The sequence below is a fragment of the Schistocerca cancellata genome, chromosome 4, assembly GCF_023864275.1.
Source record: "Schistocerca cancellata isolate TAMUIC-IGC-003103 chromosome 4, iqSchCanc2.1, whole genome shotgun sequence".
Taxonomy (NCBI): domain Eukaryota; kingdom Metazoa; phylum Arthropoda; class Insecta; order Orthoptera; family Acrididae; genus Schistocerca; species Schistocerca cancellata.
In genome coordinates this window covers 229,644,603-230,798,035 of record NC_064629.1, presented here as the reverse complement: position 1 = coordinate 230,798,035, position 1,153,433 = coordinate 229,644,603, and the positions used below count along the sequence as shown (strand labels likewise).

General features: G+C 43.6%; 1 protein-coding gene, 1 non-coding gene and 4 pseudogenes across 7 annotated transcripts; 4 read left to right on the top strand and 2 right to left on the bottom strand.

The window, feature by feature from the left end:
- Positions 1–151,828: 151,828 nt before the first annotated feature.
- LOC126185768 (5S ribosomal RNA) lies at positions 151,829–151,946 on the top strand (annotated as a pseudogene).
- A 224,046-nt stretch (positions 151,947–375,992) lies between these two features.
- On the top strand, positions 375,993–376,110 carry LOC126185543 (5S ribosomal RNA; annotated as a pseudogene).
- Positions 376,111–452,912: 76,802 nt separating this feature from the next.
- On the top strand, positions 452,913–453,029 carry LOC126185994 (5S ribosomal RNA; annotated as a pseudogene).
- A 7,636-nt stretch (positions 453,030–460,665) lies between these two features.
- On the bottom strand, positions 460,666–460,783 carry LOC126186023 (5S ribosomal RNA; annotated as a pseudogene).
- A 121,613-nt stretch (positions 460,784–582,396) lies between these two features.
- On the bottom strand, positions 582,397–1,152,206 carry LOC126183198 (ribosomal protein S6 kinase 2 beta). Of its 6 annotated transcripts, XM_049924959.1 has the most exons (18): positions 1,151,999–1,152,206; positions 1,149,852–1,149,895; positions 745,151–745,192; positions 636,383–636,547; positions 635,707–635,788; positions 635,452–635,612; positions 635,241–635,347; positions 634,984–635,161; positions 626,607–626,772; positions 626,368–626,529; positions 626,105–626,238; positions 625,836–625,961; positions 609,671–609,760; positions 609,200–609,358; positions 597,408–597,646; positions 595,071–595,188; positions 587,655–587,792; positions 582,397–585,686 (listed from the first exon to the last, which is right to left on the bottom strand). In XM_049924959.1, exons 1-18 carry the CDS (start codon positions 1,152,027–1,152,029, stop codon positions 585,558–585,560), a joined length of 2,271 nt encoding a protein of 756 aa, XP_049780916.1. In that variant the 5' UTR covers positions 1,152,030–1,152,206; the 3' UTR covers positions 582,397–585,557. The 6 variants fall into 6 exon arrangements, with proteins under 6 accessions (XP_049780916.1, XP_049780917.1, XP_049780918.1 ...); XM_049924960.1 differs by lacking the exon at positions 1,149,852–1,149,895; XM_049924961.1 differs by lacking the exons at positions 1,149,852–1,149,895; positions 1,151,999–1,152,206 and adding an exon at positions 1,025,672–1,025,753.
- Trnas-gga (transfer RNA serine (anticodon GGA)) lies at positions 1,106,555–1,106,629 on the top strand. Its single transcript has one exon. It is a non-coding gene; the product is annotated as a tRNA-Ser (tRNA).
- Positions 1,152,207–1,153,433: the final 1,227 nt, after the last annotated feature.

Here is a 1,153,433-nt window from a genome sequence, read left to right as displayed (position 1 = left end):
TGACTTTGAGCACTATGGGGCTTAACAAATGGTTCAAATGCCTCTGAGCACTATGGGGCTTAACATCTGAGGTCATCAGTCCCCTAGAACTTAGAACTACTTAAACCTAACTAACCTAAGGACATCACACATATCCATGCCCGAATCAGGATTCGAACCTGTAGCCGTAGCAGTAGCGCGGTTCCGGACTGAAGCGCCTAGAACCGCTCGGTGACCGCGGCCGGCCTGCAATTGTAGCAGCAGTAACAGATCTAACAACTCCGCCAGACACTTACTGTCTTATATAGGCGCTGCCGACCGCAGAGCCGTAATCTGCCGGTTTACATATCTCTATATTTGAATACGCATGCCTATACCAGTTTCTTTTGAGCTTCTGTGTGGGTCTTCACTGTCTAGCATTACAACATATGCTATCCGTAACAGCCAGCCAAAGGTATCCTAAGCACTGTGGATTCACTGACTCTGCATTTGCTTTGTTTTACTATAATGGTGTAGAGATTTATGTATGACTGATTCCGTTCTTACCGTTATATTATCTTTCATGCAAGCGGGATTACTTCACAGTCTGAAGTGCATTAAAGATCTTGGAAGCGACTCGCATTGAGAGCAGCTGGGAAATTGTCACCCGAAACATCGGTACACGAGTTAATAACACGTAGCATGCACTTCCGAAAGATGATAGAATATTCGATATGCAGGGAAAACCTCAAGAAATGCACATGTAATTTTCGAATCTCTAATTGCGAATCTTTATTCGAATGTTAATTTTTATCCCTTGTTTGACAGATAGCGCTTAATTTTTAAATTTTCGTACCTACGTTAAGAAACTATAGTTGCAGTACCTGATATTTCCTTCGTACATTTATGCAATCATAATAGTTCGTCTCTTCATTGCATTTAAATAAACAAAACGTCGCTGCGTGACGTCGTAAACACGTTTCATAATGTTACTGCAACCACTTGTCCCTTGGCAACCTACAATGAAACCAGTATCCCGTAACTGTTCCATTAGCTACTGTGTAGCCAAAGACGAGAGCTGTTTGTAATTTTTCTTTTCAAAGTATCGCGGTATTCTCATTTTTTTTTACTTCCCTTAGTGAAAATTGAAGCAAGAAATCGCTATTTCCTCGTCTTGTGTCTAATTAAAGATATAATCATACGAAATGTCAACAGATGTCTGTACAGTCGTGTTCTGCAAGGGAGACGGCATTCCGGTTAATGGCCAACCACATAAACGATGACGTCAGGGCACCTATCAGACGGGGTAGTGTTTGCCGGGTATTCCTACATCCACAGTCGCTGTGTATACAGTCACAGACGATGCGGCATGGCACAGAGAAGACGCCTGACTCTCTGCAATGGAGGTCCATGTGAAGAATGGAAGCTGGACGGTCGCAAACTGATTTGGCCCGAAGGCTTAATGTGAATCGATCTGTAGCTTCTCGGATGTGGCGACAATTCATAGAAACAGAAACAGCATTCCGAAGACCAGTGCAGGGCCCACCACGTGTGATCACCAAAAGGGAGGACGTTATTTGACCGTATGGGAAAGTCGGTAGTGCCTTAGTACTGCACGGCAAATGGCATCGGACCTCGCAGCATCCCCTGGACGTGTGATATCGAGAGAAACGGTGCACAAAAGGCTTCGGCAGAGTAGCCTTTAATGTGGAAGGCCTTCTGTATGTGTATCTCTGATGCGTCATCACATAAGGGAACGTCTAAAGTGGTGACGTGAAAATGTCACCTGGACGGACGAACAGTGGGTCAATGTTCTTTTCGCGGATGAGTCCCGATTTGGTCTGGAGAGTAATTCTCGATGCATTTGCATCTTGAGGGAACGTGCAACATGATTTCGCAATCCAAGGGTGGGGATATGTTGATCACTCGAACACCTCTTCATGAAATTGTATGGGTGAATCGGCAAAGTTTAACTGCTATCATGTATCTCGACGAGATCTTCGGATCACATATACGATTATAGCGAGGAGGTGTGGGCCCAGACTTCGTATTGAGGGAGGATAACGCTCGATCTCATAGAGAACGAATAGGTGATGTTTTCTTGGAAACGGAAATCACTGCATTCATGGCGTGATCTGCTCGCTCTCCAGATTTTAATCCCATAGAGCACGTGTGGAATGCACTTGCATTCTCCAAGAGTTGCGAGCAGCTCTGCAGGAAGAACTGGCGTTATTGTCTCAACATGACACTGATGACATCAAAAACAGCATGTCCCGTCGTTGTAATGTCTATATTGCTGCCAGAGGTAGTCACGTCCCATGCTGAGCGCATTAACCAGTTGTCAGAATGTATGTGCAAATTCGTTAAGGGGTTAGGGGAGGGCGGAGGGGGAGGGGGAGGGGGGGTAGGACGTCAAACGGGCCGATTTGGAGCAGGAGAGGCACCACAGTACATTTGAATTTCCACTGTCTATACTTTTACAAATAAATTCATAAAACTTTGTTATCATGACCAGAAAGGATTCATATTTCATATTTCAGTGGAAGTTCAAAAACATAACAAAATGTTTTTTTTACATATGAAATTTCATCATTTTTTTCACTTACTATGGCTGCATTTGTTGCCATAGGTACACTTATCTTCATAAGTAAGAGAGATTCTTCGATGAATTTTGCACAGCATATAAACCATACTTACAGGTAATGCAACCGTAGAATTTTCCAAATCTATTAAAAACTGTGGTAAAAATTGGGATAATTAACTATAAAATTGGAGGTTTTTCTAAACATGAAGTTTAAAAAAATTAATTTGTTATGTTTTTGAACTTCCCCTGCTATGACTGTGTATCCTGAATCCTTCCTGGTCATGCTGACAAAGTTTTATGAAGTTATTCGTAAAAGTGTAGACAGTGGAAATTAAAATGTCCTGTGGTGCCTCTTCTGCTCCAAGTCGGCTCGTTTGTCGTCCTACCCCCCTTAAGTCGGAAAACAACGAAGAACATTTTTGTCTACCGTTATGCAAGTTGCAGTTGTGTACGTTCTGTGTTCTTTACATTGTTTCTACTTTACTATCACCTGTTTACACTTTATTGTGGCAAAATAATTGCAAGCTTGGAATATTTTCGCTTGTTGCATTAATTTTGGACGCCAGTGTATATACCTCATATTGGACTATTTCCAGTATATAGCGTGCCTCTCCTAAGAATCGTCAGGCGCATTTTTCTTGTGTTTCGGCAGAGATTTTCAATGTCGTTTTTGTAATGTGTAGCTGCAGGCAGCCAAGAAAATATTGAATGGCAAGTAAAATTCTGATTTAAAAGGCACATTGTAAAGGGAAACAGACCGATGCTTCGCGTTGACAGCGGATGTCGTATGAAACATGAGATGAGTAGTAATTGTCTGTGCTGAATCCAGCTGCACATCGCAAAACCGAACTTCAAATATCGGCTGAAACGCGAATTTTAGGAGAGACACCCTGTATATGTTTCTCGCGGGAATGATTCGCCTCAAATTAAACTTCAGAGCTAAAAAAGTAATTTTAGGAATACATTCTTCACTAACTGAAAGTACTGAATTTCGAATTATGTTCTCTTCGCATCCTTGTATAGAAACATTCGAAAGCCTAAGAAAATTAAAGGACAAGCTACAGACAGATCTTTGTTTTTAAAGTTTGAAGCTCTTGGTTCATAACCAAAAGAATTAGAAGCGACGAATACTGCGTAATACAGTTTCTCTTTTTTTTGTTTTCTACGTATTTGTCTCTTACAAACTTGTCAAGAGTATTATTTAGGTAAGTATTACTTAATTACAAAAACAATAATTATCTTGATGTTCTGAAACTTATCTCACTTTTGTTGATCGTTTTCTGCCTTAAACTTCTTTTTGTGGTGACTATAGAGTTAAGAAAAGAACGTCACTGGAGATTTTTAGAAATTAATAAGAATATAGCACTATAGCCTCAGCTTAGATTTAAATGAACAATCTAAGTTTCATGTTTCCCTTTCACTGAATTAAAAACATACCAGTATGGTAAACAATAAATTTCAGTATCTCTTGTAATCAGTATAAGGTATATCAGCTTCTTTCACACGTACACGCATTTATCTAAACGCTACAACGCATTTCTTCTGCTTCTGGCGGTAATGTACGAACAGCAACGTTGATATTCTGTTAACAGTGACTTCATTTCTTTGATTTACAAGAGAAATTATGAGGAAAAAGCGAAAGCCAAGATCATATTCGTAAAATGAAGTAATCTCTTTTTGCAAAATTTTCCTCTATATAATAGCAATTTTGATTTTGGTACTGTTATAACTTCTTAATTTTGTAGTACCTCTTTCTGCTATATGTTTGTTTCATCTGCGGTTGCGATCATAGAGTGAGAATATCTGTAGAGCGAACAGGGCGTACTACACATGTCGCCAACATCAAACGGGAAATGTTACGACATTATAACACTGTATAATTATTGTGCGCAACAGACTGAAACTTTAATACTATTTATCTTGTTTTTGCTCATTTATTTAGTAGTAACATCAATTATGTATATCAGATGCTGCTACAGACGCAAATAGAAGTACTTGAAAGGGAGAGCAATTATTTTTCATAGGTATCACAGAAGTCACGACTGTTGGTGACAAAAATCCTGTCATGCCCGTCTGAACGCCATACTGTAGATATTCCAGATATACAGTTGTAGCAGTCCTATGTTACATGATGGCCTAAGAGGACTAAAACCTGTGTGTCATCTAGTAAAATTTCATGTAACTGAAAAGTGTTTCTTTTTTGAATACTTCATTTACATCAGGTTCTGTAGCCGTTGCCTGTTGTGAACATACCAAAACCATACTTCCACCTTACAAGGAACCCCTAGAGGGCGAGGTCGCCAAAGGCCAATGGCGTTTATGCCACCTGATGCCTCACGTATTATCTACCATGCAATCGCAATATTGGCTGCTAACGGAAACAGGGGGAGGGACTGGAGGTGTAACAACAGTGCTACGGCGGTAGTGGCGTTGATACAAAGCAGAGCAATGGCAACGATAAACAAAACAAATATTGCATCGTATCTATAACAACAGTTGCCGTAGTTGACATTTCGTCAGAAATGAACCCAAGAAATTTCGCAGAGTAAGAAAGAAGTGGCAGATGAAATACAGCGTTCCTGCAAGATTAATCAGTGGAATGTATGGTGTCGTATACGCTCGACTGTGTGGGTAATTTACATGAGAAGTTCAATGATGACGATACGTGCTTAATAAATGAAAGTGATACTGAAAAAAGTGTAGTTCATCATCATTGTCGGGCAGGGAGCCACAAATCCCGTCTCCAGTGAAATGCAGTAAAGGGCAATCGTTGTCCAAATAGCGGGTACTAAACATAATTACGTTCACTGAAGATCATCAGTAGCATAGTTAAAAAGAAACAGTTATGCACAGATTTCGAATACGTCGGGAGCAATATGACCGTATAGTGCATAACAAAGACTACGTCTATTCAAGTGAGGACAAGGCTCATTTGTTACAAAAACTTTCGCGTTTCAAGAATGCTTGGTAAAATTTAAAGGATGTGCATGATAGGATTTAAAAAGAAAATGCACGCGGAAGAAAGTGTGGAAATTAGGGATACCAAGAGCGTTGTATCAAGATCAACTAACATCAGTGCCTTCACACATTCGTCTGAAATTGTGCCGATTGTCAGTCTGGACTGTAAATTGATTGCAAAGTTATTTATTGTGCTACAAGAAGTTGGAGGTGCTATGTTCCCTGCGATTCTTTCTCGTGTGCGTGATCTTGCACGGACAGTAGGGAATCTCTACGTCACAGCAAGCAAGAGTGGAAACATGAAGGTAAAAGAACTACAACTGTGGTATGAGCACTGCTACTGGAAAGTAAGTGGTCAAAATAACTTCCTTTTGCTTTGTTTCTGGTCTGCGAGTTAACATCACACTCCTTTATTACAAACTATCCCGCCTGAATAGTGTGTGACATTGCAGTTCATATCACCTGCAACCACTCCACAAATTCAATCTCTGGATGTTTGTTTCTTCCGTGCCTACAAAACATTGCACGATCTGCAGCTACGCCTTAAAGGATAGCCAATTTTACGATAAGCTCTATGACAGACAGTTCTGCATTCGGTTGCATGCCATCACATTCCATTAGCTCTGACAAACAGCGTTACACCAATATGATTCTATATGTATTCTTTAAGAGTGAATACCTAAGTGAACGTTCTGCACCGTTTGTAACTCCCGAAGAGCTCGTCTTTGATCTTGATGGTGCGAACCTTTGTGATCAGTGTGGCGCACCATTTTTCATTCGATGTTCATGGTGCAAGCTAATGGTTTGTTTTCAACATCTCCTGAATGTTGACAGTGCCCATATTATGAAGTGTAATACAGGGTTATTACAAATGATTGAAGTGATTTCACAACTCTACAATAACTTTATTATTTGAGATATTATCACAATGCTTTGCACACACATACAAAAACTCAAAAAGTTTTTTTAGGCATTCACAAATGTTCGATATGTGCCCCTATAGTGATTCGGCAGACATCAAGCCGATAATCAAGTTCCTCCCACACTCGGCGCAGCATGTCCCCATCAATGAGTTCGAAAGCATCGTTGATGCGAGCTCGCAGTTCTGGCACGTTTCTTGGTAGAGGAGGTTTAAACACTGTCTCTTTCACATAACCCCACAGAAAAAAATCGCATGGGGTTAAGTCGGGAGAGCGTGGAGGCGATGACATGAATTGCTGATCATGAACTCCACCACGACCGATCCATTGGTTTTCCAATCTCCTGTTTAAGAAATGCCGAACATCATGATAGAAGTGCGGTGGAGCACCATCCTGTTGAAAGATGAAGTCGGCGCTGTCGGTCTCCAGTTATGGCATGAGCCAATTTTCCAGCATGTCCAGATACACGTGTCCTGTAACGTTTTTTTCGCAGAAGAAAAAGTGGCCGTAAACTTTAAACCGTGAGATTGCACAAAACACGTTAACTTTTGGTGCATTGCGAATTTCCTGTACGAATGCGTGACGATTCTCTACCGGCCAGATTCGCACATTGTGTCTGTTCACTTCACCATTAAGAATAAATGTTGCTTCATCACTGAAAACAAGTTTCGCACTGAACGCATCCTCTTCCACGAGCTGTTGCAACCGCTCCGAAAATTCAAAGCGTTTGACTTTGTCATCGGGTTTCAGGGCTTGTAGCAATTGTAAACGGTAAGGCTTCTGCTTTAGCCTTTTCCGTAAGATTTTCCAAACCGTCGGCTGTGGTACGTGTAGCTCCCTGCTTGCGTGAAACTTGCCCGCACGCGTTCAACCGTTTCTTCCCTCACTGCAGGCCGACCCGTTGATTTCCCCTTACAGAGGCATCCAGAAACTTTAAACTGCGCATACCATCGCCGAATGGAGTTAGCAGTTGGTGGATCTTTGTTGAACTTCGTCCTGAAGTGACCTTGCACTGTTATGACTGACTGGTGTGAGTGCATTTCAAGCACGACATACACTTTCTCGGCTCCTGTCGCCATTTTGTCTCACTGCGCTCTCGAGCGCTCTGGTGGCAGAAACCTGAAGTGCGGCTTCAGCCGAATAAAACTTTATGAGTTTTTCTACGTATCTGTAGTGTGTCGTGACCATATGTCCATGAATGGAGCTACAGTGAATTTATGAAATCGCTTCAATCATTTGTAATAGCCCTGTACATACATCCCATAGAGCAGGGGCGGGCAAACGTTGCACGCGGCTCATGAGAACACAGCACTGCACGTGTGCTGCTAGCGTGCAATCGTCGACAGGGGCAGTGGCGACAGCCAGCAGGTTGCGGCAGTGTAGTACCAGGCTAAGATGCGGACGTTGCAACGAAGCGACCACTACGTAGTGAACGTTGTATTTCAATATCCGGAAAATGCAGAGTGAATCAAGGAAACGGAGAATTGGAGATTTGCTATCTTTTAAAAAGGAATGGGAGCATCATTTTTTTCTGTGTGCAAAAACGTGAAAATTGGAAATGTACACTCCTGGAAATGGAAAAAAGAACACATTGACACCGGTGTGTCAGACCCACCATACTTGCTCCGGACACTGCGAGAGGGCTGTACAAGCAATGATCACACGCACGGCACAGCGGACACACCAGGAACCGCGGTGTTGGCCGTCGAATGGCGCTAGCTGCGCAGCATTTGTGCACCGCCGCCGTCAGTGTCAGCCAGTTTGCCGTGGCATACGGAGCTCCATCGCAGTCTTTAACACTGGTAGCATGCCGCGACAGCGTGGACGTGAACCGTATGTGCAGTTGACGGACTTTGAGCGAGGGCGTATAGTGGGCATCCGGGAGGCCGGGTGGACGTACCGCCGAATTGCTCAACACGTGGGGCGTGAGCTCTCCACAGTACATCGATGTGGTCGCCAGTGGTCGGCGGAAGGTGCACGTGCCCGTCGACCTGGGACCGGACCGCAGCGACGCACGGATGCACGCCAAGACCGTAGGATCCTACGCAGTGCCGTAGGGGACCGCACCGCCACTTCCCAGCAAATTAGGGACACTGTTGCTCCTGGGGTATCGGCGAGGACCATTCGCAACCGTCTCCATGAAGCTGGGCTACGGTCCCGCACACCGTTAGGCCGTCTTCCGCTCACGCCCCAACATCGTGCAGCCCGCCTCCAGTGGTGTCGCGACAGGCGTGAATGGAGGGACGAATGGAGACGTGTCGTCTTCAGCGATGAGAGTCGCTTCTGCCTTGGTGCCAATGATGGTCGTATGCGTGTTTGGCGCCGTGCAGGTGAGCGCCACAATCAGGACTGCATACGACCGAGGCACACAGGGCCAACACCCGGCATCATGGTGTGGGGAGCGATCTCCTACACTGGCCGTACACCACTGGTGATCGTCGAGGGGACACAGAATAGTGCACGGTACATCCAAACCGTCATCCAACCCATCGTTCTACCATTCCTAGACCGGCAAGGGAACTTGCTGTTCCAACAGGACAATGCACGTCCGCTTGTATCCAGTGCCACCCAACGTGCTCTAGAAGGTGTAAGTCAACTACCCTGGCCAGCAAGATCTCCGGATCTGTCCCCCATTGAGCATGTTTGAGACTGGATGAAGCGTCGTCTCACGCGGTCTGCACGTCCAGCACGAACGCTGGTCCAACTGAGGCGCCAGATGGAAATGGCATGGCAAGCCGTTCCACAGGACTACATCCAGCATCTCTACGATCGTCTCCATGGGAGAATAGCAGCCTGCATTGCTGCGAAAGGTGGATATACACTGTACTAGTGCCGACATTGTGCATGCTCTGTTGCCTGTGTCTATGTGCCTGTGGTTCTGTCAGTGTGATCATGTGATGTATTTGACCCCAGGAATGTGTCAATAAAGTTTCCCCTTCCTGGGACAATGAATTCACGGTGTTCTTATTTCAATTTCCAGGAGTGTATAATATGTGACAGTATTCTGGCTGCTCAGCGGAAGTTTAATATTGAACGCCATTATAATAAATTTCAGTATGTTGCCGTTCTTGGTGCAATAAAAGAGGAATTTCTCAAGCGATTTGGGGATATATCTTACTAATCCCAAGGTTTTGAATAGTTCTCGAGACAAACTGCTGTTTCTGTATATGATATTCATCCCAGTCTACAAATGGAATTAATAGATCTACAGCGTAATTCTCGTCTGAGAGACAAGTTCCTTTTGGCAAGACGTGTAATAGGTTTTTATCACGACTTTCCACAGCAAGAGTTTCGTCGTCTCCATAGTGAAGCCATGAAGATAATGTCAATGTTTGGCTCGACATACGTTTGTGAGAGATTTTTTTCTGTTATGTAAGTCTCGGTTAAGAGCAAACATCAGTAATGAAAATTTACGTAACTGTTTGCGTTTGTCTGTATGTATAAATTTTGTTGCAGACATTTAACGTATTGTAAAGTCCACCTGTGATAATTAAATAAAGCGTATCGTACATAATAGGTACTCTTTAAAACTGCGATTACTTTCAAGCACTCCTACTAACCTTATTCCTTCATTCAATAAACCAGGCCAGGAAACAAGACGCATTACAAAGGAAGAAGGGCTGAGACGGTATGGCGGGGAGGGGAGAGAAGCGGGTGGCCAGCTTGCCCATGTGTGCACGCAGAACACCTGTTAACTGCACACCTACATGTGCACCGCACACGTGCAGAATTCCTGCCCGCCCCTGCCATAGAGGGTTGATCTCTGCACCTCTCGGACACTCATTTTCTATCGCCACCTGATCTACATGGTAAGTCACTTGCAGCTAATATTTTTTGTGTCATAGCTGATAACACAACACTTTCAAATGAGACTTACTAATGACTGAACTTGCAACCTCCCACTCAAGGTGATGTATGTAAGTATTAAACCGGGGATCTAGAAACGACAGAGAGGCTTCTAAAGTGTTTCACAGTGGTTCACAACCCCACAACAGGCTACATCAGTCCACCCACCCCACCGCCGCCCCACACCGAACCCAGGGTTATTGTGCGGTTCGGCCGCCAGTGGACCCCCCGGGAACGTCTCATACCAGACGAGTGTATCCCTAAATGTCTGCGTGGTAGTATAATTGTGGTGTGTACGTGGAAACGGTATTTGCGCTGCAATCGCCGACACAGTGTAACTGAGGCGAAATAAGGGTAATCAGCCAGCATTCGCCGAGGTAGATGGAAAACCGCCTGAAAAAACATCCACACAGCGGACCTCAGTGACCGGCACGCCTTCCCGCTCGGGAAGCAGCGCTTTAGATCGCGCGGCTAACTGGGCGGGCTACTCAAGGTGATCCTTGTTAGCTGCATCATTTCATAATTCGCTACTCATCCTGACGACTAATTTCGGCCACTCAGATATTTTGAAGTAGTATAGGAAAGCATTTATCATCCAAATATTTTAGATAAGCTCTCGATCTCATATGGCAGACCTCGTTAGGTTGGCGCACGCACGCTCGCACGCACGCTCGCACACACACACACACACACACACACACACACGTACACACATTCATACACACACACACACACACACACACACACACACACACACACACACACACACACTTACACAGTCACACGCACATACATACACACAGGAGGCGCAGGTGCGGACGCGTGCTCGTGCGTGCAACTAAAGTGGATATCAGCTGTCATATCCCATCAGAACTTATAAACTGCAGCCTCGGCTCTCATAGACGATTTCTACTTCTTAGAAAATCGTCATCAGATGATGTGAATTCGTTACGTAGTAAGTCGTAAGAGTACAGCTGAACTACGGGAGGTGTTGAAAATACAAACGTTGAGGCTGAAATATACAATAAAAAATCGTTTACTGGAATAGTGCACTGTTTCGCAGTATGCTTAATCATCGTAAATATTCCACTCGCTTTTATTCCCAGCCAACAGTAAGGTCACATGCTTTGTAAACAATTTCATTCTTTCTTATTAAGCGAAAATGGCACTAACAGCAGAAAAAGTTCCCACATATCACAGTAACAAATGATGCGCTAATAATACAAAACACTATGACCAATGCCCACGGCGACGCTAGATGCTGACTGGTGGCGTTACGGGCACGTGACACAATAACAGAAGTATGTAAGCGGAGAAGACACGGTCGTGAGATCTACAGAAGATATGGGCTGCAAATGAGGAAATCCATTCAGATAAATGACTTTCACAACGGGCAGATTATTATTACGCAAAGCCTGTGAACTAGTATCTAGAAAACGGTGAAACTGGTCGAATTTTCACGTGCTACTGTCGTGAGGATCTACGGAAAGAGATAGGACAGTGAAACTACCACTAGACGCTAAATGGTTGGACGTCCACGACTCTTCACAGAACATGGCGTTCGGAGGCTTGCCTGCTGCCTAAAGTAGTACGAATGGTGATATGTGGCATCTCTGCCGAAAGGGCACAATTGTGGTGCACGTACAAGTGTTCCGGAGTACACTGTCATCCTACTTTGTTGAACATGGAGCTCCACAGCAGACCATCCCCTACGCGTTCGCATGTTGACCCAACGACATAGACAATTACGATTGCAGTGGGCACCGGACCATCGGGATTAGGCCGTTGATCAATGGAAACGTGTCGCCTCTTCTGGTGAATCACATTTTTGCTACACTAGGTCGATGACCGTCTCCACAAACGCCGTAACCACGTTGAACGGCAGCTCGAAACGTGCAGAGCACCACGGACGCAGGCTGATGGGAGAAATACCATGCTGTGGAAGATATTCTGCGCATGCATGAGACCTGTGATAGTAATGGAAGATACGGTGACAGCTGCGAACAACCTACATTCCTTCATGAGTGATGTCTTCTCCGACGGCAATGTCATCTTCCAGCAGTATAACTGTCCGTGCCTCGGAGTGATAACTGCGCTACAGTGGTTTGACGAGCATTATAGAGAACACACCTTAATGTCTCGGCGACCAAATTTGCCTTATGTAAATCCTATGGAACCCATCTGGGTCGCTAACGGGCACAATCACCAAGTAGGCAAATCACAGATAAGCGGCCCGTTATTTAAGAGAATTACATGACCTGTGCATAGACATCTAATGCCATATACCTCCGCAACCTCACTAACAAACTGTCGGACACCCGATACGCAAAATCAGTGATTTATTTCATTTCAGAAAAACTGTTATGCATGTGATCATAATGTTTAGGCTCATCAGTGTTATTACACATATCAGTAATAACAATAATTATTATTGTTGTATTTTGTGGACTATAAGGCGCACCTTTTACTTCGAAAAATTCCCTCCAAAATTCAGGTTCGTCTTCTACATCTACATCTACATCTACATCTACATGATTACTCTGCAATTCACATTTAAGTGCTTGGCAGAGAGTTCGTCGAACCACAATCATACTATCTCTCTACCATTCCACTCCCGAACAGCGCGCGGGAAAAACGAACACCTAAACATTTGTGTTCGAGCTCTGATTTCTCTCATTTTATTTTGATGATCATTCCTACCTATGTAGGTTGGGCTCAACAAAATATTTTCGCATTCGGAAGAGGAAGTTGGTAAATAGATCTCGCCGCGACGAAAAACGTCTTTGCTGTAATGACTTCCATCCCAATTCGCGTATCATATCTGCCACACTCTCTCCCCTACTACGTGATAATACAAAACGAGCTGCCCTTTTTTGCACCCTTTCGATGTCCTCCGTCAATCCCACCTGGTAAGGATCCCACACCGCGCAGCAATATTCTAACAGAGGACGAATGAGTGTAGTGTAAGCTGTGTCTTTAATGGACTTGTTGCATCTTCTAAGTGTCCTGCCAATGAAACGCAACCTTTGGCTCGCCTTCCTCACAATATTATCTATGTGGTCTTTCCAACTGAAGTTGTTCGTCATTTTAACACCCAGGTACTTAGTTGAATTGACAGCCTTGAGAATTGTACTATTTATCGAGTAATCGAATTCCAACGGATTTCTTTTGGAACTCATGTGGATCACCTCACACTTTTCGTTATTTAGCGTCAATTGCCACCTGCCACACCATACAGAAATCGTTTCTAAATCGTTTTTCAACTGATAGTGGTCTTCGGATGACCTTACTAGACGGTAAATTACAGCATCATCTGCGAACAACCTAAGAGAACTGCTCAGATTATCACCCAGGTCTTATACTCGAAATTAATATAGAAACGTCCAGTATTTGGTTTAAAATTCCCACCAGTCTTAAAAATGTCCATATATTCGATGCTGCGCAATACCTATCTTTATCTGGCAGCACTGGATTCAACTGCCATCAGCAATGCACCGATGCGACGAATATGACTTGCGGAGATTCACAGGCTTGCTAACACTGTCTCCCTCCCGCCCTGCCATGACAAACCCAGCCTATGATGCGTCATCGCAGTGTACGGTGCCAGTGAACTTGAATTGAAAGTCATTTGTGTTACGGCGTAAAGTCAGCGCCGGCAAGCCAGTAGGGGACGACAGAGAAGTGAAGGCTGAGAGAAGAGGTCAGCCAATCGCACGCTGACGGACGTCCCTCCAGGAACACAACGCGACAACAGCGGCCCATAGGTGAAGACAACATAAGCACCACGCCCGACTTGTTGCAGCCCACTTCGATAGCAGCTTCAACGTTAGCCACTTCATTAGTAATCTCGAAGTAGCTCAGTTAGAGATCAGCAGCCACTGCAGTTCAGTTGATTTTGTATGTCGCCCTTTGCTTGCGACACATCTGTGTAATCAGAGTTAAGTATTTGTATTTGTCTAATTCAAATAAAACTCATTAGTACGAGTTGTTTGATTGTTTGTCTAGCAAACCGAGTATGCAGGATTCGTAGACACTACAATTTGTGTTATCGGTAACAGTGCTATATTTTTGTTAGTAGCTAGTTTTGTAATGGGCTATAAACTGAAAGTAATAGCATATGTAGAAGAACATAGAAACAGTGTAGCTGAGCGGTATTTCGGCGCTCCACCAACAGAAAAAAACCTATCGCGATGGGCGAGCTAGTAAAGAAGAAATGAAAAAAGAGGAAAATTAAACGTGCAAATAGAGGACCTACAAAATGGCCAACAGTAGAAGATGATGTATGGAAATGGATCCAAGGGCACCGTTAAATGACATTTGAATTAATACAAAAATGATGCAAATCACGCCCGTAAGCTAGCGCTACAGTGGAACTTAACAGACATTCAGGGTGGAGTTAGTTGGTGCTACACGTTTTCGAAGCATTATGGACTTAGCATCCGAGCCAAAACCAAAATATCTCAGAATATGTCACAAGAGTATGAAAAGAAAATATTATCTTTTCATCGCTTTATTATTCAACATCGAAAGAAAAACTGTGTGAACTAAGCCAAACAGCGAATATGGACGAAACTCTGACATTTGACGTGCCGAGTAACAGAACTGTTGCCATGAAAGGTGCTAAAACTGTACTTATAAAAACAAGTGGACATCAAATTGTTACAGGATGTCCCAGCAGGGCCTATTGTGGAACTGTCGATGATTTCCAGATGTCTACGAACGACACAACTGATTATACTAAATATTTAGATGTCTGTTTGTAAACGACAAAAAATGTTCGAATGTGTGTGAAATCTTATGGGACGTAACTGCTAAGGTAATCAGTCCCTAAGCTTACACACTACTTAACTTAAATTATCCTAAGGACAAATACACACATCCATGCCCGAGGGAGGACTCGAACCTCCGCCGGGATCAGCCGCATAGTCCATGACTGCAGCGCCTAAGACCGCTCGGCTGTACCTGCGCGCCTGAAAACGACTTATGTTATTGTCTGTATTACATTTAATGCTGTTTTTAAAAACCATACGATGAATAAATGGTCCGAAGAAGAACTGTAAAAATGGGAAAAAGTTATGAGAAGTGATCGTGAAAGAAAATATAATGAAAAGAGAAGTAGAAAAAAACGGAACTAGATGGGACTGACGAAAGCTGCTAGACTGACGTACTGAGGATATCGGATTGGCGTTACGTAAGAGGATGACAGTTGTTATGTTCTAATAGAGAAGTTGCATCGATTATGAAACACAGAAACTTTAAGTGTCCTCTGGTATGTTGCGTTGTTTTGTATAAGATTCAAATTACTTGGTAGTTTATTCCACAGACGTATGGGTGAAACGGAGGAAACAAACATCATGCAAACGGCCTTAAAAGCCCAACGGTACCTATCGGCCGCCGTTTCGTCCTCAACCCTTAGGCATCACAGGATGCGGATACAGAGCGGTATGTGGTCAGCAAATCGCTCTCCCAGCCGTTATCAGTTTCCGTGACCGGCGCCGCTACACCTCAGTCAAGTAGCTCCTCAATTGGCCTCACAAGGGCTAAGTGCACCCCACTTGCCGAGAGCACTTGGCAGACCCGGACGGTAACCCGTCCAAGTGCTAGCCAAGTCCAGCAGCGCTTAACTTCGGCGATCTGATGGAACTAGTATTACCACTGCAACAAGGCCGTTGACCTCAAATGAACAGCAAGATGGAAAATAATTTAAAGTTTCCATATGTATAGCTAAGCCGCCGGAAGTATCAGATTTTCCACTAAAGTTAGGTATTCAGGAGTATATCGGGTAATAAACACATGAATGTTTTGGCCGAGTTGTCTGCATTTTCACAATTTGTGCCATATTGGACCTTATAGCTGTAGAAGAGACTCGACAGGGCTAATGAGTGTACTAGTTTTTGTTATTATTATTATTATTATAACGATTGTTCCCCTTTAGGAGAGCGATTGAACTTGAATTCATAATTTCATCTTCGGATGTTTTTCTTCTTTGCTTCCCAAAACCTCCTCATCCTCTCAGAATGCTCCTTCTTCCGTTCCTCTGTCCATTTTTTACCAGGCTGACGCGATGTTCTTTCCCCAAACTTCACACTTGCGATTTTATGCCGGCACTCGGTGCGATCTTCGAAATTTTTTATGTTGATCTGCTGTAGATCCCTCTGGACTTCTTTCAGCCATTCTGTGCCACATTTACTCCTTGTTATAATATTGAATAATTTCTTTGCTGTTCTGGAGTCTTCCATCCTGTAGATGTGTGTATAAAATTTGGCTCGGCGCTTTCTGATTTCATCTGTTACTATGTTGGTCTTTCTATAGAGCTCGTTTTGTGGTCTCTTGTTTTTGTTATATTATAAGCGAAAATATTTTTCTAACGTTTCCTACCCAGATGCTTATTCTGGCATATACTAAGACCGTTTCTCGTTTCTGTTACGACAGTGGGGGTGACAGAAGTAATGGCTTCACAGATATACTCACTGATCAACTTCCGGTTCAATACAAGGATCACGTTATACATTTAAGTTTTATTGTGAAGCCCAGATTTTGTGCCCATACTGATAATGATCTGAGATCATAATTTAATAAGCAGTATTCTGAGAATGGGCACTTACGAAGAAAGTGTATGATTTTGCAAGCACAGAACAGCACGAAAAACTGCTTAGAATATAAGTCGCTCACCACAAAACTATGACATGAGTCATTCACATGCAAAACTTCGCATCTTACCAGGAAATACATTTGAATGATCACCTATTCAAGATCTAACAGGATAGCTTCGGTAACGCGCAGAAACGAAATATCGATATGTTAGGATCAAAATATTAGAAAGCCGTTACTTATTGCTATGTTTCCCTCCGATTAAAATAATTACGCTATCGTACTGACCTGATGCCTACGATATTGAATTGCCTGTATTATTCCAAAACACCATGGAAGTTCCTTCCGACATGCACGTGCAAAGGAACAGGCACTGCTGCGACTATAGCCGTTATGAAATACATGAAATGTATTCTCAGTTGAGGATATAGACTACCATCAGCTTCGTAAAGGAACAACGGCAAAGCAAATTTGTGATGGACCGGGACTCGAACCCCGATTTCCCGTTTATAGCGAGCGGTTGAGTTATCCTTTTCACTGTCTCATTTGGTTCGTTATTGTTCGTTGCATTTGTTCGGAGTGGACGTCCCATAACACCCGTTGAAGTTCATCTTGATCCATTCAGTCAGCTTTTTATTATTGTTATTATTACAGAGGATGGCTAATCCTCTGTTCGAACACGGTGAGCTTTTAAAATTGTGAAGCCACGACGCTAACCACTGTGCCACCGCTTCGGCTTCATTTGCCTATCCGAGCACAACTGAAAGCCACATCCAAATCTACAAATGTTGTCAACCTTGTGTGCACAGTCTGTACTCTGACATCGATTACGTATATTTCCAGACAGGGGAGACGTTTCACTTGAAAGTCGCTTGCCCGGTTTCGGCGGATAAATACGATTTTGCAGTGCCTGTGTTCTTTCGTACTACGATACATGTCCGAAGGAACTTTGCGTCGTAACTCGGAATAAGTACAGACACTGTAATATCGTATTTAGCCGCCAACAGCCGACAGACGACTTTCTAGTAAAACGTCTCCTCTGTACTGGAATATACATAATGGACGCTCGAGTACAGGTTGTAGTTGACGACATATGGAAGTTTTGGTCTGGCCGCAAGTCCTACTCCCACAGCATCTGGTATAACAACTGCTCCCGGTAAGTGTGAAATTCGGTTTCGAATCCTAATCCGGCACAAATTTTCATAGTCATTCCGTTATACAGGTGATGGAAACCCATATTCGCAACTGCGTGTACACTTCATGTATGATCTGACATTGTTACACAGCTTGTAACACATCGATTAGAAGCAGGTTTATATTATGTAACTATGTATCTACAATTATGAAGTGTTTATTCTTTGTTAGTTAAGGTCATTGATTTGTGACAGGAAATTTAATGTATTGTAATGTACATTTAGAAAAAGCTAAACGATATTTAAAATAATGATATTTTATAATATGTGTATATTTAAAAGAAAAACAATGTTACTGGAAACTGGTTCATGCTTAGGGCACTTGTATTGTAAAATGTAAAAGATATAGGAAAGTCCCTCCAAAACGCAAGTGGCTAGGCGCGATGTAAAAGGTGGTTTTGGCGGTCGTACTGGGAGGCTCCTTTGTGTGAACGGTAAACAGTCAGCGGCTAGCCGGTGCACGGTACACATCGACTGTGCCAATGGAGGCAGTTCGGAGCCGCTTAGCAAGGAATTTTGCCTGGGATGTGGATTTGGCTGTTGCATGGTAGTCGGGGCAGTAAGGAATGGCTCTAACCATTAAAAATCCGTCGCCGAGAAGAAAATGTATAGAGCATTCGAACACCAAGAGCCGTGAGTACAGCTAGCCGCCACGTCGCTTGCCTCCAATGCTTCGCCAAGTTCATGCATACAGATATGTATCAGAGCATGGACCAGTTAATTTGTGTGAGTGGTTTTAATAATAATCCAAGTGCTTTAAGCCTGTGTTTAGAACCATAACTTTTATCCTGATAATGAACCTATGCAGGATCCGCTCCTAGGTGTTCATAAAACCGAGTATCCTGTTTCAAATGCACTGTTATTGTTTATTTATGTTTGTCAGATGTGCAAGAATTATTAAAAGTAAAGTGAGTTACAATTTTACTAAATACTCTCAGCTTATTGCAAAGTATCGTTTTGCAAAAATCCAGTGCCAGACTGTGTAAATGTTACTGAAAAGGCAAATAAGTTATACTCATTTGAAACTTAATTTAGCTTTGATTACTATCATGAACGAATTTTTGAAGTTAATTCAGCTCAGTGTAGAATAATTTACATTGAAAAGTAAAAACATTAACTATTCCAAGTGAAGCTAAGAATTAAAATGGATCAAATGGCTCTGAGCACTATGGGACTTAACATCTGAGGTCATCAGTCCCCTAGAACTTAGAACTAGTTAAACCTAACCAACCTAAGGACATTACACACATCCATGCCCGAGGCAGGATTCGAACCTGCTACCGTAGCGGTGCGCGGTTCCAGACTGAAGCGCCTAGAACCGCTCGGCCACACCGGCCGGCTAAGAATTAAATTTAGTAGAATTTTGCTACTGAAATAATCATAGATGGACTAGTGATACAATATTAGTTTATGGGTCCCCGCCATATTCTTCTCGTATTAGAAAGATAATTGGAATGTTGTTGCTACGAAGGAAATCTGATACATTTCTGTGAATGGGAGCATAAACAGTGTAATTGTGGTACTATTTATTTTTATTTATGGTGTTTATATGCCAGTTAAGTCAGAACCCCCTCCTGCCCAAATTTAGTTATGCAGTTCTTACAGTAACATTTCAGTACTGATCCAAGTAACAATCTTGAGTGCAGCTCTTATTAGCTTGAGTTTAGTACAAATTTTGCTTTCTATGATTACTAGTACGTGCAGTATTAGTGACTGCTGCTACACACAGCTCAGAGTGCCCTGTGTTCGTTTGTATCCTGTGTACTATTCAAAGTGAAATATTAATGAAAGTAACTTCAATAACTAATATTTAATTTTCTTAAACACATATTTCCAAATTCATCTGCCTAATTGGGCCGGCGGCCGTTCATTTTTCATTTGCGAAATTTACTACTTTTATTAAACTCCAAAGTTTAAAGACTCTTTAGTTTTTCTGTTAAATTCACTATATTTAAAATTACTGTCCGATACCTTTATCCGTTAGACATACACGCACGTTCAAAATTATAAATCCTCCCAGAGGGTAACATTAGTTTACATCACGACAGGCTAGTGTTATATGTGGCTTTCCCGGTGACAGGACTTAATTTTCGGTAGTTAGGGAAGAGTGACGTATTACAAGCTAGTGTTATAAGCTATCCAGTCTTCGCTGTGCTGGTGTAGGATTTCAATGAAGTGTTCAAAGCAAAGTGTAACAGAACAATATGCATATATAACTGAAGTTACTTTTTCACATTCAACATTACTTCTACATTCAACAAGTCCAGTCTGAAACACCACATTAATTACATTTTCAAACTATAATACTTGGGCCGGCCGGTGTGGCCGTGCGGTTAAAGGCGCTTCAGTCTGGAACCGCGTGACCGCTACGATCGCAGGTTCGAATCCTGCCTCGGGCATGGATGTGTGTGATGCCCTTAGGTTAGTTAGGTTTAATTAGTTCTAAGTTCTAGGCGACTGATGACCTCAGAAGTTAAGTCGCATAGTGCTCAGAGCCATTTTTATAATACTTGCTATGCCAATGTCATAGCCTACCTTTTCCCAAACAGGTTCAAATGGCTCTGAGCACTATGGGACTCAACTTCTGAGGTCATTAGTCCCCTAGAACGTAGAACTAGTTAAACCTAACTAACCTAAGGACATCACACTCATCCATGCCCGAGGCAGGATTCGAACATGTGACCGTAGCGGTCTCGCGGTTGCAGACTGCAGCGCCTAGAACCGCACGGCTCCCAAACAGGTTATAACACAGACTTCTACTTCGGTGCATGAAGTTGAGTGTATAGCACAGAGTGAAATCTGATAACGACGACCGTCATTTTGCTTGTGGTTTTTCGCATTGTAGTCTTACAAAATCAACGAGTATCCTCAAGAAGAGTTTACATTACCTAAACAAGAATACGTCAAGAAGCTGGCAATATGTTGTGGTCGTCAGCGTGTTTTTGTCCTATATTTTCTTTCTTCGTATTACCAAAGTTTATGGCGCGAGGTGGCGCAGTGGATAGCACACTGGACTCGCATTCGGGAGGACGACGGTTCAAACCCGCGTCCGGCCATCCTGATTTAGGTGATTTCCCTAAATCGCTTGAGGCAAATGCCGGGATGGTTCCTTCGAAAGGGCACGGCCGACTTCCTTCCCCATCCTTCCCTAATCCGATGAGACCGATGACCTCGCTGTCTGGTCTCTTCCCCCAAATCGACTCCTCCCCCTTCTAACAACCGTACCACAACAAAGATCAAAATTTAATAATGATTGTGGTGTTGCTCACGCTGCTAAATAGTGCATTTTCGGGCAACAACAAAGTTATTATGTGGCAGGTGTCATTAGAGCACAGTTATTAAAGTCATTTCATGAAATAATGGGTAAACTAGGCACTCATCTTTTCGTGTTTCCCACTCTGGTCTCGTTGTAAAATCATGGCTCAATCGTCGAAAATCTAGGTGGTGATGATTCCAAGCTCGGATGCAAAGAGGTCTAGATTTCATTCTGCGATATTCAAAAGTTTTGTAGATGCGCTTCATAAACCATTCTTGAAGATTACACTTTTGCAGGACAATGGTGATGTAAAAAAAGTAATCAGCACTCCGAATTTAAGTTACACTTCCTTTTTATTGCTTTTGTTGCAATATCACGTAGCACACAAAACATCACTTCACAATACAAAACATACTTGAAAACATCTTCCTCACTGTTAAAGTTCACATTTTATAAGTTGTCTACAATATGCGTCTTTCCAACATGACGTCCAAGACTTGACCTTCTCAACGTCCGACTCTCTAACTAACTGCTTACGCGCCCAAAAATCAGAGTTACAAGTACGACAAAGATCATAGTGGCAAAAGAAAGAATACACATAAGAATAATATCATTGCAATATAAATATATCGATGTATCAAAATACCTCTACATTAATGAAATCAAATCTGAATGTTGTCTCAGAAATATGTCAACTACTTTACAGAAACACAGTAAAATATTGTTGGTATCGAGAGGTTCAGGTGAGCTGCCGTAATGGCTACGTAATTCGAGTACCATTACACCCTCCCCAAATCAACTAACCAACCTCCTACTCCATTACCAAAGTTTCTACCTTAGACGTTGAGTAGGTGATCATTTAGATGTAACTCGCGCTAAGACGCATAGTTTTGCATATGAATGGCACATACCGCTGTTTTTGGTATGAGCGAGTTATATTCTGAGCATATACTGTTCTGAGCGTTAGCGGTCGGAGGTTAGAAGTAGGCCGGCCGGGGTGGCCGTGCGATTCTAGGCGCTACAGTCTGGAACCGCAGGATCGCTACGGTCGCAGGTTCGAATCCTGCCTCGGGCATGGATGTGTGTGATGCACTTAGGTTAGTTAGGTTTAAGTAGTTCTAAGTTCTAGGGGACTGATGACCTCAGAAGTTAAGTCCCATAGTGCTCAGAGCCATTTGAACCATTTTTGTTAGAAGTAGGTGCAAAAAAGGATTCAAATTGCCCTGAGCTCTATGGGACTTAACTTCTGAGGTCATCAGTCCCTTAGAACTTAGAACTACTTAAACCAAACTAACATAAGGACATCACACACATCCACGCCCAAGGCAAGATTCGAACCTGCGACCGTAGCGGTCGCGCGGTTCCAGACTGTAGCGCCTAGAACCGCTCGGCAACACCGTCCGGCTGAAGTAGGTGCATTTAGTGAGCATTTTACTGGGAGTTTCAAGAGTGTAACATAACTAGTATATCAGTGGCATATTGGAAGAAAAGTAACAGACCAAAGGCTGACCTCTGGGGAATCACGAGAGCAAGTTTTTCGATGACGACTCGCAGTCAATTCCTTGACGAAGACAATTTGCAAAAGTAGCCGTGACGTTGTAGAATTTTATTGTGTGCCTTAGTTATTAACCCGGAATGAATTTTCCGAAAATAGCAAACGGCTGATGAAAATTACGCTCTCTGTGTTTTGTAACTTTATAAAACTTGAGACTCTGTTGTACTATTTAATGGTTGTCGTGTTTCAGACATTTCTAAAAATAGCGGAGCAACACAACTTGGCCATAAAAAGCACGTGCTCTCAAGGGTCTGCTGTGCTTCTCAAGCCACGAAGTTGGATTCACGCATCTGTCTCACAGTCCTACCCGCGAGTGCCGGAGAAATCCCCGTGGGACGGCCGAGGCGCTGCTGAAATCCCTGTGGGCCGAGGCGACGTTTCCGCTGTTTGCGCCGCTGGACCTCTGGGACCGCACTCCGTATATTGTTGGGATCATCTTGCGGTAGGCGCTCTGCGGCCTGACCCACTAACATAAGTTCTCAGGATTGCGGCGGGCGGCCTACGTGACCTCTTCCACGAGAGATGGTGTTGTCAGCCCAAACGTCCTTGGCCTGCTTCGAGCGGCGCGTGCTCGTCAAATTTATGTCCGCCTCCACTCTACGCCACCCCACACTCCCCGCTTCTCGCGGCCTCAGTTGACCTACACTCGGCTCCAGCAGCTGGGCTGGGACCGTAAAATCCTGACACTCCCAAGGGTCACCACAAAAAGAATCAATCTGTGTTTCCATTTCGTAGGATCACTGTAGCACCCCAACACAATAACAGAACATGACCTTACGCCAACTGAATAATAATTAAATGAATTTAACGATACCTATAATAACAAAAAAATTAACCATCATACAAGTTTGAAAATTCTTTTTTCCAGAAATATGTTTAGTAGTGTACAGTTTTAACCAAAAGCACAGTCGCAGAGTGACATCTTCAATTGTAACCGTAATAATATCCTCTTCTGTTGTTTCTTTTGTTCTTGCTGCAAATCATGCAGTTCTTAATGTCTCACTTTTTGGAGGAACTGTCCCAGGAGTTAAGTTGATAATCGCCATAATGATATGAAACGGCGATTAAAAAATACTAATTGTGAAAGTAACATACCTGCGTAAGATGTTTACTTCAAATTAATAATAATATGTTGTAGTTGTGGTCTTCAGTCCGAAGGCTGGATTGGTGCAGTTCTCTATTCTACTCTATGCTGTGCAAGCCTCTACATATCCGAATAACTACTGCTACGTACATCTATCTGAATCTGCTTACTGTATGCATCACCAAGAGGTGCATACAGTAAGCAGATTCAGAAAGATGTACGTAGCAGTAGTTATATATATACGCACTTCCATCCAATACTAATTGGTGATTCATTGATCTCCCCAGAATGTGTCCTATGATATAGTCACTTCTTCTAGAGTCAGGTATGAATGTTGTTCATAATTCCAGTTAGTGGACCGCAAACAAATTATACTACACCATACAAGCCGGGCTGGGTCGCTAGCTAAGTATATATCAGTCAATGCTCACACAATATTCTTTATTGGCTATATCAGTTTCAACTAGGGTAATGTCGTCATGTATTTTTATTGTAAAAAATAGCGTGTCCATTGTGTTCATTTAATGTTAATGCTGTTAGCAGTTTAGATCACTAGAACATCAGACAGTATTTCAGGCAGTGGCGACGGTGGCTCGGGCTTACTCTTTAACTGACACTGGTAAGTGTATGTACCAGTGGTAAACAACTGGAAGAATGACGTATGATTGTTTTTCTCCTTATTCACTAGTATGAACTTTACTATCCTGTACCTAGTGGTAGACCGAAAAATATGTACTAAATTAAGCAGGTTTATCTATTGATGTTCCCAAAGAGTACATGTTGTTGTTGTGGTCTTCAGTCCTGAGACTGGTTTGATGCAGCTCTCCAAGCTACTCTATCCTGTGCAAGCTTCTTCATCTCCCAGTACCTACTGCAACCTACATCCTACTGAATCTGTTTACTGTGTTCATCTCTTGGTCTCTCTCTACAACTTTTACCCTCCACGCTGCCCTCCAATACTAAATTGGTGATCCTTTGATGCCTTAGAATATTCCCTACCAACCGATCCCTTCTTCTAGTAATGTTGTGCCACAAATTTCTTTTCACCCCAATACTATTCAGTACCTCCTCATTAGTTACGTGATCTACCCATCTATTCTTCAGCATTGTTCTGTAGCGTCACATATCGAAATCCTATATTCTCTTCTTGGGTAAACTGTTTATCGTCCATTTTTCACTTTCATACATCGGTACACTTCATACAAATACTTTCAGAAAAGACTTCCTGGCACTTATCTCCGATGTTAACAAATTTCTGTTTTTCAGAAACGCTTTCCTTGACATTGTCAGTCTACCTTTTATATCCTCTCTACTTCGACTGTCATCAGTTATTTTGCCTTCCTAATAGCAAACTCTTTCACTACTTTAAGTGTCTCGTTTCCCTATCTGATTCCCTCGGCATCACCTGCTTTAATTCGACTACATTCCATTATACTTGTTTTGCTTTTGTTGATGTTCATAGCATATCCTCCTTTCAGGACGCTGTTCATTCCGTTCTGGTGCTCTTCCAAGTCTCTGACACAATTACAATTTCATCGGCAAACCTCAAAGTTTTTATTTCTTCTTTCCGAACTTAATTCCTACTCCAGATTTTTCCTTTGTTTCCTTTACTGCTTGCTCAATAATAGTATCCTGTGTAACGAGGAAATTGACTGCCATGATAGGAATAACATAAACATTCATGTTGCATGAGGTGCGAAAATCACGGAAAACATAAATCAGGATGACTGGATGGTGTACCAATCCTGATATCTCATTAACAGAAAAATTTATTTATTTTCGTCAGTTAAATTTGACGACGGACAACATTCTGACCTCTTCAGAATTATATTGATGAAATGAATAAAAATTTCGTTGTGTAATATATAGTATTTTCCAAGTGCAGGTTGTTGTTGTACATGAGAGTAACATGTATTATTACGAAAAAGTTCTACCAGTCTCGAATTATTAGTTCTTTTGACAACTTTGTTAGTGTTCACAGTGCTTTTTTCTTTTTTCCTGATCACTAGTCGTCAAAAGAGTCACAAAGGATGATGAATAAAAATAATGAAGTCCATATGTACACACAGCATTGCAAACTATTATACGCACTTATACAGAAAAAAATTTCGTCGAATCTGTACAACGACCACAGGTGTCTTCTTTGCTTCTGTAATGTAAGAGGGCTCCGTGTGATGTGGTTTCCATTAGGAATCAGGTGCATTTGTATTTTACTCGTTTTTGTTCTTTATATTTTTGTTACATTTTTGATAATAGCTTTTAATAAATATTTCAGTTTATAACTAAAAAAGTGTTGGAATGATAAAATAAAAAATCAAGACGATAACTTCAATTATTCATATTCATTCAAAGGAAAAAAGAGAAATGAACAATGAACAAACGAGGCACTGGTTCTGTTACGGTGCAACGTCTTGAATATAAACATAAATCTAAATGTATGTTGATGCATGAGGGTGAGGGTGCACATGTCATTTACCTTAATATATCAAACGAAATCAATGAGTAAATAACTGTCCGTGGAGTTGCTATTGTTACTGTTGTGATGGTGATATACAGCCCTGCCGGCGTGTGACCTATCCGCGAGACCAGCACGCGACTGCGGTGTGCGAGAGAGTGCGCGAGAACACTTCGCGAACGCTGGAGAAAGTTCTCGAAGGTTACCGATGCTAATGACAGCCACGTGAGCGCCTGTGTCGCAGCCACGCGGATTTTACGTGCCTGCATTCACTTGCATATAGGCTGCAAATTTGCATGGCGCACATGCACAATGCGCTTCGCTTACCACCAGAATTGGTCGAAATACGTGCCATTGATGAATAATGAATATATGTATAAATTATTATTCACTATTCGTGAATAGAAAACATTATTCGAAACACTATTATGCACTAACACAAATAAAAACTCTTATTCGTCATCTGCGAACAAAAATTGTTACAGATAATAAGTAAATTTGAAATCCAGTGCTCCAACTCTTTGTCGTTTGTTAATCAAACGTACTCTTTGTTCCTTTAAATTAGGATTTGGAACAGCTCTTTTTTCAAACATCTCATCAAAAACATTATTTGGTTTTAGAAGATTTGGCACTGTAATGCTTAAGAAAGTACACTCTACACACGCAACGAGCATACTGGTGCGTTCTATTTCCTGAATTGGCCTTTATTTCATGAAGACGTATATGACTTTCAACTCACATCCTCCCACAGCAGAAACCGAGAAATCATCAGTTCCGCTGTAGTTTTTGGCAAATAATTGGTTGTGATTTCACGTTAGCTTCACTTCTCAGATCATATTCCAAGCTTTTTTTTCTTTCTTTCCTTTTTTTATTATTTTTTTAGTATTACATCATAATGTAATTAGATACTCGTGACCTGATTTCTTCGACATTTCTTCGGCTATTATGTATGCAGTTTGACACAAGCCTTCCTTGGTCATGGAGAGCAATACAAAGGAATTACTTGTTTTCAAATTGTGAGTAAGGCATTGCTATAATAATCGAAATTGGCGTGAAAAGACGAAAAGCGTCTTCCAGGTTTCAATTTCAAAGCTCTATGGAACTCCATTTGAAAAACTATTCTCTATTCTAACGGTAAGCGGTAGATGAACCTAAAACACTTTCGGTGTCTCTGGGCGTCCAGTAGCATTCCATAAACGGTTCAGGAGTTCTTTACATTTAAAGTCTATTGATGTTAGTCGTTATCAAAAGAGTTCTAACTTCGTTCACTCATTTTTAGTGCTACAAACACGAGGGACTGCGTAGTTATATCAACAAAACACCGTTACACGACAGTGTTAGTAGTACTGGTACAATGTGTACTACGACATTTCTTACGTTATAAAGCAAGTAAAGCTGAGCTGAACTCGAAGGTTCATTTGAACACTGCAGTGCATTACTAGGCTCTTGATTTTCTTCCACCTCAGAACTGTCTTGTACAGTCATTTAGAAGAGGGGCTACATTTACGCCTTAATATGGTGCTACTTAACTTGGTCATTTTTCTCATTGTTAGACATGCAAGGAGAGATAAATAAGAGAAAATCGTCGGACAACGGGGTATAGAACGCAAAACCTTTAGCTTTGGAACTTAAACAATGTTTTTTTTTTTTTTTTCGTCGTTCTACCTATCTGTTTCTTTGTCATTTTTTGTCGCCATTACTGTGCAGATTAACCCACTGAACCACCGAGGTACATTTGCAGACAATCCATTGACTTATTCATCAAATAGAAACTGCACTGAGCCGAGGGAACAAACTCTTCTTCTAGAATTCCGTTCACAGAGTGAACAAAGAAAATACAGTGGCGTTCCACGTTATTCCTTATTTAATTTACAATTAATTTACTCGTCAATAAACAAGTTTCAGTTATCTACAGAACTTTCTTTGAATAATGCCCATTTCTGCTTACCGCTTGTATCATAGATTGCCTATTCTCTTATTTGCTTAGCTCTTATTCGTTTATGGCTCATGTTATTGTGCTCTCTTTCAGCCATTCTGATTGTTTTGATTTACTCCCGATTGAGAAGTGCTCATTTTGGCATTTCACTTTTGCATATTTCTCATTTTGCTAATAATGTGCTCCTTAGCTTTTTACAGTTGAATTGATTAACATAGTCTCATGAACTGTTTGTTCATTTCAGCCTGTTCATATTTTGATGTTCTTTAAATACTGTAATAATTATCGGAAGCATTTCTTCCCTTAAACTTGTGTAAAGTATTCTCGATGTAGGGTTTGTTCTGTGACCCAGGTGTAAGGTTTTGAATATAAACTATATACGAAACAGTGCTTTAAAAGGAATTTCGTTTTTCAGTTTGTACTACATCAGACGACAATATTGTGATATGAGAGAGAAATTTGAGGGGCGAACCAATGGAAATAGTCTTAAGTGATCCCCTTTAAAAATAAAAATTTGTGTGGCACTGAAAGACGTGACACTGTAGGTACCGAAAATTTTATATATATATATATATATATATATAAAATTTTCGGTACCTACAGTGTCACGTCTTTCAGTGCCACACAAATTTTTATTTTTAAAGGGGATCACTTAAGACTATTTCCATGGGTTCGCCCCTCAAATTTCTCTCTCATATCACAATATTGTCGTCTGATGTAGTACAAACTGAAAAACGAAATATATATATATATAAAGTTATACGTCACACTGCAGGGATTTCGCTTAAGCCTATTTCTAAAGTAAGTTCACAATTCATCAAAATAGGAGTTATATGTATATCTCTATTTTTCTGATAAAAAATGGCATTCTGCTAATTTATGTATGTTTTCTTTTTCACGTAAACGAGTGTATGAGCAATTGTAATTATAAATGGATTCTTCAAAATCGACGGCTCAGCTGGTTAAACGAGGTATTTGGTGAGCAACACACTTTATCCTGTCTAGTGGTTTATCTACCTGTAGAACACCCAAGTGTAGTGAATAGTTTCCAACCCATACTTAGTGAACAATTTTCCTTTCCTACGGTACGTAGCGTGGTGCTGTAGATAAGTGGAACCACGGCCAAGTGTAATCAAAACAGGCCGCCACGTAAGCGTGAGGGACATGCGTCCCTGAATATTTGTCCGTATTTCGTGTGACGACTAGCCTAAGATTTGAAACTGACGTGTGTAATCATGGATTTAAAGGAAGTAGGTGAAATACAATTGGAGACTAGTGAGACTGAGGAATTAGAAGTTGCTGAAAATCTTTCCAGTATACAAAAGCAATTACGAATCATGACGAGTACCATATCCGCTATATTTTTTTCAGGTAGGTGAGATGTATAAAAAACAGGAAGCCGTGTCGATACGAGTAGATGACATACATACACGAGTAGGTGACATACATAAGTCAGGAATCAGTGTCGGCACAAGTAGGTGAAATGTCTCGTAAGATAGGGCAAATTTCACAAAATCGAACACAAATGGCTCAAGAAATAATTAATCTCAGACGCGAACAAGAGGACGCGATCAGAGACTTAAATTCGGATGTAAAACAGTTAAAAGAATATCAAGGCGCTCTCGAGGTCATAGAAAATCAATTGTCTACGACACTCGACGAATTGTCATTAAAGCATACGGAAATATCTGTAGAAATAGATTCTCGGGTAAAGGAAGCCGTAAATTCCATTTCAGAAGAACAAGAAAGACAATCGATAGATCCAACTGCTCAGATTTCTGAAGTAAAAATGCAAATTACTCAGGAATTCTCAATGGCGAAGGGGAGTAAATAAGCAATTAAACAAATTTAGTAATGAGCTTACCGATATTAAAGAGGTAGTCAAGAGTGATATTTCCACGCCGACACGTGGAGAGAACGTAGTACATGCTAGTACACAAAAGCGGGGGCAAGCCACCAAAGTAAATTCTAAGGTAACTCTGGATCGGGAATCATATTCATTACCGGGGGCTACGACACCTTATGTAAATGTCATTATGGAGGAAAACATTATCAAACACAGGAGGGGTCATTCTAACCTGACATGAGTGGGCTACATCCAGTAGTATTTATTCGTTCTTTTCGTGGCGTGTTACCCACCAAATGGACGGAATTACAAAAGATGCGTTACGTAAGTGGATTCATGTTAAATGATGTGGCCTTGTGGGCCACTGAAGTCACTGAAAAATGTTCCACATATGACGAGTTTGGAAAAAGGTTCCTTGCGAAAATATTGGTCTTTAGGGGTACAGCAACGACTTCGTGAGGCTGTATTCAACCCCGAACAGTTTAGTTCTAGCAAAGAAACGCTCCGAAAGTATTTCGAGAAGTATCTGAATAAAACGAAATACTGGGACGAGCCAATTTCGCATAAAGATTTGTTGTGCATTCTTAAGAGTAAGATGCCTATTGATATACGCGAAAAATTGATTGTGTAAATCATGGAATTCTTTTAGATAAGCTAAATCATTATGGTTTGAGTGGGGGCAGTGCACAAATGGTTTATTTCATACTTAACTGGAAGAATGCAGAAAGTTGAAATAAGTGGTTCATGTAATGTTAAAACATCAGCTGATTCCTGGGGGGCTATCAAGTATGGGGTCCCACAGGGTTCGGTCTTAGGTCCTTTACTGTTCTTGATATACATTAATGACTTACCATTCCACATTGATGAAGATGCAAAGTTAGTTCTTTTTGCTGATGATACAAGTATAGTAATAAAATCCAAAAACCAAGAACTAAGTGTTGTAATTCTAAATGATGTTTTTCACAAAATTATTAAGTTCCGTACAGTAAATGGCACAACTCCAGTAATAAATATAGACTTTGAACAGAAGTCTGTAGCTAAGGTAGAATTTTCAAAATTTTTAGGTGTGTCTATTGATGAGAGATTAAACTGAAAGCAACACATTGATAGTCTGCTGAAACGTCTGAGTTCAGCTACGTATGCTATTAGGGTTATTGCAAATTTTGGTGATAAGAATCTCAGTAAATTAGCTTACTGTGCCTACTTTCATTCACTGCTTTCGTATGGCATCATATTCTGGGGTAATTCATCGTTGAGTAGAAAAGTATTCATTGCTCAAAAACGTGTAATCAGAATAATTGCTGGAGCCCACCCACGGTCACCCTGCAGACATCTATTTAAGGATCTAGGGATCCTTACAGTAACCCCACAGTATATATATTCACTTATGAAATTTGTTGTTAATAATCCAACCCAGTTCAAAAGCAATAGCACTGTGCATAGCTATAACACCAGGAAAAAGGATGATCTTCACTATGCAGGGTTAAATCTGACTTTGGCACAGAAAGGGGTAAATTATGCTGCCACAAAAGTCTTTGGTCACCTACCAAACAGTATCAAAAGCCTAACAGATAGCCAACTAACATTTAAAAATAAATTAAAAGAATTTCTAGATGACAACTCCTTCTACTCATTGGCTGAATATTTAGATATAAATTAAGGGGAAAAAAACTTAAACATTAGTGTCATGCAATATTTTGTGTAATGTAATATCTTGTACAGACATCTTTTATTAACCTGACACGTTCCACATCATTACGAAGTGTCGTATTCATGATCTATGGAACAAGCATTAATCTAATCTAATATATTCACGCCCCAGACGCAAACATTGATGACTTTATGCCCATCCTAGATGCAATTGATTTGATGCAGGAGGATGTGCGGGCAAGATCTCTAAATCATAGTCAGTCGTGGAGGAATGGAACTATTCATCGTTGCTAGCCGGCTAGCAGAGAACCCAGCTCGGCGTACCAAAGCCAAGACAATAACAACTCGTACAGCTACGGTAGAACAGGCCGGTGGGAACGAGGTAGAAGGCAGGAGCGTAGATTCACTCCAGGATACTACAATAATAACGAAACGACACAAAACAGAAATCAAGGGAGACAGAATACCCAGACACAAAACCCGATAAATCAAAACTGGCGACAGCATCCGCCACCAATAGTAATCGATGAAATAAATGATGCCAAAATGCGGCCGATTTCTCAGCCATCGGAAGACAAATTACCGCCGCATTAAGTCCCGAAGTGCAGGCGGGTGGGCGAGATAGGGACGATTCTGATTTAAGATTAAAAATGTTAAGGTACAATGATGGCACTGACATGAGAAATGAATTGTATAACGAGGACACTAAATACAGCACCAATATTAATCGAAGGTATTTCAGTGAACGCAATATTTGATGCTGGGTCTGATATTAATGTGATTTTTATGGACTTATTTAGACAGATCACTAAAGCAAAACGGGTGCCAATATTGCCGGCTAGCAATTGTAAGGTTTCGGGAGCGACTGAAAGGAGAAGTAGAAGCGTGAAAATAAAAGCCCAATTAGAGATATAATTTGAAAATGTAGCGATTGAATGCACGTTCCTCATAATTGATGCGCTGATAGTGGACTGTATTTTAGTTTTATTTTTTGCAAGAAAAGGACGCAAAGATCGACTTTTCTAACGGGATACGTGAGTTGAAGGTCAAACAGAAAATCGTCTTTCTAAAATTACTGAGGATAACCGACACACATGGAAGGTTTTGCCCTGGTATACAAATGAAGTTCATTTCAAAAAATAAAACTACAGGCTCAGGGAATCAGGTTCAAGAAATAAAATCTGACAGACATGAAGAAATGTTAAAAATAGTCTCTGAATCTGTTCAGCTGTCCTCAGAGCAACGTTCTGAATTGTTTAATGTTCTCGTGAAATGAGTATTCGAAGAGAAACCTGGTGCGATTAGGGGATATGAATATAGGATGAATGTCATGCCACATAAAACCTTCTGTCATAGTTCGTACCAAGCACCATGGACAAAAAGAAATGCAGTTAGTAATGAAATTCAAAAGATGCTTGCATGGAACATCATAGAACCATCTGACAGTCCCTATTCGAGCCCCTTACGTGCTGTAGACAAACCAAATGGACAAGTACGACTAGTTCTCGACGCAAGAGAAATCAATAAAATTATAATACCGGTGATAACAAGGCCCGAGAGTATAGACGAGTTGATACAGAGATAACATGGCGCAAAACGTTTTTCTAGCCTCGATCTTCGACTTCCTACTGGCAAATTCCTATTGCGGCACAATCTAGGAAATATGCAGCCTTCATTCGCGCAGGAAGAAGTTATCAATTCAAAGTTTTACCATTCGGTTTAAATATAAGCTCAGGTGTCTTTATTGCGGCACTTGCTGTACCGTTGGATTCCGAACTTGTAAAATATCACTGTTTGTAGACGACATTTTAATCGCCACAATTAGTTGGAAGGAACATATGGAAATACTGGAGAATGTATTAAATAAGTTTTTGCATGCTGGTATTACAGCTGATCTGTGTAAATCGAAGTTTGCACTAGAGAAAATTAAATTTTTGAGCCATATGATTGATTCGTATGGTATCCTCCCACATAGTGAAAAAATGAATGTCATAGCGAAATTTCCAGTGCCCAGAACAAAACGGCAATTAAAAGCTTTTCTGGGACTAGCGTCATTCTATCGCTGATATGTTCCAAATAAAATACTAAATGCGGAGCCGTTGTTACGTCTAGTCAAAAAGAATACGTACTGGAATTGGTCTCCGGGATGCCAGCCGGATTTTGAAAAAATCAAAGAGGCTTTATTAAATGCAAAATTACTCTATCAGCCTCATATGAGTATTGAATTTTGTTTGTATGCAGACGTATCCAATGTGGAATTAAGATCATGTATGTTCCAAGTTCAAAATATTGATGGACAACCCACCTTTGCACAATTGCATTCGCGAGTGGGACGATCTTACTACACTACAGAATTGGAACAACTTGCCATTCCGTGGTCGTTCCGAAAATCCCATTATTATTTAGCTGGTGCACGTACGAAAGTCTATTGCAATTATAAGGCGCTAAGCTTTTTGCATAGTGGCAAACTCATACATGCATGACTTGCCAGGTGGTCTCTTGCTTTGCAACAATACAGTTACGAGATAGTGTATATCAGTGGTAAGGACAACAATGTTGCTGACGCCCTATCTCGGATGCCCAAAGGACTAAACGAATATTCCCCATCCTCAGATTTATCATTGGAATTTAACGTGTTTCTAATGAAAGATGAGGCAAATAGACAGTATTTTGTTGACTTAGGTAAAAATATAGCAGCGTTGCAAGATGCCGACCCTCAGTGGAATTCGGTTAAACAGGAGCTATTGAGAGGTCATAATCCAAAAATCAGCAACCATTATAGACTTGAAAAACAGGTGCTATATTGTAGGAAGAATCGTGCACCTGATAAGTGGTGCGTATGTATTCCGGTTGATTGTCTAGACCGATTAATATGGTATACCCATAACACCTGGGGGCACTTTGGGTTATTAAGTGCGTTAATAAAATTGGCACATGTTATTTCTCCAATCTTATAAAGAACGTCCAGAACTTGATTCGCACTTGTGTAATTTGTCAAAAGGCGAAAGCCATAAAAATATGTAGAAAAGGTGAACTACACCCAATTTTACCAGACTCTCCATTGCAGATTTTAGCGGTCGATGTTTGCGGGCCATTCCCAGTAGCCAGGGGTGGTGCAAAGTTCTTAGTGACATTTTTTGATGTTTTTACGAAGTACCTCAGAATTTATGTTCTTAAGTCGGCCAAAAGCTCTTCCATACTTCGAAAAGTAATTGCTGATTTTATACCGCATGTGGGAAAACCGTAAGCGATATTGTTAGATAATGCGACCACATTTACCTCATCCACGTGGAAAAGATGTTTGGCCGCTCTGTAAATTAGGTGTCCAACTATCACCCGGAAGTGAACCCCGTAGAAAGGGTATTTCGTGAGTTTCATAGATTTGTAAGGACGCATTGCCATAACAACCATACTGCTTGGGTCAGTTACGTAAAGCCCTTTCAGCAAATTGTAAGTAATCGTACGCATTCGGCGACAAACCACACTCCAGAAGAGCCCATGTTTAAGAAGCCCGAACAAAATGAGTGGACAGAAATTTGGCCGAAATTTGCAAATCAAAGCATCTCTTTCGACGAAAAGATCAGGCAGGCGACCATTTTTCTACATCACCAAGCACAACTGAGGAAGAAATATTTTGATAATAGACTAACTGGGAAAAGAACATTCTTAGTCGGTGATAAAGTCCTGATTAGAAGTCATGTGAAATCGTCATTATTGTCAAAAAAAGAATAAAAAGTGGCAGCTCTTATATACTGAACCTTTTTTAATAGAGAACATACCCCATCCCAGCGTTTATCTATTAGTGAACCCGGTACCCTTAAACAAAAGGGACTATATCATCAAGACATTAAAAAGTATATAGATTAAAAAAAAACAGAATGACTGTACAGATAACCATCTTGGACTGAACATCGTATGTTGCTACTAATAAATTTGCTTTTTCACTGTTTTATTCAAAATTTTCAGCTAAACACGTTAACTGTCTAAAGATGTTTCCTACACTCCTAAAAAAACAAAACAAAAAACAAAAAAACGGAGTCGTGTGAATATAAACTTGACTACAAGAACGATGTTGACTATAGCTAATAGTTTTGTGAAGATAAGCAAAACAACACGATAAAAGTCGCACGAAATTCGTAGCGCCTATAATTGGTAGTACTTACATTCTGAGTAGTGATAAATCCAAAAAGGGCAAAGAAACGAAGAAATATGTATAATGTAAATAAAATGCAAAAATTGTTTTTATGTTTTTATGGCCAAACAAAAGAAAATACCTTAGTCATACGACAGGTAAACGATGTACCCTATCAACAATGAATGATACACATTGCTTGACCTGAGGACCTTAACAAAAAGGGCAATATTCAAAATTTCTAGGTGCTATTGGACTACTTCTTTAACCACACTCAAACTATGGCAATAACCAGTAAATTGGAAAGGATAAGGATATACAAATGTTACCTTACATATTTGAAATGTATGTCTGTTGAACATCATTACTCGAAGGACTCGGATAATTTGTGGTCTTTCGAGCCAACCTGACATATCGTCGCTAGGCAATGAAAACCTCGTAACTCAAATTGGTCAAATTTTACAGGAGACACAAAAAACTAATTATAGAAATCACATGAGGACCTGATTAGTTAAATGTAGTGGTTTCTGCTACACCATATGGATCCGGTCATCGGTACGTAAGACTTTATTATGCACTTCAAATTGTCTGCTGGTTTTGGGAGTTACGAGGATTTCACAGTTATTTTTTTGGTAGTGATGGAGATAAGAGGCATGTAACGAGTGCACGGTTAAGAACTGAAATGAATTTGTTTTAAAAAAACTTACTTAAATTTTACATTATTTGTGTATTATGAAACGTCTGAAATGAATAATTTCACTTTGATCAAAATATTGGAATCTGGATGTTAATAAATTGCAGTGTTTAAAAAACATAGGAACAATGTTGTTAGCTTTAATTAACCTTTTCTTACTGTAAACATTTGTGCAGTTTATTAACATTTATTATTGTTACTATTGCTGCTACACTGACAGTCATAGGTGGCTTTGTCCGCAGCTCGTGGTCGTGCGGTAGCGTTCTCGCTTCCCGCGCCCGAGTTCCCGGGTTCGATTCCCGGCGGGGTCAGGGATTTTCTCTGCCTCGTGATGACTGGGTGTTGTGTGACGTCCTTAGGTTAGTTAGGGTTAAGTAGTTCTAAGTTCTAGGGGACTGATGACCATAGATGTTAAGTCCCATAGTGCTCAGAGCCATTTGAACCATAGGTGGCTGTAAACAAGTTTAATTTCGGCTGCATTTTTTTATGCACGGACATGTTCTCTCATTACAAATGTGAGGCAGTGTGTCATAAAATGAATGCACATCCTTAGGAACGACCAGCTTTAGTTGTTGCAAATGTGTAAACTTTTCTGCGCTGATCTTTAGTGGTGAATTGTAGAGATGGGGCACTGTAAGTGAGCTGGGTATGTTTGACATCCTTCTTGGAAGTGGTTCCCATGTGTCGCTGAATTTCAATTTATATTCCATTTTTCCGGAGTGATCATACTTGAGACACCGGATATCAGTCACTGTTGGATCCACAATTTTGGATCCTGGCCGAATAGACGAATACAAGGAGAGTTTATCATAGGACTTGAAAAACGTATGGTCCAAATAATTGACAACATAAGGTCTAGGACTTAGTCTTGCGGTAGCACAAACTTCTACATAGCCAGCAGGAGTATAAATGTGTGTGTTTTTTACTTCCTTTCTATGGTGGAGTGCATAGAATCACACTCCATTTGAGTGTGACCTTTCTCCAGAAATGTTTGCACTATTGTAATGCCTTTCTGATTGGCGAGATAAGCCAGTGCATTACTCATGACTGAGTTTCGATTCTGGTACGTGCATCCGTCGCTATAGAAAATAGCTTCTGAATCATTTTGGACGTACGTTTCTATAAAATGCACGAGTATACTGGCACATTCCGAAGCTGTTGGTCCACCTTCACTCTCGTGCCAAAGGTAACAATAACCATCGTTACTTTTTAAATCATACAGTAGATGGTAAAGTTGTGGACCTTCAGTTTGCTTTTATAGTACAGTGCAGATGCTTTTAGTCTGGGAGAAAGCAGAAGTGCTTGAAGGTCCATTGTAAACACTCTAGCTTATCCTAATTTATCACTATTTTTCGCTTCCCTTGCCTCAGTTTTTCGGGCCATATGCAAAGAGTATTCATTGTCTGAGAGATTACCTCTCTGGTGAGAACAACAAAGATCGCACTGGTCATTTTTAGGCGAAAATAAGTTAAGATTATTTTCATCGAATACCTCGCAGAACTGTTTGTAAGAAGCTGGGATTTGTCCTCTTTTCTTGAAAAATTGTGTATATTCCCTATGTAGTTCTGATTTACTCTGCCAGTTAGGTTCCAAGTAGAGTTTTGTGGAAGAACGACGGCAGTAATGCGATTCCAGTTTCGGCAAATCTGCAAAAAAATCTGATGCTGATTGTCGTCCACCTGAAACTTTCGTTGGTCTCTCCTGCATTTGAGGCCCTTCTGCAAGCGTTCTTCCTGATGCACTAGATGCCCATGTTCTGACACTCCATTCGCCTAAGCACAAACTATTCAGAAACATAGTCTTGCAGATAGTTTTTCTCTGTCCTTCTACTACAAAATTGTAATATAGTGTGTTAGAACGGTGAGATTTATTAGATTCTGAATTATTTCTGCGTCTTTTAACTGGAACGTAGTAGACATGGCTTCTAACAAAAATTTTTCTTTCACCCCAAGACATATCCTGCCAGAAATGATTAAATATTCGCTGTCTCTGCTCTTCTGTAATATCCTTGCAATTCCTGTTCCGATTTAAGGAATAATGTTTACAAGTACATCGTGGTTTCATTTCCCTCCTGCTCCTGCTCATTGTTGCTCTCTTTTTGCCAAACTCATCTTTTTGCATTCCTAAATAACCCTGTCCCCTCATACGTTTTTCTTTCTGCAAACTTTGAAGTGATTGATTGCTTTTCCTTTTACGGCGCTGCTTAGTACTCTTCACTCCCACATCAACTTCGTCATCGTCGTCTTCCTTGCTCTTGTTACTGCTATGGTCATTTTTGTTTTTATCTGGATCGTACGCATCACTACTGCCACTGGAGATATCATCCTCGCAGCTGTGTTCGAAAAGACTTTCAAACTCAGAAGTGGAATCCGCCTCTGTATTGGCTTCTTTTTCCGCATTATCTGTAGTGTAAACCGTATCGTCATAAATAACATTTAAATAATTTAATCACCTCAACTTCCAAACAAGGATCTTACTTCCAGTTACAACAATATAAACTACGGTTTACCTTCATTTTGTAGGTCTACCCTTTCTTTTGGTGCAGGACAAGGAGGAACCTGACTAGAATCTTCCTCCGGTGATTTTATACGATATGATCCGTTGTCGGCTTGTTTCACAAAGTGAAGAGGGAATTTACTCTTTTTACCCATAGCTGAAAACAAAGTAGGTACTGTAGAATGTATAGGATTCTGTTCAGTTCTAAAATTAGAACCTCCTACGTACCGAGCGCAGTCTGCTTTACGCGCGATGAAAAACTCGTAAGTCAACATTGTATTTAACGAGGTCATTATTAATTCTGTATATTAAAATACAATACATAAATACCTAGAAATACTAACACGTACCTGTAGCAATAAAGCAGTGTTGGGTCTGTCAGTCAAAAAAGTTACTATCACGTCAAAAAACGTTTAAATCTCGGAGTATGTGTTCGCCCTGCACACTAACAATGGCGATTATCGGAGATGCGAGGTTTACAGCACAAACTACATATCGCTGGAGATGTGAGGTTTTCATTATTGCCACTAGATGGCAACACCGTTCAACTCGAAGATGGAAGGTTTCAACACCCTATGTGGCATAATTTTCTACATTTGGTAATGCAGTTACGTGGATTTCATTGTCAGATGGAGTTACGAGGTTTTCATTGCCTAGCGACGATATATTCTTTTTGAAAAATAACTTCTCGATGCAAAAAGTTGGATAGATATATGTGTGTGTGCGCGCTATATATTTCTATAGACATTTTTAAAGTAGTACTTTCGAAATTAACGAAGTACGCTACAGAGAAATTTCATCTACATAAACGATTTCCAGACGTTTCCATGTACAGTAGATGTCACAATGTATATACAATGAATTTTCAAACAGTGTAAATGCCTGTGAATCATTACAGCTTTTGTAGTTAAATAAAACCTGTAAAATAATTAAATATTTACACCAAAGCATCAACTGAAATATTGTACAATACCTTCTATTCAATAGAGGTAGAAGAGTATATAATAAAATGTTTTGTATTACTGTCGTCATACTTTTGAAATATGACTAAAATGTTTTGTATTTATATCATTATATGTGATAAGCAACGATTATTTTGTGAACCACTGAATGTAAAGGTGGTAGAAAAAAGGATAGTAATTCGAAAATTTGAAGTGAAATTTTGCGTTCCAAGTAAACTGACAAATTGTCAGGCATTCAATAAATTAACCGCCATCCACATCATGTAACATCATAGATTAAGGGTCAATCTGCGACAGCAATCGCACAACTTACGTACGGGCCGCTAGACGCCGCCGCGAGCGCTAAGAGTGCATTGCGGTCGCAGGCGCGTGTGTTGCGTAGGGGCCGCGAGGTGCCGCCTCGAGCGCAACCGTATATCCCTTTCCACACTGAGAGAGAATTTTTAAATTTTTATGTGATGTGTACCAATTTCCATACATTATGACGTATAGCATCAGATAAAAACACTGAAACAAATTCGCATAGTGATAGTTTGTTCAAGAAGTCACTACTATTATCGTGCTACCCGACGAGTATAAAATGCAAGTAGCATTTGATGAAAGCATTTAGACACCTTACATACGATAAATGAAACATTCTCAGTCTAAAACGATCCATGAATTTCCTTAAACTAACGAAATGTCGGTAGCTCATGACTTCATCTTCTGGTTGAAGCTTTAAATGATCTGTTGCGCTCTGGTGGTCACAATATGAAACAAAACAGCGGCCAAACAGAGTCTGGGAGCTCGCACCAACGCTTCAGTCTGGAGTGATGCAGAAACGTGATGTAGTTGAACCAAGAAGAATTTAAAACCAAACCCGCACGATCGTGCAGACCAGGGTGGAAAGGGTTAAAAGTGCCGACGGAGTTCGGTCAGCTCTCATTTTGTTGGCATCTCATTTTTGCCGATTCTCTTATTTGATTCGTTGCTTAGCTCTTATTCGTTTATGGCTCATGTTATTGTGCTCTCTTTCAGCCATTCTGATTCTTTTGATTTACTCCCAATTGAGAAGTGCTCATTTTGGCATTTCACTTTTGCATATTTCTCATTTTGCTAATAACATGCTCCTTAGCTTTTTACAGTTGAATTAACATAGTCTCATGTACTGTTTGTTCATTTCAGCCTGTTCATATTTTGATGTTCTTTAAATACTGTAATAATTATCGGAAGTATTTTTTCCCTTAAACTTGTGTAAAGTATTCTCGATGTAGGATTTGGTCTGTGACCCAGGTGTAAGGTTTTGAATATAAACTATATACGAAACTGTGCTTTAAAAGGAATTTAGTTTTTTAGTTTTTACTACATCAGACGACAATTTCGTGATATGAGGGAGAAATTTGAGAGGCGAATCCATGGAAATAGTCTTAAGTGATGCCCTTTAAAAATTAAAATTTGTGGGACACTGAAAGACGTGACACTGTAGGCACCTAAAATATATATATATATATATATATATATATATATATATATATATATATATATATATTTGCCATTTGTTCCTTGCGTGTTGCTGGCTGTGTGACTGACGCAGCGTACTGTAAGCACAAGAATGGTCCGGTATTCATGTCGGGCATAATCCCATACAGTGTTTTTGTAGAGCCAAGCAGATGGAAACCGTTCAGAGGCAGCACAGCCATATATATATATATATATATATATATATATATATATATATATATATGTATGTATAATTATACGTCACACGCTGCACTTTACGCTTCCCTTCTCTTTCCATTCATTGCAATTCATGTTAACAAATGTAACGAGTCCTATCAATTCATTAGATCGGTTTACAATGTAGCTAGATTGAAGTTTTCTTGTTAAACATAGAGTTGACAGCTATTATAGAATGAACTCATGCTCCTCAACATATATCTTTTCAATTTGTTCTGCCCGAAATATGTCTCAATGTCAGTGCGATTTTAGCAGCAGACTGAATGCGAACATTATTTCAGCAGCTATTTTTTCTTCCATTTCTAGTGAGGAATCCGTCCCTGCAGTTTGTCGGTTTCGTTAACGTTCAACCTATATTTATGTATCCGACAAACTGTAGGGACGGGTTCCTGACTGTAAATGGAGCAAAAAAGGTCCGAGGAACATGTGTCCAGAAATGTATCGTTGCCACGGTAGATGACGCTGATGAATGGCCGTTCCTCTGACCACGTGCCATTTGTTCCTTGCGTGTTGCTGGCTGTGTGACTGACGCAGCGTACTGTAAGCACAAGAATGGTCCGGTATTCATGTCGGGCATAATCCCATACAGTGTTTTTGTAGAGCCAAGCAGATGGAAACCGTTCAGAGGCAGCACAGCCATACCAGAACTAGTACCCTCACAGGCACCAACCACATCACAGAACACTTCAAGCCCTTTTTCGGCTTTTGTGTGATCATGGGTCCTTTCAGACAGACGAACGTGCGGGGAGGCGGCGAACTGCGCGTACATTAGATCACCAGATTTGGAGGACCGGATTCTACAGGATATTCAGATGAACCCTAGTACAACGCCCGCCAACGTGGTGTAAGCCAAAGTACGATTATTTTTATTCTACATGACAATCGCTGCTATCCTTGTCACAGCAACCCCATGGAGACCACTCGGAATATCTGTTCAACATGGATGCAATGAAACTTTGTTCTGTGCTCCGGACGATTTGTCGTTGTACGCACACCGTCCACTTCGGGACACACGTTGATAGAGCCGTTTTTCCTCCTTTTCCAGTGAGGAATGCGTCCCTCCAGTTTGTCGTTTTTATTGACGTTCACCATTTATAGTGCTGGGTGGTTATAATGGAAGTGCAGCTACTCTGAGGTCTAGAGTTTTCACTGTTAGTTTTGGTCGTTATCTTTTCGCGTTATCGATGGGTATGTAATGACTATGGACTCAGCGCTTAAGACATATAGATTATGTAGGTATTGAAGTTGTGATGCGCACAATTTGCGCCTTATAACAGATATTTTCGGAGCCTCAAGGTACAATTATTCAACTATAACTGCGGCACCTCCAGCTGGCGATAATTAGGCATATATAGAATAGGTTTGTACAGTGACTCTTGTCGGCTGTGGCTTTCCTATTTACAATTAATTTCTATGCTTTTAGGCCATTTTACAACTCACCTATGCATTCCAACTCATTTTTTATTTTAGTTTTTCGATAAACCCCTTAGCGGCTGTTATAATTTAAGTGAAACTTACGTTGTCACAGTTTGTACATATGTAGATTACAGTATGTTTTGCCTTTAGTCTTTGCACTGTGTACTCAATTGTACAGTGTACAGACCATCTCAATTTACAATTATTCATTTGCTTCTGTGGCTCTTAAGGTTAGAAGAAACGTAGAACATTAGTGTTGACAATAACAAGTGACATGTATTTTTCCATTGCATCGTATGTTACTGTAGGCCAGTTTTAGTGTCCTCCCGATTTGACTGGGAAAGCTGTACAGGAGCAGCCTGTTGTTGAAGTATTCGGGCTTATCCATTAGCAAACTACAGACCTGATGTTTCCATTACCAGTTGTACTGTACAACTGCACTCTTCATTATGGCCGCGCGGGATAAGCCGAGAGGTCTTCAGCGCTGCAGTCATGGACTGTGCGGCTGGTCCCGGCGGAGGTTCGAGTCCTCCCTCGGGCATGGGTGTGTGTGTGTGTGTGTGTGTGTGTGTGTGTGTGTGTGTGTGTGTTTGTCCTTAGGATAATTTAGGTTAAGTAGTTTATAAGCTTAGGGACCGATGACCCTAGCAGTTAAGTCCCATAAGATTCCACACACATTTGAACATTTTTCTTCATTACGTAACATAGTTAGCATTGTATGTTAAAACGTCTCCTTCCTCATTACAGTTTATTGGTTCATATGTAGCTGATATGTAATAAATGGTAGGTAACAGATACGCTGATTATGTTCAAAATCACAGTTGTTTCTACATTGCGTTGCATATAACTGACCGGCTTATGTGCTTCCCAGTGATGGTGGACTATGCGGACGCAGTCTGTCCATTTCAAAAATCTTAGTTCTGTTTAACTGGTGGACTGTACACCTGTTGTTTTAATGATTCGTATGCACTGTACAGTGGTATTACATATTTTTCATAACGCAGTATTGCATTTTAATAAAACCTGCCTTTTTTACAGTTTGATTTAACTGTGGCTCACAAGTAAATTCTATGGGACACTACCGTTGAGTGACATTATGTTGGTTTCTATAGATATGGTTGCGATCCGGCTTGTAGGATGGATTGCTTGGATGCGATGTGTACGCTCGGAGGAAGGATTTTTATGACCTGTTTCATTAACAAGCTGCACATTTTGTTTCAACAATCTACTGCATTGTATAATTATGCTACGTAATTTTATAACGTAGCTAGTATTTTTAATAAAGCCTATTTCCTTATTATCACAGTAATATGCAAGTTGAGACTTATTTGCGCTAAAGTCTGTGGGAAACGTTTAATTAAAGAGTATTTCATGGAAATTATGTGAACTGACGTGTAGCAGAGACATCTAGCGTTCCAGAATGCAGGCTCGTCACTCGTCGCTGCACAACAGTATGCTTCATGTCAACATGTCTGGAATAATAGTATCCATACTAATCAGAAAATTTTTTAGATTTTATGACGCAGATTCTATGAGTGACCAATGTGACTGTTAAATCTGCTGCTAAAATCGCACTGACATTGAGACGTATTCTGGACAGAACAAATTGAAAAGATATATGTTGAGCAGCATGACAGCACTCTACCGGGTGATCAAAAAGTCAGTATAAATTTGAAAACTGAATAAATCACGGAATAACGTAGACAGAGAGGTACAAATTGACACACGTGCTTGGAATCACATGGGGTTTTAGTAGAACCAAACAAATACGAAAGTTCAAAAAATATCCGACAGATGGCGCTTCATCTAATCAGAATAGCAATGATTAGCATAACAAAGTAAGACAAAGCAAAGACGATGTTCTTTACAGGAAATTCTCAATATGTCCACCATCATTCCTCAACAATAGCTGTAGTCGAGGAATAATGTTGTGAACAGCACTGTAAAGCATGTCCAGAGTTATGGTGAGGCATTGGCGTCGGATGTTGTCTTTCAGCATCCCTAGAGATGTCGGTCGATCATGATACACTTGCGACTTCAGGTAACCCGAAAGCCAGTAATCGCACGGACTGAGGTCTGGGGACCTGGGAGGCCTAGCATGACGAAAGTGGTGGCTGGGCACACGATCATCATCAAACGCCGAGTGCAAGAGATCTTTCACGTGTCTGGCAATACTTTGGGTTTTTTCTGTTCTAATAAAACCCCATTGGTTTATTAAGTTTTCAAATTTATACTGACTTTTTGATCACCCGGTATAATAACTGTACACTCAATGACACGAATTTTGTAATGTACTGAATTCACTCAGGCACGGAAATGCTGTCATGTTTACTAATAATGATTTCTGATTGTGTGTTTTATGTAATTTGGGAACGTTGTATATTAAGCTACTTTTGTATCTTATTTTTTACGTCTAAATATCGTCTTAGCTGACCGAAATTAATTACCTACTTAATAAAAATTTTGTGATCCATGACACGATTTATAACAATAAAAATATTTTCTGCATCGCTGTGAAACCACCGTCTGAGACAAGTAGTCGTGATACTCGGTAGGGAATAAAATGTAACCTTTTGACAGCTGAAGCGATACTAGCGTTCCAACCGGATAGCCTGTAAGGACAAGAATAGCATGATACAAACGGAGAACTTACTATTTTTAGTGCTGTTACTTTCATATTTCCTGGTCACTAAATGTTTGGTGAATTTTCCAATACGAATAGGAAAATGTGGTTAAAGTAATATCCCATCTCCTGTTCATATCAATCTAAAATAATAAAATGTCAGTTCAGTGTAATACATACGGTTCACAGTAGCAGAGCTGGAAACATATTGTCCAGACTGGATAAGAGGAGACATGAATTATGACTGGATGTGTTTCAAGATTAAAAATAACTGATTGTGATCATATCCGCGTGCTTTGTACGTACGTTCTGATGCGTTACGTTTATTGTAGTTCGTTTTACGAGTTCTTTTTAGCGGATGTCGGACTCACTCTAATACATTCAAAACTGGACACGATGTTTTCATTCTTTCGGATTGGGTTCTGCTTCACATAAACGCACTTCCCGCCTTGTCCTTGCTTCTGTGCCTTGCGTGTACGTATCATGTTTATCTTTCCTGCTTACCAGGTATCAAAATGATCTATCTCTTTAAGAATCCCTTTCCCAGATGTAGCACTTAGTCCTCTAGCGTGTCCACTTCTGGGGTTTTCTTCTTATTTATGAGTGTATCTTAAATTACAGCTAGCACACGTTCCATTACCTTTATCACAAAACCCAGTTCTCGTTCACTTTGTCTACTACGGCTGCATCACCAATTAACTGTACAGTACTAACTTTTTGTTCTTTATAAAGAATAGAAGGCCTTTCCTCATTCCCTTTTCAAAGTACAAAATAAACATCAGTAGTGGCAATGAACATGCTTGTATTACACCTTTCCTGGATTTGGTTTGACTTCTTATACAAATCTGTGATTAGATGCTATTAAAATCGCTGTGCTATCGACCCCAACAATGCCTAAGAAAGCAAAACATCTTACTTCATCCTACATCGTAAAACACCTTTCCCGATTTACGAAAATAATATATGTTTCCTTGATTTCCTGTGTAATTTGACAGTTCGACAAAACTGTTTTTGATGTGCCGCTGTCGCCACCTACTAAAATTGAAACGTGTTGCATATTCGATATTGTTGTTTTCACGCTCCTGATTGAGATTCCATCAAGAGCCCTCATTGACAGATGCAATACTTATGCTGAAATCACCATAATGCATAACTAGTACTGCTAATTCAAGTAATTCATCTGATATACAGTTGTTCTGTTACGTATAAATGAAAATGGCCAACATTTTATGTTCTTTTACAGAGAGTGACAAAAAACTGAATAAATTTACCGTTCACTTAATCTGGGCTGTTTTCATTCTCTAGTATTTCAGAAAAATTTAGATACCGACTCCATGTAATTTGATACTGCATTGAAACTTGACCATCCATTGACATTCCCTTTAAAAAATTAGTTTACCTGGGTGGTATTATTTTAAAAAATATCATCACCATTAAAAGGATAGGCAAAGGATATCTGGGAGCAAATAAACAACTACAGTAACTATCAGAGCAAACAGAGTTAATTTCTCATCCAGACAATAACCTATGTCAGTTAACATCCTAAATGCCTCAACTGCAAATATTTTATGTTATTTCTCTTGTTTTGTAATAGTTCATCATTACTGAATTCCAGAATGAAATGGAGCCTTAATCTTACAAAGCAATTTACAGTCAACAACTTTGTACCCTCACAACAGTCCTGAGGAAAACCTGAAACTTCCATTAACTTTTTCATAATCATAATGCCATACTGATGTTCATGAGCATACTTCTCAAAGTTGTTAGCCAAAGCAGTTCCACATTTTACCAGAAACTGAACAGCTCTTCACTGTACGTGGTCAAATTACCAAAACTACTGTCGTCTTTGTAGTTTGTGAAACAGCTGTACAGTTTGTTACAGTTATCTAACACACTACTACAATCAGTTAGAAAGTCAGAACATGCTTCGCATTTACGAAATGATTATTTTTCTCACAACATAGCCACAAACATATCTGAGACTATTTTTTTCTCCAATGTCTACTGGTACTGTTATTCTGGGTTTCACATAACTGCAGAACAAAGGATATGTATCAGTTTGTAGAGCCTTAACATCTAAAATTGCTTTCCCCCAATGTACTCCTTCCCAAATGCTACTGACTGATAGACAATCTCATCAACTTATCCAGTGTAGATATTAAACACAACAGTGTATTAGTTTGGGGAGAAATTGCTGTAGATCCCTGCTTTACCTCTGCTGCCGGCAAAAAACTTTTCCAACCCATCTCGGTTTACCTTCCTCATCAACAGGTGTATGTCAGATCTTACTATGGGCTCATTTGCCATCAATTGCAGTGCAGAGACATTGATTTGCAATTCATTTTTGCATTTGATTCTTAGAGTATAATCTTTTCCCTGTGAACCAATTTCCACTATTCAGTCCAAGACCAGTCTCAGTAATACTGTCAAATTCTCAGTATTTTTTGCGATACCATTTTTCAGAGTTGTAAGTCTTCTGAAGTTACAGTAGTTAAAAATGTCAAATAAGTTCATTTTTTGCAAAAATCTGTAGTACTATAGTCAGTTGCAAACATAAGACTGCAAGATACAAGCCCCTCAATAGCAGCTGCTATTTTGTGATTGGAGTGCTGACTCTCATTTTTGAAAATGGCGACAACTCAATAGATTTTTTAGTCAACTTACGTGCTAATCTGAAAATGCGTTTACTTAGACTCTCATAGAGCAACACTATGTCTTTCCAGGAAAGTAAAGCAAAGACTTCCTTTCGATTTTATGTAAAATATTTTACTTGAACAAATTATTTCTGACGCTCTTCAAGAGATGAGGAGTGTTAGCAAGGAAATAAATTTTTTCTTCCTCATAAAATACAAAAAGTCTCTCTTCGCACACGCACACGCACACGCATTTCTTCCACTCAATGAACTCAAATTTCACCATTGGTCTGTCATACAGTTTTTAGCGATAATACCAACCTATCTTAACATATATAATATTGAAAAATATACTTAACTCAGTACATCAGCAGATACACATTCATTACAAAAAATATGATAATGGATACCTAAATTTTGAAAACAAATCATCTGTTATTACTACTACAGGCGTGTTGGCAATTTTTGGGGTTCGTTCAGTCCCAGTGACAATATTTGATGAAACATCATATAATAAATTTGACATTAACGTCATTTCGTCAATATACAGAGTTAAAGTTTTTCACTTTGAGAAGGGTACATCACCTTCTCTTTCAACAACTAAAAATATTATCATTAATACCCGTTTAAAATTATACCTTCCACATGTTTCTGTAACGTTCTAACTGATGGAATTTGAAAATATACTGACAAATATTTATATGCAACTGTACTAGAATATGAAATATTCAGAGCAAACACTGTTATTTTATCATCTAACCGAAGCTCACGTAGCTTTCTTTGTAAGATACTGACACCCCATGGTCGTAAGTGTCTCCCTGTCCTTAGCGATATTTTTTTCGTTCAGTTTTCGTGTTTTAGATCTTGGGTGGTTCGTATACGTTTTAAACTTTCTTTACCTTTAACGCAAACGAACAATTTCGGAAAATTTATATTTCAATTGCTTCTAGAGGTGATGAAATGTTCCATTTAATTTAATTTTTTCTAACTCACTTGAACTGAGTGGCACAACTGAATCAATTAATGCAGCCTCTGTACTGGAGATAGCATTCAATGCACTCCCTAATGCACTCATTTCACCTCCGTCAGTCGCATCCGCAGCGCACGCTGCTTTTTTCTTTTCCTGTACAGGCACGGTGCAACTGTTCGCCAATTTACGTTTGAGCAAAATAGGTGGGAATGGGTTACGAATGTCAGATAATGTTGGCACTGCATTCCATACTAATTTCTTCTTGCCTGCAATTATAAACTGGGATGCTCAAAATGGAGAGCACAAATCCTAATATTCTTATACAGATACTACGTATCCTTCTTCACAAAGTCGGCCCTTCTCGTATTTATAAGCCACTTCTTGCTCCTGGGGAGTGAAAATAAACAAGTACTTCATGAAAAAAAATCTCACCTGAAGCATATCACAGTACAAAACATTTTACACTATCCGTAAAATACTATAATATCTCTTCGTTTATACCTATGTATTGTAGCCTAATGTAATCCAGAACGTTTCCTTGATTTCATGAACTGCTTAAGACATGCTAATTTTAACAGTTTCTTGGCTGTTTGTACACGACCATAGCAATTACTTGGAACTACACGTTTCCTGACTCAACACAATAGGCAACCGCAAAAATTTACCGGTATATATATGCTTTCGTGAAACTGAAGTGCGAAACTAAGTAAGCCCTAATGAAAAAGTTGTCGATTTCTTATCTGCAAGTGGCAAACGTCCAGGCATTTTTATATAATAGTAAAATCATGAAATGTGGTTAAGATCTTAGGATTCTCATTGTCATCCGAGATTCTGAAGTCGCTATGAGCGAATGTAAATGTTAAACATTTTGTCTCATCCCAGAATTGAGTATTTTTTATTGTTGACATTGTTGATTTACCTCTCAGCATCCTGTGGAAATCGAGAAAGAGAGATTTCCAGATTATATTTTTGATTGGTGCTACAATTTATAGCGCCACAAAAAGGGCCGAAATAGGACCGCATTTTCATGTACCTCTGCCCTCCATATACGTATACTCAGTCGTTTTGCAGTATGTTTATACAAGATAGCCGCTTGGCAGCGCTGCAGCAGCGAAGTTGCAGAAAATCTCTGGGAGCTTCGTGACTCATATGTTTGACTCTGCTGAAACTTTATTTCGAATATGTCGCTTCATTTATTTTGTGTCTTTCTTTTATTCACTGACTGAATGTCATTTGCCGCTTTTTTTAAAAATATGACATGCACACAAGGGTATGAAAGCAATGGTGGACAATCACACCCCACATGTAGAAGAGCCACCTACTAAGGTAGGTCATTCATTCGTCCCTTCAGTGGGAATATAGCGTTAGATAATTACTTCCTTTGTCTCTTTGCAGCTTGGTAGACGCGACGGGGATTTGTTTGAAAGTGCACGGTACTCCCCCGATAAGTTGCAAGGGGGTAGGCTCGTCTTATGTTAAAAAAACATAATGAGGAGATATAACAATAAAAACAGGTGATAAAACGGTGACTGCTTAAAACGAACATAGTGAAAAGTTCCGAAGAAAACGTAAAAACAAAGAGTGGGCAATGCTGATTAAAACACATAATAATTAGACAGGCACAATTAAAAAACACAGTGACAGTCTGGTTTCTGTTCGCAACACTTAAAAAGGCGGGTGACGCATTACACTGAACACTCACAAAAAACACTGCACTATAGAGTACAAATGCATATGGTGGGAGAGGACACAGAAAATGGGAGGGGGGCAGGGTGGACACGGGGAGGGGTGGGGAAAGCAGTGGAGGGGAAAGCAAAAGGACTCAGGGGAGAGCAAGTATCAAAGAGGGTGTAGGTGGGGAAAGGAAACAGGATGGAAGGGGGGGGAGAGGGAGCCTGGGAAACAGACAGTGAGAGGGAGGGGGAGGTGAGGATCAGAGTTGATAGGAGGGATAAATAGAGGGAGAGAGGGCATCATCTGAAAGGGGGAGTTGACAGAAGTCATGGTGGGAGAGGAGATGAAAGGTGTAGAGGTGGTGGGTAGGGGGAACACAATGGTGCATGCGCAGCAGTGGGCAGGAGTCTGAAAGGAGAGCAGCAAGTAGGCGATGGGGAGGATCAAGTCGGCACGATGTGTAGAGGACTTGGATATTTTCGAGGAAAAGGAGCAAATGGGGTAAAGGAATCAGGTCACAGAGGATCTGCATGGGTGATGGGAAGCACATATGGAAGATGAGACGCAGTGCATGGTGCACAAGGATCTGGAGGGACGTATAGAGTTTGGGGGGGGGGGGGGGCAGGGCAGATATCCAGGTGTGATTGTCATCAGATAGGATGGGAAGGATTAAGGATTTGTAGGTGTGGAGGATGGTAGAGGGCTTCAACACCCATGTCCAGCCAGAGAGGAGTTTAAGGAGACGGAGGGAGTTGTGGGCTTTGGATTGGATAGAGTGGAAATGAGGGATCCAGGTGAGATGACAGTCAGTTGTGAGTCCAAGGTAGGTGAGGGTGGGGAAGAGGTCGACAGGATGGGCGCAGATGGTAAGGGAAATATCAAGGAACCAAAAGGAGCGAGTGGTACAACGAATGATGATTGCCTGAATCTTGGAAGGATTGATTTTGAGGAGCCACTGGTTACACCATGTGGCAAAAAGGTCAGAGTGATTCTGGAGAAGGCGTTGGAACCATTGAACGGTAGGAACGAGGGTAAGGAAGGCAGTGTCATCGGCATACTGCAGGAGGTGGACTGGAAGGGGATTGGGGCATATCAGCTGTTATAGGAGGTAGAGGAGAGGGGAGAGGACAGAGCCCTGGGGTGCACCCACAGAGGGGTAGAAGGTGTGGGCATCGGCGTTATGGATGGTAACATAGGAGGTGTGGTGGGAGAGGAAGGAGGTAATCAGTCGGACATAGTTGATAGTAAGTGCATAGGTCTGGAGTTTAAACGTGAGACTTGGATGCTATATGTGGTCATACGGCCGGCCGGAGTAGTCGAGCGGTTATGGGCGCTAGTCTGGAACCGCGCGACAGCTACGGTCGCAGGTTCGAATCCTGCCTCGGGCATGGATGTGTGTGACGTCCTTAGGTTAGTTAGGTTTAATTAGTTCTAAGTTCTAGGGGACTCATGACAAAAGAAGTTAAGTCCCATAGTGATCAGAGCCATTTGAACCATTTGTGATCATGCGCCTTTTCAATATCTAGGGAGACAAAAATGGTGGAGCAACGAAAGTTAAGCTGGAGGGAGAGGAGATGAGTGAGGCGTAGGAGTTGGTCGTCATCAGAGATTGAAGGTCGAAAGCCACAATGGATGTTAGGGAGGAGGTGGTGTCGGTGGAGGAGGTGATGGATGCGCCAGATAAGAATGGATTCCAAGAGTTTGCTGAACACTGAGGTGCGACATATAAGGCGACAGGAATAGGCATCAGAAGAAGGCTTGTTGGGTTTGGAGAACATCAGGGTACAGGAGGTTTTCCACAAGTCGGGGAAGAAGCCAGTGGCAAGGATTACATTGTATAGGGTGGCAAGGACTGTGAGGAAGGAGAGGGGGTAGTGTTTGAGATGGCAGTAGGTAACACAGTCGTGGCCAGGGGCGGTGTTGCATTTAGTGCGGAGTGTAAGGCTGATGTCCTGTGTAGTGATTGGAGTGTTAAGTTCAGATGGTAGTGTGTGGCCCAAGTACTGGAAGATGGGAGCAAGAAGAGGATCGAGGGTATCCATACATTTGATGACAATGGGAAGAGGGAATAATCAAATTGAGGATCATCTGGAATGGAAAAGACATCGGACACATGGGAGGCAAAGTGGTTGGCCTTACTGAGGTTATCAGGAAAGGGACGGTCATCAAGAGGGAGAAGGTACTGCAGGGTAGGGAAGTTCCCACTAAGGCGGTGGATAGGAGACCAATACTTAGAAGAGTTTTTGGGAGCTTGGAATTGAGATGTGTGCATGTATGTCACCAGTCATGGCGTTTCTTTGCAGTAAGCATATGGTAGGTGTGTTGTTGTAATTGCTGGTGGCAGGTGAGTGTGTCCCGGTCAAAAGTGTGGAGGAAGGAGCGATAGAGGTGACAGGATTCATGAAGGAGAAGGACAGCCTGTGGGGGTAGGGCTGGGTGGTAAGGGTGGATCGCTTTTGTATGGATATGGGTGGCTATGGTGTGAGACAAAGTCTGGTGAGGAAAGCAGCAGTTTGGGAGATATCATCAGGAGATTAAAGGGTAAAGTCGTGGCATTCGACCTGGGCGTGTATGTAGTTCCAGTAGGATCCCATTTGGTGGAGGAGTAATCGTGGACAATTTTAGGAGGAATGTCAGGGTGAGGAACGGGGCAGCCATGCAGTGCAAATCAAGGGTGTGGAGGAGGAGGAGCTTGTGGGTGGGTGGGGAGAGTATATTGTGGTAAACGATACTGTAATGTTATCACGGCATGGTAGGGGAGATTTAGATGAGGGTTGTGTGGGGGGGGGGTGAAGGTGAAGTGGGCCTGGTTGTGGGAGTAGGTGGCAGAGGTGGTGAGATGAAAGATGTTATGGGCAGTGAGGGCGATTTGGGAAAGGGTGTGGGGGCGCTGAAAGGGTTGGATCTTTGGAGGCCAATGTTGACAAAGTGGATGATGTCCTCTGCAGTAGGAGGGTGGAGGGTGGAGGGTGGAGGTTGCAGCGAGTTGTTAGGGTGGCTGGGGTCATCGACAAGGCGTATGGGGTTGGTGAGCTCTGAGATGATGGGAGCAGGTTCTGCTTTATACACTCCTGGAAATTGAAATAAGAACACCGTGAATTCATTGTCCCAGGACGGGGAAACTTTATTGACACATTCCTGGGGTCAGATACATCACATGATCACACTGACAGAACCACAGGCACATAGACACAGGCAACAGAGCATGCACAATGTCGGCACTAGTACAGTGTATATCCACCTTTCGCAGCAATGCAGGCTGCTATTCTCCCATGGAGACGATCGTAGAGATGCTGGATGTAGTCCTGTGGAACGGCTTGCCATGCCATTTCCACCTGGCGCCTCAGTTGGACCAGCGTTCGTGCTGGACGTGCAGATCGCGTGAGACGACGCTTCATCCAGTCCCAAACATGCTCAATGGGGGACAGATCCGGAGATCTTGCTGGCCAGGGTACCTTCTAGAGCACGTTGGGTGGCACGGGATACATGCGGACGTGCATTGTCCTGTTGGAACAGCAAGTTCCCTTGCCGGTCTAGGAATGGTAGAACGATGGGTTCGATGACGGTTTGGATGTACCGTGCACTATTCAGTGTCCCCTCGACGATCACCAGTGGTGTACGGCCAGTGTAGGAGATCGCTCCCCACACCATGATGCCGGGTGTTGGCCCTGTGTGCCTCGGTCGTATGCAGTCCTGATTGTGGCGCTCACCTGCACGGCGCCAAACACGCATACGACCATCATTGGCACCAAGGCAGAAGCGACTCTCATCGCTGAAGACGACACGTCTCCATTCGTCCCTCCATTCACGCCTGTCGCGACACCACTGGAGGCGGGCTGCACGATGTTGGGGCGTGAGCGGAAGACGGCCTAACGGTGTGCGGGACCGTAGCCCAGCTTCATGGAGACGGTTGCGAATGGTCCTCGCCGATACCCCAGGAGCAACAGTGTCCCTAATTTGCTGGGAATTGGCGGTGCGGTCCCCTACGGCACTGCGTAGGATCCTACGGTCTTGGCGTGCATCCGTGCGTCGCTGCGGTCCGGTCCCAGGTCGACGGGCACGTGCACCTTCCGCCGACCACTGGCGACAACATCGATGTACTATGGAGACCTCACGCCCCACGTGTTGAGCAATTCGGTGGTACGTCCACCCGGCCTCCCGCATGCCCACTATACGCCCTCGCTCAAAGTCCGTCAACTGCACATACGGTTCACGTCCACGCTGTCGCGGCATGCTACCAGTGTTAAAGACTGCGATGGAGCTCCGTATGCCACGGCAAACTGGCTGACACTGACGGCGGCGGTGCACAAATGCTGCGCAGCTAGCGCCATTCGACGGCCAACACCGCGGTTCCCGGTGTGTCCGCTGTGCCGTGCGTGTGATCATTGCTTATACAGCCCTCTCGCAGTGTCCGGAGCAAGTATGGTGGGTCTGACACACTGGTGTCAATGTGTTCTTTTTTCCATTTCCAGGAGTGTATTTAGAGGAGTATATAGGATGGGGTTCATTACAAGTATTACAGAAGGGGGGGGGGGGGCAGAGGTGAGGTTGTGGCAATTCTTCAGGAAGTGGGAATCTTTGCAGTGGGGACAGGTAGGGGGGCTCTTGCAAGTAGCAATGACATGGTCGTTACACTTTAGGCATTGTTGGCGGCAGTAGGATTGGAGGAGGGAATGGGAACTGTCAACCTTGTGATCTCTATTGTAAATTAAGGCTCCCTCTGTAAGGAGCTGGTCAGTGGAGGAGGAGGATTCTGTGAATAGGCGCATAAAGTAAGTTGGCCCAGCATTACTGAAGATGTGATGGGCCAATATGATTTCAATGTCGGGATGGGGATTTAATTCTGCCAACACCTCACCTGCGTGATCATGGGGCTAAGCTTTGGTGGTGAAGGTCGGCGGACATTGGGGAGGTTGAGGCTGTCAGGGAGAGGACAGGGTGTTGCAGGGGGTATTTATGGCCTGTGGGCCAAATTGGATACATGGGATTTTGGAGAGGAGATCGGTATGGAAGGGATCATTGGGGATATAATGAGGACCGAGTCCTTTTGAGGAATGAGAAGGGAGATAGGGACATTGGGGAAGTATTTATGGATGGCCAGGATGAGGGTGCAGGTGTCGAGGAATTGATGGTCAGGGTTGGAGAGGACGAAGTGTGACAGGAAGGGGTTGAAGGGGTGGGGGCTGGGATCACGTCCGTTGGGGGTGGATGGGTCACGGGGTTCAGGGATTTTATTTGTGTAGAGGGTGGGGGTAGGGTCAATATTAGGGCGTTTGGTAGGTTTCTTGGACAGGACAGGGTGGGAAGGGGCTTGGTGATGGGTTGAAGGGGGAGGTTTCAGGGGGCAGCTCCTCCCCGAGGGGCAGGCGACATAGGAGATGGAGGCGTGGATGTAGCAGAAACTGTGGTGCGGCAGGCGGATATCTCTGCCGGATGGGAGCCTGTCGTAGATGGTGCAGTGAGAGGTGGGTAGTGTGAAGATGGCGATGGGATGACAGCTAAGGGTGAAGGAGAAGCGGAGAAAGTTACTGCTGAAAACGGCGCAGGAGTGGTGCGAACAGGGAGGGAAGGTAGGATGGGGATGGGGTCTGCAGAAGAGCTCCATGTGACCATGGTTGAAGCAGCTGAGGGGAGGTGAAAATGATGGAGGTGTAGGGTGGGACATAGTGGAGGTGTGCTAGTGGGAGATGGAGATAGTGACGGTGGTGACTGTGACTACGACGGCGATCACGACGAGAAACGGCGGCGGCAGCGAGGACAGTGGTGGAGGTGAAGGACCGCGGCGACGGCGGCAGCGGCGGCGGCGGCAGCGGCGGTTGACGGACAGGCCGACGGACGGACGAACGGACAGATGTATGGACGGCTGGCGGTGGAGGACAAACGAAACGGCAGTGACGGCCGGCACACAGACGGCGGCAGAAGCAGCAGGGGCAGAGGGCTCTTCCAAATACGTTGATTCCACCTGAGTGTAGCCCAGGCAGTGCAATCGTCTCACTTGGAATCGAGGGGATCCAACCCTCGAGAATGTAGGCTCTTCCACGTTGGGACAATTATCTTCTTTCTTCTCAGTATGTTATTTCGGTATCGTGTGTCCCAGGAAATGTATAGGCCTGTGAATAGTCACTGTGGGGCCTCCAAGTTACACACTCATGCTCATAAATAAAGGATAATTGCAGAATGTGGTGCTACACAACGTGGCACTAGACGAAACTGGCCCTAATAGGATAGGCACATAGAGAACACACATGACACAGATCTGTAAGTCCACGATATTGGTGATAAGTTGAGAAAACCGTCCCGAAACACATCTGCTAGGAAACGCCACTGTTTCCTGCATGTACCCTGGCATCAATATGGGATATGAGCACCATTCACACGTACACAGGCCTCACAACGAGTTGGCACACTCTGGATTAGGTGGTCGAGCAGCTGCTCGAGTATAGCCTCCCATTTTTGCACCAGTGCCTGTCGGAGCTCCTAAAGTGTCATAGTGGTTTCAAGACGTGCAGCGATATGTCGACCGAGAGCATTCCAGACGTGCTCGATGGGGTTTAGGTCGGGAGAACAGGCAGGCCACTCCATTCGCCTGATATCTTCTGCGTCAAGGTACTCCGCCACGATGGCATCTCGGTGGGGCCGTGCATTATCATCCATCAGGAGGAAGGTGGGACCCACTGTACCCCTGAAAAGACGGACATACTGGTGCAAAATGACGTCCCAATACACCTGACCTGTTACAGTTCCTCTGTCAAAGACATGCAGGGGTGTACGTGCACCAATCATAATCCAACCCCACACCATCAAACCATGACCTCCATACAGGTCCCTTTCAAGGACATTGAGGGGTTGGTATCTGGTTCCTGGTTCACACCAGATGAAAACCCGGCGAGAATCACTGTTCAGACTATACCTGGACTCGTCCATGAACATATCATGAGACCACTGTTCCAATAGCCATGTACTGTGTTCTTGACACCAGACTTGACGGGCTCTCTTGTGACTAGCGGTTAGTGGAATGCACCTTGTAGGTCTCTGGGCGAATAAAACACGTCTGTTCGGTCGTCTGTAGACTATGTGTCTGTAGACAACTGTTCCAGTGGTTACGGTAAGGTCCCGAGCAAGGTTACCTGCAGTACACCGTGGCCGTCTGCGGGTACTGATGGTGACATATCGGTCTTCTTGTGGTGCTGTACACTGTGGACGTCCCGTACTGTAGCGCCTGGACACGTTTCCTGTCTGCTGGAATCGCTGCCATAATCTTGAGATCACACTTTGTGGCACACGGAGGGCCCGTGATAGGACCTGCTGTGTCTGACCAGCCTCCAGTCGCTCTAGTATTCTACCCCTCATAACGTCATCAATTTGTGATCCTTGAGTCATTTTCAACACACAGTCATCATTAGCACGTCTGAAAACGTCTGCACGCTTACTCGCTGCACTGTACTCTGACATGCACCAGCACACGTCTGCGTATGTGGACTGCTGCCAGCGCCACCGTACGACGACCGCAGGTCAAATGCACCCCATGGTCATACCCTGAGGTGATTTAAACCCGCAAATCGCCCAGTAGAGCGCTGTTTCACCATGTATCAAAAATGGTGCAAATGGCTCTGAGCACTATGGGACTTAACTTCTGTGGTCACGAGTCCCCTAGAACTTAGAACTACTTAAACCTAACTAACCTAAGGACATCACACACATCCATGCCCGAGGCAGGATTCGAACCCGCGACCGTAGCAGACACGCGGTTCCGGACTGCGCGCCTAGAACCGCTAGACCACCGCGGCCGGCACCATGTATCAGCATTATCCTTAATTTATGAGCATGAGTGTAGGCAGTGTACAGCAGTAGCAGCACTAGCATTTCAATCGTTGTGCAGATATGAACATTTGATATAACGGTAGGTTACAAAACAAGAGGCAACGCAGTGTTCGTGCTTCCTCGTTTCGTACTACAATCTGTTTACGAATTCGGGACGTCGGGGGGCAGCATCAGTTCGGCTGTTTCATACTTCCCGCAGTTCACGCTGTAGTTGTAGCGAACCGCCGACTGCCACCTCGGTGCATACCAGTGTCGTCGTTTTCGTTTGCTGTGATGCCGCACACACACACACACACACACACACACACGTGCAGCGGTCAGGCCATGCAGCCGGGGCGTCTCCACGCCTTCGCCTGAGCATCTCCTCGCCGTCGGCTTAACATCCTCATGTAATCGCCTGAGCGTCTCCACTCAGTATGCGATCGACGCCGCCATTGTTTCGCCGTTCGTACCACGCAGTTTCCGTGCTGCCATCGCCGTCGTCGCTGCGTTCCCGCCGATGCAGCGTCCGTGTCATTGCCCGCTCCACGTGACGCAGTAAGATTCGACATCGCAGTATCAGCATCACAGCAGGTACAAGTTAGTACAGGCATCAGTTGCATTAGATATTGTGTCGCTGTTTGTCATCTATTGTCCAAGTAACTGAGTGAGAAACTAATTGGCAGAAGGGAATCAAAATTTCAAAATATAAAATCAGAATTACTTGAAAGCATCAAATCAAAATTTAAAAATTGGACGTCTGAAAGAGTTGAAATTATCGACTGAGAATCTGAAAGGTAATGTCTGATGAAATATTAAAGGGGAGTAATTCTTGTAGGAAAACTGTGGCGAAAGATCTTAAGTGCAACGCAGCTAGCTCTTTATTCGCACGAAGTAATGGCCGCTATCGACAGGGGATCTCAATTTGATTCCGTATTTCTAGATTTCTGGAGAGCTTTTGACACCGTTCCTCACAAGCGACTTCTAATCAAGCTGCGGGCCTATGCGGTATCGTCTCAGTTGTGCGACTGGATTTGTGATTTCCTGTCAGGAAGGTCGCAGTTCGTAGTAATAGACGGCAAATCATCGAGTAAAACCGAAGTAATATCAGGTGTTCCCCAGGAAAGCGTCCTGGGCCTTCTGCTGTTCCTGATCTATATAAATGACCTGGGTGACAATCTGAGCAGTTCTCTTAGGTTGTTCGTAGATGATGCTGTAATTTACCGTCTAGTAAAGTCATCCGAAGACCAGTATTAGTTGCAAAGCGATTTAGAAAAGATTGCTGTATGGTGTGGCAGGTGGCAGTTGACGCTAAATAACGAAAAGTGTGAGGTGATCCACATGAGTTCCAAAAGAAATCCGTTGGAATTCGATTACTCGATAAATAGTACAATTCTCAAGGCTGTCAATTCAACTAAGTACCTGGGTGTTAAAATTACGAACAACTTCAGTTGGAAAGACCACATAGATAATATTGTGGGGAAGACGAGCCAAAGGTTGTGTTTGATTGGCAGGACACTTAGAAGATGCAACAAGTCCACTAAAGAGACAGCTTACACTACACTCGTTCGTCCTCTGTTAGAATATTGCTGCGCGGTGTGGGATCCTTACCAGGTGGGATTGACGGAGGACATCGAAAGGGTGCAAAAAAGGGCAGCTCGTTTTGTATTATCACGTAATAGGGAAGAGAGTGTGGCAGGTATGATACGCGAGTTGGGATGAAAGTCATTAAAGCAAAGACGTTTCTCGTCGCGGCGAGATCTATTTACGAAATTTCAGTCACCAACTTTCTCTTCCGAATGCGAAAATATTTTGTTGAGCCCAACCTACATAGGTAGGAATGATCATCAAAATAAAATAAGAGAAATCAGAGCTCGAACAGAAAGGTTTAGGTGTTCGTTTTTCCCGCGCGCTGTTCGGGAGTGGAATGGTAGAGAGATAGTATGATTGTGGTTCGATGAACCCAATGCCAAGCACTTAAATGTGATTTGCAGAGTACTCATGTAGATGTAGATGTAGATGTAGATGAGGATGTAGGATAAATCTGATTGTGGAAGTCCTTCATGGGGAAACAGAATCGCAAATTAATGAAATAAACAGTTGCAATATCTGAAGAATTCAAATGGTTCAAATGGCTCTAAGCACTATGGGACTTAACTTCTCAGGTCATCAGTTCCCTAGAACTTAGAACTACTTAAACCTAACTAACCTAAGGACATCACACACATCCAAGCCCGAGGCAGGATTCGAACCTGCGACCGTAGCGGTCGCGCGGTTCCAGACTGTAGCGCCTAGAAGCGCGCGGCCACCACGGCCGGCGCATCTGAAGAATTAGATCACGTTGAGGACAAAAGACTGAATTTAATTATAGTATTGAGGGTGGTATTAAAGTTACGAGATGAAGCTGTTCAGAAACGGAAGATTTAGGGGAATAAATGGCGAATCACGTGAAAACACTCATTAGAGGTCTTGGGACTTTTGAAGCACAAGTACAGGAAAATGTTGAATGTGAACTGCAAACAAATGCGAAATTAAGATTCTGTAGCATAAATGTTTACGAGAAAGGCCTTAAAATCGATGTGTACTGGTCGTCTGGGTAGAACGGCTCACACACGTCGTATTAGCTTTAGGTCTCTGAGGTGGACGGAGGAGCTGTTACAGCGTAAACAAATTAGTGATACACTTCATTGCGCTGCGATACTTGAGCTGTACAGCAACTCACTGGATGTGCTTGCACACAGGCACAACTAAGCAGTGGGCTATGAAGACGTGCGTTACTGAATACAATGTCAACAAGACAATGTCCACCCTGGACGCCTCACTGTCAGTTACTGTAGCAAACACTTGTTCCTGATGAAATGACCGTGTGGCATTGTTGGACCGCACACCTCATCTACATCTACATCTACGTGATTACTCTGCTATTCACAATAAAGTGCCTGGCAGGGGGTTCAATGAACCACCTTCATGCTGTCTCTCTACCGTTACACTCTCAAACGGCACGCGGGAAAAACGAGCACTTAAATTTTTCCATGCGAGCCCAGATTTCTGATATTTTATCGTGATGATCATTTCTCCCTATACAGGTGGGTGCCGACAGAATGTTTTCGCAATCGGAAGATAAAACTGGTGATTGAAATTTCATGAGAAGATCACGTCGCAACGCCCATTTGAACCATTTTTTGTGACACTATCTCCCCTATTTCGCTATAATACAAAACTAGCTGCTCTTCTTTGTATTTTTTCGATGTCATCCGTCAGTCGCACCTGACGCGGATCCCACACCGCACAGCAGTACTCGAGAATAGGGCGGACAAGCGTAGTGTAAGCAGTCTGGTAGACCTATTGCACCTTCTAGGTGTTCTGCCAATGAATCGCTGTCTTTGGTTTGCTCTACCCACAATATTATCTATGTGATCGTTCCAATTTATATTATCTGTAATTGTAATCCCCAAGTATTTAGTTGAATTTACAGCCCTCAGATTTGTGTGACTTATCGCGTAATTGAAATTTAGCTAATTTCTTTTAGTACTCACGTGAATAACTTCGCACTTTTCGTTATTCAGGGTCAATTGCCACTTTTCGCACCATACAATATCTTATCTAAGTCATTTTGCAAGTCGTTTTGATCATCTGATGACTTTACAAGACGGTAAATGACAGCATCATCTGCAAACAATCTAAGACGGCTACTCAGACTGTCTCCTATGTCGTTAATATAGATCAGGAACAATACAGGGCCTATAACACTTCCTTGGGGAACGCCAGATATTACTTATGTTTTACTCGATGACTTTCCGTCTATTACTACGAACTGTGACCTTTCTGACAGGAAATCACGAATCCAGTCGCACAATTGAGGCGATACTCCGTAGGCACGCAGTTTGATTAGAAGACGTTTTTGAGGTACGGTGTCGAAAGCCTTCTGGAAATATGAAAATATGGAATCAATTTGACATGCCCTGGCAAAAAATGGTTCAGATGGCTCTGAGCACTATGGGACTTAACTTCTGAGGTCATCAGTCCCCTAGAACTTAGAACTACTTAAACCTAACTAACACACATTCATTCCCGAGGCAGGATTCGAACTTGCAACCGTAGCGGTCGCGCGGTTCCAGACTGTAGCGCCTAGAACCGCTCGGCCACCCCGGCCGACCATCCCCTGTCGATAGCACTTATTACTTCATGAGTATAAAGAGCTATTTGTGTTTCACCAGAACGATACTTTCTGAATCCGTGCTGACTAGATGTCAATAAATAGTTTTCTTCGAGGTACTTCACAATGTTCGAATACAGTATATGTTCTAAAACCCTACTGCAAATCGACGTTAGTGATATAGGCCTGTAATTCAGCGGATTACTCCTACTTCCCTTTTTGGGTATTGGTGTGACTTGAGCAATTTTCCAGTCTTTAGGTACGTATCTTTCTGTGAGCGAGTGGTTGTATATAATTACTAAATATGGAGCTATTTCATCAGCATACTCTGAGAGGAACCTGACTGGTGTCGCCGGCCGCGGTGGTCTAGCGGTTCTGGCGCTGCAGTCAGGAACCGCGGGACTGCTACGGTCGCGGGTTCGAATCCTGCCTCGGGCATGGGTGTGTGTGATGTCCTTAGGTTAGTTAGGTTTAAGTAGTTCTAAGTTCTAGGGGACTTATGACCTAAGATGTTGAGTCCCATAGTGCTCAGAGCCATTTGAACCATTTTTTTCTGACTGGTGTCGCGGAAATTCCGTCGCCAGGATGCTAGTCTTATTTCTGGTGACACCACATTGGGAGATTTGCGCGAGGGTGATGGTGGGAGGATGATCACCACAAAACAACATCCAGCCCACGGGCGGAGAAAATCACCAACGCGGCCGGGAACCGAACCCGGGCCCACTGCACGGTAGGCAAACACGTTACCACTCAGCTAAGCACACGGACACACTTGTGCACTAAGTCTCACAGGCTGATCTCCACTACGAACTGCGACGCTGTAACTCAGTACTGTCCATAGCTGCCTGCGGCCAGCGCTTATCCAACGCGGAAGTCCATCTCACTGGCGGCAGCGCAGGGGTTGCCGCTTGGGCCGCGCTTGTGGTTGGCGGCGAACTTCAAAGCGCCGCCCTTGGCACCAGTCGGAAACAATCTCGAGGCGTCAGCTCCAGTTGCGTACAGTGGCGAGGACGCAACACTGCAGGAATGTATTGTTCGTCTTATTATGTGTACATACAAGTATACTCTCTTCTCTGTTTAAAGCTACAATGAATTAATTTTACATATCTAATGTATTTTCTGTATAAAGTATGTATAAAACGAAAAATTTAATCTACACTACTGGCCATTAAAATTGCTACACCAAGAAGATGACGTGCTACAGACGCGAAATTTATCCGACAGATAGAAGATGCTGTGATATGCAAATGATTAGCTTTTCAGAGCATTCACACAAGGTTGGCGCCGGTGGCGACACCTACAACGTGCTTACATGAGGAACGTTCCCAACCGATTTCTCATACACGAACAGCAGTTGACCGGCGTTGCCTGGTGAAACGTTGTTGTGATGCCTCGTGTAAGGAGGATAAATGCGTACCATCACGTTTCCGACTTTGATAAAGGTCGGATTGTAGCCTATCGCGATTGCGGTTTATCGTATCGTGACATTGGTGCTCACGTTGGTCGAGATCCAGTGACTGTTGACAGAATATGGAATCGATGGGTTCAGAAGGGTAATACGGAACGTCGTGCTGGATCCCAACGGCCTCGTATCACTAGCAGTCAAGATGACAGGCATCTTATCCGCATGGCTGTAACGGATCGTGCAGCCACGTCTCGATCCCTGAGTCAAAAGATGGGGAAGTTTGCAAGACAACAACCATCTGCACCAACAGTTCGACGACGTTTGCAGCAGCATGGACTATCAGCTTGGAGACCATGGCTGCGGTTACCCTTGACGCTGCATCACAGACAGGAGCGACTGCGATGGTGTACGCAACGACAAACCTGGGTGCACGAATGGCAAAACGTCATTTTTTCGGATGAATCCAGATTCTGTTTACAGCATCATGATGTCGCATCTATGTTTGGCGAAATCGCGGTGAACACACATTGGAAGCGTGTATTCGTCATCGCCATACTGGCATATCACCAGGCGTGATGGTATGGCGTGCCATTGGTTACACGTCTCGATCACCTCTTGTCCGCATTGACGGCACTTTGAACAGTGGATGTTACATTTGAGATGTCTTACGAGCCGTGGCTCTACCCTTCATTCGATCCCTGCGAAACCCGGAATTTCAGCAGGATAAGGCAGGACCGCATGTTGCAGGTCCTGTACGGGCCTTTCTGGATACAGAAAATGTTCGACTGCTGCCCTGACCAGCACATTCTCCAGCTCTCTCACCAACTGAAAACGTCTGGTCAATGGTAGCCGAGCAACTGGCTCGTCGCAATACGCCAGTCACTACTGTTGACGAACTGTGGTATTGTGTTGAAGCTGCATGGGCAGCTGGACCTGTACACGCCATCCATTCTCTGTTTGACTCAATGCCCAGGCGTATCAAGGCCGTTATTACGGCCAGAGGTGGTTGTTCTGGGTACAGATTTCGCAGGATCTATACACCCAAATTGCGTGAAAATGTAATCACATGTCAGTTCAGGTATAATATACTTGTCCAATGAATACCCGTTTATCACCTGCATTTCTTCTTGGTGTAGTAATTTTAATGGCCAGTAGTGTATTAAGTTATTTAAGGAATATTGCATTCGAGCAGCAATGAACTAAATTCTTTTTCTACTAACAAATTTACAAACTTAAGTGTATTTGTCATGTAAAGCTAAAATTCATGCATTCCATCTATCAAATGCTCATTTAGTATTCAATCTGTTTGATACCAGGTGTATGTATCTAAGGTATCACATAGAATATGCCGCAACTTCCATCAATAGGTCAAACGAACAGCTGCTGAATATCATGTAGTGTCCTGACTTGCAACACTCCCAGTAAATACCAATACACACAAACGCAGTAAACATACATGAGCACTACCAGATGAGAAAAGCTCGAGATTCTACCGAGACCTTCTAACCTGAAATAGGTAGAAATAGGCCATTACCAGCCAACGTACTAAATAGGCTATATTACACATCCAGATACAGTATATCACTTCCCTGTATATATTGCAAATTATTTTCACCACGCACATTGTACTATATTTTTATTTTTGTTTTTCTTTGACATTTGTATTATATAAATTATATTCTTATCAACTAGGCAGAAACAAATGATATGGAACGATTTTAACAATTGTTAAACACTAAATTCGCTGTAAACCAAGAGAAATTTTTTATATGTTATGTCCTTTATATTATTTAAAAAAGCATTAACAACTGCATACCAAGAAGATTGTAATAATGAGAAGTGTTTGCTGTTGGATTTAGAAGCATCCAACCCACCTTACATTTCAAGGCAGTCGGTTGCTCTGTACTGTTAATGAAATAAATAAGATAAATACCCCTGCTCCCTCCAAACGTCCTCACTGTCGTCCTGTAGCATCGATTGCTGCAATGACAGCGGGGGAGTAGGGGGGGGGGGTAGGTGCCACTGCAGCAAGCGATGAGGAAATGGGAGCTGAGTCTCTAGCTAGTGCCGAGTCCCACTCGTGCCTCAGCATTCGCCTTGTGACCGTCCCATAACGCCAATCGAAAAACAAGGCGCAGGGCACACTCCTGCATCCGATAATGGAACACATTCTGTATGGTGTGGTGTTGTGAGATGAGATGGCGGCCCCATAGTAGGCCGCGGCGTGGAGTGGACCATCCCCGGAAAACTTATGTTTTCCACTCGGTGCTGGCTGAGGCATCAGGTCCAAGTCCATGGGCTTGGGCCTGATAGTAGCAATGCATGAACCCTGGTCGTCGGATGGAGTGCAGGCTGCACCATCCGGGCAAGCAACGAATCTATAAACAAACACTCGGTGGCAGGAACAAGCAAATTTCAAGGACTGATTTCTTTCTGGTACCGATGCTGAAAACCTCCTGGACCCTGTACGAGTAACATGAATCTTCCTAATGACTTTAAAGTACTGCCACGCACCCAGTTCTTCCGTCTGCTGTATAATCTGAAAAAAGTGTTGATTAGTTTTAAACATTGCCTGAATGTGCGGAAGAGGCGCCGGCCGCCATGGTGGGTTTAGCAGCTGAAGCAGTGTACAATGGTGCCTTCCATGCAGCAAGTTAGCTGGTCAAGGGCTGGTGCAGGGCTGAGAGTGGAAGACGAGAGGAAGAGCAGCAAAGCTTGTTCGCCTGTGTGCTGGGTACATAGGTTTCTGTTTGAGTGTTTGAGAGTGCGCACGAGGCACTCTATTTCTCTGTTTGATTGAGGGTGAAATGGCGCACTGGTGGTGTGGCGAATTCCGTTGGTTGGACAAAAGTCCTCATATTCTGCCGACACAAATTGAGGTCCATTGTTAGCCACTAGAAACTCTGGAAGACCTTCAATGTGAAATATTCTCGACGCCAGATGATGTGTACTGGTCGTTCGAGCGTAATGGCTCACACAGGTTGTATTAGGTTTAGGTGCTCCAAGGTGGACGGAGAAATTGTGACAAAGCAAACAAATTACTGACACACTTTACTGCACTGCGATACTCAAGTTGAACAGCAACTCACTGGATGTGCTTGAGGAAAGATACCACTAAGCAGTGGCCTGTCAAGGTATGTGTTACTGAATACAATGTCAACAAGACTATGGCCGTCGTGAACGCCACACCGTCAGTTACGTTAGCAAACACTTGTCCCTGTGCGAAAGCTAAAGGCAACTCCACTTGTAGACTAAGTCTCGCAGACTGATCCCCACTATGAACTGTAGTTATGAACTGCTTTCCTGGAACTCTGTACTAGAACTGTTGTACGCCAACACCGATTATAAACTGTCAGTTGCTGGTCTTTATGTTGGATCCTAAGGAGATGGGGAGTCCAGGTGAGGTGATGGTCGAGGGTGAGGCCAAGGTATTTCAGGGTAGGAGTGAGGTGGATTGGACACCCATAAATGGTGAGGTAAAAATCGTGGAGCAGGAAGGAAAAGGTTGTACAACCTATGACGATTGCCTGCGTCTTGGAAGGGTTGATGCGAAGGAGTCACTGGTTGCACCAGGCGGTGATCTCGTCGAGGTGGGTTTGAAGGGTACGTTGGGACTGTTGAAGGGTAGGATAAAGGGCGAGGAAGGTGGTGCCATCAGCAAATTGGAAGACATGAACAGATAGGGGATGTTTGGGCATATCGCCAGTATACAGGAGATAGAGGAGCAGGGAATGGACGGAGCCTTGGGGCACGCCAGTGGTGGAATATAAAGTATGGGAGTTGGAATTTTGGATAGTAACATAGGAGGGACGACGGGAGGGGAAGGAGGCTACGAGACAGGCGAAATTCATGGGGAGAGCATAGGTTGGGTGTTTGAAGAGGAGCCCAGGCTGCCAGACATTGTCATAGGCGTTCTGGAGGTCAAAGGAAACAAAGATAGCGAAGCGACTGGAGTTAAGTTGGAGGGAAAGAAGATTGGTAAGTTAAAGGAGACGGTCATCAGCTGAGAAGGAAGGCCAGAAGCCACACTGGGTAAGGAGAGGGAGGTGGTGCTGGTTAAGGTGGTTATGAATATGGCAGGAGAGGCTGGACTTGAAGACCTTAATGAACATGGAGGTAAAGCAGATGGGACGATAGGAAGAGGTTTCAGAGGGGCGTTTGTTAGGTTTAGGGAACAGCAGGACACAAGTCAGGGTATAAGCAAGTGGAGAGAAGGACGTTGTACGGGGCAGCAACGACAGCCAGGTAGGAAGGGGGGATTCCTAGAGGTGGCTGTAGGTGACACATTTGTGACCAGGAGCAATGTTGCATTTGGAGTGGAGGACGAGTGTGATGTCATGTGCAGTGATGGGAGTGTTTAAGTCTGAAGGGGTTAACTGATTCAAGTACTGTCAACTATGGGCGAGCGGCGGGACAGAGGTGGAGAGGAGGGAGTAATCTAAATGGGGATCATCAGGAATGGAGAAGACCTCAGATAGGTGGGAAGCAAAATGGTTAGGCTTACAGAGGTTGTCAGGGAAGGAATGGTTGTTGTGGAGAAGAGGGTAATGAGGGGCGGGATGGCTATCAGTAAGACAGTGGAAGGCTGGCCAGTACTTGGAGGAGTTGACAGGGATGGTGGAATTCCAGCGTTTCTTTGCTGTAAGAAGGTTCCAGACATGTCATTGTAATTGCCAGTGGCAGAGGAGTGTATCCCGGTGACTGGTGTAAAGGAAGGAACGGTAGAGCCTGTAGGATTCACAGAGACGAAGGATGGCCATTGGAGGAAGTGTAGGCAGTGAGGATGGATAGGTTTGGTAGGAACGTGGGCCTCCACAGCGTCAGTGGTGGTCTTATGGAGGAACGAAGAGGCGTGGGTGATGTCAGTGGGATGGTGAAAGATAAATGGGTGGCTTTCGACCTGTGAGGCAATGGATTCCCGGTAGGCATCCCAGTCAGTGCGGTGAAAGTCGTGGATGGGCTTCGGAGGGGCAGCAGGGTAGGGGCAAGAGGGTGGCCATAGGTGGAGGAGGTGGTAAGAAGAATGGGGAGGTGGTCACTGCAGTGGGATCAAGGATGTCTGTGGCGATGCGACAAAGAAGATTGGGGGAAGCGAGGATGACATCTGGGGTGGAGATACTTTCAGGATGGGTGTGCTGTTTGAGAGGAACATGGTCACTATGGAGGATGGAAAGGAACTCATGCCACCAGCGAAGGGTGGCAGGGTCATGGCTGTGGATGTTTAGTTCAGTGGCTATCACATAGGTGGAGAAGGTACGTCAACATGGGAAATGATGTCATAGGGGAGAGGACCTGTGCAACAGATATGGATATTGGCATAGGTGATGGTGAGGGAGAGAAAAAAAGGTGCTGAGGAGAAGGTTTTCAGTCACGTCACTGAGTAGTGGTTGTAGGCGGACAGGGTGATGTTTGAGGTGACCAATAGCAACCCAGCCTTGGATGAGGGGAAGGGGGTTGGCAGTGTGTTGAAGGAGAAAGGGAGATGTGTGGACAACATGGTGAGGTTGGAGGAAGGTTTCATTGTGGATGAAGAAGTCGACCTGGTGCTGGGACAGAGTATGCATGAAAAGGTATTTGTTGGCAGGGAGGGTGCGAATGTTTAGGTATAGCAGATGATACTGTTGCTGTGCCAGGAGGTGGGAGCAGGAAAGGGAGTTGATGGAGGAGGAGAGAGTGGCTTAAACGAGTGTCTAGGCAGGAGAAGGTAAAGTGGGCCTGGTTGTAGGAGTAGGTGGCATAGTTATTCAAATGGAAGATGGAGTGGGTGGCAAGAGAGATCTGCTGGAGGGTGCGGGAGCATTGGAAGGGGGTGGATATTCTGCAGGACGATGGTCAGGAACTTGATGATATCTTCAGTCATAGGAGGAGGACAGAGGGAATTGTTGGAGTGGATGGGCTCGTCGATAGGGTGAATGGGGACAGTGTGCTCAGGGTTGGTGGGAGGTGGTTTGGCTTTGCATTTGGAGGAGTAGGTGAGGTGGGGTCGTTGCAAGTGTTTTGGGAAGGAGGAGATGCGAGATTAGGACACTGTTTAAGGAAGCGAGAGACCTTACAAAGGGGGTAGATGGGGAAGTTCTCGCAGTTTTGGGTGAGGTGTCATTGTAGAGGAGACAATGTTGGGAGTGGTAGGATTGAGGAGGGGAACAGGATGGGTCAACAGGTTGGCAGTAGTTAAAAATCAGGGCTCCCTGAGTGATAAGGTGGTCTATGGAGGAGGAGGGCTCGGTAAAGACACACATGAGTTAAGTAGGGCCAGAATTGTAAATGTGGCGAGCCGAGTGGATTTCCGATCACGGCAGTGAGGGTTGACAGACAGCGTAGGGGTTGAGGCTGATGAGGAGAGTGGGAGGTAAGGAAAGGGGTGAGGGATGCATGGGGGCCAAAGGTGATGTGGGGAAGTCGCTGGAGGAGATCAGTGTGGAAAGAGGGAGAGGAGGATATGATGAGAACAGAGTCTCTGGAGGGTGTAAGTTGGGAAAGGGGGGGGGGGCACTGGGGATCTACTTACAGAGTTCGAGGGTAAGGGTGTGGGCATCTACGAATTTAGGATGGGGGTTGGCCAGGATATAGGTATACGGGGCAGGGGCTGTGGAGGTGGGAAGAGGGGTGGTGTGGGGAATCAGAAAGAAGAGGGGCAGGCGGTGGATTTTTGGAGTGAAGGTGAGGTCGCCACTTGGGCGCTTGTGAGGATTTAGGCGGGTGTGCGGGTGTGGCCTGGGAGGAGAGGTGAGGGAGTGGTTGGATTATGAGGTGGTGAAAAGCAGGCCCCTCTTGTGAGGCGGCAGCACTGTGAATGGAGGCTGGGCGCTCTGTGGTGGCGACTTTGGCACAGCAGGCGATGACTCGAGCAGGGGAAGCAGCTATGGTTATGGCAGGGGAGCATGGGCAGGGGCAACATACAGGTGGGGATACAGGGATGGGAGGAGATAGAGGGAGAGGAGACTGTGAGGAGGGGAGGTGGTTTAGACGAAGGAAGCCCAGAGGAGGCACTTCGCGAGATAACGGTGAGTGCAGGGGAAGGGAGGGTGTGAATGATGGTGGTAGTGGTTGTTTCCATGGTGGAATGCAGTATCCACTGGCGACAGGACTCGTCGAAGTGCGGAAAGAACCAAAACGAGGGTTGGCGGCGGCGATAGCGAGCACAGGTCGGCGGCGGTGGCTGGCGGACTGACAGCAGCTTTGCCGAGCACCGGGCGGCGGACGGACGCCAGAGGCGAGCACCGAGCGGTGCACGGATGGACGGACGGACGGACGGCAGCGCCCGTGGTGCCAATCGGAAACTGTCTCAGCGCGTAAGCTCCAGTTGCACCCAGTGGCTAAGACGCCACGGAAATTAACGTTAAAATGTTGAAAATGGAAATGGGCAATACTGGAAGAGAGAGAATCAGTTTCAGGAAATTCATGATTGCTGAAATACTTGGTGAAGGAATTTTATCAGTGGAATGGAGAGGTTAAAATTCGAAGTGACAATAGACATTGAGAAACTCAGTCACGTTCATGATGTGAGTGAGATACCTGCTAGTTTATTTTAAATGGATGTAGAAACTGCAGGAGAAGAGTAGGTGTTCGAATGTATGTATGATAGATAAAGAGAGTAGGGAAAAAAAATTAAGGTTGATTTAATGGAGAAAAACTGAGTTGAAAAGGCTGAAAAGAGATGTTTCCACTTGGCTGTGTAACATGAACGAAAAGAGAAATGTCTGAAGAATTAAGTAATTAGAAAAGCAGCACATTTTGTACATATTATCGAAATTGTATGGTAAATGTAAGGAGGATGGAGACATAGTAAACAATATCAGTCGGTTGGTATCTACTGCCATTACTTGGGTATTTGTAATAGCGCCAGTAATATTGCAGTAACTGGGAAAAACTGTAGAAATGGAGCTGAGGGGCAATCTTGTTAGTGACAAAGAAGTTATTATTGATGGATTGTTATCTAGGAGTTTTCAAAGGAAACATGCTCTGATGAATTTGTGATGATGGGATTCTTCGTTCATTGTTATGTGGGCCTGCACGGAGGAATCGTGTGCTCGATACTGAGGTTATTGATAATAATGTGGTAGATAATATTCATGTTCTCGGTGTTTAATGGTTTTGCCGGTATCAGTGGGTGTACTAGGTGGTGATTATGGTGTTAATGTCGAATGAGTGATTGAAATTGTAAATAATTTCTGTAATGGAATTGTTATTAATGAAGTTCGCCATCAGGTAGACGTGGAGCTACAGCTTTTATGGAATGTGATTATTGCATGCTTTCAAGAGAAAGATGTAATCACTATCTAGATAGATAAGGAAGAAGCAAAATAGGATGAAAAAATAAAAATAAAGGTAAATAAATTTTGAAATTTATATTTATTCATTGTTTATGTGTATAACTGTAAGAAATTTTGGTGGGGTTATTATGTTTGTTGAGTAAATTTGTTATTTTTGGGATTTGTTAAGTTGGAAAATGATTATGTTCATTGAATATTATCATATTATTTGCTACACAAGAGGATTATGCAGATTTTATTTGTATGAGGAATTATATGTTATGTATGAAGAAAGCATGTTTGGGGGGGAATAAGATGTTCGTTACTATGGCAAGGAAAGTTACACCTGCAGCTTGAGGTAGGTGCGTCTGGGGGAGGCACCATTTGTAAACTGGCCAAAATTCAAGTGTAGTCTTCAGAAGGGGACATAAATGTGTAATTTTATAAACAGAAGAATAGCAAGCTAGTTTTAATTAGAAAATACATACAATGAGTTCGGGAAAATAACGCGTAATTTAACTTTTTAAATAAAATGTGGATGAATTATGCAGTCTATGGCAGTGATTCAATCGTGACATCAATTATTGATAAGGAATTTACATTTGTTTGGAATTTGTCTATGCATTTTGTTCAGTGCCTTAAGAAGTCTCACTTGGGAGCTGATAATGTGGACATATGGTAAACCAGGGAGATTTCGGTTGCCTGGTCATTGGGAAGCATAGGGTCATGGCTATAGGCAACCATTGATTTGAATCATCTGTCTGACATCTGCCAGGACATGGCTTGGCTGACGAGGAGTGCAATGTGGGTGTACTACAAACTGAGAGAGGTAGTCTGCTGATGCACAGATGGAGCTGGGATTCAAGAAGGGGATCCATACCGCAGAATCAACGGGTAGAGTGCAGTGAGGCTATCTCTTTAAATTGTTTTAATTGGTAGCCACACAGAGACAATTTTTACTGAAATTTAAGAACTTGTTTAAAATGAAGACATAACAGGTGACAGTATCGCTTAATAACACAAATATCACAGCTACGGCACTGTATCGTCTGCTGAAAATGAGTACTGTGTGGAATCTTCCCAAGAGTTTTCTGGCAAGAGGAGAGGAAACTGATTTGGAAATATAATCATAAGTGCCAATACACTATGTTACCTGTGCTATTAACATCACAGCTCTAAATGCATGAGACTCTGAAACTAATAAGTTATCGAGAACAGAATAAATTAAGTCACTTTTTTATAAACAAAAGTCATAGATACTAATGCTGTATGTCAAGGCAAATCATCCACGGAGAAAAAGTTCTGTACTGATGATTGAGATAAGATTTGACTGTATGTTTATTATATGAAATGTTGGATATTAATATTATAAAATTAAGACATTTCAATAACTTAGTGTGGAAATGGGAGGAGAAAGTGAAGTAGGACACTTGACTAGTGTGTGTCAATTACAGTGACGGAAGAATCTAAAACATGTTAAGAAAGTGACATAAAATTTTATGAAAGAAATGAATGAACATTTAAACATTCGTGCTACATAATTTTCAATGGCTGTGTTCAAAATGTATAGCGTCCCCAGCGAAATAATAAGAAAAGACTTAAAAAACAGTATTTATAAAGAAGAGACATTTAAAAATTGAATAATATACCTTTTTCTCATGTATCCGTATTATAATAATTTCTCTGTGTAAGTTTCGAGGGCAAAGAAATATAACAAAATGATCTAAAGAGACGAGAAGATACGCTCTTTTGTTAATTTCTTAGTCGTCTTCACTTCTTCTCTTGTCTTAGTTGCGTGTAGACCGACATCTTGCGAGTGCTGGCCAATGTAAGCATATTTGTACTAATTAAGCAGATAATATATTGATTTATTATTATTGTTCACTTTTAATTTGTAAGAGGTGATCCCGATTTCATGTGCGCCTTCCTTGAATTAACCTTCATTCGAGTAATTTACAGTGCAACAATCGCAGCGGCCGATGCACTCAACGACGCCATTACGTGGCGATATTAACTTATAAAAATTAGCGGAAGCGAAAAACTCGCCCGGTATTAACATAATATACATTTTTCTCCACAGCCGCCCGACGTTGTAGAAAATACGTAGCTTTAAGATTCTTATTTTCAGTACCACAGCCGAGAGCCAGAGCCGGGACTCCGACTACAATGCAATGCTTCGGAGGTAAGAAGAAATACTCTCGCGCGTGTGTGGGCCGCAATTGTAATTAATAACTAAAGATTTTTTGCTTTAAAGTGGGCTGACTAGCCGAGGAAATTAATATGAAAGTTTATTACATTGTTCAACTTAGATGTTCATGCTTTAAGATTCATCAAGTCTAATTCCACTGAAGATTATTATTGTTAAAAAAGAGAACTTTACAAAAGCATTTAACTGTAAATCAAAATAAAATGAAATATCATTCTTATTAAGGTCCACCTCGTAAGTCGGTAACAATCACCATCACCAATAAATTTTTGTGGTAAATAATAAATTCAATTACGAGGGTCGACGGACGCGAGAAATATTAAGTATAAATGACTTCGTGATCAAATGTGGTTGACCACAGATGGACTTCTGACTGTAGTAGTTGGTCAAAAAATGGTTCAAATGGCTCTGAGCACTATGGGACTTAACTGCTGTGGTCATCAGTCCCCTAGAACTTAGAACTACTTAAACCTAACTAACCTAAGGACATCACACACATCCATGCCCGAGGCAGGATTCGAACCTGCGACCGTAGCAGTCCCGCGGTTCCAGACTGAGCGCCTTAACCGCGAGACCACCGCGGCCGGCAGTAGTTGGTCACATGACTATATGGAGAGATTTTTTTCGAGGTCTTTTGCCCGTGGACGCCGGTCTGGTAACATCGTTTAGGCGGCAAAATACTACAGGTATACGTGTGCCAAACAGGACATTCTTGAGAGTTAATGTTTTTACTTTTAAGCTTAGAGCTAGAGATGTGAGTGTTTTTATTCAGTGGCTGAGATATTTATAGACTTTTTCATGCACAAAATAACGTTTCAGATTTGCGAACATTTGCCTGCGGATATTCGGGAGTTAATGTTTTGCGTTTTAAACTGAGAGTTAGAGGATTGAGCGCTTTTACTCAGAGTTTTCGATATCACTAGCCGTTTTTATTTTGTGCATAACATAATGTTTTAGATGCGCAAACAATATTTGCCTAAAAATCGCTCTACAAGCAGAGATAGACAAACTACCATTTTAATTTGTTCCTATTGTGATAACGTTGTACCGATTTCAGCTGTTTCTTGATAACGTCAGATGTCAACTATTTCATTTTATATCTTTGTACCGACATATCATGTGTTGAATCAGTACTCGAAATAATCTGATTTATTGTGAAGAAATCAAGTGTTTGGAACGTGTGGTTTTACATTCATCAGTATCGTCTTGATTCCAACTATATATAGGATAGTCCTTTATAAAGTATTTTTTAGCTCTGAACATGATCAGAGATGATGGAAATTAATTACCTGTTTAATAAAATTTTTGTGATCCATGACTAGATTTATGAGAACACAAATATTTCCTCGGTCGCTGTGAAACACTATTGCGAATATGTCGCAACTCATGTCGTGTATTTTGAGTATTTCCTTCATTCACTGACTGAATTCCTTTGGCCTCTTTTATAAAATTAAAGCTTGCACATAAGGTTATAAATGCAATGGTGGACAACAGCTCCTCTCTGTAGAGAAGCCATCTACTAACGTTTATGTTGTTCACTCGTCCCTTCGCTGGGAAAGTAGCGTTAGCTAGTTGTTTCCTCTTCATTGCAGTTTGGTAGGCACGAAAGGGATTTGTCTGAAAGTGTACGCAATTCCCCCGGTACGTTTCATTGTCTACGATCCTTTCAGAAAATACTCTCTAACGGTTAAAGTTATATTTTATACTAAAATATTTCTCTTCTTTTAAATATTTTTTCTCGCTGTTACTAATCCGGATTTTGTGTCCCCTTTACTCACCCTCGAAACAGCAAAACTCATCTACTAATTTTAGTACCTAATTTACTGACACAATTCCCTCACAATCGCGTGATTTAATGTGCCTACATTCTACTACTACTGTTTTATCTTTGTTCAAAACACTGTCTGTTCAATATTAACTGAATTTTTCGCCAGTGTTTGGCAGAACATGATAATAATATTAAAAAGGAAAACACTTCCAAGAGTACTGTAAAATTTCCTTTTCAGTACCGATCTTCCAAGTCTGAGAGAATTATAACGTCGTAAGTGAACTTCAGAGTTTTTATTTCTTCTCCTTTAACTTGAACACCTTTTCCAAAAATGTCCTTCATTTCCTTTACTGAACACTGAATAACACTGAGCATGGATTGCAAACGTATCTCACTCAGCTCACCTCTATCGTTTCCCTCTCATGTCGTTCGACTCTTATCATTGCAGTAGGGTTTCTCAACGAGTTGAGGGTAGTCTACCGCTCCCTGTATTTTGTCGCTGTAAACTTCAGAATTTCTGGCAAAATATTACATGTAACAATGTCAAAATCTTTTCTAAATTCACGAATTCTATGAACTCACTTTTACCTTTCTTCAGTCTATCATGAAAGATATTTCGTAGGATTTTTATTACCTCGCGTTTCCTTATATTTCTTTGTAACCCAAATTCATCTTACTCTGTGTCCGCTTTTATTAACTGTTCTGTGTTTCTGTAGACAATTCGTGCAACTATTTTGCAAGAATGACTTATGAAACGTCTCACGTGGCTTCATTGGTACTGTTATTATTACATTATGCTTAAAATCTTAGGATATTTCCAGATTTTCCATTGTGCACTTACTGTCAGTCTCAATTTTTTTAGAGTCTGTATTCCCTTTTGTCTACTTCATTTGCTGCAGTTTTATATTTCTCGTTGCGTCAGTTAATTTTAGTATCTCGTGTGTTATCCAAAAATTCCTACTGAACGTTTCCTTATTTCCATTTGTTCCTCTGCTGTCTTTACGATTTCGTTTCTCAAGGATACATATTCATCTTCTACTGTTTTTCTTTCGCCTAATTCAGTGAGTCATTGTCTAACGCTCCCTTTGAATTACTAGACAACTTCTGATTGTTTCAAATTATCCAGGTCCTATCCCGTTAATTTCTTGCCTCTCTACAAATACTTCAGCTGTAATCTGCATCTCATAACAAGCAAATTATGGTTTGAGTCCATTTCCGTTCGTGTAACTCTTTTGCAGTATACGAGTAAAATGTCGTTTCTGTACCTCAGTCTTACCATTATTTAACGTATTTGAAACATTCCGGTGTCTACAGCTGTCCTCCACTTACACACTCTTCTTTAAAGTTTCTTCTTTGGTGGCAGTTTGCTCTATGTAAAATTCCATCACTCTGGTTCCCCTTCCACTCCATTCGCCCAGTCTACGTTCTCCAACAAAATTTTCCTCTCTTCCTTTTCCCACTAAAGAATTTCATTCCCGTACCACAATTAAACATTCGCTTCTTTTAATGCACCGAATAAACTATTTTACCTTATCATACATTTTTTCCAATCTCGTCGTCATCTGCAAAGCTCATAGGCAGCTACACATCTGCGACTTTGGTCGGTCGTGGCAAATGTACTCCGTTTATTATGCTGTTCATAGGAGCTGTATCTCTTCTATAGATTTAGGCATTTATTGATCTCAGTACTGACAACTTCGCGTCGCAGTTCAAAATTTTTTAGTTGAGCTCATTACTTAACGTCGACAAATTTTTCCTTAACTCACTACTCTGCAGTAGCAATTCCTTGTTATCCTCGTATTTAATCTGCTGCAAAACTGACTCGTCCTCTATATTTACACTTTCCTTTAACACATATGTGCACCCTAGCAGTTAGTTTATAATCACATTTTTGTTCTTGCAAAATCTAATTGAAACCAGCAGACTTCGCGGTTTCTTTCGTGTGAAACTGCTTTCTACATCGATTTTCAGCTTCCTGTGCGATAAAAGTTGTACACGTTGCTTTAAAGTTAGTTTACGTATCGATTCTAGCGGTTCATATTTATTCACTGATTTCACAAACATTTTTTGATAATAATTTCATTTCCTGTAAAAAAAATTTATCTCGGTTGTTCTTTAGACACCGCTCTTTGTTGAAGGTGCTTTCGATCCGTTCAATCGTTTTATCACTTTAATTTAGGTTGACCCATGCCAATTAAAGAATATTGTTTACACTTTTCTCTTATTAGACAGCTCTTATTAGTCCTCTTTTCTCTTAATCACGGTGCCAATTATATCCACATCCTTACCCAGGGAACATCTTCCGCCTTCCTGGAATGCTCACCCGTAAATTTTGATTAGTCTGTTTATTTGATTAATTGAATATCAGTTATATCACTTAAGCTCCCATCTCATCCAAATGCACCAGACACGACGGCGTGGGTTCAAATATTCTTGTATGGGATGTTCATGCGAGGTGCTTTCTTCACTCCGTGTACAAATAACCGAGCAGAACAAATATCTAATGAAATAAATTGAGTTCCCAGTATTAGAGCTTTCCTCTTATATTTATGTGACAGAGAACACGATACACAACAAATCCACTAGCCAGTTCAGCGGTTTATCTCTGAACACATCGGTTGTAGCATTGAGTCCGAACACTTGTTTCATGTAGCTCTCAGCACTAGACAGTAATGTGCAACGCTCTCTATCACTGCATAACTCCTGCAAATTGTATCTATTTGAAGCTGCTTACTGCACGTCTTGATGACCCTCTACAATTTTTAACCCCCCCCCTCTCCCTCACCCCATTGCCTTCCAATACCAAACTGACGATTCCTTAATGCATCAGGGTATTTCCTGTGAACCGATCCCTTCTTTCAGCCAGTTTGGCCTCAAATTTCTTTTTCCCCCACTTCTGTTCAGCACCACCCCATTAGTTATTCAACCCACCAAATTAGTTTTCAACATTTTTCTATTGCTCCACGTGTCAAAACTTCCGTTCTTTTCTTGTCTGAACTGTTTATCTTCCACGTTTCACCTCTGTGTGAAGATACGCTTCACAAAAATACTTTCAGTAAAGACTTCCGAACTCATAAATTCATTCCATGTTATCAAATTTTTCTTTCTGAGAGACGCTTTTCTTGCTATTTCCAGTCTGCATTTTATATTCTGTCTACTTTGGCCATCATCAGTTGTTTTGTCGCCTCAGTAACAAAATTCACTGTCAGCTTTTTGTGTCTCATTTCCTAACGTAATTCTATTAACATCACTTAATTTAATTCGACATATTTCCGTTGCCCTTGTTTTTGCTTTGCTTTTATTCTTTTTTTAACATTTCTTCAACACATTACCCATTCCTCTCAGTTTCTCTTCCAAGTCCTTACTGCCTTATCGCCAAATAAAAAATACTTCTTGCTGACTTTCTACGACGTGACTCCCATGGGTAATTATTTTCATTGTTGGAGGCAACGTGCTTTAAATAAACAAATACTGGGGCTTAATAACAGTACTTTTTCTAAACATAAACCACTGTCAACCACAATTTCGTCAGTACTGAGGCGATAATATAAATATATGGAGACATCCAGCATGCAACAGCAAAGTGCGGGCGAGGCTAAGTTGTAGAAATTAAGAGTCGTCGTTTCTGCCACCTTAGAAGTGAGTTGTTATTCACAGTCTTCGGTTTCCCAGCTTTCGTCACATATTAGACTCTTCTCGTCGATGACAATGAAGGCGACTGAATTAACTTTTGAACCAGAGCAGGTAATTTCACTTCTGAAACAAAAGATATACTTATCAAATATTTGCTCAAATCTGAGACATAGTTTTCAGTCAGAACCGTAGATAGAGTCTGAGATATTGCACACAATACTGATATCCGTCAATAGCTTTATGATATATGGAACAATTCGTAGACGACAAACACTGAGCGCATCAGTACAAAGTAATGTGTAAAAACCTTTTTCGAGATGCTCGTTCTGAAAAACAAAAGCAATGCTTTTAAGTATCACTTACAATAGACATCTCACCTCGATTTAACGAGATAGTTGATTGAGGATATGCTATTTAGTCAAAAACTGACATTTTGAAACCTAAGCTGAGTATAGAATGCAAAATGATCCTTGCAAAGAAGAAAACAGTAACCAACCTCTTTTAAAATGTAGTCATTTACACAAATAGCGCTGCTATGGGCTTCGAACCGGTAAGATCACTTTCAGTCTGCTGTTCACATTGAGATTACATTTGTTGTTTACGTTAATTGTTGGCAGTTTTCCCCCTTATGGTGAATTTTCCTTAGAGTGGTGCATATTTACATATAAAAAATGTACTTTATATATTTTCTACCATTTCATGAACACAAGCAGTCAACAGTGCAAAATAATGACGAGGGAATTCCAACGAAAGTAACTTAAAACAGAAAGAGTTTTATCTTAGAGGCTTATTCACATTTTCATTCGTTATTAGTACAATTACAGTAAAATAGATAATAGATTGTTTGCTGAAGGGCACCACCGCCCCAAGGAACATTCGCCGCAAGAGGAAAAAGTTAGTTTCAAGTGCCATAACTTTTAAAAACACTCTCATTGATTTTTTCATTTTCAGCCAAACTTTTTTTCTAAGGAATTAGTATAATGGTCTGAGATTATTAGGTACAAATACTGTAATCGCTAGTAGTTTGGCGCAGGCTAGTTATACTGGGTGACAATTATTGAACTATATGAAATAAAATCGTCATAACTTCTGAACAGTTTTAGTTAGGAAGTTCAAACTGCATGGTTGGCCGCGGGGCATGATGGGAATTAATAAGGGTTTAGCGACGAAGCCCGCTTTCATTTGGATGAGTTCGTCAATAAGCAAATCTGGCGCATTTGGGGGACTGAGAATCCGCATTTCGCGATCGAGAAGTATCTTCATCCTCAACGGGTGACTGTGTGGTCGCGAAATAATTGGTGCTACGTTCCTTGATGGCATGGTACGTAAAGGTTTTGGAAGATGATTTCATCCACATTATCCAAAATGACTCTAATTTCGACAAGATGTGGTTCATGCAACACGGAGCTCGAGCCAATCGAAGCAGGAGAGTGTTTGATGTCCTGGAGGAGCACTCTGGAGACCGCATTGTGGCTCTGGGGTACGCAGAGGCCACTGGCATGGACCTCGCTTGGTCGCCATAACCTCCGGGTCTGAACACATGCTACTCCTTTTAGTGTAGCTGTATTAAAGACAAGGTGAGCAACAATAAACCCAAAACCATTGCTGAGCTAAAAAATCCCATTCAGGGGATCGTCTACAGCATCGATGTTCAAACACTTCAGCGGGTCATGCAGAATTTCGCTATTCGTCTGCGCTACATCATAGACAATGATGGCACGCATATCAAACATGTCATAACCCAAATCTGAATATCTGTAGTGACGTTTTGATGTTGAATTGAGTGAGTGCACGCCGTAGTTTGTAATTAATTTACTTTTTTTTATGTATACGTAGTTCAATAACTGACACCCTGTAAGATTCACTCTCGCCCCCTACCCACAGCAATAAATATAAAGAATCACAGCCCTCGCAGGCATCGCTCGCATAATGATCTTTTAATTATATTAACTGCTGAATTATGACAGAAAGACCAGACAATGAATTTCCCTTGGGGCAACAATTAAAATTGAGTGTCTTTCATAAGTTTTCAGCCTTGATGACTAATTTTCTGAAAACTGGGCAGTCTCTAACGACTTAAAAGTCGACGGTACGTTAACCTCTAGCTACAGAAACTCATGATAACGAAGTTCAATTCAAAATTATTTTCTTGAAATAATCACAAACCCTTAACAAAAAGGTTTAAAAGGACTAATTTGAGGTGGTGCCTTGGATAGTTCGTTTCTATGTGTCTCATACGAAACTCAGTGAAAGACTGAGTAAAAGAAATAAATTTACTTATCTTCTCTCTTATACGGAAATGATCCCTTCCGACTTTCTTTCCAATTTCGTGTGCTACGCATGAACACCTGTGTGCGTAGCACACTTGTGGCCAAACGGGTCAGCTGTTCGCAATATAATATGTGGACTGCAGCTTCCGCATTATTGATTGCGTAGCACATGCAGCTATTTTTAATTATATCAACACACCACGTGATTCAATTACACCGCTTATCATTAATTACTTACAGCAACGATACACACACATTGTATTGATCGGCACGATGTGCAAAGACGATAGGAAGACGGAGTTACTTGAAGTGTCGGAAAGAAGTAATGGCTTTAGTTACATCTTGTACGTAGGCCACAATTTTCTACAGTAGGACAGAAAGAAGGTGGACGTAGACGAAACAACTTTAGTAACCAGCTTGCCCAGGGGACAGCTATGAAGTTGAGCAGAATTGTAGGAAGTTACGAGCTAAGACGACGAAAATAATGACACCACACTGCGCTACATCACTACACAGAAAACATCTCCAGTCCCGTGTGAGTGTGTTACTTACACACCTTCCGCTCGTCGTAGCACACTGATCTCTTTGCTGCACTGTAAGCAGTACACTATGAGATTAAAAGTATCCGGACACCCCCAAAAACATACGGTTTTCATACTGGGTGCATTGTGCTGCCAGCTACTGCCTGGTACTCCATATGAACGACCTCAGTAGTCATTAGACTTCGTGAGAAAGCAGACTGGGTCGCTCCGCGGAACGCACGGACTTCGAACGTGGTCAAGTGATTGAGTGTCACTTGTGTTATACGTCTGTACGCGACATTTCCACAAGCCTAAACATCCCTAGGTCCACGATTTCCGAAGCGATAGTGACCTCGTCTGTTGACTGTCAGAGACCATAGACAGTTGAAGAGGGCCGTTATGTGTAATAGGCAGGCATCTATCCAGACCGTCACACAGGAATTCCAAACTGCATCAGGATCCACTGCAAGTACTATGACATTTAGGCGGGAGATGAGAGAACTTGGATTTCACGGCGAAGCGGCTGCTCATAAGCCACACATCAAATGCCAAACGACGCCTCGCTTGGTGTAAGGAGCGTAAACATTGGACGACTGAACAGTGGAAAAACTTTGTATGGAATAACGAATCACGGTACACAATGTGGCGATCGGATGGCAGGGTGCGCGTATGGCGAATGCAAGGTGAACGTCATCTGCCAGCGTGTGTAGTGCCAACAGTAAAATTCGGAGGCGGTGGTGTTATGGTGTGGTCGTGTTTTTCACGGAGGGGCATGCACCCCTTGTTGTTTTGCGTGGTACTATCACAGAACAGGTATGCATTGATGTTTTAAGCACCTTCTTGCTTCCCACTGTTGAAGAGCAATCTGGGGACGGCGATTGCATCTTTCAACACGATCGAGCATCTGTTCACAATGCACGGCTTGTGGAGTAGTGGTTACACAACAATAACATCCCTGTAATGCACTGGCCTGCACACAATCCTGACCTGAATCCTATGGAAAACGTTTGGGATGTTTTGGAACGCCGACTTCATCCGCAGCTCGTGTTCGTGCGGTAGCGTTCTCGCTTCCCACGCCCGGGTTCCCGGGTTCGATTCCCGACGGGGTCAGAGATTTTCTCTGCCTCGTGATGACTGGGTGTTTGTGATGTCCTTAGGTTAGTTAGGTTTAAGTAGTTCTAAGTTCTAGGGGACTGATGACCATAGATGTTAAGTCCCATAGTGCTCAGAGCCATTTGAACCATTTTTCGAACGCCGACTTCGTGCCAGGCCTCACAGATCGACATCGATAGCACTCCTCAGTGCAGCACTCCGTGAAGAATAGGCTGCCATTCCCCAAGAAACCTTCCAGCACTTGATTGAACGTATGCCTGCGAGAGTGGAAGCTGTCATCAAGGCTAAGAGTGGGGACCACCACCATGTTGAATTCCAGCATTACCGACAGAGGCTGCCACGAACTTGTAAGTCATTTTCAGCCAGGTGTCCGGATACTTTTCATCACGTAGTGCATATAACTGGTACCAGGAGCTCATGTAACCCTCTACCGCAGACGCACAGTGTTAAGACATAAATATGAACGCACCAAAGAAAAATGACATTACCATGTGTAATGAGTGTAGGAAGCTAGATGGGATTGAAAATAAAACTGGTGACTGCGGTGGCCAGGGGACTTGTGGCAGTTCATCCTCGTGCTGACAAAACCAGTTATGGATGATGCATGCTGTGTGAACAGGGGCCCTATCGTCTTGGAACACAGCATTATCACTGGGTAACAAACATTGTCCAATGGGATGGACCTCATCAGCCAAAATGGTCGCATAATCTGTGGCAGTAATGCGACCTTGCAGAGTAGCAATGAGGCCCATGGAATAATATAATATGACTGCCCAAATGGACACCGAACCACGGTCATGTTTCACTCTTTGGATATAAACTCGGCTATATGTTGGAAACAGGTGTGTAACAAGTTTAATCCGAGCAACTAACATTTTTCCATTGTTCCATAGTTCAGGTTTTATGGCTTCTGGGCCACATTTTCCTGTTACGGGCATTTGCATCACGGATGAGTGGGTTTAGAATTGCATTTCGCGCTGATATCTCCTGATGATGAAAGTCCCGTTGTTTTCTTTAGGTGCTGACAGGGTTCGCGAGTGCGACGTTCAGTTCTGCAGTGACTTTCCAGCTGTCGTCTTCTTATTTTTCCTCACAATTCTCTTCAGTGACCTCCTGTCACGATCACAAAACACGAACTTCACTCCGCATCGTGACTGAGGGGATGACGTTTTTCCGCATTCCCTATATGTGGTATAAACCTTCGATAAGGTGCAGCTTGAAACTTCGGCTCCCTTGGTTAAGGAACCACGCACTGTTGTGACAGTAGAAAATTTTAATTTTAATTCTTGCTTTTGTGACCATAATAAGATTCCAGGCTCCATAGGCTAACAGCCAGCCGACATTAAGAAATAGTCCACCAGGACGTAGGGACAAGATAAGCGTCGGAGGCTGCCCAGTATGACTTGTTGATCAAATAACTTAGTGTTTGGCTTGTTGCCAGAGGAAGCAGCATGAATCAAACTTGCACAATGGAAGACGCAAGCACCGAGGTGATAATACAGCAACCGAGAGTGTCAGTCACGTGCAGCAAAGACTCGTGTGGAATCAAATTTAGTTGTGTGCAGCTATAAACAAAAGTGTCGTGTGGAACGAAAGGCATTCTTGCGCAAGCCGACCAATTAGAAACGAGAGTGTCGCGTGGAACCATAGGCATTCTTGTGCAATCCGATCACTTAGAAATGAAAAGGTCATATGAAACAAATTAACTCGTGTGCACCCAAGTACATGAAAAACGAAATACGAGGGCAGTTCAATAAGTAATGCAACACTTTTTTTTCTCGGCCAATTTTGGTTGAAAAAACCGGAAATTTCTTGTGGAATATTTTCAAACACTCCCGCTTCGTCTCGTATAGTTTCATTGACTTCCGACAGGTGACAGCGCTGTACGGCGCTGTTAAAATGGCGTCTGTAACGGATGTGCGTTGCAAACAACGGGCAGTGATCGAGTTTCTTTTGGCGGAAAACCAGGGCATCTCAGATATTCATAGGCGCTTGCAGAATGTCTACGGTGATCTGGCAGTGGACAAAAGCACGGTGAGTCGTTGGGCAAAGCGTGTGTCATCATCGCCGCAAGGTCAAGCAAGACTGTCTGATCTCCCGCGTGCGGGCCGGCCGTGCACAGCTGTGGCTCCTGCAATGGCGGAGCGTGCGAACACACTCGTTCGAGATGATCGACGGATCACCATCAAACAACTCAGTGCTCAACTGCCCGCATCTCGTGGTCGTGCGGTAGCGTTCTTGCTTCCCACGCCCGGGTTCCCGGGTTCGATTCCCGGCGGGGTCAGGGATTTTCTCTGCCTCGTGATGGCTGGGTGTTGTGTGCTGTTCTTAGGTTAGTTAGGTTTAAGTAGTTCTAAGTTCTAGGGGACTGATGACCGTAGCAGTTAAGTCCCATAGTGCTCAGAGCCATTTGAACCATTTTTTTTAGTGCTCAACTTGACATCTCTGTTGGTAGTGCTGTCACAATTGTTCACCAGTTGGGATATTCAAAGGTTTGTTCCCGCTGGATCCCTCGTTGTCTAACCGAACACCATAAAGAGCAAAGGAGATCCATCTGTGCGGAATTGCTTGCTCGTCATGTGGCTGAGGGTGACAATTTCTTGTCAAAGATTGTTACAGGCGATGAAACATGGGTTCATCACTTCGAACCTGAAACAAAACGGCAATCAATGGAGTGGCGCCACACCCACTCCCCTACCAAGAAAAAGTTTAAAGCCATACCCTCAGCCGGTAAAGTCACGGTTACAGTCTTCTGGGACGCTGAAGGGGTTATTCTGTTCGATGTCCTTCCCCATGGTCAAACGATCAACTCTGAAGTGTATTGTGCTATTCTTCAGAAATTGAAGAAACGACTTCAGCGTGTTCGTAGGCACAAAAATCTGAACGAACTTCTTCTTCATAACAACGCAAGACCTCACACAAGTCTTCGCACCCGAGAGGAGCTCACAAAACTTCAGTGGACTGTTCTTCCTCATGCACCCTACAGCCCCGATCTCGCACCGTCGGATTTCCATATGTTTGGCCCAATGAAGGACGCAATCCGTGGGAGGCACTACGCGGATGATGAAGAAGTTATTGATGCAGTACGACGTTGGCTCCGACATCGACCAGTGGAATGGTACCGTGCAGGCATACAGGCCCTCATTTCAAGGTGGCGTAAGGCCGTAGCATTGAATGGAGATTACGTTGAAAAATAGTGTTGTGTAGCTAAACGATTGGGGAATAACCTGGTGTATTTCAATGCTGAATAAAACAACCCCTGTTTCAGAAAAAAATGTGTTGCATTACTTATTGAACTGCCCTCGTAAAAGGCCAGTCAGCGCAATAGCTAGAGACAGAGATTCAGATGCAGGTTCAGGGCCAGTGCCGGCAGTTTGGAGATTCTGCAGCGAGACGCGAGCAGCCGATACAGCTGATAAAGACTTCAACTACGAGAAGACGGTGATAGACTCTGGTGGACACTCAGGAACGGCAGGTCAAGTAGGATTTTTAGATTTTCATTGGAATAGTGTTGAACAGAGGCTGCCAGTCTTTGTCTCAATTACTTAGTGAGATTTCAGTGCTAACCAAGAACTAGTGAATGCTTTGTACTTCTTTCTTATATGTACCGGCAATTAGCTTTGAAGTAGCAAGTCCCAATAAATAGACTGAATGTTACTAAGGGGTTTATGGTCCAACACCTCACATAAGTATATGTGAGAATAAACTTGATAGAAACTAACTAATTTTTTCTGCCTATTGCTGTTCTGTAACCTATTTTCAGGAAACTTATTTGCTTCAAACCAAGGGGATTCTCTCCCTCTCATCTCCGATATAAAGGTTGACAGCAATTTGTAACTAACCCATTATCGTTAACGTCCCGATTGCACTACGCAGTTCGAACTTCCTTCATTCTGGTATAGTGAGGCTGTGACCGGCCGGGGTGGTCGAGCGTGTTAAAGCATGTACTTCTCGCGATGTTTCCGTATTTTTGTCCAGCCACTGCAAGTCATGGCAGTAAAGTGGTGTGTATGTACCAGTCGGTTGTAGTAAGGTGTGTCGACGCAGATATGTGACAAAATGGCAGAAAAAAGCTCTGGTGGTTGGACTTAGCCATGACACGACCGCGAATGAAGTTGCTCTATGTGCTGGTGCATCAACACGGACTATCCAACGAGTCTACAGGGAATATTTAGCATTGGCTGCCAAGAAACACAGCGTAAGAGCAGCGGTAGTAAAACGGTCCTACATGACAGGAATTTGAGACGTGTATCTCGCTTCGTCCATGGCAGTCGGTTTCAAATATCACAGGGACCGCTGCTGTTAGTGAATGCTGGTCCACATCAGTCAGTTTCCGAGACAACACTGGGAAGCGAACTTCATTCATTGGACATTCGGGCACGGTTACCTCGTCAAAGGCCGTTGCGCACAGCGTCACATACAGCTAAACGTCTTCTGTGAGCCAAAGGATATAGAAACTGGGCACCAGCAGACTGAGGCGTGTCGTGTGATCTATGCACGGGATCGGTGGCAATGAGACGTTTAATCGACATTCCGTGGAGGGTGTAGTTCAGGCCGCGGCTGATTCCGTGATATTTAGGGAGTCGAGTACCTCGCAAAGGAATATTGGCCAAACAACACATAAACTGGGCAGTAGCTTGCTGGAAGTGTCTAGCATGGTTCGATGATTGGTAATTGGCCATTTTTAATATGACGCAAAGCGCCGAGTGCACCAACCCACCAATGAGACGTTTAAGCCGCTCTGCGTGCAGAGTGTAGTTCAGGCCGAAGGTGTTATTGTGACGACTATATCATTTACCGAAAATTCGTTATCAATAAAAAAAGTCACAAAAATCAATACTTATTCTTCCTAAAACTAGTGTGTTTCTTGTACAGTGAGTTGGACCCGGTAATTGAGGTAACCGTTAACGAGAACCACGACGTTTATCTCATCATTACCGGTGACCAAGTGTTGACTTTTCATCTTCAATTTCATCATGAGTATACTGGAGAAAATCCCGTCTTCGGGGATGACAACAGCAGTGTTCACACGTCTGAATGCATGGTTTCCGGTCTGACGAACACTTAGGAATCCTACGGCACATCTGTTCTGCTTAATAACCTGATCTTAATCCCATATATCAAATGTACAGGACTACATTGTGTGACAAAAAAATTAAGCGCTCAGGAGGGCAGCCAACGGCCTTGCCGCAGTGGTAACGCCGTTTCCCGTCAGATCACCGAAGTTAAGCGCTGCTGGGCTTGGCTAGCACTTGGACGGGTTACCGTCCGGGTCTGACGAGTGCTGTCGACAAGTGGGGTGCATCAGCCTTTGTGAGGCTAATTGAAGAGCTACTTGATTGAGAAGCAGCGACAACAGTCATGAAAATTGACAACGGCCAGGAGAGTGGTGTGATGCGTAAGGGCTGAGGATGACACGGCGGCCGGTCGGTACCGTTGGGCCTTCAAAGCCAGTTCGGACGGTGTTTGTTTTGTTTGTTACTCAAAAAGGGAGGAGGAAATGAAATGAAACTTCATGAGTTGACATGGTATGTGATGTTGTTTCAGTAATTACAAACTCAGATCAGATTTACAAAAAACTTCACAGAATACATTCACATGTTAGTATGGCGTTGCAACCGCTCTGGGCAGGATGCATACACTTCCTAAGAGAAGCTGCTTCACAACTTTTGTAACTGTTCCTTGTTATCCACTAGCTCTGTAGTACACTCCTGAAAATGGAAAAAAGAACACATTGACACCGGTGTGTCAGACCCACCATACTTGCTCCGGACACTGCGAGAGGGCTGTACAAGCAATGATCACACGCACGGCACAGCGGACACACCAGGAACCGCGGTGTTGGCCGTCGAATGGCGCTAGCTGCGCAGCATTTGTGCACCGCCGCCGTCAGTGTCAGCCAGTTTGCCGTGGCATACGGAGCTCCATCGCAGTCTTTAACACTGGTAGCATGCCGCGACAGCGTGGACGTCAACCGTATGTGCAGTTGACGGACTTTGAGCGAGGGCGTATAGTGGGCATGCGGGAGGCCGGGTGGACGTACCGCCGGATTGCTCAACACGTGGGGCGTGAGGTCTCCACAGTACATCGATGTTGTCGCCAGTGGTCGGCGGAAGGTGCACGTGCCCGTCGCCCTGGGACCGGACCGCAGCGACGCACGGATGCACGCCAAGACCGTAGGATCCTACGCAGTGCCGTAGGGGACCGCACCGCCACTTCCCAGCAAATTAGGGACACTGTTGCTCTTGGGGTATCGGCGAGGACCATTCGCAACCGTCTCCATGAAGCTGGCCTACGGTCCCGCACACCGTTAGGCCGTCTTCCGCTCACGCCCCAACATCGTGCAGCCCGCCTCCAGTGGTGTCGCGACAGGCGTGAATGGAGGGACGAATGGAGACGTGTCGTCTTCAGCGATGAGAGTCGCTTCTGCCTTGGTGCCAATGATGGTCGTATGCGTGTTTGGCGCCGTGCAGGTGAGCGCCACAATCAGGACTGCATACGACCGAGGCACACAGGGCCAACACCCGGCATCATGGTGTGGGGAGCGATCTCCTACACTGGCCGTACACCACTGGTGATCGTCGAGGGGACACTGAATAGTGCACGGTACATCCAAACCGTCATCGAACCCATCGTTCTACCATTCCTAGACCGGCAAGGGAACTTGCTGTTCCAACAGGACAATGCACGTCCGCATGTATCCCGTGCCACCCAACGTGCTCTAGAAGGTGTAAGTCAACTACCCTGGCCAGCAAGATCTCCGGATCTGTCCCCCATTGAGCATGTTTGGGACTGGATGAAGCGTCGTCTCACGCAGTCTGCACGTCCAGCACGAACGCTGGTCCAACTGAGGCGCCAGGTGGAAATGGCATGGCAAGTCGTTCCACAGGACTACATCCAGCATCTCTACGATCGTCTCCATGGGAGAATAGCAGCCTGCATTGCTGCGAAAGGTGGATATACACTGTACTAGTGCCGACATTGTGCATGCTCTGTTGCCTGTGTCTATGTGCCTGTGGTTCTGTCAGTGTGATCATGTGGTGTATCTGACCCCAGGAATGTGTCAATAAAGTTTCCCCTTCCTGGGACAATGAATTCACGGTGTTCTTATTTCAATTTCCAGGAGTGTACATTTGATGTCCGAGATGGTCCTGCACATCGTGATGGGACTAATCTGAGGATATTGTTGCCCATGGGAGTACTTCAACATCACACAGAGAGCTCATAGAGATATTAGCCACGTGCGGACGAGCATAGTCCTGCTGAAAAACGGCACCATGGTACTGTCGCACGAGAAGTAACACACGAGGATACAGGATGTCGGTGACGTGCCGTAGTGCCGCCAGAGTTTCCTCAAACACTACCAACGGTGACCTGAAGCCATACTCGATGGCTCCAGGCACCATGACTCCAGGCCTAACACCATTGCTCCCCTCCAAAACGTTGGAAGAATGGGACCTCTCTCCAGGTCGTTGAAATACTTGTCGACGATGGTCATCCGGGGCAATGCACAATCGTGATTCATCGCTGAATACAATGCGACGCCATTCATCACTAGTCCTAGCACTGCGATGATTGGTCACTTCATGAGTCTAGGCGTCCATGATCTGCCAAGTACAACAACGTCGGGTGAGCTGATTTGTTCAAACTACACCCCAATACTTTGATGCAACAAAGAGTAACTTCCTGCTGGAGTGGATGAAGACTCATAACCAGTGCAACGTAATTCTCTGTATTCAACAGCAGAACTCGTGACCATGCATATGCGTAACGATGCGAAAAGCAGCTACACTCCAATGGGTGGGGAATTTATTTCAAACTACATGGCCGCTAATGGATCACATACTGCTACACTACACAAAGAGCTGATTTAAAAGCAATTGCACCAACAATACACCGAAAGTCGGGTGGAAAATTTTGAAGAATTTCAAAACCATGAGTATCGACCCGATAACACGATTCCTCAGATGAATCAAGCACTGTGTCGGTAACCAAGAAAATAGGACTGCATTCTAATGTTGTACAATGTGCCGGTGCAGCAGCTCATTTAGATATCTAGATAATAACAGGGCGGAATGTTACAATTTTTGTGCATTCTGCGGTGGGACAGATTGGTAATCGAATAGAACTGCCGACTACAAATATTAGTGTAACTTGGTAACACCATAGGTAATGGTGATCGCCTCTTGTTTAAGTTGATAATAATTGCATTGATCTTTGTTGAGAATTTCCGAGGAAACCTCAGTGGGCCTATCAGATGAATTATTTCTGCGGTGGAGTACAGCTCTAGTCTTGTAGGAAGATTCATCCACAGCTGAGAGAACAAGATTAGCTGGGTCAAAATGAATCATACAACGATGACTGAGCAACGCGTCCTTCAAACGCTGAAATGCGTCCTGACATTCTGGGGACCACACAAGGGGAACACCTTTCTGGCGCAGCAGGGACAGTGGAGCAGCCGTTTGTGCAGTTTTTACATTAAACTTCATGTAATATGTCAACCTAGTCATGACGGCCTGTAGCTCCTTGATCTTACGAGACTCTGGCACATCTTTAATTGCAGACAAGTGCGAATAAGCAAGATGAGTATCCTGTGCATTTAAGACATGTCCCGCTAACATACTTCACATACGACCAGAATCTCTTTGGATTTTCTGCCAGGCTTCGAGACAAAGTTTCGTTGTGGAAACTGTTATAAGCATCTCCCGTTGAAGTCCGCGCTAAATTTCGAGCTTCTGTAAAAGATCGCCAATCTTGGGGATTTTGCGTCTGTTTAAATTTGGCATGTTTGTTTCGTTGTTTCTGCAACGGTGTTCTAACCCATTTTGTGTACCAAGAAGGATCAGCGCCGTCGTTTGTTAATTTATTTGGTATAAATCTCTCAATTGCTGCCGATACTATTTCTTTGAATTCAAGCCACATCTGGTCTACATTTATATTATTAATTTGGAACAAGTGGAGATGGTCTCTCAATAAGGCGTCAAGTGAATTTTTATCTGCTTTTTTGAATAGGTATATTTTTCGATTATTTTTGGGGGATTTGGGGATTACAATATTCAATCTCGCTACGACAACCCTGTGTTCACTAATCCCAGTATCGGTTTTGATGCTCATTATTAACTCAGGATTATTTGTTGCTAAGAGATCAAGTGTGTTTCCACAACCGTTTACTATTCGCGTGGGCTCATGAGCTAACTGCTCGAAATAATTTTCAGAGCACAATTTCGCATGATATTTTATGCGTACCTCCGCAATTAAACATGTATTTTCGCCAACATATCGAGGGTAAATTAAAGTCACCACCAACTGTTATTGTATGAGTCGGGTCCGTGTTTGAAATCAAACCTAAGTTATCTTTGAACCTTTCAGTAACTGTATCATCTGAATTGGGAGGTCGGTAAAAGGATCCCATTATTATTTTATTCCGGTTGCCAACAATGACCTCTGCCCATACTAACTCACAGGAAGTATCTACTTCAATTTCGCGATAAGTTAAACTACTTCTAACAGCAACAAACACGCCACAGCCAACCGTGTTTAGCCTATCCTTTCGGAACACCGCTAGGATCTTCGCAAAAATTTCGGCTGAGCTTGTATCCGGCTTTAGCGAGCTTTCAGTGCCTGTAACGATTTGAGTATCAGTGCTTTCTACTAGCGCTTGGAGCTCTGATACATGAAGGGACTTCGGCTTACAATTGTTTCAGGAACGAGCTGGAGTACTTTAAAACGATAGGTTTTGGAACTGGAACAATTCTTTGTGCGTTTTTACCACAAAATATTACTTCGACTTATCATACAGCGGTAACTGTAAGTATGCCTCACGTAAATCAATCTAGGAAAAGAATATGGCCTGTCCCAAATCTGTCTATTAATTCCTCTGGCCGTGGGAGAGGAAATGAATCCAAGACAGTTTGCGTATTTGCCGTGGCTTTTTGAGTAAGACCAAGGGGAATGGCCACTAACTTGCAAAAATTGGTTGTATCACACCAATGTTTTCCCACTGTTAGAGTTCCTGAGCAATCTGCTCATGTATAGCTTGCGGGACAGGTCTAGCATGGCAAAATCATGGTTTTGCATTGTCGTTAACATTGTGTGCCTCAAAATCTTTAGCCCTTCCTAAACCTGATTCAGATACTCACTGTACTTATTACACGAGTCAGAAGCTTTAGTAGGAGGCATTGAAACACTTATTTCAAACACATTGTCTTGTATACACAGGTTGAACAAATCAAAGAAGTCTAAACCAAAAATTTTTGTATTGTTTCTAGAACATAGTACATGAAAGGAAACACTCTTTGTAACAACACGAAAAGTTGCTTGCATACTGTCCACCCCCAATGCTGCTATTCCGTGTCCATTATATGCAGAGAAAACAGAGATAGGCTTCTGTAGGCGTGGGCTACCAATAACTTCATAGACGCCGTTATTGGTTAGGGAAACATACACATCTATGTCTAACTGAAATTTAATTATCTTCTGATACATTCTTAATTGGACAAAAATTTTGTTCCTCTGCCTGTGGACTACTGCGAGCCTTCATTGCTGCCGACCGTAATTGAACTGCTGACACGACATTCACTTCCTGAAAAGTAGACCGCAGCCATGCCATAGACCTGCGCCTTCTGTGGCTGCCTTGCAAACAGACTGTCTGGATATGGGAATGCTTACCACACTTGAACCACACTTGCATCACGACAAGGACGTGCTTTTTTATGATGATTTGAAAAACACTGAAGACAAGACTTCCTCACTTTATTCTGCAGCACACTTCGTGTACAACATGACTAAAAAGTTTTACCTTTACGTTTACTGTTAATCTGAGCTATTTTTTATTCACACTAACAGTATCATGAAGTGGATACTGAGTACCATATGCTCTATGAACAAAAGAAATAGACCAAGTCCGAAAATCAACTTCATTGTGTCCACAGTACTTTGAGACTCTACAACTGATAAATCTGTTTTGAGATCCAAGTCTGGCAATTTTAGGATAGTAGTGTGTATGCATGCATCTGACACATTTTGCATAGTTGCGTCATGTAGTTTTACACCACTATAACTCAGTCTGCAACTACACTGGAAGCTGCAGGTACTATAGTCTGGAACCGCGCGACCGCTACGGTCGCAGGTTCGAATCCTGCCTCGGGTATGGATGTGTGTGATGTCCTTAGGTTAGTTAGGTTTAAGTAGTTCTAAGTTCTAGGGGACTGATGACCTCAGAAGTTAAGTCCCATAGTGCTCAGAGCCATTTGAACCATTTTGCAGCGTCTGTGTAGCCCTTTCAGTTCAGCAACCCACTGTTTTAAAGACTGTTAATGTGCTTCTTTAGACGAAAAAATGTAAATGTCACCGCTGCGACATGCACCTGTGTCTTGAAATACTCGTCGTGTTTTCGAACATGTTCTTCATAATCATCATCTTCCGTACGAGAGTCGGGAAACAACGTTATGCGTATTGGGCACTCGTCGGCTCCGGTCATTGACAGAAAGAAAGCAATGCGCACCATACTTTTAATATTGTGCGTTGAAAAGTGTGCTTCGTGTTGGGCAAAATATTCCAGCCACTCCTCCTCTTCACGATTAAACTGGCGGAACGTGGTTACAGCAACCTGTTATGTAGCTGCTTGTAAGGTTTTAATCTGTTGTACAGTGAGCAGTAGTCGTTCTGTCTGCTGCGTCTGAAACTAAAAACTCCGGTCAGAGACAATGCTCCTGAGAGCTCAGACACGGTTAAACACTCTATAGGACACACAAATAGATACAATTATTACTGCCGTCGTGTCTACCGGTATACTAAGCCCTCGGACAAGAGTGGGAACCATGTGAGGCATACGGAGGACGGAGCAACACACTGGAGTACACCTGCATGAATCCTCGTCGCCATTGTAAAGTGTCGTAGCAAGCTTAGATTTATTTTGTAGAGGAGGTCGAGTTGATATTACAACACACACGGAATATCAGATGACTTACTTAAAATTTGAGCAGTGCGAAATGCTAACTAGGAAATAATCCATGCCCGCAGGAATGTCCCTCTGTATGTGTTACTGTTGCTGAACACTATAACTAACAATTCAGAATGATAGTCATCTCCCAATGTACAACTGACTATAAAGTTTGGCATACTGTTCTGATTAATAGTTCTGTTAGGTGTCAGCTGGGTCTGATGCTGTCGTCGTAGGTGATGTTTACAGAGTGTCACGAAATACAAAGAAATGGCTCTGAGCACTATGGGACTTAACATCTTCGGTCATCAGTCCCCTAGAACTTAGAACTACTTAAACCTAACTAACCTAAGTACATCACACACATCCATGCCCGAGGCAGGATTCGAACCTGCGACCGTAGCAGTCCCGCAGTCCCGGACTGCAGCGCCTAGAACCTCACGGCCACCGCGGCCGGCTCATGAAATACATTCGCAGTGGCGAACATGAACAACCATTAGCTGTATAAGGGAATGAAGACACGTATACAAGTCTGAAGGAACATTGCAACGTTCTACTTAACAACAGAGGCACTGATCTTACGAATGCATCCCCCGATACCAGGCAGTGACCTTTAGTTACAACCTCCTCTCTTGTACGGGAATTACACAACGTGTGTATGAGTACAGGTTGTGACGAAGGAACGACAACATATGAAGGTTTGGTTCTGCTGCTGAGAAGTGCACAGACAGCCAAAGCCGTTAAGGCGACTGCTTGTACAAAGCGCTGAATCGGGGTTCGGGTCTGCCGTCCGGTACAAATTTTCATTGTTGTCATTCCGAAATACAATTGATGGTTATCCGTATTTGCAGCTGCGCGAATACGTTTCATATATTTCATAATGTCTGTAGTCGCCGCAGTGCCTATTCCTTCGGACGTGCATCGCATTATTCTTTTTAACATCACATGCACTCCAATATCGTATCGTGAATACAGACGTAAGCAAGCTTCCGACAGCAGCTGCGTACGGAAACCCTTCAGGGCGTGTGAACCCCCGACGTCTCTCATTCGTTGCAGTGTCTGGAAACGGCTGCCTTTAGTTTGTGGCGTCATCGTGACGTACCAGCCTGTAAATGGGACCTCGTTCTTCGGACGACGCCACACTTACAACATTCACAGAGCTACATACACAGTATTGCTTAAGATGCGCGGCAACCTCTGGCTCCATTAACGTGGGACCCACGAGCGTTCCTGTCTTTATGTGCAAGCACAGCTAACTGTCCGCTTGGATAGCGCGAGTACAACCAGTCATATGTCCAATGCGTTCGTCTGATTTAACAACACTTGCTTTTCTTTCTTTGGCGGTGTACCAAGCGTGAGGTGTGCTTTACAGCAGAGTGGAGCTGATTGCCCGAATTAGTTATGCGTTTTATGACTTGAAGTGGAATGCTGCCGTGCTTACATGAAACTCAACAGTCGCTGCCGCGAACTTTAAGTATATAGTGAAGCTCATGGCAATACCCAATTTCATTTGTTGAAAGATGGCCTTACTCAGAAGTAGTTTGTGTACAATCGTAGGTATCAGTTCGCAGAACGTTACCTATGTCTCAAGCATGTAACTCATAAGCAACGGTTAAAAGGTAAAATGTTTCTGTGTGGCCTATAAGTCATATAAACTTTTCCGCTGTGGTCCTCAAACATACTGTATAGCTCACACTATGGCAACATAAGTTTTATTATAATTTCATTCATTGTCATTGATATTTTTGAAAGCCTGGAACAGAGTCATTCATGATTGCAATACAGGAATACTGAACCAGTTACGTACTTTTTCATGCATAGCACAACTCATTTCGAAAATTTATTTTCATTATCAAATGCAGATACACTGACGGAAAAAAAACAATCACAACACCAAAAGGAAGTTGTGCGGCACAAACGAAAGTTGGCAGGCGGGTTTCTAACCTGAAAGATGATTTCCACTCAAATACTCGGACAGAGCCGTCAACATACGTTGAAATGTAAGGAGCGCGAAAACGTTGTTTTCGTACTGAAAAAGAAAATTGTTGCCTTTGTGTGAAACAAATGGGAAACATTTGTAAAATAGACTGGGTTAGAAAAAATCTTTCTCTTGTGCAGATATTAGACGTTAAATGTGGTAACTTGTTTTTATTTTATATTCTGTAACATGTACGTGTGTAACTTGTAGGGGCTACGAAGCGACATATGATCTTGCGCGATATTGGTTAACTCTGAGAGCGGAGTGCCAGTCAAACTCGCTTTTCCGGACTTTCCCGTTACATGGGGGAGCCACCACTCTTCCGAGTCATCGGTAACACAGACTCCATCTTCATGTGTGTTTTGTCCTTACATCATGCCTATTACTGTGTCTTTGCTGAGGAAGAGCTACTGGATGCATATTGACAGTGTTCTGGACACGCCTTACAGCGTTGCACCATTTGTTTGTTTTCGCGGTATTTGTCACTGGTATTGTTCAAATGTGTGAAATCATATGGGACTTAACAGCTAAGGTCATCAGTCCCTAAGCTTACACACTACTTAACCTAAATTATCGCCGGCCAGTGTGGCCGAGCGGTTCTAGGCGCTTCAGTCTGGAACCGCGCGACCGCTACGGTCGCAGGTTCGAATCCTGCCTCGGGCATGGATGTGTGTGATGTCCTTAGGTTAGTTAGGTTTAATTAGTTCTAAGTTCTAGGGGACTGATGACCTCAGATGTTAAGTCCCATAGTGCTCAGAGCCATTTGAACCATTTGAACCTAAATTATCCTAAGGACAAACACACACAGCCATGCCCGAGGGAGTACTCGAACCTCCGCCGGGACCAGCCGCATGGTCCATGACTGCAGTTCCCCAGACTGCTCGGCTAATCCCGCGCGGCTGTCACTGGCCTCATGGGCACATAATTGCAGTGTTGTACTTTTTTTTCGTTGGCATGTTGGGCACGCCACAGCGCGTTGCACTTTACACTTAGGGTTTGGAGGCGGATATACAAAGGTAGCCATTGTACCCGCCCATGCCGCTGCTGCTGGGCGCAACCTTTCTGGAGTGTGGCGACTTTCTCGTACGATGGTACGCCACGTCTATGGAGATGTGCGGCCGTCGGGATTTATCGTATGAGCGGTGTAATCCAGAACGTATGGAATTCCTCAACAAGTCCGGTAATTGGTGTTCAAATGGTTCAAATGGCTCGGAGCACTATGGGACTTAACATCTGAGGTCATGAGTCCCCTAGAACTTAGAACTACCTAAACCTAACTAACCTAAGGACATCACATACAGCCATGCCCGATGCAGGATTCGAACCTGCGACCGTAGCGGTCGCGCGGTAATTGGTGTCTCGGTGTGAGATCTAGCACACAAGAGAAGTCTCAAAGTATGATATTTATAAGAACTTGTTTACAGAGGTAGAGTCTTTGCATGGTAACTTTAAAGTCTGTCGTGTTTTTTTTGTGTGTGTAAATTGTATCACCTCACCCGTCACTTAGCTGGTTTTGGCGTGTGTTCACCCCAACTAATTGACTAACAGACCAACAGAGAGTGCAAAAGTGCAACAATATCGGATAACGCAAAAAAGGAATATGGCCTTGTGACTCCTGATTGAACTGCAGTGGCAGTGTTGACATTAATTTATTCAGAATTGATCACTTTTAATTAAAAAGGGGTGCACATTGATGTTATATTCCGCTATTGAACACCAGATGCAAATGTTGAACATAAAATTAATTAAGAAAGTGACTTGGGGTGTCAACTACTTGATTGAAACAGATGCAGTCGATTAGCATATATTTATTTTAACTCCCGACCTTCAATCATCATATTACAAGGCCCTCCTATCAGGCAGTGGTAACAAATTGCGTTTGCGTGGAGTAAAGCGCGATAACTCAAAAGTAATTCCTATCGACTGACCCAGGCGTAATGCGAAGTGCGAGAAGAATTCTACAATACACGGCCCATGAAACCCTCGTGGAAACTTTGCCGACGTGATCCAATAAATTAATCAGTGGCCGGAGCGGGCGCAATATCACCGAATACAGCGTGGCGGAGCGGCGTCGTTGTGTGGACGTCGGCCGACCTCATGGTGCTGCAAGGCTGCGCTCATCTATTCACTCCTAGCTATCTTGCTCAGTACATAGCTGAACCAAAACCTATCTCCAAGCTCAATCGTTCCATTTGCTAAATCCTAAACTGCAGAGATGCTCACTCTTTCTCAGGCAAGCTGAGTAAAGAACGCCACGTCCGCACTCTAGGCAAGCTGGGAACGGAAGACCTCTACGGAGATTTCTCACAGTTCGCTCTTCGCCTCGGTTTCCCCTCCAGCAAAATCACTTACGCCAATTGCAGCGCAAGTCGCGTTAATTATGCGTCGCTTCCCAGCGCCGACCAATGCCTGCTCTGGGAAGTGAACAAATTCCTACAAAATTTCCCTTCTCAACTTCTGCTATATAGCTCCTCCCAGGCCACCCATCAAGGTTAGCGTCTGCACAAACACCAAGTTTTCCGGAATTCTGACTCCCAGGAGTGATTTCCCTAAATCACTCCAGGCAAAGGCCGGGATGGTTCCTCTGAAAGGGCACGGCCGACTTCCTTCCCAATCCTTCCCTAATCCGATGAGACCGATGACCACGCTGTCTGGTCTCCTTCCCCAAACCAACCAACCAACCAACCAACCAACTCCCAGGAGAGTATTTCAAATTCCTTGGTCCTACGTTCCCATCGGAGGCTGGCGTATTTCATGCTGTCGCTCTTCACCTGATTTACTTCAGGTTCTGCAGACCGTGAATTCACATAGTCACGAACACGCATATTTTGACCTTTGTTGACCGCTCCACCGTAGCTTTGCGCGGCTTTCTCGCATGTTTCACAGAAAACGGGATGACGGACATTTATCAACAGGCGTAAAGTTCTCCGTCTCTTTCCCAGTACACCAGCATGGGGTCGGGGTCAACCACCCATGCTGTCACTCATCTTAAGGCGTCTGGAGGCCGCGCCGTGTTACCGCTTTCTCAGAGCTTGAGCCGCCCTAAGCTGCCTATTGTCGCTTCCCTTCGCCGTTCCCCATCCAGCCACGGTCAGTTCTAAATACTTCCCTGGGGTAAACTAGCGTCCAGTAAATCGACTCGTTTCAACAAAGTTTTCATGTCGTGTGAATTACTTTAAAACCATCACCCGACATTAATTAGTCCACTAGGTCCATACTATACCCTCTACAAGATGCATTGTGCCTTGTCAGTCATTTTGTTCAGCCCTATTGTTCGCTCAACGTGAGTTAGGTGATCTTTAATGACTTCATGTAAGGGGCATAGTTCTTGCCATCTTACAAAACTTTCCACCGTAAGTTTCAGTACATCCAGTTCCATCTCAGATGAGTAGCGACCAACTCAGCGTATCGGCCACACCAGAGACAGCAACGTCCATCGAGTTGTCTCAGCGGGGCAGACGGGGGAGTATGTATGGTAAACGAGTGTAGCTGGTAAGTTACATATAGTATTTTTATTAATTTCCATTACTAAGACAATTGCAGCTAATTTTATCTCGTCTAATATGTGTTCATTGTGTATTTGTGTGCAGCCGCCATGTCTTGAGTAGTTTCAGGGATCCATCGAGGCCTCTGGGATCAGAGATGGCGAGGGACGTACAGTGGCGCCTGTAGATGGCGTAGTTAGTGAAGTTAGCCACCAGTAGTTGTGAGTATGCTCCAGCGACGGATAGGCCATAGTTGGGATTACATATAGGATTTTAGAGTTATGGCTAGCGTACTTCAGCCTCTCTTTATCTTGATGACACATATCCTGGTATTAACAATGGGCCCATAGGTTAAGTCACTATTCTTTACAATAAGCCTTCATTATAAAGCCTCTCAGCAGAGTATAAGAATTTTGTATTGTACTAGGGTAACAGTTCTATTCATGTAAATATTTATTTCTTTTAATTCTTTATTGATTGTACAAAATACGATCTTTACGAATTCTGAATGCTGTTTTTGTGAAAAGTTTTGGGGAGGCACACTTTATAAAAGGACTTAAGTGTTGTCAGGTACTGGGAACAGCGAGTGACTGCTGGGCGAGAACTGACGCTACAGGGTGGTCGGTGTGGAGTAAATGGGGGCCGAGCCGCGGGGAAACGCCTGAGGGAGGTCGCTGTCAGTCACGACACATCCCCCCTTCTCCCCGACGGCTCAGAGGTGCGTGCCGCCTACATGCTCAGCGCAAGAAAGAAAGGCGGCGGCTGGCGTGGCGGACAGCTCTGGGTCAGCTGAGGGTGGACACAACCCCGGATTCCCACCGGGACAGGCGACCCCGTTGGTGGCTGGCCGAGGAGACAGCACGGCGCTGCTCAGCGGTGACGCAGAAATGGGGTTTCCACTGCAGGTTCCGAACGACGAGGGCGCGCTCTAGCAGTGGCGGCTCGAAGCTTCGGAGAGACCTCTTGAAGCGTACTTATGACGGACGCCGTTTACAGTTCCTGCACGAGTTCGCATAACTCACTATAACAGGCCGGACTGCACGCCCAAAGCAGTTCCGTGCTAGGTATTGCTGGACTGCAGTTTGTGGTGATTACCTCCTCTCCTACAGAGAGCAGTTCCGAGCGATCGGCCACGTTGATCGATCTGCTTTCCTTGTTTCAACATCCATCAGATGCAGTGTGCGATTTGTGCTTTTACCAGTGGGGGGGGGGGGATGTCGAAGGGGGTTAATATAAGTATATATGTTACTAGCTTGGACCCGTGGCGTTACCCATGGTTAAACAGTTATTTATAAATAGATGTTAATGCCGAAACTCACCATTCACGCGTATACACTATCAGAAATGCACTATCAGAAAAGCCATCCCTTGTTATATCTTTAAAAGTACATTATAGGTAAAGCTTATTTACAAAATCGTCTACATACAGGTATACGAGGGGAATTCAAAAAGTAAAGGCACATTTGTGAAAAGCTGTACATATTCTGATGATAGAAAACTGAAACATGCGTTATTTTTCTACGCAACCTCCCTGGACTTCAATGCAGTTTTCCCGACGTTTTACGAGTTTTTTTTATTTCATCAGAAAATACGTTTATCGGTTGCATCTGTAACCAATTTTGCACCGCAGCAATGACGTCTTCATCACTTTCAAATCTTCTTCCCTGTAGTGCTTCCGTTAAGGGTTCAAACATGTGAAAATCGCTTGGTGCCAGGTCTGGACTGTATGATGGATGTTCCAGCACCTCGAATCTCAACTCCTTTATTGCGTCGGCTGTCCGTTTGGCAGAATGTGGGCGAGCGTTATCTTGCTGCAGGATGACACGACGATTGGATCTGATTGCAGGTTTTAGTTTCGTACGCAACCCATCACATCCACCATACAATACTGACCTGGCTCTAAGGCCTCGTTTACACTGGGGCGACGTCTTGCAACATGGTAGCATGCTACGGAAATGTGGCGTGCGTCGTCTTGTCATTTAGTTCTAAATGTTTTGAAATGCTTAACTATTACATAACACTTTTTTCAAAATTAATAAGCAAACATATTAACAGTATTAATAGTAAACTTTCATTGTTCGGTTCCACAAATTTAAATAATATGTAAAGTTTTACTCGAGTGCGTGGGAAATAAACATCCCAGGTTGGGATGCATAAACTAAAACCAGAGGAGTGGATGGTCTGATGCAGAGGGAGGGAAATCCCCCCCCCCATGCCCCCCTGAAAATCGCACACTGATCAGATGACTCCACGAGTGTTGGACTCACTCTAAGAGTAGTACCCTGTATTGCAATTTTTCGGTCTAGATAAGACCAAGTGTTACTGTCTTTGGACAGCCAACTAGCTGTCCTATGGATCTGTCCCAAATCTTGCGGTCCACAATAGAATCAGAGCCTGTACATTTGCTTGCCGTCGTACCACACTATACTGCACATCAACAATAGGCTGTCTTACCGCCCCACGAGCTTCTTGTCGACAAACAACGCCACTTCAGAGACTGAAGGATGACTCGAGCTTCTTCCGGGTGCCGCGCCTGGTTCCCGAGAAACATTAGATTGGTGGCCCACACCACTAGTCGCACTCCTCCCAGCTGGCGCCTCTTTCTCAACACCTGGAACCACCATCCCACTCCGCAGACAAGTGCGGTAATGTTCGTCTGTTGAGTGATTCGTTTTTTTTTTTTTTTTTCTCAACTGCGTGTACCACAAGAATTTAATCCATCCACACATTATACTCTCCTAATTAACACTCATACTTTCCGTCCGTCCATTCAAGACTATGGTACACTCTCAAACAAAAGACACCTATCTATAAATAAAAACAAAACCAATCATAAGATGCATCTAATGAAACCTAAAAATTTATATTACATTATTCCTTCCTATCTATGTGAGCTGAACCCTACCTTGTCCCCACTTTTTTTGGACTGACACAAGTAATGGCAGTAGAGAACCCAATAATTGACAGATATGCCCAACCTGGACAACTGTTGTATGCACAGGACACGTTCACTGGGCAGGTGATTTCAATCATGTAGGATGCAGCTTTACAGCGAGTGAATATTTTTTCGTGTTTACCTTTGGGATGTGTGAGCTCGTTAACATCAAAATGGTTCAAATGGCTCTGAGCACTATGGGACTCAACTGCTGAGGTCATTAGTCCCCTAGCACTTAGAACTAGTTAAACCTAACTAACCTAAGGACATCACAAACATCCATGTCCGAGGCAGGATTCGAACCTGCGACCGTAGCGGTCTTGCGGTTCCAGACTGCAGCGCCTTTAACCGCACGGCCACTTCGGCCGGCCGTTAACATCAAAATAGTTCAAATGGCTCTGAGCACTATGGGACTCAACATCTGTGGTCATAAGTCCCCTAGAACTTAGAACTACTTAAACCTAACTAACCTAAGGACATCACACACATCCATGCCCGAGGCAGGATTCGAACCTGCGACCGTAGCGGTCACGCGGTTCCAGACTGAAGCGCCTTTAACCGCACGGCCACACCGGCCGGCGTTAACATCACACACTGTCCTACATGGTAATCAGGTAACTTAGCATTCCGTCTCCTCCATTCGTTTTGACATTCCAGAGCCTTTGTATGTACTTGATTCCATATCTTCCCTAAAGTTTTAAGAAATTCTGTATTTTAGGCTTCACTACCTTGAATGATGATGGCTTTTTCCAGTCAGATAGACAAACATATTTGATCAGTAATTACATCATCAATGTTTTTCTTGGACCTGGTCAAGTTCCATTTTATTATGGAAATCTAAATCATCATTCTGGATTACAATGTCCAAAACGGTATTGTTTCCCTTAGAAAGCGGTTTATTTGCATATTCCTCGTCTACACAACAATTAACTCCGCTGTACATTGCTTAAGCATTAATATTAGTCTGTTTTCGTTTTTCAACACATTTTCCCACGTATTTCACCTCTGTTCCCATGTTTTCATTTACGACACCTACATCTGACATTAATTAACAATTCTGAGCCTCACTCTTTCCCAAATTATCATCATATCTATAGTTGCGCTCTACCAAAGCTAGGTTAGGTAGTCTTTTGATTAATCACGTAACTTCTGCGCTTTTGTGTAACCAAAGCAATTACTATTGATGCAATTACAGTTTACATGCACAATCATATAAAAATTCATATAATTATTGTTGTTATTTTGTTCTCAATAGAACTTTCATCATGATCAAAGGAAAGACTTTCCTATCATTACTGATAAGTGCGAAAGTTGTTTATGAATAACAGAAAGATGTTTTATATAAGCACGACGAAGTATTGAAGCGATTTTTGACATGTATTTTTTTCACTTTTGGCTTCTTTTAGGAAATTGCGTTTTCTATCGCTACATGATAAATCTGTATTTCTTTTTTTTAATTTTTACTAGAACCTACCTGTGTTCCGCGTTACAATCGACAATTTTTGAATAACACCTGAGTCAAACATTGACAGCTTCTGTTTTGCTATAAAGACTATTTATTTGTAAGTAACAGACTATCGGGTAACGATGTAGAACAAAACTGTTCCGTAGATAACGCGCCGCTTTATAAAACGTCACTCAGTTTCTAGACGGTTCACCGCTTCCGGTTCTAGGGAAATCTAGTACGACACTGATCGTATTCGCAAACGAAACAATCGAAATGAGGTAACGCCCGATACACATGCAATACCATTAATGTAGAGGTAACCCGGTTCCGATCTTAACTGACAAAGGCTACTGGGAAAACTACCATATAGTATGCTTGCTTATGATATTACTGTAACCTACGGTGGTTTTAATACTCTGTTCATATCCCTATTCTTTATTTTCCTTATCGTACTACACTGAGGTGACAAAAATCATGGGACGCCTCCTAATATCGTGTCAGACCTCCTTTTGCACGGTATCGTGCAGTAACTCGACGTTGTACTCAACAAATCATTAGAAGTCCCCTGCAGAAATATTGAGCCATGCTGCCTCTATAATTGTGCATAATTGCGGAAGTGTTTCTGATGCAGGATTTTGTGCACGGACTGACCTCTCGACTATATCCCATAAATTTTCGACGGGATGTAAGTCTGGCGATCTAAATAGCCAAATCATTCGTTTGAACTGTCCAAAATGATCTCCAGACCAGTCGTGGCCAAGTGGAATGCAGTATTGTCATCCATAAAAATTCCGTCATTGTTTGGGAACATGTAGTCCATGAATGACTGCAAACGGTCTCCAAGTAGCTGAGCTTTAAAATTTCCAGTCACTGAACCTGTCCGTTACATGTAAACGCAGCCAACACCACTATGGAGCCACCACCAGCTACCACAGTGCCTTGTTGACAACTTGGGTCGATGACCTCGTGGGGTCTGCGCCACGCTCTAACCCTACCATCAGCTCTCACTACCTGAAATCGGGACTCATTTGACCAATCAACGATTTTCCAGTCGTTTAGGGTCCAAACGATATGGTCACCAGCCTAGGAGAGGGGCTGCAGGCGTCGTCGTGCTGTTAGCAAAGGCACTCGCGTCGATCGTGTACTGCCGTAGCCCATTAACGCCAAATTTTACTGCATTATCCTAAAGAATACGTTCGTCGTACGTTTCAAATTGATTTCCGCTGTTATTTCACGCAGTGCTGCTTGTATGTTAGCGGTGACAACTCTACGCAAACGCCACTGATCCCAGCCGTTAAGTGAAAGCCGTCGACCACTGTGTTGTCTGTAGTGACAGGTAATAATTGAAATTTGATATTCTCGGCACTCTCTTCATACTGTATATGTGCGTATCACTATCTCATGCTTTCTGTCGCCTCAGTGTGTATTTGCTGCAGGCCGACTACGATATGCTTCCAGGACGACGTCGTTGCAATGCGGGTTGCTTACTCACAGCTCGCAGGCGTCTTTCCCCGTAGACTAGTTAATAACACCACAAGGTCATCACACGTTACGGACACGACACTGTATACAAACAGCCTGTTGATATATCGTCTGCTACAGTCTCCATCAACTTTCACCAGCTACGCTTTCGAGCAGCCCGCGCATCAGGACACTGGCGGCGCTGGTACGGGGTAAACAAAGACCGTCCGAACTTCACGCGGTCGGACACGTACTTCCTCGCGCTGAATACTTCAAGTCAAGCATAGCCTCCAGCAGCAGCATGCAACTGTTCAATCATTTCTCGGCAGGAGCCGACTACACTCGTAGCTGATCAACTGGAACACTCCGAGGCCAGCCCGGATGCTGCGCTCGGCACCGCACCGTATCGTCTTGGTACTCCACGCGGCACAGTCCGTATAAAGGCTATTCATACAGCCACTCAGGATACGGCTTCCCTCAGAATTGGTACTACGCCAGCCAACTTATTTTTTGTTACTCTCGAGTGATCACAAATGATGTTTCAGTTATTAGAACTAAACTTATCTGTGAACATGTTCCTTAAATACTGTAGAGTGTTTTTATTGAAAACAGGGAATCATCATTCGCTACAGCGTGAAATATTCACTACGCGTTTACAGTAACGACTTGGGCAACCTTCGTTATAAGAATTATTACTAACCTTTCCCATTGTTTACTTTTCAGTATTTTTAACAATGTGGTTTTACAGCATTTGCTTTCCTAGCCATTAACACATTTTTTTTTCAATTCATTACTTCAGAGTTCATTTCAGTTAAGTCAGTTTTAATTTCCGTACATCCGCCTTCAAAACGTTGCTCATATAATCAAGTCATTCAATAGCTATTCAGTCAGATTGCTCCGCGCGACCTCGGGCATGGATGCGTGTGATGTCCTTAGGTTAGTTAGGTTTAAGTAGTTCTAAGTTCTAGGGGACTGATGACCTTAGAAGTTAAGTCCCATAGCGCTCAGAGCCATTTGAACCATTTTTTTTTCAGTTTTCTCCGTCTGCCTACGCAAAGCATTCTGCCTATTGTGTTCTTCTGATATCTGTCTCAATGCTTGTAATATATCTCAAAGATCAGGTTTTTCATGAGTCCCAACATTAATCTTATCGTCACTATTGGATAATCTTGTTGATTCAACATGATTTACATTGTTCTTAACCTCTTGTTCCCCATTTAACTCAACGAAGTCTAGTGCTTATGGTAAACTGTGGTAAACACTGATATGTTTCGCTGAGTAGCGCCTGGCGAGTGTAAAAAGGTGCTACAATTTTGCATTATATATGCTACATGAACCGTTGTGCAAAAAATGCTATGTCTGTTCCTCATTTCATGCTCTACGTTCATGTACAATCAAGGTGTTCCAGTGCTGTTCTGACGACGCGGCACCAGGTGTACCGGGTGCTATTGGCGTCCAGCCGACTGCTAGCAAACGGCAGACTACCTGAAATAATTGTCGAGATTATTCAAATAAAAAAAAATGGCTCTGAGCACTATGGGACTTAACATCTATGGTCATCAGTCCCCTAGAACTTAGAACTACTTAAACCTAACTAACCTAAGGACGTCACACAACACCCAGTCATCACGAGGCAGAGAAAATCCCTGACCCCGCGGGGAATCGATCCCGGGAATCCGGGCGTGGGAAGCGAGAACGCTACCGCACGACCACGAGCTGCGGACTATTATTGAAATATCTTGCTAATAAGTAAACTATGAAACTGTAACTACTGTTGTGTCTGATGTCTAATACTGAACATTAAAAAGTTATGTAGTACCATATAGGTGTCTGTTGGGAGATTTCCTTCACGTGAGAATTCCTTGGAAGAAGTATTGTGATATCTCGGATAGGAGAGATACGAAACACAAGGATATTTAATTTTAAGGGTTTATAATTGCAGGAAGATTCGATAAACAACTTTAATGGAAATTCCCATAGCTCATATAAAGTCTTCAAGAATCTAAAGGGAAGTATAATGACAATAAATATTATTTCGCATTGTCTTTGATCGGAAGTGAAAATAATATCTCTGACGGGTAATAGTGAATAGACTTGGATAATTATTTAACACGTCAGTATGCGATCAAGTACTGAAATTTAAAGGAAGTTTTTAGAATTTCAGAGTCTCATCTAGCAATCATTAGTAGTGAATTAATAGTAAAAGGGAATCAATTTGATTGAATTTTCTTGTGTTGAGAAACGGGAAGGATGAAACTCTTTTAGTTGGTAGAAAACTTTCTATAGCCAAGATTGCAGAAATACTTCTTTATTTTTCACAATCCGTTTCGACAGACTCTGTTGCCATTTTCTAACCTTCAGAATTTTTGTCACAAAAGCTGTTCACTGTAAGCTGCAACCTCCCGCAAAGTTGTCATATTAGCTCAAAAAATGTAGCACATTATGTATTATACGGACACGGCCATGTGTACAAGGAACTTTCGGACTGTAAACGTCCAATTGCCAGAAATAAAACGTTCGTAATCAAAAAGTACCATGTATACACGGCCATGTCCGTACAAATAGCACTCGCAGATGATTGTCACGCTTGATATGTTCCATTCATCGATGATACACCTTAGAAAGCGTATATGGTACAACTGGATGGTAGTGCCATCCATTTGTACCATGTACGCCATCTAAGGTGGATCATCAATGAATGGTACATGTCAAGAAAACGTATAGAAATGTGCTACTGTGTGAGAGTCGTTCCGAAAGTAATGCGTCCTATTTTTTGTGATGACTCCGAATGTCTGCGCCAGAGGTCGCTGGTGTAGTGCTAATGCTTGAACGGTCCTCTCTCATTTGCAGGTGGTTCCATTTTTCTTTGGTATTTGGTGCCAGCAGAGGAGTATTGCAAAATGGAATCTGATATGGGCTCGCGTATAAAACAGCGATGTGTGATTGAGTTCCTAACTGCTGAAGAAACTGAGCCGATTGAAATCCGTCGACGCTTGCTAACGCTATATGGAGACGATACAATAGGCATGAGCAGTGTGAGGCGATGGGTACGACATTATTAGGGTGGTTAAAAGGGTGTACATGAAACACACGGCCCGATCGACATCCCTTGTAATGGAGAGCGTCTTGATCAACTCATCCGTGCTGACTGGTGGAACCGAGCGCGGTGGCGCAGTGGTTAGCACACTGGACTCGCATTCGGGAGGACGACGGTTCAATCCCGTCTCCAGCCATCCTGATTTAGGTTTTCCGTGATTTCCCTAAATCGTTTCAGGTAAATGCCGGGATGGTTCCTTCGAAAGGGCACGGCCGATTTCCTTCCCAGTCCTTCCCTAACCCGAGCTTGCGCTCCGTCTCTAATGACCTCGTTGTCGACGGGACGTTAAACACTAACCACCACCACCACCTGACTGGTGGATAACGACCAGAGAATTGTGTGCAAAGCTGAATGTCAGCTGTAATGCCTTGGAAACAATGTTGGAACATTTTGCTTATCACAAAGTCTGCGCGAGATGAGTCCCTCGGATGCTTACAGAAAAAAAGAAAATTCATCGAATGGAAATTTGTCCGGACCTGCTGGACCACTATGAAGCTGAAGGGACAATTTTCTCCGTCACCGGAGATAAGACGTGTCACCACCACGAGCCGGGACCCAAAAGATTCTCGGTCAAAGAAGAAATTCAAGTCAGAGCCGTCTGCAGGCAAAGTGATGTTCACAGTCCTCTGGAATAGCGAGGGTGTGATTCTTTTAGATGTCCTGGAGCCCGGGGAAATTGTCAGTTCAGCAAGCTACGAGAAGATTAAGCTGAAAGCCCGAATTTCCAGGGTAAGGCCACAGAATAACACCAACTTTCACCTGCAATATGATAACACCAGGTTTCACACCAGTTTTGCGACCACGCAACTCATTGTAAAAATTTGGCTGGATTGTCTTATCACATCGACCGTACAGTCCTGATTTAGCGCCTTCGGACTTCCCCGTCTTTGGGTCTCTGAAAGATGGACTACATGGCGAAAATTTTCGAGACTCGGCTGCTGTTGGCAAACCTGTAAGGAAGTTATTAGCATCAGCTGATTCTGATTTTTATCAGCGCGGTGTGCAGGCTCTGGTTCATCGTTGGCAAAAGTACATAACGAATGGTGGTGACTATGTGGAAAAATGTCAGCTGTAGCTGAAATATTGCTCTGTTTAGCTGTGCTGTTGTGATTTATGTACCTCCTGTAGTTTCGATGAATAAAAATAGGAGGCATTACTTTAGGAACAACTATCGTACATTTAACCACATACTGTGATTTTTCAACTCATATTGAACACGTTTTGTAACAAAAAATTCTGAAGATCAGAAGATGATAGTACAGACTGTCGAAACCATTTGCCGAAATTAAATAAACATTTATGCGATCTTGACTATAAAAAGTTTCTTAAAAGGGAACCAAAGAACTGTCTTATGGAAGTTCCGAATTCAGTGCATGTGAGCTGTACCGAGTGATCTAAATTGATTTATTAGTGGTAATTAAGCTTTGGTGAAAAACTTATGCAAACCGAACCTGATTGTTGTATGTTTCACGCTATTTTTCAAGCCTGCTGTAACATATACAGACGTTGTATTTTAACACGCATTGTCTCGATTATTAGTGAAAGTATTACCTCTGACTGCGATTCTTATCTGAAGGGTACATAGGTATTTAAGCTATATTAAGGAAATTCAGATAAAGATATCAAACTATCGACAGTTGTTTAGACGCTTATGGATTCTGAACAGGCTTATCGGAAGAAGCTTTCATCCTAAATGTACACTGACGAACCTAAATATTATGGTCACCTGATTAATAGCTTGTTTCTCCGTCTCTGGAACGACATACATCCCTGATTCTGCGTATCAGGGATCCGACAGTTTGTTGTTAGGTTTGTGGAGGTATGTGCCATTAAATGTCTACATACAGATCACGTAATTCGCGTAAATAACGAGCCGCTGCTTTGCGCACTCGGTGATGGAGCCCAACAGCTACCCAGATGCTCCTCAAACCACTATAGCACAGTTGTGGCTCAGAGATACGGACAATTGTACCGCTGGAAGATGGCATCGCCATCGGAGAAGACATCAAGCATGAAGCGATGCAGGGGGTTCGCAGCTGTCAGCGTGTCTTCGATTACTTACACAGGTACCACGCAAGCGCAGGAGGATGTCTCCCATAGCATAATACTGCTCCCAACAGCCTGTATCCGTGGTGTGCTTCACGTGTCTAACCGCCGTTCACCTCGATGACGGTGTTAGTGGAGATGACCATCAACCTAGTGTAGGAAAAATGTGATTCACCCGTTCTCGCTTCCCGCGCCCGGGTTCCCGGTTTCGATTCCCAGCGGGGTCAGGGATTTTCTCTGCCTCGTGATGACTGGGTGTTGTGTGCTGTCCTTAGGTTAGTTAGGTTTAAGTAGTTCTAAGTCTAGGGGACTGATGACCATGGATGTTAAGTCCCATAGTGCTCAGAGCCATTTGAACCATTTTTTTGTGATTCACCCGAAGAGCCGACATGTTTACATTGCTCGACGGTGGAATCCCGATGGTCCCAAGCCCACTGCAGTCGTAATTGACGATATCGTTTGCTCAACACGTGAACCCGTAGGGATTGTCTGCTGCGGAGCTCCATGTTCAACAATGTACGATGACTTGTGTGCTCCGAAAGACTTATGCGTGCACCAGCATTTTTCTCTTCCGGCAGACATGCCACAATTCACCATCTATACTACTTTAGACAGCAGAAAAGCTTCCGAACCCCACGTTCTGTGAAAATTCTTGAATAGCGACTAGTGGTAGTTTCACTGTCCTACCTCTTTCCGTAGATTCTCACGACACTAGCACGTGTACATTCGACCAGCTTCTCCGTTCTCGAAATACTCGTTCACAGGCTCTGCGTAATAATAATATGCTCTTTGCCAAAGTCGCTTATCTCAATGGATTTCCCGATTTGAGCTCATATCTTCGCTATGGTAATACCCAGTCCTTTTCGGTTCCACTTACATCTTTTGTTACCGCGTCAAGAGCCCGCAACTCCACTAGGCAGCATTCAACGTCGCGATGTCATATTTTTTAGCTCATTAGTGTACATGAAAAGAGAGAGTACCACCAGAGTCTGACGAACTGTGTGAACATCGATTAACTGGTACTTTGTTTGTTTCACAAAATTGCAAACTTTTTCCCACGAACGGAATTCAAAATTCTACATCCAAAATTATCCTTGGGTCTGCTTCTTGTTAGCGAAAAGGAACTGCCATTGAGGAACAATATCTCATAGAAGACGATTTTAATTGAATGAAGACTAATACGTGTTCGTCTAGTACCTGGTTAGACTACCATTTTCATTTGCGGCGTGGCGTCACACGACGGACGGTCACAACAGCAATTACAAAAGAAATAAAAGTCCTTATCCTTTAAATAATTCGCCAGAGGTAGCCTGTAGTTGACATCAGGAGCTGTGGAACAGCGCAAGGGTCGTCGAAAGCTGCGTCATGACATTCAATTAAGTACAGTAAAATACACTACTGGCCATTAAAATTGCTACACCACGAAGATGACGGACTACAAACGCAAAATTTAACCGGCAGGATGAAGATGCTGTGATATGCAAATGATTAGCTTTTCAGAGCATTCACACAAGGTTGGCGCCGGTGGCGACACCTACAACGTGCTGACATGAGGAAAGTTTCCAACCGATTTCTCATACACAAACAGCAGTTGACCGGAGTTGCCTGGAGAAACTTTGTTATGATGCCTCGTGTAAGGATGAGAAATACGTACCATCACGTTTCCGACTTTGATAAAAGTCAGATTGTAGCCTATCGCGATTGCGGTTTATCGTATCCAGACATTGCTGCTCCCGTTGATCGATATCCAATTACTGTTAGCAGAATAAGTTCAGGAGAGTAATACGGAACGCCGTGCTGGATCCCAACGGCCTCGTATCACTAGCAATCGAGATGACAGGCATCTTGTCCGCATGGCTGTAATGGATCGTGTAGCCATGTCTCGATCCATGAGACTACAGATAGGGACGTTTCCAAGACAACAACCATCTGCACGAACAATTCGACGACGTTTGCAGCAGCATGGACTATCAGCTCGGAGACCATCGCTGTGGTTACCCTTGACGCTGCATCACAGACAGGAGCACCTGCGATGGTTCAAATGGTTCAAATGGCTCTCAGCACTATGGGACTTAACATCTATGGTCATCAGTCCCCTAGGACTTAGAACTACTTAAACCTAACTAACCTAAGGACATCACACAACACCCAGTCATCACGTCCTGCGATGGTTCAAAAATGGCTCCGAGCACTATGGGACTTATCTTCTGAAGTCATCAGTCCCCTAGAACTTAGAACTACTTAAACCTAACTAATCTAAGGACATCACACACATCCATGCCCGAGGCAGGATTCGAAACTGCGACCGCAGCGGTCGTGCGGTTCCAGACTGTATCGCCTAGAACCGCTCGGCCACCGCGGCCGGCCCTGCGATGGTGTACTCAACGGCGAACCTGGAAGGACGAATGGTAAAACGTCATTTTTTCGGATGAATCCAGCTTCTGTTTACAGCATTATGATGGTCGCATTCGTGTTTGGCGACATCGCGGTGAACGCACACTGGAAGCGTGTATTCGTCATCGCCATATTGGCGTATCACCCGGCGTGATGGTATGGGGTGCCTTTGGTTTACACGTCTCGGTCACCTCTTCGTCGCATTGACGGCCCTTTGAACAGTGGACGTTACATTTCAGATGTGTTACGACCCGTGGCTCTACCCGTCAGTCGATAACTGTGAAACCCTACATTTCAGCAGGATAATACACGACCGCATATTGCAGGTCCTGTACGGGCGTTTCTGGATACAGAAATTTTCGACTTCTGCCCTGTCCAGCACATTCTCCAGATCTCTCACCAAATGAAAACGTCTGGTCAATGGTTCGTCACAATACGCCAGTCACTACTCTTGATGAACTGTGGTATCGTGTTGAAGCTGTATGGGCAGCTGTACCTGTGCACGCCATCCAAGCTCTGTTTGACTCAGTGCCCAGGCGTATTAAGGCCGTTATTACGGCCAGAGGTGGTTGTTATGGCTACTGATTTCTCAGGATCTATGCACCCAAATTGTGTGAAAATGTAATCGCATGTCAGTTCTAGTATAATATATTTGCCCAATGAATTCCCGTTCATCATTTGCATTTCTTCTTGGTGTAGCAATTTTAAACGCCAGTAGTGTATAACTTTCATTGCTGACTAATTCATTAATATTATTCTCATTATCAGTAACTCTTTCCTGTAGGATAATATCACCTGAATAATCATTAACATATCTTATCCTGCCTGAATTATAATAGCTATTGTTAGCGAAACACAAAAGTTATACATCCTAAAATTGCAAGATGAACTTCTCTTACAATTACTTCGAAGTTAAGTTCTTTAATAATAAAGTCGTAAGTACAACTTGCATTAATCACTGCAAACTCAGGCGTTGCCTCCATGCTGTCTCGAATTTGAAGGCACGTGCACAGATCCAAACCCTCGCCAGTTACCGATACTGTGCCTCCGCTCGCTGTGCCCAAAGTCATTCGCGCGCGCCGCTACTGCCACCGATTTTGAAGCGAAGTGCTCAATAAAGCGTTGCCTGCCACAGCCCTCTCGTTTCCAGGTAATGTGCGGCCTCAAACCGCCGCACTCGAAGCCGCTCGCATGTCGATGTCCGCCTACACGCACTCAGTTCCGCATAATACTCTATCATCACATCCGCAGCGTGGCAATTAATTGCCACACTCTGTTCATCACAATTTCCAACAGTTCCAATGCTCCACAAACGCTACTTGGAAACATGAGCTGTTTATAGTGCTGACAGGTCAGGCGCGGCTCGCCCCAAAATGTGTATTAAAATAAATTTCTCAGTAATTTATTACAGAATTTAAATTATTAGAACACACTTCGCGTATTTCCCATATGGATTTAAACAATGCCGGTCAACGTTTTTGGAATTGTTGATACGCAACATCACTCGATGTTTTCCAACAGGTAGTAGCTAGTCTTAAGGGCGCGCCTTGAAATCTCGCTTAGCTCTATGTAGTAGTGGTCTGGGAGCGTTGCCCCTTCGGAGTACAGCTCTTACGGGCGTCCCTCAGGCTTTGGCGTTTCAGCCTAAGCGTGTCCTACCAATCTGTATACAATTTTCACATTCCACTGCTTAAATAAAAAGGGAATTAACTGAGTTGCTAAAATTTCGTTATCAGATCCCTGTCTGTGTATATATTTACTATGCTTTGATGCATCTTTAATCGACTTTTAGTGTTATTGTTTTGATACCGTTTTAGACAGTTTCTTTCTTTCCGGAACTGGCTGCTCTAGTCACCATTAGAATAAGTTTCCAAATGACTCGCCAGAGTGATCTAGAGTACGGTAATGTAAGTGTGCCACCTAGCGAGAGTTTCACGAATGATTAGCGGAAAAAGCGAACGAAATCTAACTGTTGCGTCAAATATTTACCGTTACTTCAGTTTCTTTCCTTACTGACTGCGAGTAACGTGCGTTATTAGCAAGTTTATTTTTTGTAACTGTATTATGCATGAGTTTAGTGAGTTTCGCTTTCTTGCGAATAACAGTAGCATACCACGAGTTCGAAAACAAAGCAATATTAATTTAATGTGCAATTTATCAGGTAAAATTTTAGATCATAGGGTTAGAATTAAAGAGAAGGAACTTGGAGCGGCCAAACCCGATGTGAACAAGAATTAAGAACAAAAACAGTGTAAATGCTGGCAAGGGTGGACACGCAATTTTAACAGAGCAATGTACAATAAAGCTGAGGGGTTGCCCGCGCTACATCAAAAACGGTTCAAATGGCTCTGAGCACTATCGGACTTAACTGCTGAGGTGATCAGTCCCCTAGAACTTAGAACTACTTAAACCTAACTAATCTAAGGACATCACACACATCAATGCCCGAGGCAGGATTCCAACCTGCGACCGTAGCGGTCGCGCGGTTCCAGACTGTAGCACCTAGAACCGCTCAGCCACTCCGGCCGGCGCGCTACATCACTTAAAAGGCATGTTACTGTAATACACAAGAACAAATACGAGAAATACGGTATGGAAATGACCGTGGCGGACGGTCGAGTTGCTCATGTCAGCCAATCATAGTACAAGATCCATGACTTCATGGAAACATCTTTGTTTCGTCACGCGAACTCTCACCGCGCGCACAAGACATTAAACGTCTAAAGTTTGGAAATGAAAATACCAAAAACATTAAGCATGCAGGGAAGCTAACGCACACCACATTAAAGATCTCTCCAAAAACCGTCTTTTAGTGCGATTTGTTATGGTTAACTATCGGGAAATGTTACGTTGGGGGATAAATAAGCTAAATATAGATATTATTTTGGGAGTTATCTTCTGATTTTATTTAGTCGTTGGCTATGAAACGGAAAGAAGGTACAGTACGTTAACGTCTGTCTAGAGCGTGATATTGCCCGCCCCCTCCCGTCCTGAAATCTTGGTTTTGGTGACAGACTGATCTGTAGCCTAGCCCGAGGTCTAGGATAGTTCTAATCGATAAACATCGCAGCCGTCCCCAGTATGGCAACTACGAGTCGCTCCTGCTTCATCTCATGAAATGTTCAGGTGATACAGCATTTCAGTTTGTGGTGTCACCGCCAGACACCACACTTGCTAGGTGGTAGCCTTTAAATCGGCCGCGGTCCGTTAGTATACGTCGGACCCGCGTGTCGCCACTATCAGTGATTGCAGACCGAGCGCCGCCACACGGCAGGTCTAGAGAGACTTCCTAGCACTCGCCCCAGTTGTACAGCCGACTTTGCTAGCGATGGTTCACTGACAAAATACGCTCTCATTTGCCGAGACGATAGTTAACATAGCCTTCAGCTACGTCATTTGCTATGACCTAGCAAGGCGCCATTACCAGTTACTATTGATGCTGTAAAACATGTACCGTCAAGAGCGATGTACACCATTTATGGATTAAAGTCAAGTATTCCACAGCTACGTCCTTTTTTTGCTAGTCTCATTTCCTTGACCTGTTCCAGACCTCACGCCAGCCTGCGTGAGCTAAAACGCGTGCCTTTCGGCTTCCTCTCATAGTGGGTTGGCTGTCTTGCCAATCCACAACACAGTTCTTCACCTATCCCACTCACGAGTAGCACTCTACTTTCAAAATTGCTATTAATTCTATTGTTCAAGGAAACCCAGACAGTCCTTATTCACTAAATGATCCATTATAACAGACCAAAATCAAAGTTCTTCACTGATGTTCACTGTCCATAACAAAAACTGCCATCCCTAACATTTATTATCATGCAAAAGTCTCCACAGTCGGCGTCCATAATAACATAACCCACTACAATATTTCAAAATGAAATTTCTCACCCAGTGTTCAATGTTTAACTTAATCTTTGTCGTACTCAGCATTATTATTGTTATTATTATTATTATTATTATTATTACATATAATAAAAAGTGACAGTGATTAACTTGAATGTTACATGATGATTCAACTTTTTCGTGTTTGAAATGATAATTAAATCGAGACCCTACGCTGCCGACAGGCGTTGACATACATCAACGGGGACAGTTGAAAATGTGTGCCCCGACCAGGACTTGAACCCAGGATCTCCTCCTTACGTGGCAGACGCTCTATCCATCTTAGCCACCGAGGGCACACAGGATAGTGCGATTGCAGGGATTTATCCCTTGCACGCTCCCCGTGAGACCCACATTCCCAGCTAAATGTCCACACACCACATTTGTAGTGGTTGGTTGGTTGGTTGTTTGAGGAAGGAGACCAGACAGCGTGGTCATCGGTCTCATCGGATTAGGGAAGGATGGGGAAGGAAGTCGGCCGTGCCCTTTCAGAGGAACCATCCCGGCATTTGCCTGTAGTGATTTAGGGAAATCACGGAAAACCTAAATCAGGATGGCCGGACGCGGGATTGAACCGTCGTCCTCCCGAATGCAAGTCCAGTGTCCAACCACTGCGCCACCTCGCTCGGTACATTTGTAGTGCCCCTGACCATTACACTCATTACCCGCGGCAGACAATCTTACCGAGTCCCGTAAGAAGGCCAATGCATGTGCATCCAGCACTGAAGAAGAAGGTCAATGGCCGGTTAGCCTTAACTATATGAAGATGGTATCTGTTCTTTCGGACATGTCTGAAAGAACAAAATGGTTCAATTTGCTCTAAACACTATGAGACTTAACATCTGAGGTCATCAGTCGCCTAGACTTAGAACTACTTAAACCTAACTAACCTACGACAATCACACACATCCATGCCCGAGGCAGGATTCGAACCTGCGGGTTAGCAGCAGTGCGGTTCCGAACTGAAGCTCCTAGAACCGCTCGGCCACAGCGGCTGGCCCGAAAGAACAGATACCATCTCCATATAGTTAAGGTTACCCGACAATTGACCTTCTTCTTCTGTGTTGGATGCACACGCATTGCCCGAACTCTCACGGGACTCGGTAAGATTGTCTGCCACGAGTAATGAATGTAATGCCCAGGGGCACTACGGGTATAGTATGTGGACATTACGTTGGGAATATGGGTCTCACGGGGAGCATGCAAGGGATAAATTCCTGCAGTCGCGCTCTCCTCTGTGCACTCGGTGGCTCAGATGGATAGAACGTCTGCCATGTAAGCAGGAGATCCCGGGTTCGAGTTCCGGCCGTGGCACACAATTTCAACTGTCCCCGTTGATGTATATCAACGCCTGTCGACAGCTTAAGGTCTTAATTTATCATTTCAGCCTTAAAAACCATCCACAGGCTGGCCGGCACACCGGACCTCGACACTAATGTGCGGGGCGGATTCGTACCGGGGACTGGCACGCCTTCCCGCCCGGAAAGCAGTGCGTTAGACCACTCGACTAACCGAACGGGCTAAACTAATACTACGAACTTTCTCTAGGAAACAACGCAGCTCACTCACAGAATGAAGGGAGAGTTTTAACTCATGACCGAAATTGCCAGTGTATTTTTATACCATTTATCCTTCAGTTGAACAGAGATGACCTTTTACTTTACGTAATGAATCATATCTGTGTTAATTTTGATTAAGCTAAGAGATATACATAAAAGCTGTATGCATGCCAGTGTTTTAATTCTTATCTCCCTCCATTCATACCTTTGCTTTCCTCTTCATTCCTATCACAACTCTCTCTCTCTCTCTCTCTCTCTCTCTCTCTCCGTCTGTGTGTGTGTGTGTGTGTGTGTGTGTGTGTGTGTTTGTTGCGGCGGGGCGGGTTTTGCGGATCTCGTTTTGCGATTTATTTTATGTCCACCTACCTCAGTACAGTGTCCATTCAGCACCCGTTGCTCTACATTCGTAGGTACTATGTAGACGATGAGAAAAGCAGCGTTGAAGGAAACCACCGTCCATACTTACGATTACACAGTCCGCGTAACTCCAGTAACAAGATAAAACCTGTAAATCTCTATTAATAACGGGCAAAAAAAATGGTTCAAATGGCTCTGAGCACTATGGGACTTAACAGCTATGGTCATCAGTCCCCTAGAACTTAGAACTACTTAAACCTAACTAACCTAAGGACAGCACACAACACCCAGCCATCACGAGGCAGAAAAAATCCCTGACCCCGCCGGGAATCGAACCCGGGAACCCGGGCGTGGGAAGCGAGAACGCTACCGCACGACCACGAGATGCGGGCAATAAGGGGCAAAGTGGGTGCGTCCTCCCTTCATAGAAAATGTTTGTTTGTAGATAGTGATGTTTTATTACGGTCCCTTTCATTTATTGTGTCACCAAGCCCACATTTAGGTTGGTAGTACATCTACTACTAGTTCGTGCAGCTTATATCACACGTAAGATAGCCAGAAATGTGCTAAGTCCAACACGAAATATTACGAGATTCACACAGGCAACACAATGTTACAAAACGAGTTCATACTCGGTCCTTTTCAGTGGATTCTTCGAAAGAAGATGCTCGCCAAAATGTTCTGTACATGTATATGGAACACACCACGCAGAATATTCACAAAGGCCGATTGTTTCACACGCGGTTTATTCTGCAACCAACATTCCAAAACCCCTCAAAACTTCACCGAAATGTCCGTAATTGCATCTGCTAGCACGGCGATATAAACTGAGCGCGATTTAACCGTCATTTCTTCATCTTACAGATAATTTTTTCGGACACATTTAACATGACCTTCTCGTCCAACAGGGAGTCCACGACTGACTGAATGCCGTCGTTCACAGGGTATATAACTCACTCAATTACGCGGGACAAACTTCTCTCTCATTGGTTGATCAAAATGATTATCCAATCAGATTAACCTTTCATGAGCAATTTCGCACGCAAAACCGCTTTGCTCCAATCAGCATTCGCAGATGCAGCTACGTCATTTCATACTGCAAAGTTTCACAAAATGTTCCATAAAACCAAACGAAACGAAAATCAAACGGAAACTATGCTTGAAATTAACTTTAGAACTACGTAAACTCTTACTGTCTTTCTGATGCCGTATTACAAAAGCAAACGCTCCTAGACATACGTCATCCACCAGTTAGGGGGATTTACCGTTTGCAGGACATCCTGGTTACGTAACACTTGCTAGTTACGGATGGTGTAATACATTATAAAATTGAAATTTGACATATGTCCCCACATATACGCTCACATTCACTCTCATCTACTCCCATCCTAAAGCGAAATATAAATATCAACTTTTACACTATTATTTTCCTTACGAAAAAAAAATATTAAAAATTTAAAATTCTTTAAAATAGCTTGTGCGCAGTGAGAGTGCTGTTATTATTTTAAAATGACAAAGAAACTTAAACTGTTATGATTCCTATTTGAATTTACTTCACTAAGTGTCGGTTAAATACTTTTTTAATAGGATTTTTATATTTTCAAAACTGTTCAAGTTATCTTCATGAAAATTTTACACACTGTTCTTCTAAATTATAAAAGTTCCTATAGCAAATTTGAAAACAAACAGATCATATTTATCATAGTTATTTAGTTTCTTAGGTGAGATGAATAATGCTCCACACAGAGCAGTTCTCACGGTCCGCACACCGCGACAGATGGAATCATGTCGCCAGCAGCCGACTACACAACGGCTGGGACTGGAGGCTTCATTACCAGCCTCCAATGCAACTTGACCTGACAGATTAAAACTTATTGCAAAACTCTGCAGCTGTGTAAATAGCTGCGACGTTACAGTGTGTGTGTGTGTGTGTGTGTGTGTGTGTGTGTGTGTGTGTGTGAGAGAGAGAGAGAGAGAGAGAGAGAGAGAGAGAGAGGTGGGAGGGTGGGGGGAAGGGCGAGGGTAGGACGCGCGTAGTATATAACATGCAAGCACTGTAATGTTTCTTACGTGCTGTTTATACACTGAAGCGGCAAAGAAAGTGGCATAGGCATCCATATTCAAATACAGAGATATGTAAACAGCCAGAATACGGCGCTGCTGTCGGCAACAACTATATAAGACAACAAGTGTCTGCACAGTCGTTAGATCGCCTTGCTTTGGCCCGTCAACACTGACATTGGACTGTTGATGACAGGAAACATGTTGCCTGGTCGGACGAATCTCGTTTCAAATTGTATCGAGCGGATGTACGTGTACTGGTATGGAGACAACCTCTAGAATCCATAGTCCCTGCGTGACAGCAGTAGACTGTTCAAGCTGGTGGAGGCTCGGTAATGGTGTGGGGCATGAGCAGTTGGAGTGATGTGGGACCCCTGATACGTCTAGATACGACTCTGACATGTGAGGCGTACCTAAGCATCCTGTCTGATCACCTGCATCTATTCATGTCCATTGTGCATTCCGACGGACTTGGGCAATTCCAGCAGGATAATGCGACACCCAACACGTCTAGAATTGCTACAAGCTGGCTCCAGGGACACTCTTCAGAGTTTAAACGCTTCCGCTGGCCACCAAACTCCAGAGACACGAACATTATTGAGCGTATCTGGGGTGTCTTGCAACGTGGTGCTCAGAAGAGATGTCCACCCCCTCGCACTCTTACGGATTTATGTGCAGCCCTGCAGTAGTCATGGTGCCAATTCCCTCCAGCACTAGTTCAGACATTAGTCGAGTCCATGCCATGTCGTGTTGCGACACTTCTGCGTGTTCGCGTGGGCCCTGCACGATAACAGGCAAGTGTACCAGTTTCTTTGGCTCTTCAGTGTACCTGCTGTATCTCACGAAATACAGTTTAACAATGCTTTCTCGTTGCTTCAGTACCCGAGAAAATACGAAAAGAGCATTTGGCATTACAAACTGAGCACACTTTCGGGTGGAACTAAAATGAGGAAAGAAACAGACACTCCTCTTCCCAGACGAACCATATTGGCATTTGCCTTAACTGATCAGTGAAAACATTGAATACCTGAGTCAGAATGGCCGGACAGATGTGCGCTAATCACTGTGCAATTTCGCTCAGTAGTGATTGTGTGATGATGTTATAAACATTCGGAGTTTGGTAAATGTATCAGTGAGGGACCTTGGTTCGAAAACAAACGAGTCGAAAGTTACAAGCGATATTCTGTCGCATACGTCTGGCATGAAATACACGTACATATACATGGATGCTCTGCGAACCACCTTTAAGTGCTCTGCGAACCACCTTTAAGTGCCTCGCATAGAGCTGTACTACACTCCTGGAAATGGAAAAAAGAACACATTGACACCAGTGTGTCAGACCCACCATACTTGCTCCGGACACTGCGAGAGGGCTGTACAAGCAATGATCACACGCACGGCACAGCGGACACACCAGGAACCGCGGTGTTGGCCGTCGAATGGCGCTAGCTGCGCAGCATTTGTGCACCGCCGCCGTCAGTGTCAGCCAGTTTGCCGTGGCATACGGAGCTCCATCGCAGTCTTTAACACTGGCAGCATGCCGCGACAGCGTGAACGTGAAACGTATGTGCAGTTGACGGACTTTGAGCGAGGGCGTATAGTGGGCATGCGGGAGGCCGGGTGGACGTACCGCCGAATTGCTCAACACGTGGGGCGTGAGGTCTCCACAGTACATCGATGTTGTCGCCAGTGGTCGGCGGAAGGTGCACGTGCCCGTCGACCTGGGACCGGACCGCAGCGACGCACGGATGAACGCCAAGACCGTAGGATCCTACGCAGTGCCGTAGGGGACCGCACCGCCACTTCCCAGCAAATTAGGGACACTGTTGCTCCTGGGGTATCGGCGAGGACCATTCGCAACCGTCTCCATGAAGCTGGCCTACGGTCCCGCACACCGTTAGGCCGTCTTCCGCTCACGCCCCAACATCGTGCAGCCCGCCTCCAGTGGTGTCGCGACAGGCGTGAATGGAGGGACGAATGGAGACGTGTCGTCTTCAGCGATGAGAGTCGCTTCTGCCTTGGTGCCAATGATGGTCGTATGCGTGTTTGGCGCCGTGCAGGTGAGCGCCACAATCAGGACTGCATACGACCGAGGCACACAGGGCCAACACCCGGCATCATGGTGTGGGGAGCGATCTCCTACAATGGCCGTACACCACTGGTGATCGTCGAGGGGACACTGAATAGTGCACGGTACATCCAAACCGTCATCGAACCCATCGTTCTACCATTCCTAGGCCGGCAAGGGAACTTGCTGTTCCAACAGGACAATGCAAGTCCGCATGTATCCCGTGCCACCCAACGTGCTCTAGAAGGTGTAAGTCAACTACCCTGGCCAGCAAGATCTCCGGATCTGTCCCCCATTGAGCATGTTTGGGACTGGATGAAGCGTCGTCTCACGCGGTCTGCACGTCCAGCACGAACGCTGGTCCCACTGAGGCGCCAGGTGGAAATGGCATGGCAAGCCGTTCCACAGGACTACATCCAGCATCTCTACGATCGTCTCCATGGGAGAATAGCAGCCTGCATTGCTGCGAAAGGTGGATATACACTGTACTATTGCCGACATTGTGCATGCTTTGTTGCCTGTGTCTATGTGCCTGTGGTTCTGTCAGTGTGATCATGTGATGTATCTGACCCCAGGAATGTGTCAATAAAGTTTCCCCTTCCTGGGACAATGAATTCACGGTGTTCTTATTTCAATTTCCAGGAGTGTAGTACGACGGCTCCTAAGATCGTCGGGTGGGCTACTTTCAGAGATGATAGTATGGACCTAACCAAGAAAAAAGTGTCTAGTAAATACGGGCACTAAAATGTATACTTTAAGAGCTATGAGCTCTTGTTCATCTTCGCTACCGTGAAACGCAGCTATTTTATTCAACAGCGCTCAGACTCGAAAATAAAGTACTGACCGTGAATGCTCTTTGAAACAAGAAGGACCACATGGGCTGTAACCCGCGAATGATTCCCACTGGTCGAAAGCAATCTGACTCATCAGAGACGTCAAATTGCATCAGTGACCCAGCAAAGAGTTTGCTACAAACCTTGTATCTATTAATCGAAACTGATTGTAGCAGATTCACGTAAAGTATAGCAAATATAAATATCACTGTCTACTGCAAACATAATACGGTTGGAAGAAATGAAAACGCCGAATAAACAGGCTCCTTTCCTACTGCACAAATATGCTGGTAGATTTTTAAAATTTTAACGGTTCAACGATCGCCAACTTACTTCAAATGTACTGAAATGTAAAATTTGGCATTTATCAACCGCTGAAAAGTAGTATATCGCATGACTATAATATCAATGAGCTACAATTGGAGGCCGTTAACTCATATAAATATCTGAATTCAGTGTTTCGTGTAGAAATGAAATGAAATGAACACTAGGCACAGAGAGGACATTATCATCGTTGATAAAGAACGTCCGTCCTCAGAGACCAAAAACAGGAAAAGTTAACGTAATATTGGTAAACTGCAGGAGTATCCAGGGCAAGGTTCCTGAATTAGTATCTCTTATTGAAGGAAATAGTGCGCATATAGTATTAGGAACGGAAAGTTGGTTAAAACCGGAAGTGAACAGTAACGAAATCCTAGACACAGAATGGAATATATACCGCAAGGATAGGATAAACGCCAATGGTGGAGGAGTATTTATAGCAGTAAAGAATTCAATAATATCCAGTGAAGTTATTAGCGAATGCGAATGTGAAATAATCTGGGTTAAGCTAAGTATCAAAGGTGGGTCAGATATGATAGTCGGATGCTTCTATAGACCACCTGCATCAGCAACCGTAGTAGTTGAGCGCCTCAGAGAGAATCTGCAGAACGTCGTGAAGAAGTTTCGTGATCATATTATTGTAATAGGGGGAGACTTCAATCTACCAGGTATAGAATGGGATAGTCACACAATCAGAACTGGAGCCAGGGACAGAGACTCTTGTGTCATTATCCTGACTGCCTTGTCCGAGAATTACTTCGAGCAGATAGTTACAGAACCAACTCGTGAAGCTAACGTTTTAGACCTCATAGCAACAAATAGACCGGAACTTTTCGACTCCGTGAATGTAGAAGAGGGTATCAGTGATCATAAGTCAGTGGTTGCATCAATGACTACAAGTGTAATAAGAAATGCCAAGAAAGGAAGGAAAATATATTTGCTTAACAAGAGTGATAGGGCACAAATCGCAGAATATCTGAGTGACCACCATCAAACGTTCATTTCTGAGGAAGAGGATGTGGAACAAAAATGGAAAAAATTCAGAAACATCGTCCAGTACGCCTTAGATAAGTTCGTACCGACTAAGGTCCAAAGCGAGGGGAAAGATCCACCGTGGTATAACAATCATGTACGAAAGGTACTACGGAAACAAAGAAAGCTTCATCATAGGTTTAAGAGTAGTCGAATCATAGCTGATAAGGAAAAGCTGAACGAAGCGAAAAAGAGCGTAAAGAGAGCAATGAAAGAAGCATTCAACGAATTCGAACATAAAACATTGGCAAACAATCTAAACAAGAACCCTAAAAAGTTTTGGTCATATGTAAAATCGGTAAGCGGATCTAAATCCCCTATTCAGTCACTCGTTGACCACGATGGCACCGAAACAGAGGACGACCGAAGAAAGGCAGAAATACTGAATTCAGTGTTCCGAAACTGTTTCACTGCGGAAAATCGTAACACGGTCCCTGACTTCAGCCGTCGCACGGACGCCAAAATGGAAAATATTGAAATAAACGATATCGGAATTGAAAAACAACTGCTATCACTTAGTAGCGGAAAAGCATCCGGACCAGACGAGATACCCTTAAGATTCTACAGTGATTATGCTAAAGAACTTGCCCCCTTTCTATCAGCAATTTATCGTAGATCGCTGCAAGAACGTAAAGTACCTAGCGACTGGAAGAAAGCGCAGGTCGTTCCCATTTTCAAGAAGGGTCATAAATCAGATGCGAATAATTATAGGTCTATTTCGCTTACGTCAATCTGTTGTAGAATAATGGAACATGTTTTGTGTTCTCGTATTATGACGTTCTTAGATAATACAAATCTCCTTCATCATAACCAACATGGATTCCGCAAACAGAGATCATGTGAAACTCAGCTCGCCCTATTTGCCCAAGAAATTCACAGTGCCGTAGACACTGGCGAGCAGATTGATGCCGTATTCCTGGACTTCAGAAAGGCATTTGATACGGTTCCGCACTTACGTTTAGTGAAAAAAATACGAGCTTACGGAATATCGGACCAGGTTTGTGATTGGATTCAGGATTTCCTAGAAGAAAGAACACAACATCTCATTCTTAACGGTTCAAAATCTGCAGATGTAGAGGTAATTTCGGGAGTACCGCAAGGAAGCGTGATAGGACCTTTATTGTTTACAATATACATAAATGACTTAGTTGACAACATCGGTAGCTCCGTGAGGCTATTTGCAGATGACACGGTTGTCTACAAGAAAGTAGCAACATCAGAAGACTCGTACGTACTCCAGGAAGACCTGCAGAGGATTAATGCATGGTGCGACAGCTGGCAGCTTTCCCTAAACGTAGATAAATGTAATATAATGCGCATACATAGGGGCAGAAATCCATTCCAGTACGATTATTCCATAGGTGGTAAATCATTGGAAGCGGTAACGACCGTAAAATACTTAGGAGTTACTATCCGGAGCGATCTGAAGTGGAATGATCACATAAAACAAATAGTGGGAAAAGCAGGCGCCAGGTTGAGATTCATAGGAAGAATTCTAAGAAAATGTGACTCATCGACGAAAGAAGTAGCTTACAAAACGCTTGTTCGTCCGATTCTTGAGTATTGCTCATCAGTATGGGACCCTTACCAGGTTGGATTAATAGAAGAGATAGACATGATCCAGCGAAAAGCAGCGCGATTCGTCATGGGGACATTTAGTCAGCGCGAGAGCGTTACGGAGATGCTGAACAAGCTCCAGTGGCGGACACTTCAAGAAAGGCGTTACGCAATACGGAGAGGTTTATTATCGAAATTACGAGAGAGCACATTCCGGGAAGAGATGGGCAACATATTACTACCGCCCACATATATCTCGCGTAATGATCACAACGAAAAGATCCGAGAAATTAGAGCAAATGCGGAGACTTACAAGCAGTCGTTCTTCCCACGCACAATTCGTGAATGGAACAGGGAAGGGGGGATCAGATAGTGGTACAATAAGTACCCTCCGCCACACACCGTAAGGTGGCTCGCGGAGTATAGATGTAGATGTAGATTCGAATGTAAAGCAGGTAGCAGACACATGTTTATTGGTGGGATACTGGAAAAATGAAGTCAGTCAGTCTGTGAAGGAGACTGCTTACAGAATACTCGTGCGAACCATCACAATATATTTCTCAAGTGTGTGAGATTCATAACAAATAGGAATAACAACAAGAGGCACGCAACAAATACCACGACAGATCGCCATCACATCTGCACGAACACTCCTGGCGCCTCTCAGTTCTAAACAGTAGACTTGGCCACTGTTTCTATGTTTCGATACAGTGTACCGATACGTGGAACTGTTTCAGTGTTTCGGAACGGCTGTGGTTCACTGTTTCGAAACAGTGGTGTTTCATTCCGCCCCTGTCTCGGGCAACCAGACCAAATTCGATCTCGAGCCAGACAGAGAAACTGTATCGCTGTTTTAAAATAAGGCTGTTTCAGTCCACCTCTGCTTGGAACGGACTAATTGTATCGAAACAGTGATGTTTCATTCCGCGCTGTGTCGGACGAGATTCGGGCTCGGCATAGGTACTGAAAGACAACATACCACTTCGTGAGACACTTTCAAGAGTGTCGAAATCTTTTTGACAAGCAATAGCATGAAGCTTAAGATATCCGAAAATAAAGCTTCGTTTCTATCTGACTGTCCTATTCTGAAATGGCGTAACATCTGCTTTATAAACACTAACCAAACAATAAAACAACGCATGCTATTCACATTCAAAATAATAAATATGTGAAAATCATTCACCTTTTTTTTTACAACATACTTTTCTCTGGTCATGTACAGTAATCATATTAAGAAACGCAAGTAGGCCTACAACATTTTGAATAAAAAAAAGCGTAAAGTGACAGTTATTAGACTTATACTTAAATTTGATGTAAGTATAATTGCAAGCAATCTGTTTGGCATATCACTGATAGTGTAATGGTGAACGGGAAGGGCTGGGAAGCATAGTGAATTTATAGTAACGATTCGAAACACCTTAAAAGACAATTTTTTTCTGTTATATTTTGTTAGTTATTCGAATTATTTGGCATTATTTGTGAGTCTATAGTCACGGTGCCTATTATCCACAATGATTCCCTTTGTGTGCATGGAAATTAGCAAGATGGGTATATTACCCATACTAACGGAATGTGGGAATCCCAGTAGCATATCCGTTGTTTCTGCAGTTTGCTCCCACCTCCAGTTCCGTTCGTGGTGATTCTTCTGTCTTCAGCTATGGCTGTCCTCAGCCAATTGAAAAGTATGAAAGTCACACAACACGAAAGCAGCGCATTTACATCAGGAAATACGAAACTGCCAAGACGTCTAAGTGATAGTTTCATACTTTCTGCGATATGATTAGCGCTCTCGCACCTCATTTATGTTTATATGGACATACCTATACAGTAGACATTCAAGATGATAAAATGTGTAGGTTTATTACATTACAAAACACAAACTGTTTCACTGTTTCGAAACATCGTATCGAAACATTACATTGTACTGTTTCATTTGTTTCGAAACAGTTACGTGTTTCAGTTTGCCCATCTCTACTAAACAGTATCCTCCAAATGGAAATGACTAAGTTGGACCTCTTCCTGCTTCTTCATCACGTTCTTCAGCACGTCATACTCGTCTGCTGATAGCGCGGACAAACGTCGAGGAGAGCGTAATCAAGAATGGACTACATTGCTTCCACCCTGTATTGGCGGATATGGGAATTCTTCTGCCAACAGGCACAAAACACGACGTGCTCCAGGCACCCTGACAGTTCTGAACTAGTAGTTAGACAATTCAGTCGAGCAGTGGCTTTAACCAGCTCAGTAAAGTTGCTGCAAGACTACATTCCGGCATAGTACTCGCTATTTACAGAGTAATAGAACAACCGAGAGTGTTTGCATCATAATTATCGGTTACTGTGACAATATCTTAGACTGCCGAGAAACAGCAAACTTAGATGATGAACAGGTGTGTGTGAAATCTTATGGGACTTAACTGCTAAGGTCATCAGTCCCTAAGCTTAAACACTACTTAACCTAAATTATTCTAAGGACAAACACACACACCCATGCCCGAGGGCGGACTCGAACCCCCGCCGGGACCAGCCGCACAGTCCATAACTGCAGCGCCTTAGACCGCTCGGCTAATTCCGCGCCGGCAAACTTATTTAGATATTATTGTATTAGATTTACGACATCAAGTGGCACATATAATACTGTACCAGAAGTTAAGTACCATTTTGTAACATACTCTTAATAAATGTAGCCGGCCGGAGTGGCCGTGCGGTTCTAGGCGCTACAGTTTGGAACCGCGTGACCGCTACGGTCGCAGGTTCGCATCCTGCCTCGGGCATGGATGTGTGTGATGTCCTTAGGTTAGTTAGGTTTAAGTAGTTCTAAGTTTTAGGGGACTGATGACCTCCCATGTTGAGTCCCATAGTGCTCAGAGCCATTTGAATAAATGTTACTGGTTATTTCTTATTGTGTTACCATATTTTAGTTGATGTATCGTCCTGTCAAGCCAGGTTTAATTAGGAAGCGTGCAGCCAACCACCTTTAAAGAACTGTAGCATTAAAACCATTTTTATGCTACTGGGGATGTTTGGTCTGAATTAGTAATACCAATCAGTTATAACATTTACGATACTGAACATAGACAAAGAACAGCAGTACAGACGGTGGGGGATTTGTTTCACTGACAGCAGAACGCCAGGAAAATACTGAACGATATGAATTGGCCGAAGCCTGAAGATCGACGCCAACCATCCCGCAAAAGGCTACCTATAAAATTTCAAGATAGTGTATTTAGTGAAAAATCGTGGAATATACTTGATCCCCTAAGCATCATTATTCCCACGACAGGTGCGGGAAGAATTCTTAACATGAGGTATGAAGCTTAATACCGTCTTCCATCCATTTCACAGTAATTTACAGAGTACGAATATAGATGTGGACAATGGAGTAAATTTTGCATAATTTTCTGCCCTTTTTGTTATGTTTACGTAAAAATATATCACGTTACAGAATTTGTTCGTCAGTCTGAGACCGTTAACAGATTCGTTTGATACATGTGGTATGTAATTTTCACGCAACCCTAAAAATCACACAGAGAAGTGCGAAATATGTGGAACTCATTGCAATCATTGATTACCATCATCTTCCAAATGAATCGCCGAATTTACCACTTTACAAGAGAACGAGAAACAGAAAATATTTAAACACAGATACATTGGTAATATTCTATCTAAAGACCACTTCTCTCGCCAGCATCCGCACTGAACTTGACTCTGGTATTAGCTGAGTTGCGCTCCGTCTTCAGTAACCCTCTCATACACGGGACGTTGTCGGAGCTCTTACTGTTCTAACGAAACGTGGGGACCAGGAGAGGAGGATTCGTGGTAAATCTTAACGTCCAACACTTTAAACTCGATAATTTTATTATAGTGGAGGGATATTACATTACTTTACTAATACTTGTTCCATAGATCATGAATACGACATTTCGTCAAGATGTGGAACGTGTCAGTTTAACATAAGTTTCCTTTACGCTATATAATTCCTTTTTTTTAATTACTGCTTCATATCTAAACACTCATCTATTGAGCAGAATGCGTTGTCATTTATAAATTCTATTGATTGATTTTAAATGCTGGTTGGCTATCTGTCAGACTTTTAATGCTTTTTGGAAAATTATCAAAGACTTTTGTGGCAGCATAATTCACCCCTTTCTGCGCCAAAGTCAGATTTAACCCAGAGTAGTGAAGATCATCCTTTCGTCTAGTGTTGTAGCTATGCAGTTTGCTATTATTTGTGAATTGGGGAGCGAAATAACTGATGATGGTCGAAATAGAGAGGATATAAAATGTAGACTGGCAATGGCAAGGAAAGCGTTCCTGAAAAAGAGAAATTTGTTAACATCGAGTATAAATTTAAGTGTCAGGAAGTCGTTTCTGAAAGTATTTGTATGGAGTGTAGCCATGTATGGAAGTGAAACATGGACGATAAATAGTTTGGACAAGAAGAGAATAGAAGCTTTCGAAATGTGGTGCTACAGAAGAATGCTGAAGATTAGATGGGTAGATCACATAACTAATGAGGAGGTATAGAAAAGAATTGGGGAGAAGAGGAGTTTGTGGCACAACTTGACTAGAAGTTGGGACCGGTTGGTATGACATGTTCTGAGGTAGTGTGGAGGGTAAAAATCGTAGAGAGAGACCAAGAGATGAATACACTAAGCAGATTCAGAAGGATGTAGGCTGCAGTAAGTACTGGGAGATGAAGAAGCTTGCACAGGATAGAGTAGCATCAAACCAGTCTCAGGACTGAAGACCACAACAACAACAACAACAACAACAACATCAATAACAAGTTTCGTAAGCGAATATATGTACTGTGAATATCCTGAGTTTCTTAAATAAATGTCTGCAAGGCGATTTTGGGTGGGCTCCAGCTATTATTCAGATTACACGCTTTTGTGTAATGAATACTCTTTTCTCTTAATGACGAATTACCCTAAACTATGATGCCCTATGAAAGCAGGGAATGAAAATAAGCATATTAGGCTAATTTACTGATGTTTATCAACAAAATCTGCAGTAACTCTAATAACATAAGTAGCTGAACCTCAACGTTTCAGCAGATCATCAATGAGTTTCTCCCAATTCAGTTCTCATCAATGCACACAAAGGGAAATTTTGAATATTCTGCCATAGGAACAGACATCTGTTCAAAGTCTGTATTTATCTATGGTGTTATGCCATTTACTGTACATAATTGTATGTACTGTGTTTTCTCAAAATTTAGTCTGGGCACTTTTGCAGAGAGCCACTTAATAATTTTCTGAAAGGCACTGTTTATAATATCCTCAGATACTTCTTGTTTGTTGGATGAGATTACTTTAGTTGTATATTCATCAAAAAGAACTAGCTTAGTATCTTTAGTAATATAGAGTCGCAAGTCATTAATATATATATTAACAACAATAAGGGACCTTAGAGCAAACTCCGTGCGATATCAAGAGTACATGTAGGAATCTACTTTACGCACTCAATGGCCTACATGAGGGGTGCAATAAAACAATTTTATAACGTTTTCAAGGTTGCCTGCATCCGACTCTTTGGTGGCTGGTCTCTTTCTAAGAGGCGCTGTATGTGTTAGATGCAGAAGGCGGTTGCGAGTTTCATGTTGTCGAGAGGAATTCTGGACCGTTAAACAGAGTGGCACAGATGGCTGATTTCCCATTTATCAGTTTTGCGTAGGACCTTTCCCGGCAATTATTGGTAACCATTGGGTGTGTGTTGAGGTCCTGACTGTTCTTCCCCCAGCTAGATCATTAACATACACGAAAGGTGCAGAGGAGTAGTGCTTCTCACAAGGAGAGTACCCGACGATCGGAGTTTTGTAGTTTTTTATATCTATTGGTGCGTGAAGTTCCGAACTCAAATACCAATCAGACAACGCAGTCAATGCTACTCTAAAAATTCTCGAGAAAATCGACTTTGAAGACTTGCGAGGAACAAGAACTACTAAAGTTGAGATGCTTCTTCCTGATGGACAGTGTGGTTCACTTGGTAGCGTCAGAGACTACTAAATGTGTAAGCAATGGATCACTGGTTAGAATTTCAGTATTTTTTTTTTCCTTTTTTTCATTCAGTTCGAATATCAATATCACTAAAACATAAAAATCATCAAATATATACTACTCATTATTTTTATGAAAAATACACATTTTCCTTTTTCTAATTAAATACTGAATGCACTGCAAATACAAATTCTTAATCATCAGTATTTTATAAACGACTTTTAAAAAAGTGGCTTCAATTTTTTTTAAATTACAAATTTATTAACAATCTTTTATTAAATATCGATGAATAAGAATTGACATGAGCAATGAAAATTGGAATTTTGTGTGTGATATGTAATTAGAAACAAAAAGACGTGCAATTTTCATTAAAAAAAATGAGTAGATACGGTTTGATCAGCATATGTTTCATGAATTTTATATTTAAATGATGTAGGTACTCAAATTAAACTAAAAAATGAAAAAAAGCATCGCGAGATTCGTATCAGAGAGCTCGTGATTATCCGAATACGCTTCTCCAACGCTGCAGAGCGAATAACGTGGTTCGGGGCAAACTCACCTTAATTTTAAGTGAATTAAAATTTCTTGAAGAACTTCAAATTCTGTTTTCTCGAGAATTTTTAAAGTTGCTTCCAGCAGCTTTGGGATTTTGGTATTTGAGTTCTGAACTTCACATGCTATAAACACAAAAAATATTAAAATTCGATTGGCGTGTGGTCTCGTTGTTAGACAGATGTCGCTGTGTCCAAGAGCGCCATATTTATTGGCGGTGGCGCTCGATACGTCGCGCGTTAGCACGCGCACTTGGTAAGCAGCCTTAGATTTATTTACTGAAGTATGTGCTACTTGTGCAGTCAAGGATTTAGGCGCGTTTTCTTGTAAAAGTTGGAGTTACTCACTCAAAATAATGTAAACAGCGATAGGTGTTTGTACACTGGATTGTTTATGTCATTGTTTTCATTTCTTTTAACACAGTTACTTCGCACATTAATAGTGCAAGGATAATAATAATTCCATGTTATTCATATTTCTGGAACGTAGCCACTGAGAAAGTAATAACTGAAAGTTGGACAAACCGTTTTATCGTTTCCTCTGTCACAAGCTTCAACTTATCATTAGTTACGCTGTCGCAGACTGTAGTAGCTCCAATTTTCAAGCAGTCTACAGCAAACCGCACCTCATCAGGAAGAAAATGTGGTACATAGGAAAGAGATCAGGTAGTATCAGCCTCTGTTCCTTTTACGACTCAAGCAGTTGAAGTAGGTTCTGACAAAAGACAAAATTTCGTCCTTACTAGTAATAATATCATTATGTCTATCTATTGCGATTAACTGATTTTATCCAATTGAAGGTTCATTTCTAAGGCAGCCAGAAAGCAGTTCTTGTTCCCTAAGTAATACGTGTAGCAAACAAGAAATATATTACTTGACGTACAGACGTAACTGCATACGTATCCGAAGTAGCTAACATGCGCTACTAGTACGGTGACCTCTGACCCCGAGGGAGCTAGTTCGAATTCTCGGAGGTGCAAGAAGTTTCCGCTGGCAGTAATTGGTCAACGAAATGAGAAGAGTTTCTGGGGTACAGTTAGTCACCAGACAAAGCTCTTATACCATGAATTAAATTTCGGACCCCTCTGCAGAATCTCCTGGAGTAAAACCATAGCACACTGTTGGTATGCTAAACTGTGCTCCCACTCGATGGACGTTAAGATAGGTATATAACCTGCAGGCAACGGGTTTCATCTGCAACGATTATTTCAGTTACTTACTCTACTGGCCATTAAAATTGCTACACCACGAAGATGACGTGCTACAGACGCAACATTTAACCGACAGGAAGAAGATGCTGTGATATGTAAATCATTAGCCTTTCAGAGCATTCACACAAGGTTGGCGCCGGTGTCGACACCTACAACGTGCCGGCATGAGGAAAGTTTCCAACCGATTTCTCATACAGTAACAGTAGTTGACCGGCGTTGCCTGGTGAAACGTTGTTGTGATGCCTCGTGTAAGGAGGAGAAATGCGTACCATCACGTTTCCGACTTTGATAAAGGTCGGATTGTACCCTGTCGCGATTGCGGTTTATCCTATCGCGACCTTGCCGCTCGCGTTGGTCGAGATCCAATTACTGTTAGCAGAATATGGAATCGGTGGGTTCAGGAGGGTAATACGAAACGCCGTGCTGGATCCCAACGGCCTCGTATCACTAGCAGCTGAGATGACAGGCATCTTATTCGCATGGCTGTAACGGATCGTGCAGCCACGTCTCAATCCCTGAGTCAACAGATGGGGACGTTTGCAAGGCAACAAACAGCTGCACGAACAGTTCGACGACGTTTGCAGCAGCAGGGACTATCAGCTAGGAGGCCATGGCTGCGGTTACCCTAGACGCTGCATCACAGACAGGAGCGCCTGCGATAGTGTACTCAACGACGAACGTCTACATCTACATCTACATCTACATCTACATTTATACTCCGCAAGCCACCCAACGGTGTGTGGCGGAGGGCACTTTACGTGCCACTGTCATTATCTCCCTTTCCTGTTCCAGTCGCGTATGGTTCGCGGGAAGAACGACTGTCTGAAAGCCTCTGTGCGCGCTCTAATCTCTCTAATTTTACATTCGTGATCTCCTCGGGAGGTATAAGTAGGGGGAAGCAATATATTCGATACCTCATCCAGAAACGCACCCTCTCGAAACCTGGCGAGCAAGCTACACCGCGATGCAGAGCGCCTCTCTTGCAGAGTCTGCCACTTGAGTTTGTTAAACATCTCCGTAACGCTATCACGGTTACCAAATAACCCTGTGACGAAACGCGCCGCTCTTCTTTGGATCTTCTCTATCTCCTCCGTCAACCCGATCTGGTACGGATCCCACACTGATGAGCAATACTCAAGTATAGGTCGAACGAGTGTTTTGTAAGCCACCTCCTTTGTTGATGGACTACATTTTCTAAGGACTCTCCCAATGAATCTCAACCTGGTACCCGCCTTACCAACAATTAATTTTATATGATCATTCCACTTCAAATCGTTCCGCACGCATACTCCCAGATATTTTACAGAAGTAACTGCTACCAGTGTTTGTTCCGCTATCATATAATCATACAATAAAGGATCCTTCTTTCTATGTATTCGCAATACATTACATTTGTCTATGTTAAGGGTCAGTTGCCACTCCCTGCACCAAGTGCCTATCCGCTGCAGATCTTCCTGCATTTCGCTACAATTTTCTAATGCTGCAACTTCTCTGTATACTACAGCATCATCCGCGAAAACCCGCATGGAACTTCCGACACTATCTACTAGGTCATTTATATATATTGTGAAAAGCAATGGTCCCATAACACTCCCCTGTGGCACGCCAGAGGTTACTTTAACGTCTGTAGATGTCTCTCCATTGAGAACAACATGCTGTGTTCTGTTTGCTAAAAACTCTTCAATCCAGCCACGTGGGTGTACTTTTTCGGATGAATCCAGGTTCTGTTTACAGCATTATGATGGTCGCATCCGTGTATGGCGACATCGCGGTGAACGCACATTGAAAGCGTGTATCACCCGGCGTGATGGTACGGGGTGCCATTGGTTACACGTCTCGGTCACCTCTTGTTCACATTGACGGCACTTTGAACAGTGGACGTTACATTTCAAATGTGTTACGACCCGTGGCTCTACCCTTCATTCGATCCTTGCGAAACCCTACATTTTAGCAGGATAATGCACGACCGCATGTTGCAGGGCCTGTACGGGCCTTTCTGGATATAGAAAGTGTTCGAATGCTGCCCTGGCCAGCAGATTCTCCAGATCTCTCACCAACTGAAAACGCCTGGTCAATGGTGGCCGAGCAACTGGCTCATCACAATACGCCAGTCACTACTCTTCAGGAACTGTGTTATCGTGTTGAAGCTGCATGGGCATCTGTACCTGTACACGCAATCCAAGCTCTGTTTGACTCAATTCCCAGGCGAATGAAGGCTGTTATTACGGCCAGAGGTGGTTGTTCTGGCTACTGATTTCTCAGGATCTATGCACCCAAATTGCGTGAAAATGTAATCACATGTCAGTTCTACTATATTATATCTGTCCAATGAATACCCGTTTATCATCTGCATTTCTTCTTGGTGTACCAATTTTAATGGCCAGTAGTGTAATTAATGAGCAAAACACAAATATCACATCGTACGTGTGCTTGTCTGAGTTCTCCACTCGACTCAAGCGCACACATGACACACTATGCTGCAGAAAAATAGACGACCCCTATTTTAGTACTCTAGATGCATAGAGGAAACACATAAACGAAGGTCACAATATTCGTGTTGAAACTAATGATTGCATAATGCACATAGAGGCGATAAAGACGCGAGAAAATATAGTGTTTACAATAAGGCAACCTACACTGCGTAGCCAAAAGTACCGGAAGGATTATCCCATAGGAAGGTAAATTTCGCACGACATTGTCGGATGAGATATCCTACAGGGTGAATTGAGCCGCCCGTTGGAAAGAGGGCTCTTCCTCCGTGCACATTGGCCCCTATACTTGAGGCTATGTGTGAGTTGTCTCGTATGTTGATTTGTGCAATGTAGGTGAGTGTGATGAATGTATGTATACTGTATTGTTATGTTTAGTAATGTATGATGACGATGGGGGAAACCCTGTGCCGGTACATAGCCTATTCCTCTCGAATAGCACCAAGAGGGCAGTTGAGATCAATGTCGCCATCCGATGGACGGGTCACCGTCAACAGTCTCACTTCGTAAGACACTGCGGAGTAGGGTTTGAAATTTAATCCAGGACACTGGCGCTAGATTGATGATAAGAACTTTAGTTCATCACCTCCTCTCCCCTTGCTGGCCAATACGGGCGGTGAAAATCTGATTAGCCACCAGGATTCGAACATGATTACCTCCGAGTTAAGCGTCACCACAGCGGCATTCTTGAGCGACCTCGGCTACGGAGGCGGGTCGTGGCATGTCGTGTATGACATCCGAATGTTGCGGACAGATACAGCTTATGGCGCTAGTGTAGCCACGATATGTGAGCAGACTGTTACAGACAAGTGTGAAGTGAACATGGCGACACATCGAGAGTGAATCGATTGTGATCGTCATATCATATACGAGATTATTCAAGATCTGCGTTTCCGAGGTTAACTTTGTCTACCGTGGGTCTTCAACACGATAATTCGCCCTCACGTATATCGGGGCACAGTACGACCAGAAGTGTTCCAAAAATAGACATCACTTCGCCCCACAGAGGTATAGGGGGCGCGGGAATCTACAGCCTATTGTTACTCTGAGCGTCGCCGATATGAATGTGGATGGTCAAGAATACATCTTGTCGCGGATGTGAGTAGAAATGCATAAGATTGCATAAGATCAACATGTAGAAAAGCAACCTAACGTCAGCCAGGGTACTGGGTAGCAGGAGAGGTTGCGTTTTTGTGGCAAGGGACGCTGGAGCTACGTGACCAGCTACGAGAGAATGTTCTGGAACGACTACAAGGCATGGGAAACGCGCGTGATCGCGGGGGATTGCATTAGACGAGCCTGTATAAGCAGCGCCGCTGGTGTTGCTAAGGGATTCCTTCGCCAGTAGCCTCAGACGCCGTACCTGAGTTACTCTGCCCTCGAGACGGGACTTAGTTTCTCGTGGCACTTAGCTGCACAGGGTATATGAAGGATTGCACAACTTACATTCAATATGTTGGTGCCTCTTAGGGCTCGACAGCGGCCTTATCCTAACTCATGTTTCGTCCTAGTTATTTCATCAGAAGTATATGTCCCTTATTCCACTGAGTTTCCTTACCTGCAAAGAATTTCCAGTTGGTTTCAAGCACCAGGACCTCGAGTTGCACAATCCACCGCATTACTGCAATTAGCGTCTAGCTGCCATCCTGATCCGCTCGCAGGAAACTGCAGACGCGACAGACGATCCAACTTCTTGGTTCCAGGTGTGGGGTTGGCACAAATCGGGCATCCCTTCTAACAGTTGCTGGCTTTTTGTGGAAGCCTTAGACTTACTGTTCTTCCACACAGTACCAGGATTAGCCAGGCCACGGATTTGAGGAATAGGTGTAGGACGACTTTAACTTCTGACAGTACTCAGCCCAAAGTCAGGAAAAGACTGACGGTTTTGAGCAATCAAACTGAGATGAGGTACGTACTGAGGCGAAGAAAGAAGAAGACAACTTTGACGGGCTGGGAAGGTCCTTCACGGCGCGGGTTCGACACGCGGGAGCCGCCGGAGTGGCCGTGCTGTTCTAGGCCCTACAGTCTGGAACCGCGAGACCGCTACGGTCGCAGGTTCGAATCCTGCCTCAGGCATGGATGTGTGTGATGTCCTTAGGTTAGTTAGGTTTAAGTAGTTCTATGTTCTAGGGAACTGATGACCTCAGAAGTTGAGTCCCATAGTGCTCAGAGCCATTTGAACCGACACGCGTGAAGCAGTCGACGGCGAGAAGAAAGAAGAGGACGACTGACGGGCTGGGAAGGTCCGTCACGGCGCGGTCTCAAACGCTGGAAGCGGTCGACGGCGAGGCGTAAACAGTATGCAGCTCCAGACAGGGAGGCGGCGTTATCAGTCTTCTGGAGGGCCGCAGCTGCTGGAAACAGATAACGAGGAGCGTGGCTGCCGACCGAGGCAGGCAGCAAAGGAGGCGTGGCTGCGAGCCGACGCGGGCAACAAGAAGCGGCGCGCGAATCAGCGCAGACTACAAAGACACTTAATAAGGTAAGACAGATCTTGTTGGTACAAAATTCCGCAGTCAGGGCAGGCAGAATCAACCAATAATAATACTGTGCAATCATTACCAATCAGGCAACACATTAGTTTGAGTGATGCATTAAAGTTGCTGCCTCAGCCTTTTGACGGTAATAAATTTCAGCTGAACGAGTTTCTAGACAACTGTGATAGTGCGTTTGAGTTAGTGGTCCCTGAACATCACGGTGTGTTACTCAAGTTTGTCAAGGCGCGCATAGGGGGTGCGGCTAGAAGTAAGTTATTAGTTAGAGAATTGACAACCACTTGGTCCGATGTACATGCTATGCTTGTTGAAAATTCTTTGCGTGTAAATGACTCTGAGCACTATGGGACTTAACTTCTGAGGTCATCAGTACCCTAGAACGTAGAGCTACTTAAACCTAACTAACGTAAGGACATCACACACATCCATGCCCGAGGCAGGATTCGAACCTGCGACCGTAGCGTCTTTGCGTGTAAACTGTATGCAACTCGTCAGGGAAGATGTGAAAGCATTGCACAGTGGGGTTCATGCATTGGTGTGTTACAACATCATTTTAGAGAAGCCATCTGAGATATGATGACAGAAGCTGAACTGGCTGGGAATATTGCGCTAGTGTTGAAATTAGGAAGAGCAGTGTTCATACAGGGACTCTATGACGACAGAATCAGAACATTAGTGAAACTCTCTGAAGCCGTTGACATTGCTGCTACGGAGGAAAGCACGATAGCGTTGGCTAAAGAGAAGCCGACCGTGAGACATATGACTAAAAGTCCATCTTGTTACAAATGTGGAAAACCAGGGCACGTCGCGAAAGGCTGTCGTGCAAACAGACGTGTACGAGTTTTAGAAAAAGACTCGGATAGAAAGAGACTGGAAGAGAAAGAAAATACAGACAGGCTAGCGAACTTGGAACAGGAAAGGGCGGACAGGCTAGCGGAGATATATAGAGAATTTAAGTGGCACTGTAGAGAAATAGCGTGTTTGACACCGGTTAAGTGTACTCAGTGTAATTTGTCAGGGCACAAAGCACCGTGTACAGATTCAAGTGATGTAATATGTTTTAAATGCACCCAGCCGCGAGAGATTAGCCGAACGGTCTAAGGCGCTGCAGTCATGGTCTGTGCGGCTGGTCCCGGTGGAGGTTCGAGTTCACCCTCGGGCATGGGTGTGTGTGTGTTTGTCCTTAGGATAATTTAGGTTACGTAGTGTGTAAGCTTAGGGACTGAAGACCTTAGCAGTTAAGTCCTATAATACACTCCTGGAAATTGAAATAAGAACACCGTGAATTCATTGTCCCAGGAAGGGGAAACTTTATTGACACATTCCTGGGGTCAGATACATCACATGATCACACTGACAGAACCACAGGCACATAGACACAGGCAACAGAGCATGCACAATGTCGGCACTAGTACAGTGTATATCCACCTTTCGCAGCAATGCAGGCTGCTATTCTCCCATGGAGACGATCGTAGAGATGCTGGATGTAGTCCTGTGGAACGGCTTGCCATGCCATTTCTACCTGGCGCCTCAGTTGGACCAGCGTTCGTGCTGGACGTGCAGACCGCGTGAGACGACGCTTCATCCAGTCCCAAACATGCTCAATGGGGGACAGATCCGGAGATCTTGCTGGCCAGGGTAGTTGACTTACACCTTCTAGAGCACGTTGGGTGGCACGGGATACATGCGGACGTGCATTGTCCTGTTGGAACAGCAAGTTCCCTTGCCGGTCTAGGAATGGTAGAACGATGGGTTCGATGACGGTTTGGATGTACCGTGCATTATTCAGTGTCCCCTCGACGATCACCAGTGGTGTACGGCCAGTGTAGGAGATCGCTCCCCACACCATGATGCCGGGTGTTGGCCCTGTGTGCCTCGGTCGTATGCGGTCCTGATTGTGGCGCTCACCTGCACGGCGCCAAACACGCTTACGACCATCATTGGCACCAAGGCAGAAGCGACTCTCATCGCTGAAGACGACACGTCTCCATTCGTCCCTCCATTCACGCCTGTCGCGACACCTCTGGAGGCGGGCTGCACGATGTTGGGGCGTGAGCGGAAGACGGCCTAACGGTGTGCGGGACCGTAGCCCAGCTTCATGGAGACGGTTGCGAATGGTCCTCGCCGATACCCCAGGAGCAACAGTGAACCTAATTTGCTGGGAAGTGGCGGTGCGATCCCCTACGGCACTGCGTAGGATCCTACGGTCTTGGCGTGCATCCGTGCGTCGCTGCGGTCCGGTCCCAGGTCGACGGGCACGTGCACCTTCCGCCGACCACTGGCGACAACATCGATGTACTGTGGAGACCTCACGCCCCACGTGTTGAGCAATTCGGCGGTACGTCCACCCGGCCTCCCGCATGCCCACTATACGCCCTCGCTCAAAGTCCGTCAACTGCACATACGGTTCACGTCCACGCTGTCGCGGCATGCTACCAGTGTTAAAGACTGCGATGGAGCTCCGTATGCCACGGCAAACTGGCTGACACTGACGGCGGCGGTGCACAAATGCTGCGCAGCTAGCGCCATTCGACGGCCAACACCGCGGTTCCTGGTGTGTCCGCTGTGCCGTGCGTGTGATCATTGCTTGTACAGCCCTCTCGCAGTGTCCGGAGCAAGTATGGTGGGTCTGACACACCGGTGTCAATGTGTTCTTTTTTCCATTTCCAGGAGTGTATTTCACATACACACACACACACACACACACACACAGACACACACACACACACACACACACACACACACACACAGACAAACACAAATGCACCCAGAGAGGCCATTACGCAAGACAGTGGAACGAATGCCCATAGTAGGCGAAATGAAAGAATAAGGGGCTGGTAAACTAGGAGCAGGGGCAATGAGGCAGTCGCATTGCGCCACATCCAGTAAGGTGTTTACAGTAGGCTGCACAAATAGAAACGATTTTATAGGGTTTGGGTGCACCAAAGGAAAAATAAATCCAATGAAGTTTTTAATAGATAGTGGGACACAAATAAGTTTAGTAAAAAAGGGAAATTTATGGAAGACTGGGAAATGTAACCCAAGAGACGGTATTAGGATAAGGGGGACCACTAATACCGTAGCTAAGACTGAAGGTTCAATAGAGTTGGAATTGCAGATTGCAAGGGATCTGCTTGTAAAACATACAGTTCATGTTACAGGGACAGATGTAGATCTCCCGTTTGGAGGTCTGTTAGGGAGAGATGTCCTAACAAGACAGAATTCCGTGATTGATTATGGAGTAAAATGTGTATGGATTCGCGGAAGGCGAATTGAGTTAAGAATGGCACGGGAACGTCAGTCTACAGGGAGGGAATCCTGTAGAAACAGTTATAATGGTAGAGCGGTAGGAGCCGCGGAAAAGAGATGTACTTGTCCAGTTGCGGTCGGAGCCACAAAACCGAGAAAAGTCAGATCGAACACGGTTGGAGCCAATTCCATGGCGGCGGTAGCCGTGAGAGATAGCTGTCGTAGTGAGAAGGCAGTTGGAGTCGCCAAACAAAAGTGTAAATGTTCGTTTGCGGTCGGAACTGTGAAACGAAGTAAACATGTAACGAACGCGGTTGGGGCCGGTTCGATGGCGGTAGAATCTGCGATTTGGAGAGTCAACAGTTCAGATACGGTTGGAGCCGCGAGAGAAGAAAAAGATGGGTCGAACACGGGGGGTGCCGGTTCGATGGCAGCAGGAACTGCGAAACAGTGCGAAAATACGGTTACGGTTGGTGCTGTGGCACAGAGGTTAAGCGTCCGCCGCTCGTGGTCTCGCGGTAGCGTTCTCGCTTCCCGAGCACGGGGTCCCGGGTTCGATTCCCGGCGGGGTCAGGGATTTTCACCTGCCTCGAGATGACTGGGTGTCTGTGTTGTCCTCATCATTTCATCATCATCCAGGAAAGTGGCGAAATTGGACTGAGCAAAGATTGGGTAATTGTACGGGCGCTGATAACCATGCAGTTGAGCGCCCCACAAACCAAACATCATCATCACAGAGGTTAAGTCAGTGCGGATGGGAAACCGCAAGAGTGAAACAAAAGGGGCAAAGAATAGTAATGAGCCCTAGAGAAGAAAGAATTCTTACAATCGAAGTCAATGCAAGGAATGAATCAGAGGTGATTATTCCTAACGAGGAAATAAATCCAGGAGTTTATATACCAGAAGCGTTGATACAAGTGTACTATACACAACGGATGAGAGAATATCTATGAAGTGTCCGATATTAATGACAGAGAAAGTGCCAGCTTAGGAGGTGTATAATGTACAGCAAGTGAAGAAATAAAAGACTGAAATGAAATCACGGCCTAGTAAGTTAAAGGAAAACCTGAGCGTTGAACATTTAAATGGTGAAGAAAGGAATGCCATTTTAGAAATATGCATGGCATATAGTGATATCTTCCACTTGCCAGGAGTTAAATTAACGTATACAGGCATTACAAAACATGAAATTAATTTAATACCGGAAGCAGAAGGCCGAATAATATGTTCAAGGCCATACAGAATAACGCAGGGGAAAAAAGAGGTCTCGCAAGAGGGAATTGATAAAATGTTGCAAGATGTAACTGGGTTTTCTCTTTTGATGCGAGTCAATTGTCAGAATGAGCATTACCCCAAAGAGCATTTGATTCAAAAGCATTATGTCAGGATGAAAAACACTAAATAAATTACTTTTTCTCTCTTAACCACATGTGGGCAGGGTGGGTTCTTCCTTGGCTTGAAACAGCATTTTTACATAAGATCACTTTTATTGAAAGATTTGTACAGTGGTTTCCTTACTGGATTGTTCTGGCTGGGAGAGCGGCAGCTGTGTCGTTTGCGAAGCCTTCTGCTGCGTGAACGGCGGCGTCTGATTACGACTGGCGGTGTACATCTCGTGTCGCTGTGTCGCCCAGTTGACTGGAGACGCGCATCGCGAGATGGCCCGTTTAATTATTGAGAACGAAGTCGTGAATCGGATGGTGATACCTTGGATGTGGCGTCCCAGTGTTTCTCTTCTCTATGCGACCGCGTGCGTCGGCCAGCGGAGCATCGGGGGAAGGCCAGTGTCCTGGACTCGAACAACGGACTCCAGCTTGCCAGTCTTCGGCTGTCAGATCTTCATCACCAGCTCACAGGTGACTGCTGATGTGAGGCCATCTCCTTCCCGTCCTCACGAGTCACCCGGGTACGTAAAATTCAGTCTTCAAATACCTTCTAACTTCTGTCTTCTCGCGGCGAGGCTGCTGCTTGCTATTCCATTACAGCGGCGGACTTGGTGCTTCTGTGTGTCTCGCGTATTTATTTACTTCAGTTCACTGGAGGTGAACGACTTCACGGTCATTGCCTCTTCTGTCACATTGAAAAGCTTCTCGAAGGATCTTCTTAACGTCGGTCATTGGCTCTTGGAATGTAGGCGAGGGCCTTTGATCACATGTGACAACTGAGAAACACGTGAGCCGGTCGGGCGATGCCCTGATGGCTGAATCGACAGCTTCCGCTTATGTGGGGATGGCGATGGCTTCTCCTGAACGTGCTGACTTGCAAGCGGTCATTGCCTCTGCTGCTCTGCCCGCTGTTTGTCAGTGTGTAACTCTTCTAAACTAAACTAAGTTTTTCTACTTCACTTCACATTGATTTCACTATTTATTTACCTATCTTAAGTACCACTCAACAAAGACGATATTATAGTTCCAAGCAAGAGTGCATGGAATTTCCCATTATTGATGATTCCTAAGAAAATGGATGCTAGTGGGAAACAGAAATGGCGAATTGTAGCCGATTATAGGCACCTGAATGAGATCTCAATTGATAACGTGTATCCTATTCCAAGAATAGACGAGATATTAGATGGACTAGGAAAGGCAAAATACTTCTCGACACTTGATTTAGGTAAAGGGTACTATCAAGTGCTATTAAATGAGCGAGATCAAGAGAAAACGGCGTTTAGTACGCCCTGTGGGCATTATGAGTATAAGAGGATGCCAATGGGTCTAAAGACAGCCCCAAGTTACGTTTCAAAAACTAATGAATTCAGTGTCAATGGGCCTGCAGGAAGAAAAGGTATTTATATACCTAGACGATGATGATGATGATGTTTGGTTTGTGGGGCGCTCAACTGCGTGGTTATCAGCGCCCGTACAATTATCCAATCTTTGCTCAGTCCAATTTCGCCACTTTCCTGGATGATGATGAAATGATGAGGACAACACAAACACCCAGTCATCTCGAGGCAGGTGAAAATCCCTGACCCCGCCGGGAATCGAACCCGGGACCCCGTGCTCGGGAAGCGAGAACGCTACCGCGAGACCACGAGCGGCGGACATACCTAGACGATGTAGTAATATTTGGATTCTCATTGGAAGAACACAATAGTTGACTTGAAGACACATTTGAAAGGCTAAGGAAATATAATATAAAATTACAAGTTGACAAGTGTGAGTTCTTACGTAGAGAAGTGACATTTTTGGGGCATATTCTTACAGCAGAAGGATTAAGGCCAGGTCCAAAAACCATCAAAGCAGTGAGACAATATCCACAGCCAAAGACTACTACACATTTAAAAGGTTTTCTCGGACTCAGCGGATATTATAGGCGTTTTATAAGCAATTATAGTAAAATTGCGAAACCCCTTTACGAACTGTTGAAGAACGGAGTAGTTTATAATTGGGGAATGGAACAGTTGAAGGAGAAACATAAATCCCCCAATATTGCAGTATCCAGATTTTGGGCAGGAATTTACAGTAACCACAGATGCTAGCCAAAGCTCAATTGGAGCCGTTTTGATTCAAGGCAAAATAGGTAATGATTTACCTGTAGCATATATTTCAAGAACAGTGAATAAGGCTGAGCGATCACATAGCACCATAGAGAGAGAAATGTTAGCAGTATGTTGGGCAGTATGTTGGCAGACAATAAGCCATTAACGTGGGTAAGCAGCGTTACCGATCCATCGTCAAGGTTAACGAAATTCAGACTGTAAGTTGAAGAATACGACTACCAAATTCTGTATAAAGGTGGTAAACGAAACCAGGTAACAGGTGACCTATCCAGGATACGAAATTTGAGTGCAACGTCCGAGACAGATGACGACAGATACGCGAAAGAAAGAAGTCAGGAACAGATAATCTGAACAGCTGGAACACCTGGGATGAGAAGTAATTTAGAAGCGGTGTCTGAGGTCGCAAGTGGTGGCGTAAAAGAGCCAGCTGCAGAAAGGGAGATAAGCGGGGCTAACCACTCAGGCCATGTGGAAAGCAAAGATACACAGGCCGTCACAAAAAAGGCAGCCGTGCAGGAATCGGCCGCTAATTTGAGTTTAGAGGAGAAGAATACAATCCTTAAACAGTTTCATGATTCACCAATTGGTGGTCATCAGGGGACAGGAAGAACTTATGAGCTGGCCAGTGTGACCGAGCGGTTCTAGGCGCGGGTTCGAATCCTGCTTCGGGCATGAATGTGTGTGATGACCTTAGCTTAGTTAGGTTTAAGTAGTTCTAAGTTCTAGGGGACTGATGACCTCAGATGTTAAGTCCCATAGGGATCAGAGCAATTTGAACCATTTGAAGAACTTATGAAAGAATAAAAAAATAGTGCACGTGGGAAGGCAGCAAAGCCGATATAGAGCAGTATATTCGCAAATGCGAAAGCTTCCAAAGGAATAAAATTACACAGAACATAACTAAAATGCCCATGGAAATTACGACTACCCCTAAGCATGTATTTGAAAAGTGTGACATTGATATTGTTGGTCCAATAACCCCCACAGACAAAGGCAAAAAGTACATCCTTAGTTTTCAAGATATACTAACAAAATTTCTAGTCGTGGAACCTATTGAGAAACAAGACTCCGAAACGGTAGCAAGAGTGCTAGTAGAAAAGATCATTTTGAAGTTCGGCATACCATCCATATTACTAAGTGATATGGGCAGCAACTTCGTTAGTGAAACAATGCGAAGAGTATGCAAATTGTTGGGCATCGATAAAATTCAAACCACTTGCTACCATCCGCAGACTAATGGAGCGCTAGAAAGAACACATAGAACTTTAACTGAAACGCTCTGACATTACATAGATCGAGCACAAACTGACGGATACATGCATCCCGTATGCGGTCTTTGTATTCTACACAACACCGCATAGTGCAGCTGGGTACACACCTCACGAGTTGTTTTTCTGGCGGTTGTGTAATGTGCCGGGAGTACTACAAAAGAACCCAGCAGAAGTAACACATAATTATGATGACTACGTGCTCGAACTAAAAGAGCGAATGCAAGCTATGCACCAGTGTGCGCAAAGCTATAATGCCCAAATTAAATTAAAGAACAAGGAATATTATGACAAAATCCACCATCCGAAAGAGTTCCAATTCGGAGATAAGTGTCCTCCTGTATGATGAAAGTGTTAGAAGAGGAAGGTCATGGAAATTAGATAGTCACTGGCGAGGTCCATACATAGTAAAAGAAACTAAAGGACCAAATGTGGTCATACAGATAAGAAAGAATAAGTACCTGACGGTACACGCTAATCGCCTAACAGAATTTTTCTAATTACAGAATGGCGATGACACAGCTGATAATTGTAATAGGCATATTAGCCTTTTGGATTACTTCAGTCCAAACAGTGGCACTTCACCTTACAAAATTCCAATCATCCCCAGGACTGTATTATGACAAGGGGAAGGTCAGTCTATATAGTGTGACATGTAGAATTGTAAGTTATTTTAACTTGCTAGAGTTACAAAAGAAATTTGAAAACACCGAAGTATTAGCTACCAGAGCTGTGACATTCTGTCAGAATAGACTCGCTTTACTTAATATGAGTGCTTCAGAATGTTCCAGCGTGAAACATTCATTAGAATGGCACATCGGAAAAATAGAAAAATCTCAAAGTCTAAACGGACAGTAAGCTCGCCATGAAGTGAGAATACGAAAACGGGGCATACCAAATTTTGTTGGAAAAATAAGTAAAGTTTTATTTTGAACTGTAGATGAAGATGACGCATCATATTTCAAGTAAAAAATTGATGTGTTAGAGGGATAACAGAAACAGCTGTTAATATTAAGCCGAGAACAAGTCACAATAGTAAAGGCCACGTTAACGAGTTTTAATCAAACTGTCGGCTCAATAGCCAGAAATGAACAGGTAATTACTCAAGGAATGAAAAGGCTCAGTCAGATCATTATACAGTTCCAAAATAGCACTGATAAGCGGCTACAGAGAACAGTTATTTTGATAACCATTAACGAGCAGCTGATTCAGCCGTTGTCTATTTTCAATGAGCTAGAACGGGAATATGATTTGTTTATCACAGCAATTGTAAACGCTCAGAAAGGAATTTTAGAACCGCATTTGATTAATCCTGTGCAAGTAGTTAGGTATTTGGAATTAATAAAAGATTATATAAAAGACAAAAGATTCCCAATAGCACTTACAGGGCACAATGGTTATCAGTTACTTAAGGTAACTGACCTTGATGTTTTTATAGCTGGTAACATATTAAATTATGTATTAAACATTCTCCTGGTAGACAGCAGTATGTTTGACATGTATAAAATATGGCCCCTACCATTTGAAGTAGACGCCAAGAAACAGTTGTTTACATATATATCTCCAGACAAAGAGTTACTATTAATAGATGATGCGAAAAGACAATACGTGAAGTTAAACTATGAGCAATTGTTATGTAAAAAAGTAGACCAAACTCACAGAATATGTAAGCAAACACTTGTTCTTTTGTCTACTTATGATCATGAGATGTGTGAGGCTAGAATGCTACAACTAGTCACCAAGAAACCGAAAGATTGTAACCTAAGGTATATAGTATTAAATGAAAGCGTATGGACGAAAATCAGAGGTAACGAATGGTTATTTGTAGCACCTAAAGATGAAGGTCTTACATTGTTATGTGGTGATAATGCGCCCAGGGATGTAGTTATTCATGGAACAGGCAAGTTGAAATTTCATGGAAAATGTAAAGGTTATGGTGCTCAAATGTTAATACAATCTGAGCACATAATTAGAACAAATTATGATATTGTTCCAAATCTGAATATGGAGATAGATTGTTGCATTGTTAAAGAAGAAAAGCAAAATATAACAGAGCGTACCTTAAATTTGCCAGTCGAACATGTTAGACAGATCACTTAAATGCAGCTGGACATAAGTTAGATGAATTGGAGAATGAAATTTTATATCAGCAAAGGACCGCCTTTAGCGGATTTTCACTAAGCAGTTTGTCCATCTAGAGTCATATGGACTCAAGTGTTGTAATTGTAATAATCCTTTTATGTATATGCAGACACTGTAAATGTTGTAGAGACTGCTACAAATTTATGTTCAAGAGTATGAGAGATGATTATTGTGAAAAGCTCTGTATAAGAAATAAAGGCAACGGCCTTGCCGCAGTGGATACACCGGTTCCCGTGAGATCACCGAAGTTAAGCGCTGTCGGGCGTGGTCGGCACCTGGATGGGTGACCATCCAGGCCGCCATGCACTGTTGCCATTTTTCGGGGTGCACTCAGCCTCGTGATGCCAACTGAGTAGCTACTCGACTGAATAGTAGCGGCTACGGTCAAGAATACCATCACAACGACCGGGAGAGCGGTGTGCTGACCCCACGCCCCTCCTGTCCGCATCCTCCTCAGAGGATGACACGGCGGTCGGATGGTCCCGATGGGCCAGTTGTGGCCTGTAGACAGAGTGGTTCTGTGTAAGAAATAAAATTATAAATCAGTATGCAAGTAGAGCAATGGTTAGGTACCAACCTGCTCGTAGGGAAGTTGGAGAAAATGAGGAAATTATTTTAGAAGGCATAACTATCAGATATGAGGCAAGAGATAGCGGCCATGTGAGTTATGAAAGAAGGATAGTACCAACAAGATATTAGGAAGAGATCTAAAGACGATCACCAGCAATGTTAATGTCAAGATCAGACAAGAGATAAAAGAATAAGATTGTATTAAAGTAATAATGTACACTCCTGGAAATGGAAAAAAGAACACATTGACACCGGTGTGTCAGACCCACCATACTTGCTCCGGACACTGCGAGAGGGCTGTACAAGCAATGATCACACGCACGGCACAGCGGACACACCAGGAACCGCGGTGTTGGCCGTCGAATGCCGCTAGCTGCGCAGCATTTTGTGCACCGCCGCCCTCAGTGTCAGCCAGTTTGCCGTGGCATACGGAGCTCCATCGCAGTCTTTAACACTGGTAGCATGCCGCGACAGCGTGGACGTGAACCGTATGTGCAGTTGACGGACTTTGAGCGAGGGCGTATAGTGGGCATGCGGGAGGCCGGGTGGACGTACCGCCGAATTGCTCAACACGTGGGGCGTGAGGTCTCCACAGTACATCGATGTTGTCGCCAGTGGTCGGCGGAAGGTGCACGTGCCCGTCGACCTGGGACCGGACCGCAGCGACGCACGGATGCACGCCAAGACCGTAGGATCCTACGCAGTGCCGTAGGGGACCGCACCGCCACTTCCCAGCAAATTAGGGACACTGTTGCTCCTGGGGTATCGGCGAGGACCATTCGCAACCGTCTCCATGAAGCTGGGCTACGGTCCCGCACACCGTTAGGCCGACTTCCGCTCACGCCCCAACATGGTGCAGCCCGCCTCCGGTGGTGTCGCGACAGGCGTGAATGGAGGGACGAATGGAGACGTGTCGTCTTCAGCGATGAGAGTCGCTTCTGCCTTGGTGCCAACGATGGTCGTATGCGTGTTTGGCGCCGTGCAGGTGAGCGCCACAATCAGGACTGCATACGACCGAGGCACACAGGGCCAACACCCGGCATCATGGTGTGGGGAGCGATCTCCTACACTGGCCGTACACCACTGGTGATCGTCGAGGGGACACTGAATAGTGCACGGTACATCCAAACCGTCATCGAACCCATCGTTCTACCATTCCTAGACCGGCAAGGGAACTTGCTGTTCCAACAGGACAATGCACGTCCGCATGTATCCCGTGCCACCCAACGTGCTCTAGAAGGTGTAAGTCAACTACCCTGGCCAGCAAGATCTCCGGATCTGTCCCCCATTGAGCATGTTTCATCTACATCTATACTCCGCGAGCCACCTTACGGTGTGTGGCGGAGGGTACTTATTGTACCACTATCTGATCCCCCCTTCCCTGTTCCATTCACGAATTGTGCGTGGGAAGAACGAGTGCTTGTAAGTCTCCGTATTTGCTCTAATTTCTCGGATCTTTTCGTTGTGATCATTACGCGAGATATATGTGGGCGGTAGTAATATGTTGCCCATCTCTTCCCGGAATGTGCTCTCTCGTAATTTCGATAATAAACCTCTCCGTATTGCGTAACGCCTTTCTTGAAGTGTCCGCCACTGGAGCTTGTTCAGCATCTCCGTAACGCTCTCGCGCTGACTAAATGTCCCCATGACGAATCGCGCTGCTTTTCGCTGGATCATGTCTATCTCTTCTATTAATCCAACCTGGTAAGGGTCCCATACTGATGAGCAATACTCAAGAATCGGACGAACAAGCGTTTTGTAAGCTACTTCTTTCGTCGATGAGTCACATTTTCTTAGAATTCTTCCTATGAATCTCAACCTGGCGCCTGCTTTTCCCACTATTTGTTTTATGTGATCATTCCACTTCAGATCGCTCCGGATAGTAACTCCTAAGTATTTTACGGTCGTTACCGCTTCCAATGATTTACCACCTATGGCATAATCGTACTGGAATGGATTTCTGCCCCTATGTATGCGCATTATATTACATTTATCTACGTTTAGGGAAAGCTGCCAGCTGTCGCACCATGCATTAATCCTCTGCAGGTCTTCCTGGAGTACGTACGAGTCTTCTGATGTTGCTACTTTCTTGTAGACAACCGTGTCATCTGCAAATAGCCTCACGGAGCTACCGATGTTGTCAACTAAGTCATTTATGTATATTGTAAACAATAAAGGTCCTATCACGCTTCCTTGCGGTACTCCCGAAATTACCTCTACATCTGCAGATTTTGAACCGTTAAGAATGACATGTTGTGTTCTTTCTTCTAGGAAATCCTGAATCCAATCACAAACCTGGTCCGATATTCCGTAAGCTCGTATTTTTTTCACTAAACGTAAGTGCGGAACCGTATCAAATGCCTTCCTGAAGTCCAGGAATACGGCATCAATCTGCTCGCCAGTGTCTACGGCACTGTGAATTTCTTGGGCAAATAGGGCGAGCTGAGTTTCACATGATCTCTGTTTGCGGAATCCATGTTGGTTATGATGAAGGAGATTTGTATTATCTAAGAACGTCATAATACGAGAACACAAAACATGTTCCATTATTCTACAACAGATTGACGTAAGCGAAATAGGCCTATAATTATTCGCATCTGATTTATGACCCTTCTTGAAAATGGGAACGACCTGCGCTTTCTTCCAGTCGCTAGGTACTTTACGTTCTTCCAGCGATCTACGATAAATTGCTGATAGAAAGGGGGCAAGTTCTTTAGCATAATCACTGTAGAATCTTAAGGGTATCTCGTCTGGTCCGGATGCTTTTCCGCTACTAAGTGATAGCAGTTGTTTTTCAATTCCGATATCGTTTATTTCAATATTTTCCATTTTGGCGTCCGTGCGACGGCTGAAGTCAGGGACCGTGTTACGATTTTCCGCAGTGAAACAGTTTCGGAACACTGAATTCAGTATTTCTGCCTTTCTTCGGTCGTCCTCTGTTTCGGTGCCATCGTGGTCAACGAGTGACTGAATAGGGGATTTAGATCCGCTTACCGATTTTACATATGACCAAAACTTTTTAGGGTTCTTGTTTAGATTGTTTGCCAATGTTTTATGTTCGAATTCGTTGAATGCTTCTCTCATTGCTCTCTTTACGCTCTTTTTCGCTTCGTTCAGCTTTTCCTTATCAGCTATGATTCGACTACTCTTAAACCTATGATGAAGCTTTCTTTGTTTCCGTAGTACCTTTCGTACATGATTGTTATACCACGGTGGATCTTTCCCCTCGCTTTGGACCTTAGTCGGTACGAACTTATCTAAGGCGTACTGGACGATGTTTCTGAATTTTTTCCATTTTTGTTCCACATCCTCTTCCTCAGAAATGAACGTTTGATGGTGGTCACTCAGATATTCTGCGATTTGTGCCCTATCACTCTTGTTAAGCAAATATATTTTCCTTCCTTTCTTGGCATTTCTTATTACACTTGTAGTCATTGATGCAACCACTGACTTATGATCACTGATACCCTCTTCTACATTCACGGAGTCGAAAAGTTCCGGTCTATTTGTTGCTATGAGGTCTAAAACGTTAGCTTCACGAGTTGGTTCTCTAACTATCTGCTCGAAGTAATTCTCGGACAAGGCAGTCAGGATAATGTCACAAGAGTCTCTGTCCCTGGCTCCAGTTCTGATTGTGTAACTATCCCATTCTATACCTGGTAGATTGAAGTCTCCCCTATTACAATAGTATGATCACGAAACTTCTTCACGACGTTCTGCAGGTTCTCTCTGAGGCGCTCAACTACTACGGTTGCTGATGCAGGTGGTCTATAGAAGCATCCGACTATCATATCTGACCCACCTTTGATACTTAGCTTAACCCAGATTATTTCACATTCGCATTCGCTAATAACTTCACTGGATATTATTGAATTCTTTACTGCTATAAATACTCCTCCACCATTGGCGTTTATCCTATCCTTGCGGTATATATTCCATTCTGTGTCTAGGATTTCGTTACTGTTCACTTCCGGTTTTAACCAACTTTCCGTTCCTAATACTATATGCGCACTATTTCCTTCAATAAGAGATACTAATTCAGGAACCTTGCCCTGGATACTCCTGCAGTTTACCAATATTACGTTAACTTTTCCTGTTTTTGGTCTCTGAGGACGGACGTTCTTTATCAACGATGATAATGTCCTCTCTGGTAAGCCGTCAGGTATTTTATCGTTTCGCCCAAGGGGGGGTCCCTCTAACCTAAAAAACCCCCGTGTGCACGCCACACGTACTCTGCTACCCTAGTAGCTGCTTCCGGTGTGTAGTGCACGCCTGACCTGTCTAGGGGGGCCCTACAGTTCTCCACCCAATAACGGAGGTCGATGAATTTGCAACCATTATAGTCGCAGAGTCGTCTGAGCCTCTGGTTTAGACCCTCCACACGGCTCCAAACCAGAGGACCGCGATCGACTCTGGGCACTATGCTGCAGATATTAAGCTCAGCTTGCACTCCGCGTGCGATGCTGGTTGTCTTCACCAAATCAGCCAGCCGCCGGAAGGAACCAAGGATGGCCTCAGAACCCAAGCGGCAGGCGTCATTCGTTCCGACATGTGCTACTATCTGCAGCCGGTCACACCCAGTGCGTTCAATAGCTGCCGGAAGGGCCTCCTCCACATTACGGACGAGACCCCCCGGCAAGCACACCGAGTGCACACTGGCATTCTTCCCCGACCTACCCGCTATTTTCCTGAGGGGCTCCATAACCCGCCTAACGTTGGAGCTCCCTATAACTAATAGGCCCGCCCTCTGTGACTGTCGGGACCTTGCCGGAGAATCGGCCACTGGCCCAACAGGCGAGGCATCCTGTGGTGGCTCGGAAACGATGTCATCACCACTAGGAAGCACCCCGTACCTGTTGGAAAGGGGTAAGGCAGCTGCCACGCGGCCAGATCCCACCTTCGCCTTTCGGCCAGGCACGCGCGAGCCCACCACTGTCCGCCATTCACCCTGGAGTGATGGCTGACCGGTAAGATGCTCACTGCCGGAAGACGCAGCGACATCAGGGGTTCCATGTGATTCCAAGGCCACCGAAGTAGGCATAGGTCTCACCACAGTTGCCCCAACGCCACTACGAGCCGACGCCTGCGCCTCGAGCTCGATGAGCCTAGCAGACAAAGCCTCCACCTGCCCCCGAAGAGTGGCCAATTCTCCTTGCGTCCGCTCACAACGACCACAGTCCCTACACATGACTATGTTTACCCTACCCTATACGGTGACAAATTCCCAAGATAATCTTCTGATGAGCTACTCTGATAATCAAGAAACACTCACTGAAATACGAGACGCGAAAACTACGCTAGGTTTTCCCAGAAAAACTATTTAAAAGCTAAGCGCAGCAAATAAGTACAAAAACGCTTTATACAAACAGTACTCGCTGCTGCTGGTGCTCTCGCTCTGGCTGTCACAAGACAACTGCTGATTCAAGTGACTAGTGGCTAACGGCCGCGAAACAAACAAAAGACGGTTTTAGGGCGCTTTCTGTTCTAAACGATCAAGAAAACACTAAGAAATCTAACACGAAAACTACGTAAAGTTTTATCAAGAACTGTTAGTTACTATGCAGAGCAGATAAACACAAATTGAATCCCTTCCTTAGTAGAAGGTCGTAAACAAAATGCAAAATAAACGCTTTATACAAACAGTACTCGCTGCTGCTGGTGCTCTCGCTCTGGCTGTCACAAGACAGACTGGATGAAGCGTCGTCTCACGCGGTCTGCACGTCCAGCACGAACGCTGGTCCAACTGAGGCGCCAGGTGGAAATGGCATGGCCAGCCGTTCCACAGGACTACATCCAGCATCTCTACGATCGTCTCCATGGGAGAATAGCAGCCTGCATTGCTGCGAAAGGTGGATATACACTGTACTAGTGCCGACATTGTGCATGCTCTGATGCCTGTGTCTATGTGCCTGTGGTTCTGTCAGTGTGATCATGTGATGTATCTGACCCCAGGAATGTGTCAATAAAGTTTCCCCTTCCTGGGTCAATGAATTCACGGTGTTCTTATTTCAATTTCCAGGAGTGTAGATGGTATTATGTGTGTGCATCAAGATGTAATTATTCGTGTGCCCTTGAATAGAGAGAAATTATGATGTACCCATGATTGTACAGAAAATAGAAATTTCTAGTCTATTAAGACTAGATAAAGTGTATGCCCTTGTCATAGTAATGTTCAAGTGTTCCTTGAAAAGCAAAAAAAAATTGTGCCTATGAATTATATACAAAGAGAGTAAGTAATTGTGATGTGGAGGATGAATAACTATGTGTAAACTTGAAGATGATTTTTAAACGCTACTGAAAAGAAAGGAATTATTGTATTAATGAATTTGTATATTCATAATAGGAATCTTGTAAAATACCATTGAAAGGTAAAAGTATCAGGTGCATTTTGCTAAACAAATGGTTTTAAAAGACATGAATGCACTTTAAAGAAAAAGAAGTAAATGTATAAAGAAAATGTAAATTGACAATTTAATAAAAAAGTCGAATGCTAGAGGGATAAGCTAACAGATTGACAGCGAAAGTTTACACTCTCTGAGGACAGACACTACAAAATTTTCCCTCGGGGAGGGAGGTGTCGCGAATGGGTCGCGGATGTGAGTAGAAATGCAGAAGATTGAATAAGATGAACATGTAGGAAAACAACCTAACGTCAGCCAGGGCGCTGGGAAGCAGGAGAGGTTGCGTTTTTGTGGCAAGGGTCGCTGGAGATACGTGACCAGCTACGAGAGAATGTTCTGGAAGGACGACAGGACACGGGAGACGCGCGTGATCGCGGAGGATTGCATCAGACGAGCCTATATAAGCAGGGCCGCTGGTATTGCTAAGGGATTCCTTCGACAGTTGCCTCAGACGCCGTACCTGAGTTACTCTGCCCTCGGGACGGGACTTAGTTTCTCGTGGCACTTAGCTGCACAGGGTATATGAAGGATTGCACAACTTACATTCAATGTGTTGGGGCCTCTTAGGGCTCGACAGTGGTCTTATCCTACCTCATGTTTCGTCCTAGTTATTTCATATGAAGTGTATGTCCCTTATCCTACCGAGTTTCCTTATCTGCAAAGAATTTCCAGTTGGTTTCAAGCACCAGGACCTCGAGTTGGACGATCCACCTCATTACTGCAATTAACGTCTAGCTCCCATCCTGATCCACTCGCAGGAAACTACAGACGCGGCAATCTGTGTCAACATAAATACACAGCACAGGCTTCAGCAGCAACTGACACTCGTGCCCCTATGCTGACACATTGATACAAAGTTCAACGACTGACGTGGGCCTGCGAACATCGTCTGCATCTACATCTATGTACATGCTCTGCAAGTCACCTTATGGTGAATGGTGGAGAGTACCTTTTATAACTACGAGTCATTTACTTTCCTGTTCCATTCGCAAACAAGCGCGAGGGAAATGTGGTTGCCTATATGCTTCCGTACGAGCCCTAATTTTTCTTATCTTACATTCGTGATCCTTATAAAAAATATGTGTGTGAAATCTTATGGGACACAAGTGCTAAGGTCATCAGTCCCTAGTCTTACACCCTACTTAACCTAAATTATACTAAGGACAAACACACACACCCATCCCGGAGGGAGGACTCGAAACTCCGCCGGGATAAGCCGGTGATCCTTATCCAAAATGTACTTTGGCGGCAGTAGAATCTTTCTGCAGTCACCTTCAAATGCCAATTCTCTAAACTTTCTCAATAATACTCCTCGAAAGAACGTCACCTTCCCTCCAGGTATTCTCATTTGAGTTATCGAAGCACCTCCGTATTACTTGCGTGTTGTTCGAACGTACCCGGAACAAATCTAGCAGCCCCCTCTGAATTACTTCGATGTCTTCTTCTAACCCGACTTGGTGTGAATCCCAAATACTTGAACATTACTCAAAGATGCGTCGCATTAGTGTCCTATATAAGAGCTCCTTTGCAAATAAACCACATTTCCCTAACATTCTCCCAATAAACCGAAGTCCACCACTCACCTAAAAACTACGATCCTTACATACTCGTTCCATTTCCTATCGCTTTTACCGTTACGCCTAGATATTTAACCGTCGTGATTGTGCGAAGCAGCACATCACTAAAGCAGTTCAATTAGGTGTATAGGGAAGAATAACGGTCCTATCACACTTCGCCGCGCGGGATTAGCCGAACGGTCTAGGCGCTGCAGTCAGACTGTGCGGCTGGTCCCGGCGGAGGTTCGAGTCCTCCCTCGGGCATGGATGTGTGTGTGTGTTTGTCCTTAGGATAATTTAGATTAAGTAGTGTGTAAGCTTAGAGACTGATGACCTTAGCAGTTAAGTCCCATAAGATTTCACACACATTTCAACATTTTTTTCCTGTCACACATCCGTGGGGCACCACTGTTGACGATACTCTTGTGTTTGATGAACACTCGACTTCGAGGACAACATATTATGCCCTATTACTTAGGAAATCATCAAGCCAGTCACATATCTGGGAACCTCTTCCACACGCTCGTACCTTAGTTAACAGTCAGCAGAGGAGCGCCATGTCAAACGCTTCTCAGAAATCTAGGAATATGGAAACTGCATGATTCCCTACATCAGTAGTGCGAAGTCCGCCCCCGGTAGCTGAGTGGTCAACGCGACATTATGTCAATCCTAAGGTCCCTGGTTCGATTCCCGGCTGCGTCGGAGATTTTCTCCGCTCAGGGACTGGGTGTTGTGTTCTCCTAATCATCATCATTTCATCTCCATCGACGCGCAAGTCGCCGAAGTGACGTCAAATCGAAAGACTTGCTCCCGGCGAACGGTCTACACGACGGGAGACCCTAGTCACACGACAGTTATTTAGTAGTGCGAAGGATATCATATGAGAAAAGTGCAAACTGAGCTTCGCAAGAGCTATGCTTTTTAAAACCGCGCTCATTCGTGGACACAAGCTTTTCCGCCTCAAGGAAATTTATCATATTAGAACTGAAAATACGTCCAATAATTCTGTATAAAACCGATGTTAAGGGTATTGGTCTGAAATTGTGCGGGCCGCTTCTTCTACTCTTCTCATATACAGTAGTCACTTGCCCTTTCTTTCCATTCGCTTGGAACTTTGCACCGGGGAGAGATTCGCGATAAATGCAAGTTAAGTAACGGGCCAATGCTGTAGTGTACTGTTTGTAAAACCGAATTTGGGTTACATCCGGACCTGGTCAGTTATTTGCTTTCAATTCTTTCAATTGTTTCTCTAGGCCAGAGATGACTATTATTACACCGTCCAGTCACATTAATGGAACCATTTGTCAAACGCTTGAACAGCCAGTGCAGACCGCTAAGAGAGGAGGAAGAGTGTCACTGAGGATGTGGAGCCATGCCGACAGCAGTTCCGTGTACAGCAGCACTAAGTTTCTCGGTTCAGGATCCATGGAATGTACAGTCCGATCGAGTTGGTCCCAAAGATTCTTGATTGGGTTTAAATCCGGGGAGTTTAATGGCCACAGGAGTACTTTAAACTAATCCTGGTGCTTTTCGAACCACGCACGTACACTATAAGCTGTGCGACATGTTTCATTCTCCTAGTGGTTGACGCCATCGAACCGAGGGAAACCAAACTGAATATAGGGTTGGACATGGTCTCCAAGGATAGATGCATTCTTGTTTTAATTGGTTCTGCCTTTCAGAATAACGAGATCGCCCAGGGAATGCCACGGAAACATTCCCCAGATCATAACCCTCCGTCCTTTGGCCTGGATCCTTCCAAGAATTGTTGTAGAGTGTTTGCTTTCAGTCGTTTCACGCTGTACATGTAAATGCCATCTGTCTGATGGAACATAAAACGTGATTCATCTGAAAAGGTCGTCTACCGCTGTTACGCTGGCGTGCGAATTCCAGCCTTCGTCGCCGACGAACAGCAGTGTAGATGGGTGCATAAACCAGGCGCCCGCTGCGGAGGTCTATACGTAGCAACGTTCGCTGAACCGTCGTTGAGGAGACGCTGTTGGCAGCCCCTTGGCTTACCTGAGCGATCACATGCTCAACAGTTGCACGTCTATTCGTCCGTAGACATGTCGGGCATTTCCGCGCTGCCAACCGTAGAATTTATTTGAATGACTTTGAAACTGTTACTGCGGAATCAGGCGGCCGGTAAAAACATACAACTTGATTTCACTTAGGCCTGTTATATGCGTCCACCTAGTTTCACTGTTGTTGTTGTGGTCTTCAGTCCTGAGACTGGTTTGATGCAGCTCTCCATGCTACTCAATCCTGTGCAAGTTTCTTCATCTCCCAGTACCTACTGCAACCTACATCTTTCTGAATCTGCTTAGTGTATTCACCTCTTGGTCTCCCTCTATGATTTTTACTCTCCACGCTGCCCTCCAATACTAAATTGGTGATCCCTTGATGCCTCAGAACATGTCCTACCAACCGATCCCTCCTTCTGGTCAAGCTGTGCCACAAACTTCTCTTCTCCCCAATCCTATTCAATACTTCCTCATTAGTTATGTGATCTACCCATCTAATCTTCAGCATTCTTCTGTATCACCGCATTTCGAAAGCGTCTATTCTGTTCTTGTCCAAACTACTGTAGATGTATATACGAAATATTATTCGTATAAAAATTGATATGTAATTAATGATGTTGAAAACTATATAATCAACTCTTGTAATAATTAGAACATAAAATTAATTGAAAATGGTAAGTTACTCATTATTATGACAAAGTAATTACAATTATGATGATATGTAAGGAAATGCTTAAATATAGCGTTTTTTACACGATGCACACAAAATGAATGAAATTTTTTCACGTAATATATACAGAGGAGAAGACAACATAAAACAAAATTCAGCTGGATTAAAAATTATCACAGGTGATCCTCCAAATATCCTGAATTGTATCTGACATATTTCAGTTCATCGGAAAGCTTGTTGAAGAGAACTGATTATGTGCAAATGAATGCAGCTCGATTTTTTTTTCAAGTGGAGATTGACATCATAATCATTCAACATAACTAGATCTGAAAATCTTCTCACAAAGTTCTTGCAGCTTCGAAAGTCGTATACTTTCTTCGGCTGTACCTGAGCCGTCGAGGCCTTCGGGACCACCAGATGTTTCTTGTCCTCACGGGCAACGCTCAAAACGATTTTTCTCACACTGACCACTCACCTTTTTATAGTTTTAAAAGAAACTAGTGATGATTTTGGTCCGAAAATTCGAGACTCTCTTTTTGAAACACCGAATGTCCTCGTGATAGCATCTAAATCTGGCGAACAAAAATCTGACCACGTCAAAAGGTATTTAAAAGATGTTTTATTTCCCATTGAAGGAGAAATATCTGTATTAATCCTAGATTCCTTGGATGATTAGTGTGAAAGAACCGTTTGGAGCACCGTACTTGTGAACAAGGAACTTTTTCACAGGTGATCCTCGTATATGGTATGACAAAATTTCATTCATTTTATGTGCATGGTGCAAAAAACGTTATATTTTAAGCATTTCCTTGCACATTATCATTATAGTAAGTGTTTTCTATCAAAATATGTACTATTTTCAGTTAAAAACTTGAATGTAAAACGTAAATTAACGATTTTAAACATAAAAGAAATATAAGTAAAATAAATAAGTAGAATAGTAATGAATGTTTAGAGATTTTAATTGTATATTAAAATACTCTGACAGCACATTGTGCACAGCTTATTTTCCAAAAATGGTATTTCAGAAACGATCTTTATTACACGGGGTTGTATATGGCTTGAAAGTTCCTTTAATTTATGTTGTAACAAAAGTTCTCATTTTTCAAACTTAGTTAATGGTTGGTGAAGTATTTTTCATAATTTAAATTATTACAAAAGTTGATTATACAGTTTTCAAGAACATTAATTACATATCCACTTTTATATGGAAAACATTTTGTATGTATCAACTTTTCGAAGAGATTACCTCTAAACCTAAAAAGCCAAATTACATATCGGGGTGTGTTTTTCCCCTTAAAATCGAAGCTGGGCACAAACAAAAAATATGTGTTGCCCTATTTTGTCCCCTCTAAATATCCACCAAGTTTCATCAAGACCGTTCATTGACACTTTGGAACGTTCCATTGTGCGTTGTGATTGTCGGGGAAGTGAGAGACCTGTATAGCGAGTAGAGGTCAATAGTAAGACTAACATCGTGTGAGATACACATACTTGCAACAATGACTATTTAAGGAGGATATTAATTACAATAGTAACATTCTTGTAAACAAAAGTGGAAGACTGAAGTCTCAAATTAGATGAAATCTTACTTCTAATGGATCGTAAAAAACCAAATTATCTAATAAGATACAAGCTAACGAAACTGACTTGGCTAATAAGATCGACAGTAATAATGAGTATTTAAAAGTAGAAATAAAACAGTTGTGACACGATCTCACTGAGGCACTATTAAAGAATACAGTGAGGGTACAAAGTAAGATAAAAACGTTAGACCAGAAGTTAGATATACACGTTGAAGGATCTAGACAAGAGAAGGCACAAATCAAAATGCAAATAGGCATGTTAACTAGTGACTTTTGTAAAATGTAATTTGAGACACGCAAAGAAGTAGAAGAGGATGTAGTGGTAGTGTAAGAACGCGTGACTACTGAAATCAGTGCACTGAGTGAAGAAGCCTCTTGGCAGTGGTGGCCGTGCGGTTCTAGCGCTGCAGTCCGGAACCGCGGGGCTGCTACGGTCGCAGGTTCGAATCCTGCCTCGGGCGTGGCTGTGTGTGATGTCCTTAGGTTAGTTAGGTTTAAGTAGTTCTAAGTTCTAGGGGACTGATGACCTGAGATGTTAAGTCCCATAGTGCTCAGAGCCATTTGAAGAAGCCTCGGAAGCTCGAAGTGCAATATAACAAAGGTTCCAGATTGCTGCGAGAAGGGTTTAGAAGAGTAAAAAGACAGGTAAAGTATTTACTGGATAAATCAGAGATTATAAAAGGACAAAGAGACCTAGATACAAGAAATTTAACAAATGTAAAGTGAAAATTTAGTAATCTTAGTGTGCTATGTAATCTAAAGAATCAGCATGGTAATGTGAAGCATGAGGAACAATTCCTAAAATGGGACAGAGAAACGTATCGTTATATAATAATCTGGGTAAATTTTCAATGATAGTTATACTAGCATTACTGGAGGTGAGATTAAAGTAAATAATAATAACAAAGAAAATTTGTGTGATTTAATAGGCGGAAGAAAAAGTACAGAGTCTCTAAATTTAGCTAAGGAAAGCACTGAGGGATACTCTAATAAATTTCTATACTTAAACCAGGGAACTTATTACATACCATAATATTCTTCAGGACTTCTGAGGAGGAATTCCCAAGTTCATCAAACCATCGCAATAAAATTCAGTTTTTCATAGTACATTTAAGCGTGTGGCGACAGTGTGGGATGTACTTCATATGAGTGAAATTACGGACTGGGAAAGATTTTTGAAAATTATTTAATGAAAAATAGTGGACAGCAGAAGACCAACGAAAGCTCACTTTAGAATTTTTCGACCCTAGCCCGCATGATAGAAGATGGGAAGGTTTCCGTAAATACTTTTAGTGGCACACGAATAAAGTAAAGTTATTGGACGAAACAATAAGCGAATGCCATGTAACTAAAATACTTTTTAGTCAATTACATACTGATGTACGAGAAAAGAATGGACTAAAGTAAGTGCCGTATTGAGTTATCTACAACAGTTAGATTTACTCTGGAAAGATCGCGAAGATGAATAGGCGCGTACACAGAAATGTGGATTTATTAATAATGGAAGCGGAGTGAAAATGTACTTTGCGATGGAAATCGGGACCAGTACTGTAAAAAATGTATGTCCTTTCTTTTGTTTCATGGTACGAGCGTGGAGAGAGGCAGTGGCGGAAGGAGCAGTCTTCCTGTCATGACGCAGCCATCATTGCTGGGCTGCAGTTGCGTCGAATCGGCGGCCGTTTTCCAAAGAACACAACCTACAGCGACTCCCCTATCTTCACGGTCATAATGATGACAAATGAAATTTCTAACTTTGAATAGTAATACACTGACATATGTATTCAGTTCTTGTTCAGATTTGACCACGTCCAGTTGGAATCTGTTAATATACGTTGTCAATGTCTGACACGTGGCTCGATGGTCTATGTGTGTAACATTGGTGTAATAAAAGTTTAAAAAGCGAACGATAATAATTTTGTATTTTGAATTTCTATTTAAAGAACCGTTGGATTAATTATTGATTTGTACAAAGAAGTTGTTTTAGGTCAACTGACTTTTCCTTGGAGGTGAACTGTTGTTTACAACATTGCGCAGCAACTGATGCGAGAGGGTAAGATCTATGGTTTACTACAATTACATTACTAATAATGAGTGGACTTCATTTCACGAACGTTGAGTGGCAGTGACATTTACGAAAATTTTTCAAATCGAAACAGACTTGGTGTTCATTCTGGAAAGGATAAATATGAAGTTAGGGGTCAATTAATCATCTAAGTGACAGTTTGTAAATAATCAGGCCAATATAACTTTTGCGACTGACGGAAACTTAAGCATGTAACTGTGCTAGCATCGCTGGACGTTATAAATTACGACAAATACAATATTAACATAGGATGCCAACGTACTCATGAAACAACTATGATAAATCATTTGTTATAGACAAGGCATTCTTAAAACCGGTTGTACAGATGGAGTTCTTAATTAGTTACACACTGTTCCAAAATTCAATATTGAAGGACAAAAAACAGTAATGTTAGCTGGGCTTGTGTGAAGTTAATAGCTGTGAGTTGCTATATCACCGAAATAAACAAGATTGTGATGACACGGTTTTCACATATCAAGTATTACCAACGCTATCAATGATTAAAAACTGAAGTCCGACGATCGACCTTCAAGACAGAGCTTGCTGTATAATTAAATATTATCTGTTTGACTAAACAGTAGTGTTCACCTGTGGTACGAATTAATAATTGCCGCAGTAACATAACAGACACCACATTCCGTTACGACGTAAGAAATACGGCGGAAACACTGTAAAATGTTGCGTGGATATCAGAACGGTCTATGTTCTATTAGTCCCTCCTGATCACTGAAAGCAACCATTTACCTTTCCCTACAAGAATTTTTTACAAACTCATACATCACCCCCTCTCTTCACTCACACTGAACTCCCCTGTACAATGTACACCATCCACAAACTTGGCTCCAATACTAATATAGTTCCCCCTGTACTTTCTAATCCTTGTACACTGCCGTTCCCCTACAGACACATCCCACCAACCGTACACCTGTATACACCCTGCATACTGCCCCAAAGAAGTTTCAGCCGTTTCCTCTGCCAGATCACGAACTCCGTCCCACCGTTTATCTATCCTGTCAACTTTAAATCCACCTGACCCATGCCGTCTCATCAGGGTTCCTTCTCTCTCCCCTCCCCACATCGCCGCACCAGTTTTCCCCTTCCTCCCTTCTTACCCTTCCATCCCCATTCCCCTTTCAATTTTAGCTACACCGATATCCCCATCTACTCCCCCTTTCTTGTCACCCAACAGCCAATCCTCCGCCACCGATATCACACACTAGTCCTCCATCCATATACCACAACCCTCATACCCTCCTCAATGATCAACATTTTGCCCTTGAATAACTTATCCCATCTCATGTTCTTCCAGTTTAAGTGACAGTGAAGTGCTTCTTTTTAACATCAGTGTTTTGTATGTTTCAATTGTACTGTTCTGGTTTCTCGTTTTTCTAGTTTTTATTAATACCACTACTAATAAAAATGAATAAAGGCATAACTCATATATAAAAACTTATGTAAATTACTAGCTCAAAATTTTAATTTCATTTTAAAAAAACTCCATGACGATTGCGTTTTCTGTGGCTCCTTTAGTTTACTTGTTTCTTGGTTTAAGAGCTGGTTGAATGTACCACTGACAGCCCACCCCCATCCATATGGTGCATGTGGTCTGAAATAACAGTAAAGAGAAAGAAAAATATTTTTGTATCAGACATCCGAGGACTGGAATCCCTCAATTCCATCATCTGTAGAATCTAGAATACTCCTTAGAGCTTTGTAGGGAGTTTGTGCTTACCCACACTTTTTACCCGCATAGGTCGAAAGGCGTAGAACCCTACACATCACATCAGTGCCTGTCGTGTCTGTCAATTTTGAGGGTGTGCTCATCATCCTTCTTATCTCACACTGTCGATTCATCGTCATTGTCAGCACAGCTAACACGCGTCTCCGTTTCGCCATCGCCCTCCATCTCAACAACACTTCTTCACCGGTAATTATCACCTATTATTTGTCCCCCCACCCCTTACCTTGTCCCACTATGTACACTCCTGCTACAGTAGTCACCTATAGCACCCTTTCCCTTCTCCAACTGCCACTACATGGAGCACTTCCTTCAACCCACCAATCTATGACCAACCCCCCCCCCCAGCCCCCTGTCTCGTCTCCATTTGTAGTCACATCCTTCGCCTACTCTATCTCCTCTATCTCTCCAGTGACTTGTTCAATGCTCTCTATCACTTCCTTTACCTATCCCCCACTTCCAAGCTGTCCCATAGTGATTGATCACTTCGCCTGCTCCAACACCAGCAAAGATAACATTTTGCTGCGCTGCTGTGGCAACGCCAGAAACAACAATACTTGCCCTCAAACCAACAAGCAGCCAGACCACCTTAAGCCCAATGGAATGACCTGTACCAAGACATATGCCACTGTCTCCAATGCCCCAACACCCACTCCATCCCCTTCAAAACATACAGAAGCGTCCTAATACAAAACCCACTACAAGCATTGCAATCAAAACATCCCAAACACATCCTAATCTCGCTGAATACATGGACACCGCTCCTTCCCCCAAACCCCAGCTGTTCACACTGTCATTCTATCCCATCCCCACTCTGCATTCCTAGATGCCAAATCCCACACTCTCGAAAACATAACTTATGACACCGATATTCCCATCACCCATCAACCCAGAGGTTGAGTCCTCATAACATTCAAAAATCATAACTTCTTCTCAGTACTCCAACTGAAAATCCCACACATCAGCTTTGGTCCTTATACCTCCTTCACTCCATTGAGCACGACCTCCCAATCCTAACAACCTCAGCACCCTCGATGTACCCTAATCTGTGATAATGATGGTTGGCTACGAGATCACAACAGAGGAGGTGGGCTCTCAGCTCATCTCCCGGCTCACTTACCATCCTGCCTTTTTCGCCATCGAAATCCGCACCTGCCAGTACATCTACAAAAACTGGGGCCCCATGTTCGTAATGTGCCGTGATGATGAAGGTTGGCCTGAGACTGCAGCAGAGGAGGCCGTCTCCCAGCTCATTTCCCATCCTACCATAGAAATTCGCAGAGGCCTTTACATCTACAACAACTCAGATCCCATCTTCCTCATGTGCATTTTTACTGAGTGTGCTTCTGACATTGATAACCTACTTACAGAGTGCGCTCTGCTGAAGCAAAGTCGAATCTTCCAAGTACCTCGCACAGTCATACCATCACCAAAACTGCCTCCTTTACAATGATCCCTCAATCCTACTGCAAAAATCCACGCATGTGTCCTCACTGTAAATACTCCCACTTCCACAGACCATGTACCAATCTTGTCTCCCTTCCCACCTGCATAACGTACAATGACACCTATTTGACCTATTCCACCAAATGCATAGCTTAGCCTCCTCCCATCAAGCCAGAACTAACCATGCTCACCTGACCTACTGATCATCCTATCCTAATAACTCCCTCTGACCACGTCCCACTACTGACGATATCATCAGACTCTTCACCACCATGGTACAAAATATCTATGCCTCCTGATGACTGCATACCCCCTCTAACAAATTTTCGTTGTTGCCTGCTCCACATTCCACCTCAATACCGAAGCCACCTAGCCCAGAAACGAAGTCCACTTTGCATTCATCCACAGCACCCATGCAACGAACTCCTTAATCTATCGTATTGGTATGTTGGTAATATAGCACTCTGCTACACAACATCCGCTCCCTACCCACAAACAAGCCCTTTTTAATGCATATCCTGGTCCAAAACGACGTCAGTACCTTCATCCTTGGATAAACGTGCCTCAATCTGTATCACACCATTGGAATCTCCCCCTATATCCGTCACTGCACAGATATTTCCCACCCCCTGCCCACCAAAGGCGGATTTGGAATCGGCCACCAAAAGAATAACCCAATTATTGCCACTGATTTTAACATCCATAGTAGATTCCCTGCATAAATACAGCGGTTTAATCAGTTTACAGACTCCTTCCAAGGCGACACTGTCCCCATCCCACAGAACACCCATCCTGAAAGTAACACCACTCCAGATGTCGTCCAAAGATCGGCCAACCAACTCTTTAGCAAAGTGGATGTGTGTGTGTGTGTGTGTGTGTGTGTGTGTGTGTGTGTATGTGTGTGTAGGATCGGATCATTTTATGCAAAATGGCGCTCCTCTGCACAATGCATAGCCAGTGAAGCAGATGATCCATAGGAAATTTGGAAATGCTAGATTTATCAGCCATCATTTCCCTACAGCCCGGACATCCAGATCACCTGATATTAATCCTTTTGATTTCTGGTTGTGGAATTATCTGAAAGGTGCTGTGTTAAGTGCTCCGATTACAAATGTAGCTGTATTGAATGCACACATTGCCCAATGCATTCTGAATGTGCCCCTGAGAGACTTAGACCTGTTGTGGAGTTTTTCAACTCGTGACAGAAAACGATGGATAGCGTACCCAACATGTATTGCGCCATTCTCACGACAGTTAAAAACCGATGTCACTTTTGCTCTCTATACGGTTTTTCGCCTCAGGACAATTAAAAACCGATTTCATTGTTGATTTTTATGTGTTATTGATCTCAGGACGAATATAAACCTGTTTTTCACATCCGATGTGGTACGACCTTGCCGTGGTGGATGGGCTTACCTAACAGCGCCACAACTGTTGAATACCAAAGTTGTGTAGTCATGGATACTGCACAGCACATTTGGTTTACTGTGCAACTCATACCATAGCCATCGTATTGTGATTCGTCATTTGTAGCCGAACCAATTTACATTATGGCTCTTACAGCGCCACTTAGCTGGAAAATTTTCATTAAATTCGTTTCCACAACGTTCCTCCCTTCTTCGATACTATTCCTTTCAAATTTGATGTCATTGCAAGCATCGGTTCCTCTTTTTATTCCAGTGTTTTGAAACTGGAACTTAAATTTTAATCGGCCTGTATTTTCTTATTACATTTTTAAATAATGACATTCACTTTTTACGTGCATCAGTCTTTTTCAGAAGCTACAAAAACTACTCCGGAAAATTAAGGTTTCTCCAAACGTCAAAACATGTTCCACAATAGAATATGGTCATGTACCTAGCAACAAATAATCAAATGAAATTTAAATCCAATAATCAGTAAGCGACATCAAATGAAGCAGAAGTATTTTCAAAGACCAGTTACAAATAAAAAAAATTTCAAACTGAATTTGTTGGGAACTAACACAAATTTCAGTATCCAATACAAGTAAAATTGTTAAGACATTAATGAAATTCAGTTAATTTGAAAAATCACGTGTTCCACAGTAAAAGCCCTTCTTTTATTCCCAGGTAAGAGATGGTGCACGAGCTACGAAGTATGGCTTAACCGTCCACACGTTATGTAGCTAGTTTTAAAAATACATGGAATATTACTCACATAGAATTTTATAACTTAACAATTAATAATATATTCCAAATACTGCAGCTTTGATGTATTACACAACAAATATCAACACCTCGAATTATTTACAAATTCGGCACAAAGAACAATCTTGCGTCTAGCAATAAAAGAGACTGTGGAAAATGTCAGAAACCGCTAATGGTGGTCTCTAGTGAGCATTCGTTCATATTATTCTCAAACCTGGTTGGTTGGTTGGTTGGTTTGCGGATTAAAAGGACCAAACTGCAGAGGTCATCGGTCCCTTGTTTCTTAAACACACACAGCACAGTGAAACCATCCACCAGTCAGGCGAAGCACTAAAATTATAATTCCGGGGGAAGAAAAGCCCCATGTTCAATGGTAAGACAACACGGAAAACGGAGCACAGCAACAAAAACAACATAGAGAACAAAGGCAGAAGGAATTAAAACTGCACAGCAGAGGACTGTGGCTGGCCGATCACGAAAATAATAGGATGAGCCAGCCACTGTGCAACACGTTAAAACCTCCAGCCTAAAAGATTAGGGTGGAGTCGAATTACAACACAAAACAAAGTAAAAGATACAGCACAAAAGAGGGTGACGCAATAAAATTAGAGGGACCTATAAAAGCCTAACCTAAAACACGATCTGCCATAGAGACATCGTCAGCTAAAAGACACGATAAATCACCCAGGAGGTTAAAAGTTCGCCTGAGGGCGGTTAAAAGAGGACATTCCAACAATATATGGGCCACCGTCATGGTTTCACCACAGCAACAATGAGGGGGGGTCCTCTCGATGCAGCAGATGACCATGCGTCAGCCAAGAGTGACCAATGCGGAGCCTACAGAGAATAACAGAATCCCTGCGAGAGGCCCGCATGGAGGAACCCCACACGGTCGTGGTCTCCTTTACACGCCGCAACTTGTTGGGTACAGACAGAGTGCGCCATTCGTCTGCCCACATCCCAAAGACCCGACGGCGTAACACCGATCGGAGATCAGTTGCCAGGAGGCCGACCTCCAACGGCAGTTTGCGGGCGGCTTCTTTAGCTAACTTGTCGGCGTGTTCGTTTCCCGCTATCCCAACGTGTCCCGGGGTCCATATGAACACCACTGAACGACCACGCTGTGCAAGAGCATGAACGGATTCCTGGATGGCAACAACAATGGGATGGCGTGGGTAGCACTGGTCAAGAGCCTGTAGACTACTGAGAGAGTCGCTGCAAATGACAAAAGACTCGCCAGTGCTGGTACGAATCCGCTCAAGGGCACGAAAAATGGCTGTTAGCTCTGCGGTGTAAACACTACAGCCGTCCGGCAAGGGGCGCTGGTCTACATAGTCCGCATGAGCGTAAGCATACCCCACACGGCCATCAACCATCGAGCCATCTGTATAGATAACCTCCGAGTCGCGGGATGCATCGAGGAGAGCAAGAAATTGGCGGCGCAAGACTGCAGGAGGAACTGAATCCTTTTGCCATTGTGAGACGTCCAGCCGAAGCTGCGGCCGACGAATACACCAAGGTGGTGTATGTGGGTGGACCTGAAAAGCAGATGGAAGAGGCAAAGACTCGAGGTCACTAAGGAGTGACCGAACACGGATCCCAATGGCATGGCCTGATCGAGGCCGCCGGTGTGGGGTATGGACTGCCGCATTAGCGAAAAGGAGACGGTAGTTAGGGTGACGGGGAGAACAACGGACGTGGGCAGCATAGTTGGCTAACAATTATTGACGCCGACTACGAAGCGGAGGAACCCCAGCCTCAGCAAGGAGGCTATTAACAGGGCTGGTTCGGAATGCTCCTGTCGCCTGTCGAACCCCACAGTGGTGAACGGGGTCCAGCAGTTGCAACGCCGAGGGCGACGCTGAGCCATACGCTACACTCCCATAATCAAGCCGGGACAGCACAAGGGCTTTGTAGAGCTGCAGCAGCGTATGACGATCTGCACCCCAAGTTGTGTTGCTGAGGCAGCGAAGGGCATTCAGATGCTGCCAGCACTGACGCTTGAGTTGACGAATATGTGGAAGCCAAGTAAGCCGGGCATCGAACAGCAATCCCAGAAAACGGTAAGTGTCAACAACCCTGAGCATGGCATCCTGAAGATAGAGCTCAGGGTGGGGATGGACAGTTCGACGCCGACAAAAGTGCATAACACAAGTCTTCGCAGGAGAAAATTGAAACCCATGGGCTAGGGCCCACGCCTGCGCCTTGCGTATGGCTCCCTGCAACCTACGTTCTGCAACACTAATGGTGGAAGAGCTGAAAAAGATGCAGAAATCGTCAGCATATAACGTGGGTGAGACAGACGACCCTACTGCTGCTGCAAGGCCATTAATGGCCACAAGGAAAAGGGGTACGCTCAATACAGAGCCCTGTGGAACGCCGTTCTCCTGGATATGAAGTGAACTATGGGATGTGCCAATTAAAACGCGGAATGTCCGAAGAGATAAGAAATTCTGAATAAAAATGGGGAGAGAGCCCCGGAGACCCCACCCGTGCAACGTGGCGAGAATATGGTGCCGCCACGTCGTGTCATATGCTCTGGAGAGGTCGAAAAAGACGGAGACGAGGTGTTGGCGCCTGGAAAAAGCAGTGCGGATTGCAGACTCAAGAAAGACCAAAGCATCGGCGGTCGAACGGCCCTGACGGAAGCCACTCTGGCACGGAGCCAGAAGACCCCGAGACTCGAGCAGCCAACACAGCCGTCGACTCACCATACGTTCCAATAGCTTGCACAGAGTATTTGTCAAGCTGATGGGCCGATAGCTATCCACATTAAGCGGGTCCTTACCAGGCTTCAGCACCGGAATGACGGTACTCTCCCGCCACTGCGACGGAAATACACCATCGCTCCATATGCGGTTGAAGATGGCAAGAACACACCGCTGACAGTCCGGGGACAGGTGTTTGATCATCTGATTGTGGATGCCATCTGGCCCAGAGGCTGTATCGGGGCACTGTGCCAGGGCGCTTTGAAGTTCCCACAAACTAAATGGGGTGTTATACACCTCAGGGCGGCGAGAAGTAAAAGAAAGCCGTTTGCATTCCTCCTGGCGTTTTAGCGCGCGAAACGCGGGCGGGTAATTCCCCGACGCAGAGGCCCGGACATAGTGCTGGGCGAAATGCTCTGCGATTGCATCGGCATCGGTGGATACCGACCGGTGGATACCGCCCCGTTGATGGTAAGCCCTGCGACACCCGTAGAGTGCTGCAATCCAAAGATGCGCCGAATCTTCATCCACACCTGGGAGGGTGAAGTACGGGAACCAATGGTGGAAACGTACCTCTCCCAGCACTCCTGTTTCCGCCTTTTGATGAGCCGCCGTGCCTGAGCACGGAGACGTTTGAAAAAAATTAGGTTATCCAAAGACGGGTGCCGCTGATGTCGCTGAAGAGCCCGCCGACGTTCTTTAATGGCTTCAGCGACCTCTGGAGACCACCAAGGCACTGACTTTCGCCGGGGCACCCTAATGAACGAGGAATGGTACGTTTCGCAGCGGAAGCAATCGCTGCAGTCAGTGTCTCAACCGCCACATCGATGGTACCGTGGGGGAGAGAGTCAACAGTGGCAGCAGAGGAGAACGTTTCCCAGTTTGCCTTGCTAAATGCCCATCGAGGCAAGCGTTCATGGGAGCGACGCTGGGGTAGTGAAAGGAAGATGGGAAAATGGTCACTACCACACAAGTCGTCATGGACGCTCCAGTGGACCGATGGTACAAGCCCTGGGCTGCACAACGACAGATCTATGGCCGAGAACGTGCCATGCGCCACACTGAAATGTGTGGCGGCGCCAGTGTTTAAGAGGCATAGGTCGAGTTGGGAGATGAGATTCTCGACATCTCTGCCTCGGCCAGCAACCTTCGTTCCACCCCACAGGGGATTGTGGGCGTTAAAATCCCCCAGGAGAAGAAAAGGCGTGGGAAGTTGGGTGAGAAGTGCAGCCAATTCGGTCAGGGAGACTGCACCACCTGGAGGGAGATAGACACTGCAGACGGTTATGTCCTGGGTAGTCCTTACGCGGACAGCCACAGCTTCCAATGATGTTTGAAGGGGCATAGGAGCACTATATACAGAGGTAAGGACATACACGCAGGCTCCACCTGACACACAATTGTAAGTGCTACGGTTGCAGTAATAACCCCTGTATCCATGAAGGACAGGGGTCCGCATTGCCGGGAACCAGGTTTCCTGGAGGGCAATGCATAAAGCAGGTGTCATGCTTAGAAGCTGACGTAGCTCAGGTAGGCGGCTAAAATAACCGCCACAGTTCCACTGGAGGATGGTATTTTCCATGTCTGTGAAAGGCGTGACGGGACTGGGAAGGCAGATTACACCGCTGGGTCACCTGCTGCCTCCAATGGAGCACCCATGCAAATGCTATCCATCGCGTCCAAGGGACCGGCGAGAGCGAAGTCCTCAGCGGACGCCAGAAGCTCCACCTCGTCCTCAGACGCAGAGCTTGTAGGAGGCGGTGGGACGGGTGCCACCGCAATAGCGTCGGTCTTGGGGACTTTCTTCTTTTTCTGCTTGTCGCGCTGTGCCTTCGGTGGGTCAGGCTTCATGGGCTTCACTGGGTCAGTCTCAGGGACAGACGATGACCGAGAGGCCCTACGACCAGGGACGGGTGGTTGTTTCAGCCACTTTCGTGTGTCCGCTTTTCCACTGGTCGGAACTTGCGAAGGGAGGTCCCCAAGGGATCCTTTCCTGGCGAGAGTAGCCGAAGAAGTCTTACGCTTCTCCGGCTGATGTCCCCGATGGTTGGGAGGGTGCTGCTCCTGAAGAAGATGGAGCAGGAGCAACAGGGAGTGAAGTGCCCCCCACAACCAAGGGGGCCGGTGAATTCTGACAGAGCTGAGAGCGAACTGCAGGTGACGACACTGTAGAGGTTCGAACCGGTGTTGCAGCAGCGGCATAGGTAGACGTCATAGGCACAGGATGTAGCCGCTCATATTTCCGCCTTGCCTCGGTGTAGGTCAGGCGGTCCAGGGTCTTATATTCCATTATCTTCCTTTCCTTCTGGAAGATCCGACAGTCCGGTGAGCAGGTTGAATGGTGTTCTCCGCAGTTAACACAGATGGGAGGCGGAGCACATGGAGTATTGGGATGCGAAGGACGTCCACAATCTCGACATGTGATGCTGGAAGTACAGCGAGATGACATGTGCCCGAACTTTCAGCATTTAAAACACCGCATCGGAGGAGGGATATATGGCTTCACATCACAACGGTAAACCATCACCTTGAACTTTTCGGGTAAAACATCACCTTCGAAAGCCAAGATGAAGGCACCGGTGGCTACCTGATTATCCCTCGGACCCCGATGGACGCGCCGGACGAAGTGAACACCTCGTCGTTCGAGGTTGGCGCGTAATTCATCGTCGGACTGCAGAAGAAGATCCCTGTGGAATATAATACCCTGGACCATGTTGAGACTCTTATGCGGCGTAATGGTAACTGAAACATCCCCCAACTTGTCACAATTGAGCAACATCCGTGACTGGGCAGAGGATGCCGTTTTGATGAGCACAGAACCAGAGCGCATTTTGGACAAGCCCTCCACCTCCCCGAACTTGTTACGTCATGTGTTACGTCAGACGGCCACCTCATGTCACTTAACGTCTGTCTTGCCGCGAGACCTATTTGGTGCCTCTGCGTCTCCGATACAGTAAGCATGGTTCAATACACGTTTTCAGAATATACAGACATGCTCCTTATGGATGACGAAGCTCGAGGTAACGGAACGGCTGCTAGTCGGCTGTATCACGAACGTTTCCCACAGCGTAGCAAGCCTTCACACAAACCTTTTGCCTAAGTCACGCAGCGGCTCCGAGAAACATGTACCTTCACTGTGAGGAGGCAGGACGGTGGTGCTCCAAGCCAACGTTACACGCCCAGATTTGAAGATGTGCTGCATCGCGTTGAAGAGAACCCCGCAACGAGTATTCGAACAATTGTGCGTGCTATGGTTGTTAGTCATACTATCGTCTGGGACGTTCTGCGTGAGCAACAGTTGCATCTGTACCCTTTACAAAAGGTGCACGGTATGGGTCAGGCCAATTTTCCACAACGCGTTGCCTGCTGCACGTGGTTCCTGCACCACTCCATCGACACACCCATGTTTCCACGTCGCAATCTGTTCAAAAATGAATGTACGTTCACTAGGATTTTTGTTCTGAATTCGTGAAACAGCCATATCAGCACAGACGAAAACCTTCGTGCCACACATGTTCACGGATTGCAGCACCAGTTTGGTATTATCGTTTGTGCAGGTATTCTGGACGGTCATGTGATTGGGCCATACCCCCTTCCACTGAAGCTAACTAGTTCTGCATACTTGATCTTCCTACAAAACGTACTGGACCCGTTCTTGGGAGAAGTGCCATTGAATTTCCGAGAGGAAACGTGGTTTAAGCATGATGGTGCACCACCTCACTTCTCACGTGCGGTTCGGAGACGTCTCAACAGACGATATCGTGAAAGCTGGACAGGCCGATGTGATCCAAGCGTGTGGCCGTTGCGGACGCCGGATTTAACTCCTATGGACTGCTTCTTGTGGGATCGTATACAAAGTTTAATTGACGAGACTTCCGTGGAGACAGAGGAATATGTGCCGTCACGAGTTCCGGCCGCTGAAATGGAAACTGAAGAGACACAAGATGGAATGGAGAGTGTGTACCAGAACATGCTTCGGAGGTACAGTGTCTGTAACAACGTTGGTGTTCGCCACATCGAGCCGTTAACATTGTATCAGTGCTGTTCTGGACGTACAGTATGCTTGGTTCTTTTCTGTTTCGAAATAACGTAAACACGTAAGTCTTAAGTGTTAATACAAACAAATGTGCTTAAATGATAAATGGATGTTTCGTTATGTTTCCTTCCTAATTGTTACCTAATAATTATACTGCGTCACACCTAATTCAGTTCCTCAAGCAGAAGTGGATGAGTTAAACATCTGAACTGAAACCGTCGTAGAACGGAAATGGCACGTTTCCGGACATGAGTTCCTATTCAAAATATTACGTACTCACTTCTCTCTACAAGTCCTGGAGGTGTGTAACGGTAATTTCCGAACACTCCGTGTATAGGATAAACCGGAAACAGATGACATTCAGGCTATCGACACGCTGTATCTTTTCAGTTCTTATGCACACGTGTACCATAGGCTACTAATTTTTAGTAAGGCAGTCTACAGCGATCTGTGGCCGTTAGGCGGCGTTAAATGCAAACAGATTCGTCACGTTAAAATTCAAATAAACGTCTGCTGTAGACGTTAATTTGTATTTAGTATTACACCAGCTGAATGCTTTATTGTCGCTGTGTAACGTACTCCCCTCAGTGACGGTACTGAAACAATTTTGAACTGAAACGTTGGCCGTTGCCGTGACTGACAAGCAGTGACACGTACGACATTGTCACAGTTTCTGTCACACTGTGCGCAGCACACAAACACACGCTCTCAGAACCGCTGCTGCCTTCTACACACACAGCCCTGTTATTCTTTTATTTTACCATTGTGCTGCCGCACCGCATATCCATCCCATTGTACAACAAAAATCAAAGAGTACGAGATATTGCCAGCAATCTTGTGTGAGCCTGGCAATGTGACGTTCACATTTAATTTATAAAGATTATAAAATATTTACGGCACAGGATTCAATACCCATAAGACAATCTTAACAATTTACAAGTATTTAAGAAAAAATCGATTAACACTGAAAAGCAATAAGAAATACTGTTTCAAAAAAAGACTCATCCTATTTCACAGGTCCACATCTTCCACATGAAAGAAGACAGAACCTCGAGGCAAATTTTAACTTACACATCTAAACCAAAAGTTTACCTTGGCGTTAGTTGTAATTTACTGATTCATGTGGTTCCAGCAGGAGTGTCCCTACTGCAGCTAGACTGCTCGGCTAAAGGAATCACATACCTGGACGTGTTAGAGATATGGATTTTCCTGAATTGTGAGGGCGTGCTGTAAATTACTTTTTTTTTTTTCAGTAGCACGGAGCACCACCGCAGTGGTAACTGCATGTAAGACAATTTTTAAATAGTGAGATGCATCAACGATATGTTGGCTGCACGGGGCGCACTTATCTCGCATTGTTCTTTTCGTGTCCAACATCGCCTGGTCTCACCGTTGTATCTGGCCGTTCGTCGGCCACTCTTGTTTCCGGCGCAACGGCCGTGTCGAGCAGGTAGTCTCCTCCAAGACCGCAGGCGCTTCTTCTGCGAAGACCGCTCACGTGGCTTGCTAGTACACCACATTTTGTGGACACATCACTTTTAGAAACCATCTTTTGTCAGCGGAGAGGCGCTCTACCACGACTACGATTCGGTGGTTTTGGTGCATTGCATAAATGACGTAGTAAATGGTAGGTTTACCGGCATATTGGTATAATTAGTTGGGAAACAAACATAAATGAATATGCAAGAGAGAAAATTTGAGCCGACGATTATTTTCTTTGTTTGGTTGTTTGACACATAATTAGAAATGCACATTATTCAGTATTAGTCCACTGTGTATTTTATGTTCTTACAAAATATAAATTGCATTTTATAAATAACAAAAATTAGTTGATTGTGTTACTTGTTTTGCCTGCCGCGGTGGTCTCGCGGTTAAGGCGCTCAGTCCGGAACCGCGCGACTGCTATGGTCGCAGGTTCGAATCCTGCCTCGGGCATGGATGTGTGTGATGTCCTTAGGTTAGTTAGGTTTAAGTAGTTCTAAGTTCTAGGGGACTGATGACCACAGATGTTAAGTCCCATAGTGCTAAGAGCCATTTGAACCATTTTGAACCTTGGCAGCTGAGTGGTCAGCGCGACTGAATGTCATACCTAACGGTCGGGGTTCGATTCCCGGCTGGGTCGGAGATTTTCTCCGCTCAGGGACTGGGTGTTGTGCTGTCCTTATCATCGTCATTTCATCCCCATCGACATGCAAGTCGTCGAAGTGGCGTCAACTCGAACGACTTGCACCAGGCGAAAGGTCTACCCGACGAGAGGCAATAGCCACACGGCACTTCCGTTTTGTTGCTCATAAAAACCACACATTGCAAGTTGTACCACCATAGAGCGAGACCTTCAGAGGTGGTGGTCCAGATTGCTGTACTCACTGCTACCTCTAATACTCAGTAGCATTGATGCATGCCTGTATTCGTCGTGGCATACTATCCACAGGTTCATCAAGGCACTGTTGGTCCAGATTGTCCCTCTCCTCAACGGCGGGTCGGCGTAGATCCCTCAGAGTGGTTGGTGGGTCAAGTAGTCCACAAACACCCCTTTTCGATCTATCCCAGGCATGTTCGATAGGGTTCATGTCTGGAGAACATACTGGCCACTCCAGTCGAGCGATGTCGTTTTCTTGAAGGAAGTCGTTCACAAGATGTGCACTATGGGGACGCGAATTTTCGTCCATGAAGACGAGTTCCTCGCTAATATGCTGCCGATATGGTTGCATTATCGGTCGAAGGATGGCATTCACTTATCATACAGCCATTACGGAGCCTTCCATGGCCACCAGCGACGTACGTCGGCCCCACATAATGCCACCCCGAAACAGCATGGAACCTCCACCTTGCTGCACGCGCTGGACAGTTTGTCTAAGGCGTTCAGCCTGACAGTGTTGCCTCCAAACACGTCTCCGACAGTTGCTTGGTTGAACGCATATGCGACACTCATCGGTGAAGAGAACGTGGTGCCAATCCTGAGCGGGTCCATTCGGTATGTTGTTGGGCCCATCTGTACCACGCTGCATGGTGTCGTGGTTGCAAAGATGGACCTCGCCATGGACGTCAGGAGTGAAGTTGCGCAACGTGCAGCCTATTGCGCACAGTTTGAGTCGTAACACGACGTCCTGTCGCTGCACGAAATGCGTTATTCACCATGGCGTTGCTGTCAGGGTTCCTCCGAGTCATAATCCGTAGGTAGCATGTTGAGCTAGGCATGTCATCGACAGTTCCTGTCTCTCTGTATCTCCTCCACGTCCGAACAACATCGCTTTGGTTCACTCCGAGACGCCTGGACACTTCCCTTGTTGAGAGCGCTTCCTGGCACACAGTAACAATGCAGAAGGGATATAAACGCGGTATTGACCGTGTACGCATGGTTGAACTACAGACAACACGAGCCGTGTACCTCCTTCCTAGTGGAATGACTGGAACTGATCGGCTGTCGGACCCCCTCCGTCTAATAGGCGCTGCTCATTCATGGTTGTTTACATCTTTGGGAGGGTTTAGTGACATCTCTGAACAGTCAAAGGGACTATGTATGTGATACAATATCCACAGTCAATGCCGGCCGTTGGTGGCCGAGCTGTTCTAGGCGCTTCAGTCTGTAACCGCGCGACCGCTACGGTCGCAGGTTCGAATCCTGCCTCGGGCATGGATGTGTGTGATGTCCTTAGGTTAGTTAGGTTTAAGTAGTTGTAAGTTCTAGGGGACCTGAGATGTTAAGTCCTATAGTGCTCAGAGGAATTTGAACCATTTTGAACCACAGTCAATGTCTGTCTTCAGGAGTTCTGGGAACTGGGGTGATGCAAAACTTTTTTTTGATGTGTGTATGTAAGAGGCAGCTCAACCTTCAGCAGACAGCTCTTGGCTCAGCTCCGGTTCAAGAGGCGGCTGCACCCCGCGGTCCATCTGTCGGGCGTACGTACGGACTCTACACCACACCATGACCACCACAGATAACACTCCACATCAAACGGACAGCAATCTTCGTCGGAGCCTACCGCTTCCGCCGACTCTGGTCTTCCCAGGACTCCATGTCACTGTAATGCCACTGTAACGGTAGTGTTACTCTGAAACCACCAGGAATTCCACTCCACATCGAGCGGCCAGCAATTTTCGTCGAAGCCTACCACTTCCTCCGACCCTGGTCTTCCCATGACTCCATGCCACTGTATCGGTAGCGTTACTGTGAAACGTTTACTGTGTAATTATGCTCGTTTAATGGTTGGACCAAAGTCACCAAAGACTTTGATTCTGTTACTCATATCTGATCAAGGAATACCATTTCAATTATTCTGTTTCATGCTGAATTCATCTTTCCTGTGCTGCTGTTATAAGTGTACTTACACGCAAACTGGGACTATCGCTCACCAACAACGTGCGTGCAGTGTACAATAAATGGTACAAAACACACAATACGTGATTTTTATGATGTTTTACGGAAGACACCGTCTGTGCCCGCCATTACAACGACGACGGGTGAACTACCACACCGCTTAGTAACAGTTTTGCATAAGCGTAATAAGATTATACCAGCAAAGAAAGAAAGGAATTTTGCACTTCCGGTATAATATATTCTACATAAAAATCATTCATTGAGTACCAAGGATGAAACAGGTGCCATCGGAGTTCTTCGGTACATATTCTCGTAACTTCCTTCCTTGTTCACGAGAAATTTACTTCGTTTAAGGTGGTAGACCAGGATGACGCTCGATTTTGCAACCGATATTCATGATTTTTTTCAACAAAATAAATTTAAAACTGACTTTCGACCTTTATTGTACACCCTTAATACTGTATTATGCATTCTTTTTAAGTAAAACCCTTGCACCCAAAGGACACTACAAGACATGGACGATATTCCTTCGTGGATTGCGAGGGCGGTTGGTTGGAGCTCTGTACGGCACAGTTTCCAGTCTAGAACAAAATTTCAGAAACGGCTTTCAAACTGATGATACTGTCGAACTTAGTACGTAGGGATGGTTACAAAAAAGTTTTTTAACAAAATGGCGATACTCTGAAATAAAAGCCAATTTTGTCGACAAAATGTCGTAATACAAACGTGCACCAGAATCGAAATAAAAGTTTATCACAAAAATCCTACGAACTACACTACAAAAGTCGTCGACTCACAAATTACAAAAAGATACAATGCAATAACATTCATGTTTCACGAGTTACAGCTCCCGCCAACTTGAAAAATATTGTTTTGAAAAAATAATGCTTTTAAAATTTCAACTTGTGTTTTTTAATAACGAAATTGAACATACCTTTAATCCGCAAAGCCAGCACCGAACAATTGGCCTTTTTCTCACTGACGTCGAAGAACTCTCATTTTGATGAAATTATCTTGATTAAATGGCTTCCGCTTACTAATCGAAACGTTTTTTCCGCGAGTGGAATTACCTTTTGTATCAGTATATATACGTTTGTTTGTAATTTTCAGCGCCTGCGTTTTACTCCGTACATAAAAAATAAAACAAGCGAAATGATAAGTTAATCAGAAGCGAGACAAGCACTTGCTTTCAGGCTGTTTACCATAATCTAATCACGTACGAAGAGAACTCTTCTACAGAATAGTATTTTAGTTGATACTAATGCACTCTGTGATACTATCCGAAACTAACAGGTCCCCTGTCCTGTCGGTAACTACCGTTGCATTGGAGCGAGACGAATGGGTACAACATTCCGGAAATCGTTTGGGAATTAAATATTCCAAGATCCACAGCGTCAATAGTGTGTCGAGAATATAAAATTTCAGACATTATCTCTCACCACAGACACCACAGTGGCTGACGACCTTCACTTCACGAGCAAGAGCAGCGACGTTTGCTTCGAGTTGTTGGTGTTAAGATGCAAGCAACAACACTGTGTGAAATAAAAGCAGAAATCAGTGTGAGACGTACGCCTAACGTACCTGTCAAGACCATGGGACGAAATTTGGTGGTAATAGGCTATGACAGCAGATGAGTGACGCCATTGCCTTTGCCAACACCGAGACATCGCCTGCAGCGCCTCTCCGAGGGTCGTGGCCATATCGGTTGGACCCTAGACGACTGGAAAATCGTGGCCTCGTCAAATGAGTCCCAATTTCACTCGGTAAGAGCTGATGGTCTGGTTCGAGTGTGGCGCAGACCCCACCGAGCCATGGACCCAAGTTGTCAACAAGACACTGTGGAAGCTGGTGATGGCTCCATAATTGTGTGGGCTGTGTTTACTTAGAATGGGCTGAGTTCTCTGGTTAACTGAAGCGATCATTTACTGGAAATGGTTGCTTTCAGCTACTTAGAGACCAATTGCAGCCATTCATGGATTTCATGTTCCCAAACAACGATGACATTTTTATGGACGTCTATGCGTCATGTCATCGAGCCACAGTTGTTAGCGATGAGTTTGAAGAACATTATGGATAGTCCGATCCCGACATGAATTCCATCCAACATTTATGGACATAAAAGAGAGGTCAGTTCGTGCACAAACTTCGGCACCATCAACAATTTCGCTAGTATGGGCAGCTGTAGGGGCAGCATGGCTCTGTATCTCTACAGAGGACTTTCAACGACTTGTTGAGCCCTTGCCACGTCGAGTTTTTACACCATGCCGGGAAAAAGGAGGTCCTACACGATATTAGGAGGTGACCCATGAGTTTTGTCGTTGTAATTCAGCGCTTGTGGAACACTTTATATGAACAAATCTTAAAAAAATTTACTCCTTAACGAAAATTTGAAGCCTATAAAAAAAAGAGGCTTAAAGAATTCTACCCTTGTCCACCCGCTTAATAGAGTAATACATACCTTTCGAGGCAGCTTTATTTCTATGAACACAAAGAAAGAATACCGCAGAATGTGCTTTTGACCCTTGTATCTCCTGTCCACCACAAACATAGCAACGGGTTTACTCCTTACAGACATCTGCAACCGATCACACTAGCCAGTTCTTCAATTTATCTTAAACTGTTAGACTGCAGGAGTGAAAATTAAAAATAAAATCCCCGTTTTTGCTAATGTTCCAGGGTTTCCACTAAGTTTCGGAACGGACCCAGTATCGTGATATTTGATACATATATTTTCGTAAACGGAACTGAAGTAGTCTAAATCATTTCACTGAAAATTCTGGCTAGTGGCCCCAAGCATTATGCCGAGTGTTATTTTACTTATAATCTGTCTTCATTGCAGAATTTTTTTTATTCATATGACCGGTTTCGGTTCATTCAGAACCATCTTCGGATCTGATATTTCAGTTACAGGAGTAACCCGTCGAAATCCAGCAACTTTCACATGCTGCTGATGTGATGCAGCATGTGAAAGTTGCTGGATTTGGACGGGTTACTCCTGTAACTGAAATATCAGATCGGAAGATGGTTCTGAATGAACCGAAACCGGTCATACGAATAAAAATAAATAAAATTTTGCAATCAAGACGGATTATAAGTAACATTATACAATCACTGATTGCTGCTATCCCATCAGACATTATGTCTGTTTTTGCATTATGCCGAGCTTCGTTGAAATCTATAATTGCAGGGTGTGGCCTTTCTTGCTAGACTTGGGTGACAATAGCAGTCTAAACAAGAAGGTTTCTTGATGAGTCTTTCTAGAGCGTCCCCAACACGTACGGAACAAGGCTGTTTTCCTGTGAGACATAGTACTTCTAGAATATCTGCGAGGTTTTAAAACGAGAAGCCGGCCGCGGTGGTCTAGCGGTACTAGGCGCTCAGTCCGGAACCGCGGGACTGCTACGGTCGCAGGTTCGAATCCTGCCTCGGGCATGGATGTGTGTGATGTCCTTAGTTTAGTTAGGTTTAAGTAGTTCTAAGTTCTAGGGGACTGATGACCACAGATGTTAAGTCCCATAGTGCTCAGAGCCATTTGAACCATTTTTTTAAAACGAGAATGATAATTTGAGGATTCTAATCCACCATCAGCTCCATCTTGGTCAACACATCGTTGAAGATCCCTGTAAGCTTGTAAAATTCTGAGCACTGCTTAATGACCTAGTATCAGCGCCTGGCAAATGTGTCCCGAGAGGTTTTAATGGCTTATCTGATTTTTAAGGTATGAAAGGAGTGGAGAAAGGGTTATTACCTGCACGAATCTGACAAAAGGATGGAGCCATTTTATCTGCAGAATCTTTCTGACACAGAGGTTAGAGATCTAGCGATGTTTCTCTACACAATGTTTGTAGCTCTCGGCCTCTTCTCTATAGACCAATGATGCAATACTACTGAAACAGTCGAGCCAAGAGCCCTTCTTACGATGCCTAACGTTTCCGTTGTGGCGTCCACTTTTTTTTATTGATGGTATCGTTTTAACTGTTGTTCCTCACGATAATTCCTGAAGACGATCTTACGTTGTCAAATAGTCCCTGAGCAATCAAATTTACACAAAAAAAATCGACCGTTCCCAGTCGTATGTTTCTGGTTATCGTTGTGGTATGCAAAGTTGACGTCTCGATTTATGCGATGAACCAGTGCAACGCTAGTGGTGATAATTAAGTCGACTTTTATTTTTTTGTTTCTTTCTCGACTGAGCTTACGCATTAAGACCGAGCGGCATCCCGATCTCTCCAAGGGTTTTTTCCTTGCAATATATTCATCTTATAATGAAACTTTCATCCTGACAACAAAATATTCGTTTTATTTCTTCCTTATGCGTTGCGGCATTTCGTCCCCGTCGAAGGAACTGAATTTAGGCTAAAAGGAGAAGCAAATTTACATCATATACTGAATACAATAGTACAGATACTGCTGCTACATATATGAAACTTCCCCTTAGAAAAACTGTACAGGACTGAGCTTAAACTGACACACAATATTTTTAGCGCAACGCAATCTGACTTTCAAAAATCCCTACAAAAGAATGGCCCTGACTAACATTAACCTATACCTTTCACAAATCACTTACCTCACCAAAAATCTTCGTTCCTCGAACTACTGCAATACAGCGAGCGCCACTACTGACAGCTAAATAAAAGATTCAAACTACTGAAGGCACTTACTACTGATAGGCATAGTTAGCAAATGAAAGATTTTGATAGAGAACAAACAATGTATTTACCTCAATAGTGTTCAAAAGTCATAATGTATATAGCAGTTCATGACAACCAGTCTCAAAAATTTCAAAACTCCGCCATCTCTCTCCCCACATCCACCACTGCTGGTGGCTCACCTCCAACTGCGCAACGCTACGCGCTGTTCACATCCAGCTGCCCAACACTACAATGGCAGACAACAATGCAAACTAGGCACAGACTGCACACAGCACAGCCAGTGATTTTCATACAGAGCGCTACGTAACGTTGCCAATAAGAAAACATAAACAGCCTACTTACATATATAGTATAGAGAGCGGACTTTGCACCTATCGGAACGCTGTTAATAAAAAGTGTTACGTCCAACTTACTCTTACTAATCGTTAAGGGAAACAGTGACGCCAGATGGCCCTAACGTACCGTAAATGGAATACATGTTTTTCCGCATTTCCAAAAACTGACAAGTGTCTGTTTTACAAAGATATATAATAATTCTTGCGTGCACTAATCAGCCAGAACGTTATGACTACCTTCCTAATAGCCGATTTGTCCGCCTTTGGCAGGGTAACAGTGACAACGCGTCGTGCCATGGAAGCAATGAGACCTGAGTAGGTCGCTGGAGGAAGCTGGTACCACATCTGCACACCCAAGTCACATAATTCACGTAAATTCTGGGAAGGGGGGACTATCATCTCTGGCGTCACGTTCAATCACATCCCAGTTGTATTCGATCGGGTTCAGATCTGGCAAGTTAGGGGTGGTAGTGTTGCGGGCAGGGGGGGGGGGGGTATTAGCACATCAATTGGAACTCGACACTGTGTTCCTCGAATCGTTATATCACACTCCCGGCCTTGTGACATTGCGCATTATCTCGTTGCAAAAATGTTACTGCCGTAGAGAGATATGATCGTCATGGAGGGGTGTACGTGGTCTGGAACTGGTCTACGATAGTCCTTGGGCGTCATGCTGCCATGCACGAGCTCCACTGGGACCATGGCTACCAATGTGAATGTTCCCTGGAGCATAGTGGAGCATCGCCAGTTTGACTCCGTCTCTCAGTACAGGTGTCAATGAGCTGTTCCCCAGGAAGATGACCGATTCGCAGTCTCCCATCGGCATGATCAAGAAATTATCAGGCTTCATCAGAACATGCAACGCTCTGCCACTGTGCCAACATCGGGTACCGATGGTCACGTGCCCATTTCAGCCGTAGTTACCAATGTCACGGTGTTAACATTCGCACATGCATAGGTCGACCGTCAGCTGCGGAGGCCCATCGTTAGGAATTTTCGGTGCCCCGTGTGTTCAGACACACTTACACTCTGCCCAGCCTTAAAGTCTGATGTTAGATCCGCCACAATTGGCCGCCTGTCCTGTTATACCAGTCTGCCCAGCCTACGACGTCCGACATCTGTAATGGGGGATGGCCGCCCAACCCCACGATGTCTGCACGCGGTTTCGCCTTGATTTCGCCACTTGCTGAAATCACTCACCACAGCACTCCTCGAACACCCGAAATGCTAATTTCGATCCTCTTGGCCCACACAATCTACCCTCCGTCAAACTCAGATCGGTCGCGCGTCTTTCCCATTCTACACACGTACAACACGCCGACTGATACTACATGCACCTTGCGTGTGTCTGACTAGCAGTCATTCCTCGCCAGGTGACGCTGCTATCGCCTGGACGGGTTTATATCGATAGTAGGTGGGTGGTCATAATTTCCTGGCTGACCAGTGTATGTCATTCACTTAATTCACAGTGATGAGTCAAAACATTATCATCACCTTCTTAACAGCTTGTTTGTTCGTCTTTGGAACGAAATGCATCACTGATTCGGCATATCAGAGATCCGACAGTTTGTTGGTAGGTTTGTGGAGGTATATGGCATTAGATGTCTACGCACAGGTCATGTAATTCACGTAAAAAACGGGTCGCCGATTTGCGTACGCCGTGTTGGCGCCCGACAGTGACCCAGATGCGTCCCATAGGATTTACATCAGGCGAATTTGGTCACCGTGGGATCAACGTAAGTTCACAATAATGCTCCTAAACCACCAAAGCACAGTTCTGGCTCCGAAACAAGACAATTATACTGGGAAGACATTAGGCATGAAGGGATGCAGGTGGTTCGCAGTTGTCAGCGTGCCTTCTACACTCCTGGAAATGGAAAAAAGAACACATTGACACCGGTGTGTCAGACCCACCATACTTGCTCCGGACACTGCGAGAGGGCTGTACAAGCAATGATCACACGCACGGCACAGCGGACACACCAGGAACCGCGGTGTTGGCCGTCGAATGGCGCTAGCTGCGCAGCATTTGTGCACCGCCGCCGTCAGTGTCAGCCAGTTTGCCGTGGCATACGGAGCTCCATCGCAGTCTTTAACACTGGTAGCATGCCGCGACAGCGTGGACGTGAACCGTATGTGCAGTTGACGGACTTTGAGCGAGGGCGTATAGTGGGCATGCGGGAGGCCGGGTGGACGTACCGCCGAATTGCTCAACACGTGGGGCGTGAGGTCTCCACAGTACATCGATGTTGTCGCCAGTGGTCGGCGGAAGGTGCACGTGCCCGTCGACCTGGGACCGGACCGCAGCGACGCACGGATGCACGCCAAGACCGTAGGATCCTACGCAGTGCCGTAGGGGACCGCACCGCCACTTCCCAGCAAATTAGGGACACTGTTGCTCCTGGGGTATCGGCGAGGACCATTCGCAACCGTCTCCATGAAGCTGGGCTACGGTCCCGCACACCGTTAGGCCGTCTTCCGCTCACGCCCCAACATCGTGCAGCCCGCCTCCAGTGGTGTCGCGACAGGCGTGAATGGAGGGACGAATGGAGACGTGTCGTCTTCAGCAATGAGAGTCGCTTCTGCCTTGGTGCCAATGATGGTCGTATGCGTGTTTGGCGCCGTGCAGGTGAGCGCCACAATCAGGACTGCATACGACCGAGGCACACAGGGCCAACACCCGGCATCATGGTGTGGGGAGCGATCTCCTACACTGGCCGTACACCACTGGTGATCGTCGAGGGGACACTGAATAGTGCACGGTACATCCAAACCGTCATCGAACCCATCGTTCTACCATTCCTAGACCGGCAACGGAACTTGCTGTTCCAACAGGACAATGCACGTCCGCATGTATTCCGTGCCACCCAACGTGCTCTAGAAGGTGTAAGTCAACTACCCTGGCCAGCAAGATCTCCGGATCTGTCCCCCATTGAGCATGTTTGGGACTGGATGAAGCGTCGTCTCACGCGGTCTGCACGTCCAGCACGAACGCTGGTCCAACTGAGGCGCCAGGTGGAAATGGCATGGCAAGCCGTTCCAGCATCTCTACGATCGTCTCCATGGGAGAATAGCAGCCTGCATTGCTGCGAAAGGTGGATATACACTGTACTAGTGCCGACATTGTGCATGCTCTGTTGCCTGTGTCTATGTGCCTGTGGTTCTGTCAGTGTGATCATGTGATGTATCTGACCCCAACAACGTGTCAATAAAGTTTCCCCTTCCTGGGACAATGAATTCACGGTGTTCTTATTTCAATTTCCAGGAGTGTATTACTAACACAGGTCCCCTGCAAACACAGGAGAATGTCTCTCAGAGGGTAACACTGACCCCACCAGCCTGCATCCGTGGCGCTTTGCTCGTTTCGAGTCGCCGTTCGCTTCGATGACGGCGTTTGAAGAGACGACCTAGTGGAGCAAAAATGTGATTCCCTATCAGAGCCGACACGTTTACATTGATCGACGTTCGAACCCCGACAGCCCCGTGATCACTGAAGTCGTAACTGACGATATAGTTGGGCCAAGAAGTGAACATGTAGTGATCGTCTGCTGTGGAGCTCCATGTTCGCCCACGCAGTTCACCGCGCCATGAAAAGGGTTGACAGAGAATCAGTGCCAACCCGCACTCTATTCCTCACATTTGACTCTGTGGTACTTCGATCAAAAATTAAGGCTGGCAACGAAGTCATTACTGTCAGAACATATATCCCGAATTCCACGCGTTGCTATAAATGTCAGTGCTACAACCACATCTGTGAAACTTGTGAAAATGCAGCCAAATGCGTAACCTGCAGCACGGACGCAACTGAGGGTGAGTGTTCATCTCCTTCCTCTCACTGTATCAACTGCAAGGATGCTCACGTTGCTTCCTCCCGTAATTGTCCAATCTACCTCGAAGAGAGATCTTGTCAGGTGATCCGGGTAAAGGAAGAAGATCCTACTCACATTGCTCGAAAAATGTTGACTAGCCACAAACCATGTACATCGTCTTCTGGCAATTATAGTACAGTTCTCGCTACACCCCGACTTACGAAGGACATGGCTGTGCAGACTTGCGAATTCCAGTTTAGTGTCACGGTTCTGAAATCGTCAGCTCCCAGATCACACCCTCATCTTTACCTGCTACGTGTGCACATCATACCAACTAATCTTCGCCTGCGCCTGCTCCTCGCAAACAGAAGCACGAAAATCCAAAAAGGAGTATTCCCACAATGACTTTCTGCGCATATCTAGGTCTGCACTTGTTAAACGCCAGGGTTCTCAGCAGTCAAACAAAGGCAAACGATCTTCCCCTTCTCCACCTCAGTGGTGTCACCACGCGATACCCTCACCCAGCCGACCAATGTTTCACCGGGACACACTGCCAACAACCAGTCCGCTGGCCAATTGAAAGCGAATATCGACATCTGTGACGGACTAACGCACCAGGATCCTCCAGCCTCTGAACCTGGCCGTTGTACCCGTTCTAGTTCTGGCACTCAGCAGCCCCCACGGTCACTTCCCCTTTATTTGACCCAATTCTGTCTGCCATCGAATATGGTTACTCTCCAATGGAACATTCGCGGCATCAGATCGAAAAGGGTTGAATTACAGCTCCTCTTGCGATCATACTGTTTAGTTGCTTTCTCCCTCCAGGAAACAAAATTACGCCCTCGCCATCGCTTTCACCTCTCACACTTCACTTCAGTCCGTTTTGACCTTCCCCCTGAGTCAGCGACTCCGGGTCATGGGGAAGTAATGTTGCTCACTCCAGTGGACGTCTATAGTTACATCATTTCCTTGCACACTCATCTTGAAGCTGTTACTGTCCGTCTTTCCCTTCCCAGTTTCACCTTCTCTCTTTGCAATTTCTATTCACCCTCGTCTTCTGCTGTCACCAGGACTGACATTTTGCAACTTAGTGCTAAACTTCCTCCTCCCTCTTTGCTGCTAGGCGCCTTCTATGGCCACCATTCCCTTTGGGGCTCTCCATGCCCCTGTCCGACAGTTAAATGGCTCTGAGCACTATGGGAATTAACATCTGTGGTCATCAGTCCCCTAGAACTTAGAACTACTTAAACCTAACTAACCTAAGGACATCACACAACACCCAGTCATTACGAGGCAGAGAAAATCCCTGACCCCGCCGGGATTCGAACCCGGGAACCCAGGCGCGGGAAGCGAGAACGCTACCGCACGACCACGAGCTGCGGACCCCGTCCGGCAGGCTCTCTCCTAGCAGATATCTTCAATCAGCTCAATCTAATCTGAACACGGGTACACCCACATTTCTTTCCGAATCCACGCACTCCTTTTCCTACCTGGACCTTTCGATCTGTCTTGCTCAGCTTTCTCGTCGTCTCGAGTCGTCCGTCATCTCCGACACATACTGGGGTGACCATTTCCCGTGTGTCATTCGTTTGCTAACGCCCATCCCAGCTGTGCATCCAAACAACCGGCTGTGTACGTGGACAGGAAGAGAGGAGAAGGTTGTTGGAGTATTCTGCTTAGAACGATAACATACAGGAGGTCGAGCGTTCAGGACGTGTGAGTGGGCATCCAGGACTGACGTTAAATGACAGAACGGGAAATTAGGTAAAATAAAGAGAATATATTTCAGTGTACGGTATACAAGGGTCGTGCCTAGGGTCGGAAGTTACGAGGTTCACGCCAATTTAGGACGTCGAACAACTAATTGAAATGGGCAACGGAAGGGGAGGCGGTTCATGTTAACTGATGTCGGTGGCCGGTAATGGAAAGGAGAGCCAGAGGCTCTGCCTCACGAAAAGACGTCTGCTCTGCTCTAGGTCTGGATCACAAGAGAGCGAAGCAACTGCGTTCTGCACTGTGAAATCCTCCAGCATCCACGCACGTGACCCGTATCCACGCTTGCTATTGGCTAAAACAGATGGCTTTAATTCGCTGGCAGTTTCAGCAGAGGGCTCAAGGCGTCCCTTGTCAGCAGCTTTAACTTGACAGAACTGCCTTGAATGTGAAAGAGAGGCAACATGTGTCACATAGGCACAGCCGAAGTTGCTCTGGGAGAAAACTTGCTAAGGTCTAACTGGGCCTTTAAAATAAATGTTGTAAAACAATTCTCTAAAATATTCCTTGACTGGTTGCCACCCTGTACATTGCTTCCACCTTTCCAGAGCGTTCGTAACTCACATTGTTTACAAAAAGGTGTCAGTTACTCCCAGGCAAGACGGTTTGCCCTAATAGTGGCCCATAGTGTGACTATGGGAGGAATCTGTTACAATATTTCATTTAGTGTAAGTGGGAGGGGGCTTATATATAGTCAGGTTCATCAAATTCATGAGTTAAGAAAACAGAGTTAAGAAAACAGTAAAATACTAACTGCTCAAATTTTGTGCAGAAATACAATAGCTCCTGTAATAACTGAAATCATCATCAACCAGATAATCAACTCTTAAATTAAACGAAGGTAAAATTGTGCCAGAGACTTTCACAAAACAGGAATGGTTTCTGCTAGTTTGAGGGAAAAATCTGTTATTAACTTACTGTAGCAGTACTAAACTCAGTCTCATAGGAAGTATATGCTCGCAGAACTGAATCAGCACTGATCTTTTAATGGTTTCCAGGCGTTATTAGTATTGTCTGGCAAATATTAATCTCGCTCCTACATATTGGAAATTAATACCGAAATATAAAATGCATCAACAACATGACAGAATACTTAGTTCTATGATAAAGTATTTGGGTAATAAACGTAATAAATCAGCTTGCTGCAGAACATTAACACCTGGCCAGGGTTAGAACTGGATTAAGTACATTTGAAAAAGGGTAATAACCTAGGTAAAATCTTGCTACGTCATCTGACTATTGTTGCTGGTAATAGATGCACAAAGTTCCACTGGCTAAAAATATTAACATAATTTGAGTAAAATGTAGAATCCAGTTGGCAAGTTGAAGAGATGATGTACCATAAAGCACATAACCCAAACCTTATTTATACTAATCCATGTTAAAATACAGAAGTTCAAAATCATTTCTTATTTTATACAGCACTTCCCATTTAGAAGAACGGAAAAATTTCTAATTACTGGATACAAGCAGGTGGTTGATTTCCTTAGAGCGCCAAGAAGTTATACTCTGTCAGAATAGTGGTAAAGAGCAGTAACGATAAAATAACAGCTCATGAATATCTGTAGATTTGTCCACTTAAAGGGATAGTTATGGTTTTAAGATTAAATAGAGGGTGCAAAAGCTAATTCACAAGATTAACATTATTCGAAATGGTAAGTTCAGCTGCTTAAATCAGTTGAAAGAAAAAGTAAAATTAAATTCATAAAAGCATTCACTGAAATATGTAGCCTCTAGGTTGATCCCATTACTCTGGATCACTTTAAAAGACAGTATACTGGCAAATTATTGGATTTATGGATAATATTAGGGGACAGCGATGGCTGCACCACACAAAATTCTAACTACAAAATTTAAAAAACCTTCAGTTGCTTCATAAAATAGCAGCCCTTCAAAACATGGCATATCCAAATACTGATGAATAAACAGCAAGAGACAGTGAACTATTGCACATAGATCAAACTATACAGGAGTTCCAACTGGAAAAATAGTAGCATAAAGTAGCCGATGCATCTGATAAACCATCACCGTCTCAATTTCGGTACATTGTTGGAAATGTCCAATGCAGTCAAATAATAGTGAAAATCTCAGAAAATCAAAAGAAAATATATTAAAAACCATATGAAATTGCGTCATGGGGTAACAGTCCTGATGCACATCACTTAATTTTTCATGTAAATTAATTTTTCATAACTCAGACAAATGGGAACTAACAGGGTTGAAATGTGACTAAGTTGTGGCCTGAATGGTTACTGGTTTGTCCGAGAAATAATATAGTCTTTTAAATGAGTACCTATATTCAATATTTCTCATAAGTTACTGCTCAAGGTGCAGCACAACATTGTCCAATTGCGAAATGAGGATGTGGTATGACTTTAAATATTTGTAGGGTGAATGCACCTAGTGTAAGGGCTTCCTAGTCATAATACAGTTTCGACTTATATTCATTAACTGTAGAAAACACTTACTCATTTTAATGTTTATCTAATTCCCAGGACCACAAAATTAGATAATCAACATGTATCACTTCATTACATTACAGCTATAAAAAGAACATAAGGCATAAGTACTTGAGGGAACAGATCTATGGTAAATCGTTATTCCATAGGAATATTGCTCATTATCTAATCATAACTATTGTACTACTCTAAGTCCCTTCATAAGAAAAACACACGAAAAGTTATTAATTCACATTAATATAAGGAGACAAAATATGAAAATACACCAAGAAGTACAAGATCTAGTGCTCAGAGTAACACACGGACTTAATATTTTTCCCAATACTGGCACTGCAACGTAATGTTCTACAAAAATGTTACAATAATTATTAACAAACTGTCCGCTATACCTAAAATTACCACTAGAAATTAAGGACAAGACTTGTTGGAGTGTCAACTGAAAATTACGGTCCGTTACAGCCTCATTTTTTCCTCTAAAATGACAAAGTTCTAGAAAAGCTATCTGTCTTGTCCACTACTATTAGAGTTCACTGTTTTCAGATTATCAGGAGGTCTTCATATGGCATAAAATAAGCGAGTAAAACGAAGTTATAGGCATGGAGGAATACACAGGCAAAACTCTAAAAAGGGTAAATAAAATGTGTGTCCACAGTAAAAAAACAACTAACAATATCATCGTCCTATTCAAACTTCACATAAAGGAAGCAAAAGAATGCAGCTCATAAAATACGAAAATATTCGCAGATAGAATACGGTTCTGCGCGACAGAAGCGCACGAACTGTTTGTAAACTTCTGACTGGCGGGAGCAGAGCACGTGGACTGCACGGCGGGGAAGAACAGAGATTCGCGTGTGACGTCGACAAACTAGGATATGCGCAAATTGAGACGCGTATGTCACGAGACCCACGAGAAAGACAGGCCGCGGCGCGTACGCCATAAAGATAGGCCTGAACTCGTTCGCTCCCTCAGCTCAGCAGACAAATTGCGTTTCTAAACCAGTTAAATCGCAGCTGGGCGTATACTTATTAACGAGAATTGCATCTTCTGCTGGAAACTGTTATTACCAAGTCCTACTCATTAACAGTACCAGAACAAAATTTAATTTAAGATCAGTACTGGATATAAATGGTATAGCGGCTTGTTTATAGCATTTAGTCTCTTCTGCTTAACAGTCCTAAAATCCTACAAGAACTGGAGCGTAATGCAACTGATAACCATTTTGGCATTAATTCAGTCTTATTGTACCACAATACAGCCGTAACAAATTATAAGACATGCCGGCCGGAGTTGCCAAGCGGTTAAAGGCGCTACAGTCTGGAACCGCCAGACCGCCACGGTCGCAGGTTCGAATCCTGCCTCGGGCATGGATGTGTGTGGTGTCCTTAGGTTAGTTAGGTTTAAGTAGTTCTAAGTTCTAGGGGACTGATGACCTTAGAAGTTAAGTCCCATAGTGCTCAGAGCCATTTGAGCCAAATTATAAGAAAGCCTACGGACTTCCGGTCATTGCAGGACTAATAACAATAAGACTCCACAATAGCGGATTCCAGTAGAAGATGCAATTCTCTTTTGTGCTTAAACACCTAGATACGAGTTAAAAGGGGTAGAAACATACACTCCTGGAAATGGAAAAAAGAACACATTGACACCGGTGTGTCAGACCCACCATACTTGCTCCGGACACTGCGAGAGGGCTGTACAAGCAATTATCACACGCACGGCACAGCGGACACACCAGGAACCGCGGTGTCGGCCGTCGAATGGCGCTAGCTGCGCAGCATTTGTGCACCGCCGCCGTCAGTGTCAGCCAGTTTGCCGTGGCATACGGAGCTCCATCGCAGTCTTTAACACTGGTAGCATGCCGCGACAGCGTGGACGTGAACCGTATGTGCAGTTGACGGACTTTGAGCGAGGGCGTATAGTGGGCATGCGGGAGGCCGGGTGGACGTACCGCCGAATTGCTCAACACGTGGGGCGTGAGGTCTCCACAGTACATCGATGTTGTCGCCAGTGGTCGGCGGAAGGTGCACGTGCCCGTCGACCTGGGACCGGACCGCAGCGACGCACGGATGCACGCCAAGACTGTAGGATCCTACGCAGTGCCGTAGGGGACCGCACCGCCACTTCCCAGCAAATTAGGGACACTGTTGCTCCTGGGGTATCGGCGAGGACCATTCGCAACCGTCTCCATGAAGCTGGGCTACGGTCCCGCACGCCGTTAGGCCGTCTTCCGCTCACGCCCCAACATCGTGCAGCCCGAATCCAGTGGTGTCGCGACAGGCGTGAATGGAGGGACAAATGGAGACGTGTCGTCTTCAGCGATGAGAGTCGCTTCTGCCTTGGTGCCAATGATGGTCGTATGCGTGTTTGGCGCCGTGCAGGTGAGCGCCACAATCAGGACTGCATACGACCGAGGCACACAGGGCCAACACCCGGCATCATGGTGTGGGGAGCGATCTCCTACACTGGCCGTACACCACTGGTGATCGTCGAGGGGACACTGAATAGTGCACGGTACATCCAAACCGTCATCGAACCCATCGTTCTACCATTCCTAAACCGGCAAGGGAACTTGCTGTTCCAACAGGACAATGCACGTCCGCATGTATCCCGTGCCACCCAACGTGCTCTAGAAGGTGTAAGTCAACTACCCTGGCCAGCAAGATCTCCGGATCTGTCCCCCATTGAGCATGTTTGGGACTGGATGAAGCGTCGTCTCACGCGGTCGCACGTCCAGCACGAACGCTGGTCCAACTGAGGCGCCAGGTGGAAATGGCATGGCAAGCCGTTCCACAGGACTACATCCAGCATCTGTACGATCGTCTCCATGGGAGAATAGCAGCCTGCATTGCTGCGAAAGGTGGATATACACTGTACTAGTGCCGACATTGTGCATGCTCTGTTGCCTGTGTCTATGTGCCTGTGGTTCTGTCAGTGTGATCATGTGATGTATCTGACCCCAGGAATGTGTCAATAAAGTTTCCCCTTCCTGGGACAATGAATTCACGGTGTTCTTATTTCAATTTCCAGGAGTGTAGTTTGTCTGGTGAATTGAGCGTGTGCGTGAGCTCAAGCCTACCTTCGTGACGTACACGCCGCCGCGTGTTTTTCTCGTAGGCCTCGGTATAGCACGTGTGATGTCACAAGACTACAGTGCGACGCGCACGTTCCGCATATGCCGCGCTAGTCCAGCGCATATTGAAACTCGGACACATGCTTCGCACGCGCCGGTTAACGACACTGCGCTGACGGGATCGAAGCGTGCGCACCCTGTAATCTTTCTCAAACGATTTTACAGAAACTATTCAGTAAAAATATTTGATTTTTGCCTTTGTTGTAGCGTTATATGTCAGTTTCGTGGAGAAGTGCCCATCATCTCGCTAGTGGACATACTTAATGTGATATACACATTTTATTAAGAGACTACGCAAAATTCGAGAAGTTTGCAATGAAAAACAGGGGTCTCTATGATTTTGCGTTTGGTGCGTGTTACACCTTATATTGCTGGGTATGAAATTTAGCTAACATATTGAGTTTTTCTTTAGAGTTGGGAGGAGGTCTTTATCAGTATCCGATCTCGAGAAAATGTAACCTGCGTAGGGCGTTCACTCCCGCTCTCACGTACGCAAGAATGAAATATTCACATCTCTCATGTCTCCTAAACCGCTCCAGACAACGAAACGAGATTTTGCTGAATGATAGCGCATAAGGAGGAGAGTATTTTTCAATTCGTAAGCACACGGAACTTTCTTATCTATGGCGATAAATCAGAAATTATATTTCCAGTTTTATTTTTTTCACTTCAGTGACTGTAATCTTTTAAGTTATTGAGAGCTAGTGAAAAAGAAGAGTTTCTGTTGTGTCGGCAGAAGAGCCAACACCGTGTTACGAATGGAGGCGGAAATGCACGCGTTTTAGCTCACGCAGGCTGTCGTGAGGAGGGAAGAACTATACTGGCGTGAGGTCTGAAACATGACAAGGAATTAGAATTCAGAAAGCGGACGTAATTAGTTTGATACTTAACTTTAATCCATTAATGATGAACGTCGCTCTTGACGGTACATGATTCACAACATTATCTGTTCAGATTATAGTAGCTGAATATGGCGCCTTGCTAGGTCGTAGCAAATGATGTAGCTGAAGGCTATGCTAAACTGTCGTCTCTGCAAATGAGAGCTTATGTAGACAGAGAACCATCGCTAGCAAAGTCGGCTGTACAACTGAGGCGAGTGCTATGGAGTCTCTCTAGACTAGACCTGCCGTGTGGCGGCGCTCGGTCTGCAATCACTGATAGTGGCGACACGCGGGTCCGACGTATACTAACGGACCGCTGCCGATTTAAAGGCTACCACCTAGCAAGTGTGGTGTCTGGCGGTGACACCACAGTTTCCTAGTACGTAAATAAAGATGATATTTCTTATCTTATGTTACTGCAAACCGACACAACGAGGGTTTTCGTAAGCTATTTAGCCCTTTGGTCACCAATTACTTGTTTAATGAGACACTCTGTTTTAGAATTCTGTCGCAATAGCTGCTGTAAGATGAGTTTGTGCAAATTGTGCTGTGTTTTGGCGAAGGGAGTACAATTAAACATGCCAACAAGAGAAATGTGGCCGTTACTCATAAATGATAATGCATCTTTGAATGAGATAAGGTTAACAATTCACACAAAAATAAATTGCCAATTCTGTTGGAATTTTGGTTGAATCCCCGTAACTTCTCATATTTTTAACACTCAACGACTGGAATGGAAAGTTACCAAAGGATTTTATTTTTTTCTTCATCTGAGCAGCATTGAAATAATGCTGGTTACTCATCTACAGCTTGCCCAACTGACAGTTCAAAATGGTTCAAATGGCTCTGAGCACTATGGGACTTAACTTCTGACGTCATCATTCCTCTATAACTTATAATTACTTAAACCTAGCTAACCTGAGGACATCACACACATCCATGCCCGAGGCAGGATTCGAACCTGCGACCGTAGCGGTCGCGCAGTTCCAGACTGTAGTGCCTACAACCGCTCTGCCACTCCGGCCGGCAAACTGACAGTGTGTGATTCTTGAATAAAACAGTTGCTATTGAGAAAAATAAACAAGTGATCCGTCGCACAACACAATGGTCAATGTATTATCAGCAGCTGAGAATAATGCGCGCGACAGGGATGTGGAAGCTAGCCAGGCGTGCCTTGTGAGCATGAATCCACGTCTTTCGAAAAACATTGTCATGAAAGTAGATCTCCCTTTGTCAGCAATACATTTCAACAAATTAAATATATCAAATCACCACACTCTTTAAGGACACTCATACTTTCGGAATAATACTGACCATTTTTTTCATTTGTGTAGCCTGTTGTATAATTAGTTTATTAACGCTGATAGTGTGTATGCAACCACTGAAATGCTTTTTCTCGTCGCAACGAGGCAATTTAAAATTGTTATTCGCGAGGGTTTCTTATTTCTAGGTTGCAGTGGGAATGTGATGTGAGTCCGCACAGGATACTGTGGCCGATGCACAGACACGATTTTCCGTCCGCAACGCTGAGCGAGCCCATTCCGTCCTTCAGGAGGGGAGGGAGGCCGTCTCATTGTACTCCCGCTTGTCGACTACTGCACGTCGAGTGAGCACAGCGGTATACACGGCATGGCATCACAGTCTGCATAGCCAGGCAAGAGAGATTATTTTCAATGTAATTACATTTATGTCAGACGAGGCAAAAGAGGGGAGACAAATCCCAGTAAAAAGTATTCTAGAAAGAGTGCAGGCTGCTACTGGTGTGTCACTTCGAACAAAACGGAGAATAAAGAAAGAGGAAGAAAAAGTAGTTGCCGGCAGTTCCTAGGGTTTCTCTACTCCCGGAAAAAAAGAGGAATAAAGAGAAAAAGATTTTACATTTAGATGATTTTGATGAACAAGTTGTGCGGAGACTGATATACAGGGTGAAAAGTATTTAAACCGACAAACTCTGGGAGGTTAAAAAATGGTTCAAATGGCTCTGAGCACTATGGGACTCAACATCTTAGGTCATAAGTCCCCTAGAACTTAGAACTACTTAAACCTAACTAACCTAAGGACATCACACACACCCATGCCCGAGGCAGGATTCGAACCTGCGACCGTAGCAGTCCCGCGGTTCCGGACTGCAGCGCCAGAACCGCTAGACCACCGCGGCCGGCCTGGGAGGTTATAGAGGACATCAAAAAAAATATTTTTCCGTAATGTCATTTTTTCTTATGTGGATTATTTAAACCGGTGGAGGCTGTATTACGCTCTTCAGTTGTTAGAGGCCGTATTACCCTCTTCAGTTGTAGGCAACTGCTGTCCACCAGTATACTAGTGCATTGTCTCTGTTTACTAATGGAGCGATACACATGGGGTGAGTACACTGATATGGTTGGTGCGTACTACGTAGCGCACCACAACGGACGAATTACACAGCGGGTTTATCAACAACAATATCCTAATCGCCGTAGCCCGCATCATACGACCTTTGCTGCTGTGTACCGACGTCTGCGTGAGACAGGGTCATTTAGCAGATTACCTGGACGGGGACGCCGTCGCACGGTAAGAACGTTGCAATTTGAGGAAGATGTCTTGCAGCATGTGGAGTGGGATCCTTCAATCAGGATCCGTCCAATTGCACGTAACAATGGGACGAATCAGACGAATGTAAGAACAGTCCTTCGAGAGCAATTGTTACGTCCATTTCATTTACAGCGTGCCCACAACCTGGAACCAGTTGATTATCCACCCAGAGCACAGTTTTCGCAATGGTACCTGAAACAGTGTGAAATGCATCCCACATTTCCATCCTCTGTGTTGTTTACCGATGAAGCAACTTTCGGGCGTGATGGAGTCTTCAACATGCACAATTCGCATGTTTGGAGTGAGGATAACCCACATGCCACAGTTACTAGCGCTCATCACGTGCGGTTATTCGTTAATGCGTGGGTCGGTGTTGTTGGTGCCTGTGTAATTGGGCCGTACCTGCTACCTAGGCCATTAAATGGCGGGCACTATTACAATTTTCTCGCCAGAGCATTGCCAGAATTGCTGGAAGACGTCACGCTCTAGCCGGCCGCGGTGGTCTAGCGGTTCTCGGCGCTCAGTCCGGAACCGCGCGACTGCTGCGGTCGCAGGTTCGAATCCTGCCTCGGGCATGGATGTGTGTGATGTCCTTAGGTTAGTTAGGTTTAAGTAGTTCTACGTTCTAGGGGACTGATGACCACAGATGTTAAGTCCCATAGTGCTCAGAGCCATTTGAACCATTTTTTGAACGTCACGCTCCCTACAAGACAACGCATGTGGTTCCAACATGACGGGGCGCCGGCACATTTCAGTCGTCGTGTGCGTCGATTCCTGGACCGACGGTTCCCAGAAAAGTGGATTGGCAGAGGTGGTCCTGTACCATGGCCTGCTTGATCCCCAGATATGTCCCCTCTGGACTTTTTTGTGTGGGGATAGATGCGCAACATTGTTTACGTAACTCCTGTTGCATCAGAGGAGGATCTGGTTGGCCGGATAGTAGCAGCAGCAGGAACAATTCAGGGTTTTTCCCGTTTCAGACAGAACATGATCCGACGGTGTAACCTTTGTTTACGTGTCAGTGAAGGCATTTTTGAAAATCTACTGTAATTGAAATTGGGTTGTGTTAATGTGTTTTGTCTTGGTCATAAAAAAATGGAAAAGTGTTTGTTGGTTTAATTAATTTACCGCCAGAGAAATCTTCCTCTAACGGTTTAAATACTCCACATAGGAAAAAATGACATTAGGGAAAAATATTTGTCTTGATGTCCCCAACAACCTCCCAGAGGTTGTCGCTTTAAATACTTTTCACCCTGTATAATTTCCACGTGACAAACAACGTCCCACAATAAAGGCGCTTTATCCCGTAGTAAGAGAAAATACGTCTTTTAAGGGAAGTATTTCTTCATAACGGCACCTACTTCAAACTTCAGGCTTCAGGTACGTTGGTTTTTTTAAGGTCAATGTATTATTTATACGCATCAATTTTTGTGTAATTAACGTGCTTAATATCTATCAGGTGGCGCAAAACAACAGATAACAGGAAGGAGCTTGTGGAACGTTTAGAAATACGCAGTAAACGTGTTGAATATTTAAAGAAAATAAGAAAGTACCGTGAAGAAGGTAGACCTATCATATATGTCGATGAAACCTATATTCACAGTTCGCACACTACGCCCAAAGAATGGACAGATGGCTCAAGTAAGGGAGTAAAGGCGCCACTTTCAAAAGGACAACGTCTGTTATAGTACACGCAGGTAACAAAAATATCTAATAAGGACACGTAAATCTGTAGACTGTAACGTATTAATGTGTCTAAACGACAAGGGAAACATTCGCATTCTTCTGGTCTCCAATACTGTAGGTCAGGAGATAGTGAGCATTCCTTTGAAATTTCGACATGTTCTTCAAAACAGCGACAGAAATAACGTCCGTGTTATTAACGCACTTATGTCATTTTTCTGACCACAGGAGGCAAATCAGGTTTTGTGCCAAATGCACTTTTAATTTCCAAATCCGGCACTAAAACAGGAGATTACCATGCAGAAATGAATGCTGAAAAATTTTCAAGGTATTTGTTTTATCTTTTACTATCTGATTGTGGTACACATGTAAAATAGTGTCATAATTAGACTGAACGACTATATTTGTTATCAGGTGGATGGAAAACAAAATAATACCGAATGTGCCGCGAAACTCCGTTGTTGTGCTTGACAATGCTAGTTATCACAATGTTCTGCATGAAAAACCACCGACAATGTATACCAGGAAAGCTGACATGGCATATTGGCTAAATTCCCGAAACATTCAGTTTGACCAGGGAAACACAAAGCTCGAACTGCTTGACTTAATAGAAAGCAACAAACCCACAAAGATTTACACTGTGGATAAACTTCTGGCACATTATGGTCATTCTGTTCTCTGTTTACCTCCTTACCATTCTGAACTAAATCCTATGGAAATGGTATAGGCCACGGTAAAGAACTGGGTGGCTACAAAGAATGTTACGTTCAAGCTGGAGGATGTGCGGAAGCTAGCTGAAGAAAAATTTTCCTACATTACTGTACACGAATGTGAGGCAGTTTGCAGGAAAATGTGGAAGAAACATATGCAAATCACGAAAAAATGACAGACGAACTGGAAGAAATGGTTATTGACGAACGTGCCAGCGATACTGATGACACTAGCGACGATTATGATGATGATGATGATTTCCAACCTTTCCAGTCTGAGGACGGTGAATAAATAAAAGGTCAGTAGACAAAAAACAGATGTTGTGCATTCTCTTTGTTTTACAGTCTGAACATAGTAGTCAGGGACGTCGTCCGCTGCATGTATTATCATATTAACTGTGAAGCATGTGAATTGTGACATGTCTTTCGTGATTTAGTATTGTTCTCACTGACTGTTTAAGCACTATCCAGACGAATGCAGTAGAGTGACCACTAATGAAAACTCTTCCTATTTGCAGGTTCAACAGAACTTCCTGCATGCACCACAAATCAGTCCATAACCTATATCGCAAACATTACATAACTAATGTTTAACTGACATGTATTTCGTAGCAAGATTCATAATGTTAATAACATAATAATAACAATAATTAAATAATGTCCATAAAATTGGGTGTAGTACTTAAAAAAAGCTTATCATTTTTATTATCCGGTGTGCCATTCCTCCGCATTACGCCAGATGGTCGAGCGCAGGCTTTGCTGTAGGGCGGCACTTCCCGTCTAGCCGTCTAGCACTAACAAGGGAACCTCCCCATCCCACGCCCCTCAGATTTAGTTATAAGTTGGCACAGTGGATAGGCCTTGAAAAACTGAACACAGATCAATCGAGAAAACTGGAAGAAGTTGTGTGGAACTATGAAAAAAATAAGCAAAATATACAAATTGAGTAGTCCATGCGCAAGATATGCAACATCAAGGATGGTCTAAATACAGGAGCGCGTGGTACCGTGGTTAGCGTGAGCAGCTGCGGAACGAGAGGTCCTTAGTTCAAGTCTTTCCTCGACTGAGAAGTTAAATTTTTTATTTTCGGACAATTATTATCTATCCGTCCGTCCGTCCTGTGCGAGGTAACTGCGCCGTAGTATGGGGACGCTACACCTAAACAAACATCGAAACACACGATTTGCTTGGACATACGCAGGTTTTGAAGGTCTACACACGGAAAACATTTGAAAACGTTAAAAACACATGTTTTGAAAGAGCACAGGGAAACCTGTGGCTCTGAGCACTATGGGACATAACATCTATGGTCATCAGTCCCTTAGAACTTCTTAAACTTAACTAACCTAAGGACATCACACAACACCCAGTCATCACGAGGCAGAGAAAATCCCTGACCCCGCTGGGGAAAACTGTGCTCCTGTGAAACTGTTGCATTCATTTGTTGCAGTTTATGTGACAAACTCTTATGTTTTCATCAATTTTTTGGGAGTGATTATCACATCCACAAGAAAACCTAAATCGGGCATGGTAGAAGAATCTTTTTACCCATTCGCCAAGTGTACAAGTTAGGTGGGTCGACAACATATTCCTGTCATGTGACGCACATGCCGTCACCAGTGTCGTATAGAATATATCAGACGTGTTTTCCTGTGGAGGAATCGGTTGACCTATGACCTTGCGATCAAATGTTTTCGGTTCCCATTGGAGAGGCACGTCCTTTCGTTTGCGAGTCGCACAGTTTTGCGGTGCGGTCGCAAAACACTGGCACTAAACTTATTACAGTGAACAGAGACGTCAATGAACGAACGATCATAACTTTGCGAAAATAAAAAAAGTAAACTTTTCACTCAAGGGAAGACTTGAACCAAGGACCTCTTATTCCGCCGCTGCTCAAGCTAACCACGGGACCACGGCGCTCCTGAGCTCAGACTCTCCTTGATGTTGCCTATCTTGCGCATGGACTACTCAGTTTGTATATTTTGCTTATTTTTTTCATAATTCCACACAACTTCTTCCCATTTTCTCGATTGATCTGTGTTCAGTTTTTCAAGGCCTGTCCACTGTGCCAACCCAACTTATAACTAAATCTGAGGGTGGGGGGGGGGGGGGGGTGCGATGGGGAGGTTCCCTTGTGAGTGCTTCCTCTCCAGTGTTCGCTCACTGGCCAGCCGCTACCCCCACCACTACCGCTCTCGCCACGCTTCCCCGTCCGTCTGCGCATCTACCGCCCAATTTATCCTGCCTGCACTCTACTTAGTATAATGTCTCTTATTATATCCATATCCAAGTAATTATAGTGAATCTTATGTACTTCATATCTTGGACGCTTTTTACCTGGAGCACAATGAGGTCATATCTGTGGAAATTACGCCTTCCCGACTTTTTGCAACAGATCGTAGAGATACGTCGGCATAACAGGCAGCAAGTAGTTAACCTTGTTTTACGTCCCTGCCCTGCTTCTACATAACATGATTTTATAACATTTCTTACTTCTTTATTCACTACCCTCACCATGAATCGTTTCTCCCTTCTTACGATCTGAAAATATTGTGGAGGCAGAAAATATAATCCCAATGGATAATGGCTCACCAGTTATTGAAATGTTCATTGTTCCAGACAAAAGAACAAACAAACCAAAAAAACTATACAAATACATGTAACTGAAAGCTATTATGTACTAGCGAAAAGAGATTGAGCTCTTAAAAGGCGAAAAACAAAACACTACTTGTTGCTGTTGTTGTGGTCTTCAGTCCTGAGACTAGTTTGATGCAGCTGTCATAAAATTCAGTATACTGTAAGGCTGTATTTTTCGGACGGGCAATACTTCCACTGCCCATATGCGCCATGCCGAAGGGAGCACCGAGCGAGGTGGCGCAGTGGTTAGACACTGGACTCGCATTCGGAAGGACGACGGTTCAATCCCGCGTCCGGCCATCCTGATTTAGGTTTTCCGTGATTTCCCTGAATCACTCCAGGCAAATGCCGGGATGGTTCCTCTGAAAGGGCACGGCCGACTTCTTTCCCCATCCTTCCCTAATCCGATGAGACCGATGATCACGCTGTCTGGTCTCCTTCCCCAAACCAACCAAGCAACCGAAGGGAGCATATGGCAGGACTGCCTTAACGCTCCCCGCCTCACCCCTCCCGCAGTGCTAACACGGCGCGCAGCGCGAGAAACTGCCAAAACCACAACACCGCGCAACCTGGCGCAGGAGAGCGTCGCGTCGCGTCCCTGCGCGATCCCATTTGAAACCGTGAAGTTACAGAAATGCGCGCTGCACTGCATCACACCACACGCGCTATGCGCGTCTCCAATTGCGCCTTGCGTTGGCGCTTCTTTCTAGTAGGGTGATGAAGGGCGGTTATTATCTGCAGTGTAACACACGTCTTGCGGGAGGGGAAAGAGCGGAGTGTAGGCGCAAGGGAGGGGGAAGGGCGAGAGAGGTGATGGAGAAGTGGCACGTGTGCTTGCCAAAGAGATCTTCAAGAACACTTTTTTGAAGCACAGCTGGTGGGGTGTACCCGCGGTATAACACTAAGTATACGCAAAAACAGAATAAGACAGTGCTGTCTGAATGCAGGTTAAACACCAAGTACAGAGCGACACCAAATTTGTGCTTGAAAGAAGCTTAACTTTTGCATGACAAAAAAACAAGGGTTACTTCGGGCAGTTAGTTCAGCACTTGTTTTAAATTTAAACTAGAAATAGGGTGACAGAGTGAATCTCTGTGTTGTATTTCAGCAAACACAAAATTCAGAGCCGGCCGGAGTGGCCGAGCGGTTCTATGCGCTACAGTCTGGAACCGCGTGACCGCTACAGTCGCAGGTTCGAATCCTGCCTCGGGCGTGGATGTGTGTGATGTCCTTAGGTTAGTTAGGTTTAAGTAGTTCTAAGTTCTAGTGGACTGATGACCTCAGCAGTTAAGTCCCATAGTGCTCAGAGCCATTTCAACCATTTTGAACAAAATTCAGAAAACACCTCTTAGTCGTTTTAAGAATTAGTTGTCTCCATTAAAACTACAACAGGGTCGCCTCAAAACGATGAAAATTATGATAAATAACGGTTGGAGTATGTGATAGGGTAGTGCAGGGCAAAACACAGTGTGAAACGCGTAGGTAAGAAAAAAGTAAATGTTCATTTCACTGGGCACAGATGAGGAAAGTTCTGTAAAGAGGGACTGAAGATAAACAGTCAGTTCAGCGGATATGAGGATTAAAAACGTGCAATCATTTTTAACTCTTAGTTACAGGTTCAACAGGGAAATACATGCTTCTAAACCTATAGTGGACTTAGCTCACCTGCAAAGCAGTGTAACAGTGGAACATTAGTTGCAAAAGTTAGATGAAAATTCTAAGTATAACTATCTATTGAACAATGAAAGACCAATAGAATAGACACCACAAATAGGGTCTCCACAATCTAGATTTGACAACAAAGCGAAAGATTCAACGAAGCCGACTTGTGATAAGTAGCACTGTAGAAAAACTTTAGTAAGGTTAACTTGATGCATTCGTTCGAAAGACAAAACAAAAATCTTGTCAATGGTTCAAATGGCTCTGAGCACTATGGGACTTAACATCTGAGGTCATCCGTCCCCTAGAACTTAGAACTACTTAAACCTAACTAACCTGAGGACATCACACATATCCATGCCCGAGGCAGGATTCGAACCTGTGACCCTAGCAGTAGCGTGGTTCCGGACTGAAGCGCCTAGAACCGCTCGGCCACCACGGCCGGCCCTTGTCAATAAAAGAAATCTACAATTGACATACGGTACAACACCAAAATTCTACAACAAAGCTCTCTAATGTAAATAGCTTAATTCATCACATGACAAAGACTTATACAGTAGTTGGGAAAGGGTATCTTCAAACATTTCAAAATCTTCAGAATACCTAAACTTCCCACATAGTACAAATAAGCATGCTCCTAAGCCATCCTTCTCACAAAAAACATTAACGGTTACTTACAACCACTTAATATTTATATTCCATATAATACTCTCAGGACATTGTCAGTCAAAACATATGCAATAAATGACTTTTAAATCATGTAAAAATATTAAAATTAGACTTACTTACAGGAGAGAAGACAAGGAAGAGTGAGAGAAGTGGTAGCAAAAATGGCTCTGAGCACTATGGGACTCAACTGCTGTGGTCATAAGTCCCCTAGAACTTAGAACTACTTAAACCTAACTAACGGCGAAGTGGTAGCGCGTGCGGCATGACTGGCTTATCGCAAGGCGACAGCTGTGCCAGTCCATTGCATCATGCCTTCTCTGCTTACAGTAAGCATTGACTGGTAATTTTGCCTGTAAGGTAAACGACTAAAAAAATCTATAGTATCAACTGGAAATTCCCTGCATGGTAGAATGAATCAAGGTTAACAGTTCTGCCCTGACCTTTGGGGTGACAGCATAAAACAGACCATTTAACATCACTCGCCGGCCGCAGTGGCTGAGCGGTTCTAGGCGCTTCAGTCTGGAACCGCTCGACCGCTATAGTCGCATGTTCGAATCCTGCCTCGGGCATGGATGTGTGTGATGTCCTTAGGTTAGTTAGGTTTAAGTAGTTCTAAGTTGTAGGGGACTGATGACCTCAGAAGTTAAATGCCATAGTTCTCAGAGCCATGTGAACCATTTGAACATCACTCAGTCATCTCTCATACAATTAGCAATACAATCAGCTTCCACTACAAAACATTATCTGTACAACAGAAACAACATCACTTAAAACAAATGACACAAGAACTCACAACATGAATGACAGTACATCTTGTCTGCTCACAAATAACCTCAATACAACAACCTCATATACATATATCTTCATATCAACAAAACTTCGCTGCCCTCGGGAGGATAACTTCCGGAAGTCATCATATCCTCTCATATCAAATTACAGGGGTACAACAGATCAATCCTCTTCCATCAGCATAACTCTTATTACGGTACATTACTTAATACACCGCTGATCCTTGCATTGGGTTAACCAGTTAAGCAACTACTAATTACGAAAAACAGAAGCCATGGACGCAAAAAGAATAAAAGGTCGGGAAAGAGAATCTGGATAAAGAACGGAAATAGAAAGCAGAAAAAGTTAATTACTTTCATTCCGCAAACCGGCATGCCACCCAGCGTCCTATAGGTTTAGGCAACACAAGTGCTAATCGTGCAATTACGACTGTGTATGCGCTTGGGACATCAAGTCGCCTATTAGCAGTGGTCAACTGATAGACAATACCAGGATCGTCAGAATCTATGGTTTGCCGAATTTCTTACAAAACATAGACGCTGATTTCGCGTCTGTGCCAGGTCTTGCAATAAAAACGAACTCCCATCAACGTAAAAATATTTAGTGCGCCAACGATTTTCGAAACCTTGCAGACGCTGTTCGGAAGTGTAGGGGGTTACAGAGCCCTTAAAGCGCTCACGTCTGTGGAGCAAGGAGTAGGAACCTACTTTCACCAGAGGACACAGAAATAATGCTTATAGGAAAGATGATAGAAAATAGAATGGATCATGACACGAAAATGAAAGGAAAGAAAATGTCATGAACCACTGGGAGACTCTGTGGTTGGCAAACACATTGTGCAAGCTGCATACCCCTGGATATTAATCGAAAACTCTCAAAAATATACCCCATGAAACTTATCGTCACAACAACTACGCATGAAATTCTTCAACGACAATGGAATTTAAAACAATGATAGTAAATCCCCTGCAGCACACAGGTACAACGGGAGTATGTTTTCAAATTACACACGCATTAACCACCCAACCAACATACATCTGAAATGTTTATCTAGGGACAATTATGCATTCAACATACCTCCCAATAAGTATACTCACAAAAATTCAAAGTTCGAACCATTCTTGTAAGTAACTGTATAATATGCAAAATTTATACTATAATCTACTGATCTCTACGTTCTTCTCTGAGCAAATGACTACAAGTGCCTCAATATATCGAGTGATCAGAAAGTCAGTATAAATTTGAAAACTTAATAAACCACGGAATAATGTAGATAGAGAGGTAAAAGTTGACACACGTGCTTGGAATGACATGGGGTTTTATTAGAACAAAACAAAAAGAAAGTTCACAAAATGTCCGACAGATGGCGCTGGAAGCAAACCGTCAGTGACTGCGCATGACAATCGTGTATAAAAGGAGCTGTAATGAGAGAGAGAATGAGCAGTCGCAGCATGTTGACGTTACCTGAAAAGGCGTTTTTAGTGAAGCTGTATTATCAGAATGGGGAATGTGCTAGTTCAGCGTTACGATCCTGTCGCCATAGGAAGGGGATTCGAACGGGTAAAGGTCCGTTGACAAATGCAGCTGTGGCGAGAATGATTTCGAAGTTCGAAGCCACGGGTTGTTTATACGATAGACCCAGTAGTGGCTGACCGAGCACAAGGCGTATTGCTGCTGAGACAGATCAGGAGGAAATGGAGACTGTAGCGCGTTCGTCTATGCACGGGGAAGTCAGCGCTCGTGCAGTCGCACGTCGCACCGGCATTCCATACTCTACTGTTTGGTTGGCACTTTGGCGTACCCTCCGATACTATCCGTACAAAATCCATCGGCATCATGAACTGTTATCTGGCGATTTAGTGAAGCGGAGGGCATTTGCGGTGTGGGCGTTTCAAAAGATGGCGGGAGATGACGATTGGTTGAGTAACGTGTTGTGGACCGACGAAGTTCATTTCACTCTCCGAGGGTCTGTCAACGCCCACAGCTGCAGAATTTGGGCTACCGAAAATCCTAGAACTGTCGTGGAAACTCCACTGCACGACGAGAAAGTCACGGTATGGGTTGGATTTACCACATATACCGTTATCGGGCCTTTTTTCTTCGAGGAAATGCGTGATTCTGGTTTTGTAACTGCTACCATGACGGGTGAGAGGTACGCCGATATGTTACAGAATCGCATCATCCCCAGCCTGGCTGATAAACACCTGCTGGAACGTACGATGTTTATGCAGGATGGCGCTCCATCCCATATTGCTAGACGCGTGAAAGATCTCTTGCGCGCGTCGTTTAGTGGTGATCGTGTGCGCAACCGCCACTTTCGTCATGCTTGGCCTCCCAGGTCCCCAGACATCAGTCCGTGCGATTATTGGCTTTGTGGTCACCTGAAGTCGCAAGTGTATCGTGATCGACTGACATCTGAAGGGATGCTGAAAGACATCATCCGACGCCAATGCCTCACCATAACTCCGGACATGCTTTACAGTGCTCTTCACAATGTTATTCCTCGACTACAGCTATTGCTGAGGAATGATGGTGGATATATTGAGCATTTCCTGTAAAGAACATCATCTTTGCTTTGTCTTACTTTGTTATGCGAATTATTGCTATTCTGATCAGACGAAGCGCCATCTCTCGGATATTTTTTGAAAGTTTGTATTGTTTTTGGTTCTAATAAAACCCCATGTGATGCCAAGCATGTGCGTTAATTTGTACCTCTCTATCTACATTAATCGGTGATTTGTTCAGTTTTCAAATTTATGCTGACTTTTTGATCACCCTGTATATCAACACAGTCGTCACGTCGCGACGCATTGAAGCGGCGGCGACGGTGGGGCGGCGACTGGGGTCCGTACTCACGCGGTACCCTCGTAGCAGTGGCGCAGGGACGGGACGGCAGGCTGTACGGCAGCGAAAGTACGTGCCCCGGGCGTTGAGGCCAGGACCCTAACGCAGATGGCAGCGGGAGGCTGACCAGTAACGAACGTGGGGCGGCACGGCCGGAAGTTGGCCGCGTAGCTAGTCGCCAGCAACAGCAGAGCCCGCGATGCGGTCATCTCGGCCGGTGCGTGGCGGCAAGGCTTCGTTGCCTGCCACACTGCACCCAGCGGAAGGGCTGGCTAAAATGGTTCAAACGGCTCTGAGCACTATGGGACTTAACATCTATGGTCATCAGTCCCCTAGAACTTAGAACTACTTAAACCTAACTAACCTAAGGACAGCACACAACACCATCACGAGGCAGAGAAAATCCCTGACCCCGCCGGGAATCGAACCCGGGAACCCGGGCGTGGGAAGCGAGAACGCTACCGCACGACCACGAGATGCGGGCGCGGAAGGGCTGCATCAGGGGCGACGGAGTTGGGCGAAGGCAGCTGCAAAGAAGTCGCGCCGACCGTGAATGACGCGTCCGTGCGCTCCGTCAGCCACAGCAGCGGCACGGACGCCACGCTCGTTTCTTCATGTCTCGGGGCCGGCTCAGAGTTTAAGGGCAGCGACTGAGAAGCTGGGCCGGCTACGACCCTGAAATGGTGCCGCCGAACACGGTGTGCTCAGTGCGTACGTGTAGGTGCGGCTTGCTGCGACAGGCAGGCGGTAGACGTTGCCCGCTCCTGGAATGCACGAAGACAGCGTCTGGGCGGCATCGTAGCTGTCGCTCTGCAGCGCCCAGGCTCGGCTCGCAGCGGCATGTTGTTGTTGTGGTGGCCGGTCGCGGTGGCCGAGCGGCTCTAGGCGCTCTAGTCCGGAACCGCGCTGCTGCTACGGTCGCAGGTTCGAATCCTGCCTCGGGCATGGATGTGTGTGATGTCCTTAGGTTTAAGTAGTTCTAAGTCTAGGGGACTGATGACCTCAGATGTTGAGTCCCATAGTGCTCAGAGCCATTTGTTGTTGTGGTCTTCAGTCAAGAGACTGGTTTGATGCTGCTCTCCATGCTCCTCTATCCTATGCAAGACTCTTCATCTCCCAGTACCTACTGCAACCTACATCCTTCTGAATCTGGTTAGTGTATTCATCTCTTGGTCTCCCTCTACGATTTTTACCCTCCACGCTGCCCTCCAGTACTAAATTGGTGATCCCTTGATGCCTCAGAACATGTCCTACCAACCCGTCCCTTCTTCTAGTCAAGTTGTGCCACAAACTCCTCTTCTCCCCAATTCTATTCAATACCTCCTCATTAGTTATGTGATCTACCCATCTAACGTTCAGCATTCTTCTGTAGCACCACATTTCGGAAGCTTCTATTCTCTTTTTGTCTAAACTATATATCGTCCACGTTTCACTTCCATACATGGCTACGCTCCATACAAATACTTTCAGAAACGACTTCCTGACACTTAAATCTATACTCGATGTTAACAAATGTTTCTTCTTCAGAAACCCTTTTCTTGCCATTGCCAGTCTACATTTCATATCCTCTCTACTTCGACCATCATCAGTTATTTTGCTCCCCAAATAGCAAAACTCCTTTACTACTTTAAGTGTCTCATTTCCTAATCTAATTCCCTCAGAATCACCCGACTTAATTCGACTACATTCCATTATCGTCGTTTTGCTTTTGTTGATGTTCGTCTTATATCCTCCTTTCGAGACACTCTCCATTCGGTTCAGCTGCTCTTCCAGGTCCTTTGCTGTCTCTGACAGAATTACAATGTCATCGGCGAACCTCAAAGTTTTAATTTCTTCTCCATGGATTTTAATTCCTACTCCAAATTTTTCTTTTCTTTCCTTTACTGCTTCCTCAATATACAGATTGAATAACATCGGGGATAGGCTACAACCCTGTCTCACTCCCTTCCCAACAACTGCTTCCCTTTCATGTCTCTCGACTCTTATAACTGCCATCTGGTTTCTGTACAAATTGTAAATAGCCTTTCGCTCCCTGTATGTTACCCCTGCCACCTTCAGATTTGAAAGAGAGTATTCCAGTCAACATTGTCAAAAGATTTCTCTAAGTCTACAAATGCTAGAAACGTAGGTTTGCCCTCCCTTAATCTATTTTCTAAGATAACTCGTAGGGTCAGTATTGCCTCAAGTGTTCCAACATTACTACGGAATCCAAACTGATCTTCTCCGATGTCGGCTTCTACCAGTTTTTCCATTCCTCTGTAAAGAATTCGTGTTAGTATTTTGCAGCCGTGGCTTATTAAACTGATAGTTAGGTAATTTTCACATCTGTCAACACCTGCTTTCTTCTGGATTGGAATTATTATATTTTTTTTTTGAAGTCTGAGGGCATTTCGCCTGTCTCATACATCTTGCTCACCAGATGGTAGAGTTTTGTCAGGGGCTGGCTCTCCCAAGGCTATCAGTAGTTCTAATGGAATGTTGTCTACTTCCGGGCCTTGCTTTGACTGACGTCTTTCAGTCAAACTCTTCACGCAGCAGCATAACAGCGGCGAATGCTGACCGACCACACATCAGACATGAACCAAAAGTAGACGGCCACCCTATGGATCGAACGGTGGGAACGAGTCGGGTTTCTGACACCAATATACATGGACAGGGAGAGGGGAAAAGGTTGTTGGATTCTCCTTACAACGACAATGTACAGGAGGTCCAGCGGTCAGGACTCTTGAGTGGGCATCCAGGACTGCCGTTAAATGACAGAGCAAGAAATTAGGTAAAACAAAGAGAATATATTTTAGTGTACGGTATACAAGGGGCGTGCCTAGGGTCGGAGGTTACTAATTGAAATGGCCAACGGAAGAGGAGGCAGTTCATGTTAACTGATATCGTTGGCCGGTAATGGAACGCAGGGCCAGAGGCTCTGCCTCACGAAAAGACGTCTGTTCTGCTCGAGGTCTGGAGCGCAAGACAGCGAAGCAACTGCATTCTGCACTGTAGAATCCTCCAGAGTCCACATACGTGACCTGTATCCCACTCTCGCTGTTGGCTAAAACCGATGGCGTGAATTCGCTGGCAGTTTCAGTAGAGAGATCTAGGCGTCTCCTGTCAACAGCTTCAACTGGACAGAATTGCCTCGGTTCTGAAAAGTAGGCAACTTGTGTTACATTGGCACAGCCAAAGTTGGTATGGGAGAAAACTTGTTAAGATCTGACTGGACCTTTGAAGTAAATTTTTTAAACCAATTCTCTAAAATATTCCTTGACTGGCTGCCACCCTGTACAGCAGCTTTCCAAAGCTGACTGGCAGCTCTGCTCCTCACTGGCCATTTTCGATAAATATCAATTCCCCTTCATTGATGACCAGATAGAATACCTTACAAATGCTATCCTTACTGCTGCGCAATATTCCATACGTCGCACCTGTTCCTCGCCGTGACGTGGCTCCGTCCCATGGTGGACTGAGGCAATCCGAGCGCGGCGACGAGCTCTCCAATTTTTTAAACGCCATCCTACGATGGCGAACTGTATCCATTACAAACAGTTACGTGCGCATTGTCGCCGCATTTTCAGGGATAGTAAACAATCTAGTTAGCTTTCTTTTCAAAGCTCTTTTAACAGTTTTAGGGGTAATCTCCGTCGGCTTTAAGGAACCGCGGTTCATTGCCCGGCTCCTGGTCTGACCACTGCGAACAATGTCATTGTACACCCTCTTGATGTATCCAACACCTTGGGCCGGTGTTTTGCAGACATTTCGTGTTCCACCCACTGCCATTCTCCCTTCCTTCCCCTGAAATGGACGGCGGAGGCAAGGATGATATCTTTCTACATCTACAACTACATACATACTCCGCAATCCACCATACAGTGCGTGGCGGAGGGTACCTCGTACCACAACTAACATCTTCTCTCCCTGTTCCACTCCCAAACAAAACGAGGGGAAAATGACTGCCTATATGCCTCTGTACGAGACCTAATCTCTCTTATCTTATCTTTGTGGTCTTTCCGCGAAATGTAAGTTGGCGGCAGTAAAATTGTTCTGCAGTCAGCCTCAAATGCTGGTTCTCTAAATTTCCTCAGTAGCGATTCACGAAAAGAACGCCTCCTTTCCTCCAGAGACTCCCACCAGAGTTCCTGAAGCATTTCCGTGACACTCGCGTGATGATCAAACCTACCAGTAACAAATCTAGCAGCCCGCCTCTGAATTGCTTCTATGTCCTCCCTCAATCCGACCTGATAGGGATCCCAAACGCTCGAGCAGTACTCAAGAGTAGGTCGTATTAGTGTTTTATTAGCGGTCTCCTTTACAGATGAACCACATCTTCCCAAAATTCTACCAATGAACCGAAGACGACTATCCACCTACCCCACAACTGCCATTACATGCTTGTCCCACTTTCTCCTCGCAGAATCGTGAATGTTACAATACTGCTTTTACTATAAGGGAACCTAAATGTGCAGTCTCTTCGTCCCGGTCATCTGCTCCAGGAACGGACGGCGTTCACATTCTGATGTTGCAACATCTATCCCCTGAGGGCATACGCTTTCTCCACCATTGCCGTTCCGTTGCCCATTTCCATTAGTTGATTGGACCTACAAAACTGGCGTAAACCTGATAACTTCCGACCCTAGGCATTCCCCTTGTATACTGTACACTGAAATGTATTCTCTTTGTTATACCTAATTTCCTGCTCTGTCATTTATCGGCAGTCCTGGATGCCCACTCACAAGTCCTGACCGCTCGACCTCCTGTACATTGTCGTTGTAAGCAGAATCCAACAACCTTCTTCCCTCTCCCATCGCACGTACATTGGTGTCAGAAACGCGATTCGTTGCCATCGTTCGGCCCATAGGACGACCGTTTGCTTTTGGTTCCTCTTTGATAATGTGTGGCCGGTCAGTATTCGCTGCTGTAATTCCGTTACGAGCCGAACCTGGGTGCTGCAGCGCGTCGGCTACGATGTCGCGCCAGACATTTGTTCAGAGAACAACGTAGAGATCAGTAAATTATACAGTAGACAGCTAAATTTTATTGTGTGTTTTTTGGAACTGTCTTTATCTTTTGAACTTCAAATTTTTATGAGTCTAATTACTATGAGGTATGATGAATTTAAAAACACACTTCTGTTGAACCTGTGTGCTGCAGTAAATTTCTTATACTTGTTTTAAGCTCTTTTGTTTTGGAGTTGTGATGAGAAGTTTCTTAAGGTATATTTTTGAGAGCTTTCAGTTTATCTCCAGGGATGTGCAGCTTACATAATGCGTTTGAAACCACAGAGTCTTCCAGCCGCTCATGGTATTTTCTTCCATTTCGTTTTCGTGTCATGATCAATTCTTTTTTTCTTTCATCTTTCCTATAAACATCATTTCCGCGCCCTCTGATGAAAGTAGGTTCCTACATTTTGCTCCACAGACGTGAGCGCTGCAAGGGCTGTATAACCCCCTATGCCTCCGAACCGCATCTGCAAGGTTTCCGAAATAGTTGGAGCACTAAATCTTTTTATCTTGATGGGAGTTTGTTTTTGTTACAAGACCAAGCACAGACGCGAAATCATCATCTAGATCTTGTAAGAAAAGCTACAAACCTTAGATTCTGACGATCCTGGTATTGTCTATCACTTTACTATTGGTACTAGGCGACTTGAGGCCCCAAGCGCGTACACAGCCGTAATTACACAATTAGCACGTGTTGCTGAAATCGATAGGACGTTGGGTGGCGTGCCGGATTGCAGAACGAAAGGAATGAATTTTTTTCTGCCTTCTGTTTCTCTTCTTTCTGCGTCTCTCTAAATTCTCTTTCCCGACCTTTTTTTCCATTACTGTCCATGCCTTCCGTTTTTCGTAAGTGGTAGCTGCTTGACTGGTTCACTCAATGCAAGAAGCTACAATGTATTTAGCGATGTACAATAATAAGAGTTACAATAATGAGGAAAGAGAATTACCCTGCTGTACCCCTTTAAGTTGACTGTAAGTCGATAACAGACGATATGATGCCTTCCGTCTGTTATCCCCAAGAGAGCAGCGGAGTTTTGTTGATATGAATATATGTAAGACGTTGTTTTAATTGAGATTATTTCAAAAAATAGTTCAAATGGCTCTGAGCACTATGGGATTTAACTTCTGAGGTCATCAGTCCCCTAGAACTTAGAACTACTTAAACCTAACGAACCTAAGGACATCACACACATCTATGCCCGAGACAGGATTCGAACCTGTGACCGTAGCGGTCGCTCGGTTCCAGACTGTAGCGCCTAGAAGATGTAATTTGTGAACAGGCAGGAGGTCCTGTCGTTCGTGTAGTTGAAGGTAATTATGTGCAGGCAAGAGTTTCTGTGTCAGTTGTTTTAAGTGTTGATTGTATGAGAGTAGATGATGGAATTCGGAAGGAAATTACATGGCGGCAGCCAGTCAAAGAATATTTCAGGGAATTGGTTTAAAAAATTTATTTCAAAGGTCCAGTCAGATCTTTACAAGTTTTCTCCCAGACCAACTTCGGCTGTACCTACGTGACCCAAGTTGCCTGTCTTTCAGAATCAAACCAGTTCTGTCAAGTTAAAGCTGCTGATAAGAGACGCCTTGAACCCCCAGCTGCATCTGCTAGCGAATTCACGCCATTGGTTTTAGTCAACAGCAAGCGTGTGATACAGGTCACGTGTGTAAACACTGGAGGATTCTACACTGAAGAACAGTTGCTTCTCTCTCTTTTGATCCAGACCTCGAGTAGAATAGATGTCTTTCTCGGGAGGCAGAGCCTCTGGCTCTGCGTTCAATGACTGGCCACCAACGTCAGTTAACATGAATCGCCTCCCCATCCGTTGCCCACTTATTTAATTGTTTGATCTCGTAGACTGGCCAAAACCTAGTAACTTCCGATCCTAGTCGCGCCCCTTCCATACCGTACACTTAAATACATTCTCTTTATTTTACCTAGTTTACTCTTCTATCATATAACGGCAGCACAGGATGCCCACTTAAAAGTCTTGAGCGCTCGACCTCCTGTACATTGTCGTCATAAGCAAGATGAAACATTTTCCCCTCTTCCCTCCCCATGTACACTAACGCCCAACGTGTTTCCACGTTCATCGCTCTACAGTCGATCATCTCGTCACCTTGTCAACTCATATTATGAACAATTTTTTGCGGAAATTACAAATTAGGGATTTCTTTTAATTTTTTTATTTTGGTGGGCGACGCCTGCTGAATGACGGGTTTCGTCCGTATTATGTGCGAGTGTGGCTTCCGAGGTCGCCTGCCCCTTTTTATCCGGGAATTTTTAAGAAACGGTGTTTTTAAGGTACGTGTGGGCTCGGCTCTGTCGGACAGTTTTATCCAAGACAACGGGTTGAGTCAGGATTCTGTGCTCAGCGTCATCTTATTTGCCATAGCCGCTGTCCCTATTATGAATTGTCTCCCCCCCCCCCCAGGTATCTCAGGCTCTCTTTTCGTTAATGGCTTTGTGATCCGTTGCAGTTCTCAACGAACCTGTCTACCTGAGCGGCGTCTTCAGCGATGTCTTGATCATCTTTACTCGTGGAGCATCAACAATGGCTTCCACTTTCCCGCTGACAAAACTGTCTCTGTGAAATACTGGAGGCGCGGGGAGTTTCTTCACCCGTCCCTACATCTCGGCCCATTTCTTCTTCTGTTCATTGACACAACGAAATTCTTGGGACTCAAGTTTGACAGGAAACTCTGTTGGTCTTCCCACGTCTCTTACCTGACAGCTCGTTCCACTCGCTCCCTCAGTTTTCTACGTATTTTATGTGGTACGTAGTGGGGAGTGGATCATGAGAGAGGCCAGAGACACATCGACAAGAAACACGCCGCCAATGCCCTCTCGACAGCATGTATTTAGGCCACCTGCCGTTGACCGGAGGCCTCACTGACTCGACTCATTACTCCAGTTTGGCGTCTGTCATTCATTCGCGGAGCAGCATAGTTCAGCTCAGGCTACGCCAGTACATAGCGACCAGATTAGTGTAATAGCAAGATAATCCTGCCTCGGGCATGGATGTGTGTGATGTCCTTGTGTTAGTTAGGTTTAAGTAGTTCTAAGTTCCAGGGCACTGATGACCTCAGATATTAAATCCGAGCCATTTGAACCATTTTTTTTTTAATCCACGTGTGCATTTTTGTTGTAGAAAGAGGATACCGGCCACCCATAACAACATCTTTCATATCAGCGCACTCTCCGTTTCAGAGTGAAAATCTCATTATGGAAACATTCTCTCCTTTGCTTCCTACGGCTCAAGACTCTACAATAACTTCTGAACGATTTGCGCTAGGACGTCCAAACTGCGCGGTTGGCCGTGGAATTAGTACGCGCATGCGCACGCTGCTTGTTGTTGTAGGCCATTTGCCCGTGAAAATGTGATGATAGTGTGTGCCAGAGCGTATAGCGTTTGTGAAGGCCTACTATGAGAGCAATAACAGCCAAACTGCTGCTCAAAGGAAGTTTGCGACCGAGTTCTAGCTGAAGACAAACAGTCAAAGGGTACTAAAAGTCAAGAATTTGATTCGCAAGTTTGCTAGAACGGGTTGTGTTCGTGATGACAGCGTTGGCAATTTCGCTCGTCCAAAAAGGTGAAAACGCCTGAAAACATCGAGAAGACAAGCGCTGTATTTCAAACCAGTCAACCGGGTGGGAGTCAACCGGGAGACACTGCGACAAATGGTTGTAGAAGACCTACATCTCTTCGCATACAAAATTCAAACCCATCAGCCACTAAGCCCCAGAGCAATGGAACAGCGGGTGTGTTTCGCTAACACTACTGTCCACAGAATTGACGAATACGAATATGGTTTGGTTTAGCGACGAAACGCACTTTCATTTGAATGGGTTCGTCAGTAAGCACAATTGGCGTATTTGGGGGACTGATAATCCGCATTTCGACATCGAGAAGTCTCTTCACCCTCAAAAAAATGGTTCAAATGGTTCTAAGCACTATGGGACTTAACGTCTGAGGTCATCAGGCCCCTAGACTTAGAACTACCTAAACCTAACTAACCTAAGGACATCACACACATCCATGCCCGAGGCAGGATTCGAACCTGTTACAGCAGCAGCAGCGCGGTTCCGGACTGAAGTGCCTAGAGCCGCTCGGCCACAACGGCCGGCCTTTCACCCTCAACGGGTGACTGTGTAGTATTCAATGTCCAGTCAGGGAATAATCAGTGCGATACTCCTAGATGGCACGGTGACTACCAAACGGTAGGTGAAGGTTTTGGATGATAATTTCATCTCCATTACCCAAAGTGACCCAGATTTCAAAAAAATGTGGTTCATGCGAGACGGAGCTCGACACCATTGAAGGAGGAGAGTATTTGATGTCCTGGAGGAGCACTTCGCGGATCCCATTCTAGCTCTGGGGCACCCAGAGGCAACTGGCGTAGTCCTCCATTGGCTGCCATATTCTCGGGATCTGAACACATGGAACTTCATTGTGTGGGGCTATATTAAAGACAAGGTGTACAGCAATAATCCCAAAACCATTGCTGAATTGACAACAGCCATTCAGGAGGTCAGCGACAGCATCGATGTTCCGACACTTCAGCGTGTCATGCACAATTTCGCTATTCGTCTGCTCCACATCATCGCCAATGATGGCAAGCATGTCGAACATGTCATAACCTAAATCCAAATATCTGTAGTGACGTTTACATGTCGAATAAAGTGTGTGCATGACCTAATTTGTAACTAATTTACGTTTTCTTCATATAGTTCAATGCTTTTCAGCCTATACTTTGGTATGTGATAAGCATCTTAACTCTTATATCGATATATTGAAGGAAGTATGTTTTTTTAATCAGAACGATATACTTTTAGACGGCATTCAAAAGCGCTTGAAAAGACAAGTACTGTCACATAATGCTTATTAATGTTGAGGTTAAAATTCTTCGCAAAAGAATCCGATAATTATTCTGAAACTGAAAGGCAAATCGGCCGGAATCGGCTATTACGTTGTAAACACGCTCATCCCAGGCTACGTCGTTGTATCAAGTCTTTCGATTGTTTAGTTGTCTGCACTGGAGAACTATTAGATCTACAACTTTGTTTCTGCCGTTTAGCAATAGATGGCAGTAGCAGCAAGTGGTGGTGCAGGTGATAGATCGCAAGTATCATACAATAACTTAGGGACTTGTATATATAACACCATCAAAATATTAGTTGATTTGTGATTGCATCATAAACTTTTTCTCGGTTGAATGTGTGAACTTACGAGTCCAATTTCTGTCATCAGCGGGAAGTTTTAATTTTCTGCTTTAAAGTGAAGAAGTCTGCAACTGAGGCTCATAAAATTATGGGTAATACCTATGGCGAGGTTCCTATGAATGAAAGAACGTGCAGAGAATAGTTTCAACGCTTCGAGAACGGTGATTTTGACATCGAAGTCCGCCATGGTGGTGGAAGAGAGAAGTTTTCGAAGCTACTGAAACCGGCGTAAACAACCACAGAAATTCGTTATCGAAAGCAATTGATACGTTTTAACTGAGCACTGAAAGACAAGCGGCCACAACATAGTGATAGGCCTGAAAAGGTGATTTTGCGGCATGACTATGCTCGACCCCATGTCGGAAAACCCATCAAACATATTTGGAAACATTTAAATGGGAAGTCCTACCCCGCGTAATGGGGCCCCTTAGGGATATGGCAGCAAGGGAAGGGAAGAAAACCAAAGTGCACTCCGTGTGCATACCGGGGGGAGTCATTCCAGATGTGGAAAGGGTCCTTCCGGATGCCATGAAGGGTACAGGGTGCACCCATCTGCAGGTGGTCGCTCATGTCGGCACCAATGATGTGTGTCGCTATGGATCGGAGGAAATCCTCTCTGGCTTCCGGCGGCTATCTGATTTGGTGAAGACTGCCAGTCTCGCTAGCGGGATGAAAGCAGAGCTCACCATCTGCAGCATCGTCGACAGGACTGACTGCGGACCTTTGGTACAGAGCCGAGTGGAGGGTCTGAATCAGAGGTTGAGACGGTTCTGCGACCGTGTGGGCTGCAGATTCCTCGACTTGCGCCATAGGGTGGTGGGGTTTCGGGTTCCGCTGGATAGGTCAGGAGTCCACTACACGCAACAAGCGGCTACACGGGTAGCAGGGGTTGTGTGGCGTGGGCTGGGCGGTTTTTTAGGTTAGATGGCCTCGGGCAAGTGCAGAAAGGGCAACAGCCTCAACGGGTGCGGGGCAAAGTCAGGACATGCGGGGACCAAGCAGCAATCGGTATTGTAATTGTAAACTGTCGAAGCTGCGTTGGTAAAGTACCGGAACTTCAAGCGCTGATAGAAAGCACCGAAGCTGAAATCGTTATAGGTACAGAAAGCTGGCTGAAGCCAGAGATAAATTCTGCCGAAATTTTTACAAAGGCACAGGCGGTGTTTAGAAAGGATAGATTGCATGCAACCGGTGGCGGAGTGTTCGTCGCTGTTAGTAGTAGTTTATCCTGTAGTGAAGTAGAAGTGGATAGTTCCTGTGAATTATTATGGGTGGAGGTTACACTCAACAACCGAGCAAGGTTAATAATTGGCTCCTTTTACCGACCCCCCGACTCAGCAGCATTAGTGGCAGAACAACTGAGAGAAAATTTGGAATACATTTCACATAAATTTTCTCAGCATGTTATGGTCTTAGGTGGAGATTTCAATTTACCAGATATAGACTGGGACACTCAGATGTTTAGGACGGGTGGTAGGGACAGAGCATCGAGTGACATTATACTGAGTGCACTATCCGAAAATTACCTCGAGCAATTAAACAGAGAACCGACTCGTGGAGATAACATCTTGGACCTACTGATAACAAACAGACCCGAACTTTTCGACTCTGTAAGTGCAGAACAGGGAATCAGTGATCATAAGGCCGTTGCAGCATCCCTGAATATGGAAGTTAATAGGAATATAAAAAAAGGGAGGAAGGTTTATCTGTTTAGCAAGAGTAATAGAAGGCAGATTTCAGACTACCTAACAGATCAAAACGAAAATTTCTGTTCCGACACTGACAATGTTGAGTGTTTATGGAAAAAGTTCAAGGCAATCGTAAAATGCGTTTTAGACAGGTACGTGCCGAGCAAAACTGTGAGGGACGGGAAAAACCCACCGTGGTACAACAACAAAGTTAGGAAACTACTGCGAAAGCAAAGAGAGCGTCACTCCAAGTTTAAACGCAGCCAAAACCTCTCAGACAAACAGAAGCTAAACGATGTCAAAGTTAGCGTAAGGAGGGCTATGCGTGAAGCGTTCAGTGAATTCGAAAGTAAAATACTAGGTACTGACTTGACAGAAAATCCTAGGAAGTTCTGGTCTTACGTTAAATCAGTAAGTGGCTCGAAACATCATGTCCAGACACTCCGGGATGATGATGGCATTGAAACAGAGGATGACAAGCGTAAAGCTGAAATACTAAACACCTTTTTCCAAAGCTGTTTCACAGAGGAAGACCGCACTGCAGTTCCTTCTCTAAATCCTCGCACCAACGAAAAAATGGCTGACATTGAAATAAGTGTCCAAGGAATAGAAAAGCAACTGGAATCACTCAACAGAGGAAAGTCCACTGGACCTGACGGCATACCAATTCGATTCTACACAGAGTACGCGAAAGAACTTGCCCCCCTTCTAACAGCCGTGTACCGCAAGTCTCTAGAGGAACAGAAGGTTCCAAATGATTGGAAAAGAGCACAGGTAGTCCCAGTCTTCAAGAAGGGTCGTCGAGCAGATGCGCAAAACTATAGACCTATCTCTCTGACGTCGATCTGTTGTAGAATTTTAGAACATGTCTTTTGCTCGAGTATCATGTCGTTTTTGGAAACTCAGAATCTACTATGTAGGAATCAACATGGATTCCGGAAACAGCGATCGTGTGAAACCCAACTCGCATTATTTGTTCATGAAACCCAGAAAATATTAGATACAGGCTCCCAGGTAGATGCCATTTTCCTTGACTTCCGGAAGGCGTTCGATACAGTTCCGCACTGTCGCCTGATAAACAAAGTAAGAGCCTACGGAATATCAGACCAGCTGTGTGGCTGGATTGAAGAGTTTTTAGCAAACAGAACACAGCATGTTGTTCTCAATGGAGAGACATCTACAGACGTTAAAGTAACCTCTGGCGTGCCACAGGGGAGTGTTATGGGACCATTGCTTTTCACAATATATATAAATGACCTAGTAGATAGTGTCGGAAGTTCCATGCGGCTTTTCGCGGATGATGCTGTAGTATACAGAGAAGTTGCAGCATTAGAAAATTGTAGCGAAATGCAGGAAGATCTGCAGCGGATAGGCACTTGGTGCAGGGAGTGGCAACTGACCCTTAACATAGACAAATGTAATGTATTGCGAATACATAGAAAGAAGGATCCTTTATTGTATGATTATATGATAGCGGAACAAACACTGGTAGCAGTTACTTCTGTAAAATATCTGGGAGTATGCGTGCGGAACGATTTGAAGTGGAATGATCATATAAAATTAATTGTTGGTAAGGCGGGTACCAGGTTGAGATTCATTGGGAGAGTCCTTAGAAAATGTAGTCCATCAACAAAGGAGGTGGCTTACAAAACACTCGTTCGACCTATACTTGAGTATTGCTCATCAGTGTGGGATCCGTACCAGATCGGGTTGACGGAGGAGATAGAGAAGATCCAAAGAAGAGCGGCGCGTTTCGTCACAGGGTTATTTGGTAACCGTGATAGCGTTACGGAGATGTTTAACAAACTCAAGTGGCAGACTCTGCAAGAGAGGCGCTCTGCATCGCGGTGTAGCTTGCTCGCCAGGTTTCGAGAGGGTGCGTTTCTGGATGAGGTATCGAATATATTGCTTCCCCCTACTTATACCTCCCGAGGAGATCACGAATGTAAAATTAGAGAGATTAGAGCGCGCACAGAGGCTTTCAGACAGTCGTTCTTCCCGCGAACCATACGCGACTGGAACAGGAAAGGGAGATAATGACAGTGGCACGTAAAGTGCCCTCCGCCACACACCGTTGGGTGGCTTGCGGAGTATAAATGTAGATGTAGAATGTAGATGTAGACCTGCCGTATTCTCCAGTGCTCCCTCTGATTACCACCTTTTTCGATAGTAGCACACGGCCTGGTTGACCAGCACTTCCGGTCATATGAACAAGTGCAGAATTGAATCTACTCATGGATCTTCTCAAAAGACGCTCACTTCTTCCGCCGCGGGATTTTGTTTGCTGCCCGAAAGATGGAAGAAAGTGGTGGCCAGTGATGGCCAGTACTTTCAATCGTAAATATTTTGTAAGTTTTTCACAATAAAACTTCGAGAAAAAACAGCGGAAGTAATGGTGTAGACCTAATAGCAGCAACTGTGTCGTCCAACGGTAGGTCGTTTCTGCTTCAACATCCCTTGCATGCAGACATGTATGGTAATGAGTAGAAGTTAGACATGATAGTTTTTATGCGATGACTGGTGGCACGAGACGTATTGCCAAGGAATTGGGGTCAGCCAAATGAGTGTCATTTGCATATTGAATCGGCATAAATTCCACCCGTATCGTCTGTCACTACATGAGCCACTCAGAGGACATGATTTCGAAAGTCGTATAGAATCTCGTTGGTTTTCTCTGCATCGCATACGAGACGACACTACGTTTTTCCAATGTTTGCTCTTTACCTACGAACTACGATAACATAGATTTACGTAACATGCCCTACTGGTCAGCCAAAAATGCTCGCTGACTTCGTCAGGTACAACAATAGCAACAACAGCAACAGTTACAACCGCGAAGAGTAAACCTATGATGCAGCATCATAGGAAATTCAATTGTGGGACCTTACTTCACCCCAGGGATGTTAAATGGAAATACATATGCACACTTTGTTACGAACATTCTGTCTGTTTTTCTAGAAGAGATACCCCTGGATAAGCGACAGTATATGTGGTTCCATCACGACAGCTGCTCGGCTCACTATCCGCATCTTGCAAGCCAAGTATAAATGAAAAGCTTCCTGAGCATTGGATGGGACGGAATGCTGTAGTACAATGACTGATAAGGTGTCTTGATTTGACTCCTCCCGATTTCTTTCTGTGGGGAGCACTAAAAGATGCAGTTTATCATGAGGCCCCATTGGCGTCAGACGATGTGCACCGTTCAACCACCACAGAACGCAACGGCGTATCATCCAAAGCACTTTCATACGTTCATCTATCTCTCAAACGGCGATTGCAGTTCTCCCTTGCAGTTGATGGTAAGCAATTTGAGGACATACTTAAGTAAAATGTAAAATTACTTTTTTTTATTATTATTACTGAGTGGAGCCCCTCCACGCTCACACCGACGTGGTGCCATTGCAATAGTTCTACCGTCGCAACTGTATTTGTTAGTTACCAACCAAGGACTTCACGGGATGTGGGGCCGTGATATCATCCATACGTCTGGTTAGGATTACCAACTAATATACGAGGGTTGGACTTTTAATAGTAGCAACAATTTATTTACAGCTCGTACAAAATACACTCCTGGAAATGGAAAAAAGAACACATTGACACCGGTGTGTCAGACCCACCATACTTGCTCCGGACACTGCGAGAGGGCTGTACAAGCAATGATCACACGCACGGCACAGCGGACACACCAGGAAACGCGGTGTTGGCCGTCGAATGGCGCTAGCTGCGCAGCATTTGTGCACCGCCGCCGTCAGTGACAGCCAGTTTGCCGTGGCATACGGACCTCCATCGCAGTCTTTAACACTGGTAGCATGCCGCGACAGCGTGGACGTGAACCGTATGTGCAGTTGACGGACTTTGAGCGAGGGCGTATAGTGGGCATGCGGGAGGCCGGGTGGACGTACCGCCGAATTGCTCAACACGTGGGGCGTGAGGTCTCCACAGTACACCGATGTTGTCGCCAGTGGTCGGCGGAAGGTGCACGTGCCCGTCGACCTGGGACCGGACCGCAGCGACGCACGGATGCACGCCAAGACCGTAGGATCCTACGCAGTGCCGTAGGGGACCGCACCGCCACTTCCCAGCAAATTAGGGACACTGTTGCTCCTGGGGTATCGGCGAGGACCATTCGCAACCGTCTCCATGAAGCTGGGCTACGGTCCCGCACACCGTTAGGCCGTCTTCCGCTCACGCCCCAACATCGTGCAGCCCGCCTCCAGTGGTGTCGCGACAGGCGTGAATGGAGGGACGAATGGAGACGTGTCGTCTTCAGCGATGAGAGTCGCTTCTGCCTTGGTGCCAATGATGGTCGTATGCGTGTTTGGCGCCGTGCAGGTGAGCGCCACAATCAGGACTGCATACGACCGAGGCACACAGGGCCAACACCCGGCATCATGGTGTGGGAAGCGATCTCCTACACTGGCCGTACACCACTGGTGATCGTCGAGGGGACACTGAATAGTGCACGGTACATCCAAACCGTCATCGAACCCATCGTTCTACCATTCCTAGACCGGCAAGGGAACTTTCTGTTCCAACAGGACAATGCACGTCCGCATGTATCACGTGCCACCCAACGTGCTCTAGAAGGTGTAAGTCAACTACCCTGGCCAGCAAGATCTCCGGATCTGTCCCCCATTGAGCATGTTTGGGACTGGATGAAGCGTCGTCTCACGCGGTCTGCACGTCCAGCACGAACGCTGGTCCAACTGAGGCGCCAGGTGGAAATGGCATGGCAAGCCGTTCCACAGGACTACATCCAGCATCTCTACGATCGTCTCCATGGGAGAATAGCAGCCTGCATTGCTGCGAAAGGTGGATATACACTGTACTAGTGCCGACATTGTGCATGCTCTGTTGCCTGTGTCTGTGTGCCTGTGGTTCTGTCATTGTGATCATGTGATGTATCTGACCCCAGGAATGTGTCAATAAAGTTTCCCCTTCCTGGGACAATGAATTCACGGTGTTCTTATTTCAATTTCCAGGAGTGTAGATAAGAGTTTCAAAGTTTTACTGACCTTCAAAGCAGTCACTAGCATTGTGTATAAAGGGCTGCCAGCGATGTGGAAGTCGAAGGATACTCTTAGTAGTGCCAGTTGTGTTGACAGTTCGAGAGGCGTGGTCTATTTCCCGAAGAATTTGTAACAGTTCTGAAACGAATGCCGTGAAGTGTTTCCTTCAGTTTAGAAATCGAGTTGAACTTACGAGGGCTTAAGTCAGGGGAGTGCAGTCGATGGTATGGCACTTACCAGCCCCATCAGTCAAACAAATCAGTAACAGCTTGCACTGTACATGCTTAAGCATTGTCCTGCAAAGTGATGGTCAGGTCCTGCAGAAAGTGTCATCACTTTTGTCTGTACGCTGTTCATTTTTGGAACACAACCTACGATTTCCACATCGCTGGCAACCCGTTATACACAATGCTGGTGACTACTTTGAAGGTCAGTAAAACTTTGAAACACGTATCTATTTTGTACGAGCTGTAAATAGATAGTTGCCACTATTAAAGTTCCAACCCTCGTAGTCGCATCGAGTAGATAGATAGTGGACGAAAAGCGAACGAAGGATAGCGGTTTCAAGGGCAGAGGGAAAAAAAGTGCCAAGACAACCGCCAAGGAAAAAAAAACCTCTGCGATTGTCTGCTCGAGTAGTAAGCGCAGTAGCAGTTTTCTTGCTATCTACGACAGATCATGCAAGGATTGTTAGTTTCGGGTATCGTGCAATGCTCGGTGCCGTTGTCACAGATTAGGTCGACACAATGAGTGTCAGTCCTATCGAGGAGGGGTACTGCTGGGTTGCAACCTAAAAGTCTCCCCGGGCCAGCTGCAGCGTCTGTACCTGTAACAAACCAAGGTCGTTATATGAGTGATTGACTGGTCAGAAATGGATCGCAGTGTATAAAGATTTTGGTTGGGTTTGTTTGTGTTTCAGTGTGCAATACGCCTTCCCTGCGTTGCCCTTGGTCGGTGGGTTACAGCTGGCAATGCCAGTTAGCTTTGCTCTGCTGCAAGGGTTCACCAGTACTTGCTATGTCTGTGTGTTGCTGCTACCCATAGGTGGTTAACTGTCGCTAGCTAGTAGCGTTTTTGGACGATTATGTTTCCTCCTATGTTTCGTCCGAAAAAGTATTTTTTTGTGTGGTTGTAGTAACCAAATAATACTTGTAACCGATCCAAGTAACACAAATATGGCTTTATTCATGGACGTCTGAACAAAGGAAAACATGCCTCTCGTGAACCCACACATTATAAGACAGAGAACAACTATCGTGAGCGGTACAACTGGAAGAACATGATCGAGTCAGTCAGAGCTGCTCCGAGCATATACAGGGTTTTCATTTTAATTTAAGACACTGAAATATCTTGAAAACTACACATTGGCTCGAAACAAGTTATAATTCAAATTTGTTTGCCTAGGAGGGGGACATCCAATTATACCATTCCCCCCCCCCCCCCACCTCCGACAACTCGTGCTTGAGTGGATGGAGGCAACTATGAAATCTTCACTAGGAACCTCCGTTTTTTATTGCAGATTAAGATTCTACGGAAAAATCTAAATACGTTTTGTCTGAAGAATGTTCTTCGTTTCGCCACAGATGGCTCTGTTATCAGAGGACTAGAGATGGGTACACAGCTCAGTGGCACGTGAGACCCCATCTCCATGCTGCGAGGGTAACTTTTAATTGGGAACCCAATTCGCAACGTTGTATGCCTCCAATAAATCAAACAGGGGACAACTCGAGGCGCTACTATGGCCGTGGCTCGAGGCGAACGCTACTATACTTTTCCAATTAGAGTTAAGTATTCAAACGCAGTACTGACGACTTAGTGATTCGCTTTTCTAATGATCGTATACAGGACAGAAGCATACCTGCGGGAATGTCAGAGTAGGCGTTCCTGATGCGGTCGACCATGTCTTCACAGCGTATTGGCACTTGCTGTTACATCTTAACTTCTAAATATCCCCACAGACACAAATCCGGCAGCGTTAAATCCGGCAACATAGCAGGCCAATTAAAAGGGTCACCTCTGCCGACCCACCGGGCACTGTAAACACGGTCTAATACCTTCTGTGTTTCAATTGCGTAATGCGCTGGGAAACCGTCATGCTGAAACCACATAAATTTTCGAACATTCAGGGTAACATCTTGCAGTAGTACCGGTAATTCCTGCTCTAAAAACGTTTGATATTTGCGTCCATTCAGTGTGCCGTTGATAAAATACGGATCAATGAGTTTGTTCTCCATGATGCCACACCATACATTAACCGACCGAGGACGTTTATGGTTAAATTGCCGTATCTGGTGAGGATTGCCTACACTCTAGTTACGCATGCAATGCCGGTTAATGCTACCATGGTTTGTGAATGTAGACTCATCGGAAAATTGTACCTCGGTAAAGAATGTGGGGGTCTTTTGCATTTGGTTCAAATGGTTCAAATGGCTCTGAGCACTATGGGACTTACCATCTGTGGTCATCAGTCCCCTAGAACTTAGAACTACTTAAACCTAACTAACCTAAGGACATCACACACATCCATGCCCGAGGCAGGATTCGAACCTGCAACCGTAGCGGTCACGCGGTACCAGACTGAAGCGCCTAGAACCGCCAGGTCACACCGGCCGGCATTTGCATTTGCCGAGCGGTCTAAGGCGCTGCAGTCATGGACTGTGCGGCTGATCCCGGCGGAGGTTCGAGTCCTTCCTCGGGCATTGGTGTGTGTGTTTGTCCTTAGGATAATTTAGGTTCAGTAGTGTGTAAGTTAAGGGACTGATGACCTTAGCAGTTAAGTCCCATAAGATTTCACACACATTTGAACATTTTTTCTTTTGCATTAGTTGACACTAGCCGCTTATGGAAATTGCCGCCATGGAGTTCTTGTTGCAGTGACGCGTCTTACGGATGATACCTATGACGATGCAGTATTGTGACAATACTACCTACACACACCATAATCGCTATGGAATTACATGGCGCTTCTCCGTGGGTTGTGGTTCACTGCCGCTGGTACAGCTATTTCATTAACTTTTCCTGTAACACGTTTGCTTCGTTTCCTTTTGCTGGTCTGTACGCTGCCATCAGACGTAAAGGCGTTCACAACCTTATAAAAGAACGAATGAGAGCGAGCTTTCTCTGGACAACGCTCAGCATACAAGGCAACAGCAACCTCAACATTTCTCCTACATTCCCTATAAATCAGGATTATTTCAGTTTCTTCTTCTATGGTTGCAAAGGCTGTTCTCCAAATGATAGGTAGATGTGCAGGCAATAAACACTGCACAAGTATTGTAATGATTAGAGCCGGTATGTGTTCTACGTCTGCACGATACGTGAGCTCCAGTTGCAGTGTACTGCCTGTTATGACACGTCGTAGTTCGCTGCACGGCCACAGTGGCGCGTCAAGTAGTCCCCTGTTTGATATGTCGTAGGAATACAACGTTGCAAATACGTTTTCCAATTACAAGTTATGAAATACAGGCTTGTCCTACCCTCGCAGCATGGAGGCGAAGTCCCACATGCCACTTGATATTCAAGGGCTATTGAAACACATGGTTCAAAATATAACGCCTATGTAGGCAGGAACTGTTAATGACGCCCACTGGCCTTCGTTAATGTTCGACTTAGTAATTGTGACGGCCAGTACTAAATAAATATAATACCACTCAAAAAATTGTAAAATACAAGATCGTTATCGCACTTGGGTCACAATAAAATTTCAACCACAGATAATATTTTAGGTTCAGTTATTAAGGGACAGAGAGTTAACACTTTTTTCTAGTGATAGTTACACTTGACAACATAAGAGCAGATCATTGAATCGGGATTTTGGGCACGCCTGAGCCTACTAAAATTGCGAAACACCATGCCACACGACCTTAGAGCAAAACGCACCCGACGACACGGGCAGAAGTTGAGTGAGACACATCAAGTCAAGAAATTCTCACCGTTAGCCCAGAAGGCAGACAAGCATTCGGCGACAGGATGAAACCAGCACCAACTCGAGTTATGTCAATCGCCCCAGTTCCGCCATAGCAACGCGGACACGCCGCGTCAACAGTTGCCACGCCGAGCTTCCTTATCACACAGCCCGTCCAGAACGACTGCCGCCATCCCGAGTACACACGCTCGTAGCAATCACGTGCGTTCACAGGAAGTCATACCACCTTTCCCGCAACATTGCGCTGCCACACAACCGGAAACTAAACTCCCTGTCTCACTCCGGCAGCAGCACTCGATACTCTCGTCGTCAGAAGGTCTCCCCCCAGAACGCAGCGCCGTCCGAAATTTAAAAGCAAACGGACCAATCGCGGCAGAGCAAAGCCAGGGCTCCGGAAGACGACACACCACACCTAGGGAAAGATGAAGATGATACGGTTCAGCTATTTAGTAGCATGTCGTAAATTACGATTGGGTACCCACTTCAGTTCCTGTGATTACAGCGCCATCTGTGGCGAAACGAAGAAAGTGCTTCAGATAAAACGTATGTAGATATCACCGTGGAATCGTAATCTACAATTTAAAAAATGGGGTTTCCCGTGGAAGATGTCAAATCCCCCCAACTGCCCACGCACTGGGTGGGGTAACGGGTCGAGTGTGCGATGTCCCCTCCGAGACAAACAAATTTTAATTATAACTTTTTTTGATCCGATGTGTATTTTCCGAGATATTTCAGTGTCTTCAGTGCATGGGTGTGAGTCGCCTGCAAATGGCACGGTGGAGACGGCGTCATACGCACGCATCCCACAAACGGCCTCCAGCGACTGGCCTGCTCTGATTCGGTTGGCGGCCGATTCAAGCACACACGAGCGGCGCCACCACAGTCGGCGTACTCGCACTTACACCCATAAGCACTAGTAGCAGGATATAGCACACCTCTCCCTTGTGCGACGTGGGCCCCCAGGCGACGGAGATGACGGCGGTTGCCCGACGAGAGGCACATCCATATGATCTCTAGCGGCGGCATCCGGTGCCGATGGAGGGGGCGGGGCGATGTGTGGTGCGGGTACCGAAGCTTAGTGCTGGAACACACGGGCATACGGGCACGCCCGAGGGCGGTGGACCCTCGCGGCGCCCGACGATAGCACCGGAGAGGAGGGTGTCATCACCATCTCTGCGTCGTCATCAGCAGGCGGGTCCCGTTGCGGAGGAGACGGGATTGGATTCACTGGCGAAGATGGCTGAGGCGATAATGGTGAGGGGCCCGGTGGGACGGGGGCGCCTCCACACCAGGTGTCGACGGGCTCGAGGCAGAGGGCGGTGGGGCGGGCTGCGGTGAACGGCGCTGCACCTGCAAACTGGTAACTTTCGGCGGCGAGCGGGCGCGCAACTGATCAACGTTGTGTGCCACAAAAAAAAAATGGCTCTGAGCACTATGGGACTTAACATCTGTGGTCATCAGTCCCCTAGAACTTAGAACTACTTAAACCTAACTAACCTAAGGACATCACACACATCCATGCCCGAGGCAGGATTCGAACCTGCGACCGCAGCAGTCGCGCGGTTCCGGACTGCGCGCCTAGAACCGCTAGACCACCGCGGCCGGCTTGTGTGCCACCAGCCAAAGCCTTCTGGATACAAGGCCTACGCACAGCGGCCATATTGGTACGTGACGTCACAAACTGTTGACCATCTTATCTGTAGTCGGCAGTCCTGTTGGCGTGTATGTTGTGTTGAAAGTGTGTGCCACGTGAAACTGATATAGATTTCATACAGTATTCGCGTACAGTTCATCGAAGCATAGGATACAAGTGTTGCGTTCTCTTTTGCCAGGGAAATTATAAATCCCGAAAAGGCATGAAAGTGCACATGTTTCGATTTCCCGAATGTGTGAAGTTGAGAAATCGCTAGATTGCAGCTATTCCCAGACAGGAATTTGTGTCTACGCATCATTCAAGGGTAAGTAAATGATAAAAAATTTATAGCGTGTTATTTGGTTCCATTGCACCACATTTGCCAATTGTTTTTAAAAGCAGTTATGTATCATGTACCAATATAATTTGTTTCTTAATTCTGGAAAATTTCTGCGAGGTTAATACGAAGCTGGCTGTGAAATGTCTCTCATAGTTGCAACTATTGTCACATAGAATATTTATATTAATTAGTGTGGCTCGAAAATGTTTAGTATTCCCTATCATTCCGACCAGATTATTGAGTTTCCTGTACTTTTATTTGGAAGAGCTACAGAATGATTTTGTTCAATTTTACATATACAGCTATTCGGAAATAATTTCAATTTGAGTAAACCACCTTAGAAAATTGTTTTAATGAATTCAGTGTTCGGCAGATTAAGCAGTATATAAAGCAGAATTTCGAGGTAAGTGCATTGTGATTTAATTAACAGCACTCTGTGACACGATTTTCAATCAAGGACATAGGAGAAACAATCTTTTCATGTTTAAGGTTGTAAAGGTCTGGAGAAACAGGGAAATAAAATATTTTTTCGGGTTTTTTGGTTTATTAAACATTATGTCAGGAAGTGCTCCATTTCGTCGAATGATCTGTTTCGTGTGAGGTCAGCAAATTTTGAAGTGGAGAGGAGAATTTACGAAAATAACCGGGGAAACAAATTCTTAAATTCTGTAGGAGCTCCAGCTGCTTTATTTAAAACCGAAAACGTCTGCTTGTTGTTGCATATTGCCGATTTTTTACTGTATGAAAACATAGCTCCTGAGGTAAAAGGCAGAATTTAAAATTACAGTTTGTATTCGAGCCTAGAAACGCGTATTTAAGGCAAATCGTCAAAATAATTTCACATCTTGAAATAACATAGGGCAGTTTTGTTCAGTTACTTTACGCAATGGTATAAATTTCCATACTTTCATTACAAGGGCATGTAGAAGAGGAAAGCACGAGAATCCCTATGCAGTCTCAGCTCTGAAACTAGTAAAGTTCGTATAGTTGCAGAGTGCTTAACAGGAGCGTTCCGATACAGACCCGGCCATCAGTATGTGACGTCACAAGTGTGCGCGCAGGCCTGCAGTGTAGGTGGTGTTGCACCAGCCCGTTGGCCTCATAGACGTCACAGAGACGGTGTCTCCAGCCGCAGACAACAGTGGCCGGTATCCACTCGGGCCAGCGACGTAACGCTCGCACCCGCAGTGGCGATCCTGGCGTGAAGTGGCCGGACGAACCCGACAGTGGCAGGTGCGACGCAGGCCGCTGAAGCTGGAGCGTGCGTGGCAGCCATTCGTGAAGCAACTCAGCCACGCTCCACTCTCCCATAGGCGTGAAGCGGTAGGTGCTCAGAAAATGGAGAATAATCCACAACAAACTTTGTCATTTGCGACTTGAACATACACACTAGTCGCTCTGCCTCGCCATTTTATTGAGTGGGGAATGGCGGAGCCGTAACATGATGAAAGCTGTGACACGAACAAAACAACTGAAAGGTGTGAAAAACAAACTGTGGCCCACTATCGGAAATTAACGTACAAGGCAACCCCTCAATAGAAAAAAACACTCAAAACCATATGAATGCTGACATCAGCCAACGTCGACGCATACTGGAGAATATAAGGAACCTGGGAAAATGCATCCACAACCAAGATCCAATAGGAATTCAAGAAGGGCTCCGAAAAGTCGACATGAATGTGTATCCATGGCCGGTGGAGAGAGGGCCACGGAATAAGGACGCCCTGGGAGCTAGCTATTGTCAGGCAACTGCTCACAAGCCGAGTAAAAACGAACAATTTCGGCATTAATCTTTGGCCAAAAACAATGTCTCCCAGCTAACAGTTTAGTGCGCGACACTCCCCGATAGCCCTGGCGGAGAAGGCCGTGCGCCATAGTGTGGTGGGAATGACTACTCTGGGAGAGAGGTCTTCTGTGGTCAACAGCAAGATATCGTCAAAAACAGGGAGGCTATACTGTAACGAAAATTATTTGCCCAGGATGTCGAAGTCTGACCCGGTGGATTATCTGCCGAGCCTGTTGAACAAATCGAACCACCTGCCAGAGAAACGGATTGATGGCAACGGCAGTTCCTATGCGCGAACTCGTAATGGGAAGCCCTCCACCGTGGCCTGTGGTTCAGCATCAAAATGGAAGCAATGCAATTCTTCATGATCAAAGGCGGCATCAGGATCCACACGAAGGTGGGACAAGACGTCCACACTGGCATGTTTAGATATAGGTCGAAAATGGATTTCGTTACTGTAGCGAGACAAGAACAGCAACCAGCTTTGCAGGCGATGTGCTGCCTTGTCAGGCAAGGAGGTTTGAAGGTTAAACATGGAAACCAAAGGATTATGGTCAGCAATAAGGTGAAACTTGGAAAAAAATGGTTAAAATGGCTCTAAGCACTCTAGGACTTAACATCTGAAGTCATCAGTCCCCTAGACGTAGAACTACTTAACCCTAACTAACCTGAGGACATCACACACATCCATGCCGGAGGCAGAATTCGAACCTGCGACTGTAGCAGCAGCGCGGTTCCGGACTGAAGCGCCTAGAACCGCTCAGCCACAGGCCGGCTGAAACTTGTAGCTGTATAAAAAAAAAGGGGCCATGAAATTTCTGGAGAGCATAGTATATGGGAAGAGCCTCTTTTTCCACTTAAGAGTAACGCTGCTGGACGAGAGTGAGAGATTTAGTGGTGAAAGCAAAAGGTCGTTGAGAGTCGTCAGAATATCGGCGCACTAGAACCGAACCAAGGCCATACTGTGAAGGGTCAGAGAGAACGTAGTTAAACAAGAGACCAAGAGTAGTTTGGAGCCGGCCGCTGTGGCCAAGCGGTTCTAGGCTCTTCAGTCCGGAACCGCGAGGCTGCTACGGTCGCAGATTCGAATCCTGCCTCGGGCATGGATGTGTGTGGTGTCCTTAGGTTAGTTAGGTTTAAGTAGTTCTAAGTTCTAGGGGACTGATGACCTCAGATGTTAAGTCCCATAGTGCTCAGAGCCATTTGAACCATTTGTTGTATAGGAAATGAGATCCTTGTAGTGTAGCACAGTCTTGCTGCATGTAACGACAGAGCCTCGCATGAGAGCTTTGCTTGGCGGTGTTTACACCGAAACAGCTGAATCTGACCAATAGAGATCAGAAATGGATCGGCTACGAACCTAGCATTGCGGGTTGCATGCACAACACTCGTTCGACTTATACTTGAGTATTGCGCATCAGTGTGGGATCCGTACCAGATCGGGTTGACGGAGGAGATAGAGAAGATCCAAAGAAGAGCGGCGCGTTTCGTCACAGGGTTCTTTGGTAACCGTGATAGCGTTACGGAGATGTTTAACAAACTCAAGAGATTAGAGCGCGCACGGAGGCTTTCAGACAGTCGTTCTTCCCGCGAACCATACGCGACTGAACAGGAAAGGGAGGTAATGACAGTGGCACGTAAAGTGCCCTCCGCCACACACCCTTGGGTGGCTTGCGGAGTATAAATGTAGATGTAGATGTAGATGTAGAAATCATAGGCGCCGCCGTTACTTTAGCGTTATACCCGCTACTACGGCCGTTGATAAGATATCTATATATCGATATTACCCCAGAATATATCATGATATATACCGGCGATATTTTCTTCCCTGATATATAACTATGTCGATATCAAAATGACAATATCGAGTGCAAATATTTCTATCAGATATTCCAGTTTTTCGCAATTTTCTGTCAATATTTGAAATTGTTCTTTTGAAATTGCAGTACAACATAATTTTGCTTTCACTGTGTGAAGGAATCTTACTACTGTTTGAGCTTTCATCACGTCCAGTCTTCCTATTTGAGTGAAGCAAATATAGGTGGTACAAAAGAAGTAGTCCGACGGTACTGGGGATGGCGGTGAGAATGGAATAACAAGATTTCCGATGTGAAGAAGAACTACACCAGTTGTGTTAAAAAAAAATAGCCTAACTTGTGTGCTATTTCTTAACATCGACAGTCTTCAAAAAGAACTGCTGAAAATCATCAACAAACATCTAAATGACAAGCTTGGTCTTTGCGAAGGATGGAGACCTGTGAGGGGAAATGATGACGTAATCGGCGCTCGGCGCTATGAACAGAAAACAGAAACTGCAACATTCCTTTTCACGACGCAGTTTTTCTACATAGACGTGAAAAAAAAGGTTTATTTCGACATATAGCCAATGATAAATTAAGAAAATAAGATATGAGAGTTTAACTGGAATGAAATATTGCATGACAATGCACCACATACACAGTTGTTAATTAACAACACAACAGTGGACCACAAATTTATTGTAATACAAGATTTTCATCTGCACAAAGTCGCATTAGTAACTTAAAAGTTTTCAAAATGAGTGTTTTCCTTTCAATTCTTGCCCTAATGAGATACGCGGGCTGCTAACTTTTTGATGTACAGAATATCTAATACTGAATCAATACTTAAATATACAACGCTAAAACCGACAATATATTTACAATGTTCAGGCGATATTTTTATAAGCCTAAATGTCACCAGTTTTTTTCGAGAAATCCATATTTTTAACGATTTCTCTATGGCCAAGGATGATATATCTCTAAATATCGATATATCAGATTGCCGATATTTTTAAAAACATCAACAGTTCAATCCGCTGCCTCCGTTCCTATTGCAAGTCCGCGCGTATGACGACTCTGAGAAGGTGGCGCTGCGGTCGCTTCATACTCGTCGACTCGTTCCCTTTGTGAAACGTGCAGGAGTGGAAGTCTAGCTGGGACGTAATACGGAATTTAAGTGCACAAAAAAATGGCTCTGAGCACTATGGGACTCAACATCTGAGGTCATCAGTCCCCTAGAACTTAGAACTACTTAAACCTAACTAACCTAAGGACATCACACACATCCATGCCCGAGGCAGGATTCGAACCTGCGACCGTAGCAGTCACGCGGTTCCGGACTGAAGTGCCTAGAACCGCACGGCCACCACGGCCGGCCGTTAAGTGCACGATCTTGCTGTGTTGTGTAGCACTGACAGGGTGAAAATGACCAACTCTAACGAAGCTATGATTTATGAGACTGTAGAGGGTGTAGAACGAAAATTACATAATGGAGTGTACATAATTACGAATGTGCTCTAGAAGGGAAACAGTGAGGTCTGGAAAAATTCGACGCTGTTTTGTACGCTGCAGAAGGCAAACATACGACGTTAGTGCAGTGCAAACAAAATGATTGCTTTCTTGGTTATTTTACTTCCTGATGAGGAATGGTACGTGTTTCATCAGAAAAAAACGGGACACAAATCAATGCCACTGTTATGTCCCTGAAACCAAAAAGCCCGCTATCTGTGATTCAGTGGCTCTCTTTTGCCGCGAAGATATTAAACCATTCAGTATGGTTCATGGCTCCGGTCTCAAAAAGGTAGCCCAAGCACTCATATCTGTAGGAGCTGAAGGGGTTGTAACGTTGATGTGGAGGCTATACTACTTCATCCATTTACGGTTAGGAAAAGAGTAACTGCTACTGCAGATGCTATTAAAAAAATGGTTCAAATGGCTCTGAGCACTATGGGACTCAACATCTTAGGTCATAAGTCCCCTAGAACTTAGAACTACTTAAACCTAACTAACCTAAGGACATCACACACACCCATGCCCGAGGCAGGATTCGAACCTGCGACAGTAGCAGTCCCGCGGTTCCGGACTGAGCGCCTAGAACCGCTAGACCACCGCGGCCGGCTCCTAGTAACCAGGTTCGTCCCCGTTGTTTCCTTGCAGGCAGTTAAGAATGTACAAATAAATAAACAGCACAGTTACGTGTAAATTTGTACTCATGCTAGTTGTAAATAAGCTGGAAAACAGTACTGCTAGACAAAGTGGTAGACAAGTTTACTTCCATATCTCTTTAAGCTGACTTTTCCGATCCCAAGTTCCCTACCTAAAATTGTTCAGTGGAGAATTCTCTATTTCCTGTTACATTTTTGTACGCTCTTACTCTGTATACAAAGTGTAACTTAAAAGTCCCCTCCACGGTTTTCTGTCACTATGTGAAGAATAATCTGAGAAACTACTAAAGGATTTCGATACAGTGTCACTAAGGGATGGACTGATTCATAAGGACGATTTGTGTATATAATTACCGCCACGCCAGACAAGTCGTCCGGTTATACATTATTAGTGCCACGCGTACGAATCCAGGGTTGATCGCTGGTTATTTGCTGATACTGACCTGTTGGCAGTGAATATTGTTCTGTTTATACGTATATATGTATATATGTTACGTGTAGTGTATGAGCACAGACACTCTCTCTCTCTCTCTCTCTCTCTCTCTATATATATATATATATATATATATATATATATATATATAGAGAGAGAGAGAGAGAGAGAGAGAGAGAGAGAGAGAGAGAGAGAGAGAGAGAGAGAGTGTCTGTGCTCATACACTACACGTAACATATATACATATATACGTATAAACAGAACAATATTCACTGCCAACAGGTCAGTATCAGCAAATAACCAGCGATCAACCCTGGATTCGTACGCGTGGCACTAATAATGTATAACCGGACGACTTGTCTGGCGTGGCGGTAATTATATACACAAATCGTCCTTATGAATCAGTCCATCCCTTAGTGACACTGTATCGAAATCCTTTAGTAGTTTCTCAGATTATTCTTCACATAGTGACAGAAAACCGTGGAGGGGACTTTTAAGTTACACTTTGTATACAGAGTAAGAGCGTACAAAAATGTAACAGGAAATAGAGAATTCTCCACTGAACAATTTTAGGTAGGGAACTTGGGATCGGAAAAGTCAGCTTAAAGAGATATGGAAGTAAACTTGTCTACCACTTTGTCTAGCAGTACTGTTTTCCAGCTTATTTACAACTAGCATGAGTACAAATTTACACGTAACTGTGCTGTTTATTTATTTGTACATTCTTAACTGCCTGCAAGGAAACAACGGGGACGAACCTGGTTACTAGGAGCCGGCCGCGGTGGTCTAGCGGTTCTAGGCGCTCAGTCCGGAACCGCGGGACTGCTACTGTCGCAGGTTCGAATCCTGCCTCGGGCATGGCTGTGTGTGATGTCCTTAGGTTAGTTAGGTTTAAGTAGTTCTAAGTTCTAGGGGACTGATGACCTCAGATGTTAAGTCCCATAGTGCTCAGAGGCATTTTTTGGCTACTAGGAAGTCATGATGCAGGTTTTGTTTACTTTACTTATCCATAAGGTGGCTCTGCTCTATCGTATTTACATTGGCCCAAGGCATAAGGTGCAATGAATCAACGACATACATGTTCATTACTCAGCGCTATTCAGAGACGAACAGTACGATACCGTGGAGCAGTACCGGTACAATTCCGCAGAACTCACTGAAATGCACTTTGTATGTGTGGAAGTACGCTGCAATGCTCTCGCTGCTGAAAGGCTGTACAAGGAACGATTTGCCGCGCGGGGTAGCCGCGCGGTCTAGGGCGTCTTGTCACGGTCCGCGCGACTCCTCCCGTCGGAGGTTCGAGTCCTCCCTCGGGCATGGGTGTGTGTGTGTGTGTGTTGTCCATAGCGTAAGTTAGTTTAAGTTAGATTAAGTAGTGTGTAAGCTTACGGATCGATGACCTAAGCAGTTTGGTCCCATAAAATCTTACGACAAATTTACCAAGGAAACGATTTCCCAACAGGCATCGTCTTTAGCTATGAGTGATTATTTCTCTCGATCGACGAATGCAGGAGATTGGTTCATTGGAAAGAAGAAAAGCGAGACCTGGCAACATGAGGACCATTCTCACACCCGATTTTGAAGAGAAGGTGCTGGAACGTGTTGCAGCGGACCCAACTGTAAGTATCCCTACGGGGATAACTAAAATCGCTTGTGTATGAGACCACAGTGGATAAGGAGATGCAAATATTTGCCAGAATTGCAGCTGCTTGTGATGTGATCCGAAACACACCAGAGATATTTGTCAGGGTGAATCAGAATCTCGTCCGCAGCTCGTGGTCGTGCGGTAGCGTTCTCGCTTCCCGCTCCCGGGTTCCCGGGTTCGATTCCCGGCGGGGTCAGGGATTTTCCCTGCCTGGTGATGACTGGGTGTTGCGTGACGTCCTTAGGTTAGTTAGGTTTAAGTAGTTCTAAGTTCTAGAGGACTGATGACCATAGATGTTAAGTCCCATAGTGCTTAGAGCCATTTTGAATCAGAATATTGTTCGTCGATGTCATGCTTGCATTGAGGTTGATGGCCGTCTGTTTCAGCACATTTTGTAAGACACAAAACAGATGCTACGCTCATTGTGTCAATGATGATATTTGCAAAAATGGCTCTGAGCACTATGGGACTTAACATCTTAGGTCATCAGTCCCCTAGAACTTAGAACTACTTAAACCTAACTAACCTAAGGACATCACACACATACATGCCCGAGGCAGGATTCGAACCTGCGACCGTAGCAGTCCCGCGGTTCCGGACTGAAGCGCCTAGAAACGCACGGCCACCGCGGCCGGCTAATATTTGCAGTTGACTGTAATTAATGTAAATAAAAAGTACACAATAATGTGATTTTGTTCCTATTTTCTCCTATTATCTCTGGCTTCTTCGATCCCAGGTTCCCTACCTCAAATTGCTCAGTGGAGCTTCCTCTACGTTCTGTTACATTTTCGCACACTGTTACGGAAACATCCGGTAGATAATCGTCATCCCTGACCATGTACGTGAAGCGGCAATGCCGCGAGTCCTCGGTTACACTCGCGAACTCATGTAGTCGTTCTCCTTTCCGCGCTGGCACAGTATGGTTGTACCCGACTACAGATTCTAAAGCCGTGTTGTCGGTTACAGAGGCAGCGGCGCAGTCTCGCGAGTCGAGCCTCCGAGCACACAGAGACGGCGAGTTCGGAGATGACGTCAGAGGACTCGCTAGCGAGTTTAAACAACACCGACTGAAAGGAAGGCCACGGCGCTTGTTCGTGACGTCACGTCAGCTAGGCACAGCGAACGCCATCTATGTTGCAGGCATACTCATAATGGTGGTGTCTCCCTCTCTGACACAGGAAAACGTGAAACTATTGGCGGTAGTTGACCAACACACATTGTTCTGAGAGATTTCTGCAATCAATTAACTGTGCAATTCATTACACTTCTTAACATATAGTGTACTCCTGAACTTAAATTTCCACCTGTTGTAAGGATTGACATACAAAAACAACTTCATGGTCTAGCAGCAACAGAATTAGTGCTTCTTTTCCTTATTTGATAATCTGAGGAAGTTACTTTTCTACTGGGTTGCTTTTACAAGAAACTGTGAACATATTGGTGCTCTTCTTTAGGTAACATTGGTTTACTATGGGGTGAAGTGCACTGAATGTAAATGAAATATCTTGCGATTGTAGATGTTGGGGGAAGGGGTGGGGGACAGAAGAAGAGGCATAAGAGAGATACTTGTTTTATCAAACAATTTTTTTTTTATCTTATAAAGTTTCTCCTTTCAGTTGCAAGAGGGAAATATTTATCTTTTCTAATGTGCATGTTTAGAAAAGTTTAAGCTCAGCAGTACTTTCGATGTATGAAACTATTTTGTTCAAAAATGGTTCAAATGGCTCTGAGCACTATGGGACTTAACTTCTGAGGTCATCAGTCCCCTAGAACTTAGAACTACTTAAACCTAACTAAGGACATCACACACATCCATGCCCGAGGCAGGATTCGAACCTGCGACTGTAGCGCCTAGAACCACTCGGCCACCCGGCCGACAGCTATTTTGTTTCCTGTTTAGGATTCCTTTCGTTGAAAACGACTGTAATATAATAACTGGCAACAGTTGGACATATACACATGTAAATTAGTTCACATTTCCAGTGACGATGTCAAACGAAAATAAATAAATAAGTAAAAGAAACGAGTTCATTGTAAGAGGGTTGGGGTAAGTTTCGATAACAAAATGGATCAAGTAAATATAGCATCTTGAATGTAAAATTTCTGAAGCTTGCAATGGGGCAAAGCATCTTCTCATATTGATCTACGTTTGTTTGTGCAGGATTCAGTAATAGAGAACTATGATCTTCATTTGTAACTTTACGATAGTAAGAAAATCTTTCATCTAAATAAAACTGCAGAATCGAAAATAATACCGAACAGTTTGTCCAAAAATAAGAGATTTATAGTGATAAGCACGCCCAGGCGTTCCTGCCTGCAACAGACCTGGCGTTCGCCGTGCCTAGCTGACGTGACGTCACGAACAAGCGCCGAGGCCTTCCTTTGAGTCGGTGTCGGTTTAAAGCGAATTCCCGGAGCGCATCTCTGATCTCTACAGGCCTGTTCTAGTACATTTCTCGAATTCTTTTGTGAAGAGTTTCAACTCAACATTAACAAGCGTGAAGTCACAGTACTTGCGGTTTCGAGCGCTTTCAGATGCCGTTAAAAGAAGTATATCATTCTGTTTCAGAAATTATACTTGCTTCAATATTTCGATCGCTACAAGAGGCAAGACACTTTATCACACCTAAGATACACGCCCCTTATCGTACTATCACCTGCCGAAAACGCCATTTCGACGACTGGAACAGTACACCAAATAAAAGGGGTGTTACTACTTACATGACCGGTTGTCTCTCCTTTGGATCCAAAGGCGCGTTTTCTCTGGTGTTTTGGCACATATCTGCGCTTTCGTTTTTGCAGCGTGTAGCTGGATTCAGCCGAAAGAAATCGTTCTCATCACTTCTTTCATAAGATGCCCGTGTCGACAGGAGGGTCGGCTGGTCCCCCATTAAAAACAAAGTGATGGAATTTTACGTGTCCACTCGAAACGGCGGTTATAAATTAGTCTAGGCATTATTCGTTCTGTGGATACGTATTAACAGGAACAGACAAACAGGAACAATAATTAGTGTGTGTATGTATGTGTGTGTATTAAACTAGGGACCTAGAAACGACCTCAGTGGTTCAGAACCCCACTACAGCCTACAGCAGTCCACTCACTCCACCGCCGCCACATATCGAACCCAGGGTTATTTATTGTGCAGTTCGCCTCCTCAGTGGAAACCCTCCTCCCCCCCCCCCCAGTCCCCCACGGGAACGTCTCATACCAGATGAGTGTAACCCCAATGTTTGTGTGGTAGAGTAATTATGGTGTACACGTACGTGGAGAAAGTGTTTGCGGAGCAATCTCCGACATAGTGTAACTGAAGCGGAATAAAGGGAACAGGCCCGCATTCGTCGAGGAAGATGGAAAACCGCCTTAAAAACCATCCACAGGCTGTCCGGAACACCGGACCTCGACACTAAACCTCCGGGCGGATTCGTGCCAGGGACCGGCACGCCTTCCCGCGTGGGAAGCAGTTCATTAAACCACTCGTCTAGACGGGCGGGCTAGAATAATCAGTACTGCAGCAGCGAGTGAGCAGACGTTCACCCTGCCGATAGCAGTCGGCACGGCCAGTGCGGAACTGCTGCATCTGGCGTACTAATTGTTCTTCGGATTTTGCTGCCTGTCTTATTACATATCAATAAAATGAATATCACACTAGACTAATTTCGGACTGCTCTGTCGAATGTGCACGTAAGATTCTACTTTAAAAATCACTTCTTCATAATGGGAAACAAGCCGACAATTTCCATTTACGCTGGACGTCGCATGAAAGACGTGATGAGCAGTATTTGTTTGTGCTGACTCCAGCTACTCGTTGCCAAAAAGGAATTGCTAATATCAGCTGAAATAGCAGATAAAATGCGTCTGACGATTCTTAGGAGAAAAAATACCGTGTGTTTGTTTTAACCTGAGGCAACTAAATATCTCTAAAACGACTAATCGTAAGGAAAACGTGTTCTTGGTGCAACGTTAATATTAGTAAAGGCGACATTTGATTGTGCTGCAACTGACCGCCTCTTAACCACCCATCCTCCGTGGGCAGGGTCAACTTTGGACTTTCAAATGGGAGCCCCTTATTTTTATTGCATATTCGGATTTTACGCCAAAAACACGTACGGTATACACAAACCATTGTTTCCCATTCGCAGTAGGTAGCACTGTAATCGACCAATAGCAAGTATGCTTGTTTTTGCAATTAAGAACCTACGCATTTGATTTTCCATTTCATTTACGATGTAAATGTAAACATTTTTGATTTAATGGTTAATACTGATGTTCAAAAGTTACTTGAGTGTTGTACATGTCTTTGTATAGTATAAATAATATGGCTAGACACTGGAATTTGTGAAAGTAAGCGATTTGAATGGTAACTAGTTTTCTGTTCATTACGGGGTTGATTTCGGTGAGTCCCCGAACCACCGGAATGCTGTATTTCGGTTGCCGCCCTCGAAACACAGTGAAATTTTTATTGAATATATATTACATATATGCCTCCATTTATAAGTAAAATGAACAAACTACCTCTTATGGATTTGCAGAAAATTTGGTTTTAGTCTTTCACTAATAAAACTTCACTTTTCTCATACATTAAGTATTATTAAACAATTTCTGTTGGGTTGGTGTTTGTCAATTTACGTTTAATAACTTATTACCATCCTGAGCACAAACTGACCAAATTTCATATTTCTAACCCAATTACTATAGAAAATAATGATACCTGAAAGCCAAAAAACTTAGGTTTGAGAAAAATCAGTATAAAAGTTAGTATTGAAATTTTAGTTTAGTTATTGACGAGAATTACTTGCCACTGATATTTTCCTGCACCATACTGAGCATTATCTGAATCATACGGATCTCCTTTTCCTGTCTCGGTCCCTCTTCATTCCTGTCTAGCTTCTTTTGCGCATTTTAAATTAGCAATTTCAGCTCCAAGTCGATAAAGAAACTGTTTTCTCTAACGATTTTATACTACTTCCACTACATTTCATGCCCAATGCTTCCAAAACATCCAGTTTTCTTGTTACACCATCACTGAAGCATCAAATAGCATCATAAACACCAAGTTTGAGGGTTGTAATCTGTACAAATACAGTTTTCGGTAACCGGGTCGAAATGACAGAATTCACTCATTCATTTAAATGATAGCCCATACAGCTTTCTTATATTTTCTAAATTGCCAGTATTTCTTCTTATGACCATAAAAATTCTGTGATGTCAGGCGACCTTTACCACATATATTCTTACCATCTTCCACTATTATTTTTGACTTTCTTTTAATAATCTTCTCAACTTGGACCCCATTTTCTTTTGGGCATACCCAATGCATTATCCTTTAAAAATTATGACATTAGGACCATGGGGGTTTTTCTGCACGTATTCGGTCATAAGCCTGGCTGTCACAGTCCCCTAAATACTATATGTATCTGACACCACCGTTTGCAACTGAACTATTAAAAATCCTGAGAACTCCGACTCCACCCATCTCACCACGTGGACCACTATAATTTATCTGACAGTTATGCTCTTCCTCTTTCCCAGTTTCACTGTCACAAGTTTTACACCACTTGATTTGAATCTCGACATCAATTACCTTGCCTGTACCAAATGATGTAGCTGTCACGACACCATTTAGTGAAGTGTGGTCACGGTTCGGCCAGCTCCCTTCAAAAAATGCATTAAGTCCACCACTTTCACTGTCATCACTTTCTTCAGCTGCTTCCCTCATTAAGATGTTACAAACTTTAGCAACAGCGGTTTCAATAGTTTTATTGTAAGTGACAAACTTCGCAGATGGGTTTGGAACGTCAAGTAATGCACTCATGAATTTGCCTGCCTCCATCCCTTTACCAACAGATCTGAGATCATAAAATAGCCTTATGTTATTCTCATACAAATTATTATTTGCCGTTTCTGGTGTCACTGTAGTAGCACCTGCACCACATTTTGTATAATTCAACGTCAAGTTTGACACTATCCCTTTACGAAGATACTGATTCTCTCCGAAGGATACATCACTACCACATATTTTGCATACAGTGTTTTTGGAAATGAAATCACATAGCACGTTCAGATTCACCACAATATAACCAAACTGCAGTTTTTTTCCTGAGGTGCTGATTATCTTGACATCTAAGCAAAGGACTTGGAAGGGCAGTTGAATGGAATGGACAGTGTCTTGAAAGGAGGATATAAGATGAACATCAACAAAAGCAAAACGAGGATAATGGAATGTAGTCGAATTAAGTCGGGTGATGTTGAGGAAATTAGATTAGGAAATGAGGCACTTAAAGTAGTAAAGGAGTTTTGCTATTTGGGGAGCAAAATAACTGATGATGGTCGAAGCAGAGAGGATATAAAATGTGGACTGGCAATGGCAAGGAAAGCGTTTCTGAAGAAGAGAAATTTGTTAACATCGAGTATAGATTTAAGTGTCAGGAAGTCATTTCTGAAAGTATTTGTATGGAGTGTAGCCATGTATGAAAGTGAAACATGGACGATAAATAGTTTGGACAAGAAGAGAATAGAAGCTTTCTAAATGTGGTGCTACAGAAGAATGCTGAAGATTAGATGGGTAGATCACATAACTAATGAGGAAGTATTGAATAGGATTGGGGAGAAGAGACGTTTGTGGCACAACTTGACCAGAAGAAGGGATCGGTTGGTAGGACATGTACTGAGGCATCAAGGGATCACCAATTTAGTATTGGAGGGCAGCGTGGAGGGTAAAAATCGTAGAGGGAGACCAAGAGATGAATACACTAAGCAGATTCAGAAGGATGTAGGTTGCAGTAGGTACTGGGAGATGAAGAAGCTTGCACAGGATAGAGTAGCATGGAGAGCTGCATCAAACCAGTCTCAGGACTGAAGACCACAACAACAACAACTAACATTCTTGGTTCCTTTGACCTACTAACCTCATTTACCTTTACGTATATATTTCCCCTTAATTTTAATTTAGGTGAGAATTCTCTTATTCGTGGCCTTTTTATGAAAAGTGCGAAACCACAGAACATACAAATCAACACTTACTTCACTCGCAGTAAACTCCACTAAGTACTACCAATAGCGCTCGGAAACAATAACAAACACGATTAGAACCGATCAGAACGATGAGTATCGATAGTAGATACGGGGTAGGAAACCTTGAAACGATACATTAATAGATGCAGGAAATAACGTACAAGGAATAAAAGAAACCTGTGCATTATCTCTGCATGGTGCAAAAAGAAAGCGTGGCATTTAAATGCCAGATCGCACAGACTGTCAAGAGCGCCATCATAATTCACGAAAAAATTGTATTTATATGAAACGAAAACTGTTTTACACAGGAAATAGCGGACATTTCAAATATACAGAAATGTAAAAATCGATAGTTTTGGGCCCGTTTGCCTTCCGTCTTCCCTTAATATATACGTGTCCGCAGCTCGTGGTCTAGTAGCTAGCGTTGCTACCTCTGGATCACAGGACCGCTGATTCGATTCCCGGCCGGGTTATGGATTTCTCTGCCTGGCGACAGGGTGTTTGTGTTGTCATCATCATAATTCGTGAAAGGCGCTTGATTGGAATGTGTAAACATTGGACTATGTGAAAAATTGGGACTTAGTACGAGCGCTGATGACCGCGCAGTTGAGCGCCCCACAAAATAAACATCATCATCATCCTCATCTATATACAAGATGTATTATAATTAATGGCGTAAACGCATAAAGTTGAATGCACACGATACTAGAAGCAATTTTTCATCTTCGATACTGTGAAATAAGTCTCTTCTACTGCAAGCTCTTTGCTTTCCATATTTTGGGAAGTGGCACTATGGAGCAAAACAAGAAAAAAAATGTCCAGTAAGCGTGTGCTCTAAAATGTATACGTTAAGGGCTATGAGCACTTTTTTATCTTCGCTACTTTGAAACATAACTCCTCTAATGAACAGAATATATATATATATATATAACTTTTAAAGTATGTATTTTAGAACACATGTTTACTGGACATTTTTTCTTGTTTCGGTCCATACTGCCACTTCCCAAAATATGGAAAGCAAAGAGCTGGCAGTAGAAGAGATCTGTTTTACAGTGTCTAAAAAATTGATAGTAGCTCTTAAGGTGTGCATTTTCGACCCTATGTTTAATGAGACTTTTTTGCTTCTAGTATCGTGTACTTTCAACTGTATGCGTTTACGCCATTAATTATGATACACCCTTTATACACTCCTGGAAATTGAAATAAGAACACCGTGAATTCATTGTCCCAGGAAGGGGAAACTTTATTGACACATTCCTGGGGTCAGATACATCACATGATCACACTGACAGAACCACAGGCACATAGACACAGGCAACAGAGCATGCACAATGTCGGCACTAGTACAGTGTATATCCACCTTTCGCAGCAATGCAGGCTGCTATTCTCCCATGGAGACGATCGTAGAGATGCTGGATGTAGTCCTGTGGAACGGCTTGCCATGCCATTTCCACCTGGCGCCTCAGTTGGACCAGCGTTCGTGCTGGACGTGCAGACCGCGTGAGACGACGCTTCATCCAGTCCCAAACATGCTCAATGGGGGACAGATTCGGAGATCTTGCTGGCCAGGGTAGTTGACTTACACCTTCTAGAGCACGTTGGGTGGCACGGGATACATGCGGACGTGCATTGTCCTGTTGGAACAGCAAGTTCCCTTGCCGGTCTAGGAATGGTAGAACGGTGGGTTCGATGACGGTTTGGATGTACCGTGCACTATTCAGTGTCCCCTCGACGATCACCAGTGGTGTACGGTCAGTGTAGGAGATCGCTCCCCACACCATGATGCCGGGTGTTGGCCCTGTGTGCCTCGGTCGTATGCAGTCCTGATTGTGGCGCTCACCTGCACGGCGCCAAACACGCATACGACCATCATTGGCACCAAGGTAGAAGCGATTCTCATCGCTGAAGACGACACGTCTCCATTCGTCCCTCCATTCACGCCTGTCGCGACACCACTGGAGGCGGGCTGCACTATGTTGGGGCGTGAGCGGAAGACGGCCTAACGGTGTGCGGGACCGTAGCCCAGCTTCATGGAGACGGTTGCGTATGGTCCTCGCCGATACCCCAGGAGCAACAGTGTCCCTAATTTGCTGGGAAGTGGCGGTGCGGTCCCCTACGGCACTGCGTAGGATCCTACGGTCTTGGCGTGCATCCGTGCGTCGCTGCGGTCCGGTCCCAGGTCGACGGGCACGTGCACCTTCCGTCGACCACTGGCGACAACATCGATGTACTGTGGAGACCTCACGCCCCACGTGTTGAGCAATTCGGCGGTACGTCCACCCGGCCTCCCGCATGCCCACTATACGCCCTCGCTCAAAGTCCGTCAACTGCACATACGGTTCACGTCCACGCTGTCGCGGCATGCTACCAGTGTTAAAGACTGCGATGGAGCTCCGTATGCCACGGCAAACTGGCTGACACTGACGGCGGCGGTGCACAAATGCTGCGCAGCTAGCGCCATTCGACGGCCAACACCGCGGTTCCTGGTGTGTCCGCTGTGCCGTGCGTGTGATCATTGCTTGTACAGCCCTCTCGCAGTGTCCGGAGCAAGTATGGTGGGTCTGACACACCGGTGTCAATGTGTTCTTTTTTCCATTTCCAGGAGTGTATATATATATATATATATATATATATATATATATATATATATATATAGTGGTCCGTAGAACGTGACCGGGCCAAATATATCACGAGATAAGCGTCAAACGAAAAAACTACAAAGAACGAAACGTGCCTAGCTTGAAGGGGGAAACAGATGGCGCCATGGTTGGCCCGCTAGATGGCGCTGCCATAGGTCAAACGGATATCAACTGCGTTTTTTTTTTTAAATGAACGCCCATTTTTTTACATATTCGCGTAGTACGTAAAGAAATATGAATGTTTTAGTTGGACCATTTTCTTCGCCTTGTGGTAGATGGCGCTGTAATAGTCACAAACATATGGCTCACAATTTTAGACGAACAGTTGGTAACCGGTAGGTTTTCTAAATTAAAATACAGATCATAGGTACGTTTGAACATTTTATTTCGGTTGTTCCAATGTGATACATGTACCTTTGTGAACTTATCATTTCTGAGAACGCATGCTGTTACAGCATGATTGCCTGTAAATAGCTCATTAATGCAATAAATGCTCATAATGATGTCCATCAACCTCAATGTATTTGGCAATACGTATAACGACATTCGTCTCAACAGCGAGTAGTTCGCCTTCCGTAATGTTCGCACACGCATTGACAATGCGCTGACGCATGTTGTCAGGCGTTGTCGGTGGATCACGATAGAAAATCCTTCAACTTTCCCCACAGAAAGAAATCCGGGGACGTCAGATCCGGTGAACGTTGAAGCATCCCCAACTCTCTTGTGGTTCCCTTTTGAGATACTCCACGTCGACGTCTGCTGGTAGATACGTATCGTCGGTAGGTTTTCCGGCTTTACTTCCCGACGAGACAGCGACGACTCTCCGATGAGGTTCGGGACTTGTGTTTTGCTATTACTGCGAGTCTTGTAAATATCGCTTTTATTTAGTAACTTGCCCTGCTAAAACTCTCCCCTTATATGATTAAGACAGCCTGTGCTACCTTTCGGAGGGAGTGGGGACGTCAAAGAGTCAAAAAAGTTCATATTAAGCAGTCCGTAAAACACGTAAACGTTCACTTCAGTTAGCGTGTTAGTTAATGCCTACGCTTTCCACTGCCTACGCTTTCCACTAGATGGTGCTGACTTACTGCTGAATATCTTTGGTTCCGTGAAACCTTCACTGATTAGTACTAAGTAAATGAAATAAGTACAACACCCTTGTATTTCACTTTCACTCTATATTCAAGGATTAAGATGGTGATGGATGATGGTCTATTTAAAAGGTTCCTAGCCTGTAGAAATCTAAATAGTCCGCAAACGCCGATATGCACGCGCTCTACGTCCAGATTCGCATTTAACGGCACACTACACTTTCAAAAGTCCACATGTTAATATCTGAATACCGGTACCTCTGAATTAACTCGTATCAGCAGATAATTTGAGTTTCTGTCGTCTATATGTCCGTAAAGTTCCAATCTAGCACTAAAGTCCTAAAATCCCCTTAATACTCCGTTGCTACCAACAGTCAGAGATCGTACACTACATCACTTTTAATCTCCGTAATATTCTAACAGTTTATCGTCAATCTTAACACGATAAAGTCCAATCTAATTATTGTCTCGCTGACTGACACGGGTTCCCCGCCCTTTAACGAAACAGTCAAGGAAAAAAGGCCACAATAATGACGATCGGGCCTTTTTATAGGTTTTTCATCACAAGTGTTTAACGTCACTGCCTTCTCCATGACGGAGCTTCCGTGGCTTTGCTGTACTTAGACGTTAAACTACTTGCTGATATACTATAATTTTGATCTGCAATTACTGAACTCTGATTCTACACTATTTTCCCCTCTAAAAATTCTGTACTTAATTTTAAATTATTCTTTCTATAGCTTTTATCACTGTAAACTGAACCGAGGTGTTACAACGTGCGGGTCATGGTATGGTGCTTCGACGACCAATCCACCTATCATGAAATATGCTATTCAATACCGCTTCAACTGCACGCGAGCTATGTGCCGGACATCCATCATGTTGTAAGTACATCGCCATTCTGTCATGCAGTGAAACATCTTGTAGTAACATCGGTAGAACATTACGTAGGAAATCAGCATACATTGCACCATTTAGATTGTCATCGACAAAATGGGGGCCAATTATCCTTCCTCCCATAATGCCGCACCATACATTAACCCGCCAAGGTCGCTGATGTTCCACTTGTCGCAGCCATCGTGGATTTTCCGTTGCCAATAGTGCATATTATGCCGGTTTACGTTACCGCTGTTGGCGAATGACGCTTCGTCGCTAAATAGAAGGCGTGCAGAAAATCTGTCATCGTCCCGTAACTTCTCTTGTGCCCAGTGGCAGAACTGTACACGACGTTCAAAGTCGTCGCCATGCAATTCCTGGTGCATAGGAATATGGTACGGGTGCAATCGATGTTGATGTAGCATATTCAACACCGACGCTTTTGAGATTCCAGATTCTCGCGCAATTTGTCTGCTACTGATGTGCAGATTAGCCGCGACAGCAGCTGAAACACCTCTCTGGGCATCATCATATGTTGCAGGTCGTGGTTGACGTTTCGCATGTGGCTGAACACTTCCTGTTTCCTTAAATAACGTAACTATCCGGCGAACGGTCCGGACACTTGGATGATGTCGTCCAGGATACCGAGCAGCATACATAGCACACGCCCGTTGGGCATTTTGATCATAATAACCATACGTCAACACGATATCGACCTTTTCCGCAATTGGTAAACGGTCCGTTTTAACACGGCTAATGTAGCACAAAGTAAATACCGCCTGCACTGGCGGAATTTTACGTGATACCATGTACTTATACGTTTGTGACTATTACAGCGCCATCTATCACAAAGCGAAAAAAGTGGTCCAACTAAAACATCCATATTTCTTTACGTACTACACGAATATGTAATTAAAAAAAATGGGGGTTCCTATTTTAAAAAACGCAGTTGATACCCGTTTGACGTATGGCAGCGCCATCTAGCGGGCCAACCATAGCGCCATCTGGTTTCCCCCTTCAAGCTAGACGAGTTTTGTTCTTAGTAGGTTTTTCGTTTGATGCTTATTTCGTGAGGTATTTGGCCCAGTCACTATCAATGGACCACCATATATATATATATATATATATATATATATATATATATATATATATATATATATCGCGGACAGGGTGAGCAGCAGTGTGCTTTTGTTTACTGATTATGCTGTGGTATATGGAAAGGTGTTGTCGATAAGTGACTGTAGGAGGATACAAGATGACTTGGACATATTTATAGTTGGTGCGATGAATGTCAGCTAGCTCTAAATGTAGAAAAATGCACTGGTAATGTGCTGCTTTACACAGTCACCTCGTTTAAATGTCTGGGCGTAACGTGGCTATGCTATATGAAATGCAAGGAGCACGTGAGGACTGTGGTAGGGAAGGCGAATTGTCGACTTCGGTTTATTAGGAGAATTTTGGGTAAGTGTGGTTGATCTGTAAGGTAAAGGAGACCCATAAAGGACGCTAGTGCGACATATTCTTATATTATCCGAGTGTTTGGGATCCCTGGCAAGTCAGACTAGAGGAAGACATGGAAGCAATTCAGCAGTTTGTTACTAGTAGGTTCGAACAACACGCAAGTGTTGCGTAGACGCTTCAGGAATTCAAATGGGAATCTCTGAAGGGAATGAGACGTTCCTTTCGAAGAACACTACTGGGAAAATTTAGAGAACCAGGATTTGAAGTTGACTGCAGAACGATTCTTCTGCCGCCAACATACACTGCGCGTGAGGAGCACGAGCGTAAGATACGACAAATTAGGGCTCATACGGAGTCATATAGACAGTCATTTTTCCCTAACTCTATTTGCAAGTGTAACGGAAAAGGAAACGACGAGCAGTTGCACATTTTACGTGCTGTAAGGTGGCTTGCGGGATATTTATGTAGAAGTAGTTGTAGATTGTTGTTCAGTACACTATCCTCAGTCATCACTAGGAATATCTGCACTTGTATATCTAACACCCTGTATATACATATACATCCATCATATATACAGGGTGATTATAATTAAACTTTCAAAACGCTGTAGAAATAACACCACTGATCACAATGACTTCAAATTGTAACGGAATATTATCGGAGAAGGGGGAAAACGCATGGCAGAAGAAACAAAATAGTATGAAAGTTGATCAATAGATGGCGCTGTATGTGACAGACTACGTAAATGAAAACACCTGTCATGCGCACGACCCACTGAAGATGGTATAAACACGCCGAGTACACGGTTTTTCCTCAGGTCTTCAAGACCATCCTCTCCCGCCGTATTCACCGCCATCTTAACCAGTACCACCTCCTTCCTCTTACCCAGTGTGGCTTCCGGCCTTCCTTCTCAGCAAAAAACCAACTCGTTCCCCTTACCCAGTGTGGCTTCCGGCCTTCCTTCTCAGCCAAAAACCAGCTCCTTAACCTTACCAATCTTCTTTCCCTCCAATTTAACTCCCGTCGCTCCGCTATCTTTGTTTCCCTTTGACCTACAGAACGCCTACGACCGTGTCTTGCATCCGGGGCTCCTCTTCAAACTCCAGACCTATGCTCTCCCTATCAGTTTCGTCGATCTCGTTGCTTCCTTCCTCTCCCGTCGTCCCTCCTATGCCAATATCCACAATTCTTAATCCCGTACCTTCTATCCCTCCACCGGCGTGCCCCAAGGCTCCGTCCTTTCCCTTCTCCTCTATCTCCTGTACACTGTTGATATGTGCAAACCTCCCCCGCCTGTTCATCTCCTCCAATTTGCTGATGACACCACCTTCCTAGCCCTTTATCATACCCTTCAACGGCCCCAATGTACACTCCAAACCCACCTTGACCAGTTCACCACTTGGTCCAACAGGCGGTTCCCTTGTATCAACCCCTCCAAGACCCAGGCGATTATCATAGGCTGCACCACCAACTGCTTCCATCTCCATGATTTCTACCTAACCACTTATGGTCGTCCTATCCACCTCACTCATACCCTCAAATACCTTGGCCTCACCCTCGACTACCACCTCACCTGAACTCCCCATCCTACCATCCAACACAAAACCCACAACAGACTCTACCTCCTGAAACTCCTGTTCAGCCGGAAATGGGCATTGCATCCTTCCACCATCCTTGAAACCTATATATACTTGATCCGCCGCAATCTTTGTTATACCCACATTGCTTGGATTTCCGCCCTCCCAGGTTCAATAACACCCTCCAAATCCTCGAGCGCCATGCACTCCACCTCGCCTTCCGCATCCACCTTCCATCCCCCATGTGCATCCTCTATGACCTCATCCCCTTCCCCGCCTTCTCCTTTTCCTTGAACACATCCATACAATGCATATTGTGCGCCGACTCGATCCCCCCCACCCCACCCCCTGGTGTCCCCCTTCCTCTCCACTGCCAGCCTGTTGCTGCGCCTTTACCATTGTGTCCCACCCTCTCTCCATCTCCACACCCTTCGCCTCCTTTCCCAACGCAACTTCCAGCACCTACCCCTCCCAGATGATGAACTTCGCCCTGACATCTATCCCTCCTACCAACTCTAACGCCACCTTCCCGTTGCCTCCTCCACAGGGCTCCCTCTCCTCCCCCTCTCTTCTCCCGAATGGGTTTCCCCCTCCTACACCCCATCCCTCTCCCATGATACCCTTCAGTGTCTCTGCACTCTTTCCTGCCTTGTCTTCATCTTCCACCCTGCCCATCTCCAGCCTCTTGGGGCGCCCCCTGCCCCCCCCCCCCTCCCCTTTTTCCTCTTTGCTGTCCATTCAAAATTACCCATGTGCACGAGTTGCTTCCTCTTGACCTGCCAGCAAGAGAGACCTTTGCCATAGAATTTCTTGCTCGCATGAAAGTGGACAACGATTGGCCGTGGAAGATTTTGTGGACAGATGAAGTCCACTTCCACCTGACAGGATATGTCAGTACACAGAATTGTCGAATATGGGCAATGGAAAATCCACACACACATCAACCAGTACCACTTCATCCTGAAAAGGTCACTGTTTATGGCATCATCTATCGTAGGGCCATATTTTTTCGAAGATACAGGTGGTTCTGGTCCTGTTACCTATACCATCACTGGTAATCGCTGTGAGTGTCTTTTGTGCAACCACGTCATTCCAGTTTTCCAACAGTGTGGATGTGAGGATGGTATCCCTTTTATGCAAGATGGCGCACCTCCACGTATTGCAAATCCGGTTAAGCAGCTGCTGAAGCGCCATTTCGGAAATGCTAGAATTATCAGCCTCCATTTCCCCACAGCCTGGCCGTCCCGATCACCTGATCTTAATCCACTTGACTTCTGGCTGTGTGGCTATCTGAAAGATATTGTGTTCAGTGTTCTGATTGCAAGCTATGTTGCATTCAATGCACGCATTGCGCAACAGATTCTGAACGCTTCGATCAGTTGTGCAACATGCTGTTCCTCGATTTCAACTTGTTGCAGAAAACGATGGACAGCTTATTGAACATATTTTGCGCCAGTCACACGGAAATTAATAATCCGATTTGATTTGGATTGATGCTTTTTATGCGGTTTTTGGCCTCAGGACAATTAATAACCTGTTTTTCCCATCCGATGTGTTTATGACCTTGCTGTTGTGGATGGGCTTACGTAACAAACAGTATCACACCTGTACACCCATGCACACTGAGTACTACTGTTTGTTTAACATCAAACGTACACCTTAGGCATTGTTGTATGATTCATTTGACATCTGTAGTCGTCCACTGTTAAATTATGATGCTTACAGGGCCACCTATTGCTACATTTTGTAACTATTTGTTTTTCTTCTGCCATACGTTTTCCCCCTTCTCCGATAATATTCCGTTGCAATTTGACGTCATTCTAACCAGTGGTGTTATTTCTACAGCGGTTTGAAAGTTTAACTTTAATTATATTCACTCTAATCATTTTCAGGCGCATTTTCTTTGGTTTTGGGCAGATATTTGTAATTTAGTTTTCGCATTGTGTAGCTGGGACAGCACAAACAATTACTGCTCGTCCCGTTTTCGTACGACGCTCACTGACAGCACGAAGAGTCAGTTTGTTTCCCGTTACAAAGAAAATCATTTTTAAACCGGAATTTTACGTGCACATTAGATATCCGTTATATCGATATGTATTAACAGACACAGTAAAACACGAAGAATAAACAGCAGTCCAGTAGCATTGCATGCTTGGCAGTAGCAGTCAGCGCGGCCGCGGCGGTGCTGTAGCTGCGGGAGTACTGTTATACCTCGCGATTTGCTGCGTCTGAAAATTCATATCGACAAAACAAATATCACACTACACTAATCTCGGATCTTTTCACGTGAACTTCTGCATTAATTTCTTTTTTTTTTTAGTTTTTTTCCCCGACTCCAGCCACGCAATGCAAAAACGAAATGGAAATGTCTGCTGAGAAACCAGAGAAAATGCGCCTGACGGCTGTTGTGAGAGATACCCTGTTGTGTGTGTGTGTGTGTGTGTGTGTGTGTGTGTGTGTGTGTGTGTTTAATATCTAAGTACACATCTATATAAATGTATAAACAGAAAAATATTCACTACTAACCGATCAGGCCTTATACAGGGCTATTACGAATGATTGAAGCGATTTCATAAATTTACTGTAGCTCCATTCATTGACATATGGTCACGACACACTACAGATACGTAGAAAAACTCATAAAGCTTTGTTCGGCTGAAGCCGCACTTCAGATTTCTGCCGCCAGAGCGCTCGAGAGCGCAGTGAGAAAAAATGGCGACAGGAGCCGAGAAAGCGTATGTCGTGCTTGAAATGCACTCACATCAGTCAGTCATAACAGTGCAACGACACTTCAGGACGAAGTTCAACAAAGATCCACCAACTGCTAACTCCATTCGGCGATGGTATGCGCAGTTTAAAGCTTCTGGATGCCTCTGTAAGGGGAAATCAACGGGTCGGCCTGCAGTGAGCGAAGAAACGGTTGAACGCGTGCGGGCAAGTTTCACGTGTATCTGGACATGCTGGAAAATTGGCTCATGCCACAACTGGAGACCGACAGCGCTGACTTCATCTTTCAACAGGATGGTGCTCCACCGCACTTCCATCATGATGTTCGGCATTTCTTAAACAGGAGATTGGAAAACCGATGGATCGGTCGTGGTGGAGATCATGATCAGCAATTCATGTCATGGCCTCCACGCTCTCCCGACTTAACCCCATGCGATTTCTTTATGTGGTGTTATGTGAAAGATTCAGTGTTTAAACCTCCTCTACCAAGAAACGTGCCAGAACTGCGAGATCGCATCAACGATGCTTTCGAACTCATTGATGGGGACTTGCTGCGCCGAGTGTGGGAAGAACTTGATTATCGGCTTGATGTCTGCCGAATCACTAAAGGGGCACATATCGAACATTTGTGAATGCCTAAAAAAACTTTTTGAGTTTTTGTATGTGTGTGCAAAGCATTGTGAAAATATCTCAAATAATAAAGTTATTGTAGAGCTGTGAAATCGCTTCAATCATTTGTAATAACCCTGTATTGCTATGTATTAATCATCATGCCTAATAATTGCTTATATAATTTAGGCAGGTCGCACATTTTGTGACGTTTCAACTTGCACCTGTAAATTGCTATAAAAGCAAAATCATAATTCTGTGAAATAAATGAATAGTAATATACAGTGCAATGGAGGAAATTTCTTTTTAAAAGTCGCATATGTAGTGGGAAGGCTGCGGGTCCGCGGTTACACTTGAGAACTCGTGTACTCGCTCTTCTTTCTGAGCGAGCCGAGTGCACTTCTACCCGACAACAGGCGTAAGTGACAAGTGAGCAACACAGGAGTCTCAGAAGTCGAGTCTACGAGTACACGGAGACGACGAGTTCGGAGACGACCACACAGTACTCGCTGGTGCATTTAATGTGAGCACATGAGCTCATTTCTGATCTCTAATGTATACTTCGCAATTGCAAATACATTTCATGTATTTTATAACGGCTGTAGTGTGAGATATCTTTGGCAGTTGTTGTTTGAATTTTGAGCGATTGAGAGTGTAGCACAGATCAAATATCTCATATCACTGATTATACCTAGCACACTTTTTGCAATACATAGTCACTGAATGAAATATTGCGTAAAGGGTAATGACATTCACTTCAGTGCCTGTTCCTTTGAACATGGATGCACGTCCAAAGGAACATTGCATTGTAAAGTGGAACAACACTGGCGCTGGTAGATTAAAGTCGCCTCCAATAAATACTGCACGGTCTGTGTATTTCCGCGCTACGTAGCGTAAACTTTCCTTGAATAATTTTATAACAATTTTAGCGGATTCAGGTGGCCGGTAAAAACATTCGATAAGTAACATGAATTCATCTAAGCCTGCTACGCATGTCCAGATAACTTTACAGCCGGACTCAGTTTCGACCTTGGTAGACAGAATATTTTTTGTCGACAGCGATGAACACTCTCCCTCCTATGGCCGTCTAATGTGTCTTTCCAATATACGCTCCATGCCTCGCTACATATTCCGAAGCTTTTTACGCTACTGGCCATTAAAATTGCTACACCAAAAAGAAATGCAGATGATAAACGGGTATTCATTGGACAAATATATTATACTAGAACTGGCATGTGATTACATTTTCGCGCAATTTGCGTGCATAAATCCTGAGAAATCACTACCCAGAACAACCACCTCCGGCCGTAATAACGGCCTTGATACGCCTGGGCATTGAGTCAAACAGAGCTTGGATGGCGTGTACAGGTACAGCTGCCCAAACAGCTTCAACACGATACCACAGTTCATCAAAAGTAGTGACTGGCGTATTGTGACGAGCCAGTTGCTCCGCCACCATTGACCAGACGTTTTAAATTGGTGAGAGATCTGAAGAATGTGCTGGCCAGGGCAGCAGTCGAACATTTTCTGTATCCAGAAAGGCCCATGCAGGACCAGCAACATGCAGTCGTGCATTATCGTCCTGAAATGTAGGGTTTCGCAGGGACCGAATGAAGGACAGAGCCACGGGTCGTAACACATCTGAAATGTAACGTCCACTGTTCAAAGTGCCGTCAATGAGAACAAGATGTGACCGAAACGTGTTGTAACACTACCGCCCTGCCGGACGTGCGTTAGCTCAATAAAGCCTGTACTGTAATAAGTTCACGGGCTTCACCTTGTAAACAAGGATTTAGTACATAAGTTGACCGCGTGTACCTAATGGAAGCAAGTCGGACTTATTCAGTCAGTAACTACAGTGATGCGTCAAGCAAATGTAAAGTATAATTACGCGTTCGCATGGACAAGAAGTACATACAGTAGATACTACCAATGATTAATAATACGGTCGCCAGCCTAATTAGGCATTGAGTGAGTTTTTCCCTGTACAAGTGGTAGCATATTCAAGCATAATGACACGTAGTAATGTTGCGTTTTATGGCAAAATTTAGAATCAGAAAGAATCTAATGAACTAAGGTTTCCTTCTTTTGTACCAATTTATATGAGCTAAAATTACACAACACCACACAGCAATGATTACTACGAGCTGCACTTTGTATATTGATCAGAATGAAATCGGGCATAGATTACCCTAGCATCAGCAATTTTGAAAACACACATACAAAGTCACTATTAAAACTGAAAAAAAAACACTGATACACTTAGGTTTAATATAGCAATTAATTTTACTGTTCAATTCTGATCAGTACACTTCAAAATGTGCAAGAATAGGCAAGAGAAAGGGGGGGGGCCCTGAAACTGTTACGGTCGTTATGCTGAAACTAGTAAGTCCTGAAGGTACATTAACACTCAAAATTATCAACCTATGGATTACTATTCTTTTGTCACGCTTCTGGAGTAATTGACTAACATTCTTTCAATCTCAAATGAATTAAATATCATTGCTAGCTCAATTCATAATTTATCTTTCAATTTAATCACACTGTAGTTCTTTACTAACATTTACATTGGCATTCCTAACTCTCAAACTGCTTTATAGCTTAAATTGGTCTGCAGATAATTTAGTACTAACAGTAAACTTTCAATTCAGGATACTCGGGTTGCACAATATGTGGTAAGGACCCTGTCTAGGTCAATGATAAGGATAAGTGACGGCTAAGGCAATTCTGGTAAAAGTCACGTTATTATTTAACAGTCAGAACAGTTTCAACACTGGTCCACACAGATACACTTCTAAAGATGAAATAAATGTTTGACCTGTGCACGTAGTTGCGGCGGATGGCGGGCAGCGAGATAGCGGGCAGCACAGCACACATACAAGCACGGCTAAGGCTCTCACAGTATCGGCACTTTCATTCTTCTTAGCGTCGTAATCTTTCCAATTTTGTGCCTGAGGAATATAGCCATGCCAAGTAGTCGTCGGTATCGGACCATCCGAGGCTCAATGGAATCCACTTTTCCTAGATAGCCTCCTCGGTACAGTACTTGTTCCTCTGACCGATGCCCAACTCCGACTGTTTCACTGAGCCCGTTGTGCCGAACCGCGCCAGTGTGCGTTTTCCCGCGCTCGCCTGCATCCACCTTTTCCCGCGTCCCTACAGGTAGGGTATTCACCACAGGTTTTCTACTACACATATTCTAATGCATTACCTACGTATGGACCAAGTGTTTAAATTACAATTTACACATTATACAATAGTTTTAACATTAAATACACTTTCCTTTGGTTATCAAAGTGCTTAAAATCTAACATAAGTAATGACATTCATTTCAAAAGTTGTGTACAGTTTCTTCAACATGACACGAAAAGAAAAAATCTAAAATAATATTTACATTATTTCACATAAATTCAGAAAGAAACATTTATCTAAATGCATAAAGAAAAAAATTATTTTAGGTACATTATTGTTACACATGCCCCTGTTTCCAGAAAATTTTCTTAAGTCCAAATTTTATGGGAACACTAAATTTAACAATGATACACTGGTTCTGAATCTTTACGTAAAAGTTCAAGAAGATTTACACTACATATTTCCTTCCACTCACTGTATATAGGTTCACCCTATTTTAATATATTAAAACCAATATCTTGTTATTTACTTAAGTGCCTTTTGCACAGTCCAACTTCCCATTTAAACATTACTAAAATAGCAATTTAATCATTTTTTCCCAAATTTCTTAACGAAATAATTTAAAATTCTGGAATGCAAATATTTAACTACAAAAACAAATGCATATTTCGTATACACTATAGGATAATTTGTCGCTGCTTGCTTTGAATAGCAGTCCAGTTCTTAATTTACTAAACAAAACACACACACAAAATTTTCATAAAATTAACTACACATATTTGCTGCCTATTATGTGAATTTGGGCAGTCCATTTCACTTCATATTGTCACATCCTCTGGATTACATTTACTATTTTCCATCGACTATTTATCTGCCCTCATTGGTATTTGGCAGTCCTTCCTATTCTGGTTCATACTCTGCCCATTTTCATTTTAGACAGTTCCATCTTTTATCTGGCAGATAGCATTTATCTTTTCTTTTCAGTCCTTTCCTCCATACATTTTTACAGTTACAGTACAATTGGTAATCTGAAACTCACATAACTACATTAGTAAACTTTCAATGGTATACAGGCATTTACAAAGAATAGTTACATTTGAAACAATTTGTGTTCAGCATAAGATACAGCACAATTGCTCGTTTCTGGGAACATATAATTTCAGATCCACTATATTTCTTACACCTAAAGGTCTTTTGGATTTTGGGTAGATTAGGTAGTAAGCATTTTCGTGTGGAATGTTCTGTATTATATATGGTCCATTATAGATATATTTAAATTTTGAAATTTCATGGTTTAGTTCACTAGATTTTTCGTGGGTTTTTAGAAGAACATAATCTCCAATTTTGAATTTTGAAACCTTTAGATTTTTATCGTGTCTTCTAGATCTAGATTCGGCTTTTTGCTTTGCCCTTTTTATAACCAATTCTTTCTTTTGATTCAATCCCAAACTTGTACAAGGTGGAAACTCTAATTTTTCTTCAATTAAACTTTTACTACTTCTACCTAACAAAATTTCTTCCGGTGGGAACCCTGTAGTTTCATGATGTAATGTGTTCATGACATTCTCAAAATCCGATATGAATCTGCCCCAGGTTCTAATTCAACAAAACAACAATTCACTTTCAGATAACACTGAGTTACAGTAACAATAAAGTCATACATAATATTAATATTATATACAAATACAGCATCCTGCCCCTGCTCGTCTCTTTATTAACAAGGCAGTCTTTTATAGTTCATAAAACAGTCACTTAAGTCTGGTGGCTTCTTAGGCCTCTGGAGTTCAAAGTCTTTACTTACTTGAACTCTTCGCAAAATAAACACTGAGTCGTCAGGCGGCTCTTTCTTTCTTTGTTCAGTCACAACATCTGGATTCTGTTTCGACACTTCGTCATTGTTAGGTACAATATCGTACTTAACTGCATCCCCTTTGATTTCACTGATTCTCTCATACCCTCTTTCAGTAAAAGTATATTCACTTTCTTTTACCCCGAAAAATACATCTTCACTAGAGTCATCACTACTCTCTTCCTCCACATCAGATTCATTTAAATACGCTACTTTTGCACAACAGGGAAAGTTAGTATATTCAATTTTGTTTGTATTTACGTATATTTCATCATCTGAACTATCGTCGGAATCCGACCATTCCGGATCGCTATCAGGTTCTAACATAAAAGCTTTTCTGAGACAGGCACTAAGTTCTTCCTCGGTATTGTCATCAGGCTTAGATTTTAATTCAATCTCCTCTTTTGGTGAAACGGCCTCATCATCAGCTTTATTTACCTCTACTGAGACTTCATATTCGGTGTAATCCTCGTGGACTTTAATTACTTTCATGTAATCATCTGCCCCTTCTCCACGGTGCCTCTCGGTAGCAGCTTGCACTATTGGCGGATTGTTAGCAGAAGTTATTTCTTCGTCAATGCTGAGGATTTCATCCTCCAAATCCTTCCTATCATTAACCTTCCCCTTATCGGCAGCACGCGTACTTTTCGCGGCGCTATTTATTCTCCCTTCTTCAAATTTGGGCCACGTCACTATATTGACGCCCCTATCATTTCCCTTTCTATTAACTAATTTCTTCGCCTCATATTCCTTCTTAACATCCTCCCACTCACATTGCTTTAGGCCCTTGTACAGATCGTCGATCTGCACACGCCAATCAGTCACTTCTGCTAATTCATTATCGCCCTTTTCCTCATTGCAAACACTGCTAACCGCACCTCTCTGTGTACTCACAGTCTCATCAATTGTTTCCTTTGCCACGGAATTATCACTCGTAAAATTTTCATTATCTCTTACGGCTACGTTCGCACCTACTGCTGCCGTATTGCTAGCGGCTTCTCTCTGAACAGATGTTCCACTAGGCTGGGCCGTTGCCCTCTGATGCTCCACTCGCCCGTTAACCTGGAGCTTTCTGTGCGGCATAGATGACTCATGCTCGCTCGCACCTGACGCTTGTCTTGCCACAACACGTTGCTTCGTTTCACGCCTGTCTCTAACCTGTCTCATTACATTACGGTCGGTCCGGTATCTGTTCTTAATTCGGGGCCGGTATGTATTGTCCGCTTCCGTTTGGCCCGCAACGTTCGCGGAAATTAGTTTCCCGCGTCGTTATTATTTTGCGCGGCATACCCTCTACCGCGACCTTGATAATTTCCCCTGCCTCTTCCTCTGCCTCTTCCTCTCTGTATCATATTGACGCGAAATCCATCGCCGTCATTTCTTTCGTCATTGTGTCGGTTATTATGGTTACCAAAATTTTGATAATTGGCACGACTTGCGCGCCAATGGTCTTCGTCTTCGACCCTTTCCAGAAATGCTTGGAAGCTACGATGGTTGCTTCCTACATACCTCTTGGAATCTTCTGGGAGCTTTCTATACAGTTCCCAGATAATTTCTGAATCTGATCTTCGGTCTTTTAAATGTGTCAATTTCCGGTACCAATACTCGCAGAAATCTTTCAAAGAATTCCTGCCCCTGCTATCATGCTGTTTTGCCATGATAAACTCGCGCCATAAATGGTCCTGTTTTTGTTCTGACCAATATTCTTCGGTAAATTTTTGCCTAAATTCTTCGAACGTCATTCGTTCGGTATTTAAATTTATTCCCCAGCGCTTAGCGTCACCTGCTAAGGCGCTAATTACAACGTTTATCTTTTCCTGATCAGACAAGTGCTCAGGAAATACTCTCTCGCAATTTTTGATGAAGTCTAACGGATGCCACCCGTTATGTTTCTTGGCTGGATCGAAGCGTTCCTCGCCTTCTAACAGCTTCGTAATTGGTGCGCCATTACAGACCACACCAGGCCTATCTTTAATTTTGCTCTCTAGATCGAAAATTTTGCCTTGAATTTTCGTACAATTTTGAACACATCCGGTTACTTTTTCACCTAATTCTTTTTCAGTGTCTACAACTACCTTTTTCAACTGAGATATTCCGTATTGACATTCGTTTACGATCTCAGTTTTAAGACCGAAAACTTTTTCGTCTACCTTAGTTTCAACCAGCGGTTCTACTTTCTCTTGGATGTTGAGAATTTCGACATCGAATCTACTGTTAATGTTACCAATTTCCTCCTGCATAGTATCCATATTTTTGTTAATGGTGTCAATTTCAAATTTCATATTATTTACCACAGAACTTAAATTTCCCACTTTTTGTTCTACCTGCTCTATTTGTTTACTAATTCTAATTCCTTGATCTTTGACCTGTGCTTTAATTTGATCAACGTGTGTTTTAAGCTGCTCGTTCTGTGTTTTGATCTGATGGCCCTGTGTTTTGAGTTGCTCGTCAACGTGCGTTTTAAGCTGATCAACCTGATTACCGACTTGTTTTTGAAGCTGATTACTCTGTGTTTTAAGCTGCGCATCAACGTGCGTTTTAAGCTGCTCGTTCTGTGTTTTGAGCTGCTCATCAACGTGTGTTTTAAGCTGCTCGTTCTGTGTTTTGAGCTGCTCATCAACGTGTGTTTTAAGCTGCTCATTCTGTCCTACAATTTGTTTGGTTAATTGTTCAAATAAGTCGTTCATATTTAAAATTTTTACACTGTTTTGTTCTACGGAATCCGTGTGTTCCGATTCTACTTCATAAGTTTCTTTCGGTTCTTTCTTTATCTGTGGTGAATCAAATATGTCAGTGGATTCGTTCACGTACCCACTATCATCTACAAAGTCACCCTCTACTTCCTGTTTTGTCCCTTGCTGTGTTCGAGGTGATCGCGACATTTCAATCTGTTCGTTGACGTGTTCATGGTATTGTATGTACGCCAATTGTCTTCCGCTAACGCCATCTGTTATCTGGCCGCGTAGACTCCTGCTACTGCTAGCCGCATTCTCCATTTCGCTCGGCACATCTACCCTGTCCCCGTTCCTGTCCATATTGAATGCCAATCACACCGCACTATTATACTTGACTCACGCTATAGTTTACTTTGCTAAACTTTATTGCTGTTCGTGCCACTGAACATCCACTGTTCGGTCTTTACGTTAGTGTATAACCGACAACAACTGGATGTCCTGTCACGGTCGCCACGTGTAACACTACCGCCCTGCCGGACGTGCGTTAGCTCAATAAAGCCTGTACTGTAATAAGTTCACGGGCTTCACCTTGTAAACAAGGATTTAGTACATAAGTTGACCGCGTGTACCTAATGGAAGCAAGTCGGACTTATTCAGTCAGTAACTACAGTGATGCGTCAAGCAAATGTAAAGTATAATTACGCGTTCGCATGGACAAGAAGTACATACAGTAGATACTACCAATGATTAATAATACGGTCGCCAGCCTAATTAGGCATTGAGTGAGTTTTTCCCTGTACAAGTGGTAGCATATTCAAGCATAATGACACGTAGTAATGTTGCGTTTTATGGCAAAATTTAGAATCAGAAAGAATCTAATGAACTAAGGTTTCCTTCTTTTGTACCAATTTATATGAGCTAAAATTACACAACACCACACAGCAATGATTACTACGAGCTGCACTTTGTATATTGATCAGAATGAAATCGGGCATAGATTACCCTAGCATCAGCAATTTTGAAAACACACATACAAAGTCACTATTAAAACTGAAAAAAAACACTGATACACTTAGGTTTAATATAGCAATTAATTTTACTGTTCAATTCTGATCAGTACACTTCAAAATGTGCAAGAATAGGCAAGAGAAAGGGGGGGGGGCCCTGAAACTGTTACGGTCGTTATGCTGAAACTAGTAAGTCCTGAAGGTACATTAACACTCAAAATTATCAACCTATGGATTACTATTCTTTTGTCACGCTTCTGGAGTAATTGACTAACATTCTTTCAATCTCAAATGAATTAAATATCATTGCTAGCTCAATTCATAATTTATCTTTCAATTTAATCACACTGTAGTTCTTTACTAACATTTACATTGGCATTCCTAACTCTCAAACTGCTTTATAGCTTAAATTGGTCTGCAGATAATTTAGTACTAACAGTAAACTTTCAATTCAGGATACTCGGGTTGCACAATATGTGGTAAGGACCCTGTCTAGGTCAATGATAAGGATAAGTGACGGCTAAGGCAATTCTGGTAAAAGTCACGTTATTATTTAACAGTCAGAACAGTTTCAACACTGGTCCACACAGATACACTTCTAAAGATGAAATAAATGTTTGACCTGTGCACGTAGTTGCGGCGGATGGCGGGCAGCGAGATAGCGGGCAGCACAGCACACATACAAGCACGGCTAAGGCTCTCACAGTATCGGCACTTTCATTCTTCTTAGCGTCGTAATCTTTCCAATTTTGTGCCTGAGGAATATAGCCATGCCAAGTAGTCGTCGGTATCGGACCATCCGAGGCTCAATGGAATCCACTTTTCCTAGATAGCCTCCTCGGTACAGTACTTGTTCCTCTGACTGATGCCCAACTCCGACTGTTTCACTGAGCCCGTTGTGCCGAACCGCGCTAGTGTGCGTTTTCCCGCGCTCGCCTGCATCCACCTTTTCCCGCGTCCCTACAGGTAGGGTATTCACCACAGGTTTTCTACTACACATATTCTAATGCATTACCTACGTATGGACCAAGTGTTTAAATTACAATTTACACATTATACAATAGTTTTAACATTAAATACACTTTCCTTTGGTTATCAAAGTGCTTAAAATCTAACATAAGTAATGACATTCATTTCAAAAGTTGTGTACAGTTTCTTCAACATGACACGAAAAGAAAAAATCTAAAATAATATTTACATTATATCACATAAATTCAGAAAGAAACATGTATCTAAATGCATAAAGAAAAAAATTATTATAGGTACATTATTGTTACAGTGTAACCAATGGCACCCCGTAGCATCACGCCGGATGATACGCCAGTATGGCGATGACGGATACACGCTTCCAATGTGCGTTCACCGTGATGTCGCCAAACACGGATGCGACCATCATGATGCTGCAAACGGAACCTGTATACATCCGACAAAAGGACGTTTTGCCATTCGTGCACCCAGGTTCGTCGCTGAGTGCACCATCGCAGGCGCTCCTGTCTGTAATGCAGCGTCAAGGGTAACCGCTGCCATGGTCTGCGAGCTGATAGTCCATGCTGCTGCAAACGTCGTCGAACTGTTCGTGCAGATGGTTGTTGTCTTGCAAACGTCGCCATCTGTTGACTCAGGGATCGAGACGTGGGTGCACGAGCCGTTACAGCCATGTGGATAAGATGCCTGTCATCTCGACTACTGGTGATACGAGGCTGTTGGATTCCAGCACGGCGTTCCGTATTACCCTCCTGAACCCACCGATTCCATATCCTGCTAACAGTCATTGAATCACGACCAACGCGAGCAGCAATGTCGCGATACCATAAACCGCAATCACGATAGGCTACAATCCGACCTTTATCGAAGTCGGAAACGTGATGGTACGCGTTTCTCCTCTTTACACGAGGCATCACAACAACGTTTCACCATTCAACGCAGGTCAACTGCTGTTTGTGTATGAGAAATCGGTTGGAAACTTTCCTCTTGTCAGCACGTTGTAGGTGTCGCCACCGGCGCTAACCTTGGGTGAATGCTCTGCAAAGCTAATCATTTGCATATCACAGCATCTTCTTCCTGTTGGTTGAATTTCGCGTCTGTAGCACGTCCTCTTCGTGGTGTAGCAATTTTAATGGCCTGTAGTATACTTCGGGGTTCAGCCAGCTCTTGGTTTCGAGAACAATTTGAGTGTAACATTATTTCTGATAGACAGTAAGTTCAGGAACTTTGTTCCGAATACTTCAACATTTTATGTTTTAACAGTCGAAGTTTCTTTACATTGTATGCGATCTGATTTCGCTCTTTGTGTATCAACTGGTGAGAATTCATCACAAGACCTCCAATTACAGCCTAGTCTAAAACATTACCATGCTCACTCCACAACTACTCTGCTACCTGAGTAGCTGCTTGCTTTTCATAGAGCACCCCTGACCTATTGAGGGGAGTTCCACAAGTCTCTGCACCATAATGCAGGAATAGAAATCTGCAGCCATGATGATCACAGAATCGAAGGATCCTCTGGTTGAGGCCCTCGACTTGACTCCAAACCAAATGAACCCTATCGACTCTGGGTGCAATGCTGCAAATTGTGAACTCTGCTTGCACCCCGCGAGTGAGGCCTGCAGTCTTGATGACATTCGCCAGTGGCCTGCAGGAACTGAGGATGGCCACAAAACCCAAGCAACAGGTGCCGGCCGGAGTGGCCATGCGGTTCTAGGCGCTACAGTCTGGAACCGCGTGACCGCCACGGTCGCAGGTTCGAATCCTGCCTCGGGCATAGATGTGTGTGATGTCCTTAGGTTATAGGGGACTGATGACCTCAGATGTTAAGTCCCATAGTGCTCAGAGCCAAGCAACAGGTATCATTGGTACTGGCAGGAGCAACATCTTGCAGACTATTGCACCATCGATAGCTGCAGGCAGGGCTTCCTCCACATCCCGGATGAGTCTCCCCCACAAGCACACCAGATGCACATTGGAATTATTTCTGTCCCTGGACGCTGTTTCCCTAAGTGGTTCCGTAACGTACCTAACGGCGAAGCTCCAGATAACTAGTAAAGCCCTCCCACCGCGTGCCTGCTCCGATACTGCTGAAGGAGCGCCCACGTGTCGACTCACAGAGTTCGAGCGTGTGAGACCAGACAGACAGCTTCCACATCGACTCTCCGCCTCGAGAGACGCGACCGCGTCACCACATGCCACTCACTCTGCAGCGAATGCAGATCCCTGAGTCGGGTACCTTGGAAGGTGCATCGACAGCAGAGCCCGTAGGCGAAAGAAGTGACATATGAGGTGTCCGCCGGCCGCGGTGGTCTAGCGGTTCTAGGCGCTCAGTCCGGAACCGCGGGACAGCTACGGTCGCAGGTTCGAATCCTGCCTCGGGCATGGATGTGTGTGATGTCCTTAGGTTAGTTAGGTTTAATTAGTTCTAAGTTCTAGGCGACTGATGACCTCAGAAGTTAGGTCGCATAGTGCTCAGAGCCATTTGAACCATTTTTTGAGGTGTCCCATGAAACGCGCCAGTTTATCCGCTGCCGCCACATTCCTAGGCAGCAGGCTGCAGACGGCTGATGTTGTCAGAAGTGTCTTCAGCTGTTCACGAACTGCAGCCAACTCCTCCTGCATCCGCACACAGCACGCACACATCTTGTCTTCTAACGTAAGAATTAAACCGTAAAAACAAATAGTAAAAACTAAGTTCAGATGGCTCTAAGCACTATGGAACTTAACATCTGAGGTCTTCAGTCCCCTAGACTTAGAACTACTTAAACCTAACTTAACCTAAGGACATCACACACATCCATGCCCGACGCAGGATTCGAACCCGCGACCGTAGCAGCAGCGCGGTTCCGAACTGAAGCGCCTAGAATCGCTCGGCCACGGTAAAAATTAAGCATGGGACTTCCTAGTCTCCTGGGGCTTCACCAACGGTGGCTGACTGGTTGTGATAAACGGTTGCTGGCCGCCCATATCAAACAAACAAATGACAACTGCGCTAGAGACTGCGCCGCTGTGCACGTTATAATTATCAAAACGCGATACTACACTTCTCAAATACGTAAATAAGCAATATATTTAAGAATTAAACTTGGAAAGCACAGACAAACATGCAAAGAATTTGAGAATTTAATTATGAATACAATCAGAAAAGGTCATTATGTCACTTGCTAGTCCCCTTGTGTTTCAATAACCAAGGCTGACAAATGACTGCCTGTGATCAATGGTTACTGGCCGTCCAAAACATACAAACAAATAACTACTGCGTTACATACTGCGCGAATGTACACGTTACCGTAAATAAAACGCGATACGTCACGTCGCAAATCCAAAAATGCGCAATGAATTCAAAATTTAAACTTTGCAACCACACAGAAACATGCAAATAATTTAACAATGAACACAGACATACCAGCTAAATACGTGACCTGATGGTCTCCTGGTGCTTCACCCCCGGGTTCCCGGGTTCGATTCCCGGCGGTGTCAGGGATTTTCTCTGCCTCGTGATGACTGGGTGTTGTGTGATGTCCTTAGGTTACTTAGGTTTAAGTAGTTCTAAGTTCTAGGGGACTTATGCCCATAGATGTTAAGTCCCATAGTGCTCAGAGCCATTTGAACCATTTTTTTGGTGCTTCACCAACGAAGGCTGACGTCTGATAAAGGATAAAATAAATTTATTCATAGCAGAAAATATCTGTGACGACAGAAAACGCAGAGAGATGGTTGAGAGAGAACTGAATGGTGATAAATGACAAGAAAATAGTGTGGATGATATTTAGAGACAGGTTTAAAAAAGCAAGAAGCAATATAATATAATATTTAGGATTCTGTCCCTTTGAGCAAACATATTAGACAAGGTATCTAGGGCCACGGTGAGATGATCATTTAAGATGACGAAAATGTAAATGAAAAACACTATATTGCCTATGTTCTACACAACTGTGTTTACTGCCTTTACTTTTAGTTCCAATAGTCTACTGTAAAAGACAGGGAATTTTGTTGTGCTGGCACATTTAATCGTCTTAACTGATTCTTTGGTTGCTTCTTGGTGGAACAACGTACTTGTAAATGATAAAGTGCAATACTGTGCATGTCCTACACATTTCTGTGGAACGTACACAATACTGTGTGTTTGTTTACAATTATATTGCTCTGCCAAGAAGTGATGCGAGAATACGTTAACGGAAATAAAAGGTTGAACTGCTGAACTAAAATTTTCGTACGTCCTGTTATGCCTTAATAAGGGACTACGGTTACATTGAAACGACAGCATGCACATGTCCATAAACATAGCACGTTGTTCTGCAAATTACAAATTTTAGAAAACAGTCATTTAAAGTTAATTAATGAAGATCATCTTAATAATTGAAAATTATGTCTCTTCCAGGATTATACACACACAGGTATATTACTTGAAATCACACAGAGGATGTTTAGCGTTAAACATCTACACTCACACTTATGAAACTAGACGTAAGAGTGATTCTCGTAGAGAAGAATGTAACACGGTCCTGCATCAGAGAAGTACACTGTATCAACCTAAAATAATTTTTAATGCTTTGCCATCAGAAATAAATAATATCAAAATGTTAGATTTGTTTAAGAAAAATATTCCGGTAGTTAATAGTTTATGCAGCATTCAGGAATGCATTCATTATTCGCATTGACTCTGGTATGTCTGTTTGATAAACGATATGTGTAATGTGTTATGCCTTTCATAAAAGAATATTTTTGCTGTTGCTTCCCTGGTTTGATACTTACAGTGCAGTTATGTATCCGAGTGCCGAAGGACTGTAATGATGATGTAGGTGAAGTTGAATGTGTTAAGTGGTGAGGAGTGTACATAAGGTGAGTCACGTAAGAAGTTAAGGCATCTTTTATTTCGTGAACGATTACGCATATCGAAACGCGGTTTTCGACAAATGTTAGAGCGTCGAGGAACACTTATGTTTTTGTCTGGTTAATGCTCTTAGCGCTGATATAAAAGGTGGTATTGAAGCAAGTAAGTTTTTTTAAAGGTAACCATGTACTTTTTATAACTGCATTAGATAGCTCTTGAGAAGACAGTTCCAGTGATATAGCGTTTGTTAATGTTGACATTGCAACCTGTCATAAAAATATTCCAGAAATGTCCTACAATTTGCGATCACGATGGGTAGAATCGGCATTAGCGGTGCAAACACCGCCAAGCAGTCTCTCGTACTACGCTGTTTCAGAATGTCAGCACATTTGCCTGTTTACTTGTCTGCACTGTAGGCAGCTCATTTCTGCGTCAAGCTTCGTTGCGTGCAGACATGTACGCCAATGAAGAGAAGTTGGATGTACTGCTTTCTTATGGCGAACGTAAAAGAAATGCCTTAAAAGCAGTACAGCGGTATAGGGCTATCTATCCGGATCGCCGCAACTGCACAAATTATTAAAACTCTAGTGCCGACAGGCTGCTTGAACGTCAGAAAGAGAACAAGAAAGAAGACTACAACTGACGGAGAACACAAAGAAGCAGTTCTGGCTATGACGCTAATGAATCCGCACAGTGGCACGAGACATATCGACAAGGAATGTGGAATCAGTTAGACGAGTGTTATTCGCATCCTTCAACGACAAAATTTCCATCCCTGTTATCTGTTCCTACTTCAGGCACATGACGACTGTAATTTTGTAAAGTTCTACACAATTTTGTCGGTTTGCCCTCCAGCAACTGACTGACGACCCTACGTTTTTCCAACGTGTTCTCTTTGCGGATGAAGCAACGTTTATTAACCACCCTAATGTAAATTTGCCGAACATGCACTACTGGGCATTGTAAATCCACAGTGGCTTCGTCGGATGCAACATAATTGGCCGTGGAGCGTAAATGCATGGTGCGGCCTCACAGAAAATTGACATTCGTACGGTACCTTTCTGACAGATATTCTGCCGGTTCTTCTAGAAGAGGTGCCACTGAATACTCGACGGCGTATTTGGCTGCAACACGTCGGTTCTCCGGCTCACTTGTCCCGTGTTGCAACGCAATTACTGAATGAGATCTTACCTGGACGTTGGATAGGACGAAATTCTGTTGCCAAATGGCCTGCGAGGTCACCTGATTTGACTATTCTTTATTTCTTTCTTTGGGGAGTATTCAAAGATGCAGTCTATGACGAAGCCACAACTACGCCAGACGATATGTGTCGTCGAATCGCCAGTACATGCTCTACCACATCACCCACTGTAATTACATCTGTTCATCGTTCTTTCGAACGCCGACTTCAAATGTGCCTTTCAGTCCATGTCAACAGTTTGAACACATGCTCAAATAAAGGATAAAGTTTTTTTTAACCACAAAGTTCATGTGATATGATTTGGTTAGTCACCAAATCATTGTTAGTAAATCGTTTATTTCATTTATGTGTGTACGGAATTACATTGCAATGTCAAATAACTCGACAGCATGTGTTGCACGTAGCTGGTAACACTAACATCATGCGCTTACGTTCAGTTTGAAATGATGCTTCGTTAAGAAGAATATTTATTTTTCGATGTACAGGTGGTCTACATCTGCATCTACATCTACATCTACATCTACATACATACTCCGCAATCCAGCATACCGTGTGTGGCGGAGGGTACCTCGTACCACAACTAGCATTTTCTCTCCCTGTTCCACTCCCAAACAGAAAGAGGGAATAATGACTGCCTATATGCCTCTGTACGAGCCCTAATCTCTCTTATCTTATCTTTGTGGTCTTTCCGTGAAATTTAAGTTGGCGGCAGTAAAATTGTACTGCAGTCAGCCTCAAATGCTGGTTCTCTAAATTTCCTCAGTAGCGATTCACGAAAAGAACGCCTCCTTTCCTCTAGAGACTCCCACCCGAGTTCCTGAAGCATTTCCGTAACACTCGTGTGATGATCAAACCTACCATTAACAAATCTAGCACCCTGCCTCAGAATTGCTTCTATGTCCTCCCTCAATCCGACCTGACAGGGATCCCAAACGCTCGAGCAGTACTCAAGAATAGATCGTATTAGTGTTTTATAAACGGTCTCCTTTACAGATGAACCACATCTTCCCAAAATTGTACCAATGAACCGAAGACGACTATCCGCCTTCCCCACAACTGCCATTACATGCTTGTCCCACTTCATATCGCTCTGCAATGTTACGCCCAAATATTTAATCGACGTGACTGTATCAAGCGCTACACTACTAATGGAGTATTCAAACATTACAGGATTCTTTTCCCTATTCATCTGAATTAATTTACATTTATCTACATTTAGAGTTAGCTGCCATTCTTCACACCAATCACAAATCCTGTCCAAGTCATCTTGTATCCTCCTACAGTCACTCAACGACGACACTTTCCCGTACACCAGAGCATCATCAGCAAACAGCCGCACATTGCTATCCACCCTACCTAAATGATCATTTATAGATAGAAAACAACAGAGGACCTACCACACCTCCCTGGGGCATTCCAGATGATACCCTCACCTCCGATGAACACTCACCATCGAGGACAAGTATTTTTGATAAAATGTTTAGTTCAACGAATGTATCCCATATGATAGAATTTAGAGCAATGTGGGTGGAGACAGTTGTCCGACAGCATGTATTTCACGTCTAAGAAGCACAGAGTCACGTACAGGAAAAGATAAGTCAAATCTTCCTGCTAACATTTAGATATTTAATACAGTAGTTGCTTTTTGCAGCGTATAAGACAGCTCTATTTTTGAAGAATGAATAGCTGCTTTCTCTGTTTCAGCTTCGTAAATCTGGGAGGATACACAATTGTGAAATAGTTTTCTTAAACCCTTTGTGATACGTTAGAATCTAGCCTATGTCGTATTTCCATGTATAACGTTCGTAGGTGAACCTGCATCCAAGTCGTAAGTTGGTTCAAGGGGAAGCAAAGCTTTATTCTCGTAGCACAGATTTACCTTACGGTATACAACTAAGCAGCCTGGTCCGAGATGCCTGCTTGGCAGTGTTTGCACCGCAAATGCCGTTTCCGCCCACCTTTCTAAAATGGCTTTGAGTACTATGGGAATTATCATCTGAGGTCATCAGTCCCCTATAACTTAGAACTACTTAAACCAACTAACCTAAAGACATCACACACATTCATGCCCGAGGCAGGATTCGAACTTGCGACCGTAGCGGTCGCGAGGTTCCAGACCGAGCGCCTAGAACCGCTCGGCCACAGTGGTCGGCCGCCCATCGTCCTCTCACACTCTATATTTCTCAAATTTTTTTTTTACGAAAGGTTTCAACGTCAACATTAACAAGCGCTATATTACTGTTATTGTCTTCTCAAGAGCTATCGAATGCAGTTGTAACAAGAACACGTTTCCACTTAAAAAAAAACCTAGCTTGCTTCAATATCTCCGTTGATACCAGCGCTAAAAACATTAACCAAACAAAACCATGCGTGCCCCTCGACGTTCTAACATTTGCTGAAAACCGCTTTTCGATATGTGTTACCGTTCACGAAATAGAAGGTGTGTTACGTCTTACGCGACTCAGCCTGCATATACAGGGTGTTACAAAAAGGTACGGCCAAACTTTCAGGAAACGTTCCTCACACACAAAGAAAGAAAATATGTTATGTGGACATGTGTCCGGAAACGCTTACTTTCCATGTTAGAGCTCATTTTACTACTTCTCTTCAAATCACATTAAGCATGGAACGGAAACACACAGCAACAGAACGTACCAGCGTGACTTCAAACACTTTGTTACACGAAATGTTCAAAATGTCCTCCGTTAGCGAGGATACATGCATCCACCCTCCGTCGCATGGAATCCCTTCTGCGCTGATGCAGCCCTGGAGAATGGTGTATTGTATCACAGCCGTCCACAATACGAGCACGAAGAGTCTCTACATTTGGTACCGGGGCTGCGTAGACAAGAGCTTTCAAATGCCCCCATAAATGAAAGTCAAGAGGGTTGAGGTCAGGAGAGCGTGGAGGCCATGGAATTGGTCCGCCTCTACCAATCCATCGCTCACCGAATCTGTTGTTGAGAAGCGTACGAACACTTCGACTGAAATGTGCAGGAGCTCCATCGTGCATGAACCTAATGTTATGTCTTACTTGTAAAGGCACATATTCTAGCAGCACAGGTAGAGTATCCCGTATGAAATCATGATAACGTGCTCCATTTAGCGTAGGTGGAAGAACATGGGGCCCAATCAAGACATCACCAACAATGCCTGCCCAAACGTTCACAGAAAATCTGTGTTGATGACGTGATTGCACAATTGCGTGCGGATTCTCGTCAGCCCACACATGTTGATTGTGAAAATTTACAATTTCATCACGTTGGAATGAAGCCTCATCCGTAAAGAGAGCATTTGCACTGAAATGAGGATTGATACATTGTTGGATGAACCATTCGCAGAAGTGTACCCGTGGAGGACAATCAGCTGCTGATAGTGCCTGCACACGCTGTACATGGTACGGAAACAACCGGTTCTCCCGTAGCACTCTCCATACAGTGACGTGGTCAACGTTACCTTGTACAGCAGCAACTTCTCTGACACTGACATTAGGGTTATCGTCAACTGCACGAAGAATTGCCTCGTCCATTGCATTTTTCCTCGTCGTTCTAGGTCTTCCACAGTCGCGAGTCATAGGTTGGAATGTTCCGTGCTCCCTAAGACGCCGATCAATTGCTTCGAACGTCTTCCTGTCGGGACACCTTCGTTCTGGAAATCTGTCTCGATACAAACGTACCGCGCTACGGCTATTGCCCCGTGCTAATCCATACATCAAATGGACATCTGCCAACTCCGCATTTGTAAACATTGCACTGATTGCAAAACCACGTTCGTGATGAACACTAACCTGTTGATGCTACGTACTGATGTGCTTTATGTTAGTACTGTAGAGCAACGAGTCGCATGTCAACACAAGCACCGAAGTCAACATTACCTTCCTTCAATTGGGCCAACTGGCGGTGAATCGAGGAAGTACAGTACATACTGACGAAACTAAAATGAGCTCTAACATGGAAATTAAGCGTTTCCGGACACATGTCCACATAACATCTTTTCTTTATTTGTGTGTGAGGAATGTTTCCTGAACATTTGGCCGTACCTTTTTGTAACACCCTGTATATCTGAGATGTGTGTATTAATTAAGACGAGTTATAATGATAGATTTTCATTATTTTCCACATAATTTGCTAATGATAGTGTCTCCATTCTGTGTGCTAGATTGTATACCTGATTAGAAAGTGACCTGTCTATACCGCTGTACGGAAGATTCAAGGATAAATAAATATTTTTATTATTACTGTTGTTATTGCTTTTAACTTGCTTTTTGTTTACAGTCATGCATTTACTACTACCGCTGTACGGAAGATTAAAGGATGAATAAATACACTCCTGGAAATTGAAATAAGAACACCGTGAATTCATTGTCCCAGGAAGGGGAAACTTTATTGACACATTCCTGGGGTCAGATACATCACATGATCACACTGACAGAACCACAGGCACATAGACACAGGCAACAGAGCATGCACAATGTCGGCACTAGTACAGTGTATATCCACCTTTCGCAGCAATGCAGGCTGCTATTCTCCCATGGAGACGATCGTAGAGATGCTGGATGTAGTCCTGTGGAACGGCTTGCCATGCCATTTCCACCTGGCGCCTCAGTTGGACCAGCGTTCGTGCTGGACGTGCAGACCGCGTGAGACGACGCTTCATCCAGTCCCAAACATGCTCAATGGGGGACAGATCCGGAGATCTTGCTGGCCAGGGTAGTTGACTTACACCTTCTAGAGCACGTTGGGTGGCACGGGATACATGCGGACGTGCATTGTCCTGTTGGAACAGCAAGTTCCCTTGCCGGTCTAGGAATGGTAGAACGATGGGTTCGATGACGGTTTGGATGTACCGTGCACTATTCAGTGTCCCCTCGACGATCACCAGTGGTGTACGGACAGTGTAGGAGATCGCTCCCCACACCATGATGCCGGGTGTTGGCCCTGTGTGCCTCGGTCGTATGCAGTCCTGATTGTGGCGCTCACCTGCACGGCGCCAAACACGCATACGACCATCATTGGCACCAAGGCAGAAGCGACTCTCATCGCTGAAGACGACACGTCTCCATTCGTCCCTCCATTCACGCCTGTCGCGACACCACTGGAGGCGGGCTGCACGATGTTGGGGCGTGAGCGGAAGACGGCCTAACGGTGTGCGGGACCGTAGCCCAGCTTCATGGAGACGGTTGCGAATGGTCCTCGCCGATACCCCAGGAGCAACAGTGTCCCTAATTTGCTGGGAAGTGGCGGTGCGGTCCCCTACGGCACTGCGTAGGATCCTACGGTCTTGGCGTGCATCCGTGCGTCGCTGCGGTCCGGTCCCAGGTCGACGGGCACGTGCACCATCCGCCGACCACTGGCGACAACATCGATGTACTGTGGAGACCTCACGCCCCACGTGTTGAGCAATTCGGCGGTACGTCCACCCGGCCTCCCGCATGCCCACTATACGCCCTCGCTCAAAGTCCGTCAACTGCACATACGGTTCACGTCCACGCTGTCGCGGCATGCTACCAGTGTTAAAGACTGCGATGGAGCTCCGTATGCCACGGCAAACTGGCTGACACTGACGGCGGCGGTGCACAAATGCTGCGCAGCTAGCGCCATTCGACGGCCAACACCGCGGTTCCTGGTGTGTCCGCTGTGCCGTGCGTGTGATCATTGCTTGTACAGCCCTCTCGCAGTGTCCGGAGCAAGTATGGTGGGTCTGACACACCGGTGTCAATGTGTTCTTTTTTCCGTTTCCAGGAGTGTATTTTTATTATTACTGTTGTTATTGCTTTTAAATTGCTTTTTGTTTACAGTCATTCATTTACTACTTCATATATTATATTTTCACTTAATATTTATATACTTATCAATAGCTTAAAAATGAAATACTCATGTCTATGGTGATTCCTAAAAGGATGATAATTTTTAGTAGCTTACATGAAAGTTTTATGTGCCTCGTAGCATATTTCATTTTCGTTTCCAACAAAATAAACATCAGCACATGTTGCTGTTCCGACTTAGATATAATGTTTCATCAGAGTAACAATGCTAATTGTGTGACAAACTAAACAGCTTTGTATCCATTACTAAATTTAAGAACAAAAAAACTGTAGTGAAATACGAAGATTTCGATGGACAATGAGCGTTGCCGCTGAGGGAAATCTGTTACTCAGAGAACTGTGGTTTATCGCGTAATGAGGCGACTGTACAGATGCTCCTTCATGTTGAAACAGCGTGTGTCGTCCTGCAGCCTAATGAATGTATGTAATAATAGTATAGTGGTTAATACGACATCCGCTATCTCTAGACTCTTTGTTGCTGCTGTTTCGCACATATCTGTGGCTTCTTTTCAAGACTAGTGTCACCCCACCGAGTCAGATTTTTAACGTAGCTGTATAGCTCTTTTATTTACGTTAGCAGGTTGACGATATGTCGATATTGCTGGTTGTCTTTCGTGGAATTCTCGACATTCGTGAGGTAAAGAAAGCGTGTTTCACTCGGGGCAACGCGCTTTTTGTACCACCTCTTTTCGCGGAAGCACTCAGCCGAATGTTTACTCTCGAACAATTATATTTACCCGTCACTTCCCGATACACTCGCAGCATCTACTGAAATACGTGAGTATTATGCGAAATCCCTTACGTCGTGTGCAATAGCCAAACCGTCGAATATACTTCACTGCAGAGACAAAGACTAAAAAATTCCACTCCAGACACAGTTCGGAAATAACTTTTAAGCCTTTCTGAAGTTCTGCTCGACAATTCTTAGCCCTTTGTTTCTGGTTTTCTGACTATGATGTTGAAACGGAACTTGTTGTCCCGTTCCATATTCTTTCCAATAAATTCCGGTACAAGAGAACTACAGCCAGAGTGTTTTGACTGTGCGGAAGCGAATTCTGTTTATGACAAAGAAAAGAGTGGACCAAGTGGTGTTTATTTATTTATTTATTCATTTTATTTCATGTGTGCCACGTTTCCTTGTATCCTTTCCCTTATGCGACGTTAGACTGTATGAACGATATAGTATGTCATGTAGCAGAAAGCTCTGGTCAGAGGTCGTAGCATTGAATGTGTAGAGTCGTTCTGTGGTAGGATAGTACCAACCCCGTAAACGTGAACAGGTTTGGCAAAGATGGAGGGCAAGTCAGGTCAGAGAGATCGCGAAGGCCAGAGGATTGGCTCTGTTAGGTTGGCGAAACATCCCCTCTACCACCTTTGAACGAAGAACGGTTAGGCGAGGTGTCCGGTGGAGCACTTGTTCCTGGGACGCGGCGCTGGACAGACATGGAGACGCAGCTCTCGTTTTGTTAATGTTAAGGAAGGTATTAGATTGCCTAAAATCTGGTCGGTAGTGAGGTTCAGATGTTGAAATCAGGTGCGAGATTACCACTTAACCGCATGAGGAAATTTATTTTCGTAATTTATTCGAATTTCGGCCCCTACCACCACGGCACAGCGCGAGCCCAGGTTGCAGATAGGGGATACGGCCTTCAGATATGAAGGGTAGCTGCGAATACAAAAAATAAGCAGTCGCGGACAGACGGTGGGGAGCAGGCGATGGCGTGATGAATCATCCCTGTTTCTTCTTCTCTTACTATCAAATCTATTCATCAAGAATCTGCAACATTAATGGGCATGGGTCCCTTTGAAGTAAAGTAGTCCGGAGGTAAACTAGGTTCCCATTCGGATCTCCGGGCGGAACCTACTTCGAAGAGATTCAGGCCCAAAGGAACTTTCAGGTTGGGAACATGGGACGATAAAAGTTTGAGCCGGCTTTCGGAGGAGCAGATCAACTATAGACCAAATATTCACCCTGCGTCAAATTTTGGAAAAGAAATGGGAATACAATAAACCAGTTCATAATCTTTTCATAGATTTTACAAAAGCATATGATTCAGTATTGCAGTCAAAATTGTACAGAATTCTTTTGGAACTTGGAATACCAAAGAAGTATGTTAGACTTATAGAAGCGAGTTTGAAAAACACAAAAGGTAAAGTACGTGTGGGGAAATTGGAGTCAGGAGAATTTGTAATAAAGAACGGACTTAAGCAGGGAGATGCCCTGTCGCCGCTACTTTTTTAATTTAGCCCTAGAATATATTGTACCAATGGCAGCAGATAATTCAGAGGGTGTGGAGTTAAATGAAAATATTAAGCTATTAGGGTATGCAGATGATCTAAACATCATTAGCGATAGGAAAGAATCTGTAACAGCAAATGCAAATGCGTTAATCAAGGCTAGTTAAGATGTAGGTCTAAGGATAAGTGAAGAATAAACTAAGTACCTGGTTACTATTAGAATGCCAACAGCAGTAGATCAGGAAATGTTAAGAGTTGGAGACATGCAGTTTGAAAAAGTGAACACATTTAAGTATCTAGGCGTGGACATCACTTCGAGAAATGAGATTGAATCCGAACTGAAGAAGAGATTACGGGCGGGAAATGCGTGCTACTTCTCACTGAATAGATTACTTTTATCACGGATATTGTCTAGGAATTTAAAGATTAGAATATACAAAACTATTATTCTACCAGTTATGCTGTATGGGTGTGAGACTTGGTCTCTCACTGTGCAAAATGAAAAGCCGTTTCGAGTATTTGAAAACAAAATGTTGAGGAAAATTTTCGAATCAAAAAGGGATGACATTAGCGGAGAGTGGCGAAAACTGCATAACGAAGAGGTTCACGAACTCTATGCAAGCTCTGATATAATCAGTATTATTAAATCACGTAGGCTGCGATGGGCGGGTCACGTAGCGCGAATGGATGAAGGCAGGGCAGCGCGCAGAGTACTGGTAGGGCACCTAGAGGGAAAACGTCCTGTGGGGAGACCGAGGCGTAGATGGGAGGACAATGTGAAGGATGATTTGAGGAGCCTAGGTATTGAAGGTGAATGGAAGGAAATAGCCCAAGACAGGGACAGATGGCGAAAATACGTTGCTGCGGTAATGGACTCTCGAGTCCGGTATGACCAGTGAGTAAGTAAGTAAGTAAGTAATTTATTCGAGTTTCAGTAGAACTTTGCGTTTGTAATTTGATCAGGCCATGCACGATGGACCTTAACCTCACGGTCATATTTTTGCTCTGTGCTTAATGGAAATTCACTCATTCAATGTATTTTAATCTGCTCTTTCATTTACAATATTTTGGGGGATTTTTATTCACTTTTCACATGTTTTCTTTGTGAACTCGCTTTCGCGCCACGTGGACGGTTAGAGCAACCGCCACATTGATAAACTGTAGTTTCGGTCTGAAAACGTATCGTACACGGTGAATGATCATACGATAGTGGGCAAGTGTAGATTAGGGAAGGAATAATCTTGTGTGTCCGTATTTTTATGGATTTCTGTTGGCCACCGAAACTTGGACACGTGTGTTGAACAGCATTGAAGTGATGATGTTTCTTGTGCTCCCCCTTAACTTTTTGATTTGTTGGCGATGTTGTGCGATAAGTAAAATACATGGTTTAAACTCGTGCCACTAGGAAAAGTATCGGATTTTAATGCCCACTGATTTGATAAAGACTTGCGAAATACTCTTCCACCCTGACCTTGTTTTGCTCGTAGTCTCTTTGCTGAACTTGTCACCTATAGCAGTTGAATGTAATAAGCATGTGCTTTTGTATAAAATTACATTGAAGCCAGGTATGCGTTCCCTTAGTGCTCAGAGCCATTAACTTATATCACTACGAGTAAATAAGTAGTGTAGCAAAAAACTTGTACTTAAAATAAAATATGTCGTTCTTCGACCTCACGCAAGTTGCGAGCCCACTGGAAAGGAAATTGTTGAATACATTAATAAGGAAAAAGTTAAGGGTTAATTTTTTAGTTCTCCTATTTTCTGGGCACTAAACGCTTGTGTGAGAGCCTCTTACAACTCTCCCAGGAGACAAATTTGGAGCCACAGCCCGAACGTTGCCACGACTGTATCGGTTACAGATGACGCTTTCGAATTCACACCCAGCATGCTTTCACTGTGTAAGAGACTCCACAACAATACCTGTTGGTCAACTCGTCTGTGCAGTTACATCTTTGAGTTGATTATAATACTTACAGATAGTGGCAACGTGTTTGGGAAGCGGAAGATGACTTCCAGGAAACTTAATCATTATAGCAGGAGCCAGCCAGATGTGGCCTCCTACGTGAGTGTGGGAAAGTCGATCGAAGGTGCGGTAGCGGAGCCCTGTTTAGTGCGGGGGTTGGGGGGAGGGGGGGGGTGGTAATGAGACATTCAGTTAAGTCATTTATTCCGAGAGTTTTACTATCACGCTGTCTTCTCAGTGCGGACTGACGGCAGCCGTTCTGAGCCTATATTCCGCTTTTCTTAGCAATCATATACAACCGCTCATTTGACGAAAGGTCAGTTCCTAAAGACTGGACAGTAGCACAGGTCACACCAGTATTCAAGAAAGGAAATAGGAGTAACCCATTGAATTACAGACCCATATCAAATGGTTCAAATGGCTCTGAGCACTATGCGACTTAACTTCTGAGGTCATCAGTCGCCTAGAACTTGGAACTAATTAAACCTACCTAATCTAAGGACATCACACACATCCATGCCCGAGGCAGGATTCGAACCTGCGACCGTAGCGGTCACGCGGTTCCAGACTGAAGCGCCTTTAACCACGCGGCCACACCGGCCAGACCCATATCACTGACCTCAATTTGCCGTAGGATTTTGGAGCATATACTGTATTCGAACATTATGAATCACCTTGAAGAAAATGACTTATTGATACATAACCAACACGGATTCATAAAATATCGCTCTTGTGCAACACAGCTAGCTCTTTATTCCCATGAAGTAATGAGTGCTGTCGACAAGGGATATCAGATCGATTCCATATTTCTAGATTTCCTCACAAGCGACTATGAATCAAATTGCCCCGGCCGGTGTGGCCGAGCGGTTCTAGGCGCTTCAGTCTGGAACCGTGCGACCGCTACGGTCGCAGGTTCGAATCCTACCTCGGGCATGGATGTGTGTGATGTCCTTAGCTTAGTTAGGTTTAAGTAGTTCTAAGTTCTAGGGGACTGATGACCTCAGATGTTGTCCCCATAGTGCTCTGAGCCATTTGAACGATTTATTAATCAAATTGCGTGCATATGGAGTATCGTCTCAGTTGTGTGACTGGATTCGTGATTTCCTCTCAGAGAGGTCACAGTTCGTAGTGATAGACGGTAAATTATCGAGTAGAACGGAAGCGATATCTGGCATTCCGCAAGGTAGTGTCATAGGCCCTCTGTTGTTCCTGATTTATATAAATGATCTAGGTGATAATCTGAGCAGCCCCCTTAGATTGTTTGCAGATGACGCTGCAGTTTACCCTCTAGTAAAATCATCAATCAATTCCAATTACAAAATTATCTAGAGATAATTTCTATATGGTGCGAAAAGTGGCAATTAGCACTAAACAAAGAAAAGTGCGAGGTCATCCACATGAGTACTAAAAGAAATCCGATAAATGTTGGGTATACGATAAATCGCACAAATCTAAGGTCTGTCGATTCGACTAAATACCAAGGAATTACAATTACGTGCTACTTAAATTGGAAAGACCACATAGATAATATTGTGGGGAAGGCGAAACAAAGACTGCACTTTGTTGGCAGAACACTTAGAAGATGCGACTGACCCACTAAAGAGACAGCCTACTTTACATTTGTCTGTCCTCTGCTGGAATATTGCTGCCCGGTATGGGATTTTTACTAGGTAGGATTGACGGAGGACACCGAAAAAGTGCAAAGAAAGGCAGCTCGTTTCGTGTTATCGCGCAATATAGGTGAGAGTGTCACTGATATCATACGCGAGTTGGTGTGGCAGTCATTGAAACAAAGGCGGTTTCCTTTGCGGCGAGATCTATTTACGAAATTTCAATCACCAGCTTCTAACACTCTGCGTGGTGTCTGTTTGTTCTAAGTCGTGTCTCCCAACGACGCTCTGAGAGTGTTTTTTAGGGAATTGACTAGTTTGAACCTGGGACCTGTTGCTGGTAAGGAGACGCCAGACCACACATGACATGTAGAGTTCAGAAGAGTTCAGTGAGACTAGCGATGATATAATCGAATACTTAATGATTTCAGCGTCAGCTCCACTGCACTCCCTGTAAAAGAATCTCAATACTAACTAAATTTAGTGGAAGGGGTTCAAGGATTTCCTATTTTTAGTTAGCTGGTAAAGTAACGTCGAAAAAGCACTTAAGTTTAGCATTGGAATTTTTATTCTACTCACAAAACATAGTTTATAAATTGCGCTATTGATGAAGAAAATATTTTAATACAGTGGAAACCAACTGCGTTCAACAAAAATGTGAACGAATATTCCCTGAATGGGTTTCCAAGTTCTACAATGGATCGAAGGCTGACCTATGCCATATCACATCTATAATCTAGGTTTAAATTAAGTTTCATAAAAGAGAAAACTATCAGAATGGTCTACAGTGACCCTCAATTATCTTTAATTACTTATTTAACTTGTCGTAAATTACAGTGGCTGATGTGGCTTCTCAATAGTTATATAACAGAAAAATAATCGCGTTTCAGACTTTAACTTCAAGTAGCAAATGTGAATACCTCGATAATTGACGATCGACACTAGTATTACGTAAAAAGGGGATGTAACAGATGAGACTTCTGCAGTTCTGAGTGAAGCCTTATGCGCTCGCATTGCGTGGGTTCATTACCTTGTCTTTGGTTAGGCAGCGTCAGGGGGCGGCGGGCGGCGCAGCTCCACACACCTCGCCATCTTGGAAGCAACTCTTTCTAACTTCCCTTTACTACAAGTTACCGAAGCTGGTTTTAGAAAAGCTATCTGGCTGTGTTTTCAACTGACCAGTCAGGGTCTCAATGTTAACCTTAAGCTGCGTCTACAAAAATTCTGTCTATCCAATGGGAAACGTTATACTTTTCGTGGTGGGGCATTATTTTTAACGTTTGCAATGTAACAGAGACGCGTATAGTCTCACGCTAAAACTTGCAGCTGGTGTGGCCCTTTTATCGTAAGATCTATACTGTTCTTCTGGAGGGCTCTATCTTTTAACATGGACTGGGGGGTGATCTTGACAGTCGGCCGGAAATGTAGGTGTCCGTCCGTTATCGCAGGGCCTTCCAGCTTAACACGGTTCTGCTCTCGGCTTCTGTACTCGTTTCTCCCCTCGGAACTGCGTCTGTTTCACGGTGGGGAGGTATGACATGCATTTACGCGTTCTTGATAGTCTGTGGTATTCCATTTACTCACTCGTTGATCGTATTAATGTCAGGATTTATTCGGAGCTTTGTGACATACTGCCGGATTTGCTATCATGTCAGGGTTTTCATGGAAGGTGTTGGATTTGCCTGACACCTTACATCAGCTTTCTCTTCAGAGTGCGTAAATATTTTATTGGCACCCATATACGTAGGGAGAATTGACCTTAATAAAATAAGAGAAATCAGAGCTTGAACGGAAAGATTTAGGTGTTTCTTTTTCCCACGCGCCATTCGAGAGTGAAATGGTAGAGTAGTATGAAAATGGGTCGATGAACCCTCTGCGAGGCACTTGGGTGTGTATTGCAGAGGAACCATGTCGATGTAGATGCACGGAGGCGCAGCGTACCACGTCAGCCTCCCGGTGAGGAACCTGCTGGCATAGTCCCCTAGCGGTGTCTGTGGCTAGTGTCACAGCCCTGTCGTAGGCGTAAACGGCGGCTGGTGCGCCACTAGAGCTCGGTGTGGCTGTGGACGGCTGTCGGAGACTCAGCGCACTCACGCAGCGAAGATGCGCTCGGGCACGGCCTCAGAAATCTCCAGGCCACTGTTGCCGGTTGTCGAGATCAGTGGCGTAGCGTGGTTGTAAAGGTTGGGGAGACCCTGAAATTATTATAGGGAGACAAAAATGTTATACTCATTTGACTCTTGCATGACAGGTCTAATGTTTCATCAGCCTGAATCCAAATGAAATTGCAGTTCTGAATTTCAGATTTTATTTTCTCATTAACTGCCAGAGTTATCATTTCTATTACATTATTCTGTGTATCTGGAGAAATTCCTTTAAAGGTTGAAGATGATGACAGATAGTCTCGGATTAACTGCTCTCCTTGAGCTAATAAATCCAACAATTCCAGATAGTTACCTTTGTTGCTGGAGGATTCGTCTTCTCGATGGCCGCGAAAGGCTAGTTCTTCTTTACAAAGAAATACAATTGCCTGAATAAGACGAGTCAATACACTCCTGCTGGATGCAACTTGTCTGTTGTATTTTATTGCTGTCAGACGAACGGCTTCAGAAAGGGCGTGCTCAATTCTACTTTTGTCCAATAACTGAAATTTCTGCAGGTGACGTTTAGATATCTGATGCTTTTGTGCTTTCCTGTCAAAGTTCTTTACTGTACAAATGCCCTCATTGCATCATTCCTTTTCACCACCAAACAGAAGACATATATAACAATATAATCTGTTATTAACTGCATTCGCAGTCAGCCAAGCATACTTTTCGTACCAGGCTGTCTGAAAAGTGCGTTTTTGTTTCGCTTCACTTAAAACTACACTGAGTATAGGAGTAGGTCGTTTGTCCTTCAATTCGCACTTTTTTTCGTACGTTAATGTAGAAAAAGGCATTTTTAATAAAAATTCTATAAGGTTTTCAGATGCTGGCACACACATGTTGGCGACACAACGAAAATATGCACTAAAATCAGACAAGAATGACTATGAACAATGCAGTCCGGAACCGCGAGGCTGCTACGGTCGCAGGTTCGAATCCTGCCTCGGGCATGGGTGTGTGTGATGTCCTTAGGTTAGTTAGGTTTAAGTAGTTCTAAGTTCTAGGGGACTTATGACCTAAGATGTTGAGTCCCATAGTGCTCAGAGCCATTTGAACCATTTGACTATGAACACAAACCGCGCGACTGGTCACTTCCGTGTTAAAAGCCAGCATAGAAGCGGCAGAGACTAGTCTAGATAACTGCTAGCAAGTGCAGCGCACCGGCTTTCGTGGAAGTGGAGGGGACTCCAGAATGCCACTAACATAGCCAGGTAAGGGAAGGGAGCCAGAGACTGAGAGCAGTCGAGTCTCAAGCAGGCAGATACACGAAGACACAGGATGCGGTCGCTTGGGCTACAAAACTGTCTTCGCACATTTAGTGCTCTTAGTAGAAAGTTGTTTATATTTCTGTTATGAATTACTATTGCAGCTTTTTTAAGCACAAATACAGGGGAGACTAAGTCTCAAAGTCTCCCCTCACGCTACGCCACTGGTCAAGATGCCGTATAGGCGGTGGACCCAACAGTGACACGAAGGATAATACGAGAGGCTGTCGGAGCCTACAGTCGGTACGGCAGTACACGTACTGCCCAGGAGTGGCGGAACAGGAGCTCTGTAGTCAAGTTGAACAACTCGTATACGGGCGGATCGGTTCTTCGTTCACGAAAGATCGGCCAGGCCCTTATCTTCGGATAGTCACAGGTGTGACTGGCAAGAATACAGCGTGCAGAGTTACAGTTATCTCCATAACCAGATAGCTGCGGACTCGTAGCATTGGACTTCAAGCTGGTGACGGCTGGTGTCATTTCGTCGAATCCATCAGGTCGTCTTGTAACTTGCATTTTGCAGGCCCTCCATCGGTATTAGTGATGCAGATAGTGTCCAGACTCTGAGAGTGAGTGGAAGGGAGGCAAGGGTGATTACCTCCGTACTGGTGATCGTATGTGCTCCCGTTTTCTGAGTCTGTCAGCGCTCTTGGGTGGCTTAATTTTTAAATTCAGGGCTTCAGATCGCTCCTTTATGCAAAGTTTGCAGCCTGAAAGGCGATCTTGTGTCTCCCATATGTTACGTTACTACATGTAGCCTCGTTATAGAAGAGCATCGTTTCAGCTCTGTGTTGTGGGTTGGCAGGAGAGCCAACACCGGGTACTAGAGGAAGCCGAAAGGCACGCGTTTTAGCTCACGCAGGCTGGCGTAAGGTCTGGAACAGGACAAGGAAATTAGACTTTAGAAAAACGGACGTAGCTGGTGGAATACTTAACTTCAATCCATTAATGATGAGCGTCGCTCTTGACTGTACATGACTCAGTATCAATAGTAACTGGTAATGGCGCCTTGCTAGGTCGTAGCAAATGACGTAGCTGAAGGCTATGCTAACTATCGTCTCGGCAAATGAGAGCGTATTTTGTCAGTGAACCATCGCTAGCAAAGTTGGTTGTACAACTGGGTCGAGTGCTAGGAAGTCTCTCTAGACCTGCCGTGTGGCGGCGCTCGGTCTGCAATCACTGATAGTGGCGACACGCGGGTCCGACGTATACTAACGGACCGCGGCCGATTTAAAGGCTACCACCTAGCAAGTGTGGTGTCTGGCGGTGACGCCACACTCTGCACTGTTGTATAAATGAGATTATCCTGACGTTCTCTCTCGAACACTCTGAGGCAATGAGCTTGCGGCTTTTTTTTAATTCACTTCTTCTCATTGTTGACAATGGTTACGCTATCGTTGCACACTGGACGGACGTGCTCCACTAACACTGTCGGTTCCAATAAAATTTTATTTCGGCACTTAATTACTACTCTGCTGTGCAACACTATTACACATTAAGATTTACCACTTTACCTGAAATCATACACTCATCAAGAAAGGATGGAGATGCAGTTCTTTTTAATAGATGTGATTTTATAATGTTCGTAAGTAAGACGTCGTGGTCTCCTGACCTTCATTGCTTACATGTTCCGCCCTCACAATCATGTTCCGCACATCAAGACACTTCATTCGAACCCAAACTCGAAAAGATAAAGTCAATGTTGTATGAATTCATGTAAACGATATGCAATTCACAAGTGAGCGCACCGTGGTTGAAATACTCGAGGCTGGCGTGCACACATACATTCCAGACACGACAGTCACAGAGGCTTTTAGTTCAGGAGAGAGGCCACACAACGGGACTCCAGGCCCTTCAGAGGACGACCCAGCCCATGTCGGCCGGTGACCGCCTGTAGCGGACAGTGTGGGCCCGAGTGAAAGGGGGGAACAACCCTGTGTTCGGTTTAAAAGTAAATTCCGCTACATTGTGTGGGAGCGGCCAGCCTACGCATTCTTTACACATAGCACGCAGTTTCAGAGATTTTCACAGGGAGACAGCAAACGCCAAACGCCAAAGCTACAAGTTTCCGGATTGGTCGCCTTAAACGAAACGTCATTCTCCCGTTTTAGAAGAGCAATGCTGATTGGCAGACGATATTTCTGACGCCTTGAGCTGAAGGAATAATGGAAGAGACCGAAAGATATACCCCTTCACGTCTGGCGTGGAGAGGCGCGGTTCCGTTGTCGCTCTTGGAGCGAGAACACGTAACGAGAGCGTGCGCGCTCGGACGTGTACTCGAAAGAGCAAGGAACAAGTCTCTCATCAGTACTTTACTGGGAGAGCACCTCTGTCGAGAGTGAATCAAAGGGCTACTCTATACTGAGTTCTTGCGATTAAGTGTTGTTCACTGTGTTGGCCGACACACTTATTGTGCGGTGTGAATGGGCAGAGTTATAGTTAAACGCCTGCGAGCGAATTTTGAGTGGCATCGTCGCGGACTGGTTATCTGACCTGTGTACCATGCCAATAGTTAGACTAGGGGCGAATAGGAATCCTTGACTTCATCAAGGCATAGGGAGAGTTTGATCGGCGAAGGTCAATCTAGATAGAACGAGAGTTATCTTATTTGTCAGAATCGAGTGGCGCAGACAGCAGTCATCACAGTTTACGGTATTATGCACTACAGCTATTGCGAGCCCCATATTTCCCCCACAACAGTACACTTCACTCCATTTCACACGCAACAGCCTCGACCGTACCCATCAACATTCTAAAGGATAATTATTCATAGGCGCGCCTCTAAGCCATTCTGCCAAGGCAACAAGCATCTTAAACTTTGTATAGAAATTTCATTAGCGAATTCTATCCTTGAAAGGCAACTTCACATTCCGAAAAGAACCAGGATATAACTTGTTCAATTCATAACGAAAAGTGTCATTGTGGTTTCTCAGAATTTTTGCAAAATAAATAATAACTCTCGTTAGTTTCATGTTTTTCTTACACTAATTAGCACTACTCCAGTACACAAGTATCCCACTAGCTACGTAAGAAATTTTGTGAATTTTTGTGTCATTTCCTTACAGCGGACGACTCCAGAAGATATTTATTGCTGAAAGTTTTTCAGGCATTTCTGTTTAGAACGTTAGGAGCGTCTGTCTGACTTCTGTAGTAGTGTGGGGGTAGAAATTGCATCTTGCAGGAGCCACAGGGTAAAGGGTACATCTCAGATTAATCCGTTGTGCAGAATAACAGAATAAGAGATCAACCCCACACCTCAGACGTAACATACAGTTAAGCAATTTCAGGTGTGTATTGTATCGTGCATTGTGTACTGAACTGGGGACCTAGCAACGACAGAGAGGCTTAGTGCCGCCGTAGCCCTCAGTGGCTCACGGCCCCACAACAGGCCACAGCAGTCCACCCACCCCACCGCCGCCCCACACCGAACCCAGGGTTATTGTGCGAATTTCAGGTGTACTGTATCTTTGCACGATTCTTCAGCTATCCAACATAATGATCCACATAAGACTTGATAAAAAAATTGAAAAATCTCAAATCCAGTGATGCGAAGAAATAATTAAACAAACGAAAAAGTGATCCAGTAGTGGCTGTGATAAGTTCTTTAATTGCCTTTCATAATGCCTGGCCAGGCAGAATGCGGCCAGCTAGTGAGGCTAATGGTGCACCGGATGGCACGGCTTTTAGCGGCAAGGGACACCACACAGGAAAGTAGCGAACGGTTCCCACAAAGCGGCCCACAGCAGTACAGTCAGTGACAGAATTCCAAAGACCACTCGCCTCATCGTTATGCTGAACTGCACAGTTTAATTGTGTATTAATGCAGCATAACATGCAGGGCAGGGAGATGAAGTGCTACCAACATATAACCTATAGGCTTGAAGTCGGAAGACAGTCCAAACACTGTTTCAGATAATATAGGAGAATATATTGCAGCTGATTTATTTATCTCTTATGTTTATCTGCTGTGTTCAATAAACTATTGAAAAAACTTTATCCAACATGCACTTTTCTGCTGCAAATGAATTACAACTTCTCATGATGACACTGCGAAAAAATAAAATAAATAAAATAAAAAAAATTAAAAAAAATAAGTATCCCAAATTGTCACCAGTTAGCTGAATACTACGCTCTTTCGGCTTAGAAACGGTGTGTCTATGATCAGTCCACAGTGATACTGAAGTAGCGTCACAGGACTACCACGAGAGCCGGCCGAAGTGGCCGTGCGGTTCTAGGCGCTGCAGTCTGGAACCGTGAGACCGCTACGGTCGCAGGTTCGAATCCTGCCACGGGCATGGATGTGTTTAACTAGTTCTAAGTTCTAGGGGACTAATGACCTCAGAAGTTGAGTCCCATAGTGCTCAGAGTCATTTGAACCATTTGACTACTACGACAGCATGCAAATGTAGCAGCAGCGATAGATACATAACGAAATCTAGTTAAAATACACTCAGTGCGACACTTAAGTCAATACAATTGACAGAAACACAAAAAACACACTAATATCATAGTTCAGCAAGCTTTCAACCTGTAGATCTAATGGGTACAGAATCAAGGCAGCGACAAAACTTATGGGGAAGAAGTTATCTTAGGATATGCTTACTGATTGTCGATCTGCTTGCTAGTGGCTTTTTCAAAGAAGAGGTAAAAATCTCACCTCCAGCAAGATTAGAACCAAAAAGTAACAATCTCTACCGCTGTTTTCCATGAACTTGTTTATGCCATGCCAGGACGCAAACTTTTTTTGTAGTTTGCAATGTCTGCACAGTAATGAAAATGATCATACATGATAAAGAATTTTTAACTCTCACAATCATGAAAAAAGAATATAAATATTTTAATATTAATAAAAGAAAGGAAGTTTAATTTGTTGTTTTTATATATACTTTTTATACTGATTTTTATACACCGAAAAGGAAAGACAAGTGACAATTCTCATTAATGGAGGGAATCAAAAGAAAGCAATCATCATCACATTCCCAGCAGCACGGCATGTTGCATCATAGATCTTGCGTCCAGCAGTACAAAATTATTCGTCCCCATCATGGGGGTGGCATCCCCATTTTCGATGCCGACCCTTTGTCGGAATGTCATGTGGGTCTTTGTAGCCGTTTACCATCGTTCCTAGGACTCGTAAACATTATCCAGTCACATTGAGCACCAACATCAGAGGGCCAGTCGTCTTCCCCACGTGCAGTACGCCAACATGCATAAACCTTGTACATTATCGTCCTCAAACGTTCTTTTGGACAACTCCTTCTACTCCATGGACGAATTTCTGTTTCAGAAATGGTAAAAAAATATTGTACTTCTAAATGTAGTTGCATGTGTAGAACTAAAAATTTCAGTAATATTAATATTAGCACTATTCAATCTGCCATGTTCCACATCATATCGATAAAATAATCGGGAAAATGATGTACGGAACATGACACAACTAAAACTAAAACTAAACTAAATCTCACGAGTCGCCACATTCCTGTGTCACACCAGTTGGCGGGCGGATTGAGAAATACACTTTCTAAATAGTTGGCAAAATACGTTCTGTATTCCGTATAACAACGAATGAGCTAATGTTGTTCTTGCAGGTATATCCAATAATCCATCACAGACAGTACATCCCACGAAAACAAGTACTGCGTCGGCTTATCCAGCGATCCAGTTGACCGCATACTTCTTACGTCTTGGAAAGAACGTCGTGTCCGATTACCCAAGTGCATCTGATATGATTTCCGTACCGGTGCTGTGCCAAAGGAAGGCCAGTATATGACGTGCCAGCATCCAAACGTCCTTCGTCATCCCGCACACTGTCACGTTTTTTCGTGTCCAACAAACCACAGGTGCAAAGGGGAGAATCAACCATTTGAATGACGTTCAACTGGATCCGTGTGACAATTTTATGGTTGGTGTGCATATACCACGTCTATCGCGCTGCCGTTGGCAGCAGTGGCATATGCACTCCACGCCACATATGCTCCCAAGCTCTCGTTGGAAGTTTGATTTCCACGACGTTGCGGCCGTGGTGACTCATCCAGTAGCGATGTGGCAGTTCTCATGGAAGATACTTCCCGACGAACATAACTATAATACACAGAAAATGCGGTTATGTTTGCAAGTAAAGGCGATATGTTGTCCACCACTATCGGAGGTTCATCTATCAGAGCTGATGTTATGGTGTGCTTTTCTGTAGCCAATTCCAAATCATCGCTCGCGGGTAAAGTGCCAAAGCTTTGTTGCCCACGTTCGTGAGGCTGAGGTCGCCGTTCCGGAACGGTAGGGTTACTGTGTCATACATGATCTAAAATAACGCCACGCTACTGACATAGTACATGCGAATACATAGAAAGAAGGATCCTTTATTGTATGATTATATGATACCGGAGCAAACACTGGTATCAGTTACTTCTGTCAAATATCTGGGAATATCCGCGCGGAACGATTTGAAGTGGAATGATCATATAAAATTAATTGTTGGTAAGGCGGGTACCAGGTTGAGATTCATTGGGAAAGTCCTTAGAAAATGTAGTCCATCAACAAAGGAGGTGGCTTACACAACACTCGTTCGACCTATACTTGAGTATTGCTAATCAGTGTGGGATCCGTACCAGGTCGGGTTGACGGAGGAGATAGAGAAGATCCAAAGAAGAGCGGCTCGTTTCGTCACAGGGTTATTTGGTAAGCGTGACAGCGTTACAGAGATGTTTAGCAAATGTTTAGCAAACTCAAGAGGCAGACTCTGCAAGAGAGGCGCTCTGCATCGCGGTGTAGCTTGCTGTCCAGGTTTCGAGAGGCTGCGATTCTGGATGAGGTATCGAATATATTGCTTCCCCCTACTTATATCTCCCGAGGAGATCACGAATGTAAAATTAGAGAGATTCGAGCGCGCACGGAGGCTTTCCGGCAGTCGTTCTTCCCGCAGACTATACGCGACTGGAACAGGAAAGGGGGGTAATGACAGTGGCAGTAAAGTGCCTTCCGCCACACACCGTTGGGTGGCTTGCGGAGTATGAATGTGGACGTAGATGTAGTACCCAAAGGCAACCATGAAGCCGTCTGCGATACCCTCCGATATCGCTATGGTCTGCGCTAAATGTGGCGGTCGTGAAGCGAGGTGAACATTGGACTACGTCCAAGGTTCTCAATGAATTGCTGCGTATGAACTATCGAACAATCTGAAGCGGCCGCCGATAACTCGCCTTAGCTGACCCCCGCAAAGAACGAGTGAATGTGATCCCTAGGCACCGCAGCTTTTCCACCGTCTGAGACAGTTCTGGGACGGCTTCCAGACTTCGTACAATGTGTAGTATCCTGGATTTCGTCATGTGACGACACTACCTACCGCCGTCCCGAAAGTACTGAGTTGTCCAATAGCCTGACAAACTTCATGTCCTGAGCGGACGAGGTCTACCATCTCGTCCGCATAGGCACGACAAATAAATGAGGTCTCGTGTAGCGTTATTCCAGTGAGAGAGCATTGCATAACATGCATCAACGGTTGGAGTGCTATCGCAGAAAACACCACTGAAAGCGGGCACTCGTTTCGGCGCTAGCTGTTAATGTGAAGTGAGCCCACTTCCTGACCGTTTACTATCACCTTTGATGTAGTCCTTCGGATCAGTTTCGTAACTATAGAAATGAAGACCGGTTCCACCACCAATCGGCTCATAACTGACAATAAAAATATCGTGGTTTACCCTGTCGAATGCATGATCAATATTCAACGATATGAGAGCTGCTCGCATTTGACGTGTTTCCGCAAGGGCTATGACGTCACGGTATTCACCTAAAACTGAGAGGACGTTGCTTTGCAGCTATAGGCATGCCTGATCAGGGGAGATAGTCCTCAATATCGCCAGTTTAAAATGAGACACTAGCAGTCGTGAAAAGATTTTGTAGTCGTTTACCATGGTGGGTGGCCGATATCGATTCGCGCTGTGACTCCCCTCTGGCTTTGGAATGGGAAGAATAAAATCTGTCACAAAATCCGGCAGTACGCACATGTCACGGCGCATCAGTTCTTTCTACATCGACACCCATTGTGGCATCATCATTTCCGCGAATTCCCTATAAAATTTCAGTGTTATCCCATCCGGCTCTGGGGATTTCTGTGCCGCTTATTTTTTGAGTGCCCTCATTATTTTTTTCTGTGTGGGGCTCCATTAGTGTAGGCTTATCCATCTGTCAGTCTCGTTGGCAACTGTTGCAATATGTCCTCCTTCACCCGTTGGTCCGTCGGTGTACCAGCAAAGAGGTAGTGGAAATTCTCCAAAAATCCAGCCGCAAGTCCGCAGCTCGTGGTCGTGCGGTAGCGTTCTCGCTTCCCACGCCCGGGTTCCCGGGTTCAATTCCTGGCGGGGTCAGGGATTTTCTCTGCCTCGTGATGACTGGGTGTTGTGTGATGTCCTTAGGTTATTTAGGTTTAGGTAGTTCTAAGTTCTAGGGGATTGATGACCATAGATGTTAAGTCCCATAGTGCTCAGAGCCATTTGAACCATCCAGCCGCAATATCCTTTGTGACATCCCTCTGAGTTACGGAGCACTGCTCCTAACAATCGGCGGTAACTTTTGCGTTCTCGTGAGACATGATCCATCGAGGTGTGTGTTCCATAGCGATGCTGTTAGACATCTTGCCCGAATCGGGATGCCTCCCAGTCGACGTCGCGTGATCAGTAGGATGCGTGTTTTCAGATGATGAACTTCTCCATCATGTTCTGGAGACGAATTCCGAAATGACAGTTTAAGAAGCGTCGTGAAATTATAAGCAAGTGTGTCCCTTATTCATCTCGTCTTATCCCGACCATATTGTATAAGAGCTCCTCGTATCATAGGTTTAGTACGTACTAACTACTAGCGAAGCACCGAGGAGTAAGCTGGAATGTGGCGTTGACACGTCGCCCACACATCCTCGACTATCTGAGGACATTCGGAGTCCACCAACAGTGACGAAATGAGCTTCCATGACCCTAGGTTGTTCCACACATTTTGTAATGGGAGGGATATGAAACACAAATAACTAGATATTCGCTAAAGGCAGTGGGCCATAGTTCAGCATGGACCGCCTTATTTCGTAACGTATATCTGATAACGTCGGTTCGCCGAGTGACTAGTAAAAAAGCATTTCTCGCGATTCCCATGGATTCTGCCCCATGTGTTGGTTAAGTCCATTTCCTGGCATATCACTTGCAGTTCACAAAAGGTATTGTAATGTGGAGTTTGATCCCTTGGGGCTAATAAAGAGGTGAAGTCTCCACCCACCAGTAAACGATCGAATCCTCCTGTGAATAAGGGCACGATCTCTTCCGAATAATATTTCGCACGTGCTGGTCTGTTTTCTGTTCCGGATTGGGCGTAAGCATTGACAATACGGGTACCATCAACCGCTTACGCCAGTCCCCGTGTCGGAGATATATAAGCCCGATCGCAAATGAGATCCTCTCTCGGATCAGTATCGCCGTTCCACTGTTGTCCGAGATCGATGAGGCGTGGGATACACAGCCGTGTACTTCTTGGAACACAGTAGTACAGATTTCCTGCACCATTAGTGTATCCACATCTGAGGCGTACAGCATGTCCCGGAAAAGTTGTTGTTTCACAGGAGAACTAATAGTACTAACGTTAACGATCCCTATTTTGTATGCCTGTTTCAGAGTTGCGGCTATCTTCGCACAATGGTGAACTGACGAAAATCTAAAAAGTCGTTAGTCTCATTCCACGTCCTCAGAAGGTTGCCCATCCGACATCTTCCTGCGGTGTTGTTGTTTTTTGGGGAAGGAGACCAGACAGCGAGGTCATCGGTCTCATCGGATTAGGGAAGGAAGGGGAAGGAAGTCGGCCGTGCCCTTTCAAAGGAACCATCCCGGCATTTGCTTGGAGCGATTTAGGGAAATCACGGAAAACCTAAATCAGGATGGCCGGACGCGGGATTGAACCGTCGTCCTCCCGAATGCGAGTCCAGTGTCGCCACCTCGCTCGGTCCTGCGGTGTTACTTGCCCTGAGTTGTGGAAGAGGGATGCGAGTCTCTACCAAGGGGAGGAGTCACATCGGTGACATCTTCGTCCTGCCAGGATCTCTACTACGCCGGGGACTGTACTGGTATGTAATTTTCGTGAACTTTCAGCAGTACCATCGTCATCCGCTGCCGAAGGGTCAATGGACGCCTGAGGGAATGGATCATCGGAACGACACTACATCTTTTCACTGTTTGAATCGACTTGTTCAGCAACGTCGAGTGGCTGTTGGCCGATATCAAGCAGGTCCATATTACTAGAGTCATCAGGTGTCTCAGGATGAGGTGGGAATGATTCTCGAGGCGGTCGCAGGTTCGAATCCTGCCTCGGGCATGGATGTGTGTGATGTCCTTAGGTTAGTTAGGTTTAAGTAGTTCTAAGTTCTAGGGGACTGATGACCACAGATGTTAAGTCCCATTGTGCTCAGAGCCATTTGATTCTCCAGAGCCTAGGCGGTGCTCCTTGCGACGCTTCGTGGAGCGTTGTTTACGCACCCTGATCTTGACCCCCGGTGCTGTTGAATCATGTAGTTCCCTTTGCCACAGCGTCCCTGGTTGTGTGGTGTGTGGTCGTCATTGTGAGCTATCATCTACATCGTCTGGGGCTGGAGTGGAGTAGGAGTCGTCTCATCATCATTGTGACCCGATCGCCCTTCCGTCATATGCGTGTTGGTTATAAATACCCTCCGACCTCGCCGTCATCTTCTCGTGGAGTGTCAGATGTAGTGTCAGATGTAGTGTCATGCGGGTGGCCTACGTCATTGTTTCCGTTTGCGTCGGAACTGTCTCTGAGTTTCACTGTCACTGAAGCAAGTTGCAAATTGATATTCACCTACCTCAGATTGGCGTCTGCTCAGTGTCCCTTCCCTCTGCAACGTAGATACTTATTAGGTGATGAAAAAGCAGCGTTGATTAAAACAGCACCTAATATCCACAATTACTGAGGACGCGTAGATCTCGTTATGATTATTCCTGTAAATAATGCCAGGATCTCTACTACGCCGGGGACTGTACTGGTATGTAATTTTCGTGAACTTTCAGCAGTACCACTGTCATCCGCTGCCGAAGGGTCAATGGACGCCTGAGGGAATGGATCATCGGAACGTCACTACATCATTTTAGGGCGGAAAACGGAGTCCTGATCTTCATTGAAAGTTCGGAAATCTGGTAAAAGTAGGTTTTATTTTCTTCGCTTAAACACGTCATCAGCCCACATTTAGTATGCAAAACTGCTAATATTAGTTCCCAGTTTATGTCACACGTAAAGCAGCTAGCATTCTCGTAAGTCCATTCCGAAAATAATCACGCGAATATGCAGTAACTTTCTACACATAACGCTGATTTCTTACATAAGTCATTCAGTGAATTTCTTACACAAAGATTGCTCGCCAAATTTGTTCTGTAGTAGAACACCGAACATCGCCACACGGAATTTTATAAGTCCAAATATCCCACGACTCTCAAACTTTCACAAAATGTTCGTAGCAACAAAAGCTACTATTTTAAATCCATCTGAACGCGAAGGACCGAACATTTCTTCATCTTACACATTTTACGGACGGGCACATTTAACATGACCTTCGTGTCTGAAAAGCTAGTCCACGACTGATTCCCTCCAGCTACTGAGGCAACTTAAGTATTTCGCAGTGCGCGGGCCCCATACTGACTTCCGATTGGCTGTTCAAAAGACCAGCCAATCCGATCACACCTTCTAGATCTTACTCGTGCCAAAACTTTTCTGAGGCAATCACTATATCAGATTCATTGGCGTCACTTCGACAAGCAAATTATCACTATAACGATTATTAATTGAAACTAAACGAAAATTAATCTTGAGATAACTAAAGAAAACTGATTATATCGTTTCCGACTTTCTGGCTGCTTTATTACATAAGCAAACACTCATAGACATACGTCATCCGTCAGTTAGGGGGATTTACAATTTTCGTGACACCCTGGTGGCGCGACACTTGCTAGTTACTTAAGGTGTATTACCATATAAATTGGAAATTTTACGTATGTCTCCCATACGCACTCACATTCACTCTCATTTACTCTCACCCTAACACAAAATATAAATATTAACTTTTAAACTGCGATTTTCATTACGAAAGAAAAATTATCGAAAGTTTTGAATTGAAAATATTTATGAAATAAATCGGCACACTAAGTGCCATTACTGTTTTCAAATAACAAAGGCAATATAAACTGTTATGCTTCCTATCTGAATTTATTTACTTCCTTTTTAATGGGTATTTCATATCTCCGAAACTATTATAGGTAGCAGTATCAAATTTTGACACACTGTTCGTCTGAATAACAAAAGGTCCTGTACCACTTTTGGGATAAAACAAATAATATTTAAGATAAATATTTAGTTTCTTATGTGAGGTGAATAAGTGAACACTATATGTGGCACTCAAAAGCATTCCCACGCTCGGCCAAAAGGGCAGGTGGCTGATGACGCAATCAGCAGACCACAAGTCGACCGCCGCTGGATGCTACTATACTGCAGGCTTCCAATACAGTTCGTCATAACGTAACAAAACTTACTGCAAAAACGGCGAGCGTGGATTAAACCGCGACGCTACAGGTAAATGCACCAGTCTCTGATTCACATACTCAGATCGAAAATGTCCTTCACCACCACATCCAGAACACGCCCGGGGATGGCCACCATGGCTGACAATAGCTCTACAACCGCATATATTTAAACAGGAGGGCACATTCGGTTAAAACAACAGTCGAGATGGCGATAACATTTGTTTAGTATGACCGGCATCGGCTTTTTTTTTTTTTTTTTTTGTGGTATCACGCGAAAAACCGACGAGGCGTCAGCACCACTCATTGGGAGCCCAAAAAAACTTTGAAGATGGCTTTAACATAAACCGAAACCGATCGTAATAAACAAATGTTATTACGATCTCGGTTGTTCTTTTAACCAAAGCATAGTACCAGATCGCTGCTCTCCACGGACAATGTTGTCTAAATCCGTGAGGAGGGCACATGTTTTGTAAGGGTGATTCGCACCTGGCGAACACAACCGACCACTAATAACGTCCTATAACTTGCCCAACATTCGGCTGGAGTAGTCCAGTTATTAGTGATTCAGGTACTTCAAAGGGCAGTTCGAAGATTCGAACACAGCGAGGCCCGCATGAGACAATAACACGTCGCTAATACGACTATCAGAGTGTCTAAACCGGAATCCACGTTTGGCGGCTTCTAAAATTATTGCATCACATACTGCGTCATCGACCATCTGAAGGTAAACGGTACTGCTCACGATTGTTAAATGAATTCCAATGAGGTCGGACGCAGTGGCCGAGCGGTTCTACGCGCTTCAGTCTGGAACCGCGCGACCGCTACGGTCGCAGGTTCGAATCCTGCCTCGGGTATGGATGTACGTGACGTCCTTAGGTTAGTTGGGTTTAAGTAGTTCTAAGTTCTAGCCGACTGATGACCTCAGATGTTAAGTCCCATAGTGATCAGGGCCATTTTTTTGAATTCCAATGAACTCCGTGTAATTAATACTCACCTCATCCCACAAGAAACATTCGATTTCGAATGCCTTCGGTCCTGCTTACTCATTAGAGAATGTAAACTGTACCGAGGTTTCTCGAAATGCATGTGCTATTGCTATCGGTTCAACAAGTAACACAGGCGAGTACCAGTGGAGTAAATACTGACTGTGCCTCGGACGCTTCGCAACCGAGACCTAAACGGGACCGAGCTGCTCTGCTGCCAAAGGCAGACGGTGCTAGAACAAGCAGATTCCACTAAGCTAGCATGCGGTTTTGTCGAACAGCGCTCCCTAGTCTTCCCATTGATTGAGATAGAGAATTAGCAAATTGCTGGAAACAGCTTCCTGGAATCTAAAACAGAAATTTGCTCCCTTAAGTGGCAATAACTAAAAACAATAATTTTTTATTTTTTATTTATTTATTTATTGTTCCGTGGGACCACATTAAGGAGAAGTCTCCATGGTCATGGAACGAGTCAATACATGAAATTATAACACGATTGTAGAAACAGATAAAATGAAATATAAGAAACATATTCAGGCGACACGTCATTAGTTTAAATAAAGAAAATCAAGAATGTAACACTGGAATTTGCTTAATTTTTTAGCTCTTCCAGGAGTTCCTCGACAGAATAGAAGGAGTGAGCCATGAGGAAACTCTTCAGTTTAGACTTAAAAGAGTTTGGGCTACTGCTAAGATTTTTGAGTTCTTGTCGTAGCGTATTGAAAATGGATGCAGCAGAATACTGAACTCCTTCTGCACAGGAGTCAAGGAAGTGCATTCCACATGCAGATTTGATTTCTGCCTAGTATTAACTGAGTGAAAGCTGCTAACTCTTGGGAATAAGCTAATATTGCTAACAGCAAACGACATTAAAGAAAATATATACTGTGAGGGCAATATCAGAATTCCCAGACTATTGAATAGGGGTCGACAAGAGGTTCTCGAACTCACACCACACATAGCTCGAACAGCCCGTTTTTGAGCCAAAAATACCCTTTCTGAATCAGAAGAATTACCCCAAAAAATAATACCAAATGACATAAGCGTATGAAAATATGCGAAGTAGACTACTTTTCGTGCTGAAATGTCAGTTATTTCAGATACTGTTCTAATGGTAAATAAAGCGGCATTTAGTTTCTGAACAAGATCCTGAACATGGGCTTTCCACAACAGCTTACTATCTATCCGTACGCCTAGGAACTTGAACTTTTCCGTCTCGCTTATAACATGCCCATTCTGTCTGATTAAAATATCAGTTCTTGTTGAATTGTGAGTTAGAAACTGTAAAAACTGAGTCTTACTGTGATTTAGCATCAAATTATTTTCCACAAGCCACGAACTTATTTCATGAACTACATTATTTGATAATGTTTCAATATTACACACAAGATCCTTCACTACCAAGCTGGTGTCGTCAGCAAACAGAAATATTTTTGAATCACCTGTAATACTAGAAGGCATATCATTTATGTAAATAAGAAACAGCAGTGGCCCCAGCACCGATCCTTGAGGAACGCCCCATTTAACGGTGCCCCATTGGGACTGAACATCATTACCACTCTCAATATTGCTTTCTGTTCTTAAAGTAAGAGGCGAACCAATTGTAACCTACTCCCCTTACTCCATAATGTTCCAACTTCTGCAGTAATATTTTGTGGTACACACAGTCAAAAGCCTTCGTTAAATCAAAGAAAACACCTAACGTTCGCAACCTTTTATTTAATCCGTCCAAAACCTCACAGAGAAAAGAGACTATAGCATTTTCAGTTGTTAAGCCATTTCTAAAACCAAACTGTACATTTGACAGCAAATTATGTGAATTTAAATGCTGCAGTAACCTTGTATATACAACCCTTTCGATAACTTTAGCAAACACCGATGGCATAGAAATAGGTCTATAATTATCAACATTATCCGTGTCTCCCTTTTTATAAAGTGGCTTCACTACCGAGTACTGTAATCGGTCAGGAAACCGACCACTCCTAAAGGAAAAGTTACAAATATGGCTAAGTACTGGGCTAACATACATGGAACAATACTTCAGTATTCTGCTAGATACCCCGTCATATCCATGAGAGTTCTTGGTCTTTAGTGATTTAATTATTAACTCAATCTCCCTCTTGTCAGTACCATGGAGTAGCATTTCAGGTAACAGTCTCGGAACACTTTTTTCTACGAGCGCTATATGATTCCCTGTTGGGACTAGGTTTCTATTTAGTTCACCTGCTATATTCAGAAAGTGATTATTAAATACTGTACATATATGCGACTTATCAGTAACACGGACATTCCCACTATGCACATTACTGCACTAATGTAAATGATAAGAAAATATCTAGTGAATGTACCAGGATAATTCTGAACCAAAACTGGAATTGAATCGATGGTCACATAGCTGACAAACACATTCTACAACGTTGCCAATTCTCCATCAGACTAGCGACAGACAGAACACGTTTGCTCAGGAGATGTGAATGATGAACTGGCTGACACAGGGCAGCACGTCCGTGTTGACAGTTGCCACTGCATTGACTGGGAGCAGAAATACCCAGTATAGGCCAATGAGCTATACAGGGTTATTACAAATGATTGAAGCGATTTCACAGCTCTACAATAACTTTATTATTTGAGATATTTTGACAATGCTTTGCACACACATACAAAAACTCAAAAAAAAAATTTTTAGGCATTCACAAATGTTCGATATGTGCCCCTTTAGTAATTCGGCATACATCAAGCCGATAATCAAGTTCCTCCCACACTCGGCGCAGCATGTCCCCATCAATGAGTTCGAAAGCATCGTTGATGCGAGCTCGCAGTTCTGGCACGTTTCTTGGTAGAGGAGGTTTAAACACTGAATCTTTCACATAACCCCACAGAAAGAAATCGCACACGGTGTTAAGTCGGGAGAGCATGGAGGCCATGACATGAATTGCTGATCATGATCTCCACCACGACCGATCCATCGGTTTTCCAATCTCCTGTTTAAGAAATGCCGAACATCATGATGGAAGTGCGGTGGAGCACCATCCTGTTGAAAGATGAAGTCGGCGCTGTCGGTCTCTGCGGGCTACGCGTGAAACTTGACCGCACGCGTTCAACCGTTTCTCCGCTCACTGCAGGCCGACCCGTTGATTTCCCCTTACAGAGGCATCCAGAAGCTTTAAACTGCGCATACCATCGCCGAATGGAGTTAGCAGTTGGTGGATCTTTGTTGAACTTCGTCCTGAAGTGTCGTTGCAGTGTTATGACTGACTGATGTGAGTGCATTTCAAGCACGACATACGCTTTCTCGGCTCCTGTCGCCATTTTGTGTCACTGCGCTCTCGAGCGCTGTGGCGGCAGAAACCTGAAGTGCGGCTTCAGCCGAACAAAACTTTATGAGTTTTTCTACGTATCTGTAGTGTGTCGTGACCATATGTCAATGAATGGAGCTACAGTGAATTTATGAAATCGCTTCAATCATTTGTAATAGCCCTGTATTTGCATTTCTGTAACTACTATTTGGGTCTACAGTCTAGATACGAATAATATCCACATGCACCAACTACAACTCAAACATTTGTTTTTCTGTACATTATTGACTAGGGGTGTGTGAAAATCTATCCCTCCGTATACGACTGTTTAGTAGTCGATGGAACCGGAATACCGACGTGTTCATAAAAGGTGATTCCGCCCAAGTGTACTTCGACGCGAGGAGTGGCCGCGCGTTCGAGGCGCCATGTCGCGGGTTGCGTGGCCCCACCCACGCGGAGCTTCGAGTCTCCCTCGGACATGGATGTGTGTGTGTTGTTCTTAGCATAAATTAGTTTGTGTAGTGGGTAGGTCTAGGGGCCGATGACCTCAGCAGTTTGGTCCCTTAGGAATTCACACACATTTGATCATTTACGTTTACGTCATTCTGTCAACCCTAGGATGTGTATTTTTACTGACAGGTAAAGAATTACATTCGTCAGTTACAAAAGTGCCCTGTTCTCATCGCATACCAAATGGAAATCACAAGTAGAAGTGATGAAATTGATGAAATACACACTGGTTCCACAATCAATTGCAGGCACAGCATTCTAGAAAATTCTTTGACATGCTTGGTTTGCCGCGAAATTATCGCCAGATCGGGAGGTATTTATAATACTAACGAAGTTGCTTTTCATAGTGATAATCACGCTAAAGAACGTGAATGTGGCATACGTGCCTTCACACACTGCTGGAGGTACTCATATTTTTTTAATGATATAACCCTGCGAATACACTGGTTCTCCTGAACTATAACTGTAAAAATCAAACAAAAATTAATGTGTTAGAATTCGTATGTTTCTCGTTCTCAATTACTGTTTATTACAAAACGTTATCAGTGATTATAAAATCTAATTTCAATAAAATTTGAAATGCTTTTTCATTTTGTGAATAATGTCATTGAATGAAACTTCCTGGCAGACTAAAACTGTGTGCCGGACCGAGTTCGAGTCTCAGCCCGGCACACAGTTTTAATCTGCCAGGAAGTTTCATATCAGCGCACACTCCGCTGCAGAGTGAAAATCTCATTCTGGAAACATCCCCCAGGCTGTGGCTAAGCCATGTCTCCGCAGTATCCTTTCTTCCAGGAGTGCTAGTTCTGCAAGGTTCGCAGAAGAGCTTCTGTGAAGTTTGGAAGGTAGAAGACGAGGTACTGGCAGAACTGAAGCTGTGGGGACGGGTCGTGAGTCGTGCATGGGTAGCTCAGATGGTAGAGCACCTGCCCGCCATAGGCTAAGGTCCCGAGTTCGAGTTTCGGTCCGGCACACAGTTTTAATCTGTCAGGAAGTTTCATATTAGGGTACGCTCCGCTGCACAGTGAAAATCTCATTCTGATAATTCCATTGTATTTCTCGATGTCACAGAAATGTTGTCATTGATGTCACATACTTCTGTAACAACAAAAGTAAACCCAGCAGAAGGGTGGATTTCAACATGGAATGCAAAAATTCGAACCTGTGGTGTTAGCCACTGTGTTACAAACTCGCCTTGTATAACACGATGTGTGCGGACTGTAGCAGCCGCATCAAAATTTTGACTGTCATTTTCTCGGAAACTATTGAGTATCGGCACCTAATATAATGTAAGTGTTCATATATGAAACTTCCTGGCAGATAAAAACTGTCTGCCGGAACGAGACTCGAACTCGGGACCTTTGCCTTTCGCGGGCAAGTGCTCTACTGACTGAGCCACCCAAGCACGACTCACGCCCCCTCCTCACAGCTTTACTTCTGCCAGTACCTCGTCTCCTACCTTCCAAACTTAACAGAAGCTCTCCTGCGAACCTTGCAGAACTAGCACTCCTGAAAGAAAGGACATTGCGGAGACATGGCTTAGCCACAGCCTGGGGATGTTTCCAGAATTAGATTTTCACTCTGCAGCGGAGCGTGCGCTGATGTGAAACTTCCTGGCAGATCAAAACTGTGCGCCGGACCGAGACTCGAACTCGGGACCTTTGCCTTTCGCGGGCAAGTGCTCTACTCACTGAGCTACCCAAGCAAGTAGAGCACTTGCCAGCGAAACGCAAAGGTCCCGAGTTCGAGTCTCGGTCCGGCACACAGTTTTGATCTGCCATGAAGTTTCATATCAGCGCACACTCCGCTGCAGAGTGAAAATCTCATTCTGGAGTGTTCATTTATTTTCATCCTTCTTTCGCCAAGGGAAGTTTCAACTATGTAAGAGAGCGACCTATTGTGGCTCCTTCTTGTAACATACAGTTTCAGCAAACTGCTGATGTAAGTTCACTTCCGCACATGGACAATGAAGTTTTTGCAGTATTTCCGCACGAGAAAAATATCTTGTGCAGTCCCTAAAGACACAAAATGTTGATCTTCAGAAACTAATACGTTATCAAAATTAATCCGCACATACTGCATCCCTCAGTACTACGATGATATAATTAGTCTTGTTAAAGCTAGATTAAATAGTATTGATTCTGTGAAAATGGATATGTTCCGATTATTGTGATTTTTGGACTTTTTTATTCTCTTTGTGATACTCGTCCTGAAACTGTCATTGCTGAGCTTCTCGATGAAATTGTAGGATGCTAGTTGGGGATTGGATCACACTGGGACTGGGATGAAGACAGTATCGTGTGGCGGATACTTACTACTGCAACCTCGAGCTACCAAACTGTTTAAAACGATTTGAAAACCTCATCAGTTGAGTGTATTTGACGTTCGCTAGCTTCTAAGGGCGGTTTCAAAACCGAAATACTTATGGAAGAAATAATTTAGGTTTAATTTCGCCGATGTAAAGAGTTAGGTGTCAGTCTTCATGCCTGACCCTCAACTTTGTAGATAAGTAAGAACCAACGAACAATTGTCTCTGGAGACAAGTTGATGTGTACAGTGTCTATCTATAAAGCGTTATGAAGCCTTTTCAGTCATCTCCAAGATGAAATGAAATTACAGTTAGCGTTGGCCACTGAGTCCGATCTGGCCACAAGTGGAAAAATTGGACCAAACTGCAGAGGTCATAGGTCCCTAAGCCTACACACTACTTAATCTAACTTAAACTAACTTACGTTATGTACAACACACACCGAGGGAGGACTCGAGCCTCCGACGTGGGGAGCCGCACGGACCGTGGTAAGGTGCCTTAGATCGCGCTGCTATCACGCGCGGCTGGTCACAAGGGCCTTCATATTTATAACAGCAGTTTGTTTTAAGTTACACCTCAGTACTGCACGCATGAAAATTGTGATAGCTTATAGGGGTCGTTAGAGAGAAACAACCGAGAAATAACTATGACAAAAATGCGCCAACAGCGAGATGCTTGGCAGAAAATCCTAAGAAATTTTGGTCTTATGTCAAAGCGGTAGGTGGATCAAAACAAAATGTCCAGACACTCTGTGACCAAAATGGTACTGAAATAGAGGATGACAGACTAAAGGCCGAAATACTAAATGTCTTTTTCCAAAGTTGTTTCACAGAGGAAGATTGCACTGTAGTTCCTTCTCTAGATTGTCGCACAGATGACAAAATGGTAGATATCGAAATAGACGACAGAGGGATAGAGAAACAATTAAAATCGCTCAAAAGAGGAAAGGCCTCTGGACCTGACGGGAGACCAGTTCAATTTTACACAGAGTACGCGAAGGAACTTGCCCCCCTTCTTGCAGCGGTGTACCGTAGGTCTCTAGAAGAGCGTAGCGTTCCAAAGGATTGGAAAAGGGCACAGGTCATCCCCGTTTTCAAGAAGGGACGTCGAACAGATGTGCAGAACTATAGACCTATATCTCTAACGTCGATCAGTTGTAGAATTTTGGAACACGTATTGTGTTCGAGTATAATGACTTTTCTGGAGACTAGAAATCTACTCTGTAGGAATCAGCATGGGTTTCGAAAAAGACGGTCATGTGAAACCCAGCTCGCGCTATTCGTCCACGAGACTCAGAGGGCCATAGACACGGGTTCACAGGTAGATGCCGTGTTTCTTGACTTCCGCAAGGCGTTCGATACAGTTCCCCACAGTCGTTTATTGAACAAAGTAAGAGCATATGGACTATCAGACCAATTGTGTGATTGGATTGAGGAGTTCCTAGATAACAGGACGCAGCATGTTATTCTCAATGGAGAGAAGTCTTCCGAAGTAAGAGTAATTTCAGGTGTGCCGCAGGGGAGTGTCATAGGACCGTTGCTATTCACAATATACATAAATGACCTGGTGGATGAAATCGGAAGTTCACTGAAGCTTTTTGCAGATGATGCTGTGGTGTATCGAGAGGTTGTAACAATGGAAAATTGTACTGAAATGCAGGAGGATCTGCAGCGAATTGACGCATGGTGCAGGGAATGGCAACTGAATCTCAATGTAGACAAGTGTAATGTGCTGCGAATACACAGAAAGATAGATCCTTTATCATTTAGCTACAAAATAGCAGGTCAGCAACTGGAAGCAGTTAATTCCATAAATTATCTGGGAGTACGCATTAGGAGTGATTTAAAATGGAATGATCATATAATGTTGATTATCGGTAAAGCAGATGCCAGACTGAGATTCATTGGAAGAATCCTAAGGAAATGCAACCCGAAAACAAAGGAAGTAGGTTACAGTACACTTGTTCGCCCACTGCTTGAATACTGCTCAGCAGTGTGGGATCCGTACCAGATAGGGTTGATACAAGACATAGAGAAGATCCAACGGAGAGCAGCGCGCTTCGTTACAGGATCATTTAGTAATCGCGAAAGCGTTACGGAGATGATAGATAAACTCCAGTGGAAGACTCTGCAGGAGAGACGCTCAGTAGCTCGGTACGGGCTTTTGTTAAAGTTTCGAGAACATACCTTCACCGAAGAGTCAAGCAGTATATTGCTCCCTCCTACGTATATCTCGCGAAGAGACCATGAGGATAAAATCAGAGAGATTAGAGCCCACACAGAGGCATACCGACAATCCTTCTTTCCACGAACAATACGAGACTGGAATAGAAGGGAGAACCGATAGAGGTACTGAAGGTACCCTCCGCCACACACCGTCAGGTGGCTTGCGGAGTGTGGATGTGGATGTAGATGTAGATGCTGCGTAAAGATTCCGTCCCGCGTCCTTGTAAGGTAACCTCTTCTTCCTGTTTAGCTCCTCTCTGTCTCAAGCTATCTAAAAGTTGAAAAGCTCATCCATCAGATGTTTTTCGCTGTTGTTACAAAGTATTACCAGCAATTATACTGTAATCGTTACGATTCAAAGGCTCTGAGCACTATGCGACTTAATTTCTGAGGTCGTCAGTCGCCTAGAAAAAATGGTTCAAATGGCTCTGAGCACTATGGGACTTAACATCTATGGTCATCAGTCCCCTAGAACTTAGAACTACTTAAACCTAACTAACCTAAGGACATCACACAACACCCAGCCATCACGAGGCAGAGAAAATACCTGACCCCGCCGGGAATCGAACCCGGGAACCCGGGCGCGGGAAGCGAGAACGCTACCGCACGACCACGAGAGTCGCCTAGAACTTAGAAATAATTAAACCTAACTAACCTAAGGACATCACACACATCCATGCCCGAGGCAGGATTCGAACCTACGACCGTAGCAGTCACGCAGTTCCGGACTGAAGTGCCTAGAACCGCACGGCCACCGCGGCCGGCCTCAGAATCTGGAATCGAGCTTGCACTGCAGTGATGCACTTCTTTAATTATTTTCGCGTCTTTTGAGTTCTATTCTTGGTCACTGGAACAAATTACCGTACATAGTTTGCTTTCGTGGTTTGGAACTATCTCTTATTCTTAACATATGAAATTTTGTTACCAAACACAAACATTCACAATCAGTGATAGTTGTCTTTCCATTTGTGTTATGTGTTAATGCAAACAGTCATAAGGAAAGCTGTTTTCAAGTATATAATATTAGATGAACGCTATTTACGCATAATGTTAACAGCGTATGGTGATGCTAAAACAAGCGAGCCACTTCCAGCCGAAGATAGAAAAAATAACGACAGCTACAGAAGAGGAGAATCACAGAAATAACTTTTCTTGCTCCTTATTTATGATGTTCGAGCTACAGTCGGTGCAACTGGGTTGTATTCGTAACTTCGCTTTAGACCCAAATCATAGCTACAGAAATGTGAATATAACTCATTGATCAAAATAGGCATTTGTAAATCTACATCTACATCTACATTTATACTCCGCAAGCCACCCAACGGTGTGTGGCGGAGGGCACTTTACGTGCCACTGTCATTACCTCCCTTTCCTGTTCCAGTCGCGTATGGTTCGCGGGAAGAACGACTGTCTGAAAGCCTCTGTGCGCACTCTAATCTCTCTAATTTTACGTTCGTGATCTCTTCGGGAGGTATAAGTAGGGGGAAGCAATATATTCGATACCTCATCCAGAAACGCACCCTCTCGAAACCTGGCGAGCAAGCTACACCGCGATGCAGAGCGCCTCTCTTGCAGAGTCTGCCACTTGAGTTTGTTAAACATCTCCGCAACGCTATCACGGTTACCAAATAACCCTGTGACGAAACGCGCCGCTCTTCTTTGGATCTTCTCTATCTCCTCCGTCAACCCGATCTGGTGCGGATCCCACACTGATGAGCAATACTCAAGTATAGGTCGAACGAGTGTTTTGTAAGCCACCTCCTTTGTTGATGGACTACATTTTCTAAGGACTCTCCCAATGAATCTCAACCTGGTACCCGCCTTACCAACAATTAATTTTATATGATCATTCCACTTCAAATCGTTCCGCACGCATACTCCCAGATATTTTACAGAAGTAACTGCTACCAGTGTTTGTTCCGCTATCATATAATCATACAATAAAGGATCTGCTCCTAGTGAATACAGTGGCACCTGATGACACAGTGTCTTCGAAGGGCGAGCTTCACCAGTGCCAGCCAGCTCAAGATTCACATCGTCTGAGCAAACGTATTGTCTGTCGCTGGTCTAATGGGCAACTGACAACGCTTTAGAATACGTTTGCCAACTATGTAATTGTCGATGTACTTCCTGGTTTAATTTAAAATTATCATGGTAAATTCACTCGATATTTTCTTGTCATTTATCTTAAATATTATGAATTATCACTTAAGTTTGACGCAGGGTAGCAGTTTTATGATTTGTGAATACTGGAAGCTCATTCCAACAGGAACTGCATCTTACGTCAACATTTACGTTTCGAATTCTCTGTAGCAGCAGTCACTGGGACAACAAGGCAGTACTGTTTGGCGAAGTTCTATGCTAGCTTGCTGGTAAAGTGTTTGCCCTTCAAGTGGAAGAGTGTTGGTTTTCGGTTATAATCTGGCTGGAGGAAAGATCTTTAACTCTTCTGTGAAAAAGTCACTAGCAAGCAGATCGACAAGTAGTAACAAAAATCCTAAGGCAACTTCTTTCCCATAAGTCTTGTCGCTACCTTGATTCTGTAACCTGTACATTGTAACGGAACATATTAAAGGCTTTATTGTACCGAAGTATGCGATACCCTCCAAATTCAACCAGTTTAACGAGTATTTATGATTATAAAAAAGTTATTGTGTATGTTAACAATGATTGCGTAACATGTCTCCATAAACAGTCAACCCATTAAATTATACTGAATAACTAACCCACACAAAAGTTAATATCACTTGATCACTGATACAGCAAATGTCATCATGTAAAAACACTGAGTTCATCTTAAATAATTAATATGAAGTACGAAAAATAGTGGCCAACTTAGGTATTTTGGATCTCCTTAAATAAAAATCACCCAGTGAAACCTATTTGTTCACTAGGAGCGGTTTCACTTAGTATTCACGAAATCAATCCTGTTTTAGACGAAAATCAATGTATTTCTTAATAATTCATGTTAATTACTTATTTATGCAAATTAGAGAAGTCAATTGACAAACTTCTAGAAAACGGACTTTTTGTAACAAAGAATTATTCTGTCAAGTCAACAAATCTGTCTGTCATTTTAATAACATGTTAAATTATGTCACTCGATGCAAATTAATAACTTTTCAGCACAAATTAGGATAACAGATGTACATGTGACTTGTAAACTATATCTCTTTTTAGTAGTTCTTTGACAATGTTATAAATACGAGCAGCAAGAAGGGTCGAGAGGCAGTCGGAATGTCACTTTGGTACAGTGTGTTTGTGTGTTATTGTTTGAGGTGGATAAACAATGCAAAGAACATGTAAAGGAAGTTGTGTTGTGTCATAGTCTTTGGTGGACAATGGAATTAAGATGGCCACCAGAGTAATAAATATTTGAAGTTTACATATTTGTTGGTTTCGTTCATTCTTTATCATCAAAAGCACATAAAAAACACGGGACCTCATGTTTTTAACCCTAGACAACCAGATTTAGAGCCAGCATCAACATCGAGCCACAGCAGCGATCCAGCAAGCAGCAGTGATTACTACAATGCATTTTAATGGCGCCAACCTAACATCAAGTGCTAACAAGCTCCGTAAATGGGAGTGAAATAGTGCGATTATAGCAATTAGCAATATCTACGACCAGGCGACCATTACAACATCTAAAGGCCAAAAATTTGTTGAATTGCGCGCTTGTTAGTGCCTACTTTTTGTGCTTCTGTCCGTTGTATTGATTTCATTGTCTCTCTGAATGATCTGTTACGTGGTTTCTGTTATTATCTAATCCTACTGTTACATTTGCATACTTTTGTGGTAGTCCTGTAACGCTGCTTCTGTATGATTGTGGATTGAACTTAGACACACAACGTTTTGAAGCCAAAAGAATGTTGTCCTGCTAATTGGTGACTATTTGGGATGCTCTATTTTATTAAAGATTTTTTTTCGTTACTTTATCATGATAAGCTGTAATTCAGTTGTATTAGCAAAGTGCGTACTAAATCGCGTTTCTTCGTTAGTTTATTGAACTCAGGAGATAAATAAATCAGCAGCAATCTAATCACCCACATTCTCTAAAACACGATGTGTTAACAGACAGTGAAGTTGTTCAGTTCAGCAAAACGATGAGGAGATGGGTCTCACGAATTCTGTCGCCGACTGTACGTTAGAAAAAAAGTTTTCCGATTTTCTTGCTGTAAAGTGTAATGTATGTAAATGAAGCAAAGCTACGTTAGCTCTCGGAGTTAGTTTCTTCGGTAGAGGTTCATCTTTCCTTCAAAAATTTAAAAACGACTTGTTTCGGATTTGCACGTTTTATACTTTTCATTTGATTCTGATGACTCTATTTCACACACAAAATTGATTTTTCATGTTTTATAGGTTCATATCACCGCATGAGAATGAAGGGTCAGTTTTTTTGATGTTGATCATAGTTACTGTGTACTTAATTTCCAAGTACTCTGTAGCATAAAATTTGAAGAGTGAAAATGTCACTGGTTACTTTACATTTGATTCATTTTAGGTGATACACAGCTGTGTACTAAATATAGCTGACATATCAAAAAAATTTAAAGTTGGAACGAAAACCATATCCCACTTCAGTACGGAAAAAATTGAGGTTAAAGTGTTTTATTTGAATGTGCTGGCACTGAGTACACCTCACATGGGGAAGGCCTCAGACGCAGTTAACTGATTCGGATCATATTTTTCAGGTCGCTTGTGTAAAACCTAAGATGTAAGACTAAGATATTTTGACTCAAGATTCCCCCACTTTTGAGAAGAGCACTCCTGAAGCTCATGGCGCGCAATCGACTCAGAGTTGACGGGATTGAGAGATAAATCACTATTCAGCATATTCTATTATTCACAAACGCGTATTTTCTAGAAACTGAGGAAGGATACAGTTACGACTGCCGCTTATATACCCATAAGTTAAACCCTGTACAATGAAAGCGTTGCTGGTGTCGCGACCAAGGCAATGGGATGGTTAGGAGAGCCTGTGTGCTCCATTCCCAAATGCATTCTTTAGTTTTTCAGTTGTATTTTCTTAATTAATTTGATAGGAATAGGAAGTTTAATAACGTAATAAGTAAGGAATAATAACAAGAAAGGAAAATAAATTTCTCAGATGATCCGCATTAGTAAATAATTGAAATGTTCATCTTGGTCGCCTTACAATGGCTCTTTCACTCACTGTGTTACATGTCCTCGTTTAGTTTCAAACAGCTACATGAATGGTACTAGTCACATAAACACTCAAAGCAAAAAAACTCGAGGCTCCAAGAATATCTAACGAATGCAGTATTCGCTCCACTACATCATTCTTTCCAAATATTTGGCGGAAAACAGAACTGGTTTATATTTAAAAATATTTCGTTTGCGAGAATTAATTTTAATGCATACCACGCATACAATAACATAACCTGAAAATAGGAACTGAAAGCTCATCATGAAATATGCTATCAATCGTTGTTCCATCCGTGCGGTTGTGCAATTCCCGCTGGGTTTCCAAAAGCACGCTGCACTTTTGAAACACGACTAAATAAAATTCTATACCGCACCTCGCTGTAAGCAAGCGTCGTGTGGTCGGCTACCTGCGCTCTCTTGCAGCAGTATTACTAGGAATTATTTTCATACAACAGTTTTAATTTTTTACTAACCCAAGTCTGAGAAATTTATTTGGCAATCTTGTAATAGTTCCTTAGTGTTAACCTTATTAACGGTCCTGCTCCCACCAATTTAGAAACGGAAAAAATATAAAAATGTAAAAAGTCTGCAGAATGCATTTGGGAATCGAATACAGATTCTCTCCTCCCCAGCCCAGTACCTCGCCGGCCGAAGTGGCCGAGCGGTTCTAGGCGCTGCAGTCTGGAACCGCGCGACCGCTACGGTCGCAGGTTGGAATCCTGCCTCGGGCATGGATGTGTGTGATGTCCTTAGGTTAGTTAGGTTTAAGTAGTTCTAAGTTCTAGGGGACTGATGACGAAAGAAGTTGAGTCACATCGTGCTCAGAGCCATTGGACCCAGCCCAGTGCCTCGATCGCTACACCAGTGACGCTTTCGTTGTACAGGGTACATTTTCTAAAAAATAAGCGTTTTCCGACCCACACATATAATGAAACATCCTTAGTTTTCAATTATCTTTCGATCTTGTCAGTTTTGTGTCGATTACGCGTCGCGGACTTTAGAGGTGGTTTTCTCATAAACAGGGGGATGCTGAGCCGAAATATTTTAGAGCCTTTCATTTTAGGTGGCACTCAAGCGGCCTGCAAAAATGCGTCGAATCGGTTTATCGTGTCTGCGGTTTTCCCCTTGTCCGTTATGTATAGTTCGTAGAAGTAAGCGCACGATTTTCAAATTAATGATCGCAATTTATTGATGTACTTACTGCTGGAAGAAAATTACGAAGAAAAAGGCATTCTACACCAACATTTACATAATGGAAAACCTGAAACTCATCCCATACTTACAACAAAGCTTGACAATAGTTTCTTTATGACACTAATCAATCGTCATTTATTAAACAAAGACAAAGGTCTGTCAGTCCCTCAGGTTCAATACTGTCCAGTTTAACTTCGTCCTAGATCTGGTCAAAGATGATACCGGGAAAGATTCAGCAACTAGGTATTTGCATCCAGCAACATAACATAAAATTACCCATAACACTAAACTAAGAAAAGTCAAAATGCTTTGAAGGCTACAGTGGTTTCTCTAACATTCATTTTGCTGTCAATGACGTTTTTCCATATACCTGACAACCACAAACAAAAGCAGAACAATCTCATATTCACGTAAGGTATAACGCTCTACCGTTTTCAAGACACTGAAGAAAGTGAGTATTCAAATTTGGAATGTTTTGCACAACTACGTAAGAAGTTATCTGGTCTGTGTCAATACTCAAACACTGAGTTTCTCTTAGCCATAGAGAGACACACTCTAGTATCTCATAACGTAGTTGACTGCAGAGCAAACTGTGTGGCAATTTCAGTGAGTTGCATTTTCGCAGACTACTACAGAATCCTTGAAGGTATTTTTGGTCTGTCGTTGCAACTACAAAAACTAGTAATTTTTTCACCAGACGCGTTTCGCTTTATTGAGGTAAAGCATCATCAGTGGTCTGTAATTAAGTTATTTACATTTTAATTGCTTTTTAGATCGAAAAACAGTTCGTTAACAATAGGTTGATTTGTACTTAGTGATTTTTCGGCTGATTTCTCGCTTACATCGGGAAATACGGTCTGCTAGCACATCATTGTTTCCTGTTTAGGCACTGATAATTTTCGCAAAATTTTTAGATGTTCTGTAGCACTATGCATTTCTCACAACACACTTCTATGCACACCACTGCATTCTATTTATTTTTGTACTTAAAGTATGTGTTGTTGTTTGTGTTTTGTAGTGTTGCCAACATAATTTTCCCACTATTTTGTCTTTGACCTGCAACATTTTTTATTTAAATTAGATTGTTGTATGTGTGTAATTCTATTTATGTTTCTGTGTATTTATGTACTGTGTAAGAGTAGAGAGGGAATAGCGATGTAGAGATTTTTTCTTTTGGTTTTTGGGAGGGAGAAACTATGATGAGTAGACATAAGTATATAGCAGTGGGATGGAGTGTGAGTTAGAGGAGAAGGTGAGGAGCGAGATGTGAAATGAAACTGTGAGGGGGGACGGGGGGTTGTGGGAAAGTGGGGGGAGGGAAGTGAAGTATGAAAAAAGCTCTTTTCTTTTTCATATAGTTTCATCAGCTATTCTATATAGAGTCTGGTTTCCAATATTTATCTGGTCATTGAGCAACTGTTCATTTTGTGTTAATACTTTTTGTATGTGGAAATTTTCTTCGAAACGGAGAAGGTGTCTGTCTTTACTGATTTTTATCATATTTATTTCGTTTTTAATATTGCTTGGTCTATGGTGGTCTTCTTTCAGATTGTCCACAAATGTTGAATAATTTGTACCGTATTTGAATGCCCTGATGTGTTCTTTATATCTTCTGTCAAATGTCCTGCCAGTCATTCCAATGTATATCTTCTCACTATCTCTGCACTGAACTGATAGATACCACATTGTTGGTATCTATCTGGTTTTTCACTTTAAAAATATATGGCTTGCGATGTATTTGTATGAGGTAAATGAAATTTTAATACATTATAGCCAAATATATTGTTAAAGTAAATCTCAAGTTACAACATTTTCCGATCACCCAAAAAACCACGATAGTGCAAAATAAATCAATAATCAAAAACTTTGTCATATCGTGGAAATTTCAATAAACAATACAAAATTCTTACTCATTATCTGTGTTACTTCAAAATAGGATCAAATAAGATCAAAATACAGGTATAGTACTGGAATAAACCAAGATTAAAGGGCAATGTGCCTTCCATTTATTTTCTATTGTAAATGAGTGGTGAGTCATGAAAAAGAGCTAATTCATTTCAGGGAGTGAACAGTTCTGATCCGATCTCTGAAAAAAACAGTTTTGCCCATCTCTAGTCGTAACACATCTGAAACGTAACGTCCACTGTTCAAAGTGCCGTCAAAGCGAATAAGAGGTGACCGAGATGTGTAACCAATGGCACCCCATACCATCACGAAGCGTGATACGCCAGTATGGCGATGACGAATACACACTTCCAATGTGCGTTCACCGCGATGTCGCCAAACACGGATGCGACCATCATGATGCTGTAAAAAGAACCTGGATTCATCCGAAAACATGAGGTTTTGCCATTCGTGCACCCAGGTTCGTCGTTGAGTACACTATCGCAGGCGCTCCTGTCCGTGATGCAGCGTCAAGGGTAACCAGAGCAAACACTGCAAACGTCGTTGAACTGTTCGTGCAGATGGTTGTTGTCTTGCAAACGTCCCCCCATCTGTTGACTCAGCGATCGAGACGTCGCTGCACGATCCGTTACAGCCATGCGGATAAGATGCGTGTCATCTCGACTGCTAGTGATAAGAGGCCGTTGGGATTCAGCACGGCGTTCCGTATTACCCTCCTGAACCCGCAGATTCCATATCCTGCTAACACTCATTGGATCTCTAACAACTCGAGCAGCAATGTCACGATACGATAAACCGCAATCGCGATAGGCTACACTCCGACCTTTATCAAAGTCGGAAACGTGATGGTACGCATTTCTCCTCCTTACACGAGGCATCACAACAACGTTTCACCATTCAACGCCGGTCAACTGCTGTTTGTGTATGAGAAATCGGTTGGAAACTTTCCTCATGTCAGTACGTTGTAGGTGTCGCCACCGGCGCCAACCTTACGTGAATGCTCTGAAAAGCTAATCATTTGCATATTACAGTATCTTCTTCCTTTCGGTTAAATTTCGCGTATGTAGCACGCCATCTTCGTGGAGTAGAAATTTTAATGGCCAGTAGTGTATTAAACGTGCTCCACGGTTATTTTTTCTTTAAGGAATAGCCACCACATTATTTTCGTAGAATACTGGCTCTGATTTCTAGGGGAATCCTCTTCATATTTTTTTCCGAGTTACCATTACTCTTCTCTCGCTAACTCAAATATTAAGGATCTAAAAACTGGCCTTTCAACCAATCTTCCAGTTTCCATAATTTAACGAAGAATACCTACTCTGCTTCTGGACAGAAAGAGAGACAAAGAGAGATAGAGAAAGAGAGAGAGAAAGAGAGAGAGAAAAAGAGAGAGAGAGAGAAAGAGAGAGAGAAAGAGAGAGAAAGAGAGGCTGGAAGTTTTTGCAGCCCGGAGATAAGTTCTAATAAAAACCTGTGGGAACAGGTATCAGCTCATCTGTTTCTTGTCTCAGCTTGCTTAGGTCTGTTTCCTCATCTCATTCAAGGCAATTTCACTGCGCAATCTCTGATTCAGCACATGAGATAAGATATATCTGTTGACAGAGCAGTGACGTGTGGGTATGAAAAGGAGGCAAACACGCTTAGAGGCTTTCAGTTGATGCTGAACTGTTAGACAGTCAATACCGTGGGATCAGTTGCGAGTTGATAGGGCATAGCTAGAAATTCGACGAAAAAGTGTATTCTTCTACTTATTCAAACATTTTCTTTCTCATATCTATGAATATACACTGATGAGCCGAAAAATTATGACCCCTGCCTACCGTAACGTTGGATGCCACCAGGTGGCGTTGTGGATACGTAACGTGGTAACAAAATATGTAAGCGAAGCAGATACGGACGGGGGATCATCCTAGCGAAGATATGAGCTGCACATTGCGAAATCCATAGAGATAAGAGATTCTGGCAAAGGGCAGATTATTATTATTCAGATTCTGTGAACTAGTATCTCGAAAACGAGAAGCTGATCAAATGTTCACGGGCTAAAATCGTGAGCATGTATGGTAAGACGTAGAAGTTGAACTATCCCTAGCGCTAAATGGTTGGACATTCATGACTCTTCACAGAACGTGGGGTTCGGAGGTTTGTCTAAGCTGGAAAGTAGGATAGATTGTGGTCTGTGCAATCCCTGCCAAAAGAGCACAAAGTTGGTGCACGCACAAGTATTTCGGAGCACACCGTTCACCGTACACTATTGATCATGGAGCTCCGCAGCAGACCACCCTTAAGTGTTCATATATTGACCCAACTACACTCCTGGAAATGGAAAAAAGAACACATTGACACCGGTGTGTCAGACCCACCATACTTGCTCCGGACACTGCGAGAGGGCTGTACAAGCAATGATCACACGCACGGCACAGCGGGCACACCAGGAACCGCGGTGTTGGCCGTCGAATGGCGCTAGCTGCGCAGCATTTGTGCACCGCCGCCGTCAGTGTCAGCCAGTTTGCCGTGGCATACGGAGCTCCATCGCAGTCTTTAACACTGGTAGCATGCCGCGACAGCGTGGACGTGAACCGTATGTGCAGTTGACGGACTTTGAGCGAGGGCGTATAGTGGGCATGCGGGAGGCCGGGTGGACGTACCGCCGAATTGCTCAACACGTGGGGCGTGAGGTCTCCACAGTACATCGATGTTGTCGCCAGTGGTCGGCGGAAGGTGCACGTGCCCGTCGACCTGGGACCGGACCGCAGCGACGCACGGATGCACGCCAAGACCGTAGGATCCTACGCAGTGCCGTAGGGGACCGCACCGCCACTTCCCAGCAAATTAGGGACACTGTTGCTCCTGGGGTATCGGCGAGGACCATTCGCAACCGTCTCCATGAAGCTGGGCTACGGTCCCGCACACCGTTAGGCCGTCTTCCGCTCACGCCCCAACATCGTGCAGCCCGCCTCCAGTGGTGTCGCGACAGGCGTGAATGGAGGGACGAATGGAGACGTGTCGTCTTCAGCGATGAGAGTCGCTTCTGCCTTGGTGCCAATGATGGTCGTATGCGTGTTTGGCGCCGTGCAGGTGAGCGCCACAATCAGGACTGCATACGACCGAGGCACACAGGGCCAACACCCGGCATCATGGTGTGGGGAGCGATCTCCTACACTGGCCGTACACCACTGGTATCGTCGAGGGGACACTGAATAGTGCACGGTACATCCAAACCGTCATCGAACCCATCGTTCTACCATTCCTAGACCGGCAAGGGAACTTGTTGTTCCAACAGGACAATGCACGTCCGCATGTATCCCGTGCCACCCAACGTGCTCTAGAAGGTGTAAGTCAACTACCCTGGCCAACAAGATCTCCGGATCTGTCCCCCATTGAGCATGTTTGGGACTGGATGAAGCGTCGTCTCACGCGGTCTGCACGTCCAGCACGAACGCTGGTCCAACTGAGGCGCCAGGTGGAAATGGCATGGCAAGCCGTTCCACAGGACTACATCCAGCATCTCTACGATCGTCTCCACGGAAGAATAGCAGCCTGGATTGCTGCGAATGGTGGATATACACTGTACTAGTGCCGACATTGTGCATGCTCTGTTGCCTGTGTCTCTGTGCCTGTGGTTCTGTCAGTGTGATCATGTGATGTATCTGACCCCAGGAATGTGTCAATAAAGTTTCCCCTTCCTGGGACAATGAATTCACGGTGTTCTTATTTCAATTTCCAGGAGTGTACTTGTCAATTTTGAACCGACGACATTGCCAATTACGACTGCAGTGGGCACGGGACCATAGGGATTCGACTGTCGGTCAATTTAAACGGTCAGCTCTACGGGTGAATCACATGTTTACTACAATTGGTCAATTGTCGTCTCCACAAATGCCGTCATCGAGGTGATCAGCGGCTCGAATCTTGCACGCAAGCTAGTGGGAGCAGTGTTACGCTGTGGGAGATATTCTCTTGCGCTTGCCAGGTACATGTTGTAGTAATCGAAAACACGTAGGCAGCAGCGAACCACCTGCATCCCTTCATGCTTGACGTCTTGTCCGACGGCGATGTCGTCTTTCAACACTGTAGTTGTCCATGTCTTGGAGCCAGAACCGTGCTACAGTGATTTGTGGAGCATTATAGTGAACTCACGGTGATGTCTCGGAGGTCAAATTCGACTGATGTAATTCCTATGGAACGGATGTGCGTCGCTATTGGATGCCATCAGAGAGTACGCAATTCAGCGGCCCGTTATTTACGTGAATTATATGATTTGTGCGCAGACATCCAGTGCCACATACCTCCACAAACCTGCCAACAAACTGTCGGATCACTGATACGCAGTGTCAGTGATGTATTCCGTTCCAAAGATGGACAGACAAGCTGTTAAGCAGGTGAAGGTAATGTTTTCGCTCATCACTGTATGTTTTTTCACTTACTGTTACAGAACCTGCAGTCCTCCTGAATGAGCACAAGAGATAAGAACATTGACTCAGCAGCAACAGCAAGAAGTTTTCGAAGGTATTCAGAAGTATTCATAGAATATAAAACTCTCAGCTTCATCTCACGGAAGTCATTTCTGCTTTATCTTCGGAGCCGTGAACATATTTTCTGAGCTCCTGGGGCAGCTAGGGGAGAAAGGAAGCGATTCGAAGTTTCAGGACAAAAAGCAGTTTGAACTCAGAAAATCAAGGGAAAAATGTAAGTTTTTGCTCTTCTCATTCAACTATAATTCATATCTATAAATACATTTCTTTTCTCACTTAATGTTACAGAAAATGCAGCCCTCCGGATCAAACAGCAGAGTGATCGAGCAGCAGCAACAGAAGATGAAGAAGACCACTTGAGCATTTAGTATAACCTCTTGGCTCTGTAACCATAGCAGCTACAAGGACAGTATTTTGCATAGTTTTACTCTGAAAACTGGTAGGATTACAAAGTTTCCGACAAATTCATGTTCCTTAGTAGGGTCCTAATCATAAGCTGATGAGCCATAAATACAGCTTAAGTGACACCTTTTAAAAACGACTATGATGAAGAAAACAAAACAGTACAATGTTGTGTACGCAGTTTTTGTTTCAAATATATATACGCAAGGAGAGAATACAAATGTGAGAAATAATTTCCCTAATGCTTTAAATGACCTGCTATCGTAGTTAAAACCGTTTGCAAGAAAGGAAGCGAAACCGCACATTTTCACATGACAGCGTTTTCGTTACTGTAATCTGTTTTAACAGAAACCCGTCCATTGGTTTTGCGTTAACATCAGTGTAAACAAAACATTTTATACCGGGACACAGAAGATTACCAAAAGTGATTGTTGACAAAAATCTGTCATAAATGTAGAGTCAATGAACGATGATTTTTGCTTCAAATAGTCAATTATAGCTCGCTTGTACTCAGCAAATGGTCATGTGAGCCACATCTTCCTTATTTAAATGGATTAAACTTAGCAAATATTTAGTTTCCTATTGAACTGGCCCACTAGGGAATATTCGTGGCCGGCCGGAGTGGCCGAGAGGTTCTAGGCGCTACAGTCTGGAACCGCGCGACCGCTACGGTCGCAGGTTCGAATCCTGCCTCGGGCATGGGTGCGTGTGATGTCCTTAGGTTAGTTAGTTTTAAGTAGTTCTAAGTTCTAGGGGACTGATGACCTCAGAAGTTAAGTCCCATAGTGCTCAGAGCCGTTTGAACCATTTTTGAATATTCGTGAGAAACAATTCAATGTCTCTGTTACTGTGCACAATATACAGTGCAGAAAAATATAAATCATTCTCTAAATCTACACTGATGGTCGAAAACATTATGATGACCTGCTTAATAGCTTATTTGGCCGGCCGCAGTGGCCGTGCGGTTCCAGGCACTTCAGTCCGGAACCGTGTGCTGCTACGGTCGCAGGTTCGAATCCTGCCTCGGGCATGGATGTGTGTGATGTCATTAGGTTAGTTAGGTTTAAGTAGTTCTAAGTTATAGGGGACTGATGACCTCAGATGTTGAGTCTCATAATGCCCAGAGCCATTTGAACCATTTTTAGCTTATTTGTTCGTCTTTGGAAGGAAATACATAATTAATTCTGCGTATCAGGGATCCAACAGTTCATTGGTATGTTTGTGGAGATATGTGGCACTAGATGTCTAGGCACAGCTCATGTAATTCGCGTAAATAACAGATCGCTGATTTGCGTGCGCTCTGATGGCGCCCGATAACGACCCACATGGGTTCCGTAGGATTTACATCGGGCGAATTTGACCGCCAACACATCAACCTGAGCTCACTACAACGCTCCTCAAACCACTGTAGCACGGTTCTGGCTCCGAGACAGGGACAACTATATTGATGAAAGACCACATCGCCGTCGGGGAAGACATCAAGCACGAAGGGATGCAGATGGTTCGCAGCAAGCACATGTCCCAAGCAAGCGCAAGAGAATATCTCCTACAGCATAACACTGCTCCCAATAGCCTGCGTGCAAGATTCAAGTCGCCGTTCACCTCGATGACGGCGTTTGTGGAGACGACCATAGACCTCGTGTAGCAAAAATGTGATTCACCCAAAGAGCTGACCGTTTAAATTGATCGATGGTCGAATTCCTGTGGTTCCGTGCCCACTGCAGTCGCAATTGACGATGTCGTTGGATCAACACGTGAACACGTAGGGTGGTTTAGTGCGGAGCTTCAAGCTCAACAATGTACGACGTACGGGGTGCTCCAAAACACCTGTGCGTGCACCAGCACTGTTCTCTTTCGCCAAAGAGGTCACAGATCACCATCTATCCTTCTTTACAGAGCAGTCAAGCACCGAAACCCACATTCTGTGAAGAGTCGTGGATATCGAACCACTTAGCGCCTAGGGGATTGTTTCACTGTCCTTCTACCTCTTCCCATAGATCCTCGAGACAGTAGCACATGAATGTTCGACCAGCTTCGCATTATTCGAGATACTCGTTCTCAGGCTCTGCGTAATAATAATCTACCCTTTGTCAAAGTGGCTTTTCTCAATGGATTTCCCCATGTACAGCCCATATCTTCGCTAGGGTGACCTCTCGTCAGTGTCTGCTTCGCTTACGTACTTTGGTTACCGCCTCACGTGCCCGCAGTGCCACCGGGTGGAACGAATCGTTACGGTGGGCAGTGGCCATAATGATTTTGCTTATCAGTGTGAAGCCGTCGGATATTGTAACGATATAAAATTTTGATTTATAGATTCTTTCAAGTCTCTGGCATGCTCTCTGGAGAAATGTATTTCATATTCAAAGCCTGTGGAGTTGAAGGCAATAAGAGAGCAAATCCCTGTCAGGCAGCCGTTTAATCAACAAGAAAGATATCTTCCCCTACGAGCGCGTAACTGACGAATACATTCTGCTATAGGAATATTTGCAGCCGACTGATGCCCTCAAAAGCCTGCTCAGCGGTGAGTCATCGATCAAAGAACAGGAATAGCAGAGAGCATGCGAAGTGTGGAGCTTATCTGAATGGAATACCATGGGAGATTACGCAGATATATATCTAAAATGCGACGTCCTGCATGTGGCCGAGGTGTTTGAAAACTTTCGCACATTCCTTTTTAAACATTCTAACTGGATCTCCTCTGTTATGTGGCCTCAACTGGCTTAGCATTGATTACGTTGCTGAAAATCGTTAAAGAAACATTGCAGCTTATTACTGATACTCAGAAATTGCAATTAGTTGAGTGTGGCATCAGACGTAGCATTGTTCACTGTTCCCATACAAATGCAATAGCAAACGACAGATTCGTGGTTGAGTATGACGAAAATAAGGATGAGTCCTATACTATAAACCGAGCGGGGTGGCGCAGTGGTTAGACACTGGACTCGCATTCGGGAGGACGACGGTTCAATCCCGCGTCCGGCCATCCTGATTTAGGTTTTCCGAGATTTCCCTAAATCACTCCAGGCAAATGCCGGCATGGTTCCTCCGAAAGGGCACGGCTGACTTCCTTCCCAATCCTTCCCTAATCCGATGAGACCGATGACCACGCTGTCTGGTCTCCTTCCCCAAACTAACCAACCTATACTATATATCTCGATGTTAATAATCTATACAGCTGGCCCACAGCATAACACCTACCACACTCCGTGTTTACGTGGATTCCTGTTTAGGATTTTGATGCCATGAGCGAAGCAAATGATTCAAACATAAGCTATATTGTGGAAGTAGATCTAGAGTACCCAGAAAATTTACATGAACTCCACCCAGATCTATCTTTACGTCCAGTGAAAACTATTCCACCATCTAGCAACAATAAGCCAGTGATTCCAAAGAAACTTATTTCAACATTGTGCGATAGGCAACATTATGTAATTCATTATAGATATTAAAAGCAATGTCTTAAGATAACCTCCTCCGCAAAATTACCTTATATTGTCATTCCGTTAGTCAGCTTGGATGAAACCAAACACACATATTAATGCTGACAAACGCATGAATACAAAGAACTACTTCGAAAAAAAAATCTCCAAAGTATTAGGAAAACAGGCGACATGAAACGGGTAACAAATTGTGAAGGGAGAGGCAGAGCTGCTGCTCTGATTGCAAGACCTAATTTAAAGCATATCGTGATATTTAATGAACATTTAGTTGTGACTGAAACGAGAAGACTCAACATCGCTTTCCACAGCCTATAGCCGTATGAATGGATATTCTAGACATTTCCAAGGCACTGATCGCAGATTTTCATTATGACTACATGCTGGATAAATCTGACGCAATAACTGTTTAAATGCGTTACACCAATATATCACGTAAGCACATAAAATATTTACAATAGTATCGAAAACTATGTGCACAGGTGGTTCAATATGTCGGCTTACGCTGACCACAACATTTATAACATCCCGTGTATAAACAAAAAGAAAGTTGGTCTAATGAAAGATAAACTGTTAGGAGAGATAATTACTGAATTCATCGGACTGAGAGCAAACTGTACGCTCTGGAAAAAAATATTCAAATGTGTGTGAAATCTTATGGGACTTAACTGCTAAAGTCATCAGTCCCTAAGCTTACATACAACTTAACCTAAATTACCCTAAGGACAAACACACACACCCATGCACGAGGGAGGACTCGAACCTCCGCCGGAACCAACCGCACAGTCCATGACTACAGCGTTTAGACCGCTCGGCTAATCCCGCGCGGCTGTACGCTCTGGAAACTGAGATGCAACGTGTAGCGTGTAGACCAAAAGGCAAACTTACCGTTGATAATTATGGGAAACACTCATTAAATGACACGGAAAAATCGACTGTGAAGTACGTAATTATGTCTAAGCAACATGTTTCTACTATTAGACAACATAATCGTGCTTTCTCTATACAAGACGATAACGTTTGATACTTCCTGGTAAGGTCAATACAGTGGCTTGTGGTCACTATCATATGAAAAATGATGATTGTAAGTAATGTAAAAAGGCGTAAAAATGCAAACAGTTGTAAACTAACTGTAGATTGTAACTTGAGGTGAATACCATAAATTTCTGATGGAAAAATTTTGCGATCCATTGTAATTTGATTTTATTGGGAATAATGTGTATCGTAGGTTGTGACCTGAGGTGGGTGCCACATTTATGGTGGAAATGTATTACGAAAATAATGTAAGCACCTGTAAAAATGTAATCTGAAATTTTTAATTAAAGTATTAAAAAATTATATACAAATTCAATATGCAGCGTTTTTTGTGTTAAAAGTTTGCCTTTCTATTCACTCTATAGTTTTTTCCACACAGTCTTAGTGAGTGTCTATTTGTCTCTCAGGTGGACTGCATCTGAGACGTGCAGAGATATCTCCCTTCCTACTACCTGCGCTTCTCTCCCTGCCACGCAGCAGTTAGTGAAAGCGTACGCTGTGCACTGTGCACTGTGCACATGTGTGTGAGTCACTGACGAAACACGCTTGAGAGATCAGAGTATTTATACATTTTCGTAAAAAGTTATGAGAAATTACATTTAATAACGAGATATAGGCGCAAAGATACGCACACACACACACACACACACACACACACACACACACACGTGAGATCTCAAGCAGAGAGTACATAATTTCTTTTTGCTACATATCTAGTACCATTTTAATTCGACGCTCTAATCAATTGGAATGAGTAGAGGAGAGGGTATACTCTACTGGCCATTAAAATTACTACACCACGAAGATGACGTGCTACAGACGCGAAATTTAACCGAAAGGAAGAAGATGTTGTAATATGCAAATGATTAGCTTTTCAGAGCATTCACACAATGTTGGCGCCGGTGGCGACACCAACAACGTGTTGACATGAGGAAAGTTTGCAACCGAGGAGGAGAAATGCGTACCATCATGTTTCCGACTTTGATAAAGGTCGGATTGTAGACTATCGCGATTGCGGTTTATCGTATCGCGACATTGCTGCTCGCGTTGGTCGAGATCCAATGACTGTTAGCAGAATATGCAACCGGTGGGTTCATGAGGGTAATGCGGAACGCTGTACTGGATCCCAACGGCCTCGTATCACTAACAGTCGAGATGACAGGCATCTTATCCGCATGGCTGTAACGGATCGTGCAGCCACGTCTCGATCCCTGAGCCAACAGATGGGGACGTTTGCAAGGCAACAAACAGCTGCACGAACAGTTCGACGACGTTTGCAGCAGCAGGGACTATCAGCTCGGAGACCATGGCTGTGGTTACCCTTGACGCTGCATCACAGACAGGAGCGCCTGCGATGGTGTACTCAACGACGAACCTGAGTGCACGAATGGCAAAACGTCATTTTTTCGGATGAATCCAGGTTCTGTTAACAGCATCACGACGGTCGCATCCGTGTTTGGCGACATCGCGGTCAACGTACATTGGAAGCCTGTATTCATCGCCATACTGGCGCATCACCCGGCGTGATGGTATGCGGTGCCATTGGCTACACGTCTCGGTCACCTCTTGTTCGCATTGACGGCACTTTGAGCAGTGGACGTTACATTTGAGATGTGTTACGACCCGTGGCTCTACCCTTCATTCGATCCCTGCGAAATCCTTTATTTCCGCAGGATAATGCACGACCGCATGTAGCAGGTCCTGTACGGTCCTTTCTGGATACAGAAAATGTTCGACTGCTGCCCTGGCCAGCACATTCTCCAGATCTCTCACCAATTGAAAACTTCTGGTCAATGGTGGCCGAGCAACTGGCTCGTGACAATACGCCAGTCACTAACCTTGATGAACTGTGGTATCGTGTTGAAGCTGCATGGGCAGCTGTACCTGTACACGCCATCCAAGCTCTGTTTGACTCAATTCCCAGGCGTATCAAGGCCGTTATTATGGCCAGAGGTGGTTCTTCTGGGTACTTATTTCTCAGGATCTATGCACCCAAACTGCGTGAAAATGTAATCACATGTCAGTTCTAGTATAATATATTTGTCCATTGAATACCCGTTTATCATCTGCATTTCTTCTTGGTGTAGCAATTTTAATGGCCAGTAGTGTAAGATACACAGGTGGTGTGTACGTAAATAAACTAACTTGACACCATTTTACACTTCATTTCAATATTATGTCTCATGTATGTGACTTAAGAAATATAGGATTTTTTTGTAGTTTCAAGTGAAGTTTACGTAATTGTTATTGCATATGCGGCGTCATTTTTGAATGCTACACTCTGACTGGTTAAGGACAGGAGAAGGGGAAGAACGGGAAGAGGTTTCTGTTAGTAATAATGTAATTTGTTACGATTTCTATGCACAGTTTGAGCACATTTTTTTTTTTGATTAGCTGGAGGCAGGAAGTAGGGTCGTTGAACAACGAGCAGCATTGGTCTACTTCCATCATCTTGGATTTTTATACTGCATTATGATTGGCTGGCGATAAGGAGAGAGAGAGGAGGAAGGGCGTCACATGATACGTAATCGGAAATAAAGTAATTTGACACATTTTCACAAATAATTGAAGTACACTCTAAGACAAAAGCTCGGCGAATCACGAACGAAATATCCGAATGGGTCGGAAATGGCACCCAACACCATCACTCCTGGTTGCTGGGCCATATGGAGGGCGACAGGCAATTCAGTATCCAATCGCAGTCCAGGCCGTCTACAGACACGTCTTCGGCCTGAAGTAGAATTGTCGTCAGTGATAACTCCCGCTTCTAACTGAGTCCCGATGAACAGCAAACACGTGTCCGGAGATGCCCCAGACAGTGGTGGGATACCACCCTGTCACCCGACAATCGGGAGTGATTATCTGAGGTTCTATTTCATTTCATAACAGGACCGCTTTGGTTGTCATCAGCAGGACCTTTACAGCACAACCGTACGTCTACAATATTCTACGCCAAGTTTTGTTGCCCGTCTTTAGAAGCCATCCTTGGTTCACATTTCGACGATATAATGCCCGCCCGCACACTGCGAGTTTCTACTGCTTCTCTCCATGCTTGCCAAACCCTAAATTTCCCAGTATGGTCGCCGATCTGTACCCAACTGAGAACGTTTGGAGCATGATGGGGAGGGCTCTCCAACCATCTCGGTGTTTTGATGATCTATCGCGGCAATTGGACACAGTTTGGTACGATATCCCTCAGGAGGACATCCAACAAATGTCATTCAATGCCAAGCCGAATTATTGCTTCCGTAAAGGCCTGACGTGTACCTACGCGTTGTCGATACCTCAATTTGTGAATCTCTTCTTTTGAATAGATCATCCAGTTTGTCTGAAACTGCATCATTTGTTTGCCTGTATTTGAACATCTACCGATTTCAGTCCCATTCGAATAATTCCTTCTTGGTGCACCATTTTTATTGTTATTTAAATCCTGGAGTATACTACATTCTGACTGGTTGGGTAAGAGAGGAGAGGAGAGACGTGGGCTATAAAGCACAGTGGTTTGTTTCCATCAACTTGGGGTGTTTGAATACTGCACTATGATTAGCTGGAGATAGGGAAGGGGAAAGGGTTCTTTTTTACTCCCACTAGCACAAAAAATGGTTCAAATGGCTCTGAGCACTTGGGGACTTAACTTCTGAGGTCATCAGTCCCCTAGAACTTAGAACTACTTAAACGCAACTAAGCTAAGGACATCCCACACATCCATGCCCGAGGCAGGATTCGAACCTGCGACACAGGTAGCACAAGTAGGCTATTTTCTAATACTATCCTCTAACTAATTTGAAGGAGGGGAGGGTATAAAGCACACATGGTCTATTTACATCGTCTTTTGACGTTTATTACTGCGCTCTGACTAACTGGAGACAAGGAGGAGGGGAGGGTATTACATTATCCATTAACGTATTTGGGCTATATCAACCACGTTGAATTTTTCATTGGATTCTTTCACTTTTCATACTGGTGGTGGCGGTGGTGGTGGTTAGTGTTTAACGTCCCGTCGACAACGAGGTCATTAGAGACGGAGCGAAAGCTCGGGTTAGGGAAGGATTGGGAAGGAAATCGGCCGTGCCCTTTCAAAGGAACCATCCCGGCATTTGCCTGAATCGATTTAGGGAAATCACGGAAAACCTAAATCAGGATGGCCGGAGACGGGATTGAACCGTCGTCCTCCCGAATGCGAGTCCAGTGTGCTAACCACTGCGCCACCTCGCTCGGTTTTTCATACTGCAATATGACCGGCTGGAGATAAATAATACTACAGTGTAACGTGTTAGATTTAGGGAGTGAGGAAGATATGGTTTTCAGTTTTACACTACCACAGTTGGGCTATTTCTAATATCGCATGTCCGCAGCTCGTAGTCGGGCGGTAGCGATCTCGCTTCCCACGCCCGGGTTCCCGGGTTCGATTCCCGGCGTGGTCAGGGACATTGTCTGCCTCATGATGACTGGGTGTTGTGTGATGTCCTTAGGATAGTTAGGTTTAAGTAGTTCTGAGTTCTAGGGGACTGATGGCCATAGATGTTAAGTCCCATAGTGCTCAGAGCTATTTTTTCTAATATCGCATTATGTTTGGCTGGAGGTAAGGATGGGGTCGTACTGCCCACAGGTAAGCATGGTTGTATCACGGATAAGGGTGATGACATAATAAGTTCAAGGTAAGCGCCGGCCGGAGTGGCCGAGCGGTTCTAGGCGCTACAGTCTGGACCCGCGCGACCGCTACGGTCGCAGGTTCGAATCCTGCCTCGGGCATGAGTGTGTGTGATGTCCTTAGGTTAGTTAGGTCTAAGTAGTTCTAAGTTCTAAGGGACTGATGACCTCAGATGGCCATTTTTCAAGGTAAGCAATGCCATGCGTGGCGTCACTGATAATCATGACGTCACTTCATCTTCACAGGCGCTAGTCGCGTGGATTTATCGCAGTATCATCATAGTAATCCTACCAGGCTATTTTGTTCATCTCTTTTAGTTCAACATAACTTTCAAAACAGCACTCCTCATTTAAGTAACCAACGTCTGCTTTTATTTCATACGTTAATCATGGATCCAGTAGTATGTACGACCCCCGTGGAATATCTCTATTCCATAAAATCTGCTTGCTACACTGAAATGCTCCAGTATGTTTGAGTTTTATAGAGTCACTAATTAGTCAATGTTTATTTAAACGGACAACTTTTTTTCCTTCATTGAATTCAATTTTGGTTCTACCTGCCTTATAGCCATTTATATTCCGTTGCATTAAGTAATTTTGGCAGATTGGTTTCCTGCTTCCATTACACCCACAGTGTGCAACACGCGCTCACCGATACGACAGACCTGCCTCCCTCCGCTGCGTGTAGGAGAACACAGCAAAAAGTGCGCAGGCGCACACAGCCGCCTGCCGCGTCCGCCAATCTCCATTATGAGGCAGCCCTGCACTGGCCGCTGGCCGCCTCGTCAAAGCCGCTCTTTGTTTGACCGACACGATGCAATAACACTTCAACGACGCAGCCTGGTCGCCGTGGTTCAAGGTAGCAGGCCACGCCGCTAGGACGCGTTCTGTCAGCCAGGCCTTTAACAATTTCTGCTTTTCAAAACATTTGTTTTTTGATGACTTCGACACTTCATCGTTCTTCCAGTCCAATATACAGAGTCATTTAGCTAAACTGTCCATCCGGCCAGACAGCAGCGCTTGTGAACACGCCGCTTCCGTCCTACCGCCAGGCGCTCCATCCCCGGATCGATCCGCCGAGCGGATTAAAGACGAGGGTTGTGTGCTACCCAGTCTGGACGTGGTTTTCAGGCGCTTTCCCACATTCGGATAGGTGAATACCAGGCTTGTACCCCCGACCCACCTCTGTTACACGATTTGCATACACTTAGAAAACGTTCACACACTATCACATGGATAATGCTATATGCAGACTGTTGGGGTGCACAAATTCCGTCCCAGTGGATAAAGGGGCGGCGATAAGAAGCACATCTGGCCATCCTCCAACACTAAAAATGTCAAATCCTATGATAACCTTGCCGATCTCACGCAGGAATGTGATACAGGTAAAACAAAAAGATTTCCCTAACCTATCCTCGCTAATATTTCTAGAACAGTTTATAATACCCTAAGTCCTCATTACACAAGATCTGGTCGCTTGTCGTAGTTATATTAATTACCATATGTAGAACTTAGGATTTATCTCTTTTGGACATCAGTCTGGTTACTGCCTACAGCAATAGTTCGTGATTCCGTACCCAAATAAGAAAATATCTACGTTGGATAAGAAGGAAACAGAGTTGCACGCCACGATATCGGTATACCAGAAGTAGATGAAATACAGATTTCTATCCCGTATTGTATGATTTACACTATTGGCCATTAAAATTGCTACACCAAGAAGAAATGCAAATGATAAACGGGTATTCATTGGACAAATATATTATACTAGAACTGACATGTGATTACATTTTCACGCGATTTGGGTGCAGAGATCCTGAGAAGCCAGTACCCAGAACAACCACATCTGGCCGTAATAACGCCCTTGATACGCCTGGGAAATGAGTCAGAGCTTGGATGGCGTGTACAGGTACAGCTGCCCATGCGGGTTTAACACGACACCACAGTTCATCAGGAGTAGTGACTGGCGTATTGTGACGAAACAGTTGATCGGCCACCATTGACCAGACGATTTCAAGTGGTGAGAGATGTGGAGAATGTGCTGGCCCGGGCAGCAGTCGAACATTTTCTGTATCCAGAAAGGCCCGTGCAGGACCTACAACATGCGGTCGTGCATTATCCTGCTGAAATGTAGGGTTTCGTAGGGATCGAATGAAGGGTAGAGCAACGGGTCGTAACACATCTCAAATGTAACGTCCACTGTTCAAAGTGCGGTCAGTGCGAACAAGAGCTGACCGAGACGTGTAACCAATGGCACCCCATACCATCACGCCATGTGATACGCCAGAATGGTGATGACGAATACACGCTTCCAATGTGCGTTCACGGCGATGTCGCCAAACACGGATGCGACCATCATGATGCTGTAAACAGAACCTGGATTCATCCGAAAAAACGAGGTTTTGCCATTCGTGCACCCAGGTTCGTCGTTGAGTAAACCATTTCAGGCGCTCCTGTCTGTGATGCAACGTCAAGGGTAAGCGCAGCCATGGTCTCCGATCTGATAGTCCATGCTGCTGCAAACGTCGTCGAACTGTTCGTTGTCTTGCAGACGTCCCCATCTGTTGACTCAGGGATCGAGACGTGGCTGCACGATCCGTTACAGCCATGCGGATAAGATGCCTGTCATCTCGACTGCTAGTGATACGAGACCGTTGGGATCCAGCACGGCGTTTCGTATTACCCTCCTGAACCCACCGATTCAATATTCTGCTAACAGTAATCGGATCTCGACCAACGCGAGCAGCAATGTCGCGATACGATAAACCGCAATCGCGATAGGCTACAACCCGACTTTTATCAAACACGGAAACGTGATGGTACACATTTCTCTTCCTTACACGAGGCATCACAACAACGTTTCTCCAGGCAACGCCGGTCAACTGCTGTTTGTGTATGAGAAATCGGTTGGAAACTTTCCTCATGTCAGCAAATTGTAGGTGTCGCCACCGGCGCCAACCCTGTGTGAATACTCTGAAAAGGTAATCATTTGCATATCACAGCATCCACTTCCTGTAGGTTAAATTTCGCGTCTGTAGCACGTCATCTTCGTGGTGTAGTAATTTTAATGGCCAGTAGTGTATGTCTATCGACCGCTGTTTACTTTGGAGAAAAAGAAGCCAACACACTTTATTTATACTAAATTAACGTAACCTATACCAACACATTTTACTTCCTTAATGCTCATTATCAGGAGGAGGAGGGGGTTGTTCACTAAAAATATTAGGAAAAGAAAACAAAATTTGTTAAATGTTGGCGATTTATATTAAAAACAAACTTTTTAAGAAGATACTATATACTGATGTGTAAATAGGGTCCAGAACGTGAAAATGTCTTAGTCCTCTCTTACAAATATCAGCGCACTTTCAGTAACCTTTAACCTGTACTACCGACGAGCAGGGGCAGGGGGGGGGGGGAGGGTTGGTTTTACTTTATACCCACCATAAAAAATTTAAGAATGCAAAAATCGTTAATTGTTGTTCAGCTTCACTCACAACATACTATATAAAGAGATACTGATGTGTAAGTAACATCTCGAACCTGAGGGGAGTAGGAGGAGATTAGTGTTTAACGTCCCATCAACATCGATGTCATTAGAGACGGAGCACAAGCTTGGATTAGAGAAGGATGAAGAAGGACAGTGGCCGTGACCTTTCGAAGGAACCATCCCGGCATTTACCTTAAGCGATTTAGGGAAATCACGGAAAACCTGAATCAGGATAGCCGGACGCAGGTTTGAACCGTCGTCCTCCCGCATGCGAGTCCAGCTTGCTAACCACTGCCCTACCACGCTCGGTATCGAACCTGAAAATATTTGATATCACGTTCATTGGGAAAAGTGGCATCTGTTACCAAGATTTAAATTTTTAGTTCATTTTAACCAAAAAATTTATAATATTTATGCAACCTGCGAGAAGAATTTATTGAAAACAAATATTTTTTCAAAATTTTGAAATGTAAAGTAATTGGCAAGATTACCGTATTATCAAAAGGTGGGTGCGAAGTACCCTCCCCCCTCCCCCCCCCCTCCCCCCCCCTCCCCACCCCCACAAGATATTGCGTTGGTTAAAGTCCCTCGCTGCGTTTTCCCATCTGTATGTGAATGCCAATATAAAGAACTACTGTAGAGATTTTGAGACGGTTTTTCTCATAGATAGATTGGTTCACGAGGAAGGTTTCGGTATGTAATTCATTACCGCTACGCTAGACCATTCGTCCGGCTGTACACATTTACTGCTACCCATGTTGTCGCTAGCATTTTCTTAATCGTTACACAAAGGTATGCCGAGAGTCGACGTCCAACAAGAATGACAGATATGAAAAAACTCATTATTTGAAGAGGACTGACTGGAACGCTACACACAGGATAAAGGACAAACCGAAACGAGCGAAACGGACGAAGTACATGTCGTTGCACTTTAGACCATATATTATTTATGCAATAATACCCAATGGGGCTGTATATGATCTCTGACTGTGAGAAGTGAGAATAGTGTGAACTCTCCACTGTCGTCAATCAAGGCAGTTAAACGTATTGAACTGAAATGGAGGCCTGGCTAGATTCCTGGGGAATCTCCCACAATGTGATTTGTATGAGTATCCACAAAGATTTAGCAGTGGTTGCTGAACGAGTTGCCGACTTATCAGACATGTATGGAGAGCGACATGTCAGGTGGATGTGCAGGCTAAGAGTGCTCGTCGTCCTTTCAAGAAATCTTAAGTATTCTTCACCAGGCTTTATCCTGATGAAACATGACAGTATCTCCATCTCTAAGATCTCCCTTACGAAATGGCTGCACTTGAAAGTGCTCTTATACATATGTGTTGAGATCACATGTTGTATCGAGTGGCGCTATAAATCATTACGGAATTTACGTGCTATGCTGCTCACCAATGCGACTACCATATTGTGACCACCTCAACATTCTATAACACATATGCCACCACTACTGTAGGACATTTTAAAGTAGCACTCGTCTTAAACATTACGTATGGTGAACTCTAGCACATCAACAGCGGCGTTCACATGCCGTAGCGCTCAGAGGAGTTTGCGGTTCCGGATAATGGATACGGCCGCAGTTGTTTGTAAGGCTGTACATACCTTTGGACCATTGTGCTCATAAGTGTCGAGTAACGGACACAATTGTGAGCAATGTGCTTGCAATGTGTGAGCCGCTCGATTTGCGAATCTAGACACACCTGAAGCTTACCGCTCAGCCTGCAGCATTTTGTTTCGAACTGTCGACGCAGGCAGATCCATACACGATATAGCATGGCAGGCCAAAAATTTTACACAGTTGCAGTGCTCTCAAATGTGTGCACTGCTGTCTCGCCTGGATGCACACTTCCCCCAATGTCACGCCTCGCTCTCTGCGTGGTAGAAGGAGAAAGAGGGGAAACTACAAAGAGTTTTTTTATATATTTCGTATTTCTCAATAATGTGGATTACAAACAAAACATCTTCAGTATTATTTAATTATTTTTTGTATGCTGAAAACATAACAAAATTTTTATTTGGTACAAACTGTTGGCATACAGACGGACGCAGAAAATTTCGCATATTTTCGGAATCTGGATGGCACATAGTTGTGACCGATTTACTGTAGTTTCACCATCGAAGAGAGCCTTTCGTACACGCATGTTGACTGAAATATTGTTTTAGATTTGCACCCTCATCATGGTGAAGTGGAAACTTCTTGAGGAAAACGACGTAGAACTCTTGGACAGTTTTGATGTGAAAGAATTTGTCTTTTAAACTGGAATTACACTGCAGATCAAATGGTTCAAATGGCTCTAAGCACTATAGGACTTAACATCTATGGTCATGAGTCCCCTAGAACTTAGAACTACTTAAACCTAACTAACCTAAGGACATCACACAACATCCAGTCATCACGAGGCAGAGAAAATCCCTGACCCCGCCAGGAATCGAACCCGACACTGCAGATCAATCAGTTCCATCTGCCCATGCACATGGGTTCTTCCAACTGAAACTGCAAACGGTCTCGAAAACAGTTCAAAAACAGATTTAAGATTGGCATTGCCCTAAAAACCTTTAGAAACATATTCATCTAACTGTATCAAGGCCACAATGAATTCCTCAAACCTCGCCTTTTCGCTATGCCCAGTGAGCTTACGGAAATGCATAGAGTTTTGTTTTTTTTTTGTCACAATTTGCCCCTCCCATAATGCGATTTTCTTTTTAAATGCTTCTCCGTCAAATCAGAAATTAGTTGTTTCTTGTGGGCAGTGTGCAGTCAAATCCACTCAAAATTCAAAGTCTGTAGCTCATTCCGGATGTTCTAATTTTTGTTCCTGCTTTCCTTTTTCCTTCATAAATTGAACAATACCGGGTTTTTAATTAAAAATTGTTCAAGGCATGCTCCTTGACTGAACCGAAGTACTTTCCAGTTGTATATAAAGTATCTTTTTTCAGTTCCAGCGAAAACTGTTGCCACTGATAGCGTGATAATATGTGCGGCATGAGAAAATTTATTAATCGTACAACAAGTTTCATTACGGGCTCCATGCCAGCGAATTTGGCATAAAGTGCTTCTTGATGCGCGGAAGAATGGATCCCATTCAAATGTCTGTCGATCGTTGTAATTTTTTGCCCTGTCATCTTGAACTAAATCTTTAAATTCTCTCTGCATGATGTTGTATTGTTGTTCCATAGCAAACCGTATCCGTCGATTATGCGACTGCGTAATGAATCCTGAAAATTCTCATCCTTTTCTTCTGTCTTTCCTACTTATTTTTAAAAGCTTGTGACGATAGTTCGCTAGATTGCCCCTTTTTGTGCAAACAGTCATTGAACTAGTGAACTTCCTTTGTACCAGAAACAACTAGACAAAGGATACACAGCAATGACCCCACGATTCAGCCGAATTCACGAATGTCGTACCGACCGAAATATGCCTCACCACACAGCTAAATGAAATGTCGCGTTGTACCGAGTACGACCGAAAAGGACCAAGAAAAGCCGAAACAGGCCGAGCCTTATACCCAATACGTGCACCACATCATGCACACGTGCAGTTTTGTACACCGTGGGCGATTCTGTGATACAGGTTCGAGCGTTGTACCATCAATGTGAACGAAATTGTACAGCCCACGATAGTCACTCACACTAGACTATGGTCATTCCATACAGTGGTCACAATGTGGTCCACTTACCCATTCGCCACTGTATACAATCATGTTAAGTCTATTGTTCTCCGTTCATGACGCTTTTCGGTATGATGATACCATTTCCCAAAATTGAACACAGACATTTCCAGCTACATAACAGAGAGGCCTTCGTAGCAACCTTCTGCAATCTTTATCAGTTTCTTTTATGAAGGACAAAATTTTCACCTTTAACTGTCGGCATATTGTGATTGCAGATTCGACTGTAGGGTCGTTTGTACGAGGAAGAGCTTGTGCTTAAGCACACGTCAAACAATTTTTAGTATCCTCTCCTAAATACGAACATTTCATGTTATAGTCGTTACAGGTTGTCTCCAACAACATTTTCGCAACATTTGCCTAAATCGTAGTAACTGGCGTGCTGCTGTTTGCAGATCCATCCTCTAACAAGAGCTGCAATCGTTTTCATTCTAAAGATACCGATGTGAGATTGCTGAGAACGTTCGTAACGATCTCGAGATGACTATTCCCGACAGTTACAGATTTGACCATATCTCTCTGAATTCCGTCTACCTTTGTGTTCTGCCTTACGGCAGGTCTGGTCATGGGGGAAGCCTCGTCAGAGGGGTCCACCGCATGAGCGTCTAGGGAAGTGATTCCAGTGGCGGTTTCCCGTTGCCTTCCACTGATGATGATGAAATTATAATGAGGACAACACAACATCCAGTCCCTGAGCGGAGAAAATCTCCGACCCAGCCGGGAATCGAACCCGGGCCCCTTGGCATAACAGACCGCCGTGCTGACCACTCAGCTATCAGGGCGGACAATTCCGTCTATGGTCTCCTTTAATACGACCTGATGATGATACCGTAAGTTCGAGCAGTGCACGAGAATAGATCACAAAAGAGTAATGAACACGATCTGTTTTATAGTTACACTGCAAATTTTCGAGGATTTTAATAATATGTAGATGACGATCAGTTTTTTTTCTTAAAATCATTAGATTTTGTTCACCCCAGTTTACATCGATTTTTACCCTAGGTATTTGAAAAACATTAGTGAACTCAAGGAAGCATCATCAATAATATACTCAAAAGCTACAAGATTTTTTGCCCCAATCCATCATGTTATTTTGCATTTATTCATATTTAATGCAGTCTGCCATCCAACGCACCGATGTCAATATCTTGTTTAAAATGATCTGAATTACTCTTCAACTGAACGAGGAAACTCCTGCATGCAGCTACATGGTCAGCAAACAATGAGTGCGTTGATCGGTTTCTGACAAGTGGTTTCTGTAGAATGTTCCTAATTCCTCTCACAGACAATTAGAATATGTAGAAGACGCCAGAGAGATAATGATTCAAGTAAAAAGCCACGTCTAGGTACGAAATAATTCTCAGATACACGAACAACGTACAAAATGATATTTCCCACTTCCTCTTTTCTGCTGGATGAAAAAGTATTGGCACGTATTTAAATCTGACTCTGGTAATTACCACACTGATAATCGTTATTTTCGCGAGAGCAGTATACAGTATATTGCATAGTATTTCCTGTAGCACTGAAGCTGTATGTCTCCGGGCATGAGTTTCTGATCAAAACATTATCTATCCAGCACCCTCTACACATGTAATCACTTTCTAAGGGGACTTCACACCCTGGTGTTTTCAAGATGGTCACAACTGCAACAGTAAGCAGACTACGCCTCTGAGTATAGACTAACCGTTCCGCGTTCACGTGCCCGCATTTCAATCCTCGACCAGCTGCCCAGAGGAAAATAAACAATAAGGCTTGAGCTTAAGTACTTGGAGGTACTAACCAGCTTAAAAACATAAGATCTGTAATTGTTATTAGTCCGCAAATGACATAAATACTGTTGTTCAGTACATCGTGGCAGTAGAAACATTAGCACTTGTACCTGTTACACCCTGTAATTTATGCAGGGTGGTCAGAAAAAGTTTGAAAATCTTGTAAGGATGATAACGGGAAGTTGTGCTGAGAAATATTTGTTAAGAAAAAATTTCTATACGTTGCGCCGTTTACGAGTTAATAAACATTGAAGTTAGCCAGATTCAAACAGCGTGTCAGATACAAATAGTGTCAGTATTCTCGTAGCGTAGATGATAGCGCCCCCATGAACCATGGACCTTGCCGTTGGTGGGGAGGCTTGCGTGCCTCAGCGATACAGATGGCCGTACCGTAGGTGCAACCACAACGGAGGGGTATCTGTTGAGAGGCCAGACAAACATGTGGTTCCTGAAGAGGGGCAGCAGCCTTTTCAGTAGTTGCAGGGGCAACAGTCAGGATGATTGACTGATCTGGCCTTGTAACATTAACCAAAACGGCCTTGCTGTGCTGGTACTGCGAACGGCTGAAAGCAAGGGGAAACTACAGCCGTAATTTTTCCCGAGGACATGCAGCTCTACTGTATTTTTAAATGATGATGGCGTCCTCTTGGGTAAAACATTCCGGAGATAAAATAGTCCCCCATTCGGATCTCCGGGCGGGGACTACTCAGGAGGACGTCGTTATCAGGAGAAAGAAAACTGGCGTTCTACGGATCGGAGCGTGGAATGTCAGATCCCTTAATCGGGCAGGTAGGTTAGAAAATTTAAAAAGGGAAATGGATAGGTTAAAGTTAGATATAGTGGGAATTAGTGAAGTTCGGTGGCAGGAGGAACAAGACTTTTGGTCAGGTGATTACAGGGTTATAAATACAAAATCAAATAGGGGTAATGCAGGAGTAGGTTTAATAATGAATAAAAAAATAGGAGTGCGGGTTAGCTACTACAAACAGCATAGTGAACGCATTATTGTGGCCAAGATAGACACAAAGCCCATGCCTACTACAGTAGTACAAGTTTATATGCCAACTACCTCTGCAGATGATGAAGAAATAGATGAAATGTATGACGACATAAAAGAAATTATTCAGGTAGTGAAGGGAGACGAAAATTTAATAGTCATGGGTGACTGGAATTCGTCAGTAGGAAAAGGGAGAGAAGGAAACATAGTAGGTGAATATGGATTCGGGGGAAGGAATGAAAGAGGAAGCCGCCTTGTAGAATTTTGCACAGAGCATAACTTAATCATAGCCAACACTTGGTTCAAGAATCATAAAAGAAGGTTATATACCTGGAAGAATCCTGGAGATACTAAAAGGTATCAGATAGATTATATAATGGTAAGACAGAGATTTAGGAACCAGGTTTTAAATTGTAAGACATTTCCTGGGGCAGATGTGGATTCTGACCACAATCTATTGGTTATGAACTGCAGATTGAAACTGAAGAAACTGCAAAAAGGTGGGTATTTAAGGAGATGGGACCTGGATAAACTGAAAGAACCAGAGGTTGTAGAGAGTTTCAGGGAGAGCATAAGGGAACAATTGACAGGAATGGGGGAAAGAAATACAGTAGAAGAAGAATGGGTAGCTCTGAGGGATGAAGTAGTGAAGGCAGCAGAGGATCAAGTAGGTAAAAAGACGAGGGCTAATAGAAATCCATGGGTAACAGAAGAAATATTAAATTTAATTGATGAAAGGAGAAAATATAAAAATGCAGTAAATGAAGCAGGCAAAAAGGAATACAAACGTCTCAAAAATAATATCGACAGGAAGTGCAAAATGGCTAAGCAGGGATGGCTAGAGGACAAATGTAAGGATGTAGAGGCTTGTCTCACTAGGGGTAAGATAGATACTGCCTACAGGAAAATTAAAGAGACCTTTGGAGAGAAGAGAACCACTTGTATGAATATCAAGAGCTCAGATGGAAACCCAGTTCTAAGCAAAGAAGGGAAGGCAGAAAGGTGGAAGGAGTATATAGAGGGTTTATACAAGGGCGATGTACTTGAGGACAATATTATGGAAATGGAAGAGGATGTAGATGAAGATGAAATGGGAGATAAGATACTGCGTGAAGAGTTTGACAGAGCACTGAAAGACCTGAGTCGAAACAAGGCCCCGGGAGTAGACAACATTCCGTTTGAACTACTGATGGCCTCGGGAGAGCCAGTCATGACAAAACTCTACCATCTGGTGAGAACGATCTATGAGACAGGCGAAATACCCTCAGACTTCAATAAGAATATAATAATTCCAATCCCAAAGAAAGCAGGTGTTGACAGATGTGAAAATTACCGAACTATCAGTTTAATAAGTCACAGCTGCAAAATACTAACGCGAATTCTTTACAGACGAATGGAAAAACTGGTAGAAGCCGACCTCGGGGAAGATCAGTTTGGATTCCGTAGAAATGTTGGAACACGTGAGGCAATACTGACCTTACGACTTATCTTAGAAGAAAGATTAAGAAAAGGCAAACCTACGTTTCTAGCATTTGTAGACTTAGAGAAAGCTTTTGACAATGTTGACTGGAATACTCTCTTTCAAATTCTGAAGGTGGCAGGGGTAAAATACAGGGAGCGAAAGGCTATTTACTGTTTGTACAGAAACCAGATGGCAGTTATAAGAGTCGAGGGGCATGAAAGGGAAGCAGTGGTTGGGAAAGGAGTAAGACAGGGTTGTAGCCTCTCCCCGATGTTATTCAATCTGTATATTGAGCAAGCAGTAAAGGAAACAAAAGAAAAATTCGGAGTAGGTATTAAAATTCATGGAGAAGAAGTAAAAACTTTGAGGTTCGCCGATGACATTGTAATTCTGTCAGAGACAGCAAAGGACTTGGAAGAGCAGATGAACGGAATGGACAGGAGGATATAAGATGAACATCAACAAAAGCAAAACGAGGATAATGGAATGTAGTCAAATTAAGTCGGGTGATGCTGAGGGAATTAGATTAGGAAATGAGACACTTAAAGTAGTAAAGGAGTTTTGCTATTTAGGGAGTAAAATAACCGATGATGGTCGAAGTAGAGAGGATATAAAATGTAGACTGGCAATGGCAAGGAAAGCGTTTCTCAAGAAGAGGAATTTGTTAACATCGAGTATAGATTTAAGTGTCAGGAAGTCGTTTCTGAAAGTATTTGTATGGAGTGTAGCCATGTATGGAAGTGAAACATGGACGATAACTAGTTTGGACAAGAAGAGAATAGAAGCTTTCGAAATGTGGTGCTACAGAAGAATGCTGAAGATAAGGTGGGTAGATCACGTAACTAATGAGGAGGTATTGAATAGGATTGGGGAAAAGAGAAGTTTGTGGCACAACTTGACTAGAAGAAGGGATCGGTTGGTAGGACATGTTTTGAGGCATCAAGGGATCACAAATTTAGCATTGGAGGGCAGTGTGGAGGGTAAAAATCGTAGAGGGAGACCAAGAGATGAATACACTAAGCAGATTCAGAAGGATGTAGGTTGCAGTAGGTACTGGGAGATGAAGAAGCTTGCACAGGATAGAGTAGCATGGAGAGCTGCATCAAACCAGTCTCACTACTGAAGACCACAACAACAACAGATGATAGCGCAACAGACTGCTCAGCCTTTGTCTCGGGTTCGATGCTTACTACCGTCCCATGTCCCATTTCTGTATTGCTCTCTTGTTCAGTTTTATGGAACCAAATGAAGAACACGTGTCGGCCGCTGTGGCTGAGCGGTTATAGGCGCTTCAGTCCGGAACCACGGTGCTGGTACGGTCGCAGGTTCGAATCCTGCCTCGGGCATGGATGTGTGTGATGTCCTAAGGTTACAAAATTGTTGAGGCTCTCGTGGCCACTTGTTGACAAACTGCCTATTGGCTTCTGTCTCGGGTTCTTCGGCCGACGTTCATCTAATGATTTTTCTGACATTTCGCCAGCACGAGTGGCTGGCATTGTCAAAGCTTCACCCTCCAGTGCCGGTGAAATCATTAGATGAACGTCGGCCGAAGAACCCGAGACAGAAGCCAATAGGCAGTTTGTCCTAAGGTTAGTTAGGTTTAACTAGTTCTAAGTTCTAGGGAACTGATGACGTCAGATGTTAAGTCCCATAGTGCTTAGAGCCACTTGAACCATTTGAAGAACACGTCTCTGGCGGGCCTCTTGAATTTCCGCGCGCAACGGTCTCATTTTCTAGCTTCAACGCTAATTAACTCAGGAATGGTGCAACATGTCTAATTTTTTCTTAACAATTATTTCTCAGCACAACCTACCCTGCGACACCCTTTCAAGCTTTTCAGACTGATTCTGGCCACCCTGTACGTATGTCTATATATTATTTATATATCAGTTAATTTTACAACGTTACTTTCGTATCGACACACTATCGCTTGAGTATAGATCCCTATTTGTTCTTTTGATGTTCAGCAGTTCCGATAGGGCTGTATTAATATCAATTCCATATTGATAAGACACGAACTGGTTTGTGAATAATACATAAATGTTTATACTGTGATCTAAAGGCTAAGCAAGCATCAAGTAAATTGCAAGTAGCTTTGGAGAGTGTTCAATTAGACCATTGCCCAACACTTAAGGATTTAGTTGCAAGTATGGATTGCACCCTTAAATACGAAAAGCACTGCATAAACACCAAACAGAAAGTTCAGGCAGAAACAGTATCCTTCGCAAATTGACTGCAACTAATTGGAGTACACAACCAGAGACGCTGAGAACTACTGCCCTGGCAGTGTGTCACTTTGCGACAGAATCTGCTTGTCCAGTCTGGTACAGATCTAGCAACGCTAAACGAGTTCAGACTTAACTGAATGAAACATGTCTCCTCATGACTGATTGTTTGAGATCAACATCGTGATAAAGTTTACTTTTTGGCAGTAATCGAGCCAACACATATTAGGAAAACAAGTCTCGTCCATGCACGGGAGATCTAAAGCGCTTGCCACACAGGCGCACCATTGTATGGATATCAACCTTTCCACCACCTCGTGATGTCTAGGAGGAGTTTCCCCTCAGAACAGAAAATCTAGGTGAACCTCCTGAGACTGCAGGATTATAATTGTGGAGGACGAGAAATACCTTGCTGGTTGAGTGCTACCAATCGAACACATGAGGAACACTGGTCTAGCTGAAAATCGTTAAACAGACTTTGTGTTGGTGTTGGCAGATCAACAATTAGTGTTTTAAAGTGGGGCTTCACTAGACCATCTAGTCTGTGTGAATACGGTGAACATAAACCCACAGGTCACGTCATGAACTGCAGTAGCCACTAAGTGAAGTTTGAGATGTACAACGGTGGACATTACCGCAGCGACACTAATGCCCGTGATTTGGCAAAATTCTGGGCCAACATTTGGTATGTTCTGTGTATTTTGTTATTAAGTATCATTACGTAATGCAGTTTGTATTTCTATCACTGTTTGATACTGATACGAATACACAAATAAAACCGAAACTGGAGTGATCGTAAAGGACATATTGACAGCCATCTGTCAAGCATTTCATAAGGTAAATACTTGTAATCGAGAGCAGTTTTTTCTAGTGTAACACAGTCAGCAGCGTAAGGTAGCGCTGACCCCATAGGTGGGTGTGAGAAGCAGTATAGGCATGTCAGAGTCGTCGTTCCGGCCTCCACACAAATTCAACAATGTTCATGTTGCATTTACTCAATCGAACACGCATAAAATATTATATTACTTCTACTAAGGTGGCTAACGCAATTACTGAGTGACGGTTCTGATTAAACGTTCACAGCATTATAAATAAATCAAGCATATAAATAAGGTATTTAACTCTCGTTTGAAGAGTACCAGCAGTAGGCACAATATTTGATCAGTAATCACTTCGTACCAAACTCCTAATCGGGTTCGTTCACCCTTCCACGACGTGTTATGAGCTGGTGGATGAACAGTAGCCGCCGAAGACGGGTGGTAGTCTCTGGTCGACTGGCCCTGTCGTTCTAGGTGACACGACGTCGGTCCCGGAAATAAAGCGGCTAACTCTCCAGTTGAAATACAGCTGGCTCTCCACCTCGCTCCGCTGTCGGTGAGCGGCGCAGCTCCTACATACCCAGCGAACGGAACGATACTGAGCAACGATCTAATTCTGGCCACAGGTGCTGCAAAACAGTGCGGTGGCGCCTCAGTACGCCCAACCGGAACTACAGTGTCGTCTCGCTGATTAACGCCTGCCGTTCCGGCAACCCCTCTGACTCTTCTGTACCGCGTGAAGCCTCGATCCCCTTAGATACACAGCTGAATACACCAGGGATTCTCACTTTTTCGCCACGGCCATCCTTTCTGAAAAATGAATTATTTTGCTCCCTCCTCCTCCCCTGTTTTTCCTTTCCTTCCTAATAACTTCTCACACTTGACACAAAAATGGCCCACTATTGTATTTACTTCTGTGTAATTATTGCAACTGTCAGTTACAACTATAATAATAATTGGAAAGTTGTCTTCAAGAGAACCAAAGTTAAACTTTTTTTTTCTAATTTATCATACATTTGTATTACTCAGAGGCGGTGAAAGTCAAAAATTAACCACATGGCTGGCAACCCGAAATGATTTTATTAATTCATATCGCCGCGAAACTACGCTTTCATAAATTACAGTAAGTTCATAAGTAACCACGGCTGCATGTGCTGTTATTGGAACTGAGTAAATGTGTGTATTTCACTATATATTTTTTTACAAATTAGTTCACATATTTGTTGGTTAAGGTTTAACTGTTTCCCTCTATATTGCTTATACTCTTAATTCATTTTGAATGTTCCAATATCTGAAAGATTATGACGTACAAATGAAGAAAGAACAATAGTTCACAGTTAAATGCCTATTTTAAAAAGTGTTGCATTCAAATTGATCATCAGAAAGGGAAATAAACATGAATGGTATAGTACAGAGTTCAAATTTCTGAAATTTTCTAACATTTGCACATGTAGTGTGATGTGTGCGCTTGAATTTGTGAAGAAAGCAGATCCAATCTTCATTGGTTCTTTGAAACAGAAACTCACAGATCCCTTCCAGCTACAGTCGGGACCGGTATTCTTCGTCTTCATTAATGTCATTGCGGAAAATGTTGACTCACACGAGTAAGTTGAAGCGAAGGGTAGTAACAAGTCTACTGTTCTTCTTGCTGATCTTGGATATTCATACCGAGTGAACACCCTAAACTTTCAAGAAACTGCAATTTCACATCATTTTTAAGTGTTATATCACCAGAGTCGGCAGCTCGTTGTCTCGCGGTAGCGTTCTCGCTTCCCGAGCACGGGGTCCCGGGTTCGATTCCCGGCGGGGTCAGGGATTTTCACCTGCCTCGAGATGACTGGATGTTGTTGTGTCGTCTTCATCGTCATCATTCATCCCCATTACGGTCGGAGGAAGGCAATGGCAAACCACCTCCACTAGGACCTTGCCTAGCACAGCGGTGCGGGTCTCCCGCATCGTCCCCTATGCTCTGTTATGGAGTATCGGACATAATCATATCACCAGAGAGTACTATTAGCTCCTCCTGTTCCACTGTTGACAAGTGGTCTGTTGTGATCGAATCGAACGGATTGTGAATCTAGTCATAGTCACACGAAGGTTCAGGAAATTTAACCTCGAATTGTCGAAGAAGGTTACCGAGAGATACTACGCCAGTTATCTCACTAATTCGGCCTTGAAGTGATACGATAATATCAGTCAGTTTCTCAATAACTTCGGCTCAAAATGGCTCTGAGCACTATGGGAGTTAACATCTTAGGTCATCAGTCCCCTAGAACTTAGAACTACTTAAACCTAACTAAGCTAAGGACAAAACACACATCCATGCCCGAGGCAGGATTCGAACCTGCGACCGTAGAGGTTGCGCGGTTCCAGACTGAAGCGCCTAGAACCGCTCGGTCACTCGGGCCGGCAATAAGTTCGGCCAAGTAGCACAACAGTAGAAGCCATTTTTCATCCAAAAACAGAACTAAGAGAGTCGGAGTGTTGTTCAATAGAACTTCATCCTTCATCTCTACAACGCGACGAAAACTTTACCACGAGACAACCAACGTACGTCGGTGGGCAATAGAAGCGAATCATGAGCACCCATCTCCTCGCAGAGAATGGAAAATAGCCTACTGTTTAAAGCTCGAGCTTTCACAAAATTTACAACACTGAGTGCAACGTTCAGTACTCTATTGGCTTCCGATTGTACTACTCTAGAAACAAGTGCCTCCGTGTGTATCGGGCAATGTGTGAATTTTACAGGAGGAGAAACTGCACACCCTCTTGCGATGAGCCACTTTTTGGTTCCAATAAATACTGACCAGTCGGTACATATACCAAAACAATTTGCGCATGATACAGTGTTGTCAAATAAAAAGATATTCACAAGAAAGAAAATACGGGAAGGCAACATTTCGACAAGTTTCTTACTCGCTATCTTCAGGCGACAGAAAATATCTTCGCCTGTATTCCTCCAATCCAGAGCTTTATAAAATAGAAATTCCTAGTGCATTTCATTTACATAACGATAGCGTACAAAAACAATAAGCTGGGAAATATTTCCGATGTCAGTAGTCTCATCAAGCTGCAGGCCGAATTTTGGGCTATCGTGAAGACGTGATAACAATTGATTTCTCGTGTCAGCGGCTACTGCATGAATACCACGAACCACGGCATCATATGAGAGTAGTATAGACAGAGTCCCATCAAACCTTTGTCCATTCATGATTTTGCACATTTTGACGGAAAGAGCCGGCCGGAGTGGCCGAGCGGTTAAAGGCGCCACAGTCTGGAACCGCACGACCGCTACGGTCGCAGGTTCGAATCCTGCCTCGGGCATGGATGTGTGTGATGTCCTTAGGTTAGTTAGGTTTAAGTAGTTCTAAGTTCTAGGTGACTTACGACCACAGCAGTTGAGTCCCGTAGTGCTCAGAGCCATTTGAACCATTTTTTGACGGAAAGAAATAATTTTTCAGCAATCGTGTGTAGTAGCTTGGATTTTGCAATTTATGTAAGATGCCTCTAGGAATATTTTTAGGGCCTTATTAGGAAGTGATCTCTGTTTTTTGAGGAATCTGATATTTCCTTGTAGTTGTTGCTCATTCAAAAATTCGCTGGCTTACTCTTACACGGTCTGTATGTTTTGTTTGCAGGTTTTATAGGCTTCCAGCTATCTTTGGCTAAACTTTACAAACAAATAACACATTGTAGTCGTTCCACATTATTCAAAACAGTACTGGTAAAGCATTATGTCAGATGACCAACTTGATATTTACGCACTTGCATTTATAATTAACATTGGTGATGGGAGCAGGGAAAGATGAGAAAGAAATACGTACTTTGATTAAATTCAGATCTTTTTCCTTGTTACAACCGCATACTTTCGAAGGAGAAGAGACACTCGGAAAATCACATCCATGGGATCTCTCGTTATCACTGCTAATCAGCTAGGTATTGACGGGAATGGCGGAACTTGAATAACTTTATTTTAAATCCACTTAACTGCTTCCATTGAGCGCACAGAAGAATTCGACTTCTAGCTAACTCACAACCGTTGAACTTACTCGGGGGGCCTGGCTGCAATCGAGTGGACGGTCACAGTGGCTGTGATTAACAATCTATTCTAGTAGTCAGTGTTGCAAGGAAGTGACGGTTACGTTGTCAAGTGGCTTATTGTCATTTATAGTTATTAAATGTCTGGTAAGTAGGTAATGCTGCTGGAGATCGATGACAGGGGCTATGTGATGAAATATTACTCGTGATTTTTCTCTGCATTCCTACTGACGGGATCTACTGGTTAGGTCTTGTGAAATAATTTAGCACATTATTGATGGGGCTGCTTCCTAACTTTGTTCATGGAAATGATAATCTGACGTTAGAAATATTTGTTCATCGAAAATCTTTTTCTTACGTAATAAGAAATATAAATATTTCAATGAAAGCCGTGCCGTCTCTTTCTTGCTCTCTGCCCCACCTGCCCCCTCCCCCCTCCCCCTGCCCCCGGAGGCTGCGCCCGTACTTTGAGAATGGCTCATATAAACTGCCGGAAAAAACGTAACACTGTGTTCTGTGGCACTAGGGTGCAATGTGGGCATATTGAGGGGATGTAAGGTTAGGGATTTATTCGTCATGGTCACTGGCGATCAGATGGTGCTCAGCTAGCCTGTCTGTGCGTTCTATGTTTTGAATCTGGAGGCAGTAATCGTGTGAGTTTAGAGGTGAACAGTTTTCGAAACATTCATTCTAGGGTACAGCCATGCCACACGGGTAAGTACGTACTCCTGCTGAACAACTTCGAGCACTGGAATGGGGTTCGCATTGTGGGCCTGCGGGAAGCTGGATGGACGTACTTAAGGATTGCAGCACGTGTTGTGCACAACGTATCGCTGGTGCGTTGCGGCTTTCAACAGTGGTCTGTGGAACATCCCCACATCTGTAGACCAGGTTCTGGACATCCGCGTAGTACAGATATGTCAAGATCGACGGAATATCCGAGTAGCGGTGGCCGACCGAATATCATCCAGGGACAAAATCCAGCCATATGTTGCACCTGCTGTGTCGTAGTTGACCACTGGGAACCCTCTGCTTCCAGCAGATTCTTAAGATCACGTATATACACTCCTGGAAATTGAAATAAGAACACCGTGAATTCATTGTCCCAGGAAGGGGAAACTTTATTGACACATTCCTGGGGTCAGATACATCACATGATCACACTGACAGAACCACAGGCACATAGACACAGGCAACAGAGCATGCACAATGTCGGCGCTAGTACAGTGTATATCCACCTTTCGCAGAATTGCAGGCTGCTATTCTCCCATGGAGACGATCGTAGAGATGCTGGATGTAGTCCTGTGGAACGGCTTGCCATGCCATTTCCACCTGGCGCCTCAGTTGGACCAGCGTTCGTGCTGGACGTGCAGACCGCGTGAGACGACGCTTCATCCAGTCCCAAACATGCTCAATGGGGGACAGATCCGGAGATCTTGCTGGCCAGGGTAGTTGACTTACACCTTCTAGAGCACGTTGGGTGGCACGGGATACATGCGGACGTGCATTGTCCTGTTGGAACAGCAAGTTCCCTTGCCGGTCTAGGAATGGTAGAACGATGGGTTCGATGACGGTTTGGATGTACCGTGCACTATTCAGTGTCCCCTCGACGATCACCAGTGGTGTACGGCCAGTGTAGGAGATCGCTCCCCACACCATGATGCCGGGTGTTGGCCCTGTGTGCCTCGGTCGTATGCAGTCCTGATTGTGGCGCTCACCTGCACGGCGCCAAACACGCATACGACCATCATTGGCACCAAGGCAGAAGCGACTCTCATCGCTGAAGACGACACGTCTCCATTCGTCCCTTCATTCACGCCTGTCGCGACACCACTGGACGCGGGCTGCACGATGTTGGGGCGTGAGCGGAAGACGGCCTAACGGTGTGCGGGACCGTAGCCCAGCTTCATGGAGACGGTTGCGAATGGTCCTCGCCGATACCCCAGGAGCAACAGTGTCCCTAATTTGCTGGGAAGTGGCGGTGCGGTCCCCTACGGCACTGCGTAGGATCCTACGGTCTTGGCGTGCATCCGTGCGTCGCTGCGGTCCGGTCCCAGGTCGACGGGCACGTGCACCTTCCGCCGACCACTGGCGACAACATCGATGTACTGTGGAGACCTCACGCCCCACGTGTTGAGCAATTCGGCGGTACGTCCACCCGGCCTCCCGCATGCCCACTATACGCCCTCGCTCAAAGTCCGTCAACTGCACATACGGTTCACGTCCACGCTGTCGCGGCATGCTACCAGTGTTAAAGACTGCGATGGAGCTCCGTATGCCACGGCAAACTGGCTGACACTGACGGGGGCGGTGCACAAATGCTGCGCAGCTAGCGTCATTCGACGGCCAACACCGCGGTTCCTGGTGTGTCCGCTGTGCCGTGCGTGTGATCATTGCTTGTACAGCCCTCTCGCAGTGTCCGGAGCAAGTATGGTGGGTCTGACACACCGGTGTCAATGTGTTCTTTTTTCCATTTCCAGGAGTGTATTTGGACAGGCTACTACTCACACCATGACACCGCCAGATGTGGTTCCTCTGGTGTTGTGAAAAGGATGGCTGGGGAGTGGAAATAAAATTAAATGATCGTGTGGCATCGATGGCCTGGAGGCCCCATCCGGGGAAGTTCGGCAGCCGTGTGCAGGTCTTATTTCAAAAATGTGTGTGAAATCTTATGGGACTTAACCGCTAAGGTCATCAGTCCCTAAACTTACACACTACTTAAACCAAATTATCCTAAGGACAAACACACACACCCATGCCCGTGGGAGGACCCGAACCTCCGCCGGGATCAGCCACACAGTCCATGACTGCAGCGCCAGAGACCGCTCGGCTAATCCAGCGCTGCACCTTGCATGTCGGTGATGATTAGATGACGAGGAGGACAACACAACACCCAGTCCACGGGGGGGGGGAGAAAATCTCCAAGACGGCCAGAAGTCGAATCCGGGCCTGCTGTATGGTGGGCAAACACGTTACCACTCAGCTAAGCAGCTGGGATGGGGAGGGGAATAGTACCCTGTTGTGTTCAGTGATGAGAGTAAGTTACCTCTGTATGCGGGTGATGAACGTATACGTACATGGCGTAGACCTGGTGAGCTGCCTATTCCAGTGTGCATTCACTCATGACACACAGGTCCCGTTCCAGGCTCCCAGGCTACGTGGTGTGGCGAGCCCATCAGTTACAACTCGCGGTCACATTTAGTGTTTCTGCAGGGTAAACTAATCGGTGCGCACTACATTGCACAGGCTGTTATCCATGCGCTACATCCAGTTCTTCGACAGGAAAGACAGTGTCGGAAGTTCCATGCGGCTTTTCGCGGATGATGTTGTAGTACACAGAGAAGTTGCAGCATTAGAAAATTGCAGAGAAATGCAGGAAGATCTGCATCGGATAGGCACTTGGTGCAGGGAGTGGCAACTGACACTTAACCTAGACAAATGTAATGTATTGCGAATACATAGAAAGAAGGATCCTTTATTGTATGATTATATGATAGCGGAACAAACACTGGTAGCAGTTACTTCTGTAAAATATCTGGGAGTATGCGTGCGGAACGATTTGAAGTGGAATGATCATATAAAATTAATTGTTGGTAAGGTGGGTGGCAGGTTGAGATTCATTGGGAGAGTGCTTAGAAAATGTAGTCCATCAACAAAGGAGATGGCTTACAAAACACTCGTTCGACCTATACTTGAGTATTGCTCATCAGTGTGGGATCCGTACCAGGTCGGGTTGACGGAGGAGATGGAGAGGATCCAAAGATGAGCGGCGCGTTTCGTCACAGGGTTATTTGGTAAGCGTGATAGCGTTACGGAGATGTTTAGCAAACTCAAGTGGCAGACTCTGCAAGACAGGCGCTCTGCATCGCGGTGTAGCTTGCTGTCCAGGTTTCGAGAGGGTGCGTTTCTGGATGAGGTATCGAATATATTGCCTCCCCCTACTTGTACCTCCCGAGGAGATCACGAATGTAGAATTAGAGAGATTCGATCGCGCACGGAGGCTTTCCGGCAGTCGTTCTTCCCGCGAACCATAAGGGACTGGAACAGGAAAGGGAGATAATGACAGTGGCACGTAAAGTGCCCTCCGCCACACACCGTTGGGTGCCTTGCGGAGTATAAATGTAGATGTAGATGTAGAAAGTGGTGTACAACAACTCTCCTGCCCAGCACGGTCACCAGCTGAACACGTATGGAACATGATGAGGCGGGATCAGACTCGTTCTCCAGCGCCTGCAAGGATCGTTGCTGAATTCCAAAAAACGGCGCAAGCTGCTTGGCATAGTCTTATCGCAGAATGCCATTTTCCACCTTTCGGATCTTTTGCTTACAAGAATACGCGCCTGCGTCGGCAGCATTGGGAAGTACACAGTGTACTGACGCGATTGTTTGGGCACCCTCTACTATGACACGTGTGTTTCATTTGGTCTGAATTTGTAATCGTACACTCCTACAATGATGAACTACCTGTCACCTGCCTTTTCAAAAAAATAAACTTGTCTTTGAGTGTGTTGCATTTTTTCCAACAGTTTACATTTATCAGAACTGAACAGGATACAGCGATTCTCCAGAACGACGTCCAGCGGGTACGAGCGCTGTCAAGGTCCCGGCCTCGGCTGTAAAAAGTGCAACCTGGCTTGGAGCGGAGCGTCTTTGCTAGGCAGAGGGTCCACCAGAACTGGCCTCACAGCCACACGACGGGTGGCAGACGTCTCTAGTTGGCCCCGCAGCGGCCTGAGGCGTCGACGATCTCATCTAAGGAGCTACCTCCGGCCCCCAATGTTTGCCTGCCTGCGTGCCGCGACAGCTCTCATTAAAGCTGCGGCCGCAGTGGCCTCGACATTGGGAGATTCCGCTGAGACCTATATAGGCTGAAGATTGTCAGTCTTTTCCAAGCAGGAGGGCAGAACGCGCACAGATAAGTGCTACCGATCTCAACATCCGATCATACAGACTTGGGACGACAGAATTCAAGTGAGTAGGTTTTCTCCGTTAGAATCGAGCGACTTTTCATATAAAAAACATCGACTGTTGAGAAACATAAACACTACTGGCCATTAAAATTGCTACACCAAGAAGAACTGCAGATGATAAACGGATATTCATTGGACAAATATGTTATACTAGAACTGACATGTGATTACATTTTCACGCAATTTCGGTGCATAGATCCTGAGAAATCAGTACCCTGAGCAACCACCTCTGCCCGTAATAACGGCCTTGATAGGCCTGGGCACTGAGTCAAACAGATCTTGGATAGCATGTACAAGTACAGCTGCCCATGCAGCTTCAACACGATACCACAGTTCATCAAGAGTAGTGACTGGCGTATTGTGACGAGCCAGTTCCTCGGCCACCGTTGACCAGGCGTTTTCAATTGGTGAGAAATCTGGTGAATGTGCTGGTCAGTGCAGCAGTCGAACATTTTCTGTATCCAGAAAGGCCTGTACAGGACCTGCAACATGCGTTCGTGCATTATTCTGATGAAATGTAGAGTTTGACAGGGATCGAATGAAGGGTAGAGCCGCGGGTCGTAACACATATGAAGTGTAACGTCCACTGTTCAAAGTGCCGTCACTGCGAACAACAGGTGACCGAGACGTGTAACCAATGGCACCCTATACCATCATGCCACGTGATACGCCAGTGTGGCGATTACGAATACACGCATCCTACGTGCGTTCACCGCGATGTCACCAAACATGGATGCGACCATCATGATGCTGTAAACAGAACCTGGATTCGTCCAAAAAAATGACGTTTTGCTATTCGTGCACCCTGGTTCATCGATGAGTACACCATCGCAGGCGCTCCTGTCTGTGATGCAACGTCAAGGGTAACCGTAGCCGTGGTCTCCGAGCTGATGGTCCCTGCTGCTGCAAGCGTCGTCGAACTGTTCGTGCAGATGGTTGTCTTGCAAACGTCCCCATCTGTTGACTCAGGGATCGAGACGTGGCTGCACGATCCGTTACAGCCATGCCGATAAGATGCCTGACATCTCAACTGCTAGTGATACGAGACCGTTGTGATCCAGCACGGCGTTCCGTATTACCCTCCTGAAGCCACCGATTCCATATTTTGCTAACAGTCATTGGATCTCGACCAACGCGAGCAGCAATGTCGCGATACGATAAACCGCAATCGCGATAGGCTACAATCGGACCTTTATCAAAGTCGGAAACGTGATGGTACGCATTTCTCCTCCTTACACGAGGCATCACAACAACGTTTCACCAGGCAACGCCGGTCAACTGCAGTTTGTGTATGAGAAACCGGTTGGAAACTTTCCTCATGTCAGCACGTTTTAGGTGTCGCCACCGGCGCCAAGTTGTGTGAATGCTCTGAAAAGCTAATCATTTGCATAACACAGCATCTTATTCCTGTCGGTTAAATTTCGCGTCTGTAGCACGTCATCTTCGTGGTGTAGCAATTTTAATGGGCAGTAGCGTAAATTTAGTTCAAGATAGGATTTTGCCGCATACTGAGGATGAGACTTATAGTAAGGATATACACTCCTGGAAATGGAAAAAAGAACACATTGACACCGGTGTGTCAGACCCACCATACTTGCTCCGGACACTGCGAGAGGGCTGTACAAGCAATGATCACACGCACGGCACAGCGGACACACCAGGAACCGCGGTGTTGGCCGTCGAATGGCGCTAGCTGCGCAGCATTTGTGCACCGCCGCCGTCAGTGTCAGCCAGTTTGCCGTGGCATACGGAGCTCCATCGCAGTCTTTAGCACCACGAGTGATGAAGAAGAAACAGATACAGACCAGGACACCAACACAGATATTGAAGCGTCCAGCGCGGATGATCCATAGTGTCAACCAAGTTAAATTCAAAGAATAGAGTGGAACAACCGACAAGAGGTGCACAAGTCACACACAATCCTAAAAACAGATTGCACCTTATATATAAACAGTTAACAGCATCTCCATGTTCAATAAGAGCTTAAAGCTAGGTACCTCTTCAAGGGACCTACGCCTTCCGTTAAGAGGCAGCGCACAGTCTGTATGGAAGGATCTTAATTGTGGTCCCTCTCTTTTGAGCCCAACCCGACGGATACCTATGGTAGATCGGGGAAAACCACCGCGCAGGCTGTGTTGCTGGCGGGGCCGGAAGGTGCTAACTGCCGCACCACGTATCACTGTAAGTCTCATTGGCTCAATGTGAACTGTTTGTACAACTAACCAACACAGCCTATACCTCAACCTCCACTATACTAAGAACTTCTCATGTGAAGCTTAAAGTTGGGCACCTCTTCAAGGGACCCACGCCCCCCTGGTAAGAGGCGGCGCACGTCCTGGATGGAAGGATCTTAATTGTGGTTCCTCTCTTTTGAGCCCAACCCGACGGATACCTATGGTAGATCGGGGAAAACCACCGTTCAGGTCGTGTTGTCGGCGGGGCCGGGAGGTGCTTGCGCCTGATGTACTCTACTAGGAGCCTTGTAGGCTCAACACAAACCGTTAGCGTCATTACCCTATTACTTTTACTACGAGTACCCTTTCATTAGCAACTTTGAGCCAAGCACAAAATCAGTTACCTCTCTATTGTATATCGTAAATAGTTTAGTAGGCTGGACATGGAGGTCTTAGTCTTAGTTTCTAGCTTTAACGTACCCTAATCTCTTCTAGTTAAGGTAGTTTTTAGGATAGTAGATGTTAAAGGCATGGTGAGCAACGGCCAGCGTCTTGAGGTTCATTCCAAGACCCGGGCTGCCGCCCACAACCAGGTGACGGGCAATATTATACCTATAACTTCCCTATTCAGTTCTCTTCCTTCCTTCTTTCTAAATATTTAATTTCGTTTTGTTTATTAATATCTTACTTGATTTTGTATTAGTTATACGTTTTTCTAATGCTGCACAAAAAAAAAAAAGATATCAAATGGATCTAAACAGAGCCCGCCTCCACGTGGCGGGACACGGGCAACGGTGTGAGTGGGGACGGGAGCCGGTGTGGTGTTACTTTCAGTCACTGCGGACCCCGGACCCAGTCACAGCGGCTAAGTGGCAATATACGACCCATCATAAGAAATTAGACGGTGGGTCATAAAATATAAGCAGCTAGTGAAAAAAAAAAAAGTCTTTAACACTGGTAGCATGCCGCGACAGCGTGGACGTGAACCGTATGTGCAGTTGACGGACTTTGAGCGAGGGCGTATAGTGGGCATGCGGGAGGCCGGGTGGACGTACCGCCGAATTGCTCAACACGTGGGGCGTGAGGTCTCCACAGTACATCGATGTTGTCACCAGTGGTCGGCGGAAGGTGCACGTGCCCGTCGACCTGGGACCGCACCGCAGCGACGCACGGATGCACGCCAAGACCGTAGGATCCTACGCAGTGCCGTAGGGGACCGCACCGCCACTTCCCAGCAAATTAGGGACACTGTTGCTCCTGGGGTATCGGCGAGGACCATTCGCAACCGTCTCCATGAAGCTGGGCTACGGTCCCGCACACCGTTAGGCCGTCTTCCGCTCACGCCCCAACATCGTGCAGCCCGCCTCCAGTGGTGTCGCGACAGGCGTGAATGGAGGGACGAATGGAGACGTGTCGTCTTCAGCGATGAGAGTCGCTTCTGTCTTGGTGCCAATGATGGTCGTATGCGTGTTTGGCGCCGTGCAGGTGAGCGCCACAATCAGGACTGCATACGACCGAGGCACACAGGGCCAACAGCCGGCATCATGGTGTGGGGAGCGATCTCCTACACTGGCCGTACACCACTGGTGATCGTCGAGGGGACACTGAATAGTGCACGGTACATCCAAACCGTCATCGAACCCATCGTTCTACCATTCCTAGACCGGCAAGGGAACTTGCTGTTCCAACAGGACAATGCACGTCCGCATGTATCCCGTGCCACCCAACGTGCTCTAGAAGGTGTAAGTCAACTACCCTGGCCAGCAAGATCTCCGGATCTGTCCCCCATTGAGCATGTTTGGGACTGGATGAAGCGTCGTCTCACGCGGTCTGCACGTCCAGCACGAACGCTGGTCCAACTGAGGCACCAGGTGGAAATGGCATGGCAAGCCGTTCCACAGGACTACATCCAGCATCTCTACGATCGTCTCCATGGGAGAATAGCAGCCTGCATTGCTGCGAAAGGTGGATATACACTGTACTAGTGCCGACATTGTGCATGCTCTGTTGCCTGTGTCTATGTGCCTGTGGTTCTGTCAGTGTGATCATGTGATGTATCTGACCCCACGAATGTGTCAATAAAGTTTCCCCTTCCTGGGACAATGAATTCACGGTGTTCTTATTTCTATTTCCAGGAGTGTATCTCCGAACCTGTGGTCAGAAATCGCTAAAAAAATCAGAAATCGTATCTGCACTATAAAAAATACATGAAAAATCAATTCTAAGTATGTTCGGAACACTACAGTGCTTTACTAGGAGTGGCTCTGTTGGAGACGATATGTCGATGTTTTACTTCGACCTGTGAACTAACTTACCAGTCTGTTATAGGACGACATGCAGATTTTGCAAATCGGCATTTTTCATGTCAACGGAGGTCAGAAGTGAAAGAGGTGAAAACATATAGAAAAATCCTAGAACTGAACAGGGGTCGAAACCGAGAGATTTGATGTCGCAGTTTGGCACTTTACCAATCAGCCACCGAGCCAGTACCACTCCATTCGGCTGCAAATCCAGGTTCACACGGTGTAAGACATTCCTTGAATTGGGCCGAATGATGAATACCTTTTTTTGTTTTTGTTTTACGTAGTGAAATGAACTCCAAAATGCAAATCGATTCCCTTATAACGAAACTGTTTTCACTCCATTTTCATTTCCAATCTGTTACATTGTTTCTTTATTAACTATGAAATACGTGTTAATGATCGGTAAATCAAAATTATTCTCTTACAATTATCTGATTCCAGAAATTTAAAAATACAGATGACTTGCGAATTATGTTGGAACTTTCTTATCTGCATATTATCTCACATCACCATGTTTACCAGGGGACCACGTCTACTCGTCATCGCCGATTTTTTCCAAATTTGTTGTATGTCATGGGCTTGGCTAGGAATGACAGTGACAGAATTGGGAACTCCAGATGCCTACTGGTTTTTGGAAAAAACTGTCGCGGGTCAGATGAGTCATTACCATTTACGTTGCATAAGTATCCACGCAACTTTTGGCGCAGCGGAAAGACTACAGAATGGCACCGAAGGCCTTGCGTTCGACTCCCGGTACGAGAAATTCTTTTTATTTTAAATTTTACGCTACTTGCACAGCAAAAAAAAAACTAGAAAATGGTCAATATATTGTATTTGATTTCATGGAACGCTATATGCAGGAGAACAAATTTCTTCTCTTAACTGACTTGTGGTGAAGACAAACAAATCCACACTTCTACGACGAGATTTTTCAAGATGAAGAAGGATTGCCATCGTGCAGTGTTACGGTGATTCCGCCCAAATACACATCACTAGTGCAACCTTGCAATGTCTGTTGTCGTCAGCTAAAGAATTTGACCAACAAGCTTCACAACTGCTTGTGTCTCCTCATGAGAGAGAAAGAAATTACATCCCGAAAAGACTGCATCAAAATATATTCCAGTGCACATCACAAGCTATCGTCGCCGAAATTTGGCGAAATGCTGTGTTACGCGCGGATTACTGTCAAACTGTGGGACGAGGGAGAACCTACACTATGTGATCAAAAGTATACGGAGACCTGCCTGAAAATGACTTACAAGTTCGTGGCGATCTCCATCGGTAATGCTGGAATTCAATATGGTGTTGGCTCACCCTTAGGCTTGATGACGGCTTCCACTCTCGCAGGCATAAGTTCAATCGTGTGCTGGAAGGTTTCCTGGGGAATGGCAGCCCATTATTCAAGGAATGCTCCATTGAGGAGAGGTATCGATGTCGGTCGGTGAGGCCTGGCACGAAGTCGACTTTCCAAACCATCCCAAAGGTGTTTTATAGGATTCAGGTCAGGACTCCGTGCAGGCCAGTCCATTACAGCGATGTTATTGTCGTGTAACCACTCCGCCACACCCCGTGCATTATGAAGAGGTGCTCGATCATGTTGAAAGATGCAATCGCCATCGCCGAATTGCTATTTAACAGTGGCAAGCAAGAAGGTGCTTAAAACATCAACGTAGGCCTGTGCTGTGATAGTGTCACGCAACACAACATGGGGCGCAAGCCCTCTCCATGAAAAAACACGACCACACCATAACACCACCGCCTCCGAATTTTTGCTGTTGGCACTACACACGCTGGCAGATGTTCACCGGGCATTCGCCATACCCACATCCTACCATCGGATCGCCACATTGTGTACCGCGATTCGTCACTCCACACAACGTTTTTCCACTGTTCAATCGTCCAATATTTACGCTCTTTACACCAAGCGAGACGTCGTTTGGCAGTTACCGGCGTGATGTGTGGCTAATGAGCAGCCGCTCGACCATGAAATAAAAATTTTCTCACCTCCCGCCTAAATGTCGTAGTACTTGCAGTGGATCCTGATACAGTTTGGAATTCCTGTGTGATAGTCTGGATAGATGTCTGAACATTACACATTACAACCCTCTTCAACTGTCGGCGGTCTCTGTCAGTCATCAGACGAGGTCGGCCTGTAGGCTTCTGTGCTGTTCGTGTCCCTTCACGTTTTCACTTCATTATGACATCGTAAAAAGTGGACCTAGGTATGTTTAGGAGTGTGAAAATCCCGCATACAGACGAAAATTGAAATTTGTGGCAAGATCTTGTAGGACCAATCTGCTGAGGTCATCGGTCCCTAAGCTTACACACTAGTTTACCTGTCTTAAACTAATTTACACTAAGGACGACACGCACACACCTATGCCCGAGGGAGGATTCGAACCTCCGTCGGGGGAAGCCGCGCGGACCGTGACAAGACACCTAAGACCGCTCGGCTGCCCCTCGCGGTGCGCGTACAGACGTATGACACAAGTGACACCCAGTCACCTGACCACGTTCGAAGTCCGTGAGTTCCGCGGAGCGCCCTATTCTGCTCTCTCACGATGTCTAATGACTACTGAGGTCGCTGATATTGAGTACTGGCAGTAGGTGGCAGCACAGTGCACCCAATATGAAAAACCTATGTTTTTGGGGTGTTTCCGGATACTTTTGATCACATAGTGCATTATGAATGTAAAACAAATTTGCTTTTGCACAGAAACTTTAAAACGACCACGTAATTGTAAAAATTCGGCTTTTTTATCGTATGCATCATGTCTAGAAAATTATTGCTTCCCTTGTGTTTTCGATGAATATCACCCTAGAACGTATAAATCATCAACTGCAAAATAATAAATGTATCTAATTACGTATTCGAAGTTCTTCTGTACGCCTTACAATCCTGTCATCGTCTCTTATTTGTAATCAAAAGTGGGGGTTCAAAGGGCTCTGAGCACTATGGGACTTAACACCTGAGGTCATCAATCCCCTAGAACTTAGAACTACTTAAACCTAACTAACCCAAGGACATCACACACATCCATGCCCGAGGCAGGATTCGAACCTGCGACCGTAGCAGTCTCACGGTTCCGGACTGAAGCGCCTAGAACCGCACGGCCGCCGCGGCCGGCTCTTATTTGTAATCCCCAATTTTTCTTTGCCTTTCTTCTTCACGCCTTTTATGAAAATATTAATAAATACAATATATTATTTCGTATTATTTACTGTGTAAGTACTGTAAAAGCTGCAAATAAAAAAGGTTTCTGCATAGGGACTCAAACCGATGCTCTTCAAATTACTATTATGTCTTATTTCCGCTGTGCCGGATACCGCCTGGAAACAAATCTAAAATGAATGGCTCATACCACACACATCTCGAGCCCAAACTGCTATATTTTTCCAAACTTTTGGCCATCTGGAGGTCCCACTTCCGTACTTTCATTTCTGACCAAGCACTGGATACGCCATAAATTTGGGATATATTGGTGATGACGAGGAGGCGCGGTCCCCACGTTACTGTGACTTCTCTTCGGCATGGTTCTCTGGTGGAACTGGAGTTAATGACAGACATAGAGCAACCTCAATTTTTTGAACAATGTATTAAACGGTGCGGATAGGATAAAAGCCAGCATATTTTTACGACTAGCCTCTCTTCCCTGCAATGCATTTTCTGAAGTTGGACTTCTTTCCAATGTCGCCCATGCCGAGGGTGTAATGGAACGTTTATCTACTCATTCTCACACATTCGTAAAACTTGTCTGCTAGTTCCAGTGACTGGGAACAGATGATATTCACCACGTTCTTCTCTTAACAGGTGTATCTCATTCACATGCATTCAGTGTAGTTCTAAAAACAACAGCTGCTACGTAGGACTCGTCTAAACACAGAAATATCGTGGCACCCATCCTCCTATTTCCTGACGAAGGAGATGGGACGCATGGTGAGCAAACTATCGGCCGATGTTATCGTATGACTCCTGGCGACCGTTGTCGATGTCACTGTGACCCCAGCCTAAGCGGGTTCCAGTTCAGACCTCGCGCCCGTCGGTGCTACGTGCAGCACTGTATGGCAAGGGGTCCCATTGAATGATGCTGACTGACTTTGTTGACTGTCCCAGAAAGCGATGCTTCTCTGCACCACATGACGGTAGCCCGCTCAAAAGAGGTGGGCGGGCGCTATTTATACGATCCCAAACCTTGCGTGTTGTTGTATAGACTACCCACGTGTCACATAGCACTTTTTTGGAACACTGAAGTGGCGTCCTGTGTTTCGGTAATACCCCTGGGTGCCGAACAGTGGCCGTACATACGTGCTGGGGCCTGATGCGTGGCGTAATGCTGAAGCAGCTGCCTGCAACAAACTTAGCAGCAATTATGCGGATATGACGAGTTGGAAAGAGGTGGCTTAGAGCAGCACCTCCCTGGCGTTTTTTCTATTCACAGCTCAGAAAACCACCATGCACGAAATAATCAAAAAACAAGAACTTTCTCGTTTCATCACAGCTATGCCTAGCCTTATGAAAATAGGGTAAGACGTTTTAGATCAGGGTCAGAGATAGAGTCGATAAATATGAAGTTCGACTGCTGCCCTGGCCAGCACATTCTCCAGATCTCTCACCAATTGAAAACGTCTGGTCAATGGTGGCAGAGCAACTGGCTCGTCACAATACGCCAGTCACTACTCTTGATGAACTGTGGTATCGTGTTGATGCTGCATGGGCAGCTGTACCTGTACACGCCATCCAAACTCTGTTTGACTCAATGCCCAGGCGTATCAATGCCGTTATTACGGCCAGATGTGGTTGTACTGGGTACTGATTTCTCAGGATCTATGCACCCAAACTGCGTGAAAATGCAATCACATGTCAGTTCTAGTATAATATATTTGTCCAATGGATACGCGTTTATCATCTGCATTTCTTCTTGGTGTAGCAATTTTAATGGTCAGTAGTGTAGTTTCGATTGCCGACCTCTTCTACCTTTTACGAGCGGACAGCTATTCTGGCGTAAAGGCTCGGATTATATACACAAACCTTGCTCGTGAATGAATCTATCTATTTGTGAAAACTGTAACCCTGTAGTACTTCCTGACAGTAGGCCTCTCGTGCAGATATAAAATAACTTGACGTGGAACTTTAATTTGATAATATGTACACATATGTAGATGCGTAATCTAAATTTTATGCCAGTCTATATTTATTCATATAGAAGATACAGTCATGTGAAATTGGTTCAATCTTTTTGACACCGAGCACAACGGTCAGCTGAATATTACGAGGTGCATTCAAGTTCTAAGGCTTCCGATTTTTTTCTAATTAACTACTCACCCGAAATCGATGAAACTGGCGTTACTTCTCGACGTAATCGCCCTGCAGACGTACACATTTTTCACAACGCTGACGCCATGGTTCCATGGCAGCGGCGAAGGCTTCTTTAGGAGTCTGTTTTGACCACTGGAAAATCACTGAGGCAATAGCAGCACGGCTGGTGAATGTGCGGCCACGGAGAGTGTCTTTCATTGTTGGAAAAAGCCAAAAGTCACTAGGAGCCAGGTCAGGTGAGTAGGGAGCATGAGGAATCACTTCAAAGTTGTTATCACGAAGAAACTGTTGCGTAACGTTAGCTCGATGTGCGGGTGCGTTGTCTTGGTGAAACAGCACACGCGCAGCCCTTCCCGGACGTTTTTGTTGCAGTGCAGGAAGGAATTTGTTCTTCAAAACATTTTCGTAGGATGCACCTGTTACCGTAGTGCCCTTTGGAACGCAATGGGTAAGGATTACGCCCTCGTTGTCGCAGAACATGGACACCACTATTTTTTCAGCACTGACGGTTACCCGAAATTTTTTTGGTGACGGTGAATCTGTGTGCTTCCATTGAGCTGACTGGCGCTTTGTTTCTGGATTGAAAAATGGGATCCACGTCTCATCCATTGTCACAACCGACGAAAAGAAAGTCCCATTCATGCTGTCGTTGCGCGTCAACATTGCTTGGCAACATGCCACACAGGCAGCCACGTGGTCGTCCGTCAGCATTCGTGGCACCCACCTGGATGACACTTTTCGCATTTTCAGGTCGTCATGCAGGATTGTGTGCACAGAACCCACAGAAATGCCAACTCTGGAGGCGATCTGTTCAACAGTCATTCGGCGATCCCCCAAAACAATTCTCTCCACTTTCTCGATCACGTCGTCAGACCGGCTTGTGAGAGCCCGAGGTTGTTTCGGTTTGTTGTCACACGATGTTCTGCCTTCATTAAACTGTCGCACCCACGAATGCACTTTCGACACATCCATAACTCCATCACCACATGTCTCCTTCAACTGTCGATGAATTTCAGTTGGTTTCACACCACGCAAATTCAGAAAACGAATGATTACATGCTGGTCAAGTAAGGAAAACGTCGCCATTTTAAGTATTTAAAACAGTTCTCATTCTCGCCGCTGGCGGTAAAGTTCCATCTGCCGTACGGTGCTGCCATCTCTGGGACGTATTGACAATGAACGTGGCCTCATTTTAAAACAATGTGCATGTTTCTATCTCTTTCCAGTCCGGAGAAAAAAAATCGGAGGCCTTAGAACTTGAATGCACCTCGTAATGCCTGCGAATTTTTTATGTGACAGCTCTTGAAGATTTTTAAATAAAACAAATGTTATTGAAATTCTATGTCTATATTCTTCATGACTACGTATTTATTTATTAACTTAGTTACCCTGGTGACGAACACATTTCTCTCAAAGAGAGAGATGTTTGTTCATACTGTCACTGAAGACTGTGTGACTCTGTTGACGGAGTCACAGCCTTACCTCTGCTTGCAGCCCTTAACATTATCAAAGTGAAGTCCTCAAAGAGGGTCTTTAGATTTTGGGAACAGATGATAATTGTATGGAGCCAGGTCTAGACTGTGTGGGAGAAGATCGATGACAGTGCATCCAAGGCGTCGGATTGTTGCAGCTGTCGCAGCGCTGGTGTGTGGTCCGGCATTGTCATAGAGAAGGAGAGGGTGCTCGATGTGTGGACGAACTCTTCGAACACGAAACTCGATTACAGCACACTGTTACACTGTTTGTCACTCACCAACATAGTTCGTAACACGCAGTCGTGTTATACGCTGCAGTTCGGACCCCTCTAACGGCAGAGGGCTGCAATTATCAAAAATAAAAGCGTAGAATGTCAATAACGTCTGTTTTATTCAAAAAGCATTTTAAATTTTCATATAAAATTTTGGAGGCACTACTTTTCAGCACTTTCTCGTATACTAATACGTAAAACCTGGCAGTTGGAGACGGAGGCGAACTGAACTTGACAGTGAGACTGCTGCTATTTGGAGACGAACTGAAGTCGAAAAGAGACTACTGCTACAACAGATTTAATTATCTAAAAGATACTGCGGTCGATTTTATTTTCATGTTCTTATTTTCTGTAGTTCTTTACTTTTGGCGTGTATCATTGTGCTCCATGCAGCATAACAATCGTGTACATTTGTGGATGAGACATTAAAGTGAAAGAAATGTGATCAAGAATACCCTCACCAGTCTTAGCAACACACTGTGATCGCTAATGTTAGAGAGAAATATGGTATGGAATCTCTTTTCGTTCACTGATGTCTTATGGAATAACATACTGGAGGGAACTATATTTCAGAAATAAAGAGTTTATTGTCCACAATTTTGTCAGAATAACAGAAATTCGGTACTCACCCATTATCAGCTTTTAGACATATCTTTTCGGAGTTGGTTATTTTAAGATAGGTTCACAGTGCAAATATTCTCTAATCTTATTGTACGTGATCGGTTGAATTTGAAAAAGGATTGCTGTCTATAATTAGAGTACTGAATATTAAGGAGGTTGACATATACGCAACTTTTAGTAAACTTGAGCAATTTTCGTTGCTACATGGATTCATACATTAATGAGCAGCATATATCAATATATGGAAATTACGGTATGTAAACTATAAGCATATCATGCGTCAAGTTTATTATATGTTCAGAATTTTATTTATAGTACGAGAGGATAAATGAGTAAGTAACTCAATGTGTAATCATTCTCATTTTTGTATATGTACACTCCTGGAAATGGAAAAAAGAACACATTGACACCGGTGTGTCAGACCCACCATACTTGCTCCGGACACTCCGTGAGGGCTGTACAAGCAATGATCACACGCACGGCACAGCGGACACACCAGGAACCGCGGTGTTGGCCGTAGAATGGCGCTAGCTGCGCAGCATTTGTGCACCGCCGCCGTCAGTGTCAGCCAGTTTGCCGTGGCATACGGAGCTCCATCGCAGTCTTTAACACTGGTAGCATGCCGCGACAGCGTGGACGTGAACCGTATGTGCAGTTGACGGACTTTGAGCGAGGGCGTATAGTGGGCATGCGGGAGGCCGGGTGGACGTACCGCCGAATTGCTCAACACGTGGGGCGTGAGGTCTCCACAGTACATCGATGTTGTCGCCAGTGGTCGGCGGAAGGTGCACGTGCCCGTCGACCTGGGACCGGACCGCAGCGACGCACGGATGCACGCCAAGACCGTAGGATCCTACGCAGTGCCGTAGGGGACCGCACCGCCACTTCCCAGCAAATTAGGGACACTGTTGCTCCTGGGGTATCGGCGAGGACCATTCGCTACCGTCTCCATGAACCTGGGTTACGGTCCCGCACACCGTTAGGCCGTCTTCCGCTCACGCCCCAACATCGTGCAGCCGCCTCCAGTGGTGTCGCGACAGGCATGAATGGAGGGACGAATGGAGACGTGTCGTCTTCAGCGATGAGAGTCGCTTCTGCCTTGGTGCCAATGATGGTCGTATGCGTGTTTGGCGCCGTGCAGGTGAGCGCCACAATCAGGACTGCATACGACCGAGGCACACAGGGCCAACACCCGGCATCATGGTGTGGGGAGCGATCTCCTACACTGGCCGTACACCACTGGTGATCGTCGAGGGGACACTGAATAGTGCACGGTACATCCAAACCGTCATCGAACCCATCGTTCTACCATTCCTAGACCGGCAAGGGAACTTGCTGTTCCAACAGGACAATGCACGTCCGCATGTATCCCGTGCCACCCAACGTGCTCTAGAAGGTGTAAGTCAACTACCCTGGCCAGCAAGATCTCCGGATCTGTCCCCCATTGAGCATGTTTGGGACTGGATGAAGCGTCGTCTCACGCGGTCTGCACGTCCAGCACGAACGCTGGTCCAACTGAGGCGCCAGGTGGAAATGGCATGGCAAGCCGTTCCACAGGACTACATCCAGCATCTCTACGATCGTCTCCATGGGAGAATAGCAGCCTGCAATTCTGCGAAAGGTGGATATACACTGTACTAGCGCCGACATTGTGCATGCTCTGTTGCCTGTGTCTATGTGCCTGTGGTTCTGTCAGTGTGATCATGTGATGTATCTGACCCCAGGAATGTGTCAATAAAGTTTCCCCTTCCTGGGACAATGAATTCACGGTGTTCTTATTTCAATTTCCAGGAGTGTATGTGATACATTCACTGAATTTTAGTAAGTGCCAAATGATTTGTAGAGTCTGCGAAAACTCTTAAGGTAACGGATGTGAGCGGTGTTATCGCGAAGGTAGTGTGCAATACACGCGACTCCACATCGAGTGCTGTTTTAGGAGACAAGGTTTGTGCGGGGGGAAGTGAGGAGAGATGTATTTATAGCGGATCCGCCTCGCGGAGCCTTTGCGAGCTAGACGTTTGAGTGGCTGCTGCTCAACACAGCCTAAAAGCACTTCGCATCTCATATTGAACCAAATAATAAAAAACATGGAAAATGATTAAAAGCCGATTCCCTCCTGTAGGTTTTGTGTTTTAGAAAATTCCGGGAAAGGTTATTTAAGTTGTCGCGTTGTCAAGCGCAAATTATTCACAGTATCCATTAAAGATAAAAGCATTACAGAAATAACCGGAGGTTTCGAGGAAAAGCCTGCTTACTGCGTATTAAGAAGCCACGCAATATCGCTGCTGTTTTTCAGTTTTCCCTCGCGGAAATTTCATTACACGTATTGTAGAGTGTTTTACACAGTGGCTTACGTGGCAAATTTCCCTGTAAAAAGTCAATGTAAACTTGTATCCAAGAATTAGTGGTTCTTGAGTTATCTTTGTGAAGCTGGTGCAAAAACACGGGCGTAAGTCTGAGATAAATAAATAAACAGGACATTTTTTCTTTAAAATACTGTCTTTCGGGACGTGCCCATACAGCCATCTCGAGAGTGGAAAGACGATACGATAGAGTGTTACGAAAATTCAGAGCATTCCGTATGGTCAAACAGTACCCTGGAACGCAGTTACATAGGCTTAGACGTGTCATGTGACGCAGACAACTTTCATGTCACTTATAACGATACGAAGATAAGGACAACACAACACCCAACCCCGAGCGGAGAAACTGCACACACATTTGTCTGCAGACATATTACCATAATTTCTTTATAAATGTGGGCCCATTGTCCAACTAAATCAACAGCACAAAAGTTAGGAGATTTCTTGAAAAACCCTTATTGGAAGAAAGTACCTTTGGCAACAAAAAGGCATGCTCTTACAGAATGACATAACACCAGCACATTCAACGTGTTCACTGAACAACGACTCGCCGGACGACTTAATTTCAGTAGCCACCAAAGTCGTTGGGTCTTGCTCCATTATGTAGGGTGTTATGTGTGGAAGCAGGCAAAAAGGAAAATATGCAGAGAAAAAGTTAAATATGAGATGAGTGAATCACTCTTACTATGAACCGCCTGCCTGAAAAAATGGGTGAAATTTATAATGAAGTTAGTAGCGTTATTTTTCAAATTTTAATTTGTAGTTTTATAAATAAGTCGTATATTTTATGAACTACTAGGTCTTGCTCCGGTAACATATGTAGTATTGCTGGATTTTGAGAGATTTCTTTCATAATTAAACCTCTGACAGCTGTAACTCAAGACTTACAAAAGACAACAGGACAAATGCGAGCAGGACCCGCATTCTGAGGGTTCCGTTAAAACTTAGTTATGTGTACAAAGACTTTATCTATAGGCTTTTACAAGTGGGCAACGGCCCTGCCGCAGTGGCTACACCGGTTCTCGTCAGATCACCGAAGTTAAGCGCTGTTGGGCATGGCCGGCACTTGGATGGGTGACCATTCGGGCCGCCATGCGCTGTTGCCATTTTTCGGGTGCACTCAGCCTCGTGATGCCAACTGAAGAGCTACTCGACCGAACAGCAGCGGCTTCGATCAAAGAAAACCATCAACGACCGAGAGAGCGGTATGCTGACCACACGCCCCTCCTATCCGCATCCTCCCCTGAGGATGACACGGCGGTCGGATGATCCCAATGGGCCACTTGTAGCCTGGAGACGGAGTGCTGCTGCTGTGCTTTTACAAGTGAGTTTTGAAGTATCAAAATATGTGACATAAATGACCATATATTTTTCGATTTGCACTGAATTACAAGTTTAAACGTTTTAAACCGCAAAGGGACCGCAGACAAGGGCGCCCATCCGATAGTTTGTCGAGTGGGGGGAGGGTGGGGGTCTGCGGGGGGGAGGTAGATAAACCTCGGGGTACGGAGTATTTTTAATATTTTGAAAGGGGAATGGATACTTGTAAGTAGCCTGCGTAATACTGACTTTCCTGAGAGCTGTGGGGGGCGGGGGGGGGGGAGGGGGGGTAGGCGGGAGGGGGGGAGGCGGCTGCGGCCCCACCCCGCCCCCGGAGGTTATGGGTGCCCTTGATTGTGGACATTGTACACTGTAAGGCAGGAAAAACGACGCACCACGAAGCAATATCCGAGTGATGCTTAAAGCAGTAAATGTGATGTACATGTTCAGAGAAACAAATAATTACAATTTCAGAAAGGGTTGATGAGTTATTCAAGTGAGAAAGCTTCGCGGATTGAGCAAGTCAAAAACGCACTGGTCCACCTCGGCCATTATGCAAGCATTTAATAGGCTTGACATTGATCGAGAGAGTTGTTGTATGTCATCCTGAGGGATTCGTACAACATTCAGTCCAATTGAAGCGTTAGATCGTCAAAATTCCGAGACCGCTGGAGGGCCCTACCCACAGGTGCTCCAACCTTTCTCGATTGAGGAGAGATCCTATTACATTGCTTGCCTTCGTAGGGTTTGGCAAGCGCGAAGACAACTAGTAGCAATTCTCGGGCATTATCTTGCTGAAATGTAAGATCAGAGTGACTTACCACGAAGTTGTGAGATACTGTTCATGTTGATCAACTCCAAGGCAAGGAGGGCCACGTTCGAATTCATCCGTCGACAGGTATTTAGATTTACCTCGGTTTCCGTAAGTAGCTTAAGGCAGAAGCTGGGATGATTCCTTCTTAGAGGACGCGACAGATGTTTTTCTCTTTCTTCGTCCAATACGAGACGCCCCAGGTGTCAGGTGTGATCCATCGCTGCCCACTTTGTCGTTGACAGCAGGTGAAGTTGTTTTTTGAATTACCTAAGTGCGTAAAATACAAAAAAAAATCATAAACATGTTGCTGTAAACACAAACTGGATTCATCCGTAAAAATGAAGTTTTGCCATTCGTGCACCCAGGTTCGTCGTTGAGTACACCATCGCAGGAGCTCCTGTCTGTGATGCAGCGTCAAGGGTGACCGCAGCCATGGGCTCCGAGCTGATAGTCCCTGCTGCTGCAAACGTCGTCGAACTGTTCGCGCAGACGGTTGTTGTCTTGCTAACGTCCCCATCTGTTGACTCAGGGATCGAGACGTAGCTGCACGATCCGTTACAGTCATCTACATCTACACCTACATTTATACTCCGCAAGCCACCCAACGGTGTGTGGCGGAGGGTACTTTACGTGCCACTGTCCTTACCTCCCTTTCCGGTTCCAGTCGCGTATGGTTTGCGGGAAGAACGACTGCCGGAAAGCCTCCGTGCGCGCTCGAATCTCTCTAATTTTACATTCGTGATCTCCTCGGCAGGTATAAGTAGGGGAAGCAATATATTCGATACCTCATCCAGAAACGCACCCTGTCGAAACCTGGACAGCACGCTACACCGCGATGCAGAGCGCCTCTCTTGCAGAGTCTGCCACTTGAGTTTGCTAAACATCTCCGTAACGCTATCACGCTTACCAAATAACCCTGTGACGAAACGCGCCGCTCTTCTTTGGATCTTCTCTATCTCCTCCGTCAACCCGATCTGGTACGGATCCCACACTGATGAGCAATACTCAAGTATAGGTCGAACGAGTGTTTTGAAAGCCACCTCCTTTGTTGATGGACTACATTTCCAACGGACTCTCCCAATGAATCTCAACCTGGTACCCGCCTTACCAACAATTAATTATATATGATCATTCCACTTCAAATCGTTCCGCACGCATACTCCCAGATATTTTACAGAAGTAACTGCTACCAGTGTTTGTTCCGCTATCATATAATCATACAATAAAGGATCCTTCTTTCTATGTATTCGCAATACGTTACATTTGTCTATGTTAAGAGTCAGCCCGCATCTCGTGGTCGTGCGGTAGCGTTCTCGCTTCCCACGCCCGGGTTCCCGGGTTGGATTCCCGGTGGGGTCAGGGATTTTCTTTGCCTCGTGATGGCTGGGTGTTGTGTGCTGTCCTTAGGTTAGTTATGTTTAAGTAGTTCTAAGTTCTAGGGGACTGATGACCATAGATGTTAAGTCCTATAGCGCTCAGAGCCATTTGAACCATTTTTTGTTAAGGGTCAGTTGCCACTCCCTGCACCAAGTGCCTATCCGCTGCTGATCTTCCTGCATTTCGCTGCAATTTTCTAATGCTGCAACTTCTCTGTATACTACAGCATCATCCGCGAAAAGCCGCATGGAACTTCCGACACTATCTACTAGGTCATTTATATATATTGTGAAAAGCAATGGTCCCATAACACTCCCCTGTGGCACGCCAGAGGTTACTTCAACGTCTGTAGACGTCTCTCCATTGAGAACAACATGCTGTGTTCTGTTTGCTAAAAACTCTTCAATCCAGCCACACAGCTGGTCTGATATTCCGTAGGCTCTTACTTTCATGCAGATAAGATGCCTGCCATCTCGACTGCTAGTGATACGAGGTCGCTGGGATCCAGCACTGCGTTCCGTATTACCCTCCTGAACCCACCCATTCCATATTCTGCTAACAGTCATTGGATCTTGACCAACGCGAGCAGCAATGTCGCAATACGATAAACCGCAATCGCGATATGCTACAATCCGACCTTTATGAAAGTCAGAAACGTGATGGTACGTATTTCTCCTTCTTACACGAATCATCACAACAACGTTTCACCAGTCAACGCCGGTCAACTGCTGTTTGTGTATGAGAAATCGGCTGGAATCTTTCCTCATGTCAGCACGTTGTAGGTGTCGCCACCGGCGCCACCCTTGTGTGAATGCTCTGAAAAGCTAATCATTTGCATATCACAGCATCTTCTTCCTGTCGGTTATATTTCGCGTCTGTAGCACGTCATCTTCGCGGTGTAGCAATTTCAATGGCCAGTAGTGTAAAAGTTTAGCCAGGGGCCAGCTGTAAGTTGCCGGTTCATGTCGTTGCCAGTAGCCTTCTGCCTGATTTCAACTCGTTCACTCTCTATCTCTTACATCTGGCTTTTTCCACAATAGCACGAGCATGCCGAACAACCCATTTTTCAACAGGACGGAGCACCACCGCACTGGGAGCTGTATGTAAGAGCATTTCATAACAATTAATTTCTTCAACGACGAATCAGGTGTATGGGGCGTATGGATCTGTCGTTACACTATTCGCCTACAATGTCATCTGATCCCACCATACGGCTTTTTGTAGGAGTTTATACCTCCCACTGCTTCTTTCATCACTAGGCCTAAAAACATGAAGTCGACACCAGAACTTCGACATTTTCATGACACTTGACTACTGTCTGTACACTGGCGATAGAAGCAACTGAAATTGGTTTGGCGATGAATTTGATTAACAGAGATAGCAGTTTAAATTTGGACAAATCGTGAAATCCGGCGCTTTCTTTAATAAACTCGTAAAGACGTCGCTATAGTGGAGATAATAATGATAGATTGATAAACCAGTATGACAACAAGCGTAGCCACAGATTCAAGTTATGCATACTCTATCCCGTCGACGACGTCTCTGGCACTAGTGTAGGGAGGAGGGTGGAGGGGGAGGAGGTGGCGGCCCTACCCGGACCTCTGGTTCTGAGGGGCCTCAACGAACCCCACATCCCAAACAAAACCAAAATACGTTCAGTAAATAAGAGTCAGTTTGAAGTTCGAGGCCCCACACGTATGAAACATATAAACCTATGTATGTGCTTACCTATTATCTGTCGCGTAAATGATTATTAGATGTGTTCAGAACTTTAAAAATTTTTGTAAAATGTTCCATGAACTTAAAACATGGAGATTAATACACTACTGGCCATTGAAATTACTACACCACGAAAATGACGTGCTACAGACGCGAAATTTAACCGACAGGAAGAAGATGCTGTGATACGCTAACGACTAGCTTTTCAGAGCATTCACACAAGGATGGCGCCGGTGGCGACACCTACAACGTGCTGACATGAGGAAAGTTTCCAACCGATTTCTCATACACAAACAGCAGTTGACCGGCGTTGCGTAGTGAAACGTTACTGTGATGCCTCGTGTAAGGAGGAGAAATGCGTACCATCACTTTTCCGACTTTGATAAAGGTCGAATTGTAGCCTATCGCAATTGCGGTTTATCGTATCGCGACATTGTTGCTCGTGTTGGTCGAGATCCGATGACTGTTATCAGAATATGGAATCAGTGGGTTCAGGAGGGTGATACGGAAAGCCGTGCTGGATCCCAACGGCCTCGTATCACTAGCAATCGAGATGACACGCATCTTATCGGCATGGCTGTAACGGATCGTGCAGCCACGTCTCGATCCCTGAGTCAACAGATGCGGACGTTTGCAAGACAACAACAATCTGCACGAACAGTTCGACGACGTTTGCAGCAGCATGGACTATCAGCTCGGAGACCATGGCTGCGGTTACCCTCGACGCTGCATTACAGACAGGAGCGCCTGCGATGGTGTACTCAACGACGAACCTGGGTGCACGAATGGCAAAACGTCATTTTTTCGGATGAATCCAGGTTCTGTTTACAGCATCATGATGGTCGCGTCCGTGTTTGGCGACATCGTGGTGAACGCACATTGGAAGTGTGTATTCTTCATCGCCATACTGGCATATCATCCGGCGTGATGGTATGGGGTACCATTGGTTACGCGTCTCGGTCACCTCTTGTTCGCATTGACAGGACTTTGAACATTGGACGTTACATTTCAGATGTGTTACGACCCGTGGCTCTACCCTGCATTCGATCCCTGCGAAATTCTACATTTCAGCAGGATAATGCACGACCGCATGTTGCAGATCCTGTACGGGTCTTTCTGGATACAGAAAATGTTCGACTGCTGCCCTGGCCAGCACATTTTCCAGATCTCTCACCAACTGAAAACGTCTGGTCAATGGTGGCAGAGCAACTGGCTCGTCACAATACGCCGGTCACTACTCTTGATGAACTGTGGTATCGTGTTGATGCTGCATGTGTACACGCCATCCAAACTCTGTTTGATTCAATGCCCAGGCGTATCATGGCCGTTATTACGGCCAGAGGTGGTTTTTCTGGGTACTGATTTCTCAGGATCTATGCGCCCACATTGCGTGAAAATGTAATCAAATGTCAGTTCTAGTATAATATACTTATCCAATGAATACCCGTTTATCATCTGCATTTCTTATTGGTGTAGCAATTTTAATGGCCAGTAGTGTAACTAGTTTTCTGGTAGGCGCAGATATTCTACATTAAAAGTTTTTCGACACCGGTGCCATCTATTCAGACGTATTGTAATTACATTCTAAAAATACGCGGGAAAGTTAAGGATGAGACCAAGAAATTGAGAAACATTTTCATCACCTTTTGGGTGTTACACTATTTCTAGCCCAGCAAAACCTTACTTCCTTGCTTTCCGCAGTCATCGACATGACGTTTCACCGGAAAATACTTAGAACTAGTGCAGTTGAGGGTGAAATACGATTTAGCAATGAAAAAGCACCGTTTAGAACTTCAAGAGTGTTCTGGTTGGTAAAAGAGGGTACCTTCTTATTTGTGAAAATGGATTCAAAAATAATTTATTTTTATTTTGGGAGGAAAGTGGACGGAATTTTTTTTCAGTTATAAAAAAGGCTGAATATTACGGAATAATTTTTGACGGCACTCCCTATGTAAGCAAATGTGACCAAATGAGCCAAATAATTAGATACGGCCAAACAGAAGACAACATTGTGTATGTCCGAGAATTCATCTTAGGTTTTGTATGTCGAATAAGATTGCGGAAGACACGTAAAAAGAAATTCACTAGTCACTGGAAAAAGACTTCATTGCCCACTGTGCAGTGACTGTTACTTTTAATCACTCGCGACAGTCGGCGAAATTATTTCGATCACTCTGGATGCTGAATGTGGCGCACTTGGAGGCTCGCTCTCTCGATGAGGTGATCCGGGAAGTGTAGGACATATCCGTACAACTGTGCGACGCGCCTCTATTTTGGAATGGTGGGTTCGACTGCCAATGCCGAGGTTCAAACAAACGCTGAAACGATTCTGCACTGATAAAGCAGGGAAATTTCGGAGGACGCAAGAATTTTACCATCGCTCTTGTGTGATCTTTATCAAAGTGCGCAACAGGCTTCGCTACGGATTGCAGACGTCACCTGTGTAAAGGCGCAACTGTTACGGCTGAAGCAGCACAAACTGGAAGATTAAGGATGCGATCCAAACCACGCTCCATGGTAGTGGATTAATTGACATCTTTATATCATCTAATTCGTCATCAGACTCGTCGTCTTCGGGCGTTTATCACATCTCTCAAGACATAGGGTACCAGTCTTGTGACATCACAAAGGGACATATTGCATGCTCTATATCGATTCTGTGTAGGGCTATATGAGGTAACCGACCCCGTCGATACGTCATCCGATTTATTTGTTCAGGCTATGGGTCGTAGACTTACACCTGCCGTTAATTCTCCATTTTTAGAAACTGTTCGGCGTGACGATATCTATGACCTTATTGTCAGATAGCCTTCTCGCAAGTCGCCGGGGCTGGAACGTCCGCCTGAGAAGTTTTATGTGCGTTTTTGGCCTTTGTTTGGTACTACTTTTACATTGCTTTTGAACGACTTGTTGAGAGAACGATTTGTGCCCGACTACTTCCTAGAATCCGTTGGCTTCTCAATTGATGGGCGCAGTCTCTTACATAACGTGTTTATGGATATCCAAGCTTCGGTGGCTGGCAGTAGCCAACTGAGACCACCTATTATCATCGGTAGCGATTTTCCTCAGGTAAGTACGCCTTAAATGTCCACCGAGCGAGGTGGCGCAGTGGTTAGCACACTGGACTCGCATTCGGGAGGACGACGGTTCAATCCCGTCTCCGGCCATCCTGATTTAGGTTTTCCGTGATTTCCCTAAATCACTTCAGGCAAATGCCGGGATGGTTCCTTTGAAAGGGCACGGCCGATTTCCTTCCCCAAACTTCCCTCACCCGAGCTTGCGCTCCGTCTCTAATGACCTCGTTGTCGACGGGACGTTAAACACTAATCTCCTCCTCCTCCCTTAAATGTCATTGTTTGTTATATCACTTGAGCCCTTTCTTCGAAGGATCGTCACTCAGTTATAAGGATGGACATTCTAGGGCGACGGTGTCCGCCGCTCGTGGTCTCGCGGTAGCGTTCTCGCTTCCCGAGCACGGGGTCCCGGGTTCGATTCCCGGCGGGCTCAGGGATTTTCACCTGCCTCGAGATGACTGGGTGTTTGTGTTGTCCTCATCATTTCATCATCATCCAGTAAAGTGGCGAAATTGGACTGAGCAAAGATTGGGTAATTGTACGGGCGCTGATAACCACGCAGTTGAGCGCCCCACAAACCAAACATCATCATTCTAGGGCGAGACGATTTTGGTGCGAGCATACGCGGATGATGTGATGTTGTTACTCCGTTCTCCCGCTGAGATTCCATGGCTCGAAGCTACGTAGGGTGTCTTTTGCCTTGTATCTGGTGCCTGCATCAGTGCAGGCAAATGTCTATTGCAGAAATTACGGGGTTTTGATAATGCTGTCATTTCGTGGGCGGCGGTGGTCTAGACATAAATCTTAGGGAGTCATAATTGACCTTTCTCCACTCCCATTGGCTACACTTAATTGGAAGCCGGTTACGGAGAAGGTGCAAGGAGCAATGCTGGAACATTAACGACGTTCCCTTAACATACTTCAGAAAGAATTCTGGGAACCTACTTGTTGCGCAAAGCATATTACATCGTTCAGATCTTTCACCTTTTCGCGATGATGGCTAGGAAACTAAAACAGCTGTCTAGTCATTTTTTATGGAATTATCACGTTTTTCAATTACGATACAAGGTGTTTGCGCGTGCGCCTTCTCTCGGGGGTGAGAGACTTCCCGGTATTCAAAGGAAAGCGTCTTTGTTGTTTCTTCGGCGCACCGTGCTGGCTATCTCTCACGCAATCCACACATTCATGTCTCTGTTGCTGTACTGTCTGCGGCCGGGCAGTCTCGAGCCACCTGTTGATGCTCGTTGAGTGAATTTTCAGTTAAAACATTTCTGTGAATTTTATATTGCTGTGAGTTATTTGGGGGTTGATATTCTAGAGAGGCATATCTCACTACCACTTAACATAGACAAATGTAATGTATTGCGAATACATAGAAAGAAGGATCCTTTATTGTATGATTATATGATAGCAGAACAAACACTGGTAGCAGTTACTTCTGTAAAATATCTGGGAGTATGCGTGCGGAACGATTTGAAGTGGAATGATCATATAAAATTAATTGTTGGTAAGGCGGGTACCAGGTTGAGATTCATTGGGAGAGTCCTTAGAAAATGTAGTCCATCAACAAAGGAGGTGGCTTACAAAACACTCGTTCGACCTATACTTGAGTATTGCGCATCAGTGTGGGATCCGTACCAGATCGGGTTGACGGAGGAGATAGAGAAGATCCAAAGAAGAACGGCGCGTTTCGTCACAGGGTTATTTGGTAACCGTGATAGCGTTACGGAGATGTTTAACAAACTTAAGTGGCAGACGCTGCAATCGAGGCGCTCTGCATCGCTGTGTAGCTTGCTCGCCAGGTTTCGAGAGGGTGCGTTTCTAGATGAGGTATCGAATATATTGCTTCCCCCTACTTATACCTCCCGAGGAGATCACGAATGTAAAATTAGAGAGATTAGAGGGCGCACGGAGGCTTTCAGACAGTCGTTCTTCCCGCGAACCATACGCGACTGGAACAGGAAAGGGAGGTAATGACAGTGGCACGTAGAGTGCCCTCCGCCACACACCGTTGGGTGGCTTGCGGAGTATAAATGTAGATGTAGATGTACCACTTTTTTTTTTACTGCGCGGAAGAGGGATTGGCTGTACGGTGCCGATTGAAAGGACATCACCGCAAACTTCATGGATGACAGCGTGGTTTTGTCTTAGACTTCCTGTTTTACTATTTTACTAATGGCGGTGACGTCCTCGTGGCATCACGTAGTACACAATCAGTTATCCACCAATGAGCGTCTTTTCGTATTGGACTTACTGTCACGGATCAGTGTACTCACTGTCCCGCCATAGATACGCTATTACATAGATTTACCTGTCTGGTCACGATGCGAACTGGCACTGGATTAAAAAACAACTCGATCCTTTGAGGCTGCCTTTTCGTGTGATATCCCATTGCGTCCAGGCTCCTTTCCGAGAGCAAAGTCAAACATCATAGAATGGTTGTTAGGCCACTACGTTCATTACATTGTACGAGGGTAATTCCAAAAGTAAAGTCTCCTATTTTTTTATTAGTACATAGACCTGTTTATTTCTACAATGGTTTACATCAGTTTACAGCTTGAACATTTAGCTATTTTTTGATATAATCACCATTTCTGTCGATGCATTTTTGTAGACGCTGTGGCAGTTTTTGTATGCCCATGTCATACCAGCTCGCCGCCATGCTATTCAGAAAGTTATGAACCTCTTCTTTCACCTCGTCGTCGGAGCTGAATCGCTGGGACCACAATTAACGCTGACAGGTACTGTGAGACTCTGAAAAATCTCAAACGGGCAATTCAGAACCGGAGAAGAGGAATGTTGAGCAAGGGCGTACACATTCTCCATGACAACGCTCGCCCACACAACGCTCGGCAAACCGTTGCTCTCCTGCGACAATTTCGGTGGAACGTAACCACCCACCCAACCTATAGTCCTGACTTGGCGCCCAGTGACTATCACCTGTTCCCTAGGTTAAAAGAACATTTGGCCGGAAAGTGATTCAGCTCCGACGACGAGGTGAAAGAAGAGGGTCATAACTTTGTGCATAGCATGGCGGCGAGCTGGTATGACATGGGGATACAAAAACTCCCACACCGTCTACAAAAACGCATCGACAGGAATGGTGATTATGTCGAAAAATAGCTAAATGTTCAAGCTGTAAACTGATGTAAACCATTGTAGAAATAAACAGCTCTATGTACTTATAAAAAAATAGGAGACCCTACTTTTGGGCTTACCCTCGTAGATGGAGAATGCCAATATATGGCCACGGCATGTTGGAAGTGTTTGTGCCTACCAAGATACCGCGACTTATTCGCCAATATGTTTAACCTTGTATTTCGTCGCCAAGGTATCAGTTGAGTTAACCCGTCATTGTGGTATTCTCGTCATGATCCCTTTTCAGGAGTAATGTTATGCACGTTATTTCATTTTTGTGGCCCTGTTTGTATTGTTTTCCTTTTTTAATCAATAAAAAGAAACTAAGAAAGTTGTTCCGCGCATCGACTGGAAATGAGTTTTTTTTCCTTGTTTAAGTGGCGGAAGTCATGTGGGATGAACTCCGACTCCATTTCTTTTTTTTTGTATGTGTGTGTGTGTGTGTGTGTGTGTGTGTGTGAGTGAGTGTGTGTGTGTGTTTAAAATTAAAATTGTAAGGTGGCCATAATTTCGCACCTTACAAGCACTCATCTACATACTTTGCCGAGATTTACACCCGGAATTAGGTATCATTTGATAGGTTGTACATCGTGTATATGAATTTTTAAAGAAGACTGACATTGTCACTTACACCTTACAAATAGTTGTTAACGTTTGTTGCATCAAAGGTGACGGAGTGTCTTTATTATCAAAATGGCGTAACGAATGATCGCATATACTAGTAGAGGTTGGAACACCATTGGAAAAGAACAGCAGGCGTAACTCAAGCCCTGGGTGGAAAAGCCCGCACAGGTGTGTTGGTCCTGCTTGGCACAGGAAGTAGCCAAGACGGACGGTCGCGGCACCTGAGTGCTGAAGCACAATACAACGTCGGTTAGTCGTTATTGTAGCGGGGCCGGAAGGATAGCCGGATAACACTTCGGAAACTCAGAAAATCTTGGATGCAGCAGAGAGGAACGAGGAAGCATTACCTCGGAAACCACGCAGGCTGGGTTATTTCTGAGGATTTTGACTCTGAGAAGCGTACCATTGTATGTATTCCTAATTAACGGGGATACGTATTTCCTTGCAAACTTTCCGCGTTGGACGACATAAGACTAAAATATGGTTGATCGGCGTTCAGAAGAATCTGTAGAGAGGGAAAATATTCGTGGTTTCAAGAATATGATTCGCCTTCAGCACTTATGAGGAAGAGGAACCAAGCTTTGCTGGGAAGTCAGCGAGTGCCCACCGAACCGTTTCTTTATAAGAGGCCCAATTGGCTTCCTTGATTTTCCACGTACTATTAGAGTAACAGATGTGCGTAGTATCGACGTTGATGTTAATGTGAAACTCTATTGGGAGATGATCGGATCCCATTGAATCCTTTTTAACGCACCAATTAGATATTTCAGTAAAGCAGGGAGTGCAAAGAGTTACATCAACTGCGGAGGGTCTACGGAGAGGTGAAGTTATCATAGTAGGAGAGCCATCGTTGAGTATCACTAGGTTATTATGTTCGATAACGCTTAGCAAGGTCCTGCCGTTCCTGTCTGTCACATCTCCTCCCCACGCTACATGGTGGGCATTCACGTCTCCAGCTACGATAAAGGGAGGACGAAGCTGACTTATTAATTGTCTCCAGTCATCTTCCACGATACTGTGGTGGGGAGCGTTATACAACGAGACAACTGTAAAGGTTGTGTGGGCAGTTCGTATCTCCACAGCAACTAATTCAAGGTTGGTGACAGGTACGTGTAACGGGTGTGGTCGATGCGGCAACGAAGTTTTTACCAGTATAGCTACGCCGCCCCACCCATCGAGACGGTCTTCCTGTAACGCCGGAAATGCATATCCTCCTATTTCCATCTATTGTACTACAAATTTTTTCCTTATTTTGTTACCTGAAGATATGACATTTCTGTGTCTTTATATGTTCTAATTGTTTTACTATTTGTATATGTATATTTATGCATTTATGTCGATGTATAATTGGTTTGTTTTGTAAATACTATTTGTATTTTTATGCTGGGTCTTGCTTAGGGAAAACTATGGTATCGAACGATTACATCGATAGGTCGTGTGGAGAACCTAAGTGTTTAGGATCTTTGGTAGTGTGAACTCGGCCGCGTGGAGCGCAGGCAGAGGAAAGTCTGGCTGGAGTAGTGCAGTGGAGCAGGTGTGTTTTGTGACGCTCCAGCGAGTTGCCGCGCTTTCGGGATTTGGCAGCATGTAATTGCGCTCGACTTGCTATGATAGCTTCTGACACGGTGTCGCGGACGGGAAGCATTAGCTGGCGCACATCAAGAGCCCGTTTCGCCTGATGACCGTGTAGAGAAGGAGGCGCGCCAACATCCAGCTTCTGCAACAGCGACGGCCGACAATGAGTGACTGTCGCCACCTCCTCGATCGACGGCTTCAAACCTTCAATCAACCAACAAGGAAGACTGGATGCACGTAAAGTTTTAGAACTGTATGGCAGACCTCAGCTTTTAAAACTGTTGCATCACAAAAATACAGCAATTTAGCATGAACCTTTGTTGCTCATTGTCCCAATTGCATTACCAAGTAGGGTCCCTTCCTTTCCTAGAATGAACCCGAGTGTCGTTGAAATTCATACGCCAGCATTAAAGTACTATCATTCCATTTCACTGCTTTAATTTGAAAGTTCAGTTAAAGTATTCATAGCTGGCTACAATATTTAGATTACACAAGCAGAAATTAAGAGTGCGAGTTTTGTTACCATATTTTAGCTTACCTGTGACTGCTGCTCAGCTTGGTACGTACTAAATTTTTCTATTGTTAATTGTTCAGAATCATTTAATTCAAGTTCAACGTTAAATCTCTTATTTCTAAATTGTGTAGATTCAAGTAGCTTTTGAAATGATTGTTGAGGTAGCCCAAGACTAACCTTATTATTGAATTTAGTGCTAATTATATGTGCATTAATCTTTCAAAATGGTTCAAATGGCTCTGAGCACTATAGGACTTAACATCTGTGGTCATCAGTCCCCTAGAACTTAGAACTACTTAACCCTAACTAACCTAAGGACATCACACACATCCATGCCCGAGGCAGGATTCGAACCTGCGACCGTAGTAGTCGCGCGGTTCCCGACTGAGCGCCTGAACCGCTAGACCACCGCGGCCGGCATTAATCTTTCATTTTCAGTTATTATAGTAGTTGTCCATAGGACTGGCGACCGTAATTTTCCCCAAATCTTAAATATCTAATTAACGCCAATTAATTGTTAACGTAACGACCGCACAATTACTTTCTTTATTAATTTTACCCTTTTCTCAAAATTAATTTCCACCAATTTCATTTGCATTTTTCCTTTCATTTAGATGTAACCCTTTCCTCCCTCTTTACCGACAGATTAACTTCGGTGACGATTGCTTTTCCCAAATTTCCATTAGGTACACGCGGTTTAATTTTTCACTGTCATTAAGGTCGATAAGTGAGGGGGAGGTTACATTCCCTTACTATAGAATAATTTTGAAAGGGAACAGTTCGTTCGAATTTGAACCAAGTTTCACATAACAGAACGATATCAGGCTGACTTACGAACACTTCTCGTTGCAAGTTTTCTCTATTAGAATTTGCCGATCTCGCATTCCACTGCAATACTTTTAAAGCCGCCATAATTTAGGAAGTGTCAGTGTCGTCGTAACTGCCGCCTGCTTCACGTCTGCTGTGCAGCGAGCTACCTTAATTTAAGTATTAATTGTATTTTTCTTACTTGTCACTTCTTCTTCCGTGTGTATTTGCTTTTAGGAAGCTTTAATTTTCGAGTGCTCTTAATAGTGTTCCATAGATTTCGTGTTTGTTTTGAATACAGTCAGAGAGAGTCCCTTTAGTCAGCCATAGTGCCAGTAGTGTCAGTGTCGTCGTAACTGCCGCCTGCTTCACGTCTGCTGTGCAGCGAGCTACCTTAATTTAAGTATTAATTGTATTTTTCTTACTTGTCACTTCTTCTTCCGTGTGAATTTGCTTTTAGGAAGCTTTAATTTTCGAGTGCTCTTAATAGTGTTCCATAGATTTCGTGTTTGTTTTGAATACAGTCAGAGAGAGTCCCTTTAGTCAGCCATAGTGCCAGTAGTGTCAGTGTCGTCGTAACTGCCGCCTGCTTCACGTCTGCTGTGCAGCGAGCTACCTTAATTTAAGTATTAATTGTATTTTTCTTACTTGTCACTTCTTCTTCCGTGTGTATTTGCTTTTAGGAAGCTTTAATTTTCGAGTGCTCTTAATAGTGTTCCATAGATTTCGTGTTTGTTTTGAATACAGTAAGAGAGAGTCCCTGTAGTCAACCATAGTGCCAGTAGTGCTAGAGTTTGTTTTCAATACAGTCCAGAGACAGGTAGTGCTATTTTCATTGTTTTCTACAAGAAGGGGCTAGCAACCACAGTTTAGTGAATAAGCAGCCGCCTTTAGTGAATTAGCAGTCTAGTTAAAGGTTGATTAACTCCCTTCAGTAAATTGTTTCCTTAGGCTGGATAGGATGTGTGACTGCTGTGTACGGACGCAGGAGGAGCTGGCCACTGTTCGCGAACAGCTGAGCGTGTTGATGGCCGCGGTCGGCCGTCTTCAGGCTGCTGCCTCGGAGTGTAGCGGCAGTGGGGAGTCTGGTGCGACGCAAGGTACACCCCAGGTGTTACATGCTTCACCCACTGTCCCTGCTGTCGAGACATCTTCGCGGGTACCGGGCGCGGTTGGGCCACCCTCTCCCCAAGGGGAGTGGCGGGTTCGGCGGCGTTCGCGGCGCACGAGGCTGAAGGTCAATGTGGAGGCTGGCCGTGTGGCATCGCCCGCTCTGCCTGTGAGGGGACATGTGGCTGCTCCTTCAGCAAGGTCCGAGCAGGCACACGGGGGGAGGGGTTTATTAGTTATTGGGAGCTCCAACGTTAGGCGGGTGATGGAGCCCCTTAGGGAAATAGCGAGAAGGTCGGGGAAGAAGGCCAGTGTTCACTCTGTCTGCTTGCCGGGGGGTCTCATCCGAGATGTGGAGGAGGCCCTACCGGCGGCGATAGAGAGCACTGGGTGAACCCGACTGCAAATTGTTGCTCATGTCGGCACCAATGACTCCTGCCGTCTGGGTTCAGAGGTCATCCTCAGTTCGTACAGGCGGTTGGCGGAATTGGTGAAGGCGGAAAGCCTCGCTCGCGGGGTGGAATCAGAGCTAACTATTTGTAGTATCGTTCCCAGAACCGATCGCGGTCCTCTGGTTTGGAGCCGAGTGGAAGGCTTAAACCAGAGGCTCAGACGATTCTGCGGAGGTCTGGGGTGCAAATTTCTCGACCTCCGCTATCGGGTGGAGAAATGTAGGGTCCCCCTGAATAGGTCAGGCGTGCACTACACGCTGGAAGCGGATACAAAGGTAGCGGAGTACGTGTGGAGTGCACATGGGGGTTTTTTAGGTTAGAGAATCCCCTCCCTAGGCCCGACAAGACGCCTCCTGAGACGCGGCAAGATAGGAGTAGGCAAAATGCAACAGGGAATAACAATATTAATGTGCTAATAGTAAACTGCAGGAGCGTCTATAGAAAGGTCCCAGAACTGCTCTCATTAATAAACGGTCACAATGCCCATATAGTACTAGGGACAGAAAGTTGGCTGAAACCAGACGTAAACAGTAACGAAATCCTAAACTCAGATTGGAATGTATACCGCAGAGACAGGCTGAACAGTGAAGGGGGAGGCGTGTTTATAGCGGTAAGAAGTGCAATAGTATCGAAGGAAATTGACGGAGATCCGAAATGTGAAATGATTTGGGTGAAGGTCGCGGTTAAAGCAGGCTCAGACATCGTAATTGGATGTCTCTATAGGCCCCCTGGCTCAGCAGCTGTTGTGGCTGAGCACCTGAAGGATAATTTGGAAAATATTTCGAGTAGATTTCCCCACCATGTTATAGTTCTGGGTGGAGATTTTAATTTGCCGGATATAGACTGGGAGACTCAGACGTTCATAACGGGTGGCAGGGACAAAGAATCCAGTGAAATTTTTTTAAGTGCTTTATCTGAAAACTACCTTGAGCAGTTAAACAGAGAACCGACTCGTGGCGATAACATATTAGACCTTCTGGTGACAAACAGACCCGAACTATTTGAAAAAGTTAACGCAGAACAGGGAATCAGTGATCATAAAGCGGTTACGGCATCGATGATTTCAGCCGTAAATAGGAATATTAAAAAGGGTAGGAAGATATTTCTGTATAGAAAAAGTGACAAAAAGCAGATTTCAGAGTACCTGTTGGCTCAACACAAAAGTTTTGTCTCAAGTACTGATAGTGTTGAGGATCAGTGGACAAAGTTCAAAACCATCGTACAATATGCGTTAGATGAGTATGTGCCAAGCAAGATCGTAAGAGATGGAAAAGAGCCACCGTGGTTCAACAACCGAGTTAGAAAACTGCTGCGGAAGCAAAGGGAACTTCACAGCAAACATAAACATAGCCAAAGCCTTGCAGACAAACAAAAATTACGCGAAGCGAAATGTAGTGTGAAGAGAGCTATGCGAGAGGCGTTCAATGAATTCGAAAGTAAAGTTCTATGTACTGACTTGGCAGAAAATCCTAAGAAATTTTGGTCTTATGTCAAAGCGGTAGGTGGATCAAAACAAAATGTCCAGACACTCTGTGACCAAAATGGTACTGAAACAGAGGATAACAGACTAAAGGCCGAGATACTAAATGTCTTTTTCCAAAGTTGTTTCACAGAGGAAGATTGCACTGTAGTTCCTTCTCTATATTGTCGCACAGATGACAAAATGGTAGATATCGAAATAGACGACAGAGGGATAGAGAAACAATTAACATCGCTCAAAAGAGGAAAGGCCTCTGGACCTGATGGGATACCAGTTCAATTTTACACAGAGTACGCGAAGGAACTTGCCCCCCTTCTTGCAGCGGTGTACCGTAGGTCTCTAGAAGAGCGTAGCGTTCCAAAGGATTGGAAAAGGGCACAGGTCATCCCCGTTTTCAAGAAGGGACGTCGAACAGATGTGCAGAACTATAGACCTATATCTCTAACGTCGATCAGTTGTAGAATTTTGGAACACGTATTGTGTTCGAGTATAATGACTTTTCTGGAGACTAGAAATCTACTCTGTAGGAATCAGCATGGGTTTCGAAAAAGACGGTCATGTGAAACCCAGCTCGCGCTATTCGTCCACGAGACTCAGAGGGCCATAGACACGGGTTCACAGGTAGATGCCGTGTTTCTTGACTTCCGCAAGGCGTTCGATACAGTTCCCCACAGTCGTTTATTGAACAAAGTAAGAGCATATGGACTATCAGACCAATTGTGTGATTGGATTGAGGAGTTCCTAGATAACAGGACGCAGCATGTTATTCTCAATGGAGAGAAGTCTTCCGAAGTAAGAGTAATTTCAGGTGTGCCGCAGGGGAGTGTCATAGGACCGTTGTTGTTCACAATATACATAAATGACCTGGTGGATGACATCGGAAGTTCACTGAGGCTTTTTGCAGATGATGCTGTGGTGTATCGAGAGGTTGTAACAATGGAAAATTGTACTGAAATGCAGGAGGATCTGCAGCGAATTGACGCATGGTGCAGGGAATGGCAACTGAATCTCAATGTAGACAAGTGTAATGTGCTGCGGATACACAGAAAGATAGATCCTTTATCATTTAGCTACAAAATAGCAGGTCAGCAACTGGAAGCAGTTAATACCATAAATTATCTGGGAGTACGCATTAGGAGTGATTTGAAATGGAATGATCATATAATGTTGATTGTCGGTAAAGCAGATGCCAGACTGAGATTCATTGGAAGAATCCTAAGGAAATGCAATCCGAAAACAAATGAAGTAGGTTACAGTACGCTTGTTCGCCCACTGCTTGAATACTGCTCAGCAGTGTGGGATCCGTGCCAGATAGGGTTGATACAAGACATAGAGAAGATCCAACGGAGAGCAGCGCGCTTCGTTACAGGATCATTTAGTAATCGCGAAAGCGTTACGGAGATGATAGATAAACTCCAGTGGAAGACTCTGCAGGAGAGACGCTCAGTAGCTCGGTACGGGCTTTTGTCAAAGTTTCGAGAACATACCTTCACCGAAGAGTCAAGTGAGAGATTGAAATATGCCAGTAACGAGGTGCCGGATATCAGAATTGTTCATAGCACTATTTTGTCTCATATTTTGCATGACAATATCAATCACATTTATTATCTTATCTATAAGTTCAGCATGACCTTGAGGCTGTCGTTGATTCGGCGCTTGTGGGGTTGCTAATCTGTGAGCAGCAGGCTGGTATGGATAGGAGTGAATGAATGTTGCATGGGATATAACAGGCTGCGGTACTGAGACCACTCACGAACGTTACTTTGGTTGTTTACTTGCGCCTGCCGCCGGGGAGGCCGGTAAGCGGCGTGTGTCTGCTGGGGCACAGTTGCACACTGAGTTGCGTCCCCACTTCCGCGTTGTTGACTCTGCATGCTTGCGGCGGGCAGCGGCGGGAAGAGTTGTGGGTTTTGAAAGTCCGGAGAGCTCTAATTTGTTGGAGCAGGAATAATCGGAGCCGGCAAGTGATGTTGTTGAACCCCGGTGACGGATGCATAGGTTGGCATACGAGCAATAGACAGCGCATCCTTGAAGACAATGTTGTTGAACGTAGCTAATTCTTGAGCTCGTCGCCATATATGGTATTCCGGGCAGGAACGGTCCGTGGATGCGTGTTGTCCTCCGCAATGAGCGCAAATAGTGATAGGTGAGACACGGGATTCAACATTATGTGGACCACTACATTTAATGCATCTCATCTGAGATCGACATTGTTTGCTGATGTGCCCGTAACGAAGACAATTAAAGCACTGCCTGACAGTTGGTACATAAAGGTCTACGGGACATCTTGTTCCGTGAATAGACACGGCTTCCGGTAAGGTTTGAGAGTCGAAGGTTAACAAACAGGTCTGCAATTTTAACGATTTGGTCTTTACCGTATCTCTTCGTAGACCTCCGAACACCTACAACAGGAAAGGGAGATTGTACGACTTCCAAAATCTCCGCTTCTTCAAGGTTGGTGTCTACTTTCCTGATTACTCCCAGCTTATGGACAACAAAGGAAGGAATGTAAGCTTCTATATTTTTTGGCTTTAATACCTCACTGGTAACTAGGAAATTAGCCTTGTCTGGGGTTTTCAGTTCCACCTTAACTTTTGTTTTTCCCGCTGAAGAGATGTTAAGTATAAAATTCTTCACTTCTGGCAAGGAAATATGCAATAATTTCCCTAGTGCCATAGGGTGCAAGCGGCCTAAGTTTTTGTCCAAACATTCCATGTAAACTACGAATGGTCTCCTATCTGTACGTTTGTAAAAATTGAGAGACCTCGGAGTAGGTGCAGGTCCCACAGGAGGGGTGTTAGTTGCAGCGTGTTGGTTAGGAGTGAGCCCAGAAGCAGTTGCTACAGGGGGGTCAGTTACATTTGAAACGTCAGTTACAGGTAAGAGTTGATTAGCGTCTGCTATGAAGGTTTTGGAATTTCTTAAATCCAGACTGACCTCACTTTGTCACTTGTTTCTCGTAGCGGAGAAGCTGGAAGAATCCTGTTCCGATAAATCTATATGCTCTTCTGCCGGCTGTATTCCAGATTCTCCCGAACAACTGCTAACGAGTGGCTGACCACAGCCGTCGTGTTGTCCAATGTAGTTCCTGGAGGAGCTGGTAAGGGTGCCGCATCTGGATGTAGCCGTTGGGCAGGTGGTTGTTGTTGATGTTGTCCCATAGGGGCGTCGAAGTCACCATCCCCTTCTCCATACACCCCACCATACACGGCGGGGCTTGCCGTCACCGATAGTAATGTCAGGTGTTAATGTGTCTAACAGAAAACCGTACCAAACGAAAGCTGTTACGTGCGTGCACTAGTAGGTAAACACAAGCGTCACACGGAACAGCGACCGCGTAGCACGTCTTAACACTTCCGCGTCTGCAAGCGAACTGCTTATTGGGTCTATAAAGCTAAACACCTGTGATCACGTAAATTTTATTTCCACTGAGGTTGCACACCACTATATATCGTGTTTGAACGTAGTGTCTTCTAGTGTTTGGTACGTAGATGATGTCAGTCATTTAGCGTTAATTATATTAGATCGCGTAGCCATAAAAAGGGGCAGATTTGGGCAATTGATCAATCGTATTAGTTAGGAAATTCATTTGCATCTCTTTATGTCTATTGGACACTGATATATAAACACTTTTAATACATGAAGAGGCTTTAATCTACAATAAATGTACAGGCAGAAACAGCATTTATCATTTTGTAGTCACTAGTTCCCTTAATCATTCATTTATGTTTATGTTGTAATTTATTTGTTAATGAGCAAGAAGGAGGAGCTAATATCACCACTCATAGTCTCTAATCTCTGCTTCAGGGGTTAGTCAAACAGGGCCAAATCTTCATTTTCGCGCCGGCCGGAGTGGCCGTGCGGTTCTAGGCGCTACAGTCTGGAACCGAGCGACCGCTAAGGTCGCAGGTTCGAATCCTGCCTCGGGCATGGATGTGTGTGATGTGCTTAGGTTGGTTAGGTTTAATTAGTTCTAAGTTCTAGGCGACTGATGACCTCAGACGTTAAGTCGCATAGTGCTCAGAGCCATTTGAACCATTTGAACCTTCATTTTCGCGTTCAGTATTTTCTTTTGCGCACATTCATTTTACACCCGCCTGGATTAGCATCTTGGAAAATAAGGCGAGACCCAAGTGAGACCCCAGGCAGTGATAGGCGAGGGGTGGGAGGGGGGGGGGGACTTTGTTGCCAGGCCTCGGGATGCGACCCCTGACCACCTCGTCTCCACCCAGCCTGAGGATGACTGTGTCAGTTCTTTCCTGCCGGTACAAGCATTTTCTGTATCATAAAAATAAAAAAAAGTGCTGTCGAGTGTGTGGCAAAGAAAAAAGCTAGTAAACAGTTTCACAAACGCAAGGTCAAAACAAAAAAATTTTAAGAAATACAAGTGACGTCTTAGACCAGTGATCACGAATATCATGGGTTCTGAGTTCGATCCCAACCACTGGTTAAATTTTAAATAAATATCATCAACAGAGGTAGCAGAAAACAAAAAAGTGGGAGAAGCTTCGTGCTCTGTAAACATAAATTCGACGGTAAAATAAATTTAAAAAGTGGTTAAGACGAGCGCTCACATAAAGCGAGAAATTCGGATTCGACTCCCATTCCGACACAAATTTTCACTGTTAATAGCCGGCCGTTGTGGCCGTGTGGTTCTAGGCGCTACAGTCTGGAGCTCAGGCATGGGTGTGTGTGTTTGTGCTTAGGATAATTTAGGTTAAGTAGTGTGTAAGCTTAGGGACTGATGACCTTAGCAGTTAAGTCCCATAAGATTTCACACACATTTGAACATTTGAAATCTGGAGCCGAGCGACCGCTACGGTCGCAGGTTCGAATCCTGCCTCGGGCATGGATGTGTGTGATGTCCTTAGGTTAGTTAGGTTTAAGTAGTTCTAAGTTCTAGGGGACTGATGACCTTAGAAGTTAAGTCCCATAGTGCTCAGAGCCATTTGAACCATTTCACTGTTAATAATACATTGCGCAGCTGGAGTTTTTGACATTCGCAAGTGCGAATATAATTTTTGTATTTCGTACAATTGACGTTCGCAGAGCTGCCTGTTCCTCCAGACATGTATACATGTCTGACAGACTTCAAGGGTATCTCGGAATAACATAGACACTGCGATACGGTAATAAAAAATTATCTTCACCCTATGATAAATCAAGAACGACTACCCATCCGGCCATTTTATCAACTGAAAGAAAAGTTTCAAATGAAATGGATTTCAACGACATTATTGAGAATTCCAGTAAAATAAATGCACAAAAACATCTACTCTCCTGCACTAATGTTACTTACTGATACTGTAGTTGCAAAAGCTTCGTTTCCAGACATATGCAATTAAAGGTAATTCTTTTATTCTATTCTGTATTATTTCTTTACACTCTACCTGATGGTTGCTGTGCTAAATGCTGTTTACACTAAATACACAATCAGGCTGGGTGCCTCATTTAGTTCCGCCGTCTCAGGTCTCCAACGGGATTAGTTCAAAATGGTTCAAATGACTCTGACCACTATGGGACTTAACATCTGAGGTCATCAGTCCCCTAGAACTTAGAACTACTTAAACCTAACTAACCCAAGGACATCACACACATCCATGCCCGAGGCAGGATTCGAACTTGTGACCGTAGCGGTCGCGCTGATCCAGACTGAAGCGCCTAGAACCGCTCGGCCACACCGGCCGGCAGAGATTAGTCCGCCACTGACTCGTTTATCTGTTTTTTAAATAGCGGAATTAGTCCGGTGGCATCAGTCTGTCGGCTCCCTCTGAACATGGCCGATAGGTATATGGCCGAAATATTATAAACGAAGAAACAGAATTTGTGTGACTGCACTCTCAAAATTATATTGATCTATCATCTGGGTGTTGTCCGCCTCTGGTAACTGAGTGGTCAGCGCGATAGAATGTCAATTCGAAGGACCCGGGTTCGATTACCGACTGAGTCGGAGATTTTGTCCGCTCAGAAACTGGGTGTTGTGTTGCCCTCATCATCATCATTTCGACCCCCATCGACGCACAAGTCGCCGAAGTGGCGTCAAATCGAAAGACTTGCACCAGGCGAAAGATCTACCCGACTGGTTGCCCTAGTCACACGACGTTTATTATCTGGGTGTTTATTATGTGTCCAATGGATAACATATTGAACATCTGTGAAAGGTGAATGAAAATTTTGATCCTAAACGTAATTGTAAAATGTACCCCAAGGTTTTATGTGCATGCACGTAAAAGATATGCCTTATCCTGTAAATAGTCCGCAACTCGTGGTTTTGCGGTATCCGGGTTCGATTCCCGGAGGGGTCAAGGATTTTTCCTGCCTCGAGATGACTGGGTGTTGTTGTCTTCATCGTCATCATTCCTCCCCACTACGGTCGGAGAAAGGCAATGGCAAACCACCTCCACTCGGACCTTGCCTAGTATCGCGGTGCGAGTCTCCCGCATCGTCCCCTATGCTCCTCGGAGCATGGGACCTCATGATCATATCCTGTAAATTGAAGGTGCAAGGGGGGGGGGAGGTGGAGGAAAGGAAAGGGAAGGAACTGATGATGTCAGCTGTATCAGAACTTTATGCAAGATCTGCAGTGACGAGTGAAAATGAGCGGTGAACTTGGATTAGAACCCGGGACCTTCTGCGTAGTAGGCATCTGTGTTAACCACTGCGCCATCGAGAGACAGTAGTAGGGCAAATGCACGAACTATGTCGGCACGCTCCCTGGCCAACCCACATTCCCATCCAGCGCCACCTATCCACAGTCCTCGTCCATGTCCTCCGCGCTCGCTTAATTTAAATTCCCAGTGGAGGTCGAACGAGACTGTCCATCCGTAGTGAAGGTTGTAGATTCATTGTCCATCGAGGCGAATCAGTTATATGAATGTGTGGACATTTCCGAAAGAACAGACGCCACACATTAATATAAAAGATATATCTGTTATCCCGACCCGGCGAGTATTAAAGCCCGTCGGCAACCGGGGAACTGAAACTTCCTGGCAGATTAAAACTGTGCGCCGGGTCGAGACTCGAACTCGGGACCATTGCTTTTCGCGGACAAGTGCTCTACCAACTGAGCTACCCAAGCACGACTCACGCCCCGTCCTCACAGCTTTACTTCTGCCGATACCTTGTCTCCAACCTCCACATCGCATTCCCCGACGGGAGGAGGGGGGTGCCGATTGTGACTCCGAGATTCATCGATTTCGGACGCGTCGATGGCCTCCGAACAGCTAGTCACACCATGTCGGTGGGCGCAACACACCCGTGTGTAGTGTGTCCTGATCACTGGATGCAATGCACCTGTTTTGGTAAAGATAGGCATCTCAGAACTGTCTGTCGTAACCCATAAGACATCGGACCTCACTCCCCATCGACATCAAGTAACCGTACGCGAACTGCAAGCAATTGTTCTCCAGAGTGATCCTTCCGCTACTAAGTTGTTTTTAAAATTCACAATTGCGATCCAGGACGTCCGTTTCCAAGTGGACACAGGTATCACCGTTTCCTTGATAAACCTCAAAATGTATGCTCGTCTGGGCTCCCCAAGAGTGGCCCCGCCCTTTCGTATTTTGGTCGTGTGTGGTGACATTTGGATTCCCCTCCGTGTCAGTTCACAGTCACAGCTGCCGACAAAAAGGTCACATAGCTCATAACGCTGTTTATGGTCGACAGTCACTCCGCTGGCAACATTTTAAGTTTGAATGCCTTCTCGTTATTTGGATTCTCAATCACCGACGAGGTTCAGGTCGTCTCTAACATGGTTCCTTTCCAGGAACTAGACGACCTTTGTGCATATTCGAACACGGCCTTAGGTGATCCACAGATTTCCAGGCTCATATGTCCATGAGTCTAGACACAGTGCCCCGTTTCTTGCGGGCACGACCCATTCTCGTCTCCCTACCAGCAGCTGTTAAGCAGGAACTCGACCGACGTGATTGAACCTGTTAAAAACAGTGCTTGGGACACATCGATTGTAACGGTAAAGAAATCCAACGGCTTCCTCCCGCTCTGCGGAGACTTTAAATCGGCAATCAATGCCCAGAAATAAGTGGAAACTTATCACATACCACGTCCATAGGATCTCCTCACAAAGATTATCGCAGATGAATATTTTTACAAGATAAACCTTGCGTTGCATATTTGGGGATTATGCTGAATGAGGAGTCGCAACGCCTCATGTTTATTAACACTCCCTTTGACTTATACGAATACAAGTGCTTGCCTTTTGGGATCTCTTCCACTCTGTAAATCGTCCAGATTTACATGGAAGAGTCCATCCATGCTTGTACTAATTATCTCAGCGATTTAATTGCCGTTGGCACTGCGTCTCAGGACATCTTGGCAATCTTTGCACCATCTTTACTATACTGTGTGACGCAGGACTCATGTTTCACTTACACAAATGTCAGTTTTTCAGAAGCAAGTAGAACGGATCCAACCCACTGACCGCTACGTCACATCGCAGCTATTGACTCTCTACACGGCCCCCAAAACATACAGAAGCTACAGGCTATATTTTATTTATTTATTTATTTATTTTTGGAAAAGAGAATTAGTTTTCTAAGCAGCCCATTATTATGCGTCCGCAAAAGCAGTCGCGGAAGAAAGGCGTTCAGTAAAGATGGACGACTGTCTGTGATCATGCGTTCGTACGGCTGAAGCATTTCCTGCGCCCTTCACCCTGCCTTACGCTCTTTTCCGCATCACGTCCACTAGTTTTGGCTACAGATGCTTCTTCATAATACACAGATGAACGTTGGCACATAGGAATGATGACGGCACTGAGCAACCGACTTCCTATCTGTCAAACACGCTGACACCGGCTCAAAAGAAGTACTTGGAGATCGAGAAGTAAGCTCTTTGTGATTTATAAACTCCATCTTTACCGGATGGGGGCCACGTTTACTCTCATTACAGAACACAAACCAGTAGTGACACTCTTTGGGCTACGCTCCCTACTTACAAAATGGACAGCACAATGACTCCAGCGTTTGGTGCCTTTCCTCAGCTCCGCCATTAAATACAAGCCCATAGTGCAACACGTACAGGGTTATTACAAATGATTGAAGCGATTTCACAGCTCTACAATAACTTTATTATTTGAGATATGCTTTGCACACACATACAAAAACTCAAAAAGTTTTTTTAGGCATTTACAAATGTTCGATATGTGCCCCTTTAGTGATTCGGCAGACATCAAGCCGATAATCAAGTTCCTCCCACACTCGGCGCAGCAATGAGTTCGAAAGCATCGTTGATGCGAGCTCGCAGTTCTGGCACGTTTCTTGGTAGAGGAGGTTTAAACACTGAATCTTTCACATAACCCCACAGAAAGAAATCGCATGGGGTTAAGTCGGGAGAGCGTGGAGGCCATGACATGAATTCCTGATCATGATCTCCACCACGACCGATCCATCGGTTTTCCAATCTCCTGTTTAAGAATTGCCGAACATCATGATGGAAGTGCTGTGGAGCACCATCCTGTTGAAAGATGAAGTCGGCGCTGTCGGTCTCCAGTTGTGGCATGAGCCAATTTTCCAGCATGTCCAGATACACGTGTCCTGTAACGTTTTTTTCGCAGAAGAAAAACGGGCCGTAAACTTTAAACCGTGAGATTGCACAAAACACGTTAACTTGTAGTGAAATGCGAATTTTCTGCACGAATGGGTGAGGATTCTCTACCGCCCAGATTCGCACATTGTGACTGTTCACTTCACCATTAAGAAAAAATGTTGCTTCATCACTGAAAACAAGTTTCGCACTGAATGCATCCTCTTCCATGAGCTGTTGCAACCGCGCCGAAAATTCAAAGCGTTTGACTTTGTCATCGTGTGTCAGGGCTTGTAGCAATTGTAAACGGCAAGGCTTCTGCTTTAGCCTTTTCCGTAAGATTTTCCAAACCGTCGGCTGTGGTACGTTTAGCTCCCTGCTTGCTTTATTCGTCGACTTCCGCGGGCTACGCGTGAAACTTGCCCGCACGCGTTCAACCGTTTCTTCGCTCACTGCAGGCCGACCCGTTGATTTCCCCTTACAGAGGCATCCAGAAGCTTTAAACTGCGCATACCATCGCCGAATGGAGTTAGCAGTTGGTGGATCTTTGTTGAACTTCGTCCTGAAGTGTCGTTGCACTGTTATGACTGACTGATGTGAGTGCGTTTCAAGCACGACATACGCTTTCTCGGCTCCTGTCGTCATTTTGTGTCACTGCGCTCTCGAGCGCTCTGGCGGCAGAAACCTAAAGTGCGGCTTCAGCCGAACATAACTTTATGAGTTTTTCTACGTATCTGTAGTGTGTCGTCACCATGTGTCAATGAATGGAGCTACAGTGAATTTATGAAATCGCCTCAATCATTTGTAATAGCCCTGTAAATCGAGATGCCCTATCTCGCCTGCCTCCAAGATCAGACCCCGCATTTGACGAATTCTCCTGTTTCTACGTCAACATGCAACGACGGCAGACAACGGACGATTTTCCCATTTTGGCTCTTGATCCGATGCTTACCGTTTTTTACTCATCACCGATATTCTCCTACTTGACACAGAGGCGAATAGTCACCGTATCGTCATCCCAGCCATTCTGCATTCTCAAGCTTTGCAGCTCCTTCATCACAGGCATTAGGATATATAACGTACGAAAGCCCTTGTGAGGTGACATGCCTACTAGCCTGCACTGAACAAGGATATGGAGCCCACGGTGTGCAGCTATTCCTCCAGCACCAGGCTGCTCTGTCCCATCTTTCACCTCCAGCCCCCTCCCTCTCCCCACCCCCACCCCAATTACCCCTGTGACCACATTCATCTGGAATTAGCTGGCCTGTTTCTGGGCTCTATGGGGCTCACAGTCTTGAACTCTTCTCTAACTACTCATATGTGGCCAGCATGGTAGCCACCACCACTGACACCATTCTTAACATACTCATCCAGATCCCAGCCATCAAAGGGCTTCTCTGAACTATCCTGTCGGAGAACGTGCCCCAGTTCACAACAATTGCTCTTGAACAACTATGCGCCTCAAACGGTACAAAATACCTATTTAGTCTGTCATTTCACCTGTCCTCCAACGGCGAAGCACAACGTATGGTGAGGATATTTAAAGAGCATGAGTCAAAAGAAGTGGTATCCACTACCACCATAGCTGTGCTCACGATCTTTCTGAGCACGTACAGACCGAGCGGTTCTAGACGCCTCAGTCCGGAACCGCGCTACTGCTACGGTCGCAGGTTCGAATCCTGCCTGGGGCATGGATGTGTGTGACGTCCTTAGGTTAGTTAGGTTTAAGTAGTTCTAAGTTCTAGGGGACTGACAACCTCAGATGTTAAGTCCCATAGTGCTCAGACCCATTTGAACGCCTTACTGTAGCCCAGCAGAACTCCTCCATGGACGGTCGCCCTGTACACTCCTCCGTCTCCAGATTCCACAGCCCCAGGAACACCATACCTGGTACTCCAGGCGTTATGTGTCAGGCACAGCAGCATGAGCACGTTCGTATGAGGCAAAGGATTCGTGGACACCGGCTACGATGGTTGCCACCCACGGGCGGCGACTTGCGACATTGACGCATTAAGAGATTTGGAGCACCATCGTGATAACCAACTGTGTACACGCCTACTGGCTCAATCGATCCGAGAACGCTCGCCGTTGCCAATCCCACACTTACAGGGAAAAACCTGCGCTCCAAAGCGCCAGTGATTGTTCCTGTGGCCAAGAGCAATTAAGTGGAGATCTCGGCGCAGCTCCCACACCCTCAGCCATCGTCGTCCACGCCGCCGCACCCCATCACGTTGCCAGAAAGGACAGGTTCCTACTACCATATAGCGGGCTTCAGTGCGCTTGCAGTTCATCTTCCGTAGAATCGTCCAGGGCTTCCCCCCCTACACATCCGTTTCAAGGGGGAGGGACCTGGTAGCAGAGGGCTTTGGATAGCTCATCAAGAGCATAAGCTCAACAACATTTTTCTTTTTCAGAATAAAGCGTATGTAACAGACCTAGTCACACAAGGTATGCAAGATTACATCTGTGAAGTTTGGAAGGGGGAAAAGAGATACTGGAGAACGTGAAGGTGTGAGGGGGATCGTGAATCGCGTTTGGATAGAGCCGCGTAAGACAAAGCGTCACGGGTTCGAGTCCCAGTCTGCCATATAGTTTTAATCATTAAGAGAGTTTCAACGTATTACATTGAATAACACAAAGAAAATACTTCACAAAATTCTTTACTGTCACTTAAATTAGTCTATATTTTACATGAATGAAGGAAAGCAGTTAGTAGCAGGAACGCCGAAGCCCGTCAAGCGCTTGAGGACTGGCGCTCTTTTGGTACAAATAGCTACATCCCAACAGTCAAACGACCCTTAGAGCTGAAAATTCCTTGAGGATGCTCAGGTGTGTGTTGAAACACAAAACAGCCTTAATTCTAGCGAAGATGCTGTGTCATACAGTCACTTGGTGCATATACGGAGTATATCATAATTAACAGCGACGACTTACACGAGAGAAAGTATAAAATGAAATTCCTCCTTGGTGGACGTAGCAACTGTTCACTAGTTACGTGCTGTTCGTCCCATCACATATGGTGACTACGACACAGCTTCGTTAAGCGAAGAGTGATAGCCGTTATACTTCCCTAGAAGTGTGAAAAATTGTGAACAACAATGAAAACCTACCCCTGCAAGAATACTGTGAAACTGAAATTCGTGGCCGGTCGAAGTGGCCGTGCGGTTAAAGGCGCTGCAGCCTGGAACCGCAAGACCGCTACGGTTGCAGGTTCGAATCCTGCCTCGGGCATGGATGTGTGTGATGTCCTTAGGTTAGTTAGGTTTAAGTAGTTATAATTTCTAGGGGACTGATGACCTCAGAAGTTAAGTCCCATAGTGCTCAGAGCCATTTTAACCACTTGAAATCTGCTATGGAACGACATTGAAACACCAATTTAAAGGCTTAGTTGAGAGCTTTGATCGACACAAGGAAGTCATTGTTGTGTACTTCAAGAAGCACTTTGCGTCAAACTTGCAGGCATGGAGCACGTGAAGAAATTGGTGGTACGAATAGTAAAATTTATTAAGATGCACGCATTTATCCACTGCCAGTTTCAACAGTTTCCGATCAAAATAGACGCAGGATAGGACACTTTATATATTACGACGAAGTCAATTCGTTAAGTCAAGGGGCAATCGAGGACCGATTTTTCTGTTTGAAACCCGCTATCGTTTAATTTATGAAGGAAAAAGGAGCGCAGAAACGTAAATTACAACATCCGAAATAGATGCAGACCTCATATTTTAAGTGGACGTGACTACACATTGTCCACAGTAAGACACTTAAAGATGCGAAAAAACTTATTTCTGATTTGATGGGAGTGCATTTAAATAATCGCAGTGCAGAATGGACAAATTCTGACAAACTCAGTAAAGAATACACGAGGTTTTAAGAATTCGTTGTGGCCTTGATACAATCACAATGGTGTTATCCTAAACGTTTTGAGGACACTGAAATCTTACCAATACACTCACGGATTACTCCTTCGCACACAAAGTTAGAATAAGGTTTCAAATAGTTGATCGACTCGTCAGTGTTAAGTTGCACACTGTCTACTTGGTCTCTTGTTAGTTTAATGTAGGCAGGCGCCCATTTCTAAATTTAGAGAGTTGTTGGCGGCTCCAGACTGTAGCGCCTAGAACCGCTCGGCCACCCCGGCCGGCCCATAGCAGATTCGTGGTACACATCAGTGTAATAGACACGGAGCATTCTTAGCCTACTCTTCTGTCATTTGCATTCCTTTTTAAAGGCTTGTAGCGATACTTCAGCAGACTGCATATTTTAATGCAAACAGCCACTGGACCTGTGAACGTACTTCACACCACGAACAAACAGCAAACGGTAAACAGCGCTGACATACCGATTCTGCCGAACTGAAGCGCTTTGTGCTGACCAAGAATTTCCGCACCACAATAATGAATGAAATGTTGCGGTGCACCAAGTGCTTCCAAGAAGGACCGAGCAGAGGCGAGACAGGCCCAACCAAAACCCACACGCGGCCTACACATCCACTTCATGTGCGATTTGCACCAATGATCGACGCGGTACTAGATGAACTATGACCAGTGTCACAGGTTTTAGACTGAAGGTACATGGTAACACAATATAGTCAGTACTGTATCTCGGGATAATACGAAGGTTATTCCATCACAATTTTCAACTCAAAGCTCAGTGGTTTTGTTAATTTGGCGAATTGCTAGGATAACAAATAAAATTGGAGGACGGGGAAATGTCTTACGTGAAAACACATACACTAATGGCCATTAAAATTGCTACACCACGAAGATGACGTGCTACAGACGCGAAATTTAACCGATAGGTAGAAGATGCTGTGATATGCAAATGATTAGCTTTTCCGAACATTCACAAAAGGTTGGTGCCGGTGGCGACACCTACAACGTGCTGACATGAGGAAAGTTTCCAATCGATTTCTCATACACAAACAGCAGTTGACCGGCGTTGCCTCGTGAAACGTTACTGTGATGCCTCGTGTAAGGAGGAGAAATGCGTACCATCACGTTTCCGACTTTGATAAAGGTCCCATTGTAGCCTATCGCGATTGCGGTTTATCGCATCTCGACATTGCAGCTCACGATGGGCGAGATCCAATGACGGTTAGCAGAATATGGAATCGGTGGGTTCAGGAGGGTAATACGGAACGACGCCGCCATGTGAGACGGCACGAACAGCACGTAAATGGATGAAAAATTTATTTCAAATTGTTTTCAGTGAAATTCCTGTGGTGTATATTGATACATAATCAACTGCAAGAGCCATTTTTCGAAAAAGTCATCCGTTATTCGTGGTTTCCATGACATTTTTGCGAAAGTGTGAAATCTTCAGCAACATTAATGACGTTTCTTGGCCAAGTGAGACTCATACGAAGAAATGTCACTTACCTTCATGCGTTGCTCGCATTGACTGGAATTTCTGTTTCAAATGTTTCTACGATCTGTATCATCCAAGGGGATGCACCAAATATTCCTGAAAAATAAACATAAGAATAAAATATAAGAATTAATAACTGATATAAGAATGAAGTACAAAAGTAGGAGAGTAATTTTTCAGAACATTTCTGTTGGAGAACAGCGGGTTTTTTTTTTACTACCTAAAAATGAACATGAACCGTCACAACCACAAGGAAGGTTTCTTTCTTGTATGAGGTTACCGATTTCGGTCTGTTTTTGAGCATCTGCAGATCTCACCCTGAAACACGTTTAAACAATAGAATTAGAGGGGTATAGTAAGACATAAAACAAATTTTACAGAACAAATAACAAAAGAAGAAATTATACCCCTGATGGCAGACGGTGGCTGTCAATGAAGAAGGTGCTACGACACCACGAACGCTAACTGCTAAGGAAACCAATGTAGCTGTTGCTTAAATACGAGATGTTTCGCCCACTGCACACCAAATTATATCAGCGATATCCAGTCAGGCATACAGGACGTAAAACGGTTGCTACTATAAATTATATACAAAATGGTCATACTAAAGCTAATAACAGATGAAGAAATAGGTGTATTATATAATATAAAGTAAGTGGTATAAATAGCATTACGTCAAACTGTGTTAAAAATATATATAAACGGAATAACCAATCATAATCCGTTGTGAGAAAATCGATAGCAATATGTGGTTTTTTATCGCAAACTCGTAGATTTTATGGCAGCAAAGATGGCGGGTACGCGACGCTAATCGTTCCCGTGGTCATATCGATATGCGCGATCCAGCAGAAGAGGATCTGAGAGCTGCAGCAGCGGCTGGATGCCAAATACGTGCTGGCATGCAGTTCGACAAGTAGAAATAAATGCAAGTGATGGTATAGTGCTCTTAGATATTAGTTCCAGGGCAAATACTGCTTTACCGACGCCGTTATTAATCATCGAAGTGGCTTGGAGGTGAGGATGTGCATATTTCACACGAGCCGATTTCAAAGTTGGGAAAGCGACAAGTTGTTACCAACTATTCGCATGCAAGTACGACAACTGTCGTAATATGTGTCAGATCACACAGATGATATTAACGAGGTAACTAGCAAGATAACAAATAAAGTATAACACCTAAAGCATAAAAAAGGGAAAATATATATGCACGTTACATCAAAAGAAATGCGGCTCGAAATCTCATTGATCCATCAAGATAGTCAAAGACATAAAACAATGACCATAAGAAAACTGAAGTTTAAAAAACTGATCATAGTTGTTTACAGTCAATCGATAAAATAGGCGTACAAAATGTCAGATGTACAGAAATACAGGTTACAACACCACGGTATGATACATAATGGACCCATCTAAACAGTTATAAACATAAAACATATGCATAAGCAGTCTTAGGCCTCGCGGAGTAGCCGTGCTGTCCGAGGCATCTTGTCGCGGTCCGCGAAGCTCCCCCGTCGGAGGTTCGAGTCATCCCTCACTCATGAATGTGTGTGTCGTCCTTAGCGTAAGTTAGTTTAAGTTAGATTAAGTATTACGTAAGCTTAGGGACCAATGACTTCAGCAGTCTGGTCCCATAAGACCTTACCACAAATTAAAATTACCACATATGCTGTCAAGAGTTAAAAGATACTGTAACTGTAGTTGTTTACAGTGACGAAAAGTCACTAAAATAGCAGTAAGGATTACGTTACAATTATTATTTGGAGAAATAAAAGAAGAATAAATACGAACTGAAGTAAGATAGCTTTTCTTAGTTAGCCTAGGGCACATTCATCACATTGTATGAAGTGAGGCACTACCCACAAACTGGGCCTATTAAGACAGTCATGAGTAACCAGCGTAAAAACAAAAGCATAACGTGCACACAGTTTATTACAGTTATAAAGACATTCCATAAAACGTAAAAGAATGAACAAAAAAAGGAACGGAAGAGTAAGAACATTCTATAATAAGTCTTGGAAAAAGACCATAGAAATATTTTTCTCTGAAGTCTAGCTGCTCGTTGAGTATGGTTCAAATGGCTCTGACAAGGGAACCTCCCCATCGCACCCCCCTCAGATACTGATGATCTAGCAGATCAATCGAGAAAACTGGAAGAAGTTGTGTGGAACTATGAAAAAAATAAGCAAAATATACAAACTGAGTAGTCCATGCGCAATATAGGCAACATCAAGGAGAGTCTGAGCTAAGGAGCGCCGTGGTCCCGTGGTTAGCGTGAGCGGCTGCGGAACGAGAGGTCCTTGGTTGAAGTCTTCCCTCGAGTGAAAAATTTTCAGACAATTATTATCTGTTCGTCCGCTTTGTTTTCAACTCTTTTTTGGGAGTGATTATCACATCCACAATAAAATCTAAATCGGGCAAGGTAGAAGAATCTTTTTACCCATTCGCCAATTGTACAAGTTAGGTGGGTCAACAACATATTTCTGTCATGTGACGCACATGCCGTCACCAGTATCGTATAGAATATATCAGACGTGTTTTCCTGTGGAGGAATCGGTTGACCTATGACCTTGCGATCAAATGTTTTGAGTTCCCATTGGAGAGGCACGTCCTTTCGTCTACTAATCGCACGGTTTTGCGGTGCGGTCGCAAAACACAGACACTAAACTTATTACAGTGAATAGAGACGTCAATGAACGAACGGACAGATCATAAATTTGCGAAGATAAAAAATGTAAACTTTTCACTCGAGAGAGGACTTGAATCAAGGACCTCTCGTTCCGCAGCCGCTCACGCTAACCACGGGACCACGGCGCTCCTTAGCACACGCTCTCCTTGATGTTGCTTATGTTGCGCATGGACTATATTGTATATTTTGCTTATTTTTTTCATAGTTCCACACAACTTCTTCCAGTTTTCTCGATTGATCTGTGTTCCGTTTTTCAAGGCCTATCCACTATGCTAACTTATAACTAAATCTGAAGGGGATGCGATGGGGAGGTTCCCTTGTGAGCATTATGGGACTCAACTGCTAAGGTCATATGTCCCCTGGAACTTAGAACTACTTAAACCTAATTACCCTAAAGACATCACACACATCCATGCCCGAGGCAGGATTCGAACCTGCGACCGTAGTGGTCGCGCGGTTCCAGACTGTAGCGCCTAGAACCGCACGGCCACTCCGGCCGGCCGTTGAGTATGGATGAGGGTTTATTTTTGTAGTGAGCATAAATTTCTATCCCCTCTAATTTGTTAAGTAATAATGTTGTAAGCGCATTGTTAAGAATTTTTGAGTTATTCGTTATATACAGGGTGTTACAAAAAGGTACGGCCAAACTTTCAGGAAACATTCCTCACACACAAATAAAGAAAATATGTTATGTGGACATTTGTTCGGAAACGCTTAATTTCCATGTTAGAGCTCATTTTAGTTTCGTCAGTATGTACTGTACTTCCTCGATTCACCGCCATGATTTCATACGGGATACTCTACCTGTGCTGCTAGATCATGTGCCTTTACAAGTACGACACAACATGTGGTTCCTGCACGATGGAGCTCCTGCACATTTCAGTCGACGTGTTCGTACGCTTCTCAACAACAGATGCGGTGACCGATGGATTGGTAGAGGCGGACCAATTCCATAGCCTCCGCGCTCTCCTGACCTCAACCCTCTTGACTTTCATTTATGGGGGAATTTGAAAGTTCTTGTCTACGCAACCCCGGTACCAAATGTAGAGACTTTTCGTGCTCATATTGTGGACGACTGTGATACAATACGCCATTCTCCAGGGCTGCATCAGCGCATCAGGGATTCCATGCGACGGAGGGTGGATGCATGTATCCTCGCTAACGGAGGACATTTTGAACATTTCCTGTAACAAAGTGTTTGAAGTCACGCTGGTACGTTCTGTTGCTATGTGTTTCCATTCCATGATTAATGTGATTTGAAGAGAAGTAATAAAATGAGCTCTAACATGGAAAGTAAGCGGTTCCGGACACATGTCCACATAACATATTTTCTTTCTTTGTGTGTGAGGAATGTTTCCTGAAAGTTTGGCCGTACCTTTTTGTAACACTCTGTATACTTATGAGTGATTATGACGTGTTAGGTGTTGGCCAAATACTGATTTATTGATGTATCTGAAGTGTGTTCCTTATAACGAGTACTGAAGATCGTACCTGTGTGGACAATGTACTGTTTGTCGGTATCTTTACATAATATTTTTAAACACCGGAATTAAGATAGGCGTTATTGCAGTTTCTAATTGTATGTTTCATCCTATCCTGCAAAAGATTTTTGGTAGAAAAGGCTATTGTCAAATTGGTGTTCTTGAACAGTTTATTAATTGAGTCAGATGTTAAGCCTATGTATGTCATTTTTGTGAATTTGCTGTTGGGAGTAGTAAGAATGTTGTCAGATTGTTGCAATTTACGAAACAAATAATCAGCTTCGTTGAGCCTAAAACAGTTGGCTTTGGCAATTTGCTTTAAAATGTTTAGTTCCTTATGGATTCCCATCTGGTTCCAGAGGTAATTTAGATATTCTGTGAACCATAGTTTTGGAAAACACTTTTTTGTATTTAGAAGGATGATATGAAGTAGTATTAATATTTACGTCAGTAGCAGTCGACTTCCTGCAAATGGCAGAACAGTGTTCACCGTTGCAATTTGAAATTGTTACTATATGTAGAAGTATTAAACCGGAATTTCCCTATAGATGGTGCTAGCCGTCAGTGTAGGCCTGTGAGAGTGCGTCTGCAGCGTCATTTGCTTCTTTGACGAATCTCAACACACAGTAACCCAAGTTTCTACATCGGTAGCTGTTTCAGTTCCGTAAACATGTCGAGTTTTCTGCCTACGAACTACGATTTGCGGACAGCATTGGGCTTCTGTTATCATTTGAAGAAACCTGCTGCAGAATCGCACCGAATGCTTGTCCAAGCTTTCAACGAACATGCTCTTGGGAAAACTCAGTGTTTCGAGTGGTTCAAAAAATTCAAAGGTGGAGAGTTTGACATGAGAAACGACGAGCGCGGGAAACGACCGGAAAGTTCGAAGACAACGAATTGCAGGCCTTAATGGATGAAGATGATACTCAAACTCAACATGAACTCGCTGAACAATTGGATGTCTTCGGTTGAAAGCTGTGGGAAAGGTGCAGAAAGTAGGAAAATGTGTTTTGCATGAACTGAACGAAAGACAGCAAGCAAATCGAACGATCACTTGTGAAATGCTGCTCGCCAGATACAAATGAAAGTAGTTTCTACATCGAACAGTGACAGGTGATGAAAAATGGTTGTTTCTTGAGAATCATAAGCGCCGTAAATCATGGGTGATTCCAGGCAAACCATCGACATCCACTGCAAGACAAAATCGGAAAGATGACAATGTTCTGTGTTCGGTGGGATAGAAAGTTGTCGTCTATTATGAGCTGCTAAAACCTGGTGAAACCGTTGACACTGATTGCTACTAACAGAAAATGATCGATTTAAATCGAACATTACGTGGAAAAAGAACGGAATATGGAAAAAGTCATATTGCTCCATGATAACGGCCCATCACACACAGGAAGACGGGTCATGGAAACTATCGAGGCGTTTAGTTGGAAAAGACTAGGGCACTCGGCTTATTCTCCAAACCTGGCTCCGTCCGATTATCATGTATTTGCATCACGGGACAAAAAATGGCTCTGAGCACTATGCGACTTAACTTCTGAGGTCATCAGTCGCCTAGAACTTAGAACTAATTAAACCTAACTAACCTAAGGACATCACACACATCCATGCCCGAGGAGGCAGGATTCGAACCTGCGACCGTAGCGGTCACGCGGTTCCAGACTGAAGCGCCTAGAACCGCACGGCCACAGCGGCCGGCCATCTGGAATTATGTTCTGGGGTGTTACTTCGTATGACAGAGGGAGCACTCTCGTGGTTAGTTTACGCACCCAGATTCCAAATTTGTACGTCAATCTGGTGATTTGATCTGTTGTGCTGCCATTCACGAGCAGCATTCCAGGAGGTGTTTTCCAACTGGATAACGGTCGCCCACATACCGCTGTTGTAACTCAACATGTCGCACAGAGAGTCGACATGTTACCTTGGGCCTCTCGATCACCAGATCCGACTCCAATCGGGCACGTACGGGACATCATCGGACAACGTCCTCCCCGGTAGTTGCCGGCACGGTAGCTCAGCGTGTTCGATCAGAGAGCTGGTTGGCCTCTGTAATAAAACAAACTGAGTGGAAGGGTCAACAAATGAACTTGAACGGATGTCATGTGACGTCCGCAACGACCAAGCACAACGATCAAAAAAAAAAAAAAAAAAAAAAAAAAGCTGAATGGTCAGCGTGACGGATTTCCGTCCTACGAGGCCGGGTTCGATTCCCGGCTGGGTTGGAGATTTTCTACGCTCAGGGACTGGCTGTTGTGTTGTCTTCATCATCATTTCATCCCCATCCGGAGCGCCGGTCGAATGTAATAAGACCTGCACCAAGGCGGTCGGGCCTGCCCCGCAAGGGGCCTCCCGGCCAATGACGCCAAACGCTTGTTTCCATTTTTTTCATCGGACAACAACTCTCGCGTAATCCACAACCATTATTAACCGTACTTGTATTGAACAACCAAGCTCAACAAGCTTGGAACTCCAGTGCCACAAACTGATATTCGGCATCTGTACAAGAGAATGCATGCTTGCATTCAACGTTCTGGAGGGTACACCGGTTATTAACCTATCAGAATTTTATGTTTGCAATAGCTTATCTCGCACTTACATTAATCTGTGATCTTGCAATGTTAATCACTTAAATATGTTACCTAGACAAATGTATTCCCGAAATTTCATTACTCTACATTAATCATTTTCTGGTGCTGCGATTTTTTCCTTCAGTGTATGTTACTCTTTTGTTTGTAGTTACAATGAATAAACACCCTTAGCTGCTTACAGGCGTTGACATACGTCAACGGGGACAGATGAAAATGTGTGCCCAGACCGGGACTCGAACCCGGGATCTCATGCTTACATGGCATGGCATCCTCTGTGTCCTCGGTGGCTCAGATTGAGCCGGCACGGTAGCTCAGCGTGTTGAGCCGGTTGGCCTCTGTAATAAAAAACTGAGTGGAAGGATCAACCACCGAACTTGAACAGGATATCTTGCGACGTCCGCAACGACCAAACACAACGATCAATAACGAACAAAAGGTATCTGTTCTTTCGGAGATGTCCGAAAGGACAGATACCATCTTAGTGAATATATATACTTTTGTTTGCTCCTTGTCTGTAACTGAGAATACTATTCGCGATCAGATGCATCTACTGGTTTATTGTAACAATGGCTGTGTTCATCCTTAGTTGTAACGTGGGTTACACTGCTGAGCATTATTCATTTTCATGCGTATACAATTCACCAACTCCCGTGTCGGTAATGCAGGATGTGAACGTTTTTTGTTAAATATTGAGCTGCGGTAATTAGAATGGAAATAGACCCCGAAATCATTAATCGGAAGAAAACTCCGTGCCAGTGCAAACGCAAATAGTCACAGTAGAAGGCCGTGTCAACTGACCGGTGGCCTGGGACGCGCGGCGACCGCAGATCAGGTAACCCGCCGTCTCGCGGCCTGCGCCGGCCTCCGGGGAGCGTCACATTTCAAAGCGACGCGATGCGGCACGTGTGCATGCCCAAGGGGTAGACGAGTTTCCTATCACACGTACGAAACCGATCACCTGCAAAAATCAGTGCGCCTGCGACACGTGTATGTCAAATACAGCGCAGTGTTCAATTCCACCTCCATAGCGCTCGCTCTACAGCACGTGGCGTCTGTGTACTCGCGTCAAGGCTAACGACTTCTCGGCGGTCTCTCTCTATGCTGAACCGCTTTATTGAATAGATTCTATATATATTTAGCTAATGATGCTAATACTATCATGTGAGCATATACAGGGCGGTCCATTGATCGTGACTGGGCCAAATATCTCACGAAATAAACGTCAAACGAAAAAACTACAAAGAACGAAACTTGTCTAGCTTGAAGGGAGAAACCAAATGGCGCTACGGTTGGCCCGCCTGATGGCGCTGCCATAGGTCAAACGGATATCAACTGCGTTTTTTAAAATGGAAACCCCATTTTTTAATTACATATTCGTGTAGTACGTAAATAAATACGAATATTTTTGTTGGACCACGTTTTTCGCTTTGTGATGGATGCCGCCGTAATAGTCACAAACATATGGCTCACAATTTTAGACGAACAGTTGGTAGCAGGTAGGTTTTTAAATTAAAATACATAACGTAGGTACGTTTGAACATTTTATTTCGGTTGTTCCAATGTGGTACATGTACATTTGTGAACTTATCATTTCTGAGAACGCATTCAGTTACAGCGTGATTACTTGTAAATAACACATTAATACAATAAATGCTCAAAATGATGTCCGTCAACCTCAATGCATTTGGCAATACGTGTAACGACATTCCTCTCAACAGCGAGTAGTTCGCCTTCCGTAATGTTCGCACATGCATTCACAACGCGCTGACGCATGTTGTCAGGCGTTGTCGGTGGATCACGATACCAAATATCCTTCCACTTTCCCCACAGAAAGAAATCCGGCGACGTCAGATCCCGTGAACGTGCGGGCCTTGGTATGGTGCTTCGACGAACAATCCACCTGTCGTGAAATATGCTATTCAGTACCGATTCAACCGCACGCGAGCTATGTGCCGGACATCCATCATGTTGGAAGTACATCGCCATTCTGTCATGCAGTGAAACATCTTGTACTAACATCGGTAGAACATTACGTAGGAAATCAGCATACATTGCAACATTTAGATTGCCATTGATACGATAGGGGCCAATTATCCTTCCTCCGATAATGCCGCACCATAAATTAACCCGCCAAGGTAGCTGATGTTCCACTTGTGGCAGCCAACGTGGATTTTCCGTTGCCCGATAGTGCATATTATACGCGGTTTACGTTACTGACGTTCGTGAATGACGCTTCGTCCCTAAATAGAACGTAATGTCTCTTATGCCCACTAGCAGAACTCTACGCGACGTTCAAAGTCGTTGCCATGCAGTTCCTGGTGGATAGAAATATGGCACAAGTGCAACCGATGTTGATGTAGCATTCTCAACACCGACGTTTTTGAGATTCCCGATTCTCGCGCAGTTTCTATGCTACTGATCTGCGGAGACAGCAGCTAAAACACCTACTTGGGCATCATCATTTGTTGCAGGTCGTGGTTGACGTTTCACATGTGGCATAAAACTTCTTGTCCCCTATTTTTTTTTTTTTTTTTTTTTGTCATCAGTCTACTGACTGGTTTGATGCGACCCGCCACGAATTCCTTTCCTATGCTAACCTCTTCATCTCAGAGTAGCACTTGCAAACTACGTCCTCAATTATTTGCTTGACGTGTTCCAATCTCTATCTTTCTCTACAGTTTTTGCCCTCTACAGCTCCCTCTAGTACCATGGAAGCCATTCCCTCATGTCTTAGCAGATGTCCTATCATCCTGTCCCTTCTCCTTATCAGTGTTTTCCATATATTCCTTTCCTCTCCGATTCTGCGTAGAACCTCCTCATTCCTTACCTTATCAGTCCACCTAATTTTCAACATTCGTCTATAGCACCACATCTCAAATGCTTCGATTCTCTTCTGTTCCGGTTCTCCCACAGTCCATGTTTCACTACCATACAATGCTGTACTCCAGACGTACATCCTCGAAAATTTCTTCCTCAAATTAAGGCCGGTATTTGATATTAGTAGACTTCTCTTGGCCAGAAATGCCTTTTTTGCCATAGCTAGTCTGCTTTTGATGTCCTCTTTGCTCCGTCCGTCATTGGTTATTTTACTGCCTAGGTAGCAGAATTCCTTAACTTCATTGACTTCGTGACCATCAATCCTGATGTTAAGTTTCTCGCTGTTCTCATTTCTACTACTTCTCATTAGCTTCGTCTTTCTCCGATTTACTCACAAACCATACTGTGTACTCATTAGACTGTTCATTCCGTTCAGCAGATCATTTAATTCTTCTTCACTTTCACTCAGGATAGCAATGTCATCAGCGAATCGTATCATTGATATCCTTTCACCTTGTATTTTAATTCCACTCCTGAACCTTTCTTTTATTTCCATCATTGCTTCCTCGATGTACAGATTGAAGAGTAGGGGCGAAAGGCTACAGCCTTGTCTTACACCCTTCTTAATACGAGCACTTCGTTCTTGATCGTCCACTCTTATTATTCCCTCTTGGTTGTTGTACATATTGTATATGACCCGTCTCTCCCTATAGCTTACCCCTACTTTTTTCAGAATCTCAAACAGCTTACACAATTTTATATTGTCGAACGCTTTTTCCAGGTCGACAAATCCTATGAAAGTGTCTTGACTTTTCGTTAGCCTTGCTTCCATTATTAGCCGTAACGTCAGAATTGCCTCTCTCGTCCCTTTACTTTTCCTAAAGCCAAACTGATCGTCACCTAGCGCATTCTCAATTTTCTTTTCCATTCTTCTGTATATTATTCTTGTAAGCAGCTTCGATGCATGAGCTGTTAAGCTGATTGTGCGATAATTCTCGCACTTGTCAGCTCTTGCCGTCTTCGGAATTGTGTGGATGATGCTTTTCCGAAAGTCAGATGGTATATCGCCAGACTCATATATTCTACACACCAACGTGAATAGTCGTTTTGTTGCCACTTCCCCCAATTATTTTAGAAATTCTGATGGGATGTTATCTATCCCTTCTGCCTTATTTGACCGTAAGTCCTCCAAAGCTCTTTTAAATTCCGATTCTAATACTGGATCCCCTATCTCTTCTAAATCCGATACCTGTTTCTTCTTCTATCACATCAGACAAATCTTCACCCTCATAGAGGCTTGTATTTTTTCCACCTATCTGCTCTCTCCTCTGCATTTAACAGTGGAATTCCCGTTGCACTCTTAATGTTACCACCGTTGCTTTTAATGTCACCAAAGCTTGTTTTGACTTTCCTGTATGCTGAGTCTGTCCTTCCGACAATCATATCTTTTTCGATGTCTTCACATTTTTCCTGCAGCCATTTCGTCTTAGCTTCGCTGCACTTCCTGTTTATTTTATTCCTCAGCGTCTTGTATTTCTGTATTCCTGATTTTCCCGGAACATGTTTTTACTTCCTCCTTTCATCAATCAACTGAAGTATTTCTTCTGTTACCCATGGTTTCTCCACAGCTACCTTCTTTGTACCTATGTTTTCCTTCCCAACTTCTGTGATGGCCAATTTCAGAGATGTCCATTCCTCTTCAACTGTACTGCCTACTGCGCTATTCCTTATTGCTGTATCTATAGCGTTAGAGAACTTCAAACGTATCTCGTCATTCCTTAGTACTTCCGTATCCCACTTCTTTGCGTATTGATTCTTCCTGACTAATGTCTTGAACTTCAGCCTACTCTTCATCACTACTATATTGTGATCTGAGTCTATATCTGCTCCTGGGTACGCCTTACAATCCAGTAACTGATTTCGGAATCTCTGTCTGACCATGATGTAATCTAATTGAAACCTTCCCGTATCTCCCGGCCTTTTCCAAGTATACCTCCTCCTCTTGTGATTCTTGAACAGGGTATTCGCTATTACTAGCTGAAACTTGTTTCCTTAAAGAACGCAACTATCCGGCAAACGCTCCGGACACTTGAATGATGTCGTCCAGGATACCGAGCAGCATACATAGCACACGCCCGTTGGGCATTTTGATCACAATAGCCATACATCAACACGATATCGACTTTTCCGCAATTGGTGAACGGTCCATTTTAACACGGGTAATGTATCACGAAGCAAATACCGTCCGCACTGGCGGAAAGTTGCGTGATACTACGTACTTATATGTTTGTGACTATTACAGCGGCATCTATCACAAAACGAAAAAAGTGGTCCAACTAAAACATTCATATTTCTTTACGTACTAGACAAATATGTAATAAAAAATGGGAGTTCGTATTTTTAAAAACGCAGTTGATATCCGTTTAACGTATGACAGTGCCATCTAGCAGGCTAACCATAGTGCCCTCTGGTTTCCCCCTTCAAGCTAGACTAGTTTCGTTCTTTGTAGTTTTTTCGTTTGATGCTTATTTCGTGACATATTTGGCCCGGTCACTATCAGTGGATTACCCTGTATACTTGTTAGACATGTCGACTTTAATTTCAAACTAGTGGTTGAGATATACAGCGTTATTGTTACACGCTTTACTTCAGAGAAATCAGTGTCGCACTTATCAAAAATCACGAAATGGCTCTCAAATAGTTTCTTTATAAATTACACCATACACTGATTAGCCAAAACATTATAACCACCTGCTTAATAGCTTGTTTGTCCGTCTTTGGAGCAAAATACATCACTGATTCTATGTACCAATATCCGACAGTGTGTTGGTGGGTTTGTGGAGTTATGTGACATTAGATGTCTACGCACAGATCACATAATTCGCGTAAATAACGGGTCGCTAATGCGATGATGGCACCCGGTAGCTTCCCAAGTGGGATCCATAGGATTTACATCTGGCGAATTTGGTCGCCGAGACATCAGCGTGAGTTCACTGTAATGTTCCTCAAACCACTGTAGCACGTTCTGGTTCCAAGACATAGTCAGCTCTACTGCTGAAAGACGATATCGCCGTAGGGGGAAGTCCTCAAGCATGAAGGGATGCAGGTGGTTCGCTGCTGTCAGCGTGTCATCGATTACTGCCACAGGTCCCATGCAAGCGCAGGAGAATATCTCCCACAACACAATACTGCTCCCACCAGCCTCGGTTCTTGGCGCGCTGCACGTTTCGAGCTGCCGTTCACCTCGATGGCGGCGTCTGTGGAGACTACCATAGACCTGGTGCCGCAAAAATGTGATTCACCCGCAGAGCCGACACATTTCCATTGACTGACGGTCTAATCCCGATTGTCCCGTCCCCACTGCAACCGTACTTGACTATGTCCTTGGGTCAACATGCGAACACGTAGGGTGGTCTTCTGCGGAGCTCCATGTTCAATGGTATACGATGAACGGTGTGGTCTGAAACACTTGTGCGGTCGCAGGTTCGAATCCTGCCTCGGGCATGGATGTGTGTGATGTCCCTAGGTTAGTTAGGTTTAAGTAGTTCTAAGTTCTACGGGACTGATGACCACAGCAGTTAAGTCCCATAGTGGTTCAAAATGGTTCAAATGGCTCTGCGCACTATGGGACTTAACATCTATGGTCATCAGTCCCCTAGAACTTAGAACTACTTAAACCTAACTAACCTAAGGACAGCACACAACACCCAGCCATCACGAGGCAGAGAAAATCCCTGACCCCGCCGGGAATCGAACCCGGGAACCCGTGCATGGGAAGCGAGAACGCTACCGCACGACCACGAGATGCGGGCGTCCCATAGTGCTCAGAGCCATTTGAACCATTTTGAACACTTTTGCGTGCACCAGCATTGTGCTCTTTAGGCAGAGAGGCCACAGATCACCTTCTACCCTACTTTTCAGAGCAGACAAGCCTCCCAACCCTACGTTCTGCGAAGAGTCGTGGATGTCCAAACTTCTAGAGCCTAGTCGGAATTTCACTCTCTTTCTACCTCTTTCCATAGATGCTCACGACAGTAGCATATGAAAATTCGACCAGCTTCGCCGTTTTCGAGATGCTCATTCACGGGATCTGCATAATAATACTCGCCCTTTGGCAAAGTTGTTTTCTCAATGGATTTCCCGATTTGTAGCCCTATCAAAAAATGGTTCAAATGGCTCTCAGCACTACGGGACTTAACATCTCAGGTCATCAGTCCCCTGGACTTAGAACTACTTAAACCCAACTAACCTAAGGACATCACACACATCCATGCCCGAGGCAGAATTCGAACCTGCGACCATAGCAGAGGCGAGGATCCGGACTGAAGCGCCTACAACTGCGCGGCCACAGCGGCCGGCTAGCTCATGTCTTTGATATAGTGATCCCCCGTCCGTGTCTGCTATGTTTACATACTTTTGGTACAGCTTCACGCCCCCGCAGCGCCTCCAGGTGGCATCCAACGTCGTGGTGGGCAGTGGTCATAATAGTTTGACTGATCAGTGTATATCGGCACGGTGACACAACTGAGCAGGTATGGTAAAAACTTCCTCCTGTGAATACCCCAGAAAAGAGAGAAATATCACACTTTTCCAGCATGAGCACACCATCTAGTGACCAAATTTGAACTACAATCTCCACTGAGGGAAGATCAGACAAGTGAAAATGGGAAGAACATTGAAAGGACTGAAGGAGGAATAACGAGAAAGCACAGCCACAAAATCAGAGGCATCGCCCTAATGACGTCTTATGGTCATTGACTCAAGTATTAATTATTATCTGAACTCTTTATTCTAGCTTTATATTAGTGTGGTATCAAGGTGCTACATAGATCTATTTGTCCCATGTTCCAAGGTTTACATTTTTATAGCAAGTTAACCAGTACAGTTCTAACAATACTTCCCTGTAAATGTGTGAGTGATGTTTTGTTCAATGAAAAGCGCACAGCGTTTCTCGAAGTGACTGGAAAGCGAGAGGAAAAGTGTCAGGGTGAAAGAAAAAACTACTGCCACCCTATTAAGAATCCTAGAACGGTGCGGAAAAGTGGCGATAATTATCTTACAGTCAGTACCGGTAACACTCGTAACTGCTCAAATGGTTCAAATGGCACTAAGCACTATGGGACTTAACATCTGAGGTCATCAGTCCCCTAGACTTAGAACAACTTAAACCTAACTAACCTAAGGACATCACACACATCCATGCCCGAGGCAGGATTCGAACCCGCGACCGTAGCGGTCGAGCTGTTCCAGACTGAAGCGACTAGAACAGCTCGGCCAGTATGGCAGGCCTCGTAACTGCATCCGCGCATTACGCAATGGAGGAAGTCCGTATTATTTTTGTTGTTTGGGTAACAAGCTCTTTGGCTGGCAGGATGCTTGCCACTGTTCTTTTCATTTCAGAATAACTAATGCAACTCAATGTAATGAAGCTAAACGTTGTGAGCATCTGCTTAGTAGCGTTTTGTTACACTTCTGGAACACAAAACAACAGCGATTCTGCGTAGCAAGCATTCGGCAAGTCCTTTGCAGGTGTCTGCAGGCATCTGGCACCGGCCGTCTACGCACAGGTTACGGGATTCCTGTTAATTTAGTCGACGGTGGTTTGTAGGTTCAGATTTGGAGGCTAATGGTGCCCCAGTTTAGTTGTATCGGCTTCAGATCGTGTGAATTCTGTGGCCAAGGCATGAACTTAAGTTCATCACCATTTTGTTCAAACCACTGTAGCAACTAATTATACAGATAGTTATACTGCTGGAAGATACCATCATTATCGCTGAAGACAGCAGAGGTGCAGCTGATCCGCAGCAATGCTCACGCAATCCTCAGTCATAATGTTGCCTTCGATTGTATGTATTGTATTGTATGTTAACCGGGGACCTAGAAACGACGGAGAGGCTCCGTCCCCGCCGCAGCCGCAGTGGTCTACAACCCCACGACGACTACCGCAGTCCACTTCACCCCTACGCCGCCCCACGCCGAACCCAGGGTTATTGTGCGGTTCGGCCCCCGGTGGACCCCCCCAGGGAACGTCTCACACCAGACGAGTGTAACCCCTATGTTTGCGTGGTAGAGTAATGGTGGTGTACGCGTACGTGGAAAACTTGTTTGCGCAGCAATCACCGACATAGTATAACTGAGGCGGAATAAGGGGAACCAGCCCGCATTCGCCGAGGCAGATGGAAAACCGCCTAAAAACCACCCACAGACTGGCCGACCCACCGGACCTCGACACAAATCCGCCGGGCGGATTACTATCACAGATTCCACGGAATGCGAAATGATTGTCTTCCCATAGCATAATACTTCCCTCACTGACCTGTATCTTTGACTCAGTTGTTGTTGTTGTTGTTGGTGGTGGTGGTGGTGCTAAGTTCCTATGGGAACAAACTGCTGAGATCATCGGTCCCTAGGCTTACACACTACGCTAAGGACAACACACACACCCATGCCCGAGGGAGGACTCGAACCTCCGTCGGGGGGTGCCGCGCGAACCGAAGCAACGTGCCGTAGACTGCGCGAATCCCCTGGTGCGGCTTCTCAGCTCATGTTTCGAGCAGTCGTTCACCTCGATAACGGCGTATCCGCAGAAAACCAGCGTCATGACAAGTCTGATGTGGGGGGTGCTTGATGTCGCACTAGGCTATGCGCAAGCCAAAGGCCTTGCCGCAGTGGTGATAGCGGTTCCCGTCATATCACTGAAGTTAAGCCCTGTCGGGCTTGACTGACATTTGGATGGGTCACCGTCCTTTCTGCGGAGTGCTGTTGGTAACATGGGTGAGGCCAATTGAGAAGCTATTTGACTGAGAAGTAGCGGTTCCGGTCACGAAAACTAGGAGCGGTGTGCTGACCACATGTCCCTCCACATCCGCGTCCAGTGCCTCCTATCGGATGAGGATGACACGGCGGTTGGTCGGTACCGTTGGGCCTCCCGAGACCTGTTCGGGCGGAATTATTAGGCTGCATACAGGGTGCCGCAGTTAGAAGTAGCCCACCTCCTCTTTGAATGTGAATGCAATCTTTCGACTTCTGAAATACAGTAAACAGCTACAACAATGGACAGTTCTATGCAATAATCGATTGTTAGCATTTCAGTTTATTTCATCAGTGAAGCTAGACGTTTCTCTTTGCGGTATGGAAAATGACTTTTTCGATAGATGAAAGAACTGAAAATGTGGAAGCATATGTGAAAACAAGTTCGATTAAGGAAACTCGCGAAATTTTCGGGGTCAAGTCTCCGGATAGAAGACTACAGCAAAGAGAGCAACACAAAGTCGTATAAAATTAGCACACCTACGTATCTGTGTAAAATATAAAACGACAAAGAAATCGTTCAGTTCGCACAACAGAAGTTATTGTAGACGTTCGCCGAAGAATTATTCCGAGTCCAGAGATGTCTACACGTAAACTGACCCAACAGGCGCACGTAAGCAGGAGTGGCCGGCCGAAGTGGCCGCGCGGTTCTGGCGCTGCAGTCTGGAACCGCGAGACCGCTACGGTCGCAGGTTCGCATCCTGCCTCGGGCATGGATGTGTGTGATGTCCTTAGGTTAGTCAGGTTTAACTAGTTCTAAGTTCTAGGGGACTAATGACCTCAGCTGTTGAGTCCCATAGTGCTCAGAGCCATTTTTTGTAAGCAGGAGTGGTTTCATCCGACACTGAAAAGTCTTATTTTGAAGCCATATCGTGTAACGGTTGTGCAGCAATTACGGAAGGATGACTGTCAGAAACATACAGATTACTGCACTTGGCTTTTGAATAACATCAACAATGTTTTGTTAGACCCTTTCCATTATGTCATGTGTAACGAAGCATGGTTTCATTTGAATTCACTTATGCAGGTAAGTGGAATTCATTATTACTGTGTCGTAGACTTAAGATTTTCACTCTCTCCGTCGCCAAAAGGCGAAAGTATCGCAGGGTATTCAGCGGGAGTTCTGTACATCTTGAATAGGGTCTCTTGCCACAAATTGTCATCCCAGAATCAGCCTGTATACATTTTTTAACTATTATGTGAGCATGTGTAATTTTTTCATTCCAAGGATTCTTTTTCATGCATATTGCAGCTAAAATCCAGAACCGCATAGCCAGACCCTCCATTTATGAAGAAGATTAATAATTAATAACATGTATATATTTTGAAGAAAATAAAAAACTTTTTAACGCTAAAAGGTTTGTTTTCACCGGCTATTCTGACAAGAGTACCGTCTCAGCTACATTATGCCACACGCTCCGAGGCAGATGCTGAGGTGGCAGAAACGACAGCCATTGTGTAGATGTCTCTTTCTTTCATTTGAAAGTTTGTCGTTTGTGTATGTGTGTGTATGTGGGTGGGGAGGAGGGGGGGTGGGTGAGTGGGTTTGTGTGTGTGTGTGTGTGTGTGTGTGAGTGTGTGTGTGTGGGTGGGTGTGTGTGTGTGTGTGTGTGTGTGTGTGTGTGTGTGTGTGTGACACCGGTGGTTGGTGATAGCGGCAGTGTCTTCCCAGCTTGAAAAGTTGTTAGTCGTTTATTTATGAGTATACTAGGGGAGGTACTACTCAACAACGATATTGTACTATTCAATCACGATATTACTACACTGTCAATGTTATAGGTTAGTTGTGCATACACAGTCAACCCCAGCTACATGCTGACTCGTGATAAGATAACCAAATCGCCGTCACTCCCAGCTGCAATAGCCGCGCGGGATTAGCCGGTCGGTCTAAGGCGCAGGAGTCGTGGACTGTGCGGCTGATACCGACGGAGGTTCGAGTCCTCCCTCGGGCATGGGTATGTGTGTTTGTCCTTAGGATAATTTAGATTAACTAGTGTGTAAGCGTAGGGACTGATGACCTTAACAGTTAAGTCCCGTAAGATTTCACACACATTTGAATACCAGCTGTAATAACTAATAGCCTCACAGCAACCTTGCACAATTACAACGTATACTTCGTGCGTATATGTTTTACGTGTGTCTGTGGCACACAGTAACAGTTTTTAAATAATAATACAATGCAGACAGCAGACATTGATTTATAATCTCAGCTAGTACTATAGGGCGTACATATACACATAATTCATTACCTCCATCAGGTATTGACTCTGTACCACAGATATTGCGTACACACGACTAACATTCATCACAATTCTTTGCAATAAAAAACTTATGAGCTTATCAGTATTATTATAATGGATAGCTGAAAAGCAATACCTCCGAATTTTTTATGTGACAACTCTTAAGGCTTGTAAAATGAAAGAAACCCAGTTAACCTTCTACATCTTTATTCTTCATTTCTACATATTTATTCCTCAAGACAGTTATCCTGGTGATGAATACAGAGAGAGACCTGTTTGTTGATACAGCCACTGAACAATGTGTGACATTGTTGATGGACGCATATCCTCACCTCTGCTCGCAGCGCTTCATCATTATCAAAGCGAAGTTCTCGGAGGGGTTCTTTATGTTTTGGAAACAGATGAAAATCGATTGTGTCCAAGGATGGACTTTATGGACAATGATCGATAACAGTCATCCCTAGGCATCAGGTAGTTGCAGATGTCGTAGCACTGATGTCTGGAGTGGCGTTGTCATGCTGAAGGAGAGGATGCCCCATGTGTGACGGGACTCATCAATTCGATTACAGCAAGCTGTTTCTCATGCACTGACATAGTTACCTTACACACAGCGTCCAATTTGGAGACCTCTAGAGGCAGGTGGCTGCAAATATGTAGACATGAAGAATAAATGGTTCATATGGCTCTGAGCACTATGGGACTTAACATCTGAGGTCATCGTCCCCTATACTTAGAACTAGTTAAACGTAACTAACCTAAGGACATCACACACATCCATGTCCGAGGCAGGATTCGAACCTGCGACCGTAGCAGCATCGCGGTTCCGGACTGAAGCGCCTAGAACCGCTCGGCCACAACGACCGGCGATGAATTAATATTTAGAATGTTAATAGCGTTTGTTTCATTCAAAAATTATTAAGAGATTTCACATAAAAAGTTCTGAGGCATTACCTTTCAGCATGCCCCAGTAATTAATACATTCTTGATTGTCATTCTTTTTCAGAAATTCAAGATGACGTGCTGTTTGCAATGTTTATTCACCTTGGACACGTTGAATTTGTAAAGGAGGATGTGGGCGGTGATTTGAATTTACAGGACACGTTAGGGAGATGGATGGAGGGTTTACATCCACTTAAGTGTAGCCAATGTAGTCTGTTGAGACACAGTGCTCTATGCATCCAGTCACCTCCAGTCTTCTGTTCGATGTGTTGGGCATTTTGCCAGTGAATTTAGTGAGTGTGCATGGCTAGCACTATGATGTAACAAACAAAAGCAATGTAAGTGCCTACATTTTACGTCAATTCATGGTCTAAGAATGCAACCCTTGTTCTGATCTTTGATGTTCTATATGGTTTATCGCTATCAGAATGTGGATAACTTTATAAATAGCAGTTTTCTCTGCGTATATTACACAGCACAGGACTGTCATGGTTATGAAATATAACGATAAGATTATTACACACCTTTCTGCAGATGAACTCCGTCACAAGTCTCAAAAGTACCTGCAATATATTTATCTTAATGTTTTTTTTTCTTTTCTCCAGTAGTACTACATGTAGTCCCTTCATCCACATTCACCTGCTAAATGTGTTTGAAATGGCTCAAATGGCTCTGAGCACTATGTGACTTAACTTCTGAGGTCATCAGTCGCCTAGAACTTAGAACTAATTAAACGCCGGCCGGAGTGGCCGAGCGGTTAAAGGCGCTACAGTCTGGAACCGCATGACCGCTACGGTCGCAGGTTCGAATCCTGCCTCGGGCATGGCTGTGTGTGATGTCCTTAGGTTAGTTAGGTTTAAGTAGTTCTAAGTTCTAGGGGACTTATGACCACAGCAGTTGAGTCCCATAGTGCTCAGAGCCATTTGAGCCCACTAATTAAACCTAATTAACCCAAGGACATCACACACATCCATGCCCGAGGCAGGGTTCGAACCTGTGACAGTAGCGGTCGCTCGGTTCCAGACTGTAACACCTAGAACCGCACGGCCACCCCGGCCGGCAAATGTGTTTGAAATTTGAGGTAAGATCCTATGGGACCAAACTGCTGAGGTCAACGTGCCCTCAGCTTACACAGTACTTAATCTAACTTCGACTAACTTACGATAAAAACAACACATACACCAATGTCCGAGGGAGAACTCGAACCTCCGACGGGGGGAGCCGCACCAACCGTGACAAGGCGCCTAAGACCAGGGGCCGCTAAATGTGTGTGTACGCAAGATTCATCAACACAGGTGTAATATCCAGCCTACTTCCACTTCATTAAGTATCTGTGGCGTACTGATTTAAAAAAAATTAATTAGTTGTAAAATGTACTGTAATCAGAAAATTATTAATTAACCATTAGTTATTATTGTTGTACCACGGTTATCATTATTGTCCGGCCCCGGTAGCTGAGTGGTGCCGGCACGGTAGCTCAGCGTGTCCGGTCAGAGGGTTACCTACCCTCTGTAATAAAAAAAGAAACTGAGTGAACGGATCAACGAACAACCTGAACGGGTGTAATCGGACGACCGCCCCGAACAAATTCAACGAACAATATCGAACAAAATGAGATTATTAAAAAAAAAAAAGAAATAAAGTGGTCAGCGAGACGGAATGTTAATCCTGAGGGCCCGGGTTCGATTCCCGGCTGCGTCGGAGATTTTCTCCGCTCAGGGACTGGGTGTTGTGTTGTCCTGATCGTCATCATTTCATCCACATCGACGCGCGAGTCACCGAAGTGGGGTCAAAGCGAAAGACTTTCACCCTGCGAACTGTCTACCCGACGGGAGCCTCTAATCACACGACATTTATGATTTAGGCTTGCGTGCGTTTCGACATTCCGTCATTTCCGTCATTTCAGAACTCGTATAGAAAGATATAAAAACATGTTACATTTCTCGACTAGTTAGAGACAGAGTATAATGAGTAGAATATGGCTTTCTAGCTTACCAGTGTTATGTCAGTCATATCAAATTGTTCATTAGAAACATTGTATCTCGTCGACATTCTCAATCACGAGACAAGTGCAAACTGCTAGAACGGGACTAAACCGCCAAGCCCCGCTGCATGCGTGGTACCCGTTCCATTTGTTTTTTTACTACTACATTTTCATTCCCCCCCCCCCCCCCCCCCCCCACCCATGAACCATGGACCTTGCCGTTGGTGGGGAGGCTTGCGTGCCTCAGCGATACAGATAGCCGTACCGTATGTGCAACCACAACGGAGGGGTATCTGTTGAGAGTCCAGACAAACGTGTGGTTCCTGAAGGGGGGCAGCACCCTTTTCAGTAGTTGCAGGGGCAACAGTCTAGACGATTGACTGATCTGGCCTTGTAACACTAACCAAAACGGCCTTGCTGTGCTGGTACTACGAACGGCTGAAAGCAAGGGGAAACTACTGCCGTAATTTTACCCGAGGGCATTCAGCTTTACTGTATGGTTAAATGATGATGACATTCTTTTGGGTAAAACTATTCCGGAGGTAAAATAGTCCCCCATTTGCATCTCCGGGCGGGGACTACTCAAGAGGACGTCGTTATCAGGAGAACGAAAACTGAGATTCGGAGCGTGGAATGTCAGACCCCTTAATCGGGCAGGTAGGTCAGAAAATTTAAAAAGGGAAATGAATAGGTTAAAGTTAGATATAGTGGGAATTAGTGAAGTTCGGTGGCAGGAGGAACAAGACTTCTGGTCAGGTGAATACGGGGCTATAAATACAAAATCAAATAGTGGTAATGCAGGAGTGGGTTCAATAATGAATAAAAAAAATAGGAGTGCGGGTAAGCTACTACAAACAGCATAGTGAACGCATTATTGTGGCCAAGATAGACACGAAGCCCACGCCTACTAAAGTAGTAAAAGTTTATATGCCAATTAGCTCTGCAGATAACGAAGAAATTGATGAAATGTATGATGAGATAAAATAAATTATTCTTATAGTGAAGGGAGACGAAAACTTAATAGTCATGTGTGACTGGAATTCGATAGTAGGAAAAGGAAGAGAAGGAAACGTAGTAGGTGAATATGGATTGGGGGTATGAAATGAAAGAGGAAGCCGCCTGGTAGAAATTTGCACAGAGCGTAACTTAATCATAGCCAACACTTGGTTCAAGAATCATGAAAGAAGGTTGTATACATGGAAGAAGCCTGGAGATACTAGAAAGTATCATATAGATTATATAATTGTAAGACAGAGGGCTAGTAGAAATCCTTGGGTAACAGAAGGAATATTGGATTTAATTCATGAAAGGAGAAAATATAAAAATGCAGTACAAGAAGCAGGCAAAAAGGAATACAAACGTCTCAAAAATGAGATCGACAGGAAGTGCAAAATGGCTAAGCAGGGATGGCTAGAGGACAAATGTAAGGATGTAGAGGCTTATCTCACTAGGGGTAAGATAAATAATGCCTACAGGAAAATTAAAGAGACCTTGGAGAAAAGAGAACCGCTTGTATGAGTATCAAGAGCTCAGATGGAAACCCAGTTCTAAGCACAGAAAGGAAAGCATTAAGGTGGAAGGAGTATATAGAGGGTCTATAAATGGTTCAAATGGCTCTGAGCACTATGCGACTCAACTGCTGAGGTCACCAGTCGCCTAGAACTTAGAACTAATTAAACCTAACTAACCTAAGGACATCACAAACATCCACGCCCGAAGCAGGATTCGAGCCTGCGACCGTAGCGGTTGCTCGATTCCAGAGGGTCTATACAAGGGCGATGTGCTTGAGGACAATATTATGGAAATGGAAGAGGATGTAGATGAAGATGAAATGGGAGATATGATACTGCGTGAAGAGTTTGACAGAGCACTGAAAGACCTCAATCGAAACAAGGCCCCGCGAGTAGACAACATTCCATTAGAACTACTGACAGCCTTGGGAGAGCCAGCGCTGACGAAACTCTACCATCTGGTGAGCAAGATGTGTGAGACAGGCGAAATACCCTCAGACTTCAAGAACAATATAATAATTCCAATCCAAAGTAAGCAGATGTTGACAGATGTGAAAATTACCGAACTATCAGTTCACGGCTACAAAATACTAACGAGAATTCTTTACAGACGAATGGAAAAACTGGTAGAAGCCGACCTCGGGGAAGATAAGTTTGGATTCCGTAGATATATTGGAACACTTGAAGCAATACTGACCCTACGACTTATCTTAGAAGATAGATTAAGGAAAGGAAAACCTACGTTTCTAGCGATTGTAGACTTGGAGATAGCTTTTGACAATGTTGACTGGAATAATCTCTTTCGAATTCTGAAGGTGTCAGGGATCAAATACAGGGAGCGAAAGGCTATTTAAAATTTATACAGAAACCACACGGCAGTTATAAGAGTCGAGGGACATAAAAGGGAAGCAGTGGGTGGGAAAGGAGTGAAACAGGGTTGTAGCCTCTTCCCGATGTTATTTGATCTATATATTGAGCAAGCAGTAAAAGAAAAAAAGAGAAATTCGGAGTGGGTATTAAAATCCATGGAGAATAAATAAAGACTTTGAGGTTCGCCGATGACATTGTAATTCTGTCAAAGTCAGCAAAGGACTTGGAAGAACAGTTGAACGGAATGTAAAGTGTCTTGAAAGGAGGATACAAAATGAACATCAACAAAAGCAAAACGAGGATAATGGAATGTAGTCGAATTAAGTCGGGTGATGCTGAGGTAATTAGTTTAGGAAATGAGACACTTAAAGTGGTAAAGGAGATTTTTTATTTGGGTAGCAAAATAACTGTTGATGGTCTAAGTGGAGAGGACATAAAATGTAGACTGGCAATGGCAAGGAAAGCGTTTCTGAAGAAGAGAAATTTGTTAACATCGAGTATACATTTACGTGTCAGGAAGTCGTTTCTGAAAGTATTTGTATGGAGTGTCGCCATGTATGGAAGTGAAACATGGACGATAAATAGTTTGGACAAGAAGAGAATAGAAGCTTTCGAAATGTGGTGCTGCATATGAATGCTGAAGATTAGATGGGTAGATCACATAACTAATGAAGAGGTATTGAATAGAATTGGGGAGATGAGGAGTTTGTGACACAACTTGACTATAAGAAGGGATCGGTTCGTAGGACATGTTCTGAGGCATCAAGGGATCACCAGTTTAGTATTGGAGGGCAGCGTGGAGGGTAAAACTCGTAGAGGGAGTCCAGATTCAGAAGGATGTAGGTTGTAGTAGGTACTGGGAGATGAAGAAGCTTGCACAGGATAGAGTAGCATGGAGAGCTTCATCAAACCAGTCTCAGGACTGAAGACCACAACAACAACAACATTTTATGAACAGATCCTGACCGCTACAAATGGCTAGACTCATTGCTACAGCAGCCACAGAGATCTGTGTTAAGTGTTATTTACTAGTGTTGCGATTTTTTGCCGTTAGTGTAGATACCTTGGCCACAGCATCTGCAGAAAACGTAGACAGACCGACCAGTACTTGCAGGCTATCAGCCATCATCAACCGGCACAGAAGCGCACTGTGTTTACAAACGTTGGTACATGGTTCAACAACATCAGACGCCGATAACCCACCCTATCAGCTGAGCCACCTACGCAATATCTTTAGGAACAACACCTACAACTATCATCAAACAAAGGAAATTATGTCAAGTGAGAATCACTATAAGATCGCCGACGCGGAGCAGGAAAATGAACTTGCTTTCTGTCATTCTGTGACTCCGCGGCGGGTAAGGTAAGTCGCGTGCTAAAGGGACCCAAAATCAAACCGATTTTCATGCCGCTGTAAAAAAATCCGGTAGTTACTGAGATCATTCGAAGTTGCGGCAGGTTTCAGGACGCCTGTGGTCTGCAAAATAGCATGTGTGTTGTCAGTCTTACGTCGGACCAAAAGTACAGGAAGAAGCACGGGAGATTTTATCGCCTATGCTACACCGCAAAATCCACGTCAGCTGAGCATGGCCTAGGAAACGGTTACCGAATTAAATTTCGCGAAACCTCTGCGTGGCTCGTACTGACGGCTTTTGGGACAGTGTATTTAAAGACGCCATCAAAATAAACGTTACTGATGACACCCTTAACAGAGATGATTGCCTACAGCTTAGTGCGGCGTGGGATCCAGCGATCGCGCGGTTAAAGCGGGAGCATCGAACGTGGAGTCAGCATGTTCCCTTACAGGGCAACATTGTGAGCACCAGTGATATCACAGCCAGCAGGTAGCGTATACAAGTGCGTACCAGCAGCCCATCAGCAATCATTCCTCTTGACAATGACCAAGGAGTACATGGTGGGAAGTTTGTGGCATTTTAATCACTTTATGTGGCTGGAAGCCCTGGAATATTTGTTCAATGGTATCGCTGCAAGACTGCTTTGTTACAAGTATGATTGTGTTAGGTACTGGACACATTCTAACCCGGGGAAACGAAAAAAAATGGTTCTAATGGCTTTGAGGACTATGGGACTTAACATCTTAGGTCATCAGTCCCCTAGAACTTAGACCTACTTAAACCCAACTAACCTAAGGACATCACACACATCCATGCCCGAGGCAGGATTCGAACCTGCGACCGTAGCAGTCCCGCGGTTACGGACTGCAGCGACTAGAACCGCACGGCCACCGCGGCCGGCCGGAGAAACGAGTAAGCTGACATAGTTGCTAACTAAGCCCGCGATAGACACAGAGCGATCTAATATGACATTCCCTTGTGGACTGTTGCCTCGCTGTTGAGCCAAGGGGTCATGCATGTGTGAGTCGACGAGAGGCTAGTGAGTGAAAACAAGCTGTCGCCATTAAAAGCAACTATATGAGCGTGAGGTACAGAATCATGTATGTCAGCAAAAACTGCTCAGTATTCTTTTCCATTTTCACTTTTGCTCAAAGGGTAGCAAATTTTTAATAGAAAACCACAGTAGAAATAAAGAAAAACAAGCAGTCCACATCTAGAACCGTGCCCGTGTCATCAAAGAAAGTAGGTAGCTTTGTTCGTAACGACCCCATCGTTCCTACTGACGACACGATAACCCCCTCTCCATGTATATGTGCAGTGGCTGGTTTCTCGGAAACTGTTAGCTTCCACAGATACAAACAAAATTTATTTACGTTTTGGTGTTCTGATGATTTCACCTGGTTCGCATTAGTTCATTTATCATAAATACGGACCTCTATCTATTTGGAAGGCGCAATCATAGCTACATTTGAGTGTAACCCACTTAGTACACTGGACGTCGACGAAATCTGTATTCTGTAGATTTTGTCTTCCTGCTGTAAGGCCCACTACGAGTATCTGAGCGCTCGAAAAATGAGGACGAAAGACGGAGATGTCTGGCAGCTGCCACGCATTCTGCAGTGATTGTGGAGTTCAATAGTCGCTGACGATTGAGGCTATTGGGAATTTTCAGTTTGTCAAGTGACTTTCAGTTGAACTGCGAAACACAAAATTGAATTACGTGTCCGCACTTCGTAAAGCGGCGACAACGTCTGCTACCAAGCCTATACAGCACCCGTCAAATACTTTTGTTAATTATTTTCTCAGTCGCATTTTTTAAATTTTTCAGTCAATGGCAACTGAGAGGCCAGTAACAGCGCTGCCCTAACGAGAAAAGAGAATGGCACATTAGGTTTTGTGTACCTTGCTCTTTGTCCTTTCTGTTAACCGGAGCGCAGTACGGCTAAATTAGCGCAGCGTTAATTCTTTTCCAAAACTCGCTGCGCTGCCGGAATGTAGGCCACAGGCCAGCGCAGCAAGTTCGTTCCGATCTCACGGTTGGCGCGCCGCCGCCGGCGATAAGGCACGTTTATGTGTCTTTTATGAGTACAGTGTCCATTCAGACACTGCAGTTGCTCATTTATTCAAAGGCGGTACACCGTCCGCCACTCCACAATATTAACTATGCAATCGATAAACCGATACAACACTTGCTTTAAAGCTGCTTTGCACGTGGCCTTTCTAACAGCGACAGTTAAAGGATATAATGGATCGCACATTGCAACCCCAGGTTTTGATTGACACAACACATTTTCCGTGCAGCACCAGTAATTTTAACAGACAGAAAAGGTAAGACTCAGGTTTCGGTATTTTACACACATTGGTTATACGTTAATACGAATATTAACGAAGTGTGTACATTCTAAAGTTGGTATATACTAAAGCTACAGATTCTGTATTACACTCCTGTCGTAATTTACTGTGCAGAACTTATACAAGTAGGTGTAATAATTTTCACTGCCCCAACTACGCAACCGACGTAATTAATGTTGTATGTGCCGGCCGGGGTGCCCGAGCGGTTCTAGGCGCTACAGTCTGGAACCGCGCGATCGCTACGGTCGCAGGTTAGAATCCTGCCTCGGGCATGGATGTGTGTGATGTCCTTACGTTAGTTCGGTTTAAGTAGTTCTAAGTTCTAGGGGACTGATTACCTTAGAAGTCCCATAGTGCTCAGAGCCATTTGAGCCAATGTTGTATGTTTTCTGTACATTTTTGCCTAATTATTCTACTAGGACATGTTGAAAAGCAACACTTCCGAATTTTTATGCGAAAACTCTAACAGCTTTTTAAATAAAACAATTGTTATCAAGATTCTACTTCTTTATTCTTTATCTCTATATATTTGCAGCCCTTTGCTCCGATCTAAAGCGTGTAACATCTACATCTACGTGATTACTCTGCTATTCACAATAAAGTGCCTGGCAGAGGGTTCAATGAACCACCTTCAAACTGTCTCTCTACCGTTCCACTCTCGAACGGCACGCGGGAAAAACGAGTACTTAAATTTTTCTGTGCGAGCCCTGATTTCTCTTATTTTGTCGTGATGATTACTTCTCCCTATGTAGGCAGGTGCCAACGGAATGTTTTCGCAATCGAAGGGTAAAACTAGTGAGTGAAATTTCATGAGAAGATCCCGTCGCAACGAAAAACGCCTATGCTCTAATGATTGCCATTCCAAATCACGTATAATGTCTGTGACACTATCTCCCCTATTTCGTGATAATACAAAACGACCTGCCCTTCTTTGTACTTTTTCGATGTCATCCGTCAGTCCCACCTGATTCGGATCCCACTCCGCACAGCAGTACTCCAGAATAGGGCGGACAAGCGTGGTGTAAGCAGTCTCTTTAGTAGACCTGTTGCACCTTCTAAGTGTTATGCCAATGAATAGCAGTCTTTGGTTTGTTCTACCCACAGTATTATCTAAGTATTTAGGCGAATTTACAGCCTTCAGAGTTGTGTGACTTATCGCGTAATCGAAATTTAGCTGATTTCTTTTAGTACTCATGTGAATAACTTCACACTTTTCTTTATTCAGGGTTAATTGTCACTTTTCGCACCATACAGATATCTTATCTAAATCATTTTGCAAGTAGTTTTCATCATCTGATGACTTAACAAGATGGTAAATGACGGCATCATCTGCAAACAATCTAAGACGGCTACTCAGATTGTCTCGTAAGTCGTTAATATAGACCAGGAACAATAGAGGGCCTATAACACTTCCTTGGGGAACGTGGGATATTACTTCTGTTTTACTCGATGCCGGTATGTAACGTCACTATGTAGGTGCGTGAGAAACAGCGTGCTCTAATCGAGTTTGGAATTCGAAGAGTTCGTCCACACATGGATCGCCCACTCCTTCAGCGTGACAATGGCAGATCACACACCAATGCTGCGACATCTGCAACAATCCAGCGCCTCTGCTTCACTGTTGCCGCGCGGGATTAGCCGAGCGGTCTCAGGCGCTGCAGTCATGGACTGTGCGGCTTTTCCCGGCGGAGGTTCGACTCCTCCCTCGGACATGGTTGTGTGTGTGTCTGTCCTTAGGATAATTTAGGTTAAGTAGTGTGTAAGCTTAGGGAGTGATGACCTTAGCAGTTAAGTTCCATAAGATTTCACACACATTTGAACATTTTTGAGCTTCACTGTCATCAATCATCCTACATACGCCGCGATTTGGTCCCAGCCGATTTTCATCTGTTTCCAAATATTAAAAAACACTTTCGAGGAGTTCTCTTTGATACTGATGAAGCGATGCAAGCGCAAATGTGGTTGCTACTCCATCAACAAAATCAAAACATTCGTAGACACGAAGAATGAAGATACAGAATGTTAATAACGTTTGTTTTATTTAAAAAGCCTTCAGATTTGTCATGTGAATTACTTTTCAGCACGCTGTCGTAACCAAACATCAAGTAAAGTGACAGGACACTTACTGCATCTACACTCCTGGAAATTGAAATAAGAACACCGTGAATTCATTGTCCCAGGAAGGGGAAACTTTATTGACACATTCCTGGGGTCAGATACATCACATGATCACACTGACAGAACCACAGGCACATAGACACAGGCAACAGAGCACGCACAATGTCGGCACTAGTACAGTGTATATCCACCTTTCGCAGCAATGCAGGCTGCTATTCTCCCATGGAGACGATCGTAGAGATGCTGGATGTAGTCCTGTGGAACGGCTTGCCATGCCATTTCCACCTGGCGCCTCAGTTGGACCAGCGTTCGTGCTGGACGTGCAGACCGCGTGAGACGACGCTTCATCCAGTCCCAAACATGCTCAATGGGGGACAGATCCGGAGATCTTGCTGGCCAGGGTAGTTGACTTACACCTTCTAAAGCACGTTGGGTGGCACGGGATACATGCGGACGTGCATTGTCCTGTTGGAACAGCAAGTTCCCTTGCCGGTCTAGGAATGGTAGAACGATGGGTTCGATGACGGTTTGGATGTACCGTGCACTATTCAGTGTCCCCTCGACGATCACCAGTGGTGAACGGCCAGTGTAGGAGATCGCTCCCCACACCATGATGCCGGGTGTTGGCCCTGTGTGCCTCGGTCGTATGCAGTCCTGATTGTGGCGCTCACCTGCACGGCGCCAAACACGCATACGACCATCATTGGCACCAAGGCAGAAGCGACTCTCATCGCTGAAGACGACACGTCTCCATTCGTCCCTCCATTCACGCCTGTCGCGACACCACTGGAGGCGGGCTGCACGATGTTGGGGCGTGAGCGGAAGACGGCCTAATGGCGTGCGGGACCGTAGCCCAGCTTCATGGAGACGGTTGCGAATGGTCCTCGCCGATACCCCAGGAGCAACAGTGTCCCTAATTTGCTGGGAAGTGGCGGTGCGGTCCCCTACGGCACTGCGTAGGATCCTACGGTCTTGGCGTGCATCCGTGCGTCGCTGCGGTCCGGTCCCAGGTCGACGGGCACGTGCACCTTCCGCCGACCACTGGCGACAACATCGATGTACTGTGGAGACCTCACGCCCCACGTGTTGAGCAATTCGGCGGTACGTCCACCCGGCCTCCCGCATGCCCACTATACGCCCTCGCTCAAAGTCCGTCAACTGCACATACGGTTCACGTCCACGCTGTCGCGGCATGCTACCAGTGTTAAAGACTGCGATGGAGCTCCGTATGCCACGGCAAACTGGCTGACACTGACGGCGGCGGTGCACAAATGCTGCGCAGCTAGCGCCATTCGACGGCCAACACCGCGGTTCCTGGTGTGTCCGCTGTGCCGTGCGTGTGATCATTGCTTGTACAGCCCTCTCGCAGTGTCCGGAGCAAGTATGGTGGGTCTGACACACCGGTGTCAATGTGTTCTTTTTTCCATTTCCAGGAGTGTATTATTTGTGTTTGAGATGTTGAATATATTGGATCTGGACTGGGTTTGAACTCGGATCTTCCCTTTCAAAGGATTTGATCCATAAGTGACAGTAAAAACCCATTAATTCGTTATTTACTCAAGATTCCTAACTCCTCAAAGTCGCCACGTAATTCGCGCGTTTGGGCTCGAATCCAGGTCCGACACAAAAATGTTCATTATTTCATTTCAAGCTGTAGCATCTTTATATCTAACTCCTGGTGGAAAATAATTTTGATGTTTAACGTCTCTTCATTCATTGTCAACAATAACAATATGTGACGGTTTTGAATCCCAGTGAGACACAGACCTTTAAGTCACGTCATTTTACGTGCCACTCTCAGCTAGTTGTGGAAAAGAATTCGATAGTTAACGTCTCATCACGAGTAGTCAATGACGATATTTTTGGCGTTCGATTCGCTGTCAGCACTGAATTCTTCGGCACGTTATTTCTATTTTAAACATGCGCAAATCCCGCCCACTACGTTACACGCTACAAATCGAAGCCGTCTAGTGGCAGAGGACAACAAATACATGAAGAATGAAACGTAAACTGTTAATAAAGTTTGCTTCATTTAAAAAGCTTCAAAGGGTTTTCACATAAAACATTAGGAGGCATTACTTTTCAGTATGCCCTTGTATAAAGATGCATATTGGTTATCACAACATAATGACTTATTCCGTTTTTATAATTCTTTTGAGTGTCCTGGTCTACATTGCATTTGGTCCATATGGTAAAACGAGGGGTAGTCATACAATTTGTTGTGCCAGATAAAATAACACTCGTCGGCACAGTGGTGCATTCTTAGATTTAATTCTGGTGGAGGAAGACTGAATACTAAACACACACAAAATATTAGATTACTTTATTGTAACTTGAAAAAGATGAAATACATAACTTTTAAACAATCCATGTCCACAAGAATATCATGTAGTTATTACTGTAACTGAGCACTAACTTATCATTTGATACAGTACAGTACAGTACATTTCTCTCAAAATGCAACTGACTATAAATTTTGCTGCATGCTTCAGTCTAACAGAAGTCCCGCACTGCTGGCTCGGTAGCGAGACAATGCAGTCGTCTTCGGCAATGACTGCAGACTGGTCTGAGCAGCACACCGTACTGACGTTAGCAAGCATGCTGCAGGGGTTACGTATGGAACTCTTCAGGGTGTGTCTACGCCGACGTCTCTCATTTGTCGTTGCTTCTGGCAGCGACAATGCTTACTTGTGATTCCGTTGCGAGGTACCAACTTTGCCACAGGACCCCATTCTTCGGATGACATCACAAAATTATAATTATCCCCTCGAAACATTCAAGCTGTGACCATCAAATATGGTGATGATGTTAGTCCTTCTCTACATACCCATCCTTCAACGTGACATCTTTCTCACGGATGGGTGCATTGGCGGAGACCTTGAGTGTAGAAACATGCAATTTGGCTGTTCAAGGAACAACTCACCTTGAAATTCACCTCGTTATCATTCTGTAAATTGCTGTCTCGTAATGGTTTCTTCATCTGAAGACAGAGGAAGAGGTCGCTGGGTACCATGTCAGGAGAACAAGGGCGTGGGGCAAGCTCTGATAGTTCAAAGAAGCCGTTTGTGGAGTGTTGTGAACCAAAAAGACACTCTTCAGCACCTTCTCAACGACTCATATTCACAGCCTGCCACACGATATTTTGTTAGTATGCTACTCTGATGGCTTATTATCTCCAAAGACCAAAAAAAGTTTTGCATCACCTCGCTTCTGAGAGTTCCGAAACCCATACAGCAAATTGGAATAGAGATCAACATAAACATCATTTCCATCCTTTTTATTGCTCATGAAAACCACACATCGCATGTTGTACCACCATACAGCGAGACCTTCAGAGGTGGTCGTCCAGATTGCTGTACACACATGTACCTATAATACCCAGCAGCACGTCCTCTTGCATTGATGCATGCCTGTATTCGTCGTGGCATACTATCCACAAGTTCATCAAGGCACTGTTGGACCAGATTGTCCCACTCCTCAACGGCTATTCGGCGTAGATCCCTCAAAGTGGTTGGTGGGTCACGTCGTCCATAAACAGCCCTTTTCAATCTATCACAGGTATGTCCGATAGGGTTCATGTCTGGAGAACATGCTGGCCACTCTAGTCGAGAGATGTCGTTATCCTGAAGGAAGTCATTCACGAGATGCGCACGATAGGGGCGCGAATTGTCGTCCATGAAGACGAATGCCTCGCCAATATGCTGCCGATACGGTTGCACTATCAGTCGAAGGATCGCATTCATGTATCGTACAGCCTTTACGGCACCTTCCATGATCACCGGCGGCATAAGGTCGGCCCCACATAATGCCACCCCAAAACAACAGGGAACCTCCACCTTCCTGCAATCGCTGGACAGTGTGTCTAAGGCGTTCAGCCTGACCGGGTTGCCTCGAAACACGTCTCCGACGATTGTCTGGTTGAAGGCATATGCGACACTCATCGGTGAAGAGAACGTGATGCCAATCCTGAGCGGTCCATTCGGCATATTGTTCGGCCCATCTGTACCGCGCTGCATGATGCCTTGATTGCGAAGATGGACCACAACATGGACGTCAGGAGTGAAGTTGTGCATCATGCAGCCTATGGCGCACAGTTTGAGCCGTAAAACGACGTCCTGCGGCTGCACGGAAAGCATTATCCTACATGGTGGCGTTGCTGTCATGATTCCTCCGGGCCATAATCCGCAGGTAGCCGTTGGGCGGCCTGAGCGAGGCATGTCATCGACAGTTTCTGTCTCTCTGTATCTCCTCCATGTCCGAAAAATATCGCTTTGGTTCACACCGAGACGCCAGGACACTTCCCTTGTTGAGAGCCCTTCCTGGCACAAAGTGACAATGCGAAGCTATCGAACCGCGGTATTGACCGTCTAGGCATGGTTGAACTACAGACAACACGAGCCGTGTACCTCCTTCCTGATGGAATGACTGGAACTGATCAACCGTCTGACCCCCTCCGTCTAATAGGCGCTGCTCATGCATGGTTGTTTACATCGTTGGGTGGGTTTAGTGACATCAGTGAACAGTCAAAGGTACTGAGTCTGTGATACAATATCCACAGTCAACGTCTATCTCCAGGAGTTCTGGGAACCGGGGTGATGCCAAACATTTTTTGATGTGTGTATTAGCACCACACCATGGCAGTCCCAAAAAGGACTCAGAATCGCCTTGCCCGATTATGGCTGTGTCTTCGCCGTTTTTGGCGGTGATGTATCCATAGGTTTCCAGTGTTTGGTTTGCTCCTTTGTCTCGTGGTCATAATGACTCACCCAGCATTCGCACATGGTGATTAGGCGAGTAAAGAAATCAAATGTGTTGCCCTGTGACAGCTGCAACATTTCTGCTGCTGCCACGGTTCGGCATGCCTCCGAATAGGTGCGAGAGTCGCAGTACCCAGAAGCCGGTGACTTTCGTCATTTTCAAAATGCCGCGTAAGGTTTTTGAAATACATCCGTGACAGATTTTCACTTTTGCCTTATCACCTCGAACATAATCTATATTCGAGTACTAGGGGCTCCAGTTCTCTGTAACTCCCTGTTCTTCACAGAGGGATGGCCTGCCTTTTCATTCTTCATCATTCAGGGTTGCTTGACTACACTCGAAGCGTGCGCACCAGATGACAACTGTGTCATGTCATGGTAAATTTTACCGTAAAATTTTACCAACTTGGCATTGATTCACTTTAATAACTTTCAGATGTCTTGACCACATTTTTATTATTTCCAAAATCGCCTTACGCGTTTCGACATTCCGTCATTCCCGTCATTTCAGAACTCGTATAGAAAGATATAAAAACATGTTACATTTCACTACTAGTTAGAGACAGAGTATAATGAGTAGAATATGGCTTTCTAGCTTACCAGTGTTATGTCAGTCATATCAAATTGTTCATTAGAAACATTGTATCTCGTCGACATTCTCAATCACGAGACAAGTGCAAACTACTAGAACGGGACTAAACCGCCAAGCCCCGCTGCATGCGTGGTACCCGTTCCATTTGTTTTTTTACTACTACATTTTCATTCCCCCCCCCCCCCCCCCATGAACCATGGACCTTGCCGTTGGTGGGGAGGCTTGCGTGCCTCAGCGATACAGATAGCCGTACCGTATGTGCAACCACAACGGAGGGGTATCTGTTGAGAGTCCAGACAAACGTGTGGTTCCTGAAGAGGGGCAGCATCCTTTTCAGTAGTTGCAAGGGCAACAGTCTGGATGATTGACTGATCTGGCCTTGTAACAATAACCAAAACGGCCTTGCTGTGCTGGTACTGCGAACGGCTGAAAGCAAGGGGAAACTACGGCCGTAATTTTTCCCGAGGGCATGCAGCTTTACTGTATGATTAAATGATGATGGCGTCCTCTTGGGTAAAATATTCCGGAGGTAAAATAGTCTCCCATTCGGATCTCCGGGCGGGGACTACTCAAGAGGATGTCGTTATCAGGAGAAAGAAAACTGGCGTTCTACGGAACGGAGCGTGGAATGTCAGATCCCTTAATCGGGCAGGTAGGTTAGAAAATTTAAAAACGGAAATGGATAGGTTACAGTTAGATATAGTGGGAATTAGTGAAGTTCGGTGGCAGGAGGAACAAGACTTCTGGTCAGGTGACTACAGGGTTATAAACACAAAGTCAAATAGGGGTAATGCAGGAGTAGGTTTAATAATGAATAGGAAAATAGGAATGCGGGTAAGCTACTACAAACAGCATAGTGAACGCATTATTGTGGCCAAGATAGATACGAAGCCCACACCTACCACAGTAGTACAAGTTTATATGCCAACTAGCTCTGCAGATGACGAAGAAATTGAAGAAATGTATGATGAAATAAAAGAAATTATACAGATAGTGAAGGGTGACAAAAATTTAATAGTCATGGGTGATCGGAATTCGAGTGTAGGAAAAGGGAGAGAAGGAAACGTAGTAGGTGAATATGGATTGGGGCTAAGAAATCAAAGAGGAATCCGCCTGGTATAATTTTGCACAGAGCACAAATTAATCTTAGGTAACACTTGGTTTAAGAATCATGATAGAAGGTTGTATACATGGAAGAACCCTGGAGATACTAAAAGGTATCAGATAGATTATATAATGGTAAGACAGAGATTTAGGAACCAGGTTTTAAATTGTAAGACATTTCCAGGGGCAGATGTGGACTCTGACAACAATCTATTGGTTATGACCTATAGATTAAAACTGAAGAAACTGCAAAAAGGTGGGAATTTAAGGAGATGGGACCTGGATAAGCTGAAAGAACCAGAGGTTGTACAGAGTTTCAGGGAGAGCATAAGGAAACAATTGACAGGAATGGGGGAAAGAAATACAGTAGAAGAAGAATGGGTAGCTTTGAGGGATGAAGTAGTGAAGGCAGCAGAGGATCAAGTAGGTAAAAAGACGAGGGCTAGTAGAAATTCTTGGGTAACAGAAGAAATATTGAATTTAATTGATGAAAGGAGAAAATATAAAAATGCAGTAAATGAAGCAGGCAAAAAGGAATACAAACGTCTCAAAAATGAGATCGACAGAAAGTGCAAAATGGCTAAGCAGGGATGGCTAGAGGACAAATGTAAGGATGTAGAGGCTTATCTCACTAGGGGTAAGATAGATACTGCCTACAGGAAAATTAAAGACACCTTTGTAGATAAGAGAACCACTTGTATGAACATCAAGAGCTCAGATGGAAACCCAGTTCTAAGCAAAGACGGGAAAGCAGAAAGGTGGAAGGAGTATATAGAGGGTCTATACAAGGGCGATGTACTTGAGGACAATATTATGGAAATGGAAGAGGATGTAGATGAAGATGAAATGGGAGATACGATACTGCGTGAAGAGTTTGACAGTGCACTGAAAGACCTGAGTCGAAACAAGGCCCCCGGAGTAGACAACATTCCATTGGAACTACTGACGGCCTTGGGAGAGCCAGTCCTGACAAAATTCTACCATCTGGTGAGCAAGATGTATGAAACAGGCGAAATACCCTCAGACTTCAAGAAGAATATAATAATTCCAATCCCAAAGAAAGCAGGTGTTGACAGATGTGAAAATTACCGAACAATCAGTTTAATAAGCCACAGCTGCAAAATACTAACACGAATTCTTTACAAACGAATGGAAAAACTAGTAGCAGCCGACCTCGGGGAAGATCAGTTTGGATTCCGTAGAAATACTGGAACACGTGAGGCAATACTGATCTTACGACTTATCTTAGAAGAAAGATTAAGGAAAGGCAAACCTACGTTTCTAGCATTTGTAGACTTAGAGAAAGCTTTTGACAATGTTGACTGGAATACTCTCTTTCAAATTCTAAAGGTGGCAGGGGTAAAATACAGGGAGAGAAAGGCTATTTACAATTTGTACAGAAACCAGATGGCAGTTATAAGAGTCGAGGTACATGAAAGGGAAGCAGTGGTTGGGAAGGGAGTGAGTCAGGGTTGTAGCCTCTCCCCGATGTTATTCAATCTGTATATTGAGCAAGCAGTAATGGAAACAAAAGAAAAATTCGGAGTACGTATTAAAATCCATGGAGAAGAAATAAAAACTTTGAGGTTCGCCGATGACATTGTAATTCTGTCAGAGACAGAAAAGGACTTGGAAGAGCAGTTGAACGGAATGGATGGTGTCTTGAAGGGAGGATATAAGATGAACATCAACAAAAGCAAAACGAGGATAATGGAATGTAGTCGAATTAAGTCGGGTGATGTTGAGGGTATTAGATTAGGAAATGAGACACTTAAAGTAGTAAAGGAGTTTTGCTATTTGGGGAGCAAAATAACTGATGATGGTCGAAGTAGAGAGGATATAAAATGTAGACTGGCAATGGCAAGGAAAGCGTTTCTGAAGAAGAGAAATTTGTTAACATCGAGTATAGATTTAAGTGTCAGGAAGTCATTTCTGAAAGTATTTGTATGGAGTGTAGCCATGTATGGAAGTGAAACATGGACGGTAAATAGTTTGGACAAGGAGAATAGTAGCTTTCGAATTGTGGTGCTACAGAAGAATGCTGAAGATTAGATGGGCAGATCACATAACTAATGAGGAGGTATTGAATAGAATTGGGGAGAAGAGGAGTTTGTGACACAACTTGACTATAAGAAGGGATCGGTTCGTAGGACATGTTCTGAGGCATCAAGGGATCACCAGTTTGGTATTGGAGGGCAGCGTGGACGGTAAAACTCGTAGAGGGAGTCCAAGAGATGAATACGCTAAGCAGATTCAGAAGGATGTAGGTTGTAGTAGGTACTGGGAGAAGAAGAAGCTTGCACAGGATAGAGTAGCATGGAGAGCTGCATCAAACCAGTCTCAGGACTGAAGACCACAACAACACCAACATTTTCATTGATGTATCGTATAAAACAATGCATCAGTAAACAATTGATGGAAATCACTTTTCAATGTTTAAAAAAAAAAAGGAATTTCTCTACTATGTGTGACATATCTTTCGAGTGGTCAAAGCTAATACAATGGAAGACCCCACTGAGTGGCGCTATGGTACATGAGGTCAACTGTCTGTTAACAAACAATTTTACAACTTGCAGCGTATAAATTACACTACTGGCCATTAAAATTGCTACACCACGAAGATCAGACGCGAAATTTAACCGACAGGAAGAAGATGCTGTGGTATGCAAATGATTAGCTTATCAGAGCATTCACACTAGGTTGGCGCCGGTGGCGACACCTACAACGTGCTGACATGAGGAAAGTTTCCAACCGACACAAACAGCAGTTGACAGGCGTTGCCTGGTGAAACGTTATTGTGATGCTTCATGTAAGGAGGAGAAATGCATACCATCACGTTTCCGACTTTGATAAAGGTTGGATTGTAGCCTATCGCGATTGCGGTTTATCGCATCGCGACATTGCAGCTTGCGATGGGCGAGATCCAATGACGGTTAGCAGAATATGGAATCGGTGGGTTCAGGAGGGTAATACGGAACGACGTGCTGGATCCCAACGGCCTCGTATCACTAGCAGTCGAGATGACAGGCATCTTATCCGCATGGCTGTAACGGATCGTGCAGCCATGTCTCGATCCCTCAGTCAACAGATGGGGACGTTTGCAAAACAACAACCATCTGCACGAACAGTTCGACGACGTTTGCAGGAGCGCCTGCGTTGGTGTACTCAACGACGAACCTGGGTGCATGAATGGCAAAACGTCATTTTTTCGGATGAATCCAGGTTCTGTTTACAGCATCATGATGGACGCATCCGTGTTTGGCGATATCGCGGTGAACGTACTTTGAAGCGTGTATTCGTCATCGCCATACTGGCGTATCACCCGGCGTGATGGTATGGGGTGCCATTGGTTACACGTCTCGGTCACCTCCTGTTCGCATTGACGGCACTTTGAACAGTGGACGTTACATTTCAGATGTGTTACGACCCGTGGCTCTACCCTTCATTCGATCCCTGCGAAACCCTACATTTCAGCAGGATAATGCACGACCGCATGTTGCAGGTTCTGTACGGGCTTTTCTGGATACAGAAAATGTTCGACTGCTGCCCTGGTCAGCACGTTCTCCAGATCTCTCACCAACTGAAAATGTCTGGTCAATGGTGGCCGAGCAACTGGCTCGTCACAATACGCCAGTCACTACTCTTGATGAACTGAGGTATCGTGTTGAAGCTGCATGGGCACCTGTACCTGTACACGCCATCCAAGCTCTGTTTGACTCAATGCCCAGGCGTATCAAGGCCGTTATCACGGCCAGAGGTAGTTGTTCTGGGTACTGTTTTCTCAGGATCTATGCACTCAAATTGCGTGAGAATGTAATCACATGTCAGTTCTAATATAATATATTTGCCCAATGAATACCCGTTGACCATCTGCATTTCTTCTTGGTGCAGCAATTTTAATGTCCAGTATTGTACTACCATCGGTAAAAGTTCATAAACACCATTCTTATAAAATGGTATTTATGAAATTGTTCCCTTTCAAATGTAGAGAACAACCCACTTTATCAATGCGTACTTTAGGATCCGAGTGTTATTCAGATTCTCTGCCTGTAGGATACGATACGGAGAACACTTCAGAGATACTCGAGAGTGAGGCGACTGTCGGCTCGCGGCCACACGAAACGGAGCCGCATCCGGTGCAAGCACTCGAGACGGGCCGCCCTCTGATCTTCATTTACCGCTAAATACCGCAGCCTGCCTACTGCAAGCAGTTTCTCGCTAGTCATTGAAGCCATTAGTCACACATCATTGAGTAGCGGAGTTTGGTATTGCCTGATTTACGTTTGCGGTCTGGATTGTTCTCTGGACTGCTTTGCCGGATGAAAGCCCCTTAATAGATCTGTTACATTTTCTTAGTGTCCGACCAATAAAACGCAGTCTTTGGTTAGCCTTCCTCACAACATTTTCTGTGTGTTCCTTCCAATTTAAATTGTTCGTAATTTTAATTCCTAGGTATTTAATTGAATTTACGACCTTTAGATTTGACTGATTTATCGTGTAACTGACGTATAACGGATTCCTTTTAGCACTCATGTGGATGACCTCACACTTTTCGTTATTTAGGGTCAATTGACAATTTTCACACCATACATACAGGGTGGTCCATCTGAAGTTTCGGATGAGATTATCTCAAAAACTATACATCAGGTAAAAATAGTAGGTAAGACAAGATCGTAAACCCAAAGGGGGACATCAAATGACACTACACGTGAGCCCCAGCCTTCGCCCCCTTGGGTGGGGCGGGGGGCAAATTTTACATCTTAAATGGAAATACCCATTTTTTATTGCGCATTTTGATTCTCCATAAAAAGTAATCAAGTTTTGTCTGAAACATTTTTAAACCATTGACAGATGGCGCTGAAATCGAGAAAAAAGTAAAATTGGGGAAGAACTCTGATTTATTTAGAGTTATCCGAGAAAGACGCATCAAATCGCTAAAAAATGTGCACCAATTCTTTCGTTACGCCAAATTAAGCTATTTTTGTACAAAATGTACTGTATCTTACTTTTAAATACCAGGAAACAACGACATGGGCGTAGCAGAATGATGTTCCCATTGGGTGCTTCGTTAGTGTGAGTCCCCTTACCTCTCACATGTTGGGCTGCTTCATTAGTGTGCATCCCCTTGCCTCTCACAATTTCGGGTGCTTAATTAATTAAATTAGCCACGAAGAAATTGTTCAAAATTATCCCCATTTGCTTCAGTGCATAAAGTCAATCGTCTGTGAAAGTTGTCCACAGTTTTGAGCAGCACATCCCGTGGTATGGTTTGACACGCTCTTCGAATGCATTACTCCATATCGTTTCTGGTTGTGGGCTGTATCTCATAAACAATCTTTTTTAAATAACACTACAAGAAAAAATCAGGAGATGTTATGTCTGGTGAACGATAACGATAATCGATAACGACAATCATAACGATTTAATTCGCCATTCTTTTTGAATGTCGTTTCATTGGTGAACATTACGTATCTAAAAAAAATCATTGTTACCTCTCATCATTTCCAAGGCCCATTGGCAGCAATTAACCCGTATTTGCATATCTTTCGACGTCAATGCCTGTGTCAGTGTGGTATGATACGCATTAGATTTATGTGCCTTCAAATTCCTCAGAATTGATTTCGGTATTCCAGTTTGTCTCTGAATCGCACGACAACTAATTTTGGTTCAAATGTCTCTGAGCACTATGGGACTTAACATCTGTGGTCATTAGTCCCGTAGAACTTAGAACTACTTAAACCTAACTAACCTAAGGACATCACACACATCCATGCCCGAGGCAGGATTCGAACCTGCGAGCGGAGCGGTCACGCGGTTCAAGGTTGAAGCCCCTAGACCGCACGGCCACACCGGCCAGCAACTAATTTTGGGATCCAGTCGAACATAGACGAGAACGTTAAGGGTATGAGCGTCATTTTTATTGTATTCGCGATGACGAGGTGGACGGTGAATGCATCCATTTCAAGCTCGTTGAGTGCAATTCCGAATAATGTTTTCGCTTGGATGTCGTCTGTTTGGGAAACGATACGCATACAATTGCGCAGCTGCAGCGTAATAAATTGTTATGGCATTCACCTAAAATTAACATCATATCAACAATCTCTGTAGGCGGACAGTGAGCCATGTTTCGCTAAGAAATAATTTACTTTCGTCTGTTGATGTTTACGGTAAACTATCTGAAAGTGAAGTGACGTCACCGCGCGACCGCTACGGTCGCAGTTTCGAATCCTGCCTCAGGCATGGATGTGTGTAATACCCTTAGGTTAGTTACGTTTGAGTAGTTCTATGTCTAGGGGACTGATGACCTCAGATGTTAAGTCCCATAGTGCTCAGAGCTATTTGAACCATTTGAAGTGACGTCTAATCGCATTGCACTGACCTTTATACTGAGCCGTAGTTCGCAATTTGGCCACGGTAGCGCCACAGTCGGGTGAGTAACATGAAGAGTTCCCTAACGAGGTTTTAATACCATTCCGCCTTCCTCTATCAAAAACTGTGGCGGGCAGGATACATTTTGTAAAAAAAAAAAATGACTTAATTTGACGTAATGAAAGAATTGGTGCACATTTTGTATGGATTTGATGCGTCCTTCTCGGATCATTCTAAATAAATCGGAGTTCTCCCCCAATTTTAATTTTTCTCGATTTCAGCGCCATCTGTCAATGGTTTAAAAAAATGTTTCAGACAAAACTTGATTATTTTTTTATGAAGACTCCGAATCTGCAATAAAACATGGGGGTTTCCATTTAAGATTTAAAAGTTGCCCCCGCCCCACCCAAGGGGGCCCCGATGTATAGTTTTCGAGATAATCTCATCCGAAACTTCAGATGGACCACCCTGTATATCTTTTCTAAATCGTTTTGCAACATGTTTTGATCTTCTGATGACTTTACTAGTCGATAAACGACAGAGTCATCTGCAAACAACCTAAGACGGCTGCTCAGATTGTCTCCCAAATCGTTTATATAAAGAAAGAACAGCAAAGGGCCTATAACACTACCTTGGGGAACACCATAAATCACTTCTGTTTTACTCGATGACTAGTTGATGGTTGTTGGGCCACTAACAATTTGAGTCTCTCTTGTCAACATTGATTGAATATAGTAGTCCAAGCAAGTAAGTTTATTTTTCAAGGGTAGGTTCCTTAACTGGGCTGCAAAATGCAGTAGCTCCTCAATGTGACTCTCAGCTTTTGCCAACTCGTTTACATGCTGCTTTTTTGCCAGTGGTTGTTGGAACAGTAATGGAGGTTGTGATGAGCTCTTGACATTCTATTCGATGGCAATAGTTTGAGGATCAGGTGCGTCAGTTTCGTCGTGCGTCCCATCATCTTTAGCACTGGCAGATGGTGCAACCTGAAATTAAAAAACTACCAATAATTAATTGCACTCACAACACTCAATGTTTGTATTAATGAGTTTGTACACACTTTCAAATTTTAGTTCCTTTTTAATTAAATTTTAATTTCATTTTTAGTTTACACAGACATCGGAGGAATGGGTGGAAATGCAAAAAAAAAAAAATTGAAAAAAGTGGAAGTTTCCCTTATGTTGTGGTGCTATTGACGGAAAGCATGGGTCACAAAGCGTCCGTCTGGGAGTTGTTCTGAGTTTTATAACTACAGAGGAGATTACAGCGTCATCCGTTTGCACCGTTAGATGCTGATTGTAACTTTCTATACACAGATGTGGGAACCAATGGAAGAGCAGAAGACAGAAGTGTATTCCGGTTGTCAGCCTTAGACAATAGTACATTAGATTTCCCTAATGACCACTGTGTTTTGGACGATGACGTATTCCCTTTGCAAACGGACTGAATAAAGCCCTGTTCCAAATGAAATTTGACATTAGGAGAAAGTACATTGATCAGCCAGAACATTATGACCACCTGCCTAATAGCCGGTATGTCCATCTTCGGCACGGATAACCGCGGCGACGCGTGGTGGCATGGAAGCAATGAGGTCTTGATAGGTCGCTGAAGGGAATTGGCACCTCATCTGCACACACAAGTCACCTAATTTCCGTAAATTACGGTTGGGGAGGGGGGGGGCGATGAGACCCAACGTCCAATCACATCCCAGATGTGTTCGATCGGGTTCAGATCTGGCGAGATGGGGGGCCAGCACATCAATTGTATTGTATTGCATGGAACCGAGGACCTAGAAACGACGGTGAGACCTTCTCCCCGCCGTAGCCATCAGTGGTACACAACCCCACAAACGTGTCACACCAGACGAGTATAACCCCATTGTTGCGTGGTAGAGTAATTATGGTGTCCGCGTACGTGGAGAAAGTGTTTGCGCAGCAACCGACGACAGTGTAACTAAGGGGGAATATGGGGAACCAGCCGTATTCGACGGGTCAGAAAACCGCCTTAAAAACCATCCACTGGCCGGCACACCGGACCTCGACACTAATCCTCCGGGCGAATACGTGCCGGGGCCGGCACGCCTTCCCGCCCCGCGAGCAGTGCGTTAGACCGAACGGCTAACCGGGCGGGCACATTTTAAATCGCCACTATGTTCCACGAGCCACTCCACACACTCCTGTCTTGTGACATGCCACATTATTTTGTTGAAAAATTCCACTGCCGTTGGGAAACACGATTGTCATGAAGGGGTGTACATGATCTGTGGCCGCCGCGCGGGATTAGCCGAGCGGTCTTGGGCGCTGCAGTCATGGACTGTGCGGCTGGTCCCGGCGGAGGTTCGAGTCGTCCCTCGGGCATGGGTGTGTGTGTTTGTCCTTAGGATAATTTAGGTTAAGTAGTGTGTAAGCTTAAGGCAACGGCCTTGCCGCAGTGGATACACCGGTTCCCGTGAGATCACCGAAGTTAAGCACTGTCGGGCGTGGCCGGCGCTTGGATGGGTGACCATCCGGCCGCCATGCGCTGTTGCCATTTTTCGGGGTACACTCAGCCTCGTGATGCCAATTGAGGAGCTACTCGACCGAATAGTAGCGGCTCCGGTCACAGAAAACCATCATAACGATCGGGAGAGCGGTGTGCTGACCACACGCCCCTCCTATCCGCATCCTCACCTGAGGATGACACGGCGGTCGGATGGTCCCGGTGGGCCACTTGTGGCCTGAAGACGGAGTGCAGTGTGTAAACTTAGGGACTGATGACCTTAGCAGTTAAGTCCCATAATATTTCACACACATTTGAACATTTGATATGTGGCCAATGTACGATACTCCTTTACCATCACGGTGCCTTTCAGGAGCTGCACTGGACCCATGAATGCCCACATGAATGTTGCTCAGAGCATAATGGAGCCGCCGACAGCTTGTCTCCGTCTCGCAGTATATGCGTCAAGGAGCTGTTCCCCTGGAAGACGACAGATTCGCGCCCTCCCATAGGCATGATGAAGAAGGTACCGGGGTTCGTGAGACCACGCAACGCTCTGTCATTGCGCCAACATCCAGTTCCGGTGGTCACTTGCCCATTTCAATCGTAGCTGCCGATGTCGTGGTGTTAACATTGGCATCTGCATGGGTCGTCCGCTGCGGAGACCCATCGTTAGGAGTGTTCGGTGCACTGTGTGTTCAGACACACTTGTACTCTGCCCAGAATAAAAGTGTGATGTTAGTTCCGTCACATTTGGCCCCTGTCCTGTTTTACCAGTCTGTCCAGCCTAAGACGTCCTACATCTGTAATGAGGGGTGGCCACCCAACCCAACGACCTCTTGACCTAATTTCATACACTCCTGGAAATGGAAAAAAGAACACATTGACACCGGTGTGTCAGACCCACCATACTTGCTCCGGACACTGCGAGAGGGCTGTACAAGCAATGATCACACGCACGGCACAGCGGACACACCAGGAACCGCGGTGTTGGCCGTCGAATGGCGCTAGCTGCGCAGCATTTGTGCACCGCCGCCGTCAGTGTCAGCCAGTTTGCCGTGGCATACGGAGCTCCATCGCAGTCTTTAACACTGGTAGCATGCCGCGACAGCGTGGACGTGAACCGTATGTGCAGTTGACGGACTTTGAGCGAGGGCGTATAGTGGGCATGCGGGAGGCCGGGTGGACGTACCGCCGAATTGCTCAACACGTGGGGCGTGAGGTCTCCACAGTACATCGATGTTGTCGCCAGTGGTCGGCGGAAGGTGCACGCGCCCGTCGACCTGGGACCGGACCGCAGCGACGCACGGATGCACGCCAAGACCGTAGGATCCTACGCAGTGCCGTAGGGGACCGCACCGCCACTTCCCAGCAAATTAGGGACACTGTTGCTCCTGGGGTATCGGCGAGGACCATTCGCAACCGTCTCCATGAAGCTGGGCTACGGTCCCGCACACCGTTAGGCCGTCTTCCGCTCACGCCCCAACATCGTGCAGCCCGCCTCCAGTGGTGTCGCGACAGGCGTGAATGGAGGGACGAATGGAGACGTGTCGTCTTCAGCGATGAGAGTCGCTTCTGCCTTGGTGCCAATGATGGTCGTATGCGTGTTTGGCGCCGTGCAGGTGAGCGCCACAATCAGGACTGCATACGACCGAGGCACACAGGGCCAACACCCGGCATCATGGTGTGGGGAGCGATCTCCTACACTGGCCGTACACAACTGGTGATCGTCGAGGGGACACTGAATAGTGCACGGTACATCCAAACCGTCATCGAACCCATCGTTCTACCATTCCTAGACCGGCAAGGGAACTTGCTGTTCCAACAGGACAATGCACGTCCGCATGTATCCCGTGCCACCCAACGTGCTCTAGAAGGTGTAAGTTAACTACCCTGGCCAGCAAGATCTCCGGATCTGTCCCCCATTGAGCATGTTTGGGACTGGATGAAGCGTCGTCTCACGCGGTCTGCACGTCCAACACGAACGCTGGTCCAACTGAGGCGCCAGGTGGAAATGGCATGGCAAGCCGTTCCACAGGACTACATCCAGCATCTCTGCGATCGTCTCCATGGGAGAATAGCAGCCTGCATTGCTGCGAAAGGTGGATATACACTGTACTAGTGCCGACATTGTGCATGCTCTGTTGCCTGTGTCTATGTGCCTGTGGTTCTGTCAGTGTGATCATGTGATGTATCTAACCCTAGGAATGTGTCAATAAAGTTTCCCCTTCCTGGGACAATGAATTCACGGTGTTCTTATTTCAATTTCCAGGAGTGTATTTGTTTGCCACGTGTTGAAGACACTCACCACAGCACTCCTCGAATACCCGACTAGTCGAAAAGTTTCCGAAGGGCTCGTGCGGCCATCACAATCTGCCCTCAGTCAAACTCAGGTAGATCGCGCGCCTTCCCCGTTCCACACACAGAACACCACTCACTGACACGACATGCGCCGTGAGTGTGTCCGGCTAGCAGTTATTCCTCGCCAGGTGACGCTGCTGTCACCTCGACTGTTTTATATCGATAGTAGGTCAGTGGTCATAATGTTCTGGCTGATCAGTGTATATTCAACTATCTTTTCTCGCGTGCACGCAGAGTGGTGGAAAACGCGTTGGGTATAATGGCAGCAAGATTTAGAATCTTCAAAAAAGAAATCGAAATTGATTTAGAAACTGTAGGTTTGACAGTACAGTGTACATGTGTTGCGAATAACGTTGCCAGCAACGTACTTTGAAAGAGGGTAGGTTGACCATGAAGACACTGACACGAGTTTTCACCCTGGTCAGTGGCGTTCCACTGGGACACAACTACCGTCATTGGCAGTGGTTCGCTCGACAAACACATATTCGAAAACTGCATCAGAAACAAGGCAGAAACTATAATGAAATGAATACCCCTAGCTGCATACAGGCGTTGATATAAGTCAACGGGGTCAGTTGAAAATGTGTGACACAACCGGAACTCGAACGCTTTACCCATCTGAGCCACCGAATAGACAGAGCATAGTGCGACTAAAGGGACTTATCTCCGGCACGTCTCCCGTGAGACCCACATTCGTATTTACTGTCCCGTACTATATTCACAGTGCCCCTGCCCATTATACTCACTCGCTGCTTCACTGCCGATTCCCGTAAGAGTTCGGGCACTATTGGTGCATCCACACAGAAGAAGATGGTCAAATGACCGGTGAGCCTTAACTATATATATATATATATATATATATATATATATATATATATATATATATATATGAAGATGGTATCTGTTCTTTCGGACATTAACCACGTCCGAAAGAACATATACCATCTTCATATATAAGAAAGAAACTGGCTGAGTACTCCAGTGGCGAAGGACGACTGTCTTGCCAGATGAAGGCTACTGGCATATAATAAGTGGCACAGCAAATTGCCTTAGGCGACACATAGTTATTGATGCACCCTCTAGATAAGTTGTTCTGTACATCTACTATTATTATTCAGTGACTCATAAAGTTTGTTTAGATGTTAATACTTGATAACATTAACAACACTGGAAAATGTTTTAGAACACAATGGGTTCGTTAGTTGTGGTCGTTTGACATGGCCTAGTGTCTTAATAAATCACATATTCTGGAAAGTGTTTTCTTTTGAAGTAATTGTTATTATAATTTTCTCCTTATCTTTACGAAAATGTTTCTTGCTTTTGATTCTGTTTTCTTAAGTATTAGAAATTACATGACCTAACGTCTACGTAAGTGACAGTTAATTGAATACGTACATGGTCCAGTCACATTAATGTGACCACCGCTTACGTCCAACGTCAACGTGCAATAAAAAAAATGTGTGACTGGGGCCTACCGTCGGGTAGACCGTTCGCCTGGTGCAGGTCTTTCGATTTGACGCCACTTTGGCGACTTGCGCGTCGATGGAGATGAAATGATGATGTTTAGGACAACACAACACCCAGTCACTGAGCGGAGAAAATCTCCGACCCAGCCGGGAATCGAACCCGGGCCCTTAAGACTGACATTCTGTCGCGCTGTCCACCTTTTTTTTAAAATCTCCTTTTTCTTCTATATTGTTCGTAGACTTTGTTCGTGGCGGACTTCCGATGACACTCGTTGAGGTTGTTCGTTGATCCGTTCACACAGTCTTTTTTTTTTGTATTTGTAGCTAAACCCTCTGACCGAACACGCAGAGCTACCATGCCGGCTATAATTAATTGAACCCTCAGCTCCCTAGAGGCGTTGTTGATATACCTCGATGGAGACTGCTACAAATGTGTGCCCCGTCCGGGACTCGAACTCGGGATCTCCTGCTTACACGGCAGACGCTCTATCCTTGTGAGACACCGAGGACAATAAATGATGGTGATGAGAACGACACAACATCTAGTCCCTGAGCGAAGAAAATCTCCCACCCAGGCGGGAATCGAACTCGGGTCCTTAGGATTGACATTCTGTCGCGCAGACCACTTTTTTTTTTTTTTTTTTTTGTCTTACGATTTCCTTATTGAGTTTCTACCTGCTTGCTTGTAACTGTGCTACAAAAGAATTAAAAACCTGGCGTTCAGAGAGTCTCGACAAGTGAACCAAAGCTGCTTGTAGTTGGTAGACTGGCTCATTACCTCTTTTTTTTGGGGAGGGGGGGGGGATAGTGGAACGGTGGGAGCTCGGGAGGCAAAGTGGGCAGGGGTCGAAACCCGAGGCCTGGCCACAGTGTCACCCTCACCACCACAGAGCCTGTGGTGCTTAGGGAAGTGGGAGACACAGGAATCAACACCACTCAGCTACCGGGGTTGGACAAGACCACTCAGAGTCCAGTAGTTGTTCTGCGGAAATAGAGCGATTTATCTTTCGGGCCAACTGGGGAAGCAATTCCGAAACGGTTGAGTCTGTAAAGTGTTTGCGTCCCGCCATGGTTTAACTATACCGTACATGGCAAAATGGTGCTATCCACGGCGCCGGCTAGAGTGGCCGAGCGGTTCTAGGCGCTTCAGTCTGGAACCGCGCGACCGCGCCGTTCGCAGGTTCGAATCCTGTCTCGGGCATGGATGTGTGTGATGTCCTTAGGTTAGTTAGGTTTAAGTAGTTCTAAGTTCTAGAGGACTGATGACTTCAGATGTCAAGTCCGATAGTGCTCAGAGCCATTTGCTATCCACGGCGCTGAGGCAAGTGTCGTACACCGTGGGCCGTACACGACATCGATGAACGACGGCTGCGGAGTCGTGTTCGAGTGAATACATGCGCAGCTGTTGAGCAACTGACCGCTCAGATGAACCAAGGCACCACCAACAGTGTCTCCTCAACGACCGTTCTGTAAAAGTTGCTGCGCATGGGCCTTCGCAGTAGGCGCCTGGTTCATGCACCCATCCTGACAGCTGTTCATCGGCGACAAAGGCTGGAATCTGCATGTCAATAATGCAACTAGACGTCCAATGAGTGCCGACAGGCGGGCTTTTCAGAAGAATCGCGTTTTATGCACCATCGGATTGAAAGTTAGCACACTGCCACAATCGTTGGACGGGACCAGTTCGGAGGAGGGAGCATTATAGTCTAGGAAATGTTTGACATTTCCTGTGTGATCACATCATTCTGGAAGGATCAACAGATCAACACAAGTATGCATCCATCCTTGGGGATCATATCCACACCTATACACACTTTGTTTTCCTCAGCACGATGGTATCGACCAGCAGGACAATGCAGTGTGTCACACAGGTCATAGCATATGTGCATGGTTCGAATAGCACCGGGATGAGGTTGCCGTAGTTCTATGGTCACCAAACCCCGCGGATTTCAGTTCAATCGAGAATCTGTGGGACCATCTCTAGCGGGCTGTTCGCAGCATGTATCGTCAACCAAGATATCTGGCGCTGCTGGCCGTGGAACCGTACTCGGCATGGCTCCACATCTACACTCCTGGAAATGGAAAAAAGAACACATTGACACCGGTGTGTCAGACCCACCATACTTGCTCCGGACACTGCGAGAGGGCTGTACAAGCAATGATCACACGCACGGCACAGCGGACACACCAGGAACCGCGGTGTTGGCCGTCGAATGGCACTAGCTGCGCAGCATTTGTGCACCGCCGCCGTCAGTGTCAGCCAGTTTGCCGTGGCATACGGAGCTCCATCGCAGTCTTTAACACTGGTAGCATGCCGCGACAGCGTGGACGTGAACCGTATGTGCAGTTGACGGACTTTGAGCGAGGGCGTATAGTGGGCATGCGGGAGGCCGGGTGGACGTACCGCCGAATTGCTCAACACGTGGGGCGTGAGGTCTCCACAGTACATCGATGTTGTCGCCAGTGGTCGGCGGAAGGTGCACGCGCCCGTCGACCTGGGACCGGACCGCAGCGACGCACGGATGCACGCCAAGACCGTAGGATCCTACGCAGTGCTGTAGGGGACCGCACCGCCACTTCCCAGCAAATTAGGGACACTGTTGCTCCTGGGGTATCGGCGAGGACCATTCGCAACCGTCTCCATGAAGCTGGGCTACGGTCCCGCACACCGTTAGGCCGTCTTCCGCTCACGCCCCAACATCGTGCAGCCCGCCTCCAGTGGTGTCGCGACAGGCGTGAATGGAGGGACGAATGGAGACGTGTCGTCTTCAGCGATGAGAGTCGCTTCTGCCTTGGTGCCAATGATGGTCGTATGCGTGTTTGGCGCCGTGCAGGTGAGCGCCACAATCAGGACTGCATACGACCGAGGCACACAGGGCCAACACCCGGCATCATGGTGTGGGGAGCGATCTCCTACACTGGCCGTACACCACTGGTGATCGTCGAGGGGACACTGAATAGTGCACGGTACATCCAAACCGTCATCGAACCCATCGTTCTACCATTCCTAGACCGGCAAGGGAACTTGCTGTTCCAACAGGACAATGCACGTCCGCATGTATCCCGTGCCACCCAACGTGCTTTAGAAGGTGTAAGTCAACTACCCTGGCCAGCAAGATCTCCGGATCTGTCCCCCATTGAGCATGTTTGGGACTGGATGAAGCGTCGTCTCACGCCGTCTGCACGTCCAGCACGAACGCTGGTCCAACTGAGGCGCCAGGTGGAAATGGCATGGCAAGCCGTTCCACAGGACTACATACAGCATCTCTACGATCGTCTCCATGGGAGAATAGCAGCCTGCATTGCTGCGAAAGGTGGATATACACTGTACTAGTGCCGACATTGTGCATGCTCTGTTGCCTGTGTCTATGTGCCTGTGGTTCTGTCAGTGTGATCATGTGATGTATCTGACCCCAGGAATGTGTCAATAAAGTTACCCCTTCCTGGGACAATGAATTCACGGTGTTCTTATTTCAATTTCCAGGAGTGTATATCGGTGGCTTCCAGAACCTCAGTGACTCGCTTCCTGCTAGTCTCGCAGCGGTCTGCGATGCAAAAGGTAGTTATTCAGGCTTTCGACAAGTAGGTGTATTTACTGATTTAACTGGGTTTATAGTGTTTATTTGACACACTAAAACTAAACTAAGCTAAACTCCTCCCGGACAGGCCGTGAAGACAAAAAGGTACCGACCGGCTGTCGTGTCATCCTCGGCCCACAGGCGTCACTGGATGCGGATGTGCTGGGGCATGTGGTCAGCACACAGCTCTCCCGGCCGTATGTCAGTTTCCGACACCGGAGCCGCTATTTCTCAATCAAGTAGCTCCTCAGTTTACCTCACAAGGGCTGAGTGCACCCCGCTTGCCAACAGCGCTCGGCAGACCGGATGGTCACCCATCCAAGTGCTAGCCCAGCCCGACAGCGCTTAACGTCGATGATCCGACGGGAACCCGTGTTACCACTGCGGCAAGGCCGTTGGCTATTTGACACACACGAGGATAAAAAACCAAACGTACCAAATTCGATGTCGACCTCCTCATGATGAGTACATCTCTCAAGAAACTTTCGGATGTTGTGAACCATGGTAGTTTTGGTACGTTCCATAGTACTTCATAGTTTACGTAAGTTTCTAAACTACACCTATATTGACCACATTCCATTTTGCACTAGCAGATGGTTTTTTGACTGCGCTTCTTCGGATATTCAAGAATTTCTCCTCTTGTGGCATGCTATGTTTCTGTATAGTGGGTTTTCAATGTGTACCAGAACTGTAGATGTGTACCTACAAACAAACGAAAATTATCTGCTTAATGTTATTCTACCGAAGTGATAGTCTAAACTTAAACTCCTCCTTCAAACGTCTTGTAAAGTATACACGCATGGTACTGTTTGAGGCTTAAGCTGTCTTGGTTTAAGCATTTGTTATTCCTTCTTTTTTTCGTATGTACACAATTTTACTGTTTTTCACACATTTTGGTTGGCTGGCTTTACAGTCTGTGGTCATGACTCTGTCGGCTTCTACTGTCGACTTTTATTTTTAGTGATGTCTTTGTTGGGTTTCTCCATATTTATAGATGAATGTGTGTATTTTGGGCCGGCCGCAGTGGCCGAGCGGTTCTAGGCGTTTCAGTCTGGAACCGCGCGACCGCTATGGTCGCAGGCTCGAATCATGGATGTGTGTGATGTCCTTAGGTTAGTTAGGTTTAAGTAGTGCTAAGTTATAGGGGACTGATGACCTCAGATGTTAAGTCCCATAGTGCTCAGAGACATTTGAAACATTTTTTGTGTATTTTGAGACTTGGAAACATTATTCGATATGCCTGACAACACTGTGATAATCGAGTTACTTCCTGGAGTGACACAGTATTATCCTGCTAAATTCATTTGATATTTTCTTGGTATATCAATTAAATATGCGGAATCATTATCGCTTATGGTGAATGATTTCTGTTCATAACCATCATTTCACACAGAAACTACAACTAATTTCGTATTTTTCGTTGCTAATTATCTGTCTTAGCAATCATTACGACAATGAGGCAGCACTGAATGTGACAGGTGTTGGTTAGGTCTGAGGGAAACATCGTTGCGTTTTAATTCCAAGGCTGTGTTGGTTCCAGGATCAAGTCTCAAGGGAGAAAACCATTTTATTGCTTACATGGCAGAGTTAAAGCTGTTAAGCTTCCCGAATGTGGCTAATAATTCATGTTAAAACAATCCTACATCAAGCGAGAAATCTGTTTTCTGATGTGATTTGTTCGATACTCCTCACCACATACGTGGCACTAATGTTCGATCTTCCTCCACTGCCTTCAATCCTCTATTAAATTCCAAGAAAATAAAACATCACCACGTTAAACGTTCGCCCGTCTAACGCTCCATTTTCTAACCCACAAACAACGCTACTCACAACCTTCAAATGTGCACATTCGAGATAACATTGCAAAAACAATACTATAATCTGAAATATAAAAGTAAGGTTGATAAATTCACTGATATTAACATGCGTACCAACACACCAGACACAAACACCACGACCTTATGCACCATCCTAATTTTTCTGAGAAAATTTTGCCCACAATTGTAGATTACATACTTAGTAGTCATCATGTCATATGCTGCGTAAGCACTGGTTACAACGTTTTTGTTACCGCGTAGTGTACACTCGCAAGGGGACCGTCAGACCTGTTAATCATGGATTTTGAAGGGTCTTAGGTATGTTGTAGAGCACCTGTCCTCAGTACTTGGCTACCGGGTTTTCATGAGACGGCCCCTGGTTTCCCACAAAATTACTGTTCAAGTTTTATGCGAACGCGCTCATCGGTCACGATAATGGTGTTTTTTAATCCGGGCGAGTATAGCGCAGGAGCTAAGGTTTACGGCTTGCATGTCGCCGGGGTGACGGTCCGAGTACAACTCCCCCCCCCCCCCCCCCCCCACAACGCCCGTGGGTTTATTCCATTCCCTTTTTTTTCAGGAAATTTCTTCAAATATGTATTTCGTTTGTTACATAATAGATTAAAAAATCGTTTACTCGCTACGGTTTGCATCACTTGCTGTGACAGAACAGAACTTCGGGTGGTATTTGTCGTAGAAGCAACTGAAACACTTAGAGCACCACGCACACTTAATGAATGTAACTGCATTGCTGGCACTCAAACTTTTCAGAAACTATACCGGAAAACAATTTGCTTAAATTCAAGAAGATTTCCTTCCTTCTATGAACGTTGATGCGAACCACGCATATTTGATCATACCTGTGAAAACAGATGCACTGAATTGATGCAAAATTAAATAATGTATTTTTTATGGAATCTTCCCTAGAAGAGATTTCTCTAACAGTCTTTAGAAAGTCGGAAGCATTTTAAATTTTTTTCGTGAAAGTTTTAGCCTGTCTGTAAAAATAAACGTCACAGGTCTGGCAGAGGGCATTACGTTTGGGTGGGATAAGTTTCACGTTGCAGGTGCATGCTTTACTTTCATCTACAGGGATTTTATCATCAATTGTCTGAACAGACTGCGCCTCCCCCCGAATCAAACTGTGAAGTTATTTTTCTTGTCTCGCTTAGAGAAGAACGAAAGATTTTAAAAATCCTTCTTACAGCACTTTCGTGAAATTACCTCATATCATGTAAGTCACAAACCATTTTTTTTTAATTTATGAATCAACTCTTCAATTCTTTTTTGAACAAATCAACCAAACTTCCACGATGGTTCTTGCATACGTAAGAAAACTTAAGTATATGTGCTGTGAATGTAGGACTAATCTTGTTCAAAAAGTTTTCCTCTCCTTGTTCCACAAGGGATGTATTGTGCATCGACGGGTACTGGCAACCGGTTTGATCTGTGTTAATCACATAATCGAGTTCAAAGTTACGGATGAGTACCTTTGTCTGTATCTGAAACACTTTCGCCGCTGTAAATACCTCGTCCATCGTAGCGAACTCTTTGGAGCTGTCCAAATCTTTGGGATTTTAACTTCTAACCACAGGCGGAATACAAAGTTATTGATTGAATTATTAATGTAATTAGTACGGCGAAAATTATTTTTGAGTTATTTTGTTTGACATACTATTTAATGATAGTATGTAGGCCTACAATGAAATTGAAAAAAAAAGAAAAAACCACGGGCGGGGATTGAATCCGTACCGCCAGCGTTGCAGCGGTAACCCTGCGCGACGCTTATTCGCCCCATAGACATTTAACGTACCAGAAAATGCGTAAAATTTCGACATGGATTTTCTCGGAATCACGCCGGCGAGCGTCAGGCAGACGTAGGCCGGTGGAGCAAAAATCGCTCTGACCAGCACAGGTTTTGCTGTTACTGACGGATTAGAAAATAAAGTCAATTATCTCTGAGCTTCGAACAGATTAATACTATTAGCGGACAGATGAGGTGTGGTTTACTAAATTATGGACAAATAGGGTTCAATAACTCAGCTTTTCTTTTGCAGTGCGCGACGCTTATCACGAACGGATAGTGTAGCAGAGTACCTCAAGAGAAAGGCATCACTTCATGTGAAAACTTAAGCGCATTCTGCAGTGCTGGCAGCTTGTGCAGAAGGCCGTTACGTAGAGTTGTAAAACAACAACATACTATCATAAGCAAGCGCAGGCTATGGTAGCTTTCCTAGTAGCTTTGGTCAGTTAAGGTCATAACCACATTACCTCTATACTGGCTGTATCGCGTAACTATCGGGCGTTACCTCATAACGATCGCTGTCTTTACAAATGCGATCAGTATCTTACTAGATTTTCCTAAGCCGGCCGCTGTGACCGAGCGGTTCTACGAGCTTCAGTCTGGAAAGGCGCGACTGCTACGGTCGCACGTTCGAATCCTGCCTCGGGTATGGATGTTTGTGATGTCCTTAGGTTAGTTAAGTTTAAGTAGTTCTAAGTCTAGGGGACTGATGAGCTCAGATGTTATGTCCCATAGTGCTCAGAGCCATTTAAACCATTTTTGATTTGATTCTCCTAAAAACGGTGAACCGTCTTGGAACTGAATGCAGATTTGTAAAGGACTGCGTGACGTACGAAACATTTTGTTCTAAATATATATCCTCTTCTGTTGCTTAAGAACAAACAGTATTTGTAGCAAAACTGAAACCCTCAAATTTCAATTCAAGTTTTATTCGAAAATTTTATTTGTTACTTGAAACGGAGGGTGTTGTAGTAAAAATAAAGAAAAAAATACATATTTATCATACAGCGCTAGAAAACGTAATTTCCTCAACGAAAAGGTTTAATAAATAAACGCGAAACAAAAATACATCAAACATCGCTTCAATAATTCGTCCAATTTATATGAAACATGTTTCTGTTATTCATAACCAACTTCCGCATTTATCAATAACAACAGGAAATGGTTGTCTTTGACCATGACGAAGAACGTTCTATTGAGTAAAAAATAACAACAATAATTATATATGTAGGTATATAAACTGTACTTGCATCAGAACTAACTGCTTTGCCTACATAAAAGCGCAGAAGTTTCCCGACCAATTAATTTTTATTACTTGTAAAATGCAATTTATATTCTGTATGGATATAAAATAGACAATGGACAAACACTGACTGATGTACGCTTGTAATTATGTGAAAAACAAACAAATAAAAGAAAAACAGAGGAGTCGACGGCTCCCATTTTCTCTTACACATTCATTTATGTTTCTTTCCCTACCAATTCAACCAAAACTACCGATAGTCCAACCATTTACTATGTCATTGATGCAGTGTACCAAAACTAATGAATCTTAGTTTTAGTAGGGCGCAGCTCTACCGTTATGTGATTCAATTTCAGTGATTACAAAATCAAATTAAAAGTACGTATTGGGTAGCTGAGGCAGCTTTCAATGGCCGTCCTGTCTAACAAGGAAATGAATGTATTGAACAGACTGTCATTAACTCCAGGGAGTCAGAATCCTCATCCAGTGTGGGGCATCTGTGATAGGACAAAATCATGACGAAGCCACATTTGGAGTTGGGTGATCTGGTGGTGAAGGATCGATTCCCACTTTATGTGACAGTTTTTAACAGGCACAAACAGATTCTATTCACCTCTGGTTAAGCCATGTGAATAACGTAGGATTCCATAGCGTTCCCAAACTCAATTTAACACGATGGCCGCGCAAAGTGGCCGCGCGGTTTGAGGCGTCATGTGACGGGTTGCGCGGCCCCTCCCGCCGGAGGTTCGAGTCCTCCCTTGGGCATAGGTGTGTGTGTTGTTCTTAGCATCAGTTAGTTTAAGTAGTGTGTAAGTCTAGGGTCCGATAAGGTTAGCAGTTTGGTCCCTTAGGAACTCACACACATTTTCACATGATGTCCCTTCGCTACTGACTAGCTACATCTGATGTGCAGGTGGCAGCTTATAGAAGCTCTGTCACGAGCAGTTTTTCTTACACTAGTAATTTTATTTAGTTAATGAACCAAACTTCATGTAAAGTCACAGGTCACAGTTCACTATTCCATATTTTATTTGAGATTGAGATACTGAAGATATTGGATTGGGATTCGAACTCGGATTTTTCCGTGTGCGGTTTTTGATTCCATCGTAACGATACAGTTCCATCAGTTCGTTGTCTTTTCCGAAATTCCAAACCCCTCAATGTCTCCAAGCAACATGCGTGGTTGGGTTCAAATCCTAGTCCAGCATAAAAACTTTCATCACGTCTTTTTGAGGTCTAGCATTAGCACACCTAGTTGGGGATGGAAAATAACTTTGATTTTTAACGTCTCTTCATTCGTTGTCATCAATAACAATATTGGACGGTTTCGATTTCCAGTAAGACACAGAACTTTTTGTCACTTATTTCAAGTTCATACATGCAACTCCTAGCTACTGGTAAAAAAGAATTCAATAGTTAACATGCATTCGTGTGTAGTCAACGACGACATGTGCGGTGTTTGATTCCCAGTCACGTTGTTTCTAGTTCAACCGTGCGCTCGTCTTCCCACTAGTGAAAGAAACCAATTTTCGCTGGCAAACAACAGTGATAGATGCCGGGTTCGAATCCCAGAAAGGAAAAAATTATTCACTCACCTCGTAATTTCAGGTTCAAACATCTCGTCAATACTAAAAAATTCGATATCAAACCTTTAACTGTGCTTAGTTAACAGTCCGAGTAGGTGATGTGTTCGCATGTGAATGAAACCATGTTTAAATTCTTTTGTGGTTTGTTAACATGAGCAATAGTTGCTGGATAGGAGACCCGGTCTAGCACAAAGATTTTCGTCATGTAATCAAAAGCTCAGGTTTTACTGATACTAGTTAAAAATGAGATATATCAAGCCTTTTTACGCCTAATTAGCAACTAAGATAAGTCCTGTGTTCGAGTCTCGGGAAGGTACGAAAATTTTGCTTATTTTTGCATTGCTTATAGGCACTAGGTTTGAATCCACAATCAGAACAAAACGGATGGTCATGTTTTTTGAAGTTCAGACGTATCCACAGCTAGCTGCTCTTGAATAACTTAGCGTTTTAATGACACTTTGTGTTAGATAACAAGAGCGATAGCTGACTTTCGAATTCCACATACATCCACGTGCCATCGTGAATACAATAAAATTGTTAGTCATAAGTTGTCGATGGTGAGGTTTCCATAATGCATCTGACGCTGGTACTTGCAGTTTTCTGACTGATTAGTAGACGAGGATGGAAAACCTTTAAGAGAGCAGGAATACTTCGAAATATCGTCGAACTTTGGAAGTCCAGATACTCTTGAAAATGCTCTTATTCGCAAACAAAACAGGCAAAGGGAAAGGATTACGGAATGATTTATGTGATTCAGTCAGGAGCATTAGTTATCTCAGATATTAATACGAATGGTAACATTTTAGAAGTGTCATTGAACGCAATTAACCTGAGCTTACAAACGTTAAGAACTGGGTCATCTCTAATAACGTGTTCCCCGATATTCTAAGTCACATTAATTTACATCTAGTGTTGTTGCCAGACAAAGCAATGTTTTCTAGAGGACAATTGTGGTAACCATTTTGCATAGTAACGACTGTAACGAAGAGAGATTAAAGGATCTGCAAGACAGTTACGTTATATGGGCTGCATACATATCAGGTAAAACGCAATTCCGGTCGTTCGGATACTTTTGAGCATGTTAGTACTTTAGAACATTTCTGCTAGGACCTATCGGAAAAACGAACAGCATCAGCAATAATAATGTGCGCAGATGTGCTCGTAAGTGCGATTACTGATCAACCATTTACTTTGGCTCTCACATTGCGAAAAATATACTTAGATGTATTACATAGGTTTGAAATATCCTGAACGAGTTGTTGCTCAGATGATATCCAATGACAGTCCACGTCCGATGTCACTGGGCTCTTCCGATCGACCCACACTGCTGTCATTGCTTTCCTACTGACAATATACTACTACCTGCCTGCTTATACACTGGCGGGTCTGCCAATAGTGACATCTAGTGGTCAGTTCCGCATTACGCAGGGATGTCCGGATTCTTCTAATCAGATTAACGTATCTGCAGTACTCCGAAGTGAAGAACTTGCGTGTGCCGCAGCACAAAATACAAATGCGAAACTAAGTAGATGGAAGTTCCGGCTGAATACTGCACTGAACTGTGTTGTGAAACACCTGACCGAATACTAGGTTATGGAGAGGATGATAACAAACCTCTCGCATTGCATCCTTACTGAATAGAAGTAGAAACTTAAAATACACCAATACAAGTCTTGTTCCAGAGTGTTTTTACTACTGTGGCCGACTCTTAACCTGTGCATATCCATTCAGTGTCTTCTTTGAGTTTTGAAGAATCGCCAACTGTGGTTTTTTTTAACTTTCTGGCGACTTTTTTTTTAACTACCCTCCATGAACGTCTCCATGTTAGTCTATTTTTTACCTCCATTTTCTCCCATTATTTTGTTTTTCGTTCCCCTTTATCGTCTTATGTATGTAACATTTTATTCTTATTTTAAGTTGTCATGTCACTCGGCTGAAGAGCGGCGTATTGTGCCGCTGACAGCTCTCCCCCGCCCATATGGAAAAAAAGAATATACAAGTCCATTCGTATAACTAACTAGCTTCCAAAAAAAAGACGCGGAACACATAGCACAGATGTGGTCGATTTCTGTTGCATTACCTTGTAGCGACCCCCAAGTCTATAAAGATTTTTGATGTACCATCTAGTACATTTATCGGCTTGGATAAAACACCCGAAGTGAAAGTTAAGGCAACTAATTTTAACTGTCTAATACGTGTGGTGAACAGTTTCAAAATATTTTGCATCTGAACAAAGTAGTCTGTTAGTGGGACCTGTAACCGTTACAGTATTCACAGATGGCTTCAAAACACGGATGGGTGGTTGCTTAAGAACACGCAAACAGGATGGAATAGCACAAACAGATAAACAAGGTTGAGGTTTGATGAGATGCATAGGTATTTTGAACACAAATACTTGGGAGAGCCCCAGAATATACCAAGGAAAGTTGGGAAATTGTAGGGGGTGACAATTCATCATCATCATTTTCTTTGGGCCTTTGCCCCACTTCAACTCGGGGTCTGCCTTGTTTCCTATGGATGTGACAATGTTAATATCAGAGGGTGGCCAAACGCCCTTCCTGTCACCACCCCATACCCCCCAGGACGGAATTAGTGTATCCCAGCTATATGCGGCTAGTGGAAGCCATGAAATAAGACGAACGGTTTCAGATGGCTGCGAGTCGTGTAACTGAGGTGGGACGTGGGGACCAGCCCGGTATTCACCTAGTGGGCTGTGGAAAGCCGCCCTCGTCGTTAATCCGCCGGTCGGATTCGATCTGGGGCCGGCGCGCCTACCCGACTCCAGGGAGCAGCCCGTACATTGTGGCAATTATCGAAGTATATGAAAAAAGCTGAATTACTTACAAACTAAAGCGTGTACACAGTTTATTCAACATGCAAACGTCACTATCGATATTCGGATTTAGGTTATGACATGTTCGATATGTCTGCCATCATTATTTGTTACGAAGCCATCGTACAACTCTCTCATGAATGACTACTGGGAATGGTACGCCACTAGTTGTCAAATATGTGATATTTTTACCACAACATTATTCGGGACTACGTTATTCCTTTATCAAGTGCTTAAAGATTTTGTGCCATTAGGCACCGTCGAAAGTAAAATCCAGCATCAAACATGCACTGCCAATCATAAAACCCTTCGTAGAGAACTTAGTGTTGGCGTGTTATTCTCTCAACTCACATTTGTAAACTTAACAGACCACGTACCGGAAACGCGAAAAGTACATTATGAAGGTACATTGTACGTTACTTAATGTTTTATTTTTGAAGTCTATATTGGGCTAATAAAAAAATTATTTTCGGTTACATCTCTTCACTAAAATAACCTGAATTTATTGAGCTACTTCCCTTCAGTTTGAAGAGCAACGAACAACCAGGTACTTCTCGAAATTCTCTGATATCATAGAATGTCGCTGATTAGAAAGAATGTTTTTGTAGAAGGAAAATGAAAACGGTTCAAATGGTTCTAAGCACTAAGAGACTTAACATCTGAGGTCATCAGTCCCCTAGACTTAGAATTACTTAAACCTAACTAACTTAAGGACATCACACACATCTATGCCGGAGGCAGGATGCGAACCTGCGACCGTAGCAGCAGCGCGGGTCCGGACTGAAGAGCCTAGAACCGCTCGGCCACAGTGGCCGGCAGGAGGAAAATGATCTCACCACATAAAAGGACATTGATGGTGTAAATCTTAGGAGATGAAATATTCCTGAAGAGTTGTCCACTGAAGAAACTTCTTCCTCATTGAGGATATCACAGATAATAGCAAAAGTCAAGTAGCATCAATTTCTTGCAAAACAGCGTCATACTTGTTCACTTCCCTTATAACGTACCTACCCACACTCTACGGCGTATGTAAGATTTTATTGTGACACGTGTCCCTAAGCAGTAATTGTGAATGCCACAATATGATCTGAATGAATTTAGATCGCAGAATAAGACGGTCGTCAGCTCCAGAAACGAGCAAAAGTTAATTTTGGTAAATGATTGTAGTGACTTTAAAATCACGTGTATGTCCTGTGAGAAATACAAAGCAGCAAACTGATATAACGCACACGCGCTAGCTTACTTGTAAAAGACATGAACACGAAAGAATTAATATGGAATGCACTGATATAAGTTACCTTAATGATCACCAATAAAAAGTAGCCTGCCGCTGTGGCCGAGCGGTTCTAGACGCTTCAGTCCGGAACCGCGCGACTGCTACGGTCGCATGTTGGACTCCAGTCTCTGGCATGGGTGTGTGTGATGTCCGTAGGTTAGTTCTAAGTTCTAGGGGACTGATGACCACAGATGTTGAGTCCCATAGTGCTCAGAGCCATTTGAACCAGTTCTAAGTTCTCGGGGACTGATGGCCTCAGATGTTAAGTCCCATAGTGCTCAGAGCCATTTGAATAAAAAGCAATAACTAGAAAGACTTTATGGAGATTCTACAGTGTTACATAACTCACGATGATGCTATCTATTTGAAAAGCTGCCTAAACATGATAAAAACTGACTGTCATTATTTCCTTATTACTTTGCAAATGGTTGCTGTAATAGTTTGCTATCATGCCAAAAACTATTTTTTAGTACTAATGTCATTTACAAAACATATCATTTACAAAACACAAATTTCTAAAACTGCTTTGACGACGAGAAAGCTAGAATACTTGTATCATGGAAAACGAATTTCAGTTAAATCACCTTTAATTTAAGTTGATTTTCTGCAGTAGTAGTGCAGTGCTATCTGCACCACTATAGTTACTACTGCTTTTTTACGCAATAAGTATTTGACTGAAAATCAGCTGCAAATTTAATTAGATTTGGCTTCTTTTGACTATTTCTTTCACTTTGTGACCTTCTCGGGATTGTTACACGAAAGATGTTCTCTGTGCTTTATATAATAAAAACTTTACTGTCACGACCACTGTTGTTCTACAGTGGTCTGACATAAATAATTCGTACTTATCGTGTCAACATGCATTACAGTATCATAAACACTAATTACTGACAAAATTCATTAATAACATATATTTACAAGAAGTGGTTATAAGCTCGAGTAATCAAGTACCTGAATAATACTTGAGGCACTGGCTTATAGATTTGCAACCTCTGCCCGATATCACCTCCAACGCCAGTCAACATTTATTTGACGTTCCGAATTGCAGAGGCATTCCGATGAATTCTAATTCTTTGCCGGCCGGAGTGACCGAGCGGTTCTAGGCGCTACATCTGGAACCGCGCGACCGTACGGTCGAAGGTTCGAATCCTGCTTCGGGCATGGATGTGTGTGATGTCCTTAGGTTAGCTAGGTGTAAGCAGTTCTAAGTTTTAGGGGACTGATGACCTCAGAAGTTAAGTCCCATAGTGCTCAGACCCATTTGAACCATTTTCTAATTCTTTAATCATATTGGCAAGGAGACCGCGGTTGCTATGCATGTACGCTGGGGCATTTTTAGTTACAGGTTCAGTGAAAGCATTTGTTCCTCTCGTATTGTTCTGAACACTGTTACGGAAATACGAGGAAGTACTGAAAGGTAATGCCACCGAATTTTTCTGTGAAAACTCTTAAAGCCTTTTAAATAAAATTAACAATCTATATTTTTATTCATCATGTCTGCATATTTATTCCTCAGCGTAGTCACCCTGCCGACGAACACATTTCACCCAAGACCATTTCGTTAGTACTACGGCGTCGTCGATGATCGATAACGTCACACCAGCAGTCGACCTCCGCAAAGTTGCCGTATTTCCACGCAGTGTCATCGGCGGCCCCAATCCGGTCAAGACTTGAGCAGAAATGCGAGGCGCCAGGGCCGTGCAGCGGTTATGAAATACGGCCGCAAGGGACAAGCACGGCAGTTCCGTCTGGAGTTCAGCTCGAGTTCTACTTGCAGTGGGCGGAGTTTTCGCGTCATCGCTCAGCCGAGCTTATGTCAGATTTCTGTGTACAGCGTGTTGTGAGGAACGGAAAAGTGTTTGTAGCAGCTGCTTTGAGGCATTCAGAGCTCGACATCTACAAACTTTCATTTCATGCAGCTCATTGTGTTTAGCTGCTTCTTTGTATACTTAGCAGTCATATCCGTATAAATACATTGCCAGAAAAAAAATAATACGTCCGTTTAGAGGTTCAAATTTCACTCAAGATTTATTGTTTCAACAGTGAATAAGGAGCACATGAAACGATTAGATTTACATATCAATACCATAAGCTGTTCTGAAGTACCAGTTATTGAGCCACGTTGAAAGACCCGTAATACACTACTGGCCATTAAAATTGCTACACCACAAAGATGACGTGCTACAGACGCGAAATGTAACCGACAGGAAGAAGATGCTGTGATATGCACATGATTAGCTTTTCACAGCATTCACACAAGGTGGGCGCCGGTGGTGACACCTACAACGTGCTGACATGAGGAAAGTTTCCAACAGATTTCTCATACACAAACAGCAGTTGACCGGTGTTGCCGTTGGGATCCAGCACGGCTTTCCGTATTGCCCTGCTGAACCCACCGATTCCATATTCTGCTAACGGTCATTGGTTCTCGACCAACGCGAGCAGCAATGTCGCGATATGACAAACCGCAATCGCGATAGGCTACAATTCGACGTTTACCAAAGTCGGAAAGTTGATGGTACGCATTTCTCCTCCTTACATGAGGCATCACGACAACGTTTCACCAGGCAACCAGAGTCAACTGCTGTTTGTGTATGAGAAATCGTTTGGATACTTTCCTCATGTCAGCACGTTGTAGGTGTCGCCACCGGCGCCAACCAACAGCATCTTCTTCCTGTCGGTTAAATTTCGCGTCTGATGCACATCATCTTCGTGGTGTAGCAACTTTAATGGCCAGTAGTGTATTTTATTCACTTCTACGGCGATACGTCGTAGGGCGTGGGCCAGACAGGTGAAGTGGATTAAATGCTGATAGGATACGACTTGGGCAATTGCAGACTTCAGTATGTAGGCCCAGCATCCAAATACATAACAAGAATGTTTTGTTTGTTTATTTCCACGGGCCACAGCACTTCAATACTGTCATTCACAAGACGAACTGTTGTTGACTGATTTTTGCGTTCCAGCACTTTGCAGGAAATTAATAAGGGCTTTGAAGGTGGTTGTCCATTGAATTTTTCCAATGAAACGCACATATACGTTCGTTGTTTCGCGACAGATATCGATATATGGTGTTAACTCATATAACGCCACACACTAATTACAGCACACCCTCCTGGTAACAAAAATGTAAGCAGTTTTCCTTAATGTAGATTCACCGGGAATCTGTTGCCCAAAGTACTTCTGTAGAAACACACGACATACAGGCACTTGAATTTTGTGCCATGGAATGTTCGAAACATCCATAACGGAGTGCTTATCATGGAAAAATTCATTTGTGGAGTTTTAAATCTTGCCTCTCAGACGATTGCACTACCTTGTTTTTTGTGTGCACTTTACCAAGTATATCACTTGAAGTTGAGCCTTCATAGAGCACCCGATGTACTTAGCGCACTCTCGACATAGAACAATCTCACCATGAACGGTGATAGTGTCGTCCATCGTAACCCAAGATCTTAATTTAGTTGATAATTTTGATGCAACATGATTCATCACGAATATAAAGAGTAGTGAACTCTTAAGAAGTATTATTTGGCGAACTTTTCTTAGCGCACGCAGTTTCTAGTTCTGAATCGGCAGGAGTCGCTAGGAGTCCCAAAACTTCGGGCCGCTAACCTTTTATTGGCCACACTGCCTATCTCGATAGCACACGAATTCCTTTACTACACACAATTACGGTTGCTACAATACTACACATAGAATTGTTATTGCATCTGCTTCTGTTTTGAGAACTGAAATTCTGAATCTTAGAAAATTAAGCAAAGCGCATCCTTAATGTGCAGTTAACCACATTTTATTGTACTTGAACGTGTTTCTTAGAGATAATTTACTTCCCACTTCTACTTTTATGGTATTGTATGTCGGATATGGATATTTTTCCAAGACAGCGGCCTATTGTTTGTGTGGGGAACTGTGAAGCAGCGTAAAAAATCAATAAAATGTAATTTTATGTAACATGAAGTTAAAACATGGAAAACAATAATTATACTGAAATTTATACAGGGTGTCCAAAAAAATGTATACTTTGAGAGGTGATAGTACTCATCGAAACAAGAGAAATAAGTGCAATAAACATGGGTCCGGAAATACATACTTTCTAATTCCAGTAAACGTGGGTCCAGAAATGTATACTTTCTGCGATAAACACGTGTTTACAGGAGGTGTTCAACGCGGCGTACATTCATGACAGTGCAGCCCTCCGCCCTCCGGCGTAAGGAATGAAGCACACTTTGAAACATGCCCGGTTGTAGTTGTACCTGCTGCCACGCACTGAAGACGCGACCCTACAGTGGCCGCACATTGTTGATTGGCGTGGCGCAGACCAATTCCATCAAGTGTCCCCATAACTAAAAATCTAGGGGCTGAGGTCTGGGGAACGAGCAGGCCAAGGTGTGAGAAAGTCCAGATAATGTGCCCCATTTAACCTTTGTGGCAGCACGAATGGACCTTTTAATCTATCGTCAAGTACGCCTGCCCATACGTCGATTGGGAATCGGTGTTGATGCCCTCTTTCCTGAATTGCTTGGGGATTTACACCTGCCCATACATGCTGGCTATGTCAATTCACGACACCCTCTCTTGTGAACCCTGCCTCATCCGTAAACAAAATCTTGGATGTAAACAGTGGATCTGCGGCACACTTCTGCAACAACCATTGACAGAACCGCCGCCTGCCCTGATGATCCTGTGGCCTTAGGGCCTGAACGCGCTGTAGATGATGCAGGTACAGCAACTGTTCCTGAAGTGCTCCCCAGACAAGAGAGTGAGACACGCCCTCTGCTGCTGCTAATTGTCGCAAACTGGTCCCAGGGGTTTCTTCCACCGAACGTAGCACAGTCTCCTCCATGTCAGGGGTGCGGACTGTGCGGGGACTTCCACTGTCAGACTTCCGAGGTGCAAGGCTACCTGTGTCCCTAAGACGCTGCAAAAGTCTGCCGAATAGCTTATCAGAGGACAATGTGTGCTGTGGATATTTTTCAGCATAGACGGCACGGGCTCGCAGGCTATGTCCATTTGCTAAACCATAGCAGACTATTACAGGGTTATTACAAATGATGGAAGCAATTTCACAGCTCTACAATAACTTTATTATTTGAGATATTTTCACAAAGCTTTGCACACACATACAAAAACTCAAAAAGTTTTTTTAGGCATTCACTAATGTTCGATATGTACCCCTTTAGTGATTCGGCAGACATCAAGCCGATAATTAAGTTCCTCCCACACTCAGCGCAGCATGTCCCCATCAATGAGTTCGAAAGCATCGTTGATGCGAGCTCGCAGTTCTGGCACGTTTCTTGGTAGAGGAGGTTTAAACACTGAATCTTTCACATAACCCCACAGAACGAAATCGCATGGGGTTAAGTCGGGAGAGCGTGGAGGCCATGACATGAATTGCTGATCGTGATCACCACGACCGATTCATCGGTTTTCCAATCTCCTGTTTAAGAAATGCCGAACATCATGATGGAAGTGCGGTGGAGCACCATCCTTTTGAAAGATGAAGTCGGCGCTGTCGGTCTCCGGTTGTAGCATGAGCCAATTTTTCCATCATGGTCAGATACACGTGTCCTGTAACGTTTTTTTCGCAGAAGAAAAAGGGGCCGTAAACTTTAAACCGTGAGATTTCACAAAACAAGTTAACTTTTGGTGAATTGCGAATTTTCTGCACGAATGCGTGAGGATTCTCTATCGCCCAGATTTGCACATTGTGTCTGTTCACTTCACCATTAAGAAAAAATGTTGCTTCATCACCAAAAACAAGTTTCGCACTGAACGCATCCTCTTCCATGAGCTGTTGCAACCGCGCCGCAAATTCAAAGCGTTTGACTTTGTCATCGTGTGTCAGGGCTTGTAGCAATTGTAAACGGTAAGGCTTCTGCTTTAGCCTTTTCCGTAAGATTTTCCAAACCGTCGGCTGTGGTACGTTTAGCTCCCTGCTTGCTTTATTCGTCGACTTCCGCGGGCTACGCGTGAAACTTGCCCGCACGCGTTCAACCGTTTCTTCGCTCACTGCAGGCCGACCCGTTGATTTCCCCTTACAGAGGCATCCAGAAGCTTTAAACTGCGCATACCATCGCCGAATGGAGTTAGCAGTTGGTGGATCTTTGTTGAACTTCGTCCTGAAGTGTCGTTGCACTGTTATGACTGACTGATGTGAGTGCATTTCAAGCACGACATACGCTTTCTCGGCTCCTGTCGCCATTTTGTCTCACTGCGCTCTCGAGCGCTCTGGCGGCAGAAATCTGAAGTGCGGCTTCAGCCGAACAAAACTTTATGAGTTTTTCTACGTATCTGTAGTGTGTCGTGACCATATGTCAATGAATGGAGCTACAGTGAATTTATGAAATCGCTTCAATCATTTGTAATAGCCCTGTATATCCGTCATTTCATTTGTTAATTAGTAGGTTTCCAATGCTAACAATTGGTGGAAGAGAGAAAATGTAAATGTTTTACACCATTTGTACGTACAAACAGCGAAATAACAGTAAACAAATAAGTGAATCCGCTTTGGAAGCAGGGAAAACACCATTATCCATACCCAGGGTTGACAGTACTGTATAATAAAGCACACAAACATGAAGAAAACTAACGTAGCCTATAACACGACTCGAACCACACCAATGACTGCAGACAACATAATGGTTGGTAGAGTACTGTGAGTAAGACATCATGATATCCTGCCAATACATTTGTCAGAGTGCCAATGCAGCGACTGTGCTAACATGCGCATCCAAGCGTCGCGCTGCCCTTACTACAAACACGTGTTTGACTCGGAACGTATGTGTCTCCGGACCCATGTTTAGTGGACTTGTTTTCCTGTTTCGATGAGTACTACCACCTCTCAAAGTATCTGACCCTTTTTTTAACACCTTGTATGCAGACGGTACGATAAAAAGATATATGGGTGTCTCGTGAGACACGGTATGTATTCACAGATACACTATGTGATCAAAAGTATCCGGACACCCCCAGAAACATACGTTTTTCATATTAGGTGCATTGTGCTCACCTGCTGCCAGATACTCCATATCAGCGACCTTAGTAGTCAGTAGACATCGTGACAGAGCAGAACTGGGCCCTCTGCGGAACTCATGGACTTCCAACGTGTCACTTGTGTCACACGTCTGTACACGAGATTTCCACACTCCTAAACATCCCTAGGTCTACTGTTTCCGATGTGACAGTGAATTGGAAACGTGAAGGAACACGGACAGCACAAAAGCGTACAGGCCGACCTCGTCTGTTGACTGACAGAGACCGCTGACAGTTGAAGAGGGTCGTAATGTGTAACAGGTAGACATCTATCCAGACCATGACACAGGAATTCCAAACTGATTCAGGATAAACTGTAAGTACTATGACATTTACGCGGGAGGTGAGAAAACTTTGATTTCTTGGTCGAGCGGCTGCTCATAAGCCACACATCACGCCAGTAAATGCCAAACAACGCCTCGCTTGGTGTAAGGAATGTAAGCATTCAACGATAGAACAGTGGAAAACCGTTGTGTGAAGTGACGAATCACAGTACATAATATGGCGATCCTATAGCTGGGTGTGGGTATGGCGAATGCCCGCTGAACGTCATCTGCCAGCGCGTGTAGTGCCAACAGTAAAATTCGGAGGCGGTGGTGTTATGGTGTGGTCGTGTTTTTAATTATTATTTTGAGTGGCACTATCACAGTACACGCCGCCATTGATGTTTTAAGCACCTTCTTGCTTCCCACTGTTGAAGAGCAGTTCGGGGATGGCGATTGCATCTTTCAACATGATCGAGCACCTGTTCATAATGCACGGCGTGTGTCGGAGTGGTTACACGGCAATAACATCCATCTAATGGACTGGCCTGCACAGAGTCCTGACATGAATCCTATAGAACACCTTTGGGATGCTTTGGAACGCCGACTTCGTGTCAGGCCTCACCGACCGACATCGATACCTCTCCTCAGTGAAGCACTCCATGAAGAATGGGCTGCCATTCCCCAAGAAATCTTCCAGCACGTAACTGAAAGTATGCCTGAGAGAGTGGAAGCCGTCATCAAGGCTAAGGATGGGCCAGCACCATACTGAATTCCAACATTACCGATGGAGGGCGCCACGAACTTGTAAGTCATTTTCAGCCAGGTGTCCGGGTACTTTTGATCACATAGTGTATGACAGGAACGATCATTCGAAGCGAAAAAGTCTTGTAGCATACCTTAATAGCTATGAGCATTTCACCTTCGCTACTGCGAAACATAGCTCTTCCACTGCTGTTGGCACCCACATACATAGGGAGAAATGATCATCACGATAAAATAAGAGAAATCAGGGCTCCCACGGAAAAATTGAAGTGCTCGTTTTTCCCGCGTGCCGTTCGAGAGTGGCACGGTAGAGAGACAGCATGAAAGTGGTTCATTGAACCCTCTGCCAGGCACTTTATTGTGAATAGCAGAGTAATTATGTAGATGTAGATGTAGTGGGGGAGGGGGGGGGGAAGTGGCTTAGCTCTTAAAGTATGCATTTTAGAGTCCGTGTTTGCTAGACTTCCTTGCTTCGAATGATCGTTCCTTTCATATCCCTGAATACTGACCTTTACACCTGGAACAACCTGCATATCAACGCTGACAACATAATTCGTGAGTGTGTACACTTTTCACGTGCATAGGAGCGAAAGGAAGACAACACGTAATTAAATAAAAATCCGAGCTCTACGCTTAATGTACATTCTGATATGAATAACGACAAATGCCATAGAGAAGCTAACTCATAGTGTGCATTTTATTTCATTTACAACACTCCATGACTAATAAAAGCTCACTGAAAGAACTAATTAATTTGCCGATCGTACGTGTAACCTTTAAACAGTTTCTCAACCCTATCTTGGAACAGTGGATATGAACCCTACCAAAAATCATTCGTAGGTTCATCATAGACGGTTGCGGTATAGTCTGACATCAGGAAGTGACGGTATCCGATCTGCATCTACACCGGGGTCTTACCGAGTAATTTTATGTTAGTACGTTAGACAAGTAATGTCTGTGGGACCATTGCTGAAGTATTGCGATATCATAAATACGAGGGCGTGCTGAAAGAGAATGCCTCCGAATTTTTCACGTGAAAACTGTAAAGCTTTTTAAATCAAACAGACTTAATCAACATTCTGTGTCTTTATTCTTCATGTCTACGTATTTAGTTCATGGTCACCCTGGTGACGAACACATTTCTCCCAACGAGAGACTAGTGTGTTGATAGAGTCACTGCAGATTGTTTGACTTTGTTGACGAAGCCACAACCTCACCTCTGCTTGCACCGCTACATCACTATCAAAGTGCAATCCTCGAAGGTGTTCTTTAAGGTTTGGAAACACATGAAAATCTGATGGGACCAAGTCGGGACTGTATGGAGGATGACTGACGACAGTGAACGTAAGGCGTTATACTGTTGCAGAAGTCGCAGCGCTCGTGTGTGGTCTGGCAGTTTCATGCTGAAGGAGAGGGTGCTCCATGTGTGGATGTTTTTTTCGGTTAGAAACTCGAAAACTGCACGCTGTTTCCCACTCACTGGCATAGTTACGAGGGACACTCCAAAAGAAATGCACACTATTTTTGTAAAAATACAGTTTTCATTCTGCATGTGTGAAAGTTTTACGGTGTGTAGATACATCCTTCCCGCTTGTTTTCAAACTTAGTTCAACGTGTTCCCGTGAGTGGCGCCGTCACAGCATGTCTTCAAGATGGCTGCTACACTTGACGTTCGTCAGAAGCAACGTGCTGTTATAGAATTCCTGCGCTGTGAAAACGAGACAGTGGCAAACAGCCACAAGAGGTTGAAAAAGCTGTATGGAGATGCTGCTGTCGATCGCAGTCGGTGGGCAAGCAGGTTACGGGATGAAAGCGGGCACGGCAATATTGAGGATTGTCCTCGCAGCGGCAAGCCTCGTACGTCACATATTCCAGACAATGTGCAGAGAGTTAACAAATTGGTGACTGCTGACAGACGCATCACAGTGAACGAATTGTCACTCTACGTTGGGATAGGGGAAGGAAGTGTTTGCAGAATACTGAAAGTGTTGGCGTTAAAAAAGGTTTGTGCCAGGTGGGTTCCCAGGATGTTGACAGTGGCTCACAAAGAAACAAGTAAAAGGGTATGCAGCGAACAGTACGAGAATGGTGGAAATGAATTTCTTGGAAAAATTGTGACAGGTGATGAAACATGGCTCCATCATTTTTCTCCAGAGACGAAGAGGCAATCAATGGAGTGGCATCATGCAAATTCACCCAAGAAAAAAAATTCAAAACCACATCTTCTGCTGGAAAAGTTATGGCTACGGTGTTTTTCGATTCCAAAAGACTCTTGCTTGTGGACATCATGCCAAGTGGAACCACCATAAATTCTGATGCAAATTTGACGACACTGAAGAAACTTCAAGCTTGACTGAGTCGTGTTCGACCACATCGGCAAAAGCAGGATGTTTTGCTGTTGCATGACAATGCACAGCCACATGTCAGTCAAAAAAACAAGGAAGCGATCACAAAACTCGGATGGACAACACTGAAACACCCGCCTTACAGTCCTAACCTTGCTCCATGTGACTATCATCTCTTTGAGAAACTGAAAGACTCCGTGGAACAAGGTTTGAAGATGATGACTCCCTTGTGCACGCTGCCAAACAGTGGCTCCAACAAGTTGGTCCAGAATTTTACCGTGCGGGTATACAGGCGCTGGTTCCAAGATGGCATAAGGCAATTGAGAGGGATGGAAATTATGTGGAGAAATGAAAATATTGTTCCTAAAGGATGTATCTACACACTGTAAAACTTTGACACATGTAGAATAAAAGATGTATTTAAAAAAAATATGGTGTGCATTTCTTTTGGAGTGATCCTCGTATGTTACACACCAAAGCTACAGTTAGGAGCCCTCTAGCTGCAGAAGTTTGCAACTTGCGTCAGGGAAGCGGGAAAGTCGACCGAGTACTATGCAAGACATGTAAGGCTAAACGCAAATTGAGGCGCGTATAGCACGTGAGACGCGAAACGACACTGCAGTGCGACGCACACGTTCCGCATATGTCGTGCGGGTCCCACGCACATTGAGACGCGTACACGTACTTGCACGTGCCGGTTGACGGCGCTCTGCGCTGACAGAAACGAAGCGCGCACACACTGTAATCTTTCTCAAACAATTTTACAGACTCTATACAGTAAAAATACTTCATTTTTACCTTGCTTGTAGCGTTATATGTCAGCTTCGTGGCGAAGTACCCATCATCTCGCTAATAGTCATACTTTCTGTGGTATACACATTTTAGTAAGACGCTACACAAAATTCGAATAGTTCGCAATCAAAAATAGGGGTCGCTATGATTTTGCGTTTGGTGCGTATTACACCATATGTTGCTGCGTATGAAATTTAGCTAACATGTTGAATTTTTGTGTAGACTTTGGAGGAGGTCTCTGTCTGCCTCCAATCTCGAGAAAATGGATCCTATGAAGCGCGCTCACTTCCGATCTCACGCCCGCGAGAATGAAATACTAGCAACATCTCTCACATCTCCTAAACCGCTCGAGACATCGAAACGACAGTTTGGCGACTGATAGCACACAAGAAGGAGAGTATTTTGCCAATTCGTAAACACGTGGAACTTTCTTATTTATGGTAATGTATCAGTACTTATACTTCCCGTTTTATTTTTTTCACTCCAGTGACTGTAATTTTTTAAGAGTTATCCACAGCTAGCGAAACAAGAGTTTCCTAGTATGAAAATAAACACGGAATTTCTTCTCTTATGTTACTGCAAACCGACACTATATGGTTCTTCGTAAGTTCCTGAGTTCTGTGATTGCCAGTTACCTGTTTAATGAGGCGCTCTGTTTCAGAATTGTGGCGCAATGGCTGAGTACGTGCAAATTATACTGTGTTATGGCAAAGGAAGAATAATTCAACCAGCCAACAAGAGGGATGTGGCCGTTACTCATAAATGGTGATGCTTCTTCGAATGAGAAAAGGTTAAAACTCAAACCAAAATAAATTGCCAATTCTGTTGGCGTTTTTCTGTTGGAATTTTTTACACTGAGCGACTGGAATGGAAACTTACCAAAGTATTTTATTACTTCTCTTGATCTGAGCAGTATTAAAATAATGATGAGCGTTCCTTCAGGCGGAATGATAGGCACATTCCAGATGTTGGTTACTCATTTACGGCTTGGCAAACTCACAATGTGTGGTCGCGGATAAAATAGTTGTTACTGAGAAAAATAAACCATTGATCTGTCGCACAACATAATGGTCAGTGTATTGTCAGCAGCGGAGGATAATGCGCGCGACAGGAATGCACAAGCTAGCCATGTGTGCCTTGTGAGCTGGAGTTCGAAAAACATTGTCATGAAAGTAGATCTGCCTTTGTCAGCAGTACATTTCAGCAAATTAAATATATCTAATCACCACACTCTTTTAGGATTTCCTACTTTCGTAATAATACCGACATTTTTTTCCGTTTGTGTAGCCTGTTGTATAATTAGTTTATTAATGCTGATAATGTGCATGCAACAATTGAAATGCTTTTTCTCATCACGGCGAGGCAGATAAAAGATTGTTATTTGTGACTGCTTTTCGACTGTTTCTAGTTTGCAGTGGATATGACATGTCCACATGTACAGTCGTGCTCAAAAGTATCCGAACGACCTGAATTGCATTTCACCTGATTCACATGCAACTCGCAAAACGCAGCTGTCTAGCAGGTCCTCTAATCGGACTTCGGTACAGTCGTCTGACCATTGAAAATGGTTCCAACAAGTCACCACTAGAAAACACTGTTTTGTATCGCAATAACTCAAGATGTAATATCATTAGTATTTTAGTTTATGATTTAATACATACTACTACACATTGATCTTGCCAAAAGCCGAGAAGCGATTCTTCTTGGTGTTTTAGCTCTCTGGGGCACTCTGGGATAAAGTAATACCACGATACTACAAATATCGGGGAACACCTTATCACAGGTAAGACTGTCCTTAAGGCTTGTAAGCTCACATTTATTACTATAAATGACATACCCGAAATGTTACCACTCTCATTATTACGTCAGATAAGTAATGCACGTAGTAAGTTCGTCGAATCCATGATTTCCTCTTCAAAGTAACATTCCATACTTATAATTTAACACAACATGACATTAAAAATTTAAGTTATTTACTAGCAGTTAGTTGATAATATGTATGAACTTCAAATGAAACGACTAACCGTCACGTTCTGCATATGGATTCAAACCCAGGTCATGCAGACTAAGCAAAGAGTTCGTGACTCACGGAAACTAACAGTCATTCCTGACTAGGCATACAGACAGTGAGATACCTCGATTTTGGACAGTATCAGTTAGTAAATATCAACTTTAAATTACATAACGTAAACATTTTGTGGCAGTGATATTTTTCATGTCTGGTGCAAAGTGAGATCAAAAGTGCGCGAGAGTTTTTTTTTTTTGGCCATGTGTTGTTTTTTATCTTTGCCGTAAGACTATAGGATCTCCTAGTTTTGGTTACTTCTCTGTCGTTTTTTAATTCTCTTCTCATTGTGAGTTTTTCACGAATAAATATTACTTCGTTAACTCATTATACCGGACGGCTATGCAATTATTTGTTGTAGGCAAGTCGCCTACATAATTGGTGACCCCGCACTTTAAGGGGGGGGGGGGGGGGCTGTGTGGCAGTGATATTTTTCATGTCTGGTGCAAAGTGAGATCAAAAGTGCGCGAGAGTTCTTTCTTCTTTCGCTTTTGGTCATGTGTTGTTTTTTATCTTTGCCGTAAGACTATAGGATCTCCTAGTTTTTGTTACTTCTGTGTTGTTTTTTAGTTCTCTTCTCATTGTGAGTTTTTCACGAATAAATATTACTTCGTTAACTCATTATACCGGACGGCTATGCAATTATTTGTTGTAGGTAAGTCGCCTATAATTTTTAACGGACGCGAATTCCTACCCAGCACCTATTGTCTCTGTTAACGAACTACGAGAGATGTTAAATATTGCTTCTTCACAAGTAACTTACTTGAAATGCCGTGACGTGAAGCTTTGTGTTGGACAAGGATTCGAACCCAGAACCGTAATCGGATTGTTATCGAAGCACAATCAACTGTGACATATCGGATTTTCTCGCCAGTAGCTAGATGTTTTAACTGAAATGACGAGACGAAACATTAATTTTTTCCTTCCCAGGACTCCAACCCGGCACCTATCGCCGTTATATTATATATGGGTTTGCTAAACCAGCAGCGACATGTGAGCATGTTTGAACTAGAAATAATATGACGAAGATTAAGTACTGACTGGGAATCGAACCCCACACATATCGTTGTTGACTACACACAAAGAGATGTCAGCTGTCAAATTTTTCTCCACCAGCAACTCGGAATAACATCCTTGAACTTACAGTGATCTCGCAAATAGTTCTGTGTCTCACTGGGAGTCAAAAACGTCAGATATCGATAGTGTTGACAACGAATAAAAGTACATTAAAACTCAAAATTATTACCCAACAGGAGATAGGTGTTCTCATGCTAGAGCTTGATAATTCATAATGAAAAATTTAGTGCCGGGCCAGGATTCCAACCCAATCCCGCGCAGTTTGTGGAAATGAGGAATCTGCAGTTTTGAACAAACAACAAACTGTAGTCGAGCTGTATTGTCACGAAGGGATCAAACTCCGCGTTAAGGGCGGTCTGATCTGCATTCCCACTTCAGAATCAATTTTATCGACATACAGAACCTCAAATAAAAGATGGAATAAGTGTCCTGTGACCATACATAGCGCTTGTTTCGTCACTAGAAATAAATAACTAGTATAAGAAAGGTTGCTGGTGATAGAGTTTCTACATGTCGCCACTCCTGACTTTATTGTGGTTCAACCTAACGTCTACTTGGTAGAGAAGGAATAACATGATTCATGTGAATTTCAGACCACAATGCCATTATACCTTCTTCACTTTGCGTAGCCAGAAGAGAATGGAATCTCTCTCTCCCTACCAAAAACCAAAGGCAGAAGTTGGAATCGAACCCAGGCCGTAAGTATATGAACCTACCATCAATCCAACAGACAACCAAATCCTCCTCTCTGTGACTGATTTTTCTATCATAACGCCATTGCACCACACTGGATGAGAATTCTGACACACAGGCTCCTTGTAGTGGTTTGCAGCATGTTCAGTACATTCATTTACTTGGTTGACCGAATCACCATGAACTAGCTGCCTCGGCTACCTAGTGCAGACATTCGACTCTATTTTGTAGTCACCGAAATAAAAGCACGTAACTACCACCTACACAGAACTGCCAACCGTGTAGGATGCAGATATTTAAATAGGAAGTGTTCCTTTCCACTTGCGCTACTCTATTGCGCTATCTGTTTGTTGAAAACGTCGTGCAGTGCAAAAGAAAAGCTGTAGCTGTATGCCTCTCAGAAAGCTAGATCCGGCCATATGCATTATCTCACAGCACTGTGGAATGCAGAAGTTCTGGAGTAACTATTGCTGAGTTCTGGAGGTGTTGTAGCTACCCGTCAGATCGTAGCGTAATGTTAAGCGACGCGCACCATAGATAAGTTGTCGTGAGTTCGAGTATATTCAGTGCTACATTTTTTAAAACGCAATTCTGCTGTCTGCTGAAGTTATCCATGTAATGTAACTTTGAACATCCAGCCCAAAATAGTCGCATGTGGAAAAAGAGCTAACTTATGCGACATTTTGTTCTTTTCAGGTTTAATAGACGGCCAGGCAGGAGATGCATCTCGAAACTTTTGTATTATGTATGGGGAGAGTGCAGAAAAGTATTTTCTACATTAGCTTTCGTGTGGTAGTGGCATTTTATTCTTCTTTAAACCTTGTTTGACAGATTTAACTCAGAACAAGTTGTCGACATGCATGTAATCAATAAACTGCATGTGCATTGTCAGACTGTTATAGATAACATCAGAAAAATCGCATATAACGTTGACGATTAATTTCTCTCTCATGTTTACTATTGTTTTAACAACACTAAAAAAAACCTTATGAAAACTGTGCAGTATTATAAGAAATGAAATAAAACTAATCACGATAATCTTATGATGAAAGTCTGTTTTAATAAAACTGAGTATCTGTACACAACGGTGCCTCTATCGGCAAGAATTAGTAAAATACTACTCACCTAGGTTTCGATTGGGTCTGTGTTTAATTGGTATGCTGTCTCATACTCAAGAGGTATGCAAATGTGGCATTTCATAAATAAAGAAATCCAAAATTTGCTTATCAGCAGCGGAAAGAGGCGTTACCTGCCGTGTAGCATTGTAAGTTTTTCACCATTGCACAATGAGCCCAAAGTATTTTCTTGCGATTTCCTTATTGATGTTTGATCTGACTGCTTGTAGAACTTTCACAGAAGGGATAAAGACATTTGAGTAGGCGAGATTGGGACCGCATGCCATAACAGACACTTTTTCACAGGTCAGCACGTTACCACAGAGGTAGAGAATACTTACATGTCTTGGTTTCCTCTTACGATTACAATAGTTACTAGAACTGGTAAACCGCTATTTAAAGGACGAGTTTTCTTGCGATTTCCACGTGCAACGACTTTCCTGGGCTGAAAACAGTAAATTTACTATCTTTTGTTACATCTCAAGCGATAATAACTCAGATTATTCAATGGAAATGACAGGAAAACTAAAGTGAACTTGAGGCTTAATTCCGTGCACACCAGGAAGTAACTCGTCCATTACTGAGTTGCCAAACATACCTTGCCCTGTTGCCAAATCTCAGTTACAGTACCAGCAGGAAGAATATGAACCGATGTGATCCTAAAGCTGGGAAGTGAGCATAGATGGCGTCTCAAAGACGCGACTGCTACGGCCTGGAATACGTAATGCGTCTGATTCGCATTTCTGTAACTAGGTTTAGGGACTGGAGCGTAGTTACTAATAATACTCAGAACTGACTGTAAACTAAGCACCATAAATCAGTAACTCTCATATAGTTGTTTTTATATTTCCTTCGTAAGTGTACTCAAAACTAAAAATCTCTTTCACGGACGTTTTCGCGCCTCGCCGATAGTCGAGCACAACAAATAAAATTAAAAAAGAATGTATGTGTGCGTGTGTGTGTGTGTGTGTGTGTGCGTGTGTGTGTGTGTGTGTGTGTGTGTGTGTGTGTGTGTGTGTGAGAGAGAGAGAGAGAGAGAGAGAGAGAAATAAAAAAAGAATGAGAGAGAGAGTAAAAAAATTGTTGTAAAGAAATTGAATCATGATATGTAAAGAAATCTTTTATTAAAATTACACTTTCCATATCATTACGAAATATCGTATTCATGATCTATGGAACAAGTATTAATCTAATCTAATCTAATCATATCATATTGCTGGAAGAGTCACTAATTACCGAAATTTTCGCAAATATCAGTAACCAAATCTAAACTTGAAAATAAAAGACGACAGTTTTTGTAATAAACCGTGAGTCCTATCAAGAACCTTTCGTCCCTGTTAACTAGCCATGAAAGATGTCTGATGTACCTCCATTCAGAAGTAACAGAGTGTGCATGCATTTAAAGATAAAGCGCATGATGTGAAGTTCTGTGACGGAGATACGAACCCAACACGTAATCGGATTGTTAACTAAGTAAAATCAAGTGTTACGTATCGGTTTTTTTCCAGCTGCTAGGTGTCTGAATCTAAAATAAGGATACAAATTTTTGTACCTGAGCGACAATCGAACCGCACACCTACCGTCCTTCTTTATCATCCACGAACATAGTTTAAGTATCAATTGCTTACTCACCAACAGTAAGATGTGTACGTGTTTGACCAGAAATAACGACACTTGTTGCGATTGTTGGCAACACACGAACAGACGTTAAAAATGCACGTTAATTTTCACTAGCAGGCTGGTGTGCACGTGATAGGGCTTGAACGAAATTATGAATATTTTTGTACTGGATCAGGATTCTGACCCACATACTTACCTTTGGAGGAGAGCGAGAGAAGACTGCAGTCTGGGGAAAAGGAACGAAATGATTTAACTATACTGTTCAGAGAGATTCAGATCCTCGAAAGAGGAGACACGAATTCGAATCACAGTCCAGCACCAAATTTTTCAACGTCTCTAGCTCAATCAAGTACACGTAAAATAAGAGTCCTGTTCCTTTAAATGGCTATCGGTTCATCAAATAAAATAAAATTTTCTAATGTAAGTAAGTTTACTGGAGACAGTATTTCTGTTTAGCCTGACTACCGCCTATGTCATTTCCCAACATAAACCGGCTCTGCCCAGTTGGTAATGAAGGTTCAAATGGCTCTGAGCACTATGGGACTTAACTTCTGAGGTCATCAGTCCCCTACAACGTCAAACTACTTAAACCTAACTAACCTAAGGACATCACAGGAGATCACCAGTAACCTTTCATATACTAGTTATTTATTTATAGTGACGAAACAAGCGCTATGTATTGTGACTGGACACTTATTCCATCTTTTATTTGAGGTTCTGTATGTCGATAAAATTGATTCTGAACTGGGAATGCAAATCAGAGCGCCCTTAACGCGGAGTTTGATCCCTTCGTGACAATACAGCTGGACTACAGTTTGTTGTTTGTTCAAAACTGCAGATTCCTCAACATCTCCACATATTGCACGTGAATGGGTTCGAATCCTGGCGTGGCACTAACTTTTCATTATGAATTATCAAGCTCTAGCATGAGATCACCTATCTCCTGGAGGATAATAATTTTGATTTTTAATGTATTTTCATTCCATGTCAACACTAACGATATCTAACGTTTTTGACTCCCAGTGAGACACAGAACTATTTGCGAGATCACTGTAAGTTCAAGGATGTTATTCCGAGCTGCTGGTGGAGAAAAATTTGATAGCTGACGTGTCTTTGAGTGTAGTCAACAACGATATGTGTGGGGTTCGATTCCCAGACAGCACATAATCTTCGTCATATTATTTCTAGTTCAAACATGCTCACATGTCGCTGCTGGTTTAGCAAACCCATATTTAATATAATAGCGATAGGTGCCGGGTTGGAGTCCTGGGAAGGAAAAAATTAATGTTTCGACTCGTCATTTCAGTTAAAACATCTAGCTACTGGCGAGAAAATCCAATATGTCACAGTTGATTGTGCTTCGATAACAATCCGATTACGGTTCTGGGTTCGAATCCTTGTCCAACACAAAGCTTCACGTCACGGCATTTCAAGTGAGTTATTTGTGAAGAAGCAATATTTAACATCTCTCGTACCTGGGTTTGAATCCATATGCAGAACGAGATGGCTCGTTGTGTCATTTGAAGTTCATACATATTCTCAACTAGCTGCTAGTGAATATCTTAAATTTTTAATGTCATTTTGTGTTAAATTATAAGTACGATATGTTGCTTTGAAGAGGAAATCATGAATTCGACGAACTTACTACGTGCGTTACCTATCTGACGTAATAATGAGAGTGGTAACATTTCAGGTATGTCATTTATTGTAATAAATGTGAGCTTACAAGCCTTAAGGACAATCTTATCTGTGATAAGGTGTTCCCTGATATTTGCAGTATAGTGATATTACTTTACATCTTGAGTTATTGCGATACAGAGCAGTGTTTTCTAGTGGTGACTTGTTGGAACCATTATCAATAGTCAAACGACTGTACCGAGGAGCGATTAGAGGACCTGCTAGACAGCTGCGATTTTCGGGTTGCATGCGAATAAGGCGAAATGCAATTTAGGTCGTTCGGATACTTTTGAGCATGACTGTACATAGTATAACGTCTCCTATTACATCCATATTCAAGTAAAGATAGTGAAACTTATTTACTTCGTATCTTCGACGCTTTTTACCAGAAGTAAAAAGGGCTCATATCAGTGGAAATTACACGTTTTCGACTTTTTGCAACAGATCGTAGGCCGGCCGCTGTGGTCGAGCGGTTCTAGGCGCTTCAGTCCGGAACCGCGCTGCGGCGACGGTCGCAGGTTCGAATCGTGCGTCTGGCATGGATGTGTTTGATGTCCTTAGGTTCGTTAGGTTTAAGTAGTTCTAAATTTAGGGGACTGATGACCTTCGATGTTAAGTCCCATAGTGGTTCAAATGGTTCAATTGGCTCTGAGCACTATGGGACGTAACATCTGAGGTAATCAGTCCCCTAGAACTTAGAACTACTTAAACCTAACTAACCTAAGAACGTCACACACATCCATGCCCGAGGCAGGATTCGAACCTGCGACCGCAGCCGTCGCGTCGCGTCGCTATTTGCGCGGCCCCATACTTCCACTGTCCATATGCGCCATGCCGAAGGGAGCATATGGCAGGACTGCCTTAACGCTCCCCGCCTCACCCCTCCCGCTGTGCACGCGTGGCGCGCGGCGCGAGAAACTGTGCAGCAACCACAACGCCGCGCGAAGTGGGGCAGGCGCGTGTCGCGTCCCAGTCGCGTCGCGTCGCTATTTGCGCGGCCCCATTTGAACCTGTGAAGTTACAAAAACGCGCGCTGCGCTGCGTCGCGCCACACGCGCTATATGCGTCTCAATTTGCGCCTTGCCTAATACCTCAACCGCTAATGAAACAGAATAAAAAATTTGGAGGCATTAGCTTTCAGCAGGCTCTCGTGTATCATTGAACACGATCCCTATTCCTTAGTTCCTCAAAACGACTCTACCATCATCATTTTCTAGGGCCTTTGTCCCACTTCAAGAAGGGTTCGGCCTTGTTACTGTGGATGTGGCAACGTTAGTGTCAGAGCGCGGCCGGATGCCATCACATACCCCCTGGGACGGAATTAGTGTACCCCAGTTGTCTGCGTCTAGTGTAAAGCCGTCGGCACACGGACCGTGCCGTCGAACGTCAACGTTGAGCGTGCCGAGTTCAACGTGCAGCTGAACGCTCAGGAGCGATGTGATTTGTGCATACGTTACGTGGGCCCCAAAGTGGTATACGCGATCGCGACGCACTCCAGCGGCAGTTGTGGGATGTTACTGTTCGTAAATCTCACTGTTTACTCAACGGGCTGGCGTAAAATTCGCATGTTAGCCCTATTAAAACACACGTTTCCTCCATTTTCCATATCCCAGTCGCGTTGTTCTATATGTAATATACACAAAAACTTCAATACCGATGTACATGTTTTAAGACAAAAAGAAAAGTACCACGTACAATCAACAAAGACACAGGCTTATAAAAGTTCCATTAGACCAGGGGCGGGCAAACGTTGCACGCGGCTCGTGAGCGCACAGTGCTGCACGTGTGCTCCTCGCGTGCAATCGTCGAATGGGGCAGTGGCGACAGCTGGCAGGTTGCGGCAGTGTAGTACCAGGCTAAGCCGCGGACGTTGATGCGAAGCGACCACTACGTAGTGAATGTTGTATTTCAAGAACCGGAAAATGCAGAGTGAATCAAGGAAACGGAGACGTGGAGATTTGCTATCTTTTAAAAAGTAATGGGAGAATCATTTTTTCTTTGTGCAAAAACGTGAAAATTCGAAATGTTTTATATGTGGCAGTATTCTCGCTGGTCAGCGGAAGTTTAGTATTGAAGGCCATTATAGTAAATTTCACAAGGACGAGTACAATTTATTGTCGGATTCTGAGCGGATGGGGGAATTGACTGAGCTTAAGAAGAGCGACCTGACGATATTAGATGCATCTGTCCTAGTTGCCGTTGTCACGAGAGATCTGCGACTTTCTCTCATCATGTCTCTCATCTAACTGATTTAACATTTTATGGAGCACTGTTTTCAATTTTTCAGGACGATAACAATAATAGCCCAGCGGTACGTGCAAGCTATGAAATTGCGCTTAATATAGTGAGAGCTGGGAAAACCATTTGCTGAATTAATAAGCCTCGGTTAAGAGCAAACATAAGTGATGAAAATTTACGTAACTGTTTGCGTTTGTCTGTATGCAGAAATTTTGTTCCAGATATTAAACGTATTGTAAACTCCACCGGTGATAAATAAAACGTATCGTAGTTAATAGGTACTCTTTCAAACCATGATTTATTTCAAGCACTCCTGCTAACCTTATCCCATCATTCAAGAAAGCAAGCTAGAAAAACAAAACGCATTACAGAGGAAGGAGTGGACAGAAGGTATGGTGGGGAGGGGAGGTAAGCGGGTGGCCAGCTTGCCCCTGTGTGCACGCTGAACACCTGTTAAGTGCACGCGTGCAAGTGCACCGCACACGTGCAGGATTCCTGCCCGCCCCTGCATTAGACCATTACAAACAGTGCGACACAAATTTGCAATAGTTCTCCACATAAGATAAACGTTATTCCATCTTTCCCATATTTTGGTAAAACCCTAAGGTCATTCTTACTTGATCACTGTTCCTACCCAGTAGCAGAATCTTTAAAAGACGTGAATTACGAAACTCAAAGGAAAAAGGAACAAAATATCTTTATACAAGTAGCGCAAGCTGAGCTGTAGATTAAGCCAGTCGAACAAACTCACTCTTCATAAAAAGGTGAACTTATATTTACCTAACGTCAAATATGTAGTATATACTTACATTAAAATAACAATAAAGCAACAGAACCTAGTAAATACGCGAATGTTGGGAAAAAAATATTTTGAGATTTCGCAAGACACGAAGCATTGTTATACTACGTAGCTGGTCGCGGATCATTGACGCTATTCACTACGTTACAGTGGCAGCAGTTCATAACTGGTCCAATCTATACCGTTACCACATGCTAAATGCTTTAATCGTAGCTATGTTACTATCTGGAATTTAATTATAACAAACTGTACCGAGAACAATGGATTTTTGGTGGATCCTCAGTGTGTCGCTACCTTCAAATGACGTACTCTCATAATACACAAGTTACAATAATTCTTTTGCCACGAATATGACTTCTCATTATTTTATTGCAACGAATCATACAGTTAACAACGGGTTTTCTAGTGATTCTCAATTTGCTGGTGCTCAGAAACGGCATATACACATATAGGCTTGAACTGAATGCCAATATGGCGCCTCACACCTCTGTGTTGTAGGAAGATGGCGTGCGAATGACGTAGGTGGCGTTGTGCCATCTGATTGGTCAACGCTCTGACATGCCAGATATTGCTCTGCACGTCCGGAAAGACTCCCGGTCGTGCTGTTCCACGCTATGACGTCAGAAACTCGGCACGCTCAACGCTCGGATGCATTGTCCGTGTGCCGACGGCTTAAGCCATGAAACAGTGCAAACTTTTTTTTTTCAAATATCTGTAAGTCGTGTAACTGAGGCGGGACATGGGGACCAGCCCGGTATTCACCTAGTGGGATGTTGAAAAACGCCTGAAAACCACATCCAGGCTGGCTGGCACACCGGCCTTCGTCGTTAGTCCGCCGGACAGATTCGATCCGGGACCGGCGTGCCTATCCCGAGTCCAGGAAGTAGCGCATTAGCGCTCTCGGCTAACCTGGAGGGTCTCAAAACCACGCTCTAATCTCACGAAATAAAGTACGTTACGCACTGCAACAACTCTATCGAAGTGAGTACCTTCTTGGTACGGTACATAAAATATGATCTTGTACTATGCAAGATTATATAACGACGCACCAAGGACTGCCGCTTGCATCCTCGCGTATTTGTTTACAACTTCAAGGGCTAGGATGATCCTCATATGGCAATCTCGAAGAGATTCTCTTAAACTAGACTCTCTGTATGACCTAAGAAGAAGAAGTTCCTCAGCGTCTTATTCTGTGGCCCTTGCACAACTTCAACGTCTAGCGAATGTCGAGGAAATTCTCGGAAACAAGGCTCTTCACATGGCTGAAGAAAAAGTTCCTTCTCGTATGTCAGCAGAACATCTCTCAGGAGGTGTGTGAGATGTCCAAGAAACGTTTGGTAGACTGCTTCTCCGTGAATGTAGCTACTCGACAAAAAGCCACCAGAAAAATTCTATTACAATGGAACCACCCATCAAACGTGCACTGGTGATAATAACTGCGATCTCCCACACCGTCAGTACGGAAAATGTCAGAAAACTCCCTGAACAATCTATGAAAGTGGGTTGGTACCGTTACAATCAACACTACACGTCCACGACCTGTTGACCACAAATTAAATACTACATGTTGACGCCAGATAATCTGTGAGCTTATTCTCTTAAATGTATCATATAATTTCTATTCTCCAGTGATTTAACCATTTATTCCATACTTTTTTTAGAACGCCAAATAATTTTTTATTTGTAATACTTAAGGATGTCATGAAAAATATGGAAAAGAATACATTCTTAATTCCAGAAATATATATAAAGGGTGGTGTTTGATAGTGACCGGGCTAAATATCTCACGAAATAAGCATAAAACGAAAAAACTACAAAGAATGAAACTCGTCTAGCTTGAAGGGGGAAACCAGACGGCGCTATGGTTGGCCCGCTAGATGGCGCTGCCATAGGCCAACGGATACAAACGCGTTTTTTTTTTAAATAGGATCCCCCATTTTTATTGCATAGTCGTGTAGTACGTAAATAAATATGAATGTTTTAGTTGGACCACTTTTTTCGCTTTGTGATAGATGGCGCTGTAATAGTCACAAACGTATAAGTACGTGGTATCACATAACATTTCGCCAGTGCGGAGGGTATTTGCTTCGTGATACATTATCCGTGTTAAAACGGACCGTTTACCAATTGCGGAAAAGGTCGATATCCTGTTGATGTATAGCTGTTGTGATCAAAATGCCCAACGGGCGTGTGCTATGTATGTTGCTCGGTATCCTGGACGACATCATCCAAGTGTCCCGACCGTTCGCCGGATAGTTGTGTTATTTAAGGAAACAGGAAGTGTTCAGCCACATGTGAAATGTCAACCACGACCTGCAACAAATGATGATGCCCAAGTAGGTGTTTTAGCCGCTGTCGCGGCTAATCCTCACATCAGTAGCATACAAATTGCGCGAGAATTTGGAATTTCAAAAACGTCGGTGATGAGAATGCTACATCAACATCGATTGCACCTGTACCATATTTCTATGCACCAGGAATTGCATGGCGACGACTTTGAACGTCGTGTACAGTTCTGCCACTGTGCACAAGAGAAATTACGGGACGATGACAGATTTTTTGACTGGCCGGTGTGGCCGTGCGGCTAAAGGCGCTTCAGTCTGGAACCGCGTGACCGCTACGGTCGCAGGTTCGAATCCTGCCTCGGGCATGGATGTGTGTGATGTCCTTAGGTTAGTTAGGTTTAATTAGTTCTAAGTTCTAGGCGACTGATGACCTCAGAAGTTAAGTCGCATAGTGCTCAGAGCCATTTGAACCATTTTTGAACAGATTTTTTGCACGTGTTCTATTTAGCGACGAAGCGTCATTCACCAACGGCGGTAACGTAAACCGGCATAATATGCACTATTGGGCAACGGAAATCCACGATGGCTGCGACAAGTAGAACATCAGCGACCTTGGCGGGTTAATGTATGGTGCGGCATTATGGGAGGAAGGATAATTGGCCCCAATTTTATCGATAGCAATCTATATGGTGCAGTGTATGCTGATTTCCTCCCGATGTTACCACAAGATGTTTCACTGCGTGACAGAATGGCGATGTACTTCCAGCATGATGAATGTCCGGTACATAGCTCGTGTGCAGTTGAAGCGTACATAGCTCGTGTGCAGTTGAAGCGGTATTGAATAGCATATTTCATGATAGGAGGATTGGTCGTCGAAGCACCATACCATGGCCCGCACGTTCACCGTATCTGACGTCCATGGATTTTTTTCTGTGGAGAAAGTTGAAGGATATTTGCTATCGTGATCCACCGACAACGCCTGACGACATGCGTCAGCGCATTGTCAATGCATGTGCGAACATTACGGAAGGCGAACTACTCGCTGTTGAGAGGAACGTCCTTACACGTATTGCCAAATGCATTGAGGTTGATGGACATCATTTTGAGCATTTATTGCATTAATGTGGCATTTACAGGTAATCACGCTGTAACTGCATGCGTTCTCAGAAATGATAAGTTCACAAAGGTACATGTATCACACTGGAACAACCGAAATAAAATGTTCAAACGTACCTACGTTATGTATTTTAATTTAAAAAACCTACCTGTTACCAACTGTTCGTCTAAAATTGTGAGCCATATGTTTGTGACTATTACAGCGCCATCTATCACAAAGCGAAAAAAGTGGTCCAACTAAAACATTCATAGTTCTTTACGTACTACACGAATATGTAATAAAAAATGGGGTTCCTATTTAAAAAACGCAGTTGATAACCGTTTGACCTGTGGCAGCGCGGCCAGCCGCGGTGGTCTAGTGGTTCTAGGCGCGCAGTCCGGAACCGCGGGACTGCTACGGTCGCAGGTTCGAATCCTGCCTCGGGCATGGATGTGTGTGATGCCCTTAGGTTAGTTAGGTTTAAGTAGTTCTAAGTTCTAGGGGACTGATGACCACAGAAGTTAAGTTCAAAAATGGTTCAAATGGCTCTGAGCACTATGGGCCTTAACATCTGTGGTCATCAGTCCCCTAGAACTTAGAACTACTTAAACCTAACTAACCTAAGGACATCACACACATCCATGCCCGAGGCAGGATTCGAACCTGCGACCGGAGCGGTCACGCGGTTTCAGACTGAAGCGCCTTTAACCGCACGGCCACACCGGCCGGCAGAAGTTAAGTCCCATAGTGCTCAGAGCCATCTGGTTTCCCCCTTCAAGCTAGACAACTTTCGTTCTTTGTAGTTTTTTTCGTTTGACGCTTATTTCGTGAGATATTTGGCCCGGTCACAATCAATAGACCACCCTATATATATATGACACTTTTTAATTATACAAAACCATGTGAAATATACGTCATTAACAAACATTTGTTAAGTATAGAAATATAGTTTTAAACACCGAATGAACATCAGTTATGACAGAATTAATAGTACAATCGGAAAGTAGATTTATAAAGGTATAGTATCTATCAAAATAGATCTTGTAGTTCTGATCCCTTGGAAATTGTCTTACAAGGAAAGGCGAATAACAATGTTTCTAAATGCTACAATATCTGATCCGAATTCTTTATTTTCTTGTCCGCTGTAGATTTCAGTTTTGCGTGCAACCCCATTTCTCCACACAATCTAGATGTTTATACCACCGTTTATGTTGTTCGTCTTATATTGGTGGCACACACCTCTTCATCAAGTGACAAACGCTCACTCATTGCAACTGAAAGTCATTTTTATTCCATGATCAGTTATAGGTTTAATTTTGTAGAATTTGTAATGATCTCGCCTCTCAGGGTGCGACCGCCTCATATTGTCACTGAAAGGCAAAGCTGTCATCAGATTCTCAAAGTATCTCTGAGACGGTGTTTAAACTCTGTCTGCTTTTCTAGCTCAAAACCAATAACACCATACCAGAGAACATGAAAAACGGTAGAAGGAGCCAAAGAGCTAATAATGCATATGCCTATTAATACATAAATGTCATGAACACTGCAATTAAATGCTTCGTTTGGGTTTTTCTGTGTGCTGTAAAGAATAATTTCATCTACAATTTTTGCCATGAATTCGTCAGTAAATAAATTTTTTAAAATCTGTATGGCGTAGACAACTGATTTGTGCAGTGCAGTATTTTCTTTGAATCCAAAAAGGTCATTTACAAATTAAGTACTTTGTTTTATTCCAAATGATTCGATTTTCCTATATCTTTGGTTTTTTTCTTTTTTTTCAAAAACTTGTTGTACTGGTAAATCAGCAACAAGTTCATAATTATCATCCCTATAGTGGTCCCAGGCTCGCTATCACAATGTACATGTTCCAGATTATTTAAAGTTACGGTAGGATCTTCTTACGAGTCTTCAAAATCCAACCCACCTTCTGTTTAACACGGACATTCTACTCAATTAATTATTTGAAGTCATCACTTAACGTAGTCCATTTTCAAAATACGAGAATCACTCCATTACAACACTCTAACCAGCATGGGAAACTAGAAGAAAACAGCATAAAGGAAACACTAATTTGTTATCGTTCAAGCATCGTTAGGAGCATTATTACTCACTATTACACATAAGAAAACAAAGTTTATTCATGTAGTAGCTAAGTATTTATTAGCAGAAATAGAACCTGAACTGAACAGTATACTCTCCAAAGATTACTTTTTACGTTCACGTGTTCTTGGTTTCAACTTCCAACAATCACCATCAAAAGAGAGTGGTAAAATATGTCAGAGTGACAATGCTACCTGGAGCAACAAACATTGTCGCTTCACGAGCTCAGTTGCGCAGCCTAGCTGCAGATTCTTTCCAGTTACCTTCATAAAGCAACATTGCCATCTGCAAGGCAGTTTCCAGCGTTAAATTTCAAGGAGAACTATGAAATAGAGTTGAAACTTTGCTTTGCACATATGCAGAGAAGCGGAGTGAAGTGTTAAATATTAAAACCGATACTGGTAACCTGTATATGTCTAATCCATACGTGCTATAAATTTAGGAAGACACAGTAGCTACCGTGAGTAGGATTGTTAAGAAAGTGATAGTTGCGACCGTGAGTAGGAATGCCGTTTGCAATCGAAGAAGAGAAGATAGGGCGCCATCAGCCGACTGTGACGGAACAGTCAAGGTCTGCCATCTGCTGGCAAAAAACACAACTGCAACGGACGGAACTGGAATCTTTCGCGCCACTGTGTGATACGATGAGCGGCGGATTTAACGCCCTAATCAGGCGGAGTTCGTCATCAAGAAAAGCAAATATGTTGTCTACGAGTCAGAGCGTGGAATGATCAATCCTTTAATTGGGCAGGTAGTTTAGAGAATTTAAAAAGAGTAACGTTGAAGTTGGTTATAGTGGGAACGAAGACAGCGCCCGAACAGCCGGCTGTGACACAGTAGACATCATCTGCCATCTGTGGGCACAAAACGCAACTACAACGGACGGAGTTGGAATCTTTCGCGCCACTGTACGGTGCGAAGAGCGGCAGATTTAACGCCCTAATCAGGTGGAATTCGTCATCAGGAAAAGCAACTTTGTTGTTCTACGAGTCAGAGCGTGGAATGATCAATCCTTTAATTGGGCAGGTAGTTTAGAGAATTTAAAAAGAGTAACGTTGAAGTTGGTTATAGTGGGAACGAAGACAGCGCCCGAACAGCCGGCTGTGACGCAGTAGGCATCATTTGCCATCTGTGGGAACAAAACGCAACTACAACGGACGGAGTTAGAATCTTTCGCGCCACTGTATGATGCGAAGAGCGGCAGATTTAACGGCCTACTCAGGCGGCCAGGCCTGTTTGACGCGTATGCGGTACCATCCGGTTCGGTTCGTTTTCGGTTCCTTTTCGGTCGCTACCGACAAGTGTGAACGGTGCTTCGGTTTCTATTCGGTAACTAATACAAACAGTATAACACCGAATACTCCCTGCACCCGAATAGGTTTCATCAGGTTTCTATAAGGTTAGAACTCGCGTCCAAGGAACAGAAAGCAATCAAGGCGTTCACACACGCACGGTTCAGTTTCTGTTTTAACCTGATAGCGAGTGGATGTCTTTAAAAATTATCTCTTATTATCATTTTTTTACAGTTGTCGCAGTTTTCCTGATAAAATGAGCGATTTGCCAGGTGCTGATGTGGATCGGTTGATCTCTGCAGTGCAATCTAAACCAGTGCTGTGGGACAAAACTTGTGAAAACTATAAGGATAAATTTAAGACGCAGGAAACATGTTTGTGATGAATTTTTAACGACATTGATTAATCTGACGTCTCTAAAAATATAGAACTGGGTAAGTAATGAATTCATTTTTGTTGAATAGGGCACGTAGTACATTACGGCAGTTGGTAAACTCATGGAGAATCTGCGAACAATTAAAAGGAAATGATTTGAAAATTAAGAAAATAACCAGTGACATTTATTTAAAATACGTATCAAACTATAATGCAGTACACCATCTTTGTCACAAGTATTAAGGTAAATCAGACTTTCGAAAATTGCCAACTCACTGAACCCATTTCAATAACGAAGTAATCTTTCAACACATATCTTACATTTTTTGCCAACATAGTTGCCTGATTTCTCCTCATTTCACCCGAGGGGACATCTTCAAAACACGAGATGGACAACGTGTTTTCCATTTGAAAACCATCTCGGTCTCGTACGAAATTGTGCAGAACTACACAAGCCTTCACTATGTCCGTAGCATAGTCCGGATCCAAGTTAACTGCGCGATGCAAGATTCTCCATTTGTTGCTAAGTATTTCAAAAGTGCATTCCACGTACCTGAGAGCTCTGCACACACGATAGTTGTAGATCCTTTGCTCTACCGTCAAACTATTTCCACTGTACTGTTTGAGGAAGCGCTTTTGTAAGCCAAAAGCATCATCTTCAACGAGGTAGTGAGGAATGTTTTGGTTATTTGTGCCTGGAAGACACTTGTCCTCAGGTAAATTTATGGTGCCGTTAATGACAGATCTCCACAGTTCACAGTTTTGAAAAATGTTAGAGTCGCAGTCCTTCCCATATACTCCAACATTAGTGTAAACAAATCGGTATTCTGCATAAGCTACTGCCATCAGATCTATAGACGAATATCCTTTATAGTTGATATGCATCGAGTTGAGAGGGTGGACGATCCTTATATGTTTCCCATCAACGGCGGCCAAGCAGTTCTGGAAATTAGCGATTGTTTCAAATTTCTGGGCAATTGATTCCCATTTCTTCTTATTTGGATCAGGAATGCATTCCAATCGTAATACCGTCCAGATTGCACAGTAAACATCTCAGACGATCTTGCCTACAGTCGAAATCCCCAGAAGATACGTGTACTGCAAATCTGGGAAAGTGCAACCTCTTGCCAAATACCTAATACAGAAAAGGAAAACTTCTAGAGTAAAATTATTTAAAATATTGTAACGCAAGTTGATATATAAAACCACGAACGGGAGATTGACAGGTCTTGTGATTAATGAAATAATTTTTTTTTAGGTAAACACGTTCTGAAGAAGTGGACGCAAGTGAGAGTCTCGCACCGAAAATCAATTAGCAACACTAAGGAGAAATCGGGAGCAGGGGCGTCAAAAGCAAAAGCCTAAATTTATGCATCTCAGTTGCAGTTCCTGAACAAAATATTTAATAAAAAGAGAAACAGGGGACACTCTCTCACAAAATATTGATGATAATGATGGTGGTATTGCGGATGTAACTGTTGAAAATGATGAGAATCCCATACAGTCAGTTCCATGCGTACCACGTTATGCTGCAGCTGAAAAACTTGAATCGTCTTTCAACAAACCTGCATGAAAAAAACGGAAAACGGGTTGTGTTGAATTGGAAATGATTGCATCCCTGAAGGAAACACCAAATCGGCACCTTTCGGTTTTTAGAGGATTACTCCCTTCTCTTGATGATTTCGATGAATTTGAAACTCTCGATTTTCAGATGGAGGTGCTGCAAGTAGTAAAGAAAATCAGGCAGCGGAAGCATCCTCTTCCGTCTACACCCGGTACACCATATACCTCTCCATCTAGTACTCCACCAATGGCCTCTTCATCTGCTACCCTGCCGATGGTCCCTAATCAGTATATACACAGCCAGCCAAATCCGCAGCACATTATGTCAGCCTACCTAACGGTCGTAGGACCGTTGCTATTTACAATATACATAAATGACCTTGTGGATGACATCGAGTGTTCACTGAGGCTTTTTGTGGATGATGCTGTGGTACATCGAGAGGTTGTAACAATGGAAAATTGTCCTGAAATGCAGGAGGATCTGCAGCGAATTGATGCATGGTGCAGGGAATGGCAATTGAATCTCAATTTAGACTAGTGTAATGTGCTGCGAATACATAGAAAGAAAGATCCCTTATCATTTAGCTACAATATAGCAGGCCAGCAACTGGAAGCAGTTAATTCCATAAATTATCTGGGAGTACGCATTAGGAGTGATTTAAAATGGAATGATCATATAAAGTTGATCGTCGGTAAAGCAGATGCCAGACTGAGATTCACTGGAAGAATCCTAAGGAAATGCAAACCGAAAACAAAGGAAGTATGTTACAGTACCCTTGTTCGCCCACTGCTTGAATGCTGCTCAGCAGTGTGGGATCCGTACCAGATAGGGTTGATAGAAAAGATAGAGAAGATCCACCGGAGAGCAGCGCGCTTCGTTACAGGATTATTTAGTAATCGCAAAAGCGTTACGGAGATGATAGATAAACACCAGTGGAAGACTCTGCAGGAGAGACGCTCAGTAGATCGGTACGGGCTTTTATTGAAGTTCCGAGAACATATCTGCACCGAGGAGTCGAGCAGTATATTGCTCTGATAATTTAGATGCGGTATGTATATGTACACACATCAAAAAAAGTTTTGCATCACCTCGATTCCGAGAGTTCCAGAACCTGTACAGAATACAACATAGACATAATTTCCGACATTTTTATTGCTCATGAAAACCATACATTGCATGTTGTACCACCATACAGCGAGACCCTCAAAGGTTGTGGTCAAGATTGCTGTACACACTGGTACCTCTAATACCCAGTAGCACGTCCTCTTGTACTGATGCATACCTGTATTCGTCGTGGCATACTATCCACAAGTTCATCAAGGCACTGTTGGTCCAGATTGTCCCACTCCTCAACGGCGATTGGGCGTAGGTCCCTCAGAGTGGTTGCTGGATCACGTCGTCCATAACCAGCGCTTTTCACTCTATCCCAGGCATGTTCGATAGGGTTCATGCCTGGAGAACATGCTGGCCACTCTAGTCGAGAAATGTCGTTATCCTGAAGGAAGTAATTCTCACGGTGTGCATGATGGGGGCGCGAATTGTTGTCTATGAAGACGAACGCCTCGCCAATATGTTGGCGATCTGGTTGCACTATCGGTCGAAGGATGGCATTCACGTTTCGTACAGCCGTTACGGCGCCCTCCATGACCACCAGCGGCGTACGTCGGCCCCACATGATGCCACCCCAAAACAGCAGGGAACCCCCACCTTGCTGCACTCGCTGGAGAGTGTGTCTAAGGCGTTCAACCTGACCGGGTTGCCTCCAAACACTTCTCCGACGATTGACTGGTTGAAGGCATATGTGGCACTCATCGGTGAAGAGAACGTGATGCCAATCCTGAGCTGTCCATTCGTTATGTTGTTGGGCCCATCTGTACCACGCTGCATGGTGTCTTGGTTGCAAAGATGGAACGTCGCCATGGACGTCGGGAGTGAAGTTGCGCATCATGCAGCCTATTGCGCACAGTTTGAGACGTAACACGACGTCCTGCGGCTGCACGAAAAGCATTATTCCACATGGTGGCGTTGCTGTCAGGGTTCCTGCAAGCCATAATCCGTAGGTAGAGGTCATCCACTGCAGTAGTAGCCCTTGGGCGGCCTGAGCGAGACATGTCATCGACAGTTCCTGTCTCTCTGCATCTCCTCCATGTCCGAACAACATCGCTATGGTTCACTCCGAGACACCAGGACACTTCCCTTGCTGAGAGCCCTTCCTGGCAGAAAGTAATGCGGGCGCGATCGAACCGCGGTATTGACCGTCTAGGCATGGTTGAACTACAGACAACACGAGCCGTGTACCTCCTGCCTGGTGGAATGACTGGAACTGATCGGCTGTCGAACCCACTCCGTCTAATAGTCGCTGCTCATGCATGGTTGTTTATATCGTTGGGTGGGTTTAGTGACAGCTCTGAACAGTCAGAGTGATACAATATCCACAGTCAACGTCTATCTTCAGGAGTTCTGTGAACCGATGTGATGCAAAACTTTTTTTGATCTGTGTGTTATGCATCGTAATAATCAACAAAGTTATTTGTATCTGTAAAACAACATTCCTCCATTTATCTTGCCCTTTTATAAATTTATAACGAAAAATGTCTTAATTACGGAGCGAAGTTGGCAACGACACATTGTTCCGAAACTTGGAAATCGTTCAGCCAATAAGAAAGCCCGGTTCCTGTAGTGTCATTATGACGTCACACGCAGCGGGAAAATAAAAATGAAAGAAACCAATCAATTTAGATTCCACTACCACCTTACTCACTAGAAATCATCTTCTCACATTGGCAGTAAACCACTATGTTAATCACGAAAGGGAGAAGCCATGACAAGTGCCATTATACAATGATCCTGGTACCTACAAAGAATATAGTTATGGCAAAATGGTAGTGGTGGGAGAATCGGCTCGAGGAATAATGTTGAAATCGAAATGGTAGACGGATTGCACAAAGCAAACTAACAATAAATCATAATTTTCGAGAGACAGATCAGAGCGGCATAGGAACCACCTTACTTCGTGTGGACACAAATCTGTTGTCTGTTGGAATGAACTGAGAAAACAGTGTACTGAATTTCTTTTTAGACATAATGAAACGGTTGGCAGGAAGAACATAGTTGCAAAAAGACGAATCTGTATTTCGCAAAGTAAAAATGGTAGGGAGGGGATGGGTATTCTGCTAAGTGGAAATGATACACAGTGTACTTTCTGTGCTGCAGCATATTTAATCAAAGCAATAGTGGCAGAGCCGGCCGCGGTGGTCTAGCGGTTCTAGGCGCTCAGTCCGGAACCGCGCGACTGCTACGGTCGCAGGTTCGAATCCTGCCTCGGGCATGGATGTGTGTGGTGTCCTTAGGTTAGTTAGGTTTAAGTAGTTCTAAGTTCTAGGGGACTGATGACCACAGATGATAAGTCCCATAGTGCTCAGAGCCAATAGTGGCAGAACCAACAAAAACAACAGATCCAGTGGATAATTTCACAGTATGATTGTTTCAGTTTGTATAGATACAAAGAATCCAAGAACCTAGCTATAAATCACAAATAACTTTCAAGGAAACGAATACTGAAGCAAATACAACTAGAATGCAAAAAAAACGAGGCCTGCTATAAGAAGGTGTGTCTGAGATAGAAATGCAAGTGAAAAATCGTCGACAAGAATTTTTTTAATGTGTATGGAGCAAATTATAGAATACCAATTTCCTACTGATGCTTTTCATTAACGCTACAGTCGTAAATGCAATCGTTTACGAGTATCCACCGTACAGACTAGTTGCACAACTCACGAAAAGTAAAAATACACTCCTGGAAATGGAAAAAAGAACACATTGACACCGGTGTGTCAGACCCACCATACTTGCTCCGGACACTGCGAGAGGGCTGTACAAGCAATGATCACACGCACGGCACAGCGGACACACCAGGAACCGCGGTGTTGGCCGTCGAATGGCGCTAGCTGCGCAGCATTTGTGCACCGCCGCCGTCAGTGTCAGCCAGTTTGCCGTGGCATACGGAGCTCCATCGCAGTCTTTAACACTGGTAGCATGCCGCGACAGCGTGGAAGTGAACCGTATGTGCAGTTGACCGACTTTGAGCGAGGGCGTATAGTGGGCATGCGGGAGGCCGGGTGGACGTACCGCCGAATTGCTCAACACGTGGGGCGTGAGGTCTCCACAGTACATCGATGTTGTCGCCAGTGGTCGGCGGAAGGTGCACGTGCCCGTCGACCTGGGACCGGACCGCAGCGACGCACGGATGCACGCCGAGACCGTAGGATCCTACGCAGTGCCGTAGGGGACCGCACCGCCACTTCCCAGCAAATTAGGGACACTGTTGCTCCTGCGGTATCGGCGAGGGCCATTCGCAACCGTCTCCATGAAGCTGGGCTACGGTCCCGCACACCGTTAGGCCGTCTTCCGCTCCCGCCCCAACATCGTGCAGCCCGCCTGCAGTGGTGTCGCGACAGGCGTGAATGGAGGGACGAATGGAGACGTGTCGTCTTCAGCGATGAGAGTCGCTTCTGCCTTGGTGCCAATGATGGTCGTATGCGTGTTTGGCGCCGTGCAGGTGAGCGCCACAATCAGGACTGCATACGACCGAGGCACACAGGGCCAACGCCCGGCATCATGGTGTGGGGAGCGATCTCCTACACTGGCCGTACACCACTGGTGATCGTCGAGGGGACACTGAATAGTGCACGGTACATCCAAACCGTCATCGAACCCATCGTTCTACCATTCCTAGACCGGCAAGGGAACTTGCTGTTCCAACAAGACAATGCACGTCAGCATGTATCCCGTGCCACCCAACGTGCTCTAGAAGGTGTAAGTCAACTACCCTGGCCAGCAAGATCTCCGGATCTGTCCCCCATTGAGCATGTTTGGGACTGGATGAAGCGTCGTCTCACGCGGTCTGCACGTCCAGCACGAACGCTGGTCCAACTGAGGCGCCAGGTGGAAATGGCATGGCAAGCCGTTCCACAGGACTACATCCAGCATCTCTACGATCGTCTCCATGGGAGAATAGCAGCCTGCATTGCTGCGAAAGGTGGATATACACTGTACTAGTGCCGACATTGTGCATGCTCTGTTGCCTGTGTCTATGTGCCTGTGGTTCTGTCAGTGTGATCATGTGATGTATCTGACCCCAGGAATGTGTCAATAAAGTTTCCCCTTCCTGGGACAATGAACTCACGGTGTTCTTATTTCAATTTCCAGGAGTGTAAGTTTTTTTCGCCTTCGCTTTCTCCATACATATTCAAATAAAGAAGCGGCAAGTTACTGTGTTCTCTGCCTTGTTCCTTGTAACGATCTTTTAATTACAGACCACCTCCCATCAGTGGTTTTTGTGTAGGTTCCTGTTTTTGGATCCTCGAAATAAGGGCATTGTTTTGTGGATATGTGCTTGAATCTTTCATGTTTTAGGCATTTATAGGAACTGAAACAATCAGACGCTGTTGTTGTCTTACGTAAATTATTTTCTAATTATCTCCAAAAGTACCACTTCAGATTTCTCTTGAACAAGACCAAAACAGCACCTATTAGTGTCTCTTTTAGTAGCACCGAATGCCCCTCGCCCTGGTGCGTTATTGCTTATCCCAGATTTATTTGTTTCATTTGTTTCTTTGCTAAACGGAGATTCATCAGTTTCCACAATTACAACTTACCCACCAAGTTATTTTCGTGCCTCTAAACACACGACAATACAACCTTCCCTAAAGTATTGTTTCCAATCAACAACAGATTGATTAACAAGTCATAGCTCGTAAAAAATGCATTAGCTGCTACATTCATACACCCAAAATTATGTCAACCGCAAGATGGTACTTATCGGTAGTTTGCTACCTGCAAACCAGAAACCGTTTCCTAGCGAATATTGTTTCTGGTGGCCGTTATTCCCTGTAAGTAGGCTGTTTAGATTTTTATATTGGTAATGCCACGTAGCGCTCTGTATGAAAATCACTGGCTGTGCTGTGTGCAGCGTGTGACTAGTTTGCATTGTTGTCTGCCATTGTAGTGTTAGGCAGCGGCAGCTGGATGTGAACAGCGCATAGCCTTGCACAGTTGGAGGTGAGCCGCCAGCAGTGGTGGATGTGGGGAGAGAGATGGCGGAAGTTTTGAAATTGAACTGCTATATATATTATGATTATTAAGGTAAATACAGTGTTTGTTCTCTATTAAAATCTTTCATTGGCTAAGTATCCCTATCAGTAGTTAGTGCCTTCCGTAGTTTGAATCTTTTATTTAGCTGGCAGTAGTGGCGCTCGCTGTATTGCAGTAGTTCGAGTAACGAAGATTTTTGTGAGGTAAGTGATTTCTGAAAGGTATAGTTTAATGTTACTCAGGGCCATTCTTTTGCAGGGATCTTTGATAGTCAGATTGCGTTGCGCTAAAAGTTATTGTGTATCAGGTTAAGCACAGTCGTGTATAAATTGTTCTAAGGGGACGTTTCATTTTGAAAGTCAGATTGCGTTGCGCTAAAAGTTATTGTGTGTCAGTTTAACCACAGTCGTGTACAATTGCTCAAAGGAGATGTTACATATGTCGACCCTTAGCCGAGGATACCTCACTGGAATTTTCTGATTTTTTCTTGTAGTTTGTGTAATTAGTGTAGCATTTGTTTATTGCTAGCGCGTAATTATAGAGAGAATTTCCTCGGTAGTTGTGGTTTTTCATTGTTGCACAGTAAAACAGTTGTGGCATGCATGTAGATTTGCACCAAGTATTTCGCAGCTGCAATTAACTAGATATTATTTTCAGTGCTATGTTAATGTGTTCTCTTATTTTTGCTCTTCAAATTGTGTTTTTCTGTGTTATCGTGTGAAATATTGTCACAATAATGGCGTGTGAAAAACGTAACACTAGGCTCCAAAGTAAACTGAGAAATAATAGTGACGACGAGCGTAGCTTATCAGCACCACTGTGTAGTGAATTAACAGACGTTCCAAGTAGTAATTTGGTAATTGTGCATAGGGAAATGGAGCGGGCGGCAAATAATGGTGTAGACAGTGAAACAGGTTGTGAACAGGGAAGCATTATCGATCGATCGGTCGGCAACAGCTCGCCTCAGGAATTCGAAATGACAGGACACAATTTTGCAAATACTGTAGATTCAGGTTTTGCGTCCTCACCGTTTTCTCAAATAAGTCAAGACACATTTTCAGCTTGTCAAAACGTGAATGTTGCCGGTGCAAATGCACTGCCGAAAAGCGTAGAAGAACAGATTCCAGACACTAATGCATTGTTATTACAACAAATGGAACAAAATCAGAGACAAACACAGCAAAAGCTTCAAAAGTTAGACACAATGGAACAACATCAGAGACAAACACAGCAACAGTTAGACGCAATGGAACAAAATCTTCACACCACGCTTGAACAAACACGTGAAGATTTAACTACTGAGTTACATAAAATAGAATCGAAATGTCAAAAAGCCTGTAATGACGTAAAAACACAAATTTGTGAGCATTTTCAACCTATTTTTTCGCGGCATGAAAATGCATTACAGAATCACGAAGCAGCCATAAAAGAACTGCAAACCATTGTTCATGAAAATCATGATACCTTGCAAGCTAAAATGAACTCAGTTGCATCTACCGATTCGGTTACGCAACTTGCAAAAACTCAGGAAAACTTAAAGGACGCAGTAGAAAGACACATGGAGGAAATTAGTTCATTATCAGAGAAAGTAGTTGAACTTTCGGATCAGCTAAATAATTTATCTACGAAGGTAAATGATAATCTGAATGACACAAAACCGGTAGTCTTTAGTGACACAGAAGAGAGCGAACAAATTAGGAAACTGAAACAAAATCTGAATCAAATTGATACGCAACATCAAAGAGAAATCCGGGAAGTACAAGATCAGCTGACACAGGTAATACAAGAATTACGTATTTCAGAGGACACTCGCGCCCCAATAAGGGAAGAGGGACATAGAAATACGGAACAGCCACAAAATAATAACACAGGGCATTTCGGAAGTTATGAAAGAAATTGGCAATGTGCACCGAATTTTGAGATGGAACCGCCGACACGACGTAACAATGACCGATATGCTACTCGCCGACACAATGACTATGACTATAAGCTGTTCATTACTACACGTAAATTCAAAACATTTAAGAATTCTGCCAACGACATTCATCGACAAGCGTGGCTCCATCAAATCTCTCATGGTTTTCCTCCCAACTGGTCATTGGAGCACAGGTTAGAATTTATGTGTGGCTACTTAGAGAATGAACCAGGTGTAAGAATGTGATCGGTCATTCACGATTGCCACAGTGAAGGAGAATTTTACCATGCCTTCCTCTCAGCATATTGGTCTCAAGCCACACAAGACCGAGTAAAACATGGCATCATAATGATGAAACATTTCGAACAATCTGAATTTTCCAGTCTTGTGAAATATTTTGAAGACATGTTGCACAAGAATCAGTACCTGTCAAACCCATACAGCCCCTCAGAACTCATTCGCATTTGCTTAATCAAATTACCTGAACATTTACGGCATATTATTTTGGCAGGACGTTGCAAAGACGACATTGAAGCTTTTCAGGGACTCTTACAAGAATTAGAAATTGACACAGGCAGTCGCGGGATGCGAAAACAGGAACACAACAACTACAGGTCACATCCGTCGCAATTCCGCGATGAAAGAAATAATAACTGGACACGACAAGGCTATTCTCATAATGTAAATCGTGACCAAAACAGACACCACCCGTATGACAACTGTTGGCAGAGTAGTAATAATTACAGGGAAAGATCACCTCTCCGCAGTAATGACTATCATAGAGACAATCAGAGAAACAGACAATTTGGCAACCAGAACTATTATTATCACGGGAGACAGAATAACGTCAGACGCAATGGTCCAGCGCGCAGTTACGATTCAGGGAGAAATTCTCCACCACGTGACCGACAAGAAAGAAACTATGGAAACTACCGACAAAACGACAGACGTGAATTTCATCAGAACTGGAGGGTTTCTAACAGAACAGAGCCCTCTCGTCACGGTGAATTTGTAGAAGTTAGGTCTCCAAATCCCAATAACGACGCGTGCCAACAAAGAGACAATAGGCAATGACTCACACCACTGGCAGCCACAAGACGTACTTATGAAACTGACGACGCAGCTGCCGTAGCTAGTAATTACGTAAAAATGGAAGACATTAGGGACATCTTACTCCAGGAACACGAAATAACACGTAACAACATTGCATATCCTGTGATTCACATTACTGTAAATGACGTAAAATTTACGGCAGTACTTGACTCTGGCAGTCCCATTTCAGTAATTAGTGAAACAGCTTTTAGCAAATGCAACAAATCGAACGATTGCCCCACACTTCCGTTACGTAAGACTAATTTACAAGGTGAAATCTTTGGAAAAAGTGTAGATGTATGACAACAAACCCATTTAGAATTCTTTTGCCAAAGCCACAGCTTCTCTATGAACTTTCTTATTGTTCCATTATTGTCGACGGAAATTATACTAGGAGTAGACTTTCTGAATGAATACAAAGCAATCTTAAGCTTTCACGATGCTGAAATAAGTTTAGAGAAAGAAGGTAAGTCAATAGCTTTGAAATTTGAAGATTGGCTCTCAAACCATGACGAGGAAATTAATCGGCTTTACCTTCTGTTAGACAACAGTTCGGAATTTTCTACGGAACTAGACACTAACAATCACTCTGCAAGTACTGACAGGGATGATATCGACGGCATATTTGAAATTAATGAGTTAATTCAGAATAAAATTCAAACAATTGAGAATTGTAATGACACTGATAGGCAGGACCTTTTTGAGATTTTACAAGCACATTCCACAGTTTTTACTCACAAAACAGGAACAATCAAGGGATTTCAATACCAATTTCGTGTTCGTGAGCATACTAAATTTTGTGTTAGACCATACGTAATTCCAGCACATTATAGGGACCGTGTTAGAACAGAAATACAATCCATGCTTGACGAGGGCATTATTGAGCCTGCAGTAAGCTCATACAACAATCCGTTACATGTTGTTGAGAAGAAAAATGGATCGATCAGGCTTGTCTTAGATTCGAGACAAATCAATACTATCATTATTCCTGAAACAGACAGGCCGCAGACGATGGAAGAATTTCTTCAAAATTTTAATGGTGTAAAAGTGTTGTCTTCCATTGATCTCAGATCCAGCTTTTATCAGATCGAACTTCATCCAGAATGTAGAAAATACACAGCTTTCCTTTGTTTCGGCGTTTGTTATCAGTTTCGGAAACTTCCTTTTGGTTTGAACATTTCTTCAGCAGCATTCATTCGCGGGCTAAATTCCATATTACCTGAGTTCTTAAAACGTCACATCACCTTATATGTGGACGATATTCTGATAGCAGAAGCTTCATGGGAACAACATAATCGCATCCTCAACAGTTTGTTACGTATTTTTGCAGAATCTGGAATTACAGTTAACTTGGAAAAGTCTGAATTCGGTAGGACAAAGGTGAAGTTTTTGAGACATATTATTTCTTCTGAAGGCATTCAGCCAGATCCTGAAAAGTTAGAAGCCATCAGAGCCATTCCAGTTCCATCCACAAAAAAACAAGTCCGCAGTTTTCTAGGTCTCGTAAATTTTTACCGTCGTTTTCTGAATATGCAAATTCTAGTTACACCAAAACTTTGATCTCTCACTGGAAAAAATACTATTTGGAACTGGGACGAACAAGCACAGTTGGAATTCAATTCTTTGAAAGAAGCGTTACTTCACGCGCCAATACTAGCTCATCCAGATTTGTCACAAGATTTCTGCCTTAGCACGGATTCTTCTAAAGTCGGTCTTGGTGCCCATTTATTTCAAGAAGCCATAGAAAATGACACTACCATTCAGAAAACCATTGCTTTTGCTAGCCGAGTGCTAACAAAATCTGAAAAAAATTATTCTGTTACTGAATTAGAAGCTTTAGCTATCGTTTGGGCATTTAACAAATTCCGTTTCTTTCTTTCTGGCAAGCACGTAAAAGTATACAGTGATCATCGTGCATTACAATTTCTTATGTCTTCAAAATTAAATCATGACAGGTTAAAACGTTGGGCATTGTTTCTGCAAGAATTCCACTTTACAATAGTCTACATTCCCGGCAAGGAGAACATTGTTGCGGACGCACTGTCACGCGCACCGGCTGGGCTTGAGAAAAGTAGCACAGAAGGCAATCTCGAGAAAAATTTCAGTATTCTTTACATTCAGAAAGTCGCCTTTGAAAACTTCATCACCACATCTTTAAAGGACATTGCTCATGAACAAGATAAGGATCCGATTTGGAAAGACATCAAAAATAAATGGCATGAAAAGACACACACTCAGATTCGGCATTATTACCTGGTTAGAAACAACATACTCTTCAAACGCTGCACTGTTGATGACAAGCTATGGGTACTTTGCATTCCAGACGATTTTGTTAATAAGCTCATTTGGTACATTCATTTCAGCTACGCACATTTTGGCCCACGAAAATGTTATCATATTCTTCGAACGACTTGTTATTTTAACAATATGGAAAAGTGAATTCGAAGAGTCTTGTCTATTTGTAAACTTTGTCAAAAGGCGAAACCATCTACTATCTCACATCGTGCTCTGTTGTTTCCTATTATTCCTTCTAAATTAAAAGAATTTGCTGCTGTTGATCTCTTGGGACCCCTTGTCAGAACATCGAATGGATTTTCGTACGTTCTAGTCGCTGTTGAACTTACTTCAAAATTTGTTTCTTTCACTCCGTTACGTAAAGCCACTGGACGGTCTGTATCCAACGCCTTTGTTAAAAATTTCTTACGTGAAGTTGGACACGTCAGTAAAGTCATTTCAGATAACGGACCGCAATTCAGATCTGCTGTTTGGTCACGCATGCTTCGGAATCATAAAATCAAACCTGTTTTTATTTCATTGTATTCACCACATTGTAACCCCTCCGAACGGATTATGAAAGAAATCAATAAGCTTTGCAGACTTTATTGTCACAGAAAGCATCAGCATTGGGACAGATATTTACACGTATTTCAAAATGTGCTGAATGAAATGCCTCATGATTCCACTGCTTTACCACCTACTCTTGTACTGAAGAATGTAGAACCTCCGAACAGAATCAGAGAGCTTGTACCTTTCCCGAATACACGTAAACTTCGACACAAAGACATAATTGATTTGGCTCTTAAAAATATAAAATCTGCAGCAGACAAAAGGAGAAAACTACACAGTAAGGCAAATGCAAAGAAAATTATATATTGGTCAGAAAGTTCTCATTAAAGCTCATTCATTGTCACATAAGAAGAAACACTTGAGTCACAAATTCTTTCTAGTTTACAATGGACCTTACAGAATCCGACGTATACCACATGATAATTGCGTTGAAGTTGAAACTCTGCGTACTAGGAAGAGTAAAGATTTACACCACATTTCACATGTAAAACCGTTTATTGAAAGATAATCTGCCTTTTAACTTTGTCTTTGCCATATAACTTTTCACTTTACATTACTAGTATGCTTTGTCAGACTTAGAATCTGTTTGCGGTGTTTCTGTTTCATATCTGCACAGTTTTTCTGTATTATTCTGGGAAGTAAAACATGTTTTAGTAGTAACTTTTGTGGTATAGCTACAATGAGACAGCCTCTTTCGTAGCACAACAATACGTTACAGAACAGTACGTTCTTCACCACGACAATAAGCGCAATAACTAAGATATCTCTACGCAAAGCATTTCACTTTTGTTTATCATGAGGTAAGTACATTGTCTTCTGCAGAACTTAGCTTTCGGAGGACGATAACTACGACACTTCCACAGAGATATCTTACAGCAAGACGCATATTTAGCGCTACAGGACACGTATTTGAGTGATTAATTTTGTACTTAAAACATTTATTTTTTAAGATTTTTGAATTACAAAGAAAGTTTTCCGTGATACATTTCATTCCATTGCTGTAATCTGTAACACCTGAGGGTATAATTACAATAATCCTCAGGGGGGTACACGCCTACTTTGTGTACCATGTGTCTGGCAAGCACAAGGAACCCTAGCTAACATGGTATTTGCTTATACAACTTTACACATCGGTACCATATTTCTCTAAAACACAAATTACACAGCTATCTGATCATTTAACTGAGACAAACTTTTTTGTTACGTCAGTGACACATGTTTACGTAATTACACCGTTGGGTAACTTCACACTTACGAAATTGTATTTTGTCTGTACTGTGTGAACTCTTCATATTTTTTCGGAACCATTGTGATACTATGAGAGCTTTGAATGATGTATTTGGTATGAGATCATGATTTTTAAAGTACGTTTGAGGCAGATGACACTATTGAAATGAGCAGAGAATATTTTTTATGGCTTGAAATTATTGCAGAAAGCTACGACGTTTTTGAGATTTGACTGAGGTGTTATGATGTTATTATTACGACGACAATGTGTATTATGCTGCTGAGGTATGTTTATGATCAATAAGCTAATGCTATATGAGTTATTGGATTATGCTACGTATGTTATGATGAAATATTGAAGAAGTGTTGACGAATAAGATAATGAATAATGAATAGAAGTTAGGGACTCTTGACTTGTGAAAAAGGATGTTGGAAACCATGAATCGTACTTTAAGAGTTATGAAATGTGTGTAAATGCGTGAATGTATCACAATGACGACGAAAATTTTTTGGACACTGTTATATTCATAAGATTTGGTTTCTACACATTTGCAACACAAATTCTCGACCCGTGAAATTTTGTATATGAGACTGTCTCTGTAGCGGAAAAATGTCGTAAATATTTCCATAAGAATGTTAAGTGACCACCTGCACGTGCGTCGTCGGCACACAGCTGTGTCAGACACCTGGAGAACAAGCCATTAGGGTGTGCCTTTCCGGAAGGACAGGCAGAAAAAAAAGGAGGCCTATACCGCCGCTAATGACATTCGTTTCTAGAAAGCATCGCAAAAACGACTTGGTCGAAATTAAAAACATATGATAACACTGTGGAGCTCTTAATTTATGATATATACTGAAATGCCTAATAAAATGACAAGAAATATTTTTACATCTGCACACCTGATTATGACAAGCATCTTTCTATGAGAGTTGAGAGAATTTCTACTAACTTACGAAATGTCACATGACTACTGAATGATATTTTTATGCTTTGCTTTTCATAGTTGCTTATTTCATTTGATATCTGGTTTCCAGCTGTGTTGCAGCATTGCTTTTATAAAATGAAATGCATTTGCTAATGTGAACACTTTCTGTCAACAGATCTATTAAATAATTATTTTATGATCCACATTCTTTAAAAAAGGAGCACTTGGAAAGGAAAGAACAATAAGAAGGAACTAGTAACAGTAACACACTATTTTCTTTTCAAGTACATGGTAATATTTCTTTTTACAATAAGTTGTTGTGGTGCACCACTTTAATTACATAGACATTAAGATGTGAATATACATTTCCCTTATCTGCATTGTTGTTTTTACTGTAATATTTTTTCTGCTTGAGCTATGTCATGTTTAGGTATAAGTTGCTGCTGTTTGCCAGGCATAGTGTTACTGAATTTCACTTTGTATTACTCTGTTAAGCTAGTTTTACTACTGATTTATTTTTAGTTGCTGCACATTGGCTCATATTAGTTGTAGTGCTGCAATTGCTTTACCTATTTAAATTTTTTTGTCATTATGTTTGTATTAATTGTTTTATGTGATGCTGCATTGCCTCGTCCCTTAGTTTAGCATCTGAGCTCAGTAGATTTAAGTTAGCTTAAGAGGGGGTAGACTATATAAGAGAATGAGTTGCGATGAATTGGAAGAAATGCATTGAGAACTTATACGAAAATAAGTACAGAAAACAGGTTTAGGTAGGATTTTCTTGGAAATAAATGATGAGGTAAGCAATGTGTGAACATATAAATACAGAAAGCATGCTTAGATAGGATTTTTTGGTGGAAACAAATGTTGAAATAAGACGAAAGATCTATCGAATGAAGTTGTGGGGTGGACTGCAGTACCAAATGTTACACTGAAAACAAACCCTGTCCTTTCCTTTTGTGTTATCCCACTATGTGTTTGTGTACCCTTGTGTATTTGTTTTCTTCCTGTCTCTGTGTAGTTTCATAGAATTTTTTCTTCTTTTAATATTAAGCTACATTCACTATGATGAGGAATACTGTTATCCTCAAATATAATTGGCATTAATAATATGTTATTTACTTTGTAAAGATGTTAGACATTATTTATTCTGTTTTAATGCTCATGTGTGAAGTTGATGTTTCGCAAGTTATTCTGATCTTTTATGTATTTACTTATGTCATAATTCCTGTAACACTGATGTATATGTCTATTTCTATTGTTTTGTAGAGCCTATATTACTACAAATGTTATCTGTATTGTTATGTTTTTAATGATGTATTTTGTACCTTTGTAATTGTATTCTTACGTCATAAAATTGTAATTGACACCAGTTCATCGTATTATTAACTTGTAAGCATTCATTTCACTGCACACTTTTCTGTTGGTCATACTATATGGACAATATGTGAGAAGTAGGGACTGTTAGTGTTTGCACGTGTGTTACTAATTCAGCAAGGGACTGGATAACAGCATTGCTGGTTCTAAGGACAATTCCAAAAACTTTGTGTGTGCACAAGTGGTGGTTATGGACTTGCTATATTAACTGCAAGACTCTTCACTGGTGATTGTGCACCCATACAGTCACAACAGATGGCTGCTGGTCATCTCTACCAGGACTACAGTGGGCCTGTCCACTATCTCTACAAGGACTGCAGTGGGTCTGCACCTCTGGTGGCCCACCAATACAATACTCTCTACCAGGACTACAGTGGGTCTGCTCTGTGACGACCTACCTAACAATCTTCTTCAAAACGTCGAATGACTCTGCTGTGGGTTTGCTCTGTTGTGGCCCATTACCTGTCAGCATTTCAAGAGTCAGCACTGTCTTTCCGTTGGAAGGACACCACTACTTCTTCAAGACTGCATGGAAATCCACTACTTCTGTGTGCAATTTTTTTTACTAATGAGAAACTGTAATTACTATTATGATGAATGATCAGGACTATCTTTATGGACTGTGAGAAAATTTTAGCTTTTGACCAACATTGTATCAATAAGTATGTGCATTTTATATCTTTGTTACTGTAATTGTGAAAAATTTTTTTCAAATCTGGCCAGTGCCCAACACCATTTGTAAAAAATTTTTTGTGGGGAGCATGGGGGCTATTTAAGTAGGCTGTTTAGATTTTTATATTGGTAATGCCACGTAGTGCTCTGTATGAAAATCACTGGCTGTGCTGTGTGCAGCCTGTGGCTAGTTTGCATTGTTGTCTGCCAATGTAGTGTTAGGCAGCGGCAGCTGGATGTGAACAGCGCATAGCGTTGCACAGTTGGAGGTGAGCCGCCAGCAGTGGCGGATGTGGGGAGAGAGATGGCGGAAGTTTTGAAATTGAACTGCTATATATATATTATGATTATTAAGGTAAATACAGTGTTTGTTCTCTATTAAAATCTTTCATTTGCTAACTATCCCTATCAGTAGTTAGTGCCTTCCGTAGTTTGAATCTTTTATTTAGCTGGCAGTAGTGGCGCTCGCTGTATTGCAGTAGTTCGAGTAACGAAGATTTTTGTGAGGTAAGTGATTTCTGAAAGGTATAGTTTAATGTTACTCAGGGCCATTCTTTTGCAGGGATCTTTGATAGTCAGATTGCGTTGCGCTAAAAGTTATTGTGTGTCAGGTTAAGCACAGTCGTGTATAAATTGTTCTAAGGGGACGTTTCATTTTGAAAGTCAGATTGCGTTGCGCTAAAAGTTATTGTGTGTCAGTTTAACCACAGTCGTGTACAATTGCTCAAAGGGGACGTTACATCCCTTTCACCCGACACTTTCATATGAAATGATAATTAAATCAAGACCCTAAGCCACCGACAGGCGTTGATATACATCAACGGGGATAGTTGAAAATGTGTGCCCCGACCGGGACTCGAACCTGGGATCACCAGCTTACATGGCAGACGCTCTATCCTTTTTTTTATCTCTGTTGTATTCTCCAACAGTTTATTGAACATAACTGCTTCTACAATACAATAGCTGGCTGTACAATAGATGTAGACGTCCGTCGATCTAGCCAGAGATGTGGTTCCTCTCGGTCGGCTGGCACTTCGATCAGCGGTGCAGTACAGCGGCTTCGGTGATATCTTCCCGGAGACTCTGCTATAGCGCTTGCCATTAGCAGCGGACGAAGACTGGTCTGCCTTTTTTTTTTTTTTTTTCTTTATTGAATTTCAATTCCCCCCGAAGGGGGCGGGCTGGCAGCAGCTTAGTCCTACAGACTTTGTGAGAAAGATGAAGAGAATAAATAATAAAAACAGGCGATAAATTCGAAGACTTTGAAACATCCCCTTAGAACAATTTATACAAGACTGTGCTTAACCTGACACACAATAATTTTAGCGCAACGCAATCTGACTATCAAAAATCCCTGCAAAAGAATGGCCCTGAGTAACATTAAACTATACCTTTCAGAAATCACTTACCTCTCAAAAATCTTCGTTACTCGAACTACTGCAATACAGCGAGCACCACTACTGCCAGCTAAATAAAAGATTCAAACTACGGAAGGCACTAACTACTGATAGGGATAGTTAGCAAATGAAAGATATTAATAGAGAACAAACAATGTATTTACCTTAATATTCATAATTGACATCCAGTATTACAAATTATCAAAACTCCGCCATCTCTCTCCCCACATCCACCACTGCTGGCGGCTCACCTCCAACTGCACAACGCTACGCGCTGTTCACATCCAGCTGCCGCTCTACAATGGCAGACAACAATGCAAACTAGCCACAGACTGCACACAGCACAGCCAGTGATTTTCATACAGAGCGCTACGTGGCAATACCAATATAAGAACCTAAACAGATTACTTACATAAAGAAAATTTTACAAATTTTTTCTGGGCAGTGGCCAATACAGATTTGAAAATTTTTTTCATAATTACAGTAAGAAAGATATCCAATGCACACACTTATTGATACAATGTTGGTCAAAAGCTAAAATTTTCTCACAGTCCATAAAGATAGTCCTGATCATTCATCATAATAGTAATTACAGTTTTTTTTCACAAAGTCTCATTAGTAAAAAAAATTGCACACAGAAGTTGTGGATTTCCATGCAGTCTTGAAGAAGTGGTGTTCTCCTTCCAACAGAAAGACAGTGCTGACTCTTGACATGCAGACAGGTAATGGGCCACAACAGAGCAAACCCACAGCAGAGTCATTCGACGTTTTGAAGAAGATTGTTAGGTAGGTCATCACAGAGCAGACCCACTGCAGTCCTGGTAGAGAGTATTGGTGGGCCACCAGAGGTGCAGACCCACTGTAGTCCTTGTAGAGATTGTCGACAGGCCCACTGTAGTCCTGGTAGAGATTGTGGTATTGGTTGGCCATCAAAGATGCAGACCCACTGTAGTCCTTGTAGAGATGGCCAGCAGCCATCTGTTGTGACTGTGCGGGTGCACAATCACCAGTAAAGAGTCTTGCAGTTAATATAACAAGTCCATAACCACCACTTGTGCACTCACAAGGTTTTTTGGAATTGTCCTTAGAACCAGCAATGCTGTTATCCAGTCCCTTGCTGAATTAGTAACACACGTGCAAACACTAACAGTCCCAACTTCTCACATAGTGTCCATATAGTATGACCAACAGAAAAGTGTGCAGTGAAATGAATGCTTACAAGTTAATAATATGATGAACTGGTGTCAATTACAATTATATAACATGAGAATACAATTACAAAGGTACAAAATACATCATTAAAAACATAACAATACAGATAACATTTGTAGTAATATAGGCTCTACAAAACAATAGAAATAAACATATACATCAGTGTTACAGGAATTATGACATAAGTAAATACATAAAAGATCAGAATAACTTTTGAAACATCAACTTTACACATTAGCATTAAAACAGAATAAATAATGTCTAAGCATCTTTACAAAGTAAATAACAGAGTATTAGAAAAATTGTACAACATAGCTCTCATCAGCTAAACACATAAAGACAGGAAAAACACAAATACACAAGGGTACACAAACATATAGAGGGATGACACAAAAGGAAAGGACAGGGTTTGTTTTACTGCAGTATTTTGCATGGAGATCTCCCTTCGTTCATCATTATTCCCAAAAAGTCCTATCTAAGCCTGCTTTCTGTATTCTGTTCACATCCTCTGTCAAAAATAGTTTTTCTCCACTGTACAGTATCCCTTTTTTTTTTTTTTTTTTTTTTTTTGCCAGACCATTTTCTGATAGCTTCTCAATGCATTTCTTATAAATTCATCATAGTTAGTTTCTTATATAGTCTACCCCCTCTTAAGCTAACTTAAATCTACTGAGCTCAGATGCTAAACTAAGGGACGAGGCAATGCAGCAGCATACAACAAATCAACACAAACAGCAATTACAAAAAAATGCCAATTTGCAAATCAAGCAGCAGTAAATCTAAATTAACAGATAAAATGCAAAATTACAACTAATATGAGCCAATGTGCAGCAACAAGAAAAGCTTAACAGAGTAATACAAAGTTAAATTCAATAACACTATGCCTGGCAAACAGCAGCAACTTATACCTAAACATGACATAGCTCAAGCAGAAAAAACATTACACTAAAGACAACAATGCAGATAAGGGAAATGTCTATTCACATCTTAATGTCTATGTAATTAACGTGGTGCACCACAACTTATTCTACGAAAAATATTACCTAGTAGTTGAAAAGAAAATTATATGTTACTGTTACTAGTTCCTTCTTATTGTTCTTTCCTTTCCAAGTGCTCCTTTTTTAAAGAATGTGGATCATAAAATAATTATTAAATAGATCTGTTGACAGAAAGTGTTCACATTAGCAAATGCATTTTATTTTATAAAAGCAATGCTGCAACACAGCTGGAAACCAGATATCAAATGAAATAAGCAATTACGCAAACCAAAGCATAAAAATATCATTCAATAGTCATGTGGCATTTCGTAAGTCAGTAGCTCTCAACTCTCGTAGAAAGACACTTGTCATAATAAGGTGTGCAGATGTACGAATATTTCCCATCAATTCATAAGCATTTCAGTAATTAGCACAAAGTACGAGTAATCATATGTTTTCAGGTAATGAGGGTGTCGCATTTGCTATGTTTTCTCTAAAGGAATGTCAAAAGCGAGGTTAATGTCTCCTGCTTTTTTTTTTCTCCACCTCTGCCTCTGAAAGGCACTAATGGCTTTTTTCCAGGCGTCTGTCGTGCAGTTGGGTGCCCACGACGCATTACGTGCAGGTGGTCACTTACCTTTCTTACTGAAATATTTACGACAGCAGTTTCTGCTACAGTGGCAGTCTCATATAAAAAAATCCACAGGTCAAGAATTAGCGTTACAAATGTGTAGAAACAAAATCCTGTAAATATAACAATGTCCAAAAAATTTTCGTCGGCATTGTGATACATTCACGCATTTAAATCTCAAAAACGTCGTAGCTTTCTGCAATAATGTCAAAACCTAAAAAATTCTCTGCTCGTTTCAGTAGTGTCATCTACCTCAAACGTACTTTAAAAATCATGATCTCATACCAAATACATCATTCAAAGCTCTCATAGTATCACAATGGTTCCGAAAAAATATGAAGAGTTCACACAGTACAGACAAAATACAATTTCATAAGTGTGAAGTTACCCAACTGTGTAATTGCGTAAACATGTGTCACTGACGTAGTAAAAAGATGTTTGTTTCTCTGTTAAATGATCAGATAGCTGTGTAATTTGTGTTTTAGAGAAATATGGTACCGATGTGTAAAGTTGTATAAGCAAATACCATATCAGCTAGGGCTCCTTGTGCTTGCCAAACACATGGTACACAAAGTAAGCGTGTACCCCCCTGAGGATTAATGTAATTATACCCTCAGGTGTTACAGATTACAGCAATCGAATGAAATGTATCACGGAAAATTTTCTTTGTAATTCAAAAATCTTTAAAAATAAATGTTTTAAGTACAAAATTAATCACTCAAATACATGTCCTGTAGCGCTAAATGTGAGTCTTGCTGTAAGATAATCTCTGTGGGAGTGTCGTAGTTATCGTCCTCCGAAAGCTAAGTTCAGCAGAAGCCAATGTACTTACCTCATGATAAACAAAAGTGAAATGCTTTGCGTATAGATTTCTTAGTTATTACGCTTATTGCCGTGATGAAGAAAGTACTGTGCTGTAACGTATTGTTGTGCTACAGAAAAGGGTGTCTCTTTGTAGCTATACCACAAAAGTTACTACTAAAACATGTTTTGCTTTCCAGAATAATACAGAAAAACTGTGCAGATATAAAACAGATACCCCGCAAAAGCAACATTGTAAATTGTCACTCATTAGTAGCGTCGTGATAAAATCGTGTAGCTGTCACATAAACTAACCACTGTGTCATCGTTAATCTCACCGAATGTACTACAAATAAAGAGTATCTTTTCAAGTAAACCAAAACGTTGCATTAAAATCTCATTAGCAGTATATGTTCTAAGTATGTAAGCCTTATAGTCGTTACGTAATCGTGCAACTAACAAGCAAGAATGTACACACACAATAACACTGTGTTGGCTGTTCACAATAACAATGCATTCATAATTTATGTTTAAATAAGTTCTCTTGGTTCTTGACTGGATATTTAACTTCAAACATTGTTGCATGTTAACAGTTTCTCAGTGTGACAAATTGTACAAGTAGCGTGAAGCGAAAATTGCAAAGACTAAGTTAAAAAGCAGATTATCTGTCAATAAATGGTTTTACATATGAAATGTGGTGTAAACCTTTCCTCTTCTCAGTACGCAGAGTTTCAACTTGAATGCAATTATCATGCGGTATTCGTCCGTAAAGAATACTGGAATTTTGCTCAAGGTTAGCGTCAATGTTATTTTTCCCTGAGTCAGCAGGCGCACGCGGCTGCCTGCGGTGTGAGTCATTGTCTGTTTCTTTGTTGGCGCGCGTCGTTACTGGGATGAGGAGGCCTAACTTCCACAAATTCGCCTTGCCGAGAGGGCCCAGCTCTGTTTAAAACTCGCCAGTTCTGATGGAATTCAGGTCTGTCGTTTTGTCGGTAGTTTACACAGTTTCTTTCCTGTCGGTCACGTGATGGAGAATTTCTCCCTGAGTCGTAACTGCGCGCTGGACCGTTGCGTCTAAAGTTATTCTGTCTCCCTTGATAATAATTGTTTTGGTTCCCATATTGTCTGTTTCTCTGATTGTCTCTGTGATAGTCATTACCGCGGAAAGGTGATCTTTCCCTGTAACTATTACTCTGCCAGTAGTTGTCATATGGGTGGTGTCTGTTTTGGTCAAGATTTACATTGTAAGAATAGGTTTGTCGCGTCCAGTTATCGTTTCTGTCGTCACGGAATTGTGACGGATGTGACCTGTAGTGATTGTTTTCCTGTTTTCGCATCCCGCGACTGTCTGTGTCAATTTCTAATTCTTGTAAGAGTCCCTGAAAAGCTTCAATGTCGTCTTTACAACGTCCTGCCAAAATAATATGCCGTAAATGTTCAGGTAATTTGATTAAACAAATGCGGATGAGTTCTGAGGGGCTATATGGGTTTGACAGGTACTGATTCTTGTGCAACATGTCTTCAAAATATTTGACAAGACTGGAAAATTCAGATTGTTCGAAGTGTTTCATCATTATGATGCTATGTTTTACTCGGTCTTGTGTATCTTGAGACCAATATGCTGAGAGGAAGGCATGATAAAAATCTCCTTCACTGTGACAATCGTGAATGACCGATCGCATTCTTACACCTGGTTCATTCTCTAAGTAGCCACACATAAATTCTAACCTGTGCTCCAATGACCAGTTGGGAGGGAAACAATGAGAGAATTGATGGAGCCACGCTTGTCGATGAATGTCGTTGGCAGAATTCTTAAACGTTTTGAATTTACGTGTAGTAATGAACAGCTTATAGTCAAAATCATTGTGTCGGCGAGTAGCATGTCGGTCATTGTTACGTCGTTTCGGCGGTTCCATCTCAAAATTCGGCGTACCTTGCCAATTTCTTTCATAACTTCCGAAATGCCCTGTGTTATTATATTGTAGCTGTTCCGTATTTCTATGTCCCTCTTCCCGTATTGGAGCGCGAGTGTCCTCTGAAATACGTAATTCTTGTATTATCTGTGTCAGCTGATCTTGTACTTCCCGGATTTCTCTTTGATGTTGCGTATCAATTTGATTCAGATTTTGTTTCAGTTTCCTAATTTGTTCGCTCTCTTCTGTGTCATTAAAGACTACCGGTTTTGCGTCATTCAGATTATCATCTACCTTCGTAGATAAATTATTTAGCTGATCCGAAAGTTCAACTACTTTCTCTGATAATGAACTAATTTCCTCCATGTGTCTTTCTACTGTGTCCCTTAAGTTTTGCTGAGTTTTTGCAAGTTGCGTAACCGAATCGGTAGATGCAACTGAGTCAATTTTAGCCCACAAGGTCTCATGATTTTCATGAACAATAGTTTGGAGTTCTTTTATGGCTGCTTCGTGATTCTGTAATGCATTTTCATGCCGCGAAAAAATAGGTTGAAAATGCTCACAAATGTGTGTTTTTACGTCATTACAGACTTTTTGACATTTCGATTCAATGTTATGTAATTCAGTAGTTAAATCTTCACGTGTTTGTTCAAGTGTGGTGTCTAACTTCTGAAGCTTTTGCTGTGTTTGTCTCTGATTTTGTTCCAGTGTGTCTAACTTTTGAAGATTTTGTCCCATTTGTTTCTGATTTTGTTCAAGCGTTGTGTCTAACTTTTGTAGCCTTTGTCCCATTTGTTGCATTAACTGTAATAACAATGCACTGGTGTCTGAAACATGTTCCTCAGTGCTTTTCGGCAGTGAATTTGCACCGGCAACATTCACATTTTGACAAGCGGAAAATGTGTCTTGACTCATTTGAGAAAACGGTGAGGACGCAAAACCTGAATCTACAGTATTTGCAAAATTGTGTCCTATCATTTCGGATTCCTGAGGCGAGCTGTTGCCGACCGATCGATCGATAATGCTTCCCTGTTCACTACCTGTTTCACTGTCTACACCATTATTTGCCGCCCGCTCCATTTCCCTATGCACAATTACCAAATTACTACTTGGAACGTCTGTTAATTCACTACACAGTGGTGCTGATAAGCTACGCTCGTCGTCACTATTATTTCTCAGTTTACTTTGGAGCCTAGTGTTACGTTTTTCACACGCCATTATTGTGACAATATTTCACATGATAACACAGAAAAACACAATTTGAAGAGCAAAAATAAGAGAACACATTAATATAGCACTGAAAATAATATCTAGTTAATTGCAGCTGTGAAATACTTGGTGCAAATCTACATGCATGCCACAACTGCTTTACTGTACAACAATGAAAGACTGCAACTACAAAGGAGATTCTCTCTACAATTACGCGCTAGCAATAAACAAAAGCTACACTAAATACACAAACTACAAGAAAAAAATCAGAAGATTCCAGTGAGATATCCTGGCAGGGTCGCCATATGAAACGTCCCCTTAGAACAATTTATACAAGACTGTGCTTAACCTGACACACAATAATTTTAGCGCAACGCAATCTGACTATCAAAAATCCCTGCAAAAGAATGGCCCTGAGTAACATTAAACTATACCTTTCAGAAATCACTTACCTCACAAAAATCTTCGTTACTCGAACTACTGCAATACAGCGAGCACCACTACTGCCAGCTAAATAAAAGATTCAAACTACGGAAGGCACTAACTACTGATAGGGATAGTTAGCAAATGAAAGATATTAATAGAGAACAAACAATGTATTTACCTTAATATTCATAATTGACATCCAGTATTACAAATTATCAAAACTCCGCCATCTCTCTCCCCACATCCACCACTGCTGGCGGCTCACCTCCAACTGCGCAACGCTACGCGCTGTTCACATCCAGCTGCTGCTCTACAATGGCAGACAACAATGCAAACTAGCCACAGACTGCACACAGCACAGCCAGTGATTTTCATACAGAGCGCTACGTGGCATTACCAATATAAGAACCTAAACAGATTACTTACATAAAGAAAACATAAACAGCCTACTTACAACTTAAAGAGTAACATGACGAAAAGAAATCGTGGAACTTAAAACAAAGAACAGAGGGATGATGATGCTAATAAAATACATACGAAGCAGACAGGTAAAACAATAGACAGACAATTAAAAAACACGGCGACAGTCTGGATTCTGTTCGCAACTGGTCTGCCTTCGACCGGCCGGGCCTATATAGTGAGCTGGAGCCAATAGAAACCCGGAGTAGGAATCCGTGGCCGGATATGTCGCGGCGACCTCTGCAAGGAAAGGTTCCTATTAATCGACTGGAATCTTCGGCGTGTTTACCTGATGTCTTCGCCTGTTTGGCTGTTGGTTTGTTTCCCTCATAGCATGGCTGTTATGCAGTGCTGTCTGCCATTCAGGGGAACCCAATGGCAGACAGTACAAACTCATTCTGTTCGTCAATGTTCGTTGTATTTGTTCGGGGCGGACGTCCCATGACGCTTGTTCAAGTGCATCGTTGGTCCATTAACTCAGTTTTTTTTATTACAGAGGGCAGCTTACCCTCTGACGTAACACGCTGAACTACCGTGCTGGATGTCCATCTGAGCCACCGATGGCACAGAGCATAGTGTAACTGCAGGGGTTTATCCGTTGCACGCTCCCCGTGAGACCCACATTCCCACCTAATGTCCACACACTACATTCGTAGTGCCCCTGCCCATTATACTCACTACTCGCGACAGACAATCTTACCGAGTCCCGTAAGAGTTTGGGCAATGCATGTGCATCCGCATAGAAGAAGGTCAATGGCCGGTTAGCCTTAACTATATGAAGATGGTATCTGTTCTTTCGGACATGTCCGAAAGAACATATACCATCTTCACATACTTCCATATGAATCCGTCACTCAGACACTTTATCGGTACCAGCTCCTTTGCTGGCTGGGACATTTCACACCTTCCCATGAGGAATCCACTTGAAGTACACCAATCTAGAATCTGCTTATCATCCTTCAGACTATACAAAGACTCCTGGCGCTACAATCTGGAACCCCGAGACCGCTACTATCGCAGGTTCGAATCCTGCCTTGGGCATGGATGTGTGTGATGTCCTTAGGTTAGTTAGGTTTAAGTAGTTCTAAGTTCTAGGGGACTGATGACCTCAGAAGTTAAGTCCCATAGTGCTCAGAGCCATTGAAAGACTCCAGATCAACGCACTAGCTCATTCTGAAAAGTACTACAATTACTAGCTACACGTTCGAACCGAACAGTATTTGCAAAGGCGCCAAAATATTCTTCTCGAAAGAAGCCAAAGAAAATGAGCCTGACGTAACAGGAAAAATCAAAGATGAAAGGTCAAGTGATAATAACTGCAATTAACCACAGACTGTATAAAGATCACATTATTCACTGCAGAGAAAGAAATTAGCACAGCTGGAAAACCGAAGGATGCAATTTTAAAACATAGAGGATGTACTTTATTAAATCCAAAAATACATTAATTTACATAGAAAACTTAGTCGTTGAGTGTACAATATACTATACATAATTATACAGTCGCATCACTCACTATGAAGCATGTCCCTAATTTTTACCTGTCGCAATGATGATACGCGACGGTGGCATGCTTTATCACGCAACCGCATTACAAGCATTACATCGGTACTGCATGTATCTGGTTGTTGCATAACGTACTCCAGCAAGACCTCGGCAGCTTCAGCACCAGGAGTGTGAGAAATCTTCGTGTTGTCTCCTCTTCTTCGTCACTTTCATCAGTACTTTCTTGCACGCTTCTGATTATTTCTTCATCTGTTAAAGTTTGGTCCATATCACAATTTTCCTAATTCAGCCACTTAGTAACATCTTCATCATCAACTTCTTCTCCTCCTGAAAGGTTGTGGACCATGTCAGTGTACAAAGTAATTGATAATTCTGAATTGACTGGCTCATGGCTGTCACTCACTACTGGATCCAACTCGGCATCAATGGATAGCCACAATTATCTCCAGCTCTTCCTTATGGTAGCGCTCTCCACTTTATCCCATGCTTCGGCTGCTTGGAAAATAACATCACGTATGTTAATTGCATTCCACACCTTCAGCATAGTCTTGATAGTGTCGTTTTCACTTTCGTTTAGCAAGGAGACAGGAAGTGAATGTCGATAATGATGTTTAATTGATTCCAAAATTTCCTGGTCCATGGGCTGAATTAGGGCTGTCGCATTGGGTGGGAGAAAGAGTGCTTGTATACCATCGGACTTAAGAGAAACATCTGAAGGATGACTGGGAGCATTGTCATTGTAAGGACAGCTTTCAGTGGAAACTTTTTCTTCTATAGCTCTTTTCTCACTGCTAGTACACACGTTTCATGGAACCACCAAGAGAATATTTGTCTGTCCATCCACGCTTTCTTCTGAGCGCAATAAAAAATGGTTCAAATGGCTCTGACCGCTATGGGACTTGACTTCTCAGGTCATCAGTCCCCTAGAACTTAGAACAACTTTAACCTAACTAACCTAAGGACATCACATACATCCATACCCGAGGCAGGCCTGCGTGAGCGCAATACTGCACTGGTACAGTATTTATGTCAGTATATTGAAAACAAGGTGGATGTTGGGATTTTCCAGTCACCATAAGCGGTAGTTCATGACTCCCTTTCGCATTCCAACACGCCATTAACGTCACGTGCTGTTTCTGTTGCTTGTAACCACGAGTTTCCTTCTCGTTGTTGGCAGCTAATGTTTTTGAAGGAAGCATCTTTTCATGACTCCCTTTTGTATTACAACACGCCATTAACGTCACGTGCTGTTTCTGTTGCTTGTAACCACGAGTTTCCTTCTCGTTGTTGGTAGCTAATGTTTTTGAAGGAAGCATCTTGTAAAAGAGTCCTGTTTCATCAACACTAAACAAGGCATCAGCAGTTAAATCTTCTTCCTCTATTATATTCCGTATCTTGCTTACAAACTCATCAGCATCCTTATCATTAGCTGAGCGACACTCCCCGGTGACTGTCAGCTACCGAATACCATGTCGTTTTCTTCCAGTCTGGTAGCCAACCTTCACTCGCTGCAGACAACTTAGTACCGCCAAGCTGTTTGTTAAATGCAGCTGCTTTTTCCTTTATAATCGTGCCGCTGACAGGAATTCCTTCACTGCGTTGTTGTATGAACCATCTATAAACAGCTACGTTAAGTTCTTCATTCTCACTCTTTCACATAACTTTCCGCTTTCCCAACTCACTATCCAGGTGTTTAGTACTGTCGAATAGCATCTTATTTCTTTTTGATGTCATAAATAGTTGCTCGTCCAACACTGAACTCAGCAACAATGACTTTCTGCGAATAACCCTGATTTAACTTACGTAAAATTTCGAGTTTTAGCTTGAGATCTAGCCTAACATGTTTCCTTTTAGAAGACATCATTCCGAACTGTAAAGAAAGCTACAATTTCAAATACAATATATAAAGCATTGTTTAACTAAGCACTGTTGTGCACGATAATTCATTGTGCCTGTGTTTTTGGATGTGCCCCGTCTTACCGAGAGGCTGGACTACTGAGAGCCGGATTAGCGAGAGTCTAAGTGTATTCCCACAGTGCACCAGTACCCATGTGCAAATGCTCGCGAAGTTCATGGCCAGCAGACCAGCTCCAACTTGAAATGATAATTAAATCAAGACCCTACGCTGCCGACAGGCGTTGATATACATCAACGGGTACAGCTGAAAATGTGTGGCCCGACTGGGACTCGAAAGCGGGTTCCCCTGCTTACATGGCAGACGCTCTATCCGTCTGAGCCACCGAGGGCACAGAGGATAGTGCGACTGCAGCCCTCGGTGGCTCAGATGGATAGAGCGTCTGCCATGTAAGCGGGAGATCCCGCGTTCGAGTCCCGGGCGGAGCACACTTTTTCAACTGTCCCCGTTGATGTACACTCCTGGAAATTGAAATAAGAACACCGTGAATTCATTGTCCCAGGAAGGGGAAACTTTATTGACACATTCCTGGGGTCAGATACATCACATGATCACACTGACAGAACCACAGGCACATAGACACAGGCAACAGAGCATGCACAATGTCGGCACTAGTACAGTGTATATCCACCTTTCGCAGCAATGCAGGCTGCTATTCTCCCATGGAGACGATCGTAGAGATGCTGGATGTAGTCCTGTGGAACGGCTTGCCATGCCATTTCCACCTGGCGCCTCAGTTGGACCAGCGTTCGTGCTGGACGTGCAGACCGCGTGAGACGACGCTTCATCCAGTCCCAAACATGCTCAATGGGGGACAGATCCGGAGATCTTGCTGGCCAGGGTAGTTGACTTACACCTTCTAGAGCACGTTGGGTGGCACGGGATACATGCGGACGTGCATTGTCCTGTTGGAACAGCAAGTTCCCTTGCCGGTCTAGGAATGGTAGAACGATGGGTTCGATGACGGTTTGGATGTACCGTGCACTATTCAGTGTCCCCTCGACGATCACCAGTGACCAACGGCCAGTGTAGGAGATCGCTCCCCACACCATATTGCCGGGTGTTGGCCCTGTGTGCCTCGGTCGTATGTAGTCCTGATTGTGGCGCTCACCTGCACGGCGCCAAACACGCATACGGCCATCATTGGCACCAAGGCAGAAGCGACTCTCATCGCTGAAGACGACACGTCTCCATTCGTCCCTCCATTCACGCCTGTCGCGACACCACTGGAGGCGGGCTGCACGATGTTGGGGCGTGAGCGGAAGACGGCCTAACTGTGTGCGGGACCGTAGCCCAGCTTCATGGAGACGGTTGCGAATGGTCGTCGCCGATACCCCAGGAGCAACAGTGTCCCTAATTTGCTGGGAAGTGGCGGTGCAGTCCCCTACGGCACTGCGTAGGATCCTACGGTCTTGGCGTGCATCCGTGCGTCGCTGCGGTCCGGTCCCAGGTCGACGGGCACGTGCACCTTCCGCCGACCACTGGCGACAACATCGATGTACTGTGGAGACCTCACGCCCCACGTGTTGAGCAATTCGGCGGTACGTCCACCCGGCCTCCCGCATGCCCACTATACGCCCTCGCTCAAAGTCCGTCAACTGCACATACGGTTCACGTCCACGCTGTCGCGGCATGCTACCAGTGTTAAAGACTGCGATGGAGCTCCGTATGCCACGGCAAACTGGCTGACACTAACGGCGGCGGTGCACAAATGCTGCGCAGCTAGCGCCATTCGACGGCCAACACCGCGGTTCCTGGTGTGTCCGCTGTGCCGTGCGTGTGATCATTGCTTGTACAGCCCTCTCGCAGTGTCCGGAGCAAGTATGGTGGGTCTGACACACCGGTGTCAATGTGTTCTTTTTTCCATTTCCAGGAGTGTATATCAACGCCCGTCGGCAACGTAGCGTCTTGATTTAATTATCATTTCATTCTACAGCGCTGCATGGTCACCGATGGTATCTGTTCTTTCGGACATGTCCGAAAGAACAGACACCATCTTCATACAGTATCAACTTGTCCCGCATGCTCAGACCAGCATTCATCTGCCGGTGGGGAGGTTTGCGAGACTCCTATTGGCTCCCTGGGAAAAATGGTGTGTGGAGAGGACAGAGTTTATATTGGTCCTTTTCATGGCGCAGTCACTCTCATTTTGCTATCTTCTGCAGCGGAGTCGGTCGCGCTTGTGCGTGTGTGATATCGGTTTATTTGGAGAAAAAAATGAGGCGGTCAGCAGCATTAAGCAGCAGCGGCAATGCCAGTGGCGGTAAACGCCCGAGGTAATGGGAATTACCAGGTAAGCACATTATTAATTTCATAGCATGAGATCGAATTTCGCAGAGTATTTTTATGTAAGTTCCGCAGTATCAAGTCCCTGAGTGTTCAGATTTCGAAGTATATTTTCGTAAAAAAAGTTTCGAAATATCAAATCATTGTGTGTTCAGATTTAGAAGTTAAAAAAAAAGTTTCCTAGCATGTGTGTTCAGATTTAGGTGTAAATTTTCTTTCTCGTTATTTCAGCATATATCCACCAAATCGTGGAAGATTTGGAGGCAGAGAGGTCCAACAGATGCAGCAGCAGCAGCAGCAGCAATATCGTCGCAAGTAGTGTATACAGGGTGTTACAAAAAGGTATGGCCAAACTTTCAGGAAACATTCCTCACACACAAAGAAAGAAAATATGTTATGTGGACACGTGTCCGGAAATGCTTACTTTCCATATTAGAGCTCATTTTATTACTTCTCTTCAAATCACATTAATCATGGAATGGAAACACACAGCAATAGAACGTAGCAGCGTGACTTCAAACACTTTGTTACAGGAAATGTTCAAAATGTCCTCCGTTAGCGAGGATATATGCATCCACCCTCCGTCGCGTGGAATCCCTGATGCGCTGATGCAGCCCTGGAGAATGGCGTATTGTATCACAGCCGTCCACAATACGAGCACGAAGAGTCTCTACATTTGGTACCGGGGTTGCGTAGACAAGAGCTTTCAAATGCCCCCATAAATGAAAGTCAAGAGGGCTGGGGTCAGGAGAGCGTGGAGGCCATGGAATTGGTCCGCCTCTAGCAATCCATCGGTAACCGAATCTGTTGTTCAGAAGCGTACGAACACTTCGACTGAAATGTGCAGGAGCTCCATCGTGCATGAACCACGAATCACATGTTGTGTCGTACTGGTAAAGGCACATGTTCTAGCAGCACAGGTAGAGCATCCCGTATGAAATCATGATAACGTGCTCCATTGAGCGTAGGTGCCGTGAGGTTCTAGGCGCTACAGTCTGGAGCCGAGCGACCACTACGGTCGCAGGTTCGAATACTGCCTCGGGCGTGGATGTGTGTGATGTCCTTAGGTTAGTTAGGTTTAATTAGTTCTAAGTTCTAGGCGACTGATGACCTCAGAAGTTAAGTCGCATAGTGCTCAGAGCCATTTGAACCATTTTGAGCGTAGGTGGAAGAACATGGGGCCCAATCAAGACATCACCAACAATGCCTGCCCAAACGTTCACAAAAAATCTGTGTTGATGACGTGATTGCACAATTACGTGCGGATTCTCGTCAGCCCACACTTGTTGATTGTGAAAATTTACAATTTGATCACGTTGGAATGAAGCCTCACCCGTAAAGAGAACATTTGCACTGAAATGAGGATTGACACATTGTTGGATGAACCATTCGCAGAAGTGTACCCGTGGAGGCCAATCAGCTGCTGATAGTGCCTGCACACGCTGTACATGGTACGGAAACAACTGGTTCTCCCGTAGCACTCTCCATATAGTGACGTGGTCAACGTTACCTTGTACAGCAACAACTTCTCTGACGCTGACATTAGGGTTATCGTCAACTGCACGAAGAAATGCCTCGTCCATTGCAGGTATCCTCGTCGTTCTAGGTCTTCCCCAGTCGCGAGTCATAGGCTGGAATGTTCCGTGCTCCCTAAGACGCCGATCAATTGCTTCGAACGTCTTCCTGTCGGGACACCTTCGTTCTGGAAATCAGTCTCGATACAAACGTACCGCGCCAAGGCTATTGCCCCGTGCTAATCCATACATCAAATGGGCATCTGCAAACTCCGCATTTGTAAACATTGCACTGACTGCAAAACCACGTTCGTGATGAACACTAACCTGTTGATGCTACGTACTGATGTGCTTGATGCTAGTACTGTAGAGCAATGAGTCGCATGTCAACACAAGCACCGAAGTCAACATTACCTTCCTTCAATTGGGCCAAGTGGCGGTGAATCGAGGAAGTACAGTACACACAGACGAAACTAAAATGAGCTCTAACATGGAAATTAAGCGTTTCCGGACACATGTCCAAATAACATCTTTTCTTTATTTGTGTGTGAGGAATGTTTTCTGAAAGTTTGGCCGTACCTTTTTGTAACACCCTGTATACATGATCACATGTTCTCTGGGTCCCACCATTTATTACACGTCACATGGGCTGTCTTGGGACACACTGCTCAAGAAAACGAAGTGCAGCATTTAATTAGTGACTGATGCTGACATTTATCTTTTCTTTGAGCGAGGTATCCATGGGCGACTCTGCCAATGTGTCCATAGGCACACCAAGGCAAATAACCCTCGGATGGGAGGCTGGTTCAATGCATCCCTTGATTTGAGTTTCATGACGTACTTGGACATAAATAACTTATATGGGCACGCCATGTAAGAGTCACTGCCGGTTGGTGAGTTTCGATGGTGCCCGAAGACGAATGAAAGGGATTAGATGGAAAAGTCGAGGAGGGAATGGCGACTGATTCTGATGAATCCTGCCTCGGGTATGGATGTGTGTGATGTCCTTAGGTTAGTTAGGTTTAAGTAGTTCTAAGTACTAGGGGACTGATGACCTCAGATGTTAAGTCCCATAGTGCTTAGAGCCGTTTTGAACTTGTCTGCTGTCCGTAAACAGCGGGAAGCTGCGTCGGGTACCGTTGAGATGCTTCTGGCTAGTGTCATAGTTGCAGCGACGTCGGGGCGCTGGTGACAAAACCTGTGACAACTTTCATGTCGTTGGAATCCTCTAGGAAACCGGGTGTCCGTGCATCTTCTGATACACTGCATCTGACCGATCCGTCCTCACTCGAGAGAGGGTGGCAGACAGTGTGTGTTCGGGTGTCTCCAGGCGGAAGGCGAAAGAGGGAGCAGGTAGCGCGACTGGCTCCCTACTGCTTAGTAAGAGGTACAACATGCTACCCATGTTGATGATAACTCTGAGCCAGCATGGGATGCCACACCCGTTTTGCCAGCGGCTGATTTTCCTGCTCAGACCGGACAAGTACAGAGGGTGGGTATGCTTATTACTGGGAGCTCCAGTCTTAGGCGGGTGATAGAGCCCCTCAGGGAAATGGTAGGCAAGACGGAGAAGAATGCCAGCGTATACTCGGTACGTTTGCCGGGGGACCTCGTTAGTGTTGTGGATGAGGCTCTGCCGGCGACTATCGAGGGCACTGGATGCAACCAGCTGCATATAGTGGCACATGTCGGCAAATGACGCCTAGTGCCTGGGTTCTTGGGGCATTCTCGGCTCCTTTCGGCGGATGGTTGATTTGGTGAAAACAACTAGCATCGCACGCGGGGTGCAGGCTAAGCTGTCTATTTGTAGCATCGTACCAGGGTTGATCGCGGTGCTCTGGTTTGGAGGAGAGTGGAAGGTCTAAACCACAGGCTCAGACGACGCTGTGATGGTATCGAATTTGAATTTCTCGCTCTCCGCTGTCGGGTGCAGAATTGCAGCGTTCCCGTTAATAGGTCAGGCGTGCAGTATACACTGGTGGCGGATACTAGGGTAGCGGAATAAGTGTGACGTGCACATGGGACTTTTTTAAGTTACAGAAACCCCCCCTTCGGATCAAGAACGATTTGCCTGATAAATCAGCCACAATGTCCTCAGAGAATATTCGTCGTCGCAGGTCTGAGATAGAAAAGATTAATATGATTTTAGTAAAACGCAGGAGCATCCAAGGAAAGATCCCGAAATTAGTATCGCTCACGGAAGATTATAATGCACAGATAGTATTAGGGACAGAAACCTGGTTGAAACCGGACGTTAATGACAACGAAATCGTAAGTTCAGACTGGAATATTTATCGTAAGGATAGGTTAGTTCCGAATGGTGGCGACGTGTTTATTACAGTAAAGAATTCGATAAAATCTAGCAAGGTTATCAAGGATTCTAGCCGCGCAAAGTGGCCACGCAGTTCGAGGCGTCACGTCACGGATTGCGCATCCCTTCCCACCGGAGGTTCGAGTCCTCCTGTGGCCATGGGTGTGTGTGTTGTTGTTAGCATAAGTTAGTTTAAGTAGTATGTAAGTCTAGGGACCGACGACCTCAGCAGTTTGGTCCCTTAGAGACTCTCTCTCTCTCTCTCTCTCTCTCTCTCTCTCTCTCTCACACACACACACACACACACACACACGCATTCGCCTGGGTGAAGTTAAATATCAAAAATGGTTCAAATGGCTCTGAGCACTATGGGACTTAACTTCTAAGGTCATCAGTCCCCTAGAACTTAGAACTACTTAAACCTAACTAACCTAAGGACATCACACACATCCCTGCCCGAGGCAGGATTCGAACCTGCGACCGTAGCGGTCGCGCGGTTCCAGACTGTAGCGCCTACAACCGCTCGGCCATCCCGGCCGGCTAAGTATCAAAGATCGGTCATAAATGGTAATCGAATGCCTTTATAGACTGCCTGGGTCAGTACCTCTGCCGGCCGTTGTGGCCGAGCGGCTCTAGGCGCTTCAGTCTGGAACCGCGCAGGTTCGAATCCTGCCTCGGGCATGGATGTGTGTGATGTACTTAGGTTAGTTAGGTTTAAGTAATTATAAGTTCTAGGGGACTGATGACCTCAGATGTTAAGTCCCATGGTGCTCAGAGCCATTTGAACCATTTTTTCAGTACCTCTGGTGGTAGAGCGCTTCAGACAGAACTTGCAGAGTATCGTGTACAATTTTCCTGATCATGCCGTTGTATTAGGCGGTGACTTCAACTTGTCAGGTAGAGATTGGGAGTGTCGTGCTATCAAAACTGGTGCGAGAGACACGGATTCGTGTGACATTGTTCTGCAGGTCTTGTCCGAAAATTAATTTGAGTAGATAGTTAGAAAATCAACTCGTGAGGGTAGCGTCTCAGCAACAAGCAGACCGAATTTACTGAATCAGTTGCCTTAGAGGAAGGTATCAGTGATCATAAGGCTGTGATAGCATTTATGACAAGAGGTCTTATAAAGAATATTAAGAAAGATAGGTAGATATTTTTGCTTAGCAAGAGCGACAGCAAACAAATTTCAGAGTATCTGAGTAGTCAACATCAAATATTCGGTGATGAGGACGAAAATGTGGAGAACAAATGGAAAAAAATTCAAAGGCATCGAGCAATATGCCCTAGATAAGTATGTTCCGAATAAGGTCTTAAGGGATGGGAAAGCCCCCCCATAGTTTAATAGTCATGTTACGAAACTGCTACGTAAACAGTGAGAATCTCATCTCAGATTCAAGAGAAGTATAAACCTAGCTGACAAACATAAGCTGAAGGAAACGAAAATGAGCGTAAGGAGACAAATGAGAGAACCGTCCAATGACTCTCAAAGTAAAACTTTGTCAACCGACCTGAGTAAAAACCCTCAGAGGTTTTGGTCGTATGTTAAATTAGTATGTGGCTCAAAATCATCTGCTTATTCACACAGTGGCCATACTGGCACCGAAACGGAAGATAACAGAGAGGAGGGCGAAATACTAAATTCGGTCTTCCGAAATTATTTCACACCGGAAGATCGTAACCCGGTCCCTCCTTTCAATCTTCGTACGAACGTTTACAAGGCACATATTGAGAAATATAACTAAAATCGCTTAGTAATGGAAAGACGCCAGGACCATATGAGATACCTATACGATTCTACAAAGATTATGCGAAAGAACTTGTTCCCCTTCTAACAGTAATTCATCGTAAATCGCTTGAGCAATGAAGGGTACCTAGCGACTGGAAAGAAGCACAGGTCATTCCCGTTTTTAAGAAGACCCGTAGGACAGATGCACACAATTATGGACCTATATTGTTGATGTAAATCTGTTGTAGAAGTACAGAACATTGTTTATGCTTAAGACTTATGACATTTTTGGAGAATGGAGATCTCCTCTATAAAAATCAACATGGATTTCGTAAACAAAGATCCTTTGAAACTCAGCTTGCTCTGTTCCTCCATGAGATCCACAGAGCCGTAGACAACGGCGCTCAGGTTGATGCCGTGTTCCTTGACTTCCGGAAGACATTTGACGCCGTCCCGCGCTGCCGTTTAGGGAAAAAAAACGAGCTTATCGAGTATCGGAGCAGATTTGCGACTGCATTCAAGACTTCCTTGCAGAAATAAATCAACGCGTCACTCTTAAGGGAACCAAATCGACAGATGTAGACGTAATTTCCGGAGTACCCCAAGAAAGTGTGACAAGATCGTTACTGTTTGCAATATATACAAAAGATGTGATACAAAGCATCGGATGTTCTTTAAAGCCGTTCGCAGATGATGCGGTTGTCTACAAGAAAATAGCAACGCCAGAAGGTAGTAACGGTTTGCAGAATGACCTCCAGAGAATTGATGAATGGTGCAGGCTTTGGCGGTTGACCCTGAATGTAAATACATAGGGAAAGAAATCCACTACTGTACAGCTACACTATTGATGACAAACCCCTGGAAGCAGTATCTACCGTAAAGTACCTAGGAGTGACTATCCAGAGCAATCTTAAGTTGAATGACCATATAAAAAAATAGTTGGAAAAGCAGATGCCAGACCCATAGGAAGAATCTTAAGGAAATGTAACTCTGCCACGAAAGAAGTGGCTTCTAAGGCACTCGTTCGACCGATCCTTCAGTATCGTTCATCTATCTAGGATCCCTACCAGGTTGGACTGTAAGAAGAGTCTTACAACATATTACTTCCCCCCACCTATGTCTAGCCTAATGACCACGAGGAGAAAATTCGAGAAATTGGAGCCAATACAGAGGTTTACCGATAATCATTCCTCCCACGCTCTATTCGCGAGTATAACAGGGCTGGAGGGCTCAGCTAGTGGTACATGATGTAGATGTAGATACGTAATGTGATTATCTAATTGTTATCACTTATACAAGCACTCACGGTGGTAGCTGTTGCAGGTCAATCTTATGTCAGTTTTTGGACACTAAACGCCATCCGTCTTGTGATATGTTTTAAAAGTATGCTGCGTGTTTCAACAACGGTATTTCTGGTGAATATGGCAAATATTGCCTGTCAGTGCATAACATTGAACCCAGATGGCATTTTAAGTGGAAAAACTATATTAAATCTGAGCTACCACATCTTAATCATATCTTCAGGAATCAACAAGTTGAGTGATTAAAATGTAGCCACTAAAGCTGGTTACACTTTTAAGTTTTAAAGTTTAAATATCTATGTTCAATAATAACAAAAGACAATGGGACAACATTACAAATTCAGGAAAGGATAGCAAGCTGAAACCGATACTATTCCTTGGAGAATAAATTCAAGACCAGAAATGTTAGTAGGAATACAAAAATCCAAATATATTTTACTACATCAAGACCTAAAGTAATGTATGGATCAGAAAGCTTGGTGATGATTATAAAGGAAGAAGGCTGGTTACTGAGATGGGAAAGGAAGAGTTTGAGAAGGATATTTGGGCAGTGAGAGAAGAAAGAAGTTGGATAATAAGGACAAGTGCAGAACTAAAGCCTCAAGTGTGTATAGGAAAGCCTGAGGGAAAAGGAGAAGAAGAAGACCCAGGAAAAGTTGACTTGAAGATAAGGTGGAGGACTACAAAGCAATGGGAGTCAGGATCAGACAAGGAAAGCAATGGACAAAGGAGGCCAAGGTTCTAAGAGGACTGTAGCGCTGACCAGTAAGTAAATAAGTATATGCTATAATCAGATATCTACCATTTTACTTGTTTATACCCTTTCTTGGCAGCACTTTGTAGTCTGGAACTTCATTACTTAGACAAACCACAGATCATCTGCTTTGACTTCCTTTTACAACTTTAACATTCAACTGAAGACATACAAAACATGACACCATGGACTCCTTTTATCTCTTTGGATAAAGCAGCTAGCCATCCTGATTTATTGAGAGTGTACAGTCAAAAGTTTATTTTATTTCTGTCTCTCATTTCAAACCACCTCCCTTCCAGTGCCCTCTCTCCCATCCTTAACACGGGCCACCTCCACAATAGGTGCAGTCTGTGCACTTCACTACACCCTACTTAATTTTGATCTTTTGTCAGGGGATGAATGTAGCCAATGTTATACATATCATAAACTGTCCTAATGTTGCCATCCATCACTTCTTAACAATAATAATCATTATTTGAGATTTTAAAAAATAAATATTGAGATTTTCTGGTAACTTAATTGAAGTAAGAAGTCACTGAATGTCGTTGTGTGACCATTTTATTGAATGGTAGTGTGGAAAGTAACAAAATTTAAAAACCGTACTTAGCTTTTGGGTTGTTGGGTAATGAAGTTCTGACAACTTCACTGACATGTACAAACATATTCTGGCGTTTGCCAACCAACTGAATATAACATTCAGTTAATGACTACCAAAAGTCATAATTATGTAATTGTTATTGCAGTCTGATATCGTGTGTCATGGTGAAAAACAGTGTTCTTTGGAGAATTTTCCTTGTTGTTTCCTTTTGAGTACTTTAGTGACATTATTTTCTCTGTTTTCTGGTTACTTATTTGTGTATAGTAGTGGTAACAATGAATGTGCATATGAGTGTGTTGGGAAAGTACAATGGTTGCATTTTGATCCTGTTTGCCCAGTGTTTTACAGGGAGCAGTTGTGAAACTTCATTTTCAAAATTTGAGATGAGGGGCTGTAACCACTGTCTTCTCTTTAAAATGCAGGAACTAAAATTTTCATATTAGTAGTAAATTGTCACTTGGAGAAACAAGTATGTGTAAAGTGATGAATGCCTTCATCTAAAAGACTGTGATAAAAATGATATGGAAGCCAAACATGGATAGTAAACAGTTTAGACAATAAGAGAATGGAGGCTTTTGAAATGTGATGCTGCAGAAGAATGCTGAAGATTAGAAGCACTGATTATGTAACTGATGAGGAGGTACTCATTAGAACTGGTGAGACAAAAAATTTGTGTCACAAATTGACTAAAACAAGAGACTGATTGATAGGACAAATTCTGAGACCTCAAGGGATCACCAATTTAGTATTGGAAGCAAGGGGGGGGGGTAAACAATCATAGGGATAGAGGGTAACCAAGACATGAACACAGTAAGCAGTTTCAGAAGAAAGTAGGTTGCAATAGTTATTTGGAGATGAGGGTAGAGTGTAGCCTGTGGAGCTGCATCAAACAAGTCTTCGTACAACAACAACATTATAAGGGGCATTCAGTAAGTAATGCAACACATTTTTTTCTGAAATCACGTTGTTCAGTATTCCAATATACTATATTATTCCCACTCTTTTGCCTACAAAAACCTATTTTTCAACAAAGTCTCCATTTAATTTGATGGCCATATACCACCTTACTGGGAGTGGCTGTACACCCACATGGTACCACTCTACTCGTTAATGTCAGAGCCAGCATCTTCCTTCATAAATAATCTCCTCATCATGCATGTACTGCTTTCCACAGAGTGCATCCTTCATTGGGCCAAACAGATGGAAGTCGGAAGGTGCGAGATCCGGACTGTGTGGTGGATATGGAAGAACAGTCCAATGAAGTTTTGTGAGCTCCTCTCAGGCACACTGACTTGTGTGAGGCCTTACGATGTCATGGAGAAGGAGAGGCTCATTTGTATTTTTGTGACAATGAACACACTGAAGCCATTTTTTCAGTTTCCTGAGGTAGCAAACTACACTTCAGAATTGATCATTGCACCACGAGGGATGGCATCAAGCAGAATGATGCCTTCAGACTATCAGCGTGACTTTACCAGACGAGGGTGTGGCTTTTAACTTTTTCTTTGGAAGAGAGGTGGTGGGGCACCACTCCACAGATTGCCATTGTTTCTGGTTTGAAGTGATGAAAGCGTGTTTCAATACCTGTGATGATGTTCAACAAAAAACTGTCACTATCATCCTTGTAAAATGCAAGCACCTCCACACAGAAGGTCCTTTGTTGATCTTTATGGTCTTCTGTTAGGTGGCGAGAAACTCAACAGGCACACATCTTTGAGTACCCCAACTGGTGAATGTGTGTGTCAGCACTACCAACAAAGACATCTAGTGGCGCAGCCAGATGTTTGATTGTGATCCATCAGTCACACTGAATGAGTACGTCCGCATGTTCCAATATTGCAGGAGTCACAGTTGTGCACGGCCAGCCAGCATGCAGGTTTGCACGATCTTGTTGTGATGATGACAGATGCCTTACCCAGTCAGGTCTCCATAGGCATTCTGCAAGCACCTGTGAATATCTGCCATGCTCTGAGTTTCCAGCACAAGAAACTCAATGATAGCTCTCTGTCTGGAATACACATCCATAACAGACACCCTTTTGAAGGCTACATATAGCACAGCCACCTATCAGAACTTCATGAAACTATAGGGGCTGAAGTGGGAATATTCCACAATGTCCCACAGCAAATTTCAAATTTTTTTCAACTGAGAGTGGCGGAGGTAAAAATGTGTTGTGTTACTTATTGAACGCCCCTCATATATTATTTCCAAACTTTAACTGGTCAATAAAACATGATTACTGTAAATTACTAGCACAGGTAGTCATTTCACCAAATCAGGCATTGTTTCTACTTTCATCACAGTAAGGGTGACACTGATTGCTCATTTATTTGCGAATCAGAAGAGGATAGCTTCTTTTCAAACCTTGATGCAAGGAAAAGGGCACCAATTTTGGCTTTTAGGTGTATGTATATCAACTTTTACAACAGTTTGGCACTAGGAGCATAACATGGGCATGTTCCTAGTTGTTTTTTTTTTTTTTGCACTATGTTGCCACATCTTGCCAACTGTGGGTGGTGTTTGCGTTTAGCTTGTGTAAGGTAACTTTTGGGATGGTTCCTCCAGGGCACACCACTTGAGATGGCAGCCAGAACCAAATGCTGCAGAGCTAGCCTATTTATAAATCTGAATGGCAAAAATATAACGCTATCAGTGTCCTGTTCTCCAAGAAGCAGTTACTCAGTTGCGCAGCCCATTTCCGCTGGAATTCTGTTGAGAGCTGCATCATTGTATGAGCAGCTTTCCACATGAGGTGAGCCCATTTCTTCTTTGCTGTCCTCATTGCATAGCTCTCTCTTTCAATTCTTGTTAAGTCCTTACTAGTTTTTTTTTTTCTGTGGGTGACTAGCTGTTCAAAAGCAATGTTTTTTTTTCTTTAAAATGTGTGTGTATGTAGAGGGGGGGGGGGGGGGGGGGTATGGGTTTGTTTAAATGTAAAACACCTTTTTCCCCTCAGCTGGTATGATCATTAACCTAGATAACATGGTTCTGTTGTGTTCCATTGTTCTATTCTGCTATCACTTCTGAACACAATACTGATTGTTTTTTTCCTAATATAAATTTTGGTGTTGAGTGTATGTGGAAGGAAGGAGATGTCACTTCCCTTGTACACCACAGTCAGCATGAGCACCTCTGTCATCAAATGTACAGAACATAAGCACTTGTGCAAGGTGGTAAAGAAATCTAGATTGCTAGTGCAAGGAATAACACCATTACTTCTAGATTGCAGGATAACTTACAATTATTCTCATCCTGTATGGATTAATTTTATATGTGCAGCAACACTTTCAGAAATTAACCACCTATTCCTCTTTCTGCATTGCCACAATGTCTGAAGTTAAATCTGCAACTTGCCTGAGACTGCTCTTCATATTATGAAACAATTTCTTCCCTTTTGTTTCATGCTTTAATGCCATTAGTTACTTGTTAGAACAATATTTCTGTTAGCAATATTTGAACGGAAAACAAGTATTAAAAGAAGTGATGAAGTTTGCCAGAATGGATTACATTTTACATTCAGATAGTTTGTATTGTATAATTCCAACCAAGTTATCATGAAAATATAGTAATAACGGTGTTTACTATCTCTGTAAAAACATTTACTTCTCATCACAGAACTAAGTATAACAACAAATCAGATATATTTCTCCAAAGAATAATCAGATAGTCTCTCTCCCATAACAGGGATCTTATTCCATGACATCCTCCCCAACCCAATCATTCTCTAAAAGTACGATCAGACGTCTGATTGTGTGAACTTCTGGTACATGGAAGATTATTGCTCTTATCTTCACAACTCTCCTGGGTAGTGCTCTCTCTATTCTGGTCTTCCTTCATGTGTGTCATGGGAATGTGTCCTCATGCATCAGAATGACATCCCCAGGACAGAATTTGATGACCAATCCCCAGTGGACATTTAACTTCATGGAAGTGTCCCATCTCCAACACATATTCTTGCATCCAATGTTTCCAAAAGCTGTCAGAGAGTTGCTGTCTCAGCAAGAATTCTTTTGCTAGGTTCATGCTCAACATTGGCTCTGGTCCCATTGGAACTGTTAGGAGTTTCTCTCCAGTCAGAAAATGGGAAAGGGTCAATGCATTTACATTGTCTCCTTGTGTGACGGACATTGAGTTCACAGTGACTTCAATACTAATTGAGGTGGTGTTCAATTGTTCCTCACTGAACCTTGCAAATCCCAATATCTTCTACTGGCAATGCCTTATTGTGCCCACCATTATTTCCCCCCATCCCCTCTAACAAGCTGCTTGCAAGGTAATGAATTTCTGTGCAATACCATGATGGGCAAGTCTTTGTGGTAGTTAACACCTCTCATCGTTGTGCTAGTTCCATGTCTGCAGTGTGGAATGTTTTTGCATTGTATGTGTAAATTGTGTGTGGTGGTTCATGTCTTCCAGAGAATTCCTGGAGTGCCATGAGAAACTTATCTATTGGCAAGACTGTACAGAGTTCAAAAGTGCATTGCTCATGTGTTAGCACATGCAGAAAGAGTGATATGAGATTTGTGCACTTCTCTTTCCACTTTCATAAGTAGTGGTCCAGCAAAGTATATCCCCACTACAGCAAATGGTTTAGCAGGTCTAACTAGTTCAGATGCCAATAGTGTTTCAAATTGTTGCCCTCATGGGATCTTCAGGGTCTTACACATGAAGCAAGGGCCTAGTATTCCTTTGATTGCCTGAAGAGCTCTGAGGATGCAAAATTCATTTTGGAATTTGGACAGTACACAACAAACACCAAAATGATGAAGGTGGATGTGTGTCTCTTGAATAACCAGTTGTGTGAAATGGTAGGAACTGTGAAGGAGTACCAGAAGAATTTGTTCCCTATCAGAGCTAGTGCACTGCATTTGACCTCCTAGGCATATCAGTCCATCTTCCCTGAAAGGATTGTGCCATGTGACTTTTTACTCTCTTGGTAGTGGCAAGATATTTTGCAGTGTGTGCAGTTCTCTGGCAAAGGATTCTCTTTGGACTATTTGTATTCAATACATTTGGGCAGCTGTAAGATGTCTCAAAGATTTCCCCTTCTCATGAATGTTGTGTAGAAAATGTCAAGTCCATGTTGCGATGTGAATGAGGCTCCAATATGGACTGAAATTACATAGGTTCATGAGGCTGGTCAGTATTGTAGATATTGCCTCAACTTGACTGTGGTGGTTCTTCATCCTCTCCTCACGAGGTAGATGATCCACTGTCAGAGTATTAGTTGGCCAACACTCAGGAGGGCATGCAAGTCAAGTTAGTCCATGCCAACAAATTTCCTGGGTATGTATTTGGCTGCTAAGGAGTTCTTGAGAAAGGTGATCAACTGGGTTGTCTTGTCTGTCACACAATTACAAATGAAGCTCTTCTATCTTTTTGGATCACAGCAAATCCAACTTAGTGTGAATGTAGCATCTGTCCACAATATCACATGAGCAATTTTAATTTCTGTTGTGTGGGACAAGTAACACAGTACTTGGGTTCCTACTGCAGCTACTAAAAGTTCAAACTGTGGCAAAGTTACCTTCTTAACTGGGACAATTCAGTTCTTGCTACAGACTGAACAAGTTAAGACATTATTCTCTAACACTGGATAAACATACAGAGCTGCTTCATATACATTTTCAGATGCATCGCAGATTATGTGCACCTCAGTATCTCTTCCATGCACTGTGGCTAGCCATCTGGTGACACAGTGACACTGCTGGTAAGCTACATATCCAAGTGTGTCATTGTGCTCCTAGGTCCCAGGGCATGAGTTCATCAAAGCCACTTTCCCTGCACCATATGATCTAGAATAACAACTTTCCAGCAAGACAGACAAGAGAGGACAGTCGATGTGGATCATAGAATCTAGCCAAAAACTGCAAGAGCTGTTGTTTGGTGGGTGGCTCCTCTGATGACTTCCTGGTGGTTTCATTGGAATTGATACAGAAGCAATCCACAGTGTTCCAGTGTACACCTAATATTTGAGTGTGTGGGTGGGGTTCTCATCCTTCAGAGTTTGAAACAGTTTAAGTTGTACAGAGTTGGTAGCCCATTCAATACGGGAAGGCTGATCAATTTCATTAGGGCTACTAGTTCATAATAAATGGTGACTGCAAAGTCTTCCATGTATGTATTCATGTTTATAAGAGGTGTCACAGTGGAAAATCATTTCATACCATTGTCAGTACATCCTCTTAGAGTTGCAGAGAGTAAAAATGGGCTGCATGTCAGGCCAAATGGGAGCCTGGTGCAGCAGTATTGCATTTATCTACATCTACGTTTATACTTTGCAAGCCACCCAACAGTGTGTGGCGGAGGGCACTTTACGTGCCAGTGTCATTACCTCCCTTTCCTGTTCCACTCATGTATGGTTTGCGGGAAGAACAACTGCCGGAAAGCCTCCGTGTGCACTCGAATCTCTCTAATTTTACATTTGTGATCTCCTTGGGAGGTATAAGTAGGGGGTAGCAATATATTCGATACCTCATCCAGAAACACACCCTCTCGAAACCTGGACAGCAAGCTACACCACAATGCAGAGCACCTCTCTTGAAGAGTCTGCCACTTGAGTTTGCTAAACATCTCTGTAACACTATCACGCTCACCAAATAACCCTGTGATGAAACGTGCTACTCTTCTTTGGATCTTCTCTATCTCCTCTGTCAACCTGAGCTGGTATGGATCCCACTCTGATGAGCAATACTCAAGTATAGGCCGAACGAGTGTTTTGTAAGCCACATCCTTTGTTGATGGACTACATTTTCTAAGGACTCTCCAATGTATCTCAACCTGGCACCCGCCTTACCAACAATTAATTTTGTATGATCATTCCACCTCAAATCGTTCCGTATGCATACTCCCAGATATTTTACAAAAGTAACTGCTACCAGTGTTTGTTCCGCTATCATATAATCATACAATAAAGGATCCATCTTTCTATGTATTTGCAATACATTACATTTGTCTATTTTAAGGGTCAGTTGCCACTCCCTGCACCAAGTGCCTATTCACTGCAGATCTTCCTGCATTCGCTGCAATTTTCTAATGCTGTAAATTCTCTATATACTACAGCATCATCCACAAAAAGCCACATGGAACTTCCGCGCTATCTACTAGGTCATTTATATATACTGTGAAAAGCAATGGTCCCATAACACTCCCCTGTGGTACGCCAGAGGCTAGTTTAACGTCTGTAGACGTCTCTCCATTGATAACAACATGCTGTGTTCTGTTTGCTAAAAACTCTTCAATCCTGCCACACAGCTGGTCTGATATTCTGTAGGCTCTTACTTTGTTTATCAGGTGACAGTGTGGAACTGTATCGAACGCCTTCCGGAAGTCAAGGAAAATGGCATCAACCTGGGAGCCTGTATCTAATATTTTCTGGGTCTCATCAACAAACAAAGCGAGTTGGGTCTCACACGATCGCTGTTTCTGGAATCCGTGTTGATCTGGGTTTCCAGAAATGACATGATACGTGAGCAAAAAACGTGTTCTAAAATTCTACAACAGATAGATGCCAGAGATATATGCCTATAGTTTTGCCCATCTGCTCAACGACCCTTCTTGAAAACTGGGACTACCTGTGCTGTTTTCCAATCATTTGGAACCTTCCATTCCTCTAGAGACCTGTGGTACATGGCTGTTAGAAGGGGAGCAAGTTCTTTCCCATACTCTGTGTAGAATCGAATTGGTTTCCCCTCAGGTCCAGTGGACTTTCGTCTGTTGAGTGATATCAGTTGCTTTTCTATTCCTTCGACACTTATTCCGATGTCAGCCATTATTTTGTTCGTGCGAGGATTTTGAGAAGGAACTGCAGTGCGGTCTTCCTCTGTGAAACAGCTTTGGAAAAAGGTGTTTAGTATTTCAGCTTTACACGTTGCGAGGTGCCGGAGCAAGCAGTGTATTTAACACTAAATTCTTCTACAATCTACATATGTAAATGATGCTCTAAGCCCCCCCCCCCTATTCTAACTCCGACTTTTGCTGTTGCACAAGGATTAAAAAAAATACGCGAACTGACTCTAATCAACCCTGCCAGTGGAGTAGAAGAGAGTTTGGCACCTGCAATAATTTAATTTGATAAATAAGTTAAATAAATGAAGGTTTCATTAACATAGTGAGGAATGATAGAGTTGCTCTACCGATTAACAGAATGAAAGTTCTGTCCAAACTAACAATATGATTTATTAAGACTAAACACAAAATAATAAACAAAAACACATGAAACATTTACAATACATCAAATCGGCTCAAATTGGATATTCAAACAAACGCTGTGAATGTGAAGTTGTCCCTAAACTAGATTGTGACGATTATGATGAAGTGGTATGTGCAGCCAATTCCTTGCAACTCAAATCTTAGAGAAAACACATAGCCAACCCAACATTAATTGCTGCTACCCAAGACAGAACAAAGTTAGAAAAAGACGAACAGGCGCGCTCTGCTGAGCTCTGATTATCACCTAGGAAAATCCCTGTCTGCCGGTGCTGTGGACATACCTTACCAAACTGTCTTCTTAACTGCCAGAACACGATCTGGCGTACTGGAGGCGATGGCTGGTTGCTTCGACGTCCTCGATCGAAAGGCGAAAGCCGACTACTCACAAGAGCACCCGTACAAAACCGAACACAGAACATTCCCGCCCCCACGACAGTGGCCGTGGTTAACTGTTCCAATCAGCAACTCGAAAACCGGCGGAAAATTCCACTCCATTGCCGGAACACTACCATTCCACCAATGGAGATTCCTGGCGCCAATTTCTGCGCCGATTTTGCTACGTCATGGAGCTATGCCCTGAGTATGCCAATCACAGTTACGATTTTGCAGAAAGCGCGGGAATTTGCCCGCCACAACTGCCTAGGTACACAAGTCATTCCCATGCCTCGCTGGTAGCCCGCCAGAAAGTGTTTTCGCTAAGTTTCTGCGAAGTAACGGAAACTCTAGCCCAGCCGCTACTTCAGACCCCTCCGGGCGTGTCTTTTGACAATGTCGGCGTCTGGAAAGCATTCACTCGACTCTCTCACACCCGTCGGCTTACCCTTTCAAAGTCACCAGAGCCCGCCTGTCACCGGACCACCCGGGTGACGAGAGACGCTGCGTGGGAAGTCCGCGTGTGAGGGAATAGCAACTTTCCACCGCATGCAATTAGAGAGGAGAATCATAAGATAGAAATATGAGAGGGGGCTCATGCCACCTCTCATAGCCCCTACGCCATTTTAGATTGTAATTGGTGAGTGGTTGGCTCACTTAGGAGCAAGGTAGTGAGTCAATCACCCAAGAACAATCTCGCAAACTGGCTGCACATGCCACACTCTATAAAGAAAATTACTGCAACTGAAAAATGCAGCTCATAGAGGGAGGATTATTTATGATGTAGCCAACTTCACCTTCTTAATATGGAACACTAACACTCACATCACACATCCATACCCAGGGAGCCCCTTCCAAACACCGATTCACACAGACATTCACTCTCTAAATAAGGCCCGGGCATGTGAGCCAAATATGGAGCAATTTATTCTTTACAATCAATTAAATGCCCAAGATGTTACAACAATTTTAATCATTATACTAACGTGAACTCACTCACACATGATACTATTTAAGTTAACAATCTCTTTGTGAGCTTTCAGAATCTAATTACAACCTCCGATTCATTCTGTCTCCCTGCAGCAAGAATAAACTTTACAAAATGTTCCCTAAACTGATGGTCCATTCACAATGACAGTGGTGGTATCTGCTTCGGTTTATGCGGACTTCAGGCACACTGTTTGCATACACACAACAATAAATACAAAATACAAAAAAAAAAAAACATGGTGTGGAGAACAATACAGTAATTTGTAATAAGAATTACAGCGTAAAACACAAACACATACAAGGTATAACATACATTACAAAAACAACACTAGAGAAAGATATTTAAGAAAAAAAACAAGGTTCATGGGGCATCAAGTTGTGCGTGCACATTGCACAAAGTTCACGACTGTGCTGGGAATGAGGCACTAAATCACATTGTTAGAAATATTCGAAGCACTTCACAAATTCCACAGTACTGACATCACATAGGGCTAAACGTCGGGTGTTGTTGCTACGTTGTTGCAACGGCAATAGGGTGTGCTGGAGCATCTGCAGTACTCTGTTGAGATTGCACCAAGACCTACGCATATGATCACGGCAGTACGGTAGGAAGACACAGTGATAGGCTCTCCTCACGTCGATTAATTGTCTCTGAGGTCTACTTGTTGGGATACATCACTAGTCTAGGTCTCTTCTCTCGCTGGACAGTACTTTACGTTTCCCAATATTGCAATTCGACGAGGGATGATGGCACATGGAGTGACTCCACAAGTGTGTGAGGTCATCCATACAGGATCGAACTAGGAGCGACGATTGCTAAAACTGCTCTCTAATAGAGAGGAGAAGTTAGAAATGAGACCATACATTTGTTAGTGTGGCACGATACCGCTTTGTGTATGCAGATCGGCCAATGCTAGTGAGTTGTAAAAACCCAAACAGGTGAGTATATAGCGTCCCTTTCTGTCCTGAGGCACATGAGGCGCAGGTTCTGACACCATATGTGATCTTCTTCGTGTACTCACGACAACGTGGTCTGCCGCAGGGAATCCCTCCAAACGGCTGCCGCGTCTGGAGAGCTAGCAGGCTGTTGCGTGTGGGTTGCGTGTCAGTGTCAACGGCCAGCCTCACTTTCGCTTGTGGCCCGGCGAGGATCCCGCCTAATCTCTCAGGTATACGGCCCAGTGACTGTCAGCTTGCAGGACCGGACGCTCGCCTTCTGGCAGGTAGCCGAAGACCTCTTGTTTTTGCGCTGGCTGGCCTCTGCATTGCCACGATACCTGTCATCTGCACAGTTCTGACAAAAATCTTATGCCTAACTTTTTCCCATGACCTTCTATGTTACAATAAATTTACATAATGACACATTGATGATCTGTCATTTCAGACATTCTTATTTTACTTTTATAGCTATTAATCTATAGCTATCATTATAACAAAATAGAGACCGGTCTCACTACTGTACATGGTGTGTGATGCTACCCTGGATGAACAGCTAAATGTGATGGCCCGCACTAATATTACTATTAATTATATAGATCGACAGTAGACATGATCAAGAATTAACTACCATTTGCCAACGATCTACATTCTATGTCTTTTAATTAAATTATGTTGTTCAGCAGGTCTAAGTTTTACTGTGCTATAAAGAACATGCAACTATGCTACTTTCGCTTGCCCGTCGTCCCTCCATCTCAGGTCTGTGGTTTGGTGACCTGAAAAATAGCATCTCAACAGGCACGCTCTGCTGAACACTTGTGGTAGAAAACCCCCACAGATGTGCGCGCCGTACAACATGACCTCCGAGTTTTCATTACGCCTCACTGAAACTCCAGAGACTGGGTTAGCCATGGCTATACACGACAATAAATTTATAGTTGCAACTTCCTTCTCTATGTGATGCGGTTTTCGCGATCAAAGCACACCTTTCCAGAAGCAATGTAATAGGACCAAGCCAGGACTGGTTCCTGTTGAGGATTCAGTCGCCCAATACACGCCAGCTACACAGTATGTCACGAATATCCAAGTATAAGTCCCTGGTTATTCATCTGTGACAGTCACGAGCAGCATGCTAAATCCCCAACCAGCACATTGGCATGGTAGGCTTTATGCCCGCATTTCTCTCGTCTAGGGCACCATTGGAGTCAAACGCTCACAGGTTCACCCCGACTTGCAAGACAACGATGCTGACGCAGCTCTGCAAAAAAAACTATACTGCCCATATTCATCCTCGAAATCACGCAATATATCACAATCTTGCAGTGCACTGACGCGTGCCTGCAAGCATTGGTATGAACGTCTCACGAACTGGTTGTGGCCGCTATGGAGCGTATCACGACTTCTAAGAACGCTTCTAAGAGCACGTTCTTGTATGCGCCCGTTTGTGCGACATCTCGTCACTCATCATTATTCCTCAACATGGACACCAGACAGGAAAGGACAAAAACATTGCTCATGGAAAGGTAGTGCCTCCTACTCCATCGACATTGGAAGTCGCGAACATATACAAAAAAGAAGGACTAGCAGCAGTAAATTCTTTTACAAGCCAACGCAGCGTGTTAATACTTTAACAATCTTAATCTATTAATGCAACGATTATTGTTCCCCGAAGAAAGGTTCATATATTTGCCTATTCTACTATGTACATTACTTAAACTACTATTATTCCACGAACTTCTTTCTGTGAGAGATGTGGTGGAGTCCTATGGACTAGCGCCAATCCCTTGTTAGACTCCCTCTCCTCTGATGTGCATTAGGATTTGCAGGTCTAATTTCAGTCTCCTGGTTCTCCTGTTGTCCTTGATTTCGCTCTCTCCAATTACGGTCTCTTTGCCGTTCGTTATTTCTCCTGTCCCCGCTTCCTTGTCTAGCATGACCCTGTTCCATGACGTTGTGGTTTCCGTGTCTCTGGTTTCCAAAATCTTGGTTAGCGTAATCTTGATTTCCATAACCCTGGTTTCCTAAATGACCAGTGCGATTATGCCAACTGTTGTCGTCCTCCCTTGCTGGTCGTTGGTATTTGTTACTCTGCCTCTTCTTCCTGTCCTTTGCGTCTTGTTTGTCAAAGACAACTTCGAGTTCTCGCAATAGACTCTTGAATGCTTCTATGTCAGATCCACACTTCCCGACAAGTGTCTGTTGATTCCTAACTGGCAATTTGGAAAAGCAAAATTTGATGATTTCTCCATTGCTATATGGACTATCTAAAAAGTGATTCTTCTTGAGTAAATCATCAAAAAATTTGGTTACGCTCCTATGCCCGGACACTTCCAGTTCAGGACAAAACATTATTTCCTCTTTAATTCTGTCTTGCATTTCCCTTGACCAGTAGGTCCACAGGAATGCACCAACAAATTCCTGATAAGTCCGACACGTCGCTGCCACACCCCGCATCTTTTCCGCGGCTTGGCCTTCGATGTGTCCACACATGAATTCTAATTTTGCCTGGGTTGGCCATGACGACGGTAATGAATTTGTAAACTGCATCACCCAGCTCTTTGGCTGCATCGACCGTCCATTATCTTTGAACTTCTGGAATTTTAGTATCGACAGGAAGTGATTGTGATCAAAATCCTGTCCGATCCTTGCACTGGTGCTGTCACTCGTTTCTGATACTTGCGTGAGTGTCCTGATCTATCTTGCTGACAACTGTGATGTGCTACCTCTGTATCACAGTGGAAGTGGCACTCCGAATTCACTCTCCTAAGTGGGCTACAATTATTGGAGCTATTACTCGCTGTTTCGGCGTGTGCACTGTTTGTTCCGCACTCTGTCACTGGGCTAGAGCACGGCGGGCTTTTCCTCGGAGACACAATTCTGTGTACTCCATCATTGGAATCCGAACGCGCAGTGCTCGTGTGCCCGTTTCGCTCTAGTTTAGCTATTCGACTCTCTACGTCTTTCATTCGTTTCGTGATATTCATAACCACAATATTACCTTGAGTCTTTAAGACCGCTAGGGATTTTGAGTGTGCTTGTGTCGCACGTCGCAAGCGCCCTGCGACTTGAGAAGTTACTTTTGCAATTTTCATTGCCCCTGTTGCTGCCGTTTTGGCTAGGCCTGCTACTTTTTGTGCTACCATTGAGATTTGTTTTGCTTCTCCACATTCTTTTTTTATTGTTAGTAATTCCCCACGAATTTCCCCTATATGCGAAATTATTGCCTGAGTGTCCTTCTTACGCTGTTCGTCAGCTTCTTCCTTCTCCTTCTTACGCTGTTTCTCAGCTTCTTCCTTCTCCTTCTTACGCTGTTTCTCATCTTCTTCCTTCTCGTTCTTGCGTTGTTTCTCATCTCCTTCCTTCTCCTTCTTACGCTATTCGTCAGCTTTTTCTTTCATTGATCGTAGGAAGCTCAGTATTGGGTTAATGTCATCATTTTGATCCTCGTCACACATGGGTGTTGTAACTCTGGACACCTGGGCGCTAGAGCTCTGACATGACCGAGCTGGCCTCTGTCTGCACTCGTTCGTTTGATTATAAATTTCTGCTGCCGTTTCGACCTGTGTGTCTCTGTTTCATCCTCTACCTCACTATCATGGTCGCGACGTTGCTCTAAGATCGCGTCCAAATCACCTTCCTCATCAATGACCCTGTCGTCCGGTGCTGCTATAAATGTGCCCATCTCATCTCCGAACCTATCCTCGTCAGTAACCTGCCTCTTATCCATTATGCTATTCTCTTTTGTTTTAGTTTCGCTCGATAATAGTCGTGCCTTACTTCTCGTTATCATTCATGAAAAACAAATTTATCTAAAATGCACAATAAAATTAACCTACTCCATATATTTTTTACACATAGACATAAAATTTCAACAACTCCTCTCCAACGCTGTAAATATAAGCACGATTTGTTGTGGTACAGAAACCGCACACAAACCCGACAAAGTGTGATGCGATACGGACACACCATCAAAGGAACACAAAAACAATGAACAAAAGAATATATACACTGAAAACAAAAACTGTAATCATGTGCCGCTTCTTAAAACTAAACACAGAACTACCAGAAAAAAACTTGGGTATTAATCAATAAAAAAAATTAAGCAAAAAAAATTCTGAATGTCCCTACTACTAATAATACTAGCTTATCAGCGATTCACAGGAAAGATCCAAGGCTAAGAGTCGCCATTTTATGCGAGGTGCCGGGGCAAGCAGTGTATTTAACACTAAATTCTTCTACAATCTACATATGTAAATGATGCTCTAAGCCCCCCCCCCCCCCCTATTCTAACTCCGACTTTTGCTGTTGCACAAGGATAAAAAAAAATACGCGAACTGACTCTAATCAACCCTGCCAGTGGAGTAGAAGAGAGTTTGGCACCTGCAATAATTTAATTTGATAAATAAGTTAAATAAACGAAGGTTTCATTAACATAGTGGGGAATGATAGGGTTGCTCTATCGATTAACAGAATGAAAGTTCTGTCCAAAATAACAATATGATTTATTAAGACTAAACACAAAATAATAAACAAAAACACATGAAACATTTACAATACATCAAATCGGCTCAAATTGGATACTCAAACAAACGCTGTGAATGTGAAGTTGTCCCGAAACTAGATTGTGAGGATTATGACGAAGTGGTATGTGCAGCCAATTCCTTGCAACTCAAATCTTAGAGAAAACACATAGCCAACCCAACATTAATTGCTGCTACCCAAGACAGAACAAAGTTAGAAAAAGACGAACAGGCGCGCTCTGCTGAGCTCTGATTATCACCTAGGAAAATCCCTGTCTGCCGGTGCTGTGGACATACCTTACCAAACTGTCTTCTTAACTGCCAGAACACGATCTGGCGTACCGGAGACGATGGCTGGTTGCTCCGACTACTCACAAGAGCACCCGTACAAAACCAAACACAGAACATTCCCGCCCCCACGACAGTGGCCGTGGTTAACCGTTCCAATCAGCAACTCGAAAACCGGCGGAAAATTCCACTCCATTGCCGGAACACTACCATTCCACCAATGGAGATTCTTGGCGCCAATTTCTGCACCGATTTTGCTCCGTCACGGAGCTATGCCCTGAGTAAGCCAATCACAGTTACGATTTTGCAGAAAGCACGGGAATTTGCCCGCCACAACTGCCTGGGTACACAAGTCATTCCCACGCCTCGCTGGTAGCCTGCCAGAAAGTGTTTTCGCTAAGTTTCTGCGAAGTAACGGAACCTCTAGCCCAGCCGCTACTTCAGACCCCTCCGGGCGTGTCTTTTGACAATGTTGGCGTCTGGAAAGCATTCACTCGACTCTCTCACACCCGTCGGCTTACCCTTTCAAAGTCATCAATGCCCGCCTGTCACCGGACCACCCGGGTGACGAGAGACGCTGCGTGGGAAGTCCGCGTGTGAAGGAATAGCAACTTTCCACCGCATGCAATTAGAGAGGAGAATCGTAAGATAGAAATATGAGAGGGGGCTCATGCCACCTCTCATAGCCCCTACGCCATTTTAGATTGTAATTGGTGAGCGGTTGGCTCACTTAGGAGCAAGGTAGTGAGTCAATCACCCAAGAACAATCTCGCAAACTGGCTGCACATGCCACACTCTATAAAGAAAATTACTGCAACTGAAAAATGCAGCTCATAGAGGGAGGATTATTTATGATGTAGCCAACTTCACCTTCTTAATATGGAACACTAACACTCACATCACACATCCATACCCAGGGAGCCCCTTCCAAACACCGATTCACACAGACATTCACTCTCTAAATAAGGCCCGGGCATGTGAGCCAAATATGGAGCAATTTATTCTTTACAATCAATTAAATGCCCAAGATGTTACAACAATTTTAATCATTATACTAACGTGAACTCACTCACACATGATACTATTTAAGTTAACAATCTCTTTGTGAGCTTTCAGAATCTAATTACAACCTCCGATTCATTCTGTCTCCCTGCAGCAAGAATAAACTTTACAAAATGTTCCCTGAACTGATGGTCCATTCACAATGACAGTGGTGGTATCTGCTTCGGTTTATGCGGACTTCAGGCACACTGTTTGCATACACACAACAATAAATACAAAATACAAAAAAAAGAACATGGTGTGGAGAACAATACAGTAATTTGTAATAAGAATTACAGCGTAAAACACAAACACATACAAGGTATAACATACATTACAAAAACAACACTAGAGAAAGATATTTAAGAAAAAAAACAAGGTTCATGGGGCATCAAGTTGTGCGTGCACATTGCACAAAGTTCACGACTGTGCTGGGAATGAGGCACTAAATCACATTGTTAGAAATATTCGAAGCACTTCACAAATTCCACAGTACTGACATCACATAGGGCTAAACGTCGGGTGTTGTTGCTACGTTGTTGCAACGGCAATAGGGTGTGCTGGAGCATCTGCAGTACTCTGTTGAGATTGCACCAAGACCTACGCATATGATCACGGCAGTACGGTAGGAAGACACAGTGATAGGCTCTCCTCACGTCGATTAATTGTCTCTGAGGTCTACTTGTTGGGATACATCACTAGTCTAGGTCTCTTCTCTCGCTGGACAGTACTTTACGTTTCCCAATATTGCAATTCGACGAGGGATGATGGCACATGGAGTGACTCCACAAGTGTGTGAGGTCATTCATACAGGATCGAACTAGGAGCGACGATTGCTAAAACTGCTCTCTAATAGAGAGGAGAAGTTAGAAATGAGACCATACATTTGTTAGTGTGGCATGATACCGCTTTGTGTATGCAGATCGGCCAATGCTAGTAAGTTGTAAAAACCCAAACAGGTGAGTATATAGCGTCCCTTTCTGTCCTGAGGCACATGAGGCGCAGGTTCTGACACCATATGTGATCTTCTTCGTGTACTCACGACAACGTGGTCTGCCGCAGGGAATCCCTCCAAACGGCTGCCGCGTCTGGAGAGCTAGCAGGCTGTCGCGTGTGGGTCGCGTGTCAGTGTCAACGGCCAGCCTCACTTTCGCTTGTGGCCGGCGAGGATCCTGCCTAATCTCTCAGGTATACGGCCCAGTGACTGTCAGCTTGCAGGACCGGACGCTCGCCTTCTGGCAGGTAGCCGAAGACCTCTTGTTTTTGCGCTGCCTGGCCTCTGCATTGCCACGATACCTGTCATCTGCACAGTTCTGACAAAAATCTTATGCCTAACTTTCTCCCATGACCTTCTATGTTATAATAAATTTACATAATGACACATTGATGATCTGTCATTTCAGACACTCTTATTTTACTTTTATAGCTATTAATCTATAGCTATCATTATAACAAAATAGAGACCGGTCTCACTACTGTACATGGTGTGTGACGCTACCCTGGATGAACAGCTAAATGTGAGGGCCCGCACTAATATTACTATTAATTATATAGATCGACAGTAGACATGATCAAGAATTAACTACCATTTGCCAACGATCTACATTCTATGTCTTTTAATTAAATTATGTTGTTCAGCAGGTCTAAGTTTTACTGTGCTATAAAGAACATGCAACTATGCTACTTTCGCTCGCCCGTCGTTCCTCCATCTCGGGTCTGTGGTTTGGTGACCTGAAAAATAGCATCTCAACAGGCGCGCTCTGCTGAACACTTGTGGTAGAAAACCCCCACAGATGTGCGCGCCGTACAACATGACCTCCGAGTTTTCATTACGCCTCACTGAAACTCCAGAGACTGGGTTAGCCATGGCTATACACGACAATAAATTTATAGTTGCAACTTCCTTCTCTATGTGATGCGGTTTTCGCGATCAAAGCACACCTTTCCAGAAGCAATGTAATAGGACCAAGCCAGGACTGGTTCCTGTTGAGGATTCAGTCGCCCAATACACGCCAGCTACACAGTATGTCACGAATATCCAAGTATAAGTCCCTGGTTATTCATCTGTAACAGTCACGAGCAGCATGCTAAATCCCCAACCAGCACATTGGTATGGTAGGCTTTATGCCCACATTTCTCTCGTCTAGGGCACCATTGGAGTCAAACGCTCACAGGTTCACCTCGACTTGCAAGACAACGATGCTGGCGCAGCTCTGCAAAAAAAACTATACTGCCCATATTCATCCTCGAAATCACACAATATATCACAATCTTGCAGTGCACTAACGCGTGCCTGCAAGCATTGGTATGAACGTCTCACGAACTGGTTGTGGCCGCTATGGAGCGTATCACGACTTCTAAGAACGCTTCTAAGAGCACGTTCTTGTATGCGCCCGTTTGTGCGACATCTCGTCACTCATCATTATTCCTCAACATGGACACCAGACAGGAAAGGACAAAAACATTGCTCATGGAAAGGTAGTGCCTCCTACTCCATCGACATTGGAAGTCGCGAACATATACAAAAAAGAAGGACTAGCAGCAGTAAATTCTTTTACAAGCCAACGCAGCGTGTTAATACTTTAACAATCTTAATCTATTAATGCAACGATTATTGTTCCCCGAAGAAAGGTTCATATATTTGCCTATTCTACTATGTACATTACTTAAACTACTATTATTCCACGAACTTCTTTCTGTGAGAGATGTGGTGGAGTCCTATGGACTAGCGCCAATCCCTTGTTAGACTCCCTCTCCTCTGATGTGCATTAGGATTTGCAGGTCTAATTTCCGTCTCCTGGTTCTCCTGTTGTCCTTGATTTCGCTCTCTCCAATTACGGTCTCTTTGCCATTCATTATTTCTCCTGTCCCCGCTTCCTTGTCTAGCATGACCCTGTTCCATGACGTTGTGGTTTCCGTGTCTCTGGTTTCCAAAATCTTGGTTAGTGTAATCTTGATTTCCGTAACGCTGGTTTCTTAAATGACCAGTGCGATTATGCCATCTGTTGTCGTCCTCCCTTGCTGGTTGTTGGTATTTGTTACTCTGCCTCTTCTTCCTGTCCTTTGCGTCTTGTTTGTCAAAGACAACTTCGAGTTCACGCAATAGACTCTTGAATGCTTCTATGTCAGATCCACACTTCCCGACAAGTGTCTATTGATTCCTAACTGGCAATTTGGAAAAGCAAAATTTGATGATTTCTCCATTGCTATATGGACTATCTAAAAAGTGATTCTTCTTGAGTAAATCATCAAAAAATTTGGTTGCGCTCCTATGCCCGGACACTTCCAGTTCAGGACAAAACATTATTTCCTCTTTACTCCTGTCTTGTGTTTCCCTTGACCAGTAGGTCCGCAGGAACGCACCAACAAATTCCTGATAAGTCCGACACGTCGCTGCCACACCCCGCATCTTTTCCGCGGCTTGGCCTTCGATGTGTCCACACATGAATTCTAATTTTGCCTGGGTTGGCCATGACGACGGTAATGAATTTGTAAACTGCATCACCCAGCTCTTTGGCTGCATCGACCGTCCATTATCTTTGAACTTCTGGAATTTTAGTATCGACAGGAAGTGATTGTGATCAAAATCCTGTCCGATCCTCGCACTGGTGCTGTCACTCGTTTCCGATACTTGCACGTCTGTGATGTGCTACCTCTGTATCACAGTGGAAGTGGCACTCCGAATTCACTCTCCTAAGTGGGCTACAATTATTGGAGCTATTACTCGCTGTTTCGGCGTGTGCACTGTTTGTTCCGCACTCTGTCACTGGGCTAGAGCATGGCGGACTTTTCCTCGGAGACACAATTCTGTGTACTCCATCATTGGAATCCGAACGCGCAGTGCTCGTGTGCCCGTTTCGCTCTAGTTTAGCTATTCGACTCTCTACTTCTTTCATTCGTTTCGTGATGTTCGTAACCACAATATTACCTTGAGTCTTTAAGACCGCTAGGGATTTTGAGTGTGCTTGTGTCGCACGTCGCAAGCGCCCTGCGAGTTGAGAAGTTACTTTTGCAATTTTCATTGCCCCTGTTGCTGCCGTTTTGGCTAGGCCTGCTACTTTTTGTGCTACCATTGAGATTTGTTTTGCTTCTCCACATTCTTTCTTTATTGTTAGTAATTTCCCACGAATTTCCCCTATATGCGAAATTATTGCCTGAGTGTCCTTCTTACGCTGTTCGTCAGCTTCTTCCTTCTCCTTCTTACGCTGTTTCTCAGCTTCTTCCTTCTCCTTCTTACGCTGTTTCTCATCTTCTTCCTTCTCGTTCTTGCGTTGTTTCTCATCTTCTTCCTTCTCCTTCTGACACTATTCGTCAGCTTTTTCTTTCATTGATCGTAGGAAGCTCAGTATTGGGTTAATGTCATCATTTTGATCCTCGTCACACATGGGTGATGTAACTCTGGACACCTGGGCGCTAGAGCTCTGACGTGACCGAGCTGGCCTCTGTCTGCACTCGTTCGTTTGATTATAAATTTCTGCTGCCGTTTCGACCTGTGTGTCTCTGTTTCATCCTCTACCTCACTATCATGGTCGCGACGTTGCTCTAAGATCGCGTCCAAATCACCTTCCTCATCAATGACCCTGTCGTCCGGTGCTGCTATAAATGTGCCCATCTCATCTCCGAACCTATCCTCGTCAGTAACCTGCCTCTTATCCATTATGCTATTCTCTTTTGTTTTAGTTTCGCTCGATAATAGTCGTGCCTTACTTCTCGTTATCATTCATGAAAAACAAATTTATCTAAAATGCACAATAAAATTAACCTACTCCATATATTTTTTACACATAGACATAAAATTTCAACAACTCCTCTCCAACGCTGTAATTATACGCACGATTTGTTGTGGTACAGAAACGGCACACAAACCCGACAAAGTGTGATGTGATACGGACACACCATCAAAGGAACACAAAAACAATGAACAAAAGAATATATACACTGAAAACAAAAACTGTAATCATGCGCCGCTTCTTAAAAGTAAACGCAGAACTACCAGAAAAAAACTTGAGTATTAATCAATAAAAAAAATTAAGCAAAAAAAATTCTGAATGTCCCTACTACTAATAATACTAGCTTATCAGCGATTCACAGGAAAGATCCGAGGATAAGAGTCGCCATTTTATGCGAGGTGCTGGGGCAAGCAGTGTATTTAACACTAAATTCTTCTACAATCTACATATGTAAATGATGCTCTAAGCCCCCCCCTATTCTAACTCCGACTTTTGCTGTTGCACAAGGATTAAAAAAAATACGCGAACTGACTCTAATCTAATGATAGGGTTGCTCTACCGATTAACAGAATGAAAGTTCTGTCCAAAATAACAATATGATTTATTAAGACTAAACACAAAATAATAAACAAAAACACATGAAACATTTACAATACATCAAATCGGCTCAAATTGGATACTCAAACAAACGCTGTGAATGTGAAGTTGTCCCTAAACTAGATTGTGAGGATTATGACGAAGTGGTATGTGCAGCCAATTCCTTGCAACTCAAATCTTAGAGAAAACACATAGCCAACCCAACATTAATTGCTGCTACCCAAGACAGAACAAAGTTAGAAAAAGACGAACAGGCGCGCTCTGCTGAGCTCTGATTATCACCTAGGAAAATCCCTGTCTGCTGGTGCTGCGGACATACCTTACCAAACTGTCTTCTTAACTGCCAGAACACGATCTGGCGTACCGGAGACGATGGCTGGTTGCTCCGACTACTCACAAGAGCACCCGTACAAAACCAAACACAGAACATTCCCGCCCCCACGACAGTGGCCGTGGTTAACCGTTCCAATCAGCAACTCGAAAACCGGCGGAAAATTCCACTCCATTGCCGGAACACTACCATTCCACCAATGGAGATTCTTGGCGCCAATTTCTGCGCCGATTTTGCTACGTCACGGAGCTATGCCCTGAGTAAGCCAATCACAGTTACGATTTTGCAGAAAGCGCGGGAATTTGCCCGCCACAACTGCCTGGGTACACAAGTCATTCCCACGCCTCGCTGGTAGCCCGCCAGAAAGTGTTTTCGCTAAGTTTCTGCGAAGTAACGGAAACTCTAGCCCAGCCGCTACTTCAGACCCCTCCGGGCGTGTCTTTTGACAATGTCGGCGTCTGGAAAGCATTCACTCGACTCTCTCACACCCGTCGGCTTACCCTTTCAAAGTCATCAGAGCCCGCCTGTCACCGGACCACCCGGGTGACGAGAGACGCTTCGTGGGAAGTCCGCGTGTGAGGGAATAGCAACTTTCCACCGCATGCAATTAGAGAGGAGAATCATAAGATAGAAATATGAGAGGGGGCTCATGCCACCTCTCAGCGTGTCATCCTCTGTTTCAATGCCATCATCATCCCAGAGTGTCTGGATATGCTGTTTTGATCCCCTTACTGATTTAACATAAGACCAGAACTTCCTAGGATTTTCTGTCAAGTCGATACATAGAATTTTACTTTCGAATTCACTGAACGCTTCACACATAGCCCTTCTTATGCTAACTTTGACATTGTTTAGCTTCTTTTTGTCTGAGAGGCTTTGGCTGCATTTAAACTTGCAGTGAAGCTCTCTTTGTTTTCACAGTAGTTTCCTATCTTTGTTGTTGAACCACGCTGGGTTTTTCACGTCCCTCACAGTTTTACTCGGCACGTACCTGTCTAAAACACATGTTATGATTGCCTTGAACTTTTCCCATAAACACTCAACATTGTCAGTGTCAGAACAGAAATTTTCGTTCTGATCTGTTAGGTAGTCTGAAATCTGCCTCCTATTACTCTTGCTAAACAGATAAACCTCCCTCCCTTTTTTTATATTCCTATTTACTTCCATATTCAGGGATGCTACAGCGGCCTTATGATCACTGATTCCCTGTTCTGCGCTTACAGAGTCGAAAAGTTTGGGTCTGTTTGTTATCAGTAGGCCAAGACATTATCTCCACGAGTCGGTTCTCTGTTTAATTGCTCGAGGTAATTTTTGGATAGTGCACTCAGTATAATGTCACTCGATGCTCTGTCTCTACCACCCATCCTAAACATCTGAGTGTCCCAGTCTATATCTGGTAAATTGAAATCTCCACGTAAGACCATAACATGCTGAGGAAATTTATGTGAAATGTATTCCAGATTTTCTCTCAGTTGTTCTGCCACTAATGCTGCTGAGTTGGGAGGTCGGTAAAAGGAGCCAATTATTAACCTAGCTCGGTTGTTGAGTATAACCTCCACCCATAATAATTCACAGGAAGTATCCACTTCTATTTCACTACTGGATAAACTACTACTAACAGCGACAAACACGCCACCACCAGTTGCATGCAATCTATCCTTTCTAACCACCGTCTGTGCCTTTGTAAAAATTTCGCAGAATCTATCTCTGGCTTCAGCCAGCTTTCTGTACCTATAACAATTTCAGCTTCGGTGCTTTCTATCAGTGACTGAAGTTCCGGTACTTTACCAACGCAGCTTCGACAGTTTACAATTACAATACCGATTGCTGCTTGGTCCCCGCATGTCCTGACTTTGCCCTGCACCCTTTGAGGCTGTTGCCCTTTTTGTACTTGCCCGAGGCCATCTAACCTAAAAGACCACCCAGTCCATGCCACACAGCCCCTGCTACCTGTGTAGCCGACTGCTGGGTGTAGTGGACACCTGACCTATCCAGCGGAACCCGAAACCCTACCACCCTATGGCGCATGTCATCCATCTTTTGAAGATCTCCAATTTTGTTGCAGTGAGTCCTGAACCAGAAGAATGTGTTCAAGTCTTTTTTTCTTCTTTGTTCAGTAGCAGTACAAGTACCACCTGTGTAATGTCTGTGACAATATCAGTGGAATGTTGTCTGAATCACAGCAAAATATCGGAGATCTCAGGTAACAGATTTGGTCCTGCCTGTACTACATCATTTTTGTGAGATGATGCATCAGAGACTATCCTTCACTCAGTCTTCCCTCATTTCTCTTTCCTCGCTGCATGAGGAGAATGGTAAAATAGTGGCTTCTCTGACAGTTGAGCGCATAACCTCTACTTCCCCATTAATAATATAGTCTAGCATTAAGTCACAGTACATTTGCTTAAGGGCTTCTTGACATTGAAATATTGTCCTCAGGTGGTTGGCTACATTTCTCTGCATGATTACTCGGAAGAGTTTTATCATTTCTTTTGGCAAGTGAAACCACTGCTCATTGGACTTTTATACTGAAGGATGCTCTAAACTCCTCAAAAATTCTCAAGACCTCGTTGTTCACAGATTGATCTTGATTGTTAGCAATCCCTAAAATCTTGAAATCCCAAAAGTGTCTGAAGTTGTTATTCAGAGGAAGGGAAGAGCAGTCAAAATGAACAAAATTCACCACCGCTGTATCCACACAGGCTCCTGATTTGTTCACACTAAGTATCCAGCCTAGCAGTGAAGGAACTAACACCAAAGATTCAGATATGCATACAGGCAGACCATCCTTCACTACTTTTCCCCCCCAAAAAAGTCATCATCTATGAGAATCTCCACAGGAATATCTTTCATTGAGTCACTTTTTGGTGTGCTAGCATAATATTATGGATGTATGATAAACTCTTTAGATGATGTGAAACAGGTGGCTGGTGTGAAATCATAAGAAGACTGTCAGATGCAATGAGTGGCACCAGCAAATTCTTCCAAAGCTCCTTCATATTAAACTGAACACGTTTGGAGTGGCTCTAGGGTGAAGGCTTTGATTCAAATGAATAAACAGTTAATTCTTGTCAATCTACAGTTTTCAGTTTCAAATTTTCAGTCAGTAATTTTGCAATGAAGGTGGGCTGACTTCCTGCATCCGGCACACATCAACTTGTCCTACTTAATCCCTTAGGTCCTGAGATGCTCATTGCACTATCTGAAGGTACGTGTATCTGTGGGAGCAACAGCTATTTTTCTCTTGGAAGTAATGCTTTTGTGAGCCACAGCAGTATTAGTATCCTTTCCTTCATCAGAAATGGACTTATCATGCAGGTTTCTACAATTAGCTCAGTGGGCCTTTCCCTTCCTCCTGCAATCTGAGACTGTATGCCTATGGTGGAGACAAAGAAAGCATCTGTTCGCTCATTTCATTTTATCTGTTCAATCACTGACTCATATTATCTTCTTACTGTCTTGAGCCCCAATGGCTCACAAGATCTACATAGAGCATTTAATGGTTCTTGTACTCTAGTACCTTTCAGGGTTGGTCTTTTAGATTTTGTGTGCATGTGGAGTGCAATGGGAGTGGCGTTAGTGGTGGTGGAAAGATCACCATGTTTCTTTCGCATGTTAAGTGCCTCATCCACTTCCTCACTCAGAAATTTCATCAGCTGCAAAATGACCTCCTCAGATTGCCCCATACACTCAGTGTGAATTATCCAGTGGGGTCATACGTCATCCAAAAAAGCATGAAGAATTTTCTGTGTGTTGACTCATCTGTATCCATTCACATCTTGCCCAAGAGCCCAGAGAGCTTGAATACATCACTGGCACTCAATAAATGTTGAACTGAGTTCCTCTGGAATGGTCAGCTGAATAGGTTTTATGACTTCTATGTAATGTGGATGGGCCTCAGCTATCCAATTCTTGTTGCCATAATGAGACTGGAGGATCCTCTTTGTTTCTGCATATGTCTCGGCCATCACTGCAACACCTTCTACCACAAAGAAATATACATTTATTGCCAGTAGCTGTCCTTGTCAATGGACTGATCAAACTGCTCCCAGAACTGTGCTCACGTCTTCAGATCACCTGAAAAGGGCTCAAACTCGATCATTGGAAGTCTTACTGAAGTTGAAGCAACATTCGTTTTTATGTGCTGTATCATAGGGGATATCAGAAATTTTAAATTTGCTACAGATTTTGTATGCTGTTCCTTTACTTTGTGTGCCTTTCAAGAAATAGTGTGTTTCACAGTGCCTATATAACCATTGGATTTGCAAACATCTGCCTCATATCTGTCATCATCTAATAGGTCATGGAACCCCCTCATCTAGTTTGGTGAGCCGGTCTGAAACACCTTGTAGTCTCTCTTCATAGCATTTATAATCCATGAGTTTCACAGTGTTTGACAACCTTTCAGCTTCCAGAGCAAAGTGCATAACGTTCACTCTTTCTTTCATGCATTTCCTCTTTGTGTCATGTAATTGCAATTTCGAATTGTTGTCCACCACGTTCAATCCTTCATGTTATTTGGAAATGTATGGCAGTGACAGCTGACACTCAGCTGTACCCGAGCCAACATTATCTAAGGTATGCTAGTCTGAATAGTACAATGTACAGTCTTCCAGTTGCAGCATTAGTTAGTATCGTAAACAGCCACCAAGTGGCAGCACTAGTCATATATGCATTCACATGTACATCTGTATGACATCCCTTCCTGAAGACAGGTATAATAGGGATGTTTTTCACTCATTTGGAATGCAATGCCTTGTTGTTGAAGTAAACTATCATATACTGCTGCTAGAGGGTAAGCAATTATTTTTTCACCTAATCTACTGTATATCTTATATTGTAAGTAACTTATCAGGAATAGCTGGCATTGCTTTGTACAGTGATTTTAATTGGTATTACAGCCTGTTGTCTTTTAGCCCAATTTCTATCATTTTGGAACTTCTAAAACAATAATATATTCATTAGTGATACAATTTCCAAATACCAAATTCAGTATTTTAGCCATCACTGTCTCACACTCTTTTTCAGTGCCAGTATGGTTACTGAGCATCTATATATGTCTTTGATCTCATTATTAACATTATGCAAGATTTTTGTAAGGCCAGTAACCAATATTCACTGAATGTCTCTCACATTACATCCTGAGTTTTATTTTTGATTTATACAGTTGCATCCTATGCTGTCAATAGCTGATAGCAGAGCTTCCACTGTATCTCAGATGAGACCTGTGGGAAACATACTGATGTGAGTGCACTCTGTACTATATTATATGTGCCAGCTATTTCCCTAAAAGGTTCCTTATCTGCCTAACATTTGAGCTCCAAATGATCTTCAAATGCTGGTCTCAAACTTTCAGGGAGATTTGCCCCATACTCACTGGAAGAAATGGTTTCTGTTGTCTCAGATGATTTGCACTTTGCATTTTTTGCTAAAGCATTGGGGCACAACTCTGCACACATGTGGCCAGTACCCACACCTGGCCATCCTCCATAAGCAGGCACAGTCCCTATCCATCATATTTTACTATGCGTAACTGTATAACAACATGAGTAAGCAACTGAAGATTAATTGAAGACTACAGCAAGTACTTTGTCCTATTATTATAAACTACAAGATTGTAATGCTCCTGATTGCCCGAAGTTACACCACCTTGATTATGAACTTCAACAAGTGAAATTAAGTCAGCAAAAATGTGCCCTTTGTGTCTCTCAACACTGATAAAATTAATGAGTAAACTTTTCAATGAAAGTGAAAATGCAAGCTACTGGGTAAGTAGTAGCCATTGCAATAGATACACAATGCAGAAAAATATATTAAGACACATTGAGAAAACAGTACCCATTTCAGCAACAAATTGCAAAATCATCTTGAAATGTTTGGAGGGTTGCATGTCTATGCATTCAGGGTTGAAGACAATGGCTGATGTATTGCTGTAACTGAAATGAATCAGTCTGAAGCAAAATGTGGTATCCCTGCCATTCATCAAGACATAATGTTAACTTATATACTATGATGTATCAGTGTGTTCTGTCATTTTCTCCATCCAATACAAAGCACTTACAATGTACTTCTTGTGAATTGCATTGTACAGGGTGTAACTAAATTCCCTCCAAAAACTTTGTGTGTGTGTGTGTGTGTGTGCCTTTGATAATGTGGAAAACGTATCTTCTATTGCAAGCTCATTTGGTTCATATATTACTTCATGTGTGGAAATAACCACTGTGGGGGCAAGAATCGCCTACCTATTGAAGGTAGTCTTTACAATACTTTTTCTCACTCACACCTTCCACAAAATGATGAAAGAAAAACAGTTTATTGCTTACTACATTTTCATTGTTCATGTTGCAGCAGGCATAACCTTTTAATTTATTGTAACTTCATTTGTAACAAATTATGCAGACAGTATCCACATACACCACTGGATCTACCCACAAAATTATATCACTGCATGACACAGAGTTCATGATATATGACCTTATAAACATTGAGTGGCTTGAAAATGAAACTGCAAGATGAAATTCACTTGAGATACAGGTGAAATATGTGTCACATGCACATGTGGGCAAAGCCATAGGTAAAAAGATCCTGCAAACCTGTAGATATATTTCAGCCAAACTTCATTCACATATTACTTATCACCTGCAAAGAAATCCTGTGGGTGTAAGAACTACTCCTATTGCGGTGATTGCGGTGAGGGTGTAATATGACCGGGGTGGGTGGGGGGGGGGGCGGGTGGGTGGGGGGGGACAGGAGATGGGCAGACAGAGAGGAGGAAGGAGGAGCTGCACATAGGGGGGAGGGAGAGGTGCAGAAAGGAGGGAGAGGAATATGTACAGAGAGGGTGGAGTAGGATATGGGCAGAAGGAGAAAGAGCAGATGGACAGAGGAGAGAGGAGGCGATGGAAAGTGAGAGGGGATGGACTAATGAAAGATTGGAATAAAAACTGTACCCAGGCAACACATCAGTACAATGATGGGCGTAATCAAAGTGACAAACAGAGAGATCGAAATAGCTGACATGTATGTCAAAATCATTCATCAGGGCAAACTGGGGCTCATCATCAGGAATTACGTGAGTCTTCTAGACATATTCCAACCAGCAACCTTCCACTCCCCATTCACCCTTAATCCTGACAACCACTTTAACTCCTCCCCTCTGTTGCTAACACTCACACCATCATTACAGTTTTTATGCATATCCAAAAAGCAAACATTCCCCTCCCCCCACTCACTTACTCTCTCTCTCACGCACTCACTCTCTCTCCCAATTCCCTGAAGTTTCTGGGAGTTTGGAAATCCACAGCATTACTGATTAGCTAATACTTGGTTACTGATTAGCTAATAACAAACAAATAAACAAATGATTAAAGTCAGCACATGCAAAATAACATAAATTAACTAAAAAGGAAAATCTAGTGTCAATCCAAACATTCACTGGCATTGTCTTGAACAAGGTTTTGTCAGATTACAGTTCAAAACTGTACTTACATCCCTCTAGTAACTGATTTGTGTGAAGTTGTTTGATTTGCTTTGCACATGAATCCATATCATAGTTTTTAATTGCTTAAGCAAGTAATTCATAAAAAAAAAATTATAGGTACTGATTTACACTGGGAACTTTCATGAAAGGCACACGGAAGTTCTGATGGAAAAACAGTTCTTGGAAAGGTATCTGATATGTCACAGCAGAGTAACCAAGAATCTGATTATAATAAACACAATAATCAAATATGTTAATTGAAGTTCATTTAAGTATATGCCTCTTATGTCAGGAAACTGATGATGGGTTATCTTAAACGAAATATGAACCATTGTGAGATTTCTAAAAGCTGTTGGTAATAATAAGTACCAGAGCCCCGATGTAACATTCGACTGTTTGTTAAAATAAATATGTGACGTAACAGCTAAGTTGACAGGTACTTAAAATAAAACACGTAATTAAAATCAGTCATTTAATTATATCATATGTAGACTTCGTATCTCACAATAGCTGTAGATAAAACATTAGTTATGGAAGTCAACCATTATAAAACTAAACCAAAATAAATATACTAATTACAATAATCAACAGTAAGTTAATTCCATGTTGCATAATTTCTTGTTTGAACACTTTTAATTAAATGTGTTATCTTTTCATTGTTTGGTCCTTTATTGACAGGTGTTAAATTCATGTACAATAAAACTTTACGTTTCCATGTCTTTTTATGTTTTGGTTTCTTGTCTTTAAACTAAATATGTACACTATTTCAAATAAAATGTCATCATTATGCAGGAAGGCACAGAGATGCTAACAAAATAAATTATAAACGTTGATTGTAGTACTTACATACACTTACAGAAGTTTTCTACAGAACAATACATAAGGCAGCATAGTCTCAAAGTTACTACTCACAATTATTTCAGTTTTTACAAATATGAGGACAGGTATGAAAAAGAATATGAGGATTCCATGTAACTAATTTTATATAATGCCACTCAATAGTAGTTTCCTTTTTCATTTCTGTGTTTCAAGAGAAGCTATCATATAAACTTCTCCCTCAATTGATATTTTTAAGTCGCTTACTTTCTGTGGAAGCCCATATCATCTGATCATACAGCTTGAAACTTTTGTCACAAATAAGTACTCCTATCAATATGATGATAATCATTACCATAACAGTGATTACAGACAAAAATACCATCTTGATCTCTTAATATCAAATCTTTTACAGTGATAATAAAAAGTGATAAATTTTAAATACATTTTTGAAACAACAAATCCTTCTCTGTGATCACAAATGCACTTTGCATAATCACACTGACATACAAACTCAATTTCTAAAGCTAAGTAAGAGTCCACTATTAATAAAGACTTCAAAAGGGCAAACTCATCTACAGTGGAGTCTGCAACAGACATACATATGTTCTTTTTTGTTTACATATTCTTGGTTTAAGGTACAAAAAGGTCTACTTTTTTGTGTATAAATGTCCCATGCACACATTCATGCTCAGGAACATGCATACACAAAGACAATCACAAACAATTACATATCAAATGAATTGTGCATTTGTACATTTGCATACCTGAAAACGTAATCATTAATTATGAGAAGTGACAACCTTGTAATTTCCCCTTTTCAGATATACAGAAACATTTACTTCAAAAATACTCTACCTTCAGGTAAGATTGATTGAGTTTTTCAGTGTCGACCTTCACCTTTCCTGACATATTGTTGGTCACACATTTCTATATCACAGTTTAAAACTTCTGTCCTGCAGATAAAACACAAGACAAAGACTAGTTCAGATTTATTGTCTTCAATAGTATGGCTTATTTTCACTACTGCATTCCAAGTTACACAAAATATAGGCACACACTTCAGTTATCAAATTCCATGACGATCAATCTGGATTTGTTCTTTTTATATAAATGGACTACAGATATGTAAATTTTGATCACTGCATTATTACCAACTTCCCAAAATTCAATCAGTTTATCAAGTTATTTGTTATGATTGTACAACATTAAGTCATTGATTGAAAATGGAAGTTTCTAAATAGAGACTAAAGAGGTATTTATGGGATACAAGTTTACTAATGTAAGTAGATGTTCCATGAATTCGTCCACATTTTTCTGTATAAAGCAATGGTAAATAAATTTCCATACACACTGACGAAGAAAAAACATAGCTACAAACCTGCCAACATGCTTTAATAATTTCGCACATGTATCATTACCAACAATTCAGTAAACAAATAATGTTAATGACTGATATATTGATGAATGAAGAAATGAAGCCAAATGTTCTTAACTGACAAATGGAGGAAGTGATGTGAGATAGACAAGACAAACACATAATGACACTGCATAGTGACGTTGTTCAAATAAAGAGATGGTTGATTAAATCTAAAATTTTATATGGAATGAGCTTTTTGACAAGTTGCCTTGCATTAATATGCACATTTCACAATTGCATCTGTATTCATGAGGTGAAAATGGCAAGGTCAGCAACAAAATGTTTTATATGTTGTGATAACTTAAGTGATTGCATTGTGAATAAAATTTCTATTAAGATTATTTTTAAAAAAACTCACTTTCGTCATCGTTGTCTAGAGCTCAACTATTCAAAGATTACATTACTGTGCGACACAGACAAAGTAACTGATTTTGTCTCCACAAATTAGTTCAGGATAACTATTTAGAATAACAAAAACACAACAAAAAATGGAAAATATACATCCTTTGTTTATCAAATAAAATAAGCTCTTCTGTTCATTAATAAATTTTACCAAAACAGATTACTGTGATACAATCTATTAGCATAAGGTTATCACAATTATGACCAAATGATCCAAAGATCTGTGTGAAAGTGCCATATCAGAAAATAAAATTTGCAATAGGGCCTACTGATGTTCTCTAAGAGACAGAGACAAGAAAGAAAAACAAATTTTATAAAAAGTGTAGTGACAGAGAGATAACTGATCATGTCCTGCGAAATTATTAAAATAACCAAGACTTCATGACTCAATGTCCCAGACTATTTAAATTTGTAAAATTTTGAAACTAGATCACTAACATCATAACTACACTGCTGGTATTCCTTAAAAACTGTAATACTTGCTGTCATTGTATTAAACGTATCTCAAAAGCATAATGAATGATAGGGTTATTATATTCATACAATGACTAGAAATTTAATAATGGCAATACAACAAATGTGTCATAAAACAGAACTGAAGGTTCTCATTAATACTACCACTATAACAGCTATTGTTGTAGCTGCTGCTGTTACTGCTGCTGTGTGTCAGCTGTACATCTGATCATCCTAACAGTAAATAACCTCTCCCATCTACTGTTACTCACATGACTCTGACATGATTAATAGCCTTGTATAAATTGGTAGTCTAAAGATGCATAGCTGCTTTTCCTCAAAACTGAAATAGGAAGGGGACAATGTCATCACAATATTCATGAGAAATGCAAACAGACTGTTGCAATATAGCAGTATGCCTCATTTGAGAAGTCATTGTAAATGAGGCATTAACTCCGTTGGAGTGGGGGCTGAGGAATCAAATTGTCATTAACATCAGGAACTCCACGGGAACCATTTCAGCATACAACTAGGAAAATCGTAGAAAAATAATACATGGTGATCACACGAGGGTTTCAGAACTGGTGCCAAAGAAGAGTCAAAAGTTGTATAGTTGTGGTTGGTTCAATCTGCTCTCAGTGAAGTTTAGGTACAATCCACTGGAGAATTACTTACGACAACATTTCTCATGAGTTTGCATGATAAACTGCAGTATCACATAGAACAGTGCATCACAATGTCAATAACGGAATGGGATATTAGGGTTTGAAGTCCTGCTGATGACCTCATTAGAGAATGAGCAGACACAGTGCTTGTACAAGACTACACGAGGATTTCCTCTGAGTCCTCTTCAAAGGAACCACCCCAATATGCACTTTCAGCAGTTTAGAGAAACCACAAAAAACCTAAATCTGACTGACCGAATGGGTATTTTACCATCCTCCATCTACTTGATAGTCCACTGGTTTAACCACCACACCAACTGCTCAGTCACAAGGGTAATGCACAGCGAAAAAGTAAACAGAAAGAAAAGACTACACCATTATGGATTACATTTCAGTTGTTAAAAATTTGCCAAGCGAGATGAAAACTCTGCTGAAAGCCATTTATAGCACCACAAAAGCAACCTAAGTTTCTTATCACAAATGTAGTCATTATTATTACAGTTCCAACTATCACATGTTATTAGTTTCCATCTCAACTTTGAACAGACAATATCCATCATTTTACAGGCTGCACCAAAAAGGTACAGCCATATTTTCAGGACACCTCTCTCACTTGGAAGGAGAAAATATGCCGTATGAATAAATCTCTTGAAACACTTCACTTCCACATTAGAGCTTCAATAAAGTAACTATATGACTAACGTATTGCAATGGGAGGAGTGTACCCACCTGTCCTGCACAAGGCTCTGTATGTACCTACAACACAGTGAGCATATGGAGCTCAAGAGAGAACTGCAAACAGTTGGTGGCTGGGCCATACCGCTCACTTCACTGAAATGTTAGTAATAAATTAATGTGTGATGAAGAGCTGTAGAAAATGAGTTCGAACACTGAAATAAGTCATTTCTGTCCCATGACCATATAACAAATTTTCTTCTCTGTTTGAAACATGTGTCCTAAAAAGTCTTGCTGATTTGTTTTATTTTTTTACACCCTCTGTGTGGTAGTAGTCTGTTAGTATGCACCATACATATAGAACAGTGTGTCCATGAACTCCCCACACTCATTTTGACTTTGTACAAGAGGGAGTACCACTCCATATATAGGCTATTACTATAATGAGGTTATCACTGTCATAGGCCATATGCATCGGAGAACTGGACAGGGCCAAGGTGACAGTAGAGCAGAATCCTAGCCACTGAAATGAAATTCCTATGAAGAAACTGGAATAGAAAAGCTAGATGAGAGAACTGATACGAACAGGTTAACATGGTAAAGAGAATGGAATATGGGAGAATTCCAAAATTAATTATGGAGGCCAAGTCTGAGGGCAAAAGGGCAAGATGGACTGACACAAGAAAGACACGTTTATGAAGAAGGAATCTGGATGGGGAAAAAACAGTTATAGAAGAGGAATGGTGGAAAGATGAGGGGGAAAGTAGAGAAGTACCATAAATGTTCCAATCCATCCTGGTACTTGATAAAGGAGAAATGAAGATGATGATGATGATGATGATGATGATAGCAGTAGAGCAAATAAAAAGTTGTTTTATACTTGCAGTGTTTCAGATCCATAAAGTCATAGCTAATGTGAGTGGACAGAGTTACACGATTTTGCCCGAGACTCATTCAGCTGAGCAGTCTCCAGTTAAATCAACTCATAGCCTAACTTCAGTTACCATTGTCAACAATGCATGACAACATCAAGAAAGGGTTTCAATATCAAAAGATTTATAACAATGTTTCTGAATGAATTACCTGATAGTGATATGAAGCAGAAAACTGCAGCCTGTTGTGCTTTGTTGGCATGATTTCCAAAATGCTGTATCTTGCTGCAGAGTGTTATTTTGTGAGGAATATGAAATACATCACAGTTCACACAGGAGAAATGCAGTTTTATGGTCTCATTGAAGTCTTAATTATATGCATGAGTTTTTTGGGAATCCACCTCATGTCATTATATGGGCCAGGACGTCATCACAATATGTATGAGGCGTGATCGGAAAGTTTTAAGAATGTATCCACTACTGCTTACTGGTTTGGCGGTCAGGTACACGGAGGGTGGGGAGTGAGTCATTGCCTTGTCCTTGAATGCCCTCTGACAGGAAACTGCATTTCCTTTATTCAGTTCATTGTGGCAGCTGGTTGAGTGTGGGTCTGTTAGGGCTTGTTGCCAGATTCTGTCTGCATGAAAGTGGATGTAAAAACAGAGCAACGAGTTTGTGTGAAATTTTGTTTTAAAACCATGAAATCAGCTTCTAAAACTTACAAACTATTAAAAACAGCTTTTGGAGGTAATTGCATGAGACAGTCAGATGTTTTTGTCTGGTTCAACAGATTTAAAAATGGCCACGAATCATCTGAAGATAAACCATGGTCCAGCCATCCTTCCACCTAAATAACGAATGAAAATGTTGTGAAATTTCACAACTTAGTGTGTTCTGATTGTAGAATTACAATTAGGGAAATGGCTCATGAACTTAATTTAAGTTTCTATGCAGTTCAGTCAATTTTAGCTGACAATCTGAACATGCATCAAGTGTCTGCAAAATTCATTCCAAAAGTGTTTTCAAGTGACCAGAGACAATACTGACTTAAAGTGTGCCAAGAACTGATTAATCGGACTAAAAACGACCCAGATTTGTTAAATAGGGTAATTACAGGTGACAAATCATAGGTACATGGATATGATCCTGAAACCAGAGTGCAGTCTTCACAATGAAAGACTCCAGGTTCACTACAACAAAAAACAAAAAGCACGGCAAAGTCTGTTGAAGATGGAGACAATGTTGGTGACTTTTTTGATTCTACCAGTATTGAACATCATGAATTTACCCCTGGAGGACAGACAATTAACCAGGAGTACTATAAATGTGTCCTTGAGTGCTTGTGCAGAAAGGTGCAGAAGAAAAGGCCTGCATTGTGGAAAGACAGGAGTTGGGTGCTACACCATGACAATGTTCCGGCTCATTGTGCCTTCTCCATCATTGAATGTTTGACCAAATTCAAAATTCCTGTGCTGCCACAACCACCATATTCCCCTGATTTGGCTCCTGTGGACTTCTACCTGTTTCCTAAACTGAAATTTTCACTGAAAGGGAAGTGATTTGCCTTGATTGAAGACATCCAAGCAAATACAGCGGGTGTCTTTAACACACTCCAGGAAAAAATTTCCAGGAATGTTTCCAAAAGTGGAAACACAGTTGGAGTTGGTGTGTTCAGTCAGAAGGGGACTATTTTGAAGGAGACACATCACAGTAGCATGCAAGTACCACCATTGTACAATGTCAAGCCCATTCTTAAAACTTTCCAATCACACCTTATATTAAGTCAATTTTTAAGGCTAAGTGAGTGGAAATTCTTATTTGGATGGTCTGCAAATGTGCTTAGAAATTCAGCTCACAGCTAAGGGAAGCATGGATCATGTATGGTTACAGCACAATGGAGATCCTGCACAATTTATTATTCAGGCACAAAACTTCCTTGATATGGAATATCAAGACCGCTATCCAGTGCCACTGAAATGACCACGATGAAGCCCACACCTTTCCATGCCATACAACTCAGTATGATGAATAATCGAGCCTCATGTGGCTCACTTTTGTTACAAGAGTGATGAAGAATTTTGCAGAAGTGTTGAGGAAAAATTTTGAAGCACGACGTCAAGGAGGGCACAGGACACATGGCTCTGTGTAAGGCACAATGGTACACACATTGATCTGGTGGATACATTGTTTATATAGGAGAGTAACAGTATGGTGACGTGTTGGACACACAGTACTATCTTACATAATCTTTTCAATTTTAATCATATTTTTTGTACAACTATGATTTTTGGAATGACTAATATATTCTACTAAATGGGTTGAATGTAGATTATATGAACAAGGAATGTATTACAGGTATATGATAAAGTGCCAATTGGCACTGAATTTTGAAGGTGTCATCCAATGTAAAATCACACACCAATGACATGTGTCAATAATTACAATTATTTAAATGAGGATGATCTCACTAATGACAGCTGTTACTCCTTCCACCTACAAAAGAAAAAAATGTTACACCCAAATATGAAGCGACAGAAGAGTTGCTGGTGATTTATGGAATACCAAAATGAGAAACTGCAAACAAAAGTAAGATATTGCTCACTATGGGAAATAATGCACACATCCTGTATATGTGAGTCTAGATATATCTGAAATGCAACATATACTCATTATAAAACATAACAAAACCAAATGCTAAGAGACAACTCTTCAACATGGGCATTTCCAATAAGAGTCATGAATTTAATGTGATCAGTACTAGCAGGGATAAAGCACAAAATAGTAAAATAAAAATATCAAGTTGATTCACAGACTGTGTACTGGAATTTCTTAATTAAGGAACTCTGGTATTGTCATTGGAATACTGTTCAGAACACATTAAGATTTTGGCAACAACAACAAATTTTAACACCAAAAAAGTGTACCTCAATGAAACAAAGTTTGTTCATAGAGTGACTAAACAGCATTTATTGTTGCATAGCCAAGACAGTCTTCAGTGCAGAAAAATTTCAACTATTTGCATGCAATATAGGAAGGAATAATGCCACAAAAAGTTACAATCTACCTATATTTTTTCAGTAATACCATGTTGTCTTTGTCCCCAATACATTTGTACTACTCCTGCACAAACAAAAATAATATTATTACTCAATTTTTTTTATATTTTCTTTCAGTACACGAGTAACTACCTCAGACAGCACTTCACGAAATGACACAGTGCTTGCATCATGCTAGGCACAAATTTCACTTGGGTGAGTTGTGCATGTAGAAAATGCTGGCAAGTAGTGAATACTTTTTATTCACATCAGTACTAAACTTCACAGATTTTTCTGCTAACTGAACTGCTGGGAATAGTTTGTATGTAGGTTAAGGAAGTATCCTTAAGCACCTTGACAACAATTATTGCAGGAACTGCAAAGTCTGCCTTAAATCTGAGCTAACACGTAACAAACAGACCATAGAGGTCAGATCTCAAATCTGATTTCAGATTATACTATAAGAGGGAGCAAATGCTCTTCTATTTTTTATGGAGTGACGTGTAATGTGATACACACCACAATAGTCTCATGAAGCTGGCACGGGTAGTAAAAACTGTGGGGACAGGAAAAATGAGGCTGCATCAGATGGAAGAAAAGATATCATATGAAGGAAAGATTGAGAAGAAACTGAGAAATGTTGTGCTGTATGGAGGTTATATAAGTTGTGGAGGGAGCTGGGAAAACAATCAACAAGAGCATAAGCCGAAACAAAAGATGGTACACTATACTTGAATATTTGAAAGTGAAATGGTGAAAATCTGAAAATAATAATAAATGTTTGGATGGTTTTAAGAGCATATACTCAATCACAAATACATACATTATTGACAATATAGGCAAATAACAGAAATCAATAACACAAGCGATTAGTTAAGCCTTAAGATGAGAAAGAGAGAGCTGTAATAAATGTACTCTAATGAATGTAAAATAACGGGTTATTAAGGCAGAGTGTTCCATCAGTGACAAGGCAATTTAAAATCAAGGATAAATTCTGACAGGACACAGATGGTAGTAGCATATGATCAGATGCCTCTGCCACACTCCCACCCCACACAGTAACCATATTGTCATTCCCCGTAACTTATTTGGGAACTCTACCAGTAAACCTAATTCTAGGTCACCAGATGGGCAATTCACATCCTATTCCTCAAAAACACAAGCCTATTATGTTAACAACTGCACTATCTAAACATATGAAACATGGTTAAAGGCAGAGGAGCAGGCAGGCAGGCGGGACTAGCAGCAAGTTTAAGTTACACCTTGTGTCCAATAGCAAGTAATCATCCGCAAGTCACTTGCAGAAGCTATTTCTGAAATTTCTTTGATATGGAAACACCCCCTGCAACTCTATTTCTCCAAGTTCCATCAACTTCCAGAAGTAGTTTTCACAAGTTAGTGGAAACAGTTTATTGCATCTTGCTGCAAGTATCTGCCGAAACTTGTCAGCTGCTGAAAGCTTTTCTCAAACTTGCAGTAGTTTTCTGTGTTCAATACTCTCACAGAAAGGCCACTGTTGAAAAGGAAAATAGCACCAAGACAGATGGGCCGAAAAAATGTACCATTTGAACTCCTAATCGTATGTAATTTGCTACCATCAGCCAGGGTGTGTGAAAAAAATTCACTGATTGTTTTTCTTCTCCACAAGGGAAGTAAAATGGCAGTATGGATATCTTTAACTTTTAGTTGATTTCTTAATGTTTGTGGACACATACATACATTACATTTAGAACAAAAATAATAAATACTGTTTGCAGTCTAAGGTTATTAAAAGTCAATCCCTCGGTGATGCAACTTACCACATTTTTGTATCCTGCATTCGAATATGTGATTCTAAGCATATATATATATATGAGTGGCCCGAAGCTTGCATGTGACATTCTCAGAATGTTTTTATTGCGAGCAAAGTTCTCTGATTTTAGTTCATTCAGTATCCCTTATTGGTAACTAAATGTTTGTGCCTCTGTATCCATTTCTTCACCCGAACATTTATTTATTCTTAACTTGCACTTACCTATCTCATGATGCGACTAGTAGAGGTACTTCTGGAATTACTTGCACCAAGTTCCTAAAATTAACTTGACCAAGCGGTTTCCAGAATCAAACTTGCAAAATTTTTGTTCTAATGTAAAAACCTCAGCAACTGCTTCCAGAAGTTACTTGCTAGTGGACACAGGCCTTTAGACGTTTTAAGCCAGGTGAGTCGTCATAAGTAATGATAAGGTTAATGCTTTGGTTTCTCACCATATCACCACCATTTCTAAATTGTTTAGGTGGGTTTAAGACTTCCAAAATTTGTATAGCTTAGTTAACTTCAGTCAAAGTTAATTTCACCCTAATGATAACATGTGAACTTTCATTCCCATTTCTTTCGCTTCATACTTTTCATTTTATTAATTTCACTTCTATTCTTGATCTCTTCTACTACTACTCATTTTTTTGTACTTTTGTATAAATATCAATAACCTCCTGAATTTATTACTTGTCACATATGAACTATTTCCACACAATTCCTGTTAATTCTCTGCTTCTTTCCCTGGAAATAATTTAATTTATGTTGTAAGTAAGCTACATATTAATTACTGAGTGCAAATGTTGAGCATTTCCCATTTCGTGCTACTGGTAATTGTTGCCTTACATCACTACTGATCACAATATGTACACAGAAGGTGCCATTTTCACTGTGATTTTATACTTCGTAAATGTTGCAATACAAATTGTACAGGTACTTTAATGTAATTGTCATTTTATAGTAGTATGCTAAATAAATCCTTATGGTGCATCACACGTTAAAAAACATATCAGTCCAATTATATGGATGTACTGTATATTAAATAAAATATGGACATTTTAAAGTGTGCCACATAGAGTGAACAATAACTGCAGCCCAATAATTTGTAAAGCAAAAACATTGTCTGAAACAAACCACACTCTACCAATAAAAAAAAAATTATTATATAAAACTGCAGGCATCATGAACTGTTCTGCAGCAATAAAATAATTGCAGTTTTCAGAATTCAGTGGCTTTTTTATGGAATAATTTACTAGTTTTATTTGTGATCTCATTATTTGCAATACTAATTTCTTTTTCTTTTTTTTATAAAAAAGATCACATTTCCTGCACACAATCTTTGTACAAAATAATGCAAGTAGTATCCCATTCCTGATTTAAAAAAAATGTAATGAACATATCTTTTATTGTGAGTGAGAGAAACATTAACAATAGACCTCATATATCTTACTGTAATATGACACGAGAGGTAGCTGGCAATATAAACTGAAACGACAATTACCCTTAAAACAAAGGAAACATGAAAGACCAAGTAAAAATGCATATAATTAACCATAAAATAATTTTTAATTTTTATATCATCTTTGCCATTTATATTCTATTTTATAACAGGTCAGTCAACAACAACATTTTGTCACACACTTATACAGCATTCTACAATGGATTAAATCATCTTGTACATCAGCAACAGCCAACTCTTGGACGAGGGTAGGCTTTGGACACTACTAAATGGACAATTACTTTAAACAGATTTGCATACATTTATGGACATCAGAGTGTACTGTAACTGAAACTATTTGATAAGACACACACAAATATTAAGAAAAAATGAAGGAGAAGATGTATGAACACTAAACTGAAATTACAGTAGAAGTACTACTTAAAACACAGATATCAGGATTTTGTTATAGATAATGTCTTTGACAATTTAGTCTTTACACTGTGACATATATCATACAATAAAATTTTTCTTACTGAATCTGTTAATTTCATCTTTCTTCCATTTTATTCCGTAACTTATAACAAAATTTTTCTTCTCTCTAATATGTGTTAGTATTATACCTTAAGATTAACTCTACAGCCCTTTAAGACACAATGCCGTAGTTTATGGCAGACACACAATGGGACTTTATACTACTACTGACGAAGATAACTAGTTGCAAATATAGTTAGTCTATTATTAAAATGTTCTGAGTATGACTCTCACAGGATAACTACAAGCAGCATGTGACATATAAAAGAAATATTTTGAGGCACTTGCATGCCAACCAACTGACAAATGCAAAAGTCTTAGTGTGAATGGTAGTAAAGGTATAAAAAGAGTTAGAGAAGATGTGCAATTTGTTTTGGCACAATGATATTTACTCATTCTTGAATTCTTGGCAATCATCTGCTTTGGCTAAGTTCAACTGAAGTAAAATACTTGTATTACATGGGAAAAAAAACTGAAATATATTACACAGGTCAGAACAGAACATAAAACACACACACACACACACACACACACACACACACACACACACACACACACACACACACACACACACACAGAGAGAGAGAGAGAGAGAGAGAGAGAGAGAGAGAGAGAGAGAGAGAGACTAGTGTGTGCTTTATATAAACAAAACAATGAAATGGCAAAAGCACAAAATATAAAAGGCAATTACTTATAAGCATGTTCTACATGACAGAATCACACATCAAAAAAGGTTACAGCACAATGACTGAATGGTTTTTTGAGTACAATTCTTTCCTGCACATTTTTAATAACAATTATTTTATTTTAGTGAATACACTTAGCAGTGCTAGTTATCTAATAACTCATACATCATGAACACTACACGTTTTTATAATTATAATTATTACTATTATTATTAACATTATTATAACTTTACTGTAATTTATTTAGGGGCATTTGCTTTAAACTGGGAGTATATAGGCAATACACAGATGAAACCATGTGTCTAGCTCAACTGCTGAAAAGCCGGACTTACGCACTGACACAAAAACAAAAACAAACAGCCTCAGTGCAAGTCATTTAGTAAATTAACAATGAAAACTGAATGAAAAATAGCTTTGGTGTGAAGATTTTCCTCTTTCTTCAATTTTGATAGTGTTGAAGTGGGAGCTCCCACAACTCTACTTTTAAAAATTGTTACACAAAGTGATATATATAGAAGTTAGGAACAGAATACTGTAAGAATGCTTCATAAAAATGAAGTTTTTCTACATGTGTATGCTACAATCTGTGACATATTAAAAATAAGGTCCAAAATAGATTAATTTTATATTATTTCTCTTTCAACTTTCAATATATTTCATCAACAATATTAAACTTTTTGTAGATAAATTTATTATAGAAAGCACTGGTGACATTTAGACAACATTTGTATTGTGCTTTAGACATTAAAACTGCTATCACTCACTAAAATTTAAGAACTTCCCTAATGCAGAAAATTTCCCATTTGCAGTGTTGACTCGACTCAGTGAAATTACTTTCAGAATATTTTTTCCAGTGTTCTGAGTAATAAATAATGTGCAGCAATCCCAAAGCAAAACCACTATACATCAGTCATTACACTTTTTCATATCTGAATTCAAGTAAGTAAAATGTATTATCGCATGCATTGCACCGAGTAGAGAAGGAGAACATGAAATAAGAAAGAAATGAGGCCAGTTTGCTTTGCTGTTGAGACACACTCCTGCAGTAAATCAAAGTGGCTACAATCTTCTGCATTTTATTTGGAAGTACTTAACAACAGGGAACCTTCACGAACAGTAGCGATTAACAGTTGGTATGGAAGAACTTAAAACTACTGCTATGACACACACACAAAATTATGCTGGCTAACTAAAGTCAAACAAACTAAGTATTCCCCTAGCAAAACAAAATTCTACTTCTTTATGGTACATATAGGAGATCAGCACTTGTATTATTCACATGACTAACAGATACACAAGTATAACAATCATTTCAGGCAAACAGTACTTCTTCTAGCTTCACATTAACAATGGTAAACAGGGAACAAAATATATACAGATAAAACAAAGACTGCTTTTCACAGCCTTAAGCATGAAAGTATAATCTTTCAATTTTTACCAGTCTAAAAGCCAATTAACTCAATTGTAATGCTCTAATAAATGTATATTATGCACACATTTGACAACTACAATATGTAATAATTACACACAAGGGCCACATTCAACACAATACTAAGATACTTGCAATACAATTTCACAGCACCATGGTCCTCATGTATATATTGGACACACAGTTTTTCCCCTGACACATATGAAAAATAAGGTTTACACTTTTTAACATTACACATCTAAAATTGATCTGGGTTTTGTAATAAAAATGTATTTTATTTAGAGAACAGGATAGAAAATTGCAAGAACAGTGCCAGACACTGTCCTTAACAACATGTTCTAGCAGATAATGTATTACATACTGAGTAGAATAAAACTTTTTAAAAAATGAAAACACACATTGCAAACATCACTCTCAGAAACATTGTGCCTGGAAAGAGATTATACAGCACTGAAACACTCCCTCCTCCATGAGAAAGCCACAGTCCAGTGACATTAGGCTTTGATAACTCTCTACTGTTTGATTGAAAATTATACACATACACTTCCTTCAGGTTTCTGGGTTTACCCAAATATGCTACTATTCAAAAACATGTTGGGCATCTGTCCTGCAAGACAGACCTCACACTTCAGTTGATGATTTTGGTCGCGACTTCCTCCTGCGACGGGCAAGCTCCGACATAACTACAGGACCCAAATTAGGAGACCGTGGTTTCTGGCTAACAGCTCTGTATGTTGCTGCCATCGCTCCCTGTGCAAGGAACAGACAAAACAATTTTGAAAACAAGATTTTTTAAAATTCTGTCTCATTGCAGTTTCAATCATGTAAACACTAACTAAGTAATTTTGTGCACCTACAGGCCATCCACTAATGTGATCACCCAACTCTTGTATAACTCTATTACACTGTTACAGAAGTTCCGATAAAGCAGCTGATGGTGAAAATGGTACACAATCCAATGCCATGCACCGATCTAATTAAATGAGTTATATAATAAATTTATTATGTTTGAGAGCACTTAGAAACTAAAATATTCACATTAAATGTTGTAGCAGTTTATTAACATTTTCAGTTGTGGTTCAGCTGCTAACAGTTTCATCAAGATATATAACAATTCCAGTTAATCATTCTGAACACAATGAAATCTTATGCAGTATGTCAATGAATACATCATATAGTCTCTCTTGATGGGTAACAACATGATTTACTCACCAACATATTTTGTAAGGCTAAATAATGTTCAGAATGCTCATCTCGAATTGTTATGTATCTTGATGAAGCTGTTCATGCATTAATCAGATCTGAAGATGACAATCAAGCACTGAAACTAGTAATATGACCACAGTAATTTTTAAGTGATCTTGGATGTAACAAATTATGATATAAAACCTTAAAAGATCACATACTTCCATTTGGCAATATGTCATTTTTTGATCAATTGAGTTAATTTGGTACTATATGACAGTTTGTGTGTTTTACTGAATACCTGACACACAGCTGTTATTTGGCTCTATGCATGTAATTTATCTGTGACCACCACCACCACCACCACCACCACCACCACCACCACCACCACAACAACAACAACAACAACAACAAAATACAACAACCCCCTCCCCCCATTACTGCCATGAGTCAACTGCAAAAAATATTTTAATAAAGCTGTAACAAAGTAATACCAGTTTCTGTTGTGTAGGATGTGTACTATCTGAACAAAAGTACCTGGACATCACTACATAATGCAGAATTGACCACTAGACGTCATGAGAAATGGACCTGCTATACAAAAGGAAGGCAGAAAGTACTGTGTTGTCAGCAGACAAGCAGCAGAATGCGTCTGTCCAGTGAGCTCAAGCCAACAAGTCATTGGATATCACCTGATTAACAAATCCATCATGGACATTTCAAATCTTCTAAAGCTGCCTTAGTCGACTGTTGGTAATGTGAGTTTGAAGTCTAAACATGAAGGAACAATGGCAGCTAAATGAAGAGCAGGCATACTGTTGAGCACTGTGTAGCATGGTTATAAAAAAAATTTCATAAAATCATTGGAAGGAATCACTGGAGATTTTTAGGAGGCTGTTATGTGCCATTATGTGTAGTGCAAAAAGTGAAGCAATGAGGAGGTCGTGTTACAATATAGGTGATTTTTTCATGGTTAGGTTAAGGCCCCCTTATCGGACTTAAGGAAATGCTAAACAGGGAAGAATGTGAATACATTTAACAGCATTGTGTATTGTGTACAGTAGACAACAGTTCAGAGACAGTGATTTATTGCAGTACATTCTGTCACATTGGCATCTGTGAGATGATAATTCGTCAACAATAACATTCCTAAAATGACTGGCCTGCCCAGGGTCCCACCCTGAACACAATGGAACAAAGGTGAAGAGTGGACACACCATATATTAATGATGACTAACAGATGTCTGGATACTTGTCATCAACAGCTTCCATTTCTGTCATCACATGATGTTAAAAACATGGAGGAGTAATCTGCAAGTGCAGAAGACTGTGGCTAAGAAGCACCAAGGGATTTTAAAAAGAACATGGAAATGAAGTTTGCCTGTCACTCCAGAAACAGATAGTAGTAGTCCTGGAGCTGAAGAAGAAACCCTCAATCACCTAATTTATTTCATTTAGTTACTAATATAAATATGGAGTTAAAATAATATAAGAAAGTCATCGATTGAAAAAAAGTTTTAAAAATTACAGTACCTTAACAACATGTGCTTCCTGAAAGATTAGCCGATGAGTTGGAAGGAGGTTTCTATTTTGAATCCAATCATGCTGTAAAATTTGTGCTGCAGTTGGCCGTCTACTGGGATCAAGGTGTAACATTTTCTGCACCAAGTCCTGTAGGCATATCAAAATATCATAGAAAAGTAACAACACAAACATTTATATTTAAATAATTTATTTATAACTGATATTTTAAAGCCATAAAAATGAGTAAATGTAAATATAAAATACCACTCGCATAAGGGAGAATTATATACTGTTGTGGAGTCAGAGAATAGTAGTAGTAGTAGTAGTAGTAGTAGTAGTAGTAGTAGTAGTAATAATAATAATAAAAATAATTTAATCGACTGCAAGAAGGAAGCTGAAGATAATAATGAAAGCATACTGCATGGTACAAAAGAGACTTACAACAAAAGAAATAACAATTAAAGATTTACTGGGATAATTAACTGTTTTTCTGCCAATAACAAGATTTTTTATAGATTGATTGATTGATAGGTGTTATGGAACCAAACAGCATGGTCATCAGTCCCATGATTCCGAAGTTAGTCACAGAAGAAAGAGGATCTGCTAAAAGTGGATGGATCCAGTAAGGGGAGTAAACTTATAAAATAATGAACATTAAACACCCACAGTAAAAGGCATAAAAGGTGAGACCAAATCTAAAAACTGGAAATGGTCAGGGGGTCACAGACCATGAAGATGGGAAAAGATGTCCCAACCACAGCCAACCTGCCCCTGCTCCAAGACTAAAGTAGAGCTTCATATCTGGGGGGGGGGGGGGGGGGGGACACCCGCTTCAAAGGAGGAAACTGAGGACCAGTTCAACCACCCATGAATCACCTGCTAATATTAAATTTAAGGAATCAGAACGACTGTACTTAGCACGAAGGGCTGAAAGAAGGGGACATTCCACCAATATGTGAGATATCGTCGATCTGGATCCACAACCCCAATGTGGGGTGGGTCGTTATGTAGAAGGAAACAGTGGGTGAGCCGTGTATGACCAATGTGCAAATGGGATAAAACAGTGGAATACTTCTGAGAGGAGCGGAAGGAAGAGCGCCAAACTGCAGTAGACTCCTTGATTGTGTGGAGTTTATTACTATGAGCAGTAGCGCTCCAGATGGCATTCCCCTTTTGGACAAAGAGAGATTTGGCATAGATCCACATATCCACAGCTGGAATCATAAAAGGAAATGGGGGTAAGTATCTGCTTCTCTAGCCAAACGGTCAGCCAGTTCATACCCTGGGAGGCCCACATGACTTGGGACCCAGAGAAAGACAACTGAACAAGCGGCACGCCCAAGGGCAGAGAGGTGGTCATGGATAGCAGAGGCCAAAGGGTGACAACAGTAACATCGGTCGATAGCCTGCAGGCTGCGCATTGAATCTGAACAAATTAAAAGACTGTGGAGGGAGATCTGAGAAACAAAACGGAGGGCTCTGTGAATGGCTCGAAGCTCTGCTGTGAACACACTACATGATCCCAGCAATAAATGGTGTTCAAAGCCAGTAGGAGATGTGAAAGCTTATCCCACCTTATCGATGCCTTAGAACCATCAGTGTAAAAGATGGTGGCATCCTAGAACTCTGCAAGGACAGCACATACAGGACGTTGGAAAACCACAGGAGTGACAGAGACCTTAGGACCCTGGAACAGATCAGTCCTGATCCATGGTCTAGGCATCATTTGGAGGGGGGATGGGGGGGGTGTTTGTATGCGAGGAAAGACACAGATGCAGTCCACTAAGTGGAGATGGAGATCCCAAGACAGAGATGCGTACCAACCAGCAATATCCCACCCGTGGGTGGGTGTTAGGAGGGCAACATCCCTCACTGGCAAAGAGCACAGGGTACACAGGATGGTCAGGGAACTGGCAAATGGTGACTGTGTAAGAAACAAGGAGTTGGCTCCATTGTATGTGTAGAGGGGAATCCCCACTTCTATGAGGAGACTGTCAACGGGACTAGTGCGAAAAGGCACCAATAGCCAGACGCACCCCACAATGAAGGACACAGTCAAGCAGTTTCAAAGTGGAAGGAGCAGCTGAGCCATAAACCTGACTACCATAATCTAGTCTGGACAAGACCAGAGCACAGTATAGTTGGAGGAGACTGGAACGGTGTGCACCCCATAATGTTTGGCCAGGAAGTGGAGAGCACTAAGCTTCCGCATACATGCAGTCTTTAGGTGGCGAATGTGGGGCAGCCATGTCAGCCTGTTATCAAAAATAAGACCCAAGGAATGGGACTGTGCTACAACACAGAGGAGTTGGTCGCCTAAATAAAGTTCTGGACAGGGTGTACTGTGGGTTGACAACAGAAATGTGTAACCCGCATTTTGGAGGGAGAATACTGGAAGCTATGGGATGTGGCCCACAAAGAGGCCTGTTGGGCGTGCCTTGGAGCTGGCACTCAGCAGATGCTATTGAGTGGGAGCTGCACCAGATGCAAAAATCAGTCAACATACAGTGCCGGGGTAACCAGAGGCCCAACAGAGGTCACAGGCCTATTGATGGCAAAGAGGAAGTGTGTGACACTTAGAACAAAACCCTGGGGGATACTGTTCTCCTGAACCTGAGGTGTGCTTGTGATGAAGCAAGCTCTGATCTTTTTACTTCCTCTCTTGTTTTGCCATCTGCTTCCTTACATTTATTTTATTTTATTTTCATTTTTGCCTAATTACCATTAACGTACATGAGTATAATCTGCATTTCCATAAAAGATAAAGGCTGGCCCTCGGTCTTAAGAAATATAGTGCCAGATCTAATTTTGCACTTAGTTTGGTGTATGTCATCAATTTCCTAATTTATATTGACTATTCGCAGTTAATATCTTTTGTTGCAGGGTGAAATCAGTAATCGTTTAGTGACTTAAATTCTATTGTTGACTTATAAGCAAATATAAATTCTGTAATAATTATAAACATTAGTAAGAACTACTATTAGGATTCTTGAAATATTTATTTGGCTCTATTCGAAAACACATTAGCAAAGCCAGCCTTAATTAATTCCAAAATAATTACCAGGTTTGTCAAAAGTATTGTTTGTGCAACTATATCTGTTAATTTCATTATTTAAACAAGTAATTCGTCCTAACCTTTATAGTAAAATTAACTGTTTAAAAGGAGGATTTTTTTTCTATATATTCCGTCAACTGAATGAGTTATGTTTTAACTGTAATTTCTGTAACTTAAACATTGGACAATGTATAGTTTCACTACCTATTATTGTGAGGATATATAAATGCCCAATTTTTGGTCCTGAGACAGTCAGTCCATGGCCGATTTTCAGATGAGAAACTTGTATTGGTTAGATCAACAACAATGCATCAACTTAACAGTGAAATAAGTGTAACACAAATACGCCGTGTGTTAAAACAATGACAGTGTCTGTTCAATCTATTTGAGATATAGTGAACTGCGTGGTTAGGTATTTACTGCAAACTATTAATGAGGCTTATCAAAAGTTAACCAATAGTGAACTGGCCATATTAACTGTGTAATATTGGGGGGAGGGGTGAACAGTGAAAGTAAGGAACTGTGAACCCCAACTGTCAGCTACATCATTTACAGTCATCAGTGTTGAACTTCCACCCCCCCCCCCCATTTTTTCAGTCAGTATAACAATGCAGTACATCGACACCGAGGAGGACTATCAACAAAGAAATAAAGCTGGCGAAAGTCACACACAGAGTGAAGTGCCAACTGCAGATAAAAACTCGTGGATGAAAATGAGAAGGGGACCACGGAAGGCCCAGTCATGGAGGGTAATCAAAATGTGATGGTGCCAAGCCATGTCGTATGCCTTATGTAGGGCAAAGACGACCACAGCAAGATGCAGGCGGTGAGTAAAAGCCTGTCAGATGGCCGATTCCAATCTGAGTAAATAGTCAGCTGGAGATTGTCCTGCTCAGAGGCCACACTGATATGGGGACAAAATGCGCTGAGATTCGAGTACCCAACATAATCTGAAGCTGATCATCCTTCTGAGCAGTTTACGAAGTACATTCTTCATACTAATTGGGCGGTAGCTATCTAGTGATGTTGGGTTCTTCTTGGGCTTAAGGACGGGGTTAACTATACTGTCTCGCCATTGTGACAGAAAAGCACCTGTGAGCCAGATGTGGTTGAAGACCCTGAGGAGATGTTGCCTCTGGGGAACGTCCAAGTATTTGATTATCTCATTGTGGATGGAATCTGGGCCTGAGGCCGTGTCTCATGAAGAGCTAAGAGCCTGCAACAATTCCCATTCAGTGAAGGGTTCATTATAGGGCTTATCATGGTGCAGGATGAAGAAAGAGGGGGTCTGTTGAACTCTGCATTTCTGCTGGAGAAAGCTAGTAGAGTAAGAAGAGGACGATGATGCCATCGCAAAGTGTGTCAGGAGGTGTTCCGAGACGACCAATGGATCAGTGCACAGAGCACCTTGGAGGTTAAGAACTTGGACAGCTGACTGTCACTGGTGGCCCAGAAGGCTATGGAGCTGGGACCAAATCTGTGATGAAGAGGCATACATCCCCAAGGAGGAAACAGAGCTCCCAGCATTCCTTTTTACTCCACTTAGTAAGGTAATGAGCCTTAGCACAGAGATGTTTCAAAGTGAGGAGTTTGGTCTGTGAAGGGTGTTGCTTAAATCCCTGCAGCGCCCGTCAGTGGTCCTGGACAGCGACTGTGACATCCTTGGTGCACCACTGTACCAGTCGACGGCAAGGGGGACCTGTGGATAGGGGAACAGCAGTGCCTGCAGCATGAAGAATAGCAGCAGAGATGCCTTGCATGACTACATCAGTGGAATTCGAGTGTCAAAGTGCACAGCAGATGTACATAAAGGCCAATTGGCCCTATGGAATTCCCAACGTGGGGGCCTGTCTGCCTGGCGGCAGCAGGGGAACAACAGAATCACCAGAAAATGGTCACTGTCACAAAGGTCATAATGCGATGAACAATGTAGGGAAGCCACAAGAGCAGGAGACGAGATTGTGAGACCAATAACAGAAAAGGTGCCAGGTGCCAGGACTGAGGTGGTTAGGGGAATCATCATTGACGAGACACAAATTGAGCTACATGATAAGTTGGTCAATTAGGATACCACTACCCGTTGAAGTCACACTCCCCCACAGTGGATTGTGGGCATTAAGTCCCCAAGGAAGGAACAGGGGTGGGAGTTGCTGGATTAAGGTAAACAGTGCAACATAAGGAAATGGCCTACCTGGGAGGGAGGTAGACATTGCAAATGGTGATTGCTGGGATTGTTTGCACTCAAACCACTATCGCTTCCACACTGCTAATTGGAGGATCCAGTCACTAATGACATTGGAGTGAACCAAAGTGCAGACCTCACCAGACGTTACCCAGGGTCAGCACGGTCCTAACAGAATGCTTGATAATGGTCATCAGGGAAATGCATTTCTTGAAGAACAAGACAGAATGCAGAATAAGAGGAGACAAGACGTTGCATTTCCGGTAGATGACAATAGTATCCATTGCATCACTGTAATTCCACTGGATGATCATGTGGCGAGAATCCAGGTTAGACATAAAGAACTCAAGAGGAGGTCATGTCACTCAGTTGGTAGTTCTCACTGACAAGGATAGGGTGAAGTCCATAAATAAGATGTCAGACTCAGGTTTCGAGGTGGGAAATGGCACCTCCGGGGGCACCGGAAGGGGGGGGGGGGGGGCTTGTCTTGGGATTTATGTTTCTTCTTCTTTTTCTTCTTCTTCTTCTTCTTCTTCTTCTTCTTTCAGAGGTGGAGGAGGGCAGGGCACACACGGGGAGTAAAAGCTTCTGCAAGATTTGGAACCGACAGAGAGCCGGCAACCTTGGGGTGTACAGATTGTGGGTCTCATGGCCAAGTGGTGGTAAGAATCTTCTGGCCTGAGAGGCACCAGGGAGGGGTTCCGAGAGGGAGCCCGATCACTGGCAGGTGCCAAAGAAGGGGGGCATTTCTTCGGCTGGGAAGGGGGAGCAGCTCCCTGATGGAAGGTCTTGGGAACTGCAGCAGAGGGGGAGAGGAGAGAGGTATGGGCTGTGGTAAGGAACAGGTAGGAGGAGGAAATGAAGTAAGAGAGGCAAAATTTGAAGAAAGTGACACTGGATGGAGTCTCTCATACTTTTGGTGTAGCACATAACCTAGACCTTCTCCAGGAGGGTATCCCCCTCAAAAGCTAGATTGAAAGCACCAGTATCAGAACGGTTGTCTTTGTGACCCTTCTGCACACGTCCAACATAATGAATGCTGCACCACTCTAGATTAGGCTCTCCTCACATGGTATAGCAAGGGAAGGGAAGGTTGCCAGGTCATACGAAGCAGCATTCAATGACCCTTAACCATTCAAAGAGATGACCATTTGAGAACGGCCAGATTTTTGCAGCCTGATACGTTTCATGTGCCAAGCATCCACCGATACCATCCACTCCGACCAGAGGCTCTCCCCATGGGCACTACCCAGCTACAGCATGGACCGTCTAGCACAGCACCCATTGCCGGGAGTTCCGATGCTGCAAGAATATAAGCAACCACTCCTTGACAAACATGGGGAGGGAACCGCTCAGGTATCAGTAGTGCGATTCCTGTGTTGTTAGGGGGCTCAGCCATATGGATACATAACAGCCCCACCACATGAACTGGCTACATGTGTTGGTGACCTAGCAAGGTAGAAGAGAGCTATAGTGGGGAAGGGAGAGGAGATGGAAGGAGGGAGACGAAATCCACACCGTAGATGCTAGGAAGGGAGTTCTTCCCCATATGGCTCACACTAAAAACCATAAATTTTGAAGTGGAGGTCAAACCTCAAGCAGGGACCTAAACACCAAGAAAGGATGAAAGACCAGGCAAAGGGAACAAAATTGCAACCAATACAGGAAACCAGGAGGATAGCCAGGTTGACATAAATCACAATGCCGAGAGAGGTAAAGGAGGAGGCAACGGGAAGCAGCGAGGAGAGGGAGGGAGGGCAAAGTGAAAGAAATGCAGTCAAGGAAGGAAGCATTGCCTGCAATAGCTCGAGACCTCATGTGCACCATGCACAAACTTACAAAAGAACCGTGAGCCCCCTGGGAGGACTAGATCTTTGGAGATAGATCTTTGCACATGTTCATCCTAACAAGGTTTCTGCTTCTTCTAATCAGTATGATAGTCCACTATAAATGACTGTCCAAATAATGAAGAGAGTAAAGCCAACTCTCAAAACAGTCGAGGTACTGAGGTTGAAACACAGATAAAAATATTAAAATTGTTACTAAACTTTTGATGTCCTTCATCAAAACTACCAGGCTAACTAAAACACATATACACAAGCTTGGGGCAATTAAGTTGTACCCAAGAGAGAGAGAGAGAGAGAGAGAGAGAGAGAGAGAGAGAGAGAGAGAGAATGACTTCTCTTACCTTGGCCTTCACTGATACTGATATCCAGTTTCCTGATTCTAAGTCAAATCTTCCTTCACCAATCCTTCGTAAGATCTCTCCTGGAGAATCAGTTGGCTGGTTTGCAAATGGTGTATGCCTGCAATGAAGTACACGAGATGCAATCTGCTGAAAAAGTTTCTGGACAGAGGAAACAGAAGCTATCAGGTCAGTACATGTATCACTAATGTCATAGAACTTTCAGTGCCAATACATAGAACACATTTTATGCAGTTACATTCATCAGCTTCAAAGTATAATGTTTATTACACCTTCTTCAACTGTCCTTGAGAACACACAGCTGGTCCAGGTGCAGCTCATAATTGTAGGCTCCAAGGCAGAGCTGTCCCAAAATACATATTAATATAAATTTCTCAATAACATATTACAGAATTTAAATTGTCACAATGCATTACGCATTTTCCCCACATGGATTCAAAAAAATACCAGTCAACATCTTTGGAACTACTGATATGTGATATCAAACAATGTATGTTGAACAGGTAATAGCTATCCTGAAGGCTACACCTTGAAATGTCACTTAGCTCTATGTAGCAGAGGTTTGGAAGGCATGGCTTCATCAGAGTACATCTCTTAGGTGTGTCCCAAAGGCTCTGGTCTTACAGCCTACGTGTGTCCTACCAACCTCAACACAATTTTCACATACCACTGCTTACATCAAAAGGGAATGAACAGAGTTGCTGAAACTTTGCTATCAAATCCCTGTCTCTGTCTATCTCTATTATGCTTTGACGCATCACTGATTAACGTTCAGTATTACTGTTTCAACGGTGTTTCAGATTTATTATTTTTTTCCTGCCACTGGCTGTTCTATCCACTGCTGGAATAAGTTTGTAAATGTCTTGCTAGAGTGTACTAAAGTATGGCAACAGAAGTATCACCACCTAGCGAGAGTTTCATGAATGATCAGAGGAAAATGGGTATTAAATATGTCCCATGTATGAAATATGACCCACTAGTTTTGCTTGATGACCGCATTTGCTGGTAACATACATTTAACGAGTGTCTCTTAGTGAGTGAATTATGCCTGGGTTTAGTGAGTTTCACTTTCTTATGAATAACAGTAGCGTATCACAAATTTGAGAACACCACAATATGAATTCAGTGTGCAACTTATCAGGTTAAATTAAGAATTACAGTGTAAATCCAAGCATAGGAATATACACAATTCTAACACTTTTCTGTTTCATCTGTCTTGTGACAAATGGTAGTGATAGTGCCAGAGTGAGAATGGTATTACAGACTTAAAAAATTTTCACTCGAAGGTGAAAAACCACAATTACAGTGAAAAATATTTAAATGGTTTCACTGAATTTTCAATGATAGGAAAAGTGGATATTATTTGTCAACTAGACAGTGCTTATCACGTTCATACAAAGACACACAATAAAATTATATAAAAAAAACCGACTGCATTAAATTTTGCGACAAATTCAAGCTTGCCTTAAGGTACCATGAAGAAACAGAGTATTCCAAAAACTCAGGAATTTTCTGAGGTCTGTTTGATCTGATGTCAGAACTCTACAGCATCTTGAAGCAGCACATTGAAAAATTACAGAACTGTGTTTTGTTATGACTGATCAAAACAATTCAAAATGAACTGCTGGAATTGGTTTATAAGGTATGCCTTATCTTGTCAGGAGTGAACTGTTGACGACAAATTTCCTCACAATCAAAGTTGACAAAACCACTGACTGTGCAAATCTGTCACAATTGGTCATAGTAATTCAATATGAGTTACTGGGGAAAATAAACAAAAGATGCATTTCAGTTGTACGACCAACAAGTACACTGCAGATGATGTAACTGCAGTTTTTCTCAGTGAACCAGAGAAAATTAATGTACATAAAACACCTGAAAAACTGATAGCTCAGTGAAACGATGGTGCTCCTGTTGTGACCTGTTGCATAGCCTGACATCTATGTTAGTTTCAGTTGAGAGATGTAGCAGCCTTCCCCAGCAGGGAAACCATCAGCCATACCTGAGCTGCTCCTAGTATTTATTATTTTGAAAATGATACTGACTGCTGCCCAATGAAGCAATAGTCACACACTTTACGATGACATACAGAAAGAGTAAGATTATGCAGCGCTAAGGTTAAGTTTAAAACGGGATGCCTGGATACAATGGCATGTAAGTAACATTTAAATGAACTCTGGAAACATTTTTAAGGCTGGAGCCAAGAAAGATTTGAACAGCATCATTCTGGAACTGATTCACAGAAGGAAAAGAATAAATATTTTTGCCACTAAAAATTGTACATCAATTAAGTTTGGTACTGCGATAGCAATAACTCACCCAGCTAACAGAGTATACAACAATACTCCTAGTGACCAAATGTCGCATGCAGCATCGTATCCTTGACGTTTCAACACTTCCGGTGCAACAAAATTTGCAGTGTAACAGGGAGTCATGAGAAGACCGTTCTCTGCTCTCATCTGCTTGGCAAAGCCAAAATCACAAATGCGCAATGATTCTGGAGTGTACGAATCATTTGCATACAGAATGTTAGAAGGCTTCAGATCACGGTGTACTACCTGTAAAGCAAAAGTTGCAATAAATATTATTCAAATGATTACTGCCTTAACACAAATAACATCACACATGAAATGAACTAATTCAGAACTCTGTGTTTAACTTAATAAGAAACATTATATTTACAATAGATGTCTATACCTACATCTAAACTCCACAAGCAATCTTGCAGTGTACGACAGAGGATACTTCTGGTAACAAAAAAAAGTTTCCTCCCTTGCCTGTTACGTTTCCAAATAGTGAGCGAAAGGAACAATTGTCACTTAACCTCCATATGAGCCCTAGTTCCCTTGATTTTCCCCAAGATGAATGTGGGATGAAGGAATATCTTGCCAAACTATGGTTTGAAACTGTGTTCTCATGCTCTCAGAGTTTCTTTCATAAATCTCTCTGTACTACGGAGCACAGTGCAAGGGTTCCATTCAGAAGGCTGCAGTTTCAACTTGGCAATTACTAATGCTGCCCTGTAAAGCAAGTGTAATTACAGATAACTAGCTTCCATACTGCCACCCTTTTTAGTGAACAAGAGTAGAAATATGTTTTCTGCTACAGAAGGATGTTTGGGCTGAATTGACAGCAGCATTCAGTTACAACATCCCATCACTGGCAACAAGGAAAAATAGCAACAAGTCAAAGTCCAGATTAATGGTACTTTCATCAGTTCTCAAAACTGATAATGAGGCAGTGCAAACCCATAGAATTATTCTCATGAATAAAGGCGAAGAGCAAAAAGAACCAACACAGGAGCCACAATTACAGAACGAAGCAGGCATTTTTATTTTCAATTTTTCCTTTGACTGCATGTTCTATTCCTTTGATTTCGTGGCAACATTGTGTGGCTTAGTACTGCAATTACCATATTTACTTGAATCTAAACCGCACTTCTTTTCCAGTTTTTGTAATCCAAAAAACCGTTTGTGGCATAGAATTGAGTGCAAAGTAAGCGGAAGTTCTGAAAAATGTTGGTAGGTGCCGCTACAACTAACTTCTGCCATCGAATATATGTAGAGCTACACAGGCATGCTTTGCAGGTACAAAGATAAATACTGCCACCAAAACCTCTGCGTCAGTAAATAAATTAAAAGAAAAGGTAGAAGAATGTAAACATTATGCCACGTATTCTTTCGTGTCTGCCGCTCTCTCATTTAAATCCTGTCTGCCTAATAAACTACGAAACTAGAGTGAGACAACAGCAATGCAACATATCATGTCATGTTTATACTCTTATTATTCCTATGCCGAATAGAGATACAGTCAGAAATGGCAATTGACTATATTTTTAAATCTAAGATGAATCTGATTTCTGTGCAAAATGTAATTTACTAAAGAGGCACCTGCAAAGATTTTCAAACGGAGAAAAATTTTCGCTGAACTCTCGTTCAGAACATGCTGAACTCTCGTTCAGAACATCATCTATCATACACACTCTATTATTTGGTTCTTGTTTATCATTATCAGAGAAAGCTGCAGTGTAAGTAATAACAAATAGCAGTCTCTTGCCATTGTTTCGCTTATGAGACAATTTCTCTCTTTTTTTTTATTGTAAGCCGCAGTAGCGCGCACAAAAACAAGCCATGCCGCGAGCGGTGACAGGTTGTAAACACTCATTATCAGAATAAGCAATCGATTCAAACCAGACAAAGCATGTGAAAAAGGAAGGGTACCTGGATAAATACAGACGGAGAGCTCGACACATAGCAATGGTTACTTGGTAAAGCTTAACTGTTAAGCTTACGACTTGCACCAAACTACTGTAGCTGTATCTTCATCCATTCGAGCTCAATTGTGTCTCATGTTACAATGAACCGACTTTGTTTCGATTTAGAGGTGCAGTCTAAAACTTTTCCCTCCCCTTGAATTTCGAGTTTCAAATTTCAGGTGCGGCTTAGATTCGGGAAATTTTTTTTGTTCCTTGTTTTCGAGTCTCATTTTTCAGGTGTGGCTTAGATTCGAGTGCGGCTTACATTCGATTAAATACGGAAGCATAATACGGATTCTCAGACTGCTAATCCATTTCCCTTCCAGGAAGATTTTTGAGTATTTTGTAAATTGCTCTGAGCATATTTTTCAGACATGGGCCAACAAGAACTCACTACTCTACTGCCCCTGTTCAAATTACCACAACATCTCGGCCAGCAAGAAAGCAAGGGTGAATGTCGAAGATAACCACTACTATTTAAGATGCCACAGTCACCCTTTCTGGCACACGATTCGAAACTTGCAGCTAAATTCAATAACTGGAGCAGCTTTTCATCACTCATCAGATATCAAGTGATGTGCAATGAAAATACTTTTTACTAGCCAACTCCAGCCCTACTGTATTTCATCTTCTTCAGAAATTGTCACCACCTTGTGAATCTCTCGTATGCTAACATCAAAAATATGACTGAGAAGCACAGAAATTTTCAAGTCCATATCGCTGCTACCAGATACGGGATTCCAATATTTCAAGAAATCAAATCATAGCTATAAAAAAAAAGTGGATTACTCAGTTGGAGGATCTGACAAGGGAAAGTAAATCACAGGAAGACTCAGTCTTTACATAATTCAACAAAACCTGACATTTTAACTTCACAGAATGGGCATATGATTAGTGAAAATTAACAGTTCAAATTTCTAGGTGTTCAGATAGATTGTAAACTGTCATGGAAAGCCTATGTTCAGGATATTGTTTAAAGACTTGATACTGCAATTTTTTCTATTCGAACGGTATCTGAAGTAAGTAACTGTTCGACACAAAAATTAGTCTACTTTGCCTATTTTTATTTGCTTATGTCATATGGTATTATATTTTGAGGTAACTCTTCCCATTCTCAAATGATATTTTTGGGTCGGACACAGGCAGTTCAGACAAAAATTGGTTTAAGTTTGTGAACCTCTCGTCGACCCCTGTTCACTAGTCTGGGCATTCTGACACTGGCCTCTCAGTATATATATTCTTTACTGTTGTTTCTTGTTAACAATATCAGCTTATTCCCAAGGGTTAGCAATTTTCACTCAGTTAATACTAGGCTGAAATCCAATCCGGATTTGGATCGCACTTCCTGAACTCTTGTGCAGAAAGGTGTGCCCTATACTGCTGCATCCATTTTAAAGAAGCTACCACAAAAATTAAAAAATCTTAGCAGTAATCCACACACTTTCAAATTGAAACTGAAGAGTTTCCTCATGGATCATCCCTCCTATTCTGCTAAGGAGTACCATGAAAAATTAAGGTGATTCCTATGTAATATTGTTGATTGCATTTACTTAAACTTTTGGGTTCATAAACATTTTATTTTATCTGTTATTACTTTTATGTTGTAATTTTAAGTACTGACACATTCCATAACTCTGAGATTTGCTCCTCAATTTGGTCCTACGGAACTAGACATGTAAACAAAAATAAAAATAAAGTAGTAAAAATATGAGTAAATTTCACTGTTATGTAAGGAATCTTATGCAGATTCACTAATTCACAATACACCTGTCATGCACTCCCCTGACAATAAAATGAAGAAGTACCTGCTTAGTCTAACAAACCCATCGGGACAAGACTTTCTGCCACCGATTCGGGCATATGAAAAAATGCACAAGTATGCTGAACCATTACAGTGCATGGAAGCTGATGTGTTTTACATGTCAACTAACAGCCCTGTCAAACAACCGATGTGGGCAAACCCAAGAAATATAGTGTGAGCATACTACTCTGCAAAAAAGACAGTAAACAAGTTCAGGAATGTTTGGTTACAGTCGTGTTCATGCTGTGTCATAAAACACGAAGGGGACAATTGCTCCTGTCAGAACACACATTACAATTACTGTAAAAAGATTGCGTATATGGCTGAGTTGCGCAATATGAAGAATAAAAGACAGGGGAAAAAAAAGTTTTTGTATGTCCACCCTTTTGACTGGACGTCTGGGGGACTAGGGCCATTCACTGTTGTAAGAAAACTGAACACCTACAGCCGTCCTTAGTATCTCATTTATTGTGTAGCTACCAGTTCTGGCACTCCAGTGCACTATATTCATGCCTTAGTTGATGCTGAATGGGTTATCATGATCCATACATGCAGTGCATTAGTGGCCAACACAACTGAGTTGACAGTTGATGGTTGGCGAGAAGACATCACAATTACAGATGGTCTGAGTAAACCAGTTATGTTGGTCATTGAGCATCGTACATGTGGATCGTGACCACCCCTTCAGCATCAACCAAGGCCTGAAGATAGTGGATTGAAGTGCCGAAACTGGTGGCTATACAATAAATGACACCATAAGGATGGCTGTATGCGTTTCGTTTTCTTGGAGAGAAAAAAGTTTTACACTGAAACATACTGCAGTGGGTAATAGTATGAAGTCACTGTTCACTTATAGCAATCGGAAGTTTCCAGTAAAGAGACAGTTTCCAACAAATAGTGGGAAAAGCAGGCGCCAGGTTGAGATTCATAGGAAGAATTCTAAGAAAATGTGACTCATCGACGAAAGAAGTAGCTTACAAAACGCTTGTTCGTCCGATTCTTGAGTATTGCTCATCAGTATGGGACCCTTACCAGGTTGGATTAATAGAAGAGATAGACATGATCCAGCGAAAAGCAGCGCGATTCGTCATGGGGACATTTAGTCAGCGCGAGAGCGTTACGGAGATGCTGAACAAGCTCCAGTGGCGGACACTTCAAGAAAGGCGTTACGCAATACGGAGAGGTTTATTATCGAAATTACGAGAGAGCACATTCCGGGAAGAGATGGGCAACATATTACTACCGCCCACATATATCTCGCGTAATGATCACAACGAAAAGATCCGAGAAATTAGAGCAAATACGGAGACTTACAAGCAGTCGTTCTTCCCACGCACAATTCGTGAATGGAACAGGGAAGGGGGGGATCAGATAGTGGTACAATAAGTACCCTCCGCCACACACCGTAAGGTGGCTCACGGATTATAGATGTAGATGTAGATGTTGCATATAACAATTTACAGAACAGGCTGCACTCATAGTCATCAATTCAAATAAATAGAAATAAGGAGCTGATTTACTAGGACTGGATCTCTTCAATGTTTTGGGCTTCACCATTCATACGGGATCTATAACAGGAAGGAATCTGAATTGCCCGTGCGTGTCACAATGGGTTTGAATCTTCCTGTGTGTGTTGTAAGGTCCGTAGGTGATTTGGCAGACAGGGAAGATGTGTAGAAGTGGTAGACATACCAGCAGTGGACATATACACAGTTCTTTTATTTAATCGACTAACTTGAATCTCCCATGAACATGACCAAGTGTTTAATTATTCCATCTGGCTTGTACAGTCATTGCAATGCATTTCATTCCTCATAAAATAATTCCATGGTTAGCAGCAGGCACAGTAACAGCCAATGGGACAGAGGCAAGTTGCTTACTCAGTGGAGCGTCAACCTGGCGTGTGGACTTGGCGACTGAGACAGAGGCACCAATGAACAGCAGATGCGAGTGGCTGGCAGGGTGTTTGCTGTCCAGGGTGGGCAGACAGGCGGTGGTCATTTGTTTGTACCCGATGGCAGCTCCAGGGTGGGCAGACAGGACGCGGTCACTGGTTCGTGACTTGGTGGCAGCAGAGTAATGGCCAAGGCTCTGGTTGACAGAGACCAGGTGTCACTGCCCAGCTGACTGCACAATAACAAGCTGGTTTGGCCATGACTGAATACTGCTTCTCCCTGGTGATTTCAGCTTTTTACACCTGTTAGTGTGTCTTGTCTCACACCGAATCATTTGGAACATGTTGGTAACACTAAGGTGTCTTAACTGAGCTGTAATACTCGTGCAGGTGCATCGTGCATCAGCTGCATGTGTGGTCTATCATCACAGAGGCATTGTGAAACCACTGACTGGCAGTCCCCTCATCAGCTGCAACTGACTTGGCTGTGGCCTGGCTTTGTCATGGTGCTCCTCTGCTGGTTACAAGTCTCGTTTATACTTTATCCTTTACAGACCAAACCAAATTCAAACTGATGTTCCAACTAGAAAGTTAGATCACCTGTTGCAAAAATATAATATTTTATCTGATGCAACAAGCAGTATTAAAGGTTATTGGCACAGATTATGCTGAAGCCAAATGTAGTGCCAAAATTTTGGGAAACCCACAACATTCCTTTCGTGGTGAGAGATAAAGTAAAGCAGGAACTCTAACATCTTGAGCAGAGCAATGTTGTAGAAGCTGTAATCAGCAGCCAACAGATGACACTGGTTTTAGCTGTATAGAAACTGAACTGCTCACTATGTGTTTGCAGACATTTTAAAGTAATCGTTAATTCTCAATCTATTATTGACTCGTATCCTATTCCCAAGCAGCATGAACAGATGTCCAAATTAGCTGGTGGTGCGTACTATGCCAAGGTGGACTGTAAGGAAGCACACTTACAAATTCCTTCGGGCAAAGACACACTGAGATTTATAGTGATGAATATTCCATTTCGTCTCTACCATTACAGTTACCCTTCGAAGCTAGAAGTGCACCGAGGTTGTTCCAGAACTATTTAGGACAATTAATTCAGAAAACTGTGAATGCTATGAACTACCTGAATGACATAATTATATCAGATACAACTCCAGAGGAACTCTTACAGAATTTGGAATCTGTTTTCAAAATTCTACAAGTGGCAAATTTGAAATGCAAAGAAGAAAAGTACATTTTTTTTAAATGTAAAGTGTAATACTTACAGCACATAATATCTGTGAACAGCATCAAGCTAATGCCACAACATACTGACACCATTAAAAACCTTCTGGTTCCGGGATGTTGAGCAATTATCACCATATTAGGACAGATTAATTATTATTGGAAGTTTCTCCCTCAAGCCCAAGTTGTCACATACAGGCACCAAACGAAACCAGAACAGTGAATGACAATGTGCATTTAACAAATTAAACCTGTGACTGTTAATGCCGAATGTCTCACAACCTACGATATGAACTGCTGTTGATGCTTCAGACTATGGGACAAGCACCATTCTGTTGCATCAACATCATGGTTTTTTAATGACTAATTGTATTCATTTCATTTCATGGACTCTGACAGTGGTACAAAGAAATTATACACAGAAACTCTCGCAATTGTACCTGCAATCATGAAATTTCACCATTATATTTATGGACATAAATTTACCCTCCTCAAAGACCACAAATCTTTAGTGCCTGTCTTTAGACCAAATAGTACTGCTCCTACAGAGGCAGCTCGATGTTAGCTATTCTGGGTGCCACTTCTGTCAAGTTACAACGATGAGATTATTTTCAGGATCTCAGCACAACATGCAAATGCCAATAAGGTAAGACAAAAAGTTTGACTTATCATCTGATGTTTGTTTCTCAACAGATATCAGTAGTGAAGACACTGTGGAAAAACTTCCCAGTAAACTCCTGTTTAATTGCAAAACTTATACCTGTAGTTCCTGTTTCGTCTAAAATCAAACAGTTTATTCAAATAGAGTGGCCTAATGGTAAAAAGTTACTCAATCATCCACTGATTAAATCTTAATGGAACAAGAGGCATGCACTTACAGTGGCATTCTGGTACACTCAGAACCAGACAATACGTGAGTGCTTACTTCTGCAGCCCTTAAATGCAATGTACTACAGGTGCTACATAAATGCCATTGGGAGATATTTCATACCAAACATACTGCCAGATAAGCATTGCTACTAGAAAAATATTGGCAGACACATTATGATGATGTGTCAAAAACACTAGTTGGCTCCGCCTTGACAATATTTTCCATGTCTACAGGCTTCAGAACCATGGTCACATCTGATTTTTCTGGACTGCTTCTTGGAAGCTACTGGCTCATCCTCATCGATTCTTTCTCCAAATTTCTACTGTGATACAGATGTCATCAGTATCTCCCACGAAAACTATTGAGGCTTTGTCAAAGGTCTTCTCTATTGAAGGATTTCTGATATCTACCAGCACTGACAACAGCACAGAATTTTCTTCTCAGGAATTTAAATTATTTTGTGAAACCAATAGTATTTCACACTATAGAACTGCACAGTTTCATACTGAGGCCAATGGAACAGCCGAAAGATGCATATGAACTTTCACATCCCACATGACCAAGCTTTCCCAATGCTCTCTCAGTTCAGAGCTACTCCACAAAATGTACAGACTCCATTGAATAGTAATGTAAATTTGAAGTCACTCGTGCATCCACAAGTCAAGCTTCAACAACAGTATAAATAAAAATTGTTTAAACTGAATGGTACAGTACTGATTTCAATGTTCAAGTACGGAAAAAAGACATGGGTACCAGGCATAGTCAAGAAGCAGATTGGAAATGTAATGTTTAAAGCTAAATGTTCCAATGGTGCCACAAAGCACATAAAAATCAAATTGGACCACACCATGCTCACACATACATAGGCAGAACTCTTAGGCAGTTTTCTTTTGTATAACCAGAAGACCTGTATGCAGCTAGCATCCGAGGGAAATTCCAATGCAGCCAGCAACTGTCCCCAATTTTCTGCCAGGAGGGCAGCTGGCCAGTGACAAACTGATGGAAATTGAGGTTGTGCCTCACAACTCATCAAAATGGTGAACACTTGATTAGGCACCCCCCTCATCATCATTTTGTGTGGATTTCCGACAGTGCTGTGGGCGAATGCCCAGGGAGCCACATGTGTGCACCTACCAAATACACATACTGGCAAGCTAGGAAACAGAACACTAGTTAAGCCATCCACCTTCTTTAGCTTCACCCCCCCCCCCTCCAATGGAGGAGGATGTTGTGTACATGGCTGAAGTGGTACACAACAATACTAAGGTACCACTACACAGGCACCACGCATCACGAACCTTCCCGGTTCCAAGCAGCCACCTCCTGATGGCGCTCACTGATCGTGACTCTGTTTGCATACCATGCTTATCAGCACATTGTATTCGTCCACCAATAGTGTTGCCAGCTGCCAGAGAGAGCACTGTCAACAGTGGACAATTCTGATTCCGCCTAGTGATAGCATAGATGGAGATTCTTCCATGAACACCAACTAAGGGCAGTGCACCACTGACACTCACAAAGTTCCTGCAATTCCACTACGGAGGAGTTCTACTCAAAAGACTACAGTTCTGTCTTGGCAGTAACTATTTATGGAGTAATAAATACAGTCAGCTAGGAGTGTCTGCATAATTGTTTCAGTCACTGTGACTGAATCATGGACTGCCAAGGGGACAGTGAAGTTATTTAGATGTTATTGTGTAGGGTGTAATACGTAAGTGGCACACTTCCAACTGTTACTGAAGTTAGGTCCAACTTTGTATCACAACTATTAAAATAGGTTATTGGTTATTTCTTATTGTGTTGCCACATTTACGACATAGTGCCGCCTTGGCAAGCAGGCGTAATTGGAAATAACTAGCTTGCATACTTCCCCTTCTTAAATGAAGTAGAGTAGAAATACATTTTCTGTTACCAAGGGATGTTTGGGCTGAACTGACAGCAACGTTCAGTTACAACATCCAAGGAATACCTTACGAGTATTTTACAATACTCTTAAGTTTAACCAATTATGCTCCACATTATGTTTTCAAGAATTGGATAATTGGATATACACTGACCTGTCCAAACATTACAAACACCTGCTTAATAGCTTGTTTGCCTATCTTTCAAATGATACAGATCACCAATTATGCTTGGATCCTTGACAATAGTTTGTTGGTAGGCTTGTGGAGGCAGGTGGCATTAGATAGTGCAATGATCATATAATTCACATAAATAATGGGCTGCTGATTTTCGTATGAGGTGATGGTGCCAGACAGCAACCCAGATGGGTTCCATTGGGTTTGTGTCACGAGAAATGGTCACCGAGACATCAACGTGACTTCACTATAATGCTCCTCAAAACATTGTAACATGGTTCTGGATCCAAGACATGGCCAATCATACCGCTGAAAGATAATTTCACTGTCGGGGAAAACATCAAGCACAAAGGGATGTACACAATTCACAGCTGTCGGTGCCCTTCGACTACCATAGATCCCATGCAAGCACAGGAGAATGTCTCCCATAGCATGATACTGCTCCCACCAGCCTGTGTCCATGGTGTGCTGCACCTTTCAAGCCACAGTTCACCTCAATGATAGCATTTGTGGAGTCGACCATTGAACTACTGAAGGAAACATGTGATTCACCTCAAGAGCAACCCATCTCCATTGACTGACAGACAAATCCCATTGACCCTGTGCCCACTTCAATCACAACTGCAGATGTCAGGTCAACAATGCTCTATGTTCAACAATGTACGATGAATAGTACGCTCTGAAACACATGTACGTGTACCAACACTGTGCTCTGTTGATGGAGATGTCACAGATCACCATATACCCACCTTTACAGAGCAGACAGGCCTCCAAACCCCACATTCTGTGAAGAGTCATGGACATCCCACCATTAAGCACCTAGTGGCGATTTCACTGTCCTACTGTCTCTTTCTCTTTCCACAGATGCTCACGACAGTAGCATGTGAACATTTGACCAGCTTCACTGTTTTTGATATACTCTGTCCCAGGCACTGCGTAATAATAACCTGCCTTTTGTCAAAGTTGCTTATCTCAATGGATCCTACCCCCCCCCCCCTCCACTTGCAGCCCTTATCTTCACTAGGGTGACCCTTTGTCTGTATCTGCTCTGCTTACATACTTATGTAATCACATCATGTGCCGCAATGCCACCAGATGGCATCCTATGTCACTGTGGGCAGTGGTCATAATGTTTTGGCAAGCCAGTGTATGATGCTGACTGTTCAGATACCCTACAATTTACATTAAAAATGTTGCCTTTGTTTGCAGAAGTCAGTGTAAACTCTAGTGACTTCTAGCTTATATCTTGAAACAGCTATCTCAGTGGTTCACTGCTATATTGAAGAATTGAAAACTCTGGGATTCCGTTACTGGTTAGTCCTAGGATTTTTATCCATTACTTATTACTACTTTCACCTCTGACTATGTTTGTTTATGTGATAAATGCCAAATTACACTGTAACTGAATGGGTAAGTCAGCTAAGCAGTTTGAGGAAGGCAGGAGCATGCTATGTCCCACAGGATCATGCCTAATAAAATACTGTGATGTTGAGACCAACTTACAGTTTGATGACTGATTTACTTTTTTATACATCAATATAGGCAATATCATTATTACTGAACAACAGTGCAATATGGAGATGGAGATGGAGAGAGAGAGAGAGAGAGAGAGAGAGAGAGAGAGAGAGAGAGAGAGAGAGAATTTTTGATAGATTCCTCAGTGAAGATACATTATGTTTGTTGTATGTGAGAATTAAGAACATAGTTTTACACAGACATATCACTCTCCATTCATCAGTTTATGAACAATATTAACAGTTTTGTGATTGCATTTTCCTTACAGCTTATTAATGACCTACTATTACATAGGTAAATTCATTTACTGTGTGTTGCTGCTGCCAGTACAATAGAAGATTCATCTAAAATTTTTGAGCCAAACAAACTTATTTTCTTTAGCATCAAAATTTCCCTGTAAGTATAATTTGGGCACAGTACACAAGCAAAATTTAAAAAAAAATTCAGTTACTTACACCATGCTGATGAAGATATTGCACTGTTGTAACTATAATATTCATGATAGCACTGGCTTCCCTCTCCGAGAAAAATTTGTGTTGAAACAGCCTATCAAGCAATTCTCCGCCACGCATCAGCTCCATTACGAGATACACTGACCGTTCATCTTCATACACCTTGAAAAAATTAGTAAAATATTATATGTCATCTACAACAGAAATTTATTAACACTTTAACTGTACCATTCAAAGCATCTACCAACTAAAATGACATCTCTAACACTGTTCATTATCACATATTGTAAAATGGATGTATGTAGCTTATCATATGAACCACAACATGGTTACGTAAGTATCATGCAGAAAAAATAAAAATCATAATGATATTTTAGTTATTTGATGCCACAGCATTCTGATATGTTTTTTACAGAACAAAATCCATTATTGTTATAAAAAGACAAAAGACATTATCTGTGTGTAGTAACTTACATTCCGCAGTGTAACTATATTTGGATGATGTCCCCAGCGCAACAGAATATCTACCTCTTCTTGGCAGTCCTTCTTCAGTTTATCAATAATCTAAAAATAAAAGCAAATAAACTATATTTATCATCTTTTGGAAATTTTTACAGCTGTTGTACTTTGGAAACACATGATTTTACATTGCGAAAAGGTGTAAAGAAAAAAAAGGGGGGGGGTCACTATTATTCCAGATAACTCTCATCGAGTTTCACAACTCTCACTATACCTCTCCATTATAAGGATATGTAATTTATAGTTATTCACAGTTGTCACATTAAAACAATGTGAACGACATAGAGCATTGGGTTAAATATGTCTGCCAGTGCCCTAAACATTTTTTTTTTTTTTTAATTTTGTTCTTTCACTGTTAGGATCTGCACTTGTTTCACATGACACAAAAGTCTACACAAGGAGAGACCTGGAATTACGTAGCTAAGTGTAACAAAATTGTCTTGTTGCAATAACAAGTGATTTGCATTAGCAAGGGTTTCCATCAAATTGGTCACAGATCACCTAGAGGTAGAAAATTTTCTGAGTTATATTTTTAACATCATAATTTATTTTGTTTTATTGACTACATGTTTCTACCACCCTCATGATCAAAGTAGCTATAGCAAGAATCCCACTCTTTCCAACACATTAGTTTCCACTGCAGTGTCTAATGTGTTGTAGAAGCACTTACTGATTACAGTGGTCTCAGTTACAGATTACAGTGCTCTCGGAGTAACTGTGCTGACCAATCCACAGCCTGGATACCAACATAAAACCTGAATCCTACCTGTGAAAGTAAGGAAATTACCCAGACAAGTATCATTCCACAAGCAAGACTTTATCAACTGAAAAAGCTGCTCATGTTGCACTGAAACATTAATAAATTGTTGCCAGAGGTCAATGATAACATTAAGCAGTAGTACTTCATTAGCTGTTGCCCAGCAAGGCATAATTTAAGTGGAATATTTAACAATCCCACAATTTTCTTAACAACTGAAAGGGCATGGAAGGGGGACATGAGAAAACATCCCTGTCAGGAGACTTCAGGCCTATCTAGTCTCTATGTGCTTATGATCTTCAAAGTAAGTATCTTACAGCAACGAACCAAAACATTACGACCACCTGCTTAACAGTGTGTTGGGGCACCTTTGGAACAGAACACTGCACCAATTCTATGTGCCACGGTTTCCGCCATTCCATGGTAGGGTTCTGCAGGTATGTGGAACCAGGCACACAAGCCATTCAGTTCCCATAAATTATGGGCTGGTGGTTTGTGGGATTGGAGCTGGCATTCTTTAGAGTCACAAATTTGTTCCACAGGCTTCAGGTAAGGCGAATTTAATGTCTAAGACACCAATGTGAATTCACTACCACGCCTCAAACCATTGTAGCACTATTTTGGTCCTCCCTGTGACATGGACAGTTATCCTGCTGGAAGATACTACTGCTGCCGAGGAAGACAGTAAGCAAGAATGGATGTAAGTGGTCTGCAATAATGTTCACTAGCCCACAGCAGTTATGGTGCCTTTGATTACTGCCACAGGTAGCATGGAAGTCCAGATGCATGTCCTCCATAACATATCACTGCCCAACCTGCCTACATCACAGCACTGTGCACATTTTGAGCAGCCACACACCTAGACGAGGGCGCATGTGGACACTACTGTTGATGGGGGAGGGAGGGGGGGGGGGGTGAGTGATTCATGCAACCAGGTGACAAGTTTACCTCAGTCCACAGCCCAGTCTCTATTATCCAGTACCTAATGCAGTAACAACTGTCAATATTGTTAGGTTGATATGGCAATATGTAAGGGCCATCTGCTGTGTACATCCATGTTCAACAATGTGACCTGTGCGGTGTGCTCCAAATCACATGTGCACACACCAGTCTTTTACTCTGTCATCGGATCTGTCACAGATTGCCATCTTTCCAGTTTCACCCATTGATAAACCTCCACATTCTGCGATGAGTTGTGGACATCCAACACTTCATCACCTCTCGTGGTTTCACTATCCTTCAAGCAATTTCCACAGATTCCCATGACAGTAGCACATGAAGAGCTGATCAGCACCACTAATTCCGAGATAACTGCATCTACATGGATACTCTGAAAATCACATTTAAGTGCCTGGTAGACGGTTCTTCGAACCACCTTCACAATTTTCTATTATTCCAATAATGAATAGTGTGCAGAAAGAACAAACACCTACATCTTTCTGTATGAGCTTCGATTTCCCTTATTTTATCACGGTGATCGTTGCTTCCTATGTAGGTCGGTCTCAACAGAATATTTTTGCATTCAGAGGAGAAAGTTGGTGACTGGAATTTTGTCAAAAGATTCCACCACAACAAAAAAATGCTGCTGTTTTAATTATGTCCACCACAAATCCTGTGTCATTTCAGTGACACTCTCTCCCCTATTTCATGATAATACAAAACGTGCTGTCCTCCTTTGAACTTTTTCGATGTACTCCATGAATCCTATCTGGTAAAGATCCCACACCGTGCAGCAATATTCTGAGAGAGGACAGATAAGTATAGCGTAAGCACTCTCCTTAGTAGATCTGTTACATTTCCTAAGTGTCCTGCCAATAAAACACAGTCTTTGGTTAGCCTTCCCCACAACATTTTCTATGTGTTCCGTCCAATTTAAGTTGTTCGTAATTGTAATTTCTAGGTATTTTGTTGAATTTACAGCCTTTAGATTTGACTGATTTATTGTGTAACCGAAGTGTAATGGATTCCTTTTAGCACCCATGTGAACGACCTCACACTTTTCATTATTTAGGGTCAACCACCAATTTTTGCACCATGCAGATATCTTTTCTAAATCATTTTGCAATTTGTTTTGATCTTCCGATACCTTTATTAGTCGATAAATGACAGTGTCATCAGCAAACAACCTAAGACAGCTGCTCAGGTTCTCCCCCAAATTGTTTATATAGACAAGAAACAGCAAAGGGCCTATAACACTACCGTGGGGAGTGCCAGAAATCACTTCTGTTTTACTCAATGATTTTCTGTCAATTACTACGAAGTGTGACCGCTCTGACAGGAAATCATGAATTCAGTCACATAACTGAGATGATATTCCATAGGCATGCAATTTCACTACAATCTGATTCTGTAGTACAGCGTCAAAAGCCTTCCGGAAATACAGAATCAATCTGACATCCCTTGTCAATAGCACTCAACACTTCATGCAAGTAAAGAGCTACTAGTGTTTCACAAGAATGATGTTTTCTAAAAGACTTGCTTTTATTAAGTGATTTAAGTTGCTTCACTACTCCAAGGACTCATGTTGGCAGCTGTTCTTGATTCAAATTCTGGAATATTTACTTCATCCTCTTTTGTGAAGACATTTCGGATGGGTGTGTTTAGTAACTCTGCTTTGGCAGCATTTTCATTGATAGTATTTCCATTGCCATCGCACAGAGCAGGCACTGATTTTGTCTTGCCACTAGCATACTTCACATACAACTAGAATCTCTTTGGATTTTCTGCCAGGCTTCAACACAAAGTTTCCTTATGGAAACTATTATAAGCATCTCACATTGAGGTCCGCACTAAATTTCGAGCTTCTGTGAAACATCGCCAATTTTGGAGATTTTGCGTCTTTAAATTTGGCATGTTTGTTTCATGGTTTCTGCAACAGTGTTCTGACCCATTTTGTGTACCAATGAGGATCAGCTCTGTCATTTGTTACTTTATTTGATATAAATCTCTCAAATGCTGCCAATACTATTTCTTTGAATTGAAGCCATATCTGGTCTGCACTTATATACTTAATTTGGAGGGAGTGGAGATCGTCTACCCTGTAACGCGCCTAACCTCAGAGCTCCCAACTATCAATAGCCCCACCGTCTGTAATTGTCCAGATCTTGGAGGCTAACAGGTTTCCTCCGAAACAGGACAGGAGATGGCATCTGGCTCCGTGACAGTGTCAGTCACAGACAGCACCTGAAACCTCTTTGTCAGACTAAAATTCCCAGGCTTTTGGCCATAATAACCTGACCTTTGTCGAAGTTATTCATGTCACTGTATTTCCTCCTTCTGTGTTAATTATTTTCACTGGAACACTTCCCCATCCATTTATGAACAGCTTGAGTGATTTCCCTACCATATCAAGTGCCAGCAGTGCCAAAAGGCAGCAATCAGTTTCACAAATGGCATAACTCAATGGTTTGGTTGATCAGTGTCTTATAAAAGAAAATCCATAATCTGCTTCTGGAAAGTGTTCCTATGAGGCTATAAGAAATTTTTCTAATGGGGGTGAGTTGATAAAAATGGCTGAAGTTTAACCTCTTCACTGACCATGGAAGATTGGTTACAGCAGCAGCACTACAAGATTAACACTAATGAGTAAACTTTGCCACTAAGTATTTTTTCTGTCGATTATACAGCTCATTTTACTTGCTTTATGGATAAACAGGCACACTGGGAAAACAGCCATAAGCACCCAGAAGATCCATACATTTACCACAAAAAATAATTACAAACTACCCCTTCTGCAACAGCAAAAAACCCACGCAATAATTTTATGGTGTATTGCAACCACTAATACAATTTAGGAGCAGTTAATCCACTTCCTGTTGCCTCCAAACGATAGATTAAGTTACAACACAATCTCAGTACTTTTGTTCAATACAGGTATAGAATACAGTCTACTATAATTATGGTGAACATTACAAGCATCACAAAGCACTGAACAGTCTCATCAGGAAACATAGCCAATTATAATATGGTAGTGATTATTTTAAACTGTTATATTTCTTTTACTCCATATGGAACCCTGAAAAATCATCCACTACAGATATACCATTTTCCAGAACACATTGCTTCCAGTTACAAAATTCCAACCACTGATTCTTCCACTGGCAAATAAATTTATCCATCAAAAGTACTAACATGTTGGAGAGCAAAAACCTCTTAGCTCTACATTTTATATTTCTTTCTTGTCTACTCTATTGATTAAGACAGTTTCATATATTACCATACAATTAGTATACAGAAGATTTAAATGTGCTTTCTTATGACTGCACATTCTGAATGATGTCATGAATATTCTGAGTAACTCCATAAGCATCTTGCTGCAAAGGCACTATGAAGATCTCAACAGATGACAATTTAGTCACTAGCAATCTCACTGGAAATGCTTGTAACTAAGTCATTCTGCATCAAATACAATGAAATCTGTAATATGTGAGTACTGAAGATTTAGTCAGAGAAGAAACAAAGCTAACAGTTTGTCTCCCTTATTTAGAGCCATCAGTATGTGTTAAATTAGTATCTACTTGTTAGAATCATACTACATAAAGCACCTTAAAACAACTAAATCTTTTAATATTTCTCTGGACATTTCAATCAGTCTGACATAAAATTTTAATGAATTGAATTGTTCTCTAGTGCAGGCTAAACCAGAACTTTAACATTTGCTTAATAATAATATTGGCCATATTAAACAATAGACATCAAGGATGGAATATCATCAGTGTGGAAAGTATGACTGCTGTTCACCACATAGAGGTGGCGTTGAATAACAGACAGGCACTATGAAAACAATGCCATAAATGTTCAGCTTTCGGATCAGTTTTTTCATTAGGAGTGGAAAACTCTCACACATTAACACAAGCACAGCGCTCTCTCTCTCTCTCTCTCTCTCTCTCTCTCTCTCTCTCTCTCTCACACACACACACACACACACACACACACACACACACACACACACACACACACGGCCACTGTTATCCCTGGGTACTGAAACCATCCTGTCACTGTCAAGGGGACAAGAGGATAGGATTAGACAGATGCAATGACAGGATACAAGGTCAGTGTAGTACTGGAGTGGGAGCAGGGAAGGGGTTAGGCAGGTGGTTGGTTGGGGGGCAACCAAACAGTGAGGTCATTCATTGGTCCCATGAGCTAAGATGGGAGAAATCAATGGAACAAAAACTCAAACAGCACTATCTTGTCAAGGAAAAAGGATAACAGGCAAACAAAGAGCGAAAAGAGGTATCAGGGCACAGGAAAAGGAAAGAGTAGGAAGGGGGGAGATGGAAATGGGTGTAGCAGTAGTGCCCCAGAAACACTACATGCGGTGGGGCACCAGCACTGCCACCAACCCGTCCCAACACTCACACTATACCATTATTACAATACATGGGGGCAGCACCCGGAGAAGAAGACACAAGAAAAGATGAAGCAAAACTGCACAACAGACTAAACAAAATGTAGGGAAAAGGCGAGGAGAACCTGGCCTGCATGGAGGCAAGACCTAGGCCTTCACAACCAGTGTCTATGCTAACTGTGGGTTTCAAATTCCAGAGGAAAATTCATGGACTTACAAGGAGGACAAACCACATTCGCAAAGAAAACCAAGGGCAGACATAACCACACAAGGGTCGGCCACTAACACCCAAAACAACAAAGGTGGGATGGGATATATTTAGTGCAAAGGGCCGAAAGGCAGGGCAGTCCAGTGAAATATGAATCACCATGAGGGGGAGCCCCACAACTACGAAAGTGCGCAAGGAGGGAGGGGGTGGGGGCTCATTGCGGAATAAAAAACTATAGGTCAAACTTGTGTGGCCAATACAAAGACGGCAGAGGATGGTAGAGCCCTACCGGGAGAGGCAGAGGAAAGAATGCCATATGGTGGGAGTTTCCCTGATGGCGTGAAATTTATTAAATTGGGGGGGGGGGGGGGGGCAGTGGGATATCCTCCTAAGAGTCGGCCCACAACACAGCAAATGGGGATTTGATTAAATCTGTCCCTAAAGGGTCACAGGTAATGGAGGTTAGGTCACTGACTCTCCAAGCCAGACGATCACAGCAAGTTCATTACCCAGAATACGTATGTGGCCACCACCCCAAAGGAAATCAATCAACTAAACAAGCAGAATCATGAAGATCAGCGAGAAGGTCGTGGATGACAGAGACCAAGGGGTGGTGGGAAAACTCCGAGTGATTGCCCGAAGGCCGCTCATTGAGTCCATACATAACAAAACCCGGGTGAGTGAGGACTGTAATGAAGCAGAGGGCCCAATAAATGACTATTAATTTTGCAGTTAATACCCCACATGTCGCAGGCAGGAGACGGTGTTCCACACCACTGGATGATATCAAGGCATATACCACATGATCAGCGGATATAGAGCCAATGGTGTAAGAAACAACAGGATCCTGAAACTCCTGTAAAAGTGTTTGGAACAACAATGGAACACCATTGGAGGGATGGAGGCTTTCAGACTCCAGAAGAGATCCATCCGAAGCTGGGGCCGAGGAACTAACCAGGTGGGTGTAGGGAAGGGAGTAGTGTAGGGGTGTGATTGGGAGAGAACGTGGGGAAACACACAAGGAAGGAAGACGGAAGTCATGGCGGAGAGAAGTGAGGGGAACCAGACTAGCAAACCCACCTAAGAGCGAGCAGCGGATGGGCGAAGACCCGAATCCATGAAAAGAATAGAACAGAATAGTAGGGGTGAGCAGGGGAATAGTGGGTAGTGATGACATAAGAAACCAGGAGCTGGGACTGCCGAATTCAAAGGGGAGGGATCCCAGTGTCAACCAGAAGGCTGTCTACAGGGCTACTGCGAAAGGCATCGGTGGCTGAACAGATACCACGATAGTGAACCAGGTCAAAGAGGAGCAGCATGGAAGGGGCAGCTGATCCATAAACTTGCGAACTGTACTTCAGATGAGACAGAGCTAATGCTCAATAAAGATGGAGAATGGTCAAACAATCTGTGCCCCAGAAAGTGTGACAAAGGAAGTGAAGAACAGAGTTTACAAAAACAGCCAACTTTCAGATGACAGATATGGGGCAACCAAGTGGCTTGCTGTCAAAAAAGAAGATGCAACAAATGAAACTGGAGGATCACAGTCAGATGTTAGGCATTGAGGTAGAGCTCTGAATCAGGATGGACCGTAGTACAGTGACAGAAATGCCCCATGCTCCACTTAAGGGGCGTGAATTGGAAACCATGTGAGAGTGACCATGTGGAAGCATGACGGATGGCACCCTGGAGCTGTTGTTCCGCAGAGGCCACTGAGTGGGACGTAGCCCAAATACAGAAATCATCCACATACAGACCTAGAGTGAGCAACGGTTTGGCGGAGGCCCCAAGTCTATTAAAAGCGATGAGAAAAAGGACAATTAATGTGGAGCCCTGTGTAACACCATTCTGCTAGGTCTATGGAGAGCTGAGAACTATGCCAACACAGACTCTGAATGAGCAAGGTGGCGGTACTGAAAAAAGGGCCTGCCACACTGTGGTTTCCAATTGAAGAAGATGGTACATCACAGACCATCTCTCCTGTCCAGTGAGAGAAGAAAGTGCCTTGGAGTCAAATATGGTTGAAAATCTGGAGGAGATGATGATGTGCAGGACTGAGGTGTTGAAGCAACTTTTTATGGATGAAATAAGAGAGAGCCAGAAGCAGCTCCCATTCAGTAAAAGGTTCGCTCTTGGATTCCACCTGACAAGGGGGTAAAACATAAGCAGGGAGCTTCAGCCCACTGTTTCCAGAGGAGGAAGGCAGCATGCCATGACAAAATATGTCACAAGGTGTTGTGCGAGAACTGATGAATCTGCACAATGGCCACCTGGAAGTGCAAGGCCCGGAATGGAAGACTGCCACTGACAACCTTGGAGGGTGTGGGCAGAAGAATCTAGAAAGGAGAAAAAATATTCCCCACATGCCTGCTAGCTCCGTCTGATTAAGTAACAGGCTATGGCGCAAAGATCCTTAATAGTAATAAGACTGGCGGAGGATAGGTGCCACTTAAGACATTGCAAGGAGTGATTAAGATCATGAATGGCAGTAGCAATGATCTTGCTCCACCACAGAACTGGTCAATGGTGAATGGAGCCTGTCAAGCAGGGATCAGCAATGCTGGCAGCACAGATTATTTTATCCAACAGTTCACTGATGACTTCCCGACAAAGAGGGTGTAAGCATGACCTGAAAGGTATATAGAGACCAATCTGCATGGAGGACAGCCCAGCAGGGTAACTTTGTCATCAGGAGGTGGGAAGGAAATAAGAGAATCAATGGGAAGTGGTCACTATCAGAGAGGTCATCATTTGGCGATCCGGGCAAGAAAGTATGAAGGGGAGGGCTAGAGAGTGAATGATCAATGGCACAGAAAGTGCCATATGCAGCACTAAAATGAGAAGAACCATCATTAAGAAGACACACGTCATGGTCTGCAACAAATTGGTCAATGAGGAGCCTTCAATTCCATGAAAAGGCAATGCTTCAAAAGGGTGATGGGTATCCCCAAAGAAGAGGAAGGGACGGGGTAGTTGCTGTAGGAGGGCTGTTAGGGCATTAGGTGTAGGTGAACTGTCAAGAGGGAGATAGAGATTGCAAACCACAACTGCAGAGTCCAAGTGGACACAGACAGCAACTACTTTCAACATGGTATGAAGTGAGGTCCATATAATAATACACTACTGGCCATTAAAATTGCTACACCACGAAGATGACGTGCTACAGATGCGAAATTTTAACAGAAAGAAGATGATGTGATATGCAAATGACTAGCTTTTCAGAGCATTCACACAAGGTTTGCGCTGGTGGCGACACCTACAACGTGCTGACATGAGGAAAGTTTCTAACCGATTTCTCATACACAAACAGCAGTTGACCGGTGTTGCCTGGTAAAATGTTGTTGTGATGTCTCATGTAAGGAGGAGAATGCGTACCATCACATTTCCGACTTTGATAAAGGTCGGATTGTAGCCTATTGCGATTGTGGTTTATCGTATTGCAACATTGCTGCTCACGTTGGTCGAGATCCAATGACTGTTAGCAGAATATGGAATCTGTGGGTTCAGGAGCGTAATACGAAACGCCGTGCTGGATCCCAATGGCCTCTTATCACTAGAAGTCGAGATGACAGTCATCTTATCCGCATGACTGTAACGGATCGTGCAGCCACGTCTCGATCCCCCGAGTCAACAGATGGGGACGTTTGCAAGACAACAACCATCTGCACGAACAGTTCGACAATGTTTGCAGCAGCATGGACTATCAGCTCTGAGACCATGGCTACGGTTACCCTTGACACTGCATCACAGACAGGAGTGCCTGCGATGGTGCACTCAACGACGAACCTGGGTGCACGAATGGCAAAACGTCATTTTTTCGGATGAATCCAGGTTCTGTTTACAGCATCATGACGGTCGCATCCATGTTTGGTGACATTGCATTGGAAGCGTGTATTTGTGATCGCCATACTGGCGTATCACCCGGCGTGATGGTATAGGGTGCCATTGGTTACACGTCTCGGTCACCTCTTGTTCACATTGACGGCACTTTGAACAGTGGACGTTACATTTCAGATGTGTTACGACCCATGGCTCTACCCTTCATTTGATCCCTGTGAAACCCTACATTTCAGCAGGATAATGCACTACCGCATGTTGCAGGTCCTGTACGGGCATCTCTGGATACAGAAAATGTTCGACTGCTGCTCTGGTAAGCACATTCTCCAGATCTCTCACCAATTGAAAATGTCTGGTTAATGGTGGCCGAGCAACTGGCTCGTCACAAGACACCAGTCACTACTCTTGATGAACTGTGGTATTGTGTTGAAGCTGCATGGGCAGCTGTACCTGTACACGCCATCCAAGCTGTGTTTGACTTAATGCCCAGGCGTATCAAGGCCGTTTTACGGCCAGAGGTGGTTGTTCTGGGTACTGATTTCTCAGGATCTACGTGCCCAAATTGCGTGAAAACGTAATCAGATGTCAGTTCTAGTATAATATATTTGTCCAATGAATACCCGTTTAACATCTGAATACCCGTTTAACATCTGCATTTCTTCTTGGTGTAGCAATTTTAATAGCCAGTAGTGCAATATCCATATGGACCTATGTGGAACCACCACCAGAAGCCCTCAAAGTACTGACCTGGTTCAGACAGAAACCACAAAATCCATGAAGGGTCAGTGAGGTATCATCTGTAAAATAAGATTCCTGGAGAATGACACAAACTAGAGTAATATGTAATATGGAATTACAGCTTTAGGACGTGACAGTAGTAACCATTACAGTTCCATTGAATAAGCATGGAGTGGGTATCCAAATGAAAGGCGAACGGGCTGGAGCCAATCACATCGTCGGGTCACCATCCATCACCAATGAGGACAAGACAACAACCATAAACAAGATGTTGAACCCAGGTTGAAAGGGGGAAGATGGCACCTCCAGGGCACTGGGGAGAGGGGGGGGGGGGGGGAGGCTCGTCCTGGGACTTACGTTTCTTCTTTTTCTTTTTCTTCTCCTCCTCCTCTTCCTCAAAATGAGGAGGGCAGGGCATGGAGACAGAGCGGGATTCTGCGAGATCAGGAACCAAAAGGGTGGGCAACCATGGGCACACAGACAGTTTACAGACAGTGTATACCATGGCCGAGTTATGGCAGACACCAAAGGGAGTGGTCCAGGGAGGGAGCCCCATCGCCAGCAGGTGCCGAAGAAGGAAGGACACTTCTTCGCCCGGGGAGGACGAGCGGCACCTGGACAGGAGACCATGGGAACTGCAGGGTAGGGGAGAGGAGAGGGGGACATGACTGGGGTAAGAAAGAGAGAGGAGGGGGAAAGGGCATAACAGAGGCAAAAGCAGAAGTCATTGACACAGGATGAAGTTGGTCAAATTTCTGATGAGCCTCAGTGCAAGATAAACGATCAAGGGAGTTACACTCTTGTATCTTCCTTTCCTTTCTTATAATCTGGGCAATCTGGTGAGCATGGATAGTGACAGTCATGACAATTAACACATGGGTAGTGGAACACAGGGGCTCTCCTCATGAAGTGGGTGTCCTCATTCACTATATAGTGGGTATACTGTACATCGAGATGTGCCCGAAATGCAAGCACTGAAAGCACCTCACGGGTGGCGGGACGTACAGCTTCTGTTACAGAAGTGAAGTACTGAAGTGAAGAATATCACATTGAGTGGCATGCTCAGCAACTGGGAGGTCCAGCTGTCTCTGGCCAGTTTTGCAGTGACCGTTCAAGTAGGCAGACAGCTTCTTAGTTGGCACACCCATACAGAATGTAGCATGGTAGTTACAGCTAAGTCTGTAGAACAAATGGCTGATTTCACAGATGGTCCTACCATTGATGGGGTAGAAGATGCCTCTTACAGAACTGGAGTAGGTGGCAGTGGGAGAAAGTAAGGTACAGGCCTAGCATCTAAGTCTACTGCAGGGATGTGAATTTTGAGGCAAAGTGTTGGGAGCAGGAGCATGATGGGGGCTAACTAGGATATTACACAGGTTGAGTAAGGGTGGGTGGGAAAGGGGGGAGGAAGAGTGCATATATCACTGTGGAAGGGAAGTAGGAATGAGGGCGGAGAGAATATTTCCCATTCCATGGCACAATGAGAAGTATTTGAAATCCTGGCAGAGACTATGATCCAGTTGCTCCAGTCCTGGGTGGTTCTGAGCAACAACAAGAATGCTCCTTTGTGGCTGGACAGTAGTTATGTGGGGAACGATACGTAACCGGGGACAGAATGTATGGTTTATACCAACCATTTCCTCCACAGACTTTCCACAGTTTCTGTTCCTTTACCAGCCAGCACCCTGCTTGTCACCTCCCTCTACATTAACATCCCAAATGCCCATGGCCTTGCTGCTATTTAACCTTTCCCGATGCTGAAATGACTCCAAACCTACCACCTCCTCCTTGGTCATAATTAGGGCATGGATTTAAATTATAAGTCACCTTTTTTTTTCTTTCCCCAAATGTTGTTATTTGAGCGGACGGGTCCATCTTCAACTGTGCAATCATTCTTCATGGACTTAAATGAGATGTGGTGTCTTGCAACATCCTACTGGAGAAGGTGAAGAATCCATGCTTTGGACAGTTCCTGGAGAAGTACACAACACACCCAGTTCCCTATGAATTTCCATTGGGAACAACTGTTTATATGTGTGCTAAAAGGAGTTGCTCAACAAAATATGAATTAGTGTTGCTGACCAAAAAGTCTGGATGTCTATAGAAAAAAGAGACCCCAATACAGGTGGGAATTATGCTCCAAATGAAGATGTTCGTGTTCTAAAAGTTAATGAGCCTAGAGAAGTGTTCCTCCTAATGCATGGCACTTGAGAGAGAGAGAGAGAGAGAGAGAGAGAGAGAGAGAGAGAGAGAGAACAACTCGACAACTGCCATTTTGTTCAACAACTCTACGGAGCTACTGTGGCTGGATGGTGCGAACAGACACAACTGTTTGCTGTTAGTAACAGACGGTGCTTCACACATGGATAAAGCAGCCAAGTTGCTTCAGATTCTCCAGCTAATATGGTGAACATAATTTGCCATGCACGTATGTTACACCGGGTTGCAGAAGAAAAGTGTTCAAATTAACCTGTGGTAGACGAATTAAGTTTCTTTGGTGAGAAAATCTACATGAAAACTCCACTACTGGTGCAGGAATTCAAGAAACAAGCACCTTCACTGCCCCTTTCCCCCTCAGCCTCTTCTTACACAAAGGGGTTTGCTCTTAATGATGCTTAGTGTTATTGCACCATCTACACAAAAATAAAAACCATCTTTTGTGAGCTTGATAGTGATAAATCAAGTACTTTCAAAACTGTGAAAACAGATCTTTACACATATCTTGTCTGTAAACCTGGCATAGATCAATGCCAACTTTTCAATGGTTTCAAAACCCAACATATGACTGGAACCTGCTGGTACCCAACTGAGCCCCACCCTGGATATTGTGCACCATGTACAGAGTGAATTGGGATGAGGTCGTCATGTGCTGACAAAGTGAACAACAAATTGCAGAATCCTGTATAATCTACAATGTGCAAAATCAGTGACAGTCTTTCTGGAAATGCCACAACATTTGATGACAGTGAACCAAAGATGGCCTGTACTGAACTCACTGCCTTCGAATATGTTCCTGTGTGTGGAGAGGAGCTTTTCCAGGTACAAAACTAGCCTCAGCAACAACTGTATACCCCTGAAAATGGAAAAACCTAAACATGTACCTTGTAATCCAGTGCAACTCTGCAGAAACTGAAGGTCAACAAGGTATGATAACTAATTTTGAAGTGTGTGCAGTAGTGAAGAAATGGTTCTATTGTCTGCACAGATGTTTTGACTACACTTTATGTCTATTTCAGGCACATGCAGAAATTTCAAAAGTAAGTGCCGTTTAGTTTTAAACACTGCAAAAAGTAAGTACTGTACTCACATCTTGTTCGTAAGTGAATTTTGTATTATTAGTATATTTAAAAAATCAACATGAATGTTTTTTAAATAAACTTTGATGATGGTATTTTATTTTTTAAGGCCATTTCCATTTAAGTTTTAGCTCATGAACACTTGCATATTTCACTGTTGTTTTAGGTCATTAAAATCCAGGCCTCAGTCATCAAAACTAACTATATCCTCAACTAAAACTGTTTCTCCTTCAAAGACATCTATGAATGAATCTGTGGTAAAGCAATGGATAGTTACATGGCACCATCCACTGCTGGTTCACATTCACTGATGACATCACCATGATCTGGTCCGAAGATGTGAATATAATATCCACATTCCTCCACAACCTCAACACCTTCTCCCCATTCGCTTCATCTGGTCCTCCTCAAGCCAAGAAGCCAAGTTTCTCTATGTTCACCTCCACCTCATGAATGGCAACCACATCGACCACATCGACAGCTGCCACCCATTCTCCACCAGGAAGTCCCTTCCATACGGCCTAGCCCCCCCCCTCCCCCCCAAATGGTTGCTCCACGTATAGTGACAAGCATCCCACCTCCAAATATGCCAAGGGTCTTGCTGAAGCCTTCACAGACCAAGATTACCCCAACTTTGATCAGAAATACATCATCTGTGCCTTATCTCTTAAATCACTTACCATCCTCCACATACCCACTGGTCATAAAGAAACACTCCTCTTAACTCAATAGAACCCACAACTGGAGCAACTGAATCACATTCTCCAGCAGGTTTTGACTACCTCTCATCATGCCCTGAATGAGAAATACCCTCTCCAATATCCTCCCTACCCCCTCTCCTCTGCTATCCACCCAACCTATGCATTCCCAAACCCTTTCCTGATGGTTCATATGCCTGCAATAGACCTAGATGCAAGACATATCCCATACATCCTCCCACCACTACAGACTCCAATCCTGTAACAGGCATCTCCTACCCCATCAAAGGCAGCGCCACCTGATAAAGCAGCCACATCATCAACCAACCTAACTGCAAGCACCGTGCTGCATCCTAAATGGGCATGACAAATAACAAGCTGTCTGCCCACAAGAATGGCTACTGCCAAAATGAGGCCACGAGACAGCTGGACCTTCCAGTTACTGAACAATGCCCCCAACATAATATGCTTCACTTTTACGACTGCTTCTTAGACTCTGACATCCGAGTTCTTCCCACCAGTATCAGATTTTCTGAGTTGAGTAGGTGGGAACTCTCTTTTCAACATATCCTTCTTCACGTAACCCCCTGGTCTCAATATTTGCTAGCCCGTATCCTCCACCTACCTATCATCTTCCTTGGTCCACTTCCAATACTATACAAAACTTCTATCCCACAAATGCACCTACGAAGTCATTTCCCCTTATCTATTCTTCCCCTCACCAACATAGTTTCCCACTGCTGCACCCAGCAACATTATCCTGTCTCCATATGTCTCTACATGCTCCCACATGAAGATTTTCCCCCAACCCTACCCTGCTATTCCTCCTCCTCCACATCACACACCTCATCCGTACTCCCAGCTACATTGGTGCTCACTTCAGACACAGTTGGGCTTTAGTGCCTGAAGATGATAGTGGACATGTGTGTGTGCAAGTTGTACTAGTGTGAATGTATGTGAGAGTTTCTTACTTCTGATGAAAGACTTTATCCAAAAGCTGTATATTTCTAGCATTCTTTTGGTAGTGCCTGGCTGTGACTCAATGCCACCTTTATGTGGTGAGTAGCAATCTATCCTTTCCACAACCTTGTCCATATTTGTATGTAACTGTGATACTCTTATTGTTACATCTTCATCCAATAATATGAACCTTAAAACAGAAATTAAATTATATATTTTAGCTTCATTTGTCATTATGTTCATTAGATTTGAGACAGTTCTCACAGTAAAGCTTACCTTCACAGCATATTCAGTACCCGTTGCCCTATGAATACACAATTTGCAAACAGAATAGCTGCCAGTTCCAATGGTCTCTTTAAGTTCATACTCATCTGTTATGGAATTTGGCTTGACATGTGACTGCTGCAGAAAAAATTAGGGAAACTTTTTAGTATTTTTTGTAATCTAATAACAACAACAACAACAACAACAACCTATTACTTGTGAAAAAATTAACTTCTGCAACTATACTAACAACAATTACTATTTAGCCTGTTTTGTAATACCTTGAGAACTGATCCCTCAGAAAATTTTTCATTTGTAGAGTTATTGGTCTGTTCTTCAAGAAGACCTGGAGCAATGAAGCTGAAGCCACGGAAGAGTTCATGAGCATTGGCACTAGGTGGAACTCCAGGAGAATCTGCAAACAAGGAAAGAATTTCTTCCCCAATCATTTTTTTCTTTCTCCTGTGAATACTATACATCGCTCTTCTTATGTTATTACTTTAAAAAACGAGAACAAGCACGTAAATTATGAATCCTTCCTTACCTTTAGGTGTTTTTGATGTAAATTCTTTATCGAAGTAAAATGCATCATCTGCTCGACTCACTGCTGGTTTGAAGGGAGGCTGTATTTCTTTCTTTAGAAGTTTTTCCCAGTTTATCGTTGCAAAGAATGCATGGGCTTTGATTTCTTCAACTCCATCAGGACCTTAAATGAAACAAAAAATTTAATGGTCTTTGAACTTTATTTCACTATTTTGGAGTTTTCATGCAGCTGTTACCTACCAGCACCCAATCTGTTAACAGGATTCCTCTTGAACAGTGCCCTCAGCAATGATTGTGCTTCTGGTGAAAGAAACTGAGGCATTCCAAGCTTGGCTTTCAAAATTTGTGTCATTGTATCCTTCCTGTTAGGTCCTTGGAATGGTAGTGTTCCTGTTAGCATCTCAAACTATGGGGAAAAAAAATTATTTAAATAGTATGTGTAGAGAACTGAAGTCACAAAAATATGATCTGTATATACACCTTTCACGTATTACATACGTGTGTGTGTGTGTGTGTGTGTGTGTGTGTGTGTGTGTGTGTGTGTGTGTGTGTGTGAGAGAGAGAGAGAGAGAGAGAGAGAGAGAGAGAGAGAGAGAGAGAGACCTGAAAACTCTTAAGGTTTTTCTAAATAAAGAAAAAACATTAGTAACATTTTACATATTTTACCTCTTTATTCTTTATGTTTACATATTTATTTCTCAACATCACCACCATGGTGATGAATAAACACATTCCTCCCAATAAGACACCAGCTTGTTAATACAGTCACTGTAGAATGTTTAATTTGTTGATATAGGTGCAACCTCACCTCTGTTTGCACCACTTCATCACTATCAAAATGAAGTCCTCTAATGTTTTATTTAAGTTTCAGAGACAGATGAAAATTGGATGTGACAAAGCCAGGACTATATGGAGGGTGAGAATCCAAGGCTTCGGATTGTTGAACATAGAATGAAGGATGATTGAGTTTAACATCCTATCAAAATTGATGTCATTTGAGATGGAGAACAAGCTCGGATTGTGTCGAGGTTGGGGAAGAAAATCAGCTGTGCCCTTTCAGTTGTGAATGGAACATTGGGTAGCTACAGAAAGCAGAGTGACAATGTTCATTACTAAAACACTAATAAATGCACGTGTGTGACCAACTAAATGGAGAAATGGAAGTGTCCATGAAAGGAAGTCATCTGTGTGTGCTGCAAACTACAATACTTTGGGCTGTGGCCATTGTCTTTGTAGAGTTCATCAGATTTCTAGCAGTGATACTATATGAGACCATTCATGTGGCACTAACAGGACATGAAGTATCAAATCAGATAGCATTTCAATCAGTACCTGGTTCAGAATGGCCATTATCCACTCACTATGAATGTCTAGTTTGTATCTGAAAATCTACATGATTGTTGGGTGTAAACTGCCACAGCAAATGGTCACTGGTTTATGAAAGTCAGCCCCAAGGCTTAATGCACTTAACACTTACAGAATGGTGATCAAAAGTAAAAGAACAAATTTTTCAACAACTTTCCCATTATTTTAAAAAGAAATCAACTGATTTTGTGCTCCAATTTGTCCTGTGGATGATACACGGGACCAAAACTTCATGTCAGAAATGAACAGTAATCAAAAACAACAGGTACAAGCTAGTGCCTGAGCACCAAAAATTGTATAGCCTATTTGATATGCTGGAAAAATTATCAGTAATCTAGCAACATGTAAACTACTAAATGGCAGAAACTAAGAGCATCTTAAAGAATGACTGAATGGAAAAAAAATATGAATTGAAAAAAAAACTTTAATCACGACAATGTACTTTACCTAAAGGTGATCTGGACTGGAGAAACTGAGGGGATCTGAGGTACAGATTATTGCAAATTAACCATATTCAGCATATTAGGCACATTCTGGCTTCCACCTAATCCACTCCGACTTCCACCTAGTCTCATATCTAAAGAAATTTATGATTAAAAAAATGTGCTGAGTCAAGTGAAAAGATTAAGCAGCAGCAGAGGAGTATTTCGTAGACTTCTCAGAACTAAACTTCAGGACAGAGTCGACCGGATACAAATATTTTGGCCGAGACTGATTCACCAGAAAGGTAACCCCCCCCCCCCCCACACACACACACACACACACACACACACAGATATATATATAAGGTAGCGTCTTTGATTCATAATCAAAACGTCTTCGGTCCCGGGTTCGATCCCCGCCACTGCCTAAATTTTGATAAATAATCAGCATTGGGGGCCGAAGACTTCCGGCATAAGAAGTCAGCCTCATTCTGCCAACGGCCTTGTCAAAGAGGGTGGAGGAGCGGATAGAGGTTCAGGGCACTCTCTTGTCCTAGGGGTGGGAAATTGCCCCTAAAGGCGGAAGAATCAGCAATGATCAACGACATGAGGATGCAGAAGGCAATGGAACCCACTGCATTAAAGACACGTAACGTGTATCCACAGGACATGTGGCCTGTAATTGAAGAAGTGTCATGATGATCTCTCCATTGGCAAAAGATTCCAGAATAGTCCCCCATTCGGATCTCCGGGAGGGGACTGCCAAGGGGGAGGCTACCATGAGAAAAAGATTGAATAATCAACGAAAGGATAATGTTCTACGAGTCAGGGCGTGGAATGTCAGAAGCTTGAACGTGGTAGGGAAACTAGAAAATCTGAAAAGGGAAATGCAAAGGCTCAATCTAGATATAGTAGGGGTCAGTGAAGTGAAGTGCAAGGAAGACAAGGATTTCTGGTCACATGAGTATCGAGTAATATCAACAGCAGCAGAAAATGGTGTAACAGGTGTAGAATTCGTTATGAATAGGAAGGTAGGGCAGAGGGTGTGTTACTGTGAACAGTTCAGTGACCGGGTTGTTCTAATCAGAATCGACAGCAGACCAACACCGACAACGATAGTTCAGGTATACATGCCGACGTCGCAAGCTGAAGATTAACAGATAGAGAAAGTGTATGAGGACATTGAAAGGGTAATGCAGTATGTAAAGGGGGACGAAAATCTAATAGTCATGGGCGACTGGAATGCAGTTGTAGGGGAAGGAGTAGAAGGAAAGGTTACAGGAGAATATGGGCTTGGGACAAGGAATGAAAGAGGAGAAAGACTAATTGAGTTCTGTAACAAGTTTCAGCTAGTAATAGCTAATACCCTGTTCAAGAATCACAAGAGGAGGAGGTATACTTGGAAAAGGCCGGGAGATACGGGAAGATTTCAATTAGATTACATCACGGTCAGACAGAGATTACGAAATCAGATACTGGATTGTAAGGCGTACCCAGGAGCAGATATAGACTCAGATCACAATATAGTAGTGATGAAGAGTAGGCTGAAGTTCAAGACATTAGTCAGGAAGAATCAATACGCAAAGAAGTGGGATACGGAAGTACTAAGGAATGATGAGATACATTTGAAGTTCTCTAACGCTATAGATACAGCTATAAGGAATAGCGCAGTAGGCAGAACAGTTGAAGAGGAATGAACATCTCTAAAATGGGCCATCACAGAAGTTGGGAAGGAAAACATAGGTACAAAGAAGGTAGCTGCGAAGAAACCATCGGTAACAGAAGAAATACTTCAGCTGATTGATGAAAGGAGGAAGCACAAACATGTTCCGGGAAAATCAGGAATACAGAAATACAAGTCGCTGAGGAATGAAATAAATAGGAAGCGCAGGGAAGCAAAGATGAAATGGCTGCAGGAAAAAAGTGAAGACATCGAAAAAGATATGATTGTCGGAAGGACAGACTCAGCATACAGGAAAGTCAAAACAACCTTTGGTGACATTAAAAGCAACGGTCGTAACATTAACAGTGCAACGGGAATTCCACTGTTAAATGCAGAGGAGAGAGCAGATAGGTGGGAAGAATACATTGAAATCCTCTATGAGGGTGAAGATTTGTCTGATGTGACAGAAGAAGAAACAGGTATCGATTTAGAAGAGATAGGGGATCCAGTATTAGAATCAGAATTTAAAAGAGCTTTGGAGGACTTACGGTCAAATAAGGCAGAAGGGATAGATAACATTCCATCAGAATTTCTAATATCATTGGGGGAAGTGCAATGAAACGACTATTCACGTTGATGTGTAGAATGTATGAGTCTGGCCATATACCATCTGACTTTCGGAAAAGCATCATCCACACAATTCCGAAGACGGAAAGAGCTGACATGTGCGAGAATTATCGCACAATCAGCTTAACAGCTCATGCATCGAAGCTGCTTGCAAGAATAATATACAGAAGAATGGAAAAGAAAATTGAGAATGCGCTAGGTGACGATCAGTTTGGCTTTAGGAAAAGTAAAGGGACGAGAGAAGCAATTCTAACGTTACGGCTAATAATGGAAGCAAGGCTAAAGAAAAATCAAGACACTTTCATAGGATTTGTAGACCTGGAAAAGCGTTCGACAATATAAAATGGTGCAAGCTGTTCGAGATTCTGAAAAAAGTAGGGGTAAGCTATAGGGAGAGATGGATCATATACAGTATGTACAACAACCAAAAGGGAATAATAAGAGTGGACGATCAAGAACGAAGTGCTCGTATTAAGAAGGGTGTAAGACAAGGCTGTAGCCGTTCGCCCCTACTCTTCAATCTGTACATCGAGGAAGCAATGATGGAAATAAAAGAAAGGTTCAGGAGTAGAATTAAAATACAAGGTGAAAGGATATCAATGATACGATTCGCTGATGACATTGCTATCCTGAGTGAAAGTGAAGAATAATTAAATGATCTGCTGAACGGAATGAACAGTCTAATGAGTACACAGTATGGTTTGTGAGTAAATCGGAGAAAGACGAAGGTAATGAGAAGTAGTAGAAATGAGAACAGCGAGAAACTTAACATCAGGATTGATGGTCACGAAGTCAATGAAGTTAAGGAATTCTGCTACCTAGGCAGTAAAATAACCAATGACGGACGGAGCAAGGAGGACATCAAAAGCAGACTCGCTGTGGCAAAAAAGTCATTTCTGGCCAAGAGAAGTCTACTAATATCAAATACCGGCCTTAATTTGAGGAAGAAATTTCTGACGATGTACGTCTGGAGTACAGCATTGTATGGTAGTGAAACATGGACTGTGGGAAAACCGGAACAGAAGAGAATCGAAGCATTTGAGATGTGGTGCTATAGAAGAATGTTGAAAATTAGGTGGACTGATAAGGTAAGGAACGAGGAGGTTCTACGCAGAATCGGAGAGGAAAGGAATATGTGGAAAACACTGATAAGGAGAAGGGACAGGATGATAGGACATCTGCCAAGACATGAGGGAATGACTTCCATGGTACTAGAGGGAGCTGTAGAGGGCAAAAACTGTAGGGGAAGACAGAGATTGGAATACGTCAAGCAAATAATTGAGGACGTAGGTTGCAAGTGCTACTCTGAGATGAAGAGGTTAGCATAGGAAAGGAATTCGTGGCGGGCCGCATCAAACCAGTCAGTAGACTGATGAAAAAAAAACTTAAGGACATCACGCACATCCATGCCCGAGGCAGGATTCGAACCTGCGACCGTAGCAGTCGCGCCGTTTCGGACTGAAGCGCCTAGAACCGCTCGGCCACCACGTCCGGCCAGAGGAATGTGTGGAACTGTTAAAAGAACTAGTGAACGAAATCCAACTAGCTCTTTTGCTATCCCGAAGAACTCAACGACACTTTGCACACATTTGTTTATAATGAAAGCAGTTTTCCAGCGTATGTTGGCGGTTAAACACGTGGGCAGCACGTCTCCGTGCGCGAATTGCGTCGCAGCACTCCTCAGTCCACCAAGGGACTGGGACACGACGTGGTAAAGAGGAAGTGCGAGGAATGGAACGTTCTGCAGCAGTAGGGATAACGTTTGTGAAATAGTCCACCTGGTCATCACAACTGAGGAAATCTTGTTACGCGGAAGTTGCCAGGGAGGAGTAAAGCTGCCAGTCAACCTTAGTAAGCCACCATCTGGGCATGCATGGGGATGGGGTAGGAGTCAGCAGACGGAGAGCACATGGGAAATGGTCGCTCAAGTTGGCGTCAGAAAGAACGGACCACTCACGACAATGGGCAAGCTGGGCAGTGCAAAAGGATAGGTCCAAATGGGAATAGGTGTGTGAGGAGTTGGAAAGGAAAGTGGGTGCTCCAGTGTTAAGGCAGAAGAGGTTGAGTTCGTTAAGAATGTTGGCCAAGAGGGCACCTCTCTGGTAGGTCCTGGGTGAACCCCAAAGGGGATGATGCGCATTAAAGTCACCGAGTAGCAAAAACGGTAGAATTAGCTGCCCAATAAGCTGAAGGAAGTCTGCCCTGGTTACATCGAAGGACGGAGATACATAAATGGTACAGAGGGAGAAAGTCAGGTAGGGACGGAACAGGCGAACGGCAACAGCTAGAAGACGGATAGTCAGGGAGATGGGTTCATTATGAAGGTCATCCCGTATGAACAGCGTGACGGTACCATAAGATGGGCTGCCAACATCAAGGGAAAGGTCAAAACGAATCTGTATGTAATGTGCAAGCTCAAAGCGGTCTTGAGGGCGCAATTTCGTTTCCTGAAGGCAAAGTACGAGGGGATGCTGCGATGCTAAAAGCAGCCATAAATACTCTTTGTGGGACCGAAGGCCGCAACGTTCCATTGGGGGACAGTCATGAGGAGGAAGAGATGTAGGGGGCATCAACTCAGTGTCCGCCGAGGGCAGCCGGTGGAAAGTCGCTACTACAGGGCACATAAGCAGGAGGATCCTGCTCCATGGGGTCCATACAAGCATTGGCGTGCTCGTGCGGTTGGTCGGTGGAGTCCGACGCCGAGAAACGGTTGGTGGTGCGCGCCAGCGAGACAGGGGCCGGCCGAACTATGTGACCACGTGGCGACACCCTCAAGCAGGATCTTCGAGTTGGTGAAGGGGAAGACCGTTTGTCTTTAGCGGGCTTCCTCGAGCCCTTCTGCTTAGAGGAAGACTTGGGTGTTGTTTGGCTGGAGGGACAGAGGAAGTCTTCTGGAGAGTACTCCTTCTGGCCTTTCCTGCCTGCCGGTTGCGTAGTGGGTAGCTTCGCCCCCTTGAGGTGAGAGTTTGACAGTTTGTTGCACAGTGGGACGGGGGGACGGTGATGCTACCTTGACACTGGGCGACTTCACAACCTCAGAGCCAAATTTGAGGTCGAATGTCTGTGTAGCCATGTCCTTCATGGAGCAAGGGTAACAGGAACTAAACTGTAAGTGCCAGACGGAAGAACACAGGGTTTGCGACTAGCCAGTAACTTGCGAGCTACTGGGTAAGGCACTTTTTCCTTTACCCAAATCTCTTGAACAGCCTGCTCATAGAGATACACGGGACTATCCCGGGAGGAGATTGATACAGTTGATACAGCGGGGAGGAGGCGGCAGACATTCGCCCTCGTGTGCATCCCTGCCACAGGTTACGCATTTAGCCAGGTGTCGACAAGACGTTCTAATGTGATTGAACCGATGACACTGGTAACAGCACATCGGATTCGGAATGTACGGCTGGACTATGATGATTTCGTAGCCTGCTTTAATCTTGGAAGGCAGCACCACCCTATGAAAGGTGAGGGAAAGAGTGCAGGTGGGCACCAAGGAGGAATCGACCTTTGTCATGACACGATGAACGGCAATGCCACCCTAATCAGAGAGGTAAGATAGTATTTCAGCCTCGGTTAGACCGTCAAGCAGCCTGGTGTAAATTACACCACGGGAAGAATCCAAAGTTCTACGTGCCTCGACTGTAGCGCCAAGAACCGCTCGACCACACCGGCCGGCTTTTGCTATGAATTATCCATCATGTACATACCTACATTCAAACTCCGTAACTCGCCGTATGGTGCACAAAGGGGTACTTTTTACGGAAAACTTATTATTAAAGTTCCCTCTAATTCAGCTCTAAGATTGGGTATGGAAAGATTAACTGCTGATATGCGTCTGTGAAAGCTATCAAGATTAAGATTTTAGCTTCACAAATCTTACAATAGTGGTACGTACTGGTCTAAAGAATATTTGTACATTCTCCTCATAAAATGAGTTATGCAATTTTTTTCAGTAAACCGACTGCTGTTACCTAGTGTCAATCAAATCCACGCAACTGTTTTACTTACAGCTGAGTCTATGTGAACATTTCATTAATAATGCACAAGCCAATAATAATTGGTTATTTTCAAAATATTTATTGACAATGGGTATTGGACATGGAGAAATGTTCAATACGAGTTGTTGGCTTTGACCAGTGACATAGGAGACATGTAACAAATACCATAAGCAATATGGTGAATGTAATGTGAAGTTATTGGCAATTTTTTCAACTGGGCTAAGCTACAGATTAGTCTGGCACTACAACCAAGTTTCTTTTTAGTTCAACATTCGTTGGCTTAACCAACCCGCAACCATACTGTCACCTTCCAAACCAATCTAGACTGCAGGCAAAGTTACAGACCTATCTGTCACCACAACCAGTTTTTTTTCCATATTTGTTGGATTCGATAACAAACTACAAAACTGTGAATACATACATTAAAAGCTGATGACTCATCTAAAATCTTCCTGTTGTCCCATGAGTATGTATGTTTCAACAAGCAAGTTCCTGCAGCTGTAGTAAATTATTTACGATAACTAAAATAAAAATTTATACAATACCATAAGGACTCCGAGTGACCACCAGTCAGCTGCAAATGAATGCCCCTTTCGATTGACAACTTCTGGAGCCATATACTCCACTGTTCCACAGAAAGAGTATGCTTTTTGGTCATCAAGAGGAAGTTTACTCAGCCCAAAGTCAGTCAGTGATATGTGTCCATCTGCATCCAACAATATGCTGAAAAAGATTCACTATTAATTATGACAGGATATGCACACTTTTATTTAAGCTTTATGCACTGGTTGCTAGCACTTACTTCTCTGGTTTTAGATCCCGATAAATTATCCCTAAGCTATGGATGTGGTCCAGTGCAAGAGCTAATTCTGCTAAATAAAATTTGACATCTTCTTCTGTGAACATCACCTACAAAGAGGGTCATATTATATTATTGCTTTTAAAATGTACATTTTAATTTGTATAAGAAAATACTACGTTGTATGGGGCAGGAGAAGAGACAAAAAGCAGACCTCTTTAGACAGTCTAGTGAACAGATCTCCCCCTCTAAGGAAGTCCAAAATCAGGTACAGTTTTCCTTCGGTCTGAAATGCATAATGCAGTCTAACAATAAAAGGATGACGTACATCCACAAGTATGTTCCTTTCAGTTTTTGTGCGCATGCGGTCCCTCACTAGAAACAAAGAAAGAAAAAATATTTTAATAGAAACTTTTTGTTTTGCTGTTCTGCCATTTTTTCTGAAACTGGACTGATTAAACCAGGTTACCTTTCAATGTTGCTTTCTTTAGTACTTTCATTGCATACAGGGTTCCAGTGTCTTTTCCAACAACTTTCCTGACAAGGAACACCTGCAAAAACATAACCCATAGTCGTTTTATAGCATAACCATGTAGGACACTTTGGGGTGAATGATTAGCTGAGATATAAATGTATCTAATATCTTAGTTGTTAATTGTGACAGTAAGGGTAATAATATTTCTCACACTGTTCAAAGAGAAGTCATTATATTATGTTTCTAAATAGAAAACTACTGAATTCACTATATTCTTTGTGAATCGTAAACTGCAACTGCGATTTGTATTGGCATAGTATACAACCTTTCACTGTTTCTTAATTTCTAATGCAATTTATTTTCTGTACCACTGGCAAGTTTTCAAGCTACTGGAGGTGCATCGTCAAATGTCCCTGTAATAATTCTACCTGACAATGAACCTGCAATGGCTTGAAACCTAGTTATTACTACAAAAAATAAATTACATCACAGCTAAATATGTAAATATATAAATAAATAAATAAATAAAACAATGGCTGACTGTGTATTTACCCAAATATATTGCCAAAGAAAGCTACTAACTCAAAAATAGACTTTAATACAAACACACATCACTCTGAACCAAAAGAAAATTTAAACATAAGAGGATTTGGTTCACCACAGGAAGTACCTTTCCAAACGATCCTTGTCCAAGGACTTTCAGGAGCTCAAACTGACTGGGGTCGGCTTTCTCATGGCCTTCTTTTACTACTTCCTTCAACTCAAACTCGTGAGTTTCTCCATTATCATTTTCTCTGCTATTGTGCTGGTTTTGATTTTCTTGTGTATTATGGTTCTGGAATAGAACACAACGTCAATGAAAGCAGTGTTTTGCTGGGGTTACACAATATTGGTAAACTTACGATAGCAAAGAAATACACATCAGAACTGCCAGTGTAAACAACTCGGGAACACCCTTAATCTATTGGACGATTTATCAACATGTTTTTGTACAGAAAAACATTCTCACAAGTGATTGCCACAATTAGCACAGCTGTCTATTACGAAGGTGTAAACAGTTGTAAGCACGGTATGTTGTGGTACTTTAAAGTTAAGTAGTAGGGTGCACAACATAGATCAAAATGGTTCAAATGGCTCTGAGCACTATGGGACTCAACTGCTGTGGTCATAAGTCCCCTAGAACTTAGAACTACTTAAACCTAACTAACCTAAGGACAGCACACAACACCCAGCCATCACGAGGCAGAGAAAATCCCTGACCCCGCCGGGAATCGAACCCGGGAACCCGGGCGTGGGAAGCGAGAACGCTACCGCACGACCACGAGATGCGGGCAACATAGATCCAGATAATCAGTTACTAGTTGCTGCTAATGTTTATTCTATTTGTTATATGACGCAATAGTAGACTAACAAGCATGATGATGATGATGTTTGGTTTGTGGGGCGCTCAACTGCGTGGTTATCAGCGCCCGTACAATCACCCAATCTTTGCTCAGTCCAATTTCGCCACTTTTCTGGATGATGATGAAATGATGAGGACAACACAAACACCCAGTCATCTCGAGGCAGGTGAAAATCCCTGACCCCGCCGGGAATCGAACCCGGGACCCCGTGCTCGGGAAGCGAGAACGCTACCGCGAGACCACGAGCGGCGGACACTAACAAGCATGTAATCTTAATACTACTCATACAATTACAGTACATTTGACTTATTAGTACTACAGGAGTAAGATTTGTAATGATTAATTTGCAAAACTAAATATGTCGGTAAACAATGATCAGAGCGCAGTTCGATGTTTCCAACATTTTGTACAGAACGCAGCTGCAGTAATCATCCAGTTATTTCATATAATTACGGAAAATACGAAGTGATGGAGAGATTTCGGAAATAAATATGGAAAATATTACATCTAACATAGAACTGTCTCCAATTGGTGTGTTCACACGCGCCTAAATAAAGAGACATCTGAGTAATGTCAGTGATTACTAAATACTTGATGAAATATCATGCGGCTATTGTCTTCAAGCGATTTTAGTACTGAAGCGTTGCGCAAAAGTGTGGCCGTTACGAAGTTCGTTCCGTCTTGTGCAACAGTACGGAAGGAAACCCATCAACGGCCCTGTTAGCGTTGTTTTCTCGCAATACGTGTCACAACAGTGTGAGATACTAACGGAGATAGGCTACGAAACTTGCGTTGCAGCCTGGATTATAAAAGCAACATTAGTGTTTCTATTTTTTTTAAGTTTTCATTCGATTCCACCAGATTATTCTGCATCAAACTGTAGCCTAGATTTCTCCTTTCGCGGAAGCGTTTAGAGACCCACGCACGACTATTTTGATTGTCCCCAACGAGTGCGGTAAGGTTTCACGGCAGTATCAGATAATAAATTAAATGCTTTATTTATCACATATATTAAGGGCACGATGATGGGTTATTTTATTGTTTTTTCGCGCGTTATTTTTCTGTTAAACAAAAGGAAAACGATTTACCATTGTGAGAAGACAAATTTTATCCGTTTTGCAGATGACATAAGCGTAGGAATGAGAGCAGTATTACTCGCAGTCCCCTTTACTGGAACGGCAGATCACGAAGTACTTCACAGTAAAATACAAGGTAACATCCCCTTTTTATTTCGTCAATAGTTCACGACATCGAAACGAGGTTTCCGACAAATGGAAAGGTAGAAAATTTCAATGACTGACGAGAAACCACAAAGGCAGTCACACATTTTTCCTTTAGAAATTGTCAGTTTCCTGAACGATTAAAGAACTCAGTAGTAAAGCCGCTTTATAAAAAGGGAGAAAGGGATAATGTACACAGTTTTACAGATATCTCTATGCCATCAGTGTTCAAATGGCTCTTAGAACTATGAGACTTAACATATGAAGTCATCAGTCCCCTAGAACTTAGAACTACTTAAACCTAACTAACCTAAGGACATCACACATATCCATGCCCGAGGCAGGATTCGAACCTGCGACCGTAGAGGTCGTGCGGTTCCAGACCGAAGCGCCTAGAACCGCTCTGCCACAACGGCCGGGGCCATCAGTCTTTGCTAAAATTATTCAAAAGGCTGTATATGTAAGGATAATTGATCATTTTGTATCACACAATTTGCTATCAAATGTACAGTTCTGTTTTAGAAGTCGTTTAACAACTGAAAATGCTTTCTGTTTTCTATGTGAGGTACTGGATGGGTTAAACAAAAGGTTTCGAAGGCTAGGCATAATTTTTTGATTTAAATAACGCGTTTGATTGTGTTGATCGCAAAATATTGCTCCAAAAGTTAGACCATTACGGAATACGGGGAGTATCTCACAACTGGTTCACCTCTTACTTTAGAAACAGACAGCAAAGGGTCATTATTCAGTGTTGAGAATGGGTGTGGTGTGGGGTCTGAGTGGGGTATGGTCAAGAGGGGGGTGCTCCAGGGATCAGTGTTGGGGCCCCTCCTGTTCCTTATCTATATAATGATATGCGCTCTACTATTACCGGTAACTCTAAAATATTTCGGACAATATGGTAGTAAACGATGTTATGTGCAACATTGGCTCAGTTTCAAATACTGCAGTTCATGACAAGTTCATGGCTTGTAGAAATTAAACTAACCCTAAATCACAGTAAGACTCAGATTTTACAGTTTCTACCACACAATTTAACAAAACCTGACATTTTACTGTCACAGACTGGGAAGATGACTGGTGAAACTGTAGAGTTCAAATTTCTATGTTTTGGGGTAGATGGTGAACTGTCTTGGAAAGCCCACGTTCAGGATCTTGTTCAAAGACTTAATGCTGCCATTTTTACTATTCGAACTGTATCTGAAATGAGTGATCGTTTGACACGAAAATTGGCCTACTTTGCTTATTTCCATTCGCTTATGTCGTATGGTATTATATTTTGGGTAACTCTTCCCATTCTAAAAGAATATTTTTGGCTCAGAAACGGGCTGTTCGGGCAATAAGTGGTGTAAGTTCACGAACCTCTTGTCGACCCCCTGTTCATTAGTCTGGGTGTTCTGACATTGGCCTCTCAATATACATATTCCTTACTGTCATTTCTTGTTAACAATATTAGCTTATTCCCAAGAATAAGCAACTTTCACTCAGTTAATACACTGCAGAAATCAAACCTGCATTTCGATCAGACTTCCTTCACTGTTGTGCAGAAAGATGTACAGTATCCAGCTGCATCCATTTTCAATAAGCTACCACTAGAATTCAAAAATCTTAGCAAGTAATCCACGCGCTTTCAAATCGAAACTGAAGAGTTTCCTCGTGTGTCACTCCTATTCTGTCGAGGAGTTCCTTGAAAAATTAAGCAGATTCTTGTTGTATTGTTGATTACGTTTACTTAAACTTATGGCTTGACTTTTTTGCGTTCATAAGAATTTTATTTTTATCTGTTATTACTTTTATGTTGTAATTTCATGTACTGACACGTTCCCTGACCTTTGAGACTTGTTCCTCAATTTGGTTCAACGGAACTTGACGTGTAAATAAAAATAAAATAACAGGGTTCAATTTAGGGCCCATTCCTATTACTTATATTGGTGAATGACCTCCCACTCATCATTCAGCACGCAGAATTGGTACTTTTTGCAAACAATACTACTGTTATAGTAAGTCCCATTGGGGAGAAAGAAACCGAAGAAGTTGTTAATGACTTTTTATAAAGAATTATTCAGTGGTTCTCTGAAAACGGATTCGCTCCCAATTTTGAAAAAAAAGTATTCAATTCTGTACAAAAAAGGGTCATTCGAACAATTTATGTAGCACAAGAACAGAGATCAGCAAATACGGTGGGCTGCTCCAAAGTACTGGATGCACATGGTGATGAGAACTTGAACTGGAAGAATCATATTGTTGAGCTTCTCGAACAATGAAGCTCAGCTACTTTTGCTCTTCATGTAATTACTAGTCTTGGAAACAAAATTAACCAACGGCCTGACATATTTTGTTGAACTCTATCATGTCTTACAGAATAATTATATGGGGTAACTCACCAATCAGAAAGATAATATTGACTGTACAAAAGCGAGCAGTAAGAATACTATAGAATATGCCTCTGGAAGGTGAGATATCTACTAGTACTGGGTTGTAAAAGTAGCATTTAAGACTGGCACAGCCCCTGTATCTTCATTATTTCTGTCATGAATAACCTGAACGACGAGAAACACCAAATACTGTTTTTTTTTTCCTTCAGATACTAATAGTCGTTAAGCCGTTCGTTTGATGATTACGTGATAATCTCAATTTATCACCCCTGACTGCAGAAAGCTGCTGACAGAGCATCACGATTTCTAGATACGGCTCAGTCTTCCTTCAATCCACTAACAAAAGGACCATACGAAATTCCCCTCTTCGATCGGAATCATACGGACAGGCACAACTAGGACTTCAACGTAAGGGAACAGGGAGACCTACTCTCAACCGTTTTCGAGAAAACGGAGTTTAAAAATTTTAGGGGTGCTTACATACTTTATATGGTCGGTAGCATGGAAGGAGCCCGCAGTTGAGCGAGTAAGCGGTTAGTTACGCAACCGTGAGGTACCCGGATCGAATGTGACTTCTGGTATTTTGTTTTTCCCTTTCCCACGTCATTCTGGCAACGAGCAGTATTAAAGGAACCCGTCCCAAATGTACTCCGCTGGTGCAGCCTTGCAACGTTTATTTTTACAGGCAGACGATGAATCTCACAAAATTACTGCAAAATCGTGCGTACATCATCGAACAGAACAGAGATAGCTTCTAGAGAAGACTGCATAAATGTGTCAATATTACACCGTCAGTCGTCTATATCAATATTCCGTATGTTGTACGCCCTTATGTCGTGTAATGATCCAGAACCGTTTATAAACATGAATCACTTTTTTTTTTTTTTTTTGCAATAAACACATTGAAAAGTCATTCTCAGGCAAAAACTCTGCGTCCATCACGCGTGGTGTATGTCGCAACAGCTATTGCTGTCCGTGTTTGTTTCTACGATCAATATTACCCTAATTCGTGCAGTCCTCCATAGGTTACGATTATACTTGTCACAAATGTACATGCAATAATACAAATCAATCGTCTATACTTATTTGACTGAAAGTTCTCATATATTACTTTTTCATTTCCAAACAACTTAGTAAGAATTTTTTTCTTCTTTTCTGAGGATGACTTTACGTAAATAATAAATGAATCATTTAATACTGATAATCTGCACAGTCATAATAAATATGTTAGAGTCACGTGGGAAAGAAAAAAAGTACAAACAACGAGATTCGATCCCGAGACCTTGCGATTATGAAACTACACGCTTACACGTTCCAGCTGCGGGCTGCTTAAATATTTACGCTCATTCAAAATTTGTAGGCATGCCTAAAATTTTCACACACTATTTTCTCGAGAACAGTTGACAGGTTCCTATTTACACGTGGTGAAGTGCTACACACCCCGTCAATATGGATCATACCGATGACGAGAAGTTCGTGCGGTCCCCTTGTAAGACTGAAGCACATGTGAACTGGCATTCAATACCGAATGCTGACGGCGGTCCCAGGCACACACTGAAGCGTGCTCAAAAGCTAGTAATTCAAGTGATGCTTGTCATCGTATACACGTTCGCCGCTTCAGAGTTCAAACAAAGGCGTATAAAGCGACAGTACAGCCGGTCGTCGCATGAGAAGAACTGAAGACAAGTTTGGAAACACCAGATGTTGCAATCTCACAACCCCGCCACTAGGGCCAATAAGGCCGCAGGAACAGTCTGGCGGCAAAGAAGTTTCAAGAGCGTCATTCCAACTCGCCCGGAGGGCACAGACTGGTGTCGCCAGTTTTGTAGTAGGAATAGAATACTAAGTTTACTATTATTATGTCGTGCACGGAGTGTGCAGCGTATTTTTCTCTCTTTTTAGTGGTTACGTAAGGCCCGTACGATTAGTATTGAAACTTATCAACGCCATCCACGTGGAGGGTACTAGATATCTATTTTGATTGTTTCATGATCTTCGGATACCAACGAACCTTCATCTTAGTGAGCCTGGTGAAGGAAGGAACATCATGCTTTGAGTGCGATCGTAAATGTTCATAGATGTATTTTTTCTGGTTTTACGGAAGATATTTTCAAATTTGGGTTTATTACGTGTAGGTGAAGCAACGCTGAACAAAATCTTTCCATGGTGTGTTTCATACAGTGTCCAATGAATAAATATAGTTTTGGCTCTCGTTACAAAAACATGTTGCCTAAAATGTAATTTTATGTGTCTAATGAACACAAAATTAGTTTAGTTTGGAGACATTTTCAATTTCAGGACTCGTCTGGACAATGCAGCAGCTGTTTAGCTCGCCGATTACTCTCCACATTTTGCTAACACTGTCGACAAATACTTCTTTTTCTTGCTCCTTTATCCGTCATTGGTGCTGGGTCGGCATGGTTATTAACGGATTTTACGGTGTGCCGGATGCCCTTCCTGCCGCCGCCACTCCGTTACCCCCGGGACGGAATATGTGTACCCCGACAGTCTGCCTGTAGTGTTATTGCCCCCTGTAGTGTCAGGGTAAAGTTAGAAGCATTTCGAAACAACAATACGTTTGCTTGTCGTCATCAAGCGTCAGTACGTGTACGGAAAAGAAAATTATTTCGCTTCGAATCTTGATTCTTGTGTGCAGTACTGAGTTTTGATAGTTTGTGTGTGATCTTATAGCATACAGTTTTGTTTTTCATGTAAGAATAACTGGTAAGAAAGTGTATTCGGGCAGAAACCGTACGAAATCATCGTATCCAACGCGGCGTCGAAGCAATATGTTATCAAAGCGTCCAAAGAATAGACATGAGGCGGAGAGCAGTTCGAAAGGAGTCAGTGACTGCTACGAAATAGAAAGGTAGTGACCAGAATTTTGATGCGAATTACGGATTCAACTATAGGATTACGAATGAGCTTGCCGTTTTCTCTAATACTTCTTAACACGTCAAATGTAAAACGTGCATTACAGACATCACGTTGCAAGAACGAAGTCCTCTAGGCTTAGCCTTCACAATAATTACTGCTTGTCCAAACTGCCCAGACGCAGTTATACTAAGTTTGTACGGAACGCATATGAAATCAACCGTCGAACTGTCCAAGCAATGAACCTGCTTGGAGTAGAGCTAAACGGAATTGTACGTTTTGTACGTTCATGGAATTGCCACGACCGATATTTCACTCGTTCTATGATAAACTAGCGGATATTATTTCGATCGCAACGGCAACAGTACGACAGGCTAGTCCTAGTACAGCAGATTAACGGTAAGAGATTTCTAAAAGCAAAATGTTTTCATTTGTTCACGTCTCTAACGCATTTCTAAATTTCATACGCGTTTTTTCTCGAAATCTGATTTTTCAAAACGGCACACAGCCTAACCAACAATTTTCAATCTTTTTATTTGAAAATTTGACCACAACTTTGAAATAACATTCGAAAGTGAACTTCGTAGGGGATTTTCAATTGGTTAATTTAAGCAACATTTATTAAGAAATGAACGTCGTTTCTTGTGAAAACTGATCAACTTCATTTAAATACTTGGCAGTTACACAAAGATCAGTATTTTTAAGATCGATTACGTGGTTCACTTCCTACACTCTTGTAGATTACATAGATTTGTTTTAAGGTTCAAATTGGCATCAGTCATAGCGCGTGCCGCAGATAGCCTCAAGTTCAAACATGCCTCTGGAGAATTTTTGCAGTGTCGCCATTTTGTAATTTTTGGGACAGAAATTGTTTGTAATATTCTGAAATATATGCTCAATACATACCCCAAGTTTTATTTATCACCTCTCGTTCTGTCAAAACAAAACAAAAATAAATAAATAAAAATAAATTCAAGGAAACGCTTCTCTGAAGCCGTTGCCCCTTAACAAGCACGGCCATTCAGGTGGGTACCTTGTCAACAAGTACACTGAATCAAATATCGCCCAGGCTCAGTTGTGGTTCTTCTATCGATTGGGCAGAAGACATTACAAATTAGACAATCTCTTCTTTGTAATTAGAACCAGAACGGTTTTTTTTTCTGTTGGCACACAGCATCACGTGTAACATTTTATCAGAACGAATCCACCAATAAAACACAAAAGGTATTGCGCCACTTGCATATCTGCTAAGGTATGCGAGCTAACATTCATGAGGACAAGAAAATGCAACCAAAAGCCTTATGATACTGATAGAAGCTTTACTGTAAAATACAACATCACAAAAACTCAAAAGGACGCCCATCGAAAGCGCATATCTTTGCACGTCTGTGAAATCAGGGTTCCTCCTACGACGCGATGTAATTTTCAACTCGTCCCAAGCATGCTGAATCGGCTTCATGTCAGCATATAGCGCACGCCATTCTATTCGGTTAATTTCTGCTTCCGCGAGAAAGGTGTTCACGAGATGGGCGCTGCATGCTCCTGCACTATCGTCTCTAAAGACAAAGACAAACACATCACTGAAATGTTGGCTGTCGGGCTGGACAGCGGACTGTAGGATACTGTCCTGACTCTGCACAGCTCCCTAATTACCCCCGATATAGCTTACAGGCGTCCTATTTCCACCTCCCTGCTGGACCTGTCTGAAAGCATGCTCGAGATGTGCACTGGTACCTAGCCGTTTCCGCACTCTGCTACGACGAAACTGATCCAGGTCCCGTTCCAGATGTTCCACTGATCACGTCCTTCGCGCATCACGATATTGCACGGTTTGTAGTGTTGTTCCTCGTGGGCGTGGAGGCCAAATTTATCGTATGGCGACGGTTGGGTAGTGCCATCGTAGACACAGCTTTCCCAGTTACGTCCAAAAAGGCAACTCTCAGTTCTTGAGCAGTCTTCGCGGGATACCTGCGACTTATAATTTGCATATGGTGGCGTTGACCGCTGGCGTCCACGAGGCTGATATCCGGTGCTTTGTCTCATGATAGCAGCTGAATGTTCGAATTACGTCTGTGTGGCAAAGGTCAATTTGGCTGGTTCCTTCCCATATTGCAAGCCTTCTCGCCGTAAAGAGACAATGCGCGCACGGTGTAATCCTGAAATGAGCCTTCCAGCCATGCTGACAGACAGAACACTGCGCACAAGCCGCTCTGTCCCGCTCACCAGTGGAGACGACTGCACTTCAGTGAGAATACAGGGGTCACATAGGTAAACCGGGTAGAGATTTCTGTGGTCAAAACGGTACTGAGGAAGTTTCAGATTTAAAAAGGGAGGAAAGAAAAAAAACCAACTGTACACGTCATGCGAGTTTTACATAACTTTTTAACAGCTTCTGTAATTACATGTGGAAAGACAGAACGCCAAGAGACCATTATTTTGCTCTATGGTAAGTACTGGAGACCCTATTTTTCCATCTGCCTATACGTTAAGGCAACTACGCGTTTTTACGGAATATGGCATTTTCTTAAGGAATTTTATAGTTCGCGGACAGAAGGGTACTGTGATAAACATTTCGCAGAAAAAGCTGTTGTGTTCCTTTATAATGTGATGTTGTCCATAATATTCTACAAATGAGCCATTAACATGTTGCTGTCCGACGACACCACAGTGGTGTCGTGCGCGAAATAGCTGTCAACGGCCGGCGACACCACAGTGGTAGTGTGAGCGTAGTATCGCGCAGTGGCCGGTGACAGCACTTCAGTATCTTCTTCATTCTGTTAGTGTTTTGTTAAGGTGACAAGAAGTTACACACGTCAACAAGTTTTTTGTTTTTATAAGTCCTTGTGCATTTTAATCATGGTAGGGCGAAAGAGACGATTCGATTATTTACGATGAATGCGCGGACATCTTGTGTGACGTTCCGGACGACTTGGCCGATTGGGAAGAAGATACTGGATTTAAAAAAAAAAAAAAAAAAAGAAAGTGAAGCAGAATCGCCGGAAGATAGTGAAATACGTCCAAGAAGAATTCGGCGAACGCTACGGTTGCCAACTGATTCGGATGAATCAGACGAAGAGGACAGACTATAATTTACTGAGGACCAATAATGAATTTGCTATCCTTATGGGAACTGTAAAAAAAGCAAGGATCGATGATTACTGGTCAACGAATCCGTTGATAGACACACGGATATTTCGCAAAACCATGCCCCTTAACCGATTCAGACAAATATTACAATTTTTGCATTTTTCTGACAGCAATAATAAACCGAATAATGCCGAGCGGATTTTCAAAGTGCAATTCGTAATTGATTATTATTTCAAAAAGTTTAGAGAAACGTTTAATCCAAGTCAAAACATCTCAATTGATGAAGGAATGATACCGTGGCGCGGACAGTTAAAATTTAAAGTTTATAATCCTTCGAAAAGTACGAAAAATCGGATGCTGTGTGATTCGAGTATGGGATACATTTCCTCATTCAAGATATATTCCCACGCTGGACAACCTTCAGCAAAATAGTGATGGAACTATTGACACCTTCTTATGGAAAGTGGCATCACCTCTACATGGGTAATAATTATAACAGTCTAGCACTTGCAGAGAAGTTATTTGAAAAGAAAATTCGAGTTTGTGGGACGATACGGAAAACCAGTGGATTCTCGGAAAAACTAAAGCGCGCAAAAGTTAATGTGTGCGAAGTTTGCCATCAACGGAAAGGTGACAAGCGGTCGGCGACAAAAGTAATCGGAATTAGCGCTGCCGGCACCAAGCGAATAAATTTGTACGAGACGTGCGGACGGCAAAGTGTTAATAGGAGCGCAGTTCACGTCGATAACTCCAACGCCTATCTCATTTCACATTCTGCACTGATACGTAAGTTTAATTACAACTGCAAATTCTTTATTCGAATAGGGTATTTAAAAGACAGCATGGAAGTTTGAGAAACAAGTGGCATGAGTAACAGCTGCCTATTCGATGCGCTAAATTCTGCGCATTCTTTTGCTGACGTACTGTAAAACAGTTATGAGCTATCCCATGCCCATCGTCGATGTAACTGGTCTGCTGTGAGAACGGAAGAGTACAGTCACAGTGTATGAGAGTGATGGCTGTATTATGTATCGTCCTTATTCTCATACACGCAAGCAAAACATTATCTAGATCATCTCGTCTGTGTTATGTGCCAGAACATAATGGCTTCGTAATAACTTAAGGAGGACACCCGTCGTGAAGCAAAATTTTAAAAAAATACATCATACCATCATCAGGTAAACGATAGAGCACTTAATAAATGAGATACCTCCACATATAATCATGTAGTTCTTATACAACAAATAATACCACCGCTGCATAAATGCTACTCTATCTGGAAGAGCTGACAGTTTAGAGGACGGGCTTTTAGGTAAACTGAACGATTTAGTTGTTCTCTGAAAATACGCTCTTGGTAAAATGAGGTGTAATGGATGTTGCCACAAGAAATGTACATTAGCGGCTCGTACTGGTACAGGAGCGTCTGTGGTAGGTATCCTACAAAGACACTCTATGTGGTTTATCTGTCGGCTCATCTCGTTAACATTACAAAACACTACAGCACTCAGCGTACTTAGTTCCTTTTCTTGTATGCCTCTACGATTGAATGAGGATTCCCGAAAGTTTTGTATTACTGTTGGCCGCGGTGGAAACTTTTTGACAAAAGATGACCTCACACACAATTTTTCGAATTCCTGGAGTCTCATCCGCTCAAGAGAAATAAGATTGTATGCATTACTGCATTTTCTTACTTAGAAGACTTACAAGAGCTAACATACTTTTTGAGTACCCTAAGTAGGCTCCTATTTAGAAAAATCAGTTTACACAATAGGCAAACGACAGAATTTGAAATTTTGAAAGCAATGTGGACATTTTAAGTAACCAAATTTCAAGCAAGCAATGGTGGTTCAGCAATTAAAAAAATACTAGGAAAGAAGCTGGTCTGAAAAGCACCACTTCCCAGCTTATAGTAAAAACGCTGCAGCCTGGTGGCAGTAGGAACCCTCTGTTGCCCATGTCATTCCACTGAGACCTTTCTGAATACACATTGACATCAGACATTGTACATATTGAATGTTACGGTACAATACGTATCTTTTTCATGAAACGAGAGCCAGTACAGTCAACGTGCTTTTAAACTGCGGATGATGCATTAGCTAAGAGTTCATATAACGGTGTACATGGTTAACACAGAAGCAGATTTTATCCCCGTACAGACCCATTCGATGATGTTCACTCCATATACTTGTTCTGGTCAATGGGTAAGATATTCAAAACTGACAGTTTGTGTGAATCTTTTTAACGTGAAAAATATACAGAAACGCAGAACGAGTGTTTCAGTAATGTCATAATCCTGTCCAGCACAGAGAAACATATTTGGGTCCACGACAGCAAATGTGGAATAGTAGCTGGGTGGTCACTGCCAGATGCTGGACGTAGTGAGAGTCTGTCCCTATTTCAATACCAATACCGAATTATCAGTACCACAACAGCGGCGGTGTCACTCACTCATATTAGATCTTGTAATTAATTGAAGCTCAAAAGTTTTCAACGTATCAGCCCGCGTCTGAATGGTTCGTAGGCTGCAAGGCAGTATATCTGCATATCAGGCGGACTCTGCACGGACCATCTACATATCTGCACAGGTGAACGTACAACGTTTCAGATCCGGTAACAGGGTGGGTCATGCAACTGTATCACATCATATGATTCATCGATAGAGGAGTACGTTGCCGATATGCCCAAAATCGTGGAAACGGGCTAGATTATCACCATGTAGGCCTAGCAGCCACATGATCTTATATACAACCAAAGGCGTTTCTTGTAACAGGGAATGGAGCATATGACACAGAAAATGCAGATATCCCTCTCCTGTGAAGCGTCGTGGAAAAAAGAAATGCAGATCGAGGAAGTCGCCAATAATAACCGCCCAAACGTTGAGGCTGAAATGGTACGGACGGCTCATCCTCACCACATTACGGGAATTGTGTACAGCCCACAGTTATGTATTTTGGAAGTGGCTGTCTTTCAGTGGAATGCACTGTATAGGGTGCTGCATGAAATGAATGACATAGCCTCCACCGTGAAAACATGTATCTCCGCACATGTCCAAATGTTTGAATGTGTGTGAAATCTTATGGGACTTAACTGCAAAGGTCATCAATCCCTAAGCTTACACACTACTTAACCTAAATTATCCTAAGGACAAATACATACACCCATGCCCGAGGGAGGACTCGAACCTCCGCCGGGACTCTCATGTCCTCTTAGTACCTTATTTGTTACTTAACAGGGGGTTAAGTAACGTACTTTCCTCATACAGGCTGCCTGCAACAGCGTTTGAAACGTCTATAGTTTTATTACACGTAAAGCTATCACACATGCAGAAGAATTTTGCTGAAATGGACTTCGGCCATGAAAACCTACGCCCAAGGTTGCCCCATCGTCAAAAATTACCCTGTACGTTTTGGTGCGGCTGTGAATGCAGTCTTCAACAGTATATCGATAGCCAAACAACTTCCTTCCCCTGATATTCTCGTTCGGCGTGTGCTTCGTGATGGTTAATAGGAGACCTACCACCAAAGTACGCAAGAGAACCTCACTGGAGCGTGGAAAGTGGCCAGACGCTAAACTTCAATCTGTAAGTACGTCTGTTCTGTTAGGCGTGCCGGGAAAGGTAACACGGTAAGAAAAATGTCCGGTTCAGGTCCTGGCCCAGCAGACAGTTTTAATTTGTTACGAATCTTCAAAACTCGCGAAATCGCGCTCCCATCTCATCCTACTTTTCAGTAATCCATATGCCTTTTTCCATCGCTGACTAGTCTCTGCAGTTCATGTCGCTAACGCCTGTACCCGATTCTAAATCTGGTGATGAAAGAAATAGTCATCACCAGTAATACGCAGGCATGAGGAGGAGAAACGACGCTGTTAAGTTCCATATCAACAGACAATGCGTCAACTTCATTGGTCAAATCCTAAGACACACACACACACACACACACACACACACACACACACACACACACAGAGAGAGAGAGAGAGAGAGAGAGAGAGAGAGAGAGAGAGAGAAACACGTCGTAACCTGTACGATGAAAGCAACAGCTAACCACCGCCCCTAAGACAGCATTTCAATATTTCAGCATTGTCCCTCTTTATCACGTCAGCTCTAAGGGATTGAATTTATAACGTCACACGCGGGTGTTGTTAGTTTCCTCGTTTACTGAAAGAAGAATGTTATTTCTGGGAACGGAGCGCAACAGTACAGACGTAGCAATGCCAAAATTAATCATAATCGTAATATGATTAGTCATTCCTCGGCACTGTCAAACTGTTCAAATGCAGCCAGAGTAAACGTAATTAGCATCACTGGGTGGTTTCTTTCGTGTCTCTCCGTCAGCGTGCGCGCAGTACCGGAACTGGGGATCAGATGGAAATAGTTACTCGACATGCGAGTTCAGTATGCCTTTGAAAAGAAAATAATGGAAACGTATTCTGATATATGGGTCAGTAAAATCGAATAATATTGCTAGCGGAGTCCCTCAAATGCCTCTGGCTTGCACGTAAGATTTCGCCGTGACACACTCAGTGGTAAACTATGCATACCAATCGTACGTGGAAGCGACACCCCTGTAAAAGACGAGGGATAGTTATTCTGAAGACCGGCAAATGCACTGCAAGCAACAAGCCGCGCAGAAGCCGCCTCACATTCCACTACAGAGCGCCTGCTATGTCCTTTCTCTCTTGTCAGAGATTGGCTGGTTACGACACTTATTACGATACTGTTATTAGTCTTTCGGCCAAGAGATGGGTTATCTGGAATTTGTGGAGTTAGGTATGTCATGAAGGAATTCTATCAAATTACAGAAGTATGTGGGAGCTGATGAAATCCAGGCACTGAAAGAAATATTGAAGTTAGAGCGGAGAAATAATTTGGAGAGGTAAAAGTATATAGGTCAGACAGGTATGCAGGTCAGACAGCATACGATGACTCATCCAATACTCAACAGAGGAAAGAGGAAACTCACTCGCAGCCGATGCCCTCGCCAATGCGATGAAGGTCTAAGACAGTTAGGGAGGGGAGAAGACCGGGAGATCTCGTTATAGTCGAAGTGATGAGGACAAAAACGTAACGGAAAGCTGTTGGGCCGACAATAATAAAACGAGCTGCGGGAAATAAACAGGTCAGTAGACGTGTGGGACGCATGGGACGGAATCGTCCCTCCGACAGCCGCCCAACACCCGATCCGTTATAGCCAAAGTGTTAAAGATGGGAACAGCACCAGCTATCTCTGAGGACGTATAAAAACCTGTTCAAATATACTTTTGTCATCAGCAAGTGTCAAGAATAATAAACCTCTAAGATCTTGCTTTCGCCGGAGTGCTACAACTAAAACAGCGTATAAAAGCAATTAAAATAGAGTACAATAGGAATGACCACGGCAGCTGGAAGAGGAGCTGCAGTCAAGGATCCCCCAGGCTCAGTATGTTTCATCCCATTCACCCTACCCTCAACCACAGTGTAAATTGAAACGTGATATCTAAGAATCAAAATCGCTTTCTCGCAGAAAACGAAGAACCAGTTCGACCGTCTGTACATCATACGCCAATATTAGAGGCGAACGATCTGGAAGATCATGCTTAGCATGGAGAACCAGGAGGGGGTATTTCACCAGAATGTGAGCTACTGTCTGCATGGCTCCCCAATTCCAACGAGTAGTAACTTAGTACGTAATATTAAATATGGCTTAACCTGGTATGATCGTTGCGGAGGCGACATGGGACGGTGGATTTCTTCCGGGAGAAACTGAACGTCGAGTGCCATAAAGCAGTAGTCTCCTTTGAAATAACTTCCGGCAATTCAGCCAGGTAACACTTTCAGCGACCGCCGATATTTCGGCAAGAGAACACCCCGCCATTTTCAAGGCAAACTGCAACGGACAGGCGGCGTACATGCAAATTTAAAACCTCGGTTCTCGGACTGAAGCAGGAAAGATAACACACACACTGAACACTAGTGCCACCACAGATGACCAAAGTCAGAGCTATCGATGGTGAGACTATGAATTCGCAGATGAGGTAGCATTGACTCTGTCCCTCTGTTTTTTGACAAGGGAGAGAGCCGGATTCCAAACAGAGTTTAAACAGAAACCTCCAACCCTGTTAACAAGGTTGCTCGCTAATTTAATCTCAACTACCTCCCTAATAACACTGTCCCAATAGCTGGACGTGCATGCCAATATCTGGGTGTTATTGTATAACATTGGGTGACCAGTATCCAAGCAATGTTCGGCAATAGCAGATCTATTTGGCTGCTGTAATCGTGTGTGCCGTTTATGCTCAATACATCGGTCCTCCACGGTCCTGATAGTTTGACCAATATATGCCATGCCGCAGCTACAAGGAATACGATACACACCCGCCTTACGCAGTCCAAGATCATCCTTAACGGAACTCAAAAGTGCTCTAATTTTAGATGGAGATCGGAAAACACATTTCACATCGTATTTCCGCAAAATACGACCGATCTTGTTGGATGTGTTTCCTACATAAGGCAAAAAGGCAGTAGACTTAGGTGTTGACTCAGAATTATCATCAATCACCCTATAAACAGTTGGTCGATAGCGCAACGCACGTTCAATCTGTCTATCACTATAACCATTTTGACGAATTGTAACTTCAAGATGGGACAGCTCAGCTGGCAAAGTCTCAGCGTCAGAAACGACATGTGCCCTGTGTACCAAGGTACGAAGTACCCCTTCACGCTGAGTCGGATGGTGACAACTATTAGCCTGTAAGTAAAAGTCGGTGTGAGTAAGTTTCCTGTATACTGCATGTCCCAATGATCCATCATCCATCCTCCTAACCAACACGTCAAGAAAGGGAAGGCAACCATCCTCTTCCACCTCCATCGTAAAACGAATGTTCGGGTGGATCGAGTTCGGATGTTCTAGAAAGACATTCAAATTCTCCCTACCATGAGGCCAAACAACGAAGGTATCGTCAACGTATCTAAAGAAACAGGCGGGTTTCAAAGGCGCCGACTCCAATGCACGTTCCTCGAAGTCTTCCATAAACAAACTTGCGATCACAGTAGACAACGGACTACCCATCGCAACTCCATCTGTCTGCTCGGAATACTGGTCATTAAATAAAAAGTAAGTAGATGTCAACACATGCCGAAAGAGATTACTTAATTCAGCAACAAACCTGGCCTCAATTAATCGCAACGAATCAGACAGAGGAACACGAGTGAAGAGAGAGACCACATCGAAACTCACTAAAATATGTAGTTTCATCGCAGAGAGAGAGAGAGAGAGAGAGAGAGAGAGAGAGAGAGAGAGAGAGAGAAATGATGTCCATTCGCACCCGCACACCCGCACCTATGATCGCAAAATCGAATGTTGGGCGAGGAATCGCTTCTCTAGCCAAATAGTCCGCCGCTTCATTCCCCAGGCTACCCACATAACTTGCAATCCAGAGAAAGACAACTGAGCAGCCACTACGACCAAGGCCAGAAGTAAGACAGAAGAGCGTGAATGGTTCATTCCATGTCAAATCATCCAATAATTCTATGATTTATAACCACGTCAAATTTTCACAAAACTTCTGCATATTTTTTTGGTCTCAGACTAAAATTTCTGCTTATATTGAATTTTCAGTGTAGTGATGTTCTCACGATTTGGTTCTGCGGGAATGTCCACGGAAAGTGATATTTCCTCTACAATGAAATACTCGTAACTCAGGTCTTTATGAAGTTTTTTTGAGAGTTAAGATAGTTAACAGAAATGCAATTATTTAAGCAGTAAAGTTACGAAGAAAAATACAAACAATATTAATGTAGGGCACTTTTCAATTGCTGGAGAAACTATAAGGGGGTTCAAGACACTTACACCACATCTCTCCAACCCACGGGGAACCTAGTTTTGGTCGTAAATAATTCCGCAGATTGCAAGTCTTTCTAATAAAATAAAAATATTAATGGGTTTTTTAAGAATGGGTGGCCAAATATATCTGAACTCAAACTACTTTCTCTAGAGTGAAAAAATGCCATTCAAGGTAAGTTCATCCAGCCCTGACACCCACTGCCTCAGATGGAGGTGTATCAAATCAGCATACTTAAATATCAAATACTCTAGGCAAGTAAATTAACTAAGCGTTATATGTTTGTAACTATTACAGCGCCATCTATCAAAGTGAAAAAAGTGGTCCAACTATAACATTCATATTTCTTTACGGACTACACGAATATGTAATTAAAAAATCGGGGTTCCTATTTAACAAAAAAAAAAAAAACCCGCAGTTGATATCCGTTTGACCTATGGCAGCGCCATCTAGCGGGCCAACCATAGCGCCATCTGGTTTCCCTCTTCAAGCTAGACAAGTTTCGTTCTTTGTAGTTTTTTCGTTCGATGTTTATTTTGTGAGATATTTGGTCCGGTCACTAACAATGGACCACCCTGTATATACGTTGCCGCCCGCAGCGACGTATTCTGCCTGTTTACGTATCCTTGTATTTTAATACACATGCCTATTTTAGTTTCAGTGTAAATGATGATGTACAAAGAACAACTGCATCTAGTGTTTACTGTTTCTGCCAGGTTAACACGCACAAAATGTTTCTCCACGTCTTAGAGCGAATCAAAGTAGATTTTCTACACATGAAACTCGGGAAGACATTTTTGGCAACCTCTAAAATCCCTGGTACCAGGAGTTTTCACATTTACAAACCACTTTTCTGTAATTCATTAGAAATTTGAAGAGTAACTTGTTCTGAACAGCCTTCTTTGTTTGTCTTAGTCAATGAAAATACCTTTCACTGGACATACACTCGTCCTCAACAAAACACTTTCGCAGGATCTGTATATGACGACAGGTGGGACTTTGTCTTCATCAGGAATGTATGTAATGAAGATTGAGATGCCGAACTATTTTTTCTCCACCCATGTGAACAAGCAGTCTTTTTTTTCCCCTGAGTATGAACACTCTTGTGAAATTGGAAGACATTTTATGTACTGATGGTGCATCTGAATCAAGCGCTTTAGGAAGAATTCATTACTTTAATGAAAACGATATGAAGCTACGAACTTGGGACATTAGATTAAAAACAGACACTATTAAAACTTTCAGTTGAAAATTCCAAGCATGTACAATGCTTAACATGCACATTTTAAATTTAACATTTGTCTACCTAGAATACGTTATTTAAATGTATTCACTTGATACCCCTAAATAAATTTAATATTTTTAATAAAAATATTTCGATTAAAATAATAATTTTCGGCTTTGTACTTCTATTATTTTAACAAAACGTGTTTTAAATGACTTTCTGAACAGTGATACGAAATACTTTATTTTGCATATTTAAGGAATCATTGTTTGGGCCATTACATTTTAAGTTTATTTTCTATATTCCCAGAAGTCGAGCAGAGTTATTAAATATTTTTCCCATAAGGACACATCCTTTTTTCGGTATCTCTCAAAATTGACAGAACGTATTGAAAATAAGGCAAGTTATTTTTCTTATTTTTTAATTTATGTTTTCTTAAAGTAGTGCAATCCAATAGAAATTTCATCCATGGTTTTTATGTATGCTTTTTGAACATTTTACCATCTTCCCCCTCAAAAACTATATGAAATACAGCTTTAGTAGATGGGTATCATGTTTTGTTAAAACAATGGAAGTACAGAGCCAAAAATCATTATTTTACGCCGTTTATTGCCATGGCTGCAGTAACAAGTAAAAAATGTTCGATGAAAATCTGTGGGCATGGGTGTCAGGCCTGGATGAACTTGCTTTGACGGACCCTTTACTCATTACAGAAAACTTATTTTGATGACGGTTCAATCCCGTCTCCGGCCATCCTGATTTAGTTTTTCCGTGATTTCCCTAAATCGCTTCAGGCAAATGCCGGGATGGTTCCTTTGAAAGGGCACGGCCGATTTCCTTCCACATCCTTCCCTCACCCGAGCTTGCGCTCCGTCTGTAATGACCTCGTTGTCGACGGGACGTTAAACACTAATGTCCTCCTCCTCATTTTGATTTCAGATTTATCTGTGTGCCCATTCATAGAAAATCTGCTAATATTTTTATTTTGTTAGGAAGCCTACAATGTTGGGAATTACTGTAGACGAAAACTAGGTTCCCAGCAGGTTGGAGAAGTATGATAGAAGCGTTTTTCAACGCCTTTTTAATTTTTTACAGCAATTGGAAAGTAACATACTTTAATGTTTTTCGTAATTTTCTTTGTGACTTTGCAGCTTAAATAAATTCCCAAAAGAATTTCAAATCAAAAGCTTCGTAAAGACCTGAGTTATGAGTACTTCAGTAAAGATGTACCACTTTGCAAGCACATTCTCGCAGAGCCAAATTATCAGAACATGACATTGATAATTCAACATAAACAGAAGTTTTAGTCTACGGCAAAAAAATGCAAAGTTCTTACTCTGTAAGCAAATTTGCAACGACGGGTGACATGACATGTGTGATTTGACACGGAATGACCCGAACAAAAGGTATCAAAGGACAACAATAGTAACAGCGATCAATAGCCTGGAGACTCCACAGTCAGTCATTTCAAATTCAAACGCGGTCGAGGAAGGTCTATTTAATAAAACACAGGGCTCTCTTAATAGATATCTATCAGTTCCGCCGCAAAATCAAAACTCGTTCCCAACAATGAACGCTGGTACCTCTGCATAACCCCCTTATAATGTGCCATCATGTTTTCCCGCCCCTCCCCCCACACACGCTCATCCTCTTGATTAGTACACAGAACCGAATTAGGATCGATCTGTTTCAAGGACCTGAACTATGTCGCCCCAATGCTCTTTCGGCATCTGTTTCGCACAGTTATTCAGGAGAATCACGATACTACTGTCATTTACACTGGTGACTCTAAAACCGTGGACAGGGCATCACCTGCCAGTCAGACACATCATTCATTGCCGGGAACGAGTTTTGATTTTGCGGCGGAGCTGATAGATATCTATTAACTGAGCCCTGTGTTTTATTAAATAGACCTTCCTCGACCGCGTTTAAATTTGTAATGACTGACTGTGGAGTCTCCAGACTATTGATCGCTGTTACTATTGTGCCAGATGAGAATTTACATCTTTTGCAATTGTGCTGCTTCGGTCATACAGCGGACTAATATATTCTAACACAGGTAGAACATATCATTAAAAATTGGGACGTGCATAATGTCATCTTTCTGTGACTTTAGACTGTCATTTCACGCTACAATAGCAATTCAGAATTGCATACCTCGTTTGAGGATAAAAAAGAAAAAATTTCCTTCTGAAATGGCTACATAGCGCTCCCTCGTTTTTCATGAACAGGAGCTTAATATACATAAGAATTATATTCCAGATATAAAATTGCACTGTCTCTTGAATGGCCGGGAAAAGATTCAGCCACCCTCTACGCTGTTACTTGGAATGATTTAGAGCTTGCAACACTGATCAACTAGGGAGTCACTGCATCATATTACCTTTCTTAAAAATTACTCTCACTTACCGCAGATCAATGAAATCTATATTTTGAATTCATTTCACAAAATTGCCTTCTAATCTCTTAATTCTGCCGGAAAGAAGCGACTGTTTCCAGAAAGTCTACACGAGCATCTTTCAAAAAATGGTTCAAATGGCTCTGAGCACTATGGGACTTAACTTCTGAGGTCATCAGTCCCCTAGAACTTAGAACTACTTAAACCTAACTAACCTAAGAACATCACACACATCCATGCCCGAGGCAGGATTCGAACCTGCGACCGTAGCGGTCGCACGGTTCCAGACTTTAGCGCCTAGAACCGCTCGGCCACTCCGGCCGGCGAGCATCTTTCCAGCGCAGAACCGATTATATGTGGCACCATGACGTCATCTGCTATTAATTTCGTTATGATTACCTACGATTTCCTGATAATCTTTATCAGTTTACGAAATACAGAGATTCAAAGTTACCTTACTTGTACAAGTAAAATACAGTGTGTGACGAAAACGTGATTTATAACTTGACGTAGCACGGATAAATATACTGTGAAGTGAAACTTCCTGGCAGATTAAAACTGTGTGCCCGACCGAGACTCGAACTCGGGACCTTTGCCTTACGCGGGCAAGTGCTCTACCATCTGAGCTACCGAAGCACGACTCACGCCCGGTACTCACAGCTTTACTTCTGCCAGTATCTCGTCTCCTACCTTCCAAACTTTACAGAAGTTCTCATTCTGGATACTGTGAAGTGTCTCCGTTACCATCAAAAAGGTTCTGGGAGTCCGATGTTGTGGTTCTGAAGCACTTGCAAAATTTTTGTGTAAGTAGAATCCGGTCTGAGGTGTAAAATTAGTTTTGCGCTAATTCAATTTCACGGAAGTAAACTATCAAAATTTTACTGACCCATAAAGCTCTTTTCATGTTAGTGACATGGCCTGGTACAGCAGGGAAAAGATGGGAACCAGCGGAAAAATGCTCTTATAGAGACACAAAAAAGCTAATATGCTCCTGTTTTAAATGATTGACTGAAAAGTATGGTACTAGATGCCCCATTCTACCCTGCGAATATACACTCCTGGAAATGGAAAAAAGAACACATTGACACCGGTGTGTCAGACCCACCATACTTGCTCCGGACACTGCGAGAGGGCTGTACAAGCAATGATCACACGCACGGCACAGCGGACACACCAGGAACCGCGGTGTTGGCCGTCGAATGGCGCTAGCTGCGCAGCATTTGTGCACCGCCGCCGTCAGTGTCAGCCAGTTTGCCGTGGCATACGGAGCTCCATCGCAGTCTTTAACACTGGTAGCATGCCGCGACAGCGTGGACGTGAACCGTATGTGCAGTTGACGGACTTTGAGCGAGGGCGTATAGTGGGCATGCGGGAGGCCGGGTGGACGTACCGCCGAATTGCTCAACACGTGGGGCGTGAGGTCTCCACAGTACATCGATGTTGTCGCCAGTGGTCGGCGGAAGGTGCACGTGCCCGTCGACCTGGGACCGGACCGCAGCGACGCACGGATGCACGCCAAGACCGTAGGATCCTACGCAGTGCCGTAGGGGATCGCACCGCCACTTCCCAGCAAATTAGGGACACCGTTGCTCCTGGGGTATCGGCGAGGACCATTCGCAACCGTCTCCATGAAGCTGGGCTACGGTCCCGCACACCGTTAGGCCGTCTTCCGCTCACGCCCCAACATCGTGCAGCCCGCCTCCAGTGGTGTCGCGACAGGCGTGAATGGAGGGACGAATGGAGACGTGTCGTCTTCAGCGATGAGAGTCGCTTCTGCCTTGGTGCCAATGATGGTCGTATGCGTGTTTGGCGCCGTGCAGGTGAGCGCCACAATCAGGACTGCATACGACCGAGGCACACAGGACCAACACCCGGCATCATGGTGTGGGGAGCGATCTCCTACACTGGCCGTACACCACTGGTGATCGTCGAGGGGACACTGAATAGTGCACGGTACATCCAAACCGTCATCGAACCCATCGTTCTACCATTCCTAGACCGGCAAGGGAACTTGCTGTTCCAACAGGACAATGCACGTCCGCATGTATCCCGTGCCACCCAACGTGCTCTAGAAGATGTAAGTCAACTACCCTGGCCAGCAAGATCTCCGGATCTGTCCCCCATTGAGCATGTTTGGGACTGGATGAAGCGTCGTCTCACGCGGTCTGCACGTCCAGCACGAACGCTGGTCCAACTGAGGCGCCACGTGGAAATGGCATGGCAAGCCGTTCCACAGGACTACATCCAGCATCTCTACGATCGTCTCGATGGGAGAATAGCAGCCTGCATTGCTGCGAAAGGTGGATATACACTGTACTAGTGCCGACATTGTGCATGCTCTGTTGCCTGTGTCTATGTGCCTGTGGTTCTGTCAGTGTGATCATGTGATGTATCTGACCCCAGGAATGTGTCAATAAAGTTTACCCTTCCTGGGTCAATGAATTCACGGTGTTCTTATTTCAATTTCCAGGAGTGTATTTGCGTTTTTTCATGCTGAAAGAAAACGAGATGGTGGCAGTGGGAAAGAGATGGAGAAGGTATAAATACTGGAAGATATTAGACAGTGATTGTGGTATAGAAAGAGAGAAGAAGACAAAGGTAGTGTGAGAGAAAGGGAAAGACAGTGGCAGTGGAACATAGCTGACAGTGGTAGAACACTGCTACGAAAAGAGACTTTTTTGAAAACGATCTTCCAGCATTATTGGAAGACATTCCTTTGGCTACAGTGTGGGTATGTTTTTTGAGCATGGCGGTGTCTCTGTACAATCTAGTCGTCAGGTGAAATCATCAAAACCCGGAACATCGATCGGCAGAAATGGTCAAGTCTCTTGGACACTGAGGTCTCTGGACCTCACTACGTCTGATTTTGGCCTGTGCGGATGGCTGGAGGACTAAATCTACAATCAATAAGTGAACACCGACGAAATGATCGTTTATAAATAGCGTTGTTCATATAAAAGAACGCCAAGACTACCTTACAAAACTCACACATAAGAGTTGTCACGAAAATTCGAAAGTACATTGAAATCAGAGGTGTAATTTGTGAAAATTAACTCTGAACCTAATAATTTGCCTTTACTTAACACCTTCTGTGACTGTTTGGGCTTCATTCTAACAGCTGTATCTCTGTTACCAATAAAAATTGGACATTTTATATGGAACGTTTCATTCGAATTAGCTTATATTAGCAACTCCTAAAAAACTAATTCTCCCGCCCTGTAGAGGACAGTGACTTGTGGGACATGGACGTATAAGTAGAGCAAAAGGGTGTATCAGGTAAGACCTGCGGGAGATACTTATCACGGGCATCGTAAGTAACAGAAACAGGCATAAGACACCCCGAATCAGAGAACCGCAAAACACTATGAAATCAGCCAGAAAGGCATTACTAAATATAGAGAGTAATAGATGCGCTGCTAAATTAGGGGCAGAAATATGAGAATTTCTCAAATCCACCAAATACAGTTTCCAGTGATAGTTCCTTTTGTCTCCAGTCTTTGCATTTGTCTGCATTTGTGGATGCCTTTGTTCTATCCGTCTAACAGTTACACAAAAATGATGGGTTCTGACAAATCGGGTAGCGCAGTAATTCTTTCGACACAAATCTCACTTGGCAACAACAGTCCCTTTGCGTCTATAAAACAGGGACACGACAAGTCAGCGGCTCAGTATCGAGGTTGAGGTCAGCGCCCAAGGTGGACGTACTTGCACACAATTACCTCGATATGAGATTTGGATCTTCAAGTTTGCCATTACTAGAGATTAACGTCTCAGTTATACGAAACAAACAAAAGAAAAAAGAGAAGGGGCGCATGAAACCAATAAGAGCGCAGCCAGCCGTAAGCAACTCTGCCAGTACAATGTAATGGTCGGAGCAGTATAAATCCAGTTAGGCGCGGCTAACGTAACCCAATTACCTTGTTATTCTTAGACCAAAGAAGCCTTTCAGCAGCGCAGAATAGCGCTCGTAGTCAGTAACGCCACACACTAAGTAACCCAAGAACCTCCACATCGCTGATTATTCAGAAACTGGCCAAGCAAGACAATCAGATTGTGCAGTCTTAGAAACGTATTTTATAATGAAGGAATGAAGGAAGGAGGTTCGAAATGTGTGTACCGATAAGACGAGGCGAATCCACCTTACAGAAAGTCAGTATTAATTAGAGTGGATTGAATGGGTTTTCTGTGCTGCTTGACGCCAACGTAGAATATTACTCGTGGTCTTCATTTATTGCTCATATCTGGAAAATAATCTATCCGCTTTAATATCACAATCACGACCACTAAATTGAACATGTATTTTTAAATGGAAACAAACCATGCATATAGGTTCGAAAATACATTGTAATCATGTTTACAAAAACGTAATGCATGAGAAGCATTTTCGAATGTTCTAATGACTACGACCTGACAATACTTTCATTGATGCTGCTGCTAGACATACCTCGTAAACATGTGACTTCTCATGATACGACTGCGTGCAGCGAAATACTGCAGAGCCAAGCTACAGTTTATGACAAGTAAAATAAGCTAGTTTATTAGCATGATGATATTCGTAAAGGTTGATTCTTCGCTATATTTATTTGCTGTAGTTAGCTAACGTTTATTTTTCTGTGTTACTGAACCGTTCGGGTTTTCAGTTCTTGGTTGGCACATCACGTCATCACGTCCAGAGGAATGTTGAAACTGTGTTGCAGTAATAAGCTGTTTGATGATAAGAATTTCCTTCGCCGACGTAACTTAAACACTATTTCTGGAAAATACAGGTGGTTGTGAGAAACTGTTATGGAATTAATTGAACTGGTATAGTTTCGGCAAATTTTGCATCCTGTGCCCATTATAGCAAATCATGTAAGAAAGCTTTTGCTGTTGCTATAAAGGTGGGACATGATAACATAAAACTCTTTCATCACTATTTCGCAGGGCACCGCCATGGGCATTCAGAATAAGGTGCATCCTCCTAGGGATACTAATTGTTAATAGTAGACGATGTAGTCTTATACCATCCCTCGCGAAGAAGCAGTTTGTTCTTACAGAGATGCTACGGAAAGTAACATAGTCTTATTTGTTTTTCTAACATAGGACACAATTGCCCGATGGTACTTAAATTTGGCGATTGCGGAGTGCAAGTGAAGACGTTATCTCTTCGTCATGTTCACAGAACTAATCAATTTCCAACGTTTTAGAGCGAGACGCCTATCTTACAATAAGCACTACAATGTTGCAAACAATGTCTCTGATACTGAATAAACACGGACGCTTATTGTGGTCTCAAAAGCATTGTCAGTCATCCTATCAGGGTGACCATAGGTCCTACTTAAACACACGGGCACAAACGACCAAGATGTTTTACAAGATGCGTAATGTTTCAGAACTGTATAAAAGATGTTTGAACTGTACTTTCCTCTCGATCTTCCCCACAAATCGACGCCTCCTGCGATAGAAAAGCCGAATTGTTTAGTGTTATATGTTTCTAACGGCCGGTAGTCGCGGGTTTGTGGTCCCTACGCCACTGAATCCTCTTCTTTGTATTCACTCACCTACCCCGGCAATAGCTATATCAAAATGTTTTGTTAACGCACTGAACTCTTTGATTTTGTGTTCTCTATACGCCTGCTTACAAGAAGACCGTACGAACTTTCCTCCACCGATTTGATTCACACTACAGGGTGTGTAGAGCATATGATCAAGATTATGCAAATAATAATTCTGTTGTTAGAATTACGGGGAAACGACAAAAAAAAGGGACACTGGCAGCGAGATTCCGTCCAATGACATCGCCCTTATGAAACTAACAGCTTACTCGCTCGGCTGTAGACTCCCTGAATATTAGCCCATTCAAAGCGTAGTAGTGAGCCCACAATATTCAAACTAGTTTTTCTCATCAACGGCAGATAACTGCGTTTTTCTCTTAACATACGTTAAAGTCCTAGTCGTGCCCTACATACCCTGTCAATACGAATCAAATCTGTGGGGAGAAGTTCGTGGCAGTGATCTTATTAGATGCAATTTCGTTCTGCTTTCTCTAATATTAATTTTAGGTTCTATTATAATATTGTGTTTAGAGAAAGACGTTTCTCCATGAACTCAGTACCGTAACACTAGTTGGCCCTTACAGGCTTGCGACTGTTGCCACAGCTACATCATGTAAATGGGCACGGACAAAATGTCCTCTATGAAAAAGGCCCAACAATAGCATACATAATTACGACGAAGAACACTTCAACCGATGAAATAGTTCTTACGTCTGTGAACCAATATACAGCCGATTACATGCTACTAAAATATCTTGATGGACGTAAGTAAAGGTAAATTATATCAACTGATAAAATTAATGAAGGGTGCCCAGCACAAAGATAACTAACCATTCCATACTTTTTAAATTACAGTACGAAACAAAACTAACATTACCAGTGGCGCATCGATTCAGGCACATTAATGGTAGATCTGTGAATGGCACAATTTTCAAGACGATGAACCTCGAGCTCTGAAGAGATATCTGCAGTGCATTTGGAAGGCAAATCAGACACGTTTGTTTAGTTTGAATGAACGATTACCTTATGGAACTTTGTCAAAGCAAAAAGTACAACGGGGACTCATCATTTCGTCAGTAGAACTTTACCGATTACCACTGTCGGCAGCATGCGGCTCAACAGAATGTCAGTGCGCCACACATTTATGCCATCGAACCGCCAAAGAACCATTTACTGTGACGTGGAAACCCGCATGTTCGCCAAGGCTGCTTGCAGTGCACAATCGATCCATCTGTGTACTACAACACTGGGGCTATTGGAGTACAGATATGGAGTTGTTTTTCGTTCCACGTCCCCTCATGTCGTAAAGGCGTCGGTTGTAGTGCTCGAGAAAAGAGCACAACCTCTCAGCTAACATCACGGTTGCACACATAATAGTCCTATCAACAAGGTTGTGTAGTCCTTCGTCAGAGTACTAGGATGTTGTGTTAACTGGACACGCTAATGAAAATGATTGCGAACGATCTGGCTGGGTTTTGCTTCAATGGGCGGTTAACAACATTTGTTGTGGCTGAGGTGCATTCTGCAGCCCGTTCGGACGGGCTGTGAGCAAGCAGTAGATAACGGTAGTCTCGGGTATTAATCACTTGGATCATTGCAACTCTGTTCTGCTTCTAACACTTCCTGTATTTCAAATGGATTTGACATTCGTAAAAGTAAATTTTGGCAACTGTAATAAAAGCTGACATCTTATGCTGTTTGGCACGACGACCAATTTTACAGATCGTCTGCCTCAATTTTTTTTGTACTCAAAGGGAACATCAGCACAGAAAACAGACATCTCCTAAAGGTTCAATGCTTAAGCAACTTTCTGCTTATCAGTCACGTAACTAATCGATGTGTGTAGGTGAGTGAAACGGCTTTTTCCTCTCGTTTGGTAACGTACCGACTGGTTGCACTCAATGCTCCCCCATACACAGTGTTCCCAAATTGTTCTGAGCGACGTAGTTCTCGAATATGATGCCTGAAATACTCGTGTTTTCAAAATGTATCTCGTTATTTCCAATAAATATTCATCGCGTTTCAGTCATGGCCTGTGCGGCTCGTCCCGGCGGAGATTCGAGTCCTCCCTCGGGCATGAGTATGTGTGTTTGTCCTTAGGATAATTTAGGTTAAGTAGTGTGCAAGCTTAGGGACTGATGACCTTAGCAGTTAAGTCTGACAAGATTTCACACACATTTGAACATTTTTGAACATCGCGTTTCGAAAGTACGCGTGGAAAAGTTTCCGCATGACGAATTATCTTGTAAATGTAGTAGACATATTCTACTGCATTGGAACGCATATCGAATGTCTAATAAATTATGATCGATCGTGGATTTACAAAAATAAAAAGCGGATGTGATGATCTGGTAAAAAGAATTACCAAAACCATTTCTGAAACACTTCTGCATTACGAGAAAACTGGTCAGAAACACTATTTGGACTGTTCAGAGCATATTAACCAGTAAGGTAGTTAAGTTTAAGGACCCAAAGGAAGATAGGATCCATTCTATATTCAGAAAATTCGTTGTCATCGTGCTGAATGTATACTCTTCGTAAATCAGTTCTCAATAAACGAAAGAATCATTTCCATTTTTAACTAGTGTACTACAGAAGAAAGGAAGGAAGCAAAAGAATAGAATAAAAACAAAACAAATGATGCATTAGCGTTCAGATATACACTAAGTACTATGTTTGAATGGAGTATCTCGCACACGTACTGAAACGAAAGATACAGGATCTGAAGAGTTCGAACTCTAAAGTAAATACACGAACGGTTATGCAGAGATAGTCTACAAATGTAGAAATATAAAAGGATAGTACTGCGTAGGATTTAGAATCGCACAGGGTCTCCATACAAGAACGCAAAAAGGCCTATAGGAACCAATCAAGTTATAAACGAGGACTCTCAGGAGTTCATCGTGGCTTGTCCTCCCCCTGGAAACACTAGAAAGGAGGGCGCTAACCTCGAGCGTGATATCCTCGTATTCGCAGTCAGACTCTGCCTCGCTGCTGCTCGGAGAGATGCGAGATCCATAGAAGCTTCTGCCCTTCCTACGGGGAGGCACGCAGCGGACAGCTAGCGCCAGCCGCTGCTGCCACGACGCGCAAGTCCACTGGCCGGTAGACCTCATCGCGGTCAAATGCGCCGCAACTGCCTACCACATCACCACCCAAACTACCTTTAGCGCTTGGCCCCCCTCCGGGCCGGCCCTCCTCCATCCCCTCCGCCCGCTACTCCCACCGCTTTCCCACAGACAGCTGCTCACTCCTGTTTCGTAACCTCTCTGACAAATCGAATTGGTTGTCTTCCACGCTACAAGTAACCTGTCGTCCCGTTTACGTCACTCAACTGCCAGAAACCCTCTACGTGTAACTCTGCCTTCATAATCTGAAACTAGACGGTAAGTGCACGGTTACGGAACTTCTCAAAATTATTTATGTAAGTGGTGGAGTAACATCCAACATTGTCTGGCTCAGAGTGCAGGGTGTAAAATTTTCTGTTGGGCAGTGAAAAATTGTGCTCCTTGCTCAAAAGTGCTCTTTTATCGATACAGTACCTTTTGGATCAGTGCATTTTAACAATTTTTTTACAATGAATACATCTGCAAAATAAGCATTTTGGGCTTTCGCAACTTTGCAATATTTATTGTGTGTTTTACGTCGCGAGATGTTCAGTACTGCAAGTCAAGTGAATGTACACCAAAAAGCAGTGCCAAAGGAAGGAAGCCCGGCAAAAACACAGTAACTAAAGATGTTTTACATGAGTAAAACGAAACTCTTACGGTAACGAACACACGTTTTAGTAGTTGCAAAGACAGATTTAAAGTAAATTATGTAATTACACAGCAACTTCGGCTACCACGGGCGCATAATCTAATTACGTGTATTCTTTGGTAAAGTCGTTTGAATAAAAATACCGGGATACAACGTCGTTACGAGCCGCAAGAACGTTCTCTTCGTCACTAAATGTGAGACTGTAGTCTATTATTATTATTATTATTATTATTATTATTATTATTTGCAACGACTTAACGCTCTGTAAGACAGCGGACAAAGAGGGCATGATACACGGAGAATTATGATGTATAGAGTGGCATGGAAAGGAAGAAGTAAATTAAGACATGGCTACACCACTGGAAACGAAATGGCCGTGTTGGAGATGGATAGGGTAAAAGAAAACAGACCGTCACTTTTTGGAGGTACCATGTCGGTACTCGCTTTATGTGATTTAGATAAATCACAGAAATATAAATCGGGGTAGTCGGTCAAGGATTTTAATCTTGCTACAAGTGAATGAGAGAGCCTTGTCTTTACCACTGGGTCGTCTTTGTGCGACACGGAAACTAACTGCGCTGCTCAAGTTACACTGTCTTTATTCACATTAAAATGTACAGAAGTCCATTGGTATTGTACGAGAAACCCAAAGGAGAATATTTAGTGTCGTAATAGGAACACACTCCTTCCTGATGTGTGTTTTACCTCACGGTGAAATTATATATATTCAGGTTTCTTCACGTTCCAGTCACGCTGTTTGTGCGCTTCCCCGCGAGTTGTTATTTGCCTCGTTTTATCTGCATGATCTCTACGAGCTAGATACGCAGATGGTGGGTGGGGGTCGGACTGAAGAATGTTCATAGTTTTTGTAGTGAAAGGGGCTTCTGTCATTTCTCTACGCAATTTCTTGTGCGATGGACATGAGTGTTTGCGCCTGTTGGGATTTTCTAATATTTCAGTTGAACTCTCTCGCCCATGAAACATGACTGTCCAAGGAAAACCCTTGTCTGGATCCCCAGCTTTCAGCTTTTTCTTAGTCAACCGAAATTACTCGAGCGTGAAGCAACTGTTTTTTCAACTAGGGCACAGCGGATTTCCATTCTTACACTTAAGTCGTCTGAGATAGCGAACCATCTCTTGTAATATCAATATCAACGGGACATTCAAGCTTTTACGTATTTTTCATTTCCCCGTGAGCTACACCAAAGTGGTTTACGAGCTTTAACTTCTATCGGTTCTTCTCCGATCACACAATTAAAGTAACGTCGAGCGAACGCTTCTACATTAGCTCTTACAGATTGGGCGACGGGCAAAACAAGATTGATCAGCTCCTCCTCCCCCCCCCCCCCCTCTCTGTCTGTCTGTCTGGCTCTCTCTCTCTCTCTCTCTCTCTCTGTCTCTCTCTCTCTCTCTCTCTCTCTCTCTCTCTCTCTCTCTCTCTCTCTCTCTCTCTCTCGCTCTAATTACGATTTCGGTAGTCCACCCCTTAATCAAATGGTTCAAATGGCTCTGGGCACTATGGGACTTCACATCTGAGGTCATCAGTCCCCTAGAACTTAGAACTACTTAAACCTAACTAACCTAAGAACATCACACACATCCATGCCCGAGGTAGGATTGGAACCTGCGACCGTAACGGTCGCGGGGTTCCAGACTGAAGCGCCTAGAACCGCTCGGCCACACCGGCCGGCACCCCTTAATCCCTCTTATTCTACAACAAAGTGGAAAATAAGCCTTGAGGCAACAGCTGCCCTCGAGAATTCTGCCAAAAACAATATGCAAAAGACTGCGGGTCCACATTCCTTTCCTTTACAGCAGGAATCAAATTTTGGGCTTTGTTGGTCCTCATTTAAAATAAAGGTCAAGTCTTCTTAAAGTTTTATAGACGTAATGCCACAGTGCTGTCACATACATAAAATGGCAGCTGGTAGCGTCTCTCGCCAGCGTTAAAAGTCACGTCTTAGAAGACAATATCACACTCAGAGATGGGTAAGGGTAACTTCGCGCTACGTGAGTGAATGGAAGGAGGTTAGGCACAGTGAGATCTGTTAGTCAGCTAGACACTTAATTCACGTCCGCGCGTTTCTCTAACTGACTGTCTTCTCACTCAACACGGAGTTTGCTTGTAGCACTTCTAGCCAGTCCTCTACACGCTAGTTCAATTGTTATGGCAGTTTCTCATTTAGTTATGTCTAGAGCCAAAGCCGAATGCCAAGTATCCCAGACAAAATACTAATCACACTCAGGAGTCGTCACGCTAATGCCACTTATCAACGCCTCTCGCTTTGATAGTAGTCTGACTACGGATAGGACGATAATCTACAAGTTTATTCAGGTATGCCATAAACGACTAACGCCATTCGTTAATGATTATATCCTGCAGAGTTACCCAACTGTTGGGGTGTTGTCGCTACTCTTTGCGCGCTGTTCCAAACAGTCTCAGACTTCTTTTTATGGTATCGCGATTGTGTGATTCAGCGGTCCAGTTGAGATGCGACAGACTGCCTGAGAGATCGTCAAACCAGGAATGAATGCGTGTAGTCCTGGGCACACAGGTTTCGTAATGTTGGAAGGTGTGACTGTTCATAGCACAGTAAACAGGAAGATGTAGGATAAATGGCAACACTTGATCAACGAGGAAGTTTAAATTAAAAAAAACCTGATTCATGTTCACGGTAGCCTGAATGCTAAGACCAAATTATCGTAGCAAAAATACCCCCAAAACAATTACAGAACCGCCGCCGGCCTGAACCGCACCTTTCATACACTGCAGGTTAAACGTCTCTTTGGGCCATCGGTGTACTCGACGGTCTGTATCATTTGAGTAGAGGTCAAAACGTGACTCGTCGGACCACATCACACGTGTACATTCAGCTGCCACCCAGTTTGGGTGTTTTTTTGGCCCACTGACGGGCAGGGTTCTGATTCGTTGCGAGCAATGACGTTTTGCGAGGTACCTGACTCTAATGTTCATTACACGCAGTTCCATTCCCAATGTTCGCCCAGAAGTTCGTTGGGACGAACCTGCATTCACTGGCAGCAGCAACTCATGTCTGTTTGAAACGGATTGTCGTTGACAAGCCGCGAGTCTTCTCTCCGGTTCCTTCCGGTTTGGATCTTTTTACGATCGCTGTTCTTGCGCTGTGTTATACAGCTGCAACATCTTTCACAGTGTGGCCACAGAGAACTCCAAATGATGGCTCCTTCCTGCCACTGTCACTTTTCCACGTCGACCGATCATATTGCGATGATTCCAGACAACGGACTGGCGCACTGCCATGACTTAAGTCAGCAGTGGAGGGTCACATGTCAGCTTGGTCGCATCTATTGCTGTTCTTCGCCAACCAAGGAACCGAACTGGTTAATCATAGCGTTCGTCCCTCCGCACCTTGTTCTAAAGTAATATTCACCATGATCATTCATGAAGTTCGTATCTCTGCACGAAACCCAAACGACATATCTACTCCTGAATTGCGAGGACGTGCTCAAAAACAATGCCGCCGAATTTGTTATGAGAAAAATTTTAAAGCTTTTACATAAAACAAACGTTACTATTGGATTGTTGAGAGTAACAGGGCGGCGTGTAACGTGACTACATCGGTGCGTGAGAAACAGCGTGCTGTAAAGTGTTTCGAATTTCAAGAGTCCGTCACATATGGAGCATCCTATCCTTCAGCACGATATTGCTAGACCACACACATTTGAAACAATTCCATGCCTTGGGTTCACTGCCATCGATCATCCTACTACACTCCCGACTTTACCCTATCCGAGTTTTATCTGTTTCAAAATATCAAAAGAACACCTTCGAGAACTTCACTTTGATAGCCATGAAGCTGTGCAAGCAGAGGGGAGGTTGTCGCTCCGTCAACAAATTCAAACATTTTACAGTGGCGACATCAACAAACTGGTCTCTCGTTGGGAGAAATTTGCTCGTCACCAGGGTGACTATGTGGAGAAATAAAAATGTATAGACATGAAGAATAAAGATGTAGAATGTCAATAACATTCCTTTATTAAAAAAGTGTGAAGGGTTTTCACATGAAAAATTCGGAGGCATTACTTTTCAGCACGTCCTCGTACTATTACAACGGTAAAAAGTGAAGATTAATTCATGTCCTCAGTTGCAGAGTAAAAGGGGTGTTCACGTACGAATAACACTGCACTGCAGTTAAGATCCGATACGAGATTTTGTGCTATTGCTGCCTTAGTGTTCACACGATCCATCGCATGCCTTTCATTTCTGTACACGGTGAAACACCAATACCCGTCACATAACCGCCCAAATCTCAGCTTTGTAAATGTCTTCCACTCCCGGGATTCCAACTGGCATACTCTTGGATGTCAGTCGGCATGTGACACTGCAGCGGAAGTGGACAGATTGTGTGGAAGAAACCTCTCGAATAGATGCTTGTAGTGATTCAAGAAAATTAGAGGAAACCTATGCAAAGACGAGAGCTTACATCAACCATAGAGCCTCCTAGACGCGAAACCAGCGCCATCGCACAACGCCGTCAACTGTTTACTATTACCAACGAAATAATTCTAATTGGGGCGGGATTATAATGACTAACTATACCTCAACTGCATATTCCTAGATCTTGAAGAATAAAAATATTACACGAAAATACCTACATGTATCTAGAGGTCATAGAGCATTAGTTTCATCATGCTTCTCTGTTGAGATTTATAACTTGAAGCAACCGAATTAAACAGAAACATATCACTTCTTCAATAAGGAAAATGTTCAGAAAAGTAAAAATATTGTATGATAGATCATCAGGAAAGTAAGGTTCACTAATCAACCCTGGTAACACTGATATGGCTGTTATTCGGCGGAAGCTTCACAAAGGGTGCTGTTCTGGATACGAACGTTCGCCACACTTGTTTAGTTCTGATTTATGTACAGTGATAACAGGATGTTATGCACCGTCCAGTCATTAATGTGACTGTCAAAAGTCTGAATAACCACTTTTTATAGCACGGACCACTGCGAGACGTGAAGACAAAGTCGATGAGGTTCTGGAAGGTACCGACAGGTATGTGGAGCCATGTCGACTCCACTGCCGTGGCCCACTGCACTAGGTGTCTCGGTTGAGGATCCGTGTCACAAAGTGATATGAAGATGCCCTGGAAAGCGGTAGGATACCAACCTCAGTGTACCCCACCATACGACCCCGGCACCAGGAGTGATGGTGTGCGGTACCATTTCTTTTCAAAGCAGGACTCCTCTGATTGTTCCTCGGGGCATGATTACAACACAGTGGTATGTCGACGATATTTTACGCCCAGTTTTGTTACGTTTCATGTAAGCCATCCTTGGCTTACATTTCAGAAAGATAATGCCCGCCTGCACACGGCGAGAGTTTCACCTGGTTGTCTTCGTGTTTGCCAATCCCTAGTTTGCCAGCAGAGTTGCCATATCTCTCCCCAATTTAGAACATTCGGGGTATTATGGGCAATGCCCTCCAACTAGCTAGGGATTTTGATGATTTAGCGCGCCAGGTGGACAGATTTTGGTGCGATATCCCTCAGGAGGTCATCCACCAATTGTATCAATCAATGTCACGCCGAATCAATGCTTGCAGAAGGGCCACAGGTGAACCAACACATTAACGGCTTGCTAAATTTGAAAAGCTCTTTACTTGAATCAATTTTTCCGAAATTGTAATCATTTGTTTGTCTGTACACGTACATAACATCTACCAATTTCCGTTCCATTTGAATAATTCCTTCGCGAAGCTTTTTTTTTGTGCCTTTTCTCGTCAGTTCCAAGCAATGTCCTCTTTTTTTTTCCTCTCTCTCTCTTTGCCACAGTTATACAGTTTTGCAATAGGTTCAATGCAGACAATTGGAAGTAGGTAACTATTGTCTTCATCGACTGGTTTGGGAAAAATAATGCTCTGAAACTGTTCAAATGGTTCAAATGGCTCTGAGCACTTGGGACTTAATAGCTGTGGTCATCAATCCCCTAGAACTTAGAACTACTTAAACCTAACTAACCTAAGGACATCACACACATCCATGCCCGAGGCAGGATTCGAACCTGCGACCGTAGCAGTCGCACGGTTCCGGACTGCGCGCCTAGAACCGCGAAAGCACCGCGGCCGGCTCGGAAACTGTTAAATGGTTTCTCAGTGTCCTCAAAATATGGGCTACATCATACGTGAAATGAACCTAATAAATGAAAATAGATATTATGAGACAATGTGATACAGACTTTGAAGCTCTGTAAGAATAAAATACACTTAAGAAGACCGTAAGTAGTTTTACGCTCTGACTGAGGACCACTCTTGCGAACCTTGCGTTGGAACTGTAGAACGCTACCAATTATGCTACCGCGATAACATGGTGATCTTGATAAGAAATGAGATATATACGTGCATTGTTAAGTAACCCTCAATGAGAGAAATATTTATTATTTCACATAGTCTAGTCGACCGGTGTGGCCGATAGGTTCTAGGCGCTTCAGTCTGGAACCGCGCGACCGCTACGGTCGCAGGTTATAATCCTGCCTCGGGCATGGATGTGTGTGATGTCCATACGTTAGTTAAGTTTAAGTAGTTCTAAGTTCTAGGGGACTGATGACCTCAGATGTTAAGCCCCATAGTGCTCAGAGCCATTTGAACCATTTTTGAACATTGTCTAGTAGATTCATTGGATATGGTTCTCTCTTTCAAATTCGATGCAGCCATATTTTGCATCTTTCCGCAATCCTTTCGTCTTGTGGAATTAGGAAAAAAACATGCTACCACCCTCTGCCCTCGAATAGCAGTTTACAGCGCATCACTTTGGTATGCTTCACCAGAAGGAAGTTGACACGTTTTGTTGGGTTCTTAATTTAACAAAAAAAGAGTTTGTACGTTTCACATGCCCCTGTATACTTAGACAACTGCTAGTCGGAACAATTCTCCCACTTACTCTCTTGTACTACGTGGGTCCATAATGGCTGCCTTGTGCCACGTGGCGTTCAACCGGCCAATGGCAGCGCTCAATTGTCAACAATCCATATATAAAAAGTTGTCATCTTCATACAGGGCTTTGCGACCACCTGCAAAGCAGCGCTGTCATCATGGCAGGCGGCGAGCAACAGCAGACGTTTCAAGGAAGACGAACAGCACAAGGTACATTTAGAGGCCAATAAAAATAACGTGGTGCTTTTTGCAAATAGGCATTAATCCTAGATTTAAGCTACCTTTTCCACTAATTGTAAGTATTAGTATTAATAATTTGGCAAAGTTTCTTTGCTAGAACAATAAGGAACTGATCCCATAAGGTTAACGAAGATTCTACAAATTCTGAGTCGGTGATATCGCAAATCAGGTCTTGGGTAAATGTCTGCGCGGCTGTGAATATCCAGAGGAATAGTTTTCAGTGGTTAAAGGTTTCAGGATAGTGTCAACGTTACAATTTTCCGCTGTTTGGATTCAGTATGATCGATAGTAATAACTTTTACTGTTTTAAGTCTCTATTATTACCCATTCATGACGATATGTCACTATACAGAATGATTCAAAAGGCTGCACACAAATTGAAGAAGCTGATGGAAGAATCGATGTATGACGAATATGGAACAGGAACTTTGTGGTTTGAAGGTAATCCTGAGCCAGTGAAAGCGAGTGAGAGCTAAACTGAAACTTAACATGTTCATCGCGCAAGTTCTTCCAGAACTGTTAACTCTTAACATACGTCATCAGTCATCACTTGTAGCTGCAACGAGATGGAATATCTGCACACTTTTCTGTGCCGGTGCGCGAAGAACTCAACGAGATAAATCCCAGGCGTTGGATGGAAAGAGGATATCCATTTGCATGGCCACCTCTTCCCCTAATCTGACGCCATTTTTTCTCTTCTTCTTAGGGGCATGTCAAAAGCCTCGTGTACGTAACACCAGTTCCCGACGAAGAAGCACTTCTCACCAGGACAGTGCCATTGTCCGATAATATTTGTGCTATGCCTGTAATACACTCCTGGAAATGGAAAAAAGAACACATTGACACCGGTGTGTCAGACCCACCATACTTGCTCCGGACACTGCGAGAGGGCTGTACAAGCAATGATCACACGCACGGCACAGCGGACACACCAGGAACCGCGGTGTTGGCCGTCGAATGGCGCTAGCTGCGCAGCATTTGTGCACCGCCGCCGTCAGTGTCAGCCAGTTTGCCGTGGCATACGGAGCTCCATCGCAGTCTTTAACACTGGTAGCATGCCGCGACAGTGTGGACGTGAACCGTATGTGCAGTTGACGGACTTTGAGCGAGGGCGTATAGTGGGCATGCGGGAGGCCGGGTGGACGTACCGCCGAATTGCTCAACACGTGGGGCGTGAGGTCTCCACAGTACATCGATGTTGTCGCCAGTGGTCGGCGGAAGGTGCACGTGCCCGTCGACCTGGGACCGGACCGCAGCGACGCACGGATGCACGCCAAGACCGTAGGATCCTACGCAGTGCCGTAGGGGACCGCACCGCCACTTCCCAGCAAATTAGGGACACTGTTGCTCCTGGGGTATCGGCGAGGACCATTCGCAACCGTCTCCATGAAGCTGGGCTACGGTCCCGCACACCGTTAGGCCGTCTTCCGCTCACGCCCCAACATCGTGCAGCCCGCCTCCAGTGGTGTCGCGACAGGCGTGAATGGAGGGACGAATGGAGACGTGTCGTCTTCAGCGATGAGAGTCGCTTCTGCCTTGGTGCCAATGATGGTCGTATGCGTGTTTGGCGCCGTGCAGGTGAGCGCCACAATCAGGACTGCATACGACCGAGGCACACAGGGCCAACACCCGGCATCATGGTGTGGGGAGCGATCTCCTACACTGGCCGTACACCACTGGTGATCGTCGAGGGGACACGGAATAGTGCACGGTACATCCAAACCGTCATCGAACCCATCGTTCTACCATTCCTAGACCGGAAGGGAACTTGCTGTTCCAACAGGACAATGCACGTCCGCATGTATCCCGTGCCACCCAACGTGCTCTAGAAGGTGTAAGTCAACTACCCTGGCCAGCAAGATCTCCGGATCTGTCCCCCATTGAGCATGTTTGGGACTGGATGAAGCGTCGTCTCACGCGGTCTGCACGTCCAGCACGAACGCTGGTCCAACTGAGGTGCCAGGTGGAAATGGCATGGCAAGCCGTTCCACAGGACTACATCCAGCATCTCTACGATCGTCTCCATGGGAGAATAGCAGCCTGAATTGCTGCGAAAGGTGGATATACACTGTACTAGTGCCGACATTGTGCATGCTCTGTTGCCTGTGTCTATGTGCCTGTGGTTCTGTCAGTGTGATCATGTGATGTATCTGACCCCAGGAATGTGTCAATAAAGTTTCCCCTTCCTGGGACAATGAATTCACGGTGTTCTTATTTCAATTTCCAGGAGTGTAGATGGACTGCACCAGAATTTTTTACGAAGATGTTATGCCTGTATTAATGTGGTACTTGGTACTTTCAACACCTTCTCTAGCGTGTAACACTGTCGAGTAAGCAGTAAATTGTATTTGCTGAACTTAATGCCTATGTGCTTTCATTGCCATTGTTCTTAACAGTCCAAATCTTTCATTGGCTCAGAATTCCTTCAACGTTCGCAAGTTCCTCTTCAACTTCTTTACCACCTTCTTCAGCCTGGTAGCAACCTTTGGCATCACCCTGTATTGGCTGGAATGCTCAGTGTACTGGAGAGGGAGCGATGCGTTGTTGAAATCGGCAACGAAATAAGAAGTTGGTAAGCCCCACTTTCTGGTTTCATGCACAATTACACGTACTTCATATTTCTGTCGCACCAACAGCTGCTTTGTGTCTGAGACATTCCTTTTCAGTTTGTTTGAAAAGTTCTCACTTGTGCAGTTACCGAAAGCTACCACAAGGTAACATGAAAGTAGTATGGCAGAGTTCAAGCCAAAACAAACATCGGAACACGCATCGAATTCCTCTGACAGGATAAGACTCCCGCTGCGAAGTCATCCGAGGTCTCTCTCTCTCTCTCTCTCTCTCTCTCTCTCTCTCTCTCTCTCTCTCTCTCTCTGCGAATAACATTCCAGCTCTATCTTCCCCCTCTCATTATGATAACAAATCGGTTAGCCTCATCATTCGAGTTCTGTGCTCCATAATGGAAGCATCGGGTTTGTTTGTTATCAGAGTGTGGGTATCTGTTACAAATAATAACACATTAAATATACAATTATTCCAGTTACATGAATTTCGTCATTTGAGGTCTGTACATTGTAGTGAGAGGAGTACTTTCACATATTCCAGTCATTTCCTCATGGAGGCAGGGGGTTGTGATATTCCTACCGCTGTTCGGTAGGTTAGGGCGCTGGTGTTGAATCGCCAGAGCCATTCCTATCTGAAGCGGTAACGGCCAGCTAATACTTTGCGGTGCCCCATGGTTTAACATTAAAAGTTATGCATTACTATTATTTAAATAAACAAATATACTCTTGCTATAAAGTGGTACTGGTCGACGCTAAAAATGGGTGTTCTAATGGAGTACTGTAAGAGATTATGTAGACGAGTCATGTATTATCGGTAAGTGTCAAATTATTGAAAAGCTGGAGAAACATATTTTTGGCTCTGTTTACAACTCACCACGGTTCGGAAAGCAACTATGGCATAATGGTGTATAAGGATGCAATTTTTTAACGGAATATTTGTTAATGGCTCGAATGGTTCTAAGCACTATGGGACTTAACATCTGAGGTCATCAGTCCCCCTAGACTTAGAACTACTAACCTAACCAACATCACACACATCCATGCCCGAGGCAGGATTCGAACCTGCGACCGTAGCAGCAGCGCGGTTCCGGACTGAAGTGCCTAGAACCGCACGGCCACAGCTCCCGGCTATTAATGGCAGAAGGCAGTACTACGCGCACCAATACTAGCTGAAGAACCCAATTTTTTTTCTCAATCCAGGGAATTCTCGTATATCCAAGGTTCGTTCATCAGGTAGGACGATCCTAGGTAAAATCACAAAGGCCTTATTCATATTATGAAGTAGAGCCACTGCCGATAACCACGTATCACGAGTACGTAGTAGAGACATTCGTGACGAATGGCTGACAGTGTGGATAATTTTGGTGCATATGAAGTAAGGGTTTATTAGTTGCTTGTGCAGCTGTACTAGGCAGCTGAAGTATGAATCATTGTCAGAAGCAAATTATCTATACAGCAGCAAAACATACGTCTCGTAACAGGAAATCCGGGAAATTATAGCTAATATTTGGTTCACTGACGATCACTCTAAGTTCGTTGCCCTTTTTTTACATAAGGAATAATTCTTTTTAATGAGCATTTGTTTTCGTAGACTGGAGAACTAAGTGGAAATAGATTAACACTTCTTATGTTTCAGTAGCCAACTTTATGGTGTTGCATTCTTGCTAAATTATCGATCGAACCGAAACTGTGTGTAACAAGTTACTGTGATGCGCAATGAACAGCTGTAACTTCCAGGGGTTTTTGATACTGGTACGAACATTCGTAGTCAACAAAAAACCGCATTTGCTGTTAGTAGACACACTGATCATATTGCTATGGTAAATTCATTCCAAGCACGGGAAGATGAATGGACGAATGATGGAGAGAAGGTAGTATGAAGTTTCGATTAATAGCTTCAGTGTTTGACTCTACATACAAAGAGAATATTAACAGAGTCGTGAAAAGCGGCAGATATTGACTGACGCAGGATCGAAACGAGCACCTTTCTATCCATAGCCTGAAAGGAATTAAACATGACAAAGGACAAAACTGTGCAATATGTAACCATTTACGAGTCAGAAGTATAAATATTCTCAGGAGGAGATGTGAAGGATGTCGTCATTCTCATTGTATGGTAGAAAAATCCACAGGGAGTGCGAGGTTCACGAAGTTTAAGGACAAGATGGAGACAGATTTTCACAGGTATGAAATACACACACCAGAGAAACGTTTTGATGATAAAAACAATGATAAGAACATGGAAATATCTAGTGAAAGTCATTATCTACATATCAGTAGATCTGAGAAAGCAAAGAACACCTATGCAGCTCTAAAAATCAAGGTATTAATGTATATGGGTGTCACAGCTTTTGCAGAATTCCACCTCCATACTCGCCGGGAGCACTACGAGACTGCATGGAAGTACCGTGGCATAAACTTAGCTTGCAGACGGATGCCAGCAATTATATCTCGAGCCTTACAAACTGCGGTGTATGTATCATACGTTGATCACGTGATCATGACATCACTTCCTATTATGATTGCTAAAATTAGAACACATATTAACACAACTAGTAAAATCGCCTTAAGTGGCTGGTTGGTTCGTGATGCGACCTTAAAGAAATTCAAAAATCCGTGGTTTGGAACATAGGTTCAAAAAAAATGGCTCTGAGCACTATGGGACTTAGCATCTTAGGTCATCAGTCCCCTAGAACTTAGAACTACTTAAATCTAACTAACCTAAAGACATGACACACATGCATGCCCGAGGCAGGATTCGAACCTGCGACCGTAGCAGTCCCGCGGTTCCGTACTGCAGCGCCTAGATCCGCAAGGCCACCACGGCCGGCTGGAACACAGGTGTAGAGTACCCAACATAAAGCATTATAAATGTAATTTGTTCACAGCCTTCTCCTCACGGAAGCATGAGGCACAAACATTAAAGCTACTGGACATCGATTATGGGAAAGTCTTCGATAAAGTCTGCCGTCAATACTTAAGGAGTGTGTTATAGCATTTACAGATTTACACAAGCAACAATGATGTTAACAATGGATACTGCCGCTCTGTATTTAGCTGGTTTAGCATCAAGGATTATAACCTTGTGCTCTTTGAATGCTGAAAGAAAACTGAAAAAACTGTAAACAATAATAGGCGGATGCCATCATTCGTAACTGTGCTTGGGGAAGGAAAAAGTAAGAATTTATTTGTCAATAATGCATTGCGGAAACTGTTTAACGCAGGATATCGGTGTATTTGCATATGCAATAGGCACCACCGAAAAAAACTGCAGGGAAATACTGACAAGGAATGTAAAGAGCCTATGCCTATTCAGTATAAAGTAAAGCTGGCTAATGTTGTAATCAAGATTCTGTTGGCATTTTTAACAAAATAGAGCTGTGACTACGTAACAAGAAGACAAATGCTCGTTAAACCTACGCGCATGTCTCAGCTTTACCATTTTTTATTGTCTCGCCTTCGCGTTTCGACTGGATACACTCCCAATATCGAAGTCCACTTTAAGTATTGTATGTTATTACGCTAAGGAAACAATTCTACGGTTATAAACGAGGAAATACGTTTATGTATGAGGGTGCTGTATAAAGAGTGTCGAATTGGGAAGGTTTGGAACACACACACACACACACACACACACACACACACACACACACACACACACACAGGAAGACACACCACGAAGGGGTTACCCGAATGGGATGGAAATCTGTGGGTACATATACATCTCAATAACGAACAAATGACTACGTCAGAAAAACTGGATGATTTATCCGAGAGAAAGAGCTTCTCAAATTCAGAAGCCAGTAACGCGTTGGTACACCTCCAACCAGTTATGCAAGCAGTTATTCGGCTTGGCATTGACACAGTTGTTAGATGTCCTCCTGAGGTATACTGTATCAAATTCTGTCCAATTGGCGCGTTAAATCGCCAAAATCCCGAGATGGTAGGAAGGACCTGTCCATAAAGCTCCAAACGTTCTCAACTGGGGAGAGATTAGGCGACACTGCTGGCTAATGTAGGGTTTGGCAAGCACGAAGACAAGCAGTAGAAACTCTCGCCGTGTGCGGGCGGGCATTATCTTGCTGAAGTCCAGGAAGGCTTGCCAAGAAGAGCAACAAAACGGGGCGTTGAACATCTTCGACGTACCGCTGTGCTGTAAGAGTGCCGCGGATGACAACCACAGGAGTCCTGGTGTGAAAAGAAATTGCACCACAGAATATCCTTCCTGGCTGTCTGGCCGTACGGCGGGCGACTGTCAGTTTGGTACCCCATAGATATCCGGGGCGTCTCCAAACACGACTTCGGCCTGGAATCTGATTGACTGGAGTAGAATTATCTTCACTGATGAGTCCTGCGTCGTACTGAGGCACAATGACCAGGGAAGGCGTGTCTGGAGATGCCACGGGCAACAGTGTGATAGCGAACTTCCGCCCGCCATATGGCCCGATAACCATAAGTGATGGTGTGTGGTGCCATTTCTCTTCAAAGCAGGACCTCTTTCGTTGTCATCCACGGCACTCTTTCGGCACAGTGATCGTATGTCATCCTGTGCTTACATTTCAGCAAATTAACGCCCGCCGCACATGGCGAGTTTCTGCGACTTGTTTTCGTGCTTGCCAAACTGTACCTTGTCCAGCAAGCCCGCAGAATACCTCCCTAATTGAGAACGTCTGGAGTATTGCGGGCAGGGGCTTCCAGCCATATCGGGATTTTGACGATCTAACACGCCAACTCGACAGAATTTGGCTCGATATTCCTCAGGAGAACAACTAATATTTCTGAAACTTCCTGGCAGATTAAAACTGTGTGCCCGACCGAGACTCGAACTCGGGACCTTTGCCTTTCGCGGGCAAGCGCTCTACCATCTGAGCTACCGAAGCACGACTCACGCCCGGTACTCACAGCTTTACTTCTGCCAGTACCTCGTCTCCTACCTTCCAAACTTTACAGAAGCTCTCGCAGGAGAGCTTCTGTAAAGTTTGGAAGGTAGGAGACGAGGTACTGGCAGAAGTAAAGCTGTGAGTACCGGGCGTGAGTCGTGCTTCGGTAGCTCAGATGGTAGAGCGCTTGCCCGCGAAAGGCAAAGGTCCCGAGTTCGAGTCTCGGTCGGGCACACAGTTTTAATCTGCCAGGAAGTTTCATATCAGCGCACACTCCGCTGCAGAGTGAAAATCTCATTCTGGAAACATCCCCCAGGCTGTGGCCAAGCCATGTCTCCGCAATATCCTTTCTTTCAGGAGTGCTAGTTCTGCAAGGTTCGCAGGAGAGCTTCTGTAAAGTTTGGAAGGTAGGAGACGAGGTACTGGCAGAAGTAAAGCTGTGAGTACCGGGCGTGAGTCGTGCTTCGGTAGCTCAGATGGTAGAGCGCTTGCCCGCGAAAGGCAAAGGTCCCGAGTTCGAGTCTCGGTCGGGCACACAGTTTTAATCTGCCAGGAAGTTTCATATCAGCGCACACTCCGCTGCAGAGTGAAAATCTCATTCTGGAAACATCCCCCAGGCTGTGGCCAAGCCATGTCTCCGCAATATCCTTTCTTTCAGGAGTGCTAGTTCTGCAAGGTTCGCAGGAGAGCTTCTGTAAAGTTTGGAAGGTAGGAGACGAGGTACTGGCAGAAGTAAAGCTGTGAGTACCGGGCGTGAGTCGTGCTTCGGTAGCTCAGATGGTAGAGCGCTTGCCCGCGAAAGGCAAAGGTCCCGAGTTCGAGTCTCGGTCGGGCACACAGTTTTAATCTGCCAGGAAGTTTCATATCAGCGCACACTCCGCTGCAGAGTGAAAATCTCATTCTGGAAACATCCCCCAGGCTGTGGCCAAGCCATGTCTCCGCAATATCCTTTCTTTCAGGAGTGCTAGTTCTGCAAGGTCCGCAGGAGAGCTTCTGTAAAGTTTGGAAGGTAGGAGACGAGGTACTGGCAGAAGTAAAGCTGTGAGTACCGGGCGTGAGTCGTGCTTCGGTAGCTCAGATGGTAGAGCGCTTGCCCGCGAAAGGCAAAGGTCCCGAGTTCGAGTCTCGGTCGGGCACACAGTTTTAATCTGCCAGGAAGTTTCATATCAGCGCACACTCCGCTGCAGAGTGAAAATCTCATTCTGGAAACTAATATTTCTGTCACTCAGTGCGAAGCCGAATAAATGCTTGCATGAGGGCCAGAGGTGGACCAACAGGTTATTGCTCTGCTCAATTTGTGAAGCTCATTCTCTTGAATAAATATCCAATTTTTCTGACACTTATCATTTCTTTGCCTAAACAAGAACATTCCATCCACCGATTTCCGTCCAATTCGGATGATTCCTACGTGGTGCGACGTTTTTTTCTTTTTGTCTTAGGAGTGTGTAACGCACAGTATGAAGTCATTAAATTTCTTCAGTATATTTGCAAGGACACACTGCGATCTTTACTTCTATATTGATTTATTAAGCGAACTACATTACAATATGCGACAACTTGATCCGACTTTCCACTGTTGCTGAAATAAAACACGGAAAAACAAACAAAATCGGTTGAAGTAATTACGACATAAAACTGTAACCTACGGCATGAATCCAAATACGACAGGCTACACTGTATGAAGATGTGGCCACGATTAGCCTCTATGTTCCTAGACAGTGAAATAGAAATTACGACGCGAGACTATAGCAGATGAAAAATCAAGTTAGCACAAGCCTGCCGTCATAGCTTAAGTGCACCGACAGGATTAAAGGCTTTTTAAAAAATTTAATATCGCTGACGCGGATAAGAGAGTTGTGAAAGCGGACAAAGGGACCGGCCGATGAGCGCTGATAGCGTTTTACTTATCCGCACGGACCTCGATTAGTAAGTAACAAGCAAAGTTCAAGTCTAACAAGGAGAACACTATGTGCCATAACTCGATTTTTCAGAAACTTCGCTCTGAGTGCGAGAGGGGAGGGGGGAGCCAAATAAGCGAATACATGTGTGTGCTTATCCGCGGATACTGGACCGTTTCGAAGGAGACGACGAGATACTTGTATGTGCCATTTAGCGAGTCAACATTTCCACCGAAGCGGTGGCACCAGTTGCTAGCGTCGCGGCTTCACAGTTTTGCGCCCTGTGTTCGTTATCCGATTTTTACTTTTGTTTTTCATTTATCTACCAACGACCGTACAAGATTACTACACGAATGTTTTTAATGTATACTGAAGTAAATGTGTGTCTTGTGAAGGAATTAAAATATATATATGAAAAAATTTGAAATTGTTGCCGGTGAAATTACTGTTTCTTACCTTGCTTCGTAATCAATTGCAACCCCATTTTTCGACAAACTCATCCGTTAAGCGCGGTTTACCGCAAAATTACTGCCAACGCGTGAAATCATCAGCAATGTCAGGGCGTTTCTTTCGCCAATGAGATTCATAGGTAGAAATGTCACTGTGGTAAACCTGCCATCGCGCGATGCTCGTAGTGTTGGTAGTTTCCATGTTTCGAACGTTTCTACGATCGGTATAGTCCCAGGTAATGCACCAAATCTTCCTGAACGATTAACATAAGAATAAAATATAAGAATTGATATAAGAATGAAATATGAAGATTCGAGAATAAAACTGTTACCCCTGAAAATACCATACACACGTACATTACACACTGAGGTGATGGAAGTAATTGGATACCTCCTAATATCATGTCGGACCTCTTTTTGCTCGGAGCAGTGCAGCCACGCTACGTGGCATGGGCTCAACAAGTCGTTGGAAGTCCCCTGCCGGAATATTGAGCCATGCTGCCTCTATAGCCATCTATATTTGCCGCAGTGTTGCCGGTGTACGACTTTGTGCACGATTTAACCTCTCGATTATGTCCCATAAATGATCGATGGGATTCATGTAGGGCGATATGGGTGGCAAAATCATTCACTCGAATTGTGCGGAATGTTCTTCAAACCAACAGCGAACAATTGTGAACCGCTGACGTGGAGCTCGTCATCCATAAAAATTCCATCGTTGTTTGGGAACATGACGTCCGTTAACGGCTACTAATGGTCACCAAGTAGCCGAACCTTCACAGGACCCAGCCCATTCCATATAAACATAGACCAAAGCCTCTGTGGAGCCACCACCAGCTTGCAGTGCCTCGATGATAATCTGGGTGCTTGGCTTCGTGGGATCTGCGCCACACTCGAACCGTACCATCAGCTCTTTCTAACTGAAATCGGAAGTCATATAACCACGCCACGGTTTTCCTGTCTTCTAGGGTCCAACCGATATGATCACGAGTCTAGAAGAGACGCTGCACGCGATGTCCTGCTGTTAGCAAAGGCACTCGGGTCTGTCGCCTGCCGCCACAGCCCATTAATGTCAAATTTCGCCGCACTCTCCTAACGGATACGTTCGTCGTACGTCCCACATTGACTTCTGCAGTTATTTCACGCAGTGCTGTTTGTCTGTTAGTACTGACAACTTTACGCAAACGCTGCTGCTCTCTTTCGTGAACTGAAAGTCGTCGGCCATTGCGTTGCCCATGGTGAAAGGTAATGCCTGAAATTTGGTATTCTGGGCACATTCTTGACACAATGTCCGAATCCGCTTTCGAAGTCGTAATTCCTGTAGTTAGGCCACAATAACGCCGGAAACCTTTTCACACGAATTACCTGAGTACAAATGACAGCTCCGTCAATGCACTGTCCTTTTATACCTCGTGTATGCGGTACTACGGCCACTCTTTCGTGACAGGAATATGCATTTCACCTCATTCAAGATAAAAAATAAAGCATGTATTAAGACGAATTACGCCTGATGATGGACCCACAGGGTCCGAAATGCATCGAGTACTTAAAACACGAAAAGTTTTGACTGAAGGCATTTTTTTAATTCATACCTCCAGTGTATTGAATACAGCCACGTTTGAAGCTGCGAAATATGGATAAAATTAAAAAGTTTCCTTCATCATTAGAAATAGTTTCGTAACGTCAGAAGAGCATCTATATGTTGCCTTACACAAATGTGTCTCATACTGTTACAGGAGATCGTAATGGTTAAAACTTTGACGTCTTACATACATATTTACCGAAAAGTAATTGATGAGATATGGGCCATTCCGTCCTAAGACAGCTATCTCTCTGTTGACACCACGTGAGGTGCTCAATGTGATTACCACCGACTCTTACATGTCCTTCAACACCTCCTTGCCACTGATTTAATCTCATCGAGATAGATGGAGCAATATTTCACACAATGGGTTCGCATTCTGCTGGGCGACGAGTTAAATCCCCATCCGGCCATCCAGAATTCGAAATTGTTACAGGATCGTCGTCTACCCGTCCGAACACTGGCTCTTCCTTGCTCCACGCGCTAATTGTGTCAGTACTACTGCGATGTACCTCTTTTTCGGCTGGAATGCAGCACTGAGGATGGAGTTCAGTGTACGACACATTAATGTCAATTAACCGTGTACATAAGATCTATAACTGCCATTTTTGCGCGTGGAATAATAGGACACCATTTCAGCGCTTAAGTTCTTCACACTTCACATAATCATTGATATTTTGTTTTAGTGCCAGCACACTCCCAAGATACATACCGAATGAGAGATACAACAGACACACGTCATGCTACCATGTCTGAAAATAACGTAGACAGAGGACTAAGTACAAACAGGAACACCGCCAATAAGAAATAAGCAATGAAGGCGAACAGGAAGTCAGCCAGCATGAGAAGAAATTGATGGCAGGCTTCAACAGTATGGGAAATATGACAATGATTCAAATGGCTCTGAGCACTATGGGACTCAGCATCTGTGGTCATCAGTCCCCTAGAACTTAGAACTACTTAAACCTAACTAACCTAAGGACATCACACACATCCATGCCCGAGGCAGGATTCGAACCTGCGACCGTAGCAGACCCGCGGTTCCGGACTGAAGCGCCTAGAACCGCTCGGCCACACCGGCCGGCGAAATATGACAATATAAGCCCACTTTTCATTGCTGACAGATCTCCCCCACCGTAATCAAAGATATATATGGAACACCTCCATCCTACTGTGCTACTCCAGGGCACTTATCCTAGTCGGCGAGGATACAAGCCAGCCTGCGAAGTTGTCAGATGTCTTCCGAGATGGCTAACACGAACTGCCGTTTAAGTCTGCCACTAAGACCACTGCAAAAACTGCGAGAAAAAAAAGAGCAATAGCTTGTTGACAATTACATAATTACATATTACGTGGTCTATTTATTTAAACATCTAGGAACACTGCAGTCACACCAGCCATCAGGAACCACTGCCATGTCTTTTGGTGGTGGTGGTGGTGGTGGTGGTGGTGGTGGTGGTGGTGGTGGTTAGTGTTTAACGTCCCGTCGACAACGAGGTCATTAGAGACGGAGTGCAAGCTCGGGTTAGGGAAGGATTGGGAAGGAAATCGGCCGTGCCCTTTCAAAGGAACCATCCCGGCATTTGCCTGAAACAATTTAGGGAAATCATTTATCTGTTGTGCTGTTGGGACTTTAATAATATGCTTGCTGTAATATCTGGTGTTTATTGTTTGATCCTGTATTGCGATCGTGAATCCTTCCGTCTCACTGTATATATTGCCTTTTGTTAGCTATGTGTTGGATGCGTCTTGACCGATGTGTGGCTGTGTTAGATGATACGGGTGCTTGCCATGTAGTGTTTTCTTTTTCCAATTTACTTTCTTGGTTATGTTATGTGATCTAAAGGGTTGTAGAAGTGGTTATGAAATTGCAGTGGTGTAGCCGATGTGTTTATATGAGTGATTGCTTTGTGTATTTTGCTAGTTTCTGCTCGTTCTAGAAAGAATTTTCTTAAATTGTCTACCTGTCCATAATGTAGGTTTTTTTATATCTATAAATCCCCTTCCACCTTCCTTTCTGCTTAATGTGAATCTTTCTGTTGCTGAATGTATGTGATGTATTCTATATTTGTGGCATTGTGATCGTGTAAGTGTATTGAGTGCTTCTAGGTCTGTGTTACTCCATTTCACTACTCCAAATGAGTAGGTCAATATTGGTATAGCATAGGTATTTATAGCTTTTGTCTTGTTTCTTGCTGTCAATTCAGTTTTCAGTATTTTTGTTAGTCTTTGTCTATATTTTTCTTTTAGTTCTTCTTTATTATTTGTATTATCTATTCCTATTTTTTGTCTGTATCCTAGATATTTATAGGCATCTGTTTTTTCCATCGCTTCTATGCAGTCGCTGTGGTTATCCAATATGTAATCTTCTTGTTTAGTGTGTTTTCCCTTGACTATGCTATTTTTCTTACATTTGTCTGTTCCAAAAGCAATATTGATATCATTGCTGAATATTTCTGTTATCTTTTGTAATTGATTGAGTTGTTGATTTGTTGCTGCCAGTAGTTTTAGATCATCCATGTATAGCAAATGTGTGATTTTGTGTGGGTATGTTCCAGTAATATTGTATCCATAATTTGTATTATTTAACATGTTGGATAGTGGGTTCAGAGCAAGGCAGAACCAGAAAGGACTTAATGAGTCTCCTTGGTATATTCACGCTTAATCTGTATTGGCTGTGATGTGATATTATTTGAATTTGTTTGGATATTAAGTTTGGTTTTCCAATTTTTCATTACTATGTTTAGGAAATGTATCAATTTAGGATCTACTTTGTATATTTCCAATATTTGTAGTAACCATGAGTGGGGTACACTATCAAAAGCTTTTTGGTTTATTATTATTATTATTATTATTATTATTATTATTAGACATATTTTGTGATGTCACAAGACATGAATGGTGGATAATACACTGACATCTGACACGCCCCCCCCCCCCAGCTGTAACAAATGATACTACACGACAGCTCCATCATATGTAATTCACAATCGACACTTTTAATCAACTAAGCCAAAGAGACAGGACACATGCCATGCAATTTCTATCACTACGCGACAGTACCATTCCGTTAGACAGAAAGCAGGCTTGGCCTCAACCTGTCACTGACACTGTAACCGGCTATAACAACGAAAAACTGCTAAACAAAGAATTCATTGCCGTGCGAAATTTGCCATCACAACTCCATAGATACGAACATATACGCTCGTCAACAGGCAACCTACATAAAAAAAGATAGAGGCAATAAAATCAGGAAACAAATGTTGATACTTCGCGAACGACGATTAATGCTCAACAAAACCAAGTCTAATTACGAAGTACTACGAAACATGTCTCCCATACAGGAATCACTGACTGATGGGCGAAATTTCCTCGGACTGTGTAATGGTTATAAAACATATATACTGAGGGGTTTTGGGTCAAGGTTCTGTGTTATGAACTATTTAACACATTTAAAACATGTACTGCAGAATGTCTTTTCCGTGGTAGTTAAAAGAGTCGACGTAAATCATTCCCATGTTATTATTTATGGAACATTGCCACCCTGCCACTGATTTCTTTTCTTAGAAAAGAAATAAAGACTTCATTCTTTAAAAAAGGGAGTGACGACTTTTTAAAAAAATCACACAATTACCGGTTCTACCATTGCAACATACAGAAACACAATTGTAATTTCAGAGGTTTCAGTATTCTGGTACAGAACATTCAGATGTTCGAATCAAGATTTTAGAGCCAAAACGTGTGTACATTATAGGATTATCAGACAAGTGCTTGCACGTGTCTGCTGAGGTAGCTCAACACAATACCACGTCTTGTAGACTTTAACGAATGTAGAGAGGGTTAAATAAACACCTTCCATCTGCATTTTAATTCCGTTCAGCATAATATTAAGACATTTGGGCCAGTACTATACAGTTCACTATCATATGTAAACAAGTGTGTTGTGAGATATTCGAAATACACGTGTAACAGCTTGCTGATACTAAGAAAGAATACTACAGAATTGAGAATTCAATTGAGTCAAGCTCAATGAGCCAACTTGTACACGGCTAATTAAACTCTACTGATCTAATCGGTAATAAAAGAACTCGAGGGATCACTATTCAATGTGATGAATACGATGCAAATATATGATTCTGTTACCACACTGCCTACACATAATGTCCTTTCACAAGTGAGCTGTCACTCTTAAGTGAACATTACGTCCCAGCTGTATAGAGCTACTGAAGTAAAACACTTAATTCCAAACAAATGTTGTCAGAAGTTACTCTAACACAGTGTTCACTAACTATACTGTATGGTAATGCGCTATTAATTTGTTGTAACATTGTTATATACGGATCAATATTTTACAATTTTGTCTGATGCTTATATGTGATCTAGTACCTGAATATGTACGGGCCAATTTGTTTCAATTTTGCTATAAAATAGCAAAATGTCACGTAGTCTCCACTGTGCGCTAGGATTATCAGCAGATGACGACAAATGGTTTCTACTTGATTTTTTCCAACCCTAGAATGGGGGTAACTATAATGCATGGATGAATTCGGTGCTGGTTTTAGCTGCACTAACACGAGTTTTTGACAAAATAATACAGACAATTCAGACGTACGAACAACATTCAAGTTGATACAGCCCCATACGAAAATGTGACGGAAATGCCTGAGGAACTGGTGTTCCATGGAAGAAAACAATGTAATTCTCGCAAAATCATGTTAATTATTTACAGAGAACAGTTTAAAAAATACTTTTTGCCTACCTATACAATGTGTAAAGATATTTAACTGCGTGACACTAGAAGCTAACAGACAGTACACAGCAGCTTTATAAACAGAGGAGGTGTAACTGGGAGTGACATGATCATCTGGTCAGTTGTGTCAAAAATCTTTGAACTCTGGAGTACGTAATAAGCATTGATTACCCCCAACTGATAGTATTCTGTGGCGGTGTAAGGTGTCAGCAAGCCTTGCCCCAAACTGGTGAATATCCATCAGCTATTAGGGAAGAAGAAGGGATCAACCGGTGAATGTTTGATATGTGTAGTTATTGTTGGAGAAATTGGACGATCTTGTTACTGACGTTGCTAACATGAATTACACCCAAAATGGCACACTCCCTAGCAAGATAAATTTGTATTTGCTTACACCCATTACATAACGGTTTTGAGACACTATTTTGGTAGTTAAAATCCGCGATCAAGTGGACTGTCAAGGACAATTAGACGAGGAAGAAAGAAATGTATGGTACATTCAACATCTATATACGAGAGAAATTCTCCAAATTCATTTCTGCCGTGACATGACACCAAGCAAAAACTACCGTTCTCCTACACAGGAATGTCTATATGACACCAAGAGGTATGATAAGAAATACTGGCAAAAAAGCACTGGAAAACATTTCGAGGAAATATGAAAATTCTGTAGCGATACCATATAAAAGTGGAAATGGCCAATGCTGCAACGACTGTACTAATTGGTGAACTGCCTGTATTGCAGCAGATTCATGTAGAGGACTTACTTTATGAACTCTGATGTAATGCAAGATTTTGCTAGGATTTTTAACAAAATGGAGCTATGTTACTATCGAACACGTCTCCAGCCCAGCACATTTAAATACAATGGTAACCATCCTTTTTAAGCACATTTAAATGAGACACGGGGTTTATAAACAGATTTTTCATGTACCCTTTAATATAGTACACATCCTTGAATTTACTACCTACGAGTGCACTCAAATTTATGACGACTTTCCATTGCTATTTTCAGTAAAAGCTAGTATCTCTCATTGCCCAATCATAACCGGATCTTGCCATATGCTGTTTGCTGAGTAATTTGTAAGCCTTATTTGCATGTTTATATAATTTGTTATTTTTTGCACCAGCAGTTTATATTTTTCTTTTGTGGCAGTTATCACCCAATACCTCAGTTTTATTTTGCATATGCATAACACGTGAGCTGATCGTGCAGAAGTAATTCATTTCACGTGCAATGTTCGATACACTGGTTTATTTTCCTAAAACCCGTGAATAATATTGCTCTTGGGTAGCAACCCTAATACGCCAAAACTACGGGATTATTATAAATGATAGAAGCGATGTCACAGATCTGTCGGCTCGATCGGAGCCGCCGCGTATACCGGTGTTGAAAATCCGATGGCGCCGCCCCCACCTGCGGAGGACCTGTCGGTGGCAGCTAAGCATCGCGGGAAGGCGCGGTGGGGTTCTAGCAGGCACAGGGCAACGTGACCCTCGAGAAGAGGCAGGAGGCGGCGACAGCCACAAGGACGGTGGGTCCACCCCCACAGCAGCGACGTCAAGTGAGGTAGGACAGTTGCTGAGGGAGGGGGCGGGGGCGGACCCGCGGCCTTCGGAGTGGCGCGAGGACGCAGCTGGTCGTGACGGCGCGCCACCAGCCCATCACTGTTGCGCGCTAGACAGAGGCGGCGGCCTCGGCAGCTGTCGACAGTGGCCTGAATCCGATTTAGTCGACAACCGAACCCCTGAGCCCAGACTGCGGGGCCAGAAGCGAACCGCAACGAGGTCTCTGCTAACAGGTGTTGACGGGGCGGAATGGAGGAGGGTGCGCGGCTGGCGACCTTCGAGCATATCGGATCGTCCATGGAGGGGACCACCAATGTACTTCTTCATTTAAACCTTCAACGTGCGGTAGAGACCCTCCGCTCCATTAAACTGGAGGTGGAGAGGACGAGCAGTCACATGGCGAATGCCTTGACGGGCGCAAAAAATCGTAGAAAGCCTGAGACAAGAACTGTGAACTATTATCCATCACATGCGTATAAGGCAGTCCTTCAAAAGAATAGATTTTGGATAAGGCCTGAATCATAGCGGCAGCCAACAGCAAAGGGCAATGGAAATTTAATGAAACCATCGACAACCAACAACCAGTAACACTTTATGACGGGTCCCGCAAAATCAACATGGACGAATTCTCGTGGACGATGCGATGCGGCCATGAAGAGACTGTCGTCGACAGGCCAACAACTTGGTATGTGAAACCTCCCAATGTCCCTGATGTAGCAGCTGAAGCACATCCCACCGCAGGGTAGTCCCAGTCGTCAAGAAGGGTCGTCGAGCAGAAGCGCAAAATTATAGACCTATATCTCTGACGTCAATATGTTGTAGAATTTTAGAACTAGTTTTTTGCTCGCGTACCATGTCGTTTTTGGAAACCCAGAATCTACTCTGTAGGAATCAACATGGATTCCAGAAACAGCCATCATGTGAGACCCAACTCGCTTTATTTGTTCATGAGACCTAGAAAATATTAGATACAGGCTCCCAGGTAGATGCTATTTTCCTTGACTTCCGGAAGGCGTTCGATACAGTTCCGCATTGTCGCCTGATAAAGTGAGAGCCTACGGAATATCAGGCCAGCTGTGTGGCTGGATTGAAGAGTTTTTGGCAAACAGAACACAGCATGTCGTTCTCAATATAAAGACGTCTACAGACGTTAAGGTAACCTCTGGCGTGCCACAGGGGAGTGTTATGGGACCATTGCTTTTCACAATATATATAAATGACCTAGTAGATAGTGTCGGAAGTTCCATGCGGCGTTTCGCGGTTGATGCTGTAGTATACAGAGAAGTTGCACCATTAGAAAATTGCAGCGAAAAGCAGGGAGATCTGCAGCGGATAGGCACTTGGCGCAGAGAGTGGCAACTGACCCTTAACATAGACAAATGTAATGTATTGGGAATACATAGAAAGAAGGATCCTTTATTGTATGATTATACGACAGCTGAACAAACACTGGTAGCAGTTACTTCTGTAAAATATCTGGGAGTATGCGTGCGGAACGATTTGAAGTGGAATGATCATATAAAAGTAATTGTTGGTAAGGCGGGTGCCAGGTTGAGATTCATTGGGAGAGTCCTTAGAAAATGTAGTCCATCAACAAAGGAGGTGGCTTACAAAACACTCTTTCGACCTATACTTGAGTATTGCTCATCAGCGTGGGATCCGTACCAGGTCGGGATGACGGGGGAGATAGAGAAGATCCAAAGAAGAGCGGCGCGTTTCGTCACAGGGTTATTTGGTAAGCGTGATAGCGTTACGGAGATGTTTAGCAAACTCAACTGGCAGACTGCAAGAAAGGCGCTCTGCATCGCGGTGTAGCTTGCTGTCCAGGCTTCGAGAGGGTGCGTTTCTGGATGAGGCACCGAATATATTGCTTCCCCTTACTTATACCTGCCGAGGAGATCACGAATGTAAAATTAGAGAGATTCGAGCGCGTACGGAGGCTTTCCGGCAGTCGTTCTTCCCGCGAACCATACGCGACTGGAACAGGAAAGGGAGGTAATGACAGTGGCACGTAAAGTGCCCTCCGCCACACACCGTTGGGTGGCTTGCGGAGTATAAATGTAGATGTAGACGTAGGGTGGCCAGGATGACAACCGCAGGCGACAACCCATCCGTAGCAAAGAGAACAACACCATCAAATAACGAAAAGCCATGCCAGAGGGCAAAATAGTTACACAAAGGATCAGAGGCCCTGCCCAGAGGCTTGTCCAGCCAACATGCTGAACGGGGTTACAACTTGACGCAGAACTGGATCGGCAGCGACAGCAGCTACAATCGGGGGGCCTGAAAAAATTATCACTTCCACTGTTCATTGCGCCTCCACATCTACGTGAAAAGAAAGGACTTCATACTGATCAAAAGTAAGATCTGTCCCTATTGGAAGCCGGGACAGCGCATTGGCTCTGGCATGTTCAGTGGTAGACCGAAAACGTATTTCATAATTGTAGTGAGACAGAAACAAAGCCCAATACTGGAGATGATTAGCTGCTTTGTAGAGCAACGAAGCAGGATTAAACAATGAAACCAAGGGCTTGTAGTCAATAATGAGTTGGAATTTAGACCCATACAAGAACACGCTGTGTGTGAAATCTTATGGGACTTAACTGCTAAGGTCATCAGTCTCTAAGCTTACACACAACTTGACCTTAATTATCCTAAGGACACACACACACACACACACACACACACACACACACACACACACACACACACACACGCACGCACGCACGCACGCGCGCGCGCGCGCGCGCGCGCACACACACACGCACACGCGAGGACTCAAACCGCCGCCAGGATCAGCCGCACAGTCCATGACTGCAGCGCCTGAGACCGCTCGGCTAATCCCACGCGGCCAAGAACACGCTAAACTTTTTGAGGGCGTTGGCGACAGAAGTACAGAAGCGCTACTATGTGGAGTTGAGCGGTTTTGACACGTAAACTATCGGACTTTTGGAACCATCCTCAAATCGATGTGGGCCAACGGCCCCTAGTGCATATGGTGGCCAGGATGGAAAGTGGCCAAACAAGCAGCAGAATATCATTTAGATTTCAAAAGCATGAATGTGCGCTCGCAAGCAGGCGTCCACTGGAAAGGAACGTTCTTGTTGAGCAACTCATGGAGTGGATGTGCCACTGCAGCCACACAGAATAAATCAGCGACAGGAAGTAATTTTACCTACAAATGCTTGGAGTTCTTTGACATTTATAGGGCAAGATAGAGCTGTGACCACGGCGACATGGTGACAAAGGGGTAACACAATTCCGAGAAATATCAAACCCCAAATGCACAATGGGATGCTGAAAAAAAATTGCGACTTTGTCAAGCTGCATTTCAACCATGCAGTACGGAAGACCATGGATAAGCTGTGTAAGTTATGTAAATGCTCTTCCGTGGATGCACCCCTCACGATAAGGTCATCGAGATAGTTAACGTAGCCCAGAATAGACACCCTCAATTGTTTTAGAAACCAACCCCGAAAAGTCGCCAGGGCGCTAGCCACACTGAAAGGGAGGCGCTTACATTTGCACAATCCAAAGATGATATTAATGACAAGGAGCTGTTTAGAATCCTAATCCAACGAACCTGTGATCAGGCGTCAGATAAATCAACTGGGGATAAAAACTGGCCCCTGCGTGTTTAGCCAATAACTCATCTGGGCGGTGTCAATGATAGACTGAGTGTTAACTGAAACTTTAAAGTCGCCATAGGGGCAACGCTGACCAGTCGGGTTTTTTAACAGTCATAAGGCAGGTAGATTACTCACTCTATATAATAGGCTCTATGATCCACAACGACGTTAGCCTGTGCAATCCTGGTTTCATTTGATCACGCAAAGCCACTGGAATGGGGCGTACACGGATAAAGGGCCGCAGTGCCGTAGGTTTCAGGGTAATGTTAGACGTAGAATTAGTGGCACAACCTAACCCCTCTAAGAAAAAGTGACGAGAACTCTGAACACAGAATCTAATAGCTGGGAAGGGGCCTGGTCGGAAACGAGACGCACCGTGCCCAAAATGGAGAACCTAATGCATTGAAAGTATCCAGACCGAACAAAATTGCGGTCGCAGTATCATACACAACCAGTGAAGTCAAGGAACGAACCACAGGTTTGTACATAGTGGGAGTCGTAAATTGTCCCAAAACTGTAATATGCTGCTTCTTGCAACTCACCAAACGTTAAGTAACCGGAGACAACGTCAGAGATCCCAAATCCACGTACGTTTGTAAGTTCTGCAAAGTCACGGCTGCACTCGTGTCCACTTGCAATCCGAGCACTTCGTCTATCACTCGCTCTTCGACAGTCAGTTTGTTATGATTTGTAAACACAGGCAATACAATTAACATCTATCTCCATGTGTGTAGGAGGGCGTCCGGAAAACACACACACACACACACACACACACACACACACACACACACACACACACAGTTTGTAGTTTTTTCCTACAATTGTTGCAAGTCTCCCAGCGCTTAGGGCGCGCGGCACTGTCATATTTCACGAAACAGTAGGGGGCAAGATAGGAATGCAACTGCCACGTCGTCCTTCCCCCGAAAGGTGATCGACGCCCGACGACCAGGAACAGGAACCACTGCGGCGACGCCACACCAAGCCTTAATAAAATTACCATGTGTACGAGAGTTTAGCATTATGTAACACTTTAGCCAGTGACGGATTCTCGCAGTGTGCGTTGACGCACATCCTTGTTCTGAGCCACCCGAATGATGGCGTCACGGATCACAGTATCAGTATAGGAATCACGATCATCATCGCCAACAAACTGTCATTTGCGGCTGAGGCCGTGGAGATCGGCAGCTCAAGCCCTACAGGATTGGTAGGGCTGTTTATGACGACAACGATAGAACTCTACATGCGCTGCAATGACATGTGCGTCTCTAAGGTGATAAATGGACAGTAAGGTACAGATTTCGTCTAACGAAAGCGACGCAGGTTCCTGGAACGGGGCTAACTGGCACAGCAACTGATAGACCCGAGGGGAAATCCAAGCAACAAAGCCTTACACATGTTTTGGCATCAAAAGAGAGGAAGTGTTGCCGAAGCCGCTTCTCCCAAGCCTCCCAGTCTTCGTGCCGCATCGTCGCAAGAGGGAAAGGGATGGCGATTAGGCCGGCGGCGTGGAAGTCTCCAGTCTATGTGGCCGAAAAGTTCGCGACTGCAACCATAAGAGCCTGCTGCTGCTACTCGCGGAAAGATTAGAGCACTGCCTCCATGGACCGAAGTACCGAAGGAACAACCAAATAGACTAAGCAAGCGGAAGTGAACACCACACTCGCCGCCAATTATACTCTGTTCATCATTAGAATAAACCTGATGTAAACATTACGCCATGTATTCTTCCGCGTTTGCTTCAATCTCATTGGATTTCGTTTCACGTGGAGCGAAAGCCAATTTATGACCAGTACAGTCAAGTACGATCATAATGACATGTTTTGTGCTGTGTTACACGTACAAAGACTGAGTGATAATGTGCGGGACAACAGCTTTACCGGCGCATAAACATTGACAGCAGTGGCCAACCAGCGGTCCAACTAGCCAGCAATGATGTGAGCACCTGCAGTCTAGACGTAAAAAGAGACGGGGAAACAATATAGCTTCGAATGTCATTTAATTTTTAAAGACAATAAAATAATATTCGGCAAAACTCTAGCACTACCGCGCGCTTCTTAAGTGACCAGACGGAAAGCATAAAATTCTCTCGTTCTCACCTTACATAGTATTCTAATTACAAACTAGAGTGCTGGAAATTTGTAACTTGAACACGGGGTAATTTTTGTGAGCGAGCTATGAGTGATGCAAAAGCATACTGCGAGGATTTTACCGTACTGTTGAATACTGAAGCCACTGAAGGTATTACAGTCAGTCGTCTGGTAATCTCTTAGCTCCTTCCTTACCCAAATCCGAGAAACACATTTCAGTGCTGGAACTGTCATCTGCTACACTGATAACGAGTCGATCAACAACAGACTCCACGAAGCCATTCAGGCGCCGCATTTTCTCCTCTTCTTTCATGACGTGACGTTCTATATTCCGCCAATGTTCGGCAGTGACATGTGAAAAAGCTGCGTACGTTAGTTCTAGTACGTCTGGCAGCTCAACTGCCTTGTTAATTCTCGTGCCAAATCCCTTAACTTGGCTCCATATCAGTTCTGTTGGATTCATATTTTAATGGTACAGTGACCAATGCAAAAAATGCAGCATTTCAATGGTGTGCTCGATGCAGTGAAAATGATTGTTTTTCATGTTTCTTCGACACATATCTACATGTGTAGTATAAAACAATGGACAGAGTCCAAATAAACAGTACTTAGTTTTTCATTTTTGCCTTAATGGTTATGTTTTCTTAATTTAAGCGACCTTTATTAACAGTCTTCCATAAAATATCGATATTACAGAATCTATATTTGAAATGAAAACAGAAATTTCGCGTGCAAAATATAATTAAAAATTGGAAGACGTGCATTGTTCATAAAAAAATTACGAAAAGCTGTGAAGCTTCCAATGTTACCTTTTGTAATCCATAGAGAAAGCCCGACCACACAGTAGATAGGGACGAGGGGTGGGGATAGTTGTGTCCTCCTCTTAAGAACTACGAATCCTATCTGGTAAGGATTCCACACCATAATATAGCATGACTTTAGAAGGTGACTGACAGGCATAGAACAGGCAGCCTCTTTAACAGATTTGCTGCAGCTGTTGATTTAAGTGGTGGGAAGGAACGTACACTACAGGTTCTGAACAATGAGCCATGTCAGTACTTTGAACTTATCCAGTAAATCACTGCTAAAAAAGAACAATGGCAGCAAGACGCCAGTGTTTAACGAAATCTACCGAGAGCTGTCGTCCTGAATATTCTGGGGTAAACTATTCCCAAATATGCCACGATTCTGTAACTCGGAGACTTGAATTGACGAGACAGTACATTTATTCTTACCAGTTATTAGAGTGGCTTAAAACTAAAAATATATATAAGATGCTTTTTGAAATTTTTTAAAAACTTACAGAATAGTGTCATAACTTGAATCCAATCGACTATAATTTGTTCAGTTAACAAGTGATACCCGTTTTGTGATATTTCATGCAGCTTCCAAAAGTTAGAAGTGTTTCAGTTATTCGCTTTTTTGTAAGTACGAACATTGCTGTAAACATTATGATTTGAATGGTAAACATCAAACTGATGGACCTCTTCCTATTAACCTGTAGTGTGAGCGTTGTGAAAAGCAGGAACTAAATTAAGAATATTTTTTGGAGAAAATATTATCAAAATGCACGATCATCGTAGGTTGGCTACCTGAGGTAGGATAGTAATGTGGCAACTCTTATTTGTATAAACCCTGCTGAAGAATCAGTTACCTTACCGACAGAGCTAAAATGATTACTGATCTTTAGAAAGCTGTATAATCAAAATTGACAAGATGGGGTGAAATGCAATATTTTACGATATTGTAAGGAGAGGATGTGTGGAGTGATCAGGTTCTGTGGTAAACTTGTGCAGACGTCTGGGGCGTCGGGGTCATGACCTAGGGCATCTGGGGGGAGAGCCGCCACAGCCGTCTGGGTCGCGTGTTCAGAGCTGTCAGACACCCGCTGCTGCTGCCTGGAGGGCTGTGGGCGCGCCGAAGACCACACGTGGCGCTCCAAGCACACGGGCGTAATCCTAGCGTCCGCATAATTACGCTGTCTAGCGATTGATCGGAACGTCTGAATTAACAGACCGTCCGACATGCTACACACGTCTCCTTAAAAGACACCGTGTGTTAAAAATGTTCCTATATGTTTAAATAAGTAGATCATGCAGTATGTAACTGTTACACAACCTATCTTACTTGGATTTCCCGCCGTTTTTTTTTTACACTGGACTGGGGTGGCGGACTTATACGACAACTCCCGGAGGTAGTCATCTTGAGCAGGCATGGTGGCGACCTTTTTACGTTCCGCCATATTAGGAAATCTGGCATGCAGGCTGTCTTCATATCCTCAACCAATAGGGTAACTGTCCCTGAATAGGTAGAAGGGTACAGGGCATAAATCACTGATAAAGGTGACAGGTTGGTGAGATAAGGAACGTTGAATAGGGTATAGGGGTGAGGGAGCGAGGACATAAATCGTTGATGAGGACGAGGGAGATCTGGGAACAATGCAGTCTGCCGGCTGGTGTGGCCGAGCGGTTCTAGGCGCTTCAGTCTGGAACCGCGCGACCGCTACGGTCGCAGGCTCGAGTCCTGCCTCGGGCAAGGATGTGTATGATGTCCTTAGGTTAGTTAAGTAGTTCTAAGTCTAGGGGACTGATGACCTCAGATGTTAAGTCCCATAGTGCTCACAGCCGTTTGAACAATTTGAACAATGCAGTATGTCCTGAAACCGGTAAAACCACCTACTCCCACCATGTCACATCAATTGTTTTAAATTGGTTTTAGTGATAACTGCAAACGTTTCGCTAATGACTTACAAGTTAATGCCTTACCGCGTATTACGTCTATCACAAATCAGGAGCCGCGCGGGGTAGCCACGCGGTCTCAGGCACCTCGTCACGGTTCGGGACGAAAGTGTACCGGGCCCAATCCTCTTCCTTATATATATATATATATATATATATATATATATATATATATATATATATATATAAACGATTTCCCACAGAGTGTCAGGCATGGGGAAAAAATACTATTTGCTGACGACAGTACTGCTTGTGATTACAGACAAAAGTTCAATACTGTTAATAGAAAAATCCAATGAAGCTCTCACAGACATCCACAACTGGTCACTAAAGAATAAAGTAACTCTACATATCAAAAATACAAACTGTATTAACTTCCGACTACATAAAAAAACCCACTGACATTCCACTGAAAGAACACAAAGAGGTACTTGATTGCGTAACAGACAGCAAATTTCAGCTAAAATGGACAGGTCATGTGAGAATTTTAGCGAAGAGGTTATCTTCAGCATGTTACGCCCTGCGAATCCTTGCACCAGTGTGCAATATTTCTCCTTCAAAGTAGCCTACTTTGGATATACGGATTCAGTCCTTCGTTATGTGATAATGTTTTGGGGTAAGTGCTGGAAACATACAAACTACTTTCAAGATACAGAAAAGAGCTGTTCGAATAGTAACAAATAGCAGTAACAGAGCACACTGTAAAGAGTTGTTTAGAAAGTTATAAATTCTGACAGTTCCGTGTGAATATATTCATCAAAACATAATGTATATAAGGAAAAACATTAATCTGGATACCACAAACAGCACATTCACGACCATGGAACCAAATCAAGACACTGTTTACATCTAAACAGAAGAAAAGTCAAAAACTCAAAATAGTGAATTATACCATGGTATTAAATTTTACAACAGATTACCGCTATAAATAAAAGATGTAAATGATACCCACACCTTTAGTCAAAAGATAAAAAAATATTTACTAGATAATAGCTATTGCACTGCAGATGAATGTTCAAAATAACTATAGACTAATGTTCAGGAACATTGTACTGCGTAACAAATTTAACTTGACATTTTTAGAAAAGTGGAAATAAGTATAGGAGCTGTATATATTGTGTACAAACATTTGACGACATCCATGCAATGTATATTGTTCTACGGATGAATAAATAAATCAATCAATCGTGCGACCGCCCCCGTCGGAGGTGTGTGTGTGTGTGTTGCAATGTATATTGTTCTACGGATGAATAAATAAATCAATCAATCGTGCGACCGCCCCCGTCGGAGGTGTGTGTGTGTGTGTGTGTGTGTGTGTGTGTGTGTGTGTGTGTGTGTGTGTGTGTGTTCCTTAGCGGAAGTTAATTTAAGTTAGATTAAGTAGTGTTAAGCCCAGGGTCTGACGACCTCAGCAGCTTGATCCCATAGGAACTTACCACGAATTCCCAAATAAATCAGGAGAAAGTGAACGGACAATACAGAAAGGGCAACTTTGGTTTGCAGTGAGAACAGAGAAGACACGTAGCTACATAAAATGTACGTATCTGTGTAGCTTAGTGTCTTATCACAACTCTGTCTTCGAGAAGAAGGAAGTGATAACGCTAATTCAATGACCACATCGTTACGTTGTGAAATTTTTGGTGGCACTGTCCAGCTTTTCGTGCTGAGATGATAAAAACTCGGTGTAAGTGTACTGTTATGTCTCTGCGTTCAAATACGTAAATACAGTTTTATCCGCTTTTAAAGATGTGCTCGAGAAAATCACATCTGTCGGCGTACCAGAGGATGAACGTACGAGCCTATGTTGTTTTGTGGATCTCGTGGTTGCCAGAAGAAAATGTGGACGTCCAACGAGTACATAACCACGGTAGCCTACTTTGAAAATTACTATGTCGTACAAACTTTACGCGGAATTTAAGGAATACCATAACAGCTAATCACATATTTTCTGTCAGAATGTAGTCCACTTCCACTCCTTAAATACTGTGCGTCCCCAAAAATGTGGCACGACCGTCTCGCAGCACTGCCACATTTAGCATTCGCTCAGTAAACTGCACAAATTTCACATGAAGTACTGTGTATGGACGTTTTTCCGTTATCGCCCACTGCGTGTATTTCACAATCGGCAGTATTTCTGACTGCAGTGGATACTTCAAGGCTTTGTAACAAAGTACAGTGCTGTGACGATCGTCTCTCTTGGTCTAGCAGATATGCATTGACCCAAGATACATAGACGTGTACATATGACGTTGCTACGTGTCTTTCCCGTTCGCAATGCATTTCGTTCTTATTTTTTACGTGATTTCTAATAGACGTGGAACACAGTAATGCATCTTAAGAATTATGTTGCCGACGTACATTGTATGAGCTTAATTTCATCAAAATGTTAACCTACAGACAACATTTCTTGATCTGCTTTTAACACAAACGGGGACAATGAAACATGCAGGTGAAACAGATAATGCAAGACTTCACTACAATATAGAACTAAAGCCAATCCAATGCAATAGGTCAAAGAATCCTCGTTAGCTTCTAACTACTCTTCTGCCATCGTTTAAGGCTTCATCTGTTGCAAAGACTTCAAGATCCAACCGTCATTATCAAACTTCAAAACGCGTTTGCAAATCTCTGGATTCCGAACACTTCATGATATCTCAGCAGGATGATCATCTCATTTCACGTCTGTCTTCCGTGGTAGAGAGGCGCCATTGCTCTAACAGAAATGTGGCGTTATCTCTCAATTATTAATCCATTTTAAGTCTTGTTCGAGGTAGAGGAGCAGGTTGTGCATATGTGATGCAATCTTTGATTGTATTCATTAAAGGTTTATTGCCACACTTACATAGACTCTCATCATGTAATGACCACAAATACTCCACCTTTCTAGAAGGTAGCAGAACTCTGTAGCTGCTTTATTCAGTTTGAGCAGAGTGTTTAGTTCATCCGATTTATTGCGTGTTTCGATATTGGAAGTTAACAGTAATTGTTTCTTTTTGTGTGTTCAGCAATACATTTTTAATATATTACTTGTTATTTAATGAGCATTAGGATCGCGTATCAAATCTTATGGCGCACAGTGGATAGGCCAGCATTAGCTGTAATTATGGTGTCTCAGATCTTCGAAGTACCAAATAAGACAGTTTTAGATCCCTGACGTCGTTTCTTCTTTCGGTGTGCTTGACCTGGCTAGTTACTTGTCAACCAAAGATGAACCATAGAGTCGCTTATCTCTTGGCTGATATACACACATCAAAAAAAGCTTTGCATCACTTCGGTTCCGAGAGTTCCGGAACCTGTAGAGAAAATTGGAAGAGAGATAAACATAAACACCATTTCCGCCCGTTTTATTGCTTATGAAAACCACATATTTCATGTTGCACCCCCATACAGCGAGACCTTCACAGGTGGTGGTCCAGACTGCTGTACACACCGGTACCTCTAATACCCAGTAGCACGTCCTCTTGCACTGATACATGCCTGTATTCGTCGTGGCGTACTATCCACAAGTTCACTAAGGCACTCTTGGTCCAGATTGTTCCACTCCTCAACGGCGATTCGGCGTAGATCCCTCAGGGTGGTTGGTGGGTCACGTCGTCCATAAAAAGTCCTTTTCAATCTATCCCAGGCTTGTTCGATAGGGTTCATGTCTGGAGAACATGTTGGCCACTTTAGTCGCTTATGATCATATAAAGTTGATCGTCGGTAAAGCAGATGCCAGACTGAGATTCACTGGAAGAATCCTAAGAAAATGCAATCCGAAAACAAAGGAAGTAGGTTACAGTACACTTGTTCGCCCACTGCTTGAATATTGCTCACTAGTGTGGGATCCGTACTAGATAGGGTTGATAGAAGAGAGAAGATCCAACGGAGAGCAGCGCACTTCGTTACAGGATCATTTAGTAATCGCGGAGATGATAAACTCCAGTGGAAGACGCCCAGTAGCTCAGTACGGGCTTTTGTTGAAGTTTCGAGAACATACCTTCACCGAGGAGTCAAGCAGTATATTGCTCCCTCCTACATGTAGCTCGCGAAGAGCCCATGAGGATAAAATCAGAGAGATTAGAGCCCACACAGAGGCATACCGAAAATCTTTCTTTCCACGAACAACACGAGACTGGAATAGAAGGGAGAACTGATAGAGGTACTCAAAGTACCCTCCGCCACACACCGTCAGGTGGCTTGCGGAGTATGGATGTGGATGTAGATGTAGATGTAGTCAAGCGATGTCGTTATTCTTAAGGACGTCGTTCACAAGACGCGCACGATGGTGGCGCGAATTGTCGTCCATGAAGACGAATGCCTCGCCAATATGCTACATATGTGGTTGCACTATAGGTCGGAGGATAACATTCACGTATCCTACAGCCGTTACGGCACCTTCCATGACCACCAGCGGCGTAGGTTGGCCCCGCATAATGCCACCCCAAAACAACAGGGAACCTCCACCTTGCTGCACTCGCTGGAGAGTGTGTCTAAGGCGTTCAACCTGACCGGGTTGCCTCCAAACACTTCTCCGACGATTGACTGGTTGAAGGCATATGCGGCACTCATCGGTGAAGAGAACGTGATGCCAATCCTGAGCTGTCCATTCGTTACGTTGTTGGGCCCATCTGTACCACGCTGCATGGTGTCTTGGTTGCAAAGATGGAACGTCGCCATGGACGTCGGGAGTGAAGTTGCGCATCATGCAGCCTATTGCGCACAGTTTGAGACGTAACACGACGTCCTGCGGCTGCACGAAAAGCATTATTCCACATGGTGGCATTGCTGTCAGGGTTCCTCCGAGCCATAAGCCGTAGGTAGCGGTCATGCACTGCAGAAGTAGCCCTTGGGCGGCCTGAGCGAGGCATGTCAACGACAGTTCCTGTCTCTGTATCTCCTCCATGTCCGAAGAACATTACTTTGATTCACTCCGAGGCGCTTGGACACTTTCCTTGTTGAGAGCCCTTCCTGGTACAAAGCAACAATGCGGAGACGATCAAACCGCGGTATTGACCGTCCTGGCATGGCTGAGCTACAGACAACACGATACGTTTATCTCCTTCCTGGTGGAATGACTTGAACTGATCAGCTGTTGGACCCCCTCCGTCTAATAGGCGCTACTCATGCATGGTTGTTTACATCTTTGGGCGTGTTTCGTGACATCTCTGAACGGTCAAAGGGGCTGTGTCTGTGATACAATATCCACAGTCATCGTCTGTCTTCAGGAGTTCTGGAAATGATGTGTGTAGTACCTGGTAGAATGGCTATTTCTGTGCGCGTTAACAACAGGTATACGTAATGTCCACTGCTGGAAGTAAAACTGAGGTAACATCAGCCAGTTCTCCTTTTGAGACTGAAGCCGCCTTCCCTGTTAGGACCGGACCCCGGACTCGGACAGAGGAACGATTGCTCGTTATCAGCAGCTCTAGTGTTACGCTAGTTACGGAGCGCCTCCGGGAAAGAGTTGCTAGGTCGGAAAGGAAGTTCAGCGAGGGCGTAGTATGACTGCCGGGGACGGTGAACCTCGTCCTAGTGTTCAGGGTCTTTTCCTAAAAATAATCACACTCGCTACCGTTAACAACGTGCACGTAACACTTTGAGCGAAACAACTGGTTGAAACCAGAAATAAAGAGCAGAGAGACAAAATGTGAATGGAGTATGTACTAGCTGGACAGACTCGTCACCGAAGGCAAGAACGTGCTTACAGCCACATAAAACAGGATTAACGCTATTTCTGTTCTCGTGACACATTATGAAGTCTGAGTGTGAGATAATTTGGTAAATGCAAAGTGTCAAAGGTGAGAACAAAATAGCTGTGATGTTTTTCTATAGTGCGCCCACATAAGGTATCAATGTTTCTGAATGCTTCTAACAGCTTGCAAAATATCACGCGTAAAATCCTCATCATACCACAGGAACAGGCGGAGATTTCGCTCTGCTTAGTAGACTGGCAGATGGGCGCGATTCGAACGTGAGAAATTGACAAAGAATCTTGTGACAATGTATTAACTCTGTCTCCGAAAATTACCTTGAGCAGTTGGTACAACACAACCGTGAGGGAAACATTGTAGATCTACTGGCAACAAAACAGCAGGAACTTTTCGATTCGATAAAGGGAGAGACAGAAATAAGTGAGCACATACCTAATCAAATCAATGATGTATGGTCTTTAAAGAACAGATAAGAATTATATAAAAGTATTTCTGCTTAAAAAGCCCCACACGTAAATTACTGGAAATTGAGCCATCAGCAGCGATCATTTTCAGATCTGGAGAGAGGAATGTGGAAATTCTGATGTGTTGTTGAACGTGGGCTAGGTAAGTTTATGGCGGGGAATGACCCCACAATGAGGTGGCAGTACTTGGAAGTTACTATTAAAACGAAAAGCTGCATGACAGATTTAAGGGAAACCGAAACTTAGCTCAACGGAAAAATGCCGAGAAAGCCAGAACAACGGTACGAATAGCGTGCGAGAAGCGTTCAATGAGAATGTGAAATCAGGTCCTTACCTGCCGGATTGTCGGTTCAAATGGCTCTGAGCACTATGGGACTCAACTGCTGTGGTCATAAGTCCCCTAGAACTTAGAACTACTTAAACCTAACTAACCTAAGGACTTCACACACATCCATGCCCGAGGCAGGATTCGAACCTGCGACCGTAGCGGTCGTGCGGTTCCAGACTGTAGGGCCTTTAACCGCTCGGCCACTCCGGCCGGCCCGGATTGTCGGAAAACTGAAAATTCTGAACTACCTTAAATCGTAACGGAATACCTTCTCTCCAGCTACTCTCTGAATATAACGACATCGAAACGGAAAACGATAAAACAAAGTATGAAATACAAAATCTTGCCTTTGTAAATTGCTTCACTGAAGATCGCAACATAGTTTCTAATTTTCGACCGCTACAAAGATGCGATAAAGATGTACAGGACCTGAAAAAATTCCACTTGGAACATCCAGAATGGGAGGAGGCAACCCATTCATAGACTTAAAGGGTATGTGATATTATAGTGATAACAAAACAGAGACAAAACTACGAACAACTTGACATAATGAGCCCACTTATCAGAATAAAATTGCATCCCCTCTGACCAGGATGGATGCTCTGATTCTGTTGGAAAGGTTCTCAAAGCCGCCGGTTTATTCTCTCCTGAGGCAAACTTCCGCCCAACACTTAACTGGTTCTTGATATCCTGGATACTGACGCTGGGACGGAGATGATGTCCGAGCTGGACCCATGCAGGTTCCATCGCAGACGGTTCGCAGGATCTTGCAGCCCACATGAGCACCTATGAGTACCTCAGCACCACACAGACAAATCAGAGAGACGTGCAACGTGTGAACGGGGATTCAATCCCGAAACTTTTGCAGCTTGGCACCAACATTTAGCCAAGAAAGTTTAATTCACCACTTTCCTTCGACGAAGTCCTGAGTATTTTTTCGATGATCTGAGGCCTAAATTGTATTAATAAAGGAAAGAATAGAGAAGAATAGAGAACGAGAACGAGAGAGAGAGAGAGAGAGAGAGAGAGAGAGAGAGAGAGAGATGCTGGGTAAATCGTAACGGCTTCGTTGAGTCAGCGTGAGTCTCTTACAAAAATGCTAACATCAGTGAGACACACATTCTACAATTGACGACGAATGTTTATCGCAAAAATTCTTTACATGAAATAAGTACATCGCTGTACACTTTCAAAACAATGTGTCACAATGAGCAATTTACTCTTTTTTTCCTATTGCAGATACATTACCAGATCAAAAGTATACAGACCCCTATAGTTCACATTAAAATGAATGCGGGGCGTGTCTACCCTTCGCCTTTATGACTTCTCAAAGTTTGGTGAGGCCACTTTCAATTGTGTGTCTGAATGTATGTGGAAGAATGGCATCCCATTCTTAACAGCTGAAACCAGAGAATGCAATGATGTTCGACGCTGGGGCATGGTGTGAAGCCCACGTTCTAATTCATCCAAAAGATGGTCCATTGGGTTTTCGTCGGGACTCTGGGTAGGTCAGTCCATGTCAGCAATGTTGCTGTCCACAAACCGTTGACTCAGAGAAGCTGTTTACAACAGGCTGTACTGCCAAGCTTTTACAAACAATTATCGTCTCCGAACTGTTTCTCCACACAATGCTGTAAAATGTTTTCTCAACTTTCCGCATTCAGCATATTCTTAATCTGAATCACTGGTTTGCTGTCATTCACTGCCCAGTGCCGTCACTCCTTAGAACACTTTTAGCATCGCTTAATCACTGACTATACAAACGTGAGGCTTTCGACGAGCTACCCGACCACTATACCCCATTCTTCTTAGCGCCCAAGCACAGTCGTTGTGGTAGATGGACTTCAGGTAGCACGTTGGAACTCAAGAGTGATTTCTTCTGCTGGTTTCGAGTCAGTTTTTTACAACAATTCTCTGCAATGCTCGTCGGCGCCTGTCTCTCACTAAATGCTTGGTCTTGGTTTAGCTATGGTTCTCCCTTTCCCCTTCCGTTTCATTATCGCATTACCAACTGTCAACTTGCGCAGCTTTGGCAAAGTTGAAATGGGTTTGTTACTCAGGTGACATCTAATGCCTAGTAAAAATTCCAAGTCACTGAACTCTCGTGACCGACTCATTCAGCTGTTACTGCTTCTACACTGAGAACGCAATGCGTCCTCACGCCCGTCTCCTTTTATAATTCTTATGTTATTGTACAACGTCTACGTTGACATTTCACGTTTTATAATGTTCGTTCAGACAAACATACACGTTTCAAGGAACGCTGGATAACGTGAACTGTGAACAGAGACTTTTACAATAACATAGTTAATAACGACATGAGAGGACCTGTTAAAACGCTATCACATCGTGTGTGTGTGTGTGTGTGTGTGTGTGTGTGTGTGTGTGTGTGGACAAGTGTGAAATGTGGAGGTTTGGGTCGACAGCCGAAGTGGTTACTGCAAATGCTCGCGTTAAGCGGAAAATCCGGGTTCGAATTCCGGTCTAGCATAAATTTTCACACGTGACCGATAAATAGCACAGCTGAAGTCAATTTAGATTCGATATCTGCGAATAAAATTTTATGATGTCCTTGTATACTGCCGGCTTCGCCTCTCCTGACATCAAATGCCGAAGTTCGCATTATATAGGGGTCTCCGGATGCTTCTGATTAGGATGTGTTATCAGTAACCCAAGTAAAATTTCGAAGTGTTTCGTAGAACCTAATGTGCATTTAATTAATCTACTGAGCAATCAGTTTTGACGTTTCCCCCGTCTCGAATACAAATTTATCGTCAGGAGTTCATTTAGCTGACGAAATGTTTACTTTCCTCCTTGCATTCCACATTCAGTTTCGCAGGTTCCATTGTTGTTGAAGAACGGACCAAAAACACAGCAGTGATATTTTGAAGGCTAAAATTTTCCATCGTTTACGAATAATAACATGTGAACCGTCAACAACTGTATTACGATTTTACATCGTAATGGGGTAAAAGGGAATATTTCCGAAACATTGAAATAACCTTATTGTTTCCTTCAGATTTCTATATTTCGTAATAATGCAACCTAGACGTAAAACAATTTTCAGAAAGTACGTCCCAAAAAACACCAATTTCCTAATGTAGATTAATTTAAGTGTAAAAAACGATAACGGTCAATTAAAAACATGAATGGAACGTGCCGAACTTGGTACTGATTCAAGGGGGGGAGGGGGGATGGAAACTACTTATATTTAAACTTGGATAAGTATTTTTCAATGATTTTACTTTGGAGTCAAGAGAAATCAAAATCTAGAAGGCAAACAAAAGCTGAACGAAGCGAAAATGACCGTAAGAAGAGCATTGTGAGAAACGTTCAGTGACTTTCGAAGTAAGGTTTTGTCACCCGATCAGACTAAAAACAGGTTTTGGCTTATGTAAAATCATTAGGAGGTTCGAAACCATTTATTCAGTCAGTCAGTGAGCATACAGGCGCTGATATGGAAGATAACAGAGAGGACGACGACGACATACCGAATTTGGTCTTTCGAAGTTGTTTCACCGCGGAAGATCGTAGCACAGTCCCTCTTTTCAACCATCGTACAACCATCGGAACGGCAGATACTGACATAACCGATCGCGCTATACAAAACAACTACGATACTCAGCAGTGGAAAATCTTCAGGACCGGATGAGATACCTGTAAGACTCTACAAAGATTATGCAAAAGAACATGCTCCCTTTCTAGCAGCAGTTTATCGCAGTTCGCTGTGGCAACGAAGGGTACCTAGCAACTGGAACAAAGCGCAGATCATTCCCGTTTTGAATAAGGGTCGTAGGACTGAAGCACGTAATTACGTAGGCCCACATATTTTTGTAGAATCATGAAATATGCTGGTGTTGAAGGATACGACGTTTTTGGAGACAAAATTTCCTCTATAAAAAAAAACACATTAATTCCGCCGACAGAAATCTTGGTAAATTCAGCTCGCTCTGTACCTCCACGAGATCCGCAGGGCTATAGACAACGGCGCTCAGGTTGATGCTGTGTTCCCTGACTGCTGGAAGGCATTTGACATCGTCCCTCACTGCCGTTTAGTGGAAAAAAATACGGGCTCATCGAGTATCAGACCCGATCTGCGATTGGATACAAGACTTCATAGCAAACACATCTCAATTCTCAACACGTCGCTCTTACGGGAACAAATTCTACAGATTTAAAGGTAATTTCTAGAGTACCCCAAGAAAGTGTGACAGGACAATTACTGTTTACAATGTATAAAAGTGATCTAGTGGGTAGCGTCGGAAGATCTTTAAGACAGTTCGCAGATGATGCTGTTATGTATGTGAAGGTAACAGCACCAGAAGATAGTATCTATTTGCAGAAGATTAATATGTGGTGCAGGCTCCGGCAGTTAAACCTCAACATAAATAAACGTAGCACACTGTGCATACATAAAATCGACTACTGTAGAACTACACTACTGATGACCAACTGCTATGACATCTACCGTAATATATCTAGGACTGACTATCCGGAACGACGTTAGGTGGAATAGCCGCATAAAGGAAATAGTAGGAAAAACAGACGCCAGACTGACCAATACGAAGATTCTTAATGGGATGTAACTTATCTACGAAGAAGTGGCATATAGGGTGCTTGTTTGACAGACTGAGTATTTTTCATTAATATAGGATTCTTACCAGGTAGGATTGATAGACGACAGACAGAATAACTAACGGTACGGGAGCGTTACAGAGATGCTCTACAAAACTTCTGTGGCAGACGCTGCAAGAGAGGCGTTGTGCATTACGGGGATGTTTTCTACTGAAATTTCGGGAGAAAACTTTCTGGAAGGAGTGCGACAACGAACTACTTCCTCCGATATATGACCAAAAGTATCCGGACACCTGGCTGAAAATGACAAGTTCGTGGTCCCCTCCATCGGTAATGCTGGAATTCAATATGGTGTTGGCCCATCCTTAGCTTTTATGACAGCTTCCACTCTCGCAGGCATACGTTCAATCAGGTGCTGGAAGGTTTCCTGGGGAACAGCAGCCCATTCTTCACGGAGTGCTGCACTGAGGAGAGGAATCGATGTCGGTCGGTGAAGCTCGGCACGAAGTCGGCGTTCCAAAACATCCCAAAGGTCTTCTGTAGAATTCAGGTCAGGACTCTGTGGAGGCCAGTCAATTACACAAGAAGGTGCTTAAAACATCAGTGTAGGCCTGTGCAGTGATAGTGCCATGCAAAACAACAAGGAAAAAAACACGACCACAACATAACACCACCGCCTCGAAATTTTACTGCTGGCACTACACACGCTGGCAGATGACGTTCACCGGGTATTCGCCATACCCTGCCATAGGATCGCCACATTGTGTACCATGATTCGTCACTCCACACAACGTTTTTCCACTGTTCAATCGTCCAATGTTTACGCTCCTTACACCAAGCGAGGCGTTCTTTGGCACTTACTGGCGTGTGTGTGGCTTATGAGAAGCCGCTCGACCATGAAATCCAAGTTTTCTCACCTCTCGCCTAATTGCCATAGTACTTGCAGTGGATCCTTATGCAGTTTGGAATTCCTGTGTTATGGTCTTGATATATGTCTGCCTATTACACATTACGACCCTCTCCAAATGTCGGCGGTATCTGTCAGTCAATGACGAGGTCGGCCTGCATGCTTTTGTGCTGTATGCATCCCTTCACGTTTGCACTTCACTACCCCATCGGAAAGAGTGGACCTAGGGATGTTTAGGAGTGTGGAAATCTCGCATACTGACGTATGACGGAAGTGACACCGAGTCACCTGACCACGTTCGAAGTCTGTGAGTTCCGCGGAGCGCCCCATTCTGCTCTCTCACGATGTCTAATGACTACTGAGGTTGTTGACATGGAGTATCTGCCAGTAGGTGGCAGCACAATTCACCTAATATGAGAAACTTATGTTTTTGGTAGTGTCCGGGTACTTTTGATCACGTAGAGTACGCCTTGCGAAATGACCGCGACGAGAAAATTCGAGAAATTAGGGCTAACACAGAGGCTTACCGACAATCATTCTTCCCACGCGCCATTCGTGAATGGAACAGGGAATGAGGCGTGGGGGAGATCTGTTAGTGGTACCAAAAGTACTCTCCACCACTCACCTCAGGTGGGTTTGGGAGTAGTTAAATAGATGTAGAATAATTTGTTATTGGATTTTTCAGTAATGTCGAAAAGGCGAAGTCTTGTTCTGTTAGTTCATTGCGTCAAATGTGTAAAGAATACTGGCCTTTGACAAATGAATTTCAGAGCAAACGTTGCTGCGTAATTTAAACTACTTCTCATATCCCTTATGCAGTTCCTCTCTCGCTCTCAAGTTTTTCGAACAAATTGTGTCCATCACTCGGCAAACCTCAAAACCTATCGATAGTGCTGAAACGTGAAGGTTGCTACAGCTGCCAAGCGGAATGAAATGAGAGACTGTTTTCTGGGTAGATGGTTCGAGTAAGTAAGTGTGCAAATCACGGGAACAAAGCGTTTGAGAATTTCCTTTTACCGACACACACACACACACACACACACACACACACACACACACACACACACACACACACACACCTACAGAATCCCGTATTCCACAATTGTCGTGTGGTACATTCTACATTCGATTTTTAATTTCAGCACGCTACTACACTATCATCCTGCAACTAGATTGCAACTTAATCCATCAGACGAGCATTCGGAAAGAAAATAATGAGAAACGATTGTCAACACTACACACGAGAAAGTTAATCGTGGTTGTTGATGGTTTCAAGGGCGAATCGTTACTAGAGAAGACATACCAACCTCCAGCTTCACAGTGCGTCTTTGCACATCTCGACGTCGCTGAACTTCAGTGGACAGCGTGAGGAAACTAACGCCGTCATTAGCCCATCCGATAAATATTCTCACTCTGTCAGAATGGCTCAAATGGCTCTGAGCACTATGGGACTAAACACCTAAGGTCATCAGTCCCCTAGAACTTAGAACTACTTAAACCTAACTAACCTAAGGACATCACACACATCCATGTCCGAGGCAGAATTCTAACCTGCGACCGTAGCAGTCTCGCGGTTCCGGACTGTACCGCCTAGAACCGCTCGGCCACCGCGGCCCTGCGAAGCTTGCAGTTGTGACCATCGCTACAAGCATTAACAATAACAACAACAATAACAATATGTAATAGCAATTCCGTATGACTCTCAACGGTCTAGTCCAAGTCTTTCAACACGACGCCACTTCGACGACTTACGTCTCCAACACACACCAGTAATCATATCGGGTAAAGCTAACCTACAGTTTAACGTGTAATCCGGAACACTTGTCGCTGCTGGCGAATTTTCCCATCACTGAGAGCTGACGGCTAGTTTAAAGGCACTTTGAAACATCCTGCGACCTTCCGGTGTCCAGGTAGGAATTTTACCCCTATGCCACCAGGTCCCACGCGGCATTCATAAAAGCGACTGCTCCACAAGAGTATGTGAGCACATGCTCTCCTATTAAACAGGAGTATTCGCGACTAAATGAGCTACAAAATCTGTGAGCATGGGTTACACAACCGCAGTCGAATAAGACGCGTTTCACAGTCTTTTAGCTCCCAGTTAGATACATGTAGCCAACAGCGCCATATGGATGAAGCACTTATCTTCATGTTCACAGTGCGTAATTTATGTATGAAGTAACAGAGGAAAATACAAGCCCTTGCCCTATTCGTAGGTTTGGGGGGGGGGGGCGAATTCATTAATATACGAGGCGGTTTTATACGTTTTTAACTGCACTCGTCTCTCATCTGATAGGGGCTTAAGTGACGCCGCTGTTGGGAGTTGTTCTAAAATTATTCATCATAATAGCTCCTCCGGTGGAACTGCGCATAGGGAAGCACCTGTTTGAGCGCAACTCCAGTCAACCCATATTTAAAGTTCCACGGTTTAACTGCCTCACATAACTGACGTTTCAGACACTGTATTACAGTGTTCTTTGGTAACTGCTCTTTCGCTGAGATCAGCAAAAAGGCAGTATGACAGTCAAGACGATAAATGAAACAGAGCACGTGACAGTGGGTTGTTATCGGGAATGAAATATGTATTCTTGAATCAATACCTCAATGCATTATGTCAGAAACTTCGTCTTCTACTGAAGCAAATTAGCCACCGAAAACACGTGCTTAGGCGAGTGCGTCGACATCTTATGACACAAATGACATTTGTTACTCTTTGCATTACTGTTCTCAAGCAGAGGTCTATTGACCATTTAAGGCGGTAATCGGAGTCCAACCGAGCGAGGTGGTTGGACTCGCATTCGGGAGGACGACGGTTCAATCCCGTCTCCGGCCATCCTGATTTAGGTTTTCCGTGATTTCCCTAAATCGTTTCAGGCAAATGCCGGGATGGTTCCCTTGAAAGGGCACGGCCGATTTTCTTCCCAATCCTTCCCTAACCCGAGATTGCGCTCGGTCTCTAATGACCTCGTTGTCGACGGGACGTTAACCACTAACCACCACCACCATCAGAGTCCAAGTCCAGGTCCGGCACCCAATTTTAACTCATTAACTTCCTTATTTCCGGTTTGTGGCTACAGCTCGTTCCCTCCCATTACAATACAACATTAGGTGCTAGTTTTATAATACCGGTAATTCTTCGTTTTGATGAACAAAATAAACGCAAAAGTTACAGTCGTCAATACTTACGATATGACAACATTTTTGTCGGACGACTGTAAGGAATATGAAATCGAATTTATTTTACAATCGACTTCCGTTGTATTCCATCATGAAGTGCTTTTGAAGCGCCTCAGAGCATGTCAATCTAAAATCGAACCATAATATGCGAAAATTATTGGAGAGTGACACCCATCAGAATAGAAGTATCTCTATTCTGCTCAAAACGCAGGTTGATCGCCCGATGTCTGCCTAAGTCAACAGAAACTGTACGCCCTGCGCTCCTAATATCCTGTTTTTCTACCGATCGCACAAAACGCTATTGAGCTACTGCGGTTAACACACTGACATACATTCGGAACGCGAGGAGTCTGATCAACGATCAACTAAACGGAATTATGTTTCCGTTGTTGCTTTGTATCAATTGAGGCGAATGAATACAATGCGCATTAAAACGACTTGTAACGAGGAACACACCAAGACATCGTAAGCCGAAATAAATTATTGTAGGCCAGCAGATGATAACGGAGCGTCTCGAAATGAGATATGAACTAACAACAAAACGTAAAAATTGTGTGACTAATTTACCTACTGATTCTCGGTAATCGAGTATGAGTATTTGCAATTTAATCAAATTTTAATGTATACGATGGAGAACTAACTAATGATAATCCAAATAGGGCAAGATTTCTCCCTCTCACCTCTACAGCGCACATATTCTTCACTTATTTCCCATTCTCCACGTATAACCACTATCTTTTTCATAATTCGTGGAAATATAATGTATGATCATGAGCACTATAAACTGAAATGACGAATGTCGGGCCCGTCTCTTGCAATGGAGCTGTGACAAGTTCTAAATCGATAATTTTTGACGCTGAAGTGGATAATTCACGTGTGAATTTGAATAAACTAAAAAATTTGCAGAAGATATCTGTATCATTCTTCAGCAGGGAAGAGCATTTGTTCGTCTGCCCCCTCGCTACGTAGCACCATTCGGCGGATGTGCGGGTTGCAGACTTCGCAGGGGCTCTCAAGGGGAGGCCATTCTGCGTCCCGGCGATCTCAACGAGCCCGCCGTGACCGAGCGGTTCTAGGCGCTTCAGTCCGGAACCGCGCGACTGCTACGGTCGCAGGTTCGAATCCTGCCTCGGGCATGTATGTGTGTGATGTCCTTAGGTTAGTTAGGTTTAAGTAGTTCTAAGTTCTAGGGGACTGATGACCTCAGATGTTAAGTCCCATAGTGCTCAGAGCCATTTGAACCATAATTTTTTTTGTGCCAAAAAGAATCCCACGTCTAATCTGGCTATCAAGAATTCGCAATTTAAACGCTAGAGAAAATCTATGTGCGATTCTAGCATAGAGTGTGTGTGTGTGTGCGCGCGCGCGCTCTCGTGTGTGTGTGTGTGTGTGTGTGCGCGCCGCTTAGCGGCAGTACTGTTACATGGATGTGAGAATTAACACTCGATACCATAACTATGAACACGAAATAAGAACTTCACACCTTGTATCTTACTGAAGTGACTATTGATATAGACCGGAAGCAATACATGACAATGTGTGCCAGAAGCAAGACTTTCGCTAGGATCTCTTCCATTTCATCAGCAAAACATTAATTAGACCATCACAGCAAAGCCTCTTGGACCGACCCAAATTCTCCTCGTCACCAGAGGAGCCGCTCTAAATTTCCGAGCTAACATGGGTAGAGCTTCTCCTATCACGGCAAGACCATCACTGTACAGAACTATGGCAAGCTACCTGTCTGCTAACCCTGAACCACGAACGGTTCAAATGGCTCTGAGCACTATGGGACTTAACATCTGAGGTCATCAGTCGCCTAGAACTTAGAACTAATTAAACCTAACTAACCTAAGGACATCACACACATCCATGCCCGAGGCAGGATTCGAACCTGCCACCGTAGCGGTCACGCGGTTCCAGACAAGCGCCTTTAACCGCACGGCCACACCGGCCGGCCCACGAACGGTATATCGATGTCTACAGGAAATCAAATAGAAAGGTTATGCACCATTTTTACGCAAACTTATATTTACGAGGTATCACCGCTTTTCTGTAGCTAAGAAACAGGAAGTCTGAAGAACATATCCTCCGCGCAGATTGTCAACATGAACCACGATGTTTCCCCTGCAGCCGCTTGTTCCGATATCCACGAGGTTGCCTTCTCCGGGCATAGGCCGTTTCCAAACAAAACACTTCATATGTTAATTACTGACAAATCATTAGCTAAATCAAATATAATGTAAGAGTAATTTTCGTCTCCAAATAACATTCACTTCCTGAGGACAACGTTTCCGTGCGCATGGATGTCATCCTTCATATATACATACGAAGTAATTTTCGTGTATAATTTTAGGTGACTGCAATCTACATCTACGCTCTGCGAACCATTGAAGTACAGCGTACATCCCACTATGCTAGCTATTAGGGTTTGTTCCCGTTCAATTCGCGTATGTAGCGCGGGAAGTGTGACTATTTAAATGTCTCTGCGCTTGCTGCAATTAATCTAATCTTCTCTTGTCTTCACAATCTCTACAGGGACGATATGTAAGTGCCTGTACCACAGAGTCCCCAATTACAGCCGATTCTTGAAACTTTGGTAGTAGACTTCCTCGGGATAGTGCACTTCTATCTCTGCCGGTTTACTTTCTTCGTGCTCCCATTCTCTGTATATATTCAACATCCCCCGTTAGCCCCATTTTGGTACGGGTCGCAAACTCTTAAGCAGTATTCTAATATGGGTCTCAGGAGCGCTTTGTAAGCAATCTCCTTTGTAGACTGATAGCATTTCCCCAGTATTCTACAAATAAACCGAGTTCTACCACCTACTCTACCCAAGACTTAGCCTATGTGCTCATTCATATTCCTATAAACTGGTACACACAGGTATTTAACGAGTTGACCTATTCCAACTGTCACTCACTGACATTTTCGTTTTGTGAAGTGCACAATTTTAAATTTCTGAACATATAAAGCAAGTTATCAATCTCTGAACACTTTCATATCTTATTCAGATCTGACTGGATATTTATGAAGCTTCTCTCAGACAGTACACTTCATCATAGGTAACTGAATAATCTGCAAAAAGTCTGTATTAATATCGTCCGAAAGGTCGTAACTGCTTGACCTACGATTTAAGTTCGAACGGCCCGAGCCCAAAATGTAAGCACGATCGCCCGGCCTTCGAGCCATTCCACGGTTCGGAAAATCGGTCCAACGTTGTAGCAGTCACGCACGATTTAGGGAATTAAGTACATGTTTAATACCTAGCCTGTTTAATTTTGTGAAATAGTGGATAAACAATCATAAGTTCATGCAATAATTGTGTTAGAAATACCACAAACGATTTATTATTAATCAATACAATACAATATAATATAAATCAATACCACTTACCAGTTCCTGAAAACGTAGTTCACATACCCAGTACTCTTACAAAAAGCAAAAACACAAATCAGTAATCTTCAATGGTGTGATATGTTTCGAAACATACAGGTACCTGTAATAGAACTCTGCATCTTTTGCAGTCCCACGATGTTTCTCTGGGTGTTTTTTTTATTTTGTGCAAATTTTTCCCGACCGACGTACCACGGGGCAGGCTCTTGATAGTCTCATTTAGCCCGAATACCGGACCACGAGTCTCACATATGGTTGTAGGTCAAGGGGTTAATACACAACGTGAACGGCACAGATCCCAACACACATCCCTGGGACACACCCGGAGTTACTTCTACATGTGTTGTGACTACATCCAGGATAACTTGCTGCGTCCTCCCTTTTTTTAAAAAAAAATCCTCAGTCAAATCACAAATTTCGCTTGGTATCATACTACTGTACTTTCTGTAATAAGCGTGGATGTCGTATTGAGTCAAAAGCTTTTCGGATATCAAGAAATACTGCACCTACATGAATGACTTGTTCCAAAGCTTTCGTTTCGTCACATGAGAAAAGTGCGAGTTGGGTTTCACATGATCTATGTTTTCGTAATCCATGATGGCTGGCATTATGTTTGAGCTCAGAGTATGTTCTAAGATTCTACAACAAATCGATGTCAAGGATACTGAACGGTTGTTTTGTGGATTATTTCTACTACGACTCCCGTAAATGGGTGTGATATGTGCTTTCTTCCAGCTAGTAGGCACGGTTTTTTGTTCGAGCGTGATCTACGATAGTTTATAGTCGAAGAAAGGGTTAACTGAGCCGCTAATTCAGTATAGAATCTGATAGGGATTCCGTCATGGCCCGTAGCTTTGTCCAATTTTAGCTATTTCAGTTCTTTCTAAATACCACTATCACTTTTTTACTTAATTTCTTAGTGGTACGAGGATTTAGTTGGAACAATGTTCCTGGATTTGTAAAGGAACATTTGAAAACAGATTTAAGCATTTCTGCTTTTCCTTTGCTACCCTCAATTTCAGTTGCTGTCTCACCCATGATTGATTGGACACTAACTTCGTTGCCATTAACGACCTTTACAGACAACCAGGATTTCTTGGGGTTTTGTGGGACAAACTGACAACATTCCGCTGTTGTAATCACCGAAGGCTTCGCGCATTGCTCTCTTGAGAGCTAAATGCATGTCATTTAGCTTCTATCTATCTGTAACTCTGTGCTTTGTTTTACACCTATTATGCAGCGATGTCTGTTTCTTTAGAAGTTTATTTACAATAAGTGTACACCATGGTACCTCCAATTATGAACTGTTGTTCTGGGTACGTATCTAGCCAGTGCAAGGTCAACTACTCTTTTAAAACTGAGCTCTGCTTAAAGCTGTGATATAAGTTTCAAATTCGTCATCGAGAGATAAAACTATCGCTTTTTTATCTAGTTTATTGAACACACAAATCTTTCTACGTTCCTTAGTTTCCATTTGTACTTTGGTAATCGTTGTTGCCACACCTGCCACATGCAGGACGTCCACAAAGACGTCCTGTTTATTTGTTGCTATCAGATCTAATACACATCATCATGAGTGGGGTTCCGAACTGCCTGTTCTAACTAATTTTCAGAGAACGCACTAAGTAATGTTTAACATGATGTCCTGTGTGTAATTTTCCAAAGCGACTGTTGCATTACAGTACGTGATACAAACAGCACCTCGAACCTGTTGGTTAGGGACACACCCTGGGTCCTCCCTGATCCTTGTCTACCGGGTACAGGACGCCTAGACCTACCACTGAAACGCCAATCGTAATCAAGTGGACGAGCAATGGCAGATCCAATACTTCCTGCAGAGGAGACAGGATTCAGAGAGAGGACAGTACTGGAGATACTGCTACAAGCCTCTCGGCGGCTCTCCCGCCATACCGATTTGCAGCAGCTGACTATCGTTTGACCGTAGTCAGGGCGATTTCCAGCTGTTTACGATCGTCAACTAACTCATTCCGTGTTTGAGAGCAACATTCACAGTGTGGCCGCATTGTGGTTCGTGTATTGTTTAACAGGACAGTAAACAAGTAAGTTCAAACTAAACCTGTTGATTATCTTTTTACCAATTGAGCTAATAATACTACTAATTCCGTTTAAGAACTGAATCAATTAATACACAAAACGTGGTTTATACAAAGGCAACAGAAAAACCTGGGGTAAAAATTACTAGTCACCAAAAATTTTAAGGTTATAGTCGCTAACTAAGTCTGAAGTGGCGTTAACTTACGATAAATGTAGGTAATATACTCTCCTCTTGAAACGGAAAACAAGAATTAATACGATATGTTAGTTACAACAGGTGCTACAGATACTAAATCACAAACGCTGATTTGCTATGAAGTAAGTTATCCACTTAAGAAAATTTTTAAAAATACACTTCTTTAAACATATGAAAATTCCCAAATCAAACCTATTTCTCACATAATTGTAGAATGATATTAGGGAACGATCCATTTTGAACGATGATTCGCCTAATCTTGTCAAGAATTTCTAAAAGAACACAATTTAGGTTTAGGTCTACAATTAACGATAATACCTTGAAGTTACAGCGACACTTGCAAATGTTCAAAATTTCGCAATGTATTGTGATACAAACGCTTATTTACACAGTCAGTGGAAGATGATGAAAAAACGACGCGAACACTAAAATATTAGAATCTATAATTTCGAATCGGCATATGAACATAGCACACGCGGTCTTTCACAAAAAAAATTCATAAATCTGTTCTTATACGGAAATAAATCTCCGAAATGCACGTATTTTTTTACTTAGCTCATTCTGTGATAACTTCTACACTGGCACGTCGAATTTGAACAATGCAGCGTCAATTTGGCTCTGAGCACTATGGGACTTAACATCTGAGGTCATCAGTCCCATAGAACTTAGAACTACTTAAACCTAACTAACCTAAGGACATCACACACATCCATGCCCGAGGCAGGATTCGAACCTGCGACCGTAGCGGTCGCGCGGTTCCAAACTGAGCAGCGTCAGTTTTTCACAGTCAAAACTGCTAAACTTGCGCAGCACCAACAAAGCACGTCTTTTGCCTGGAGCCGCCAATAATGAGGACGGATATCGGTCGTGTCCTTTCAAAGGAACCATCCCGGAATTTGCCGTAAGAGATTTGAGGACATCGCAGTGAAACTAAGTGAGGACGAACTGTTGTCTTCCTGATTGCGAGTCTAGTGTGCTAACCACCACGCTGGGTCCAGATCTTCATAACTTTTTTTATCCAGATCAACTTTCAAGGCACAAACCTCTCACATACATGGTATCATCTGCCTGGCAATTATCTTTTGTAAAAAGCACCACGTATTTTACCATCTGAAAATTGATTTAAGGGGCTCCGTACCAAATGAAATCCTAAAATTTTCAATTTTTGTTTTTTTATTGCTCTTAATCTACGGAATTTCCCCTTTCCAATCATATATAATACACACATAGATATAATTATTGTCTTATTTGTGGTTTATTCACATATTTAAACTGATCACTGTATGAGAGTGACGATGTATATTTCACAGTTCTTAGACCAAAAATAATTTTTTTAATCGCCCGCCTCCAAGGATATATTTCTTGGGAACCAGTGACATTACTGCGTTAGCTATACTGCATAGGTATCTATGAGCAGAAGATCGCCTTTTGATGTTCATTTGGTTACTTTGCTTTTTTTTAGTAAGGTTTACTGTTATTAGTATATAATTTAGCTAATTACGAATATACAAGCAATTTGTAGGAATCATCTGAAAATTATTAAAAAGTGAATGAACGTTAGGAAACTACATGTTCAACCACAACGTCGATGAACCACTTCTCGGAAAAATGAATGGATATACAGCAATATAGTACATTTGAAGAAGAGTACTGAAAATAATGTAAATGAAATAATTAATATGGATATATTGTGCGACGTATTTTTACATAACACGGTTGTAAACAGTGTGGCGAGTGTGGTCTGCAACTTGACACTGAAGGAAGGGTTGGACTGACTACTACGTTCAAGTTAAAATCTAAAAAAACATGATTTTAGTACCACATTCTGTAACTCATCAGTTTCTCAGAAATATGATAATTCAAGATCGACGGTGTATGACATAAATCTACGATTGGTCTACGTACTAAGGGCAACTAGTAAAATTATAGAGGGTGGTGCAGTACTGGCACAACGAATATCCCCCACACCACCACCACACACACCTCTTAGATTTGCGAAAGATGTAGAACAGATTAGTGAGTGCTGCTGTTGAAGATGTTGTGGCAGGAAACAACGAAAGCAGGAATATTTCAGCAGTCTTCGATGGATCCCGGCAAAAACGGGGCCATACATCGTTGAACAGTGTAGTAACAAGCACAAATGTGGACAGAGGGAAAGTTCTTGATGTTGCTGTTATGTCTGAACACTGAAGATGCGGAAACAAAATTCGACTTAACGTGCAGAGACCCGTATTGCAAACTGCAGTGCCAGCAGTGGAGGCATTGAGGTGGCTGATGTACAAGATTTTCCAAGAATCTTCACAGCCGAAGAAGGTAAGACTCGTCAGTTATTTAGGAGATGGGGAGTCAGAAACTTTTAAAGCAGCTGAGGAAGAGGAGCTATATTGAGAAAATATAACTTGTCACTAAATTGGAGTGCACAGGTCACGTACAAAAGCGAACGGGTACAAGTCTGCAATGACTGAAAACTGCATACAAGGGAATGAAATTGGAAGATGTCAGATGATTATATGATACGAAGAGAGTCATAGAATCTATCATGGATAAAATCCAAAATAATTATATCGTGGACACCATGCAAAATGTTAGTAGCGTAGAAGATATAAGAAAAGCGGTATGGGCAGTTTTGTTTCCCTCTCTTCAACAGACGATAAACTCACTCATGGTATAAACATAACAGACCACTGCAAAATGATGAGAAATTTATTCACAAACCGGTTCTACTTTTTGCTACAGTGGAGATCTTGAAGGAAACTTTTAGAGATTTGTCACATATAGGACTATTGAAGAAACGTCTTCAGGACCACACCCAGAATCCTAGCAAGTCCATCAACAGTGTAATCTGAACCACAATTCCCGTTGCGGTGTGTGTCAATTAGTATACCGCATTTTGGTGTCTTCGATGCAGTGGAAACGTTCAATGAAGGAAATATTGCAAGGTGTGAAATCTTGAAAAGACTGCTACAAACTGTTGGTCGATTAACGGTGAAACAAATGTTGAATATCAATAAAGAAATAGTTACGGCATCAGGGAGAGCTATTACAGACCTCACAACAAGGGCAAGAAAACGCAGACGAACAGGAAAAAGGACACAGCGAGATGAGATTGCCATAGTTTGTTCAGAGCTACAGGATACACTAATCTGAGTATTGTGAATACATTGACACAGGGGTTTTACTATTCTGTAAATCTGAAAGCAGTTAGGAAACTGTCTAAATTTTTCTATGTGCGTAAGGTTCTATTTTGATGTGAACTTTATACAAAAGTAATTATTATCTTGAAACTAGTCAATATTTTTAGAAATCCTTCTGTTAAATAGTTCAGAAGTTTGTAACCTAAAAGCCGCATCTTTTACACATTTTTATTTCCAGTAGCTTCTGATAAAATTTATCTTTAGCATGAATAAATTTTACATTATTTAAGATAGAGATTACCAACCTGCCAGGACCACCTTAAGTGATTTGAATTGTGGTTAGTGATGTTTGATTTTACAATTCTAAAAATAGAAAACGTTCATACTCCGTCGATCGACGATGCAGTCCTTGAGTGACGAATAATTCAGATAGCTTACGTATGTATTCTGACTTTGAAGTCCATTACTTTCAGTCTCTTCAAGGTCATCAGGGAGTCAGGGCCAACACTTCGAGAACTTTGTTTTCCGCTCCCTTAACATACGACATACTAAAATTAAGAACATATGATGCAAATTATTGACTTACTATTTATCTACCGTCATGATATTTATTCCCAAACGAATTTTAGGGAAATGTGTCGACATGTTACACTAAAATTTCAAGACAGTATTTCAGTTCATCGAATAGCCATTTATTTTGTTAGCTTTCAGTTATCAAATATCAAGCCAATAACTTTAGCACATCGTAGCGCTCTTTAATATGAAAATTATATAACTGTATTGTAGTAACTGCTGCCATCTGATAAAGTAAATGAAGATAACATTAGATCAACAGATCTGCCTCTGGTAACTGTCGACACACCCCTCCTAAATTGACAACATTATTCTTGGAAATTTTATTTAATGTAGGACCACTACACGAATTTTAAGTACGTTATTCGTCCTTTTCAAAAGTCCGTGTCTGCAAACGCTGGTAATACGAAAATTTCTTTTGGTCTTGACGAGTCGGCGCGTTCTTCCTGATGACATGACGTAATATATTTTTTAGCATTTAAGTTCTTAAAACTTCTATTCTGATGAATTTAGGTTGACTAATACAGTTGGCATGACCAAACACTTCATTCTTTAAAATCTGTCAACACAATCTATATGATCGAAGGTGATGCCTCCGTTTGAAAGAAAGTAAATGTTAACGCAACGAAATTGACCACAGAGACCTACATAACGCGATACCGTATCAAAATTGTTCTGAGTGTTGTACCGCGGCATTGTATAAAATATTTAGAATATCATTTCTAAAACGCACGTTTCGGTCGTCTTACAACGACATTCCCCAGGGCAGGAGAGGTTTTACTTCAACCTATTGTTCCGTATAGTATAGTATCCTACCCGGAGGCATTGCCTACATCAGATGCTGGTCGTTATTAAAGAACTTCTGGTGTTAAATGAATCTTCTGGAGTGCTGTATGTTCGATGCTAGGAGTTTATCTCTATGAGACTACCGCCTTTCCAGCAGGATCACGGGCCGCTTAAAAACGATCTGCGTCATCGCTGCGCTGTCCTGGACGTCGAATAAGAGGATTTGGCGAATGGCGTCATTTTCTATAGAATTCGTCTGCGTCGTCCTAAAACCGCTGGAGCACTAGTTTTTCCCCTGTTGCTTGTTGTAAGTAGCAGGCTCGAAAATATCGTGGAACGTGGTAAATACGCCGAAGCTCTTTATTCTGGATGCGTTGTACTTTTCCTATGTGTGTCATGGTGGCAGTTCCCCAATCAGGGCAAGCATAACCCATTACGGAAAGTATAGTCGATCGAAAGATCTTGTGGCCACAATGTTCAGAAAGTGCAGATCGCTCATTAAACGTCGTCTGCAAGATGTTGCCACGTTAGGTGGCGGTCTAGCTTTACGCAGAGATATTTTCCTTTCGCAGTCCACGGGATGTGAGCATGAAACAGGGGTATGTCTCCTATTGCTCCTGGTCATCTCTTTGTAAGGAGAGGTGCCTGGCCTTCGGCAGCATTAAATTTGATGCGCCAGTCCGATACCCACTTTTCTACGTCCGTCCTGGAGTCTTCGTCAGATCACTTCGGGCGTCTGTGCCTGCACAGCAATGCGAATCATAAGCATAGACGTGGTTTGTTGAGACGAGTGAATGTGCTGTAGAAGACGGAGCCCAACAGCGAGCCTTGTGGCACTCCTGCGAGGACTACTCCGCTCGTCCGTGTGGCGTCGACATCACGAACGGCAAAGGAGCGGTCTTCTAGGCAGCTGGCTAATAGGCGCACAAAGAAGCTTAGGAGCTCCTGCATGAGGAGTTTATAAACCAATACCTAGTGGCACACACAATCAAATGCGTGCGACACCCCCAGTAAGATCATGCCACAATAATCCATAGAGCTGAACGCAGAGGTAACTTCTACCACCCGTAGCAGTCGGACAGGTGTGGAGCGTCCTTCACGGACTCCGAACTGATAATAAGGCAGCACATCTTCGTCGATCAGTCGAAGGTTGAGCCGTGTCAGCAAATTTGCCCACAGAGTTTACTCAACATGGAGAGTAGGCTGATGGGTAGCTGGTGGTATCAGCATGATTTTTCCTCGGTTTTGGCATTGTTATGACGATGGGTCTCTCCCACATCGAGGGGCACGTCTTCTGGGTCAAGATGTTGGTTTTACTGGAACTGAGGTGTCTCTATTTGCACTGAGATGACAGAAGTCATGGGTACCTTCTAATACCGTGTCAGACCACCTTTTGCCCAGCGTAGTGCAGCATTTCGACGTGGTTTGGACTCTGCAAGTCGTTGGAAGTCCCCTGCAGAAATACTGAACCATGCAGCGTCTACAGCTGTCCATAACTGCGAAGGTGTCGCCGGTTTAGGATTCTGTGCACGAACGGACCTCTCAATTAGGTCCCATAAATGTTAGATGTCGGGCTATCTGAGTGGCCAAATTATTCGCTCGAATTGTCCAAAATATTCTTCAAACCAACGGCGAACAATTGTCACCCGATTGTGTGACGCATTGTCATCCATAAAAATTTCATAGTTGTTTAGGAACATGAAGTCCATGAATGGCTGCAAAGGGTCTCAAGTACCCTAATATAACCAGAAACAGTCCACTCCGTGTAAACACAGCTCACACCATAACGGAGCCACCACCAGCATGCACAGTGGCATGTTGACAACTGGAGTCCATGGCTACTTAGGATCTGCGTCACACTAACCCTACCATCTGCTTTTACCAACTCAAATCGGGTCTCATACGACCAGGCCACTGTCTTCCAATAGTCTAGGGTCCAACCGATATGGTCACGAACCCAGGAGAGGCGCCGGCCGGGATGGACGAGCGGTTCTAGGCGCTACAGTCTGGAACCGCACGACCACTACGGTCGCAGGTATGAATCCTGCCTCGGGCATGGATGTGTGTGATGTCCTTAGGTTAGTTAGGTTTAAGTAGTTCTAAGTTCTAGGGGACTGATGACCTCAGCAGTTAAGTCCCATAGTGCTCAGAGCCATTTGAACCATTTTTTTGAACCAGGAGATGCGCTGCAGGTGATGTCGTGCTGTTAGCAAATGGACCCGCGTCGGTCGTCTGCTGCATAGCCCCTTAAAGCCACATTTCGCCGCTCTGCCCTACGTGCCACACTTCCTTTCATGTAGTGTTGCTTGTCTGTGGGCACTGGTAACTCTACAGAAACGCTGCCGCTCTCGGTCGTTAAGTCAAGGCCGTTGGCCACTCTGTTGTCCATGGCGAGAAGTAATGCCTGAAATGTGGTATTCTCGGCATACTCTTAATGCTGTGGATCTCGGAATAATGAATTCCCTAACGATTACGAAATGCAATGTCACATGCCTCTAGCTCCAACCATTCCGCATTCAAGGGCTGTTACTTCTCGTAGTGCGGCCATGCCATAATAACGGCAGAAACCTTTTCACATGAATCACATGAGTACAAATGACAGCTTCACCAATGTATTGCCCTTTTATTCCTTGTGTACACGATACTACTACCATATGTACAAGTGGATATCACTATCCCATGACTTTTGTCACCTAAGTGTAGTGTAGTAAGTGTAGTAAACTCTGTTCGTAAAGTCACTGCGTTCCAAATCATTCACTTTCTGTAGTTCACATGCTAACAGTGTCGGGGCCAGCGCGCCTACCCGAGTCCAGGAAGCAGCGCGTTAGCGCTCTCGGCTACCCTGTCGGGTTTCCATTTGTGTATTTTTTGGTCGATGAAGACTATTCAACTTCTGCACAGCTTCATCGTCTTGCAAAAAAATAATTAATGGGATAAATGTTTCATCGATTACTTTTAAGTTGTATCTTAGAGAATAGGGAACATTATTCACAAAAAAATCAATAATAAAACTAAAACTGGACACAAAGATGCAGAGGTACTAGAGAGAGCTGTACAAATCGTGAGATTAGCTTTGTAGATTCGTAATAGAATGAAAAGTTCTTCTCATCGGGCGTGCTAGACAAAGGGGACCGACGCTTGTTTTAAAATTTCGAAAGAGATCGTTATGTGACAGACATCGTTATGTGACAGACAACTGCGTGCTCAGAGGGTAAGATGCAGTCTGTGTCCAACGGCAGTTAGTTCTTTGTCACGTGTTTTGGCATACTTAATAGTTATGTATTATATTTTGGCCTATTGCCTGTTGAAATTCGTCACGGAATGTTCGGCTGACATTTGGTTAGTAATTTTAGTGGATGGTGAATCTTTGAGAATGCCCGCCACTCGTGCTGGCAAGACTCAGAAAAATCATTAAATAAACGTCGGCCAAATCCAGAGACGAAACGTAACAAATATATCGGAAACTGTCCACGAAAGCCTCAACAGTTCCCTGTGGCACTCTTATTTTCGGTTTCACCGTGTGCACGTACATTACAATGCCGATGACGATTTTGCTTTGTCCAGTTCACGGCTTATAATATACTACACGTGGAAATAATGTAAGACCTCGAAATCGGATTTGGAGTTATATACAGGGTGGTCAGAAACAGTCTGAAAAGCTTGTAAGGGTGTTTGAGGGTTGGATGTGCAGAGAAATAATGTTTTAAGAAAATAATTGGACACGTGCGCCGTTTCCGAGTTAATTACCACTGAACTGGCCGACAGGCCGTTATGCGCGCAATTTCAAGCCGCCCTCCAGAGACAGCGTCGCCGAACATGGTCTTCGCTTGGTTTCCTAAAGTCGAACAAGAGAGCGATACAAAAATTAGACACTGAACGAAAGTAAGGATCGAAAGTGAGCCAAAGGCTGAGCCGTCTAGCCCACTACCCTCTACGGCCAATGCTATGAGAACAGCTAACACTAATTGTATCTGACGGGCCGCTTAAATTTGCGCGGGGAACGGTCTGATTGTCTAACTTCAATGCTAATTAACTCTAAACAGCGCAACGTATCGAATTTTTTATTAAGATTTATTTATCAGCACAACCTGCCATGCAGCACCCTTACGAACTTTTCAGACTGTTTCTGACGACCCTGTATATGATGCGGCTGAGATGACTTTATTAAAAACTTTAACAACCATAAGATTATCAGCAGCCAATAGCCGTCACGGACAATTCAATACAAAAACATTATTCATTATCCACCTATGTACTATGTAAGAACAGCACGAACGACACTTGACCGTAAAAAAATTTACGAAGTATTTGTATCACTGGTAGAACAGACAACATGACTTTTGAATCATTTCTTACTCATTTTCAGACTGCAGTCACAGTGCACACTAATTTAACACATGTCATTTGCTGAAAAACCCGTACACATGTGGCAGGGTAAGAGAGATTTGGCAACAATGCAGGCTGTCTTACAAGAGGAAGTCCCCATTGCACCCCTCTGAGATTTTGTGGTGAAATGGTCCAGTGGGCAGCCGCTCCAACACTGAATACAGACCCAGCTTGAACAGGAAGAACGTGTACTGAATTGTGAAAAAAGAATAAAAATAGAAACAGTGAACGGTCCGAGCGAAAGGTGTGCAACATCGAGGGGATTTGCAGAGCACCGGCGTCGTGGTTCTGTGGTCACGGTCTTTGAGTGCAGATGGGGAGCTTCGTGTTCGGATCTCCATCTCCCTCACAATATTATGAATTGTCCGACGGGTCATTGAGTGTCTGTTCGCTGTATTCAAATTAGTGTCTGTATCGTGGTGTGACGTCCGCTTGCAACAGGGAGGTGTCAGGAATGAACCTCCAGACCTGCGTACCTCGTATCTGTTCTGCAGAAGTACCTCATTTTGTGACTCTCGCGTTCCGATTTGTAAGTTTTGACTCTTTAATTCCTTTGTTGCAGCGTTTGTTTGTTGTTTTCATTTCTGTGAGCGGTCTACGCGGCATCTCGCCTGCTCTCACAATTCATCATATTTAGCTGCGATGGTTATATATTCTTATTCCATGACTCAGTCTATAACCAATGTAGAGTATAAGAATTGCCAAGACTACGGAAGGAGAACAGAGACTGCAATGAACGGACGGACAATTTATAATTTTTTGAAAGAGGAGCAAGAGGGAGATTTTAATATGGATCTCCCGCTTTGCAGTTCCACACCATGACCACCCAACCACGACGCCACATTTCTGCAAACTCGCTCGATGTAGAACATCTTGGGCTTGGACCGTTCGCTGTTTCCATTTTGCTTTTTTCACGGTTCAGTACACCTTCTTTCTGTTTTGATACTTTATCTGTGTCCACTTTTTGACAAGCTATCCACTGAGCCATCTTGCCACTAAATGTGAGAGGGTTGCGATGGGGAGTTTCCGTTGTTAGGACTGGCTCTGCTCCACTGCCAGTATAGTCCGAGATGGCAAGGGCGTAGCCTTAGTACGGCAAAAGTGGGTTATCCGTGATGTTCACGAAGCGCTCACTGACTGACACAGCACACGCAGGTGAGAGTCAGGTCAGACAACTGCATATTAACTAAAAAGCTGGGTCTTCTACTTTAAAAGACCTATTTTTGTTGTGCTGCACATTAATTATGATAAAATTAACAGTTTTAAGCGTGCGTTGCCTGAAAAAGCTATCTGTCTCGTATTGAGGAACTTAGGAGGGTAATTTCTTTTAACCGCACCCAATGAACAAAAATCAGTGTAGTCTAAGCTTGAAATTACACATGCATTTCCTTGCTTCAAAATACGGCAGTGAGATGGCATTCATTTTTTTCTTACGTTGACACATGTTGCACAACAGCTTTAGTGAACTGGTAACATTTCCGAATCGTATTCAAGATGTATTTTTTTTTTTACTCATGAAGTATGAAGTGTGTAATGCTGATAAATTCGGAAGAAAAACCTTTGCCGACCGTAGGCATTGCCTCAGGTTGCTCAAAACGATACAACGCACGAACAAAATATCTATATCACGTCAATTTAAACAAATGCACCTCATGACCGAGGTCTAACGTACTGCGTAGTGGAAATATGAAAACTGACTTCATATTTTACAGTGTGTATTTCAATTCATAATTTACGGTTCAGCCTAACCTAAAATTTTAGCGCTTAAAAGCCAATACATCCACAGGTACCCATGTACTCCTCAAGCCATAATTCATGGTGGAGGGTACGTCCTATAAATTTTAGCTATTTGCTGTTTATTCTAGTCACGAAATTGCATAGAAAAAAATTCTTTTTGTACATCTCTCGGAGTCTCATAAGTTTTCTTATTCCCACTATCCTAATGATACACGCCAGAAGCAAAATTTACATGCATTCTACATCAAACGCTTCGATTAAATTCCCCCTCGTATTTCTGTTACACATTATAGATTATAACGACTTATTACGATCTTAGCAGCGCAACTTTTGATTTTGTCCGTCTGCTGTGAGGCCTATCTGCTGAAGACACTAAACGCTGGAGCAGTAACGTAGAATAGGTCGCCCGATTATCTCGTATGCAGTTTTATTACGGTGAATCGCACTTCCCTAGTCTGTATTCTCCACTTGCTAGGCGGAACCAAAATTAAGGTTAACTGGCTCTTCGACACTGAGGTCAGTAAAGTGGGACCACTAGCTCAGCTAGGGCAAGATTGGAAAACAAATTCGATCCTATTCTTTATCAAAGAAATCATCTCATAATTCGATTTAACTGATTTTGGGAAACCACGGAAAATCTTAATCTTGGTGGCCCGACGGGGATTTGAACCCTACTACTTCTGAAGGCGAGCCCAGCGCCTCAAACATTACTCCACCCACTTCAGACGCCGCAGTCGCTAGTGCGCATTTTATCGGTGGCGTTGCGAAGGGAAGTCATAAAGTTTTAATTATAACATCGGCAAAAATATAGAGTTACGTAATTAATGTTTTGTTTGTTTTAGGATCGATGTCTGCAGTTGCAGTCCTGGTTCATTCTACTCTACATGTGATCAATAATGAGAAAGATATGCAAAGCAGAAGCCGGCCGGAGTGGCCGAGCGGTTAAAGGCGCTACAGTCTGGAACCGCACGACCGCTACGGTCGCAGGTTCGAATCCTGCCTCGGGCATGGATGTGTGTGATGTACTTAGGTTAGTTAGGTTTAAGTAGTTCTAAGTTCTAGGGGACTTATGACCACAGCAGTTGAGTCCCATAGTGCTCAGAGCCATTTGAACCATTTGCAAAGCAGATTGGCAGTTACTTACACAAGAAACTGAAAAAAAATTGATAGCCTGAACGTTACCACCACCATCACCGTTTTCCGGGATTAGGCGTGAGGCCTGTTCAGTCTTCATTGGTACCTCTGTTCACGCCACCTGTTCTTGTATCTTCCATTACTTCGTTTTCCATGTCGTACGAATTTCATGGCTCGCATTGGCAATTGTCGCTCTGAAATTCTTTCCTCGTGGTTCTTCGACCTACCTTTATATCCGTTTATTACATTGGTTACTGCTTTACTTTGTAACTCTTTTCTAATATTTAAGTTTCTTATAATACCCAATTTCGCAAATCCTTTGACAGCTCTTAGGTATCTAATTTCAGATGCTCGAATTTTAGTTCTCTTTTGGTCGGTAAATGTGGCGGTCTCACTGCCACAGAGAAATACAGAAAGTGCCACAGTTTTATAAAATTTAATTTTAGTTTCTTTCGGCATCTCATTTTTGACGTTTCCTTTTACAGTGCCACATATATATTGGAATTTTACAACTTTCTTATCTACATATCCATCTTCTAGATAACTTAATAGATTTACGATATGATTGAAGCTTCAAGTCAAAGCAAGGAGAAAAAAATCCTATGATAGTCTGTCCGCAAATCAATTCTTGTTGAGATACGAGTCGCTGAAATTCCACCGTTAACGACCTGCATTTAATTTACAGATAAAGCACAATTCACTACAGATGGTGTAGTAAATTCCCACAATACTCACGTGTAGACATATGCAAATTCTCGGGCAATCCTGGAGGTGAGGCATTGGCATTGTTTCATTGTCAGTGTATGGGCAGGAATTGTAGGTGAGACACTCAGAGTCATACACTTAACCAAACAGATTAACAGGTGCTGTCTATCACCTATTTCAGCGCTACTGGGGAACGTTACCCTAGCAAAAATAGAACTACTGTGATGATGCACGACGGGGCACTACCTCAACCCAACGTCTCATGGGGAAGGATTGGTCGAGGTGGTCAGGGAGCATAGCCTCCCCTTTTACCGGAGTTAACTCCATTGAATTCCTGGGTAGGTGGATACTTACAGGCATTGATGGATGCCCAACCCGTCGACAATACGCAGACTTTACAGGAAGTGTGACTAATGCATGTGACACAATCCGAATAGAGCAAAGTGTATTTGAAATAGTGCGCGATACACTTAGACGAAGGGCCGGCCGGTGTGGCCGTGCGGTTAGAGGCGCTTCAGTCTGGAACCGCGTGACCGCTACGGTCTCATGTTCGAATCCTGCCTCGGGCATGGATGTGTGTGGTGTCCTTAGGTTAGTTAGGTTTAAGTAGTTCTAAGTTCTAGGGGACTGATGACCTCAGATGTTGAGTCCCATGGTGCTCAGAGCCATTTGAACCATTTTGAACTTACACGAATGGTTCAAATGGCTCTGAGCACCATGGGACTCAACATCTGAGGTCATCAGTCCCCTAGAACTTAGAACTACTTAAACCTAACTAACCTAAGGACACCACACACATCCATTCCCGAGGCAGGATTCGAACCTGCGACCGTAGCGGTCGCGTGGTTCCAGACTGTAGCGCCTTAGAAGAATGGTTGAAGAAGTTGTCAGGTTGCGTTTCAGACACATGCAGCACTGGCTAGTGTATTCTATGTAACAGATGAGAATAAGAGGCTGAACAGGCTTTCTTTCCCGGACATTATAGGAACTTTACTTCTAGTTTTGACCAATTTGGGAATATGTGACATTTCTGTTTTTACAGCACACACAATATTCGATTCCGCTAAACGTCTTTTTTCTTATCGGTACAGATCTTCACACTGTATTCTTGGCACGGTAGCTCAGCTGATACACAGTGGTCTATGAATGGAAACTGCCTGCTCTGCGCTGCAGTCCGAAGGTCGCACATTTACTGTGTCTTGACAAATGTGCCGAGAAAATTCAACAAAACACCCTCGAAACACGCCTGGATTACACCAAGTTATATCGTAGCGAAATTATTTTCATCGTAAGTAACGTGAAGCTTTCTGAGGTCTCCACAAGACACTCCCGAGCTACACACCGGCGCAGCCTTTTTGTGAGTGGGCTATAAAAAGTGTACCGCCAGCTAAGTTTCCCACCTGAATCAGGCCGCGGAAAATGTCAGCAGGCATGCACTGAGGCCGTCTGGTGCAGGCGCGGTCGCGTGTTAAACAAGCGGCGGGGAACTCAGACTAGGCGCTGCGCCGCGCCGCGCTGCCTAACACCGCCCACCCTCCCCCCTCCATTCAAAAGCGCCAGCGGGCGCGCTCTGGACCATTCGCTACATCTCCTCCCCCGCCCACAAACTGAGAGGAAACGTCCATCCTGTTTCGCGATACTGATGCTGCTACAGTTAGATTTTCTTCATTTATTTTGCTTTGTTAGATTTAATACCATTTTTGTGCTATGAATGTAAGACTTTGTGATGTACATAATAGGATTCGTCACCGAGTGCAAACTTTAACCAATGAAGTGCACTACTGACCATTCAAATAGCGAAACTAGGAATAACAGGACTTTACTTGAAACTTCCTGGCAGATTAGAACTGTGTGCCGGACGAGGGTAACTCGGGACCTTTGCCTTTCGCGGGCAAGTGCTCTACAAACTGAGCTACCCAAGCACGACTGACGCCCCATCCTCACAGCTTCACTTCTGCCAGTATCTCGTCTCCTACCTTCCAAACTCTACAGAAGCTCTCATTTCTTTCATGAGTGCTAGTTCTGCAAGGTTCACAGGAGAGCTTCTGTAAAGTTTGGAAGGTAGGTGACGAGATACTGGCAGAAGTTAAGCTGTGAGGACGGAGCGTAAGTTGTGCTTGGCTAGCTCGGTTGGTAGAGCATTTGCCCGCGAAACTTAAAGGTCCCGAGTTCCAGTCTCGGTCTGGCACACAGTTTTAATCTGCCAGGAAGTTTCCTATCAGCGCACACTCCGCTGCAGAGTGAAAACTCTCATTCTGAGAACTTTACTTGTCGCACGTATAAGAATACATGATTAAATTTGTAGGAGTGTTGGAGGTATACAGAGTGTTAAATTTAGTACACAGAGCTGCCAACTATAGCAGCAATAACGGCTCAAATCCGGCTGTGCGTGAGTCAAAACGAACTTTGACGACAAATACGGATACGTCACTCCAAGCTGCTTCAACTCTGTGCCAGACTTCATCCTTCTTTGTGGCTGGCGAGTGATAACATGCCAGTCTCTCGGCAAACCACCGCCAGATGTCACCAATGGGTGGGATATATGGAGAACGTTCTGGCCAGGACAACGATCTAACACCCCTCTGTATCGATGTGGGTAAGGACACCACGGACAACATGTGATCTTGCGTTATCTTGCTGAAAGACTTCACAGGTTCAGCGCAGTCCACCGGACTTAACCCTTATAAATGTAACAGCTACTGTCCAAATTACCGGCTATGCAAACCTGAGGTGATCGTGTTGTGTACCTAATGGCATGATACTGACTGACGCCAAGTATGACAATGACGAATGCAACCACGCAACGATCGTTCGTTCTCGGAGCCACCATCCACGGGTGCGTCAATCGTGATGCTGTATGCAGACCAGAACTCATCTGGAAAGACGAAGTGGTGTCTCTCCCGTGTCCAGCGTTGTTACTGGACGCACCACAGTCAGCGCACCACTCTCTGCTGCCGCATCAAGGGAAGCCGCAGTAAATTATTTGTCGTGCTAATAGTCCGTGATGCTCTGCACGCCATCACTTTATTTTCTGCAAACAGGCCTATTTTCAAACTCAAATTACGTGACATGACTTTACAACCTGTACGGCCAAGCGAACAATATAACTGTCTTCTCAGACGCTAGTCGCGTGGCGCCCTTTAGATCCTGTGCAGCACTGAGTTATCAACGTAATCTGCACGTGAGTTTCATACGTGTTGTTCGAAATAATGATCATGGTGTGTATGCGGAACTGTAACTCTTCCCACCAGAAAAGACTGCGGAGTGGAGACCACCATGTGTGTCCCTAGTAGTAGTGTCACTGGCGTCTTCAGAAACTAAAAAGTGAGTATCTGATGAACACATGAGAGTACGGGGTGGAAGGGTTGTAACACTTCCGTAATACATTATAACCAACATCAATGTTCGTAAACTTGAGGTGTTTCAGTATCCTTTGATGGATGGGTGAGCCGTTTTCTCATGTTCAATCAGTACACTAGGGGGTGTTCAGTAAGTACTGCAACGAAATTTTTTTCTTGGCCAATTTCGGTAGAAAAAAATGCGGAATTTGCTGTGGAACATACTAGAATATTCCTGCTTCAGCTCCTCTATTTTCAACATGTTCCGATAGGTGGCGGCGCTATACGTAGCCTTCAAAATGACGCCTGTAACGGTGGTGCGTTCCAAGCAGAACGCTATCACTGAGTTTCTTTTGGCGGAAATTAAGAGCATCGCAGATATCCACAGGCGATTGCGAAATGTCTGCAGAGACCTGGCAGTGAAAAAAAGCAGGGTGAGTCGCTGTCATCATCGCAACAAGGTCGTGCAAACCTGTCCTATCTCCGGCGTCCTAGCCGGCCGCACACAGCCGTGACAGCCGCAATGTTGGAACGTGTGGACACACTCACTGGAGATGATCGACGGATCACAATCATATATCTCGCTGCTCAACTCGACGTCTCTGTTAGTAGTGCTGACACACTCTTCCACCAGTTGGGGTACTCAAAGGTATACGCCCACTGGGTTCCTCGCCGCCTAACAGGAGACCACAACGACCAATGAAAGATCATCTATGACGAACTGATTGGGCGTTGAGAGGCTGATCGTGACAATGTTTTGATGAACATCGTCACAGGCGATGAAACGTGGGTTCATCATTTCGAACTGCACACAAAACAGCAATTCATGGAGTGGCGCCATACCACCTCTCCTACGAAGAAAAACTTCAAAATAACGCCCTCAGTCGGTAAAGTCATGGCGAAGGTCATCTGGGAATCTTAAGTGGTTATTCTGTTTGACGCCCCCCTCGTGGTGCAACGATCAGCTCTGAATTGTATTGTGCCACCCTCAGACAATGGACGAAACGACTTCAGAATGTTCGCCGCCACAAAAATGCAAACACACTTGTCCTTCTCCACGACAAAACGCAAGGCCACACTTAAGTCTGCGCACCCGAGAGCAGCTCACAAAACTTCACTGGACTGTTCTTCCCTTCGACCATAAATATAATAGACTGGCCCTGACGTCATTTTCGTGGCTCCAACATCTTTGGGCTAAAGTCACGTGAATGTTGACAAAACATGGTTGTTTCGTGTTGCGCTTATGGCTGTACTCAGCGTTTTGTCGGGAGAAATGGCATTACATTTCACGTGTGTTTCTATGATAGTGCAGATGCGTTTATTGAAGTCTGCTGAAGTGACTTTTATATGTTTTTTACACTTGAAATAGAGTATCACGTAAATTAAAGTGTTGAAAGTGATGCCTGTAAAGTCAGACTCACATTACATTTTGGAAAGTATCTGTGATAATTCGGTTACAGAAGTAACTATAACTGTTTCTCTTTCCTACTCATAGGTTCCCTAAGGATGAAAACCGAAGTCAGCTTTGGATACAGGGCCTGAAACGGAAAAACTTTAAGCCATCTGCACATACGCGCCTTTTTGTATATACAAGTGAGATTAAAATAAGGTAAGAGCACCTATAGTCGACACATGAAGAGAATTTTTTTCTGCCTGCTAATACTATTAAATAAATGTAGGCTCCAAAATTATTTTCTGAAACTTCATAGTCTCACCTTTCATCTAAAATATTTTTTTTAACTGATAGTTTAAACTTTTGTAAAAATAGTAGGAACTGAACCTTTGAAGTGCACCTAAAATTGATACTCTAAAATGGACCTGCTCGTAAAGTCGACAATTTTGGCACCAACAGTTGACATAATTCCCATATCCCATTTTCTTTTATATAAGTGACAAGAGCTCAAAACGCGGCGAATCCAATACTTAAAGTTTTGACACGAGCCCACTCTTACTGTTTAAAAGAATTTTAACGACATTTTACTTTAATTGATAGTTTATAGTAATTTCGTCCCTCTGCCCACCAGAGGGGCGTTCGATGTATTTGTTAGATTTTATAATTGGTACTGTGAACAAATCCAGGTCAAATGTAGTTCTGACATAATTTTTCGCAAATAAAAATGTAATTTTTGTTGGAAGCGTTTGGCAGTCAATTGAGAAATGTGGGTAAAATACGAAACAAACTTGGGATGGCAGACCGCTGATTTGAAATCCCGCCACGTTTTGCCAACAGTCACGTGTTTTATGTTGGAGCCACACCATCCCTATGGCTTCTGGACAGCAAGGCCAGTCTACTAGTATCTATGGTCGAAGGTTCTTCCTCATCCACCCTACAGCCCTGGCCTCGCAGATTCGAACTCTCATTTGTTTCGCCCTATGAAGGATGCACTCTGCGGGAAGAAGTATGTGGATGATGGACTAGACGTACAGAATACCTCTTACTGAAAATGTGTTTTAGCACTAACAGAACACATATTTTCTTCTCACGTCGGCTACATATAAAACAACAAATGGATTTCTTACAGCAGTTATCAGATATAAACAATCAATATCCACAATACTACTTCGTGAAAAATATTTTTTAGTTTGCAATATAATTATGAATTTGTAATGAACGTAACCTCGTCCCCGGAAGTCCTATAAAATTCCTAAAAAAAAACAGACGGCTCCATGATCTGCAGGAAGAAACTTTGTGGCAGCTATCGTTTCTTTCCCTGGGTGTCAATTCTTTTGACTTACTGACCATTATGTATGTCTGGAATGTTGTCTGACTGCAGTTCCTCCGGGAAGTTTGTTTAGTCGCAGTTAGAGCTGAACTCCTCGCCCGGTGGAAGCCATCAGATTTGTATTCTGCCGGGACATCATCGAAGCTGGTTCGAGTCGACGGCGCAGTAAGTAGTTCAGATTACCTCAACACACAGCGACTTTATTAAATATTTATTTTGCACATGTAGCACCATTTATTTCTGTTTACATTTAATATTTTCCGTGTGCCATGTATTGTTTACATTCATTGATTTCCGTTGTGTGCTGCATTTACGACGTTGCGCGGCCTATGTGTCGTTTTGGGTGTATCTTTTAGTTTTTTCACAAACGAAAACATGGGAGGCGGTTAAGTGCCAAGCCGACGTAGTCAGCATTTAACGAATCGGATTCGATCGTACCAGCAGGATTCATTGAGCAGTTACAGCCGCGCGCAGTACATACGTAAAATAACAAACAACGGTGAAACAGGGGCGAAAAACCCGTATATACTAATAGTAGCATCAAACTCACTATACAGTAAAATCTTTAAATATTTCCATCTAAAAGAATCGTCATTAGTCTCGTCATCACTCCAGGTGGTTTGCTACTGTTAAGAATGTATGAAAATCGTGCTTCAGCATCCAAACGAGTAACAGTGATGTGAAATGAGCAAGGGAGAACTCGAGAGATCGAGAGATTCTAAAAAGAGTGGTGGAACGGTCAGAACAAAGCACTTCATCTGCTCTCGTAGCGTCTGTGGGAAACTTTCCGCTGGAGATTTGTTCTCTAATTTTGGTACTGAATAGCAATTTCTCTCCACAAGTCGGTAACAGTGTCCACGGCGAGATCTAAACTCAGACCATGGTTGGGCAATAGTTTGGGCTGGGGAGCCACTTCATAGAAGCAGAGGGGGGGGGGGGGGGGGGGGGGGGAGCGGGCGCTCACTTTTTAAAGTGACTGCGTGCGTTAGTTAGATTTGCATTTCAGAAAAGGTACAAACTGCTACAATAAAATTTCTGACCGCCTTGGCAGGCCGTATAAAAGCAATTAGCGGGCCGCTATTTGCCCACAACTTCTCTAGACTGCATTACCGAGAGCGTAGGCGCTCAAAATGAAACTTCAGCAAACACAGAATGTGACTAGAGGTGTATTTTTAAGTGGCCTACGACTAGACTAGCTGTAAATGATATTTTTTGGGTACTATGATCGGAGTCAGTATAAATGCTCTTGCTGGGACCAATAAATAGCACCCACCTCTCTCTCTCTCTCTCTCTCTCTCTCTCTCTCTCTCTCTCTGTATGTCTCTCTGTCTGACGACCACGCATTGGGAAGCCCACCGGTACCGACCGACCGCCGTGTTATCTTCAGCCAACAGGCGTTACTGTAAGCGGATATGGAGAGGCATCTGTTCACCACACCGCTCTCCCTGCCGTTGTCTACTTCCGTGGCCGAAGCCACTACTTCCCAGTCAAGTAGCTCCTCAACTGACCTCAATGACTAAGTGCAACCTGCTTGCCAACAGCACTCGGCGATAAATAGCCTCAGGTCCAGTAATATATCGAGGGGCGACAATATTTTATCTATTTTGTTTAGTGTAGCCAACTGGAAACAGTTACTCAAAAAAAGAAGTACCATCCACGGCGAGTTTTAGACACCAGAATGTCAAGTTGGCACTTCCTGCTTTGCTTAATCATAACACCTTCGTGATAGGGGAAATTATCTCGCAAAAGCATTTCTTTCTCATCCGCCATGTTAGAGATCGGGGGTTAGACAAAAAAATGGAAACAGTGTGAGAAATGCATGCCTGAACATAAATGGAGATGCTATCTAAGCCTACATGCTGCGCTATTGTGTTTGATCCCGAAAGGAACCTGCGCAGCTTCCTCAATACGCTGGCAGTCGTGGTCAGAACAGTGTTCCGTTTAGTTGTGAGTGCTTATGAAGGATCTAAGTGACCGCGAATCGTAAGAAAATTGTTTGGTGCTTGCATGGCGGGTGCTTCCGTACCCAAGGTAGCCGAGGTGTTTGGCGATTCAAGGGATACCGTATCGAAGGTTTATACCGCATACAAGGAAACTCGAAAATCATCATCCGCCAAGTGACAACGCAGACGAAAGTGTGTGATGAGTGATCACTGAAGAAGATAGTGACGAAAAATAAGGGGACGCCAGCTGCAAAAGTCACTGCGTAACAGAATGTCGCACTCACGAACACCATCACTACTAAAAAAACACGAATAGAGCTCCGTAAGGAGGGAATTACAATGCGAACTGGAATTCCAAATCCACTCTTCAGTTATGCAAATGCACGTAACAGAAAAACGTGGTGCCGAAGCCATAAAAGCTGGAGTATGAAGCAACTGAAGAATGTCATTTGGTCGGATGATTCTTGCTGCACAGTTTCCAACTTGTGGCCGAGTTCACGCCTGAAGAATGAAACATGACGGGGGTTCGGTGGTGATTTGGGCAGCAGTATCGTCGTATTCCATGGCCCCATGGTTACTCTGCAAGGTCGCCTCACTGTCAAGTATTTTGTGATCAATCTGGCTGATCAGATCCATCCCATGTTACAATGTTCACACAGCTCGAATTGCCCAGGGCTGATTTTGTGAGCACGAGGATGAATTGTCTCATCTCCCCTGGCCACTGCAGCCACCAGATCGCAATATTATTGAGCCTTTGTGGTCTACTTTGCGGAGCAGGGTGCTTGATCGCTATCCACCTCCACCTCCACCATCGTTACCTAAACTTGTCATTACTTTGCAGGAGGAATGGTACACTATGACCTTGAGAACTATCCAGGACCTGTGTTTATCCGTTCCGAGGCGACTGGGAAGCTGTTCTGAGTGCCAACTGGTTTCCTTTACCGTATTAGGTATGGTAATGTGTTGTGCCTGTGGTGTTTCCATATTTATATCCTCCCCCTGTAACTGGGCGGTCTCTCTCGACTCTGGACCATACAGAGGTACGACGCACACCTCTGAAAGATGCACAATTAATAATTCATCAGCTAAATCGTATAGAACACTGTTTTCCTCTGATGGCCTTTCTGAGCGAAACTGTCTGCAAATCACTGTGTAAACAGTACATTAGGTGGAGTTTTGCACCGACTTAGTGTTTCTCCCTAGGCCACATCAGCATAGTGGCAAGTGGATAAAGAAATAAAAGTGAATCTTAGTGGAACTTCAGACTGGGCTACAACTAAATGATTCACGGCTACTATGCCACTCCAACACACTGGGAAGATGAGGGTCAGAGGCTGGAGCGCTTGCTGCACACGATATAAACAACAAACGGAGTTAACTTCCAGCGGTGGGTACTGCAGTCAAGAGACACCATTCAGTTTTCGGAAAGTCGTCCATCAGCCTAGCATCCTCATCCTCAGGCAATTATGCTTGTGCGAATGACTATTTTTTATAAAATAAGGACAACGTGATTATTTGGTGTTAATTACAAACAGAACAAAGGACGAGATCTTTCATTTTACATTTACAGTGATAGTTGTAATTGAAGTTACCAAACCATCTAGTACAGTTTATAGCATTTCACATAGGTGGATAATGAATGATTTGGTTATCCAAAAGATGGACACTCACGTCAGCTAACAAAACGTTAAGCCTGTAGGCGAGTCAGAGCTTTGCGTATTCATTTAAAAAAAGAGTTATAATTACGGCAGCAATACAACATTCTTAAGACTTTCGTGGACCACTTGTTGACAAACTGCCTGTTGGGTTCTGTGCCGGATTCTTCGGCCGACGTTTGTTTGATTTTTCTGTCGTTTCGCCTGCACCAGTGGCTGTCATTATCAAAGCTTCCCCAAAAATTGAGGGTGAAGCTTTGACAATGACAGCCACTACTGCTGGCGAAACGTCAGAAAAATCAAACAAACGTCGGCCGAAGAGCCCGAGACAGAAGCCAACAGGCAGTTTGTTACAGGAGCTTAGGAAACTGTAACAACTCAGATCTGATCCGACCATTTGAGAATCATTCGTCCCCTTCCCGTACCATAGTGCACATCATAATTTTATGAACATTAACTGGGCTACTGCTTGAATGGAATTCCTTCAATCCCCTTCAGCAAATTTCTTGCTGATGCCAGGCAAGCGTGTGTAAGTTCTTCGAAGCTGTTTACTGATTAGAAATAAAATCAGTTCTATGCTGTACTGAACTTCCTCACATGTGCAGAAAGACAAGAGCTTCATACTTTGGCACGGATGGGCATCGAAATTCTAACCAACATCGCTACCTACGATGTTGTGCTGCTGTACCTCGGACGCAAAAAAACTTAAAAAAACTTAAGAATGATATTCTCCAGTTACTTATGTTTCACTGAAACTTTGATACCTATTTCAGACACACTGACAGTGGAACAGCGACCAATACAGTACTGATAAAGTACGTGTTTGTGTCTACAGCCGCAATTTATTTATTTTGCCTACTGGCTACCGGCTTGGTACACAGTACCATCCTCTGATACGCAGTCGTCGTCACTGTTGCTTGCCTGGCAGGTGTGTCAAGAAGTATGCTTTTGAAGAGCCGTAGATAGAAGAGGAAACGTCAGGGCCGATCAGGCAACGCACGGAAAACCACTATAAATCATTCATTATATTATCAAATTTTCCTGGAAGTGACATCTGTAGAACACACAAAAAAAATCTCAAATGAAAGAATTTTCTGCGTCCATCCCACTGAAATTCCGTTGGAATTACGGACGAAATTTTTGTTTCTATGAAAGACTCATGTTATTCTGCTATTTTCAAAGCGCCTATGTCCTTTATCAGCCAAAAACAGCTGATTCAGCTGTAGGCACTCGCTTCTTCCGCATGTCGTTTACTTCTCATACTGCTTCCCAAGATGTAGCGAAATCATCTCCCCTGCCAACTCTAATCTCATATGCTGTAAGAGTCTGTAACAGATCGACAATTCGATAAATGCAAATGTGCATGTAACTTACGCAGACCTTACGTTTGCGTGCTTACTCCAGAATTCATTTGAATAATGAGAAATGTTTTAAAGCACAGTTATTTGCATTTTCCATGACCCAGTATGCAAAAATGACTACACTGCCGTTCAAACACGTGGAGAAGAAATGAATGTAATCCCGTCAAGTAGCAAATCCTTACCTCAGTCGGGTCATCTACGACCATTTCTTCCGTACTAGTTGCCTGAAAATAGAGAAACAAGTTATTAATAGACGAGATCCTTAATGCAATAGTATTTAAAATGAGGGTGTTAAAAACACACGTAACGATTATCAAGCATCTTCTACAAGTTGGGGTACTAAAGGAGGAAGGAGGTCAATGCTAGGTGCGCTAACGTGCTCATTCAAATGAATGCAAAGCAACTGGAGACAATTTTCGTTTTGTCCAGGGCTTACTGTATGTTGCTTTCTGACTGTTTCTTTTCAATCCACGTTGACTCAGTTTCGCGGGAGATAGACATATCTTGGCCGCGTCAGGGTGCATCCAGTATTTTCCCCAGAGAAATCTACGAAGGCAGGAATCGATACTGGTAATAATGTTTACTCGTTGCTTCAGCTGTGGCATTATTCCACAAGTAAGGGAAGGTCTGCGTGGAAACTATCGCCAGATAACTATGGTCATACTTACAAAAAATTTCACGTCTGAACTTCGTGGATAGCTTCAGATATATTCAGTTCCTTTTAAAGCTCGAAAGAAATATCTTCAGAACTGAAGTCCCACGATGTTAATATTCCATTGTACCCGTAAATTTGGGTCATTTGTTACATGCGATGGCCTTATCAAAACACATTCAATTTTTTTTCAGTGTTCAACATGTCACTGGCAGAAAAGAGTTAGGGGCAGCAGACTACATGGGATAGGTCAGACACTTTGCACATTATGGTCTTCGCTTTAACGAGTAGTGAAGACTGAAAAATTGTAAAAATCTAATAACGCAGCCCTCAGTATGTGAATGGCTAAGTTTCGTTGAGTATTGGAACGATATTTTGCAGTACAACGTTTTCTACATCTCTTGGTACAAAGGTCAAGTGTACGGGGGATAGGGGGGGGGGGGTATTTACACTATAGATAGCCATTAAAAAAATCCCGCAATTCCTCAATCTCTGGTAGCCATCGTTTTGACAGATTCACTCAGAATTATTAGCCTCCTCTGCAGCACGCATCGAATGTTTAAAAGGATCACGTACCGGAATACCATGTCTTTAAACACGGAGCAGAACCTCGAACTGGACGACGATGGGGAAGTAAATCGGTCCTATTCTTCTCAAAGAAACCATCCTGGCACTTGCCTGAAGTTAATTAAGCCAACCACGGAAACCTAAATCTGGATCTGGATGGCACTAAGAATTGAACCTCTCCGCCCATATTCAAACTGATATCACACACTATGCGTCACCTTTCTCTGTTTGAAAGTACGAGCTCCATGACAGTGAAAACTGTAATCTCTATTTTTTATCTCACTGAATTAATAGCTGCTTGAAATTAACATATCCCAAGGTGAATTTAATGTTCCACGTAACTTTTATTTCCAGCGGAAAGCAGAAATTCATCCTTCTACGGATACCACAATGCGTAAACCAGGATGAAAAATAGATGGAGCACTGCGTGAAGTTTCAACAACTACTGAAGAAAAATATTAACGAAGAATCTCTCAGAAAACTGGAAGTAATTCTGGCCATATGTAAAGGCTGTTGGTAGTACCAAAGATACCGCTAAGACACTCATGGACTGTACAGGAACTGAAATGTAGGGTAGTAAAGCAATAGCACAAATAGTGAACGCAGTTTTTAGATTAGTCCGGAACCGCGCCGCTGTTACGGTCGCAGGGTCGAATCCTGCCTCGGGCATGGATGTGTGTGATGTCCGTAAGTTTGTTAGGTTTAAGTAGTTCTAAGTCTCGGGGCCTGATCACCTCAGATGTTAAGTCCCATAGTACTTAGAGGCATTTGAACCGTTTTTGAACCAGGAAATCCCGGGTTAGAATCCCGATCCAGTACACATTTTGACTCGTCGCCGCTGATTCCGTATAAAGTCCTGATGCAGCTGACATCAACAGTTCCTTCCCTTTCCTTCCCTTCCCCTCCATCTTCAGTTTACATCAAACGTATCGCACCTGCCTTCAAGTAACTGTTTCACCTCGATGGGCAATCACCACCGTCAGTGCGGATGCACAATTACGCCCGACCTCCTGCCGGAATCTCTAAGTAGAGAGGAAGGAGGACATGGACGGCAAATGCGCATAGGTGGCGCTAGGTGGGAAAGTGGTTCGGTCAGGAGGAGTGTCGATATAGTCCGCATATTTGCTATAAGCACTATGTCCGGATGGCACAGTAGTTAACAGAACTGTCTAGTAAGCAGGAAATCCTGGGTTCGAATCCCGGTCCGGCACACACTTTTACTCGTCGCCGCTGATTCCGCATAAAATCCCGATGCAGCTGATCTCAATAGCTCCTTCCCGTTTCTTTCTCCCCCTCCACTTCCAATTTACGTAGGAAATACGAATGCTAAAAATATTTTTGCGTCTGTGGTGCTGGGACACAGCTGCAATTTCACTTATCTTTTAACCATTATCTACAGAGATCCTTCAAACAACAAACCGTGTCCAGTAATTGGAAGAAACGACGTATCACATCCATTTACAAGTAGTGTGGTAGAATGATCCCAAAAATCACCATTTAATATCCTTGACAGAACATGTTCTGAGCTTAAACGTCTTAAGCAATTTAGGGACAGCACAGACAATTTAAATCTGGATGGCCGAGTGGGGATCTAAACCGCCGTACTCCCAAGTGTGAGTTCAGTCTCTCAGCTACTGGCTGCAGTGGAAGGTCAGTGTTTGTGCACCGTAGAAGTTGAGGACATTAGAGACGAGATCTTTCGGCCAGTTTTAAACTCAAATTTCCGCCAAACGCTATAAACGACCGAAGGTAGTGGTTAGAGGATTGTTTTCGTAAGCATCTGACAGCAGTTGTCGATCTGTTCCTTGGGCTATAACAAATCAACCTCAAGTCACAGGACGAAAAGCAATGATTTATACGTACAATGTCTAAACAGTGTGACTATGGTATATGTAACACAAACTGGTGAATCGGATGAACTGTACCTCCAGAAATGAGTGACTGGCCTAAATTATCCGAATATTTTCGTTAATTAGGTCTGGAGCGATGATATTAGTTTCTGGACGCCCGAAGCCACGGTTATTAGCGTAGAATATGAACTAGATGCTTAATGAAATTAAATTCTTTCTTGCGATGACGGTCCATGGACACAAATTGGGCTCTTGAAAGGCTGACTGCTACGGACAAAGAGACAGTGTTCGCTTATCAACATAAGAACACGGATAATAAAATAATAAAAATGTCACGTATAGGATCGTGTGTGACTGCATGTACGTCCATTTCCTTTCCTAACGCTTAAATAAAGCTAAGTTATGGCATTACAAGAAATGCTATATGTTCCAGCGTAACCATAAGCGCCGGCACGAAGATGAACGCAAGAGTAGAGAAGGCTTTGAGACAACTTCAGCTAGTAGTTCGCTGACTGGGACGGCACCACGACATGAGGGGCATCTAGCCGAAGAGAATATAAGCGCCTCTCCAGCCAGCCTCGGCCGGACAGTAGAAGACGAACACAAGTAGACCCGGGCTACAAGAGACAACTACGATAGCTGTTATTAGTGATTCATATCCATTACTTGCATGGGCATTGTATATAGTGAGGAACAGTGATTATTTGCATGTCGCCCATCGTTTACGACACCACTGTAAACCAAAGTTAAGTATTGTTAATCTATTTAATTTTAATAAAAACCATTCATGTGATTTGCTTGAATTATTGCACAGCTATCCGAGAAAGCAGTATCTTTACGGTACCCTGTAAGTGACGAGTGGGAAAGACCCCACATTAAATAAAACGGGAATTAGTAAAAACAAGGTAATATCCTATGAGAAAAAAGTAAGAGTGTGTGTGTGTGTGTGTGTGTGTGTGTGTGTGTGTGTGTGTGTGTGTGTGTGTGTGTGTGTGTAAGTCAGTCCTTAATCTCGGGTTTAAAAATGAATATATGAAAATTACAAGAGAAAAGGACTAGCTGTCAAAATGGTAAGTGTATGTTACAGATAATGGTGGATGGCTTGATCACTGACTACAAAAATAATGTAATGGCCACTCTGAGATACTTTCAAAATAACTTTCCCAACTCTGGGCAGGAGTTCGGACAAGACAGAATATTAAAGCCTTTTCCATATTTGTCTCATTGTTATTTAAAACAGTGGACAAATCGTTATCAAGAAAAACTGCTGCCCTCTTCTCAGAATATAAAAAGCAATCAAGTAAGATGTGGCGAACCGGCACTGGTACACCACACACTGGTGCGAGGCGGTGCCCGTGTGTCAGATGTCACTGCCTTATTCCCAGGTGTGTTGAAGTCACTTCCTTTTCATCTGTGTGATTGGAGCAATTTTCACCACGGCAAACCTGTACATTTCACAGGACTTCAATTTGTTATCTTGTACCTCCAGCCACACATTCTCCAATTGACACTAAATTTCTTCTATATCAGCGAGGTAACAACACTCGAGAACGCAGCACGATCAAGTACTTTACTTTACTTTCCTTACAGGCGTCTCTTACTGTTCTGTCGCCTCGCTCGTTTCTCAACATTCCCACACTGCTCGGCACTCAAAAATGAGGGACGCTTCATGATTCTGCGTGTAATTCTTGAACCGGCGCCATGCTAAGCTTCAGCTCTGGCTACAGCAGCGTGTATTAGGAAATCAACACGAGGCTCACCTCCTAAAGATTTTACAAACGTCCTCTAGATGGGAGCGTATTCAAAAATGTAGAAAAATTGAAGTTAACGCAGATGAGTAGGAAAAACAATTCTGTAACGTTCGTATTGTATTAGCAATGTGCTGCTTGACACGATCACTTCGATTAAATATCTCTACGTAACATTGCAAAACGATATAAAATGGAACGAGCTCGTTAACAGGGAAGGCGAAAGGTGAAGTTCGGTTTACTACGTGCATTTAGGCATGTGTAACTCATCTATAAAGAAGAAGAGAACCCTAGTGCGTCCCATTCTTGAGTACTGCTCGAGTGTTTGTGCTATACACTAAGTCAGATTAAACGAAGACATCGAAGCAACTCAAGACGCGCGCGGCTAGATTTGTTATCGGTGGGTTAGATGAACACGAACTATTACGGAGATGGTTCGAGAACCTAAACGGGAATCCCTGGAGGAAAGACGACGTTCTTTTTGCAAAAACGACAGAACAGGCATTTGCCTGACTGCAGAACAATTCTACTGCTACCAACGAATAGTTCGGTAAAGACCACGACGATCAAAGAAATTAGGGCTGGTAAAGACCACGACGATCAAAGAAATTAGGGCTGGTAAAGACGTATATAGACAATAATGTTTCCTTCGCTCCACCTGCGAGTGGAACAGGAAAGGGTTTGTCTGGTAGTGATAGAAAGTGCTCTCAGCCATAGAACGTCTGGTGGCTTGTCGAGTATGTATGTATGTAGACGTACATAGTACTCGTTTGGATTGGTAATATCCCAAACGTTTACCAACAACGTTTATCAAGCCACTTGGGCATGTAAAGAAAAAAATAACGAAGTGCTTATTACTGTCCTTCAGAATCACTTAAGAAAATGAAAGTTACTTGCAATTAACAATGATATATAATCCCATTAGCCAGCATTCACGATTCACATACAGCGATATCAAGGACGATTTTGGCTGTTCATGATACCCGAAGTTCCCTAAGCGATATTACGTGATTGTTGTACCCAGCCCATCGAAACGAGAACATAAATGAATTACGTTATTCCTCTCTCTGAGCAGGAAAATTTAGCACTTATAATTTCCGGTTGCACATTAACACGCAAGTGTCTTACTGTTGTCTGTCCTTTTCACGAACTATCATTCATACGCCGCTGAAGTTTGAAGTGCTTACACAATGCATCTACGAGCGTTCCATACAATACAAAAAATGTAGTCTAGGTTGTGGTACATCGTACATGCTCGGATTTAAAGTGGCAAGTCTGGAAAGAGAAAACGTCGCATCAAAGTAATGAGACGAGGCTGTACTGAAGACGATTTGCACTGCAACTAGCAAAATTAAACAACGTTAAGTTCCGGAATATTATTCTTCCACTTCTACTCCGTTCATGAACAAGTAGGTAGAAGACACGTGTCTAAAACTAGATTCATGGATTTTGCTGTCATATGCATTTTAAGTGAGCCAAATGGAAGTTTCCCCCTATTAATCATCACACATACTGTCACTGAGTGCAAATTAATGACTGGCACTAAAATACAATAATTCATGGCAGAAGCAAAGCTACAAATTATTGGAATCAATATGGTTTCTGTGGGTTTCGACTTTCGGAATAGTGCATTCGGATAAGAGAATCGAGATTGTACTTAACAAATTTAATTTTGTCGAACACCTTCATAAGCATTGTTTATACATGACAAAAAATGTTTTTGCGGTTAGATCGGTCTAACCCTTACGAAGAAAATAATAATTGCTGTATTAGCGGTCACTGCAAATTTACTATTTTTTGAAGCTGAAAACATTAAAAACGCATTTTAACATGTTTAACTCTAAGACATTGAAAGCTAGATAAGCAGAACTGTTGTCAATATTGCGACAGAACAGTCGCAACACACAGCCTATAATAAAACGTTCTTCCGTTTACAAATAGACACAAGGGTCTATTAATAGCTCGGTATGTTATAATTAGATTTTTCTTCATGAATTTCTTTACAAAACATGGGTCATCGAATTTTCCTTTTGACTGTTATATAGGCACCAATGTTACTTAAAATACAGGTGAGCCATGAATTTAAGTCTCTGTTTACAGCCGCTGTTCGATTCATCGTTTTATTGCCGAAAGACTGATTCATACTTCGTTACTAAGAAGAACATTACAGAGCGTTGCAGGATACCTACACTAACATGTATGAAAATTCGAACATCAAGAATCATTCAGGGGATTAAAATGAATTTTTATGCCACAGATTAAGTGGCACGTCAAATGTACGTCACTTTTGAATGAAAATTCAGTGTGCTGTGAAGCGATTCCTGCCCCCCCTTCCACGCACTGCAATCAGTCTCTCAAAGTCGTGGCACGGCATCAAAAGCGAGCTTATAAAATGTTAGTCAGTAATCCCCTTCCACACGATTTGTATACCAATCGTGGAAAGATTAATACTAGTTACCTAGTTACTGTAGAAGCAAGGAAATATTCGATTAACTGTATTCCAGAGATGTTAGATGGTACCGTATCAGGTGAATGAAGCCAGAGAAGCTGTAGCGCTCGTCCTAACTCAAAAAACGCTTGCAAAGGGCGGTGCCGCTGTTGTGCTGTCGCTGGAGGGATGCGGCCAAGTTTACAAGGTAAGATAACAAGCACCACGATTGCATCCGATTGCGGCCAGCCGCCCCGCACGGCCACTATTGTGTCTTGCGGCCACCCTGCGGCCAATTAGCCACTGCGGGCGAAACTTTTTGGAGCTTCAAGGGACAGCGAGCACGTGTGCTGCCAGCCATTGACGCAGTTACAGCTATTTCGATATTTTTACATCAGAGTATGTGTTTGTTCCACATTTCTGCAGAAGGAGCTTGCTGTCATCATGGACTTCGATGGGGAGAAGGCCGGCCGTGGTGGTCGAGCGGTTCTAGGCGCTACAGTCTGGAGCCGCGCGACCGCTTCGGTCGCAGGTTCCAATCCTGCCTCGGGCATGGATGTGTGTGATGTCCTGAGGTTAGTTAGGTTTAAATAGTTCTAAGTTCTAGGGGACTGATGACCTTAGAAGTTAAGTCCCATAGTGCCCAGAGCCCTTTTTTTTGATCGGGAGAAATGTATCATAAAAATGATGGGAGACCTATTTTGTGGCACGCAAATAAAACCTGAAAAAGAAAATGTCGGATGCAAGGGTATGATGATCGGTGAAAGCGAATGTAGTACTACACAGGAACAAACCAAACTAAGTTCTTTTACTTTTATTTATATTTTATTAACACAACTTCGGAGGGACAGATGACCAAGCACTTTGGTCCCTCCCCCCCTCCCCCTTAAAACAACCAAACAACCACAACTTCGGAGAATGTAATCCAACTGCCACGGCAGACAAACTTCATATAAACCAGGGATGGGCAAATAACGGCCTGCTAAAGATTTTTATGCAGCCCGACGGGAGAGGCAGAAAAATCGACCTTGAACAGAAATTTCTTCCACGTGCGCGACCTAAGATTTCCACTACACACAAGCGCGGCGTAAATTCTATTACCGCAAACCGAGTTGACACTCGGCGCGGCGGCTGACGGGAGCGGCTGTAAAGGCATTTCCCTTCTACGGGCGCTCCCATTAGCCACGGCGCTGAGTGTCTGCTTGGTTTGCGCGAATAGTACGAAGCGCAGGGCTTTTTTTGGATGGTATGATCTAATTCCATTTTGTCTGTGCAACAGTAAATCTATAAATTTCCGACTGCAGTGAAACGATAAACAGGCGGTGTCGGATCCGACACATCTTGTTTGCTTTTGTTTGCACAGGAGACAGTGCTAATGTGTGTTATGTATGTAAAGCAAATGAACCTGATTTATAAGGGGATTTTTTATTTTTATTTTTTTACGCCAAGTATCATATACGACACGGCCTTCTGGTACGTGTCCTGAATTCCACCTTGTAGCAGGAAGGTCAATACAGGAAATAAAGCAGTGTGTCTATTGTGTCACGAAACGTAAACCGTATTTAGGAAGTACAATCTGAAGAGACATTACGACGCAAAACACAGCGAATTTGGCTGCAAACATTCCAAGGAAGAACTCTAAATAAAAACTGCTTATGAAAGAGCTCTGAAGGAACAACAGAAACTATTTACAAAGCAATCAACTGTTCATATTAGCGCTATAGACCCAAGTTTAATGGTAACCTATAACCTTGTTAAAGGCACCATGCCTTTTTCCGATGCCCAGTTTATTACGCATTGTATGCTGAAGTGTGTGAGCATATTGCGTCCTGATCTTAGAAGCAAATTTTGAAAGCCTTTCAATTTTCAGGACTACTGCTCTGCGCATTATCCATGGAATTAATGATAATTTCGTCATGAAAGAGGAAGTACCTTGCCTAGAACAAATGAAAGAAAGAACCGCTGGTAAGGAATTGCTGTGATATGTGTGGAGAAAAAGAGGCCTGTCATGGAACAAAATGGCAACCTTCACAAGAGATGGAACCAGATCTGTCAGTGGGAAAAATGTTGGCACTGTTAAGCTTTTAAACAGGAAGCCGCAAGGGCTAAACACAGACCGTGGAATACTGACTTTTCAATGCACTTTGCATCAGACGAATCTTTGTAAAGCTGTAGTGGTCTTAAAGCATGGCGTACATTGTACTGTTGCTGTAGTGAACACACGAAGAGCAATGCCACTCGACCACAGACTGTTCAAATCTTTTCTTGTCGTGGCAGAGTATGAAGACGTACTTTAACGCAATAGTGAGACGTGGCTGAGCTTGGGCGAAGTTAGTTTTTTTTTTTTTCAGAATGAAATCCTCTTATTTCTAAACACAAAGCTATCTCATGATTTTGTTACAAAAAAATAGTGTGAAGAGTGTAGACAGGAGATTATACAAAATTTTTAAGGCCTTCGTGGCCAGTTGTTGACAAATTGCCTGTTATCTTCTGTCTGGGATCTTCGGTCGACGTTCGTTTGATTACTTTTCTGACGTTTCACCAGCACAAGTGGCTGGCATTAACAGCACTTCACCCTCCAATGCTTGTGGTGGACTGTAGTCGAGCTCACGGCCGCAGATTACACGAGGGTGGTTTGAAAAGTTCTCGGCTCGGAACAGAATAAAGTATTTACATCACTGAAATTTTATTTATTTTTCAATCTAGTCTTCTTGTTGATTAATGCACTTGGTCCAACGATGTTCCAGTGCCTTGATCCCATCTCAAAAATGAGTTTCCTCCAGGCGTGCAAAATAGTTGTATATTCCGGCTATCAATTCTCCCTTTGAAGTGAATCTTCGTCCACCAAGAAAAATTTTCTGCTTTGTGAAGAGATGGAAGTCTGACGGAGCCATATGAGGTGAATAAGGCGGGTGTGACAACAATACGTACCTTATTTCGTGTAATTTTGTCATAGCGACGGCACATGTGTGCGGGCGCGCATTGTCTTGTCGCGGCAGATAATTTTTTCATTTCTAATTCTTCAATTAAAATGTGATATACCCTTTCAGATGACATCTGGCATGCGTGAGCAATTTCACACACTTTTAATTGGCGATCAACCTCAAAAATTTTGTGCACTTTTGCAATGATTTCTGGAGTAGTGACACATCTAGGCCGACCACTGCGCGGATAATCATCTAAACTCTCCTGACCGAATTTAAATTCATTTGTCCACTTGGCAACAGTTTAACATGAAAGAGCCGAGTCCCCCAGTGTATTCTGGAAATCGGCATGAAGTCCTTTGCTTTCATACCTTTCTTTACGAAGTACTTAATCTCAGATCGAATCTCTATTTTTTCCATCTTCGCATATCACTACGCGGGAACAACAACCGAGCCACGTCATTGCCACAGCTCACTTCCAAGAGCACTGACGTGACACGTGTCTACAGGCAACAGTCCAATTAATATCACGTGAACAACTCGTTGCGCTAGCGCTTAACTCTCGTGGTGATTCCGAGAACTTCTCAAACCACCCTCGTATGTACCTGGTACTCTAACGCCCAAGGGCTTTCCCGTGTTCATTACCGTTGCGGTTCTCCCTTTCCTACCTGCAGCGGTTGTTCGCTGCAGGACGGGACTCCTATATCCGTTCATTTTGAGACTTTTCTTTAAGCTACTGTCGTGTTTATGTATTTCTACAGCTTCTCTGAACAAGTGGATGTGATAGCTCTTCTCTATAGCTAGAACTTTCGTGTCAGCGAAGTTTACCATGTGGTCGGTCCCTCACAGCGCGCGCTCCGCCACGGCCGATTTATTCACCTAAATCAACCTGCAATGGCACTAATGTTCGGCGACCTTGGTGTTGACTGATCGTTCAGTCATCCCAACTGACTTTTCCCACATATGCATGGAATGAAATATATTCCCGACGTTGCAAGTGGGTCCTTTTTTCCTTTGCTGATCTGCGACTTTCTTGACGATTTCTTGTCGATTTGTAAATAGTCTTTACGTCGTGTTTGCAAAATATTCATCCGATTCTCCCCGTAACTCTGGAAATGTATAGCAGAAAGTTTGTACCCGACATCTATTTTTCCAGAGCGTCACTTCGCCGGGTGTTCGATTCTGTGACATTTTTTATGTAACTGGTGAAGTACTCATTGCTTCTGAGGACGTTTACTACGTGTTGAACCTCGCGTCTAAGGCGCTGCAGCTCACATACTCGTCTTGCTCGCGTTACGAGCTTATTAACCATGCCTCGATTCTTGTTCTGGTGGTGATTTGATAGTCTGTGCAGGTATCGGTCTGTGTGCGTAGGTTTTCGATACACACAGTGTCTCAGGTGTTCACCACATTATGTTGTGAACCTAAGATGTGGTACATATACGACTATGATACATTCGTTGTGTGGAGCCACGGTGAGGAAAAGCTCGGTGTATTCCCAAGGTACCTAAACAGTCTCCACAGCAACATAAAATTTACCATGGAGGTAGAAAGGTGCCAAAAGCTATCCTTCCTGCTCACAAGGGATGGTGACACAGGGTGTATCGAAAACAGACGTGACACAGGGTGTATCGAAAACAGACGTGACACAGGGTGTATCGAAAACAGACGTGACACAGGGTGTATCGAAAACAGACGTGACACAGGGTGTATCGAAAACAGACGTGACACAGGGTGTATCGAAAACAGACACACACACACACACACACACACACACACACACACACACACACACACACGTAAAACTGTTAAATCACCACCAGTGCCGTAGAAGCGGCTGATTCATACGCTCGTAACGCGAGCAAGACCAATACGTGGGCCGCAGCACCACAGACGCGAGATGCAACACCTAGAAAGCATTTTGAGGAGCAATGGGTACTCCACCAGTTACATAAGAAGTTTCACAGGATCAAACACTGGCCGAAGTGACACATCGGAAAAAGGAATGTCGGGTATGACCTTTCTGCCATACATTCCCAGAGTGACTGACAGAATCGGTGGAATACGGTGCAAACGCGGAGTAAAGATATTTATATACGGACAAAGAAGATGAAAGAGTGTCTCGGATCGACAAAGGAAAAAAAGGAACCCACTTGCATTGTCGGGAATATAGCGCATACCATGCAAATGCGGAAGTCTATTTTGGAACGATTGGACGATCAATCAATGGCATATTCACTGAACGACAGTGCCAATGCAGGTTGGGGCAGCAGAAGAAATCGGCCGCGGATGAGGGCGCGCTGTGTGACCGACCAAATAGTAAAATTTGCCGACACCAAGTTCCATCTGTAGAGAAGAGTGATCACACCCATTGTTCAGAGACACTATAAAAATTCACGGACATGACAACAGCTTCAATAAAAATGAAAACAGCCTCAAGGTGAACGGATCCTGGATTCCAGTTGTGTAACGAAGGACCGCTGCAGGCAGGAAGGGGAGAACCGTAGCGGCAATGACCACAGAAGAGCCCTTGGACGTGGGCGCGCCGGGTATATATAATCTGCGGCCGCGAGCTCAACTCCAGTCCCCCACCAACAGTGGAGGGTGAAGCTTTGACTATACCAGTCACTCCTGCTGCCGAGACGACAGAAAAATCATGAAACAAACGTCGGCCGAATAAGCCCAAGGAGAAGCCAGCGGGTAATTTGTCACATGAAATGATGATTGAGGCTAATATATTTGAGACACTGAAGTGAATGTGACATTACGCGGAAAGGAGTTGTTTGCGCATGATATATGGGAGCATGTAAAATCAAAGCAAAACTAGATCTATTTGCAAAGTAAGCAAGTGAAGGTAAATTTTATCATTTCCCTTTATTAGGAAAACATAACGTGCCTGTAAGTATTTCTGTTACAATTATGGCTCTTCTGCAGTGTTTGAAGAACTAGGTCACGAGAAGGATTCAGGACTTTTAGAAAACTGAGCCTCAGTTCAGTTTGCTATTTCATCCAGTCACTGATGGTATTGACACAGCAACGGAGGATCTGGAACTTTAACTTATTGATACTCAGTCACATTACACTGTGAAAGAAGTGTTTAATGCTGGGACATCAGACGTATTTCACAAATCGTTGACTGCTGAAAATCATCCATGTCTGAAAAAAATTGCTGGGAGAATGTTGTCTACATGTGGATCTACAAACATTTGCGAACAAAGTTTTTCTGCTTGAAGATCAATAGGTGTTAATATAGATGCTCTTTTACAGATATTAACTTGCAGTCTGTGATGAGAATCTAAACAAGCGGTCTCACTCCAGGTTACATAAAACTGTGGGAAAGGGTGATAGAATACATTTGTCTCATTGAACTGATTCTAAAATTAAATGTTTTTGCAGCTACAGATAACATTAAATTAGCACAATAAATAAATTGATTAAAGGTGCTACAATTTTACTTAACTGATATTTGTTGAGTTTTATGATACAATTTATACCTTTTCAGAAATGCAGAGTAAACTAATGAATGCAATCATTTTAGGTGTGGCTCTCCGCCATCATACGTATCCATAGAGCAGCTCCGAACCAAAGCAATTGCCCATTCCTGATCTACATAGTAGTAGGTAAATAAGCTTCTGTATCGTGAACTGGACCTATGGAATGCATATTTGTTGTGGAGTATCCTCATGAATTTCAGGATAGCCATACAATATATCTACAGTTTGTACACCATCTCTGTTCGTACGTAGTTGTCTAGAATATAACATGCTTTACGAATGTCTACGGCGAAATCCATGTCTACATTCAGAGGCCTACGACATATTCCCCACCTATTTTTCATTGTCTCCAACGCGCACTCCACGGAAAGTCTAGTTCAATATATCTACATCGACACGACTACTCTGCTATTCACACTTAAGTATCTAGTAGAGAGTTCGTCGTACCACTTTCACGCTATTTCCCTATCGCTCCACACACTAACAGCGCGCAGAAAAAACGAACACAGAAATCTCCCCGGCGAGTTGTGATTTATTTTGTTACGTTGGTCATTTCTCCCTCTGTACGTGGCCGTCAACAGAATATTTTCGCATACAAAGGAGAAAGTTGTTGATTGAAATTTCGTGAAAAGATCTCGTCGCAATGAAAAACGTCTTAGTTTCAAAGACTGCCACCCCATCTCGCGTAGCAGATCCGTGGCACTATCTATCATATTTCGAGATAGTACAAAACAAGCTGCCCTTCTTTGACCTCCTTCGATGTTCTCCGTCAATTCTGCCTGGTATGGATCCCATATCGCACAGCAATATCCTAGCAGAGGACGGACGAGCATAGTCTAGACCAGGGCTTCCCAATCTTTTCAGCTGGTGGACCCCTCCTTCAGTCGAAAATCCATGGCGGACCCCTAGTCTGTTCCCAATGACCCCCCCCCCCCCCCCCACCCGAAGTATCAATAGTCTTTGGTTTAGAGATGAATGAAAACAACTTGAAGGTCAAAAATCGACTTAAGAAATAGGTAGTGCACTGACAAAGCAAGTGTAACATTTAGTGATGCCTAGGGCCGCATGCGTGCCAGCGAGTGCTTTGATTGGTCGACAAAGCTCGCTCCGCGCATGCGTAAAAGGTTTCAGCGCATCTACCGCCGTGAGCCGGCGCACAAACGACCCCTGTATTGTTGCGAAACAGTCGATCAGAGAAACCGCATTCTCCGGCACTAAACTGTGTATGCGTCTCACTTAGGAACCGCAAAGGCTGCTTGGGAATAAGACCTGAAGTAAAAGTACACATTTTTTTTCACATGAAAAATAAGTGATGAATTTGATTTTCACATTCTCATTTCGTGAAGGGTGGCCACGGACCCTCTAGAAAGAGCCGGCGAAAGCCCTGGTCTAGACAGTCTCTCTAGTGGCGTTGATGCATCTACCAAGTTTTCTGCCAATAAAACGCATGCACAACTGCGCATTGCAGTTGCACACATTCAACGTAGGGCTGGACAAGGTGAGCACGGCTTTACTCTTAAAGCTGTTTTATCAGAGTAACAACAGTACTGATGCTCTTCGCAAGAATCGATGCATTAAAGTAACACGGAGAGGTTCTGTTTTCGTACCGAGGTTGAAAATTGCAATTCGGAAGTTCGAATTAACTGGCGATTTGGGATAAGCCGACGGCCAATTGCGGCACAAATTGTTGAACAAGTTACTGTGGCCATGGCTGTGAATGCTCGACATAGCGTGCGATCTTCAAGCATTGCACGAGGTGTGTCACGACAGCTGAACATTCCATGCTCCACCGTTCCAAAAGAGGAGCAGCAGAGCAAACTGTAGTGCTGTTCCAGACTGTTGTGAATGCAGGTGGTCGTCACGGAGAGCAACGTTTGTAACTTGGAACACAAACGTGGTACGGAATTAACAAATGTTAGCCTCCATGAGGAAAATAAAACGTGTTTCTTTCAATGGTTTACTCGTCTTTTCTCTTCCGCATATTCTTAAAAATGTTTCCACGAAGTTTCGCGGTCTTACAATCACTGGCTTTTCATGGGGGACGTCTCAAGTAGCGAGAGTTTAATTACAACCACTATGTACTTTACATATGACCAGAACCTCTTTGAACTTTCTCGAGAGAGACAGTTTCGCTGTGCAAACTGTTAAAATAATCTCGAACTGAAGTCAGAGATAATTTTCTAGCTTCTGTAAAACTTCGCCAATCTCGGGGATTTTGTGTTCTCTGAAATTTGGTATGCTTTTTTTCCGTTGCTTCTGCAGCAGTGTTACGACCCGCTTAGTGTGGACCTGTCATAGGGAATCCGTTCCGTATCAATTTATTTGGTATAAGTCACTCAACTGCTATCGATATTACTTCTTTGAATTTAAACCGTGTCTTGTTTATGCTTATGTAGTTAGATCCACAAAAAAGTAATTTTTTTGTAGTGTGAGATTGCAACATAGGATGTACGCAATAAGGTCTCTTCTTTCGTTTCGCCTCGCAATTGCGGAGTATATAGCCGTAGCTATCTCCGCAACCTTCATCGTGTGACTGAGCTGCGGAAATAGACTGCTAGCGCTACCTTCCTAATGTGAAGATATGTGGTCCTTTCATGGATGTTGAAGGTGGGGGACGCAGTATTTCGGATTTGGCAACATCCTTGATACAGCAGTTGTCCTTCAGACTGTCCTCAATACTTACAAGTAGGGGTCATATCTACTGTGAATACTGTTCCAAAAGACAGCATGAAGCGTCTGTCGACAGTGCCGCTGAAAAGCGTAAGGCTGCCAGATTGTCATCACCATGGAAACGTGAAGCGTGGATGCTGCCACCACTTTAGGATCTCCATTTTGCCTCTCAGCACGCCAGCGATGTTGTTCGTGTGCCCATTACTGTCGAGGCGTTTGTGGTTTATCGATGCTTTGGAATGCACGCCACAAGGCCAGCCTGCACAGGCTGCTCGGTCTTACAGCGTCGAGCTGTATTGCCCACTGCGGCTAACGTGACGGTCATACCGTAATAGTGTTATGTTGCGTGGTACACTAGTCGCTTTTCACTAAATACGATCGTCTTCTTTGTACATTGCCCATTGAAATTTCAACACCAGTAAAGACTGCAAGTATCAGAATTTTAATTACATCAGTACTGAGAATGGCTATTATGTGGGGTCCGAGTGGGGCACGGTTAAATGGGGGTGCCTCACGTGTCAGTGCTGGGGCCACTCCTGTGATTTATTTATATAAATGATATCCCTTCTATTATTACAGGTGATTCTAAAGTATTTCTGTTTGATGATGACAGTATCTTGGTTGTAAAGGATGTTGTGTACAACATCGGCACTGTTTCAAACAGTGCAGTTCAACACACACGTTCGTAGCTGATAGAAAACTAACGACAAATCATAGTACGACTCAGTTTTTGAAGTGCCTAATACACAACTCAACAAAATCTGACGTTCTAATTACAAAGAATGGGCATATGATTAGTGAGGCTGGGCGGTTCAAATTTCGAAGTGTTCAGGTAGATAGTAAAAATGAAGTCTCTGAAAAGATCCTGAACAATTTACTATTAGAACAGTATCTGAAATGAGTGGTAGTTTTACACGAAAAGTAGCCTACTTTGCTTATTTTCATTCGTTTATGACTTATGGTATATTTTGGGATTACTTTTCCCATTCTCAAAGGGTATTTTTGGCTCAGAAACGGGCGGTGCGGGCAATACTTTGTGCAAGTTCGCGTATTTCTTATCGATCCCTGTTCATTAGTCTGGTTATTCTGACACCGGCCTTTCGATTGTATGTTCCTTAGTGCCGTTTCTTGTTAACAATATCAGCTTATTTCAAAGAATTATCAGCTTTCACTTAGTTAATACTAGCCAGAAAGCCAATCTGCATTTGGATCGCACTTCCTTGATTCTTCTGCAGAAACGTGTGCAGTATTCTGCATGCCTTTTCAATAACCTGCGGCAAGAATATAAAAAAAAATTAGCAGTAATCCCCATGCTTCCAAAACTAAACGCGAGAGTTCCCTCATGAGTCATTCCTGTTCAGTCGACGAGTTCCTTGAAAAATTGAGCTAATTCCTGTTTTACGTTGTTGACTGCGTTTATATAAACTTATAGTTTTGGTCTTTTTAGGATTCACAAACATTTTATTTTATTTATTATTACTTTTCTGTTGCAATTTTATGTACCGACACGTTCCATGACCATTGAGATTTGCTCCTTAATTTGATTCTACGGAACTAAACGTGTAAAATAAAAGTGAAAAAATAAATCTAAATTCCTTCATGGAGCAATATGTAAAAGATTTTAAAGGCAACCACTCACTTACCTATAAAGGAGCGATGCGTGGAGCATAGAAACACACAATGGGAAACAGCGTTCAAACTAGCTTTCGAGCACTGGCTCTTTTTCTCGCAACAGTACACACATTCGCAGACAATCACAAAGACACTCAAACGTACACTCCAGCCAGCGTGAATGCTGCTTTCTGTTACGTGTTTCTGCTTTCCACGCATGAATCCGCTGTAGATGAAGAATTTTAATTACTGTGCATATTAGGACAGTTGATATATTTAATAATATCGTGAGACTGATATATCGATATTTAAAAATATACCGTTATCGCATCTCGATAAACCGGGAAAGTATCGATATATTTACGAGAAAATATTGATGTTTCAACCTATAAAAATATCGGCTGCACATCCTAAATATACTGCTGCTTTTACCGCTGTACATTTAAGTACTAATTTAGTATTAGATATTCTGTACATCAACAAACTAGCATGCTGCCTATCCCCTTTAGAGCAAGAATTGAAAGGAAAATGATACACGTTCAAGCTTGGCGATAACCACTTTGGTAACAATGGTAACTACGTTAAGTGGCACCAATACAAGGTGTCCGATGGATCCGTCGGTCGGTTTCGTCACAAATCGGATTTGTACGGAACACTTCACGTAGACTTCACTGTTTTTTTCATCTCCGCGAATGCCAGCGAGCTAGCGGTTGTAGGGTCAAAACTGCGTGGCGACGCTAAACGTTGCCGTTTCTGTTAGTGGAGTCAAGCGCCGGTTAAATCATTTCCCCCTCACACGTTTCCACCCACAGCGAAGACCAGTCTTGCCAGTCGTTCATCATTTTCAACATCTGTTTTTGAAGAACGCTGATGCGAAGAAATAGCACACTAGATGCGTTAAAAGTGTTTTTAACGCAACTGGTGTGCTATTTCCTCACGTCGAATAACTTTTTATTACATTCACACTGACAACCCCCGTCCCCCGTGCTGCGATCGGACCACTATTTTTGGGCCATATATACTGGCTTCACACAGTCAGAGGGAAAGATTGGACGTGATGAAAGCTCAAAAAGTAGTAACACTCCTTCACACAGTAAAAGTAAAATTATGTTCTACTACAATTACAAAAGAACAACTTTAAATATATCCCGAAAATGGTGGAAAAATATAATAAAAAATAAAAATATCGGCACTCGATATTGCCATTTTAACACTGATATATCAGAGGAAAAGATGTAGCCGATATATATTGATATTTCTAAGAGAAAAGTCGGTGTATCGATATATCGATATTTTATGGACAGCCCCAGTGCATATGGAGGATAGAAGCAAGAAGACACGATTACATTTTATGTAAACTGAAGGTGGAGAGGGGAAGAAAGGAAAGGAAAGAAAAGGGAGGGGAGGGGATCACTGTTGTCAGTTGCATCGGGACATTACGCGGAATCAGCAGCGACTAGTGAAAATGTGTGCCGGTCTGGGATTCGAACCCGGGCTCTCCTACTTACTAGGCAGGGGCGTTAACCACTGCGCCATCCGGGACACAGCGTTATCTCAACTGCGCAGACTACCTGGGCATGCCTCACGGCCGATCCACATTCCCATCGGGCGTCACATATCCGTAGCCCCTGTCCATTTTCTCAATGTTCGCTCTCTGAGATTGTCACAGAAGGTCAGACGTATTTGTGCATCTGCACAAACGACAATGGATCCATTAACCAGCTAGGCCAATCACATGCCCAATTGCGTTTTCCTGTGCAGAATGTTGGTCCGGAACAAAACAAGCGGAGCAACGACTTGCTGTAATGGAAACCAAAATGCTTCGCTGGACATCTGGTCTAACACTTTCTAATCATATAACCAATGAAGAAATACGCAGGTGGTACGGAGTGGCACCTCAATACGATGAGGGAAAGCCGTTTACGGCGGTATGGACACGTACTTTGAGGAGACCAGAATAGAATAGCGAAACGCCGGTTTTCGTTTGAAGTCTATTGACGACTTATTGGGAGACCGAGACAACGTTGGCTAGATACCCTCCACATAGACCTCGAAGTAGCGGGCCTCCACACTAAACAATCACAAATTCACGTGAAGTAGAGACAGGGGGCCAAAAGAGCGTGTCTAGCTGCGTGACAGGGCAAACGCTGAGGAAAAAGAAGAAGAATGGCTGGTGAGTGGCGGCGTGCGCGTCACTCGGCGACACACAGCCACGTAGGAGATCTGGGAAACGCGCTGCCCAGAGCAACATTCGAACACCCACTGTACAGTGGTAGGTCAGGACAGCACGGGCAACGCATCGTCTCTTGTCTTGCATTATCTTGTTGAAATATAACGTCACGGAGACCTCGAAGACAGGGCTCGCCCACCGGCCTTAGCACGTCGGGAATGTAACGGCTGCTGTCTAAATTACAATTTAGCGTTTGTTGAGTGTCGTCTTCATGGTGTTGCAATTTCAATGGCCAGCACTGTACTTGCTTCAGAAATGGGTCGCTACTCTAGGAAAGTGCCTATATTCGAAAGATTGGACATCCCTTTTTCCAGGAGAGCGATTATTCTATCCTGTTCAAAGTCACTTACTTCCCGTGACGGCTCTTCACGAAACATCTTTTCAGTCACAGAACAGAGGACGCTGTAAGCACTATGTGTACGTCTCCTTGCACTTTCAATCGCTTGTTTATTGCTACACTGTTCTAAGGCCAGAATGAATGAACACTAGCATCTAAATCTCCCGCCCACAACATCAATGGAGACGACGGGAAAAAGTTTAGATCGAGAAAGGACCTCCTTTTTAGAGGAACCTCAAGCGATTCAGGAAAGGTACGGTGAAACTTACTGTGAATGACTAGAACCGTCGTCCTCTCGAATGCGAATCCAGCAATTTGTATCCGCGCGCGCAGCTACACAATAATTGTAACAGGGTATACTGCCCCCAATGCTACGCAAAATCGGTAATACCAGTGGAAAAATTGTGCCACGAATTCTTAAAAGGAGAAAGAAAACGTTATTACACTGTAATTTATACTGATCATAATAATAATTCAGAGAATAATGCATTTAAAACTATCTCACGCTTCAAAAATTTTGGCTTCCAAGAATTCATTCCCCTCATATGTTTTTAACTAGTTGCGGTACAAATAACTATGTGAGATATTTTTGGGGCTCGGCCATCAGAGTCCTTGTGTAGATAACAGGAGAGAAGTGGTGTTAACATCTGTGGAAAGTTGAATCTCGTGTTAAAAAAACGCGCACACGCACGAAGAATTATTATGACTATCATTTACGTTCTGGGCAACTGAAGGCGTCCAAAGCGATTAAGAGAAAAAAAATGGTGAGAAAGTATAGTAAAAATGCAACTCGAAAAGAGAAGTACAGAAATTCTTAACTACAAGGTAAAACGTATGTCTGACAATTACAGACGGTATGTGTGTGTGTGTGTGTGTGTGTGTGTGTGTGTGTGAGAGAGAGAGAGAGAGAGAGAGAGAGAGAGAGACGGACTACGGGGGAAGGGAGCTATTCTAGAAATTGCCGCTCTCTACCCTGCCATCAACAAGTTGTGGCATGTGAATCTGGTACGTATATATGCTCTCGCCGACGGTCCCCCTTTAAGAAACATTGGCAGCTATTTGCGTTTACAAGGATGAAAAGGCGCTATCTTACGCCTCTCGCCGAAATGGAGCAAGAAAGCGGAAGAGTCCCAGAATTCGCCTCCGCATCGTAGAAGGAATAAAATCCAATAAGGGAACTAAAGTGAGTTCAGTCGTCCACGAGCTGAGGCCTGGGAAGCAAATATGCGCATTCGCCTGGCTTAAAGGTGAGCTCCACTCAGAAAACTGAACGAATGACTGCTATTATCTTTACGGCTCCTATGAAGGAGGCAGCGAAAAAGTCACGACTGTTTTTATCTTCCGCGGCGCACTAAGTGTGCGTTACTGTGCAGGAACGTAAGTTCTGCGTTGGACCTACTCCACGTACGTTCGGTCGGGAAACGCTGATGCCAAGAGAAAACGAGACGAGGATTCGATTTCGGCCTTTCAAACAGTAGATAGTACCTTGTCTGTCATGTTTACTGCATTAAGCAGAGATACGGGGATATATATCTCTCTCTCTCTCTCTCTCTCTCTCTCTCTCTCTGTCTGTGTGTGTGTGTGTGTGTGTGTGTGTGTGTGTGTGTGTGTGTGTGTGGTTTCAGCCTCTCTACGCTCTTGCGCTCTTTGTTTTTTTTACAGCAATGAATTTTCTGCACATTCTCATAACCTTCCCACTGATTATGCTGTCTGTTGCTCCAATTATCGGCATGTACTGTAAATATATTCCACATTTTTGAACTGACACAAAGCTCTTTTAACTGGCTTTTGTCTTGCGTGTGCATTTTGTGTGGCTGCAAAGTAGTTTTGACATGAAACTTGCAGTGACACTTCATGAGAAAGCGTCGTCATATAACTTAGCGAAGCTTCCACGTTCGTCACTTGTCCTCTTCGAGAGTGCAGCGGTTTCTTCAGTGGCACAAACACTTCGGCACCACCTTTTTCTACTTCGTTCCCATGTATTTACTATAATTCGGGTCAAACGTCAAACTTTATGCGGGAAGTACTGTATATTCCACTGTGCTTAAGCAATGTTAAGTGTATTACCCATCTGTAGGTTAGCATATACACTTTAGCAAACTGCTACGTTACTTGTTTAATATACGTCAGAGTGATACAACGTTAACTTCATCTCGATGCTAGTAGTATCCCATATGACGAAGAGAGAAGTTGTATAAAATTCTTAATGTGTTGATGACTGCCTACAAAGGCGTTCACTACGTACATCTTCACCTCTGTCGAGTGCTTGATGTAGAGACAAGTGGGGGCCTACGGAACAAAGAACTTACTGTGCTGCCGTGCCTGCGTGGAGGTGGTAGGTTTTCTGTTGTTGCTGGCGACCAGTGGCCAAAAGTGCCTCAGATGTGAAGGGGCGGTCATCTTCACACTGGAGCCGCGTATCACTGGCGAAGGTGCACTTAACCGCAGGACTCCTGCACGCTTTTTTTCTTATTTTTGCTTGTTTCAAATGAATTGCATAGCTCTATTCCTGTCCTAGTGGTGGCAGCAGCACAAGTGTGAGATATTCGTGTAATTTAACTATGTTTTGTGTGAGTGTACATGTCCACAGAAACGCTCCTACATGGATTTTTTTTAATTCCCAGCACTTTTTACACATCCACCATAATGTTACAGTGTTAGACTCCTATTCCGTGACCTGACTGTGGCGTCAAAGTATGTCAGACATTGTTTTAACACACTAATAACGCGAAGACAGGTTCCTTACAATGAAATGTATACTTGGTACGTAGCATGTGTGTATTTGTTTAAATAATGCACTGAGGTATTCGGTAAACACTGGAAGTCTCATATTTACATGTTTCATTAGAAGATGATTTTGAAAGGTATGTATTTGGAATAGTGGGAGCAAATCCGCAAAATTGGAACAAATAGCTTCCAAAATTTTAACGGACTGTCCTAAAATGGATGGTGGACATAAGCCGCAGAAAATGCATATAGGATAACGTCCCAGCATTTTTCACACATACACTGGACTGTCGAAGTGTGACTTTTGTGGGTCACAAATCATTGTAATTAATATAAGAGTGATGTAAATATAGTAGTATCCACATTTTTAAGGTCAAAAATTATACGAAGATATGTGAAATCACATAATTTATAGTAATTAAGATAAGGGAGACAAATTATAATAAACTAAGACGGTAATAGATTTCAAGTGACATACTATGCTGCAGCCTATAGGATAACACACACTTTAACTTACCCGCCAGTTTTGTTCAATTATAGGAAAACAGAAGTGAGACGAAGGGAAGAGAGGGGGAGGCGGCAACTTGAAAGAAAATAAACAAATGGGACTTAAATAGAAACGCATGTGGCTGTTTCGTGTGTGTGTGTGTGTGTGTGTGTGTGTGTGTGTGTGTGTGTGTGTGTGTGTGTGTCCTTACAATACTTTAGGTTAAGTAGTGTGTAAGCTTAGGGACTGATGACCTTAGCGGTTAAGTCCCATAAGATTTCACACACATTTGAACTTTTTTTTTTTAATTCACACACATTTGAACATTTGAAGTCGCTTAAAACGACTGGGAAAATGGTTTGTATCATTGGTATACGGGACATGGGAGAGACCCCTCCAGCTGCTGGGTCTGTGAGGATGGTAGCTTCAATGCCAGTATATTGCATACTTATAATATGTGAACGGGTAGAATTTAAGTGTTTCGGACGATTCATATTCCGTAGTAATATTCTAATCGCAGGTCAATAATAGGCCATAAAAAGTACTTTCCTATTTTTCGTTAACCATGGAACACTAAACCCAGGTAAATGTTAATTTGCTATTAAACCATCCTGAACTGTACTACTGCAAATTTATCCGAATGAAGTCATAATGTATAGATTGTCCATCGGTTAATGAAAATTATTAGATATCCTATGCTATGTTACATAGCAAATTAAGTACAAAATTTCCAGTCTCATACCCCACTGTAATCGTGTATATGTGTTACAAAGAACTTTTCGAGATTTTTTGCAACAAAGACTTGCCTCTATATATATATATATATATATATAATTACATCGATGCCCTATTTCAAGTTAAATAATTGTAACACAAGATATACGCAACAAAATGGATAGCTTTTCTGAGAATAATTCCTCGCAGAAGCTGACCGAAGAAGACGAGACCGTGGTGAAGACAATGTACTCGTAACTTCCAGGATCTGATCTTAAATGTCAGCCAAGCCACACGGATCCGTGTTTCCGCTAAAACATTTCAGGCGAATCTCGGGACTTTCACTTCAAAAATGGACGCGGCCGATTTTGTTCGCCATGCCTAACCTACTGAAATACTGCTCCGTCCCTAACGACCGCGCAATCAAGAGGAAATGGGAAGAAGGCAGGCTTTCGTGTCCCGGAAATGACGACATCATTAGAGGCAGAGCAGAAACTAGGATTACACAGGAATGGAGAAAGAGGCCTGTGGTGTACCTTTTCAAAGAAACCAGCACGGCCTTCGCCTTAATCGAGTTAGAGAACGCATGGAAAAATCGAACCTTGATAATTCGAAGAGGGGTTTGAGAAAAGGTCGACCCGAGAGTGAATCCAACGTGGTAATAGATGCACCACTTCACTCGGTGTACCGGAAGTGACTTAACTGCTTATCTATCTACACCACTTCCTTCCTTACTGAGAGAAGATACTACCATCAACACCTCTTTTCTCCTACGGGAAGTTAATGACGGAGAAAAGTTGAAAGAGGTGTACAGATTCTAACGATAAAGTAACCGCCTTCGGATGATGTCAGTCAGTGTACTTCGTCAAATTTTGTTAGAGCACACAGAGTTGAGGAATTCGTACATTAAGTTACTGACTATGAATGAAAATGTTTAAAATGCATTTTTACTTTGCTCCATTGATAGTAAGAATTTATGAGAAAACTCTCATTTATGTCCATTGGACATGAAGCCTATGACCTTCAAGTTCTACGAAACAGAAATATCAATACACTTGAAACAATACTTGACTGCAACTATTCAGTGCAGAAGAGATAACGTAAAACATAAAAGTAATTTTAATATTTCACACTTAGTGTTTTAATTGACAGAGGGAGGGATAGTAAGAACTCGAGTGAGTGAAATAATTACACACTGTTCGCTGAAACAACCAAACACTTCCTTCTCCAATATTTTTTAGCTCTTGCATACATGGATTTTCAGATTCCATTTTTCGTACGCTATGTCTTCTGAATTTTTACACAGTCCAACGATGAAAATTAACAAAGTGGTGCTGTTACTTAGGTGCAAGTATTTCAAGAATGTTAGTAACTGTATCTACACATATTATCCGTACGGCACGATACGGTGCACGGAGGAGGGTTCCTCGTACAGCCACTGGTGCTTCCCTTTCCTGTTCCACTCTAAATTTCCTAAATAGCGTTTCGCTAAAAGAACATCGTCTTTCCTCCAGGAATTCCCATTTGAGGTCACGGAGCATTTCCGTAGTACTCGCGAGTTTATCGAACCTACCGGAAATTCGTTAACAGAACGCCTCTGAATTACTTCGTTGTCTTCTTCTGATCCGACAGGATGTGATTCCCAAACATTCGAGCAGTACTGAAGTCTTCGGTGGCACTAGTGTTCCATAAGCGCTCTCCTTAATACATGAGCTACGCTTTGCTTGAATTCTTCCAATACACCGAAGTCGACCATAAGCCTTTCCTACTACTGACCTTACGTGCTCATTGCATTTCATATCGCACCGCAACTCTGCGAGAAGTTATTAAATCGACACGACTGTGTCAGGCACACAGCACTAAAACTGTATTCGAACATTACAGGATTGTTTTTCCCCACTCATCTACATTAACTTGTATTTTTCTACGTTTAGAGTGACTCGCTATTCAACATACCAACTAGGAAGTCTATGTAAGTCATCCTGTATTCTCCTATAGTCACTCAACAACGATACTTCCTTGCACGCTACAGAGTGATCAGCAGATTACTGCTCACCCTATCCGTCATATTGCTTTTGTAAGCACAGAAGAGGTCGTATCACACTTTCCTAGAGCACTCCAGGGGTACTCTCTCCTCTGATGAACACTCGCCGTCCAAGACAACGTACTGGGTACTATTGCTTTAGAAGCCTTCGAGCCAATGACGTATCTGAGAACCTATTCCGTACGCTGAGACCTTGGGAAACTGACTGCAGTGACGCACTGTATGGAACGCTTTCCGGGAATTTAAAATTACGGAAAATGCCTGCTACCCTTTCTCCATGGCTAGCAGGGTACCGGACGAGGAATCTAGCGATGCTTTCAAAATCCGTGCGGATTCGTGAACAGAAACTTTTCTATCTCACAGAAATTTATTATATTCCAACTGAGACTATGCTCCAGAAGTCTGCAGCGAACAGATATTTGCGTCTCTAGGTAGCGCCTGTAAATTTTTTTACAGGTCCATTCTCTTACCGGTCTTATACAAAGAGACCCTTTTTCCAATCGCTGGCGACATAGCGCTAAGCAAAGAGATTCACGTTGAAATCAAACAAAGTAAGGGAAAACTGCGTTGAGATTCCAACTGAACCTGGCGACTCGTTTGTTTTGAAGTCTTTCAGTTGGTTGTCAAAGCCAGAGACGCCTATTTCTATGTCCTCGAAAAGAGTCCGTGCGACGGTTACACGATTGTCTGTCTGTACGTGCCTCCTGCGTGAATGAATTTTTTTAAACGCGGAATTTAAACCTTCAGCTTTCCTTTTCGTACCTTCCATTGTTACAGCAGACTGGCCGACGAGTGACTGAACAGAAGCCTTCGACCCGCTTAGTGATTTTGTGCAGGACCAGAATTTTCTCGAGCTGCTGTCAAGATTTTTCGTTGACGTGTGACGGTGGAAGTTATTGTGTGCGTCGCGCAGCACTCTTTTTCCAGACGGACGAATTTATATAAACTTTCGCCTGTCGACTTTTCTGCGTTCGTTTCTGAACAAAGTCAACAATCACTTCTGAGGAAACAATTTCCGAATTTTATTATTTAACCACGTTCGGTCTTTTCCATCCTTAATCAACTTACTCGGCACACACTTCTCTGGAGCAGGATTTTCAGTCACTTTATACTTTGTAATTTCTCTCAGTCTATCACAATGAAACTAAATGATGTCCATGCGTTGTCTACTTAGTGGATTTCGGAACTTTAGTAATCATCGCGCTATGACAACACGATCGCTGATCCCCCGTCTCTACACGGACCCTGTCGGTGAAGTTAGGCCTGTTAGTAGCTACTAGGTCTAAAATATTTCCAGTGAGTGTGGGCTGTAGAAACAGAAATTTTTCGGAAAACGTTTTCACAACTACTTCAAAAGCCCGCCGTACCACCAGCAATGAATCCATAGACGTCCCGAACTACGTATATTCGGTACGTTATAATCGCCTCCAACTATAATTACATGATCGGGGCACTTCCGCGTTACTCAGGGTAAACTTTCTTTGAATGATTGTAGAACTGTTGCGGCGGAATCTGGTGGCCGGTAAGAACATCCGATGATTAAACTAAGTTCACTTAACTCCAGGTAACTTTGCAGTCAGACTCAATTTCGACCTCAACAGACAATATTTTTTGTTGTTTGCAATAGTGTCTAACCCTTTAAATGTTTCAGGGCTTTCTGCTTCTGGTTTCATCCAGCTCTCGGTTTGAGGTATGATTTGAGGGGTACAACTTTCCTGGAGAGTGATAAAATTAGGAACTCTGTTACTAACGCTCCAACAATTTACTGCTGTTCTTTACTTTGTACGCGATTTAATTTCGCATTCTACAATTCTCGACCTCATAAACACATGCCCCGAAATCTGCAGTGAATATCGTGATAGAATAGACGAAGCCTCTACATCGATAGCAGCGCCGCATGTTTAACTGACTATGACAGAGGCCATTGGACTTTATCAAAACTACCAGAAAACTTTATCTCACGAACCTAAGTCTCCGAAAACGATTCTGAAGCAAAAGTAATATAGACATTTTTCTGAGGTGTGCTTGTCTATTCTTGTGTAGTGCCTCTGACCTTTATTTAGAGCACAGGTGTAAGTATCTGAATTTAAGAAGGAATTATTTTCTTTTGCTATCACCAGTAATTGAATTACTATCATAGTGCGAGAATATTCTGAAAATATGAATGAATGATGAAGTAAGGGACAATGTAACCAAGTTCTTAGGACAAAGAACGACTCATCTACGACGGCCAAGAACTTTATGTCAAGCATGCACTTCCCTGAGAACATTTAGGGCGTACTAACAACGATGGTGCTCGGAGTACAACGACTGTTTTCTTTCATTACCTGTTGCTTTTGTGGGCCGTTACTGCGTAAATCTACGAATACCGAACAAAAAGAAGCTTCGAAATTTTGTTTCTCCTCTCCTTTTCTTATACCTGTGCCATGTATGTAAACACACGCTGGTCTTTGAAAACTGTGCTCCTCAACCGTATAGAAAATGTTGTCGAAAGCCAGGAGCGATATTCAAGCGATGCAACTCACCGATCTCCAATATGATGCAAATGTGAAAATTTTTCTACCCGAGACAAATGTACGATTGCTCTTTAACGTTCACCAGGTCACTCAGCTATAGCAGAAGTTCGATGAAAGCTGTAATTGCCACCCTCAATGAGAGAGATGGGGAATTTTCCATTCTTCGTGGAGATGAAAGGCAAAAGAAGATTGTCGGGCAGCTTTATATAGGCATTTTCAATTCTAACTGCTCTCTCATGCAAAGGAGCCGTTTCTGCTACATTAAAGCACCCGATGATTAACGCAAAAATTGCCACGGCTCGTGGCATACTTTGCACAATTTTTTCGTCAATGCCGCCATGAGGTCCACAGACCATCGCTGACGTATATAAATATGAGGTAACACAGGGTGTACGTTAAGTCCGGGAACACTTTCATTTATTTACTGCACAAGAACTAAATATTGCACAGATGTCATAAATATTGCATTTTGAAGAAAAACTCTGAAAGTTGTTTTTTTTTTCAAACATTCAATATGCGAGCCATGAGTGACCCGGCAGACGTCAATACGGTAATCGAATTCTTGCCATACCCGTCCTAGCACGGCATCGTCGACTGTGGCAGTCACTTCCCGTATTCTCTGCCGGAGCCCTGCTACATCACGTGGTAGAGGCAGTACATACACCAGATCTTTAATGTGTCCCCACAGAAAAAAAGTCACACGGAGTGAGATTTGATAATCGGGGAGGCCATTTCATGAAACTATCCATTGGTGCGGCAGCTCCGTGTTCAGGTACTCAGGAACTTCACAATGAAAATGGGGTGGAGCCCCATCCTGCCGAAAGATAAACGAAGAGTCCGATTGCATTTGAGGCATCAGCCATTGTTGCTACATGTCCACGTACGAATATCCAGTGACAGTGCTCTCGGCGAAGAAGAATGGCCCTATAGTTTTCGAAGTGACAAGGCACAAAAAACATTTACCTTTGGGGAATCACGCTCGAATTCAATTCATTCGTGTGGTTCTTTGTACTCCAGATTCGACAATTATGCCTGTTCACAGCTGAAGCACACTTGTTTTTGTGGAACTCCAACACACAGAAAGATAGCTCCGCACCTGAATTCGCCATGTTTGCAACTATCGCCGACTATCGGCAAATTACCAAACTGCGCTGAGGTGGTATACATGGAGTGGAAAAAAAACCCTCTTTCAGGGTTTCTCTTCAAAATGACATGTGTATGATATCTGTACAATGTTTGGTTCTTGTGCAATAAATAATTGAAAGCGTTCCCGGACTTTTTGTACACCCTGTATGTTAACAGTATTCGGCAACACAAAATGAATAGTGGAAACAAGAGCACCATTCTCTCATACAATTTATTCTCCTTGATGGACATGGCTCTGAGCACTATGGGACTCAACATCTTAGGTCATAAGTCCCCTAGAACTTAGAACTACTTAAACCTAACTAACCTAAGACATCACACACACCCATGCCCGAGGCAGGATTCGAACCTGCGACCGTAGCAGTCCCGCGGTTCCGGACTGCAGTGCCAGAACCGCTAGACTACCGCGGCCGGCTTGATGGACAATGAATCCACAATAGGAGCCCCTCTCTTTTTCTCCAAGTTCATGCTACAATTTTCTCTCGCGAGTCGTGATTCAGATGAGGGTTCATACTGCTTACCGATGACCTCTTGCAGGATTTCCTGTCGTGGAGAGGAGCAATTTTTATGCAACAAGCTGAAAAAAAGTCAACCTTTTAAAAATACATCCGGCCAAAATTTGAGCGAGAATTTCCTGTAGGATTAGTTTCCTAACATCGTAGGTATAGCAATATATGAAATCGTGCGTCTCAACACGCTTGCAAATTTTTTTTTTTCCTTTTTTCCACAGCATGACGTCTGATATGCACAGTCAATCGCTCTCTCTTCTTAGTCATTAATATGCCTTTCACGTCACATTCGTATCCACAACGAATCAATTAGTATAGTGAAAGAGCGTATAATTATTGAATAATTCGAATTGTTTAGGAAGGGACAGAGAACTTGTGTTGTCTGCACTCCACAGCATGCATACACCAATTTACACTGAGCGAATGTTACGCGCAGCCAGATCCTAATATTAGACAATATTTTGCAGGTACGTAATTATTTACGTTATGACGTCAATGTTATGTGTACCTGAGGGAGGGAGGGACACACACACACACACACACACACACACACACACACTAATGTAATTAGTGACTGTTATTCAGCAAGAAAGTACCTCGAACGGACTTATACATAAATCGTAACTTCAAAAAATTATTACGTAGCTGCACAACCTTCTATAATATTAATCTTACAGCGCCTAACATCGGCCCGGTCGATGTATTGCGTGGTGTGGAGCGGAGACTACAGATGTCCCTGTTCCTCCCTGCACAACAGCAATTAAGTAATTATACGCCAACCACACAGTAAAAGAATAACCAAATCAACGACGTAATGTCAAAGGAAAATATATGCAGCTCACCACGGAAGTTAAGAAGTCGCCTTATGACCAGTGGAATACAACAGACGTAGAGGAGTCAGGATAAAAGTTAAATAAGAAGCCCAATCTGTATTACAAGCAAGAAGGGTGTAAATGGAAAAGAGCAGGAAGAGAGAAAGGAAATAAGAAAAACGAAAAAATCAAAATCTGAAAGAGAGGGGGAAAAAGAACATACATTATATTCGTAACAGTGGCCATAGAACTTCACTGCATCTTAAAATCTCCTTGTCTCATGTAACAGCAATTTTTTTTAATTTTTTTTTACATCGCTGTCTTCGATGTGTTCTTATTAAACAATACTTGGCTCTTTATATTAACAATTTAAACAAATGTAATGATATGCATGGGGTGCCGTCCATATCCGAACCCCAATATTGGACCAGGTGACAATCACACTATCTCCATATAATAAACATATTGCATTGCTGCAATGTGGCAGTTACATGTATGCATTTTTCTTTGAATCCGTAGTCGTACATCACCTGATACGATTTATTCATTGTTTTCTGGTTTTGAGTCAGTTATCTTTAGAATATGATGACTGCCAGTGTCTAGATGCGATGTATACCGCTAAGGGATTGTCTTAAAATGTTTTACATATAATGACTCTTGTGTGAATATCATCTGTTTGTATCATTTATATTGGTGTACTTGATAACGACCGATATATATTCATGAAGAGTGTCACGGTGGTTCCACACTAAACTTATTTCATTACTGAACTACGTGAAGTGAAAAATACAAAGGGGCTTCTGACGCCTCACTCTTTCGTATTCAAACTGAAACAAGAAAGGGAAGGAAAAGAAGGCGGTCCTCAAAAGCACTGGTTGATGATAACCAGATTTGCGGAACGTGTAAAAAATCTGAAGCAAGACAGCGTGTAACAAACCGAAAGGAACGTAAATTGAGAACATTTTTTTATAATTATTAATAATTTTCTTATTAGTGAAAGGGGAAGTTCTTTACCTACCGCCTCCAGTAAAATATCTAGGAGTAGTAATGGTGGGAGAAAGTTTCTACTACGAACATTACATAAAAAGAGAAATCAACAGAACAGAGAAATGGGAAATCAAACAATGTTCATGTCCTCCTTTTGACCTCTGTCCGTCTATTTTGTTTTTATTGCGACAGTTATTTGGATACGTTCTATAAGTCAGTTTCTCTTTGGACCTTACAGAACATGAAATGACAACATGAAAGTGAACAACACTGGCCATCACTTCTTACACTACTCCATATAAAAAAAAAAAAAAAAAAAAAAAAAAAAAACGAACAGCATAAAGAAGTCACCTAGACCATTAAAACTAAGGACAGAGTACGGCGAGAGGCAGAATGAACCCGCCTGGGGAATTCTACGGGCTACACACGCTTTGTCACCTGTTCGGGTGCAAGTAGTCAGATTTCATAATGAAGTGGAAACGTGACGCAAAAGACAAACCGAAAAAAAAACTATACCAGGCTTTAGAGAGCGTTGTGCTATTAAATAGAGTTCTGCTAAATCGGTAATCTCTCACGTTTGCGGAAAAAAAAGACACTTTCAGTTTACGTTATGATTACTGGTTGGCCTGGTGGGTTATCAACTTTATTTCCAACGAACAAATTACGTCTATAGGCGACATGCTGTAGTGGCAAATTCTGTTTGGCGCTGTTTCCAGTGTTGTATGGAGCGACGTCACAGAACAGTGGAATGCCGTTTGTGCTGTGATCAAACGCAGAGAGAGAGAGAGAGAGAGAGAGAGAGAGAGAGAGAGAGAGAGAGCGCTCCTGTTTCCCGTGAGAAGTACTTTCAGCTCGTGTTGCTCTGCGTTGCAATATCGCGGTACAAAGTGAAGTGGAAATTCTGCCAATTTATTGGCTACCTACAATCGAAGACTGCTTCGGAACTCAGGATTTTGCGTATAACCATGAAAGAGCATTCGATCGCAGAGCTCTAGTTACAAGGAAGGCACATGACGACTAATATGTATTCGTTATTGACTAACGTACTCAAGATTTCTGAATGTTTCTATGTATTTCGCAACTAACGGCAAAGACCGTCATCCGTCATCAATGCCTACTCTCAGTTGGAGGTTTCCGCAAATAACAGCCACCTTTTCCCAAGGAAAAAATTTCCCATCTAATCACTAGTACGTTGGAAAGAGTGGGACCCGTCGAAGAGAAGTGTGCAGCCGGATACGTATGGTCACAGAGAGCCTCTTAGTTTACGTATTACCACCTTATCTAACACACCAGCTCACCCTATCAACATTAGTCAGATTGTTATATACATTCTTGTTGCTAAAAATAGCCTTGTTTGGAAGTTAATATTACTCCACGTCTTACAGTAAAGCTACCACTTCGTTCTGCGAGACCTCTACTGTGTCAGTTTGAACAAGAACTGAATATGTGAGAATGAAAAGGGCAATGAAATTTCTATCATTCAGAAAATAAAACCGAGCGAGGTGGCGCAGTGGTTAGACAGTGGACTCGCATTCGGGAGGACGACGGTTCAATCCCGCGTCCGGCCATCCTGATTTAGGTTTTCCGTGATTTCCCTAAATCGCTCCAGGCAAATGCCGGGATGGTTCCTTTGAAAGGGCACGGTCGACTTCCTTCCCCATCCTTCCCTAATCCGATGAGACCGATAACCTCGCTGTCTGGTCTCCTTCCCCAAACAACCCAACCCAAACCAGAAAATATGTGGTGACGTTTTGAGCGATCATTCCGTTAATAGGTTATCAAAGTAACAGAAAAGCGGAACATTGGAGTCTCGCATCGGGTGTACCTACCGTGTCAGGTACCTAATACTTTAACTGTAGCATTCCCGCAGTTAACGAAACTTAAGTTCGGAAATACTCAACTTGCCTCACTTTTCTGAATATGAAACATGGAAAACACAATGCAAAACACAATAAAACACGGAAAATTGCAATAAATATAGTAATATATTAAGATGGATTGTCATTTAATAGGGACCGTGCTCGATATGTACAATGTACAGTATCCAATTCTACCCCCCCCCCCCCCCCCACACACACACACACACACAGCAGATACGAAAAGTACCGTTTGTCATGAATGTAAGCTTATGAATAAATATTTTACTTTAGATAGCTAGGTACAAGCTCTGGGGAAACGTGATCTGCAATTGGGAAGATTAATAATTTTGGTCCAATCACAAAAAATTTGGGTACTAATCTTTCTAATTAACTGCGTCCAACCCAAGATATCAAAAACTTAGAGGACAGATAAGGTTATAACCATGTCAAGGCTACAAAAACAGCTAAGGATCTATACTATTCAAAACATTACTGACGTATTTTTCTCGGCTTCAGAGTCGTTGGGAATGAATAAAAAATACCAATTAAAAACTCCTTGTAGAAGACTGACGGATTGGATCGACCTGCTCCCCGATTTCACAACAAGCAGGCTCTATTACACTACACCGAGAAGTAGTTGGTTGGACGAAAAACAAAGATGGCGCTAATACACGCCTTGAGGTAATCGACTTTTGTAAGACCTATGGGAACAATCAAACTCTACCTGGAAGTAGCCGAAGCTGACGAGCGTGATACCATTATCCACGAAAAGGAACTTGATACTGAAGAAGAAATGTCGACTCCTAGACACGCTCTCTACATACTGTAACACTCATATTCGCTGAAAACAAATATTTTGTCTCCATCCGCGATACACGGAGCAAGACGTGCTTAGACGCTACCGGGAAAGAACACCGGAACGCTGCACAACTCCAAATAAATTACGTATAAATTGAACGTGATATTTTTTAAGCACCACGGTCTTAACGCTAACGAGGTCAATGTTTTCGAGGCATTTTTGAGCTTTTTTACGTGCCTTTTACCGCGCGATATTCTCGGACGAAATGGTGGTCCAGTCGTTAGCGTCGCGGCTTCATAGTTCTGCACTCCGTGTTCGAAACTTTATTAATGTTTTTATTTTATTTTTTACTGTTCTCATTCTGCCCATGTCCGTAGAAGGTTTATCAAATTAGGGGCTACAAGGGCATTACATCAATTGTACAATTACGACTGGATTACACAATAAGTGCCACACATTAATTATATATGTGTGTGTATTGTGTGTTGAAGAGTTACAGTCTCTTTAAATTCTCATTCTGATATTTCATCTTCATATCTATTCTTATATTATTTCTTAAATTTTATTTATATGTTTATTCTTCAGGACGATTTGGTGCGTTCCCGTGGATGATTCCGATCATAGAAGCATTCGGAACACAGATACTCCGAACAGCACGAGCCTCGCAAGAAGGCAGTTTTGCCACAGTGACGTTTCTTCGTATCAATCTCACTCGGGAAAGAAACGTCAATAACACTGGCAATCATTACGCGCCAAACCATGCATGACTGATCACTTTCATGAAAACTGGCTCTTGCAATTTATTTTTCAAGATACAGTACTGAAATTTCACAAAAAACAGTTTCAAATGATTCTCATTTTTGTATAATTCATTCACCTGACAATTAGCTGACGATTAAGGACAACGTTATATCAATAATCACTGGAGAACATTTATTAGTAATGAAAAGAAAGTAATAACCGGGTTTCGAACACGGGCACAACATTTAGAAGCCACGACGCTAACCACTGTGCCACCATTTCGTATGAGTATATGACGCGGTAAAAGGCACATAAAATACCTCGACGACTTTGGCCGTCATTTATTCGAGAAACGGTCGAGTATCTACGGATAAGGCGTGACACGTGTTCGTTTATATAGAGCCGTCTTCCATTAAGTGAAGATTCTCGGAAATCGGGTTATGGCACTTGCCGTGTTCTCCTCCTAAGCATAAAGTAGCTGCTAGTAATAACGTTGGGCGTAAATTTATGGGAACAGCGTGCGAGTCACAGAGTTCTGAACTTTTTTTGTTTCACAATACAGCTGACCACGCATGACCTGTATATGATAGCTACTACTTTCAGGTGGTGTGTTACAGCGACATCTGCACCAGAGGCATGCCACTGAGTGAAAGGTCAAGGCCCATCCCTCTGCCAAAGTTATATTCTCTTGCTGGAACTGCTTCTCCTAACATTTGACGAAGAGAAATAGCCAATAAAAAACGGAGATCGCAGCAGTAAACTTTCTCCTGTGTCTCGAAGCCAGAAAGGAGAATGGTCGGTTTTCGGATGTCCAGTCGAGTTGTTGATTCCAATTTTCTGCGCGATATTTCTTCTTCTTCTTCTTCTTCTTCTTCTTCTTCTTCTTCAGGTGCTGGGAGATGTGTTTGCGTACTTGCTGCCTGGACTCCAACCAGACTGACACATTGTTGGTTTTACGCTGCTATTTATTCGTATAGCCAAGTTCGATTACCGGCGCCAGCTACGCCCTTTTGATGTTCCTATGTTTTTCGGAGCCTACACTGACATTCCGTGAAACGAACATCTTTTCAGTGTTTCCAAGCTCTGATGGATGTGATGGCCGGCGATCTCTTAATAAACTGAACGCCGAATCCCAAGCCTTGTCAAAATTTTAACCTCTGGCCCTGTTTATTAGGTTTTCAGATACCTTTATTTCGATGAGCACTCTAACTACGCTATCTCAAAAATTTGGCGTCTGTGCGATAGAGGTCTCATCGTACTTCACGATTACATTCAGTGAAGTGATCGAAGACAGCTGATTTGTTTGGTTGTTTTAGTCAGATGTGTCGTTGATATTCCTTACCCCTCTCCCCGAGTATTCTATTAATTCCACGTAAAAGAGACCACACACACACACACACACACACACACACACACACACACGAAGTGGAGTACAAATCCGGTTTTCGAGATCTACATCATCTCCAACTTTACGAAGCAAACTTTCTATCTTTGTTGGCAAGCGCGAAATACATTTCCGGAGATTTAGCCAGTATATAACAGAGAAAAATATTTTTAGCTTTTCTTTTTCTTTCTCAGTCTCTTCTTCAGGGCCGGCCGCAGTGGCCGTGCGGTTCTAGGCGCTGCAGTCCGGAACCGCCGGACTGCTACGGTCGCAGGTTCGAATCCTGCCTCGGGCATGGATGTGTGTGATGTCCTTAGGTTAGTTAGGTTTAAGTAGTTCTAAGTTCTAGAGGACTGATGACCTATGATGTTAAGTCCCACAGTGCTCAGAGCCATTTGAACCATTTCTTCTTCAGGCGTTGTTGACTGACTCCAACATCCGCTCAGTTTGTCGATTTGAGTACCCATTCCTACGGAACACTAACTACAAGTGTTGGGCTTCTCAGGCGAGACACTCTTAGTCGGACAGCGTTCGAACTGCTCGAGGAATCTGGAAAACGACAGCTGCGTCGGTTGTCGAAATATCGTGCAAAAAATGGAATCAACAACTCGCATGAGCTCATAAAAACGTAACATTAATCCGTCTCGCCCAGGAAACCTGAGAGATCTCAGTAACAGTATTCATGACTTAACTGGAGGAACCGTGTCCTCAAAACTGACGCCCTCACAGGACCAGCGCAGCAAGGAAGATTACTGGCGTGACGTGCTAGAATACAACTCGAAAAATGGAAGATACCTGAACGAGGCGGCCAATCTGGTGACACAGAAGAACAGCTGTGCCTCGTCTGTGTCGGCGGTTCGACACCGCCTGCTGAGAGCTCGACTGGTAGCACCAAGCCTTTACGTCAGCTTCCATTGACACGCAACCACAAAAGTCGAAAACTTCCTGTCTCATTATAAAGTTATACTTGCAGATGGTGCGGGGGCGAGTTGAATAAGTACGTCGGAAAACGAGATAGTAACGTCAGGGGAGGCGACAGAAAGGGCATCTGGCCTTGTCTATCACTAACATCACCAAATGCACATTAACATGTCGGTCCCGTGAAAACACGGAATAAGGCCAGAAATGTGGCTAAGGCCTAGACATCAGAGACATTAACGTGTCTATGTACAATCTCTGCTGTTACGACGGAATTGTGATGCTTGATGTTACCCGCAGCCGCCCATATGGCACAGCGCCATAGCATCGGAAGTGGCAGTATCGGGGTCCAAAATACGAAACTGGAATCAACTCTTGTAATGAGAATAATCTGTTACTTCGTTTCAGCAACATAAATCCCGTCAGGGCACTGTACATAATTGTTGGAGGAAGCTAATCTGGAATAACAATGCAATAACCAGACAACAGGTTTTCCACGTGTAAAACAAAACTGAATCCGGCACGTTCACCTGCCCATCAGCCAAGAGCTTAGAAAATACTTTCATTGCTGTTACTTAACTGTCATCTTCAATGTATTTCGGAAAACAGAAATTTGCTTTATGGGTTGCTTAGTACATTCAGTTAACGAAGCTTTCAAACCATTAAAAGAGACGAAAATCACATTTCGTATTGAGCGCACTCTGGGAAATCGGACTTTTTCTGTCTAACAAAAACTGCACTGCCTACCTCTGTGACAGGCACATGACTGAAGTACCATACTAGGCCATTTGATGTTGGTCTGCTCTGAAGATCTTGTTGTCATGCACTGTTGTTGCGAAAGCTAACTTACGCATGCATCGATAAACATGTGTGGCAAGATGCATTGTCTACGTTGACAGTCTAACAATATCAACCATATGTAGTATTCAGTTCATTTGTCAGCTCGTTTCTAACACATGCGATCGGTATTCTATAACTTCAGTTTTACCTACAGATGGAAGGTTTAACGATGATAACTAACTACATTCTTTACAAGTATTCAATTTAGATTATTAATATTACGTTTTCTTTTCTTTTCTTTCTTTTTTTTTTCTTTCTTTTTGACAGCTGGCTTAGAAGGAACAACACTTTTCCTATGAGGCAAATTTCGTTAGATGGTACAAAATGATGTAATTTTCAGCTCCTGCATGTAGAACTGAACACAATGGATTACTCTCTATTGTGTACATATACTACTATATGAAAGAAAAACCGTTGTTACCAAAATCTCAAGATTACTTGACCGATTTACATCAAAATTTTTACACGATACTCTAATCATAGTTCAGACAGACATAGGTTATATATTTTTTTTTAAACAACAATATACAGGTTTTCAGTTTAAACAGACTATGAGAAAGAAAATGGTGTGCTGTGCTCTGCTTAGAAAATGTTCGGTTTTGTTTTCTTTTTTGCAGTCAGTTTTAACTACATTATCAGGAAATTTAAACCACTGAACTATTCGTTTCTTCATTACATACGCTCATTTTATATGATGTGCTGTTTTGTTTTCTTCCTCGCAGTCGCTTTTCACAGAAAATAGGGAAGTTGTATTTATGGCTCATCGGTTTATAATTAAAATACTATTCCGGAATCTGAATTTGCAGTAACAATAAACACGGCTCAAGGTCAGAGAGAGGCGCGAAGATGGGATGGACAAATGGAGGCGGCAGGAGGATATAGAGAAAGAGATAAATAGATACAAAAAGGGCGGGGGGGGGGGGGGAGTAGATGGACAGACAGAGGGTTGAGGAGGTAATGCAATGGAGAGAGCGGTGAGGAGGTAATGGAATAAAGAGAGAGAGTTGAGAAGGAGATCAAGATGTATACTCAAAATCCATACATCTATAGCAATTGCAAGGCATTTCCAATTTCGCTAGTACCTTATAAAACGGCGATAGACACAAAGTCATAACACAGTCAAAAGTGTAATACATTCTACGTCAATACAAAAGAAAAAGATATACATGTACAGACAAACAAATGATAATTTCAGGACACCTGAATGATTTATTCAAGAGAAAGAGCTTCACAAACGGAGGAAGGCAGTAAAGCGTCGGTCCAACTCTGCCACTTATGCATGCAGTTATTCGGCTTGGCATTGGTTGACAGTAGTTGTTTGTCCTCCTGAGGGATATGGTGCGAAATTCTGGCCAACTGGCCGTTACACCGTCAAAATCTCGAGCTAGTTGTACGGTCCTGCCCATAATGCTAGAAACGTTCATTACGGACTGCAATATTTTACACCAGGCAATTAATTTCGGTCCGTTCCCTGGCGTAAAACACTATAGTCCATAAATGGAATCAATATATTCTGGACCATGTTGTTAACCGTAAATTTGTCAAATAGCATGAAGGACAATAAGTGAATCAGAGCAGGGACGGATAATCCGGACGTTATCAATTCTTCCACACCACACCGCCTTCGGGATGGGAGAACTCTGCAGTCAGCCTGCAGAATGAATTTTCAATCTCCCAGTCAGTCAGTCAGGTAACACTTCGAACGGCCAACTGCCTCCGATTACTTGAAGCCATCATTGTAAATTGTTCTTAAGTTAACAGGGTTAATTTGAAATGATATAAAATTCTTACCTAAAAAACACAATCCGGAGTGCTACATTTATTCTATCAAAAAACATTGGGCCTCGCTAATGGTCACGGAAACTACTAAGTCCAGTCCTGAATTAGGACATTCAAGTCTTAAAACATTTGAAACGTGCTTGGTTGTCCGAATCGCAAGAAGGCACTGTTGCCGTTCTCTGAGTTAAAAGCTCGTGTCAGCTGATGTTCTAGCATGGAGTTCCAACACTGAGGGCTGGAGGAACAACTTCACCTTTAGAGACGTCTGCAGTTTCTGCGCCGTGCAGCTGCAGCCAATTTTAATTTAACAGCCCGCAGCTCGTGGTCGTGCGGTACCGTTCTCGCTTCCCACGCCCGGGTTCCCGGGTTCGATTCCCGGCGGGGTCAGGGATTTTCTCTGCCTCGTGATAGCTGGGTGTTGTGTGATGTCCTTAGGTTAGTTAGGTTTAAGTAGTTCTAAGTTCTAGGGGGCTGATGACCATAGATGTTAAGTCCCATAGTGCTCAGAGCCATTTGAACCATTTTTAATTTAACAGCTCACAGGTGAACGGCCGGATGTAAGTGCGAACGGGCACAATATTTCGGCAAGCGACTATATTACTATCGGGTGCGCTGATGAACTGACCGCTTGGGAGTTGAAGCGGCGTTTTCTCTCTTTCTCCCTCCCTCCGACCTCGCCCAGCATCTCCTCCCCCACTCCTCCCTCCACTTCCTTGCTACATCCTAGATTCGCGCCAAGGTGCGGGTCCTGACAGCACATCTACCGTTCCTCTGCCTACCCCTGAAGTCGGCTCGTGACGACTCCCTCTTCTCAATTAGAGTAATTACGGGTTCCAATGCTTTACTATGCATGTAGCCACTATTTCAACTGATCAGCTGTTCCCTTACCCGTATCTCGATAGATTCTTTAGTAACACAGTCCCAGCAGTTGGACTTCAGTGTCAGAAGCTTAGTATGGTTGTAATGCATGCCTTGTAATTCCGATATTCAATATACCACAATGTTGCAATCTGGTGTGCCGCTGGTGTTCTCAGTAACCACCTCCGACAGTACGCACCGTCTGACCTCTATATGTCTTGCCACATTCGCAGGGTATCTGACAGACCCTGAATTTACGAAGTTCGAGGTAGTCTTTGACGCTTCCAAGTCCTGACCAGGTTTAGCTGGTTGGCGGAAGACTATCTGCACTTGGTGTTCGCGGAGAATTCGCCCTATCTTGCCGGATAATGCGCCACAAAAAAGGAATAAACTCAGTTACCGCATCCTCCTGCTCTTCTGTTGCCGCCGGGTACAGAGTGGTTGTAGGACGTAAGACTCTCCGAATTTGTCGCTCCTTGTAACCGTTCTTCCGGAACTGACCTCTGGCGTCCAAGTGCTTTACTGAGTATTTCATTGTAAGACAGGGTGCGAGCCATGCGTAGCAACGTTTTGAGAACCACATCCCTTAGCGCCGGGTACTGGAAGCTGCCCGCGTGTAGATATAGGTCAGTGCGCGTCTTCTGGTATGCGCTGTGGCCCAATGTGCCGTCCGCTCTTCTTTTTACCAGGAAATGCAGAAACGTGACTACTCCAGCCACATCGAATTTCACAGTAACGTCGATGTTCTGGTGTACTGAACTGAAATGTATGCCGAAGTCATTTAGCTTGTCTCCTCCATTTGGACATATGACGAATGCGTCTTCTACATACCGGCAGAAACAAGTAGATTTTCACTGTGCTAATTGCAGGGCTTCCTCCTCGAAATGTTCCACATATTTTTAGGCAACAAGTGATGGAAGTGGGCTTCCCATGGCTACTCTTTCCGTCTGCTAGTAGTAGCCGCTGTCGAAAATAAAATTTGGCAACATCAAGACATGCTTAAAAAAGTTGGTCGTCTCTGGCTAGTAAGTTGTCAGTATTCTTATAACGACACTATGGTAAGAAAAGAGAATTTCTGAGCCCGCAAAGACGTCGGTACCTGTAAGTGTAAAGTTGTTAAAAGCGTCCAACAAAATCTACGGAGTTGCGATTATGATCTGAACACTTCCCCACAAAATAGCTAAGCATACCTCTCTACTCTGTAGGAATCAGCATGGGTTTCGAAAAAGACGGTCATGTGAAACCCAGCTCGCGCTATTCGTCCACGAGACTCAGAGGGCCATAGACACGGGTTCACAGGTAGATGCCGTGTTTCTTGACTTCCGCAAGGCGTTCGATACAGTTCCCCACAGTCGTTTATTGAACAAAGTAAGAGCATATGGACTATCAGACCAATTGTGTGATTGGATTGAGGAGTTCCTAGATAACAGGACGCAGCATGTTATTCTCAATGGAGAGAAGTCTTCCGAAGTAAGAGTAATTTCAGGTGTGCCGCAGGGGAGTGTCATAGGACCGTTGCTGTTCACAATATACATAAATGACCTGGTGGATGACATCGGAAGTTCACTGAGGCTTTTTGCAGATGATGCTGTGGTGTATCGAGAGGTTGTAACAATGGAAAATTGTACTGAAATGCAGGAGGATCTGCAGCGAATTGACGCATGGTGCAGGGAATGGCAACTGAATCTCAATGTAGACAAGTGTAATGTGCTGCGGATACACAGAAAGATAGATCCTTTATCATTTAGCTACAAAATAGCAGGTCAGCAACTGGAAGCAGTTAATACCATAAATTATCTGGGAGTACGCATTAGGAGTGATTTAAAATGGAATTATCATATAATGTTGATTGTCGGTAAAGCAGATGCCAGACTGAGATTCATTGGAAGAATCCTAAGGAAATGCAATCCGAAAACAAAGGAAGTAGGTTACAGTACGCTTGTTCGCCCACTGCTTGAATACTGCTCAGCAGTGTGGGATCCGTACCAGATAGGGTTGATACAAGACATAGAGAAGATCCAACGGAGAGCAGCGCGCTTCGTTACAGGATCATTTAGTAATCGCGAAAGCGTTACGGAGATGATAGATAAACTCCAGTGGAAGACTCTGCAGGAGAGACGCTCAGTAGCTCGGTACGGGCTTTTGTCAAAGTTTCGAGAACATACCTTCACCGAAGAGTCAAGCAGTATATTGCTCCCACCTACGTATATCTCGCGAAGAGACCATGAGGATAAAATCAGAGAGATTAGAGCCCACACAGAGGCATACCGACAATCCTTCTTTCCACGAACAATACGAGACTGGAATAGAAGGGAGAACCGATAGAGGTACTGAAGGTACCCTCCGCCACACACCGTCAGGTGGCTTGCGGAGTATGGATGTAGATGTAGATGTAGATATTTAGCGAATGAGTACATTAGGGCACCAACGTTGTTGACAGTGTGCGTAAAGGCACCCGATCTTTGTGAACTTCCTGCAGTCTATGAAATCCCGTTGGAGCTGGTGCGCTGTGTCGTCGCTTCTCATCCAGCTTCCCAGATAATGTTGTTACGGAGCTTCGGCCTCTACCAGTAATTCCGCTCTTCTCCAAATACAGTGACATACGGCCGGGGAGCAGTGCGCTGGCCACATGCCCCTCCATATCCGCATCCAGTGACGCCTGCGGGCTGAGGATGACACGGCGACCGGTCAGTAGAGTTGGGGCTTCATGGCCTGTTCGGGTGGAGTTATTTTAGTACACTGACCAATAACATTACTCGTAGTCTGAAATGTCAAAAGCCTGAATAAACTCTTTTTGCAGCGTGAATTGTTGCGAGACGTGCAGGACGACAGTCAATGTGATTCTGGACGATATCGACTGAGATGTGGAGCCACAGCCGACTCCCGTGCCGCGGCCAGACGTGCCATGTTTCTCGGTTGACGATCTACGGCGCGCACAGTCCCATGACAGTGGTTGGGTTGGGTTGTTTGGGGAAGGAGGCCAGACAGCGAGGTTATCGGTCTCATCGGATTACGGAGGATCGGGGACGTAAGTCGGCCGTGCCTTTCAAGGGAACCATCCCGGCATTTGCCTGGAGCGATTTAGGGAAATCACGGAAAACCTAAATAAGGATGTCCGGACGCGGGATTGGACCGTCGTCCTCCCGAATACGAGTCCAGTGTCTAACCACTGCGCCACCTCGGTCGGTCATGACAGTGGTCCCACAGATTATCGACTGGATTTTAATCCACGGAGTTTGATATCCAGCGAAGTATAGTAAATAGATCTTGGTGCTCTTCGAACGACGCACGTACACTGCGAACTGTGTGGCTCGTTGCACTGTCCTGCTGGTAGATGTCATCGTGATGGGGAAAAACAAACTGCGTACAGAGCTGGGCATGGTCACCAAGGATAGATGCGGATTCTTGTTGATTTATTGTTCCTTCCAGAATGACTACATCACCCACGGAATGATACGGTCTCTCCTTCGGCCTAGACCCATGCAACAATTGTTGTGGGACCGTACCGCCAACGGCCATCTGTCCGATGGAGCATAAAACGTGGTTCTCTGGAAAGGCAACCCGTGTGCAATTTCCAGTCCTCGTCGCTGATGAACAGTAGTCAGCGTGGTCGCACGAACCAGGCGCCTACTATGGAGGCCCATACACAGCAACGTTCACTTAACGGTCGTTGAGGAGACAATGTTGGTAGCCCCTTTGTTCAAATAAACGGTCAGTTGCTCAACAGTCGCCTCGTCTGTTTGCCCATACACATCTCCGCAGCCGTCGTTCATTCCTGCCATCTATGGTCCGTGGTGCACCACAGCTGCCTCTGTGCCGACAATGGATAGCTCCTTTTTACCATACACGTATACTTCAAACACGGCCGCGCGTAAACAGTTCACAAACTCATCCGTTTCGGAAACGCTTCCACCCTTGGCCCGGAAACCAATGCTGGTGACCGTCCGGACGTCCAAGAAATCTACATTTCCGCATTACGACATAGACTACAATTTCCCGCGTCCCCCCAACACTTTTTATGTATCATCCACTGTTAGTGCTGCTACCTGCCGTCTATGAGTAGTTATACACGTTCACGTCGAACATAGCCAGTGGACACAATACGACTGGACCGCGTAATTCGTGTAATATTTTGCAGTCATGACTTCAACTAATGATTCAGTGCTATTCACAACCTCTCAGCCCCTGCCTTCTTCGGAATTGGGCTTATTGCATTCTAACTTAAGACTGAAATTACACTAATGGCCATTAAAGTGGCTACACCAAGAAGAAATGCACATGATAAACGGGTATTCATTGGACAAATATAATATACTAGAACTGACATGTGATTACATTTTCACGCAATTTGAGTCCATAGATCCTGAGAAACCAGTACCCAGAACAACCACCTCTGGCCGTAATAACGGCCTTGATACGCCTGGGCATTGAGTCAAACAGAGCTTGGATGGCGTGTACAGGTACAGTTGCCCATGCAGCATCAACACGATACCACAGTTCATCAAGAATAGTGACTGGCGCAATGAGACGAGCCAGTTGCTCGGCCACCATTGAGTAGACATTTTCAATTGGTGAGATATCTGGAGAATGTGATGGCCAGGGCAGCAGTTTAACAATTTCTGTATCCAGAAAGGCCCTTACAGGACCTGCAAAATGCGGTCGTGAATTATCCTGCTGAAATGTAGGGTTTCGCAAGGATCGAATGAAGGGTAGAGCCACGGGTCGTAACACATCTGAAATGTAACGTGTTCAAGGCACCGTCAATGCGAACAAGAGGTGGCCGAGACGTGTAACCAATGGCACCCCACACCATCACGCCGGGTGATACGCCAGTATGGCGATGACGAATACACGCTTCCAATGTGCGATCACCACGATGTCGCCAAACACGGATGTGACCATCATGATGCTGTAAAGAGAACCTGTATTCATCTGAAAAAATGACATTTTGCCATTCTTGCATCCAGGTTCGTCCTGAGTACACCATCGCAGGCACTCCTGTCTGTGATGCAGCGTCAATGGTAACTGCAGCCATGGTCTCAGAGCTGATAGTCCATGCTGCTGCAAACGTCGAGCCGGCCGGAGTGGCCGTGCCGTTCTAGGCGCTACAGTCTGGCGCCGAGCGACCGCTCCGGTCGCAGGTTCGAATCCTGCCTCAAACATGGATGTGTGTGATGTCCTTAAGTTAGTTAGGTTTAATTAGTTCTAAGTTCTAGGCGACTGATGACCTCAGCAGTTGAGTCGTATAGTGCTCAGAGCCATTTGAGCCATTTTGCAAACGTCGTCCAACTGTTCGTGCAGATGGTTGTTGTCTTGCAAACGTCCTCATCTGTTGACTCAGGGATCGAGACGTGGCTGCACGATCCGTTACAGCCATGCGGATAAGATGCCTGTCATCTCGACTGCTAGTGATACGAGGCCGTTGGGATCCAGCACGGCGTTCCTTATTACCCTCCTGAACCCACCGATTCCATATTCTGGTAACAGTCATTGGATCTCGACTAATGCGAGGAGCAATATCGCGATACGATAAACCGCAATCGCGATAGACTACAATCCGACCTTTATCAAAGTCGGAAACGTGATGGTACGCATTTCTCCTCCTCACACGAGGCATCACAATAACGTTTCACCGGGCAACGCCGGTCAGCTGCTGTTTGTGTATGAGAAATCGGTTGGAAACTTTCCTTATGTCTGCACGTTGTAGGTGTCGCCACCGGCGTCGACCTTGTGTGAATGCTCTGAAAAGCTAATCATTTGCATATCAAAGCATCTTCTTCCTGTCGGTAAAATTTCGCGTCTGTAGCACATCTTCCTAGTGTAGCAATTTTAATGGCCAGTAGTGTATACGTAAGTGTAGACAAATTAAAAGCTTTGCGATATCGAGGCTGACGATCCAGCAAGGTTGGTGAGCGTGTGAAAGAGCGACCAAAGTGTGAAGTTTTAATTTTTTTTGTTTAATCTGGAAAATTGTTCGTATAAAACTGGCGAAAACCGCAATTTTCAGTAGGTGGCAAGTGCTGCGGACCAGAGACATTTGATCTGTCGGTATAGTACTGAACTGTTATGGACGAATGGTCTCCTCGACTGTCAGTGGGAGTATGTAGACGTCCGTTCGTCGGGCGCGCGGCTGGTCGTAAAGGGAGGAGCATAAATACCTAACACTGGAGCGATCGATCATCGAAAACTGGTGCGCTGTGCGGTGTCAGCGTGAGCTGGAGGTAACACGAGCTGTCTTGCACACTCCGGAGAGAACGGTTTCGCTGCATAGTCATTCTGTTGGGGTTGAACAACGCAAAAGTGGATTCGGTCAAGCTAGGTTATGAGTAAAGCAACTATTTATCACAGGTAGGGACTGCATGTGTAATTCAAAAGATACAATGAGGCCGATCTGTATGGCAAATAATTTGCATTTTTTGCCGTCAGCAACCGCTATAGTGGTAATGAAAACCCCTGCACTCCCTTCTTAATGTAAAGGGTGATTCTTATTAACATTTAAAACTCTCCAAAGCGACGTAGATGATGCTGGGACAATTAATTTAATGCAAGATACTCGGGGCCACAAATGTCGAGGAATACCTCGAAAGTGGATGACAAAAAAAATTTCCGCCTGTGACGCCACCAGATGACTTACTTCGCCGCACGTGCAAGGGTTGAGCCTACCGCTCTGTCATACCTAAGCATACCAAGCCAAGTCAAGAGACGTATTCACTTCGGTGTGGCCCCAGGCCCACGTGCGCGACTTTTGTGTGTGAGGCTCGGACTTCGAGTCTTGCGTCTGTCTGGTAGTATTGTTTCATTGCGTTGGACAATCGTGAGTTTACACGGAGGTAAGATTTATTATTTTATTTACCGGTCTCGCAGTCTCCGCTGGTTTGTTGCGAAGTACAGTACAACAAAAACATACCTTATTGTGTCGCAAGTAAATGAGTGTAAGCTTCAGAACTGCGTAGTTATCAGTATACGACCCAAGTTTTCTTTACTAAATAATCTCTGCGAGCAAAGTAAGAAGGAACAAAAGGAAAGAAACAGAAAATGAGAACAGCTTTTGCTTGGATACAGCGAGGGCGACAATTTAACTTCTACATTTACGACACATCACACTTACAAGGGAATCTCCCCATCGCACCCCCCTCAGATTTAGTTATAAGTTGGCACAGTGGACAGGCCTTGAAAAACTGAACACAGATCAATCGAGAAAACAGGAAGAAGTTGTGTGGAACTATGAAAAAATAAGCAAAATATACAAACTGGTTGGTCCATGCGCAAGATAGGCAACAAGGGATACCCGTGGTCTAGGGGTAGCGTCTTTGATTCATAATCAAACACGTCTTCGGTCCCGGGTTCGATCCCCGCCACTGCCTAAATCAGCATTGGCGGCCGAAGACTTCCGGCATAAGAAGTCACCCTCATTCTGCCAACGGCCTTGTCAAAGAGGGCGGAGGAGCGGATAGAGGTTCAGGGCACTCTCTTGTCCTAGGGGTGGGAAATTGCCCCTAAAGGCGGAAGAATCAGCAATGATCAACGACATGAGGATGCAGAAGGCAATGGAAACCACTGCATTACAGACACGTAACTTGTATCCACAGGACATGTGGCCTGTAATTGAAGAAGTGTCATGATGATCTCTCCATCGGCAAAACAATCCGGAATAGTCCCCCATTCGGATCTCCGAGAGGGGACTGCCAAGGGGGAGGTTACCATGAGAAAAAGATTGAATAATCAACGAAAGGATAACGTTCTACGAGTCGGGGCGTGGAATGTCAGAAGCTTGAACGTGGTAGGGAAACTAGAAAATCTGAAAAGGGAAATGCAAAGGCTCAATCTAGATATAGTAGGGGTCAGTAAAGTGAAGTGCAAGGAAGACAAGGATTTCTGGTCAGATGAGTATCGAGTAATATCAACAGCAGCAGAAAATGGTGTAACAGGTGTAGGATTCGTTATGAATAGGAAGGTAGGGCAGAGGGTGTGTTACTGTGAACAGTTCAGTGACCGGGTTGTTCTAATCAGAATCGACAGCAGACCAACACCGACAACGATAGTTCAGGTATACATGCCGACGTCGCAAGCTGAAGATTAACAGATAGAGAAAGTGTATGAGGACATTGAAAGGGTAATGCAGTATGTAAAGGGGGACGAAAATCTAATAGTCATGGGCGACTGGAATGCAGTTGTAGGGGAAGGAGTAGAAGGAAAGGTTACAGGAGAATATGGGCTTGGGACAAGGAATGAAAGAGGAGAAAGACTAATTGAGTTCTGTAACAAGTTTCAGCTAGTAATAGCTAATACCCTGTTCAAGAATCACAAGAGGAGGAGGTATACTTGGAAAAGGCCGGGAGATACGGGAAGATTTCAATTAGATTACATCATGGTCAGACAGAGATTCCGAAATCAGATACTGGATTGTAAGGCGTACCCAGGAGCAGATATAGACTCAGATCACAATATAGTAGTGATGAAGAGTAGGCTGAAGTTCAAGACATTAGTCAGGAAGAATCAATACGCAAAGAAGTGGGATGCGGAAGTACTAAGGAATGACGAGATACGTTTGAAGTTCTCTAACGCTATAGATACAGCAATAAGGAATAGCGCAGTAGGCAGTACAGTTGAAGAGGAATGGACATCTCTAAAATGGGCCATCACAGAAGTTGGGAAGGAAAACATAGGTACAAAGAAGGTAGCTGCGAAGAAACCATGGGTAACAGAAGAAATACTTCAGTTGATTGATGAAAGGAGGAAGTACAAACATGTTCCGGGAAAATCAAGAATACAGAAATACAAGTCGCTTGAGGAATGAAATAAATAGGAAGCGCAGGGAAGCAAAGACGAAATGGCTGCAGGAAAAAAGTGAAGACATTGAAAAAGATATGATTGTCGGAAGGACAGACTCAGCATACAGGAAAGTCAAAACAACCTTTGGTGACATTAAAAGCAACGGTCGTAACATTGAGAGTGCAACGGGAATTCCACTGTTAAATGCAGAGGAAGGAGCACATAGGTGGAAAGAATACATTGAAATCCTCTATGAGGGTGAAGATTTGTCTGATGTGATAGAAGAAGAAACAGGAGTCGATTTAGAAGAGATAGGGGATCCAGTATTAGAATCGGAATTTAAAAGAGCTTTGGAGGACTTACGGTCAAATAAGGCAGAAGGGATAGATAACATTCCATCAGAATTTCTAAAATCATTGGGGGAAGTGGCAATAAAACGACTATTCACGTTGGTGTGTAGAATATATGAGTCTGGCCATATACCATCTGACTTTCGGAAAATCATCATCCACACAATTCCGAAGACGGCAAGAGCTGACAAGTGCGAGAATTATCGCACAATCAGCTTAACAGCTCATGCATCGAAGCTGCTTGCAAGAATAATATACAGAAGAATGGAAAAGAAAATTGAGAATGCGCTAGGCGACGATCAGTTTGGCTTTAGGAAAAGTAAAGGGACGAGAGAGGCAATTCTGGTGTTACGGCTAATGATGGAAGCAAGGCTAAAGAAAAATCAAGACACTTTCATAGGATTTGTAGACCTGGAAAAAGCGTTCGACAATATAAAATGGTGCAAGCTGTTCGAGATTCTGAAAAAAGTAGGGGTAAGCTAGAGAGAGGGACGGGTCATATACAGTATGTACAACAACCAAGAGGGAATAATAAGAGTGGACGATCAAGAACGAAGTGCTCGTATTAAGAAGGGTGTAAGACAAGGCTGTAGCCTTTCGCCCCTACTCTTTAATCTGTACATCGAGGAAGCAATGATGGAAATAAAAGAAAGGTTCAGGAGTGGAATTAAAATACACTCCTGGAAATGGAAAAAAGAACACATTGACACCGGTGTGTCAGACCCACCATACCTGCTCCGGACACTGCGAGAGGGCTGTACAAGCAATGATCACACGCACGGCACAGCGGACACACCAGGAACCGCGGTGTTGGCCGTCGAATGGCGCTAGCTGCGCAGCATTTGTGCACCGCCGCCGTCAGTGTCAGCCAGTTTGCCGTGGCATACGGAGCTCCATCGCAGTCTTTAACACTGGTAGCATGCCGCGACAGCGTGGACGTGAACCGTATGTGCAGTTGACGGACTTTGAGCGAGGGTGTATGGTGGGCATGCGGGAGGCCGGGTGGACGTACCGCCGAATTGCTCAACACGTGGGGCGTGAGGTCTCCACAGTACATCGATGTTGTCGCCAGTGGTCGGCGGAAGGTGCACGTGCCCGTCGACCTGGGACCGGACCGCAGCGACGCACCGATGCACGCCAAGACCGTAGGATCCTACGCAGTGCCGTAGGGGACCGCACCGCCACTTCCCAGCAAATTAGGGACACTGTTGCTCCTGGGGTATCGGCGAGGACCATTCGCAACCGTCTCCATGAAGCTGGGCTACGGTCCCGCACACCGTTAGGCCGTCTTCCGCTCACGCCCCAACATCGTGCAGCCCGCCTCCAGTGGTGTCGCGACAGGCGTGAATGGAGGGACGAATGGAGACGTGTCGTCTTCAGCGATGAGAGTCGCTTCTGCCTTGGTGCCAATGATGGTCGTATGCGTGTTTGGCGCCGTGCAGGTGAGCATACGACCGAGGCACACAGGGCCAACACCCGGCATCATGGTGTGGGGAGCGATCTCCTACACTGGCCGTACACCACTGGTGATCGTCGAGGGGACACTGAATAGTGCACGGTACATCCAAACCGTCATCGAACCCATCGTTCTACCATTCCTAGACCGGCAAGGGAACTTGCTGTTCCAACAGGACAATGCACGTCCGCATGTATCCCGTGCCACCCAACGTGCTCTAGAAGGTGTAAGTTAACTACCCTGGCCAGCAAGATCTCCGGATCTGTCCCCCATTGAGCATGTTTGGGACTGGATGAAGCGTCGTCTCACGCGGTCTGCACGTCCAACACGAACGCTGGTCCAACTGAGGCGCCAGGTGGAAATGGCATGGCAAGCCGTTCCACAGGACTACATCCAGCATCTCTACGATCGTCTCCATGGGAGAATAGCAGCCTGCATTGCTGCGAAAGGTGGATATACACTGTACTAGTGCCGACATTGTGCATGCTCTGTTGCCTGTGTCTATGTGCCTGTGGTTCTGTCAGTGTGATCATGTGATGTATCTGACCCCAGGAATGTGTCAATAAAGTTTCCCCTTCCTGGGACAATGAATTCACGGTGTTCTTATTTCAATTTCCAGGAGTGTACAAGGTGAAAGGATATCAATGATACGATTCGCTGATGACATTGCCATCCTCAGTGAAAGTGAAGAAGAATTAAATGATCTGCTGAACGGAATGAACAGTCTAATGAGTACACAGTATGGTTTGAGAGTAAATCAGAGAAAGACGAAGGTAATGAGAAGTAGTAGAAATGAGAACATCGAGAAACTTAACATCAGTATTGATGGTCACGAAGTCAATGAAGTTAAGGAATTCTGCTACCTAGGCAGTAAAATAACCAATGACGGACGGAGCAAGGAGGACATCAAAAGCAGACTCGCTATGGCAAAAAAGGCATTTCTGGCCAAGAGAAGTCTACTAATATCAAATACCGGCCTTAATTTGAGGAAGAAATTTCTGAGGATGTACGTATGGAGTACAGCATTGTATGGTAGTGAAACATGGACTGTGGGAAAACCGGAACAGAAGAGAATCGAAGCATTTGAGATTTGGTGCAATAGACGAATGTTGAAAATTAGGTGGACTGATAAGGTAAGGAATGAGGAGGTTCTACGCAGAATCGGAGAGGAAAGGAATATGTGGAAACCACTGATAAGGAGAAGGGACAGGATGATAGGACATCTGCTAAGACATGAGGGAATGACTTCCATGGTACTAGAGGGAGCTGTAGAGGGAAAAAATTGTAGAGGAAGACACAGATTGGAATACGTCAAGCAAATAATTGAGGACGTAGGTTTCAAGTGCTACTCTGAGATGAAGAGGTTAGCACAGGAAAGGAATTCGTGGCGGGCCGCATCAAACCAGTCAGTAGACTGATGACAAAAAAAAAAAAGAGGCAACATCAAGGAGATTGTGAGCTCAGGAGCGCCGTGGTACCGTGGTTAGCGTGAGAAGCTGCGGAACGAGAGGTCCTTGGTTCAAGTCTTCCCTCGAGTGATAAGTTTACTTTATTTTCGCAAAGTTATGATCTGTACGTTCTTTCATTGACGTCTCTGTTCACTGTAATAAGTTTAGTGTCTGTGTTTTGCGACCGCACCGCAAAACCGTGCGATTAGTAGACGAAAGGACGTGCCTCTCCAATGGGAACCGAAACCATTTGATCGCAAGGTCATAGGTCAACCGATTCCTCCACAGGAAAACACGTCTGATATATTCTACACGACACTGGTGACGGCATGTGCGTCGCATGACAGGAATATTTTGTCGACCCACCTAACTTGTAAATTTGGCGAATGGGTAAAAAGATTCTTCTACTTTGCCCGATTTAGGTTTTCTTGTGGATGTGATAATCACTCCCAAATAAGTGATGAAAACATAAGAGTTTGTCACATAAACTGCAACAAATGAATGAAACAGTTTCACAGTCGCACAGTTTTCCCTGTGCTCTGTCAAAACATATGTTTTTAACGTTTACAAATTTTTCCGTGTGTAGACCGTCAAATGCTGCGTATGTCCAAGCAAATCTGAACATGTCCTGGAATTTTGGAGAGAGAAATTGATTATGTGTGAGTGCCTGAACTTTGATAATTGACACACGATCACGTAAACAATCCTGCTCTGTGTACCTGTGCAGCTTCGCAAAGAATTGTCTGAAAATAAAAAATTAAACTTTGCACTCGAGGGAAGACTTGAACTAAGGACCTTTCGCTCCGCAGCTGCTCACGCTAACCACGCGACCATGGCGATCCTGAGCTTACGATCTCCTTGATGTTGCCTATATTGCGCATGGTCTACTCAGTTTGTATATTTTGCTTATTTTTTTCATATTTCCACACAACTTCTTCCTGTCTTCTCGAGTGATTGGTGTTCAGTTTTTCAAGGCCTATCCACTGTGCAAACTTATAACTAAATCTGAGGGGGGTGCGATGGGGAGGTTCCCTTGTTAGAAAGATGTTCCAGATTTGCACAGATTGCTTCAATGGAAGTACTGTATCGCTCCATCATCCATCCCTTCACACACAAGCCGAACTACTGCACATGCGGTGAAATACGTCATCCCACGATATCAGATGTTCAACATCTCTCATCTATTTTTGGGGAATTTTCTGAAATTTACAGCCCCTTGTGTGTCATATCAAATTACTTGTCTCGACCTCATCTACGACGCTTCAGGATTTTTTAAACGTTAATAATCATTCTATATGCAGATTGATTATTTTAGAAGCATTTTCGTATTTTGGATAGGAAAATGTCGCTAGTAAAGTAATACGAGTTGCCTGAGCTTTAACGCTCCAAGAATTCCGAACATTCGATAATAAATCGCATGATAAAAAATAAATGTGGATATACGCTATGGGGAATTACCAGGAGCGAACAGCCATGACGAGTCAATGGTGGGTAATATCTTCGGCACTGCTGTTAATATGCAATGAATCCAAGTCGGATTAGCCGGCCGAAGTGGCCGTGCGGTTCTAGGCGCTGCAGTCTGGAACCGCGAGACAGCTACGGTCGCAGGTTCGAATCCTGCCTCGGGCATGGGTGTGTGTGATGTCCTTAGGTTAGTTAGGTTTAACTAGTTCTAAGTTCTAGGGGACTGGTGACCTCAGAAGTTGAGTCCCATAGTGCTCAGAGCCATTTGAACCAACCAAGTCGGATTAAACGGAGATAATGGAGCAATTCAGAGGCGTGCTGCTAATTTATTACCGGTAAATTGAATCACCACGGGGTATTACGGAAATTCTCCGTGAGCTCAAATGGGAATCACTGGAGAGAAGACAACGTTCTTTTCGCGAACCACTATTGAGAAAATTCAGAGAACCGGCATTTGCGGCTGACTGCAAAAGAATGCTACTACCGGCAACGTACATTTCACGTGAAGACCCGGAAGACAAAATGAGAGAAATTAGGGGTGTGTAGCCAGAGGTTTTTCTATCGCTCCATTTGCGAATGCAACAGGAAAGGAAATTATTGGTAGTGGTAGAAGGAACCTTTCCGCCATGCGCCACACGTGGCTTACGGAGTCTGCGTGCAGATGGAAGTGCTGGTGACGGCCTGGGTGGGCGGCAAGTCAATTAGACATCCGCAGCGCAAGCCACGGCCGCGGAACACCGATATTCCCTCTGAGAGTGCCTGCAGCGGCGCCAGGCGCTCAGCGCCTTCTGTTAATTAACCTGAGGCAAACAATCGCGTTTACAGCTTGTTATTGGTCCAGAAACGTTAGAAGACGCTATGTAAGGCGAAGGATCCAATTTATGCAAGATCAGTGTTCGACAACAAAAAACTAACTACGTTAATCGGCCAAAGTTGATGCATATCTAAGATCTCAAGAACTGAAACTTAATGCAACTGGCAGCAGTCGCAATTTAAGCGGAGAACGAAAATAAATAACACGTCTCTTACCAAATGCTGTTATACTTCAGCACAATTATTCACTAGCACCCTATCCCCGGACATAGATATCTTGTGATGAGTCGAACACCAGCTGTTTAAAAATTGAGCTACAACTGAGGCGGTTTTTCATATTTACTTCACACGAGAAACATTTTTATCATTTCGCAGTTCTTTGCATTTTGAGACTACGCGAGCGCATTGTTCTTCCAAACAGTAAAACGTTTACAACGAACAGCAGCAGCAGCAACAGAATTCCTGTGGTAACTACACAGGCAACACAAAGCACCGTTGCCGTTTGTGGCAGCAAATCCCTTACATTTTAGTCTGCATGCTAACGTAGCACTTCTTTCAGTCTGTAATTGTGCACAGTTTACATTGGTGGGTCTTACTTAAATTAACTATACTAAAAGAAGAGAACGGTTCATATGACGCATGGTGAGGCATAGAACAACCGTCAATTTCTAGCGACGGAATCTATTAGAGGCTGAATTTAAAAAGAGCTTTGGAGGACGGAAGATTAAATAAGGCAAAAAGAGATAACGTTCCATCGGTATTTCTAAAACAATTCGTGGAAGTGGCAACAAGACGACTGTAAGCTGGCGTGTAGAATGTATGACACTGGCGATACACCATCAGACTTTCGGAAAAACATCATCCACACAACTCCGAAAATTGCAAGAGCCGACCAGTTTCGAGAATTATCGCACAATCAGATTAACAGCTCAGGCGTCCAAGTTGCTCACAAGAAGAACATACAGAAGAATGGAAAAGGAAATTTAAAATATCTTAGAAGATGATGATTATTATTATTAGTTTGGTTTTAGGAAAGGTAATGACACCAGAGAGGCAGTTCTGACGCTGTAGTTAATAATGGAAGTAGGACTGAAGAAAAATCAAGACACGTTCATAGGAGTTGTCGGTCTGGGAAAAGCGTTAGACAATGTGAAATAGTCCAAGATCTTTGACATTCTGAGAAAAGTAGGGGTAAGCTATAGGGAAAGACGGGTAATACCCAACATGTACAAGAGCCAAGAGAAAAGCATAAGCCTTGAAGAACAAGAACGAAGCGCTAGAATTAAAAAGGGTGTAAGGCAATGACGTATTCTTTCACCCCTATTGTTCAATCCGTACATCGAAGAATCGATGGTGGGAATCAAGTACGGGAGTAAAATTCAGAGTGAAAGGATATCAATGATGATATTAGCTGATGGCATAGCTATCCTCAATGAAAGTAACGAAGAATTACAGGACGTGTTGAATGGAATAAACAGTGGGACTGAGAGTAAATCGAAGAAAGACGAAAGAAATGAGAAGTATCAGAAATGAGAACAGCGAGAAACTAAACTGCAGAACTGGGGTTCACGAATTAGACTAAGTCAAGGAATTCTGCTATCTAGGCAGCAAAATAACTTATGACGGACTGAGCAAGGAGGACATAAAAAGCAGATTAGCAGTGGCAAGAAGGGCATTCCTAGCCAAGAGAAGTCTACTAGTATCAAACGATAGGCCTTAACTTGAAGAGATTTCTGAGAATGTACGTTTGGAGTACAGCACTGTACGGAAGTGAAACACGGACTGTGGGAAAAACGGAACAGAAGAGAATCGACGCATTTGAGATATGGTGCTACAGAATAATGTTGAAAATTAGGTGGACTGATAATGTAAGCAATGAGGTGGTTCTCCACAGAATCTGGAAGAAAAGGAATATAAGGAAAACACTGACAAGAAGGGACAGGATGACAAGACACCTGTAAAGACATCTGGGAGTAACCTTCATGGTACTAAAGAGAGCTGTAGACGGTAAAAACTATAGGGGAAGGCAGAGATTGGCATAAAACCAGCAAATAATTGAGGACGTAGGCTGCAGGTGCTACTTGGAGATAAAAGGTTAGCACAGGAGAGGAATTCGTGGCTGGTCGCGTCAAAGCCGCCGGAAAAAAAAAGGAGAGGAGAGAAGGAGATTTTAGCTGGAGACCAAGGTTTGTCTACAGTAAGCACGCTCAAATGGATACAGGTTGCTGTAGTTACCTAGACAAGAAGAGGCTTGCATAGGATACAGTAGCGTAGAGGGCTGCATCACACCCGTCCTCCGACTGAAGACCTCAACATCACTTAAATCAAAAAGTGGTATTCTTGAAGTCCATGTTATATACATATTTAACATTAATCGAACCCACTGTCGATGCTTGGCAGAACCCAGTAGAACCTACTAACGAAGAATCTCTTATGTTCTGCAATAAGTTTTCTTTACTTACTATCGGTTTCCGGATACACTGATCATCTTCTGCTGACAACTAACGGTCGTAATCTTAAACCAAACATCATGGAGCAGACAGGGGTACTACATAGTAACGAAATTACAGTGTTTACAACGTAAAGTTGATCATAACTAAAGACCTTATAGAAACAGATTATTATAACAAAAAACTTTGATATTACTCTGAGACACGTCTATTTTTGTTTGGAATTAAAATGATAAGCGGATTATTTCACAGTGTTATGAAAGCACGCCAGTGCGCGGTCCGCGTACTATAATTCTTTTCGAAAAACGCAAGCCTACTATGCTCCATAACACCACGTTCGGAACCACCTTTTGGAAACTGAAGACCATAGAAGTTCTCATTGAACCATGGGAGTTCTCTGAATATTTCGTACAGTGTCACACTATGCTTGGATTTGGGGACAGTCCGCTCCCCCTACAATAGCTGATAAAGGGAGCATCCCTGTTCCCATGCATCTCTAACGCAGGTGTTCTCCAACGTTTCCTCTGATGGAGCACCGAGAATCCAGTTAGTTTAAATCCCTTGTTTATTTTGAAGGTTGACAGATTTTTTTAAAAACGAGGAAACTTGTTGACGTAGCGGTCTGCCGCAACGCAATGAAAGCACTTTAAATTACTCTGTTGGCTGAGTAATTACTCCCTGGACACACATCCATGCTAATCGACATGGAAAAGACAGGACGAATCTTTTACAGCTCTTTTAAATCAAAGTCGAGTAGCATTGTTACCTGAGAGAGCATCAGAGAAACGTTTAGACACCTTAAACGAAAAATTTTTCTTTCTTGGTGTACAATAATGCTCCTCCATAGAGTAGTGTGATTGCTGTAGACAACTACGTAATGTAGATGGCTACACTGAGTGAAAGTGCTGAAAGAGATTACAAGAACCTAGTCACGCCGCAGCAGCAGCAGTAGTAGAAGCAGCAGCGGTGCACACTTCTCGCTACTTGTTTTTTGTTTCTTCTTTCGCCCTCAGAGGACCCAACAGTTTTCACAGGAGACAGACTCTTCCAAACTGGGGAAAACAGGCGGAAACAGACGTCCTGCGCTTCCTAACAGGTTTATTCCCAAGTTTCGAGAGTTCCCTCGTTCCTACATGCTACACCGATATAAGAGAATTACTGCCAGCTGACGAAGCGCATGGCTCGTCGTGTGAGATCGTACCTTCGGGGAATCAACACCATCTTTATAAATAACTAAAATGTATGAAAAAAAATTAGAAGGGAACTTAATTTCGTCTCGTAAAATTTTAATTCATCACCCTATTCGTTAGCCTTGATTCCCCTTCCAATACAGTTCCTGGCCATTTTATTTTTAGTAGTTACTTGTTGTTGTGGTCTTCAGTCCTTAGACTGGTTTGATGCAGCTCTCCATGCTACTCTATCGTGTGCAAGCTGCTTCATCTCGCAGTACTTACTGCAATCTACATCCTTCTGAATCTGCTTAGTGTATTCATCTCTTGGTCTCCCTCTACGATTTTTACCTTCCACGCTGCCCTACGTTTCACTGTTGTGATGCAACTATGAAAATATACAGTTGTCCCTTAAAATATACAGTTATCCCTTTTTTTGTTGAGTTAATGTACCTTAAAGAGCGATAAACTATTTCTACGAAAGAGTTCAGTTTCTTAACGTATCTCAAGATTTCAGACTGACTGGTTTGCCGAATGCTATTCGGCAATTCGTTGTACTTCCTCGTCACTCACAGATTACACTACTCGTTACGTAATTTTCTTTAAGTCTTCCAAGTCTACACTGGGTTCCGAGACAAATTAGGACAAGTTTATGCTTAAGTATAACTCACAAGGAAACATTCCCAAATGTCAAACGATCCTGATGAAACTGGGCGAGTGTGTAGAGGAGGCAAAAATACTGCAATACTTATTTTTTGTGTCCCGAAATTCACTTTTAAGGGGTAAAACATACCCCGAAAGGTAATTTCGCATTTGGGATTTTCAGGAAATATTTTCGAAAAGATAATACATAAAAATGTATTCATATAAAAGGTAATTTGTAAATAATGTTCTAGGAAAGTGCATAATCAACTGCTGTAATAATTTCAAATTTTGCAAAACACCTCATCACCCTTAAGTGCTGTCCACGTATTTTCAACATACCTAAACATTCATTATATTTTAATAATTTATTTTAATTATATGTATTTTATTTTTTAAAGTTTTATTTTACGTTTTAAATTCACGGCTTTTTTTTCAGTTTATCGTTTCACACACATGTATTTTGTTAACTGAAAACTAGTAACTCATTATTATGGTAGAAAATAGCTACAACGATGTTAACCTGCACAAAATGCTTACAACATTAATTTTTTTCGCACCATGCTCATAAAATGAACGAAATTTCTTCACGTAATATACACGACGGAGATGAAAATGTCAAAAAACAAAATCCAGAACGATTTCCAAGTGTCACGGGTAATCCTCTGATTACCCTGATTCGTATCAGGCATATTGAAGTACATAGTTAAGACATGGCAAAGAGAATTTATTATGTCCTAATGACTGCAGTTTGTATTGCTTCTGAAGTGGAGATTGACACTAATCGTTCAACAGAACTAGATTTGGAAACCACCTTATAATGTTCTCACAACGTTGAAAGTCGTATGCGTTCCGCGGCTGCACCTGTGCCATCGAACCCTTTGGGATTACCAGAGATTTCTTGTCCTCGGGTATGACGCTCAAAACTGTTTTTTTTTTTTTCACACTGATCACCCGCCTCTTCATAGTTTTAAAAGAAACTAATGGTGAGTTTCGACAGAGAATTCGAGAATCTCTTTTTGAAGCCCCAAATGTCCTAGTGAAAGTATCAAACTCTGATAAACGAATGTCGGACCAGGTCGAAAAATATTTGAGATATATCTGTATTATTAATATTATTATTATTATTATTATTATTAGATTTTTGCAGTGGTCTCTGTGAAAGAACCGTTTAGAGCATCGAACCTAAGGACAAGGAACTTGCTCATCTGGTTATCCCAAAGGGCTCGACGGCACAGGTACAGCCGTGGGAAATATACAGTTTTCGATGTTGGAAGAACTTTGTGAGAAGACTTTCAGGTCTACTTCTGTTGAATGTTTATGATGCCAAGCTCCACTTGAGAAGCAATAAAATCAAGCTGCTATCAGTAGTACACAATCAGTTCTCCTCGACACGGCTTACCGATGTACTAAAACATGCCTGATACAAATCGGAACATTTAGAGGAATCACCCGTAACAATATGAAATATTCCTGAATTTTGCTTTATATTGGGTTCTACGTCGTATGTATCACGTGAAGAAATTTCGTTCATTTTAAATGCATGGGGTAAAAAAGTTATGTTTTAAGCACTTCCTTGGAAAATATTTACACTAATGATAATTTCTATCATAATGAGTTATTTTTTCAATTAACGAAATCCACGTATGTGAAACGGCAAACTAAAAAATAGAAGGCATGATTGTAAAACGTGAAACAACAATTTAAAACATAAAACACGTATAAGTGAAATAAATAATTAACATAGTTATGAATATTTTGATATTTTAATTAGGAATGTTAAACACTACGACAGCACATCGTGTACAGCTTATTTTCCGAAAATGGTATTTCCGAAACCAGCTGTATTACACATATATGTAAGTGGCTTGAAAGCTGTTGTAATTCATGTTGTAACATAAGTTTTCATATTTCAAAATTAATTAATGGTGGTGGGGTATTTTGAAAAATTACACGTTATTACAAAAGTTGATTATACAGTTTTAAGAACATTAATTACGTATTATCTTTTATACGAGAAACATTTTTCATGTATCATTTCGAAGCTATTCCCTCTCAACCTAAAACGCCAAATTACCTTTTGGGGTGCGTTTTACCCCTCAAAAGTGAAACTGGTCACACACAAAAAGCCCCCTCTACACGCTCGCCAAGTTTCTTCAAGATCGTTTCTTGACGCTTCTGAATGTTTCCTTGTCACTTCAATAGAGCTAATTACCGTCCACGGCAACTATGTATGACAGTATCATACGGTACCTAAGCGGCCCTAGGTAAGGTTCATGTTACCCATTCAGGTGCATATCAGTTCGCCCGATCTGCACATCTGGCTGCAGTGGCAGACGCTATAAGAGAAGCGTTGTGCATTATGGCGTGATGTACTGTTGAAATTCCTAGAGTCGTCAATGAATCATCCTCCGAAGTGTATTTCGTAAAAAGACCATAAAAGTAAAATAAGAGATTCGCGCTCATACGGAGGCCTAACAGCAATCTTTCCTTCCGCGCACCACCCGCGACTGGAAAGGTGCGTAAAGAATGAAATGACAGCTGTACGCAAAGCACCCCCCGCTACACAGCATTAGATGATTTGCGGAATACAGACATAGAATCTTCAATTTGCTAAGTATGTCTATCAGTAGTTAGTGTCTTCAGTAGTTAGAATCTTTTATTTAGCTGGCAGTATTGGCGCTCGCTGTATTGCAGCAGTTCGAGTAACGAAGATTTTTGTGAGGTAAGTGATTCATGAAAGGTATAGGTTATTGTTAGTCAGGGCCATTCTTTTGTAGGGATTTTTGAAAGTCAGATTGCGTTGCGCAAAAAATATTGTTTGTCAGTTTAGTGTCGATCAGAATAAGTAAAGAGAGTAATGTCTGAGTACGTTCAGTTCTGCTCAGCTGTTTGAAAATCAAATAACGTAGAGGTTTACCAGCACAGTAATTCATAAATTTTTCTAAGGGGAGGTTTCACAGTGCATGGCGGAGGGTATTTCGTACCAATGTTACTAGCATTCTGCCCTCTTCCAGTCACGTACTGACTGACGGAAAAAATGACACTACGAATGCGCATCGTCGGTACTTTCTTATTCTTACTTTACCGACACGATATGTAAAATGGCGGCAACGGAAATCTGGCGTAATATTACTCAAATACCAGCTTTTTAAATTTATCAGAAAAGATTTCGCCAGAACAACATCGCCATTTCTCTAGTTAACTATTTAAGTTACCCAATTTGTAACTATCCAAGAAGTGCAGCTTTGAATTCGTTCGATGGCTGCTGCCATACCTGCTTGATAAGGACTCCAAAAGCTGGAGCAATACTCTACAATTGGTCGCACTACCGTCTGTATTGTTTGCTTCTCAGATGCACTGCATTTTCCTAGAGGTCCAGAAGCTCCACATGTCCGTCAGTATTCCGGTGATCAGCTACTACCAGGTTTTCCCAGTTACAGGAATGATCTGACATTTGTTGACAGTCGAAGAGAGATGCCATTTATTACAGTTACGATGTGAACATGGCAAGTGCCATAACTTCCTTTATTTTTACTCCTCTTGCACTGGGCGAACTCTTGTCTCGACTTATGCGTAGATACACGACCGTTTTTGAGAAAACTATGGTCAAAGTTTTCGACGTAATTTATGGTAGATGCCTTTTAGCGCGCAGTGTTGCCAGCCGAAATGGTGTGCAATAGCTTGCGTCGCGGCCGCTCACTCTGCGCCCCCATTTTCGAAACCCGATTCTTCTTTTTTTTTTGCCTTCATTAATCTACCGGTGTCCTGGTGTGTGTGTGTGTGTGTGTGTGTGTGTGTGTGTGTGTGTGTGTGAGTGTGTGTGTAGGGGGCCCTTTCAAGGGTTACAGTATTCCTAAATTATCACATTCTTATATTTCATTCTAATATCAATTGCTATTTTAATCCTCATTATTTCCTTATGATCATTCCTCAGGAATGATTTCATGCATTCCCTTCGGTTAGACCGAGCGTAGAAAGATTAAACTTAGAAGTTTCGCAAACCACGAGCATTGCGGGAACGCCGGTGTGCCACGGTGATATTTCTTGATATGAATCACACTCGGAAAAGAAACGTCTTTAACGCTGCTGAAGATTTCACGCGTTGGCAATAATTTGGCGCCGGCCAGAGTGGCCGAGCGGTTCTAGGCGCTACAGTCTGGAACCGCGCGACCGCTACGGTCGCAGGTTCGAATCCTGCCTCGGGCATGGATGTGTGTGATGTCCTTAGTCTAGTTAGGTTCAAGTAGTTCTAAGTTCTAGGGGACTGATGACCTCAGATGTTAAGTCCCATAGTGCTCAGAACCATTTGAATAATTTGGCCGCAAAGCAGGCAAAACAGATCACTTTTCCGAAAACTGGCGCTTGCAAGTTGATTTTAAATAAAGATACACTACACGATTAAAAAAAATTCAAGTTATTTTGTCATTCATTTATTGTTTTTTCCTTCCTTTCTTTTTGAATTCATACACAAGACATACAGTTAGTAGACAGAAATGGACAACATTATGTCAAGACACACTGAAGAACATTCGTGTAACGATGTTCTACGGACATGGATGGATAAATGAAAAACTAAAAATAAATAAATAATAATCAGTTTCAAATACGAGGCGCGAAAGTGTGAAGTTACTGTGCCACCGCTTCGGTCGAACTATTTACTCACTAAAGGGCTCATAAAGCACATCGAAAACTTTGATGGTCGTTATCTCAGAAACGGTCGAATATCTAGCAAAGTTTCTGGGAAGTCGAGTTATGGCATTTGCCGCCTTCTCCTCGTTAGTGAAAAGTTCGTACAAGCCTTTGCGGATTTCAATTGTACCGCCCACCGACGATACTTTCCTATTTTCCATTGTCAAAGCACTTATCAGCAGCTTCCTTACCGCAGTGAAACATGAGTTTTGTTGCTTTTTTGTTGACTAGTTAGCTTAGAAGACGCAGGGAATATTACTTTAGCTAATGCAACTGCGTATTTTTTCGAACCCCGAGTTAGTAGACGTAAAAGTTTTCTGGGTATGGTACTGCATGTAACATTGAAAACTGTTACTGGAGAAACCAACGTTTCAGCCATGATTACAGTGACCTCCTGAGTCTACCGGTATGTTTGTGCTATCCAGAATCACATTTTGTCATGACTATTCACTGAACATGACATTACGACAATTTTTTAAATTATTTATGTAAATGCTCATTTTAGGCTGAAGGACTGGGGAGTTTATTGTAATAGGTTACTGCGGTGGAAGGAGTACGTATCTATTGTCGTCTATCGCTTCTTGGGTTGTGTGCCATGATTGTTAGTCATCGGTGAATGAGGTGTTTGCTATGCTGCCCTCGTCTCGCTGATATAGACTTCTCCACACATTCACTTTGTAGACGCCTGCAGTGTGCGTAGTACCTATTTCGTCGTTGATGGAGCCTAGTACGTACCTGGACCTTGCGGATGTTGTTGACAGGTTGTACACGGACCCAGCGAAGTTGTTAATAGCGCTGCTGCCTGCTGTTTGTGGATATCCCGTCTATCTTGTTCCCTTTTGTTCGTTGCTATGTCGGTGAGGATCGATTTATGGCTGTAACCGTTGGCCAAAAACGTTCGCAGCCTTTCGAGCTAGGGTGTTAAGTTGTGAGCATTACTTACGTGCTGCGCGCGGATCGCCGGAGAACCGATGACAGTTGTTCTGCGCCGGGTTGTGGTCCTGATGTGCAGGCTTCCGATAAACTCTGTGCCCTGATGTGCTACCCATTGTCCTATTTACTTCCACGTCTAGGAGTGGAATGGCGCCATTCTCCTCTACTTCGGACACGAACTGTATCTTCCCGTGTCCATTATAATTATCCGGGCTGTTATGCCGTGGTCGGTTGATGAATTCTGTGGTGATTCCCAACGTTTCGTCTCCGACTGCGGGAGACATCTTCAAGGGGGTCCGTAGCTTGATGGAAGGTCCAACACTCAGTAGCGAGCCAGTGTGTGTGTTGGACCTTCCATCAAGCTACGGACCCCCTTGAAGATGTCTCCCGCAGTCGGAGACGAAACGTTGGGAATCACCACAGAATTCATCAACCGACCACGGCATAACAGCCCGGATAATTATAATGGACATGATATTTCCGGCCGTGAAATTTTACATTTTTGTATCTTCCCGTGCATTTTTTTCAAATATTCGTGAAACCTGTGTAAATAGGACAATAGACGGCACACTATGACACAGAATATCTCTGAAGCCGACACGTACGGACAGGTATTTGTATGCTCATCCAAGCATAAGCTAGCGCAGACAATTCAGTCATCATTCTCTGGTCATCATTCTCCGCGCTAAGGACGTAAGTGATACAACTTGACACCCGAACTGCTGCGAACAATGTTCTTGGCCAGTGGTTACGACCATAAATCGATCCACACAGCCATGGCAACAAACAAAAGAGAGCAAGATAGACGGGGTATCAACCAACTGCAGCCAGAAGCACGCTTACCCTATCTGAAGATTGTCAGTGACAGGATTGGTAAACACATTCGCCGGATCGGTGTCCTGCCGGTCTACTACTGCAGCCTCAAAATCGAGGATGCGCTAGGCATCAACTACAGGCTAATGCTTTGTACACTGCAGGTACGTACAACATGGAATGTGAGTGTGGACAAGTATACACCGGCAGGCCCGCGGCAACGCGCATACGGGTACACGAGCGCCGCGTTCGACTAGAGCAGCACGACAAACCTGCAATGGCTGAACAAAGCAAGACTGCGGAAAGGAAATTAAATTTCGGACACGGTCACAGTGGCCTACTTCTTGCTGTCCAGATTCACTTATATTTTGTCATGACTGCTGAGCATGACGTTACGGAAAAAAAAAAAAAAAAAAAAGTAATCGGATTCTTGGGGCGGAAGCAATGGAAACTTTATTGCAATTTATTATTACGGTACTACCTACTTAAGTAGCCGGTGAAACGCAAGATCAAATAAGCCATTGAAACACGAACACCGTAGCAACCTGAATGGAGACGATGGACTCAGGCTCACCCCATTCTGGCTGCCCGCCATCAGAGCCAGACAGGCCGCACTAACGAGAGACCCGAGCGCTACCGGCGAGTAACTGCCGCCGCGCGGCCTGTGTGTAGCAGGAGGAAACACGAACCATCATCTGATTCGCCGATAGTACGAACCAATTAAATCAACGACTTTTTTTAAAACGTTATGTCGTAATGTAATGCTCACAGAGCAGTTATGACAGAATATAAGTGACTCTGGACAGCAAGAAGTAACCGTGGCTGAAACGTTGGCTTCTTCAGTAACAGTTTTTCACTACATGACGTGGCACCAAACCCAGAAAACTTCCGTGTCAGTGTTACTTTACCCATTGCAGTCGCCCTTTCCAGGTGCTAGAGACTCTGAGCAGTTTTGCAAGAAAATCTACATTCACTTCCTACAGGTCTTAAAAGACACAGTTGGTCTGTGCAGTATTTTCGATCGAGGTAGAAGCACCCCAGATTTACACTTGTGCTTTACTTGTGCGTATCTGTTTGGTATATTTCAAACTTGTTTAAAGTCTGGGTGAATTAGTAGTATCATTGATTTGTGCCATATTGTGTGTTCTTTCTAATCAAATTGCATGAAATTTTTGTGTCTGGAGGGGGAGGGGGGGCGGGTAAGGGAGAGGAAAGGGAGGCACAGAGAGACCAAGCTATTGGTCTAGGAATGTCGCTCTCAGTAACTAACCCATAAGGCAACTCTCCCCGACTACTGACATTTATGAGGTATTCCTGTCTATTGCACCTTATTCAAACTTTACTAAAGCAAAATGTGTGGTGTCACCGCCAGACACCACACTTGATAGGTGGTAGCTTTTAAATCGGCCGCGGTCCGCTAGTATACGACGGACCCGCGTGTCGCCACTGTCAGTAATTGCAGGCCGAGCGCCACCACACGGCAGGTCTAGTGAGACGTACGAGCACTCGCCCCAGTTGTACAGCCGACGTTGCTAGCCATGGTTCACTGAGAACTACGCTCCCATTTGCCGAGCCGATAGTTAGCATAGCCTTCAGCTACATTTGCTACGACCTAGCAAGGCGCCATTACCAATTGATATTGTGATTATAAAGCCTGTAAAGTAACGAGAGATGTTCTACAAATGTGGATTAAAGTTAAGTATTCCAGAAGCTACGTACTTTTCTTTATAGCATTCATTACGTATCCTGTTTCAGACCTCACGCCAGCCTGCGTGAGCTTATAGCGTGCATTTCGGTCTCCTCCAACAAAACAGTGTTGGCACGTCTGCCGACACTTCAAAATGTTTCTAATTCTTCGCACTAATCTGACAGTTTTACGAATTCATTTACTCTAAAGAACTAACAATTTGATAACTGAGATCTATAATCAAAGATCTAAAATCTATAATAAAATCTAAATTCCGACTCTAGCACGATGCGTGTTTCGTATACAGTATGATTTTCGTGAAGATCCAGTAAGGTTATCAGTCGGATAATACAAAGGAACAGCTTATCGAACCCTTACGCTCTCTACCAGCTATTACAGCATTAAACGATTATTTTTTTCCACCTAACTTGTAGTAACAATGGTATTGTTGCATGGTGGCCAGTTTCAGGATAAGGAAACCCCGTAACGCACTTTAGATTAAAATAGCAGAAACAATTCCGGAATATAACTGAAACACCTCTGTTTTGGTCCGAGGCTGAGTATCATTCACACATGTGATCCTAAGCACTCTTGTCTCTAAAACAGGCAATGAGAATACCTTAAACTCTCACGCCAACTTAAAACCGTTGCCTTACAGTTCTAACAAATACGAAACTGTTCAAATTCAGAAGAGCCCAATCGATGTAAGTAAATAGCAAAAATCCTACATTCACTCACTCACTATTAACTGTCAAAAATACGATCATCAGGCTACGAGCGATAAAGGACTAAAGGTCACCGATGACCGGAAAGAGTGACGTACACTCATCCACACGAGAAGTAATATCTGATGAGGCAGAGAGATCGTCTTGAAATGGACCCTGAAGGACGATCCTCTACCCAACTGCAGGCACATTTTATCCACGAATCTATTATTGTCCAGTTTTGATGGTAACTTTAATCTTCACAGACCTTCAGATGCAGCAATGAACTGACTGCTGAAAAGTAGTAGTGTAAGTCAGTGTTATGACTTTACTTACCTAAGCTCACGGAAAAAAACATTAGCAACCCTCTCGAAAGAACACCCTGGTCGCTTTCTGTCTCTGTAGGTTATGTAGAACTGATGCCAGGCGGTCATGCAACGGCTCGCTCATCACTGACTAAAGTCATAGGAGAGAAGTAGTGTATATGTGACAATCGGTTGTATGGAATCAGCGCAGTGAGATGGGTCGTTATTGGGATGTAATAGAGTAGCAGAAAGGAGCTATAATGCATGGATGTATCCAAGATCACACCGGGAGTTATTTTGCCCGATTCGTTGGTACATGAACTAGGACTGCCTAAGATGTCTTCAAGAAATGGCTTAACACACACAGCCATGTAACAAGGCCTAAGAAGGTCAGCGACCGGAGACAAACGTCACGTCTTCTGAACAACCATCAGTTTGCAATCTGACAGGAATCGTTGCTATCAGTGAATACAGCTCAGTTTCTACCAGTTTCTGAGCTAACTCTGCGCTGGGAACTGCAGGCGACGGACATTTTGAGTTGGGTGCGTCACAAAAAGGGCATTGCTCATAGTGATAAGTCTTCCACTGCACGTGTTTAGTGTGCCGCACAACACAAAGTGGATTGTGGGAGGTGTGTACTGTGGTTCGACGGGTCATGAATTTGTCTCTTTTCAAATAATGCAAAGCGTCGAGTGCACCGACGCACCCATCACGCGCTGAATCTGCAGTGCGTGGAGGGCTCAGTGTGGTTCTTTGATGTTTTGGGGGAATCTTTTCACCTACACTATCAGGTTACCTTGAATATCAACCAGGATGTTTATTTCAACTTTCTCGGCGACCAAATGTTGCCCTTTCTTCTAAATATTGATGACGAGCATGCTGTAGACACACCCACCTTCCACGATCTCACACCCGTGTTCACGTGGCTACAAGTATACCCTCCTGGTTTGATGAATATTCAGGCATTCTATGGCACCTAAACTGGCCTGTTAAACCGTCCGATCAGCATACCATGTAAAATGTCTGGGACTATTTGGAATAGTATGTGACACCTAAAACACAGCGTTCCACAATCAGAAAACTATTCGGGATCCAGTCACCGATGACTGGCTTCACCTTTATATGGAACACTTGAAGAAACTTTGTTACACGCTTCCGCGCAGAACTGAGGCCATTATCAAGATTAGAGGTGATGCGACACGGCATTAGCGTGACTAATTTTTTTTCTGATGTGCTTATATCGTATGTACCGAACGAGCTGGCACAGTAGTTAAGACACTGGACTCGCATTCACTCTCTGGCTATCTAGACTCAGACTTTTCTTGGTTTCCCAAAAACGCTCAAAGCCAAGTACATTTGAAAAGGACATAGTTCACATCCTTCCCTTTAGTTGTCTAACACGAGTTTGTGGTTAATTCCTAATGCTTTCTTCGTGGAAGGGGCATTGTGTGGGTGGTTAGTTTCAAGTTTCATAGATCATTTGTACGACTTCTATCGTATTTGCACGGTCCAGTCACCTCAGTGTGACCGCCACCCATTTTCGATGACAATGTGCAACAACCATCCACAAACGGCAGGTGGCAGCATTAGCACTGGAGGGTCTATAAAGCGAGCATGGGGGGATCCGGAAAACATTGCACTCGTTTTATCGCGGAAACGGAGCGATTTATCTGACGTGCACAAAGGCACGATCATTGGTTTTCGAGCCAAGGGCAGAAGCATTTCCGAAACGTGTAAGTTTGTGCACCACAGGTCTTCGATGACAAGGGGTGAATGACGGCTGCGGAGATGTGCAAGGCTAACAGACGTGCAACTGTTGAGCAACTGACCACCCAGTTGAACAAGGGGCTACGAACAGTTCCTCCTCAACGACCGTTCAGCGAACGTTGCTGGGTATTGGCTCTGAGCACTATGGGACTTAACATCTGTGGTCATCAGTCCGCTGGGTATTGGCTTCCACAGTAGGCGCCTGGTTCACGCACCTATGTTGACTACTGTTCATCGCGCACGAAGACTAGCAAGTACACGCCAAAACCGCAACTGAACGTCCACTGAGTGGCAACAGGCGACCTTTTCAGGTGAATCACGCTTTATGCTCCCTCAGACAGATGGCCTTTGGCGTGTACGGTCCTGCAACAATCGTTGGCAGGTTGAGGCCGGAGCAGGGAACGTTATGGTTTGCATAATGTTTTCGTGGCAGCCTATGGGAGATCTCATTCTATCCACCACCACATGCAGTTAGTCATCGGCACAATGACCTCTACCAGCAGGACAATGCAAGCTGTCACACAGCTCGCAGTGTACGTACATGGTTCGAAGAGCACCAGAATGAATTTACTGTACTTTCCTAGCCACCAGACTCCCCGGATTTGCAACGTCATGGATTCTAAACCGAGAAACCTAAGGGAGCTGGCCACGGTAGTAGAATCGGCATGGCTCCACATTCCAGTCGGTAGCTTCCAGAACTTCCTTCACGTCTCGCGCCAGTCCGCGCTGCGAAATTTGGTTATTCCGGCTTTTGACGGGTGGTCACAATAATTGGACTGGAGAGTGTATGCGGAACGAATCAGTTTTCAGGTATGAATACCTGATTTGTTGTATTTACGTTGCTTGGGGATCATTTAATGTATTTATTTGTATCAATTTATGACACTGCATTGTTTAGCAATCAGTAGTCTTTATCACTATCTCAACCGTTACAATCGAACACAAAATTTAGCAGCAAAGTAGAAATCTCTACTGTTAATCTCTGTTAATTTCTAGCCGCTCGGGATTAGCCGAGCGGTCTCAGGCACTGCAGTCACGGACTGTGGGGCTGATACCGGCGGATGTTCGAGTCTTCCCTCGGGCATGGGTGTGTGTGTTTGTCCTTAGGATAATTTAGGTTATGTAGTGTGTAAGCTTAGGGACTGATGACCTTAGCACTTAAGTCTCGTAAGATTTCACACACATTTGAACATTTTATGTTAATTTCTGTTGATTTCAGTCTGAATTTTATAGTTTACATACGACTAGCGTTTAACTAAAAATCCTAATTTTCTTTCACCGAGAGAGGTGTTGAAGTGATTAGGACACTGTACTCGTATTCAGGAGGACCGTGATTCAAACCCCAGCTAGACCTTCCAGATTTAAGTTGTTTGTAGGTTTCGTACGTCGATGAAGACAGTGAACGGGATGTTTCCTACGAGAGGGAATAATAACATATACGTTGTTCCGTAACACCTACACAAGTGCTGAACGAGGAAATGAAATAGCATACTCAAAACCTCTATCCGTTGGGTAGCTGCGCGTGTTAATGTGACCGCTTTCGGGACAGGGCGGCATGCCGGCCCCCGATCAAATCCGACCGGGGGATTAAAGACGCAGAGTCGGTGTGCCAGCCAGCGTGAAGGATGATGTTTTTAGGCGGTTCCTCACATCCCATTAGGTGAATACCGCGCTACTGCCATGTTCCGCCTCACATACACGCTACGCAAACATTTAAAAGTGCTTTCTCGCGCTTGCACACAAAATTTACATTAGAGGCAGATAGATTGGGTGCATGCTTCTGTCCTGCGGAGTATAAAGGCAACTGATGACCTGTTTGGTCTCGTTACACTGACACAGCATCAGCAACAAAATATGCAGCACAATGAAATCTCTATTAAATGTCAATAACCAACTGAAGCACAGTATACCATTGATCAATTTCAAGCAAAACTGTAACATAATATTGCAGTGGCTGTTGTTCCGGATTACAATGCAGTGGCCGGCCGGTTCTGGGCGCTTCACTCTGGAACCGCGCGACGCTACGGTCGCAGGTTCGAATCCTGCCTCGGGCATGGATGTGTGTGATGTCCTTAGGTTAGTTAGGTTTAAATAGTTCTAAGTTCTAGGGGACTGATGACCTCAGATGTTAAATCCCATAGTGCTCAGAGCCATTTGAACCATTGCAATGCAGTGTTCCTTCGGACGTGGATGAATGTCCGAAGTAACAGGCACTGCCCAACTACAGGCGTTATGAAATACATGGACCGTGACTCGAAATGCGAGCAGTCGCCTTACCATTAGGTTATCCGGGGACGACTCACGGCCAGATCCAAACTTCCGTACATCGTCAACCGTGTATCTACAATCTGTACTCCTACATCCATTACGTATATTCCTGTACAGGGGAAGCATTTCAATTTACAGTCTGTTTTCCCGTGCCGGCGGATAAACGCGATATTGCAGTGCCCATGTTGTTCTAAAGTACGAAGTAATGTTCCTATGAGTATGCATGCGTGCATATCGTATTTATTCGCCGACACTTTCAACTTAAATGTCTCTCCTGGCTCTATACATAATGCACGTATGAGTACAGATTGTAGACTCATGGTTAACGACATATGGAAATCTGGATCTGTTCATGGGTCGTCCTCGGATAGCCTAACGGGTAAGGTGACCGCTCGCGACAAACGGGAAAGCCGGGTTAGAATCCCGGTCCAGCAGAAATTTTCGTTGTCTTCATTCCATTATACATCTGACAGTTATCCAGATTCGCAACTGCAAATATCTTTCACGTGAAATAATAACAGTTTGGGAAATAAGTTAATCATGTGCGCCTGAAATGTTAGTCACAGTGCATTGCTAGGACTAGTACTATCGATCTCACCATAAAAAGTCTTAGTTGGTAGAATTGGGATGGTAAGGAGCTGCTGCAGTTTTCCTTCTCCCGCAACTTCATTTATTTTTCTATCTGACCGATGTCTGAAACTGCCCGTTAAACAAGACCTGCAGATCCTTCACTTCACTGGGAGAGCGCTGAAAATTTGAACGCTCTACACATTTGAGACGAAGTCCTGGAATAATTTAAGCGTGGGAGATTTATGAGGCTGACTTGCAGACGATCCTGGCGAGTGGGTCGCAGTGGCGAGCCGCCGAGGTCCGCGGCGTCGGTGAAGGTCTTTCACAGAAATTCCAAGACAGCAGCGAGGCAGGACGGCGTTCAAAGGATTCCTTTTAGAAAGGAAACCGGTAATGAACGGTCCAGCGCAAGCGGCAGCAAGCGGCTCTGTTTATTGGGCGCGGGCACTGAGCGAGCGTGGACGACAACGACAGCCCAGAAATTTTGCCTCATTACGAAATTTTTAAAGTCGTAAATAGTAACTTACATGCTCGTTTGGGGGAGAGAGAGAAATTATTGGTCAATTTTATTGACATAAATACATTTTAACGTGAGAATTTTTGTTTCTAAGCATCGGGAAGTAAAATTCTTTGCTATTAAATGACCATTACAACAGCGATCCTTACTTTCTCTGTACCCAAGAATATGAATTACAGGGTACAGCGGAGTTAATCTGCTCACGGGGCTAATCTGCCTGAAATAAGAAATGCTGCAACAGTGCCACAGTTCCTCACAGATTCGAGGTCGGTTTGCCTTCTGTGTGAGCCAATATCTCTGTGTCGCCGCATGTGATTGTAGTTAGGGTGTTTTCTGTTACATTGTTGACAGGACACAAGAACAAACTACAGGTGAAACAACTGTGATGGATTATCGCCAAAGTTAAAAAATACAACCTAAGAAATTAAGGCGTAACATACACAATAACGTGAAGTTTGAAAATCTTCCTGCTACTTCTATAAGAACACAGGTCATGCAGTGTGTGCACCAACAAATATTGCTGGCTTTTTCCACAAATGTCCCATTTGCTGCATCTTTCGGTATTTCTGCTTGTGAAGCTGTTTGGCCCCGTACACGTGGGATTACTTCCGTTCAGACAAATTAGTTTAATTGACGCTTTACTTCGAAATTCTAGAAGAAGACTTTTTCTTGGTTTCTTTTCAGATGGCCCGTACATTGAGAAAAAGCCAAGTGCTTCGTGGTCCATCGAAGACACGGAGCAAGCAGTAACAAGTGTTACAGACAGCTTCTCTGGATAATGTGCCAGCAATGTGATACATGGTTTCGGAAAGTGTGTATGGGTGCAAAATGGACTAAAAATGTTTACTTCCGGTAAAGGCTTGCGATTTTGACACACTGGGCGGTATAGCCTCGTGACTGGGTGGAACAGCCCCACCATTTTTATATACTGTGATTTCTGTCTTCTTCAGATGCTTGTTTAATACATTGTTCGTGTAAAGGAATTTCGAGATTTTATGTACTCGAATGTATTCAAAATTAACATACCATAATTGTATCACATTGACAGATTTTCAAAAAAGTTTCATGCAATATTATATAGGGCTTGCAGATAAAATGAGCTGTACCCTAAGCTGCACGTGCGTGCCTCTGATTCTCGTGTTTATGGAAAACTGTTAGCTAAATGCAAGTGAGTACAATCCGATCCAGTGTTGAACCATATCAAGGCATAAGAAATAGGCGAAGTGGTCTTCTCCCTCAGACCAGATACTACCTTCCAAAATTGAGGAAGACACACACCAGAGACGTACAAAGCGCAGAAAGATTATTTATTTATTTTTCTTTTTTACCGATCAGCTTCGCTCTCTGCCCATTAGGGACGGTTCAGCTTCCACCGGACACTGTCTGGTGTAAGTAGCTCCTGAATGCTCACCACGTAGTTGAGTGAACACGATTCCAGTCCTCCCACCAAGGAAAAATCCCTAGCAGTACCGGGAATTGAACTGGAGTCCCCAGTATGACACTCTGACTAGAAAGGCACGGAGGCGGACTGTTACGAAGTGAGGAGTAGAAACTCTGAATCGGATATTTCACGATGATCCTCCATGAACTATACAGATGTAGCGCGGCTGGCATCTGGCGACAGAACGGGTGGAAGTAACAGAATTAGTAGACAAATTACCGGAGCGCAGAAATAGGCAGCAGTTCCTAACTTCCTTGAATCAGTGCTTGAGCACTTACCGACAATAAGATGTGCATGCGCTGCAGATATTGCTCCGAGCGTTCTTTCTGCTTCTAATCGCTTATACTCTACTATTGTTGACATATGTGGCCAGCAACAAAGTTCAGGTTTTAATACAGGAGCTTTTGTGTATTTTTTAGTGAGTAAATTTTCATAAATGCAGGAGTTGAAAGCAATTTTTTGCCCGCAGATTTTATTTATGCAATCTGTTTGCGAATACGATTCTTTTTACTGGTAGCTTAGTCTTCTAGAAATGGACCGGACCATACAAGCACTAAGCGTCCTCATTCAGGCACATAGCGAGGAAAGGTGTCTGTATGATCCACACGACACGCTGTATCATATTAAGGTACGTCGGAAATCTTATAATTCTGAGTGAATTGCATATAACTTTATGTGTGTGATTTTCGATCTGCAGGCGTAGAGTTTTATTTGACTAAAATTCCTATTTTCGTATTTACCTCCATCTTTTGCTTGATTTCAACATGCCAGGAAGAAGAAACTTAACAGCGAGAGATTCCGATTACAAAGTGTATATACAAAATGGTTTAATCCCTTCTTTCGACAGGGTGAAATTGCCTCCCACATTCCTGTGTTAGTTGAGCGAGTTCGTTCCCTATCATCGACAATAGCTTGTCAAAATAAGCTACATCCATTCACACGAAGTTCAGGGATTCCTGCCAATATTCGGGCCTCAGCTCCTTGATTAAAATGAAATATACAAAATTGCCTTCCTCCCTTCTTCCCAACCACGACCGAACCCAACAACGTCTTGCTTTTTGTCTGTCAGGGCAACAGCTCCAGAAACAACTGCGTTCTCTGTGTACAAAATGCTGCATAAACGTAAATTTAGATAAACATATACATATTCCAACTAATGTCGTAATGTAAAACCACAAATTAAATTATACTTCACGACAGTATTAACGTAATTCCGTCATAGCTACGTAACGTAAGAGAACAACAATTATTTAATAAACAGAAACACTGAGCGCTGTACATGTGCAAAGGCAGAACTCGTTTTATGGCCTGTGTTAAGACAGACTATTATTACAATTGCGTATGTTCTACATTTGGTTGGGTCATGTATGACGAATGTGAACGTTTGATCCATTGACGTACACTGTTTTTCTCCTGTGAAGATGACTAACAATCGAAACCGGTAGAGAACAAACATACAATAGTATAGCTGATGGCACAAATGTACTTATTTCTTAAATTATTGATATCTGTTTCTCCACAACAGCAGAGCTACGCTATTTTTGTAACACACAAACAGCAGTATCAAAAACCAAGCTTTTTTAAGTTAAAACATGATAAATATCCTAAATGTATGTAATCGGACTGAAAAATACGTGATAAATCTTTATTTCGTTCCATATTGCTGAATTATGAAGTGCGTTAAAATTACTGAAAAATACATCATACCTTTCGCTTTGGACAACAGACCTTCCAAAACTTGTTCTGCAGGATCCTCTCCATGCGGAAGCTGCTACAGGAACAATAAAAAGTAAAACTGGTACGAAAAGTGGTTTATATATTTCGAGACAAAAGATATTTAAAAATCTATCCGAAAAGAATCCAAACAACAAAATATTGCCAAAGTGAATGACAGCCTGCAGGACAGTCCCAGAAAACATAAACCCGGTTTGTTTTGAAAGTGTTACAAAAAGAAGGGAACCACAAACTGTCACAGGTTTGTTAACCCACAGGATTGAGTCCCCAAGATATTTAATAAGCTTAACTGCCAGACGCTTGAACATTGACGTCAGCTGCTCTGTGAAAGCCTACGCACAAAATTTTAGGAAGCGGTAGTAAGCGAGCAATCTATGGATATTCTACAGCTTACTATGCATCGATCCCGTAGGGCGCAAGAAAATAAGATTAGACTAATTACAGCACGCACAGTGGCATGTAAGCAGTCATTTTTCCCCTGCTATATACGCAAATGGAACGGGAAGAAACGCTGTACGCGAAAATGCGACGTACCTTTTACTATGCACTTCGCTGTGTTTTGCTGAGTATGGCTGTAAATGATTATCAAAAGGAAATTAACACGTCTTCGTGTCACAGCCTTATCAATAAGGACCTGGCCCTTTGCTACACCAAATTTCGTGCGTGTGGCCATACTAGCTACGTTTGGGAACCGCGGATCTGTGGAATAATTATTTAAATATAGGAGGAAGGGCAGCATCGGTTGTAAATTTTTAGTCTCTTTATTGCAGCTCGATTGCAGGTACTGTACTGCTGCCTTCGGTACAGTTATACCCAAGTCACAATGACTCATCGTAACTAAAATCGCCCTTGGTGCCACATTGACGTTACAGATAACAAACACTGATTGTAATGCCTATGTGGTACCATGTGCGATTTTATTTACAATGAGTCATTATAACGTAGATATAATTGCACTGGAGATAGCTACACAGTAGCTGTAATCGATCTGCAATAAACACATTAAAAATTTAGTATCGATTCTGCCCTTCCTCCTATCTTGGATCTCATTAATACAGTCGTGGGGCACGCTCTCCCTCATGGAAACAAACCTGAACAATAATTATTTACTCGTTTTTTCTGCTACCTGTCACTTTTACTTGTTTTACGTCTAATTTAACGTAGCGTATGTTACGCCCATCTTCAGGCGATTATGTATACAGAAATTTGTTACTCATAAATAAATTGTCTTCAGCCAGATTAACATAGAATTTTGTTGTTTACTGTTCGCAGCTGGAGGAACTTTTGGCGTATTTGGAGTGTAGGGATTGGGAAGGGAGACAGTGGTTGGCCACATATTGATATCCAGTGATGTTTCCCGCTTCTACCGAGCTATTTCTCGTTTATTACGATTGACACCACAACCTGTGTGGGGTGCAGATAGTTTTGCATTAGTCATTGTGTTACAAAAATCGTGTGATACTCGGCTCTATGTGATAGTTGCTCACTCACAGCTTCGTCGTTCCTAGGCTTCGTTTTCATCCTTGGTACACTGGCGGAGCTGTTCTGTAACATTACACTTCATCTATTTTGCCACTTTTTTTGACGTATTACATTACACAATTTTTTTTTCTACAAACACACTGTGCCACTTCAGCAGTACACACATTAAAGATACAGGAGACTTTTGAAAATACAACATAACCTCGAAATTTTACACAAAATCAGGAAAGTAAAGGAACGGATATCATGGCAGAAATGGAAATTTTCATTCATAATACAAAATATGGAGACGATACTCTTAGTGAGACAATCGATTTCAAAAACTCAGAATTCTTCAGCAGTCATAAGCCAGTTCTAATGCAATAGATTTAAGATGTGCCAATGTAAACAAACGACTACCAGACTCTCAGTATCGTGGACATCGATGTAAAATGCGATAACTGCGAATCGTTAACGCTACAAGTGCCATACTGTATACTAAGTGCACAATGTTTACATTTATGTAAAAAAAAAATGTTGCAGTGAACTACTTCAAAAACAGTGACAAAATAAATAGCACAAAGTGCATTGCACAAAAATTCCGTCGTGTACCAAGGATGAAAAACGAAGCTATGAAAAACCACTATTTGAAGTGGACAACTGTCATACAAAAAAGTGTATCACACGATATTCGCAATATAATAACTGATGCAAAACTATCCGCATCCCGTACAGATGGTGGTGTCATAATGAAGACCGAGTCATGGCTCCACGCAAGGTAAGACATGATCGAACATCAATTTGTGGCTGCCCCCACGCCCCCTCCAAATACCCCAAGAGCCCCTCCAGCAGCGAACAGTACTCAAGAAGTTCTAAATGGTTCCAAGCACTATGGGACTTAACATCTGAGTCATGGCTCTGAGCACTACGGGACTTGACTTCTGTGGTCATCAGTCCCCTAGAACTTAGAACTACTTAAACCTAACCAACCTAAGGACATCACACACATCCATGCCCGAGGCAGGATTATAACCTGCGACCGTAGCAGCACTGCGGTTCCGAACTGAAGCGCCTAGAACCGCTCAGCCACAGCGGCCGGCCCAAACAGTTCTATGTTAATCTAGTTTAAGAGAATTTATTTTTAAGTAACAACTTTCTCTATACATAAACGCCTGAAGACTGGTAGAAGATGCTCGAAACGCGGTGCCTTATGTTAAATTACACATAAAAGAAAAGTAATTAGCAGCAGGAAATACGAATAAATAATTACAAGTTGTCTGTTGAGCACGAATTAAAACTTCCAGTTCAACCAGCGTGTTACAGTTCCGGTGGATACTGTACGAGGTATGGGGACATTTAGATCCTCAGTTCTCCACTATTTGCAATGAGGCCTGATTTAGCCCGTCCGAGTACGTGGAGTAATACGACACGTGCCATTATGCGTCAGAAAATAAGTGCCGATAAATTTTAGGAGCAATTAGATTTTCCTCGGATATTCTTACGTATTGCCTCCTGGTGTGTTTGGTGACAATAATAAAAAAAACATAACCAACACACGACAATGGCACTTTAATGAGTCGTACCTCAGACATTTATAATTATGCGGCACTAAAAATGGTTCACACAATAGTGCATTCCAGTTCCTAACATCTGGCGGATGTTTTCACATTTTTATATTTACTTACTGTTGCCACACTCAAGCGCTTATTTTAAGTGACCAACTAGTTTAAATGTCTAGTGTAATACAATGATTACCTGCTATCATGAGCTAAGTCCCAATCTCACATAGAGCGGGGCCTCTAAATTAAATAGCGAGAGTAAAATGGCAACCTGCATGCCTCTATACGTTACCTAATCCCTCTCACCTTATTCTCGCGATCCCTACGTGAGATACAAGATAATGGTATCATTGATGTCCCACTGTCTTCCTCTAAATTTATCCAACTGGGCTTTGCGAAAAAAACAACTTTACCCTTCTCGTAAAGATTCCCGTTGAAGTACCGCGAGTATCTCTGTTACACTTCTATGGGCTACGGGGATCTGTAACAATCCTAGCACAGCTCCTATGAATTCGCCCCACGTCTGGTGCCACGCCTACCTCCAAACGCTGGAGTCAAACCAGTCTCTATAGGATTTAAAATGCGACTTCCTTCAAAAATGCCCTGCTCTGTCCACCACAACGCAACAAATCTTACTCTTCGTTCGCCTTTTCTATAACTACCAAAAGCAGCTGAATTAAGTTTCCCATATATCAGTTAATACGAAAGTAGAGTACTTGCGACTGAAAGAAATCTGCCTGCAGCTGTCTGGAGTATTAAAAATTTTCTAAAGCGAAAAAGATTAATGTCGATACGAACAGTTAAAATAGACGCAGTGCTGCGGGTACCTAGAAGTGACTCCTCGCAGAAGAGCGCGTGCGGAACAGCGAAGACTTGTCCTCGCAATGAGCAGCAAGACTCCGCGTCTTGGAGCCAGCGCCGTGGCGTGGAGCCTGGTGCGCACGCGCCAGCGCCCCACCCACGCATCCACCCCGTGGCCACTGGGCTCCGCCCTCTCACAACACCCCAGCCCCGACAAACAGGGATTACCAGTACTGTATTTCTACATAATAGTCATTTCAAACAAGCGACAGCGCTTTTACAATAGTTTGCCCTGATGACTGCGACTAAGCTCCCTACGTAAAAAGTGCACGCGGCAGAACAAACAACGGCCGGCAGAAGGCACCGAGTTGGAAGAGGGAGTAACAATGGGCCGCGTAGTTATGTACTAAGACTTACGGAGTACAGAGGACACATTTTTCCCGTCATCTTCTTCCGATGCATATCCACTAATGGAGATTTGTGATGCGTTTTTTTCCATAGCTTCTCGGTTTCCCTCGACATGTAAAATATTGGATGTAATTTAGTCCCACGGATTGTCTAACGTTTCACAGCCAATACGTCGTCTTTCTTCCAGTCCTCTTCGGCTTTCAGTAAATGACAGGATTTTTCATTTGGCACTATTTATTCTAAAAACACGCTCTCTCCCTCTATCTCTTTCTCTCTCTCTCTCTCCATTAAATTGCGTAGCACACGGTTTCTACTGATACGCTTAAAAACGTCGTCACTTGTCATTCTCGCCGTACACGGTTTCTTAAGTACTATGCGTGTATTTTCGTCTTGAAACCAAGTTTGTTGACGTTGCTTACTTTTAATGCCCCGCAACTCCACATCGCAACAAAGTATTTCCCAACCACATTTAGTAAAGCTGAAACCCATGTGCGAATCTGAACCCGTAAGTACTTTTTTAAAATTTTACGAACGCCCACAAGCTTGTTAATGTGGAATTTTACACAGACATCTGCACTCCGCAAGCCACCTTCTCGTGTGTGTGGTGGAGGGTACTTGGTGTATCACTGTCCTTACTCTCTGCCTCCTCCCCTCCCCCTTTCCTGTTACGATGTGGAAGATGCGAGGCGAGAACCATTGTTTGTGGATCTCCGTGTGACCTCGAGTCTCTCTAAATTTGACCTTAATAGTCTTTTCGCAAGATGTACATACAGGCAAGCAATATAATTGTTGGCTGTTCTAGGAGCGTACTTTCTCGAAATTTCAACAGCAAATAAGACCATGATGCACATCGCCTCTTATAGCGTCTACCAGTGGATTTGGGTGAGAAGCTTCGGGACGCTTTCGCACTTAATAAACTAATACGTAATGGAACCACATAGTATAGATATCTATGGAATGAGCATTCGGATGCGCAAAACGACAATTCTGTCCGCAAGACCTCCTGCAGTTCCAGTTACGTGATTTTGGAACGGCGCATTTTGCCCGTACAGCGCTTGGCTACAGATAGATCACCTTCAGAAGTACCGTGTAACTTTGTATACGCGTTTTACAGACATCTTAACAATTTGACACCAGAAACTGAAGTTTGCTTAAAGATATGAAGAACAATGGTATTTAGCTTTTTCGTCACAGTATCAAGCTCAGATTCAGCTTCACCTACGTTTTTTCGGTAACGGGATACAACGTAACAGCCAAAAATATATTTTTAAGTTTTCCGTAGCACAGATCATATTGCCGAATGACTGTTCGAATTATGTTACAATGACATTTTAGACGGCGACAATACTGCATCATAGCTGTTACTAAAACTCAAATGTGCAGAAACGTATACAAAACAAGACGAATACATGTAATATTCAAATTTCGCGATTGTCGCAAATTGTAGACAAGGAGTATCGTCCCAAAATCACGTGACTGGCCTGGTCTGATGTTGAGAACATGCGCAGCAGACTACGACCACTCAACAGATACACATTCTCTATGGATAAAACGGGTTGTTGTTCTTTGGATCGTCTGTAATTTCTTTATGCAACCTCCCTGGTGCGGGTCCCACAATGAGTACGAATACTGGAAGTACAGACTGAACGAGCGTTTCGTATACTAACTCCTTCGTGGGTGGGCTACAGTTCCTTATTTCTCTACCCATGCATCTCTCTAGTATCTGCTAGTCCTAAGATTGGTTTTATGTGGTCATTCCACTTCAGATCGCTCGGTATGCTTATTTTCGGTTATTTAATGCACGTGACCACTTCCAGTGCTTGTTCCGAAATCGTGTTGTCATAAAATAATGCGCCTTTCTGCCTATTTGTGCGCAATAATTTTCATTTCTTTATGCTAAGTGTCAAACACCAACCGCTGCACCAAGCATCGATCTTCTGTCGATCTTCCCGCATTTAGTTACAATTTTATACTATCCTGCATACAACAAAATCAGCCACTCATAGCCTCATAGAGCTTCCGCCGTTATCAGCTAGGTGTTTTATATGTACAGCAATGAGACAAACAATTATGAACACTTGCTTAACATCGTCTTGGTTTACCTTTGGAACGTAACATAGTAGTGATTCCGCGTGGCATTGATTATACAAGTACTTCGTAAGTTTTCGGAGGTATAAGGCACCAGATATGTATAGACAGGCCACGCAATTACCGTAAATTACATGACTCTTTTGTGGACGCGAAAGTGGCGCACGATTGCATCCCAGGTGTATTCCAATGGGTTCAGATCAGGCGAGTTTGGTGGAAAGGTATAAACGAGAGTTCACTATGACCACCTTAAACAGCTGTAGCACGATTCTGTCCTTGTGACGCGGACAGTTTTCCTGCTTGAAGATGCCACAGACGACGTGGAAGACATCAAGGATGATGAGATGCAGACGGCCTGCAGCAGCGTTCACTTAGTCCACAACTGCCATGGTACACATCCCATGAAAGCACAGGTGAATGTCAGCCACAGCATAATAGTGCCCCCATCAGCGTCCCTCCGCCACCGCAACGTCATCCCCCATAAGATCAACAGTTCTTTGTGGTCGCTGTGATTTAAACACGTCCAGCGCTGGATCCCACGCCGCGCTGAGCTGGTACCCTGTGTCCCTGTTAAACAAAACAGTTGGGTTGCCAGTTTACATTGTTTCTTTAAAGCGCGGTATCAGTACGAAGACCTCGGCAACAAAATTTTGGTGTTTTTGTATTCCATATTGTGTCTTGTACTGAGACAATACTCGGCCACTGCAGGTATCTCTGGCTGGTACAGATGTATGTCGTCGATGTTCGACGCGTCTGTCCTTTACGAACCGACAAATTTGTCCAAGATATAACGCCCCACAACTGCATGGAATCACAGACTCCAGGTCGTCTTAAAACATTACCTTTCATTAACCGTAAAAAGAGCTCTTAACTTCGTTTGTGAACGAAAGACACATTTAACTTTAAGTTTCTCCAATACTCTTCCTATTTTCGAAGAAACACAAGCAACGTATGGCAAGACGACCATGCTTCTTTGTTCTTCACTTTCTTCCGGTTCCTCGCTTTGGCTAGCACACGCCGAACGTAAGGCACGGAAGATTCGCCGCCACCGACTTTGGCGCGTTCATGACTGCGCCGTTTCTTTTCAGACTGTCATAAATAGGAAGCTTCGGTCATAGCCTCAGTAGTGCGTTCGCCGCACCTGAAGGTGTTTGCCGAGAGTTAACGCTAAATCGCAGTTACTTTTCTTTTCACGGGTGGTTCGAAAAATCTGATACTAGAACTTCCTACCAGATTGAGGTAAAGCTGTGAGGACCGGGCGTGAGTCGTGCTTCGGTAGCTCAGATGGTAGAGCACTTGCGCGCGAAAGGCAAAGGTCCCGAGTTCGAGTCTCGGTCCGGCACACAGTTTTAATCTGCCAGGAAGTTTCATATCAGCGCACACTCCGCTGCAGAGTGAAAATCTCATTCTGAAATCTGATACTGTTTTCATCTAAGTTTCGACAGCAGGTTTGACTGACGATGTACAGCTAACTGGAGGTGGATATTGACGAAGGTACAGACTTTGCGATACTTACTGAACTGAAAACGAAAAGTGTCGGTTCCGAGCAAACCAGTCAGAGTTTGTGTGACTGACTCTCGTACTTTTTACCTATCATTACTTTTTTCTGAGGCAGAGAGAACGCTGCAGAAGACTTCTTTGAAAATCAAGAAATTACTGCTCCCGCTGCATTGTATCCGCTCCAGAGGTTAGATGCTGGACTGACCGTAATCTAAGATCTCTGCGGGGGTTGGGGTTTGAAATAATTGTTGTAGAAGTTTATATATATTCAAACACGCTAAGACAAATAAATTATCCGATTAGGATGGAAATCGGTAGATGTGACGTACATGTATAGACAAACAAATGATTACATTGTCAGATAAACTGGATGATTTATTCAAGATCAAGAGCTTCACTGATTGAGCGGGCCAGTAACATGTTGGTCCACCTCTGGCCCTTATACAAGTAGTTATTCGGCTTGACATTGACTGATAGTTGTTGGTTGTCCTCCAGGGGGATATCGTATCAAATCCTGTCCAACTGGCTCGTTATATCGTCAAAATGACTGCCCATAATGCACCATACGTTCTCAATTAGAGCGAGATCCAGCGACCTCGCTGGCCAAGGTAGGGTTTGACAAACACGAAGACGGGAAATAGAAATTCTCGTCGTATGCGGGCAGGCCTTATCTTGCTGAAATGTAAGCACAGTATGGCTTGCCATGAAGAGCAACAACCTGAGGCGTAGAATATCGTCGACGTACCGCTGTGCTGTAAGGGGCCCTGCTATTAAAAGAAACCTGGTTGTTGGACTGTATGGTGGGCGGCAGTCAGGTTGGTATCATGCCGCTGCCGGGAACGTCTCCAGACACGTCTTTGGCCTGGACTCTCACTGACTGGAGCAGACTTGTCTTCAGCGATGAAGTCCTGCTTTGAATTGAGCCCCAAACTACAACGAATGCATGTCTGGACACGCCCCACACAGTGGTGGGATACCAACGTGACTTACGCCCACCATACGTCCCGACAAACAGAAGTGATGGTCTGGAGTGTCACATCTTTTCATGACAAGACCCCTTTGACTGGCATCTGCAGCACCCTAACATCAAGAGCTTACATTTCGGTAAGAAAATGTCCACCAGGACAAGACGAGAGTTTTCACTGCTAGTCTTCGTGCTTGCCAAACCCTACCTTGGCCATACAGGTCACCTGATTTCTCCTCGTTTGAGAACGTTTGGAGCATTATGGACAGGGCCCTCCAACCAATACGGGATTTCGACGATCCAACGCGTCAATTGAACATAATTTGACACGACATTCCTCAGACTGACATCCAATAATTCTGTATATCAATGTCAAGCCGAATAACTACTTGCTTAAGGGCCAGATGTGAACCAAAGCATTATTGACTTGCCCATTTTATTAAACTCTTTCTCTTGAATACAACACACTTGTCTGAAATTATAACCATTTGTTTGTCTGTACATGTTCATCACTTTTACCTATTTCCGTCCCACTCAGATAATTCCTACTTGGTGCATCTTCTTTATCTTATAAATATAATAGATTGGACAAACATATGGGAACACCTTGAGAAATGTATGCTTGAGCATGAATGCAGATGCTCCACACGCCAATTGGTTGTGCTGTTGTATTTGACGACGAACCACAAAAGAATGGCTCTGAGCACTATGCGACTTAACATCTGAGGTCATCAGCCGCCTAGACTTAGAACTAATTAAACCCAACTAACGTAAGGACATCACACACATCCACGCCCGAGGCAGGATTTGAACCTGCAACCGTAGCGGTCACTCGGTTCCAGACTAGCGCCTAGAACCGCACGGCCACTCCGGCCGGCGACGAACAACAGCTGAGCATTGTCCTCAATACGTTGCAATGGTCAGTCGTGGGCAGAAAAGCGTTGCGTGTAGTCGTTAGTGCATAATGAATTCGAAGCTGGGCGAATTGTTGGTGATCGTATCGTTGGTGACTTAGTAACCAAGGTAGACGAAATGTTCGGTGTTTCAAGAGGCGTCGAGTCCTAGATTTATACCACGGACAGTAAAAGTGAAAAATCATTATTTCTTAAGTCACAATGCAGACAAAAGTGTGTGCTGACGTATTGTGGCAGGACGTTCATTGATGAGGATTGTGACGAAAAATAGGACGACTGATGCAAAAGTCACTGCAGAACCGAATGTCGCACTCGCGAACCCTGTCTGCACAAACAACACGAATGGAACTTCATAACCTGGGATTTGCAGGGTGAAATGGAATTCCAAAAACATTCGTCAGTGATGCAAATGCCCGTAACAGGAAGACGTGGTGCCGAAGCCATAAAACCTGGATTGTGGAGCAATGGATGTGTGTCAGTTTGTCGGATGAGTCATGATGCACAGTGTTTCCAACTTGTGGTAGAGTTTACATCAGAAGAATGAAACATGGCGAGATATCTGTGATGATTTGGGAAGCGATATAGCGGTATTCCATGAACCATGTCGTTACTCTGCATGGTCTTGTTATCGCCAAGGATTGTGAAACCATTTTAGATACACTACTGGCCATTAAAATTTTGCTACACCACAAAGATGACGTGCTACAGACGCGAAATTTAACAGACAGGAAGAAGATGCTGTAATATGCAAATGATTAGCTTTTCACAGCATTCACATAAGGTTCGCGCCGGTGGCTACACCTACAACGTGCTGACATGAGGAAAGTTTCCAACCGATTTCTCATACACAAACAGCAGTTGACCGGCGTTGCCCGGTGAAACGTTGTTGTAATGCCTCGTGTAAGGAAGATAAATGCGTACCATCACGTTTCCGACTTTGATGAAGGTCGGATTGTAGCCTATCGCGATTGCGGTTTATCGTGTCGCGACACTGCTGCTCGCGTTGGTCGAGATCCAATGACCGTTAGCAGAATACGGAATCGGTGGGTTCAGAAGGGTAAAACGCAACGCCATGCTGCATCCCAACGGGCTCGTATCACTAGCAGTCGAGACGACAAGCATCTTATCCGCATGGCTGTAACGGATCGTGCAGCCACGTCTCGATCCCTGAGTCAACAGATGAGGACGTTTGCAAGACAACAACCATCTGCACGAACAGTTCGACGACGTTTCCAACAGCATGGACTATCAGCTCGGAGACCATGGCTGCGGTTACCCTTGACGCTGCATCACAGACAGGAGCGCCTGCGATGGTGTACTTAACGACGAACCTGGGTGCACGAATGGCAAAAAGTCTTTTTCGGATGAATCCAGGTTCTGTTTACAGCATCATGATAGTCGCGTCCGTGTTTGGCGGCATCGCGGTGAACGCACATTGGAAGCGTGTATTCGTCATCGCCATAGTGGCGTATCACCGGCCGTGATAGTGTGGGGTGCCATTGGTTACACGTCTCGGTCACCTCTTGTTCGCATTGACGGGACTTTGAGCAATGGACGTTACATTTCAGATGTGTTACGACCCGTGGCTCTATCCTTCATCCTATCCCTGCGAAACCCTACATTTCAGCAGGATAATGCACGAACACATGTTGCAGGTCCTGTATGGGCCTTTCTGGATACAGAAAATGTTCGACTGCTGCCCTGGCCAGCACATTCTCCGGATCTCTCACCAACTGAAAACGTCTGGTCAATGGTGGCCGAGCAACCGGCTCGTCACAATACGCGAGTCACTACTCTTGATGAACTGTGGTACACCATATTACGCATTGTAATGTGTTGTATTCTTGGTGTTTCCGTGTTTTTGTCCACCTGCTGTACATGGATAGCAAAATTATCCGTGATGTATGAAGCAAGGAGGGTGTAAGATGCAAGCTATCAAAGGCAATGAAGCCATTCCTCACGAAAAGAACTTTACCAGTATCAAACATAAGATTCAATTTCGTTCAAATTTCTTCCTCAAATTTATATCTGGAGTGCAGTTACGGAAGTTAGTCACTGGAATCAGTGACTGTTGTAAAACCGAAGAAGAGAGAAACGAAGCGTTTGAGATGATGTGCTGAAGAAGGATGTTCAAAATTAGGTGGACTGATACGGAATGAGGTGGTTCTCCACAGAACTGGCGACAAGCGGAACACATGGGAAACATTAACAAGAGGAAGGAACATGATAGGACACGTGTTCCGTTATCAGGGAATAACTTCCATGAGAGTTGTAGAAGTTAAAAACAGTAGAGGAAGGCACAAATTACAATAATATGTAAATCGAAGAGGGAAGTGGGGAGAAAGGAAAGAAAACGTAAGGGATTACTGATAGCTGCATCGTAACATCACGCCGAATAAGCGGCGACGAGTGAAAATGTGTACCGGACCGGGATTCGAGCCCGGTACCTCCTGCTTACCAGGCAGGTGCGTTAACCACTGCAGGACCCGAAACAGTGTCATCGCAACTGCGCAGACTTCGGCACGCCTCACGGCCGATCCACAGTCCCATCGGGCGCCGCCTATCCGCAATCCCTGGCCATTTGCTCCATACTCACTACTCTGATTTTTGCAGGAGGTCTAACGTACTTGTGAATCCGCACTGTAAAAGATGGATACATTTCCCATCTAGTAGAATCAGTTATATGAATGTAACAGATCAGGATTGTAACCATTCACTCAACCGTGAGCACGGCGGCAACGGACTTTCTCTCCTTATCAAAAAGATGAAACAAGTATAATAACAAACTGTATGTCAGGCGTAGCACACAATAAGTAACAATTGTTGGTTGTGTTGCGAGCAGTCTCATTTCCATGTGCCTAAGGTATAACGTGAACGGCGTATCCAGTTTATAGGAGAGGCAGATCTAACTACCCAGATGGTGATTAAGGAATGAACAGCGCCTCGAAACTGTAAACAGAGCAATTTACCATGGCGCTTAACGCGATACTGTAACTGATTGGGGAACGGGCACAAAAGGGGTGTTTCACGGTTCACAGAGCTCGCAAAATGCACATGGCTACGTAGCTTCACTTTGAAATGACAACAAAGATAAGTTTTTTATGGTAAAATAAATAAATGTCGTGTGACTAGGTTCTCCCGTCGGGTAGACCGTTCGCCGAGTGCAAGTCTTTCTATTTTACGCCACTTCGGCGACTTGCGCGACGACGGGGATGAAATAATGATAATCAGGACAACACAACACCCAGTCCCTGAGCGGAGAAAATCTCCGACCCAGCCGGGAATCGAACCGAGCTCAGGTAATTCGATTTTGGGGTGTATCACTAAAAACGACCAACGTCTGCAGATCCAGGCTGTGCTCCAGACAAATGGTCTACAGCGGGTTTTCTTCAATGCCTAAATCACAATTGCCTGTTAGCGACACAAAACTGCCCACAGCAGATTCAAAGCTTCCACCGAAAGTTTAAAGACAATTTAGATTTTAATTTGTAGACAGAGTACTTGTTGATAACTCCTCTGCAATAGCATGAAATGTCAACTGTCAGGAACGAAATGAACGACATTTTTTTTTGTTTCAGAAAGTTATGTTTTTCCAGAGTACTCTATGTATGGTGATCTTCAACTCATGTCAAGTATGCTAAATACATCACGAGTAATATCCATATAAATTTTCATATTTAAGTTCCAGACATGTGATGACAGTGTGTTTGCATATTGTGTTTTAGATTGGCCAGTTATAATGTTATTCTGCTGGAATATCTGCGTGAATGTGTTTCCCGTTTCTCAGTTATATAAAGCTGACTTTTTCCCCCGAGATAACGGAACAATAAGCATTGAGGCTTCAAGTGACTAACTTCCTGGAAACAATCGTCAGTGGGATTTACACAGTCTCCATCTCATGTGCCACTGGAAGTATCAGAACATATAAAAACCGTGAATAACGGGAGCTGGAAAGATGTAGATAAAAATAAAAGAAACGGTCGGAGCCACGCATCCAGGCGATGTTCTGAGGAGCGAAGTAATTACCACTAAAAAATGGTTCAAATGGTTCTGAGCACTATGCGACTTAACTTCTGAGGTCATCAGTCGCCTAGAACTTAGTAAACCTAACTAACCTAAGGACATCACACACATCCATGCCCGAGGCAGGATTCGAACCTGCGACCGTAGCGGTCACGCGGTTCCAGACTGAAGCGCCGTTAACCGCACGGCCACACCGGCCGCCTTAATTACCACAGTTTTAACAAATCTCGGGTCGTCGAGTGGATAGTCGAAGGAATGGAATGCACAGTTGACTGCCTTTAATTACCTTTTCCAATTTACTTTGAAGCTTAAAATTCTTCCACGTTAGAAACACTGAACCACTTATGACTGAATGCAATGGACATTCACGAAATACTAATAGCAGCCACAGTCGGAACAACCCTCAACGACGACCGTCCCCCCCCCCCCCCCCCCCCCAGACCCATTCCCGGGCCCGAGATTCGGGCTTAGCAAATATTCATGTGTGTGCGTGTGCGTAATACAATAAAGCATGTTATGAACGTGCATAAAAACTGATGAGCTAGCTTTATCGTCATGTAATCAAATGTCAGTTCTTTATATAACAACAACTCTTAATTTTGGCGCTACGAAGAGACAGTAGTATGCTTTTATAATGGTAATTAACACAAATAACTTGATACCTTTCCTAAGTTTTCGATTTATGTCTATAATTGACATTAGGTAACTAAAGAGATGGACCAAAATAGGACACACGCCACTACTACTTTGGCAAGAGGTTTCTATAAAAAGTGTGAATGAATAGATATTCTAACTCCGAGCGTTCAATCTCTGTAAAAAGCAGCTTGTTGAATCGATGAACGTGGTTGATTCCTGTTTTGTTACTGGAAATGAGAAGAATTGTGCGGGAGTGTGTCTGCTTTTTCTCACAGCAGGAGCGCAGTATAGATAATTTCCTCTATCTCCTCGTACTCTGAGACAGATAAAAGACGCGAGATAAGAGGGCAGAATGTGAGTGCCTTGAAGCACGTCACACTAATGACTGGCACTTACTTACGTTGGAGATGAACTCGGGAAGAAACACTGAGAATGGAACTGCCGCATCGTTCGCATACAATTGGCTCTGAGCACTATGGGACTTAACATCTGTGGTCATCAGTCCGCATACAATTATTTTCTCTTATAAAAGGAGCAGAAAACTTGACTGCCTGCGGCTGGGGATCCTAATAATGACAAATCTGCATTACGAATCTAATCCCGTTTATCAACAACACATCGTTGTCCAACTCCTACTGAAAATTGCTTCATCAGGGATGTCTCCAGATTGCGCGGCACATTAAGGGGTACCTACCACGGTGTAGGCAATATTACGAGAAGCAGCGCCTGTACGAAGTCCCAATTTGTACCCAGTCCAATTTTTGCACAATCCAAATTAGCCACTGTAACGAATGATGATGAAGATGAAATGAGGACGACACAAACACCCAGTCATCTCGAGGCAAGTGAAAATCCCTGATCTCGCCGGGAATCGAACCCGGGACCCCGTGCTCGGGAAGCGAGAACGCGACCGCGAGTACACGACCTGCGGACCGAGAAAGAGGGAGAAAGGGAGAGGGGGGATGTGGATGCGCAAGGTAACAACCAACAAGGACTTGCAGTTGCTTAGTAAGTTGCTGGAAAGTTGTCAAAGGTAATTTGAGGTTTGATGCGTGTGACGAATTCCGCAGCCGCTGACGCTAGAGTCGAGGTAATACTATTACAGACACTCAACTAGATACTGACCTTGACAATTTGCGACCAGCTGAGTACGCAAAAATATTAGACGTGTTCTTACCATTACTGCAGGACAGTTTCAGTTGTGTGACATTTTGCACTACTTTGGTGCAACATGCCCTCAACACTACGAAAGATACTCAACATGTACAGGCGCGTATACTCTGCAGTGACGAATTTATCCAGAAGTTGTTTGTGCCATCCATTTATAAGAACAATTCCACTGAACATGATACGACCATCTCCAGGACCAAAACGCTGAGGCGTATTGTCACGGTCCGTGTGTCTCCCCCCGTCGGAGGTTCGAGTCCTCCCTCGGGCATGGGTATGTGTGTCGTCCATAGTGTAAGTTAGATTAAATAGTTTGTAAGCTTAGAGACCGATGACCTCAGCAGTTTGGTCCCATAAGACCCTATCACGAATTTCCAAATTTACCAAAACGCAGCCGTCAATTCCTGATCCTCTATGCTGATCGTTCTCTACGGTTTCTCAACCGGCCAAGCAGTGATGCTTAATTCATACAATGACCTGCGAAGTCGGCCAGATTCCTATACGGCATACCTTTTAGTATCTGTACACTGAACATCCACTTGCAGTTAACTATACACACGGTAAAAGGTTTTACCTAACTGTCTGAAGTCTGGCAGCTGGTGAAATAAGATAATGTGGCGCGGCTCTCTGGACTGACATACACACATAAAAAAAAAGTTTTGCATCACGCCGGTTCTCAGAACTCCTGAATATAGACGTTGACTGTGGATGTTGTATCACAGACACAATCCCTTGACTGTTCAGAGATGTCACTAAACACGCCCAAAGATGTAAACAACCATGCATGAGCAGCACCTCTTTACACCGCTCGTGTTGTCTGTAGTTCAAGCATGCCTAGACGATCAATACCGCGGTTCGATCGCGTTCGCATTGTTACTTTATGTCAGGAAGAGCTCTCAACAAGGGAAGTGTCCAGGCGTCTCTGAGTGAACCAACGCGATGTTGTTCGGACATGGAGGAGATACAGAGACTCAGGAACTGTCGATGACACGCCTCGCTCACGCTGCCCCAGGGCTACTACTGCAGTGGATGACCGCTACCTACGGATTATGGCTCGGAGGAACCCTGAGAGCACAGCCACCATGTTGAACAATGCTTTTCGTGCAGCCACAGGACGTCGTGTTACGACTCAAACTGTGCACAAGAGGCTGCATGATGCGTAACTTCGCTCCCGACGTCCATGGCGAGGTCCATCTTTGCAATCACGCCACCATGCAGCGCGGTACAGATGGATCCAACAACATCACGAATAGACTGCTCAGGATTGACATCACGTTCTCTTCATCGGTGAGTGTCGCATATGCCTTCAACCAGACAATCGTCGGAGACGTGTTTGCAGGCAACCCTGTCAGGCTGGGTTGCATGTAGGCGAGGCATTCGTCTTGATGGACGACAATTCGCGCCCCCATCGTGCACATCTTGCGAATGACTTCCTTCAGGATAACGACATCGCTCGACTAGAGTGACCAGCATGTTCTCCAGACATGAACGCTATCCAACATGCCTGGGATAGATTGAAAATGGCTGTTTATGGATGACGTGACCCACCAACCACCCTGAGGGATCTACGGTGAATCGCCGTTATACAGTGGGACAATCTGTAACAACAGTGGCTTGATGAACGTGTAGATAGTATTCCACGACGAATACAGGCATGCATCAATGCTAGAGGACGTGCTACTGGGTATTAGAGGTACCAGTGTGTACGGCAATCTGGACCACTACCTCTCAAGGTCTCGCTGTATGGTGGTATAGAATGCAATGTGTGGTTTTCAAGAGCAATGAGAAGGGCGGAAATGGTATTTATGATCTCTCTATTCCAATTTTCTCTACAGGTTCCGAAAGTCTCGGAACCGAGGTGATGCAAAACTTTTTTTGATGTGTGTAGTTAGACATCACTATCAGATAACCCATTCACAGTCAATTAATACGTTTACTCTGAGATTTAGCTACATATAAAAATGTAATAAACTTTCTCGGTCTTCGCGCGTGTTATCGTTTCATTATCCGGAGAGGGTTGTGTTTTGAGGCTGCGACAACTTCATTTCACATTTTATTTCACAAAAAATGGTTCAAATGGCTCTGAGCACTATGCGACTTAACTTCTGAGGTCATCAGCCGCCTAGAACTTAGGTTAGTTATGTTTAATTAGTTCTAAGGACATCACACACATCCATGCCCGAGGCAGGATTCGAACCTGCGACCGCAGCGGTCGCTCGCTTCCAGTCTGTAGCGCCTAGAACAGCTCGGCCACTCCTGCCGGCCTTTTATTTCACAACACATACATGCGTTCCACTGATACATCAGCTTGCTATTAGGTAATGGTTTGAGGGCAGTGTAACTGCAAATGTATCTAAAACAGGCACGTGAACATACACATTTTGATTTAACATGGGTGTAAATAAACTTAACCTTTGCCCATTATTTCATCCTTTATTATTTGTACGAGGAAGGAGTGAGAACATGGTTACGAACGTTGCACAGATTTTCTTTTAGTTTCAGGTATCTTCGCAACTAGGTAAAAAATGAGCACAGACGCCAACCTGTGACTATCGTAAGCAGTAGTAGCAAATCAATATTTTATTTAGCTTGCGCGACAAGAAGCGACCTTTTTAACTGCTTTCATCTCGATGATCGTGATTGATGTGTAATTTCACAGTCGTTCCTCCAAACCCGTTATGTCATGACTTATGTAGTAACGTGGTAGGTAATGAGATGCCTATGCGTTAATATACAGCACGGTTTGCATTGAACCGTATCGTCCCCAGCAGACGTATGGTTCATTTTTTGACTTTTTATACCATGAATACGTACATACAATCGGAAAGAGGCGTCAGCATTGTGTGGCTGTGGTGATTTAGGAGCTCTGCGCATGTTGTGTTCACACGCCCATTCAAAACGGAAGCTAGGAGACACGAATCCTCTCAGGGCGAAATGGCTCAAATGGCTCTGAGCACTACAGGACTTAACTTCTGAGGTCATCAGTCCCCTAGAACTTAGAACTATTTAAAGCTAACTAACCCAATGACATCACACACACCCATGCCCGTGGCAGGATTCAAACCTGCGACTGTAGTGGTCGTGCGGTTCCAGACTGTAGCGCCTAAAACCGCTCGGCCATCACGGCCCCGCCGCATGTCAAGTTACAACAGCGGTATGAGAAATGTATGCTTGAGCATGAATGCAGATGCTCCACACGCCAATTGGTTTTGCTGTTATTTGACGACGAACCACAAAAAATGGCTCTGAGCACTATGCGACTTAACATCTGAGGTCATCAGTCGCCTAGACTTAGAACTAATTAAACCCAACTAACGTAAGGACATCACACACATCCACGCCCGAGGCAGGATTCGAACCTGCGAACGTAGCAGTCGCGCGGTTCCAGACTGTAGCACCTAGAACCGCTAGGCCACTCCGGCCGGCTCAGGGCGAAATTAAGTATCTCATTAAGAATAATAGTACATTCCAGTTACTGAACAAGGACACGAACAATATATCTAGGAATGAACTAAGCAAGTTTAGAGCAGCTATTAGAAATAGAAATACGAGTACAAGAAACATCGACAGGCGAGAGGGTATGAGTGAGAGGGAATAGGCGAATGATGAGCAGAGATGGAAGGACGGCTGTACGGCCGAAACAAGGAAGATAGAGAAACTGCGTGGCCAGTGGAGTTTCGGGTGGTGTCTGTTAACTGTAATTTAGCTTTAATATGAATACATTAGTTACTACTGATCATTATTGTGACGACTGGATGTTTTGCTGAGTCGCTAAGCAACTGGACAATTAATTGCAGGTGGCTGAAGCGTAGACTATTTTCACTACTCGGCGTAGGCAAAATTCTAAGCTCCGAGGAATCCGCAAACCACAGCTAGCTGGAGAAATTTACACAAGAACTAACGTAATACAGTACGTCATCTCGTTTGTTCTTGTTTCATTACTTACTTTCGTCTTATTTTCTTCCAAACTACTTAAGTTTTCTTTATACAAGTACTTATTATTAAGGGTCAGTGTATAGGTTAGTGACTTAGTATTCATCATTACAGTTTAAGAAAAAAATGTGTGCTATTGTGCAGAGAATTTTCAGTGTACTGAGCCGCACGGGGTAGCCGCGCTGTCTGCGGCGCCTTGTCACGGATCGCTCGGCTAACCCCGTCGGAGGTTTGGGTCATCCCTCGTGTGATGTATATAGTACGACCTGCTTTAGATACGTAAGAGGGAAAGTTTTATGATTGCAATAAATAAATCGTTTGTACTGCCGCATATGTACAAGGAATAGCCACGATTCTGACGATAATTTTAAAAGCGTGTATTGAAAAAAAAAATGGCTCTGAGCACTATGGGACTTAACTGCTGAGGTCATCAGTCCCCTAGAACTTAGAACTACTTAAACCTAACTAACCTAAGGACACCACACACATTCATGCCCGAGGCAGGATTCGAACCTGTGACCGTAGCAGCCACGCGGTTCCAGACTGTAGCGTCTAGAACCGCTCGGCCACCCCGGCCGGCGGACTACCTGCAGTGTCCCAGACATGTCGCTTGGGATACGCGTGGGAGATGAAACAAGCTATTCTATGCGCTGAATTGTATGCTGTAGAAGATATTCTTCCACTCGATAAACATTGTGTGCTCAGTGCTGTTGTGTTGGGTAAAATCAAGCCATTGCACTGACCTAAGAACAGACACCACCAGGTGTATCAGCTTTGTAGATAGGCATGAAACAACGTAGCCACCTCTGTATGTTTCACACTTGCATCCCTAGCGATCTAACAGGCTAAGGGACTGAACTCCCATCAGATAGGAGCGTGGTTTGGTCATTCAGATTTAGGTTCCACACGCTGACTTCCTTCGGTGCCTTTGACCACACATATCAGGCCCTCCTGACGCCACAGTCAAGCCCATCTTCTTGCCTTCCAATCCGTCAACGGCTTATCACTGCAGTTCGTGAAGTGATGCCTCGATGCCATTCGAACAAGGTGACTGTCAAAGTTCTTTCACTGCACTTCATGGTATCTACTGCCATCATACTTTGAAATCTGAACTTGTCTAACAGCTCCACTTGCTTTGTTTTTTTGCGATGTCCCGTGTGTGAAGTACAGCGCAAATGTTCCGACGCAAGAAAAACGGCCAACCTCCTCGCTAGGCTGCGAATGGCTGCTGGCCCCGTGTCATCCGCCAGCTTGCGGCGTCATACGGATGCGGGATGATGGTGGTGGTGGTGGTGGTGGTGGTGGTGGTGGAGGGGGGGGGAGTGGTGAGCATTCGGCCGTCCCGTCCGTTTTGTAGACTTTGCAGACTGTGGAACCGCTACTACTCGTCCAAGTAGCCCCTCAATCGGCATCACGAGGCTGAGTGCACCCCATACCAGTCCTCCTGCTAAGGAATGATCCGTGGCAGTACCGAACATCCAACCCCTATCCTCCGCATGGCAGCCATCTACGCTGACGACCCAGCTACGGACGCAGACTCCGTGGCAAGACTGTACTTTATATGTTACGTAGGTTGTGTGATAATGGGCTGCCAGCTATGTCCACTGAAACTATAACGTAGCAGTAATTGTTTTAACAAGCAAGCTATTTCGCATTTTTTAATGTGACGATGTCTTTAGCGTGGTTTTTTGATGTGATACTGGTATATACAGGCCATAATGTTCCTGAATGATTTTTTTTTAAATTTCCAATAATTTTTAACGTTGAACAAGCAGGCTTTACTCGGTTATTTGAATTTCCCTCTAATACAAGCAACTTACCTTTCACTTTCCCACCTTCTTTTAATTCCCCACCGTTTACAGACATTTCGAAAACTATATTGGAGTGAAAACAGCCATATTCTGGGTAATAATTTGCATGTGTCGTGTGTGTGTGTGTGTGTGTGTGTGTGTGTGTGTGTGTGTGTGTGTGTGTGTGTGTGTGTGAGAGAGAGAGAGAGAGAGAGAGAGAGAGAGAAATGGTGGGTTAATAGGGTTTTCCTCTTTTATTGTGCCTGGTGGTTGACTGCTGCTGCTGCTGCTGCTAGCACTTCACTTCATGATGCTCTCACTACAGTGTGTTATATGCAACAGCAATCAGGAATCCGTGTGATGGTTAGTAAGACAAGAGCTGTGATGCGGGCAACTATTTTTTGGCTTTGTGGTGATTGGGTAACACTCGACAGTCTGTTTTGCGTAATAAATTACAATAACTGGGTAACAAGTAATGGCGACAGCCACAAATTACAGCAGCAACATGAAAGGTCATTCATCACTTGAATTGCTCTAAAATACAGGGGGAGGAGAGCACTGACGTCTTTGTTATGGACTCTGATGACAACGATGTGCACATGGTGAAAAGTGGAGTCTCAGCCAATAGGAAGAAATTTTTTTCCTCAAATTTAAGTCTCATAACTGCTCTAGAATGGAGGGGGACAGGGAGGCGGTGGAACCTTGAGCTTTGATCTTGGCGACAATGAAAGTCACGCTGAAAATGACAAGTGCTGTTGAAGGTCATAAATCGCTGGGGTTGAACCCTTACTGTTCCACTATTGTAAGGCATTGCTGATACAATGCATTTGATGCATTCACGACGTTCCACTTATAAACATGACAATTCTTGTAGTTGAGACGTGTTGCACAAATTGAGAGTAGCATTTCCTATTTAATAAAAATATGAAGAGTCAAAAGTTTTCTTCTCACAAAACACTAATAAGGTTTTAATAATTTTAATAATAATAATTAATGATGCCTAAGGCCCTCTGACAGGCTCTGAACTGTGAATTGCCAATGTGGTTGCTTTTTCCTATAGTATTCTTCACCTTCCCAGCGCCAGAAGGATTTCGGCGCAAAATAGCAAAAAAGTTACAGAACAAAACAAAATTCCGTTTTCGGATCTCTGTTCTACGATAATAAACTTGTACCATCCATTTTGAAATTCCGAAGTTGATATCGTATTCTCTAAACACCAGGAGATTACAGGCAATTTGACTAAAACCTGTTCCCCCTCCCTGGAAAAAATTAACATGACACTGAAGAGAAGAGGATTTTATGTAAAGAATTTCAGTCTCAATCAAATGGCTTGTACAGACCAATAGAGTGGCGAATGCTCTGTAACTTTTCATAAATTAGGCGTTTACAATGATCCTGTGGTTGAAATGGTAAACTGTTAACTGTTTCATTAATATTATGAGCACAAAACTAAAAATTTAGTAAGTGCTAATCCCTAAAGGTAGAGGAAACAACGCACAGATAGGATACGTGAAAGTGGTGCGTAAAGGCGACACACACGAGAGAGAGAGAGAGAGAGAGAGAGAGAGAGAGAGAGAGAGAGAGAGAGAGAGGGGGGGGGGGGGGGAGGCACTGGCGTTCTACCCTTTGGGACGCATTACAGCTAATCTGCGTAGCAGGAAATCTGATTGCGGTAAGTAACTCACTTGAAAGTTCTCTCTCTCTCTCTCTCTCTCTCTCTCTCTCTCTCTCTCTCTCTGTGTCTGCAGAGGGTGGAAGGGGGAGGGGGGAGAGGCTCTTCTCTTGGGTATGGAACTCCAGCTAGCTACAAGCAGTGCATCAGGAGTGTTGCAAATTCACGACGCTGATGGTTATAAATTATTATGGTCTGCTGTTATTTTAATCAGAATGCTGTATGTGATGGACTTTAAGTACTGTATGACGTATTTACTGTAGCCTATTCTAACTACTTATGACAAAATAGCATAACATTAACTGTATAAGCATTGAGTGGTACTTAATGCAGATACTATTTGAACCACTATCAGATAGCTATTGCATCCAATCTGTACTGCAAAATTTTGTTAGCAATATTCTTAGCATGGAATTGCCGAAAGCAACTCCTATTTGCAGGAATAATCATGTTTTGAAGCAAGGTTAAAAACGTAACTAAAGAGACGATGCAAAAATATTTATAAAAGCTTAATTTCCACGTGACTTTTGAATCTTTAAGAGACAACACCTCATCTGGTGGCCGGTATGAGTGAGACACTGCTGAGGGCATTCTCCAGAGGTTGTCACGGTATTACGACTTATGAGGGAGACAATGTGACGTATTTCCGTGCGCCTCCTCACAATTTCCCAGGCGACATGCTGAAGTGCGCAAACCTTGGCCCTTAGCTATCCTCAGGGTGGAACGTCACACTGGGTCAAACTAGGTGGGCCGAACCTTGTCACCATGCACAGAGGTTTCATGACCGTAAACAATTTGTTTACAGTCGACAGTGAATAACGAGGAATGTGGCCTGTGGTCACATTACGCTGACGTCATACGCCCACTGAGGTGGTCTAACACGCGCCACAGAGTGGGTTATAACATCTCAATATACTGGATCGCTGCACCTTGGTGCCCAGCTCTTTTCTTAGGGAGAAAACAAAAGGCGTCAAACAAAATCACGAGTGGTAACAAAAATCACGAGTGGTAGGGCCTAACTACAAGGTGTATTCAAGTTCTAAGGCCTCCGATTTTTTTTCTCCGGGCTGGAAAGAGATAGAAACATGCGCATTGTTTTAAAATGAGGCCGCGTTCATTGTCAATACGTCCCAGAGATGGCAGCACCGTACAGCAGATGGAATTTTACCGCCAGCGGCGAGAATGAGAACTGTTTTAAATACTTAAAATGGCGTCGTTTTCCTTACTTGAACAGCGTGCAATCATTCGTTTTCTGAATTTGCGTGGTGTGAAACTAATTGAAATTCATCGACAGTTGAAGGAGACATGTGGTGATGGAGTTATGGATGTGTCGAAAGTGCGTTCGTGGGTGCGACAGTTTAATGAAGGCAGAACATCGTGTGACAACAAACCGAAACAACCTCGGGCTCGCACAAGCCGGTCTGACTACATGATCGAGAAAGTGGAGAGAATTGTTTTGGGGGATCGCCTCCAGAGTTGGCATTTCTGTGGGTTCTGTGCACACAATCCTGCATGACGACCTGAAAATGCGAAAAGTGTCATCCAGGTGGGTGCCACGAATGCTGACGGACGACCACATGGCTGCCCATGTGGCATGTTGCCAAGCAATGTTGACGCGCAATGACAGCATGAATGGGACTTTCTTTTCGTAGGTTGTGACAATGGATGAGACGTGGATGCTATTTTTCAATCCAGAAACAAAGCGCCAGTCAGCTCAATGGAAGCACACAGATTCACCGCCACCAAAAAAATTTCGAGGCACAGCCAGTGCTGAAAAAATGATGGTGTCCATGAACAGGGATAGCGAGGGCGTAATCCTTACCCACTGCGTTCCAAAGGGCACTACGGTAACAGGTGCATCCTACGAAAATGTTTTGAAGAACAAATTCCTTCCTGCACTGCAACAAAAACGTCCGGGAAGGGCTGCGCGTGTGCTGTTTCACCAAGACAACGCACCCGCACATCGAGCTAACGTTACGCAACAGTTTCTTCGTGATAACAACTTTGAAGTGATTCCTCATGCTCCCTACTCACCTGACCTGCCTCCTAGTGACTTTTGGCTTTTTCCAACAATGAAAGACACTCTCTGTGGCCGCACATTCACCAGCCGTGCTGCTATTGCCTCAGCGATTTCCCAGTGGTCAAAACAGACTCCTAAAGATACCTTCGCCGCTGCCATGGAATCATGGCGTCAGCGTTGTGAAAAATGTGTACGTCTGCAGGGCGATTACGTCGAGAAGTAATGCCAGTTTCATCGATTGCGGGTGAGTAGTTAATTAGAAAAAAAAAATCGGAGGCCTTACAACTTGAACGCACCTCGTAAAATCACGAGTGTTAACTACTTTCGTTTGGTTGACGTTATATTCGTTCAAGTAACATCGCAGATGGAAATGCCTTCCTCATTAAACCGCACTGACTAATCATTTAATGGTCGCCACTTTTGAGTATTGTCTTTGAAGTAATTTAAAGAGACTAAATACTACCTTATTTTATAAAGAAAGCTGCGTTTCGTGTTCTCTGCGAATAAGAATTTTTATAGCCCTTCAAAATATTTAGTGATCCTCCAAATGCCGGCGTTCTTTCTTCTGTGTTGTTCGCAGAACTCAGTTTTGCAAATACAAGTACATTTCCCTTTTATTTAAAAATACGCAGTGTTCACTAGTTTTTAAATTACTAGTCGCCTGAATTGTATTTCAACGGGGGAAGATAATCTACAGTATACTGTCGTACGTCCAACGAAGTACTATCTGATTAGTATATCTGGACACCACGTAAAGCGGAATTAACCACCAGAACTGACGAGCAGTGCGCACGCCAGTAAAAATGGAGGCGGGGAGTAGTAGGGTGTCAGTGGAGAAGCAGTATTAGCAGAATTGGTCTATCAGGAGATCTCAGTCACTTCGAACATGGACTACTCATTGGATGTCACCTGAGTAACAGACCCATCAGGGGTGTGATTGTTAAATAGAAACACAAAGGAACAAAGATAGACCAAGACTTGCCGGACCTCACCCGCTGACGGACAGGGACTGTAGATCATTGCGTCATGTCCATGTAAAAAAACGCATTAAACTCGCGGAAGGAATCCCTCGCGAGTTCCGAAGTGCAGCCAGCAATCCAATACGAATTAGATGGTGTTGCAATATGGGGGTGTTCTTTGTGGTTACGGTGTAGTTCCTTTATTGCGTTTCAGAAAACGCAAAGTGCGGAATAATATGAACACATTTTACAGCATTTTATACTGTGTACAGTAGAGGAAAAGTTCAGAGAAGATGACAATGCACCCTGTCATAAAACAGCACCTTTGAGGCAATGGTTTGCGGACAATAACATTCCTGAAATAGACTGGTTTGCCCCGAGTCCCGGCCTGGACCCAACTGAGCACCTTTGGGATGAGTTACTTCTCCACACAGCGTCGATCATCACTATCATTTCTAGTTTCAGTTCTCGAGGAAGAACGGGCTGTCATTCCTTCACTGACTTTCAGACACCTTGCTGAAAGTGTCCGCAACGGAGATCAAGCCAACAATGGTTCAAATGGCTCTGAGCACTATGGGACTTATCATCTGAGGTCATTAGTCCCCTAGAACTTAGAACTACATAAAACCTAACTATCACGCACATCCATGCCCGTGACAGGATTCGAGCCTGCGACCGTAGCGGTCACGCGGTTCCAGACTGAAGCGCCTAGAACCGCTCGCCCACAGCTGCCGGCATGCCAACAATGTCGAAGGGCGGACACATCCCATATTAATGTCCACTAATAGGCGTCTCGGGTGGCATACTGCTCTTGACGGTGATACTTGCTAAACTGACCACGAGAGTCAAAATCGTTGTGTCTCTGCACGGACAGCTGCGGGATCCGAGTTCGAATCTGGGAAACATTGTCGTACTCGCTAGCCCAAATCAGATTTCTAGGTTCCGTCAGGAAAGAACTGCTATGGATTCTTATTTCGGCACACATACTTTATTTACAAACGTGTATACTACGTTCTGAATAACAATGTATCTTACACGTTTCACTCACAGATGACTAACAGGTAGTTTCCATCCTCTACAGAATTACCAACACCAATTACTTAGGGATAAAGGAGACGACTCACCGGAAGGCAGAAGTGCTGCGTCGATAGTATCACAAACAGAAGTACAGAGCTTTGCCAGCTTTCGGAATGAGTTTCTCCCTACGTTGTGTTCAGTTGACAGCCAGCTCTTTCCTGGCCCAAGGTGCAGGGTGGGGTATGGTGAGAGATCGAGAGAGGCGGGAGGCACGGAGAGGGTTGGGGAGAAGTGTCTAGTGGCTCGTGGGTGTGTGGGGAGCCATCTGTCGACTACCTAGGGGTGCAGGTACAGTGGGTAGGTGGCAGACTGCTGAGTACGTGATTTCACAGACTAAGGCGTGAGATAGCAGCACACAAATAGATAACACGACTTTGGTGGGGTACACACACACACACACACACACACACACACACACACACACACACACACACACACACACACACACACGCAATTGGGTGGGGGTTGGGGGACAGTGAGTTACCTTAGGGTTAGGCCAGGGAGGTTACGGAAGCAAAGGATATGCTGTAAGGATAGCTCCTATCTGCACAGCTCAGAAAAGTTGGTGGTGGTGATGGGTAGGATACAGATAGCATGGGTTGTGAAGCATCGATTGAAACCCTGCACGTTGTGCCACTGGATGGAATTACAAATACTTACCTTTGTTACTTCACGTCGAGTAACATTCACATCAACCTTGAATTAAAGAAGAAACAAATCATCGACAGTGGTTAGACAGTATTTTCTTACAACTCTGAGCCGTATCTTCCGACTGCACCGAGCAAGGTAGAACAAGTAGTTAGCACACTGGACTCGCATTCGGGAGGACAACGGCTCAAACCAGCGCCCGACCATCTTGGTTTAGGTTTTCCATGATTTCCCTAAATCTCTCAAGGCAACTGCAGTCATGGTTCCTTGGAAAGGGCACGGCCGATTTCCTTCCCTATCCTTCCCCAATCCGAGCTTGTGCTCGGTCTAGTGAACTCGTTGTCGGCGGGACGTTAAACGCTACTCTCCTCGTCCTCTTGCAACTCTATCGCCATTCAGGAACAGGCTATGAACCTGTCGGTCATCGTGAACTCCAGAAACACTGGCTGTGACCGGCTGACCTTCTTGACATCACATCACACTGAGTGTGGCCTGTGGCAGAAAAAGAGGGCAGCGGTAACTCGTGCCGCATTCAGTAAGTTAACTGTGGTAACTGCGTTCTATCTACGGGAGCCGCACAGTCCAGAATATTTGGAAGAACGCAAAAAATACATTTATTTCTTGGAAGAGACTAATATTCCTCTAGTCGTCAGCTCTGTAATTTACAGCAACGTTAACACCGTAGCTGCAGCCATAGAATCTGCCGCTACTAATAGGTCAGTTGGCATTTTTAATATTGTTTGATATCAGCTGTATGCCCACGTATTAAACGTACACAAAAACACACCAGATCAACAGAAAGATAGCTGTTAAATCACAAATCACCATCGAATCACTGTACAACATTACCCAAATCTTCGTTAACTGTTAAATTGGAATTGTAAAAGGATAAATACTTAATATGCGGCCACGTACCATCATGTCTGACGTTCTTTTGTATAAGTGCACTTTGTGTGTGGTACGGTACGGCCTGCTTCTTCCTATTCGGTCAGTTGTTATTGTTTCGTCCTGGCACGTAGCCTACAAGGTCTCAGTGAGACGCAAGTGAAATAACATCACGTTCCATCTGTGACATCATGTTTCACCGTACGAAGAGTCGCAGTCACAGAGATATCGCTACTCTGATGAATCTACCTGAATGTACGGTTGGGGGTATTGTAAGGCAATCTGCGAAAGAGGACTGTGCAGAAGTTCTCTCAAAAAACGCAGCTAAGGAAACTGACAAAACAGAAGGGTGATTATTCGACGATTACGCTTTCTTATGCGTAAAGTACGCCTAAAATTTCAGTCCAGCGGCTCCAACACTGTGACAAGGAAACAAGTGAAGCAACAGTCCGAAGTGTCAGAATTAGGTAAAAGCAGCAGAGGAGCACGGAAAGAACACACATGAACCGAGGCAGAAGAGCTCCTGTTCGCAAAGCAACGCGTTAACAAAATGTCAAAGTGGCCTCATATTATATTTGTTAATGAGGGCAAATTTACTGTATTTTCAACAGACGAATGAAGTGCGTGTAGTGAAAGCAAACTGACACGCAGCAGCGTAAACATTTACAACCTACCTTAAGCACAAAGGGGGCGAATATTTTAATATGGGACTGTACTGGATCAGCTCGTGTGGAGGAGATTACGTTCAATGACAGCACGTTAAGCAACGAGGGATATCTCAACACCCTGAAGCCAAATTTGCATAAGAACGCAGAAAAGCTCAAGGTTGCATCTATATTCACAATTTTCCAAGATAATCACCCGAAGCAAACATTTCTTGTAAAATAATGGCTTCTTTGTAGCAGTCCTAAAATTATTCATACACCACAACTCGACCTCATAGAGAATGTTTGGGTCGCATTCAACTGCACGCTCAAGAAAACTACAATGAACTCCGAGCCGGTGGAGGAATGGGACCTTAATGGGCCTGGACAAACCCCAGTAGTAGTTGATAACATGTAAGAGCATTTTAAAGTGTTTATAACGAAGAAGCTATATCCCACGAAGCAGTGAGTTCCAATATAATTCCTGTAAATTATGTTATCGAATGTTGAAGACATTTATAGTGTATATGTTGTCTTTTAGACCTGTTTTCCACAGTCGCAGTTTTGCAAGTAATGTGGGAGTTAGGCCGTCTTCTGCGACCATACAACGTATTATTTGGACCCGCTGCATTTAGTTTAATCTCCAGTAGCTATGTTGTTTTGGCTTTTACGTTATTTCAGTGCTTCCTCTATAATGGCAGCTGACATTTAAGAAAATGCTATATTATTTTAGAACTTAATTGTATGTCATAGTTTGCATATTTTAAAATTTCGTTATAGGCCAACTAAGAACTACGTCAACGTAACTATTTGTTTCTTGTTTCCTTCACTTCCTTTAAAACTCTCATTTTCTCATGATGAGTTCTCCTCTCGCCTGACACCTGTTATTTTTCTGTTTCTTTTAACTTCCTGAAAAGCTCTGACATTCTTGATTTCTAGTCTGATTTTGCCTCTCGAGTAAGATCTATTGTTCAAGCTGTATTTCCTGCAAGTCCTTTTTGTCTTGTCTCCCCACTCATTTTCTTTTCTAGTTTAGAAGATTGTGTGGATCTTGCATGTTAATGTTCAAATAATTTACGGGAGTACAGCCACCAGGTGACGTCATCGAAAACCGCCGATGTATCGATAGGTGCATATCATGCCATTTTCAAGGCAAAACTTTACATTCCATAGGATGACCGGTGTCAAGACCCTGTTCTTCAATGGCAGATTTGCTTGGCTGTTGTACGGATGTATGCCGCTTATGCTCAGTACACCATTCCTCCGCAGTCCTGATAGTCTGTCCAACATATGACATGCCTCAACTGCAAGGTATAATGTAGACACCCGCCTTAAGCAAACCAAGATAAACTTTTACGGAACCTAAACGAACTCTGATCTTAGATAGTAATCGAAAAACACACTTCACATAATATTTCCGCAAAATACGACCAGTCCTGTTCGAAATGCTCACACCACTAATCCTATTCGAAATGCTCCCTGCGTAAGGTAAAAAGGCAGTAGAATTTGGTGCCACATCGGTATTAACATCACTCACCCGCTGCTGTTTGATAGCGCAACGCACATCTAATCTATCTTTCACTATAACCATTCTGACGGCAGGTGACTTGGAGAAGGGCTAACTAGACTGACAAACTCTCAGGGCCCGAGATGACAAGGACCCTGTGAACCAAGATACGAGATACCCTTTCACGTTGAGCCGGATGGTAAGAACTGTGAGCCTGCAGATACAAATCAGTGTGAGTAGGCTTCCTATAAACAGCACGTCCCAACGTAGCATCCACCTTCCTCCTGACTACCACATCAAAGAGGGGGAGGCATTCATCCTTTTCCACCTCAATCGTGAAAAGAACATTTTGCTGGATTGAAGTCCGGTACCGACATTCTAAAAAGTCGTTCAAATTCTGAACTGCCATGAGGTGCAACAACAAAGTTATCGTCAGGTTGCCTTCCATTCAGAAGGAGGTTGCACTTCGGGACTGTTATATTGACTTTTAAATTATAGATTGCAGCAATCAGTCGTCCTTTTTAAATTTTATTACGCAGTTCTAGATTTCAGCTAGAAGCTAGCCAGTCTCAATGCACTATTATTTTCGCTCAAAGCATGGAAGTCCCTGCTGATCGGGCTTCACCCACAGTTCATTGAATACTACTCTACATATCTGGAAAAAACACGCAGGCTTCGAAGCCACGGACTCCAAGGCACGTTCCTCTAAATCTTTCACAAACAAATTGGCAATAATAGGTGACAACGGGCTTCTCATCGCAACTCTATTCGTCTGCTTGTAGTACTGCTCATTGAATAAAAAGTGGAAGTCAACATATGACGAAATAAATTCGTTCATTCAGCACCAACCCTAACCTCAATGAACAGCATGGAATCAGACAGAGGAACACGAGCGAAGAGAGAGAGCACATCAAAACTTGCTAGAATGCCAGAGTCATTCAAACGCATTTCCTCTAATCGCTGTACGAAATCCACCAAGTTCTTAATATGGTGCTCACACCAACCTACTACATGGCTCTACAAGTTAGCACTGTGTTTTGCTACACGGTCATGTCGGAGCAACTTGTGTACGTTAGGGAGGCCACATAACATAGTGGGAACAGCACAATAAGAATTAAATCTCTTGTTGGTCTCCTACGATAGTTAACTTTTCTTCAGAAAGCTGTTAATTTTTTTCTAAACACTTTTTTGTGGGGTCAGCGCCGATCCTGCGATACGTTCAATCAGATTGTAAACACTTCATCTCCTGAACGTAATCCCTATTGTCCAAAACTACGGTAGAATTGCCCTTGTCCGCAGGTAAAATAACAATATCCGGATCAACTCTGAGTGAACGTAAAACAGCCCTCGCAGCCACTGTGATATTACTCTAGGGTGAACGCGCCCCAGTCAACACACGATATGGCTCCCTCTAGCCGCCTCTGCAACGTCGGGAGGAAGTTAGAAAACAGTCTGTTCAATAAAACTAATAAAATCAGAACTGGCAAACGCTTGGGAGTAGGTGTAAAATTTAAACCACTGCCTAGCACGGATAAAGCTGCGCTATCAAAAGATTTCTCCGCGGGATTCATCACATAACATCGAGAAATAGTATTAGACTCTTAGCCACGGAAACTTTCAAACTTCGCCAAATGTCGGGCAGTTACGGAATGAAATTCCCACTCAGACTGCGATCATGAAGCCCCGTCCAGCCAATCTCAAGAATGATCCAGAATTTTAAATGTAGAGGAATCAGTTCCTTGAAAATAAAATCCACCTGTCGATGAGTGCGATGTATCCTTTCGCGAATACGAAATAGCCCAGCACGATTGGCAGCAAGAGAATTAATACGATCCACAACTTTAGCAAACGCTGGAACAATATTTTGATCACGACAGCCCAGCAAAAACGACAAAGCGCACTGCTATCATACTCTGCTACTGCGAAGTTGATCCAACCTCGGCATCTAACGATGCATTTCGGCCCCGTAGAGGTAAACAATGTGAGACGTTTACAAGAGCCAAGCAAATCCACCATTGCAGAACGTTTCCTTGACACCGGTCATCCTACACAATATAACAATACGTAGACTCTGACATGCACTTCCAACTATTGGAACAGCTTTATTAAGGAAGCTGTTTAAATTAAATTAGCAAGTTACCTTATAAAGAGGGAGCGTGGTTTTTGTTTGAATTTTGCATGGAATCCTGCCCTATCGCTTGTAAAAAAGAGGGACTGAGTTTATACTACCTCAGCCGTTGATTATTAATTTTTCCATCGACAATTTATGACGTCGGTTCGGTTATCTCTCTCTCTCTCTCTCTCTCTCTCTCTCTCTCTCTCTCTCTCTCTCTGTGTGTGTGTGTGTGTGTGTGTGTGTGTGTGTGTGTGTGTGTGTGATTTTACATTTACTTTTCACTTATTAATTCTAACTCGTTTGTGCAATGTATACGTGAAAACAGAACATAGTATTATTAGTAGTAGTAATGAACTGAGCCAACACAGTGGAGGAGACGCCGAGCTGGCGGTGGCTTCTCACGCTAAATCCAGTCAGCCGCGTACCATATGGCTCCAAGTATAGCAGACGGTACGAACCGTGTGAAACTCAACTTCCTGCGTGGCTCAACAAGCGGAGACGTTAATTCACGCGCGAACACAGTACGTTCTAAATAAAAACAACTTCGTTGTAAAGCAAGACTCGTTATGTCGGATGAAGATTCCGTTTAAATGCAATTTTGACTCAGGTGGAATACACCAATACGTCTGACCGATAACAGCGACAGAAGATTACTGCGATCAAAATAAGCCACACATTTGTGAAACTAGATGCTAGAAGCCCAGTACCCGACGGCTTTCCTCCAACTCGTATCACTGAAAACAGTTGATTTTAAATTTAGTGAACACATTTACCTGCAATCGAAGTGACGATAATTGGTGGTGTTGCCGAACAATTTTCTATTTTGCATTTATTAATTTCCGCGCCGCGATTACTGGTCATCAAGTCACTAAAGGCTTAATAAATAATAAACTGTTCTTCCGATGATTATATTCATCGAAACATGCGACTGTCACATGCGGCTGTATAAAGCCTTATTTTGGACATGTACTTTTTTTTCTTCAGTATTCAGTTGTTTTGGCTCTTAAATGTTTTCCGTGCTGCTTCTATAGCGTCAAGCAGTCAGACAATATTTAAGAAAACTGTTTCAGAGGCAATCCCCGAGAGTTCTAAGCTGCATAAAAGAACACATGCGACAAAACAATTTAGGTAAATAAGCGCTGTCAGGAGGCATAATCAGATTGTATGGATGTGCATTGAAATTGTTCTAACAACTGTCCTAGACAGAAATTCCACTCCCCCCCCCTCTACTTGTGGAGTATTTGTTGGAAACCTTGTGTCGTAGTCTGTAATTCGCCCTGCCCCCCCCCCCCCACCCCCCTCCCACACACACTGCCTGCCTGCCTGCCTGCGTGCGTGCGTGCGTGCGTGCGTGCGTGCGTGTCCCTTTCAAATATTGCTGCAAACTCCTGATCAGAAGTTGATGGCCCTGTCCACTGGTTTCCCATAAAATCTTGATTTTACATCAACTATACGAAATAACAGAAATGTCCTAACTGAAGTTACCTGACGAGATAGAGAACATGTGATTCTTGCAACTCAATGGCAAGAAAATTCAACTAACACCAACACAGCTGCGTCACCCACACGGAAGTGAGGCAATGAAGGAACCACCTCTGCTTACTCACCGACCATGCAAAGGTACGGAATGCCCAGTCTAAGGTGATTCAGGGCATGTGTCACGTTACAGGCTTCGCAAGCTTGCGGACAAAGATCGAGACAAAACGTTCGGCCAAAATCACAAGAACAACCGACAAGTGGTTGATCTCAGCAGCTTTCTTTGTGTGTCTTCGTGCATATTAATCGGTTAAAAGCTTAGTGTGACACCCACTTGGGAGGTTATTCGCTTTTCAACTTGTTCGTTTTTAGTATAAATCCTGGGTGCCCATTATGGCGTGCACTCAACAAAACCAGTAAACTATTTTACCTTCAATGCCGTCAGTTTGGTTCGATCAAAACGTCAGGCAGAGGATGCTCCTTTCTGTTCATCTTTTGCGCACCGTGTCAGATTCACCATGCATTATTCCAACATTTAAGCGAATAGTACGTTGACATTTTACCTATTCACAGTAAATATTTCAAAAACATTACATCTTTGCTACTACTATTTACTGTCTAACTCATGTTTACAGGATTATCTTATAATGGTGACTGTTTAAGCAACAAGTTATCACTAACTTTGTTCTAGGAGAAGCGAACTAACTATTCTGCAGAAATAGCAAAGCTGCCTTCTGCTGTGGCAAACAGCGCGAAGGATTCTGTTTCTAGTCCTGTATGCTTTCCAGAGTCCGTTTTGGGATAACACAGGGGCGCGACATTATCACAGGGATGATGCGCAAAGTCCTTTTTTTTTCTACATGGCTTTTGGTTGGTTGGTTGGTTGGTTGGTTGTTATGGCACTGAACAGTGAGGTCATCACCCTTCGCCCACAAAATGTCCATCCGGAGATAGTGATGTCTGCCAGAAATTTGAACCAGTAGTGGGAGTACGTATGAGTCGTACAAATCGATACCTTGAAGGTAAGACGGATGCCAGGGCTGAGAAGTGCTTTATGGAGAAGTAAAATCATCCACATGGATTTTACCTTCATCTGGCAGATCCTTGTATTTGGCCATCTTCTCACTGCTAGTGGTTTGCAGATTACAGTTGTTAGGTACAGTGATGGTTATGATAGTGACTTTTTCATCACCAATGCCATCGTTCATCACCAACGCCATCATCATGTATTTTTTGCGTTCAAGCTAAATTTTCTGAAACGGATGATTCTTATTTTGTATGTTATAGGGTATGTGAAAAGAAATGAAGTTGACAATACCTATTCAGATAAGAATGTGGATTATCTGGAGTAACAATACTGTGTATTATTCTGCAGCTTTCGTTCATCATCGTCTGTTAGAATCGGAAAGGACGTGATACTGGAGTTTCACGTCCCCTCGATGAAGACGTCGTTAGAGACGGGCCTGATTTGTCAATGCTGGCGAAGGGCATTGGGCGTGTCATTTTCAAAGTAACTATCTCGGCACCTACCTTAAAAGATTTAGGAAAACCACGAAAAACCTAAATCTGGTTGAGGAACAGGTCTTTGGACCTTCGTTTTACTTCAGTGTAGAATGGATTGAAAGTATTCGCTTGCTCAGAAATAAACGGGGCATTGAGAACCACAAGGTCCCAAAGCACAGACACGAAGTTTCTAGGAAAATAACTGTTTGTGAAATTAAATTTGCGGACAACCATCAGTCTCATGGGTCTGACTTGCTTTTTTTTAACTAAGTCTCAACATATTTCCCATAAAAAAAATTATGTACCCATTTTGTGTTCTGAAATATTAATTAATATTTAGGATTATATTATTGTTAATTCAGAAAATTTCCATACACTAGTTACAAAGCGTCTTTTGACAGTTGTTAAGATTGTAATTAACGTGAAACTAAAATCACACACACACACACACACACACACACACACACACACACACACACACACACACACAGAGAGAGAGAGAGAGAGAGAGAGAGAGAGAGAGAGAAAATTAGGGCCTATTCCAACACTTCCTGGTCGTCTTTATCATCATCTTCATTAAGTTCATTCTCTTGAGGTTCAGACAGAACTGCCGATATACCTCCGATTGCGAAGTACTACTATTACGTACATGTTGTATGTATAGCCTACGCATGGGCTACCTTTGGTGACCTACGGGCCTTACTCAAATACGTACTTCAGCTCGCGGGCCACTGTGTTGGCTCACGTGACGCGACAGCAGCACTCCTAGCGTATGCAATCGAAATTCTCGTGCACGTCACGCTAATGTTTAAGGAGTAATGCACAGATACGGATGGCACTTAACACCAACAACTTACGCACAACATGCGATCCTGAGAATACATTCAGATTATGTTCATCTTACCTTCAGCGGTTTGTATTTATTTACCCGTCGTGAACACTGTTTCTTTACTTACGACGGTTTACAACAGTTGTCTTAAATTTTCCGTTGCAGAATATTGCAATACCGTCAGTAAAGAAGCAATGTCCACGACACGCACGTAAGTGTAAACATGTGAAGATGGGATGGGATGCCATGCATCTTGAAAAATCTTCATTGAGAAATACGCGGCTATACGAGCAGCTAATTCATTACAAATCACCTTCGGTTTCAATAGTTGCAGTGTTGTAATACGCCCACAATGGGCAATATTTACTCAGTAGTACTAACCTGAGAAAAAAAAAACAGAAAAACAAAATACGGCAGTGTGACAGACAATCCCAGTCGACAAGGAGTTACGAGTAACTCTGCGATGTTTGGCCATATGCAGGCTACTAAAGTGAAATTTAGTGTGTTAATATCTATCAGCAAGCATTTTTAAATACTTTTAACATCTTCGTTCAATTAAAAAAATTTAAATCTAAATCGCTTGAACTTAGCATACATCGGCTGTTATACAGTAGCCAAACTGGAAAGATGGTATAAACCAAATGGCGAAAGTCCTTCCGGCATTGGGCCCACATGGAAACGATTATCCCAGAAATCGGTGACACAGCTTTTCAGCTTTTCACGAATCTTCATTTAATCACTGTGGGCGTACAGACACAAAGCTGGTTCGCCATAAGAACAACACATGTCAGGAGCATGTGTATATGTTAACTTCTCAAAATCGATGGCGGTGTGCTCCAAGCTCTTATGGTTCTCAGCGTCTCAATTGTATATTATGAGCAGAAACTTTTTTAAAACGATATACAGAACTTATTCAGTAAATACACAACTACCGACAGTACTTGGTTTTTGATGGCACGCACCGGTAACTGATGGGGAAAAAAAATCAGAAGCACAGATTTCAGATGTGGTACCACATAACATCTGCTGCGGTTGAAGCGATGTAACAAAGATGTTGTATTCCCACTTGTAAAATGCTTAGAAAAGCCCTATAACAACTACTTACTTACTTACTTGTCATATCGGACTCGAGAATCCATTACCGCAGCAACGTATTTTCGCCATCTGTCCCTGTCTTGGGATATTTCCTTCCATTCCCCTTCAATACCTAGGCTCCTCAATTCGGCCTTCACATTGTCCTCCCATCTACGTCTCGGTCTCCCCACAGGACGTTTTCCCTCTAGGTGCCCTACCAGTACTCTGCGCTCTGCCCTGCCCTCATCCATTCGAGCTACGTGACCCGCCCATCGCAGACTACGTGATTTAATAATACTGATTATGTCAGGGCTTGAAGAGAGTTCGTCAACCTCTTCGTTATGCAGTTTTCGCCACTCTCCGCTAATGTCATCCTTTTTGCTCCGAAAATTTTCCTCAAAATTTTGTTTTCAAGTACTCTAAACGGCTTTTCAGTTTGCACAGTGAGAGACCAAGTCTCTCACCCATACAGCATAACTGGTAAAATAATAGTTTTGCATATTCTAAGCTTTAAATTCCTAGACAATATCCGTGATGAAAGTAATCTATTCAGTGAGAAGTAGCACGCATTTCCCGTCAGTAATCTCTTTTTCAGTTCGGATTCAATCTCATTTCTCGAAGTGATGTCCACGCCTAGATACTTAAATGTGTTCACTTTTTCAAACTGCATGTCTCCAACGCTTAACATTTCCTGATCTACTGCTGTTGGCATTCTAGTAGTAACCAGGTATTTAGTTTTGTCTTCACTTATGCTTAGACCTACATCTTCACTAGCCTTGATTAACGCATTCGCATTTGCTGTTACAGATTCTTTCTTATCGTTAATGATGTTTAGATCATCTGCATACCCTAGTATCTTAATATTTCCATTTAACTCCACACCCTCTGAATTATCTGCTGCCATTCGTACAATATATTGCAGGACTAAATTAAAAAGTAGCGGAGACAGGGCATCCCCCTTCTTAAGCCCGTTCTTTATTACAAATTCTCCTGACACCAATTTCCCCACACGTACTCTACCTTTTGTGTTTTTCAAACTCGCTTCTATAAGTCTAACATACTTCTTTGGTATTCCAAGTTCCAAAACAATTCTGTAGAATTTTGACTGCAATACTGAATCGTATGCTTTTGTAAAATCTATGAAAAGATTATGAACTGGTTTATTGTATTCCCATTTCTTTTCCAAAATTTGACGCAGGGTGAATATTTGGTCTATAGTTGATCTGTTCCTCCGAAAAACGGCTTGGTAATCCCCCACAATTTCATCTGCATATGGTATAATCCTGCTTAGTAGAATATTCGAGAAAATTTTGGAACATACTGGTAATAGCGATATCCCTCTTCAATTACTACAATCCATTTTGTCGCCTTTCTTAAAAATTGGGATCAGAATCGACTCCTGCCACTCTTCAGGTATCATCTCTGAGATCCATACTTTAGTTATCACTTTGTGGACTACTTCCACCAATTTCTGTCCCCCATTTTTAACTAATTCTGTAATTATGCAATCTGATCCTGGTGCTTTACTGTTTTTCAATTTGTTGATTGCAACTTATTAACAAGTCTAAATTTCAAGAACACCTCCCACAAAATTACAGTATCGGGACTCTTTTTCTTTGTTAGAAATCACGCACTGACTACGTACATAAATATTGAGAGGTTCTTTAAGTATTTTATACTGTCTAAATGCCTCCGTACTAGCCCTAATTCTCTATTTTGTATTTACGGTGCTCAAGCGAACTGTACGTTATCGGGAGTGGACTGTTCCTGCAGCTAGCCGAAAATGTCTGTTCTGTGAACTTTCTCAATAGTGTTTAGCGAAGAGAACGTCGTCTTCCCCCCAGGGATTCCCAGAATAGTGTATCTCGCAGAGAACGTCGTCTTCCGTTAAGGAATTCCCATTTCAGTTCGCGGAGCATTTGTGCAGTACTCAAGAGTTCGAATCCACTTCGTTGTCGTGCTTCAATCAGACTGAATATAGATCCCAAACGCTGGAGCAGCACGCAAGTACTGGATGGCACTAGTGTTCTGTAAGCGGTCTCCTTGATAGATGTACTACACATTGCTGGAATTCTTCCAATACACGGAAGGCTACCATAAAGCTTCCCTACTACTGACCTTACATAGTCGATCCATTTCACATTTCTCCGCAACGTTACACCAGATACACGGTCCAGTCACATTAATGTGACCACCTGTCAAAAAGACTGAATAACCAACGTTTGCGGTGCGGAGGGGCGGGAAGAAGAGTCAATCAAGTTCTTGGAATGTACCGACAGGGATGTGGAGCCACGCCGATTACAGTATCGTGGCCAGCTGTGCTAGGTTTCTCGGTTTAAGATCCATGGTGTCAAAAGCCAGATCGAGGTGTTTTCACAGGTTGTCGATTGGGTTTAAATACGGAGAGTTTGGTACCCACGGGACTACGGTAAATTTATCTTGGTGCTCTTCGAGTCACACACGTACATTTCGAGCTGTGTGACACGTTGCACTATCCTGTTGGCAGATGCCACCGTGCTAAAGAAAAACAAACGGCATGTAGGAATGGGCTTGGTCGCCAATGATATCTACATCTACATCCATACTCCGCAAGCCACCTGACGATGTGTGGTGGATGGTACCCTGAGTACCTCTATCGGTTCTTCCTTCTATTCCAGTCTCGTATTGTTCGTGGAAAGAAGGATTGTCGGTATGCCCCTGTGTGGGCTCTAATCTCTCTGATTTTATCCTCATGGTCTCTTCGCGAGATATACGTAGGAGGGAGCAATATACTGCTTGACTCTTCGGTGAAGGTATGTTCTCGAAACTTCAACAAAAGCCCGTACCGAGCTACTGAGCGTCTCTCCTGCAGTCTTCCACTGTAGTTCATCTATCATCTCCGTAACGCTTTCGCGATTACTGAATGATCCTGTAACGAAGCGCGCTGCTCTCCGTTGGATCTTCTCCATCTCTTCTATCAATCCTGTCTGGTACGGATCCCACACTGCTGAGCAGTATTCAAGCAGTGGGCGAACAAGCGTACTGTAACCTACTTCCTTTGTTTTCGGATTGCATTTCCTTAGGATTCTTCCAATGAATCTGTCTGGCATCTGCTTTACCGACGATTAATTTTATATGGTCATTCCATTTTATACTTGAAAAAAGAGACAGCATTGGTCGTATATTTTTTACTATTGCAAAATCGATTTTCTGTCACTGAGTGACCATCTTCAGTGCTATATTGTATAACTTAAATTGGGATGTACTGTTGTCACTAAGCTTACGGCAATCACATAGACACATAGACATTCCATTTTAAATCACTCCTAATGCGTACTCCCAGATAATTTATGGAATTAACTGCGACCAGTTGCTGACCTGCAATATTGTAGCTAAATGGTAAGGGAACTTACTTTCTATGTATCCGCAGCACATTACACTTGTCTACACTGAGATTCAATTGCCATTCCCTCCACCATGCGTCAATTCGCTGCAGATCCTCCTGCATTTCAGTACAATTTACCATTGTTACAACCTCTCGATATACCACAGCATCATCCGCAAAAAGCCTCAGTGAAGTTCTGATGTTATCCACAAGGTCATTTATGTATCTTGTGAACAGCAACGGTCCTACGACACTCCCCTGCGGCACACCTCAAAAATGGTTCAAATGGCTCTGAGCACTATGGGACTTAACATCTGAGGTCATCAGTCCCCTAAAACTTAGAACTACTTAAACCTAACTAATTTAAGGACATCACACACATCCATGTCCGAGGCAGGATTCGAACCTGCGACCGTTGCAGTCGCGTGGTTCCAGACTGCAGCGCCTAGAACCGCTCGGCCATACTGGCCGGCGCGGCACACCTGAAATCACTCTTACTTCGGACGACGTCTCTCCACTGAGAATGACATGCTGCGTTCTGTTATCTAGGAACTCTTCAATCCAATCACACAATTGGTCTGATAGGTCTGATAGTCCATATGCTCTTACTTTGTTCATTAAACGACTGTGGGGAACTGTATCGAACGCCTTGCGAAAGTCAAGAAACACGGCATCTACCTGGGAACCCATGTCTATGGCCCTCTGAGTCTCGTGGACGAATAGCGCGAGCGGGGTTTCACACGATCGTCTTTTTCGAAACCCATGCTGATAGGTGCACATTTGTGTTGATCCACTGAGTCTTTCAGGGTGATAAGATCACCCATGGGACGCAAACCGGCCTGGTCGTTACGGTTTTTGTTTTTTAAGACGTTCGACACCGTACAGTCCAACTGCCATCTGTCCGATGGAGCATAAAACGTGATTGATCAGAAAAGGCCACTTGTCGCCACTCTGCAGACGTCCCTCTCAGATACTGGCGTGGAAATTCCAGCCTTCGAAGCCGATGTACGGAAGTCAGCAACGGAGCATGAACCACGCGCCTGCTGCGAAAGCCCACAAGCAGCAACGTTCACTGAACGGGCATTGAGACCCTGTTGGTAGCCCCTTGTCTCATCTGGGTGGTCAGTTGCTCAATAGTTCTACGTCTATACGCCCGTACAAATCTCCACAGCCATTGTGAACTCCTGTCTTATGGTCCACGGTGCAGCAAAGTTGCCCCAGCGCTGGTTTTGGATAGAGCCATTTTCTCATCCACGGTACACTTTAACCACGGCGGCACGAGTAGAGTTAACAAATTCATCCGTTTCGGAAACATTTCCATCTTTGACCCGAAAGCCAATGATCGTGTCCTTTTGGATGTCAGATAAATCACACCGTTTCAGCATTGCGACAACAACTTCAAATGGTTCAAATGGCTCTGAGCACTATGGGACTTAACAGGTGTAGTCATCCGTCCCCTAGAACTTAGAACTACTTAAACCTAACTAACCTAAGGACACCACACACATCCATGCCCGAGGCAGGATTCGAACCTGCGACCGTAGCAGTCGCGCGGTTCCGGACTGCGCGCCTAGAACCGCGAGACCACCGCGGCCGGCGCGACAACAACTGTAAAGTTTTCATCTACATCTACATTTACACTCCGCAAGCCACCCAAAGGTGTGTGGCGGAGGGCACTTTACGTGCCACTGTCATTACCTACCTTTCCGGTTCCAGTCGCGTATGGTTCGCGGGAAGAACGACTGCCGGAAAGCCTCCGTGCGCGCTCGAATCTGAGTCCCCACTCCCACCGGACGTACTTACATACGTACGCTGCACTGCTAGCGCTGCCACCAGCCATCTGTGAGTGGCTACTGCACGTTGACGTCGAACATAGATGGTGCTGACATTAACGTGACTGGACCGTGTAACTGATCGACGTGACTGTGTCATGCAGCACACACAATGCTGTATCGAACACTAACAGGAGGGTTTTTCCCACTCATCTGCATTAACCTACATTTTCCTACGTTTAGAGCAAGCTGCTATTCACCACACCAACTAGAAATTTCGTCTAAGTCATCTCCGTATCCTCCTACGGTCACTCAACGACGTACTTTTCCGTACACTATATCATCAGCGAATAATCGCAGACTGCTGCTCACCCTATCGGTCAGATCGGTTCTGTATTCACAAGAGCGGTCCTACAACTTTTCCCTGTGGCAACCCATTAGCTTCTGCATCACTGTGTGTCAAAGATTACATCAGTACTATGTAGCTACGGTACATTAGGCCGAGTTCTATCAACTACTGGTGATGCGAATTAGTTAAGGTTTTTTTTAGTGCTTTAGGTCAATTATTCGAGATGTAGTTTCCATTTAATTGCATTAGTTCAAATGGTTCAAATGGCTCTGAGCACTATGGGACTTAACTCCTGAGGTCATCAGTCCCCTAGAACTTACAACTACTTAAACCTAACTAACCTAAAGACATCACACACATCCATGCCCACGGCAGGATTCGAACCTGCGACCGTAGCGGTCGCGCGGCTCCAGACTGTAGCGCCTAGAACCGCTCGGCCACTGCGGCCGGCAATTGCATTAGTAATGCCACAGCACGTCAAACGATCGTAGCGTAAAATATGTACTGAATTAGAAAATATGAAAGAGTACCTAACTGTTGGGTTGGAAGTAATTTTAGGAGAAATGTCTGAAAGCAGACTCTAGTCTGGCGAATAAACGCACAAATTAACGAGACAGGCATGTAAATGACAAAGTTAAATCGATGGGTCAGAGCAGTGGGGTTCAGTACTGAAAAAAACCAGCGGAGATACACCTGACGAGTAAGACTCGAGGAACAGCGAAGGCAGCCCCTTGTACGTTGCTGTAACTTCTGCTGTCTCACTTTTATGACGCCGATAGCTACAGAAGCAGGTCCAGATGGATGGATGCTGGATGGATGTTACAGTAGAAGATTCAGGATGTAGGCTGCTGTAGTTGGAGATGAAGAGGTTTGCACAGGACAGAGTAGCTTGGAGAGCCGCATCAAACCAGCCTTCGGACTGAAAACGACAACGACAACAACAACACAACAACATCTATTAGTCGACCACAATATTACAGAACCTGGAACTGAGAGCGCTTCGGTCGCGTTATTTTGAGTTTTTATCGTCATATTTCCCGATGGCACGCTGGACCACACGCTAGTACGTGCACAGCTGTGTTTAAATCATTTACAGTGCGATGAGTTTCCGTTAGTTACAACTGTACTTGTTTACTGTAAAGTCAAAGCGTATTTCCGAGCGGCCAGGGGAAGCGAAATGCATTAACATCGTGGTCGGATAGTACACAGAAGAGAGATCGCTCAGAAAGCGATTTGCGATGGGAAAGAAACAACGATAATCATTCGGCTTCGCTCGGAACTGTTGCTGTATTGCATACGCACCCATAATGACGACGAACGGCACAATGGAAGACAGGATGGATTTCACCGCGCACGAATCGAGCGCGTAAGCGACTCGGGCGGCACAGCTCTGCGTACGCAGCGGCCCCAGAGTGGGTGTATACTGCGAGGGTATGGTGGGGGGAGGGGGAGGGAGGACAGCAGGTTGCCAGTTCGCATTACACAGCACAGCGAACACAGCTGAGCGGGCGAGCCTTCTGGCGAATGGAGCAGCGCCACAACCGCCTCTCGTGGACTTCCGGGCTACACGTCTCAGCCGCGACAGCCGGGATCCATAATGCATCACAGATAAAACAAGGCGTGTGTGTGTGTGTGTGTGTGTGTGTGTGTGTGTGTGTGTGTGTTTTGCGAGCGAGCGAGAGACAGAGATAGAGATGGAGGTAGGTAGAGGGACACGCTGAGTGAGTGACATGTTTTACTACCTTTACCTTTGACAGCTGCAAATTAGTTGTTCTCCACTGATCTGCACTCGGCAAGTGAATGGCAGAGGGTACTGCCCACTGCATCACTTACTATCGCTTCTCCCATTCTAATCGCGTATTTAGCACGTGAGAAATACTTACTTAAATGCCTCTCTTCACCCTGAAATTACTATAAATTTACCTTCACGGCTGCTACTGGAACGGTAGGTAAGGAGCTTCAGTTAATTCCTGGAGTCTTCACTTAATGCTGTTTCTGGAAACTTTGTAAGTAGGCTTTCGCGTTGGCGTCTATTTTTAAGCGTCTGTCAGTTCACATTTTCATTAACTCATTGACGCTCTCTTCCGTGGGTCAAACAAACCTGTTAGCATTCGTGCTGCCACTTATAGCAAGCCAGCGTCAGTATATCGAGACCGTGAGGCTTGGGCTAAAAAAAACTGTCAATTCCGTCCTTGGAATACTACCGTGGTGAAATCTTAAATTCTGCCGCAATCTGTGAGGCGGTGGTGGTGGTGGTTAGTGTTTAACGTCCCGTCGACAACGAGGTCATTAGAGACGGAGCGCAAGCTCGGGGTAGGGAAGGATTGGGAAGGAAATCGGCCGTGCCCTTTCAAAGGAACCATCCCGGCATTTGCCTGAAACGATTTAGGGAAATCACGGAAAACCTAAATCAGGATGGCTGGAGACGGGATTGAACCGTCGTCCTCCCGAATGCGAGTCCAGTGTGCTAACCACTGCGCCACCTCGCTCGGTAATCTGTGAGGCGAAATACGTTTATTCTTCAAATAAGAAGTCCGAGGGTATGCATTCCGATCGTTCTATGTACTTGACACTGTCTTCACTACTAGTGCTTTGTGCGCATGGAACATGCCGAGTTCGCGTTTAAGGGTGCACCACCTCCAATTCGAACGATGTTTACTGATGCAGAGTACACAAAAAAACTAATTTCTGTTTGATACATGTTTTGCTTTATGGCTTCCAGTAGACCGCACATGAACAGAACCATATACTTAAACATGAGTGTAGGCATTCGCAGCCGGAGTCAATTTCAATCACATTCTTCTGGGTTTTGTGAGCGCGTCATGATGTGATAACCTACTGCCGTTTCGGCTACCACTGCAAGCAACCATTATCAGGGTGACTACTTGTTATCGTTGGTTACCGTTTCATACAGACTACTGAGTTCTTATCCCTATAGTTTAAAATGGTTGGCCGAGCGAGCCGTGACCTTAGCAGTTAAGTCCCATAACGTTTCACACACATTTTTATAAAAATGATTGGGCTTACTGGCATACTGTGTGTTGATTGTACGACAGGGTCAAGAGAAAATTACAAGGTGCGTCTGAGAAGTTAGGTGAATGGTCTCAGAAAATGTAGGAAACAAGAGGTGCAAACAAAATATTTTTTACTGTTATGGAGAATTATCACCATATTACATTTCTGACCTCGGATGCAAAGCTGTTACAAACGCTTCGCTCGAAGCACCGTCGTCATTGGATATCCGCAACGTCTGTATGCCCAACTTTCTCTCTCAGTGCCATGTGACTGTTCTTTAGCACCCTCCTTATTTTTCAGATTTGGCGCCGCCAGACTTCTTTCTTCCGCCAACCTCAATTTTGCCCTCAAAGCCTTACGCTTTGCAGACGTTGCGCGCAACCACGGAGCTTCCGTAAGAAGCATTTGCTGGCAGTTTCCAACTACTTTACAACCAATGTCCGAAGCATGTAGTAGCTGATGCTCATTACTTTGAAGGGCAATGAAAGTATTTTGTTTGTGGCTCTTGTTTCGTTTATTTTCTGAGACCTTTCAACGGACTATTCAGACACGCCTTGTACATCATACAAATATCACTAGGAATATCTGATACGATATTGCAGTGCCTAAGCTGATAAGAACGGTGCAATGTCCGAAGCAACGGAAACTGCGGCGACTACAGCCGTTACAAAATAAATGAAATGTATTCGCACTTACGAATACGAACAACCATCAGTTGTATAATGGAGTGACGATACTGAATTTTTGCCAGACCGGGACTCTAACCCGTATTTCCCGATTTTCGTGTGCGGTCGCTTTAATCTTGGCAATGTAGACTCAAATGGCTACTCACATACATTAAGGAACATTTTCTATACATAGCAACTGTCTTGAGAGGGGACTGAAAGGCTTGAATGCTGTCCCACTCAAGAAAAATAATCCCCTAAGAGATACGAGTAGCTGCTGCTGCTTCCTCAGTTATCGATTTTCACCACAGTCGCACTGTTCTATACATTCCTTTATAGGTGATACCACACTGTCGCTAACTAGCAAAATTAAATTACAATCATATGGACCGACTGGTCTTTTATGTTCCTCTTTCACAACATGCAACGAACCAGTTTCGGCACCGTAGCACACACGTTTCGCAACTGATGAAACCATTAAAAGGGAGGTTCAAATTCAAATGGCTCTGAGCACTATGGGACTGAACTTCTGAAGTCATCAGTCCCCTAGAACTTACAACTACTTAAACCTAACTAACCTAAAGACATCAGACACATCCATGCCCACGGCAGGATTCGAACCTGCGACCGTAGCGGTCGCGCGGCTCCAGAATGTAGCGCCTAGAACCGCTCGGCCACACCGGCCGGCATTAAAAGGAAGGAAGGAAGGAAGTAGGCTTTAAGTTTAATGTCCCGTCGGCGAGGAGGTCTTCAGAGATTGAGCACAAGGTTAAATTGAGGAAAGCAATCGGCTATGCACTTTCCAAAAAAACTACCCGCTATTCGCCTTAAGCTATTTAGAGAAACAGAGAGAGACCTAAATCTGAAGAAGTGGGAAACTATTTAAAGCGCCGCTTTCCCGAAAGCCAGTCCCGTGTCTTGGAACAGCCACAGCGCCACCTCTCTGCAGCGGTAAACAACAAAGTGAATATGAATTACTTAATACAAGAACATATTATGAGCAATGTGACGCGTACTTACAGAAATAATCTTGCCACGTCTACGTAAGTAGCTACTGAATTCTAATACAGTACAGTAAAACCTCGTTAAGACGCTCCCGTCTAAAACGCTTTCCCGTGTAAGACGTTCCTCGACTCCAGTGCCGCAAAAAGTTTCGTAAGAGCCTATATAAAGTATCTCCCGTTTAAAGCGCTCCGCTCCATTCCATTCCACTCCACTCCCCTCCGTCGGCAGGGCGTTTTCATAAAACCGCGAGAGGCTCGCAAAAGCTAGTCAGCAGGTGACGGATGCCTTACCTGGCAAAGCGTATTAACAACTGAGTCGGTAAACCTCCATCTACCGCATTGCTGACTTCCATCTGCCGATGCTATTTCTGAAGCATGTGAAGTCCCTTAACGTTGGGGGCGTTTTTGTTTCTTTACAGTGGTGTTTTAAAATTTCCCACAATATCTTCGCACAATAAGAAGGAAGCGTTTTCAGTGGCCGAGAAACTGTGAATCGTATGGCAGTACATGTAATGACAATGATAAAACAGTAATGTACCAGAATGCTGCTATAATTGTTAACTGCTAGACTTTTACATTAGCAATAGGGCGCTAATGCCATCTTCACATTATCTGCAACAAAACGCTTTAACAAAGCATATTTGCTTGCCGATAGCCTGAAGATGGAGATAATACCGAAATAGGCCTATTGCCAGTGTAAAAATCTAGCAATTGACAATTACAGCAGCGGTCTGGTATGTTACTTTTTTTCATTATTTCATTGAAAGACATCACCATGCTGCGGGCCCTAGAGAAAAAATAAATTGTATGGAAGTACGATTAGAACAAGAAATATCCGAAAAAAGAATATACGCAGTCTCTTGGAATGCCATTTTTGACATTGATAGGTTTTGTTAGAAAACGGAGAAGGCTTGAACAAATTGCTTGTCAAGGGGCAAAAAGCGTCAGAAAGTGAAGCTGAGAGATTTCCGAGCTTAAAGGTTTAACTGAGTGTATACATCAAGCTAATGTTGCATCAGTTCTTGCATGTGGATTTCAAAAAAATTCGAAATAAATAAATGAAAATTAAGATGAAAATAGAACATACTACTGCGTTTTTGAGCTGTGGCAATGCTGACGGGACGAAGAAACTGAAGCTGTTAGTCGTCGACAAAGCTGCAAACAGTTGTTGCTGTAGGTTGCGAGTACACGAATTAATGACGAGCCTGGAAGATACTATTACAATTTGGTAGAAGTCTCAATCCTTTTCATCGCAAAATTATCAAAGAAAGTCGCTAGACTGTGCTTCTCGTAGGTAACTGTGACGCCCGCATATAAGTATTTCACTGCGGAACAGTTAACTTGCTTTCAGACACTCCCAGTACAGACAACAACATTCAGCCCACAGCTCAAGGAATTAGTGAAGTAACTAAACAGCACTATCACAAGCGCCTTGATCAGCAGCAATTACAACAAACGTGCGGCAATCTGGGAAGATGCGAAATCCCCTGGTTGCACCTAATTCCATTTCAGCATCGAGCGACGTTGTGGAACCTAGCGCTATCGAAACCTGCTGCTGGGAGCCCGAAAGGTTTTGGAGAATGTCTTTTGGTAGTGTACAAAACAGCGGCAGCCGTGTTATGAAGCAAATTTCGATGTTAAACACCCTTACGACGAAGACTTGCAGACAGTTTTGACGGATTAAGAAAACAGCAGGACAGCTGGGTACACGACCGGTTTCGCACCGGTCACAGTTCCATCATCTGGTGTAAAAAATAAAATCAATTATCTGAGGTCATCCTCACCCCGATGTTGTCATGGAACCGCTGGTTCCGTGTCAAAAGAGTAGAAGGGGCAAAAATTCTGTAACAGCCGATCTGCGGGACCGGGGACACAAGCAGGAAAACTATGTAGTAGTAGTAGTAGTAGTAGTAGTACCAGCCGTGAGCACTATTACATAGTTCTCCTGCTTGTGCTCCCGGTCGCGCACCATGGGGGAACGGCTACGTAATTTTTGTCCCTTTGGTTCCATGACACATTGGTGCGAGGACGACCTAAGATGATTAACTGATTTTTAAAAATTTTTTTTTACACAAAATAATGGAAGTAACTGTTCCGAAACCGGTCATATACCCAGAAAAATACTGTAGATTAAGCAACTGTCCTGCGGTTTTCCTCATTTTTTTTAAAAAAATGGACTTGTACAGTTGCGGCTGACTCGTAAGAAGAGCTAACAGTTAAGTCTGCGCAAAACTCGGCAACGTCCACTTTCAAGGTTTTGTTTATATTACTAACGGTGTTATATCTCTGACGCTGCACACGGATGAGATAACAGAAGACGATGCAGAGATGGAATGTGAATTAGAGCTTGTTCCTTCTGAACATCAAGTCATAGGCGAGATTAGTTTGATTCACAGATACACCTTTGCAGGAAACGTTGAATCACCTGACGACGGTGTCCGCCGCTCGTGGTCTCGCGGTAGCGTTCTCGCTTCCCGAGCACGGGGTCCCGGGTTAGATTCCCGGCGGGGTCAGGGATTTTCACCTGCCTCGAGATGACTGGGTGTTTGTGTTGTCCTCATCATTTCATCATCCAGGAAAGTGGCGAAATTGGACTGAGCAAAGGTTGAGAAATTGTACGGGCGCTGATAACCACGCAGTTGAGCGCCCCACAAACCAAACATCACCATCATCACCTGACGACGGTGACTAGTTTTGGGCCCAGTTCATACAGAAATGGCCTGTCGCGGACGTGGCTCTGCTTCGTAACACCTCCATGTTAACAGATTAAGCAATACACAAAGAGATGGTGTGGCAGAGACGCGCAGTCTCCATTAGTGGCAACACGTGGCGCGCTGCTGCTTTTGTAAGTTTGAATAGTTCCAAACTGGAAATTATTTTGAGGCTAATGTAAAGTTTTGTGAAATAATGGAAATGTATCCTCAATTGCACTATCATTATCGTGCAATCGCAGAGTGCAAGACAAAGCTTCGCAGAACATCGCAAAGAACTAAACAGGGTAGCCAATAAATCTCATTGGTGATAATATTATTATACATCATAATGCCTAATTGAATCTATTACCCGAAAAACACTGTAACTAACAAAAACCAAATTGTACATGGGAACAAAATAACTTTCATGCTTACCTATTTGGGCGTTCTTGTTGAAAGAAATGTATGTAAGGTAAAACACCATTTTACGTACTTTTATAACAGATATTACAAAATTGCTTATGTTATCCTTGAAAAAATAGCACTGCTTTTTATTTTCCTGGAAGAACAATATTGGATCTGGGTGGTTGCAACGTTGTGCTGCTGAAACACTTTTTTCTATATAGGTCATTGAAAGCTTACTTTGAAAGAGTGCACAAGCACAGCTCAAGACACAATATTTACTGCAACAAAAATCTGCACAAAGAGCAGCAGGAGTTAGGGAAAAATTTATCATCATTCCTGTTGCAATTACACTAACCATGTACAGTCGCCATTACATTTTCTGTCCTCAATCAATGGGTTTTGCCGAACAGACAAGTAAATCCACTATGGACTTGGTAGTTGCTCAACGCTTTCTTCTTGACAATGTTTACTGGAAGACGTTTATCGAACAAGATGAGGAAAACTAAAACGCTATCTAGTGCCAGTTTCTTTATCTAGTACCTCTCTACTTGTTTGCAATGCTTTGACGAATCCACGGTTGCAAAACGTTACGACTTTCTTCCCCATAGCGCAGTAGAGTCATCAAATGACATTTCTAGCCAAGCATAGCGATTTATTTTTCGGAAGTCTCTATGCAACCATTGATGTAGTGTGCTGAGATTCCTCAAATCCTCTAGTTCCATCTTGCAGACATAAAATCTGTTGTCCTTGGCGTTAGCAACGACTCGATTCTAGTCGTCTGGATGGTACAGAAAGGTAAAGTATGTTTTGCTCCTCTCTAAAACGGCAAAAATCTGTATCACGTGGTAGGAAACTGTGTACTGTAAAGAGAAATTTCTGGTATACGTCAGCGAAATATTTACGAATGATCAGATTTTGGAAAAGTGATTCAATATTTTTAACTTCAGTCACAAAATCGGCCACAGTAAGGCTTACGCTCATCGACTAGATGTTTTACTATTACATTATAACTTTCAAAAATTTACCATACAGTTACAGCTTTTTGGTTACGCGAATAATGGGGAAAGTTTTTCTTTACGAGGTTCAGTTACAATACTGTTCGACTCACAGCATCACTTGGCAATTTTCCACGAACAGGACCATTTCTCCTCCATATAATACATCGTGGTGACAGAAGTCATGTGATCCTCCTAATATCGTGTCGGTCATATTCTGCCCATCGTAGTGCAGCAGTTGGACGTGGCATTGACTCAACTAGACGTTTGGAGTCCCCTGCAGAAATATTAATCCATACTGCCGCTATAGCTGTCCATAATTGCGAAAGTGTTGCCTATGAAGGATTTTGTGCACGAAATGAGCTCTCTAGTATGTCCCAGAAATGTTCGACGCGAATCATGTCGGCCAATCTGGGTGGCATAACTATTCGATCGAACTGCTCAGAATGTTCTCCAAACCAATGGGGAACGGCTGTGGCCCACTGACATGGCGTATCGTTGTTTGGGATCATGACGTCCATGAATAGCTGCAAATTGTGTCCCAAGTTGCCGAACATAACCATTTCAAGTGAATGATCCGGTCAGTTGGACCACAGGAATCAGTTCATTCCATGTAAACACAGCCCACACCATTATGGAACCACCAACGGCTTGCACAATGCATCGTTGATAACTTTGGTCCATGGTTACGTGGGGTCTGCGTCACACTCTATTCCTACCATCAACTCTTACCAACTGAAATGAGGATTCAACTGATCAGGACACAATTTTCCAGTAGTCTAGGGTCCAACCGATATGGTCACGAGCTCAGGAGACGTGCTGCAAGCGATGTCGTGCTATTTGCAAAGAGACTCATGTCAGCCGTCCGCTACCATAGCACATTAACGCCAAATTTCGCCGCATTGTCATAACGGATACGTTCGTCTTACGTCCAATATTGGTTTCTGTGGTTATTCCATGCAGTGCTGCTTGTCTGTTAGCACTAACAAAACTACGCAAATGCTGCTGTTCTTGGTCGTTAAGAGAAGGCCGTCGGCCACTACGATGACCGTGGTGAGATATAGTGTCTGAAATTTGGTTTTCTCGGCACTTTCTTGACACTGCCGATATTCGAACATCGAATTTCCTAACGATTCCCGAAATGGAATGTCCCACTTGTCTAGCCCCAACTACCATTCCGCGTTCAAAGTCTGTTAATTCCTTTCGAGCGACCATAATCACCTCGGAAACCTTTTCACACGGAGCCAGGCGTCCGTATCACACAGTATCTGGGTGAACTCCGCCTTAATCATATAGATAACATTGTGCTGGAACTTTACTGGCAGTTCATCAAATTTTATTAGACATACGTAAATCCTGTATATTTATTCTGGAGACATAAATAGACAAAGCTACAAGTTGATAATCACACCAAGAAATAGAATAATTAGCAAAGGGCTGTTCTTGTTTGGAAGCCACAACTTTACAAGTCCATTTTGTAAAACGAAGAAACTGCACAATAGTTCCTGAATCAATTGTGTCTGTTCCGAAACCGGTCGTGTATACAATAAAAGGCTGTTGATTCAGTAACTTTCGTGCGGCTTCTTCATTTTACACAATAGAATAATTAGACTGGGCAAACACAACATATGTGGTGAACTTTTCTGCTCAGATAACATGTGATCACAACTTCGCACATGCATTTCATACAATTTATATTATCTGGAATCCCTTTACGCGGATGCATGCATATTTACACCGCTTCTTGCTGGAGTAACCACTATGACGCAGAAATCGTTTCCCGTTTAATCAGTTTTCTCACTTAATGCGCAATTCACCAGTGGGTTCTTGAAGAGTATGTTAACAAGGTTTTACTGCATCATAGTGACAGTTCCAAACGGTGGTGCTGTATTATTATTATTATTATTATTAATTATTATTATTAATATTATATTAGAACAAAACGTCTCATTTAATCGCTGGGAATTGAAAATCGGCTTTTGGCAGCTGATGGCCACCCGAACAGCAGGGTCAAGTATTCCGGAAAATGATCTCCTGTAAGTGGCTTCTTTTCCACATCCTGGAATTTGAGCCACTGATTTCACTACGCTATGAGATACGGATACCTCAGCACCAATTATACAGATGACTCCAGCTTTTTTTCTTGGTACGTACGTGTGTTTGCAATGTTGTAATACCTGTAATATAGTAACTTGTATACTGCTTCGTCACTGGTGTTTTTGTCGCACGGGGCTGACAGCAATTAAGAGGAGTGATGGTTCATAAAGCTGTCACGTTGGTTGTGTCGTCAATACATATCGTATATTGTAGTCGTAAAACACTAATACTTCCAGATGCTATTGCCTTACGCGTATGATCGCACTATTCGTTGGAGAGATCCTGTATTCCAGGGGCTTTTCACGTACGCCAATAATGCACACCACCTTACTGTGCTGTGTTTATTGACAGTTATTGTTAACAGTATAAGGTACTTTAACACAGTGTGGGGCTTCCAAGGATACGCTCTCGTATCGAGGATAGCTTTCACAGTGTTCCGTCCTCAAACCCTAGGAGTAGACCGTTTTCTCTAGATACGAAATTCTGACATTTGCATTAAACTCAACACGTCATCCCAACTCTAACAAATGCTGCAACGTAGGAAGTGTAAGTACCAGATATTACTCATGCCGTCAGCAGGAACAACCATAAATATCGCTCATTAAATACAACGATGCCGTAAAAAACTGCCCGTTTTGAGTAATGTGTACCAGTGGAATGGTCCTTTCATGCCCTTTTAACGGGTAGAACGTCATAACCGTAATAATCTGGAGTACAATAATGCAGCCACAGAGGGCAGCTGTGTCGTTCTTACACCCCCCTCCCCTTTTTTTTGTTCCTTGTGCACGCGGCCTTGGCACTGTGTGGAATATAATATGCTACTATGGTTATTAAAGAGTGACATACACTCCTGGAAATTGAAATAAGAACACCGTGAATTCATTGTCCCAGGAAGGGGAAACTTTATTGACACATTCCTGGGGTCAGATACATCACATGATCACACTGACAGAACCACAGGCACATAGACACAGGCAACAGAGCATGCACAATGTCGGCACTAGTACAGTGTATATCCACCTTTCGCAGCAATGCAGGCTGCTATTCTCCCATGGAGACGATCGTAGAGATGCTGGATGTAGTCCTGTGGAACGGCTTGCCATGCCATTTCCACCTGGCGCCTCAGTTGGACCAGCGTCCGTGCTGGACGTGCAGACCGCGTGAGACGACGCTTCATCCAGTCCCAAACATGCTCAATGGGGGACAGATCCGGAGATCTTGCTGGCCAGGGTAGTTGACTTACACCTTCTAGAGCACGTTGGGTGGCACGGGATACATGCGGACGTGCATTGTCCTGTTGGAACAGCAAGTTCCCTTGCCGGTCTAGGAATGGTGGAACGATGGGTTCGATGACGGTTTGGATGTACCGTGCACTATTCAGTGTCCCCTCGACGATCACCAGTGGTGTACGGCCAGTGTAGGAGATGGCTCCCCACACCATGATGCCGGGTGTTGGCCCTGTGTGCCTCGGTCGTATGCAGTCCTGATTGTAGCGCTCACCTGCACGGCGCCAAACACGCATACGACCATCATTGGCACCAAGGCAGAAGCGACTCTCATCGCTGAAGACGACACGTCTCCATTCGTCCCTCCATTCACACCTGTCGCGACACCACTGGAGGCGGGCTGCACGATGTTGGGGCGTGAGCGGAAGACGGCCTAACGGTGTGCGGGACCGTAGCCCAGCTTCATGGAGACGGTTGCGAATGGTCCTCGCCGATACCCCAGGAGCAACAGTGTCCCTAATTTGCTGGGAAGTGGCGGTGCGGTCCCCTACGGCACTGCGTAGGATCCTACGGTCTTGGCGTGCATCCGTGCGTCGCTGCGGTCCGGTCCCAGGTCGACGGGCACGTGCACCTTCCGCCGACCACTGGCGACAACATCGATGTACTGTGGAGACCTCACGCCCCACGTGTTGAGCAATTCGGCGGTACGTCCACCCGACCTCCCGCATGCCCACTATACGCCCTCGCTCAAAGTCCGTCAACTGCACATACGGTTCACGTCCACGCTGTCGCGGCATGCTACCAGTGTTAAAGACTGCGATGGAGCTCCGTATGCCACGGCAAACTAGCTGACACTGACGGCGGCGGTGCACAAATGCTGCGCAGCTAGCGCCATTCGACGGCCAACACCGCGGTTCCTGGTGTGTCCGCTGTGCCGTGCGTGTGATCATTGCTTGTACAGCCCTCTCGCAGTGTCCGGAGCAAGTATGGTGGGTCTGACACACCGGTGTCAATGTGTTCGTTTTTCCATTTCCAGGAGTGTATTTGGAGCTGTGACACCTTTGTTGTGAGTGATTTGTTATTTCATATAATCTAGCGCGAATAATGTGTTGTTTAGATGTAGTGCAGTATGCATTGAAAATCCGACGAAGCTGTGTGTGTATGTTATAAGGAAATATGCCATTCTTGCCCCGAGAAGTAGGTATTTTATTTGTACTATTTGAACCTGTGACATTATTCGTACAAATCATAGAAAGAATTTCATGTAAAAATCATGTACTGAATGTAATTATGTTGTCCTTGCTACAAAGGAAATTTCCTTTATAGGAAATATCATTGGATTATTTTTAGTTATGCTGCTGCTGTTAGAATTCTTTATATGCAGTGCTGAGATAGGTCAACATTAATTTGTCCTGTGAGACACTTTTTTATTTTGTAGATCGTGACATCATCTAATGGTAAACTGATAATTCAGCTAGCCGTTGTTGATATTAAATTAAGCGAAAAAAAAGTTGCAGCTGCGGAGGGACCACATGGGACAAAAGTGTCTGAGGGAAAATGAGCCCGCAGTTTCGCCATCATCAGAGGAACCAGGTATACACTGCTCGAGAACAATGAAGATGTTGCCTATTAAGTGCAGTGTTCACAATAATGGGGCTATAAATTAGTGACACTGGGAACAAAATTATCAGTACAATCTTTCCTTTCACTGTTTTATCGAGGAAATTCCAGTTTTCCAATTCGAGCGCCTGAAGCTTCCACAGGTTTGTCTGCTACAGTAGGTTGTCTCCAAAGCAGCACAGGAACATCTTAAGATTGTAACGACTTGCTTGATGACAATGTGTGTTCTCCCAAACGAGAGAGACGACAATTCTGGCACTGCTGTTTCTGATATGGACAGAAATCTTTGTGGAACCCCGGGTAGAACACATCCACCAACTGAATTATCTCCAGTAACAATCATTATTTCATTGTCCACTGTCAACAGCAATAGGTCAATAGCTGGCATGCAGGGCACAGTCATCTTCATGTTAAAGAGCTCTCAAGGAAACGTGTGGAGGTGGAAGAGGAACCTCTTTAAGAGGGCAAGAAATACTGGCCAGACATACGAAATTCACAAAGTAAAAGGATACGACCCAATAGTGCCTTTAAAACATGACGTAAAGAAAAATGGTTCAAATTGCTCTGAGCACTATGGGACTTAACATCTGAGGTCATCAGTCCCCTAGAACTTAGAACTACTTAAACCTAACTAACCTAAGGACATCACACACATCCATGCCCGAGCCAGGATTCGAACCTGCAACCGTAGCAGTCGCGCGGTTCCGGACTGGAGCGCCTAGAACCGCTTGGCCACCGCGGCCGGCACGTAAGGAAAACTGCAAGCCTCAATGCCCTTCAAAATAAAAGTAACAAGCGCAGACAGGAACTGTTTTCGACGTACTGGTTACTAGGCGATATAGAACTCCAGAGGCAATTCATTTGAAGTTCAATAAATCCTATTGTCCCTACATATAGTTATACTTTTGTTGGAGGCAGCAGACCTCCACGGCAGTTTAATGTGACATTTTATTTTTCGCTGAATGGTGAAGAGATTCGTGTATGTAAAACGTTTTTAAAAATATTTTTAATATCAACGAAAGTCAAATCCGAACACTTCTCGAGAAACGTAATGTTCTGGGCTACTCCTTGAACCAGATCGAAAAGCATATGGAAACTATGCCTAAAATTTAAAAGCCATTACACCCAGCCTAATACTTCAAGGCATTTTATACATGGAAGCAGGTTAATTACTGATATTCACCGGGATTATGTTGCAATCTGCAAATCAAAAAAGGAGCCACAAGCAAGCTCTGCAGTAACTGTGAGGATGGGGCGTGAGTCGTGCTTGGGTAGCTCAGTTGGTAGAGTACTTGCCCGCGAAAGGCAAAGGTCCCGAGTTCGAGTCTCGGTCCAGCACACAGTTTTAATCTGCCAGGAAGTTTCAAGCTCTGCAGTGTTTCATTGCGGTTTCACCTACGACAATATTTTATCTTTTTTGTGCCTAAGAAGGATCTATAGGCTACATTGCATTTCTTGAGAGAACTCTATCAAGGAAAGGTACAGCTGAAAGTGAAATGAGGTACATTTGGTTGAAAAGGATTTGTAGAGAGCAGAAAAGAAATATAATAAAGGAAACTTCGACAGTGTAGAGGCAGTATACGATCTCCAGGGCGTTATGCTGTTGCCAATGGGAGACGTTTTCACATTTTATTATAAAGCTGAACTAAATGTCTTAAACTTTACTATTTATGACATCAAGGCAAATGCATTTGATTGCTATGTTTGGAGTGAGTCAATTAGGTTCATGTGCGTTAATGTATTTAAAACAAAATCCAACACTTCTCTGCGAAGTCTATTCTGATAGCTGTTGGAAAAAAAGTGTTGGATCTGTATTTTTATGCATTTCCTTTTCTTGGAATAAAACCCATAACCCATACATATCTTATAAACAGCCACACTCCCGATGAAGCAGACTCGGCTCATTCTCTGAATGAGGAACAGGTGTAGTGCCAGTTGAGATATGGACCCATATATACCACCGAGAGATTTATAGTTTCTGTTCCTGTCACAAAGAAACAGGGCGAACCTTTTAATGTGCAGGAATTACGCCACGTGGGCTTTTATCAAGTGAAACACATTGCTTCTACGGTCGGTCCTCTGAACCTGAAACCTTTAAAACAGAGATATGCGAAAGTTATCGACGTCAACAGCGGCTCTCCACGTTCTGTATTTTTTAAGAATTCCTTCAGCAAAGAGTTTCAAGAAGTAACTGTAATTAAGAAATGGAAGATGGTCGGAGACGTGGGCCTGAAACCAGTTTTTCTTTCGAAACGAGGCTTATCTTCTAAGAAGGAAGACGGCCTAGATTTACTGGTAAGGAACTTCCTCCTAAAGGCTTACACACACTTTTGTGTGTACACTGGACTCGCATTCGGGAGGACGACGGTACAACCCCGCGTCCGGCCATCCTGATTTAGGTTTTCCGTGATTTCCCTAAATCTCTTCAAGCAAATGCCGGGGTGGTTCCTTTGAAAGGGCACGGCCGACTTCCTTCCCCGTCCTTCCCTAATCCGATATGACCGATGACCTCGCTGTCTGGTCTCCTTTCCCAAACAACCCAACCCAACACTTTTGTGTGTCTTTATACACTCAGTGCTATGTTAACGAACCCGAAAACTATCTCCAGATTACTGACGATGGTTCACAGCTGACGTCTATGTTTAGTTGCACTTAACTTTGCTACTTCAGTAACATAACTATCACCAATAACATTCTAATTTGTGTCAAGAATGTCACATTTTCACATGCGTCATACGTAAAGCAAGATCTTTGTAGCAACAGCGACGTAAATGTGCATGTGCACTACTGTAGGCCTAATACTGTACTTTTGGCAACAGATAAAATAAATCTGATACACTCATAATTACTGTACTGCAATGGTTTAATTTGTCAAATTTTCAAACATGGTACTTTTAAGTATTTTTGTCTTTAAAACTTTCAAATCCTCTTGCGGTAAAATGACGATTTTTGAGTTATGATATTGCTGTATTTAGTAAGCGATATGTTTTTATGTCCCCTAGTGGGACATAACGGGACATTGTCTGGCACGTTTTTCAGTTGTATGACGACTTGTGTTGTCTTCAGGTGACAGCTAACCCAATGCACATCACACTGAAAGCCGACGTTGGTCCTCAGGTGCACGTAACCATCTCTCAGGAAATAATAGAATGCTACAAAAGGAACTGTCTCGCATAGGTTTTCGTATCTTTGAGTCAGACAATAAAATTTCCTGTTTAGTGTAAGACGCGAAATTGAGAGCGACGCTTCTACCTATTAGGCCAACCGAACACACCGTTAGGGCTGGTGCAAGCATTTAGTAGCATTGAAGTTTTCCTGCGATTTCTTCCGACAACCGGAGGCTCTCCCTTCACAATAGTACAACCAGAGGAATGTGTGTGACACAGGATCATGGCTTACCTTACTAGGGGATACAGAGTAAGTTCACCGATATGAAGTGGATGGAATCCGGGGAGACGAATTCTATGAAATGTAATAACGAGAGGGGATAGGTGCGTTGTCTTCCCTGATATATATTCACTAACCAAAACATTATGACCACCCGCTTAATAACTTCCTGGTCCTTCTTTGGAATGCAATACGTCACCGATTCTGCGTATCAAGGATTCGACAGTCTGTTGGTAGATTTGTAGAGGTATGTCGCACCAGTTGTCCACACCCAAGTCATGTGAGTTCCTTAAATGGCGGGCCGCTGATTTGTGTATGCGGTGATGGCGCATGAGAGCGACCCAAATGGGTTCCACTGGATTCACATTAAGCGAATGTCGTGCCCAAAACATCACTGGCAGTACACTGTCATGCTCCTCAAACCACTGTAGCACAGTTATGGCTTTGAGAAATGGACAATTATCCTGCTGGAAAATGACACCACCGCTGAGAAAGCGCGTCTTCGATTACTACCACGGATCCAGGCGAGCACAGCAGATCTCCCACAGCGTAATATTGCTCCTATCAGCCTGCACCCTTGGCACAGTGCACATTTCGAACCGCCGTTCGCTTCTATGATGGCGTTTGTGGAGACGGCCATCGACTTGATGTAGCAAAACTGTGATTCATCCGACGTCGATCCACTGTCCAATCTCGACAATCCCGTGGCCATTGCAATCTTAACTGACGATGTCGCTGGGCCAGCGTGTGAACACGCAGGGGATCATCTGCCGTGGAGCCCAACGTTCAACAACGTATGATGAACAGTGTGCTCCAGAACACTTATACATGCATCAGCATTGCGCTCTTTCGGCAGAGATGCCACAGGTCGCCATCTATCCTGCTTTACAGAGCAGGCCGCGCGGAGTGGCCACACGGTTTGACGCGTCATGTCAGGGACTGCGCGGCCCCTCCCATCGGAGGTTAGAGTCCTCCCTTAGGCATGGGTGTGTGTGGTGTTGTTAGTATCCGTTAGTTTAATTAGTGTTTAAGTCTAGGGACCGACGACTTTAGCAGTTTGGCCCCTTAGGAATTCACACACATTTTAACATTTTTACAGAGCACGCAAGCTTCCGAATCCCACGTTCTGTGAAGAGTCGTGGACTTCCAACCACTTATCGCCTAGTGGTAGTTTCAATGTCATTCTGTCACTTTCCATAGATGCTCAGTACAGTAGCACGTGAAAATTCGACCAGTTGCGCCGTTTTCGAAATATTCGTTCACAGGCTCTGAGTAATAATACTATCACCTTTGTCAAAGTCGTTCATGTCAGTAGATTTCCCCATTTTCAGCCCATGTCATCGCTAAAACTACTCCTCATCCGACTCCGAGCCCGTTATATACTTCCCTCACCGTGTGATGCTCCCGCAACGCCACTAGGCGATATCCAACCTCGCTGTGGGCAAATTGACTTATCAATGTATATCGATGATCTGCCACTACCCGTCACAGATGACATAAAAAAATTCATTTTTGCAGATGACAATTGCTATCGTAAAATACGTTTAACGAAATATAAATGATCTAGTTAACAGAGTAATTGATGAAGTCTTACTACTAAGGGTAAATAAAAAGCTTTACTGGAAGTATTGCGCTCAAGACCTTGTTCGGAAAATGAATGCTGCTGTCTTCACTGTAACACTATGCACTGCCTCACACTGAGGTTTACTTTCACTTTATCTTCTATTGTATAATATTTTATGACAACTTTGTGCACTGAACAACAATATTCTTACCATAGAAAATGCCTGCCAAGATGATGTGCGCTGTCAGTTCGCGAATTTCGTACAAGTCGCCGTTTAGGTGTGTCTGAATGCTAATTCTACCTTTCCTGCAGACACACTCCGGCAAGGATTTGTTGACAAAACTGGCTCATTCAGCAGGCAACTTTCATTCAGTGGACACAAGACAGAGAAACGATTTTCAAAATGGTTCAAATGGCTCTAAGCACTATGGGACGTAACATCTGAGGTCATCAGTCCCCTAGACTTAGAACTACTTAAACGTAACTAACCTAAGGACATCACACACATCCATGCCCGAGGCAGGATCCGAACCTGCAACCGTAGCGGTCGCGCTGTTCCAGACTGTAGCGCCTAGGACCGCTCGGCCACACCGCCCGGCAAAACGATTTCCAAAAAATGTTCAAATGTGTGTGACATCTTATGGGACTTAGCTGCTAAGGTCATCAGTCCCTAAGCTTACACACTACTTAACCTAAATTATCCTAACACACACACACACACACACACACACACACACACACACACACACGCTCGAGGGAGGACTCGAACCTCCGACGGGACCAGCCGCACAGTGCATGACTGCAGCGCCTGAGACCGCTCGGCTAATCCCGCGCGGCAAACGATTTTCACTTGAGTAACGGTTTCTTAGGCATTGTACGGAAAAGTGTGCACTATACAGCTAGTTTCCTTTTCAGTAACCTTCCAGCGTAACTGAAGAAATAAAGAATGAAACCCCAAGTCTTCAAATTTGATGTTTGAAGATTCCCTTGTGGCAGACTCCCGTATGAAAGTTTCTCGCAATAACTGAGAACTTTTGCCTATAATGTGCTATTTATTCGTACACACACACAATTTCTTCTCTATTTTCTTAATTCTTCAATTTCTTTGGTTAGTATATTTTGCGATCAGCATTCGATAAACTATATACTGACTAGTTTCATGATTAAGTAGCTTTCGCTCGCATAGTCCCATGGACTCAGATTGATGGATAAATGACAATACTTAATGGATAAACAGTGACAGTTAACATTTGAGTTGGACCTGGAGGCGTAATAAGACTGTCTAACGTTAACGGCGACTGCTCGCAGTAAGTAGGACATCCAGATTCTAATCGTGGTCTCTAGAAATTCTTCACACGGCAGGTTCAGCAGCAGTGGACGGGTTTCACAGATATCATTTCACGTTTCTAAATTTTCACTGATTTCAGCCCGTGGCAGCCAATAAACATGCATCTGAATTCAAAACACTCTCTCTCTCTCTCTCTCTCTCTCTCGCAGGCGTTACCACAGATTAAAACACAGCTGAGTTGCACAATTTGATGTTTGGCGATCGGTGATTCGGGGTGAGTGAAATATGACGTATTAGAATATTATACATCACGAATAATCTACGAGAAAATTTTTCCCAGATTACTGCCGCCATTTATGTATGATGATCAAATGTAACTGCGAAAAGTAATTTCTCTGCAGTTACCTGGGCGCCTTAAAAAAGAGACTGCACTCCATTTTGTGATCCGATCTGTTACTATCAATGAAAGATGATTCTGCTGTTTCGTTTCTAACTTGAAGTAGCAATCAAAACAGTGCTTGGAAGCTAATGGCCCTGCTGAAGGCAAAGATTAGTCAATTTCATTTGGCGGAAAGGCTGCCAACAGTGTGTTGTGTGAGTATTCGTAAGGGTCATCTTGCAAAAAGGAAAACAATAACCGGCAATGGTACGCATATTGTCTGGACTATCTAAATGAAATAATATGCAAAGAAAGCAACGTAGGTTGCAAGAGGAAGAAAACTGAGGACAGCGCAGCAGCCTACGAAAGTGTCTCGGCAAAGGGGAAACCTGCGCAATGTGGAGTACGAATTGTTCGAACCTCCAACACATTCACAAGTCTTGGCGCTCTCTGTTGTTCACCTACCAAATCTAAGGAAATATGTTGCTAGGAAACCTTTCTAATTCAATGAAGGATTGGAAGACAGAAATGAGTGTTCTGTATATCTTCTAGAATTGCACTTCAGGGATGGAATCTGCTCACTGGAAAAACGCTGGGCGACGTGCAGTAGCCTAGGAACGACTTACTTCAAAAGGTTGACCTAAAAACAATACAAAACATCACACCGAGAAAACCTCAATTTTACCTCCTATGCCAGAGTCGAGTAAGCCTTATCATACTACTTAACAGATGTGAAGAAACAAGAGCTGAGTACTGGTCGAACACTGGTGAAAACGCAGAAAGCTGATGCTTGTTAAGGCTGGCGATGCATCAAAACGTGCGACTACTACTAAAGGTACCAGAGTTTTTCCGTGCAGCAGGAAGTTATTATTAAGAAAAAACTTTCTGAGACAAATATACACCAACACTTATGATATCGACCATCGAGATCGGGTTATTAAATATACGATTTGATTACGTATTCAACTGAAAGTTATGACTTCTGTACCACAAGGCAGGTCCACACACGGTTTCTTACGGAAAAAAATTATTATAATAAAAAAGTTTTAGTTAATCCTTGTGGTTAATAAGGTCGCTGACCGCATTTTGTAGCAGTGAACCTTTTGTTGCTTGTGGAAATGCTGTAAACACACTCCTTACTAACTTAGGAGAAGACTTTACCCAAATAACCAATAACAATTCCGGACTTGTTACGGGTAGGATCCATCAAGCTGCTAATATTATATGATCTGAAATTGGACAACTCTTTTTTCACAAAATCACTGTTGAGAACTAACACTCATAGCCAACACACATTTCGCCTAAGTAAAGAGAATATAGGGCTCTTACAGATAGCCACGTTCCTCTCTAGCTCCATTTCTTGTGAGTGATACAAGGTATTAGGAGTATGTGTGGGTGTATGTTCAAAAAAATTTTAGGAAGGACATTTGATCGCGTGATCCTCTTATACACAATATGGGACGTGGATTTCGGAAAAGCATTAAACATGATCGAATCGCGTGTAAGCATGTATGTAATGTTTGTTCCAGACAGTATGTATGTAAACACTGGACTTCTTCTTCTTCTTCTTCTTCTTCTTCTTCTTCAGTGTCCGGATGCACCAATTATATCTTCCCTTCCCAGTAATTAGCAACGTAGATTGCTTTGTCATTGACTTTCAAAATATCATCTTTAGTGCATGTTATAGACATATCTGGGCAGATCAGTAGGTGGTCCAAGTCCTGTATTGCTCCGCATTCACACCTGTCGCCATCACTGTAACCCCATTTAAATAGGTTTGATTTGCACCCAGTTACTCCAGTGCGCAGCCGGTTTAATTACCTCCAAGTTGTAAAAAGGTAGTTGAAATCCTGCAGATCCCTCCTCAAGTAGTTCCATTGTGGAGTGTGGCACCATTTCTTCCCAAAGAGATAGCCGCCTTGCGGCGGGCTTGGTGGCGAGCTCTTCAGTAGTTTCAATAAAACTCCTGCGGGATTTCAGCCGGACACGTTGTTTTCGGTGCATATGCATCGGGTGTCGAGGATCATTCTTTTGTTTCGATCTTTCGATCTCGGCGGCTACTTGTCTGCGGATAGTGGGTGGTGCTATGCCTATGATGGGGTAAATGATGTCTGTGGGAGTTGGTTTGAGGCATCCTGTGGCAATACGTACAGTTTCGTTTACGGCGACGTCAACTTGCTTAGTGTGAGCAGAGTTCCTCCAAACAGGCGCCGCATATTCCGCTGCTGAGATACTCAGCACCAGACCCGTGGTGCGCAAAACATGTGGTTGAGCTCCCCACGATGAACCTGTTAGCTTCCGCAGTATGTTGTTCCTGGCACAGACCTTTTTTTTAGTGTAGTGACAGTGCTGCTTAAAAGTAAGTGCTCTGTCCAATGTTACTCCCAGGTATTTTGGGCTGTTTGTATGTTTCAGCTCTTCCCCTTGCCACATGACTCGGAGTTTCCGTTTAGCTTGTTTGTTCCTAAGATGGAAGGCGGATACTTGAGATTTACTAGGGTTTGGTTTGAGATTATTGCCGTCGTAATAGGTAGCAAGTTCTGTTAAGGCTCCTGTGAGATTCTCCTCCACTTGAACACTGGACTGGGAGAGCTACAATACGAGTATAGTTCTCGCGATAATTACAGCCCTTCTCTGTTAATCCAAACTGGGCAGTGTCTCAGAATGAACAGCCGGCCGCGGTGGTCTAGCGGTTCTAGGCGCTCAGTCCGGAGCCGCGCGACTGCTACGGTCGCAGGTTCGAATCCTGCCTAGGGCATGGATGTGTGTGATGTCCTTAGGTTAGTTAGGTTTAAGTAGTTCTAAGTTCCAGGGGACTGATGACCATAGATGTTAAGTCCCATAGTGCTCAGAGCCATTTGAACCATTTTTTGAATGAACAGCAAATCACGCGCTTTTTTTTCATAACATACTACGAAAATCGTAAACTTGCTATGTATGTGATAAATAATCATACATTCGATGGGTAATCGTAGAACTCCATACTAAAATTATCTTTCCCATGTGTGTTACGGCTATACCACTCAGAGCTATGTTTCTGCCAGCCAGAAATGTGAGTGCATAATAAAAAATTGTTTCCCAGTCATGCGTCTAAAGGAATAATTCGACGTTAGTAACACGGCTGACGAATTAACTTCAATCATCCGGCAGAGTAACATTGAATTCCACCATTAGATCGTCTACAAAACAACTGTCAGTATCGTAGTGTAGCAGATTTCCACGTTAAAATGATTAAACCTGCAGGCATATGGTGCATAGTTTTACAATCCATTATACATCCTGATTGTCGTCTTATTTTTATGGAGAGTACCGAGATAAGGTACTGCATCCTGCCACTACTGAATGTTTCATTAAAACTACTGTCTTTCACAACATGTACACATTCAGCAGAAATATAACACTTATGAATTCTAATTTTAGAAGTCATAACCAGAAATTATGTCACGATCACGAGATCAAGAACATATAAGCTCCTATTATTTTCCAGTAAACACACTGCACAACGACATTAAAACTACGTATATTAAAGCTTTAATAGGTAATGGTCTAACGAGGAGAGATTCTCAGCGGTGTGATAGTTTTTGAAACCCTCTATACGGTGATTTAGTTTAAGGTGCAAGCTATCACACCCTTCAGCTAGTCACTACAGTAGGCCCTCGTCTGCGAGTAATGGACGAAAAAAACTTCGGAATTTTCAGGGAAACTCCATAGCTTTGAAAGTAGTAGTGGTATGCAGATTGTTTGGGTAGCGTAACGGTTACGGTACAGTCCTCATATGCGAAAAGTTGTGGGTTTTTCTTATTCACAAATACGTATTAAAATGTGTAAGTAGGCTGTTTATGTTTTCTTTATGTAAGTAGGTTGTTTATGTTTTATTATCGGCAACGTTACGTAGCGCTCTATATGAAAATCACTGGCTGTGCTGTGTGCAGTCTGTGGCTAGTTTGCATTGTTGTCTGCCATTGTAGTGTTAGGCAGCGGCAGCTGGATGTGAACAGCGCGTTGCGTTGCGCAGTTGGAGGTGAGCCGCCAGCAGTGGTGGATGTGGGGGGAGAGATGGCGGAAGTTTTGAAATTGAACTGCTATATATATTATGATTATTAAGGTAAATACAGTGTTTGTTCTCTATTAAAATCTTTCATTTGCTAACTATCCCTATCAGTAGTTAGTGCCTTCCGTAGTTTGAATCTGTTATTTAGCTGGCAGTAGTGGCGCTCGCCGTATTGCAGTAGTTCGAGTAACGGAGATTTTTGTGAGGTAAGTTATTTGTGAAAGGTATAGTTTAATGTTACTCAGGGCCATTCTTTTGCAGGGATCTTTGATAGTCAGATTGCGTTGCGCTAAATAATATTGTGTGTCAGGTTAAGCACAGTCGTGTATAAATTGTTCTAAGGGGACGTTTCAAATGATTTTGATAATTTCTTTAATTCTCTGGTTTAAATGCATTTTTTTTTACTTCCACTCCTTCGTCACATCACTAACTTTTACATTTGCTCTCGTGTATTTTACTGTCATTCTTTTTCCACTTCGAATCATTGTTCATATGATTTTAATTATTGTTAATAAATAACTTTGATTTAATTTCTCCCATTTTATTATCTTATATTTTTGTCCATGTATTGCATTCACTACTTCTATTCTTCATTTTGTTTTAATTTCGTTGTACTTTCATCTTTCGTTTAAATCTTTATCTGTGTTATTTTATACATAGTGCTCTAAGAATTTATGGTTTTATAAGATTGCATGACGATTACTAAGCAAAAAAAAAAAAAAAAAAATGCACATCTTGTAACGAAAAATACATTTTTACATCACTGCATAGTCAGTATAAATAGGTTATTGTGCCTTTTGTTTTTTAACCAATCGATCGGCACTTTCAAATGTTTGAAATACGATAAATATGATGGAAGTAATAAAGATCAACTGCACAAATATCTCAGATGAAACAGAATGACTTGAAGGTAAAAATAAGGGCAAATGGAATAGTTAATACAGAGATTAATATGACGTGACGAAGGCATAGCAATAAAAATTACGTTTAAATCATTAACTGAGTAAAAATGATGATCGAAGTCATTTCGACAGGGTTTATAAATAAAAAAATTTAAAGCACCGGATGGTTTTTTTTTGGAACGCACAGCTTTTTCATGTGAGGACCATAGCTTAACCGTTAAGTTACCTAAGCGGTCTTCGTATACTACTATTTTTAAAGCTGTAAAGCGTCACATGAAATTCCGATTTTTTTTGTCGATTACACACAAACGAGGGCCCACCAGGTGAATGGCTGCAGGGTGTGACACCTTGGACTTTAAGCAACATCACCGTATAAATGATTTCACAATGCTGATCCCACCGCTAGGGACCTTTCCTTGTAAGTCCCCTCGACGCACTGTGACACCTTTATCTACCACGAAGGCACTATTTGTTCTGTATCTTTGCCAGCGAAACAGTCAGACCCTCAACACGAGAGAGAGAGAGAGAGAGAGAGAGAGAGAGAGAGAGAGAGAGAGAGAGAGACTAGGCACGGTATTTTATCCCATACTGGTTTGCTTCCGACGAATAGACAGTCATCCACCAAGAGGGTGTCCACAGATTCATTTTCCTACGATAACTCTTTCTTCATAGAGGTGGTACTTCTTAAGTAACTGAAGTTTAATTTTTATAACCATCATGTAAATTAAAAACCAGACACACTTCGACGAACGCGCTGTGTAGCTTTGCTGAGTAACAGTGTCGCGTGCAGTGGCACTACACATCAAGCTCCTCAGGAGGAACGACCACTCAAGCACGCTGACAAACGCGACAACGTTTATTTTATGGTGGTTGTGATGGACTTTATGACTGCGGGAAACGGCCAACAGGTGCCGCACCATTTTATCCTGTTGGCATTCACGGTTTTCAGCTGTATGTCAACTTCACGCTGCCACTTTTACATATTTAAGACGGCGCGACGTCTTGATTGGAAAAGAATTACAGATAAGAGTACAGGATTTCACGAAGAATCACACAGCTGAAAGGGAGTGGGAGCTCACGGGCAATAAAACACGATGATCTGCAAAATTTCTCTCTATAAACATCTGGCAGTGATACGAAGACTATAGGAAGTGCATATCTAATACATAAGTATTATGCGCAACCTTTCAATCAAATCTGTTAACATAATGAGGTAAGTAATATATTGTATTGTTAGTGTAGACAGCTTTTACGTGTTTTAAGGAACTTTAATCGTATGATTATAGTTGTACTTTTAACGAACAATTTCGATCACCTTCAAGACCATATACAGGTTATACAGAGTGTTACAAAAAGGTACGGCCAAACTTTCAGGAAACATTCCTCACACACAAAGAAAGAAAATGTTATGTGGACATGTGTCCGGAAACGCATAATTTCCATGTTAGAGCTCATTTTATTACTTCTCTTCAAATCACATTAATCATGGAATGGAAACACACAGCAACAGAACGTACCAGCGTGACGTCAAACACTTTGTTATAGGAAATGTTCAAAATGTCCTCCGTTAGCGAGGATACATGCATCCACCCTCCGTCGCATGGAATCCCTAATGCGCTGATGCAGCCCTGGAGAATGGCGTATTGTATCACAGCCGTGCACAATACGAGCACTAAGAGCTTTTAAATGCCCCCATAAATGAAAGTCAAGAGGGTTGAGGTCAGGAGAGCGTGGAGGCCATGGAATTGGTCCGCCTCTACCAATCCATCGGTCACCGAATCTGTTGTTGAGAAGCGTACGAACACTTCGACTGAAATGTGCAGGAGCTCCATAGTGCAATGAGTCGCATGTCAACACAGGCACCGAAGTCAACATTACCTCCCTTCAATTGGGCCAACTGGCGGTGAATCGAGGAAGTACAGTACATTGACGAAACTAAAATGAGCTCTAACATGGAAATTAAGCGTTTCCGCACACATGTCCACCTAACATCTTTTCTCTATTTGTGTGTGAGGAATGTTTCCTGCAAGTTTGGCCGTACCTTTTTGTAACACCCTGTATAAGAAGTACTTAGCTGAAAGTCGAGCCTATGACATTTTACAGACTGTGAATTACAGACTGTGAAGCATTTCATGGTAGTATATTCACAAAATATGGCACGTTATAATATTTTTGGCTTTACAGCAATTATACGAGGGTAATCCCACAAGTAAAATCTCCTATATTCTATAAGTACATACAAAGACCTGTTTATTTCTACAATGGTTTACATCAGTTTACAGCTAGAACATTTAGCTATTTTTCGACATAATCACCATTTATGTCGATGCATATTTGTAGACGTTGTGGCAGTTTTTGTATGCCCATGTCATACCAGCTCGCCATCATGCTGTTCAGAAAGTTATGAACCTTTTCTTTCACCTCGTCGTCGGAGCTGAGTCGCTCTCCGGCCAAATGTTCTTTTAACCTAGGGAACAGGCGTTAGTCACTGGGCGCCAAGTCAGGACTGTAGGGTGGGTGGGTGGGTGGGTGGGTGGGTGGCTGATTATGTTCCACTGAAACTGTTGCAGGAGACCAACTGTTTGTCGAGCGATGTGTGGGCGAACGTTGTCATGGAGAATGTGTACGCCCTTGCTCAACATTCCTCTTCTCCGGTTCTGGATTGGCCGTTTGAGTTTTTTCAGAGACTCACAGTGCCTGTCAGCGTTAATTGTGGTCCCAGCGAGTCAGCTCGGACGACGAAGTGAAAGAAGAGTTTCATAACTTTCTAAACAGCATGGCGGCGAGCTGGTATGACATGGGCATACAAAAACTGCCACAGCGTCTACAAAAATGCATCGACAGAAATGGTGATTATGTCGAAAAATAGCTAAATGTTCAAGCTGTAAACTGATGTCAACCACTGTAGAAATAAACAGTTCTATGTACTTATAAAAAATAGGAGACCTTACTTTTGGGATTACCCTCGTATTAAGTTACAACAAGCTGCTCTTAGAACAGTTCAGAGGACAGCAGTGGCAAGGTGACGTTATGTGGTGTGAGGTACCGGTGACATGATTTATTCAGTACGTGTATCGTGAGAAAGACCGCCTAAATTGTTGTCCTCCTTCGCTATTGGCTGCGGTGTTCGGGAGCAGCGCGCCAAAGAAATATACGTCCGTTATTAAAATTAGAAAAACTGAATACTGAATTTACTTGCATTTCATACAGAAGCATCTCTAAACAGCAGGCTACCATGCCATTATTTCAGAAGTGTTAATAACCAACAGATTAAAAAACAATTGCTAAACAGAATGGCAGACCGAAGACTTGTCGCACTTAACTTTGGTGTTGGGTGAGGTGGTTCGGCTGTGAAACGATAGAGCTCTATCGGCAGTCGCTGAGAACAGACATGTTGTCTGCCGCGGTCGGTTTTGGTTAAGAACTTAATTAGCAGTCTCTCGTTTATGGACATGTAATCGAAAACCAGTTTGATAGTAATTAAGCAAACATGCAGTTCATTCTTTTGTTTATTCTCTGCGAAAGCGTGACGAATGGAAATTACCTGTAAGTCATAAAATGGATTATAATTGTGCAGTTTCTCGTATACTGCTAGTAAAAAGTGAGAAGCATCACGTTTGAACAAACCAGCTCAAAATTTCATTATTTAAGCAATACCAGTTCTTCGCTCACAGTTTATTACTGGCTCAAGGTAAGAGATTCACAACCTACGCACTGTTTTCTGCGCAGGGAACGATAACTAGAGAAGACTGCAGTTTGGTGAACATTATTCAGAGCTTACGCATTGCACTCCGGGCGGTGGAAGCAACTAGGTATCTCGAGTGTACTGAAATCTTAGTACAAATGAGATCAGTGACTCGTCATCTGTGATAACAAAGAGGAGGTATGAAGGCATGAAATTTTCGAGGGAAGAGTTTTATCATACACACATACATCCCTCACGCTATCTCTTACTTTAAAAAAAAATGGCTCTGAGCACTATGTGACTTAACATCTGAGGTCATCAGTCCCCTAGAACTTAGAACTACTTAAACCTAACTAACCTAAGGACATCACACACATCCATGCCCGAGGCAGTGTTCGAACCTGCGACCGTAGCGGTTCTCTTACTTTCACTTGCCGTAAAGTATGATACATGATCTGTAGATCTCAACATTACGGCTATAGTCTCTATTACTCTGCGTGCTTTCTTTTTTTGGCCGTATGCAGAATAATGACTCAGTTAATTACGTCTTATGTAATATGAAGATTATCTTAATACCCACCGATATCGGCCGTTAAAATGAGTAAATTTAATTGTATAATTATTCGATGGAGAAGGAAGAAGGTTACACTGGCGTTTTAAGTCTTGTCCACATGGAAATCATGAGAGACAGGGCATTACACTGGATTGCAGAGCACTAGCGCAGGATTCTGTAGTGGCACAGTTGAACGAATCAACCTGGGAATTCGTCTTAAGTTACTTTATAACAAAAGAAATCCTTAATCATTGTAGGCGGTCGTGTATTTGAATCCGGGAACACACTACGACTATTCCACTGTCATCCTCACCGGCCTCTCTCAACGACATAATGAAATCTGTTTTCATTTTCCTTTTTTTTTTTTTGAAAAATTTGAGGTATTTAGCAACTAACAAACTCTTCGAACCACTCAACTTATTTTTGTAATTGTGGCTGTAAAATATACTTCCCGTTGCCTACGAAGTTTTTCTCAATAACATTTTTATACCAACTCTCGTATGAAACGTGAGTTAATGATCATGCACGTAATCGCTGACCATTTCTTTAACGTGGCCACCATGATACACAGGTGCTACGCTCTGCGACCTTACATCATAGCGGAACAAATCAGTTCCATGTACCAAAGCCGTACTTTATGCTTAAAATATCAAATATGCCGGTACGAAACATATTTTTGTTCTTACGCTCCAAGCGTGCTTCAATGGAGTTAAATCAACACCTAAAATTTACGCACGGACATGCATGTCGTAAAGGTTCATAATTTTCTTTAAGGTAAAATATTACTTCGAAAGAATCATTTTCTTACCTTTGTTTAGCAGTTATGGTATATTTGAGACAGTAGTCTGAGGCTGTCAGACTCATTGATGTTACATCATGTCATCCGGAACTACACATATGTTTTGAAAAACTATTTAGATGTAAAATTTAAAGTTAGACAAAGTTTTTCGAATTACAAATACAACAATTAAACAATAACCTAAAAATAATTGATACAATTACAAAAGAAAAAAATACTGTGATTTTTGAAAAGACCTTGCTCCAAAATCTTAAGTTCTCGCGAACTAAGGAAAACATTCCGCAGGTGAGTACATGGAATGTAATATGGTAGGTTTTCCAGTGTCTGAAGAAGATAATGAAATGGATATTTGGCCGTTACTGCAGTTCCTAAGTTCTGTCTGTTTGAAAAAGGTACTTTTATTGAAGAAGGAATATACTCCCATGGTCACGTTACGTTTTTGGTAGCGTTTTAAGTTGTTTCTGTTTTTACTCTTAGATTTTCACAATATTTTAACTCGAATCAAAATACACACAACATCGTTCCATTGAATATCATCAGTAGCGGCATTGTTACGTACAGGCTATTTCATCAAATCATCACAGAAATGCATATATTCATGTGGAATACAAGCAAGTAAACGTTGTATGTCTTGTACTTTGTTCCTGTTAAGTCACTGGTGCAGTGTAAGCCTTTTCAAAATTGAAAACAAGACACTTCCAGAAATAAAAGATTCTTGGCACTTCCACTACGTTTTAATTCCATACTTGATGCTATTTTACATCTTGCAGCACTGATCAGAAGTAACAACAGTTGAACTACGAAAAGCGATTAGTAATGAATAGTGCATTAGGTATTCGATAGATGGCATGCAAAGACGATCGCCATTGAAAAGTGCATTACTCCAGCAGTACAGTCCTTTCAGAAATGACGTCGCTGTAACGAAGTCCCAAAGACACATTTACAGCGTGTGGAATAATGCCCTCCACACGCCGAAAGATGTATCTATGAATATAGAATACGGTAACGTTCTTAGCTCATTTTTCTAAATTTGGAATAAGGCCCTTTCAAAACTGACTGCATCAAATGTGTACTACTACTAAACCTGCGACCTACCACTGCATAGTGCCTTACGATCTTTGTGACAGGCAAAGGGAGGTAACAGTGCTTTTGGAATATAGTATGTCTGGTTTCGTTTATCACAGAATTCTCCAACAAAATTTTAGATCACTCAATAAAGAGTACTTACTGATGAAGTTTCGTTGCAACATGTTCAGGGCTGATCACAATCTGTTTCGCACAGGCAGATACTATCCATACACTCTTGGATTTTTAAACGGAGAAAGAACCTCACAAGATAATTACACAACTGCGGTTCTCTAACGTCCTCTGCATTTCTCCACGAGATTTATATCACAGAGCAATGACCAAGCCATGGACAGTGGGTGTCAGGATTGGCTGAAGGTAATTCGAATCGTGACGAAACGACAGCAGTCAGATTATGAATGAAGGCCGGTACGCCGTTTCTTACCTTTGCAAGCAGCAGAAAGCCCGCCGAGAAGCTTCGCACTGGGACCGCGACTCCTGTGGCAGTGACCGCAATTGGCTATTCGCAGCCGCATTAGCACCACTTCACGACGCTGTTGTCGCTCCAAGACGCCGCGGCGCGACCTAATAGACAGTTTAACGGAGGAGCACAAGGGAGGGGTGCACCGTCACAGCCTGACGCCACGTGACCATCTGAAACGTAGCACTACGTCAAGAATGAGAGAAGACATTGCGGATAACCTTGTTAACGGAACAGATCCAGAACGTGCAGACGTGATTTGAAGAAGTGCTGGAATACGAAAAGAAACGGAGGACGATTACGGTTTGACTTTCCGCCAACGTCAAGGTCATTAGAGACGGAGCATTAGCTCAAGCTCAGGGTAGGGAACGATGTTGAAGGAAATAGACTTTTTTTAACGAAGGACCCATACCAGCTTTGTCCTAACAAATTTAGGGAAGCCACGGCAACCTAAATCTGAGCGATTTAATCCACGATCCTCTCGACAGCGGGCCAGTGTCTTCCTATTTCGTCACCTCGCTCATTACAAGGTACACTGAGGTGACGGAAGTCATGGGATATCCCCTAATATCGTTGGACATCCTTTTGCCCGGCATAGTGCACCAACTAGACATTGCATGGACTCAAGAAGTCCCCTATAGAAATACTGAGCCACGGTGCTTCTACAGGATGTTACAAAAAGGTACGGCCAAACTTTCAGGAAGCATTCCTCACACACAAATAAAGAAATGATGTTACGTGGACATGTGTCCGGAAACGCTTAATTTCCACGTTAGAGCTCATTTTAGTTTCGTCCACCTACGCTCAATGGAGCACGTTATCATGATTTCATACGGGATACTCTACCTGTGCTGCTAGAACATGTGCCTTTACAAGTACGACACAACATGTGGTTCATGCACGATGGAGCTCTTGCACATTTCAGTCGAAGTGTTCGTACGCTTCTCAACAACAGATTCGGTGACCGATGGATTGGTAGTGGCGTACCAATTCCATGGCCTCCACGCTCTCCTGACCTCAACCCTCTTGACTTTCATTTATGGGGGCATTTGAAAGCTCTTGTCTACGCAACCCCGGTACCAAATGTAGAGACTCTTCGAGCTCGTATTGTGGACGGCTGTGACACAATACGCCATTCTCCAGGGCTGCTTCAGCCCATCAGGGATTCCATACGACGGAGGGTGGATGCATGTATCCTCGCTAACGGAGGCCATTTTGAACATTTCCTGTAACAAAGTGTTTGAAGTCACGCTGGTACGTTCTGTTGCCGTGCGTTTCCATTCCATGATTAATTTGATTTGAAGAGAAGTAATAAAATGAGCTCTAACATGGAAAGTAAGCGTTTCGGGACACATGTCCACATAACATATTTTCTTTCTTTGTGTGTGAGGAATGTTTCCTGAAAGTTTGGCCGTACCTTTTTGTAACACCCTGTATAACCGTCCATAATTGCGAAAGTCTTGCCTGTGCTGGATCTTGTGCACGAACTTCTCAATTACGTTCCATAAATGATCGACGGGATTCCTGTCGGGCGATCTGGGTGGCCAAACCATTTGCTCGAATTGTCAAGAATGTTCTTCAAACCAATTGCGAACAATTGTGGCCCGGTGACATGATGCATTGTTATCCACGAAACTTCCATCGTTGTTTCCGAACATGACGTACATCAACAGCTGTAAATTGTTTCAGAGTAGCCGAACATAAACATTTTCAGTCAATGATCCAGAGCACACAGTCCATCCCATGTAAATACAGCCCGCACCATTATGGAGTCACCACTAACTTGCATAGTGCATTTTTGTCAACTTGGGTCCATGGCTTCGTGGGGCCTACGCCACGCTCTGACCGTACCGTCAGCTCTTTCCAACTGGAACAGGCGATGTGGTGCTGTTTACAGACGCACTCCCGTCGACAGTCTCCTGCCATAGTCCATTAACGCCAAATTTCGCCGCAATGTCCTAACGATTACGTTCGTCGGACGTCCCACATTGACTTCTGCGGTTATTTCACGCTGTGTTGCTCGTCTGTTACCTTTGACAATTCTACGTAAACGCCACTGCTCGCGCTTGTTAAGTGAAAGCCACTGGTCCTTGCGTTGCACGTGGTGAGAGGTAATCCCTGAAATTTTGTACTGTCGGTACACTCGTTACAGTCATCTCTGAATACTGACTTCCCTAATGACTTTCGAAATGGAATGTCATATGCATGCATCTAGCTCCAACCACCACTCCGCTTTCGAAGTCTGTTAATTCCCTTTGTGCGACCATAACAACGACAGAAACGTTTTCACATTATCACCCGACAGCTCCGCCAATGCATTGCCCTTTCATACCATGTGGATGTGACAATACCGCCATCTTTGTGTGTGCATGTCGCTACCGCATTCCTTTTGTCACCTGTGTGTACAGGACCAAGATGGAAAGGCCATTGTGGAGATTGCGTTGATATGAATGAAATTTTGTTACCTTTATGTTGATACTTAGCCTATTGCGCCCGTCAGTGACATGTTGGTCAGCGGAATGGGTTTCTTTATATACAGGGTGAGTCATTAACTATTGTCACCAAGAATAACTCCTGAAGTATGATAGTAGCCGAAAAGTTTGTGGGAGAAAAGTTGCATGGGACAACGGGGCCCATACTATGACGTTGGTTTTTTGTTGCTAGGTGGGGTCCCTTCAGAGATATGAAGGTCAACTTTGTTTTTTTAAATGTCTTCAGGTGTAATTGGAACGTCTTTATAAACAATGTCTTTTACGAATCCCCACGAGAAAAAATCCAGAAGCGTCAAGTTTGCGAACGAGCCGGCCACGACACATCTCCTCCGCGTCTAATCCAAGGATTTGGGAATTGTCTCTGCAAGTCATTTCTAGCCATCCGCGAAAAATGGGCCGGGCACCCATCGTGTTGATACCACATTCTGTTCCTTGTTCCTAAAGTTATTTCTTCAAATAACAGACCTAATGTTTCTTGCTGGAATGTGGTGTACTTCCTACCATTAAGATTCCCTTCGACGAAATATGGGCCTATAATTCTTTCCTCCATAACCCCACACCATACAATCACCGACCAGGGGTTTTGGTGTGCAACTTGCCGCAGGCAACATGGATTTTCAGTAGCCCAATAGTGCATGTTAAGCAAATTAACATTTGTATGGTTCGTGAATGTAGCCTCGTCAGTAAATAAAATGGTTCAAATGGCTCTGAGCACTATGGGGCTTAACATCTGAGGTCATCAGTCCCCTAGTCAGTCACACACATCCATGCCCGAGGCAGGATTCGAACCTGCGACCGTAGCGGTCACGCGGTTCCAGACTGAAGCGCCTAGAACCGCATGGCCACAGTAAATAAAATAAAATTAATAAATGTGTCATCCCTCTGAATCTGAGCCCATTGGCAGAATTCAATGCGAAGCCTACAATCCGTACCAGTTAATTCTTGGTGGAGACTGATATGGTAAGGATGATATTTATGGCGATGCCGAACACGATCACTATTACTCTGGCTCGTGCCAGATTCCCTTGCGATTTGACGCTAACACAAGGATCTCGAACCACAGTTGCAAGAATACCAATTTCCGTTTACTCCTTAGTAACCTTCCTTTGTCGGATATGTTTCCAATGCGTTAAAGATTCAGTTGTCCTCAATTTATCACATACATATTAGTACTGTATTGCGAAACCGTCGAGTGTGTTTACATGTCAATGGCACGTTAGATGGATACGCCGCATTCGGCGAATATTTACTATTGGCACGATATACGAGAGTGAATTGTCAGAGCATATGTGACGAAGTGATCAGGAATACCACCCAATCCATGATAAGAAGATTGCAGCACTGCACTGATACCAATGGTCATCACTTCGAACACCTTCTGCAAATGGACGTTCATGCCACCTATTTGACCAAGACCCTACTGTTACACATCATTGGATTCGTCTCGATAGCCGCTATCGGAAAATAAGTACCAAACTATAGCATCCCATATATATATATATATATATATATATATATATATATATATATATATATATATATATATAACGTCATGTTGTAGTCCCCGTTGTCCCATGCAACATTTGTCCCACAAACTTTTCAGCTACTATCATACTTCCTGTCCGCAGCTCGTGGTGTCGCGGTAGGGTTCTCGCTTCCCGAGCACGGGGTCTCGGGTTGGATTACCGGCGGGGTCAGGGATTTTCACCTGCGCCGAGGTTATTGGATGTTGTTTAGTCTTCATCTTCATCATCATCATCCATCCCCATTACGGTACGAGGGAGGCAACGGCAAACCACCTCCATTAGCACCTTGCCTAGTACGGCCGTGCGGGTCTCCCGCATCGTTCCCCTACGCTCTGTAAGGAAGCATGGGACTTCATTTCCATCATACTTTCGGAGTTATGCTATGTGGCAATAGTCAGTGACTCACCCTGTATAGCTGCTTTCAAGCGTGCATGTTGCTCAACTGGAGGAAATGTTACGTCATGCCACCATATATATTCTTTTTTTTCGGACGATTTATTGCCTACGTCAGTGCTTCCATTGGCATACAAAGAGTCCGTTACTGTTTGCGAATTTATGAAATGGGCAGCTAAACTCAAACGAGGTTGTCCGTTTATTAAAGATGAGACATATAAAGATGTCCTAAAACTGGTGACACAGATGAAAACAGATGATGTGGACGATATTGTATTGGACGATCAGCGATTAAAGTTGTACAGTTTGGTTGCAGTTAAACTTTCGCTACTTGAGCTAGTGTAGACGGAAACTATTTACCATATGGGCAGGCAGCTTTATATAAATGATGTTCAGGCACTGCGCTGGAGGATTTTCGTTTTTAGTAGTCTTAGTGTCATAACTTGCCATAAGGCGCTGGTCTGGTACGGTGACGCAGGGTTGAAACACAAGCATCAGTGCGCATTACAGTTGCAGTCAGTCAAAATGGGCCTGGATAATGTGAGCAGGGCTTTCCCCGTACAGTAGCAATAGTGGTGCTGCTGCTCTTTGTGTCGACGCATTAAATGAGTACGGAGATGACTTCTTTCTGCACCGGGGTTAAAGAACATGATTCGAAAGTTCGAATGAATTGGCGAGTTGAGAGAGGTCGACGGCCAGTTACGCCACAAATTGTTTAAGTCACTGTTTCCATGGCTGAGAATGCTGGGCGCATGCGATGTTCAAGCTGTGCACAAGCTGTGTCACGACAGCTGAACATTTCATGGTCCATCGTTCCAAAAGTGCTGCGAAAAATTGTGAAACGGTATGTCTAGTGCGGTTCCAGGCTGTTATGGATGCAGATGGTCGTTTCATTGAGCAGTATTTGTAATCTGACCGTAACAATGGTACGCAATTAACAGAGTGTTATCCTCTAACGTGGTTATTTAAATGGGTTTCTTTCAGTAGTTTATTCGTCATTTCTCTTCTGGATGTCTTTGGAAATGTTCATTATCCTACGATCACTCGTTTTTCATAGGCCAGTAACAAATCTGTATATTAGAGCATAGGCCATAGGCATACTGCAAGAAAGACTGATGTATTTTACACGTAAAAGTAACTATGAGAATGATTTTTGCATGAAATGTTCCGCATTTTTTGCAACGCGTAACAAAATCAAGTGCGGAAACGAATTTAGAGAGATAATTTCGATAGATAATTCGACTGACCTCGTGCGCCGATTTTGTACTGCAGATAAGACGCACGTGCACCACTCCACTCCGGAGACGGAACAGTCGGTGCAAGCTGATGGTCTGGCACAATAGATGGCTAAGTTGATTTCGTCTGCCGAAAACGTTATGGCCGGTGTTTGCTTGAGTGCAACTCAAATAATTTTTATTTTTAACCTTTGTAAGATAATCAGTAACTGGAGAATACTACCCATGTCTGCCACAACCACTGGACGAAGAAATGTGAGACAAGGCTTCTGAATTTCTGCCCCTATGTCTCTATAGCCTGACGATCATTTGAACCGCACTGCAGCTGACAGAGTTCAATACCACGTACACGACTCCGCCATCTCTGTTAGTTCTCCCACACGAAGGTTGTCACAAGCGGATCACACTAACGTGCCTCTTACTGATCATGAACGGTTGAGTTTTTTCGGTCAATATACCAAAAGCATCAACTGAAGATAAAAAAGGAGCTCGATGGTCCATGTTTACGAACGAAATACGTCAAGCGGAGATTAGTATCATCTGTCATCTCGGCAGGATGATTCAAACGGTTGCATGCCAGATGTCTCTAAACTACGAAAACCTAGACCAACTAGTTAACCCTCTGGAACAGTTTTTAAACTAGGCCACCACTGACGATATATTAAATTGGTAAAAACCTTTATCGTTATCAGCCACTGATTTTCGCTCAGTCACTTTCCACTGAGTGTAGTGTTTTGAGCTTGTTCTATGCTAGCACTAACTCTTCTAGTAAATCCATGACACACTTTGTTTAAATGAACGTTTCGTTTACAGCATAAAGTAGCCTTTAATGCACTCACTTCTAAGCCATCCTACAGTCACAATAAAGAGGCTAAAGGTCTCTAAATCTCTTACAAAAGTAAGGAATATATGGAACACAAAGACAGAAATTCTCTGAGGTAAAAAATGGAAAGATCAGAAGAAGAAATAAATTCAATTACTCAGGAAAATAGATTCAAGCAAATGGAATGGACAAAGAGCCAGTTAAGTCACTGTTTCCATGGCTGAGAATGCTGGGCGCATGCGATGTTCAAGCTGTGCACAAGCTGTGTCACGACAGCTGAACATTTCATGGTACATCGTTCGAAAAGTGCTGCGAAAAATTGTGAAACTCAGTGGAAAGTGACTGAGCGAAAATCAGTGGCTGATAACGAAAAAGGTTTTTACCAATTTAATATATCGTCAGTGGTGGCCTAGTTTAAAAACTGTTCCAGAGGGTTGGGTCCTGCATCCATAACAGTACACAGCTGTAATGGGAGCTCTAGACCGGTTTGACCAGCGGAGACAGAGGAGTGCTAATGCTACTTTGAAGGATAAGAACACAAGTACACCGAAAAATTAACAGACACACTTCGGAAACGAAGGTAGAAATTTTATGGACACCTAGCAAGAATGGACCAATACCGACTGAGCAAAAATTCCTCAATTACGTCACATAATTCAAAGCTACCTCGAATTGCACAGAAGTAGTCAGAAGAGATGCACAAGAATCTGGTATTATTATGGCGATGATTCGAAACAGAGAAGAATTCAGAAGTAAAGTTAACAGCGTCAAATCATTGGAAGAGAAATCACTAACGAGGAGGTCCACGCGTTAGATTTCCGAGGAGAGAAACGAAGGAGTGAAAGAATGAAGAGGTTATGGGAAGAAAGGGAAAGAAAGGCCAAAAAGCCTTAAGTTCTACACAGTCCATAGTTAGCCAAATTTCAGAGAAAAAAAGAAGCTAAAGTAAACTCCAAATGAATCTTAGACAGTCTAGGCTTTAGATAAGCCATTTCTATGCAACACCCTGTCTTACTAGAGTGCTAGTCCAGTAAAGTATCCAGGAGAACTATGAAGCTTAGGGCGCACGAGAGGTACTGGTAGATGTACAGCTGTAAGGTGTAACGTAAGTAGTTCACGGATTGCTCGGTTGATAAGAGCATTGCCGCAAATGTCAAGCGTCGTGATCAAGTCCCAGTCTGGTACAGCTTCGACGTGCCACGACGTTTCGGGTTAACCCTTTCGTGACAGAATAACTTAAAATTTCGCATAGTACCGTAAACACTGGTTTCCTTCCTGATTTTGGAATGGATACCACGTCAGACTATGTTCCTACATTACCACTGTTGTTTATATTCTTACAATTATTTTACGTCGGATGTATATGACCCGCTGGACTCGAGGAGGAATAAATGGTTCCCCAAATTTATTGCTGATGTGTGCCGTATTGCTAGGGATTCAGATCAGCAGAAAGAAGAATGTAAGTACCATTATTACGTCAAACCAATTTATTTACTCATACCTTAACATTTATATGGAATTTTTCAAAACAAGGTTCAATACACAGTGGTACTTAGCAGTAGCTACGTATGAAATTAGTGTTTATCTCTTGCTTCCGTGCGCTGCAGTGTCTGCATCGTCTCCTTATGCTCCTTACCAGAAAATGTTTTCCAACAACACAGCGCACATCACCATCCATACAAAAAGGTGTGTATCTGCAGTAAAATGGCACGATAAGAAGCCAGCTGCAGTTTTGTCAATTGCTTACCATCCGGAAGATCTAAGATGCGCCACAATAAAAAATACAGTATGGCTTCAGGTTATATCCTGTCCTGCATCCATAACAGTACACAGCTGTAATGGGAGCTCTAGACCGGTTTGACCAGCGGAGACAAAGAACCGCTATTGGCAGTAGGTCACTCAAATGATGGCAACGTGTTTCTTTTTTTTTCTTTTGGACGCTGCAATAGCAAGCACTTTTATCATGTGGAACCGTAATAACGGAGGAAAATGTGACCGACTTTCTGTTCACCCTTGCTATTGTAACGCAGCTTTAGAAATATAAAGAGCAGGGGAAGACAAGCATTAATCACAAAAAAAACATATCAAATCGAGGAAACAAAGTAACATTTAAACATCGAATAAAATAGAGAGATATAAAATACACAGATAAAATTTAGATACACATATGAACAAAAGGCACGAACAGAATACTGTACATACACTGCCGATAACTGAAAACCACTAACCGAATTTAAAAGTGTTTTATTTCTAAATGTGTGCACAAACACCTACGTGTCTAGGAAATAGCTTAAGAAAGACAAATACCTTTACAGAGCTTATCTACTGCAGATTGGAAAAAAATTACATAAAACCGCCGAAACATGATGCGCGCAATGTACAGCTGAAAAAATTACGAGGTATCTAGCGCATGAGGTGCTAACAAATTAGCCTGTTGGCTCTAAACAGTTGATACATTCAGCGCTAGATCGCACCACCACACATGTGGGACTTGGATATGCCTGCGAACTGTGGGAATTAAATTTGTACGTGCGACACCCATGTTCCGCTAGTCAGTGAAGGGTTAAAGTGAAATTTGCTACCAATGTTTTAGCGGTCCGTCGACTCGACCTCTGCAACACGCAGTCAATAAATCGAAATACACTTACACAAAATAGAAAAAGTAGAGTTGTTTAAGCAATTCTCAAATGTTAATGAGAAATGCTTAGTCTGTTTTGTATACACGGACTGTACCAGGACACTTCCTCAGAGTCGACACATGATATTTGTTGTATTTTTTACCTTCAAAACATTTTTGTCTATAGTTAGGAGTAAAAACTTCCCTCTATACAAGAAAGGGACCTATAGGGTCTACGGAAAGGGGAGATTATTAAGAGTTCCTATAGGTATTTATATTCTTTGAGGCAGTCTACTCTACTGTTACTATTTTAAACCGAAGAGGCGAAAGTTTGTTCCCGAGTATCCATTCAACCTGTCTCAATTTTTACGAACGGAGGAGGAGGAGGAGGAGATTAGTGTTTAACGTCCCGTCGACAACGAGGTCATTAGAGACGGAGCGCAAGCTCGGGTGAGGGAAGGATGGGGAAGGAAATCGGCCGTGCCCTTTCAAAGGAACCATCCCGGTATTTGCCTGAAGCGGTTTAGGGAAATCACGGAAAACCTAAATCAGGATGGCCGGAGACGGGATTGAACCGTCGTCCTCCCGAATGCGAGTCCAATGTGTTAACCACTGCGCCACCTCGCTCGGTGGTTTTTACGAACGGTTATGTAGTTTTTACAACATAGTACATTCCAGACCAATAAAGTAAATCAGAGATGCATTAACTAAATTTAGTTGTGAAACAATCATTTATTACTAACCGTTTAACGCTCATCGAGATAAAGCCGCCCGGACGATAGCAGCGACACATGGCGACAAATACCCACTAGTCACACACATGCACGGTGTATGTAGTATCAGTGAGCGTGCTGGCTGTGTGTAGAACGGGGAACGCCCGCGATCTGTCTGAGTTAGACGGGGAGCAGCGTGTGATGGCCCAGACACTCGGCACGAGCATTTCGGAAACTGTACTTCCTGTCGGGTGTTCGAGGAGTGCTGTGGCGAGTGTCTTTAACACGCGGCGAAACCCTGTCCAGAAGTTGGGGGATTGGGCGGCCACCCCTCATTACAGACACAAGACAGCCGGAGAATTGTGGTGGACTTAAATGTAGGGCAGAGTAAAAGTGTGTGTGAATACACAATGCACAGAGCAGTCCTATCAATGGGATTCCGCAGCTAACGACCCGTGCATGTGCCAATGTTAACACCACGACATCGGCAACTACGACTGAAACGGGCACCTGACCATCGGCACTGGACGTTGGTGCAGTGGCAGTGCGTTGCATTGTCTCATGAATCCCGGGACCTTCTTCATCATGCCGATGGGAGTGCGCGAATCCGTCGTCTTCCAGGGAAACAGCTCCTAGACACCCGTACTGCGGGACGGAGACAAGTTGGCGGCGGCTCCATTATGCTCTGAGCAACATTCACGTGGGCATCCATGGTTCCAGTGGAGCTCGTGCAAGGCACCGTCACTGCCAAGGTGTATTGTACACTGGTTGCGGAGCACGTACCGACGTTCATGTTTCCAGACGGCAGGGGCATTTTTCAACTCGATAATGCGCCACTTCACAAGGCCAGGAGTGGGATGGAGTAATGCGAGGAACACAGTGGCCAGTTTGAATTGATGTGCTGACCCCCAACTAGCCAGATCTGAACTCGATCAAACACATCTGGGAGCTCACCGCCTCCTCCCCCGAATTTACGGGAATTAGGCGACTTGGATGTGCAGATGTGGTGTCAACTCCCTCCAGCGACCTACCAAGGCCTCACTGCTTCCACGACACAACGCAGTGCCGCTGTTATCCGTGCCACAGGTGGACATACCGGCTATTAGGTATGTGGTCATAATGTTCAGGCTGATTAGTGAATGCACCCACGTTTTGACGGTCCACATACGGTAGTTCGAATATAATAAACTTTCCTGAGGCTAAGAAGCTATAGTCCACGAATCAGCATGGTTTTAGGCAGTTTCGCTCGAGCGAAACTCAGCTTGCCCTTTTCTCACATGCTATACTGAGAACTATGGATGAAGGGCAACAGGAAGATTCCCGATTTCCGGAAAGCATCTGACAAGATGCCCATTGCAGAGTGTTAACGAAGGTAAGAGCATAAGGAATAAGTTCACAGATATGTGAGTGGCTCGAAGACTTCTTGAACAATAGAACCCAGTATGTTGTCCTCGACGGTGTGTGTTCATCAGAGATAAGGGTATCGTCCGGAGTGCCCCAGGGAAGTGTGATAGGCTCGCTGTTGTTCTCTATATACATACAAGATTTGGCGCACAGGGTCGGCAGCAGTCTGCGGTTGTTCGCTGATGATGCCGTGGTTTACGGTAAGGTGTGGAAGCTGAGGACTGTAGGAAGATACAAGACGACTTACAGAACATTTCCAGTTGGTGTGACGAATGGCAGCTAGCCCAAAATGTGGAAAAATTTAAGTTACTGCGGATGAGTAGGAAGATCAAACCCGTAATGTTCGGATACAGTATTACTAGTGTCCAGCTTGACACAGTGAAGTCGTTTAAATTTCTGGACTTAACGTTACGAAGCGATATGAGGTAGAACGTGCATGTGAAAACTGTGGTAGGGAAGACAAATGCTCGACTTCGGTTTATTGGCAGAATTGTAGGAAACAGTGGTTCAACTGTAAAGAAGAACGCATATAGGACGCTGGTGGGACCTATTCTTGAATGCTTCTCGAGTGTTTTGGATCCGTACCAGGTCGGATTGAAGGAAGACATCAAAGCAATTCAGAGGAAGGCTGCTAGACTTGTTACCGGTAGGTTCGAACAAAACTTACGTGTTACGGACATGCTTCGGGAACTCAAATGGGAATACCTGGAGGAAAGACGGCGTTCTTTTCGGGAAACACTATTGAGAAAATTTAGAGAACCGTCATTCGAAGCTGACTGCAGAACTAGTTTGGTGCCGCAAACAAACATCGCGAGTAAGGACCACGAAGATAAGATACGAGCAATTAGGGCTCATACGGAGGCGTACAGACAGTCGTTTTTCCCTCGCTCTATTTGCGACTGGAACAGAAGGGGAATGACAAATAGCGGTACAGGGTACCCTCCGCCACGTACCTAACGGTGGCTTGCGGAGTATCTATGTAGATGTTTGCCCATTAGTTGTTAGGGCATGCACACGACGTCCTACTGTTGCTGTATTTCAGATACACCTGATGATGGGACTATAGCCCCGAAACCGTAGTGGTGTATACGGACTTCTGTCGTCAAGACTTAGGTCAATAAAGTATTTTACAACTGTGGGCGCACTTATTTACCATGAACGTTTTGCAGAACCATTGTGGATGTCCCGCAAATAAAAATTTAATATACAATTCATCAAAAATAAGGAAATCACAAAAAAATATTACTGAACGCGCTAAAATTTTCCATGCGACCATTAACTACATTAAATAATCTATTCTGCTTTTGTGTGGTTATTTCTAGAATGGCTAAATGAAGTACCTAATGAACGAATCGAATGTACGAGCGAAGGTCTGATACACCATTACGCCTCACACCTACTAGCCGCGTGATTTTTCACCATTGTGTTACAGAATTAGACCTCGCTTACATTTCTCATTGGTATACTGTGTGCCTCAGGAGGAATCGTCAGTATTCAGGGATATGACAGGATAGATCATTCGAAGCAAAAATATCCAGTACCCATGGGTTCTAAAAGGCCCATCTTAAGAGCTATGAGGCTTGTTGAGTAGTTGAGATGTGTTTCACAGTAGCGAAGATGAACAACTGCTCACAGCTCGTAAGGTAATCATTTTAGATCACATGTTTACGATACCTGTTTGCTTCGAATGATCGTTCCTATCATACACTATGTGATCAAAAGTAGCTGGATACCTCACTGAAAATGGCTTACAAGTTCGTGGCGCCCTCCATCGGTAATGCTGGAATTCAACATGGTGTTGGCCCATGACAGCTTATACACTCGCAGGCCTACGTTCATTAAGTGCTGGAAGGTTTCTTGGGGAATGGCAGCCCATTCTTCAAGGAGTGCTGCAATGAAGAGAGGTATTGATGTCCGTCGGTGAGGCCTGTCACGAAGTTGGCGTTCCAAAACATCCAGAAGTGTTCTATAGGATTCAGGTCAGGACTCCGTACAGGCCAGTCCATTACAGGGATAATATTGTCGTGCAACCACTCCGCCACAGGCCGTGCACTATGAACAGGTGCTCGATCGTGTTGAAAGATGAAATCGCCATACCCGAATTGTTCTTCAACAAGGTGCTTAAAAAATCAATGTAGGCCTGTGCTGTGATAGTGCCACGCAAAACAACAACGGGTGCAAACCCTTTCCATGAAAAACACGACCACACCATAACAGCACCGCCTCCGAATTTTACTGTTGGCACCACACACGCTGGCAGATGACGTTCACCGGGCATTCGCCATACCCACACCCTGCCATCGGATTGCCATATAGTGTACAGTGATTCGTCACTCCACACGTTTTTCCACTGTTCAATCGTCTAATGTTTACGTTCCTTACACCAAGCGAGGCTTTGTTTGGCATTTACCGGGGTGATGTGTGGCTTACGAGCAGCCATTCGACCATGAAGTCAAAGTTTTCTCACCTCTCGCCGAACTGTCATAGTACTTGCAGTGGATCCTGATGCAGTTTGGAATTCCTGTGTGATGGTCTGGATAGATGTCTGCCTATTACACATTACGACCCTCTTCAAATGTCGGCGGTATCTGTCAGCCGACAGACGAAGTCGACCTGTAAGCTTTTGTGGTGTACGTGTCCCTTCGAGTTTCCACTTGACTATGACATCGGAAACAATGGACGTAGGGATATTTAGAAGTGTGGAAATCTTGCGTACAGACCTATGACACAAGTGATACACAATCGCATGACCACGTTCGAAGTCCGTGAGTTCTGGGGAGCGCCTCATTCTGCTCTCTCACGATGTCTAATGACTAATGATGTCGCTGATATGGGGTACCTGGCAGTAGGTGGCAGCACAATGCACCTAATGTGAAAAACATATGTTTTTGAGGGTGTCCGGTTACTTTTTATCACATTGTGTATGTCTTCATATTGACCATTCTTCCTGGGACACCTTCTACGTGCTACACAAAACATGCGAAAGACGATAGCCGCATTACATGATGTGCAAATGGCATGCGTGGTATTCTTTGTCTGATAGCCTAAATCAGCTTTATGTACAGCAGCTCATAATACGCATTTTACAGCAGGCTTGGAAAGCCACTGAACACGGACGCCTAAAATTTGCCCATACTATAGGGAGAAAGCTGGAGCAACATACAGCGAAAGAGATGAGCGGAAAATGTAGTATGTGAAAAGTCTTACTTTATTGTGTGTTGACGATACACGTGATGTATGGAAGATTCACTAACATCTGCGTATCCTCCATTCTACGCTCAACAGCGTCATCTACACGACTGGCGATGTAACATGTCTGAAGTTTCCGGCGCTGCTGCAACAGTACCTTTGGAAGTCAAAACTTTTAGATTTTGATCTGCTACTTTTTTTCGATTTTGCTTCACGCATTGGAGTCAAATACATGGCACAAGGTATACAGTTTTCCACTACTAAGCAAAATGTATTTAGCGCTCACAATTAGAAACCAAATTGTTGATGACATACGCTACGCAATCAGATAGACGGACGGGTAATAATTTTCTCAACATTTGTTCAGCTATGAATGATTCCGGAATATATATTTTGCAATGACACGTCCTGAAGTTGCCGGGAGGGTCCAGACTAGCTAGCAGTCGTCCAACCCGGAAAAGCTAATTCGGGTAACCACTGAAACATAACCAGGATGGCCTACCGGCGATTTGAAGCTCGCTATTCCCTTAGAACAAGTAACTTATCCACTATGCCATCATGTTCAATAGCTCCCGTGAGGGCGTGTCTTTTGTGTAACTGTAGCTTAGCTTGGACTCTTACATTTTGTCGTGCACCAAATTTAGTAGAAAATACGAATACGCCTTGTGTAAGACGCCATCCCTGTATGTGCCTTAAGAGATGTAATGATAACCAGAAATCTGATTTTTCTTTTCTCTCTGTTTAAACAAGTTGCTACGAAACTATGGGCTACGCTTTCAGCCGAAGGAATATTCTCGGCAGCAATTTAAAAAGCCCACTTCTACCGCTCACCAGCCGACTCTAAGTGAACACTGAAAGAAATCTATCCTGAATACTTCACCGTTCGTTGCCTACGTCTACCCTGAGAATTTTTCAGACGTTCGATTTTAAGGACTGCACCTCTTTATCTACATGTATAAGCATCCAAATTTTACCTACTGTCAGAAGATATTGTCCCATACACGTGGCCCAACTACAGATCTAATCCACTTTTATCTAATTAAACTCACAGACACATTAAAACCGAGTGCCGGACTGTGCAACGAGGACTGTTCCCTAAAAGCGAGCAACCTGGGTAGACTCAACGATACAGAAGTCACAATCTCGCTCCAAGTTCAAATCTGCCAATAGCTTTCTTTTTTTTTTATGAGGTCTCCCTGCATCTAGGGTTGCCAGGCGTTCAGCTTTAGCCGGATATGCCCGGATTTTCACGGTCGTGTCCGGCTATATGTCCAAGTTCGACCCATCCGGCTTTCTAGTGGCGGAGTTGAGAACACTTGGAACTAAGCTTCGTTCTAAGCTAACGACAAACACAAGGAGTGCGTACAACGAGGAATGAGGATATGCACTACGGCGCAAACAGCCGGATCGTGGTGGCCCAGCAAATTTTTCGATCGGGTTTCAATCCTGTGAGTTTCGTGGCCAGGTGAGTACGATAAACTTATCCTCTTTATCTTCGACCTTCGCACGTACACTGCGAGCCGTGTGACACGTTGCACTGTCCTGCTGGTAGATGCCATCGTGCCGAGAAAAAACGAGGAGCATATAGGAGTACACATGGTCCCGAAAGATAGATGAACACTTGTGTTGATAAACTGTGATTTTCGCAATGACGATATCACCCGAGAAATGCCAAGAAAACGCCCAGACTATAACGCTCCCTTCCGACGAATATCGCTGGGCCGTACACGCCAATGGGAATTAGTCCGGTGGAGGATAAAACGCGAGTAATCTAAAAAAGGCGGCCTGTTCGAGTATAATGACTTTTCTGGAGACTAGAAATCTACTCTGTTGCCATCAGCATGGGTTTCGAAAAAGACGATCGTGTGAAACCCAGCTCGCGCTATTCGTCCACGAGACTCAGAGGGCCATTGACACGGGTTCCCAGGTAGATGGCGTGTTTCTTGGCTTCCGCAAGGCGTTCGATACAGTCCCCCCCCCCCCCCCCCCCCCAGTCGTTTAATGATCAAAGAGCATATGGAATATCAGACCAATAGTGTGATTGGATTGAAGAGTTCCTTGATAACAGAACGCAGCATGTTATTCTCAATGGAGAGAAGTCTTCCGAAGTAAGAGTGATTTCTGGTGTGCCGCAGGGGAGTGTCGCAGGACCGTTGCTATTCACAATATACATAAATGACCTTGTGGATGACACCGGAAATTCACTGCGGCTTTTTGCGGATTATGCTGTGATATATCGAGAGGGTGTAACAATGGAAAATTGTACTGAAATGCAGGAGGATCTGCAGCGAATTGACGCATGGTGCAGGGAATGGCAATTGAATCTCAATGTAGACAAGTGTAATGTGCTGCGAATACACAGAAAGATAGAGCCTTTATCATTTAGCTACAAAATAGGTCAGCAACTGGAAGCGGTTAATACCATAAATTATCTGGGAGTACGCATTAGGGGTGATTTAAAATGGAATGATCATATAAAGTTGATCGTCGGTAAAGCAGATGCCAGACTGAGATTCATTGGAAGAATCCTAAGGAAATGCAATCCGAAAACAAAGGAAGTAGGTTACAGTACGCTTGTTCGCCCACTGCTTGAATACTGCTCAGCAGTGTGGGATCCGTACCAGATAGGATTGATAGAAGAGATAGAGAAGATCCAACGGAGAGCAGCGCGCTTCGTTACAGGATCATTTAGTAATCGCGAAAGCGTTACGGAGATGATAGATAAACTCCAGTGGAAGACTCTGCAGGAGAGACGCTCAGTAGCTCGGTACGGGCTTTTGTTGAAGTTTCGAGAACATACCTTCACCGAGGAGTCAAGCAGTATATTGCTCCCTCCTACGTATATCTCGCGAAGAGACCATGAGGATAAAATCAGAGAGATTAGAGCCCACACAGGGGCATACCGACAATCCTCCTTTCCACGAACAATACTAGACTGGAACAGAAGGGAGAACCGATAGAGGTACTCAAGCGACCCTCCGCCACACACCGTCGGGTGGCTTGCGGAGTATGGATGTAGATGTAGATATGGACGTCCTGTTGTGGATTGACCTGCAAATGCCAGCCTTCCTCGGCAATGAACGACAGTCAGCTAGGGAGCATGTGCCAGGTGCCTGCTGCGGAAGCCCTTATGCAGTAATATTCGCCGACGTGTCGTTGAGGAGACACTGTTGGTTAATTTGTGCGGTCACTTACACTTCTATTCCCCCTAACACGTCTCCACCGACCTTGTTTACGCCTGTTATAAATGACCCATCGTGCACCACAGTTGCCTCAGCGCTGGTTTTGGATAGAGCCACTTCGCCACGCACGGTATACTTTAAGCACGGCGGCAGATTACAAACTTAGCCGTTTCGGAAATGCTTCCACCCTTGGTCCGAAAGCCAACGATCCTGCACGTTGGGACGTGCGATAATCACACTCCGTTTCCAAACTTCGACAACGGCTGCACTGACTCCTCCCCCCCCCCCCCCCCCGCCGCGTCTACCCCCACCACTTTTAGTGTCCCTACCTGCCGTCTGTGAGTAGTTATTGCTTGTTGACGTCCAACATGTGGGGTTGTCTCAATGTGACTGGACCATATGCAGGGTGTTACAAAAAGGTACGGCCAAACTTTCAGGAAACATTCCTCACACACAAATAAAGAAAAGATGTGGACATGTGTCCGGAAACGCTTAATTTCCATGTTAGAGCTCATTATAGTTTGTTCTTCCACCTACGCTCATGGGAGTACGTTATCATGATTTCATACAGGGTACTCTACCTGTGCCGCTAGAATATGTGCCTTTACAAGTACGACACAACATGTGGTTCATGCACGATGGAGCTTCTACACATTTCAGTCGAAGTGTTCGTACGCTTCTCAACAACAGATTCGGTGACCGATGGATTGGTAGAGGTGGACCAATTCCATGGCCTCCACGCTCTCCTGACCTCAACCCTCTTGACTTTCATTTATGGGGGCATTTGAAAGCTCTTGTGTACGCAACCACGGTACCAAATGTAGAGCCGGCCGAGGTGGTCTCGCGGTTCTAGGCGCGCAGTCCGGAACCGCGCGACTGCTACGGTCGCAGGTTCGAATCCTGCCTCGGGCATGAATGTGTGTGATGTCCTTAGATTGGTTAGGTTTAAGTAGTTCTAAGTTCTAGGGGACTGATGACCACAGCTGTTAAGTCCCATAGTGCTCAGAGCCATTTGAACCATTTTTGAACCAAATGTAGAGACTCTTCGTGCTCGTATTGTGGACGGCTGTGATACAATACGCCATTCTCCAGGGCTGCATCAGCGCGTCAGGGATTCCATGCGACGGAGGGTGGATTCATGTATCCTCGCTAACGGAGGACATTTTGAACATTTCCTGTAACAAAGTGTTTGAAGTCACGCTGACACGTTCTGTTGCTGTGTGTTTCCATTCCACGATTAATGTGATTTGAAGAGAAGTAATAAAATGAGCTCTAACATGGAAATTAAGCGTTTCCAGACACATGTCCACGTAACATATTTTCTTTCTTTGTGTGTGAGGAATGTTTCATGAAAGTTTGGCCGTACCTTTTTGTAACACCCTGTATAAGGATATATAGGTGCATCAACAAATGATGTTCTTATATACGTTTCCTATATATCTGTAGGTCGAACCAGCGTAACGACACCCTTGTAAGATCATACAATTTGTCAAAGTTTACTATGTTTGCCAAAAATTTGACAGTGTAGGGTGACTTGTCAAACACAGTGTAAATCACGTGTTTAACAGAAATTCTAACTGACGTCAAATTTCGGAAGATGGCGGACGTAGAGAGTGTTCATGTTCCGCCGCATATGTTTAGTGAGAAACAGTTTTATTATAATCTATCCCGATGTATCTTGAATTTCCACAACTATAGAGACTACGGTCAACGATAAAAATTAAACAGCGCTGGTAATTACCAAAATGACAGAGGTACCGCTAATTTCCCAACCATGAATTACGCAAGAAGAGGTTAGGAAGCAAATCAATCTTCTACGCACAACGTACAAGGTGAAGTACTATAAAATATAAAAATTTAAATTCTCCAGTTCTCCCACGGACAGTGTAGGCAGTATATCAACATGTTATGGTTAAAAAAATGTGTGTGAAATCTTATTGGACTTAACTGCTAAGGTCATCAGTCCCTAAGCTTACACACTACTTAACCTAAATTATCCGAAGGACAAACACGCACACCCACGCCCGGGGGAGGACTCGAACCTCCGCCGGGACCAGCCGACATGTTATGGTGTCTTAATGAACTGTCATTAGAGGAGCAAGTAGAAGAGTATAAATTTTGGCGTTCTTATGTGTTCTTTTTCAACTTGGGAGCGAAATAACGAGTTAATTAATTAAAAGTTTGACTGTCCATTCGCAAAAAGTAGATGCAATAATCAGGTTCAAAATCTAACATTTTGTTTGACAGGTTTTATGTTTATACACTGAAGCACCAAAGAAATGGTATAGGCATGCGTATTCAAATACAGATAGATGTAAACTCGCAGAATACGGCGCTGCGGTCGGGAACGTCTGTAAAAGACATCCTGTGTCTGGCACAGTTGTTAGATCGGTTACTGCTGCTACAATGGCAGGTTATCAAGATGTGAGTGAGTCTGAAGTGGTGTGCAGTCAGCGCAAGAGCGATGGTACACAGTATCGCGGAGGTAGCGATGAAGTGGGGATTTTTCCGTACGACCATTTCAGGAGTGTACGGTGAATATCAGGAATTCGCTAAAATATCAAATCTCCGACATCGCTGCGGCCGGAAAAAAATTCTGCAAGAACGGGGCAACGACGACTAAAGAGAATCGTTCGGTCTGACAGAAGTGCAACCCTTCCGCAAATTGCTGCAGATTTCAATGCTGGGACATCGAGTGTCAGCGTGCGAACCATTCAACGAAACATAATCGATATGGGCTTCGTGTATCCTTGATGACTGCACGAACAAAGCTTTACGCCTCTCCTGGGCCCGTCAACACCGACAATGGGCTGTTAACAAGTTGAGTGGTCGGACCGGTCTTTCTTCAAATTGTATCGAGCGGTTGGACGTGTACGGGTACGGAGACAACCCCATGAATCCATGGACCCCTCAATGCCAGCAGCGGAATGTTCAAGCTGGTGGAGGCTCTGTAAAGGTGTGGGGAGTGTGCAGCTGGAGTGATATGGGACCCCTGATACGTCTGGATACTACTCTGACAGGTGACATGTACGTAAGCACCCTGTCTGATCACCTGCATCCCTTCATGTCCATTGTGCATTCCGACGGACTTAGACAATTCCAGCAGTGCAATGCGACATCCCACACGTCCAGAATTGCTACGGAGTGGCTCCAGGAACACTTTCGCTGGCCACCTAACTCCCCAGACATGAACATTATTGAGCATATCTGGGATGCCTTGCAACGTGCTGTTCAGAAGTGATCTCAACCCCCTCGCACTCTTACGGATTTATGGACAGTTCTGCAGGATTCATGATGTCAATTCCATCCAGTACTGCTTCAGACATTGGTCGAGTCCATGCCACTTCGTGTTGCGGCACTTCTTTGAGCTCGCGAGGGCCCTACACGATATTAGGCAGGTGTATCAGTTTCTTTGTCACTTCAGTATATTTCTCATTTTAAATCATCCCTGAACCACCATCTTGTTTTCGTCTTCCTGTTCTTTAAACACAATGCCAGAGTCAATGTTATAAAATCTTTATCTGCATTTGTAGCGAATACCAGTACTGTCAAAATATAGCGTACTTCAACAGCGTTCACAAACTTTGCTGGTACGAGTACGGACTTGTCTGATAAATCCGTGGAATTTCGTAAGCAAGTTTGAACACAGTCACAGCCACGCTACGCGCAAAGTGCGCGTGGCAAAAAAATAGAGCGTGCCGTAATAAGTTTGCGCGTCGCTCCTACCAGTATTGGGACATCGGTACTGAAAGATTGGTTGGTTGGTTGATTTACGGCAAGGAACCAAACAGTTAGGTCATCGGTTCCATCGGATTAGGGAAGGATGGGGATGGAAATGGGCCGTGCCCCTTCAATGTAGCCATCCCGGCATTCGTCTGAAGCGATTTAGGGAAATGACGGAAAACCTGCATCGGGATGGCCGGACGCGGGTTTTAACTGTCGTCCTCCCGAATACGATTCCAGTGTTCTAACCATTGCGCCATCTCACTCGGTCGTGCTTACAGAAGATTAAGCTAGGAAGAAGACTGGGATGTTAGTTGCTATCGTAATTGCCAAATTATAAGGCTGTTTATTCATTGCTTTTTGTTTAATCGCGTTTACGGTTGATGTTGCAATAAACTAACGGTAATAAATTAATCGACGCTCGAAAATACTCAGCTGACTATTTCTACTTAAAATAGGTCCGACTTTCAGGAAAAAATGTCCGGCTCTCTTGTTTTTGCACCTGGCAACCGTACCTGCATCATTTCGGGGCTAGTACCTCCGGGAGAAAGATACAGCAAAGATTTGTTACCCACAGCTTGGATGTTGTTTCCCGGATAAATTCTTGACTGTCTCCTTAGGTAACTTCAGGTCAGATTAATCGTCAGGCCAGATTAAACTAACTTCAGGTCAGTGTGCCGAACTAGGTCACTTTATTACGACGACGCACATTCGACTATGGCCACGTTATTCGTCACATTACTCTTTTTACAGGAGTGTGAGTCGAGCAAAAAACATGAGAAAGACTCTGCAGAGTTCTGACAGTAGGGCGGGAAACCAGGAAAGTCCTGAATCGTGCCTAAATAACGCAGACGGTATGAATCTTAGGAAGTGCAGGTTGGATATCACGCCCGGCAAACGTTTTAAATCTGGCACGAAGTTCGATAATAGCACACACTCCGATGTAGAGTCAAAAACTCAGCGTGCAACAGGTATCAGTCAACCGCGATCTGTGGCATAATGGTAAACCACTAATCTCGTTTTAGCCCGCCCGGTTAGCCGTGCGGTCTAATGCCCTGCTTTCCGGGCGGGAAGGCGTGCCGGTCCCCGGCGCGAATCCGCCCGGCGGATTAGTGTCGAGGTCCGATGTGCCGGCCAGTCTGTGGATGGTTTTTAAGGCGGTTTTGCATCTGCCTCCGCGAGTGCGCACAGGTTCCCCTTCTTCCGCCTCAGTTACACTAGGTCGGCGATTGCTGCACAAACACGTTCTCCACATTCGCGTATACCACAGTAACCCTGGGTTTAGTGTGGGGCGGCGGTGGATTGAGTGGACTGCTGTAGCCTGTTGTGAGGTTGTTACTTACTGAGGGCTACGGCGGGGACGAAGTCTCTCCGTCGTTTCCAGGTCCCCAGTTCCATACAGTAGAATACACTCTCGTTTTAGTGAAGTTCCTCTTATCTGAGGCACCATTTGTTTGCCATTTCCCTCGTTATACTTGAACGCTACGTGTATGTTGGATGAGTCGCTGCCATGAGCGGTAATACAGAGACCTACTGCGCTACTGCAGTAAGTTGGGAGGCACTTCCCACGGTCGGCGAGCAGATAGAGTGTATGGTCATGCCACCATTATGTTGTTGAAGGTAACCTGGTGGTGTGAGGAACAGGGCGAGGCGCCAGAGCGTATCTGTCGTAGCAATTGTAAATGCCGGGGACCACCTGACATTTAGGCACCAAACATTTTCCCTATATCAAATATTAACTGTCAGAATCCATGTTTATGTGAGGGGCCGTTGAAGAAATATTGTAGTTTCTTAGCCATTGTTATACTATGAAGTAAATATTGTTTTAAGAAGCAGATACGCTTTGGACGAAGTATGAATCCTTCGGAAGCTGTGCCAAGCTTGCTAGTGATTCTTGTCGCGCACCAAGTAAGATAGTCGGCGTTAGACGTACTCCTGACCTGAAGTCTGTGTCACTCAGTCGGTGTTTAGTGTTCTACGGAATTGTGCATATTAAACTGATTAATTGTGTATTATTTTATGATGCTTATCAATAAACGCTGGTATCCCGAAATGTTATGTAAAGTGTATTTGCTATCTGCACAGCAAAACAAAGCCACACAATCGCAACTTTTGGAGCTCTTAAGATTTCCAGTGCGCTGCAGTATCTGCTGTGAGGGACGACATCAACGAGAGTACTGCACAGAAAGGTAGGACGATGTCCTACGCATCAATTCGCAAAGGTAATCCGAAAGGAGTTCATTTTTCTCCTTACAGACTCGGATGAACAGGCAAGCTCAGTTCATTTGTATAGCTCCTATTTCACCTACAGACTCACGGCTATTCTCAGAGACACACTTTTAGAAACTTAGTTAAAGAGAAGATCTTCGGCTTTCAGTTTTGTTTTGATTATTGCGAACGAATGCTAGGGTAGTTCTTCCGAGGAAGCCACGGTCAGTAGCTGAATCCAGACATCAAAACATAGCGTCTCCATTGACTGCACTGTCGATAGGACTCTCCTGTGCCACAACAAGAAAAAATTCATCAATTATTTGCTAATGGATTCAAAGTGGCGTTAAACTTCTCAAAAATAGGTTCGGAAACAGTTTTTTCATGGTTACTTTAGCCACAAAAAATCGCAACACAAAGCCCTCCAAATACCTCCAAAGGCATTTCAATCTTAGACCGTTTACACATTGTCACTTTACAGCACTAAGGGTTGTTAGCAAATGGATTTGCGTGCCGAACTGGTGTAAAGCAAAGTAACTTCTTATGAACATTCAAAGCTGATGTGAGACTCGACTCAAAAATATAGGCGATCTGCCATCACCACTGTTGCTACTGTATGTACTCTGTTTCTTGTTTCATTACTTTTTACAAGTCTTCATACGTTTGGAGAAATACAAGTAAATCTTTTCTGATACTGTCCAGCTTTCCTACGACGATAGTTGTCGCACCACCCTGTACACCACGAAGCCGTACACAACAATTTTGGCGCTGTGTAGTACCATGACCGGATCCTTCGATCTGCTGGACAACCCTATAATCAATAGGCCTATTTCGGTAAAGGTTGGTTGGTCTATCAAGACGACAATGTATGAGTACGCTGCTACCCCGGGAACGCCTTTCCCCAGGAGGAAAGAACGAAGTGAATGGAATGGCGCGTGGTACATACCGAGGTGAGACCGATTGAACATCCTTAAGACCAACTGACACCGGCACGTGCAGTGTGTCGTCGCTGGAAACTACCTCAGACACTGGATGACCACGAGTGTGCCGCCGTGCAAAGTTGCGACAAGCTCGAACAGCGACAGTGAGACGAGGAGGATGTACGAACGTTACAATGCACAGCGCCTAGCAACACGGTACTATATGTGACGCAGGAGCGAGTTTCCACGGGTGCGCAGTTTCGAAAAGACTGCTATTTTGGCACCGTAGACCAGTGGACTAATTTGACACAAGATGCTGTACCAGATGTGTGTGAAATCCTATGGGACTTTACTGCTAAGGTCATCAGTCCCTATGCTTACACACTACTTAACCTAAATTATCCCAAGGACGAACACACACACCCATGCCCGAGGGAGGACTCGAACCTCCGCCGGGACCAGCCGCACAGTCCATGACTGAAAGCGCCTGAGACCGCTCGGCTAATCCCGCGCTTCTGTACCAAAGGTCCCATGTTCGAATCCTGCCTCGGGCATTCTGGGGTGGTACGAAGCCCTGCAAATCAGGACAGCGAGAAAACTCAAATTTTGAGTGTTATAGAACCGTTACTTTGCACGCAAAATATAAATGTCAAATCGCCACTTTCTTCTGTTTTCCGTCTTTTCTTTAGTTGCTTTAAATTCTTGGAGTTATGTACCGTCTATGCAATCAATTGAAGGCAGTTAGTTTGTTGCCATACGCGTTTCGCTTCATTTATTTGGGAAGTATCATGAATGGCCTGTAATATGTTTCCTTTTTTTTACTCACAATAAACGTATTATGTGAAAGATATAATATGCTGCTATAGTACATTTTGTCGTGTCTTTCTCTTGTTTTTTAGGTTAAAATCAATTTTTGTAGCACGAAGTTCGTAAAGTGCACTTATCTTTAAGCGTTAACGATTTACAGCGCTTTTAACCAATGTGTGTGTGGTCCAGGACATGTATTTATGGCGCTCTTTCACCCACATTGGCCACATACCATGTATCACTTGCATTTTCCATTTTGAGATCAACATGTGTGTGTTTTCGATGTGTAGTTTTGCCAACTACTGTTATGTGTTTGTCCTCCTTTTGTTTGTGTTACGGTTTGATATTTTTTCCATTTTCTGTGTGTGTGTGTGTGTGTGTGTGTGTGTGTGTGTGTGTGTGTGTAGTTTTTTGCTGTGTGTAAATGTTTTTATTTTATTTTGTATTTATTTTTAATATACACAGGTTGGTCCATATCTGACGTTTCGGATGAGATCACCTCGAAAACTATACATCAGGTACAAATAGTGGGTAAGACAAGTTCGTAAGCTCAAAGAGGGACATCAAATTATACTACACGTGGGCCCCCGCCCCCTTGGGTCGAGCGGGGGCAACTTTTAAATCTTAAATGGATACCCCAATTTTTTATTGCAGATTCGAATTCTCCGTAAAAAAAGTAATCGAGTTTTGCCTGAAACGCTTTTTCAAGCCATTGACAGATAGCGCTCAAATCGAGGAAAAAGTAAAATTGGTGAAGAGCTCTGATTTTTTTAGAACGATTCGAGAAGGACGCATCAAATCGGTACAAAATGTACACCAATTCTTTCATTACGCCAAATATTACACAATGCATCCTACACGCCACATTTTTGGATGGAGGGAGGCGGAATGGTATTAAAATCTCGTAGGGAACTCTTCACAATTGCATTACTCACCCGACTGTGGTGCTACCGTGGTCAAACTGCGAACTATGGCTCAGTATGAAGGTCGGTGCAATGCGATCAGACGTCACTTCACTTTCAGAATGTGAACCGTAAACATCAACTGACGAAAGTAAATTATTCTTTAGCGAAACATGGCTCACTATCCTCGTACAGAGATTGTTGATATCATGTTCATTTTAGGTGAATGCCATTACAATTACGCTGCAGCTGCGCAATTGTATGCGGACCGTTTCCCGAACAGACGACATACAAGCGAAAACATTATTCGAAATTGCACTCAACGAGCTCGAAGTGGATACATGCACCGTCCACCTCATCATCGAGAATACAATAAAATGACGCTCGTACCCTTACCGTTCTCGCCTGCGTGCAACTGGATCCCGAAATGAGTAGTAGTGCGGTTCAGAGACGAACTGGGATACCGAAATCAACTGTTTTGAAGCTTTTGAAGGAACATAAATATCATGCGTATCACATCACACTGACACAGGCATTATTCACTATTATAGCTGTCATGTCACATTCCATGTTGGATGGTTCATGTCCATGCCCATGTTTTATCACGTGTTCAGCGAAGGTAGAACGGCTATTTCCATATTTCCAACTTCTTATATGTTCTTTATATCTGGTTTTGAAGTTACTGCTTGTCATCCCCAGATATACTGATTTACATTCTTGGCACTGTAACTAGTATGTACCAACTCCTTGGTATTTGTCTGGTTTCTCTCTTTGCAAATGTGATTGGAGTGTGTTTCTTGTTCTGTGAGCTATGTGTAATCCCTGTTTCTGTATTATATTTGCTACCTTGTGTGTTGCTTTGTGTTTGCATGTAAGAGTGTACTAACTTTTTCTGTTATTCATATCGTGAGTGTTATTGTTTTGTGTTTCTGTGTGTGCTGTAGTGTCTATGGAGTTATTTGGTGTTTGTGTTCTCTGCTTGTTTTGATTTTTCTTTAGTTGTGTTTTAATTTTTTTGTTGTGTTTTAATTTGTTTGGTCGAGTTTTTGTACTATATGGGCGTTGTAACCAATATTTGTGGCTATGAGTTGTATTAGCAGCCCTACAACACATGTGACACAAACTAAATTACATCCCACTCAGGAAAGAAACCTATGAAAAAGAATTACAAACAATACAACTCACAGCCACAAATAATGGTTACAACACCCATATAACACAAAAACTCAACCAAAAAATTCAAACACAACTACAGAAAAACCAAAACAAGCAGAGAACACAAACACCAAAGAACTCCACAGACACTACAGCACACACAGAAACACAAAACAGTAACGCTCATGACATGAGTAACAGAAAAAGGTAGTACACTATTACATACAAACACAAACCAACACACAAGATAGCAAATATACTAAAAAAACAGGGATTACACATAGCTTACAGAACAAGAAACACACTCCAACCACATTTGCAAATAACAGACAAACCATATAAATACCAAGAATGAGGTATATATCAGCTAGAGAGCCAAGAATGTAAATCAGTATTTCAAAACTGGATATAAAGAACATATAAGAAGTTGGAAATATGAAAATAGCCATTATACCCTCACCCAACACCTGATGAAACATGGACATGAACCATCCAACATGGAATGTGACTGGACAGTTGTGATAGTGAATTATCACAACAAAAAGTTCCTGACATTGCAAGAAAACTTTCACATACAAATGAAAAAGAAGGTACTCAACGACCAAATCATCATATTTGTATCTATTAAAAATGAATAAAAAATAAAATAAAGAACTTTTTGCACACGCACACACACACACACACACACACACACACACACACACACACACACACACACACACACACACGAAAAAAAATCAAATCACAAAACAAAGAAAAGAAAAGAATGAAACCACACAACAACCGTTGGCAACACTTCACACCCAAAACACACATATGGTGATCACAAAATGGAAAGTGCGAGTGATATATGCGATGTGACAAGGGTGGGCGAACACCAGAAATCGGCCAGTTGGAGTATGGAAACTAATGCATCTGGAAACATGTATTACATGCCTGTGATGATGTTTCCCAAGGAAATGAAGCGAAACGCGTATGGCAACAAACAAACTGCTTTCAATTGGTTGCATAGACGGTACATACCTCTAAGAATAAGGTCCTAGTTGATAACGTCAGATGTTACATGACAATTTTTTGCGGATGATGCTGTTGCCTACAAGTTAAGTTGCAACGCAAGAAACTGTAGTGAAGTGTTGGAAGACTTACAGCAGATCGCCGCTTGGTGCTGGCATTGGCAGTTGACAAGTTGCCTAACAGTCATATCCGTTAACCCTTTGAGTCCCAAAACATGAAAAACTATAATTTTAATTTTTTTCACAAAATTAAGCGTTATTACCATAGTAAGCAACGAGTACAAGAAGAAACTGGCAAAATATAAAGTCAATTGCTTTAAGGAGGTGGTTTCGCTTTGGAACCACTAGGACATAACAGTTTTCAACACCAATTATTTCATGTGATATTTGAAAGCAAATTTGCATTTTTCCTAGACACGGTTCCACATCTTTGAACTTCCATGGACTCGTAATACCTGCAACACGTAATAGTTCTGAATAAGAAGGAAAAATAGGCCTACAATTTCATAAATTTTGTGTCAAAACTACATACTGCCTCTGTGGTTTCATTTCGAAACAAGTAATAAAAGGACCAGAACGCACTAAAATTTGCGTTACAATACCTACTTTCACTGACAACTGTCTCAGTATGACCACTGAACGCTGCAAATGACAGCTACAATGCACTACATTCGTAGAAGTACCTCATTGTACTACTAGATGTCTCTGTCTTGAAACATCATCTGTGGGTTCATGCTAAAGGCAATGGAACTTCAAGAAACGTCTGTAATTTCTTTGTGTCTTTGTTTATAATGGCTACTGGATCAAAAACAAAAACGGTGTGTGTTCTTTCGAACATATCCGAACGAACATTCACCACATACATAAATAATTAACGCGAGACGGCAAACAATCTCTTTAATGTGGATGTACACCACGCTCCAACTCTTACGGGAATCGGCGAAATGCCGCAAGTAGTAAGGATTTGGGCAAGGTGCACTACACTTTTAGTGTGTGTACAAGTTGAGAGTTTGGGTATGACGGGTGGCGTGCTAGAGTACTCCGTGCAGCTGCAATGACCAATGTCCTGGCGGCTCTGTGGTTACAGCATTTTCTTAGTAAGCAGGAGACCCTGGTTCGAATACCGGTCCGGTACAAATTTTCAACCTTCCTCGTTGATTTCAATCAATGTCTGCTCGTAGCCAAATCTATAATTCCTTTGTGTCTTAATAAAATGGTGGATTCTAGCAGAAACCGCTAGTACTCAAATGGTTAACCATCTAGGAGTAAGCAAATGCCAGACCGAGATTCGTTAGAAAAATCGTCAGGAAATGTAGTCCACCGACGAGGGAGGCAACCTCGAAAACCCTCGTTCGACGGATACAAGAATACTGTCCGTCAACCTAGGACCTGTACCAGACAGGATTAACAGAGGAAGTGGCAGACGCTTCAAACGAGACGTTGTGCATCATTGAATGATTTACTGTCAAGTTCAAAGACGGTACGTCCCTAGAATAGTCAACCGATTCAATGCTCCCTTCTGGTTATATCTCGCGTAAAGACCACGAAAGTAAAATTAGAGAGGCTCGAGCTCGTACGGAGGCTTGGCAAAGATCTTTCTTCCCGCGAACCGTTCGCAACTGGAACAGAAAGGGAGAAACTGACAGTGATACGCCACTAAGGTGGCGCGGTGAGTACAGATGTACATTGAAGCGCCAAAGAAACTGATAAGGCATGCGTATTCAAATACAGAGATCTCTGAACAGCCAGAATATGGCGCTGTGGTCGGCGACGCCTATGTAAGATAACAAGTGTCTGGCGTAGTTGTTAGATTGGTTACTGCTGCTACAATGGCAGGTTACCAGGATTTGTGTGTACTGTGTTATAATCGGCGCACGAGCGATGGGACATAGCATCTCCGAGGTAGCGATGAAGTACATATCTTCCCGTAAGACCATTTAACGAGTGTACCGTGAATATCAGGAATCCGCCATAATATCAAATCTCCGACAACGCTGCGACCAGAAAAAGATCTTGCAAGAACGAGACCAACGACAACTGAAGAGAATCATTCAACGTGACAGAAATGTAACCCTTCCGCAAATTGCTGCTGATTTCAATGCTGGCCCATCAACAAGTGTCAGCGTGCCAAGCATTCAACGAAACGTCATCGATATGAGCTTTCGGAGCCGAAGGCCCACTCGTGTACCCTTGATGACTGCACGAGACGAAGCTTTAAGCCTCGCCTGGACCCGTCAACACCGACATTGGACTACTGATGACTGGAAGCACGATGTCTGGTCGGACGAGGCTCGTTTCAAATTGTATTCGGCGGATGGACGTGTACGGGTATGGGACAAAGTCATGAATCCATGGACCCTGCATGTCAGCAGGTGGCTGTTCAAGCTGGTGGAGGCTCTATAATGGTGTGCGGAGTGTGCAGTTGGAGAGATATGGGACTCGTGACATGTCTAGATACGACTCTGACAGGTGACACGTACATAAGCATCCTGTCTAATCACCTGCATCCATTCACGTGCATTGTGCATTCCGACGGACTTTGTCAATTCCGGCAGGACATCGCGAGACCCCACACGTCCAGAATTACTACGGAGTGGCTCCAGGAACAATCTTCTGAGTTTAAACACTTCCGCTGGTCACCGAACTCCTAGACATACACATTAATGAGCATATCTGGGATGCTTTATAACGTGCTGTTCAGGAGAGTTCTCCACCCCCTCGTACTCGTACGAATTTATGAACAGCCCTGCACGATTCACGGTATCAGTCCCCTCCAGCACTACTTCAGACATTAGCAGAGTCCATGCCCAGTCGTAATGCGACACTTCTTCGTGCTCGCGGGGGCCCTACACGATATTAGGCAGGTGTACCAGTTTCTTTGGCTCTTCAGTGTATATGTACCTGAGACCATAGTTATTCTGTCTTTCCCTGCTAGCGTTGAGTCTAAGCATACACGTTCGCAGACATCAAGGAGGCGCAAAACTTTTTTCGAGCAGTTTACGCAGAACTGAGGATGTGAGATGATATCCATGAAGTTGCACGCAGAGAACGTGGACCGGGCACAGTCACAGCGAGCGAACAATGGCAGGCTGCGCCGGCGGGTGCAGCGCAATCGACCGGCATCTCCTCATTTCAATCTTTCAGCCAGCCCACCGCTCGCCACCGGGCCACAGAGAGAACACCCCGCGTCTTCACTTCCTCGTCATGCGATTTCCATGCGTAGCTCAGTTTCTGGGCGCGAAAATATAGCATACGATAGACTACACGCGCTAGCAACCGAAGACAATAGGGTTTATTTCGATACTGCACTTAAATATGTAGGTATTGCATGTGCTATGACAAACATTTACTTCTGTCTTCTAATGCAAATATTAATGTGCCTGGCACAACTCTAGTACCTTGTAGTACTGCTGCAACTGTGCTGTGTGCGAGTTGTAGCATTATACAATGTACTTGCGTTGTTCCCGAAGCATTGATGTTTACATTGGAAAACAGAAGTACATTTTTGTGACGTAACATGTTATACTTAAACGGATATTTTAAGAATGATTAGTTATTGCAGTTAAGGAATGCGCACTTGAATACGTCTTTCACGGCCCGAGGATGGTCAGATGATAATTGAAATTTATAGTCAAAATTAAAAATAACTACAGCTGTGTATTGCATGATGCAGTACCTAACTTTTAGTACATCACACATGGTACGTACGAAACTGCATGCAACCCGTGAAAGTACTAACTGCTGTGTTAAGATTCAGAGCAATAAACGCGTCGCTGAACTACAACCGCGGCTTTGCTGAAGGCACTTTTCCAGCATTCAGCTCGTAATAGCACGGAAGACCTGCAAGATAATTGCCGAATTAAACCCGGTTGCATTATTAAAAGTGCTAACAGAACATTTTGTGACGTCCATTCGGCCATGTACGGTAAGGAACGAAGCACTGTCGCTATTTATCATCTTGTGATCAAAACTGACTGAAGAGACTTAATGACATTTAGTCAGACCGTTGCGACCATTATTCCACCAAACGTTAACCGACCAACTGAAATAGTTGACTGACACTTAGTGTCACTGCTCTCATTTTTTTTTGTATTGACCCCAGCAACCAAGACGACCTCGAGATTCTCTGTTGATGACCAGCACTTGAACCGAGCAGTGTTCCACGCTTGACCTTCACAGGTCTTGTCGCTCCACCATACGTACGCTAAACCAATTAAGTGACTTCATGACAGACGGCAGAGCATCTGATGGCGGCATGAAGCAGACGTAAAACTGGCACAAAGAATGAGGTGACGGAAGTCATGGAATAGCGATATGCAGATATACAGACGGCCGTAGTATCGCGTACACAAGGTTTATAAGGCAGTGCATTGGCAGAACTGTCATTTGTGCTCAGGTGATACATGTGAGATTTCCGACGTGATTATGGTCAGTGGCCGAGCGGTTCTAAGCGCTACAGCCTGGAACCGCGCGACCTCTACGGTCGCAGGTTCGAATCCTGCCTCGGGAACGGATGTGCGTCATGTCCTTAGGTTAGTTAGGTTTAAGTAGTTCTAAGTTTTAGGGGACTGATGACGACAGCAGTTAAGTCACATAGTGCTCAGAGCCATTTGATTATGGCCGCACGACAGGAAATAATAGACTTTGAACGCGGAATGGTTGTTAGAGCTCGACACATGCGATATTCCATTTCGGAAACCGTTAGGGAATTCAGTATGCCGAGATCCACAGCGTCAGTAGTGTCCGAGAATACCAGATTTCAGGCATTACCTCTCACCACGGACAACGCAGTTGCCGACGGCCTTCACTTAACGACCGACAGCAGCGGCGATTACGTGGAATTGTCAGTACTAACAGAAAAGCAACTCTGCGTGAAATAACAGCAGAAATCAATGTCGGACGTAAGACAAAGTATCCGTTTGGACCATGTGGTGAAATTTGGCATTAATGGGCTATGGCACCAGGTGACCAACGCGAGTGCATTTGCTAACAACACGACATCGCCCGTAAGGCCTCTCCTGGGTTCGTGGACCCTAGACTATTGACAACAAACGATGGCCAGGACAAATGAGTCCCGATTTCAGTTGGTAAAACTTGATGGAAGGTTTCGAGCGCGGCGCAGACCGTACGAAGCCATGAACCTAGGTTGTCAACAAGGCATTGTACAAGCTGGTGGTGCCTTCATAATGGTGTGGGCTGAATCTACATGGAATGGACTGGGTCATCCGGATATTCGACTGCTTGGACGCCATTTGCAGCTTTTCGTGGATGTCATGTACCCAAACGATGTAATTTTTATCGACAACAAAGCGCTATGTCACCGGGCCACAACTGTTGGTGATTCTGGACAAACCGAGCGAATGATTTGGCTACCCACATCGCCCGACATGAATCCCATAGAGCATTTATAGGACATAATTGCGAGGTTAATTCGTGCACAAAATCCTGCGCTGCCAAAACTTTTGAAATAATGGACGGCTATAGAGGCAGCATGACAACATTTCTGCAGGGGACTTCTAACGACTTGCTACGTCGATGCCACGTCGAGTTGGCTGCACTAAGCCGGCAAATAGAGGCCCGACACGATATCAGGGGGTATCCCATGACTTCTGTCACCTCAGTGTACTGTATACACACAGTAAGTAAATTTCCTTACTTGGTATCATTTCTGGTGTTAATTTTAAGGCATAACAGTGTAGGTTGAAATAGCGTGTGCGGAGTGACACTATTTTATGATAAATGAAAGGAAAACGTTGAACAGTCTGTACCGGTGAAGTCAGTTATAACAAAACGACATCGGCTTTACTGACATCGTCAAGTGCAACAAGGGAAAGTGACGAAAATATTTTTAGTTTTGTTCCAAATACAGCTTCTAAATACTGGTTTGTTTCCCGAGAGATCAGAACCAGACAGACGCACGGTATCGCAGCGCCGACGAATGGTGAAGACAGCCAATATAACGGTGCGCTACAAACACAATCACCTGCTAGATCCGGGACGCCGTGATCAGTATATACTCGTATCACGCTGGGAAGGTACTGAAACTGACCTATAATAACAATAACAGTCTTATTATGAGAGAAAATAATTTCAGATGCCCTTGACACCTTAAGTCTCCAATCATAATGGTATTTATTTGTTGTGTCTGCTAATACTCCGACGGTGTCGCTGCTTTTGCGCAGCCCAACACCAAAATCCATACACCATAACGTCTGGATACCTCTGAGCCCAATCAACGACAGCATAATGGCCTCCATTTAATTCCAAGTGCAGCAAGTCGCAACGTTCATGGCGTACACAAGTAATGCCCAGTCGCATTGCCAGTCATTCGAGAAATTCCTTTTTCTGAAATTTCATGTTCCAGATATCATTGTAGGACGCTTGTACTGAATTAATTTACTCTTCTTCACCTTACACTACATACCGACAGATAGACTATTTTTACAGTGTGTTTCAATAACCGCAAGAAAATTTTCGTTCTAATAGCGGTCAATTTGAAGTTTTTATATCATAAGAAGTGGCAGATTTAATCAATCAACAGATTGTTAATCATCTTTTTTTATAGAATTTCAGCTGCATCTCTTTCGTACACGTGCCCGAGCTGTCCCTCCATACTTCAAACTGAAATCACTTTCATTCAAATCTTCTTTCCAGTATTTCCGTCAACCGTTTGGTATTTTCTCTGGAAACAATGGGCACACCCACGTCGAAATCTGGTGGCGGCACGCGATTCAGCGACTTAAATGAATGAAATGCTTTTTAACCCGTCAAGTTGCTAACAAGTTACGTAAGTTTTGGAGACTGTGTGAGCGCGTAGTTTTTCTGTCTCTGGACTCATTTAACGACAAAGTACGGCTGTTTACTTCGTTCCTCATCGTGCTCACTGATCGCATCTTTCTGCAGCAATTGAAGGTTCTTCCAAAGCTTTCCTCAGTTTTTGTCAGTTGCAACATACACTGCAGCTATCTGGATGCCAATATCCACTTCTCCCCTCTCCTTGTGTTTGGAAAGCTTATCAGCTCCACACCTCACCTCCGACGCGACTGTTGATTTTCACATCTACGGTAAACTAACACAGGAAAGAACGCAAGTGTGTGTGTGTGTGTGTGTGTGAGTACCAGATACACCACAGCAAGTCACGGGCAGGTGCTAGCTGTGTTGTGTAAACACAATGCACAGCCCACCGTTTCGTTGGAGTGACGTAGTTACACCTCAAAGCAGCGTGTTTACGACGCTTCTCGTGGTCTTGTTAAAGGAGGAAGGTTGAGGTTTAACGAGATCGTTAGAGGGGACGCACAAACTCGGACTGCGAAGGGAAATCGACAATGTCCTTTCAGAGGTACTGCCCCGGATTTTCCTTTCAGTGAGAAACGTTGATATCAATTGCCGGATGGTGATATCAATCACCTCCCTCGGTAATACAAGTCCAACATACTACCACTGCACGAACTCGCTAGGCGCTGTATCTTGGGTGCAAGTCCAATGCTACTGCTCGATTTCTTGGCACTACTGAAATTCACATCTTTTATTCCCATTCACCGAAATTGCGAAGCATAGCAGGAATTGCACTGGTCAGTGTGTTGAATACTTTATATCTCTCATGAAGCACCTCGCGGCACTATTTAAAACTACTCAGCGATACTAAAAATAACCAAGCTGCTTTCAATGAAGATGATTATACACAGACATGAAAAAAGCGAGGTAAAATAATATAGGAGTAAGTTCGTTTCATTTACCTTCTGAAACAGATCAGAAGCAATAACAAAACTACCAGCAGAGGCAGTAAACACAATACGACAATGTATGTTGCTGATGCTTTACTCGCCACATGCTGCGCAAGACTTATGGCTTCTTTATATGGCCAATATATGGCTGAAAACCGGCGTGATTCAAAATGTAGTCGGCGTGTGTTTAAAAGAAATGAAAAGAAGTGTATAATAAATTGAATCAATTTTCTCCACAGTTCTTTGTCTTTCGGAAGACTGCCAGTGATGGGTCTATTCACTAAAACAATGCCGGCAATATCTAAAAACATTTGTCACTAAGTTCACAGTTTCCGCAGTCACTTGCTAGAACATGTTCACAAATTAATTACAGAAGTAGTTTTGGATTTACACAACACTGTATAAAGACTCAAAAAAAAAAAAAATGGCTCTGAGCACTATGGGACTTAACATCTGAGGTCATCAGTCACTTAGAACTACTTAAACCTAACTAACCTAAAGACATCACACACGTCCATGCCCGAGGTAGGATTCGAACCTGTGACCGTAGCGGTCGCGCGGTTCCAGACTGAAGCGCCTAGAACCGCTCGCCCACACCTATAAAAACTCAGTCCAGAGATTTTTAGATAATTATGCTGCGACAGTGACAACCCAACGTAAAACAAAGAGCACTTGTCAGGTGGACAGCACGCTCCTACATATTAAGAAATATATAATTTTATATGCAATATCAGGTGACCGTGACATAACTAGAAGAGAGGAGTATCATTATACTTATACTGAATTTCGCTGTGAGGGTAGAATCATTCCGTAATTTAATCGTGTAAGTCACTGCATTAATACTTTACGAAGGAAATAATGACTGCGGGGATACGTCATTCACCGCATTTTATATCAAATGATTCTAAGTAACGTCGTATTACTATACATATACGAGCTAACTGACTAACCATAGTGTAGCAATGCTTGCTTTCTTTCCGACAAACAGTCGTCGTTGCATAGTCGCAAAAAACATTTCTACAAATGATTTGTATCGTTACTTCATGACAATGGCTACAAAAACCCACAACCTGTTCGTATCAGAATGAAGGTGTACACAGTGCCCAACAAGGAAGTGATTTATTCGCGAATTCTTCTCTTTGTACTAAGCGAAAGTAAAAGTAATAAATGTAACGAAAAAAAGTTATGTGGTTCAGTCTGTCATAGGGAAAGGAACACGGGAACTGTAAATATTTTCATTACGATGGTGGAGTTCGTTCCCCGTCATCTGCGTAAGTATAAAATATTCATGGATTACATGTTAAAAAATTGTTCTAATGGCTGAAGGCTGCAACTCAAACTTTGCCTAACAGGCAGAAACACGTTTTTCTCTGGCCGTGGTGTGTCCGTTTTCTCTTTGTTTTCATTAAAATGATGACCCATGTGTGCGGCACGAGCATCTGGCGGAGAGTCCAATATGCAATTCAGATTTCCTCCATTTCCTATGCGTTCCACTGTGGAAAAACGGGGGGAAAAAAATCCCACCGAGTCGTAGGAAATGAAACGTGTCGACCGGCGAACACACAGATAGCAGTTGGAAGGACTGCACAAAGGTTCGCTAGCAGAACAATTCTCCAGGTTGGGAGGACCAGCCAGACGTTTCACTTTTTTTTTTGCCGCCGAGGCTGACTCTTGCAGCCGCTAGTACACTTAATGCTATACCGAAGCAGTGCGAAAACGCACATATAAGGTCTCAAGCTCCCGCAATTGAATGTAATGGTTTATAGTCCACGTACAAGGGATCAACGACATTTCATGAAATACTGCTAAGATCATGAAACAATCTACTGCGTTACACAACGTATTTGCGGGGACAGGTAGACTATGATAATCCAACCTCTGGCACAAAGAATGTCGCGGTAATTTGTATTTTCTTCTAAGCATTATAACTATATGTGATGCAATACGGGAGATATGGCGAACATACAAGGGCTCACTACTCAGTTGTGACAGTCACAGGTATAATATGAGAAAAATACCACACAGCAAAAACTACAGATAAATGCATTTGGTTTTATAAGAGCCATGGAAGTGAAACTTTTCCTGACATCAACTTGGAAGGCTGCTGGTAGGACTGAAGTGGAAACCGTGACAAGACAGCCCTTTCCGTGGCCTTAGAAGCAATGCACTGCAATTTGAAACTGAAGTTCCTTCTTCGCTTTTGCTTAGTGTTCTAGTTCTGCTTCCGAGGACGTCGTGGGATTGCTGTCTCTGACTTCATAACAAGGCGGCGAGGAGAGGGGGAGGAAGTATTTATCATCTTCATCACGGATCAGTTTCTCTGTCAGTGCGCGAAATAATTTAGAAAAACAACAAAAAACTAATCCAAGAATTACTGTGGTACTAATAATGCAGTCAATTTATGTTCAAAAGAGCCCCAAGTGAGAAAGATATTTGGTAGTTTTGAATTCTTCCAATATACAGGGTGAGTCACCTAACATTACCGCTGGATATGTTTCGTAAACCACATCAAATACTGACGAATCGATTCCACAGACCGAACGTGAGGAGAGGGGCTAGTTTAATTGGTTACTACAAACCATGAAAAAATGCACGAAAGTATGTTTTTTAACACAAACCTACGTTTTTTAAATGGAACCCCGTTAGTTTTGTTAGCACATCTGAACATATAAACAAATACGTAATCAGTGCCGTTTGTTGCATTGTAAAATGTTAATTACATCCGGAGATATTGTAACCTAAAGTTGACGCTTGAGTACCACTCCTCCGCTGTTCGATCGTGTCTATCGGAGAGCACCGAATTACGTAGGGGTCCAAAGGGAACGGTGATGGTCCTTAGGTACAGAAGAGACTGGAACAGCACATTACGTCCACATGCTAACACCTTTTTATTGGTCTTTTTCACTGACGCACCTGTACATTACCATGAGGGGTGAGGTACACGTACACACGTGGTTTCCGTTTTCAATTACGGAGTGGAATAGAGTCTGTCCCGACATGTCAGGCCAATAGATGTTCAATGTGGTGGCCATCATTTGCTGCACACAATTGCAATCTCTGGCGTAATGAATGTCGTACACGCCGCAGTACATCTGGTGTAATGTCGCCGCAGGCTGCCACAATACGTTGTTTCATATCCTCTGGGGTTGTAGGTACATCACGGTACACATTCTACTTTAACGTACCACACAGAAAGAAGTCCAGAGGTGTAAGATCACGAGAACGGGCTGGCCAATTTATGCGTCCTCCACGTCCTATGAAACGCCCGTCGAACATCCTGTCAAGGGTCAGCCTAGTGTTATTTGCGGAATGTGCAGGTGCACCATCATGCTGATACCACATACGTCGACGCGTTTCCAGTGGGACATTTTCGAGCAACGTTGGAAGATCATTCTGTAGAAGCGCGATGTATGTTGCAGCTGTTTGGGCCCCTGCAATGAAGTGAGGACAATGTTTCAAGCGTCAACTTTAGGTTACAATATCTCCGGATGTAATTAACATTTTACAATACAACAAACGGCACTGATTACGTATTTGCTTATATGTTCAGATTTGCGAACAAAACTAACGTGGTTCCATTTAAAAACAGATTTGTGTTAAAAAACATACTTTCGTGCATTTTTTCATGGTTTGTAGTAACCAATTACACTAGCCCCTCTCCTCACGTTCGGTCTGTGGAATCGATCGGTTCGTTAGTATTTGCTGTGGTTTACGAAATATATCCAGCGGTAACGTTAGGTGACTCACCCTGTATATGTTTTTTGGGGTGCTGAATATGAATCAGATTTTCTAACACAATTTTGTGACGCAACAGGGAAAAAAGTGGAAAAAAGGTAAATTCACTTCTGGAGGTTTTTGGCTTATAACTCTGAGAGTATCAACTTTTCGTAAATAGCCTCACTAAGCAAACTGTAATTACATCAAATTTCCTATAGATTTCACCATGTAAGCTTTTTTTTTTTCAGACGAACCGTAAGGGCTGTAGCGCTAGTGGAAGGTCTACGTATTCTGTATGCATCCATAAAAAACCAAGTTTCTCCACTCCAAAACATTAATTTATTACTAAAGGCTGTAGCTCAGTGAATTTCTCCTGTTTTTAGTTGAATACAATGTAGACTGGTTTCATTTGTTATACCATCCCCAGTACTAAACATTCAGCTGGTGAGCTTCGAGAATTTTTCGGTTACAAACTCAGCCCTTATCTCCCCTCTTTTTTTGTCGGTGGGTACGAGGTAAAGAAAGTAACAAAATCAAGACTGTACAGGGCTTTTGCACCACCTGAACGAGCGTACTTTAACGATACATCGACGGACGGTTTTTGTTACACCAGGTCCAATGGCATCACGATTGGACGCATGCACAGATTTTCGGCAGTTGTGTATCATACGTCAAGTTAAACTACAAATCAAATGCCGTTGTCATTTTCGACGGCTACCCTGACGAAACTTGTGAAAGCACAAGCGCACAGAACGACTGGGAAAAGTGCGAAGAAAATATACGGAATCCATCGTGCCCATTGTCTCGCAGGAAAGTTTCCTTGCACATTCGAAAACGAGAGCCCGTTGATACCTATGCTAACGGAAAAAATCTGGTGATGCAAAAACTGATTCACAGAAAGCTATGGAGAACGCTGACATCCTAATTATCCCCAACAGTCCTTATGTTGGCGCTTTCAAATTAATATGCGACAGAGGTGGAAGGAAGATATTGACCTACTGATTTCGATTGGCCTGTGAAGCCCTGATATGGAGAATGTCTTCTTTTAAAACCAGGAACAGAAAAAGTATGTCAAAGTCTACACAAGCTTCATATTGCCGCTGACAAAACCCTATCAGACTATATACTGTTCCTAGAAGCGAGGAGTGCTTTTGACCTCAGTTCTGCATAGTTTAATAAGGGGAAACTCAAGTTTCTCAAAACCATGCAGAAGAACAATTACTTGCAACGAGTCATTAACGCTTTGGAACAGTGATGACTCATGAAAAATTGTACCACTGACTTACGATGTAGCTGCCTATAGCCTTTTGCCTTACATGAATAGTAAGCGTAACTAAATACACACGTCAAAAAGAGTTTAGCATCACCTCGGTTCCGAGAGTTCCGGAACCTGTACAGAAAACTGGAAGAGAGATCAACATATCCATCAGTTCCGCCCTATTTATTGCTAATGAAAACCACACACTGCATGTCGCACCACCGTACAGCGAGACCTTCAGAGGTCGTGGTCCACACAGCTGTACACACCTGCCGGCCGCGGTGGTCTAGCGGTTCTGGCGCTGCAGTCCGGAACCGCGGGACTGCTACGGTCGCAGGTTCGAATCCTGCCTCGGGCATGGATGTGTGTGATGTCCTTAGGTTAGTTAGGTTTAAGTAGTTCTAAGTTCTAGGGGACTTATGACCTAAGATGTTGAGTCCCATAGTGCTCAGAGCCATTTGAACCTTTTTTTTTTTTTGTACACACCTGTACGTCTAGCACGTCCTCTTGCATTGATGCCTGCCTGTATTCGTCGTGACGTACTATCCAAAAGTTCATCAAGGCGCTGTTGGTCCAGATTGTCCCACTTCTAAACGGCGATTCGGCGTAGATCCCTAAGAGTGGTTGGTGGGTCACGTTGTCCATAAACACACCCTTTCAATCTATCCTAGTCATGTTTGATAGGGTCCATGTCTGGAGAACATGCTGGCCACTCTAGTCGAGCGATGTCGTTATCCTGACGTAAGTCATTCACAATATATGCACGATGGAGGGGGGGGGGGGGAATTGTCGTCCATGAAGAAGAATGCCTCGCCAATATCCTGCCAATATGATTGCACTATCGGTCGGAGAATGGAATCCACGTATCGTACAGCCGTTACGGCTCCTTCCATGACCACCAGCGGCGTACATCGGCCCCACGTAAAGGACCTCGCCATGGACATCAGGAGTAAAGTTGCGCATCATGCAGCCTATTGGGCACAGTTTCAGTCGTAACCAGACGTCCTGTGGCTGCACGAAAAGTGTTATTCAACATGGTGGCATTGCTGTCAAGTTTCCTCCGAGCCATAATCCGTAGGTAGTGGTCATCCACTGCGGTAGTAGCCCTTGGTCGACCTGAGCGAGGCATGTCATCGACATTCCTGTCTCTAAAATCTCCTCCATGTCCAAACAATATCGCTTTGGTTCACTCCGAGACGCCTGGACACTTCCCTTGTTGAGAGCCCTTCCTGGTACAAAGCAACAATGCGGACGCGATCGAACCGCGGTATTGACCGTCTAGGCATGGCTGAACTACAGACAACACGAGCCGTGTATGTCATTTATGGTGGAATGACTGGAACTAATCGCCTTAGGTGCTGCTCATGCATGGTAGTTTACATCTTTGGGCAGGTTTAGCGACATATCTGAACAGTCAAAGGGACTGTGTCTGTGATACAATATACACAGTCAACGTCTATCTTCAGGAGTTCTGGGAACTGAGATGATGCAAAACTTTTGTGATGTGTGTGTATTAATTTTACTTGTCCAAACTGAGCTGTTTAAGTATATTAAAATTTTATAATTAATCGTTCAACATTGCGAGGAATAAAATTTAAAACATGATGGCAGCAGTGGCAGTCTAACCTGAGTCGACAAATTCCGAATCCAGGCATTTAGCCAGTAGGCTATGTTACTGTTGTGTATACCGCTGCTCGAAAATCCCTCATATTCTACGCTTAGAGAACTTCAGTGTTACTGGCGTGTTTAGGCGTCCTGTTCCATCGACCGTCTCACTGCTACGCAGGAGTTACTTCACCACCTCTGAATAAAAAGGTTTCGAGTATTCATCATAAAATATATTTGCCTCTTTACGTGCTATAATTTGTACAAAGGGCGTTCAGAAAGTTTTCACAGTCGTCTCTAAATTTTTTTATTTTTTGCAGGAGGAGAATGAAATTTTTTGTGAAGATACTTGGAAGATTTAGCTATAAGTTGGTATATAAAAGTATTTTCTTTTATTTACAGGTGAGCCATATTGGACCGTGAAGTAGATGTCAGGTTGCGACAACGGTAAGTCAAGGAGTTCCTCTTCAAGACCAGCCATGACTCTGGCACATCGATTCACAGGAAGTTGCTCCCTGTTTATGGGGAGAATAACTCGCAGCAGTATCCAGCGGTGGTTGCAGAGGTTTAAAGAAGGTGATTTCTCTCTAGTGGACAATCCACGATTCGGTAGACCGTCGATGGCAGTGAGTGATGTGAATAAGGAGACCATTGATCAAATCATCGAAAAGATTTTTCTGTACCCTAGTGACTGTACCAGTGACACTACACTACCCAACGACAAACGTGTCATTTCAGCAAGCTGTCGTGACGTCACACATCTGTCATTTTGGATGATTTGATCAATGGTCTCCTTATTGACATCACTCACTGCCGTCGATGGTCTATCGCATCGTGGATTGTACAATAGAGAAAAATCACCTTCGTTCAACCCCTGCAGCCATCGCTGGATATTGCTGCGATCCACTGTGTCCTCCCCATAAACAGGGAGCAATTCCCAGTAAATCGATGTAGCAGAGTCACCGCCAGTCTTGAAGAGGAACTCCATTACCTGGTATCTACTCAACAGTCCATTATGGCTCTCACCTGTAAATAAAATAAAATACTCCTATATACCAACTTACAGGTATACGCTCCAAGTGTGTTTAGAAAAAAATTTCCTTCTCTTCCTGCAAAAAATAAAAAATCAGAGACGACTGTATAAAACGTTTTGAACGCCCCCCTTGCAAAACACGCAGTTTCGACACCTTTAACCGTTTATGAAATATGACGACGGTTATGACGACAGGTTGCACTGATGCACAGTGACAGAAATGGGCACGTCGCATGCGACCGTCCGATAGATATAAAAACCAGTATCTTGGGAATGAATTGAGGTATCTTTCTGCCCTCAGTTTTAAACAAAATTCCGATACCTTATCTAAATTTCAAACAAAGTAATGTTTGAGCTAAATTCAATTATATGCAAAGTTTACGCAATGCCTTTTTGCCTCTGCACTCTCTTTAAAATTTCGTGGTATGCTACTTAATCTGATGCAGCAAGTAATTATAACGAGTAACGAATAGAAATTCAGTCCTTTATCGACTGATGATATCAAACTATAAGATGTGCGAAAATCGATTTTCTTTATTACACTAAAATCAGATGTAAAGTATTTCATAGCAGCTGCAACGCCATCTACACAGACAGCAGTATTAGGCGAGCAGTACGGTAGCAACAAAGCCGCACTCAGCATGAAATGTAGAGAGCAGTCGAAGGTTGAAACTACGTAACTAATAGTTTAACACTGTGAGGAATACAATGAAATAAAAACGAATATTAGTAGCAGCGGGATTCAAACCCAAGCCAGCAAACTACCAGTATGTACGCTACATCACTCAGCTACAGCAACGTTCTGACAAGTGCTTCCCCAACACCTCTCATATTCTACGCTTGGGCAATAATTCACAGGAATTACCCAATGAACAATACTAACCTGGTGCTGTGAGCAACGTATCATCTTCAGCGCCAGGCAGGCATGACTGTCACATCAGAGCATGCGCAGTCGAAAACAGATAGTTGTGTTCATTTTCTGGGTTGATCGTAGCACTGCTTAACGTCATTTCAGCATTTTACACTAGTATATAGTTATCGCGGGGAGAGCGCTACGAAACATGTTTTCGTCAATTTTATTTGCAGGCCAGCACGCATTCGAAGAGAACTGGCGTAATTTTAGTGCCATTTTCGATTTGCATTTCAAGAGAAATGGGGTAGCTGCAGTGCGATATTTACAACGAGCTGTAGCACACTAACACATGATCACAAACAACCACTGCTTTTGAAGACTATCATGGACAGCAGGAAGAGACTGCCAAAGCATGAAACGTGTTTCTCATGACTGTAATGGATAGGACGTGCGACTAGCATGAACGATTTCAGATACAGGCAGTACATATCTTCATCGTGCCGAAGTAAAACCAACATTACCTCACTACACACCAAGTGAAACTGCTGCACGAGAACATTACTGAAAGTTTATTTTCAAATGCATCAGCGGTCATTTGGTCAAACCATACTTGACGAGCAACGAAGGGAGCCGAACGAGTGAGGAAGGAAAACGAGTGGCCTCTTGACAGTGCCAGCCACTTTGAACTCTGCACCTGACTTGATACTCCGGCACATTTATTGTAAATGCAATGCAATTGCGGATGCAGGAAAGTATGTCCCCATTTCTGCCCGATCGGCATATCGTGCGAAGGGCTGTGAGAAAACGTCAAGCATCCGGAGTACGCCACTGACACAGACGATGAAGTGAACAAACAAAGAGACCGAGAGCAGATTGAAGAAAGACGCTTACACGATGAGGGAGGTAAGTCTACACTCTCAGTCTATTTTGTAATCATTCGTCTCTCCTAGATACGTGATCACAAGTTGTTTTCTCATCGCCACTTTCAATTTCCAGATGAACAAGCCCCAACGCTGACAAAAGAACAACCCGCGTTCTCGCTTCCCGAGCACGGGGGTCCGCGTTCGACTCCCGGAGGGGTCAGGGATTTTCACCTGCCTAGAGATGACATGAATGGGTGTGTGTTGTCCTGATCATTTCATCATCACTCATCAAAGTGGCGAGATTGGACTGAGCAAAGGTTGAGAATTTGTACGGGTGCTGGTAACCGCGCATTTGCGCGCCTCAGAAACCAATCATCATCATCAGAACAACCCGACGAACCTGTGCCGGAACCTCTCCCAGGACTCTCTAAACAATAATGGCTCATGTAACTTTTGCCTTTATAATGATAGAATACAGTGATTCTGAACCTGTGTGGAACGTGATAACACTAAATGAGGGGCATGTGTTTATCGAAAAGTGAAAAATACGAAATAAAAAACTGATTAATTCACTCTAAGGAGAGGAAGGCAAAATACATTCTGCCACAATAAAAAATATTACCATTCACATTTACACCGATATATTGTACTTACCGACACGATTGTATCAATTCTGCACAATGCATTTCATAATTAAATTTTCAATACTATATTAAAAATAAGGTAAGTAATTATTAGTGACTATTGGGCTGTAGAACAAAATTCTTTAGAATGAAATAATCCATTAACTTTTCGCGCACTACCTGTAACTGAGAGCAATGGAAGGCCATCGATTCTGGACTTGTCAATGTATCATATCGATGTAGTGAAATAGCAGTACATTTCCTTCTTCTTGGTAATATGTAAAATTTGGAACTTTGTGGTTTTGGGTGACCACAATTCAAGTTCCATTTTAAACGCTGTCGAGAGCGAACCACTGCTCTGAATGATGTCAAGTTTCAACTGTATATTATTGACGCAGGGGAAAACATCATGTAACAAAAGAAAATTTGACCAATATATGGCACTATAAACGTCAGAATGTGTGTTGTATCCACGGACCCAAGCAACTCTCGCACGCGCGCCTTAACCGTGACATCGCTGGCCACAGTTCCTGTCGCGAACGTCGGCGTCTCAGGGTTTTACCGCCGACGCAAGATGTCGCGCCATTGGCTGAGCTCGGGTCCGCAGCGCCCTCTGCCTTTTGCATATAAGGAGCGCTGCCCCCGAGACGGACTGTCTATTGTCGATTGCCTATTGCTAGCCTTTCGTGGAGTTTATAGCGGAGCCATTGCAGTGTGATATTTGCTATTGTATTCGACTGGGCTCAGTACACGGATTACTCTTGGATATTACTTGGACTTGAATTGCTGGTGCACGTTTCGTCAGAAATAAAGATAAGTTATCTCATCATTCTAGCTGCCGCAATTATTGTCATTAATTTTTTTCGGCCAACAGACATAGCTACATCCTGGTCACTACCCACGTTTTATGCAATTTGTGGTGGCTGCCCCAAAAGTACCTCCGAGGACCTTGGGTTTGGGAGCCGTCACAAAAATATGCACACCAACGGATGTGCGGCACACGACCGTTCCTCGGTTTGCGTCCGAGACGCCCAACGTTACTGTCTTCATAAAGGCTGAAGCACTGCTGTTAAAGATCTTTTACGAGAACGGTGACTCAGTGCCAGTAGCTCTGCAGAAGTTACGGACCCTCAAAAGCACTGGTCCAATGACTGCCACGGGTCTGGAGATAATGATTACAAAATTCGAAGAGGCATGTTCTTTTGAAGCGCACAGTAGCAGGGGGAGGAAAGGAGTTGATCTGACGTCTATCGAAGCCGTGACCACAGCATTGCACGAGCGGTGGTAGGCAAACATGCAGTGCACTGGGGATTGCCCGAACGTTGCACATGCCTGCGAGGAGAGTGCATAAAATCCTCCAAAACATCTTGAATTGCTATCCACACACAATGAGAAATGTTCGGACATTGCTTCCTGCTGACCTGCCACCAAGACAAATGTTCGCTCTGGAATTTCTTGTTCGCATGGAAGTGGACAATGAATGGTCATGGAACATTTTTATCTCGAACGACATGCCTGCACGCACAATTGCAGAATACGAGCGACGGAAAATCTGCACGCGCATCGACCGGTACCACTTCATTCTGCAAATGTGACTGTGTGGTGTGGGTTGACGACATCGTTTGTCGTAGGGCCCTATTTTTTTTTCGAGGAGATTAGTCCTGCGGGTCCTCTTACCTGTACCGTCACTGGTGAACGCTATGGTAGTCTTTGGCGCATCAACGTCATTCTAACATTTCAACTGCCTGGTTGTGTGGAGCAGGATCATTTTTGCGTCCGTCTCACGACGGTTATAAACCAATATAATTTTGCTTTTTATGCGGTTTTTGATCTCAGGGCAGTTAGAAACCGATTTTTCCAATTGATGTGGTACGACATTGCAGTGGTGGATGGGCTTACCTAAGTAACAGTGCCACAACTGTTGACTGCCAAATGCTTGAAGTAATTCGCATTGACAGTACGGACGGTGTAATCGGGAACACAAACCACAGTCGTCGTACTCCAAATCATCTGTCATTTGTAACTGACGTTAAGACGCTTACAGCGCCATCTACTCGTATAAAATTTCCGTGTTTTTTTTTGTCTTCCATGACGTGTCTCCCTGCGTCAATAATATGCTGTCCAAATATGACGTCATTATGAGCAGTGGTTCTCTTTGTACAGCGTTTTCAAGAGTTTTCGTTAGAATTTTAACCTTTTTGTAATTTCGGACTAGATTAAATAAATCCAGTCTACTCTGGCATGTACAGCAACAGTTGTTCCATGTTCCAAATAAAAGAAAATGTCTGTTGTAATATTTATTGATTAATAACGCGTTTCGCGCTCTCCGCGGATCATCAGATTAAATTCAAAAGGCAGTGGTTGCCGCATTAGTCAGGATTAAAAGCCATGGCGGCAGTCCCCTTAGTTAATATCAAACGATGCCGCCATGGCTTTTGCCTCCAGCTTTTAACTTAGTCTAATAATGCACTAATACCTCGAAACGTATTATTAATCAATATTCATTAACTAATTTGAAAGTATGTAGTTTCTGAAAAAGATTACCTGTACCTCTACGTAATTATACTAACTGAGTCAGGTATATGCAGGGAACGGGAGAAATTCATTACACGACAGTCGTTAACAATAAATTAGACTTTTGGAATGGAAAAGCCAATTTTTAACTAGTGCTCGAGCCCAAACGATTCGTCGGAGAATACAAAAAAAAATGGCCTGAGCACTGTGGGACTCAACAGCTGTGGTCATCAGTCCCCTAGAACTTTGAACTACTTAAACCTAACTAACCTAAGGACATCACACACATCCATGCCCGAGGCAGGATTCGAACCTGCGACCGTAGCATCGGAGAATACACCTGGACAGTAAAATTGTATGTACTTTCACTTTGTATGTTCTTTCACTTTGTATGAGTATTTTCTTTACGAAAAGTTGATACTTTTCGAGTTATTAGCAAACACCGCCAAACATGAGATTTTTACCTTTTTGTATTGTTTCCAATGCTGCGTCAAGAAGTTTTGTTAGCAAACTTCAGATTCGAATTCAGCGCGAAAAAGAAGTATAGACTGCACGAAATCAAACTATCCCAAAACTTACCTGGTAGAAACACAATTTGACTGCAGTATTATTTCTTGTTAAAACAGAGAGTTGCAAAAGTTTTGTTGAAGAAGGTAACAAAATTTCTCAAGAATTCTCTGTATGGAAAACTGTATACTTTGCTCTTCGTCGATGACCATATCCTGATAGCGGGATTCGAACACGCCTACAGTTACATGTTGAGGTAACTGCACGAACTGTATCAAAATGGGGTCCGACAATTACACAAAACACATGATAGTGAAGATGACAAGATTTAGACGTAGGATTCTGTAAAATTAACTATGTCAGTACATTTAAATACTTGGGCGTCACTTTCACAATAAATGGAAGAAGCACGAATGACATCACAAATAAAATGGGGCAAGGAAAAAGAGTAATTGGCTAACTTCTCTCTTTGCTACGGAGTGACAAAATTAAGAAGAGAACAAAGATCTCCTGATACTAGGACAACTAATCACACCTCCAATCACAAATCAACGAGAAATATCTACTGAAGACTGAAACTCTCTCCATCATGAAAGTGAAATAAAACGTTTGAACAAGCATCTACTTGGAACATGTTTACTGTGAAACTGCAGAAATGAGTACCGTGTTCTTGCCCACATTTTCATGAAGTGTGAAGAGTAGAATAACTATTGCTCGAGATATGTACCACTGCTCCAACTATTCGCAAGCAGAACTGATATCTGCCTGCAGTTGCAGCCACTGACTTGTACAGACTGACTTGTTTTTTTAATCTCAACTCACGTTAGAAATTAAAATGCGTCTTATAATAACTTTACAAAATTGACAAATCTGGATACGACAAAATTTCGCAACGCACAACACAGTTCTGCGCCACACGCGACACCCAGTTGGCTAACTTTGTTGAAAACGTGGAGCAAAAACTTTAATATTGTGATTTAAGTTGGTAATAAAATACAGCAACCCATAGAGAATGTTCTTCAAATGTTTGAAAATACACACAGTTTTTCGTCAATAATCTTATTTCCAACGCTTTAAAAATACTACGAAATAATTGGCATACAATTTCACACAGCATTATTACTTTCAATTCGAAATTTTTGGAAGGTTAGTTCCCCCACCCCACCCACAGACAATAGACGATGTGGTGCAGGACCCGTAGTATATGGTGTATGGATAAAGCGCCCTACGAGACAACCGAAGACGAGCGCACAGACCCAAATTCTCAAAATTTATGAGTGCCATTTATTTGAGGTAACCATAAACGGTTCAAATGGCTCTGAGCACTATGGGACTTAATATCTATGGTAATCAGTCCCCTAGAACTTAGAACTACTTAAACCTAACTAACTTAAGGACATCACACAACACTCAGTCATCACGAGGCAGAGAAAATCAGTGACCCCGCCAGGAATCGAACCCGGGAACCCGGGCGCGGGAAGCGAGAACGCTACCGCACGACCACGAGCTGCGGACGAGGTGACCATAAAAACTGGTTACACTGTGTGTGTGTGTGTGTCAATAGTCAATACGGTAGAGACAGTAATAAATGAAGAATGTAGGTCTCAGCGCCAGGTAATGTGTAAGACCAGCTAAACACACACTAACACACACACACACACACACACACACACACACACACACACACACGCACTCCTATTTGACCTGCCGCATCGAGATCATATCAGTTGCGTGACCCTAATTTTCACATCTTGAACAACACAACACGACTGAAGTGCTGCATTAATACACAATGCGCCATCAACAGCCAACACGACATCCCGTAACCGAAAAATTTCTGGAGGGCAACAGCGCTATTTTTGAGATATGTATCCATCACAAAAATCCACTTTTTCCAACGAAGGGCGAGAAATAGCACGGCATTACCGTGCACTCATAGGGCAAAGAAACTGCAGGCGTAATGACTAACCCAAGGCAAGACTTCCACAAAACAGCCACATCGGTAGCACGCCGGAAGTAAACACGATAACGAAGTCAGATCTACCTAACAAATGAAACGTCACAAACATTTCACAATAGCAGCAAGAAAGATATCTCCTGCCTTCGACAGATTGTGCTTCCCAAAGCGAAAAGCCAGCGGAACGTGTAGCGAAAACATCTACGATGATTTGGTTCACATGGCGGAAGGTTCTGCGCTGTGGTCCCAGCAGATAATTATTTACTGAACTGAAGAAGTGGTATTTCAGGTGTAGAAAACCTGAGTAATCTGTCTGCTATATTCGTACACATTAACTAAGTCGGATTACGGCATGAAATACGAGTTTAGCAAAACGACATTTCGCGTTATCCTGAAGTGAAACGACAGCCTTGGTATTTCACAAATCCACTTCTACAGTTGCATATATTATATGTGCACATTCCAAATGCTGTACCAAATATACTATTTCTCTTTTATAGGGAGGGGGGTGGACGAGAAACTACAAAATAAATGCTTCCTTAAGAACGGTATAAGTGGCGTACTAGGAAACTGACAGGTTCTAGAAGCCAACAATAAATTTTTTTTACAGGTTTATTCTTGCACAGAAGAAAAACAACAACCAACCACTGTTGATAATGCAATTTATTTACAAAAATAGCGACGTAACTGGTTTCGAAACTAAGGTGTATCTTCAGACCGCTGTTCACTTTTATATTACATTTGTTGCTCTTTACATTAGTAGTTGGCTGTTCTTTTCCAACAACTAATGTAAATAACAACAACATATCCATACTAATATTATAAATCCGAAAGTAGCTCTGTTACGCTGTAACGACTAAAGCGCTGATCCGATTTTTATAAAATCTGGCATTTAGATAGCTGGAACACTGAGGAAGAACATACGCTACTTTAGAAAGTGTCTAGTGTAACACATTTATTGATCTGAAGAATATAACGCGAAATATGGAACAATAATTACTCTTTGAAAAAGCTGTTTACTCTTTGACTTTCGCACCGTAACATATTTGTGAAAATGCTTTTATTTTTTGGTATGTTCAATACAATACAATTCAATGTAATTAATACGATGTTTATATAGTCCTCTGTGTTTAATACCAGTAGTTCCATAGTGTATCAGTCACAAAGCCGTCACATTTTAGCCGCTAAGCGTCATGCGTCTTTTTATAAATTCATTGTTGCAGTTAAATTTGCATCAACATCTCGTGGTCATGCTGTTAACGTTGCTATTTCCCGATCATGGGGTCCCGGGTTCAGCTCCCGACCGGGTCGGTTTTTTTTCAGATAGCGACTGGGTATGTGCGTTGTCCTCGTCATTTTATCATCATCGACGTGCAAGTCACCGTAGTGGCGTCAAAGAGACTTGCACCAAGGTCCCGAACCTCCCAGGCGTGGTCTCCCGGCCAATAAAGCCATAAGCACATTTTATCTCGTTTTACTGATACGCGAGTGCAGCCGTGGCTAACAGCTAGAATACAATTCTTATACAATCCTCAGCGTGTTTAATCCATGCCAATCCATACTTCCACACTAATATTATAAACGCGAAAGTAACTGTCTGTTACGTTTCCACGACTAAACCGTTGAACCGATATCTATTAAATTTGGAGTGAAATAGCTTGAACACTGATGAAGATGATGGGCTACTTCACGAAGCGTGTAGTAGAAGATATTTATTGATTAGATGAATATCACGCAAATTAAGGAAAATTTGAGAAAGCTGTTTACTCTTTCACTCTGGAATTATGATATTTGTGAAAATGTTTTTATTGGTTGATATGTTCTACGTAGTAAGATTCAACGTGCTTATTCAATTCTCAACGTGTTTAATCCACGCCTCCATACCAATACCCGTATTATTAGTTGCGAAAGTAACTCTGTGTGTTACGTTTTCACGACTACCGCTGAGCCAATTCCGATGGCATTTTTGAACATGATAATACACGTAAGTGGCATGTAGACAACGCTAGCGCGATGGTCGGCGACCATTAGTATCTATAAATTATTCCATGACAATATAAATCCAATGTTATTGTGTGCGTGGTTTATGATATTACGTTCCTACACCACCTGGCATAGCTGAAGAGTTTTGGCGGAGATCCAACAATAAAATCGGAAGGTAAGCCCGACAAACATATTTAAAACTCCTATTGGAAGCCTGGCTAACTTAAGTTTGATCAGGGTATTGTTCTCAGAGAGTTCGAATCCAACAAACCTCAGAGCTATCTCATGTCCGCCGGAATTTGGATGCAGAACGTCAAGCGTCGGTAACAACTACAGAGACACTAGAAGTCACAAGAACGCCCCATTGTAGACGCTGTGCGTCACCCGTCTCTTACAGCTTCCAAGGCGCTTGAAGACTCCCAACGATGGCGTCATTCAAAGGCTGTATGACAAACAGTCGTACCTTCACATGTGGAACGTGGGAGGCTTTTGGTGAGCTTGCATTTGATTATGATCTATTAACTGACTACATTAATCATAAATTAGTCATAATGGGGGATGGATAAAAAATGTAGGTACCATAACGCATTAACATGGAAGGAAGAAACTGTTTGTATGCGTTGCTCTGGTGCCAAAATCTCATATCTGGTAGTAGATGAGCCGGAGGAATCACTAAGAACTCTACTTCTGCACAAATGTAACGAATCGATGCATTTTTAAATATAATTAGAAAATAAAATCATGCTTTCAGATTCGAAATTGTAATGGTCGCCTGGTCGTAGATATTGCTAATTGCTATAATCGCACTATTTCACTCCCATTTACGGAGCTTGTTAGCACTTGATGTTAGGTTGGCGCCATTAAAATGCATTGTAGTAATCACTGCTGCTTGCTGGATCGCTGCTGTGTCTCGATGTTGATGCTGGCTCTAAATCTGGTTGTCTAGGGTTAAAAACATGAGGTCCCGTGTTTTTTATGTGCTTTTGATGATAAAGAATGAACGAAACCAACAAATATGTAAACTTCAAATATTTATTACTCTGGTGGCCATCTTAATTCCACTGTCCACCAAAGACTATGACACAACACAACTTCCTTTACATGTTCTTTCCATTGTTTATCCACCTCAAACAATAACACACAAACACACTGTACCAAAGTGACATTCCGACTGCCTCTCGACCCTTCTTGCTGCTCGTATTTATAACATTGTCAAAGAACTACTAAAAAGAGATATAGTTTACAAGTCACATGTACATCTGTTATCATAATTTGTGCAGAAAAGTTATTAATTTGCATCTAGTGACATAATTTAACATGTTATTAAAATGACAGACAGATTTGTTGACTTGACAGAATAATTCTTTGTTACAAAAAGTCCGTTTTCTGGAAGTTTGTCAATTGACTTCTCTAATTTGCATAAATAAGTAATTAACATGAATTATTAAGAAATACATTGGTTTTCGTCTAAAACAGGATTGATTTCGTGAATACTAAGTGAAACCGCTCCTAGTGAACAAATAGGTTTCACTGGGTGATTTTTATTTAAGGAGATCCAAAATACCTTAGTTGTACACTATTTTTCGTACTTCATATTAATTATTTAAGATGAACTCAGTGTTTTTACATGATGACATTTGCTGTATCAGTGATCAAGTGATATTAACTTTTGTGTGGGTTAGTTGTTCAGTATAATTTAATGGGCTGACTGTTTATGGAGACATGTTACGCAATCGTTGTTAACATACACAATAACTTTTCTATAATCATAAATACTCGTTAAACTGGTTGAATTTGGAGGGTATCGCATACTTCGGTACAGTAAAGCCTTTAATATGTTCCGTTACAAAATACACCAAAATAATAATACGTTCATTATGAATCTACCTACCGGCACTGAATACTTCTTTTACACATACGTCTCTACACCACTATAATGTACAGACATCTAATAAATTTACTAGCTTGCTCACTCACCATCACTTATCATAACAAAACTACTGTTATGTGAGCGAAACAGCGTGTAACAGCTCGTGTAATATAATCGTGAACAGCCGTCTGAAAATCAACCTGTGGGTTCGAAACCAATAATGGAGCTTTTTGTTTAAATAAAAAGCATTATCGACAGTGGACCGTTGCTGTTCTCTTCTTTGCACGAATCAACTTGTATTTTGTGCTCACTAAGTCTCAGACATACAGGGTGGTCCATTGATCGTGACTGGGCCAAATATCTCACGAAATAAGCGTCAAACGAAAAAACTACAAAGAACGAAACTTGTCTAGCTTGAAGAGGGAAACCAGATGGCGCTATGGTTGGCCCGCTAGATGGCGCTGCCATAGGTCAAACGGATATCAGCTGCGTTTTTTTTAAATAGGAACCCCCATTTTTTATTAAATACTCGTGTAGTACGTACAGAAAGATCAATGTTTTAGTTGGACCACTTCTTTCGTTTTGTGATAGATGGCGCTGTAATAGTCACAAACATATGGCTCACACTTTTTAGACGAACGGTTGGCAACAGGTAGGGATTTTTTTTTTAAATTAAAATACAGAATGTAGGTACGTTTGAACATTTTATTTCGGTTGTTCCAATGTGATACATGTACTTTCGTGAACTTATCATTTCTGAGAACGCATGCTGTTACAGCGTGATTACCTGTAAATACCACATTAATGCAATAAATGCTCAAAATGATGTCCGTCAACATCAATGCATTTGGCAATACGTGTAACGACATTCCTCTCAACAGCGAGTAGTTCGCCTTCCGTAATGTCCGCACATGCATTAACATGCGTCAGCGCATTGTCGTCAGGCGTTGTCGGTGGAACACGATAGCAAATATCCTTCAACTTTCCCCACAGAAAGAAATCCAGTGACGTCAGATCCGGTGAACGTGCGGACCGAGGTATGGTGCTCCGACGACCAATCCACCTGCCATGAAATATGCTATTCAATACCGCTTCAACCGCACGCGAGGTATGTGCCGGACATCCATCATGTTGGAAGTACATCGCCATTCTGTCATGCAGTGAAACATCTTGTAGTTACAGCGGTAGAACATTACGTAGGAAATCAGCATACATTGCACCATTTAGATTGCCATCGATAAAATGGGGACCAATTATCCTTCCTCCCATAATGCCGCACCATACATTAACCCGCCAAGGTCGCTGATGTTCCACTTGTCGCAGCCATCGTGGATTTTCCGTTGCCCAATAGCGCATATTACGCCGGTTTAAGTTACCGCTGTTGGTGAATGACGTTTCGTCGCTAAATAGAACGCGTGCAAAAATCTGTCATCGTCTCGTAATTTCTCTTGTGCCCAGTGGCAGAACTGTACACGACGTTCAAAGTCGTCGCCATGCTATTCCTGGTGCATAGAAATATGGTACGGGTGCAGTCGATGTTGATGTAGCATTCTCAACTCCGACGTTTTTGAGAGTCCCGATTCTCGGGCAATTTCACTGCTACTGACGTGCGGATAAGCCGCGACAGCAGCTTAAACATCTACTTGGGCATCACCATTTGTTGCAGGTCGTGGTTGACGTTTCACATGTGACTGAACACTTCCTGTTTCCTTAAATAAAGGAACTATCCGGCGAACGGTCCGGACACTTGGATGATGTCGTCCAGGATACCGAGCAGCATACATAGCACACGCCAGTTGGCCATTTTGATCACAATAGCCATACATCAACCAGATATCGACCTTCTCCGCAATTGGTAAACGGTCCATTTCAACACGGGTAATGTGTGGCGAAGTAAATACCGTCCGCACTGGCGGAATGTTACGTGATACCACGTACTTATACGTTTGTGACTATTACAGCGTCATCTGTCACAAAGCGAAAAAAGTGGTCCAACTAAGACATTCATATTTCTTGACGTACTACACAAATATGTAATAAAAATAGGGGTTCCTATTTTAAAAAACGCAGCTGATATCTGTTTGACCTATGGCAGCGCCATCTAGCGGGCCAACTATAGCGCCATCTGGTTTCCCCCTTAAAGCTAGACGAGTTTCGTTCTTTGTAGTTTTTTCGTTTGATGCTTATTTCGTGAGATATTTGGCCCGGTCACTATCAATGGACCACCCTGCATATACGACAACGCTATTCACTTTACTTTTATCATCCCCGAGAATTTTGGGATTTGTGAGGCTTGCTGTCACACTGCCTCCCCGAATATCTAGTACAAAACAGCGGCACTGAGCAGATTCTTTTAGTCTGTGCTACTTTTCCCTTTGAACCTGACTTAACCTATTCAATCTCTGTTAGAGTGTTCGTTCGAAGTTCTGTTACAGTTCAAAGTTTCTTAATCATGTATACCTCCCTGAACACTCGAATCTACAACTATTTTTCATATTATCTCCACAGATCACAAGGGGTTTCTTTTTTACCTGATTTTCCCAGTTGTGCATAGAATAGTTTTAAGTGCTATGAAGAGACCACAGTGAATGAAACTGTACCAGCAAGTTTGATTTATACGGACGTCTCCACTCGAAACTTTATCATAAACGAGCATTATCCTGCGGCCCATACGTAACAAGTCAGAACAATATGAACCCTTTAATGATAACCATAACGCATTAAATGTTCACAGCATTTACGTTCGTCAATTTTTGGAAACACGCAGCCTCGTAGACAATGAGAGAAACTAAATCCAATTTGTGTGATACAGTAACCTTGATAAAAAAAATTTCCCAAGGAAGATATTTCAACCCCATATTAACCTGAAATTATTTTAATTAAAACGAGGCACTAATTTTAATGTCAAAATGAAACTGATCTGAACATTTTTCTAACACCCTAGACAATGAACGTAATGAAGCCTTTCCCTGCTTTAATGATTTTTCTCCGAACGGAAGTGTTGTTTCTTCGTTCGGAAAATTGAGTATAAAAACGTTTCGTTTGTGGTATGCACTGCAGCCGCTTACTGTATTGTGTGGACTGTTCTCATCCAGTTGGGAGCTTTGTATTTTTTCGCTTACAGTTTGTTATTGCACATACAACAGACACCTCTCGTGTGAATTTGTTCCGAAATTCCGCACTTTATTTCCTTCTTGATGCAGGCGTCTCTTTTTGTGATTACGTCTGAAGCAATTTAAACGTTCTTTTGGCAGCTGAGCTCTTTCGTTTGCGACGTGGATAAAAAAAAAGTGGTCTCGCCGGTAGTAAACGAGGTTTACGTTATCCGGCGACGCTGCGCAAATGAGCACGCTGCCATGGATAAACCAACTGCCGTGCGCTCGGTTTTGCCTCTCGCAAAATTATTCTGCAGGGCGAACAATAATACTAAATCGACATGTGGATCTGCAGACCTTTGATGAATTTTTTAAAAATTCAGGACTTTTCTACAAAAACGTAAAATATCACATTGGAAGTCGGCTACTACGCAGTTTTATTTATGCTGTGGAAAAACTGACACATTTCGAGTACAGTTATCCTTGCGATTCAAGATATGATTCACGCCTAGTTAAGACAATATGACGAAAGTGAGCCGAAAATGAATAATGCGTAGCCGATAACAGGACTACCACAAAGTGAGCGCCGGAATCTATGTTTAGGTGGCGCCTGTGTATTCTGAAACTGTAATACACGGCAATGAATATGTTCGAAGGGATCACGCCGCAGTCGGCGACTACAGACGTAGCTATTGTTATCTGATTTCACAACTGCAGGAAACAAATGACAAGACTCACCATTAAGAAAACTACTCAAGTTTCTTAGCAGTACGCCAGCGGCGTAGAAAGTGATACGCTTCATACCGCAATAAGCTCGGAAGTATCCACAAGGTCATTCTGCTTCACAAATGCGTCACCGACAACCAGGACCAGAGACACTTAGTTACATTCAGTAGATGTCTTATCTACTAAATGGATTAACATAAAATGAGTTGACTATAATCGACACATGAGCACTTACTTTTAAATGAAACAGAGTGACAAGATATCTTCCACAAAGACAAATTACCCACGCGCTACTTACTGTTCTTTATCCGGAAGCACGGGTGATGATTTGTTTATGTGCTTCAGAGACAAATGACACAAATTCCGCACAGCTTTGCAAACAATTAAACGGAGGCTAAAGCAATGAACAGACGTACGATATTTCAAGATGTATTGCACAGAAGTGACCTAAGAGAAAGAGAGAGAGAGAGAGAGAGAATCTGACTGACTCAGTTCGAAAACAGAGCGTCTATAGTCGCCGACTGCGGCGTGATCCCTTCGAACGTATTCATTGCCGTGTATTACAATTTCAGAATACACAGGCGCCACCTAAACAGATTCCAGATCTCAGCTTGTGGTAGTCCGATGATCCCTCCCCACCGGGCTGCAATCACAGTTCACAATTACGTTTCGCCCAATAAGTGGTATGTCCTGCGCAAATCAGCTATGGTAGCAGTTGCTTGGAACCGACATTCCAGCGAGGCATTAGGGTGGTTCTTACTTGGAACTTTTAAATATGATCTGTAATTTTCCCTTGGGCTACTCATTCAACGCTGATAATCGAGTAAAATTTTGGTCGTTTAACTCGCTATCGCTCACATCTTTCTAATATAGTTTTCTCAGACCAACTTACTGAATTGGTGGCGTCAAGTTCAAGTGGTGTTGAATACGAATTACCTGAGTTCGAGGAATCTCCAGGGACTTAAGACTGATAAGACTACCGTAAATAATCGATCACCGCAAGTGAAAAAGAGAAGAGGGTGTCGACCAATAATGACTACCACGCTTTCAGCTGCCTCTGATAAAGGTACGATCAATGACAAGGAAGCAGTTCACATCCTGCTTGCTACAATCGAGGTAGTAGATCAAGACATCAACACTTTGCAGTCTACTGGGGATCTAGTCACGAGTCCCGAGAAAAATTCCGCGACTAGTGCTATTGAAATCAATAACCATTTTACGAATAAAAAATGGCAGGCTGCTACGATCGATTGGGAGGCTCGATTAGCACCAACAGCACCAAGTAACGATACAGTAGAAAAAACACTGTGATTCTTTCAAATTGTGGCAGGGAACAATTTCTTGGAGCATCAAACATTTGGACAACATGTTCCAAAGGGCTGACAGCGATCTATTGTTACAGCTGGGTTAAAACAACAGTCTAGATCGCCGTAGTATTTTATTAATGACCGGTTTCGACTTCATGTAGAAGTCATCTTCATGAAATGAGCACCATCCGGCTGCTGCAACCGGCTCCTCGGATGATCACGCGGCAACACGATCGTAAACTGCATTTTCTGAAGATCACTTTTACATGAAGTCGAAAGCGGTCATTAATAAAATATTACTGCAACCGACATTTGTTTTAATCCAGTTTCTCGGAGTGCCTGGAAGAAAGTAGGCTGCTGCTGTGTTCGAAACACTCCCAAAATTGGAGCTTCAATCCAATGCTAAAACAGAACATCGAAGACTGGAAGTTTTAGAGGTCATGTGTTGTAATAAAAAATCTTGTAGAAAAAAACACTTGCACATACCTTGCAGGCATCACAGAAGAAATCATTCACAAAAATGACACGTTAAGCTGCGGACAGGTGCAATTAATACACACACGTGGGCTTTCGTCCGGACTGTCGGAGTTGGCGGTCGTGTGTGCTTAAGGCGTGCTTGCTTGTGTGCATGAATGGTGTGTATTCTCTATTTCGGAAGAAAGCTGTGGCCGAAAGCTTATGTCTAAGTGTCTTAATTGCGCCTGTCTTCAACTTAACGTGTCATCTTTACGGTAAGTGGCAATCTATCTTTTCCTACATTATTTTATTCCTACCTGGAGTTTCCATTGCTTTATTAAATCATTCACAAATTGTTTTTGAGGAAAACATGGGTTGCAGAAGCACAGGTCCGAGTATCACAATCCTTATAAAAATTCAGAACGCTCTGGCATCGGCGTTAACCAATAATACACTGGAATTCGATACGGAAAAGTCAATGAACTACTGGATCATTTCGATGTTTCTCGATTATTCGATTTTGTTCGAGATTCTTTGCGATAAAAGCACTCTACAGAGTATTATAATGATTTTAAGAGTTTAGGTGCCTTCTTGCGGAGTACCATGTAGTGGGGAATCTTCCTGCGCTCCTGGGGGCTAACCACGATGCAAGGTGGATGGTGAAAGCTATTTTTTGCTTGACAATGTTTGTGTTGCGTGATAAACTTTAATTACCACCGCAAGAAGAGATGCAATTTTGTGATATTTGTATTTTGCGCGTCAACGTCGTTGCACAGCAGCCCTATTCCCGGGTGCACTAACAAATTTTCGAAGCTATGGCTCGACATTGACGGTAAAGGAACACAGTTCTACTTAGATTGTGTGTCACAATCATAATCTTGAGCTCGCGAAGAGTGCAAATATGGCAAATGCTCGGCGGCACTGTTACCACAATGGCACACACAGAGCAGAGGCATAGCAAGGAGCGTGCATGGTGCAGTATGACAGCAGACAGAACGTCGCTCTGCAAACTCTACCATACGGAGTAATAGCGTGCAACATCCGAGCTCCGACGCTCCACGGCCTTCTAGTACTGATGTGAAATGCAGAGGCAGGGAAAACCATAACTGCAACACCACCGTGCGGACAGGACCGGTGATACCACTGATTAAACGAGGGCAAATGGCCGCATTACCTGCTATAATGACGTCATGTCTGGCTTTAAATAACCCTGTTTCAGCCATCTCGTCCTCAGTGTCTGGTCATTCTCCCTGCATCAGCGATCCCTATGGAATGAAGGACTCTGATGACGAACGGTGTTGCGCTGCTTGCTGCATGACTGAAGTGTCCAGCTATAGGACTGCAGCCTGGCAGCTGCAGTTGGACTTCACCACTTCATGCTGCTGCTAGCAACCGGTCACCGCTGTGACTGATCGAAGATGCGGACCTACCGGGACTGGTGAAGCGCCAAACCGATTGACTGCAAGCTGCCATATTTTGGTTGCTTGGTGGGCATCCGAGAGCCACCTCCCAGGCTGTGCGTGTACCATATTCCTGGCTATACGCCGCGTATACTGAAGGACCCTTGGGCTTCCGCCTTCACAACTACCACACCCGAAATTGCTGTGGTTACAGGCGGAAAGGCGCGTCCATCTTCGAGAATGCTGAGGTCCATCGTATCTACAACCGCCTTGTTGGCTCTCGCTAACGCACCCCGCGTCGCCATAGTGTACGTAGTGTGCCTGACCTGCCGCAAGCTACGTCAGCTGCCAGACTGCTGTGACTGTAATCTTCGCCGACGCCTGAGCGAGCAGCCCGGTTCATTACTTGCGCGCCGAGACTACAACAGTCATTGTAGCAGTCACGTTATGAAATGTTATCACAGATACCGCTGTTTCACTGACGCCTTCGGGACTAAGAGTGGAACACTAACCACCCCTCTGAGATCGGACCCGACACTTCTAACGTCACGATTCACCTGTCCAAGCTCTACGCCCAATGACCTACTTACCGAGGGGTTAACATTGCAGTACGTATGTCGAAGCGTGGATCTCTGCCCCTTCCGCAGTCAAACCGTATAATTACACCGATCAGCCAGAACATTATGATCGCCGACATACTAACGATATAAACCAGTCCAGGCGATAGTAGTGTCACCCGGCGAGAAATGACTGCTAGTCAGACACATTCACGGTGCACATAGTGAGGATGCTGTCCGTGTGCAGAATGGGGAAAGAGCGCCATCTATCTGAGTTTGACCGAGGGCAGACTGTGAGGGCCCAGAGGATCGCCACGAGCATTTCGAAAACTGAACATTTCGGATGCTTGATGAGTGCTGTGGTATCTTCAACACGTGGCGAAACCAAGGTGAAACCACGTCCAGACGTCATGGGATAGGACGGTCACTCATCATTACAGATGTCGGACGTCGTAGGCTGGGCAAACTGGTAAAACAGGAAAGGTGGCGTAATTAACATCAGACTTTAATGCTGGGCAGAGTACAAGTGCGTGTGAATACACAGTGCACAGAGAACTACCAATTGGCCTCCGCAGCTGACGACCCGTGCATGTGACAATGTTAACACCACGAAATCGGCAACTACGACTGTATTGGGCACCTGACCATCGCCAATGGACGTTGGTGCAGTGGCAGAGCGTTGCATGGTCTCATGAATACGTTATTTATAATGCGAGTGGGACTGCGCGATTCAGTCGTCTTCCAGGGGAACAGCTTCCTGACACCTGTACTGCGGGACAGAGACAAGTTGAAGGCGGCTCCATTATGTTCTGACAAGTGAGGACACTCACGTGGGCATCCATGCGTCCAGTGGAGCTCGTGCAAGGCACCGTGACGGCCAGGGAGTACCGTATAATGGGTGCAGAGAACGTATACCCCATCACGACGTTCGTGTATCCAGACGGCAGCGGCATTTTTCAAGACAATGCACCATGTCACAAGGCCTGGAGTCTGATGGAGTGGCGAGTTCTAATCGATGTGCTGCCTGATCTCAATCCGATCACACGGAACTAATGAAACGGCACTGATCTATATTTCTGCGTAACTTTTCTCGTTACAGTTGTTGAGCCTATGGAAAGGAGTTTAGCATTTTGCTCACGTCGCAAAGGCAAGTCACTGGCCACCTGATTTTTTTGTCTCTAGGTTGTGGGCCTTGTTAAAGATCGAAGTTGCCATTCTGTAAAATGATTTAGACAAAACAGTGGGAAGCATGAATCGGGATAGCTAGTGGAGAATTTTAACCCCGTCCCTCCCTCGCATTTTGGGGACGACGGTTCAATTCCGCGTCCGGCCATCCTGATTTAGGTTTTCCGTGATTTCCCTAAATCTCTCCAGGCAAATGCTGGGATGGTTCCTTTGAAAGGGCACGGCCGACTTCCTTCCCCATCCTTCCCTAATTCGATGAGACGGATGACCTCGCTGTTTGGTCTCTTCCCCCAAACAATCCAATCCCATCCCTCCAGAAAACTGGTCCATTTCCCTAGCCGCTGTGGTACCTCCCTCGGGTATACCCTGTCGAGCCTCAGCACTTTTGTAAAAAAGAGAGAGGGGGGGGGGGGGGAGAGAGAGAGAGCAGAATTCATTGTACGCGATATTGGGTACGTATCATTTCACTCTTAGCGTGTATATTACAAGCATTAAAGGAATGAGTAGTAATCCCGAATATGTTCCAGAATATTAAGTCTACGAACGCATTCGCTTCGCTGTTCGAGGCAGAAAGCATGGAAATGCTTCGTTGACAGTGGGAGAAACTTGAAGTAAGGAATGAGATTTTTTACAATGAAAACAGAATACTATACCCGTATATCCACACAGCAAAATCACTGCAAGTTTCAGTGCAACAATGCGCAAATTTTTGATTCAAAATGCATTTTCAACTCTTCTTCGAACGACTCCACGCAATTTAGTCAACATCATCAGTCAGTGGTAAATCACAGATGAATTCGAGAAAGGAAAGTAGCCTAGGTGAGTCAAATCTGTCAAAGATGAAATCGGTTGGTGTATTGACAAACAAGTAACACGCTGTTGCTTTAGTTTAATGCAGAGAAAGTGGCACAGATGTTCACTCCACGGAAGTTAGGTTTACTGTGAGTGAATACTAGCACCCAAACCTTCTTCTATACGTACCGGAGTTTTTCACCAGAAATGAAGGTTCCTACGAACATATTTCCTTCTCTACAGGAACGCCAGAGACCACGTCTGTTTCACATTAAAATTTTGTTAGTAATTCAGAGAACTCCGTGGCTGAGACAACTGAGTAAAAACACGAATTGTTTACAAGACAATACGTTAACTATTAATGTGGAAACGGGGAACTGCTACACAGGAAACAGCTGCTGAATCATAACACGAGGAAAATAAGCTGCTTACATCACGCGCACGCGACGCAACGTATCAAAAAGTGCTGTTCCACCAGTTTCCAACGCACCATTTGATGAAAAAGGAATCAGTATCAGAATATCTGATCTATCAACAGACATATTCAAAACGTGGAAACGTGGCAATTAAAATGCCCAGTAGAAATTTAAATTAAAAGAATGGTTTCCTATTATGGTAACAAGTCATACATGATTCAACAGCATTAATACTAAATGAAACAGACGAACTTCACTGAACAACGTCTCTCAATTCTCGTACTAGCTCTCTCACAGTTTGGACCTTCTATGTAGCGGAACAATCCCTTACAGAAAATAAACCAGCCGAAGACAAATATCTCGCCGTCAGCGACCCATGTGTCCTGCCTGTAAAAAGACAGCGACAGCGCAACATTCCCATAATAAACAGCTACAACAGGCGCTTGTAGGTCACTAGCGGCTTAGTCTCCGGCGGTGGTTTATGACAGAATACACCGCAGTTTATGAGCAGTGAGCCTTTACACCTTACGACGTTGCACGAAGTAAATATTCTAGACTCCTCTCTCACAGCGACGCCTCGTGTTCTCAGCCCTTCAGTGTCTAGTTCAAATTCGGACTTTTAACTCGCTATGGCAATGCGCCGTCAGTGCCTCAGGCGTGTCTCAACTGTGTATGCCACTACAACATTTTATTTAACATACCAAGCAGAGCTGCAGCTTGGTTCAGTTTCCATTAAACTTATCTGTTGTACTCACACAGGAGATGCAATTCAAGATTCTTCATTCGGTGGAATTTTGTCCTGTGTCAAGCATACGAAGACTTTCAACACACATCACCGAAATGCATAAAAAATTGCGCCAGTACTGTTCTTATCTTTCTCTTCAACAGCTCATTCCCGGGGATGCAGATGTACTGTTAATCGCCGGTTAATCCCTACTGTATGATTCACAGAAGAATCACTTTCACTATAAATAGCTTCGGCTACTTTCACTGCTGTCCAAGGAAAATCTACGTGCCACTGTAAACACTCACTCTCGTCACTGGGTATTTTAATAAATATACGGTGAGGCGTGATCGACAAACAGTTACTTTTAGATAGGTCTTGTCGAATCCGCGTTCAATACGTTCTTATTCTGTACAACGATCTTCCATCAACATATTAACTTTTTCATTTTGATCTCTTGTCTGTAAAGAATTACCATGACCTTTTTAGCGTGAGAGATCCCCCAGTACATTTTAGCAGTGAAGTGAGAATTCATTCAAAGTAATCTTATACAAACAATTTTCTGACCACTGTAATCTGATTTACTGCGTACTAACGTCCCCAAATCTTACTACATTAAATTTCAGAGTGAGAGGATGGGCGGTAATCAAAGTCATGATGTAAAACTAAACTAAGTGTCCGCCCCCCGGTAGCTGAGTGATCAGCGCGACAATCCTAAGGGCCCGGATTCGATTCCTGGCTGGGTCGGAGATTTTCTCCGCTTAGGGACTGTTTGTTGTGTTGTCCTAATCATCATCATTTCATCCCCATCGACGCGCAAGTCGCCGAAGTGGCGTCATATCGAAAAACTTGCACCCGGCGAACGGTCTACTCGACGGGAGGCCCTAGCCACACTGAACTAAGTGAGGTCAATACCTTCATAATACCATACTCTGAATACATCAAAAAGTTACATGTACTGATAAAGAGGAAATTGAAAGTTACTTAAGTACGTCCCAAAATTCTTGGAAATTTCATTTGAGCACAGAAGATACTTTATAAATAAAAGCGAAACGTGTCTGCTGTAAAATGATTTCTTAAAAGTGAAGCACTATTTCAGGATGTAACTGAAACTCAAACTCTCTGCCGGCCGGAGTGGCCGAGCGGTTCTAGGCATTCAGTCTGGAACCGCGCGACCGCTACGGTCGCAGATTCGAATCCTGCCTCGGGCATGGATGTGTGTGATATCCTTAGGTTAGTTAGGTTTAAGTAGTTCTAAGTTCTAGGGGACTGATGACCTCAGATGTTAAGTCCCATAGTGCTCAGAGCCATTTGCAAACTCTCGTATGCGATTCGGAACTCTACATATACGTGTAGAAGAGACAAAATTAAATTAAAAGCGTGTTTCTCACTGTCATATACACTCTGACCACGCTGAAGTCCTAACAGTTAATTCAGTTCTACGGAAATAGAGGAAGAGAAGTCTGTCACATGGCCAATGTTGCGCTGCAAGGAAGCTAAAATGGTAGGCGCTATGCAGATAAATGCGAAAAAATGAGCAACACGTCAGAATAAAAGGCAGCTGGAGCGTTCAAAATGCAGCCGACAAAAACACTGTATTGTTGAAGATGTAAGCTCATCGTCATTCACAGGACATGTACATTGATTAGCAGTTCGCCAGAAAGTATTAGCATTTCAGTCACCTCGGTTCAACATGTATCCTGTTGCATAGCAGGCACAGGATCAGCCATGGGCCATGGTAACACGTTCCTTGCGCGATGGCATCGACGCTTGTAAGACGCGAATGGCCTCCATTCACGCTGCATTCACCTGGTTTGCTCACAGCGCTGCACCCATTGTTTCAACATATCAAATACATTTTCGATTGGCGATAAGTCCGGTGATCTGTCGTGCCAGGGTAAAATGCTGACATCCTGTGACACCAAAAAGACACATCTACATGAGAGGAAAAACAGTAAATTAATGAGCAATAAACACACTAGGAGAATTTACCCCATGGGAATCTGAGCTTAGCCAAACACGACTGCAAGTTCCACTGGCAAAAATAATCGCTTGCCGTCAAAATAACTCACTTTCCAAACACCATGTAAGAGGTCCATGACTAAGGAATTTATTGCAAGCGCACTCGAGCATATGTAACTTCGAGAAGACTGGCTTCTGTTAACTGATTTTGAGTTAATTCACTATCCCGAGGATATCTGCTTCTGAGTTAATCATGTTGTCAGCTGTTCTTGGTTAGAGTTCCCGAATATTTGCTTCGTCTTCTTTGGTGAGGGTTCATCCTTTAGATTTTAACAACGTATCCGCTTTGTTTTGTTGTAATGGAAGGTGAGGAAACGGTGATACGATGCAAAGGGTGTATCTCACATTCCGTAATATCCTAGAGTCCTCCGGCTGCCTTCTGGATGGAGTCACCTCATTCCTCGCCACCTGCACCCTCTTACCCTCCCCGTGTTTCTGCAACAACATGTGGCTGTGCATTGCCTGCTGAAAAATGGCGTCTAAGATGTTGTGCAGGAAGGGTATGGCTATGGTTCGCAGGATTGCATTCACATAGGTCACTGTGTCCTGGACACGCACCAACTATGGTTTGTAGTTGTACCCAACAGCATCCCACACCATATGGCCTTGACTTGGGGTTGCATGTCTTGTGCGAATGCAGTCTCTGTGATGACGCCCCCCGTGCCTGCGGCGGACCAAAACGCGGCCATCATTTTAAAACAAATAGAACCTGGATTCGTTCGGAAACACCATCTGATACCATTGTTGATATCAGTGACGTCATTCCACAAACCATTGCCGTCTAGCATAGTTCTGCACATTCGTCAAAGGTAGGCGGAAAAGTGGACGACACGCACGTAACGCTTGTCGTAACAAACGGCGACGGACTGCCACCACTGATAGCGTATGATGTGTTAGACCGTTCTACTGTTGCGCCAGAGCCGAGGAGGATGCAGATCAGTCCTGCAATGCCATTCGGATGAGCTGTCGATCTTCTCGGGGGTGGTCTGGGTGGTGCGACCTGACCCACCTCGTCGTGTTCTACGGCCTTCCGGGAGACACCCATTGGCACTGCCAAAACACTTTGCCCCACACGAGCAGCGATTTCCCGGATGGCTGTATCACATTCTCTCATGCCAATAATGCGCCCTCTTTCAAACTCCCTGATTTGACAGTACGGCTCGCGAATGTGTCTGCGATGCAACCCGCACGTCTGCTCAAGTCACACTGATCCATTACCTTTGGTTTATAGCGACAATGAGAGGCGCAGCCACACCGGTAGGTGGTGTTGACCTTGAACCGACGGGCCGACATGGTTCAAATGATAATCATTTCGATAGAACACACTATTGTACATGTCCTGTTAATATGAACGTCTTATCTCTAGTTGTTCAAGGTGTTTTGTTTCTTCTCAACATGAGTGTATATGTACTACACGAATTAAAGATGGGTGTAAAGTGATACAAATATGTGTGCGCTAGATTCAGTTCCTCACATAATAAACAGAAATCCTATTTCCGCGTGCATACTCAACTGCACAAAATTGTGAAAAGTTTACGTACAACAATGACGCAGAGCCTCTACATATACAGGGTATTACAAAAAGATACGGCCAAACTTTCAGAAAACATTCCTCACACAAAAAGAAAGAAAATATGTTATGTGGACATGTCCGGAAACGCTTACTTTCCATGTTAGAGCTCATTTTATTACTTCTCTTCAAATCACATCAATCATGAAATGGAAACACAGCAACAGAACGTACCAGCGTGACTTCAAACACTTTGTTACATGAAATGTTCAAAATGTCCTCCGTTAGCGAGGATACATGCATCCACCCTCCGTCGCATGGAATCCCTGATGCGCTGATGCAGCCCTGGAGAATGGCGTATTGTATCACAGCCGTCCACAATACGAGCACGAAGACTCTCTACATTTGGTACCGGGGTTGCGTAGACAAGAGCTTTCAAATGCCCCCATAAATGAAAGTCAAGAGGGTTGAGGTCAGGAGAGCGTGGAGGCCATGGAATTGGTCCGCCTCTACCAATCCATCTGTCACCGAATCTGTTGTTGAGAAGCGTACGAACACTTCGACTGAAATGTGTAGGAGCTCCATCGTGCATGAAGCACATGTTGTGTCGTACTTGTAAAGGCACATGTTCTAGCAGCACAGGTAGAGTATCCCGTATGAAATCATGATAACGTGCTCCATTGAGCGTAGGTGGAAGAACATGGGGCCTAATCAAGACATCACCAACAATGGCTGCCCAAACGTTCACAGAAAATCTGTGTTGATGACGTGATTACACAATTGCGTGCCGATTCTCGTCAGCCCGCACATGTTGACTGTGAAAATTTACAATTTGATCACGTTGGAATGAAACTAAAATGAGCTCTAACATGGAAATTAAGCGTTTCCGGACACATGTCCACATAACATATTTTCTTCATTTGTGTGTGAGGAATGTTTCCTGAAAGTTTGGCCGTACCTTTTTGTAACACCCTGTATGTGCGCGGATGTGTACGGAGGAAGCGTGTGGAAAGGAGGTCTGTCGTATCCTTTCGAGGTAAACATAACGCAATTTGAGATGGAAGGAGTACAGCTGGTATAACCAATGGTCGAACTGCGACAAGGCACCACTTGCCAGCAGAAATGCCATTGGATACCACTGTCAGATAGTAGGTATGTCTAAATGCAATCACCGAAAGGGACAGAGCAGATGCGCCGAAGTCTTCATCTACGTGGTATCCATCATAGACGCCCAGCAACTTGGGTCACTGTTCACTGTTCGAAACATGTGGGAAATTTTACAAGCTGGTACCCCAACATATACTCTGCCGCTAACCACTGGAAGATCATTCCCCTCAAAAATGACTTCAATTTCAACTAGCAAACTGAGGCATTATTACTACTAAGCAGGCATCGTCTCCGTCTTGTGGATGGCATAAAAATCTTATAGGACGGCACACAAATGATACTGAGAACATGAACCTACCATCTGAAAAAGTGAAGGAAGGAGGATATCAGGACTATAGCTGATCCCTACACTTTTCAATATTTACATAGATGATGTAATTTGAGAATGAAAGCTCAGGGCAAGCCCAAGAATTAAAATAAAGGAAAGAAAGCACTGAGAAAGAATGATTAAGTTGTTATTCAACATCCTGACGATGACCTTGAGACCTGTATTATGTTCAACATATCTGCTGTGAGAATAAGATGAAAATCTCTGCACAACGGACCAAGAATATATCTTTTATAGGCAGTTACACAGCTCTGACAAAAATAACCCCACACAATAAATACACAGCAAGACCACGAGAGGCCGTCAGCTCACGGGCGCAAACACTCGCCTGGCACCTGATTAGGGTTTGCCATACCTAGCTAAGACCTCATCGGTACACACTGAGATGTGGGTGTAGAAATAAAGTAAAAAGTTTATTCAGTGTAATTACTTTTTATTTAGAACCCAATTACGTGGAACTCGTTGCTGCGTAAGTACTTGGTCCAATATATTTTTCGGAATATTTCACCTTTTTCAGGAAGTCCTTTTCTCTTTTACGTACTTAGAGAACTCCATGCAAGTCAGGTTGTTGTTAAACTGGCACTGTAAGATTTATTCCACAGTCCCTGGCAGAAGTGGTTTTTTCCCCTTCATCAGTCCACTGGGCCGACATCAGTACTACGTTTAGAAAGAACCATCTTATCAGATCGCTATTCAAATGGGAGCTGCGTGATTCTTCCGCGTGGCGCAGCTTACATAATTCCACTTTCGTATTACTGGCCACGCAACGCTATCTGTGAAATGACCTTGTCAACGTAGACTTGTTGGCATAAATAAAACTGAGGCTGCATTTACATGTTACGCTAACAGGTGGCGTTACTTCCGGACTTGAGCCAAGCTCGGAACAGTATTTTGCAAAATGGGGACAAAATTGGGTCTTTTCGGGTTGTCGGGACACGAAGGGCCATAATGGTGACGGTCCCGATATACTGGGACGGATGGCAACCCTACACCTGCTCAGTTCCGAGCGGACGGCTCCACATGGCGATCGTTAATCGGAATTACATTCTACTTCCGCGCCACGTCCATTAACTAGTTAGCAACAGGCACAAAAGTAGACACACCGCGGACACACTCCCAGTTCCTGGAGTTCACCCGTTCCTACGGTGGCAACATTTCCCGTAATTACGTTACAGAGCAGTTCCGTGGGTTCCGTTCAGATGACTACAGTTCCAATTTAGCAGGCGCTACTTCCGGAGCAACAACAGAAACAGTCAACTATAAGTGTCTGCGTAGTACATTCACTCATTGTTACAATATCATGGACTGCCAAGAGAGAGCAAAGTTCTTTAAAGTTGATTGTGCCATCAAGTGGCATGTATCAAACTGTTACCAAAGTTAAGTACAATTTTGAGTAAGACCTATCAATAAATGCTACTGCTTATTTCTGACTGTGTTGCCAGGTTTCTATTATAGTGCCGCCTTGTCAGGCGAGTGTTAAGTAGACTGTAACTAGCGTGCATACAGTCGCGCCATTTTAGTGAATTATAGAGAAATACGTTTTCTGCTACCACGGATGTTTGGGCTGAACTGATAGTAACATTCATTTACAACATCCCAACAATAGACCTATTAAGTATTTCGTTCCTAATAACTAAGCTGTGACATGACATACGAAATTCAGAATTAATCCTGATATCACGAACTGAATAATTACCATGCTATATGTGGAGCAACGCACGGAGCGTCACATAAGAAGACGAAGTATGAAACGAACGTGAAACTGTATAAAGTAATGGTTGTGCCAGTTTTGCTGTACGGCTCTAAGACATGGGCGACAAATACCAAATATCTTAAGACAAGGGCATCGGAAATGTGATTCCCGAAATCTGTGAAACGCTGCACGAGAATGATATATATGTGTAACTGACGATGTGAGCAGAGAGCTGAATATTTTAAAATGGAAGATGGAACCAACGCAAATAATGAAAGTGGTTTTCACACCTGAACAGAATGCAAGAAAGAATACTGATAGGAGTTTTAACAGATAGAACGAATGGTACGACATACATTAGCAGACTAAGGTAACATTGGCAACAACTTTCTTAGGGGCCGGAACAGACGAATCACTTATTCCTGGTGAAAGAGAGACGGCGGGCACATTCTGTTTTGAAGACAATCCCGACCACACAACGAGCAATCAAAAATCTCGCAAATGGAGTCCTTCGGGTGAAGCTCTGTGGGCGCGCGCGCTCAGCTTTAAATGTACACACAGTCCACCATGTAATACTGCGTGTAACTAGGATTGTGCAGCTCTGCAGATATGCCATCTCTGACTCATCTGCAGTATTAGGTCGAGACTCCACCTCGTTAAACGACAGCATCCTACCACACAGAGCTCTTGTCGTGGCCTAATATACTGAAAAAGCTCAGGATGGTGCCCATGGAGCGTCGGTTCGACTTTCCTGTAGTGAATACCTTGTTCGCCTGTGACGTATAGTTCTGAAATCGGTAATGTTTGGCCAAAACCGGTGATCATTTACCAGATTCTGTGATGGGGTCTGAAGTACATATTATATCAACCACTTTTTCTCCATAGATGATGTCTTTTTTTCAGTTACAGAAAAGACTATCTGTGCCAACTGCTCAGCAATGCTGAACCTGCAAAGTGATCAATGTCAGACCAATTTAAAATTTGTGCTACGCCATGGTCGAATCCGGATATACCATTTTGCGTGAGCAAGTCACCTTAAACCTTAGCCGAGCGTCTGCTCACGAAAAGCAATCTGGATTCGAATCCTGGTCTAGCACAAATTTTCAAGTTTCACGACATACAGGGTGGTGCACGAAATGTGTTACCATTTTGTTTCTGAATATAAACTTTGTCAATAAAATCTGAAAGGAATGTATACTACAATGAAGAGCCGTCAATGGAGATTTGGTCTAACTCAGCACATGCTTAGTATGTCCACCATTTCGTTTCCTAACTTCCCTCAAACGAACACTGAAGTTAGTGATTACCCTACGGCCCATGTCTTCCGTAATTTCACTGCAAGCTTGAAGAATAAGTCTTCTGAGTTCCATTACATCGCGTGGACGTTCCGGGAAAATGTTTTCCTTTAGGTACCCCCAAAGAAAAAAGTCACATGGATTGAGGTCTGTACTATTGGGGGGCCAATTTTGTCCGTCGTTGAAGCGACCTGGAAACCTGAGTGAAATGATCCGCATGTCGAAATGCTCGTGTAAAAACTCGAACACAGTGTTTGCAGTATGTGGCCTTGCTCCATCTTGCATGAACCACTGCGTGTTAAAGGGCAAGGCAGTAGCAAGAAGCTGTGGAATGAAGCTATTGCGAAGCATGCTCAAATAACGCTCGCTGTTCACAGTTTCTTCAAAGAAAAAGGGTCCAATAAGTCCGTGACTGGAAATTGCTGCCCACGCTGTAATCCTCTGAGCATAATGTTGTCGTTCATTAGGCACTTGTGGGTTTTCAGTGGCTGAAAAGCGTACATTTTGTTTGTTAACCACACCATCTATATGAAAATGCGCCTCATCTGAAAACCAAACGTTGTTGAGAGTTTCTTCCCTATCCTCTGCCCACTGAGCAAACAGTAGTCTCTGCTGCTTGTGTTCTTCAGTGAGCTTCTGTGCACAGGTCAGATTGTATGGGTACGTATGGAGGTCACTTTTAAGAATGCGTTGAACGGAGCGTCTGGATATTCCCAGTTGCACTGCTGCCTTTCTACACGATTTCCGGGAACTTCTCTGTACAACAACTCGTACCGCTTCAATATTCTGCGGTGAACAAATAGGCTTAGGCCGAGGTCGCTTCGCTTCCAATACTGTTGCTTCCTGTACAAATTTATCGTACAACCTGTGGATGGTGTTCTTGCAAGGGACCCATCGTGTGTTAAACTGTTGTCGAAAACGCCTCTGAGTCACAACAAGGCTTTTCGTTTCATGAAAAAGTAACACAATTGCCGATCGTTGCTGTGTCGTCAGTCTAGCATAGTCAGCCATTGCTGCTTACTAGTCTCCTAGCGGCAGTATCGTGAATTACACGTCATTTCGTAACTCATTTGTTTTTCCAAGCTCTGCTGGTACTGCTGTAGACATCCCAGCGGGATATCTAATGTGCGTCGTAAATTGTGAAAGAAACAATTGGTAACACATTTCGTGCACCACCCTGTACTCAAATGAATGGTACTCGCTTCATATGGATCTCACAAACACCTGTTTTACCAGAGTCAGTGATGTACCATGTGAACACAATTTGTCGTTACCTGAGCAGTGCCTAATTAACACATCAACGTTGTACATTTGCAGCATATTCTACGTTCGAGGACAAAGAATTTAACTGGTTGATAGGTTGGCTGATTGGGGATAAGGGCCTAAACACGGAGGTCGTCAGTCTCTCGGTTGAGGTTTCGTTCATCCGGAGGTAGTGACGTCCACGATTAATGTGCTCAGATGAGTAAAGTATGTAAACGCGGTAAAAGCGGCGCACTGAAGACAATACTGATGCCAGAGCTGAGAAACGATTTACGGGGGAGTAAAAGTGTATGGACTGGCTCGGTACGTAGGTTAGAGCAGACAAGCCGTCTTCCGGAGCTCAGCTCTGGCGGGAGAAACCCCTCCCCCATTCCCCACCACCCCGATTAAGAGCGAAGACGGCTACAGAGTACTGAATGCCTTCTAGTCAAGAGATCTAGAACAGTAAAAGAGCAAAGACTAACAACATAATGGGCATCAGTTGGACCGTTAATAATAAAACGGGATGGGAGAAATATTTAAGGCCGCACATGAGAATCTCTCTGAATGTGAAGGGGGCAGGCCCTATCACAGCCGTTCAACCTCCGATCTAGCATAGGCAAAGTGTTGAAGAGGATTTTTAGAGGAGAGGTACCGAACAGCTGCTTATGATAAAGAATATTTACGACAAACTGTTTCACCTTGATCGCCATGATGTGCCGTCCATATTAAGTCGTCAGTGGACTGTCTTATAACTGTCATTGTTCTAGTAAGATGGTAAATGGTGTCAATCTGTTGAAAATAAAATGTTAATTGAGATGACACAGTAGTTTGACAGTTCCACTATAACGACGCTATATGTTTACAGATATTGTGCAGATGAGCAGCGGTTTTATCAACTAAAATTTGTTACGATTGTCTTCGATTGTCGCATATGTTACTTCCGATATATCCATTTCCGCCTTCTAAAAGTTGAATAAAGTTTTGAGGTAGTACTTTGTCTAAATTCTGTACATTTGTTTAATATTTCTTGTGGCTATTTTCTCGTGCACATATAGATTCGTAATACTTCAACAATGTTCACTGCAAAACCTTTTTGGTATTCTGTGCAGAATCTGGAGTGCATCTTCGATCGTATCAGCGGCGTGATTTTGATATTTTTTTTCCAAGTGTAAAAACAAACTTTATTATATTCGCTCTCTCTAATGAGTTCTTCAAATGTCATGTTAAAACTTCTTTCTGTTTAGTCTAAGTAGAAGCTATTACAGCTGCCACATGTGATTTTATATATGCCACGGTTATCACATTTCGATGTCCCATTGGTGGCGGAACGTAATTTCATTCAAAGGTTGTTATTGGTTCCGAATACTTGTTGAATATTTGCGGCTTTAAAAAAGTGCATTAATTGTGTTGGAGATTCTACCAAGGTAGAGGGCTTGCATGTATCTTATTTTCTGTATCAGTGACGTGTCTCGAGTTTTATTCTGCTTTGGTGTTTTACATTTGTAGTGTAAGTTTGTGGTTATGTTGGGGTGAAAGTCATTTGTTCTTGCGGCATCGTGTAGATGTGATATTGAAGGGCACGTAGTCAGTACATTGTTATCCGAGTCGTTTTGCACTCTTTCCAGATAGTGGAGGCGCAACTACTCTGTCTAGTAAATCCTCAATTGCCACCACAAGGCTGAGTGCATTCCATACCAGGGGGAACACAAGGAGTACGTTCTGAGGAGACTGGGCAGAGGTACTGGATGACGGTTGTGAGGCACATACCAATTGGTAATCCCATCTGACGTCGGGTGTTTGGTGGTCGTTGACCCTAATATGCAAAAAGAATAGCATATGTCGGATGATCAGGAAATTGTCGAATTGCTAGTGCACAGGTACCATCACAACTGAAGAGGGAAGATATCCACTACTGGACTAGTCTGGAAGGTGCCAGTAGCCATTCTAACTCCACAATATGGACTACGTCTAACAGTTTCAAAGCTGAAGGCACCACTGAGCCATAAATGTGGCAAGCATAGTCCAAGTGGGACTGGACCAGAACCCAGTACATACGAAGGAGAGTAGCGTGACCTGCAACCGAAGAGCTGTGGGCCAAGGTAGTACAGAGTGTTTAGCTTTTGCATGGAACTAGTCTTTAGCTCACGAAAATGGAGGGAACCAAGTGAGCTTCTCGTTAAAGAGGAGTCCCACAAATGAGTACTGTTCAATAATGTCCAAGCACCGGGTACCCAAGTGGAATTCAGGATCAGGGCGGACTGTGGTATGATGAGAAAAAAAAAATCACATGACCTGAATTTCTACAGGAGAAAAATGGCTACCATGGGAAAGGATCCAAGCAGGGGCTCATCAGATGGCACCTTGGTGCTTGCATTCAGCCAAAGGCTACAGAATGGGGGCTGTACCAAATGCAGGAGGCGTCGACATACAGAATGGGGGTGACCAGTGGTCCAACGGAGGTCATTAGCCCATCGATAGCGATGAGGAATTGTGTGACATTCAGAACAGAGCCCTGCTGTGGGACGCCATTCTCTTGGACCTGTGAGCAGCTGAGTGAAGTACCAAAACTAACATACAACAACTGGTGGGCTAAAAACTGACAAATAAGAATTAGTGGGGAGCCTCAAAAGCTGCAGTCATTGAGGTAACTGAAATGCCATGGCGTCAAACGGTGCCCTATGCATTATGCAAGTCAAAAAAGACTGCAGTGAGGTTTGGCACTTAGAAAAAGCTTGTTGGACTGCTGTTTCCAACCTAACCCGATGACTGGCTATGGATCATCTCTCCTGGAAGTCACACTGATAGTAGCATAAAAAGCACTAACAGTCTAGAATTCAGCGTAATTGGGAAGCAACCAGCCTTTCAAGCAATTTGCAGAGCATTTTGGTAGGGCTAATCGGCCAATAACTATTCATGGATGTTGGGTTTTCGCCCAGCTTAAAGAATGGAACAATGATACTATCTCGCCATTGCGAACGGGAGACACTGTCGAGCCAAACACTGTTGAAGAGTCTCAGGAGATAGAACCGTTGAGTAACTGACAGACGTTATATCATCAGATTGTGAATGGAATCAGCGTCCAGTGCTGTATCGTGAGGTGAGGCAAGAGCCTGAAGAAATTTCGTCAGTGAACTGTTCATTATATAGTTCAGCATGCAAAGGGTTGAAGGTGAGGAGAATGTCTTCTCTCAATATGTGGCTTACATGTCCACTAGGAAGAGGATGCTGCAGCCATTGCAAAATGGGTTGTATGGTGTTCAGCAAGAGCCAAAATGTCTTTACGGAAACAATCCTGAAGAAAGAAACCTGGCATAGTCGTTGATCTTTGGTGGCCCAGAAGACTACAGAGCTTAGCCCACACATGGAATATAGGGGCATACGTTCCCTGGGAGGAGACATATCGCTCGCAGGGTTCTCTCTTGTAGTGTTTAACTACATTGTGAGCCTTAGCAGGAAGTCGCTTAGAAGTGGTAACGTAGGTTTCTGAAGGATGTTACTTGAGATTCTGCAAGGCACTTCAGCGATCCTGAACAGCTATTGCAATGTTTTTGGTCCACATGGCACCAGCCAGCGATGGAGTGGACCTCTATAAACGGTAATAGTAGTTCCAACGGCAGATATATATCTGACACCCTCCTTGATGCACTCTGACTGAAAAGGATTGAAGGTAACAGCAGCGACACACAACTGCCAGGTGGCTCTTCGGAGCACCAACGGGGCAGATGGTGTGTCTAGCAGTGGCAAGGAAGTGACAGGATTAACAGGATTACGAGAAAGTAGTGAAATTCATGAAGATCGTCATGCAGTCACCAATGTAGCGGAGCCACGAGACTGGGGGGGAAGAGATGGTTAGATCGCCTGCTGAAAGGGGGCCATGGATGTCTTTGAAGTGGGTAGGCGTACCATCACTGAGGAGAAACACATCATGGTCGGTAAGAAGCTAGTCAAGTAGTGAAGTAGAATGCCTCTGCCGGACGAAGTGGTATTCCCCCACAGGGATAGTGCATACTGAAGTCCCCAGGTAGGAGAAAAGAGGAGGGGAAATTTAGATTACAGTAGTCAACTCAATATCAATAAGTGGCCTCCCTGGAGCTAAATAAATCTTGCAAACGGTGATCACTGATATCGTTTGCTTCTGCATCACAACTGCTTCCTATATGTTACAACAGGAATTGACTTATTTACCAAGGTACAGATCCCTTCAGATGGCCCCCTGGGGCCAGCACGATCCCGTAAGAATGCAGCATGATCACCACAAAGTGATGGGGAATGTTTATCAGTGAAGTGTGTTTCTTGCAGAGCAATGTGAATTGCAAAGGAGAAGGAAATGACGTGCTGTAGTTCCAGCAAATGAGAGTCGTATCCATTACAGTTCTACTGAATGATCATGTGTCCAGGTTAGGTATGAAGCAGCTAGGAGGACCAGTGACGCCCGCAGATCACCACCTGTCACCAATGGGAGAAGGAACCACATCTATGAGCACTGTTTCAGAATCTGACCATGTGGGGGCATCTGGCGCCTCCAAGGTCACTGGAGTAGCCTTGTCCAGATCCAGATCCTCCTCCTCCTCCTCAACCTCAGCCCTTGGAGGTTGACGGTCAATCTGCACTCAGTGTGGGGACGCATCAAGAGTAGGCAGTCCTGAGACCTACAAGCCATAGTTCCTTCACCAGTTGGTTACCATTGGGCCACTGATCTGTGAGTTTCCATGGGAGGTGAGATACTGAGGAGCAGCCCTGTCACGAGTAGACACTGGAAGAGGGAACTGCTCTCTGGCCATGTGCAGAATGTGGTTCCCGAAGATGGTGTCACACAAACCACAAGAGAGGAGGGATTGGTTTGGAAGAAACAGAGGTAGTGAAAGTGATAGCTGTGACTTTCATATAATTCGTATTCATATCAAAAGGTTGTACGCGTTTGTTTTTTACCTTCAGGCCTCAGTATGACAGGCAGTTAACAGATTCATATTCCTGTTGTTTCTTTTCTTTCTGAAAGACTGACCAAACCAGTGAGTGTGGAGGATGGTGTTCAGTGCAACTGCCACACAAACATGGTTATTCCCACGGATTATCTTCATGGAGGGATCGACTGAAGCTGCCACACTGCAGATCCACCGTGCAGTTGGGATGATACATGACCCAAGTGTACCAAGTGGGCTCAGATGTGAATAGGAATTGGAATTGATGAGGTAGGCACGTTATGGTAGTTCATGCAGTTGTGCAAAGCGACATATGCGAGGATGGCGTCGTGGTCAGCGTATCTGCCTAGTGAGAAAGAGACTGGTTTGAATCTCGGCCTTAGTACAAATTTTCATTTATCACTTCACTCAGCATATATAAATAATAAAGGCGGTCCGTGTATGTTCGATTATCCTTGGAACCATTTTGGTTGCGTCAGATAAAATATACACCTTGTTGATAGAGATTAGCCTGTATCTCCTCGTCCGTCTGCAGCATAAGGTCACTGTAGAAGACGAGTCCTTGGACCATATTCCAAGTTTGTGTGTGGGGGGGGGGGGGGGGAAGGGGGGGAGTGTGATGGGGCGAGGGATTGGTCACTGGCATGTCACATAGACCTTCACATGCTTGAAGACCTGCCGACTGGATTTCGAAGGAAAAGACCAGTGCCAGCCGCAATAGGACATCAAAATAATTCGATGATGAAAGTTCGATCTCCCACTTAACACGAACAGTTACCTGAACCATCTCGGCAACAGCAGAAGCGGCTTTAATCAATACCGATCCACTGCACATTTTCCCCAATGCCTCCTCCAAATTTATCCTCAATATATTCGATAAAAAATAACGGCTTTGTCGCAGTAAAACTATACCCATAAATTCGAGTACATGTTGAATATAGGATGAATTCTTTCGCTCCCTGACGTCTGGCTTGTCCCTCTTCCAAGGGGTAACCAGGGTAGGGGAAACCGCCAGATTCTAACTGTCTGCACCTAAATATCAATATCTGTGTGATAAGGCGGCCAGGTCAGGACAGTCATCCTTTTGGTCTAATTTAATACATATCATGTGCGAAGCGTGCGCCCTGATGCCACCTACTCCAATCAAGGGCTCTTCCTACAGACGCCACCCTGCTGCAGCAAAGCTCATGTGGCATGATGGCCATTGCCAGGAGTCCTGATTCCCCAGCAAGACGGGCATCAACTCCTCGGCACACGTGGGGAGCTAGCAGTTCAGATATCAACAATGTGATCATTGTGTTGTCAGAGTACGTAACTGCCCCACCACGTCTGACTGGCTACCGCACTGGCTTTTAAATACGTATAAGGGCCTACGCAGGCACAGTGCGCTGATGGTCGTCACCACTGTACGCTGTTTCCCACTCAGTCCACACTACAGAAAAGTATTTGGAAAAATGAAGGTCAAACCCAGAAGCGGACCAAAAATTATTCCAGCCAAAAGGTGATGCACGAATGAATATTCCAAGCAACAAAAGCAGAACAGCAGGGTTGGCGTCATAGGTTGATTCCATCAGAAAGGGAGTAAGAGAAAGAAGGGTAGTCAGAGATGAGAGACTGCAACACAGGAAAGGAAGTAGGTGCTGCGATAGCTTGGGGCTCCATGCTCGCCACGCACATACTCACGGAACAGTCGTATGCCCCCTGAGGGGTTATCTGGAACTGTGTTTACTGGCTTTATTTATACTGCAACACGTTTCCTACACTGTAGCTACGGTTCATATAATTTTCGGTGTGTTGTTCATGTTTTTTTTTTTTACTTGATCTGTGTAAACCAATGCCGGCCGAAGTGGTCGAGCGGTTCTATGCGCTACAGTGTGGAGCCGCGCGACCGCTACGGTCGCAGGTTCGAATCCTGCCTCTGGCATGGATAAGTGTGTTGTCCTTAGGTTAGTTAGGTTTTAGTTGGTCTAAGTTGTAGGGGACTGATGACCTCAGATGTTAAGTCCCATAGTGCTCAGAGCCATTTGAACCATTTTTGTGTAACCAATCCACTAACACTATACGAGTATACCCTCGGAAGACAGTTGAATGGAAGGTTATGTAAAAGTGTGCAGTAGCCAGATGACCGATCTTCAGTAATTTATCTTATCAAATGAATGTAATTCAATCATTTACAGTACTCTGGAAGTCAAAAGCTTATTTCGATAACCTTTCAGTATCGCACAATACAATAAGAGTTTTGTTTACAGTGACGCCCAGTTTTGTAGATGCATCAAAAACTTTCTGAAAGCCAGAAGTAATACCTAACGTCGATATCTATACGTTTCCTCCAGAGGCAAGGTCAAGCTAATTTTCACAGATTTTTCTTCCTGAAAAGGTTTGGAAATGCTAATCCACGAGAACGTGAGGACCCCATTTCGCAGGTCATATTGTGTCCACGGATTATCTGCCATATCTAGATGACAGTTCACCTTCCGACAAAGGCCCTATTCATTTGGTTTTTAATGCGGAGCGCAACGCGAAGAGTAATTCCAATTCTGGCAGCACTTTTCCTTCTCCCAAATATCTATACGAGGTCCCGACGGTTGCCGCCTACAGCTAACAGTAAATTATTTGCAGATACCGTAACGAGACCTGGATGTTCAAATAAAGAAATATTCGCCACCACGTTGAGCAAATAGTTGGTTATTTCGCTAAAACTGTGTGTACCACTGTACAGAGCATTCCACACAGGTCGGCAGCTTTCGTAATTAGGTCACTATATTCTCTTTCTTCAGAAATTTGCAGTAGATAATAAAAATTCAATCCATCCAACATATTTGAACGAGTAATAAAATATTGAAGTATACATCTGAATTCCCAAAATTACCTTGAGTTCGAAATATACTGCAGCCAATTCTACAGTTTTTCGAGTGAAGCAGAGGAGTGAAGATAGTATCTAACAAATCAGTCTTAATTTATTTCGCAGACCTCTCTCTCTCTCTCTCTCTCTCTCTCTCTCTCTCTTTGAGCTTTTGCGTACAAAAGCGCCAGACGAGGATTGGTTGCAAGATGCTGTACGCTTTGCATCATAGCATGATAGTTCTGTTGTCGCTGCATTTTTCAGCATTCATTTTCTGATACTATTAACTTAGACCCTTTCATAACTTCTTTTGCACAAGCGTATACTTACAGCCTACTCAATGTATATAGGGAGGCGAAATAAAAAGGTAAAAATACAAATTATTAGACAAAATGAAGGGTACGTACAAAACCTTATTTCATGCTGAAATGTGTATCCTATGAAAGTGGAAATTTCAGTAGGCATCAGCTTTTAACCATTACGTCATGCAAGTGCAGTCCATTTCGCCGAACACATTCACATTCAGTAAGTTGATTCTGAAGATGTTGCACAGCGCGGCCTAATGTGTTCTCCAGGATGTTCTCTTCAGTGTGAGTTTTGATCTGGTCATAGTTTGTTGGTCTATTCTGGTACACAACGCTCTTCAGATGTCCCCACAAAAAGTAATCACAGCCTGCGTGTCTGGAGATGGCGGCGGCCAAGTGATGTCGGCATTCCTTGAAATTACGCGATCCCCAAACAAACGTGTAACCGTAGTCACAGACAGTGGCAGGTGTGAGGTGGCTCCATCCTGCTCACCAGGTGGACTTAATGTCGCGAGCCAAAAACATCTGTATCATGTTCACATACAGCTTGAACGTCACAGTGACGGAGTCTTCATGTTCAAAGAAGTAAGTGGCCATCGCCACACGACGTGGCACTCGACACCATACTGCAACTTTAACACAGTGCAAAGGGCACTGGCGAAGCGCACCAATATTTGCTTTTGTCCAGTAGCGCAAGTTCTGCTTACTCACGTATCCACTTAAGTGAAAATGCGCTTTATCTGACATCCCAATTTTTTCAATAAATTTATCATCCTCTTTGATTTGGGTAACAGGTTTGCACTAAACTGTACGCGCGAGAGAGCGTTATTAGCTTTCAGTTTTTGAACAATCTGAAACTTTTAAGGACGGAATTGAAGGCTAAGAGTATTATTTCCACGTTCCCAATTTTCGCGTCGAATGGCGAAGACTCCTTACCACTGAACTCACACCACAGCATCAATGTTTGCTGCGGTACGTACAGACAATACACGACCATCAGGCTTTTTTTCCCCTCCTCCAAAGCTGAAGCAATCTCTTCAAACCTACGTAATGATTGCATGAAGAAGAAACTTGGCCGCGGGGCGGGATATCTCAGTAGCGCCGTAACAGCTGTCAGTCATCTTGGCGGTAATACGCTCTCGCGACGACCGATCGCTCAGCACCGCTCCACTGCAATTAAATTTTCGTTAATACGCGACAGTTTGTCATTTTCCCGCGTATTTAAAATCTACAGGGTTGCCGACGTCAATTTCAAATGTTCCGGTTTCTCTGCGCCACTCTGAGAAATTCTCTGATGAGTTCAACGACGATTCTATCTCGGCATGCTGCTGTGTAACGTCACCTTTCTGTAACAGATACTTCTATTTCATCAATACTATTTATCCCTTATCTTTTTGTTTCTTTCCTTCCTTTCTCTACCTTTAATTCTTCCACAGAATTGTCCAAATGCCTAAAGCTGTATGATGCACTCGTCGTTAATACCTTTCATGTTTGCAGTTATCTTTTCTGTTTTCTGCAATCCATTGTTTACGGGAGTGGTCCTTACAATATACAAGTTAGCTACACTAAAAATGATATGTACTTTAACGTTTTCGTAATTTATTCTCCAAAACAGAACGAGAGGTAGAATACTACTTCTATGATTAACGTCTTACTGAGAGTTGGAGAATGAAGCATAAATATTAGAACCTGAGAAGAAGCCAAACAAAATTTATGGAAGATATGAAACTTAAGTGCCACGTGTTATGTAACACATTTAACAAATCTGGGAGTAACATTATTTTATTTTACTTCTTGGTCAGTTAATAAATATTTGTACTTTTCGGTTGTGAGTGAGTTCAGCGAGTAGCAACCTCTCATATAGCAAATTCAACGATTGTGACGTGTTTCCCTTACTTGGGGATTTAAACTTTGGCCAATCCACCCTACGTGAAATTATCTGACGAATGCTGTGCCTGAATCAGATGAGGGATACTTGATGCTGGCAGTTTTCGATATGTGAAGGTATATTGCAGCGATAATTTCCACAGCCATGTCTTGAATAATTAATGAATTTTGACCCTCAATAAATGAGATAACTTAGTCACCATTTTAAACTTGTCCGATACAAATACCTTCGCGTGTGCTTTTCTTCTCTTATTCTAGAGGAAGTACGAGTCGCAAGAAAGAAACCAGAGTCCACTAGCAAGAAATCGTTGCTCCAATCTGTACTATCAATTCTACAACTACACACGCATTATAGTTTTTAACATCTCACCACAGCATGCGGCTGACCTGTGTAAGTGCGTGCATACACACTAACAGCTCACACTGCACATTCCTTACGTGTGAACCACGTGACTTGACCTAACCAATTTTTTTTACGAAAGTCGTGAGAACGTTTTCAAACATCTCTGAAAATAACCATTTTCATTTGTAATGTCACTTAGTATATTTGTACTGTTAAGTATTTAATAAACAGAAACTCAAATTCAGACGCCAGGATCCAGAAACATCTCGTCACTTCTTTCGTGTGATCCACGACTTTGCATCACACTTAACATTTATGTCATTCCTGCTACAATGGCATTTAAAACAGTTACTTTTGTACGTTGGGCACATCATTATGCACGTAGCTGCTGCATGTCGAAGTAATTCCGCGACAGGCAGTATGTAGCACAGGCAGGCGTGACGCGACACAGATAGCCAGCGTCATGTCGGCGTAATGTTTATTCGTTTTTGTTGCCTCGCGGTCTTACGGAAAAGAACCACATGAAGTGGAGACGCAGTTTAAGCTGCTTCACCAACACCGTAGCCTTCACGATGCTCTAAACTAAAAGTTATACCCTGCGCCAAATGATTATGTTGTTTTTAGGGAGAGGTTCGCGGCCAACCGACACAGGTGATGTTAAGGTAATTTATTTATCCAATACTGCTGTCGTAGTCTTTCTTTCAAAGAAAGCTGTCCGGTTACGAGCTCCCGGTTTCGTTAGACAAGACTGTGGTTAAATATCAATTCAAAGGAATGTACATTGTCTTGGAAACTGGTTGTAAGACGAATATGAAAAATGTAACGAAACAAGGGAAATTGAGTACAGGCGCATTTAATTAGACGACACTGAGGGAATTTGATTAGGAATTCAGGCACTAAGAGTAGTAGAGGAATTTTGTTATTTGGGCAGAGAAATAAGAGGTAGAAAGGATGTAAGATGCAGACATGTAATGGCAAGAAAAGCGATTTCGGAAAAGAGAAATTTGTTAACACAGAATATAAAATTTACTTTCTATTCTCGAGGGCCCGCAACACAATCCAGAAAAACAAATTCACTCAGGGAAAACGAATGTACCAGTCCACACAAATTCAGGTATACCAAATTCAAATGTCAAGCTTGCGATAAATTTTGTTTAGAACAAATAGGAAGAAATTTCGGAAGTAGATATCGAGAACAAACTAGAAATAGCGATAAGAATCAAACGAATTTCTTCAATCACATGAAACGAAAACCAGAAAGTAGACCAGACAGAACAATGGGAATATTAGACCTAATACCGAAGGGAATAACTACGAATATCTGGAAGTAACAGAAATTTATACGCAAGCATTTAACTACCACACAGCATATTAAGCGAACAAACTGACCTTCACAGTATGAACATTATATTGCAAAGAAATATTGACATCTTAACTATCGATACCGGACAAACATACACAGCCAGTAACATTTTACCCCGATTATCTTACCGGTGTCCAGGGTTTGATTCCCGGCCGGGTTGGGGATTTTCTCTGCCCGAGGACTGGGTGTTTGTGTTGTTATCATCATCTTCTTCATCTTCATCATTCGTGACAGTGGCTAGATTGGACTGTGAAAACAGAGGAGTGTGAAAAAACTGGGACTCCGTACGGGCGCTGATGACCGCGCAGTTGAGCGCCCCACAAACCAATCATCATCATCAACCAAAGATAAAATCAACAGCAAAAATCAAACCACTGATACACAGAATCTCTTACATTAATAAATTAAAATTGTAACCATGTAACATCGCTGGTGTTCCGTCGAATGAGGTCGCCGAAAGTACAAAAACTAGAAAGCAGAACAAAAAGGCCATTGCCAACAAAAATCTAGTCTACAACAACATTAACGATCGAGGCAAAGCAGTATAGCTGCCACAATCACATAATCACGCCACTTGTATGACATAACAATCAATTCCTTAGCAAGTGACAACGGCAATCTGTGTGTTATAGATGTCAGAAACAGTTGGACGTACACACTATGATATAATCACCCAACCATGTCAGTAGTTACGTATATGAGTAGAAATAAAGGTTAACGGAAGTTATGTATTCTTCGCAGGCAGCTAGAAAATGGCATTTAGCTGAAATAGAGCTATCGCAAACCAATACAACACTAAATACCTTACAAAACAGCAGTGATTTGGATTTTTCTACGTATGTGTCTGCAAGATACAATTAAGTGTCGGCACGTCTTTTCTGAAGGTATTTGTCTGGCGTGTAGCATTCTCCGGAAGTGAAACGCGGAGGATGTACCTTATAAACAAGAGGAGGAGAGAAGCTTTTGGAATGTGGTGGTAGAGCAAAAATGTTGAATGTTAGATGGGCAGACCGGGGGTAACTAATGATGAGGTACTGAAACGAAATAAGGACAAAAAATTTTATGCCACAACCTGACTAAAGCGATAGGTTGATGGGGGACACAACGAGACACCAAGGAGTCGTCGGTTTCGTAATACAGGTACGTTTGTGGGGAGGGGGACTAAATATTGTCGGGGATGACCTAAGGTCGAATCCAGTAAGAAGGTTCAAATCGACGTTGGTTAGTCAGAAATGAAGAACCTTGCACGGAACAGAGAAGCGTGAAGAGCTGCATCAAAGTATTTCTCGGACCACAACACTATGGCTGAAAACTCCTGCAAGAATTGTCCATTGGCCGTTGCACTTTGTTACTGTTTTGAAGCAGAGAAGTTGTATTTTAACTGAATTGTTTGTCCCAACGTTCGAGACCCGGTTCAATAAACTTTTGCCAGGAGTACAAAACTGTTAAGGCTTTCGTTGCCACCTGTTGACAAACTGCCTGTTTGCTTCTGTCTCGGGTTCTTCGGCCAACGTTCATCTAATGATTTTACTGGCGTTTCGCCAGCACGAGTGGCTGGCATTGTCAAAGCTTCACCCTACATTGCCGGTGGTGAACTGGAGCCGAGCTCGCGGCCGCAGACTATATGTACCTGGCGCTCCAGCGTCCGAGGGCTTCTCCACGGTCATTTCCGGTGCGGTTCTCCTCAATCGCACCGGAAATGACCGTGGAGAAGCCCTCGGACGTTGGCGCGCCAGGTACATATAGTCTGCGGCCGCGAGCTCGGCTCCAGTTCATGGAGGGTGAAGCTTTGACAATGCCAGCAACTCGTGCTGACGAAACGTCAGTAAAATCATTAGATGAACGTCGGCCGAAGAACCCGAGACAGAAGGCAACAGGCAGTTTTGTCAGTAGGTTTGCACAAAAGCGTAAAAACTGATCAATTCCAACTAAATCATTGTTACTAACTTAATATACAGCCGGAAAATAATTGTGCACCCTTTTATAGGTTTCCAGTTTACTCATGATTCATTGTTGCAACAGTGCACGTGGAGTAAAAGAAATAATTACATTTGCAGACTAACAGCACAAGCGGTTCTGAGGTGCTAAGTATTCTGGCATCCAGGCGATCGTAAAATACTGACCTGGGATACATCAGGCCACGCCTGCTCGACCTGTTCACGTAGTTCTGTAAGAGTTGTTGGCTGACGCACGTGCTCGATTGGAGGCATGTCTGGAGTTCGTGCTGGCCAGGGAAGCTGCTATACGTCTTGCAGAACATGCTGAGTTTCACGGGCAATGCGTGGCTGAGCATTGTCCTGTTGGAACAACACATCACCTTCCTGTTGCAAGAGCGGCAAAAGAACGGGCCCAACAACATTCTGCATGTACCGAGCGCTGGTTAGCGTCCCCACCAGAAACACGAAAGATGAACTAGACTTGTAGCTTATCGCACCCCAGATCATAAGGCCTGGGCCGGGGCCAGTGTGTCTTGAACGAATGCGCTTTACGAGACAGCCATCCCGCGGAAGACCATGGCGCGCTATTCCATCTTCCAAGCTATATTCTTACGACACCATTTGAGCCGCGCACGTCAACGCTGTGGCGTGAGTCGGAGACGGGCTAGAACTGTGCATGCCCGTAGCACAATTCCTAATAACCTGTTTACAACAGTTCTTGTTAACACGTCTGGGCTCACAAGCTCTATCTGTGTTGTGGTGGCTGTACGATCTGCCACTGCTGCCCTTACAATAGGACGATCTTGATGGACGGCTGTGCTGTGTGGACGTCCTGAATCTTGTCTATGGGTGTAAGGACGTTCAAGTGACCACTGATACCAGCATAGTTGCACAACCGACGCAGCACGCCCAACTTGTATGGCATTTTCCGAAAGGACCATCCTGCCTCTCGGAAGGCTCTATGCAAACTCGCTCAGATGGCTATAGGAAGCCCAAGTGTGCGCCCGTGGCGTAGTTGCCTGCTTGCTTCAGACTTTTACACTACACTGAGCTTTCCGGCTATGAGCATTCCCCATTAAAGGGTAGCCGCAGATGGCGTTTTGTAGCTGTGCCACGGCGCTACTTGCTGGGGAACGACGTTGTAACCATTATCAGTGTATCTAGTATCCCCAGGAGTATCGGATCAAAATCGACGCCGTCTTCTTTTTTTAGGAATGTATTTGACCCTTGACGAGGTTCAAATGGCTCTGAGCACTATAGGACTTATCATCGGAGGTCAGAAGTCCCCTAGAACTTCGAACTACTTAAACCTAACTAACATCACACACATCCATGCCCGAGGCAGAATTCGAACCTGCGGCCGTAGCGGTTGCGCGGTTGCAGACTGAAGCATCTAGAACAGCTTGGCCACAGCGGCCGGCTCCTTGACGCGGTACTTTCTGGCCTATTAATCGGTGCAATAAGAACTGCACCAATTATTGTCGTTCGGCAACAGTGTAAGATTAGCCACCCTCCACAAATAATTGTTTTCTGCAGTCTTAAAACAGCATAATAAATGTCTGCAGTCTAGTAGCAAGGCATTGCTGGTGGCACGGCTTCACTTATTGCTATCGAGGAAAATCGGAAAACTAAGCCTAGATATGAAATGCGAGCAAGGGACGCAATGAAACTTAGGTAATTATCTTTCGCAGACGACTACTGCACGCTCTGACGCTTAAGGTAAATCCCTTATCACTCAAAGGCGTACCTGTCTCCGGCCGCAACGCAAAGAGAGGTGCGTCGAGTAAATCCTTAATAAATAAGTTCTAGCGCAAAGACGCAACATCTACCGCTGGCTATAAACTGTTGACTGGACTACTACTGAAATTTCCTCGTTACACAACTAATACTATAATATAGTTGAAGCAAATATGGATGTACTTATTTGAACATTTATTTATTTAAATTGTTTCCGTTTGAGAGCCGATGGACTGCGAGGTCATTAGAGAGAAAATAAAGCTACCAACCGTAGGCAGAACGGTTCCTGTGTCAACGTGTTACCGAAACAGGCAGGCTTCGAGAATTTATGACACATGGCTGCCACAAGAACTGCAGAACCGTCGAACTGGAATTAAGTTTTTTACCTGCTTGTATATGTAGTTGATAATCAACTCAGCACAACCGCACCAAGTTGGAAGAAGTAAGACTACGTGTATTTTATATATATGGATAGATAACATGTGTTGATGTTTGTCGGAATACCGTTTTATGTTTCTCGGAAGAAGCAAATGAAACGTCTACTGACACATTGCGGAATTCGTCATCACCAGAATCGTTGTTTATCGAAACTGTGGTTTATCGTTCCAAGGTATAGTGCTGTGTTAGCCGAGAGCCCACGCCTGACATGCGAATACAGAATCGGCAAGTTCAAGAGTGTCATACTCAGCAGCTCCAAGCGACTAGCGCCTGAGAGGACCGGCACACTGTTTGATCGGCTGTGCAGGATCGTGGGCTTGCGCTATGTACTTAGAGACTGGAAATAAACTAGCTTTCAGCACAGCAGACTGTTTCTTGACTCGGCAGCAAAGAGAAGTTAGCCTAACGAAAACATTGCATAATTTCACGCAGCATCGTAGTGCTGTACGCAAAACTGGGACTCGTGTGGAAAGACAACATAGTGTTACTCAAAGTGTGAGAAGACGCGAGTTCATTGAGCTTTGCCAGATTTCATTCGTCATCGTCATAGCCAGCACCTGGAATTATAGTATGGAGTGTCACTGGCTACACAACACGATCAGTTCTGCTTCGCATTGGACAAAAGCCGTTGCATTTATTCGCACCCTTCGTGGCATTGTACGTTCAGGTGACGAAAGTCATGCTATACTTCCTAATATCTTGTTGGTCCTTTTGTCCTGCGTAGTGTAGCAACTCGACGTGGCATGGCCTCAACATATCGCTCACAGTATGCTGCAGAAATATTGAGCTATGCTGCCTCTATAACCATCCATAACTGCGGAAGTGTTGCCGGTGCATGATTTTGTGCACGAACTGACCTCTCGATTATGCCCATCTCGGGCGATCTGGCTGTCTAAATCATTCGCTTGAATTGTCCGGAATGTTCTTCAAACTAATCGCGAACAATTGTGGCCCGGTGACATGGCGCACTGTCGTCAGTCATAAATAAAAGATCCATGAAAGGCTGCAAACTGTCTCCAAGTAGTCGAACATAAACATTTCCAGCCCATGATCGGTTCAGTTTGACTAGGCGACCCAATCCATTCCATATAAACACAGCCCACACCATTATGGAACCACCACCAGCTTCTACATTGGCTTGTTGACGACTTGGGTCCATGGGTTCGTGGTGTCTGGCGCCACACTCTAACCCTACCGTCAGCACTCTAACCCTACCATCAGCTCTTACCAACCGAAATCGGGACTCATCTGACCAGGCGACAGTTTTCCAGTCGTCTAGGGTCCAACCGGTATGATCATGAGCCCAGGAGAGGTGTTGCAGAACCATGGGGTCCTGTTGGCTGAGGCACTCGCGTTGGTCGTCTGCTATCGTAGCCCATAACGCCAAATTTCGCTGCACCGTCCGAACGGGTACGTTCGTCGTACCTCCCACATTGATTTTTACGCTAATTTTAGGCAGTGTTGCTTGTCTGTTAACACTGACATCTCAACGCAAACGTCGCTGGTCTTGGTCGTTAAGTGAAGACCGTCGGCCACTGTGTTGTCCATGGTCAGAGGTAATGCCTGAAATTGGGTATACTCGACACACTCCTGGCACTGTGGATCTCGTAATACCGAATTTCCTAACGATTTTCCGAAATGAAATGTCCCATGCGTCTAGCTTCAACTGCCATTCCGCGTTCAAAGCCTTAGTTCGAGTCGTGCGGTCATAATCAAGTCGTAAATCTTTTCACATGAATCGTCTGATACAAATGACAGCTCTGCCAATGCACTGTCCTTTTATACCTTGTGTGAAGGGTACTACAGCCATCAGTATATGTGCATATCGCTATGCCATGACTTGTCACCTCAGTGTATTTCCACAGGGTAACAGAACACCAAATATTTCCTGTGCTGTTTTAACCTACGGTGATGCACACATGCCCGAGCCAGCACGTTCTCCGCCTCTCTCACCCATTAAAGCATAAGGCCGCCCCCAGCCAGCACGTTCTCCGCCTCTCTCACCCATTAAAGCATAAGGCCATCGGTTATCTTGAGACCGGCACACTACCGCTCGCCTACCACTAACATCGATGAACACTGATGTTGAAGCAGTATGGAATGACGTATCCTTACCTGTCATCCAAGTTCATTTCGACTGTGGTGACTCCTGTATCTAAGAAGTGTAAAAGATTGCACCCGCAAAACTACAGCCAACATCCTTAACAACGGTTTTCTGCAAAATTATTGAACATGTTTTCAGTTCGAATATAATAAATTTTCTTGAGATGGAACAGTTTTTGTCCACGAATCAGCACTGTTTCAGAAAACATCACTCGTGCGAAACACAGCCTGCCCTTTTCTCACATCATATACTGCGAACTAGAAGAAGGGATCGGTTGGTAGGACACGTTTTGAGTCATCAAGGGATTACGAATTTAGTATTGGAGGGAAGCGTGGAGGGTAAAAATCGTAGAGGGCGACCAAAGGGATGAATACACTAAACAGATTCAGAAGGATGTAGGTTGCAGTAGGTACTGGGAGATGAAGAAGCTTGCACAGGATAGAGTAGCATGGAGAGCTGCATCAAACCAGCCTCTGGACTGAAGACCATAATAATAATAATAATAATAATAATAATAATAATAATATACTGCGAAGTATGGATGAAGGGCAACAAAAAAATTTCCAACTCCTAGATTTCCAAAAAGAATTTGACACGGTAGCCTACTGCAGACTGCTAGCGTAGGTACAAGCACACGGAATAGGTATCCAGATACGTGAGTGGCTCTAAGACTTCTACGGAACAGAACCCTGTACGTAGTCCTCCATGGCGAGTGTTCATTCAGCGACAATGGTATCGTCAGGAGTGCCCCCGTGAAGTATGATAGCGTAGATATTTTCTACACACACAGAAGACTTCGCGGACAGGGTGAGCAGGAATCTGCGGATATTTGCTGATGATGCTTTTTTGTACGGAAAGGTCTCGTCGATGAGTGACTGTAGGAGATGACTGGGTGTTGTGTGACGTCCTTACGTTAGTTAGCTTTAAGTAGTTCTAAGTTCTAGGGGACTGATGACCATAGATGTTAAGTCCCATAGTGCTCAGAGCCATTTGAATACCTCCTCATTAGTTATGTGATCTACCCATCTAATCTTCAGCATTCTTCTGTAGCACCACATTTCGAAAGCTTCTATTCTCTTCTTGTCCAAACTGTTTATCGTCCATGTTTCACTTATACATACATGGCTACACTCCATACAAATACTTTCAGAAACGACTTACTGACATTTAAATCTATACTCGATGTTAACAAATTTCTCTTCTCCAGAAACGCTTTCCTTGCCATTGCCAGTCTACATTTTATATCCTCTCTACTTCGACCATCATCAGTTATTTTGCTCCCCAAATAGCAAAACTCATTTACTATGTTAAGCCTCTCATTCTCTAATCTAATTCCCTCAGCATCACCTGACTTAATTCGACTACATTCTATTATCCTCGTTTTGCTTTTGTTGATGTTCATCTTATATACTCCTTTCAAGACACTGTCCATTCCGTTCAACTGCTCTTCCAAGTCCTCTGCTGTCTGACAAAATTACAATGTCATCGGCGAATCTCAAAGTTTTTATTTCTTCCCCATGGATTTTAATACCTACTCCGAATTTTTCTTTTGTTTCCTTCACTGCTTGCTCAATATACAGATTGAATAACATCGGGGAGAGGCTACAACCCTGTCTTACTCCCTTTCCAACCACTGCTTCCCTTTCATGTCCCTCGACTCTTGTAACTGCCATCTGGTTTCTGTACAAATTGTAAATCGCCTTTCGCTCCCTGTATTTTACCCCTGCCACCTTTAGAATTTGAAAGAGAGTATCACGCACAAAATATTGATTCACTTTTCGCACACCCAAACGTGATTGGAACTTTAAGAACAGCTGACAGTCTTCCACAACGGAAGTCCCCTCTAGAACGCACGCCAGTTATTTGTGAATGTACTATGTGGTTATTATTTTACAGAGATCTCTACACAGTACATTGAGAGAGATTTTGAAGGCAAACCACAGCTGGAAGACGAGACACTAATGTGATCTTTAACAACCATAGCCACGGGCGAGCTGCTTTGCTAAGAAAAAGGTTATGTTCTAAAACGTGAGAATGTGCCGTCCACTTGAGAACAGTCGCGTAACTTGCACGATAATGATATTGACAACTGCCAACTTGTAGTCCACAGAAGTGTATCTCGGGACACTGCTGTTTACGATAGGATCCCGCCACGCTTACAGCGGTAATTGGCAACGCTCTCGATAAAGGCAACTCTCAAGTTTTCGTGGAAGAAGGCTTGCCTGGTATTGATTGCGATTCTCGGTATCATTACAATGCTCGGCTACCACAGAAAATCTCTCTTTCTTCTTCGGACTCAATACCAAATACGAAAGAAGTTTAGAGTTAAATTTCCGTCGATGGCGAGGTAAGTAAAGACTGAGTTAGCGTATGCAACCATCTCGGTATTAGTTTCATTGATTTAGGAAAAATACGGAAAATTTAACTCTGTATGACAATATGGGGATTTCAACCAATTTCCTGCCAAATGGAAACCGTGTACCTTAAATACTATGCCATCTCACTCGATGGTACTGGACTAACAGCGACTAAATGGAAATGAAATATCAGAGTAAGTATTACTGTACAGTGCCCATGATTTTCTATGAGAAATATTTATGTAAACTAGGTGTCGCGAAACTTAAACAACAAAGGTAAACGCGAAAACCACTTACCAACTCTGAAAATACTTCAGCTGATTTTGTACACTGATTTGTCACTGTGGATGAAAATTGGGTAAATAACATTGCCAGAAAAGGAACTGCAATGAAAGGAGTGACTGCACACCAGTGATGGTGCACAATAAAAGCGAAAATCACTCCAGCTGCCGGGGAGCAAGTGGCCAATGAGATGCGGTGCTGAACGGATTCTACCTGTCTTTCACCTTGTCAGGGGGAAAATGAGCAAATTGCAGGCAAAAAATGTAAGGTGCTTTACCCAATGTTATGTCCGAGATGCTTCGCGCACCCATTGTTGGAACATCCACCGTGTTTACCAGCGCACGCACGCACATGCTCTCTCTCTCTCTCTCTCTCTCTCTCTCTCTCTCTCTCTCTCTCTCTCTTTCTCTCTAGTAAAAGAGTTATAGTTTGCATATATCAATTTTTCAGTTTCTCAGTAACACTTCGTGGAATACATTACCTTGGAATGGCAAGGGATTCTAGAAATTAGGTGTCTAACACAGGACTTTCCAGTCCCTTGCGTGAGGGCTACCCCACATGGATGGGCTTTGCGGCCCGAGCAGAGAATGTAGCCCATTCACAGGCGGTGCCTTCTGCCAACAACAAATCCGACGCCCTTGGTGAGTTCACGAGCAGATCCCGCAAACCACAGCAATTTAAGTCAGGCAGGACAAGAACGAAGTCACATTACCTACGGATTTTGCCACTCTCTCTCTACTAAGAAAGACTCTCCACTAAGAAAACAAAAAACGCTGAAGACTGACTTTCCGAACGTAGACGGAAACGACTGGAGGAAATAGCGTTCGCCTCATTTACACTTTCGCAAAGCCATAGTCTTCAAAACTTGTGTTTACAATCGTAGAGGTAAGTGAAATATCGATAATGAGGGCTGCACAATTCCAATTTGTGTTAGGTCTACTGAACTATGACGTTTTCGAAGTTAAATGAATGCGTGGTATCTATTCTTTCAGGCATATCCGAAAGAACAGACACCACACATTCATATAATTATTCACATTGATGGGCTATGAATCCATCACCTTCAGTGCAAATGCACAAATACGTTTGACGTCCTGTGGGAATTTCAGAGCAGCGAACATGGATGACATGAACGAGGACTGCAGATAGATGGCGCTATATGAGACAGTGGGTCAGCCAAGAGGCGTGCCCACATAGTCCGAATATTCGCGATAAACACTGTGTCCGGATGCGCAGTGGTTAACGGAACTGTCGAACTTCCCAGTAAGCAGGAGATCCCGGGTTCGAATCCCAGCCCGACACACGTTCTCACTCGTCGCCGCTGATTCCGCATAAGGTCCCGATGCAACTGACATTAACAATTCCTTTCCTTCCATTTCCTTTCTCCCACCTTGACCTTTACTTTACATAATATGCAGTCAAAGTTGCTTGTTCCTAAAATTTTCCTTACATCAACAGCATGACACGTGCAATTCTCAAATTTTCAGACGAGCGTTTTCAAATGCTGTTCTTTGACTTTTTTTGGAAGTAACGCTATAGCGATGTGATATGCACTGATGTAAACAAATAATAATTATAATTAAGTAACGACTGCGGGGGTGATAGACAGTTATATCGTTGGCGGGAGGGGGATCTGTTTTTGACAAACTTGGACCCACCCCCAGAATGAGTGTGGGTGACATCCGGACTTTGACGTAAACGGGTCTTTTGCAGATCATCTATAATCATAGATTAATATTGATTCCTTCACTGGCATATCGGAAACTTTTCACGTTGCGGAAGTAATTTGCAACACCCGAGTTAGTATCGCGGAATGGTTGGGAGTTTTAACTTTCACTCTCGTGCTAGGCTGCTAGTAGTCTCCCTTTTATCTTTAATGTGACAACACTATCAGTTGCCTCGTCCCATCCAGATGCTCAACTTAATTCCGTCTGGCTGCGCCCATTCTGAAGCCCGCCTCACCTTTGTCTTGTTCAAGGAACAGATAGCCACTGCCGCAAGGCCATCCATTTACTCTAGTGAGTGGTTTAATCTCGACGGTAGCTATTTATGGCTTGGCGTCCACGTTCTCCAGGCAGTCCTCAGCTTTTAGTTTCCTCTGGATCCATACTACCCTCTCGACCAGTCGGACGCCTCGAAAGCTCTTTGACAAAGCGTGAAAGCTAGCTAGCCGCTCGCTCGTCGCCACCCACATTCCTGTATATCACGATTCCTGTGAGCTTAACAACGCAAGGAAGTACGCCGCAGTGCACAGCGCATGCGACCGAGGTAGGGCACGGACACACTGCAGTATCTCGGTAACTATCTGAATATCAGGTACTGAAAACACCAGTCGGGGAAGTCTATTGTCTCCACGTAGATATTCGCAAACGATCGATGAAAAAAATTAACTCTCATTTAAGAATTACCGAAAGAACATTTTATTCCATCGAATATTCAACAAAAGCCTCACGATATACCTCACTGTTACACTTATCGCTATTTCTGGGTGTATAGGACAAAAGAAGGCATGTCTGAAGAAATTTTGAGTCATATGGTGAAAAATTTTCTTCACACGTTTCCACGAAACGCTTTCAGTGTTCAGTATAACGACTTCTGTGCAACAACAAGACAGAGGGTTCGCTTTTTGAGAATCTGAACAACTGACGCCAGCCAATTACGCAGCTTGTGTACGAAACACATTAACGTATATATCTGAATGGTGCCTTTTGCCGGACATGTCCAAAAGAAAAGACACAATTCATTTACTCACATTTCTTAAAAAAAAAAAAAAAAAGTGAAGTCTCCTCGACGTTTGTTTCAGTGCGAATGCACAAATATCGTCCGAACTCCTGTGGGTATCAGGATTTATGATTAGTGACCTTAACGGGCGGGGACGCCGCACTGAGGCGTGAGATAAGTTGAAAATTTGAGTCGGTAAGGGACCGTGTCGTGCCTGGATGGCAGAAGCGGTTAAGGCATCTGCTCGTGAGAAGCGATAAATTCGGATACGAGTTCCGGTCCAGCACAAATTTTCAACTTTCGCCACTGCATTACCAGAATGCCTGTGCGGCTAGCCGTCACGATTTCCCACCCGTCCACTCCCTTTCCTTCCCCTTCCTACACTTCATGTTTACATGAAACACAAAAGACAGGTTATGATAATCAAGGCACTGACATGGGGAAAGGAATAAGTCATAAAAAGATAATTTCACAGGAGAAGCAAAAAACGAATTGACACTACGAAATACGAAGTCGCTTTTACAAAATGAGCCAACGGCCTTGCCGCAGTGGTAACACCGGTTCCCATCAGATCACCAAAGTTAAGCGCCGTCAGGCTGGGCTGGCACTCAGATGGGTGACCATCCGGTCTGCCGAGCGCTGTTGGCAAGTGGAGTGCACTCAGTCCTTGTGAGGCAAACTGAGGAGCTACTTGATAGGGAAGTAGCGGCTCCGGTCTCGTAAACTGACATACGGCTGGGAGAGCGGTATGCTGACCACATGCCTCTCCATATCCGCATCCAGTGACGCCTGTGGTCTGAGGATGACACGGCGGCCGGTCGATACCGTAGGGCCTTCCAAGGCCTGTTCGGACGGAGAGAGGATTTAAAAAAATGGCTATCCAGATTAACGCAACAAATATATTAATAGCAAGCTGTCACATCTGTATAAGAAATATAATTATAGTGTACAAAGATTGTGGAACAATGTATATTTGATGTCCATGCAGCCCAACATCGCCAGGAGTTTTTTTTTTTTTTTTTTGTAGTGTTACTAATGATGGGCCTTCGTCAAACTAGTGGTAGGTCACGAACTGCAGAGACGTACTTGACAGATATACCCTTCGTCTAAATGTTGTGCTCCCTGCACGGTTCCACTTCACTGAACGAATATTTTATTTCTGTGATTGGGAAGCTTATACCCCAAAATTCTAATCCAAGAGACAGAACTGATCTCCACTGGTGCTGTATGCAGTAATGTACCGCATATCGAGGCGAAATCACAGAAATCATCCTCTGTCATCTTAACAACATCGCATGGTTCTACGTTCTTTGCTTCGCTGATCATATCAGCTATTTCGTCACGAGTCATTGGTTGTGGAACCTTTTTCTTCTCTACTAAGCCGAAATCTTCTTCACAAGGCATGCACGAATACCCCCTTACTACAAATTTCAAATTGACATGATCAACCGTACTGTTTACCACTGGGTGCATTAACGCCATTAAAACTATCCGATTTTTATTTTGGCCGGCGCAGTTGTCGCTCCACACGGAATCAGAGGCAGTGACACGTATTTGTCTTCTGCTCAAAGCAGGATCGTCGATATCACGCGGTCTTCTTTGTTTTATCACTACGATGATTAAATCAAAAAGAAAATTACCTTTACTTATCCAGTTTTGGTTCCAAAACTGAGTGCAGCTTCCGTGCGTCATTCTCTCCGAAACTACGGCAGTTATATTTGCATTTACAAGTAACCTCCACAAAGGAAGTATACGAATCGGTTAGGTCATAACAGAACACAAAACTAGGCTGAATGTAATCCAGTAAATTTCACTGCAGACGGAAAATATGACTTACCAGTTTGTATGGAAAAGGTTTCGCTGGCGTTCTGTCGTAGTAACTACTCTCAGTAACGTTAGCACCAGTCAATGACACAATAATGAACTGTTAGTATCCGCGCGGGGTAGCCGTGCGGTCTGAGGCGGCTTGTCACGGTTCGTGCGGCTCTACCCCGTCGGAGGTTCGAGTACTCTCTTGGGCATGGGTGTCTGTGTTGTCCTTAGTGTGAGTTAGTTTCAGTTAGGTTAAGTAGTGCGTAAGCCTAGGGACCGATCACCTCAGCAGTTTGGTCCCATAGTCCTTACCATAAATTTCTAAAAGCTGTTAATCACAGAGTAAATGCTGGTAACACGGTGGCTTGTTGACTCTCTCCCCTATTCGTGATAGCTCACGCGATTTTACTATAAGCGTACCTGAAGTAGTTTGTGAGAATGCAACGCCTCACAGTTTCGACCTTCTGCTACTTCTACGCCACTGACGGCACGCATACTACCTTTTCCATAAAGCAGCTGAAAAAAAAAAGTGTGAATTCCTAAGGAACCGAATTGCTAAGGTCGTCGGTCCCTAGACTTACGCACTACATAAACTAACTTACGCTAAGAACATCGCACACACCCACGCTCGAGGGAGGACTCGAACCTCCGGCGGGGGAAGCTGAAAAATGATTTGTTTTGACTTACTACCCTTCCCATGTCAATGTCTCAATTTATGAAGGTTGTGAAATGAAACTTGGATGATTAGCAGTATAAATAAGAAGAGAAAAAAGGTATTAAGGAGGGGTGCGACTGATGAATGTTGAAGATTCGGTGGATCCATCTAATGAAGGAGGACTGAGTAGAACTGCAAACTTGCATGTAGCAATAGTCAGTTTGGTAATGGGGTGGGGGGAATGGGCAGGGGCGGCGAGAGTTAAAATTATTGTAGTATGAGACGTAAGTTTGAATATAGTAAGCAGGTTCTACAGGCTGTACGATGAAGTAGCAGATATGAAGATATTTGCACAGAACACTAGCGCTGCACTGACTAGCGCGACGACGACGGTCATCGTCGCCGCTGCCGCCACCGCTGCATCTGTGTGGAGAAAGCAGGATTTGAATGTGATGTTAGTTATTTTCTTATCATTCGTATCATATGCTGACAACATCGCTCTAACTATAAGGTGAAACAAGGAGTTGGAAAGCATCTGCTATAGAAAATCAAGCACAAGACGCCATAGAAATAGAAACTATGAGAAACAAAATCTGACACGCTGTCAGCCTAAAGCGGAAGACTTCTTAGAAAGTGCCAGCGTCTACGCTAAAGGCGCTGAAGTCATGCAGTAAACGAACAAATAAGTCTGGGTGAGTAGAAAATTGGAATACTATCAAAATCTAAAAATGGATACGGTGGTAAAGTATAATTTTCTGAAAACTCATTTCATAATTCGCTAGAACAATACAGTTGTTGCACATTTACAAATTAGGGCAGTTTATTGTATCATGCCTCGCCGATTCCCTCACAAACGCGCCTGCCTGCCTGCCCGCCCCTCCCCCAGAATTCATCTCGTTGACAGAGTTCGTGTCATTATGGAGCAATCATTCAGTAGTTCAGTTCACACAAGGACGACGGAAAGATCCGCCCGTGAGCTTTTTAAGATGCTTCCTCGGTCTTTCAGCCAACCATGGACTCTACAAAAGACAATGTGACTATATAAGGCTAGGCAAGCTTTTCGTTTAGCATGGCGACACAGCTCCTGAAGCAGGGGCGAGAGTCCTTGGGGGCAACTTGGAGCTCCTCACGGAAACGGCCACTACTTTGCGGTCAGTGGTCCCCGCGGTAGCGCGACGAGAAGGAGTGGGCGTCTTTGCCGTACTTCTCTCGCAAAGCTCTGCTTTGTGCAGCTCGCTCCCACACCCAGGCACGCTGTAACCAACATCGCCGTCTTTACACACTGGCAGTCTTTATACGAGCCCTCCACCATCGCCGTTGCGCGGCTTCAGCACTTATCGCCTTTCCATCTGTAAGTCGTCCTGTGATTAACACTGCTTCTAAAGGCTTATCCACACGACTAAGTTTCATCTGCGCAGCACAAGGCGGAAACCTGAGGAGAATTTGATCTATTTCCATTGACCTAACTTGACCTTCTCTCTTTCTCAGATAACCTCTGAGGGTCAAATATACTAGGTATACAGGGCGGTTAGAAACAATGTGAAACAGTGTTGCGGGGTATGTTGTGCTCAGGCGTAACTGATCGTTAAGAAGAAAAAATCAATATGTCGCGCCGCTTCCGAGTTAATTAGCATTGAAGTTCGCCAATCAGGCGATACAGTTAGTGTCAGTTGTTCTCATACGTGTTCTTCGTTTGGTTTCCTAAAACCGAACACGAGAGCGATACAAAAATTGGACATGGGATGGTAGTAAGGATCGAACCCGAGCCAAAGGCTGGGTACTCTCGTGCGGTATCATTTACGTTTTGAAGACAACTGATAATAATTACCGTATCTGGCGGGCCGCTTGAGTTTGCTCGCGCAAAGGCCTGATTAACTTCAATGTTAAACAGCGGCAACCCTGTATAATCCAGACAAACGACAACCGAGAGAATTTAGTAACAATTGTCATATGGGATGACGCGTTACAGTATCGCAATGGGCATACATCGTGAGAGCAAACGGAAAGCGGTGACAGAGATCCGGAGTAAAAAGGATATATTGTGTAGTAAGGGCGCTCTCACGTGAACTGTGTATTCCACAAACACATGTCCACCTCTGGCACAAACCACAAGAGAACAGAATGGTGGGAGAAAAGCACAAGCTCCTTGCCGGTAGCGTTTCCCAAAAGAGCTCATGGACTATTTGGATCGTTTACAGCCACCGATTTTTTTTTTAAATCACTTTCGTCTAAGAAGCCATTCAACTAGCAACGGTTGTTTGTATCCATACACTAGTGTTAATGGGTAGCCTCATTTGTTGGTACGCTGTCAGACACACACATGCCCATTTCCACCCATTTTAATTATTTCTCTGCATGGACACGCACCACATATCGTGTCGTAGCTGAAAATTTAAAAGCTAGAGCCACGACCGGGGTTGCACTTTATGAGTATCTCAGCCTCTGTCTTGTGGAGGTGAAAGAACTGGAAATAAACCAACCCTAAGTGCTTTGTGTCAAGGAGAAACTGCTGTTACACTTGATACACTACTTCAAATCGTAATCAAAGAGTTCATTTTAACGCCAGAGCGAAGTATTATGATGGGGAGAAAGCAGTCTTGTCGGCGTTATCTTCCAAGTCATTACAGACTGCGGGTAACTTACGCATAATGGAGATGATGGCAGGATCAATCGTCCGTGGAATTTATGTATGAACACTCTTGGAATTCTCTTTTACACTGATGAACAAAAAAGCCGAAAATCGAATTCAAGATGTACCTACAAAAGAAGACAGCACAGAATTTTTCCTTTCCGCACTGAAGTGCCAAATGCGTACCTATGTCGTATATATGGTTGGTTTTGGTGTGTGATTTGTACAGTAGTATACTGTGTTCGTCTTCTGAGCGTCTTCGGGTATCATTTCTATGCTGTTTGTGAACATATTTTCAAATAGGTTGTCGTAACACGTAAGTGGAGTCAGCCCAAGCAATTATTCTTCCTGAGATATTTCGTCAGACTTCCTGTGTCCACGGAAACCTAACCTTTGTTCTGATCGGAAACTAAATATAATTTCATGCGCCCTGTCTACAGAACCTCACGTTAGTATGGTACGACATTTGGTTGCAAGATGTTTACTAACGTTGACAGAAGCCGCTAAGAATAATGCAGCCAGTAGCGACTGGGTACCGTACGGCTGCCGTGGTGCGCACCTCTGTCTTCACGGTCAAGTGTCACATTGCTGTTGTGTGCGGCGTAGCATAGCTAACACAATCGCCGCTGAGAACACTCATTATTTCATCCGTTTTACTCAATATTCTTGAACAGAAGATAGCACTACCTTGCAGTATCCATCAATAGGGCACTGCGTAGTAAAATTTTGACAAAACTTCGTTTATAATGAGACCAGAATTTACATTTTTCTTTTATTATGAACATTATGTTGAACACCCAAGGTGCAGTCTGAGTTGAATGCAGTTACAAAGCTCGCAGATTTTAAAATATATTTAGAAAAAACAGAGAAATATCTTCTGATGACTGTTACGAGTGACATCTGAATAACGAGAAATACGTGCGTCTGCAGGACGCTATGGGAGGGGGCGTAGCATCTATCCGCAGTGCTACGCTGAAGCAGCATATGTCAGGCGGGACTTGTGACAGCTTATTCGGATTTCTCTCAACCGTAAACACAGTGCTAGTTTGCAGGAGGTCAGAACTTTGTGTATAGCTTGAAGGATACAAAACACGCCCGTATACGAGGGGTAGTCATGAAGATTCAAGTACCATCTCGGAAAAACTCCATACAAATACTTTCAGAAACGACTTCCTGACACTTAAATCTACACTCGATGTTAACAAATTTCTCTTCTTCAGAAACGCTTTCCTTGCCATTGCCAGTCTACATTTTATATCCTCTCTACTTCGACCATTATCAGTTATTTTGCTCCCCAAATAGCAAAACTCCTTTACTACTTTACGTGTCTCATTTCCTAATCTAATTCCCTCAGTATCACCCGATTTCATTCGACTACATTCCATTACCCTTGTTTTGCTTTTGTTGATGTTCATCTTATATACTCCTTTGAAGACACTGTCCATTCCGTTCAGCTGCTCTTCCAAGTCCTTTGCTGTCTCTGACAGAATTACAATGTCATCGGCAAACCTCAAAGTTTTTATTTCTTCTCCATGGATTTTAATACCTACTCCAAATTTTTCTTTTGTTTCCTTTACTGCTTGCTCAATATACAGATTGAATAATATCGGGGAGAGGCTACAAGCCTGTCTCACTCCCTTCCTCGATATGGCATGACAATTCGTCCTTTGTCTTTCAGTCTCTTTGACTATACCGGAAGCGCGTGCGCTAACTAACCACTGGGTCATATGATGGAGTATCGTTGCCCAACATTTCCGCCAACACAGCGTGGATTGTTGCAACATTGCTTCCCTCTATATGCGGAATTACCGCACGATATTCCACTTCATAAATTCGCTGAGCTATTTGTTCGACCTGTTTATCTAGCAATTTGCAGCGTAGCTGTGACGCGAGGATTTCAATGTGTACCAGGGTGAAGACATTTATTTCGTGATGCAACCAGACGACATTACTTTCATCCAGCCATAACTGTGAGTTCATTCATTTCTCTGGGAGAAGGCTCATCGAACTACAACACATGAAATATTACTTCACTTTATTACATACAAGGTGAGTCACGAGGTTTTCCCCGGCTGCTGGAGGTTATTCCTTAGGTTATTTGGAACAAAAAATGTAAAACACTTGTGTTCACAGGACACACGATCAGTCTTAGGTAGAGAAGGGAAGCGAGTGGTACGTTTGCATAACAACCACGTTGTTGATACTGCAATCACTTGTTTACTGTTATTGTCTCCTGTGTGTAGTACACTTTGCGACACCGTACAAGCTTTCATCTCAGGAACATGGAGAGATGGCATACATTTGGGGCTTCTGTGGTGGTAATGCGAAAGCTGCTGTTGCCGAATATCACAGTCGGTATCATAATTGTTGGATTCCGAGTGCCAAAACATTTAGTGGAACATTTCGAACATTGCTTGAAACTGGTACTCTTACCAGTATTCGTACTCAATCCGAAAGTCGTTGTGATGTTCAAGAAGAGGAAAATGTTCTTCATTCAGTTGAGCGCAGTGCTCGCGTTCAAGTACAAGACGCCTAGCTACCCGATTGAACGTTTCATAATCTAAGGTATTTAGGATTCTTCATGAGAATGGACTGTATCTTTTTTATGTACAGAAAGTTCACCATTCAGAGCCACATTATTGAGCCAACTGTTTGTACTTTAATCAGCAGCTCTATCGCTTCATAATGTTCAGTGATAAGGCAACCTTTAGAAGAGGTGGCATCAGCAACATGCATGTCCGGGCAGACGAAAATCCCCATGCCACGGTAGTGTGTCAATTTCAACGCAGATTCAGTGTCAATGTCTGGTGTGGTGTTGCGTGTGACCAGTTATTGGGGTCGTTTATTCTCCCGGGAAATTTAAATGGTCAGATTTACGGCTAATTTTTACGAGAAGACTTATGACAGCGTCTTGAAGATGTTCCTCTGGAAAGAAGACGCCGCATGTACGTCCAACATCACTGGGCATCTCCACACTTCCCCCATGTGGTAACAGCTTATCTTAATCAGCAATTCCCACATCATTGAATAGGTCGCGGGGGCCCTATCAACTGGCCTGCCAGATCTCCAGATTGAACACCCCTAGATTACTGCATCTAGGGGTGGATGAAAGACATCGTGTACGAAGTTAAGGTGGAAGCACGAGAAGAATTGAGACAACGCATTTTCGATGTCGCAACGTCGATAAGGAACGAGGATGTGAAATTACGAAATGCTACTCGTGCGGTTCACTCCCGTGCGAATCTTTGCCTTCAAATGCAAGGAGGAAATTTTGAACACTTCCTTTAAATCCACTCTGAATTCAAGAGACTGCTACAAAAATAATTTAAATTAATTATTATGTGAATTTTTTATAGTGAAATCCTACAGTAAAAGTTTTTTTCTGCCATTTTCCAGAGATTTTTCAGTTACTGTAGCAGAGCCGGCCGCGGTGGTCTAGCGGTTCTGGCGCTGCAGTCCGGAACCGCGGGACTGCTACGGTCGCAGGTTCGAATCCTGCCTCGGGCATTGGTGTGTGTGGTGTCCTTAGGTTAGTTAGGTTTAAGTAGTTCTAAGTTCTAGGGGACTTATGACCTAAGATGTTGTCCCATAGTGCTCAGAGCCATTTGAAGTTACTGTAGCTGATTAATTATGGATCTGATCCCACTACTTTATTTGCATTTTTTGTTCCAAATAACCTGAGCAATACCCTCCAGAAACCAGGAGAAAACCTCGTGACTCACCCTGTATATGAACGAAAGATTTGCTTCAATTTGATGCATTTTTCTAACACAGGAGTTTTGGGTTATTTACAACTGTCATCAACTAGCAAAGCATCATTTTATGCACTTATTAACCAACTCCTCTCTTGCAGTACAAAATGCAACATTTACGAAAGAACATTTCATCAGAAACTTTAAGAACTCTTTGGTTCTACACTATGATGTTGACCCCTTCAGATGAAGTCACTAACCTGGAGTGGTGATGTTTGGTTTGTGGGGCACTTAACTGCGCAGTCATCAGCTCCTGTACAAAGTCCCAATTTTTTCACAGTACAATTTTTTACACAGTCCAATCGAGTCACTGTCACGATTGATGATGATGAAATGATGATAAGACAAACACCCAGTCCCCGGGCAGAGAAAATCCACAAGCCGGCCGGGAATCAAACCCGGGACCCCGTGATCTAGAGGCTGCAACGCTAGCCACTAGCCTACGAGGTGTGGACTCTAAGCTGGGTTGAGCTCTTCAATGCTCTACACTATATTACTGATCTCAGCATGAGAGCGCTGCTGTACTGAGAGATAGGGCGTGTCTTCTGGCCTGTCTCCCAATGGTTGTTGCGGATTGCAGCGAGCCCTCGCTGAAGTCTGTGGTATCGATTCGCGTTGTCGACTTTGGTGTGGCATCACCGTCTCTAGACGATACCACACTTCGAACCTAATAGCGTAACTTTATTTTTTCGTGGTGATAAATTACCCCTCGTAGTGAATTTGTAGAACAGCCTTTATAGATGAATAGTGCCAATCAACGACATGACATCACTGCGAATTTTGTTTCTTCAAGCTACCTCCTTTTCACAGGCATTCGCAAAGAAACAGATTTACGGTCTTGAGCTAAATCATTTCCAGTAACGATGCAAAAGAATCTGATCACAATCTTACAAAACTGAGCACCAAACAAATTCGAGACTGGGTGTTCAGATATGAGGGGGTAAATGCCCAAGAAACCAATGCACGCGCGATGCAGTTAATACGACGCAATCCCCTAGTTCATTACAACGCATTCCTTCGCCAACATGTCGCTGGCTGTTTGTAGACTGACATGTGTGACTTTGCTGAACATGCATAACGGGGCCTGAAAAGTTCTGAACAGCTGAAAGTTAATTGTTCATAAGCTCCCGCAGGTTCTGCGCATGATTAACATAAAATTTTATCAGGAACAGGCCACGTGTACACGCATCAATGAATATTCAGAAGTTTCAACAAGTTATGCAGATTCGAAATGAGGCTCATCCCATGAATTTAAACGTGCAGCGTCCGGAAACAACGCAATACAACTGGCAACTAAAATCCTGCTTCTGAAAATGGCCAATAAAAGTGAGAATACAGTAAATATTGGTTCGGCAGAAGCAATTTAAAACGCGCTCGGTAACTATGTAATGTTGAGAATGTTTATTTTTAATTTTCTGAATTTCACAAACCATGAATGTAGAACGACCTAACTGACAACTTGACCGCTGGGTTTTTTCCTATTCAGTTGTTGATATCCTGGACAACTGTCCATCTTATACTTTCAGCTGCATCTATTCTCACTTAGACTGATAGTATGTGGATTAATCTTTTCTGTAGTCTTAAACGTTCAACTTCTTACACACAACCGTTCAACTTCTTACACACAAACGTTCAAATTATTACAATGAAGTGTGTGGGAGGTAACAGGATCAATTCCGTACCCAAAGGAGAACACAGCTGCAGTGCAGTGAGACTCCAAATAGTCCGTTTAAACTGAAGATTAGACACCCTTTATTGCTTAGAGTGCCAGCCCTCACTTATCTAGGTTCACAGTAATTGCTGCCACACTGACCACTGTGTATATCATACGTAGGACGCCTAATGACGTTCGTATTAGTGGTGTCACTTTTTCAGTGTTGCCGGTCGGAGTGGCCGTGCGGTTCTAGGCGCTACAGTCTGGAACCGAGCGACCGCTACGGTCGCAGGTTCGAATCCTACCTTGGGCATGGATGTGTGTGATGTCCTTAGGTTAGTTAGGTTTAATTAGTTCTAAGTTGTAGGCGACTGATGACCTCAGAAGTTAAAGTCGCATAGTGCTCAGAGCCATTTCAACAATTTTTTTCAGTGTTTTCTTATTTTTTAAATTTAAGAACTGGACTATCGTATTAGTGTGCTGACAAGCCTAACTTTTTTTTTTTAGTTGAAGAGCAGAGGAAAATCAGTCTTCAGTGCTCCATTTCGGCCCATGTTCCGACTGGAAGATAATAGGTGGTTTCTAGACGCAGTATTTTCGTATCTACAGGATGAGACACATTCCGAGTCCAAATATTGATCCGGGCAAACATGAAAAGAAAAGGTCCTTGGTAAGAACAATGCTAGCTGTCATCTGTGACAAGTTGAAACTATGTTCTGGACCTAGGTTTTGTGGACAGCGCGCTAGTAAGTGCGACATCCCAGCACGCTTCAAGGGTTGACGCAAATTTTAAATGTCCTCCTTGCTTTCCCACACACTTAGCTACATACACACATCAGGAAACGTTTCGGACGATTGAGTCACGGATCCAGTTATATGGCTCCTTCCGTGTATGGCGATTTTACGACTATGACGAGTGGGGCCTGAAGATGGCATCAATGTAATGCCGAAACTGGTGGCTCATAGAAGTTCATAAAATAAAATAAATTTCTACAATACATACGGCTGTTGGTAAATAATTGCGTCAAGTAGTTCATGCCAGCCGTCGTCCCACGATCCATAATGGATCAACGAAGATCGGTTCAGAGAGTTCCGAAACCTGTACAGAAAATTGGAATAGAGATCAACATAATCATTTCCGCCGTTTTTATTGCTCATGAAAACCACACATTGATTGTTGTACCACTATACAGCCAGACTTTCAAATGTGATGGTCCAGACTGCTGTACACACCGGTACCCCTAGTACCCAGTGGCACGTCCTCTCGCATTGATGCATGCCTATATTCGTCGTGGCATACTATCCGCAAGTTCATCAAGGCACTGTTGGTCCCGGCGATTCGACGTAGATCCCTCAAAGTGGTTGGTGGGTCAAGTCGTCCATAAACAGCCCTTGTCAATCTATCCCGGCATGTTCGATAGGATTCGTGTCTGGAGAACATGCTGGCCACTCTAGTCGAGCAATGTAGTTATCCTGAAGGAAGTCATTCACAAGATGTGCACGATGGGGGTGCGAATTGTCGTCCATGAAGACGAATTCCTCACCAATATGCTACCGGTATGGTTGCACTATCGGTCGGAGGATGGCATTCACGTATCGTACAGCCGTTACGGCGTCTTCCATGAGCACCAGCGGCGTACGTCGGCCCCACATAATGCCACACCAAAACAGCAGGGAACCTCCACCTTGCTGCATTCGCTGGACAGTGTGTAAGGCGTTCAGCCTGACTGGGTTGTTCCAAACACGTCTCCGACGATTGTCTGATTGAAGGCATATCGACACTCATTGGTGAAAAGTACGTGATGCCAATCCTGAGCGATCCATTCGGCATGTTGTTGGGCCCACCTGTACCGCGCTGCATGGTGTCGTGGTTGCGAAGATGGACCTCGCCATGGACGTCGGGAGTGAAGTTGCGTATCATGCAGCCTCCTGGGCACAGTGAGTCGTAACTCTACGTCCTATGGCTGCACGAGAAGCATTATTCAACATGGTGGTGTTGCTGTCGGGGTTCCTCGGAGCCATAATTCGTAGGTAGCGGTCAACCACTGCAGCAATACCCCTTGGGCGGCCTGATCGAGGCATGTCACAGACATTCCTCTCCCTGTATTTTCTCCATATCCGAAAAATATCGCTTTGGTTCACTCCGAAACGCTTGGACACTGCCCTTATTGAGAGCCCTTCCTGGCACGAAGGAACAATGCGGACGCGATCAAACCGCGGTATCGATCGTCTACGCATGGTTGAACTACAGACAACAGGAGCCGTGTTCCTGTTTCCTGGTGGAATGACTGGAATTGATAGGATGTCGTACCACCTCCGTCTATAGGCGCTGCTCATGCATGGTTGTTTACGTCTTTGGGCGGGTTTAGTGACGTCTCTCAACAGTCAAAGGGACTGCGTCTGTGATACAATATCCACAGTCAACATGTATCTTCAGGAGTTTCGGGAACAGGGTGAAGCAAAACTTTTTTTGATGTGTGTGGTAACATTTCTTCACGGTAACATCGTTGAAGCTTGTGAACTCCCTGCTAACGTGTGGCAATTTAAAGCTTTTGAATCCGTCCGGGAGGTGCCTTGGATCCACCACAAACACCCCACTACACATCGTAATTTATGTGTGCGGATTCGAGGACTGTGTCGACACACACTTTCAACCTCACGAATTTATTCAGACTATAATTCGACATGAACGATGGGATGTAGAAACACTCATCTTTCTTCCTTACGAATGTTCTTCACCCACAAGATGGTAACTTCGATTAACGAGGGGGAGAGGGAGAATGAACACACGAATTCCCGAAAGCTATCTATCTTTGTGGACAGTATGAACACACTTAAGAAATGTATCGGACTGAAATTACGAAGCTACCACGAGCTGTTTATGTGCCAATCTGCCTCGTAAAGAAACGTGGAATATGCAAGGAACAGTTACACTATTGAGCCCGCGAAGTGAGTGGGATGATTACCAACAATGTCAAGGAGACGAAACAACCAACATCCCTAAATTATAAACCGATAAACGATAGGCACCCTCCCCCTTCTCTCTCTCTCTCTCTCTCTCTCTCTCTCTCTCTGCCCCTCCCCCTTTATTCGCAAATTCCCGTTACAAAGTCGCGCTGGGCAGCCGCGCATCTAAGGCGCCTTGTCACGGTCCCGCAGATGCCCCCGTCGGAGGTTCCAGTCCTCCCTCGGGCATGCGTGTATGTGTTGTCCTTACGTAAGTTCGTTTAAGTTAGGTTAAGTAGTGTGTAAGCTCAGGGACCGATGATCTCAGCAGGTTGGTCCGGTAAGACCTTACCACAAATTTCAATTTTCCCGTTACAAACTTCTAGGGCTTGTAAAGAGGAGTGATTAAACAGTATTTTGAACAGGAAACTATCTCTATAAACGTAGACTACCGTTTCCATTCTACGACGGTTTCAATTCAGATGTTTAGCTCATATACTTCTGCTTTAGAAATTGAATTAGGCGTGAAACAGTATAATCATCAGTTAACAACATTTAAGGAAACATAACGAAATATCCATTTATAAGTACATTTGTTTGTAGAACACTTAAATATTACGTGTTTTCATTATTCCAAAACAAGAAAGGACCCAGCATACTGCACGCACAGAACAGTATTGATGGATGACAACAGCACGTCGATGTGCCGACCATCAACGTTGTTATAGACATTGTATCTACGAATCATGTTCTGGGAATACACACTCTCCATCCCACCAGCTCTCTCTTGAAATTCCAGTGCAGCTGCCTGAACTCGTGCCAGCGTATCTTCCTTTGTCTCTAGAGGAGTCTTGTAAATTAAACTTTGCATACATCAGGTGACAATTTGACGTAGTACACGTCATCCTGTCTAGCTTATTGCTCAAATGGCTCTAAGCACTATGGCACATAACATCTGAGGTCATCAGTCCCCTAGACTTAGAAACTACTTAAACCTAACCAACGTAAAGACATCACACACATCCATGTCCGAGGCAGGATTCGAACCTGCGACCGTAGCAGGCGCGCGGTTCCGGACTGAAGCGCCTAGAACCTCTCGGCCACCCCGTCCGGCTACCCTATTGCGTATCAGGACAAGCAACTCAGACTCTTTCCCTGAGCAGATGGGCGCGTTATATACAGGGATTACTATTCAAAATACACTACCGGCCATTAAAATTGCTACACCAAGAAGAAATGCAGATGAAAATCGGATATTCATTGGACAAATATATTATACTAGAACTGACATGTGATTACATTTTCACGCAATTTGGGTGCATAGATCCTGAGAAATCAGTACCCAGAACAACCACCTCTGGCCGTAATAACGGCCTTGATACGCCTGGGCATTGAGTCAAACAGAGCTTGGATGGCGTGTACAGGTACAGCTGCCCATGCAGCTTCAACACCATACCACAGGTCATCAAGAGTAGTGACTGGCATATTGTGACAAGCCAGTTACTCAGCCACCATTGACCAGACGTTTTCAATTGGTCAGAGATCTGGAGAATGTGCTGGCCAGGGCAGCGGTCGAACATTTTCTGTATCCAGAAAAGGCCCGTACAGGACCTGCAACGTGCGGTCGTGCATTATCCTGCTGAAATGTAGGGTTTCGCAGGGATCGAATGAAGGGTAGAGCCACGGGTCGTAACACATCTGAAATGTAACGTCCACTTGTTCAAAGTGCCGTCAATGCGAACAAGAGGTGGCCTATATGTGTAACCAATGGCACCCCATACCATCACGCCGGGTGATACGCCAGTATGGCGATGACGTATACACGATTCCAATGTGCGTTCACCGCGATGTCGCCAAACACGGACGCGACCATCATGATGCTGTATACAGAACCTGGATTCATCCGAAAAAATGACGTTTTGCCATTTGTGCACCCAGGTTCGTCGTTGAGTACACCATCGCAGGCGCTCCTGTCTGTGATGCAGCGTCAAGGGTAACCGCAGCCATTGTCTCCGAGCTGATAGTCCATACTGCTGCAAACGTCGTCGAACTGTTCGTGCAGATGGTTGTCGTCTTGCAAACGTCCCCATCTGTTGACTCAGGGATCGAGACGTGGCTGCACGATCCGTTACAGCCATGCGGATAAGATGCCTGTCATCTCGACTGCTAGTGATACGAGGCCGTTGGGATCCAGCACGGCGTTCCGTATTATCCTCCTGAACCCACCGATTCCATATTCTGCTAACAGTCATTGGATCTCGACCAACGCGAGCAGCAATGTCGCGATACGATAAACCGGAATCGCGATAGGCTACAATCCGACCTTTATCGAAATCGGAAACGTGATGGTACGCATTTCTCCTCCTTACACGAGGCATCACAACAACGTTTCACCAGGCAACCACAGTCAACTGCTGTTTGTGTATGAGAAATCGGTTGGAAACTTTCCTCATGTCAGCACGTTGTAGGTGTCGCCACCGGCGCCAACCTTGTGTGAATGGTCTGAAAAGCTAATATCTTCTTCCTGTCGGTTAAATTTCGCGTCTATAGCACGTCATCTTCGTGGTGTATCAATTGTAATGGCCAATAGTGTATTATGTACTCACTCTATTCTACAAGTCCTAGAAGTTTGTAATGGGAATTTCCGAACATCCTATAGTGGAACAGGAAAGCCCTGCTACAGTGTACAGTAGTCACCATACATAAAAATATGAACAAGTAAATCGAGTTGGTGTAGCACACTTTGTCACGAATACTAGATGCGTGGAAGAGCGCTAATGCACTTTCGCGAAGTAGCAGGAGATTGAGGGAGCTGCGAAAAAACTCGGCGGAAGCAGATTGGGGTGGCGAGGCGGGCGCGGGCGGAGTAGGAGCAGGAGCAGCGGTAAGATAAATCGATTTGCAGTCCCCAGAGTGTCACACGGCGCCCCTGACCCGCTGGCACAACATCCTCTCCCTTCGCGCGTGCTGACAACACGAGGCTCCAGCGACAGGAAACTGCCGCCGGGGCAGAGAACACAGTTACGGCGTCTCTGCTCTGGGGGCAGCCGCCGAACGGTTTGGGGCCGAGATTTCGTCATGCACCCCGATCGTTTTTCTCTTTTCTGTGCCAACGATGTAGGGCAAGAGGCGAGGACCACAAATGCAATTCTGCTCGCGGCAGAATTTCCCCAACTTTCCTCTCACAGCCACTCTGCGAGTAATACACTGTTGCTTATTAAAATTGCAGCACTAGGAATAATAGCAAATGACGAAATTTTACGTATTGTACGTGTACAATAGAGTAGGAAGACTATATTATTACAGACATAGCAGAGAATCCTGTTACTGCAAGGGTCACAATATACAGGGTGTTACAAAAACCTACGGCCAAACTTTCAGGGAACATTCCTCACACACAAAGAAAGAAAATATGTTATGTGGACATGTGTCTGGAAACGCTTACTTTCCATGTTAGAGCTCATTTTATTACTTCTCTTCAAATCACATTAATCATGGAATGGAAACACACAGCAACAGAACGTACCAGCGTGACTTCAAACACTTTGTTACAGGAAATGTTCAAAATGTCCTCCGTTAGCGAGGATACGTGCATCCACCCTCCGTCGCATGGAATCCCTGATGCGCTGATGCAGCCCTGGAGAATGGCGTATTGTATCACAGCCGTCCACAATACGAGCACGAAGAGTCTCTACATTGGGTACCGGGGTTGCGTAGACAAGAGCTTTCAAATGCCCTCATAAATGAAAGTCAAGAGGGTTGAGGTCAGGAGAGCGTGGAGGCCATGGAATTAGTCCGCCTCTACCAATCCATCGGTCACCGAATCTGTTGTTGAGAAGCGTACGAACACTTCGACTGAAATGTTCAGGAGCTCCATCGTGCATGAACCACATGTTGTGTCGTACTTGTAAAGGCACATGTTCTAGCAGCACAGGTAGAGTATCCCGTATGAAATAATGATAACGTGCTCCATTGAATCGAGGAAGTACAGTACACACTGACGAAACTAAAATGAGCTCTAACATGGAAATTAAGCGTTTCCGGACACATGTCCACATAACATCTGTTCTTTATTTGTGTGTGAGGAACGTTTTCTGAAAGTTTGGCCGTACCTTTTTGTAATACCCTGTATGGCATGGAGGAAGGCATGAGTACCATTCTAGATGAGACGCATACAGACGTATATCTCGTTAAGGATATTACGAATGCAGTTATCCCGTTAGTAAGGTAGTTTTCTCGCGGTGCGTGACAGTGGGTGAATGTAGTAGGCAAAAATCCGCGAAATATGGAGCAACAAATATTCTCAGGTAGAACTAAATAACATGCGACTTACGAACTTGACCGTGTATGTGAAAATATATTTATTGTTTCTTTCACGACGCAATGTAGTGGTGGTAGAGTCTTCAACGTGTTTCATCCATACTGCGGAGGGGAAGTGGGTGACTGTGGTTGGCAGATATTTCAATATAATGTGCCATATGGAACACTTAGTTCTCTTAGAAAAAGGTATATTTCTATCACTTTTGAACTTTACTGTATTAGTGAATATACTCGCTTACACAATCCATACTCTGTTCCATCCACACTGGCATTAATATTACGTTACGCAGAAATATTTAGCAGCGGATAACACCACAGCGCCAATGCTCGTTTAGTAGTATTGTCTTTAACATAATTGTATTTAAATGCAGCTGGAAAGGAATAGAAATTCATTTATTTCATCAGGCATTTACTTTTCACTGCATATGAGACTGTGTGAAGACAGTTTTACGAGTCAGCATCTACTCTGGAAATGAAATTGTGTAACGAGTAATATTATCCACGAAGAATTATACAAAAGAAGAATATGCGAAGTGATTCACAAAAACACGCTGAATTATGGAACGAATTATACTCATGAAGAATAAGCGAAATGTTGTCCGAAATCATGGTAGCGCATCCTTCGATTATTCATTTTTTATTTACAAATATTTTTATATTTTGAGTCTGTTTTTTCCTTCGCGCGCGCCCGTGTTGTTTTTTTTTTGTTTTTTTTTTTTTTTACCGTCGGTAAAGCGTGACTGACAAAGACACGCTGAGAGATTAAAAACTCATGTGTGTGATTTTCCACGTCATTTTTAGGCCAGTATGACGAAACTGCGCAAGCATACTATAATGTTGGACGAATGGAACAGCACTTTCACATGTAAGGTAAAGTTCCTAAGGGTCTACCCACCACCAGAACAACTAAAGGGCGGCAGTGGGTGGTCACGGAGGAAAGTCTGTCAGCATGTACACACATAAGCATTTTATATATAAATATAGATTGTGTGGAGGAAGGTTAGTATTGAACGTCCCGTCGACAACAAGGTCATTAGAGACGCAACAGAAGCTCGGATTAGGGAAGGACAGAGGAAGAAAGCGGCCGTGCCCTTTCGAGGGAGCCATACCAGGATTTGCCTGAAGCGATTTAAGAAGATCGCAGAAAACCTAAATCAGGATGGCCGGACGCAGGGTTTGAACCGTACAGAATGTGCTCTGTAGGATTTGCTTTGTTAGTATTGTTACTGCCATGACTTTACGTCAGGCACCTGTTCTGGTACGATGATGTACGGTTTGAAACGCAATCATCATTGAAACACAAGATGAGCCGGGCTTTACAAGTAAAGCTGCTTGATCAGAGCAACAGTAATAGTTCTGGAGTTCTTCGCGAGTATCGACGCATTAAATCGCAGGGCCTCACACATACGGCAAATCTCTCGTGTGCAAAGCGAGTTGAAGAGAGAGTTTGCACTATGTATCGGTCCAACTCGGCGTAATTCCCCTCAAAGCAGCTTGCAAGGTGAAGCAGCTGTGGTGCGCTGGCGAGTGCGTTGATGGACGGCTTATTCGACACTTAAATCGATAGCCGCAAGACATTTACTAGAATAATGGAACAACCTGCTCCGAAAAAAAGTCAAGATTTCCAGAAGTCCATTTAAATAGGTGAACATCTTGTTTTTTTTGTGTTAATTGTAACAATAAAGCCAAACGTCTAATTCGCGGTAGAGTGTGCGAGGAAATTTCTATTGAAAGACACTACAGCAAATTGCATTTAGAAAAGTATAGTGAAATCATCTGGGACGCCATTGAGGAAAAATTAAGGACGTTGCAAATTCATGGGAAGGGGATTTTTGTATCCATAAGTGAGATTCGTATCAGTACTTCAGCATATTTATTTTCGTTAAAGGTCCTGCGAAACGAAATTACTTTTTTTTTTTTTTTTTTTTGCATTTCTCTCAAATGTGTATTCGTTTTCATTTGTATTATTCCTAACACAATCTTTGTTCTCTAATTTAGGGCGACGAAGATGAAGGGTGCTGCGAAAGGACTCTCAGAGCTACTTATAAAGTTTTTCTGCGTTTCGCAAGAGTTGGGTAGCCGTTTATGGAAGATCCATTAATAAAGACCATTTTGTTGGACGCAGTAAAGACAACGAACCCCGCATTAGCTCCCGCATACAGCAGAATACCATTTTCCAGTTTAACAATATCTCGACGAGTAAGTGACATTTCTGGTTATTTCCACAAAAATTGGCAGCCATACTGAAAACCACCTGGCGTACTCCATCGCACTCGAGTCCACGGATATTAGCGACACAGCTCAGTTAGCCTTGTTTTCTCTTTCTTGACGGCGTGGACGACTACCTGCAAGTGACGGAAGAGCTCCTGGATGTGATTTCGATGAAGGACACTGCTAATGAGGCAGATTTTTAGAAGCGGTCGAAACGGCAGCTGAAGGAGTAAAACTCACTTGAGAAAAGCTGTCTTCCGTAACCACAATGAGTGGTAAAGTGAAAGGGTTTATTGACCTACTGCGGAAAAAGCTTAACATGCCGAAAGTTCCTTCAGTTTGTTTTGCAGTCCAAACGGCCCTTTGTGCAAAAGTTATCGGCCTTAAAGACGTGATGGACAGAGTTGTGCATATCATGAATTATCGTAAGTTCAAAGAATTTTTTTATTTCATTTTAAGAGACTTATTCAGATATCCCCTACCATGATGAGGTATGCTGGTTGAGTACAGGAAATATGATTTCTCGAGGTTTTCGACGACGCCACGCCGTGGCTCCTTTCTGGGGGACAAAGGAATGGTTAGCTGGTTTAGGATTTTTAGGAGATATTATGGCTTTCCTAAATGATTTTAGCGTGAAACTCCAAAACGAAAATAATTTCATCAACATTATGGTCGGCAAGATAAAAGCTTTCCATTGTAAATTTCAGTTCTACGCAAAAAAAAAAAAGCTTTCAACGAAAAGTACGCAACACTTTCCTGAGCCAGGTAAGCGATATATAAATTTTACTATTATTGAGGAATCCAGATTTCTGAAAGCACTTTATTCCGAACGGTACTACGGTTTTGTTTGATAGCATCTGTGCGGGAAGGAGCGCGCTTTGAAAAATACTTTGAGGGGCTACGATCTCTTGAAAATAAGTTTAGCGACTGAAACTAGGCTATGTACCGATATGTCACTAACAGAGAAATAAAGTGGAGTTTTTAATTGTACAAGTTGACATTACATTAAAAACGAGAGTCCATGGCACTTGTTTATTAAAACATATCGCCTTTTACTGCCTCAAAGCAACTTAATACATTACTTTCAAACAATTCGTTTTGTTCTTGTTACAGGAAATCACTAACTTGCAGCCAATACTTAATGCGTTTGTGAAGCCCTTTTCGACAGCAACAGAAAGTGCGCCTCCCGATTTACATTTGGAACTAATCGATTTGCAAACCAATGATCACGGAAAGGATTTATTTTACAATATCAAACGTCTGGTCGAATTCTACTGGAATTTGTCGAAGGAAGAATTTCCTAAGCTACACAGAGACGTACGTGAGTATGTGAAAGGTTTGTTTCCCAAGAAAACTTATGTGAAGTTTTGGAGAAAGTCGAGACAGACGGAGTGAGCGAGACAAGCGTATGGGAGGGGCAGGGAGAGGGAATGCGCTACTGCGCGAAGTCGAGGAATGGTGGTCAACATAGCATAGCCAAGTCGTCTTCTACCCTCTACATTGCGCGATACGGTGGTGCAAATGCCCTGAGAGGTCCTGCACTGGAACAATACGGAGAGGTTCTCTTTCACTACCGGGGCTGCAGCACAAGGTTTGGAAGTTAGAGTTAACTGGCGATTTGGGAATTGCTGCTGGGAGACTTCCAACTGCCAATTCCGCCACGAATTGAAGTTACTATTGTCATGGCTGAAAATGCTGGACGCAATGTGGGAACTTAAAGCAGTGCACGAGCTGTGTCACGACAGCTGAACATTCCAAGGTCCACTGTTCGATAAGTGCTGCAAACAATTGTGAAATAGTATCTCCAGGGCCGTTCCAGGATACAGATGGTCATCACATTGAGCGATGTTTATAACCTGGAACGAAAGCATGATTCGCAACTAACAAATGGTACCCTCTCATGTGGATGTCCTTACAAATGTTCCCAGAAAGTTTCATTGTCAAAAATGGTTCAAATGGCTCTGAGCACTATGGGACTCAACCGCTGTGGTCATAAGTCCCCTAGAACTTAGAACTACTTAAACCTAACTAACCTAAGGACATCACACACATTCATGCCCGAGGCAGGATTCGAACCTGCGACCGTAGCGGTCGTGCGGTTCCAGACTGTAGCGCCTTTAACCGCTCGGCCACTCCGGCCGGCCCTAAAGTTTCATTGTCCTATCACTTATGTGCCATGGGGACCCTCTCAAGCAGCTATAGTATGATTATAACCACCGTGTATGACGAAAGTACTGATAAACTGTTTACCGAGCTAACTAAATCAGAAGCTGATTTACAGACGCTATTCGTGTAGAATAACCGATATTTGATGGGCCTACCAATATATATTCAGGTTAACATACAAACACGACAACAAAAATCTGAAATTCGATTTTCGTCTTCCGCAGTAAGTGTACCCACGGACGCGACATCATTCTCCACATTATGAACAATAACTGTGGTCCGTCAGTATTACTTGTGACTGTGGATAAACTGAAAGTGATCCCTTTCCGTTGTTTAAATGAACCACGTAAGACACAACGACACTAAATACATCCTATCTATAAATTTCGTCACCAAAAATGAGCGTTTCACGTTCTTTATCGACAAGCAGAAGATGGCTCTGATTAGTGCAACTACTACTGCCACACGTCTGCAGCCTCCTGTTAACAACTATTGAACATTCACTTTCAGTTATTAAGAAACAAGATACAAATTTGCACATTTCTTCCCGATAAAATACCCATAACTTTCTGTGTTCTACGGAATCAATTTCCTATTGCAATAAAACCTCATGTGAAATCAACAGAATTCTCACAAAACAATCTCAGAAACACTGCTTGTCATTTAACACGCATGTAAGCTTTAAAATCACGGTGTTCCTGTTGATTGAATATAACACTCCAAACGATGTTTGCACATGATAATATGAACTACCAAATATAGATGAAATTTACTTATGAAAAACATATATAGTTCTAAACTTTGATTTTCATTGTGGCTGCACTGACCTGGTAAAGCATTTACGAATAATGTCCACGGCACACAGTAAAGTCGACGTGGCGCACAGAGATTTCGTAGAGCGCGGCGTATATTTAGTCGCGAACGGACGATAACAAAGCTTCCCTAAGAAGTTCCAAAATAATTTCTAAGTGTCAGCTATGTTTCGTTTCAAACCCGCCCGGATATCCGTGTGTGTTGAAGCGTCGCTCGCGGGATAGAGATATGCGCCGGCTCGGGATCGAATCTGCCTGGCGGATTAACGACGAGGATCGGTGTGTCGACTAGCCTGGATACGGTTTTTAGGCGGTTTCCCGCATCCCACTAGGCGAATACCGGGCTAGTACCCAAGTCCCGCATCATTTACACTATTCGCATACGTTAGGAAACTTTTGCTCACTTTCACGTGAATAACATTACACATAGACAGTTGGCGTACGCACATTCCGCTCCGCGGGGATAACTAGGGCATCCGGCCACCCCTTACATTAGCCACGCCAAACCCGTTTAATAGCCATGTTGACCCCACGTCGATGTGGCACAAGGCCACAATAAAACTCACCAAACACACAGTGCTCAGGTAGTACACTATCGACCCATAACCTTAGAATGATATGCGATCAGTTAATACACTTCGAAATATTACAAATATGACGAATAATGAAATCATAATCAGTTCACGACGAAGTTGTTATGTGAGTCCGTAAGATTTAAAAAGCATCGAGTTTGTCAACTGACGATTCCTGAAACACCATCTGAAAAACAAAGCGAAATAAACAACGTAGAATGAAAAACAGTAGTTTCACTTCAGTTATGTAAAATAGTTTTTACTCTACTGTCGGTGACAGAACTTCCTCGGCAACACTTTTTCCTTTTAATTATCTTCATGCTCTTACTTGCTCTTCTCTAAGCTGCCGAGGGCCTCTATGAAGGGCGACACCTTTATTTTTCCCGCAAATTTGAGCTTGTTGAGCGTTCCGCGCGTGGAGTGTTGGAGACAGATGAACGACACTCAAGAATCGACAGAAAGAGTGATTTGTAAGCCATATTCACGGAGAGATACACTTTACTATTATTGGGATTAATTTCATTTTGGATTATACGCTCCCTACAGATATATTTATGTTGTCATTCCACCTTAAATCGCTCCGGTCAGAAACTCGTACATACTTTAAGGTTCTGACCAGTTCACGTGACTAACCACCGATCGTGTAGTCAGATGGTATCGGTTCGTTTCAACCACTTACGCGCATTACATTGCATTCAAGATGAATCTCTGATTCCAGCATTCCTACTGCAAGTTATCTGTCAAGCAATTTACGTCAATCTCGAAAATTAGCAGTCGTGAAGGCCTACTACCTGCTCCAAATACGTGTTCTATTTGCTTGGCGACACGAAGTCAAAAACTACGGTATCAATCTGAGTTCAAGCTGCGTTATTCACGATTGGTGTCGGAGGATCAGTCTCCAGGAAAAGTAATTATACGCCAGCACAAAACGTGTCCAATAGTAAATTGTCTACGAGAAAGGTATGTTGTCCTGTCCCTCTGTCTGCGACCCTGTGTAACTGGAGCAGGAAGACAAAGGGAAGAAAGGTAAAGGCTATATGTTCCACCGATCGTTCAATAGTAAAAGGTGGAGCACGAACTCTTCTTGGACATGGACGGGCAAAGAAATCGGCCGTGGTCTTTTTGAAACACGAAAGAATCATCGTGGAACATATTTCTGCAACTCTGTTGCATTAATTTAGTTTATGAGAAGGGAGAAAGAGACAAGAGCATCCTCATATAGCGGAAAATCACAGATCTTGACAGAAAACTGTTGATCTAATGACGACGGAGAATGCAAACGTGAAGACAACAGCTTCCGATACACCAGCATCTTCCGGTGTAATACCATAATGCTACCTTAATAAGAAACCTACGATACGCAGCAAACATTTTCAGATACGCTATTTACTCTAAGAAGTTAGTTTGCTGCAATCAAATAAGAACGTAATTTGATTATAAGATGCAACTTATGAAGTCTTCGTATAAAATGACAAAGCTAATGAACAGAAGACTATACTGCACTGTAACTGAGGAAATGAAATTAACACTGTTTCAAATAAATTTCTATTGTCTACGTGAACGGAAACAAACGATTTCGCTAGGGGTAGAGAGAGAGAGAGAGAGAGAGAGAGAGAGGGAGAAGCAGAAGAAGAAGATGATATGGGGGGGGGGTACGTATAATGTGGGATGGAATTAATTAAACGTTGTTAACAGCATGAAGAAGCTGTTGCGCAATACCCCTCTTTCACGCAGTTAATGAACTGGTGTAATTCTGCCTCGTTCAGACTCCTTAATTGGGAAACCTGAGAGTCTTAACAGCATCGTACCTTCGTCAAGACTGGCTCTATAAAACAGAACTACGGAATTCTTTTATACGACACTTCCCAAAATGATGATGATGATGATGCTGATGCTGCTGCTGCACAAGTAAACGGCGATAAAGAGTGTTTTCTAAAACACAGCGCATTAAAAGACATACGAATACACAGTGTCATTATGTACCATCCAAATGAATGTTAAGTATGAGCACGAACAAACAGCGTTTATCTGTTGTTAGGTCATACAGCAGCTGCGTACTGAATCAACTTCACGTTATAGATTAAATTAACTCTTCCTCATTCAACTATTTTAGAAATAAGTGGCGAGTCATAAATATCGAAACAGAAAGAACGTAGTGGACGTCGATGCATTGATACTACTAGTCTAACTAAAGCTATCGTCATCACATATTAATATTTTGAGTGGGTAACAAACAATACGGAATTGTCCACACAAAACGGCGTCGCCAAGTTACGGCAAAGTGATGATTTTATGTGCGTACAAAAAACCGGTGAGACCTCTTGGACAGTTATCCAGTGCAAACACACATTTCTAAACACATGAACAGAACAACACTTCTTAAAAATCATTTTATCAGAAGGTGGAACAGCAGGCATTTCGCTTGAATATAAAGAAAACTATCACTCGGTACAGACGTTTGTCACAAACTATGAAAATATTTTCTTTGGATAGAATATTCCATAATGCATACTCCACTAACTTTACGTCTGTATTTGGATAGCAATGCCTTAAATGAATAATGCGATAGGAATAACGTGAAACAAATTATTTGAAACTAGCAACAGTCAGGGCAAATAAATGTTGAAACAACTCTAGCTGTAAAACATGCAACGTAGAACGTGGGCGTAAAGCTTGCCAAAATGGCAGGTTTAATTTCAAGAGTCTAACGACCGACACGGCGAGTAATTAATTATCAGCATTCTATAACATGTAATACACGCGCCATTTTATCCACGTTCTATGCCAGCCATATCTATAGAGACGAAACCCACGAAATTACTGCACCGTGAAACTTTTCAGGCTATTTATCCACAATACATTTTACACCCTCTTCTGTTTCATATGGAGGTATGTGAAGAGCTGAACCAAAATAATCAGTGCTTGCTGAATACTTCTAATACTTGTAGTAAGGGAAATACATCTGTTTCTGGAAATGAGCCACGTCATATACCATTATTTCATAAAATTTCGGAGTGATCAAACTTAAATATAGGTACAAGCTCGAATCCAATCAGCAGTCAACAGATTTGGACACTTCACAAATTTACATAGGTTTAAATGGAAGCTAGATGACCGTTCGTTCTAACCTTCACAAAATCTATGTCCAGAGAAACAAACACAAAAATTACAACGGCGCTTATGTTGAAATGCCTTTCCCTCCCCCATGGTAATGATACTGGGACTGAATTATTGTACTCATATCCATGAAGCGAATAAATGTATTCATTTCTATGAAGCAACGGGAAGTGCCGAACTGTAGTTTCAATGGCGTTTCTAACCGCGTTTCGCCAAGTATTGTTAAAATTCGCTAATAGCGTAGAGTGAAGGACTTCACAGGTAAAAATCTATTTCCTTAGAGTTCATCATTAATGAACTGCTACTGAAACGATAAATGTTGAACAGTTACTTTGTATCTAACCAAGAAGACACTATATCATGTTTTCGGCAGTTAAGACGATCCAACGACGGTCACGACAAAACTGTTTCTTTGTCGTATAGCCCGTGTGTCACCATACCTGCACACCTTTCATTTCATACGCGACTCACCCCTACGTAATTCAAAATCACGAAGGCCGTTTATCTTCACTGTGAAATAATAAATCAGCCAAGATGTTTCAGATTTCTAACAATAGCTAATGAGCCTGGAGAGCCAACGGGATTATAGCTACGAGTTGAGTTTTCTACTCGTATTAGAACGCTCTGTCGCTTAAATGAGCAGCATTCAAAGAAATGTAACTGAAATAAATCCGCATGTATGCAACGGTGAATGGTCACATGGCTCTGAGAACTATGGGACTTAACATCTGAGGTCATCAGTCCCCTAGAACTTAGAACTACTTAAACCTAACTAACCTAAGGACATCACACACATCCATGCCCGAGGCAGGATTCGAACCTGCGACCGTAGCAGTCGCGCGGTTCCAGACTGTAGCGCCTATAACCGCTCGGCCACCACGGCCGGCTATGCAGCGGTGATAATACTTTAATTTTAGTAGTCCTGCTTACGTCACTATCTTCCTTTTTCATTTAACTCTACGAAGAATAACCTCTTAAAATTAAATTTTGAAACTTAAATCTCCTATTACCAACTTTCACCGTAAAGGCGCGCCTGGATGAACATTTTCTGGTAGGCTGAACGCTTACAAAACATTGTCCCAAACGTGCGGTTTGCGGAAAGTAGAAATCGGTCATGGCAGCCCAAGGGAATAAAAATTACAACTACGCATTTATTTCGCTACCTCTAGTATTTTTTAACTCGATAGCAACTCGTTGTCCTCCAAAATCGTTGGCGATACGTGATTATACTGTAATAGAGTTGCCGCTTCGCATACGTTCTTATTTGGGGAGATACGTTACGAATGTAGTCTATCGTTAAAGTTCATTAGCACATATCTTTATTACCGCGAATTACCTTGCAGAGTGGTTGCACGAGGAAGAACTGAAAATACTGAGAAATAGCAAAGAAAACAGTATAACAAGAGGGTGCGAGTGCTGTCTCTGTGTGGGGCAATCCCTGTGTTTGACGCTGCTGCTGTTATGGTGCATAGTGCCGGTATCACATGGTAACCCGAAAGATTTCTGTTATCCAAACAACTTGATCTACAGGTACAAAACTGAAGCCGTTTGACATCAAGTTAACTTGGGTGAAGGAGCATAAATTACCCAGTCTCTCGCCATATACGTCGCGAAACCTCTGTACTAAAAATAAACTTGCAGCCTTGTACTGCAGGGCACGGCGCGCTACACACAGCAAGGCTTTTGAATGCCGCGTTATACAAACTGTAATTCAGAATTTGTAACATCCTGTGTGTCTATCAAGGCAGACGCAAGTTGAGCCACTGAAATCGTGTCCCTTCGAGGGAATATGTATATGAAAATGGTGATCAAATTACCTTTAAGTCTTTGCACTATTAACGAAAAAAGTGCCTTGTGATTTTTGCAGGCGCAAGTATACCTGTTCCAAGCGGTAGTAACTAGGTCTTCGCCTCAAGTTGGGAAATCCACAAACCGAAACTCTGGCAGATCATTTCTCTCTGAAGGCAGCATGAATTACTATCTTGTCAATTCCCTGTGTACTGAAAAATTTAAAGGTGAATATGTTCCTACATAATCATTCTGAAAATATGAATTTCGATCTACTGATAAGAATAGTAAATGTTAACTATTTCGCACCATGTTCGTACGAACCACACTAATATTATAGCTAAGCGGCTAAAAATGCAGGCTAAAGTCAAGTTAAACTATGGATATTCCTTTGAACTGCACATTGCTCTTATCACGGAATTATACACCAACGATATTAGCTACAATTCCCTACATTATCTGCAATTCTGATGCCATTTAACGGAGTTTCCGTGGCATCTACAGGCAACACGAAAAAATAACACACAGCTCATCGGCCCGACAAAGACATGTCAAAATTACAGAAATATTTTCGGCATATACTTACATATTGGACAATAACTTAAGTGCCAACCCGATCTGCGGATTCGTTTTGTTTGTAAGTCTCTAAAAAATAGTCGTGTGTGTGTCACACAAATGGAGACACTGGAACACCGTGGTCATAAAATTCACTGTTTTAGGTGATTTATCGCAAAAGTTGTGGACAGTCTGTACTGGAATACAAAACTGTCTAAAATAAATAGTAATATTTGTCAAGTGAATATCAAGCACTTTTCTTTTTTCCAAAAACTACTTAAGTCTTCGTGATCACCTGGATGGGAAAGTACTTGAGGATCCTGGGTTCAATAGCATAAAAAATAACTTATCAGGGCTGATGCAAAGAAGGTGATGCATGCATTTCCACACATTACATTATCACTTAAATTTGTCGTTTTATCTTAAGTGGTATGTCCTGTTTACAAAACATTCTTTAAACGTTTACTGAAGTCTGTCTGAAATACAGATGCGATATTGGGAAGATTTTTCGAAATTCACGCACGCTGATTACTAGAAAAAAGTCATAATCCACCAAGAGATGAAGCGCTGACCTCCCTAAACACGTCGTCGCTGAAGTCAGTTTCGTTTTGCAAACGTTTCGTTCATAAGTGAAAAATTTTGCAGATCATAAAAATTAATAGCATTCAAACATAAACTTACGTTTTTATACCGTTAACACTATAGGAGCGCAGCACATGTTTCGTTACGACATTAATTGGTGTGATGATGAATTTATTCTTTCCGACACGAATTTCCGAGCTCTATTACAATACGGAGTAACCGTCGAAACACCTGATGGGCAAATATAATGAGAATTGGCGACACGGAAGTTAAAATAATGTGCGACAGATTTAACAAAAAATTACTCCTAAAACCTAATTACAGGAACTGTTCTCACCTATGGCAGGCGCACTACTGAACCACGCGCACAGTCTCATCAGCACAAAAATAAACGCAGAGTAACGACTCCTATGTGCGGAATATACGAAGAGTATTGACACAAGCAACGAAGAAGCGGTCATTGAAATGCGGATCTCATAGGAGCACGCCCCTAGCATCAAACACTACTTGCTTGAATTGTGCGGTACTTACAGACACATCGTCTCTGTTGTACATCGTCGCGAGATGAAAACTTAATGAAACTCGCACAAGGTAGCGCACGCGTCGCTCTCACGAGCTGCCTTGCCAAGCGAGCTGTTGAATTTCATGTTCACTAGGAACATAGCTCGAAGCAGAAGGATGCGGTCGGTGCTGGCTTCCTCTTCAGATACGGTAACACGTGGTACGGATGCGACGATCTCTGTGCGCGAGGACGCAGACACTCCTGCATAAAGATAGCGCTCGCATTTTAAACTACTATGTAACATTTATTTTCCACCCTGTCTTTCTAAACACCGTAAATGAAGTATTGCTTGGTAAAGTAAAAAACGTAATAGCTGGAAAACAGCCGGAAATCTGAATGCACATTTTATAATACACTAGAGATCAAACAACGCCGAAAATCTTCGACAGAGCAGGGTTCGAATATCATTATCAGTGGAAGGAGTATATCAGAGCTAGGGAATAAACAGTTGAGCACAATTCCACGGGTATTGTGCCTAAAGAAGGATAGCTGATATACTTTAATTTATGGCAAAACGTACCTAAAACAATAGATAGATTAATAGGACACATTCTGGGAGCATCAAAGACTTGTTAAACTGGTGGGGCAAAAACTTCAAAAATAGGCCGCACCGAAGGCAAATTCTTATTTGGGTATATTTTCTTTAATACCACTCATCCATGGCAGCAACTATTGGCACGTCATTTGCTTGGCAGTCATCTTCGCCATTACAACGTTGAGAGTCTAGCGAGAAACCCTTGGCTGGAAATGAACGTAACGATTACCTAATATTTGATGAAGTCCGCAGCTCGTGCTCTTGCGGTAGCGTTCTCGCTTCCCGCGCACGGGGTCCCGGGTTCGATTGCCCGCGGGGTCAGGGATTTTTCCTGCCTCGTGATGACTGGGTGTTGTTGTGTCGTCTTCTTCATCATCTCTCATCCCATTACGGTCGGAGAAAGGCAACGGCAAACCACCTCCACTAGGTTGGTTGGTGCAGCGGTGCCGGTCTCCTGCATCGTCCCCTACGCTCCTCCGAGTATGGGACATCATCATCAATAATATTTGATGAGCCGTCGGGGTACAGCTCCCATTTGGAAAGTGCGGCCAGTACGCGTTACCAACAGATGACTGTAATTTAACGAGTCTTGGGAGAATCTCGAGGCTGCTGTGAAACATAACAAATAGTTAAGTAGGTCTTTAGTTAGAGTAAATACGAACAGAAAGCTTGAAAATGGTTTCCAATGAGCATGTACTGAGGGGGGTCACCGCACTGTACCGCAGGTAGTTTGACCCTAAATACCCTGTAAGGCTGGCTAACGTCAGACGGACCATAATTTAATAACCTGAAGTGATTGCAGGAAAACCGGTACAGTAAAAGCATGAGCAATAAGTTAAAACGGAATGCAATGCACCGTATACAAAATTACGAACTGCAATCATAAAAATATTTACAATCAAACTACCCATTCCATCACAAATGTTTACACTTACTGAGTAGTAAATAATTTTATGATACACAATAAACTATATGTCCAGTAATGGCATTGCCCAGTAGCCATCATCGTGACGAACGGCGGGTATTACACTGAGGTGACAAAAAGATACGGGATAGCGATACGCACACATACGGTAGTATCGCATACACGAAGAGGTCAGCAGAGCTGTCATTTGTGGTTCACATGAACAGGTTTCCGACGTGATTATGGCCACACGTCGGGAATTAACAGGCTTTGAACGCGGAATGGTAGTTGAAGCTAGATGCACAGGACAGTCCATTTCGAAAATCGTTAGAGAATTCAATATTCCAAGATGCACAGTATGCCGAGAATAACACATTTCGGGCATACCCCTCATCACGGACAACGCAGTGGCCGACGGCCTTCATTTAACCACCGAGCGCTGCGGCGTTTGCGTAGAGTTGTCAGTGCTAACAAACAAGTAACACTGATTGATAGGTTCTCGGGAATTACGCCGGATAATATTGTAGAACCCGCACAATAGTTCAGCGAGACAACTGCCCGCCATCTTCAGGTGCTACTGTTGCGTCGCTGAGAAGCTCGCCAATTTATAGGTTGGCTTTCTAGAACAGCGCGTCCACGATTGGTCTTCGATGACGTTATGCCCCTGCTGGCGCCTGCGCTATTCTAGAAAGGCAACATATAAATTGGCGAGCTTCTCAGCGACGGGACAGTAGCACCTGAAGATGGCGGGCAGTTGTATCGCTGAAATATTGTGCGGTTTCTACAATATTATCCGGCGTAATTCCCGAGAACCTATCAAGCAGATGCAGCGCCGGGAAAGCCTCAAACAGCACATCAAGTAACACTGAGTGAAATAACCGTATAAACCAATGTGGGACGTACGACCAACGTATTCGTTTGGACAGTGTGGCAAAATTTGGCATTAATGGGCTACGGCAGCAAACGACCGACGCGAGTGCCTTTGCCAACAACACCACATCGCCTGCAACACCTGTCAAAAATGGTTCAAATGGCTCTGAGCACTATGGGACTTAACATCTATGGTCATCAGTCCCCTAGAACTTAGAACTACTTAAACCTAACTAACCTAAGGACAGCACACAACACCCAGCCATCACGAGGCAGAGAAAATCCCTGACCCCGCTGGGAATCGAACCCGGGAACCCGGGCGTGGGAAGCGAGAACGCTACCGCACGACCACGAGATGCGGGCGCAACACCTGTCCTGCGGTCGTGTTCATATCGGTTGGACCGTAGACAACTGGAAAACCGTTGCCTGCTCAGATGAGTCTTGATTTCAGTTGGTAAGAGCTGATGGTAGGGTTCGAGTGTGGCGTAGACCCCACGAAACCGTGGGCCCAAATTGTCAACAAGGCAGTATGCAAGCTGGTGGTGGCTCCATAATGGTGATGGCTATTTTTATATGGAATGGACTGGATCTTCTGGTGGAACTGAACCAACTGAGATCATTTGCATCTATTCATGGACTTCATGTTCCCGAACAAACATGGAATTTTTATGGATGACGGAGCACTATGTCACCGGGCCACAACTGTACGCGATTTGTTTGGAGAACATTCTGGACACTTCGAGCGAACGATTTGGCCACCCAGATATCCTAACATGAATCCCACAGAACATTTACGGGACGGAATCGAGAGGTCAGTTCGTGCACAAAATCCTGCTCCAGAAACACTTTCGCAGACATAGACAGCTATTAAGGCAGCGTGGCTCAATATTTCTGCACGGGATCTCCAACAATTTTTTTGAGTCCATGCCACCTTGAGTTGCTGCAAAAGTCGAGCAAAAGGAGGTCCGACACGATATTACGAGGTATCCCATGACTTTTGTCACACCAGTTCAGTTCATATTGTTGTTAAATATTCTATAATATTAAGTTTATACGCCAAAGAGTGTCGTACCAGACAGTTCTCCACATTTACACCGATAAAAATGAAGCAGCAATAGTGAATCGATTTATTAATCTGTGATGAATGCTGATCCTAATACAAATGATAAATGTGTCCATGTTAATGGGATATGTAATTAAAAAAATAATAAATGGTGTCAGCAGACACTGAACCATTAGTGTTGGAATGGTGGCCCATTTGCACGTACATCAATGTGTTGTACGAAATGTGTTGCTTGGGGAACTTCTCGATCTCGAACTGGCTGAGGTGATATAACGTTGCTGGGCGAAGATGTGCTCTTGGGAGCAGGAAGGACGGAAGAAAAGGAATAACAGAAGAAAAGGAAGAACAGTTCGGGGCATCGACCGAGAAGAAAGACTCTAGTTTCCTGCACTTGTAGAGTACGGCAGAGTGATGTGATTTTATTTATGGAGCCACCCTTCGAATTGCTTATCGAATCTTGGTTAAGGGCATCTAAGAATACGGGTGAAGGATCTTATGTATTGAGTGCGCGTCGCGACTTGTCTTAGTTGGAGTTCTGTCATCTTTCGTGTCACACTATACAATACAACAGCTGTTGATGTATTCCAACTACTGTATTAGCTTTACTTAAATATAAATCTGCTTGAACGGGCACCATTCAGTAGGAGTCTGGACCTGACTGAATAAAATATTTGTCCTCAGAACTTAAATCTGGAGTGTTGCCTATGTTTATTACAAGTGTGTCCCTGCTTTTCCATGTTCATTAATTTGTAATTCTCATTACTTGTCTACCCTCAATTACTTGACCGCAGGATCACCTTTAAGCCTAATTATTTGCTAATACAGCAACAAGCCGTGAAGCAGACGCTGTACGTCTCGCCCCTAGGACTCTCACGATCGAGCGGCGTAGAGCAGTGCTAAGCACACTGGACCCGCATTCGGGAGGACGAGGTTCAAACCTGTGTCCGGCCATCCTGAATTTATGTTTTCCGTGATTTCCCTAAATTGCTTAAGGAAAATGCTGGGATTGTTCCTTCGAAATGGGACGGCTGGTTTCATTCTCTATCCTTTCGTGACCCGAGGTTGTGTTTCGTCTCTAATGACCTCGTTGTCGACGGGACGTTAAACACTAATCTCCTCCTCCTAGGGCTTTTACGAGTCGAGCTTTATTCGGAATGAGTCGAGCTTTATTCGGAACTGTACATTTGCCCCCTGGCACATTAAATGCAGAGCAGTAACGTCGCACTATCCAAAACCAGTTTCTGTCACTATCTGACACTCACGAACTTTACTTAACACTTTACTGCCAGTCTCCCACTAGATAGTCATGAATGTCACACGTATCCAACCCGTGGAACTGCTCAACGTTTTGTAACACCGCACGTGCAATAATAATCAAATGGCTCTGAGCACTATGGGATTCAACTGCTGTGGGCATAAGTCCCCTAGAACTTAGAACTACTTAAACCTAACTAACCTAAGGACATCACACACATCCATGCCCGAGGCAGGATTCGAACCTGCGACCGTAGCGGTCGTGCGGTTCCAGACTGTAGCGCCTTTAACCGCTCGGCCACTCCGGCCGGCGCAATAGTAATCAACATACGCGCACCTACATACATGCTGTTCTGGTTAAGGAACGTCTTTACGAAAACACCAATTCAATTAAGACAGGAGTAAATCACTAAATGTCAATAACTGACGGTGTAGTCAGCCGTCACATAAACACTAAACAGTTAAATTCTGAGTAGAGTCCTGACACGACGTCCGGTGTAGTAAGGAATTTTCAGTCGTTAAGCCTCCCTCCTAGTAGTCTGTCCGAGAAAGGACCGATAGGGCCTACTATGTGGTGTGGTGTGGTGTGGTGTGGTGTGTGCTGACTGCTGAGCGGGAGGGGGGAGGGGTGCGTGCGCTGCGCAATGTATTTCCTCTCCCTAAAACCTAGAGGAATTAATTATTTCTGGAACAATGACACAGTCAATGTGTTTGGAGACGAGTGACATTATTATACCCTTTTCATTTTAGATGCAATCACATATGGAATTCGCAACAATCATCAACCGATTCGGTCAAACGAGGGTCATCATCGGCGTCTATAATAGGTGAAAAAAATTCTACTTCACCAACTTAAAATCTATTAACTTTTTGCCAGTACTGTCTGTAATTAACATAAAGTAAAATCATTTATACGTTTTATACCTTCACTATGCAACTCCCATTTGGTGAGCAAAGGTTTGTCACTCGAAACGTAGTAAATCTAGGAACACCAACGGAGAACCAAGGACAAGAAGCTAAAATTTATTACATTAATACTTTTGAGTCAGCTAAGAGAAAGCAGTACAGACATATACAGAACGAAAAATATATATCGAGGTGCAGTTTCCGCTAAATTATAGCGACAGATGTGGGGAATTTTGTGCGTACGCAAATAATTTTCAACGTTTATATCTGCCTAATTAAGACGACTTTAAAAAATCGACGTACATGTTTCCCGTGGAATTTGGAAGTGTCTTCGTAAAGGACCTTAACGAGGTAACGTGTATTAAACTTGATGGAATAGTAACACGCTTAAAGTGTTGCAAACCACTGTGCCACCGTCAGGAAATGGATTCCACAAATATGGCCTGCTATACCAAATGCACGCTATGACGTAACTCAGATACAGTTCTTCTTCTATCATCATCATCCTTTTAGGCGCAAAAGTGCAGAGCCTGAGCACTGAAAGACGCTATTCCGTCACAGGTCCATGTTGCACAGCATTTCATGTGCTGGGTTCGATTCCTGGCTGGGTCGGAGATTTCCTTTGCTCAAGGACTGGATGTTTGTGTTGTCATAATTTTATCTCATTTTCATCGGCAAGCAAATCGCTTAGGTGGCGTGAAACAGACTTACACCAAGCATCCACACATCCTCAGTCCCAGCCATAATGACATACATCCGTTTGATTTCAGGTCTTCAGGAGTCGTCTGTGCTTCCTTGAAAACTTGTTTTAATTTTCCTCACCAATAAAAAGTCGATAGCTATAATTTGGTTAGGAGGCAAGACATTTTGTGATTCCCGAACTATCGATCTCCAAATGATGTTAAGAAAATTCATAATTATTTCTGCGGAATGACTAGGACATCCGTTATGTTTCTAGCACGAGAACTGCCTTATATCCAGTGGGATGACTAAGTCTACTGGTGTCCAAAATTACAGCAACAAGCCGCTATTTCCTCATCCTGTGTCTAAGTCGAGATATAATCATACGAACTGTCAACAGATGTCCGTTCGACCGTGTTTTGCACTGAGGATGGCATTCCGGTCAACGGAGAACCATGCCAGCGATGACATCAGGACACCCATCAAGGGAAGGGAAGAGCACTCCGTCTTCAGGCCACAAGTGGCCCATCGGGACCATCCGACCGCCGTGTCATCCTCAGTTGAGGATGCGGATAGGAGGGGCGTGTGGTCAGCACACCGCTCTCCCGGTCTTTATTATGGTTTTCTTTGACCGGAGCCGCTACTATTCGGTCGAGTAGCTCCTCAATGGGCATCACGAGGCTGAGTGCACCCCGAAAAATGGCAACAGCACATGGCGGCTGGATGGTCACCCATCCAAGCGCCAGCCACGCCCGACAGCGCTTAACTTCGGTGATCTCACGGGAACCGGAGAAGACCCCTGCCAGACACTCTGCAGTGAAGAGGTGTACAAGGAATGGAAGCAGGACAGATGTAAACTTACGTGATCCGATGGCTGAAAGTGAATCATTCTGTTGTTTCTAGGATGTGGAGAAACCGAAACTGTACCCCGAAGACAAAGACTCGGTCGACCACATGTAACAACAGACAGAGAAACCATCACTTGGCTGTAAGGACAGAACGGTATCACCTTAGTATCGCACGGCAAACTGGCATCTGCCCTCGCGCCATCAACTGGACGCGTCGTACCGAGGCAAACGGTGTAGAGAAGGCTTCGCCAGAGTGGCCTATATTGTCGGAGACTTGCTGTATGTGTACCTCTGACCCGTCTTTACAAAAGGGAACGTCTAGAGTGGAGTTGTCAACATGCTACCTAGACAGTCCAAGAGTGCGCCAATGTTCTTCTCACAGGTGAGTCCCGATTGGTCTGGGGGGTGATTCTCGACGGATTCGCATTTAGGGGGACCGTGGAACACGATTTCGGGACCCAGACTTTGTGGAAAGAGACCGATATCGAGGAGGTTCCCTAAAGGTGTGCACAGGGATTATGCTGACCACTCGAGCGGCTCTTCATGAAATTGCACGGGTGAATCGGTAAGGTTTAAATTGCTGTCAGGTATCGTGACGAGATCTTGTGACGTCATGTGCGGCTGTTGCAAGGTGCTGTGGGTCCAGACTTTGTACTGATAGACAATAATTCTCGACCTTGCAGAGCACGGGTTATTGATGTTTTCCTGAAACGGGAAGATATTGCACGCATGACGTGGCCTGCTCGCTCTTCCGACTGGAATCCCGTAGAGCATGTCTGTGATGCACTGCGAACATGGGTTGCCTCACGTCAGCATCCACTGACCACTCTCCAACACTTTTGAGCAGCTCTGTAGGAAGAACGGGCGTTATAGCGTTAACATGAGATTGATGACATAATTCACTGCATGTCCCGTCATTGTCAGGCCTGTGTTGCTGCCACAGGTGATCACACACCATACTAAGCACATTAATCAGTTGTCGGAATGTGTGTGCAAATCCCTTAAGTGGGAAAAAAAGAAAAACATTTCTGCGTACCGTTACTCATGTTTTAGTTCTTTACCTTCTGTTTCTTTATATTGTTTCTACTTCACTATCACCTGTTTATACTGTTTTATGGCAAAATAAATGCAACATTGCAAAAATTCCGTTTGTTGCTTTAATTTTGAACACCTATGTAGTTGCGGCAGCGTAGCTACCGGGAACTGCAAATATTTGCAGCTGTTTGGACTGGAAGTGAGACTAATTTATTTGATTCTTAAAAAGCAAACACTACATGTTGATTGAAGGAGTTCGTTGTTTATCTGTATTACTTATCCAACGTGGATCTCTAACTCTAGGCAGTAGTACATCTTACGAAGAGTAACATGGTTCAAATGGCTCTGAGCACTAGGGACTTAACATCTGTGGTCATCAGTCCCCTAGAACTTAGAACTACTTAAACCTAACTAACGTAAGGACATCACACACATCCATGCCCGAGGCAGGATTCGAACCTGCCACCGTAGCGGTGGCGCGGTTCCAGACTGAAGCGCCTAGAACCGCTCGGCCACTACGGCCGGCGAAAATGCAGCAGTTGAGAATGTTACCGTGACGTGCACGGAAAAGATTTCAGAATGAAATTTTCACTCTGCAACGGAGTGTACGCTGTTATGAAACTTCCTGGCAGATTAAAACAGTGTGCCAGACCGAAACTCGAACTCGGGACCTTTGCCTTTCGCGGGCAAGTGCTCTAGCAACTGAGTTACCCAAGCATGCCTCACCCCTTCCTCACAGCTTTACTTCCGCCAGTACCTCGTCTCCTACCTTCCACATTTCACAGCTCTCTTGCGAAACTTGCAGAAGTAGCACTCATGGAAGTAAGGATACTGCGGAGACACGGCTTAGCTATAGCGTATGAGGACGGGTCGTGAGTCGTGCTTGGATAGCTAAGTCGGTAAGAGTATTTTCTCGCGAAAGGCAGATACCGAGTTCGACTCTCGGTCCGGCAGGCAGTTTTAATCTGCTAGGAAGTTTCATATCAGCGCACATTCCGCTGCAGAGTGAAAATTTCATTATGGAACTTCAAAGACTACTGGAATTTAAACACGTCCAATGATACTGAAGTATCCACATACCTAGCATTACGCGATTTATTTTTTTCAACGTTGCTTCTGATAAGAACGTGAGTGGCCTCAGATAGTGCGCCATTTGTTACGTCACAACTCCCCGTCTCCGAGGCTACCTCTCACATAATGCAATTTGAGCCTCCCACTCGCCGCTGCTCGCACGAGAAGCTGCTTGCAACATACCATGCGAGCCTTACGCTCTTGTCATTCTCCGCGTAGTACCTAAGCGTATCCGCAGGGCCCTGTGAGCGCAGACAACTGGCTGGCAAGTAGTGCACAGCAACCATGCCCCTAAATGTAAGCGAATTTAATTTCAGTTGTTGATATAGCAATGGTTACGGCGCGCACACGCACAGTTTCGTTAGGAAGTTAACTGACCCAACTGCAAAATCTACGGGGTCAGGGATTTTCTCTGCCTCGTGATGACTGGGTGTTGTGTGATGTCCGTAGGTTAGTTAGGTTTAAGTAGTTCTAAGTTCTAGGGAACTGATGACCTCAGAAGTTAAGTCCCATAGTGCTCAGAGCCATTTGAGCCATTTTTGCAAAATCTACAGGGAAAACGTCTACTGTTTATACGCTGCCAAGCACGAGTGAAGTCAGTGCACAATACATAAATTAAAAAAAAACACAGAAAGGTAGTGCCCTCCATTTTTTCGTTTAATTTGCTTCCTGAGAGAGCTAACGTCCTTGTGAAGTGCAGGGTGGCAAGACAAATATTTTTGTTCACAACTGAGCATGGTTGCTCAAGGACTCTGCAGTGCGGAAAACGCCATGCCTCGCAGCGACTGAAGCAGTGAAGTGTAAAAGAATTTAAATCGTTTACGCGGGGTTAAACGACTGATCGACGTGGAGGCCATTACTGCCTGAACACTTCCTGAATCGGGCCGTGATCTCATCCACACTGCCAATTATTTGCAAGGGATGCAAAGTGTAAACGGAAGTACAGAGTACATCACTGTTTATCAGTCCCTCTAAATATGTATCTGAAATCTGCTCCAAATACGTTACATACTTTCAATGGGAAATGAATCCTGGTTTACTCTGCGAATTTCATTAATGTAATGGTTTCGGGTTGCCTGTGTAGTAACACCATCCTGTTGAAGTTAAGATTTCGAAAGATTTCCTTTTCGTAATCTTTACCTCAATATCGAAGCAAACTCGTACAAACAACGCTTGAAAGGGTCGCTGTTACTCGACTGGTAACTTAAGATACAATCAACGGATTCTGACAGTTCATTTCTTAGCAATTCCAGAGTACTACGTTAGACCACTTGTGATGAAAATTTTACTCTCGGTGCCTTCAATGCAACAATAAGATTAACTCTTTTCGCAGATAAAAAGTATTACATTGATATTAGTGCGGTGTTTCCCATTAACATTTGAAAACCAGAAACGATAGCAGATAACTAAACTATTTTTATTGTGCATTCAAATTATAGTAAGAAGTACGCGTGATTAAATTCGTCGCTGATTTTGGGATATACATAGCACGATAGTTAATGCACAGAGTTACCACCTCTGGCAGCAACAATGGCTCTAACCCGGCTGAGCTTTGATTAGAACTCAACTTTGGTAACACGCATGAGTATTTCATTCCACGATCCTGCAATTCAACGTCGGAGTGCGAGGGGCGTTCAATAAGTAATGGAGCACATTTTTATCTGCGAATTTCGGTTGAACAAATGAGGAATCTTGTAATATTTACGCTTCAGCCAGGATAGTTTCATCATGTTCCAATTGGTGGCGGCGCTATAAGTAGCTTTCAAAATGCCGTCGCTAACGAGGTGCGTTCGTATCGAGAGCTGTAACTGAGTTTCCTTTGTCAGGAAACCAAAAGAATCGCATGTCCTCGCAGGCGCTTGCAAGATGTCTAACCCGACCTGACAGTGAACAAAATCACGGTGAATCGTTGGGCAGGCGTGTGTCGTCAACGCAACGAGGTCGCGCAAATCTGTCCGATTTCTCGTGTGCCGGCAGGCTGCACAGCCGTGATTCCTGCAATGTTGGAACGGACACAAATTCGACGTTATCGACGGACCACTATCACCCCACTGCGGCTTTCCGGGCGGGAAGGAGCGTCTGGTCCACGGCACGAATCCGCCCGGCGGATTTGTGTCGAGGTCCGGTGAACCGGCCAGTCTGTGGATGGTTTTTAGGCGGTTTTCCATCTGCCTCGGCGAATGCGGGCTGATTCCCCTTATTCTGCCTCAGTTACACTATGTCGGCGAATACTGCGCAAAGTTCTCCACGTACGTGTACACCACCATTACTCTACCACGCAAGCATAGGGGCTACACTCGTCTGGTGTGAGACGTTCCATGAGGGGGGGAGGGGGGGAGGAGGGGGCGGGGGGTCCACCGGGTCCGAACCGCACAATAACCCTGGGTTCGGTGTGGGGTGGCAGAGGGGTGAAGTGGACTGCGGTAGTCGTTGTGGGGTTGTGGACCACTGCAGCTGCAGCGGGGACGGAGCCTCTCCGTCGTTTGTAGGTCCCCGGTTAAAATACAATACAAATACAATACTATCACCTCACTGCTCCACTGGACGTCTCTGTTTGTAGTACAGCAAGACGCTGGCTCCGACGGCGACCAGGCCCTCCTATTGAGATGGCGTAAGGCCATTGCATTGAACTGAGATTATGTCGAAAAATAGGGATTAAGAATGAGGGATAATACCGTGGATTGGAATCCTGAATAAAACTGGACCGCTTTCAGTGAAAAATGTGTTTCACTTATTGCATGCTTCTCGTACATCAATCGTAACGGCTGGCGGGCGGTGGCGTGCCAGTCTAACGGTGACCCATGACTGTATCAAAGTTGTTCAGAACAGCACGGGAAATATGCGGTCTTGCATTATCTTGTTGAAAGACAACACCACGGAGATCACGGAGGGAGGACATAGTCATCAGCCTACACATCAGACATGTAAAGGTTTCTGTCCAAATTACCGGCTGTGTGAATCACAGGTAACCATAATGTGTACCCAATGTTACGACATATCGTCGCGCCTGGAGCTGGCCCTGTATGACGATAAAGAACGCACTCAGACAACTTTCGTTCTCCTCCGAGCGTTCAGACGCAGATACGTGCATCGTGATGCTCTATGAAGAACCAGAACTTGTCTCAAAACACGACGTCGTGACACCCCCGTGTCAAGGGCTGTCGTTGGGAGACGCCACTGTTGACGCGCTTCTCGGCGCTGCTGCTGTGTTATGTATGTGCTATGTAACAGTTTTAATATATATCTTTGTTCTGTAAATTTGTTAGTCCCGTAGCACTACTAGTAAATAAAGATACTTCCCCGTACCTGATGCTTCCCTTCCTCTCTCTTCCAGTTTGCGTATTTCCTAAGGAACCATAGGTGACTACTCCTTTTGTAACGTCAGATTTGCCAGTATATATTGCTGACTCTGATCTGTGTGTTAGCCAACATTCGACACATGCGGAAAAGAGGCCACACCTCTGAAGTTCATGTGAACCGTAAGGTGGGTTAATGACGTCACAGTGGCACCGAGTTTCATCGCAATTCAGCCCAAAGCCACCACGGACGCATTTCACCCCTTCTTTTGATGTATGTGCTATGGAGGTCAGAACAGTGATGTCTAGCGTTGAAATCATGTTGGTTTCTTCTGGGTGGCCGAGGAAAACATTTCGGACACACCGCCGGTAAGAATCAACGCGGAAGGCCTAAGAGGATGGCAAAAATGGCGTTAATGGGACCACCCCTTTCCCGAAGATGTCGGTCCCCACACATTTCGCGGTCGAAAACGACAGTTGGCGGTTCGATGTGCAACAGGAAGATGTTCTTGACAGCCTTAGACACTGATAACACCATCGGACGTTTAAATCCTCCTTGAAGGACACTGTGGGGCTGCATCTCAACTGAAGTGATCGCACCCCTTTGTAGTACACCGCGTCCAAAGTTTTTGCTCTCGTGTACAGGTTGAAACCACTATCGACCGTTCAAAACCATTCCACATTTGAACGTATTTCGAATTAGCAAAGAGTATTTATGCTCTTTCAACCCTCCTGTGGCGTGATCACGCGGGGATGCAACAATAACGTGTGCCTGAATAAAACGTCAAAGGATCCTTGAAAAGGAACTTTTCCCCCCCCAAATAACAGAGTGGTTTTCTAATAACCATGCCATTTTTATGCATGTGGGGCACCTTGCCACAAAGCCAAAAGTTTTTCCAAATACTTGGAAGAAAAGCAACTGAAAGCGTTGCCCTGGCCAGGGAATAGCCCTGATATGAAGCCAATTGAAAATTTATGGGCTATGTGAAAGAGAAGATAAGGAAATTTACAATATGCACCAAAGAAGATCCCATGGAGAAACTAGAGGAAATCTGGTACCATGACAATGATATTAAAATGTCATGTGAAAAGTTAATAAATCTATGCCAAACAGGATAAAAATGATGATTAAGAACAAAGGCATGAATACAAAGTATTGAATGTACAAATAGAATCTGTATGTGGATATAAATGCGTAATAAATGTAAAGTTTTGGAAAAAATGTCTTTGTATATTAATTTGAATACCTAAGTGTGGCGCTAGAAACACTATTACGCTGCTGGCAATTAAAATTGCTACACCAATAAAAAAAATGCAGATGATAAACGGGTATTCATTGGACAAATATATAATAGAACTGACATGTGATTACATTTTCACGCAATTTGGGTGCATAGATCCTGAGAAATCAGTACCCAGAACTACCACCTCTGGCCGTAATAACGGCCTTGATACGCCTGAGCATTTAGTCAAACAGAGCTTGGATGGCGTGTACAGGTACAGCTGCCCATGCAGCTTCAACATGATACCACTGTTCATCAAGAGTAGTGACCGGGGTATTGTGACGAGCCAGTTGCTCAGCCACCATTGACCAGACGTTTTCAATTGGTGAGAGATCTGGAGAATGTGTTGACCAGGGCAGCAGTCGAACATTTTCTGTATCCAGAAAGGCTCGTACAGGACGTGGAACATGCGGTCGTGCATTATCCTGCTGAAATGTAGGGTTTCGCAGGGATCGAATGAAGGGTAGAGCCACGGGTCGTAACACATCTGAAATGTAACGTCCACTGTTCAAAGTGCCGTCAATGCGAACAAGAGATGACCGAGACGTGTAACCAATGGCACCCCATAATACCATTACGGCGGGTGATACGAAAGTATGGCGACGAATACACGCTTCCAATGTGCGTTCACCGCGATGTCGCCAAACACGGATGCGACCATCATGATGCTGTAAACAGAACCTGGATTCATCCGAAAAAATGAAGTTTTGCCATTCGTGCACCCAGGTTGGTCGTTGAGTACACCATCGCAGGCGCTCCTGTGTGATACAGCGTCAAGGGTAACCGCAGCCATTGTCTCCGAGCTGATAGTCCATGCTGCTGTAAACGTCGTCGAACTGTTCGTGCAGATGGTGGTTGTCTTGCAAACGTCCCCATCTGTTGACTCAGGGATCGAGACGTTGCTGCACGATCCGTTACACTCATGCGGATAAGATGCCTGTCATCTCGACTGCTAGTGGTACGAGGCCGTTGGGATCCAGCACAGCGTTCCGTATTACCCTCCTAAATCCACCGATTCCGTATTCAGCTAACAGTAATTGGATCTCGACTAACGCGAGGAGCAATATCGCGATACGATAAACCGCAATCGCGATAGACTACAATCCGACCTTTATCAAAGTCGGAAACGTGATGGTACGCATTTCTCCTCCTTACACGAGACATCACAACATTGTTCCACGAGGCAACGCCGGTCAACTGCTGTTTGTGTATGAGAAATCTGTTGGAAACTTTCCTCATGTCAGCACGTTGTAGGTGTCGCCACCGGCGCCAACCTTGTGTAAATGCTCTGAAAAGCTAATCATTTGCATATCACAGCATCTTCTTCCTGTCGGTTAAATTTCACGTCTGTAGCACGTCACCTTCGTGGTGTAGCAATTTTAATGGCGAGTGGTGTATGAGGATGCCAATCATGTGTGCTTCAAAGACATGCTGTAGCGGTTGTCAGCATTAGCTACCTTCGGGATTATACGTGGTGAGCTGATGCCTTTAAGGCGACAAAGATACCACTATCAACACCTTACTGAGTTTTATCAAAGTAGTCGTAATAGGGCTACGAGACGCTGGATTTCCTTCTGAGACGCCGCAGCAAGACTTTGCAGGGATGCAGCCGCTGTACACGATTGCTGGCAGCGATGGTCATGGGCTCCGGGGCCACGTGGCACTACCGAGAGGGAAGTCCATCGTGTTCGGCGTATGCTTCTGCCTCATTTGCACCAGCAATACGGGTAGCAGTTGGCACCAAAATGACACAACGAACTCTTACAAACCGATTACTTCGAGGACAGCTCGAAGCCAGATGCTCTGTAGCGTGCATTCAACTTAACCCGAACCACCACCATTTGCAACTTCTGCGTTGTCACGCAAGAACTCTTTCGAGAGCCAGGTGGAGGTCTGTTCCGTATTATGATGAAAGCTGCTTCTGCCTCGGTGCCAGCGATGGCGACGTGTTGGTTAGGAGGCGGCCAGTTGAGGGCTTGCAATCACCCTGTCTGGGTGCTAGATACACTGGACCTACACCTGTGGTGCGATTTCGTCTAACAGCATTAGCACTCTCGTGGTTATGCCACGCACCCTGACTGTAAATTTGCACATCAATCTGGCGATTCGATCTGTTGTGCTGCCATTCACGAACAGTATTCCCGGGGATGTTATCGAACAGGATAACGCTCGCTCACATACCGCTGTTGTAACCCATCACGCTCTACAGAGTGTCGACATGTTGTCTAGCCCTGCTCGACCAGCAATATATGTCTTCTACTGAACACACATGGGATACCATCGCCGGCCGAAGTGGCCGTGCGGTTAAAGGCGCTGCAGTCTGGAACCGCAAGGCCGCTACGGCCGCAGGTTCGAATCCTGCCTCGGGCATGGATGTTTGTGATGTCCTTAGGTTAGTTAGGTTTAACTAGTTCTAAGTTCTAGGGGACTAATGACCTCAGCAGTTGAGTCCCATAGTCCTCAGAGCCATTTGAACCATTTTTGGGATACCATCGAACGACAACTCCAGCGTCATCCACAAACAACATTAACTGTCCCTGTATCAACCGGTCAATTGCAACATGCATGGAACTCTATCCCACCAACAGACATCCGGCTCCTGTACAACACAATGCATGTACGTTTGCATGCTTGCATTCAACATTCTGGCGATTACACTGGTTATCAATGTACCAGCATTTAACATTTGCAATGGCTTATCTCATCCCTACATTAACCTATGATCTTGCAATATTAATCACTTAAATAATTTACCTAGGCAAACGTATTATCGAAATTTCGTTACTGTACATGCATTGATTTTTGGTGTTGCGACTATTTTCCATCAGTGTATTTCTGAACCTTCAATATTATGGTTGTATCATACAACATGCTGTAGGCATGTAAGCGATGAAATAACCAAACACGAGCAATAGCACCGAGCGAGGTGGCGCAGTGGTTAGCACACTGGACTCGCATTCGGGAGGACGACGGTTCAATCCCGTCTCCGGCCATCCTGATTTAGGTTTTCCGTGATTTCCCTAAATCGTTTCAGGCAAATGCCGGGATGGTTCCTTTGAAAGGGCACGGCCGGTTTCCTTCCCAATCCTTCCCTAACCCGAGCTTGCGCTCCGTCTCTAATGACCTCGTTGTCGACGGGACGTTAAACACTAACCACCACCACCACCACCACGAGCAATAGTAACTCGACGAGTAGTAATTTTTTATTAAAACAGTCAGCATTTGCCAGATGATGCATCTGCATAGCCACTGCTGTACCGTATTTCTCGACTGAGTCGATATAGATGCGTCTGCAACGATAACTGAGAAGCAAGTGTTAGACGTTAAGGTTGGTTGGTTGGTTTGGGGAAGGAGACCAGACAGCGAGGTCATCGGTCTCATCGGATTAGGGAAGGACGGGGAAGGAAGTCGGCCGTGCCCCTTAAAAGGAACCATCCCGGCATTTGCCTGGAGCGATTTAGGGAAATCACTGAAAACCTAAATCAGGATGGCCGGGCGCGGGATTGAACCGTCGTCCTCCCGAATGCGAATCCAGTGTCTAACCACTGCGCCACCTCGCTCGGTGTGTTAGACGTTAAGTAGAATACAAAATGAAGGCATGTGCTGAAAGTTTCCGTGCGAAAACCACCTGATTCCTAGTTCGAATTCCACACACGTAACGATAACAGCAGTACTTTAAGCTTCGCCTAAGCAACAGGTAGCCGCTTCGCGAAGGACACTGGGCTTACACCGTGGTTCGCTATCTGCGTTGACCTGCAAGAGCTGTAAAATCCACTACCAGGCAAACCCTCAACTTGTCCTTCGTACTTAACCGTAATAGGTGACTCCGAAAAACATACTTGGGCTTTATTTTATTGTGTGCAGAATATTCGAACAGGTCACAATACACTGATAAGAAAGAAGTAAACATGACAATACTCGTATATGTTGCCGATACTAGTGTGTAGGGAAGAACTACAGCACGCCAGAATTCTCTAATCTCCGTTTATTGTGCTACAGATGAGGTTGTAGATTACTGAATTCGTCCTATGATTAAAGAATGCCAGAATTAACTGAACGAAGAAATTGTTAGAAATTTAGCTCCATAGTCTTAAAAGATGGAAAATGCACATGCCGACTGATGAACCTTTAGTCTGTAAAACTCCCATCAAGGCTTTCAATGACTTCCATTTCACACACTACAGTATAACGGTTTTGTCACCCAGCGAACAAAAATCAGACACGTGTGTGTGTGTGTGTGTGTGTGTGTGTGTGTGTGAGAGAAAGAGAGAGAGAGAGAGAGAGAGAGAAATGTAATAAAATTATTTAACAAGTGAATCGGTAAACTAGGGTTGAAGGGGTTTCGGTAAGCCGGCAAGCGCTGGCGCTGGATGCCGTAAGCTACAGCAGCGCGATCGAAGAGACGCGACCAACCTACGAAGCTCAGAAGCACCTTAATTTAAAAAGGATTAACGTTTGCTTTCAAGCACCAGAAAATTAATAATACGGCTTAGGCAAACTGTGCGCTTCATTACGCTAACGCTACATTTTCGAGCACTGCGTAAGCTGTGATCGCCGATCAAGCTTTTCTTTCAATTAGCCCAGTCAATGAAAACCAATAATATCGGACAGCAAAAAAGTTTGCGCCGTTCCAAATTTTTTTTAAAGTGGTGGGAGGGAGTGGTATGAACAACATACTAAAAATTCTGATCTGTGGGGTGTGCGCGAGGGTCGTTTGAATGTCACTAAGTTTTTCTTGAATAGTTCTAAACCCGCGGCTTCTAGCGAAGATGACTTCGAGTACACAATTAAACAGCGTTAAGTTTTATCTACGAAAAAATTTCTATTCATTTTTCCTGTAGTACTGTTGTCCGATCCACGAACAATGGCAGGTTGACAAACAGACGGAGACTGCACTGTTGCCGGTTCTCAGTGACAGTCGCAGCAGGCGCATACACGTGTCTTGCGCTTGATGTAAGCGTGTATCCTGCTAATAATGGCTCTCACCTGCCTGTGCAGAATCCGTCGTTTCCACCACCATCATACTTGACAACTCACAAGAAATCGAATGAAAATTCACTACATAACTCGCTTACATCACTTTTCGTGTTCGCGCAGGGTACGACATTCATAGCACAGAGGTCAGAACATTACTGAACGCTCAGTGGCTGTCGGAGAATGTGTGACACAGGTGCACTCGACCGCCACCGTTTCGAAAAAAAAAAGGCAGGTAATTAAAAACAGTATTTTAGTGGTGCAACATTAATGTTTATTGTTAAATTTAGTGGGTTAAGGGGAAAAAATGGAATTTGTGTACCAAGTTTACGTATAGTGGAGCCGTATTAAGGGAGGAACTGTGTTCTGGAGCTGTAACAGAGTGGAGGGGGAATGGAGGGTGGAAGAGTGAGGGAAGGTAGGTCGTTGGTTTGTGGTCATTCACTTCCTCGCCGCGCGGAGTGGGCGCGTGGTCTAGGGCGTCATGTCCCGGACTGCGCGTCCCCTCCCGCCAGAGGTTCGAATCCTCCCTCGGTCGTGTGTATGTGTGTGTGTGTGTGTGTGTGTGTGTGTGTGTGTGTGTTGTTCGTAGCGTAAGTTGATTTAAGTAGTGTGTAAGTCTAGGGACCGATGACCTAAGCAGTTTGGTCCCTTGGGAATTCACACACATTTGAACATACACTTCCTCCTTCACGGACGTGCAGGATGAAGAGCAACCCAGGAGATTCCCAACTATATCTACCCCACTACGGGACAAGAAGGAACCACAATGTGTTTCACTAAGTTATCCCTACCCTCCGCAGTGCGCCTTACGGATCAACGGCACCACACTGCACAGACACGGTTGGGTGGTATTTATATTCTACGAAGTGCGCTAACACATCATGGAGTGCAGATATGGGTTACTAATAATACTGACCCAAGAAACGCTTATGGACAGAATCTACGTAATCTCTGCACCCTCTTCTACACTACTAGAGGAGAAACTGGATCTTACTGATATTGTACAACAGATATATCGTTCTTCCGGGGAAGACAACTTGCCCCACCACGAACTCTGCTCGCTTTCCAGTTTACAGACAGCATATACCTTCCCAGCATTTCCCGTCCAGTTCTCTTGTGTGAGTAGACAGAAGTTGATCACCTAGGAGTTACGGAACTTCAAATAATTCAACAGAACTTAAACATTCCGTAACAGTGAATTGCTGTTCTAGAATTGAACATTATTTTAACCATTCCACCACACATATTTACCATCGCTTTGAAAGATATACTGTGGATTTCTGGTGACTCCACTCAGTACGTAACACTCCACATGTCCCAGCAATTCCTGAATGGTTGGTTGCTTGGTTTTGGGGTTTGATGGGGGCTAAACATTGAGGTCATCAGTCCGCAGTTAAAAACAGACATACTTATAAAAGGCCTATACAGTAAAAGCGTAACTTCTGCACCCAGAGGGAGGGAACACCAAGGGGTACAGAGCTAAAATGAACACCGCAGTAACACAAAACAGAGGACACTTAAAAGGAGCAGAGCAAATAGTTGACTAGAGTACAACAGACTACAGTGGTTGATGGATCAGGTAAAAGGTCAACCACTGAACTACGAACGAAGAACCTCCAGCTGGAAAGCGTTAATAGAGGTACCAGCACAACTTGTTACCATAAAAGACACTATTTTGGTATCCACGTCATAATTAAAAGTCGCTGGAGTGGGTGTAGCCTGAGAAATCATGCGAGAGCGCCCACACTAGAGCGAGTGATAAAACCCAGCTGGACGGATAAAACGTAAAACTGAGTCAGCTATGAGGCATCGTCACTGAGAATTAAATGAAGTGCAGCTGGTAAATTAAAGGACTGCCGCAAGGGGGCTAAAAGGGGGCAGTCCATCAGAAGATGGACCACTGTCAGCCCTGCATCACAGCGACACTTAGGAGAGTTCTCACGACGAAGGAGATAGCTGGGGGGGGGGGGGGGGGGGATCAACCGCATATATCCAATTCGGAGACGGCAGAGAACCACTGAGTCCCTACGCGTGCCCCTCAAGGATGAGTTCCATACGGCCGTGCACGACTTGAACATGCAGAGCTTATTTGGCGTGTTCAAGACAGACCATTCAGAGCTCCAGACATCGAGGACCTTGCTATGTAGGGCTGACCGGAGATCTATTTCCACGAGACCAAGTTCCAGGGGTGGCGAAGTGGTGGCCTGCTTCGCAGTGAAAACACTGCTCCCACAAGGCAGGGAATTCTGCTCAACGTAGTCGCCGTGGATCATCAGTGTAGACTACATCTGCATCGCGAAACGAGCAAGAAGAGCCAGGAATTGTTGACGAAGACTGGCGGGTGGAACGGAGGACTTGGAGTCGCAGGACAAATCCAAGCAAAGCCGCAAGCGAGGGAGGGACCAAGGAGGGATAGAAGAAGAGGGCTGGAAGGATGGAGGAAGGGGAAAGGACTCTAGTGACGAGAGAAGGGAACGAACGCGGACCGCGATCGCGAGACCCGACCTAGGCCGCCGTCGTGGGAAGGGGAGTGCAGAAGGTATTCCTGAATGGAAGAGATTTATGTTGTCTACCAGTAACATAATTCATGGTGAAAGAAGTGCAGTAACTTTCTGGTCATTCATTAATTCACCACCAAGTGAATACAACAGAATTAGAATTCGCTGTCAACGACAGAGAGAGCAACCAATACAATCTCTTTCCCCACAGACACTACACTTACCACTGACAACATCACACTTACAAATTAAAAATTTCTCAGCCCTTATTTACATAAAGGGTCTCTTCACAACTGCAAATACATACTCATTTAATGCTCTGAAAATACCTCTAGTATGTGCACACGTGCTCAGTGAAGTGATTTTGTCTACTCAAAGTAGAGAATTGGAAATGAAATTCTGCGAAGGTACAGTCTGTTTGCAAACTGAAATGCGAGCAGTACTCGCGGTGGGGTAAGTTGTCTTTCCCGGAAAAACGAGACAGTTTCCGTACAGAAGACTAAAAATCAAGTTCCCTTCTACCAGGGTAGAAGTGTGTGAACAGATTTACTTGTGTTTCTTGAATTATTATTATTAACTTATATCTGTATTCCAGATAGTATACCGCATTTTGTGGAAAACAAACAACCTTGCGCACGTCTGCACACTGCTTCACCACTGATTGGTAAGGCTTCTTGCGGAGGGTTGGTATACGTTTGCGCAACACCCTCTGCCTACTTCTTGTGACACAGTTGAGGAGACTGAGTGTTGAATAAACTGATCGTAGTCAGTTTGTAGGCCTATGATGGAGAGAAGCGCATGACCACAATCTGACGGCCTACCTTCCCTCACGATTCTGCCCTTACTCCTCCCTGCACACTGTTACGCGCCAGAACACAATCTATCCATTAACACGGCTCTACTGCACTAATACGTGCTACATACATTTGATTTTGTTCTTAACCCACTTCATTTAAAAATAAACGGTTTTATACAACAAAATTATTTTTAATAATCTGCGAGTTTTTTATGCCCTGCAACGCTCAAACTGCTAGTCCTACAGACAAAATGAACATGACCTTTTTTGTAGAAAATTTAACGTAGTTTAGTTTTGTTCTCGGAAACATTTTCGCTAGAAGCCGCGGTTTTCAAGTTATTCAAAAAACTTAAAAATATGACCTTTAAACACACTCTCCCCCAAACCCTAGCATTTCTTCTTTGACCGGTTTAAATGTTTGAAGACCCATCGTGGCTAAAACAGGATAATGCCAAACCTATCAACCTCTATGCTTTTCACAACCACGAGAATAACACATTTACTTATTACAATTACGAGCGCATTTAGAATTGCTAAGAAACTGAGTTAAATTTTTAATCACAGATGGCACACACAGCTACGTTTACGCAAGGCGGCATTTAGCTAATTAGCATTGACGACCATTACCCATTAACAAAAACATTTTGCCCTTATGAAACAGCTGGAAGATGATCAGCGAGCTGATGTTACTGACCCGTGATTGCTCACCCCGGACGGGGCCACCTCTACCACCACTGGTTCGCGACCTCGTAACCTTTAATTGCTTGCGACCTGTACAGGGTATTAAAAAAAGGCATTCCATATTTTGAAAGGTGGTAGTATGGACCAAAATAAGAAAAAATGTCCAGTAAACATGTGCTCTAAAATGCACACAACGTACATTATTTCTAATGGAACCAGTTTGTGTTTTCGTAGGTTTGTGAAATGCTTTTACAATTTCGTTTTATCCTTCGACTTACCAGCATAATATAAGCCTATTATTCCACACGAGAAATGGCAGAACAAATGAATGCGCTGCACTTCCCCGGAACTGTGAATACGCTTTACAGTAACTACACTATTACATGTTCAGTGCTGCTGCATCCATGGGCAACTACAGAGGAATGTGTCCTCATTTGTTTACTGCATTCTGTAGGTCGTTCGTAATAGTAAGGAACCTGCAGTAGAAGAGGTTTGTTTCACAGTAGTGAAGATGAACAAGTGTTCATAGCTCTGAATGTACGCGTTCTAAAACCCATGTTTACTGGACTTTTTTCTTGTTTTGGCCCATACTACCACCTTCCAAAATATGGAATACTTTCTTTAAACACCCTTTATATCCATCGCGAACCTGCGCGCGCTTTGTGGTAACGACGTATACCAGGTGGTCAGAAACAGCCTGAAAAGCTTGGAAGTGTGTTACATGATAGGTCGTGCGGAGATATAATAGTCTTTTAGATTGTTTCTGGCCACCCTGTATGTGCGGCAGGAGTCAGTAGCAAAAGAAGCGCGAACGTCACACCATGAATACACAATTTTACCTGCAGCGCTTCATATGAGTGTTGGTTCTGCTATTGGTTGTATTAATAATGTCCACAGTCGGTACTAGAGGCTTTATTAGTTGCGTTTCCCTCATTTTGGTGGAACTACGAAGCAGCTGGGGGATGTGCGAGCGCGGATTATCAAATCCAGAAATGGAAAAGGTTACTAACGAATACAGATAGTACAGCGACCCTATACTCTATGGCGTAAGGTTGTATTGTGAAACGTGTACCTAATCTACCTGTTAGTGGCAACGAGGAATCGAATCTGAAGATCAGTGCTTATCGGCAGAATACAGACAGTTACAGCCTCATTGCTATCGCACGAGTTACTACGTACAACAAAGACCGAAATATTAAAAATAAATCAAAATAAAAATAAAATAAGAGAGAGAGAGAGAGAGAGAGAGAGAGAGAGAGAGAGAGAGAGAGAATAAAGCTCCACTGTAGTTGGCCGTAATTTTGATGACAGTTTAGTTTCAATGAATTCAGACTGCAGAATAAAACTGTCGGCAGCGCCAAAAATTAGCAAAAGTTAATTTAGTAAATGGTTGCAATGACTTTTGAAATCGCGCGTATATCGTGTGGCAAAGACAAAACTTGACAAAATGCAAATAGCTTACATATCAAATAACGTGAACCATGAACAGAAAAGAAATTAATTTGGAATATCGTTAGTTACCTTAATGCCTACCAGTAATAAGCGATGACTAGCAACACATGGTGGAAACTGTACTGTTCAAAAACTGGTTCCAATTGCTTTGGGTACTGTGGGACTTAACAACTGAGGTCATCAGTCCCCTAGGACTTAGAACTACTTAAACCTAATTAACCTAAGGGCATCACACACATCCATGCCCGAGGCAGGATTCGAACCTGCGACAGTAGCATTCGCGCGGTTCCGGACTGAGGCGCCTAGAACCGCTCGGCCACCGCGGCCGGCAACTGTACTGTGTTACGTAACACACGATAATACTGTCCGTCTGAAAATATACTCAATCGTGACAAAAACTGTTTATCATTTTTCACTTATTGCTCTGGCACTGATTGCTTTCCAAATCGATGCAATAAAACCTTTCGCTCTTCGTAACAACTATTTTTCAGTACCAATGTTGAAAATATTAGAACTACCTTGACTACGTGAAAACCAGTATGCTTTTGTCACAGAATATGAATTTTACTTTAAATTACTTTTAATTTGAACTGTTTGTCTGCAGCAGTAGTGCAATATTACGCGAGCAACATTAGTTACTACTGCTTCTGAACAGAACTAGATTTGGCTTCTATTGACCATTTCTTTCAGTTGTGACTTTCTCGGAATTTATAATGAAAGGATAGGACCCTGCTGATGGTTAACGATTTATGTCAATAAAGATTCTCTCGTCGACGTTGTTCTTTGAATAAATACACTATAACGTTCCAAATAGTTACTAAAAAGCTGGCATCCTATTACACAACTACAGAAAACTGGCTGGATTTACTTTGCAATAGGCTGACTGTCGTGCGCATTATGAGACCTATTATTGGTAAGAGGCCCTTCGTGATTAGTAAGCAGCTTCAATAAATTGGGGCCACACAGTATTGATTACTTGCGAAATTTTCTTGCTACCATATACTGTGCCCACATACTTCTCGAACACTTGTAATTGGCGGGCCACATGTTACAACATTTTCGGCGCAAAACACACTAGCATTCGCTCGCCAAGGCATACGTCTGCTCCACACTAGATACGCTTCGCAGCTCCTCCTCTGACTACAATGATTTGACACATATAATTCTTACTTATGTTGAGGGTGTTAGGACAGCAGCCAGCCACAAATTTACTTTCAGTTCCTTTATTCAAAGGATACCGTTACCGGTTTCGAATCGTTGTGATTCATCCTCAGACGGTTTACACGCTTTCTTTATGACATGTGGTGTGTTTTTTTACAGATTAATTGTCCTAAAATATAAATAATACATAATTATAAACATGCCACACACAGAGAGTTGCGTTATAGATTTTCGTTGGATGTGACTTACGTGAAACGTCGGTTTTAAGTGTTTGTTTTCATAACATTCGCCCAACAGATGTAAATGCATTCTCACTGCATCCTTGTTGTTGTACACGTAAATAGTTCTCACTGAACACTTTAGATTTGTCACTGAGATGATTTCTACCACGCACCACATGTTTTGACACATACAAAGAGCTTACAAACATATGAGTATCACAGATGCTATGATATATCGTAACATTTGACGATGATGTCCTATGTTTGGAAAGGATCATACAGTAGTGTAAATGACGATGATGGAAAGGATCATACAGTAGTGTAAATGAATATATGATCCTTTCCAAATATAGGACATCATCGTCAAATGTTACTATATATCATAGCATCTGTGATACTCATATGTTTGTAAGCTCTTTGTATGTATCAACACATGTGGTGCGTGGTAGAAATCATCTCAGTGACAAATCTAAAGTGTTCAGTGAGAACTATTTACGTGTGCAACAACAAGGTTGCAATGAGAATGCATTTACATCTGTTGGACGAATGTTATGAAAACAAACACTTGAAACCGACGTTTCACGTAAGTCACATGCAACGAAAATCTATAACGCAACTCTCTGTGTGTGGCATGTTTATAATTATGTATTATTTATATTTTAGGACAATTAATGTGTAAAAAACACACCACATGTCATAAAGAAAGCGTGTAAACCGTCTGAGGATGGATCACAACGATTCGAAACCGGTAACGGTATCCTTTGAATAAAGGAACTGAAAGTAAATTTGTGGCTGGTTGCTGTCCTACCACCATCAACATTTGTCTTCAAACAACAGCCAGACCCATAATGTCATCATATGACAAAATTGCAATTCTTACTTATGCTATGTACAAACATTATCTTTCAGTGAACACTAATTACTGTCAAAATCCATTAACAAATATATTTACAAACAATGGTTATAAACTTGAGAAATCAAGAAGATGAAAAATACGTGACACACTGGGTTGTAGTGTTATAGTATGATGAAATTAATTTTTATTTGTCTTTGGATGACGATACTGTGACTATTGTAGATTCCGACCTTTCACCATCTCATCTCAGGGTGTTACCAGTAAGACTGATGACGAGAAGGAAGAGGAGGTAGAAGAAGACGACGGCGACCGAGTTTTCCTCCTGTCTGTGGACAATTCTGAGTGCCAGGGGTAGGACAGAAGTGGGCAGCAGCGGGAGACTTGAGTGAGGCGTGCCCTGCCTCACACAGTAAGCTCAAAGCTGGCCGACACGAACTCAGTGGCGAAAGGGTGAACAGTCGCTGCGGCGAAGGCCGAGAACCACAATGGCGGGGTGGTAGTTGACTGCCTTTCGGCCGCCTCTGAGGCGCGGTGAGGCTGCAAAGGCGGCCATAGAGGCGCGGCGGCAGGGGGCGAGTCCAGCGCTCACTGGAAAGCAGCTTCCTCATCTCGTGCCTGTCGGCTTTGCAGGGAGCACGGAACTGTGTTGCCGCGGCCACAGCTCACTTGAGCACTCGGAAGTGGCAAAAAAGACGCAGACAGTGCTTCGTGTTTCTTGTCGAGCCACTGATTAAGACTACTTATTTGTTTGCGAAAAGTTCCAACAGTATCTAAATTCAGAAACGCATACACAATATAGTGGAATGGAGAGATCAATACCACACAACGATCTACAAGCACAACAAAGGAGTAGAGATGGGTAGTTCGCGAACGAACGGGTGCAAAGGAACGGTTCACCAAAATGAACGAAAGGAGGACCGAGGAACGAATTCCAAGGAACGATCGGTTCATAGTTCACTTCGGTTGCGGCGGTCACTTCGGCAGTTCTCGTTCCAGCCTCGGTCGCGTGCTCGTCTCAGTCTCTGTCTCCCTCGGCCGCACTCGAGGTTCTTCGCATGACCAACTGTCTCAGTTCCACTGCCGACTGCTCCTAGTTAGTTCAGTATCCAGTTGTTCGTTTCGTTCACTGCGCTCGCCCATTTTACGTGTGTTCCAAACTGTTCTTCCACTTGGGTCTGGCTATTCAGCGTCCACGACCGGTAATCAAAAAGTATTTTATAGTTACGTAAATTACATAAAAATCACGTTCTATGTAATAGGTACCTTTTTTCAGGTAACAAAAGGGCATATCAGCTCACTTCATTATATCGATGAACAGCAGAAGACATACTTACAACAAGGCAAGGCAGGCCCGAGTGGCCGACCGGTTCTAGGCGCTACAGTCTGGAACCGCGCGACCGCTACGGTCGCAGGTTCGAATCCTGCTTCGGGCATGGATGTATGTAATGTCCTTAGGTTAGTTAGGTTTAAGTAGTTCTAAGTTCTAGGGGACTAATGACCTCAGAAGTTAAGTCCCATAGTGCTCAGAGCCAACAAGGCAAGTTTTTGTTATTCATATATATTTTTGGTTTCATCGACTTGATTTAGCAACCAACTTTCAATAATTTGCTTAATTTTTAGTGTAAGAAAATTCATATAAAACTATTTTCGTGTATCTTTCATATACAAAACATTACATTTAGGAAGGCTCTAATTATTTTTAAGTTTGGTTGTTTCCAATTTGCATTACCTGCTAGTTTGGTTTCTTTGAAAAAAAAAAAAAAAGAAGAAAAGTGGGTTGTGGGTCATTTTGGCTCAGTAGCAAAAGCGGTGCCTCTCCATTTGAATACACACAGATTGCCATAAAATCGTATTTACTTATTATCTCAAAAACATTTGTTCAGAAGGAGCTTTCAAACCAAAAACTTTATTACTGCGAACTTAATTATTATTATTGCTGCATTAACTTTAATAATGCAACACAAAAACCTAAATTTTACTAAGCGTGTGTCGCAAGTATGATGAGAAAACCACATTTTATTTTATGCTTCCATAAAGTCTACTTCGCCTACGAACTCAGAGACAACGTGAAGTATATATATATAGGGTGTAAAAGATAATTGTTTACAACGTAGCATAGCTATGTAGTGGAAGTCGAAACGAAGAATTTTATACAAGACACTTGTGGTCTATTAAGTTGGGAAACAGCCACCAACAGGTTTATAAGACTACATGTGCTATAGCCCACGCGCGTCGCGTGAGATTTTCATGATCTCTTCTCCAGCTCTCTACACATCGTCATCGATTGTTTCGCCATTGTTGCTTGAGTTAGCTTGTTATTTCTTCACTGCCTAATTATTACATGTTTGTCTGTTTGTTGTATCTGCTCGTAACGGGCAACAGATCGTAATTGGCCATCAGTCTGTACACGGGACCGGTTTTCCGTGCGCCACCCTATATTATTTCCCTGCGATCAGCCACACAACGCTACAGTTGGCTAAACGAGAGGTTCTGCAGAATCACAGAAATTACTTCTAAAAGTGTGTAAGAATTCTGTAATGAATAAAAACTCTATACTCCAGGGGGGGGGGGAGGCAAGTGCCCCCTCTTGGTGCCCTCCATCCTTCAGTCACCTACACTACTAGTTTTCAGTTTTTCATAAGAACCATATACCAAGCACACATGAACGGTGAACGAGTAAAAATGAAGGGATCCCAAGAAAGAACGATCAGCAGTGAACTAGTTTCCAAGGATGAAAGAGTTTGTCCATCTCTATAAAGGAGTGAAGCGCCGCGTTTATGGTAGGATATCCGCGAAGGTGGTTTACCGAGGCTGTAGAGTCGTCAGCATTAACCACAATGAAGTGTCTGCGAACCTCACTGTGCAGAACAGTGCGGGAAGCTGTGTGAAGTTGGAGACCGGGGCATCCTCATCGTGAGGAACTGTTTACCAACACGTCTTCTTTCCACGCAGGTCTACTTTCTCCCCACCACTAGGATTCGAATTGGCTATCTCAACGATGAAGTACCAACGTGCACAGTGACTGATAGGTGTTTTGCCACGTAGGTGGGCAATTAGGAACATAATTATTTTTGGCCAGAGATTATGGCAGCGATGCGTGGCTGGAGCATATGACGATGCGCCTGAGACCAGTCACCGTTAAGGGTGGAGGTATCGGCTGTGCTGTTTTATTACTTTGTCATTTTCCTACTTTCCTCTCTTCTCAAAATTATTCCTTCTCTGAATTTACTAACACGAGATGGTTGGAGTGCCTTAAAGGGCAAACTACGAGCTACCAATACAATGCTTTAGTCTGAACTTAAACAAGAGTAAATTTCCATGCTGGTCAAGCGCCAGTAATGCAACGAGACTATTACATGACAATATTTTTTATAAAATCACAACACACTTCTGTAGTCAACGTTAAGCGGCGCTTGAGGTGTTCTAAAGAGCGTCGCCACTGCACAGTAAAAACTAGTGATTTGGAGTGGCGAATCACGCTATGTACTGTGGCTATACGGTTAGTATTGTCAAAATGCCTGGAGAACGTTGCCTGCCATCATGTGTAGTGCCAACAGTAAAGTATGCAGGCGGTGGTGTTTTTCGTGTTTACGATGTGGCCCCCTTATTGCGCGTAAGAAAACGCTAATGCGGAAGGATACGAACATACTGCATTTTGTACTGCTTACAGCAGAGGAACAGTTCGGACATGATTGTATCAGCACGATGGTGCACCCTGCCATACAGCGTAAGGCTGTGAGGCAACAGTCCTGAAATGCACTGGCCTGCCCAGGGTCCTGCCCTGAACCCAATGGAATACATCTGGAGTGAGTGTCGACCTCGTTTCAGACCCAGGTGTGCAACATCACTATCTTCTCTGGTTCCGTCTCTTGAGGAAAAATTGGCTGAAATTTCTCCACGGACAGCTCTCTGAAAGTGTTCCCAGGACAGGTCGTAAGGGCGAAGGGTGGGCAACTCTATACTAATGTCCACTAATAGGTGTTCGGATACTTTTGATCAGGTAGGTATGTACTGTCACCAGATTTCAGCCGGCCGGAGTGGCCGTGCGGTTCTGGGCGCTTCAGTCTGGAACCACGTGACCGCTGCGGTCGCAGGTTCGAATCCTGCCTCGGGCATGGATGTGTGTGATGTCCTTAGGTTAGTTAGGTGTAAGTAGCTCTAAGTTCTAGGGGACTGATGACCACAGATGTTAAGTCCCATAGTGCTCAGGGCCATTTGAACCATTTGAACCAGATTTCACCTGCTCCATCAAATAGCCGACAAAAACATCAGCACGAGACTACTGCAAGCATTTAAATGTCACCTAGAGGAAACAAATACGTTAACACCCTTAAAGCATTTCCGATACAGCTAACAGAGTCACAAAGGGAACAGCCTGTGAACAGTAATATACGAAGTTTACAATTGCATCTCTTTCCACACTACGAAGCAAACTCCCAGCAAAATCGTGCCATTCTGCCAGGAACTATATTCGGTGAGTAGCCTACTTTTTATCTGCTACAGCTTCGCCCATGATTCAGCATTAGATGGCATCTTAAAAGGAAGTGAAGTTCTCACAAATAAATAAGGAAATAAAATAAAATGATTAGATCTTCTGATTGTGCGATCGTGACGAGAAAGAAGTTGAAGCAAAATAACTGGGTTATTGGCATCACAAACACGAGTATGAATTTCAAGACGAAAGCAAGATCTAATTTACTGCCGGTATATGGTGTCACTAGAGACACACGGTTTTGTTTTGGCGCGTGTACATAATTTTCTGTTAGCAGTCACGTCGTAACAAACAAGAAACCACTGCTGCTGTATAAATAAGTGTCGTCGCTCTGGATGATGATTATTTCGGCAGATTTAACACTTCCGTAAATGACGTATATCGGACTAAATGCTATTAGTACCGAAGAAAAGTTGTCTAAAAACCGGGTTGTTGAAGATACAACACTTGACACCTTAACGAATTCTCTCCACAAAAATCATCATGCAGCGAGATAACGTTGAGCCAGAATGCGGTCTAGTAGCTTGGATCATTGTGCTCTCTCTAAAACACTGCAGGTAAATGGCACTATGGTCCTCACGCAAGGCCGGCCGCGGAAAATCAATCTTTCCACAAGCCCCTCCCCCCACTCCACTCCACTTCTCTCTCTCTCTCTCTCTCTCTCTCTCTCTCTCTCTCTCTCTCTCATTAATACGGTCAGTTCGTAGTACAGCCTCAAACAAATGACGTCCCGACATCAGTATTCGCCATTCCTCAAAATGCTCGTAGGTACCACTTACAAGGGGTACACGGTAAGTGCCATAACCTGATTGCCCAGAGACTTCGCTCGGTGGAAGAGGGATCACAATATGTGAACACGTCTCGGCCTATCCGTAGATACTAGACCGTTTCTGAAGAAAATGACTGTCAAAGTTTTCAAGGTACTTTATGTGCCTTTTAGCGAGTGATATCGTCAGACGGAATGGTGACAGAGTGGTTAGCGTCGCAGCTTACTAATTTTGCGCCCCGTGTTCGAAACCTGATTATTACTTCTGTTTTTCATTTATATACCTATGTCTGTAGGAGATTACAACACGCGAAATTAAAAAGCCGCGACGCTAACCATTGAGCCAACATTTCGTTTGAAGATATCACGCGCTAAAAGGCACATAAGGTACCAGGAAAATACCTCGAAAACTTTGACTGTGGTTTTTTCAGAAACGGTCAAATATCTACAAGATAAACAAATACACGTGCTCGCTTATTTTGACTCCTCTTCTACTGAGCGAAATCTGGTGATGGCACTTGCCGCGTTCTCCTCGTTAATGTTACTCTTTTCTCCGAAAGACACAATTTAGAAGGAAGTGCTTTTAAAATGTTAAAATGTTTATTTGGTAAAAAATACTCTCGGTTTCTTAAAGAAGTGGTAGTCATTTGGCCAGATGTTCCCCTGTTATTCAGGTTGTCATCAAGTACGACGACATTGTCAGTTTTCTACGATAGGATGGTAAATTGAAATTCTTAGGCATGGCAGCGCTATTTTTCAGGTTAACTACGCCAGCAGCATACCACCAGACGTGCCGTGCTCTTCCTCGGAGGAGGCCTAGCCATGAGCAGAGCGGCGACAGTTGTCGTATCACAGCCATTTGTCTAGGTTATCTCTGCTTACCTATTCGTTAATTTGTATCCAGGCACTGTGTATGACGTTACTAGGTGTCCGTAGAATGTACTGAGGTGGCATCCTTTACTTTAGGGCGGTGAATCTTAGCAGAGGTCGTTTGCCATTTCCTTTCTTATACGCAGCTGACTTTAATTAAAATCTACAATACCTTTGAACGTCCAGTGGTGCATTTGCAGTGAAGTGTTGTTTTTGGGATGAAAGAATGAAACAAAATGGGTGGGTGAAACTGTGTTATCGAGCTCAGATTCGTGGTCAGATCTGCGTAACACCATGTTGCCCAAATTCGGTGTAGTTCTGTTACATCAGAGAGAGAGAGATTCTTGCAGCAAGTCATACAGAATTCTCTCACGAGAATTCAGTTACTCGGCTTCCCAAATTTTTAATTCTCTTAAAAACCATCATATTTGTCGTACTCGTTAGGGAGGTGGTTAACCACGAACGGTGTCACATTTCCTCACGTCATGAGAGACAGCAGATATGTTTTGAATTTAAGAGAAAATAATGGTGCACGGTCTGGGCAACAAGAACTTGACGCTACCGACTTCCGTTTCCATACCAGGCAAATAATAGTAACGAAAATTTCTTACACCAACGTATCTCTTATACACGTGAAGAGTGACACTGCACTTCACAGAGTGTTATTGATTATGGCGACCGTGGAGGAGTCAACTTGTCATCACAACATGCAGGGTATTTCTATTAGGAGACCAATAAAAACTATCCACTTCTCGATGACGAGTTCCCTGTAAGTTTATCGAGAACGACGTTATCCAACTTCCTAAACTACTTGAAAATTCTTGCAGTCGGTACGGAGCATGTCAGCACGGTCATAATTTATAAGCATCAACATGGTTGCACGCCTAATACACTTTTGTCTTTTTTTTTAATGCGCAGCTTAGGCATTTTTGGATTCATTACAATTAGAACTGTTAATACATTTTTTAACTCAATCACTGAAGATTTGCACGGATTTAGAAATATAGTCACAACTATTAAAGATAGTATAGTTACCCTTATCAGCCTTAATGACAACTAAAATACTGTTTTCATTTAACTTAATATGCTACTTTTTAACAGAGGCTCTAACAGGACGCGGGTAAGGCGTTTTATGTCCAGCTTGCATTAAGGCGCTACACGTTTTTACAGCAATGTCAGCTTGTGAAAAACTTAGGAACTTTTGTCTGTTCAAAGCAACTTTTGAACTCCGCAGTCGTCCTTTTAACCACTCTATCATTAACACGTGAAGGTAAATTAAAGACCAGACCCTTACTTAGAACAATGCAGCTTGTCGGCCAAAAATTCAACGCTTGTTAGATCGACCACTCTTTCCGCTAACCTGTGTTTACTTACTTGGCAGGCTCTCCCCGCACTTTCCCAGTGCGAAAAGATTGTCCAATTTCCTCGATACCTGCTATAAAATTATCCACGTTGCCAGCACGCAATATCACACGTAAGAACGGAATCATCGGCAAATGAAGAGGCTATGCGAAACCGCAAATCACTAGCTGTACGACTAGCCTAATTCTTGGTTTTTGCGTGTTTTTTTTAACTTCACTTCTCACCCATCCACGTTCGAAACTGATCTTGATTCGCTGCGCACTACATGATATGTTATGTTATTGAACTTAAATTTAGAGTGATTAAATGTTACTTCATTAGACAAGTAGGGTTTATTAAAAAAATCTTCATTTGGCTGGTCATGATAGTCCTCTTGGGAAAAGAGAACTTTACCTCGTATGTAGCCCAGTTAGGTATGTATTTTAAATACGACGAAAGTAAATTCCGTCTAGCTGAGATATTCGTAATAGGAAGAGTGAGAAGGTTTAAAGCGTTACAGATGTCAAAGCAATAATAATAAAATAAGGCGAGAGAAATAATAAAGTCAGTAGGAGAGTTTTACGGTCGTGGTAAATGCGCCAGAATGAATATTTTATCCCTAGTGCTGGAGAACGTATGATATCAGATTTTCGATAATCAGGCCTTCCACGATAAACAATGCGTTCCATATGTGCATCCCATGGTGTTTGTTTAGCATAAACTCATATCTCTCTCTCTCTCTCTCTCTCTCTAATGCCATTTCCATCGTTAATATCCAAGACTGAGTAGGTTACTTAGAGACTTTTCTTGTAGTTTGGTAACAATTGATTTTGATTCTTCTAACAACACTGAGTCAGGATTCTACCTCCCCTGAACTTTATTTATTTTCTCGTTGTTGTCCCTTGAACCACTCCGAACACATACTCCTAGATGCATAATAGTTGTGAAGATTTCAGTGTCCTACCACTGGTAACGTAATCTAACGACATCGGGTCATTTCTCTACTAAATCCGTCGGCACACAGACCGTGCATCCGAACGTTGAGCGTGCCGTGTTTCTGACGTCATAGCGTGGAATAGCACGTTCGGGAGTCTTTCCGAAAGTGCAGAGCAATATCTGGCATGTCAGATATTCTGAACGTGCGTCTGAGGGTTGACCAATGAGGTGGCACAACGCCACCTACGTCACACGCACGCCGTCTCCCTTCAGTACAGAGTTGTGAGGCGCCATATTGGCATTTATTTCAAGCCTATATGCATATATACCGTTTCTGAGCACCAGCAAATAGAGAATCACTGGAAAACCCATTGTTAACTGCGTGATTCGTTCCAATAAAATGAGAAACAACATATTCGTGGCAAAAGAATTATTGTATCTTGTTTATTATGAGAGTAGACTATTTGAAGGCAGCAACACACTGAAGATCCACCCAAAACGCATTGTTCTTGGTAGAATTTGTTATAATTAATTTCTATTAGTAACATATCTACGATTAAGGTCTTTAACACGGGGTAACATAATATGATTAGAAAAAAACGTGTGTTGTTGGTTTAGCGTGATGAGTAGCGTCAATGTCCTGTCCTGAATTTGCTGGGGCGGTGGTTCGCGTTTTCATACTTCCAAATTTTTTCCTAACATTCATGTTTTTATTAGGTTCTGATTCTTTTTTATTAGTTTAAGTATGTTCCACAGTATTTGATGTTATGTAAATGTAAGTTCACCTTTTTTTGAGGGGTGACTTCGTTCGATTGGCTTAATCTACAGGACAGTTTGCGCTACTTGTATAAAGATATTTTGCTGCCTTTTCTTTTACGCTTCGCAATTCACATGTTGCAAAGATTATGCTACTGGGTAGGAATACTAATCAAGTAAGACTGACCTTGGGGTTTTACTAAAATGTGGGAATGATGAAATAATGTTTATCTTACGCGGAAAAGTATTCCGAATTTGTACCGCACTGTTTGTAATGGAACTTTTATAAGCCTACGTCATGAACATGGTACTTTCCTTTTTGTGGACGATGGAGGAAATGTGCGTTTTAATAGAGCTAACGTGGGATTTTCACGCGCGCCCGTTGAGTAAACAGTGTGATTTACGAACTACACTCCTGGAAATGGAAAAAAGAACACATTGACACCGGTGTGTCAGACCCACCATACTTGCTCCGGACACTGCGAGAGGGCTGTACAAGCAATGATCACACGCACGGCACAGCGGACACACCAGGAACCGCGGTGTTGGCCGTCGAATGGCGCTAGCTGCGCAGCATTTGTGCACCGCCGCCGTCAGTGTCAGCCAGTTTGCCGTGGCATACGGAGCTCCATCGCAGTCTTTAACACTGGTAGCATGCGGCGACAGTGTGGACGTGAACCGTATGTGCAGTTGACGGACTTTGAGCGAGGGCGTATAGTGGGCATGCGGGAGGCCGGGTGGACGTACCGCCGAATTGCTCAACACGTGGGGCGTGAGGTCTCCACAGTACATCGATGTTGTCGCCAGTGGTCGGCGGAAGGTGCACGTGCCCGTCGACCTGGGACCGGACCGCAGCGACGCACGGATGCACGCCAAGACCGTAGGATCCTACGCAGTGCCGTAGGGGACCGCACCGCCACTTCCCAGCAAATTAGGGACACTGTTGCTCCTGGGGTATCGGCGAGGACCATTCGCAACCGTCTCCATGAAGCTGGGCTACGGTCCCGCACACCGTTAGGCCTCACGCCCCAACATCGTGCAGCCCGCCTCCAGTGGTGTCGCGACAGGCGTGAATGGAGGGACGAATGGAGACGTGTCGTCTTCAGCGATGAGAGTCGCTTCTGCCTTGGTGCCAATGATGGTCGTATGCGTGTTTGGCGCCGTGCAGGTGAGCGCCACAATCAGGACTGCATACGACCGAGGCACACAGGGCCAACACCCGGCATCATGGTGTGGGGAGCGATCTCCTACACTGGCCATACACCACTGGTGATCGTCGAGGGGACACTGAATAGTGCACGGTACATCCAAACCGTCATCGAACCCATCGTTCTACCATTCCTAGACCGGCAAGGGAACTTGCTGTTCCAACAGGACAATGCACGTCCCCATGTATCCCGTGCCACCCAACGTGCTCTAGAAGGTGTAAGTCAACTACCCTGGCCAGCAAGATCTCCGGATCTGTCCCCCATTGAGCATGTTTGGGACTGGATGAAGCGTCGTCTCACGCGGTCTGCATGTCCAGCACGAACGCTGGTCCAACTGAGGCGCCAGGTGGAAATGGCATGGCAAGCCGTTCCACAGGACTACATCCAGCATCTCTACGATCGTCTCCATGGGAGAATAGCAGCCTGCATTGCTGCGAAAGGTGGATATACACTGTACTAGTGCCGACATTGTGCATGTTCTGTTGCCTGTGTCTATGTGCCTGTGGTTCTGTCAGTGTGATCATGTGATGTATCTGACCCCAGGAATGTGTCAATAAAGTTTCCCCTTCCTGGGACAATGAATTCACGGTGTTCTTATTTCAATTTCCAGGAGTGTAGAAACATTCCTCAATTGCCGCTGGAGTGCGTTGCGATCGCGTATACCACGTTGGGGCCCACGTACCGTATGTACAAGTCGCATCGTGTCTGAGCGTTCAGCAGCACGTTGAACTCGGCACGCTCAACGTTAACGTTCGATAGAACCGTCCGTGTTCCGACGGCTTTACGCAGTTGCACTACCCTTATTAAATAGGATCAGTTGTCACTACGACATCAACTGAACCTATCGATACCGGATACTGGAATAGGAAGGAACATTAGGGTTCTTCGTCCCGTCGACAAAGAAGTCATTGGAGACGAAGCACAAGCTTGGAACGTTTTTCTAACAAGGGAACCTCCCCATCGCACCCCCCTCAGATTCAGTTATAAGTTGGCACAGTGGATAGGCCTTGAAAAACTGAACACAGATCAATCGAGAAAACAGGAAAAAGTTGTGTGGAACTATGAAAAAATAAGCAAAATATACAAACTGAGTAGTCCACGCGAAGATAGCCAACATCAAGCATAATCTGAGCGCAGGAGCGCCGTGGTCCTGTGGTTAGCGTGAGCAGCTGCGGAGCGAGAGGTCCTTGGTTCTAGTCTCCCTCGAGCGAAAAATTCTTTATTTTCGCAAAGTTATGATCTGTCCGTTCGTTCACTGACGTCTCTGTTCACTGTAATAAGTTTAGTGTCTGTGTTTTGCGACCGCACCGCAAAACCGTGCGATTAGTAGACGAAAGGACGTGCCTCTCCAATGGGAACCGAAAACATTTGATCGCAAGGTCATAGGTCAACCGATTTCTCCACAGGAAAACACGTCTGATATATTCTATACGACATTGGTGATGGCATGTGCGTCACATTACAGGAATATGTTGTCGACCCACATAACTTGTACACTTGGCGAATGGGTAAAAAGATTCTTCTACCTTTCCCGATTTAGGTTTTCTTGAGCATGTGATAATCACTCCCAAAAAAGTGGTGAAAACATAAGTTTGTCACATAAACTGCAACAAATGAATGCAACAGTTTCATAGTCGCACAGTTTTCCCTGTGCTCTGTCAAAACATATATTTGTAACGTTTTCAAATTTTTCCGTGTGTAGACCGTCAAATCCTGCATATGTCCAAGCAAATCTGAACATGTCCTGGAATTTTGGAGAGCAAAGTTGATTATGTGAGAGTGCCTGAACTTTGATAATTGTCTGAAAATAAAAAATTAAACTTTTCGCTAGAAGGAAGACTTGAACCAAGGACCTCTCGCTCCGCAGCTGCTCACGCTAACCACGGGACCACGGCGCTCCCGAGTTCAGTCTATCCCAGATGTTGCCTATCATGCGCATGGATTACTCAGTTTGTATATTTTGCTTAATTTTTCATAGTTCCACACAACTTCTTCCTGTTTTCTCGATTGATCTGTGTTCAGTTTTTAAAGGCTTATCCACTGTGCCAACTTATAACTAAATCTGAGGGGGGTGCGATGGGGAGGTTCCCTTGTAACGATGGAGAAGAAAATCGGCCGTGCACTTTCAAAGGAACCATGACAGCATTTTCCTGGAGCAATTGACGGAAATCGAGGGAAGCCTAAATCTGATGCCCGGACGTGCATTTGAACCGTTCGCCCCCTTAATGTAATGAAGACGTGGTGTATGACGTCATATCTGCGCGGACACAGGACACTAACAACATTTTGTTTTCGAGTATATTGTTTTCTGGAACCTTGGTTGTGGTGATAACCATCTGTAGAGTGGCCCGAGTCCTAGGTTAGACTGGAATGTGACAATTTGGTTGTGAGTCGGCGAAGCTGTATCTAACACGTCAGTTAACACAGTTTTTGTATCAAGCGGCGATAATATTCAAATGTTACAATTCGCAACAATTTCCTAACGAATCGCCTCAGGTCTAAAACATTTGACTGCCACTTAAATGAACTATATTGTGAACAGTCAACGTCCTATCACTCCTGAATGTACCATGAATGTTACTTTCGTCTCTGACCATATTTTCTCATTAACTGTACAAAATATTTCAATTTTTCCCTTTCGTTACCGTTAGGTCGCAGGCAACCTCTGGGAGCGCCATTGCAGATCCTGTTGCTACAACAGTGCCAGTGCGTCGACGCCGGTAAGCCGGTAAGGAGAGTAACACGCGTGGGGAAGCACAGCAGTCCGTGGTCCGTGAAACGGCGGCTCAGAGTGCGTTCCCAGCGCGGCCGGCCGTATCTGGGTTTTAAAACGGAAGCGACGATTGCACGTTCCTGCGAAACACCTCGGCCTCTTTCCTTCCCGCAACGGACAGTGCCGGAGCTCCCCAGAGGAAAACACTCCGCTCGGGGCACAAAGACTGGGATTTATCGATATGAGGCAGACAGGCAGCCGTTTGACCGATGAGGCGAGAGCTGTACACTGCGTCCCAAAAGACGGCGTTGCGTGGTACGGCAGTCCCTAGACTTGTAAGCAGAAAACCAGAACTCAATGTATCTTCAGAGATAATCGATGTAGCCCCTTTATGGACAAGCAACAGTCAACGGAAAGATACAAACCCATACTGCCATAGAAAGTAGTGTCGAAGCTGTTCAAACAATACTCTGTCGCAAAATTTCCAAGTTTATACTTACTTCGAGTTAAAAGTTTTATTGCCCCCGATACTGTTGATGTACTATTAATAATGAATTGTGGGTATGAATTATCAGCATTGTTTATTATAGGTATACCACTTTTATTGTACTGACGCGAATACCTTAAGAGTAGCAGTGGTAGCGGTGGTGGTAGGAAAGAGAAAAAACAATTTCAACTTACCTTCGTTACGGCAACAGTGTCCGGTCTAACAACCCTACCACAACAAAGGTCAAAATTTAATAATGATGGTGGTGTTGCTCACGCTACTAAATACTGCATTTTCGGGCAACAACAAAGTTATTATGTGGCAAGTGTCATTAGAGCGCAGTTAACAAAGTCATTTCATGTAATAATGAATAAACTAGGCACTCATCTTTTCGTGTTTCCCACGCTGGTCTCGTAGAATCATGGCTCAATCGTCGAAAATCTAGGTGGTGGTGATTCCAAGCTCGGATGCAAAGAGGCCTAGGTTTTATTCTGCTATATTCAAAAGTTTTGTAGATGCGCTACTCAAACTATTCTTGAAGATTAAACTTTTCAAAGTTAGCACAACAGTGATGTAAAAAATCAGCAATCCGAATTTAAGTTACACTTTCTTTTAATTGCTTTTATTGCAATATAACGTGACACACAAACCACTTCACAATACAAAACATACTTGAAAGCATCTTCCTCACAGTCACTGTTGAAGTTCACATTTTATAAGCTGACTACAATATACGTCTTTCCAACATGACGACCAAGATTTGACCTTCTCAAGGTCCGAGTCTAACTAACTAATAATCGCTTACGCGCCCAAAAATCAGAGTTACAAGTACGTCGAAGATCATAGTGACAAAAGAAAGAATACAGGGTTACTACAAATGATTGAAGCGATTTCAAAGCTCTACAATAACTTTATTATTTGAGATATTTTCACAATGCTTTGCACACACATACAAAAACTCAAAAAGTTTTTTTAGGCATTCACTAATGTTCGATATGTGCCCCTTTAGTGATTCGACAGAAATCAAGTCGATAATCAAGTTCCTCCCACACTCGGCGCAGCATGTCCCCATCAATGAGTTCGAAAGCATCGTTGATGCGAGCTCGCAGTTCTGGCACGTTTCTTGGTAGAGGAGGTTTAAACACTGAATCTTTCACATAACCCCACAGAAAGAAATCGCATGGGGTTAAGTCGGGAGAGCGTGGAGGCCATGACATGAATTGCTGATCATGATCTCCACCATGACCGATCCATCGGTTTTCCAATCTCCTGTTTAAGAAATGCCGAACACCATGATGGATGTGCGGTGGAGCACCATCCTGTTGAAAGATGAAGTCGGCGCTGTCGGTCTCCAGTTGTGGCGTGAGCCAATTTTCCAGCATGTCCAGATACACGCGTGAAACTTGCCCGCACGCGTTCAACCGTTTCCTCGCTCACTGCAGGCCGACCCGTTGATTTCCCCTTACAGAGGCATCCAGAAGCTTTAAACTGCGCATGCCATCGCCGAATGGAGTTAGCAGTTGGTGGATCTTTGTTGAACTTCGTCCTGAAGTGACGTTGCACTGTTATGACTGACTGATGTGAGTGCATTTCAAGCACGACATACGCTTTCTCGGCTCCTGTCGCCATTTTGTCTCACTGCACTCTCGAGCGCTCTGGCGGCTTCAGCCGAACAAAACTTGATGAGTTTTTCTACGTATCTGTAGTGTGTCATGACCATATGTCAATGAATGGAGCTACAGTGAATTTATGAAATCGCTTCAATCATTTGTAGTAGCCCTGTACACTTAAGAATAATGTCAATGCAACATAAACATATCGATGTATCAAAGTACCTCTACATTAATGAAATCAAATCTGAATGTTATCTCAGAAATGTGTTAACTACTTCTACAGAAACACAGTAGAATATTACTGGTATCGAGAGGTTCAGGTGAGGTGCCGTAATGGTTACGTTATCGAAGTACCATTACACCGGGCCGGTCGAAATTCCATTTTGATACTCCGTAAATGAGGTACGCGTGTTTTTTATTTTTATTTTTTTACGAAATGGCAAAATTTTCTTTCACTGTAGTTGATTTATTTCTCCGGCGTTCTTGAATCCAAACACATAGCAGGTATCCAACTTTTCAACACAGTGTCTTCAAACCAGATTCCTATCTTTAACATTCAACATTATTTTACGAGACAGAGACGAAACTTATTAACAGGGCGGCGCCACAACCGTAACAGAACACAGACTGCCGCACATGAAATCCATCTCCAACGAAAGACTGACTTTAGTCAGAGGTGATTTTTCCATAGAAATTACACTGATCGCTTCTGTGACAATTTTGCACGTCAGAAAATATCGTTTCATGTATTTTTATAAAATATAGCTTGTATTAACTTTAATGATTTCTATCTCATTCTGATTACGTTGAATGTAGAAATACCTGGATGACTAGTTTTTCAGAATGCACACATTTTCACATAAAAACCACACCGAATACTTTCATAATAATCCAGTAGGATGACGTAATAGACATAATGCATAAATGCAGTAAAAAGCAACTCCCAAGAAAAAGTCAAGAATTACGCAACGTGGTATACAGTAACTCAGTGAGACCGGTACCAACAGAGTCAATTTGGAAGAGAGAAAATTACCCTGGGGGATATTACAAACTTCATCATCCGAAAAAAGATGCAGCCTGCGTCTCACTAAGTATTTAATATGGTCGGCAGAGAGAGAGAGATACAGGCTGAACCAGAACAACCAGAACACCCAGCAAGGTGACGCAGTGGTTAGCACACTGGACTCGCATTCGGGAGGACGACGGTTCAAAACCCGCGTCCGGCCATCCTACTTTGGATTTTCCGTGATCTCCCTAAATCGCTTCAGGCAAATGCCGGGATGGTTCCTCTGAAAGCGCACGCCCGACTTCCTTCCCCATCCTTCCCAAATTCGATGAGACAACCTTGCTGTTTAGTCCCATCCCCCAAATCAACCAACGAATCATAATATCGCTGCGTACACTGTTAATGTAGAACTAACACTGCCAGAAGTACAAAACCCAACACAAAACTGAGCAGTACTGAATGTAAGCTTGTATGCGAAGAGTAAAATGGGTACTGCCATGTCAACAATAGCGGGTACAATGAGCGAACGGAAACATGACAGCCGCGCGGGATTAGCCGAGCATTCTCAGGCGCAGCAGTCATGGACTGTGCGGCTGGTCCCGGCGGGGGTTCGAGTCCTCCCTTGGGCATCGGTGTGTGTGTGTCCTTAGGATAAATTAGGTTAAGTAGTGCGTAAGCTTAGGGACTGATGACCATAGCAGTTAAGTCCCGTAAGATTTCACACACATTTGAACATTTTTTGTTTTTGAAACATGACACGTATACCGTCGAAAACTGTTTTCAATGCAATACGAATATAAAACTAATTGGGGGGCAAGAAACAAAATGAAATGCAATATCTCCGGAACGATCTGTCCGCGACCGTTGGTCCATTATACCAAGGTACTCAGAAGGTATCCCTGGAAGTTTGTCGGTGGAGTTTATAACGTATCTATTGTCTCCGGCGTATTTAAGGTTTTATGTGACATGTGTACTTTATGTTCCGCTGTTAATGGAAACAAAACATCGAATCCGAAGATCAGTGCTTAGCGATAGAATACAGATAGCTACAGCTTGATCGATATTGCACGAGTACTGCGTACAACGACCGTAATGGAAAAAAAAGAAGGTAAAAAATTAAAATTCATTGTAATTAGCCGTAATTCTGAATGGCAGAATAAGATCTGAACGAATTTCAAGTGCAAAATAAAATGGTCGCTAATTTCAAAAACGAGAAAAAGTTAATGATGGTAAATTATTGGAATGACTTTGAAATCACGTAAATCTCGTGTAAGAAAGACATAGCACCTACTGAACAAAACGCACACGTGCTAACTTACATGTAAAAGACACGTGTGACACCAACACAAAAGACGTTAATCTGGAATACATTGATGTTAGTTACCTTAATGGCCAACAACAATAAACGATGAGTAGCAGCACTGTGTGCAAACTGTGCAGCGTTACTTAGCTCATGATAAAGCAGTGTCTGAAAATATGCTTTATCGTGAGAAAAGCTGGTTACCGTTCTTTACTTATAACTCTGCAACTAACTGTTTTTCAAACAGATGCAGTAAAAGCTTTCTTTCTTTCTTTCTTTGCAACAACTGTTTCTCAGTAGTAACGTTACATAGGCATATGCACATATCATTTACAAAATACAACATAAAATTCTAAAACTCTTTGACTGCTTGAAAACCAGAAGGCTTTTGTCATAGAATATGAATTTCACTTTAAATCACCTTTAATTTGAAATGATTGTTTGCAGTTGTAGTGCAATACTACACGAGCACCAATAGGTACTACTGCTTTCGAGCACAATAAGTACATGACTGAAAATCAACTGTAACTTTAACTAGATTTCGCTGACGGTTAACGATTCGGGTCAATGGAGATTCTCTCGACGAAGCTGTTCTTTGAATAAACACACTATAATGTTCCAAAAAGTTACCAAGAATCTGGAATGCCTATTACACAGCTACAGAATATTGGATGGCTCTTACTTTGTGGTACGAAGTAGTGCTTATAATGATATTCATACTGGCAACAAGCCCTGCTTAATTAGCGACTAGCTTCAATAAATTTGGGCCACACAGTATTCATTACTTCCAAAATCTTCTTGCGACCATATACTATGCCCGCATACTTGGCCGAACACTTATAATTTGCCTGGCCACATATTACAACAATTTAGGCGCAAAAAACACTGACATACGCTTGCTCATCACCACAGGTTCCTCAACTCTTGCATCACCGTCACCTCTAGGACTGCGCGCACTCGAGCAAACGATGTTGTCACATGGAAGGTATTCGCTGTACTTTATACAATAAAAACTTCACTGACATGGCCAACATATTTACTAAAATGATTTGACATAAATAATTTTTATTTATCCTATCAACATACATTACATTTTCATAAATAGTGACAAAATTGGATATTGCACATACTTACAAAAAAAGGTTATAACCACGATAAATCAAGTAGCTGAAAGACACGTGAGGAACTGTGTTGCAGTGTTAAAAGTTCTGGCTCTCTCTGTATTCATCATAAGAGAGGGACATACATTAAAATAAATAGTCTTATATGGCACATAGTGAACTAATAACACTGCGACAGTATGGGATTAAAATGAACAGTGAAAAATGTTTGTGAGTTTGTCAGTCCGACACAATGATGTCCACAAACGAAAGCACTTCCCGGATTAACAAGTATTTCTTCTATGTGCAGGTTATCGACAACATGTAAAACGGAAGATATTACAAATATGTTCCGCAATTTTTTACGAAGAGGTTATTGTCGGAAAAATAATGGTTTATAGACGGCGAGTATGACTGAAGATATTACAGTCGCAGGCTACAGGAAAGTCGCTAGTCCTAATCCTGCGCTAGTTTTATTGCATACAATTCCACAGAACAGTCAATCATCTTCACTGATAATGACATATATATCCGTGACAGTCGGATTGCCTCCTATGCTAACGACGTACAAAGGGTGATTCTTATTTTGACCCGAAGCGACGTAGATGACGCTGAGACGAATAATTTCGTATTAAGACACACGGGGTCGCGAATGTCGGGAAATACCTCGAAAGAGAATGACAACCGTTGAACATGTGACGTCACCCGATGACGGACCTCGCAGCACGTGCTGCGATTGGGCTTGTCGAACCTAATCTCGCCGGTAGGTGGCAGTTCTACATATAGCTCCGCTAGGCTGCTCTATTTTCATAAATGTAAACCGATTCATAGCAGTATTGGATTACCACTACTGTGTAACATTAGACAATGCAGGAACGAATACAGAGTACCCTAGCGGAGTGATGTGTAGTACTAACCCCCCCCCCCCCCCTCCTCCTCCTCTTCAGGCGATGGTTGGATCGACAAACCCAACAGCCGCACGTGCGGTCAGTTACGTCGTCTGATGACGTCGCATGTTCAACATTTGTCATCCACTTTTGGGGTATTTCGAGAGACCTGCGACCCCATGTGTCTTATATCAAATTACTCGTCTCAGCGTCATCTACGTATCTTCGTTTTTTTGTTTTTTCAAACATTAGTGAGTATCACCCAGTATATGCGACGAGCGGTAAGGGTGGCAGGAGTGCTAACGTAACATATACACGTTTCGAGGTTTTCTTAGTAATTGCGAGCGACGTGGTTAACACGATATCCCTTGTAGCGCTCCAAATGATTTTTAGGATTACTAGTTCTTCCTATAAGTGGCTCACAAGCGGACCGCGTCTACTCATCATCACTAATTTCGTCCGGCGTTTGGCTTAGTGCAAAGAGCGCAAATGGGTCATGGGATCGAGTCCCTATTCGGAAAGATTTTTTTATTTTCCATTTTTTCTTTACTTACACTGCAAATGAAGCAAAATAATGCTCTATATATTTATTACTATTTTTCATAAAAGGCACGGATACGAAAGGCAAAGAAAAATGTGGGATCGCAAGTGCATTGCCAGGAAGGGATTACTGAGGAATACATGAGAATTTCGTGTATAAAATTAGACACTTATTATTTTACAGGGTGATATTCATTGTAAAAACAGAGAAAGCAATAACTGTCTCGGCATCTTGCATACGACGCGAACGCCCCATTCTTGGAATTCCATAGTTGTTTTAAAGTTTCTATAGAAAAACAAACTGTTTACATTCATAAAAGGTTCCCTCTCTTCGCAGAGTTTGGTAGCAAACGATGCGTAAGGCAAAAATATTGAAGAGAATAGATTGTGATGTACAGTGGAATATATTTTGATGTAGCATTCTCGGGATGTGATTTCTTTCTGTCTCTATGGGCCGATTTTATCTGCACTGATAAGCTATTTTCCGCGTGCAGCTGCCGAGGGCTGCTCAAAGATAAATGAAAAATGGGTTCAAATGGCTCTGAGCACTATGGGACTCAACTGCTGAGGTCATTAGTCCCCTAGAACTTAGAACTAGTTAAACCTAACTAACCTAAGGACATCACAAACATCCATGCCCGAGGCAGGATTCGAACCTGCGACCGTAGAGGTCTCGCGGTTCCAGACTGCAGCGCCAGAACCGCGCGGCCACTTCGGCCGGCAAAGATAAATGAAATTAGTGGAATACAAAATCCTGTATGCTTTTAATTAAATTCCTTCCTGGGTAGTTATTCGCGGAGTCATCTTGACGCCGAAAGTACAATCTATTCTTGGACATTTATTTGCAATCTCGAATTTTCCTTTGCCTTTCTTTTCGTGCCTTTAATTAAAATATTACTAAATACTGTATGCTGAGAATTATTTCGGTGTATTTGCAGTGTAGGTAACGTAAAAATGGAAAGGAAAAGAGTCATCGCATAATGACTCGGCCCCACGACCGTCTGTACTCTTTCCGCTGCGCCAGCCGCTAAGAACTACGTTAACATAAAATTTTGTATTTGTGGGGATCCACTGCCTCCAGATACTTAATAAACGTAAACACAGTCCATAGTAGGTCGTAATGCGGTGTTTATTTAAAATTAACAGCTGCTAGCAGTTACCATGTTGTTATAAATTGAGTAAAGTTCAGAATACGATTTGGAAAGGTTTCACTTCAGTGTGGATCCTTCCGTAAAATGACGGAATCAGGCTACTTTTTTTCTTTAATTGAGAGTAATTTGAAAATAACATGAAATACGCATGTTACAGATGTGCTTGACAATGACGCTTAGTCAAAATTAGATAATCGCACGGTTAAATAAACATCGCATTACAGCTTACTACGGACCATCTTTACGTTTACTACGCTAACATAGACGGCTCACCCTTGGCAGAAATGCTATTACTTCTGAACGCTTTCTCATCTGGAGCTGCCACTTCTGTCACTTTCACTCCTGGTAATGCCCTGCATATGCCATAAATCTTGAACAAAATCGGTGACGACGATTAGGCGCGGTGCCCTTGTCGGATGACAGAAGCGGCAGTTGTCTGCCTCGTGGCTTGCTTCATTGTATTTGAAATGTGTAAGCATGCAGTATCGGACAAGAAAACAGACCGTATTCTCATGGAAGGTGGTAGTGAGAGAGGGTTCTCGCTTTCGTCGTCTGAAACTGGGGGCCCTGTGCCTCTTGATTCTCGTCCTTCGACATGTTAGAGGCCGGAAAGCCGTTTTTCTCGTTGCATAACGTCGCCTTCCGGAAGTACGACTGACAGCGATCATGAAGATGTCGTGCAGAACGGTAAGTCTGTGGATGAATTTTAGTGCTACAGGAAGGAGCTGAACCCAGGGTCCACGATTTTTATACAGCATATTCAGGTATGACTCTTGCACTTCCGGAAAACCCTAGTGCACTACAAGTTTTTCAGACTTTGTTCACAGAAGACAGTCTCAATTAATTGTTGTAGAGGAGAGTAATAGTTTCTACACTGTTCACAGTACTACTATTTATGAAGAAAACCTTTTGAAGTCCTGCAAAGGTACGTGTATAGCAGAATATTATCCAAGCATGGAAAAAAAAACCATTGGTCGAATGATCCACTTCTCAAACTCCTCCAAACTATGGTCATCAGTCCCCTAGAACTTAGAACTACTTAAACCTAACTAACCTAAGGACATCACTCAACACCCAGTCATCACGAGGCAGAGAAAATCACTGACCCCACCGGAAATCGAACCCGGGAACCCGGGCGCGGGAAGCGAGAACGCTACCGCACGACCACGAGCTGCGGACATAGCGGCGTCAAGGCAGTGGCTGCGAATAGTGAATCTCAGATAAATGATACAATCAAGCGAAGAGAGCAAGCACGCAAGGAAAGTTTAGCAGAACTGAAAAGCATTATCAATGCAGCAGCTAAAACTGAATGACAGAACCCGGCGACGTGAGATGTATGTAGACAGGAAAATTTAAACCGCCAATGAAACTTTCTACGTGCGATTAACGTAAACAGATGGTTTTATCAAGGAAATAGCTATGAAAATTGAGTCTTGCGAGTCCGTGATGGGGGGAGACGAAGAGCTCATTCTAGTCTTGCCGGTGACAGGTATCACATCCACGCACTAGTGTGTTCGACTGGTCAAAGCTACTCTTTGGCGCTTCTCATTGGTATTCCTATCACTCACCTTGAATAGCCTGCTTCCCAATATTCAGTCATTTTCACTGCTGTTACCTTTATTCTTCCCTAGACACTTGCCAGCATCATGAAGCACTATGTTGCTGCTGCTGACGCCGACGATGGTGTCCCTAACAAGCGGCCTTGATCGACATCTAACGATATATGTGGAAATGATTTCTCTCTCTCTCTCTCTCTCTCTCTCTCTCTCTCTCTCTCTCTCTCTCTCTCTCTCTGTGTGTGTGTGTGTGTGTGTGTGTGTGTGTGTGTGTGTGTGTGTGTGTGTGTGTGGAGGGGGGGATGCTTCCTTTTCTTTAATACTCGCAATCAGATGACTAATTTCTCCTTCGTCTGTTGCAGGTACGAGCATCCCATCTCCTCTTTTGAGAACCAATAATTTCTCAAGTACCAATTTCCCTCTCTCCCCCCTCTCTTCGTACGTGTATGCATTTATTTAACGTCTCGCTGTTTTTGTTTCTAGAACTCTTCAATGGGCTCGACACGCGCGCGCACACACACACACACACACACACATACACACACACACACACACACACACACACAAAATTACATTACTAACGTTGTGTGTTCGTGTCTGCTTGTGAGTGCATTTGATAATAAGTCATAACTGGATGCGTTGACCGCTTTCTCCAGCATTAGCTCATGGGGTATGATGCCGGTCGCCGAGGAGCAAATAAGTGAGGAGTAGTAGTAGTTCTTCACCACCACCACCACCACCACCACCACCACAATTACATGCATGGCTTACTAACGTGACGTTCGTTTGTTTACAGATGCACTCGGTATGCAGGTCTAACTCTACCGGCTTCTGCTGGAGATAGCGGCCAGTAAGATCCCACTGACTCCATCAGAGAACGTTGATTTTGAACGTAAGTAGAAACGCAATATATAGCTACATATATCTTTATCTTTAATTATGCCTGACAATATTGATCCTTCTTGATGTGTAGGTGACACTGAGGAGATGCTGGGCAGTGGACTTGTGCCTGTAGCGGCCCTGTCGATTTTGACGCAGTCGCGGCCGGACAACAGCCCAGCGCGCCATCTGTGTTCCTCCAGTCCGCTCCGCTGGCCACGTTGCAACCCTGAGCGTCATCTGTGCACCAGCAGCCCGCTCCGCCGTCCACGATGACGCATCAAGGCTCATTGACAAATTTTGAAGGTAAGTGGAAAAAATATAGCCCCGTATACACATCCCCATATTAAAAAATTAGGTATGATACTTCATTTTGTTCCTGTCCATGTCTATGCAGGTGATACGCTGGGTGCCATACTTGTAGCAGCCCAGTCGACGATTATACAACGGCGTGCCCCATCTATGAGGAAGACGCATTCAGTTCCGTCGAAGTATCCACATCCAGCCGTGCAAATCAATATTCCACATCTGTCCCTGCAGCAGCAGCCGTCAGGAAAGTAGATGTATACACAGCCGGTCATGCAACTTGACTAATCGGTGTACCCACCGCAGCCAATGACGTGGCAGTAGCAGCCACTTACGTACACACAGCCACCACCACCCCCATAATGGAGACCGACCCATTGATTAATTTCGAACGTAAGTAGAAAAACTATTAGACGCCTACACGCATCTTCATTTTTTTTCAAATTATGCATGATAATTAATAATGTTTCTTCTTCTGTTTGTGCAGGTGAGGCGATGCTGACTGGGTGGCGGACTTGCGACTTCGTCAGCAACTGGGCCACCTACGATGTATCAGATATTGCCTACGGTGTACCCACTGTCGATCAAGGAACACCAGCAGCAGTAGCAGCAGACCCGCCCGTGATCTTACGGACGACCAAGTGGGTCTTGCAGCCTTGTTGGACTACTAAGTGATCGCTTGCGCTTTTGAAGACAGGATTTCACTTGTTCCATAAAAACACGGGAGAACTGCCGGATATCAGCAACGTCATGCCAAGATGTTTCGGCGCAGAGTCTTCTAGCGATCTTCAGATGACGGCCACTGTAGTAGTACTGGCGAGTACGCGCTTAGCTCCTCTATTTAAAGCCATACTGAGGTGACATTGCGCATGCGCTGCTCAGCGTGCGCGTTCATAACAGCTCCGTGCGCTGCGCCTCGCGCCCTCCACGGTGAAAGCTTGGCCTATCGATATCAGGTCGATTTTCATCTTTGTGCAGATAACTACGTTGACTACGAAGTTTCTCTGTAACAGGATTCCAAGCAGAGTTTAGAAGATAACCGCTATCTCGATTGATGAGAGTCTCGCTGTCAGACAATCTAATTTCCATAGGGTCATTGATAATCGAGCTCCAAAAGTTTGATGTATGGGCCAAAATTTTTGTGTCGTCGTAATTCATGGAATGGTCTGTGGAAATACAATGTTCGGCGATTGCAGACTTGGTGGGTTGGAGAAGGCGAGTATGCTGTTGGTGTTCCACAATGCGGTTCCTGCACAGTTCATGTTTGCCCTATATATGATTTGCCGCATTCACACGGAATTTTGTAAACACCTGATTTACGCAGGCCCAGGTCGTCTTTAACGGATCCCACCAGTGATGAAATTTTCAGAGGAGGGCGAAAGATGACTCTCACCGTGGAGGGCGCGAGGCGCAGCGCACGGAGCCGTTATGAACGCGCACGCTGAGCAGCGCATGCGCAATGTCACCTCAGTACGGCCTTAAATAGCGGAGCTCAGCGCGTACTCGCCAGTACTACTACAGTGGCACTCACCTGAAGATGGCCAGAAGACTGCGCCGAAATATCGTGGCAGAACGTTACTGATATCCAGCAGTTCTCCCGTGTTTTTATGGAACAATCAGTACGCCGCGAAAGCTTTAAACATCACAGGATTTCACTTGCCTGAATCGATAATTCGAACACTAGTTAACCAGATCATGCCACCTTCCTCAATGCTTGTGAAGCTGTTTTGGACAGGGAGCTCCCCGGACACAACAACCACCCACGGTAACCCGCGATTAAGTGGCAGGCAGTTCTATATTGTGAACTAACGCACTCTCTGAAAGAGGACAGTGGTATTAAGCGGAGGAGCACTGTCTAAATTTTGGAGATAATTGGCACGATATTGAGGGAGAGACAATTGCTGATTGGTTCGGAACTTTTACCGAGAGCGTCAACTGGGCCATTTCTCCGAGGTGCGGGAAATGGAGTCCGGTAAGGCGTTAAATCCTGTACTCCAATTTACGTTTACTCACATATTTTCGATCCACTTAATGTCGTGCCCAGTTACATCCTACTTCTAAAATATACTGCTCCTAAACAAGCATGCATTAATGTCCAGAATACAGCTAAGGGAGATGTACTTCGCTTTGCGCGGTCACTTCTGGTTAGCGACAGAATTTACTCTAGTTAGAGGTGCGATAGGAGAAGATACCAAACTGTAGATACCTGTGGGCATTATAATTTCCCAGGCATTGAATTCTCCGTGACAGTCCAGGCTATTCCAAAATTCTATAGGGAGAATCCCGATTATTCGATTTATGTTTACACAGTGGGAGACGACGAGACAGAAGATGAATACGACCATGAGCAAACTGTGCAGAACAACAAAGGTCAAGCATAAAGTAGGTGGACGCCTCTTCTTTTCCAAATTAGTCGGTAAAAATGAAATGAAATGATTGTGTTGGTGACGATGGACTGACGATGAGGACAACATCACCCAATCCACGAACGGAGAAAATCTCCAGCCCGGCCGGGAATCGAACCCGGGCGCGCTGCATGGGAGGCGAACAAGTCACCACTCAGCTAAGCAAGCGGACAATTAGTCGGTAAACGTCCCGAGCGCGTAGACCTGTTGCTGATCTCAGAAGGCAATGAGCAACTCTACGTATGGATGAAAAACGTGCACAAACACGAACATAAACGACATTTTGCCGTAGGTGTCTCAATTCGTGTACCACGAATGAATATCTTGAAAGGCGCCTCACAGACTGCTCGAGCCAGGAACCGGTACGTGCGGGAATGCCTACAGAGGATAACAAGTTCTTAAACTTTAAGAACGCTCACCACCCGGAGCGATGTCCTTTCATCATTCACGCCTTTGTCGAGAGCCTCCTAGCTTATGTGGTGAGTTGTGAAGGCGACACCACTGCCTACTATTCCACCTTCACAGAACGGCATGCACGCTCGGAACGAATTGGAATCTTACATAGTGGATGATCCTCAGAGATGGTTGCCCGCTGAGCTGGAAAAACTTGCATGGGAAGCTAATCGCGCGCTTATAGCGGCAACGGTCCCATGACCAACTTGGAGGAGACTGATGCACTGTACGAGAAGGTAGTTGAGTGACATTTGTGGGCTGCCTTTGGATAGAGATGTGGGAACTCCCCATAAGGACCACTGTCATCAAACGGGGAATTTCCGCGGTGCAGCTCAAAATGCATGCAACTTGAAGCACAAGTTTAAATGGGTACGATGCCCACTTGCTAGTTCAACATTTGGGTGATTTCTGGTTGAAGGATAATGAGGTCAGATTCATTCCTGACAACTGAGAAGTACATCTCATTTTCCAAGAGAATTACGCCAAGAACAACACTCCGCTTCCTGGATTCACTTCGCTTCATGCATGCGTTTCTTCAGAAGTTTGCCGAAACGATGCGTCGTTTCCTGACAGACCGACATGGCCAGGGACCCACAGAACCATGACACTGTCTCCACCAACGGTGAGCAAGTGACAAGTTTCCTGGACCCGCTGCACTAAGGGATGGGCGGTGTACAGCGCACATAGACTTTGAAAGGCACTGAGTGAGTCTGAGCAGAGGACACAAATGGAAAGGCTGTGTCGCTGGATGTACTCCGTGGCCTGATACAAGGCGAAGAGCTCGCATGTAAATACTGAGGAGTGTGCCACAAGCCGATATCGAAAAAAACACGGGTTCCAATGACGAAGGCACACCCGACCCCACGGTCAGTCCGAGAGCCATCAGTGTATACAAAGGTACTATCGCCAAGTTCCATGCGAAGGTCGTGAAACTGGAGGCGATAGACCGAGGCTGGAGTAGTGTCCTTAGGAAGCGAATGAAGGCCAAGGTTAACATGGGCCGCTTCAAGAAGCCAAGGTGGAAGGGTTCACACCCACTGGGAACGTTGCAGGTAGTGTGAAGTTAAGCCGCTGTAGTAAGTAACGGAAGCGGACTCCAGGAGGTAACAGAAGAGGGACGAGAACCATATTGACGATCAAAGAAATCATCAAAGAAGGAGGACAGTGGTAGTTTAGCAACTTCAGCATACAAACTCTCAACCGGGCTGGTTTAAAAGGTGCCCGTGGCCAAAAGGATGCCACGATGGTGGATAGTGTTGAGACGGCGTACGACGGATGGGCGTGCACACACATAAACAACGCACCCATAGTCGAGTTTCGAACGGACACGGGACCGGTACAAACGGAGCAGGGTGGTTCGATCGGCACCCCAGGAAGTACCAGTGAAGACACGTAGGAGACTGAGGGACCGCGTACAGCGGGCTGCCAAGTAAGACACATTGGAGAACCAAGAGAGAGTCCTATCCAGCATGACCCCCAGAAAAGTCGTAGTTTCAAAGAACGGAAGAGCAAAAGGCCCAAGATGTAGAGATGGTATGAAAAATCATTTCGCCGCCAGAAATTCATACAGACGGTTTTGTCAGTGGAAAAGTGGAAAACCACTGTCGATGCTCTAGGAGTAAAGACGATCGAGACAGCGCTGAAGACGCCGCTCAGTGAGACAGGTCCGTGGAGAGCTGCAGCAGATGGCAAAATCGTCAACAAAAAGAGAACCAGAGATGCCTGGCGGGAGACAGGCCACGATAGGATTCATGGCGATAGCAAAGAGGACGACGTTCAGAACGGAACTCTGAGGCACACCATTTTCCTGGATAAAGGTGCCCGACAAGGCAGAACCCACACGCACCCTGAAAACTCGGTCCTGTAAAAATCCCCGAGAAAAAAAAAAAGGGGGGGGGGGGCAGGCGCCCACGGAAGGGCCATGTGTAAAGAGTACGGAGGATACCAGTTCTCCAACAGTCTGGATTTTCGCAGAAAACAATTCATGACATGGGTGTACAAAGTAACGAGATGGTCAACTGCAGAACGCTGCACACGAAATCCACACTTTGCATTCGTTAGTAAATGGCGAGACTCGAGCCACCACACCAGCTGGGCACGCGTTCCATCACCTTGCAAACGCAGCTGGTAAGAGAGATGGGGCGGTAGCTAGAAGGAAGATTTTTTTCCCTTACTGGGCATAGGTATGGGTATGACGGTGGCTTCACGCCAGCGTCCAGGAAATCTGCCCTCCGCCCAGATGCGCTTGTACGTGTTAAGCAGAAATTGCTTGGCCGCAAGAGAAAGGTGCTGCAACATCTGAACATGGATGGCGCCTGGCCCTGCAACGGAGGATCGGGATGAACTGAGAGCATGATCTAGCTCCCACGCATCTGTTTATAATGAAGGCAGTTCGCCAGTGTAAGGTGGTGGTTAAGAACGCGGAGAGCTCGTCGACGTGCGTGAACTGCGTTGCGGCACGCCTCAGTCCACCAAGGGTTTGGGACACGATGTGGTAAAGAGGAAGTGCGAGGAATTTAACGTTCTGCAGCAGTACGGATAACGTTGGTGAGATAGCCCACCTAGTCATCACAACTGCGGAAATCTTGTTCTTCGAAGGTCGCCAGGGAGGAGAAAAGCTGCTCTTTGCGCATGCACGCAGGTGGGGTAGGGGGTCAACAAACTGATAGCACACGGGAAATGGTCGCTGGAGTAGGTGTCGGAAAGAAAAGACCACTCAACACGATGGGCAAGCTGGGCAGTGCAAAATGATAGGTCCAAGTGGGAATAGGTGTGCGAATGGTCGCAAAGGAAAGTGGTTGCTCCAGTGTTAAGGTAGGTCAACCAAGAGGACCTCTCAGAGGTCCTGTGAGAACCCCAAAGGGGATTATGCGCATTAAAGTCACTGAGTAGTAAAAACGGGGGAGGTAGCTGCCCAATGAGTTGAAGGAAGTCTGACCTGGTGACATCTAGTGACGGAGGTTCATAAATGGTACAGAGGAAAAAAGTCAGGCAGGGAAAGAAAAGGCGAACTGCAACAGTTTGAAGACGGGTAGTCAGGGAACTGGATTGACTATGAAGGTCATCCCGTATGAGCAGCATGACGCCCCCATGAGATGGAATGCCGCCCTCAGGGGGAGGTTAAAACGAATCGATAAATAATGTGAAAGCTCAAAGCAGTCGAGAGGGCGCAATTTCGTATCCTGAAGGCAGAGTACAAGGGGATGCTGCGATGCTAAAAGCACCCGTAAATCTTATCTGTGGGACCAAAGGCCGCAAACGTTCCATTGGAGGACAGTCATGAGGAGGAAGAGAAGTAGGAGTGTCAACACGACGGCCGCCGAGTGACAGCCGGTGTGGAGTCGACAGGGCACAGAGGCTGGAGGATCCAGCTCCATGGGGTCCACAGAAGCGTCGGCTTGCTTGTGCAGCCGGTCCGTGGAGTCCAACGCTGAAAAACGGTTGGTGGTGCGTACCAGCGAGACAAAAGCCGGCCGGACTAAGGTACCACGTGGCGACACCGTCGAACAGGATCTTCGAGTTTGCGAAGGAGAAGGTACCACGTGGCGACACCGTCGAACAGGATCTTCGAGTTGGCGAAGGAGAAGATTGCTTGCATTTAGCGGACTTCTTCGAGCCTTTCCGGTTGGAGGAAGACTCGGATGGTGTTTGGCTGGAGGGATGGAGGAGTTCTTCGCGGGAGTACTCCTTCTGTCCTTTCCTGCCTACTGGTTGTTTAGTTGGTGGCTTCGCCTATTGAGCCGAGAGTTTAGCGGTTTGTTGTACATCGGGACAGGGGGATGGCGATGCTACCTTGACACTGGGGGACTTCACAACCTCAGTGCCGCATTTCAGGTCGCATGTCTGCATGGCCATGTCCTTCATGGAGCGAGGGGTAACAAGAACAGAACCATAGGTGCCAGACGGGAGAACACACGGTTTACGACTAGCCAGTAACTTGCGAGCTACTGGGTACGGCGCCGTTTCCTTTGCCCGAATCTCTTGGACAGCCCGCTCATCTAGGTACACGGGACAATCCCGAGAGGAGGCGGCGTGGCCGCCATTGCAGTTGATACAGCAGGGAGAAGGAGGCGGAAAATGGCCCTCATGTGCATCCCTGCCACAGGTTACACATTTCGCTGGGTGTCGACAAGACGTTCTAGTGTGATTGAACCAATGGCACTGGTATCAGCACATCGGCTTAGGAATGTATAGCCGGACTGTGGTAATTTCATGGCCTGCTTTGATCTTTGACGGCAGCACCACTCTTTCGAAGGTGAGGAAAAGAATGCGGATGGGTACTAAGGAAGAATCTACCTTTTTCATTACACGATGGACGGCAATGACACAATGACTGGAAAGCTAAGACTGTCTAGCAGACTGGTATAAATTACACCACGGGAAGAATTCAAAGTGGGATGGACGTTGACACGAACAGCGTAGCTGTGGAGAAGCGAGGCAGCAAGCAGTTGTGGCGTTTGGGAACCAGAAGCCGTCTCCAAAAGCAAAGTGCCATTCCATAAACGAGAACAGGATTTCACAGGGCCAGCAATTGCATCAACACCTTTCTGAATAATAAACCGATTGAGCGTGGCGAAGGACTGACCGCCTTTGTACGTGAGACCACAAGAAACTGTGGTGCAGTGGGAAGGGTCTTTTAATCAATAGCCTCATTACGTTTACGTTCAGTAGACGTTGAATGGGGAGATGATTGACTCATCGCGAGAAAATCTCCCGTGATAGCCAGTGTCTCCGATGGCGCGCTCCTTGTAACTGGGGGCTCCCTTCATAAGGGGGCGCACCCGCCTTGACTGTTCACACCTCAAGTCACACTTCCCCAACATCTGACAAGAGGGACCAACCGGCAATTTGGGAAGGTTGCAGCTCAGGCAATCGCCCCTCCCTGGGCCTGGCCTGTACCTGAGGGTATGTGCGAACCCTACCCGTCGAACCGGGGCTGGGAATTACGCGTTACCCAGTCATCTGAAACGCGTCAAACGCGTGGGCCGGCCTTCATAAGCACACAGTGAGGAAGAATAAACAAGCACCTCAAACGCCGAAGCGGAGAAACGAGAGGAGAAGGGGAAGAAAGGAAAAGGGAGCCAAAAAAAAAAAAAAGGTGAGCCTGTTCGTACGTCAGCGACAGAATGCAGTACATTCCTAAGAATTCTCCGGACATGTTCCCCAGGGGAGGGGAAAAAGAATAGCAAGAAGATAGGCATGCAGCACGGAAAGGAGAAATGCTGCAAAGGCTGTGGCCTCGTGGTGGCCAAGCACCAACCCGCCAAAGAGTGGCGAGCCCCACGAACCCAAGTGGGTAACCTTATACAGGATGTCCTTATCTAGTGATAAGAAACCGGTTACAACCGGTCTGGATCCGTACCGGCAGTGTTATCCTATTCAGTGACTCGTTAGCTATACCATTACAGTGAATATTTTAATTACACTATCAAGGGAACCGAAACCACCCTTTGCGAACAAGGCTTGTTGATGTATGATGCAGTGGAATTCAAGAACAGAATGCCGGAAGTGTGTTTCAAATAAACTAGTAAAATATTTTGAACGCCACACTGGGCGCACCATCAGTCGTTATAGAAACAGTTTTGCTTAGTCTACTTCTTTTTCACAAATTTTGAGCAGCCGTACAAATACCTGTGCCTATAATACGATGGGCGGTCAATAAGTAAAGCAATACATTTTCTTCACAAAGCAGGTTGGTCTTATTCATAATTCCAATACACCCCATTATTCCCCACCTTTTGACTACAAAGTCGTATTTTTCAAAATGATCTCCGTTCGATGCGACGGCCTTACGCCACCTTACTGTAAGCGCCCGTATGCCCGCATGGAAACACACTACTGCTCGACGTCTGGGCCAAGGTCTTACTCCATCAGTAACCTCTCCAACATCCTCGTACTGCTTCCCGCGAGATCCCGGCTGTGGGGTGGATGAGGAAGAACAGTCGAATGAAGTTTTGCTAAATCCTCTTGCGTGTTCAAACTTGTGTGATGCCTTGTGTTTTCATGGAGGAGGACAAGTTAGTTTCCATTTTTTTTGCCAAGAACTCGCTTAAGTTGTTTTTTCAACTGCCTGAGGGTAGCACAATACACTTCACAGTTGATTGCTGCACCATGGGGGAGGGCATCAAACAGAGTAACACCTTTGGAGTCCCAGAAAACCGTCCCCACGACATTACCGGCTTTGAACTTTTTCTTCAGAGGAGAGGTGGTGTGTTGCCACGCGATGGATTGCTGGTTTGTTTCCGGTTCGAAGTCATGAACCCATATTTTATAGCCTATGAAAATGTGCGTAAAAAAATTGTCACGATTAGCCTCTTAACGCGCAATCAATTCCGCACAGATGATCCGTTGCTCTTGTTGGTGGCAAGGAATCCAGCGGGCACACACTCATGAGCACCCCAACCGGTACATGAGTGCGTCAGCACTACAAAGACGTTCATTTAAGCAGCGAGATGTTCGTTTGTGACCCGTCGATCAGCTCGAATGAGTGTTCATCGGATAGGTCTGCGCGACCTTGTTGCGATGACAAACGCCTCGCCCAACGACTGAACATGCATTCGTTCACTGCCAGATCTCCATAGGCATTAATATCTGTAATTTGCCGCCAAAAGAAAGTCAATGAGAGCTCTCTGCTTGGAACGCACCTCTGTTACAAACCCCATTTTGAAGTCTACGTATAGCGCCGCCACCTATCGGAACTTCATGAAACTATACGGGTGTAAGTGGAAATATTCCACGGTGCCCCACAACAAATGCCGCATTTTTTCACCCGGAACTCGTGGAGAAAAAAAAAGTTTTGTATTAGTTATTGAACGCTCCTCGTAATTGCTGACAATGATATTACCGCAGTCAATTCTTCTTTGACGTAATTTACTCGTAAAACACAGTATAGAGTGAACACAGTTAAACGTGCAGATTTAGGTACATCGGTACTTTCGTCAAGACACAGCGAAATATAGAGAGGGGACTTTGTCATTTTTTGTTGTTCTTTTATATATTCTACCAGTTTTAGGACTCTGTCGTTTCGTGTGTTTCTAGATACAGGAGTACCTTTGATGAGCTCAGTTATCTTCCCTTTATTTTCAAAATCTTCAAAAAGTGATGGGATACATTCTAACCAGGCTTCCTTGAAAATTTTACGGCATCAATGGGTTTATCATTTCGGACAATGATATTTGAAGCCGAGAAGTTTTCGGCGCTGGTACGACAATCCTTGTTAACATACTTCATCATAAAAATGGTTCAAATGGCTCTGAGCACTAGGGGATAACATCTGAGGTCATCAGCCCCCTAGAACTTAGAACTACTTAAACCTAACTAACCTAAGGGCAACACACACACATCCATGCCCGAGGCAGGATTCGAACCTGCGACCGTAGCGGACGCGCGGTTCCAGACTGACGCGTCTAGAACCGCTCGGTCACACTGGCCGGCTATTTTATCACACATGGTGACTATTAATGTCTGTGATAGCACGTGCAATTACTTTTTGCTGTGGTTCGCTTGTTTGGCAATGAGTTTTGTGATTCGTTGTACAGATGATGTTCTACATACCACTGTCCTGGAACGTGAAACACACGCCGCTTTAAATGCCTTTATTCATCATGCCATATTTCTCAGTCTACCAAGTTTGAAATTTTCTATTACAGTTATTTTACACTTCCTATTTCTTTGGCAAATTAGCGTAGTGTTGTTAGGGTAATCTTTCGCAAAAATCTGCCAGTTTACACATTTTCAGGTACGACTGTGTCATCTGAAATTGGTATTAACTGACTGAAGATACAACTTGGTTATCACTAAATATTTAATACGATCAATTAAAAATTTCTGTATTCACCATAAAAGAGTGAGATACCTTAAAATAATATGACACCTACGTACATTAGTACGACTGCGACAGTAAGGGAATAAATGGAATCTGATGGAACACGAAGTACGCTACCAAAACACGCAGTACTGACGTCAGCACTGAAATATTGTGGCTGAAACAGCTGCAAGTGTTGTGAGCCTTCACGTTTTTGCGATGCACTGACTGATCCATTAAGTTTCGGAAGTGCAGCAGACAGGTGTACGGGCGAAATATCAGTAAAGAAATTGAGTTTTCGTGGCTGCACCCTCGACATCTAATGGATCAGCTAGAAGAGTTCATTTTTTGCGAGAAAAGTTTGCCTCTCTTACTATTACTACTGCGGCTACGGCGAAGCAGAGTATTCCAGCAGTCGACTGTCAGCTGCAGGCGATGTTATAACAACATGTACTGACGTTCGCACACGTTGGCTCATTTTATTGTACTGCACGCTTACGTTTAAATACCAAACGAGTATACCCGTGAGCATAGAGCTACACTGTACAGACACAAACTTCGGTTTTTCCTCTATCGTGAAATGGAGAAATCCTCGGAAGTTTAAAATCAAGAACATATCGCAGCAACTACGTTACAAAGAAAGGTGTGCTATTTATACTGAAAACATCTCCTTCAATTTTAGTTGTGCCAAAGTGGAAGGGGAATTAAATAAGCAAGCTAGGTCATATAATCAACTACTACAGTTGTGGAAATTGGCATAAAGACACGTGGTTATTTGTGGAAAGACATGCTTATTTGCGTATAATTTACAATAAAGCGACGCATTTCACCACTATAATTAGGACGTGTACTTAAAAACTGAAAAAAAGGCTATCTTTTGGGTAGGAAGGGGCGGATGGTGGTATAAAGGAAGGTACGCTAGATGACGCGTACAGTATTGAATGTCAACAGTTCGCTGCAGTTACAGTTTGGAGGTGTGCCTGCTGACATCGTATGGCAGTTATTGTGATAATGCCGCATGGAAATTCGATACGGGGTGACAAGCATATATTAAGGCGTACAAAGAAATGAGCCTGTGTAATCGCCAGACTGCTACGAAATTGGGCTATAGTTGTGTTATTTATAATTTTTGTCAGATTGGGTGCACAGTATGGCAAAAATAGCAGGACACGAAAATTGTCAGCATCAGACACGCGACTGATTCTGCGTAAATCATACGTCAAGCGCTTGTGTTCCTCACAAATCGTGGCTAATCTGTAGTTATCAGTCACTTCTAGACGCGTTAGAAAGATCCTGCCTACAGGATCTGGCATTCAAGAAACGGCTCCATAAGCCACCTTTAAACAATGCGCGTGAGGAGGTCTGGCGGAAGTGTGCGGAAGAACACATGCCGACTACAGTAGAATGGAACGAAGTAACTGAGTGATGAGAAGAAGTTTAATTTGGATAGGACAGATTGTTTTCTGGCATGATCTCCGAACAGAAGAATACATTCGGATGAGTAAAAACTTTGGTGGTGGCAGCATTACAATCTGGGCAGCGTGTTGTGCTGAAGGTACGTCCAACACAGCATGGCTGTACCCCAAAGTGAAGTCCGATGATTATACAGAAATGCTAGAAATTGGATTGATTCGTATTTAAGAGGAATTTGACGCTGATTTACTATTCAAACACGATAACGCTGGGTCCGCAGCTCGTGGTGTAGAGGCTAGCGTTGCTGCCTCTGAATCAAGGGGTCCCGGGTTCGATCCCCGACCGGGTTAGGGATTTTCTCTGCCCGGGGACTGGGTGTTTGTGTTGTCCTTATCATTTCATCACTATCACCATCATTTGTGAGAGTGACTAGATTGGATTGTGAAAAGAAATGAACTGTGTAAAAATTGGGACTTTGTACGGGCGCTGATGACCCCGCTTTTAAGCGCCCCACAAACCGAACAAACGATAACGCTGGGATTCACAGGTCTACCAAGACAAAATCGTGGTTTCTGGATAAAGGAATTCCACTTATGAGATGGCCATCGAGAAGTCTGGATTTAAATCCCATGGAGAATCTCTGGGGATCCTGGCACGAGATGTTTATTGCAATGGACGACAGTTTGAGACTCTGGCCGAGATTGAAACTGCAATTCGAATGGAGCGGACTTCAAACTCGATAGATTGTGTACGTTAGGTTATTCTGACAGCAATTCGTAAGCACTTTTACATCGGTTTACACTCCTAAGGTTGTCTTGTTTCTTTGAATTTCTGAAGTACCAATGCGAACGGCAAATGAAAATGAACTTTGTTTCGTTTTGCTGTCAATTTTACGGGAAAAATGCATGCAATACCAAATACGTAAACATGTTTTCTCCGCAAATAATCGCGTATCTTTATACTAGCTTTCACCACTGTAGTAACAGTTTAGACAAGAAGAGAATACAAGCTTTCCAAATGTGATGCTGCAGAAGAATGCTGAAGATTACATGAGTGGATCACGTAACTAATGAGGAGGTACTGAACAGAATTGGGGAGAAAAGGGATTTGTGGCACAACTTGACTAGAAGAAGGGATCGGTTGGTACGACACGTTCTGAGGCATCAAGGGATCACCAATTTAGTATTTGAGGGCAGCGTGGAGCGTAAAAATTGTAGAGCGAGACCAAGGGATGAATACTCTAAGCAGATTCAGAAGGATATAGGTTGCAGCAGTTACTTTGAGATGAAGCTTGTAGAGGATAGAATAGCATGGAGAGCTGCAGCGAACTGGTCTCTGGACTGAAGACCACAAAAGCAACAGTAGTAACTACTATGTACATCATCTGTCGACAAAATAGCGGCAGGCTACTGTTCAGGAAAGATTCACAGGCGCCGTTAAACATACAGTAAGGGAAGTGTTCAATCAGTATCTCCGATATTGATACGTGCACAAAAAATCCAACGCTCAGTTAAGGACTATCCTCAATAGAATGATTTCTACAGCATATGAACGAATATATTGAGGAAGTGTAACAGCTACAAATTTTCATATCTGGAGTAAACAGAAGCAGCTCACGTACTGTAGTCGCATTGTGAAAACGTTTTATGAGCGAAGCACGCTAGAGTACCTGTGAAGGACGGCATACTGTTTCGGTCAGAGAGAGAGAGAGAGAGAGAGAGAGAGAGAGAGAGAGAGTGTGAGTGTGAGTGTGAGTGTGAGTGTGTGTGTGTGTGAGTGTAAAAAGGGGGGGGGGGGGAAGCGGTGATTACATGAACTTACAGCTGCACGAAGAGTTAGACATATTTGCAACGCGTATCGGGTGCAGCTTTCTCTATGTCCGTACACAGACCGCAGGTTCTACTAATAACGAACAACATTCATCGAAGTAGTAATTTCCGCCGCCGCCGCAGCAACAGCAGCTTGCTAAGCGTTCCTCCGGAAGCTGCGATTCTATGCTGAAGTGGAAATCCTGTTAGCTCCGCTTCGTGCCGTCCTAAAAGGCTTCACTTAACTACTAACGAAATATCTATACAGCGAGACCAATGGTTCGCTGTAACTGCCCTCGTTTAGTCGGAACCGGCTAGATCGGCGCACAGGCCGTCCTGTGGGATTAAGGGTAACTGAGAATCGGAAAGTAATGAACTCGCACGATTAAATGAAAGCTGATCGAGACAAAGTCTGCCACAACAACAACAAAAAAAGAAATATTTCGAAGGCATCTCTGAAAAAGTTTATTTTACTGTTAGCTGTAATTAAAGTAACAGTTGTACAATTGCAATTTAAAGGCCGCGCAAATATAGCTTCTCTCTCTCGTGATGCAAGAACAGTGCCTGTTTGGATAAATGCGCAGGAGCGCCATTGACATGTAAGCTACATAGGAAGCGCCAAATCGAAAGGCATAGGCTGTGTAAGTCTTTTCGCTATGGCAAAATGAACAATGTGTCCAGTTCAGTTCGTTCTCATTTGCATTTTCCTCCGATGTTATTTCATCTTTTCACTAAATCTCTCATTTCCTCAGGCCCCTTCATTCCAGATCTCTTTCTACTTTTACCTTGAAATCGTAACACCACTTCCCTTGTTAATATTACTTATTTTATGTTCTTTTTTTCAAAATCTTAATTTCTAAGACCCGGCGTGTAATTAATTTTTGATCTCAGATGTACTTTATCTGTTTCGTTGCCCGTTATAATTCATTCTGTATAAGTGCAGGAAATTTATTTATGTAGTATACTTATTTATCGTGTCAAAAACAACGTAACTTCAAAATGGCTCTGAGTACTACGGGACTTCACATCTGAGGGCATCAGTCCCCCAGAACTTAGAACTACTCAAACCTAACTAACCTAAGGACATCACACACATCCATGCCCGAAGCAGGATTCGAACCTGCGACCGTAGTAGTCGCGCGGTTCCACACTGAAGCGCCTAGAACCACTCGGCCACAACGGCCGGCAACAACGTAACTGTGTATAACAACAAGACAAACACAGGAATCTATCTCAAATTCGTCGAATGGACGATTTGTTTTTTTAGAAACTTTTTAGAAGGTAGGTTGCATATGTTTTTGTTTTGAAACAGCATAGGCCGTAAATTGCGAGGCAATGTATCGAACCACGCGATGTGCCCCAGCCTGTACAGAAGCGATACTAGCAACTACCACACCTCAAACGACTGCCCGCTCCACTGCACCAGTGCTGGCTAAATTTCCCTCCCAGCCGAGGATGATCCCGCATTATCTCTACAGCACATTTCTGCTGTCAGCGCACGCTCGTTGCATTAATGCGTAGGTTTTAGCAGTTGAGCCAACTTGAGGGGTGAACGCTGTGGTGTCGTCTGCCCAAGGGCTTTGTCATGTCCCCGAGGCCTCCCTGATAGTAGTGAATCGAATGACTGCCACATTGTGCACACTGCAGCTTGTGACGCTAGGCGGCCCCAGGGGATTTTACACAGCAGGCTGCCTTCTGACAAGGGAACCTCCCCATCGAACCCCCTTCAGATTTAGTTGTAAGTTGGAACAGTGGATAAGGCTTGAAAAATGAACACACATCAATCGAGAACACAGGAAGAAGTTGTGTGGAGCTATGAAAAAATAAGCAAAATATACAACCTGAGTAGTCCATGAGGAAGATAGCCAACATCAAGAACGACGCGAGCTCAGAACTGCCGTGGTTAGCGTGAGCAACTGCGGAGCGAGAGGTCCTTGGTTCAAGTCTTCCCTCGAGTGAAAATTTTACTTTATTTTCGCAAAGTTATGATCTGTCCGTTCTTTCATTGACGTCTCTGTTCACTGTCATAAGTTTAGTGTCTGTGTTTTGAGACCGCACCGCAAAACCGTGCGATTAGTAGACGAAAGGACGTGCCTCTCCAGTGGGAACCGAAAACATTTGATCGCAAGGTCATAGGTCAACCGATTTCTCCACAGGAAAACACGTCTGTATCATTCTATACGACACAGCGACGGCATGTGCGTCACATGACAGGAATATGTTGTCGACCCACCTAACTTGTACACTTGGCGAATGGGTAAAAAAATTCTTCTACCTTGCCCGATTTAGGTTTTCTGGTGGATGTGATAATCACTCCCAAAAAAGTGATCGCATCGGAGGGACAGATAATAATTGTCTGAAAATAAAAAATTAAACTTTTCACACGGAGGAGGACTTGAACCAAAGACCTCTCGTTCTGCAGCTGCTCACGCTAACCACGGAACCACGGCACCCCTACGCTCACCCTCTCCTTGATTTTGTCTATCTTGCGCATGGACTACCCAGTTTGTATATTTTGCTTATTTTTTTCATAGTTCCACACAACTTCTTCCTGTTTTCTCGACTGATCTGTGTTCAGTTTTTCAAGGCCTATCCACTGTGCCAAATTATAACTAAATCTGAGAGGGGTGCGATGGGGAGGTTCCCTTGTGAGGCTCTGAATGCTCGTTCGCCAGTCAACATTTTTTATTTGCAAGTGCTTCGGTTGTAGTCCGGGCAGGGTTTTCTTTAACTTAGTGGAAATGCTGGTTCGGGGCCGCGATGGGCTGTACCAGTTATGTTTCCGCCTTTCACACTCTTAAAACCATAATGCGGCAAGAGTGTTACGTGCCCCATCAATCTTTAGTGTGGCAAAACTTGCGTCACATGCGAAATTAATACGCTTATGCGTAGTAGAGTATGCCAATATGCGGATGTATCTACCGTACGACTGGTACGTCGTGCTCATTACGACATTCTTAATGTTCACTTTCGGTGGTCCCTATTTTTTTCGAATTCAGTGTTTCTTCACTCAACACCCCCAGTTATTTTCCTTTTGTTTTACGAAGAATTTTAAAATCTATTTTGTTGAAACCGAAGACTAGGAACCCGTGACGCAGTGGCCGAGAAGCTGCACGATGTCACTACATACTGTTTACTACTGCTTATGCGTGTGCTTGACTGCTAGCATATTCCAGAAGGAAATTTTCACTCTGCAGCGGAAATTTTCACTCTGCAGCGGAAATTTTCACTCTGCAGCAGAAATTTTCACTCTGCAGCAGAAATTTTCACTCTGCAGCAGAAATTTTCACTCTGCAGCAGAAATTTTCACTCTGCAGCAGAAATTTTCACTCTGCAGCAGAAATTTTCACTCTGCAGCGGAAATTGCGCTGATAAGAAACTTCCAGGCGGATTACAACTGTATGGCGGTCCGAGACCCGAACTCGGGACCTTCGCCTTTCACGAGCAAGTACTCTACCGACTGAGCTACCCAAGCACAACCCACGACCCGTCCTCACAGCTCTACTTCCGCCAGTGACTCATCTCCTACCTCCCAGACTTAACAGACGCTCTCATGAGAAAGTTGCTGGACTAGAAGTCCCGGGAGAACGGATACTGCGGAGACGTGGCTTAGCCACAGCCTGGGGGACGTTTCTAGAATGAAATTTACGTTCTGCAGGGGAGTGTTGAGTTCATTTCAGCCAAGAATTTGGATATGTTGAAGTATGGATTTTCATCTCTTACATGATGTTCCTTTTTCTTGAGATTCAGACACTTCCTACTTGGGTCCCGAAGTGCCAAAGAGTCTACGAACTATCTTAGGGTGATACGTGTTTGAATCCCAAGAAACGAAACCTTATTTAAGAACACGAATCTCTGCTTAACTTCAGTATGCCCAAGCTCTTGACATAAATGAACTCGACACTCCCGTGCAGAGTGAAAATTCATTCTGGAAACATCCATCAGGCTGTGGCTAAGTCACGTTTCCGCTGATAAAACTTCTAGTCCTACCTCAGTCGGTAGAGCACTTGCCCGCGAAAGGCAAAGGTCCCAAGTTCGAGTCTCGGTCCGGCACACAGTTTTAATCTTATAGGAAGTTTCTTATCAGCGCACATCCCGCTGCAGAGTGAAAATTTCATTCTGGAATATGCTAGCAGTCAAGCACACGCAGTAATAAACAATACGTAGTGACATGTCGCAGCTTCTCGGCCACTTCAGCACGGGTTCCTCGTCTTCCATTTCAACAAATAATAGGTCTTAAACTTATTCTAAAAACAAAAGGAAAATAACCGTGTGGTCTGCGCGAGAAAACACGAAATTTGACAAAACAAAGACCATACTAATGTTAACACTATAGGGAGTTTCGAAAAGCTTTATCTGATTCCAGGAGACTATATAGAATGTATCAATGAAGACAGAAACCTTAAGAAAATTTAAACCGCCTTTCCCGAAAAAAAAAAAATCCTAAACCTGAAAAAAATTATCTACTTTCAATTGCAGAATGAATTCACAGAACTCTACACATTGTTGTTTATCACCATCATGAAGGGCTTGTTAGCAACTGAACCCCATGTGGTTTGAAACACAAACGTTGCCACCAAACAAGTGAAGTATGAGGAATGGCTAACACCAAACAAGGAAAGTACAGGGTGTTTCAAAAATGACCGGTATATTTGAAACAGCAATAAAAACTAAACGAGCAGCGATAGAAATACACCGTTTGTTGCAATATGCTTGGGACAACAGTACATTTTCAGGCGGACAAACTTTCGAAATTACAGTAGTTACAATTTTCAACAACAGATGGCGCTGCAAGTGATGTGAAAGATATAGAAGACAACGCAGTCTGTGGGTGCGCCATTCTGTACGTCGTCTTTCTGCTGTAAGCGTGTGCTGTTCACAACGTGCAAGTGTGCTGTAGACAACATGGTTTATTCCTTAGAACAGAGGATTTTTCTGGTGTTGGAATTCCACCACCTAGAACACAGTGTTGTTGCAACAAGACGAAGTTTTCAACGGAGGCTTAATGTAACCAAAGGACCGAAAAGCGATACAATAAACGATCTGTTTGGAAAATTTCAACGGACTGGGAACGTGACGGATGAACGTGCTGGAAAGGTAGGGCGACCGCGTACGGCAACCACAGAGGGCAACGCGCAGCTAGTGCAGCAGGTGATCCAACAGCGGCCTCGGGTTTCCGTTCGCCGTGTTGCAGCTGCGGTCCAAATGACGCCAACGTCCACGTATCGTCTCATGCGCCAGAGTTTACACCTCTATCCATACAAAATTCAAACGCGGCAACCCCTCAGCGCCGCTACCATTGCTGCACGAGAGACATTCGCTAACGATATAGTGCACAGGATTGATGACGGCGATATGCATGTGGGCAGCATTTGGTTTACTGACGAAGCTTATTTTTACCTGGACGGCTTCGTCAATAAACAGAACTGGCGCATATGGGGAACCGAAAAGCCCCATGTTGCAGTCCCATCGTCCCTGCATCCTCAAAAAGTACTGGTCTGGACCGCCATTTCTTCCAAAGGAATCATTGGCCCATTTTTCAGATCCGAAACGATTACTGCATCACGCTATCTGGACATTCTTCGTGGCGGTACAAACTGCCTTAGACGACACTGCGAACACCTCGTGGTTTATGCAAGATGGTGCCCGGCCACATCGCACGGCCGACGTCTTTAATTTCCTGAATGAATATTTCGATGACCGTGTGATTGCTTTGGGCTATCCGAAACATACAGGAGGCGGCGTGGATTGGCCTCCCTATTCGCCAGACATGAACCCCTGTGACTTCTTTCTGTGGGGACACTTGAAAGACCAGGTGTACCGCCAGAATCCAGAAACAACTGAACAGCTGAAGCAGTACATCTCATCTGCATGTGAAGCCATTCCGCCAGACACGTTGTCAAGGGTTTCGGGTAATTTCATTCAGAGACTACGCCATATTATTGCTACGCATGGTGGATATGTGGAAAATATCGTACTATAGAGTTTCCCAGACCGCAGCGCCATCTGTTGTTGAAAATTGTAACTACTGTAATTTCGAAAGTTTGTCTGCCTGAAAATGTACTGTTGTCCCAAGCATATTGCAACAAACGGTGTATTTCTATCGCTGCTCGTTTAGTTTTTATTGCCGTTTCAAATATACCGGTCATTTTTGAAACACCCTGTATGAAGAATGGCTAACTCTAGGCTGGTATGCCGAACAGACTTCCAAGGACTACGCCCGAAACATTTCAATGCGCTTTACGTCTTGAACAAACACAGGAGGAGAACCTGCGGATTTCCCTTTGTATCACTGGACGTCAAACTTCCTACTTCAAGAGTCAACACTGACTTTGTGGGTCAGCACCTCTGGCCGCACATGTACCGATCTTTTATTCATTGGAAACACACACTGAGATGATAAAATCCATTGGACAGCGATACGCACATACACAGATGGCTAGTGCATCGCGTACACGCGGTATGAAAGAAGTGCATCGGCGGAGTAGTCATTTATATTCAGATGAAACACGTGAAAAGGTTTCCGACGTGATTACGGCCACACGACGGCAATTAACAGTCTGAACGCGTAATGGTAGTTTGAGCTAGACGCATGGGACATTCCATTTCGGAAATCGTTGGGCAAGTCAATAGTCCGAGATCTAGTGTGTCAAGAGCGTGCCGAGAGCGACATTTGCGTTGACATGTCAGTGCTAACTTACAAGCAACACTGTGTGAAATAACCGCAGAAATCGATGCGGGACGTACGACGAATGTATCCGTTACGATAGTGTGGCGAAATTTGGCGCTAATGGGCTATGGGAACAGACGACCGACGCGAGTGCCTTTGCTAACATCACGACAACATCGCCTACAGTGCCTCTCCTGCGCTCAAGACCACATCACTTGGCCCCTGGACCGTTCGAAAACGGTGGCCTGGTCAGACAAGTCCCGATTTCAGTTGCAGGGAGTTGATGGTAGGGTCCTAGTGCGGCGCAGACCCCATGAAGCCATGGGCCCAAGTTGTCGACAAGGCACTGTGCGAGCTGGTGGTGGCTCCACAATGGTTGTGAGCTGTTTTTACATATAATGGACTGGGTCCTCTGGTCCAACTAAGCCGATCACTGACTGGAAACGGTTATTTCGGCTACTTAGACATCATTTGCAGCCATTCACGGACTTTATGTTCCCAAACAACGATGGCAGTTTTATTGACGACAATGCGCCATGTTACCGGGCCACAATCGTTCCCTACTGTTGTGAAGAATATTCTGGAGAGTTCGACAGAATGATCTTGTCACCCAGATCGCCCGACATGAATACCGTAGAATATTAATGGGACATAATCGAGAGGTCAGTTCGTGCACGAACTACTGCACCAGCAATACTTTCGTAGTTATGGACGGCCATAGAGGCAACATGGCACAATATTTCTGCAGGGGATTTCCAAAGACATGTTGAATCCATGCCACGTAGAGTTTCTGCACTACTCCGGACAAAAGGAGGGCCGGCACTATATCAGGAGGTATCCCGTGACCTTTGTCACCTCAGGGCACATGAACTAGTATGTTATGAGCCCCCAGCAGATTAGCAATGGCGCGGTAAGTTGGCCGCCGGCCCCAAAGTATCGATCGTTAAAAGTCGGCACCATTCGGAGCACTGACTGGACTGTTCTCTGCTGCGGATTGCTGCCACTCTCAGTGACCCTAAAGCTGTGACACTGTAATTGCCTGAGGAACTGTTGTTGTGTTGTCTGAGCAGACGATCAACTGATTAATAACAGTACCCGCACTTACATATAAATGGAATATCTAGTATGAGAGAAGATCACAAATGTTTACTAAATACTTTCTATGTCTGTTTTCTTCTGTTCATTGCGTCGTACTAGAACAGCCTTGATCAAATTTCATATTCTTTACTACAAATATGTACCGCATTTGAAGACGACCGTCTCTATAATGCGCATTCACGAATCCTATCACTTCCATTTGAAATTTATATCAACAGGTTATCGATACGAGGCACACATGTCTGTAACTTTTTAGCAGAACATTACTCCTCTTATATCCTCCAGACCAGCAGTGCCCGCACTACTTACCCTTCTGCCAGTGATATAAGAGGTCAATTTCACTTAGCTTATGACATAATTCATCAGCGTCATTTAAAATTAAGCCCATCTTAAAATATTACTGTCTCATTAAGTATTTTTTTTTACTGAACGACAAATTACATCCTTAAGAAGCTCTTAATCAACGTTAGTTGCTAAATACATATTGTTACGAAATATGTCTGAGAACTGCGGGCAGCACGAATACTTTATTCGTGTTCCATGCGGCCCTTGGGCCGCCGTCTGACGACCACTGCTTTATGTAAACAACCAGTGTCTTGAAATTACTGGTTCCATTGTGGAAGACTCAGCTGTAGGTGGTGCAGTGCCGTACCGTCGACGAATATCACGACGCACATTGTGCCTGCTGGAACTGAGAAAGCAAAACGTCTTTAGTTACTTTGTTTCCGCCATCTTGACTCGGCGCACAATGGGAACTGCATTAACCGGCAACCTACACCTGGCGCCAAAATAAGCTTTTAGTTTCCACGTCTACGTTAAAACTCATCCCCAACTTTCTATCTTCAATCACTCAAAAGATACGTCCTTGCGACATCTTTTTTGAAAGGCCGTGTATTTCTTCTCGTTCCCAAGCAGTTCGAGATATTTCATCGTTCTGCTACGTTTTCGCTCATCTAATAGACAAATATTTCCACTTTCTTTATTTCAAAAATCTACACTGAGTATTTAGTGCCTGTATTACACTGATCATCCTGTAAGGGTTTTCAAAATGTTCAAAATTCTTAAAACTGCTGGCTTGTTTGTTGGCTACTTTGAGGAATTCCAGTTCATAGTATTCATAGTTCTTACACGTAATGACTGGTCCCACACACCGCAACTGGTAAGCAATGCACACTTGTCGGCAATTCTGACTATGGGTTCTCTGTCCTCGTCAGCAATTAAATTTCTTTGTGAGTAACGTAATAACCTGTACTATAAATGTCCTCCGGGATGACACTACAGATAATCACCTTCAGAAACATGTGGCGATCAGCACTTGCGATAGCCGACGTCCCCTTGTTATGAGAACAAAAAGAAACTTCGCAGACGATAAGGAGGAGGAAAAGTCTTTCCGATCCCAGTATCACTGATTCCTACAATCATTCCCTTCACCTTCCCGGTAACCGCCTATGTAGTTTTAAGTCACTAACGCGTGTATGTGTGCTGAAACTCTACCAGCAGGTAGTAGATTGAAATCATGGTATAGGAAAAAATATTTTCACGCCAGCATGTGGACGAGATATGGTGGCGTTAAGTCCTCAGCACCCGATTCTGTGCCAATTTAATTGGTTAAACTCCAGATCTCTCCGCTGTGTTTCGTGGACATCTAACACTGTTGTTGGTGATGCGTCCGTTGGACGGGGTGTTGAACTCAGTGAAGTTCCTTGATGCCATTCAAATGGTTCAAATGGCTCTGAGCACTATGCGACTTAACTTCTGAGGTCATCAGTCGCCTAGAACTTAGAACTAATTAAACCTAACTAACCTAAGGACATCACACATATCCATGCCCGAGGCAGGATTCGAACCTGCGACCGGAACGGTCGTTGATGCCATTCGAGGGGCCTATGATGAGATTATGCTTCAGCATGTCTCTGCTTTCTGATCGTCTTCAACAACAAAAACGTGACACTAAACTCTGCAAGTAGCTCGCCAATTATCTACACTCAACTTATACAACAAACACTTTACACACACCAGCGTGAATAAAAACTGTAATAACTCTTCGAAACTTCTTACTTGAAACAATAAACTCTAGCTTTGTCCTAATTCTTTTCCTGTAATCCTTTACGACGCACGAAAAACACGCGCATGCGCACACACACACACACACACACACACACACACACACACACACACACACACACACACAGTCGTAGCAGCACGGACAAACCGAAATGTCACGCTATGAAAAACCCATTTTCAAGATACCAATCATTCTACGCCAATCGCACTCACGTGTTGGTATTGCACTGACGTCGGAAGGGTAACCTAGCGCTTGCTCCTATCTTCCTTCTTGGTTTACGGCTCTTATCTTAGCCATCGTTGTTTAACATTCACCTTTCTGGTCGTGCAAGGCGACACCACTCCAAAATCTTCACCGCTTATTACTGGTACAGTGTTCTACACATTCTCAAAATGTGGGTTCGTCAGGGCTATTCTATGTGGGCGTTGGAATCTTCGCAGACTTTAGTGTGTTTATACCCACCAGCTTTACAGGCACAAAATCGCTTTCTTTGAGTACACTACGTTTCTTGTGAATCAAATCAGTCTACGATTTATTGGTATCCTGTTTCAGTAACGGGAGAGGTGGCGTAGCGTTTAGATACTGGACTCCCATTCGGGAGGATGGCGGTTCAACCAATCCGGTCATCCACACATATGATTGCTGTGGTTTTAGGAAACTGCTTATGGCAAATGCCGAGGCTGTTCTTTAGAAAAGAAAATGGCCATCATCTTCCCCCCTCTTACCATCAGTCGAGCTTGCGCTCCAGCTTTAGTGAAGTCGTCGACGAGTTGTTAAATTCTTTTTCTCCTTCCGTTTCAGGTTGCGCTACTGCTATCGTGCTAACTTTCAATCCTATATTTCATTCCAAGTACGACCTTTTTCTTACCATTGCCTTTGTTCGTATTACTGCCAACGACTGAGCTACATATCTTTCTTTTTAGGAAACAAAGCTATTCGGGCATTTTTTGATTGTACATCTGATCCAAAATCTCAATGGTTATGAAACAGGCCGCAGATAACCACATAGGTGACAAATGTAGCATTCTTAGAAGTGCCTCTGCCCCCCCCCCCCCCCTTACACAGGGAGGCATCTGTTAGACATAAGACGCGATTTCCTAGCAACCGGTCGCATTTTAGTCCACGGATGACTTCGTAATATGTTTATCCCGTCTCCAAAATTATGAGTAATGCTTCTCATAACTTCTTAATGGTTTGTCGAAACTTATTAAATAGAAGTGGTCACGCAGACATTCACTTACGTTCAATAAAGCAAATCGAACGAAAGGACTTTATGCATGGAGGAGCTGCTCATAGAATGTCACCAAAATATTCCTTGGACAATAATGGTACCGCATTCAACTTGCATTCTCTCATCAGCAGTTGGTTGCAGAGCGGGTTCTCCAATTTTCATCGAACCCTACTTCAGCGCCCATCCCCCGTGAATAACAAACAGCACACTCTAAATTCTCTAAATACTTAATCAATAGGGATACAATGCAGATAATGCCGTCCAAAATGAAGCCTTTCTGGACTGTACTCTTTAGTTAGTGAAGATGCTGTTATCCGTTCATATGAAGCTTACCAGTGAACTTGCATGGGCTTCAGATTCTGATATGGAACAAATAATGTCCATCTATTACGTATTAATTACCGATTTTCTTTGAGAAGGATTCAGCTCTAGTACAGCTGATAGTGCTGAGACACTAGTTTGTGTGTCTGACTGTTTCCTTTCGTCACAGAGAATTTTTTTTTTTTTTTAAATATACGGAAGTCCGATTTCACTAAGATAAAATGCAAACTGAATAATTAAATAAATTAGTACGTCACTACTTGTTACTTTTATGTATTTTTGGTCTAATCACCTGCTTGTCTTGGTGAATATGACATCCTTTTGAATACTCACCAACTGTGGGGGGCACCGGCTGCATAGCATTCACAAGTTTAAGAAAAATAAGTACAGTTTTCTACCTCTTTCTCCTCCTCCAAACAACCAATAAGTTTGTTTTCCATTTAATCGTTATCTCAATAAAGACACTCAAGCATTTCTAGAAACCAAGACGTTTTCCCCCTTCATACTACCCGGTTTCGTGTATTGAATCTCTTTGAACAATGCTGTGGACTGAAGCAACAACTGGTATTTTATAATAAAGCTATTGAGCTTTATATACTGCTTGATTTGTCACGTAATAGAATTTTTCTGTCACTCCATATAAATCGCAGCTTCGCATCGGTAAATTTTCGCTGCTGCTGTCATCCAAATTTTTAAGTCTGCATGAGGGCTGGAACCGACATGCTAGATTACAAAAAGTCCTTTCTGGTCGTTGCGCTCAAGGACATTCTCTCGGTTCTGTTTTCCCTCGTGTGTCCTGTTTTACATGTGGCACGCTGCCACCCATTTTACCAGTCGCAGAAATTCTCAAGGCCGCTTTGAATTTCAAATCAGCTTCCTCCACTAACAGCCGCATCAATCAGCGACAGTTTTGACTGGCGGGAAGGATCTGTCCTATATCTCTTACGCAGGCTCTGAATATTAATGGATTGTTTACAATACCCCGCGGACGCTCCGAGTTATATCTGTTCCAGACTAGTGTCTACCATGTATGACAACCGCACAAGAATGTCTGTCAAAAAACTCGTCCGCCAGTTATAAATTTTAACCCACGCAGCGTATGTTAGTAGAAGAGGAGGTATTTTCGCACTATAGCGGGAGTTTGTAGAAGTCAATGTTGTTGAAAAGCTTAAAAAAAGAAGTGTCACAGCGCTACACGTTGGTCGTGAGTGCGGGTACCAGAGACACAGAGCGAACTTGGTGGCCAAGACATCGATGTGAGTTCACTATCACGTTCCTCAAACCTCAGTTGTACGATCCTGACCCTATGACACGGACAGTTGTCTTGGTGGAAGATGTTATCGCCGCCGGGGAATACATCCAGCTTGGAGGCCTGCAGGTTGCCCGCAATAATGTTCAACTAGTCTACGCCTTCGATTACTACCACAGTTCCCACGGAAATATAGGTGACTGTCCCTCACAGCATAACACCGTGCCCACCGGCCGGCTCGGGGCATGCGTCGAGCAGCCATTCGTCTCGATAATGAAATATCTGGACACGACCATCGGCTTGATGTAAAAGGAAATGTGATTCATACTGCCAGGCAACCCGTTTCCATTGTTCCACGGTTAAATCTCAATGATACGGTGCCCTCTGACGTCGTCATTCGGTCAACATAGGAACACGTAGGGATCGTCTGCGCGCTAAACGGTGAACCTCTAACATCTGTGCCTGCGCCAGCATTTTACTCTGACGTCAAATCTGTCACAGATCGCTGCCTATACTACTTCACTGACTGGGCATGCCTCCGGCCTCAACATTCTGTCGCTCACTCGTGGTATCACCGTCATCAAACCACTTCCCTTAGATGCTCATGACAGAAGCACACAAAGAGCCGACCATCTTCGTCGTATCAGATATGCTCAATTCCAGGAGCCAGGTCATAATTTGCTCTTTGCCAAAGTCGCTTATCTCAGCGAATTTCTTCATTTGGGGCCCGTATCGTTGCCAGAACGATTTCCCATTCGTCTCTAAAAATGGTTCAAATGGCTCTGAGCACTATGGGACTTAACTTCTGAGGTCATCAGTCCCCTAGAACTTAGAACTACTTAAACCTAACTAACCTAAGGACATCACACACATCCATGCCCGAGGCAGGATTCGAACCTGCGACCGTAGCGGTCGCGCGGTTCCAGACTGTAGCGCCTAGAACCGCTCCGCCATCCTGGCCGGCATTCGTCCCTGCTCCACTTATATACACTACTGGCCATTAAAATTACTACACCAAGATGAAATGCAGATGATAAACGGATATTCATTGGACAAATATAATAAACTAGAACTGACATGTGACTACATTTTCACGCAATTTGGGTGCATAGATCCTGAGAAATCAGTACCCAGAACAACCACCTCTGGCCGTAATAACGCCTCGGCATTGAGTCAAACAGAGCCTGCATGGCGTGTACAGGTACAGCTGCCCATGCAGCTTCAACATGATACCACCGTTCATCAAGAGTATAGCGACCGGCGTATTGTGACGAACCAGTTGCTCGGCCACCATTGACCAGACGTTTTCAATTGGGGAGAGATCTGGAGAATGTGCTGGCCAGGGCAGCAGTCGAACATTTTCTGTATCCAGAAAGGCCCGTACAGGACCTGCAACATGCGGTCGTGCATTATCCTGCTGAAATGTAGGGTTTCGCAGGGATCGAATTAAGGGTAGAGCCGCGGGTCGTAACATATCTGAAATGTAACGTCCACTGTTCAAAGTGATGTCAATGCGAACAAGAGGTGACCGAGACGTGTAACCAAAGGCACCCCATACCATCACGCCGGGTGACGAATACACGCTTCCAATGTGCGTTCACCGCGATGTCGCCGAACACGGATGCGACCGTCCTGATGCTGTAACAAGAACCTGGATTCATCTGAAAAAATGACGTTTTGTCATTCGTGCACCCAGCTTCGTCGTTGAATACACCATCGCAGGCGCTCCTGTCTGTGAAGCAGCGTCAAGGGTAACCGCAGCCATGGTCTCCGAGCTGATAGTCCATGCTGCTGCAAACGTCGTCGAACTGTTCGCGCAGATGGTTGTTGTCTTGCAAACGTCCCCATCTGTTGACTCAGGGATCGAGACGTGGCTGCAAGATCCGTTACAGCCATGCGGACAAGATGCCCGTAATCTCGACTGCTAGTAATACAAGGCCGTTGGGATCCAGCACGGCGTTCCGTATTACCCTTCTGAACCCACCGATTCCACAGTCTGCTAACAGTCATTGGATCTCGACCAACGCGAGCAGCAATATCGCGATACGATAAACCGCAATCGCGATAGGCTACAATCCGACCTTTATCAAAGTCGGAAACGTGATGGTATGCATTTCTCCTCCTTACACGAGGCATCACAACAACGTTTCACCAGGCAACGCCGGTCAACTGCTGTTTGTGTATGAGAAATCGGTTGGAAACTTTCCTCGTGTCAGCACGTTGTAGGTGTCGCCACGGGCGCCAACCTTGTGTAAATGCTCTGAAAAGCTAATCATTTGCATATCACAGCATCTTCTTCTTGTCGGTTAAATTTCGCGTCTGTAGCACATCATCTTCGTGGTGTAGCAATTTTAATGGCCAGTAGTGTACTTCTCTTGTCACGTCCTGGGACCGCAGGCCTAATAGACGAACGTTGCGATGGGTAGGGGTCATAACGATCTGGCTCATCAGTGCTGTTCCCCCGTCAACATTTTACACTTTCTTCTTAATGGCTTCGGACTCGCCAAACTAGCGAAGCTACACTCCTGGAAATGGAAAAAAGAACACATTGACACCGGTGTGTCAGACCCACCATACTTGCTCCGGACACTGCGAGAGGGCTGTACAAGCAATGATCACACGCACGGCACAGCGGACACACCAGGAACCGCGGTGTTGGCCGTCGAATGGCGCTAGCTGCGCAGCATTTGTGCACCGCCGCCGTCAGTGTCAGCCAGTTTGCCGTGGCGTACGGAACTCCATCGCAGTCTTTAACACTGGTAGCATGCCGCGACAGCGTGGACGTGAACCGTATGTGCAGTTGACGGACTTTGAGCGAGGGCGTATAGTGGGAATGCGGGAGGCCGGGTGGACGTACCGCCGAATTGCTCAACACGTGGGGCGTGAGGTCTCCACAGTACATCGATGTTGTCGCCATTGGTCGGCGGAAAGTTCACGTGCCCGTCGACCTGGGACCGGACCGCAGCGACGCATGGATGCACGCCAAGACCGTAGGATCCTACGCAGTGCCGTAGGGGACCGCACCGCCGCTTCCCAGCAAATTAGGGACACTGTTGCTCCTGGGGTATCGGCGAGGACCATTCGCAACCATCTCCATGAAGCTGGGCTACGGTCCCGCACACCGTTAGGCCGTCTTCCGCTCACGCCCCAACATCGTGCAGCCCGCCTCCAGTGGTGTCGCGACAGGCGTGAATGGAGGGACGAATGGAGAAGTGTCGTCTTCAGCGATGAGAGTCGCTTCTGCCTTGGTGCCAATGATGGTCGTATGCGTGTTTGGCGCCGTGCAGGTGAGCGCCACAATCAGGACTGCATACGACCGAGGCACACAGGGCCAACACCCGGCATCATGGTGTGGGGAGCGATCTCCTACACTGGCCGTACACCACTGGTGATCGTCGAGGGGACACTGAATAGTGCACGGTACATCCAAACCGTCATCGAACCCATCGTTCTACCATTCCTAGACTGGCAAGGGAACTTGCTGTTCCAACAGGACAATGCACGTCCGCATGTACCCCGTGCCACCCAACGTGCTCTAGAAGGTGTAAGTCAACTACCCTGTCCAGCAAGATCTCCGGATCTGTCCCCCATTGAGCATGTTTGGGACTGGATGAAGCGTCGTCTCACGCGGTCTGCACGTCCAGCACGAACGCTGGTCCAACTGAGGCGCCAGGTGGAAATGGCATGGCAAGCCGTTCCACAGGACTACATCCAGCATCTCTACGATCGTCTCCATGGGAGAGTAGCAGCCTGCATTGCGGCGAAAGGTGGATATACACTGTACTAGTGCCGACATTGTGCATGCTCTGTTGCCTGTGTCTATGTGCCTGTGGTTCTGTCAGTGTGATCATGTGATGTATCTGACCCCAGGAATCTGTCAATAAAGTTTCCCCTTCCTGGGACAATGAATTCACGGTGTTCTTATTTCAATTTCCAGGAGTGTATATTCTTTTTACGTAATATTGTGTAACAACTTTTTTGTTTCCAGAATGAGACGAGATACTGGCAGAAGTAAAGCTGTGAGTACCGGGCGTGAGTCGTGCTTCGGTAGCTCAGTTGGTAGAGCACTTGCCCGGGAAAGGCAAAGGTCCCGAGTTCGAGTCTCGGTCGGGCACACAGTTTTAATCTGCCAGGAAGTTTCAACTTTTTTGTTGCTCCTTTCCGATTCTGTTCATATTCAGTCAGTAATGAAATTCATTGTACCCTCGACAGTAGATGTTCGTATCAGCCTTATCAGTCTGTCCGAAGGCATTTTGCTGAGCGAGTTGGCGCGTTGGCAAGTAACTGTCCTCGCATTCATGAGGGTCAAGAGCGTCATGAAGTATAAACGGACGGATGAACCCTCTGCCAGGGAGTTAACTGTAACTTCCGTTTCTATGTCCCATGCCTGACACTTGTTTACAAAAATTTTATCATCGGCAGATGTGCGAACTGTCTCTACCTTTTGCACCGTCTTTCAGGTATGACTGGAACCAGTCTTTTACTATCACCCCTACACCTAGCGCTTCAAGCTTGCTTAGAAGCACTTCATGGTCAACCGTGTCAAAAGCATTGAACCAGTCTAAGAATTTGCCTGTAACAGAGTCGTTCTTGCTAAGAGCTTAATGTGCCACTTTTGTAGACCGTATAATGATCGATACTGTACTTCTCCCACTTCGGAAATCAAACTTTGCTAAGTCAAATTATTATCTTTATTCTTGTAACTCAGTGGTCTACTTTCATAATTGATTAAATTATTTTTGGGAATGAAGACAGCAGTGAAACTGGCCTATAGTTCTCAATACTTTCCGTATTACCTTTCTTTATAAATGACAACTCGTGCATGCTCTAGGTACTCTGGAAAAATATCTGAACTTAAGGACTCATTTATTATGTTCGTTAAAGGGGTTTGTATGCTGTATATGCACCAGTTTAGAACAGAGACTGGAAACTCATCTACACCGTCTGACTTATTTTCTAAATTCTGTATTGTCTGCCCGATTTCAAGCTCGACGAGCGAAAAAACATTGTGCTCGCTGTGCGCGTCACTGTGGGTGCTACATGTATTTTAGAAAGATTTTGATGCAACTTCTCCGCAGTACCAATGAAAGTCATTTACAAAATTTCTCAGCGCCCGAATATTTTCGAGTACTCTGTACAAAGCTCTGATTTCTATGTTATTATACTTTTGTCTGTCTTTTCCTGTTTCTTGTTTTACGACACTCCATACTACTTTGCTTTCATTTTCTGCAATATCCACTGTTTTGTCACAGTATAATTTTTTTGAGCAAGCAGTACTCTTCTGCATGCTTTTTTTTATACCTGTGGAAGTAATCAAAGAACAGTGGATTAGTGTAGTGCTTCTGTAAAGAACTGAGACATTTAAGTGTCTTGGAGAACTTTCTAAAACCCTAGTTATCCACTTCCTTTTCCGTAACTGTTGTTGCTTCAGCAGAAGTGTCTACGTTCGGAAATGTGTCTCGAGAGTTGTGTATGTCCAGTATCGTGATTACGATGAGAATTTTTAGAGCTTACAGTTCTGCACGTTTGTACGTGTTGTTAACAAAGGATGATCACAATCAACACTGTCATACGCCCTTACTCCATGATACACTGAGGAGATATTTGGTATTTAGCCCGCGAAATTGGTGCAAAATCTGGTTACCGGGAGCTATACGCCACTACATTTCCTCCCCATTCCGGCAAAATACTGGCGAAAAGTATGTTGTAACACCAGGATTCGAAACCGGCTACCCTCCGTTCTCTCCCCCCTTGCCCCCCCCCCCCCCCCGGCCTCCACGCCATAATCGCTTGTGGGACATCACACAAGCGTGGGTCCGTTTATAGGCGTAGTACTTGAGCGCGATTTAATTTGAGGCAGACACTGTCCACCATTAAAATCCAATGTGACGTATTTCAAACCTAGTATTAAGCACGTGAAAATTCATTACGATTCCTACTGCGATTTCTAGAACTACTGCTGTTAGATGGTGGCATTTCTAATAATGTTCGCCAGTCGATACCGAGCTCTTAAAGGTATCACCATGGAAAATATAAATCAGAAAGGGTGTGAACCGAAATGTGAAACTTCCTGGCAGATTAGAACTGTGCCGGACCGAATTCTAACTAGAGACCTTTGGCAAGTGCTCAGTCGGCAAAGCACTTGCCTGAGAGCTGTGCCACGATGTGGAGGTTACATATCGCTGCCACTGTTACAGCGTTTGGGCCTTCAGAGAAAGAAAATATTCCGAATGCTAAACCTCTATTAATTAAACATGAGAAATTATCATACATGAGGCAATCCAAATTCTGATGCTTCGTAATACATCTGCTTTGTATAAAATCGGGTCAGTGAAACACTTTCCTCCCCTTTTATTACAACCTGTGTGTTTTCAGTGAAATATGTTGCACAGTCATTTATGGAACTTATTATTTACCAGCCTCAAAAAAACTGCAGGTTATTAACGGGCATAGCGGACGACTGTTACGCCACGTGAAGCCTGAGCCGCCATTGGAAACCCTTCTACGTAAACTCATTAGCGCTCAAAACGCTGTCATTGTCACGGGCTTAATAAGGCTGTCACAAATTATCATATTTCACGCTTCCTCAGTGTAACAAAGAACGCACCTTCATCAGGAACAGCCGTTGGTGTCTAGGAGCCTAATTGATTGGATCCCTGACAGGCACAACACCTGCATTATTACTTGCAGCATCTGACAAAGACAGCCGCTGCCATCGTACAAATAAAGTTAAAAAAAACCTTACAATCCAACTGAATTCCCGAAAAAGGATTTGCCACGAATTATTTAGTAAAACTAAAGTAATTTTAAGTAAATTGTGTTCGTTGACCATTTTCCCGACAACGGTTATACTCCGGACGAGAGAAAAGCTAGTCTGTCTAACAAATCACGTCAAGTCACATTTTGTTACTGTGCTTTCTGGGCTTTGCTGTATCAATCTGGATATGCTTAACTGGTATCTCACGTCTACCGCACAGGGGCACAGTTTTTCGTCAGACAGCATCTGTTATCACCATTATCATTACCGTCTTAAACGATAAATTACACAAATTCGAGAAAAAGACTCACTACACGTACAGCAATAAATCTCACGTAACGAACAGTATAAACTGGTTATAGGGTTTAGCATGTCATTTTGCAGATTTGTATCTTAAGCCGGTAAGATGTAGATTGTGTGTCCGGCTGCACCTTTTCCCTGGCCTTATCCCGCATATTCAAAGAGCCGGCATTTTAACGTGGATTTGACAATGTTAAACGAAGGTAGAGCGTGGCCGGATGCCGTTGCTGTCTCTGCTCCACCCTCAACCCCCCCCCTCCCCCCTCTCTCTCACACAGTCCCACGACGGAATTTGTGCGACCCATCTGTCTGAGTGTAGTGTAAATCCCCGTGAGCACGTTTTCAAAGTGTTAGCGAATAATGTAAATGAGGATCACGTGCCCCGACTTCTGAGGAAAATGACTTGGTTGACTTAACAGAGGTGAATGTACGGTGCGGAACTGAGGATGCTCTAAATACTTATATGTTTCTGTGCGTTATGCACTAAGATATTTTTGATTATTATAATTTCTTTCCTTTCTCAGACATTATGTCTGGTTAAAAATGGAAAGTGATGCGGACCTTGATGAAGCGTGACTTCCTTTTAACTGTACGGTATATGTTACATTGCATTTAGGAACTTTCGGGTAATTGAACATGTATCAATAATTACAGATTTCTGTAGTTGTTTATATAAGTTTGGATGTAGCTGTATTGCGTTGATGTACTGGTGGATATTGTGTGGTATGACTCCTGTAGTTGATAGTAGAATTGGTATAATGTCAACTTTATCCTGATGGAACATGTCCTTGACTTCCTCAGCCAGTTGGATGTATTTTTCAATTTTTTCTCCTCTTTTCTTCTGTATATTTGTTGTATTGGGTATGGATATTTCGATTAGATGTGTTAATTTCTTCTTTTTATTGGCGAGTATGATGTCAGGTTTGTTATGTGGTGTTGTTTTATCTGTTATAATGGTTCTGTTCCATAATAATTTGTATTCATCATTCTCCAGTACATTTTGTGGTGCATACTTGTATGTGGGAACATGTTTTATTAGTTTAAGTTGTATGGCAAGTTGTTTATGTATTATTTTTGCTACATTGTCATGTCTTCTGGGGTATTCCGTATTTGCTAGTATTGTACATCCGCTTGTTATGTGATCTACTGTTTCTATTTGTTGTTTGCAAAGTCTGCATTTATCTGTTGTGGTATTGGGATCTTTAATAATATGCTTGCTGTAATATCTGGTGTTTATTGTTTGATCCTGTATTGCGATCATGAATCCTTCCGTCTCACTGTATATATTGCCGTTTCTTAGCCATGTGTTGAATGCGTCTTGATCTGTGTGTGGCTGTGTTAGATGATACGGGTGCTTGCCGTGTAGTGTTTTCTTTTTCCAATTTACTTTCTTTGTATCTGTTGATGTTATGTGATCTAAAGGGTTGTAGAAGTGGTTATGAAATTGCAATGGTGTAGCCGATGTATTTATATGAGTGATTGCTTTGTGTATTTTGCTAGTTTCTGCTCGTTCTAGAAAGAATTTTCTTAAATTGTCTACCTGTCCATAATGTAGGTTTTTTATATCTATAAATCCCCTTCCACCTTCCTTTCTGCTTAATGTGAATCTTTCTGTTGCTGAATGTATGTGATGTATTCTATATTTGTGGCATTGTGATCGTGTAAGTGTATTGAGTGCTTCTAGGTCTGTGTCACTCCATTTCACTACTCCAAATGAGTAGGTCAATACTGGTATAGCATAAGTATTTATAGCTTTTGTCTTGTTTCTTGCTGTCAATTCTGTTTTCAGTATTTTTGTTAGTCTTTGTCTATATTTTTCTTTTAGTTCTTCTTTAATATTTGTATTATCTATTCCTATTTTTTGTCTGTATCCTAGATATTTATAGGCATATGTGTTTTCCATCGCTTCTATGCACTCGCTGTGGTTATCCAATATGTAATCTTCTTGTTTAGTGTGTTTTCCCTTGACTATGCTATTTTTCTTACATTTGTCTGTTCCAAAAGCCATATTTATATCATTGCTGAATACTTCTGTTATCTTTAGTAATTGGTTGAGTTGTTGATTTGTTGCTGCCAGTAGTTTTAGATCATCCATGTATAGCAAATGTGTGATTTTGTGTGGGTATGTTCCAGTAATATTGTATCCATAATTTGTATTATTTAGCATGTTGGATAGTGGGTTCAGAGCAAGACAGAACCAGAAAGGACTTAATGAGTCTCCTTGGTATATTCCACGCTTAATCTGTATTGGCTGTGATGTGATGTTATCTGAATTTGTTTGGATATTAAGTGTGGTTTTCCAGTTTTTCATTACTATGTTTAGAAACTGTATCAATTTAGGATCTACTTTGTATATTTCCAATATCTGTAGTAACCATGAGTGGGGTACACTATCAAAGGCTTTTTGGTAATCAATGTATGCGTAGTGCAGGGACCTTCGTTTAGTTTTAGCTTGATATGTCACCTCTGTATCTATTATCAGTTGCTCTTTACATCCTCGTGCTCCTTTGCAGCAGCCTTTTTGTTCTTCATTTATAATTTTGTTCTGTGTTGTATGTGTCATTAATTTCTGTGTGATGACTGAAGTTAATATTTTGTATATTGTTGGTAGGCATGTTATGGGGCGATATTTGGCTAGCTTTGCTGTGTCTGCTTGATCTTTAGGTTTCAGATAGGTTATTCCATGTGCAAGTGTATTATTATTATTATTATTATTATTATTATTATTATTATTAAGCGCAGCAAGAAACTTTAATGCAGTGCAACCTCGTATGGAGAAAGCACGCTCTGATAATATGAAATGACTACAATTATTAGTGAACAATCCGTAACACACAACTTACAATCGACATTCAACTTACAGTTCCTTGTAGGTATTGTTATCAAAACTCAGTTTCGTAAAATATCCTCAGTAACCGCGACATGGACATTTAACGCTGGCAGATGACATTCCCGTTCTGCAGTCTATCATATTTCACCAATTCTGTATTATTTGGAGATCACATATATCATGTCTACGGCATCCAGATAAACCTCTAATACTTCTACCTGAACATTCGCCCAGGGAGCGAAAATAAGAATCAGTAAGATAATTAGCTTTAGTATTCCATCACTGAAGCTGTGTGGTGTTCATGTGCACAAAATGAATACCAGAGATAACATAGCATCATAGTCAACTGCATATCACAAAATAATATATCGTTGTTATTGTGGTCTTCAGTCCTGAGACTGGTTTGATGCAGCTCTCCATGCTACTCTATTCTGTGCAAGCTGCTTCATCTCCCAGTACCTACTGCAGCCTACATCCTTCTGAATCTGCTTATTGTATTCATCTCTTTGTCTCCCTCTACGATTTTTACCCTCCACGCTGCCCTCCAGTACCAAATTGGTGACCCCTTGATGCCTCAGAACATGTCCTACCAACCGATCCCTTCTTCTAGTCAAGTTGTGCCACAAACTCCTCTTCTCCCCAATTCTATTCAATACCTCCTCATTAGTTATGTGATCTACCCATCTAATCTTCAGCATTCTTCTGTTGCACCACATTTCGAAAGCTATTCTCTTCTTGTCTAAACTATTTATCGTCCATGTTTCACTTCCATACATGGCTACACTCCATACGAATACTTTCAGAAACGACTTCCTGACATTCAAATCTATACTCGATGTTAACAAATTTCTCTTCTTCAGAAACGCTTTCCTTGCCATTGCCAGTCTACATTTTATATCCTCTCTACTTCGACCATCATCAGTTATTTTGCTCCCCAAATAGCAAAACTCCTTCACTACTTTAAGTGTCTCATTTCCTTATCTAATTCCCTCAGCATCACCCGATTTCATTCGACTACATTCCATTATCCTCGTTTTGCTTTTGTTGATGTTCATCTTATACCCTCCTTTCAAGACACTGTCCATTCCGTTCAACTGCTCTTCCAATTCCTTTGCTGTCTCTGACAGAATTACAATGTTATCGGCAATATCCTATCTGGCAATAAAAAGCTGTGCCATTTGACATGTCACTGATCATCCCTGCCATGACAAAAGCAGCATTCAATGTTGAATAGTATCACACACTATCGGTCTATTAATGGATTCCTAACTGGGATCATTCCAACGTTTGCTTACGCTTGAACACGATTTATGAGAGTATCTGGCCAGGTCGTGAACCACGATGTTGTGTTCACCGAATAGCCTTGTTTCTGTGGCTATGTCTGATGACCGTCTGAGGACCTGGAAGCGACATACGCGTCTAACGCATTCTAGGGCGCCGCACAGCATGTCAACGTTGTCCCTCGTCCTGTTGATGTTGCGGCTACAGGCGGAGAAGCCTCACTGCGGATTCCACTGCTGGACGTCTGAAGGTGACCACCACGGCTCATGTGAAGCCTGTCGGACAATTCCCGTGTAACACTGCCGGAAGAGACGCTTCTCGTTGGTCAGTGGCTTTCCTCGTTCACTGTTTCCCCCACCCCACCGTGGTCACTACTGCACAACCCATTTGTTGCGCAATGGTTCGTGAAGGCCCTCCAGCCTCACAGAGGCGACAACGCGGCGCCTTCAAGAACACACACAGCTGCTAGCATCACTCGCAGACCTCTCTACAAGTCATATTCCACTTCGAAGCTGCAGCCACTGCGAATGCTTGGCTGTTACTGCAAATCAGCACACAGTATAGTATTTATAACATACCCTTTGCTACATCTACATGATTCCTCTGCAATTCACATTTAAGTGCTTGACAGAGGGTTCATCGAACCACAATCATACTATCTCTCGAAACTCCCGAACAGCGCGCGGGAAAAACGAACACCTAAACCTTTCTGTTCGGCTCTGATTTCTCTTATTTTATTTTGATGATCATTCCTACCTATGTAGGTTGGGCTCAACAAAATATTTTCTCATTCGGAAGAGAAAGTTGGTAACTGAAATTTCGTAAATAGATCTCGCCGCGACGAAAAACGTCTTTGCTTTAATGACTTCCGTCCCAACTCGCGTATCATATCTGCCACACTCTCTCCCCTATTACGTGGTAATACAAAACGAGCTGCCCTTTTTTGCACCCTTTCGATGTCCTCCGTCAATCCCACCTGGTAAGGATCCCACACCGCGCAGCAATATTCTAACAGAGGACGAAGGAGTGTAGTGTAAGCTGTCTCTTTAGTGGACTTGTTGCATCTTCTCAGTGTCCTGCCAATGAAACGCAACCTTTGACTCGCCTTCCCCACAATATTATCTATGCGGTCTTTCCAACTGAAGTTGTTCGTAATTTTAATACCCAGGTACTTAGTTGAATTGACAGCCTTGAGAATTGTACTATTTATCGAGTAATCGAATTCCAACGGATTTCTTTTGGAACTCATGTGGATCACCTCACACTTTTCGTTATTTAGCGTCAACTGCCACCTGCCACACCATACAGCAATCTTTTCTAAATCGCAACTGATACTGGTCTTCGGATAACCTTACTAGACGGTAAATTACAGCATCATCTGCGAACAACCTAAGAGAACTGCTCAGGTTGTCACCCAGGTCATTTATATAGATCAGGAACAGCAGAGGTCCCAGGATGCTTCCCTGGGGAACACCTGATATCACTTCAGTTTTACTCGATGATTTGCCGTCTATTACTACGAACTGCGACCTTCCTGACAGGAAATCACGAATCCAGTCGCATATGATGTGCGGTCAAGCAAGGTTGTAGAATGGTTTGAAGTTTATTCTGGGGTGGATGCTACTACTCAGATTTTGAGGCAATACCACAGGTTTCTTCGAGTTACAGCGTTAGCGTAAAAAAAAAGAAAATAGTAACTCAAGCAAATAATCTCAGTTGATCGTTATTCTGTGATTCCCACGTTTTACTTTTACTCCGTCCTCATAAGGGGTATTTCCAGCAACAGATTAAATATTAATATACGACTGAAACACAAATTCTCCCAGAATTAGATGCATAAAATTATTTCCAAATTTTAAAATTGCAGACGAAGTTTCTATACTGGTCAATATCACATGAAAATGTGTCTAACACGCGATTAGCCCATGTGTCACCTCCACTACATCCGTATTCAAAATCCGCAGACCACCATATACTGCATGACGGAAGGTACCCCGTAATCACTACCAGTCATTCCCTGTCTTGTCCCACTCGCAAATGGAGCGAGAGAAAAATCGACAGTATATAAAAGTCTTCCCCCGTACGAGCCCAAATTTATCTTGTCTTCGCTGTCCTTACGAGAAATATACAGTGTGTCTGAAAAGGAACTCCCTAGTCTTTGTGTGTCCTAGAATATACACGAAGTGACGTACACTATTCTAGTTTGTGGTGTTTGATTCATCAACTCTCCAAGTTTGGCTCCCCTGCATTTGGCAGGTCTGCTTGACCTTGAGAGGGCAGCAGTGGTGTTTTTTTCCTCTGTTCGCTCAGTTCAGTTCACGTGTGCGTGCAGTGCAGAGCTACTCAGCAACAATGTGTACTCCGCAACAGAAAGCGCAGTGCGTTGTTTAGCTTGTGGCAACTGAGTCAGTTATAACAGTGCAACGTAATTTTAGACGTCTGTATAGTGGTGAACCACCTACAGCAAAAACTATCCGTCACTGGCTAAAGTCGTTAAAGGAAACCGGTAGTGTTTTAAAAGCAAAATCACCAGGTAGACCAAGAACTTCTGAAGATGATGATGAACAGATCCGCATTTCGTGTGTTCGGAGCCCGAAGAAGTCTTTCTCCAGACATAGTCTACAATTAAGGAGTGCCTAAAGGTATTGTGCGTGATGATGTGCGCAAAAGACTTAAGTTGCGCGCCTACAAATTGCAACTGTTACATGAAATAAAACCTACTGATAAAATCGAAAGGTATGAGTTTGATGTTTCTACACAGAATTGATGACGTCAATTTTTTAAGAGAGATTCTCTTTTCTGATGAGGCTACATCTCATGTCAGTAGAACAGTTAATCGTCATAACTGCAGAATTTGGAGGGGGGGGGGGGGCAGAGCATCTACATGAAGTTACTCATTATCAACGTGACTCTCCCAAAGTTAATGTCTGGTGCGGTTTGATGGAAGATCGTGTGATTGCTCCTTTCATTCTTGTAGAAAACATAAACGGGGACGCTTACTGTGACCTGTTGACAGAGTACGTCTTTCCCCAAATGGGCGATATTGAGGCGGAAACGGGGCTTGTGTTTTTCCAACAAGCTGGCGCCCATCTCATTACAGTAACCAAGTGCGTGCGGCTCTTGACACTCGCTTTCCAGGAAGATGGCTAGGCAGGGCTGGCCAATACCTTGGCCACCACGAAGCCCAGACTTAACCCCACTGGACTTTTTCTTTTGGGGCCACATAAAAAAATGTTGTGTACAGTGGAAAGATCAGAGACATCAGTCATTTACGGTAAAGAATCGTTGCGGCAGTTGGCACAGTTACACCCGAAATTTTGGTGAAGACATGGCGAGAAGTGCAGGGCAACAATTGGATCCAACGTTGAAGTCTAATAACATTAAACAAAACTTGAAGGAATTCTCTTTCATGACAGACACTCACTGATGTAATTATTCATTAATTTCCCCATTAAATTTATACTTACAACTAGGGAGTTATCTGTGGTGTCACCGCCAGACACCACACTTGCTAGGTGGTAGCCTTTAAATCGGCCGCGGTCCATTAGTATACGTCGGACCCGCGTGTCGCCACTATCAGTGATTGCAGACCGAGCGCCGCCACACGGCAGGTCTAGAGAGACTTCCTAGCACTCGCTCCAGTTGGACAACCGACTTTGCTAGCGATGGTTCACTGACAAAATACGCTCTCAATTGCCGAGACGATAGTTAGCATAGCCTTCAGCTACGTCATTTGCTACGACCTAGCAAGGCGCCATTACCAGTTACTATTGATACTGAGTCATGTACAGTCAAGAGCGACGCTCATCATTTATGGAATAAAGTTAAGTATTCCACCAGCTACGTCCGTTTTTCTAAATTCTGAATTCCTTGTCCTGTTCCAGACCTCACGCCAGCCTGCGTGAGCTAAAACGCGTGCCTTTCGGCTTCCTCTAGTACCCGATGTTGGCTCTCCTGCCAACCCACAATATTATCTTTCAAACATCCTGTACACTGGCGGCACACAGGAATAATCGTGATCAGGTAACGATCGGTTTCTCCTCCTTTGCGCAACACTACAGTGAGGACGTGATGTATGTTTATCATATGGCATGAAGTTCTCATTCCAACAGATCTCAATATTTTTTGTCGGTTTCGGAATATCATTCAAGTCATGTCAGTCCCGTAACCATCTGTTGCCGTGAATCATCATCTTCAAAGACCACATGCCATGAACAGTAACTCTGACCTAATGAGATACCCAACGCGTATCCCTGAACTTATCTTCAGTGATAGAACCTACTTCACAAAGGGATGGACTCACACTGGTAAACTCACATGAAATTTCACTGCACGCACTAAATAAAGGTTGATCTCACTATCTAGACATCCACTAGAGCCCCACTCTTCCACCGAAGTAATCCATAGTACATTCTGACTCGTCACTTAACTAAATGATGTCCAGTGTTTCAATGTCTTGGATTTTATTCGTACACCACGTGAGTTGTGATCACTGTATGTGAAATTTGGACTTTAAATATTTGTGAGGTGAGGTTTACGGATACCTGCTTCGCCATAAAAATCCGATGGCTTTCTCCCCAAACAACCATGGTGCTATTAGTTGACCTATACACAACGTGGAATTGTTTGGTGCGGATGGAATTGGAGGAAATCATTACAAACTTTTAAGATTATTCCGATATCGATCTTGTGAGATGAGGACATCCCGTTGCTTTTTCTCTTTACTACGACAATGCGACCTGTTGACTTGGGTAATTGTTCGCATGAAGTTTATATTTGTGGCTACCTTTAACCTGAACGGATAGGAAGTCCTTGCACTGCGCAGAACGACAGCTTCTGTTCTCTGGTGCTATCTCGTAGCGACTACTGTAAACGCGTTACACTCTGACATCACCCGCTGTATTCTCAAGTTGATCACGTAGTGGCTACGTCATTAGTCTGTTTTCAAATTCTACGTCTAAAAGCATTCGTCGTGTCTGTCTGTTTCTCTTTCCCCGCGCCAGAAACACCGCAGTACTGCACTAGCCCATGTTCCGTACCATAATGTAGCCATCAGTGTGGCACGCTTTCCAGCGTTTCAGCAGACGTCAATCACTCTGTGTTGTTATCCATAACAGAGCGGTGTAATTCCGGATCCAATACAGTAATCACTTATAACCAATAAAAAACTGGTTTCATCTGTGATTTAACAGATGATAAGCTTCCAGTTGTAAATTTGAGAGTCTTAACACTGCTGTTACCTGTTCTTTGAACGCTAGCAATGAACAAAATTTCTAACGTTCTGATAGTACATAACATCCCAACCAAGCGTGAGTCTTTTTAAACCTGTGATACCGAAGGAATGATTGGCACTGCAGACAGGATGACGACGTATTAAACGAATCTTCACATTTGCAGCAACAGATGATTATATCGAAAAGTTTGATGAAAGAAATTATGTCACCAAAGCGCAATATGAGATTATGTCTAGATTTATTACACGAGGGACATAAGCCGTTGCCTGCAGGCATTAACAACAGTTCCTTCGCCGTTTTTCTTTCTTTTTTCTTTTTTTTTTTGTTTGTTCTGTTTTACGAATAGCATCTTGCATTCCAGTCAGGTAGGACGAGCACTGAAATTAAAAACATCGTATCAATGGAAATGTACGGAAACCGACATCACGGGAAAGGAGTCTCGATTGTGAAACACTCGTTTCCGGCCCAAGATAACACCACACACGTTTCCAAGCGGAGGAACTTGCTTCGCTTCGTCTGACATATTTCTGCCCGACTATTTATGAAAGAAAGAGTCCTGAATTCTATACAGTGCGCAATATGGAGGTTATTTTCAAACCTTTTGAACATTACACTTTTAAAGGCCCAGTTTAAATAACAAATCTGAGGAGAAAATATACAGGGTGTACATAAGGCCCGGGAACACATTCAATTATTTATTGCACAAGAACCAAACGTTGTACAGGTATCATACATATATCTTTTGAAGAGAAACCCTTAAAGTTTCTTTTTTCTTCGTGTATACCGCCACAGCGTAGTTTGGTAATTTGCCGATAGTCAGTGCTAGTCGCAAACATGGCTAGTTCAGGTGCGAGAGCACTGTCACTGGATATTCCTACATGGACATGTTGCAGCAATGGCTGATGACTCAAATGCAATCGGATTCTCACTTCATCTTTCAGCAAAAAAAATGGCTCTGAGCACTATGGGACTCAACTGCTGTGGTCGTAAGTCCCCTAGAACTTAGAACTACTTAAACCTAACTAACCTAAGGACATCACACACATCCATGCCCGAGGCAGGATTCGAACCTGCGACCGTAGCGGTCGTGCGGTTCCAGACTGTAGCGCCTTTAACCGCTCGGCCACTCCGGCCGGCTCATCTTTCAGCAGGATTGGGCTCCACCCCATTTTCATCATGAAGTTCGTGGGTACCTGAAGACGGAGCTACCGCATCGATGGATCGGGCGTGCTACAGAAGGGGGACAACTGTTTCATGAAATGGCCTCCCCTATCACGGGATCTCACTCCGTGTGACGTTTTTCTGTGGTGATACAAAAATCTGGTGTATGTACCGCTTCTAAAACGTGATGTAGCAGAGCTCCGGGAGAAAATACGGGAAGCGACTGCCACAGTCGACGATGCCACGCTGGGACGGATATGGCAAGAATTCGATTACCGTATTGACGTCTGCCGGGTCACTCATGGCTCGCATATCGAATGTTTGTAAAAATACTTTCGGAGTTTCTTTTCAAAATGCAATATGTATGACATCTCTACAATGTTTAGTTCTTGTGCGATAAATAATTGAAAGTGTTCCCGGACTTTATGTACACCCTGTATGTCTAAGAATATAAAATACTAAGCAAACTCGTGTACACAATTACAGTTGTGTTTGAAAGAACCCGACAACTAGGTTGTTACGTCCGCAGGTTCAAACACAGTTGAGATTTTGTCAGTATGAATAGCGACCTCCAAGTTTCTTCTAGAGTATCTGTGAAACTGTGCTATCTGCGCGGTAGAAACGACGAAACGAGCGAATAGTATCGCACTGCTGCCCACCTTCTCATATTATGAAATTGATTAATGTGGCAACTCGGCCAACCTGAACAACTCAGTAAACATTTCGGATCATCTAACGGAGACAAATGTTTGTAGTCTAACGGTACAAATGGACAAGATATCCACCTTCACAGTTTTTTTCCTTAGCACCTCAACCTGCCATAATAATTTATACAGCTGCACAAAAACTAAACGTAAAATTCACTAGCTACAAAAAGCAATAAACGTAAGATGAGGAAAGAAATGTGACAAGTATAACTAAATGTGTGGTACACTGCAATTAAATAATACGCGTTCTAGCTTACAATCAGGCCTATTATCTTACAAACCGAAGTGTATTGAGCCAATTTGTTAGTGTTCGAAATGGAGAAACAAAGTTGATGCCACATCCAGTAATCCTGAGATCGGTATTTCATGCCATCCCTAAATCACTCTTGGGAAACGTCGAGACACTTTACCATGGCCCGTGTTTTATTTCTCCCCCAGTCCCTGTTTGATGATGGCTCTGAGCACTATGGGACTCAACTGCTGTGGTCATAAGTCCCCTAGAACTTAGAACTACTTAAACCTAACTAACCTAAGGACAGCACACAACACCCAGCCATCACGAGGCAGAGAAAATCCCTGACCCCGCCGGGAATCGAACCCGGGAACCCGGGCGTGGGAAGCGAGAACGCTACCGCACGACCACGAGATGCGGGCTCACTGTTTGATGTTTGACACAGATGTGAAGGAAGACTGGAAATCCTTGTTAGTTGAGCATCAGTGTATTCATACTTACCTATCTTTATTCTAATTTACATACACGTTTCACATGCCATGCTGCATGGAAATGACGGAAGGTGCTTCATACAAATGTTAACCATTCGCTGCCCTATTCAATTCGCCTAGGGTAAGCGAGCTGACTGCATACCTACCTATAAAGTTTTATCTCTGGTATATTAAATTTTTGATCCCTTCACGAGATATACCCTGGAAGTAATGGAATTCTGTCACAGTTACGGAATTTTATTAATGTAAGAAGAGGCATGGCTGCGAGGAAAGGAGCAGAACTTTATTAAGAGAAATATTTAAGACCTTGCACACGGCGTGGTGTCAGGCGTATATCGGAAAGTGGCCCTCTGTTCCGTATGAGGGTCAGCGAGTTAGTTACATGATCCATAGACAATTTGAACGATTCTTTTGTTGAACTGATGTAGAACTAGTCAATTAATGAACATTTTTCAGTCTTACGGCTGGTGTTACACTATCATATTTCTTTGTCAAAGTTGATATCTCAAATATTCATGTCAAAGAAACTTGATGGGGTAATACGGAACTTTGTCCAATCTTGCCTGTCGTAAAGTAAATACGATCAAATGTAGGGCCTCGCTGTATATTTTGATCATAAAAGCCGCTTGTCGTCTGTTCACTGCAATGTGAAATGTTACCACTAGGAGCGCTAGCATCGCTGCAGCGTTCTGTCACCAGCAGTGTGTTTGCAAACATGGCTGCGACGTTTAATTTGTATATGCCATCAACTGCACAATTAATAGAAATGTATGTATTTTCTGAGCTCTCCAGTCTTCTTGATCTATTTTTGTACTCAGGATGCCTCACATTGTAAAGCGCCTAATCACCTTCATACATTTCTATTAATTTTGTAGTTGTGGGACACAAAATGTAATTATTACTTTGACCTACAATAAAAACAGTTCTTAATGCACGTAAAGTGTATTGAACATTTATTTACTTTCAGATATTGGTCCTTTAGTGCTTTATAAATTGCTTCACACGTTTCAGGTATTATTTTAGTTTATGTGCACTGTGGTATTCGAGTGCTGTACTATAAGCTCCTCCTATAACTCTCCTATAAACTCTCTCCTGTAACAAGAAATCGGTGTTTTACTGTGAGCCTGTCTTCCGCAGATATAGCAGTTATGTGAATATTGTGCTTTGATATGACGAGACACTTTACTGAGCAAATACTGAAATATATGCTCATCCATTCTTAAGTAGTTTATGTACGACTTTACGTCCTCCACTAGAGGCTCACGTAACAGATTTTGTTGAATACTTTCATCGTCTCGTCGTAAAACCCATGGCTTCACCTAGGTACGTTTCTTTTTTCCCGCTTGTCTTCCAAATGTGCACACAGTGCAATTGTGATACATGCAACTGCAGCGCATAATAACAAGTTGCTGTTGTCAGCCATCTTGGACTTTGACAAAAAATATGATGGCAGTGTAATACCCTTTTTTAGCGCCACGTCAAATAACTTTGTCAAACAAATCTGACGAATATTTGATCAAATCTTTGTCCTAGAAATATGATGGTATAATACCGGCCTACTCACACAACTACACCTAAAAACTAGTCTCTTTTCGAAAACCTTCTGAGGTTTCGGCGGCAGTGCTGTAATGGCTAGTCGAGAACACTACCCTCGGGCACAAAGGCGACTAGAAGACGTTGGCATACAGCCAGAACATTCAAGAACTGCAAGTATCTTTTGGAAGACCATCACACGGGTCAGGTAAAACTCCCTCAAAAAACCAGTATATAAACGGACAGAGCACGGGACCGAAACAGTGATAACCAGCGAGCAGCTAGGAGCAGTACAACCGCAGAGTCGTAGGGAGTGGTCATTACAGAGTGACACTTCGATACTGATGCAGTAAAAAACTACGAGAAGTCTGTGCACATTCGAATGAAGACAACTGAGATTGCGACACGTATCCAGCAACAGTTATCTTGAGTTTTCTGCCTGTTAGTAAAGAACAAGCTGTGTACAGTTTGTCTCCAGCAGCAGCAATGAGTAGTAGTTGAGATTTTCTATTTGTAAGAATATAAAGAGGTACTAGTTCTGTCTCGCACATGTCTTCCTTTTAGGTTAAAGTATTTGGTTGTGTATTGTCGGAACAGGCTGCAAGCAGAGCTCTCGTCTCTGATAGCAACAGGTGGAACACAGGAACCGGGAGGTACTGGAAAGGAATAACGAAGTTGTAGGGGGTACTCATTGATTTGCAAAAATATTAAGCCCTTGTAAGCCACTTCTCAGAATAGGGCTGAACTACTGAGAAATAAATTGTTCCTAAACCGAATCATTACGTATTTGCACACTTCTTCACGTCCTACGAAGCTGACAACTTCTCTCCGTTCCAAGACCACCTGTGCTAAGCATCCTACCAGACGTTGCCCCTCTCACTCTGTTAAAGGTAACTCAGCAGACCTCAGCCCACAATGTCGTCAATGTCCTGATTGCCCCAAGCACGCCACACCTTCGTCCAAGCTGGCCACAGAACATGTACCGGCAAGCGTCAGTTTTTCACAGTTTACCTCAAATGCCTGTGCTCAAAATTGTTCCAAGGGTATACCAAATTGGGTAAATTTAAAGGACTTTTGTCCTGCCTCCATATTATAATCCACTTAGGTGACAAGGGAACAAGAGACGGAGAGACTATGACATGTAAGGGGGCGGGGGGGGCAGTTATTTTTCTCTGAACACCTATTACATATTCGTATGTATAGTGCCGATTGTTACAATCCTTATAGAACGTTCTCGCTTCCCACGCCCGGGTTCCCGGGTTCGATTCCCGGCGGGGTCAGGGATTTTCTCTACCTCGTGATGACTGGGTGTTGTGTGATGTCCTTAGGTTAGTTAGGTTTAAGTAGTTCTAAGTTCTAGGGGACTGATGACCATAGATGTTAAGTCCCATAGTGCTCAGAGCCATTTCAACCTTATAGAACTTCCTTAATTCCTTCGACGACTTCCATCAGTTTTAATTTATAAAAAGACAAAACCCTGTAGCAATACAGCACTTTATAACACGTTGCAGGAGTGTTACTAACTGTTGCACTGCATAAATCCCAGTATCCTTCCTTACTGCAGATTTCTCGCACTACTGCTTTAACCTGATACTTAATGATTCTTCCTTTTGGCTATGCTATTTATTAACATTAAGGAGGTGCTCTCAATCCACTACACCAAGTGGAAATTCTATCTATATAGGCGCAACAGTCGTATTACTAAATTTGTACACTTCACTTTTTCCCTCTCTTCAGGAAAACATATTTGTTTATATGAGGAAACGTAGAAAACTTGGATTACCCTTACGTGGTAGATGTACATTATTTAGTGCTACGGCAGAGTTTACTAACGTACAATGATTGTTTATAACACTGTTGCAAACTTCACGAGCGTGCATTTTACGCAGGAACAACGGTCCAGTCCTGCATTCATTTACGGGAGAACGCGAAGCAGTTATTATATGCTTCACAGCATCTGGCTGAGAGAGCAGAATTTATCTTAATTACGGCATGCATTTCCTAGCGCTGTAACCTCAGAACATTGCAGCCGGACTCTGGTAAGCATCATTTTGCGTGCAAAGGCGGATTTGTACATCATCTGTTAATTTCTGGAACTGCTATACGGTGTCACGGCATTTTTAAGGAGTACATCCGTTAGACTATTCAGAAGCTAAGCTCATTGAAAAACTAAAAAAAAAAATTAAAAAAGCACCAAAGCCCAGGTAGCGAGTACGGAGAATACAGCTCGCAGCAGCTGAAGAAGACAAGGACTGGGTCGGTTGTCGAAATATCGTGCACAAAATGGAATCAATACATCGGCTGCACTCCCGCTAGAACACTATTAACAACGCCGAAAAAAAAAAAAAAAACCTGAGAGACTATTATTTCACTTTGGACTACCTTCAGACCACACTGTATAACTCAGTTATAGTACACCCGTTGCATGTCTGTTCCTCTCACTTCTTCCGATCAATATTTCTTCGCACTTATTTTCTTCCAGAAGCCCCTGCGGTTTATAACTGTATCTTTACAGGAAGTTCCTATTATTGTCTGTCTTCTGTAACGTTGACCATATGTCTCTCCATCCTAAGTCCACTTGCACTTCACTTCACGTTTTTATGGCGTTCTACCAAATACAGCAACGATCTGGTAACTTGCTCAACGGAAATAAATTCTCTTTGCTTGTCTGCAGAACAGTATTACTTATTTTACTTATACTATCGTCAACATTCTGTACATGTTTTCAACTCTATTCCCCAATTTAATTTATACTGCTCTTAGATTAATAAGGACCGAAGATTTAGTTGAATGATTTTCCTTTTTTTCTTTTCTGCCTCCTCCAGTTTTTATAAAAAAAAAAATTAAGCCAAGTACACAGGTGACCGGTCGACTAGTGACTAAGATCTGAACTGTTGAAAATGAAGAAACAAACTCCTTACAAAGTGCGAAAACTTTAAATTATGGTAGTAAAACGTCCGAAACAAAGAATTCTACGGCACGGTATGCTCTCTTATCAATTCGAACGAAACACGCACAGTACATATACTTCAAAAAGCCCTATAAAATGAAGCCGACACTTAATTGACAATCGTCACTTTACGAGTCTTCTGCCTTACCCCTCTAATTCCTATAGCACACTTATAAAAACAGCATTAAGTTTACGAGTGACACCTGCGAATAAACCCACGTGACATCAAGACACACGGGCAATGACTCCCTGACAGATTCTGTTGGGGCTTGTATGCTTAGGGTTGCTGGACGAAAGACTCCGCGAGGGTGCGCACTGGAGACTTAACGAACGACAGCCACTTCCGTTGAACGAGCAGTGCTGCTCTGGCGGAAACGTGTCGCCCGTACCCGGAAGTCGGAAGAGAGAGGGGAGAGGAGGGGCAAGCCTTCTCATCAAGATAAAGCCCACGCGACCAGAGCGCTCTGTTAACAACCCTCTGTCCCGCCTCTACGCATACAACGCTAACATAATTAAAATTAAGTCAGACACCAAATTCATAGCTCACGCCCTGACAGATCGTAGCTCGTCGGAAACAGTCATCTACCCCACGCGTTAAGAAAAATTTAGCCTTCGCCTGCAATATGTTAGGAGAAACACGGGAAGTATGATTGGAACGTACAGATCTTAATCACTCCGTCATCAAAAGGAAGTAATAAGACACTTTACCTTCATTATTTCGGTAAGTAAGACAACGTGTGTGTTAGATTGATGGCGCACACAATATTTCCCCCAGGGTCCAAAAACTACTGATGTCACAATTGGAACAGCAACTGCAAAATATGCACAACTGCATCCTATTACAATGTAGAAGGATGAGCGAAACAGTTCCTGCAAAAAAGTAACTAATAAATGTTTCCCCTTCTGTTCAGAGACACAGCGGTTCAAAATCTGTCCGTCTTCCTCTGCAGTCCAGAAATACAATGACGCTTATATGCGATTTAATTTTGATATTGGTCAATGAAAGTAACAATGGAACCGCGCCTATCTATCGTCATCTAAATTTTACAAATTTGTGGTATATGCAGGGCTTAGCCAGAAATGAAAATGATGACCTAGCTTTCAGAAAATACAATTTTTGGGCGGGGCGGGAGAGATATGAGCGCCTTACATTGATAAAAAAAAATCCAAATGGCTCTGAGCACTATGGGACTTAACTTCTACGGTCATCAGTCTCCTAGAACTTAGAACTACTTAAACCTAACCAACCTAAGGACATCACACACATCCATGCCCGCGGCAGGATTCGAATCTGCGACCGTAGCGGCAGCGCGGTTCCAGACTGTAGCGCCTATAACCGCTCGGCCACTTCGGCCGGCTACATTGATCAGCCAGAACATTATGACCACCGACCTACTATCGATATAAACCCGCCCAGGCGATAGCAGCGTCACCTGGCCAGGGATGAATGCTAGCCGACACACAGACGGTGCATGTAGTATCAATGAGCATGCTGTCCATGTGTAGACTGGGGAAGGCGCGCTATATATCTTAGTTTGACCGAGGGATTGTAATGTCCCGGCGGCTCGGCACAAGCATTTCACAAACCACACGACTTGTCGGGTGTTGGAGGAGTGCTGTGGTGTTTTCAACACGTGACGAAACCGAGGTGAAACCACGTCCAGATGTTGTGGGTTTGGGCGGTCACACCTGATTACAGATGACTGACATCGTAGGCTGGGCAAACTGGTAAAACAGGACAGGCAGCTAACAGTGGCGGAACTAAGATCAGGCTTTAATGGTGGGCAGAGTACAAGTGTGTGTGAATACACAGTGTACCGGAATCTCCTAACGATGGGCTTTCGCAGCCTACGACCCACGCATGTGCCAACGTTAACACCACGCCATCAGCAACTACGATTGAAATGGGCACGTGATCGTCGGCACTGGACGTTGATGCAGTGGCACAACGTTGAATGGTCTGATGAATTCCAGTACCTTCTTCATCATGCAAAGGGAGCGCGAGAATCGATCGTCCTCCAGAGGAATAGCTCGTTTACACCTGTACTGCGGGACGGAGACAAGCTGGCGCAGGTTCTCGTATTATGCTCTGGGGAACATTAACGTGGGCATCCATGGGTCCAGTGGAGCTCGTGCAAGGTACCATGACAGCCACGTAGTATCGTACACAGGTATGTGTCCCGACGGCAGTGGAATTTTTCAACAAGATAATGCGCAGTGTCACAAGGCCAGGAGTGTGATGGAGTTGTTCGAGGAACACAGCGGCGTTACAATTAACGTGTTGCTGCTGCTGCTCCTCCTCCTCCTCCTCCTCCTCCTCCCCCCCCACACACACACACCAGATCTGAGCCCGATCGAAAACATCCAGGAGTGATTGAACGTGGCGTCAGAGCTCATCGCCCCCTCCACGGAATTCACGAGAATTAGGTGACTTGCGTGCGCAGATGTAGTGCCAACTCCGTCCATCGACCTACCAAGGCCTCACTGCTTCCATGACACCACGCGTCGACGCTGTTATCTCTGCCGAAGGTGGACATATCGGCTATTATACAGGTGGTCTTAACGTTCTCGCTGATCAGTGTACGTTAGTGTAGTACCCAGGCAGCGCTTGGTGCAGCGTAAAGAGCATACAACGGTAACAGCGAGGTGGCGCAGTTGTTAGCACACTGGACTCGCATTCGGGAGGACGACGGTTCAAACCCGCATCCGGCCATCCTGCTTTAAGTTTTCCGTGATTTCCCTAAATCGCTTCAGGCAACTGCCGGATGGGTACTTTGAAACGGCACGGCCGGCTTCCTTCCACATCCTTCCCTAATCCGATGGAACCGATGATCTCGCTGTTCCGTCCCCTCCCCGAAATCAACCAACCAACAACGGTAATACGAGGGTCGTGGGATCGAGTCCCTCTGGGGAAATGAGTTTTCCTTTTTTGTTTTCTTCTTTTACGTTATTTACACTGAAAATAAAACGAAATAATGCTGAGTATATGGTATTATTAATAGTTTCATAAACAACATTAAAAGGAAACGCGTACACAAATGTGGCACTGCAAATAAATTTCGAGGAATGGATTGTAGGACGCTCGCGAGGACTTCGTATATAAAATTACTTTCATTATTTTCATTATTTTACAACTGATTTACACGTGCTGGGGTGTTATTCGCAGTAAAAACAGGAGAAGCAGTGATTCTCTCGGCATCATGCGTCCGTTGTAAACGTCGCATTTTTACAATTACCTGTTTTTTTTTGAAGTGTCTATAAAAAAAGGCACTTTGTTTACACTTATAGAACGTTCTCCCTCAACGCGCAGTTTGGCAGCAAACCACGCCAAATATTGGCGAGGATAGCTGGTGATGGACAATGCAATGTATTTTGATGCAGTCTTCTCGGGATGTGGTTTCTTTTGAATCTTTTTGATTAAATTCTTACTTGAGTACTGCACGATGGAATCCTTATTCATCTCGAAAAATCGTGCCTTACAACTGTAGGTTTGTTTGCCCTCCCACGAGTCAGTTGACGGAGTTAATTTATTCTCCTGCATTTAGGGCTTCATCACATCAGTTTGTATAAGGTGGTTTTAAGTTTCCCAGCTTTTGATGGAGTTATGACGACATTCCTATGTATTCCCGTGTACTCAGCCATCGTATTTTTAAAACCTCGCTCCCAGATACTTCATACTCTCTTATACGCATTCGCAGACGGTTGACAATTTTGTCGAAAGGTTATACCATACTGTGCTGTATGCGAGCTGTTTACTTTGTTCATATTCAGTTGTTTCACGAGAATTACTTTTGCCTCTCGATGGTTCAGGGTTTGATTATAAGTCAACTGGTACTGGCAACCTCGAAAGACAACATACGAACGTAAATATTGTATTACACGTGACGTTAAAAACAGTACTTTGACATCGATGAATGAGAATTCTCGACTTATCTCTTTGATCGGACGTTTTAGTTACAATCTCTTTTTGGAAAATTTGCAGACTCCCTGCGGACGCTCTACGCACGATACTTTTTTGTAAATTATTTTCAATCTCAAATTTTCCTTTTCCTTTCATGCCTTTTATGAATATATCAACAAACAGAATACACTGAGCAATTTTAAACATGACTGGCAGCAGCAACTGTAAATAGATTTTAATGAAAATGGTTCAAATGGCTCTGAGCACTATGGGGTTAACATCTGAGGTCACCAGTCCCCTAGAACTTAGAACTACTTAAACCTAACTAACCTAAGGACATTACACACATCCATGCCCGAGGCAGGATTCGAATCTGCGACCGTAGCAGTCGCGCGGTTCCGGACTGAAGCGCCTAGAACCGCTCGGGCACCGCGGCCGGCAGATTTTTTCCACCATGTGCAAACTCTAGGGACTGATCGATGAGCGGATCCGGAACAAAAAAGGTCTAATGAACTTACGGCCGAAAATGCATAGTTTTTGTGGTGTCACCGCCAGACACCACACTTGCTAGGTGGTAGCTTTTAAATCGGCCGCTGTCCGCTAGTATACGACGGACCCGCGTGTCGCCACTGTCAGTAATTGCAGACCGAGCGCCACCACACGGCAGGTCTAGTGAGACGTACTAGCACTCGACCCCAGTTGTACAGCCGACGTTGCTAGCCATGGTTCACTGAGAATTACGCTCTCATTTGCCGAGACGACAGTTAACATAGCCTTCAGCTACAGTTGCTACGCCCTAGCAAGGCGCCGTATTCAATTGCTATAATACTTCTGTATCATCAAGAGCAATGTTCTACAAATGTGGATTAAAGTTAAGTATTCCAGAAGCTACGTACTTTTCTTTATAGCATTCATTACGTATCCTGTTTCAGACCTCACGCCAGACTGCTTGAGTTTAACGCGTGCATTTCGGCCTTCTCTAGCTACACAACAAGTGGCTACGAGGCTTCAAAGAGGATTTCGCGTTCGTATTCCACTCATTTACTTGTATCATGGCTTCGCCACATTCTCCAGATGTACTGTCCGAATTTTATCGCTTGCAGAATCAGCAGACGCAGGCCTTATTGGATGCCCTTGGACAGCTCGTCCAGGGTCAACGTGCAATGCAAACCGATGCGGCCGCCGCCGCTCCACCGCTACCGCGGCCACAACCCGCAGTTGTACCCCAGTTTCGTCCGTTTCAAGCAGAAGTGGAAACATGGACGGAGTGGTCAGGCCAATTTGGATTCCATCTCGCCGCCTACAGAATTCAAGGTAACGAGCGGCAGCCTTTTTTGTTAGCATCCGTCGGGGTGCAGACGTACCGTGTGATAGTGAAATTGTTTCCCCGACGCGACGTAGTAACTGTCCTACGAAGAAATTTTGTCTGCTTTAGATGCCTATTTCAAAGAAACAGTCAATGTAGTTGCCAAAAGGTATACATTCTTTCGTACCAAACGTACGGCCGGTCAGACTAATCGGGAGTGGGTTGCAGCTTTGCAAGGCCTTACAAGGGATTGTGCTTTGGAATGTGAATGTGGACTCCCTTATTCAGATACTATGGTGCGTGATGCAATTGCACAGAACGTTTCTGATGTTCGCATAAGGGAACAGATTTTGAAACTAGTCAATCCCTCCCTTCAACAAGTGATAGACATATTGGATAGGCAAGACACACTTGACTTTGCTCAGGAATCATTTGAAACTTCGCCAGCCGTGTGTCACATTAACCGGCCCGCCGGGCGAGCTGCACGGAACTGTAAACAGCCCTCGCGCCCTTCCGCGCAGCCACGTGTGCCGCGTAAGCAAGCAAATGCCGTGAAATCATGCCTGCGGTGTGCTACTAGACATTCGCGTGAGAATTGCCCGTCACGCCAAGCTATTTGCTTTTTCTGTAATAAGAAAGGTCATGTTCAAAGTGTTTGCCAGAAAAAGCTTAGATTAGACACTCACAATCATTCCAGGCCCTTTGCTTCGCGCCGGAATCGAACCAAGAATACTCGGGCTTGTGAACCTTCGCCCATGGACATTCATGTAGTTAGTGCCACTCCATCCAGTGCTACTCTCTCTAACAGTGACTGTGTTTGTCCCACAAAAAGTGTGCGTCGACATCGACGGAAATCACGACAGGTCGCAAGTGATTCTGTACCAGTGTCTGTTCACGTTGCACAAAACAGTCGCTCTTGTCGTCAGCAGGACAATAAACTTTTTGTAGATTTGGACTTTGACGGACAAGTGATCCCGTTCCAGCTCGATACCGGAGCTGCAGTTTCATTGCTCAATAACGACACGTACAAACAACTGGGCGCACCTCCGTTGCGTGCCGCAAATGTTAAGCTAACTACTTATTCAGGACAGCATATCCCTATGTTAGGACAGTGCAGCCTTCTAGCAACATACAAGGGACAAACAAAACTTGTGTCACTTTACGTCCTTCGTTCTTCTTCTGCAGTGAACTTGTTTGGTTTAGATTTATTTCAGTTGTTTAACTTGTCTATAGTAAATCAGGTCCTATCAGTGAACCAGACTGTGCCTTCAACCAGTGTTTCTCGTCTCTGTGACGAATTTGCAGACATTTTTCCACTGGGCCTTGGTTGCACTCAGAACTATGCAGCACATTTGGAACTGAAAGTAAACGCGCAACCGAAATTTTTCAGAGCGCGCAATGTTCCCCACGCATTGCGTGATGAGGTCGCAAGAACATTAAATGATTTAGAATCACAAGGTGTCATTGAACGTGTGCAGGCTTCTCTCTGGGCTTCACCCTTAGTAATTTTGCAAAAACCTTCCAGAAAATTGAGACTTTGCGTGGACTTCAAGGCAACAGTGAATCCCCAACTCGTGGCTGCTACTTTTCCTTTACCCGCCCGGAAGATCTTTTTGACAAACTGTGCCCGGGTAAATATTTTTCAAAGTTGGACCTAGCAGATGCGTACTTGCAAATACCGGTGGACGAAGAATCCCAGCGCGTATTGGTTGTTAACACGCATCTTGGGTTGTATCGATTCAAAAGCCTGCCATTCGGGTGTGCATCCGCCCCTGCATTGTTTCAGCAATATTTACAAACTGTTTGTGCGTCGGTCCCTACTGCTTCAAACTATCTGGACGATATTGTGATCTCCGGAAAGACGGCCGACGAACATTTAGACACTCTCCGAACATTATTTCGGGTCTTGCGACAAAATGGTCTTCGCTTGCGGAAGGACAAATGTGTGTTTTTTGCTCATGATTTGCCATATCTGGGACATGTACTCAATGCCCAAAGCATACATCCCAGTCCAGAGCACCTTCGTGCCATACAAGACTTGCCTTCGCCGCAGAATTTGAAGCAGCTACAGAGTGTACTGGGTAAAATAAATTATCATCGCTACATCCCCCATGCCTCTTCCATTTCAGCTCCTCTTCATCGCTTACGCCGTAAAGGTGTTCCGTTCGTCTGGTCGACGGAATGCGAACGCGCCTTTCGCCAGTTGAAATCGGCGTTGCTTTCTAATACTTGCCTTACGCCATTCGATCCCCAGAAACCCCTTTTGTTGATGGTCGATGCATCAGATTTCGGAATCGTTGCTGTGCTTGCGCACAAAGATGGTTCGCATGATCGCCCTATTGCCTTTGCGTCCAAATTGCTCTCGTCAGCGCAAAGAAATTATTCACAGATAGAGAAAGAAGCTTTGGCTCTCGTATTTGGTGTTACAAAGTTCCATGATTTCTTGTATGGTCGTCACTTTACCATCATCAGACCACAAACCTTTGACATCGCTTTTTCATCCGACCAAGCCTGTACCTCCACGTACAGCGCAGAAATTCATTCGCTGGTCTATTTTCCTCTCGCAGTACCGCTACGATATCTTGTATCGGTCCACTGCTAAGCACGGAAACGCCAATGCGTTGTCCCGTTTGCCTGTTGCCGAGGATAGAGCATTCGATTCTTCCGAACTTGCTTGCATGTTCATTGATTCGGAAACCGATGACGTGGTAGAATCGTTTCCGATTGATTTTCGTTGTGTAGCTGCAGCCACAGCTGCTGACCCTGTCCTTGCTACCGTTTTGCGTTTTGTTGCTACGCAATGGCCCTTGTCAAAGTCACGGATCGAGGATCCGTTGGTTCGCCGATTTTTTGATCACAAGGAGAGACTTTTTGTACGACGTGGTGTTTTGCTGTTGCGTTCTGATAATGATCAGTCCCGGGTCGTGGTTCCACGTTCGTTACAGTCCTCTGTCTTAAAGCTTCTCCACCAAGGACATTGGGGTCTAGTGCGAACGAAACAACTTGCTCGTCAGCACTGTACTTGGTTCGGAATCGATGCTGCGATTACGAATATGTGCTCTTCTTGCATGGCGTGTGCCGAACAACAATCCGCACCACCGCGGAAATTCTTTGCATGGCGGAAAGCCACTTCCCCTTGGCAACGCTTACACATCGATTTTGCTGGTCCATTCTGGAATGCTCGATGGTTGGTTCTGGTCGATTCCTTCAGTAATTTTCCTTTTGTTGTCAGGATGTCTTCCACGACGTCTTCTGCCACCATCCAAGCGTTGTCCGCTATCTTTTGCATTGAAGGTCTTCCACAGACTATTGTATCCGACAATGGCCCACAATTCATGTCCGCAGAATTTCAGTCATTCTGCAAGGCCAATGGTATTCAGCATCTGACATCCGCGCCGTTTTCGCCTCACTCAAACGGTGCCGCTGAACGTTTGGTCCGGACTTTCAAGTCACAGATGTTGAAGTTGAAAGAGTCGCATTCTCGGGAGGACGCGTTCTTCCTCTTTTTGTCTTCGTATCGCTCTCAGCCCCCAGATGGTCGCTCGCCGGCTGAGTTGTTGCACGGTCGTCCTCATTGAACCTTGATGTCTTTGCTGCATCCGCCGCATCAGGTTCCTGTGCAGCGGCAGACACTTGCATTTGCTCCCGGCGACGTTGTGTACTTTCGCAACTATCGCGGTTCACGGCGTTGGCTCGCAGGGCGCATTCTTCGCTGCCTCGGCCGCGCTATGTATCTGGTTTTGGGGGCCTCTGGTGAGGTGCGTCGGCATCTCAATCAGCTGCGCCTCTGTCGTCGCACGGGTTCTGCCGCCCCCGTCTGCTTTCAGCGACGGTGCCGTCCGGTCAGCGCCCTGGGGACCCATCTACTGGCTCGCCTCATCCCCAGGTGTTACCGACGATGACTTCCATTTTGCCCCATGGCGTCGCGCCGCCGCCGCCGCCGCAGCAGCCGCAGCAGCCGCCGCAGCCGCCGGCGCCGCCCGCAGTGGACGGGTCGCTGCAACCGCCGGGCGCCTCCCTGGGTCCCGCGCCGCCGATCGCTTCCCGTGACCAGATGTCCTCCGCCATGGCACTCTTGCCCGCTCCGGACCATCTGTCGTCTTCGCCAGTCGGGTGCTCCGACTCGATGGAGGTCGACCCTTCGGCCCCTCCTGACTATCTACGGGCGCATACACCTCATGTTGGCGTGCACCCTGGACTAGGTTTTCAGGCGTTTCCTAGCTCCCCTCGGACCGAATGGCCGGGTGCGGGTGGCACAGCCTCGCCTGTTGTTAGGCTCCCCACCTCGTCTCATACGTCAACATGGTGTCCTCCCCACGGCGGGCGGAAGCCTTATAACACAACCGTTCGCCGATTTGCGCGGGAGGAATGTAGTGTCACCGCCAGACACCACACTTGCTAGGTGGTAGCTTTTAAATCGGCCGCGGTCCGCTAGTATACGACGGACCCGCGTGTCGCCACTGTCAGTAATTGCAGACCGAGCGCCACCACACGGCAGGTCTAGTGAGACGTACTAGCACTCGACCCCAGTTGTACAGCCGACATTGCTAGCCATGGTTCACTGAGAATTACGCTCTCATTTGCCGAGACGACAGTTAACATAGCCTTCAGCTACAGTTGCTACGCCCTAGCAAGGCGCCGTATTCAATTGCTATAATACTTCTGTATCATCAAGAGCAGTGTTCTACAAATGTGGATTAAAGTTAAGTATTCCAGAAGCTACGTACTTTTCTTTATAGCATTCATTACGTATCCTGTTTCAGACCTCACGCCAAACTGCTTGAGTTTAACGCGTGCATTTCGGCCTTCTCTAGGTATACAACAGTTTTCATGCTAGAGACCATTTATTTTATCATACATTGTTACAGAGGCTGGGGTCTAATACGCGCTGTACCACACAGCCACGGTTACAGTATGTGTCGGAAATGGTTTCCACGTGCTTCAACGAATGCGTGTACGAGCTCTAACATGTTCTGTCCCACAAGTTCACATCGGCCAGGCTCCATCCGAACAGTCTCAAAGGCAGCATGAATACGCTGCTGCAGTGTCTCCACATCTGGAGTGGGCTCTGCATACGCGATACATTGCAGATGGCTCCAAAACCAGAAATCGCACGGGTTGAGCTCTGGTGAACGAGCATGCCATGCAATTGGACCCACTTGTCCGATCCATCGACCAGAGAAGACACGATGGAGATGCGTTCGGATGTTAACGGCGAAGTGGGCTGGAGCACCATCATGCAGCAGCCACATAACCCTTCGAATCATGAATGGCACTTCTTCCAGAAGGGGAGCAAAGACCCGCGAGAAACGCCGATAGTTCCGGACTGTTAAGCGACGTGGAAGGAAGACTGGTTCCAAAATACGGTTGCCAATTATACCCACCCACACATTCCGGCTGCACCGATGCTGATGATTTGCTGTCACCATAATCATGGGGGTTCTGCATACTATCCCATAGATGACTGTTATGAAAGTTGAAGATACCACTCCACGTAAAGATAGCCTCATCTGTGAATAGGATGGATGACACAAATCCCGGAATCGTGGTTGCCTGCTGAAGAAAACACTGACAAAAATGCTCCCTATGTGGAAAGTCTGTCGCTAGTAAGCCTTGCACACGCTGTAAGTGGTAAGGGTAATAACAAGGAGAATGTTCCACACGGTAGTCTGGCTTAACCTGTACTGGTGGGCCAGCTAACTGGTATTGACACGGCGGTCGCCTTCCACAGTGTTAATCACATTTTCCTCCAAGTCTGGTGCCTGAACATTTCGGGTACGTCCTTCATGATTTCCTGCTTCGTGAAACGACCCTGTCTCAGGAAACGGCGAAACACTGTTGCTGTAGTGGTTGTCGGCGGGGATAGGTCTCCTGATACAACCTTACTGCCCGCCGCCACTTGTCATTTGCCTTCCCGCGAATAAACACCATGTCGGCAAGATCTTGATTCTAATACAGAACCATTATGGAAAAAGCTGTATTACATCCACTACAAGGTGAGTCAGCAAGCGAAGTAAATCGGACACAACATTACCAATTACTATGGCAGAAGAGGTCGCCAGGGCACGACGTATGACAAACAGTACCACCCTCTAGGAGGAACCTATGCGTACTCTGCAACTGTGGCTGCATGGTACACCGCGTATTTGACCGCAAAGTATGACTGAATGAATGGTCTCTAGCATGGAAACCACGTATTTCGGGTCATTAGTTCATTAGACCTCAGTTCCGCATCCTCTCATCAATAACACCTGACGTTTATACATGGTGGAATAAATCACCCTGTACAATGTATACAGCTAACCGGTTGCGCAAGATAATGAACATTTACATTAAACTTATGCAACAGGTTGACTGTATATATATTGAAAACAATACACTGAGCATTACTTCAGTTAATTTTCATTCGAAGTAACGTAAAAAAAGAATGATGGACTCGAACTTACTACCCTCTAACGTTCTGTACTCTTTCCACTGCGCCAACTGCTGCCTGAAACTACGCTAACGTAAGTGGTTCATGTCCCGCACAGCTCGCACCAAAATTCCTGGTTTTTTCTTAACTCTCGGCCATCTGGAGCTTCCACTTTTGTCACTCATTTCTGGCCAAGTCCTCCATATACCATAAATCGAACGAAACAGGTGATAACGAGTAGGCAGGGTACCCTTGGAAGTGATCGACTTTCTATCGATATTTGAACACGCGACATTTAAACGCCTGGTATATGTGGGTGAAAACTTACAGGGTGGCAATTATTGAACAACATGAAATAAACTTGTCCTAACTTCTGAACGGTTTGGTTTAGCGACGAAGCCCACTTTCATTTGGATGGGTTCATCAGTAAGTGAAATAGGCACATTACGGGACTGAGAATCCGCATTTCGCGATCGAGGAGTCTCTTCACCCTCAAGGGATTTATTTATTTATTTATTTGACTGCATAGTATGCAATGCCCAGTCACGGAATAATCGGCGCGATATTACTCCAGGGCACGGTGACTATCGAACGTTACGTGAAGATTTTGGAAGTGGATTTCATCTTCATTATTCAAAGTGACGCTGATTTCGACAATATATGGTTCATGCAAGACGGAGCTCGACACCATCAAAGCAGGAGAGTGTTTGATGTCCTGAAAGAGCACTTTGGGGACCGCATTGTGACTCTGGGGTTCCCAGAGGCCGACAAGGGCCTCGATTGGCCGTCATGTTCTCCGGATCTCAACACATGCGACTCATTTTTGTGGGGCTATATTAAAGACAAGAAATCAGCAATAACCCCAAAACCATTGCTGAGCTGAAAACGGCCATTCAAGAGGCCATCGACAGCATCGATGTTCCGACACTTCAGCGGATCATGCACAATTTCGCTATTCGTCCGCGTCAAATCATCGCCAAGAATGGCAGGCATATCGAGCATGACATAACTTAAATCCGAATACCTATAGTGACGTTTACACTGTGAATAACGGGTTTGCACGCCGTAGTTTGTAGCTAATTTACTTTTTTCATATAGGTCAATGACTGTCACCCTGTATCATCATCAACGTGTTCATCGTGAACAATTTAACAACAGTAGGAAAAATCTGTTTGAGAATGGGTCGAAAAGCAACAAAATATCTAGTCTGTTCAGAATAGAGTTTAGACCAAGGCATTCTTTGTGGAGAGAGAATATAACGTTTTTATACGTAGCATAGGATAAAAGTCAGATAATTTTTTTGTGAAGAACTGTCAAGAATACAATACACACGCGCGTATAATAATTAACATAACTGCTGCTCTATAGTATGAGGGAATTTTTAACCTAACAGGAGGCATGAAAGCATGAAACTGCGATAATTTAAACAACAGGAACTGCTACTAAAATACATACATCTACGCTGAAACGGTTACCTGTTAGTGTATAACCTTCTATAAAACAGATTGCAGCAGTACGCTGTTACCTGTTACGTAGCGCTTCAGAAGCCGACGGGAAACACTAGAAAAGTAAACAAAAGAAAAGAGGGCTACTCTTGTTCTCTTCGAAAGAACCCGATAAGAGCTTTGAAAGAGTCCGCGTGGGTGGAATCAATGATGCCCGTCGACGATCGCCCGGCGGAGTAAATAAACAGAGACTAAAAGTGTCGGAATGTCAGAGCGAGAGCTTTCACAAAATTCCGGCATACTACTACTACTGACGCTGTTAGTTACGAGAACTGAGCAGGGACAAGCTCAGCGTTAGTCAAAAATCGCCGTGGAGCCTAATTTAGGTTTCCAAAATCTCTAATACTTTCCTCCCCATTTACTGTCCCGCTGAGCTATTGATCTGGTCTTAACGACTCTGTCGACGGACGACTGTGAAAAGAATAATTGTCGCTGTCGGGATGGCTGGAGAGGTTTGTATGGGCGCCGCTGTCAGGATGAGACAACATTGGTTGTTTTATGCTTTGTATCATCAGGTCACAAATGAGAGTACAGATATTAATTTACTTGTATCTCAAATGACCGGTATGCGCCTGGAACGGTTCATGAAATACACTTGGAATCTGTATCAAGACGTCCATGTGCTTTTATTCGAGATGCTGTACCAAAAATAGGTAGGTTGGTTGGTAGGGGGGGGGGGGGGGGGAGGGGACCAAACAGCGAGGTCATCGGTCCCATCGGACTTTGAAGGATGGGGAAGGAATTTGGTGGTGCCGTTTGCAAGGAACCATCCCAGCATTTCCTGCGGAAAACCTAAATCAGGATGGCGAGACGCGGGTTTGAACCGTCGTCCTCCCGAATGCGAGACCAGTGTGCTAACCACTGCGCCACCTCATTCGGTTACCAAAAAGAAAAGCAGCTTACCAACATACTTTCAGTGTCACTATAAGACTCTGTTGTGAACTTCAAATACTCAACCACGATATAGTTATATGGATGCAGTGAACTATATGCGATTACTTGTTTTAAGGAAGTACAGAATTTTATCTTCTGGTGAGGACTGTGAATGCACTAACATTTTTCCCCAGACACAGTCACAATAACGTTTTCAGATAACTGGTTTCGACATTCTCATACGGCCTCCTAAGAACCATATGCTACACAGGATCACCATGGGCAACAAAGCATGGATCCTTGTGTAGCAGTTTCAGGTGTTATACACTGCGTACCTGAAAACCTAACTGTGATTGTGTTAGAAAATAATCATTTTAACTATTTGTTTTAAGTACAGAGAACATTAACTCAGTGCCAGGTACCAAGCAATAATTAACTGCCGCAAGACGATGCAGACTCTACATCAATAAACACTTTGTTCAACCCATCGTACAGTGCACAGCGACAACTTCGTGTGCCTCAATGACTTGGTTCAAATCTCACAAGGGAACCTCCCCATCGCACCACCCTCAGATTTAGTTATAAGTTGGAACAGTGGATAGGCCTTGAAAAACTAATCACAGATCAATCGAAAAAACAGGAAGAAGTTGTGTGGAACTACGAAAAAATAAGCAAAATATACAAACTGAGTAGTCCATGAGTAAGATAGGCAACATCAAGGATAGTCTGGGCTCAGGAGCGCCGTGGTCCCGTGGTTACCGTGAGTAGCTGCGGAAAGAGAGGTCCTTGGTTCAAGTCTTCCCTCGAGTGAAAATTTTACTTACTTTATTTTCGCAAAGTTATGATATGTCCGTTCGTTCACTGACGTCTCTGTTCACTGTAATAAGTTTAGTGTCTGTGTTTTGCGACCGCACCGCAAAACCGTGCGATTAGTAGACGAAAGGACGTGCCTCTCCAATGGGAACCGAAAACATTTGATCGCAAGGTCATAGGTCAACCGATTTCTCCACAGGAAAACACGTCTGATATATTCTATACGACATTGGTGATGGCATGTGCGTCACATTACAGGAATATGTTGTCGACCCACCTAATTTGTACATTTGGCGAATGGGTAAAATGATTCTTCTACCTTTCCCGATTTAGGTTTTCTTGAGCATGTAATAATCACTCCCAAAAAAGTGATGAAAACATAAGATTTTGTCACATAAACTGCAACAAATGAATGCAACAGTTTCATAGTCGCACAGTTTTCCCTGTGCTCTGTCAAAACTTATGTTTGTAACGTTTTCAAATTTTTCCGTGTGTAGACCGTCAAATCCTGCATATGTCCAAGCAAATCTGAACATTTCCAGGAATTTTGGAGAGCGAAGTTGATTATGTGTGAGTGCCTGAACTTTGATAATTGTCTGAAAATAAAAAATTAAACTTTTCACTCGAGGGAAGTCTTGAACCAAGGACCTCTTGTTCCGCAGCTGCTCACGCTAACCACGGGACCACGGCGCTCCTGAGCTCACACTATCCTTGATGTTGCCTATGTTGCAAATGGACTACTCAGTTTGTATATTTTGCTTATTTTTTCAGTTTCACACAACTTCTTCCTGTTTTTTCGATTGATCTGGGTTCAGTTTTTCAAGGCCTATCCACTGTGCCAGCTTATAACTAAATCTGAGAGGGGTGCGATGGGGAGGTTCCCTTGTCAGTTGGACGTCACACAGTTTTAACTCTGAATCCGAGTCGCGTATCATTTCTGGAGAGTGGTGGCTAGGTTAAAGGTAGACTGAAAAAATCCGTGACCGAGTGGGATTCCACCCCGCGATCTTTCTGTTTCCAGGCACGCGCTTTGCCGCCAGACCACCAGACGCGACACAGCTACGTTTGCTACCTAACAATATGAGTCCGTCCTTGCACTAATGACGAATGATACAAGAAACTATGTATCCCTAGGAGCCCCAATTTCTTCTCACAACGTTTCCATTATCTATACGACATTCGATAAAGTCAGCACAACTGTTTTGAAGTCTACCCCGAAGACCGGTTCTCTAAATTTACCCAACAAGAAAAAACGTCGCGTCCACTGCAGTGATTGCCACTTTTAAGCTCCCTGAGCATCTCTGTATATGATATATACCGACGTGTTAGAGCCCTGTAAGCGCGTGCCAGAATTCCTAAGGCCTTTTTTTTTTAGTAAGGGCGCCAGACATAGGAGCATTACTCTAAAATAGATCACACTAGCGTTGTATGCAGCTTTCTTCATGAATGTAAAGCACTTTCACAGAATCATAACAATTCTAAGTCTTCCGTAGTTCTGATTTCAGGTGTTAGTTCCCTTTCACATCGCTATGTATGATTTTTGTATTTATTTATTTGCCTCTGTCGACTTTTGACTTCCTGCCTAGGTACTATAGCAGAAGTTATATCTAGCATTACAGTTTTAGTTGGTTTGTGTATGTACTGTAGGCTAAACACTGTTAGGATACCATGCAGCTTCGTACTGTTACACATACGTATTAGGACGACTTAAACGGCTCCAGTCGAAAACAAATGTTTTCAGAATGAGATTTTCACTCTGCAGCGGAGTGTGCGCTGATATGAAACTTCCTGGCAGATTAAAACTGTGTGCCCGACCGAGACTCGAACTCGGGACCTTTGCCTGTCGCGGGCAGGTGCTCTACCATCTGAGCTACTGAAGCACGACTCACGCCTGGTCCTCACAGCTTTACTTCTGCCAGGATCTCGTCTCCTACCTTCCAAATTTTACAGAAGCTCTCCTGCGAACCTTGCAGAACTAGCACTCCTGAAAGAAAGGATATTGCGGTGACATGGCTTAGCCACAGCCTGGGGGATGTTTCCAAAAGGAGATTTTCACTCTGCAGCGGAGTGTGCGCTGATATGAAACAAATGTTTTAATTTTGTCTTTTAGTCGAAACGATCGTTTCATAACTTCATCTCTGAACTAAAAAGCTACACAGGATCCGCATTTAAATGTGTTAATGAACAAAAATAGAAAATATGATTGTCATTTTTCTTTGTTCTATGATGAGCATTCTTAGGTGTACCTAGTTATGGGCATCAAGAACAGTACGTTACTGGAAAGGATAACCCGTAATATAAACGCACCTCGCAATCACATTTTCATTCAGTTCTTTTAATTTCGCCATTACACCTTAAGGTACCAACGTCGACAGGCAGATACTACGTACCTGGAGGATTTTGTGTAGTTACCTGTGTTTTGGTGGGTTACCAAGCTCATGACCACATCGGAAAGGCTTTATAATAAGCTTTCTTGAAATTAAAGTAGTGACTGATTTGCAGCTTACTTCAGTAGTCCCCCCAGATAAGCGCATAAAGTAGACTAATGAAATAAATTATTGTGGAACTTCTGTTGAGTAAGATTTGTGAAACACCTGTTAACTGATTTCTCGGAAATTAGCAGGTACGATTTCAACTAATGATACGACGCTCAAGCTCTTCCCCTTATCAGCAGTAGAGCTCAAGTGTAGCCTACAGTGACTGAAGCCACGACCCGCTCAAGAGCTCCCGTAATCGAATTTTCAAACTTAGTAAAAGAACCATGGAGCAGATAAAGCTCATTCCTGGAAAGTACATAAACATAGCTAATGCATCAAACACACATGACTCAGAAACTGTGCGTCTCATGCAGCATGCGTAAGCAAAGCAGCTGTGCAACTCATTACGCTACTTTTAAAACTACTTGTCTGTTAATTGCATCGGCATAGAAGCGACAAACAATGGCAGAGTACAATAATTAACTACATATATATACATACGGATTATGGGAGTTCATCACCGACAAATGCCTAACAACAATCCGTAAGTATTTCTCGCACAAACTGTATGTGTAAACGTAGCAACTTCTGGGTGTTTGCGTTTCAAGTCACGTCTTATTTACGTTTATTCGCGCTTCCAGTTAAAGATCTTTGTAAAGGAAGTACAGTCACTCGTGACATCGAATACGTGATGAACTCGGAAAGTAGTTGTAAATAACATCGCCAAGGAAGAAATGATTTGCTTATAAAGAAAAGGAAACGGAAGAAAACATTAGAGCACAAAAAATTGAATGCGTACAAAGTAGAAAATAGGGGCATTTCCAAGTTAAAGAGAGTACTCCATGCAGAAAAAAGTAAGATGCAATTGTCGTTACTTTCAAAAATAAACTTAAACCAACCAGGAACACACAACCACTCAACCAAAACCTTTACTCCGCAAAAAAAAATGAAACTCCTTGCTCAAAACTTTTTCGCTGACCAGCAAGGACGCGATTTTGAAATTGTGTAATATCATTGTATCTTTAACGCCAAATATTTTCTCTGAACACGTCGCATGTTAAGAGAGAAAACGCATCAGAAGGTGATAAGTTCAAAGGAAATGATTTTTCCAGCACCAGCGTTCGTTTCGCCATTCCTAACACCACCGTTCGGTAATGGAAACATACTACCATATCACTTTGCACTCAATCACGTACATAACAAACTGCAACCTCTGAGATAAAAAATGGCCGTCTTTATTTCTCCTGATGCCGAAGTCGCGCTGTGTGTGAAATCTTAACTGCCTGCGTAAAAACCTAACGATTACCTCCTCGCCTGCGTACCTGGCTGGCTGGAGAACATTTTTCCACACAAAAGACTTATCATTTGGCGCCAACCCCCCCCCCCCCCTCTTTTCCCCTCATAAGCTTCACGTGTCTGTTTTCGCTACTAATATCGTACGACGCACTGTACAAAAAAGTCTTATCCTTGTCGCTTGGGCCATAAACAGGCCCTGCCTTCATATGCACTAAATCTACACACCAGTCCTTATATTCTCGGATATGAAAGTCTGCTACATTGTGAAGTTTTCCAAATCGCAAAGACAAATTCCAAACTGATATCTAATCATTGAAAGATTAACAATAGAAAAAAAATATTTTTCGCGAACAGGTCTCTCGTTCCTACTACGCTTGCCGTAGTTAAACATGGCCTTTCTTACTGAAGTCTGTGAACAATTTCCACTAACTGCACTTCATTAGTGTCACATGAATTCCAGCTTACGTTGCGTGTCGTCCATTCTAGCCTAGGAATTTCAAAATACGCCCTCAACTGCTGATATTAGGGAACTTGTACAATCACTTCACCGTGAGTGTTTCTGACAGACTAGGATTCTAACCGTACTACTACTAATAATGATACAAACGATCACTTTTTGTCGTGCGGCGTTTTCTTATTGGAGAAACGACTACATGTATCACGAGCTGATAGCTAGATTTTCGGTCTCAGATATTCCTTTGACCTGAATGCACTATCTTCTCTTTCTGACGCCACGAGTTGAAGAACACAGTGCAACTCCACCAGGTCAAAAACATTCAACTGTCCTTATGTATCCAGTAAATTAATTAATGAACTTTTTGCACTAATAATGTATGGTACAAACACGTACGCACCTGTCAGAATCTATAGGAAAAAATTCGCTTTAAGAAGTAACTTACAACGTGACACGAGTCATTTCATCGTGCGACAGCTACAGGGCTTGGGCAAGAATATGGGAACACCGCGAGAAATGTATGCTTTAACATGAATTCAGATGCTAAACAAGCCTCCAGATTGCGCGCTCTTGTATTTGACCACGAGTGGCACCTGTGCAATGTCCTAAGCATTTTGCAAGTGAGGTTGGGGTCAGAACAGCGTTCCGTGCAGTTCTGTCGAAGCTACGTGAATTAGAACTTGGGCAAATTGTTGGTGTTCGTTTGGTAGTCGGTGCTTACGTAACGAACGTAGTTGAAATGTTTGGTGTTTCAAGAAAATCGAAACTTTATACTGCGTACAGGGAAAGCGGAAAAATCATCCGTAAAGTCTCAATGTGGGCAAAAGTTGGGTTGAGTGATCGTGGCGGACGGCCACTGAAGAGGATTATGGCGAAAAATATAGGGATCACAGCTTCGAAAGTCACTGCACAACTGAATGTTGCCCTTGCGAAACCTTTCAGCACCAACACAACACGAAGGGAGCTCCATAATCTGGAAATTGCAAGGCGAACTGTAATTCCAAAACCACTCGTCAGTGATGCAGAAACAGGAAAACGTGGTGCCGAAGCCATAAAACCTGGACTATGGAGCAATGGAAGAATGGCACTTGTACTGGATGACATTTGCTTCACACTGTTTCCAACTTCTGGCCGATTTTACGCCTGAAGAGTGAAACACAGTGGAGGTTCTTTGATGATTACCATATCGTGGTATTCCATGGGCACCATGGTTACTTTGCAAGGCCGCATTGCTGTCAAGGATTATGTGACAATTTTGGACGATCAGCTCCATCCCACGGTACATTATTTGTTCCCCAACGGCGATGCTGCGTTCCAAGACACAAATCTCACATCGCCCAGGATAGGTTTCGTGAACATTAAACTGATGTCGCCTTTTCTCTGGTCACCAGTCACCAGATCTCAGTATTACTGACCCTTTGTGGTCTGGTAGAAAGAAGGATCCTTTGTTGTACGATTATATGATAGCGGAACAAACACTGGTAACAGTTACTTCTGTAAAATATCTAGGAGTATGCGTACGGAACGATTTGAAGTGGAATGATCATATAAAAGTAATTGTTGGTAAGGTGGGTGCCAGGTTGAAATTCATTGGGAGAGTCCTTAGAAAACGTAGTCCATCAACATAGGAGGTGGCTTACAAAACACTCGTTCGACCTATACTTGAGTATTGCTCATCAGTGTGGGATCCGTACCAGGTCGGGATGACGTGGGAGATAGAGAAGATCCAAAGAAGAGCGGCGCGTTTCGTCACAGGGTTACTTGGTAAGCGTGATAGCGTTACGAAGATGTTTAGCAAACTCAAGTGGCAGACTCTGGAAGAGAGGCGCTCTGCATCGCGGTGCAGCTTGCTGTCCAGGTTTCGAGAGGGTGCGTTTCTGGATGAGGTATCGAATATATTGCTTCCCCCTACTTACACCTACCGAGGAGATCACGAATGTAAAATTAGTGAGATTCGAGCACGCACGGAGGCTTTCCGGCAGTCGTCCTTCCCGCGAACAATACGCGACTGGAACAGGAAAGGGAGGTAATGACAGTGGCACGTCAAGTGCCCTAGCCACACACCGTTGGGTGGCTTGCCGAGTATAAATGTAGATGTAGATGGTTTGGAGAGAAGGGTCCATGATCAGAGAAGGGTCCATGATCGCAATTTATCTCGTCGTTGCTTGACATTGCTCGTATTTCGCTAAAAGAATTATGCCATTCAGATTCCTCTGAAAACCACACAGGACCTATATTTATCCATTCGGACACGAATGCGAGTTGTTTTGAATGCCAACGGTTTTCCTACACCGTATTAGGCATGGTGACGTGTTTTCGGTGTTTCCACATTTTAGTCACTCCCTGTACTACTCCGGTATCTCTTTGCTTAGCTTTTTATAAAGCATAAAATGGAATTCTAACAGAAAAATTACCGTTAGTTAACTAAGGCTAAGCTTCAAACGAACAGCGAACCAGTACTGAAGAAATACTAAGGCCGTAACAGCGTTGGATGCACAAAAGCCGAATATAATTGAAAAGCAACAGTTGACGTACCGGCCGATTTCTTGTAACTGTGCGCCTTTTGATACTCTAACAAACAAAACTGTCGCATTTTGTTCGCTAGAACGTATTGCCCTGCTCGGTGCGTCCCTCGTCATGTAGTCAGCTACAGCGAACGACGGAGGAAGGTTATAAATGGAAAGTCTCTTATTTACCGTCAGATCACACAGAGCTCTTAAGCTCCTTATCCCTTCCTCTCCGCAAAAGATCGGCCGTAGACGGCGTCCCTCGACTACACGTAACTCCTGACAGTTCTCTTTGCCGGCCTACCAACCCAAGTGCGTGTGCTCGCGTCTTGAAAGGAAACTTCACTGAGCAATACAGACAGTGCTGTCTCCTCGCTGAGGTCTTATCTGCAAACGACGTTGTTATGCTTCTGAAATGCTAACAATAAAATGCTGTCCTTACTGTTCAATTTCAACGTCATTCTAATTTCCTTCGTCCTGCAGTGTCAGATCCACAACTCAGTCTTTGGACTGTGTAGAGACTAGTTCTGGGTCATGATACAGTTCACTGAAAACATTGGCCGAGGTCTCTCTTACCGAACAAAAAAATGTAACTGAATACGCTGAAAGCTTAAAATACGGTTGTTAAACACATGGCCCAGTGCAGGGTACACGAGATGAAAAAGGAGTCTTTTCGTTGCGCTATCCAGATCAACATATCCTTGCGAGTGCCTTACACGAAAGTCTGCTATAAAAAATGTTACTGTTGTAACTACCACTGTCCAGTCATCCCGATTACACATGAGAAAGTAACAAAACAACCTGAGAAAATAAATGATTTTTTCCCTGCTTTACAATTGTCTCCATCAGAAAATAATAGCACGGTAATTTGCGAAAGGATGCTATCAGCTTCGATATAGAGCACCGACTGACCGTTCGTATTATTCCTGTGGTCCTCAAGAATCTTCTCAGAGGGTTTTGCACATCCTTGAGCACCTTCTTGTACGGCATGACTTACTTCTCTCGACGCTAACGCACACTCCCCATGTCGTGGAACATCTATGTGCATACAGGGTATCCCAGGAGAAATGGTCAATACTCCTGGATGTGACAGGAACGATCGTTCGAAGCGAAAAAGTCCCGTAAACATGGACTCTAAAATTCATACCGTAGGACCCAAGAGCACTTCATCTTTGATACTGTGAAACAAATCTCTTCTACCGCAATACCTTTGCTTTCCAGATTTTGAGAGATGGTACTACGGACCGAAACATGAAAAATATCCAGTAAACATGGACACTAAAGAGAATACCTTATGAGCTGTGAGATGTTACGCAGTAACGAAGACGAACAAGGATCATCGTTATTAAAGTACGCACTTCAGAGCCCGCGTTTACTATATTTCTTTGTACATATTACGTCCTCCCAAAATATGGAAAGCAAAGAGCTTGCAGTAGAAGAGATTTGTTTCACAGGATCGAAGATAAAAAGTGCTCATACTTCTTCAGATATGTATGCGGTTTGGAGCCCATGTTTACAAGACTTTTTGCTTCCAGTGATCGTCCCTGTAATATCCCTGAATATTGACCATTCCTCCTTGGACGTACTATGTACACATCGCGGTTCTTGCGACACGTTCGCACCGAAGTGGATATGTGCTTTAACGCAGCAAACACTTGTCCATGTGTCATTTCCGAGCTGATGAGTATCGGTACAAATGGATAATTTCAGTTGCCTTTCCACAATTCTTTCCGAGTAAAGTTTTGCGAATATCTGTCAGGCCCATGTGGCAATTTCTTCTAATGATGAGATTTTATTCGATAATCTTGAAAGCGACGAGTTTCAGATTCTCACGAGAGAGAGAGAGGTTCTACACTTCCAGCAAGAAATGAATAGTGCGAAATATTAACACAATAAACCTTGCCACTTCAACATTACTGTGCCTTCTGCTGGTCCTTCGATTAATTAACTATGGCCATTGCGAATAGAACGGTTCACTACACGAGTGTTCCGCTAAACCGTGCTAATCTGGCGGTAGAGCTTCCTTGGATACAAAATTACAACGGCTTCAAATTAGGTTGTGTGTTCCATCTATGTTAACAAAACATTAGCAAACCACCTAGCAAAAAATACGAGTCTAATTACATATCTACCATACAATTAAACGACAAGGAGCTACAACGGCATGAGGAATTACATGAGAGAAACTCTGATGTTAAGTAAAGAAATTTTGGAAAATGAGACATGAATACAATTGCATGGCAGTAAATAATATCTTATGGCATTAATATATTCAGAGTTTCTCTCATCATTCAAACTCATCCCAGATTTTACCTACAGAGTAAATCCTTAGTCCAGAAATGGACCTAGACACTCCATTTGCTGCAAAAACAAGGAAGAAAACGTATTTTAGACTTGGAGAACGCCCCCAAAATGATACCTTAATCAAAACAAAATTATACATAAATAAAGCACACACTGTCATTTTCATACTTTTATGTGAACAATAACATGATAAATATAGTGATTTTATCTTTAGTAGTGATATCTGCTTACAGGCATAAATATTTTAAAAAATTGTACGTTGTATGCTTTAACCCTTTGTAATATATCACATGAGCATCCTTCAATGCAGCCATCACATCGCTGGCTGACGAATGCCTGTCACTTGAATGTAAATAAAATATTTACTCCTTCGGGGAAGAGATACAAATCTCCGTCACTCCTGTTTCTAATTAGTGTATGACGGGTCCGGCATAAAATACGAAATATAATTTTGGACTGACCGCATTAAACTGAAGAAATCACTGGAAATTATTTTTTAGTACGGTTGAATTACATTATAATTATGTAAACTTGTGTTAGAAAAAAAGGGCGTTATATACATCTCCTACACGAAGAATGTAAAGCTCATGAATATTTATGTTTCACTGCTGACAAATCTAGATTACTAATACTACAGCTCAGTCTCATCTTTACAAGGAAACGCAACAGAAGTAAATTAAAAAGGAAAAAACTTAAACTTAATTTTACGTTTCAGAACAAACTGAATGACATCCCAAAACATTCCTGACAATTTAAAAGGCAATCAGTTACAATAACATCAGGGGAAGTCACCACCACATGAAAATAAAATGCTACACAATGCCTATGAAATCTTTTGAATGTAAGCATAATTTCATACATAAAAATTGCTAGTAATCTGAGTGAAACTATCTTGTCTCACAAAACTCATCAGAGGAATATAAACAAAAGATCCTGGAAGCACAAACTCAATTACTTAAAATAAAACACTACGCCAAATGTATCAGTATTACAATGCTGCACGTGAAAGCACCTAGTTTGTGACTGCAACATGCTTCCAACTACGATGTTGCACTGACATACAGTCAAAAGCTATTTATAGCAAACAGGCAACAAAAGCAGCTTAACTTTAACCAGTAGTAGATCAAGACAGTACTTCAAACATTAAAAGCAATGAGATTCTGAAATAATTTTTACTGCCAGCACCATGTAAATCTGCGGCCAAACGCCCTAGCATATTTTGTCACTGAATTCGTCTTCTATAACAAACCAAAACATTAAACAACTGAAATTTTACTTTTCCCAACACAAAACCCTAACAGGTGTATAAATTATTCGGGTATTAAAACGTATACAGACAAAAATGAAAATGGGTTAATTTCTTATAAACCTAAAGTGAGAAACTGCGACAGATGTCAACACATATGCTAGCGAAATCAGATGTTTAGACATCTCCTTTAGTAATTACCATACAATTAAGAAAATTAACTTAAATTCTTAGAGGCACACTGACAGGCAGTATGAAAATCAAAAAACAAAAATACGATGCCTTCCATTGATTTCACAAACGCACAATTTTTCGATATCAATTTACGAGATTGTAGAGACTCCAGGTTACAGTAGATTTTATGACACCAGAAACTTACTGCTTCCTTCTAACTGCCGGTAATCTGATAGGCGTACATACAGCCGGTAAGATTTTTCACGTAACCGTGTGAGGAAACAATAACAAAACACACATCCTCAATATTTACATTTAGAAGACTCAATTCCTGACGAATGCTCAGGTGTGGTAAAAAGTTTCCAGTATTTCATAACTCGCAATTAAGATACCTACAACCGCGGTTTCTTTGAACTATCTATTCGAAGGGCGCTACTTGAAATAATGATTAACATATCTGAATTTCTCGGCAACAACTGCAGTGACTTGACTCCAATTAAAAATTTGTCAACTCCACAACAGAAGTAGAGGAAAAAATTATATTACACCTAACACCGCTATCAAAAATGTATGTGTTAATTTGGTGGCACAAACACACACTTTTATAGACAGATTTATGAATGACAGCGTGGTGGCATCCCACACCGGTGCTTACTGAGAGACAGTGACAGCATCACAGTCAGTCAGTGTAAACAAAACTTACATATAAACAATTTTATATATCGGTCGCTCCTACTCACCTCGTCTTCTTTGACTGGAACCCGTTGCCATGGGTCTGTCAGAATTGCAAGCGGCATATCCGATCTTTACTCACACAATATTAACGCTCCACACACAGCGATACGGTTCATGCGTCCGTCCTACACGGATGTCGCTATCAATATGGCCAAAAAACACACTGCCAAGTAATTAACAACCACGTTAATGCTACTGACATCTGTATTCTGAAAAACAACAAACATTGCTGCCATCTGGAGAGCAATGCTTCACATCGTCTGTCTTTTGTCTTGGCAACGCAAAAAAGTTGAGTATCTACAACGCGCACTCTTTGAATTCAACTGTGTCGTTTTAACTGCAATTGTTAAAAATCGTACGTGATACGTTTACAATGTGGAACAAATGCACGAGTGCATTATACATTATGAATTATTATGAAACTACCGTTCACTGCTCATTCGTACAAGAGTTATTTCTTCGTATTACACAAATGCTTGTCAGCCGCAATTTCTCCATTGTAGACGGTCAAACACGACTGTGTTTTCGAATTGACACTAATTCAGACTTTAACCGAATGACCATACACTTATTGTCGTTACCAGATGTTGCCCTATTAGCCTTTTTTCCCAACGCAGCAACATTTTTGTGTTTTTACAGACAAATTCGAGAATATTGTAAGATTAACGTTTTTCACATTCCGTTTCACTGTCCAGAGACTTTTAATAGAAATTAGTTAATATAAAGCATTTATCTTGAAAAAGGTTGTGAGTATGTAAAGTCTTCAGATAACAAAACATTCAGACTTCAATAAAATATAGTTCTTGGCATTACTTTACCGCAGGAATTTTTGCTGTAAGATAAACAGGCTGATCAAGTGTTTTGAACTTTATTCATACTATTCTAGACTTGTGATGAAAACTGATATGTAGCTGTATTATTGCACCGTATACCTGTGTATTTCCACTTCATTTTTAGTGAAAATGCAAAAGTAAGGCACACTCTTCAAGTTCTCAAAGAGAAGAAAAGAAAAAGTCCTTGCTTGTACACAGGAGTTGTGACTAGCGCATATGATACAATACTCATCATTCACGTAACATTGCTCTTCTTCCAAACAACATCATTTATTTTATTTATTCAGCCATATATGATTCTGTATGAGTAACAATTTTGTTTCATGAACTTTCTGAACTCATGTCAGAACTTTAAATAGCTGGTAAACTGTGCATAACATTTTGTCTTGAATACATTCGCATTTAATTATTGTATCTTATGTATACTGTGAGAATCAGCCAAAGGATCAAATGAGATATCCTGATATAGTAGAAAACAATGTTGTCTCTGTGGCAACCAGGACTACAGCTGCTCAGTTCAGCTACAGGGAGAGGCAACGTGATTTATATTTGGGTAATTGTTTGAGTATTGGAGCTCCAGAAGTTGCCAATGTATGATGGTTGTTTT

Excerpts from the sequence above, each read along its gene's own strand:
- LOC126183198 (XM_049924958.1), bottom strand. The coding sequence starts at position 666,765 with ATGAGGTCTACCGGCCAGTGGACTTGCGCGTCGTGGCAGCAGCGGCTG. Across the intron at positions 609,761-625,835 it reads GTACTGAATATGCTGTGAAG|ATTATTGATAAACTGAAGAA; the intron begins GTAAGCTTTACT and ends TTTTATTTTTAG. Across the intron at positions 597,647-609,199 it reads AATATCTTCATCAGCATGGT|GTAGTACACCGTGATCTGAA; the intron begins GTAAGTAACTGA and ends TTTGCTTTACAG.